Source organism: Syngnathus leptorhynchus, chromosome 2, assembly GCF_054491065.1.
Source record: "Syngnathus leptorhynchus isolate UIUO chromosome 2, UIUO_Slep, whole genome shotgun sequence".
Classification (NCBI taxonomy): Eukaryota; Metazoa; Chordata; class Actinopteri; order Syngnathiformes; family Syngnathidae; genus Syngnathus; species Syngnathus leptorhynchus.
In genome coordinates, this window is record NC_141196.1 from 9080128 (window position 1) to 10086175 (window position 1006048).

Consider the following 1006048-nt stretch of genomic DNA (forward strand, 5'->3'; position numbering starts at 1 on the left):
ACTCGCATTCCATCACTGCCATCCGTTAATCTGCGAAACATAACGTCTATCTTCTATAAAATACGTAGTTCGATTGGAAACCTTTTTTTTTAAACTGAAATTGTGAAGTTCAACCACATTTTACTACATAATGTGGAGAGAAGGTTTCTGTAGCCATTAGACAACTAATATTAACCATGATTTAAGCAGTATATAACTAGTGTCATAAAAAACTGCTTCTTTTGACATCCCATGTAAGGGCTGATACTTATTTCTGTCACGGCTGGAGAATGGAGCAGGTCCACCAAGTGCAGCTTGGACCAGGGTTCATCGACAAAACTCAAAATCCAGACTCTACAAACTGACATGACTTGACAAAACGATAACATGACTGACTAACCAAAACGTACTTCAAGATGACAGGAAGCAAAAGGACAAACGAAACGACGACACGACAACAAACAACAGCAACCGCAACAAAACGACAATGATCCGAACGGTAGTGAGGCGCAGACAGGACTTATATACACGACAGGTAACAAGAGGCAGGTGAGTACAATCAAAAAAATCATGGGCACACAGGAGGGGAGTGGCGAGCACACAGACAGAAGCCAAGCCAACCGACACATAGTGGAACGGCTGGGGACGAGACATGACAATTTCTTAGGCGGTATTGCCAAAAAAGAGAAATAGTCTCTCAGTTTTGCTCAGTGAAATGAGTGAGATCTTCACCAATCTGTAGTTTTGCACTCTTAGGTTTGAGGTGAGACTGCGGGCCGAATATAAATTCTAAGAATCATGTGCAGCCGTGCAAGTTGTCTCGTATGTTTATCCTTCCACGTCGGTGTCAATTGTGGCTTTGTTCTTTTGTTGAATCTGTCTTTTGGCTATGTGTAACAGATGACACCATGTGTCATAAAAATATGGGTATGAGTCACGTTATACGTCTGAAAGTGCTGCGGCTCTTTTGTTCGCTGCAGACAAATATATCACCCAGGTGTTCTTTTTTTTCCAACATATAGTGTATTAGGAAATATTGTTTGTGACAGATAATCGAGCTCATGTCGCGGATGAGAACCAGGATAGAGAATGGCAAAATACAATCATAGGAGCACATTCAACATGCAATTATGTACACAACTTTGGATGGAGAAGGGCTGTCCAACCTACTCAAGACAATCTAAGAAGCTAATAGTACAATGTAAGAAGCAATCTAGGAAGCTAATAGTACACCGACAGTAAATGAGCCTATTCTTCTCTAACGTTTTGGGCTTATTCTTGATTGGTGAGTTTCATCCATTGGCAAAGAAAGAAAGAAAGAAAGAAAGAAAGAAAGAAAGAAAGAAAGAAAGAAAGAAAGAAAGAAAGAAAGAAAGAAAGAAAGAAAGATTAAGGTGTCATCTTTGGTGACTAGATAGCTGAATTCAAAGATTGGGGCGACTCATTTTTGGGAAAGTTCACCTCAACCTTTTAACATTTGAGAATGAATGGCTGGAAAGGACAAAGATCAGCTTCCCCTGTTGCCATACTTTAGCGCTGAACATTGCAGTATTATACTTTCCCAGTTCCTAGTATTTACTTAGCTTCAACGGTCTGTTTTCTTTCTGCTGCCCCAGGCTAAGCAATGACATTATTCCAACGTCTTACTGCACTATAAAAAAATAAATAAATAAAAAAGACACGGCAACACTGATCAAGCGGTTAGTACTCTCTTTTACAATTCTAAGGTTCTGGGTTCATTTGTAGGGCTCTCTCATGGTACTCTATTTGTTTTATATACAGTATGGAAAACTGACATAAACAATATCGGATTATTGTATGGTTGTAATGGCGCTTACTTCTCCCATGGAGATCAACAGTAAAAGGGAAGAAGGAACGGAAACAGTTGTTTACAAATTGAATTACGACATATAAAGTCTTTTCAAGAACAGTCATGAAATTGTGTAGAAATAAATTGCTGCTATCCTCCCAGCTGTGTTTTAGTACTTACCGCATTCTCTTGACAATAAAAGGGACAGACGGCCTGAGTTCAGGCTGTAGCCAGGGCCGCCCGGACAGTGCAGACGCTAACGCTGTGCTGCAGCATGTCAGCCAGAATTTTAAGCTGTGCACAATGACAAACGCGCGCAGCAAGTTGAGTGTCACAAACATAAACTGACAGGTTTGCCCAGTGAGCTGACTCAAGAAGGGAGAACAAATTTGCTTATTTCTATTTTAACAATGCTGAGCCAAGGTCCGTGCTGTTTTTCTCATGAAACCCTTTTCAAGGTTACTCTGATTAATTGTGCTGTAGTGTTGGTGAATTCTTTGTTACATTCAGAATACGTTTCGTTAATTCCAGACCAGCAGAATATGTTAACTTTTGACGAGCTTGACCCGAATTAAACCGCAGACGACCAAGCGCTGCATGCACAGAGCTACAAATGCTCCTTTCTCTTGTTCTGAAGAAGAGCTACCATACATGCAAACTTTTAATGAGTCAGTTCGTAAAACTTCTAGTGCTTAGAACAGAAATATCACTGTCCCTAGTCAGACAACACAGATAAATGAAACATTACGTATCTTTAACGACTGTGGATGATATTTATATTGGTTATCAAAATACCTAAAGGTATATGCTGTACGTTTGTACTTTTGGTGACCCGTCGTTGTTTTGCACAACGCCACTGAGTGAGCTAATGAATTACATACTTAAAAAAAGCAAAAGACTGATTAACGCAGGGTGAGGGAATTACCATAGATTTTGGCAAGTCATCGTGTTTAAATTTAATCAAATGGTATCTACAATTAAACTTGTTTTTAAATTCCTTTTGTCTAACTTCATAATGTTTCATCAACTTTTAGACTTGGGACAATTTAATTTATTTGATAATTGAAATTATTTTGGAAACTAGGTGGACGGTGAATATATCAATCAAACAAACAGACATTTTTCCTCTTTTTAGGGGGTGGGGAGAGGGGCTATTTATGCTTTTTCAAAAGTGCTGTAGATTAAATTGGGACACCACTCTATTAACTCCCTTATTCGAAATGTAATCTGACATGTCATTACAATTTGATTTACATTTTATCTTCCTGGCCCAGTAACAGCTGCAATGTAACAACATCAGACGTCATTTTTGATGATTCATGCCCTCTGAGATGATCCAGTGTCACGCAACTTCCAGCTTTGACCTGAGGAGGACACAAGAATAACACGCACGACTACAACAATCCATGTTTGTGCGTGCCTGTCTTCCTCCCAAATACAATTTCCTTGCAAATTCATGTGACAAAAAAACGTCTAGATTCTAGACTCGAGAATATGAAGAACTGCCATTAATATGCAATTCTGGGACTAACTGGATGTGTTGGGAAATGCACCAGTTCCATTCCTGTTATTGGTTATATATCACTGGTGTCAAACTCAAGGCCCGTGGGCCAGATACGACCCGTCACATCATTTTCTGTGGCCCGCAAAGGCAAATTGTGCATTGACTTCATGTGTCAATAATAATATTGCAAATTGTCTTCACTTTTTAAAAAATCATCTTTTTAAAATATTTGAAAAGGTTCCACTAGTCACATTTGGAAACGAATTATTTGTCAGTTTGTTTTGTATCGTATACGGCATATAATATGAGGCGTTCACAAATTCATTGGGTTGACAATCATAATGACCCTCCGAAGGAAACTGTGACGACGATGCGGCCCGTGACAAAAATGAGTTTGACACGCCTAGTTTATATAATTGCGTACATACGTATAGTATACACTATACAGATGAAGCCTGTCATTAATTAGGTACAGCTACATGAGCAAGTAATATCCAATCTGCCCTTACATACTTAATAAAGCTTGTCTCATCTAATGAGCTGATGACGCACAGAGAACATGTTTACTCCACACAAGAAGGTCGGAGTTGAGATTCGAATCTGGACCGCAGAACTGTGAAGCAGATGTGCCCATAGGCTGTTCACATTATGGAAAGGACTCCTAGCAACGGTCCCTCTTTAAATGCTAGACACACACTTTTCTTCTCATATTAATTCAGTTCATTTGAAAGTAGAGAAAGAAACACTTTCATCAAGATAAGCTATTTGCAATCCTAATCAAAATCCTGACTTGGTCTTTAAACTGCTATTTTGCCCCTCATTTAACTTTACACGATATGAAGACAACGTCCTTTTGGAATGTGGGTTTTATGACTTAAAAATATCCAATTAGTTTCTTGTTACAAAACTGTGATCTTCACAAGGTGGGCCCTGAATGTAAGGTTCATCCACAGCTGCCTATGAATATGTTGAGTGAATTGGGCAAACATTTTTGTGGCATTAAAAATACCATTTGTTTGTGTTTTTAAGAGCGTTTTTTTGTTAAAACTACCTGTCAAGTCTTGTGTATGTGAAATGTTATTGAAATTCTTAAAGACTCACAATATATTTTGTTAGTTAATTCCAAGACACATTTTCACTTAAGAAACCTTGTAATGGATCAAGTCCAGCGATTTTTTTTTTTTTTAAACCAATGCTTTGCTCAAATCAAGCCTGAGAGAGTCTATACGGACCACCTTTTCATAGGATTCATCCCCAGGCAATCATGACTGTCCCTGGGCGACCATGACTGCCTTCAATGTTTTCAGGAAAAAATGGTAAGAGAATTCGATACAAGCTTTTGGTAGGAAGCAAAGACACATACAGTATTGAAGAACCACCAAGTAGCAATGATTTGTCTAAGACTCCTCAGATGTTGCTCTTATGAGAAAGTCAAGGTGGCACTTGTTCACAGGGTTATTCCCCAGGGGATCAAGTCTCTTATTACGCATTTCCTGTCATTTATGGATGTTTTATGAAAGACTTTTGTTGTTGTCCGAATTAAGGAAGCATGCTATGAGTCCACGGTGCAATCTTTATAGGTTATAGGTTGACCAAAAAAAGTCTCAGATGGCATAATAGACTCACTTGTATGAGAGCAAGTCCCAGTCAAGATTCCAGACTCACAATTTGAGGGAATCGGGCGGTGCTGTTTGTGATCTTTTGTTTTGAGTTCTGTTCTTTAAGCCTCCTCTGTTCCTCCAGGCAACATCTTTGTGGTGAGTCTTTCGGTCGCTGACCTGGTGGTGGCGCTGTACCCCTACCCTCTGGTCCTGACGGCCATCTTCCACGACGACTGGACCATGGGGGACCTGCACTGCCAGGCGAGCGGCTTCATCATGGGCATCAGCGTCATCGGCTCCATCTTCAACATCACGGCTATTGCCATCAACCGTTACTGCTACATCTGCCACAGCCTGCAGTACGACCGCGTGTTCAGCTTAAGGAAAACTTGCTGCTACCTGGGCCTGACCTGGGCTTTCACCGCCGTCGCCACGGTGCCCAACTTTTTTGTGGGCTCGCTGCAGTACGATCCTCGCATCTACTCCTGCACTTTCGCTCAGACTGTTAGCTCGCAGTACACCGTCTCGGTGGTGGTCATCCACTTCCTGATCCCGCTACTGGTGGTGTCCTACTGTTACTTAAGGATCTGGGTCCGGGTGATTCAAGTGAAGCATCGGGTGAAACCAGAGCAGAGGGCCAAACCAAAACCAAGTGACGTGAGGAACTTCCTGACTATGTTCATGGTCTTTGTGCTGTTTGCAGTTTGCTGGGCGCCGTTGAACCTCATAGGACTGGCAGTGGCAATAAACCCGGCCAAAGTCGCGCCCATCGTCCCCCAGTGGCTCTTTGTCACCAGTTACTTCATGGCATACTTCAACAGTTGCCTCAACGCCATCATCTACGGACTACTTAACCAAAACTTTCGAAAAGAATACAAGACAATTCTCCTTGCGCTGTGCGTCCCACGCTTGCTCCTGGTGGAAACCTCCAGATGTGCCACAGAGGGCCTCAAGAGTAAACCCTCGGCTGCTGTAACAAACAATAATGTAGCAGAGATAAATGTTTAGCAGGAATGTTCTCCTGAGGAAAATCGGGAATCTCGTATTCAACCAGTGCCTTTAGACACGGCATGTATCATTTCCAAGTCGTGACGCCATCTGTTTTCTACGGCACGTAGTCCTGTTCACGACCACGACGGACAAGCAAAAGGCGGACTTTTCCCTGGACTGTTAGTCAGTTATTTGTGATCAAAGCACTGAATGACAGTCAATCCACTGCATTACCAATGGTGCATTTATATTCCAATTTGCAGCTCCTTCACCCCACCAAAAAAAAGCATCAGATGTGCTGGCAGATCATCCAAAGACTAGAAAACAATAAAACTGTTTTTTTTTTTTTATTCTTTTATACATTCCATTCCCACAATTCTATTCCACAAATGTGCTACTGACTCACTGCATCTCTTGGTCATATCCATTATGAGCATATCACAAAATGGAAGAAAAATAAATAAAAGTGTGTGCTTTGATCTTTAGATGCAGCATTACTGAGAAATAAAGGTCGCTTCTCTTAAGTGCAATCCTTTATCCATTCAATGTGGGATTTAGTAAACACTTGGCTCAGATCCCAAATATTACACACACAGACACACACAAACACACACTTAGAATGGCGTGGCCTAGAATATTAAAAGGGAAGTCAACCCCACCATTTTTTCTGCAATAATATGTTGTATGTCTGACATTCAGATTTATATGACTTAAGCAGCAATATTTGCCCGTTTTTGTCCTTCTTGTCACTAGCTGCCGACTGAAAATGACATCGCAATTGCCACGTCTCAAGCCACAACCAATCACAGCTCCGCTTCAGAAAACTGGTGAGCCGCGATTAATTGTGACCTGGCAACTGTGATGTCATTTTCAATCAACAGTAAGTGACAAAATTAGATGGATAAAATTGGCGGATTTGGGCTATTTCATTTATATTACACAGACAATACATTAATCAAAACACTGTTTTGGCTGGATAAAACATATTTTCACAAAGGACATTTTTGGGTTGAGTTCCCTTTTAAAAGTTAGTCGTGGATTTACTGAATGTAATACTGCTGTAATATTTTATCCTCGATGCATATAGATGTCAAATACATGCATTTATTACACTGAGAATGTGGACTTCATAAATAATAACTTTCATACTGTTGGACTGCTTTGGCTTTAATCCATTATCAAGTGTCATCCCCTTAATGTTCTAATTCAAATGTTGCGTGGTATTTACTATTTGACCTTAAACAAAGCACACATTCATGCTTATTTATAGTCAGGTACAGGAGCATGATATGCATCAGGCAGCCAGTGGTGTGAATGCGTGATAATGCTAAATTTATTTACTATCTTATCTGCGGTTCACCCCACTAAAAGGTCCAAAGATGTCTTGAAATATTGCATCAATGACTCATTTTCATTTTGCAATTTCATATTCTCAGTAAGTTTTGCCATCAGCTCCATTTTTAGTTTTTTTGTTTTGTTTATTTTTTTACCACTAAGCTTGAATGGATGGGGATGTTTGTAAATGCCAGCGTGACTCAAACTGCGTTTTGGGTGCAGATGCTGTCACATTGCAGAACAGCAAAATGACCCAAACCCTTGCTTTCAAACTTGAGAGTCAGCGTCTCTGATGTGAAAAAGAAACGTCTAACATGCTAGTGCAAGGTCAGCCACAGATGAGTGGCTAAAGGAGCTCCGGGGAGGATGACGGCCTCGGCCGTACCACACCAATGAGTCACAGATTAATGGCAAGGGTCTTCAACCCATCACCCTTTATTCCTCTCATCTGTCTACCTAGACAAATTCCTCCCACTCTCCAATTGCCACGCAGGGTGTCCTAAAGGTGGAATTTAATTTACAGTGGTTCATTTACCTGGCTTCTATGCCTCTCGTGTGAATGATGGGTCGCTGGATTGGTGTATCTGAGATTAACAAGCAACCAGTTAAGAGTGTGGTCTACCTTTTTTGCAATGTCAGTGGCAATGTGACACCTGGACAGCATAAGCACTATTGAGAAAAACTTCACCATTCAATGTAAAATGATTTGAAAATGAAATGGAGTGCTGCAATTGTGGTTATTGAGTATTCATTAAATATTTATCACAAATCAGTTTGTATGGCTACGTTGATTCCTTATTGTGGCTAAACCAAAAAATATAGATCTCTGAATCTTTCAAATGTTGTGAGAGACTACATTTCATGAAAGAAAAAGTTCCTGTGATCCAAAAGGTCCATTTTAAGTTCAAAATTGACTGAAATGTTACTAAAAGAAGCTCCAGTCTTCTGAATGATCGTTGCTGAATTGGCTTTCCACCAATATCTGTTTTGTAAAGATTGACCCAGCAGTTCCTGAGATACGTATCCAGATTCAAAGGAAGGTGGACACGCCCTTTTTTACAAACATTCAAATTTGGCTTCCAAACCCCCGCTTCCGCGGACCTTAAATTGGAGACTTTGCATTGTGCCAGCACCATCAACAACTACAGCAAGTTTCATTCAAATTCAAGTTCATTTAAACCCATTGGGTTTGGCATGGCATGGTTGTCTGCTTCTCGCTCACCTAAACATGATGAATGTTATACAGAATTGATTTTAGTTTTGGGAACAACCTTGGTGTGGACTTTGTGCATTTCAACTAACTTTCTAGTGAGGGTTAAAAGCATTACCCATCCGTATACTACAAGCTTGGATTCAAAATCTGTTTGGCTGCTCCATTTGCCCTCTCCTGCGAGGACATGTCATTCAATAAATGCTCGGTTGTAATATCCTTGAATGTTTATCACAAAGGCACTCATGCAAAAATTATTTCCACAGACGATGGCAAGCGATAACAGAAATACAAAAAAAGGTCATTAGTGGGAGATAAGGAGCATTTCCACCACAAGGAAAAAGTAACACCTCGAATACAATTACCACAAAATGAAAGCACAGTGAAGCATTTCGCAAACTTGATGGCCTTGCAACGATGCAGCTCATCTTAGCACGCGGCTATTTCTTCAGGTCTCGCACACCATTGCATTTTACAGCAGCGCAGGTCTTTTCCACTGCAGTCTCCTAATGGATTTAGTGCTCTCTGTGCTCTCATGCATAAAATGCATTCCTACATGTCCCGACGGGCTTTGGGGCGCAATCATACCAGGAGGTTTTAGGTGTCATGGGTTCAAGGAGGCCAATCGGCAAAGCAAATATGGATGATGAACATTATATGCATCAAGTGTTTTGGACTTGGGAACTCTCCATAGGAAGGACGGAAGGAAGTAAAGGTCAAAATAATAAAAAAAATCAAAGTAACGCAGAAACACAAGGATCCACACTTAAGTAGGTCTGATTACAAAAAAACACAGCATGGAATTTTTTTTCCTGGCTTTCTCATTCCAAACAGGTTAATTGAAGACTCTAAATTGTGTATATTTGAATGGTCATCTTCCAATTATGCGTTTTACTGGTGACCAAAAGCACAAGTCTGATCGAAAATAAATATACCCTGCATAAAACAGAGCACTTAACTTTTTGCAACCATGCTGTTAAATGTACAGTAATGCACTCAAAGTGAAGCTATTCTAGTCTGTGACCGTTCCACTCCTCTGAGATTATTTCTATTATAGCCTGTTGTTTTTGACCGACATCTGAAATAAGAAGACAGACGTCAGAGTGATAACAACTTTCTATCTCACAGTCCTTCACAAACAAACCTTTCATTGGGATGTGTATGCGCAGCTGCCAATCTATTTATAGGACGATTTTATCCCAACTCACTAAGGACACGTTTGAGACAAACAACAGGTGGAGCGTGTATCTCCTCATTTGACTGTAAACCAGGATGAAATGAATGCAAACGGACATGGCAAAGGTTTACAGATGGAAGCATGGGAAATCCTATTCACAAGGTCAGAGGTGCCAAGCCAAGAGGGAAACCAAGCCATTATTGCACTTCCAATTCTATACACTCTAATTCCGTGGAGAACATGAACTTTTATTAAGCTCCTATTTTGGATGTGGTTGCTTTATTAAAATTCCTAATCCCACCATAGCGGTGGGTGATCATGTGGCCGGAGACGGTTGAAACTACTTTTCCCAAAACTCAATGCAACAAACTATCTCGACCGACTGCGTGATGAACAACACATCTACAATAAATTATTATCATAATAAATGAAAGAACAAAAGAACCAAGTCAAAAAATGGAAAAAAAAAATCATTAATGAACTAAAATAAAAACAAAACTTCAATGAACTGTTAACAACGCAAACGGAGCCGACACCAGTTAGCTTCATGACGACGACAATCGCCATCAGTCCATCGATGACGTTTTGCATGATAGATGCTACTATTTTTTGCAATAAAGGTGTAGAAGGTGATGGAACTGAGTATTCTCATTAATTTCTGATGTTTGCACAGATTATAAAAAACAGTCAGAAGTCAGTCATTAATGACCCCCAAAATTATTTACCGTCGCCCAGTATTAATAACCGCCATTCTTTAATGAACTCTGATAAGATCCTTATTGTCAATGCTTAAGAAACAAAGGGGACTAATCACATCCTGACAGATTTACACTTATCATACTGAGATGATACCACAGTTGTGGTTTATTATAGAAACAACAACAAAAATAGATCTGTCATCCCCTCATCCAAAAGTGAAACTGATAATCTAAAACAAAAAAAATAGATCTGTCATCCCCTCATACAAAAGTGGAACTGATAATCTAAAACCCAAAAAATACACTGTATCCATTTCTCCCTCACCTTGCTCATACATTGTAATCGTAGCAATTATGCAGAAATGAGTACTAATAACCATCAAAACATTGCTTTGAGGAAACAAATGTGCTCGACAATTGTTAGTTCCGTTAACTAAAGTACACATGGCAATACGATGTTCAAAGCCACCTCATCTGTTAGATCATCTACAATCAAAAAAACAGAATAATTATTTCAATATACAGTACACATTATATTGCACTTCTGTTGTTACTTATAAATATTGATTTCAAGTAGTTGAGCGACAATCAATGTGATTGCAATTCACATGCAAACACATTATACAGCAGTCAGCTAAAGGCACCCGAATGCCGTCTGATTATGGTGCCTCCTAGGAATGTAACACATTGACTTTCATGACATCTCATGACTCTCCAACATGGGGAAACAAGTCAAACTAGTATAGACTGTAGTCACAAAACATTCTCAAAGGGCAACGATCATCATATATAAGACTGACTGGCTTGTTTATTCAACTTTTACCATTAACTAATGACAACAATAGCTAGAAGTTGTCATGTTTTTTTATTTTTTTTATTTCGTTTATCATGACATTCATGACACAATTTGATTTCGTAAAAGTTTCTAGAATAAGGGGCAACTTTACTCATAATAGAAAATCTCCAGTTCATGTGCTAATGATAGTGACCAAGAATGCAGTTTGTCAAGAGTGGGGGTAGTGTTATCGTTCCAAAAATTCATTGTTTTAAAAAAATAATAATACATGTTTTTAACAGAAAGATGAGTTTCATACAATATTATACAATAGCATTGACCATTGATATATGGATACATATACATATATAGATATATACATATACAGATATCTATTTTATTTTTTCTTATTATTAGCAGAGCATGTGCCGTGAATTTATGTGGTCATCCGTGAGGGATGATTTGTCAGAAGCCCTCATACGAGCCCTTAGAGCGGGCTGGCAAACTAAATGGCATCATTCATGGCTGAGCATGCTGTACATTTCTCAAGTTTTAGATTAATCTGTGACAAAGTGAACTTTAGCTGCAGTGGCTTTGCAGACTTCTCAATTAATGCTCTTGAATTTTTTTTCCTTAGCAATTTCACGGGAAAAGTCTTCTAAATAAAGTCTCTTTTATAAGATTCCGCATTTGAAAATACTTTAAATATCAAATTAGAAAAAACAATATTCTTTCAATGCAGTCTCATCAAATCCTTGCATTGGGTTTTCTGAGGTAATAACAAATACACAACTCTTGATATTGCACCAATCCCACACTGAATTTGTATCCTTGAGTAAGGTGGCTCCAGATAAAATGCATAATTTTTTGTATTACTCCTTCAAAGAAAACGAGTAATTAAGTGTCTGCATTGCAATCTTGGGACTATTTTAGAATATAAATAAAGAATATTTAAAAAGTGCTTGTGAACGTCTGCTCCCAATTCTCGCGATACTAACTGTCATCTGGTCATGTGATGGTCCCGTGACTTGATGCGGAAGTAAGGCAAAACAAGAAAGGATCTTTTGCCCTGAATATTGCGTATTTTTCCTCCGTTTTTCCCCCTAATAAGCATCACCTCGTTGGCCATCCATACAACAATGGACGGATCCATCAGCCCGTCATCAGACACCACAGGCGGTCCCCCACCTCATTTTAGAACGTAAGAAAAGTCACCCGCGTGTCCATTGCGCAGCTAGACAGCAAAATCTGACTTGTGCGTGCATGTTTCTTTGCAGAAATGAAGGTTCCTTGGTTTCCGCTCTCAAGACATTGTTGTTCTTCACTATCTTAATGGTCACGCTACCAATTGGTTTATACTTCGCTTCAAAGGCTTACATCTTTGAAGGTGAGATTAGTTTCGCTTCTGCGCAGTGCTGTCTGTCTGGAGTTGGTGTTGTGTTTTAGGTTGATATGAAAACAAATCAACACCTTCTATTACAATTGGATTTGAATTGATGTTCTTTTGATTTGTCAGGGAAAAATATTTAATACATTGCAAAATATTTATTTGTAAAACCCCCGTGGACATAAAGCGGTATGGATGGATGGATGGATGGATGGATGGATGGACGGACGGACGGACGGACGGACGGATGGATGTATGGATGTGCTTATATATACAAAGTACTATAAAAGTTTGTAGTTGTATACAATGCCACCATTATACGTTTAAGTACGATTAACAGGTCAAGCGTTACGTCAAAAAAATGTGCCATTAATAAGATATCAAAACTATTTTCTTCCACTGTCAGAAAAGTATTCACTTAAATCTTTTTTTGTTATTGTTGTAGTTTGGAGTGCTATACAGCGTTTACACTTGGGGCATTTGAAACAAATCACAACACATTTTGCTAATAGAATGTGAAAATCATCAATTATACATTCTAATACTGCACTGAAACATAAGAACAAAAGTACCCAAGTCATGTTCTACTAATTCAAATGTATTGCGATTGCACGCTGCATAAGAAAACATACTTAAAACTGTTTTAAAACAAATGTAGCTAAACCATGAAATGCATGATACTTCAATGCAGGAAGGAAGAGATTAGGCTACAGCCCAAATCCTGTTGGGTCAAGTTTGAACAATAGATTGCAAAATTCAGACTTTTAATTCTCATGAGACAAAATGTTTCCCAGTCTGAGAAAAGTACTCTCAATTTGTACGGCCCCCACACAAGTGTCGTCACGCACATTGCAACGTCCTGTACAGTCGGCATCCATTGATCTTTTAGGGTCTTTTCTTCTCAGGCTCAATGAAGATGTCAAACTCTGATAGCTACTTCTACGCTGCCATTGTCGCCGTGCTGGCCGTGCACGTGGTTCTGGCCTTGTTTGTTTACGTGGCGTGGAACGAAGGCACGCCCAAAGGGAAAGGCAAGTACGATTAAGTAAGGTCGACGCAGATGCGCAAACCTTGGGAAGGGGCTCCTCAGAAGAAGGGCCAGCAGCGGCTAGCACTATCCCAGCAACGTTCAACAAAACGGTTCTGGTGTGACTTACTTTATGGGGACGATTGGATGTGATGTTCTCATGAAAAATCGTGTTAAAAGGGGCAGCTTTTAAGAGACTTTTGTTTTTCTTTCCACTTCTACTTGCTTGATACTTTGTTGAGTTCAAATAAGTAACAAGTAAGGAATTGCAATTGTCTTTTGTTGTCACATTTTTTCACCATGTGTTTTGTTCTTTCAAAGAGACATGTTCTGACGCTTCAATCGTCAAATTGTACAGCGTTTTTGTACGGCTGTTATTTTGTGATGTAGATTTAGTGTGAAGCAGATTGATGTCCTAGGTGAATAAACATGGCAAGTCGATTTTAGTTTGATGGGCTTTTTTCTTGTTGCTACCTTTTTATTTTATTTGTCTTCATAAAGGTGTCATTATTATTGTTAATTATACAAACAAATACTGTTAGTCACCGAAAGTCATAACTTTATTATGAGGGTTCATATTTGTTTCCTAAAAGGGACAAAAAAATCATTTCGTGAGGGCCTGACAGCAATTTTTTTGTTCTCCTAAATAAGTGTCATCCCTCAAATAGAATATTGCAGGGAAATAGTGGTATTTACCGTTAATAAATCGTTTGATAACTATTTTTTTGTTCTCTCAAATAAATGCCACACCGACCCGAATAAAATATTGCAGCCCGATAGCTCTAATATATTTGACACCGGTATTTTGTTTTCATTCTCTTGAATAAATATCACATCTCAAATAGAATAGTACAGCTGGGTAGCAGTGATTATCTTTAATTACATTTAGTGCCACCACCAAATTCAGATTCAAAACAAATTGAAGATTGGGATTAAAATGCACAATACATATCAAATAAATAATTCATTCTTAATTCTAAATAATTCAATGATTGTTGAATGTTAGAAGTACTCTCCTGTTTATTAAAGTGATGCATCTGAACTGAGAAACAAATTCTCTACGTTATAAGTTTAGCCTGCGTTGTTGGTGAGATGCACATTTCTTGTGATTTTATGAATTCTGATTATTTCCTTGTGTCAAGTGACAGATTTTTGGATCTAATCAAATAAAATCAATTTTACAGCTTTAATTAGAAGAGCTTTCAAGTTTGTTGCAGTCTTAAGAGCCCAATAAATTTTTGCAGGGAGCTGCAGCTCTCACTTGGTGGCAGCAAACAACGCTTTCCCACTCTGGGAAGACAGTGAAAGAAACTCGGACAAAAAGCCAGACAGTAATGAACATTTTCTGCTTGGTAGAGCGTGTCCACAGCTGCTTCTTTCTCAACTCTGCAAATTTACTTTTTTGGGCCACGCTGTCGGGAAGTTGAAGGCGTTGAAGTGTCGGTGACGAGGCGACAGGCCCACGGGCAATCGGACCCGTTTACGAGGTCCATTTTTCTTTTTGGCTGCTGATTCAAAAGCATCAAACAAACCTACTGCAATTGTAAGCTCCGCTCCTGGCTGTTTATCATTTATCACACAGTAGCAGGTTGGATGTTTACTTGGTCTGTAATGGATCACAGGCCTGAAACTGAACAACATTCTTTCTCAAGCCAATGATTTAAACAAACACTTCAGTGGTTCTTAATGGTTTTAATCCAGTTTTTTTTTTTTTTTTATACTTATTGGTTGTGACTAAACAGACGAGGAAGCCACTTGGGTATTTATCATCAATATCTACTCTGAGCACGCTTGGGAAATAGAAATTTCTGTAGTGGCCAGCAGATGGCAGAGCAGCAGCATCTCAGACGTCACTAGAGGACTAAGCGGCCGTGGCCAAAGTATTTACGATGAATTTAAGTAGTACAGATTCTCATGGAGAAAAAGTACGAATTCAATTAAGTAAAAATTGTTTAACTACGGGTAACTCTACTTTGACCTTTTTTTTTTTTAAAGAGGAGTAGAAAGTACAGATATCCTTTTTTTTTAAAGCAAAAATCTGTCAGAAAAGCAAATACTTGAAGTAAAAATATTTGTACATCATTAGCCCACTTCTCACCACTGCAGTAAAATGATACAATTTACCTTTAATGAATTGTAAACACCTGACTTAATGTCCTCGATTAAATACCGACAATAAGATGTTATATCCCATGAAATTCTCTCCAGATGTTCCCTCGAAATATGGCGTTAAGTACACAATCAATAGGGTGTCCACTCCAGGGCACATTCTTAAGAACTGCTATAGTGATGATTAAGTCACATAAAAAACTTGCAATTTATGGTTAAGGGCATCATTAACGCAGGCGGGATCTGATAAATAAAAGAGTTTTGTTTGGGGGAAGAAAACAACATAAAATTCAACTTTGTCAAGCAGTTGCGTCAGAAGCAGACTAAAATGAAAGGATGTCTTTTAAAAAGGAAAGTACACACAATTGCTGTCCACATTATTAGGTACATCACATCATATTCAATAGCTGCACCATAAATCTTTTTATCCTGATTTGACTTTGCTTATTTTTGACAAATGCCATATGAGACCAAAATGTGTGTCAAGCACTTGGCGCAAAACAAAACAAAACAAAACAAAACAAAAAAAAACATACATGCATCAAGACATGTAAAATGTAATGGTCTGATGTTTGTTTGCAGTCAATTTAGACTGTATTACAACTAAAGCGCATTTCCTCAAGTGTTAACAGAAATATTATTATCACACCAGGCAGGAGGCTTTGTCGTCATGAAGATGCTATGCTTTAAACTAATTTCCAGGTTTTTTGTGTGTGTGTGTGTTTTTAATACCAGACCCACCAACATGATTTCCTGGATGAGCTCAAAGCGTGCATGTGTTAGTCTAATATGTTTTGCAGTTTGTGGGTGTGAGAACACTGATGAAACCACATTGCTATTATTAGTGGAAGACATTCGTTCTTGACAATTTGTGAATGAGGCCTATTATTTCAACCACAAATACATGGGTAATAAAATGCGGACATACGCAACAATTATGAAAAACTTAACAGATTTTAAAATGTGATAGATCCCAGACATAATGAGAGGGGGGGGGGGGGGGGGTCACCATGTGCCTAGACGGCTAACACACATGGTTAACCATGTCTGCTGTAGTACCAGAAATGACCTGTGAAAGGCAGTATTGTGCCACAAAACATCCAGACTACAAGAAAATACAATGAAAAAGAAAAATTAATCGGAAAAATTAAAGCAAAGGCTAACGGTTAATTTCTCTGGTACCTACAACTTTGATTCACAATCAGAATTTATTGCAGTTGTTCTTTTCTGCAGTTTAGTGTACCACATGGTGCAACAAAATGGAACAGACAAAACCTGTCCAAGAGACAGAAAACAATGACCAACAGTCTTTAAAACTTTATATTTGCTAAAAAAAAAAAGAAAAAAATATTTACATTTTTTTATGTGCAATACATTTGTTTGTCATATAAGTGTTTTTGGGTGACATTTTGTGACTAATTTGAGAATTGGACCTTTGCTGTGGGGTGGGGAAATGCTCCAAATCTCCCAAATGGTCATTATGTGGGTACACCTCTTGAAGTAGTTCATGACTTATTATCTCCAATGACACGAAACACCAAGTGACAAGATTAAGACACCTTTATTTACATAATTCTGTGTAAAGATGAAAGTCACCAAATACTTTACAGCAAATAACAAACTGAAATACAAATAATTTGGCTTCGGGTGATGTTTTTGCTAGGTGATGAAATTATGATACATTACAAAAATGGAAACTCCTGAGATAAAGCAATCTCTACTCAGGCACGCCCTGGAATTGGATACGGTGTTTTGACCAGTGCCAATTATTTCACAACATTACACTCGTCAACAATGCTGGATGCTGACGCTTGAAAAAGTTCACCCTGTCTTAGTTCATCAAATGATTGCAGGTCAGATATAAACAAATCTTTCCTGTGGAATTAGTGAAGGGAGTCTTTTTTTTTTTTTTTTTTTTTTTACATGGAGTGTAACAAACAAAAATGGATCAAAAACCTGAGCCGACCTGAATATTTGTGCCGTATGTCAAAGTGATCTCGGTCAGTGGTAGAACGTGTTCACGAATTAGTTAAAGACCCTGTAAAGCGAATTCAACGTTTTTAAATACATCAGACGTGTTTAGGGTAACTGCCGAAAACCAAGGACTGAGATCCAAGTAGTATTGAATTGTGCAGGTATAAAGTCAAAGTGTTTTTCACCATGATTCAGCAAAAGCGCAACATGCAGTTAGCTAGCTGCGTACATAGCGATAGCCTCCTGGCACGGCCACGTTAGCGCGCCTTGTTGTCGGCCTTGAGTGTGAGAGGAACAGCGAATAGGAATACCTCGAAAAAAAAAATCTGACTCAATTGTCAGTGTGTGAACTGGGTATTTGACTGCCATAACCTCTTTAGAGTGCCTTGTTGTCCACCTTAATTGTGCGCACGCACATCATGGTGAGAAGACTGATGATAAATAGAGTAGGGAATCGTTTTTATACACGTCTTCACACAATCTTTTAAATCACTTCACTTTGGCAGGGTTTTTAACTTAGTATCAAATTTAAAAGAGTTTTTTTTATTTCGCTTTACAGGGACTTTAATTTCACACAACAATAAAAGTTAGGAAAAACTGATTATAAGTACAGTGAAACCTCCAAAGTTGGAAAGTCAAATAAAACTCAGGAGTGCAAACCTTCATCAGCATACAGAACAGAACTCGAAGCTTAATTCAGTGTTTTTTTGTTGCTTGCGTTTATAGGGGGGGTTTTTGTGAAGTATCAATGTCTACCCAGCTACAGCAACGCAGGAAAAAGATGTGTCTGCTCAGTACACTATGAGCAACTCAGTTCATGACTTACACAAACTATTTTTATCAAGCAGGAAAAGAGAGTAATCACTTTCTTTATTGTGAGTGTAATTCCACTCTTGGCCAGTAGATGGTGAACAGTTTATTCTTATTTGAATATTTCCCTGCTGGTGATTTGGTTTAAAAATCTATTGAGTGTTTTCTATTCTGTTTTCCACAAGCATCCAGACCTAATTCACGCCCTCTTTATGATTATTTTTTCATTTTAACACTGTACACCTGAACGAAGAAGAGTGAAAACAGAGCTAGCTGAACATCTCAATCTGCTCCCATCTTGTGCTACGCCTTCAGCAAGCAACGGCTGGAGGTTCATTCTATAATGGACATCTTTATGTATCTTGGGCGATGGTAAGTTTGTCAGTATGACAAAAAAAAAAGTATTCAATTACTTCACACGCGTACAAATTGGTACACTGTACAAAAATGTTGTCATTACTCTTGTGCTCTGTCAGTATATTAAATGTTTGTAATTATGTTTGCATTCTTATGTGTCTTTGATTCCCTCATTAAAAAGTTTTATAAGTGCTATAAAACATGCCTCGAGATTATTTTAAATGGAATATATTTTAAATCAGATTTTACTTATTGCTAGGGTGCTCTGGAATGTAATCCCTGCGATGGACTGGGGTGTACTATATAGAACAATTATTTTTCATTGTATCATTCCAGAAACAATACTACCATTACCAGTAAGTGCACTATTTGTTTATTTTGGCTTTACCTTTGTGTTTGAAAGTTTTATTTTACAGTGGTTTACTTTTCATAATCAGTTCCAAAAAATGTTGTTTCTATGGAGACGTGATTTGATGATTAGTCTTGTGTCTGACTTTAGAGGTTCCACTGGACTGTGTTTTCTCAAAAAGTGGACTATGTGGCATTTCCTGCATCTATTGTGAATGAAATGTTTGACAAAGTCAGTGTTGTGGACCATGAAAGTCTTACTTGGAATGAGTCAAGCCTGCGCCATGAAGACATTTTTCCACAGAGCGTTCACCCCCTTGATGTCCATGTCTCATATCTTGAGATCATCTATTCTAGTCTTGTTGTTGCCATACTTGGCACCGCGGCCTTGCCTGCTCTGCGTGGGTGACCCGGCGGCAGATCCTTGCTTCTTGCCTTTCGGGTCACATTCCTCCAGCTTGCTACCGCTCCTTTCCACCGCCAAGTTGTCCTTATTCTGTTTGTAGGCCGCTTTGCTATTACAGGGGTGAAAGGACGAGTCGGTGCCCCCGGACAGCGGCGAGAGGTTGTAGCTGGGAGGGAGATGCTCGTGGAAGTAGTGGTCATACGTCGGGGCGAACGGCGCTTCGGTGTCACTGTGCCCCTTGGACATGGTCTCGGGTGACTGGTTCCCTCTCCTGAAGGTCATGCCTTGGCGGCACTTGGTGAAGCCCAGGTGGTAGATCTCAATGAGGTTGAGGAAGAGGGAAAGACTGGCCACGCCCAGCATGAAGATGATGAAGATGGTTTTCTCGGTGGGTCGGGAGATGTAGCAGTTGACGGGGTTGGGACATGGCGGCCTGTCGCACTTGTACATGGGCTTCAACTCAAAGCCGTACAATACGTACTGGGCCACAATGAAGCCCACCTCAAAGAGGGTCTTAAAAATGATATTAAAGACATATGTGCGCAGTAGTTCCCCCTGCAGGCGCACGTGTCCTTTCTCGTCCCTCATTAGGGCCTTTTTGTGCTTGCGGGCATCCGTGACGAGGGCCGGCTTGTCTGGCGGATGACTCTTCTCTTTCTCCTTTTGCTTCTCCTCCATGCGCACCAGATGAAGGATGTGGCCCAGGTAGATCAGCGTCGGCGTGGACACAAAGATGATCTGCAGCACCCAGAAGCGAACGTGGGAGATGGGGAAAGTGATATCGTAGCAGACGTTCTCGCAACCGGGCTGCTTGGTGTCGCAGGTGAAGCCCGACTGCTCGTCGCCCCACACCTTCTCTGTGGCGGCGCTCAGGATCAGGATGCGGAAGATGAACAAGACAGTGAGCCACACCTTGCCCACCACGGTGGAGTGCTCCTGGGCATTTTCCAGGAGCTTTCCCAACAGGTTCCAGTCGCCCATGGTCTATGTGATTGCACAACTGGGACTGGTGGGATGGGGAAAAGGCTCTTTAGTACAATTATTCTTAAGCATTAGTATATTATAAAACCTGAAATAAGAGTTTCATAAAACAAAGTGAATTACTTAAATCAAAACCTGTAGAACTCAAAGATGAAACGTAGCAATAAGTCAGTTCTGAGAACAATCAAATTTCAGAGAATTCTGCGAGTATAATTCACCTTACTTGACTTATTTAGTCCTGTTGACATGGCATCAAAGCAACAAGGAGTTTAGTTTTTTGTTTAAGGACACGGGCACAAGGGGTGAGGGATGGAAACCACAACCTTTGAGTTGTTACTGTGCATATTGCACTCTCTATGCAATTGAGTAATCAATTTGGAATATTGCTTCAATTCTCAGACCCTTGCTCAAATTGTTCTTGAGCGAGATAATTAACACCAGTCGTTTCTTATTTCGTGACTATTATTCCGTATTGTGAGGAGAATGAGAAAGCGCTTTGATTACCTTGAAGGTAGAATAGAGCAATACGAACCAAAGCCCACGTAACCATTTTTTCTAGTAATAGTTTTAGGAATAACCATGACATAAAACTCAATTTAAGCAGAAATTTTTGTGGCCAAATCAAATATTCTTCAATACTTAAGTCATTGTAATGAAATGATTTGAGTTGACCTATGTAATCAGGTATTGGGCAATTACTGTCCATTAAGGCATGACTGAATTTGGTGTCTAGCAACAACATGCACAAGGCCCTGACCTCAACACCCTTCTCTGACTGAATGGAAAAAAATAAATCCCACAGACACCCTCCAACATCTTGTAGAAATAGTTCCCAGAAGAGTGAAAACTGAACTGCAAAAGGGGGATCAACTCCATATTTTCTTCCATTTCAAACTTTTGTTTGTGTAATGGCAAAGTGTCCAAATCTTTTTGTCCATATAATATAGTGTGTAGAGTGTTACATGACTAAAATAACACAATCTAACAGTTACGGCAAGTATCCTCCTCCTCCTCTTCTAAAATGCCTTACCAAGTTCAGCAGAGCTTACTGCAAATGAGTGTCAAGAGACAGGTTGTTAAAACAAGTGTACAACTTGGCGACTAGCCGACTGATCTATTCCACGTAGACCACAACAGGATTATATTTACTTTAAGAGGGTGTATATTTGGCCTGTGTAGACAGGGAAAGGCAGCTTCCAGGCATGATCCAGCAAGTCGTCGCCCAGCATTGGCACTCGGAGTGAAAGGGAACACCGGCGAGATGAGTTTGAAGGTTCATATTGGTACCGCTGAAATGATTGTTAGTAAGGTCAGCACCGAGAGTGCATTGTGGTGACTTACAAGTTGAAAACCCATTTATAGTACGTCCTCGGCGATTCACCCACCTTGTCACCTTCCACATCCCTTGTATTGAACTCCGATGTGTCTTTGAGGGTTCATGAGGCTGCGCCTCCGGGTCTCAGAACAGGCGTGATCTTCGGGGCCTCCCGGAGATGCCCTTGAATGGACAGGAAAAGCGGATCCCTACCAGCCACAGTGTCGGTTCCACACCGATCGGCTCGGGCGGGCAGGTTCCAGGACGACCCCGACCAAGTTTCTTCCACTGACCACAACACACTAATGGACAAACTCTCAACCATGTCCGGACTGCCCCTCCCCCTGCGGTTAAATTTGGCACAGTGTACTCGAATGTAAACTATTTGAATGACTGACAGGTCAGCTGGCCAATGATTAGTTTGACTGCGTTGTGTTCCGGCCACAAGTGGTCCTGGTGGCTAAATATAGTGCAAGGGTCTCTCCTATCATTGGGGGGGCATGATTTGCAGATGAGTAGGCCTTTGCATCCTCACAGTGGAATGGAAGGAGCAAGAGCAGCAATGATCAGCGATAAAACAAAACTCTTGGTGATTCTAAGATTCAGAGACGGTGGTGCCTTGAGATAAGAGTTAAATTTGTTCCATGCCCTTACTTGCAATGCAAAACACTTTTGTTAGTGATGAGTGGAAATAACATTCATTTGCCCCACCCCCCAGCAATCCAACAAACCCAAAACAATCTGCATTTTAATGAGGTAAAAATAGCACTCCATAAAAATGGACATGACATTGAATGCTGTTCCTATTGTCTTGACCACTTGGGGGCGGTATGACAGACAGTCCTGCCTTGATGTCATTTAGATTGCAGCTGACCTTGTCTTGCCGAGAGATCAAGTTGGATTCAAAATTATGCCTGAAATCCTCTGTCAGCTTATCAATGCGACACTCATATCAGTAGAGTGGGTCGTTTAGTAACTGGGGGGGTTGGCGGTTTGATCCTAGCTCTGTCACAGTCATATGTCGTTGTGTCCTTGGGCAAGACACTTCACACACCTTGCCTCCAGGTTGTCATTGTAAATGAGAAAATGTTCTCAATTGGCTTACCTGGTAAAACATTGAATTAAAAAAATTAATATAACATTGAGTGTCTGTGCAAGTGACATTTTTTTTTAGTGGATGCAAACTAACAAATAATTGTTAATGTCCCAATGATCGTCACACACACATCTGGGTGTGGTGAAATTTGTCCTCTGCATTTAACCCATCCCTGTGTGATTTTGATCCATCGCCTGGGGGAGAGGGGAGAAGTGAGCTAGTGCCGTGCTTGGGAATCATTTGGTGATCTAACCCCCCCAATTCCAACCCTTAATGCTGAGTGCTAATGGGTCCCATTTTTATAGTCTTTGGTATGACTCAGCCGGGGTTTGAACCCACAACCTTCCAGTCTCAGGATGGACACTCTACCACTAGGCCCACTGAGGTGATGTCACTTGCATAGTGCTACTGAACTGAGCAGCTGAGCATAATTAGTGGTTTCACAAGTAGTTTGTGATGCAGAAGCGCATGATAAAAAAAAAATTAGAAAAGTGCTGCATGATGTTTTCTGGCACCACTTAGACTATTTCAATCACAAGCATGCAACATTTGCGGCGGCATAATAATATTATTACAGAAAGGCTAACTCGCTAGTCTGTATTACTGTCGTTCTGAAACATTTTACGTCAAGTACCGTCTCAAAAAAAAACAAAAAAAAACTGACTTGGCCCTCCAAATACCCTTTTAATGACCAACATTATACAGTAGCAGAGTAGGCTCGAGTACTAATTACAAACAAAACAGAAATTCCTGAAATATATGTTTTGAATTATTGTAAGCATTAACATTGTTCCAAATTTTGGAACATAACGGTGTAAAAGATTCAATCGAAATGTATTCCACAAAAATTCAAGTCAAAACTGAACCGAAATAAATGTTTGAGGACAATTAGTTTTAAAAGTCATTTTGAAAAAATGCACTGTTCTGAATGGAAAACCAAAACAAAATCCCAAATTCTTTGGTGTGCCACTAAAGGAAGAACAAAAACCTGACCTAAGAAGATCCAATACTCTTTAGTATATTTTCAAGTATTCAGAGTCAGTACTGTGCAATGAAATTCTACTCAATTGCAATTTCCAAAATGAATAAACATTAACATTGTGAATAAAAGTTGAATACTGTTCTCTTCTTAAAGACACACATACATTTCTTAAGGACATTCGTGACAAATATGCGTTTCCACTTGAAGCACTCTATTTTTTTATTTATACTGAAACAAGAAACCTGTGGGTGGCTATATAGAACACGGACTATATAAAGTCTACACACCCTGTCAAAATGCCAGGTTTTTGTAACACCTTAGTTGTTTTCAACCTTTTTGAGAGGCAAGGTAAAAATAAACTGAAATGTTTTCCCCACGGGGATTCCAATTTCCCATTTGGCATGTTGGGAGAGTTTTGTTAAAGCAAAAAATAAAAGGAACAACATCGACAGTTTAATCAAACCCTAGCAGCTTTTCCCACATTTGGAAGATTGTGTTACTTATGTATTGTTTATTTGTACTCCCCTCTTGAAAATTCAAAAAACGTAGTTACTTTGGTTAAAGGCTACATTAATGCTGGAAAAATCTTTAGAAATGATTTATTCTTTACATTTTCTTTATTTCACAAAAAAATGGTCATTTGAACAAGGGGTGTGTAGACTTTTTATATCCACAGTCTACTGAAGTAAATTTCTAACAGCAAATCAAATTGTGAATCAGTTGGTTTTATTTGAAACGTGGACGAGGACTGAGGGTGCATCCATCTTCAAGATACGACGCTGACAGCTGATAATTCTTGAAATAAATATGATGCGTTCACTATTTTACACAGCAAATAATATTGTGGCATGAATACCGACCGACATGCTTGGTGGATATTTAGTTATTTAAAAGGAGACTGCGTGCGAGAAAGTGTCTGCCTTTCTCTTGTCTCACTGTAAAAAATGGTCCCCTATCAGCTGATTGATCTTATTTTACAGGAAGACAATTTTTGACTCATCCAGTCCACTTTGGACTCTTCTTCAGAGCGTGGGAAGAACCGTTTACACGCCCTACCGATGAGGTAGACCACCTCAGCCAGGTTGAGCAATACACACACTCCGGACACAGCCAGCATGAAGACAGTAAAGATGGTCTTCTCTGTGGGCCTGGAAACAAAACAGTCCACAGTGTTGGGGCACGGGTACGAATCGCACTTGACCAAGCGCACCATCCTGAAGCCCGGGTAGATCATGTAGAAAATGTAAAGAAAAGCCACTTCAAAGAGGATTCGGAAGACAATGCTGATCATGTAGGTCCACCAAAGAGCTCCGGTGATGAGATACTTTTGGTTCTTGATGTGCTCCAGCTCCTTGGGACTATTACGACCCGCCCGCCTCAGAATCTTCTTTTCGATGTGGCGGCGATGGGCCACATGCATGCCTACAAGAAGTGCCGGCGTGGAGACCAAGATGAGCTGAAGCGCCCATAGACGTATATGTGAGATGGGAAAGAACTGGTCGTAGCAGACGCTGTTGCAGCCGGGTTGTTGGGTGTTGCAGGTGAAGCCGGACTTCTCGTCTCCCCAGACGCTCTCCGCCGCAACCACCAGGACCAGGATACGGAAAATGAAGATGACCGAGAGCCATATGCGTCCGATGCCAGTCGAGTGCCTGTTTACGCCGCTGATCACGGCGTAAAAGGACCCCCAGTTCATTTTCGCCTCCAGAGCTGAAAAACAACATTCGCATTTATAGCTTGACACAATTTGTGAAATCATGGAAAAAAAAATTATCAAACGTTATGACATTAGCTTTTGATCCCTACCAGGCTTAGCCGGCTTCGCAAACGGCGTAAGCGATGCCCGATCCGAAAGCGACCATCCTAACCGATGAGATGAGTGTCAGGGACGACGACAGGAAATGCCAAGTTGCGCGTTGTCTATAAAAGCAGGGGCGATGGCCTATCGCCGGCCGTCACAAGACGCAAAATTTCGAAGCCAATTGCGAAACATCCGCTGAGCCACGTGATGCGCTCACCCCTCTATTAATACTCAACTCAAACGAACCTACAGCCCAGTTCCAGATAGACTGCCAAGAAATTTCTCCAAGGAAGGAGACGGATGATCGAAAGAGTTCTATTGTTTTATCAAAAGGCTTTAAACCATCGACTCGGCTTTTGAAATGATGATCTACGCCCCGATATGATTGTGATCGAGTTCAGTTAGATGGTCACCTAGGGGACGTGGGCTATAAGCCACACTAGTTCCGACCTCACTGAGAGTAACACAAGCAAATGATAAGAGCATGGGTTTTACCTTCAGCTGTGATGGTACACAAAAAGTGTACAAAGCAGGAAGAAATAAATCAAAATGTTTTTCTTTGTGAGCAAAACCAAAAGGCTGCGTTGAGAAGACCACGCGTTGGGAAAATGCTAATCATTCCCCCGCCACGAGTCAGTGCCCTGCACCGTCGTGGTCATATGGTTTTGTCGAAAGCATTAGCATACAATGGCTTTCTTTATTGCGCCGCAACAAGACTCTTTCACATCAAACGCCTCGATTTCCGCCTACCCCCGGACTGAAGAAGGAATCTGTGTGGACGGTGGACACAAACATGCCTCATTATTTATTGTGCTAGGGAGGGTAGCCCGGCTGAAGGAGGCCTTTGACCTGAGCTGCCGTCACTGACAGGTTGCACGTGTCAACATGATGAATGACCTCTTCAACTCTGGGCAACGCTTCATGGAAGAACTCTTGAGAGTGTTATAAAGTTTCAAAGGAGTCATTCAAAGGTGACATTTCTCAGTTAGCGGTAAACTGTACCTGGGCTTCAGCAATGGTCATGGCGATTTTCCTGGTCATTTCTTAACGAGATTGGATGTATTTTTTGTTAGCGTTGATTTCTCCTACTGCCCATAAAGGCACCATAGCGATCAGTTATTGCGGTCGGAAAGAGGAAAGGAAATACGTGAATGTGGAGCAGACGGCTCTCTATGTGAGTGAAGTCGGAGAAGAATAAAAAATACCACCGAAAGCCAAAACTTCTCCTCTCGTCGTGACTCGGAGTCGCTAAACAAGAATATAGTATTTGTAATTATGCAAGGATGAAAGGTAAATTTATCAATAATAATTGTGTTGTACTTTTTTATTTAATTAATATTAAATCTAATTTGGGTTAAATATTTGAATATTGAAATACTGTGATTCTGTAATCTTGAACAAGGACATTTACTTAACACAACACAAAGCCACAGTTCTTATACCACAATAAAATGTGTAACTATAAAAGAAGATAAGACATGCTTATTGGAACACAGCTAAAGCAATTGTAAAAATGCCGGTTGCCCACTCAATCATCATTTGACTCAAAAATCAATTAGAAATTCACCAGCAACCAAGAATTGTTCTGCATGCAGTCAGTTAGTGTGTCACTTATGACAATCATGTGGTGGACATTTTGAATTCAAGTCAGTTATGCTCACCAAGTTTTTTTTTTTTTTTTTTCCCCAAACAAGCAGTGGCATATACTGAATTTCAGGAAAACAACAACAATATACTTTTGTGCAAGTACTCAATGTTAAAGAAGGTAGAGGATTTCTGCAGACAAGGATTTAAGCAGAAACCACAAAGACATCGGATCTTAGGTGCAAATGCTGACAAATGGTACAGTTGCGTTGTAAAGCCAATACAACACCAGAAAATCTCTATTTTAGCATCACCTTCTGCAAAACATCATCATCAACTATTTTAAGACATTACAGGGTACAAAAATGTAGACATTCCCTCTTTTGGGTCAACTACTTTTTCCGCTGAGTATAGCACGAGATGAGGTACTTCTCCCACTCGGAATCCTGTTTTCTCAGTTGGACTTGAACACGATCTGGAAAGTAAATGACATAGTCAGGACCGGCCACCTGACAGCAAAGTGCTAGTGCACAGTAGCCGTTGTACTTGACGTCTGCTAGAAGCTAATCGCGTGTTTTTGGTACCCACACCACGTTGATGTTTATCTTCTCATGTGGATGTGCAGCGGACAGTAAATTTGTTAATTGATGGAGAAAATAGATGATTTCAAAGCATTACCTCCGACTGTGACTTTGTTTCGTAAATTATAATATCCCTCGGATAAAAGTACCAAACTTTTCATTATTAGCGGACGTCGGCTTGACTTTGACCACAGTTGCGTGATTACGGCCAGTAGAAGTTGAATGGCATTCTGAGATGACTTCCTTACTGTTTTTGGCTGAACTAATGTTCTTTAGTTTGCTGTGTCTTGCATGTCCATTCTGGGCCAGTCGCAAAGACAATGGTGGTCCCCTCCTGGAATGCACAAATAGCAGAGCCGTTACACGTTTCACTTGCAGAAGTATACATAGTTTGCAGTACTGCGCAAGAGGTCACAGGAGCCATTCTGACACAATGTATAGAGTCCTTAAATGGTAGCTTCCCCAGTATTATCTGTTTTATCATTAGCATGTCCCCATCCATACAAGCAGTTGAACATATAAATGCTCGCTGTGAAATAAATCTCACATCTCACTGTAGTTCAGGGAATAATTTTTTTTTTTAATATGATTATATGACTATATATTATTCTTATGAATGCAGGAGTGCAAATACAAAGGCTTTGCACAGCACTGTCGGCACATTGTGAGGAAAAAGTGAGACCGTGTCAACGTAACTTTATGAGGTTTTCCATTCATTTAGGACTCAGATAATCATATGCTTTGAATTGATGAACTGGACTCTTTTCACAGGCAAGTACCTCATCGCTCCAAGCATCCCCTTTTCCAAGAAAAGCTCGACTGACGCGTCTGTGTAAATTCTAGCGTAGAATGAGCGGTCGTGCACCATGGCTTTAAACCAATCAACCGCTTGCTCGGACCAGTCTGTCCCATTTATAGGAATCACCTGAGGAGAGGGAATTGACAAAACACATGGAGAGATAGATTGAAAAAAAATGTTTTTCCTCTCTCAGTAGCTATCTTTGGCAAGAGAGTGACTACTCATGTGGAGAATATGCAAATAATCACGGACAATGTGTTTTGAAGTATGGTCGGCACACAAGTGGCGGTCTTTTGTGAAACCCCGAGCGGGCTGTTAGTAACTTATTGTCACGTTCTTCCTCTGCCAAAAATGATGACTATCGTGCATGAATATGACAGACGCTGCCTCCACTGAAGTCTCCCGGATAAGCCAGTGACTCCTGGTTTCTTTTTCCCTTGGCCTTGTAAAAAAAAAACAAAGTAAAAAAGCACAGACCCAAGATCTGATGCATGGGGAGGACTGGGTCATAATCACTAGACGCTGTTGAAGCTGTCATTTCGTGAGCTGTTCTGCCTGCCGAGTCTCCGCCCTCAGCATGTGGGACAGAAAGCAGAGCAGATTGAGCATCAGCGAATCGACTTTCATCTGAGACTCTGTTGGTCGCAAAAAGTGATTGCGGCTTTATTTTACGCTTTGGTGCTGTTGATAGAACCACATGTCGAAATAACGTCGATCGTATCAGCTCACACGTGGCCTCCGAGCAGTCTTGGCGCTTTTGATGATCGTTCCATGCATGTGGAACATTATGAAGGCGATATTGCTGTGGAAATGATTAAAAAGGAGCTACTCACATTTGCCATTGAGACTTGCATTGACTGGAGCGGCAAGTTGCACATTTCTGGGCTCAGCTTCTGGAGGTTACACAGTGACACACAGGCTGTGTCGCCGTGATCCAACCTCCTCACCTCCACCTCGATGGAAGGCTCAGCTTCGGCACCGTCACTGGTTTCATCTTGTGAAAAGAGCCAGAACACATGACAGAGTCTCCACTGGGAGGCAACGGACAAGCGAAGTGAGACCACCGAGAACAGGGATGGCCAGTTTTGACAATCGCAAAGGGCAGACTTCAACCACCTAATGCAGCCTTCCACCATTATGCTTGACTTTTTTTCAGATTAAAAAAAAAATAATTAAACATAAATTACATTCTAATTTAGTGCATTGTATTATGCATTAGTGTCTGAAATGCACTTTGTATATGTAAAAAAAAAAAAAAGCTGCCTTGCATTGGAGGTCGCAATGAGCTGTTGCCCATTCCCGTCCTACTTTTACAAAGCTTCAACACTAATACATTGGCCCACCTTTGCTCACACCACATATCTTGGTCACCTGAGCCCTGCACAATTGTTCTTGCTTAGGGAAGCGGGCGATTACATAGGCTCCGATGTCTGGAATGTAGTTCTGCTCAGCATATGAACTACTGGGTTCCCAGCTGCTTCAACATGAGGACAGGAAAAAAAAACAAAAAAACAACATAATTGCAATCAGAAACACGTGGAATATTAAAAAAAAACAAAAAAACGGGGGGAGGGTGAGTTCTACAAAGAACGGTAATGAACAATAAGGATAAGTGCCCCGTTAAGTTCTGAAAATGTGATCACGGAATCAGCGAGAGCTGTAAAACACTGAGAAAAAGCAGATGGGGATGAAATAACTTACCCAGTAAAAAGCGCCTGCAGTTTGGTGATGGAGTCAATGTGCTGGATGTAGAAGGTGCTTGGACTCACAATATGAGACACAACAACTTCAGGTTCCTCAAACTTTCGCACATGGAACTTGGGAATGTTTACTGACTCCTTTTGGGGCTTTTTTGGAGAATCATTTCTAGAATTTTCACATGGGAGCGTTAGTGTTGTAGTGCTGCGAGCCTCGTCTCCCTCACACCTATCACTTTGCTGGTCTTTGTTGACAGAGCAGGAGATCGTAACTTTTTCCCGGGCCTCCTCTGCTGTGACAATTGTGTCAACATCTCCAAAATCCCATAATTCAGTCTTGGTCGCGATCACGCAAGCATATGTAAGCGAGCCATTAGACTCGGCACGTTTGAGTCTGAAAATAGGGGCATCGTTAACTGTATCTGCGAGCGGTGTCTTTGGGACTCTGGCATCATTCTGCTCAGGTGACGCGTGTCGGATTGAAGAGTCTCCACCTTGTGCTTCCACAGATGGCAGAGCGATGAAAAAGTCATCCAGTGACTCCACTGTTTTGGCTTTTGCTTTTAGGAAGTGCAACAGTTGTGTGGTAGTTTGTTTTTTACTCTGTATACGTTCATCTTCAGGGCCCCAAATAAACTCTGGAGTTGGCTCGGCGTTGATCTTCGGGCTCCTCATGAGGGCAGCTGGAACAATTGCAGTGTCATCTTGCCATTCCACCTCTAATTGTATTTGTTGTTCTTCAGCGTTACAGCTTAGTGATGAGATGTCGGTGTCAACGGACCACTTTTCAACAGGTGTTTTATTAACTTGAAGCTGGGTAGGGAGGAATCCTGTCAACCATCGCAAGCCTCGTCGAGCTCTCAGCATCCGGACTGCTGTGACTATGGAAGTGGACATAATGGAGTTCTGCAACATGGGCCCAAACGTGAGTGAGTTTGTGTGCAGGATCCCTCTGACAGACATTGATTGGCATAGGTTTGTTGTATCCCCATTTTTGTGGAAAGGGTGCAGACAAATCTTGGGCTCTATCAGAAGGCAGGGAAGGAAATTTAATCAGATGAACCAAGCAGAGCAGAAAATATTGCCCCCTAAATACAAATATGGAATACTTCTTAAGGATTTTATCATTGACTTACCAAATGTCAAGTTGTTCAGTAGAACAAAGATTCTGTCTATGAATTGAAATTTCTCATCTAACGTCTTGGAGACATCATTGTAGACACTTGTTGAAAAAGACGATGTCAGGAAAACTTTGACATCTTCATAGACCTTCGGAGAAAAGAAAAAAAAATACTGTTAGGCTCTTGTGTGAAGGAACTATTTGACCACACTCGATGATCCTTGAATATTTTATTCGATTGTAATGAAATATTTTTTCAAGATTCTAAAAAAGGTCGAATTTTATATTGATCAATAATCTTTTTTCTAATTATTTCTTAGCTTTTAACAAATGGCAATTCATCTGCCACAATTATTATAAAATATTGGTATTGATATCAGAGATACTGCCAATGGATTTACTCAATATCGGATTGATACCAAGTATCAGACTCGCATAACACTAATAGTGAACCCAATGAATACATGCATTGAAAATTGTATTATCAAAAGGGGCATGCATTTTTCACATATTTTGTCCGTATTAAAAATAGCTTTTTCGTCATGTATTTCCAGTAGTGATAGGAAGTTTGTGCTCCTATGCACAGCCCTATTCGCACAAATGAAAAATCGTGCAAAGGCATTTAAGTTTCCCCATCCCTTATTATGTTTTGTCTTTTTATAATTTGTGTATTTATTTTGTAATGTAACAAACGAAACCTTAAAATGACGACACTACGTATACAGACAATAGAATACGCCTACATTGACTCTAGGAATTGAGACTAAGAGGCTTAAAGCTACCAAAAATAAAAATAAATAAAAAAAAACGACACAACATGAAGGTAAAATCAGGTTTATAATAACACTACGTAATCATTTTAATAAATATTTTTACGGAAATGACCCGTCGGCTACGTAATCGTTAGCTAGATATGAACTACTGGCTTGTCATGACTTTACCTGGTTGGTGATGAAGCGAAGCTCTTCTTCCAGCTTCATTCGGGCAGCTTCAAGCAAGATAACTTTGAAGAGAATTTGCAGTTTATTGCCATCGTGGGAATGAAACTGCAGTAGCAGAGGTGTCATTGTTGGTGAGGAGTTCATACTCTTAGGAGAGGTTTGCTTGCTCTCAGATAGATCATCTGTGCGTTGACGCCTGTCGTCTGCAGCACAGCACCGCTTATATGTTTATCATGCATTCTAAGGAGGAGGACAATCTTGCCTTTCTTTTCTCTCCCTTGGGTTAATATTTGGTGGATGTAAAAATGTTAAATCGACACTTGCAAACAATCAAAAGAAGCATGCACATGATGACCGACATTGCAATAAGGTATTAGACGGATGACGTTCAGCATTCATTTACTTGAAATAGATGGAAAACATTTTATCTTTACGTTCTCCCGCAATGTGATATTTGCTGGCGTATATTTTCTCCTGCAAGAAATAGGTGAAATGCCAGGCCTGAAAAAGGACACCAATCATTTCAAAAGCATTCTCACTGTGCATTTGCACCTGCATAACTCGATTAAATGAAACAAATCTTTCAGAGAGGGGGAAAAGAAACAATAAGATCATATGGTAAACTGTGGATGTGGCTGTGTTTAAATTGAATTAACCAAACACAAACTCAAGTTTCTTTGCCGACACCTGCCACCATTTAAAATATCTTGATTAACCCCCAAATAATGCTCAGATGTTCTCGGATGCTTTTCTTGACATATTCTGCCTCAAAACCTGAAAGATTTGTGTTGTTTTTATAGTTTTGTCCACTTTGAGGCCTCAATTCCTGCTGGAGTAAAACAGCACACACCTCAGTGATGATGTATGCATGAGCCTTTGGTAAAGCACATTAAGTATAACATTTCTAAGTTACGGACTTAAAGTTCAACCTCGCTTTCATTGGCCTATAATACATTTTCTCCACATTTTTAAAGCACATTAAGTATAACATTTCTGAGTTACGGATTTAAAGTTCAACCTCTCTTTCATTGGACTATAACACATTTTTCCTCCATGTGTTTGCTTTAGCCAGGTCACCATCCTTCCTGCACCAGACTCCATTGTGCATGCCACAAACAAGCTATAGACACCTGGTTTCACCACAAGCCTAAAAAAAGCAGCCGTTTGTCTTCAGGATACTACTCAGTGTTTAGCTGTGTTCATTGGGCATGGATGGCAAGTCTTTGCAAGTTCATGCAAACAGGTTAGTAGATTCGAATTCCAGACTCCATTAATCATCTAAATTATCATTATTTTATACTAACATTCAATCTGATCCTGTTCTCTTTGCTTGGACTTGTCAGGCTGTTATCCGATTAAGTACCCAAAATGTGAGCTATGCAATTCTATTGCTCAAGAGCATACGAATACTTTTTTGTCATTTATATTGGAATCACAACTAACTAATGGCTTAAGTATCACTGAAAATGAGAAGCATGTGTCTGTCAGCACAAGAGCAGGACTGCTTACTACTGTTATACTGTGTTTCCTGTCTGAAATGTTAAGACAACAATTTTACAACTGTTTACTTTTGATTTGCAAGCAGACCAACCCTCACCAACTGGATCATGCATGCATTTGTGGTTTCATTGAGATGAAATGCCATTTAATTATTATTTTAACCTTATTTGATGATTTTTGCCGATGGCCTCAATTTGTTCCAGCATACATGCTATTCTGGGTAATTTGTAAGGCATTTTAGGTCACAAAGAACCATTTCAAATTGATTTGTAACTAATGAAATGGTGCTATTTTCAACATCATGAAGCATAGAGGGTGTATTTTCAGGTTTTTGTTTTGTTTTAGGAATAGACCCAAACACTATGGACTGAACTCAATGCACAAACGCCTCACAATATTACTAATGGCCTGCAGGGGGCAATTTGTGCACAAGAATTCTGAGATTTAAAAAAAAAAACCCTGAAGAATTTTAAGATAAACTCTGGTGTTGGCATAAATGGTATCTATCAGAAAAAAACCCTGAATATTTTCCTGTTCAGTCTGGTGGTTTGATGTTGCAAGTTGTAGTTCAATTTTCCACACAACCTGTGTGTGTGTGTGTGTGTGTGTGTGTGTGTGTGTGTGTGTGTGTGTGTGTGTAATAAAATGTAACTTTTTGGTTACATACAATGGCAACAACTAATCAGACTCTCTCTTTTTTTAAAGGCCTTTGGTGGAAAGTTCTTTTAGAGTCCCTTGCTAATGGATCCGGCTCGGGATTATGATGGAGCCGTACTGACAAAGCAGTAAGTGAATGTCGTGCTGTGTCTTAAACTGAAACTATTATGCTGCTTAGAAATATACAGACATAGAAGTCTTTTATCATTGTCTGCATGGTCTCATGCACAAAAAGGATAAAGGGGGACGTCAGAGGTTGACCTTTAATTTGTTTGTATTTAGAGACTAATACTTTCCCACGGGAAATAAGACCAATACAAATAATGTGATTGGCTGGCGACCCATCTCACCCAAAGAAAGCTGAGATGGGTTCCAGCTCACAAAAAAAAAAAAGCAATCCTCAATGGTGTTGACGTATTGCCCGGGTGAGTCATAGCAGATTCTGATAGTCACACCATTGTAAAAAGAAGTGAAGTGCTGTAAAACATCAAAACAATGATGTCCCATACTGTAACTTTTATGATGACACATACTGCAGAAGCTAGCCAGAAAACGTGTACTTTGTGGTAGCAGTTAAATCCATTCCTAAGGCTTCTGCGACTTGACCTCTAAAATTCCTCTCTCTCGTGCCGCTACTGGGGCTCTCTTTGATGTCTGTGTGATTTGGATGTGAGTTTGTTTCATTTTTTTTTTTATATACAGAAGATTTGGGCAAACTACAAGCTGGTGGCCACATGATTTTTTATTTTACCTGCACACGTATGGATGTTTGTACAACAAAGCTTATCATGAATGGGACGAGTGAGCAAGAACTACAACTTGTCTACATTTTCAGCGACGATTTCAGCAGATACAGTGAACTTCTCGAGTATTTTTCCCCCAAAAGAGAGTAGCAAAAATGACAGTCGCCCTAATGTTAACGAGGTATAGTTTAATAGAACTTAATTGTTAGGTGTATCATTGTGTATCATTACATGTCGCTGTCAATATTATATGTCACACTTATGGATGTATTTGGGATTTCTGACAAGGAATGGCTATGATGAGATGGCCGGTGGTGCACAAAATTGTAAGAATTTTGAACGTGTAGAATAGCATTTCATTAATATAAGGCAATATCCTTTTTCCGAATACATTGAAAATGATACAAAAAAACCTGAGGTTTGCATGTTAGCTTCACCCTTGGCGTTCATGTGGCCCATTTGCAAAAAAATAAAATAAAATACAGGAATATCCTACTTCAAAGGAGCTAGGACTGGATAGATTGATGAAACATGGTAATTGCCTTACATTACACTTAATTTCCAGAGTGCTGATTAAAGGTTCGTCACTGACAGATTCCTGTTTACACTGACGTACTGACTACTGATGGTAAATCTGAAACAGTGGCAGAATAAGCGCTGACTGAAGCAATTTGCACTTGTCTCACGGACAGGGCAGTCTGGGGATAAGAAGCAGAAGAATAAACAATCGTATACGAAGAATTTTATATATTTTATGTATGAAATGGTCCGAACTGTTTCTGAAACTAACCAAATTGTTACAACAGTTATTTACTGGTCCTAAAATAGCAGTGACAAAATGTTATTTAGTGATGAAGGAAGTACGTTACAAATGTTGGTGACGCACTGACTGACTGGGACGGCATAAAATAATGATGAACTGATCATGGACTTCTGGGCTATTGAATGATGGAAGCAGAATTATTTTATTTCAACTCGGCAAGGATCAAGGATTGCAAATCAGAAAAAATCCATTTATAAGTAAGCGGCAGACCCTCAAGATTCTCATCAGCCCGTGGAGCACCGCAAAGCTACAGAACAGTCTTTTCAGAACATTTGCAGTCTTTGTAGTTCTTCTGCAGGCCCCACATTTATTTCATGAATAGTACAAGTTTGGTAAGATTCATACAATTCCCTTTCTAATCGATGTTGGCGCAGGTTCACAGCCCGAGTAAGCGTGGCTGGGTAGCGTAGCCTCACCACCCTTACATTGACTGCCACTGTACTTGTGTTTCTGACAACATGCAAAAATATTAAGTGTCACTTCAAATTGAGAAGTTTGCCTTGAATTGTATTCAGACTGTACGAAATTTGTCACACAATGAATGATTTCTTATGGCAACACATTTTTCGAGTGAACATAATGAACACTATTATCAATACAGCAAGAAACAAAATAACTGTGAATATTTGTCCAAAGTGAGTCCCTTTTACGTGAAGTGAACAATACAGTGAAGAACTTTTCAAATATTCTTCGATGGCGATACTGCCGTCACCGGTAAAGCATTTGGTGTGAGTAATGTCAGGCATTTTAATTCCCGAATTGTTCAAGGCGCTCAGCCAATTGCTGTCACAACAAGTAAAGTAATTTCCACTGAAATTGATAACACCAAGGTGTTCTGATAACGCTTCAATCAAGGAGTAGTTCAAAGACTCAAAGGCGTTATTCCTTATGTTGAGTTCTCTTAGAGGTGAGCAATTTAAACTTTGTGGTAAAACATTGAGATGATTGTCGGATACGTTGAGATGCATCAGCCTTGGCATGCAGGGCAAGAACAGCTCGGAATCGGTCATGTTCAATTCACTGATAGTCAACGACTGAAGCGTATCTTTGATGTCCTCCAGTGAATCAACTTGCATGACCATGTGAGAATTTCTAGCTAGGTTGAGGGACACCAAAGAACTTCCCTGGAATGCATTTGCCTGAAGACCTTTTATGTGATTGTGTTCAAGGCTCAGATGTTTGAGAGTTTTCAATTTTCCAAAGGCAACACAAGATGAGTTGAAGTTTGGTTGCCGTGCTGATGAGGAGCCGTACACTCGACCCTCAGGAGCGCAAGGCTGCATCGCATTGTCTTGGAGATTTATTGTCTCGACTTGTGTGAGTGCCTTGAGAAAGAGTGGCGAAACAGACACTAGTCCATTGCTTTGCATGTTTAGGTACTTTAAGGAAGGAAAATAAAGCTGCCTGTCGTATTTCGATGCGCCGTCACGGCGGACATTCCATGTGAGATTTTGGACGCAGTTAAAACTGAAGTCAAGCTCTTTCAATGACGTGAGAAGGCTCAAAATTTCCAGCGGAAAAGATGCAAAGTGGTTGTAGCTGAGGTCAATATAGATCAGTGGCATCAGTCTCCAGGTTGAGTGAAGATGATTTTTTCGAATTCGAACGTCACCCTTTCTGACAACTTCATTGTACAAGGAATTAACCTCTGATACCATTGATGCTTCCGAAGTTAATGCACCCACAACATTATGATGCAAATAAAGGTATTTCAATTGGTTAAACTTTGGGACGATTGGGAAATAAAGTAGTTTGTTGTGACTAAGATCGAGAATTTCAAGACTATACATGCGGTTATCCTCAGCGGTAACAAAGAACTCGATGGAATTTCGACTTAAGTTTAAATCTTTAACACGCTGGAGTTTGAAATCGCATATTTGAGCGAGGTTATTTTTAGCCAGGTTAAGCTTCTCAAGTTTTCCCAGCGGCTCAAATGTTCCTCTGTCGATTGCCGATATCAGATTGTCATCAATAATAATGCTTCTTAGGCCTTCACTCTCTTTGAACAAGTAGTGTGTAAGTCGTGTTAAAGAATTCCCACTCAGCTTAAGTTGCTCAAGAGAAGATTTGTTTCGTAGGTACAGTTTCACTGCTTCGTCCCCCAAATTGTTCAGTGATAAGTCCAAACTCTTAAGTCCACCGGTGGATTGCAGGCCTTTGCTATTTCCGTCAAAATTGTTGTTCAGTGCATTTTTAGACAAATTTAACTTCTCGAGCAGAGCCAGGTCTTTGATAGCTCCTTCAGAGATGAGCTCCAGCTGGTTGCTGCTCAAGTCCAGCTGCTCCAAGTATGGCAAATCAAGGTTGTGCAACCGTCTGATGAAATTATTGGATAAGTCGAGCCTTCTCAGTCGTACATCCAAATCCAGAGGGACGGAATCAAGGTTCTGGTTTCTCCAAGATTGCTCCTTGGAATGAAACATTAATCATCATCAGTGCAAAGTTTCAAGATCACAGAGGAAATGACAAATCATGAATAGATATCGCAATAAGTTCTTTCCTCTGAGCTTACCTTGGTACCATTATCTATTTTCCCAGTGGTGTAAAGCTCATGGCCTAGTGACCATAATAGTAGGAAATAAGCAAACATGTGTCTGACCATGTTTGCTCTGCTCTTCCAGTGCTACCATCATCCTCTTGCACACCCTTTTTACTGTCAAGCATGATAAAAAAAAAAAAACAGGGAGGAAGAAAGCAGCTGTGGACAGCAGATAGGCATTGGGATGCTATTTTTAGAAATGTTATCCATGGAGCGCAAACAATAGTTTTGTCTTATAACACCCTTTTACCCAAAACATTGATCATGTTTCATGAGAGATTATGTGGACCCATGCATGAACATTTTTACACCTATTGATGCAATCTATCACATGGATTTTATACTATTCCACTTCATTTGTTAGTTTTATTTAGAAAGCACTATGAATGTACATATATGCTCCTTTATTGTTGAGATGGGCAAACTGGACTTTTTTTTTTTTTTTTAAATAAATAATAAATAATGACACTGTGGAGGTGGGCGGAAGCTACTGACGAGGTAGAAAGAGTCATGCTTACACAGACAGAGGTGTTAGCAGATGTAAACAAAGATGATGGACATATGTAACAAGAAAGCTTGAAACTTCTAATCGTTTTGAAGGGAAGCATTTTGTTTCAATTTATATGATATTGTATCACTGAGAAACCCGAGTGGGCATTCACTATGTTTTAATTTGGAGGCAGCAGGTTTTCTGCTCTTGTCATTTGTTTATCAATCCCAAACAGCTCCACTTATCACATCCTGCAAACAGGCTTCAATGTTCTCATCTCATCCATTTGCTGTGTAAAATTCAAACCACCCAGAGGAAGGCTTTTTGTGGGCTTTACTTGAATTCTTAAGTTCATATGCAAGATGACTTTCCCGACACAACCATCTGAATTTTTAATAATTATTAACCTGCACGAGCTGTAAAGAAGTGTGGAATGTGACTGTCGACAACTGGCAAATATTTACCTTAACAGAATGATGGAGCCCAGCTGGCATCCACTAATTTGTATCTGGCCAATGTCAAGTTTTGTTTGTTTGGTTCCATATATATGGACAGGTGAAATAGATTTCAAACAAAAATATTAAGATGTGATTGAAGGCTAAATAAAGAAAATATGTGTAAAAATTCTCAAGAGTGTTAAAGATGAATAAAACAATTACCAATTTAAAGGATTATTCTTTAAAATGAAGGCTTACTGTATTTTTTGGACAGTAAGGCGGATGAGGTTATAAGGCACACTAATGCACATCGAGAAAACAAACCAGATAAATCAAACTTATTTCATCTTCAGTTTGACATACATACAAAGTTATTTTCAGGATCATACAAAATAAAATCTCTTTTAATGTGAGGCGGCATACTGGGCAAGAAGTTAGCACGTTTGCCTCACTGATCTGAGGATGGAGGTTCAAGTACAGGCTCCGGCCTTCCCGTGTGGCGTTTGTTTCGTCTGGGTTTCAGGGTACTCTTTCTGCCTACATTCCAAAAACATGCAAATCAGAAGTCTCAAATGTGCGGCCTCTGGCTGGATGATATTTTGAGGCCCCCTATTTGACATCAAAGTTGAATATGAGTACGGTTATTTTTGCTTTGTCAGTGGCCTGTGTGTGTGTGCGTGCATGTGCGTGTTTTTTAATCAATTAAATACGCTACTATAGCTCAGGCTTGAGATAGCTTTCAGGCATTCGAACTGTAAGCGATATAAGAAATGGAAGGATTACAGCCCCTCAAGGGGAAATTTAACTCTGCTTATACAGTTGTGTTGCACACCACACAGAGAAGAAGATCACACACATACATGCGCAGGAAAAACCTTTTTGTTTTTGACAGTTACTTGTGATTTTGACCTCATGTTCACCCTCAAGTCTATTTTTGTAGAGTTTGACAATGATAGGCCAAGCTTCTCGGTGGAAGGCTTGCCTTTTTTTGATATTGTGAAGTGGTTTTCTCGAAGGGAGAGTGTTCTGTTATCATCCACTTTTCACTTAAGTTGTGTTCAGTGGTCTTCCAGATCTTTTGGTGTTATTGTACTAGCCAGCGCATTCCTTCCCGAATATAGATTGGGTCTGCTTGGATTTCTCCTGATGCTTTGGGTCTGTTTCACAGCTAAGTAAACCCTTTCACTCACATTGACACCTATCTAGATTATGCATTGAGCGCTCTCAGGAACGGCTATCAAATGCAAGTTCTTTGATTCTTCATCAAGCTCTTATCAAGGGAGCCTTCTCTTGACTTGCACGTCTGTAGTACAAGCAACTGTCGAACTCGTCACAAGTGTTGTGGGGCCCCTACCTTTAAATTATGAAGAATCCTGAGTGATGTTTATGGAATACCTATCTTTTTCCGCATTGCCATTTGTATTTCACTAATGCAGGTAATGGCTCCACTATCAGAAACAGCTCACAACTCTGCCTGTTCTTTTTTATTTAGCCTCTGAGGATATTACAGAGTAGAGCAGAGAGCAGTTTGGATGCATGAATTCCCAAGGAAAATCAAGAATTTAGAGAACATTTTATTTCCTCACTGTCTGGATCGTCATTAACGTTTTAACTCAGCATCCATCTTGATTCAATTTGCGACAAAGCTGTGTGAATAGTTTTCCCTTATTGCTTTCAATCTTTAATATGCTCTCTTGCTTTTTTTCTACATACATTTGGATGCTTTTATAGTTTTATTTAGCGTCAGTGACCAAAATATTTTTCAAACACCAGATGTACTGTATGCGTACCAGGAAGCATAAATAATATTTCCTTGCTTGGAAATATTTCTAATTGGCACTAATTTATGAAGAACCTCTCCAGTGCACAATGAAAGTGCAAAGGGAACATCATAATTTAAGGATGAAGAATCCCTCTCAGCACATCAACTTTCGTGCTAGTGCCAGATGATTCCACACATGAGAGAAAGGTAGGAAAACATATGAATCCGTAACCGCAGGGTGCTCAAACATCAATGACATAATTTAGGCAGAACAAAACCGTTTAATCCAATCAACTCAATTTACAAAAGTATATCCCATTTTTATATACAATATTTACATAGAAAATTATTTTTCCATAATGTATGCATTCATACGATAACAACAATAGCACTGTCACAAAACATATCACTGATATTCTGCAGGGATATTGTAGTGCAAAATGTGCGCAAAATATATAGTGCTTAAAATACTTCTTGACTCCAGTTGTGTGGATTTTATAAAACAATGTAACTTGAATCTGGGTGTTTATGTTTGTTTTCTTAAAAAGACAATGTGCTTTTTGGACATACAAGATTATCAATCAACAGCATTTAATTGTAGGTTTTAAATTCTTGTTTGAGCAGAATCCTTCGTTGTTCTTAAGAAAGAATGAGAAGAGCGACTATAAATAGTGACACTTGTTTGATGAGCAAACCGACATTCAGCTCATCAAGGCCAATCAATCAGTGGAAGCACAAGCAGAGCAGTCCGTAACGTCGTCTTTTCTACCGGGTTGAGATAGTGAGCTCGAGATATCCTCGGCTTCATCACCCCACTCGGTGTCAGTGTTTTCCTGGCAGGATCTCATTGGGCAAGACTGGAAGCCTCCAGACACAGTTCTACCCTTTTCTTTAAATCCAGACACCCTTGCGATGGATGACCCTTAGCATTTATCAATTCTGTCCAGCAGATGGCACCTCTCCGAGTCTGACGCTTCCCAGAAAAGTGGTGTGGTTGGTCATACTGATGAGCGTGTCCTCGTATACTATGCGAATGGATATTCTCTGGCCTGCACGTAGCAGGCTCACCCCAGCTGTGTAGCAGGTGTTGAACTTGCGCTGGCCTGTCTCAATGCTGCAAGTGCAGCGGAGAAACGGATTGGAGTCCACCATCACTTCGTAGCTGGCGATGTCTGTGAAGTTGAGGTAGTACACCTGGTGAAAAGGGGAGAGATAAATTTCATGAAAGACTGCGACGGTGCCCCGAGCAAGATATATTTGGTCCAGCTGAAACAGTCTGGCTAGTTGAATAGTTGACATGAGCTTCCATTAAAAACATTGTAGATTGTATTTGTACATGTATGGAAGAATAAAATTTAGACATTTATGTTTAAGAAAAGGAAATAGGGTTTGGATATTGAAAGTGACCACTCAATTATAAGAGTTACGTCAAGGACCGTACTCACTTCTACCTGACTATAAATGAAGTAGACACCATCCAATAGCACCTCTAGCTCTCCAGAGCGAGAGTGCATTTTAAAAATACGGTGATGGATGGACACTGTCTTCCAGTTCCTGAGGATGCCTTCAGAAAGATCTAAACGTGACATGGCAAAACAAGAACAAACAACAATTCATTGACAAGCGTTTCATAGAATAAAAATATTTTTTCACAAAGACTATGATCTCTTTAGACTGACACTGTCAGTATACGAAAAAATAATTCCATGAGAGGGTATGGTTGTCAAACTCAAGGCCCGGGGACCAGATCTGGCTCACATCATTTATATGGCCGCGAAGGCAATTCATGTCTGTCGACTTTACGTTTCTTGCAAATTGTCTTCACTTTTTAACAAAACTGAGATGAGATCTTGCAATTTGTTCACCAAACGCTCAAAATAAATTGAAAAAAGAACCCCAAACAATTTACCAGCTTCTGATTTTAAAACTAGTTAGCCCTGTATAAGTGAGAATATAAACCAATCATCTTTACAGTTTGACACATCTGTTCCATGTCAGAAAAACCTCCACATAATTGGGTGTGTTTTTCTCCACTATAACACAATAATCATCATCTACTACAACAAGAGCTAACCCACCTTCTCTCACTTGAATGGTTGTTTCCTGCCCTTGCAAATGGACCACCGCAGGCTGAAAAGTAAAAATGTCACGTCATTGACGAGGACACACAGATGTTCACCTCACAGTGTTGCGTGGGATCTGACTGTATTTTTTGTAAGTGACACACTCTACCTGGAATTCTCTTGTTTTCATCCTATCAGGAACTCCTGCAACGAAAAAAAGAATAACATGATGGGATTTGGGCCCATACCGCTGCAGTGTAAGAAAAAATGACACCATTGTGACTCAATCAAAACAAGCAATGCCATAGACTACAGAGCGATCCCCGGAGTCCCACACAGTGTTTGACATCCTGCATTACAAATTCTCACTGTTAAGGCGATGAGTTTATTCATTTGGACAACTTGAGCCCCCTTCAAGCGTGGGAACGTGGCTCCATGCAGGCTCATGCAGTGTAATTCAAGAACAGACCCAATACTTGAGTATGGACTCTTGTAGTATAGTAACCAATCATTTTCTCTTTTGAACTTGGTACCTGCTGGGCCTTGAGCGCCTGGAGGCCCCTGTGGCCCAGGGGGCCCGGGTGGTCCTGAGGGACCCACAGCATTGCTCCCTGGAATCCCTGGGATTCCAGGGATTCCTGGTGGGCCTTGAGGGCCTGGGGGGCCGGGAGGACCAGGGGGGCCTGGTATTGGTCTTTTTTTGCCTAAGGACATTGATGAGAAAATGGCAGAAGTTTGTTATTTGATCTTGAAGGCCTTTGACAATCTGCATAACGCAAAGTAAGGTACACATTCAGGGATTTGTTTATGGCGTGTGGAATCTGGATTACTCAGAGTATAGGAACATGGTTAGTATTAGATCAGTATAATGATAAAAAAAAAAAAAAAATGGACCAGCACTCACAAAAGTCTAATCAAAAGCACCTATAGAGGAAGTCTTGGTGACTTAAGATTTAGCTTTAGAACTTTACTGTGAACTTGATGAGTTACAATCAACAAAAAACTGGATTTATAATCTAATCTCCCTAATTTCAACCCTCCGTGGATAACAGAAGACCCAGCATTCTCTATCTGAATATTTGATTACCTTTTTTCCTCTCTTTCCTTTTCTCTTTCCCTGTTGAGTCTGGAAAAGAAAAGAAAAACAAAATGAACAAGGTTGAAATGCTCTAACTACTATTATCTTCAATTTCATTTCAAGACTTCAGTTTATTCCATGTAGGTATCGTCTCAATGTCGACACATTGGACACTGAGCACTCAAGTTAGTCCTGTGGGTTTGTCTAGTGTAGCAATTTGTAAGTGTGGTTTCACCTCATCTGTATGAACAAGTGCCTTAAGCATTCACAGGCAATGGAACTGGAGAAGATCATTAGAGAGATACTTTATCCTGCCAAAATCCTTTTCTTTGAATTAAGCCCAGATGGAGAATGCAGATGAAAGTGTGTGAACGTGCATGTGCGTTTGTGTCTTTATTTTACAGGCCATGCGCATATGTGTGCTTGTAGATGACGGTGGGGCATCTATGTCGGGGCGCAAAAGTAGCGTGAGCATGCTTTTTTTTTTTTTTTTTTTTGGGGTTGTGTAGATGAAGAATTCTTTTCAAAAAGGCCGTCTCGCTGCTTTTGTGTTTACCATGTCATTACAACTACAAAGGCCATTTAACCTTAAAACCTCACAGTTTGAGTCCCTTGTGAACATATGGCCGGCGTTTCTCCTCTGGCTACATGACTGGATGCATCCGCATAGATTTTTCTTAACGAGCAGCCCTATCTGAAATCTGGTGCCCGTTAGGAGGGCAGAGAACACACATTGACGCGCGCACACACACATATACACACTTCTAAGGCTGGGATTAGAAATGCCTTTGTCTGTCTCGTACGAGCAGCGGAGAGAGCTGGGAATGATTAGTCTTTAGAGGCTCAAGACTTTACTGATTTATGTATAAAGTCTCAAAGGTGAGTTTTTTTTTTTTTTCTAAATTAAACACAATCACCAACTCCCCTCCTTCCAAGTATTCAATGTCACGCCACAGACGTCGGAATGCCTTGTGATCATGTAGCACTTGTTGCTTTCTCTCATGAAACTTCAAAGGGTTTGCAATTTTTTTTTTATTTGCATAGCTAACATTCTAAACAAAAAAAAAACCAACCTACTACAGCTAATTCAAATATATCAGCCCATGTGGTTTGCTGTCGTGCCATCGATTATGATGAATCGGTTACACCGGATTTAGGAAAGCCACGAGAGTCTCAGATGATGACCGCCTTTTTAAATGATTGTATGCTTGATTAGAAAAATGCATATTCTTCAAAACTCAGCTTTTTACAATATCCTATTCACTGAAAGTAGAGATTGATCGATAACATGGAGCCTAATTGCTCAATGGAAATCTCCAAAAGACATCTTGGGGATGTGATATTTTATGACAGGGTTGTCTGTGGTGAAATCTATCCGTGAAACTCTTTGCTAGCATCCAAGTAATAATCAGTTCCATTCTATTTGCTTGCATGCTGCATTATCCCAGTAACAAACGTGGTACAGCAGTCTTATTCCGTAAAAAAAAACATTGAGAACCCACTAACAATCTGTTTCTAATATTTAAAAGCCATAAAAGTGTACATCAGCTTCTTATTTACACTACTGAATCATCTCCAAAGAAACATTAAGTCAGCGGAAACATTCATCTGACAATAACCATCTATAGCTAGCTTGCAAAAGCTGCAGGTGCATTTGATGTTTTATCCATAGTAAAAAAAAAAAAAAAGTTTTGGGAAATTACGACAATGAAATATAACAGGCAAATGCTGGAATAGCACATACCCGTTTCTAGTTGCTTGCCAGGACTTCTTTTCTCCCTTTGAGTTATGCCTCTGTTATCTTCTGTGGCAACAATGTCTCTGTTTCTGTGTGGTATCTGCCCCTAGGAAAGAAAGAAAGAAAAAAAAAATATCAACACCAATTATTTCCTGTTATTTAAGTTCTACAATCAACATTTTATTCAAAAATAAAACGTTGCCGTATCTACGGATTTAAGAGGATTATAATTATGATGGTTACGGTTGAGCAGTGTTTGTTCATCACCATTCAAATTTGTGAGTAGGCTGGAATGTTAGCAACACCTTGCAGTATTGTGTAATGCTGCAAAAAGTTGGGGTACCAGTCTTTGGAGATGCAAGAAAACAAGCACTGGGTTACCTCCTGACAGACTTACTGCATTCGTGTGAATTTCAGCGTTTCCATTCTCCAGATTTAGTTTGTACAGAAAGGATGGTGGGAGTGAGGACATTGGTGTATTGCCAAGTTCTTCCCACTGGGTCTGTAAACTATCCTGTAACTCAAGCCACCTTTGTCTATCGTTTAGACACATTACACATCCGCTTCGTCAGGAAGGCTGTGAAACTCACTCTCCTTTTCAAAAGGAGGACATGAATTGTGTTTAGTCTGAGATCATTGCCCATTCACATGGCACCTGGTTCCATGCCTGCAGTTATAGCCTGAATGGACGAATGTGAGTCAATGAAAGGAGTGACGTAGTTGGTGTGAGAGCATCTTTTACAAGAAGAAAACCAGTGGGGAGTGTGTTCTCACAAGTGAACATGCCTTGTTCCTCTCTGGGTCTCCTCGACCCACAGTCTCGTGAATGCTCGATGACGTGCTGACTTGTGCGTTGACACCTTTAGACAAAATCAACTTGCGGAATATTTTGAGTTTAGCTTTGGAGTTCAGTTCCAGTTACAGAACAACCTGTCAATTTTTTTTTTTATCAGTAGCAAGTCACAGTGTTTTTTTTCCCAAGTCCATAGTGAGTCTTAAACATTCCCCCTTCTGTTCTCAAAGCCGTGCTCTAAGAATTGAATCTTTACAGACTGAGCTGCTGCAGCCTAAATGATTCAGTAGAAAAGTAGAACTAAAAAGGAAAAAAATTGTTCCACACTGCTAACACAACACGACCACCCAATGATCAAGCAAGACTCCAGTCACACTTTATCAGCATAAAGACTGAGAGGGTGAACATCTGCTTGGAGAATATGCAATGGACATCCTCAAAGCCAGGACACGTGCAGCATCTTAACTTAGTTCAAAAGGTTGTACATAACTCTGTATCATTTTGTCATTTGGCTCTGAGTAAAGTGAACATAATTCTAGTTAACATGATCTCAAAGAAGAGAAACGTGTCCTCCAAGCTGAAAGACCTTTCAGAATCTCCTTTTTTTTTTTTTTATGGTTTTCTGCAGAGCAACACCATATTAAGAGAACAGATGCACCTCACAGTAGTTCAGTGATGCATGTTGATGTCAAGGAGGGATCCTCAAACAGATTGATTTCAATGAGCAAGCTATTTTATTGAATACTGCCAAGAGGAATTTCCGGATCCTTCCAAATCTACCAGCAAGGTGGTCCTCTTTTCAGAGAATGTTTTGCATTAAGCTGTGGAGGTCTGTCTCAGTCACAAAGAAAGCTTTCTGTACAAACAACCAGAACCCTTGGAATCACAACCGATCTAAGTGTGATAATGTTTCACAACTGCTAGCCAATACCAGTAGAAAGAGCTAGTCTGATTATGTCTACAGTAATACAGTGGACATTTCACAAGTTTTCTTTCCAGAACAAAAGAAAATTCCAAGGCTCATGACTACAACCTGAAATCATTATTAGTTCACACAATAGAAAAAAACTGAGCAGAAATAGAATCAAATCGTTCATCTTATCGATCAAATTCACAGGACATCTCCAAAGAAATTAAAAATAATTCGGGGATTTACAAAAAGTAACAGAAAAATATGGAATGAGTAGTGACACTCATTCCAAAGGTACCAAAAGAAATGTTGACAGACTGATGGGCAATTTTGATAATGTAACTCACCTTTTCTTTGTGTTTCAATTCAGTGGCCCACTTGATAAATAATATGGCTGGGCCTTTATTAATTGTGCCCTCTGCTGTTTTACATCATAGTGCAAAGCATCCAAGCAACTATGCAACATAACTTCATTGATATGAACATAAGGCTGAGTTAATTGATTGAATAAAAAAAGTCAAACAACAGATTAAAAAAAAAATAGTATCAAACTGAAAGTAGGTCCTTCCAAACCTGTGAACTCTTGAAAGGAATCTTACTTGCTCTGTCTAACATACATGTCTAACCTTCTGAGCATTTCAGGCCGGTGGAACAGTATTAAGATTGGGCGATTAAGGAAAAACTAATCATCATAATGATTTGTGATTGATTTTGAAATCACGATTCATAAAAATGTTGTTTGTTCAAATACTCAAAACTACCATCATAGACTAATGCCAATCCATCCCTGAACATTTAATGCTTTATTCTTCAACACTTTATTCTCTTTGTCAAGTCCAAAATGACCTTGTAAATATCACGTGGAATAGTCTTGCATTTTCATTCTGCTGCAGCCGCACCTTTGTTGCATTCCAGCCTTGCACACATTCAAGTCTTAAATGAATAACAAAGTTAAATATTATATTAAAATAATAGCAATAAAAAAAAAAAATACTGGCTACCTCCGCTACACACTTATATGAGACCAAAAAAATAAAATAAGTCTATTAATGTAATTCGTTTTTCACAGCTTCGTGTGCAAATATTCTTTATTTGAAGAAATATCATTCCAAGAAATGGATGCTAATTTCCTGTTAGCTTGTCAATGAGATTTTGCATTGACTTTAGCCTTAGCACTAGTAATGTATTTTAAACAAAGTACGTTTTGCATTTAAATATACACCCTGTGTAAATATCTGTGTTTAGTTTTACAGTAAACTCCAACTGGGGTGTCATTAAACTGTTCTACGCTTGTTCAGGGAGGGCAGAATCATACACACCAGATACACTTGCTGCACAAGTAAGATGGTGCATTCAGGGTACTTTCACAACGTTGGGAACAAGCCGTGTCAATCGGCACAATGGTTTTCCCTAAATTATAATGGTTTTAAGATTGAGGGAATCCAAAAATCAAAATCGCGATTACATTTCGATTAACTGCCTAGCCCTTGTGGCTACTATGGTTTATCGTCACAAAATCCCCCAGATGTTTGCTTTTCATTTGGTACACAGGTGTTGGAGACCCACATCTCCACTACAGCTGTTGGCACGAGGCCCTGTTACCTCTCAAAGAAGTGTGGGTGTGCGTTCAGGCATATGGCATTAAACTTTCGTCTGTTCTGACAGCCAAACATCATCATTCCACATGAAGGTTTTGGCCCGAGATGAAGCTGCAGCCAAATGCCAAAAAAACAAACAAGCTACAGTATCTGCCAGGCTGCTACTAAGGTAGAACTGATGTTTTTGATGAAGTAACATGAAATGATTTCATGAGAACAACTTCATTAGAACATTTATAGCCTTTGTACTCTTCAAAAGGAATGCAGCATTACAGTAAATCAGGAAGACAATGTGTTGGTATGCAAGCCAAGTGCCAACTATTGAGTAAGCTATTCGTTTTCAAAACGGGGAGAAAATGCGAATAATTAGAAGACTTTCAAATCTTCAAAGCGAGGGGAGCTGCTGGTGTGGGTCAAAGACACGATTCCCTGTTGTTCTGTGAGGATATGACTACATTTCAATCACCCTGGGGATGTGTATTTTATGATCACAAGATTTGTATAAACCAAGTAAGCAACTGTTTGTGTATCCCCTTCATTTTTTTCCCCCCAACTACTGGAATTCATAAACATTTTAAACTGACTGTCAGAGGGAAACACAACTATTAAACCATGATGCCCTCAATGTGGTCTCACTCTTAATACCCTCATGTTGAATCCCAGAGGTTATTATCCAAAACTGTCGTATAGTGGAGAAATCAGACCACAAAATTGCAGTTGAAAGGTCAAGGTAAAATTGAGTTACGGGAACCAGATGCAGAATAAAACCAATAGGTGGCCATCAGCGTTGCATTGACAGCATGCACTCGATGCATATTGTTGAAGAAATTTGTGCGGCAGAGCCGTAAAAGGCTAAATCCTACAAAAGGAGTTGTCAAACCGCCATAATTCGAATAGTGGGGCCTATAGACCAAAGGTGCACCATCTTTTGCACATTATGTCAACAACTGTGGCAAGGGAAACCTAAAGCATATTCTGAAGTCTTGACAGGCATTGTGAGTCTTTCAGTTAGCAACAGAACAAGCGGCCTTTTGTAGCTTCCGACCTATTTTACAGTATGATCAGATTAATATGTAATGTGTCTGATATTCTTTGGCTGGAATGGTCTTGAAGAGTTGGAGCTGAGTTAAGACAACATTTTTCATTCTTAAGATCCTTTCCCTCACCGTGTCTACATAAAATGATGGACGATATATAGACGGGAAGCTATGAAGTCCTCCCTAAAATTGCACGTATTGACAATACTGCTACCATCTTTCCCACAAGGTTGCAGCTTCATGTAAGAAGTCTGGTGCTTTTATGAGTCTACTGATTAATCCCTGATATCGGAGGCTCCCTTTTACAATAAATTAGATGCTGGTGACAGCCCACCCGGGTACCGCCACAGCATGTACGCTGGACTTGGTGCCCCATCAAGCTGACATTTTCATAGCTGCTGACAGGACTCCAGATGTTTTAACATCTGTTTTGTGCAGGACTTTGAAAGCAAACATCTGAGCAGAAAAAATTTTGTTGTGAGATACAAAGTCCGAAAATTCAGACTACGTAATGTCCTAAAAGAGTGAAAGGGTCCTGATGTAGAATATCTTTAGAATTCTTCTTCAGATTCAAATATCTCCAAACTTCCGAGGAAGACGTAGTCAGGATAAACACTTTACTGTTGTGAATCGGGCAAGTCTGCTCAACAGCTGGGATTGTTATCGGAGGACATACTACCTGGATCTGTTGAAGGGAGGGTGGTGTTTGTGTTCATCGTGAGATCACATGACCAAAATCATTATGTAACGACAAGTTGGGTCATGTCCAAGTCAGCTGTGCTAGGCTGCAGTTCACACCAGACCCTCATGAGGACAAGATGTACAGAAAATGGATGGATGGACAAATGACGAGTAGGGGTGACCGAGTTGCTGTCTAAAGGGAAATGAGTAACAATACAGTTGAGAATATATTCAGATGTGACATATTTGAATGGGCATTATTTCGCAAAAATACTGAGATGCTACGGGTTGCTGAATATCTTCGACTTTAAACTCAGTACGTGCTACTGGCCAAATAGTGCCATAACACTACTTATAAATAGTTTTGTACATGTTTCGTACAACCTGCTCTCATTGGGGTCATGGGTAACTGACAACCTAACTAACTGCTGAGCTGCTACACACAATCCAGCCAATAATGTCTTATGTCTGGCAAGTTAGATGTCTGGCATGTTCGCAAATATACTCCAGTTTCCCGAATGGTTTCTCGTAATTGTGTTTCATAGGAAGCGCGTCATCTCTTGTTGCGTATCTATCTACATTTTAAACTGTTGCGATACTGCTGAAATGCCTTTGATGAAGACCTGAGTGAAAAATCCACAATGAATAATGTTTCGGCCTCCAGAGAAGATTCTTCAAAGGAAGAGTCTAAAAAGCTAACAAGTGCGGCAGCTGCATCCAAACGCCACATGCTCCTGTTTCTCCAACTATGTAAACTGTGGGATGTGTAATCAGAGTTGTTTAATGCAGACATCTGGAGAGGACAGCATCACAGCGCGGTTAAATATTTACAGCTGGGCTACAGTTTTTTACCTCATGAAACGTCCCCATCTGGACTGAATACCAAGCCCATCTTTTCGGATTCAGGCAAGGAAACCTCTCCTTTCGAAAATGGACTTTGCGAAAGACACCGAGACTCACGAAATAGTCTCAGCTTTGTCATTCATTTTTTTCTTGAAGGGAAGTTTTACAAAACAAACACACACATTAGCATGAACAATATTTACTCATGTCGGTACTAGAGATTAGTCTGTACTCTGACCGCAACTGCAGATTTCATTTGAGTTTATTTCACCCATGGAAAAGTGCTATGGCATGTATTTGCCTCAACGACGTTGGCATTAAAATCACAGGTTCTGAACATTGGGATATGAAAAGGACATTGACAACTCATTTGTTAATAAAGTTAAGGTCGTCACATTTCTATTCTTTGTCTGCACTGTCAGGAATAAGGGGATTTCAGTTGTTTGTTTTCATCAGGCAAACTATTATACTCCATTCTACCATAGATCCCTGTTGAGAACTGCCATGTCTCGACAGCTTGAATGGCAATTTTGGTCGGTGTAAAAAGGTTACACAACCACTAACAATGGAGGTATGTAGTACCAAAGAGAGTAAAATGCCACAAGTGGTGTCGTTTCTCAAGCTATTGACCACGTAATGAACATTAAATTGACTGCTGTCTATAGAGGAGAAACGTAAGGTGGAGCTGGCCTCAGTCCCAAGAGACTCATCTAAGTGTCAATGAATGGACATGAAGCCTTAGGCCCTGCACCTGCTCGTAGGTGATATGTTTATTTGGCTGACCAGCTGCTCCCGCACTTTGACTTGATTTTCAATGCGAAGCCAATCCGAAGCTTCTCCGTCAATTCATTTAGTTAGGAGGAACTTTGAAAGCAACACACCCATGGCTTGAATATGAATCAAGAATCAAGTCAAAGTGCAGTCCAATTTACACAATCAGGATTTTGGAGCCAATCACTGTTAAAAGACTGCAAGTTAAAAAATGACACCGATCTGATCATTAAATGGACTTATCTATCCAACCTATTCAAACAACTTGTTCGTCTGATGTACTCTGCAGCCCGACTCCTCACGACTATGTAGCTCTGCCACTGATGTTGATTTGTTCGGTTCACTGTATATAATTGATCATGGATTAATAGGCTGTGCCCTCAAAATTCTGGGCAGGCCTCTTAGGGTGAAATGAAGAAAAATAATAATAATACATATTGTAAATAACATCACATTGGCCCCAGATAAAACTGACCCACCCGGCATTTGCCTTGTTTGCCAAATAGCCCGTCCAGCCCTGTTGATTTTACATTGAGACACTTTGAAACCGGACCTGATCATTTGTATTAACATTACAGTGATCCCTCGCTACTTCGCGGTTTGTTTATCGTGGCTTCACTGCATTGCGGATTTTTTCCAGCCAAAAAAAGTTGTTATAATAAGAGCTCTACAAACATATTTGCAGTGTTGTTCTTTGTTATAAAGGAAGTTGTTATAATAAAAGACTTCTGAAAACATATTTACAGTATTGCACCTTGTTATAAAAAGTTATTATAATAATAAAAGAGTCCTAAAGTCCTATTTATAGTATGCCTACTTTAGCTACATATACATCTACAAAATGCGCATAGTGCTGCTATGGTAACTTGTGACCACTAGAGGTCCCTGTTTAACCAAGTTTAACAACAGAACGTCACATCTACATGTCATACGCACACACGTATATTTATATTTTTAATAGTTATACAATATTTCCTGTATGTTATTTATACTGTTAATGTATTTTTTACATGTTTGAAACTATTATTTCATGTTCTAATAATAACATATGCATTTAAATGGTTTCATATACATTTATTGACACAAAAATGTACAGATAAGTGGGGTGACTCTACTTTGCGGATTTCATTTATTGCGGGGTGGTTTTGGAACCAATTATCCGCGAGAAACGAGGGATTACTGTATTTCCAACATTGTCAACTTGATTTACCGCCAGTATCAGAGAGGCTGGTGTTCAATTTGTTGTCTGTCTTGCATACAGCAGAAATCAGACTCCAAGGTAACCTGTTCCAGATCCAAATGAGTACTCGTAAAGTATGTTTCCAAGCTGCGGCAGTGTCAAAGTAGCTCACTGAAATTACAACAGTGTAATTTTCTCATAACATTTACAAGAAAAAAAAGAAGAAAAATGGCAAAGACAACTCACAAAAAAACAACAACACACATGCACACATCTAAAAACAACTAAACTGTGTGTGCTTCTAAAGAAATTTCTAGTTAGAAATCTGCTAGTTATTATTTACCTCGAGATCATCTGCAGGTTCAAACCGCGGGGGGTCTGGTGGGAATACCTCAGACGCCGTGTTGCCCGGGTCGCTCCCCGCCAGTGTCAGCAAGGAGTCTCGCTTCTGGTGGATTATTTCCCTTTTGACCTCAGAGCGCAGGTCCAAGTAGCACACGAGCGTGACCGCGTGTAGGGAGAGTGACAGGAGAAATAATCCGAGGAAGACGACACGGCTGCTCCGATTCCGGCAGTTTGCGCTACATGTGCAGGTCTCACTTGTGGGCATCGCTTTTCCCGTGAAACCATCCACGGGTGCCATTATTGGACAGGGCGCCAGTCAGATGCGCTTTAACTCGGCATAGTCAGCCGCGGCTATTTATTTACGTGGAGACTCATCGGTGCAGCAACAGCAGCGGCAGCAGCAGCGGCGGCAGCGGCAGGTCGCTGAGAACGTCTTTCAGTCTCTGTAGTGACATTGTAGGCCCCGCCCCCTTATCGTTTTGGTACGAGGTTGCTAAATTCGCATCATCGGAGGCAGTGATGAGGCGACATCAAATGGATTTATTGTGTTACTGCAACACGTTTAAATGCTGCGAGAACATCCCCACTCCGTGTTTGTTATTCATAGTGACATGGAAAAAAAAATATTTGTGAACACATTTTTGATTTATTGTCTATTACATGAGTGTGAACACGCTAGAGTGATAAGTGATGCCATGCATGTTTTTGTGCAGGCCTTCAATGTGCTATTTATCATTTTTGGCAGCTTGTTTTATGTTACTGCATGTGTGGCAGTAACAAAGATGATATGTCTGGGGAACTAATGCAAACCTCTGGTGTGGTAGGTAGATAGATAGATAGATAGATAGATAGATAGATAGATAGATAGATAGATAGATAGATAGATAGATAGATAGATAGATAGATGGATAGATGGATAGATAGATAGATAACCAAAATAGTTTTGTTCTTGTCAACTTTAGCAAATGTACAGCAGCGCGTCTCTAACTTTACAAACCAACGCACAAAGGAGAACAACATTTTTGCCCTTGATGGATCACCACCAGTGTTGGTTACTTCTCTGGAAATTGTTGCAAAGTATTTGTTATTCAGACTCAACCATGAAACAATATGTTGTATGGACTTACACGGCAGGCACTGAGTAATTGTGCGTTTTGAAGAAAAATAGGAAAATGCTGTGAGATGAAAAGCTACTCTCAGCATGGAGTTGATTACTTTAAGAATGCTACAGTCTCTGGGGCAATGTATTGCGGTTCATTTTGTTCAGACTGTCGTTGTTTCACTGTCTGTTTCTCATCTTTGTGACAAAGAGTGATTCTACTCTGTTGCCACTGTAGGGCAGCATTGCCAAGCCATAAATCAATTAAACTGCATATCAGTATCATGTTGAAATTAATCTACAATAAAGCTTAATGAATGCAAGATTGATGATAGGAAAAGAACCTGTTTTATGTTCAGATGTATAGTTGCGTGCAGCTTCTCTTTGGAATACTGTTTGAACATTTTCTTTCTTTTTTTACAATTCAAGAAGTGGAATCAAAGGCAGAGAAAAAGTAACCCTCATCGGGGCTGTGAGTGAATGAGGGCTCAGCCTAAGTGCGTTTGCCACGCTCTCTGTCTGAGCGGCACGCACGGCAGGGAAAAGTAGGCCAATTACAATGGACAGTGCATGCATTCCTCTTTTTGAACATATTCATGCAAATCCACATGAAACATTGTGCCAGATTATAAATCAAGTGACTATATTTTCCAGTTTTATTGGTCAAGAGTCAAGGTACACCCCAAAAGAGCAAGAGTGTGACAATTAAAGCTCTTTTTATTCTGAGGCAATAGCAAGCGGGAGTAATTCCTTTTCCATCCGCAGGGCTTCTATGCAGCATGTATAAATGGTGTGCCCACGATCCTTTCTAAGCTTATAACAAGATTTAGAGGTATTCCCTGCCAGATGAGGTTTGCAGAATAGATATGTTACATTCTGCCATGAAGGGTTGTGGGATGGGCCAAAGCTTACTAATGGAAGATGATGCTTGCCTTGGTCCCAGCAATCAGGTCCTATCCATCATTTTCTTTTGTGAAAATTGTCATAAGAATGTTGAGGATGGACTTTTAATTGCCATTTTGTGAGGACATGTAGAACGTGAAGTGATTCATGGCAGCAAAATGACTCGTGCATTTACTGCAGTAGTCTTTTATTTCTGCACAGTGGATTTTAGAGTTGGCTTTTGATAAAAGATCGTCTGTAAATTTAACCTTTTCTCTCAGGCACCCCCCCCCTGAAAAACAGTTCATCTTTCAGGAATTAAGGGTTGAAGGGTTTTCTTATTCAGCTCTTCAGAAAGAAAAAAAAAGGAGAAGAGTTTTCAGGGTTATTTGTTTGGTAAAAGCAGTGAATGAAATAATTAGGTAGTGAATACTTTATACACTCTCAACATCGTAACAAGGTTTTTGGAGAGTGAAAGTGCAAACTTTTGAAAATGGCTCTCAAGCATTATGATCCAAAATAAACATGTATTTGACATGTTGACGTTATCAGACCAATTTGGTGAAGAGATGAAGCAAAGCAATCCATTTCTGAGGAGTTGTAGATAAAAGCAGCGTAATTCCCCATTGCTTCCACCCACCTGTTATTCAGCTCACCGCCTGCTTTCACATCTTCTGATCTATAGCTCATTATACCGATCTGCCAGCACACAACTTTCCTGTTTCCTTATCATGGTTTGATGATGTATACCAATTCCATTGTTTGATTTGATTTCCCTTTTACATTTTCACTAGTCGACGATTTACTGCGGGTCATCTTTTCTGTTTTTAAATGTTTTTATTCAGGGTGTTCCGATCAGGGTTTTATCCTCTCAATTCTGATACCGACAATCCATGACTGAGATTGGCAATCCCATGGATTAGCTGCACTTTTTTTTTTTTTTTTTTAGAGCTCCTCACTAATTTTGATTTCAATAATTAAGAAAAAAAGTTGAATTGGTTAATCTAGTGTCATTTTTCAACTATATATACATCAACATATATATATATATATATATATATATATATATATATATATATATATATATAATATATATATATTTATATATATATTATATATATATAATCTGAATAATTTATCTGTGATGTGCAGTGTTATGGCATGGGGGAAATTACACTACACACAGGGCAGTCTCTACCCTTGAGATGGCTACAGGATGAAAAGCATGAGCTGCAGGTGATATTTCCTTGTGATTGATACTGAAAAGCATTGATCGATTATGCTGATAATGCATTTTTCCACGGTAATCGTACGACCACGAACTGAGGCTGATGGATCGGAGCACCACTCGATTTTATTATAATATTTCATTTTTGTTGAAAAACAAGGTCAAGTCACCTTGATTGAGACAAAAGACGTAAACCCTATAGAGCATGCATTCTTCTGCTCTAGCGTCGAACCTTCCTAACAGCACAGGGCACTAACTCTTTCTTGATTTAAATGATATCTTTCCAACTGCAATTTTTTTTTTTTTTTATCAACAACTGCAACGTGTGTCCTGCTCTTCCGAGACATCCCGCAGGATTCTGTGCTTGGTCCTCCTCTGTCAGCCTTTCCATTCTACCCCTCGGAAAGATCATCCGTCACGGTCGCCTCTTTTTCCCTGGCTACGCCCATAACATACATCCGTATTTACACCACCACCAGATCCATCACCTCCTCAGCCTACTCCGTTTTAACCATCTGCCACATTGATATCGGTTCCTGGATGCAAATCAAATTTCTTCAACTCACATGCAACCAATCTGCTTTTGGTCATGGGTCCTCAATCCTTCAAATCCACAACCTAGGAGTAATCTTCACCACCTTCTCCTTTGACAACCACATCAAAAGCATCACAAAAGCACATCACAACATCCTCTTTGGCTCATCCAAATATTTTCCTTCACCTAAATAAACCTATCAGCATCTTGCAATAATAAAGGTTTTCCACTTCCTACACTGAAAAGGAGTTGAAATACGAGTGTGACATCTTTAAACGAGTCTTTATATATATGCCAGGATGATCTTAATGGTCTCTTTGTTCCCAGAATGTTCGCCATGATGCTTTTCGGGCTCCTATTAGGCTGTCACATTCTCTCTCCCAGAACCAATAAACAATCACCATCCATATAAAAGCCTCTACGTCTCGTCCAAATCAAGAAAAGCACCTCAGGTGAACCGAGAGGTAATCTAGCCACCAGCCTATCTGTTCCCAGCATCTTTTCTATTTGGTCATACATCACCTGGAATAATTTGCAATTGCAGTTTTGCCCTCTTCATTTAACTTCTGGATTCTTGGCGATATCATTTCATGACAAGTCTCACCCTCAAAGGTCAGCGTTTCATATTGCTCTTCAAGACCAAGGAACTTAAGTCTATTTCCGAAGCTGTCAACTCTGCACTTTGTTGCACTCCGTGTTCTTTCCACCTCACTCTCTCTCATATTCTCATCTTAGATGCCTCTACATTCGGCAAGTCATTGTTGAAGGAAAAAAGTCTGCTTTATGCATTATATTTTTGGTGTGTTCACCTGCACTCTACAAGATGAATGACTTGAGCTCTCAGACTACGAAATGGTCGCAGTGCGTTAAATCTAACAATCACGCTTCTTCTACACAGTTGAGTGGACAAGCACAAAAAAAGTGAATGGTAGTGTGACGGGCCAGCCAAAGAAAATAATTGCTGCTGTGTTCACCAGAGAGAAGAAATAATGTCAAATGCGTTGTGTGCAGCAAAAGAGCAACATATTAAATTGGCCGTGCGGCCAGAAGGGCACGACGGGTTCAATCACTGGAAATGAACTAATTCGTTTTAAAGTGTGCACTTAGACTGCCTCTCTCATTGTGTGTCGGCAACTACACACGAGACTCTCGGGGCACCTGTGACGCTTTCCTCTAAAAGCTATGGAAGGCAAGTGGACAAACAATGGCTAATCAATCTTTTCTTGATTAAATTGCTTTGAGAGTGAGGGACAATGTTTCACCTCTGTTTCTCAATTTTGGTAGTCTTATTGTTGAGGCTTTACAGTGCACTGTGGTCCAATACTCATTCATATTCAGCAGCTGTTAAAAACGAAATCACGTGAATGTTTAATCATGCACAAAGGTGACCTTGCTCAGTAGCACTATTGCTCAGTTTTACTTTGGATACCTTCATATTTTCATAAAACAGCAGGCTGATCCGCATCTGTCTGGGAAATGCATTTCCCATGATTTTTTTTATATTCTCTGCTTTTCTTTATTTGGTGTTTTGTACACTTATTTCATCTTGGGCTACAGAGCACTCTTCTCTTTCTATCCTAAGAGCTCCAACATCCACACCCATGAAACTATTATGCACATGTGCTTGGCAGAGGTCATAAAATACCAAATAAAAACACGGAGGAGAAAGTCGCCTTTATTATTCCGTTATTGAGAGACAGAAAAAATGCCCTTTTGTTACTGATGGTTTGTTGTCATGGTTGGTTTCTGTCTGCGAAACAAACAAACAAACAAACAAACAAACAAACAAACAAACAAACAAACAAACAAACAAACAAACAAACAAACAAACAAACCTGGCCCACAATGGAAAAGCATCATATCAAGTGCGATTTGGCACAGTATTTAAACTCTCTAAAAGGGCACAGCGAGCCACAAGTGACAATGGAAACAAAAACTCATCTGATATGCTCCTACTTGTCACCCACCACCACCATATTTCACGCTAAAGTGATTGCGCAGTTCAAAGGCTCAACACCAGGCAAGCATATGTTATTCCATCTTCAAATAACAATGCAGATGCCACAATGTCATTGCACCACTTTGGTCCCAAGTGAAATGTGGCATTGTCGTGTCTTTGTAGACATGGCTACAAAAATAAACAAATACTACTGTATTTGAGTTAAGTTAGTCGTATAAATTAATCGACATTTTTTTTGGTGGATAATGCACAGCATCTATTCTGAAGCCAAAATATCGATAACAACTTCATGCTCACAGGAAAATATCTAAACAACCTTCTGTAGGCTGGTCTTAGGACATCTGATCATTATTAGACATTCTTCCTCCATTTTGATAATTTTTATGACTTGCTTGTGATTCAATTAATTGTCAACAATTTAATAGTGATCGAGCTTCCCTCCATCTTTAAAACGTTATTGTCAGAGAAAAACGATTCATGGGCAGAATGACACTGTGTGTTTACAACTTCCCCACATTATGAAAGTACCCTGAATACACCACGTTGTATCGTATATTTGTGTTTGTGTTGCTAATGCTGAAGTCAATGGAGGATCCCATTGACATGCTAATGGTAAAAAAAAAAAATTAGCATTGACCTCTAGAGTGATCATTAGTTTGAACATTAACACTACCTAAATAATCATTCAATTAAAATCCATTACACATAACAGTTAAATGAAAATGTGATATTTTTTCAACAAATAAATACAAATGTGTTGAATTCAAAAGTTAAATAGAACTGTGCTATACTTAGTCAGTGATTCTTTCACTTACCACACAAGAGGGAGCCCATGTAGTACTGGTGTACCCCACTTTCAGAATCATTGATGTACCCAAAACCTTCACGTCATCGTTTTGACCTTGAAAAGAGCCTCCAACTTCCATCTGTCACGCTGTGATGAGACTTTCCTGCTGACAATCTAAGCTCTTTTCTCACCTTCTATCGCCTTCCCTCCATCTCATTATCTCTCCAAATATCATAACTTATTCAGAAGCCCTTAAAAAGCAAACTATACCCTGACACAGCAATATTCGAGAAGTGTGCCGGTTCATTAAAAAATAGTCATCAAAGATTCACAACACAAACATGCATACGCTTCCCTTCATACTTACGAGCTAATTCCGTTTTCTGGGAAAAGTCGCCCCTGTGGTGCTGATAAGTTTCCTTTCGTCCTATGCCGTGTCTTATCAGGGTGCCAGATATGTTGTCTCTCTCTGAAAGCCTTTTGTCAGAACACCCTCCACGGAATATAACTTGGCTTTAGGCCACACGTGAATGTTAGAAATAAAAAAGAAAAAGCCTGATTTTGTGTTAAGAAGCTGCTGACTTACACATCTTTTATGTTGTCAAATGTCACATGCCAAAACATCCCTTCTGGCATACAGCATTTAAATGTTCACCACCGAGTCACCGCCATATTGCTCCCGTTTTTGTTGAAAATAACTTCCCTGAAGTACAATTGCCTACAGCGTAGCTATCTGACAACATGTTTCCAGTGTTGCGTTAAATCTCATATGCAGTTGTTGACCTGAGGGAATCTCAGAATATGTGCGTGCCTGCACCGTTGGGTAACGTGCCGTCTTCAGCTTTATCACACGGCCTTGAATCCCGAGCCTTCATTACGGCCCGCCCGTTGTATTTTGAAGGTTAAGCAAACCTATTAAAGTTCCACACACTCCGCTGAGGTTCTCAGCAGCAACAGCATCCGTGTGGATAGCATTTATAATAGCCCGATGAGTTCCGGGATTTAAGGAATAAAGGAAGTGAATCCTTGAAAAGGAGTGGTTTGTTGTTACTACAATAGAGGAGGAAGAATCCTACAAAAGAAGAGCACGGAATGAGGATACCAATTGCGAGTGAGAAAGAAGCCCTATTAAAAGAAATGACACCGTCATGGTTCAGTGAGTCCTTGCACTGGGCAGCAGTGTGCTTAATGCTCTGGCTGTCAGCCCCACAGTCAGCCGCACCGCTTTGCTTCTCCCAAGGGGAATGGGTGTTGCTCTGTGCTCTCGATTAACTTGCTGCTTATTAGAGCTGATACCACAAAGGGACTCAACCAACCAAAGCGCAGATCTCCGCAAGAGGACGAGCTGCGCTTAACTAATAACGCGAAGAGCAAATTTTTAGAGCTTCTCAGGTAGTCAGATAGGATGTGAAAATACTGCGGTACGTTTTTTGGCTGTGCCCACGTTTGACACGTGCATTGTTAGCAGGCCCCTTGGTGCTGTATGTTGAGACTGAGAACGTACCAGTCGTCTCTCTGATAGTCTGCTGAGAACCCTGGGGAGTTAGGTGGGGTGGAAAGAGAGTTTTCAGAACCTGCTGAAATGTTACTTTTCACAAAAGGTGGGTAAAGGTGCCTCCAATTGGTTCTTTTCAAAAAGAGCACAAATAAATTTCACTGCCTGAAAAACCGCCACAAGGAATGTCTCTTAAAACAATGTGGCTTGTCGGGAGAATGCAAGATGAATATAGAAGCAACAACCAAACTCTCAACTTCGAGTCCTCAAGGTTCGCCGGAGAGAATGAAGGACTCGCATGATCTCATCATGGAGATACGTACGAGGATGTGAGGCAAAGGATTGGAATGGCTGATGTCGGCATTTCCACAGAGTCAGCCATGAGACAAAAGGACATTTCCTTCCAGCTCTCAGCTAGACCATCAACCAAAAAGATAAACAAGAGCGGATTGATGAAACCTGACTTCACTGAGATGAAGTAGCCTGACATCACACTACCTTTAGCACCATAAGAACTTAGACACCAAAATGGTTCCATACTTTTATTCTTGGGGCATTTCAGAGACTATATAATATATAGGATAGGAAAGTAGCACTCAAGTCCATTCAGGATGGTGACGGTAGGTTGACTCAAGCTACACCAAGACAACTGGTGAGAGTCAAGGCAGAATTTATTCAGGAGAGCACAAAACCTCTCGGTATTAAGTCAATTCATGCCAAGACATGCCAATGTGTGGCACCCTATGTGGATTGTATCCCCTTTCTACAAATATGACATTATCCCTGTTGAGATTTATAATTATCATTCTGTCCTTTAGAGCAGCTTACAGTAGGTTATACAGTCTTTCCTATTCATCAAACTTTAGGAGAGGTGGTGCGGGTTGGAATGGAACGTGGCCTTGTCAAACTGACAAACTCTAAAATGCCACCATTGCCCATGAACGAGGAGTTAAATGCCAGTTAATGCTAATCATCCTTTGTAAAGCGAGTTCATTGCAACTTGCTCCAGGTGTCTATGTGGCATCTAAATAGATTTTTTTCTTTGCGGTTTCTTAATTTTCCTCGTTCTTTTAATTTGACAACCTCTCCTCCAGTCTGTTCACCATGTCGGAGAAATCTCGCTATGGTTTTCAATGATAAATGTAGTTTTCAAGTTCTTTGACAAAGTCACTGTATCATCAGTACTTTTTACCGCCAGCTAATATTTACTGCTGTCAGCAGTTTATTATGGCTTTTATTACTCTGCTAGCTGCATGTTCCATATGTCTCTTTTGCAATGCCACCAGTGTTGTTTTTCACGACCTGTTTCAACTCATCTTGTCATTTGAGTTTCTGTTAGTTTAAGGCATGTTCATACTCTTCTTAGTCTAGTCAAGTTAGTTAGTAAATTGTGGGCATTTTTCTATAATTTTCATTTTAGTCATAGTTTTTAGTCAATGAAAACTGATAATATTTTAGCCGCCAATGGCATGTTCTTTTTCTTTCGATCCAAGTACGTGATCGAGGTTGAGGAAAAGCAAACGCCGTAGGGGGTAAGCGTATCATTTCCTGACATCCGTCATCTCATTTTGGTCAACGCAAATTAAGAGACATTTTAGCATAGATTTTATTTTGTAAACCACATTTAGTGTCATTTCATTCATCAACAGTTAGGCATTACAGATTTTGTTATGTTATCAGGTGACCAACATTTTCGTAGTGTCTTGTTTAATTTCCCCTCACGTGATAAAGTCTCGACCATTTTTTGTCTTATTTTTTGATGACGACAGCAACACTAAATGTCAATCTCTTGGGATAGTTTGTAAAAGCTGCAATGAAACAATTTTAATTATGTTTGCATGATTTCATGTCCTTTGTACATTAGTCATATGCTGTGTCATGATAAGTAAATTATTTTGGGGTATTCCTGATTTGATTCTCAGGGTAGATTTGAGGTTTGGTAACCTGTACTTTCAGAGAGTCTTGGGGCAGAATTAATCCTTTTTACTTTTCCACTGCTCCTCTACCATATCCCACTTGTGTTAGTGGTCTAATGCCTTCCACTTGTTATTGGAAGGAGAAAAAGTCTCCAAAGTTCACTTACTGAATTGAAGTCCTCTCCTCTTTCCATCACTCGAGACTACAATGGAAATGTTCAAAAGTTCACTTACCATGGAAATGATGTGACTGGAATATGAGAGTGCTAGTTTGACCTAGTTTCCATTATCGCAGAATGTTGAATGTGCAAAAAAAACTGGATGAGCCTGAAAATGAGGCACCCCAGCATGTCTTTGAGGTATATGGCTGGAATGAGATCTGCCCGATCCTTGCATCTGTTTGCCACGGAGAAAGGAATTTACATTTATGATCTCCTCTGCTTCGCAACAGCTAACCTCGTCTCATCCCACTTTCACTTCATGTGAACATTTGCTTTCCCTCTCTGGCAGTCCAGGTAATAGGACCACGGGGCAACCTGGATACACCGTAGGAAAAGTGATAGAGGTTATAAGTAGTTGATAGGAAGTGTCCTCAGGTTCCTGGACATTTCATAAGCTACAGTGTCATCAAACTTGGCCAAAGGTTCTCAGGTGCTAGACACCTACCGAAGTTTTACAGTTTGTATTTTCAAAGTAGCTGCCAGCATTGTGTAACACCAGAGCTTCAGTAATTGGCGATAAAACATTCTCCTATTTTTTCTGGTCACAACTGTTTCTTTCAAAACATTCAAAGTTTATGGTGTGACTTAATTTGTTTTTCTAATCGTTACATTAGCAGTCAATGTTTGCATTTTGAGCATATGGTGCTAATTTAAGTAGTCTGCTGTTGCACATCTGGTCAGATCTGGGCTGAAATCAAAAGGTTAATGAACTGACCTAAAAGCTTGTGACAGGCTGTGGGATTGCATCAGTCGTCGGCATTATCTTGCTACCATGCTAACAGGCCATGCTCTTTGGCCTTGTGGTCAGTCTGCAGATTTTGAACCTTGGAGATTAAATTCAGTTCTTATCTGGTCTTGAATCACTAAATACTCTTTGTCGTTGCTACACGCGGTGGCACTTGTGCAGTTGATAGCCGTTAGGGCATTAGTTGTGTGTCCAGATGGAAGGGCCCCCAGGAAAAATTTCCCTTCTGTGGTTTGACTGAGGATGAGGGGCCCCTGTTGTGGTGGGGGGCATGGTCAGATGTCTCATAGATGGAAGCTATTAATGAGTCTGGCTGTTTAAACTCTTTTGCTCAGTTATTATCCCGTCTTTAGTTATAAACTGTCTTCAATCTGCCAATCTGTTTGTCAATTGACCAGTAGTGTTAGGTTTTTGCAATTCAGATATACAGTGCAAGCTTAAACAAAGGTTGACCAAGTGATCATTTGACCATCCCAAAATTTCACAAAACTTTGGTGTTAGAACTGCAGTTATGCGTTGTCCCTCGAGACATATCGTAGATTGTACATGTGTAGTGTATCCGTACTTAGAGAAGCAGCAAGTTAGCAGTTATCGAGTATCCCTAGTTGTAATTTTTTCTTTCTTGTATCAATTCATTTCTTTCAAACTTGCATAACAAGAATCTTACAATGGTAATGAAAAATGTGTCTTTAGTTTATCCAAGGTTTGTTGTCAACAGGTCACTAAAGAAGAATAAAAACCGTTTTCAAATACAAATCTTCGGCCAACGAGTGTCCAGCAATGGATTGTGCTCAACCTCTAGTAACAGTCCCAATGACATATAAGCTTGTAAGTCATAACACGATGACAAATTCACAGCTCCTAAGAAATAAATGGAGAACTTGTTTAAAATGGCTCAGAGATCCGTCTGCCAAGCAGCCATTCAAAGTGACAACCTGAAACAGATGATACGTCTCAAGAGAGAAGGATGTTTGCTTGGTTGAATTTCCAACCCATCCGTTGAAAATCCAGCATTTGGGCTCATGCTGAAGTAATGCATTGATCTTATGTTGTCACAGGCAGACATGGAGTCAATACAGGCTAATAAAGTTGCGCACAAAATGGAAGAATTACTAATCTCTGCCCACTGATTTCAGCGTAGGCACATGCTTAGTAGATAATTTGCATTCCAGTGTTTATTCCCTCCTTCCTCTCACTTATCTAACACTTTCCAATGGAGAGAGGCTGAGTCATATTTAATAGTGGGAAGCCAATTATTGAAAACATGCTTTACCCATTACCTTTGAATTCCTCCACATTGCATCAGAAAATTTCTTCTATCAGGGTCCAATAGAAACTTTGGACTTCTTTGCTACAGTTGGAGGTCTCCGACATCATAAATTTGTTTTAAGTTGTTTCGTCAGTGCAGAAACCCCCCCCACCCCAAAATATGTAATCATCTGTTTTTTGTCACAAGCTCCTTTTTTATCTCACATAGAGAAGCAAAGTGATACACCTCCCCTGATGATGCATTGATGATGATTGCATGATTTATGCATGAGAATTATGCCGCCCCGTGACTTTCCCAGCCAAAAGAAGTCTTTAAAATTCAGAAATTAGAGCCTTTGTCAGACTTGTCAAAATGTTTGTTTTATCTGTGGGTCTCGATGGCTCACTGGGCCTTTCTCGAGCATGTTTTAACTGTGTGTTTAATGGGAAACTGCGGCTTGCTGTTTGAACACTTACCAAGCAGTTATATATAAAACTCGTGTGAAACGTGTTGTAAGCTGTCATGTTTCTGTCTGAATCAGTTCAGTATTTATTTCATGCCGTGTCTCAATGTAACTTTAAGCATTCACTGACATTACTTGTAATTAGGCTTGCGTAATTGCCTGACTTTGCTAGCAATATATATATGAATTAGTAATGGTGATTGATGCTTATATGAATAACAAGAGTAATGTACGTGGTTGACCTTCCTATGAGCTTGCCTGGGGGTGTTGACCCTTCCATAAACACTGTCAAGCCGTCAGTCAGTTTTTGCTCCACTATTACTTTTTTACGTACATTTAAGATGAGTCCTTAAAAGTTGCAACATTTTTTACTGCTGATAATTTGATATACATCAGAGATTGAAACAATCATAAGCGTCAGTGGTTTAATCACCCCACATATGAAGGCTCAGGCAGTGTGTTAAGATGGGTATTCTGTTGGAAGTCCAAGGAAACCTGACATTCTTGGAAAAAAAATAATAACGAAGGAAACCTGGCATTCTTGATAAAGCATTCACAGATGTTAAAATGAGTGCTTCACAAAAATGTTCATCCGGGAAAAATCCACGAAACTCAGTTCATGAACTTTCATTTGTTGAATTCATCCAGGTACAACACTACCAGCTGCAAAGCGGCTATCGCGATTCTGTCTGAGCAAGAAATAAGTCTGATCAGGATTTACCAGCCCAAATCTAATGGCAAAATCACCTTTGTTTGTATTTTTTATTTTTTTTTGCCAGTTATACATAGGGGTACTTATCGAGACAAGCAGGATTATCCATTATTCATTCAAAGCAACCCCCAGATAAACATTAGGAATGCGGCAGTGAGTCTTTTCTTGCATCGAAAGATCTGCCTAGAATTTTAGTAGTTATCCGTGCGCATTGGGAATCAGCAGGTGCAACGCTTACAAAAGGGATCAACTCCATTAAACTCCATTCTTTTATATTTGTTTGCATAGCAACACTCTCACCTCTCACCACAGACATGTAGTTTACCAGATGCCCAATTATCCCCTCCCGCACTCCCATTGCTCACCAACTTTCTTCTTTCCCTTCGTTTTCTCGTCTCCCTCTGCAGCACCAGACTGCTTCCATATCCTTTTGACTCCCCAGGCTGAGGCTTATTTAACAAGCACCTGGGCGGCTGGGCTGAGGATGTGGCAGCTGTGGAACTGCACAATGTGCTCCGCCCCTCTCAACCATGGGAGACTACTCCCAGAGAGGGTAAGTCTCCAGATGGGCTCGGTTTGAAGCACTTCAACCTGGGATCTGCTCGATGAGCCCCATACGGGATGACCTAGCATATTTAAATACCAATGGCAGATACAGTCAGATTAATTACCTGACTGCATTTATTTGCATACTGTGGCAGTCTATTTTCTTCTTCAGTAGTTTCAATAACGTGAAGTGAGTTTGTACGTAATAAAGCTCTGTCATTAGGCATGCGCTTTGTGTGACGGCTGGGCTGATGTATTCTTGATTTAATGCTTTTCACTGCACTAACTCGCACGGTAGACGTTACTGTATTATCTTTCCGCGCCTCTGTGCTGACACTGCTTTTCTCCGCATCCCATTGATTCAGAAGACTTGAGTGATAGATGGGTTTAATAAAGAACACCCGCCCCACAACTCGCCCCTACCCCAAAAATTTCTTTCTGACAGCTACTGTTTTAGGAGGGCATAGAAGGCCTAAAATCAGGGTCGTCTTTCTCAGAAGGTCATGTCCAAATCTCACTCAAAATCTCTAAGTCTTCCCTTTCGCGCCGTTAACACAGTTCATGACTCTTTGCTTTGGGCTTGGCAGTTTTTGACATCTTCCCTTACATATTCTTTCTTGGTGGAGCTCCATAGCACTTTGAGCCCAGGCGGTCATTGTCATTTTGCTATCATGGCCTCTTTGGCCATAGAAGCCTTCCGTTTACTTTGACCTCTCTTTTTCGTCACACGAATCATAGCACTTATTTCTTCTTAGTGACGGCGGTCTGTCCAAGCGTAGCTAAATTACTCTGCTCCCTGGCGCTGACAGTGTGCATGATTTCATTTTGGCTTTGGAAGAATGTTGTGCAAGAGTGATAACACAGGTCTGTTTGCCAGTAATTGGACTAATTAATAGGCTCACAGAGGATTCTCTGCTGTGGAGTGACAATGGCAGTTAACGAAGAAAAAAGAGGAGGAAGACTTAAACTGCCTTGAAGTGAGAACGTAAAGCCCACATAAAACAGTAGACCCTTTGTGTTTTATTGTCTGCATTTAGCAAAATGAGCCAATAATTACTCTTGTTTTGGCATTTGGCCTTCTTTGCACTAAGATTGATGACCATTCAGGGATATGCATGAGAAGATTTTGCCTGCTTCATTTTATCCACGGTAATGCGGGAGAGTTCATCTCAGTATATTCTGATAATAAAAACCACATATTCTTTGAAACCTCAAAGGTCAAACAAATTCTGGTCAACTGTTGATTTGTTCAGATTTCATAACAAAATTTCTCATAGGAAAGAAGGACATTTATTGAATAATCTTTTCCAGGACCAAGCCTTGCCTTTTGAGCAGAACAGGACTTTTTATTTGAAACAAAAGTTTAACTTTTTTTTGTGAGCTCTTCCCAGTTAACGATGCTATGACAGTAATTCTTGCTTTCATATTCGCATGTCATGAATGTGTGCATGACACAGGATCTGAGGTTTGTGATGAGAAGCTCCGACTATATTTGCTCTTGTCATCAAAGGAAAGTCACACACTCCCTGAATAGTTGTCTTTCACAGCATTGAATATAATGCACCAGGAAAATTACAAGTGTGTAAAGCAGCAGTGACAGATCTCACAAAGTGGAGTAATTTTAGTTGGATGTGTTGGGAATCAGCACAAGACTGGACCAATGTAAATAACGAGTCACCCTAAATGACAATAAAGGGCGATGGATGGGAATGATAGGAGCAAGTAACTTCAGCTGATGTGCGCTGGCTTTGTGTCAGCCGAACTGGAGTTAAGATGGCGTTTCCGAACTCAGGCTATATTTTTAGATGCTCCAGACTTGCACATGTTTCATATTTGTCTTGTATATTCCCTGCTGCTGCATAAAAATGTTATACCCCAAGTAGAGCTCTTCATTTTCCTCTGTCTCGCTGCAGATGACCCAATAAAGCTTTGCAAAATAAGCGCTAGTTTGACTGCTGTGACTAAATTGAACAAATGTGTGTTTGCAGCATATACAGTATGTCAGTTCCAGGACTGGTGTCAGAGAAGGTGTTTCAAATCTAAACTGCAAACTAGGAGTTCTCTTAGGTTAATGGTTGTTAGATGGTAATGTGTTTCTTTTGGGCTAGTGCAGTAATACCGTATAAAGAGAAGGGAGAATAGTCACCTAATTAGAATTCAAATTGAAAGTCTGACCATTATGGCATGACAACAGAACCATTCTTTCACTGCTTTCTGTTGAGTCATCATCAATTAAAAAGTACAAAAATTGCCAAAGTGGTTCAGCGGTGACGTATCACGATGAAAAATGGGCATTTGCAGACTTGCTTTGAGAAATTGTCGATAAATATGTGTTTTTTGTAAATACATTTGTCAAAGTGCATTGTGGGTTTTAGTATGCAGTGTGCAAGAACAAATGTATTGACTTTGTCCCTTGATTATTTTCAGAAGTTACACGCTGTAGAAAGTTTGTGTCAAGTTTTGTTGTGGTTGAGAGTTGCACCCAGTGGACATATTGCTCTAGTTTGAGGAGGCCCTGTTCCATATACTATAAACTGCATGTACTTTAATTAGTGAGACTGATTACTGAGCTGACTCACAGTTCACAGCAATCAGTTTTACAAAACATCTTTAAAGTTTCCACCAACAAATCCCATCAAACTATTCATGTTATGGAAGAGTATTACCCGAATTAAATTCAGATGGCGCGAGAGTGCAACACGTGATAGCAATTTATTCAAATTATGTTTGTATTATTTCACATCCAAATCACCATTAAAGATATTAGGTCAAACATTTTACATGTGTAACCCCCAAATGAATCCCAGTACATATACCAAAGAGCAACATTTATATTTGTGAAAATATAACCATTTACTGGTTAGCACGTCCGCCTCACAGTTAGGAGGGTGCCGGTTCGATTCCACCGCGGACCCCTCCCTGTATGGAGTTTGCATTTTCTCCCCGAGCCCGCGTGGGTTTTCTCCGGGCACTCCGGTTTCCTCCCACATCCCAAAAACCTGCTTGGTAGGCCGATTGAGCACTCCAAATTGCCCCTAGGTGTGAGTGCGAGTGCGGATGGTTGTTCGTCTCTGTGTGCCCTGCGATTGGCTGGCAACCGGTTCAGGATGTTCCCCACCTACTGCCCGATGACCGCTGGGATAGGCTCCAGCACGCCCGCAATGCCCGTGGGGACAAAGCGGTTCAGAAAATGGATGGATGGATGGATATTTTGTACTGTACTGGATATTTCTAAGCCACAAAAAAAGTCATTCAATTTAATAGAGTCAGCTGTAACGGGCAATGCCTTTTTCCAATTAGTCGGTTAAAATGACGTGTAATATTTTTGTCATGTTTAATACATAGAGATTGTGAACTGGTCCAGATGCACACAGTTGTGTGCTGTTGCTTTGCATTTTTCTTTCAAGGATTGTTTCTATAATTGGGACCTGATAGTGGTGGTATTAAGTGGTAGATTAAGTCTAGTAAATCCTCTCTGAAGGTCCGGAAACCAAATGCAGTGCCTGCCACGGTTTTACAGTAATATCAAGTAGGCATAATTGGAAGCAAGCAAGGCTTTTTAAAGATAGATGATGTCCTTTAACTCTCAGTCTGAGGTCTCTGAGCACACATTAAGCCTCTGGGTTGTTCTATTAATGAGGACGAAGAGATTTGGCCTTCTGTATTGTGTTGTTGACATTTTCCAGTAAGGTTTTGATCAAATTAGAGTGCCATTAGACCAGGTATGCTAAAGTTGATGCAAAGTTGAGAGTGATTTGCTGTGGGCTAATCTTTGTGTGGCACCTCGCCCCCAGCAAGTTGGAATGTTTCAATCAAGCTTATTTAAAATGGTTTTCACCATTGGTTCCTCTCTTTTGCCTTCCTCTGAGGGCACCTTCTCTTATTTTTTGCTTTTTCCTGTCTGCCCATGTTTTGCCCCAGTCAATCCCCAAGATGACCTGGCAGGCTAAGGTTAGAAGGCCAAACTGGGGCTAAATGAATGCCATTAATCCAATTGGGGCGCTGGTAGGGATGGTCAAAGCTTTTGTCCTGTCGCGATGCTATCGGTTATTAATCGTTTCGAGCCTTTATGGTCGTGAGGGATGTTCGCCAGCTGTTGAAATATTATACATCTTGGTCTGATGGGCGTAATGAGGAACAACATGAAATGGTTACTACATTTCCAAAGCCAGTCTTTGCATCTCCATCACGTGGTTCCTTCCTTATTCTGTTTTTTAGTAATCAGCAGTAAAACATGGGTTGGTTTCACCCAAATCAAATATAAGTACTGAACAGTGCAGTCTAAATGGGTATTTGCTGTTGGTCTAAACAACTGCTTTAGATTACTTTCACCATACTGAAATGCTGGGATTGTTTTTTTTCTCCAGCTGGCTTCCACTAACTCAAAGTGTCAAATAATTTTTTGCTTATTCAGATTTTGATTATTTTTAATGATGTGTGCCTTTCTTTGTTCAGCTGCCAAACATGCAGAGTTCTGGTACTGTGCACTTAAGCAGATGTCAAGTTCTGTTCATAGCATAAAATCACAAAGGGCTTCAATCAACATCAGCACTATTTATGCACCCTTGATCCAGAAGCAGAGCAGCCTTTTGAAGAAGTACAAATCCAATGCAATTACACAACAACATCTGTTCTTTCTTCTGTCCCCTAAAAAAAATATTAGAGGAGCTTCGGCACAGACTCCTTAATATATTTCTACTAGCACGTTACCAACTTTGAACGTTTTTCCCATTGCGTCTCTTTTTTTGGACAAACTCAGACATTATATTAGGTAGTTGCCCTCTGGTTTTAAAATAATTCATACCTGGCATCGATTCCATTTAGTTTTTATGAGCCTTATACGTACCTTAAAACCATTTTAGGTAGTATCACCGCCTCTATTATGTGCCCTCAATCTAGCATTTCATAAATTAGTATTTGGTTGCACCCGATGAACCATGTAACTGCTATCCTTGTCTTGATCTGTCCTGGTTGGACCTCCCAAACTTCCTTAACCACTCCTTAATTTTCACAGTTATGGACACGGGAAGCACCACTTGGGACTGTCTGAATGTGTTGATGAGTTTTAAGATAAACCTAAGGGCACATTCCTGAATGGCTTCCAAGCCAATCCCACAAACAAAAACAACAAAAATGGTTCTGCAGGATGGCGAAGAAAAGATGCAGCAGGCCTGGAGTCAAACACCACTCTCATATCTCTGATAACATTATTAAAAATTTCAGCCTAAAGGCCATGAAGGTTTAGCAGAGGATTATTATTTCAAGGCCTCTGCGAAATGAATCAATCCTTTATCAAAGTCTGCAGTTCTCATGAAGTGTGTAATCAATTTAAACTGTGTTCTAGGCTATCCTGTGACTGTTCTATTAAAACGGGCTATTTCAGAGGGAGACAACTCAACTATAGCGTTTGACACAAAGCGCCTTTCTTTGCAATCGCTTGAAAAAGCCCATAAATCAGACAGTATGAAACATTTTTCCTGAATTAGTTTGAAGAATTTCTAAAGAATGCAGGTAAAAATTCTGTGCAGGAACAAAGAAGACGTCTGACGTTGATATTGGTGATCCTAGGAGAAATCAAGCGTTTCGCTCTGTGGTACCTTTGAAATTAGCTGAAAAGTTTGTAAGAAGTGGTTTGCACTAACACCTCCGCAGTGTAGTGCAAATTACTTCTTGTGTGTTGTTTGTTTTGGGACACTTTCATTTGATGTTGCCTTAAAGTGTCTTATATGCAGGTGCATGCCAGATACAATCATAAGCTATACCCCTCAAAACAAGGCACCACTTTATCCACTTTGATATGACCGTATGGTATTGATGGGCGGTCTGACCATGGTCCAAGTACGTTTCACACATGATGACACAGCTGAATCAACAAATGACGTGGTAATGTTTTCTTAATGTGCACATCAGTTGTTTTAAATGAAAATGACATATATACTGATCTTCGCTCCATCTTTGTGGTTGCAGTGAGTGTTTTTAACATTATGCATGAAGTAGCATCTTTAAATTAATCATTAGCTGAAGCCTTGTAACCGAGACAATCCAAACATACAGTGCAAGCCAATGCAGCTTTTCAAGTGAGAAATTAAATTCTTGACCTATCATCACTCTAAGTGTATGCCACAACATTGTCATTCTGCGCCAATTGTATATTTTGGAAGTCAGCTCTAAGCCCCATCAAATGCAGTGTAAATACTTGTTGCTATGAATAGTAACTAAGAAATGCAATTTCCAGATGTGAATTCAGATTGAGCTACTTGTCATTTCTGTAGCAGAATTTTTAATAACGTTCTGCATGACTACATTTTGTTCTTTTTCTTCCCCATCCAACAAATCCGGTTCAGCATCAACAATCATCCTTCACACATGCTTTTGAAAGCCATAAAAGCAAGAACGGCTGAAAGTGATACTATAACAAATAATATACATTGACATTCTCTTAGGAAGTGGAAGGACCTCTTTTGACCACAAGTATAACTCCTAATGTCCATTTACTAGAATGTCCCAATGCTCCAGGCCAGTGCAGTCCATGTCCATGATAAGTCCGCCCCCGAAAATTCGCAAAGGAAACAAAGTAAACAAATGCAAACCGACTGGATTTTTATCATATTTAGTGCATGTTTTCTTGATTTGAGAAAAAACCCCCACAGTATTTCATCAAAATTATTTGGTGTGTTAATTTTAATCCCCTGCCATGTCCTTAAATCTACAATGTGGTGGTTCCTGACAACAGGATGCCATTATGAACAAGGTCAGCAAAACAACAGCAATGTTAGTCATTGTTATGGAGCACAATGATGACCAGAAATGTCTCATTATGTTCTTTGCCTTTGTGGTGTACTGAAAATGATCTTCCTACAATCTGCACGGGATCTGAGTCATACCTAAAGTACTCACTGTCTGAAGAATGTCTGTCTGGAGTGCAAAAAGGCGCCTCTGTGCCAATATTTGTTTTTATATCTCATTCTGCCCTCCTCTTCCTTGTCAGAGGGTTTACAGATGATCTCCATGTGTCCTCTCTCTACGTCTTTATTGTCTATGGTCATTAAAAGGTGCTTCAAAGAGTCCAAACCTGAATTCCCAAAGGTACTGGCATGCTTAATACTTAAGACATTTAAAGATGAAGAAAGAAGAATTTATCTTCTTTGCTCCTGGAATCCTCTTCACAATAATTTTGATGGGAGTTTTGGCTCTTTATTGTATGTTCGGCTCGGTAAAAAATGAGACGGCTTTTAAGACGCTGAAGTGTCTCCTCAAGTTGATTGATGTAACTTAAGATGGTTTTAGCAGAATGAATGCTGTAGTCTACGAAACCACTTTGTCTGGCAATTTACAGAAAAATGCATCCAAACTAATTGGGAGAAGCTTCAGTTTATGCATCAAAACATACTGCCATTACAGAAAAGGGATCTCATCTGGGGGAAGAAAGTGGAAGGTCTTTAACTGGCTAAATCAGTCACCAGATTTTAACCCAACAGAGCATGCATTTTACCTCCTGAAGAGGAGACTCAAGGGAAACAAACAATGACTGAAATAGACTGCAGTAAAAGCCTGGAATATTATTTCAAATGAAGAATGCAACAGTCCGGTGAAGTTTATTCGTTTTTGTCTTAGGCCATAGCCATTGCATTTCTCTGGGTGCCTTTGAAATAAGCTGAAAAGTTGGTGAAAACAAAAATTGAGCAATGGAAGAAGTAACTTGGAATCTTATTCATTGTGTTTCTTGGAAAGAAAGCGATAAGGGCGGTTGACTGCATCTTGTTGAAAATTGAAGCAACTAGCAGACTAGAAAGCTGTTTTCTTGTGATGCTAATCAAAGTATGACACATCCTTTCAGCCTTTTAACTTTCCTCTGTTTCACACTTTCTTGACTTCCTTCCTGAACACGGTGGCAGAGCCCCTGTTAGATCAGATTGCTTTTCACAGCTACAGGCCTTTTTATTCAGCCACGTAGAAGAACCAGCTGAGTCTCACAATTCAAGACATGCAAAGAGTATAAAAACACACGCTTGATGGGGAATGATTACCGTAGTTGTACTCGTGGCGGTAAGGAATAAACTTTTCTGTTGATGTGATTACGCTCCTTTCTTGCGTCTCACATTCTTCATCAAATTGCCGGTTCGCTTCTGGTTTGTCCTTTTCTGTCAAAGTGCCAACGCACAGCCTGCTTTAATTGGGGAGTCAACAATTTCCATTGCAGTTACATGGGCATCATGCTCTGCATTAGTCCTCAATGATGCAGAGCCATCCAGGTATTATAATGAAAATAAAGTGAAAACACAAGAATCTGAAGTGATTGAGAGCAAAATTTCAAGACTTGCACAATGCTGTGGCAAAATGGACCCACAGATGAAATAATTCTTTTCAACACAATGACCAGGGACGAATGAAATTACAGTTTGTCTAAATGGCTCTAAACTTGAATTTAGCAAACACACGACACATTTTTAATGTCATATGAGGTCTCTGAAATTAAAACGCAAATCTTTTTCCAAAAAAATTATGAGATTTGTTGTGGTCTAAAAAACAATCCATTGATTCTGCAGCAGCTTTTAAAACACCAGGGTAGGAGATCACAAAGTCAGATGAACCTTTGAACGCAGTTTTCAGTGTGCGGTTGCAAGACAGGTGGGTGAGACTAAAGCAGACACTGCTCACTATTGATCCAAAACACAGGCACACAATTTCCCTGTCTAACAGCTCAATACTGGACCATTACAGCTAAAAACCCCTCAAGTGTGTTTTTGTCTGCTGGAAACTGGCTAGTTAACTGACACCATATCCACAGCATGTTGGAGTTGTTTAGGATCATGAAGTGATCTCTAGTGTTTTTCTTCCTTTCCCAAAAGATACAGCCACAATTTAAGTACAGTAGCAGTTTGAGCTTCAAATTAAAAATGCACCTCATGAACGCCAGCAGAAAAATATAAGCTAAGTTATTGATTCATTTAGGACATTTGGTTGCCATGACAGTCGAGTATGTGGTTTTGTTTTTCGTTTTAAGACAAAGAGCTCATCATGAATTCACTTTAAAGCCACACTTTAAAGACATTGTAAACAAGCAGACGTTAGATATGGGAAGCATGACTCATTTGTAATGGCGTGATACTATAAAACTAAATATCGCTTTTTTTGTGCTGTGCAACCAATTAAAAATCAACAATACTTACCTGTCCAACAAAAAAGCTGCTAATTCTGTGGCTGCCTGGGGCCACTTTGCTCTTGCCCTTTTTCACATGCCCAGTTTCTCACAAATGAAGTTGGGGATTTTATTTTAGTTTTATAGAGATGGTTATTACATTATAGTTTCAGCAAATCTCCTGAAGCTCAAGGTTTGTATTATTGGTTGCTATTAGAATATGAAATCTACTGATTGTAATACTGAAATGTTAATGCAATGTTTTCACAACATTGTAGTGTTTGCATTTGTTGAGAGGAACACAAACATGATTTATTAGTGGGCCACCATTACATTGACCAAACTAAAGTCTGTTCCATTACATACTCTGCCTTGCCTCCTATTCGAGGAAGTTAGTGTATTTTAGCTGTGTTATTTTATGGCATTACTGGCATATGAAAACAGTGACAGAGACAAGTACAGGAAAGACTTGCGTTATTCTAACATCCATGTACTATTCATCTCCTTCACAAGCTCGTATTGCAATGAAGAACTTGGTTCAAGAATCCATTTATGAAATTGTCATCAACCTGCCATTGGCATCAGCCAATCTCTCCCTTTATTTTCATTTGGAAATGTATTTTCCAAGTGCATGACGTAAGCCAAAGATAGCTTGGTGAACTTCAATTTGTGGACAGGTGTAGAAAATTAGAATGGATGATTTAATTTTGATGTGGACATATTGGTTAATGACACAGACACGCAACAACACCTTTCTGTACATTTTATTTACAAAATGTATTAAAATTCTCTGTACAGCGCCTCACTAATGAGGTTCAGTAAATTATGCATGCATCTCTTGCTCTTTTGTACCCACTACAATGCTTGGTGGTCTCCCAGAAAGACGAGCGTTACAAAAAAGGAAAAAGGTAAAACTGATTAACCAAAGAAAAATAATAGAAACAGGGTTGAATTTCTAATCTAAGTTCAGTTTGTGAGTTGTAGGGCTCATCAAGCATCACATGCATTTTTTGTTAAAAAAAAAAATCATCAAGTAATATAAATAGTTTGTGTTGAGCTAAACACATTTCACCTGTTTTCTTCACATTATTATTATTTTTTTTACATAAACTATTTGCCCACAGCTTCTGGTGATTTAAATATCTTCCTAAAAATCCTATGGAATCACAGCCTTTTTGGCAAAGTAATTATTACAGCAATATGGACATGTGCTAAGCTTGCAGAACCACCTTGGTGCAACCTTTATTAATGTCAATGATTTTTATTTATTTTTTTTTTACAATGTGAAATCACCAAACACCTATGTTCCTGAAAGAAAACCAAAGTGAAAAGCACAATTCATTTTCAAATGTTCTTATGTGCAAAGAAAATGGTCATGTATTCCACATTTTGAAAGCTTCAGATTCAGCAGTTCACCTAGAATTGGTTTAGCTTTTATTGTAGGGGTTCTACTTCCATCACAGAGAATGTTGAGGCCTTTTGGGAAGGGGCGGGGGGGGGGCAACCTTACGAGGATATTTGCCGCACACACACACTCACACACACAATTTAAGCATGGCAACCTTTCTTTGAATGACACACACTCGCACACACACACACACACACACACACACACACACACACACACACACACACACACACACACACACACACACACACACACACACACACACACATACTTGGCAGTATTAGAAGTGCGAGTCATGACCTGGTTCTGTGGCGTGTGTCAGCAGCACCAAAAGAGTACAAACAACACACTCTGAATTGTTTTAAATGGCATTTTAGGGTGATGAATCAATTAAGAGGAAGGGCCAAGGTTCATCTAAAAGTTAACTGTGTAATAATCAGTGTCTGGCGATGGTGCACTGACAAGATCGAAAGAATACATTTGAATATGTATAACGTGTGAAAACCTGGCAGCAGGAGAATAGTAATCTGCTTTTACAACAAACCAATTAATCCTGTCATCTAAGATTCATCTTTTGGCACTTCAAAGTGTGCTTAGGGTTGCAAAAAGTGATGGCTTTAATTCTCTCACATTACATGTATTCTCTATATGTACTGTATATATTAATACGATCGCACTGACCCTCAATTCTTCACTTTTGTGTGAGTTTCAAGCAGAAAGCAATATCGTTGAGAATGCGTTGCATTGATTGGACGTTTCCATAAGGCACTGAGAGGAGGGAAATCAGCTCTTCCCATGACCAGTCCGGTCGTGTCGTCATTGCAGATTATCATCCGACCCAAAAGGATTTGGCTCCATTCTCGTAATCCTTGTCCATTCAGAGATATTTAATCACATTTGCACGGGACGATGGAAACATTTGCGAAACCTGTGTCAGGATACAAAGCAAAATCAAATATAATAAGGGAGAATTACTTTTTATGATTGTCAGATGATTTTGCAGATCACAGTGAGTAAACACAAAGGCAGATTATTTGTGTCCAAGATAATCACTTGTGCAAACAAGATGTCAAATATTTTGTGGGCGCCAATATATTATCTTAGAGAGATACAGATCTTACATGAACAAAATATAATTAATATGCAGAATTTTAGCGGCCTTCGGCACTGTTTGCAATTATGATTAAAAAAAAAAAAACATCAGTAAAGGGCCGCCTGTTATCCAATTATCAGCACACATTTACGTCTTATCTCAATGGGCTTCATTATGCTTTAGCTTCCAGATCTTAATTTTTGATAATATCAAACAACAATATTAAGACTGAAAAGCAGCAATCAAAGTAAGCGCTCAAGTAGCCTCTTGACGGTTCACTGTGAGCGATCATTGTGAGTAGGTGGGTTAAAAAATATTTGCAGGGCTCTGGTGCACATCCGTGTCTGACTGGACAAAACGTGTAAATAACCCAATTAAAAACAAAACTAACATTTGAAGCTGCGTATTTAACAGTGTTTACCCGCATTTGTGCAGTGGGATGATTGCTTTCAAGGGGAAAGCACGGGTCTCTACGGGAGCTGTTTGTCGTGAATACGGCTGCAGTCAATATATCTATTTAATATAATTAACATGTTACTCTACTGCCAAGCTCACACATGAGAATCACTAGCCTCATATTGCAGCTCTAAAGATCATATGTTAGAATGCTCCTCGCTCCATCTGTAACCCACATGCACCACTGTCAATCTGCTTTTTAATATGCAGTGAGAGAAGGCAATTTCTGCACACACTGAACACATTGAAGAAAGGTAGAATTCTTTGAAATGTAGAATGTGAGACTAAGTTGGAATGATTTCAACTAAAAATGTGAATTATTTCTTGATTTGGTCATTTTACTCTATATATTTGGGTAATATGTTTGTAATGAGCCAAATATTTGGAATAGTTTGAACCAGTCAAGAAATGTGGAAAAGCATTCAGAAAATTAGTCAATTTGACAATACTTTTCAAAATGCCCTGAATGAGCGGGATAGTTGGAACGGCTTTGAAAATCAAAGTATGGAGAGTCTCTATTGCTGAGATGCATGAGTCCAGCCAATAAATGGGATGATCAACAATAAGCAGACTTTTTTTTTTGAAAACTAACAAATAATAGCTGTCTGGCAAAATACACTAGAATGGATATTGTGTGATCTTCAACTGTGGAAGGTTAGAACTGATACTGTATTTCATCCAGCCACAAGACTATATCTTTCAAAGCACAAACAATGGCTGTGGTTTTTATATATAAGTGAGCATTTGTGTTTGAATTCTTCCAACATGACATCTGAAACAACTCCTCGAACAGCAGCAACACAGAACCGCACGCGTTTGAATAATTTAGCCGAACAGATACGACAAGAAGCTAAATGATCTCAGCGTGATGTGGATGGTAAAGAGAGGTGACGTACCTCTAAATCTTAACACTCTCTGTTCCATATACATTGTAGCCTTCTCTGTATGTGGCAAAGTTCTGGGTGTTGGTTGGGGGAGTTGGCTTAAAATTGTGAGCACTCTTGGCCAATTTCAGCCGTTTGGTTTCTTGCCGTGACTTATAACAGAACTCTATCAGGGCCACCATCATGGCCAGCCCAAGCCCTCCAACCAGAATATAGAAGACTCCAGCCACATTGCTTAGGCTGAGAGCGCTTGTCTTGTCCTGCGGAAAAGTCAAGAACATAGCTAAGCATTTTGTAGTGATGAGAGTGTTAGCAGAACAAAATTCAGCCTCATCAATAAATCTGATCTGGTAAAACCGGTGCAACTGTTAATGAATTATTGATGCTAACAGTTACAAGCAACAACCCTAGAAAATTTGTTTACAGTTCAATCTGATTGATTTTCCTCAAAGATAAGAGCGTGTGACTTTCCTTAAAAAAAGAAAGAAGCTGTCTATTGAAGTTTTGTCTTTAAGTCTAGAACTGCTCTTGACCATGTTAGGAAGCTGGTCAGCGTCGCTTAGGTCGACGGCTCTAACCATCCCTGTCTCCTTAGCGACATGTACGTATAACTCTTATGGCAACATTGTCATACAGTACAGTCAGAGAAGATGATCAAATCAAACCATTTTGCTGCTGCTTACCTACCGAACTTATTCATTAAAAATTTGTTCATAAGAGTTTTACTATTTGCAGTTTAACCCCCCGAGCATGGACGGATCAGGCAGCTGTGGGACAATTTATTAAGTGAATCTCAGAGGGTTAAATATTGAGTGTATTCCATTCCCTGACTTCTTGCGGCATGCCACCTGAGCCTCAGTTCAATAGCAAGCGTAAGCATTTGTCAAAGTTGTCACATTTCGAGAGGCTTTGCCCATTCCTCATGCCACAGGAGGCCAAGAAATGTAATAGACACAGCTCTTTTGCAAAGTAGTAATAACACGAATAAATCAAATTTTCATTCACAGTTTGGTAAATAGAAACAGCAGCACAATGGTCAGTGTCATGAAGTGAGAATGAGCATAAGTAGCATAAGTAGCATTTGTCAACAACTGCTGTGATTCAACTAAAATTGCAAGGCACTCTATGGTCATTTCCCCATTGGATTATCATTACATAACAAGTTCACATTTCATGTGGTGTAAAAAAAAAAATATATGCCAAATATTTGGGGGAAGGGGTGCCTTGTAAAGCCACAAACCATATTACAGTTAGTGGCAGATCCAAAGAAGTACATTATGTGCAGCAGATTAACACGGTGTGAACTACCAATGTTGAGAGAGGTTTGTCTTGCATATGAACAGTAGGTCAAAATGCAATTTGGAATCAGTACAAAAGACCTGCAGCGACTGACCTTACTTCCAGAGTCCTTGGTTCCACATTCACCCTTATCGTACCACCATTTGTTTTTCAGCTTGTCTAAGATGCCTTGTTCACTGAGTTTCAATACTGCAAGGTTTACAGGAGTTCTTCACGTGGGAAATAACATAAATAACATTATATTATGTTATTTTATGTTATTCAACTTGTTCACTACTTACATCTTTTACAAAGCGATAAAGCAGGGTTCCTGGCCACGGCAACATGACAGAGAGCAGGCATTCTACCTATCACCTTTATAAACCCTTACCTACAGAGCCAGGACCTACCCATATCGCTTTGAGTAATCGGCAGACGCTGTTACCATGGCGACGAGCAGGTACTTACAGTACGATCTGCCAGTCTGTACTTGGGATAATGTGAGAGGGTATGGAATAGTCTCTGAACAGCATTCAACAAGATCAGTTCAAAAGGAGCCTTGTCTTAACAAACACAATAAAACTTGCGTGGTTTGCTTTTTGCTGTGCACAGTATTGGTTTCATTTTATGATTTTGATGATTTTGTCATGAGAATTGGTGGTGTCAAATGATCTATTATCCATTTGAGAAAGTATGTCTAAACACTATGCTTAATTCTTCTAAATACATGAAAGGAATCCCCTTATTATGTCTGTTAACTGCATTTCCCCACTGGGACTATTCTATTTTTTTAATTAATGAAAGAAATACACCCATAAATGCCTTTACACTCACAGAACTAACACGTGAAAGCCATGTCTACTTCAACACTCAAAAACCTGCTATGCACACATTTGAGCTACCATGAGATCTTTGTTTTGGATCGGTATTGGCACCAATACCGAGACCTGGTACGCACCCATCCGTACTACTAATCAAAAAGTGGCTGCTAACCAGTTCAGGGTGTCCCCCGCCAACTGCAGTCCCGCGACCCTCAGGAGGAGAAGCAGTTCGAAATATCGCAGAAATAAATAAATAAATAAATACATAAATAAATAAATAAATAAATAATATATCTATATATATATATATATATATATATATATATATATAGATATATAGATATATATATATCTTGAATTAGCGTGAATGTCTGCCTCACTAAGTGCGTGTCCCCACAGTGCATCGTCAGCATTTCTCTTAAATGCTCAACAATATGGAAAAAATGATCACCCAAAAAGGTGTCTGCGAGACGACTACCTCTCTGTCTTCACTGCATAACGTTAGTACATTATTACTTGTCAATATTAAGTTGTTGTGTATGTTGCAATACAGTTGTTGACCCAAATTAATATCTGCTGTGTATAGTGTCGTCAACATGACATTTGTATTAATACATACGTACAAGTATGAGTCAGTCGTGGTTCCGCTCTATCTCCCTGGTGAAACATGAAATACAAATTGAAAGGAAGGAAAAAAAATGGTATATCGATAAATGAGTGACATAACTACTCCAGGGAGTAGTTATGTCTGTGCGTTATGCATCTAGGCAATGCATAACGCACAGAGAGAAGATAACGCCACTGTATGTGTCAAAGAGCATTCCGAGAAACAGTTTCTGATGACCCTAGCATCGTTTTGGCTTGTGGAGACATTGATTAACAATGCAATTACTCTATAACATGCTGTATGTCTAAAACTCACTCTTGTGTGCTGGAGGGCAAGAAACAAGTTGGTGTATAAAAATGTGTGCATGAGTGTTTGTGAGAGAGAATGGTGACGTCTGTAGAAACACAAGCTGTAAGCATGATGCAAGCAATGCACTGTGAGGATGTAAGTGCTCCGGGCCACACTTAAACGGGCCTCTCTGATAAATCCTAAAAAAGCTAAACAACCTGGCAAATTGAGCACATACCTGAGTATTTATACACACACACATATATTTATATAAATATATCTCTATATATATATACATTTATATATTTATATAATATGATATATTTATACATACATATATATATATATATGTTTATATATATATATATATATATATATATATAAGCAGCGACTGCTTTTATATATATATATATATATATATATATATATATATATATATATATATATATATATATATATATATATATATATATATATATATATATATATATATATGTCCCCACCGCTTCTTCCCACGGGGGTCACGGCCGTGCTGGAGCCTATCCCAGCAGTCATCGGGCATACCTGGGGATACCTTGAACTGGTTGCCAGCCAATCGCAGGGCACATGGAGACAAAGAACCATCTGTGATGATTTTCCACAGCAGTAAAATATAAATATATATATATATATATGTATGTATGTATATGTATGTACATGTATATCGTGCTAACCAGTGCGCTATATGTGTGTGTGTGTGTTTTCTAAGAGTTTAAACCATCAACACTAGTATAAAGTGAGACATGTGCACTCCATGATAGTAAATCTCAATTGACTTTCTATTAACATAATTTCTGTTGTGCAGGCGGGCACTCGGTAAAAAGCTAACCCACTGTCTTCCAGACAGACTGACTCCTGCTTAATTGCTAATTGTGGTCAAGGCCAATCCATGACAAATAATGTTAAGGGTGTAATAGCACAGCTGTGGTTCACAGAGCTTTTCAGGTTGCATATAATCGAACCAATTACTTGACCTATATCATCCTTTTTGAGGTGACAGCATCATTTGTCTTTACATTGACCTGCAAGCTAAAGACTATAATGCCACTGTCTCATATGTAATGCAGTGAATGAAGCACCAGACAATTGTACATCATCTGAGCAATGTTATATTTAGTTGTCATGGTTGAGCAGGGCTTAATAGTTTCACCATTAGCTTTCATAATGGGAAAATCATTCATCATTTAGCCACGAAAGAAGATGGGAGGGCGCGATCAAAAGGGTCAATGTCGGGTTATTAATGAGCTCAATGGTGGAATCGGACCAAAGGTATTTCATTGCATGATCCATTAAAAAGAAATCACAAGCCTTGAAATGTTAATTAGAATTCTCACGTTGCAATGTGCAATGCTTAGTCCCCTCAAGACGCCGCTGTTCCCCTTGCTTTGCTGATGGCCTCCATGAAGCCATTTTGCTACTGGGAATGATTGATCCCATTGGTTCAATTAAACAAGAGCCATCGTTCCCAAGACTCAAAAACATATGCTAGAAATGTTAACAACCTCCATGAAAAATATTTAAGAATTGATTCATCAATGCATAAATTCATAAATCAGATTACTAATTACATTTCCAGAATGCTAGATGGACCTAATGTCCCGGATGAGATGAGCTGCCACGCAGATCTGTAAGCATGAATAAAGACCGCCAAACTTTCATAACTGCAGGGCAGCTTATTCACGTCATACATTGATTGATGTGCAGTTGTTGTCACTAATCTCCAGTTTGCTAAGCAGGGCTCCTTTGTTTGAGCTGAGGTGTTAAACCGTCCGGTCAGACCATCAGTCAATTTGGTGATGTGCCGTAGGGCAGCAGCAGGTTGTTTGGGGTGGACATTTGGTTCGGTTCTGGTTGGGTTGCTATAACAGCCTTGCCGATTACTCTGCACTGTAGTACCCGATTGTGGTGACATCGAGGCTGACCTTGGAGTCACCTCCCCCGCTGCCGCACTCTCCCTTGTCGTACCACCATTTGTTTTTCAATTTGTCCAAGAGGCCTTGCTCATTCAGTTTTAAAACTGCCAGGTTAACAGCATTTCTTGAAACGATAAAACATAACTTGTAAGAAAATGCACAGGTCCGTGAGAAATCTAATGCAAAGTAATGGGTGTACCAAGCATTACGATAGGTCAGGGTAGAAAGGCTACCACTGTAGCGGGGGCTTACGCAAAGAATCTGTTAATGTTCTGGGAAAGGACAAATTGCGGTTAAGGAATTTCAGGAATATGGAGAGATAAAAGGCTCACTTAAGGTAAAGACAGTGTTAAATCTTGGAAAAGGTGGCAAGAGGGGTTTACGTAGTTTAGAACTGAAGTGTGCGGGATGGGGACACTTGTCATTGAGAAGAGAAGAAACAACAACAAACATCATGCAATTAACATTTGTCACAAGTGACAGCACAGCTTTTAAAAGGCTAAATTGAAAAGCCATCGAACCGTTAAATTAAAAGTGACAACACAACAGTCAGGTAGGACGGAAGGAGAGATGGAGAAGGGGGTGGGGGGGAGCAACAGGAAGACATAGAGAAACATGAAATGATTCTTAGCTTTAACTCTATGGTACCGATTTGATGAAAATAACCCTATCACGTGTAGAAAAACCAAAAATCCTTTCAAAGACAATGAGCGCATTACACCTTTGTATCCAAGTGCATTAAAAATCATACTACCGTTACCTCTGTGTCCATAAAAAAACAAGGAGAGGATGAGAAGAGAATGACAACAGGGGACATCAGGGTAGGTGGAATACTATAACAACATGGAGGATATTGTTATATTATTCCACCCACCTTAATGCTGAGCCTTTTGGCGTCGCCACTCCGTAGCCTTTGGAGTCGAGGTTCCCGCCCACTTTCATGGTGTCGCAGGGCTTCCGCTGCTCTATGTACTCGTTCATGGTGGACTCCAGGAGAAAGGCGAACTTGCCCTTTGACTTTCGTACCCGGGCCACGCCATCGGGTGTGGTCTTAACAAACACCGAGGGCTCGGCTGATTTCATGTACGACCACATCTTCTCGTATACGGCTATTTTGGATCGCTGTGCGGAAAAGAACAAAAGAGAAGAACCAGGTTCAGAAACAACAAACTCATTAATGTGCTGTAATGGATTTTGTGGCATTTTGAGCTTTGTGATCACTCGATTGAAAATGGCAAACAGAAGTATTAAAAGACATCCTGTAAAGCCACTGTGATATCTTGAAATACTTCTGAAAAAAACTGCTGTTGGATTTACTAAAATCACCAAGCACAAGAATTTACAAAATCCATTGCCTTGATTGAAGCCCTCCATGGCTTGTTGTCATTTTCATTTACCTGACTGTCGGTTCCATTTATATGTGCAATATTACGGGACGCACAAACAGTTTGCCAACATTTAAAGATTACTGAATGTTTGAATTTGTATTTGTAGATCTCTGTAACATCCTGACTGTGGAAGGTGTCATGCGAGCGTAGGAGAAGGCTGGTTACTCATTCACCAGAAAGCCCATCACAGACTTACTCAGATGAGCATATTCCAAGTGCCTTGGGTCAGGATTAGCCAGACAGCAAAATCTGGGTGAGTCGAGCACTATCTATGATAAACATCAATTAAATTATTCAGCGGTGTTGGATTTGTTTTGACATAAGGTGTTTCACATATTGAACAAATGCTGGTCATGAGCAAGTTTCCTGAATGTGAATATGTATATGTGCTGTCATATGTGTGCACTGCTCATTTGATCCAATTTAAAAATATATGCATGGTACTTTCAAAACAGTGTTGGATCATTTTCAAGAACTGGCAGAATCAAAGCAGCCAAAAGCTTTAAGGGTGGAGGGTGAACAAGCTGTTGAGGAAAGAACATCTGTCTGGAATACACATCAAGGTTATTATAGTTAATGAAAACGAACAAAAACAAACTAAAATTGAAAATGCACTTTGTGTAGTGCAAATGAATATGGATCATTTTCACAATTAATGCTTGGCCATGCTGTTTTACACATTCTCATTGAAATGACCTCTTGATTCAGCAATGCTTCACATACTGTAGCTGAACTGCATGCAGCAAGCTAGCATAGGATCAATTAACACCTACGTCATTAAAGGTAATAAAAACCAACAAAACAATGACAGTTCAAATTAGAAAAAAAACTTCAATAAAACAAATCCCAGCTGACAAAGGGCAAAAAGCAGAATACACTCGGAACTGGTCACTAGCCAGTCGCAGGGCACATGTAGAGATGAAGAAGCTAACACATCCACGTGCACACCGCCACTGAGCGGGAAACGATCCCACGCTGCCCGCACATAATTCAAGCGTGTGCACCCTACACCAACAGATACCCATAATATACATATTTAAAAATACATATATATATAACTAATGCTATAACTAACAAACTAAAATGTAGGAAATGACAATGACATTTTCCCCAAAATAAAAACTTATAAAATCACTCTAACTTATTAAAACTAACTAGTTAAAAAAAAAAAAAAACAAGACGATAGAAAATTAAAACCAACTATAATGAAAAATCCCAAAACTATTGACAACCTTTATTCACACTCATTATTCTCCCTGGTGAAAGGCACGCACGCACGCACGCACGCACGCACGCACGCACGCACGCACGCACGCACGCACGCACGCACGCACACACACACACACACACACACACACACACACACACACAAAACCCAATCTTGATCATAATCATTATTCTGACCTGAGTAAAAAAGTCATTAGCCCTCCATAGAAAGAATTGGTTCTGTAAATTTCAGGTAATGATGTTAAATAGAATATAAACTAGAATGATTTAACATGCGTATTGAGGTTTGTCACCATGCACCATCCAGACCAAACTCATCAGTGTCCCAAAAGCCCCCTTAACAACAACATATTCATCTCTAATGCATCTCTATTAATAAACAAATGCATTAACCTTGACCTGAGGAGAGTGCTTTACCGTCTCAATGTAATCTACAATTTGTTTGTAGGCATTTGTCATAGAGCATCAGGCTGAGGGTGAAGATGAGACAGCAGCATAACACAAATTAAAAAAAAAAAAAAAAGCCCGCATGATGAATGTCACCCTGCAAAGATGAAAATGCTTCAAGTCGGGGCATTGGCTAGTGTGGTTTAATGCAAATATGATGGATGGGAGGAGGTCTGGGAGTGTGATGTGATGTTTTTTGCTGACAATCTGGTTATATGAGCTTACAATTTACATGTGTCAAACAGCATTGAAAGGACGCTAGTTTAAAGGACGATTTCCCCAAAGACCGTAGGCTCATCTGCTCGGCTGCAGAAAAGCTCCAACACCTCCTTAAATGAAGAAAAAAGAATGGATCTAGGCATTGATTACTGACGACAGAGTGTGCTGTCTTAGTGCTTTATGAAGTCAATTCATCAATATCAGACCGAGGAAGCGGCGCGACCAAAATCTAAATAGGCCGATTGCACGGCAACTAAAGTCCTAACAGGGCTGTTCAAAGGGAAATCAAACAGAGTGAAAAATACAAGGAGAATAGCCTGGATTGTTTTTTTGATTGTGGATTTCTAATTCAACAATAAGGCAAATTTCACACAGGACTTTGTTTGACAAGGGAGTCACAAGGAAATATTCTTTCAAATTGTTTTTCCTTTTTTTTTTTTTTTTTTTTAAGTGTGGCAAATTATCCAAATTTAGTTTCTGAGTGCCACAGCCAGAAAATAAGTTTCGACCTAAAGCAGATACGAGCCGAGTATGTCTTCAGAATTGTTTTCTCATTCATCATATTCATGAATGCTTTATTTTGCCAGCTTGGGGATACGGTTAACAAGATGCAAACAGGACTCCGTTTTAGGATGATGTGGTAAACTAATTGGTGCCCTAAATGCCTCTCTCAGAGCAGAGGGAGTTATTTTGGAATAAAACATGATCTATGAAAGTCTTGTGGTACAATAGAAGAAGGAAAAACGTACTTTATTAATACCATAGTGTCTAGTTTTAAATCTACCTACCAGACAGTACTTTAAAACAATAAAGCACTGAGTTATAACTTCAACAAAAAAGCAGAATCGATTTTGTATGCAGGTGTTTGACATCAAATATGTATACCTCCTGAATGTGAACATGTGTGGGAGATCTTAGTGTAAAACACAATGTGTAAAACCCTGTTGCTGAGGTTTTTTACATTAAAACGAGTACCACCTTGTTGATAGTTTGATAGCTCCTTCCCCTGTGTGTATATTTTGAAATATACCCATAAAGAGACGTTTCCCAGTGGTAGTTGGACATTTTTGTTGGCCCAAGATGTCCAACTTGCCTGAATATAAAAGTTATTTAACTGCACAGTCAAAAAAGTAACAGTCCATTCCATTCTAAATAAGTTTCACTGATATTGATTCCAAGTTAGGAAGCTCTTGCAAGTGTCTGCCCCATAACTGTTTTTATTGCAGGTTGTTTATTTATTCAAATTCTAATTTTGGCACAGCTTTCTGACTTCAGTCTTTCCTTACCAAAAATGCCCACCGCATGTCCAGCTTTGTAAATTCTGCTTCACAATCTTCCCCTCAAAGTTTCTACTCTTTCATTGCATTGCGGGATGACCGCAATACAATGAAAGAGTAGCAATGCAATACTTAATATTCTCCATGGACTACCTTTGTGCAAAGACATACAAGTTGAGGCTCTGAGTGGTGAACTTGTGTCATGCAATGTCCCGAACTCCAACTGACATATCTTTGAAGTTTGTCCCTGAGGACAAAGCTTTGCCAGAGGCTACGCCTATCTTACAGTCATCTATCATTACTTTCGATAGTTCCCTTTTATATGCAAACAAGCTGTAATCTTTATAGAAGCTCCATCAGTCAATACTCTGCCGAAACACTACGTGACAAGGGCTCAGGGAGTTGTGTTACAAAGCGCCGACTGATTGCAGAGCAGCCTCCGGATTCCTGGAATAAATTCTCGTCTTCATGCAACTCTGGCCAGAAGCAAGTCTTTGCCGCTTAGAAAATCTACTCATTAAACCTTGTGTTGGACCATGCAGAAGCTCTAATGTCTGCGTCACAATAGCTGAGACGTGAAATTGATTTTTATGCTGAGCAGAAATGCGTTAGTGACTGCGCACAAGCTGTTGTTCCATCTTTATCATACCTGCGCATCAGTATGATGCATGTCTTTTGCCCTTGAGACTTGAATGTAAAATTCTTTTAGGGGCAAGAGATGCTTCGGGCTTATTCACGTCAGTTATTATCCTCTTTTCGTGGTCACACTGTTAAATGAGATGCATTAAGGGTCTCTGATGGGCTCTTCCTATTTTTTCACATAATTAAGCACCGGCTTCAGTCTATCATTGAAGCCACTATTACGCCCCGTATTCCATGCAGATCTGCATTTCAAAATGTAAGTCAACTAAGTTTGGTGATAGGCCCATCAAAGCTGAAGTTACACGACATGGTTCAGGTGACACATTTGGTTTCTTGTTCCAATGTGGTGTGAGCTTGACGAGCCACTGACATCTACGTACGTACAATCAAATGTATGTGTGTGTTTTGTCATTAGAAGCAAGTCCTTGGTAAGGACTTTAGACTCTTTAGGCTATTCTGTCACCAGGTAGGTCCAATAGCTAGCTTTATTCATGCAGTTGAAGGATATGAGAGGCTCGACTTTATCCCTTTGTGAATACGAATACAATCTTCTTTTAACATTTTGTTTCTGCATCTTATATACAGTATATTTGAGCTACCTCTTCTTCGTGAGACAGGTGAAATCATCAAAAATTGATATCTCATAGACTTGGCATCACATGATTACTTGGAGACACTGACATTTCCAGCTGGCTGATGCCGTATGGATCTCATTAATGCAGAGTGTAGTTTTTCCATGTCAAGCCTCTACAGCTTTAATTAAAAGTCACTCCGAATAGCAGTTCAGACATGTCATTTTCTGTTTGAACGCCGGGTTGTAAGTAGGACACCCATTCCAAAGAAGCTGGGAAAACCGTCACTTGGAGACCACTTCTCAGATATTCCGAGAGCCTGCTGTGTTGCCATTGTCAGGTTGGAAACCTAATCTATAATTGGCATCCGTCATCGTTTAGATATAAAAATACAGCATATATATATATAGCTGTACAGCATGCAGGATGAAAGGAACAGTCATTGGCAAGTGTTTTTTTGAGAGTTGCCACATTCACATCCCATGCATGTTTTGACAAGTTTGTCTTTGTAAGAAACATCTTTTTTCAAATGTCCTTTTAGTGTTTTACACAAAAGTAAGTTGTCCTTTATGTGAGGAAAATGAATATTTTCTTTTGAGCAGCTAGAAGGCTGTTTGATTATTACCCTCTACCGTTCGTTGCTCCTAATTCAAAAGATTTCACAACCGATGTTGCTGTCAACAGCAGAAATATAAATGCATGTCACTTCAAAAAAGAACTGCTGCAAGAATCATTGCCTAGTGATCATGCGGTTTGCTTTTAGAGGCTAATGCAGGTTCAGATTTGGTTAATTTACAACTTAATTGCCCTTCTGGTGCATTTGGCCGATGGACATATTGCCCATCCCATCTGCAGGCTTCTTCAGACAGCTCAGATTGACCTACAGAATCGTTCTTCATCATGTCCAATTTGCCAGCCATGGCCAGCTAACTAATTATATTTCATGATCTGACCTGTCTGAGTCTGATGTGGGAGCTTGATTAGCCTTCTGCTTTTATCACCTCAGAGTCTTGGATGTTGTTATCACACTTTCTGCTGACAGCCCCACTACCTCAAGGTTGCACACTGCAGTACTGCCGCATAAATTTCACATGTATGTCAAAAGAATTTGAGAAGCGCTTCTGTCTACACGTCTGCTATGCAGGTCAACATTTCTGCACTTGGAACAGCTGAAAAGGGACTTCGTTAATGGCCTTGTGTGTTTTTATGACTCATCAAGCCTGACAGTAACATAATGGCGTGCTTTGTGTGAGAGGTAGCAAAAGAACTACTCACCCTAAAAAACTCTTTAGTGGAACCTGAGTCCAGAGTGCCATATGCTATCTCCGTCTGCTTTGCCAGATCTTCGGCGCTCTCTATAGGAGAGACCATCCTCTCCACTGTCAAGAAGGCAGCCAGATTGGCTGTGTAGGATGAGATGATGATGAGGGTGAAGAACCACCAAACACCACCGACTATACGTCCTGAGAGAGACCTAATTGCAGATTGCCCATGAAATAGAAAACAGAAAAAAAACATTTAACAACACATGAAAGACTATCTAGCATTATGCTTGTGTGACTTTATTGTATACGGTACTTCCTAAACTTTTAACGCAAATCACGTACCTGATGCAACTGTTATACTTTGAAGCATTCGAGGTACAAATTTGTTTTATGACCTGATGAAGGCTATACCATCTCAAACTTGATTTGAATAAATTTGCCATATCTTCGGTGCTCTCTATATTGATCAGGGGTTAGGTTATATGGCTTAATATACCTTGAAACGTAATTCTAATTTTAGATATGTTGAAAAACTGGCCTGTTTCTGTGCCAGTTTGAGTATGATATGTTTAGACATGAAAAGAGAGTATGGACGTTAATCCTATCAAAGACCACATCCGATGAACCACAACAGCCATTGTGAGCAGCAACTTTTGTTTTAAGGATGAATTAATTCTTACTCAGGTCTTGATTCGGAATTGAAGATCTGAGAAAAGTTTAGGCTAATTCTGTCTTGATTTATTTTTTTGTATTAATGTGTCAGTTTGGTGGTCAAAACGTATGTCATCTTGTACCTTGGTTGAAGGTCGGTTAATCAATTAGAAATGTTTTAAGTCTTCAGGTCCTTTAAATGAATCCTAAATTACTACTTAACTGACCACTGACCCACCTTGGGGAGATGTCACAGCCCTGCTGCATGAAGGCGCCCAAAGAGAACCAGAGAGAATTGAAGATCCCAAAGTCATTGGGAGGGTCAGGGGGCATCTGAGGGTCTTTGGTCTCATCCTGTTCCTCGAGATTCCATTCGTAAGGACTGAACCGACTGACCAGGAACAGAACCACGCTCACCCCAATATAGGCAAACACTATACACATCCAGATCTCATAGGCCAGTGGGTCCAGGAAGGAGAAAACGCCAGGCTTGGACTTTTGAGGCTTCTTTATCATAATGGAGATGCCCAAACTCATAAATGGCTTGGAAAAGTCTATCACTTCCTCTCGAACCAGAGTAATGGTGAGAGGTGCGACAGCTATATCTGCTCTCTGGAAACAGGAACATGCACAGTGATCATTAGTTATGACCTGCATGAAATGTCATGGGTGCACATGTGAATTGCTGCAGCTGAAAACTTGCAAGTAAAGGAGAAAGTCATTGCATATTTTAAATCAGTTAGCTAATCGAAAACAGAAGGACAGACTTCTTAAAGCAGGCTGCAAAACACACAACAAAATAATACTTTCCCCATGGCCTATAGATTTGAAAGTAAAAAAGAACATTGAATCAAAGTGAAGTTCATTTGGTTGAAAAAAAGAAACCAGCATTTGGACTGTAAGAACAACAAAAAAGCTGGCTCGCATTGTAGACAAATGTAGTCTAGTGACACATCATGCTAACTTGGCATCCTAAGCGTTCACTACTCATACTGCAGCTAGATTTGCTAATAACCCTTGGCAAAGACACATAACTAACTTATGGTGACAAAAACATGGTCATTTAGAGAAGAGAAGCTTGAGCATAGGAATGAACAAAACAGAAATATATCACTGTGTGAGCAATTAATTGAAATTTTAGTTCTCTAATTAATACTAGTCATACTTTTAACATCAACAATATGACATGCTCTCAGTTACAAACAAGTGATAAGCCTTATGAATTCTAAATGCTGCAAAAATATAAATATTTTTTAAAAAGTAATGTTTCAAAATACAGTAGCTTCCCTTTTAATAGACACAAATTTTATGAAAATAACACACATTTATAGCCTGTACTGTTCATAATTGACATTTGGTTGTGAAATTGACAAAACATCATCTTGTGCCAGACTGAAAATGTGTACATGGTCAACTGCGAAGGAGCACAAATAGACCCAATAAATACCATTGTTTTCTTTCCCCTGTCAACACACCTTTGTGAGGGGCCATAACCATTTAATCCTTGCGCAGCCGTAAGCAGCGCTCAGTCAATGGCCGAGGAAATAAAGCAATAGCAGCCTCAGGCCTAACCTTTAAAAGACAACTAAAACCTAATTAATTTAACGGTCAAAAGGTCAAAATGTACACAACTATTAGTCTCGGCCCACCTGCTGTAAAATTATGGGCTGGTAAAGACCTAAGGGTGTCACGAAAGATCTATTTTCTCTCTCTATCCGTAGCACATCAAACCATGCAATCTAGCAGGCTGATGATTGGGAAATTGAACAGATGAGGAGGCAAAACCCTTTTGCATTTTCTACTGGGCTCCGATTCAACTTTTACGAGTCACACACGGACATTGGAGGCATTGTTGGTGTTGCAAGAGCCTGAGCTCTGTCAGACTTGAAACATGGCATGACCCATTGCTAATGTGTGAGCCTCAACCTTTATAGAGTACAACACATATGGATCTTGTTGTCTCTAACCGCGAGCCACCATTTAACTGTTGATTTTGTCATCTGTGAATTTACAATGTGGCATATTCATCATACACATCAAACACTGAACACAATTACACAGTCACTTCAAAGGGAAACAATCCATCTCTCATTGAAGTGATTACACAGTCTTTGCCATATGGACTCGTTGTTTTCATGTACTTACCTTGCTTTCGCCTGCAAGAAAGGAAGATTTGTAGGCTAAGCAAGACGGAATAATTGCAGTGAACAGCACTGAGAAATGATTTCATTTTCTCCGTCTCAAGATGATCACCAACCCCTCCCGTGCTTGAGGCTGCGCTGGACAAATTCCAACAAGACCGAGCAGCATTAAGACTTTGTAGCGGGCAATAGCCGCTGAGTTGTTGGTGATAAGCTTGAGACAGAAAAATGAGATCTCCTCTCATGTTGAAGTTCCTTGCAAACTGTCATGTAATCAGTGAAAAACGAGGCTCCCAGTACTCACCCCATAGACCAGTTCACCCACCATCCCGTTCCACGCCTTGGTCTCGGGGTCTCGGGCTCCATACTTCCCATCCATTACTATAGACAGTTTGTACTTAATTCCAACATGTTTGGCAATCTCAGATGCTAAATCGACGCAGTAGCCTTCATATCTGTCATTCCCCTCCAGATGCATATAATTTTTCTTGTACATCACATAAGGAGCTTCCTGTTGGTTCAAACACATACTGGTTTACTCACCGCTTGGCACATATTCAGTTTAATACACAGCATGCGCTCATTTGAACCTGTGCTCTCACACTCACGCACACATTTAACATACTACATACTAGACTCGTTGCTATATCCTCTTCCATGCAGTCATGCAGAAAGAGATGATGCATTGCAAATGCACATATATGCTCTGATAACAGCAGCGTGGTGCCGTGGACACGCAGCTGTTATCAAGACATGGAAGCCAGCACACACCAAGCCCAATGCACGCAACCCAATTTGAGTGCAACTCTGTGGAATCTTAAGGAGGAGTGAAGGAAGGGAGAACATACTTAAACTCTTTCCACCAGCTGATACTGTATTGTGCCTCTGTCCTGACAATGTGCGACCTGAACCGGTCCAGTTTTCAGTAATGCTTTGTTGGAGCGACATGCTATCTGGGTTTTGTTTGACAGATACGCGTCTACATTCTTTTGTGTACCATGGAATGAACAGAAAGCATTTTTGTTCTTTGTTAGCGCTGCACTATATTGTGTTACTCTAGGATGTTATGCTATGGTGTTGGTGTTGACATTGGTGCTTTTTACATAGCTGATGCAGCAGCCGGATAGGGCTTTACAACTATCTACCAAAATGAATGGTATCACTTGGTGGAAAACTGTCTTTAGGGTGTGTTTACACAACATCATAGTTTTCAAATGTTCTTCTTGCACCTGGTGTCAAAAAGATTCCTTGTTCACACAACCTTGCAAAAACAACTGAAAGCGTCCCAAAAAAAGGAGGCTCGCCACGGCGAAGCTGGCAATGTCGATTTTTAAAGAAATCGTTTCTGGTCTTGGCCGCCATTGTATTTTGAATCTCTTTTGTCAGCATTTGCGGGGGCTCAGCCAAAGCTGAACAACTTTTTACTGTTTTGTGTTAAAACCAATGTTGTGTAAATGGCCCTTACTGTGAACAGAAGGGGAGTACAGAGAAGCATAAAGGGCTGGGGAGTCATTAGACAGGCAAGGTCAGCACAGTGGTGGCTGAGGATGGGAATGGGGATGGGTTTCACAAGTAAATGCTAGTGACAGGAGAGAGATCAGAGTGCCCAATCTTATGTCAACATATTCAAGCTCATTGCACCACTGTGCACTTAATGGTTGTTCCCCCCACCCCCCCTTAAAAAAAAAAAAACACTCAAAGTGATCACAAATATAATAAGCTGTAGCTTTACAGAAACAAATACGCAAACCCACTCCCTGTATGAAGGAGTTAGAGCAGGAGCGTGCTAGGTTTTCATCTCCCTTTCAAAATGCTGGTGCAGCTTATCTTTTCTCTTCCCGAGCACATCATCATTAACAAACAATAGGGCTGCTCAGGAGAGCGGGCATCGTCATTACAGCCGCACGCAATTAGAGTGCAAGTGGGAAAGCAATGGTTTGTTTGTTCAGTGCTGAACACATCCCCTCACCTCAGAATCCGTCAAGTCTTTCCCCCAGTTAACGCATCTTATCTACTGACTGAATTTCTCATCTTGAGATTTCCTCCTAATGAGTGTGGTGAGCTTGACTCCAAATATGCGCTTTTCATTTACAGCCATTGTTGCTCCGAAGGTTTTGTGTTATAGTAATTTCTTACCATGTAATTATCATACAATTACCAAATTGGAGTTCAACACAGAACAAACGGGAGGAGCAATAGAAGGAAAATAACAATAACAAGGAAGAAATACCACAACTTCCTATTATTTGGCTTTTCCCAGCTCGGAAAAAGACACGGCATTATCATCCTGAGGTCATTCCTTCGGCCAGTCGATCCCAAGTGTCATTGAACATTTACTTGATGAAGACAGACAGGTCTACTTACGTATGTAACTGATGGAGTCAACCATTATTATTGATACCATTATTGTGATGTCACTGCTACGACAGGCCACTGAAGTATGGAAACTCAAAATGCTTTGACACCCACACGGATACAGTTGAAACACTCCCCCGTCACGGGTCGACTGTTTCAACATGTAGTGAGTGGATGGAAAGCAACACAAAAAAGATGTGGTTCTACCCGCCCAGGACAGAATGTATCACTCATTGGCAATCAACACCATGACCTTGAGTGGGAGAATACGTGAAACATTTCAAACAATTTGGAAAGTGTACCATAATAGTAGTGACCACAATCGTTCGGTTTTCCACTGAGGAGTCGTTGGTGACCTGCGGATCCATTATATTTACAAAGCGTGTGAACTCGTTCCAGTACCCGATCTGTAAAGAGAGAATTTTGATTAGTGCTGCTGCAATTACGAATGACTACATGGGCAACAAACCTGACAATTACCCCAACCTGAAAATGAAAGAAGAAAACAAAATAATAGTACACTATCAGTAAAACTTTTAAATGATGGGATTAACATGTTCATTATATTTATTAGAGCATGGTCATTTGAATCAGGTGTATTGGAGGAGGTAAACATGTAAAGAATGCAGGATAGTGGCCTTTGAGTACCAGATTTGGGCATCCCTATATTAGAGGTTTTAATGTAACAACTTGGAGGTGACTACTGAACAGGGCAGAAGGCCTTAAGACCACAATTTCACCTAACCAGGTTGAGGGTTGTCGACGTAAAACAGTGTCAGTATGGAGAAACTGCCTTAAGTTTGTGAGGACATTTTGGTGGGAATGAAAATCTCAGTGTTTCACCTTAAATGGAATGTAATATATAACTCATTCAGTATACCTTTGCATAATGAAACCACAACAAATGTGTTTCCATATTGTATGAATCTATAATCATGAATTTAGTATGGCCCTTGGAGGGCCTCAGAATAAATGCAAATGTTGCCTTAAAAGAACAGTGCCCATGCTTGGTTAGGCCTTAAGGACCATTGTGCTGAGTTCTTTAAAACAATGCCTTTCCCAGATGGTTGCAGCATGTACCATTGTAGAAACAAATGAGAAGAATGTTAAAACGAATTTGGTGCAGCGACGTGACTAATTATAACATTCAAAATATGGGATTAACTCTTAAATTTGGCCTTGCTTTTTTTTTTTTTATTCTATGCTGCGACTACTAAATTGCTTCCCTGCAGTAGATAAGAACAAGGCAGACAACTTAAATCCCTCCCATTTTCAGTCTCCCAGGTTTGATGGTAAATAATTGATATTCCGCCCTGTGAACTGCATACATGCTTAATAATTTAGCATATCATTCCAGTGGCTGTACAGTTTCTTCTGTGAGACCCTGTCATGGTAGTTACTCTGCATTCTGCTGTACAGATGCTTAACTCACACCAATGTCAAGTGTTTGTTTGCCCATCTGAAATAATGGCTGCTCTGGCTCACGATGAAACGCCTTGCATATGTTGCTGCCAGTGTTCTAACTGTTGTTGGCTCAGATTTTCACATTCGCATCTGGCCTCCATTTTTTTTTCCCCTCCCGTCAGATCTTTAAATATTTGGGCCAGGCAGGTGTTAAAAAGAAGGAGAAAAACATTTACACGCCGAGTAGAGGTGCTAGAATTTGCTGGGGCTGCTCAGAATGTATTGTAATTGTTTGCGTGGTGTTAGACACCTGAAATGGTTTATTCCTTCCTGTCTGCATGCTCATGGGATGAGAGTCGTGGAATGAGACTCGTGTCATGGAGCACTGGTCCAGAGGCAAAGTCCTGATTTCACCCTGAGTGGCTGGGACACATATCAGCCCCATACATCACTCGTGACAGTCACAGCTTGCAGGCCTCCTTCTCTCGCTGCTGCTGGGCTGACTTGGCCTCACACTCCTGACAAACTGCTGCCCAACTCGTCTTCAATGCCCTCGCTGCCTCGCATTCACCCTGTGACCCCCTTCCTACCCTCCCCCTCGTAACCCCCACCGGATCTCTGCTCATGGCTTCTTTTTTAGCTGTAGGGGTAGCGTGATGCTAATTGAAGTGTGAGTTTTATAGGCCTCAAAGGCCGGCGGTGTAATCATGTGTCATATTGGACCCGATCACACTCATGAAAAAAATCACAGCTGTCTCTTGGAACTGGGTGAATTATGAAATAAAGCCAGAGGTTATTATATGTTATAATTTGAATGCATGACTGGGAATTACCATTTTAAAGGCGAGTCAGAGAGATTCTCTGATCTTTTTACAGTAATTGGTTATTTGAATGGTAATTACTGCCAGAAGAGGGCCAGAAATCATACCTGCACGATCACATGACATTGGAATACTCTTTCATCTTTCATGGCGGGGCACTTTAAGCAGTCTGATTGCAGGCTGTGCGTGATTTGTGTGCATTCTAACACTTGTCGTACCTCACAGAGCTGCTATCCAACAGAGGTAGACAACTGAAGACTGCTGCTATTCTCATGACACGGAGAGCCCTTAGCATTTCAATAAATGTAGGAAATGGCTTATTTGATATTGTCACACAATCTTCTAGCACAATACACATGCATGTTGAAACATGTGGTCACCATTCATGAAGTCCAATTTGAAATTTACAGTTCTGATGGCCATCAACCATTGATGTATGCAAGCATTTAGGTGTGTGTTGATTGGGGGTGTACATAATAACCAATTAATTTATTCATTGTGTAGAAATATTTTTGATGACTCATGTCTTGATGCAACTGAGTCAGAGTTGAGTGGATTATTTGTAAGCAGCAGAGGCGCAGTCGATTCACTCTCAACTAGTTTGTGATCTGAAGAACATAATTTAGCCTACTCAATTGAAATTCCACTCACTTATGTTATTAATGGTGTTCCTCAAGGTGCCGTTGTGGGCCCCTTTTGTTTATAGTCTACTACTTTCCTCTTGGCCACATTCGTGCTGTAAATTGAATGATACCCAGCTCTATCTAGCCAAAAAAAAACACTATCACCCAATGACTTTTCCAATTCTTTTCAGGAAATCAAATCCCAGTGCACACACAACTTTCTAAAAGTAAACATACATTTAAACCAAATTGGAAAGCAGGTTAGCAAAGTTAGCACAATAGTAACTGCATTTTTTTCCTTTGTCTTGCTTTTTTGTAATAAATTAAAGGCTGAATCCCACTGGGTGCAAAGGTTTGCCAATGTTTGTGAAAGTAGTGACTTGATTTTTTTCAAGTCATAAACTAGATCACAAACTTTGCTACTTTTGTAAACACTTGCAAACCTTTGCTGCTAAGTGGGTTATGGGCTTACGACTGTGTTCATATTGACCCATAAGATCTAGTAAGCTGATGCTAGCATCCATCCATCCATTTTCTGTACCGCTTTGTCCCCACGGGGGTCACGGGCGTGCTGGAGCCTATCCCAGCGGTCGTCGGGCAGTAGGCGGGGGACACCCTGAACCGGTTGCCAATCGCAGGGCACACAGAGACAAACAAACATCCGCACTCACGCTCACACCTAGGGGCAACTTGGAAATCTCATTCGGCCTACCAACCATGTTTTTGGGATGTGGGAGGAAACCGGAGTGCCCGGAGGAAACCCACGCGGGCTCGGGGAGAACATGCAAACTCCACACAGGGAGGGTCGGAGGTGGAATTGAACCGGCACCCTCCTAACTGTGAGGCGGACGTGCTAACCAGTGCACCACCGAGCCGCCTATGCTAGCATTCACTATTTCCAAATTTATTTGTTCCTTTTATTATTATTATTATTTTTAATTTTCATAACCAATGTCTTTCCTTAACTATTAATGAGCAAAAAAAATATTTTCCCCTCACGTTATCTAAAACGGTGACGGCCTTTGTTCTTACCTTTCTCGGCCCACCTAATTTCATCTCATACACATCTATGGTGTAGTTGGTTCGACGGCCATAGTTGTCAAACTGAATGTTGCCTGTCATCCCCTTCACTTGGACCTGTCATGTGACACACACAGACAGAGATCACTTTGCATATATAGCTGATATTCCAGTGCTCGTGTCCTTGGAGCTATTGGAGTGTGCACAGTCTGTTAATCAAATGATGAACTGGATTCATTTTAATAAAAGATGTAGTTTTATGGTAATGAGGGTCTGAATTTGAGTGAGCTCTGCACAAAGATATCTGGTGGCAGCGGCAGCAGAACAGCTCCACGCTCGCTTTCCTTCTCTGTCACTTTCCATCTTTATCTCACGCTGGTTCACTATCTCTCTGCTTCGCTTCTTTCAGTTTTTTCCCCACTCATTCATTTGCCTCGTCCTTCCTCCCCTACCGTTTTCAGAGCTCTCTCGATATCGATGCCTTGGCTCCAAGGTACAGCGGGATTGGCAAGGCAGTCTCCGGCGCTGCCACGGCGAGAGACGTCCACACGTTGACGCCGCAGGTAGCGGAAGGCCTCTGCTATTACCAGGATGGCATCATGTGTCAGCGCTGAAGTGTACTGTAATCGAAGAAAAAAACAATAACACAGGCGGAAACAGAGCGGGCTTGGATTGCTGAACTATGTACGGCAGGGAAGCAGATCAGTTTTCTTTCCAACACAGTAAATTGGACTGTCTTTGTCATTCGTCTCACAAGTTCAAAATACCTAGGCAGGTGATAGAACTAAAAGGTTGTTGGTTTGACTCCCACCTCCCTGTCGTCCTATCCTTAGGCAAAAGACTGATGACCTGGTGGCTCATGAACCTGAATGAGCATCTGGGGACTGAATGAGAGAGCTTTGAGTACTCTGAAGCCACACAAATACTAGATAAATGCATTTGTCTCAGCAATCTAATCAGCCAGATTGGATTAGAACTTCTACTCATGTGGTCAGAATCTCTCTCAAAACTTTTCGTGCATAATTTGCAGGAGGCCAGCGCATCGATATGGGATCTTATTCCCCACGCACGTCCCCTTTAACTTACCCTGACCTTTTCACCAGTGACGGCTTGAGCAACTTGTTTTTTGGGGGGGGGGACTGCGGCAGCATGACAAAATCTAATTAAATGCCATTCAAAATCCATTTCTTTCTGGCTCATTGTTTAATTAGATGTAAATTGAAGCTACGATATAACCTCAGTTCACATTGCTTATCGATATATTGATTGTTAGGGGGATGCAAAGTAGAGGAAATAAAGAGCAGAAGGAAGACATAATGACAAAGGCAAACAGAGGATGAGAGGAAAGAAAAACCACGACAGAGGTAACTTCAGAGGGAGCGATCGTTTTACTTTGCATGCGGAGTGAAAGGCCTTCCAATCAAAGTACCTTCAGAGGAGCATTCCTGGCTTCTGGGAATTCTCTTTCATCTAGCCGCTCCCAGCGCTGCATAAACTGCTGCACAATAGGGTTCTCAGGGTTGACTATCTGAAACCCTGAAATGTTGGCTCCTCCAGCAAAGACTTTGTCCAGACTCACGTTGGAAAATCCCTGAGATGAGAGGGGAAAAGGGGGTTGGCAAAAACTTGTCTAACTTGTGTTTCTTTGAGTTTTTTTTATTTTTATTACTGATGCTTGAGATACACTACAAATATATTAGCGTTATTAGCGTAACAATTTAACAGAACCAAAAGTTGTAACGTAGTATTGTGGCGCTTCAGAATGCGCTCACTTGGAACCAGTCACAAGGAGTCGTGTTATATACCCAATGACAAAACTCCTTTCCACTCTGTTTTTCTTTGCGTTTGGGTCATTTTTTATTTGAAAATACTGTCAGTTGGGGCTGGCCCCTGAGCAAGATCTTTGGTGTGCTGTCTAATTCTGCCAATCCTGCTTCACGCAATGTTAAACAGACTTGGCAGATACACCCAATGCCCAAGCAGAAAATCAAACAAAACTTGGCTTGAACAGTATGCGGTCGCTGGTTGCCTAAAAATTAATCAGACTGAAATATATATTTTGTGCAACTTAGTAATGTGTTTGTTTGCTTCTTCTACTAAAACCTTTCTTTCCATTACTTCTTTTTATACCTCCCAAGTTTTCTTCTAATTTGCAAAACCATCAGCAATACCTAAAGTAAAAAACCCTCTTTTAAATATGCAATTTAGCAGCTGTTTTTAGATCTTAAGTGAAACATTGCAATCTCAGTAGATCATGCACACCACACACAATAACCGCACACACAAGTTGTTCAAGTGAACCTGAAATTTAACAGCCATACTATATAATTTTTGGGATCTTAGAAAATCTGGCCTATATTAGTTGGATTAATAGTACATCCGACATGTCTCTTTATGCTGTAGAGACATTGTCAGATTTGGAAAGTATCTGTCACTTTACAATCCAATTATTCTTTCATGTATCTAAACAAAAGTTTTCAATCTGAGCAGTTGCCTTTGCAGCCATGAGAACTGTATAACCACAATTTCAATCAGGCAAAATATGAGTGGGATCACTCAAACATGTCCAAGTGAACATTTCTCCTACCCAAGTGAGTGGACTGCAGCCGAAAAGCTGTCCTCCACAGGCAATTGAAAAACATTTACTGCAATTTCCTCTTGCCTGTTGGCCTATTTATACTGCACAGTCAAATTTATTAGAACTTGCATAACATTGTTTTACGGCTATATCGGTATTGATAAGATAATGGGTCAAATGTGAACCATTTAATGCATGCATGTCGAATGTGTTTTGGGCGTGTGCCATTTTGGAACCTCTGTGTCTGCATACAGCAAAAAGCAGGTTCCATGCCCTGCAGCGTCTCAATTACTACTTACAAGATTGGACAGAATGTAGTGGTAGCCACGACTGTTCTTCCCCAGGGCCACAACCTATTGGAGAAAAACATGAGTACAGTCAACCATCCATGGCTCGAAAAATAAGAATCACATATTTTATAAGCCACTAAACAAATAAAACATAATTGCTTTAGGTTTTCTCAGCACATTGTCTTCAACTGAGGTGAAATATTACCTATGGAAGAACAAAAGACAAGTGGTAGAAATTAATTGTGGTGGCGCCGATAATGAGCGACAACCACATCTTTGACCGTTGCGCTCCATTTGAAGTCATAACTGAGGTGCCACTGTTGGACAGAAAGGAGAACTAGAAAGGTAGAAAATGACATATTTAAAGCAATTTACAGTGAGACAGAGAGATGTACTGTGGATCCCACTCTGCTTTGAAAATAACACACCTTTGCGGCATAAAAGCGCGTTTCAACCCACGCAGCCTGTCTGAAAATAGTAAGTGCTGTTCTATGCCTTTCCATCACACTGCTACCAATCATGCTGCTCTTATGCTACATATTCCTCCCACTGTCGATTATTTTGTTGATTAGTCTGACAGTTGCGCTTCATGTAGTCCAGACGCTATTGCAAAACATACATATGCATAACAAGGTGGACAACAGCCATACAGGAAAATATAATACTGTGCATGACTTCTGTGTTTTGGTTTTCTTTTGCCCTATAGACAGTGCAACGCAGGTGTGTAGCAACATTGGCGTGTTTGCGTTCTTCTTTCTTTGTCATGACAACTAATGGGCTATTAAACAAGATATGGACTAAAGCAATAGGACCCTTAACCGACCAAGTTGACATTTGCAGCTTCAGTATAACAGTTAATTTTTTTTAGGGTCACATTTCTACAAGGTGATGTTGCAGAGGTTTGAGCTCTCTTCTACACCAAACCTTTCCAACCATAAATTTATGACAGGGTTTTCCCAAACTATTTTAAGACTGACAGAATAAAATGTGACTCAGTTTTAAGCATAAACAAGCTTGAGGAAGATGTAATGCTTTGTTGGTTGATAAGGAAAACTGCACAATCAATTTCCATAGAGTTTTGGGCGAGGTAGGCAAATTTAGCTCTGAAAAAAGTTTGAATTTGTGGTGTAGAAAATGACTAAGAAAAATATTGTGAAGCAAGGCAAATGTATGTTTATCTTTTGCGACTGAAGTGTCCGCACACTCCAAAAGAATCAACAGTAGACTCCCATCTGTCCATTCATAAAGTCTGGATTTAGTCTCTAGTCTCTAACTAAAAAACACAATAATGAAGTGCCAAATTGTTTTCTAGTGAATTTTCACATTGTTCCAGATTACTAGCAACAAAAACATCCTTCTCAACACAGAAGAAAAAGTGGGAACATTAGCCCTCATTTATTGTGGAGGTTAGATTCCGGAAGCCCCCACAATAGATGGAAATCCACCAAGTAGCTTTGTACAAAAAAACAACAACACAAAATATACATGTGAGATACCATCGTCACATCCTATTCTGTAATATCCGTGAATTTTAATGATTGTCCATTTAAATGTTGGGGTCTGGCCTTTTGAGTGTCCTTAGAAATGCAAGTGTAGACCTGGTCTTGTTGACTTAGAATAGCGCTAGTTTACCATTAGCAACTCTGAATGAGCTGATTACATCTTTGTCTTCTGAGCGTTTCTTCAATACAGCGAGTGGGAGCGCAACGGTGCCTGTGTTGATCTTCGACCACCTTTGGAGAGTTTACAGTTCATTCGAACTAGCGGTTGTAAGGGAAAGTAAATTACCCAGCATGTTAAACCTTTTAAGCATAGACGTGCAGTTGCTCAGCCAGTTGTCCGTGCCCTACTGAATGCCATTCTAATATTGTGTTTCTTCTAGTAACTGAGCTGGAATAATTTACATCATGAGACTATCCTACCATCTTTTATTCAGCAATAAATAATTTCACCTTCACTATGCTGCTTTTGATTTGACCCGTAAGCTCTGGAATAGTGCAAACAATTTAAAAGTTGCTACGTCTTTAATGGGGTACTCTTATAAACTTAACAAACCGCTCCCCTCTTCACAACCCGTCCACCTAGGACTTAACATTAGATTTTCCTTGAGAGCGGTGCAATTGGGGTAAGCACATTGTTCACTGTCAAGTCGTTTGGGAGGGTCAGTGTTCTGTGACAACTTCCCCATCGTTATGGCTTTAAACTCGAAGCACTGCAGGATGTCAGACCGAGGTGGCTATCAGAATCCATCAGTGTGCATCTAATGGCTCTTTTTATAATGTTGCATCCACTTTCCACTGTAAATGTTCGTCTTCTTTTTACTGGAATCCTGCATTTTATCATTCTAACCTTGACTTTGGCCATAAGCCTCGTCACACCTGCCCTGGAGCGGGCCAGCCAAAAGTCCCGTCCCACTACCAGCCCGCAGCTTGCTGTCTGACTTGCAGTAGTGGCACGCGACAACCTTGGCATGGAGCATAGCCAGCTTCTTGTACTGTCAACTCATTTAATGAAAGACATTGCTCACAATGTATTACTGTATTAAAAAAGAAAAAGAAAACAGCCACTGCGGGGAACAATAAACTATCTGCAAATGGAGTAAATGAGAAACTATTATCTTTTGTGTGCTTTCATTTGAGCATTGACTTTGTATTATTATCAAGGGCGGAAGATCAACCTTCAATTTGTGAGAACACATGCAATTGACATCTCTGCCTTAGCAAACCAAATGCTAATTTGGTCCTCTTTCCCTTCAAATTGATGTCTTCTTCCAAAAGAGAAAGCTAATTTAAATCCAGTTGACGTTGTCACCATTCTCCCTGAATTGATTCCCGTTGCTTTTAATACACACATACAAACACAAACCTGCTTTCATTTGAGCATTGACTTTGTATTATTATCAAGGGCGGAAGATCAACCTTCAATTTGTGAGAACACATGCAATTGACATCTCTGCCTTAGCAAACCAAATGCAAATTTGGTCCTCTTTCCCTTCAAATTGATGTCTTCTTCCAAAAGAGAAAGCTAATTTAAATCCAGTTTACGTTGTCACCATTCTCCCTGAATTGATTCCCGTTGCTTTTAATACACACATACAAACACAAACCTGCTGTCATTATTCCCTTTCACGGTGACACAGGAGTAACGGAAAGTGTTTTGTGTGTCTACCTACTCTATAATATAATTCCTCTTTTTCATGGCCACTTGCAAATTGATCCAACAGTCCTGTCTCAGTTCTAGCCTGGAATTTTCCCAAAAAGCCCAATGACGACAGACAAGCAAAGCAACTATGATGACCTTGACTTCACCCTCATGTAGTCTGCCAGGCACACAGAGAGCTCTAAGTGTAGAGCTACAGCTTCACACTCTCCTCTAGTGTTGACCTTTTCAATGCTGGCTGTGCTGCAAGACAAGAAGCAGCTCTGATAATGATAGCCTCCACAGTGTTTGTACACATCTCACACACACTTCTTAGGCATATGGACAATGACCTACAGACACATTCAAGCACAGGAGTCTCCAAACATTTTCCTCCAATGGCTGTATATAGTCTAATAGAAAGATTCAACTGCCACTCTTAAATGTTTTGACTTTCTATCAATCAAACATGGTACGACCGACCGACCGACCGACCAACCAACCAACCTAAATTTACATATTGCACATTTTTTTGTGTAACGTAGTTGATATGCTCACAAATCGGACTTTGACACTAAGCAGAACGTGCAGTAAACACTTTTTGTTTCTGAAACTGAATTATCCTGACTCTCTACAGTTTTTATACTGTCATTATTTTAGCTGTAAAAGAATTATTTATCTTTGCATATGGATAAAAGTTCATTAATAGTAGCAACAGTAGTCCATTACTCACATCCCCCCACTTTTCTGACCATCACATTTCTAACGGTGCCCACACCCACTTCTTTTTTCCAATATTACTGCGGGCCATGTCACAAATTATTTTTAGTGCATGGCCAAAAAATGAACAATGGGCCACAAATGACCCCAGGGCTGTAGTTTGGACACCAAAGTATTATGAGGCTCGACAATTTGTATATGATTACAGAAGGTAGAAATGTTCATTTTAAAAGTATTTTGTTTGTGTTCTCTTCTGTTTCACTTTTCTCATTAAATGACGAAAATAAATGAACTTTTTCGATTCTATGTATGTGTATATTTTGGAAGTCACCTCATTTGTATTACAGATGAGAGATCAGTGTTCACAATATGATGTGATAATTGTAGTGCTATAAAACATGATACAGGAGAAGCTCATATACTGATACAATCATCTCTGAGATAATGAAACATAATTTGGTCAATTATAAAGCATGGTTGCTTTCAGTTGCTGATTCTGGTATCATTTTAGCACTAATTTGTAAACCTTCTGTGAAAGCTGAACCATGATTACTTTCGATGTCTGCATTAAGAAATATGGTTTTAATGTTTAATACATAATGGAAAATGTATTACAATTACCAAGAAAAGAACCCTATCAAAATGATCCATTCTGATTAACATCGTCAGAGATATTTGTTTAACAATCATTATTGTGGCTGTAATCTAAAGGAGTTTAGAAAAAACACTTTATTTTACTGAGAGTTGTTCCTAATATGTTGCAGCATCATGTAGCTAAGTGAAGATAAAATGAAAAAAAAAAAAAAAACACAAATCCCAAACATACGACATGCAAATGAAGAAAATTCTAAGGACTGCAGTTTGCATAAAGTTTTTTTTTTTTAAGAGCGACAGTTTGATGGATTTAAATTTCCATTGTTACCAATGTATCCTTTATGAGGGATTTGGAGGAAAAAAAACACATTGGAGGTTCAACTCCAGTTTGGCAGTAGTCTCTGCTCTGGAGGTCTTGCTACGTTCTATTTCACACAATGAATTGGAGATTTGAGACCTTCGGTTCACTTGTTCAGTGTCCCCAAGTGGAAGTATTAGTACGCTTTGGCTAACGGCCATTGGCAGTAAGGTGCTTCTCTGTGAATTATGCAGGGTTAGGCTGGATTCTGGATTCCGATACGGCTAGAGTGCGTAATAAAATCAAGTGCCATCATATTAATGTCACTTAATTTCTTTTAATTACTTGTGGATTACTCCAATACCAAATATGATAAGAGAGAAAATACATTAAATACCAATAAAATGTATTTTTAACTATATTTGTCTGCACGGGAGGCATGTACTTCCATTTCTGTGGTTATGATACAATAATAATATTACGCCTAGTCAACTGCAAAGCAACCTTTTTTTATTCCAGTGACAAGTTTAGCAGTTTAAATTTATACAAAACAGTTTGTGAAAAAGCAGCCAGGAGAGCAGCGAGTAAGTAGGTTAGCAAACTAGCTTGGAAGGTTTAATTTTGCTTTAATTTTGTCATAGTTATAGTCAGCATTTGATTTTTTTTTTAACTAAATATTCATATTTCTTTTCGTCACTCGGATAATCCAGTCACCTTTCTTTATAAGCTAATTATGTAAAGCCGTTCAGTTACTCCCTAAGCATGGCATTAGGACATACAATATGCCCATGATTTAATAGACGATGAATCCATACAATATTGCTGTCATGTGCTGACTGTGAGCCAACTGCTGAACATTTCCTTATACCTGATTCATATTCAGTAGATTGTCATTGCTGAGATATGAGATCAATTTGAGACTTGATACCTCAAGGCAATGAAAATAATGAGACACTCTCATGAGCGCAACATTTTATGTGAGGCTTTTTTGAAGCAGCAAGGTGTCCTTCTCCTCTCTCGGTGAAAACGGTCGCTGTGATTTTGCTTTATGTCATGAGCAAAAACATGCTCTGCTTCGCAGACTTTAGTGTCATAACACTGCGTCCTTGACACCCGCATAAATTGTCAGCGAAACATTCTCAGCCTAAGGAGTCAGCAGGTCTTTTACTTTTTGATGATAACGCTATAATGCAGTTTAATTTTAAACACAATAGTAGTTACAAAAGGTCTGCCACAGTCTAGAGTGGTGCCAGGAATTTGCGCGCAGTAATCACATTCTTGGGCTAAAAGTTGAGCTATTCATTTCATTCAGGCATTCTGCTGAGCAACCTGTATCGAGAATAATACAGCTGTCAAACTCATCAAGATGTTCCCCTTTGGATGTTTATTTAACTCAATGTCTTGATTTAGTGTTTGCTATTTTTTAATATACATAACTTTTAAAGGTTGGGCAAAGCGCTTTGTAAATATTTTGAACTCCTGTTTTAATTTGTCATATTTCCATGAAATGTAACTATAGTCTTTCTCTGCTGGTTTCAACCAAGTAGAATGCTCCATTTTATATACATGTATTATTTATTTATATAAAGGCCGGGCCGCAAAAATGTTTCTGACAAGTAACCGGTCAGTGGCGCAAAAAAGGTTGGGGACCACTGTACTAAAGGTTTGTGCGTGCAAAACCGTGCTCAAAACCTGCGCGTTGAAACTGGTAGTGATTGCCACACACATTTTTTTTCAACCACAGCTCTCTCTCCGCTGGATCTATTTGGTCACTGCCTCATTCGGCCCAATGCAAGTAGACTGTAACCGAAAAGGGAAAATACGTTGCTGCCATTCGCACTTTTATCCAGATCCTCACCAAAATATAATGGCTGGTTTTAGCCACCATGTGCAACATTCAGATGGAATATTTTGGGAAGATTTTGCTTAGTCACATTGACTGACCAATTAACAAATAGTTTGCATCACATTTCCCCTTGTGCTTGAATATATAGGTTGACATGATTTATTTTTGTGGCTGCATGAGTAGACTACAATGAGTAATACACTTGTCTGATGAGTTTATTTGTATTCCAAATCCCTCCCAAGATAATATTTTTATTATCATCAGAATTTCTCATCACTTTCAGAGAATAAAATAAAACTTCAATATTTCAGATTGTGTGAATTGCCCAAGTGTGTTTTCTGTGTAGAGAGGGACAGCAAACTGTCTCTGTGGGAAAGCATAATGACCACACTTTATGCCTCTGCAGGCAGTAGAAGGGATGTTGGAACAAATCCCCCGATGCACCGCTCAAATTTTGTTCTATTTCCATGAATCCTTCTCACTTTCTGTATGAAAATGCAGCTTTGGCAGAGTGAGCTCATTCCCTTTCAGTCTTTGAACAGCTTGTGCGCCCTGGGCCTGTCCCAGACGCTTCATTTAAATTTATTTATTTATTTATTTGTCTCTGCCCCCTCCCCTCGCCTGCTTGTCTTTACACTGGCGATGAGCAGGCTGTTGCCTCTGAGCAAACTCCGGTAAAGAAATCCCAGGAGAGAAGTGGGCCAGGAAGGCGCATAACAGATAGGAGGCTATATGTGAGCAATCTCATAGATGCATCAGATTAGTCATGCCTTTATATATGGTCGAACACTGTACTCACAAAAAGACCTATTCATTTTGACAAATTATCATTTCGATCAGTGTAGCGAGACAGCAGATGCTCAAGCATGTGTGCAGTAAAAAATGTGTTGTGACTCAGGAAAGGACGGACGTTGCATTCATTTCTCTGCAGTGCAGTGTATTGATGGGGAAAAAGTCCTACTGGTGATAAATACAAAGTGGTTGTTGTTAAACACTAAAATGGTAATGACACTGATAGCTTCCCCCTCAGCATCCCAAAACTCAAGTGTTGAAACTTTAGTTTCCAAAACAAAATGTTGCCTTATTCAGCATTATGCAAATATGTTTCAGTGTGTCGCTATGCCACTTCAAGCTATAAATAAAGCTACTAAAATTGTGTCTGCTGACCACTGATTATACAGCAGCATATCCATTTGGGCTGAATAGCATTGAATTTTGTCATTGCTGTTATCCATGCAAATACCAATATTTAAATATCACAAATCTAAAAGACTGACTATCCACAATTTATTCGGGTACACAGATGTAACATAATGAGCAAATATTTGCACATTCGCCGGCCACCAGGGGCGGAGCAAAAAATTATTCAGTGGGGGACCTAGTGTGACAATAGCTCATGACTTCTGCCTTGGCTAAGTCATGAGCCAATTTGATCTGATACAAGAATGGTCAAAATATGTATACATTTCATATTCCCAATGATTTCTCAGTGTAGATAGCTGAGAAATCAAACATTTAAACAGTTAGCTAATCTATCCTTCTATATGTGTGCATTTTATGTTATTTCATGCAAAATGAAAATTTGTATACTATAGTTAAATGCAGAACTATGAATTAGCCTGTTGTATTTGCCCCGCCAGCATATACATAGCTGGCAAGCCTATTGTCACGTGTACATGATTTAATATTTTGAAGTGTTGAACGCTCTTAAAGTTAATGTTTACAAGAATTTTAACATCACAGTTATTTGTACGTTTATATATTCAGAATGTCAAAATGTTACCAAAGACTTTGTCACTGTCGTCTGTGACTTTGCCGATTGAAACTCTTCATTTGTCCTTCTGTAAGGACAATCATTATTTGGTATAACTACAACAGCAGGTAGAAGCGGAAAGTTTATGTAAAGGTATGAGCAAGTGTCACATCGGGAGCTATTTCCCAGATAGCAGACGGCCAGTCCCCGTTTTAATGTGCACACTTATGTGCCTCAATAGGGGGCCCGCAGTGTGGAAAAGTCCTGCAGCTTCCCTCAATTCATGTGACTCATCTGCACTGGTAGATTATTTCAATTAAGGTAGGACAAAAAAAAAAAGTTTCATGCTGAGGTCATCTGATAAAAATGGGCCAAATTGGGCTTACTGCTGTTATGGAGGTTATTAGAGCTTTTTTTTTCCCCCTGTGCTAGAAAACAAAGCTGACCCAGTATGACGTACATAGCCAGTGAGGGGAAAAAAATGTCGAAAGTGGGTATTTAAATAAAAAAAAAAAAAACATCCTTAATGGGAGGGGAAAAAAAAAATCATAATTTTAGGCAAGGCAATCCTTAAATAATAGCAACAATTACACAGGCACACTATAATGCACCTTCACTATAGTTAAAACAAATCACCAAATTAATGTTTGGAAATGTGAATCTGCGAGACTCATGCAAGTCAGTGAGTGGATTTGGTGAATCCCAGAGACACTAAAATGAATGTTAACAAGCGCAATCTAATTTGTTACATAACTGCCTTGAAAGTGGAAGCAACGGCAGCAAGCGCTCGGGTCCATGGGAGAGTGATGCAAGATCGTGCTTCTCGGTCTAGTGGACAAAATGGAAGAAATGATTTGGGCTTTTAAGTTTTTTTTTTTTTTTCCCCTTTCAAAGAAGAGGATTAACTCGGCAACGTCATTGGTGGTTTCTTCAAAATAGCTTCACGCTTTCCACTTTAAGCTCTGGTGCAGCTTCAAACACCTACAATGCAGCCTTACTACTGTGACCCATTCAGGTGCTAGCCATCGGGCAAATTTACAGTCTGCCTTAGTCGGAAAAAAAAAAAAAAATCAATATAATCACCCAATTCTTAACTAGCCCAAAATTTCAAATCAGCAAAGCTTTGTATTATTTATTTGTCCAACCAAATTGTTAGTTAGCAGGTTTCTTTCTTATTCACGAGGATGATACGAAATGAATCGAGAGAAAGAAAATAATTTCATCTTTACTCAAATGTATCAAGATTTGCAGAGTGTGTTCTTGTTCTGTACATGTACCACCCATTTGTTGCGCTTTACAGCCACAAGCAAGTTGACATCAAATATAATGTACTAGCTTAGTTCCCTAATAACAATTGCCCAGTTATTACCAGCAGCCAATTTAGTATAAAACTAGTTGTTGAAACATTTGGGTGATGATAGTGTGGTGCTTCACTTCTCTGATATTGTCAAAAATGTCTTTTACGATTAAGATTACATTGCAAGGGCTTGAGCCAAACTCCTGGTAAATCAGTTAATTTACTAAAAGGTGCTTCCCAAAACTTTTATCCACATAGTGCACTTTTTGAATGTGCCATTTTCATTTTTTTTTTTTTTTGGCAGCATCGCTTGCCTGCTGCTGCTGCTCCTGAAAATGATTACAAAGCAACATTCCATGTTAAGCAATGAGTTCAGAAGGACTTTTATGAAAAGAAAGTGTTCCTCCTTGCACTAAAATACAGTTAAAAGTAAATCAAACAAACAAAAGTGGGCAGCTTTAAGGATGTAGTAAATGAATGGGAGCAAATACTAATGGGTTTGTTGGCCTCCTCTTTTTACCACATCTAGTGATTGAACCTTTTTATAAAACACAGCCACAGAAAAGTTTGCGTCCTTTGTCGTCAAGGTAATTAAACGACCAAAGTGTGGCTGATCCGGTAATACGCAGCCTTCGGTGACTGTGGTGAAAGCTCACCTGCTCTAATATGCTGTTGATCCTGTCCACTTCACAGTCGATCACAAAGCGCTTTTCCTGCCTCCTGTCCATCTCCTCGATGATGCGTTTGAACTCTGACGCATCTGTGGCGCTGCTGACGGAGCGAGCGGTCACCTGCCAGTTGTTGGCCACCGCCGCCTCCATGATGGCCTGCAATATGGAAAAGCCTGGAAAGAGAGGGAGATACAGCCGTGACCCTGAGGGTTAGACAGTGAAGAGGCTGTCACACCGTAAGAGTTTGCCAGGATCGAGTGGCTGCTAATTTATTCTGCAGAGGTTTCCGCTTGAATCCAAAGGTCAAAGGCTATCTCATTACAATCTAAAATAGCATTCAGAAGTCCCACTAGAATATTGTATGGAGCCCGGCCGGCTTTGTGCGGCGCTGGCGATGTGTGTGTGCTGATCTGCATTTGCATATTGAAAAGGCAATATAATGAAGTGAAAAGAGGGAAATTATATCTCCATATTATTAAAAGATCAGCGGGTGATGTTATTGCACTTGGCAATCAATTGAATTACAGCATTTAGCTCAGCGACATGCTAACGTTGACACATCCCTTAGAGCATTGTTCCGGCTCATATTGATACAACGAAATATTGTTATCTTATGCAAAAGAAATGTGAAATAGTTTTGTTTAACAGAAGCACTGTGGTCAAATCACACACTTGGGTAGCTGTTGTTTCTTTGACCATTGGCAGATGAAATATGAAGGCCCAACAGTGATATAGGAGAATAAATAAGATGAAATTCTCTCTCTCTCAGTCGAGTATATATATATATATTTTTTTTTTTTCCGCAGAAATGACATTTGAAAGCAGTGGTCAAAGTTAATATGCATCGTTATTTTTTCTTCACTGCAAGTTATTTTTCCACAAGGCCTTATCTCGGTAAACAGGCAGCCTACAAACAACCTCAGAGACCACAGCAAAACAACTTTCTCCATTTCTCAGATTTTCCCCTCTTCTTTGCATTCCTCTTGAATGGCCAAGTAACCTTTTCTTAAGAAGTAGTGTACGTAAGCACTCCGAGACAGTGTGTGTCTGCCCTTCTGATGCGCCTCCTGCACAGCAGCAAATAGTCACATCCTCAGCACATGACCTTTTAGTGAGTATAGCCGAGACCAACTCGAGAGTGTGTCATCTGTCCCAAAGAGCAAGGGTGCTCCCTCTGGAGACGTCCACCCGTCAGGGCTCAAGGTTATCTGGCAACTGGTTGTCACCTCATGTGTGCACTGAAAACATTTGTTTTTTTTGTTTTTTTGAAGGTGGGTTAGCACAGGTGAGCTGAGCTTGTAGTCCCTTGGCAATTTCTCAGTCACAACAATTGTAGAAAATTATAGTGGAAGGAGCTTGTTTTGCCGAGAATTTACTTTCTGTTTGGGGACCACCTTGTAGTAATGCGATGTAATTCAAATATTTTTGTGATAGCACCAAATTACAACCCAACATTTGTCTCAAAGTACTTAACATATGAAGCAGATCTAGAAACTCTCTATTTATACATCAAGAGCCCAAATAAACTACTAACTGATGAAAATTCAGTCGAATATTGCGTAAAAAAACCTGTATGTACTGAAGACTTGATCTTTCTGTCTGTGTGATACTCTCTAATGGACGTACTATTGGCTCTTAGGAAACTACTGTTTCTTATTTTCATCCAAGATCAGCTTGTGGCAATCACGGGAAACGTCATGCGCGCTGTGATCGAGACATAATTATATGAGCCTGATACTCTTTTACTGGTAAATTGAAATCCTCTTTTATCTACTCACAGTTTCAGACATGTGCAACAAGCGGGAGTGAAACACATGCCAACTGCCTTGTGCCAGAGTGTGATGTCTTTTAATTGGAGAAGATTTTTTTAGTTTTTATAGTATTGTTATTTTATGTTTTATGACCTTGTATTTCACCACGGGGTGTGTAGCAACTGTCGATGGGTCACAATGCAAGTTTGACTGACAATACAAAAGCTTACATTTTGACTGAAAAATGCTTGATAGTGAAGCGAAATTGACGCTTTTCTGAAGTGTCACCCATTTTCTATGAGCCCGGCGGCAGCAGCGACAGCGGCAGCGGTCTCTCATACGCTGCACTTCCACCCATCTGTGTTACCTACCGCCAAAGTTGCAAAGTGACGATTTGAATAACACGGATGCATTATTCATTTTCCCGAGGCAAACGCTCAGAACCTCACCAACCTCAAGCCAGCTGGAGCGCATGGCAGGCTTCCCGGCAATAAAAGCTCCTCACATTAAGAGATGTCATGCAGTTTAACTGGGTTAAAATGCTCTCTGGTGGCTTGGGAACCATCGAGTGGAGGGCTGGTGTCGGCGAAAAGATCAATGAACCATTATCTTCCTTATAATCACGGTGTATGACTTGATGATTACAAATAAAGTACCCATGAAAAGCATCATAACAGAATATGAGGATGTATGGGTTTTGTTAGCTTTACTGCACCATACTTAATACAAATTTCTATATACTCCTTTAGTGAGGAATAAGAAATTCTGTAGTGGGTAAAATCTTGAATGTGAAGGAAAACTATAAATTATGCAAATTACCCTGCACATGGGAGTTTTATCAATGAGATTAGGATCACACAAACCTTTTATTTTGAAATGGCTGATATTTTCCTCTCTACCTGCCCGTGGCCAGCCACAAACCCTGCGCATGTGAACAATTGGATTCATTGAAGATTCAAGGAAGATTCCATGCTTGCCTGCTTTTACATTTGTATGGAAATTAGCAGATGGGATCTGGTTAGAAGTAAATAGTCTGTCAAGGAAATGATTACTTTTAGTCCCATTTCTTTAAAAGTCAGCTCTAAAGTTAGTGCGCCTTAGGCCGACTTTTAAAACCTATAGAATGAACTAAATCCCGAGAGCTCTTTTGACCACAGTCAACTGTCTCAGTCTCAAGAGTACAGGAGATACAACACGTGCATCGCTTGGGTGAACATGTAGTCAGTCACGCGTTAAACTGAACATGCTAACTAACCAGGCAAAATCATCTGCACACATCATTCATTATTTAAAACAAATGAGTACAAACAATATCAAATCCAAAGGGTTGAAAAGTAAATTTATTCATCCAGTGTGTCAAAAACAAGGACTGTGATAACTGTAATTGCATAACCACAGGAACTCCCCCCCCCCCCCCCCCCCCCACACACACACACACACACACACAGAGTGCAAGCTTGTTTCCTTTGTCCGAGCATGCAAACTTGTCATCAAAGTTGAACCAAGAAGAAGCGTGGGCAGGCGATGTGCGTGTGTGTCTAATCCAAATGTGTGAAGGGGCGCATTTGCAATGAAACCTGGGAGTTGAGTTGCTTTTTAAATCCTCAACACCCACTTGGTGTGCTCGAGTGCAGGCAGACGCCGCAGTGAAGGGTGGAAACTCAATCGTTTCCTTTTTAAAACGATATCCCAACATTGCAGCATGCAATCAAATCCCGCCTGAGCCTGACGACGTTCAGCGTGCGTATAAATCAGACTTGTTGTGGTGGCGAGTGGCGTCCTCTTCTTTGCCCGTGAGTCGGATTTGAACAGGATGAGTTCTGAAACGTCACCCGTGGCGGCTCAGCTGTAATTGAATTGCATCTAATCTCATTGCCCGGCTCCTCTGGTTCCCTGCTTCTCATTAGGGCCGGGTGCAGGGTGTCACAGGCCTCCATCTCCTGCGCGCTTTCCTTTGCGATCCTCTCGCATATCGCTCAGCTGACCCGGGCTAACGAAGCAAATTAGAGAAGCATATTGCACATTTCTCCAGGCATACACTTTAATTGCAACATACTGTCAGTGTTGCTAGCTCCACTTGCTCAACTATATCAATGCAGAGAGTACTCGAATCTGAAACTTAATTGCGTGAATGCTGGATATATATTTTATTTTCCTCACTTTTGGTGGGGATGTGCTTCTTTGTCAACATTTCTCAACGGATTATCACCGTTTAAATGTTCAACTTCTTCCGAAAATGTACAATTTTCCCACAGATTTTCTCTGAAGAAATTTCCCATTCATTCCCAATGACACATTCAACGTAACATCATTTCCATTCAAATATCAATATACTAATATCATTCCACATAATTGCATATCTTTCTGTCACTCCATATCATTCAATATCGTTCAATATCATTTCATCAACTTATGTGCATTTTGCACCAGTGCAATTCTCAATAAGTCCATATGACTCGATATTATTCAATATCATTATTGAACCTTTCATATGGTCCCAGGTGAACCAGTTTCATCCAACTTCATTGCATATCATTCCACATGATTCCATTTTGTTTCATTCAGCATTCTGGCATTTCTCGTTCATCAATTGACCAAATAAGAATGAGCTATAAACAAACATAAGGGCTCGCCAGCTTGAATTAGTTAACGTCCAGGATTCCTTAAAGAATGAAAATGAAATGCCCAGCTGGTCATGACTTCAATTGTAAATGCAGTAGCTCTCTCCTCTTAACTTGACAATGCACAGCAAAATGAAGGTCTGTGAAAGGGCGACACAGCCCACTGAGCACTGTCTAAGGTCTCAGAGAGCATCAGGAACAACTAAATGGAAACTACCAAGATAATGGCTTGGCCTCATAACTGTGGACTTGGCTTGATAACACGTTTAGGACTCCATAGCTCTAAAACAGGAGGCAATTTACACGCTGAACTCGGGGACATTTACAGGACCACACCACATGTGCTCTCAATTTCCTCAACAGATTATGTGTATTTTTGGGAGGAGAAATGCTTGCTAAATTCATATTGTGAATAAAAATAAAATAAAATAGGGTGAAAATATTTACAAACAATGAAATTGAATCAAATCCAATTGGGGGTGGGAAATAGCCTTGAAATTAGCATTTTCAATTTGCAGTGTCGAAGCCAAATGGTTTAGTTATATTTTTGCACAAGGCCTCAAATCCCCGGTGGCAGCCATGCTGCTACTATTATCATTATCATTATTAATATTATTATTATTATTGATTACAGAATCCCTCCTAGCATCTCCCAACATTAAATTTGCTTTCATATTCTCAATGATGCATTGTCTCGTCTTTTGAGCAGGCCAAAATAAATAGTTACTCTGAAACACTATTTGGAGCTTGCTGACAATTTGCCTCCTGGCTAAGTATGCTCAGAGGATTCTGTGAGGATCCCCCCCCTCCCTCTCCCCCCTCTGTTTGCACAGTGGAAAATACAATCTTTGGCTTCGTAAAGCCTTTATATTGTCTCTCATTAGTCATTTGGCTTTGGCCCATAGGTGTAAGTCTAAAATGATGGTTTGTAGTTTTAAACACCTCGTAGAAGGCTACTGCGATTAAAGTCTGATGGTTGTCTATAATTGAGAATGTGGAAGCGGCTGTAAAAGTGTGGCATTTAGGTGTTCAAGAGGAAGACATACTCTCGACTAGTATGCTATAACAAAGGCATTGTGGTTTTTTTTTTTTTCACAGTTTCAAACAGTTATTTTAAAAGTCATTCAGCCTTAGAACCTATCCCAACTGACATAGCACGAAAGACAGACTACACCCAAGACTGGTTGCCAGTTAGTCACAACTAAAGACAGACAACCCATTTTCCACATTATGTCTCATGTAAAAATGATTGCAGCAAGGTCTACAACTTCTCCTGGCATCCCTGCCAAGTGGAGAAAAGAGCTTAAGTCGTCTGGAGGAGTTGGACTGTGAAGTGAAAGCAAAAAGTAGCCGAAAAAGTGTGAAGCCAAGACTTTCATGTGGTGTTTACAGTGAGTCGCGAACCAAAATTGTTTGGCTGCCAAGTGTGCTAATCAAAAAGACAGCACATGTCAAATCAAACAGAAGCAGCGTGTTGCCGGTATCTTTCGAAGTGCATACATGCAGAGGGGAGAGAACTATCTACCCACAGATTCAGTACGACGCCGCCATCTCTCTATGCCTGCCCCTGTTTTCCCTCATTTCCTTCTCGCAGCACATATCCAAGGATGGAGCATGCGAGTGTGTGTCGTACGGACGCTGTAGTGTGCTGATGCGAGCAATCCGTAAGTTATACAGAAATGGAAAGATCTGTGTTTGTCATGGGCATCTACGTCTATTCAAAAGTCAAAGTCCGCTTTATTGTCAATGTCTTCACATGCCAGGCACACAAAGAGATCAAAATTACGTTTCCCACCGTCCCACGGTGACTATTCAATGTATTGTTTCCGCCACCCCCGTCGTCCACTCAACAGTGCGATATTCAAATGAGCTTTTGAACTTGGTGGCTGGAACGGAGAAGAGGCTCCCAGCAGTGATTTTTATGGCGGCTGAAGCCAGCGTTGAGTAGGTGGCCGAATGGCTTTATTCCAGCTTCGCCTGTAAAAATTGGAAAAGCATGGTGCTTTATTCTGTCATGCCTACGACAGACGACTCTCCCAATCTCATGTTTTGAAAAGCACTAGATGTGTTCTTAACAGTAATGGTAATGTAATGGTGTGGTGCTCCTTGCAAGTCAAACTCAATGAGTACAAGAAGGCTAATTCGGCTATGATATCAGTTCATGTGTGCAAAATAAAGAGAAACACTAGTGATCCGTGGCCTCATTCATATTTCTTTTTTTCATGTGCATTATATAGGCTCACTTGCCATGCCCTTTCTTGCCGGCGTGTCCGAGCTGATTTCATTCCTCTGATGCATGCATAATTTAGTTGTTATGAAGCAGGCGTGAAGGAGAAGGCCATCAAAGCACACGAATCATGTGTTTGTGCAAAGTCTCAACTGGGATTGGCTGATGAGCCATTACGGTAGCTGGGATGAGACAGCAAGCACAAGGAAATGTCATGTATCTTGCACTACAGCACATGCCTATTCCTGTATTTCACTTTAGAAAATACCTTTGGTTCAATGATTGTATTCAACTTTGAGAATTATTGCCTGAAGTCTTAAAGGCTGAATGGATTTGCGAAATACACATGAGGGGCACATAGAAGTAAAAAGTACTATATTGATACAAGCATGGTCAAATTCTGGCGTTACAAAGTTTACTGTATTGGAGACATGCACATTACAATCTAGTTTGGTATATGCCACAATAAGTGCTTAAAGGGTGACATACAAAGGAGGAAGGAAATGAGAACAAAGCTCAACATTTTGCTTTTAAATAATATATGGAATTAATTAATTTGCTACTGTAGTGATTTGCTGACACTGATTTGCAGCGAGTGTACACAGTAATAGTCCTTTTTGTAATAGTGATAAAAAAAAGAACATTGAGTGAGTATTCAAGCATTCAACAAATACGTATTGCTTGCTTTCATTGTTTGGCTAGCCTGCTAATGTTGCCATGGTTAAGGTTTAGTCATTCATGTTTAGTTATCATACACGGTTTGATTGATATTTTATTCATGACCTTGTCAATATTTGGAATGTATTTTCTATTCAATTTGTAACAAACAAAAGTGGGAGATTCCAAAGAAAATATAAATACCAGACAAACACACAGACCGATCGAGATACTTGATAGATTAAAAAAGCAACAACCAATCAATGGAAAGTGGCCAGCTTAGTTCATACGGTTGCCTTGTTTACAACACTTCAAGCAGTTTCCAAAACAGTGTGATCAAATTATAGCAGAGGCTTGACGTGTTGGGCTATCAAAGGCATCCAGGAGAGTAGAGGGAGCCATTTATTGTTTGACTGTTTAAGCAACATAGGCAACAGTCTCTGGGTGGCCAATTAGAGGCTTTGTCTAAAAATAAGGTGTAAGGTTGCCGTTTGTTATAGTCTCTTTGTATGATTGCTCTCTTTCTTGCACTCCATCAAGCTTGGTAGTAGAAATGAGGCTAACTACACACGGTCATCCCATCCTCCTTTTACTCAAGCCTCTTGGCCCTGCTGGCACATCTCACTGCCAACTGAGTCTGGACAGATTGGTCTTGTCTGCCCGTTTAACAGTTTTGCAATACCGTGAATGGATTCTAGATAGCCAAGTTATTGGTGTGGTAAACACAAACACATTTGATCTGCTTAACTGTTTGTGTGACTTTGAATGTCAATCATACACAACTCGGACATATAAGATACTAAGGGCTGACCACATTTTTTTTTTTTTTTCAGGCCAATGCTGATTTTGATATTGGGCAGAAAGAAAATTATTATAAATGTTTTGTAAATCATCCAGATTAAGCTTTGGTCAGACATGCAAGGGCACACCCACAAATATATGTACAATATACTTTATGTTTTTTTTTAGCAATACACGAATAATTCACGCTAAGGATAGATTTTGAATCTTCTCTATTAAGAATAGGAAGAAGTAGAAGAAGAACGTTCTGGAGCCATGCATGTCCTTTACTTCCTGTCCATACCTACTGAACATTGTTGACTGTTCCATGATAAAGTAAGATTACTATATTTACCTTTATAGTGATGTAACTACTTTAGAAATTCAAATTCAAGTTGAACTTTAAAACAATTGTATTATATATAATACATCATAATATTAGTCCTTGAGTGTTTTACACTGAGCTCCTCTGTCTTGCTGCTTTCATTTTTATGTTAGGTCCTCAGATAAAACTTCATTTGAATCCAATTGTTTTACAATCATTGTAAAACTTGCAATACATTTTGTTGCAATGACAGAGTAACAGGCCAACTGGTTGGGGTGCCAATCCATCAGAATTATCACCTCGTAATAAACTTTTCTTATTGTGTTCCTAAACCTCATATGATCAATACGGCCCTTTATTGTTCCGAATGGGCTTGCTCGAATGCACCGAGCTGCAGTGTGGGGGTCATTGGAAATATTGACAGAGTGAATGAAAGAAGTACCTCGGGGTTATTTCTGCACTGAATTCAGTTTCCATCTGGCAGATTTCTCTTCAAAGAACACTCAACTTCCCAGCACTGTAATGAGCTCATGACATTGAACACTGTTTCAAGTGCAGGTTCACCTGTCGAGCCGTTAAATAATGGAAGTAAATTAAATGGGTCTGTGTTTGCTGTGAACACAGGATCATTTTCCTTTATAGCTGCACAGTACAGACAGAGTTACAGACAGAATATCGACTGATCGGGGGAGTGGTGCAAGGAAGCCACAACATACGGGTACTGCGAAACAGGATCCGCAATGGGCCATGAAGGGACAGGTTCTGTCGAATTGCCAATGCTTACTCAAAGGTGCACTATGTTTTGGCTCCCAGGAATTCCAGTATGTTCTCTCCCCCGTCTGCCATGTTCTAATGGGAGTCTCTTATTATGTCCTATCGTCTTGCAGGTTTGGGGCACATTTGTTGCGGGGGTGGCGGTATACTGCTACCATGAGGTTTGTATGCATTCTGGATGGATGGCCAAAAATGTGCTTTATAAGGCCACAGAGACCTTGCAATCTGGTCAACAACTTCAAATAATTCTCAAGTCCCAGTCGATGTTTACACCAAATATCAAAAAAGTTTTGTGACCATCTTGAGATATTCTGCCCACAGAAATAACAAATGAAGACAGCAATTGACTTGGCTGTTCCTCGTGTGTAAGCTCAAAGAAGATTGATATTAATTTGCTCAGTCTTTCTCCAAAGGGGTTGTCACAATATCAGTAACAGTTCAGCCAGAACTGAGTAATGATAACCCGACATGGCAGACTTATCAGGTTATGCAATTGTTTTACTGCAATTGGGTGGTAATCGGTTCTGGTTTGCTCGACAGCATCCAATTCCCTTTTGATTTGGAAACAAGTTTTACCACTTTCACCTCCATAAAACCTGTAACAACTGTGAGGTTTAGGAATGACCCTACGGGCAACATTTAAGTCATATTTTTATATTCTTAACCATCATGCAAGTGTAAAATGAACTCATGTTTTAACATTCTTTCCATACCCACCACCCTCAATGTCTGATTTGAGGTTGTTAGTTGGTTGGTTTTTTGTTGTTGGCAAAAATTCCAGAAAGCCAAGCTTGAAGATCATTAACATCACTCAGGGTATAGCACAGGAATCATGACACGCAGAACAAACACCAAAGGCATAATCATATAAGGACAGTGTCAGGATGGTCGAAAACAGAGTGTGACTCAAGAAAGGGAGTGTGACTCATAAATCAAGTTGCGGTGAGATTGCTGAATATGGGGTTGATTGTGCCAAGAAGAGACAATAATGCCTATAATCACCTGTCTCTGCTGCACAGACCTGGCAATTGTGTGACCACATTTGACCACCCCCACAAAATCCAGCAGCACCCTTGTCAGCATCTGTGTTTTCAGGGGAAATTGGAAAGGATGGCAAAAAATGCAGAGAACATTTGCTTTGTTGGTGATAACGTTATAGAGAATGTTAAAGGGTATGTTTATTGGGATATTGACTTTTACTCTATACACACAAGCAAATATGTCAACTACTCAAACTAAAAGAAGCATAGTCCCAATTAAGATGAATTAAGATAGCAAGTCTTACAGAGCTTCAATTTGCTTCCAGTTCGGTTGCTTCATTACAGCATCTGCTTTCAAGCAGCAGTCTGGTATTGGCATTTGTAGCACAAATTTACCTGTAGTGCATCTAAGCCTGACGCATACGAGCCATCACTCTGCGGATCTGAGCGTGCTACACTAAGGCCTAAAAGCCTTCTGTGCTGGCCAAATAGCAGCACCAAATGAATAGCACGGCTGTAATTAATCTTCTCTATTGACTGAATAAAACCTTTCAGTGAGACTCGGCGAGTGAACGTTATTTATTATTGCTCCTGTTTTCTCCCTATTACCGGAGAGTTGAAAGAATAATTGAAAAGTCACTTCTGTTATTCTGGATGATCAAGGCTTTTATTAAAATCACACAAATACATTGTATCATAGGATTTTTGTTGTTGTTGCACATGATGTAAATTGGGGCTATTTGATGTGAAATTAGAACAAGCCAATGTATTTTTGTTATGTATTGTTTACTGACAGTGATAACTCTTAAAACCTTCTCTTTATTAGCAGTACAGCTCTCAGAATGTTACTTTTACGGTTTATTTACAATAGTAGCTATAGTTTGAGAGGTGTAAAACTGCAATACATCATATGAAAAGGAACTTTTAATATTTAGTTGATCTTGTGTTAACTTTATATTACCATTATACAACATAATTTTTAGCTACTCTATCATGTAACTACAAAAAACGTGTTTAATAATGCTATCATCAAACAAGACGCCAGGTGAGAAATCATCAACTTTGCATAAATAACACTGTTAAAAATTTAAAATAAGTAAATCTATAGCAGAAATAAACTTTTTGTAGGTTTTATGATGAAAATTGAACCATGTCTTTTGTATTGGAACAAATGAGGTTGACCACCATCCTGTAATTGATTGTGCCTCATCTAAAGAGATTGTCCACTGTAAAAAATACGTTTTAATAAACCTAACCTAATATGATGGAAACTTGATTAAAGAGACCCAATCCAGGATTCAACAGACAAAAAAAATGCATTCCAGTCATAAGTCATAGTTATTTAAGTCTCTTTATTCCAGAATGTGACCGCAATTAGACACAGTGCCTTTGATTGGCCGTCAACAGCGATGTTTACGACTGCTGTCAACATAGATAACTTACAGTAGACTAGAGCAGGCTAAAACGCGTCAGTGTGGCGACCGTGCTGGTAGTGCGGATGTTCCCATCAAAGGTAACGGCACAACATTCCCTGACCCCACCCCCAACAAATTGTTTTGTACTGTGTTGGGTGTTTTTAGCCCACAAAAAAATATGTTGAGGGATGACCCTTTCTCCCAATCGGTTCCTTAAATCAAGGTTCCAAACAAATGCATCATTTGATTACCGATTATTGGAGGACACGCAAGAGGAATAGTTTGTGTGTCACTTTCCCCTCGTTTAGGCAGAAGTGCGTGTCCGTTGTAGCAAGGGAGCTGCACTTGGTGATAAGAAGAGGTAGAGGCTCTCTGACACATCTGTCTGCTTGATGAGCCAAATGTCAAAGCCCCCCAAAGAGCTGGATGGAGTGCATCAATAAACGACTTTATCCCCTCCTGGGGCCAATGCCCTCCCACTAATAAGGGATCGTCTTACACCACTGGCAGTCAGGATCAGGTAAAAGTAGCTTGGCATTGCCTCTGGCACAGGTTGCTACGGTGTACATCGGGAATTGTCTGGACACAGGTAACAGGCTGTAAATCACACGCGCCTACTGTTGTCTTAATTGCTGGACTGAATCGTGTTTTGTTTCTTCTCGCGCTCCCCTCCCTCTGATACCCTCCGGTCCCTCCACCTTCTTTATACTCAGTGTCGACCATCACTCTCGCTCGGCCACTTTTCCACTCTCCTCGTCCCCCTCCTCCCATCCTAGCCTGCTCTCAGACATACGGAGGAGGTAAAATGGAGGGACGGCGGCTGCGGCTCAGCAGTGTCGGCCGTGCTGAAGGACGTGTGGGTTGCTCGCATCCGCAGGGAAGAGCCGATGAGTGTTCTAGTCAGAGTGACCCTAATTAACCACGCGTTATCTGCAGGCTGTGTGCTGGATTAAGGCCTTCAGCTGAGAATCAGACTTGAAGACCCAAAGACAGACTTCATATCCTGCCTCAAAGCAGGAGGAAGAGGGGCGGGGTTGATGAGGTGAAAGAAAAGGGCCAAAGAGAAATCCCGATTGCCTGAAGCTTATCTGCCGGATAGGACCTTCTATTAACGAGCAAGTAAACATCTCAAATGCATGCAAATGTGTGAAGACTATGCCGATCCCCATGTTTCCCCACAAAGGCATAAAATATCTTAGCTTGTCATAGGATGAACATGTACCTCTCCCAAGTTTCAGTATGACGGGATCATTATTTCGTTGTGAGATAATGAGCTCCTTTTCTCATTTGACATTAGAAATCCCCCCGAAATGAACACTTCAGCTTGTTGACAGGCCGTCCTAAACGTGAGGCACCGCCGCATTAAACCGGAGTCTATTGTCAACAAGGCAGTTCAATCTGAGAACAACACAAAGCCCTCATTGACGCAGCACAAAGCACGGCAGCCCCGAGCAGGCAGCGCCTGCGATTTGGGAAGGAAAACATTTTAGCGGCAGATGTGACATACCTCATTTCCCATGACAGACGAGCCACTATCAACATGATTAAACAGAAGATTAACTGACACAAACCAGCCAACTGTTCCAAGTACCCAAAGATTATTGCTCATGAGACACCATTTCTCCAAGAGCTATGTGTTAATACGAGCTTCTGATTTATTTGTACTGATTTACATAACATAGCACTACTGTATACATTAGCGCTGTTATCACTTCAAGCATTACAAGGCTCTTAGAGAGTATTACGGGCTATCCTTTGCTTACCCTTGTGTTCAGACGCTATTCTAAGGCACTGCAACATTTATTGTGTTTTGTCACTGTATACTGTCAGAAATAGGAGGACGGCAGTCATCCATATCTGCCACCCAGTGTATCATCTAACCTTATGCAGGATTCATTTGCTGATACATTCACACTGGGCCGTCTGTCTTGCACCGTGTTAAGTATGGCCATGCCGTTCAGCAAAAGTGCTGTTACCAAATGTAATATATTATTAAATGAGTGTTTCAGTGGCTGTTGATAAACCAAATGTCAATTGGATGACATATTTGTAGTTCTGCTTATCTTAAACTCTGAAATGATCTGAAACGCTGACACCTCAGACAAAATCTAACGAGCTTTTCAATTCAGTTTAAAATTCCTCATTGCTGTTCAACATAGTAAAGCGCCTAAAGAAATAGTCTATATTAACACACTTCAAGATGCCAGATGGACTCTTCTTGTTTTTTATGACAAGCTGTCTAATAGATTTGTTAAGGAGTGTGTCGCCAACCTGTAAAAGTCAAATGTCAAGGGTATAACAGTAGTATCGTTGAACGAACCACCACAGTGACAAGACATTGTGCCTCTAGGGAACCTTTTAATTTTTTGAGTCTACAGTATATTTCACGGCTGTCTCTTACCTCGGTCTGTGTCGTAGAGGTAGACAAACTTCTGCCACTTGTAGTGCGAGATCAGACTTAGGACTGCTCCTCGTAGCGCAGGACGCATCTGGATGACAAACTGCACCTCGTTGTCGGTGGGGTAACTGGGTGTGACGAAGGAGGTATGCAGCGCTCCGCAGAAGGACGTCAAGGTGTTCATGGACTTTTTGTCGTAGAATCCGAAGATGGCGTATACACCGCGGGAGAACTGGGAGCAAACTGCAAGAAAGCCAAGATATGCCGGAGCACCATAGGGTTAAGGCTCGTGTTGGCAAAATTCGCGTATGTGCATTGAAATACTTGCGCCTCATCAATTCAGGCTCTAAACGATCGATTGGATCATTTGAGCTTCCACTAATAGCCAATTAAAGCTTGATGTGAATCCGAATGCCCCTCAATACAATTGATAAGACTTGACAGCATACCCTGGCTAATATGCATTCACAAATTGGGTTACTCGTATTGTCTTTCTGCTCTCATTAATCTTCTGCTTTTTCTTAAGAAATACCTTCCAAAGCAGAAACATTTCTGCATGTTTATCCATCAAGATTTCTGAATAATTCACAGATAAAAATGTCAAGCTTTATAATACATCTTATATTTAATAAAAGCAAAAAACAATTTTCGGACCCCTTTATCCACACCTTTTGTCATGAAAGTAGTATTTGTAACCCAGGTAACAAACCCAGAACTCCTTTAGGGGCTTTAACAAGTGACGCATGCACATTCGTCTGTGCATTCATCTTGCACTCCAGTGGGTGATGAATCCGCACCACTTTCAGTCAGAGAAGTTCCCTTTGTATGTGAAACCTCACCCTAATGGTCCCAGCTACAGGTGTGCTTTCGTAGCCTTTCACCAACCGCTGCTCGCTTAGTCTGATTTACTCTCAAGTGCTCCCTCTGGGTAATGAAGCATCCCTAGCAGCTGTAAACACTTTGAATATTTCACTACAATGGTCGGATGTTGGGAAGGATCGTTACATCGTGCCACATTAAACGACTGCGTTAAACAGGTGCCTGATTGTGCTTCAGTTATCCGTTCGAGTTACGCATCAAACGGCACTCAAGTCTAAAAACAGGAATCTGTCATTTCAAATATTGCACACTTTGTGTTTTCTGACTACATTGCAATTAAGGCTGAACAATTTATCGAATCCCAAATCGACATCAAAACCAAGGTTTCTACAGTTTAAGGCATGTCAGACTATTTTGGTTCAATTTCAAATTTAATCCACAACATTGGCCCCAACTAAAATCATATCACAGTTGTGTTGTCGTGTTGTGCTCTCTGTCATCATTGCATGATCTTACCATAAGAGTCATTTGGTAAATACTTTTTTGAAGAATATTAATTTATTTGGGGATTTGAGACTATGTATTTATTCTCATAAAATCCTGCTAGACGTGTTGACAATTTTTTAAAAAGACAAAATGAACATCATAGCGCTGTATGATTTTCAAGACTTGAAAGTTTGCTTGAATGCATTTTAATGGCCTTGTTTTTAGATTCATGAATTTATTGTCTTTTAATAATAAATAATGACAAAGAATATTTTTTGTTTGACAGTAGCCTCTATTTTAGATATATATACAATGACAACATATCTCAAATGATTTTAATTGCAATTTGATTATTTTTCAAAATCATCCAGCCCTAATTGCAACAAAACCCAAAGCCCTCTGACTGATTTCATGCAAGCAAGCCTTGTTGTGTCTTTCAGTCTGCACGTAACATGCTGATACTCGGGAGAACACGACAGAGCTCACATATTGAGCTCTTTAGCGCAATTACTTGTGAATGAAAGAACCAGTTAGTGGCGGGATTTGCCTCATCCTCTCTAATTCCCTTCCCCGCCTATCTAGCCCACTGCAGACACTTCGCCCAAGGTGCGGCACTTGCAGCAACACCCGCATCCTGTAAGTGAATCAACAGATGGACAGCAGTATTGTCACTAAGAGAGGCTGTTATCTTCTACGGTGAATGGAAGCCAGCAGTTTCCTCTGCTCCCTCTTAATTTAGGCCAGTTCTGACACAGAACACATCCTAAGGGACCAGGTCTGGCGGCATCTTTTTGCCTCGATCCAGCTGTCCTCTGCTTATTAGGTTCAGCTTTGAGTGAGGTTGATCTTCAATAACAGGTACTCTATGTGATATGGCACTGAACTCCCTTTTCGGTGTCACAGTCTTATTGTAGTGGAAGGGTTTGTGATCCCATGAGCAATAGTGTGGGGAACAATGTTCAGAGGCGTTGTCACACTCTGGCAAGGTTTTAAGGGACTGAGAAATGAGCTCGTCCGTTTCGAGGGCAGACATACACAACAGCCAGTTGCACTGCTCAGAGGTATTAGGATGTCAGGTGTATGTGTGTGTATGTGTGTGTGTGTGTGTGTGTGTGTGTATATGTATATGTATATATATATATATATATATATATATATATATATATATATATATATATATATATATATATATATATATATATATATATATATATATATGTTTAATTGCTGGCGGGGGCCTCAATACCCAGCCATTGCCAAAATAATAATGGGAGAATTCAATAGTGTGTTAGGTATGAATTCAAGTAATGCTCATGGTCACCCTACTTTAAGCCAGTGAATTAATCTTTTTAACAAATACAAATGGGGTGTTGCTTTAAATGGGCTTATATACTGCTCATCAATCTTAAATCCAATTAGCCAGTTTAATTTATTTATTCATCGAAGAATTGATTCTCAAAATAATCAATTGCAACGCCTCTCTTACACACCTGCTAGCTTCTGAACCATGCTGTACCTCACCCACCTAAACATCATTTGGGATACATAGTAAAATAAGCATGCCCTACTGCTATAAATAGACTTCAAGCACCATTAGTGTACCACTACATACAATTAATGGAAGCTGTGCTATTGATTTTCAATGAAGCTGGCGTGTGAAGAAACCTTTTGTTTTCTTACTCTTGCCCACTAACAAGCTCCACCACACGCTGGGGCTTCACGGGTGTCGGCATCCTGCAGACGGCATTAAAAGTAACTTTGGAGAGCCCTCGAGGGAGACTGGCTATGCTGTTGATCACTAAGCCTTAAGCAACTTGCCATCTTGTCTGTAAGAAAAAAATGACTACTACTTTAGCCAGGCAGCTCTACCCAAACACTTACATCAAGAGCAGTGAGATTATTATGTATATTGTAAACAAGCTCCAGGTCCTCTTAGCTCTTTTGGAGACATACAAAGCTTCTGATATTACTAAAATGAAGACTCAAGTGTGAGGAACAAGCTGACGATTGTCCGTAAGCACTTTTTGTTGGGAAAGCTGTGGGTCAAGCTTTGTTGTTCTACAAGTTGTAAAAATATTGCAAAATATTAACGTTAGAATGCCCCTGTCCATTTGACTTCATTGGAATTCTTTCAATAATGTTGATATTCTCAAGGGATGTTCTTATTTACACCTACGTATATGAACAATTTAAGAACAAGTCTTCAGTTAATGGGAACGTTCTCCTCATATTTTGATTTTGAACGGATTAGGTTATTTTTACCCAAGGGTGATATAACTATTTTGACCCATGCGATTGGATTGGAGTTGAACCATTCTTGGTAGCTATGATTATTTAATTTACCCCTTGTTGGATAAAAATACTGAGCTACAAATCCTCAACCATAAGTGGTGGATTGGCTATATAACAAGTCACTTTTAACTTTATTCCTCAACTCTTGCAAACTGCCTTCTTGTAAAAATCACTATTGGCTGAATTAAAAAATCCACAGACTACTTCCAAGTATGTTGAGACATCTATTGGTTCCTGCGTCCAAAATTGATTTTCATGCTGACTAATGATGTGTCAAAATGCAAAGTTTCTCAGAATTATCAGTTCACAATTCCTAGCCACTCTTCAAACCTGTAGTGTTTTTAATTGATCAATATCTATGTATTTTTATGTGATTTTCAAATTTAAAACAAGTGTTTTTTCAAACAATTTTCTTCATCCTGTTACTTCCATGTATAATGTTTTTTAATTCTTAGTAGGAAAGAAGAGCTTACTACTCATTTTCCTACATTAATAATGAGAAAATATGCAACAAGGCAATAAGCCATTACATATTTGCCCACCGGGAGGGATTTGAAGTTAGCTGTAAAATGAAAAGTTCACTGAAGCACCACTTGCTGCTAAATAACTGGAGTAAGCCGCAAGTTTAATGGGCTGACTTGAACATTAGTTCTTACATATGGAGATTTCTGGCTGGCTAGGCACAAGGGGGGGGGGGGGGGGCATCAAACTGTATTTATGTATTTGTTTCCACAAAATCCTGAACTTTCCATCGCCTCCTTCTCCTCACCTTTATCCCCAGTCTTTATCCTGACCTCTCCTTTTGTTGTCTGCCTTTTGCTTCAGCCATCTGCTCCTGCCCTGCAGCAAACCATCTCTTCAAGTGTGATTCTCTCTCTTTCTCCCTCTCTCTCGACCTGAGTGCCTCTCGCTCATCCCTCCTTACACGGTCTCCTTCTATAATATCAGTCAACTGCATCAGCTAAGCAAACTGGTACTGGACTCGTGGAGAAAAAAAAAAAAAAGAAAAAACTGTGTGCGTTCTCAGAGGAGAGAGTGGCTGCTCTTGCATGAAGCTCATCCCTCATGGTGATTAAATAAAATTGAATGAGTTGCCCGTTGAGGGAAAACACAAAGGCTGGAACTGTCCCCACAGCTCTGAAGAAATCACACAGTGTTGAGTCTAATCCGATGATTCCTTGAGTGTCACCTTGAATTTCAATAATAGCATATTACTGAGACAAGCGTGCCTGTGAATGACGTCATAGTGGAGAGATCTAACGACTCAAAGATCTCTTTGCCCTCTTACCCGTTCCTTCGCCTCTAATCTCATTTTCTTTTCCTTGTGTAGCTAACTACTCCTTTGCCGCTGCAGGGAACCAAGCGTCCCATCTCCAGTTCACTGGTCAAACACACACAGTTGCACCGCCCTCATTCCCTTCCATAATCAGGACACACAGGAGTGCTAGAGGGATGTTACATTTCTGATGCATCACTTGAGTTGACTGGCTTGCTGGAATGCTAGCTCAGATGGATATGCGCTACCCTGCAGGCACTTTGAGCTAATTCTAGAAAGAAATATCTTTCTTGAACTGTATTTAGACTACGCTAACCTTTTGGGTTGTTCTTTTTTTTTTTTTTTGCATCACCGAGGGGGGAAGGGCAAAGGTCTCTAAATGTCAAAGATGATTGTATCTTTTTAGCTATTTTCTTTTGTCATAAACGGCACTTTACAGTTTCCATTGTGTGTCTTGTGAGCCGTATATAGTGCTTTTACTCCACCCCCCCCCTTCTCTTATTCCAACTTTGGGACCTGCCCTGAAGAGGGGATGCTGTCAGGAGCAGATAGCTCCTAAGTGCCCTTGGGGGGTTGCATCAGCTCTCGCCGTAGAGAAGTGCAGCGCGCATCAAAGTGTTAACTCAAATGGTAAAGCCGCATTGAAGCCGCTGTGAAACATTAAAGAGAAGATGTCACTCGTCTTGCTGCATCAGCTTCTCCATATTTTTTTTAATATGTCTGTTTTATGCATATTCATATTTTCGAAATTAACTCTCAGTGAACTCACTTGATAAGAGAACTCCCCTGTTTCTCTCATGCTTCCGGGGCAATTGCAATTAAGGACTTGAAAAGAGCTGTTGAAAATATGTGTTTATCACCCTGGATGTGACAATAATATTTCTTTGAAAGACAACTATGCTCATAAAATGCTACCAAAGGCTTTTATGAACATAATACTGTGCTCACTCCCAAATAATTACACAAGGGCGGCCTCTCACATTCCTGTTTCCCCGTAAAGGGATGCAGAAAATTGTTGGAAAAATTAATTAATTGCGGGTTAATTGCAGTACTATAGTGGTGAAGCTTCCATAATTCCCAACAAAAATGTAATCACAATATCAAAGTAAGAACCCAACACAAGGTCAAGCGTATCAGGTTGTACAGTATATTGTCGTTCTTCACAATCACTCGACTTCATTCAACTATCGCCTGCCTTCTCCTTGCACCTCTGTGGCTTTTCACTTGGCCTCTTGGCGATTGTGCGCCGTACTTGGGAGATTGCCCAGTAAGCAATCACAAAGGGAATGAGCACCTCTCAAGCCCATCCTCTTGTGACAGGTATTGTCACCTTCAAGGTCTTCCTGTCGTGCATTGTTTGACAAGAGAACAGCAAACAGGGCCGAGAGCCGAAAGCCCGGGCCAAACAAACCTTTCATTGGTGATTTCTTTAATCCACATTTTGATACACCTTGTTTGACTGACATACTCATTATGAGGGAGCAAGGGGGCAGAAAGTTTAAGCAAGAACATTGTCGAAACATGATGGGTATTTTAAAACTTTAGATAACGCTGTTTTATTGATGGTCGCTGCGAAGAAAATCATTTCCAAGGGGCTTTGATGCATGCAAAAATTTCACGCAGCGTGCCCTCGTCTTGCAGTATGTTGTCTCCTTAACACGTGCAATTAAAGACTATCTGCAAAAGCAGATAAGAGAGGAAAACCCTTGGCCATCTCTTTTTTTTTTTTTTTTTTAGAGGCTGGCCAATGTAAAGCGAGCAAATAACAATCCCTTCTTGGTCGAGCTCATGCTGTTCACCATTTGCTGCAATGCAGGGTAGAGAAGAGGAAGAGTGCTCCAGGCCTTGTATCATCCCAAAAAAAAAAAACACATTTCCCCTCACAAATTCGGGGAGATTGTCACAAGAGTACTGGAGAGGGGACAGCTGCTAAACACTGACCCGGTGAGTACGCCTGCGTGCATTTTTAAGGAGGATTCACCCGTGTATGAAACACGTAAGGCTTATGATATTCCATAATTGGATTTCCCAGAAAGCTGGTGACAAAGTATCTCACACGCCACTAATCCTCCCAATCAACTTTGCGAGCCCAAGGCGTGATCCTCGTCACATGATGAATATGGAGGAGCACAAAGCGAGGAAGAACACGCTGACCGGGGATGGAGCAAAACTGATACGACAGGAAGGGACAGTCATTAAAGAGTGGCGATGCGTACCGCCACGTGCGGCTTTATCTGCATAGCTAACATCGACGCCAACGAGACGAGTCACGAGGAGGTCGCGACAGCGTGGAGGGCAGCAAATTCAAAAGGTCAGCTGAACACAAACGTTTGAATGCTCGCTGTCACATGCGGTCAGGGCTTCGGTCAAATAACGATCCGCTTTTGTTATATCAACTCCAACGGATCATCTTTGTGAAAAGTGGTTTTTTTTATCAAAGACAAATAAAAGGACTTGCAGCCCAATCAAATATATGACAGTAATTGCTTAGAAACCAATTCAACTTGACTGCAGGGGGCTGGTCTCGCTCGGGTACACATTTATGGTGATATTTCATCTATAGAGCCGACTTGACTTGACTTGTTTTGAATTCAATTGTAAACATCAGGACAAAATACCTGGAAGCTTGTTCTTGTGCCTACTTGGATGATCCAGGGCCATAGTTTTTTATTTTCCCATGTCAAAATGCTGGATTGTTTTTCTGTCTCTCCTGTATACATCAACCTCAATGTTTTTTTCGAGGCCTGCTCCACATTTTTTTTTTTTTAAATCCAAGCATGTCCCCAAGTGGTAGTACTTCTTGGGTCTTGACCTTCAGTCCAGAAATAAACTTCTTCATTACCCCTGGTTAATGTAACTAAAATTGAGCTTTTCTTGGAATAATGTATAATTACAGTATGTCGCACAATAATTAGCTTAATTTCACCAAGGAAATCTAAAGCGATACGGATGGATGAATGGACGGACGGATGGATATATGGATATTGGATGGGAGGATGGGTTGGGTGGATGGGTCAGGTGGGTAGGGTGGGATGGATGATCGGATGGACGATCAGCATACACAACATTCCTTTTTCTTAAATCTATTGACTATAGTGTAATATTTTGTTCCTGTGAAAAGCAGTTGTGCCTAATTGTTCACTGATAATATTTATTTCTTCAGTATAAAAATATGTCTGTAAATGCCGTACATTTCATCACCAAAGCTTTGTCAAGTGTCCAGTGGCCTTTTGTTTTCCCGTGGTTAAAAGCGCCCATTGCAAATGAGTGATACTTTGCTTATTTTAGCTGCTATGCTCAGTAACGATTTAGTAAGAAGTTGACTGTTACCGTAAATACTTCGACACTAGCATTCATTAATTACTTAAAAATTTGAATCCGAACAATTACTATAACCAATCAACAGCAGTGAAAGAAAGACCCTTCATCCTCTAAAGTTCCCAAAAGCGCTGATGTGCAGTTTCCATGTGGACAAAAGACATAAAACATAAAAAAGCTATGTAATCTATGAGGACTGGGCCTCCGTCCTGCTTGCTAAACCACTTTTGGGTTGTCATTTTCTCTTTTGCTCATCAGCATGGCAGTGCAGCAGGGACTGCTGAATTTCCATATTTCTGAGGCGGTGCAAAACATGTGAGCACAATGATTCCTGACTTGTTATTTCTGTCCTGAGGGATTTTAGATTGGTGTGTCCTACGTGAGAAACCGAGGGGCTGTCACACAGGGTCTGCGTGAGTGGATGATCATCAGCTACTTGCTTTTGCTTCTAAGTTAGCCTTTGCCAGCGGCCTTGCTTATCAAACGATATGTCGAGATATCCTACGAGGGGGAAACAGAAACAGTCACTGATTAATTTGCATGGGGAAGCCTGATTACAGCCAGGGTGGAGTGTAAAGAAAGCAGACTCTCCTATCTCCTTAACATTCTATGAAGAACAATTGACAAAATCAAAGAGGACGGGAGATGCAACCAGTTGTTTAACCTTGAAGACATCACTTGAAAAAAAAAAATCTTCACAGCCACAATCCAATTCAATGCCACTTTTCATCTTATTAGCACCCTTGCTGAGACGGTACTCTGTCCCTGAATGATAAAAGTAAATGCACAAAGACAGAGCGAGAGGGAGAGAGAGAAAACAGAGGATGGCGACTGAGCTGTAAGCTATTCCAAAGGACCAGTCAGTCAAAGCTTTCAATAAATGCTCAGTCTTCAGCAAATTTCCTTCAAAAAAAAGTAAAAAAAAAAAAGTGTGAGCTGCACACCGAGCAGCGAGTCAGAGCGCCACTGAATTAGTCCTCACAGAAAAAAAAATACATTTGGCAACTCTTCGTGGCTCAGCAAAATATTCTTTCATTGCAAAATATAGCTTTTGTCTCCAGTTTTTCTGCCATGTTTAAGAATGCCATTTGAGTTCTTCCATATAAACATTGCAGATTTAATCCCCTACCTCCCCAGTATGCCACAAGTGACTCACACTTGACCTTCAGTATGATTATGTATTGACTCATTTTTACAGAATAAATAACTCTTTGAAGGGCTGCAGAATCAGCTGTGATGCGCTTTTACGCCGATGCCTATATATAGCATAAAATGATGTTTTATTTATGACACAGCAGGGGGGAGATTTGCAGCATTACAGCGGCCATGGCACGGCCGGGCGTGTGGGCAAGATGCATCAATAAAACAGAAATATGGTATGAATAGGCCCAAGTAAATCAGCAAGATTTATCAATGACTACTCAAGTGAAAAACGCATTGAAGAAAATTCAATTCAATAGCGATATGTTTGGTCAACTGGGTGGTAATGATCATCAAGGCCCCCGTAGAAGTGGAAAAAAATGGTTCCTTCAGACTCCAGTGTAACTACAAAACACGTTTGCAGTGACGATCATTTTATCATTTACTGCCGTGATGAAATAAACCCACGTAATAACCGTTTACATTTCCAAGTCAAGCACTGAAATAAAATACAGATTATCCCCTTCAGGATATGCAATCAATAATTCAATGCTGCAATCAGCTGCAAGATTAAAAGCATTGGCAAGTTTAGTGTGAAATAGAAAATAAGTATGATAAATTTCTCTCTTAAGATGATTTTTATGTTTGGCTTTTACTCTTTGCTGGTAGAGTCCAATCATATGATATTTTTCAGAAATATCAATATGACAGAATGACATGCCATGACAGAAAATTCTCTTTTTTTTTAAATTATTTATTTTATCTATACATTCGCACTCAGTTGCTATAATGAAGTCATCTTTAAGAATCCAAACTTCAATTGCTTCTTAACTGCAGGATGACCGAATTGCTGATTAAATGACCGCGTTGCCCCCAAAGAGTAAAAGGGGCTTGATTGGCGTCTCCATGTGCTTTTAAGGTACGAACCTGTCGAAGCAGCAAACAAATTCTTAAAATGGAGTGTGAAATTTTCCCTGGCTTCCACAACCTTTGGCTCCCTTGAGAGCTGTTTTCAAACTCATGCTTGGTCGTGCATCAATTGCCTAACGGGAATGGCAGCTCTGCAATAGGCAGGTCCAAATACTATGTTGTTTGAAGACAGTAAGTCGGGCTCCGTGCCCTTCATGGTGCTTGCGCAGTGTGCTGGTGGGGGGGCGGGGTCCCTGTATTCATTGTTGAGGCACAAGGTGAAAGGATTGTTCTTTGAGGAGCCACAACTCAAATGATTCCCCGAATATACGGTTTTGTATCACCATGCATTATGCGATGGCTATCGATAATACAAAATAAGAAAAATGCCACGTGAACAGAATATGTCTAACTGACTGTCAAGCAGTACAATTATCCAATTGAGCTAAATTCAATGTTCAATAAGTGAAATGTTGGATATGTTGAAGGTTTACAGATAGATTTGTTTGCATCGTTGTTGAAATCTGCACGTTTGTTATTTGTTCCTGAACAAAAAAACAAGCAGAGCAAGACAAAAAAATCACAAACACAGGAGCAAGCAAACAAGAAAAAAGAAAATGTAACTTTTTTCTATTCTATTATTTTCTTTGCCGTGAAGTGATGGCTTCAAACTAGAAACTACAGACGCCTTTCTCACCTGTCAAAAGATGTCATCTTTGCATTTGAAAATCTGTACGATGTACAGACAAAGTTCATATGGGAGCCAATTTTAACACTAAAGCTTGTCTATAAACCTTATCAATATATATATTCTTGCAAAATATTAGAGGAAGGAAATGGAAGAAATTCACAGAGAATAATGTTCTGTCAGCACAAAGGCAAACTGAGTTAGCAAATAAATGTATACATTTTTGTAGTAATGTAGTCATAATGCACTCTTAGCATGAAATTTAATCTTATCAACGTATGGAAAATTGTCAATTACTTTTTTGCGGCGTGATGTACTGACAAAATAAGTTGTATAGAGAAATTATGGAGAGATGAATCCTTTGAATTTTTATCATCGTCATTTACCGTCCTGAAGTCAGTGCACGCTGTGTGTTTGATATTGAAATTATCAATGCAGTTGAGCAGATGGAAATTTAATTAGACTTTTTCAAATATTTACTGAAGCCTCTCAAGGACATGCCTTATACAAGTTGTTTGTTGCAGACAATTAACAGGAAAAACCTGTCCAGCATGATTCCAGCCCACCCGGGTGCAATCATTTTAACTTATTGCAATTCTGATTTGAACATAACAGCAAGATTCACGGTCAGACAAAAATGAAAAATTGTTGAATTTCAAGCCAGGCAATTGTATTGAGAGAATATAAACTTTGCCAAATGAGCAAGGGACTCCTCCATTTGTGCACGAGGAGCTGACCAATTAGGCGAATTCAAATTGATATCGCTGCAGTACAATGCAATGATTGATAGAATTTTGTGAAGCTGTCGTGGTGAACATTTAAAAGACTGCAAGTCAAAGTTTTAAAAAGTTACCCTCTAACTCAAGTAGACTCGTGCAAATTTGACTTTATTTTCGCTTAATCCATACTGATAAGAATAATGGATTGATGTAAAGTAAACTAAATGTATTACTGGTGTTTGTTAAACAAACACATGGGAAGAGGACCTTGCATAAAATGATATGAAATTGCCATACTGAAGGGGAAAATGCATTTAAATTGTTTTATGTACAGTCGTATGAAAAGGTAAAGCACCCCTGATCGTTTTCACGATTTTCCTTTATAAATCATTGGTTGTTCGGATCAGCAATTTCAGTTAAATATATCATATACGGTGATATTTGAGAAGTGAAATGAAGTTTATAGGATTTACAGAAAGTGTGCAATCATTACTGAAACAAAAGTAGGTTGTCATTAATCATGCGCATTGTTTTGGACGTTGAGAAGGATATGCTCTGAGGGCGTCTGTAAACTCTATTAAGAAAGTCGTACAATATATGTTCACCAACAGAACAGCTGGTCACTTCCCGTCCCCATCCACACTCTTATTTTGCCTCCTCTTGACACACAACTTGGCCACCAAAGTGTCACATGTCCTTTTTCATCATATTCTAACACTGTCAGGCCGTATCTGAGCGACTCTTTCCGCCGGGGACTCTGGAATGGATTGGCTCCAAACAGCCCTTTCATTCTGCAGCTGCAAAGGATTAGAAGAACTCTGTCATGAGCCCAGATAAACTTGCCTTCCTGATTTGTATTTGCATGACACCAGAAACAAAAGCCATGACACCGGCATAATGCGGGGATAAAGAAGAATATTAGGAACTGTAGCCAACGGTTGATGATAGAACGCTGGATTATTTCATCAGACAGTGGCTGGACTCGCGTACGAGGTCCGCGGGCCGAGAGCGACCGCCCACAGGTTTTACGTACCCATGTGTGAAATGGCAACAGCACTCTGCGACTTAATCATTGAAGGGAAAAAACAGAGGAGGGTCATGGTTGAGTGAGCACATCATGTTCACTTAATTCTCACTCATGGGAATAGTCAGCACTGAGGACAGAGAATTGCGGTAAGAACCATGTCAAGCAAAAACACTGCCGCAACAGCCACATCACATCAAAAGCCTTTCCCTCATTCACACACGCACGCACACACACGCAAACACCCCAACAGCAACATCCACTATACATACCGACTCATTAGCTCTGTTTGGCCAAACTGATCATGGATGTGCAAATTTGCACAGATTCATTGCGAGAATCTTTCAATTGTCAAGCTTTCACAATATTGTCATTATAGTTTTAAATACATCCATTTTTTTTACCACTTCAGGGTCAAAGGTGACCAGTGTCCATTCCAGTCCATCATAACAACTAACTTTTGTTGGGGCATAGTCATCAGACGGAGATTTGTATATATAGTTCATGTTCTTGTCACAGACAAGATCTAGCTAACATCGCCGTTGTCACAGACTAAATTTAGATAAAAGAGGTGCCTACGTAGTGGCCATGTTGCTAGGGGCGACGTTCCCAACAAAGGCAATGGAATGCATGGACATTAACGTAAGGTTGCCGTAGGCACGCTAATAGGGACAAACGTATCTTTTCTCGTCATGTACGCATCTCTCAGACATGCCATTTAGATTTTGGTGCGGTATATAGTATTTGTTTTTTTTGCAAGTTCTCCAAATTTATGGCATCCAATTGTAATGAAGATGAAAACAGGAAGCACACTAACCTTGCGCCTATCCATCAGGCAAAAGCAACTTAAGTTTGGATAAACTTCAAAGGTTTTGAAGGAATATAATAATGCTGTACTGTATTGGGTGTTTTAGACCATGACAAAAAGTGATTCAATTCAACGGACTATTGGTTTTAACAGGTGACTGCTCAGGCCATTAGTCTGTCAAATCGTGGTTCCACTGTATAACCATTATTTTTAATGCTTGATACATATATACGCATATGAAAATGTTCATGAAAATACTTTGACAAGGCCATCAAATAGTATTTTAGCCAATGCTAGCAATCTTGGCCACCTCCATTCATCAATCAGTAGAGTAGATTTACATTTACACTTACGTTAGGGGCAAATCTAACCGTATGTTCACGATAACTGCATAATGTTTCTTGGTACACTAAATGAACTCAGATCACATAAAGGATGAAAAATCGAAATTCCTCTTTGACCTTCATCTAACAATCGCGGCAATAATTGAATTTGTTTCACCCCGTGTTGCATCTTTCATTTTCTCCCCGCTCTCAGCAGCAAAAGATTCTCACAAGTCTCTTCTTGCACTATGAATAAAGTTCAGGGAGTCGTACGTTGACTACGTTCCCTCCATATGAAAATATAGTTATTAGGCTTGCTGTGTCATCAGTTTAAGTACCAAATCACATTGTGCAATAACTTAAAAAAAATTATCATTTTTTTTTTTAGGGAGGCTGGGTATTTTGGTTGATTTTGCAGGAGAACTACAATTTCTCACTTGTTTGATGAATTTCTTTGCAGCAGTCATGCAGATGTGATGGAATCATTGCAGTCATCGTGGCTCAGTGAACGATCAGAATTGTGCGTGTTATGCTTGGAGAGACATGTTTCTCTTGCCCGCAGAAGGTTAATGTTGCAGTGTCAACAGCACTTTGTGCCGACACGCCCTCCACTAATCAGCTGTAGTAATTATCTGCAAACGAAGCCCTGTCTCCAGAGGTGTTGCTCTACATGATAAGTCTGATTAGATAAGTTGTCTTCAATATTAAGCACATCTCTTTTTTTTTTCGTCACTGCGAGGAATATGCTAATGCATGTTTCAACCTCCGCTCCTTTAGTTGTATGCTAGAATGCCCATCCACTAGTTTCACAAGGTTATGATGCTTCAGTGGCCTGGCGACTATGAACTGTCACAAGCAATCAGTTCTGACGGAGCCCTCGTTTCTGCACAGACATGCAGCTTTGGCAGCGTTCTGCTCGCTACTGTCTCTTTTGGTGCACGCCAGAAACGTGGAGTTGGAAGCAACTGTGATCCAATATTTATTAAGAGAGGGTGCATTGTTGATGTTTTGTATTCAGCATAACACTGACTGGTGTCATTTTTTTTCTTGGTGATCTTTGGATCAGGAATTATCCACTACCACACAAATGTGGAGGGGAAGTAATAAACAAATGATAACACAGTCCGAGGGGACAGAGATTAATGGTCTTTTTTATAATAATAAAGAAAACAGAGAAGCTTTCATAAGCTACTTGACCTTGTTTGGTATGTTGACAGAAGACGTGAAAACAGTTTTGCTTTTGAACCCCGTGACGCCAAACCAATGAAACCACTTTACATGAGGCACTGGAGGCAAAGGATTACAATGTGTAATGTGAATAGTCAATAGCTGGACTGATCAAGACACAAGAGCAGAAAAAAAGGCAGACTGCAGCATCAATCGTCTTTGAAAGTTGTTTTTTTTAACAGTGCCATGTTTACTTTTTCTTAAACAGGTTTAAGGCTAAATGGCATCCTGAAATGGAAAATAATCTGTCACAAACAATATGTCCTATTCTCCTTGAGAGCTTTTGCCTGATGAAAGCATAAAAATCGGAAAGGCGATAGGCTGTGCAGACAAATCCCTTATTCCCCGATGCACCCGAGATGAATAGCTCGAAACGGCAACAATGCCCCCCCCCCCCTCATTGTTGATTTTATTTCAAATGTGCATCCACCACGTGAATGTTCTTATCATGCATTTTCTTTTTTATGATTCCAAAGAAAAAAACTCTTAAAGCACATAAGCACATATCCGCTTATGGTCCCTCATAGTGTTTATCACTGGTCAGCCAGGTCCTCCTCTTCATTACAAAGCGGCGCAGATATCATCTTCAATAATGGAGCCCAGACTTGTGCTGTTGTTGTTGACTTATAGTTCATAAAGCAGCACATTATTTGAGGGGCGCTGAGCACATGTGCAGAGCATAGATGGGCTGTCATGTTGTATCGTGCCTACTGATGTAAATTAAAAAAAATAAATAAAAAGGTCTTGATCTACACCTTGTATTTGTGTGTTGCCCATAAAGCTAACATATGGGTCAGTGTAATGCACATTACTCTTAACTCTTATGTAAATGCAGGAGTTCTTGGTTAATGGTACTGTAGGATTCCGTTCCTATGACGTCGATGTAACCTGAATTCCTACAATTTCATCATTCATCCATCACAAACGTAAAACCTGAATTGCAGTAGATATTATGATCTCTGATTGGCCATAAATATGACTTGCATATTGGAATGCCAAATTTTAAACTTTTAAATCTACTCTATTACTATAGTTCACAAGGAGGATGACTGCAGGCTCTGTGAAGCGATTTAATGTCGTGGCATGATGAAATCATCAGTGTGTCCTGACACTCCATCCGTAATCATTTTGCCTTAATCCCTCTTCTCACTGGCACTTTCTTACATCTGGCCGACAAAATAGATCTGATAGATAAAGAAAATCAATAGGAAATTCAAAGAACTCAAGACTTAACTCTGATCACAAGCCACTAAAGATGTATGAGTCGAGATTGGGGAGATTATTTGAGATATTGTTTGCAATATATGATATTAGCAGTGATGTAATGGTTAGTTGCACTTAAATGCATACATGGTTCCAACATGGCCTCTCGCCCAGTGTTTGAGGAGGACGCGTGGAGATCTAAAGCTAACAAAATTGAGTGAGGAAAGCTGTTGTGTTACCAAACAGCATCTGCCAGTGACTGAGTCCAAGACAAACACCACTCAGACAGAAACTCTTCTCCTCAGGTTGACTTGAAAAGGCTCTTTTGAAGATTTCATTCAAAATGAAAATTGTTGAACTTGCCTTTCAGTCTTTTTTACATCTTGATTTCTTGAATCTCTTTGCAGCATCTGCCTTAAAAATTCATGTGTGCATGTATGGCAAATGTATGGCATGAACATTAGGTCAAAAGAATGTTCCATTTTGAGATTTACGTTCTGGCACGATCCCAAGATTCATGTTACATTCGAGAGCTTTAACCCCATGTGGCCAAAGCTAACAGTGCAAGTGATGTAACCATCCAAGCAAGACCGTGCTATTGCAAGGCTTTTAGCATTAGCAGCTGTCTGGCGGCTCCACTCTCATTCATACGAAAGTGTGACACGCGAGTGGATTCAAGACTTGGTCCTTTCTGCGGGCCTGGCCTCTTCTTCGATTGGAACTGTTTTGTCAATATTCTCAGAGGGACATTACCCTTCGCACCCCATTCGCTACAGCTCCAGTCATCCGACGGCCAGCAACTTCACAAGGCCCTGGAGAGCACATGGTCATCAAACCGTCATATTACAGATGAGAAGTTCACCTTTGATTTTACTGCACTGTCACGGTGCTCCATTCTATAACGCATTGCCACGCATCATTACAGATGTTGTAGTATTGCAAAGCTGTGATTTAATAGGACTTTGGAGTTTTAGTTCATGGCTCAGTTCAGCTTTTGATGTCATTTCGGATATGTTGAAACATCAGATCAAGATGTGGAATGTTTGCTTTGGTTTTCTATAAGTAAAAATATCAATATACTCCAAGGGCAAGGGCTGCCTGAGCGTCGCCCCATGGTATATGAATAATTATAATAATCGTAATTATTATACACTTCTATATATACGGTAAATACGTCGATGTATCCATGCGTAATCAAACGGTATATAATTATGCATACATAAGATCGATTTAATTGTAAAATTTTGCTTTCCCTTGATTGTGTGGCTCCCTTTTCTGGGAGCTAAACTTCTTGAATCTGATTGCTACAAGTGTATATCATGTAAGCACCTTTATTGGCTTTGTTCTAACTGTTTTTGTAAAAAAAAAAAAAGGTGTAAACGACTGGCATGATGAAGGGCCCGTGTAGCTTAACAAGTTTTGCACAAGCTACTATCTACTATAGACTTGTCACAACAACTTGCAGTCAGAGCAAAATGCTGCAATGATGGTGACCCTTTGAGAGGAGTTTGGGTTCACTTGCTATATCACAGCCAACTAAGTCAAGATAAATGAAACACTTATTATCCTTCAGGGGTATTTATGAATCCCCACATTACATATACAATCACCCACATAAAAAGGCATCTCATATCAAAGCAACAAATGGTGTAGTACATACTGGGCTGGATTAATCAGTTCAGTTTCAGTCCAGGAAAAACAGCAGTGCTTTTATCTTTTACAGAGAGTTCGCTTAGCAGTTCAGCTTTTGCCGTCAAATACATTATGAGTAAAAAAAAACACACACATTTCTAGCTTGTGGTCCATAGTTTCATAATAATTCCCTATATGTAGTGAAAGTTTAATTTGGGTTGGTCTCAACTTCCCTCCTTGACTTGCAAGAGGTAGTGTTCTAACTATGAAGCATAAATCCATATTAAAATTTGAGGACATGAGAAATCAATAATTGTATACAAAAGAAACACATTTTGATGAAACACATCTACTTGATTGGATGGAACATATTCTGAAACTCTCTTCACCCTGGACACGCTGTTGTTTTTTTCAAGCATTTTTTGGTAGACACATCCTTCTTGCTACAAATGAGAGGACTTAAAATTATCCTTGGTAAAAAAAAAAATAATGATAGTCTGAAGAAATCTGAAGTATGCTGAGCCAGAATATGTGGTGCACTGCATCAAGCGCATCTTTGCTAGACACACGCTGTTACAGTTTGTCTGCACCAACATGCTTTACGAGTCGTGTCTGCATTGACTGGCCCTGCACATGTTTTTTGTTGTTTGTCCTCACGCACACTTGCATATGCACAAGCCTGCATGTGTGTCCATAAACAAACCTCCATCTGTGCCTCCACAGCTGAACCGCAATGGATCGGCCATCTTTCTCCTCAGTATTGCACATTCTCTTTCTTCCTCCTTCCGGAGTCATCATTTCCATTCACACACACTGCAACGGCATCGAGACCCTCTTTCAACCCCACCACCACCACCATCCCACCCTTTCTTTTTCCCAGCTTCCCCTGCCATGCTTCTTTGGTCACACCTTTCAAATTGAGTTACAGCCCGCAGAGAAAAGTGAGGCACTACAACAATCACAGGAGAGGCTTGTGTTGACCACAAAGTGTCTCTGTCAGGCCACACACTGGGGAAAAAAAACACGTCTTCCTGTCACTTTGTTAACCATCTATTTACGCTGCAACAAAAACAACTCCAAACATGCAGTGTATATGCGTATATGTATGTGGAGGACAATTATTTGAGTACCCTTGATTAATTATCCAGTTAAATTATTATTGCAGGAGTGCAGTATTAATCAGAACTGTGTTTTGACTAGTGCTGGCTCGTCCAATTTGTTTTTGGTTGAAATATTTGGGGGTTTGGCTCCTCTTTAAGGTTGTGTTCATTGTCAGAAAGATGGTGGCTGCAAGCCACTGAATATTCATTATTCTCCTAATGCATTGTGTTATTAGCCAACACATTGCAAAGCTGAAAACTGCTGCAGGAAAACTGTTCTTCTTGACTCTTAATATTTTTTTTGGGCTCCCCAAACCTTTGGACCCTGACACTACCCCCAAGAGAAGATTTTACATCTTGAGAATATTTCTCACTTATCATCACCATAGATCATCCTGAACACATATTGTGCAAGCTACACAACATCCAAGCTGAATGCAGCAAAAGTAATAAATGATTCTGAGGCGCATTGCTTGTACCAATACCGCAGTATGAACGTCTCCGGGCTGTGTTAACCACATTCCTCTCTTTGTTTACAATGAGGCATTGCGCTGCTTTCCTCGCATCTTGGTCCTCTTTCAATACTTGTGTCATCCAGTCTGCGTCGGCGTTCTTCTGCGGCCCGATCATCGGAAGTTACTAAAAGGCTGAAGATTGTTCAATATTGGTGAAAAAAAAAAAAAGGCATTTAATAAATTTTCTCAGAGGAGAAAAATGGCTATAAACCATTAGGGGAATGACAAAATGAGGAAAATGAAGATGAGCTTCAAGAGCAAAACTGCAGAATGCGCCTTTGAGAGAAAAAAAAAAGGCGAGTAATCGAGTAAAAAGCGTGCCGAGGAAAGGTGCGGGAAGGGCTCGTTGTTCTTTCCGCCCCAGGTGGAAGAGAGGAAGAGGATGAGTAAACAGAAGAGAAAAGGATGGCAGGGTCATTAAGTTGGCTAGCCGTGACCATCAGCAACATTAACGCTGTCCGCTGTGCTTTCTTCAAACTGCTCCCCTTTTGCTTTGAACTCCTCTTTTCTTCTCTCAAAGCCACCCTGACTCCCAGCTAGCGCCACTATTATGGAACCTGCGCTGGTAATTACACGTTTCCCAATTTCTGATGTCGCTTCAAAGCAATGAGCCTTTCCACCAAAGCAAAACCGCAAAGCTTGGCTACAAAGCCCAGCCTTTAGGATAACCGCTGCCACACATTTGTTTGCTGCCGGTCACTAATTCAATTAATATCAAAAGGCTTTCAGCCTACTTGAAAGAAAATTGTCCTGGCACTCCGCCTTTATCATACATGTGAATTCTAATATTTTCTCTCTGCAAAGCTAAGTTTAATTTGACTCACTGTAAGCACTTCTCTATTATATTGGTTTTAAAGGATGTGCTCGTTTTTTGTTTTTTTTTGGAATCGATTGAGCAGTAACACTTGCCTCCAAATGGATTAACTCCCCAAATCCACATAAACGCTTCTTTCCTAACGTCTTTGATTGGATTGCCACCTCATGAAAATGAAATGTACTATGCTGTGTTGCTCATAAAAGGTCTGAATCATGCGCAGGGAGCTATTGACGACAGAGGAAGTTTGAGCATCCGATTAAATACCGGTGACAGCTTGCGCAACAAATGCTGACAAATGTAAAACTCAACAACACAGGAGTTCTTCAGTCAGCCTCCGAGGCCTGCACGTCTGCAGATGAATCTCATTTAATGACCTGATTTATTTCATTGTTCTTTCATTGTCTTTGGAAGAGACAATCTGAAGTGCTTTGGAATGTTGTTGACTTTGCTTATCGCGGCTCGCGCACGTTTGACAATTTAGATCGGAATCTAAACTGCGTGCCTTGCATATTTGGAAGTGCGTATTTCACTCAGGTTTAAACCGGGGTGCACACATTCTGATACTGGGCTGAATTTTACAATCCTGTGGTGTGGTGTGAGATTTTTGTTGTTTTCCTCCCTGATCTGTTCAGTAAACGGACAGGGTCCATGACAGGAATTCTTTGAAATATACTATGTATGCTTGTAAATCTTTGCGTGTGGTCAACGCCGATTTTGGGATGCCATGACACAAAACAGCACGATAGCCAATTAGGAAGTGAGCTGAAGCTTGCGCTGTTGCCAGACGCAACTAGAGCAGCAACTGGCTGTGCTGAGTCTTTGAGAAACGTGTCTCGCAAGTTATTCACCGCAATAAAAATGTCAAGGAGAAGCGTTGTGGTATACTTAATAAATAAGCTAAAGTTAGCCAAGCTTTTGTTATTCCTCCTTCACTTCTATTATTTCTTGCGTTTTGTATTCCCCCCCAGTTTTGAGGAGGAGACTAATGATGGTCCGTCAAGATTGCATTCTGTGCGTGATGTGTTGTGTTCAGTGATGCTGGTAGCGTATTAGAAAGCTTCTTTTTTTTTTTTTTTTTAAATTGTTAACATAATGACGAATCTAACGTGGTACTTTCCTCAGTACTCAGATTTCAGTTAGGTTGCAAAATCACGATAGGTCCAGAAAAAACAACAACACAGTTTGTAGCACATTCAAGCTTAAAGAGAAAGACCCACTCGGCTGTCATTGTATGAAGTCCCCAAATGTATCATTATATTTACTAACAAAAATGTATATTATAAATGTTGCCATTGCCAAAACATCAACAGTTAAATATCTCAGGCAAAACAGAGTGCAATGAAAAAAAGTGTTCTATAAAAATGTTTTAAATATAAAAATGAGTCATTTTTAACGTTAACTGAAGATTTTTTTCCCCGATAAAAATAATTACTACTTACATGAGTAAAAAATGTGTTGATATTATGGAAGAGTTTTATTCTTGGATGTCATGATTCAAAATGTACGTCTAAGTAAGTATTGGCATAACTGGTTGTTATTTGATGTACAGCAGACTCTGAATGTAACAAAGTGACTCGTAATCTAACTAACTTGATTTTAAAATCTGGTAATCAGGAAAGAAGTTATTTTTAAAGGAAAGTAACTACGACATTTTTCAATGTCACAACACAAGTTGTGTTGGTCGCCTTGAGTACAACACACTGCATAATTACCGTATGCTCGTGCCTTATTGTCATGCGTGAGCTTTGTCAAATTTTATCTTTATTTATTTATTTATTTTTTTTAATCTGTCTCCCGGTTTACCATATCTTGGATTCCACATATATTGTGGGGGAAAAACACTTTCTGTATGTTTTAAGGGTTAGGGTTAGTCTTTACACTTACACCACAAAGTGCTATCCAATTAGGTCATGATATCATTTCTTCGACTGGGCAAATTTTGATCCTTTTATAGATATTAAAAAATGCGATTACTACTATTACTGAGTGTTCCAGATCCAAATGTGTGATTTAAGTATGAACACAACCTTCTGGTATATTTGAATAACCAAAACAATTTTTTATTTAAGTTGAATTTCAGTTTAAATTTACATTTCTGTTTTCATGGACCAGCATAAAGAAATGAAATGTAATCTGGGTGCCAAGCCAGGAGTTGCTTGGTGGTTTGCCATCTACAAAGAAAGAAACAAAAGCTGTACAAGAGCCAACTTTTAGACGTGCAGCATACTGTATGACGTCAGACTTGTTTTGCGAATACTATAATGGCCATAAATAACTCATTCTATGTAAAATGTCTCTGTATGTATAGTTTTTTTTGTTCGTTTTTTTCTACATTTGGTTGGGAGATATCAGACTACGTCCTAGTTCATGGAGAATAACCAATACTTTGAGACATTTAAGCATTTTGTATTTGTTTAAAAAAAAAAAAAGAATGGCCAAGAAGATACAGTATTTCAAAAATGTGAGATGTCTGTATGATGCTGTAAAGGTGGTATTGGACCTTGGCATGCAGCTTGTAAGTAATGCATCTCTGCTTGGTACACTTTACTGGAGGTTTTATCAATGTCACGATCTTGAGAAACACAACCACAGCGCAGCGCGGTCCACCGTGCTGACGCTGAACGTTTTTGTTTTTTTCCTCTTTCCAAATTATCAAGTGACATTTGATTGTCATTTTTCTATTTTTTTGCATTTCTGACAGATGAGGGGCCTTTAAAAGTAGTCGTGTCAAACTTCACAGTGTCGGTGCGTGTGAAGTTTAAGGCCGTCCTGAGACAGTTCTCTTGATGGAAAAGCTTCAACATGGCAGCAAGAAAGAAAAAATGGGGCCACGGCTCCCACAGGAGCCCCATCCTCTCACCAAAGCTCAGTCTGCCCGTGAATTTAATTAGATTCCGATATCAAGCCTTTTCCCTCCTATGCTTCCATTCCTCTTCAACGTGCGTGAAATTGCATGGTACTATCTATTATTTATTCACACTCATTTGCTTATTGTTTCTGTCGGAAGCCTTCGTTTGGGTCCTGGCGGTTCGGCTGCTTCCGATACGATGCTCTACTTCATCTCCCTCACCGCTCTGGCCCACCTCCTCTGCAGATCGGGTGGGAGCTATAGATTTTTTTTTCTCCCCCCCCCCCTTTTTGCCCAATGACAGCACGGTGAGGTGCTATGAGGGCTGGGTGCTAATGAGCTGACTCTGCAATGCTGGGGAGATGCTCTATAACACCGGGGGAGTGAGACGATGGAGCGGGCGGAGACTCAGAGGGGCCATTATGACCGCGCAGCACAGGGGTTAGAGGGATGAAGGAGCAGGCGAGGCGTTTTGGCTCTCTGAAAGACAGTCCCATTCACTCGGCTCATCTTTTCAAATGACATCCCCAAATGTCACTCTGCACTCCATTCCTTTCTCGTTTATCCACTCGATGTCTACTAATTGCGATTCAAAGGGGGGAGCTTATTTGTCCGCTCTGCACCATTCTGTATATGACCAATAAAAGAGCTCATAAAAATGCTCCGAGCAAGGCAGTGCGTGTCATCCTTTACTGTTTTATATGCTCCTTATCTTAACCCTTTCTAAATCAATGATATGATCAAGTCCAACCAACATACATACTGCATTGTTGCCAGGGAAACTTTCTGTCCAGCTTGCCAGTCCCAAAATATCGTCACTGTAACCTCACAACATAGATGCCTTTAATTGGGTACATCATTTATCAGTGCTGAGTGTGCACGTTTGGAGTGGTAGCGAGTTTACTCACACGCGTGGGTGACCGAGAAGCTGTTGGAGGACTCCAGGTTGTCCACGTTGTAGTTGAGGTGGAAAGGCTTCTCGGTAGTGTTTTGGTTGGTGTTGTAGAGTTGCACCGCAAATCTGAAGGCGCTGTGCTCCTGCACCGTGGAGCGCATGAAGAGACCCCCTGCAAGTGGGAACAACGCGATCACACCACGCGCATCACTTTTAGCTTTTTATTAGTACATCATCGCGCATTTCTAGACGTTGTTATTATTATGCCATTATTTCAACCAAATGCATTTTTTGGGATCATTTCTGCCGCGCGTAACTCTCTTCATCCACATGTTTTGTTTCAATCTAAACAATTCAGTAGAGGGCTGCAGTCTTTTTTTTTCTTTTTCTCAACACTAACTTATTCGTACATCCTCTGCGCACATTTTCTACGGCTAAATAAAACCCACAAATATCCTGCACAATTTCCATCCGCAAATCACTTACCGATATTAATCTGATTAGGAAATCCCGCGGATGATGTGTCGAGCAGCCACAGTAACAACAGCACCAATATTTGTGCCATTTTTACCACCAAGAACCTCTCTGTTCAACTCCTTGGGAAGAAGCTAGGCAAATGCATATGTTCTTTTGGGAAGCTGGCAATGGGAATCCAGTGGACAGATAGATGATGGTCGCTCACAGTGCACCAATAAGGTTCATTGAGGTGCACTGGAGAGAAAGCGCAACGGAGAGAGAGAGGGAGAGAAAGCGCGGAGGAGGGGGAAGGAGTGCGGACGAGATCTGATTGGACCAATGTTGGTCAAACTTGATGTGACATTAAATTAAAAGGCTGCAACCTGCCACTTTACGACAGCCTGGAATAACCCCCGCACTTGCCTGTATTAGACGGCCAATCCATAGGAAGCATTGCAATCTGCAATCTCTGGTGGCCAATAGCTGGCTCTGTGCCTGCGTGACCATTCCAGCTGCATGCTGCAGACACGCGTTACTTTTACATTTTTTTTCTCCTTTCAAAGTGATGCTATAGTTTGGCTCATTTAGTGTCTAGTATACTGTGGCATTTTTATGATAGAAAATCAATGGTGGGGCACCATCTGCTTTGGCAAGCTAAATCCATCCATCCATTTTTGATAGCGCCTCACCTCATTAGGGTCGTGGGTGAGCTGAAGCATATTCAGATGACTTTGGGAGAGAGGCAGGGTACGTTCTGGATTGGTCGCAACTCCATTTTTGGACATTTTAAACCAAAGAAAACTAGATTGCACTCACTGTGCTTTTGTTCAGAATCTTAATTCCCAGCATTAATTTTATTATTTTTTCTAATGCACAAAATATGCCCCATTCTTTTTCCCACCCCACTTGTTGGGTATATGGGGATTTTGAGCAGTTTGTGTTATTTTTACCAGAATTTTGGCTAGTTTTATTTGACCCAGCAGATTGGGCAAGGCTGAAGAGCTGAAGCGGGAGTAGGTCACCTTATTTTCCGTGTGTGTTTGACTTGAAGTCACTTTGATGTAACATTCTTAGAAAATGTTGGTGGTGAGCAGGTGGTTCAGTTGACTATGGGCATACAGGCGCAGCTAGGCAGATAAAAAAAAATGTTAATTCAAGGTGTTAACATTTCGTTCAGCTTCCACTGATAGGACTCAACAATAAAAGGGCGAGTGAGTAGTAACTGTTAGCGTGTACAAGTTACACATGCCATTCAAATTGATTAATTCTCAGTCATACTAAGACAACGTAGCAACAGACATTATAGGAATCTGATGTTAATTCTAGTTTGGTACATTTTGTACCTTGGCAGACAAAGATCAACTACTTTTGAAAATCCTTAAATGATCCATACAATACATTAAACAGCCAGTGCGATTACACAGTGGTGAAAAGAAATCGGTCAAATATTTATGTCGAATGACCCAGTGATCATAAGGAGACATTTCTTTTCCAAAAGGGGTCAAAGTTGACATCCTCTCCCACAATTGACTTGTTCCCAGGGGAAGAATCTATGATCACATCACATTGATTCTTTGCTCTCTGCAGATTCTCTAGGAGATTGACAGGACATCACATTAGGGACCTCAATGGTCTGAGTCATTGTGATCCTTGTCAAAGTGTGGCCTTTTGATGGTTCTACTCTGATGTCTCCTCACAAAGTGCAGGATAATGATGCATTGGGGTTTGCGGTTTTGTTTGATAAAAACAGTGCATAACTCATCAAGTCTCCTTTCAGCTAAGTGAAGCAGAAATGAGCTAGTCATTGCAGTGTGTTGCTGGTTCGCCGTGTGATTCGGCTAATAATGAAGCATTTAAAAAGAAAAAACATTTAAGGAATTAGACCTATTAGGGGGTCTGCGTAATTGAGATAAGACAGAGATGCAACGGAGATTTGAAAACGGGTGATTGTGCAACATTCTCTGCAATTAAGAAATCCCAGTCATGCTGCATTATCGCCTCAACTCGACCTCTGCACAAATCCTATTTGGAAGTGAGCGTTACAACCATAGATGCAATCTACTTGAAAGCCAATAATTATGGCTTCTGTATTGTATGAGGGGACAAAAAAAAGGTAGCTGAAAAGGTGCTGTCTTTTTCTCATGATGAGGTTGATTCCTCAAATATTGCAGGAACATGAAAGACAATCAATAAGATGGATTTTTATGAGAAATTGTTTCAAATATAAGATTTGCCATCATCTTTTCTTGGGCGCACAATGAAGAAAAGCACCAAATCAAATGTTCTTCTTATCTTTCCATTAATTTTAAAGGCTTGCCCATTTGTTTTAAATTGCTCTATAAATACAGTTGAGTTCAGTTGAGTTGAGTTAATGTCACCCAAGCTTAAGTTTCTGTTCCGATTAGATTGTTCTGTTATCATTGGATAGTAAAGATGTTGGGCAAGCTGGTGCATTGCAGTAACGCAGGCTCAATCCCTGGCTCCAGTATTGTTCAGTTTAATGAAACTCTTTTGGCAGCATGCTCCCAGCAGCATTGGTGTTTCCTACTGGTCGGGCAGAGTCTATGTATGATTTGGAGGTGCGTACTGGTGAGTCAGTGCTCACTCGAAGGTCCTGAACAAATCATCGGGAATGGAGGGTGAGCAGAAGCGTGTGACTGCTTCAAGCTAAATCATAAAGAGAAATCATTATCATCATACTAGTTATTAAATATAATCAGAATTATGGTGTAGACAGAGCACGTCAGCTGACTTAAGAGGTGCATAACGTGGATAGACGATTTGACAAGAATAAAGCAGGTTGAGTACGATTCTGGCATTCAGTGATTTGTCAACAACAGCAGGTGTTCTGGAAAATGCAACAGTCTGTTGATGATTACGTTGGACTAACAGGCTACAACACATTGTGGACATATGTCTTAAATCAGCAATGATGACTCAAATCTAGCACAACACGTTTTTTTTTTTTTGTCATGTTGTTTTGCTCATGCATATTGTCAACTATTGTTTTTGATTTTGCATTTCAGTACAACTGAGGTGAATCATGACTTGCTTTAACCTGTGTTTTTGAGTATTAAACATGGGGACGCTGTGGGTTGACCACCTCTGCTGACAAGTAGTCGCTACACAGATGGAGCCAGCCGAATTGAAACTCATGTGTCGGCCTGGCAGTCGCCGGCAAAGATCCTCCGGCGTTAAATCAATGGCGGACAGTGGCGCTCTTGCGCATATTCTCCCAACCAACCTCTACTTTGATAACAAGCAACAACCCTGGAGTCTTAACTGCCTTCAATATGAGTCCATTACTTCACTTACAATTACCTTCATGGTACCTTTTTTTCTTGGTACATGCTTTTTCTTTTAAGACCCCTTGTTGAAGCAGGCTCTTCTTTTGGTATAAATGTTGCAAAAAAAGACAAAGCCCGTGTGCTCACGGAATTACAGACTTGCGAGGTACATTGAGGTCTCCTGCAACATGATGCACTGGCGATGGTTGAAACTTCTTGGATTTATCTAACTTTGGAAGCATGTTTTGCTGTCCTCTCAAATCTGTCATTTTGGCATCCTCATGCTAGAGTCTGGCTGGAGCCACCCTAATTTCTGGTAGTTTCCTGTCAAATTTGCTCCTGCGTGCTTTCTGTACACATTCATGGGACATTTTTTTCTCTTTCGCATTCCAAATACTGTAGAACGTCCAGTGACCCGTGAAAGCGAAATATAATTTTACATGTATCGATTTAGTTAACTATCCAGAAATAGCTGATGATGGAAACACCTGCCTCATGATGGTCACCAACACTTACTGATGCTCGTGAACAGCCCAGGCACAGAGCTCCCATCATTACAACAACTAGTCATCGTAATGGCTCAATAGAGAGTTAGATATGGAATCATTTATTTGTATTTGTTGGTCCAATACATTAAAGTGACCTGAATGGTGGGTAACTTGCTTATTATTGATCAACCTCCAAACATCCAGTCATAAATGTACAGTAATATTCTGGTTAAATTGCTTTTATAGGATTTATACAGAATAAAATACACATACTGACACTCAATGTGTATTGCGTTAGATGGAGCAATGTGCACATCCCACTTGTGACACACAACATGCACTACATAAGATATTTTCATATTTAAAATGTGCTCAATTTTATAATAGATTTCTTTGACATTCACAAGTCTCTGGGAAATTCCATGTTCCATGATTTACAGCCATCCTCACACTTGAATGAGTCAAAGCTTCTTTGATAGTCGCGCACAAATTCCCGTATCATGCACAGTAGATGTGTCGGCAGAATGTAGCCCTTAGCGCACAAGCTGACGTGGAATTGTGCTCTCCTTTCTGGGAAATAAGAACTAGTCTCCTCGAATAAATGAGTGGATTAATACTGTACAAAAGATGCCATTAAGAAAGCATGATGCAGCTCAAAGCCAGTAATATTTAGAGAGCTATTGCACGTCGATCGGTCTTGGCCGGATGTTGGAGCTTTGTAAGAGATTCTGAAGAAGCGTCTTTCTCATTCTGTCAGCACATCCTTCCATAAGAAGGACACTGGTCTGTGGAACCAGAACGTTTTTTTACCATTTTTGAATAGTGCACATCTACACAACAAATCTAGGTGAATAAAACAGTTGATGGTACACAAAAAAAAAAATCCCCATCGGTGTAAACCATTTTAAAAATTGGCTTTAGAAACTAGAGGCACAACATTAGACCGCAGTTCAAGGAAAGAGACCACTGAGGACAGCAATTTTACAATCTCAATACTGTAGCGTGCTACAAAAGCATCGCTCCGCAGCAAACACTGTGAGAGTGTGACGGAGGCCATGTTATCAGCTGCACAGGCTGACACACTTCACTCTCTTTGCCTCTGGCTTTGCACCGTCACAAACATGGGACCACAGAAGTCAGTGCAGCGTGGCATGAAGACATCTTTACCGCATGGGCTTTGTGCTACATAAAGGCGGAGGCCTTTTGCACCCATCAACGACATTACAGTACACATACACAAACATATGGGGTTTATCACACGGCTTTTCTTTTCTGGTGAAGCATTTTATCAAAGAGTTATAACAATTCAGGAAATGAATTTAGCCATATCTTGTACTAAAACAGCTAAAAACAATATTGATCAGTTAATATCTGCCATTTAGCAACCCGCACTGCTCCATAGATTTCCAGTACATCTGTGAGCATGTTTGACTCTGTGATTGTCTTTGTATTGCTAACTTCAATTCAGTCACTACATAACAAACTTCAATTTTAATTGGGGCCACAAGCCATACAAGTTTTAAAGAAAGGAGTTATACATCAGAAAGTGAGTACATGCTCATGAAATTGTGTTTTGTGAGCATTCAGTTTGGTCTGTCGTATAAAATCAGTATTGCTTGCAGCAAACAGATTGCCCCAAAGGTACATCACATTTTTGTCTGTCTAACTAGAATGGAGCTAATTGGGTACGGAAAATGGGGGCGAGCCTGTTGCCTCTCTGAATATATGCTAAAATATACATATAAAACGTAACCAAAACTCTTTCTAATTTTTGTTGGACTGAGTTCTTCTGTTTAAATTCACCTCTAAGGTTTGAGGTGGATTACATCTATGATGGGCATTTTCTTTGCATAGTGGCAGTCACCTTTTGGTGCATTAGTCTCGCAATGACATGGTACTGTATACACTCTACCTGTGGCTCATCTCATCTTTTCATTCATATCCAAGTGTATCCTCTTCCGTATAATCAGACATATCAAGACTGGGCCACATGGGAGGGAGAAAAAATGGAATTAGGTCACATGCAACATGTCATGTAAATGCATCCTTAGTCGGTTTAAATGTGTAAATTAGAGTTGCAGAATCTTAATGGTTGTGATTAGAAAGAAAATGAAAGCAGCAGTAACCACCCGTCGTCTAATATATCCCCCATCCCATTCGCCCTATTGTATTATTTCCATAACAGCAGAAGGGAAATTCTCATTGCCTGCATGGCTAATTGGGAGGAAAACCAACCGGTTGCTACAGATAATGGGAACGGTGATCCTTTTAAATAATTACCAGTGTTGACTGTGTCGCATTACCGGCGCTCCCATGATAGATGCTCCAGCTATTATGAGCTGTTACCACAACTATGCTAATGTAAAAGAGAGATCAATCTTTGAATATGATGATATATATATATATATATATGCACGTAAACACTAGCTTTTAAGGTTATTCCCTCATTGCTACATTTGTTTTTCTAGCAGCAAACACAAGATGCATTAAAGGTACATAAATTGCAGTGACTAATGGAGACAACAGCCCTCTTGGTAGATTGAGGAAATTATAAATATTCATCACACATTCCGCATTTAGTGCATGGCATTATCCTAATTGTATTTCCTTTGATTTCCAAAATGCTGGCTGCACGAGCGCGCCATCCAAGGTCAGGTATTACACCATGATAAATGTTAAACATCCTCCAGATATGTTGCTGCTATGCTTCTTAGTAATGCACTCCACATCCCAGCAGTTATAATGAAACATTCAGTAGCTGCGGGTATGAATATTGCATGTCATTAATAGATCAAAGAATCAGGAGGTCAGGAGATTTCAGAAGTAGTATGGCATATCGGTCTATATGTGTTGTTGCTGTTTGTTAGCCCTGCCCGTGCTGTAAAGCTTCTTTTCTTCCATACCTGAATTGCTAAAATCAGAGTAGCTTAACTAATTAGGCCTAGCATTGCTTATTTACTGTGTATAATGCAAACAACACTAATATGCCCGAAGACTACATGAACCCATGAGCTTAGGCAATCTTGCACTGTCAATCAATACAAGATTGGATTCACAACATAATGTCAAGTCAGCCATTTCTGTGCATTCATTTCGCAGATAAAACCGTAATCAGGCTAATGTGTTTGTCTCAGCAAAATAGTTGGCACTGCACTAGTTAAAAAAAAAAAAAAAAAGCAAGCTGTGAGTCAGTCCGGCGCTTTGTCGTCCATGATACTGACAAGACTTTTTGCGATGAAAACCGAGCACTGCAGAAGCATCGTCTTGGAACATGAGATTTAATGTATATTCTCTACACATTGATACTCATTTGCATATTCCCACATAGCGTGCTGTCAGCGGCAGCAGTGGGTAACAAAAGACAGCTGAAAAGAGTCCGTGTTTGTTCAACTCAACATACTAACGGAACAGAAATGATTTTAGCATGTCTGCAAGGCCACCACCAAGCTGTAAAACATTGCCTTCAGCCCTTACAGCAATCTGCGTGTCTGCTAATGTGTGAATCATATAACAAACAATGTGGAAAGAAAGGAGCATTGTAAAGTAGCAATGTGATTTTGACACGTTAGATTTTTGGCCTTGTACGGGCTTATTGAACTGAACCTTGTCAAAACAAATCACAGAAGGAACGTTTCCTGGAATGCCTAATGTAAAAATTAACAGTCTATAAATCTATTACTATGTTTCCATGCCAGTGTGGTAAAGAGCTGAATGAAAACTGCTCGAAGGATTTGCACGTACAGTAATTCAACTCTCTATAGTGTGACATATATGATTCCAATTTGCCTTAAAAGACACCAAGTCACAATTAATCCACAATACATTCCGCATGATCCACCATTGGATATCTGCCAATTGACTGATGCATTGATTCAATAGCTCTAACCAAAATAGCACACAAAAGTACTTCCATGCCAGTTGTAGTGTTTCCCTTTCTCAAGTGGCAAAAGGCTTGTCTCCCTGCACACTAGGTGTGAATTATATATTAAGCCAGACTGCAGATGCGCGGCAGTGCATTATTTACTGATAGCAGCAGAAGAGACACAGATGCTCTTGAATGTTCAGGGTGCTCCCGACAGCTGTACAGGTTGTTTAAGAAGACTTGTATTCACTTCATCAGAAGTTCATGGAGATTAAACATGATGTGTGATGTTTTACCAGATGTCCTCATCCTGTGAAAATGGTCAATTACAGAAAATGAATGGTTGAATGTTTTTGTCAAAATGCTTCAATAAGCAAGTATTATAGCACACTTTACATCTGATATTAGGTAGCAAGCTACTCTAACAGCCCATCGTAAAGGATAACCCGCTGATGCTCTCGGTTTTTGGCAATTATCCTCAACTATGTACAGTATATAGTATAGAAAAGAAAATCTAAAAAATGACTTTACAGGATCTCGAAACGCCAGCTTCCTCAAGCTCTCAAGTCGGATCTTATTAAGTTGTTAAGCTGTACCTAATGTTTTGTCCTGCGATTGTTGATGACATGAGTGGTGCGGCTTCGCTTGTATTTTTAACATCACATTCGGGTGACATTTCCATGACAAGCTGCTGGTTTTAGACAATTCTCACATCACATTTCCCGAACACCACATTCCGCTTAAGAATCATTAAATTTTCACACATTTTCTCCTTTCTTTTAGAGGTTAAGTGTACTAGATGTGTCATCACTGTGATGGAACTCGTCCTGACAGAAAGCGTTATTGTGTAGCCGCCCTCCCCTCTGCATGGCATGTACACATATGTCCTTGCAAAAGAACCCTGATGCATTTCCATTTATTTGCTGAAGTGGTGGCATTTGGGACAATAAAAGGGTTCATTTATTGGACATGAAAGGTGATTATTAGTAAAGACAGCTCGAGTGGGGACAACAAAGGCAGCGGAAATCCAGAGAAGATAGAGTTGGATTGATTTGCCTGAGAGAAAACGAATGGCCCTGTCACAAGGTTGTAGGCTTATAATTTATCCCATATTAGCTAGCCAGTAAATGCCAACTGTTGTTCAATGTTCAGCAGAGATAACGTACCTCATTCAGTCCAAACCTTGCGACGATTTGTCGACATTCCCGAAATATTATGAGCAATTAAATCATCAGTATGCTACACAAGCCGGCACACCTGGTTCATGAGGTTCCTCAATATTAGCGTTTCTGTCTCCCCTCACTCCTAGAGGTCATCAAGGTCGCCTATAGTCATATTTCCAGAAGTCCATGGTACTCTTATTTTAGCACCCCATCACCTGACATTTCAAAATGTTAATGTCTACAAGGGCTAAGCTAATTAAATGTCTTCAAGATGATCATGCTCGCAAATATAATGTCACCACTAATGTCTTGTGACATGACTCCTCCCACTCACATAAACACGGGACATTAGGTGTCATAGAAGTCAAATGTCACTGTTTTAGACAACCGCACCTTCTCTGCGCTCACTTGGCAGTATTATATGTGCAATATTATATGCAGATTCGTTCCAATCAGTCTGCCATTTCTCCAGCTCTTGCTTTTATTGTCTTTCACTACCGAATAGTTTTAGAATCTATTTTTCTTTCAATTATACGATGCACTAATTGGTGAGTGTAATTTTGCAATTTGGAGATGAGGTGCTGCCTCCACAGGTGATACTCTTACTTTGTCTTCATAGGGGCTCACTTTTCTTGTTAGATTTTGGACTATTTGAAAATAAGTAACTGCTTGTACCACATCTCATATTGTTTGTTGCGGGTGGTTTGTTTACCCCCCCCCCCCCCGTTCGGCAAATTCAAATTTCACGTCATTAGAATTGTTTTTTTTCTTTGCAAATAAAATTTGCTTCCTTTTGCAATTGAGAATGAGGTCGAAATAAAAATACTACGTCTGAAATATGCCTCCAACTCAAATTTAAATGCTTAATGTTAATAGTTTTTTTTCCTCAGGGTATATGGAGTCAAGGGTCATATTTGATGCTACATAATTTTCCCAGCGCTGTAATTACCTGTTTTTTTTTTGTGTGTGAACTCCTCTTTTGTGAAGGTTCACACTATCTTCTTTAAGTTTACTATTTTAAACTTTTGTTTTAGTCAAAGAGGTAAAATCTTCCCTTTCTGACTAAAAGAACTGTTAAGAATAGTCAACTGCTCTTTACCAATCATAGTGACAAGAATGGAATCTTCTTGTTGGACATGATTTTTTTCATGAAATGACTGGTGCCTGTGTATGACTTAAGAGTTTGATGTGAGAGATGGAAGGAAGCTCGGGGGAAAGTAGTGTCTAGTGTTCCATAACATAACACACCTACACACTGAACGATGGTACATAACTGTAGAGTGCAAGTAGGTGTGGAGCAGAATGGCACGATTCATTTCATTCTCCATGTATATTCACATGCATGCAGTAGATGCTCATTGAACTGCTGTGATGGTGCTGAAGGAAATCGCTGATTTTCTTGTAAGGGAGTAAAAACTATTCGTATGGGAAAGAAGATCTTGATTAAATGTCAGCATGTTTAGCTGCCGCCTCTGAGTTAATCATTTTCAAAAGCCAAGTTATTCCTTAGTGCACAACCTGCTTTGGAAAAAATGGCTTGAAAATGAAAGCAATCGGTTTTGCTCTCGACTCTACAGGATGCTCGAAGTAACGTGTAAACGCAAGATGCACTCTGTAGAGTTTACATTTACTAGTCAGCATTCTGCAGTGTTAAAAAAGCAATACTGACAATTTGACCAGCTCAATGGCCTAGTAGTAGAGCGTCCACCCTGAGACTGAAAGGTTGTGGGTTCAGACCCCGGCCGGGTCATACCAAAGACTATAAAAATGGGACCCATTGCCTCCCTGCTTGGCACTCAGCATTAAGGGTTGGAATTGGGGGGGTTAGATCATCAAATGATTCCCGAGCAAATTATACAATATCATGAAAATCATGAAAAATCCATAGATGAGCCGCACTGGACTATGAATGTTTAATTTCCATATGTAAGAAAATATGAACAAATTGTACAATATCATCAAAATCATGAAAAATCTAGAGATAAGTCGCACTGGGCTATCGCAGGGTACGAAGGTTGTCCAAAAAGTAGCAAATTATAGTCCGGAAAATACGGTAATCACTACGACAACGTTACACAATTCTAACATAAGCATGACCATAAGATAATAAGTGAGATTACAACATAATGCAAACATCTGGGACATTATCACTTCAATTTTAAATATTTCCCCACAATAACATGGATGCTTGATGCAAATAACAAATATTGTATACGCATATTGCTTTCATAAGGTGCTTTTCTATCTTCCATTCACTCACTGGAGTGTCATGCAGTGCTCTGTGTCTTGTTGATGTACACTCTGACACATAGCATAGCCAGAACAAGCCAGGAACCATTCAACAAACCCAAAGACGACGTGCTCTAGCGAGTTCCTCTTCCACTGAATGTTAAACAAGGAACCGTCAGTGGTCGAGCTGGTACGTCCAGCCGCTCCCATTGCTAATCTCCCATTTCTACACCTAACCCCTTCAATCACAAGTTTCCAACCAATGCAAGAAAGAATCAGAATCCTCTTTTCAAATATTCAGGTGATGAGCTCACTTGGTTGTCCTTTTTTTTTTAAAATCCTGTAAAAAGAACCCTCATACGGATCCTTGCCTTGTGTGATAACTTGTCAGGCTGCTGCTATAATTGGCAAAGGGGGTTATATCTTACACTCAAAAGGCAGTCAAGCAAGCGATCTGTATCGAAAATATATATATCTAGACAGGTCATTTGTAAAACCAAACCTGAAGTTCAAATAAACGAATGAATGAATCTCAAACAAGTGCAGCCAACGGTTGTGTCAAAATGGTATTCATTAGATTGGCTTGATATCAGTTTTGTAAAGCTAGAGTAAAATAAGGACAAGTATCCTGTGCAATTTCTCCTTGCAGTGTGCAGGTTGACTGTGCTTCCATCAAAAAAAGACTGAGTGGAGCAGTGAGTAGAGTTGCTACTTATGGAACACTTGTGAAATCTGTTATATGGTGCTCTTGGCGGGAGCACTCGGTTTAAAAAGAGCAGGCATGATCAGCCTTTCGTTCAAAAGGCCTTTTGAAACCATTACACGTCCTAGACGCAAAGTGTGAGTAGAAGTGCTTACTTACAAGTGAAATGAAGGCTTACAAAGGACTTTTGCCTGTCATTATATAGTGGAACCTATGTGATGGAACACAATTTGTTGTAATTTATTTTGAAAAACTATGTTCAACATAAAATAATGAAAATTTGTCAATTACAGTAATCAGTTCATGTGTCAACATTCGAGATTATTATATGTCATGCAAGTGTAAATGTAAGTTAACCACTATTGATGATAAACATAAAAGAAACAAAACATGCCGTCTTTACTTAGATAACAAGGGACAATGAATGGTAATACTGGAGTCTTACATATTTAAAAATGTCGCATACCTTATCCTTGATGACTTGTCTGTTGTCAGCCAATGAGTTTGAATTTAGACAGAAAATATTCAGTTCAGTGCTTTAGAGAAGAAAAGCTCCCGTCAGGTATTACAAAGCAACAACTCAGAATGTTACAATCACAATTTCAAATCCCATTGTGACTTTTCTCGAGTGCTGAATATGTCTGACTGTTGGTCTTTCGAGTGTAGACTGGTCCGGGGAAGTAAAAAAACAACAACATTGGGTAAAAAATAACATAATATGGGTTAAGTTGACCGAGCCATCAACATGGTTGAATAACCCTTTATTATTTATTTATTTGTTTATTTATTTAACCCCAGGAGTTGTATCAAATTAATAGCCCACCAAACCTTTATGTAATAACCCAAAATGGTGGATCTGTCCCTTTTTGATCCCCACTGGGTTATTTTTTTTACCCAATTGTTATAAGGATATTAGCTAAAAATGAAAAACATACAATTCAAGTGCATGCATACCATCCTATTGGTTTCTTACAGTGGCCAAGTCTCATGTGCCCCATCTTTTTTCATCGGTCATCATTTTCTCTTTGGAAGGGAAAATGTACATCAGTCCAGCTTGCACCTGGAGGTAAATGCATAGCAGGGTGCGTACAATTAAAATGCAACTCGTGCGCCGGCCACTGCCGCAGGGATGTGGGTTGATGTATTCCCGGCCTCCTCTCTCTGCAAGAGGAGGAGGAAGGATCTGTCAGACTGGGTGGACAATCCTCGAAGTGGGTTGCTACAAAAATGCCATTTTCCTCGTCTCACTTGGCTTGTTATGACAGGCAGCCATTATTTCAAAGGAGTTCATAGCATAGCAAAACAAGGATGGATTCGGTCGTGTTACTACCAAATATGACGACTATGTTCACATAATACATTTGTGCAGTTTATGGCCCGTTTTGAAACTTCATCAATACTCATTATATTTTTGTGGAATATTCTGCCAGGCAGCCTAATTGGTATACAAGTCGCATATTTTAGAAGGTTTTCGGAGCAATCAACTGAAAGGAAAGTACGTGTGAACTGCTTGCGCCAAGTCTGTCATGCATTTCCAATCTTGCTTGTGATCTGCAACCAAGTTTCAGGTAAATTTACTGCTTTAATCATAAGGATAAACAATGACCACTTTAATCTACAAAAGAATACAATGTGGAAATAATTTTATGTTCCATAAAAAGGTGGGTGGGTCAAGGTACCATTACCGTGTGCCGATTTGCAGCAGAGGTTTTGTCAAGGACCACATTTATTGTACTGCCAAGGATAGAGGGGTTTTAGTCACCACACTCTATTTTTTTTTTTTTTTCAATGGAACAAAGACGCTGGCAGGGATGTCGCCACGGCATACGATTAAAAGTTCAGTGGTGCAGGAAACTAACCAGGTACAAACTTGACGAGATCAGAACTGCGTCACAGAGCTGGTGTAAGTCGTCAATTCCCCAACTGCTTTGAAATTAGGACCAAAAACAGCCATTTATTTACAATTTAGAAACTGGAAACCTCATTTGAAACTCCTGAGAGACTTGAGCATGTGTTTTGTTTGATGTCATCGACTAGGTTAGAAGAAAATATACACTCGTCTTATTACCCCTCTATTACTAGTTCAATTTCCTGCTCCACGAGCATCCCATCCCTCTTTTCTACCTGTTTGAGTCGCTGTCAGTCATGGCTGTAACGATCCAAGGACTCTGATGTCCCAACTGTAACTATTCTTTTCCTCACAAACTAACATTTACATTGTGTCTTTGAGTGCCAGCAACAAAAATGCTATGGCTTGTTCCAGTCACCAACAATGATTTAGTTTGTCTTGTTTCTGCATTATTAAACATGTCTGAATACTGAACTAGTGAAGGACCCATACTACAGGGATGCCCCGGGCTGCTGATGTTCCATGCTGCGCTCCTGTTTGTCTCAGGGATTTGCACACAAACACACATAAACTCAAAATAGCAATAAGAGATCTGAACATCAGGTTTTCACAACCCTAATGAAAACAAGCAGTAGAGAAATTGGGTGGATGCATTTAGTCGCGTTATAGAGTAGTTAAGGTCTCATTCTATTTGTAACACAGTTGTGAGTGCTAACATGTTAAACCATTATGCAGCAACTAACAGTAATGATGGGGGAAGTTTGAGACTGGCGCTAATTCATTCTCTTTACACTGTTTCCTACGGAAAGAATGTAGAAGTCAACCTGCATCACAGAACAGAGGTTCTACTCCAGTCTAATTGCCGCTGCATAAACAGAAGTAATGAGAACGGTCATTGACACAATTACTTAAGGAACTGCCAAGGTGCCAAAGTGCAGCCTCACAGAGATAGAGTGCTTCTGAGAACACAAGTCCCATAATGATCTCTGGAGGCCTGAGAGGATGAACATCCGAGATCGTGTTAGGCATGAAAGCTCCATCAGACATCTAGACTTCACAGGCACACTTGCGCAAGCTGATCTCCTCCTCCAGCGGGGATAATTGCTTCATCAACCTAGCACCATCCTGACCCTCCCGGAGACTCTTTGAACAAACTCTGTATTTGAGTTAGACCGCTGACTTATTTTTCAATCATTGTGTCTACTACTCCACTCGTTGAGGTTCCCTCCATCCATTTTCTGTACCACTTGGCCTCATTGGAGTTGCTGGTGAGCTGGAGACTATCGTAGTTGATTTTGCGCGAGATTCAGAGTACAACCTCAACTCGTTGCCAATCGTAATTTTCGAATTAGTGCTAGGCTTGAACAGTCAGGCGTGGCAGATGGATTGTGGCTGAGGAGTGGTTTCCAATTGTCCACTTGAAAGTTCAGATGAGCTTCCATGATGTGGAGACCCTAATGCTAAACCAGTACAGCACATTCATTGGGAATTATTGAGGTCAGCTGTGACCAGTCCAACAGCAGCGCTGACATCCCTCTCCCAGATCCGCCGGTTTGAAATTATCTGAGAACAATGGGTTACACCTACCACCGTGCAGCAATACACCACATGTCCAAAAAAATAGAGCCCAATATGTTAAAGTTTTAGCCAAATAAAAGAATATTTGATCAGCGGAAAGTCATATTTACTCAAGTAATAATTTCCATTATAAGTGCTATTGCAAACACTTACAAATATGAAGGGGCTGAATGGTTCACACATCTTTTTTCTTAAGAAGTTTAAACTTTCCCCAAAACATGCTATGAAATATTGCTTTTCCAGTTTGTTAAATGTGGTCTAAATTCCAATCGTAGTGTCTGTAATCTTAAAGTCCAAGTGACTAAATCCTTGTTTTTATCGTGTCCGTTTAGATGGCATGCTATGGAGAAATGCCCCCTTAAATCGACTCAATAACAAACTGATTGATATGGGACAGAAAGCCATAGAGTTTATGGACTTCAAGGGGAAGCCGGCAAGGGAATCATGATTTAAGTAGAAATAAAGGAACATATGCTACGAACGACTGAACAGAAGGAGGAAGATGGTGTCATGAATATTAGTTTACGGTGGCCGAATGCAGTTTTATATTGGTCTTTTTCAGCAATGCACCTTTCTGCATAAATGAACTGTCTTAAAACATAATGACTATTAAGTTAAGTCATGGTTTTCAAGCAAGCATTTGGTTGGTTTTGATTTAAAAGATGCATCGAATCAAAACGGTGTTTCACTTAAACATATGTATTTCACAATACGTATGTACTGAATCATTCTTTACTGGAGACATACAACTTTGAAGGAAATGCCACGTGCTGACCAGTTCATTTCTGTTTATGTAAAATGACAACAGCTAATTCATTGCGTTATATATAACGAATCAAACCGAATCAAATTGCACCACTTGAAAATCGAAGCGTTCCTGAACCCCATGTATAAAGATACATATCAATTCAGTCTTTTTTTTTTTTCCTTTCGTTACTCCCCTTGTGTTTCAAAAGATTGTTTTGACTTACCTCTGGGTTTTGTAGTCTTATCTTTCATTTCATCATCATATCTCGTAGCTGTAGTTTCAGTTACAGTATTTGTGAATGCAAGTCAAAAGAGCTTGTGTTGGGGACAGATAGCCATATATGGAGAATGTTTTGAGAAATATGTGCTAGAAGAAGCCAAAGCACAAAGAAATGGCGCTCTTTTTGACAAAGCTGTCTTGATATGCTTGTTTACGACGCAAGTAACAGCAGATTAGGATGTTTCTACATTCCATTTCAACGAAGAGACAACCTATTTCTTTTATCCCTGCCTAGAGCTTTTAAAGCACTCACTGCACTAAAAGAACATTTGCTGTTTTCAACAGGAATTCTCTTCATTATTGCCATTTTCACATTCAAAATGGGCAAGGAAGTTGCTTTTGCCTACAGATAGGGTTCCATAAAAACGATGACCGTTCTGTTGACACTTATATTGTTGTTAAATGCAGTAACGACAGTTTTTACAATAGAAAACCTAAGTTCAACTGTCCAATTTAAAAATATCAGTTTGTTGAAATTTTTATTTCACCCACAATTTTTTGTTTGTTTGCAATTGAATGTGCATTTTATATGAATTCGATGAAATGTTTTATTCTTCAATTGGAGATTTGATATGAGCAGTGATTAAGATAAAGCGAGGACACGTGTCTTTATGCCACCACTGTTGATAGACTGGCGGGACTCAACAGCAGGCCTGAATGTCTTTTGTCAGTAAATGAGACTTTAATATGTTGCACCATGGAGATGGGGCGTTGAGTGTGTGGCCCCTGCTGTTGTCTTCATCAATGTTGTGGCACACATGGCGCTGCTTGAACCAACTTCTCATCTCAAGCAGCTGTCTGGAAGAGTACAAATCTTCGACCAAAATGCTTCTCTTACCGGTGGTCACCGAGACTGAAAGGTCAACATGTTCATGTTTTGTTGACACAAACCCACATATTATATTCAAGTTTCAGTATTGTAATGTAATAGTAATAAATCTGTAGTGGATTCAAACGTAAACCAAAATACAGATTATTTTGCTGACATCAGACATATGTCTTTCTATCCTTTTTGTCACTGTGGCAGTCTCCTCCAGCTATATTTTGTTTCAGTCCAAGAATGGCTTCCGTCGCAGTCTTTATCAAACCTAGTGGCGACGTGATGCATGGATCCGAAACGATCCTCAGTATCAATCTTACAAGCGTGCGCTTGGTGTTGCAGACAGGCGGGTGTGAATGACTGAATGAATGTGATACATTTATGAAATGTCACGGAGCAAGCCGCTCACCTAAGAAGTTCATGTGTGTAGTGTGTCTTGATACCATTTCATGGTCCTTTGCTTGCACATTGAAAGATTCAGAAAACTCACTATGATAATTACTTCAAAATTGGAATCATTCTCGGGAATCCAACATTTTTTGGGGAGGCGGGTGGGGAAGCGGCCCCCCCCCCTCCCCGCCCACATGTCATATTGATATTTCGCACCTTAGCACGATTTGTGGTTCTATGGGTGCCAGTTTTACTTTTAAGCAGTTTTTGCTCTTGAGTTTTAGGTTCCTTAAGTTTTGTGTATTTTAATCACACACATTGTGTAAGAAAACTAGATTACCCTTCTTTTCGTTTTGTGTGGGTTTCAAAGGATTTGAAACTTTTATGGATTTGCCTGTGATGATAAACAGTTGAATTTAATCCCTTCTTCCTTTTAAGAATCAACATAGCTGGCATTGCTTTATGCTATGCGCTTTGAAAGTATTGTTTGTCTTTGTTTTGTCTGCTGCGCTGGTGGTACTTCCAGTATTGCATTGGAGAACATTCTGTAGTTTACTTGATCATATTATTGGTCGTGGGGGGACCTCGTCTTGCTCCTCTGTCTCATCCACCAACAGGGAGGTGGATACAGTTGGGCTGTCCATGTTGAGGGTGCACCTCAGGATGGATTTGGTGAGTGAGTTTGGTCCAGTTATAATGATTCACCGTTGAGTTTGAGGAAATTGGGTTGAAGACAGGATTGTATTGCAATGATAGTGTTTGGCAGGCTTGAGTGAACAGTGGTGGAGATTGCCTTTTTTTGGAGGGGGATGGAATGGTGGATGGCAGGGTGCAAATAGCGTTTTCATTCTGTTGAGGAGCCTCGAGAGATCTGTAGGCTAAAGTGAGGAGGACCGAGGACCAAGATAAGGTCAAAGGTTGGGGGGGGGGGTAGAAGCAGTAGTGGCTAAAAAAATCTTGAAATTATTGTGAGGAAACGGTTCAGAAAATGGATGCATGGGCGGACGGACAGACAGACGGATGGGTGGATTATTCATCTTCTATCAAAATTCTAATTTAAGATTGATTTTTTTTTTTATCTGTCTTCAAGTTGAGTAAAATCTCACACAGCAGGAATAAACTTCTCATCCATATTGACTGCAAACGATCTTGGTCAGTGATAAAGCAGTGTGCTGTAATTTCATTGATCCATCAATGATTTGGTTATTATCAGATGAAATTGCTGAAAAGTTGAATTGCTAGCAGCACCGCCCTGTGCATGTATAGAAACATATGATACAATATTTCAATAGGAATAGTGTGTGTCATGATGAGTAGTTGTATGATGCTCGCCATGGCAACACCTCCAGGCAGTGATATTCTGTTCACTACAAAGCTGGTCCTAAAATAGATAAACATTCACCACTCATAAGAATAATAATTCGCCTTTCAGAGGCAGATCATAAATTATTGTACAGTTGCATGAATAAAAAAGATCTATGGTACTGTAAATCTTTCACACACACACAAACTCTCCCCGCCCCCACCTCCCTATCAAATATCTGTAATTAGGTTCTCACTGGGCCGCAGTGTCACTATCACTCAAGTGAGATTGCAAATTTAAAGTCAACCGATAAAGTGTAAAACATATGGATCGGGCTTCACATGCTTCCTTTGATGAATGGTATTAAGAGACCCTCTTTCACTTTGAAGGATTGTAGAGTGATGTTTATCTCTAAAAAAATGGTTTGTTCTGTTTCACTCCACAATAATGCTCTGCATGCATGTCTTTATTGAAACATTAAAACATATGTGTGCAAGATAAAAGCTTTATATTGATTTCAAAAAATTGCTTTTTATTGGATTATATTCTAATTATGTATCTTGAGAGTATAATTGATCCAAAGCGGACATTTTCAAAAAATTCCCACACGACATCACACTGTTTTTTTTTTTTTTTTTTCATCAATTTACAAAAGTCCACAATCATAAAAATCTGCTTGGGCATTCTTGCCAATTGAGTGACCTAATCACTTTTGTGACTTTTCAACCCCAAGCAAATAGCTAAAAATACATGCATCCACTTTATTGGATGTTAAAGAAGTCTTATGGAGACTAAAACCCATCAGGGATGTTGAATCTTCCGCATTCAGAATGCAAATGAACCGTTTTTGCACAAGGCCATGAAATCATCAAACTATATTTGGGGTACATTGCTTAGTCTCCAAACCTTGCCACCAAACCAATCGTCAAGTTATTTCCCTTGAAGGACTATTTATTTAGTCAAGGCCAAAATAGTTTAAGAGGATGGATTTCATTTCACAGTTCATACACTCAATGAGATTAATAAGTAAAATGGTGTTGAAGGGTTAAAAAAAGGGGGGGGGGGGCAATGTAAAGCCGTTTGCAGGAACAAATATCTTGGCACGTTCATAAATCATGTCCATCCTTACACAGGGAATCAAGCATAGATTTGGGGGATTTGGTTTGATGATTTTCTCTATCAGTGGCAAAAATAGCAAGGGGGAAGTTTTGAGGATCAGAACATCAAGTGGTGCTCATTAGGAACGATTGGACTCAAGGATTATGGTTCAACTCAAGCTTCAAAGCAAGCTCTAACTAGTATAGCATTCCACTGTTTGATGCCAGGTGATTCTACTGTGTGTGTGTGTGTGTGTGTGTGTGTGTCTGTGTGTGTGTGTGTGTGTGTGTGTGTGTGTGTATGTGTGTGTGTGTGTGTGTGTGTGTGTGCGTGTGTGCGTGCGTGCGTGTGTGTGTGTGTGTGTGTATGTGTATATATATATATATATATATATATATATATATATATATATATATATATATATATATATACGCATGTGTGTGTGTGTGTGTGTGTGTGTGTGTGTGTGTGTGTGTGTGTGTGTGTGTGTGTGTGTGTGTGTGTGTGTGACAAAGCTGTAGTTTGCATTCAGTATTTCAGTTTATAGTGTCACTTATCTACCACATAGTTTGTGTTTCATCCTAAATCGTCTCAGTGAAATTGTATGCAGTATTTGGCCTCCCACTTGGCCATGTTATAGTTTGGCAAATTCAATATTTGCTTTGCCACTTAAAAATAATAAATCAATAAAAATCAATGACTTGCGAAATGGAACAAAAACGAGGTCTTCTGTCTTTTGCCAAGTGACCCACAGTAGACGCTTCCAATATACTAACTGAAGTCAGACGAGCATGCTTATAGTCACCCATAAAACAAAAAAATTGTCTCAACCACCAACTTGGGGAAATTGATTTTACCGCTGATGCAGCACTTCTGTCTCACAGAAACAATTTAGAAGCAAAATCAATTTTAGAAAAGGAGAGGAACAGCAAAACTGGGATTGAATGAAAGAAAAGAAAAATTGACGTTCTAGGGATTATCGACTCATATAATAACAAGTATTAATAATAACTGGATTTGGATATACTCGGAAAGTTCAAAACAGCAGGGACAGAACATAACACTTTTGCATTTTGGACCCTGAAACCACTATGGAAGTCACACGCAGCCCCATTAAAAACAAAATCTGCATTTTTAACACAAACATAAAATCAGTCTTTATTTATGCCTGTGGACATGAAAACATCTCACAAAAAAATTCAACCTTGCAGTAACAGATATGGTTTGAAAAACAAAAACTTGGAAAAAAAACATGTACAAGAGTCCATGGAAACACAAATCAGGAGACAAAAATTGGGGTTAAATAGGCCACACACTGACAACCAATAACTACAGCACACCTGCCTTTAACCTCACCACAGCTTGAATCAAATTCCAATATCTTTTGGTTCCATTGAAGTCTCAGATAGTCGCCATTTGTCTATAATTGATGTCCAATTAATTGAAGATGAGTCACACTTTATATTGTGCCCACTTCTGTATGAAACCAAGGATGCATACCTTATGTGTGCCATAAAGTAGACTTCAGCCCAAAATGAATATTGGATTCAGGGCCTTTGTGTAAATGTCAGCAAGCCTCCCAGCACCTGCTAAGCAGTCTAACTGCAATCGCCACAGAGATGCTGCTGACCATATGGCTGCTGTAATTAATCACAGCGATTAGTTTTTGGCTCGTCCTCGATGTCTGCACAGTCACTTATGTACGGTAATAGCGCAACCCTATGAGTAAGCACTTCCCCTGGTTTTTCATTAGCGTCGTTAAGGTCAACACCACAGTAGAGAGCGTTTTCTTTGAGAGACAAAAATGGTGAATAAATATGTTCTTATCACCTTGTAAATAACTGACAGAAGCCTGCTATGATAATGGAGACTGCGAACAAACAAATATTGCTTTGCTTTAACTATGAAACTTGATTACAACCCAACATTTGATTCAAACGAAGTTTAGTTATTAAAATTTTACAAGTCCTATTTTACGTCTCTTTCTCACGCTCTCTCTTTTTCCTGACCGCCCACATTGTTTATACGTATTCTAAAACACACAAAACAAAACATTGATTTGAGATTCATCTGACCTTCAAGTGTGCAGAGGGAGCGTTTTAAACATAACTTGTTGATAATAGTTTTATTTGACTTACAAGTGTTGAAAAAAAGTTAAATATTTGATCTAAATATTAATATATATGCTTGGGCCTTGGGAGGCGAGTCCCCTTTCGTGAAGACAGAAAAGTCGACAGTTTTCAGTGAACAGTAAATGATGCCAACCTCATTGTTCCCGCAGCCTGACTCACACTCCCACTTTACAAAACATGTGATTTTTTATTACCAACGTGCTAGCGGTTTGACCAAGCATTCACACTGTGCATGTTTTATGTAGCAAAGATTTTATGGGACATGTCCTCTGCATTCATTATGAAACACAAAATAGGGTCTTTCAACACCCCTTTAGTTTCCTTGATTGCCGATGTTTTGGTAAAGAGTGATGAATCGTCTGGGATTGCTTCCCTACACATTTCATAACCTTTTTACCGCAGTGTTTACAGGGGGATTTTTTTTTTTTTATGTTTTAAATTTTTTCCCCCTTCATTTAACTTAAGCCCAGACTTTGGAAGTGACCTTTAACAGCAGAGTGCCCTAAGCCCTCATTAGTATGCACTGAGCTGTCAAAGTATGCGTCACCTGCTGTGTCGAAGGGCACCATACTAATCGTCCTTGGGATGACTAAAGCCTGGATTATGACAACACATTTCCACTTATAGAAATGCAAAGATTGGCCCTTCCGAACTAAAGTAAGACACAGAGTCAGAGTGTTGGAAGGAGGGCCCCGGGGGGCCTGAAGGACTCGCGCTCGTCCGCTTTCGAGTCTCATCCCGCTGATGCTCTTTCACCCTAACTCCCGGAGCGATAAGATTTCTGTTCCTGCAGCTGTGCTGCTCTTGGGCGTTGCACAGTGATAACAAACCAGTGAGAGTTGAGCTGTTATCTCCTTGATGCTGACATTCACCTCATATTCTTGCTAACATGTGCTCAAAAGGTACGGCGCTCTCGCCGGGAATACAGCAGGAAAGCACGCGGGCAGCAACACAAAACAAACACCACCAAGAAGAGCAATCACAAATAAAGCATGTGAGTGTGTCCATTTGCTAAGCCACAATTTGTGGCCGTTTGACAGGTCAATTAAAAAATGTACACTCAGTGGTCCTCTTCAGACAGTAATTATTGTGCGCTGCTTTGTCAGAAAACGCATCAGCTATATTGAAGAGCTTTGAAGCTCTGACCTTTCAAGCTTTTATCACTTTCACCTCGTGATTTGCTTTTGATTGTTTTGTTTTTTTTATCCGATTAGTAATTGTAGTAATAGTAGTCGTAGTAGTAACGTGCCTTCTAAAGTAGACAATCTCCATCCACATGAGAACCCTTTTTTCCTCCTGTCAAACACATTTTGAATCATCAAACCCTGGAAAAGCAGCAACAGTTGTCTTGGCCACATGTTTGCTGCTTCAATACAGTGTACCATTATTTACACAGCTATGTGTGCATTCAATGTCAAATAACCACTAATGTAAATGCGTGGCTCTCCTTTCCAAAACGAGCAAAAAATCTTGCCATTATCCTGTGCTAAATAGTTGTTTTAACAGTGAGCTATTATGCTGACATTCAGCTCTTTTCTCAACACAGCTACAAAACACAGATAACATTAATAATATTAACGTTATTTACTTGTATATATTGTATATTTTTCACTGTTTGGAAAATAATATAATAAAGGAGGTAGAACTGTTTGTATGGCAAAGTGTAATAATTAGCTTTTTAAAATGCTTAGTTGACTGTCTTGTAAAGCAATGTAAATTTCCAATAAGTTTCTAACATGGTGCTGTTATCATGTATTTCATTATAAGCAGGCTGGAGGCCAACTCCAGCCCTTTCTTCATGGTTATCTTGGTCGGTGTCAAGCATGACTGACTGATTATTATCGACAAATTAAAATGTAGCTTTACGATACCGAATAGCGCTGGATAGATAGAGCCCAATATTATGAGATGGATTAACAAGCACGAGTGGGATTATTCCATATAATAGTGTTTTATTTTTTAATTGTATTTCAGTCGTCAATGTTATAAATTGTAATAATCTCCACTTTACCTATAAAGTCGCACCAGCCTGTTACGGCAGCAGTTGAGGCAAGAGAAGAGTATATGCCTATGCATAATATTTAACACAGAGTATACTAGTTCTAGTAAAATACATTTCCTTGGGCAACATATACATACATTTCCATCATGCTTTGCTATTTATCAGGTGCCTGTCTAAACCCCAAATATCTTGGCCGATTTTTCATCCCAGTCCCTGCCTGTGTGCACGAGTTTAAATCCTGGACATTTTTTTTAAACATCATTAGAATGAGGAAAGACACAACTGTTCTTAAGTCCCTCCGCTCACCCCTTTTGTTTCTAAAATGTTGTTTGAACCAAACGTAATGTGAGACAAAGTTCTGAGACACTTTGTTCCTCTGAATTAAATTATGTTGTACAATAAAAGCCGTTGGTACTCCATAAGTGCTGGCAGTAGAAAGGGTAGGCTGTACCTTATCTCTGACGATACTCGCCTGCACATTTATGGTGGAAGCAATTTGCATTTTAATTTGGAGCTTGAACTTGTGCTTAATAGAATTAAACTGTGAGCGTTTTGTGACCCCCTCAAAGTCCTGCAAGTAGCAAAGGTGCAGAACTATTCGAGTTTGTGTGTCACGAGCTCAATCACATTTGAGATAGGCATTAATAAAATGTGTGGGTGTATTTTTTTTTTTAGAAAATATATATATTTTTTTAATCAGTGCCCGTGCAGTGGACTTTGTGTTTAAAAATGTGGGAATGTTTTTTCTGTAACCAGGGTTGGGCTTCAGCACCTTGGACAACTGACTTTTTACACGCTTTACAATACATTTTCACTTGGGTGTGTACTTACTGAACCAGACTTCCATACAGTTATGTAATGAATACACTTATTACTTGGTGAATAATGTTAATACACATTTTTCATAATATTTGTAGTACCTTGTGATGTTGAGAGACAATTTGGGGTCACAACCAACCAGTTTCGAATCACTGCTCCAGCAGGCAAAATACTATTCAGAAAAATTGGAAAAACCTCGAAAGGAATCTATAGCTATCAAAGATAACAACATTCTGCGCTCAAAATAAGGCTATCTCAAGTGTGGAAATCACACGTCTGAAGTAACAGATGGTCGTTACACGCAGTTACACTTTATAGTCGTGGTTTCTCAGCTCCTCTGCCAGGTCGTGTTGAATAACATTCCTTCTAAATAATGACAAACTGACACGATTTCAAAAATGCTCTCCGGCGGATGCTGCTGTCCTCACAAAAAGCCAGTCCCCCCAAAAAATACTGCTTTGTTTGTTTTGCTGAAGGAGAAGCAGCATTCAGTTCAATCCGAAGGAAAACAGAACGGAACTGGTAAACCCTGGATCTATAATTGGAATCTATGTTCAGATGTGGAGGAAATAGCATGATAGATATTTGCTTCCTCTTGGTGCTGAATGGAAGACGAGAGTGCTGCTGCTATTCTGCTTTGCATAGGTTCCACTATAGGAAGCCCTCATTTAATAAATCCAGATTCACATCATGAAGGTATTGAAATCATTCTGTTAGTTCAAGTGACCGTTACATTTAAATAGCAAGAAAACATACGATAATTATTGCTCACGGACTTCCTTGGTTTGGTCCGTTTGACTCCCAGGTTCTGCAACTCTCATTGACCGATCCATTATTAAATACACCAACCAATATGTAGCAACCTGTGGTGCTAATGGGACACTCTCTTATTCATACAGACACCGAGCAATTATGAAGCAAATCTCAGCATTTCCAGTCAATGAAAGTATTGATTTGTATTCAACTGTGGGGCGAAGGGGGGAAAGGGAGCTCACCTTATGGAGAACAAATCCCAAGTCTGGTGAATTTTCTTGACAAGCCAGTTACATTTCTGATGAATCTGGTCCCAACTTAGACAAATGTTTCAGTAGATGAACAAATCTGATGTAACACTGTGTGATATCCATCACTGTCATGCTATAAAAAAAGGGTGACATCACCTTGGAGAAACTAAAAAATATGTGGTCTCTCTGAGGTCTCCTTTACTCTTTACTGTTTGGACATCTAGAATCACCAGCCTTTGACAGACTCCATTCAATAAGTTCGCTGACACGTGTAGGAGGAAGGCAGAGGAGGGAGATGACTGCAGAGAGAAACAAATCTATGACATGGTGATGTGATAAGATGAATCACTATGAAGAGTTTGGCCAGTGAAAATGTAAAATAATACAAAAATGGGGCAGGGCATAGCATATGACTTGACAGAAGAACTGAGATACTCTCAGGTCAGTTTTGCAAATGCTACCCAGCTTTTCATAATTTAAGATATTCTAACCAATGCAGAGGAAGTACCTGCACTGACAGTCATTCTTTTCATCCTTTTTTAATATTACATTAATATGATGTTCTGAGCTACTATCACCATACCGCGGTCTTATTATAAGTTAAAGACAATAAGACCACAGCAGAGGTCCAAATCTGATGTAATGTTTTTCCTTTGGTTGCAAAGAGGATGAGACTACAGTATTTCAATAACATTACATCCAAGTCCTGCACTCCAGTCATACTACCGTGATCATTTTAAATCATGAATTAATTGATAATTTGATTGTTCTCATTATTAATACTACCTTTTTATTAATTAATTTATCTTAGTTTCAGCTTCTGATTAAAACAAATCATATAAATATGTCATGATTGAAATCAAGGCATTTAAAAAAAAATCTAATTAGGATGCGTTGTTTCAGAATTTAACATTTTGAATATAAAACAAAAATGGAACGAACAGTTAGTCATTGTTTCCCAATTATGTAATAGAATCTTCACAAGTAATGTACTATTGCACTTGATTATGAAAATAGATAGACTCAGTTGAACTTTGCATCTAAACCTGAATTGTGGTTCTTTCAGCACGTTTTATGTCCCAGATAAGTGACTCGATTTATAAAAGTTGATCCTATAGTTGATTTATAACATGACACGTCTCATCTTTTCCATTCTTGTGAGAAATAAATTGCAATTTAAATGCCTGTTTAGGTTTTGTCTGCATTTTATAGCAAAGTAGCTTGTAATGTCAAAGAAAAGGCACAAATATTCTTCCATTAAACTATTTATAGATGCACTTGTGCAAATGTCAATAATTCATGCTGACACATGTAAACCCTGCTGTTTCATTAATAATTGTTTTTGCAAAGATTGTCATGGCTACAACAGTATGCAGAGCAACATGTAGGCAGCAAAACACACCTGAAACCCACAAAACCCTTGAAGAACAACAAGAATCATTCAGAAATGGAATTGGATTGAAGTGATATCCTGTACATGTCGTTTTTGACTACCAAGCTTGACACAGCTCACGTATCAAGTTGCTTCTGACAAACTGACTACACATTAATACATACTGTAAATAGCATAATGTGCACTTATTTGTATCGATCTCAAAGACATTAAATTGCGTTTGCATGTGTGGGTAGCGTTCCACTTTGTTTGGCCCAGTTTTGTCTGGAAACTCAGTCAGCTTGGGAGATGCCAGTCTCTTTTATCCATATTTATGCTAAGAGTCACAAGTTCAAATTTCTGACGAAGTACAAATATATCCCTTTATCTTTGATTGTTGCCCAAAGTCAGCTGGGATAGACTCTTGCACGTGCGCAATGCTCGTGAGGATAAGCGATTCATATGGATGGATGGGTGGAGGATGGATGGATTGTTCAACTTCTTTTCAATTAATACTTTCATCTTGACTTCAACGAGTCCTAAAGTATTTATTGTTTGAGTGCTATTGTGCCCAAAAGTATCTTTTTCTGAGATGCTCGTAGCCAGAAAAACAATCTGTTGCAGTGCTGCAGCAAAGTTCAGAAATCAATACGGAGCAGACACTGTAAATGGATAGAGCCAGTTTGCCCGTCTAATTCTCTTTATCATGATAAAGAGGGTCGACTTAAGTTGAAAGAACAATGCCTTGAGATATTTGCGGGATCAGGAAAGGGTAAACAACTCCATTATTTAAAAATAGAGGGACAGATTGTCAACATAATTGAGTATAGAATGAAAATCGTCTGGTGGACATAAGACGTGTCAAAAAAAAAAAAAGATAACCAATAGTTTTAGCATAACTAACAAAGTAGCAGTGAGACATGTAAGGGAAAGGGAAAACAAATCACTCAGACGATGTGAGGAGGGAGGATGCTTCATAGCAAGGAACTGTAGGATGCTCAGGGCACAACATATCCTACCACAACACTTGCCTCTTGTCCTGCACAGAATGAAGCAAATGAAGGTTAAAACCTGTCATTCGTAGTTTCTTTGAAGAATATCTTTTGTGAAAACTCTCGTGAAACTTTCCTCAAGAAACCTTTCTGAAGCCCGAGAGGTATCAATGTGTAACAGGTCTGATGCACAGATTTGCAGTGTGAAAGTGTCGTATGTTTAAAATAATGTTGCTATTTTAGGAAACGTAAACAATGATCACATTAATCTCTCATTACAGTTGTGGGAGTCTGCAAATGTATAATTTTAATTCATCTCACATACACAGTGGTGTCAACTCATATCTAGTTTTATCGTTTGTTTAACTTAATGAGTTGTCAAGAGGACAAAACACAGCATAAAAGTAAAGTTTTGCAAGAAATAACATTAAGATCAATACTAAGTCATGTTGATTTCTACCACGAGGAATGACATCACCTACTTCTGTTCCAAAGTGCTATCCCAAGAATGTTTTTGTGGGATACAATGTCAATTGAATAGTAACAAATACCCAAAGAGATTTGCTTTTAGTATTCCACATCAGTCAGCCCTTATATATTTGTCAATTATTTAATTTTGGTTTAGCACAAATACTAAACACAATGTACTTTTAGTGGCAAATGCGAGTGATACACTCACACCGTTGAGCCTTGTATTAAATCTTTTAATCCTTTGAGGCAGTCGTACATAAAATATTAACTCTCTCAAGCGTAAATTTTGTCTGAGGCTATACTTTATATGAGATAATCATCCACACCTTCGAGCACAATCACTTGCCACTGGAAAGTTCTTCTCTTCATCTGACACGCAGCACTACACTGGACCAGCGGCTAATTATCTTGGCCCAGTATGTTGATGAACACCATCGTGCGAGATGTTTTCCAGCTGTCATGATATTTTTCATTTGTGTGTGTGTGTGTGTGCGTGAGTGAATCTATGTGTTTGAAACTCAATTACATGCAAGTAATGTTTGGATAACCGCACCAGCGCTACCCTTGGGCCATCTCTGAGAACATGGCTCGCAATATGAACTTCATCTCAAACAGCTTATCTTCATAGCCGTTGCATTTGTAGTGCGCATACGCAATAAAATGCACACTCAGTAATGCTGAATTTGTCAGGAAGGAGCAACATTAGAATGTGCCACATGGCAAAAGGGCTCGTCTGTCAGTTTTATCACATTTACAGCAGGAACCCTGAAAAGAACAATATGAGCTTCGACTAATAATACTACTTAAACTGATTACCAAAACACGTGCAGTCTTCAAAGGGTCAGAGCAGATCCTGACTTTTATTTATTTTACTTGACTGTCTTAATTGCTGAGGTAAAATTCCATTTTCGCTCGACTGTGTATGTTCATGTTGTATGCATCGCACAACTGCCAATCCTAACGTGTGAGCCTCAGCCGCTCACAACAAAACCAAGCGCACAAGTTTTCGCTGTCTAACCCAGTTATTGAGTTATTGTCTTATAAAAGTTTGTGCAATTATTCACCAATTTAGTTGTTGCCAACGTTATTTACCATACATTTTGTACAAAATGTAATTGCAGGTTTATAGAGGTTGAAATTAGGTGCATTTATAAAGCAACCATCTACTTTCACAGCACTCCACACACTTAATAGTGTTGCTGCTGTTAGTCACCACCTTGAAAGGCTGCTATACAACTTCAAGAAAATAAGTAATCAACAATTTATTCTGAATGGAAGAAAACCGTTGCTCCAAAAATGCCCGTAAACCAAAAAAGGGGTGCATTAGTTTCAAAGGAGATCAGTCATGGAGTAAATGATGTCCTGTGGCACGTGTCTTAAGAGCCATACTCCACGGAAATGCCTTGAAATATCTCAAACTTAGACCGATGTTAGACATGTCAATGTTGTCAACAATCTATTTGCTATTACCAAATTATCTGTTCAACTTTCCATGATTTCACTGTTGTCACTCAGTAGGATGAAATCTCACTGTAAATGTTTGAGCAGGTTACAGTGACTATGACGGAACAATTCCGGGCTTATACGGTTTTTAGTCTCTTACCTTGACAGGTTGATATCAGATGGTACCTATTTTGCCCTTTGATCCACTGCTAAAATTATAAGCAAAGGGAGTCTACATGCACACGAACATCACGTCAACCGTACAAAAACATCCGGTGCTCTGTGCACAGCCTATTGTGAGACAATGAACAGATTATACATTGCTGTGTGAGGCCCCGGGACTTAATTCAGCGGCATATTCTCAGCGTTTTATCATCTTAAAGATATTTCATGTCACAGCAGTTGAAAGGAACATATTCAGCCTGCGACAACGAAGCCTAACCAATCACATTCTAAACCATGATCACCTTGGAAAAACTCATGATAGGTTGGTGGGACACCTTTGGAGTTTGATGTGCTGTGGTATCGACTTCCGGGTGGCTTTGAGGAAATTCACCATTTAGCATCACAGGAGGAATGAGAGGGTTGGGCATTGGATCATCAACACCAAATATACACGCAAGGGACATTTTGAGTTGGTGGGTGGACTACCCCAAAAATATCCTCACTGAGATTGGATATCATTTTTAAATCAAAACCTGAAGCGTAAATCTAGCCAACGTTTGACAACATTCCAATACAATGTTTTCCCAATTCCCTCCCAAAAGATTTGTAAAAACGACACTTGCATTCTCAAGTGTTACTATGGAAACTCTAAGAGAGGCTAAGCCCTGTAAACAGATATCACCGATATCCCTTAATTTGGGGAAAAAAATCCCCAGGCAGCAATTAGTTGTAAACGTAATCTGAGAGCAATGAGACCATGTACATGTCATCTCTCTGCCAGAACTTGACAATCGCAATGAATACGTTTAAAATATTTCGAACCTAAGTGACAGCTTTTCAAAACATTTGTATACCTCATCACCTCAGGCGTAATGTACAAGCTGCAGGATAGGGTCAGTTTCTGAACTCGAGTGAAGTGGCTGTCTTTTTCAAAGAGAAAAAGGCCTCCTACATATTAAACACAGCCCTAAAGTGCACTGTTAATGTTAGGTGTTCCCTCTGGTGCAGCACTGTCAGGAGCATCTGGTTCATTTCAGGCAAGAGGGGCAACATTTCTCTTTGCATGCAGATCGGCTCGGTGGCATAAATTAAAGGTGCAGCAGCTGCATGTTATCTCAAGTGCAAGAGGGAATGAGAATACCATTAGTTCTCACCAGAATGCATTAAGGATCCTGATAAATATCAAAAGTAAAAAGTGGTTTAAGGGAATGAGAACAGAGATGATTAGAAAGTTCTCATCAAAACCTCCAATTATTATCTTACTAATAGCAAAGTTGGTTCAATCTTGACTAATTTGTGACTTTAAGAACAGTTGTGGCAGGTTAAGATTCACCCATTAACTTTGTGTTAAATTTCTGCTTCCTGGTAGCAAAAAAAAAAAAAAAAAAAAAAGGTTTCAGAATTTAACAAAGATTTGTCCATCCCACTGGGGCTCCGTCCTCCTTTCAATATTACTCATGTTCAGGGTCAAAGGTGAGAATACTCACAATGGCATCTATGTATAGGTATTTTAAATGTTGTCTCTGATAATACTTGTGTTAGTAAGAATACTTGCCTCAAAGGGCGCCATTCAAACGTATTGATTAGAAGCGGAAGTGCTATGTGAATATATCCAAAGCAAAGTACTAAGTGCTATCTGTCGGGTAAAAAAAAAATATTTGACCATAATTCTCAGGACAAATATGCTTAAAAGTTGCAAATGATAAAGCTATCAAAGTTAAGACTGTTTGGCAATGTTTAACTTTGTCTTACAGTTGTGTGACAGAACAGATGCAAGTAGGCCGTTTTGTGACTGTTGCATTATGCGCGGTCATTAAATTTAAAAGCGAATGTTTGTTTTGACTGTTTTGAAAAATGCGCTGAGTAAGCATGCCAGATGAGTAGGTCTGCCATGTGTGCTGAGACATGCATAAATACACAGTGGGTCCTCTCAATTCAAAAAGGCAAAAAAGCTACATGCAGTCTTGCAAGGTTCTTAAATCTCGAGAGACTTTTATGTATTTACTGAGAAAGTATTAGTCAGCATTTAGTGTTTTTCTGTGATTCCATAACAGAAGAGTAGCAGTGATAAAGAAGCAAACTGTGATGACCACCAAAGCAGTGCACACTCTCTCTTTCCGGTTACTTAGTACAAAATTGTTAGTGTGACTGTATTTTAAAAAATTCAAACCATCCCATGACCCAAACACACAAATTGGTATTTTACTTCCTTTAGTTAAAACATCTTCAAGACAAACGACCCATACTTGTATTGTGATGAATAATAGAAAGTACATATCAACTATCAAAATTATAGCAGATTTTCGATCCTGCTAATGAATGTCACATTGTCTCTTGCCCAGAAAAACAAAAAAAGTATTCACATCACATCATTAGCACCGTAGATTATATTGGGACATTTTGAAGAGATGTGAAACGATTTGGAGAGTTATAATGGCCTCACTAAATCTATGCAAATCTTTTAAATCTTTAACGCTTTTTCAGACACCATTAACAAGTCGGAGGGTGGTGCAATAATGGCGTCGGCTTGAAAAATGAGCGCCGCAGTTGTGGAAACACAAAGACAATTCTTCAGTACCTAAAATGGTTTTCTTCAACTGACAATTCCTGCTGATTAATCAACTGATAAGGACATAGCAACACGACACAAAATCCTTTTTTAGCCCAATTACAACAACAGTCAGCAATCCGCAGCTTGGTGACGAAACCAAGCCATTCTTAATTTCCAACTGCTACAAATGCCAGAACCCAAGGCGCATGGAGGAGGCAGATAAAGTTGTTATTGGCAAATGTCCTTGGTGCGAGCGAGTGCACGCTCAGTAATCCTACTGTGTCATTAGTCTCCCAGGACCCTACGACTCTGTCCTACTATCACAGGCTGCTCCCATGTAGATAAGGCAAGCGCCATTCACCCTCACATCTACTTATTGCTAAATGAACTGCTTATTATTGCCCCTTTTATTTAGACACACTTCCACGAAAGCCCTAAAGTTTTTAATGCTGGACTTTATCCTAACATGTCTTAATTTTCCCTTAAATCCGCCGGAAGAACAACATCGATGTCATCAGCTCTGCACTAAGCCTTAATTGAGCGCAAAGTAATCAGGTATTGTGCGCTTTGCAATTTCAATTCCACACTGGCCAACAAAAATGCTACCCTGACAAGCTTTACATAGAATTCAAATGACTTTCAATGTATGCTGTAATGTAACCTTTATAGTATTTCATTCATTTCATTCACATTTTTCTGGGCAGCAGAAGTTGCACTATACTATGATGGTGCATCTAGTATCTTTACATTCAATTCAAATGAGAATTGAGCATTCAATTAAAAGTAACAAAAGAGGAAATTTACAATTTTATGTCAAATACTATATTTATTATCGTAGAGTATAGTAGATATCATCCATTAGAAGTAAAAACTCAATTTTACACATTCACACTGGCAACAATTTGCCTGGCTGATTTTCTGTCAGTGTTTTACATTGATGACAGCTTTGAAAATAAACAAGTGAAGGGCCATGGCCTCATGTCAGCTTCCCTGCCCACAGGACATGTTTAGAATACAATCATCTTTAAAAGAAGACACACACCAGCTTGCTACGTGACTAGGTAGAGGTGAGAGTGATTCTCCCTCGGCCCCTGTGTCACCCGACTGCTTTTGTTGATCTTCAACATGAACAAGGCCAAATTACATACACTTCTCCCTTCAATTTGTGCCATTAGAGCCATTTCCAAGGGCTTTCTCGTGCATCCGTTTTTAGTTTTATTGCGTGTGTGTAGAGTGCCATCAAATATATTTTCTTTTTGTGTGTGTTTATCAGTGGCATATGTATATCCATCAATTTATCACCTTGGCCTATCACAGCAACACATAATACATTATAAGGCTGTGACAGCAGGTTGCATTTCACTGACAGAGCCGACTGAAGGTGCCACTGAATCATTTCACTCTCAATTCAGTCCACTGTCTGAATGTTTTATTTGTATTCACGTATCCCGGCGATGTTAAAGTGCAGTATTAATATGTTATTGTATACACACACTTTTGCCGTGGGCTATTATTTAAGTTGACCTTTTGAAAAGTACTTTCAATGGAAACAAACACTGTAATGACATGTTCCACATTTCAAAACACAGATTTTAAAAAGTAATGTATGGAAGTAAAATATTGCCATGGTGGTATTTGGCCAGATAGACAAAATGCAGTAGTTTAACAGAAGGATTTTCATTGACCTCAGAGAGAAAACATCCATACTGACTTGTCATTATGGAACTGAATTTGGCTTCATATTTTAGCTATACATATATGTATATAATGTTATATACAATGCTAACAATAACACCAATGCTATTCTTTACTTATGAAGGGGAACATTCTGGCCCTCTCCACCACTTTCCCATATTATACCAATACCACAATGAAGGGTCAGGGGGAGAAAGAAGAGGGTCTGCAGCCGCTATCAGTTGGGCCCCAGGCCGACTTGATAGCAGGACAGATGAGTGTGGTGGCAGTGAGGTCTCTTGCCGACCAGGAGCTTGGGCATCAGCAATGAGATCTCAATTACTCTGTTAAACTGTGTCTGAGAACATAACCTCACTGTTATGTCATTGTCAGGGGCTTAATGCTCCTTCGTAGGGCCACGCAAATCCTAGATTAAGCTCCTGGCTGGAAGGTCTTATTCTGGAAACTGCAGGGACAAAGTTACTCTATGGAAAGTTTAAAGAATGTAAAAAAAGCTGAAATGTATAAAACCACAGGATACGGCTATATGATTCACTTTTATTGGTATTCAATCTGCAACAAAGTCATTGTCACAGTCATCAGTAAGAATAAAATCAAAACAGCGGGCAAAATTCATGGTGACCATCCAACAACAGTCCTGTTAATTTAGCAATATCGCGGTCAGAGAGGCATTCAAAAATCTATCCACTGACTTCATCCCCTCATTCGCTTCCAATTATCTTGTGTAGAGTCATGGGGATTTTTAAGGATTATTCTAAAAACACTGCAGCCAAAGGTCATAATAATATGCAGACATTTAATATGCAGGGATATATTAGTAAAAGTCATTCATCTAAATGTCTTCGACAATCTCTACTCCAAAGAGAGAGAAAGAGAGACAAAGCGTTGTCCTTGCTCAAAGATAATACGGGGAATTGTAACCATTGTTGAATTGTGCCTTCTGTGCTGCAGTGCACCCCCACCCTGGCTTGGCTGCAGTGTTCCTGCAAGAAGGGGCTTTAAGGCTTTTCTGTCCTTTTCTCTCTCTCTCTCTCTCTCTCTCTCTCTCTCTCTCTCTCTCTCTCTCTCTCTCTCTCTCTCTCACACTCTCTCTCTTTTTTTTCTTTTTTCTTTCTTTTTTATTTTTTTACTCCCAGCTGGGTAATAAAGCGTTTGGCTGAAATTCATTGTGTTGCCCACTGGTCTTAGACTATTTTAAGAACTAAATGAAGTAAAAAGTTGTCAATTTACAGATTTCATTTGGAGGATATGTTATTTTTACATTATATTCACATAGAAATAAGAATGCCAGTCTGGAGTCTAATGGGTTAATATTTGGTAAAGGTCAAAGCATTTTTTTATTATTCTGAATGTTATCCTTTACATACGATATATGGAAGTATATCATCTTCTCTCAGTTGCAAGCAAAAAGAAATGATACAAAGTTGACTTGAGCTTTCAGAGCATGAAAAAAATTTATACAAGGAGGTGAAAAAGTCAGGTCATAAAGTGAGAATCTCTTCTCAGTTGGTTAGAAGGTTAAACTAAGATGAAAAAAAAAACAACAACAGTAGAGTTTGTAATAATTGCATGAAATGATCAGTGGCGAATTTTTAGCACATTTGCTTCACAGCTCTGTCTTGGAATCCAGGCAGTGGCCTTCCCGCCTGGAGTTGACATATTCTTTGTTTGCATGCGTGGCTTGCTTTAACATTGCAGAAGCGTATATGTTAGGTTGAACATTTTAAATTGTAATTAGATATGAATGTGTGAGTGATTGTCTATGATTTATATTTCTAGAGTCAGACTGGAGTGATTTAAAGAGCTCCAGCAATTCCATTCGAATTAATTGCTTTGGCATCCTTATTTTAGTAAACTCTTCAGCTCAGACAGTTTTTATTTCTTTTTACATTGATCTTGCATTTTTGTAAACTTGGATTTAGCCCAGCAGTCTTTGAGCACAGAAATGTGTCATTGTATCTAAGATCATTCCAACCAAAGTGAATGCTGGACATGCTTGTTGGTAATAGCAAGGAATGTGAAGTTTTTCAAATTAATGTCAGATCGGTGATGCCATTTTTTTTTTTCTCTGATAAGAGTTCAAGAGCGTGATCTCAAATTCCCGCTGTTTATTCAAAGGCCGATGTTTATCTTCAAAGCTCAGATTACCAAATCAAAGACAGAGAAGGATGGCGCCTCCTGATAGGGTTTGACGTGGGTTGAACTAATCCGCACTGACAGAAAGTGTGGTTAATATATTATGTCATGCGCATCGGTATGCGCTTACCAAATATTTTCTATTTCCAAGTCAAATTCACAAGTGATCAGGTATTGCGATTTGATTTACTGATTTGGGCAGCAGCACAAAAACCTTTCTGAGTGCCAATTCTGCAAAATGTCCTATGAGACAAAAACACATGCACTCATCCTATTATGAAATAAACTTTAGCAGTTACGCCTTTACCAGCTCAGGACAATTCACACTGCATTATGATTTATTGTATACAGGTCGGGAAGGTCTTGGCATGAGCTAGCCAGTGTAAAACATCCACAAAACAAAGGTCCGGGAGTCAAAAGGCATCAAGGTTGAGCGATTGTGGTCAGCATATCACAAACACAAATGATTCTGACCAACAGCAGTTTAAAGGGAAGTCAACATTTTTCATTACAATAATATTTGGTCTGCAGCACCACTCGTCAAAACATGATATTCTGCTTAGTGTAGGGTTAGGGTTAGGGTTAGAGTAATGGCAGGGTAACTTGCGAACATCACATGACGAAACTCAGAAAACAAGTGAGCAGCAACCCTCATTTCTTTGTTGACAAAGACAGTCAGCTCAGTTTTAAAGATGAATATGTGCTTATTATAACTGAATACAGCCCATGAAATTAGAAACCACAAAGCAACTCAGATAAGTTACCACAAATGGAAACATTTGCGGGGTGATCTGATATTTTCCATAAAGAGATACAAAATAGTAGACTTACAACGGCCATAAGGGAAAACTGCCAAATAAGTTGTTGCTATTTCCGTGTGAGGACATTGATCAGCCTGCCAAAATGTGCTTCAAACAGATTAAATGAAATAAAACAGCGCACTAGTTTTAAATGACGCTTATATGCTGGAGCAGGTCACTTCATTTCCAATGTTCCCTCATTTCAGTTAATGCTCTTTTTGAACCGAATGGCAGTTTGATGTCAGAACGAGCCATCTGTTCCAGTAATGCGTGATTGACAATAAAATAATATTTCCAAAGTTTTGAGCTGGAGCCAAGACGACCTGTCTGATCCATTAAAATGTAACTGCTGGCAGAGAACAATAGAGTTACTCAACAAAATGTTAAAAAGCAGAAGGATCAGCGAAAGGTTTTTATTGGCTGTTTGGAGGTGAGTCTGACATTGCGTCAATGGCGGCGTATGATGTCGTTGTTTTTATTTTTCCCAGCAATAGTGTGACGAGTCACGAGGCTTTTTAATCCACTTGACGCAGTGGGTAGTTTTATATACAGTATATTTTAAGTGAATAGTTCTCTGCAGTTTGTTGTACTTCTAACCCGTAGCCATTGAGAAAAACGTTTCTCCATCTGGATTGTTCTTCAGAGAATAACACTCAGGGCAGTGAGCAGCAGGCAATGAAACACTGCGATTACTTATTAATGTGGTTACATTTGTTTTTACTTTGGTTTGTAAGTTTAATTGAATACAGCTAGATCACTTACATAAAGTACAGACAACCTACGCTACAATTATTTTTGCTCACTCAATCATGATTAAAATCAATACTTTATGTAATATTGTATTTCCATGCAGAGTCATTTTTCAGAAAATTTGTATTGAAATATTAAACATGTTGAACAATAGCCAGGATAACAGTGACGGCTTAAATTGATCTATCCGTCCGTCTGTCTGTCCGTTTGTCCGTCAGTTCATCCGTCCAACTCTTTTTCTTCCAATTATCTGGGGTTAGGTCACAGGGGCAAAAGACAAGACTTGCATGGCTCTCCCCAGCCACTTTGAGCGGCTCTTCCAGGGGTAGGGCACTCCCCAGCTCTCGCTCCCCGTGGAATGTGCCCGTAACACCACACCAGGGAGCCGTAGGTTGACTTTCATCTTAGCACCTTCTTCACCACAGGAGACCTGCATCGGGAGAAATGATTTGAAAAAGAATGCCAAGTTTACCGTATTTTCCGGACTATAAGTCGCTACGAAGCACAAGTCGCACCAGCCATAAAATGCATAATGAACAAGAAAAAGACATATATAAGTCGCATTGGAGTCACATTTTTTAGGGAAATTTATTTGATAAAATCCAACACCAAGAACAGACGTCATCTTAAAAGGCAATTTGAAATAAAAATAGAATAGAGGCAACAACAGGCTGAATAATTGTACGGTATGCTAACGTTACATGACTCATAAACAACAAACTGAGAACGTGCCTGACGTAACACATTAAGAGTTATTCAGATAACTATAGCATAAATAACATGCTAACACGTTTACCAAATCATCCGTGTCACTCCAAATTACTAAATCCATTGAAATCTTCATCCTCTGTGTCACTTTTAAACAACTCTGCTATCTCCGGAGATAGAAGATGCAGCTTTCTACGTCCCTTAAATCAGACTCATTGTCAGTTGCAGTTCCAATTATTCCACAGACCTAAAGTGCGCTTATGCAGTTTAGTGTGAAAATAACATGTGAAATGATATACTAATGTGTTAATGATTTCACACACAAGTCGCTCCTGAGTATAAGTCGCACCCCGGCCAAACTATGGAGAAAACTGCGACTTGTAGTCCAAAAAATACAGTACATACATTTAAATTCATGATTTGGGAGTCAGCTAAATATTCTGTAACATTTAATATGCGTATTGTTGATCTTACATTGTGTCATTGTTGGTTGATCCGGATACCTCGGCACTCATCTATTTTAAATAAAGGAAGTGCACTGGAATTTGGTGAGTAGGCCAGAAGCGTGAATGCAGCCTAATACCAATTTGACCAAGCATAGTATAACTGAGAAAATCTATTCTAAATATAGCTATTTTACTAAATGATACGATCGCAAGTTTTTGTTGTGCGTTAATACATTTCCTTTAGTGTGTACGGTCAAGTGGTTATAGAGAGAGAGCCTAATGACTTGTGACAGCTCAAACAAACACAGCCAAGTGTTTTAATGGTGTTCAAAAATGATGACAAGCACTTTCTTGTCATCTTGAATGAACTATAATTTCATGCTATATTAAGTATATATTGACCAGGAGTAAGAAAACATTGTGTGCACAACTGCAGCCTTTTAGGCATGGAGATCTTCATCCATTTATTGTTTCAACATATTTCTGAAAATAGAGAATGAATGAGAGAAGGGAAAGAATATGATATCAATGAGATTTTGACTTGCAACCCGTGGACTGTCGCTTACTTAATGTGGACATAATACTCCTGACACGTCTACATTGCCTCACACGTCCATGATTAGATTTTCACTATTTTGCATTTTAATCGCTTTTTTACCATGATAATTCAGAATGTAGCAAAAGTGTATTGGACCACAATAGGAAGAAGTTAAGGCATTATGACCTTCCTATCTAATCTACAATGTGATTCAGTGTAGTGATATTAAAAAAAAAAAACATATCACCCAGTGACGACACTGTTGGATGCCATCATTGTAATCACTGTGTGATATGTTGACTTTTGACCCAAAGGCATGAAGGTGATTAGATATGTGCTGTGTTCACATATTTCTATATTGATTAGAATCAACTCCAATGTACTATTTTGAAGGCCAAAGTGAACATTTGGTGACTTTTAGGTTATCATAAAAAAAAGTCTGTTACAATGAGCATGCGTCCTTTCCAAATGAATGAGAGATGTTATGCAATACTCAATACTACGCTATAAAGAACGTCACAAAGCGAAAAATCATTTTAAAATATTTCTCTCCAAGCACTTACAGAGAGTATCATGTCAGACTACAATTGATATAAGTAAATAAGAAATGAATCCTGGTTTTGCATTACTCACAATAGCAATAGAGTTATGTGTATGCAAGATTAGTTTTGAAAACTTGCTCTGCTCTTTAAATAACATTGCAGTGGACACTGTAATGCTGTTGTAAGCCCAGTGATAATCAAAACAAACAACAACAAAAAATTGCCTTTGCTTTCCAATATAACCTCTGGTTGCCATTCCACTTTGGTTCACTTTAGCTCAGAATGGCGCTGTGGGAAGATATCTTGGACTGATAATAAAATTACATTATAAATCGTTTGATATTCATACACATATGTATGCCCAAACAACACAAATAAACACGTTCAGCTGTAAATCTAAATGACAGCAAAAGCGTAAACCAGTAAAAATGGTCTAGATACAGTACCCCAGAGGCGTCTCAGAAATAAGGTTAATTCATTGAATACAGCAGGCAGTGGAATAATGTGGCGCTTACCCAAATTTAAATCAATGGGGTGAGAGTCAGCAAAGGCCAATGAAACTATGCAGTGTTTGATATTTGTAATATTTATTCATCACTTTTTACTTCAATATCGCGCCTGGATGCTTTTAACACCTCTGGCCTCTGTGCATGTGGAGTCATATTTGTAAATTGAAACAGTCATGTTGGGTGTCACTTAAAAAGTAAGTCTACATAAAAAAATTAAACATGGTATATAAGTAATGGGATTCAACAAGCAGCTCTCTGCCTTTTTTTTTGGCACTTGGATTTGTGGTGTATATCTAGCCTTAGTGAAGCATATTGAAACAATCATGTACAATGTGTTCCAGCTAATTTTCAACTGTGATAACACGTTTTTAAAAGGCCCAAAGGCTGGATATTATGCTGGCTATCATACAGTTAGTGCTGGTACCACAAGAGAAATATAGCCAATTAGCATGCAATATTGAAACATTCCAAGACATAACAGCTGCACCTGTACACCTGCCTGGTTAAAGTCACAGGCGAGCTGTAAGCCACAGTGGCAGTCCATGGCTCGGTGCCCTCTGGTTGCTCCTAGTTATCCCCAGGTTTCTGCCGAACTGACAGGTAGGACACACAGGCCAGATGGTCAGGGCTTAGCTTTTACAGGGCCACTTTGACTGCTGCCATACAATGGTGATGACATGTATGATTTATTGCTAGTCAGCGCTGAATACTTGAGCAAGATTGCAAAATGGGCTCTTCTCAAAATGCCCAAAGCGTTATTAATCCCCACCTTCACTAAGGTGTTTTATTCTTGTAGCTTTAAATTTACAGGTAAGATTTAGAGAAAATATTATGTAAGCAAAAGGTAGGAATTAGTGGTGGTATACCGAGGTGTTTTTTTTTTTTTTTCTCCTCAATATGTAGGTTTTATAGAGTAGCTACTAAGCTGCCTTTATACTATGTAATGGAACATAACTCAAGTACAGTAATTGCCTCTCTATTGCGGGTTCCAGGTTTATGATCCTACTATTTCTCAGATTATTATTATTTATTTTTTTTACACTTAAGAAATCTTTTGTGTAATTCTACTTTCAACCACAGGATAGTGGCAAGCTTGTTTATTTGATTGAGATGGTTTGAATTTCGGAAAAAAGAATAGCACAGGAAATACAAAAAGCTCTATCTGGAGTTTAATTTTATAATTTTATTTAGTATGTTTTTAGTTTGATCACTCATTATGTTTTGTTTGATTACTAATGATTAATTAATATTATTAACTAATATTGTTATTATTAATGACTAATTATCCATTGCTCTTACTTTGTCTATAGTGCAGATGCACAGCAAGGGATATCATTGTTAATTTTGTGAGCCTTGATCCTCCAATAGAGCAAGAATTCCATTTCATACACTTGAATCAAGCATTTTCAAAATGCCCCTTAAAAATATGCTTAACAAGTCAATGACTACATTATTAACTTAAATGAGTGTCTTATTCCCTCAAAAAATAAAAGGTGAGGATATTGAGGGCCATTACTTATTCAATGAACCTCAAGTGGGTATTCACCTTCCTATATGAGCCTGAAAACAGAGTTTTCCTTTTAGATGTATTAATAATAGAAAAAGCATCTAGCAATGCTCTGTCTGGACTCCTGAGATGAGGTAGTGCCTTCCTTGAGAAATGAAGGAAATCATTGGCATAAACCAGCCCTAGGTCAAACTCATCAACACGTCTTACATTGATGAAGAGAGATCTGACTGCTAATGAAGGTGTCCTTGACTTGCAACCACCCAGTTAGGTTATCTGTCCTGAGGATCATTTGAGAGCAGCTTACAGTTCACTTGTCAGTTTGATACAGATTTGCATGTAAAGCATCACTAATGTTGTTGTTTTTCCCTCGGTTTTAATTTGTGCTGAATCCTCCCCAAATTGTCCTTTCAATTTGTGAATAATATGTTCAACGGGAGTGGAGGTACGGGAAATGAACTTAATGTCCTTGATTGATTTATGGGGAAACTTTTAAGTAGTTCTTTTTCTCATACTTGTTGTAACTGCTGTAATCAAGAAGAGTAATAATATCTGAATATGAATGTCAGATTGTGAATGCACAGGTTCTATCTTTTGCTACCGAGTGGTACGACATTTTATTCTTCTACCTTGTAGCATAGATAAATGAACAAAGATCTTTTTGTAGCAGGTATTACACAGCTAACATGCTAGTCCACCCCAACAGATCATATTTTTTAAGTGAAATTGAATCGCTGGTTGTCAGCATGCTATATGGTTAAATCAAAAATCAATTCCACACAATCGACCAAAATCGTATTTTATTCCCTTGCCATTTTGTATGTTGCTTAACCCCCCTCAGCACCCCAACATTGACCGATAGTATCGTAATGAAAAAAAAAATACAATTATTACTCTGCCTTGTCTCTGGCGATGTTTTAGCTGGTCGGCACACACCTACAGTAAAAATAATGATAAAATGAACTGCAGTCAACCGTGCTCATTTCAAGACCATGTGATGATGTTGATCATATGGGTTGTTTCCCGAGTGTCCACAAGGGATGCCCATCTCTCGAGGGCCACTCAGAGGATTCCTTGTGTAGAAGGCCAGCAGAGCGTGTGATATTTCCCATGGGTGCTTTGACAGATAGCTATTAATAGGTTGAAGGTACATCCTCCATCCCTCAACATCTACCAACCTACACCCCAATCACAAACATTTTCTGTTCAATCAGTGAAAAGGTGTATCACCAGAAAAGTCCTCTGAGAGGAATCATTTCTTTTCTCTTGGTTAGCCTGCTGTTCATCTAAAGCAGGGGTGTCAAACTCATTTTTGTCGCGGGCCGCACTGTAGTCATAGTTTTCTTCGGAGGGCCATTATGACTGTCAACCCTGATAAATGATTTTTAAAAGTGAAGACAATTTGCAATTTTAGTAATGACGTGAATTTGATGCACAATGTGTCTTTGCGGGCCACCTAAAATGACGTGGCGGGCCATATCTGGCCCCCGGGCCTTGAGTTTGACACCTGTGATCTAAAGGTTACAGGTGTGCTAACCATCAGGGACGATGCCAGATATTTTTTCGTGGGGTGTCAAGGGTGACAACATCTCATTGGCCACATGCTGTCGACTGAAAATGACATCACACTTTAATCACACCGACCAAACTATCACAACCACCACGTAGCTATGCCATGCTCAGGAGGGTACAGCACAGGGAGTCCTCTGTTCATGACAGGTTTTTGTTTCTTGGGCAAAACCGAACCGCAATATGTACGACAGTAACGGCACCTTTATGCCACGAAACGATACCGCAAACACCGCAGGCACCCAAACTAGTTTACTTACTGCGCATCCTTTGCGACCTCAAAATGCTGTCTTTTGTTGTTGTTATTTTTTGGCACTTAAGCGGTTATTTTGTGACAGCATACCATTCCCGCAAGATAGTGGGCAATTTGTAAGAAAATAAATATACCTTGTAATGTCTTGCTCCGTGTCTCTGTAAACAATAAGCATGGCTTTGAGTCCTTCTACACTACCATTTGAATAGCACTCAATTGGTGGAAGTCCACCCCCTGTCAACATATCTAATTGTACGACAGTCTTGCAATCTGTGCCATAATAAATGGGTACTAAAAAGTGGGATGGTTCAGGTCTGATATTTTTGGACCAACTTAGTCAAAACAATCAAGGCAGCCTGTTTATGCAGCAAATCTGTGTCAAGTTGTATTTTGTGTCCAATTGGTTGCTGACGTGTGACTTAGAAAATATTCATGAACACTTTCTCTGACGAAATGGTACCATGCCTTTCCATGTTATTATAAAAGTTAATTTTGAGAGTGATTTTTTTTTTTATATTTGCTTAGCACACTCCATAAGAATATTAAAATCAGAACAAACAAAAAAAAAACTAGAAAGCCTCCTGAAATATGGTCAGTGGTGGGAGACATGATCCCAAATGCTTGTGAAAGAATACGAGCACAAAGGCGATAACTGCAAACACGGAGCGACAGAACGGAAGGAAGGATTAATCACTGCTACCCTGCAGCTTTTTTTCTCCACAGACTAACTCTGCCGCCTCTGCCCTCTTGGAATCAAGCCAAGATCACTGCACTCTTTTTGCATTTCACCTACCGTAGCCCACGCAACATGACCAACGTCACCCTGAAGTACTTTGAGATCACTTTCTGAAAAGGCTTTAGCATCACTTATATGTTTTCAAATGACCTTCGGTTGGAATGACATAATGTGCCAATAAATAACAAGAGCTATACCATTGTAATTGGCCCCAGCTGGATGCTCCCTCACATCTAATGTCACCCGATGCCGTCTGCTCACGTCTTCTCTCTAAACGTCTTTTGTGCTTTGTGAGTAAATTCCTTCATTAAGCGACAATTGATTGGACATCACCTGGCCTTTCAGTCTTGGCTTGCTAATGGATAGCGTTGGATTTGTCTGCCAACTGACTCGTTGTATGCTTGGCTTTTACATGAATCTCACAAATTTCAGCAAATTATGAAATTCTACCATGCCGGTCAAAAGTATCCGTGTGAAGACTCTGGAACTTTTATCACAGTTTTTTTGTATCTGTCTGCCAAAAACTCATTGGTGTTAGTGGGAGGTACAGTTTCTCATCATTCTACCTAAGTACGGCTCTAATGTCTGAATTCACTCAATAATTATTCATCATCTACCAGTTTAAATTTAACAGATTTTTCAAACAGTGTATTTCTGAACATTACCCTAAGTTGACAATACGACTGTAATTCCGTGTTTAGATGAACACAGTCATTTGCAACCGGTTTTAGTCACTGTCTCGACTTTTTCCATTCATAAACATGGAGGATGGAGATTTTTGTACTTGCCTTGGGTTCTAGGTAAACCTGTGCCAATCCAAGTCCTTGAACTACCTTTGCCTGAATCCTTGGTTTTAATTGACCAAATTTTGGCCTGGATTCACACCGATGCAATGCAAGGCCTCCAACGTGGTGCTTACGTACATGTTTTTGTGGGAGCCAAAGGCTTTTCAGGACAAACAATTTCATCACAGGAGGATCATAACATGAGATTCTGAAGCGGCAAGAGCGGAATATTCTTTGTTATTTATGGTTTGTTAATGGATTTGAAAGAGTGAAAATAATATATACCATGGTATTGGTCTTCCTTTAGCTTGTTGATAGAAACGCAAAGATGATCTGTGAAATTTTGACACTAACACAGACACGTCTGCTAGATATACTTGCACAGCTAATAAATTATAGCACGATGCAGAGAGCACAAAGGATAATGTCTCCTTGTCGAGGTCGGTCAACGCGATGATTGAATCCGGTGACTCGATAATTAAGTCTATCATTAACACAATAAATCTTATAATCAGCAGTCTATTGGAATTGATACACCAGCTGATTGTGGCATCGGTGAAACTTTGCTGTGTTTGTCAGTAATATGCCAGTAATGACAATGTTAACCTTCGTGTGCTCTTGTGGAGCTTCAATTAAGTCTGCATGATTGCTCATATTGTTACTGCATGTAAATGAGTCTGCACTCTTTATTCTTTCATTTTTTCACTCTTCATTGTTGAAACAAGTCAAACCAGAGTAGTGGCAACATTGTTATCATGTTACCTAAATGTTGAGACGTTTGGCATTACCATCGTTAAAATACCACCATAGTTCACTGACTCCTTTTATCAGAACGTATCATGTCCCGTTTTTTAATTTTTAGCCATACGGAAGCTCGGGAAAGCAATTTGACAAAATGTTCTGACCTATTCCATCATGTCAAACTCATAAGATGTTCACATTTGTGTCTATTGTATTCAGTGACTTTACTTAAGAGTCTCTGGTATCATGTTTGCTGAATGTTTTTTATAATTGTTTTTTTACAAAACAAGCCCACAGTTATTACATGCATTATATGTCCATTATACTTAAAATGCAATGATTTAAATGTCTCTGGTATCATGGAAACATACTGAATGAGTCAAGTGGCACATTTTGGTTAAAGTCAAGTTAAGACGGTGAATCCTAATCATTGATCCAGAATTCTATTGACGGTTTGTAAACGATTTTTTGATTAAAATAAAAAAGGGAAATGAAAATAAATAGAAGAGGGTTGGAGTCAGGGAGGGCTTAATTAAAAAAAAAAAAAACAACGGCAGAGCATTATTCAAAAACAGCAATCCAGAATAGGAACATGTTTTCGATCTCAATAACATAAAGAACTGAGGCAATGGAAAGTTGAACTACTTCAGCGACTCAGTATTTTTCTGCAGAGGCCCACCGGCAATGATTCTAAATGCTAAGAAACATAAATGTAGAATAAGCAACACTTTATTTCCATGAATCTCAGGATTTCTTTTCTACATTTCCAAATGTCCAATAACTGGTGAGCTCTTTTTAGAGAAAGGCCACAGGCAACTCATGTGATCCTTGGAGGCTACCCTGTTGCCCGCTACCAGCACCATGTTGTTTCTTATTGGTCTTTAATGACCTCTTCCCTGTACTGCATTAATATGAAATAATGATGAAATAACTGCACAACGTAAGATTGTCTCAACTCGGGTGAATTTGTTTTATGCTCTGACAGGTATGTTGTCATTATTCAAATAGGTTTTGTGGTTGAAATTTTTTCCCAGTGGAAGCCAAGAAATAGCTCCACCAATTTTTGAATGTATATGTAAATAAACACCGCAGAAGGTAGAGGTTTTCCTCCCCAAGCTCTTTTGTTTATAATAGATCCTCAAGCTTGCATACGGGTGCAACCTGCGAACAATACAAACATGACAGGGAATTCAGACTAGCCTTAATTGCAAAATCACATACAGCGTGATGTCTCTGCAGTAATCTCCACAATATGGGGAAGCTTTAGATGCTATTTATTAAGAATAACAATAGAGGTCCCACAGCTCACAGGCTGTGAATGTAAGAGGCCAGGATCACACCAGAATGTGCTCAGATTACTCAGTTTTTCATTTTTATTAATTGTTTACCTGCTAATTTTCAAATGTATTGGTATAATGTAGGCCAAATGTTAAAATACAAATTGCTTTTTTTTTTTTCTCGCGTCCTGTGGCATTATGGGTAAAATATGGTTTATTGCTATTAACTTACAAGTGCATTCAAATGATGATGCAAGTAGGTTTGAATGAATTTAAGTACATTCAGTTTAAGTATATTCACAATGGTGAAAGTGTACGTCTGACTTGTGTGCAGGCAGCGTGGGATTGGTTCCCACTCAGTGGAGGTGTGCATGTGGTTGTGGCTGGTTGTTTGTCTCGATATGGGCCCTGCGACTGGCTGGTAACCAGTTTGAGGTGTAGTCTGCCTTTTGCCCATTACCAGCTGGGATAGACTCCAGCATCCTCCACGACCCTGAACCGGATAAGCCGTGTTGAAAATGGCTGGATGGGGATGTATTATGTTGAAACGTACTCACAAATACGGTCAAACATTCAAACACATTTGCATATAATCGTACTAAACGAACTGGCCAGTGCATTGGCTGGTATGTTTAGCACGTATGTGCCAGTCAAAGTATTTTTCCCTCGCATTGGCAGCTCCACAATTGAATATTTATGCTCTTGAAAAGCTTTCTATAGCTGGTGAGCTTTTCTCATGCTTTAAATTGCCACTTTGGAGGCACCCCCCCCCCCCACCCTGAATTGTACATCCTCAGGGGCTTTCCCTTCATATATTCCACAATATTTTTGCTATGATGAACATTTAGACAGTATTGATAGCTTTTACTGCTTAGCTTTGTTCTTGACTGTGACAGCTATACGAACAAACACAAGGAGTCAGCACCAACCATAAATGCCGAGCTGTGACAATCGCTGCGACTTCTCGGCTTAATCCAACGTAGTATAGCAAGCGCTCCTTCAAGGACAAAATGGAAGACGGATATCAGTAAAAACCGCAAAAATCATAGACAATGTTACACTAATAAAAGGGCCGAGAGTATGGCAGCCTTTAATCCAGAGGACGTTATTTTCATTAATTTTCTAAAGAGGCCTGTTTGGTGGGTGTGGAGTAGGACAGCACGAAGGGGTGACTCCATATACATTTCCATTCTTATCCCGTCACGCTTGCTTCATGGCAGATTGAGGCCTAAACCCTTCAGCGCATTATCATTCAAGTAGGGCGGCTGTCTGAATCAAGGACTTGCATATTATCAGGAAAATGAATTGCCGGTTGACACCAAAGATTCAAAGGAATTTCTCATGAATGGTTTTCATTTGCTTATTTAGCCAGTGATAGTCGTGTATTGCAAACACGCATGCCAATGTACTGCACAAGGCACATTGAGATAACATAAATGACTAAGGTACAACAAACACCACAGGAGTAACTCCTCTTTTCTTGCGACATTGTCATTTTAGTCATTGGTCTGTATGGAACTGTGCAAAATAATAGGAACATCTCTCAGTCCCGTTCCAAGACTCTAAAACGACTGTAAAAATACATCGCCATCTCCCGGGAACAGATTCTATCAAAATGACTCATTATAATCCTCACAACGGGAGGATTTATTTCAGTGATACTGCAGTTATCAAGGTGCACCTTATAAATCTGCGTCGCGTGTGAGTTTTTATCACATCTCCTAGCTGAAATGAGCAGTGGGCACCTTGCTGCGCAACTCAGTGGGTGGCAAAATGTTTTCCACTTTCCCTGGGAGAGAAGACATGGCTCTAAAAGTAAATTGTAAGTGGGTGGCTGTGCTTTTCTGTCCCTTTTCAAGGCTGTGCTAGTCCAAGGTTGAAATAACAGTGCCACCCAGTGGTCCAATTCAGCACATAGACCCAACATGAATTCTTCACTAAGTGGTGCAATTAATTTACAAGTCAGTTGGCACATCATTAACACACTATAGAAGTCAATGTACCATCGTTTTAATTATTTGTCCATAGTTCACTCCAAGATATAGTACAACCACAATTAACCAAGACCTTTATAGTTGATGGACACTTTAAGGCGTCCCAAATCGTTTCGTTGTACCTTTCTCATATGGTCTCAATATAGTCTTGAATTTTTATAGGTACACATGAAGTTTTAAGGGTTCAGTGGTGTAAAACACCAATGCAAAATACTCTGTGATCTAACATGGCAGCCTTCATCATGGATCATCATGGGTATTACGTATATTCGGACTTGTCAGTCTGAGTGTTCCTCCTTTATGTTTAGGTACACAAGCGCACATTACAGAGAATGTTGTTAAGTCATACATATATATACTCCTTATCCCCACAGGAGGTCGCTGGCGTGCTGGAGCCTATCCCAGCAGTCATTGGGCAGTAGGTGGAGGACACCCTGAACTGATTGTCAGCCAATCGCAGGACACATAGAGATGAAAAAACATTCGCACTCACACCTAGGGGAAATTTGCAGTGCTTCATCGGCCAACTAAGCATGTTTTTAGGACGTGGGAAGAAACCCGAGTGCCCGGAGAAAACCCACACGGGCACAGGGACAACATACAAACTTCACACAGGGAGCGCCGGAGGTGGAATCGAACCCTCACCCTCCTAAGTGTGAGGCAGACGGGCTAACCTATGCGCTACCGGCATGTAAATGTATATTTTGTGTCGTGCTTATCAAGTATTATCAATCACACCCTTAGAAATGTTGCATTAAAAACAACTAAATTTGGACTCAACAACCCATCACATTGAGATGTTTATTTGCAACCAAAGCTCGGTTGAAATTGACCCAACTTCCTGAGTCAGTCCAATGTTGAACCTATCATTTTTAAGGGTACAAGACAAGACTGAATCTAATATTTAAGTAAGGAGACATGGATTCTGTGGTTCCCAATAGTTTGGAATGAATACACTCTCAGACTCGCGCTCGTCCTATGTTTCTTATCGCACGCTCCACTGTGCACTGTATTGTTGAATGGATGATGAACGACCACTGCGGCGAGAGCCGGAATGAGCTCTCGCTGAGACCACACCAACGGCGGCCTTTCAACACCTCTCCAGAAAGATTCATTACATTAATTAAATTCCTGTTTTCGCTGGTGTCCAGTCGCTTGAAGTCCCCCTCTTGCAGTCATTCCCGGCGTTCAATAGCGGGGTAAACCTTGCTGTTTAGTTCTCCTGGTGGGCGGGGAGCCTCAAGATGGACGTGTTGGAAAATCAACTCCACGGAACACAGTGGGAAAACAAATTGGTTCATTTAAGCATGAAAATGATTGCATGAAAGAATGGAAACACTCAGCACCAAACATTTATCAAAACTGTTTACACAAGACACAAATCCCTCCCGTTACATTATTTGAAAACCGAACTTGTTATTGTCACAATTTATCACAGACGTGATTATAACAAATGGATCAAAAAACAAATCTGTCCCGATAGATCAAAGATTTCAATGTTCATTTCTGTGATGAATCAGTTGGTGGATATAGATTACAAGGGGGAAAAAATGAAACTCTGATAGAGTAAATGTAATATCATAATATAAGTGAGTTTTTGTTAAGTTTGACCTGCTGTGCTAAGTTACCAATGTTTAGAATATATCCTCTCACAATCCGACTGCATATTCCTTCCTAAAAACTCGGCTGGCCGATCGTATTGAATTGCACGACCCAAGAGGTTTACGTTTCTTAACTGTAGGGCAGCCTTGAAAATTCCAAATGTGCCGTACGTAATATCATAATACACTGTACATAGAACAAATGATGTCTTCTGACTGATGCTTTTATCTCAATCTCTTTGAATCCATTACTTGTTTGCTCTCCATATTGTAAATATCTTGATGAGCCCTTGTTGATCATTGACAAGAACGTATGTTTTGAGTCCTAGCCGGACATAATTTGTCATTACAACAAAACTATGCATTATGCATCATATTACTTTTTGATACTCTTAACGGCAGTTAACGACGTTGTCCGAAGTGAGCTGTAGTTGAAAGACAAACTTAACTGGTTTCTCCACCGATGTGACAAGCCCATGTGATGTGTTTTGCCATCAGTGCTGCATTGCATTCCAGTAATTTGTAGGATTCATGTCAACATCTCAACACGTAGATAATGGTTTAATCATCCTATTTTTCTCTGCTCTCAGTTGTCTTTGACCCAGTCTTCATGACATCAATTCCCTGCCTACACTTGCCCAGGGAGATGATTCTTAAAATGTGTTGGAGGTTTTCGTATACCTGCATTTGTCCTTGGCTTTTTCCACAGCCAGCCCACGCACGCAGGCACTCTAGGGCCCGAATCCATACAAATTTGCATGGCAGGCCTATAAGCCTGGCTGGCTGGAGAGACGATGATGAAAAGAGACTGAAGGTCGAATGAGAAATGGGCGGCAGTGACTCTGCCTTAAGTGCACAGTTTCCAGAGAGCTCTAAACATTTCAGCCAAGAGTGAAATCAACAGCAACAAAACCAATGACATACTGAGTCATTGTGGTAATTGCACTCAGAGTGGGACAGAAGATAAACACGGGAGACTCTGGTCACAGTGTGTGTGGAGGGGAAAGCTTTATTGGAACAAATTGCACAAAACCCACATCAGTTGATTTTAATTCTGATCCAAAAACTGCAGTGGATTTTCTAAAGTTACCCCCAGCCTCTCCCCTGTGATCTCACAATTTGAATTTCAGGAAAAAATACTTAAATGGAGTTCATGTATGAGTGTACCTTCTAAGACCCCAGTTCACAAAGCATTGAAGGGCTGATTATTTCTTTGGGTTTTCGAGGGGGTGGGGGGGCACGATGAAGGACGTGGATCCTCGTCAGCCACACCCACATTCGGAAGCAGGTTAATGTGTCCACAGTAATTTCCTGTTGATATACTTTCTTAACCGCACCCACAAAGGGTGTAGAGTTGGTCCACCCTTCCGCAACCAGGTTGTCCAGGTTTTGCTAAACCTAACCATTAATATGATGATTATTATTAGTAGTATTATTAGTATTAGTATTAGTATTATTATTATTGAAACATGATGTACTGGGTAAGAAACAAAGGGATATTTAGAATCAGAGCAATGAAAATCTAGTTTACTTGGCCCTCAGATTAAAATGATAATTTTACAATCATTCCAAGTAATTTTGCTAGTAAATATCCTTTCATTCTTTTGAAGCCTAGGAATTTGGCAAGGAGATCAAAGAGTTTCTCTGAGGACGGCATACAATCCCGTGAAGGCAGTATTTTCATATTTTGCACATTTTTATCCTAGCAATGTGGAACAAGCTCATTTTCATAGTCATTGGGATTTCTCTTTTGATTGACTGACTGACTGACTGACTTCATCTGTCCATTCAATTTCTGTCGCTTCCCAGTTGAAGTTGAGCAGGGTACGCACACTACAGTGGTCACCAGCCAATGGCAGTCTTGCATGTTTTTAGCATGTGCTACTTCCGCTCACTCTGCTCAATTAATGAGCTCCTCTGCTGGGTTCATCACTGTCTTTAGTGTCAAGGAACCGATTGTGGGTTAAAGACAAAACCTCGTTAGACAGGTATACTCGTATATGTTTTGAATGTCTCCTTGATGCTTTTTACCATTGTTGCACGTTTTCTGTAGGAGGTAGAAAACAGCATAGTCAATTTAAAACCTTGACACTGTAACATTTGCCGCCGAAAATAATTGGACATTTTGCAAGGCTGCGTATCTCTGCTATAAATTGCTTCAAGTGAAACCAGCCAAGCAGCATTATCCTCAATGGAAAACCATCTCACGGAAGAAGTTGTCACCTTGGGGCCGATCTCTTCTCACGACTGACTGACTGACAGCCTTCTCGCTGTATTGTCTGCCTAGCCTCCAGTCTTCACTGCCTGTCTCCATCTTCTTCTTTCCCTGTCCCTACAGTCTGTTCACATTAAACTGCTCCGTTAAGCACCTCTGATTCTCAACACGCTTCAGTTACAGAAGCCATCGCTCCATCTGCCTGTCCCTCGCATTTTAGAAGCGAGCAGAAGAAAGTGAAGGCAATGGTTGTTCTCCGACAGCGACGGTGATAGATCCGGACTCATACTCACGCTTCTCATAACCTTTTCTAAATGTGGCGAGGGTCCTTTCAGACTGATTGGGTGCTGGTTCTGTTCAAGTACAAGGTCAAGTACTGAGCAAGTAAATCAACGTGGCTTAAAGTTCAATATTTATCTCCTCGCTTTACGATTCCAGGAGTGTAATATTTCATATATCCTTTGAGTTACTTCATTTTGTTTTTCAGATTCAATAACTTTTAATTCATGTTAAGAGCAGCTTCTTTTGATTTTACTTTTGGGGAAAATTGGTTCTGTTAGTCTTAGTGTTAGTTTAATTTTTTTAAACAGTATATGGAGCATTTGCATAAGATTTTTAAAAAAGGCATGTGGTCCTCCCAAGATATCAAAAATTCAAACACAACGCATACAAAAGTGACATTGTCTGATTTGGGAAAATGCTTTATGTGTCAATAAAACTCAAACCAAATAGACTGAATCATTAGAAATGTGGCGAACACCGTGGCCCCTGATGCATTAGATAAGCTCGGTCAGAGTAATTACAGTGGGAGTGCTCAGACCGTCTCGAGAACTCTCTGAAATAAACAAATAAATGAACTGTGAAAGAAGCCAAATGAAGACAGCCAAATAAAAAGCTTTTCTTAATAGCCTTCGTATGCAGAGAGCCAGTCCGCTCATTTATTCGTAGATGAGATGCACTTTGTACAAAACAGTAGTAACAGGGCCTCATCATCTAAACTGTATTGATGATTTGGTTTTGAGCAAGGCCAGTGTCATCATTGATTTGAGGTAATATCAGACTATTCGAGCGCTTAATCAAGCAAACAAATATGTTTTCCATTCTCATTCAGACTATTTCCACCCTAGTAGCGTGAGACACAGTTGTGTAATGGTGTGTATATCCCAAAGTAAATGATTGGACTTAACCCAGAAATAATTAAGCCTAATATTTAATGAATATTATATGACCTGCTCATGTCTCACTCAGGTGGAGCCAATGCATCTTTTTTGTGCCACAAGGTCAATGAAGACATATCAGTTTAATAAAAGACCCCATGCACCTCAAGCAATTTGAATGTCATATACTATAGAAAGTAAAAGACCTCCTTGTTAAATTATGGTTAGATAATAATAATGATGATAATCATGAATCATACTTTTGAAGCTCGGTACAGTATAGGTAATCTGAAGTATAAACCATACGGTCATGTACTGACACCTAGTGGGTAAAGTGTTCCAGAAAAAAAAAATCTGTGACGCCCCCTCCAAAATAAAACATTTTAATTCACCAACAATATGTTGATCTACATGTAGACTGTGATTTTTTTTTATTTATTAGTTGAATGTAAAAAAAAAAATGGGACTGCATCTTGTACAGTAGACTCCAAACGTATGTCAAAAGAGTTCCCATTTTCAGCATACATCTGATGGTCAGAAGGTGGCAATGTCTGCTCACGTTTGTAATGGCCCAGTTCCGCAAATCATGAATGACTGAGTGAATAAGACTCATTAATCTTCGTGATAGATTCAGTGAGTGGGGATGCAGCACGAGATAATGACAATGCATATTTATGAGTTTCCTCAGTCATTAATTCGATAATCCAGGCTCATCACATCGCGCGCACACACACACACACACACACACACACACGCACGCACACACACACACTGACACACACACTCACACCCCTCCACTTGCAGTTGGCTTGCCTTCATTACCTCAAAGCTTCTTTGGGTCACCCACTGCATGACCTCTGACTCCTTTAATTTCCTGTGAGCGTTAATAGCACAGGCTGCATATAGAAAATGATAATCAGTGGTCTCTCAGGCTATCCATATAATATTGTATTAATAACCAGATGAACATTCATCAGAATGAGAATCAGCTTTTGTTACCTGAAGTTTTGGCCACTGGTTGGTGTCACAACAGTATACTCACAAAAACACTGCAGAGAAATTGAAATTCTCCACACATCTAGCCCATATACATAAATGGTCAAAAAACATTATTGTATAAATCAGTCATAGTAACCATAAATAGAGATGTGCAAATGAATATGCTAAAAAGCTTCTTTGGATTATTTACATGAGTTTTATTCATCCAGGTGAGGCAACTGAGGACAAATTCTCATTTGCAGAAATTGCAGGGTGGACCTGGCAGCAGCAGACAACAGAAAAGGTTTAATGCCAAATAAGTTGACTGTCTTCTTCAAGATGAATTCCCCTCTGCCCGGTCATTTGCTTGTCTTCATCTCTTTTCTCATTGACTAAATTAACTCCAATTATAACCGCGCGTTAACACTAAACTTAAGACTTGTTTAATGTGCAGTCGAATGATTGCCGTCTTATAATATTACATTAGCTGTAATTACTATGACCATTTGGAGGCAGTTGTAAAGAAAACACCCGCTGTAAGGTATTAGAAGCGCTTTTCTGGAATCAAAGAATCATTACAGTCTGCAGCAGCAAGTGTCTTCTGTTGCCTAGCAACTCTAGCACTGATGCCGGCTGTGTGTGGAGGTAACTCAGGGGGCAAATCTCCCTTCTCAATTGGTCACGTAAAGGTGGGCAGGGTCAAACCTGGCTAGCCGACAGCACTTGTTTTCTCGATTGTTGTTGCACTGTGTTGTTTAAGCGGGAGCTCCCTAGGGGGTGAGTGTGGCGCATTTAAAATAAGATGAGGCGATATAGTCCAAGGACAACATGTCAGAGTAGGCAGTGATGGCAAAGTAACATTTAGCTGCTGACCATGGAAGGCTTACAACCTCTCCCAAATGGTGAAATTAACTCTGCTTGCCACCTGAGCTGCCGTGTCCCCGGGCCAGGCTGCTCTTTTTAAAGTATGAAAATGCGCTTTGTTGATAGAGGCCGTGTCTGCTATGTATAATTGTGCTCGTTGCTCCTCACGCATGTGAAATGCAAATGCCCGTAGCGATTGTTATTCCTTTCCCAGGTTTCTTGATTCTTGTCCGTCACGCCTCACTAAAACAATTCCACATCGCCGCCAGCAGATCAGCGTCTTGTCTTTTCTTCTACTCTTCATTAAAGTTTCATGGCCATTTATTTTTTTTTAACTTTGATAACATATGCATATTGCATGTCATGCTAGGAGATGCAGGTAGCGTCACAGAGGCAGGAGAACGTCTAAAAGCAGTCAAATGTGTTTTCCACCACGTCTTTGTAACTATAAACTGTCATGCGCAAGTGCAGGTTCACCTCTCAGATCTTCGCAGATGTATCGCTGAAGGTTATGAAATGCCTTGATACAATTTATTGTGATTTTGGAACTTTTTCAACCATACCACTGTGACAGATATATTATTAGGTGTGCTACTGTGCTGGTTTAAATTTCAATAGCTTGTCACACTCTTTCCCGCCCCCACCAGCAATGACAGGTTATCTATGCAATCTATGGTATGCCAGGTTTGATAACAAACAGAATGAAGAATGAAATATTGTGTACACAGACAGATTGGAAAACCAATTTTGACTCTCTGCCACTATATGTTCATTGATTTTAATCACATTTTCATCTATTTAACATATACCCATCCATATTCTATTCTGCTTATCCTCACTAGTGTCATGGATGAGCCAAAGTTTAGCTCAATTGACTGAGAGGCAAAGTACACCCTAATCTGGTCACCAGCCAATCACAAAACACATATCGAGATAGACAAACATTCACACTCAAATCCACACCATCACTGAGTGGGAACTCATGGAATGAAATCAAATTTATTGTCATTGAACATTCAGGAGAATAGAGAAACAAAATTCACTTCACACTTACATGTCCAAGAGACATAAAAAAAAACAATGACCAACAGAGGGAGACAAAAATAAAGTTATCACACTGTGTCCTGATTTTCTAAAAAACAAAGAAGGAAAAAAACATCTCAAAGTATTGGGAGGGGCAGGCACAGTGTGGGTTTTGGGGGAAGGAAAAAAAAAACCCAACCACATGAATAGAAACATCATCCTATGCTACCATGCATGGAAGTCGAGCTGGTAAAAACCATCAGTGACTGCCACCAGTCAAACAAACCTAAAATGGTGAATGTACTCGATATTTGCATTATTCACGATTCATACACACTTCAAAAAAATGTATCCCGGTGTGTGAATAACAATGAAAGTTAGTCCTAAAACCTGATCACAGCAAAAACACACGTCTCATGCCACATTTCACCACAGAATCAAAACAAATCTGATTTAATTGATGTGTCACTGTACGATCTAATGACAAGTTTAAATGTTTTTTTTCTTTGCAACTGAAATAATGAGTTTTTGCGGTTTTTGAATGGTATTAGACTGGAGAAGTAGGCTATTATGGTGATCTAATTGATTTTTTTATTCAATGTATGTTTTACTCTAAAGCAAGCAATTGAAAATGGAATCTGTGCAATGTTACTCAATATGTCGATGATCACTTTTTTTTTTTTTATTTATGTCTATCAGTTATAATACGTTGACGGCATCTGACTCCCACCACTAATCTATCTGACTGGCAATAATCTCATCATTCAATGCAAAATATATTGTGGTTACAAGCTGAGTCGAGGACTGACAGAGTAGTTTCTCTTCCAATCCTTTCCAGCTCAGTGGTTAATGTCTTGGCCTTGGTCTCTTTTCTCTCCTTTTCCACTCTCATTCCCTTTTCTCGACGCTTTCTGATGCATTCGCGCAACTCTCCTCTAGCCCCGAAAAAAATTCACTTTGTCACATAGGGATGCATCATTTCACACGCTAAATTTTTAAAAAGTGGAACCGGGAATCCTTTCTCAGCATGCAATATCCATTAGGGAGAAAATTATTCATATGATTCCCTTGCATTATTGATCTATTAATGAAGAGAAATATGCGCACCTCTCAGTATCTGCATTGTTACCTGCCAATACTGAACCTCTCAGGAGTTCAAGTTCCCCCCTTCATAAGCGACAACTGTAGCCTCACTGCATAATGTGGAAAGAGGAATGACTTTTGATCACGTAGTAATGGGATTTAAAGTGCCCTCATCCCTCCATCACCTCTGCACGATTCACTTCCTGGAGGTCCCATATATCTTCCTTCTAGAGGTTGTTGGGGTCCAGCCTCTGCTTTTTACTAGACATTTTCTTTATTGTGGGATTGTCAGCAAGGTGTTTTGGTCTGGAGGGCACACACACACACACGCACGTAAATAACGAGAAGTGTACAAAAGCGTTGGCTCGTCCTCTTTTGCAATGTCGCACCACCTGAATGCGTCACAAACCCGCACCTTGAAAGGTTGCAAAAGCCAAACAGAGTCAGGGTGTAATTTGGAAAGAATAATCCTGTGTTTAGAGGACAGTTTCAGCCAAGTGAACGGCTTTAGCAGTGAGCGTGTTTGGCTGTGGAGCTCTGCTGGGTGGGGTGAGCAGATGGAGGCTTTGCAGGTGGGAGAATGTGTTGCCGGCACAAGCAGGGAGAGGAGGAGTTGTATGTCAGCTTGCTTGGATGCAATCCTCCGCAGGGTTTCGCATAGAAACGTATTGGGGCTCTGAAACACACCTGCACAGACAACACTAGACAAGTTCATGGTTCAGTGAGTCGGTCACTCATTTTCCCACATCCATGCAACAGATGAACGCTCAGTTGGATCATATGAACGTGCAGTGAAGGAAACCATGGCAGCCTACCCAGGACAATGGAAAATCCAAAGCTGAATGCTCCAAAGGTGGTAGAAAATGTTGAGAGGGATTTTTTTTGTGATGCTATTCCTAACACAGAAAAAGGGAATGAAGGAAGAAAAACGTTGAACCGACAAAGCGAGCATTGAATAAAGAGCACTGCTTAGTAAAGTCAGAGCAGCAATAACAACAATAAATGTAAATAAATAAAACACTTTAATAATTAGTAATGTCACTTGTTGACAATACTGTTTTGCTAACACTTCTCTTTGTTGTGCATTTTTCAGGAGAGCATTAATTGTGTCAATCACTCGCTGACGCATCCTTTGAATCAAACTTTGGTGTTTGTCCAGAACAGAACCTGTTTCAAGGAACTTGTCACGAATAATATGAATTGGACAATGAAACGATGTGCTTACGAAAACCGCAAAGCCGGAGCTGTCAAATGCTGATGGCCTCACGTCTGTCTGAATGAAAAGAAAAGATTAGCTAGAACAGTTGAGGTTTTTGGCATTGATTTGAGTTAAAACGTGATTCATTCAGTATTTCCTGTCGGGAAATGTACTTATCATTTTAGAGCTGAGGAAAATGCAATTTCTGGAGTAATTGTGTGGGAATGCTGAATGAGAAAATATGGAATCATGTGGAATGTTGTTGAACAGATTTAAAGCGCTGGATATTGGTTACAAACATGCAATATAACATGCGATTTTTTTTTTTGCTACCTGGGATTTGTGAGACTGTTGAAATTTGTTTCCTGAATGTGAGCTGAAAATGTTGAATTTGGAATAGGAAAGATGTGAATCTTTTGTTGAATGTGTCATTGAGAATGAATAAGGAATATTTTGGGAAGATTTGGAATTTTGGGAGTGCTGTGATTGTTGTGATGAAAGGGTTAAGGTTAAAATAATAGCCTACACGCTGTGAATTATTGTAATATGTTGAATGGTGAGAATTGGATAACAAATGTGGAAGAACAAGCCTGACCAAAAAGGGATGAGAATAACTAATTATGTGAAATCTTGGAGAACAATGTATTTGTGAATGCTCCAGCAACCAATTTCTTGGAAAATATTGTTTTCAACTTTGGAAGTTGTACTCTACAAAAAAAAGAAAGCATGGTAAATTATAATACATGAAGGCGGGAGCAATCACATTTGACAACAATTGCCCGGATGCTTTCATGTTTGCAAATTGAGTAAAATCCCGTAGACATTGCAGAAGCTGACCTTTCATCACAAATAAACAATCACACCGATACTGCTGGTTCTTTGCAGCCCACAGCTTTTAGAGGTCAGAGGGAGTAATCTGACTTAAATCTGGATACATAAGCGGAAACACTAATGCTTTTGGCAGGACTGTGTTGTTAAACAAAGAAAAGTAAAACATCAACAACACCATTTGATTTTGTTTTAATCGTATTTTTTTTATTTTATTTTACTTTCGTCTCCCTTCCTGTCGCTCTTTGCATTAGCATCAAGCTGACCCTTACCTTTTTCCTCACTTGATAAATAATTTAAATGCACTTCTCCTTTGATATGGACTTTAATGTTTTTTTCTTCAAACCTTGGAAGGCTACATCCATAAGTGCTATTCCCCTGCTAGATTTAGAAAGTTTAGAGTGCACCATTACAGATCAGACACTCATATTATTGTGACCTTTTTCAGAATAGGTGGGATATATTTTTTTTCCCACCCAAAATGATAAAAACTGTTTATCACCACAGTTATCATTACATTTTTGGTCATGAAAACCAGTCATGATGTCAATCTATAGACTTGAAATATTAGATGACCTCCACAAAACAGAGATGGCAACAATCGTCTTTAACTTGCTGGCCACATTTTGGTTCCATCATTATGATCCTGTCATAATCTGCATTCAAAAGTGCTTAAATATTCTCTGCTTCCTCAGGTTGCAACAATACAAACAACCCACAGTACAGTCCGTACCTCTGTTTTTGCGCCACAATTTTTGGTATGGCTTCAGTGCACCTTTGTGTGTACGATCTGTGGAAAAGCACCGAAATCCAGCGGTCCGTTGGTCGTACACATAGTTGACCCAAAAGTTCAATATTATCATACCTTTACCGTTTACTTGGCCCCGTCAAGTTTGAAAAAAAGATACTTGTCTCAATGATTCTTTTTTGGGATTAAATGGGGGTTTTGGTTGATTAATCTCATTTTCAGAGATGGGCTGAACAGTAATGGCACATTGTGAGAGACTTCTCATATATTAGTGTTCAAAAAGGAAAGATCCTATTGCATGGAAGACAGCATAACCATTGACAATGATCTCATGACTCAGTTAACATTAAAAATGCAGAGTCTGGCTGCCAAAGGAAACAGTTCACAATTTGCAGTCGATTATGTAATTTAGGTGGCTACAATTCTAAATCAGAGCATTTTATTGATCAAACCAACTCCTAGTTGAAACACAGAATAAGTATAGTCTTACTGCCGGGAAATTTTTACAGCCCACCTATACAAGGCAGGACCTACCTAACCATCTCAGGGATCCCTAAGGGGTCATCAACTGGGCTTAATCTCCTCGTGACAAGGTGATAGCAGGAATTTCAGTCTGTCTTTGAACAGAAAAAAATGCCCACACAGAATGAGAATTGCTCGGTCCTCTTAAACATTGCCAACTTCCTCTCAATGTGTCAAGCTACTGATTGACAAGTGGATCACTTTCTGGGTTTACCATCTCCTTCCTGTCAGAATGCGCGAGCCTGCTGCCCTTACTTACTTATTCACTTATCCCCATTACGCCGGATGGCGCATAGAGCAGTAAAAAAAGGTTCTCCACTTGCATCTGTCTTTGGCCATCTTTTCTATGGTCCCCCAGCTCTGATGCTGCTTGTGGAGCTCTTTCCCTATTGTCCTCCGCCATGTTTTTTTTTTGCCTTCCTTGCTTGGTTACCTCTCAGGAGTGGACCTTGCTGAACTTCACATGACTTGTTCAGACACATTACCCATTGATACGTGCTGATAGTACTGCAAACTGTACTTGCCTGCAGCCTGGCTCTGATCCTTGCCATGCCACCTGAGAGCTGATTCCTACAGTATCTTCCACCTGCTTATTGTAGAGCTTCTCTGAATTGGTTTGACTCAGGTTATGGGCAGGATTTCTCGAAAGCAACAGTAACTCTTCTCCTGCAATCTACATTGAGTGGCAACTTCAGACTCCCTTTCTGAGAGACAGTTCTGTGACTTTGGCTTAATCTTCCTTGCCCAACCCGCATGCTCATCATACTTAGGTATACAGCAGTCTTGTTCTTAATGCGGCTGTCTAAAGGATGCGGTGATTCCTCCCTATGGCCTCTGACCGCCTTTTGATGGCTGCACCTACACCTACGACCGTCTTTCGTGGCCCGGTGAGAATATTTTCAAAGGCTGTTATGAACAGAATGGGAAAGATGGAGACTCCCATGGCAATACCTACCAGCATGTTGTAAATTCCTGATGGTCTGCAAAGTACTTGACTTGACTTGACTTGTCTAAAGTCTTTGATGTCTGGGATGTAGAAGACCTCCCAGGCAAAGTTAATGAGCTGGTGAGAGAGTGATCCATATTTATTGGCAAGGTCCAGTCAAACAAGGTCACTCTCTTGCTTTGTCTTCTATATGGTTTCCCGTATTAAGGCCGAGTACTTCACACCCCCAAGAAAGCCTGGTACGACCTATGGTATCCATGAAGCCATTGCTCATGGGGTCATTGGTCATCCTCTTGGTCACGATGGAGATGTTTTTATTCATTGACAGCCAGTCGCACAATGCTTCTGAAATGACTGATCATTCTAGAATTCTGCTGTTTTTGAATGAGGTCTGTGACAGCTCTTTACCAACATAAAGTTTTTGCTCAAGAGATGTGTCTGCAGGATTACCTTGGTCCCTGGAGAGGTCTTGCTTTGCCTGCATGTGATATCATTGGGTCCTGGAAATGAGGCTGCTTTTGCTATCTGGACGACAAAGCAGTGTTGAACTTCCCAGTGTATGACTTGGCTGGATTGTTTACAGTGTTGCTGTCTGAAACAATTTTCAACCTTTCAGTTTCCCACTCTCCTTGTTCTCTAGCTGGTCTGCAAATGTCGTCATTTAAAATATTAATTTAAGAGGGTATATAATGTTAGCATTTGTATAATTGGTAATTAATTATACAAGCTGTCCAGAAATGACTTGTCACTCTACACAATTCATTTAAAACTATAACTATACTGTGTTGTATGTTGAAGTGTGAAAAAAGTGATGCCCTGTATATTGTTAAAGCAATAAAATAGCAACACACAAAATGTATTACTTTGCATTAGACTTTGGATGCATTTTTCTTATTTTATTTATTTATTTATTTATTTATTTATTCTACATGCCGTTAGGCTGTTCCTATCCTTAAGAGTCAGACTGTGAAAACAGCAAATTTGGAAATTGAGAGAAGGGTCAAAATTCAAGGGGAAAAAAAAACACCTGCCAAACATCCCAATATCATATGTACAATAACTGGGGGGAAAAGCGCATTGAAAGCGTGTTGCCTGTTAAGCATACAAAATTATTTCAGATCAATAACGTACTCCTTTGTAATTATTTTTCATCTACAAGTCTGATTCATTCCTTTATCAATATGTTCAATGTTTAATGGTTAAAAAAAGAGACAGCTTCCCATCTCTTCACACCAAGAACTGGTAATTTGATGGATTTAGCACCATCAAAAATAATTGAGTCGATATCATCACTGTTGCCTGAAAACTTTGTTCAACTGCCTCGTAACTTCATTAAAACGCAATATACACACAGATAAGTTTCAGGACGGCGGACTGCCAAAAGGACATTCCAAGACCACATTTTACATGACAACACCCACACACAACAAGCTGAAAGCAGACCAAAGGTTTTTGTAGTGTTACAGACCAATAAAAAAAAGATTATTGTACAAAGCAATCTTATCATCTGATAGCAATGAGAAAAATAATAAATCTGCATGTTACTGTAGTATTCAGTCCTTGCTCTCAAATTAGTGATAAAAACGGTTAGCCCAGGAGACTGCCTAAGGGGTGCAATGTATATACTGTACATGTGAAGAAGGCTGTGAATACATTTAATCTCTCTAAAACGTTCGATTAAACCTTAATACCTTGTACCACGCTGTGAGAGCTGGATTGAAGAGCTTTGACCTCCTGTTCCTTTCTCATGTGCCATGTGCGCCAGACATCCATTAAGATATGAAGAAAATTGTAGAAGGTACAATATGTGAACAAAACAGAAAAAACAAACTCACCAAAAGCGGTCATTGTTCTGCTCATTCCAACTCATTGAAGACCATTTGACACTATTTGCACCCAAGCAAGAAAACGTGAAATAGGAGCAGCGGTGGGACACATACTCCAAAACTAGCAGTAAAAAAAAAGTGCTATTCTGTTGAAATGCTAATTATTTGGGCGGTTTTGTTTCAGAATCATGCAGGGTGAAATTGGCCGGTAAACACATTGGCATACTAATGTCCACCTTCTGCTCGCTCCGGAATAACCACAGCTTTATAATTGACTCGTAGTTCACAATGGCAACGCATACATTTGCATCAAATACAATTCAGAATTTCAGCGACAACTAGTTGAGTTGCAGTGTTTGTGTGTGTGTGTGCGCGTGTGTGTGTGCGTGCGTGTGTGCGTGTATACATGTACGCATGGCTGCAGGTGTAAAGACAAAAGAGATTTGTCGCATTGCTAATGCAGAGTTGAGTAGTGAAATGAATTTGCTTTGAGGATGTGGTGCTGCTAACCTTGACAAGGTTCAGCAAATTGGTTAGGTTGCTTTGTCCTGCAGCTATTTTTCTTCTACACTGTAAACAGTGTATTGCATGAGATCAAAAGCTACAAATAGTGTATGAGAGCTCAAACTGGGAAAGTAAGAATGAAGGCTACACTCTAAAACAGAAACCAATCTGTTATTACTTGAAATAACTACGAATCACCATTTTAAATGCATTCAAAGTGCTGTGAGGGAGAAGTTTAAATAAAATGGAGAGTACGCTTGAATTTTAATATATTATAATTGAGGGCAAAACAAAACTGTTGGAAAATACATTTTTCCTCCAAACGTATTGAAACAGTGATTTTTTTTCAAAACCACTGGTGTTTGACGTAAAAAGATGAAAGAGACAAGCTCTTGACAATCCAGTCAGCTACGTGACTTTTAAGATAACATTATCCGTAGCAAAACACCACATTTTTAGGAGCATAAAATCATTGGAACAAATTTGAATATACTGCACCAGCTGAGACTGTTGTAAATCTGTTGCTTGAAATAACAAATTAGTTCTCCGTTGCTATAATCAAAACTTTATATTGTCTTGTGATGGTTTTCCTTATTTTAAACAAAACATGTTTTAATTGTTTGTCTTGGGGTGTGGAGCATGTGGATGACTGAACCCACCCTCCACGTTTGTTCAGTAAAATACATGCTCGATAGGGTTTAAGTATGGAGATTGATTTGGCCAGTCAAAAACCTTTCACTTCTCACCCTTGATGAACTGCTTCATCATTTTGGTGGTGTGTTTTGGGTCATTATCTTTCTGCGTGATGACAGTTTTCGCAGTCCATTTGGATTCATATTTCTCTTAATTAGCAGACAAAATGTTTCAGTTGACATCTAAGTTCATTTTACTGCTGCGCTGATCTGTTGGCATCACATCGATGAAGAGTAATGAGACCCGGCCCAGAAGAAGCCATGCAAGACTGAGCCATGACATTACCTTTTCTGAATTTCACAGAGGTGCTTCTGTGTTTAGCATCATTATCATATGTTTTTCTTTTTCAATGCTTTTGCATTTCCATCAATTTGGTACAGGTTATTCTTTGTCTCTTCTGTCCATAAAACTTTCTCACTGAATATTTTGAACCTCTTCGTTTTAATTGGTCAGTTCTACCCTGGACTCCCTTATCGTCTTGCTCAGGAGTGTTTGTTTTCTATTAAGTCTTAAATACTATAAAAGCTAATTGTACAAAAAAAAAGAATACAATGATTTGGCAAATCCTCTTCAAGCTATATTCAAATGATTACACTACAAATACAAGATATTAAACATGACATACTAATTTCTCCTAAAAGAGACATAATGACTCCGAGGAATATGTTGAGCCTTCACAGCCTGTCATCTGGGTCTTTATCTTGACCACAAACACCGGTTCTGTTACATGAAAAGGTGGGATGAAATCAATCAAGAGGTGGAAATGGCAGCCTCTCTGATGCAAGAGCAGGGCCGCACATGCATATGTGTCTTAGTGAGTCAACTTCACAATTGGCATTCAGTTGAACTCCCATAAGGATTTCAAGCAATAAATATGTAAATCTGAGCATGAGAGCCACTTACACATAAACAGACAGCAAGCTGTATAACATTAGCGCTTCCTCAACCGGTGACACTTTACTTGAGACTTTTACACCTCAAATTTAAATTTCTGATCTGTGGTATCCTACCTAGCTCTGCAACGAAAGCAATCATACTTAAGCAGAAACTGGCTTGATAATGGGTAGAGGCGAGAGTGAATCATCTGGGCACATTAGATTTTGCATGTTAGATTTAGCATTTTTAAAATGCTTGTGTTAGGGAAAGAGCAGCCCAGCCCTCGGCACTTGGCACAAAAATATCCCTAAATCCTCACTCCCACCCTGGGCAGTGACACGTGCTGTGACTAACCCTGTTTCACGATTATGACGTTCAGATTATTGTAAAGAAAAGCATGTCTAAATATGCTCAGTGTGGTGCTAAACATTCATTATTACAATTATGAGCAGGCATCAACAGCTTGAATCCACCTTGTTGTTAATAGCCTCAATTGAGTGTGTACCTGAAAATGAGCTTGATGCCTTGAAGCTTGATTGAAGGGTGGGAAAAGTGCTGAGCATGAGGATCACTGTCTGGCTGAGATTATTTTTACAGCAGTCTGCGTAAAATACCATAAAAGAAATAAACAGATCAAGCAAAATAAAACATGGCAACCTCGTAATGTGTCTCCGTTGGTTACGTGAAGTACTCTGCAAATAAATTAATGACATGGCAGAAACACTTCATTATAGTTGATTAAGCAACAGAAAAGGAATTCTAAATACTTAACACAGTTAACTGATTTTTAATGTACACTATATTTAAATGGACAATGAGAAGCTTGATTCTGAAACAGAATACTTGTAATGTCTTTTTCTATAACGAGTGAGGATGCAGTGGTAATTGTGCCTATGGTGTAAAATCTTGCCGTCTTTAACACTCAGCCTGGTGATTGACCTGTGTAGCATGTTGCCCCCACCCACCTCCACGCCAACACCCGCCAGCTTGTCTTAAAGATATTGAATGAACATGTGAGTGACACGTGTCGATAGCCAATGAACATTACTGTCATCAAGCACAATTGCTTGTTGCGTATACTGCACGTCTGGTATATGAGTTTGTACGTCAACAACTGTTCATAAGGTGCATCAGCAAAGTAAAGTGCAAATATTATGAAAGGTAACGGAATTCTCCCAAACTCACATTTTGCCCAATTTTTTAAAAGTGTCAGTACAACCTGACAGTGGTAGATGAGTAGTATGAACTGTGGGGGAAAAAAAAAACTAATTTAAATTGTCAGAAACCATCACACCTGAGAAAATCCAACCAATTACTGACAGGAAAAGCATTTTACCCAAAATGCAATGTAACGATAGCAGTAAATGTTATCATGGCGCACGAAAATGTGTTTTGACATTGTGATGTTCATCCTGAGGCATTGATGTTACTCTCCAGTAATCATCAAATCTCCACAAGCCCCACATTCATCTGCTTGCCTCAAAGCTGACACTCACCTTGAGAACAAAATTGGGACTTGCCTGTGCTAACCTGCCCCATCACTGCCCCACCGTGGAACAATGTAACTGGAAATTTGCACATTCACACCTTTTTCATGGTTCATTTTACATTCTTTCAGTGAATATTGATGCATAACATTAACTGAGGAATTTTGTCAGTATGTTTATTATTGTGCTTGTTGTTTCATGAGTTATACCAGAAGAGAATAATTCAACAATTGCAAACATTAAACAAAAATCTAAACTGTGATAAACAGCGCGAATAATCACTTTTTTAAAAGTGGGCTGCATTAATAAATAACATGATATGAATTCTCTTATCTGAGTTTTACAACCTATGGGGAATCGTTGCACAGAGAACGGAAACGAGTTCAGCAATGCCCCTTTTGACAGTAAAACAATAAGCATTTCATTAGTCATAACAGGAAAAAAAAAAACATTGAATAGCTCTTACATCACCACACCTTCTCAACATGCAATTGTGCTTTTTTTTTTTCTTACACAACCCCTCATTGAGGGGAAAAAAATGTTCCTTAGTGTTTATTGCTTGTCTGTCCATTCTGGCAAAGGATTCCCGTCAGTTTTTAATGAGTGCCTTGGGACTGAGCATGCTGGCTCTTCTACTGATTACAAAGGCCTCCGAAGCAAAGTCAAGGACTTGATTGAGAAGGTGTTGGTGACCCAGTTCCAAGACACAAGGTTTATATTTTCACATACTGTCACTGGTCAAATCAAATCAAGGCTCTCCAGCTGCTTTTCATGCCCTTCATTTTTTAATACTTGGGGAACAATCACCGTTCTGCTGTTAGCCCTCTGTTTAATTTGCAATTTGCAAATCCCTTTGTGTTCACTTTTCTATCAAAGTACGTATATTGTGTGACTGATAGCATCCTGTTTATCATACTTTAGAACACTAATCGAAATACGTGGAGATATACAATGGACAAATATAGAATACATAAATATCTTTTTTTGCCCCCAGGCTTCAAAATATTTGAATTGTTGTAAATCATTATAATTATTCAATTTTCCTCAATTTGAGAGCAGTTGGACTGCTTTATTCATCCATTTTGAACATCTGCATGGGATTGTCAATATGCTTTGCTTAGTTAAATGTAACATTTTTTCCCGAACGGAAATGTAGTGATTTCCCTTAAGTGCCATTTCATATTGCTTTCCATTCTGCGTAAGGGTAGCTGCAGCAAATAGTGTTTTTTCTCACTTTGTAATATAGATTAATTTGAGTTACTGTCACAGTTAATCTATACATTGCTGGCAAAATGTTATCAAGTCCTTATCTGAAGTGGCAGACATGCAACAACGGCCCTGTGTTCCCATATTGGTGTTAAAAATATGATCTATTCGCACATGTAATGCAAATAGAGCATTTTCACTGTTGGAAACAATATTATCTTTTTAAACACTTCCATATTGAGACTGTTTTAGCATCTCCCAATTTGCAGTAGATTTACAAATGAATAACCAGTGCAGTTATTTATGCATTGTAAAGTTTTAAATGAATAACGTACTAACTAATAAGCAAATAAACAAGCAAATGAAAGAAACTAAATAAATAAATATACATGTTAATGTCTTAAGGCAAAAAACAATCACCTCCACCATATGGACTAACTATGTTATCATCTACGTATTGTTTATGAAGGGCCAGTTCAAGTCCATTTTAAAATATGACATGAAGAACAAAAGCACAAGTTTTATCAAATATAATGAAATTAGGTATATTGGAGCAATTCTTTATTTGCTCTGGAATAGATAGTTTGTCTTCTGAGGGGTTTCTCTCAGAACATTAAAGAGTGGGTTTGCAGTTTTTGAAAATGTGTTTAAAAGCTGAGCGTAGTGATGTGGGTAGCAAGTTTACAAAAAAGAAAATGACCTCATCAATTAGTTTCATGTTGACTCAACTATCATTACTTTATCGTGGACTATAAAAATTCCGCGGAATTCACCCACTTAGAAGCATATGAAAACAATCTCTCATGACTGTAACAAGTACAACCCCATCCCATCTCATGCAATGGATCCATATTGTGCTGGGGAACACTTGATTCAGGAAAGGTGTAGCAAAACAAAGTTAGAAACTTGAATGATTTTGAATAATATGGAATGATATTGGTCAAAATGCGTAATATGTTGGTGAAAAGTGTGGAATGATATTGATAGATGTGAAATGGTGTGGAATGCTCTTGAAGAATATAGATGGATGTGGAATGATATTGGTATAGAAAATGTTCACCAAGTTGAAAGATATGGAATAGTATCAAAAGAAATGGGCTGATTTTGAATGACAGAATGATGTGGAAATATGTTGAAAAAAATATATATGAATACAAAAAATGTGGAGGTTTTGGCATATGGGAATTCCTGCAACGTTGAAATTGAATGAGCTTAACATTTAGAATTTTGATGAGAGTCTGTTGCGTTGAATGTGCCATTGATAATTAATGGGGACTCTGGGTGTGGATTTGTGGGTAAACCCAATTTTTGAAATAAGAACAATGATACCTTTATGGTGCTCATTTTTTTAACATGTTGAACTTGAACAATGTAAATGGGATACATTTTGTGGACGGTGATACACGTAAAAAAAGTGGGCTGAATGATAATAATATGAAAAAAGAATTAATAATTATAATAATAACAATCATAATGATATTAAAATAATAGGGCGGCTCGGTGGCGCACTAGTTATCAACCTCCGGCCCTTCCTGTGTGGCGTTTGCATGTTCTCCCCGTGCTTGCGTGGGATTTCTCCGGGCACTCCGGTTTCCTCCCGCATCCCAAAAACATGCATGGTAGGCTGATTGAGCAATCCAATATGCCCGTAAGTGTGAGTGCAAGTGCGGATGGTTGTTGGTCCCTGTGATTGGCTGGCAACCGGTTCAAGGTGTCCCCCACCTACTGCTCGATGACTGCTGGGATGGGCTCCAGCCCGCCCGCGATCCTCGTGGGGACAAGCGGTACAGAAAATGGATGGAGGAATAATCATAATGATAATAATAATTCATATGTGTGAATGAATTCACCCGATAATCAATAATTGAAATCAGAAGGTCTGCGCACATCGATCTGCTGTACTTCTTTCCCCCACGTATGATGCGTGTGCCCTTGGTTACCTAGTAACTCTCCTCTCCGGCTCCAATTGGCGCTCGGGAGAAGGCGGCGGGGTCGCGCTGCGCGTTCTCGCCGGCTGGCTTTGAGCCTCGAGTTGAGGCGAAAGAGCATCCACTCCAGAGGCAGGCGAACTGAGAAGGGAGAGCTTTTCTCGCCGGAAACAACTCACGCTCTGGAGCCACCTTTTTGGAAATGACGGCGGGGCGAACGGAATGAGACTTGCTGCACTGGAGGCTTATTTCTCAAAGAAATAAAATTTTTAAAAAAGCCATTTGTGGGATTTGGAGTATACCCACGTAATTATTTTCCATTTCTTTACTGTAAAGGCAGACGCGCGGTTATGGGGGGATTTACATCTGGATTGTGCAGGTGAGATATTTCCTGACACTCATTGATGGGAAGCATGTGGACTATGTGTCTGGATTATTTGTGGGAGAAAACTAAAAGCCGAAGTCATGTTTTTGCAACGCTCATTGCATTTTACTTCTCCAACCCATCCCTGGGTTTGAACGCGCTGCCCCAACATAAGAGATGCATGCACTCCGACTCCGTTTTTTTTTTTTTTTTAAACACCAACACTGACACACATGCGACGTGTTCAAGCACCCGCCAAATCGTGCTGCGTGCTTTGTGCTAATTGTTCCAATTGCGAACACTTGTTACTTTCAAAAAGACAATGCGTGTGCGTGATGGAGGAGTGACGCACGACCTTCCGCACTAAAAAAATAAAATAAAAAAAGACTGCAGCCACTTGAAAGAAGCACATAAGTTCAAATATGCAGTGGTAGCGCATCACTAGATTTTTTTTTAGGGTAATTTCCATAAAGCATTTATTTTGTTTATTGAACATTTTGATCTCCATGTGGAGGCTTCCTGTTAGTTTGTTGTTAGATAAATAGCCTGCTCAATTCAAATGCCTATTTACAGGCATGTGGGATATGATTATTTAGAGATAATCTGCCTCTATGAGCTGGGATTAGTATATTTTATCAATTTGAGAGAATCGATGTATTATTTCCATCCTCATCATTTGAACCCACTGATCGAAGGATCCAGTGAATAATTCACTTTTTACAATTCTTAAATTAAAAAAAAAAAGACAGGTGCATGTTGCTGAGAATAGACTAGAAGAAGAAGCTGATGCAAGTTTAAAGGCAGTGTGATGCTGCAGGCTGCATGTCTGTCTATTTTCTTACTCCTGGAGAAGCCTGGGCACAACAAGCTCAGTATGCAGAAGCCATGGCACACACTCAAATAATGTAGCTGAGAGTAATGGGTTCCAAACTGGAAACGAGCGAGTGAAAATGTCAAATGCTCTTTGTCATTGTGATTTAGGTGAATGAGCCAAACATGAGCAAGTGATCCAGCCTATCCTATTAGACCATTACTATGGATTGACATTTCACCATTATCCTTGGTCAGCTATTAACTTTCAAGTAGTCAATGGTTATAATATAGTAGTATAAAATGACCTTGTAAAAATGTTCAGTTCAAACCTCTTGCATTTTCATTCTTCAACATCCTCACGTTAGATGCCTTGCATCTCTGCACACATTGAAGTATGTATTACCGTATCTCTTTATTACATTTATTTTATCTTATGTTATTTTCACAAGTCCTCTGACTTTTTGGACTGACCAGGGATGTCTATGACTTAATTTCATGTGACACCATGTGGAAATATATTTATTTTGGTTTGACAAAATAAGGTCAATGAAATTGTATTGTTCAATTTTGAGGAAATGAAATCTTGGTTAAAACAACTTTAAATATAACTATAAATCTAAATGACTATATTATAATAACGAAAAATGAAATAAATGAGTAGAATGTAAAATTAAAATATACCAAAATAATATCAACTGGAAAAAAAACACACACCTCTTTCTGAGTGTTTTGGCCTCTTAGGGGCAGTGTGGTGGCATGCTCTATTTACACAACATGTGTAATTCTTTTTGTTGTGTTTAGTTTAATAGTAAACTCCAATTAGGGTGTCATGAAACAGTTTAAAGGAAGCTCAGGAAAGGTAGAAGAATATCTTTTGCTTCACACCCACTTATGCAAGCAGTATTGTGCATTCGGGGTTCTTTCACAAAGTCAGGAACTTGAAAATGGACTGCTTCAATTGTTTTGTTATAAAGATCAAGAGGAGCCAAAATCGAAATCATAATTGAAATTTGGATTTATCGTCCAGCCCTAGTTTGCGTGATACTGTGACAGTGTGAAACATCAGCAAATTATTGATCATCTCCATCAGAAAGAGGTCTTTGTTCACAATATTTTGTCATTGAGTCAAATCAAATTTTAGATAGCAGAAACACCAGATAGAGGTATAAGTACTCTGTATTGAGTGCTCAGAGCAAATACTCATACTTAGTAGCAAAAAAAGGGGTATCAAATCCCTGTTAATATTGTTTGGATGTTTTTTAATATAAGGAATGTACAGATGCTTCCAATTTCCCCATGGTCATTTAGTCTCAGTGGCGGTCTGAAATAGAGCTTTTTTTTTTTTTTATAGACCCCACTTGGCACCTCATTTTTACATTCTTTGACTTTGACTCTTGCATTGTTAAAAATCACATAAGCTTCATTTACTGCAGACAAGGCAATCTCTGTTGAAGCTGTCGTCGAATAAATGCCAGGAACAGAGTCCGCCGATTGTGTTCATTTTCCAGACAGATTGTCCTTCAGTGGACTGGAAGGGCTGGGCCATCAAGAAGCAGTCAATGTGTGATCCCTGACAGGCACACGGGCTAGCGACTCTTGATGCGTTTCATAGTGCAGTTCAAAGTATGCACTTGTCAAGTCAAACTTATTTATATGGCCTTTAATCACAAAAACGTCTCAATGGGCTTCACATGGCCACAGTTAACAATTATACTTGTTTACATGAGTCCCCACAAGGAAAAACCTAATGAGCCTCAGTGTGCTACAAAGGTCAGCAAGGCCTCATTCTTAGCTGAGCAATGTGTCTCGGCCTGATGTGACATAGCGGAGCCACTATTGGTCTCTGGCTTGGTGCATTTGTGTTTCCGTTTCAACGTATTATTGCTCCCCAATCCAGTTGTCTGGAAAGGATGATTGTGGGCACGTTGTGTGTATGCTCGAGTGGAGATCTGAAAGTGAGACAGCGGGAGGGGGCAAGGTTCTTTTTGTTTTCCAATATTCTTCATTGTGTTTGACATGTTGTCTTGAAGATGCAGAGGAGGAAATGAATAATTTCCTAATTGCATACTACTGACCAGAAATATGTCCGAGTCATGTTTGTCCTATACCTATGCAGAAGTCATTCTTTTGGAACGGCTTTCATCTACTTACATCAAGTGTAACGCAGTGCAATGTAGGTAAAATTAAAAACTCATACTACCTTGCAAAACTATTGAAAAAGAAAGGCATATTTTTTTTTATTTTGCTTTGGACTAAAAATCTTTGGGTTTGACTCCTGATGTCATTTGCTCATATAGTCTTCTGCAAATGGTTGATTGTAAGGGCTTCATTCCTGCCCTCTGAAGGTTGTTACTGATGTCACTGACAATTGTTTTCGGTCTTCTTTACAACTCGCTCAATGTTCCCCTAATCAAGTGTTGTTTTTTTACGTTACCTACCCTTGCAACATCTTTTACTACAAGTTCTTGAGTGAATTTCAAATGATTATATTGGCTCCGATCAATGTTTGGACAATGGTTCTGTTTGAGTTCCCCTCTCTCAGCTTCACATTTACTTGTTTTGCCATTATGCATAGCTTTGTGGTTTCTTGTTGGTGGCTCTTGTATTTAGCATGAAAGTAAATGCAAAACCTAAATCTAAATCTGTAACTCAGCAGAGACACTCAGCCTAATTTGACACCACTGATGTATGAAGCAGCCACGTACCTTCGAGCCACTGGCACAGACAACTTGAGATAGTAACTGTCATTCTAATTTGTAATTTAGCTGCTTTGGGTTTTGCATTTGATTGCTTAATAATTGATTGTTGAAATATATTCATGAATTTAAAATAGTTAACATTGTGATACTTCTAAAATGTATTATTTCTTCCTCTCCAAATAGATTTTACTGGTGTACCAAAAGGTAATGTGTCATTTCTTAATGAGATGGGGAGCAGCAGAAGACACTTTATTGTACTAGCAAAATGGTTCTGGAACAAAAAGAGGCCTCAAATTAGCTCCAAATAACATATTTAACACAGATTTGACATTGTTCATGGCCCAAAAGCATCTCCCTTGACTAACAGGTTTTGCCTGCCAACGACCAGTGTCTGCTAAGCAAAATTTCTTTTGGCCATCGCCTGCTCTACATCTAACTACAAAGCAGATGTCATGCAGTATGTCAGCATTTGCTGCTGGCCAAAATTTATCATATATTTATTACCGTATTGGCCCGAATATAAGACGACCCCGATTATAAGACGACCCCCTCTTTTTCAAGACTCAAGTTTGAAAAAAGACTTTTTGAACACCAAATATTTTTTTTTTTAATACAGAAAATAATTTCAGTACATCTGAAACAAATTTGTGTCAAAGACACACACAATCACAGCAACATACTCAGTCGATACCAGCAACCTTTAACTTACCGCTGCGCACAAGTGAAAATGGGTATAATGTCAAAACCCCGAATATAAGACGACCCCCACTTTTTCTGTCTTATTTCAATGCAAAAAACATCGTCTTATATTCGGGCCAAAACGGTCATAAAATTAGACATTTTACACATGACAACAACAACAAAAGTGTGACTGGTATGTCCTGCTCAGTTAAAATCAGGAGTGTAATAAGATATGCACTGGCACTGAGGAGCTATTTTTGATTGTTTTTTTAGTTTTGAGATTTAAAAAATGCATCACATAGTCTTTGTGTGATGCAGCGAGATGTGGTGCTGCAAGACAAACATGACAGCAGCAGAAGAAAAGCCTTTACACGATCCTAAACTGAACCGCTGCAGTTTTCCTTTCCACAAGATATGAAATTGTATACATTGATACATTTGATGTTCACTTCTAAAAAAAAAAATCCTGACGTACCTCTTAATGAATTACCGTATTTTCTGGACTATAAATTGCATTTTTTTTCATAGTTTGGCCGGGTGTGCGACTGATACTCAGGAGTGACTTATGTGTGAAATTATTAACACATTATATCGTTTCACATGTTATGCCTGTGCAATAATTGGAACTGCAACTGACGATGAGTCTGACGTAAACTGCGTCGTCTACTTCCGGGATTAGCGGAGTTGTTTATAAGTGACACAGAAGATGAAGATTTCGTTAGATTTAATGATTTGGATTTAATGAACCCGGATGGTTTGCCAAACATATTCGCATGTTATCTATGCTATAGTTATTTGAATAACTCTTTATATGTTACAACAGGTACGCTCTCAGTTCCTCGTTTGTGTTTATGTATTATTAGCATATCGTACTGTTCAGCCTTTTGTTGCCTATTCATGTCTGTTCTTGGTGTTGGATTTTGTCAAATAAATTTCCCCCAAAAGTGCGTTTTATACTCCGGTGCGACTTATATATGTCTTTTTCTTCTTTATTATGCATTTTATGGCTGGTGCGACTTATACTCCAGAGCGACTAATTAACCAATCAGTCACTTAGTTAGACCCCACAAATAGGGCCTCATGTCTCAGGCAAAAGTGACATCCTGACCGTTTGTTTTTAAGGATCTCTTTATAATCCTTGTTATTGTGGTTCTGATTTGTTCCTCTAAATCCAGTCTGAAAATGCCAACAAGTGACAGCAAATCCATTATTAAAAAGATGCACATGAACAGTGCGTTCCTTTCCTCTGTCAATTCAGCAACGTCTTATCCTACCTAGCAATCGTTAAGCCTCCTTTCAATCTCATTCATTTACTTAACACGGAGTAAGTATTGTGTGGATCTGACAGGACACAGAGGCCGGAGCCCGTCTAATGCATGGGATAAATTGGTTGAGATAAGGCCTGAGTCAGTACCTCCATCCTTCCATAGATCCCCTGGGGCTGGCTCTTAAGAAGCTTAGTAAAAGCCCGTCCTATGAAGACATGACATGGAGCTGGCTAAATGGACCATGTTGGAGTGTCTTCCATCAACCTAATATTCATATATGGGTCATCCTTGCTGACTGTTATCCTGTCCCCTTTATTTATTCTTTGCCGTGATTTCAGAGTTTGGGGAACTCTTGGACATGTGCAAAGGATGGACTGTATATGAGTGAGCCTTTATTACAGCATCAGCTGACAAAACAACCCGCTCATAAGAGCATGCTGTGTAAGACCATGAGTCTGTGCTACCCAATCAATAATGAATGCCGGTTTACTCGTTTTAAGTGAACAAGGAAGAGCTCCCCTCGAGTCACTGGGTCACCCACACTTGGGAAACAATTAGCAGCTTCCTCTCTGGCCGCATTGCCGCACTTCTTTGCTGCCTTTTGCTTTCCAGTTGCACGCTTTCCCCCTTAATTTTTCTCTGGGGTCCGGCAGCGTGTCGGCTCCACTGTTGAGAAATTACAGAAACGAGCAGGAGTGGCATATCCAGCCAGAGCTACAAAAGGTGACGTCAAGTTCCGGTGATGTATGCGTGAAGCGTGGTGACAGATAGGACACCAGTCTTGCGGGTGTGTGTTAACCTCATAATGCTGACAGATTACAGATTTAAATATTTTAAATCTCATAGAGCACATGGTGCTGGTGATGAGGAGTGGGGAAATGACTACAGTAATGCCAGAGATTAATAGAGATCTTTCCACACTCCCACACTCCCTCATCATCACCATTGGTGGACCAGCATTCAAATAAATAATGTTATACAATATTGCATTGAATGACATGCACTTTCTGTAGTCCCTTCTTGTTAATGGGTATTTTTACTGCCGGGTTTCCTCTGCAGTTGTGACTTGTATGTAGTTTTGTAGACAGTTTTGCAGCAGCAGCAAACATATTTTTCTTTGCAAGTCATTTCTATTTCTTTCATTTGTGCAAGTAAAACATAAAAGTTTAAAATTCCATTCTTACGGTTCGTCACTTTTATCAAACACTTAAGGTAATCTTAGTCATGACAAAATCAATATTTAAACCTAGTGCAGTGTTAGCTCAATTGTTATTTTACATAAGAACATTTAGCTGTGAATTGTGTTTAGTTGGGCTCACTGGACGTTTGCGTCCACTGCCACTCAAAATCATTTTAGCATGTAAATGCTATGTTTTGCTTTGCTTTACTTTACTTTACTTTACTTTACTTTACTTTACTTTACTTTACTAAAATTGGACAGCATATCAATATTCAATAGTGTGTGAGAAAAATTGCTTTGCAAGTTACTCTGAAAGATTCAAGCACCAATTTTACTTTTTGTATTAAATAATACAAAAAATAGCAATGTGGTCCAATAACATGCATCCAAGACAAAAATCTATTCCTTTAGTTGTTTTTCAAGGTGTGTGTTTCATCACACAACAGCGTGTACCTTCTGTCAATATACAATCACATCATTAGTTAAACTATGCCCTTTGTACCTTATTATCCGTATTTACACTTGATAATTGAAATACGTCTGGGCAAAAATATGAACTTGTAAGTAGCACTTAACAGAAGTGCTACACTTTAGGACTTTTGTTGTGAAGTCAAGTCAATTTTATCTATACTATAGCACTTAATCAGAGAAACCAATCAAAGGGCTTCACATGCCCACAGTTGACAAATATTAATGTTCTTGTTGTTGTTCTTTGTTGTTCTTTGACCACTGGGGGAACCTGCTGAACAAATAAAAATATATGTGTGCCATAAAAGCACGCGAGTGTGAAAGCTCAATCATTGTTGCCTCACATAAACGGACCTGCAGTTTACACAGTACAAAGTCATTCACAGGTTTGTTTAACTTTAAATGTCCACTGCTTTCTGGCAGACTAATCTCAATGAAGTGGAATGTCAGCGTAGAACCATGTATAAATTTTACAGGCCATATTCACTCACGTAATACCGATAACCCATATAAGAGGTTTGACATATCTTCTCTATTTTTCACATTTGCGCTCCCTTGCAACATATATTGGAACCCTTTTCACATGAAAAAAAACATCCCAATTTAGATTTTTGTGATTGTATTTGTGAGATCTACAATGCATTTATTTTTTGGTCAAAGTAACCCAAAGAGCAACGTTTGTGAAAGCAGTCATTAATGGCACCAATGTGGAGGCTTCATAAATGTCCCCCAATGACACTGTTAAGCACAGGTGTCAAACATAAGGGCGGGGGCCGGATCTGGCCCGCACATCATTTTCTGTGGCACACAAAAGCAGATGTCAACATTCATGATCCTTGCTAAAATCTGTACCAACATTTAAGATTTGCCTGTTGAACAAATAATGTTGCGATTTCTTTCAATTTTTTTGAGCAATACTACAAATTATTTAGTCTAATTAGTAATCCAAACAGCAGTACTACAAATTATTGTCTGATTAGCAATCCATATTCCGTTGGTAATAAGACCTTTAAACATGTATTGGGTGTCACCATTTAAGCTGTTAACTACTACCATTACTACTAATTTAACTACAAAGTGGCCCATGATAATATTGAATTTAAACACGTATTGGGTTTGGGTTAAAGTTTGAACTTTAAACATGAATTGGTTGTCATCATTTAAGCTGTAACTACAAAGTGGCCCATGATCAAATTAAGTGTGACACCCATGCTGTAAACTCTGAACCTTAACAGTATACCTGCTTCGGTTCATTCCAGTGCTTACAACGTAGACCTCCTCCTCCTCACATCATTCTATTTATATCCCTGCAGTCTTGATGATAGCTTTCTGATAGCTTCTGAGAACCGTTACATTCCTCTATCAAGCCTAAAGCCAATCTGTCTACTTCCACCTCCTGCTTCACAATTATCAGTTTACTATACTCTGCTGCACGCCATGTAATACTGGTTCTAGAAAAAAGACTTATTCTTTGAATTATAAAAGAGTTACATCCTCAATGGATTGCTAGTAGATTCCCAATTGCATTTTCTTTGGCTTGTGGTTTTAACTATTCTGCCACAGAGCAAATTAAGTGCAAAAATCCTCATGGAATAGAGTTTATTTGACCTAATATGTTCTCTTGGCTGCGGCTCATTACATTGATACAGATCCCAATTCACCTGGAAATCTGGGTCATTACAGAAATAGCCTAGTGGCTTACTCCCCCAAGATGGCAGCTCTGATGAATTGGTGGCTGTAGGTCACGATGACAATGGTTTGAGTAAAAGTACAGCCTGGCAGTTGGCGGCTTGGGAAAGTTCACTTTTTGAAGAGTTTGGGCAAGGTGGGCCAACTTGTAAGACTGAAGGGCTCCTCAAAGCACTTAACTGATCCCTTGGCCAGATTTAAGTGGTTTTGCAAACACTGGCCACAAGTTTGTGCTGTAAAATCTGTAATCGTATCATATATGCAGAAGGCCATCAGTGTGTACCAACGTAGTCTAAAACGTGACATTTACTCACCTTGAGCCTTGTCAAACCTGTTGTGTCTCTTGAGGGATTACAACCTGAAGGTGAATTTGGCAAGATCAACTCGAGGGGTTTAGCTCTTTCAGGGGCTTTTGGGCCCTCTATGAGTTTGAGCTGCTCCCATAAGTACAGGTGTCGAATGACATAATGGCGGCAGACAGCTCAGTCCTGAATCTGAAGAGCAAAATGATACGGTTGGGATAGAAATGGTTCTGCGAGAGTGGCAGGAATGGAGAGCGGATCAGAGAGGATCGAGAGTGGGTACAAAAAGAGATCAGTTTGAAACAAAACATGAGGAAAGTGATTAGGTTGGAAAAAGCTTTGGCTTCCTGACAAGTCAGCTCTTCACTGGGGAGAAAAAGACAAACCAAACAAAATATTGCCCGTTTGTTTTATTCATTCTAAGGACAGCTTTAGCTCCGCTGCATAGTGAGTACAACGAGCAAGCAGCAAATACAACAGGAACACTATGCCTGAGTTTTCTACTTGTGGGGATTTTGATTGAGCCCGATCTCGTCGCCATATTGGAACACACTAAATGATTCAACATTTTCTGACAGTCCTGAATTTGCAGGCATTCTAATGTTTTATTCTCTTTAATCACTCCAGTCTAAACCTGCCGCACACACATTTCAAACTCTATCCAACTCTCAACTCTAAAGCAAACAGTGACAATTACTGTTGGAGCATCTCGGTTGCCATGGGATGTTTGCTGTTGCTTCTAGAAGACTATTGAGATGATATTAAGCTTGCGTCCGTAATACGACTATCACGGACATATTCAACGAAAGAACAGCCATTTCACCGTATTCTTGTTTGAGACAAAAGCAACCGAACGCGACTACTTTCTTCAAAACACCGGAAGCCAAGTCATTAACCAGCAATTGCATTCACACTCTTCATTCACCTCCGGGTTGATTCTAATGATACCCATGTGATTTACCAGGCAGATCCCTGATCAGTGTGTAAAAGCAATCCAGAAGTGACCTAATAAGGCATATCGTCGTCTTTGTTCCACAGTATGTTTTGAAAGGCGCTGCTCGGAGACTCGTCGAAGGGAACCTTATCACAAAAAGCGCTGGAAATGTGTCATATTTCCACAGGGATAATTGTGTTTTGTGCCTCTGCGGCCCACTCTTCCTTCACATTGATGCTTTGCTGCATACCCATGATAAAAAGCTGCATCATATTTAAAAGTCTCTAGTCAAATGGAAACATCCTAAACAGAGAACTTCAACTCAATGTTGTGCACCGTGTGAACTCGTCAAATGGGGTTGATTCTGGATTTTCAGTTTCCCTTTTAATCCAAGACACACACCCATACCCACGCCGAACTAAATCCCGCTAGAGATAAAAAGCAAACAAAAGAGTAGAGCATGCACAGTGGTGAATGTCTGAATGGAGGATATTCGTGTAATCTTGGGGCGACAGGGCTGACTCCAACCCAATCCAGAGCCGCTGTTGCAGAGAGACGACCAAGGACAGTAGTGTTCTAAATCCCTAGTAGAAGAGAAAAGTAAAGACAAACAGTGTTGCAATGAAACAACGGCCAACCCATTTATCTGAGCATCCCACACAACCCTTGGCCCAGATTTATAGCTGTGCGCATCCACAGCTACCAAATCTTCTGGCAGCCTCTGACAGAGTTATTGATAAGAAAAGCAAGAATCCCACCAAGGAATTCCAAGCTCATCCTAAAACATGAGCAGCCCCGCAATAGCTCATACTTGTCCACCACAGGCTTATGATATATCACATAATGCACCATGATCACGCTTTAAATTGGGAGACATTGTTCCTCATTGATTTTGCTCTTTCTCTGAAGTAATCCAGCACGTATTTCATGGTAAGTGGCGGTACTGGTTTATAGATCGGTGGACAAAGCCCGGTCTTTTGATGAGCATGCGTTGCCTCCGGAGACGCAAGCCATTCGTTATTCTATCAAGAGTAAAATGCCTTTTTGAAAACAAATAAAAACAGGCCCCCGCTAATCATTAGACCTGAAGAACTTAATCCGGCACAGAGGGGGTGGCTCTGCTTCACTAGAAATCTTTAGAATCTTTGCATCTGTCAAATAGGTTGTTTTGTAAAGCACATTTGCATACCAAGGGCCAGACATTGTAATTTGCAGTAGCAGCCGTACTCTGAGGTATGGTGATTAAAGTCATAACAATTGCTTTAATAAAAGAGCATTGACTATAATTGTAAATATGTTTCTTCTCCTTCAAGTGACAATCTATAACATTATGAAACTACTCTGAATAAAAATAAATAATAATTGTATACCTGTGGAGGGATCATATTCTTTAAGTACGTGCTCACCGACGTCAACCGATGAAACAAGAACGTGTTCATGAGGCAACCTCATAAAAGACTTGCGCACGCCACGGTTTGTTATTAAACAGCCTGTCTCTCTGTTTGCCTCAGAAATAAGTATTTATAATAAGGAACATGATTCTGGCTCTAAGGGCTTTGTGTTTAGTGTCAATGAAAATTAAGGGGAAGCCTTGTAGCCACATTATATTTTACAGCCAACATGTAGGCACTTTTATTGTTGTGGTTGCTGCTTTGCACAAGCTCTGGGGCTCTTCAGTAACAAAACGACAATGGCCTCGTTGTTTCGTCTCTTCTGCATTCATGCCTGGTAAAAAGCCCCCTCTTCCCTCTGCAAGGGCCAAACTCGCTCTTGTATCTATCTATCTGTATATGCACAGCTTGGGTTCCGAAACATAGTTTTCAAAGTGGCGGCATTTAGGGCACAGTTTGGATGTCAACATATGAATGAATAAATAATATGCCCTAAAGTTGGAATGCTGAAACTGGATGTGATCCGATGTGACTTTTCGTTCAAGCTGGTTAACTCACAGATGTTGGAGTAAAACATTATTTTTCCTTCATTTTTTATGAAAAACGCTCTACCTAAAACATACCCAGCAGTCCTCTAAAAAGCACTTTGAACGAGTCATTTGATTTTCCTCAACACACATTTTCCGCCTTGATTCATTTAATTTCTCATATTTGAAAATTGTAGATGTGAGGGCTTTAATCTGGCTCTCAGTCTTGTTATTACGGTAAATGTCAGTTCATAATTTTCATTTATACACCAAATAAATTGTGTGTCTTGTATCCCCCCACCAAAAAACCCCCAAAAAAATACAGAATTAAGTGGTTATAAAAGTATTGTACTTCATTCCCCTCTTTTCAGTGTGGCCTATGTGCAAAAAACACGCACACGGTCAAAGCATCTGTGCCCCAACAGAACATATTGCCCTGTATATGGTACAGTATGTTCTGGGTTGATGATTAGAGGGAGAAATACAATCCTAGATCTGCGTGTACAGTTTTTGAGGAAGTGCACACAACCTGAGGCTAGATTTGCCTGGAGTGTTTTAGGCATGGCCTAGTTCTCAGCATTCAGTCATTAGCGTTGTCTTATACTGGCTTTAAAGTAGAGAGATAGGATTTTAATTCATCCTTAAAGCTCCGTATGCAGGATGTTTGTGCTGCATTCAATTCCTCAGTGAAAGGAGGTCAGCCACCATTCAGAGCTGCCGATGAAAATTGCCTCTTTACATTAGACGGCAACAGCTCATGGATTTTAGAAAGTGGTGAGTGTTGGTACGAATGACCATATGACCTTGAGATTTCTCAGGTCAGTAAAAGGATGCGTGTTTACTGGCGCAGTGGCCTACTCTTGTCTCGTGGATTTTGACGAGGGTGCGCTTGAATAATGTTCTGCTGGAGACACTCTAAGTGCAGCGTCTAGGACTCTGGCGTCAGCAGTAATGTTAGGGCAACCTCTCCTCTTTGTGCAATGGCATAGGGAATATTACGGCCCGATAACAGATGAATTACGATGCCATTGTCAGGGAACATGGAAGTATTTAGTACCACTGTGTGTGAATGGTGTCAGTCAAGAGAATAAAACAAGAGGAATAGACCATGTGAAATGTGGTTTAAGCATCTCTCTCCACAGCTGGACTGGTGATACGTTTAAGCCAATTCAATTGAATAACGCTCTATTGAATTAGGATCCCACATTTATCACATACTGAAGCCCGCACCACTTTTTGGGATGAAGGTAGGTACGGTTGGTGTTGTAAATGAATGAGAGTGTTTCGTCAAATAGAGGGAGAGAAAACACAGAGCTCCGCGCTAACAAAGGATGCATTACCTAATAGATTTGGCAACAAGACAGAGTTCAGGGCTCTCTGATAAAGCTAGGTTATAGTACTTTAATCAATCACAAAGAACACAAGCCAATTTAGGAAGAAGCCTGACATTCAAGATAGGCTTTCAGATAGGATTAGAAATAGTAAATTGAGAGTAGACATATTTGGCAATGAAAGCCTGAAGGACTGTTGTGATGTGACAGTGGTCCGTCCTCCATAGGGGATATTATGGCATGTCTGTGACTACCCACTTTATTTTATATATTAGCAAGAAAGCTCTAGTGGCGTCTGTTTGCTCTCTGCCTTCTGCAAAAGGGCAGTGTCATTTAAGATATCCCCAAGAGCTCATCTGGATTCTCTGGCATGACTAATAATAATATCCACAATCTGATTGTGAAGCAGTATAAAGCTACAGCCTTTTGTATATGGCTGCTTTCCAAAATGAACCCACCCCACTTCACCCCTTTATACACAAACAAAATGGATTTGCATGCTCGTATAGGCCAAAGCAACAGGTGGCATACACAGTATATAGTAAAGCACGTAAAGCTTTATAGTAAAGCATTTATTTAACGTAAATAAATGTGACGCAATGAAATGTATCATCATCTGACACTTTCTGGAAACAGGAAAGCATGCTTTTGCATGTGTACTAGAAAGTGTAACAATTCAGGGTGGCCATTTTGGGAACTATCACAACTGAAATGATTGAACTGATCTGAACAATAGCACCGGGTGAAAGGAAACATTTTGGGCAACAGGCACAAAAAGCCATAGAGTGGACATATTTTTAGCCAATCAAAAGAAATAATAGCACTTTGATGGGAAGCAGTGAGGTAGTTATTCCTGAATAACCTAGAATAGCATAGAATTGCTGGTAAATTTCACATCACTATTTTCCCAGTAACATTTCCTAGAAACAAAAACTGTAGATAATAGATTACCATTAGACACAGATGTACATTTTCACTCCGTTGCTCATGAACATAGTTTTTGAAACGTTAAAATGGACAAAAGTGTTCAAAGGCCATATGTATGAAAAATTATAGGAGCATGATTTCATTAGATTCCCCATCTCCTGGCTTCAGATGCAGCGTGGTCTTATGAATGGAATACAGAGAAGTACTGTGATTGTGCTGGGTAGGAGAGGCAAGTCAACTATGGCGACTGATACCACCTCACTAATCCCTCTGCGTCTCATCCAAAGCCACCTGGATGCTGCTTTGAGTTTGCTCTTAAGAGGGTGTGTTGAGATTCAAATCACAAATCAAATCTCAGCTCCAGCTTCCGGCGTTAAGGGAAACAGTGTATGGTATATATTTTCTTCTATTCAGCTCCTAAGCACCTCTTCAATTGCTGATAGAGGTCATACGGTGCAGCAAGTGTTTGTGTGGCCATTGTTTCTCACCAGTGTTGACGGTCTCCTTCACAGAGCGACAGGCTCTGTTTTTTTGTGCCGCGGTCCACGTAGTCATCAAGTGTAGCTTGAATTGCTGCTGACCTTTAGTTAAAAGCACATCATTGTTGGTTCAGAACTTAATTATCCTCCCATAAAAGTCCAGACATCATGTGCAGTGGGCAGACCTCATTTAATCTGTTGTCATTAGGCCACATCAACCTTCCTGTGTAAATAGGCCTGCTGCACTGTTCATAATTAAGCCATTTTTGTGTAACGGAAATATGGTTGCTGCGGGTTTGTTTTCCTGCATGAATTGCACTCGTGTGTCTTTGAAGCCACGAATTAAGAAATCCAGCTTGTCACACACCAATACACCTTGGCAGCCCGCACTTCTGTGCAACTTGCAACCCTTTTGCATGACAAAAGCGCTTTCCTGTTCCTGTGCTGTTTGGCAACTGTGGCTGCTTCGCTTGGAAGCCAATTGGTTGCGGTATTTAAAAGGAAACGTGAAAATCTGTTGTGCTTTCATGTTTTTATCGACCCATCACTTAATATGTTAAGTGTTACTCTGCATGGGTTAGTTATAAAGGGTGAAACGGTGCCGAGTGCATTGAAAAGAAAGGCAAAAATGTACAGAATCCATCTGATTAATTACTGTAATTGATTCCTTCGCAGGAAGTCAAGACCTATGTTTTAGAAACTTATTCTGAAAACTGAGGAAATCCTTCTTTCCAAATATACTGTGTCTGTGGTAATTATTATGAAATTGGCCTGAAAGTCAAAGAAAAACAGGTGCATGATGGTGAGTTTGGTATTTTGTAAAACCAGTCCTGGAACTTTTTTTGACTCAGTTTGTATTAAGCATAGTCAACTAACCAGTGTAAACCAGTTTTGAAATTTGACATCTAACAATTAATATTTACTGTACAAATTTTTTAAGTACAAAATAATCAAATCGCAAATCAACAGTAGTCACGAGTTTTCAATCAAATGACAGTCGTATGACCTGGAAAAAATGGATGCTACATCAGCTTTAATTTTTCTTACAAGTACATTCCCAACGTCTGATGGTTGGACTACATATGTACCACCGGGTTGTTGCAGGGTTTTTCCAGGCCGAGACAACGAGGCGCTCTAAAGTGGCCAAAGTTTTCCACTGTATGCGCACTGGCTGTCATGTCTGACTTCTATCAAAACATTCCTCCTTCTTCACTATTTTGCCTTTTTCCCTGCCAGACATGTCTGCACTCAAGCGACTCGCTGACAATCAGGCACTCTAAAGCAGCCCGCGGACTATCCCAAAGGGAGTTTTATTGCTAGCTATCTAAACGCATGTCGCAATCGTGCCAGGTGACCACTGATGTGGATGAAGGTGTTCAGGTTATTGTATAGTTGGGGATGTCATGAATCACTGAGTTGGTTTTACGACCGACTCATTCGAGGACTTTAAGTCAAGAAAGGTCTGGAAAATTGAAAAACAGTACAGTTCATCCCTCCAGAAGTGAGTACTACATCGATGTCAGTCTCCGCACGTTTTCTGCAATTATCTTTTATGCAACTATCTATTATGTATGACTATTTCCAAACAGATCTCTGAATTCATTTAGCAGGGTGTTCAAGAACCACAGGCTTCTGACCCAGAACAAACTATTGTATTTGGCTTATTTTGGCACCATACATTACCTTGCGTCAGAGTCATTTAGGAGGGTATTACATTTCATAGCATAGTCTGACAGATTTTCTTTCACATTCTGGTAGAAAACTCATCTGAATTTTAACCCCAACATAAAAAAAAAAAAAAAAAACATCATTCAAAATGCATTGGGGGAAAAAAAGCAATGAATTGCACGCACTCAGTGTGGAGCTTGAGTGGATTTTTGAAATGACGCACAGTAAGTGTTCAGGATGATCAGCTCTTCAAAGGACTGGCTTTCTATGGTTTATTACCATAATGTGTTTGTGTTTTGGGGTCTGAGAATAATGTTTTTGTATGTGAGGGCATTGTACTATAGATAATATATGCTCTTCCTTGCAGGGAACCTGTCTTTATTTATCGACATTACTGCAGAGAACATGATTCATATGATTCTATTTAAATATACTCTCTGCTATTTTTTTCTACCGCTGTTTTCACATTAAATGACCATCACTGACAAATGATATTAACTCTGTAGATGTTCATTGAGGCGAAGGACAACTGAGCAGTCTTTAACACGTACTTCAATAGCAGCCACACTTGGGCAGATGTCATATAATGCATTGCCAATGAACATGAGACTGTCATTGGGCGTGATCAACTTCTGACCTCAATTAACTTGCAGCAAACCTCTCGGTGCAGCTCCGTGTGTTTGTGAAGTGTTAATACAGAAGCCGCTTCAAGAATAATGGCATCCCACCTATAACGCAGTCAATGCCCGACGATATCCAATCAATGAATGCTCTGTGCTCCACATAGTGCCAAGCATTACTTAGAGTGAAAGGTTTCAACTTTATTCCAGATGATAACCTCATTAATCTTGCTCGATAATCGATCAATGTGATTTTAAGTGAGATCTCTTTTGCAGGCAACAACTATCAGGACAAATGGGTTTATGAGCAAAGAGTGCAGCATAGGTAATACACAGCAAGTGGCTGTCATAAACATTGATTTGTTCTTCATATGTAGAGATGTGCCGTTACTATTCCATACACTTGCAGGAATTTTTATTAGCTATGAATCCCAGAAGAAGAAAACAAATCCATGCTCTTTCTGCTGTTAGCAAGAAATTGATGTCAAGTTGCCATGTTACTGTCCTCACAGCAGTGAAGAGCAGTGCGACATATCTACACAATTCTCTTTTGCTTTATTTAATCTTGCTCCATGACTGCTATGACCCTTTTTCATAATATAGGATGATTGGATGAATGACTGTAAAAAGCAGAAAATCGACACAGCATTTATTGACAATTTGAATGAGCCGACACTTGCGTGATTATAAAAGCATTGGAGATGTAGCTCATTTGAAAACACAATAAATAAACTCACTCAATTTCAAACCGCTTTCAGCTATTAAGTGCATATTTTATAGGCCTGGAACAGGACTTTTTTTTTTGTATGCTCTGTACAGTACATTATGCCGCTATGCACTGCGTTTTTTCAGTTTGGCACTTGAGATAAAAGCAGAATCATGACTCGCCTTCGAAAAGAATAAAACATGAAAATATTGTAATGTAGTTTGCGTAGCTTCATGTTAATGCATCACCATATGTTGACATAAAATGTGGTTGTAAAAATATCATATTTTTATATCCCAATTAAACGGTCAGATCTTTAAGAGCTATATTTTTTACATTTTGGGTGCCTTGTATATGAACAAATGATTTCACTGCATTTAGTGACATTGAATAGCTATTTGTTTTGAGCATTTGTTAAAGATAACTTTCTTTGTCAAACGAAACGCATGATGGAACTAATAATGTCGCCTCACTTGCAGCCAGACTCCAACCTACTTTCAATCTCAGACTGCCACACTGATGTGCCAAATGTCAGCCCGCCTCAGTCTTTCACTTTCATCCTCACTATACAAGACATAATTGATTTCCATAACAGTCTACTGAACAGAAAACTGTGACCACCAAACAGAGATATGAACCTAAGTTCCAGCCCCATTACATAGTACAACCGAATTTAGGTCAAATGATCAACTTGGAGCTGACCCAGACACTTCAGCAGCCTATGAGTTTCGGAAGAAGTACTCACGCACTCTAACAAATGCATAAAAACCACTATGGTTAAAAAAGCAAAGACAATTTGACTTGAGGTTCAACTGGTGGCCAGAAAGTGTTCGTTTCTCGAGTTGCCACGGCAACCAATGTGTGACTGATTGTAAGAATCTCTGAGCCTTGGAATGTCAGGATTTGCTTAAATACAAACACATTACCACAATATTATACTGTACTACATAATTTCCGTGCAGCATATTCTTCTGAAATTTGCTTTCTGTATTTGTTTTTAGTAGATATAACATTCAGCCTGCACAACAAATTAGTTAATTAGCACTCGCGCAGGCTGATGGGAAAACTATTTGTTTTGCATTTACCAGTCATAAAGCAAATTATTAGGGAAATTAAAATTTTGATCTCATGATGGTTCTAGATTAAATAGACAGGAGATCCCTTAAGTCATTAGGACCAATGCTCTGGAGACCAGGGCATAATTGCACTGTAACAACCTATCTTGTGCAGATATTACACTAAATCAAAATGTTGGAATGACCACAGTTTTCGAAAGTTGTATGTTGTGCATTCACAACTCTTGTGCATGCACATCCATTCTGAACCAATGCTGAAACAGTATTCTGTCTAGTATTCTATTTGGGCCGCATTGATTTTTGATTGACATTTGACAACTTTTGAGTCTTTCAATTGTACAATATTTAGCCAAGTGGCCTGTGGGTGTCACATGACAAGCCCCCTGGCCACAATGTGGCCTTTACACCTTCATGCCAACTACCACATCTGTGCAGCCAACATAGTGTTAGTACATTGTTATTGTCATTGACTGGGTCATTTTTGACTAAACTAATCATCACATGGTCATTCTTTAACTGCAGCTGTGCTAGCAGCAGGCTAGAAATAGCACTGTAAACAATTCATCAGGAGAATAGATCCCATCCTGCAAAGGGCATCTGTGGGAGCTTCGATAATGACTATGCAACGTGTTAAGCCTTAATGTGTTTACATAGGGCTCGATTATAGACGCACCTAATACTTAATCCTGTGGTTCCTCTAAGAATCCCTGTGGGCTGCTTGAATGATAATCTACTTTCAGTTTTTTCCCCCCCCCATCAATGTTGTACTCTGCAATGGATCAATAGGAGTTGCAATGATGAACTGTTGGAAATGTATTTGTCTTTTGTAAACATCCTGGTTGTTTTTCTTCTAATTGAGTCTTGTAGTTTTGGTAAATACCCATTCTCTGTCAGTATTCCTTATAGCATAATACTTCATAAATTGTGTCTGGCACACACACACACACACACACACACACACACACACACACACACACACACACACACGTGCGGACACACACACACAGATGGAGATGGTCACTCAAGAGAAATATAGATGTTATACAGCATAGAGATTTCTTGATCACATCTGTCCAAATCATTGAGTCCAGGGGAGCTAACAGTTGTTTCAAGCACCGTCAGCACCTAGCAGTATGGCCATTATTTATTCGCTGAGCAGCCATGGTGTTCATCTCAGTGCCTCGTATCTGTCTTTATGTGTCCCACTAGGATCAGTAAAATCCATCCGTGTAGCTGTTCATCCATCCAACCAACAGTCCACTTTCAATACAGGTGAACCTGATCAGGGTTTGGCTCTTGTACGCTTATGGCGCTCTGGACAGCTCAACCTGATCAGGGTATATGGGCCCAGGTCATCAAGCACTAATGAAGCCCTTGGCTGCCACAACCTGATCACGCCCTTTCTGGTTCTTCTTCACAACCAAGCCAGCTTCACTGTGATGATTAGCAGTCAGAATGTGCCACATCTTCGTCCTTGATTTTATGCCAAATCTTTTCAGATATAATGACTGCTGAGTTTCCATGTCTCAAGAAGAAAAATAGTGAAGGCGAGGACTCGTGTGCCCCCACCCCTGCTGGTGTAGCGTCCCTGCTGCCCAGCAGGAGCTCACTGAAGCCGCGGTTTGGTTTTGACACTCTGATGTTATTCCGCTACATGCCAGTCTGTGTCCTTGATTTGAAATGGTGTTGTTGTTGTTAATCAGTCCAGTGTGCCAGTAAGACAAATACTTCAGTGCATGCGTACTAGTGCAACATTATTGATTTTGCTGTTTTAACATCCATGTCGACTTATTTGAATGAAACACGTGTTAACAAATAATTCATAGATATGTATTCTCTTTAATATCGACACAGGGAGGCCAGAGAGCAATCCCTTCATGATTGAAGCAGCTCTCAAAGCGGTGCCCCGGCTCTCAGGCTTTCTCTCAGCGGCGCACATTGCAAGGCGAGATGCTAAATTAAGTTTTGGCTGTTGCCTCTCACATTTTAATGAGTTCAGCAGAGGTAACATTCTGATTCCTCTGGTTCCTGTCCTTCTGTCTCTTGTCGTTTGTGTAATGGCACATCCAGCCTCAGTTCTCACTAGAAGCGTTTGTAATCAGTGATTACACACTCTCAGGTCACATTGGTTCACTTCATTTCAAGTTAGATGTTCCCCAGGACTAATTTGGATGTCTTTATTTGAGACTAGCTTTTAGAGTTGGGAGACTTTCAAACTGTATTCACCTGCAACTCATTTTGTCCTGTGTCTTTTGTATGTAGCTCTTCGAGGATTGTGGAGAAGTAGTAGGTGTGCTTTCACTTTGCAGCAATTTACAGAAGTCTATGTTGAACATCAATTTTAGATAAACATAATATTTGTGGGGATTTATACAGGTATGAAAATTTGACGCTTCCTGTGTGGAGGTGGTTTGACTGCTTTGTGGAACCGCTAAGGTTCTAACATCTGTTATATCATCTTGGTCAATCATTACTTGGAAGATTTTCATTAAATAGAACATTCTTCCATGAGTGGTAAATGGACGAGTTGGAATATTATTATTTTAATTAGAATACACATCATGCAATTTCCAGTACATTTTTCTGTCTTTCTTATATTGCCATTCTCTGACCACCCAGTTCAAAGAAAGGTAAATACCGTATTTTCCAGACTAAAGGTCGCTCTGGAGTACGAGTCGCACCAGCCATAAAATGCATAATAAAGAAGAAAAAGACATTTATGTATAAGTCACACTGGAAGATAAGTCGCATTTTGGGGGGAAATTGATTTGATAAAATCCAACACCAAGAACAGACAAGTCATTTTGAAAGGCAATTCAAAATAAAAATAGGCTGACGGTACGGTATGCTAACGTTAGATGACTGAGAACGTGCCTGACGTAACATATTAAGAGTTATTCAGCTCATTATAGCATAAATAACATGCTAACAAGTTTACCAAACCATTCGTGTCACTCCAAATCGCTAAATCCTCTGCATAAACAACAATGTAAAACACAAATCAAAATAAAACAAAAGATCTGTAAATGAAAATTGCAGTTGAAATGGAAAATGAAATTCGGATGATTTTTTTGCGTTTTGGCTGCATACACATGTGGGTTGTCTCAGAAGTTCAGTAAATGTGGAAACAATGACCTTGGATATAATTCACTTGGTAATGGAGCAGATTATCAGATATAGGTGCTATATCTGAACTGGGCACTTCCAGCTGCACTGTAAATCAGCAGTAAAGATTTACTGTCAATTTTATTTTATAACATCTTACTTTTCCCCCTTTACATTCTTTCATCAAGAATTTGCCCCTTGACTGAAAGGCCTTAGGTTTAGTTGCCTTTGCTGACATTGGTATAAGAGTTCATGACCCAATTCACAGCTGAGATGCCCTTGACCACATCCCATAACTCCTCCAATTACTCCCATGTCACCAGTCCAATGTCTCTTCTAATGTGCCAAATGGCGACCAGAAAGGTCTTCTGAATAAGCAGGAATTGGACTGGCAGAATGCGAAGTTGAGAATTTGGGAGAGGGGTGCCTAATGGGGTGTACTCGCTTGAGTGCCGTGTTGCATTAGAGGCTAATAACCTCCCTTAGATTCAGCACAACACCCCGCCTCCCTTCCCAGCCTGCATCAACCGTCCTACTCGTGTTTATTACGGTCGGCAAGGCCATGGTGATGAGACGATCAATATTTCTGGGATGATGAGGGAGAACTGTGCGGTCTTTGCTTTTCCCTCTGTTTCTCCCTTGGCAGTGCTTCAGCAGGTAGAGATCAAAGCACAGAGGACTTCTGAGATGGTGTTGGGGATGGGAGGGGACGGGCGAGACTGATGAAGTCCGTGCTACTGTGTGTTCTCTAAACACACACACACACACACACACACACACACACACACACACACACACACACACACACACAAACACTCAATCAGACTGTCCTATGTCCTTGCTATGTCCTGATTAAAAAGTTTGACCCGATGCTTTTTATCTCAACCAGAGGGGTTTTTCTCCATCCTGTTGCAGTTGAAATTGAAACTGAAAATCAGGTTTTCTATAAGACACGGTGACACGCAGCAAGGATCCATAATGACAAGTATCAGTTATGCTTTGCTATTGTAACGGAAAAAATGCAAAAACAATTCTTTGACATATCAGCACAGAAAATATCATCTTCATAGTCTTTGAGGTGTCCCAAGAGGGCTGCGCAGGTGGATTCAGATTTTTTTTCTTTTTCAAAAGGCACCACCCAAAGTAGAGACTATTGAAATACAAACATTTTGCTGCTCTTACTTTTTTAGCTCTGTTCTCTATTAACAGTGGCCTCCAGTGCCAAGCATTTTTTTAGTGACCTTAAGGGAATTTATTTTTCATACAGTTAAAAAGTAGGTTTCTTTTTTGCCTCCCACAATCTCACATTTTGAGTAGTCACAGTCACTTAGACAACAAAATGGAAAACACCCAAAATGTATTTGAAAGGTATACCGTATAGAGCTCGAAACCAAAACTCAATGCGGTATGATAAATTTACAGTACTTGTATCGAACCCACACGCTCCGAACTGTGAGGCGGACGTGCTGACCTGTACACCACCGTGCCACCCAAATAAATACAGTCCATACTGTAAATATGACCAATAATGTAAGTGAATAAAATTTAAATTTATGTTGTGAATGTTACTGTTCACTTATGTAAACCTTAAAATTGACCAATGTTTGATAAAGTGTTTGATGGGCTCTTACATCTTTGATACTTCTTCTGCAATTGAATTGTACTAGATTAGAATGGTGTACTACACGGAAAATACAGCATCAATATAGCCACATGCACATTGGTATGTTTCCTAACTATATAGACAGAAATAAAGGAGTCATAGTATAGAGTTGTAGCCTGACATCTGCATGTATGTCTTATGAAGCAGCAGCAGCACACTTGCCTCTGATCAGTGTGCCGCTCGTGTTTCTGCACCACAAAATGGAATTGCACTGCTCTCCTCTGCTTTCTCTGGTATGGCCTTGGGCTTCCATAGTTAGCCACAGACATTGGGGAAGCTCTAGCATCCATTTTCCTTCACTTCAACCGTTAAACCCCTCCTCCGGGATCCTCCTCCCATGACCGAAGCCTTACTAGCAAAACCACTTCAATCATGTTGACCCGACCTAGCCACAGAGTTGCATCACAGACACCACCATCAGTGGTGCTGATCCCTCATCCCAGCTGAGCAAAAAAAAAAAAAGCCATAACGCTCCCAAGAAGCCTTCTATCTTCAGCCAGGCTGCTTGTGCCTCCACTGTGGGTGTTGCAGCTGCTTCCACGCAGACAGCGGAGCAGGTGCAGCTGGTCACTCGCTCACACTTCCAATACATCTTCACTTTTGCTGATGACATCATGCTCATCCGATGTCACATCTGGCTCAGAGTCTTTTCCTAATGATGTTCCCATGGACTGCAGTTGACTTCATGAGCCGCTGAAAACAGTCAACAAACACTGCTGCCATGCCTTGATGCTCATGAGTATATCAAGTGGCTATAGCTACTTCACCCCTCCCCCGCTAGTTCACACTTTGGTGGAAATAATCATATAATCTCTGGGAGAGATAGCGACTTTGACGCCTGAGCAAGCACAGCTTCTGGAAAAGAAAACTCTATCCTTCTGCAGTGAGCAAAGTGCATGGAACGCCTCAAAACAGTCTTATGATGCTGGCTCTGAATTCCCCATAATATGTAATGAAGCTTATCCCATGAAGCTTACTTTAATTTGCATCATTATTATTATTATTATTATTATTATTATTTCACAGTTCTCAGTACATTGCCATAGATTCTACCCATTATCAGGAATGTGTTGTAATGTAAAAGAAGTCGAATACATTTAAGACAGAAAAAAATTATATGTGCTTATAGATCAATAATTAAAAACCTTCTGAGAGACTTCAATGTAAAATTTCAAACCAGTTAAGACACGGGTGTTAAACTGAACTTGAACAATAATTGAACAAACGTGTCCTCAACTTCTGATTTCAAAACTAGTCATACAACATTCTGTTGTGTTTACAATATGTAAGAATACAATGATACAATTAGACATTTATCTGATTTCACCCTCTTAAGGCTAGTATTGTCATATTGTTATTGTGTGCCTTGTAATTTTTGTGGTCCTGCTGCAACCTTGATTTATCTTAAGGAAAAAATAAAATGATTCAGATACCTAACCCGGTAACTGGGGACAGCAGTAGAGTAGGTGGGAAAACTAGGTTACCACTTGCTAAATCCTAAGTATCAAGTGTTGGTGGATGCGCTCGTTGATTCAATAATCTCAACAAAATATGTCTTCCAGGATTTTTGCCTTCCCACCGTATTGAGTCGATCGACAGTGTCACTTTTCTGGCAAATAATCCTTTCCCAACACTTAGCCCTGAGCAATGGATGCCTCTTAATCCACAGATTGAATGTGAGAGGGGACTTTTTATGTATTTTCAGTCAGCAGGTGCTCTGTGTGCATCAATTGCAAATCATAATAGTCCATCATGTGCACGTCCTTTATGTAAGAGTTGATGACGATGGGCTCATCTGGAGCACCGTCAGTACGTATGGATATATGCTTGAGCCACAGTTCCTGCAGATGGGAATAATAACCCAGCGGTAAGAGCACCCCTGGGAACACCCATGTTGCTGATGCATTATAAATCATTCAAGCCATCTTTTTGAAAGCAATATCCTCTCCTAAATGTTGACTTTTCTTTGTAGAGCAAATGTTGTAGGATGATAGAGGTGGTGGGGTGTGGGAGGGCTAAGCTGCAGAAATTGAAAATTGATCAGGCAGTGAGTGGGAGGGGTGATATCTCAGGCACTACAAATTTACCCTGAGACTTTTGGTTGGCATTTACAGCAATGTCATGAGAGGAAGCCTCACTGCCGATAGCTACATCCTCCTCTGCCCCTATCATTTGGACCAGGAGGGAGTTTGAATCTAAATTGTTCATATCTGGACCAAAGGGAGAAGAGGAAAATGCTGCATTGCAATAAACACAACATGAATTTTTTATCATGTGACTGTGTTCCTGTGTATGCAGATTTTTCTTTTTCTGTTTGTATTGGGAGTGGAACGAGGTGGGAAAATGGTAGTTGGTGGCTGCCACAAAATGTCATTACCATTATCAAATACCTCATGACACGACGTCATGAAGTCAATTACAACATCTAAGTCACTTGATCGTTCGGTCCAATGGTACTTGCAAGAACTCCTGTCACGTTTTTGTGAGCAGTTTTATGTCAGCACACAAAAGCAGCCTAGCAGTCAATAAATATGAGGGCCTTAAAGAAGAAGGAAGCACACCGGTGAGCTGTCAGGAAACTGTCATTAATTCTCCTGTCTTCTTCTTTTGCAGCACTGGATAGAAGATCTGACAAGTGAGGAGAGAGGACTTCTTTCTAAGGAGAGGAGCTGAAAAACTCTTTCTCATCCTCTACAAGCTGCCAGCGTCCAGTATATCAGCCCATGATTGGCCTTCTCGTGGCTAGAATGCACATCTAAGCTCCGGCGCAGGAACATTGTATGTTCGACGCTCGCACTCACTCTCAAGGACCATGTGGTTTTCACCGAGGAGAAGTCGTACCCCTTTGCAGAACTGGAAAAAATCCCACAGTTGCCCCGGGATCATCTTGTCCTTGTGGCTATTAACTTTTTGCTGGTGCTTTGCGGCAGTGAGGGGTCAGAGCTACCACCCCACCGTCAACACGCAGTATGGCAAACTCCGAGGGGTGAGGGTACCCCTGCCCAGTGAGATCCTTGGCCCGGTGGACCAATATCTTGGGGTCCCTTACGCTGCCTCACCAGTTGGGGAAAAACGCTTCACGCCCCCCGAGCCTCCTTCCTCTTGGTCAGGGATCAAGAATGCCACCCATTTTGCTCCGGTGTGCCCTCAAAATATTCACAACGCCGTTCCAGAGATCATGATGCCCATATGGTTCACCTACAACCTGGATATAGTTACCACTTACATACAAGACCAACATGAGGATTGTCTTTATCTTAACATCTATGTTCCGACAGAGGATGGTGAGTGTGTCTCGCAGTCAGGATGAAAGCAGTTCTCTCCTCCCTCTCTGTCACTTCTTGACCTTTTTTTTTTTTTTTTTTGCGCGTGAGCATGACCTGTCGTCTGGCGCATGCTGTGTCTGTGTCAGTCATCTCAACCTATCATCTTTAGTCTTTTCATCAACTCTCCCCTTCCATGTCACTCTTAAATGATCCTCTTTTGATGACTAAATGACTTACAATGACAAAATTATATTCAAAGAAGGGAGACATTGGTTGTGCACTTTCCTACCCTCACTGTCTTGACTGTGTCGGGATATTAGTGCTAAGTAGCTTGCCTCATAAGTGAATGATCTTGAAGGTTGGTGAAATGCTCTGTCTGGTACATGAGAGGCCTGTGGCGTCAGCCGAACCTATGTAAGACCCTGAATTTTCCTCTTCAAATGGAGAGCTCATCTAAAAAAGAGCCACACGTTTAAATCTGGATGTTCTGATTGGCCGCTATTATGGCACCAATAAAAAACTGCCCAGGAAAATGGGTTGAACCTATAAAGCCCTCACCACTGATTGAAATGATTCAAACTGACATCACTTCAATTTGTGATACCGCAAAATGACAAAATCTGACCAGCAACTGTGTGGCCTATAATGGGTCTTAAATAGAAGCGCATGTGAATATGGGCTTCCTGTGTCCCAGGATGCAGCAAATTCATTCCACCACTTTGGAATATTTCTGCAGGAACACCTACTTACTTTTTCAACAGGTCCTCTGTGGTTCTTGTTGATGGTCTCGGGTGATGGGGTGGGGGTGGGTGATTTTGGGTTTGACAGATTTGTTGCATGTGATTTGCAATATTTTCCAGAGCCACCTGTTATTTTGTAGTTTTTTTCCCATTCATTTTACAGTCAAAAGAATATCCAAGGAATGTGCCCGGAAACCCAACAAGAAAATGTGTAGAAAAGGAGGTAGGTAAACAATCCCACATGTAATGAAATGAAATGAAAGAAAAGAGGAGGGCGGAGCATCCTTCCAAAGTTGCCAATATCAGCGTCAACCAAGACTCCCGGCAATGTTCTAATGGTGATGAACGCAGGAGCTACATCTTCCTTGACAGCGATTGTGCTGCCTTGCATGAGGCTGCGCATGCACTAGTGTACCAAGAAATAGATAAATAAAAAAAAGAACAGTTCATAAAACAAATCTTGAAGCTTTGTCGAGCATGTGTAAGAATTACTTGCATCTTTTTTTGGACAGAACTGTATTTGGATGATTTTTATCTTATTTATTTTGATCTTGACTGGAACTGTTGATTAAATCAGCGAGTGTTTGTTTTTGTGAAATGAGACTGTCAAATTTTAACTTTGTATGTAAAGTAACGCTTCAAGTTTATCTTAAAGTACAAATTCTGACAGCACTTTGGATGCTAGCCTATTTCTTCAAATAGAATGATATGTGAGGAATATCGATCTACTCCAAGTCCTAACTGTTATAAAATTGCTATAGGTTTTTTGAAAGAATATATCACAAGTCCAAACGTGCACTACTTGCAAATAGCAATAGAGCAGTTAATTCATCTAATTTCAATTACAAGTCTGGAAGAGAACACTGTGAAAAGTTGAGATACATTCATCCAGACTGCACACTGCAGTGGTTGAAATGGGTTGACTATTTAACTTGCAATTGTTAAATGAGGGTGTACGCTTCTTATAGAGCGAGGGAGAGCCAACTCATGCCATTGCTGTGTTTGCGTCATTAGGTCTTATTTTATCCTGCACAACAAATTCAGTCAACTGGGAAAGGTGAAAAAGAATTTGCCGTAGGTACATCGCAGCAATTCAGTATCTTACTAAATTGTTGTCACGCTTTTAGCACTAATAATCAAACATATATAATGTATTCAGAAACAAATATTGACAATGTCTTGAAGAAAACTATTTGTGACAAAATATTGATAGTTTCCATTGGCGAACATTGTCGTGCGAGTCTAATAAATTGCAAATTTGGTAATTTCAGGAAAAAGCCTAGATCCCACTTAGGGTTGAACATTTTCAACTGTTGGCAAAGGTAGCCAAATGTGCATTCACGTCTTGTTTGACAGGGTTCGTTCAAGATCGCAAATGTTTTATAACCGTTCGCCAGATGTTCGTCAACAGGTTTAGTGATTTTTCTTGTCCCCAAAAATGTTGTACATGTTCAAACGTCTGTTGCGACAAGATAAATCGAAGTAAACATCTGAGACTGTTTGGCCTACATTAGCGACCTTGAATAAACCCTAGTGAGAAACCATCATTGGTTGCCTTCGAAAGCACTCACAATGCTCGCCCCTAAGTGGAAAAGAGGCTTTACTATTCTGCTGAAGACTGAGAGGCACTGCATATCCAGAGGCAGTATTTCTAAGAGGATACTCAAGAAACATTTGTCAAGGTCATGTTTTTGCAAAGATGTCCAGCTCATAGTAATATAACAGAAAGTTCAAGTATACATACCGTACATTTCACCCTGAATGCTCACGAGATCATGTTACTTTTTGAATGATTGGACATATTTACTTTTTGAATTGGGTCATGATATTTTACTGGCTGTAAAGCTTCACTGTAGCCAGAGATACAAAAACAATGACATGTGGAAAGAGTGCAATTTCACTTTAAACGCTTGTTAAAGGCACAGTGTTTTATAAAAACACACGGCTAATTCACAGAGTGTGCCCTAAAGGACTTAACAATTAGCCTTTAGACTGAAACAAAGCATATCTTGCTCCACATGAATGAGTTGGCTCCCAATTTCCATAGAGGCAATTGGCAGCGTGTGGCCTCACTCTGTGCACCCATACATTCTACTTTGGCAAACCAATTTTATTTGAGACAGGCCCTCTAGGCACTTCTGTTTCAAAATTAGTCCCAGATGTGGAATACACACAGAAATATCTCTTTAATATTACCATTCCTCTTGATTTTTTTTTTTCAATTATATCCCTTAGGTTCAGTAATGGGGAAATGGTTTTATTATAAGTTTCATATATTAGTTTTGTGACACAATATTACGAGAAAAGCCGGTTGTAACATTGGCCCCCTGTTGCTATAAATATTCAGGGCATCATTTACTCTCAAACTCTCGCTTCATGACACTTTAAAAAAAAAAGTCTAATCTAATCGTCTAATCTTGTCTTATGTTGAATTAGCGGTGCTAATAAAGCAGAATTTACTATTTTAGGTAATGCAGGAATTCACCTATAAAGCCTACGTGCTTTCAAAAGGGGAATTACAAAATAAATACTAGTTGTCTGAAAAATTTACAATGAATACGCTGCATTGAAAATGCAACTTTGATTTTACAATGATGACATTTAGAGCAAACACTAAATTATTACGAATGGGGGAATTCTGTTTTGATGGTTGCAAAGCAAATGAAGTATAGTAGAGTCATACACGGTGCTAATAACATTTTAATTCCCAAATTTGCGAAATCTATAAATACGGTTCCCTCGGAGGAAATCATGATTAATCCTCAGAAATACGATAATATGCTTGTTTTTCCCAGCATCAGGCCTCTTACCCAGCATGAAATACATTTCTTGCATAGTGATGCTCATCAAATGACACCTAAATAGCTTCATGAGCTTCACGTTTGGTAGAGTTGCTGCTTTAGGATACTTGTTCAGGAATATATAAAGTAATGGGCTTCCAATAAGAATTATTGCATTCTTCCTTGTGGTCCCGAACAGGTTGTTTCACATTTTTCTGATTTATTCGAAGAAATTAAAAAAAACAAAAATGTGCAAAAATAATATATGCCTTCTCTTATTATACATTATTTAGCGTTGCTTGTAAATCAGACATCGATGCTGTTTGGCAAAGTTGTTGGAACTAAATCTTTGATGTTTAGTACAGCTATGCGATGACTCAAATATCATTTACGACAGAAGACAAGAGTCTTCGTCGTTTGCTTTAATAGCCCGTTGCATGCTGAGCAGGTTGCCACCGAGGTTATGTGGAGGTGCTCAAATGTGCAAGCGCAGCACTGTAGCCTTCCTGCCCCCCCCCCCCCGACGCCCCCACCTCGCTGATAGATAATTATTACACAGGGCACCAGAGATGGTGGTCATGTTTCCAGTACTGTACTTCAATGCACATTTTGGAATTACAGTAAAAAGCATTAATAGACTAAGAAATATTTGAATATGTTGGAAGCCAGGCAGCATTTACGTACCGGCATTTCTAACTTACATTAAGAAAATGCAGCAAAATCAACACAGGCTGTAGCTTTCGTAATAAGTGTCAAGGATAAGATAACTTGTAAACAGAATGAAGGTTCCAATGACATCGCATCATCTGATCCAAGCCTGCAAATTATAATTAGATTTTAATGAAGCTCTTATACACTCACACACACACACACACACACACACACACACACACACACACACACACACACACACACACACACACACACACACACATATATATATATATATATATATATATATATATATATATATATATATATTCTATATAATATTACAAAAATAGGTCACCTTGCCATGAACCAGCGGCACATCATTTTATTTGATTGAGTTAGAGTGTTTGGAGACATGAAGCTGCAATTATGTGTCATAAAAACGTGCATGGTAATAGGAATAAAGGAAAAGATTTAACGCAGAAAAGCTTTTGAAGACGTCTATCACTCAGTATTCATAAAACATGAAGGCAAAAACAAAGGATGAGCATATGAGTCATTGATTAGCAAACTAAGGCCAGTTGGGATTTTTGGTTCTGACTCTTAAAACCTTTCTTGATGAATTCATTAATGCACTGATCCAAACACTAATGCAGACTGAATGATGAGGAAATTAAAGAACAGTGTGTCAGGCTGTGTGAGGGGGAGGAGAGACACTAAACTCGGAGCTTATCTCATAGAACCAACTTCAATTATTCGCATATTGCTGGTGAGTTGAAGCACGCAGAAATCCGGTCACCGGTTTTCGCAAAATTAAAATAGTTGATTAAAATTGGGATCTTGCCATTTTGAGACAACAAAAGTTAAAATGCTTGTCGCTTTAAGTTGATGCAGTTTTACTGTGTAAATTGTGCTGCTGCAGTTTTCAAGAGCAGGTTTTACCTTTAAGAAAAAAAAACTTTTTCGTGAGTCTCACCCTATTGGTCTGCTCCTCTTGAGGCAAAGCTGCACTGCTAAATTGTGTGTACAGTATTTTCTGTTATTTCTTCTCTTTGTAAAATATATTTTCACCTCGGCTCTCTCTCACTGCGAGTGTAAAAACTGTTCTTAGTGTTCTTCACAACAGCTTTTAAGAGACACTCATCATCATTCCCGAAATTAAGCACTCCGTATGAGTCTTCAAGAAAAGTGCAGCCATATCGATGCTACATTAGCGTCTATTTTGGGCCCTCCGATTATTTTTCCTATGAAGGCTGTGGACTACTGCAACTGAGACTGGTGCCAGGGCCGAACGATTCCATCCAACGGTTTGCAAATGAACAGCCAATTAACTGGAAACTTTGGACACTTTTCAGTTATGCTTGTTGTCGGGATGCAAAGTATGAACGCTGTGAAATACATCCAATCCTGCTTAGACCACAGTATGTCTTCTCATCGCCGCCAGTAACACTCAGTACACAATAATGTGCTGGTTGGCCCACTTCAACATGCCAAAGAAAAAGAGGGAACGGCCGAGGAAGTCTGTGCAGCAAGAAGAATGGGTCTACATTTCCCAACATGATAGTAAACATTGGCCTTTGTGCTTTGACAACAGTCAATGCCTCCCTTTGAATACGACAGCAACGAGCTCTATTATTGAGCCGGGACACTCACTGACCCAAGTTAGTCCAGTCACATTGATTTGTGATGCAAGACTTGACCAAAGCAGGAAGTTCGCACTTAGAGCCCCACCACCGTTTTACTGTTCGCTTTTCACAGTAATTGCTCTATTCTTTGAGTTTAGACCAATTGAAGTGAATAGAGAACACGTATACACACACACAAACACAATTGCTTGCCTCTGGTATGTCTGTTAGCTTAGTCAAGCAGCCTGCGGAGAATTTGCCTTTATATTTTCTATTCTCCTTTTATTTTTTTCATTAATTCCCCAATCTATGAGTATTAGTACACGGAAAACATCTATCATTGCTGTTAATTGATATAAAAAGGAGTGCTATTGTGTGGTGTGGATATGTACGTATGTATGTCTGTGTATTATATATCCATGTATTTATACACACATACACCACGCAATAGCACTCCTTTTGCTGTCAGTTATTAACGATGATTGATGTTTTGTTTGTGTACAGATAACTAATTCAAATAACCACTAAGAAGTGTTATGATATCAACAAACTTGTAAGATTTGATTGATAATATTGATGTTTACATGATCCCTGCATAATACCTTTACCTCATTTTATATTCAGAATCTTGTGGTGCTAACATGCCTTCTTCCACATTAGACAGGCAGATTTTTTTAACCAGATTTGTATTGGTTTTTACTTCATTATTTTGAGAGCAGCTGAAGCACAGTGTGAATTTTTGGCCGTCCTTTACGGCAGGATTACAGCCTCCTTAACCTTTCCGCTGTGTTCTCCATCATTCGCTCTTACGTGTCCCTACCAAGCTGTTCCTTAACCTCTCCTTTGAGAGCCAGATTGAGAGGGACGTAGAAAAGGGAGAGAGCGCGAGATCACAGACAGGAGGAGACACAGATCCGGCCTCTCTAAAAGAGGAAAATGGCTACCTGAGGATTAGAGACTTACTATAACAGCTTCAAATTGTCAAGGCTGCAACATTTCACATTTTCACAAAATCCCATTGCACATTCTGACCTTTCTGATATTTAACTCCGAGGCTCATCTGTTGTCACGGAACCTTTTTCTTTTGCAAAGGCATGGCAGTTAACATTCAGCCCTTCTATGTATTGAGGGAATGGTTGATTCGTTTAATAAATCTCATGAGTCTTCCCGTATGAGTAAATTAGTGCATGTTCTGGTTTCTCCATGAGCACCACCAAGGCAAACTCATATTTTTGTCTGTGGTTGCGCCCTGCTAAAATGGAGCATTTTGCCACACTTGATGTAACCAACAAGTCAGGTTTGGCTTATTTGAATCTTTATCAGATGATTGTGACAGGATTCCATTTTTCCTGTCAATGAGCATTAACGATACTAGCTATCGTTACCCATGGAGCCTTCGAGACTGCCCATGCGAACAAAATCCTTCATTCGTTTTTGGAGTATCACAAACGATCTCACCTCCTGTGAGTTTCAACCTAGAAGCTCAATGTCGCTCCTTATTTGGGCTTCATGTTAAACTGTAGGGCCACATTTGACACATACAGGCTCACCCACACCATGATTTATTGTGACAGAGCTACCCTGTCGACACCTGCCATCCAATCCATGCCTGTCTGGAACACTAATACTCAATAAGCTTGCTGTTATTCACCCCCCGTATCATCAACACCAGAGGAAGCCAAAATGACAGCAATGGGCCATCAAAAGGACTTAAATCTTTTTTTTTTTTTTTGTTAGTTGTTATTTTTCTGAAAAATGTGCCCATCTAAAATAAAAAATAAAAAGATGAATGAAAAGGAGACAAACAATTACAGTGTAGCACCTGTCAAACACAAAAGCTTTATTGTCTCAAAAAGTAATGTTAAAATTGCTTATGTAGTTTTTGGAGCTTGAAATTCAGATCTCTGAATTTTGTTTTTATTTTACTGATGTTTTTATGAAGTGCTCTTTGTTTTCATCTTCAACTTTTGCACATCCACACAGACTCTTGAGTGCTTTTAAACATCTCAATATACAACCAACTGTCCATGGCCTCTTACTTACAGCCATATTGGCATTTTTACAATTGTAATAGCCTGACATTTACCCAAAAACCCGCACACAACCTGTCCGGCATTTCATTTTCAATCTCATATATAAGCTCATGCAGCATGTCCAGTTCACCGAGATACACAAGTTGGCACAAGGAGCAATACAAAGGTGTCCACACACTTGCACTTTGCACTTACTGAAATATTCGTGACTCTGCAATTTACATTATGAAATAACTAGCTATGGTCATAGGTAGAAAATGTTGTATGATTAACCGCTGTTTGTTACCAATGAGGTTTGTCTTTAATTTTTATTGTTAATCAGTTAGTTAACACCTTGGTGGTGCACCTTGGACACATCCCCAGTGATGAGCAAAATATATTATATACATAGATTATATACCTGTGGGCAGAACAAAAGAAAGAACCACAGAAAATGGTTTGTTTATTTATTAGATTTAATCTGCAGACAAAAAACATACAATTGAGTTATGAACTCTAAAGTGTGTAAACATTTTTATGGGACACCATAAAACAGCAAGTCATATACGTTGGCTTCATTGGTTGACTCACTGAAGGCCACTCTGTTTGCAAACAAAAGGATATGCATCTTGAAATATGTGTACACCAAGAACATTTCTGTGCAGGAAAGCAAAAAAAATAGACCTGAGCACTGCAAGTTTATGTGGTGTTCAGGTGCCCTGGAGGGCTTTCACTTGCATGCGGCACAAGGACAACATCACATTACCTACCGTGTGGGGCGCAGAGACAACTTGCTCACATTAGCACGTATACGTGATACCCACAATCTCGTGTTTTATTCAAATGTAGCCACCTCTTGGGAAGTGGAAAGCCTTGCTCTTGCGTTGGCCTTGTAGTTTAAAGCCTGATCTCTTGAGCATGTTCATGTCAATTAACATGTCGTTAGCCAGTTAGCCCGTTGTCTGCCGCCTTTGTTGAGGTGCGTTTCTGGAGAGAACACAAATTCTCCAAAGTATCATTTAGAGGCACTCAATCTTAAAAAAAAAAAAACGGAATTTTAAAGTCTAAATAAAAGAACATGAATTTGAATAAGAGCTCACTTATAATTCAATGCAATGTTATTTTCAGAATTTTTCCAATTTGTGGAGCTTATTGTTGCTTTTAAAGTTCCTTCTTTATATTGCTGAAAATGCATGAAAAATTCGATTGCGCTCCATTTGTTACAAAAGGTACTTTCTTTCTAACTTGTATTTTGTATTAGCTGAATTGATTTTGTGAATTTTGGAATAGTGTCAAAAAACACCATGTTAAGAAGGAGTAACAGTACCATTGAAAAGAAAATGGGGAATGTTTTGCTTTTTATGTGACAGAACTGTATAATTTAGAGGCTCTAATGTGCCACAATTCTGAATGACGTCATAACACGTAGATTTATGCTGATAATATTCATTCCTTTCTTTGTTTTTCAGACAAATAAATATAACTATGTTCTGATTAGGTAATATTGCAATTTCTTCCATTGTATTCTCATTTTACAAATGTTTTCTTGTACTTTTGACATCATTCTCATATTGTTCTTTTCTGTATGGCACTAATACTCCTTTGTACTCGATGTTAATGAGAACAAATATACTTCAGTTTGTTTCTTGTGATCTCAACTGCTGCTGTAGAAACTTCAATGAAATGATTCACAATGTTCTTAGCATTGTTGCTTGCTTTGAAACATGCCTGTTCCTCTCTATGTCTCTTCCTCCTTCACCAAACAGGTGCCCATGCAAAAAAACAGAGTGAGGATTTATCAGACAACGACGGTGATGAAGATGAAGGTATTTTCATGGTGAACCAAGAAAATGCATGGTTATTCAGATTAATTTATTTGTCTTCATTTAGTGTTCTTTTTTTCTCATAATGAACCAGTGTCAAGTTACAATATTACGTTATCTATTCATTTATTTTCATTTTCCAAGTGAATGAATGTGATCGGCATCTGAATTCAACCACCGTTATCACGCCAAAGTCGAATGAGATCAGGTGGCAACCTAGATAGCCGCACTTAACTCATATGAGAATGTCTCATGTTGACAAGGTGTTGTTACAAGGCTACAGGTGCCGGTAAGTGACCCCTCTGGAGGTGTGGTCAGCCACCGTGTTTGTGACGACGAAAATTGCCAAGAGGAAGCGAGGCGGCGGTGTCATACCAGCCTATTCAGCAGGTCTTCCAGCAGATTTAGATGAGGAGAGGCGGTTCACGAGGACCGCTGGAGAGGATTAGAGGCGAGTGGTGTTAAAAATGGAATGTGACTGCTCAGCAATCGCATTGTTCACTTTCCATATTTATCTTGTGATATTCCAGGCTCAGGCTGGATCTCTTGGTGAGATTAGAATGAGAGATGATTCTTGTGCTGCAACAGAAATGTCTTAAATCCTGGAATGTGAACCAAACCCTTGATATCATCCGGCTTTTGCCATGGTGAGCCACTCCAGGGCATTTGAAGCAAGCATGGTATTGAGTGCTGTTAGAAATTGGATTTTTATTCAGTGAGTTTGCACATTTGGCGAAGAAAAGGCTAGTGAGAAGTGACCTCATCAAGGCGGAAGACACCTTCTCTTGATGCCACACTTTCCTTCAAATTGCTGACACTGGTTGGATCTGAAAAACGACAACAATGCTTCCAGATGTCAACCAATAGCTTTTCTCATCCTGACGGCAAGGTTCTTTAAGTCTGCAGCGTTGTGTCACTTCAAGGTATAGCCGCAAGCGTGTGCGAATGCTAGCCCAGAGTCCCATGGAAAATGCTGACGAGCGTCGATCCGTTTCTCTGGCACGTCTCAGCGCTCATGTTCGCATTGACTTGGTCTCTAAGCCATGCAAGACTACCCAGAATGAAACTGTGACATGTCTATTCTTTACCGAGCGCGACTAATGCTATTTACAGGACAGCACCGTACAACACACAATACCAGCCCAGGGGAAGCTCTTCTGTAGCTCTTTAGCTAATGCCTGTTATGGCCATCAATCCCTTAACATGATCGAGAAGATTTTCTTTGTTCTGGTAAACATGTCTTTTTGCAGTGTCAGCCTGAGACAGGAAGACGGAAGGAAGAAATGTTCGGGGAGTCCCTTGTTTCTCTGTTATTTGCCCCCTCTTGAAAACGAGCACCACTCACTGACGGATGGATTTGAACACGCCACGGCACAATCCCAAAATTCCTCACAAGCTTCCTTGTCTTTTGCTCAAGCGTGCTATTACTGCGGGTAATAGCGATAGCCTTCTGGTGAACACATTGCGTCTGTCACTGATGAAAACGGATTTTTTTTTTTTCAATGTCAAAGGGCAGGTAGAATAAGAACGCACGGAGAACTCCCACTCGGTCACTCCTTGCTGATTCACCTCTCATCCACATTCTCATTCATTGTGCAGAGTTGCCGTCTTGTCTGGCTGCTCAGCACTTCCATCGCTCAGCCCGTGCATTTTTATGCCGCCTTAGTTGGCTGTCTGTCTATGTGGGGATCATTTCTTCACTCCCCCTAGCTTTGTGGTATCTCCCCAAAGTTACGAGCATTTGGGCATGTACTTCGGATTCAGTCGTGTACTACAAGAGTAGAATGGCTGTGTGTGTCTGTAATAAATCAATCAATCAATCAATCAATCAATCAATAAATGAATGAATGAATGAATAAATGTTTCTTACCTGTTATCTGGATTCAAACCAAAAAGTGTTGGCTTCTTCTCTGATCAGTGTAAGCAGCCTGGCTAATTTACATTAGTTAGCCATAATTGTTGAGTTACATACCAGAGAGGCATACTTTTGTTCTTGGAGGTATCATCATATTGTACTGACTAGCCTGCACAGAAATGCGTGTATCACTATTGCTGCTACTGCTACCTTGCAATGTATTCATTATATATTGCTTGTGTCGCATCACAAAAAGACAAAACAACACTTAAAACCTATTTCATCCAACAACCTTATATTTTCTCACAAATGTTTATCAAACTGTATTTTAGGCAATTCAAATTAGAAGATTTAACTGTATGTGATAATAATAAATACGCATTCATAATCTATGTACATTCCTTTTTGAAAGCAAGCGCTACTTCTTGTGCATTGATTAATGCAAAGGGCTACCAGTTTCATTAAACACATCTGAAAAAACAAAGACATTTGCTTAAATTACCTTAAAGTATATATACCCCATTTGCTTAAATTACCTTGAAGTATACAGGCCTGTGCGATTATGTGATTGCGATTATTGATGGCGATAAATTTCAGTTCACTTTCTCGATCAAGCATGTGCCAGGTTGCAATACACATACATATAATACAGTCAATGGCGCTAATTCAAGACTATGAATGCAACCATTGTACTTGATAAAGAAGAACATGGTCACATGGCTGACAACAGCCAATCAGAGACGACCTTTTACTTATTCGGTTCAGTTTTGAGTTGCAAAAGTTGTAAATTGCCAACCGCCACTAAATGCCAGAAGAAGCACATCAGGTTTCACATATGGAAAAGGCCAAAAGCATATAGCCTATAGGTGACAGAAGTAACTGTAAATGAAGGTAAACAGCAAAATCACCTGTTCAGATACTGCACATCTTTCTGGCTGTGTCAGTCCCTGAGGCTTCCTCCTCTGAGCATCCCTGTCTATTTTTCTTCTTCATGTCTTTCGGAGTGACAGTCAACCCAGTGGCACCGCCACAGTTTATTCAAATTCCTCCTAGGACTCCCTGCGGCAACATGAGTGTGTAGGCCAAGTCGTCGTGATTTACGCTGTCCCACAATAGATCCAATTTTCCAGAGGCCGTTATTACACTGCAAATAGGCAAGTGCAAGTTTTCAGTCACCTAGCTGCTTTTGTAGGATAAAAGTGGCCATGGAAATAAATGAAGCAAGGCTAAACACGGCTTCTGTGTACCAAGTTGCTCCCGCTAATGAAAAGTAAATACGTCCGTGAGTCCGTCTGCCTGCTGTTTGGCTGCAGCTCCAGTCAGGAAGGAGGCCACCACTGAGAGTGTGCGTCTCAAACCATCAAATAAGTAAAACATGCACGCACTAGAAGGCATAAACAATACTTGCTTGGAAGGACCGACAAGGATAAGCACACAAACACAGAGGCTCCCTGTGGTTACAGTACTGGGGAGCATAGCCAAACTCCACCTGCTCGGGTATTATAATTAATTCCATTGCACAAGGATAACTGGATGCCCATATAGCGCCCCCCCCACCACCACCACCCTTCCCCGACTTTTCTCAGGCTGCCTGGATGAAGAATGCTGAACCGAATTGGGGAGTAATTGTACACCATTCCCACCATCCCTATCTTTCTGATGTGACTAGAATGAAGGCTCCTATCCCAGGTCCAGACATGTTTACATGAAAATAATTTTTTTTCACCACTACAATTTGCATTGTATGGTTTTGTTAATGCCAGACAAACCAGGTAATTAGCATTGTGTAGTCATCAATGACGTAGTGTAGTAGTAGTTATAACAACAGTAGTTATAATTAAAAAAATATATTGTAACAGGTACCTTGACAACATAGCTCGCCTTGCTGCCCCTCCTCAAACTGTCTCGCAGTCACTGTATTTATTTTTTCCTTTTCAGAATGACAAAGAAAGAATAGAGACCAAGCATGTTTTGCATTTTTATTTTTCAAGGCCATTGCCCAGAAATGACGTCCTATGCAGCCGCACATATTGAACATACCAGAAATTGTTTCAGTCTTCACCAGTACATTGATAATTCATCTGTAGTTTATGAGTGCTGTATTCAGTCTACATTACATTAAAAAAATTGTAGAATGGCTCAAGGACTAAAACAGGTCCAATAATATACTGGTAGATTTGACGAATTGACTCACCTCAGGCTCTAGCAGCCCACACTTATTTTTTTTTTTCCCCCTCTTGCCCTTTTCCCACAAGTGTCAAGAAATAATTGGTGAAGAAAAGCACGTGGACATAAAATCTAAAACCTGCAAGACCAGTCCATCCTACACATCCATCACATTCATTTCATCAGCATTTTGGTCAAAGTCGTGTGAAACCAGCAAGCACAATGGACATCAAACTATTTTGTTCTTTTTAGACTGCAGGCCCGTCGTTAAAAAACTTTAACAGATTTTCTTTAAAGAAAATCTGTTTGATTTTAACCTTCTTCAAATTTGTCACATTATAGCCCCCTAAAACCCTTTTGGGAAAAAAAAGTGCTTTTATCAGCAATTCCAACATCTTACCTGCTTGTTGCTTTTGATTTAATCTGTTTTTCTAAGATGATACCTTTCAGGTTTGCTTTGATGACAGAAACCCATTCTCATTCGATTCTGGCGGCAAACATCTGTCTGTGTGTGTTAGGGATTATAGAAATAGCTACAGGGAACTTGGGGTCCCCTCACATTATTTTTCTCAGCCGTCATCTCTCCTTGGCTCGACTCTCTTTTCTATGCAACACATCACGCCAAGCTCACATTTTGACCACAAGCCACCAGCCAAGCAGGAAGTCACCTTCACCCAAAGGTCATTGCTGCCATTACTGGCGCAGTAGGGATGCAAAGATTCATAGAGGAGGCATTCACTTTCACACTTCTTTCATGTGTGAGCATCCCTGCCAAGAGTTTTCTTTTTTTATCATCTACAGGACACACCTGAGTTAATCAAGGAAATGTCAAAAGAATGCAGTGATTGTACCAAAATGAAAGTGAAAGGTAATGATGGATGCCATCCTCTCCAAGTCAACTGGCTCGTGACAAAATTGTTTTTCTTCACGCTCATGCTTGCACTTGTTTGTGTGTGAAAAGAAAAAAAATTGTTACAGCATGTTCCTTCACTTTAGCACTTTTCCCTCCAAGGCCGAGTCTCACAAACACACACACACACACACACACACACACACACACACACACACACACACACACAGACGCAGAGTAACTCATTTGATGTGGATGAAAGGGAATGGAAGCAGATATTCTATGACATTCCAAATATTGTCAGTGACTTGTAGAAGCTGTATAATTTGGTGTAATGACACAAAATGTTTTGCAAGCAGCGTCACGGCAAAGAGGAAAAAAAAACATGCTGCCATAATTTAAATGTGAAAACAGTCTGTAATGGACTTGTCATGACTGAAGTGTGAACCTTGTCCTGACAAGAACATTATAGTAGGATACGTGTCATGTCGCGCCACATCAGGACACTGTCACCCAATGGCTCCCCTCACCGCCGCCCCCACTCGGCCTCCACACAACCGCCGTTGCTGGCCACTGACAGTCACAAAATGCTGAATGCCAGTCACACGCTCGGCTCTGTTCTGTGCCACTCCGCTGGGTCAAGGGTTAAGGTTGCGCTCATAACATACCAGTGCAAACATGCCCACAAAAGTTCAAGATATCAGAGTGTGACAATGGGGTCCTGATCGAGGAGGTGCGAACGGGACTTTTATCTGGTTGAGCAGCCGTCTTTTAAGGCATTAAATTATTAGGTCACGGGGGTTTGAAGGCGGAGGTGTAATTTCAGAAGACTTGCCCTCGTGAGGTTGAGAGGTTTGGATGATGGACAGATGAATGGATGTCTTGTATATGTTGGGGCATTCCCCCATGTTGGCAGAAAAGGGAAAAAAGATTTGTGAACTTCACATTAGAAGCCATTCTAGGGTTTGAAAATGGCTTCAGTGTGGATATAATATAATATAATGCTTCACTTACAATTCTCATTACATCTCAGTGCACAGTGGACTAGTTACAAATGTAATTTATTGTTGATGTTGATATTAACTGCTATCTGAAATAAGCGACCCGAGAGTGTGAAAATGTTTTTTATGTGAGAGGAAGTGTCATTGCTATGAGTTTTTAATTTGTCTCCTCAGTTATTGCACACCAGCATGTCTTGCACAATAGTTCATTCATTAATTTCATGTATTATTTTTAATAATTATGCATGGCGTTGTATCTTCACAGTTCTGATATGTGCATTAATGAACTCTCCTTTTCTTTTCTAGCACCGGGCACACTTGCTAATGTTTGATATATATTATGTTGTCACGAGTTTTATTAAGGAATGGTCGATTACATGTTGATTTGTTTGCCTTGACACAGATGAAAGAGGCAGGAGGGGCAGTTTTCTGACGTTAACTCCTGCGCTCAATCATCAAACTTCATCTCATTATCTAATAATATTCCCTTACATCAAAATAATGTTGTAAACAGTCCATGACAGTAGTTGACAATTGGGTAAGCATCGAGGTGTTTATACATCAGTGTGACTCCGCCCACATTAGATCAAATCAGTAACTAGTACTGAACAAATTGAGCTGAAGCGTTTTATGTCACACTCCTGAAACAGATTGAACTGTTGTCATGGCGACATGATGAGACTCAACAAAAGATGTGACCGATGACATTGACGTGACTAATTTCTGTTGTGTGTTTTTATTTGATTTTTTTTCTGCCCCTTGATCCTGCCTCATCCCCTATGTATCTGTGGTATATTTGTTTGCTTGTTTTTCCTTCCCATTTCCCTTTGACTCTACCCCCCATGTTCTCACGTCACACATCCTCTCCTATTATTGTTCAGTACACATGTGCACGGAGAGGTGTCAGTTGTAAATCACATTTCACTGTCGCCCTCCCAGATACCAGACCAATAAAGAAAAGCCAAAGTCAAAGCTAGAGTTATGTACTGCACATCCGGTCAAATGTGAATAAACAAAGGGACAATGCGATTGAGATGATGTTAAGGCTGGAGTAGAAAATGCACCTTGTGTACATAATGACGAGCAGCGCTTGCAGATAGATGAAGATAGGGTCGTCCAGGATACCGTTTTGAAAAAGTCAAGTTCAATCTCAACCTCTTGTTTTGTCTTGTTTGTTTTTTGCTTCTCAATTTTCTGTATTTTTCGTAACTGTATTCTTTTTTTTTTAGTCGGTCTCTCACGTTCTTTGGCACTTTTTGCCCTTTGCGCCTCTTCTCATTCACACCACTCTCAAACTGTAAGGGGGAAAGGAGGGAGCTGGAAAGAGATGGGAGGAATGCAAGAGGGAGATAGAGGCGAGCTTGTGATTGAAAGTGATACAAAGTGAGAGAGGGGGGCTGAAGGAGTGAAAATGAGAGTTTCTTGAGCTGTTGCTTGCCTCTCACTAATTTAGAAGACTGCTTCAGACAGAGCCCTCCTCCCTCCCCTACCCCCACCCCTTCCCTTTCTGCCAGTGAATGTGTTTTATCTGGCTTAGCTGTCATTCCAGCTGGCCATCCATTTCTGGTCTGGGAATAAAATAAATAGTCTTCAATGTCCTGCACCTCTGTGCAAACAAGTTAGTGAGTGCACACAAGCCCATGCTTAAAAAATGAAAGGGTGTTGTGTAATTAATGTGTCTCTTCACCGTCAAGCCAAATCAGATCCTCTCGGTTTGGAAATGTCAGAGTAGCTTCCTCATAGATATGAAGACTAGAAGCGTGCCGTGAGCCAATCTGAAATGACGTCACCACAGGACGTCCATTTTTAGACAGGGCTGGTCAATCACTCATAACATTCCAGTCAATGGAGTACGGACTTCAAAATAATACTAGGTTGCTCAACACAATCGATTTTCAAACAACTTGTATTGTTGGATGAACGTCAGAGATTATTGGCACAAACAAATATGCCCCAGTTTTCCTCCCAAAAACAAATGTCAGTCTGAATCACAGCCACCTCACTAAAATTTGTAATAAACCAATCCATTTGTAAATCCATCAAGAATTACAAGAATTTAATTGAGTAAATCATCCAATTTACCGCTGACATCAGCACAGCGCAACAGAGCAGTCCTCTGTTCTAAGATGGTCGACGAATGGCGATGCTGTTGACGAGTAGCGACGCTGTCGACGCCGCCTTAAGCCATCTAGCCTTTGGGATAGAAAACTGAGCTTCCTCTGCTTGTCCTCTCTCTTAATAGCTTCCCACTTGCCCATGTTTGGGGAGTCTGCAAGCTTCCTGGAAAGCCAAACAGAAGCTTAATAGTTTGTAGAGGTAAATTAAATGTCGTTTGCAGCCGGGATGGCCAATTACTTTAATAGAATCGAAATCGGTTTAATGAGCTGACATTTGCATGCAGGAGATGCAATCGCATGATGCATCCGTGCCAGTCAGCGCCGGTATCTGGGAGGTGAAAGTCAGTTTATTTGTTGACCTACGAGAATGTGAACCGAGTCACCGTGAGCGTCAGTGGGCGAGCATCCTATGTGAATGTGGTAACAATGGCCGCTTTTGCAGACATACGAGACACCGGGGCCAAGCCTGTGATGGTCTACATCCACGGGGGGTCCTACATGGAAGGGACGGGCAACATGATTGATGGCAGCGTCCTGGCGAGCTACGGCAATGTCATCGTCATCACCCTCAACTACCGCGTTGGAGTTCTTGGTAAGTTTTGTCAGTTTTTAGCCACATTGTTCACATTTATAGTTGCCCGGATGCCTTTAAAGCAAAGGGAAGATGATGGATGGGTTGCTTTTCAGGAAAATTGAATGATGATTGTGTCGGTATGATGGTCAGAGAGCAATGACCCTATTTCCTCACACAGTTGCCGGGGACTTATTAATTTATGTTATAGTTAACGAAAATCGACAAAACAAACTGAAACTTCATTTTTTTAGATCCGAACTAGAACCATCTTTGTTGGACAATTATGAAATCTATAAGGTTAACTTGCACTAGACAAATACTCCATATACTTAAAAAAAAGTAATACAATAGCGTAATGAAGACTAAAATAAAATGAGGCATTTTGGGGAAAAAATCAGGCCCGTTCTCAGCTCCTCGTTTGTGTATATGTCACGTTAGCATACCATATCGTTTAGCCTGTTGTTGCTGGTTCATGTCTGTTCTTGGTGTTGGATTTTGACAAATACATTTGCCCCAAAAGTGCGATTTATACTCCGGTGCGACTTCTGTATGTTTTTGTTTTTTTTCAGTTTTATTGTGCATTTTATGGGTGTTGCAATTTATACTCCGGAGTGATTCATAGTCCGAAAATTACGGTAAATAAAATAATAAACAAATAATATAAATGACCATTAAATAACATGCCATGACTTGATATATCCTGTGATGCAAACAAGTGATGCGATGAAATACATTTTCAATGCCAGTAAATGTGACATCAAGAAAAGCATTGTGAAATGGTGTCCTTGTTGTTGATGGTTCAGATTGACTCACAGATTAATCCTCTTTCAGAAATGATTTTGGTACCTGTGTGCATTTGCGTGCGCGCATGCATGCATGCATGTGTGCGTGTGTGTTGTGGGAGTGGAAGTGGAGAGAGCCAGAGAAAGAGGGGGAGTTAAAGGAAAGAAGTCAGCTCCATGGTAACAGCTGCTTGCAACACAAAATGGAGTTTGTTAGCGCACTAAGCTTTTTCATCCACCAATCACCACCGAGACAAACTATTTACACCATTAACTTGAAACAAACTAGGATTGTTGTCCTCTGTAAATATTATGTCAACCAATCAGAGCAAATTACCCCCATTTATTGACAAGTTCATCCCGTCAAATAAAGCAAATCACTGTAGAATTTGCACAAGAGTGTCAATTATTGCCTCAATAAATCGCAAAGTCCATGTACTGCCTGTGCCATGTTATTTACCTTGCGATATATACCAGATTTGAGAAAGATTGAATGTGCAGCAGCGTTTTAGCAATGGTACTGGAGACATTTTTGTCATTTGGGATACAACACAGATGAAAGTATCCAATATAATTCATGAATTAAACTGGACTAGATTAGCCTAGATGAATTCTTAAATTTGAGCGGCACTCTGAGAGCAGTATTAATTTAACAATATTTATTATTGTGATTTTAGTTTTCAGTGGGAGGCATTTTCAAACAGAATAATAGAAAGATATCTCAGCATGATGTGGAGCAAATTAAAACTGCACATTATGACAACAACTCAACTCCAATTAGTAGCATTTGCATCATATAATTACTATCATTATATACCAGTGGTTCTTAACCTTGGTTCGATCGAACCGTAGGGGTTTGGTGAGTCGGGTTTGGCAGAGCCTCCACTGCGGAGGTCCAAACACATCTGTTTTATTGTGTAAATTCGTGATGACGCATATCTGAACTGGTCTCGCAAAAGCAACAGCAGAAGTCAGACTGATTTGCAGGTATGTAATTTGTTGCAAGTTCATGCATTGTGTTGGTTTTGTTCTTTGAACAAGGTGATTTCATGCACGGCTCCTTTTGTGCAGCAGTACAAACATCTGTCTTGAATTTGAAAAAAAATCATTTTATTTTTCACTAAAGAAGGGTTTGATGAATGTGCATATGAAATTGGTGAGGTTCGGTACCTCCAACAAGGTTAAGAACCACTGTCATAGACGTTCACTTTTTTTGATACAGCTCTGCTATTGGTTGCCCTTACGTTGTGTAAGTGTACCTAATGAAGTGACCAGTGAGTGTGATGGAATGGTAAAAGAATGCAGGCGAGATTTATACAGTATGCAATGTGATAATAGCAGATAGATTGCTTGCAAAGTCTTCTGTCCTGCTGACCTTGTTTATTGTGAACATGAAATGGTTGGTATGTGGAGTGGGCGCAGCTCGAAAGGTGTCACATGAAAGAGGAGGTTGTTGACTAAGTGTTGCTTTAACATAAAGGACAATGAGTTGCGTCTCACATGCATGATGTTTAGTTTTGTTTCTACCTTATTCTATCGATTTGGCATCCAGTCATCAGACTCCTTATCTGATACCTTATGATCTTTCAGCAGAGGTGATAGAGTAAACAAAATGTCTAGTCAAGTAATTAAAAAAAACAAAAAAAACATTTATTTATTTTACCTTTATTTATCAAGATGCGGCAATGTTTGTTTGTTTGTTTGTTTGTTTGTTTGTTTGTTTGTTATTTTGCATCCCCATTAGCTGTCATAAGCTAGCTTGACGTCCTTTTCTCAATTCAAAACCAAATATTATTTTGTTATTTTTATTCATATTGAATGCCGACTTGGCTAAAGTGCACCTAGTGTAAGTAGTTACTTTAGAATAGCATGACTGGAGTAAAAATAAAAAGTGGTTCTCCAAATAATAATTTGAGCAAATATTTGATGGAAAGCTACTCAAATACAGAGTGGCTAGCAAGTAACTTTTGCATTTAACCACTGGGCAGAAATTTGATTATATTGAACCTTAACCCACATTTATCAGCTACGCTGACATCTGCTTCACAATTTGAAAACAATATGAGTTCTGCCACCTTGCAACTTTACCTTCAGTCCACTGCATACATACGCCCTGATTTATCTGCAGAGAGGAACATTAACGGCTCTAATTCGGTCAGAGGAAGTACAACCGGCATTGAGGTACTCTGGGTTACTTGCCAGTTTTACTCCACATAGCATTACATTTTGCAAACGCAGAACCAGACAACCATATGTATATTTCACTATGGAAATTAATGCAGATATTTTCATCAGATCCAAATGTTCTTTTTTTTTTTGGTAGTGTTTCCATTTGTTTTCTATACTGGTTATCCTCACTCGGGTTGGGAGTGAGATGAGAACTATTTCTAAGATAAATATAGATTTCTGTTTGGCTCCATTTGAATCGTAAAGTCATTACGTCAAAAATGGAAGGTGATCTAGCTAAGACTCTCTGACAAACCAAAATATATCACCAAATAGCTACCTGTCATCAAAATTATAAGTAGTAAACGGAATATGGCTCAGTGTAACTGACTGATAAAGTACATTTTCCTCTTATAAAGTGAAGTTTAACTGAAGGAATATAACCTGCCACTGCTCACTTCTGGTAATCAACCTTGGAAGGGTGTTGTCCTGGCTTAACATGTACCGTCCAGCCACTAGTGGAAGGCTCAGCATGCAAGGCTAAAAGGCGTGTTCATGCTCATATTTCCTTCATGACACTTCAATTATGAGTCAGATGTTTCTACTCTCACCACCGCATTTCGCTAAATGTCATTCTACATGCATGCACACACACCCTGCAAACAGGCCATGTCAGTGCTCTAAGCATGCACATACTCATGCACGTGCATACACACGCTTCACGCATCATGACAAAAAAAAAAAAATGCACACGCACAGATGTGCTTGGCTCACATGCGCAAACACACAGAGTTGTTCGCTTGGTGAGATCCTTCTGAGAAACGATGCATGTGCTTGAGCGATAATGTAGCGTGGTCCGATAATCTCCCCATGGTGCGGCTTTAACTATTATTACAGACACACTCATACAGCGCAAATAAAACCAAGGCCAGGGAGAAATCGGAGCACGATATGCAAATTTGCCCTAAGCTGTCTGAAGCGTCAGCACTCCAAAAAAAGTGTTGCCCTTCCATTTGCCCAAAATTACACGTGGCAGTTTCTTTTTAGCTAGTTGACATTTTCTGGAGACATAGGTGGTCAAAGTAGAAGCACCAGTGGCATACTGTCAGGGCCTTTAAGGCCAATTCAATTCAATTCTTCTCTATCAATTATCATGAGCCCTTCCTTTATTCATTCATTATATTGTTTCTTAAGGTCACATCTTTTTCATTTCAGTCTTATCATTTTTAAATGACAATTAATTAGATGCCAAGCAAAATCACAGAGCCACCGTGTTTGACATTGGAAGTTCCGCTGCATGCATTGACACATTGACTAAAAATCAGGAATGACAACTAATAAGTAAGCTACGGGAAATACATAATACTAAAAGGATTGTCATTAAAAGATAGATACGAGAGGCTGGGGTCATGTCACTGCAAAGAGAAAGTAATGTCATCTCTTCAGATGTTCCAAGACTAATTCACTTGTTTATATAATAAATAAAAGTAGTAATTTATTCACTGAATAAGAGTAAGCACTTCAATGTAAATAGATAAATAAATAAAGATTCTGAAAAGCTGTTTTAATTAAGCCGCTTAAAGGGATGTGGGAATAGTGGAGGCAGAGAGAATTAGACAAGATAATGAGTTTAGCGTAAAAGCAGACAAGGCAAGTCAAACCATCTTTTTTGGACACTAATATCAGTTCATGGACAGTCAAAATGTGGCATTAATATTGCAGTAAACATCTTTGAAACAGACAACATTCAGAATATTTAACAAAGTCTTCAGCAACAAAACGACTAAGTAACAAATTTGTACTGAAAGTTATTTTAATGTGCGAATGAAGAAGAAAAAAAAACATTCTCACCAGTTTATTGCAATAAATTGACTCCAAAACCTTTCTAAATGTCAGTGATTAATGTTTTATTCATGTTTCATTTCTTTTGTTTGAGTCACAGTATTTGCAGTTATCGTCTCCTCCAGCTTTTCGATGTTACTCCTAATGGATCAAAATTATTGAGAGATGTTGCTTTGTGTATTATGAAATATAAATGGCGCGTTTGTGTTGTTTCCCAAAGATAAGCTACAGAAGATTGAATCTATTATCAAGCACGGTTTTTGAACGTATTCTGCAGTGAATAGACAAACTGCGTTGAGTTGTTTAAATTCAGTTCTGACTGTGATGTTTTTAAGACACCGTTACTCGTGTTCCAATTAAAGATGAGTCTGTAAAGTTACTGTGGTTCTCCTGCAGCTTGGAGCTCTTTGCTACTGAAACGGTAATTATTGCTTCAAAGAGTATACCGCAATTCTCCCGAGTCCCCATTTAGAAACTTTCACACCTCAACCTCTCAGTGTGTAGACGATTGAACTTTTTAGAGTTAATCGTTAATCACTTGTTGATCCACCGCGGGATGATTATCACCCAGCGAGCTTTGAGTCGGGTCAGTCGCTTCAGGTCGGGAATTGGAGAGGAGAGGAGAGGTTGTGTGTTAGAGTAACACTGTTTGGAGCTCTGCTCTTTGAGCTGCATGTGTGTGAAAGGCATAGCATGGAACTGCCCTTGCCCGGGTTATTCCTTTTAAAAAAACACTGGAACGGAGAGACCAATACCTTTGTTTTTCCTGAAAACATTTGGAGATGGAATTCAGCAGATAAATATGAGAGAATAAATGAACATTTTCTGGCTATTTTTACCTTTGGACATTGTGACACACAAGTTCCAAATTGTGTCCAGGTTTGGACATGTGACTGACAGGAGTGTTTTGTGTCCCAGGTATGTCTCAAGACTTTGCTTAGTCAAAAAAATAAATAGCTCTGAATGTCTACGCTTGATTTTAGATTTGTTTGTGTGTAGAGACTGCATTTTTTCTACACTGGTAAAGAGCTCATAACTTGATTTACTTGTATAGCAAATCCATTTTCTCCATTTAAATGAATTTAGATGCCATTATTCCGTTCCAGGCCCCCAATAAACCAGCATTTTTCGTGTGTTTCATTTTTCTTTAACAAGAAAAGTAGAAAAGTACTGTAATTTGTGAAAACACTCATCCTCGGGCGGTGGAAGGTGCCTCGATGCTGCCATAAGGTTGGTTTCCGAGAGCTTTATACTTGTGGTATACCACAAGCATAAAGAGTAACTCAGAGAAGCGTAGGGGTAGGGTGACTCAAGTCAAATAGGTCGTAGGTGAAGGTCCACGACAGTTGTTGATTCATGTTCTTTTTCTCGCCTCTATTGCAACGTGTTGGTGTCTGAACAAATATGATCTTGGATGTAAGCGGACAAAATTAATTTCTTGTTTACTGTCTGGGCTCTCTGTTGGAGAAGCTCCGTCATCTGGGAGGAGTTAGGAATAGAAGGCAGCGTGGGATTGGTTACCACTCAGTGACGGTGTGCATTTGACTGTGTTGGTTGTTCATTTCTATATGTGCCCTGCGACTAGCTGGCAACCAGTTGGGGGTGTAGTCTGACTTTTACCCGATATCAGTTGGGAAAGGCTCCAGCATCTCCCGTGACCCTGAACCTGATAAGCAGTGTTGAAAATGTCTGGATGAATGTTTTGTTTTGAATACATCTTTTCATTTTTATTTCACATAAAGATTTAAATACCGAGAAAAAAAGACCACTCAAATCCAAATGAAATATTTTAATATTAATTCAAATAGTTTTCAGGCCCCAAATAAATTAAAGGAAATACTTTTGGACTGAGAATACCGCATGTGTGTGTGTGTGTGTGTGTGTGTGTGTGTGTGTGTGTGTGTGTGTGTGTGTGTGTGTGTGTGTGTGTGTGTGTGTGTACGTGTTTACAGTTGCCACGCTTCTTTAAAGATATGTAATGACCCCAGTAAGATGGGAGTATCTTGCATCACTTCTCTTTACAAATAAAATTACTCACCGGGAGGACAAACCCTGTCCATTGGGTGGTGGTGATGTGGCTAAAAGGGGAGGTGTCGGGGGGCTAACTTATTTACCAGTTCGAGATACATCACAAATGACGAAAGTCTTGCCAAAAATGAAGGTGAGACGCTCCCTCTTGGCCCCCTCTGTAAAGAGAGCGTCGTCTCCCTTGTGATTGTTTGTGACCTCTGGTGACTTATTTCTAGATCGCTCTGATTACAGCCTTTTTTTGTCACTGAAATCTGTCATTTCACATTTAAGTCATGCGGGCCTTGAAAACCAACCATTTCCAATCAAAATAAACTCAAACTGCACCAGAGAGTATATATCTCCCACAGGTTAAAGCTTCAAAGTTGTTATGGTGCCTTAAATGTTTAGTTGTGTATTATTGTAACTTTGTCCCACTTGTCCTTCCCTGGTGCTTAAGAAAGTGCCTTGTGGGAATTGATCCACAGATTATGGAAGAAGCTAGTTAGTTAGGTTTGAACAATAATGAACTCAGGAATCTCAGCTTAATATGTGGTAAACATATGGGTAAACAATATGAGATACACCTTTAATACATTTTATAATCGACCAATTTTGTTTTCTTTCAATCTTAATACAGCAATGCTAAACTCTATGCTTCCAACTTTGTTGAAACAGTTCAAGGGAAAGCTTTTTTTCAGAGCACAAAGCAGATCACATAGTTGGATGAGTTTTTTTGTGCGAGGCCTGACCTCAACCCCACGATACACCTTTGGAATAAACGATAGCAGTCATTGTGAGCCTGGCGTCACAGTCTTTTAGTTCATTGGAACAACTGAGGTTCAACACAATCTGTTCAGTGACACTAGTTGAAATCCAATTTATGTAGTGACATTTTTTTCCAAAAGGAAATAATTTAAAAATGTGTGTTTTCTAGGTTTGTACTGTCCCATAATAAAAACATTGAAAGTGTACAGTTAATGTTAACATTGATAACTCAGTGGTGGTGTAGTGGTACATTAGCCTGATTTCCATTTTGGGACCGTCTGTCTATACATGGGACTTTACATATGGGACTGATTTGCTGGCTTTTTGGCACACATTTTGGCTTTTTCCCAAATTCTAATAGTCAGGTGACACATTCATAGGGATGAACATGTCCATGTTCAACATGACTGTCCATGAACCAGTCACAGGTCAAGTGTGCATCCTGATTTGCACACATTCCAATAGTCAATTGATACATGGCAGTTACATAAAACGACTGTAAATTGTCAGTTCATTGGCAGGACAAAGCAATTCCGTTTGAGCCTAAATCCATTTGAAGTGACACATTTCTTTCCTGAGGCCAGACGCAGCCCACGGACTTATAGCGATACATCTGAAGCTGATTGATTACTGCCAAAACACAAGGGATGAAATCTCATCGTTTTCTCATTAGCTGTCACAATGGTGAAAACAACAGCAATTGACATCAAAATGACAGGCATGAAGACAAATATAGCTGGAGGAAACGACAGTGGTCCCCTGCTAATACAAAACAATGTTCGCACAGAATATTCAATCTTGAAACACCGAGGGGATCTTACATTTTCATGAGAAAACCAAGGCTTCTTTTACTATACACTATGTTTTTAGCTGTCTTATAAGCCCAAAACGTGCTGAAGCGTGAGACTTTCTCAATTTGTTTCTGCTTCAAATTCGAGTGCTGCTGAGTTTCTCATGATTTATCATGCCTATTTCTGTCAGAATCTGTCTGCCCGTGCCCCGATCAACTTGACCAAAATCTGATTAGACCAGCTATGTCACTATTTAGACGTGGTCCGAGCAGGATTAACTTCAGAGGGACTTCCTGTCAGCAATTTCCCATTCCACTATGTCGTAAAGCCGAGCATGGCACAGAGTAGTGCACCAAATTGGCAAACGGGTGCAGCAAAGAACAAGAAAACAAGGATACTCCCTCATTTCCGTGTTTTTATACCTTCATTGCACCCTAATGGATTTCTTTGTTTGATTTTAGAGATTAGAGTCACTTACAAAATCAGACAAAAAATATCTCGAATGAATCTTAGAGGTATTCTGGTCAACAAACAGTTCTCGCTATAGGTGGAAGAAAAGCACAGCAATGGCTTTTTGTCTTCTGGCAGTGCTTTTGAGACTGGGAATAGTATTTACTTGTTTTCATGGCCATTTGGACAATGTCTTCCAAACGAACAAGAGAACAAAAACATGTTCATCCCATTAATGTGGCAGAGTAAGGCAGTGAAGTAATGGTTTCCATGCCCCTGTTCTTGCAGCTTTTTGAGATGCTCTGTTTCGAATGTCTGCCAGGAAATTAACTCCAAAACATCTCTTGGTAGACAGGCTGCAATAAAGGTCTGTCCTCCAGAAAACAGTGGCGGGAGGGGCTTTTCTGTCCACCAGCGCTCAGCCTCTCACCATGCACAATGAATATGTTTCTGTATCACTGAAAAGCATCGGTTGAAACTGGAAGGCAAAAAGTTCAAAAGTGTCGAGCTGGAGGAAACAATTGGCATCAAGCAGCAGTGTTAGTATTGCAGCACAAAGAATCGCATGGAGCTGACTTAGTTTCCTTTATTTGTTATTCTTAATTCTGAAAAACCTAGTGTGTCTCGAAATAGTTACTTCATATTGACATGAATCTATCTGAGCAAGAGAAAGCTTCAGCAAATTTGATGGACTGTGGTCTCAAGCATCCATTAGTATATTTTAGTCCTGCGCTTGACAATAATCGTGAGACGATATAAAGTACCTTATATATGCCATGACAATACTTTTCAGACTAAATTGTGGCCCAGCAGTGTTCCGCAGCTATTTTTCGCCTACTGTAAAACAATTCCCTGATGATATCAGCTGTTATAGATGTTCTAAACGTGTTAGATGTTCAAAGATGAGTGCGCTGACATTCACCTGTGCACACCTAACAATGGTGGCCGCGGGAGGAGAGTTACCTGGGGTCCGATGTTTACGTTCCGACGCGGCCGATCCCCGCTGGCGCCAGCATGGGGGCTTCCTACCGCCTGCCGGTCGGGTTGAGTCCGGTTATGTGGGTGGAGCAGAAGGGCCGGCGCCTTAACAGCCTGATCCCTGGTTGAGTCATGAACAGTAGGAGGCTACCTCAGAAACTGCCTCAGAAGGGTTAGGGTTAGGGTTAGGGTTAGGGTTAGGGTTAGTGATCATCAGGAGAGTGATGTATGGAGACGAAAGGAGACGCTTAGGATGAAATGCAAATTTTGACTCTTTCGATTGACAACCACTCTACATTCAAAATGTAATCCTGTTGAATATTCCCTATATTTACTCACTGTACCAATAGCATGATTACATTATCATCTTTTGTAACTAGTTACAGTTAGCTTGTATCCTAATTACATACTGTTCTTTTCATTTCTCCCCAATCATGTACAAACCATAATATTGTGGTAAACTGCAGATATGATACCACCGCTAAATTGTAACATTTGAGGATATGCACAGCTTGAATGACAAAAATAACCACATTAGCTCTGAACACTGCGGCGTACTACCCCACAGTCTCCACTTTGGTTTAGCGCCCCTTCTTACTGCGCACGGTCTACTTTCGATTAAAATTACAGTCCTTACCGTGGCCAACAGCCACCCGTCAGGAAGTAGATGAGCCCCTAATCCTCCCTTGTTATTGTTGTTTGTTTCTGTGTCACTTCAATAATGGGTGAACAGCAGTGGTTTCGTGTCAATTGCAAATAGACCAAATAGATATCATGGAGTGGAAAGGTGGCACTATTTGTTTTGTTTTGTTTTTGTTTTTCTTGAGCGATTGTTTCCCTCTTTGTGACAACCTGCTATTGATTGAGTGTTGTAAGATTTTTTTGCTTGACAAAACTCCAACATCCAATAACGTGTAATTCTTAAATTTTGACCCAGATGGCTAATGTATTGTTAATGAAACTGCACACACTTTTCTCATTATAAAACAAACGAGGCACAGAGGACCTTGTTTTTTAGAGCTTGACATTTTTAGAGTAGTGGGACATACAGAAATCAATACACAATTGTTTTTTTTTTTCACTAACAAGCTATTGCTGTACCTTTGCTGAAATGCTATACATCTCAAAAACCCGTCGAAAGGAAAGCCCCAACAAATGCTTTCCTCTGATCAGTTTGTCCGCTAGATTTTTTTGGGGGGGAAACCGGAGATGCCATTTGCTAATATAAAATACACAGATGGAACAGCAATGTATTTACTTTCAGGGCAATAATAACAGCTCTGTGTCTTTTTTAATTATGTAATTATTCATTTTATTTTGTGAGACATACAGAAATCAATACATAATTGTTTTGTTTTTGTTTTTCACTAACAAGCTATTGCTGTACCTTTGCTGAAATGCTATGCATCTCAAAAACCCGTCGAAAGGAAAGCCCAACAATTGCTTTCCTCTGATCAGTCTTTCCGCTAGATTTTTTGGGGGAAACCGTAGATGCCATTTGCTAATATAAAATACACAATGGTAAAGCAATGTACTTTCAGGGCAATAATAACAGCTCTGAGTCTATTTTTAATTATTTATTCTTATTTTTTAAATTTATTTGCGGTTGTTTCAAATAAATGCCATAGACAAACTTTCATGATGCGAATGAGCATTTCATTCTCACTCTCCCATTCTGACGTGGTACTAATCATGGATTCATTGCTAATTATTCGTCATTCTCAAAGTTGTCCTTAATTGTGTATGAGCCTCAGACACAATAGGCAATTCATACTGCACACATTATCATCAATCGGCTTTGTGTGTGTGTGTTGGGGTTCAATCTTTTTTTCTGCACTCCTAACATTTAATTTCAAAATAGTCTTTTGCATCACCAGCCACATTTTGCATTTTGCACTATGTGACAGGTTTTATTGTATTATTGTGAAATGACCTTTTGTTGCAAGGCCTTAAACGAGTGTTCCCTTAACCTTTAATGTGTTATTGCTTCCCACGTCCCCATATGACATAATGATTGCACGACTTTTAGCAGTGGTAACTGATGAATGCTGGTGAAAGGTGGCTGACTTAGGGTGCTTCTTAACACTTGAAAAGTAAAATTGACAAGAATTTGTCACTGGCAATGAGCTAATGTAATACAAAGTACATAAACAGGGAATTTAGCCCCAATGTTTTCCTATATTTACCTTAAAACCATCAACTTATTTTCTATGACAGCTTTTAAAATATTGTGTGGTGTATCACTAATGAAGGATGCCATCAGTAAGTTTTTTTCCTCGCCAAGATTTTCCATAAGACAAGTCTATGCTGGAGTGTCTTCTTTGTGGCGCCTGAAAGATGTCTTTGTGGTCATTCTTTGCCTGAATGCTTTGTTTCCCTTTGTACTTGCTCTGGTGGGGAGTGTGGGCTTCCTAATGGCAGCACATTTCTTTTCTGACTGCATTTGTCCTTAAGGACCCTGTAACTTGACAAAAAATACAAAGTCGCTGCTGCTTCTTTTTCTTCCTCAAGGCAAAACATGTACAAATAACAGTTGTATTCAACATTTACACCTTTCAAATCAGCAGTGATTGACATTATTGATCATCTGGAGGTGCTTTGTCGGGGGCGCTGTTAATGTGTTAGAAGGCAAACTGTGGTAAGCACTTATTTAGTGGACATGATCAATATATCTGTACTGTCAAGCTGAAAAGTGCAATCCTCCAAAGTACCTTTAATTAGTCCCGCCTTACTCTAGATTCAACTACAGATCCAAATCTTACATACAATGTCTCCTTAAGATACTCTCCACATATCAAAGTATCGAGACGCATATCTGAATCTATTAATTTCTTGATCAGCAGTTGCACTAGACCCTTTTGTTCTTCCTATCTTAATTATTCATCTTATCAAGACATTTGCAAACAATTGTATGCTTCCAACTTTGCTGGAACAATATGAAAAAAAGCTTTAGTTCTTTTCGAAAATGACCCAGTGCCCCAGTACGCATAACAATAAAGGCATGTTTGGATGACTTTGTTGATAAAGAACCTGAAAAGAAACACTGACCTCAAACCCTTTAACATTTTTGTAGTTGTCAGTCGACCAGAGAGAGTAATTTTTGCTTCCTGTGCAATGCCTGTGTGACCCAATGATTGTGTCTGTGTTGTAGCAGTTATCAGAAAATAATATGACTTTGAACACGAGCCATTTCAAGGGTCAAAAGCACTAAGATTCTATGATGTCACTGCATACAGGCAGTCTTATAAGATCACAGTGCTGCTTTTCACGTCAACAAACACAAACTATTAATGAAATAGATAATGACACTTTCTGGACTACTAAGTACTGTAGATTTCATTGAATAAAAACTTTGCAGTCATTGCTGTACAGGAAATTTTGCGCCTTTAATGTTTAAAAATTACAATCGCTTGTGTGTGAATAGTACACAATTCACATTTTGACTTATCAATGGTTAGTACCAGGATGACAAAATAAAGCACGTTATAAAACAGTATGTATAACTCCACTTGTTATACAAGATATCAAAGTATATCTACATATGAAGACTAATTAAATTAATTGGTTAGTTACATTTTAATAAAGCTTATAGCCAGGGTTGACTTTGGCTTGTTCTGAATTAGCCCTTAATTAGGCTGTTATAGGCCTAGACTTCTGGCGGATTTCCCATGATGCAAAATATCGCTCCTCCTCTCCATCTGTTCACCTTCATATCCTGTTAGTAAGTGTCTCTAACATCTTTTGCATCATCTCTGTGGAGGGGCATTTGCAAAACACTATGACAATGATGATTATTATTATTAGGACTAGAAGTAGTGTCAACATGTTATTGGTATTGGCAGATGGCTACATCTTCGAGGCTTCTTGAGGTTTCTGTCGATGAGGATTTTATCTTCACCGCAGTTGTCAAGTGACTACATGAAGGGAATCACTGAGGAACTTAGAAGCATTTTTTTTTTTTGCCAACAATAACTAATAGGTCAATGCATTTATCGATTTGCGATATGTCAGATTATGTGTATGTGAAGAAAACAACGGTCATCAATGCATGTTGTTGGATATTTTTTTTTTTTACTTTACAACCTTGCTGTTTTAGGAATCACAAACAGTACACACAGGCTAAAGACTACAAAAAATAATAAAACCCAAAAAAATGTGCAGGTGGACTTCAAAACATTGACTAGTAGCGTTATGAAGACAATACCAATAATTTGTCCGAGCCCTGAATAATTGCTAGAAAATTTCAGAGGAAACAGTTCTTGACGGTTTTGAGACTCTGTAGAGTTGAAGAATTTAAAGTCAGGAAGAGTTTGTACAGCTTTTGGGATGTGTCCATCATGGAGTATATCACGTCTAGATGCACTTGTGTCTTGTGTTATATGGCATTAATCATCAGCTGCCAAAGCTGACCATCAAGGTTAGCCGTCTCCACGTGCGGAAAGCACTCCTTACCGCTCAGCAATGTTGTAGATCGGCGGGAGGGGGGGGGGTGACAGGAATAAAAGCGATGACGAGCAAGATGTTGAATTGCTGCAGTGAAAGTGGACAGAGGAGGAAGAAAAGTAGGTTGGATCCGAAATGACCCCGGAGGCGTGGTTGGCAAAGAGTGGCACTTGAGGTGGCAGTGAAGGAGATTGCTCTGCAAACGTAGGTGGACATTTTGGGATAATGGATTGTAGTGGGCAGCGCAGCCGAGTAGGGCAAATAACAGTGTGTGGCGTGCTGTTATAGTGGGTGCAGCTGTACCAGTCGGAGGGAGAAAGGTTCCGAGAAAAATGTGTGAATGTCTGGGCACAATGCTTTTAATCACACCTCTTGTGGGAGTGAGGTTTTATTCAAATTGGCAGGAGGTGAGAAATCTGCCTTTCAAGTCAGTATATTTACCTTATATGAAACCGGAAAGTGTACATTGAAGAGCTGTTGTATAAATGCATTGGGCTTATTTTACCCATGGGGAATCAAGTTTTGTCTCTTGCTCTTAATAGCACGTACTTATACTGAAGATTCTTGAGTTCATTTAACTCCAAGATTGTTCTTGACTTTCTGAATCCAGATTGAAATGGAAATTAGTTCTCATCACATTTTCTGCATTTGAAAGTTGCCTTGGATCAGACCTCATTGAAAACCACTCATGAACTGACCCTGACACTTTCTGGGATGTTTTTCGCTGTGTGTTTTAGGTCTTAGTGCACTCATGACCTGCGGGTGAGACCAAGCTTTCTTTTGCTGGCCTTCACGTCTCACTTTAGAACGACTTGATATTCTTGCAAATACATTTTACCCTGCACTGATTAATTTGTTTGCATCTTGGCAAATTCTTGCTGTCGGTTTCAGTATTTTAGTCTGTGCCACATACAAAGAAAAGTACCTTATGTAAAAGAGAACGGAGGCATATTGTGTTTAGCTCTACGGGGCTGTGGTCAACAATGATTAGGTAGCTAATGAAAAGAAATAAATATATGCCAGTATATCGCAGGCAAGGCAGCAACACTTCAGACTTTATACTTACCGAAAAGTCAAAGGAGACTCTGTCTTAAGAAGATGGCGGAATAAACAGTGTGGACTAGAAATCTAAATGGCTTGAAGGTGGAATAAAGGAGGCTATCAAAATACAGAACCTCTCAGCAGAGGAGGTCTATGACACAACTTATCGACAAAGATGTCCTTTCTTCCTCCCCCCAGGAGATGTAACAACCAATTGTTTGGCCCTGCAGGACTCCAAATAGTCCAACGAGTGCCGTTGACATTTAACCTCAGATAACCGGCAGGCACACCATTGAAGCCAGTGATGCAAATCACCTTGATAACAAGCCCACAGAGGTTAAATATCTTGCACAATGCAAGACAATGTCACTTGGAGTTGGTGATGAGTAAAACTCTTAATTACAGATAAGTTGTACTGAAAGCAAATCACAAAATGTTTTTCCTCTTTATGGTACCAACGGTACTCCACTGACAAATCCAAGTCCAGAAATTAGAAATCCTGCCACAGTTTGGCTTTACCCACAAATGCTTCTCATCAGTCGGTAAATGAGCTAGCTCCGGGGGATCTCATTTTCCTTGGTTAGAAGTACCTGTGGCTAAAGCCAAATTGTGGCAGTTTTTTTTTTTTTTTTACTGGACCTGGATTTGAAACCTCTGTCCCTTTATAACGGTTAAACAAATGACTTTTTCTAGTACAGTACTGTTTTTTTGTAGTTCCTAGTTTGCAGTGCTCATAACACATGGATCAACAAATTCATAACACATTCTCCTTTATTGTTGTTTGTTACCGTGTTTTTGAACCTGATGCAGTTTCCTATGCTTCTAAAGTGGATAGGTGATTAGCATGACTGGGCTGTACAGGTACGGCTACCATGCAAGTAATAGTTAAGGAGGACAAACAGATTCCGTTTGTGTTCTAGACAAAGGAGGAAAACAAGACAAAAACTCTTTGCTTCCCCATGATGCAAGAACATGCTTAGAATAAATGCCTCTCCATTTCGCTCTTCTTCGGTAATGTGTTTGTTTTGATTTCGGGTATAGGAGGACAACAACAGAATAAAGTTTTGGATCAGGAGCAGGCAAAAGGGAAATGAAATTACAGTAGGACAAAGCAGCTTAGAGAAAGGAAGTCATGCAGATGGTTGATATCTAACAATTCAGTTGAAAATTACATATTTAGAGAGAACGTCATGGTTTGCCTGCAAATAACTTGAAAACAAATTAAAATGCCATCATCTCATGCATGGAGAGTCAGAGTCAACTCAAGCTTTGTTATTGCATGTGTGTGCGCGCGTGTGTGTGTGTGCGTGCATGTGTGTGTGTGTTGCAAGTGCATGAAGGGCAACACCTTTAGTCAAATGAATAATCCCCCTAATTGCCCAAAAATGAAATTTCGGTTTTGCTCTCATGCTGCCGCAGTTTTTTAAGCAAATATCAGTAATTTCATTTATGTCGTTCAACAGAGGATTAAATATGTTTTTTAATGGCTTTGGTTCCTTCCTAAAAAGTTATAGCAGCAGCATTTTACAAACAACAATTGCAGAAATAGCGTCTATACAGAGTGCAGAGTTTCTCCAAGGTTGAACTTTTCACTCAGAACCATAATTTTTTGGGAGGAGGTTTCCATTCTTTTCACACAGCATAAGGAGAAAATGGTGTCCTTCAATTCAAATTGAAAACAGTGTGCTAACATTGTTAGATGTAAGGTTACTTTTTGGTTCTGGTTGGAAAACAACGTCAGACATTGTAGCTGTATATTCCTTTGTCAATTACTTTAAGTTAATTTTTTATGCAAGTTTTTTTTTTTTTTGTTATTGGAGGTTTTTCCAAAAATGCTTTTTTAGTTTTAGTATTAGTTTTACTTTTTATTAATTCAGAGTATATGTGAGTACGTCATGGAAAAGGGTCACCAAATAATGCGTAATAAAGTAAAAAAAGTAAGGTTATCAAACAACTGACCATCTTTGTTCTGTAGCAACGCATGTACAGCAATACCAAAATAAATACATTTAAAATAACCCCCAAAGATCATGCTGGGTTCCATTATTTGTTTATTGTTTTTGTTGTTGCACTTATTTGTGAACAACGAATGGTGACAAAAATATGCTGTGAATGATAACCGTCTCGTAAAAGCAGCTTTTGTTTTGATCTCAATGGAATGTCGGTTGTGCTTAATTTCTGGCTGCTGTGTCTATATACTTGATGGAATGAATTTGTATTAGAAGAAGAGACATAAAATGCAAACGTTATAATGGTGAGTCTTTGGATTTAATTGAACGGTAAAAAAGAAAGATAGGAATGAAGAATAATTCAGAGCTCATTATATTGGGTTTTGATTTTTTTTTTTTGTGCCCATTCTGTTCAGAATTTTTTTAAGTGGGAGGAAGAGACTTAATCAGCAGTCTGGCTTAATTGAGATTACTTTATTGAAGAAAAAAAAATGCATCGTTCCATTAGCAAAAAATAGTTGAAGGGATTCTTGTACATATCATGGGGGCGTCAGGTGCGGCTGAGTGGCGGTTTCTCTTGAAAAATAGTGGTGAAATGTGTTGATAAATCTTGAATGTCTTGTTGGAGCTACGTGGCTTCAGGTGGTGCCTGACATTCTCTCAGAGGAACTGCCTGTCAAAGTGATGCTGGGCCTCTGGAGTGCTGTCTGTCTCTCTCGCTGATTTCTTTTCAATAGTACATGTTTCTCTCCCGCATGCAAGCGTGCAAGCGTATAGCTGCAACACTTCACACATTTTTGGTTTTTCATTTTGACCTACCCGCACTTTATTTCCCCACATCTAAATGTATTAAATGCTGTTAGTGCTAAGTCAAAGCTGCCATCAGTTAAGAGCAGTGACACGCTTGGTTTTGGAACACTCGTTGCAAAACAACAACTCACATCTGGCTCATATATTGGCCAAGTGCCCATGTGAGTTGTGACCCCATGCCACTTGTCCTTTACACTCAGTGGCTGCATGCTGGCAAGTTGACCTTTATCATTAACCCTGCTGCGTGCTTGTCATTTGAAGTCTTTATTATTCATGCTGTCTTCTGGGTATATTGTATACAGAGGATGAGGAACATCAAGGAGGGATGCTGGGAGAGTTAGCACATTTGCACTCAGCAATTAAAGCACTTTAGCTGCCGCAACATCAGAAGCAGGCATGAAATCCAGTAATGATGATACGAAGCCATAGCATCTCAAAAAAGTCCAGTTTAAAAAATGGCACTTGTAACATCACAGATCCAATGACTATAGTAAAAACACAGATATTAAAGAACAAGATAGTAGGATCCTTTTTGTAAGTACTCTATCGTGCTCAGAGTGCAAAAAGAATGAAAAAAGACTAAGAGCTATGTGAAATTCCCTGGTAATGTACTTTAGGTGAAGGCAATTTGGTACAGTTCAACGCAATTACAGCTCTTCTCCTTTTTAGAGTCAGTCAATCCGCATTGCTCATACCTTCCTTATGATTACAATACTGATGTGTTTTCATTCTATCCCAAATCAATTACATCTTTATCGCAACTATATTCATTATCATCCGCCTCTGCTGCTTGCCTTTGCTCAACCCCATGCTGCTGTGTGCCCAGTCAGCAGTCTCTGTCAAAAAGTAATCCTGTGTGTCTCTCTTGATGGGCTGTGATTGGCTCGGCGCTGCAGCGAAAGGCAAACAGGCAGTTGACACCCTACTTCTCCTCTGTCAAACACTCCATTTGAAACACACAATGTCAAAATGATTCCGAGCAAATTGTCTGATTGTATTATGCAGCCAATGCATCACCCCGGTAGTTACTTCTACTGGCCGTACAATATGACTTTCAGCACAGTTTTATACTGTAGCTTTGTGCATTACACACACAAAGAAACACAACTCGGTGCAAACTCCTTCTAACACATTTTAAAATCTGTCATCTAAAATCCTCAAATTGTTGATTGAATAGCTCTTTACATGTTACAGCACACCTTTTGTACACAGCCCCATTCAGACCAGAACAAAATGGGATGAAGTCATGGAATTAGGAATATGGTTGGGTGATTCAAAAAGGTAATTGTCTTCCGTTAAAGCTGTACTTTTGGATGGATGTTTGAGCATCCCGAAAGGGGGCGTTAGAACCAACATTGGCTGGTATTCGGAACTGTTTATAAGTGGCTCACTGCGATTAAAGCCCCAGTTCCAGCTGAGGAAAAACAACCAGCATCCAAAATCAGCATGCTGCTGTCTCCATGATGCTACATGCTGGTAAGACTTTTATGACCTTCATTCATTTCTGACCTATTTGAGCAACATGTGCACCATTACACCCAAAATACAAATCATCATCAAATCATCATACAAATCTGGTGATCTCCAGATAATAAATGAATATATTATCAACCTTTGAGTCATTCTAGCATCCACCCCCAGAATCATAAGGGCACCATCCGTCAATTCGTCATCCTACATTAACAAGGAAGTCGCCTGCTAACAAACAGATGGTTAGATAAATACTCCACAACTATTTATTTTTTGAAAAAAGAATTACCTTGATGGATTTCCCTTGACACTTTACAGATTGTAGTTATTTTTTGCCTTTCCAGTCCTGCCAAAAACAATTACCCAACCAAATTTGGTCTAAATTGCTATGTTCTCATCACACCATTGTTGTAGATGAGTGAACACCTTAGCGCATTGTGGATTGATGACCATGGACATGATATGAATAGTAACTGGTTTAAGATGACAGCATTTGTGAGATTGTACTCAGCTAAGAATCTATGAGACCATCCTTTTTAACCATATAGTATATAGGTGAACACCTTAAGCCAGTATATATAGCATGTCCTTGCTGACCAACATCTGCAAAAGATCAATTACTAGATGGCTCTGAAGATTCTCCTGACCGAGTATCCCCCAAAAGATCAGTAAGATTACGAAGGGCCATCTTATAGTTAATGGTGACATCTTTTACATTTTAAAACTGTTAACGCCTTTAGAAACAACATCCAGGCCATTTTGAAAGTCACCCAAATTTCTTATTTATTTATTCATTTATTTATTGATGTATTTATTTATTTATTTAATTGATTTATTTAATCAACAGCAAGTGCCAGTGGTTACTATATAAACTTGAGAAGTCCAATCATGCATCCTGCAATATAAATGCAAAACACTTTGGCCTTGAACAATTTCCCATCATTAAAACGATGCAAAATGGAGCTATGCTGATTGTAAATGGTAACATTGCAGATTGGTGTTTTTTTTTCATCCTTTTTGCCCTGTCTGAATCAATTGAACAGACCGGCATGATATTTGATGGCCTGTGAGCTGTAATTATTAGAACAATATTATGGCTGGCGTAAGACAGGGAGTACTCCCGTGGAATTCAAATGGTGTTTGCAAGCTATTTGTGCTGCTGGCTAGTCCTTCAGGAGCTGAGGAAGGGCAAAGAGCTCAATAACTCAATTCTTAACAATTAGCCCATGACTTGTCCCGCAGAAATGACTGAGATGATCGCTTCAAAGGCTCACACTGTATCCTCGAAGAACGCTCTTTTCAAATCACACTTGTTCGCCGATAACATCGGAATTGATAAGCATTAAATTCATCATCTCCAAACTGTTTAGGTGGCTTTTCTTCCACTTTTTTTGTCCGTGTCAGCACAGATCTCATCATGAGCACCAGCCGCTCCATAAAATAGCAAAACTTTTCCCCAGTCGCTAATAATTAGCAGTGCATTTACAGCATTTAAAAAAAAGGCAATCACCTTGTCATTTTCAATTACAACTGCATCAAGCGGTGCTTTTGCACTTTTGATCAGATCTCATTTCATGTGATTACTGCTCGCCCTACTCCCACACCTCCTTAGCTTTGAATCCAGGAGGCAGTGACCTTGGACCAGTGGCGACCTCACTGCATCACGGCAGCGTGATGTTATTAGATTGTCCAGGAAGGAGAAAGGTTGAACAAGCATAAACAGTCCATCTCGCCCTGGATTTGGCCTATGAAGCGAGGAGAAAGCGTTCAAGAGAGTGGGCGAACAAATAGTCTGAGGGTGTTTGTGTGTGTGTATTCGCATGCTGGCTGTGCTTCTGTCTGTTCAGCCACATAAAACATGGCAGTGACATTTGGAGTAGACTGCCCCTGGGAGGGTTCTCGCACATTCAGGTATCATACCATGGTGTCCTTTGGATCCTGATGTGCTCTTGTGATGGGGTTTGAAAGGGAAGATTCAATTTGTTTGTGGAAGACACCCCACAAAGCCGGCTAGAGCAATTAGAAAGAAGTCTTTCTTCATTACAGGCCCAGTTACATGTCTGTTTTATTTCCTTTCCTATGGAATTGCCTTTTCCGGGAAAGGGTAAGCTACTGGTTTGATGCAGTTTATAAGGGATGTGGGAAATAACAGGTATGCTACATACCAGTTATTTCCCTCATGCATCAATAGATTCTTATCATATCCTCTAGATACTCTATATCAGCACCTGTATAACATTGCTGAAAGACACGTTAGTGAAGCAGGCAAGAGTCAGAAGACGGTCGCATCCCAGAAGGGCTGCTGGGATAGCGTAGGTCAATTGCATAGGGTGGGTCCATATCATGGAGTGATTTGTGGTTAAATAGGACAAGTGTATAAATTATGCAGAACTTGACTGGAAGCCAAAAAAAGGTGCGTGAGTGTGGGGTTGGGGAGCTGCCATGGTTTTGAGTTAATGAGAACCCTGGCAGGGATGTAATCTACAATACTGGAGCTTGTCCAAGGTTTTGCTGGGAACTTCGGACAGAACTTCATTGCAGTATTGCAAATGGAAGAGCCAGACAGTATTAAGACAGTCAGTGATAGCCAGAGTCTAAAAATATACAATATTTGCAGTGGAAGACGGTTGACTCGTAGTTGTATTGGATGCGCTACGAGAATGAGAGGAAGAGTGTTGAGGATCTCAGGAAAAACGTAACCAAACTTCCTCAGTAGCAAGTGCAAGATCTGTGTTGTCAGTGTTAAATTATAGCCAATAACATAATAGAGGCTTTTTTAATGCCCCACAAGCACCTTAAGTCTAAGAAGTAGAAAGCTAAATTGTTGACTGTGTTTTGATGTAGAGCTGAGTAGTTGTCAGCAATGGACTGAAAGCTGAGTCCTGTTTTTTGGATAAACGGGCCAAGATGGAACATGTAAAGTAAAATTAGAAGTGGGCCAAGCACAGAACCATGTGATACAGCTTCTTTGACCGCTTTGGATAGTGGTTAATCGAGTGTGTCTAAACACTAGACCAAATTGCTACGACCAAAGTGCAACTACTCACCTGAATCCATATTAACAATGCCACATGAACTGTCCTATACATGATTTGTTTTGTAAACATTGGATTTCGTAATATCTGGTTTCTATTTAAAAAAATACAGGTGTTGAGAACCAATGGCCGACATGTTGTGTAATGATGTTTATAGTATTCATTTACTTTGATTAAAGGTTGCCAAATGTTTATTTAAGCCCATAAATACTTCATTGTTGCTATATTTTCGCTTCTGTATTTTTGCGGCAGTGTAACAGATTCCCTCTACAGCGGCATATATGTTATAACAATGCTTGACAGGGATTAAAAAGGACATGGATTTATGAGTCTAGATTCCAGATTGATGATTTCAGTTTCGTATCATTATGTTTCTTCATTTTCTCGGCAGAACATGTATAGAATTCATTTGAAAAGAAGTGTATTCATGAGAAGGATGAATCTTTTTTCTCTTTTTTCTTTTTTTTTTTTTATATGATGAGGACTGAAAGGGCAAAAGCAGAATGACTCAAACTCTGCTTGCGCTGTAGTGGATCTCGCCTGGTAATGTGTATGAATAATGTGAAGTCCTGTAAGTGGTGTAAAGGTTGCATTGAAACACATCTTACTCTATCATTTTGAGGAATTGAATGCAACTGTGATTGTCCAGCCTATCAGTGTAGACAGAAATTGTACAGTGGTGCCTTGAGATAAGAGTGACCCACATTGCAAGAAAAAATTGGCGATATTAGCATTGCATGGATGCAGTGAACTCTTGACTATTTAGTTTGGCAGATAGTGATCAAAATCTACTCTCAAACTAAACATTAAAAATAACCTGGTGTCCATTAAAGCAACTTACTTAAAATATATATATACTGTATTTTGAATCCAAGGAGGTTGAAACGGATTGATGGGATTTCCATTCATTTCAAACAAGAGTATATACTAATTACATCACTCCATTAATTACCTCTAACTCTAAACCATAAAATCATAAATGTAAATCCAAACACATGCACGGTCCCTCTGTGGCATTAATGTTGGATTAAAGCTTGCCGACACGTTTTAAATGCAGTGTTTGCATTTAAATGTAAGCTGTATTTAAATTCACAAGGTAATCGTGGACATCCTAATATGGTAATGCCAGTCATTGGATGAGAGTAGAAAACAATGAAATTAACTATTCGCTGTTATAAAGGTGCAAACAAATCAGCGTCCTGTGCCAGTTGCTGTTGGCACCGCTAATGCCCATTTACTCCCATATTGTAAAAATCTAAACTAGCTTCCTTTGGAGCCAATTTGGCTAAACTATGTATTTTAGGAAGGTCATACTCCTGATTTCATTTGAACTTATTAAATGATGCATTGAGAGGGTAGTGTCACGTTTGCCCACGCTACACAACATATATAGTATATACTCATCCATAGTCAACTATCATCACATACAGAATATCATCATCCATAAGCTTTCCAAACGGCTAGTGCGAAAATGTCTATTACGTCCGATATCTTCTTGGCATGCTTTCAAATTGGACCCCCAATGTTTGGCCACTGCGCAACCTTGTTAAGGGAAATAATGAATAAATTGCCCAAGTAATTATGAAAACTGCTCACAAGCGGGACTAATGCTACCACTCATATAATTAGAGCAGGGAGCTGCCACTCAGAGTTACTCCTTGTGCCAGTCTAAAGGACAAAATGGTAGAAGAGGCTCCACTCAGGAGCTCAATATGGTACAAATCTTACAGCGTGGCAAAGGTAAAAGATGGGATGTTGTTTTTTGTTTATTTTCAGTGAGCAGAACCAACCACACTACCGAAATTAGTTATTCTGATCCGGAGCCTGGGATAGCAGCAAATTAGCAGTTTTTCAATGTAGAAGCAATTGGAAAGCGGGTAACAATTGTCAGATAAAGAGGCATTGTCACTAACATATGTCTGCGAGTCTTGGAGCGATAATTTGGAGCCCTGTTAGACATTAGAGTGCATTATCTGTGGCACGAGCTGTCGGGGAGCACTGAAGTAAAAGAATAGATGTGTATACGCAGGAACATGGAATGACTCGATCGGCGAAATTGCCTTTTTTTTCTGCTGTGTTCTACACCTGCTAGCTGTTGGCTGGCTGATGCTATCACAGCGCCAGAGGCCCTAGTGACTGAAAACAAGATGTCCACCTAATAAGATTGTGAATCCTTCCCTCCATTAGAACGTGTCTGTTCTCTTCTCCTTATTGGCAATGTGGTTGGGTCAGTAATCCGCCCCTGTAGGCTCAAGGCAAACTGCCTCCGAGGCCTAAAGAGCTAACAAGAAAGCATGTCACCTTGGCGGTGGGGAGCAGTGCCACATGGGGCCAAACAGAGGAAGCCCAGATCCACCTTGACTACGCTGAACCAACAGAAAACGGTGTTTATAATGAGTATTTTCCCAGTCGTTCCATTTATACAGTGTACGTACTAGTAGTTACTTTCATCCACCCAAACACGTGAACTGCTCACCAGAACAACATTACTCAGGGGAAATAATTAATGATGATTCTATCAATGATTACTCTATGCCCCTCAAATGTGCTTTTTATTTCGGAAGGCTCCTCGATGTAATCACAGGGTTAGCGCTGTGTTCGTCTGACAAATGTACTAGCATGCTGGACATGCTAACTTTGCTCTCCCATGTCCTAACTTCACTTGCCAGTATCCAGTCACTCTCTTCACTTTTAACGGTGCGTAGGCTTGTAATGGAGAAGTGCAAGAATCGCTTGTTAAAAGCGCTGAGCGTCTGTTTCCATGCTGTTGTTGCATTGAGCAGATTAATGCTGCCAAGAGGAGTTGAGTTGAAGCGGAGGTTTGACATCGTGACGTAATCCATTTATATCAGCTAAGCACGTTAAAAAATAGAAACTCACATTGTGTGAATAATATGCATTACCACTTGCATTCATACCTTTAGATGATTAATTTTTCATGGTTTTTGGAATGAGACCCTCAAACTACACAAGATACAGTGAGAACTATACACTTTGTATAAATTGTTGGAGTTCAAATTAATTTTCGTCATGACTGAAGACCTAAAGTCAAACAATGTGGATTCAGTGTTTGTGTCCTTGTAATCACATGTTTTTTCCCTAAAATGCTAATTCAATTCCCACAGCATATTTGGCAGAAATTGGTTACACTCATTTTCGTCCTCAGTGTATAACAGATGCCTGCGCTCATGTTGCTGTTTGCACAGTGCCTGTCGGAAAGTAGCAGTATGCGCCCCACATAAGCCCATAGGCTTATACGCCATACAAAGCCATTAACATCTGCTATCAAATAAAGCAAACAATACTCAATTTAGGGAAGATGCATCTGGCGTATTAGTCCATCAAATTAGGTGACTGACAAGCCTACAGTCAGGAGCGTACACTGTGCTGTACAGTCATATTTTCTCATCCCGTAAGGCCTCCTTGGAAAATGGATTGAGTAGCAGTAGAGAAAGGTGAAAGTAGCGGGACTGGGGGTCATGTATTGAGCGCGGCGACAATTTCTTCCAACAATGTCCCGTCTGTATTCTGCTTCGTCAGCAGGTGCTCTAAAGCGGGGGATGTCTTAGTTAATCAAATTACCCACGAGGGCTGGTCCTTCTTTTATGAATTTATTAGGGAAAGGGGAGGGGGTAAAGGGGCATGGATGAGCTCCTCTGAGATCACTGTGTTTGTGCTCTCTGAAATGTGAACCGCAGAGGGCTGACATAACAGGACCTGACAGCGGCAAACACACTCATGCTCGGCTGAGAGAGGACAAGTCGACTTTTCCACTTGAGTCTCGTTAGGAAAGCTGAGAGAATAACCTTCTAAGTCTCAGGTACCGGAGCTGGCTAGGTCACACGCAATATTAACCATATGGGAACAAACTAAAATAAATAAAATACTAGCAAGTAGACACAACACAGTGTCCACTAAAAAGTGGCAGCATTGTTGAGTAAACTTCTGATCATGTAATTAGATTTTCTTTAAGACGTTTTTAACGGACATCATTTTTGTCTGGAGCCCTGCTGTCTGATGGACGATGGTATCATTCCTGAGACTCAACAGGAATACCTGATGCTGTTTTGCCAAAAGTCAGATCCATAAACGTTTTACTGGCACCTGATGAATTTCAAGATGATGCCTGACAGCCGTTGCTTTTTTTATCTCCATCTGACTGCCGACTATGACACCTGACGATGTCCTAAATTGTATACAATGCTGCTGATGCCAGTTTAAATACTCCTCTCTTGAGTACTCTCCGACATGATACCAAGTAACCAATACCACCAATACTTTTTCAGATATTTCAATTACACCAATAACAGATCATTTTAATTCAGACATTTGGTTTATAAAAGGTCAGAAGAATCAATCAGCATTGGGAAGTTAAGGACAATATAAAACACAAATAACTTACTCTGACATGATTGTGTTATTTTTCTCAGCCAAGTAAGTAAATGTCTGAAGTACATACATCAAATACCATAATGGAGAAAGTCATCATACCGCTTAAGTGATTTAGCAATCATATGTAAAACAGTGGCGGCTCGGTGGTGGACTGGTTAGCACGTCCGCCTCACAGTTAGGAGGGTGCCAGTTCGATCCCACCTTTGACCCTCCCTGTGTGGAGTTTGCATGTTCTCCCCGAGCCCGCGTGGGTTTCCTCCGAGCACTCCGGTTTCCTCCCACGTCCCAAAAACATGCTTGGTAAGCAGATTGAGCACTCCAAATTGCCCCTAGGTGTGAGTGCGAGTGCGGATGGTTTTTCGTCTCTGTGTGCCCTGCGATTGGCTGGCAACCGGTTCAGGGTGTCCCCTGCCTACTGCCTGATGACCGCTGCGATAGGCTACAGCACGCTTGCGGGGACAAAGCGGTCCAGAAAATGGATGGATGGATGTAAAACAATTGGTAACATGACACTAATAATGCACTCAAAGCATTGATATAAAACCTATAAAAATACGAAAGGTAGTAGAAACAAGACCTTCATGGACACATGAGAGGGTGGACATGGATACATTTAAAAAATAAAAATATTCTGTCAACCATGCAGAAATTTAGTAAACAAATCAACATGTGCATTTTGGCAGAAACACACTAATAATGCACTCTATGCATTAGTATAAACTCGATAAACATATTGAAAGATTATCTTTATTGGAAGATGACAGGGTGGACGTGGTTGAAATTCAGATAAGATGAGCACTCTCAGCCATGTGGAAATTGAATTAACAAATAAACATAGTGCATTTGGGCAGAAACCAAAAACTCTAAGCATGAATATAAACATATACTTAGAGAAATTGCATCTAAATAGGCATATGAGTGGATACGGTTCACTTAGCATAATGTTCCATTTGTGTCGCCCTCAACGGTGTCAGCTGCCATCGGGAATACCAAGTACTGATATCAGGCCAAAAGCGGTACCTGATTTAGATGTAAGCAATTTATCAAGTTATCATCAAGATTTGTATGTTTCAGGTAGCCATAACAAAAACACAAATTGATTGCAGCAAATAGTATTTGTACACACGAGTTGGTTTGACGAGTTCATATTTACAAGTGTCTTGGTTTTTTTTACAGTCGATTTACTGTAAATCCCTTTTTTTTTACGTGCTGCACAAACCCAACTTTTGGACTGTTTTCCATTACTTAGAATATTTTGGAATTGCTTCTCCGGAGTCTTTAGAGTGGGTCTAACCAACCGATAGGGTGCAGGGCACAAAACAACGGTGACATTTTATCTAACGGTTTATTTAATTGTGCAGCTGGAGCAATGCTGCTGAGGTGTCAGGCAGGTTTCAGGGCAGTGAGGAGATGGAATAAAGACAAGCAAACAAGGCTGCCACAATCTCCCATCGCCAAGCACCGAGGACGCGCGCACACAGGCAACCGATATCTCGGGGGACTGCGGGAAAGCTGAGATGAAACAGAAAGCAAGATCTAACCTTTTTATTGTTGTTGTTGTTGTTGGTGTTGGAGCCAAGGTTTTTTTTATGTGGCTAGATTAAAAGGCAGAGTGACGCCGTGAAATGAAAAAGGAATCACTCCAAGCTGTTTGAAAGTTGAGACCTCTGCTGGAAACAGGATTTCAGTATCAATCGGGGGAGGGAGGGCAAAAAAAGCAGGAAAAAAAGACATCTTTTGTGACACAGGGGTACAATGGTGCGTGCCGATCGTGTTGCAGGCACCAACACGAAACAGTCGAGCTACCTCTGCTGTAAAAGTGTTATGGTAATTGTTCACACCATTTCAAAGGCCTTTCATTCATTTTGCATGCCTTGCCTGTTCTCAGGGTGCGGGAACAGCACCGTTTCAACAACAAAGGAATATGTAAGACCAAGCCAGCCAAGCACACCCGCACCGTTCAAATAAATCCTTTCTACGTGCGATCCCAACTTGAGGTTTTCGTTCGCACAACGGAGTTTTTACATCAAAGTTTTTTGTCGCTAAGTATTCTCAGCAGGCCACATATCTCATATTCAATGTACCAACATTGAATAGGGAGACATGCTCTATCGCCCGGTGATACAATCGGGATTGCTGTCAGTAGGTGGTGACATCACGGTAGATACTGACATAGTGTGTCATGCAGTTCCAAAAGTATTTTTGTCAAAATTGTCAGAAGACTATTTCTCTTCGGTTATGTAATGTAAAGCAACGCGCACGACAGTATTGGATTTTCAATGGACTTTAAAAAAAAAAAAAAACAATACAAAAATAATCTAAAACAACGGCGCAGCCTAGACAGTAATATCAGGAGCCTGGAGTCATTTGCGTTAACGTTTTATCACGCTGTTTATTGAAAATAACTGTTAAGTTGTAAGCCCAAAAAAAAGGAGTATAACCAAAGCACAGGAACAAGAACAAATTGACGTTTATTAATTCCTGGACATCCTCCCCTGATATATTTGTCCTATTTCCTTTCACCACTCCTTAACAGTTTCGTGTAACTCTGATTTATAATGGTTGCATTACTACATATGTATTCCTTTCTATTTTAATGTGCTAAATGCAGATGTGGAGCAGCCTAATTAAAGATGCGGTTGGATGAAACGCTTCTGCCCCCACATACTCAAGCCTGCGGAGTTGGTATTAATCTCCTGATGGCTTCACGGGAAGATGAGGAGATAGCCGCCATTAACGCTCAATTGGAAGTGGAGCTGAGGCCCCAAAAGACCCTGAGCAAATCTCCAGAGGAAAGCTCCAGTCTTCCCTGACGTAGCAAAGTTCGGCCGCAAATTGCCCAGCCTGTACTGCCGTCTCCTAAATTGATCCTTTTGTACAGTGAAGAGGAAGAGGGTCATAGCAGTCATTTGGAGAAGAATGAACAGGGAAGTAGAACTCTAGAAAGTTCAGATTTTGATTGAGAGGTACTTTAACATTGACACTGAGGAGGAAAGTCCAACGTGGTTTTAAGATGGCTGATGTTAGAGTTCAGAAGATAGAGTCGAGGGTTTGAAATGAGGTTTAGCACCTCCGCTTAGTTGCAGCAGACCTTTGGGAAGAGAGTATAAGCATCTTTTGTAGGTGACGCTGCAACTCTGTTATTTGATGGTGTCATGCTTTGTGGAACTAGCCAGCGAGGAGGTCAGACCTTTTTAAATCTCAGGTTTGTGTGCACTCAATGTGATAGCGGCTACAGATCTTGCCGCGTATTTCACAGTAAATACGTGCTATTACCGCCAGCTCAAATGTCGACTCCCTGTGCCATCATTCTGGTACTTCATCAAATTGATATTGTGGCAAGACACAGCCATTGGCCACTTGTTAGTTTGTAAACACACTGAGAGTTTCCTCTTGGTTTTGCTGGCTGCAGACACAGATTTTTTTTTTTTTTTTAACAATAGGAGCAGTCACCTGGGAGTCGCTGAACAGAGTGAAAGCAAAAGTGCTGTCACAGTTTAGTTGGATTGATTAAAGGAGCCAAAGTTGAGGTGGGTGTTAATGACAAGGTTAGCATAGTTAATGAAAACGAATGAAAAAATAAAATTGAAAAAAAACAAACCGTTTTGTTCATGACATAAAATAAATAATGATGGGAATAATTAAAATAAAAATACGTAAAATGCTTTAAAGAAAAAATAACCGAAACTACATGAAAGCAAAACTAGCTGTTTTCGTCTTTGCCAATACATGAGCTTTCAGCATTTGTTTTAGATATATTTAATTCAGTATTGATGTACTACATCCAAATAGAAGAAAGGTCAAACAGACTTACTTTATTACACAACACTTTGTGACCGTTTTCATTTGAAACAATACTGACTTATCCTTTTTTATTATTTTGCACTTGACAAATACTCCGTTCATTAAAAAAAACTAAAACCAATTACTAAAACTAATAAAAACTAAACTAAGAGGAAGCATTTTCAAAAATAAAGTACCACTAATAAAAACTAACAAACCTGCTTCAGAAACTAATTAAAACGAACAACTAACCCTACAAAAAGTGAAAATAATATAAAGCAATCTCCCAAACATTCACAACCCCGCTTTATGGCTACGGTGTACATATTCTCCACACGTGTAACCTGTGCATTGTGTGCTTGGTGTGTTGCCGTGTGTAGAACTAATTGAAATGAGAGGCGATGTGCGCGTCTCAGCCAACATGGCCGGTCCATTTGTCAGGATGACATCACTGTACTCACACCCCATCCATCTACGCCCAGCAGCACACAGCCACGCTCGTCCACGTGATTAATATCTATGCCCCCTTTGCTGCCTTGAATACACACCCTCATCCCCTTTCCCTGCCATAGTGACACACATGCACCAATGCAAACAAACATTGTTGGATGCCATCCTGGTCGCTTATACAATGGCACCCCCATTTACCAACATACACAGATGGCTGCAGTTTAGTGGCCAAAAAGTATCTCACACACAAACACAGAGTCCTTGCTCTTTGTTGGGCCTGTTCAAATTGTATACACTTGCTTACCCTTTCATTAAATGTACCTACACGATGTAATCAATCCAACACAGAAGAGGCGCCATTAATTCTATCTTTACGAAGCTTGTGAATTTACAGTTTTAGTTGACACCGTCAGAGAGGTTGTAATTCTTCTTTAGTACTTTATTAGTGAGGTCATGGTGTCCGATGGGTATGAAAGGCAATGGCTTGTGCGTCTCTTCTCAGACATAACCGATATATGAGGGACACCTCTATAATCAACATGTAGTAAAGTTGATACCACTGTTATAGTGTCAATCAAAACTCAAGAGTGTTATACCGGAACCTCTTGTGCAGGCTTTCACCATGTTTGCGTAGGTTTTTCCCTAAAAATGAAGACTCAAAACTGTCCATAGGTTGCTTTGTATATGGTGTACTATATGTGGCTATGTGGGGGACAATTGGCTAGCTATCCAAGGACTCCAACTTACCTGTGACCTTGAGCGAGATAGAAAATGGATTGGATGGATGGGTCTCTAGAATATACCGCATATTTAGAAAGAAATCCCTCATTTCATAAAAGACTCCTGTGACAATTTGAAACCTAACATGGTTGAATTTTATTTGCATTTTATGACTTCCATTTACCTGTAGGAAGGTTCTGCTGGATTTTTTTTAAGGCCTTTTACTCTTCCTTGTGCTGCTACATTGAGAGCAGCGTTGTTGGTGTCTTTAAACAAAGTGCAGAATAAATAGGCAAATCCTCTGCAACTAATTTGGAAACAAATCAAAACCAGCACACCGTGCCCATTTCTGTAGCCAAGCTTTTTATCTTGAACTAGCAAATAACACGACTAATTCCAAAGTAGCATGCTAAATAGCGAGGAAACATTGTTCACATAAAGGGATGTTGATCTACAACTGATCTACATTAGAAGTGTTTTTTTTTTCAATTGAGCACTACAAAGGAGAAATGTGGGATGATTTTACAGCACCAGAAGTTCAACTGTAGTATAGTCGACTTGCTAAGTTTCGATAAGGATCACACAATACTAAGCTTATTGTGTTTTTTGCGAAAAGGAAGCGCAGCAACCTGTTGGGAGGAGAAGCTGGGCTTTGAAGATCTTCTAAATGATGACTTTTCTCTCCATTGCTGCTTCTCTGACTTGCTTTGATAAGCCTCGCTCTGATCTCCCCTGCAGTAGCACAGTGAATTAGTGCTCACTGAGTGCACGATGGTGTTAAACCTTCTCGCCACCCAACCTCATCGGTCAGATTTGCACATTTTTCATGCCTGGCTTTTGAACTTAAACACACACAAACACACCGACAGGCATCGTTGCTCTGTTCCAGTGAGAAGGAAAAAAAAGATCTGGAATATAAGAACCCTTTCAAAAAGGAGTGGGCAAATTGCGAAATGTCTCCCAATGAGCTGTTTTCTTCCGAGTGGAACCAAAGAGCTGCTTAACCTCACAGTTGTGCCTCTTCACCACCAGTCTTTTTCTCTGCCTTGACGGGAGTGTGCAGGCCCGCCTCCGCACCAGCTGTGAGATGCCTCATCGTCTTCAATGTAAAAGCATTTGACTGTCTTTGACAACTGACTGTCTGTGCTCAAAGCATTGATGTGTAGAAAGCGTGAGATAGTGCTTGTAAGAAGATGCTTAGCCATTGAGGGCGACAAGTGCCGCTCAAGTCAAAATGGATCATTTAGAAACCAAAGGGTTTACGTTTTAAGGGGAAGAACACGTTGATCATTGGATCATTTAGACATTTTTTGTTGCGTGTCCAACTCTTTGTCTAAAGCCCCCTCGTTACCCATCTTTAAAATATCTTTATTCCTAGAATTTTGACCCATCATGAGACTTGTTATGTTTTTATTGTTTCTGTTATCAATTTATTGTTTTAACTGTGTTTGTTGTATGACTTATTTTAGCTCCATGAACATCACTTTGTATGCACCCGTGGTTGTTTTAAAATTCTCTACAAATACAGTTGAGCTGAGTTGAGTATACAGTGCCTTATAATGGCTATCCGACCGTGTCAATCAAATCTGAGCATTATCATATCAGTAAAGACAGACACTTCTTTGGTCTGCACTTTAATTTGATGAAACATTCTGAGAATGTAAAATATAGTTTTAAGAAATTCTATTCATATGTAATTATAATCTTTTTCTGTGGTAATAAGATAATGCGGCTGCCTCTTTCCAACGACTTTCTCTTCTAGCAGAAAAAAAGACTGTGATGTTATGTAAATGGCCGTCAGTGTTCAGGAAGCCATAAAGAGGCTTCCTTGTGCTTGCATGCCCTTCTCTCTCCTTCCCTTGCTCTCTGATCACTACAATCTGACTCCAGCCGTGCCGTTGGGCATCGAGCTGTAAACAGGAACTGATCCGAGTAGCAGTCACCTTCATTCAGGCCCCTCCCTCGCAGTATTTTCAGAATTCCTTCACCTTCACAGCCCCTAAAATGAAAAGATGGGAGTTCCGAAAGCATGACTCTCTATTTGAATGATGTGCTACTGGATTTCTTATTTTGCTTGTCGTGAGCTTGACACACAGAGCCTTTATGTGGCCCCTTCCCTCATCTGCTTCCCATCCACACCCCAGAGGCTCCCATTCAGCTCGGGCCTGGCTGGGGGGGAAGTTGGGACTCTTTTGTAGTGCAGGATTCTTAAGGGAGGCTGTCAAGGCTGCGACTGTGTGGGCCTTTATTTCCCCAGAGAGGAGAAGGGGGAACAGATAGAGGGAAAGTGCAAAAGGGAGACGGGGAGGGGAAGTACCAAGGAAGAGTTGGGACAGAGACCGCCTTGTTAGCCAGCACCCCCAAAGAGATGGAGGATGAGAAGCAGAAAGGCAAAGGAAAATGGAATGAATCACACTAAAAGCGACAAAACTTGCCTTCCTTTACATCATCACTGTCTTCCCCCAACCTCCTCTTCTATTTCACTGTCCTCCTCCCTATCACTTCCCTCCATCTGTCCTCGTGTAAGCTCGCTCTACAGCTCAATAGCATAGTTTTGCCCTCCTCCTCACCCTTCTTTGCCCCCTCCTCACCCTCCGCCATTACTTCACACACATTCCATTATCCGGGAGATCGAGCTAAGAGAGATGTCCAGGGTCGGGGCGATCATTATCGTCACCTCTTTCCGCTCTGGCCTGAGTTATAGCCCGCCATATGGAAACAGACTTTTAAATCATAATCAATAGAGCAATATGTATGTGGTGAGGAAAGGGTAAAGGAAATCACTGCCACAGCCCCGTAGGAAGAAAGAGATATCGTGTTTATATTGAGATAGTGGCGCTGGGTTATTGATAAAAGATCACAGGACAAAATACATTATGTGGCAGCACGCTTGGAAAAATAAACATTTCTCGGTGATGAAATCAAACGGAAAGCTGCTACATTTGATACGCCAGTGGCATCAGCTGCATTGCTCCACGCTGATGCTTGAGCTTGTCCACACTCCCTACCTTGATCGACCCTCACCGTGCACGTGAAACTGTATACACGGTTCTTTCCCGACAAGCACCATGCAACGTGACAGGTGTGTGCGGAGACCTGGTCAAAGCTCAGCTCTGCTTCTCAGGCTGAGATCAAGGCTCAATCCGTGACCGTGACCGTGGCACCGCAAGAAAATACCATGGAGCAGCTCCCGTCACAAGATCACCTTGTTATCAGTTCAGACATGCTCCGACATGCTGAGACTGAAACCAGAGAGACTTATGTTGATCTGTGATGTTTGTTTTCGGTAAATAAGAAACTCTAATCTAATCTCTGATCCATCTGACGGAGGTTGGACTCCATAATCTGCCGTCTTTGTTTTGTTATTGTAAGGACATTTCAAGTTATTCACGATTATGGCCTTAAGGATGCATCTAAGATAAGCCCACAGAAGAGGTTCTGTTACATACTGTACATAAATTTTAGGCTTAGGCATCAATTATTAACAAGGCCTGCCATAAATGAAGTTTTTTTTGTATGAATTCGTCTTTCTAGTGCAGTTCAACTTCAGGGCATGTGCCTTTCCCATGTCAAAACAAAAGTGTTTTTTATAAAACCGTTTGAGCTGAAACTGCAGGACTAAGTTTGGTTTTGTTGTTTAACAAGAATCATTGGCACAGTTGCTTTGTCATGGTTTTTGCCCACACTAACTAGTAAGCTGTTACTTATATGAAGAGAGAAAATGTCCACCACAGTTATTCACCCATTATCCATGCCGCTTGTCCCCATGGGGGTTGCGGGCGTGCTGGAGCCTATCCTAGCAGTCATGGGGCAGCAGGCGAGGGACCGTGAACTGGTTGCCAGCCAATCACAGGGCACACAGAGATGAACAACCATTCGCACCCGCGCTCACATTTACGGGCAATGTGGAGTGCTCAAGCGGGAGGAAACCGAAGTACCTGGAGAAAACCCACGCAGGCACGGGGAGAACATGCAAACTCCACACAGGGAGGGCCGGAGAGGCGGATGTGCTCACCAGTGCATCACAGTGCCGCCTTGCACAGTTTTTCACGGGTGGTTATTCTACAGTACTGAAGCATCCTGGGTAGACGCATGTAGCACATACCTTTTGTGGTTATCATCCTCTTTGGAATCACTGGCACCTTTATGTGGTGGTGGTATCACCCAAACTGGTAATGAAGAGGTAAACCACACTTTTTCTTGAAAGCTTCAGAAGATGTTTATGGGCCTTTACAACATAGTTAAAGAATGACAATTTGACCCAACTTTGTATTTGGGTTGTTTTGCCCAAAACAATCCAGTAAATCAGGTCAAAGTGACCCAACCACGGTCCAATTTTTAACCCAAATTGGTTTGTTTTTAAGCCATAATTTTTAAGGATGTACAGTCTAGCCAAGAATCAAAACAACTGTGCTGCTATCTTAATTGCTTTCGAGAGAAAATATTCGCTGTCACTTTTCCAATCAAAGCATCGCCAGAAGTTAAGCAATAATTATTTTTACAATAGTGCCTGCAGCTTGTCCTGTTGTGTCAGATAGTGGATTTCCACCTCTCTACATTGATGCTCGCATGTATTTATAAATATTCATAAATCCAGTAGCACCAGGCTGGTGAGACAAAGAGTCCCCACTCAATAGACCATTGGACGGAGCTTATCCTGCCAGATGGATATACATTTCTGATTGATCATATTTTGTCATCCTCTAATGCCCTTTTGTTTTGAAGTTACGGCAGGATTGTAGTAGCTAATTCTTTTCATTTTGAAATGTCATTCCAGAGAATATATTTGCTTGAAATTCTTGGAGTACATGGGTTCTACACTTACAGGTTTCACAGTGCAGGTATGGTGTTGACCTCCACTTTTGCAGCTTTAACAGATTCTGGGTAGATTCTACAAGATTTTGGAGCGTTGAGGCACAGCTGTGAGGTCATTTAGGAGGGTCTGAAACATATTCTATCTCTCCCGTAGTTCATCCAGTTCCTTCACAACAAGTTCATCAAATAAATGCTATTTTTAACCTTGGTTAGTTCACAAACAAAATCAAAAATTACACTCTGTAAATTGTTTGCACAAATCTTGATGCATTGCTAAGACTAGCAATGAGGAATTTGTGTGACAGGTGTCACATGCACAGGTGGCCAACCTGCTTATGTCATATAACAAGATTGCTTCTCTTACCGGTTGAGTCTCTGCTCATTGAGAGTATGAATTTGAGCATAATCTGGTTGTATGGTATGTGTCACTAATATGTGTCCTAGTAGTATATTAACTGGCAACCAGTCCAGGGTTGAGTCTACCTTTTGCCAGAAGACCACAGTAGACAGGCACCAACTCCCCATGATTCTGAACATCAAAGTGTCAGTGTTTAAAAAATAGCTTCCTATCGTTTTAAGCAATATTGACTGGTAACAATCCCTCGCCCTGGTCCTACCACTGCAACCTTTTATTGTTTTTTAGTCCCACCAGTGAGAAATCATGGCGCACGTGTGACCAAATTGGTTGCACCCTAGAGCCTTGTTATATTCTGTAAATGATGTGACTGCTAATCCTGAGAGTTTGTAATAGTCGCCACTATGGAGACAGAGCAACTTGAGTTAAGACGAGAAGCCGAGAAAGATCCAATGATTTATCAAGTAGTAATGATACATAAGCACACTGAAGCATGAATGAGTTCAGCAGGCAGTGTGCATGTGGATCAGTGAGCAACAGTAGGAGGGGTAATCGCACCAACGGACAATACGATCAAAGTGCCTCCAAAGTGTGAGCGCTCCCTAAAATTTCCGTCCACACCACCTATTGATTAATATATTTCGCAGAGAGTATGTCTCAATGCCAAAGTCCATCTGATGTATTCCCTAAGCTGACGGACACACGGTAACCTAAATAAGTTGAATTCTCAGCAAAATATACCAGTCTCACTCAAGAGAAGGTAGTACAAGTCTGTTGTCCTTTCGTGCTGATGGTATGAAAAGAGGACAGTGAGAGAGGTGAATAAAAAGCTCTTCAGATGGAGTCATCCCCTTCTCCCTCCTGTCTTTTTCTATCCCTCTGCCTGTCTCCTTGGCGCTCCCTCCCTTTCTCTGCATGTGCCACGCTGCTCTGTCATCCTCAGGGATGCGTCTGAAGGAGACCATCTGTTGATCCATTTGTCTCCTGCTTTGCTGCCCGCACCACTTCCTCCTCACCGTATCCATGATGAGGATCGTCCTTTCCGATGCCACTCAGTCGCGGCCGTCAGGCGTGCGAGGACATGGGAGGTGTGATTTTGAAAGCAGGGCAGGCTGTCTATCATGGTGGAGGAAAGGTAGAAAGTCATTAGGACAAATACTCTGACCAAATCGTAAACAGCTAATGAGTCCAGAGCAGATGCTTTCTAATCTGTGTTTATCCAACGTGATCATGGCTCTGTGTGACCGAGGTCACGAACACAGATTTGTATTCTTTTTCTGAGCAAGTGATGCCTTCAAAGCACATTCCTTTCATCCCACAGGGCTTAAAAACAGTCATCATTACATAGAGGCATTGACCATGAAATAGAAACAAAGCTGAGAAACGCTGAAGGGTATGCAACCCACCGCCACATTCACTGCCTATGATGTGTTTAGCAGTCCTTGGAGGGAGGGGTGCGTCTTTGTGTCCACACGTCTCAGAGTTGTCGCCTCACATGCATGTTCTCTGGCTTGATGGACATTGAGACCACCGTCGGGACTTTGGGGTGTGCCTGCCTTTGAACGTCTCCCTTAGCTCTCGATTATCCATCATTCAGCAGGGCTCGGGCCCATGAGAGCCGCTGGGACGGGGTGGTGAAATAATTCTGTATGAGGTCTGATGGGCCCAAGAGAGAGTCACTGTCCAAATCAAACATTGTTGAGCACGTGACGCTCTGGGAAAGTCTGTGGATAGAACCTGCTGGGAATGTTATCGAGTGAGGAATTCTCAAAATGAACTTAAAATGAAGATAACGGATGCCCTTGTTGTGGCTTTAACATATGACCATTGCTTCTTTTTTCCTAGTGATCCATAAGATTATCATATGGACTGATCGATACATCAGATGATGGGTGTTCACCCAGGGTGACATGACATTGATTTCCCATAAGATGCTAGATGGCATGGGGTCCTCACACATTCCTATTTTACCAACAACCTTGTTATCGAATAAGTCATGATTTCATCGCAGCTGTCAACTGGCGTGACGGTTAGCAGATATGTAACCTTTCACGTTGATGATACATGCTCATACACAAGACGTACGAGAGTATAACGACACAGGGGTGTCTAATTTCTTTCACGGGGCACATTGCAATGATAGTCTCCTTTGGAGGGCCATTATGACGGTGAACCCAAATAAATGCCTGATCACCTCATGCTAAATCCATTCATCCATTCTCTGAACCGCTTATCCTACAAAGTGATGAATCGGCCAGCTAGTGTTAAAATCAGAGCTTAGTTAAATGGCATTTCTATTTATTTCAATGGGTAAAGAGGATTTACAATTTTTAAGTCACCTCTTTACTTTAATTTGAGATGAGATGAGATGTGAGACTTTGAATGCAGTACTACACAAATAAGAACTAAGGTATGCTAATATTAGTATGTGTAGTTGACGGAGTTGCTGAAATTTAGCAATGGTGGAGGTTAAAGTCAAAGTAGGAGGAGTGACTCCACATTGTACCTAATGTTGGTCCTCAGACCATATTTTTTGCAGATCCCAAACATCCTACTTTATTCAAAAGCCTATTTAAGCACTCAGTATAAAAGTTTAACATGGTCTCTACAGTGTATGCGTTTGAAATCTCTTTCTCTGCATGTGTTTCAGGCTTCCTCAGTACCGGGGACCAGGCAGCTAAAGGGAACTACGGGCTGCTGGATCAGATCCAGGCTTTAAGGTGGATCAGTGAGAACATCGGCTTCTTTGGAGGAGACTCCAACCGCATCACCGTGTTTGGTTCTGGCATTGGAGCTTCCTGCGTCAGCCTGTTAACCCTTTCCCACCACTCTGAAGGTACATATGGTGCTGTCAAAATTGGGCTGGTGATAGTTGGTAGGGGGGTGCAGCTGTTACCTGCTGGTGGGCTGCTTGGTATTAGAATCTGGCAAAGCCAGAGTGGCAGTCATTGAGTAATGGAAATTACAGCATGACAAATGCTGTATGGAGCAGGTGTTTGCATTTCAATTATTCTGTTGTTCAATACCACGGGGGAAATTCCACATGTGGGTCTTGTGATGCTTTGCTGCTTTTGCTTGTACCCACCCTCCTGCCTGCTTTTGGATGTCAGAAATGAACCTGCGGGTATAATTTTTTTTGGGATGTGAACAAGATTAACAACATGATGCACTTTGGAAGAGCCATTCAGTCCTGCTAAATGACACACACATACAGACACACACACACACACACACACACACACACACACACACACACGCCCCACTCTTCTCTTTATAGTGAATGTTCTTCCTCAGGCTTCCTTAATGCTGTCTCATAATGATATACTACTCTCGTTGGCTATGTCTTTTATAGTAAGTGCAGCATGTGTGCTTAACCTGTACTTGCAGTAAGCATGCCTCATAGACATACTTCCCTGATGCATCATTGAATTAAGAAGTAAATTCTGGCTCGGGCTTACTTTAACGAGCCACCGCTGTGGGATCCATCCGTGAATGTCAAATTCCTGCTCCACCCTGCAGAGCCACGCAGTAACTGCATCATTCTTAACCTTGAATTATTACCTTCACTCACATATTTACTCATCCTGTTGACGTAGTTGTATTGCAGCCATTCTGTTGAAAAGCGATGTTTATTTGCTGGTTAATATTCTAAATGAGAAATCTTCACATTTGACATCCATACACACATTTACTCAGCTTGTAAAGCAGCCCCTAACAAGGTACTTTGGACACGCATGGTTGGCAGAATAAGATACTCAAACTGTTTGTGGGAGATAGTAGATTGCATTAAAAAAAAATTTTTCATTTTGCTAGGGTTGAATCTTTTTTTTTTTTCTTTTTTTTAAATGCGTGTAAAAACTGTCCTTTTATTTCCCCCAAAATGCTAAGAATTGGTGATGTGTTTGCTACACTCCAATTTGCATTAAAATATTATTAATTGCATCAATTTCATGAGATGGGCGAGGACTGCTTTTGGATTCAATTTTTACCAATGAAGCTGCTTTTATTCCTACTCTATAATGCTACGCTTCATGTAGCCTGTTATTATACTGCCAGTGAAACCATCTCCTGCCTCCCAGTAAATGGGATATTACCGAGTTTGTTTTCCACCCTGAATGGTGCTGTATGTGACACTGATGGGAAAAAAACGCCGGTAAAAACTCAAAAGGTACCTGGTAGTTAGAAATAGAAAGCCGGGACTTGCTGCAATCTATTGAGTGGAAGTCAGTTTGAACACAGCATTGATCCCTGTAATTACACCAAATTTCTTCGTGGATTAATTAAAATTAAACCTCTGCTTCCTCTAAATTTTACTCATATTTTTAATCCCATCATATTGTCTTACTGTAGCCGTAATTGACAGGATGTTCTTGTTTCCAAGACAACCCGGTAAACAAGAATAGAAGGCATCTGGAGAGCAGCCGTGGAGCTGAAGTGAAAATCCATAATCAAATAAATTATACAATGGCATGAGCACACCTGCTTTTAGGTAGGCCCCCTGTAATGGATTTGTGTAACGATTTCTTATACATGTTTGCAGTCTGCTGCTCATTCGAAGGAAATATTGTATTGAGTTCCGAACGGAAATGGAAATTCGAGCAGGAGACGCAATGGGGAAAAAAATGCTTTCCTCTCTGAAACCTTTTTTTTTTTTTGAGTGGGCAAATAATAAAAAGAGAAATAACTCGTGGAGAGTCAACTGTCACGAGCATAAAAATGGACCGGTGATGTGTTCAAATGAGACATACAACAGTTACAAGCTAATCGAAGGCTATTTAACTGAATTTGACACTGTCGTCAAAGTTTCATCACCAGGAGCGTAATTAGCTGTTTGATGGTTCCTAGCTCCTCCAAAAAACACTGCGTAAGATGTAAAATGCTATTAGGTCATTTTTACCGTTGTCACGTTTTTTAATTTTTTCATCTTTGCCATCCGGACAGTTTTTTGGTGACATCACAAAAACGGACTGAAAATCAAACACGCTTGTGAAGTGATTCATTCAGAATCTCACCGATCTGAAATATGACGAGATTTTTCTGAGGCCTCGGCTAATTTCATTTCGGAGGCGTATTTTTGCCTAAAATATTCACCCGCGTCCAAATTGTCATCGACGCGAGCTATAGGTGCCACTGTGGAAGCAGTTTTGCCAAAGTGAAGTGGGCTCTAATAGAATATGATCCAATCTGACAGCACGAGATACTCCTCCATAGCCAGTATGTACTCACGCGCCTTCTCTTTCTTCCCTGTGTGGCTCAGATGCAGGATAATGAGGCCCAGGTTAGAGAGGTAAATCAGGGATGACACATTGTGTTGAATCTCCCTGGTGTGTGCACATGTGCATGTACGTGAGTGTGTTGTGTGTCTGTTTGCATGCTTCTAATGACAGTAATCCCACTGGCACTGAACACGGCCTGTCATGGCTGCTTGCAGATTGTTCTTTCTATGTAACACAAAGTCTTTTGGTGCCAGTATGACAACTTAGTTGAGATGCTCCATGCACCTCCTGAAGCCTATTTAATAAGCTGGATCCTCTTATATCATCCTAGCCCTCCGGCCTCTCTTTGATTGCCTGCTCCTCTGGCCTGGCCTTGGTGGCGTCTCCATGTGGGTGTGCCAATGGCTCCAGTCAGAGGGTACATCCATCACAAGCCTCCTTCACCTCCCCTTTTGGCCCGCATGAAGGCTGGCCTGGTCATCCTCTCGTGAGGGCTACTTTTTTTTATTTTTTTTTATACACCCGGGTTCCTGCCCTGCCGCTCCCATCTAATCCCCTCTTCACTGCACCCATCTGTCTCCCTGGCTTCACAGCCAGTAAAAGCATGCTGGGGCCTCACGCTTCCTCGCTATGTGTCCCTAGCGCCTTCTATTCCCGCAATAGTCGGCGGGATGTGCAGCGTTTCGCCAATAATAAGATAGCCGACCTGTTTGTTGTGCGCCAAACAATCAAGCTTTAAGTCTGAGACTCAGAAAGCAGAAACGGTCATTAAAAGCTCAACCTCCCTCGGCAGGAGAGCGGTTTTGACCAGCTTATTAAATGTAGATCAACAGTTGTGTTCCCACAGAGGGGGGTCTATGTGACGTCCCTTTCATTTTCTTCTTCAGCTTCAAAACAAAATGGCAGCTGAAGAAGTTCAGATGCAAGGACGTTAGCCAGTCTTGAGGATTATCTATCTGGCATCGCGCTGGCACTAATTGAACATGCAAATGTGCCTTTTTCCTCCAGCTCCTAATTATAATTGGGATGTTTTGCACGGTTTTTTTCTGCTAATGAGCAGATCACCAAAAACACGAGATTTTATTCTTTAGTGAATTATAAATGCAATATATGATATACATTTTTTTACACTTCAGTTTTACTTAAGTTATGAGGAGAATAGATTTCAAATATATCAGATTCCTGTAGAATAGAGATAAGTGTAAGTGTAACCCTTTGATTAATTTAAAAAAATGCTAATAGATATTAAAAAAAAAATACAGATAAACATTCAGAACGAAATAAAAAGAAATTTTCAAAAAGAGACAAAAAATAATTGCCTTGGGTAATAATAAATGTACCTACGTGTCTGTCACCACAAATGTCCACGCCATGCCTCATGTTGCAAGTGGGGTTAGATTAAAGTGAAACAAGGTCAATACTGTTACCAATAAAAACTTTGTAGATCCATGGAAAATTAAACAGTCAATTGCCTTCCCGAGCTTAGTCTGTCTCCTCGCCGTGATTACTTCTAGGTCTGGCCGTTCAGATTGCGGTCGCATTGCAAAAAAAAAAGAATCGATATGCATCTGATCTAGAACCACATATGAAAGCGACCCTGATTGGATTTTTCACAATTTGGGGTTATAGTAACAAAGGTTAAGACCCGTGCACATGTAGACTTTGCCTCGTTTTTTTCACTAGGGAGCTTCTCGCTCGCATTCACACAATGATGATGTTTGCTGAGAAGCATCAACCTCTATCCATCATAGAAAGGCTAGATAACTCTTTGATTGATACTGTATTGATACTCTGCACGTGTCCACACAGGCTGGAGGGACTGGGTTGCAGAAGCACTGAAGGTCGTTGTTTGCCCCCCTCTCTCTTCTTGTAAGCAATCAGGATAAAAGCTCTGCTTGTGAGGAAGTGCTCCTGTTTTAATGGAACATCTTAGAAATTAAAGACAGCTAGTGTGGAGGATCCTTCATGCCAATGTCAGCTTTCATTTTTATTAAGACTTCTGGGTTATTGGGCGCCATAAATGCTCTGGCTTTATTGCACTTGTGCAACACGTGCTGTGTCTTTTGAAATGCAAGACAGCACTTAGCAAACTGTAAGAATCCCTAAGAGATGAAAAAGCTTTGTTGTCAGGAAAGTGTGACATTTTTTCTAATGCGTGTGAACAATAGCATAAATGCTTTTATTTATTTTTTTAAAAACAGGATGAGACACACTGAAATTTATAAAACATGAGCTGCTATTACTTTAATGGCTTCTTTATAGTATCTAGAGTCCGTCTGATTAATGCACATTGCAAAGGATGTGACTTAATGTACAAGTGATGTATGACAATATAGTTTGGCTGCGCTGATTAGCTTGGAAACATGCAGGCTTCAGAAAGGGTGACTTAAGTGTGATGAAATGACTGACACACGTTCATGCCTCTTGTGCTAAGAATGCATAATTTATACTGCAATCATTACTGGTACACTGGTAATGTGGTTTTGTCAAATGAAGTCACCTTTGGAACCGTTTACCGTACAATGGCTGCTCTTCATGGGATAAAATTGACACATTTTCAATTACTATATTCTAAAAAATATTTTATTGATTTACTCTTGCTCCAGTCCAACTTTTATTAATAGTATCTCGTCTTGGTCGTTTGAGAGTAATTACGCTCCTTATACTATCCAAATACTGAAAACATATTTGACTCAATTCTATAACAAGTCCTGTGGCCTAATTTTCCAAATGCAAGCATTTTCTCCCACCTTAATCAGAACAGTTGTCTTATTAATCCAAACGTGTTATCGCTGTCACTTTTGGAAGCAATGAGCATTTGTGTAATAAAAACTGTCAAGCTGACAGCTTTTAGTAATTTAATCACTGTAGAAGTCTTTTTTGTTTTTTTTTTACATTTTGGCTAATTGTTACTTCTTTACTAATGTAACAATGCAGCCATTGTGAAAGTTTATCCTACTGCTTTGCATCTGCAGCATGGGCTTCCCAGTATTATGTTGCTATTTATTACCCTTGTTACTACTAATGTCTCTGCTTACAATGCTTGAAATTCTACGCTGAGAGGACAATATTTCAAGGTGTAATAGAATTGTAATGAATACCAGCGGTATGAGTTCACGGGGAGCATGAAGAGACGTCCCTTTCGGGCTTTACGTGTGATTTAACGGCGCACATCCATGTCGGAGACTACTGCATTCTTCATGGCATGTATTTAAATCACAGACATGTACATGGCAGGAATAAGACCCACAACAATGTTATTGCACCTCAAATCAATCTTTGTCTGTAAATCACGCTGATATCTTTGCTGGATTTAAAGTCCGCATTCATTGCCATGAGCACCCAGTCGATGTCTGCATTGAAAGGAATCGCTTCCGTGTTGCCTGTCAAGCTCAGGTTAGAAGTCATTCGAAAATGATTGATGTTATCAGTGTCATGGTCAAATTCATAATTGAAACTTTCTTGAGAGTACAGATTTTAGGCAGCATTTTAATACTATTAAGGACCTGGATTGTCAAAATAAATTGTCCTGAATTTATTGAAAACATTTTTGCCTTTATTCATTCATGGCTGTATCATGAAATAGCAATCTATGAATGCTGCCCCAAATGACCCAACTGGCAAAGGAGGCCAGTAAGATATATTGATAAAGGATGTGGAAATGTTGTGCTATAGCTCTGCCTTACCTTTACTATTACAGCTCCCCATGACCTTTGAAAATTGCACGTGTGAATTTGCTCTTTGAAGTGAGAACCCCCTAGGAACTTTCCCTTGTGGACTGAACACCTCCATAATGTCCTCACTCTCAAGGTGGTCATCCATCCACATGTGGACCTGGCTGCATATATTGCAGGTAACGTTCATGGAGCAGCCAGACATTGACAGCAGACTTTTAAGAGCAAATAAAGGCAGCTTTGCTCCAAGTTGGAAGGGGAAAGATAGCCAGCGCATACAGACACATGCCTGTGGCAGCTATTGTTGTGCAAATTCAATGTGGTGGAGGGAAAACTCTGAACAATTGTCAAAAAATGAATAGAAACCATTTCTGAGCTGTCAAAAGGGCTCGGCACCTCGAAAGTGTAAAGTTATCTGGGTGTTTGGTGCTTTTTGATTTGCCTGTTTGCTGAAAGGGTGTCTGTGCATATCAGGGTGTGAAAACAGGTACGAAAGATGAGAGAACGGGGGCTCGCCTTGTCATGTGCGCTATCATCCTACTTGAATTGACAAGCGTGATAATTAAACGGACGGGGGGGGGGGCATCTCATGTAGCTGGTATTATTGTGTTTATGTTGGCTACGTCTGCTTGAAGTCTGCCAATATCGTGGCTGCCATTTTGTAAAGAAGCTGAGCGCTTCATGAGTTAGCCTTGCTGCATTTATGGTCAAACTTGCAATGAAAGGGACTTCAGGAAGAGCATTGTTGTCTACCTAAAAATATATTCTTCACTATGCAGATGCAGTCTGGTAATTTCACACACATATTTTCCCCAACGAACTTTTCCGAGTGTTTAATTATCTTAACATGCATGTTTTAGACAGCGGCATGAAGCAGGATTATCCGGAGGGAGTCCACACATGGAGAACATGCAAGCGCAGCTCAGAAACACCAGAGCAGACTCATTAAGAGTCATGCATTATTCAATGAGAATTTGGCAAAAATGTCAGAAAAATATCACAAGGTTAACAAAAGTGAGAAATATGAATGGAACCCCACATTCATCTTAATCGCCATGAAAATGTCACAGGTTCTTTCTTGGTACATAGTTTCATACAGATTACTTCTGTACTATTTTTCCCATGTAACCCTACCAATTGACAAGCACATAACAATGCGGACTTGCGGAATTAATGATATGTAGTAAAAAGATGGCTCCGCTCTGGCTGTCCATCAGAGGGAGGCAGCTTTAGCGAACGCCAGCCAGCGGAGGAATGAAAAACTGACAAAGTGCCCAAAAACAGTGTGAGCAGTTTATTCTGCTGGTCCAGCCATCAGTCTGTCTCCACTTGCCGCAGGTGCTTGAACCTATAAAACATGGAGTTATAGGTGCTAAAAAGTCGAAAACTAACTCAAAGTAGCGGGGGGGGGGGGGGGGGGTAATAATGCATATCCAGTGGAACTGTCAAAGAGGCGGGTTTGCATGAAACAAAATTGAATCTAATCAAAGATCGTTACACATACCTGACAGTGATTAACTTCCAACTTCCTTCGTTTAAAAAAAAAATGAAGAAAATTCTCATTGCTATTATTGAATTCTAAATACAATATTACAGAGTCAAATGGTCATAATTGGATTCAGTAAAATGAATGGTGGGTGTTTCAAAGTGCTGCTATTACAGAACCATTATTGATTGTACAGTTATTGGACCTTTACAAACAGAACCAATATTAATCGTACACTTATTGGACCTTTTTAAACCAAACCTCAATTGTGTGATTCATCAATATGTTCAGAGTGGAATTTGTACGATTCTGTGAAAAAAAGATGTTAACTTCCTCAGACCATCCGTATGCCCAAACATACAAAATTTTATTCACGATGCACAACAGGTTGAAACTTATTTATTAACTCAATAATATTAATTAACAATAGCTGTTTGCTAATGGGTTGACTAACGTCCTAAATCACTGTGAAGGATACTTTCACCCTTGAATGGTTCAAGTGCATCGAGTACATTTTACATTATACTGACACTTGGTCGTGTGCATTTTCCTGACATATTTTCCCAAGTTTTATTTCCATGTTAAAGTCTGAGCGATATAGAACCTTTGGGGATTTGGACTTTTGAAGTGGCATCGTACCTCTAGCAACGGGCTTTGGCAGCTCGCGCAACATGTGGCCCACACAGGCTGCCTCAGCAATATTCTCCTAGACAATACGAGAAGAGCCATCTGGTGATGTAGCACTGAGATTGCTTTTGGAATTTTAATCGCGCCTGATGAACGAGGGGACGACAGACAATGTCGTCTCTTGATGGGTCGCAGTTCCCCAGCGAAGGTTTTGGCTAAGTCATCAGCTCAGGTGGATGCTATCCACGAATCCTCTTTGATGAATTATTGTCAAGAGCGTATTCGTACACATCCTAATGGACAGTGACAGTCGTGGAGAAGGTGGCTGAGGCTCCAGGCTGTGCCCCAGCATACTTTGATCCTGTTAGGATTCTGATCAATTAAAGCAATAGCGTCATCATATTACAGAGCACAGGGTCTCGTCTGTTTCCTGTCTTGCCCGCTCTAATGTCTTGATGGAGATGTCTGGCTGTCTTTCCGTCTAACAATTTCCCCTAATCTCAAAGGCATTTTCTTTACCTTCTCTGGCCGCTTCCGAAAGCATTTTCGTTCTCGTCACAGCATTTCTCTCACTCTCTCTCTGGCACCGGTGTAAAGCATCCATTATAGAGCCATGCATGGGTGTCTGTGTGAGTGAGTGGAAGAGAGCGACTTGGCACTGCTCGGTTCCCACCTGCAGAGGAAGCACCGACAGCTGAGCACCGGGGGCCCAGTTCAGCCCACCTCCCCCTTAGATTCCCTCTTCCTCCGCCCATCTCGGTGTCTCCACTGACCCCCACCCCCCCCTCGTCCTCCTCCCCCCCGTTTTCTCACACCTTCCCTTGCTTTCCGTCTCACCCTCGCTTTTTTGCGCACGAAATTTTCACCACTTCCTCCTATCACCATTTTTTTCCCCTTGGCAGACACTTTTTTTATGCTTGTCCATAGTCACGCAACCCGTCTGCCATCACTTAGCATGCGAGCTGCGGGAGTCCGTGTTGTTAAGCCGGTTCCGTGATTGTCCACCAGATGAACAAGCATGGCGTAATTAGCCAACCTTTGACCGTTCGTGATGACCACGAGCCTTGTTTGCTTGTTGTTGCTGGCAGCTCACCTCTGCGGCGAGCCAGGTCGCCTCTTCAGCGACTGTGCATCTGTTTCTCTCAGCTGAAAGCACTCGGTGCCTTTGAATACAAATGGATACCGCGGCTACGCCTGAGAGTGGTCGCTTTTCTCGTTATCAATTTCACAGGTTTGAAAGCACATGTGATTTATAAACAGCTTATTCAGCGGGAAAGGGAAAATTACCTCAAACAGTTTTTTCTTACTGTGTTGGCTAATTTTGAAATACATAGCGGGTGTTTCAGGACAAAGTTATTTGGTGCTTTATAAAATATTATGAGCATGGAGGAATACATTTACTTCCCCCTGGATGGTCTTTTTATCACGGTGTGATAAGAAGCCTATTATTTACAGTATATACTGCATAACCTATTATGCTGTAGGTATATTGCGGCGTGTTTCTCCGTGTGATTGAAAGTATGCAATCCGCATAGACCATCTGGTTGTGTGCTAGTTTGTGATCATGCCCTCACATCAGTAGCTTGTCTGCTGATATGATCCCTGTGCATCGCAAATGCATTAGCTCTCCATGAGAAATTTGCATAGTCGGAGCACAAAGAATTCCCAAATGAGAGAAACTTGGGCAAACGTGCTGACAAGCAGGAAGCTCCACTATAAAGGGCCAACACTGTGCAACCTGACAGAACAAGAGCGTCCAAAGCGTGCGCGGCTGTAAAAGGGTTTAAACTTAGAGAGGCAATAGAGGCCATTAATCCTGCTCAGGGCTCAACGGCACCCACTGTCCAGGCCCTGCGCTACTTTTGAAAAATAGTATTGCCACTTTAACATTCTGTGCTTTAAATAAATTCCCATTACGTGTGTTCACACACAAAAAAAAAATCTATATTCAATTATATAATGTATACATTCATAAGTATCCATATACAGTAAATTTGCATGTAGCTGTGTTGCCATTTCTCAGCCTCTCCCAAGATAACATTATTTTTTCATTCCAAAAAGATAAAAGGTAAAATCTTGAAAAGAAATGTGACTTCAATCATATTTTTTTCCGAGAAAACTATATAAGTAGATTGTTCTAATGACATCCCTTATTCTGCTCACAGGTGCCAAGGCTTCTCTGACATGTTATCAGGGGATGGCTTTGATATGCTGTGACATATTAACAAGTCGTCGTCCTTAATTTATTTCTTACATAGCGACTGCATCTCGTCGCATTCTGACAGCAAACAACTTGAATTGCTCTTGCTGCCATTTAACGCCTGCCCAACTTTTCAGTGGCTTTCACAAATAAACACAACCACTGATTTAAACCTTGAAAACCAACAACAGCGCAGCCAATTAGCTCGAGGCCTTTGCGAATGTGCATGAGGAAATGCTGAGAGAAGCTTTGCTGACACAGCAGAGCGATGAAGTGAATCACAAACGGATTTTGTCCCCGTCTGTTCGATGACAAGGAGAGCGAATGAAAGACTAAAAACCAAGTTCCATCCATGAGCAGATTGAAGACAAACACAAGAAAGTGTTTTCTTAAAGTTGTTCATAATGAGCTGTTTGGTATTCTCTACCGAAGCACTCGTAAGTAGCCTTGTGAAGAATTTGCCGAGTACTCCAAACTACTTTCACACCTAAGCGCATCCGTCTAATTGCTCAAAGTGAATAAGTGGAGGCTCCCAGAATCTCTCACTACCCCTCTTGTAAAGCATCCTTCATATAGAGCGTTCTCCAGTCCTTGCCGCAAAAGTGACTGTTGAAAAAAAGTTAGTCTTACTCCAAGGTGACCCACGCCAACGCCTTTGGCAGACTCATCATTTAACTCAAACAAATAATGCTTTTAACAGGCTCAAGATAAAGCTGCATCATGTTTCTATGAGTAGGGATCGCTCTTAAAATCTTAAGTGAAGGATGTCTGGAGAACCTGCCTCCTCTGCAGTACTCCTCACATGTGAACCAACCGATGCGGCGTGCCATTAATCTTGATCATGCCATTAATTTTGATCAATGAACACTCCTCTTGTACAACATCTTGGAGACCTAGATGTTTTTTCTCCTCAATTTTGAGATTGCTATTTAACATGCGATTATTTTTTTTCAAGGTCTTCTTCCCATGTGTTTTTCAAGAAAGACAAACAATAAACTAATCTCATCAACAATATCATATTTATTATACTACATGATTTATTCCTGATTATTATTAATGATCCATGAATGAATTTAAAACCCAGTTTATTAACTTCAATTAAAGTTGTTAACATACTCCACACGTTGACTTGGAGTCATTTAATTGTTCGCTGCAGTGGCTTGAACATAAATCAGTAAGCCACAAGTCATATTACGTACAACAATAATGACATTTTCATGAAACAATATGCAAACATGCAGACTGCACATAAGCGCTTAACGTATCTGGACACAATGTAAATAAATCATCAGCTCTTTTTTACGATTTGAAAATGATTACAATGAAAACTGTATGCTATCATCGAAATTATCATGATTGTACTTTCAGAAGGGCATTGTGCATTCTACTGTCATCGAATGTTTATTTTCTGAGCGCAGAACTCGTAAAAATGTCTTCTCTCGCCCTTTATGCTATTCTTACAGCTCCCCTCAGAGCAACTATCTAATTGGTGTCTTTGTGGTCGTATTGGCGACGCTTTCCTCCACACGGACCTTTCGCGAGGCCTGTGAGTAACTGCCATTCCCGTCCTGGGTGTCTGCGGCTGCTCTCCGCCATGTCCCGGGACTCCGTCTCGCTCAGTGAAGGCTTCATTAAGCAGGAATGGGAGGTGGTATCAGAGAGAGAGAACAGCTGTTTAGCTAAGCGCGTGTATTGTTAGCCAGCCTCCTCCGTATGGCTAACTGCCGAGTTCAGTCCCCTAGCTTCTAATAGAATGCTCATTAGGAAAGAGGAGGGCGAGTCGATGGGAAACAGCGGCGCTGTGCATTCTCGGCCGTTTGTCGTCTCCCTCCGGTCTCTATTAAACAGCTGCATGGAGCAAACCATCCCTCAGTGGCTCCGCCGCATATATTTGAACCCTGACCCAGGCACCCCGCGACGAACAGCGGCTGCGCGGTGAGCCGAGTTCTCCTTGGAGACGGCGAGTGTGATACCAAAAACATGCTTCACACCCTTGCAGGTACAGAAAGATGCAAGATTTAAAACAAACAGAACCCCCAGAAGACAGACAGGCGATACCTTTTGTTTCAGGGTCCTCGAGACACGAACTGTGTGCGCTTGCGTGTTTGTGTTCAGACAATGTCCCTCCAGCACTGCGGCGTTAAAGTCTCCAAACACTGCAGACGGTGCTGCATTAATTTGTCAGGAAGCCAAAAGCACAAGTGTGTTTCCCCACGTCACAACTCATGAAGATGGTAAGGACGATGGAAAGCTGTGACACCGCGAGACGCCACTGTGAATATTTAAATTGTGCTCATGGGAACAGAGACATATCAGAGCCAAAAATAGGCTTTCTGTCACAGCAGAAACGCACCCCGGGCTTGATTTCACCGACACTGACTGCGAGTAGAGATTTGCCAGAATGCAAAGTGCAGGTACATAAATACAAGGGAGACACAGCTAGCTCATCAGTGTGAGGCTGAAACGCATTGTCTCTCGGTTTTTGAGAAACAACGCAGCTATGGGAAATTTCCTCGTAAGCTCTACCCATGGTAACATATTGTGAAACAAATTAGAAAGAGACACTCTTTATCTATCTCTATGTACCACCATAATGACGCTCTCAAAGATCTTGAGTGTGGTTTTGAGGGCCTGGTTTCAGATCAATGAATGGTAATTTAATGTGCATGTTTTATGCATCAATTACACGAAGAACCTGGATTTGTCTTTTCACTATTGTAACGTACCTGTACCGTCTTTTTAGAAAGAAAGGTTTTTAATCCCTGAAAAATAACAACTTTTAAAATACTAGTGCATAGTAGATATTGATGTACACATCGAAGGCAAATAGAATGCTATCCAGTGGAGAAAGACCATAGAGGCTGAAACGTAGCTTTCGTTTGAGGAAGTAATCATAATTTGAGAACACACAGCATGGAGTTTAATTGCCTTTACAGAACAGTAGTTGGATAAAAATATAAAGTCAAGGTACAGTCACGCTGTAATAAACACTTCCATGCTCAAGCACACTTGTCACCTAAGGTTTCCTTTGTTTGACTTGTGTAAGTATTCAATGTCGACAATGAAAAATAAATCAAGATATTCATAGAATCATGGTAACAAGTGATGAATAAATGACAGATCACGAGAGAAAGCCAATGACAATAAAGCCTTATTTTCCCTCGTAAATAAAATTATTTATGTCCTTTCCTAGGCCTTGGTATCAGTCTTATCAAATCAATCACTAAAACAGCATTTTATCAGCCGGGAAACATACTGAGAGTAAAGGGTTACATGCTCCAATCAGACCCCAGGAGAAGCTTATCTATGCGTTTATCTCCAGTAGACTCAATTATCATAATGGTCTTCATGTATGCACATTTTTCCAAAGCTGCAAGGAAGAAACTTTCTTCTAATGATATCACTATTATGTAAACATCGATATTAGTTGGATGCCCTCATGACCATATCGGGGTTACAACACTGACTACACCTGCACGATTTAATGAGGTCCAATAAGAGTGCCGTATGAAATTCTGCCTTCCCAAAGATAACAATGCTCAGTTTTGACTGACATTGTCCAAGAGGTATTCATTTTAACAATGTGGCTGTTATTGTTGTAGTTTATAGTGGTATAAAACTGTAGTGCCTTATACAGACCACTGTTTCTATTGCAAGTGTATCACCATATTTAAACGCTCTGTGCTCTATATTGGCTACTTGCGTTCTCCTTGATTTCCTACTTTTGAACCATTTTAGATACAAATGTATTTCAACTTCCCTTGTTTGATTTTTCCATTTACAACCAGCTCAACCGGTGTACATAAATATGTGTTTTGCATTTTATTTGACTTTTGGGTTCCTTTATGGCAACGTTTGTGCATGAAAACTATTTTTCATTTGAGTTTTTTACAGAATTTAACATACCTTATTTTCTGGACTATAAGGCGCACCGGACTTTAAGGTGCACCTTCAATGAATGGCCCATTTTAAAACTTTGTCCCTATATAAGTCGCACCGGACTATAAGGCGCACCATGAATGCATCATGTCAGATTCTTAATCCAAATCAAATCATTCTCCATTTTATCTTTTTTATTTCAACTTCAGATGCAACAAATTACTTTACAATCACAAAATAATGATCCATAGTCTTTTTGATTCAAGATTCATAGTCTTCAGTGGGCCACTTATGATTGGTTTCATGACACAATGCTTTGGGACAGTTTAAATTTAGGAATCTGGTCCATATATAAGGCGCACTGTCGGTTTTTGAGAAAATTTTAGGTTTTTAGGTGTGCCTTATAGTCCGGAAAAATTTGTTTCATTCTAGACCCAACACTTGGAAATTTTAGTCTTGTATTTTCCACCATTACATAGTTGATAAATAATGATAGCAATAAAAGACAACCTGGCTGCAGGTTGAGTTGCACTGCTTTATTGTTTGTCCATTTGATAGCTGTAACATTCAGAAAATGGAGCAACCACGCACATAAGACACACAAACCCAGAGACGAGGATACGCTACAGCTCCGGCCCCGCATGTCCAGCTCCTATGGGATTATCTGCAGTTAAAGGTTGGCCTGTGGAAATACAACTCCCCTCCCCCCCTGCTCAACTCACCTCACCCCGACTTGTGCACAGGCAAACAAATACACACGTCCACATGCAGATTGCATGTCAACATGTAAATCCACGTATCGTCCCACTTCGCGGGATTTCATGTGGCTACAGCTGCTCTCCTGGCAACAAGAGGCAAAGAAAACACAATAGAGAGAGAATATTTTGGAAGATATAGACAGATTGCTGTGAATGACATTTTACTAAGAAAGTAAGAAACAAAATAAAGGAAACTATACACTCTCTCACACAACTATATTTTCGTATTGTTCTGCTGCCTGCTGTGAATGACATTTTACTAAGAAAGTAACAAGCAAAAGAAAGGAAACTATACACTCTCTCACACACTTATATTTTCTTTTTGTTCTGCTGCCTGCAGCCCGGTTCGAATGTATAAGACTGATATTCGGAGGTGTGTTTGCTGATGCAGAAAGGCAAGTTAATACTCTGGCTGCGTCAGAGAGACAGTCGCAAAGCTGCCGCTACAGCAACAGCACAGAGCGTTCACTTGAATCCCAACGCATGTGTACATACAAGGACTCACACAAGCTAAGTAAACAGTGGCACGAGGGAGCACAGCAACATCGCACATACTATGTGATGAAATGGAAGACTGCTAAGAGTGTCCTCAGTAGGCACTCTATCAACAAATTCAGCAAGATTTGCTTCCTAATTCGTTCATTTTTTGACTGATTTTAATCCTTCATTTTTCAAAGTTGGAATATTTACACTTATTAATTGGAATTATATAGAAATTGCAAAATTGCAGATAAGACCTTAAATGAAGGTGAGTGAAAAAAAACTATTTGATACACTTGTATAAATTAACTAACATTGACAGAATTGACATTAGTTTACTGCTTTAGTCCTGATAAATTCCATTTATTTTATAATTATTATGATTCCTGTTAGGTGTCTGTGATACACCCAATATTGACTGCAGTATGGCTTTTTATTCCTGATGAATCGCGATAGCGCTTGTTAATGACGTCGTCGTGAAAATGAATTCAAGCAGGTCCAACCAAACACCGGGTGGAGTTGCAAGCTGTTTGTACGTCTAGGTTGAACATTCTGCTCATGTACATGCGAATGCTTAGCGCTAAGATAACTTGTTCCGAGCTTTGGCTGGCTATGCTTAGCCACAAATAATAATAATAATAATAATAATGATATGCAACAGGTATCAAATAAGATACACTTCTGCCAAGTATCCTAACAACTAAAAGCATGAAGAGAGAACAAGAATTGTCAGAGAACCCATTCCTACCACTACAACAATGTGAAATGTAAAGTAAGAATAGGTGCTAATTTACATAGTGCTTAATAGAAGTCAATTAGAAGGTGGATAATAATCAACTATGAACAGCAAATTAGCACCTAAATTAATAGGGGCCTTCAGATGAAATATTTCAACAAGTACACAGGAGACACACACATCTGAAAACCGAAATGAGTCAGTTCATTACTGCATACAACCGGCAGGAAGAGGAGCCGATAAGGTCAAGGGATTCATTTTATACCGTGATATGAAGTTTAGCCGATGTGACCCAGGCCTCATTCCAGTCATTTCAGTTTTGTTTCTATTCATTCACATTCGTTCCCATTTGCTCCCATAGACTGGGTCGAAATCTGATTCTCTCCAAGATTTCTGTTTTCTTTGCACTGTGTCCAAGCGCTCAAAGCAACATCCCTTAAGGCATGATTGGAGGAGTTTACTGTTGAAGAACTCTGACAGATCCCCATCAAACACCTTTGGGATGGACTCAAACAGAGATTGACGGGACAGAAATTCCTATGCACTCAGTCCAAAATCATGTAGAATGACTTCCCAGAAGTGTGTGTGAGGGGGAGTGTTATTTTATCCATTTTTGCTTGCTAAGGGCGTAATGACCACATATCCCAGTGGATTTGTCCATGTAGTGTATATTGAAGCAGATTAAAGCCCTCAAGGGTAGAAATCACACAATTCTTACTTATCTGGTCCAGAGCCCAAGCAGCTGCGATGGCTTTCGGAAGTCTTTGCTCAAAGCATTTTAATTTAACTGTATTTCGTGCTGCTCCGCCGCCTGTCTATAGGGTCATATTGGTTTCCTATGTGCTGCAACTGTGAGTAAATATGACGGTGTGTATTAGATTCGGTGGCCCCGAGATGAAATCTGATTTCTGTGAACTCAGCAGGAGCAATAGCTTGCTGTTCCACATCCACAGATGCAAGGCCACAGCTGGCAGCTCCGGCGAGCACAGCTATGAAATACACCAAAATTCATGATATCCATGAACCTATTATTTCCCCGAAACAACTCCATATCAGTGTTTGCATGACAATATTTATTTTGTATGACTAAACATGTTACGGCATCCGTATTTCACATCAGTTGTTGCAGTTCTTGTCCGACTATCCGGAAAAGCATTTTAGGGGGTTGATATTGTAATGAAGGCAATAAAGCAGCGAGATGACTCAGCGGATATTGAGTAGTGACAGTTAATTTCAGTCAGAGGTGTGTGCCAGCTGATAACAGATTGATGTCACAAACTGAATTGGACGAGTAATTAATATCTATCACACCGCCTCTATTTAGGACACTAATGTATCATATTGAATGTCACAGGAGGAAAAATAGAGTGACGGGAAACATCTCAATGGCTGGTTCCTCAGTTGAGCATATAACCCTTCACTTATAGCAGGTCAGAACATAGTTTCATAATTGCAGGTCAGGTTGTTATATTCTTCCAGAACACTACTGCATAGAATTTCATAGAAAATGCAACATACCTGTGTCGTCACTGTAATGAGTGAAGGCTTAGTGCTATTTTTCCACGTGGAGAACTTTTACTGCCCTTAATCCTCTCTTATCCTCCTATGACCCCCCCCCCCCCTACACACACACACACACACACACACACACACACACACACACACACACACACACACACCACCACTCTGAAAAATGGATGCCCACAAACCCGTTTATCCATGTCTGTCAAAGATGTATTTTCTACTTTTGCCTTGGAGTAGACTGAAATGAGGGAACTCAGATTGACAAATGCTTGGTCGGGGCGTTTTAATCTCAATTACTAATTCAGTATCAGCGCACTGTGTGCCTCTAGATCAAAATAAAGCAATTTAAATGGATTGATTTACGTGAGCATTGTACCCAATCACAGCTCACGGCCTTCCGCCCTAGGCACTCTGAAATGTCTGAATTTGCAGTTGATTCAATTTGAATTGTTTGAGACTGTTTTCAGGGGCAGCGAGTAAAACCTTTCCAAGGCAATTTTATGGCAGCATGTGTCATAAACCTGTTGTCTCAATGTGCACTTATAGTAAGTGGCTATGGTGGCTAAAGACTCTGCCATCGTAATTGACTCGATGGGAGTTTACTGTATGAAGCATGAGGCTGTGAATGCAGATATAGTGCTCTCCAGAGATGGGCTGCTGCAAAACTGCTGCAACTCAACACAGATAAGACACACAAACACAACATCTCACTCGATGCATACACACACTAGATTGGCACTAAAAAGAGAGCAGTATTTTGGATATTGTGGGTGTGGGGGGTAGTTAATGACCCAAACGACTAAAGAAGAAATTCAAATTTGTAACTTTCTGGTTCACAGAGAATTCCATAAGCATTGTAACGATATTTTAGTTTGTAATGGACATTAGCTTAGCGTCGCCATAAGCATCCAGCTCACTATCACTTTTTTGCACCACTGTTTGGCTTCTTCTTGTTTCACTTTAGTCTTCCGTTTCAGGGTCTTGTCAAAATTGGCTGTGTGTTTTTTGCCTAATCGTGCTAACGAACGGACATTATTTTTTTTTCCGAGTCCCGTTCACGTGCACAGTGTGTGGGAACGAGGCGAGCGCCTTGCATCTCCAACCTATTTCCATTTTCTGTTTACATGGCATGCCGCCTCGAATTAGGCCGAGCCCGCGTGGCATCTGGCCGCAGGGCCGGTGGCACAATGGGCAGAGCAGAGGCCAGTGTTGGCAGACGCTGGGCGAGAACCAACACACACGCATTCGCACACAGCTAGAAGAACATGAAGAATATGTTTACGCTGTTGGAACCTGAGCCCGGTCTTGCGCATTCATGTCTGCTACTCGAGTTAATCAGCTTGGATGCAGCTGCTGGCGTGACCGCTGACCCTTAAAGAGGTTGTAATAGGTGGAGCCGGTCTAATAGGAATAGCTTTATCATTTTGCGAGAAGAGCGGGAATTGCAGCACATCAGGGGAGGGACTTTCTTCTTCCACATGCCATCTGGTTGGCGTTCATTAACGGTGTTTTACATAAAAAGAATATTTGATCTTCTTGGTCAGGAAAACAAAGGTTGCACTGTATGTGGTGCCTAATTAGCTTGCTGAATGATACAACTTGAGCGCGCCCACCAGGGTCGGTCTTGCGGGTGCACTTTATTGTATATATGACATTTAGCCTGAAGATATTTGCCGTTTGTTTGGAAATTGGGTATCCCTTGAGAAACAATTCATTTTCAGTGGGCTGCACATGTGTAACGTATTTGTGCTCTTTGTATACATGCAAATGGTTTAGCCTTTGAATAGATGCTTTCGTCAGATGTGATCAGACACAGACTCTTAAAGGCTCTTAAGACAGATCCAATGTATTGAATGAAGGAAAAGGGCCATCGTAAGCAATACGATCCACCCACTGTCTCCTTCCACATTGGTATCCAGCTCACCACCTTCAATACCCCCACAGCTAATTTGTTTTTGCAGGCACTTAGTCTCTTTGCTTTTTTTTTCTTTTTGCCTGTCATTCTTTCTCGCCCTGGTTGTGCTAAACCCCCGTGGATCCCCTTAAGGGGACGTAAACCCCTTGAGATGATTTGTCAGTCACAAATGCAACTGTGCCCTCTCAGTGGCTTTCCTTGGCCCAAAAAATGAGTTACATCCATCCCATCTGGCTGTCACAGGCAAAATGTAGCCAAGAATAGAAGCTTGCCATCCTTCCACATTTCACGGCTGAGCTGACAAAGTCACGTGCCACTCATATGTTTGACCCTCCCACAACATACTACTTCTGATTTGTACTTAAGAAGTGTTTCAGCATGTACGTTGTCTCTGGTATGATGTTTTTCATGAGCGCTGCACAGTTAAACGTACTGTATATTTAGAAACAGCAGGGGTCATGACTTTTACTCCTGCTGCCCAGCTATCACGTGGACCGTCGTCCAATTAATCGCTGTGTCTGTGGGAACTATAGGCTCTAATCGTTTCCTCTCCGCTCCCTGATCTGGAATCTATTTGTGGACACAGCGGGGGGAGAGGGAGAAATCAGAAAACATCTTTAACAACTTGTCTCATCTAATGAGATTAGCAGAGCCGCTTACACAGTCATGACATGGAGATACACATAGATAACCCTGTAGTGACTCATTATTCTTCCCATTTCCGCATGGGCGCCTATTTGAGGCGGCTTGCATGTTGTTGCGCCCCGTATCAGGCCCGCATCTAAACACAAGCCCGGCATAGAGCGAGCGTGGTGAATGCGGCCTCGAATGCCAGAAAACAATGAAGGACATGTAGATAACAGCCTTTGCCTCTCACAGGCTGCAGCATTAGTGACACTTGCGTGAGCGCAATTGGAAAAAAATTCAGCGTGCAGCCTCCTTGTCTTGGCGCGTTTCTTGTGCGAGTAAGTTATGACTATGTAGATGCAGCTGAATGAGGATGGAAAAGAGTTGTGTGATCACTGTAGTTTTTTATGGACTGAATGAAAATGCACTTTCGCTTTCAGTCGGATAGCTCATAGGGTTCATACATCAATGCTCGACTGATACTATCAATTTTGAACAACTCAAAATTTGGAAACCTTTAAAATTCATGCTAAACTGCTTATTTTTAGTCAGTAATATCGAAATATCGGCTTAATTTTCATATATGGTGTCCTGAAGTCCCATGGCTCAGCACTGTACCACTTTAGTTTCCAATATTTCAAAGAAAATAATCATTCTACCCTTTTAATGAAGCAATCTAAAATATTTTAGATTCCCTCCAATGATTTGAGGAAAAATAAATATTGCAATTGAATGTGCTAACAATCAGTGCTTATTTGCACATGTTGAAATTTATTTTATAAAAGGATCAGTTGGCAAGTATCAATAAAACGGGATAAAACATTTTTATTTTTATTTATCAAATGCTGTTGAGTCTGCAACGTTAAGGCTATGAACACATCCCGAGACTTATTTGAAACCTATTCACGCCACTTCTGGGCTACCATTTAGCGCAATGACATTAACGGGCCGCAGAGAGAGCGAGAGAGCGAGAGAGCGAGAGAGAGACAGAGAAAGAGACAGAGAAAGAGACAGAGAAAGAGACAGAGAAAGAGACAGAGAAAGAGACAGACAGACAGTTCAGATTCGTCACTTAACCCAAGTAGCATGTGCTAAGCACCAGGTCATTTTTTTATTCACTTAATATAATTAAATATTTTTGAAATCAGAACAAATTGACAAATGTCCCTTAACATCTTGTGATTGGCCTTTAAGGTTCCTCTGTACTTACAAAAAAAGTGCTATAACCTTTTAGTGCTGTGAGATAGTTTAAATGGGTGCAATTATCATGACATTTCTGGATTAAATCGCATTTTTAAATCAATAAAAGCATCATCCTTCCTGGAATGCCACATTCAATTTTATAATCCCAAAGAATACATCTTTAATGCACCACATTGTTACACCAATCACACAGTGGAATTCTGTTTTAGCCCGCTCTGACATTCTCCAAACTAAATGGTAACATCCCAAAGTAGAAAGCCTCACCCGCAGGCCTAAATAAATTTGGTGAATTAAAGTGCTAATTATTTTCCACTCAGGTTATGCCTTGTCTGCCCGCCTGCTGATTAGCAGCTAGATTGATGAGTTCAAGTAGGAGACGGAACCCCGCTGTGCTGTGCATACAAACGGAGGGATGCATGTATGTGTGTTGTATTGACTACTGAATGTTAAATGTCTTGTTATAATTTGTAGAGATACCACACACCGTGCTCAGATGTCTATCGATCTAATGTACAGCCTGTCAATTAGGCCATTTTTATTCATGCCATTCTTCCCCTTCCTGGCTTCTTGCCACATCCTCCCCTATTTCTCGCTAACTTCCTTTTTCTCCGTCATCCTTCATATCTTCTTTGCTCTATTTTTCTATTCCCTCCTCCTTTTTCCCCTCCATCCACACTTATGGATCAAACTCTTTATCTGGCCAAAGCCGCTGCCTGCAGGCAAGCAGCCGAGCTCTTCAGAGGCTCGAGCCGAAGACCAAACAACGTTATATAAGGTTAGCATGAAGCATGTCTCACGCTGATAGACGAAAACACCGGCACCTCAAACACAGCCTCTTTTATGGAGGACAAGAAGGTCGAGCCTTCTGTTTTGAACTCTGCTGCTCTTAACTAACATATTGCTATGGCAACTGCAGGAACGTGAATTTCATTTGTGTTGGATAGTAGTAGTGGTTTTTTTTGTCCTTTGAATAGAGGAACTCTCAATATGTGAAGGCTTCCTCCAAACTTTACTCGAGTGCATGAGTAAGTGTAACACAGGAGATAATTTGGTTCATGATATTGTAGTTTAGTTATGGAGTGAACAATGTCATTGTATTGATTTATTTGTTTGTGATTGTTTTCTTAATATGCGCAGACATGTAAAGTCATTTCACTTGGCTCGAGATTGAGGCTGTCACCGGTAATGCAGCCTTGTGACAAGTTGAAATCTGCATTTGTGCTCAGGCGCACCCCCCTCCTCCATCCAACATGTCGAGAGTTGCAGTCGACAGCACATTGTGAGAAATCATTTCCATAATCAGCGTCTTCACATAGAAGAAATTATTTAAAACCTTATTTTTATATACTGTAGGCCAGGATTTTTTGGGGTGAACCCAGATAGAGACTGGACATGTATTATGGATTCTGCTTCACTTGGTAGATGGCGAGATGAACAATGATTGAGTTTCCCATTAAAAGAGACATTTTGTTTCATATTTTGAATCCAGGTTAAGCACGTTTTGCACTCGGTCGACAAGGATTGGTTTTCTATTATTTTCCATAGTATATCTTTATAATTTACCATTCCCGTGGCTCCAGTTGCGTCTTTGTGTGTCAGTTATTGGGTCAATTTACCAATGTATTCCTTGGAGAGACAAACCTACGGAAGTAACAGACACATGCTTGGTGTATAATATGCAAACCGTGCAAACGGTAATACAACGTAACAGCCTTACTGCCCATGCATGCACTCAAATTATGCACTTTGTAGCATGCATGGAGGAATTGCACCATCCAACTTCCCATCTTCTTATGATTCCATCAGATGCACTTTGAAGTTGAAGAGTTTGATGTTGGACAGACAAATTGGAATAGAAGCACAATGTAGATGCAATTTCAAGGCTTTGGGACCAAATGTGAAATTATCTGTGGACTAATTCCTGATTCGACCGCCGACCCAAGTGTTTAAGTAGCTGTAGCCACTAGACTGTAGCCATGGTAACGGCAGCTTTAACCTTATGACTGCAAGTGACCAAGGATATAAAATGGCACTAATTCAATCTCCTGAGGTGAAATAAACCACTTCATATAGCTTTATGGTTTGGTGTGAAATAATGGTTCCTTGTAGGAGATGAGGCTTAAAATGAATAATAGAAAAAACGGCAGAGAGGGAAAAGTGAAACTTAGCAAGATTTTCACTAGACGTGTTTTATTTCATTTTATCCCCAACACACACACACACACACACACACACACACACACACACACACAACAACAAAGGGTGCGCTGTATAGTGCACTGGTCTGTGGAGATTTGCTTACAGTGAGAAGATGGTGGAGGTAAGATGGCTCAGAGGATTCAAGCTTCGTTGAGCGCAGGCTTATGCCTAATAATTAGCAAGGGGGGACTCAGCACGGGCTCTCGGAAAAGAGACAGCGAGAGCTCGATCGAGAGCGGCGCAAAACAGAGCAAGGGAAAGATTAAAGATGAGGTAGAGGCAAGTAAAAGATCTAGCAGGAGCTGTAGGGGAGAGAGCGGCGTGATATAGAACATTTTGGTGTTAGTCTGTCGTTATACTGCTTGTAAGGAAATTTGATAAGATTTTTACAGCATTCGCTCTGTAAAAATGTTATGTTTTCTTGTGTATTTATACCCTTGGTGGAATTTGACAAATGAAACATTCATGGTCATGTAATAGCTAAAATATTTTCCCTTTCGCTTTTTAGTAACTATTCAGCTCACTATGTTCCTCTGGGATTCCAAACACGTGGAGCCAGTGGCAAATAGGAAATGCAACACCCGCTTGTCATTTATTGGTTGAGCAGATTCACCTGTCATTGTAAGGTTTTGAAATGAAAGATCATAAAAAAAGATTGGTTACTGCCACGCTGCCTACGTTTAATATGATTGTTTCAATTTCATGACCTAGTTTATTGTGATTTAACTTCTATGCTAGTGTAGGCCTATGCAAAACTTTCCTAATTCTAAAACTGATATTGAAAAACACTCAAAAAACAAAGCAATTTTGACAAAGCTATGATAGATTCCGGTGTGCTATGAAAAGCATAAAAATCAGAGTTACGTCACCACTGTCGGAACACAACTTTGTAGTCAACCGAAGGCCTTCTGTGTTTTGTACTGACTGACCACCCCCAAAGAGAGGTGGGCTAGCTGTGCAGTAGGAGAGTGGCATAACACTGGGAGATTTTTCTGTGCTTTCCTCATGCCACTATAAAGGCCTTTTTACACTACACTTAGCAGGGCAGTGTGGTGTCAACGTCCCAATTGAAAGATTTTTGGTTTGAAGGGGAAGTGTTATGACAGACAGCACATCCCATTTGAGACGTGGTGGCAAAGTGATTCGAGAGTGACAACAGAAAGAGATTTTGACAGGGTTGTACAGCAAAGGCCTTAAAAAAAAATTGGAAGACAGGTGCAGCCAGATCTCCACGATGTGGACCGTAACTGCTTGGTTGAAAGTGGTAGAAGTGTGATTTGAGCATTTTTAGCAATAGAAATATTGGCTTAAAATCAAATATATCATAACCACAGATGCCTCCTCCTTATTACGGGCAAAGGCAGCGTTTGGGTTTACTTTACGTTCCCCCGTTTGGTATCTTAGCAACCAGTGCCAACGATGTACACGCCGGGCTCTCATTATTCAAGGCACCATCCTGTGCCCCGTTTCACGTGTTTTACCACACCACAAAAACCAAGTGCAGTGTGAAAAGGGCTTAATACTGCAATGTTTTCAATAGTCATCCGCTATTCTATCCCAGGTTGAATTGGATCAAATTCATTACAGATGCTTCAGTTACATTTGCCAGCTGGTCCAGATTACAAAGTACACTCATTTACAGTGCTTTCTGGCTTCATCGCCAATAGAACAGTCTTGGCCATTAACATGCATACATGCCAGAAACTACATCAGCAGCAGTGATCTAAAAGTGCGGCTGCGTCATCTTACTCTTTTCACAGATGTCCCATTGGCTTGTTCAAATTAATTGACACTGGTCCAAAGATGGTGCGAGCCTGTCGTTGTCAATTGCGGCACTTAACCTATGCAGGAGTCATTAATTTTTTTCCCCTCTCCATATCGAAAATAATTTACCCCCAAAAGCCACAGCACCATTTCAGGGCCCGACCACATGCCCATTTAACGGGTGTCTAGTGAGGGAACCAGCGCGGTTCAAGGTCAGCTCACCGCAGCGTTGAGACGGCATCGGTGCTACGCGACAGCATTTTAGCCACGACCCAATGAGTGATTACCTCGCTCCAGTCATAATTCAGTGTGACCTCAATCTGCCAGCATCGCTGAGCTTTGATGGATCAGCTCATGGTTTAGGTGTTGGGTTCTAAGCATGTCAAGCAGGCTGATAACGATAGGCCGATCCGTTGCTTCTACAAAGGAGAATGTTTTTGATATGAACCTACAATGACACTGTTTCTTCTCCAAAGTATTTCTGAACTACAGTGTGACAAACATTAACCCTGTCACGATGATGCATGTGTGTTAATTCATCATCTTTATGTCTTATCAAAGTCAGCACTGACACACATGCGAATGCACACACACACACACACACACACACACACACACACTGTACATCCTGCTGTGGATAATTAGTGGATTCTCGCAGTGGGTGATCGGCGCTACTGCTCCCCCCCAACCACCCACCCACCCTCCCTCTCTACTTCTATTTCTCTCTGACCTTCCCCACTGGGCTTCCTACCACAGTGGGGCTCATCACACACAGCTCTAATACATATTTATTGCCCCGGTGACAGCTCCTGTGCACTGGATTTATATGATTCTCAGCAAACAATAGTGAAGCCCAACTCACTCTTGCTCTCTTTCATCAAACAAAGCGAAAGATAAATCTCATGGTGTCAGGTCGGTTCAGTCCTGCTCAGCACTCAGCCATCTGCGGATTTTGATGCACGACCGGGCAGGCCCTGTTGCATTCATAGCGCACCCGTAAATTAAGGTAAATATACTCGATAAAATGTGCACTGTATGGATCATTCCGAGGATGGCACGACGGGGCCTAATCCATTACATCTTCCTAAATATGTTTTTTTAGTAGCACATTTTTAAGAATTAAAGAAAATACTTCTCTACTATTGAGCACACCAAATTCCCCCTAGGTGTGAGTGCGAGTGCGGAAGGTTGTTCGTCTCTGTGTGCCCAGCGATTGGCTGGCAACCGGTTCAGGGTGTCCCCCGCCTGCTGCCCGATGACGGCTGGGATAGGCTCCAGCACGCCCGCGACCCCCGTGGGGACTAAGCGGTTCAGAAAATGGATGGATGGATGGATGGATGGATGGATGGATGGATGGATGGATGGATGGATGGATGGATGGATGGATGGATGGATGGATGGATGGATGGATGGATGGATGGATGGATGGATGGACTTCTCTACTATATTCATACATGCACCTGGGCTGTGCCAAAACTGTGCTTCTTTCGAAGCAACTCAAAAAGGACAGAAGTAGTCTCTGACCACCTGTAAAGTCTCCATACAATAAAAGACAGAAACTTAAAGTTGCTAATATTCGTAAACTTGAAAATGTGTAAAGCGGGGTCCTCATAAATCAAGGTACCACTGTATATTGTAGTTACAATACTCATGGTCGTATTTTAAGTTTCAAGGGGAACTAAGCGTTCACACTCAACTGTGATTTCTTATAAACAAATGAGGAGCTGTGTACCATTATTTATTCAAGCATTCCTTGTTGATCACGGAATTTCCCTGCAGGCAAATATGCTCTCCTTCAACATATGATCAAAAACATTTACAAGTGGGAACTGCATGGAAGGACAAACTCCCAGAGCCTCTGCTCGCTTTGTCTTAAGTTGAGTTGAGAGGCAACACCAAGAAAGTGCGAGGAGAGGGGAAATAAGGGCAGAGCGGGATAGTGACAAAGATGGTCAGATGAGCCTGAGCAGCTGCCATACACCCCCATTCCCACACCAGCAAATTGCATCTTATAGCTGTCACTCTAATGCTTTCAAGTGGGTGAAATCCTCGACATCTGCTCCCGCTCGCTGAGATGCAGCGCAGGCCACCGCCCTGCAGAGACGCACAGCTGATGGGACAGCTTGAAGGGCAGCGGTGCTCGTGGTGGCTTTCACATCCAATGTGATTTGTTTTGTCAAAACGGAAACAACAAACAAAAACTTCAGATTCGCGGTGAAATGTTATGTGTTTGCCGCAAAGCTTCTCTGTAGTATTTCTGGCATCCGTGATGCAGAGGCTGTTTTGTAAAGCCAAATGAGCTGGTCTTGTGCAATGACTTTCAAACAGCTCACTATCAAACTATGTTTTGAAAGTATTTGTGCCCCTTTTGATTTGGGCTCAAAATTCTTTGAAGTACAAACCCAGATGTGTTTTCAATGTATCTTGAAAGTTTTAGAATGATTGGATGATCAATGAGCCGTGACGAATTTGCTGCTGAGCTCCTTTTCTGCAGTCGAGGTTTTGGTCCATGGACTGTGGAGATAAAATTCATAAGGAATTACTGTATAGGACTTTGGAACTATAACACAGAGTTCATCTTAGCGTACGAGAGAGTGGTGTTTCGCATAGCTGACTTAGGTGCAGATGGCAGGGGAGTCATTTTCATTCAATGCGCCCTTCGCAAACTGTATTCATGCAAAACAAAAAGTCCACAAATTGCAAACAATTTGCATTTGGGCGTTACAGCATAATGGGAAATCCATCTGGAACATCATACGCATTTTCTTCTTGAAACTCTATTGAGGGATGATGTTGCTGTAAAGCGTGATTCTAAAAATATGAATATTTTTAACATCTTTGTTATTGCTTGTCTCAGCGTTATCGCGATGGGATCCCACAGCAGAGTGAGTGCACCTTGTAGTGTAACTTTGAAAAACATTTAACAGTTCACCCATGCGTGCAAATTAATTCTACTTACGACTTGCGAACAAATGTAAATAGGAGTGTAAAGAAACACTTAATCTTTGCCAAAAAGAAATAAGCCCCCCGCCGCCACTGATTAAGGCTACCAAAGTGATATATCTGGCACTTAAGTCTTGTGTTTACCTCATAAACACAGAGACTTCAAGCAGCCACCCACACTGATACTGAAATATTACTCTCAAACTCTACAAGCCAGCATGATGTTTTGGAAACACCTTGTGACATTTTGTTACCACTCGTATTTACTCATCGTCTGTTGTGCCTGCCACAGTCACAACGTTAGAGGAATTCAGTCACCCTTGACCGTAACAAAGACATGAACAGTAAAGCAGGGTGGTCGAGCAGTTGGTGCTGGCCTCTGACTCCCGCGTTGGGCAAAGCCGGACTGGTGCTGTAATGCTGAGACACGGTGATGACGCGAGGAAAGCATACCGCAAACAGAGGGGATGTCACCTTTAATCTGCTCGATGTAATGGGAACATTTTTCGAAGGGATGCAATTCAATTATTTCTGAGGAAATGATGTTTCCTATTTGGGATGTGTGCCTCGTGGTGGAAAGTCGTCTCGGATTTGCTTCATTCTCCACTGCAACTAAATGGTAATTTGATTTGGGGCAGAACCCGCGAGAGTGTAGATTTGTTTGCGTTGGTTTCCACTCGGCACACACAACACTAAGCTCCGACGGAATATCTACTAACATCATTGGAGGTCTGTATCATAATGTGTTTATTGCCACACATGGCAGGCACTTTCTTTCAGGGTATACCACCGGGTCGTATTTTCTTGGCAAGTAAATGTGCACCGCTTCATTCCCTCAATAAGGAGTGGGAGTTTACTTTTATTTATAGCAATCCACCCACAATCTCATGTAGAAGCCAGTGATTAAACGTGGAAGCACATTTTCAATGGGGGGTTACAAAAACAGATGCATAAGTAGTTGTATCTATAAAAGGTAAATGTCAGTTGGGGCTATAAAGAGACTGAATAAGTATGTCATTCAATGACAATTCAGTGACTTGTAGAATCGTGTTATAGGAAAAGGAAAACAAACAGATGAATGAGGAGTAGAAATGACAAAATGTATTGACAAGTAATCCATTAGCAAATTAAGCAACTTTTTTTTAATCATCAAATCATCGTTTCAATCTCTCAACAGTAATCAATATCTGAGCCTTCATGAAAGCGTCTTTTTATCTCTTGTATTTAACTCAAATAAGACATTTGCAAATGGGTGCTTTTACTTTGAAGAACAATGACTGAACTAATAACAGAATCCGTTTCAATGTTTACTTGTTTTTAATCACTAAACAAAACCAAACAAACAACAATAATTGGTCAATAAACAGCAACATTTTGAGGTGTTTCACCTTTAGTCCAAGCTTGAAAGTCAGGAAGAAATCCAGTCACCTTTGATTTCACTTTTGTCAAATGTATGAACAACAAATATAGACACAATTTCCCGTGTACCTCCTTTATTAGTCACCCAGTGATCCTGCGTTACTACCAGTCCAGGTTGTTCCCCATCACGTCACCCGTGGTTGACTTCAGCTTCGCTGCAACCCTGAACGAGATGAGCAGTAGAAAATCATTTCAAATGTCTGCAGAGTTTCCGTTGAAACCATGAATATCCGTTTTAATGTTCGTTCCGTTTTTCCGCATTGCTCCTGCCACTTCTCTCATTGTAACAAAAACCCGCAGCACCATATTCTTAGCATCCGTCTCTGACAAAAATACAGATTATTATAGTGGCAGTTGCAGGGACAGCAAGTGAAATGACACAGCGCTGGTGCTCTTGTCTGTCTCCGAGCAGTAAGACCAGGCCATCTGCACGTTGATTATCACAGACACCATTCTATTATTGTTGGCATCTATTATTGTACTATGTGGGAGCAAGAACTTGTTGTCAGTCTGGGCTTTGTTGTTCTTATCAGCTGCACAGCTGACAGTCAGGTCTCGAACATGACGGCAGCCAAATGAACCGCCATTGTGTTTTGTAGCTCCTAACTGAATTATCCATGAGATGCACCAAGTATGATCTGTTCCCCTGTGTTCTTGTGCAGGTCTCTTCCATCGAGCCATCATTCAGAGCGGCTCGGCGCTGTCCAGTTGGGCGGTGAATTACCAGCCCGTCAAATATACACGCCTCCTGGCTGAGAAGGTTGGCTGTAACGTCCTGGACACGTTAGACATGGTGGACTGTCTGAGGAAGAAGAGCTCCAGGGAGCTTGTGGAGCAGGACATACAACCCGCAAGATACCACGTGGCTTTTGGACCTGTCATTGATGGCGATGTCATTCCAGACGACCCCGAGATCCTTATGGAACAGGGCGAGTTCCTCAACTATGATATAATGCTGGGCGTCAACCAAGGCGAGGGGCTGCGTTTTGTGGAGAACATTGTGGACTCAGAAGACGGCGTCTCTGGAAACGACTTTGACTTCTCTGTGTCAGACTTTGTGGACAGTCTTTACGGATACCCGGAGGGTAAAGACACTTTGAGGGAAACCATTAAGTTCATGTACACGGACTGGGCCGACAAGGAAAATCCAGAAACCAGGCGCAAAACGCTGGTGGCTCTCTTCACCGACCACCAATGGGTGGAGCCCTCTGTGGTAACGGCAGACCTCCATGCTCGCTATGGCTCACCCACCTACTTTTATGCCTTCTACCACCACTGCCAGAGTCTCATGAAGCCCGCCTGGTCAGATGCCGCGCACGGGGACGAGGTCCCCTACGTTTTTGGAATTCCAATGATCGGTCCAACTGACTTGTTCCCCTGCAACTTCTCAAAGAACGATGTGATGCTCAGTGCTGTGGTAATGACCTACTGGACCAACTTTGCCAAGACTGGGTGAGTCATTGCGTATCTTTCAGGCTTCTTTGTAAGGTGACTATTTTTAGGATGTTGTAAGGATTTTATAAAAGAAAACAGCAATAAGTATAAAGCAAAGTAATAAATGATATAAGCCAGTGGGTCTTAACCTTATTGGAGATACCGAACCCCACCAATTTTATATGCGCATTTACCAAACCCCTCGTTAGTGATTTTTTGTTTTTTTTAATTCAATTCATAGATGTTTTTTTACTAGTGCACAAAATGAGTCAGAATTTACACGATAAATCAGGTTTGTTCAGACCTCCTCAGTGGAGGCTCTGTCAAACCCCTGAGACCGACTCACCAAACCTCTAGGTGTCAAATGAACCCAGGTTAAGAACCACTGATATAAGACATATGAACATTTTTTAAAAAATGAGAAACTCTTGATTGCTGGACAATTTAGAGGAGTCTGACTGATCTTTCAAGGCTCATTGATTTTCTTTTTGGTGTGTTTTGTATGTAAACACAAAAACTACCAAAATGAAAAATGAGACTCTTTTTTTTCATCCCACACACACACACACGCACGCGCACATTTATTTATATATATATATATATGTGTATATATATACACACACACATACATAAATATATACACACACACACACACACCAGTGGAAAGTAGTAGAGGAAATCAAATCAGAATCCTGTTCAAAGGACTTGCGTGCCCCTTAAAATACTAGGATGCAGGAAGAAGGAATTGCCACAAAGGATGAGTGTAGGACTGGAAAGAGAAAAAAAACACTTTTTAACAGATATTTTTCAGAGGTGTTTTTGAAAAAACTGAGACATTAAATGTGAGGATGATTAAATGTACCTCCAGTGGGTGCAAAGCAATTTGTACACAGCTGACTTTCTGAATTGAGTACAAGGCCTGTCTTTATGTATGCGGCTGTGTCTGCACCTTTGGGTTTTTTATTTTGGGGGCGAGGGAACTGAAAATGCAATCGCTGCTCCATTGTAGTCGTGCCCCAAAAGACACCGTGACTTATCAGAAAGGCAACTGTTGCCCTCGTCGGTATTGATTTCTTCAGCTTGGACCTCGACGATCACTCATGCCCAGGGTGACTATCCCCCACACACCCCTTCCACACTCAATTTCACCTCTGCCCACAACACACAAAACATACAAGGTCAATTTTGCACAACTAGTCATGATTTCAAACAACTGGAATTTAATTTGACAATCCACGTCTTCCAGAGAGCTATTGATCTTATCTTGAGGGGGATGCACTGTGGGATAAAAACAAGAGAGTGTCTACTCTACATCATCTGCTGCTCAATCAGTTTGACTTTGACATCTAAACGTCTGGCTTATAGGCCACAGTGGCCAAGTCGATGCATGAGTTGCTAATGACAGACAAGTGCAGATGGACTGATGTCAGCTGTTTGGCTCCTCGGTCAAACAACTGAGGTCAGACTACACATCTGTCTCCTCTGCCTGGCAGCCATCTTGTCTCATATGCACAAGGATTATGCATTTTATGTTCCACAATATAAGCCACTCCAATAAGTCTGTGATTATTTTGGCCACTTTTTGCAATCTATAAAAATCACCTGGGACGTAAGACTCAGTCCTCATTTGCACATTTGTGCTTTTTAAATGTAAGTAAAGAAATAGAAAGGCAAGGGGGTGTGTTTACATGAAGACTTTATCTGAATATTCAGAATCAAACGGAATGACATATGGAATGAAAGATGCTCCTTATAAAAACGTTCATCGGAATAAAAGTTTAACCTGAATTGATTTCCATTTGGATTCGCAAGTGTGGTATATTCTTTTTGCCGTGACTTTCACGTGTAAACAGGTTACCAGAGATCTTCAGTAGGAGTGACAAAAAAACCTCCATACAAACCTGTGTGTACGCGTGTGTGTGTACATTGTAGAGTCAAATGATTCAAGCCTCATGGTAATCATTCAGGCTGATTTGTAGTGCATTGGAAATCAATTGTGATAGATGATGACATCTTCTTCATTTACCATGGTGGTATCAACATGTGCGTGCTAGCCATAAGCCAGCTTTCACGATTAGCTGTCAACACTTAACTCTTGACTTAGATGTAGTAGGTTTTTGGTGTTATTGTCTGCACCACTTCCCTTTTATGGATTTCACAAAGGACTCCAACTAAGAATTATATCAAAACATTGTAAGAGTGAACTGATTGGAGATAAAAAAAAATGTTAAAGCAACATAATAATTTTACTTTACATCTTATAAACCCTTTGAACATCGATTTGCTCTATGGAGAACTTCTAGGTCACTGCCTACCAATCATAATTTACAGTCCTGTTTGTTTTAGCAACGCTATAATAAGCACATTAAACTATAAACATATACAAACTCCCTCCAAGGCTAAACTGTCAACAAACGTAGAGGTTGATACCACACAACTACTCTGTCACCAGGTCATTTGATTCAGAGGAAAGGACTGTACCGTCAGTTCTTGGTGAGTGCTCTTAGCAAGCTTAAGCGGACTTAAGGTTTTTCCAAAAGTTCATTGTCCTCATTTAGACTACACCGGGGGATAAGAACCTCAGCCTAGCAGCACCCAAAGCCAGTCTGGCTCTGGAGGACGTCTTTAATTAGGACCCGGTTGAATTCTCTTTGGCTTCTCGGCTCGCAACAGCAATACTCAGGATGAGCTAACCCAGATTGCACTTCCTCTCCTTGACTTTAAATCGCCTGTCAAAACATGTGTGGCACCATGTTGAGACGCTTGGGTTGCATGTCACCCGTGTGTATGATACCGGCGTTCCCCCGAAAGCCCTTCCTGTCCCGGGATGTCATCTGTCATCTTTACAGGGCCAACTCTATCCCTTGCACATTTTTGTCCTGCATCGTAGTAACTAAGAACATAAAAGCACACAGAGAGTACTCACTGTCAAATCTCCTTAGTGTTTGTGCAGTGTGTCCGTTTGCTCTTTTTAGGGGTGGCAATGTTGATTCTTGCCTTGTTATTTCTGAATAGATGGATGGATGAATGATAACTGGGCGGAACTGTCTTTGTCTTGGTGCATAGTATGTATGGATGAACAAACAGATATAAACAAACATAATGACTAATTGAGAGTACAAATGATCGCTTAACAGATGAGTAGTTGGACAGTTACATAAATCTTTTCATCGTTGGACAGTAGGATAGCTAGGCTGGCCAATTGATGGGTGGTCAAGTAGACAGACTACTAGACGAGCGAAACTGACAAAAGGCTAATCAAAATGGCTGCAGTAACAAACAATGTATGGATGATCCACAGGGGGAAGAATATATGGATAGATGGACTGACAATAGAGATGGAAGGACACATGGATGAATAGGAGATGGATGATGATTACAAGGGCAGAAAGAAAGATGGACAAATGGGCTGTGGATACTAATGAATGAAGGTAGGTGGAGCACACCGAAGGACGGATGTACAGGAAAGGGAAAGTGAAACAGATGAGTCAGCAGAGTTAGGATATATAGACAACAGATATGAATAGATGGATGAAGACAGAAGGAAGTATAGACAGCGGGATGGTGGAAGAATTGAGCAGATAAAAAAATTGGATACATGCATGGAAGAATACATGGACTGACAGGTGGAAACAATTGAAACGTCAGATGGACAGATAAAGTGAGGCAGACAATGAAAAGTGCACAGGTAAAGAGAGATGTGGTAGTTGGAAGGTTGACTGGACATACGGGTAGATAGATGGATGGAAGAGCAATCAGGATGGACCAATAGATGAGCTGATAAATGACAGATGCAGAAGCTGCGTAAATTGCATAAATACAAAGGCTGAAGGAGTAATGGACAGAGAGAAGTTGGTCTAGCCACATCTGATCAAAGAACGATGATGAGTAAACTATAAGATGCATAGACAGATGTAATCACAGATTAAATACCCATTAGGAATTGTCTTCTACTGCATTATTTAAAGCACACTTCCAAAACTTTTGTCTTGTGTCCACACGCTGCAACTTTCACACTATTTCAAACAACAAATAAAAAACACAGCATGTGCATCAACATCCAAAAGCGCTGGTGGAGCACTTCAGAAAAAGACAGAATGATGAAAAGGCAGCAAAGATCAGCCGCTACATATCATTAGCGCTATAAATATGTCAGTCCAACTTGGTGTGTTTTTTTTACTGCTGCACACTCCTGCCACATGCTGTGCAAGGTCTTGCTAGGTATCGTTAAAGAGTATTCCACTGTCGTGTTGATTCTTTATTTATTATTTTGTTTATTCTCTGTCCCAACTCCTCTGTCTCAATCTCTCATTATTCTGGACCAAAAAAAGAATAGCCTACTTGCAGGAGCTAAAATATATAGCATTGATTGCTTTGTCTTCAGCAACATTGTCTGCCAACTCAACTGTGAGATGTCTATGGTGCACTTTTGCACCCAACGATTTAATTCAAAGACCTCTGGAAGGATAGTGACACATATGTGGCCATCGTTACTCACCCTGCCTGCACTCTTTAACCAAAAAGTACTTGGCAAACATACACGCTATTCTTTTCCTGAATCATCCCCTTTTTCTATCTGGGAATGGGCCAGTGATTTGTGTTGAAGTAGTCATATTAGATTCAAAACCTACAGATTCCTAATAATCATTGAGAAACCTGAGCACGTTATTAAAACATAGAGACAACGTCCAGCACCTACCTACTTAATGAATTCTAGAGACACTGACACAGGGGGAAAAATATATGGATATTTTATATAACGGGCAGTTTCAATACAACTGTCTTAGCCGATGTGCTAGCTTCCCTATAACTCTATTTACTTCCCATCAGTGTACAGAATACATATAGGCAATGGGACAATTGTTCCCTGAGTGTCCTGAACTCCTGTTTCCATGCCGGTGCTGTTGAGCAGACTTGATGTGGGCCACAACGATTTTTCGGTGCTTACGTATTATCGGGAGGACCTTTAAAAAAACGACTCAAAAATTAAAGTAAATTATTTATTGAAACGATAACATTACATTTGTAATTCCGGAGGCCAGAACGTCGCAATTGCTTCCAAAAGTGACTCAAAGACATCAGTACAGGCAACATGCTTCCGCCACATGAATTCGGCCAAATACGACTCCAAATGGTGACGTGCAGTGCCACAGTGCTTCTTGTTTCGCCACTTTGCCGATCCCCATAGGCGTTCCACTGTCTGCGTATGAGCCCCGGTGTTCGGATCCACAAAGTTGTACTTGTGGTTGACGTTGAGGTGATGAAAGCCTGATTTTTCCAGTTCCTTGGTGTTATAAGCGGGCCAAAGAAAAAGTAAAAATCAAAGGTCCTCCCGATAATACGTAAGCACCGATTTTTCTTTCAAACAATAATCGAGATAGTAACTAGTAATTGGTCACTAAACTCATCCCTAACCTGGATGCAATGTGCAATAATTGCAACAGCAAACAGCTCACTTCATTGAGTTAGGCGTTCACTTGATTGGAGATATCGTAGCCAATATTTGGATTTGCAGCCGGGAAGGTAAAAAGCTGTGTAGCTTGTTAAGGGGTGTGGATACAATTGATCGCTGTCCATGCTATTGGCTGAATGTAATGAGGGGAGGGGGTGTAAATCTGTACACTGACGTCCATAAGTAAGTGGCTGTTAGATTGATGTAGGCGATAAATGCCCAACTTAACAGTGTGAAGCAGTCTATTGATGGGGCAGTTTCAATACAAAAATAGGAATACACGAAACGCATCGAAGAAGTTTTGTTTTTGCCACTCATTGAATCAAATAAAACCCAGAATGGTCCAAGTGCTATGTCCTTAGCAAAGTTCAAAGACGCAGCAATTGGCCTCGCATCACTTAGCCTGTTGAACTCAAGGCTGCCATTAAATATAAAGCATGCGTCACTCAGCCCTCCCTCCGCCCCAACATGCAACCACACCAAGGGCAAAAGAGCACAGCGTGATCATTGGCGCTCTGAGGCTGCCGAAAAGCGCTGGATAAAATGCGTTTCAGAAAAATCTACTCAGATTACAGGGTCAGGTGTTTGGAGTGAAAATTAAAATGAAATGCTTACTTTGTGTTACCTGGTAAGTAGATAAACAGCTGCAGGGGATGCATTTGTTACACAGCGCTAACAACAATAACTTCAACCTTCAAAAGGCTTTAACTTTGCATATTTTAGGAGCTTAGCAAAGTGAGCATCAGTGTCTGAGATTTAATGCATTTGTGTTATATAGTGAGGCTATAACTCAGCTCAGGAATTCCGGGCTGTTGAGTGCAGTGAAAGTAGATTTTTGTCTTCTGCCTTGGGGCGCCTAAACGTGTCTTTTCAGATTTGGCGATGGCGAGGTCTATGATCATTCAAGCGCTTCAAATTACATCAGGATGAAAAGGGGAAGGAGGAACATGGGAAATGGGGAAAAATAAGGGAAAATGATATTCATTCTATCCTCTTATCTACCTTTTACATCAGAGCTTCCAGACATGGTTTGGAATGGATAATGAGCCTAGAATGATTCAAACTGACATAAAGCAATGGTATGGTTGACTTTGTCATCCACGTGGCACATCCACTCACGGAGAAGCTTTAGAATTTGTCATATCAGACTAGAGTGGATCACTTTCTCCACTACAGTGCGTGTGCAACTGCTGCATGATTTGTGTTGAGCACTCGTGCGGCCTCCGGGGTCAAGTCATTACACCTGGATTGCGTTTCTAATCCAAAAGCACGCTCACAGAAACAGACAGGTGCACAAGCTACAAGAGATGGAAACAAACATACACAAACTCCCAGTCAATCATGAATATTAACACATGAGAACGCTTGAACACGCATGACTGGCCGAGGTCATTGTGGGTCAGCAGGTCATGGAGAGAACCAGCAGGGGGGGGGGGGGGGGGGGGGCTGTGCTTTATGGTACCACAAGCATATGAACACATCACAAGGGATGTGAAAGGCCATTAAAACACTTTTTTTTATGGGTGTAATAATCTTTCTCCAGAGCCTGGAGTCTCGCCACTGCTCCAATGTCCATCTAGATTAAGGGGGAGGTTTGACAGCACGCATGTTGTACGCTAATGTGGAAGGGTGAGGTGCTCCTTAGGGCTTAACAAGACCATAAATGTCAAATTAGGCCAATGTCGATAAATATACTTGATTAATGGTTTAATTGTAAATATGCCTCACAATGAGCCGTCTGCTGTCTAACTCAACTCATGCCGTGAGCTCAGTGTTGTTCCTTCTAATGAATCCAAAAAAGCTTGCCAGCCGCTGGGTTTTCAGCAGCATTACACAATATTGTGCAAAATCACGAGTAACTTGTTTGATTAGAAGATAATCAGACAACACAAGAAAACTATTGGCATCATGTGGTGAAATAAAGCTCAAAAACATTCCTACAGTAAGTCAGTATTGATCCATCCGTTCGTCAATGCAAAAGTCTCTAATGATAAAATCGGTAATAATTCCATACATGATACACTCTTAAAACTTCTAGGTCAGAGTAACCCAAATTGGGAGACATAGCTAACACAGTCCAAAACGGAGGAAGCCAATGCTCTTTCATACCCTGAACATTGGGTTGAGAATTGTCGGGTCAAGATTTTGATCCAACAAGGCATAGAGACAACCCATACTACGAAATGGAGTACCTGGTTATCTATAGCTCTGGTTAAAAGTATTGCAATGTTGCCGATTTTACACCAGATGCCTCCCCACCCGTGCAACCCACCCATTTTCCAAGAGTGGGCAAGGGTGGTGCCCTGATTGTGATTTAAAACCTAGTGTTGAAAATAAGCAGTATTATTGCCAGTAACAATTTCAAAGAATGTTACATCAAATCTACTTCAACTTCCCTACACAAATGGCAACCAACTTCAGCTCCTTCAGCCCATCCAAATCCAATCTTCAACCCAATTTATTTGGTCAAACTAATGAACCCAACTGGCTCAAAAGCTATCGCCGTGTGTGTTTGTTAGGAAAACAGTCCAGCATGTTTTTAGCCCGTGTGTGTGTGTATGTGTGTGTTTGTGTATGCGTCCGTGTCAGAAGATAATACGACTTCCAAAAAGTCTGGTCAAAACCAAGGTCAAGATTCGCAGTCATTCTTTCTGACTTCTGCAGGTTGCTTGTCCACATAGTCAGCAAGCTGTTCATCAGTGTTCAAATTGCAGAAATTTACAATGGTAGGAATTACCCGAGCGTTTTGTAGGTTTGATCAGTCAACGAGTTGTTCGTTCAAGTCAATTTCTCCATATACTCCAAATCGATTTCTTTGTGTTTCTAAAACGCATTCCTTTTCAGCCGAAGCAGCTTTTCGACACGACATCGAGCACTCTATCTAAAACCCACTCCCCGCGCGCACAGATTGCTTTGTGAGATTTAGCCGAGTACCTTTTAGATCTTTTTGTTATCACGATTCACCAAATTGACCCAGCCGAGATGAGAGCTTTCGTAGCGTATATGGAAGTGGCCGGAATTCCCATTAACTCAGATTGCTCTGACCCCCTCCCTCATTGTTGTCATGCGTGTGTGTAGAACATGATTTGCATGTGTGTGCGTGCGCGAGGTTGGCAGGCTGCAAATGAGCACGTCTCCATTGACGTCCTGTTCTCTGGCATGTTGTGCGCTGGGAGATCAATATGACCTTACCTCCACCAGCCGCTCCTTTGAAACTTAATTACTGATATTCGGCTACAAAGTCATCATAGTCTGCCTGTCAATATTCATTGGGGATCATTACGGGCCTAATAAAAGTGGTTATTTACAGGCTGCTCTGCCGACGTGGGCCCAGGTCCAGGGATTCGGCTTTAGCCATTTCAATTTGTTTTACCACTCATTCTCTCTCTCTCTCTCTCTCTCTCTCTCTCTCTCTCTCTCTCTCTCTCTCTCTCTCTCTCTCTCTCTCTCTCTCTCTCTCTCTCTCTCTCTCTCTCTCTCTCTCTCTCTCGCTCTCCTATTCACCTCTCCCAGAAGCACTGACCTGAAAAAGAAAAATTGACAGCAAAAAAAAAAAAAAAAGAACTAAGGGTTGGATTCTTCTGGCATGCTTTTTAATTCTCTTGTTTGAACATTTCCAAAAAAACAAAAATTCACTGTGACCGGCACATCCCTAAATCCCAGAATAAATTTGAACTTGCCGCTGACACGGCAATCAAATTCGCAAAGGGATATTTCATGACATTTGAAGAAATGTCACGAAACTTCTTGCTTCATTTCAACCTCTGGGACACCAGCGATTGTTGTGTTTTCAAGGCTGCTGCATTCTTTTTCAGCTCTATTCTCTGTTTACAGAGGCTACAATTGTTTCTGCAAAACTTCTATAGGTGACACTTTCCAGAAATAAAGAATGGTTTTGATTGCTGTATGATCATTGGTTCAGTCGTTTCACTGAAAAATATAGAAAATGTCAAAAAGGGGAACAGTGAACTCTTTGGCGCAAACATAGTACTGCATCAAAAAAGATAGCTTGCCGTTTTTTGATCTTTACACACACACACACACACACACACACACACACACACACACACACACACACACACACACACACACACACACATACACACAGGGGGTTGAGCAGTTCCCGCTCAGTGTCTTGATTAATATGGTCCACTTTACATCGGTTCACTAGATGCCAATGCACACTGCGCTGGCTTCCCTGAGCAATTAGCAGAAGGGCTCCACCAGTGTCGGATTATCAACAACAAGATGCCTCCTGACGTGCGCCCTAAAGCCTGCTGACTTATTCATATGTGTTTACTTAAAAAGCCCCTGCCCTGGTTTTTGTGGCAAGACTGCATCCGAACCGAATTAAGAGCAACATCTGGGGAGGGAGACGAGGAGGCGGGTGGAGCGGGGGTTTGGGGACGAGCAGGCCGAGCGAGGCGCAGTCTGCCGACAGACATTGAGGCAAAAAAGCCTGTGTGTGGTTTTGAGGATTGGACTGCGGGAAGGTGGTTGAGCTTGGACAGCATCATTTCCAGGAAAGTCCAATTAAAAATTGCAGTCTGCTCTGCCGTTAGCGGATCGATGAACTGAATCTCTTTCAAGTCCAAAAATCAAGCCAATGTGCTTTTTGGGAAATGTTTGTATATGCCTCTTCTCAATGTTTAAATTAATGATGAAATTCTTTAACTAGGGGTGGACATCATTTATAAATCAGCAGATTGTGGAACTGATGGTCAGTTCATTGTGTCAAGTTTGTGCATGGTAATCTCTTCCAGACCGCATTATTCAGCATCGTAGAAATCAAAACAGAAGTTTAGGAAATAATTAACTCAATAACATCTCATTAAAATAATTAGACTCAACCATAAATAGATCACAAAACTAATTTGCTGTATTCGACCAGTTAATCTTTAGCAACTGTGGGCGTGTGATGCCCTTCGGGACTCTTAATTAAGTAATTGTAATTAAGGGCGACATAAATATATTGGACTTGACTTGACCACCACCTGCTTCCATCCAGCATCATAAATTGCTATAATCCCGACTCTTTCCAGTTTACTCTTTAAATGGGAATAAGGATTTTCAACAGAATTTATGCATATTCAAGTTCGCTCACAAGATTTCTGTGAAAAGTCAGGAATCGAACACTGTCTCTGGTTCATTTTGAATGCTGATTACAACTAAAGGTACAAGCTATCAATGACAACCAAAAACGGCTCATAAGAGTTGAATTCAAATGTTGGTCGAGACATTTTCCTAAGATTTTCTAGATAACCAAAATCACTTTACAGGTTCTTACATTGATAACTATTGCATTGGACTGGGCGGCTCGGTGGCGCACTGGGTAGCACGTCCGCTTCACAATATTTATCTCAAATACATTTCTAGGACATGAATGTAAAATGATCAAATAGAAAACACAATTGTTCCCAAAAAGTAGAACAATTCCTTCCCTTTTATGCTGTGATAGGTACTGAAAGAGGTGCAACAAAGGTTAATGAACTGATGTCTAAACACTTTTGCACATTCTTTTGCATGTCTTCTCCGCAGAGATCCCAACAAACCGGTTCCCCAGGACACAAAGTTCATCCATACAAAGGCCAACCGTTTCGAGGAAGTGGCGTGGTCCAAGTACAACCCCCAGGACCAGTTGTACCTTCACATCGGCCTCAAGCCTCGGGTGCGCGACCACTACCGAGCCACCAAAGTGGCCTTCTGGAAGCACCTGGTGCCCCATCTGTACAATCTCCACGACATGTTCCACTACACCTCCACCACCACCAAAGTGCCCCCGCCGGACACCACGCAGAACACCCTGTCCACCAAGCGGCCCAACGGGAAGACCACCTGGCCTTTCAACACCAAGCGACCCCCCATGTCGCCGGCCTACAACAGCGAAGACAAAGACTCCTGGAGCAACGACAAGGAGTCCGGGCCTCTGGTGGTGGAGAACCCTCGGGATTACTCCACGGAGCTCAGCGTCACCATCGCGGTGGGGGCCTCGCTGCTCTTCCTCAACGTGCTGGCCTTCGCCGCCCTCTACTATCGCAAAGACAAGCGGCGGCAGGAGTCTGGCCACGGCCAGCCAAGCCCGCAGCGCCAGACCACCTCCAACGACATCGGGCACCACGCGCCCGAGGAGGAGATCATGTCGCTGCAGATGAACCAGACGCACCACGAGTGCGAGGCGGGCAATAGCAACGAGGGGGCGCTGCGCTTGGCCTCGCTGCCCGACTACACGCTCACCCTGCGACGCTCTCCCGACGACATTCCCCTTATGACGCCCAACACCATTACCATGATCCCCAACTCCCTGGTGGGCATGCCCAACCTGCACCCTTACAACACCTTCACGACAGGATTCAACTCCACCGGGCTGCCGCATTCCCACTCCACCACGCGCGTATAGCTTTAAGGAGGTCCGGACGAGGGTAGCGACGGGCGGCGGTGCTGATGGAGGAGGTGCAAAGGATTCAACAAAACGGAGAGGAGGATTGTGTTTTATAAATACCGCAGCGATAGTGGGGGTAGGGCAGATTAAAACGTGAAGAGATTTAACGAGACTTTTACTACGAGCAGAGTCGCTTCGGAGCTCTCTATGGATGTCAAGTTGTGCAGAGCTGCCAAAATCAAACTGCTTCCCTACTCTTCATCAAGGGAGGGGCTCTTTTTTGTGTTGTGTCCTTTTTTTTTTCTAAAAAAGAAAAAAAAATCATCATTTCAAAAGCCTTTTAAGCGGACTAAGAAAATTGCCACTGATGGTTTTTCTTTTCTTGAATTCATAACAAACACAAACAAAAGTGCTTTTTAATTTCCCGGTCCTCCTTCCTCCTGGGGTAGACACATGAAGAACAATGGCCTCTATGTCGACATTCGCATCATGCTTTTAATTGCATCTTTCTTTTGATTTCAATGCCTTACAAAGCTTGTTCTTTGTTTTGTTTTTTGTCGCAATTTCTGTTCCAAGAGACTATAACAAGAGGAGTACGGCAGAAAGACTGAAACCGGGATGAGAAATTAGTGAATTTGCAGATGTAGAGATTTTAAATCCCAATTGGGGCATTTTTTTGTTGTTGTTGGTTTTTGCTCCTGTTTGCAGCACAACATGAATGGTTTCATCTTTTTTAAATTAGTTTGCGTCGAAGGGTTTTCCAAGGACACCTCTGGCTTGGAGACAAAATGCTTTGTTACTGTGATTGTTTTTGTTAAGAAAGTGCATCTTTTTCAGCCAATGGACCCGTTAAGCTATCTGGTCTTATCTTATCTGATCTGATCTCAACCAAGTGTGCATCTACACATGCTGCTCGTGTGCAGTGTACTAAGAGTGTTCTGCTAGGAACATGTAAGGTGAGTGATCACGTGAGTGTCCACTATTGTTTTTGAATTATTATTATTTTGAGTAGGTTGTACAGTGTGCTTTTGGGGGGGGAGGGGGGTCAAGGCGGAATACTTTTTCCATGTTGATTTGGGTTGACCACCAGTCGTGTTTCTGCTGCGTCTCTTGGTGTCCGTCTACGCGAAATAGCACTTTGTTTTTTTTGTTTTTTTTTCATTTTTCAAAGTTCTATATGTCTAATTTTGCTTAAAGATGATAAAATAAATCTATTATTTTACATGTAAGAGAAAAAAAAGATAGCTTAAAGAAACAACTGAACTAACTGGCGTGTGGACTTTGTAAGACTTCCTCTTCAACAACAGCAGACAGTGGCCTGTTTGCACTGAGAACCTTTATCAGTGCACACTTGTATTTCTTTCCATATATATATATATATATATATATAAATATAGGCATACATACATATATGTATAGGGCTTCTATGGAGATATCATTCCCACTTACAAAGAGAAACATAAAAGCACCAACACAAATAATTCCAGGATGAACATTCCTCATCAACAACACTTCAAGTTGTCTTTGTAAGAGCTCTATATGTATATTTATGTATGAAATATTTAATATTTATTTATGTATACCAGATGCATACACGCTGATTGTGCCATGTACCAAATTAAAACAGTAAAAAAAAAAGGAATAGAAAGTTTCACACTTTTGTCATTTGGATTGTCTCTTTTTTTTTTTTAGGACTTGCTATAATTTCCACTTGAATGAGTATAAGGAGAAATATTCTCACTGCAAGAGCAAGGCTCAGCCTCGGGACATTCTTGCTGTACCTCCCTCATCCTCTCTTCCTCTCTTCCCATCTCCTCCCTGCCTCGCTGCTCTCCCCCCCCCCTCCTTCCCCCCACACTCCCCTCTCTCTGCTGAAACCTTTGAGAAACGGGCTAACGGCTTGAGGCCTGTGTGCATAACTACATTTTACTGTAATTCATGCAAAGTAGTGCGACAGCGATTAGGCGATTGATGCGCGTCCTCACATTGCATCTTTTAATTTGTCATTATTCAGCGAGAAAACTGAAGTTATTGACTCTGACATTAAAACCGCCAATTTCCATTAAGCGTCATAGCAAGGCGCAAATTAAGTGTCTAAAAAGAGCAAGAACACAATCTGACCGCTTGAAAGTTCCGTCTTTTTGGGTACTTTAACATTATTCTATTAAAACCTTGACTTTGCAATTGGAGGGCAGCGGAGCGAAAATCCCAATCTGGTCATATCATCACAAATCCTGCTCGGTGCAGAAAGACAGAAGGGGTTATGTGAGGGGAGATGCTTATGGGTTGATCTCTATGAGTCATCTTGTTTATTCTTATCCTGCCTTATATGGGTCGCACCTCCTTCAATAAGCAAAGAGGGAAAAATAGACAGATGGAGTCTACTTGCTGAAACATTGTTAACAATAATGCTTTAATGATGTCGCAGTTTACCAGCTGCATCTCAACTCCAATACAGCACATGGTATAAATTTAAGTTACTTTGTCTTGCAAAAAAATACACAAGTCAATGGGCATGCCACCAGCGGCAAGCAATCCTCATTCAAGTCAATGGGCATGGTACCAAGGGTGCAGTTACTACTGGCAGACACTGGGGGTGTGGCAGGCCAAATTAAATCTGCATTTGAAATTGAACAAATTAGGTTGATCATTCCAGACCTGTTTTTCTTTCATTTTGTGGAGTGACAAAAGATACCAGTAGGTTCCAAAGTATTTGGGCAAGTGTATCTATATATTTGAAATTAATGTAGTTCAGACCAATATATTACTGGTTTGAGAAACACGTCATGTTTGTTTGTTTGTTTGTTTGTTTGTTTGTTTGTTTGTTTGTTTGTTTGTTTGTTTGTTTGTTTGTTTGTTTGTTTGTTTGTTTGTTTGTTTGTTTGTTTGTGTGTTTGTTTTATTTTTTAAGAATTACATTTTTTTATTATCTGGTATTTGGGCAAAGTAACATCACTGTAAATACGACCATCCTATGCAGACAACGAAATCTGGAGCCCATTTCTTTCGTCCCATCCGCCTTCACTTGCTTGAAAATATAGCACGATAAAGTTCACAATACAATCCATCTTGTTACTCCAGTAAGCACATCATAAATAAATGAGTAAAAACAGACGTACGTGTTCATGCCATAACACTGCCTGCCCACACCATTTTTGACACATTATTACATTTGTGTTGCTCTGTCCAAATACTTTTGAACCTTGCTGTGGATATTTTAGTTGTTCTAAAATAGCTGTATTTTCTGAACACCAGAATAATTTACAGTCAAATAAGACAATTTTAGTATTATCCTGAAAAACAACTGCTATATTCAAGACTATTAAAAAAAAAAAAAAAAAAGAAGTCAAAACAGGTCATGGTAAAAAAAAAAAATCTGTCATTCAAATAAATGACAACAAATGCCTGCAGTGTACCGAATGTATTTAAACCACTGAGTTTAACACAACAACAATTGCCATGGTACTACCCTGTAAGAAAAGAGAGGGCACAAGAATGTCCTTTTAGCCTTTCCCAAAATATGATAAAACCCTTTGGTACATGATTGATACATTACTGTTTTTCAAGTTGGATCCAGGAACAATTGTCTGGTAAACCCACATTTTTTTTCTACCAGATGTTTACATTACCTTGAGAAAATTGATTCTAGGTTATGAAGAAACTCGAGTTAGCACGCTTGCAAATGCTTTAGCTTCGCACATGCTGAAGAGCCATACTGCAACCCTATGACTGATGTTTTTGTGAAATCTCTTGAGAATTAAAAGATACACTTCAGTTATAGCTAAGAAAATATTCTCAGTGCATTATAGAGACTGAATCATTGGAATTGTAATCTACAAATACATGGATCTTACGGTAGATGGCTAGAGCCATCTGAGTTATTTTTTCAAATTATGCTGCCCCGCTTCTGATCTGTCTGCATAACTGGGAGGTCAGCCCCCCCCCCCCTTACACACACACGGGCAGTGGGCTAAAATTGAGTGGTGAAGCTTCAAGTGAACTATCAAAGGGAAGCAAATGTCATGGGAGGGCAACATGTTTTTGCCATTACTTCTCCCATATGCTGCAGCAGCAGAGCAGATGTCACCGACGATTGGCTTGATGGGCACTTTTTGGGAGGATGCGCGTGCGCATGTGAAGAGGCTACTTATCATTAGAGCTGTTGGACCAATGAGGAAGAACTGCAACAAGAGGGGAATCAGGGTCCTCAGAAAGCTCAGTGAAAATTGTTATGACAAGAATCACCGTAGTCAGAAAAATAGGCCACTTCCACAGTGGAGATTTCTTTGCACTTGACTGAGTGGGACATCAGTCAAGGCTCAGTTGAAAAAAGACCCTGGTGGGCTTTCATGCTGCCCAAGACAAAGTCAGTCTTGGAAATGGTCAATAAATGTGCCAAATTACAGCATGCTCCCCGCTGGGATAGTCCAAGTGTGTGTGTGTGTGTGTGTGTGTGTGTGTGTGTGTGTGTGTGTGTGTGTGTGTGTGTGTGTGTGTGTGTGTGTGTGTGTGTGTGTGTGTGTGTGTGTGTGTGTGCTCTTTCCCTCTCTGTTTCAAGATCAGTTTTTCCTATACAAGGGAGTTACAGAGAAATACAGTTATGGCCAAGGGTATTGGCAATGATTCAAAATTTCAGTTTTGCTGATTTCTTTTTTCAATGTGATTCATGTTGCTTTTACTTTGTTGTAATGAGCATTGTCATTAAGGACTTCCTGTATTTCTTTTTTAAATTGATATAAAAATCTGCAATAATGATACCCACTGTAGAAACATGCTTATAAATTTCCTGTGGATTTAATGAATGTCTTCTTTTTTCAAGGCTGATTGTTGAGTATTTTCATCTTTTCAAAAAGAACCACCTCTGCTATGATCAATTCTTTGGAAAAAAAAAAAAAAAAGTCCTCCCCTTTTTGAACCTCACAAATTTGATCTTGTTTTCATTATCAACAAATCTTGCATTCACACACACACAAACACACACAAATAATTCATGCTGCTAGATTAGCTTCAGCACAGGCAAGCAAGTAGCACAGCTGTATGAACACATACTAGAAAACGGAAAACTGAAATGAGAACTGCATTGAAATACTGTTAATTAATTCCAGGTTTCATTATAATGGACATACCAAGTAAAACGTTATCACCCAATTAGCAGGTCTAACAAGGTTTGAGGTTGCATTTTCACAACAAACAAAGCTCAGCTTCTTTTCTGGTCACATCACATGTTGCAAGGTCACCTGTCAGGCAGAATTTAATGAACTTATGCATTCAAACACCAATTACTAATAAGATGTGGAATATTGTCCTCACTGTATTATTTTCTTGGAAACTCAGGCCAAAGGACTGCACTACACCACAAAGTTAAACAAGAACAGCAAGGCATGACAGGAACAAAACTGCACTGTAATCATTATGAACATATACAATATAACACCCAGTGGTGTTTAACGTTGTCTTTTTTTTTTTAATGATTGTTGGTTTGTGTAATACAGATGAAAAAGCCTCATACCATGCACTCTAAAACAAATTTGGAAAAAGCATCTTGGTTTATATTTTAACTTGGGCTTTTTCTACTGACCCGCAGGTGAACATTTTAAATCAAGTCCTGGTCATTAAAAGCGGCAACGATATGGTTGCTTTATATATGGAAGAGTTAAAGAACAGTGGCAGTCTATAGTCTATCTATTTAAACGGGCACACCAGCCCTTGGCTTAAAACTGCCTGCCGACTACATAATGATCTTTCAGATGTATGGTCTGGAGATAGTGGAGGCTGCTAAGACTAAAGCCTGTATGCTCCCAGGGTGTGCAAGAGGCAAATAACAAAGTAGGAAACAAGTGCGTTTGATCCCCCTGCACTCTTATCTGTCCTGTATGGTGTACCGTAAAACCTCTACAGCGTGTGACACCTCATTCCTCCTGGCGCTTGTTTCTGCTCTGATGGGGAGTTTCACAGCAAGCTTCACAGACTTGTGGTTATTTGTTGTTGTCTCTAATAACGTTTATATTTCAAAACAGGATCTAGTTGCTTCCCGACTGGTCGTTCATGGCTTCCCGAGGCCCGCTTCTATTCTTTCAAGCTGCATCAGCCGGAGTTCACCATCAGATGGCAGCCCACTAATGCCTCCTTCCCATCTTCGATAATAGGTAGTTTGCTCATTGGACACGGCAACACACAGCATCGACGTGTTTTCCGTTATCGTCATTATTATTCACTTAACAGTTTTTCACATCGCACAGACTAGATCCAAAAACAATGATGATAGTGATATTATCTTAATAATAAAGGTTTACAGTAAAGAACTTAGACCTCAGAGATTCAAGGCATTTCATTGAAATTCAATTATGTTCTGACTGAAATGTTGGTATGCTACAAACAGCTTAAAATAAAATAAATGAGGATTATTTACACAAAACGTTTTTCATGACAAGTAGACCACTTACAGTCAAGAAGTTAAAAAGACAAGATCATTCATTCTTCATTAGTGATTTCAAGTAAATGGTCTCTTTGGTTGAAAAAGGGAAGAGTGGTGTGAAATCCCCACTCACTTAGCTGTGACGTAACGGTGCAGTCAGAGTGCACGGAAAGCTGCGTGACTCGCATTTTTCAAGGAGTACGCTGCTTTCCTGTTGCATACAATGAAGTCTGGACAGTGTGAGAGGAAAACAGGAAACGACGGGCCATAGGTGGAATTTGCATTTATGTATGTGAGGGCGGCTACAAACATCTGAAGTAGGTGAAAGTTTCTATCGCACCACCTTAGCAGCTGACCAACTATTTGACCGTGAGATCCTCAATATTATATAATGTTAATAAACGATATCTGTCTGGTGGTGTTGTGTTTCACTCATCTGACTTTTGTGCAGGTAGGATAATAGTCAGATGTTCACTTCCCACTCACAGATGGTGAAATGATCCTTTGGACCAGGGATGATCAACTGTGGTCGTCAAGGATCGGTATTCTGGATGTCTCTCTATTCCAAATCACCTGCCTCCACCACACCCGATTCAACTGATCAGGAATGTTCCCCTCAAGGACCGGAGTTGCCCCCACCCACCTCCGAGCCAGAACTAGTCCATAAACTCACGACCCTGAACAGTTAATGATGCACGGCATTTAAGTTTTGGACGAACCTGAAATGAATGATCCTACCTTATTTTCCCATGGGAAGTTTCCAATGGGAGAAAATTCCTGCTATTTTGCAGCACCAATTACCACCATGTGTTTTGTCATTTGAGTTTGACAAAGGAGCAGATGGAACAATCGATTCCATTTCCCCATGTTGAAATGTTATGTCATCCATGAAAGATGAGATACTCTATGCCCTAACTGATGGCTTTAGCAACATCTAGAGAGGAAAGATCATGCGGTCACAAAGCAAGAGCATTCATTAGACGGGAACATCGTGGTTATGTGTCTCTTGATTTCATAATAAGTCTTCCAACCACCAGTCTTATTTGTTGCGGATGCGAATGCTACAGTCAGACTATTTGCAACTTGGATCAGCCATTTGTTCTGCTGTGGTTGAGAACACCGTGTTTGCTGCTGTGTCACAATAGTCTATAAAAAGCTCATTGAGAACATTTTGATGCCATGGTAAATTATGCACATTTTAGTGTTTCAACTCCCTCATGCTATTTTGGGTGTGTAAGTCCTTTCAGGCACCAGTGAAAATCATTGTGTGTGTACTTGTGTGTGTTCCGTGCGGACACAATAGGCCCACAGCGCAGGCCATATCTGGATTTCATTTACTCCTCGTCTGATAATAAGTGTCTCCTCTCTGCTGTACTCAATTACATCTTCATTAGGTTGCTAACTTGCTCCCAACTAACCATCAACGTACGTGCAGATTTTAAGTCCGTGTGACATTAATTACCAAGATGGCTGAGTCCACAGGTGAAGGGAGCGAGGGCTAAACCGTGATACACGAATTATACCTTCATCTCTCAGGACCATTCAGCGTCTGGAGCCGTAGTCTCCGGTCTCATCATAGCATCAATTCATTTTCATTTATCCACTGATGAACTCAGTTCCTTCATCATTTACTCGAGGCGGTCTCTAAACAAGATGAGTGGCTGACGCGGTGACCTCTTCTAGTCAGGGTCTGCCAATCAAATTCTAGACACATTATAATCAGCAGATAAACAATCAGTGTTGCCATTCCGCAAGATGAGATGTTACATCAGACTCAGAGTCAAGACTCAAGAGTAAAGGCTCATGCTGCATAGTTAACAGCTGGGAATTGACTAGATTCACTGGACGTGTCATTAGGAACACTCAAGACTTTGATGTAGCTGGATATGCTTTATTTATATGACTGGTTCTATTGTTGTTAATAGGTTTATCATATTTTAGGTGATTTATTTATTTAATGCATGGAATTGTAGTTATCATAAGATTAAGTCCACCACTTTCATTAAGTTCCACTATCACGTGTCATTTTGGGCCTAATGCCGTGTATTTAGACTATAACAGGTCCCTTGATGGTGTTCTTTCCAAGCAATTGACTTTTGAAGCATTTGGAAGAGGTTTTGTTTTTGGATCGCATTGAATTGCTGGGCAGCGTCAACCCTCTAAGAGACCGTGTTACATTTGTTAGTGAGGTAACGTCCAGGCAGAATCCTCGCCATGCTAAATGGTCTGTTAAAAGATAAGTTACAACTAAGCACAGAAACACTGTTTAAAGAAGTGTGACCGTTTAGCTACATTAGTGCTATTTAAGAAGAACAGGAAGAAAGACATTATCAAGACAAATATATATTTTTATTTCTCCATGACTACATCTTCTTCATCCCTTTTATCAATCAGCTCTGGCTTCTGTCTCACTCAGTGTCGGTAAAATATTGAGACAGAGTTCAGAGAGGAGGCAAAGTCTGTGAAGCGAATGGCTGTTAATAAGACAAACAGTGAGGGAGAGTATCTTAAATAAGCAGCCCTCCTTCCACTGGCCACTGGCGCCATGTCAACGAGTAGTTCCACACAAGCAAATCTGTCAGTCAGCCCATCGCGTGTGTGACGGCTTTCAGCAGACAGCTCTCGTTTGAACTTTGAAAAGCAAAAAAAATAATAATTCTGTCACTGTGACTAAGTGAAGGATCCTTAGTCAGAGGATTTTCCATTGTTTCATCTCTTATTGTCTTGAAAAAAAATTGGTGTTGTTTCATTTACCGTAATTTCCGAGCTTCGGAGTATAAGTCGCACCAGCCATAAAATGCACGATAACGTGAAAAAAACATATATAAGTTGCACCGGAGTATAAGTCGCACTTTTGGGGCAAATGTATTTGTCAAAATCCAACACCAAGAACAGACATGAACCAGCAACAATCGGTGGTGAGCGAAACACCAAATCTGATTTTTGGAGAAAAGGTGAGGCCAAAACACAAACTTCAATGGCAGACTGGAGATGAAAACAAACACATTAGGGCTCAGGGCTAGCTGGCAGCTGGTACAACACAAGCAGATGGATTTCGAAATTGGTCCGAAAGAAAACCGTGGGTTTTGCCGTTGGCCAGAATACGGCGAGGGATCCTGAGGGTTTAGGAAAGTTATTTGAAGCTAAAATGGAAAACCTTTACCCAAGTTAACTCATCGATGTACACATCGCTATGTCTTCAAGGTTTGGCAGTATGGTGTAGTTAATGCGCTACATACATGCAATAGTGATCAAGAATTTTTGGACTTTTAGGTAATTTTGGCCTAAAGTACAATTAGTAATCCATTTGAGTTAATTCAGAACGAGGGACACATCGAAAACACGGTGGATAGGTGCCCTGGAAGACCGGAGTTGGTGACCCCCCTGGTTTAAAGGATGTACACAGTAGTATGCTTCTTCTACACTTAATATCTTATCTGAAACATTGCTCGTACGTTTGATAAAGGTTTTATGACGGTGAAAGTTTGACTATTAGGCCAAGTGTCAGACTGAATTGGTTTATGTTTCAGGTTATTATGAGGGTTAAAGAAATTTTTTATTTTACAGTGTTGAAGCTAAATATTTGTAACTTTATTGACAATATTTGACTTGTTTATTTCTCCGTGGACAAAAAAAAGAGGGTTCAACTCCGAACCTTTCTCATTACAGATGTCTTTTTTTTTTTTTTTTAACCAAACCTTACAATCTCATAAGAACATTCTGTCTCCAGAGTTGGAGCGGCGGTCGCAACCTACATCAGTTTCAGAACAAAGTTAAAACATGCATTGTTTTTCTGCGGCGCCTTTGACGCACTTCCCCTTCAAGCTGTCTTGGCTGCGTGTCTGAGCTAAATTTGTGTCTTTCCTCATGTGTTGGCAGAAGTGAAACTCAAAGCACGATCAGAGCACGCATACAGGAAGCAAAGTTACAGTGTACACAATGAAGAATGCTTGAGCAGACATCAGACACTGGCTCTGTTATAATACATGGCGGCAAAAGTCACACGGCACCAAAGGTGAAGCCACGTTGAATGGTGTTTCTTGTCAAGTATACGTTTGAAATGTTTGTGTTGAAAGTAAAATGTGGCCAGCAAATGTCACCCTGTCTCTTATAAACCTACTTTTGGATTTGGTTTTCATCAACATAAAGGGCATAAAAAGGCAAAGAGTGCAAGCAAATGGTCTTTTATTTATCCACTACATGCACTCACCTTCATGACATTTGATATAAAACAAAGCAATAACAAGAACTGTACAGTGAAACAACAGAATATAAATGACATTTTGATATTACACAGCAGAGTCTTAAAGTTAACTAAAGTGCTGCATAGTTTTGCTACAAAAAGCCTCCTTCCAAAAAAAAAAAAAAAAAGGATGCCAGAGGAATCGGACTGAATTCCTGGTTTAATACAATTGGGAATTTCAAATGAGGCATCAACATATTCAGAGGACTGGAGGCAGGCTTCTTAAATCGGACAGATGGAGGGTTTTATCGAGATTTGGGAATATGTCACACATCTTGGAGATGACGCTGCAGGCTCATCGTCTTGTGGACAAGGACGCAGCATCGTCAGGGGGTCTTTTTAACGATGAAACGCCCTTTTAATTCTGATCTTAACCTTTTCCCCTAAAGCAGCGAGGACAGGGCCGGCTCCCTCCGATGAGCTTTGCTGTAGATCCGTCCGTCCGTCTGCTCGGCGGCAGTCGGTCGTGTTGCCTCCCTGCAGCCTGTTTTCTCTGCCCCTCGACGGGGATTTTCACATCTCTGTGATAGAAAAGAGATGAGAATGATGCTCAGGCAGATGAGGAGAAGGGCATTCCACAGAAAATAAGACCAGTGTTTTGAACTTCAAAGGGTGCAATGATTGATTTGTGATATGAATTATTTTATGATGATAGTGTTGTCATGATTGATAGATATGATTCAAAGCATATTTATGAAATTTGTCCACTTTTACACCCGTTGCCAATTATAATACAATCTGTTAGTGTGAACACACAATTTACTGCCTGTTACACGTATGTTAGCAAATCAGACCTACAAGAGGTGCTCGGTGATGCCAAGAAGGAGGATGGGACACTAATGTATGTGACTACTACTATGGTGTGTAGTGTGTAAGTGTGTCAGTGAAAAATAAGAAAATAAAAGATTGAGTGATAGAAGCTCTAATTTCCTTAACTACACACCAGCAAGTTCCCGGTCCAACACATCAATGAAGCTCTCCAGCTCCCTTGTGTCTCCCAGCTTGGCTGCAAAAAGAGGACAGAGAGAAAAGGAATTAGAAAAAGAAAAAAAAAAACAAAGAGCAATGGAAAGATTTTGAAGCACGGCTCATTTCTTTGGTATTTCCATTGGAACAACTGCTGTGAAGTAAGAGAATATCTGATGAACTGCTTTTAGACAAGGAAAATATTCCGGTTTTTGTCTACAAACAGAGTAAAAGTTGGGCCCAAAAACTTGACAGCTCGCAACCTCCCACAGGGATCTGTCTGCATAACTTTCTGACATGGAACAGAGTAAGCGGCCCCTGCGGGTCACCCTTGTTTATTCCCATTGATATGTAAGCATCCTCGCAACCCAATACAACATGCATTTGCACCGATACAAGATGAAGCGCTGTGACAAAAAGCCCTGCAGGAGACACGGCAGCCACAGATAGAAGCTGTTGTGCAAAAAAAAAAACAACACAACAGAGCTTTATGCGTCAGACATAGTGGTCACAGCAAGAACAACAGTGATCGGAACGGCGATATGCATACGCTGAAGGGCGCCTTCAGTACCTTTCGATAGCAGCGTTAAGCCTGCTGTGTGCAGCTCCTCCTCACTGGTGTTCAAACTGTTGCCCAAAGATGTTTCACTGCCTGCAGGAGACCCAATTTTAGGATCACGCACTCATTGGCCACAACATTAGGTACAAACATACAATATTTTGTATTACTTCTATGTCATTGTATCTGGTATTTATAATATGACATAAAGTATTGAATACATGTTCAATACAGTTCTCATTTAAATATCCGTCCTAATGACATTTATAAATTGTAAAGTGCAGAATTTATGCCAAAGCTAAAGGAAACTATTTGTAGGTCCCCTCAATGGCTACTGGCTGAAAAGGAACAAATAATTTCATGCGTTGGCACCTTTATCTAGAGCCTCCACCAAATAGAATAGTCGCTTCCCTACCACATGCAGACTGCAAAGTTTCTTTATGTATTTACCATTACATTTAGTTTCGTTTTTAAATACAAATGACACGTGATTGCATTTTGTTATACCAAAATATTGAGTTCATTCAACCTTGCGTTTAATTTACATAATCCCCTACATTCCTTCAGCATGTCAATATTTACAACATCTAAAGAGGCAACATTTAGTACTCCCCCTGGGGGCTCCCACTTCACTACACAAATGTATCGCAGTCATTGTTAATCATTTTATGCCAACATTACGCCGTTGATTAAAAACACAGAGATCACACTAGTCCCGCAAACACTACTATTTTCTAAAACTTGTAATTTTTTCGGTCGAGAAATGCTGCAAGCTGCAAAATGAATACTAATGCGTCCAATGACTGCAAAGGTTTCAGCTTTTTTTGTCACAGGCCTCCCTTTTGAAAGACTAGAGGTCAAAACACATTCAACGATGCATCACACAAGGGAGAAAAATCCCGATTGTTTCTTTTGTCCTATAACCGTCTGTTTTTGCATAACTGCGAGAAAAGAATCACAAAGACTATTATGCCCGCAGAAAGGCATTAATATTCAAGGTGTATATGGATGTTGTCCTTTGGTACCATTCATTCAATGCAAATTAAAAGCTTGGAGGATTATTTGTCCCACACTTATTAATATTGGTTTTTGGAGGTTGCTCATTTTTCTTACTGTAATCAGAGTCTTCGACCCCGCTGTCGTCCCCCGGTGCCGTGCGGCTCTTGGCCTCTGTCAGCATGTGCTGGTATGCATGTAGGCTGCTTTGAGGGGGGGCCTGTAGCTCCTTCACCACATCTTGGAACTCTTGCAGTAGATCTTGCAGCTCCAACTCAAAGTCTACGTGGAAAATATGACACCACTTGATGAGGTTACTTCATCGCAACTATTTTTATATTTAGTATAAGCATTAGCAAGCAGGGTTGTTTCGAAAAGATTGCCTATAGTGTTTTGGGGGTCGTATCGAAACGTTTCTTGAGAATTTCATGAGGTTGGAATGAAATAAAAGCTTAAGCCTATACTGGTAAGTTAGGATGGAGTGGAGGTGGGCGATTGAACAACCTTTAAGGCATGAAAAACATCTCAGTGGTGTAAAAACACCCAAACTGTTAACATGGTGGTATTGATAATAAAATGTGAAACAAATGTAGAATGTGAGCCCTAGGCTCTGCTAAACGATGTCATTTCGTGCAATTTCTACCAAAGATATAAAAACAGTTCTTATTTACTTTAAAAGGAGAAAACAGGATGGTAAGACAATGACAAATCCATTTAGAATCTAAATATATGTGCTTAATTTTGGAAAAAAAAAAAAAAAAATCCGCATTTGTCGAATGACACGTGACTGTGAAAGTGGAAAATGTGAAAACATGAAACATTACAGCCGTGATCAAACCAAACGCGAGGTGGGCAAAAACGTGAAAGTGTAGAACAGTTCAAATATGATGTGACTAGGCAAGAAATAGGTTTTAAAAACATCAAATATAGCTTCTCTGAGAACTTCTTAAATGGTTATCTGATTGATCTCCATCAGTGCACCACTTGAAAACTAATGGCTCATATAGACGCTGGACTCACCTGAAGTCACTCCTGAGGACATAGTAGCGCCAATCTAGGGACGAAATAAAGAGCAGACTGCTGGGATCAAGGCGTTTCTAGGCTGACTGGAGCTGACTAGTTCTCTTATACAGCTGAGAGAGGGGGAGGAGGAGCCAGACACATGGAGGAGGAAATCTTGACTTCTACTGTAAATGGAAAGAAATGAGAGGAAAGGCTCGTCGGAAAAGCAAACATAATCAGGCATACAGGAAAGGGGCTATTACGCAACTTTGGTTCAGGCTTCAATGTTTTTTCCTTTGAAATACTCGCTGAGGATTTCCTCCCTTCACTTGTAGTGCTTATTATGATAAATACAATATATTGTTATTTATATCAACAGCTGTAGCCGTAACAAAGCGCTTCAGGCTCCAGCATTTATAGCAATGGATTAAAAACTGAAATGATAATCATCAGTGTAAAATAGGTCCCTTATATTCTCGACATTGCAGCCGTAGATATTTAAAATGGCGGAATAAAACTGATAAAAACAAAAAAAAACTATCTGAAACTATTCTTACCCTGGTTGGCAGTAAAAGCTACCACTTCCTGTTTGAGCATTTCTGAGACTGCTGCTCCTCTACATCACTATATGCATCTGTTAATAATGACTTCATTTGTCTTATTCCAATCTCAGTGGAAATGGACTCCAGCCCTCCTGTCAAAGGGTGTCAACATAATGAATGAGATGAATGCTGAATGCATGTGAGCGCTGCTGAATTTGACACATTAATCCTATCAAATGTGCTATCCAGAGAGGGAAAATATAAGCATGAAAAAAAGGTCCTTCTTGGGCAATGACTGTGTTGAGATCATTACTGGTAATAAATGACATTTTGAGCTGCCCAGGTATGCTTTGCCGCCTCCACGCTTAAGCTCCTATTGCTGCTTGGGAACAAGGCTAGCGTGTGAGGTTATGGCAATTGTGAATCTCTGAAATACAGCAGGTCAGTCAAGAGTCAAGTCAGAAGAAATGCCATGAATATCAACTTCTTGTGGCGTCTCATTACTGTGTGGTAGAGAATCCCCGTGCATTGGTAATCACATCATGTGAACCTTACATAAAATAGAAATATATTTCAGATAAGATGGAGCCGTTGAAGAGGAGTAATTGCATGACTCGAAGTTGAGAAAAGTGAAATACACAGGCTTTCCTTTTGGCGGGGTAGCACATACTTCTCACAGCTGAACTTTCTGGTTGCGGGCCTTCCAGACAGACAGTGCACGTGGAAGAAAAGGAGTGAGCGATTTTGGATGGCTCACTAATACTTTCCAGATCCGAACCAGTTTATGACTCGGGAATTATCTGCGGATGGATACAACACCGGGGATTTCAACACTATTGAGCAGTAAATGGATGGAGAAGCGGTTTTTCCTCCAGGAGAGCAAAGAGAATAAATGCATTCTTTAACACGTCATGTGACCCACAAAGGACCTTGCGGTTTTCTGTTTTCACAGAAAAATCAATAGTCGTGTTTCCAACTACGGCCTACTGTCATTGTCACTGACATTACTAATCTGGGTGTTTTTCTCATGAGAGTAAGTGGGATGGAGATATCTTAGTCATTCTTGTAAATACGGAGACATCATACCATGATAACAATATAGCAGAGAAGAGGAATGTGACATGGTAAACCAAAGACAACAATGGTGCACATTTAGCATGTTTTCTTGCTCTCCTTGGCATGTGTCCTTCCTAATCCCGTTGTTTGTCAACCGATGATTTGACTGCAGTGTTTTGCTCTGCCCTTGAGGTCCTTTCTGTGTTGGTCGTGAACCAAAAATGGTACCAATGTACAAATTGCATCCAGACTAGGGTTATAATAGCGTGTGATTTTTCACTATAGGACCTTTTGTTTTGAAATTAAGTTGATTTGAATTTGTTTTTAGTTTTTATTTGTTTTAGTCAAAAGGTCACTAAGTATAGTCTAGTAAATTTGCAATTCCGTACGGTCATACGTATCAAAATAAATACGTTGAAAATAAACTTGAATGCTCATGTCTGAAATGAATTGACAAAGCTGATAATGTAAGACATTTTTCTCTATAATTATTGATCGTTGGACAAACTTGAAATGTAATTTCAGTTGTAATTTTTTAAAGCACTTATTTTGATTTTATCTCATCATTGAAATCCTTTTTTTTTTTATTTTAAATGAACATTTTTATATATAATAAACCTGCTCCAGGCTGAACCGTAGAGAGTCAGCAATGTAAATCTACTTCCGCAAGTATAATAATCACAGTGAGGGAAGTTAATGATAAGATTTTGTCTTCGACCCATCTCCTCTCAGATCAGCGCCTCAAACTCTGTACGTGAGCCGAGAAGCTCTTTAGCCTCAATAGCCTCAGTGGTCACTATCGACCACTACACAACATCCACAATGGCAACGCTGATGCAGCTATTGTTGTTATAATGGTTAGCTAGCAGCCATCAGTGCCTCCCACCAAACACTGGGGTGTCATTACATGCATTCTACCAAATACAAACCAGCCACCGGTGATAACTATTACGACCATAGCAGTGCATCAAAGTCAGACGAGTGTGGATCAGAGAACCGGCCCCCACTGAGCTGTCTAGTGTTTTAGAAGTTGATTGACAGCAGCTTTCAAGATGCCTTACTTTGAATGTTTTGCGTTTCAAGTCTGAACAGCGAGAATGATAAATATCTGCTTTCCACCTCAAAGACGTGATGGAGGGTGAACGTCTTATTCTACCTGGTAGTGCAGCGATGATTATCTGAAGTATCTGACATCATCTACATCCAAACATGTCATGCGGGTGTTAAAAATGTCACAGGGAACGCGTAAACAGTCGGAGAAAAACAACAACTGCTTAAGATGCAAGCAGCGTATACAAGCTCAACAAACACACGGCTCGTATTTGGCCACGCTACAGGTCTACTGAGCCCAGCTAGATTCCCGTTTGAATCGCTGTGGACAGCCAGGATTTGATAACTGGGAAACACACGAAAAAGGCCCAAAGTCAACTGGGATACATTACGATAGACATAAAGAATGATAAAAAAACTATTTTTTTCAGTACTGCTGTTGATAAACACATTTGGAGTTTCATAAGTAAGGCAAACCCATTTGTGCTGATAGTGGTCAATGGAAAAAGGTGTCCACAATATATATATATATAAATATGTACTCTTAAAGCTGCTGGGTTAAACTGAACCCACATTGGGGGAAATAGTAACCAAAAGGGACCCACCTAATGCCGGGTTATTGGTCTGAGGATTTAACCCAGCACACTCGGTCAAGGTTTTCATCCACCAACACATAAAAAGAACCCATACTGAGGATTTGCATTCAATTTTCTTCCACGTCAGTAGATAAATTGTCAAAAAAAAGGTGACCGGCTCGAGTACGGCCAAATGCAATCTTCAACCCAAACTTCAGGTTGAAAATAATTAACCCCACCCAGAATCCAACACCACTCCTAAGCAATTGGGCTAGCAAGGAAAATAATTGCTTTTTTTTTTTTGTGTGTGTGTGTCTGTAGCAATTACATCATATCAGAGCACACGTGCAGTCACTCTGGATTAGATTTGCTGCCAAAGGCTATCATATTCGTTCAGCATTTGTTGTGGGGCAATATTTAGGAGAGCATCATCACTTCATTGTGGACAGTCACCAATGGTAACCAGTGCCACTTAGCACCAGTATGTAGGTTAATCTGTTGGTCAATGAAGGGAGAGGGGAGGGGTGGAGCTTTGCCAAATACCCACCTGGACAGAGCTGCATGAATTTTTGGTTCAAACAGCTTCAAAGGACTTTGTGTGCCGTGGTGTGAGGCCTGCATCCGTCTGCTAGTTCGATGTTGACAGCCGTTCCATACCTCAAAGACCGGGGGAAGAAGTCAACAACCAACAAAGCAAGAAAGGGCATTTTGATGAGAATGAGATTGCACACAAAGACAAATAACGCCTTAAATTAGAGCCTGAATAAAGCAAGTAAACATGGAATCTTCACTTGCATAATATCGGGGGGAAATAAGCATGCGTTTTAAACATTTCCTAAAGGCTTCTCTTATTTTTATAATGAAATTTGTTGAATTTTCTGACAGCTAATGTCAACAGAGAAACCGCAAAAGCGTTTCACTATAAAGCAGTGTTTATCGACATTGATTGAGCCAAGGCACATATTTATGTTAGAAAAACAACCTAGGGCACACCATCAAATCAAATCACCAACAAAAATGTCCCCCCCTCTCCAAAAAATGTCATATGCACAGGTTAATTGCTGAATGTATTTTCTGCCATCTAGTGGAAGAACATTTGATTGTTCTGTCTGTCACTATACATCACTGGCAAAGAGGGACAAAGATATAGTAAATAAATATTTATAATACAATGATTATCGCTAACATTAACATAACAAACAAAAGTACTATTTTGCTTTTTACAAATGTATGTTTGGGACCTCTGGAGGTTACTCACTAATTTGGAGTTTTAGCTCATAAAACTTCATATAAGGTACTTTCTAATGTGCCCCACATGTCTAATGATTGGATTCCAGGGTGGTAACTGCTTGAATAAAGAAACAAAAAAAGGAGTTAAAGTATCAAGGGGACAAAAGCAGCACACTGTAGGGACAAGTCATTGTACTCCTAAATAAGTGCTGTACTATCTATCATTAAAAAAAGAAAAAGTGCTTGACGTGACTGATTCAATGCAGTCAACAGAAAACTGGGGACATTGCAGCAAGGCCTCACTAAATCCGTCGTAATATAATCATCAGCCAAAGAGAATGTATTCCCTGAGCGATGACTCCCCCTTACAATATGTAATGGACTGCTGATATGATTGAGTCTTATCATGTTGGCGGTAAAGTAGTTAGACACATAAAGGAGGTGTAATGTAATGTTCCTCCTGTGTGGAGGTAGCAAAAGTCCCCAGAGAGGAAGCCCTGGGATGACCGCGGGAGGCCTTGCCAAAGAGCAGCAGAGGGGAAAGTACAAGGAGAAGTCTGCATTTCTCACCCACAGAGTTGGATCGCAAGCAAAAGCTATATTTGACTGCACGCACCCTAACGTTGTTTTGAAGAAAAGACAGCATAGTTTTCAAAGAAATTGTGCCATTTATACGCCGTGACAGTTGAAATATCAAATTACACACTTAGAAATCCTGGGTTGATAAGTGGTCCCACAAAGTCACATCAGTTTGAACAAACTATGGGTTGTTTTGCAAAAAATAAATAAATAAATAAATAAATAAATAAATAAATAAATAAATAATATATATATATATATATATATATATATATATATATATATATATATATATATATATATCATTTATATATCATATAAACCAAAAAAATCAAGTACAAAATAAAATACAACAAAAAAATCATCACTAACCCGTCATCCCTTAATAACTGATTGACAGTTGTCAAGAAATCAACTATATATCGGGTTGTTTTGTGCAAAGTCCAACTTCCTGGGTTTGAACCAGCAGTTTTAAGAATCTAAGTAATACTCTAAAAACAGTTGGTGTCAAAAACCAATGTTGGATTGCCTTTTGAACCAAATTGAGTATATTTCACCCAGCCGTATTTAAAGTATAGTACAAGACAGCAAATTCCACTAATGAGGGCAGTTTTTTTTTTTCTTTTTAACTGTACCTGCCAAGTCTTGCTCTAAAAAAAATAACCCAATTGGGGTCAATGAGGAACCAACTGATCCAAATGAACCTAAATTTGGATTATTTTTAACCCAACTGTTTTGAGTGATCTCTTAGAGTCACGCAGCTTCACATTTTAGGGCTTCATTGCTTCAGCCGGAACTGGGGCCCTCGACAAGATGGAGGAAAATGTGAACAGTTCAATTTTATTTGGGGTTAACCAGAATCACTTGACATTGTGGTAGGTGTGTCTTTCTCATACCTGACATTTCAATACGAGTGTGTAGAAGTTTTATATCCACTGTATGCCACCTATGCATGCAATCATCAGTAGGGCAGAATTTGCACAGTCGTGCTAACTAATTTTACTTTCAGGCAGCAGTAATAAATTCTCACCCATGAGGGGAAAAAAGTGGGGGGGGGGAAATCCCAAATGAGAGGTAGTAAAACATGATGTAACAGCCTGGTTAGAGGAGAGCAAGCTTGTATAACATGGCTGTCTCTCTGAGGATTTTGCGGCTGCTAGCTCCAAAATAAATTATCTAATGGGGCTCTACTCGGAGAATAAGTAGATTAATTTGGTGAGGAAATAAAAAGCTCCATGACAACATTACATATCCACCATTTGTAATATTATATATTCCATTAAATGTAATCATGTGGGGCATAAATTAAAACATGTTTAGAAAAATAAATCTTGCGCTTGCTGATAATAGCTATCATTTTTCTAGACCGGATTATTGGATGTTAAAGAGATATTGTATGGAATGAGATTTGGGAGAGGTTGCGGCAGAGGAAAGCTGCCACCTACTGGTTGAGATTCAGATCATTTCTTTTGTCTTTTCTTTTTCTTTTTTTGACCAGAGGGCTGAGCTGAATGAGAGAGCACACGTTCTACTCCTCTCCATGAGGCTCACCTGAGATCAATGATGCTGCATGCGTCCCTGATCCCAAAGTGCACACTCAAGAGAAGGAGCAAATCCATTGAGAACTTCTGATAGTAGCTTGGTTCTTACCTTAAAAACTCACAGGATTATTTCTGGCATAATCTTATACAGCGTTGAAAACTACCAACAATTTTTTTAAAAACTGTTTTATATTCAGAGAACTTTTCCGTGGCAATGCAAATGATTATCTCAAGAGACATCAGATAGTACTTGCTGTGATATCACTCGAGTATTTGGATTATTTTAAGCGACACTTTTTTGTTGTTGATGAAAACCTATCGAGGAAACAGCAGGGCAATGTAAGCAAAAAGCGTAGAAGTTGAAAAACTAGAAGCTTGGTTTACAAGGGATTTACATGGCATCAACTTTTTTTGTGGTGAACAATAGCAATTTGTGGCATGTGCAATGTGAGGCCGCTCAAAGCAGCATAACTGTGTTTGTGTGTTTGTGCGTGCGTGCGTGTGTGGGTGAGTGGGGGGGGGCGGATGGGCATTAAAGGCCCTCCTCCAGAAGCCCAGAAACGCATCTCATGTTTTCTGGACCTGGTATATTTTTCAATTCTGCAGTTAATTTTCATTCATTTCAGTCAATATGTATTGCATTGCGAATTCGTTTCCAATTTCTAATTCCTGGAAATGTTTCATATTTTGGCAAGGCTGAACAGAATTGCTTAAAGATTTACTCTTCAGGAAGCCGTTTTATCTGGAGCATTTGAATAAATCACGTCCGATTCTAATCGTGTTTCACAGTCAAATGTGAATTTATAGTGACGGGAAGACTTTCAGATCAATTATATTAAAAAAACAAAAAGTTTCCATTTGAGTGGGGTGCAATTAAATCGGCTCCTTTGCGCGTAGACTTCGCGTCTTTGCATAAAAACAACGCAGTCCGTGACAAAATTGGCCTCTTCATTATCCCCCCCCCCCCGCCTTTGGAGCTCATTGAAAGGCGACATTGTTGCTTTAAGATTGTTGTAGCAATCGCCGATGGCTCTGTCCATTGTTGGGCTAAGTTGGGTTTGATAACACTGGGGGCCGAGTTGGCGCATATGATCAGTGGAGCAGCTGCAGAGCACGACACAAGCCTTCACGTCACGTCCTCAACGCATCTTGCCAGACATGGGTGAGACTTCACGGCTTCTCTTAAAAATCACATTACAATTGCACCCTCGTAACGTATTCGGTCAACGTCAATTCGGTTTGGATCGGACTATTTTCTGCTTGACTCAATTCGGGTTTGTATCTTGTAACTTTGAAAATAAGTCAATTTACTACGTCTAACATATGTCTGGGGATTAGGGGGATTTTACTAGTCATTCGCATGACGTCATTAATTGGTTAATTGCCACAAGGTCCTTAAATCAGTGTATGTACTTTGACAGGCCACAATATTAGGTACACTTGAACGATCTAATACAAAAACTGTAGCCCAAAAAATCTGCGTTAAAACGCATATTTGTAAAGGCAGCTCATGATTGATTAGGTGTGCCTAATGTTGTGGCCCGTTAGGCTGCTCTGTCTTTTTTTTATTTTGTTTGAGTGGTGTTTCGATGCTCTCACCTGGCTCCCAATGGATGTGGGTGGGGGACAAGCGAGGTGTTTTTTTTTTGTTTTTTTTTGCTGGGAATAGGTGTGAAATAACTGTGAACGCTGTCTCTCTCTTTCATTGCCTGGCTGTGATTCGCTTTGCAACTTGTTCAGGCTCTCACCCAATAGTAGTTGAGATTGGCCCCTGGCCATGTAACATTGCCATTTAATGGATGGTTGGGTGTTATTTTCTCCCTGCTTTCTCTGCAAGCCTAATAAAGAAAATTCAAGCGTGTGTCTTCCCTATAGAGTGTATCATTTGGAAAAGTGGGCCACTTTTGTGCAAAGCATGCACAAATACACACTTGGCCACAACAGCAATGTCCTTGTGTAGAATACTCTATAGACTTGGCACTGCTGCAATGGTACCAACCACAGTCATCCTGTGTACATGCTCGTATGCAGTTTTGCACTGGGATGTATTCACACTTTCTCCTGTGAAGGAAGTCAATGAATGTGTGCGTACGAGTCGTAAGCACAGAGGTGCCTCTGGCTTTTGTTTGTGGGACATTGGTGGCCCTTGTTGCCCCCACCACGGCGTGGGACAAAGACTGTTGTCTTTGCGGTCACAAAAGCAGCATGTCTCTTGGTCAACCTCCCCCTTTTTCTCACAGTCACCATGCAGCCTCATGAATGGAGTCAGGGTGTGAGCTGGGGTCATATCAGACGCATGCCCTTGACCACTGCGTTCATTCACGCAAGACTATAGGCATGTTTGGCTTTACTAAATGAAGGGAAGTTTGTATGCATGGAAGCAGATGGCTCTTAAGAGGGACCTGGGCATTTCAATGTCAGATTCCAGTTGTTCCACTATATTATAAAGTAAAGTGTGACTTTACTGAAACTGGCTGCATCTTTCATAACTCCTTCATTCAAAGAATGTCCATTGCCACTTGCTGTGTATTTTCTATAGACTTTACTACCAATCGATCAAAACAACAGAATTGTCTTTTTTAGGCAGAATGTGCATTACAATTATTGAACGAATTACACTTGCATCTCACAAAGCACTTTAAGTTGAAAAAGAATGTCTTTTGTAGGTTTTCTAATGGAGTAAAAATGTTGAAAATGTCATTGATTGACTTTAGGGACCGTTTGTATATTGTGTTCTGGTTCCGTCTTTTGTTTTGTGTTTGCATGTGTGACTAATGTGTGTCAATTTGGCTGCGGTTGCAGGTTGCTATGAGTGCTGTATGCGTTGCCTGGGTGGGATACCATACTGCTCTCTGGTCGCCACACTGCTCTGCTTCTCCGGCATCGCCCTCTTCTGTGGATGTGGACACCAGGCGCTCACAGAGACCGAAAGGCTCATCGAGACCTACTTTGCTCGTAACCTGCAGGATTACGTCACACTTGCTTACGTGTATGTGGTACATTTAATAATGCGGGGATGGACGTTGCATTAGGTATTTGATAAGTGAGGAACACTTTGTTGGTATATAATTGGTATAGGATTTGAATAATCCTTTAAAGAATGTTCTGAACGCCTCTTTGTCAGTGTTGCTGTCAAGGCGCGCAGGATTTTCTGAACTTTTGTTGGGGACCAAAATGAATCAGATTGTCAGACAAATGATAACTTATGATTTTAGGGTATCGATATTGAGCCAATACAGTCTTTATTGTAAGGTTTCTGGTACTCTTAGATTCTGTTAATACAAGCCGTCGATACTTGAAAAGAAAAAAGATGGACATCATGTCCTCCTTGGCAGTAGGTGGCGCCATACTGTGAGAGTTTGATACATCGTCGAACCATTTTTTTGGTCATTGTGTTACTAAATTATCTATTTTTTGAGATCAAAAGTACTGGAGGTATTGGTGATAAATAGGCACGAGTGGCATCGAGCATCCCAATTCATTATCATGTTATAGTATTTATGTCGATGTTCTACCAATACAGTTAAGTAACCACTAACCAGGCCCAAATTTCTGATAGGTTTCTTGGGCTGATCAATTTTGGGGATAGCTGATGGCATTTTACTTTTCTTTAGTCAACCATTTGTCAGTAATGAATCAATCCAAACAAAAGCCATATCCCAAATTCAATGTGTGTATTTTGAAAGGCTGCATCTTACCCGTGGCTCTCCTCCTCCTCCCTCATAGCATTCAGTATTTCCAGTACTTCATCTACGGTTTGGCCTCGTTTTTCTTCCTCTACTGCATCATGCTGCTGGCAGAAGGTTTCTACACCACCAGCGTCGCCAAGCAAACCTTCGGGGAGTTCCGAAGCACCATGTGTGGCCGTTGCCTCAGCACCACGGTGAGAGTAATGGGGATCGGCAAGATTGGATGTGGCTTAATACACATCGGTCCCGCTGGGTGCCCGAGCTGAAAGTCTAGCGCCCTGTTAAAAGCCCTTTGGGAAAGATGAGTGATTGTGTCCAAGGATGGGTAGGGAGACGTAAAGACGTATTAAGTGATAATCGGAAAAGAGGTCAATGTGGTGAGGCGCGTGAAAACTCACTTGGAGTTGCTCACAGGCAAATGACGTTCATCCTGCTTTCTCACGTAGTTTATAGTGATGACGTACGTGCTGTCTCTGCTGTGGCTATTGGTGTTCGCCTTGTCCACCCTGCCCGTCTACTTCTTCTACAACATGGGGGCCACCTGCGACACCATCGACGTCCTGACCGAGACCCCGGCGAGCATCAACCAGCTGTGTGTGGATGCGCGGCAATACGGTAACGTTCATTCGGAATATTTGTTGATTGTGTCTGCTGATATCGCGTTATCGGAATTGTATTCGCATATCGGAATTAGCATCTGTCTCAAAATGCCATATCGGTCATGCCCTGGAAATGCAGATTGTATCCGTAGTGACAAATAATCTGTTTTGATTTGGGATGGGTTCAAATCAAATTTGAATCTGATTCGATTTGTGTAATTGGTAGTCTTTTTGGTAGCTATTAATACCTCAGCAATCCGGTTCTATTTAAAACAATACCACAATAAGAAAATCAAATTGTGAAACTACGTGAAAGTTTAAGCTACTATTTAGTTATGATGTTTTTTGTTTCCTTTTACTCATTGATTTTGCTAGTGGGGGGAAAAGTCACTTCTCCAGTTTACAGTGAAGCAGTTTTGCTAACTCCCCTGCTGGTGCGTAATAAACAAGAAGTAAAAATAGCCATGTTAATTTACAGCAGTTGCTGAAAAGCAGTGCTTTTTTTATGTAGGCGTCAATAAACTTTGGACCCAGGCCTGTGTTGTTTCTGGGTATTTTATAGCGTGTGCAGGAATAGCCAGCCTGAAATCATAATGGCGCGTGCGATGAATGCATCCAATTGATTAGCGCGACTTGACGTCAACAGGGCTCCTGCCGTGGAACGCCGTCCCCGGAAAAGCTTGTGGAATAACTCTGTCCACCGTTTGCAAGACGAGAGAGGTAACCGAGGCCAAAGATTGCATTTGAAGCGCTCGTGTTAGATCGACAGACACTCATGCAAATCCTCTCCTATCAGTACCGAATAACCTACGACCTCTACATTGCCGCCTTCGTCGGAGCGGGCATCACCCTCATGGCTCTGGTGAGTAATTATCCGTCCTTTGGGGTCATTTGGCCTTTGGCGGTATTTACGGCTCATGTGACGCGGCAAGCGGAGGCGACGAGGCATCCCGGGCCCGCATGACTGATGACTTTGAGGACTATCGCTCTCTGTTTCCCATTCTCAGCTGACATAAACATCGTCATAGTGCCGTAATGTCTGCTGCTTTCCCAGGCAGGCAAATGGTGGGCGCATTATACTCCCATGCCCCATTACATAGCCTATTACACGGGTGGGATCAAATTAATGTCATTAGTTTTTCCTCTCTTCTAATGAGCCCCCCGTGTCTGCTGTTCTCTTCTTCCAGCTGACCTATACGGTGTCAACCACCTATAACTTTGCGGTGCTACGCTATCTGGGGAGGAAAGGCATAGGTGCACGTTGTTAGGCTTGCCAGCAAGCTTTCTGTCCGACCACAACACGGGGGATTTTGAGGAACTGCAGCCATTTTTTTTTTCCTTTTCATCACTTGTGCCTGTGTGCACAACTTTTGGGTGTTGTCACGGTAACGGACTTTCAACATTTTCTTTCTTTTTTTCCCTATCTGACACTTTGTGTTTTACTTTTCTAAGAAGGATGCTTCAGTTTTATTCCATTGCCACTTCACTAATCTATTTTTATGTTGATTCTAGAGGTTTTTTTTTTTTTTTTTTTACTTTCTAGTGGTAACCTTCTAAAAACAATTGGGTAAAAAATAACCCAAGAGGGATCAAAAAGGGGTCGACAGTTTTTGGGTTACTGCGCATCCTTGCTGTTTGCGTGGGTTGCGGATCAGTGTAATTAATGTGCATTGATATTTTTTTTTTTCTCTTTTTACCCCCACATTTTTCAAAAATATACTGATAAACTTTGAGTATGCGTTTTTCATGAAAAAAAAAAAAGGGTCGGGGGAGGGGGGGCAGAAAGAAATGTATGTATAAAATTATCCTCATCCTCTTAAAATGCTGACCTCAATTATAATTATATTATATTTTTGCCTTAAAATCTTCTTTCAAAGATGCTGGACAAAAAATAATTTTAAGAGGGTGACTATAATGAAACAATAATCAACAAATGTGCCAAACTGTAAGAATGCAGAATGTATTCATTTATAGTAACCCCAAAAGTTGTTTAAAATGAATAACTTACAAAAAAAAAGCAATTTACAATATTTACCAAACCCAATTTACAAAAAAATCCCCAAAATTGGGTCAAATGAATAACCCAAATAGTATGTTCGGCGCTTTCTTGACCCATATTGGGTTATTTCCAACCCAACTGTTTTTACTGTGCAATGTCGATTTTGCTACCTACTATTCTCCAAACATGATAAAAACAAAAGAGTTAATAAATTAACATGTACTAAATAGTCAATTAGTAGCATGTGCAGCGGACAATGGGGATTATGGGTAACCTACCATTCCCCACATCTGGCTGCCATGGTGTGGCAAAGACGTATTTGTCTATTTTGGGACTTTTCTCACGAGCGGCCCCAACAATGGGCTCGATTCGTTTTGCACTTATGGCCAATGAGAAGTGGGTTCGGGGGCCAGCTGTCTCTACCGGGGGTCATGTGTCAAGGAGAAAGGGTGGTGTTTCTAAAGAGTCTATGGGAATTCTCTGAGACAGCAACCATGGCCTCTCCACCTCCCGTCGAACAATGGAAATGATGGATGAAGTGTGAGCTGGCTAAAGGAATTTTAGATGATTTTGTTGTTCCCTTCTCACAACAAAAGACAGTCTTTTTAAGTTTGATCGAGTACGGTCTGAAATTGTTTCTCATACTTGTGAGATGGCAAAAGTGCTTACTTAGCAAATAACCTCACTGGACTAAAATCCCTTTGGGGATGACTCCGTTTTAAAGCCGGAGTACAAAACATACATTTCTTATCATTTATATAAAAACAACCATTTAACAAACACAAGTAATGAATTAAGTAGTGTGACAAAATAGTATCAGATTTATTATTCATAAAGGTTTTGGTCTTATGGGTTAAGTTTATACTAAAATAAAGTAAAATAATTAAAAAAAAAAAGTTTATCAACTTCAATCAACTACTTTGAGACATTCACTCAGACAACTTCACAAAATTTTACCAAATCAGTATAAGATTGACACGCAACAAATAATCAAGTTTGATATATCTAGATATAAAATAAATGAATATACATATACTGTTTATCAGGTTTTTGTTTCACCCTTCACAATTTGAAAGTTGAATTCTACTACATTGCAATGTCAGTTTGAATTTGATTCATTGTTCAGCACTAATGGACATGGCTGGCTAACAGAAAAACAAATTATATTTCCTGCTTGTCTCCTATCAAGATAATAATGTCATTTTATTCGATGGGGTCTTTTCAATTTGCAGTCTCTCATGCTCAAGGAATTTTGTTGTAGTTATTGTATAACATTTTTTTTACTTATTGAGGCAGTATTAACTTTTAGACTTTTTTTTTTTTTTTTTTAAACAACATAGTTTTATTTTGGTAGTTGTAGAGCATTTGTCGAGTGGCTGGTGGCTTTTTTTTTTTTCTGTTGCTGATATTTGATAATAAAAGAAAGATTCCAGTTTTTGCGCAGAGTGCCTGAAAGATTTATTTACCTTACATAAACACTCCATCTTTGGCTTTCTGACATGTTGCGTGATGCCCATGTAGAGTTTGTGTTGGGCATTTTGTATTTTTTCCTCTTTTGTCCTCAGGTGCACTCCTCCATTCAGTTGGCCATGAACCAGGACAACGTGAGGAGGATGCGGTGCAGAGCCAAGAAGGAAGGCCATGACCTGTATGGCCAGCTGCGCTCCCCCTACCCTGCAAATTTATCTGACGCATTCTGACAGTTTTTTCAATGTAATTCATTCTAATCATGACCTCGGATTCTATTCAGTATCTTATGTTTTCATGGGAAATTGGCTATTTTGTGTTTGCATACCAAGCTTTGTGACCCTGATCGCTTGGTAAGTTTTGTTTGAACTGAGCTGTTACAGGTCAGTATCGTGCCAATTTACTGTTGTGTTCCCTAAACGTGCCTCAATTCCGTTTTTTCACAGTATAACCTGTGTGGAATTTCAATGTGTGTTGAGAATCTGTGATGTGCTTTTTAGCGAAGGGAGAATAAAACTGCAATTATGCATTGCAAGGACACAATAATTGGGGCACCTAACCATTCCTGTACAGGAAGGGGCCAAATATAGCCATTATTATATATTTTGTTGATGCAGACAAAAGTGATTTTTTTTGTTTTCAACAGTAATATTGATGAGGAATGAAAGGTTCTAATCTGAGTTGATGTATTGACAACAAATGCTTGGTAATAATTTTGGCAATTTTGTGGATTTGATCGTTGGTATCAATGAGGGCAAACAGAGAGGTTCTTTCGTCCCGTTTGAAATGTAGATTTATACAAAAACAGGTGCAACCATTCATTATTTGACAATCATTATCAAATTAAGAAAGATTTTGATAATGGATTGTTTAGAGATCTTGTTTCATTTAAAATTGACAACATCTGAATACAACTTCTCGACAATCAGTATTAAATTTCTGCAGTATTGAATGAAAGCGGACTTATTTTTGTGTTGGATCCAAATAAAACATTGGCAAACAACTGCTTTTACTTTGGAAAACAATAGTGGACATTTTGGCCTTTTTTCTGACATGTTATGACAAAACCAGTAGGTTTTATTTTTTTATGCACTGATTCCAAGTCTGCCCTTTTTTTTTTTTTCAGCACATTAGGTTTTCCTGATATAATTTGTAATATAGTCAAATATTTTGTAATCATAAATTAAGGGTGAGAATCAGCAATAGATGGAAAATCTGTATAAATGACTAGGCATGTTAATCTATTGTGCAAGGTCTTTATACTGTTGGCTAAACTTAAAGTAGCAAAGGTATTTCTAAGTTGTAGCAGAGGATGTAGAAAGCTATCAGTCTATTTTGCTGTTTCACTTATCACTCAGTCATAATACATCAGTCTGACAATGTGAGTTGTTGCTGGAAGTGCAAAGCTTTACAGGGAAATAAAGCACAAGGCAAACCGGAGGCATACATTCGTGCACACACAAAAAGACACAAAATGGGGTGATACATTTGGTTTTATTCCGTACGCAAGCAAATGATAACCGGTCTTATCAAATGTAGTGCAAAAAGTCTCGCGAGGGAAGAAATGTGATTGTTAAATAAAAGTTGGGCATTCCAACTTTTACACAGTTTATATAAAAATCACTAGCTGGGCTGAACAAAACATGATCAAGTGTCATTTGGGCAGTTTTGGTGAAGTCATGTGGTTTAGCCATTATTAGGGACAGCTCAAATTAGGGGTTACATTCATGAATATTACAGCAACATGTAAACACTGACATGAAACCACGATAAGTACTGTAGGTAATGTGATCTGCTTATGAATAACTGAATCTTTGATAGTTTCCAGGTAAACATTGTTAGGCTACATCCCTAGAAAGTCAAGGAACAATAAACATTGAAACTATACCGGAAGGGCAAAAAGATTCTAAGTCAAAGAACAACAACAACAAAAAAGAAACGTACCATTCCCGGGTCAGCTCACAACACAAGTAAAAGGTATACTACCCACTAGATGTGGAAAACTTGAACTTAGTCGTGTAGAAATGCTATCAAACATCTGCTTGAAACTAAAACAAAACATCGGGGGCAGCACATGAACAACTTGGCTTTAGTTTCACAGTGATGTTTATCTACTCGCACAAGAACAGGTCAGTCAAAACTAATATGTTCTATGTGCCCCCACTAGTCTAAACACTGCATTCAGATTAATACTGCGTTTAAGGAGAACAAATTAAACATGGAAATATTTTACCCATCTCAGGGAGTGGCCATTTGGAAAACAGCTGAGCCATGACTGGTTTTTACCTGAGCCCTGAGGCACTACTGTATCTCATTTTCAGTCAGCAGCAAATGGCAGTGCAAGGCAAAATGGCAGATCTCTAAGATGGAGAAAACAAGTTTTGATTTTGATTTTTCCCCCCCCACAAAGGCAATCTTACTCTGAAGACCGTGTTTAGACGAGTGGGGGTGTATTCAACAGATTAGTGTGTTTAAAAAAAAAAACAACAACTTTGAAATCCCTTTTGAACAGTGAGTTCCAGAACGATTTGGACAATGACAGTGATGATTTTTAAATGCTCTTGAACTGAAACAGAAAGTCGATACTTGAATCATGTTCCAGTTTTAAATCCATTGTGGCGTATGAATGCAAAAATCAAAAAAACGTTTGACCGTACTTCTCCAACTAAATGCTCGAACCCTCATACACTTTTGCTTGATGACACTGAAATTTTAACGACGCACAAGGCTGGAAGCATGAGAGCATGAAACATGGTGCAATAACCACACAGAAATAAATTAACTCATTAAAACAACATGTGCAACACAATAATTTAAGCAGCAATCAAGATTTTCACAAAATTAAAAAACAACAACACTCATTTTCTAAATGTACCTAAAATCAACACCAAGCTGGCAGGTGTTAAAAAAAAAACACACCACATGTAAATCTGAAAAGACATTGCAATGAAATCTCGGTACCATTTAGCAGAAATTAGGTAAACGTGATACAGTTCTATTAATACTTGGATAACTGTTTCCTGTATGAATGGAGTTGAAAGGTTTTATCTTTACCCTCACATTCAACTGAGGTCTACATGTGTTATCACTTAGGAGGGAGCATAGCTTAAAAAAAAAAAGGACTGGTTTGTTAAAGCTTGCCACATACTCAAGAAGGTTCAATTCAAAGAATGCCCTGATTAGGAAAATTGTTCAGTGCAATAATCATAACCTCCTTTCCACATCCGGGAAACAAACCCACCCATCCCTGATCCAATATTAGACAGTGTATGTTGAACAAACAAAAAAGAAAACAGCACACAACGGAATGGAGGGGTGGTGCCTCACGGAGAAATAAACAGCAGTTTGGGAACACTAGAAAAGGAAGAGCAAGTCATAAACACTGGCACAAATGCAGCACGGAACATGAAAGAACACCTCTGTAGCTTCGGTTTAGGGTGCACAATTCCCTTTATACTGATGAAAATAAAGACAACATTACATTTTAGAGCTGCTGCGATCAACGCTCGTACCGGAAAGGATGTTTGTGCCTGATTGCATTCCAGATGCTTTTTTTTTTTTTCTTTTCTGGCAAGTCAGCAATACTCTTCTGTACTCCTATGATAGATGGAATTTTTGAAATGTTACGAGCTAAAATGTCCTCAACTACTCAGAAGTCAACTGGCATCGCTGAATGAATCGTGTTTGACTAATTGTTTTGGATGCGTTACGAACATAAATTTGCAAGTGCCAACAACTGAGGTGGAAGTGTGCAACATGACTGGAAGCAGACACAGTACAGGGTGAGCGTTTCAGCCCGCCTGTACCTTGCCTGAGGCAATCATTCAGCCCTTTGGATAGCGGCTGTACCCTTGACACCGCTTTCCTCAGATTACATCTTATCAGCATCAATAAAGAACACGGCCTCCGCTGTATCTTATCCAAAGAATCAGAGAGCAACCGGTACTTGCCCTACGTGTACCATAAACAACAACTCGTGGGCTTTGACCCGTCAGCAGCAGGACCTACGAGATATTTTGCGGTTGCCGTGAAGATCTATCGTCCCGCTCAGTACCGAGTGGTCGACGTGATCCTCGGCGGCCAGCACCTCCCTGACGGCCGCCTCGAACGCGGCCGTGACGTTCATGTCGTCCTTTGCGCTGGTCTCAAAGTAAGGACAGCAGCCGTTCTCCTCGCACCAGGCCCGTGCTTCATCCTCGCCTACTTCTCGCTGCTCCATGTCCACCTTGTTACCCAGAACCACAAAAGGGAACCGCTCAGGATCTTTCACATCAGAATAATACATGAATTCCTTCTTCCAGCCGCCGAGGTTCTGGAAGCTCTGCAAGTCGTTCACGGCGAATGTGAGCAGGCAGCAGTCGGCGCCTCGGTAGAAAGGCGTACGCAAGGACTTGAAGCGCTCCTGGCCGGCCGTGTCCCAGATTTGGAGGGTGACGAGGCGTCCGTCCACTTCCAGGTCTCTGTTGAGGAACTCGACACCAATGGTGTGGAACGACTGCGAGTCAAAGCGGTCGGTGACGTAGCGGTTCATCAAGGAGGACTTTCCAACTCCTCCATCACCGAGCAGGATCACCTTCAGCAGGAGGCTCTTCCCGCTCATCATGCTCAGCCCTCCTCGCTGGGTGGCGCACAAGACAAGCTCAATTCATCCTTAAAAACAGTTCAAAACTGTCTTTTAATATGGTGAGCCCAGTTGTAAAATTGAAAACAGCAGTCCTGTTTAAACCCATGTTTGAAACCCTAACCCTAGCTTTGAACCCTACTTTGAAACCCTAACTCTAGTATGAAACCCTACTTTGAAACCCTAACCCTGGGTGTAGCTGGTGGTGGTCGTGCCCATTACAAAGTGGTTGACAGCTGCCAAGCAACTGCACATCCGTTTGTATGATGGGTCTTTCCACAATGATAGTTATCCCCGATATGTCAGTTTTAGCCATGGAGGTGTAAAGGTCTGAAAAAGTTGCAAAAACTTTCTAGCAAATTTCAACTTTTGGAAATATCCCAAATTAGAAACTTTCCACGGGAGAGTAATTTCATTTCATATATATCATATCATATTCAATCATAAATTTTATACATTTTGTTTTGTAATATTACACTACCTTAGCAGTAGGGTCCCATCAATATGGATTGTTACGATATGTGGTAGGATAAAATCTGATAACCGATTAATTGGTAAATTAATTAAAAAACGACATAATGAACGAAATAACTTCTTTTTGTATTTAAAAGCTTACAATAATAAAAGTATATATTCCAGGCAGAACATTTGACCTTTTTATGCAATCTTTGTCCTTTTGTAGGCTTAACTCAAGAAAAGTGATTAAAAAATTCAAACGTACTTTTTGGTCTTAATGGTTAAGTGTATGGACATATCGCCAATGTTAGCACTCAAAGCAAAAAACCGATATTATACTAAAAGACTAAAACTATTTTTTTTAAACCCCGACTATTTTCCAACCACATTTTTTTGCATTGAATAATCATCTTCTAAAGACTTCTAAATGCTCTGCTTTTGCTAGGCTGTTTAAAATACCTTCCTGTGACAGATGTAATCCGAGTTTGTGTGTAAATCGGAAAAGTAGTCAGTGTGGATGTTTCGGGAAAGTATTAAGTAATATTAATTTCCACAACTATTCATGAGAAGACTTCTAGGCAATGCAAAAAATAAAACAATCAAGTCAAAACCTAGCAAACAGAGACAAATTCCTTACCTTCATTTGTCGTGGTTGTTTTTAAAACCCCAAATACTACTTGACATTTTCTAATGCTGCTGTACTAAATAGTTCGTTATCGGGATTTCGTAATCACCTCGCAAATGCTCTCACTGTAATATGACCATCCGCCCAATGTAAACAACAGTGACTTTGGAGTGCAAGACTGCACATGCGCAGACATGTAGCAGCTTGTCAACCTGAGCTTGCGGCTAATTGCTACTTACTGTCTTAACTCGTCTATCTCACAAGGAAGTGCTTTAATAATCGCACTAAACAAAAGGGACGGAAGTGTGAGTATCACGCGTACTGTAAAACACGCAGTAAAACATCAGCAGACGTATTAGGAAAGCTGAAGTCTTTTCGAACTTAGTAAGCAAGCTAGCCGGGCTGCTGTGATCGGCTTGTGGACATTTCGGTTGACTAGCAACGGAACATCAAAGCGTTTGAACACGCTAAGAAATATGAAGGGGAACATGTGGGTTGTACAGCTCTGCAACCCTATCCGAAATAATTTAACACATGTACTTACGCCGTCCTTGGTAGTTAATACTTGGCTGTTGCCCAGTCTCCGACATCGGGCTGAGCCTGAGGTCGATTGTAGTGACGTGTCAAATTTGTGCGTCCCTATTGGGTAGCCGTAAGAAACTTGGAACGCAAAAACTGTAATCCCCGGGTCTTAAAGCCAGTCGAGTTATTTTCGGAGTCATTTGGGGGACCCAAGGCAAAACCACCAACATTTTGATTTTTTTTTTCCCCATGAGCCCAAAAAATATGAATTTTATCAAATTCGTCTGCTTTTATTCGTTTGAAAGCAAAGTATGCTTCATTTTTCTCTCATTCTGTTTTCTTACCAACTCTTCCTGAATCAACGAGGAGAAAGAAGCTGGACTTGCCCACTGCATTTGTTAATTTATTTACAGAAAATGATAAAACGTATCAGAAAAAAAAAAAAGACTGTAATAACCAAATAGAAAAAGTTCTGTTAGAATCATAGTTTTAACGCATACATTTAACTTGTAATTGTTAATTTTTAACAATTAGATTTTTTACCGCCTTCCAACTGTAGATGACGCTGTGCTGCTCTACTGCTTCTGAGGCGCCCGATGAAAAGAACCAACCCACGCGTAGAAGAAGAATCCAGCTGTTTTTTTTTTCCTCCAGCTGCATCGTTCGATGTCACCAAGCAGCATCCCGTTACTGCATCCCTACAATAACTTTAACCTCATTTATTAAAGCCCACATTTGGAGGAGTAAAAGTACGGAATTTCTATGCGTTTCAAACTGTAACAAAGGTAAGAATACTTGTCGTTTTTCCTGAGCTGTAACAGTGTGTTCTCTACTTATTTAGTTTTAGCGCTGGATATCAAAACCTCACATTTGTATAACCACATTCAGGAAGCCATGTGGCTCGAGTATAAATAATGTTTGTCTCTCACTCGTATGTTTTTTTTTTTGTTGTTCTTTCAGATGGCAAGAAGAGGCAGGCTGGTGTCCTGTATATGTTTTGGTCTGTTTGGCGTCTTGTGCTGGGTGTGGGTGTCCTTTGCGTCCTTCCCGGATGAACATGTCATGGTGCCCTATGATGCAGTGGAGCAGGCACATTTTAAGCCCCAGAGTGCTCTTGCAGACATGGAGTTTGCCCCGGGGAGTTCATACCATGGACCTGGCAACCAAGACCATCGCAGCAACAAGGAGCTGCCTATTATCCTGTGGTGGAGCGGAGTCTTATTCCCACATTTTCCCGGAGATACTGAACGAATTGACTGTGCCACATCGTCCTGTCTGGCCACAAGTAACCACAAGGTATCAGTGATTCTCAAATGATGCCTATTAGTCATTATGCTTTCATCTATGTTTTACTTATTTATTTTTTAAAAGTAATTTGTGTGTTCATCATTTTGGAAGCACTAAACTTTAGAATTTTTCGATTGTAAGGTCAAGCTGTACAAAAGGACATCATCCATCATTTTCTACGGGACGGACTTCCGGGCTTATGAAGCACCGCTCCCCCGCCTCCGCCACCAAACGTGGGCTCTGTTCCATGAGGAGTCCCCCATGAATAACTACCTCCTCTCACATGGGCCGGGCATCAGGATGTTCAACTACACGGCCACTTTCCGCCGGGAGTCCGACTACCCTTTGACCCTGCAGTGGCTGCCGTCTCTGAGCTACCTGCTGGAGCCGACGGTGGTGTCCCTGAAGGAGAAGAACCAGCTGAGGCTGAAAGGCTTGGCCCCCGTACTCTACATGCAGTCTCACTGTGACGTACCCTCTGACAGAGACAGATATGTGCGAGAACTTATGAAGTACATTGAGGTAATACGCACAAGAGTACATTATGGCTGAATGATTTTAAAAATAACCCAATTTCTTTTCACCCGCGATATTGAGATTCCCACTATGTGATTATTTTTTTAGCTCGGAATTAACCTGTATTAAAATAAACAATAGCAGATTCATTCTACATAACGTTAGGTTTTTATACGTAGGTCGGGCTTATGCAGAAATAAAGGCAAACGTTAAATACTTCAATTAGTTCACTGACAAAACACACTGAGTGAAACTCCTCAACTTACGTCAACAAAGCATCAAGTTGTGGCAAAGCACGTCTTTTGTCTGAATGAAGCTCCTCAACTCACTTTAGCATTTTTCTTTGGCGCCCAGATGCCACAAGATGGCGGCAAAGTAATGCAAATAAGTAAATAATAACATAAAATGGGTTCCACAAAAGATCGGCTTGAACAAGCGTGGAAACTCTCAAAGGACAAAGTACGACTATTCAAGGGTTCACTGTTTTCTGTTTCCCCTCCTCAGGTGGATTCCTATGGCAAATGTCTGAACAACAAAGCTCTGCCCGCACATCTCGAAGACACGTCTACAGCCACCGGTGAGGAGACTTCCTTCATGAGATTTGTGGGCCGCTACAAGTTCCACTTGGCATTAGAGAACGGCCGCTGCACAGACTACATGACTGAGAAGCTATGGCGGCCCCTCCACCAAGGCTGCGTTCCCGTGTACCGGGGCTCTCCAGCTGTGGCAGACTGGATGCCCAACAACCACTCGGTCATCGTCATCGACGACTTCCCCTCACCGAAATCTCTCGCCGACTTCCTCAAGTTTCTAGATGAGAACGATGACGAATATGGCAAATATTTGGAATTCAAAAACATCCAGAGCGTCACGAATGCTCGTTTGCTGGGGGCTTTGGAGACCCGCGAATGGGGGGTGAATGACATGACCAAACCCAACTACTTGAATGGATTTGAGTGCTACGTGTGTGACCAGGAAAACGCGCGGCTGGCTGCGGAGCGAGCCCATAGAAAAGCCCCAAAGACAAACCCGGCTCCAAAACCAAAGATGGCTACCAACGCTCACATGGGTTGCCCTTTGCCCAGCCCAGGCTACGGAGAAGTACAAGACCTGCCTGCAGATGATGGGTGAGCCACTTGAATTGATTCTCATTTGGACTTATTTTTAATTGTTTACCGAATTGTATACATATCAATATATTATATATTATCGATTTACTTAGCTACTCATTTATTTTCTTCATGAATTTATTATGCCTGCGTCTAATTTAAACATGGTCTACAAAGGGTCTAATTTAGACAAATGTGTCTGCAGATGGTTGCAAATGTGGCCTCAGGACTACTGGCAGAGTCTGGACCAAGCGGAGGGCCTAGAGTCCCTCATAAGAGCCAACGAATCGGATCCTGCGCTGTTGTGGAAGCACATCCAAAGAATCGCAGTGAGCCGAGCTAGAGGCAAACACTAACGTTGGCCTTAAACAGGCCAAGGAGGATGGAGGACATCCAGGAGTCCAGATGTGCTCCACAGACTTTTTTTTATCATGCGGGAACAAAGCATGGCCCGTATTTGCACCTGCGCCCCAAACTGTTTTTTTTTTTTTTTTTTAAATATGATTTGATTTTAGTATCTCATAAGCCAAATATATTTAGTTCAATCATGCCACAGTGCTGAGTATTAACGTTAAACTGTGTGTGGCAAAATATGCTCTGTAGGGGTGTTATAATTCTCAGGGGCAGACATGTTTGCATTGGAGTGAAGCCAAGCTCAAATTCTGTGTGCCAAGTGTGTGTGTGTGTGTGTGTGGGGGGGGGGGGGGGGGTCTGAGGACAATCAGGACAGAAGCCACTGGATTTAATTAGCTTTTTTTCCCACTCTTTCTTAGTAGCCCAATGGTTTGCTATGCCAATGTTTTACGTGACAATGCAAAGAAAATGTGTTACTTGGCTGATATTTGACCAATTTGCTACCAATTGTATGCCGTGGTGCAATACGTGCAATTGGTTTTAGCTGATTTTTTTATTTTATTTTTTACAGCACGTAAATGAGCACACTATACTTGTTACATTTTTATACCAGGATAAATGTTTTATTTTGTATAGAAGCATCGGAAATATGAAACGTTTTGTTTTAAATCAGTGTATTTAGAATGGTATTTTGTAAGAAGTCTTATTTAAGCAAAGTAAATATAAATATATTGTACCCCATAGTGTCAGTGTTATTGAATTCAATTTGCAGTTAAGCCCAAAATGATCCATACTCTGACCAAGTTTTAGACCATAAAATGTAATTCCATTTTTTTTTTTTTTCAACTTCAAGCACAACCCTAGAACAGTTTTATGAGCTATTATTTAAATATATCCTGTTTGCAAAAAAAAGGATTTGAATTGGAATTGGACAAACAGTAATGGAAATGAGCAAAATGGCAATTGGATTTTCTCTTAAGAGTTTTTCGCCATTTGTGTCATTTCCAACTAAAAAGATACCCATTCAACAAATGGAGATTTGAACACAAAAATTGGCCACGGTACAAATAGATTTGGACTCAATTGTGTTTGATGTGGATACAAATCCTTAAGTTACACATTCACCAGTAGGAAGAAGTGCACAAACCTGTTTTGCCAATAGAAATCTTGCCTTGCGTGAAAAGAATCTAAAGTAATTATTTTTATTGCTCGTTACAGTCTCTTGGCTCACCCTAAACCTCCATCCTTCTTGCATTGAAGCCGTCCAAACTTGTTGGAAGAAGGCCGCTTCTCACTTTAAATGCAAATGAAGAGCCGCTGCGATCAATCGAAGGTTGCAGCGTAGCAGCTTTCACAGTGGACTTTGCCTCCGTGCAGGAACATGTTGTCGATGAGGTCTCCCATCGGCTTCCAGCATGAGGCACACTGAGAAATAACCAGGGTGTCATTACGAAATGTCTTTGTACAAATATTTTAATTACTCATTTCTTCGCTTCAAAACACTCCTGACGACATGAATAATAATAAGCAGGGATAGATCATGGTGCAATTAGTCACACTCACATGCACGCCTATGGAAAATGTAATCCCCTCAATTAACCTGAGGGACCTTAGGTTAATTAATCTTACTAAACTGAACATGAACCGAACCACAAAGCCAAGGTCCATACCGAACAACACATATATTTTTAAACTATCATAAATGTTTTCCAATCATTTAAAATTCTCCTCTACTGATTTATTATTTTTGATGTATCATTACACCCCTACCAATGATAGTTTTATATGGTATCATCATTATAACCGGTCGACCGAGGGCAGACCCGCAATTTAAACAAGTCCCTGCTCGGATAACCGGTTTTGTCAGTTTACAGTGATTTTTAAAAGTCAAGGTTTCAATATGAGCAGAGGTAATGAGCAGATGAGACGACTAAGCAGAGCACCCACCATATGATCGGCTGCTGGCAGGGTGGAGTAAACCAATCGTATCTTTGACGTTAAGAGGGGCCAGTCGTTCTTTTATTTCCCCATATCCTCCAAGTGGTTCATAGGAGTTTTATATTTGTATATCTCTGCATGTGCCACTTACAAGGATCCGGAATCTTACTGTGGTCGTAAGGTTGCCAAGCAACCAGCTGGGTCGCTAAGAAGTCACTAGCCAAGAAAAGCCTTTTTTTTTTTTCTCTTTGCAGTCTTTGTGTCAAACTGTGCTATGAATTCTTATTTATTGATTTATTCAGACTTTGAATGATTCTTCTTTGCAAACATAGAATGATACATCTATTCCACTAAATATGTTTTTGAAAATAGGAAAGGCACATTCTTACAGTGTAAGACATGAAATAAATGATGCAAAAGTACCTTGAAACAATGCGGGTGGCAGTCAATGTTTAGGTGCTCGATGGTGATCTTGGCATCGCTGCCCACCAGCTGTCCACAGTACGTGCAGGGGGAGGAGACAGAGCTGCAGGGACACACAAAAAAGCGTTCCGTGACTATGTAGCAGAAATAAAATTGGCAGATTATTATTTCTTTTAGTCATATAGATGGAAGGATGGATAATTAGATTTTTTTTTTTTGCATCAAGTCCATTGACATTGTGTTGCTTCTTCTAGTGCATGCGCTTGGCCACCGGGAGACAATATACAACAGACACGGGTACTAAGAAGTTGGAGGCTCAGTAAGCTACTAGTCTATGTAAATCACTAAAAAGCTGTTGTAAAATTTCCAAAAGCATCCAAGCTATAAATGATCATAATATATAGTGAGCATTTGTTTGAATCATTATCTATTTTTTTTTTTTTGTATTTTTATAATATTAGTTCTTTGCAGAAAATACTGTGAGTAATATATTATTTTCCTACATTACCTAGAGTAGGAAGAGGACCACCTGGAAGAGACAAAGAACATCAGGATGCAGGCCAAAGTCATTCATCAACAGTATTTCTGATCAATAGCATAAATAAGAGATAGTGAACAGTACCTATTGAATGAGCCCGTGGCATTATGGGAGGACATCTCGGTGGTATCGACATACTCCTTCACGTACACAAAGGGCCTTAAACATATACGGGATGAAGATGAAGTCAGACAACATGGATATTAGTTATCATTTTGATTGAAACCATTCTCACTTTTTGGTGTCAGGTTCTGGCGTGGGGGTTCGCGGGGCCTCCACTAGTACGGTCCTGGTGTCAAACAGGGCATTGTTAGTCTCATCGCTCACTCCCCGAGTGACAGCGATGATGCGCACATGTACGCACTGCATCTGCTCAGTGCAGCCCGGGAAGATGATTATTTTCTGTCAATGCGTGTTAATGTCGTGCTGCTTGATGGCGAGATGTTTGACAAAGCGACACCTTTCATTCGCATCAGTATTCTGACATCTGCGGAATCGGAATTGTGTGGGAGAAACGAGAAAAAAAAATGCACCATAGTAGAGAGGCCGATGAAAATCGAAAGAAATTTGATTAAATACGTTGTTGGTTTTTTTGCATATGAAATATTGATACATTTGACAATTTTCCAAATAGGCTACCTGTCACTTTTTTATATATATATACAATGATCCCTCGCTACGTTGCGCTTCACCTATTGCGTAATTTTTATTTTGCGGGTTTATAAGTGACGGGAAAACAGCGTTTAAATACGCTCGTTGAGCAATGTACGTCACTGCGGACGTAACTGAGGAGGCGTGGGAGGTCGGCAGCGTGTCAAGGAAAACCATAATTCAAATTAATTTACAATACACTCATGCCCTCTAGCGGCCAACATGAACCACTACGTGTCGGAAATTTCAATACGATGGTGTTTACGTTTCTCAATAATACATATACCGTTTCTACTTTGCGGATTTTTGGAACGGATCTCCTGGGATAAACGAGGGGTCCTTGTTTTTTGTTTTATTTTTTGGGGTCATTAAAAAAAAATCCAAAAGAATTCTCAAAGTAAATTCAACTCTAATGTGCAAAAGTAAACGTGAAATGATCCTTAAGAGCAAACAAACATTGTCGTCCTACACAACATTGTTGTTCAGCCTCAGCAGACTGATAAAAGAGCTTCGACGGCAAGCGCGTACCAGACGAGCAGCAGTGCAAACTTTCCCAAGATCATGAACTCACCGATCCATCGTCGACCCCTCCTGTTCACCGTAGGTCTCCCTGGAATATGAAAGCCAGCCGGATTAGATTTTCACTGTCGGCCGGAGCCGTCAATATGCTGGACACGTTTCAGTAAACAGCGACTTGTTTTTTTTGTTTGTTTGTTTTTTCTAAGTCTTCTCTGCAGAGGCCAGGGATTTATAGACCATGTGGGTCATTTTCACAAATCTGTCACTTGATCATGAACTGAGACTTTGTCTTGACCCAAAGATGGATTTTGTGTTTTTTTTCTGAAACGTAGCGATCAATTACCACATGGTAAAATCCGGATTGCGCAAACAAAAAGATGGAAGTATCTCAAAAAGCTGATGTGCTACAAAAACAATAAAGCCGTTTTTGAAAGCAGCATCAAAAATGTTTCAAGACACGACAATGATTAAAATTTGCTTTTGACTAGCGCAATCCCGAGGCTGAAAATCAAACCCAGCTGACACATGCAGGGTGTATTTATTAGATTTTTGATTTCACTATATTTCCCTTCCCTGATTCCCATTAATTCCCCTGGAGAGTATCCAAGTTTGAAGACTCTTCCATTTCCTACCTGATGGTGGTGATGGTTGTGACTGTGTGCATCTGCGAGTCTTCTGGGCTACAAAACACATCGGCATTATGTAAGTTAAGTTTCCACTTAGGTTTAGCTTGTTTTCAATTAAATGCTTGACAGCCTCTTAATTTCCACACACTCATAAATCCTGCGAGAATGGCAAAAAGGGAAAAAAAAATGGATTTAATTTGCAGCTAATGAGCGCCGCCATGGGGAAATGACTACCTCTTCTCCTCCTCTTCTTCTTCCTCCATAGTGCTAGTGATGGTATACATGGACGGGGACGTCCACTTGTCCCATGGAGAGTCATTTTCTTGGGACCTAAAGACACATGACGACAGGGATTCACATTTTATACTCGGAAGGAGGAAAAAGCCACATGTTGACCACGCTTGTGACAAATACATATCCGATATCCGACCTATTTTTATCAGCACAATGTATTCCGGCTCAATGAGCAAAGGGGTCATGCCAAAGAAGCCTCGGTCAGTGGAATAGTAAGATAGCCCCCAACCCTCCTTCAAATGTGACTTACTTTCTTTCAAACGTAACCAGAGTATGTTGTTCCTCCTGTTGGCCAACCCCCGGAGCCTCTTGTCTGAGTGAGAACACATACATACATTGAAAGGCTTTTAGTGCACAATGGGCCAAGGGGAGAGCTGAACGGAACACGCCGGAGAACATGGAGTGGAGGCGTGAGAGTAAATCGAAGTGTGTCATCACCTCTCTTGTGTGGTGGTCTGCAGAGGCGTTGTGGTTTCCCACGTGTGCGCCCACGACCGGTGAGTGCTTAGGCTGAAGAGGAGGCGAGCCGTGATGGGGGAGTCGCGGCGCATGGAGCGGAAAGACAAAATAAGTGCATTGTTTAAGAAATGGATTTTGCACGAGTCCCGGCGCTCACTCACGTATCCGTTACACATTCAGCGGGCGAATACCTTGTGGCGGTGGTGTCGATTGGGATGACTTCCTCCGCCAACGATTCCAGGATCCGGTTGTTCATACTTGTTAGCAAGCACAAAATACAGTTAATGGATAAAACGAGACGTGTTGACGGGAGTAGGAAGCGTGTCATCGGCGGCTCCGTCTCACAGTCAAACGTTCTGGGTTCGAATCTCGGTTCAGACCTCAGTGATTTGCAACTTTGGGTCGAAACTCAATATGTGAGCCGAGGAGCCATTATAAATGTTATATTTTTTTTTCAAAAGGAACTGATCAATATGGGCTTTTGAGGCTGATGTCAATTCCGATATTTGGCAGAATACAATTCAATACTGGATTGGTCAGACGATAAATGATAAATAAATGTAACGCTTCGGTGAAGAATGGATTGGTCATCCATTTAAAGTACTTTGTCAGCTTATTGTCTTATTTATTGCACCACTTACAGTGTGACTGTGGAAAAAGAGTTTTGGGAAGATGATGTCACCAGTTCTTTGCTTTTGTGAAGGAGCATGACTGGCATTGGTGACATGCCATCAATTTCCAATATTTTGTAGCTCATGAAACATGATTTTGGGTTGTATGAAAGAAGTCCTAGATTGTGTGTTTGTTTTCCCACGACCTCAAAACTAGTTCTCCATACATTTATGATAGTGGTAAAATTGACAATAATTACAAGAAAGGGCAAATGTAATTATGTAACCATAAACTACGGTGAGTAGGTACCACAGCAACCAAGCAGTGATTATAATGTGTCCGTCTCACAGTTCTGCAGTTTGAGGTTAGAATCTTGCTGTGTGGCGTTTTAATGTGTACGATCCAAACGTTGCTCGTGGGTGTGAATCGTTGTTAGTCACGTGGCTTGTGACTGAAAATGGATAGATGGATGGATGGATGGATGGATGGATGGATGGATGGAATATAGAGAAGAGATCTTTATTTGTGTTATATCCTAGCCCTTATTTAGTTCAATAACATCTTCAAATCACCTTAGAGGACAACAATTTAACTTGGCTTCATAGTACACTATGATGATTAATTATTTTAGCCATCAAAAAATATTGAATCAACTCTAACGGCCTGAAGTTATTTTGGTCATTAATCATTTCAAATTCATTTACTAATTTACGTCACCAAAGATGTGATAGTTCAAAGAAATATGCATTTAATAATGAAAGTTATTGGATTCGTTATAATAAATGAAGGCATACTTTAAGAGCTTGCTGAGTGTTAGCTTACTGTAGATTTAGAAACTTACGTGATCTCTGGCTCTTTCCTCTCCATGACAGAGTGTGATGAACTGAAGGCGATAACATTTGAAATGAAATTATAAGCTCGGTTGATTAAATTCTTCCCGGCAGAGTAAACATAATTCTCATGAGAATTAATTGGATTTTATACAATACAATTTTATACACGGATTTGATCAAAATTAAGGCGCATTAGCCGAAAACTATTCATTAGCTTGTTTTGAAAATCGAAATAAAATCTACTGTGAAACCTCAAAAGTTTAACTCTCATTAGATCTCATTAAGCTACATTTGCTTTGATGCAACATGTTTTAAAAAAAAAAAATGAACAAAACTTTGTTTTGTTGTATTTTTATGATGTCACCACAGAAAGTATTAGAGATGGTAAAGTAAAATTACGAGCAGTAAAATTATGCAGAAATGATAAGATTTTACAAACCTCAACAATTACGCAGTGGTTAGCTTGTGATAAATAATGTTTGTCCAGCTAATAAAGGTTTTATGTGACATTGAAAATCATTGATTCATTATTGAGTGAACCAATATCACTGAATGCTAAACTTTGAGGGTTTCACTGTAAATATATTGTAAATGAGAAAATGTTCTCAATTGGCTTACCTAGTTAAACATTGAATAAAAAAAAGAATATAGTCAATTTAATTGTAATTATTTGATCAATTCCAATAGGAACACATTGGCGCATGATAGCATCTGATTACAATCCAATCCACAATGAAACGGCCTTATCGCAATCATGACACGTTTGTCTGCTCACATTAGCAGCACAAACAGCAATCCCAATAGAGAATGGCGGAATTTGTGTGATCCTTTTTGTACCTGTTGATGGAAATATCTGAGCGGGGCTGTAGCAGGTCAGAAGAGCTGCAGGAGAGAAAGGGGACTCGTAATCACATTGCGCTGCATAATGCATGACGAGAGCTGCAAAACTGTCACAGCTCCCAAAGCAATATGATTACCTGTTTGGGGATGTGCTCCCTATCGGGTACGGATCAAATGGATCAGTTGAGCTGAAACACAATTTCACACTGATTTCACTCTCAATTGTTAGCACCATGCGTCTAGTGTCACACTGACTCTTAATGGAAAGACGTAATGCGCTATGAATTGTAAACAGACATAGAAATGAACTAAGGGGTAGTATGGCTTGCCCGATATGGAAAAAAATAACAATCGGGATGACTTGGATTGATTTTGAAATCCCGATTAAAAAAACACGATTACTCTGTGATTTCATAACTTTGTTTGACATCTACTATTTTTAGCTTGAATTAAGATGTGATCATCATCTGCCATTGATTCCAAATGTGAGCAAAATCCTCAGTATTACATTTCATCTTTGCCACTGTACTATAAATAAACACAAAGAAAGATCACAGAGCTTTTCGCCACTTCAAATCAAATAAGTTCAGTAACGGCAAGTCAAGCTACCTGAACTCAGTTACTGTGGTAGTCACATGTGAGGTCAAGATGTCCCTCTCCTCACTGCACGGTGTTGGCAAGATGGAGAGGAAAGGAGCGAGGAAGCGCATCCATGACGTGATGAGCGGAGAAAAGAGGGCAGTCAAAGGTTACTGTGGTTCTTCTCATGCACTATTTACATGGAAAGTACTGACAGACTTGCAAGCATTTGACTAGCCTGCAAACCAGGGCAGGAAAGATTTGGTATATGCGTGTATTTGCCAATACCTCTTCTCAGGAACGGTTACAGTCTCGGTGGTTATAGTGACAGACTCTGTGGTTATAGTGACAGACTCTGTGTTGCTGATGGGCAGAGAGACACATCAGAGTCACTAGTGGTTATTAAACAAGTCACATTTCCTACCAGGTAGTTCCGTGATTACATCGAACTGGATTGTTTTCAATCTAACTCATGGGTACATCTGAGGCCGACGGAGACAAACAAAGCAGCGATACTCCATCAGAACAGAACACTCGCTTCTATTTTCAGTGGCGCAGGTAACGTGTTCTCTTTTTGTAAGTGCCGGCTTCAAGAAGCTTTCATTTCTGAATTTATATTTCACCGTCAGAGATGGCATGACATATAAGACTAATGGGCTTCCATAAAGGTTAGTGGCTATAATGCAATTTCAACAAGTATAATTTCATTTTCACCTTTCTAACTGTATAATTCCACCAGGTTGCTATTCACCCTCACTCACATCAACATAGTCTCTCTTTTAGTCTATGCAGAAGGAGGAAGGTTAGTAGTTTGAGCACTGTAATTTACTTCATTACACAATACGTAATCACCTTTTTTAAGAATGGCACTCCAACCATAGTGAAAAATCCAACGCTATTGTAACCCTGATGCAGACACAGATGGAGGCCAAAGGCTTTTGCAACAATTTCTTTCACTCCATGTTTCTTTTGAGATTGCATTCATTTGAAGCTACCACTGTTTTTTTTTGCCGGATATGAAATACAGAGCAGTGCAAAGCTTTGCATTCGACTTGGACAATATGGAAATACACTGCCACTGACAAAGAGGCCACTGATTTGGAACATAGTAAAAATTGATTTTCTTTTTTTTTTTTTTTTTCTTTTGGCAGCTCTTCTTGTACCTTTCAAATTCATCGTGTAGATCCTGACTCCATTGTACAGGGCTGGGGGGAACAAGATCTTCGAGTTCTTCTTGACTGTGGAGGCGGAAAGATAACAGTCAAAATAACAGCAAAAATAAATAGAAATCACTATGGTATGGAGTGTGTGTTTGTGTTGTGTGTTTTGTACTGATCCCGGCAAGTGAGATTGAATAAGAGAAGTTACCATACATACCAGAATGCGGAGGAGTAATGTTATGTAATGTCGTGTTGTGCAGCATTAATGCAGTAAGTAAACAGATCATCGATTTCAGAGCAGTGACGGAATGCAATAGTATAAGTATACGAAGCTCAACAGTGCCACCTTGTGATTCATCTTCTAAAACAACCTTGATGCCATTCAGTGTGTTTTTAACTAACCCAGAACTGAGATTCAAGAGATCCTCTGTTCTTGCTTCATGGCTGCGGAGTTCTGGAATTGGATCCTGTTCTTTTCTATTGACATTAAGGAAATTGATTAGTGAACCTACTTTGACACACGCTCGCATCCATATTTATATCTCTTGAGTCATGACTCGAGTCTAATTTGGAACTGACTCTTGACAAGTATTTTTAGCTAGCTGTAAAAGAGATTTGACTCCTTTGAAGTGAACACAGTGGCCAAGTGCCATCAGGTGTCTTCTTGCCAACACAGCTATGAAATAAATAAGAAAGTAGCTTTAGGTGTGTACCCTTCCTCTGAGCGAGTGTCCGCTGAGTCTTCCTCTTCCTCTTCCTCTTCCACTGCCTTTGCCAGCACTGGCTCATCAACGTTCAGGCTGAAGGGGAAATGAAGAAAAGAAATCTCATCAGATGGCACGTTAAGCTTAAACACAATATGTTAGAGGCAAAGTAAAGTTGTTATTGTTTATAAACAGGTGACAAGTTTAGAAAAAGCAACATCATTTTTTTTTTTTCTTTGAAGCCACTCAAACAAAGACTGCAAAAATATTTGCACATTCAAATTGAGGAAAGTTTTGTCGCTCATACCTGGTTGAGTTGGAGTCGTCTGGAATAAGGTTTTCATACATGGCGGTAAGTGTTTCAACTCTGGAGCTGTGAAGATAAGATAAGGCATGGAATTCCACGTCAAAGTCTCCTTGACATGTTTATTGAGGTGGAATGCAAGCATGCCACTGAAATACTGCACATAACACAATTAAGCCTTCATTAGGTACTCGCTGAAATTCAAATTTTACCCAAACAAAGCCTTTGCAGCATAATACATGAAAATATACTGTCTAGTTTCGAGTCCTGACACTTGGCAGCACAGTTCTGATTAGCATAACTACCACTTCATTTCAATTTAAACCGATCTGTGCTCCAATTCTTTCAATAATATTGAATGAATTATTTCAAAATTTGGATGTTGAAGAACATCACAAGTAGCAAGGCCTTCTAAAATAACGGAAAAATACAACTGCATTATTACGCTATTCACAATAAGTGAGGCATATTCAGCTTTTGGGTGAATTTTTATGTTGAACTTAAATTGCACTTTGACCTTTAACCATTCAATGCCCTTGACGGCTACTAATATTTACTTCTATTGACATATAGGGTATGTCAATCAAAAGTCAGTTTTAACTGGGCTGGTAGTGAATGAGTAGTTACACGGCAAACTGAATTTGAGCTCCTCTTAACTTTTGAAAGCACATGTCCAGCTGCAAATACAATATTGCATTATATATGTATTTTATATTATCTATGTAACTACTTCTGATGTGCATAATATTGGAAAACGCTTTCAAGGCATTTTGACACCTATGTAAAAATTACAACTCCATTGATAAATACATTGTGAAATGAATCCTCAAGGGTTATTTGATTGTGAAGGTGAGAATGCGAATGCAACATTCAGGTTTCTACTTCAAAAGATGTTTTTTTACAAATGACCTGTAGCTAAAATCTTAACTAATCTAGATTTCTGACCTTGAGTTTTCCAAAAGTTCTGGCTCTTCAGTGATTGTGACGAGATGAGTGTCGGCAACCCCCGAATCATCGTGTTCTGAACGGGTGGAAACGTGCAGATAATCGGCGATGAGTTCAGGGAGAGGAGCGGCCACATTATCCACTTTTATGTCTTCAGACAGGTCCTTGTTCACAGCCAAAACCGGAGGAGGGTCTCGTTTGATGGGTTCAGGGGGGGGCAACTCCACCTTTGGAGGCTCATTAAAAGTGACGACAGCTGTCTTTACACTCGAAGTGGTGATGCTGTTAAAAAGACAGTCAATCAGACAACTTGGCAGCAAGGGAAGATTGCTTAATGTAGACATTTGGTCGAGTATTTACATGTTTTGTGTCTTGGGTGGTTCTGGCACAGATGTGACAGATGTGATGGGAGGGGCAGGGGCAGGGGCAGGGGGGTAAACATCTGCAATCTCCACCCTGAATATGTCAACCACACACATGGATATACATATAAGCATTTGAGGCAGTCATTGAGTCTCTGTGATATGATTTCTGTGAAACAAACGTTCACACTCATGCTATTGATTTGTTTAAAACTATATTGGAACCTCCAAAGTTGTTTGGAACCTTTATGAAAAATCAATTTGCTGTTTTTATGCTCAGGCTAAGGTATCACTTTAGGTCCAATTTGGTGTCAATTGACTATGTGAGTTGAACAGCTTCATTTTGACAAAAGTAGTGCTTTGCTGCTATCTTGTGGCACTTCGGCCATTTCAAAAAACCCATTCTCAAATGTCAATCAAAATTTGGTGTTCAAACCGTTTTCATCAGGCGTGACATGACATTAAGAACTTCTCTCACTTTGCATTATGAGGGAAAATGTATGTGGGCAATTCTTCTGAAGGAAAAACCCTAAATGGATCGCGTTGTACTTTTTAATAATTGCCATTTACCTTTTTGCCACATATGGTGGTGATTCTTCAGCCACTGAATTTTCAGCTGCTTGAGACCTGTGTGTTATGGGGCAAATACATCGAGATTTATGAGAGCAGAACATGCAACGCACTCCTTTCTCAAAGCTGCAGAAAGTCGGGACGTACTCAAATTTCTTAGCAGCAGAGAGCACATAAGACCGTTCTCTGGCTGCGGATTTGTTCAGAACTTTGCTGGCTGCTGCCGTGCTGAAAAAAAAAAAAAAAAAAGAGCCAATGTGGCGTTAATGCAATCTCTCAGCAGGTAAGGTTTAAATTGAACAGCGTGTGCATGTGTGCGCGTGCGTGTCCTACCGTTTCAACTGCTCCTCGCTGCTAATCTTGCTGTCCACGTTCTGGGTGGAGGGCTTCACCGTGTGGGAAACGCTTAAGACCACACACACACACACACACACACACATCTCATGATACCATATTCACACTTGTTTACAGTCAATACAACATCTTAGTGAGCTTACTTGTTCCCTTCGTAATGTCTATTGGTGACTTTCGATGTCCCGCTGCCAAAACACAACACAACAACGAAAAGCTTTCATCACAAGATCCTTTACTTGAGTACGTAGAAGTAGCAGTAGAGCTGTAAACAATTTTGCTACCAAGAAGGATGGTGTTTTTTTTTGCAGTACACTTGAACAACACATATAATTTTATGACCTTTTGTGGCCCCTCTAGTATGTACAGACTCTCAAGCTGGTCCGAAATGTTGGAAGTAATTTCCCCTACGCCGAGTTTACTATACACAACAGATTTGGAGAGAATGGGTACCTTTTACAATGTTGAATCAAAATGTTGACCCAATGTAGTGGCTCAAATTCTCAACCCAATGCGCTTGTTTTGGTTCAATGTCTTTGGAATCAGCACTGGGTTAGCTAATTCTGAGGATTTGCTGACTCTATGACGGAATATCCATATCAGGAAATGGAGGGAAAGGTGCCCATCTTTTGTTTTCTAACAACTGAAAATACTGTAAGACTAGCAAACATAAGCAGAGCGAAGGGATGAAGATTGAGAAGCGATTTAGAATTAGCAGCATTTGCAGTCAACCACTAAGTTTATTACCTCTGCTGAGTTTTAATTGATTTTACATCCTATAAAAAGTAAAATTTCGGTCTCATATATTCTGGTCTTAGATTTATTACAAACAACTCATGCTACCAACATAGCAGCTGTGGCTAATTTCATCTTGTTTACAAGTGTCTATGCTAGCTTAAGCAAATACCCGCCTTATCAATCATCTAGCTAAGTGCTACATAGTGGGGGGACGCTGTTACTGGCTGAGTGACTGACTGATGATGGAAAAAATAGTCAAATATTTTGTAGCCTCAAGGCTGAATGACTGCGTCTATTAACTGGTTGCTCCAGCCAGTCTTTTGAAATTCCGTCCGTAAGTCCAAAGGTCTACAGTTGAATTGCAGACTATACATAAAGTATGAGAAGAAAAGTCCCCTCCACACCTAAGTAGCACTAAATGTACATGTGTAAGTCAAGCTTGGCGTGTCTTTCCAAGCCAATTTAGAGCTCCAGGTCACAAGCAGAATGGAAAGTAGAGACATCAGTTTAAGGGCACCTTTCACATGGATCTATCTTCATGATTAAGTCTGTGGTGCGCACGCTCTCTGTATTTAAAAAAAGACTTTTCATTTGTCATCTTTTACTACTCTTGAGTATTGACTGATATCTAATTGTGACTGCATGGTGGACCCAATGCTGCATCAGAATTGCAAGCCTTACCTAATGCCATTGGAAGTAGTACTTGTAGAAGATGAAGAAGTCTTGTTAAAAACACCTCTGTAGCAACAACAAAAATTGTGGGTCAATCAAAGTTTCACAAATTGGCCTTCTAATTGTATATTTTTCATTAGTTCTGCCATATTTGCAGCTGTCTTTGACTTACTTGATCATGAATCCCGAAGATGGTGATCTAAGTACAAAACAGAGACTTGATATTAGTACGATATCGTGTTTTCCAAGTAATGAAATGCATTATGGTAATTTACAATGTTTTTTTTTACTTTTGACTGTCAGACTTTGGTGGTGCAGTGGAAGTGGGTGAAGACACTGGACTGGTTGTCGCTCCATTTTGACGCCGGGCCCTTAATTCTGCCATCCTGCATGAACAGACTTGTTAAGTTCATGGATGAAGCGTTGTATCGACTAATTTTCCATTTTATTTTGTGCTGATTCAGAATCTGCCTTTGTTTTTTCTTTAGAAAATCAGATTTTTAGAATAACAATAATATAACAATAACATAATAATGAGTATAGTAATAAGTTTAGTAACATTTATAAGTTATTGGCTAGGTTCAGCAACGGGGAATTTTTTTTTAATGTCATGGCTAAAAATGACAATGTATGATAAAATCTGTATTGCGTGATTTTAATTTCATTTTCATTCAAATAAATAAATACCAGTACAATTAGAGGTGGGTCTTACCATGGCTTCTCTTCTTCAGATTGAACCTCCTCAAGTTCACTGCTGCGGTTCATCCAGCTGAGGTCACCCTTCAGCTTTGTCCTGACTTTGGTGGTACGGAAAACAGTTGCTTTTTCCCCCTCTAATATAAAACAAGGGACTTACTATTGTTTATTATAACACTTCCCCACACCAATGAGAAACACCTCTCAATATGATGCAGATTTGAGTGCACTATCATAAACATTAACATCGTTCAAGGAATGTCTCTCCAACTTTATAAATGAATGAAAGAAAAATGGTCAATTGGTTTGTGAAAAAGAATATTCTGCATTGAAGAAGGCGCGCACAGAGACTAAGAAGAATTCATCTCACATCAACCCCAATGGAGAATTTTGTCTTCAATGAACTCATCATGCATGTTTTGTTTTAGAACGCAAGATGAAGCCAAAGTACCAGGCGATACAAAACATGCAGGCCAGAATTAATAATTGAATCCGTGACTTTACAAAACAGACGTGCTAACCAGAAGGTTACTTACTAGCTGCGCTTGCCTGTAATTCTTAACCGCTCCATTTTTGTAAAACACTATGACCATCAGCCACTCGTGAAAATTAGTTGTCAAATGCTGCACACTGCCCCAGAAGGGTTTCAGATTACGAGGGGGGTCATTTTAACAAGAAGCGGTGTGGCACAATTTGTATTTACAAGTATTGACGTAAGGAAGGAAAGCCCAACTAACTTTAGAGAGTGTTAATTTGCTTTTCAAATGGAAGTGAACCTTCGAGCCAGATTCCCAGTTATTTGTGGCAAGTGAGAAATTGAACAGAAGAACCATGACAGAATATTGCTGGGGGTCTCAATTTGTGTTTTCTGTTGAAAATTATGCATTTTAAATGTTAGTAAAACTTGTCTGTACACATGGCAGTGTGACACAAGGAGGTAGGCATCCAAATGGTTAAGGTTACTAACAGCATGGATTTTAATTGCACATGTTAAAAGGTGATGGACCAAGTAGAGAACCCTGTTGGACACCTTCGTCAAGTGGTAATGCGAAAATCAAAATCATTCATAACTAACAGTATTTGACTTGTGAGGCTGGATACTAGCCAAGGAATGCATGTTCCAGTTGCATACAATTCAAACAATGAGACAATACCATTATCTGAGAGACACACCCTGTGATGACCCATTATTGGGCAAGACACTTTCTTCCTACTCACCGGTTGCCATGGTTGGATTTTCTCTCGCGTCTTCACTGGTTCTTATCAGGCCACCTGAAAAATGCACACGACATTTTCAGATAAGGGAGGGCAGAGACGAGAAATTGTACAGATTAACCAACAAATGGCTGTTTTGATAGGCATCAGCCTTCCCACGCTTTGTTCCCTTCCCTCCCTCCGAAAAGAGCACGCTCGGAAAGGAATTCCTTACTCATCGTTTAGACATGTGGACGAGCCTGTCTTTCCACTTCCCCAAAAAATTAAAAAAAAAAAAAACCCCGAAAAAATGCTATTGATTGAATATCAAAAATATTCTGCGGAAAAAAACATGACAATGATTTGTGTTCTTCTGAAGCGGCCAACCCTTTAACCTCATTTCCAGCCAAAAGAAACATTTCAAAGAAATTTCATAAATGACTCGTGAAAGTCTCCTTACTGAGAAAATCCGGTGAAATTCCTTGAGCAAATACAACATTAAAACTTCACTCCGTCAGAATCTTATGTTTCCTGCCACGCTAATTAGTGCAAGTAAATCCACAGGGGCCTCAAAAGACATATTTGTCCAAGGTTTAAGAGACCTGCCCATACAAAATCATCAATGATTAATGAAGTGTGCTTAAGCGGCGCAAAGGAACAGGACAAGCAACTTTATATCAAAGCATTCGTGGCAAGGAACAGCTAGAAAATGATGATGGCAAACACTGACTAAAAATGTGGACAGAATGACAGATGACCTCAGTCAGGAAGTGATCAAAAATGACAGTACCGACCTGGTCTCACTTAATTATCCAGATGGGCTCGTAGCAGTGTAGTGTCCCGCTCAATGTGCCAGCTGGAAAGTGCGTGTGTGTGTGTGTGTCTATGTTTGTGCGTTCTTGTTTCGAACAGGTGTCTAGAGCTACAGGTACGGGGCGTGAGCTCTAACAAGCCGAGCCAGTCAAGGAGTGTAAAATGTGTGGGGTGGAGCACTGGTGTTTGTACCGCTCTGACTAATCCAAGTTGCTTGGTATTCACTTTGTTCATTGTGGAGTGAGCAGGCAAATTGCTATCTGAAGAGGGGAAATGCTGATCTGACAACAAGAGTTGATGCATTGGTGACACGGAGCAACATCTCCGGTGGGAATGAGAAATTGCTTTTGTGCTCATTAAAGAGGAAGAAAGCGTTGTAAGGTCAGCAGCAAACGATCACTTGAGACAAGCACTGATATAAAATAGCAAGGTGCTTTGGGTATTACTGTACTTAGGGAAGTAACTAAATACAAATACTTTGTTACTGTATTCCAGTAGAATTTCCAGATCCTTTAATTAGGTATTTAGATTTCTGAGAATTAAAAAAAAAAAGATTATTATAGGTGATAAGTATCGTGGAAAATGTCCTTTGATTTTGTGTGCACATAAGCGGTAATACAAAATGGACCACTGTTTCTACCAACACCCAAAACACAATCATGCTCAGATTTTTTTTCTTCCAGCAAAGAAGGTGTGAATTGATTGCACAACAAGTCCGCAGTCAGACGGTAAAAGAAAGCAAAGTTTCACTCGGGTGACAAGTGTAAATCTATTGTCTTAGTTGGATCTGTCTTTCTTTTTACCCTCAAGCGCCAAACCAGTTTGACAGCCTTGGCTTAGTGACTGCAACTCCAGCAGTCAATCATGATGACGTATAGTTGCTTGAGAAGAACAAAAAAAAAAAAAAAAAAAAAACTGCAGTATCTGGCCGGCCTTGACGTTACCAACGCAACATGGCCAGATGTTTTATTTATTGGATCTGGTGATCATTTCTGTTCCTAACAAGTCAGTCATCATAAAAACAGATAATTATGCAATATTACAGAGTGATTATTAGTATTCCCCAGGTGGCACATTAGGAAAGAGACGTAAAGTGTAACTGCCTTGCACACTCACCATACGCCTAGTCTAGCTAGCTTCTGGCTAGCAGATGTCATTATTTGAGTGGAATGTCAAACTCAACTCACAAATGTGAATATCAGTACACACAGCAAAACTAAAAACTGCATTCGATTAGATCATCTGCATTAGTTCCACAAAGAAAAAATGCAAAACAACAATAACAGCATCACTTAACCATTCCACCACTAACGATTACACGTTTGTAGCTTCACTATTGCACAAACAACATTATGACCCAAGACTCAAATTATTTGTAATAAATTCTGTCGTATTTTCTAAAAAAAAAATAAAAATTAAGTGTCTGTTGATGTTACGGAAATACGGTCGATTTTAGTATGTTTGGGTCCCTGGTACTCTTGAGCTGTATTTTTATTCTAAGAAAACTATGTATTTTTTATTTTTTTAGACAGTCCAAGTGCAATTACTGAATTACAAAATGTTTTATTTCGCAACATAACAAAAAATTACCCCATTTATTTCATTGTAATGAACAGTACACTTTTGCAACAGCTTTCTCTCCTCGGGGAAGAAACTCGCACAAGATATTTGAAGCATAGGTGCAGGAAGTTTTAGCATTAGCGAAAATGGTCCATTAAGGATGAGAAAACTCGGCATTGTAATACCATTCCAAAAAGTGTCAGATGAAATTGAAGGCAGCCTTTAGGGGCCACTTCAGTTCTTTGATGCAAAAACTACAAACATGCCATTTCTCCATGGACTTTTGCTTTGTGCAACACGCGCACTGCAATGCCAAATAGGAAATGGAATTTGGGTGCACATTTGTCATGATAACTGATGGCTTGCATATTATAAGAAAATCCATTAACAATATTGAAGTGCTTTTTTTTTTTTTTTTTTTCATTGGATGACTGTGTGCATATGAAACAAGAGCTACCACTGCCTCCAACTCCAGCCCCACACCAACTTTGCATCTGACTCCAACTTCAGCTCCACCTCTGACTCCAGCTCTACACCATCTCTGCTTCTGACTTCAGCCCCACTTCCGCCTCCAGCTCCGCCTCCAGCTCCACACCAGATCTGCCTCTGACTTCAGCTCCACCTCTGACTCCAGCTTCACATCAGCTCTTCCTCTGACTTCAGCTCCACCTCCGACTTCAGCTCCACACCAGTTTTGCATCTGACTTCAACTTCAGCTCCGCCTCTGACTACAGCTTCTCCTCCGACTCCAGCTCCACATCCAAACCTGACTTCTGCTCCGCCTCCAGCTCCACACCAGCTCTGCATTTGACTCCAACTTCAGCTCTGTCTCTGACTACAGCTTCTCCTCCAACTCCTGCTCCACACCATCTCTGCCTCTGATTCCAGCTCCACACCAGATCTGCCTCTGACTTCAGCTCCGCCTCTGACTTCTGTTCCGCCTCCAACTCCAGCTCCGTCTCCAACGCCTTTTCCATGATGACATTTTTTTTTTTGGTCCCATCGGGATTTGAACTCGAGCCGCTGGGGTGAGAGTCCAGAGCACTATCCACTATACCATGAAGACTTCACTAGTGTTGCAGGGAAGGAATGTACACTATATGGTTTAATGGAGCAGTCTCTGACCACCACCAGCTCTGCCTCTGACTTCAGCTCCACCTCTGACTTCAGCACCACCTCCAGCTCTGCCTCTGACTTCAGCTCCGCCTCCAGCTCTACCTCTGACTTCAGCCCCACTTCCGCCTTCAACTCTGCCTCCAGCTCAAGACCTGCTCTGCCTTCAGCTCCGCCTCCAGCTCCACACCAGTCTCTGACTTCAGCTCCACCTCCAACCCTGACTTCAGCTCCACCTCTGACTCCAGCTCCACACCTGCTCTGCCTCCAATTCCAGCCCCACACCAACTTTGCATCTGACTCCAACTTCAGCTCCACCTCTGACTTCAGCTCTCCCTCTGACTCCAGCTCTACACCATTTCACCTCTGACTTCCGCCCCACACCAATCTCTGACTTCAGCTCCACCTCCAACCCTGACTTCAGCTCCGCCTCTGACTCCAGCTTCACATCAGCTCTTCCTCTGACTTCAGCTCCACCTCCTACTCCAGGTCCACACCGGTTTTGCATCTGACTTCAACTTCAGCTCCGCCTCTGACTACGGCTCCTCCTCCGACTCCAGCTCCACACCAGCTTTGCATCTGACTTCAAATTCAGCTCTGCCTCTGACTTCAGCTCCACCTCTGCCTCTGACTTCTGCCCCACGTCCGCCTTCAACGGATCTCCAGCTCCACACCAGTTTCTGACTTCAGCTCCACCTCTGACTCCAGCTCCAACCCTAGCCCCACACCAGCTTTGCATCTGACTCCAACTTCAGCTCCGCCACTGTCTTCAGCTCCATACCAGTTCTACCTCTGACTCCAGCTATACACCATCTTTGCCTCTGACTTCAGCCCCACTTCTGCCTGCAGCTCCACCTCCAGTTTCTGACTTCAGCTCTACCTCCGATCCTGACTTCAGCTCCACACCAGTTCTGCATCTGACTTCAACTCCACCTCTGACTACAGTTCCTCCAACTCCAGCTCCACACCATCTCTGTCACTGACTTCAGCTCCGCCTCCGATTCCGGCGCCATACCAAATCTGCCTCTGACTTCAGCTCCGCCTCCAGCTCCACACCAGCTCCGCCTCCAACGCCGTTTCCATGATGACATATTTTTTTTGGTCCCACCGGGATTTGAACTCGGGTCACTGGGGTGAGAGTCCAGAGCACTATCCACTATACCATGAAGACTTCACTAGTGTTGCAGGGAAGGAATGTACACTAATAAGATCCAATACATCAAAAACTCATTTTTGGACTGAAGACACACATCATGCTTTTGTTTGGAGAGGTGTCGCATTGCTCTTGCATCCTATAATATATTTTGGCTTGTTTTGCTCCAATAGATTGATTCATAGTCTGTAGACTTTGTGTGATTAAGTGCATTTTATTTATGCTATTGAAATAGAAGTACTTTGCAAATGCTTTTGAATAATTCTCTATGTGTGGATGGGGAGATGCTGACATCTGCTGGAGCAAATATTACAGTACAGTTGAAAAGGCACAAGAAGGCTTGCCACCAGTAGTTTGTAATGATGTCAATTTGGATTCGTCCATTCAGTGCATGTGCCTCAACTGTTATCATCATTTTATGCATTCTGTCTGAGATGAGGATAGCTTTGGACCGTGCGTTCGATCCCCTCCTTTAGGCTAACCGGAGGCTTATAGCCCAAGTCCTTTTTGGCTCGCTCACAGCTGTAGTAGTGATGGGTTCCAGCCAGAGCCACTCTCATTGGCGTGAATGTAGGTTTGAAGGAAATCAGGGGTCGTAGCACCAGAGACAGAAGCCAAAGCAGAAGAGCCAGGCCGTAAACGAGAGTGTAGGGCAAGTGGTAGCGCGGCGCGGCGTAACCCAGGCCGACCAACACATCTGACATGAAGTCCCAAAATCGAACCGGTTCATCATTGGTGATATGATATGGCTGGTGAAAACAAAGCAAAAGATTCATTTTCATTTCAGCAGCCTGACGCACACATGGTAAACAGTAGTGTTTCCCAAACGTTATTTAGTCAAGACATATTTTACATTCGAAAGATCTCTTGACAGATGACCAAACAAAAATAGCACAAATTTTAAATACATTGAAATAATAAAAAATGGTGTCTGTTCCTCTCAAATTTACTTAGTGTTCAATATGGGCCTATTTCATTGAACACAAATACACCCATCAATAATTATGCCACTATGTATATTAGAATAAACCTAAAGTTGTTGATATTTGTAAGCATAAAGAGCAGTATAACAGAGAAATGAATTTTAAATTGAATTGTTTTTAGCAAAATAAAATTGACAGAACTGAATATACTCCTCCCTATGTGAAGACCAAACACACATGATTTGAGGGAACCATTTTTGTGGCTATCAATTGATAATGTTCTAAGGCATACAAGATGATCTATCACAACACATTGTAGTGGGAAACGTTTAAATTTTAATCCCACAGACCTTTCCACATATGGGCGAGTCGGGCCTCAGGTGCTCAGCGGCAAGGATATGTCCGTGTACGACGTTCTCCACAAAGGTAAAATCCACCAGGTTGGTGCCATCCCTGGAAAACACATGAAATCAAATGACAACTCCGCCGTAAATATTTATTTGTCCTTTTTTTTTTTTTTTTTTTAGAAAGCCAAAAGGCTGTTCTGCAGTGATCTTTAGCTGTTGCGCAGTTAAAGTCTCTCCTGCTTGACACGTTGGGTTAACTCAACGGCTAAAACGCTACCTAAACATCATACACTAGAAAATACTACTTCAAGTACGCGGTGTGCCTTGATAATAAAATAAGGATGTGTACCTTTGCAACAGAAAGTCACCCAAAAATTCTTACCCTGTTGCTGTCCCCTTTGCTGCAGTATTATGTATACTCCATAGTCTCCACTTTGCTGCAGCAGTCCATTTACTTGCTGCCCTCAGTCTCTCTTGAATGAAAAGTGTCTCTTCATAGTGGCCAACAGCCAAAACCCGGGAAATAAAAACAGTACGCCCTTGTTGGCCGTCATTAATGTTAGCTACCAGTTATTGTTAGTTATTGATGCCTTCAATGAGACGTGGAATTCATAGTATCTCGCGGTAAGTGGAAAAATCATTGCGGGCCATTTGTGTTTGGTCATGTGGCTGTGTGCCATGCTCTTGTAAACATAGGTGCTGGCTTCTGATTTTAACAACAATATTTTAGCCTTTGCTCCCACAGTCGCTCAAGTCAGAATGCCCGTGGTTGTCATAGTAACAAAAGCCAGATTCTGCAGCAAGATATGAAATAGCAAGTGATCTAATTCTTGAACCTTGACAAAAGCGTGTCAGACAGATGATTCAGCCATTTAGGAACTGTATTAAAATGTGAAAAAAAAATCTGACTCCTTTAAATAATATCTTGTATAGAAGAACAAGCAGTAGCTCAGCTACATTGTGCTTATACTAAATCATGCACGTTTTTGAGAATATTCAAGAATTGTTTTTTTCCCCCAGAAGCCTTGCAACAAGGGGTTGCAGTTCTACACGCATTGCAGACAACCATGCCGCTAATACAGCTATAAAAACGACAGCAAAATAACAAGAAACATTCTACATTACGTGGTGCCATAATGCTACAGTCGTGGTTTCCACCGCAACATTTCACAGATCGACAAATAAATTCATTCAGATCCATATCAAGTATGAATGTTGCCTTGGATGAGAAGTCTGCCTTGACTCAGACTCACCCAATGATGAACTTCATCTTGCCCCTGCGAGCTGTATCAACCAGGATGGGGACCAGCTGCGGGTCCCGAGGTCCAAAGATGCCATGGGGGCGGATGGCAATGGTGAGGAAACCCTTCTTCTTGTCACAAGCCTCCAGTACCAACTTGGACACAAACATGCGAAGAATGATGCATTTGTGTGACAGTGTGGAGGCTGAAGCCAAGTACTGTTTTACTACAATGTTGTCTAGAGCTAGGGTTAGGCTTGGGGTTAGGGTTAGGCTTGAAGTTAGGGTTAGTGCTAGGGTTGCGGTTAGGGTTAAGGTTAGAGCTAGGGTTGCGGTTAGGGTTAAGGTTAGAGCTAGGGTCGGTGATAGGGTTAGGGTTAGAACTAGGATTGGGGATAGGGTTAGAACTAGGGTTAGGTTTAGGGTTAGCGCTAGGGTTGGGGTTAGGTTTGGGGATAGGGTTAGGGCTGGAGTTAGGGCTGGGGTTAGAGCTAGGGTTGGATTTAGCGTTAGGGCTCGGATTAGAGCTAGGATTAGGGTTCGGGTTAGAGCTAGTGTTAGTGCTGGGGTTAGGGTCTAGCCCTAACCCTAACTCCAGCTCTAACCTTAAACCCCTTAGCGATCAGGGAAGTTCCAAGTCGCTTGTGACAAATCTGCAGTCAACTCACCTTACCATAACAGTCGTAACTCGAGACGGAGAGTAAGATAACATGGGAGCAAATTGAAATGTAACACCAACATTTCAAAAGGTGTTGTCGACGACTGATTGGTTGCAACCTTGTCCGATCGGAAAATAAAACTTTACTTAAACTCCGCAGCAAACATGCAACATTCAAAAACAGGAGAATTTGGTTGTCACTTTCAATCTCAAACTATTTATAGTATTCAGGAATAAATAATGACCTCAAATGTAATGTGCATGTTAACAAAAAGGTCAAAACTGCATAAAAGATACATTGACAACACCGCCCTACAGTGTCATTACCGACATTTAATGCTTACCCTAACCCTAGCCCCTAAGCCCAGCCCTAGCCCCAACCCTAGCTCTAACCCTAAACCCAACCTTGACCCTAGCTCTGACCCTAACCCTACGCTATGGAACTCTCGCTTGTGATGAATGGAAGGTGCGTACACTATATGGGTTAGGGCGAGTGTTAGAGCTGGGCTAGAGCTAGGGTTAGGCTTGGGGTTAAGGTTAGGGCTAAGGTTAGGGTGAGTGTTGGGCTAGAGCTAGGGTTAAGGCTTGGGGTTAGGGTTAGAACTAGGGTTGGGGATAGAGATGGGGTTAGGCTTGGGGTTAAGGTTGGGGCTGGGGTTAGGGTTGGGCTTGAGCTAGGGTTAAGGTTAGAGCTAGGGTTAAGCTTGGGGTTAGGGTTAGGCTTGAGGTTAGGGTTAGGGCTAGGGTTGGGGATAGGGGTAGGGCTGGGGTTAGGGTTAGTGCTAGGGTTAAGGCTAGGGGTTAGGGTTAGACTAGGGTTGGGGTTAGGGTTAGACTAGGGTTGGGGATAGGGGTAGGGCTGGGGTTAGGGTTAGTGCTAGGGTTAAGGCTAGGGGTTAGGGTTAGACTAGGGTTGGGGTTAGGGCTAGACTAGGGTTGGGGTTAGGCTTGGGGTTAAGGTTAAGGTTAGGGTTAGGGCGAGTGTTAGGGTTAGGGCGAGTGTTAGGCCTGGGGTTAGGGGTGGGCTAGAAGAGCTAGGGTTAAGGCTTGGGGTTAGGGTTAGGACTAGGGTTGGGGTTAGAGATGGGGTTAGGGTTGGGGCTGGGGTTAGGGTTGGGCTAGAGCTAGGGTTAAGGTTAGGGTTAGAGCTAGGGTTAGGCTTGGGGTTAGAGCTAGGGTTGGGGATAGGGGTAGGGCTGGGGTTAGGGTTAGTGCTAGGGTTGGGGATAGGGGTAGGGCTGGGGTTAGGGTTAGTGCTAGGGGTTAGGGTTAGACTAGGGTTGGGGTTAGGGCTAGGCTAGGGTTGGGGTTGGGGTTAGGGCTAGGCTAGGGTTGGGGTTAGGGCTAGGGTTGGGGTTAAGGTTAGGGCTGGGGTTAGGGCGAGTGTTAGGGCTGGGGTTAGGGTTGGGCTAGAGCTAGGGTTAGGCTTGGGGTTAAGGTTAGGGCTAAGGTTAGGGTGAGGGTTGGGGCGAGGGTTAGGGATGGGGTTAGGGTTGGGCTAGAGCTAGGGTTAAGGTTAGGGTTAGATCTAGGGTTAGGCTTGGGGTTAGGGTTAGGCTTGAGGTTAGTGTTAGAGCTAGGGTTAGGCTTGGGGTTAGGGTTAGGCTTGAGATTAGTGTTTTCTATTGAGGTTGGATGAAATGGGGCAGCAATACATGTGACTAAGAAGGTTAGGGTGTCCGGGGTTAAGTTTCATAGTAGGGAGTCAAACTAAAGTCAGCTAGGGTCCAGGGTTACGGACTTGGGTTAGGGTTTTGAAGTAGAGTTTTAAACTAGAGTTAGGGTTTCATAGTTGGGTTTAAAACTAGGATTAAGGTTTCAAATTAGGGTTAGGGTTTCAAAATAGGCTTTCAAATTAAAGTTAGGGTTAAGAATAGGGGGTTGAGGTTAGGAGTTAGGGCTTAAGTTTCATAGTACAGTTTCAAATTGAAGTCATCTTTTCAAACTAGGGTTAGGGTTTCTAGGTAGGGTTTTAAACTAAGGTTTGAGTTTCATAGTCCCGTTTAAAACTAGGGTTGAGTGTCAAAGTAGGGGTTAGGTTATGGTTTGGGTATTAAGGTTTGCGTTATTGAGTTAGGGTTTCATGGTTGTGTTTCAACCTCAATTCAGCTCTTCAAACAGCAAGTTAAACTAAACATGTCACTCTCCTACCTTTTCTTGCTTGATTTTTGTCTCTGTGTAGTAGTCAATAGGCTTCTTGGCATAGGGTAAATCTTCTTTCCCATTCTTTATGTCAGAGCCCTCAAATACCACACTGGCACTACTCGTCAGCACCAATTTCTGACAACAACAGAAAAAGATGAAACCCTTCATCTGCCATCGCGTCTGAGACATACTATACAAATGACCTCTTATCCCGCTTGTCTCACCTGTACTCCGAGTTCAATGCAAGCCTGAATGACAGTCCTGGTGCCCTGAATGTTGACCCTCTCAAACAATCCCTTGTCATCACTAGCTGGTGATGGAGAGGCACAGTGGAACACCAGAGACACACTTTTCAGTGCTGGCAGCAGAGCCTGTGAGAAATGAAAGAATTTGGGGACGATATCAGTTATTTATATAAGATACTGTAATATTAAATAGGAAATAAATATAGCTATCTAGCTACCTATCTTCATATTGGAGAATAATTTTATCATCTACAAAAAAAAGTTGATGCACTGATATTGATTCAAAGTGACAGTTTGAAGTGTTCTCCTTAAGGCCCCTAGGAATCGGCAGTACAGGAAGATGAAGCCCTCACCTGCAAATCGCAGAGGTCTCCCTGGTGGAAGGCGACGCCGGGTATCTCGAAATTCTGGCGAATGTCAAACACCGACACGGTGTAGCCACGGTCCACCAACTTCTCCACCAGGTGCCTGCCCAGGAAACCTGAGCCCCCGATGACCGCACAGCGCTTACTACTCTGAAAGATACATGGCGTAGTTTCGTCATCGCTTATGCTTCTACAGCAATGGCACAAAACCTTTAGAAAAGAAACAATTGTGGGATAGAACTCACCGGTCGAACACGTGTGGCCATAGTCAGCTCAAAAATTGCAAATGATAGTAGTGTTACAACCACGAGTGAGCGTGTGACGTTTTGTTACTTTTGAACTGGTATCGTGAGTGCTGTTACCTGATTGACTGAATCAGCTGAGTGAGGTCTTATCATTGATTGGGCAGCAATGGGAAGAGGCAGTACATTAGCCAATTAGATATCGCTAACGTAAAAGCCCACCACAAGTTCGTCCAATCAGATACGTCTCCTGTCTCTGCAGCTGAACCGGCCGCCGACAATTGGACGCTTTTCATTGTTCATTTGAATGGAAAAATAGTTTTCATTATTAGTCTCAGTTGTGACTAATAATGAAAACTGTTTCATAAGAACAATAAACGTCAACAAGGGCGGAACACTTGTTTCGTTACTGTATTATATTTCCTAAATGTCTGAGTGTGAGTGATTCGGTGAGAGTAAAAAACGACGGAATAAGTGCAAAAGAAAATCAAAATAATCACATGGGCTAGGTTTTATATTTAAACATATATCATACATGAAAATATGCGATTCAAACATTTTGATTGTTGCAGAGTTTCCGTCCAATCGTGTCACCTCTTTCTATCCCGTGACTATCAACAACCAATCAACTTTCTTTCCGACTGGCGTGTTTGATTATTGTACCACGAAAGCCCGATGTTCACAACTAAAGCTATTTGGGTCTAGTGTACAGTATCCGGACACATACGGTAAGCAAAACAAGCGTCTGAACGACAAACAGCTGCTACACAAACGATTGAGGAATAAAAACATAGCGCTCCGTTTATTTACTTTTTTTGCCACTGTCCTCACGTGACATTGTATATTCGATATTTGTTTGTCTGTCTGTTGATATACAACAAATATATCATTTTTTTCTGCACGGGGATTCTGCGTAGGGATAATAGCGGATTTGCTCAGCCTGATAAAAACATAATTGATGGTGAGTAAAAATGACTCACGCTAAAAATGCATATGACAGTAGACAACCTAATAGCATCTTGTTTGCGTGTCCACTAGGCGTGTGCTAAGAGACCATCCTTGCAGGGACCGGTGCCTCCTCCTCGCAAGAAGACGAGCCCCAAACCTGAGTTGACCGAGGAGCAGAAGCAAGAGATTCGGGAGGCCTTTGAGCTCTTCGATACCGATGGCGCTGGATACATCGAGGTTAAGGAACTCAAGGTGAAGACAACAGCTGCCGAGGGGGTATTGGATGAGAAAAGTCGAAATATAATCAAGTTAGGCAGGAAAGTAAAATCCATTCTTTATTTTCTGTTACTTAATTTCAAATCAGAACTCTCCAATTTTACTTGACATATTGTGCTGTAAGAGCAAGTGTTTATTATTAAAAAAAAAAAAGGTTTTGTGCAAATAGGGCTCCTGTCATTCACATCTGCAGTTGAGTAATTGAAGGCGCCCAGACATTATTTGCAAAATTAGTCTGATGGTATTTATTTACTGAAGTTGCATTTTTCCCTTTCTGTTCCCTGTGCAAGGTCGCCATGAGAGCTCTGGGTTTTGAACCAAAGAAAGAGGAGATTAAAAAGATGATTAGTGAAGTAGACAAGGAGGGCACAGGGAAGATCTCCTTTAGTGATTTCCTCAGTGTCATGACACAGAAGATGGTAAATATATAAACCTCTTGCAGATGCAAATTTCTTAGAATTCTAAGTCTGCTTTGCGACCCCTTGGAATTTACAGGAAAAATTTTAAATCTTTTTTTTTTTTTCTACTGTAGTAGACATACATTATAGCAGTTATGGGTCATATGAATGTTCCAAGAGTGTTTTAGCTCACTTCCACAGAATAATGCAGACATAATTTATATCAAAAGTGTTTATGCATTGGTCAGCATTACATAAGCTAATTCCACAGAGAACATCTCACATTGACATGACAGGCTTTAGTAACAACTGCTCTTCATTTTACTCGAGGCCGAGAAGGATTCCAAAGAGGAGATACTGAAAGCTTTCCGCTTGTTTGACGATGACGAGACCGGTAAGATCTCCTTCAAGAATCTCAAGAGAGTCGCAAAGGAGCTCGGAGAAAACCTCACAGATGAAGAGCTGCAGGTAAGGCAAGGGCTGCAGATAGGGTGGAAAGGTTTCTAGTAAACCTCCATGTGAGGTTAATCTGGGAGATTTTGAAGCACAAATAAACATTTGGTTTTGAAGACCCACGTAAAATAACACAATTAAAAAGAGTGACATCGCAACCAATTTATTTGCAATTCTTCAATGAGGAACATGAATGTTGAATTATTGCTGACCCATTCAAAAATTAACTAAATTCTACTCCCCACAATTTTTTTTTTTTTTACAGAGGACCAACAAGTAGCTTTCTGTTTCAAAAAAGTTGATAAACCCTTCTTGACTTTAGATTCGTAATTGCACTTTTTTGATGAAGGGCGGATCATGTGGCATGGTACTGACAAGACGTTATTTGCAAAACGGGTCTCAATTAGGCAATTATTCAGTTGATACTTGCAAAGGTTACCAATCGATTAGTGCTACACTGATACATGTTCCCATTCTCTGATATATAAAGGAAATGATTGAGGAGGCAGACAGAGATGGTGATGGGGAAGTGAATCAGCAAGAGTTCCTGCGGATTATGAAGAAAACTTGCTTATACTGATGCTAATATTTGTTTTTTCATGAAAAGCTGCCTATAGATTTCATCTTTTCTTAATTGTCTCTTTTAGTATAGTATGGTGTCATACGATTAAAGGTGAATTGTGTTAGATCTTACTAAGATGCTCTTGTTCAGGATGCTGCATACTTTTGTGAAGATTATATAGATTACAAACTCAGTGCCTGCTCTAATTCTTTTGCTTTATATTTTGAGTGTGAAACTAAGTCACATGTTCAAATTCCATGGAAATGCTTACTTGACCACCATTATAGATAGATGATATGAATGCCTTGCTTTGTCTTGTTTTTCTGTGCTCTGTATTTTTCAATGTTTATATATTGTATAGTCCATTTAAAAAAAATAAAAAAAATAATACTATTTATGGTACAGATGTAATAAAGACCTTTAAGCATTGCTGCTGTTTTATTTCTGGTGAACAAATAATTCAGTTCTGAGGATTGTTGTGTGGGTTTTGGTTCAACCACATTACAAAAACATGTTGGGTTAAACCACTAACTACATTTCCCAGAGGTATCAATGAGAAAGTGAATGATGGGCTCCAGTTCATCTGCAACATTAAAAACAAGCGCTATGGAAAATTATTGGATGATAACGATCTGTTACCATTCCAATCGAATGCACCGTGCCATTTGATTTCAAAACAAACAATTCAAACTTTATTTGGAGTCAAAACGCAACAACAAATCTATAAGTAGAATTAGCTGACATCTGTGTGTAAAACATCACAACCTCTTCGATACAAAGCTAAACCAAAACACCAGAGCGGAACACACACACATGCACTGTAAAACGCATAATTGACAACCGATGTGTTGTAAAGTCATTAAAGATATTCATTGTCGTTCCATTGCCGTGTTCCACTTACCTCAGTGGTCTAAATCGTGAATGTCACTAAGTGTATTCTTAGAGGCAAAGTCTACGCTGAGTTTGCGCATTACTTCCCGATGGCTTTGCTCCGCCAGCTCCTGGCGCACACTCTTGTAATTCTCCTTCACAAAGTTGGCGAAAGGCGTAGGAGGACGAGGCTTGAACGGCGTGAGCAGGACGAGTTTGCCCGTGCAAAGTGCACACACAAACTTCTGAGTGTCCAGGGACTTGGAATGACGACCGATCCTACAGACAAGAGCAAGCTTAGATGCACATAAAAAGCTCGTTCCATTTAAAAAAAAAAAAAAAAGGAAGTATGCCACGTACGTATTCTGACATTTGGTACACTGGTACTTGAATTTGAACTTGATGTCGTAGCTGTGGCAGCGAGTCACCATCGGTAGCTCGGGGTGAACCAAGGTGGACTTGCGAGCGTAAGCCTTCCATAAGCTTCCGTGGCCGTCCCTCACGCCGTTGATCAGCCAGGTGGCAGCGTGGCACATTTCGTGGATCAGTGTGTCTCTGAGGCGATCTAGACGGGAGAGATTTTTTTTTTCATCAAAATATTCTTCTACGCGTGACTAACTGAAGAGAGAATGTCACACAAGGTGATTGCGCAAGTGTCATCAGTGATCTTGAGAGGCTTATTAATACTCCAAAGTCTAAGGAAAAGTACACATTTTGGGATTTTCACACGGTCTCAGCTCGGATCCCTCTTTGGCAATTGGGGTGGGTCCTAGACTGGAGATGTAGAATTCGTGTCAAAGTGTGCAAGACAAAAGTGTGCAAGAAGAAGTTCTCGGAAAATGGGCAACTATAGCCCTGACTGAGTTCTCTGCCGTAAGCGATGTTTGACTGATTTATAGATTACATACCTTCGTAAAAGAATTACCTGCAGAATCGCAGACTTTCTCAGATAGTTCGATGCGAGCGTAACGGCTCCCTCCACCTCGTTCTTGACCAGTAATACAGTAGCCTGCTGTTTTGCGCATCTTTTTGTTCCAGGTCACGGACATATCGATGGGGAGCTATAAATGTCAGCCAAGAAAACGAGTCATTCAATAAGCTAAGCTTCATACACATCTATCCATAAGTATGCACATAAAGAGATGACACAATTCAATACCTTCCGGTCAAAGACACTGCAGTTGTACAACTGATACAATTTGCTCGACAGTTCTTCCTTCTTTTGCCTAAAATTGCGGCAGTAGCTAAAGGTAGGATTTGATAGGGACTCCAAGAAGCAACCTGGGGTTTTGCACAAAACTAGTCTGGAGGAAAGACAAACGTGTTAAGAAAGCAACTGCTATATGGCTAAGGTCGAGAAAACACTCAATAGAAGATGCACCTGCTGACGGGACCATGTCGGGGTTCCGTCTGACTCACTTTCGGCTTTAGGGTGCTGCTTTTCCCAGGGGTCTTTACGTCCGGATTTTTTTCACCTAATGAGGTGGCCCTGGGTTTCGCTGGCCCCTTTACGACTGGAAGCGACACAGGAGGGCCCCGACTGGATTCTGAATTTGAGAACAAACAGGAGACAGGTTTTAAACCAAAATGAATGCATCAAATCTAGTAATAGATGCAAGTGAAAGATCTTATGGAATGAGAGGGCCCAAAAAATATTTTTTGTTGCACCAGTGTTGGTCTTGGAGGTAGAGTCAGTGACTATGTTCTTCTTTTTAAGCCTCTCCAGTAAGGATGTAAACTCCTCTTCAGAACCAGAAGAGTCGTCCAGCTTGAGAGGAGCTGAAAGCGTACGCTTAGGAGAAAGCCAAGATGTCGCAGGATGGTGGAATGGCCGAGGAACGGTGAATGGGGAGATGGGGGGCAAAAGCGGTGATGGCGGGCTGTCCTTTTGGTCACAAATCACTGGGTTGTCTTCATTAGGTTTTGGCTTTGTGTGGCGAGTCTTCCAAGTGCTCTTGATGACAATGTTCTTATCCTCATCCCCACTATCACTGATGAACAAAGGAGAGGCAAACTGAGATGGTTGCAGTGGTCTCCTGGATGATTTGTGTGTGGCTGGAGTATTGGTCTTCTTATGCCCTGGGTGAAAAAATCAAAAGGGGAACATACTAGTAACTAAACTGTTGTTTTAAAATTAAAGTCAGCGCTGATTTGATCTATAATACCTTTAGAGGATGATTTGGTCTGAATGAAGTCATCATCTGATAAGTTATCATCCACAATAAAATGTTTAAGGCTTTTGGATAAAAACAGATTAAAAAAAGCTTTTTAAAACACACTTTCAGTGACAGGAATACAGTAATGCAAATTTGGATGACGATTAAAATAGTCACCTGTCCTCACTTTCACTTTCTGATACTTTCCTGGGCTTGGTAGCGGGAGTTTTCACACGGTGCAGGACTTAAGAATGACACAGGAAGATTAATATTATGGTTGCATAATTGCCTTGACAATTACAGGGCTTGTTTTATACTCAAAAACTATTTTAAAACTCACATTTTTCAAAATCGCCGCTATCATCATCCGAGCTCACTGCAAGAACACTGGAACTGTAAACGGATAACGTTAGAAATTGTTTCCAAGGTCAACTGACGAAATACGATATCCTACCTTTCTATCTTTGCAACACTGCATGGTTTCTTTGGCTTAGTTTTCGTTCTTGGAGTCTTCCAGCTCACAAGAACTAAGGAGTGAAAAAAGAGGATTGTCCATGGAACTGGTGCAACCAACATTGAACTGGCTCAAATTCAATTCCAAGGTTGCATGTCACTCACAATGGTCAAATTCGTCGTCACTGGAGTCAATCGAAATGGCGTTTTTGTATGAGCTGGCCCTGAAATGCTGGTTTTCTTTATCTTCGTCCTCAGGCGACACTGATCGGTCAGCAAAATGACCCCCACTTGTGGCACCATGACGTTGCTTCTCAATTGCATGGATCAGTTACAAGAGGAAGGAGAAATGAAAACATATTAGGAGACATCCATGAAGGCAATATCATTTGAAAACAAACTGCAAACCTTCGTTTGTGCTATGTCTCGTCCATCGAACCCGGTCCAGCCCATCTTTTTGGAAACGCGTTCAAATAACTTGCGAGTATCATCGTTCATAGTTTCCTCTATAAAACAGCAAGAAACAAGTTAGTCGCTTCTCTTGTTAGCATTCAAGATATTTTGCTGTATTTTGGCAAAGTAGCGCTACTGAATTTGCTATTTTTGTAAGATTCTTTTGAACATTATCAGAACTTAAACTTCGAAAAAAGTACCTTTTTGCTGACAATCAAATGTTCTTTGGTGGGTTTAAAAGGACACCAGCTCGGCGACTGGAAATTCGAATCTGGTGGACTGTTGCGTCATACGTTATGGACCAATGAGAGCACGCTTGTGGCGTAAAGACCCAATCACAAAAATGTAGGCAATGGTTACGTCACAATGCCGGGTCCGATTCTTGTAGATAAGCATAGTACCTACTAAAACTGGAATGGGTCCGACAAATGCGTTTTCCGTCGCACATCTTGCTAATGAAAATGAAGAGCAGTGACGTCGTCCCGTCACGCGAATACTTCGACCGCTCAATCGAATAATCGCGACTATCGGACATACATTATTGAGAAGGAGAAAAGGAGAAAAGAAGTAAATAAATAAATAAATAAATAAATAAATAAATAAATAAATAAAAACATGTAAAAGTATTGATGAAGGGGCAGGCCCAAAACTCTCAAGGAAGTGAATGAAAAGCGCTAAACACGATGCTGCAGGTGTGATTAAATTACTTTTAATTGTAAATATTAAAATTCCTGGTACGGTGGATTGATTGATCGATCACCGTTTTTCAATTTCGTATTTTTGTTGTCAGCCTAGTTAGTATTGGATTGGCGGGGTTCAAATAAATTAAAATGAGTGACTTTTTATATTTAAATTGATTATTTAAAATGGAAATATTGATAAATACAGGATTACTAGAGCACTAATTATTCAGCATTGTGGAAAGAGTTCAATTTTCTTGTTTATCAGCATCAGGTCATCACTGTTCCATCTTGTCCAGCAGAGGGCAGCCGAAACAACAAAATTGCGGCGCTGCAAAATTCATACCTGAAATAAAGTGCACGTTAAGATGACGTCAATTCTATGATGTAAAAATACAAGGAAAAGCGTTCATTTCCCTTGAAGTGATGACGCAGGCTAAACATTCCTCAAATGAACTCTCATTTAGTCTGTTAGGACGTAGTTTGGCCTGCTAATGTTGTCCTCATGATTTTGCTTTTTGATTTGAAAGGAGGCAGCAACTCGGACATGGATGACAAGTCAGTGAGCAAAGAGTTGGACTTGTGGATTGAACAGCTCATTGAGTGCAGGCAGCTCAAAGAAAATCAAGTTCGATCACTTTGTGAAAGGGTAGGACATCTGCAACATTATTTGACACCAGTTGCCATTTTCAGCCCACAAATCATACTGTCCTTTAGAATAATATGAATATTTGAGTTACAATGTTCCTTCAAAATTCAATATTTCTTACCTGTAACCTTAATGATGAGAATTATGATAGAAAATGGATTGATAAATTCAGTGCTGGATCCAGCCTGAATGGGACAGAATGAAATTGATAGTTTGCGGTTTTGTTGATGTGAACAAAGCCAGCTTGCTTCCCGGCCAATGGGAGCAAATCCTCTCATTCACTTCAATCAGTGCAGGATACTGGATAGCAGAAGCATAAACTGACTTGCTGGCAAAATTGACATTTCATTTTTACCGAACAGCAAGAACCTCTTCACTTGCGGAAGATGTAAAGTTGGCCGGGGCAATCACTGATCATTGTTATAAAGTGGGCACATGGAGACCGCCTTCCTATCAAATTGTCCATCTATAGTCAAACGTTCATGATAAACCAGGAAGACGGGCAGTGAATGAATTTTAAAGTGCTTTCTTTGCCCCTGTGTTAAGGCCAAAGAGATCCTGCAAAAGGAATCCAATGTTCAAGAGGTGAGATGTCCAGTGACGGTTTGTGGAGATGTTCACGGTCAGTTCTATGACCTCATGGAGCTTTTTAAGATAGGCGGGAAGCCCCCTGACACCAACTATCTCTTCATGGGAGACTATGTGGATAGAGGCTACTATTCTGTTGAGACAGTGACTCTCCTTGTTTGTCTGAAGGTATAAAAACGATGATAGATTTTGCACAATAGGAAGAGAGACCTCCTGCCTGCCTGGTTGGTTGGTTGAGCAGTTCAAATTTGGCTTCCAGGTCAGATTTCGTGAAAGAATCACCATTCTGAGAGGAAACCACGAGACGAGACAGCTCACACATGTCTACGGCTTCTATGACGAATGCCTGATGAAATATGGAAATGCCAATGTTTGGAAGCAGTTTACCGATCTATTTGATTATTTACCTCTAACTGCACTGGTTGATAACCAGGTGAGAATCTGTACATTAAAAAAAATCCAGGCTAATCACATCCAGGTTGATGTGAGTAAATTCAGATTTTTTTTTTTTTTTTTTGGGTTAAGATTTTGTGCCTACATGGAGGATTATCTCCTTCAATAGTAACACTGGAAACCATCAGAGCATTGGATCGCTTCCAGGAGGTTCCTCACGAGGTACAAATGAAATGCAATGAAAATTCTTGATCATGTGAATGCTGTGTTCAACAACTGTGTTAAAATTCTTCTTTTAATGTTCTTAATGGTCCTTAATCTTGGTCACTGGAATCTGAGCTTGCATAAAGAACATTTGTTTTTTCTCCACTTTTAGGGTCCAATGTGTGACTTGTTGTGGTCCGACCCAGATGAGCACTATGGTTGGGACATTTCGCTCCGTGGTGCCGGTTACACCTTCGGCCAGGACATCTCAGAGACTTTTAATCATGCAAACGGGCTCACTTTGGTTTCGCGAGCCCATCAGCTGGAGATGGAGGTACCACAAAAGAGAGCTGCCACCTGCATAAATATTGTTTTGTCCAATAAAGGCTGATAACGTAACGCTCAAACTTCCCCATTCAGGGCTTTAATTGGTACCACGACAAAAATGTTGTGACGATCTTCAGTGCACCAAACTATTGTTATCGTTGTGGAAACAAGGCAGCAATCATGGAACTTGAAGACACACTGAAATGCTCCTTGTAAGTCATTTTCTAATATTCCTTCCATTTTATGGCATATTTAATAGTGATGATCAAATTCCATGATTGAGATTTACGTTGACAAAAGATATCTCCGCTTGCCAGCCAACAGTTTGACCCGGCCCCCCGCAAAGAAGAGCCCCAATCATCGTGGCGATTTCCAGACTACTTCCTCTAAAGATCTCCACATGGTCATCTAATATGTGCCACCGTATTTATAAAGAACCAGAAGCAGGAGCTCTACCATCTCCATCTGCATGTCAAAAAGAGTTTCAGTGCAATACAATTGTCAAGTAGGACATATTTGTATGATAGCACTTAGGGCAGTGATGTATAATTATCAGAGAGCTGAACATTTTCTGTTCATTGAGTTTAACTTTCTGTCACACAGCAATGGCGGCAGACTTTGCGCACTCTACAAAAGTGCAAACAGTATCAACGCTGAAGATGACTTCATATTTTGCAGGCAATAATGGAGCACAGACGTCTAGAAATACACAGCCGATGTAGGGATGCCCAAGATTTTTTTAAGTTTTCAAGACTTATACATTGCTGCATATTATAAACCACCAGATGGCATGCAGATAGTGCTTGTTTGTCCTTTGGAGGGGCAGATCAGTACCAAATACTGTATACAATATGAAACACCCCAAAGTTTGGACTTTAAGTGGGTTTTTGGATTTAAAAGAAATATGACTCAAAAGTTAACTGCAAGATGTTATTGCTTTTGTACATGTATTTTTCATTTTATAACAATGATAAATGAATTGAGTTACTGTTACCCGATATAATACAAAACAATAAATAAAAGACTGAAAGGGTTTGTTGGGAATAACTTGTACAACACGTACACAAAGTTACCACAGAACCAGAGGTGAGACTGAGCATGATGAAGAAAAGCTGCCCAGTAAACAGATACGAGGGGCATTAAAAAACACAAATACAAGTGTTTCCATGTAGAACGAACATATGATCACTTAAACCCGATTTTTCTGAAAGGGTGATACACAAAAGAATTAAGGCTTAAGTACAGTTTGTTTTGTTCACATGTGCGTTTTTTTTAACATTCAGGCACAAATAAAACTCAACTTTAAAAATTATATATTATTTGAAATTGAAACAGTTTTCTCCTTGTATTTAATCACAACGTATTCTATTTTTTAAGGAATAACACATCACGTTTTTGATGAACACTTAAGCCTAATATGCTATAGTAATGTTGATCAAGGCAGAAATATTAAGCATTTTACGTGGCGTTTTTAATTTATACTTAATGTGCTCGTCTACCTGACAACACAAAAATCAAAATAACCTGAGTGTTTCAACATTCTTGATTCTTTTACATTCTATCAGTCATCAATTATTTTACCCTAATTTAGTCTTATCTATACAACACCTACAAATGAATCCCCTTTACATGAATTCTATTCAAAAGATTTGAACACAAAACCTCTTGACTGTGAAGCAGATGTGCTGACCACTAACACTCTTTGTAACACTTTTGCGATTAGGCAAGGAAAATGGAATACCCAAAGCAAACGCACACACGCACGGGGTGAACAAAGTGCACAAGAAGGCCATTGCGGACATTCTTACCCGAAGCGTGGAATTGTGACAGACGCGCTCCAGATGAATCAAGTCAGCATGTGTGACGTGGCAGTACCGGAATCCTTTTAAAATAAAAGGCTATCTGAGCAACCGGCAAACGTTGATGTGAAATTCATCCACGTGTGTTCGTGAACGACTAAGGTAATTTGGAGAGCAGAATTGAGATAGGATCCAGGCACGTTTCTCTTCACATTGGGTCTAATATTTCTATCGACTTTTATTTTGTAGTTTGGCTGCTTCCGGTGTAGAGAGAGTGCGATGTGGTCGCGTGTGTGTGTGTGTGCGTGTGTGTGCGTGTGAGTGACTGCTCGCAAAATTAGCTGGCTGCAGCCTTTCAGGGATTCCTTTCACGGAGCACCGGAGCCCCCCCAGTGCAGTAAGTAATTCGTTATTCAAACTCCAAATGAAACGTTAGTGTTGATGTCAGGTGGAAGGAAGGATACAACAAGCTCTTGTGCGCGTGCGCGTGCGCTGATGTGGCGTGGATGTGGCGTCTCCATACGAGTTGAATTCTGGACGCACAGCTTCCCTCACCGCGGAATTCATCTTCACATGCAAGGGCATACTGTATATATTTGTTATACATTTCTCCCCATTGTGTTGTCAAGACCTGGTCCAGATCAGACTGGTTTGGGTCAGGTTGTCACCCAGAGTGTGTTTAGCACTTCTCAGAGGGGGGAGGGAGTACCCCCCCCCCAATCCATCTCTATAAAATTCATGAAAATATAAGAAACTGAAGGTCGAATATGATATTGATATTACGCAAGCAATTGGTTGTTAATGTGTAGCCACGCAGGCCTTGCTGTGATTGGCTGAGAGTAGAGGGCACAAGCGGCCGTGAGCTTGCAGATCACTCGGTCCAAAGTTCATCCTCCAACATCACCTTCATTAGCAATTAAAAGTATTGATTAACGCAGTGTGAACGCTACCCACCATGGACTTCATATAAAATACAGTATCAAGCAAACTGGTATTTTGTGCTCGCGTGTATGTGGGCTGCTCCAACCCGTGAGAGTTTAATTCAATTTAAAGAGACCGCACATGCAGCTAGACATTAGTCTTTCATGTGTCAGTCAATTCAGCCAGCAGCCATGTTTGGTGCAATTCCAGGAGGAGTTTCATCATCCTGCAGCAAATCCTTGCACAGACCTTTTTAAGTTTGGAATGAAAATGGTTAAAAACCAGATGCGACTGGGAGCAATGAGCAGAACATGTTCATGGCAGTGCCGGCCAGTTTTATCTGGTTGTCTGCTCATGCCGTGACACAAACTATAACGTATACAGCTTAAATAATCATGACTACAATGAAACCCTTCAAAACTTCTTCCAGCTATGAAAAGGTGATGTGGAATTGCAAGTGTAGCCATAGTAACAGTCCACAGCATGTATAAAAAAAAAAAAAAAAAAAAAAGATATTCATATCAACAATTGTATTTAAAACAAAAAAAATGTCATTCTTTTGTGTAGTTGGAAATTAACTGGTTGTAAATAACCATAATGTGTCAGGTAGAATTACTATAAAACTATCAGTGAAAATTATTTAGTACGGCCGTCCTACGCTGCTGTGCTGGTTCATTGGGGTGAGGTCAAGTGACATAAAAAAAAATGTCTTTTCACCAGATAAAAATGGCCGCAGAGCTCTCCACATCCATAAACATCAAGGAGCCCCGCTGGGACCAGAGCACATTTGTGGGCCGCGCCAAGCATTTCTTCACTGTCACCGACCCGCGGAACGTCCTCCTCACCAACGAACAGCTCGAACGTGCCCACAAAATCATCACAGACTACAGGTAAGCCGGCCGCAGCTACCAAAGCCACCCCAGCGAACACCCAAACCGGGAATTCTTATCCAGAAAAGGAATCGTCTCCCCGGGGCTGACAGAAGACGAACTGTGGCGAGCCAAATATGTCTTTGACTCTGCTTTCCATCCGGATACCGGAGAGAAGATGATCCTGATTGGCCGCATGTCAGCGCAGGTTCCGATGAATATGACCATCACTGGATGCATGATGACATTTTACAAGTAAGAACTCGCTAGTTAATAATGGTTGGAATGCTGCCAACTGGCACACGATTCACTATCAATCTTGTGTCAATCGGTATAGGTATTATTTTGAATTATTTTATAAAATAAGAAACAAGCAGATGAATTTACAATGGGGCGGCTCGGTGGAGCACTGTTTAGCACGTCCGCCTCACAGTTAGTTGGGTTCCACCTCCAACCCTCTCTGTGTTTGCATGTTCTCCCCGTGCCCGCGTGGGTTTTCTCCAGGCACTCCGGTTTCCTCCCATATTCCCAAAACATGCTTGGTAGGCCAATTGAGCACTCCAAATTGTCCCTAGGTGTGAGTGTGAGTGCGAAAGGCTGTTGGTCTCTGTGTGCCCTGCGATTGGCTGGCAACCAGTTCAGGGTGTCCCTCGCCTACTGCCCGATGATTCCTGGGATAGGTTTCAGCTCGCCCGCAACCCCTTGGGGACAAGCGGTATAGAAGATGGATGGATGGAATTTACAATGTGAATGAACTTGTCAGGCCTTCTTTCAAAGCTACCATGTCTCTCCAATTAAAGACTTGAGTACCCAATACGATATCGCAATATCCTGTATTTCAAAGTGGAACAATTTGGTTCGGTTTGGTGTACTCGTATCTTCAAAACCAATTTTCTGATTGACCATTGATGGATGGATAGATAGATAGACTGACATGATAATGAAAATATGAGAAACTGTCAGTGCTCATTGTCTTCATTCCCCATGGTCCAGGACCACTCCAGCTGTGTTGTTCTGGCAGTGGATCAATCAGTCTTTCAACGCAATCGTGAACTACACCAACAGAAGCGGCGACGCTCCTATCACGATCAGGTACGCCAACAGCCGGCCGGCATCGTGCCCGGAGCTCCTGAGCCGTCCAGTTCACCGCTGTACTTCTCTCGTTTGCAGTCAGCTTGGCACGGCGTATGTTTCGGCCACCACGGGGGCAGTAGCTACCGCGCTAGGACTAAATGCACTAACAAAGGTATCAGCATCTAACTCCATTCTACTTCACATTTTAACGGGTTTGACTTCAAGCTCTCGGGTAGTGCCGACATGATGTCAGCTGCGCACAAATAGCCTCTTTGTATGAGAGGAGCCTAATTATTCACGGGGTCGTGCTCTGGAATCGCCGTGTCTCCCTGCCAGCTCAGTGTTATTCATGCTGATTTATGCTCGGGAAGCTTGAACGCGTACACCATTTTAGAGATGGGATTTGTTCCCCGTTGCGTGTTTTTTTTTAAGCCTCTTCTTTTTCGCTGCAGCACGTCTCTCCTCTGATCGGACGCTTTGTTCCGTTCGCCGCTGTAGCCGCTGCAAATTGTATCAACATCCCACTGATGAGGCAAAGGTAAGATGTCAGGGGGTCACCTAAAAGACACATCAACCCCATTTTTGAGTGTATATTGAAAATGCCATACATAAACGAACGTTAGAAGTACATAAAAGTGTTGAACATAAAAAGTGACACCATCAAATTTCAGTTACACCCGACTGGTGTGAAAAGCGTTTTTCTTAAGATTATGGCGAACACAGCAGTTATCCCGGATTCACAGTTTAAAAAAAAAAAAAAAAAAGTGCAGTGGAACCACTTATAGAAAAAAAATCCATAAATTAGTTGTGAATTTGAAGGCTTCTTACAAACACAAAAATCATATATGCAAGTCTCTGTGTTGTTAAAGTTTCTTGAATTCGCCTGTGTTGCTTATATTAGTGAGCTTTTAAGCTTACTGTAAAACAAAAAAGAAGCATTGCGTTGTTAAATACTACATCACGTTTAATTTTTTTTTTTTTTTAGCTTAGTTCCAGAAATCTATATCATGCTGCTAATCTATACATTGTGAAACCTAATTTATGAGCTAGCTAGAATTAGCATTAGACCTCACGGGAAGGGAATTCCCATTTGATTTAAATAAGTAATATTCACACAAAAACTCTATAGTAACAAATACAGACAGGTAATACCGGCATATATTGGTAGTCTTTGGAAAATAACTCATATTAATAGGGTTAAGATGCAACTTTTTCTGCATCTCCACACTGCCCCCTAGAGGCTAAGGCACACACAGCAGATTAGGCATACCATAAATTGACAGGAGAGGCAGTATTTCACTTAAAAAAAAAAAACTAAAGCAACATTTGATTTTGCCACATTCTACAGCAGCAATTGGGAGATTTTTAAAATGGAGATATTTACAATACCGTTACATCCCTATGAGGTTTAACACATAGTCCCCCACAGCAAGGCACTGTAAAAGTAAGAAAAACAGAGAATCATCATTTCTTCATTTTGAAGAGTTTTGTGTCTTTGGATTGAATTGTCTTTGCCCTTTGTCCTCAGAGAACTGAAACACGGCATTCCCATAACAGATGAGAACGACAACAGGATAGGAGAATCGTCCAAAGCGGCACAGCAGGCCATCTCTCAGGTTGTGGTCTCAAGGATCCTCATGGCTTCTCCAGGAATGGGTACGACTCAGAGGATCTACTTCCTTTCACCGGTCACATTCTAAAATGCCTTTTTGCTCTTTTTCTTTTCAGCCATCCCACCCTTTTTAATGAACCATTTGGAGAAGAAGGCCTTTCTGAGGGTAAGATGGTAAAATCGACAAAATAGCTAGAGTCACATGTTCACATAGTGAGAATAAGCAGGACATGAGAAATTCACTACCTTTATGGCCCTCATTTGTTTTTTTCTTCTTCTGTGTGCTCCTTTTAGAGGTTCCCATGGATGAGTGCACCAATTCAAGTCGGTTTGGTGGGATTCTGGTGAGTGGTCTGACATTCAACACAGTTAGCTGGCGTTGCTTCCATGAAACATGTTACACAGTATTATTTTCTATTTTGACTTCGAAGTGGAACTTTGTTCCCACAAACCGGCACCACGTTAAAAATATGTACATGGTTATTCTTTAAACGAGAGTAGCTCAAATACAATTATAATTCCATAAAATGTCCATTTCACCTCAACGCTTTACTCATCACAATTTCTTTTCCCTTTTTCAGCCTGGTGTTTGCAACGCCATTGTGCTGTGCATTGTTCCCCCAGAAGAGGTGCGTCAATCTGTATAAAATTCAAAAATGCTCTCATGATAATAATACTGTTACATGTGGATCCACCAGCTCAATTTCAGTTAGTCGCCTGGAGCCCGAGCTGCAAGAGAAGATCCGGGTCAGCCACCCGGGCCTTGAGCGAGTCTACTTCAACAAGGGGCTATGAAAGCCAAACGCCACTATGACCAGGTCATCAGCCCCCCATTCATTGTGCCAAAGTTAAGTTTTTGCATCTGCTCATTTCACATGCAGTCTTTTCTCGATTCTGTCAACAATAGAGTGAGTTTTATTTTATATTTTAAATTGGCATTTTTGTGTCTGTGCGGTATATATATTTTTTTTAACTGAATTATTCACAAATCTTTGAAATTGTGCCAAATCCACATGACCTCCAAATGACCTCACCCAGCTGTTTCATAACATTCCTATTCCCCCAATCGCTTTTCTTTTTGCCAGATGAGTGACCATTGAAAAAGGCTTCTTTATCTTCAGTTAGCCATGCTTTTAAAATGGCGGGCCACCAATAATGGACCGACATGGTGCTATTTCAATCCCCTCACATTTAACTTATTCAGCTTGACAAACAAGCACAAGCAATCACTCCTCATGACTTTCAGTAATATTGTGGCTGGGGGAGCCATTTTACCTGTAGCAAGAAACGGGCTGTCGCTGTAATGTGCTTAGTTTTAACATGCTGTTAGCATAAATATCATGTGGCTATATTTCAAGTATTAGAACTAACATCATTGTGCTAGAAACTCATTCCCGTTATTCAAATGAGGAATGTCAGTTAAAAGTTATATCGTATATATATATATAATTGAGGAAATCTGGTAGTAAATGTTTACTTAAAATACGTCAAGCTAATTTCACCTTTAATCCTGTGACGTCAACGGTGAAATACAACTACTCACTTTTATAAGAGTACGGTAGGTTTACTTTACCTTTTGTTGTCATTTTGAGTCCTTTGAGTACTAATTGGCAAAGGAAAAGGAAGGCAGAGAAGGCACTCTCGGTTCAAGCTGTACTTAATTGTTTTATATCTATGACCTAGAAGTGTTTTTCTACAACTATTTGCAGTATTACGGTATTTCTGACTCAACGACTGCGCTAGTGTCAATTCATGTCAGCCTACAGGGTGTCTCGATTTGCATTAGAATTCAGATTACATCACCGTCATGAACACACTTGAGATGGTTTTGGTATCAGACACTGCTCTGACATGTCCTCATAATGTCATTTACTTGTAAAAAAAAAAAAAAAAATCTTATCAGTGTCATATCAAGATTCAGACTGAGAGTAGAATATTAGAAAAGGTAAGCATCATCTCACCTACCTGGACTGCGCTGATCACTTTTAGTCATCCAGCACACAAAGATTCTGATACTGGGCAGAGAACTAGATGTTTCTTTGGCCACTTCTAGAAATCGGGGATGACAAAAATAAATAAACAACACACAAGGCACAAAAATCATAAGCGAAGATGATGATTGAAATTCTCTACGTAGAATTCAAGTGTTGTAACGATTTAGTCGAACAAATGAAATGTTTACATAAAATGTTTGTGAACTTTGATTCCATTGCCCATCATCATGGTGTGATCACTGTAAAGATGTTTGATAGTCTCTAAATCTACTGTTGTTGTATTGTATGAGTAACTTGATTTATATTAGTGTTTCCAGATATCTGTACATGTTTCCAGCTGGTATGAAGTGACTTATGTTCTTGTCATCTTCAAGGTGAACTGAATGTAATGTTTTCCTGCTACAGATACGTATTGGTCCACAAAAGCACAATGTTGGAATGCTAAGATGAAATGCTGCACTTTTTTTTTTGTTGCAATTTTGTCAACCCTTTGACCACAGTTTTGTTTAGTTCATCGGTGACCAGTTGAGAGAGTGGCACAAAAATCAAATTTTTATGTTTACTGTCAATTCTTGTATTGATTTTCTTAACATTTAATAAGAGCTCATCCCTCTTTATTGCTGTACATCTCAAATTACTACATGAGCTAATGGTAACTGTCAACTGGAAATACAACCCAAGTGATCATGCAATGGAATGAGTTAAAAGATATGTGTATTTCTAAAAAAAATGAATAGCGTTTTGGTTGTGCATTTCACTAACTTAATGTGATCTTTATGTGGAATAATAAAGAGTGCCACTTTAAGGCACTTGACAGAAGACAGCACAGTGATGCCACTTTTTTCATTCTTTTTATTTTTATTTTTTTTAAATCCAAGGCACAATAGTTTAGAACAGGTGTAGATCCCATTCAGCAATTCAAAGCTATACTAATTTTATGACAAAATATACAACATTAAATCAATATTTATTAAGTATAAATTAGGTGGCTTATTTTTGGACAGAGTTGCATGGCAGCCTGGATTCAAAGTTCTTCAGAGCCATAGCCGTAGGCTCCCCACCCCCCGAATTTAGAACGTTCAGGGAACACTTGCTTCATTTAACCGTACATGTAGACGTAATGTGGGAGTCGCTTAGATAGGCCGACATGATCACGCTTAGTGGACTTCAGGACACGCGTCATTTTCTCTTTAACAACTTCAACTGTCTCTTCAACAACTAAAACAAAACCAAAGCGAGAACTTGGACTCTTGTGTGACAATGTGCTGACAGAGCAAAAGAGAAAGATAAAAAGGAATGTAGCCTAGCAGTAAACCATCCACGGTTGAAAAAATGCAATCAAGACCACAACTTGTGAAGACAAAAAAAGCTTGGAAGCAGTAACACACGACACTACGCTACCGCCATACAATCAGTAGGCTACTGATGGCCTAAATGCACTTGCTTGACATACAAAAGACGAACTGCACGGCAATGAGCGCCACAAATGTAACAAGATAACAGCAGATTGCGTCCCGTTAAGTGAAGGCTTGTACATGTTGCCATGGCAACACTTGACAGCTGTTGTGTCCAAGCTGCTCTCTTTGGAATGAACTAGACTAATGCCACGACGACATTTCTAGTGGCGCTTGGCTAACACCGTTTCCGACTCGCTCTCGAGCGTCATTCAAATTTTTCACAGATTTGGATGAACGTGAGATAAATAAGGGTAAATATAAATACTCCAGACATTGAATGAAAAAGAGCTCAAACTTAAAAAGGTCTTTGGGTACGCAGGCACATTAAGACGGCTGCTCTCAGATTGCAGCACGCCCACATTAACAAAATGGGGGAAAAAAAAAAGAGAGGGCGGCGGAAGTAAGCCAGTTTGCTCTCAAGTGCTTGGCGCACACGCTTTCTTGGGAGTCAAGTGTGACGCCCACAGCATCGTCCACCCAGATGGCGCCATCGGCAAAAGCCGCCCGGGGGGAAGAAAAAAAACCAAAAACGAGCTACCTCGGGCACTTGGTCTTCAGCAGAACTCCTCGTCGCAGGGCGCCTCTCCCACCAGGAGCGAGTGTTTGTCGGGGTCACTGAGCACCAGGCTGTGGATCGAGTTCTTGTCGGAGCGCAGCGAGTTGATGGACGCCCGGCTGTAGTTGACGATGCGGTCGAGGAGGCTGAGTTTGGGCGAGGAGCGTCGCAGCTCGCCCATGCCGATGTTGACGCTGACTTCGGACAGGCTGCTTTGCCGCGCGCTGCGGCTCAGCCGCGACTCCAGTCGAGCCTCCAACTTCTCTGCGCTGGGCTTGGTGTAGCTATAGAAAAGGTCGACGGTGAGAAGGGAGTGGATTTCCAGGTGACGTTCGTGTCGAGGAAATGTTACCATTTGAGTAGGAGCGAGGACATAACCACAGAGACGGACGACAAGGCCATGGCGGCAGAGCCCATCCATGGCTGTAACACCAAACCGATGGGAAGGAACACACCTAAGGACGCAGAAGTGTTTCTGAGATGATTTCAAACAAAAGGGGTCATTTGATACGCAAAGTTAATATTGCCAATGATGAACCTTGTAAGAAAGTTATATTACTAGATCATTTCATTTGGATTTTTGCAATACCTTTTACAACTAATAATGTAAATCTGACAATAAAATCATGCTTAAAAACATTTCAGGAATGAAGTAGAAATATAATCAGAAAAGAAATATGGAGGGGAAAATTCTGGAAATATTTTACTCATTGAGGAACCCAAACAGCACTTCTTTGGCAGATTCAATCAGAATGGAGCATTATTTTTTTGAGAGCATGGACAAGACTTGAAGATGTAACATGCAAAGTTATCTTAGTTGTTTCATTTTACAGCACTTCCTCTCTTTAAAACATTGCTTTTTTTTTTTTTTTAGAATACGCGGTACAGCTTCAAGGTTAGGTTCCAGTAAAAATGGAATAAGTTTTATCTTTTGTAGAATTTCATATCACAACTTATACACAAACAAGCCTTGAATATTTATTTAGTGTAAAGATAAAGAGTGCTGAGCATCTTGTCAAGATTTTAGTGTGCAAATGACAAACTTTAGTTTCCAAAAATGTTGAGGCTCATTGCCAGCAGAGACACAAACTGTGTTCTTTTACCTGCAGCGATGGGAATGCCAACCAGGTTGTAGATGAGAGCAAAGACAAAGTTGATCCTGATCCTCTTGACGGTCTTTTTGGAGAGGTCGATACTGCTGACCACATCCAGCAGGTCATTCTGTCAACGCGAGTTAAACTGAGTTACGCGATTCCACAAATCAATTTCAAATAATTTTGTGAGAGCATTTGTGCAGCAGAGGCCAAAGTCACACATTCAGTTCGCACCCTGATTAGGACCACGTCTGCTGCCTCGATGGCCACATCAGTGCCGGTTCCTATGGCGATGCCGACGTCAGCCATGGCCAGAGCGGGCGAGTCGTTGATGCCGTCGCCAACCATGGCGACCCTCTTCCCCGCTTGCTGCAGCTGCTCCACCTTGGCCACCTTGTGGGAGGGCAACACCTCTGCAAACACTTTCCTGATGCCCACCTAATGCAGAAAGGAGACATGCAAGCAGAATTAGGGCTGCAAAGGTCAGGGAATTGGAAACCTTATCGGAATGAATTGGAATTTACCAAATTGGAAGGCTGGTTTTTAATAAGGAATGAAATATACATTGAAACAGTTACTTCAATTTAATGTGCCCCAAAAACAACGGCTCCTGGATTCAACGGAACAGACAATATTTTCCAGTCCAATCAAAACGCCCCTTTTAGGTGGCCATGTTGGTAGGGCAGAGTTTCTCATCAAAAGCAATGCATGTACGTACATATGTGCCGACCAAGTTAGAAGGAGTGACCACCCCATCAAAGGCTAGAGCAGTCCAGTGATTGTTTTTGTTTTTGTTCTATAAACGTGACCAGATCCAAGCCATTGTCCTTCCCTCTAGCTTGATGAGGGAGTGGCTTACTTGTGGTATTGAAGTTAGCATGCTAAGATTACCAACAATCGGGCCCACCTGTGCAGCAATGGCCCGTGCCGTCTTGCTGTTGTCTCCCGTCATCAACACGACCTCCAAGCCCATGCAGGTCAGAGTTTGGACTGCCAGCTCAGCTTCCGGTTTCACTGTGTCCGCAATGGCTATCATGGCACACAGCACATCTAAAAAAAAAAAAGCAGAGCTCCATGTTTTCTTTCATGTTTTGAACCAGTGGCACCCTCGTGTTTCCACTTCCAGCACTCACTGTCGACAGCAACCAGGACGGCGGTGCGACCCCTGCGCTCGTGCTCCATCATGGCGTCATCGATATCGTGTCGGATCTGTAGACAATTCCTCCTCATCCACTCTCGATTGCCAATCAGGACTACGTAGCTCGCGGTCTGGGCCAGGCCTGCGGACACACGGCACTTTAGAAACATCCCCACCTAGCACAGAAATGAGCGTCGAGACCGTGGCGTACGGAGAGGCTGCGGGTCCATGATGAGAGAATGGGAGCTGGTTGACGTGATGGTGTCGCTGATCTGAACAAGCATGCTGTTACGCTGGTTGTTGTCCTCGTCGTCACCATCCCCGTGCTTTGACAGCATCTCGGTGTTGCTGACCTGACAGCGAAGGCCGCAGCCCGGCACGGCCTGGAAGTCGGTGCACACGCCGAGCGACTCTGTGCCGAGCTCCTGCGTGCGTGCGTGCGGTTAATGTCTCATTACTCGTGCTGATGCTCAGAAAACAAGACTTGGGTAGCTGAAGTCCAAACCAACCTGCTTGCAGTATTTGGTGATAGCTACTCCCAGAGGATGCTCACTGTTGTTCTCTGCTGTGCCCACGATGGCAAGCAGTCGGGAGCGAGGCATTTTGTTACCCTCCGTGACTATTTTGACCTGGACGACGTTTGGGGCGCCGTACGTAATGGTCCCGGTTTTATCAAACACCACTGTTTGGACCTGTGAATGGATGTTTGCTTTTAGTCAGTTAAACCTTCTGTGGTGGTTGTCAAGGAAACCAGCAGCATCGGTAATGCTGTTCAAAAGTCTTCCAACTATATTCGAAAAATTGGAGTATGTGTCATCAACACACATGCATGAGTACTGTTATTAACATACAGTACCTTATGTGCCATTTCCAAAGGTTCCCCTCCTTTAATTAGGATGCCATTTTGGGCGCCGACCCCGGTGCCCACCATGACAGCCGTCGGGGTCGCCAGACCGAGGGAGCAGGGACAGGCGATGCATAACACGGTTATGGAGGCCTGGAAAGCAAAGCGAATCACCGCCTCCGCCCTGGAAATGCTTTTGTCATAACCCTGCAAGGAGCAACGATTAGAAAATTTAGGAAAACATGTTTTCACAGATTGGGTGTCACTTTTAATAAAACAAAACATAAAGAACATTTTTAATGGCACAGATTTTTGGGGGGTTTGTTTTTGTTTTGCCTGGGATGGGGAAACAAGATGAGATGCAGTTTCTTTGTTCAATCAGATCGTGAATTGCCAATGTAGGATTTGAACGATTCAGTAATTTAATTCAAAACACTCACCGGAAAGTATTTTTCCACCAGGGGGAAATCCATGAACCCAATCACTATCCAGGAAATCAAAGTAAGAACTGACACGCCAACAATGAAAGGTACAAAGTAGCCACTGATCTTATCAGCATACTGCTGGATGGGAGCCTAAAAAAATAAAGCAAACACAGAATCAAGACACCTAAAGCACATTGAAGAAGGATCATAAAGATCAATAACCCATGACACACCTTTGAAGTCTGAGCCTCTTCGACGAGTTTGACAATCTGAGACAGCGTGGTGTCCATGCCGACATGAGTAGCGCTGACCAGCAGCGAGCCATTCTGGTTAATGGAGCCTGCAATCACGACACTCCCCGGCTTCTTGGTCACGGGCATGGCCTCCCCTGAAGTTTCAAAGCAACAGCGGTTCAGTTTTGAGCCCCAAACATAGAGGTACAGAATTCTTTTGGCCTCTGCAGTTTGACCAACCTGTGATGAGAGACTCGTCGGCCATAGATTGCCCTTGAAGGACTCTTCCATCGACGGGAAATTTTCCACCAGGAACTACTTTGACCACATCTCCCCTCTGCACCAGCTCAACGTCCACTTGATTCTCACTGGAAATCAGTCAACAATTCACTCACGCTTATAAATGTCAGACACTGAGGGATTAATTTAATAAATGATCTTTATTTATTGACCTGCTGATGCGACTAGAACTAACTTTCAGTTCCATACAGTACAGTTCTAATTATGCGCTTAATGCACGCTGCTGCCCCCTTTTGTTCAAATGAAACGGTGTTCCTACTAATTATGTACACAAAAAATCCTAATAAGTCCAAATAAGACTGCATTGCATGCTCTTTGCATAACAAATATCAGAGATTTACAGTGTCCCCTGTGGGTCCTCACTAGGATAAAATAACTTGATTTATGTGACATCTGGATATGACTGATACATAATTCGATTAGGAACAGCCAATGAGGATTTCCTGTTGAATCACGTTGTTCTTATCTCGAGGCAATTCAAGAACAAACATTGACACAGCGGCCTAAAGGATCACAAGCGGTACCTTAGAATAGTTGAATCGCTACCGAGGATGACCACAGTGGCCTCGGTGGCTTGCAGTGACATGAGCTTGGAAAGAGCCTCCGACGTTTTGCTCTAAAACACACAGAGGAAAAAGCATCTTAGTTGCTGTACTTCCACATTGCACATTCAAAGCCTTATCAATTATTTTCAACCTTGGCTATCTGTTCCAACCAGCGTCCCAGGGAGATGAAGACAAACAGCATAGGCGGTGTGTCGAAAAAGGTGATGGGGTTGACCTTTGCTTTCTCCACCATGGCCACTATTAGGACGATGGAGGAGTATGTGAAGGCTATGGAGGTGGCCAGGACGATAAGCACATCCATGTTGGCAGATTTGTGTTTCACTGCTTTGTAGGCTTGAACGTAGAAGTAACGGCCGCCGATGAACTAAATAAAGGAAAGAATTATCAGGCAGTGAGCTACACGCAGAGGTGTAGGGGAGATAAGGAACCTCGTGACTCACCTGCACCGGTACACAAAAAAGGAAAGAGAGCAGGTTCATGACCGAGAGGCCTGGGAGCAACTGTCTCTCCAGGAACATGGTGGCGTGGTACAAGTTGCGGTCCTCGGCCGTGGCGTTGTGTTGGTGAGCGGCGTTCATCTGGTGGTCCACGATGATCATATATACCATCATACCCATCACTGGCACACAGAAGATCAAGCTCACCAGGAAAGATTTCCTCCACCTGAGAAAGCAAACATTGGAAGCTACTCAGAGAAATGTTTTGGGTTGATCATTGACATTTTAATAACAACCGAGCACGACTAGTAGAACTGCCAAATCAGCTTTTTGGCTGCTCAGGATGTTACGCAAAGATAAGATCCAACTTTTAGACTTGCTTTTCAAAAGTTCAACAGAATTATTGTGATTTTAACGTCACAATATTTAATGGACTGGTAATTGTTTTCTTAAGAGTTGCCATATTGGGGCATGTGTGTGAATGTTTAATAATCAAAAAGTGTCAACAAAATTGAGAGCAACATTCTAAACCCATTGCCGTTATGTGGATACATTCGATAAGAGACCAGTTAGAGCCTGGACTGGTTTGCCAGGTGGTCAGGAGATATGTATAAAAAAAAAAAAAAAAATGCTTCTCACTGTCGTATCTCTGTACTATGGTCCAAATGACTGGTGGCACGGTCCTTCTTCACCAAAGATGCTTCAAAACCCAAATTCTACAAACATGATAGAGCATGAATTTAGTTACAATTGTTAAAATAAATAAATAATACAAAATAAAAAAAAAACTCAGCCTGGAGCTTTATCATGAATATAAAGTCATTTTCATACCGGTAGACAAGCACACAGATAAAATTACAGAAGAGCACAGAGAAATGGATCACCCCAATCAACTTGATGATGTCTCGTGGGCCAATAACTTCGGCGTCATACTTAATGTGTGCCTTGTTGGTTGATAAGGCCACAGAGGCATATTTGATCCCATTTTCTTTTGTAAGGCTGGATTCAATTTTGTGGACACAAGAGGCACAAGTCATGCCCCTCACCTGGAAGGAGGTGGAAACAGGAGAAGAATGCATGAAATGATGGAAGCTGGGCATCTCTTCTAACTCTAAGGATGTTTTTTTTTTGGTGCATGTAATTACAGTGTTGAATAAACTATGGACACGCAACTCACCACTAATTCCAAGTTTCCATCTGAACCTTCATAGTTCTCCATGACTGAGGCGGAGAAGCCCAGCTCATTCACACACTCCGCAATCTTCACAGGGTCGATCATTTCGGCATTAAAGCGCACCTCGGCCTTTCCGGCCATTAACGCGACCAGAACGGTATAGACACCTGCGCAAGGAAAAAGAATCATTTCTATTAATACACAAAAGATTGCTTTGAAAACACGCTCTGGACAAAATGTGAACTGACCAGGTTCATTTTTGAGGTTTCGCTCAATGTTTGCCACGCACGATGCACAGGTCATGCCTCGGATCTGGATGAAGCATCTGTCTGCGCTTGAGAGTTTGTCCCTCTTGCCCGTTTTGTGATCCTGGGTGGTTCCATTGAGGGGGGTGATGTCTAATTCCTCATTTTGAACTGGCACGACACTTGGAGACTTGAGGACACCGGGAGGCGACACAGCTGGTAAAGAATTGGTCTCTGTGGGCAAAAAAGAACAACAAGTTACTAGCTCTATCGTCACGATTAAAATAGAACGAGACTGTTTTTGAAAATTCCAGTATGACATGATGATGAGTGTCTCACCAAATAAGAAAGCGTCAAAGCCCATGTCCTTTATGGCATCCCTAAGCTCAACTAAGGAGGTCGACAGGGGGTCATATTCAAAGAGGCCTTGCTTATCGGCCAAAGACACCCGCGCTGACGTCACCCCTTTTCTCTGAGACATCACGCCTTCTATTGACTGGACGCAGGAATGACATGTCATGCCCTCGATGTGAATCTTAGCCATGGACGCCAGCGGTTGGATAAAACAAGGCTGGGGTACAGCACGGTTGGCCGAGGATCGTGCAAATGCTCGCGGCGGAGCTAAAGCGGGTGGAGATGAGGTAGCTGGAGGGCTGTGGAGCCCTGAAGACTCCCAGGGTTGAGTTTTGAAGTTCCCCGGAGGGAGTGCTTCAATTGCCTGTCGCAACTGAGGCACTGTGACTGTCAGCGGGTCGTAGCAGATGGAGGCTTGCTCGTCCTCGAGAGAGACCGCCACAGAGGACACACCGGGCAGCGTAGAGATGTTGTCTTGGATATTGACCACGCAGGATCGACAGTGCATGCCTTTCACCGTGAGCGCCACTCGAGACGTGTCAATTAAGAGTTCTGTCTCCTCACAAGTGTCCGCTGGTGAAGAAGCACCTGTTTTATGAGAATCCGCAAACCGTTCAACTTCGTCGTGGGAGAGTTGCAGGGGCTGTGGTTTGAACTTCACACCAGCCTCGAAGCCGGCCAAAGAAATCTGGTCGATGATGGTCTGCACGCTGATGAGGCAAGGCAGGTACACAATGGTAGCTTCCTGAGAATCCAAAATGACTGCGGAAAATTACAGATAAACAATTAAATCGTATAAAATAGTCATTGTTTGCAAAAGATAGAAATAAAGGTCCGTTTTAAATGACACTACTACAGCGTTGTCAATTTAGCGGTCTTACAAAAAGAGCCCGACTGATTGGGAGTTTATGAGGCCGATGCCAATAGATAGAAAGTTTCAGCACGATCAATAATCAGGTGTCACCTTTGATCTTTTCAATCCCTTTCAACTTTCCAATCTTCCCCTCAATGGTGCTGGTGCAGGAATGACAAGTCATGCCTTGAATGTTCATCTTCAGGAGCGTCGCTCTGCTGTCTGTGCTGTGAGATGGCGACACGAGCAAGTCTTTTGCCATAGCGGTGCCAGGAGTGGCGCTTTCCGATGGCAGGAGCCTCAACATGACTTCAGTGAGCTCCTGCGCAGGCGTCGATGACGAGGGAAGGGTGACGTTGAGGCCCTCGTCTGCCGGACTCTCAGAGACCTTCTCCAAAGCCTCCAGTGGAGCTAAAGGTGGCTCTCCTGATGTTGGGATCAGCGGGATATCAGTTCCAACGGGTATGGCCGTAGATAAACTTGATTCAAAGCCCATGTCATCAATGGCCTCCAGGAGGGACGCTGGGCTTTGTTGGCTGTCATTGAAAATGACCGTTGCATTCGCCTGCTCTAAAGAGACCTGCAAAATTAGAGCAAACACGTTTTAAAACACTTCTGAAATTCCACATCATCAAAAATGACCCTGACTGGTTTGGTCACCCTTGACTTTGAAATTCATCCCCCTTTTTTTTTGTAGGTAAGATCCTACTGTGAGTTTCTGACAAGTTGGGTCAAATCTTATTCAAAGAGAGAAATTCAAGAAATTGTCCTGAAGCTGTTGCTGAGAAGAACACAGCCAAACACGGAGGGTAATTACATTTACCGCTACTAACTCTGCAAGGCGGGATCAGGAAATAGAAAAAGATTACCCATGCCCAGTATTTCATTACAGGTGGGATTCATGAAGTTCACAATCAGAACTGTTCTTGAAAAACACGCCTCTATCTTTTTGAGTGACACTAAATGAAATAGACTTCAATTCTTCCAGTCACCGACTTGTTATCTTCTTTTTACATTTATATGACAATAAGGAATATTAAACGTGACGGAAATCACCATGTCAGTTAAATGTCATTTGAACAAATGTTTTAACTTGTTTGGCTCACTTAAAACTTTGGCCATAGTTTGTTTTAATGTCCATTATTTGCTTTGGGAATATTCCTTCCCCCAGAACAGAAACGGACGCGATCTATCAATTGATTTATCACAACCTAATTCTTTAAACCTGTTTAACTCTTTGAGTTGGCTTTTTTTTCTCTTTTTGGTGCACTAAATGCATTTCAGGCTCAAATGAAAACCTATCTAAGCTATATTACAGTCATATGAAAGACCACGTGACTTCCTTGAGAAAGCATGTGACGCGCTGGAGGGATCACTTGACTCAAACAACGTGGGGGGTGGGGGGAAGTGAGCATTTTGGATTACACACAATTTTTGTGCCAATGAAAATTACAAGTAAGGTCTGACAATACAAAGGTCTATAAAGATCACCAAGAGAGGACTGAGACACTCCATTCTGAAAAAAGACAAAGGCAAATAACGTTTCCTGTGGGAGTGGCGTATCGACTTGCTGTCAGAGTCCTGCAAAAGACAGAGCTCTGTCTTGAACATACAATTGCATTAGCTTTGTCATTTAACCTCAGCCTGAGGGGTAAACAACAACAACAACCACAGGCTTCAATCACTGCAATTTAGCCTTTAGCACCTGCTTTCAAATCAAAATAGGCCTGGCAAGTAAAGATCATTTTAATCCCTATGTGTTGGGATTGAAAGAATTGCCACAACATGTGATGAAGATCCTGTTTTGAAGCGGAAGCATTTTGCAATATGTCTGTACAGTGTGATAAAATGTCAAATGGGAATTACCTTTATGTGTATCACTCCTGGCAGAGAACCGATGCACTGCTCTATGGATTGGACACAGGAGCCACAAGTCATGCCCTTGACACCAAGGGTGACTTGACACATATTTCCTTCCTGCGTCATGATTCTAAAACAAAAGGTTGACATTTATCAGGGAAATAGTCACTTATTGCGAGGAAGGCAGAGTATAAACACGACTTGCTTCAGGGTAATTTTTATACAATATGATCTATATGTGATAAAAACACATCACACTGAATTTCATTTTGAAAATCAAATGGTATTACTGATATGAGAATTTGAAATATTGCCAGTTGTTATTGAAAAGGCACTACTACTACTAATAATAAAAAATAAGCGATATTTTTCACACAAATAATGTCTTCATTGTAATGTGTCCGAAATGAAATGTCATGATTTGCAATATATTTTCTAAAGATGCTCATTACATTTTTGGATATAAGATTTTTCTCTCATTGATTTTTCATGAAACTAAACACAAATGCATCTTGGTGTCTTAACAGCTCCTTTTCTGATCATTATTTTTTTAGTTTATTTACAAACGATGTTTATGTCACTCAAGCCGTCTTTACCAGTAATGTCATCTTTTATCATTTACATTCTTTTATCAATTGATTTTAAAACTGCAAACCTGTTTTGTTTTGTTTTGTTTTTTAACTGTAAAGAATTTTGTGTTGCACATGTATAATTAGGTGTTCTACAAATAAAGATGAACTGAGTCCAGTAAGGCGCACATAGCATAGTGACAGTCTAAGCAGACTAACCTGTTTGCTCATGGCAACAAATGAGTGATGGTGCGGAACTCAAAATAGAATGCGTCAACATTTTGTTGAAAAATTCAACTACAGAGTACAAAAGCAATATAGATCAAATATGGTAATTAGATCATGTTTGGGTGGTTGATGGTTGGTTTTTTTTTATCACAGTGCATTTGAGTATTTCATGTACCCCGTTGATGTAATAGTGACTGTTTCAGATTGATTTACAAGTCAAATCTATTTCTGGAGCCCTAAATCACAAAGGAAGTCCCACATTTGACAAATACAAATGGCATCCTGTGATCTTTATGGACACCCTGGATAATAAAATTGAGTTTTCCACCCAATGTAAGCTGTAGACAGCTCAATAAACGTGTGTAACCCACCTGTTGCCATAAAAACAACAGGTCATATCTTCCTGTGAGTACAGGAAATTAAAAAGGCCTGAATTTCACAATGGAGTCAATTTGTGACAAGGTTGATTTGCGATTATTATTTCAGTAATCATATTTTATACAAATGAGCGTTTGATAGTTTGTCGTGAGATTCTTTCCAATGTAAAAGAGCCGCTTTGCTTCAATAAATGTTAGGAAACATTGGGCTAACAGAAAGGTTACTGCTGATTTGCTGCAATGAAGGAAAAACATTTTTGCACTAAATTGAGTAAGATGTAGTGTGTAGAAACGAATTCAATCTTTCTTGGAAGGACAAGAGGAGAAGAATAAGTAGGGAAAATGGAAAAGACGAAGCTCTTACCTTAAAAGTGACAGACAGCTACTTTGTGTAGTAGCATTAGCCACCTTGATTCTTGTCGTCAGGCTTTCTTGCGTGCAACAGTGCACACGAGTCGTCTCGGCATTGTGGGCGCGAGGAAAAAGCAGCAATATTTAATTCTAATCTTCAAAGTAGTTTTGTGTCAACCTGTGACAGCTTTTGTCTCGTTTTCTCATGCCGACGTGACTGACTGACTGCCACAGTGCACCGTCACAAGGAATGGGCGGGGTTTAGCCAGGGAAAGCCATGTTGACTTTTACCTCGAATTTGTCTTGCAGGCAGAATTTTGGATGAAACACGATGACTGAACACATTTGTGGACGACTACGTTTAAAACAAAACAAACCCAAATATGACAAAACGTAGAGCAAGATAACGTAAAAATATTGAGTGTATTTCAAAAACATTAAATTAATTGTATCCGTGACTTTTTGAAATTTAAATAATAAATGATTTCAAGGACCACAAGTATCCGGGTGACCTTTTCCCAAAATAAGTACCTCACCAGTAATGGGACGTTTCTGATTTTCCAGAAATGGCATTTATGCGATCATCTGAAAATGTGAACACTGGCAGAGGGGAAGAGGTTTATAGAAATTCAGTCTTGCATATTAATATTTATCTGTTTTCAAATAATCTCCACAAGTGGCTATCAACCACAATAATGTATGATTAAATTCATATTTTGCAGTCGTGTTAATTGTCCATTTGTTCAAATGTGTAGTTATGAATTGTTGCAGCTAAAAGTACTGAATCATACTATATGAGAATGGCAACAAGTCAGTGGTATTAACAGCTTCCCCTGCACTGTAATTCTTGATTCTTTGCATATTTAACAACAATGTAAGAGAATTTGGATTACGAGACCGAGGAATAACATGTCTCATTTGCAACAAACTATACAATACGTTTTGCTTGGTACAATGGTGTCACGTCCATGTCTAATTTTTGCAGACGTGCATTCTTGAAACGTTTCATATTGTGCAGACTATTAAAATGTAATGGACATTTTAACATCTCCATTCATCTGTGTCCCTTTGACCTTTGTGCAGTTACATCAGTCCAACACTGGAGCGCAGCAGTGATTACTAAAACTGCAGGCTGTTGGACAATATACAACCGAAGGGGAAAAAACTAGAGGCCACCATGTTTTTCTTCAATTTCTTGCTCATATAAGGTCTGGCACTACTCCAAGTATTTTTACTGATACAAAAGAAAGCGTGAAATGCCTCAAAGCACGTTTTTTTTTGGGTAATTATATGGCAAGGTATTTATCTAAAGAATCTGGTCATTATCGATAAAATGTCTCAATCATTTCTTGAATTCAACTCTCATGAGCTGTTATGTTTTTATTATTAAATCCATCCAAACAAATGTACGTTGAGTTGTACAATGATTTTAAAATGAAAAAAGAAGTGTGGTCTTTAAAAAAAATCCGTCACAATGAAGTATGCCAATGATAAATCAAGGCCTTTTTACAAGTCGTTTCAGCTAAAGCTTTGAATTTCCATAAGCCTTTCTGTGTGATAAGGAATTAACACGCACACACGCACACACGCACACACACTCACACACATCACCAACGCTCAGTGTAGGACCAGCCTGAAAGACAATGAATTCATTCCGTCATACATCATGTGACATGTGTCATTTACAGAGTTACATACAGAATACAATTTTCCATGACTACTATGTTTTGCTGTATGCGCCCTGAATTCCCATCAGGAATGTAACTGGCTTATATGTTGTTCATTGTAGCTCCAAACGAGTAAAAAGAAAAAGTTGGAATTACAATTCACATGTCAAAGGGGAGTTTTTCTCTCCCTGTAGAAAGTGCTCCATGCTCAAGTGCTCCACTGCTGAGCTACTTCCAGGTGTACAAAAAAAAAAAAAGGTCAGAATAAATTACCATCTTCATTTTATAACAGTATGTAGCCCTTTTCTTCATATTTCAAATGACGCTAGTGTGATTTCATTCCCTAAGTAATCAGGGGAAGTTGGGGTCCGAGAATTGTTGGGAGAGGGTGGAGTGGAGAGCTTGGAGCGTTTAACCGTCCCTGAGCCCCTGTAGCCTCTCCACTCTTTGATCCACGCTTCTTTTGTGGACGCATCCAGGCGGTCCAGATGCCTGGCTTGCACAATCGGGGAGGGGGCGATAGAGTTCCTCATCACGTGAAATGTGTACCTGGGGGAGAGAGTGCGATGGTGAGAAAGTAGGCCAGTGAAAAACATGCGGCACTTTGATGTAAATCAGGGCATTCCTTCTAAATATCCTCACTTTGAGAAGGCGTCAACGACGATGAGAAGCAGCCACTCGTGATTTTTATAATTCATTGGATTTGCCCCATAAGAAAGTTTGACAATATGATATTTTATCATAAGCGTAAAGGGGAGTCAAAACAGTACCAATTAGACTTTAATTGCATTTTGTAAAATAATATTATTGCCCAAGACGACTCCGTTCTAAATGTGTGGTAACATTGTGTGTGTTTAAAGCATGTGGGAGGAGTAAAACTCTTTTTGAAAAAAACTTTTATACGGCCTCTATATTGCAGATCGTGGATGGGTCTGAAATATATGTGCAAAAATGGGGATCTGATGTGAAGCTAATATTTTTAATACAGCCCAATTGTTTATGTTCAGAGGCTAATGATGTGCCTGATTGGTGTGATAGTCAAATGGGTAACCTCTTTGATAAATGTCAATAGTAATGAACATTAAATCATGCTATTGTTTTTTATTTTTCCACAGAGTTGCAAAAGTGGAAGAATCTTTTCAATATTACCTGGGCAGTAGGGCCACCACTGTTGTGATGATGCAGATAAGGTAGAAAATGGGGTTTGCCAGTTGCTTCTGGAGCGTCCAGTATGAATTGCAGGTAATACAAGAGGCGTATAACAGCGTCAGGATCAAGGACACGGCAACACTGCCCAGCATGATGATCCAATGAACCACAGTCTACAAACCACCAAAAAAGCAACAACAAGACTAGTTCCAAAAGTATGTCAGATACGTTGACAGTAGACATTCCAAAGTTGAACACTCCTAATTGTTGTGGTTGGAACAATGTTCATTGATGGAATGTGACATAAGGACCAGGACTGATTACTACCCAGTTTTTTCTTGTTTCGTTTTTTTGGGTTAGGCACCCATGGTCTTTCTTGTCAGGGGAAATGGATGGAACATTTTGCCCCAAAAAATAAAACACCAAACTGTGTGATGTAACAGAAATGCTTTTTCGCCACGAAAGACCAGTGAGACCAAAGAAGGTGAGACTACCCATAGAAAAGCATGACATAAATATGTCTGCTGCTCAGTACAATAAAAAAAAACCATAAGATAAATCGTTAATTTTACAAAATAGATTCACTGTAAATGTATGTATGATAGACATAACTATTTATTAGAAGTGTTATTTGAGTCTAGAATAATAATTCCCAAATTTTCCGTATTTTTTACATTTTTATAATAGTTTTGAAAATAAAACAACTTGAAATAAAATTCAGTGTCATGACTTTTTCGTTGTTGTTGTTTGGTGCTCACCCAGGATTTGATCTCTATTGACAGATGCAGCAGGATGGTAATTAATGAAACTGCATTCAAAGGCATTCCAAATGTAAAAACGTCAACGTCCAAATCTTTATAAACCTATAGAAAGATGAAAAGTGGTGTTTTTAGACTGTAGAATGAGGGTAGACTCCACTGCTGAACGTTGTCTTACCAAGTATGGAATGAAGAAGCAGACGAGACTCTGGTAGCAGGCATCAAGCATTGAAACCCAGAAGGTGCAAAAACGATATTCCTACAATAATGATGATGTCCAAAATTATTGGAGTGTGAATAAATCAAAAGATTTCTAGATACAATATAATTTCCAAAGATACAAACACTAGTCATTATTAACTAATTACTAGTTTTACCAGTGTTTGTATCTTTAATTTCCAAAGATACAAACACTAGTAATTGCTAACTAGTTTTTACTAGTGTTTGTATCTTTGGAAATGATATTGTATAGAGAAAGTCAATTTTCTTTTGATTTATTGACACTCCATCCAGAATGTACAATCGTCTGCCGGCCCCCCCAAAAAAGTGGATAGATTTTTACTGACCCCTGCCCCTTGTCCAGTTCTATAAAGTTCAGGAACCCCGAGTAGCACTTCTGCCGAAACATCTCTGTCCATGATCCCAAACATGATGGGTGGTGCGGAGGTGAAGAAGAGGTTGAAGAAAATCAGCAGCCAATAGTCCAGCATGGCCGTCGCTGTGAAGCCACAAAAGAACTGATACCAGAAGAGCAGGTTGACATTGGCCTGGAGAGATCAGTGACATTAAAACAAGTTTGGTTAGATGACAAGAAGACAGGCAGAGGGTACAGGTAGACACCATTTTACTGACCCACCAAATTCTTAAAGAAGAAGTAAATGATCATATTGGCCAAGCGAGTGTAGCACCAGTGTCCATGAACCAGCAGGAGCTTTTTAAGATGTTTGAAGCGAGAGATAGCAAAGTCACTCGCCATGACTGCCTGCGAATGACAATGTGAAATTACACATAGGTCATTTTTTCATCAAAAGCATTGTATGGGGAAAGTTAGTCCAAAATACATATGATTTCATCTCAACATCTACAATCTGCGTATTGACTAAATTACAGATATTCTCACTGAAGTATTTGCATGTTAATGATTCTAACCTGCATCCCTTCCTGACCGGAAATCCCAATCCCAATATCGGCTGCTTGGATCATGTTAACATCATTGGCACCGTCACCTGTGGTCACATGTTACGTGTTGTCACTTTATGAGCAATTGTTAATATCAGGGCTTTCGATTGCTTCCAGACAAAACTTATGCAAACATTTGTTTATGGGACTCTCTAGACAAACAAAAAAAGGCGGACCTCGTGTCATTAGCATGTTGCAAAAGAGCTACAGAGAGACTGGAAGACTCACAGAAAGCACACATGACCCTGCAGGAATGCATTATTCTTTTTAAGCAACCTCAAACCACACTGTTGTTTGCCTGAGAAGGGATAACAAGCTCATTCATTTCATGAATGACAATAAAGAGCTGAACACAAGTCCAAACAACTGTAAAAAGTATCTTTTTGACTTACCGACAGCTAGAGTCATGACTTTGAGCTTCTCCCTGATGAGCTTCACCACGCCGCTCTTCTGCAAGGGCGTGACCCGACAGCAGAGCACGGAGCGGCAGCGCTTTGCCAGGTCCACAAAGCGACCGTGCAGATCCTTGGACAGAAGCATGGCCAAGGTGTGTCCATCGATCACCAGAGAGATGTCTGGGGTGGTGCCCACATTACGAGGGTCGTTTTCATACCTCCGCACTTCTTCCAGAGTGGAATCCAGGATGGAAGTGCATACAAGCTGAAATAAATGGTTCATATGATTTGGCAGGTCACATACAGTACAAAAAAAAAAAAAGTTGTGTTACTTTAGGCAGAACATGATACAAAGTGGGCCACATATTTTGTTTCCATCGATCGTATGCAGTCAAAATGTCATATCAAGTGTGAGGTGATGGTTGGAAGAGTGCATCCCTGGGGTGGTCAACATTGGTAAAAATAGTTGAACCAATAGAGCTCTACTCCAGATCATGGGAGGAGAGATAGTTCCTGTGAGGGTTCAATATTAGACAACCAATTAGATATGAAAGGCTTACTTATTGGATTGGTGGGAACTCACGCCATCTATCAAGCATGGACAAGTCCCAATGTGAAAGCTCCTCGTGTATTAGCTCCAGATGAAAAAAAAAACCCAGACTGCGATTCAAGGCTATTTGAGACATGTGAACTCGGTCAGCTCGTTATGAATGGTTTCGGACCTTCACCTGACACCAGAACCTTTCTCAGACACATTTGACCTTTTGTTGTATTATAAAAGTGTTCAAGTGTTGAGATGGCTTTTAAAATGGGGGGGGGGGGAGTCAATGTCAAAATTGAACGCCTCATTATGTGACCATCATCTCGTGACAGATGTGGGTTCGTCCAGCCAAGCTAGACTTTTTTGGGCCTGTGGTCAATTGTCAGTTTTTGCTATTCAGTGTGTTTTGATGAGGTGCAAATTCTGCCTCACAAACTGCGATCCTACTTATTTGGAGCCTTGGGTTCCAAGCGGGGCTCCACTCCCTCATCCTCTTACCTTAGCTTGGACATAGTAGGGCAGTAAAGTGCCTCCTCACCTTATTTTTACAGCTCATGTTAATCACCAAGTCTTCGTCTTCCAACAGTCGGCAGGCATAGCCAATGTTGACGGCCGTTTCCAGCTTGTCACCAGTTAGCACCCACACCTTGATCCCTGCTTCCCGCAGCGCCACGATGGTGTCTGGAACGCTCTCCTGCAGACGATCCTCAATGCCTGTCGCCCCTGCGAGAAGACATTTACAGATAGATGTATGTTTTACAGGCGTGGGGATGGATGGGTTTGTTAACGTGTTACCCAGCAGGGTGAGATTTGTCTCTAGCTGCACAGCGGTGTCCATAATGAGCTGCTCTCTGCCGTCGATGGCGGCCATAGCGCTCTGTCTGCTCACGGACCATGCGTTGTAGTCTTGGGCGCTAACAACCTGCAGCACGACCAAAGACGCTGTTGCGGTAGCAGGGCACAAACATTTGTTCACTGCGTACCTTCTTTGTAAAGCAAAGCGTGCGTAGTCCTTCTTTAGCATAGCAGTCCAGATGATACTGAGTATCTGCTACGACAGTCTTCTGATTTCCACCGAGGTGCTCTAGAAATGTAGAAAAACCGGCAAATATTCGCACGCTTTGCTTTAGGATCTGAGTTCTTCGGTCTGTACAAAGTGTCTTCACCGGCATATGGTGCTCCGAGCAGCTCCATGATTGAGTAGTCTGCACCCTTAGTGTACAGCACACACTCTTTGGTGATGGGATGGCGCACCAGCACGGACATTCTTTTCCTGTTGGAGTCGAAGGTCAGCGTGTCCAGGACCTCAAAGACCAGGACTTGACCCGACGGCAACCTCACTGTCACGCTGTCGGGGGTGCGGCTAAGCAGAATGAAACCGTACGCTTTGGCGGCATACACCAAAGCCGCCTCGTCTGGACTTTCGGCCTCATAATTTCGGCCGTTGGATTCAACGGTCTGATCACGTGATGAGAAAACTCCTGAGTCATCCTCTTTCGGTAAGGGGTTAAAGCGGTCGTCCTCTTTAAAAGAGGCGTCTGAGAAGGATCGGTCCCTTTTGGGTGCAAATACGTTGCGAAGAGAGCTTGCCTTCGTCAAGAGGTTGGAGAAATTATCCAGTGGATTAGTTGACTGGAAGGAAGATGGATATTTATGCGTCTGAAAGAAAATGAAACCATTTTGTTTGTCATGTGTTATTTTTTCATAGGCTGTTGGCAGTTGTACATCTTATATGACACAACTGCGGCAAAGCTGTATTCTCCCATTTGTCGGGCTTCCAGAAAGAACAAAATGAATGCAAGTAACCTCGGCTGACCTGTATATCTCACCTTTAATACCGAGCTCATTTAGAAAAGGCTTGGTATCTTTGCAACTGGCAGAGACAAATTAGGAGCAATTTAGTACTGACCACAGATGAAAGCGGAGACTTTAAACAACTGGAGAATTCATTTCATTCGAGGGGAGAAGCAATTAAATCTGAGTTAAACCTGCAAGAGACCTAAAGCCATTAAATCATGAGTATATAGTCGTATATTTCATTTCGAATTTTATTTACAGGGGTATCAATTTGTGATATTTATTTTTAAAGACAGAACACAAGACACTAGGTTTAGGGCGTAAAAATAAATGATTACTTCTATTAAAAGAACAAATCCCTCTGTCATCTTTTCTCACTTCCTTTTTTATTTCCCATCCACAATGACAGTAAACAGAACACTCACCCTCTGTCTCCGAGCTGTTGCCATGGAAACCACCACCGTGTTGCAAATGGCAAGAGCCAGAAAAAAGTCTAGGTATGGATCCATCTTCTGACTGCTGCTGCTAATCGTCCTCTCTGCTACGCTGACCTGCCCGAGCAGCTTCCTGTCTGGAATCACCTCAGTTTCCTGTGCCAAAGAAATGAATCAGTTTATTCATTTATAGCTAGTGAAGATTGAAAAAGATTTATTCGAATGAATTTTATTTTACTTATATGTAGTGTATGATAAATCTCTCATTGGACATTCTTAGTCTTGGTGTGGCTCTTCTGGCCTCAAACACAGAAACTGAACTACTCTACCGTATATGATGATGTATAGATAGTGCATGCTTTCCGTTTATGTGACATCATCGGTGGTCCAAGCCAAATGGCGCCCAGCACGACCATATGCCCAGTCACAGACGCTTGGTCAACTTTCAGCCAAGATAAATGTGCTCACCACTGACGCCTCACCGATTGACCATCTGCAATGACCGCTGGTGTCCAAAAGGTCTACCGACCAAAAGGTTGAGCAAATAATTTTTTTTTTAAAAGTCAGTTTGAGCTATATATAACAATTTATATGTGTACAATGCGTTCACTGAACACACTAACACACAGTATTCGTATTTCAGTCTTGTGCAAAAGTTTTTGTTTTGTTTCTACTTCCACAACATTTAGACGTGGTAAAAACATTAATACTAGAAAGAAGGCGCAAAAAATATACATCTTTTTTGACAAAACATTGTTGAGGGGAAGTGCAAGAGCCAATATAAAGATTCCATTAAATCACAGGGAGAACCTGGACAATGGTGCTAATGTAGACATGAAATGCATTTTTAGAGTTTTAGTCATTGACGTCAATGGAATCTTCCATTCCACAATGTTATGGCCATCAGTCCATTTGTCAGCCTCCACGCACAAGGAAGTAGAACAAAGAAACACTATTTTCAAGTGGCTTTTGTTCGTAGTTCATCCTTGACGCAGGTAAGTGCATGTTTTTCTGTCTGTATGCTAATAATAACATTGTTACGACAACACATGTAATGGTGAGGAGGCTTATCCCGAATCAATTGTTCTCACCAGCCATCAATTTAAACAATACCTTTTTTTACGTTTAATTTGTCTTTTGATTAAAGTTTTTACACATGATTATTACTAGTATTTAATATGATCATTTATGTTCCAGCATGGTGGAGTAGTGGTTGATATGTATCCCAATTCTGGGTTCAAATCGTGTATGTTCTGCAACATTCAATGATCTATAAATTGTTTAATAATGATTCATATCATTCTTCAAATTTGTAATAATAACCCTTGATAAGTGTACGATCATTTGTTTTTCATTCAATGAAATTATTGGTCCCATTACGACTATGGAAGAATGAGTGTTTTTGCAGATCTGACCTGGAGTGACCCTCGTGCACGGTCAAGACAATTCTTCATGATTTCCCTATGCACGTATATTTTTTTGGGGGGCTGCCTCATAGTGTCAGACCAAGCAAGTATACAAGCCCCGTGTGGTTCCCTCCAGCATCTCTAGAACCAAATCTTGACTGAGCACTCATCCTACCAGTGGACTGCTGAAGGCCACGTTGCTCTGGGCGTTTCCCGCAAACTTGTTCTTTTGTCTGCTTTCATGGTGGCGATGAGTGCCTTCGGGGCTGCTGGCCTCAGCATCCAGAGACCATCCGTGCTGTGGGGGTTGTGGCTGCTGGGTATAGATGACCTCCTCTTCGGATTCTAGCTCATCAATAACAGCCAAGCGGATGGCTAAACCCGCCCAAACAATGTTGTGTTATTTAAAATAGAGAAAAGAGAAAAAGAAAGAGAGAGAGAGAGAGAGAGAGAGAGAGAGAGAGAGAGAGAGAGAGAGAGAGAGACACACACACCCAGGCATACAGTACTGATTTAGACACTTGCAGAAGTAAAACTTGTACTATTTTCTCAAGTACATGTTTAGTCTTGCTTTTCAAACAACACCTAGCATGTCCACATTCCACTGTGGTGAACAATTGTTTGTAAAAGTTAAACAATGAATTTTCCTATGACGGAGTCACTATTGTTTTCCTTTTATTTACTGTTGACACTTATCAAGTGATTCGTGCTTGAGGACAGCTTTCACAATGTATGAATGAAATTCAAATACGTAATGCAAGATTGTATGTTTGCTGTAAAAGTCTTGGTGATGTTTACCGTTCTCTTTGTGCGGGTACTCCGTTGCCATGATGGAGCAACGTCGAAACACCATCTTATTCTCAGTGAGCGTGCCCGTCTTGTCAGAGAAGATGTATTCAATCTGTCCTAGGTCCTCCGTAATGTTCAGAGCTTTACACTGTATTCGGCTGTCTGTCTCCTCATCGTAAAGGTCGATGTCTTGCGTAATAAAGAAGATCTGGCCAATCTTTACCAGCTCAATGGAAACATAGAGGGAGATTGGGATCAGAACCTGAAAAAAAAAAGATAGAGCAATATATCAAATGTTAATTTCTGGGGAGTTTGGCGCCAAAACAAGAGGTGAAGATTTGTTTCAACCTGCAGAAGGATGATCATGCTGAAGAACATGTAGAAGCTGGACAGACTGGGACTGTCCACTTGGCCGTTGCTGTTGGGCAGTAGGTAAGGGGGCACGCCAGGAAGTGCCTGCCGCCAAAAGAAGTGACCTAAATGTGTAAGGACAGGAGGCTCAATCACATCAGCTGCCATAAAGAGGGAGGCTATTTTTGGCGCCACGCCTCTCCACAACCCGTCGTCATTCAGCAAAATGGGCTCGGGGCCAAAGTGACCGATCACCGGCTAGTGCAAATTAAATGCCCCCTCCCAGGTTTCAAAGCTTTTAAACATAAAGTGATGTGCATGATGATTTAGTTATGTAATTCGTCACCGACCTAGTGCTCCGACGAGACACATGGCGAGGAGCAGAATGACGCAAAAGATGACGTCCACGTTCAGTTTCCGCTCCAGTTTGCTGCGTTTGTATCTTGGCCCATTGTTGTTCAGCATTGACTTTGTTTCATGGCCTTGGTGGTGGGACGAGAAGGTTATTATCATGATGATGAAATATTATATGCACACACACACATCCATCCACCCATCCACCCATCCATCCATCTAACCATCAGCAGTTGAGATGGTCGGAGAGAGTGAACAATATGTACCTGCATACACCACAAAGCCAACAGCGTGGTCGGTATTTCTGACAGTGCAACCTCGAAGCAGCAGACTCTCAATTCCAGCGCCGACCTTTTCTTCATTTGGTTTCTCCCTGTGGCAGAAGAAAGAATAGCCCCTTGTTAGACATTCAGTGTATACGTCCCACGATTTCAATTGTCTGCCTTTTAGGCCAGAGCTGGGCAGCAAGAAGAGATGAGCTCTTCGATTTGTAACTCCCAGGGAAATCTATTATAGCTCTAATGATGCCTCTGATGGCATCAGAAAGTGCAGCGAGTGGGTAGGAATTAGGTTTTGCCCCGCTCTGAAAGGTTTCATGAATCCAGACATCCATCTGTTTGGACTGCGTAACTTCCATCATCCTCCAACCGTTTTCGTTCATTGGTCCAGTTAAGCATTTATTTTATTTTTGTTTGATATCATTTTCCATTGGTCAACTAATTTTAAACCATTTCTCAAAGCGCTGCCTGTAAATGTAATCCTTTTGTGATGTTGACTGTCTGGACTCCAGAAAGACTTTTTCAAAATATAATTAAATTCAATTGAGAATATTTGTCATTTATTCACATGTCCTGAATGTTGTTAGTCACCTAAATGTTGAACAGAGGCTGTGATGTACCGAAGTCAAATTCCTTTTTTGTCACGCTCAAACATGGCGAATAAAAAATCTTGAATCTTATTTTGAATTCAGAGCGATTCAGATTTAACCAGTGGTAACAGATTGTTTTGGACTTTGGAGAGTGAAGCGTATTTGATACTCACACATAACACTTGAAGTAATTCAGATTGCTGTTGGGCTTTTCGCATACCACGACACTGTTGAAACTTTCAGGTTCAAAGTCGGGCTCCTGGGGAAAGACAATGGAGCTCCAGGTCATGAAATCGGCCCTCCCAGAGTGACATCATGATTGTTATCTCAGACACTCAGTAAGGTAACACATGAAGTACAAGATGTTTGCATGTCAATCAGTTAGGGAGATATTCATCTTGGCAGTCAGATGACTTTGGTTTGGCAGTCATCAATGATGATGATGAATTACTGGTTGTGCTCACCGTGACGCAGAGTCCGGGAACCACCTTTCTCTCTTTGAGGTTTGTCTCGCCATCCAGGTTGGACGTTTCTATGTGGCACATCCCATTGCGGTCTGATGTGTGCAGAAGCAGTAGGTCTGCAGGGACGATTTCGTTGCAAAGCGCCTTCACAAAGTCACCCACGCGCGCATCCTTCCAACGCCGCTCCACAAATTGCTTGTCTTTTCTGGAAGACCCACGGAGACATGAGGGATTTTTTGCACATGCCTGCCACTTGAAGTATAACAAAGAAGCCTTTTTGCCCCCAGGTTGTGAGGTTTCCCACGGAAATTCTCGTGCATGGAGCTGTGCTGGAAGCGCTGGCTAACTAGTAGTGACAGACAACTGCAGGTATGCTGCCCTTCATGTACAACCTGATCGGGTGGCTTCCTCACAAAACCACACCTAGGATACAATGAGCTGAAGTGTACCTATGTATGTTTTAGCCTTTTGTCTTTTTTGTTGAGTCACTAACAACATCTATCTATCTATCTATCTATCTATCTATCTATCTATCTATCTATCTATCTATCTATCTATCTATCTATCTATCTATCTATCTATCTATCTATCTATCTATCTATCTATCTATCTATCTATCTATCTATCTATCTATCTATCTATCTATCTATCTATCTATCTATCTATCTATCTATCTATCTATCTATCTATCTATCTATCTATCTATCTATCTATCTATCTATCTATCTATCTATCTATCTATCTATCTATCTATCTATCTATCCATCCATCCATCCATCCATCCATCCATCCATCCATCCATCCATCCATCCATCCATCCATCCATCCATCCATCCATCCATCCATCCATCCATCCATCCATCCATCCATCCATCCATCCATCCATCCATCCATCCATCCATCCATCCATCCATCCATCCATCCATCCATCCATCCATCCATCCATCCATCCATCCATCCATCCATCCATCCATCCATCCATCCATCCATCCATCCATCCATCCATCCATCCATCCATCCATCCATCCATCCATCCATCCATCCATCCATCCATCCATCCATCCATCCATCCATCCATCCATCCATCCATCCATCCATCCATCCATCCATCCATCCATCCATCCATCCATCCATCCATCCATCCATCCATCCATCCATCCATCCATCCATCCATCTATCTATCTATCTATCTATCTATCTATCTATCTATCTATCTATCTATCTATCTATCTATCTATCTATCTATCTATCTATCTATCTATCTATCTATCTATCTATCTATCTATCTATCTATCTATCTATCTATCTTAGATAGTATCTTAGATAGTATTATATTATATTATGTTATGTTATGTTATGTTATGTTATGTTATGTTATGTTATATTATATTATATTATATTATATTATATTTGGAGCTCAATGTGCACGGTGGTCCAAATCTCAATTGCCCACACGGTAACATTCAATTTTCTATCTCTCCAGAGCTCGGAGGCAAAATGCTAATTAATGGCGAGTAGGTATAGCGTTAGCATTAGCTAGTATTAGACAACATCAACTCTGTATCCAGATTGTTCACCATTTGACTTTTCCATTAAAACATTCATTCTGCTATTTTGGATTGGTTTGGTTGTGTTCAATCTGTCATTATCCAAGGAAACAATGGCCTCAGACAACCTTACTGAGCTTTTCTTGCAAAACAGCAATCGTTTCTTGTTTGTGATGCTTGAACGCAGGAGGATTGACAGGACTATGAAGTCAAGATAAAGTAGATGAGATGGTCTCGATGATAAGGCGCATAATGCTTTCTCTATGTGTTGTGTGGAAACCCACAAAAGAATTTGTTGTTTTGGAAATTAGCCACCCGTTGCATTTGTTGCATTGACTTTTAAAACACTCCCTTCCGTACATAGCCATGAGGGGGGGGAAAAAAAACGTTGAACAAGTCTAAAAATATTTCGCCTGTCCAACCAGAGTTCTAGGTAGGCTGCTTATCTCGTTGCTTGGGGGCAAAGTGACAAGTGTCTGTCGTCATTGCGTTCAAGGCCATCTCGACTGACACACAAACACATATACACACACGCATAGGTGTATCTGCCTCAACATCCCCGCTGACTTAAGTGCAAAGGTTGAAAGCGTCCAGGTTCCCGTTCAAATGACAAACCGGGAACCCTTCAGCCTCACGTGCAAGGAAATACACATTCTCCACTCCTCCTCTCTCAATGTAACTCCAAAATCACACCATTGAAATGGTTGGTAAAATGACAAGAGTTTTTATCCTCCTTTGTAAATTATTCATTTTACACCAGCGGTTCAAAAATAGATCCCCGCTAACCTTAGTGTCTCTGCTGACACAACACCCAGTTGAGGCTTTCATCAAATGCGCACAATGCCGTAGCGTGATATACTGTTGTGAGCCTCTTCAAAAGAGGAATAATCTCCCACACAATTTCTATTTCTAAGTCGAGAATTCCCACCGGGGGCTCAAACGCAGAGGAGGAGGAGAAAACACACACACACACACACACGCACGCACGCGCGCACTGTGGGACACTGGCTGCACACACTCATGCAGACATTTATTTTGATCACAGAGGTGCCTTGAATGCACCATTTTGGCGCTCAATGCGCACGACGACGTAGGTCGTTACCTGCTGTAGATGAAGCACGGCATATTATTGAGCTTCTTGTCCGACTGGTACCTCCTGAAGTCCTCCCAGGCGTCTTTAAGGGCGGTGAGGGACAGAATGACACAGATGGGGATAAGAGCCACCTCGGGCTCAAAGGCGTTCACCACGGGTACAAAGTTGAGGATAGCCAGGCCCACAAAGTAGATGTTTGCCAGACGATGAAACTGCTCAAAGAGGTTGAGGGGTATAAAGAAGAGGAGGCTGTATTTGGTGGTCTTGATAGAGTTCCTGGGAAAGTGGCGGTTGGGTTGCTTCTTCTTCGCCAGGCCTTCGTAAGGCAGATTGGATACCAAGCGGCGAAGGTCATTCTCTCGTACCCTTTGACCTGTCAGGGCGTCCCTGATCCGGGCTAGAGGATTCCACCAAGCCATGGAAGAGCTCTCTGTTCTGCTTCTCAACAAGCTCCCTTTCTTTCCATCGTCTGGCTGCTTGTCTCAGTCTTCCAGCTTGTGTGTGTTTGAGGCCTCATTCACATAAGTGACAGCACCTTTCTGACTCGCTCCGCCCTACGCATTGACAGGTGTGTTCACATTCCTTAAGTCATTCAGTCTACCACAGAGGAGGAATACAGTTGCTCTGCAAAGGTCAAAGGTCTTCTTTTTTTTTTTTTTTTTTCTACGCGTCTTGTTTGGTTGCTTGGTATTGCAGGTGGACCTAGATGACTTTTTATCCTGAACAGTTTTACTGTGCAACAGGGGAGCTTGATATTTTTATTTTATATTTATTTAGAATTATTTTGTACTGTATAGGATATTTTTAGGCTACAAAAAAGATCAAAGTGCTGGAGCCTATCCCAGGCGGCATTGGGCGAAAAGCAGACTACACCCTGAACTGGTCAATTGAGTTCTTTTGAAACTAATTTCCTCCAGATGTTTTTTTTATTTTTATTTTTTATTTCTGTGGTCCTAATACTCCTTCATATAAATCAGCACAGCAACACACCATATCCAGCTGATGCAGATATTTTGTTTTGTCTACTGTTGTCGAGTTTTGAAATCTGGGTTGAATGATGGCGTTTAAATGTTCCTGTCCCTGCAACAAAGCAGCCTTTGCACCAGACGGCATGTATGTAAGATGCCTTCCACTTCCTCATGTTGACATATGTTGTCTTTTCCAGATCAGGCTGCTGAACCTGTTCAAACAAGCCAGATTTGCACAAGGGTCATACCATTGATTACGATGACTATATTTACAAACTGAGCCGAAGCACACCTGCCTGACTGCCTGACTGAATGTATAGACTAAGCGAGATGATTATACATAATTATATTTATTGTTTTTTTTTTTTTTATTTACGTCAAATACAAACTTGCAGATAATTCTTGATCCATCGAATTTGCAATGTCCTTCAATGGACGTGTGTGTGTGTGATACGTGGTCAGCTGGCACATGAATAGTACGGTGGCGCAGCTGTGAATGCACTCTACACACAGAGTGAAACCAAAAACACACACACACACACACACACACACACACACACACACACACACACACTCGCTCTCACATAGCAGAGTCCTGTGCATCCCTAATTAGTTCAGTGACACGGAAAGACTACAAAGTCAAAAGCATCTGCCTTTTCCCTCTTTTTTTTTTTTTTACGTGCCAACATGAATTTTCCCCACCAAGAGAACACAAAGTATGTGTCTATTGTAGATTTGTTTTTTTTAGCAATTTGGGTTACATCAAATTGAACACCACATTTTTTTTCTTTTTTTGCCAAATCCCCTTGAGATTTGTTAGACACTTTTATAAATGACGGGTAGCTCTGTTAAGAGCATGGTTATGTCTTCCCTGTGACCGCGAGATGAGCGGGTTAATCTGTCCTCCATTTTTTATAAACTCAATAAGAGACCTAAAATGCTAGAAAATTCACACAAAAAGAGGAAAAACAAGTAGCAGAGCCAAAAGGAAAAAGAGTTGAGAATAGCCAAAGCTAGCACGGCAACCAACTTATTTTTGTATTTACTTTGCTCAGAAAACGTATATGAAAACGAATTAGGGGATAAATCGAAAATTCTCGCTACGAAACACAAAATGCGACTAGATGATTTTCTTGAAGCAAAAACATGCGCAGGACTCCCACTAATTACAACTACAATTAGCGTAATGAGTTGTGTCTTGAATAACGTATTGCCTTGTCTGGCCATTGAAACTATGCATGTCTTTGCATGACACCAGTTTTGTGGCACAAAAACGGTTAGAGAATATTAATGATGTTATCGATTCACATTCACATTAATGGCTACAAAAAATATATATATATTTTGTCGTTCAACGCGTAACAAGTACATTAGCCCGCTGGCTTTGCGTCCGACATCTGTGCAAAAGTATTTTCTTTTTCTAGCACCCTCTCACAAAGCAGAATCAGAATCATAACACATTCCAAACTTTTTTCCCACTTCTACAATTTTGTAGATGTTCACATCAAGGGGATCTTCCATTCTACTGGTGTTTTATTGTGTTCTTAGTTGGAAATCAAACATTAGTTGTACATTATTCTCAGCTAGGACAAAATCCCTTTTAAAATATTAAATATTCAGTGTTTTGCAATATGAAATATTCACCAGCAGCCATTTAAGGGCTGCAATAGTGGTGAGGTCAAGGAAGTGAGTGCAGCAGAGTGGAGCAATGGAGTACTCTTTTTTTTTTTTTCCACCTCTTTTTCTTTCTCTCCCTATCTTTTTTTTAGTTTTTTTTTGGAGCAGTAATATTTTCTGTGGAGCCAAGTCAACAGAGTGCCTCTATATGAATGCGGCTCTGCATTTACGTCGCCTCTTTTTCATCCATTATGTATTCCGAGATTCAATGCTCACGTCTCTATTCAACAACACTTTTTTTACTCGCTCAGTGTCGGCCTAGTTATTCACCCACTGGTGCAGACACAAAGCTACTAATTTGGTAACGGACATTGTGCACACCATTTTATAAATGCGATGTGATCATCTTTAAAATCAACTACTTACATTCAAACCCAGGTGAAGGGGAATGAGAAGATACCTGCCAACATTTAAAGTGCCTCTATTTAACTTCAGATTAATTTCAAATAACTTTTCATGACAGTTTTGCTCTTTCTAACAGAAACCTGAAGATTTTTGTGTTGACACTGATTGGTTGGACCAAAAACAAAATCTCCCAAACATGAGGAAAATGTGTGTTTGAACATCTAAAATTCATGGTTTAAATAGACATTTTAAATTGCAAAGTGTGTGAACTGGGTTAACCTGAGATTAAACATGACTCGTTGATTCCAAGCGGCCACCTCCCAGTTATCAGAGGATGCACACACTTGTCCAACCACATTATTTTTGTTTATTTTTTTCCCCTCATTAAAATATTAGCTTTTTTTTTAATATGAGCTGTAAAGGTCACATTAATGGTGAAAAACATTTTCATCTCAGTTAATTTTTTTTACATGACAAACATGCAGCATTTAAAAAACGAGGGATATGTCGAATTTTTATATCTACTCTATGTTAGTCTGATCTGTCATTAATATTCATTCATACATGCTTCCACATTTTGCAGAAGTTCCTACAGCAGACGAATGTTGTCAATTTCATTTTGGGGGGGTTAAAATTGAATTTCAATTCATGTCAGTGAGTGCCCATTGACGTTTGAATAGTTGTAAAAGTGTGAGGCCAGCCAAGAAAATGCCACCTTGCACTTTGTTATTGAAGTGATAGACTGTATTGAGTTTTAATTGAATTTAGGTACATCTTCATAGTTGTCAACAATCATTACACAACATATTTACAGTTTTTATGAAATATTACAATTGGAATTTACATAAACTTTGTACAAAATACGCCTGACTTCAATGCCTGGGTAGCGGGATCCTTGTTAAGTTGTTTGCGGAGAACAAAACATGGACCCAGTAGCCACTGGTGTCTGGAAGTGCTTTAGTTTCAGCAAGGAGGTGCTTCAAGAGTCCATTAAAAAGAAAGAAAAGGGAGAAAAGTCCAAAAAGCACATCAACAGCAAAGTTGTGGATTTGTGTTTCATTTTTCTATTTCTTTTTTTAACGCTCCGCTGAATTGCTTGTTTGTCTCTCTTTTTTTTTCTTTTTCTTTTTCGACGGTATGGAAAATTAGGTGTAATTCAACTGCAAAACAACAACAGTTAAATCGAATAAATTGATCCTATTTACACAACGTGAGTATTGATTTATAAAAATGAATCATCTCGTTTTCTTTTAACATGATTTATATTTATCTACATTTTTTTCAAAACAGAAACCTAACCACAATGAAACGTATCATACTTCTATCATTCAATTCTACTGATAAAGATGATTGTGGATTGCCATATTTATGCAGCAACTCATTGCAATTTTATGGGCAGCCGATTCATATCTTCTTCCACCAGTTCGTCCCATTAAAGCCATTCGCCGCCTCTAAAGCTCTTCTCACCATGGCAGAACGTAAGGAAGAGTCAAATGTCCTTTTTTTTGTTGAAAAAAAACCAACCAAAAAAACAAAAGAGGGTGAAATGGACTTGATTTGGTCCGTGCCGCAAAAGCAAAAACATAAAGGTCAAAATGTCCAACGGCTCCTTCACCGAGATGTCCATTCCTTTTTCTATCCAGCATTGGCACTGCCAATTCTAACTTCCACGCCATCAACACTGTCATCCCCATTGCAAGTGAGATGCAAATGAAATCAAATGTGAGCATGCTTTTAAAAGAATGTTTTGGATTTACAGTAATTATAGCAAAATAGACTATCAAGGAGGACTCCTTTGAAATCATTTATAAAGCTTTCCCAGATGCAGACGGCTCGGCTACGAAGTAAATAGATACTAAACAAAACAAATCCTTAAAGTATATGCAAACACAAGCATAAATATTTGATCCACAGAGAGTAAGCTACGAATGACAAATATTAGTGATATATTGAAATTCCTGCACCGTTACCGTCCTTTTTAAAACTCTTGTTTTCAAAGTGTTCGTCCAATACGCCGGAAGGTGTTTCCCAAATGCTAAAAGAGTCACCGTAGTGTTGGTGGTGCTGCTGTCTGTCCAAAATGTCTTTGCACTCTCTTCACGTTGTCTAAAATGAACCCGCTAAAAGGTGGTGCACCGTTCACCGCTCATTCACGCAATCACACCATTTCTCTATTCCAACTAAAATCCCCATCTTCGTGAGCCTGCCTCAAGATGGCCGCCGAGCTTAATGGACGTAGTAGAGCCAGTAGACCACGTTGAAGAAGGAGAAGACGGTGGGGAAGATCATCCTGGACCACTTATCAATCGAGTTCACATCGGACAAGTCCGGGATGTTGACCTTGAGCTGCGAGGCTCGTCTCCGTAGGCGCGACTTCTTCTGAGCGTGGCGCTCCAAGGCGCTGTGGCCATAGTTCTGGCGGGCCATGGCCGCCCTGCGGTACTGAAGCGTGGAGCTGTCGTAGGCCAGCATAGTGTTGCGGGGGTCTCCGGGCGCTCCCAGGCCCCGGGACAGATCTCCGGCACCCCCCATTTCGTTCTTCATCTCCAAGGTGCTGAACAGGATGTTGTCGTCGGGAGTCATCTGCAGCGTGAGGGTGCAAAGATAGGCGGAGCCATGAGAAGTGACTGCTCGTGGGGAATCGCGGAAAGCTAAGGTCAGCTACGGAATGGATGCGTAATGAGTGAACACATCACTGTGTCAAAAACTAGAGTACAGTGGAACCTCTTTGCCACTTGAAAGATTTTTCGTTTAGAATGGGGCTTCATTTTCATGCCCGGGCCAAGTCTGACTTGGACCGGCTGGGTTAAGTTTTCTTATTTTCACAGACCCGTGTAAGCGGGTGCCGTATGGCTCATTGAAATAAAAAAAGGCATTCTGCGTCCTTTTGGGCATAAACTTAGCCGAACTTAGAATTGTCACCGGTGGACGTTGCATTCTCCCTAAATGTGACATATTGATTGTTTTAATTTTTTTCCCAATGTATTTCAATGGGACTCAATTATTTAAGCTATTCGTGGACCGTGCTGGTCCTAATGCTTGACAAATAGTGCAGTTTGATTGCACAGAAGTCGGTCGGTTAAATAGATTGGATGGATCGGTCCATCGGATCTGTGCTCTTTTTTTTTTTTTTTTTTTAAGGTTGGGGGTTTGAATCCAGAATTTGCATGCCGACTTTCACCCAGTCAGCTGAGGCCAACAAGCACTATATACACGATGTCCCTTTTGAGACTACTACATAAATACATTTGACTTGACTTGAATGGTTTGGTTTCCACTTTAGAGGTTCCACTGCGTTTTGAAAACGAGTGATCATCTGTCAAGTGTACGTGATAGTATAACCACAGCACTATGACACAAACTAATTTCATCTCAGAATTTCAACCGGCATGGTTAAAATTCTGTCAATTCACAACAAAGACAAACAGAATCAAATCAAAGAGGAAGCAAGGCAAAGGAAAATGTGACAGGAGAAGGTTGAGAGAAACTGTAGGGACTTTGGCAGGAATGGAGGAGAAAAGCTAAAAAGGTTCAGGTGGGTCAGGAAAGGTGAATTCACTTGAACATTTCTTCATCCATCGCCTGACTTCTGAGAAAAACGTCCCAATGTCAGCTAGACCAGTGAGTATTGTTTTGGAGGCGAAGCCCACTACTTGTCATAACACCGCTGGCTGAATGATCTGGAATGGAGCAATCCCATTTTACCCACAGTGACTTTTCTGTATTTGTATCTCAATGATTCGACTGTAGCTACTAATGCTTTCTGCTCTTGTGTCATAATTGTAATTGTCCATCAATTTCGGTGTACAGCTCAAGTCGAATTTAGGCAAAGCCTGCAGAAAACAAACTGCTAAGCCGTGGACGTCAGGAAAATGCATGAAGAGCAAACCAAGGGGAAGAAATAACACAATGGTGGGAGTGATGGTCAAAGTTGCCTTAAAAAAAGTCTATGGAACTCAAAGAGATGCAAAAAAAAAACTAAGAGCATTTCCCTCTGATCGGGTTCGATTCAGATTGATGACATCATTAGTTTTGACTTTCAAAACCTCCAGTACCTTATTTCTTTGCTCGCCTAGTCCTAATGCGGCATCGTCCACAAAGATGGGATCCCACATCGAGTCATACGCGTCAATTTCCCTCTGTTTCATTCTGGCATACAGAGCATCATCTCTCTGAACTACATTTCCCACCAGCCACTGCAAGCATACAAAATCAGCACTGTTACTTCTGGCAAATTGTAGCTTGCCACACTCACAAGGAAAGGGTGCTTCATTTCTTCATTTTTTTTAGATATCAATACGATGATGCTGTTGGCGCTAGCTTCAAGATACTTAAAGAAGGGGAAGGTCACATCCAGGGTTTTTTTTTTTTTTTTTCTTTTTGCAAGGCTCCTTGCCCTTTGAGAGACAAAGCAACATGGAGATCAAGTGTAACAATGCCATTCATTGCTTCTGCATTCACTCTTTCGGATACACACACAAGTATAAATGGAGTGTAAGAGGACATTTAGCATTGGTCACATTGATCTGGCGAAAAGTCATTGATTATCAGCGCGCGTGCACGCACACACAAACACACACGACACACAATCTTCTCACAAGAGCAGCGTGTGCATGTGTACCTTGTTGGGGTCAGGTCGAAGCTTCTCGTTATTTGCCGTGGCCGCCTTCTCAGCCGCTTTCTTCTGCCGCTGCGGGCCCTGGCCAAAGAAGATGTAGTTGACAAAGGCGTACTCCAGCAGGGCGAGGAAGACGAACACGAAGCAGCCCATCAGGTACATGTCGATGGCCTTCACATAGGGGATCTTAGGGAGCGTCTCTCGCAAGTGCGTGTTGATGGTGGTCATGGTCAGCACCGTGGTAATCCCTGGAAAGCAATATTATGAGGGAAGAGATTGAGTTCAATCCTATGCGTGGAGTGTCTCAGCGTAACTCATTTTAATAAGTCGGAAAACACTGTACATTGTCAAAGCAGTAGCGAATGCATAATTGTAGTAAATATATGGACGAAAAACACTTCAAGCCTATTAATATGAAATAATAATGTGAAAAAAAAGCAGCTCGCAGTTAATTGTGTACCATTGGTGAAATCAAAACATACATCAGGAACGACGTAAATCGAGGAAGGAATCGACAGCCGTGGCTTTCTGCCAGCGTAAAAAGCAGAATTGCAACGAATTTAACATTCAAAGATTTTCAGCAAAAACTCGAATGAGCTTGAAATAGGCTCTTCTTCATTTTTACAGCGTCTAACTAAATGACAGTTGTCATCTAGTGACAGATAGTGGAATTACACCCAAATTAAACAAATTGAATTATAAACTGTACAAAAAAAACTGCAAAATACCGTGACCACAAAGCAGGGATGGCGGGGCTGATACTGTATGATTATAATTATTATTACTATCATCATTATTATTATGCTCATTATGAGCTTAAAATGAAGTGCTGCAAACTGCAAAGTCTCTTAAAACCTCTATGAAGTAAAAATGTATGTGCATGTTTTAAACCAGTGTTCATAATGTATGCAATCGTGTATCCAAATGGACGATAAACCGTAGTGCAGTCAAACATCTGCTATTACTTACAACACGATTCACCTATTTGTTTTTGTTTTTTTACATACAAGCACTATGCTTGATCGACATTAGTCATCTGCATGCACAATCTGCATTTGGTCAAATTCACACGTATTATAAATAACCCAGCCGTTTGTTTAGCTCGCAGCCTCCTGTCTCATTGGCTGCACTCGCCCGCCACTGCGTGTTTTGCAGGACGCTGCGAGCAGGCAGATCTTGAAATCACGTTCGCCATCAAGCATCCCATGCGGTGCTCTCAACCTGCACGCGTCCCACTTCGGAACACAAATGGCGCGTGACAAGAATGACACACATAAACGCTCGGAGCGGCTCCGACCTTCCGAGCCCAACGCCAAATTTGATCTTCGTGGCATTTCGTTTTAGCGCGGCTGGAAATATGGAAGAAAAAAAAAAAAAAAAAAGTGCATTATTGTAATGGGGCTTCACTTAGCTAGCCGGTGAGACACAGACGGACAGAGCGTAAGACAGGACGCTTCAAGGTCGAGCCGCTGCGCCTCTCTCCGTATGAGTCATGCATGGAGTCACAATCCGCTATCAGTGGCATGCTTAAAGCTAATGAGAAAACCAGTCAAAACACACATCAGACGCATGACAGGCACAATGTATGCGAAATGCCTTTCATGATGTAACTGGGGGTTATTGTTAGCAGCAGCCGGGGCCATCCTACCCAGGGCCACTCTGGCGGCAGAGGCATCGTAGTTGATCCAGAAGGAGACCCATGAGAGGATGGTAATCAGGATGGAAGGCATATATGTCTGCAGGATGAAGTAACCGATGTTCCTCTTCAGTTTGAAGCTGAGGGACAGGCGGGGATAAGAACCTGAAGGAGGAAGAAGGCATGCAAATGATTTTTACTTCGCTAATGTGCACGACAAGCAACTGTCCAGGGTACTAATGCAACATTTCAGTAGGTTTTTTGATGAGAGTCGAATTGAGGTCGATTCATCGGTGATATCGATGACCTTTTCTCAGGGTAGTAAAGCTGTCCCCGACCCTTTTTGCACCAATTATTGGTTTCACAAAAAGAAGTATTTCGACAAAGAGTCATAAAAACAAAAACCATATTGCAGGCTCCCACTAATTCAGCATTTCTCAGTTACTATTTCACGTGTGCTTTGGACGGTGAACAGCCGAAGCTAACAAGGGTAACCGCCATTTTGTTTTTGCACTCTCTGACCAGCACAGACATTTGTGTTGCCTTGTTGCTGATACAGAATGTTATCGTTGCCTTGTCGACTCATCGGCATTTAGTGGCAATGATAAGCCAATCATAAGCAAGACACGGTCCTTGTCACACTTTACTACTTTGGCCAGTGAGAAAGTAAGTCATGAAGCAGAAGCGAATCATTGTTTCGGATACCTGTGGAGAAGACCACCTTCGTGGAGATGAGTTTATAGTCGACGATGGAAAACTGTGGCAACTCAATCCTGTCGACACCAGACACCGCACCTTCTCCTCCTCGCCAGTAGAACTCGATATCGTCTGTAGTGTAGCCATCTGTCGAGCACAAAGAAAAAGTTTGGAAAAGACGTCGCTGGAGTGCTGGAGCCACTGGGAATATCACATTTTAGTCGTTAGCATAAATGCTAACAATGAATACTTATATGCATATATAAATACTTACATATGTTTCATCGTAAATTAAAGAGCAGTTGGGCATAAATCATCATGTCCAAATAGTAGGTCTGTGTTTTTTGGAGTCTCTTATTGTCACAATATACAACACTGTTTGTTATGTTATCAATTTTATATTGCCTTGCAGGCAAGAATTTTCTGCGCAAAGGGCTTTATCATGTTTTTATTTGTGATACATTCAAATTTATAGTGTCATGAATCGATTTGTATACGTTGCTGTTATGGGAAACACTTGTTTTGGACCTGTGGGGGGACCTAATGAAAATTGGATTGTAACACGTTTGGGACTCAATTTGATTCCCTATCAATTCATAAAATTGAGAACAAGATCATATAATATTACTTTCCCACTTCACTGCATCAACTTTACACGCTTTGGTTTCCCATTGAAACTGAAAAGACAACAGCGCATTGGACACAGTTAGAATGATCTAACTTTATTTCGGTAGAAATTGGAGAATGGCTTTGTACTGTATACTTCTGATCAGTACATAAAATGTGTACTTTCATATTTTGTTATGATGTGGAAGGCTCATGGCTTTGTGTGTGGCACAGATGTGTTGTCCTTACATCAAAGGGAATCAGGTGGCCAATGAATTCATGTCGAATTATTTAAATGAGCATACAATTCTTTGTCTCGATGCAAGTGAAAGAGAAATTGCTCAGGGCGCCACTAATTATATCAGTGATGACAATCTGCACGTACGCTTAAAATAGCAGGATACTTGACCACCTAAAAGTGTACCACGTAATAGTGTGACGTCATCCAATGGACTCGTGTTCTGAGGGCTCAAAAATATGGCAACCTGACCATTTGCTATTTTTAGAACTGGACACAGCCAGACTTGGATAGTAAAATGGCACTGAATGGAGTAGCCACTTGTGACGCATTAGGCAGCAAAAGAAAAACAACTGACATGATGGAGCTTCGTGTATTTGTCTCAAAAACCTGTCATGTTGTTATGTTAACTTTAAAACCAAATTAAAATTGACTAAGTATTCAGCAGGTCACATTGACCCACAAACCTTTTTGGTTTATGAAAGACAAACATAAGCTTTTGCTCCATCGCAAATCTGTGTAGCCCCACTTAAGCCCTTTGAGCATTTTGCTATGTTTTATTAATTGGGCATTTTCTTCTCAACCATCTCGGTCAAGTCTCTCTTTAACCCCCGGGAGAAAAAAATTCCTTGAGCTGTCCCTGAAAGAGAGACGTGAGTTAAAAATATGCCAGATGTGAAAAAGATGAATTTGTGATTCTGAACAAAGGTGTGTCTTCACTTGGGCAGCCATGTTGGTTTTTTTGTTCGTTTTCCCTCTCAAAATGATCCCCCCCCCCCCCTCACCCCAAAATTCAATTGAGCTATACAAGTCACAGGCTACATTAAGATGGAAAACCTTTTGAAATGATTTCTCTTGCTCTTCCCGTTATTCGAACAGGAGTGTGAAGACGTTTTATAGTAGCCACTGACCATTTGTTATCAATAACCCAACTTTATTTAGAACGTGAGCGTTATTGTTATCTTGTATTGATTTTTCTGTGAAATCCAAACAAATCAGATTTGAAACAATGTTGGACCTCAGCGGCCACACCACTTGTAAATCTTTGATGGCTCAGTTGCAACCCAGCGTACAAAACCAGTGACGGGAGTCCCTGTTGCTTGAGCACGGGGCTATCCGGGCTTTTAAGATGGGTGTCTGTTAAAAATGCATCAAGTTTATCAAGTCAAGTGAGAGTTCTCCGCGCTCATTAGTCTGAATAAAATAGCATGTTCTGGCATGAAGCGATTCCAACGTTAAAACCGCTGCCAGTTAATCCATATGAGAGCAGATACTGTCTGCTGATCAAAACCCGGCCTGCGTGCTTCAGTGTGTGTGTGTGTGTGTGTGTGTGTGAAGAGGAGGAGAAGAAGAAAAGAGGTTATGAGTGATGGATGGAAAGAGATAAAAAGGCTGTGGGATGAGAGTGTGCAAAGAAAAGAGATGAGGAAGTGATGAGGAGAGCGATGGCGAGCGTAATGGGAGAGGAGCGGAGAGGGGCGGTTCTGACCCGCCGCTGTCTTTTGCCGCTGCCCGGCACTTCATTCCGGCAACTTGGCGATGAAACCCAGAAAGAGTGAGCCCTAGACCCATAATGCTCCTCCCAAGGGACCCAGATAACGCACGACGAGGACCTCGTGTTCCTCGCGTTCCACCTTCCCTCCCCTCTTCCTCCCAGCGCTGTAAAATTACAAACTCCATGAGAAATGAGCCCTTTGTATCTTGCTAACATGGCGGCGTAACATCCACAAGCACTGGATCAAGCTAGTCTAGCTGAATTAATTAGGCTGGATGTTATCAGCCGGTGAACCATTAGTGATGTTCCTCTTCTTGATCTGTATCTCCTCAAATCTCATCAGCTTCTCTCAGCATTTTACATCCCGCCTTATCACGCCGCATTCTACCTTGCCCCCCCCCCCCAACCCAGAGAGCTGCATACGTAGGTGGGATCGAAATCTACGTCGACGAGTGGGAGTGAGAGCCCGTTGTCAGGGACGACGGTACTTACAGCTTTCGATCTCCAGGGTGCAGTTTTGCTCATCGAGAGGGTAACGGCGCAGGTCCATCATGCAGGCTGCAGTCGTGGTGATCCTAGACACCAAAATAGACACCAGGTTGTTCGCTGCCATCAAGCATGATTATAGCAAAGATTCCCACATTTGAAAAATGCTGTGCTGATTTTCTAAACCACTCGACGGGTTGTTGTGGATTTTTTAGCAGTTTTAGGGATGGACCGATAACACTGGTCAACAGCAAATCAGAAATTTGTTTTATGTCTCCCTCAATGTATTTTTGACGCAGATTTTTAAAGAAGGGCTTCACTTTTTCTAGTGCATTAGGTTTTTGAGATATTTTATTGTTTGACCTTTAAAAGCTTGCACAGATTGTAATTTATAGCAATACAGAAAAAAAAAATACCTGCTGCAAGGTGCTATTGCTGACTCGGCATTTTTATTACTTACAGGGTCTGTCGGCAATGAAACTAAACAGATTATTTTACAAGGAGGCATATTTTTCCACAACATAGTGTACGCTTACTCGTTTGTATTCAAATAAAGTGGCACTCAACATAACTTTATTCATTTAACCAGCTCCATAAATACAGATTAAGCCAATTTATAAATGAGGGGTTTACACCAAGGCTCGGATGTGTAAGAACAGTAGCCCAATTAATGCCATCAGGTCCGATAACCCAATGTTGTAAGATTGCGCAAGCTAACACTCCTAATAGTCGTCATTTCAAATTCAGTTGACTTCATTACCTTTTTCCCGCTTCTATCGCTTCCTTGCAATAAATTAACTGACTTCTTTGACCATGTCAGAATTACACAAAGCATCAATAACCCAATATAGCACCAAAACTACAGAGAAGGAGCAGTGTAATGGAATCTGCATGCTGCCAAAAGAAATAATGATTTGTTTCCGTACTGACAGTGACTGAAATATTCCGACATTCTGACTTCTACACTGGCGTGTGCGTGCATGTGCATGTGCCTATGCACGTGTGTGCGTTTCCTGACATTTGCCTCATGCACATTTGCCTGATATTTGCTTTGGGGAAACACAGTGGGCAAAGTGGAAATGTGAAAATAAGAAAACAACATCATCCAGGCTGGGCTCGTATGTGATTTGAAAGGCAATTTTACTAAGAAGGCTGCTGCCATTTGTCTTGGGAACAAGACCAACGTAAAAAAAAAAAAAAAGCTTCTATATAGACGGCATCTTATATACTGTAAATGTATTTCTAAAATGTCAGAGGCCCTACACATGACAATCAAAATCTACGTACATGTGGTTACTGGTGGCATTTACACTGAAGGGAAATACAAAGTGGAAGAAGCTAGACTTGGTGTGAGCAAAATTAGTAACTACCTTGCTGTGTTTGTTGTTTTTTGTTTTATTTCCAGTAGAGTAACATTGTTAGCTAATTGAGTATAATCTACCATCGCTAGTTAGAACAAATCTCCTCAACTGTCATGTCAGCCCTTTAAATATCCTCATATTATCTCTTCTGCATTCATAATTCTTTTTTAACCAAAGATATACATTTTTATTGCGATCCATACACTTCATTATTGGATCGAATTTTCAGTAAGATATCCAAATACCAAATTATTCGATTGCTGCAGTCCAAGAATAAAATCAATATAGAAGTCAAAGTAAGACTGCATTGATAGTTAGAAAGAAAGTCAGCCACAATCACATGTTGGAATTTTGCTAATATCTCAAATACCGTCCAAATTATCTTTAGCTTTAATACATGAGAACAAACAGTTGTACTGGAAAAGTGTTATTTGAAATGTTCCTCTGTAAAATATGTGCTCTGCCGGACCCAGCCGGGTTGGTTGGGGATTTCATGTTTTGAGATAGAGAGAGACAGTCTTCCTCACTCTCACATTCTGCCTCCTTTTTCTTGCTCTCTGGGCTCTTATGTAAGAGCCAGTTAGCAGAGCCGTGGCGCATTGGGGGATTAACGCAGGAGTCAAAATCCCGCCCTACTTTACCCATTTATGGCTAAAATGTTGTTTCAGTCTTAGTGTTCTGGCAAGTCATCGATCGCGACTCGTCAACGGTGCCACTAAATCGTTACAGAAGCGAAGAGGAAGCAAAGTAGGGGATAGGAACAAAAAAAAAAAAAAAAAATGAGGCCAAAACGGCAGGGGTATAAATACCAGACTATTTATAGCCCACCTACATCATCAGCAGAAGTCTCGAAGCTTTTCTGTCTGACAGAGACTCCGCATTGCTGATCAAGAAGGGGATTGAGCTACCCTTAGCCGACCGAGCTGGCGTGTCAAATAACAACGATTAATAAGAAACAAACAATGAGCGAGGTGATGAGATAGATATTTGTGCAGGAGGCGCCATCCTGTCTCCTTCCTCCTTTTGTCTTTGCTTCTCTGAGTGAAAGTAGAGCTCTGCGGCATGCAGGCTTGTTTGCGCTTCATCTCCATCACGGCAGGGCCGGGCCAGGCCGGGCCGGTCCGAGCCGGTCCCCCCCTCTCAGCCCGACCTGCCGGAGGAGAGACCTCGCCGGAGCATATCACGCAGATTCAAACACGCTACATTTGCTCTGCGTCCGAGCTAATAGGACATGCAGTTCTAAAAAAAGGCTGTTTTTGCTGCATGTTCCCGGCCTAGCCGCTGCGCGTGTGTGTGTGTGTGTGTGTGTGTGTGTGTGTGTGTGTGTGTGTGTGTGTGTGTGTGTGTGTGTGTGTGTGTGTGTGTGCGAGGACCCCCCCTGAGGGGAGCCGTGCACCTTTGTTCCCAATGACCTTGTTTACGGACATAGCACAACCACCACAAATTCCCAGACAGAAATTCATTCCGAGGCCGCGTCACAGCTCAAAGTGAATTCAAGAGTGCCAGCTTACGAATGTGAGCGTGCCGTAATCAACCTGACATTTGCATCCAATCATATTTTACCCCGTAATGAAGCCAGACAATGAAGTGAAGATGGAGTAGACGCCTCCATTTTGAGTAGAGAGCTCCCTGCGCAGCCAAATTTCAAAATAAAATGTCCGCTGTGCCAAAGTCCAGGCTTATCCACACACACCCAACATACCGACCAGCCTTGTTTGATCATCGGCCCGAGGGTGAGATTGATAACTTTAAAGGTGCAGATTGAGTGTATCGATTTGAAGAGGGCAGGATTCAATGCCTCTTCCTCTACTCAGCATCTTTTTTTTTTCATCCTGGCCCAAGCAATCCCTTTTATTGAGCTGCGAGGATACGTCCTCTCACAAAAGGGAGCGCGAAAGATAACGAGTGGGGCGAGGTAGCGAGAGGAGGAGGGAGGGAGGGAGGGAGGGAGGGAGGGAGGTAGGGAGGGAGAATCCTAATAGTTTCTCCATTTTGAATGAAGTCTGACCTTCACGTCTCTTTCTCTCTGGATCTTCCTCTCTTGACCTTTGCCTGTGAATTTTGAGCATCATGCTTCAGGAGGTCTTGTGTGGTCTTTCCTCTCTCACTACATGTTTTTGTGCAACATCTGAGTTCAAAATCGAGTATTCGCGTGTGCGCGTGTGTGTGTGTGTATTGCTTGTGTGTGTGTACACAGGTTCTCTCTCTTTCTTTCTCTTTCTTTCTCTTTCTTTCTCTCTCTTTTTCTCTCTCTTTTTCTCTCTCTTTTTCTCTCTCTCTCTCTCTCTCTCTCTCTCTTTCTCTCTCTCTCTCTCTCTCTCTCTCTCTCTCTCTCTCTCTCTCTCTCTCTCTCTCTCTCTCTCTCTCTCTCTCTCTCTCTCTCTCTCTCTCTCTCTCTCTCTCTCTCTCTCTCTCTCTCTCTCTCTCTCTCTCTCTCTCTCTCTCTCTCTCTCTCTCTCTCTCTCTCTCTCTCTCTCTCTCTCTCTCTCTCTCTCTCTCTCTCTCTCTCTCTCTCTCTCTCTCGCTCTCTCTCTCGTGTACACACACACACACACACACACACACACACACACTGGCGACTGTATATTACTTTGGAGTTGTCCTGCTGAGTTGTGTTTTGGCCTCTTCGGGGCAAAGGGAGGACAGTTTTACTGGTTTACTCGTCGGGGTGAATGCTGCAAGTCAATCTTTCACAACAATGTCCTTGGTCGTTTTTATAGGCATAGCAGTAAATCATGCAATCTTCTGACTATCTCAAGGCAATAAGTCATCAAAGGCTGTAAGGGAGGACCGTTTTATTTGTGTACTTGCAGGTATGAATGCTTCAAGGCAATCATTTTCAAAACATCTTCTTGATTGTTTTATAAACGTTAGCCTTGTATCATGTATGTTGCAATAGTTATTCATCGAAAGAAATTCATACGTATCGTGATGAGGTGGGAGAATTTTAAAGTGTTCTTATCCATGCTGAATGCTGAAATAATTTAGCATGCACAAATACGCTATGAGCATCCTTGTTCCTTTCATAGGCATGATTTGACTCTTGGGAAAACTTCAAATGACACGTTAACCTATCCGTGCATCTTTGTTGGACTGGCTTAGTTAAGCCCCACCCCCTCAATTCCCGCCATCTTCATTTTTCAACCCGTTTGGTCAAAATTAATAGCAGTGAACCGTTGAATGTGAGACTTGGGGCAGGATTTCCATGCTACTGAGTGATTGTCATCACGGACACGCACTGTGATTCCGTGGATGCGTTGACGTACGTTGTCTTTTCCCTGTGAGTTGGCCATCTTGCGCACATCCACTCCAGCCCTGCTGTTGCAAACAGCCCGCCCGTCTCTGCAGGTATGTGTCAGCCTGCTCAGAGCACTCAGGCATCTGGACGGCCTGACTCTGACAGCAGCTTGTGTCTGGACGCGCTAGCATCAAATAAAACCTGAACCAAACCCACGAAGCAAATAACGGAGGAGCCGGGAGGCACCCGGCACTGACAAGGACAACGTATGTGAGATAACAACTGCATCTCTCTCTGCCGCACGCACACCCGCAAATTCACAACAAGGCCTCTCTCCCGTCCTCCATTTCTTTTGGCAGTTATGCAAAGCATATGTGTTGGTCTTATATAATTGGCTCAGAGTGTTATGAATTACATTTCTCAACAAAATGTTGGGATGAATAATCTGGTGCAGTGCAGATGCTTTAATATTTTAAGGAGCCTTTGCGCAACAAAAAAAAAAAAAAAGGCATCTCCGTGTCTAGCGAGAGAATGACTGAATGCAGCAACATCTTGAATTAGAAACCATTTTTTTCGTTTGTTTTTAAAGGTGCAAATGTGCCAACGCGCTAAAGGAGGGAGGGGAGCGACGGATCGGCAGCGTGGCGACAGACGGGCCGTGCCGGGCTGTGCGGCCACCGATTCAGATTTGGTCTTTATATTGAACTGATACATTATTGATTGGGAGTTATCAATTATAGATTGCATTCTCCTCCGAAGTACGCCTGTTCAATGCCAAGCGGAGACGACTTGCAGACGAGCTGAACCGGCTCGGTCCGATCCGTCGGCTCGGTTGTTTGTATTGGCTGCTTCATTATTGATGGGGACAAATCAATTATAGATTTTCATGATCATCAAGGGACGTGAGCAGCTAAATTAGGAAAGTGGCACTTTTGCCATACACACCTCGCAAAAATGATCAGAGCACCTCGGCATCCCAAAGGTATTAAGAAGAACAGACAAGGCAAGGACATCCAGCAAGTCACAGACCAAAAACACGGAGGACAGCATAAACCACAACTAGAGCCTTTCAAACAGAGGCTTGTGTAATATCCATGAAATTCATTGTCCAGAATGAGAACTGATTTCATTATTCATTAGCAACAATCACAAAATAAAACATAAATAAAATGTGGAAAGTCCTTGAGAAAACTTCCCTCCAACATGACGAGGCAGGCTTTTTCCGAGAACCACTATAGAGGCAAGGACACCTGGCGGAGGACAGTCGAGATAAGAGTTCAAGGAAGTGGGAACATCTTGGAAGGCAGTGGGCAAGATCACAGAGACCCAATAGGAGCTAAACCGAAGTAAGGTGCTGCAGGAAGGTACGACGGGTTTCAACTTCATATTGAGCACAAAGTTTTTTGCATTTATTTTTCAGCATATGGAGTTTTACTGGAGAAGGGATTGAGGGCAGCGAGAAGGACTGCAGCAGCAAATTGAAGACTCTAGTGTCATACTGCAGAGTTCAGAACCAAGGCACAACAACAGGGCACACTCTTGGAACTGCTGGGTCAAAAACAACCCAATTTGGGTTAGAAATTGGACTGACGAAACAAAACACAACACAAAGCAAGCCACTTTTTTTTTTTTTTGCACCAAACAACAGAATTTTTTTTTCCTGCAAAACAAACCAATGTTGGGTGGAATTGACCCAACTTTGTGGGTCAGTCCAATTTTTAACCCAGCAGTTTTAAGGGTTTTAAACTAATGTAAACACATTAGTTTTTTTGTCATTTGAAGTGTGTCCTCAAATGCTACTTTGATTGGTTCAAACACAATTGTATTCTGATTTCTGCAAGGTTATTATAGTTAACGAAAAGTAAATTAATAAAACCATAATTAAAAACTATTGTCAATGATGGTAAAATAGTGTTTATTAATAACGGATGATTACTAAACTATATTTCAGCATAACAATAAAAATACACCAAATCTTATCAGAAGTAAATATAAAATGTCCTTCGATTTCATCTTATCATTTTGTTTTATACATGAGCTTTTGAGGGTTATCTTAAATATTTTTGAAGTATTTTAGACTGAATAACGACTGTAGCTTTTTGTTAAAGTCAACTGTGCATCTTTAACAAATAAACAGATAAGTTTATGTGTACTGTATGTCACTAATAGTATGACATTAGACTAACGCCCTTGGAACACTGGTTATCCAGGTATGTGATTTACTTTGACCCCCAACTCTGGCGCAAGTATGGAGCAGAACTTTAAAAAGAATCCTAAAAATTCTATAGTAGCCATTTTATAATTGGATTCAAATGGATTCGTTTATATATTGTGCGGCAACGTCATCCACGTTGTCTTGTTGAATGTGTTCGTTGCATACAGCCTTGAGCTTCTTTTGAATTACCTCATGTCACTGAATTGCGCAAACATAGTTTTTCCATGGCAACGGCTTTTTCTTTGCAGTGAGGATGCCACGATATTCTGTGTGAGGTACGTTTAATTTTACAGTCAAGGGTAGACAAGAATGTCACGAAAAACTTGACGCTTTATAGGAAAACTTTGACTCCATTGAGAAAAAGATTTTAGTGATGCCGCACTCAATTGTTAAACTGTTACAAGAAGAATTGTTACAAGTTCTATTGGAAAGAACTATTAACAATAAACTTCTAAAATCTTTTAAAGTAGATGTAGGAAACCTTTTTCAGCCATTTCCATTTTTATATAGTCGTCGGTGGGCTATACTCCACTTACGGAGAAAATATGATGCAATGATCAAACTAATGTTTATTACCAGCATTTGTGGGTTACGATAAACCCCAATTTAAAGGTCGAGCCCTGCCGTGAATAGTAGGAAAGTAATTTGTATCCACCAAAAAATTCCCAACATTGAAATAGTTTGAACCGTAACTACGATTCAAAAACACTAATTGCTACTTTCCTATTAGCTGGGTCTTTGGCGCCATCTTGTGGCATCTTTTTTAGCGACTGGATGAGGATAGGTTCCATCCATCCATCCATTTTCTGAACTGCTTAGTCCCCACGGGGGTCGCGGGCGTGCTGGAGCCGATCCCAGCCGTCATCGGGCAGTAGGCGGGGGACACCCTGAACCGGTGGCCAGCCAATCGCAGGACACACAGAGACGAACAACCATTCACACTCGCACTCACACCTAGGGACAATTTGGAGTGCTCAATCGGCCTACCAAGCATGTTTTTGGGATGTGCCCGGAGAAAACCCACGCAGGCTCGGGGAGAACATGCAAACTCCACACAGGGAGGGCCGGAGGTGGAATCGTGAGGCCAGTGCGCCACCGAGCCGCCGAGGATAGATTCCACGAAATAAAACACAAATAGTTGAACTAAAAGGCAGGGACTCAATGTAATTGCATGATAAACTGGATCAAATGCTCTTGGACCATAAATCCCAGCCCAGCTTTAGACATTGTGCCAGGCTTGAGTGAGTCAAATCTAAGCCACATTAGTTCCAATAAACCAGCATACAGTACATGATAATAACAGGCCGGTTAGATGCACCAGATACAACCTCGTTAGCTCATTACGCTTGGTAATCAATGCGCTAATCATGGCACACAAGAGGGGGCAGCTTTAAGCGGCTTACCTGAGTCCATAAAGCACGGTGCCGTCGGGATGCAGGCGGATCATCCTGTTCTTGACGGTGACGCCGTGCACAAAGGACTTCTTGTCGTTGAGGAAGTAGGTGTCCGGGACCCACAGTTGGTCGGCCACTCGGTTGTCCAGAGTGAGGTTGTAGGCGATCTCGGAGTAGGAGAGGCGTTTATCCCGCCACGCTTGCTGGAAGTACATGGTCAACGTGTAGTCCTATGGGAGAGAGGACCAAGTCAATGGATGGATTCTGAGCACAATTACATAAATATAAATAATCAAACACGGGTCTCTGTTCTCATGAACATTTTAGGAGGATTCAAAAAGAATGCACTTCAATTCGTAGCAAATAATCAACAATCAATTCAGTCATCCTCCACAAAGACGGAAGTAGCTTGCTAAAATGCGAATGAGCATATACCAATGGCTTTTACTAAAGGCTAAAACAGGAGGTCTGTGCTCAACTGAGTGTCATTCTTAAAGTTTGTTTCCAGTATTACTTAGGCAAAATGTGCCTAACATGCCCGTGACATGCTTTCGTCATATAACTATCAAATTACTCTAGTCCACATGTTGACATATTGTTTCATGAAAGAAACAAGTGATAAAGTGAAGTGATAAAATTGGCCGGTGAGGATGCCACGATAATTTCCTTCTGTTGCCATGTCATTTGTTTTCATTATTGTTTTGTTTTGATTTACCCACTTCCTTTTTATGTACACCTGATGTGTTTGGTAGAAAAAAAATTTTAAGGTAATGTTAATAAATAAACTGTCTTTCATATTAATTCATGGTGCATTAGCATTTATCTCAGTGTAATGCGAATGCACCATGAATTAATATGAAAGACAGTTCATTTATTAACATTACCTTAAAAAAATACTATAAGACCAAAACATTCATGTATGTATAATAAAACTCATATTGTATTAGTATATAGATTAATGTATTGCCTGTGTTTGCAAAAAAAAAATAGATAGGACCTTAAAAACATTAGCATATCAAGAAATACAAGAGTGTTTATCATCTCTAAGGTTATAGTCACAAATAAAGCTGGATTGTTTTGGAAATTAATACAAAGAAATTGCCCCTTCTTATCGCAATCGCGGTTTAAATTTCAGCGAGCATTTCGATCGTGTTTATAAAATGCCTCATGTGAGATTTGCACATGAATTCAGCTTATGTGTACAAACAAGCCAAAACTGTCTTGTCTGTAATTTACTACAAAGTGTCAACAAAGTCATCCTTCACATACAAGTAAATAAGACCCTAGCATACACGTGCGGCCACACGCTGTACACGCTCCACAAGCTAAAGAGGTCATTCAAAAGGTCGATCGCACACTCAAAGGCCAGCGCTCGTACCGCGGGCCATCGCGGCTTCGCTCGGCGGGTAGAAATTCAACAATCCTCTCCTAATTTTGACATCATAACCAGGGGGGTAACGTTCTCAGCTGGCTGACTGTTGTCGTGCTAAAAATATCCGCCTCCGCTGGAACAAATGACGAAACTTTCCGCTTTATTGAGACAATTTTGCCCGGGATGCAAATAGCCAATAGCTTTCTCCAGCTGGGGCTTGGGCGCTTTCTCTGTTGCTCCTGGCTGGCTGGGCTTGGCTTTTAATTCGCCTTGGTGATGAATAGCCAGAAGTAGTGAAGAAATATTTTTGCGTTTACACCTCATCTCTCTTTCTCTGCTTCTCACTGTTGACACCCACACACCCACGGAGAAATACAGCACTGCGGTTGTTATGTTCTCTTTTACGGTGTTGAGCGGAGCCATTGCTGTAATGAAGGAATACAGCCTGTAAAACAAGGCCGTCATCATGCCTCGTTTTTTCCCCCCCACCGCGAACCGGCGTGACGAAGCACTCCCCACTTTTTGGGTCTCGCTCTTTCGCTAACGAAACGCTGCGTAAAAGAGCTCCTGCCATGTTGATGTTGTTGTTGTAAGAGGGAAAAGTCAAGTGAGGACTTTGATGTCCTTGCCCCGTTACCCGGAGCTCCCGCTGAAGCTTTTCCTCTCACGCTCTCGCTCCCTCTCTGTCTCATTTTCCGGTTGCCGATCGCACAGCTCCATCACCTATGGGATCGTTAGCTGCTGCTTGACGGCGCCGGGCTTGTCGCCATCTTGAGCAAGCGCAGGCGGTTTGAACTGCTGCGGTCCAAGCATTTCTTCTAGATACAGAATTTACATGTGAACTCAAATTTGTTTCCATTGGTCGGTCTTTATTGTATGAAGGAAATAAAAATTGACCAGTGATCAGATTTTTGATAGTCCAACCTTTTAATCTAGTATCCTTTGCTGCAATCAACCAAATGGATGCCTCACCTATATTTAGAGACGAGTGTCTAAAGAAGTTATTAAAAACAAAACTTGTCTTTAACATTTCCAACACATTCTGCTTGTTGGTTTAAAACTAACGCAACTATGATTTTAGGGGATGTCCTTTGGCTTTGTCACTCATAAATCAGCTTCAGACAGAGCACCAATAAAGCTAGCCCTTTATTTGTCGCTTGTAATTTACATGTAGCTATTTACGCCGAATTTTCACGCATCATCTCGAGTAGTTTTAACGTCAACTTGCTAAATAAGAAAAATTGCACTCAAAACTTGAGGGATTTGAATAGCGCCAAGGTGTCGGTGTCTTGTTTTTATTCGCGCTCAGTTAAGTGTGCGTTGTTGTTTAGCTTTGTGGCTTTGTTGATGTAGCCAACACCTGCATGATGTTGCTGGCGGTGCTGTGACGTTGCGAGTGCAATTACCAGATTACAGATGGTGCCTTTGCATGCACACTACCAAACATCTCTCGCTACTGATAGCCTTTAATGCAGCCCCCAACGAACTCCACCATTTTGCATTGCAACATGTGATCTTGGAGTCGATCACATCTAACTTTGGTACACAAGTCAATTGCCGGGCACATATGCATAGATGAGAACTTCATCCTAGTGCTGAACGATCTTTGAGATTTCCAAAGAGTGAGATCACAGATAAAAATATATATTTTAAAACTTGCTTTTCATATTAATATTGTGCAAGTCACCATTTTGTGTTTTCTTGTTTGCATAATTCATTTTATACTCCTCTGTGCTATTGTTCTACTTTTCATTATTTAGTCAGCCTGTCCTGTAAGCTCATCATAAAAACTACAATTAAAATGTGTGCTTGTCTATTCATAAACGTGGTAAAACAAATACAAAACGGGGGAAATTGGTCCTATAAGCTCATGATTAAACTAAACTAAAAGAATGAATCCCAAAACATCCACATAACCGCAGCTCACAAGAATCCTTTGGAAATCAAAACTATGTCTGTCCTCGACTCAGCACAATCAGAAGCAACTGGAATTTGGGATTCTATGCATTCAGAGCCGGTCGAGTGTCCGCATAGGAGAAGGAGTTGGGATGGGGGTGAGGTAGGGGTGAGAAAGGCTATGCAGCACGCAGCGTCCCAAAAAACGCTGCCGATAACCGAGATCCCGTGGAGGAGAGCGGGCTCGCACAGCGACCTTCACTCTCCTTGTCACAAACTCCATTAACGTGACGCAGACGGCTCAGTGAGCACCAATGAGGGAGACATCTTGTGGAGAGGAGAACATTGAATAAAAAAAAAGAAGCGTGACAACACCCCGAATGCATAAATGCAGTGAGAGCGCAGCCGGTTTGGATCGCATCAAGGCTGGTTGCACAGCGACAGCGGCGCCGCAGTTGTGTTTGTGGGGCTAACAACCCCCCATTAGGAATCTGACAGATTGACAACGACTATGTTTGTGTTTCGCTGAGAAATCTGACAGGCGACTGTTGTTACAAGACCTCCATTACGACTACATCAGCCATCACAGCCGATACGACAGGGAAGTGCCAATGAACACACATTTATGTTGCACAGATTTGAAGGCTCCCCTTGTAATGCACTCAGTGTCTCCTCATGGCGGAACCCCGTCCTGCTCTGTAGAACCAACCAGTACAGCTTGGTTTAGTGTACAATAAGGATAAAATGCTTTACCTGTAAACTGTAATCACATTACAAAACGCCTCGGTTTAAATGCTGCGATAGTTTTTCGTGGTCGGCATATGAATCTTTGATTCTCAGAGGCAGGTTAGGCCCAAGGTTAGTAGGGGGGGGGACATGAAAGAACGCTTTGGTTAACAAAATAAAATAAAACGAAAATTATTTTAAAATCAAAATAAACTAACTCAAACTGCCCCTTACTTTTAAAAAACTAACTAAAACTATAATTGTTTGTTTTCACCTTCGTTGTCTTTGTGCCTTCTTTTTATCTTGCACTCGAAAATACTGAATTTATTTGAAAAAATAAGACTGAAACTAGTAAAAATCAAACAAAAACAAAACATTTTCAATGTACTAAAAACTAACCAACTTGCTTTAAAAACATAAAAAGAATTCAAAAGACAAAATCAAAATGATCAAAAATTAAAGCCAATTTCGCAGGCCACTCCGAGATGGAGGGCTGCGCCACTGTGAGGTGATCACAGCTGACTTCATTCACGGGCAATCAAAGAGGCTAATTTTATTTCCTTTAAATTCAGCAAACACGTCATGCAATAGAGACTCCGCATGTCGGAAACACATCTGCGGCATGAAGTGGGCACTTGGCGAAAACCCCCTCCCCACGGCAATCGTTCATGTGCACCCCCATAGCTGTATATAATACAATGATTCAGCGGGTTTGGGAACGGTTATGAGAGAAATATGTCAGACATCCACCACATGTCCTCAGACCAGAGAATCCGACCGTTCCTTGATCAAACTCACCCAAATCCTGTTCGACTAGCCACACCGATATTTAAACGAGGACCAAATTGTCAGTCCGCTGGCTTCATGTCCAAGAAGAGGAAACGGCAACATTTGGGCCACTGCGCATGTGGATGTCTCTGGAAATAGAGACCTTCGCGACAGGTACCAAAATAAGTGAGCACTTTTTGGCACCGTAATGTTAGGGCACCAACTGCTGATGATGGTGCTATCAAATTGCACATCACCCGGTCATAATTCAGTCATTCAATTGCACTCACTGCATTTGCTTACATGCAGACTTCTAATTAAATGAAACGGCATTCTGAACGATTTCCCGCCTTCCGCCCTTCCACTAACCCCGAGGGACCCAACGATGCTCGTATGATTCTTTGGCGTTTGCAGTCAACGAGCTATTTTTCAGCCACTTAGCTTCAGTGGAGAAAATGCCTGACAGAATCATTAAGGAAGTCAACAACACATTAAAGGCCTTTAATGGAGGTGTCTGACTACCAACCACCAAGAGCTTTTTGTCTCTGCACTAGCCTCGAGTGAACAGCGAGGCTAATTTCAACCTGGTGAGTCTTGAAAGAATGAGTTCTTAAAACCAAACATGTATTTATTATATTAATACGGCTAAATTAGAAATTAACTCATCAAAATGTGGAATATTTGTGATTTTTTTTCAGTGTGGTGACTTTTATATGATGAGGAAAAAAATGATTACTCTACAGTTTTCCAGGATAAATAGCGACATTTTTTTCTAATAAGGTTGGAATAAAAATTTATTGGAAAAATATTTAAAAAGTGTGAGTGCATCAAATCAAACCGAATCCAATCGGTCCGCTTTCATGTATATTACACCTATACATACGCATGGAACCATTTTTTATTGGAGAAATACATTGTCCCTTAAAGGAAAAACCGGGTGCTATGCGATACCATGATATGAAATAGCTGTCTAAAAGTGTGTGCCCTGCAAGTGACTGGCAACCAGTCCATGATATGCCCTGCCTAAAGCTCAAAGTCAGCTGGGAGAGATTCCAGCTCACCCGTGACCTAATGAGGATAAGCAGTTCAGAAAATGGATGGATGGATGGATGGATAATGTAATCATATACAGTATTGTTCAGATTTTACAATCAGGAACGCAATAATGGCTCTTGTCATGCATACAGACATACAGTACTTAGTATTTACAAACAAGGCCCAGTCACCACGGATTAAATATAAAGCGGAAAAGCCCAGTTTGCATGCAAGAAAGCCCCGGGATTAAGTGTTGTTCTTTCGCTATAATTATGCTTCTGACCATATTAATCTGCGCGTCCACTTAGCATAACTAATGACTTTGTCCTGCAGCTGCCATTCGTATCTTGAAGCTGGCTGGAGAGCTCAGCGGAGTCAATAGAGCAGTCAAAAGACACAAAATAAGCTACTCTTTGTAATTAAGACATCTTTATGACAATAACGATGACAGATAGTCAGGAAATCAAAGTAAATCAATGATCATTGGAAAGATTAATATCTGCAAAATACTACAGTCGTTTATTATTTTTTATTTCAGTCATGCGAGCAATACAGCTACCGTGGGCTTGCTCGGGATTCTGTATGTAGCCGCATAGAAATTGGCATTATCTGGATGTAGCTGAGCATCTTATTGTTGATACCATGTTGATAATTGGCCACCAGGGAGCAGTATAATAAGTCATACAGGAAGTCAGCACTCTGTGCTTCAATAAGATGCAATCATATTACTGTAGTTGTTTTTCTATCGAGGATAAAGAATGTATGCCTTTGTGTATTGTTATATGGTCGGTCTACGTGTGCTGTTTTCAAATATCCATTACCTAAAAGCTGTAACATCCCAATTATCAATGCTACTTGTTAGCCAGTTTGTACTTATGGCTTATTTGTCACACTTGCTTTATATTTTGGGGTGGCTCGGTGAAGCAGTGGGTAGCACGTCCGCCTCACAGCTAGGAGGGTGCGGGTTCGATTCGGCCCTCCCTGTGTGGAGTTTGCATGTTCTCCCCGTGTCCGCGTGGGTTCTCTCCGGGCACTCCGGTTTCCTCCCACATCCCAAAAACATGCTTGATAGGCCGATTGAGCACTCCAAATTGCGAATGGTTGTTCGTCTCTGTGTGCCCTGCGATTGGCCGCCAACCGGCTCAGGGTGTCCCCCGCCTGCTGCCCGATGACGGCTGGGATAGGCTCCAGCACGCCCGCGACCCCCGTGGGGACAAGGCGGTTCAGAAAATGAATGAATGAATGCTTTATATTTTGAGCTTACTGCCAACATACGGCACTCGTCTCTAGATTGCACTTGAAAGCCAAAGAAAAATACTGTTCGAACATCACAGGTCGCTTGTGTCTCAAGGCAACACTGTCGTCAAAATTGAATCAATAGAACCCCTGCTGGATGCAGCCGATTAGTGCACTCCAGTTAGCCTCAATTGTGCTTCCAAATGTTATTGATAAGTGATCCATTGCATGCAATGGACAAGATTCATTATTCAAATAAATTCATTGATTACTAGCACAATTCCTGGTAGTAACTTTGTCAAAGGTGATGAAATAATTTTGTTAAAATACCAATCACTGATAATGCCATAACATTTTTTAGGATTACAAAATAATAATTAAAAAAATTCAGCACTCATCACATGAAAACATTTCCATTCATTTGAACAAAACGTGCTCTGTATGCTAGGCTACGTAAGTTGTATATGCTAGGTTGAAGCTATAAACATGTACAGTACAGGAATTCAACATCCAACTCGGGCAATATCACTAATTGAACAGGGGCCGACACATCAAACTTTTAATTAAAAGACTCTCACCAAGAAGAGTCGATGGTCTTTGCGCCCTTACCTGGAATTTGTGTCATAAAATAAGACACGATATATAGGTAAATGATTGTTTAAAAATCTCATCATTAACTGCACTATATACCCTCTTATAAGATATGTAAAATTTGTTCTATTTTTATTTGGATAATATTGTATTTTCATTTTATTATTTCATTTGTCTTGTTCATGGTGACTCAGCTGAACGGGAGGGCGGTGCCCTAGCGCCCTCTATTGACCAGCCGCCATTGTCCAGATGTAGGCCATATGGGGAAATCCCATTTAGCCTACATCTCAGTGTTGAATGTCAGGTCACAACTTCAACAAATTCATCATCAAAATAAGACTGTACATGACCTTTGCCAATGATGACTTAAGAAATGGCAAATGTGTAAACCTTGGTGAAATTCTGCATTCTCAGAATTACATGTAAACTCATAAAAAGAATGCACACAAGGACAAAACTATGTATGCATCTCATCGAAAATAAATGTTAGAAAGATGTTTTCTTCCCTCGACTTCCTCGGATTCGGCGGGCAAAAAAAAAAAAAAGAGAAAGAGGTTGTGTTGTCATGGCAACACTGAATAAAAATAACACAAGCTTATTTTCCACACGCTGAAAATAAAACAGAACAGGATGGGTTTGTGTTTTTATGCCTGGTTATGTGACGGCCACGTCCTCTTACTAATGTCAGTGTAATGACGGTTCTGAGGGCGACGCTCACGCCCCACTAATTCCTCTGTCGTGGAAGCCACCACAGCTGGTTTGTTTAAATCTTTTAATTCGCAGGCAGCTAATTAACATTCAGAGAGGAGTATTATATTGCAGGCGGCGAGCTCAGGTATTTTACATGTAATTAACAAGTAGGATGAGAAGAGAGGGGGGGGGGGGGGGGGCAGGCTAATTCCAGCACTGTGTTGCATGCTGAAAATGCAACATGGAAGCAATGCTTGTTATAAATCAATGGTATAGCATTTTATTTCATGCACATTTGGATCACGCAAGTGTGGTTTTGGTGTTATAAAAAGATTGTGACATTGCATATGAGGATTTGATAAATAAACCCCTAATCCATTGCAGGCTCCTGATTCACGGTGCCTCTAATTAATAACACTATTTTGGTCTAACTCTGGCGGCGCAGTGGGTAAGCACGTCCGCCTCACAGTTAGAAGGGTGCGAGTTCGATTCCAACTCTAGCCCTCCCTGTGTGGAGTTTGCATGTTCTCCCCGTGTCCGCGTGGGTTTTCTCCGGGCACTCCGGTTTCATCCCAAAAACATGCTTGATAGGCCGATTGAGCACTCCAAATTGTCCCTAGGTGTGAGTGCGAGTGCGAATGGTTGTTTGTCTCTGCGTGCCCTGCGATTGGTTGGCAACCAGTTCAGGGTGTCCCCCGCCTACTGCCCGATGACGGCTGGGATAGGCTCCAGCACGCCCGCGATCCCCGTGGGGACTAAGCGGTTCAGAAAATGGATGGATGGATGGTCTAACTCTGCTGTATATTGGGTGTGTAGAGATTCCACTTTCAAGCACTAGATGGCGACACAGTTTGAGATTATGTAAATTTGAAAGAAGAAGTGTATATCAGCACAGCCTAGTTTTTTTTTAAAGTTATGTGCTGTTCTACTTTTTAAGCCAACATAAAGCAACAGCTTTGGGTGAATTTTATAATGCATATCTTTGGGCATGATTATTGAGGAATATTTCGAGATGAAATGTTTTTTTTATTATTATTTTGTAAAAACGAGTTGTTAACTGTAATCGCATAGAGTGATCGGCACACCTCTACACTATACAATATTTTTGAGATACTCAGTGCTATTGCCCACTCTCTCTTTGTTATACGTTACATGTCTTGGTAATATTTTCAAATGTGTTTAAAGATCTTTAAAAAAATAATAAAGTACTGTAAATGAATAAAAACATAAATACGGGATATATTCCATATGTCATCGATTTCCCTTATTGCAAAGGTGGTCTGTAAGATCAAACAAGGTTTCCTGTTATAAATTGTCACCATTGTAATTCGAGATCTAGGGGGTTGTGCCATTTAATATTTATCATTCCATGATTAGAAACCAAATTTACACGGTAAACGTGAGTGTCCTTCTCAATTCCTGTTGAACGCTCATCGCACAAATTCAGATTTTTCCCTAACACCAGCACAAAACATCGTGCAATGTGGGAATGTAATTTCAGATGCAAAGTGGGGAGGATGAGTAATGGGGTGAGAGAACGAAGGGGGGTGGACATGGATAGATTCATGGCAAAGGGGGTGTCTCAGCCATGATATCACAGTTTGCCAGCATGGATGTGTGGTCACACCTAAGACTCGGAGGACTCTTCCCTCTCCAAGTAGCACATTTGTTATGTCGGGCTACCGTAGCGTTGACTTGACTTCTAACAGGCCATTGCTGCGCATCACATAAGGCCAAAAAAAAAAATAATCAACAATATTGGACCAATATTATAAACAGATTCTTTTGTTCAGACATTTGTCTAGATTAGGATTACGAAGACATGATAATCTCATCAAAATAATATTGGTCCAACTTTGTGTTTTTGTTGATTTTTTTTTTTTTTTCAGTCCTTGGTCATGAAGAATCAGACATATCCGAATTATACCAAGTGATAATCCAAAATTGGGATTGCAGTGTAAACTCAATCCAAATTCTTAAAACAAATGAGCATTGGTTTATTCCTCAATGTGCCTTTAGGTCACTTCTTGGCTCATGAAGGATGATTTATTGGATGGACAGGACTGACTTATTTATGGCTCATGGACAGGGCAACAGTTCAATCTTGACTCAAGGAATGAAAATCAATCCCCATAACCAATAAAGTTTTGTGAGCAGTCTACTTCCTGGATCATTGCCGTCAGGAATAGACAAGCAGGATTCAACCATTTGCATCCTGGGGGGAATATGGAACATGTGAATGTAGGTTTATTTTTCTTCTTTTAGTTTTGTATATGCCGCTTGTGTTAAGACATGAAACATTATAGAACAGGGCCAATTACAAATTTCTGTTCCACTCCAAAACAAGCAGCCTCTCCGCCGCCTCAGCGACTTCAATGAGCCCCACCAAAAATGTTGAGTTCATTCTCCACCAGAGGCGTTTGGATCTTTAATTAGACGAGCGGCCAGCTGTTCACAACACAGGCCCGCTCGCTGCTATGATGGCAGGCCAACATGCAGGCCAACACTGATCTAAAGACAGCTTCTTTCACATCCTCCATTTTGCTTCATCCCCATATCATTAAACGGTTGTTCTGAGGCGATGATGCAAAGCTGCTAGTTAGTCCCATCTATGCATGAATTAGCCAAGCTGTGGAAGGTTCTTTGGTAACATGTTACCTTTTTTCAAATGTGCTTTCAGGGGTAAAACACTTTGGTATCTGATTTTGCCATTTTAGCCGTAAGCGCTTCAAACTTGATGTATCAGGTTTTTTGTTTTTTTTTACAGTTATAGACTCGCAGTGTAAGGCAAGGCCAAGGAACTATTCCAATATTCAAGTCATCTGAATAATACTTTGTGATTGTGCAGGAGTACAAATACAACAATATACATTGACTGGCCACAAAATATAACAACACAAAACTTTCTGGACCAAAACACTGACTGTATTATGCAAGGAGTGCATGCAGACAAACACAGTAAGCCCAAAGCTCAGAACTGGGAGGCAGACATGCGAGCTAACCATTAAGGTATCGTGCTGCCCCCTTAACGTATAGAGATATTCTGTATTGATTTGACAATGCCGTCACAGACAGTCAAACTGTCCTGCAACACAATGAGTTTCTTATATTTTGCACCGTGTAACCACTCAGGGTCTAATTATTGAATCTGTTTTGTAATGTCAAGTCTCAAGTCAAAGTCAATGAATCGATCACATCATTGATATGTTTCAAGCGCAGTCCGGCACAAGCGTCGCATTCAGAATCCATAACATGGCGTGATGTTGGTGCATGTTGCATCATACAACTTTGATAATGAATAAAGTTATCGTTAGAACATTTTGCCGGCACGTGATTAGCAATTTGTCTATGTCAAACAATGAAGATCAACAGTAGTCAAGTCGACTCATCGATGCAACCGCTAGTAACTACGGAATTAGAAACTGCTTTCACTATGACGCAGGGCAGTTGAGGGTCTCTTAGACATTGCATCTGCACTGTGGCGTAAATGCCGGCGAATCCTTAGTTTCATATAAGCGCAAGGCTCGCTGGGCGTCTTTTCTAGCTGGCCAGGTCGGCGCAGCTAAAGGAGTGTCTTGGAGATGCCCGGGAGGCATGACAGTTTAGTTGCGGAAAGTCGATCGAAAGCCACGTCTAATATCAGCGCAAATGGATAGCTGGTCTAACGAAACAATGGCCGTCAAATCATCTGAGTCATTGTATTACGTTTTTTAAATAATTGCAGTGGGCGGCACATCTATAGGGGAAGGCACAAACTCTCAGACTTCACGCCACAGACGTGCTTCCGTCATGTCGAGAATCACACTTACAGAAAATAAAAGAAGCCACTTTGATTGGCCATAATTAAAGATGGCCTTGTCCACTCCCACAGCGGCACAGGCCTCCCACTTGTAGATCCACCCAGCCGTGTTTCACGCAGGACTTACTCTGGTCATGAAAATGGAGCCCTGATACTGCACACCCCTGACAGCATTGTTGTTTTGATCTTGTTAGATTGTCGACGGTGTCAAAACATGCTTGATGTGTATCATCAGCCGGCCACCACAGGGACAGAGAACAAGAGGAATAACCTTAACCTCTCTCACTCCTTCCTCATCCTCCTCCCAGTGTTGTTAAGAGCATCCTAGCCTGATGAGGAAGATCAAAGCAACCCAGCAGCAACTTCAATCCGCACAATCGCACTTGGACCGACGATATGATTGATTTTCGGAGTGATCGATTTCATCATCTTCTCTGATTTCTTCCACGTGAAGAAAATAGGAGGACATTTCGACCCGTTACATAAGTCGCACCACGCGAGCAAGCGAGTTTGAACAGAAATGTTGCCATGTCAGATTCGAGACAGATGCGGCTGGCTTTTCACAGGACAAATTCTCTGTCATGGCCACGGGGGGCTGCGTGACGTCAGTCACCATTCAGCGTTTGAGCACAGTTTTGTGTTAGGCTCCACACACGGATGTACGAAGCAGTGTTTTTTTCCACATGAATGCTTGCATGGACGCCCAGTTCTTAAGTAAGAGGAGCCTTTGGAGCAAGGCAGAGGTGGATTACATGGCTGCTGAGCCCAGAGTCACAGCCAGGGATCCAATCAAAGCGGTGGGAGGGAAAGGATGGAGGCGGGAGGGAGAATAGGAGGTGAAAAACCAATGAAGGGGTTTCTATTTCAAATCTCCCCCGGACCCCCGAGGCACTTCCGCCGTGGCTGCATCCTCCACAAAAGTAAACAATTTTGCTCATCTCGGACCGTTCAGTTGTTATGCTCGTGTCGAGCGTCTTCCAAAACATGTTGGACAGGTGCGAGGGCTGAACAATTTGCTCAAAGAAAGGAATTTCTTTTTTTTTTTTGACCAAATATTGTGATTGTGATTTTGAATTCAATTCGATTTTTCAAGGTCCTCTTCCCATGTATTTTTGTCAAACAAACATAAGTCATAAATGAATCTGTATTATTACAGATATTTGATTTATGATAAATATTTGGGTCTTATAGGCTCGTGTTAATATAAATGCAAATGAAAGCCAGTTTATTTACTAGAACTGCGCATGAATCGGTGGTGACTCAAATTGAGCTACAAATTGGCCTAAAACAAACACTGAATCAAAATTTGGCATCCTGGCAAAATGAGTTACGAATTGGCTGAAATGGCCCTCACATCTCTGGATGTGTGACCTATCTACGTACGTAAGGAGTGCACATGCGTGAAAGCGATGTACATGCGTAGGAGTTGCGTGTGAATTTGCGTCCGTTGGCTAATGAGCATAAAACTCAACTGTTCGGCAAATACTCAACAAAGCACAGGTAGGCAATGTGAATGTATATACAATGTGCCTTTTTTGGGGTCTTCTGAAAAGTGATGATTTTGGAGACAAGAGGATTCCACCCGAGGCAAGCGATAAATACAAATAAAATGAAGCCTACCGATGTTCATTCATTGTTCAGTCCTAAGAGGGGCACAATTCAAAACCTACAGAACACACTTTGCCATTCGCCTAAAAATGGCCCTATGAATAATTGAAAACATCACCACTTCCAATCCCTCTTACTATTTTTGAGCGATTATGTAACAATTCTTCTCTGTTAGGCCATTTTGTGAACCCCGATACATAGCTCAGACCTAAAAAAGGTCTGTTAGCTCAATGATAACAAACAATGTAAAAAAGCAAAACAATGACAATCTACCACATACAACATTGGAAGAAATGGTTGTGCAACATACTTTATATAAAAAGATAACATCACAATACTTTATCGTCTACAAAAATCTGTTGAACAGTAGAAGAATAAGAAGGCTATTCTTCTTTGTTTCTTTCTGGATGACCATACTATACAGTACTGCTCCTGGTGGCCAAGGTGGGCACACCAGAAGGAGCAGAACACTTAATTGGATTTTAGCATTATATTGAGCCATTTCAGTTTTTATAATCTTCCAAGAGCATTATGCATTCATAACAGAAAATATGACGAAATGATGAGGGTCTGAGCAATGAATTGTGGCCTTTCATTGGCCAAAAGTGTTTGATGAATATGCTTTTAGCATTATGTATTGAAACAATTTTACAACAAGTAACACTGATTTCAGTGTCTATTACACATAAATCTATACAACCTTTTATCCTTAAAGATGTATAAAGAAATGTGTTAGTCATTCAAAACAAAGCAAATAATCATTTTTTTTACAAGCAATAATTAGGTGAGCAATGCAAGTTGATTGATAGATAAATAAATAAATAAATAAATAAATAAATAAATAAATAAATAAATAGATAGATAGATAGATAGATAGATAGATAGATAGATAAATAAATAAATAAATAAATAAATAAATAAATATGTGTTAAGTATGATTGGTAATACAAACACACACATGGCAAGGATTAATGAGCTTATAACTAATAGCGAGAATATGGATATAATTGATACCCATTGAAATGCATTGAGTGGGAAAACACATGATTAAATGGCCAATTATTCTGGAATCTATATTTTTGTTCTGCCAGCAATCTGCGGCATCGGGCTAAAAATAATTCATACATCAAATTACTCAGAAGTAACTCAACTGAATAAAGTATTGATATTAGTGAAACAAAAATGGTCATTTTCATACACATAAAACTATGAATGACAAAATCGGACAAAGTTACAATTGCAGTGGTATTTTTTGCTGTGTATATGGGTCCTTTTCATACAATTTGATAATTGAAAAGACAATCACAACTGAATTTAATTTTGAAAATCAATTAGTTTTACTGAGATGCTAAATTCAATTCTTAGCTGTTGTTATCATTCAAAAGGTAATCAATGTTTCTAATGAAGTGGGAATTTTCACGCACATGGCAAAATGTCTCTACCGTTATGTCCAAAACCAAGTTCCATGATCTGCAACATGTTTTGTAAAGATTACGTTTTTCGAATGTGTCTGAAGAGTTCCCTTTTTCCCTTTAAATATAAAATGGTCCTATATAGCCCCCGGGCCTTAGGTTCCCCACCCATGCACTAATACATGCCAGCCCTTAAGGAGAGGAGCGTGTGCGTGTCAACAAAATTACACTAGTGAAGCAAGAGAACGTGATGCGCTCACACAAACACACGCGCGCGCACACACACACACACACACAAACTTGAGCACACGCACGCACACAGCTCTGAGCGCGCGTAGCCGTGCCAGTGCGTCTGAGTGCGCCACTGAGTGTGTGTTCGGAATTCAAATGCGGCCACAGACCAACGCTGCAAATGCGGGACTGAGACGAGCATCGCGTCGGTAGACACGGGCACCCAAACCCCGCATTTAGCAAATCGAAAAATAAAAATAAAAATAAATAAAACATCATCTAAAAATACACATGACACCATAGTTTATATATCCACATGTAAAACAGTGCTAATTAGCCCAATCTCAACTGCGCCATGCATGCGCATGATTTTTATGCGGGATTGAAGATGCACCTACCATGTTGACTTCAGACACCATGTCTATGCTGGCTATGTCTATGTTCATGCCCACGGCCACTGGTGCACCTGCAAAGACAGGCAGCCATTAAGAGGAGGACAAAATCTTCTCATATCAATTTCATCTTCGTGACACAACACGCAGATGACCCATTCGACTCTGTCGTATTGTAAGCGGCTGGCTTCCATCGACTTATTCGCATTTCGTTTGTCTAGCCGCATTATGTCAATTAATGCAGATTTTGCGAGCCATGTCATCACCGCGATAGATTTTTTTTTTTTGGGGGGGGGGGGGGGGGGTTACCTCCAAAATCGGGCCTCAATCGAATGTCGTATCCGTTCATCAGTCTGTCCACCGTTTCTTTGACCAGAGGCATGTTGCTGGGATCTTTTAGATCCTTGACGCTAAAAAAGGAGGAAAGGGGAAAAGGTGGTGTCATGCCCCCCAAAAATGAAGATAATCAATGCATGAAGCATAGCCGACGTGAAAGCAGTTTACCTTTGTGTCCAGACAAAAGTGACGAGCAGGGAAAAAGTCAAAATCCCAAAGTGGTTTTTCCTGATCCTCCCCATCTCAACAGTTTTTGAGGCGGTTTCGGGATGCGAGTGAGGAGCGCGCACATCCAACTTGCCGGAGACGGTGCAGAGGAGCCAGTGAGGTGCGCATGCGCACTGCCGAGCCGAGATCAAAGCGCGGAGACGGCTGATGGTGCATGAGAAGCTTCCATTGCGGAGGAAGAAAATGTATGACAGGCACAACTGTATGTGCATAGTAAAGAGAGGAGCACTTTCTTTCTTTTCTTTCTTTTTTTTTTTTTTTGCCGTGCACACTGCACCTGTATTTGTCAACAAGGTGCAGCAATAACAGTGGAGCGTTTACATGGTAGACAAGTTTAGTCCCTCACGCTAAGGAGCTTGTTGTCATCGACTTCCTGGGCGCATCTCTCAAGGTTGGGATTCAAGCAATTGATCAAATTCACCATCAGAGTCCAAAACAGAAACATCTCACCGATTTCCTTCTGTCATAAAGGACATCAACAGTCTCCATTCAAGTTGAAAATGGAAAATACCGTGCTTAGAGTACATTTCAATAAGATTCATTCAAACATTGCAATTAAAGCCATACTGTGCTTAGATACACATTTAAATCAACATGTAATTTAAAAAATATTTTAAACCCAAATGAATTAAACCACAGTAATGCTTACGGGATTTGACTACAGTAAATCTCAAAGCCAGACACAAATAGCCCAAAAATTAGTAACACCCCACTCACTAGACGTTTATAATTGCCAGACAGGAATAGCAAAAAATTAGTAACACCCCACTGTATGTTTATAATTGTCTACACAAACTAATACATTAAACCATAAATAAATACACCCCAACATAACATGATCTCAAAACACCTTAAAGGGGAAGTCAAGACACATATGTTTTTTGCAAAAATGTATCCAACACAAAGTTGGTTGCAATTTTAGACACAGTTTTGTTGCATCCGTACATTGTTGGCACCTGCATAACTCATTGGGTAACACCGCTAACTTTGGACATGAAGCTCGGCATTCAAATCACACTTACCAGTAACGTCCAGTTGGGTTCCACTTTAAGACATGATGAGGCAATCATCCCAATCCTTTGCAAAAATGGGTGGCTTGTCTCGGGAAGGGCATCTGTTGTAAAAACTCTGCCAAACAGATTACGCGAGTGACTTGGTGTGGCAAACCTGACCCAGGAAAGTTTTTTCAAATGATTTTTTTAATAACCACTCAGCTGAACCAAAACATACATCTAGTGATGACTTAGATCCTCCTCTCCATACAAAGATCCTAAAGCAGTCAAGATGGCTTCCAGGAAGTGTGAATCCTTGACACCAATTACTACTTTCTTATGAGCAAGTCCTGGCTGTGTTGAGTATGTCTCATTCACAATAAAATCCCTAATTACCAGATAAGCTAATAGTCAGCCTAACATGTTTTTCTTCTTCTACAACTACTCTTGCAGTACAGATGCCCTATAGCACAATGCTGCCTCTCACCGTTTAGTTGCAGTACTACAATAGTTTTGCCAATCTTTGTCTTGTGCTGTGCCGGTCAGCTAGAGGATCTTTCAATTTTTCACCCAAATTGGGTTATTTCTTTTGTCCAACTAGTTTTCCAGTGTACTTTGTATCCCTTGTAGGATCAAAATCTGAACCCAAATCCTCAACCCAATGCAGTGGGTGTCTGTCCCTTTTAGATTCAGTGCTGAGTAAGGCATTTGAGTTACTTTAAACCCAGCAGTTTTAAGAGTGTGGGGAAGGTCGCTCTACTTGGGCAATTGTTTTGTTTTTTTATGTTGCATTTGTGACGAGAAAATTCCAAAGAATTGTGTTTTCCTCATGCAGTGTTTTCAGAAGCAGCCTGCAGTGCAAGAAAACGAACCCCCACAGAGTCATGCATGGACAAAGCCCACCCTCACCATTCATTCTCTCAGCTTTGATCACGTTTGAAGAGGGAAGTTGACTTTGATGTGCTTGCAGTGGGGGCTGTGACTCTGTAGAGGGCAGCCTTCTGAAAGCATTGGTTCCTTCTTGCATCACTAGCAGGTGCAGCCATCGGAGATGATATCATCCGTTTTCTTTTTCGTGTAAGGAGGTGGCGCGCGCATGCCGTTATCGGACCGTCGTCGTCTGGTTTGATGGGTCGGTGGGCTCGATAGGGATGGAGACCCGTGAAGGGCAGCTCTTCGGCCTACTGATCAGAACACAAGTGGGCAGCGGTCACAGCCTGTGAAATGAATAGATGTGCGGCAGCAGAATAAATGAGTTTCTGATTCATTTCCTCTGTCAGATGAGAGCAGAACAAATGCTGAGAGCTTCAGAGAGAGAATGCGGAGGGGCTCTCTCACTCTGCACGTGCCCTTTCCCTGGCCGTCTTGCTTTTAAGAGGCTGGATCCACATCCCTGCAAGACCAGAATACATACAGAACAAGCTTAGAGCCCCATCTATATGCACTGAAACACATGTGACTGCCACGTCTTAGCAAAGCGATGCAGTGAAAAATATGAAAATAAGATGTGATTCAGCTCTTCTCCACGTTCTGGCTCTCAAAACAAGCACTGAAAATTCTCTGACAGGAACACGAGAAGCATGATGAGCAGATTTGCACTCCCCAGGCGTTACATAACATCTATCTGCCTCTCTTCTCTTTCTTGGTTGCGTTGGAGAAGTGGCCCACTTATTATGAGTCGTCGTTCAAAGTGAGAGCTGATTTATTTTCCTGTGTGACCAAGTCCCGGTGGAGAAAGAGAGTTTTCATTAAAGCGTTTAGGGTTTTGCCGGCCCTCAGGTAACCCTTATATAAAAGCATGATGCATTCATTGGCACGTGTTGTGCCGTAAATCTATTATTATGACAAAAGCAAGCACACAGGCTTGAATGAAATACTGCCTAACATTATTTGAATCCTATTCTCTTGGAGCTTCTTCAATATTAGACATCATAAACATTAAGGTACATGAAGTTATTGTTTTACTGACGCACTACAATATTGGAAGGAAAAATTGATTTGTAACAAATTTTTACCTTTACAAAAAAGAGCAAGAGGCTCCAAGTTTGCCTCGGCAATAAAATTCTATTCAATTTGGTGGTCTCCCAAAGCACTTGCCAATAGCAGCTAGCTGCTACCCGCTAGCTACCAATGTTGGCAACTGACGACATATCATACTATTTTAAAAAGTGACAACATCATGTTTTTTGGTGTGTATTAAATTAGTGATTGAACATGATTTTGGAATGCTTGAAGCTAGCTAGCTTGATATTGCTGAATATTTACCAACTCTGTCTGCTTTTGCTGGTTAAATAAAAAAGGTAGAAAGTTTCTGAGAACTGTCACAACCCTACCAATTCACAGTCTTTAAAGAAATGAAACAAAGCTGCCACTTGTGAGTGACTGCCGGCCACACGTAGCCTGCGCACATCCCCGTTATTGGCTAAAAGAAAAAGAAAACAACTTAAAAGTCAAACAGCATGACTGAATGATTTGTACTCAACCTCAGAGGTTTTACTGTATTCAACATTTCACAGAAGGCCTTCTGCTGCCTTTGTCGCGTGTGTGCGAGATGGAGGTTAAATGCCGACCAGGAAGGGTAAATGTCTGTAGGGATGGCTTATAAGATATTCCACAGCAAAGTGCTACCTGACTCATGTTGGGGTTAAGCCGTTCATCCGTCAATGTGGTGCCACTTTGCTCATGAATATTAGTGACCTGTCGCTCCTCCTGATCCCATCTGGCTCAAAGGCAAGCTGACATGTACGATACATGATACAATACATGCATTGAATAGAATAATAGCTGGTTCATTTTCTTCACAGCCCTGTTGAATGATGCAAACTTTCTATATCCTTCATCCCAAATTCCTTGAAAAGTAACAATAGGTCAAGCTGAAGTCACACAAAACTTCAGGGTCAGACAAAACTAGGACTAAGTGTACCTGGCTCTCTCCATGGTGTCCTTGGCCAGGTAGATGTACCAGTAGACCAGGTTGAAGAGGCCAAAGGTCAAGGGGAAGAGAATGCGGGCATACTTGTCGATAGGGCTTGTGCCAGCCAGCTGCGGGATTTGCGGGAAGGCTGAGCCTTGCTGAAGGAATATTGGCATGGGCGGCGCCTCGGTCGCTTCGCTGGGGCACATCGAGTGGTTTCTCCTCTTAAGGCCTTCTTGAGGGCTGGTGTTCGACTCCTGGGAGGCGGGCAAACGGCATGAGTGCGGCACGGCAGGGATTGTAGCAAAGTGTTGTTTGTTCCCACGGGAGATTTCCCATGGCATGCAAGCCTGCTTATAAAAGACAGCAGGTAATTTGATGAATGCCCACAGGATGCCAGCAGATTATGCAGTGCTGGAGTTCTTCTCACACTGAAGCTATTTTTAAAACATTTAACCATGAGCGCCGCACGTGAGACCCATCCCAAGAGGCCGCGGATGAGAGCGTTATAACGGAAAATATTTCATGTGTAGTGAGGCGAGAATGGGAATGATAGAGGTGGGATGATGGATGGGTAACGCATCAAAAAAAAAGAAGAAAAAAAGAAATTAAACAACGACTGCTTTACAGCAACAACTTTATGTTTGTCATTAACCTTCTCAATCCGACTGTTAATGCACATAGAAGAGAAAAATGCTTGCCATTACTACAAAATATGCAAATGCATAAGAAGAGCTCAATCAAACTTTAATTGTCAAATATTTTTCGTTTTTCTCTTTCAATTCATTTCATCCACGAGCTATAGAGGAAAATGATCATTTGTAACTCCAGGGTAATATTGTAAAAGATGTTTTTGGAGGCATGTGGGATTTTTAAATCAATGAATAATCATGTTCGTTAATCATGATTTGAGTAACAATCGAGAAAAAAAAAAAGCTAAAAACTTTTTGGGCTTCATTTTTGCCCAGCCTGGTGCAAAACATGTAGTGTGACTCTGCGCTCACCGAAATGATGTCTTCGTCGTCGCTGGTTGTAGCTAAAACCTCGAGCTTTTCTTGCCGGGCTTTTGTCCTCTTCAGGCGGTTGGCTTGCAGTGTGGCAAAGTAGTTGACTGCCGCAAACTCGATGAGGGCTGACGCCACAAAGGCAAAACACACGGCAATGAACCAATCCATGGCTGTGGCATAGGCCACTTTGGGGAGGGACTGGCGGGCACTGATGCTCAAGGTGGTCATTGTTAGCACTGTGGTGATGCCTGAGAGAAAAACAAAAGCCACTTATTATTAATATGATTTGTAAGCGTTCCAATATATTATGCGGTAATATTTCCATCTCTTTTTGGGGGGATTCCAACAACTGTAGCCATCTATCCATTCTAAATGGGGGTTAAAGTGCTTTTAGCGAAATATTTGAACACACATAGACCTAAATTGACAATACTCACAGTCACTTAGAGTAGTTGTGAAAATCTTCCTCTATGCGTAAACCGCATGGAGAAATCGGTTTCTTTTTTCATTTTTTATATGAGACAGACCAAATAATCAGCCTATTTTAAAATGGGCTGATAAGCATTTTTTGCCGGTTATTTTTTTAAAACATTACAACATAAGACACAAATAAAGACATGCGAACATTCCCACCGTTAAAAGAAAATATATATCACCCGTTTTTTTGGGCCGGTTTTTCCTCTCTGCTGTAAAGTCAAACAAGCACTAAAGGACAAAGTAAAAACATTCAAATGTCCTGCTTTTAATTCATTGTAAACAAAAAAAGGATCAAAGAAGAAGCTATCTGCTTTTTTTCCCCCCTCAATCGGCAAATGAATCGCTTATCTGAATTTTATTCTGCCAAATATCAGAATCTGCCTCAAAAAAATCCATATTGGTCAGGTTGAATTACACGTGTTTGCTCACATTACTGTTTTAAATATTAAGATCACTGAAAGAGTTTATATGTATTGTATCCTAATTGTGCTGTGTGGATTTTTTTTTTTAATTCACAGTAAAGATGACATACCGGCGACTGTACGTGCAGGGACAGACTCCTTATTGATCCAGAAAGAGACTTGTGACAGCACGACAACCATGATAAGTGGAATGTATGTCTGGATGAGGTAGTAACCCAGCTTCCTCTGGAGATGGAAATGGACCACCTGCACAGAGTAGTGACCTGCAAGATAAACACAATGTGTGAGGAGAGCAGCCCGAAGGGACGGAGAGGGGGGGGAGTGCACAAACAATGCCCTTGCCTGCCCTTGAAACAAAATAGCTGCTGGGACATAGCATAGAATAAAAAAAAAACTGTATTGCTAATGTAAGAGAAAGGATTTGGTGGAGGTGGGTGGGGTGGGGGGGGGGCTTCAGTGTCATTATGCGCAACTCCTCTGTCTAAACACATGCATGCTGTTGCAGAGCAAAAATAAAATGCACACACACAGATTCGCTTTCTGCTTGATGAATGAGCATCACATCAGCCATTTTCGTCCTCTTTTCAGTATTCCGCTGAGTTCACAGTAGGAAATATTTCATTTGGTAGAAAGACAAAAAGCTCAGGTCGCCATCTTTCCGCTCTGTCCACTATTGCTTTAAACACTGTAAAGGTATTTATGGGTACACTATTAAGCCTGAGAACTCAGACATCTTGGAGATGTGCCAAATTAACTCTGTCATGGTTTAAGGTTTGCATGGTTGAATGAGGAGGAACCAAGCACAGGGAAGTAGGGAGGCAATCATCTCAAAAAATATCTAGACAAATCACGCAAAACAAAGCAGTATGGAATAATCAAACATACTAAATCAAACCTCAAACAAAAATAAGATTCAAAGTAACAAGCCAAAACTTGAATTGAACTCATCAGGCTAGAAAACGTAACGAGATTTGGGGAAAGGTGACTGACGACAATATCGACAAGAACGACACAAAACGGAGCTGACAGGTTGACACGAGGGACGAGTGGACACCTGTGTTGGACTTGAAAATCTCACTGGACAGCGTCTGTCCCACCAGATCATACTGCAAAAGGCTCATGGACTCTTTGGGACAATCAACAGACTTGATAGGCCCCTTTCTCCAAGTGAAAACGATTTCACTGCTGGTATAGGCATCTAAAAAGTCACGTTTAAGAGAACAATTGGTCAAATGGCTTCACTCCTTCCGTTTTATCATAAAAAAACCTTTTACTCACAGCTTCCAAATCGAAGAGGACAAGTGTGACCGTCCATAGGGAAGTCCATAAGATTCATTGGACACTCGGAACTTATTGTTAGTCTATAGCAAGAGGTTGAACACAAATCATTACCGTATTGTCAAAAAAAAAAAAAAAATGCTCACGTGTAAATGTATAATCACCTCATTGTGTAGAGTACAGTCCCGTTTTGCATAATCCGGAAAAGCTTGTTTGGTGTGGTCATGTTGTGAGAAATTGATTTTTTGGAGTTTCGGAAGAAGGTGTCCGGTATCCAGATTTTGTCTACCATGCGATTGTTCAACCGTAGGATTTCAATGGGACCCTCAAATTTGAGCCTCTCATCAACCCACATCTGTCGAAAGAACATATCCGTGGTATATTCCTGAGAGAGAGGTGGAAAAAAAATATTCTCATTATTATACCACACTTTGCTTTCACGACAGTTCCTCAAGATGTATAACAACACTGAAAAGGTCATTTCAACTTTCTGCGCTTTACAGAAACAAGATGACGCTTGTCACTCATTCCGGAAAATCATTAATCAGTCTATTAAGCCCTCCCACGTTGACATGTTGTCATATAGATTCCGAAGTCATCGGTAATGGCGTTATAGAGCTGGTCAAACAGATTACAGCTCATTAGACACGGCGATGGCAGGATGTCCAAAGGCAGCCCGTCACTTGTATGGCGGCTCATCATGTCAAGGTTTCTTTTTGCATTGCAGAATTAATATCGTACCATCTCAACATCAGACACAGGTCCGAAACTTGTCACAAAGATGTCGGTTTTCACCTCGGTAATTCCACCTGCAACACAATTCAACGTGTGCTATAAAACAAAAGACATCAAATTCACGATATTCATGTATGTGAAGACACCGATCAATGTTAATGATTTGATCACAAGATAAATAGCAACGATTATTTTCTATACATTCCATTTTCAAATTACTTTTACGACATTCCTAGGAAATCATTATGACTCACTTTATATAATTAGAAAAGGCGGTCCTTGGTCTAACATAACATGTCAATTGCAAACAACCTCACAACGGGGAGGCAGACGTGCAAATATTTCGTCACCAAGCTTGGCACGTAAGATTTCTTGCAAACTGAAAAAGGCATTGTGTCCAATTTTCCTGTCAATCTTTCACAATTACCTCCAGATCCAGGTCGCAGTCGATTGTCATAACCGTCCAAAAGTCTATCCAGAATGCGAGTGATGTTGTCTGAGTAAACCTTCTCATTTGAATTTACATTGCCGAGGCTTTAAAGAGAAAAAAAAAATAAACACACACACACACATTCAAACAAAACATGACAATCTATGACAAATGTTGGACAAAAGGAGAGTCTAACCTTATCCCACAGATACAGGAAAGAATCCAATACAACAAAAAGATGGCCATCGCTAGAGGAATTTTGGCTATAAATACTGCGGAAACTTCTTTAGCATCAAACTATAATGAACATTTTGAACAAACGGTGCCAATGTGACCTGTTGCTGTGCAAAAGGCGAGTGAGTGGAAACGAGTAATCCAATTAACAGATTACTAAATCCTCTCCTAATTTAGAAAAACTGTATATTCTGTTAGATTTTTCCCACAATTGTGTCAGCATGTAGCCTAAACGCAGTGCAAGACCCAATACAAAAAATATATATAAGCAAAAAGAAGGCCTTGAAAAGGGGTTTTCTCCCATGAGTTACCAAATGCGTTAATGTTATCAGGCACTAGATGGCAGTGTGATACTAAAGTTGAACGGAAATGACATCGCCGCAGTGAAAAGAAGAAGAACTTTTGCGGAAAGGGTCGAAACACAACATACATGATCGAAGACTCTCTCTGTCCTGTACAGATAGTTCTATTGTTACATTACTAAAGTGCGCTTTTTTTTTTTTTTTTTTACCCTTTTGGTGCATTACAAATTATTTCTTCCGAGTGACATGTCGGTGCACTTTGACGAGAGGAGCGGGCTGGTTCCTTGTCAGACAAGCTGGGGCTCGTGGAGCCAAACCATGGAGGAGGTATTCATTGAAGTCAACGTACCCCCCGGGACGTCGGCTAAAGAAGTCAAGTGCCATTTGGGCACCAGGGACATAGAACTCCACGTCAAAGGGATAGAAATAATCAAGGTTGGCTGTTTTATTTTATTTTTTTTTTTTTTCTTGGTCACAGCAAATCAAATCAGCCAGCACAAACGAGCAAAACATTTCTGTCGTGATCTGTACATAGTAATACATTGAATAATCAGTACTGTATCTCTGGTGAGTGTGATGTGTTTTATTTTAGAATATCTATCATTGAGTAGATGAATATGGACTTTGCTAGGTTGTGAGTGGGAAATGAAAATTGTTTTCACTTAAGCCAACTTCACTTTGCCATATCTCCATCTTTTTACAGGGCAGGTTATTTGGTGCAACTGTGTCTGATGAGGCTACGTGGACATTAGGTAAGTTGTGATTTATTGAAAATGTATGCCTTGTCTCACTTCTGTTGTTTTATCGACAGAGGACAAATGTCTCATTCGAATTGTACTGATGAAGACAAACAGAGAGGCGGGGAACTGCTGGTCCTCTTTGTTAGAGGGAGAATACAGCGCTAACGCTTGGGTCCAGGACCAGATGCAGAGAAAGCTCACACTTGAGAGGTTTCAGCGAGAAGTTAGTTTTGATTTTCACACGCATGGAATTATTTTCACTTCATCATTTAATGACAATGGTGAATTAATTTGAGTGTTTCCTCTCCAGAATCCTGGATTTGATTTCAGTGGTGCAGAGATTTCAGGAAACTTTGCTGGTGGCGGTCCTGACTTTTCCAGTTTACAAAAGTGACCCATATTGGGGGGATGTCAGATTGGCCTAAAGAACACTATTGTTTGTAGGTCTAATATGTTAAGTGTTTCAATGTGAAGAGACTTTGGAAATGTGCCACCAATCGTTTCCTAATGGAGACCAAATCATCTGGCAAACGTTGGCCCGATCAAGAAGCAGAGTAATAGGTGTGTTCCCTGTTGATGATTTTCAAACGAGGATGAACTCACAACTTTTTAATAAAGTTTATTGAAAGGTACAAGTCCATTTGTAGACGGTCCTTTTGAAATGTAGACACTTGTCATTACGACACAAACAGCAAAGGTTACTGCAATGCAAATTCCAAATGACATTTTCGACCAAAAAAGGTACCATCGTATTCCAACTGAAATCAGAAAGAACATATGGCACTTCACACTGTGCCAGTAAATCCATCAAATGGCAAAAACAACTCATCCGTAACCACTGATGACTGCTGCGTTAATACCTTCAACATGCTTTATTACAAAAAAAAAATATCACCTTGGGTAGGAGTGTGCATTCAAGACAGCTTTGCGACCTAGGGTGGAAGTTAAGGATTTTGGGCCCGATTTCTTGGTTCCATATTTTTGTTTCACAAAATCCTTCTCCCTCCTCTTCCACATGGTGGACTGAGGACCTAGGTGGTTCAATACTTAGCTTAAAACCAGGAACCCGTTCCAGGAAATACCAAACACCGTGGTACGGATTCAAAACAAGAACATACTCGCACACCCTCGGAAGATTTCCTACTTCCTATTATTGAGAGAAAAGCCTTTTTACTTGAAGAACACCATCTCACAGATGAGGATCTTTAAGTAAAAAATGTGAGCCCAATCACCTGACAAGTTACAGCCAATCACGGGGGGAAAAAAAAAAAAACATTTTTCGTCAGGGAACAAGATGGCGGCTAAGAGTTTAACAAGCCGATTCGGGTATGGTAGGAAGGTGAGTGATCTTGTAGTAGCTGTGCTTCAGCTGGCGAGCGGTTCTTCCCGAAATGGTCCAGCGAAGTCTCTGGCCGTTGGGTCTAGAGCACTTGGCGGTGGCATATTCAGCCAGGCATTTGCCCACCAACACACGCACACACGCAAGATCGCCATCTCTGATCTGTTGAAGAGCAGGCCAAAGTTTTTGGGTTTGTTTTTCTAAATCTAAATGACAGTATCTTAAATGCTCACATACGTGGATGGTACTTACAGTTAGTAGCTTCTGCAGACTTTCCAAGGCCTCGGAGAGTTGGTCCCTTTCCTCTGGGTCAGTTTGGTCGTCCACCTCAAGACACAGGAGAGCAATGGCAAGCAGAGATGGCTGCAAACAAACAAATCAGAAGAGAGAAGACTCACTGAGCGAGTAGAATTTATAGAGGCTCACAGGGCTATTCAGCGTTTTCTGTTGACGGTACGTCCTTTTAAATGACCTTCGTTAAACACTGTCCATCTTAGACCTTTTGACTCAGCATGATACTTGGCAAAGTTGGCAGTTTTAGTGTGTTTATGTTGTGAGTTTGTTTGGATTTAATATACAGCACATTGTGTGCAGCTGTTTTTATTTTAACAGGCTCAAAATAAAGCTGATTGGATCTTGAAGAAATATGGTCGACCAAAGGAGACGCCATCACATGACACCATACATGTTTTTCCCATGTATGGTGTCATGTGATGGCAGAAAGAGACACCTACCTTCATTTTGGAGAAGACGAAGGAGCAATGACAAGCTTTCAATTGCGCCTCAAGTCTCTCAAGGCGCAGTTTCTTCTCACTGAAAAAAAAACCAATATACATCTTTTAAACACGTGACTAATGATTCTACTAAATAACATGAATCGATTTTGATAACTTGTTATCACCTGTCTGCACCAAGCTGCTCCTGTACATAGCTGTGAAAGAGGCGGAGGAAGCGCAGGGCAGTGGGGGCTTTCACCTTCCAGTTGAGTTTCTCCATAATGATCTTCTCCATCCGCATCATGTCAGACACCGTGAAGCGGTTCTGACTGATACGAATCAGGTCGTTGACAAGGGGGACGTTATTCTCTTCAGAGGACTTCACAGCAATGTAAAAGCAGCAGAGACCTACGCAAGACAGGTGCTTTGGTTGAATCTGGAAAGAACAGAATGACCGTCATTCAGGTGTTTCGGTAACAACCTCGACAATTCATCGTACAAACCTTCATGACAGAGAGGAAGCGGTCGAGCAGGCTGACGGCCAAAGAGAAAGTTTCAGAGCTGAACCCGAAGAATCTGCTTAGAGTCAGCAGGTCTTTCACTTCCAGCTCCCGCAGTCTGCTGGTCATCCTCAGCCCATTATCCGAGGCGCTCTCAATGATCCTCAGACCGCTGAGCTTTGGCTGGTAGCGGCCTTCCAGATCTGTCAAGGCCTTCAGCTGGACTGCAAAAGGCAATGCTCCGGGTCCTGTCACTGTGTCAATCATCTGTGAAGAAAATCACAGAAAATATTGAGGGGAAAAATGAAAGTGGTGTCTACAGCTATGATGTGCAGACTCTTGCACACAAAAAAGGAAATTAATGAGGTAAAATAAATACGCTATTATTTTGGAAAAATTACAGTACATTTAAATGTTTTAGGTGAAATCGTCACTTTTATTTCTAGTTCCACACAAGACAAAATGAAGACAAACAGAAGATGGCATCTTTGATTTGCTGCAGGCAGATAATTTAAAATTTGAATTTCATCTAAGATTACGAGACTCAAATAGACATTGACTACTTTTTTTTTTTTTTTTTTAAGTTATCTTTAACCAAGCATATTTTGAAGGATTTGAGAATGTATTTAGGGACAAAACAACAGATTATTTTAAGAACATAATCTTAATCTGATTAACAATTTAAAAAAAAAATCATTTCTATCTTTATATTTAAAAAAAAGAGTTTATTTCGAAATAACTGTTAAAGTGTTCTAGAGAGATAAATGCTCGGGCTTCTGATAGCAAGCTTGTTTACGTGCAGCGTGTCTTGCAGGCGCTACTTTTCAATCAAGTTATTCTGGTGGCCTTTTGCAACTCAGCAGCTGTCAAACTGGGCTCAACCGGACTAAGGGGGAGGCGCAAACAACGTCACAGGGAGCAGCAATATAAACTTTCTTCCAATCAATTTAGATTTGATCAAGTTACGGTCGCAGACTGTCGTGTTCATTTAGATTGCGGTGGTCGTGTGTAACGTTTACCAACCTTGTTAAGTGGGGGGCGTGAGAGGTTAAGGCCGTTGGACAACATGCCCGGGCATGTCCCTGCTCATACAAAGCTAAGCCACAGCGCTAACACTAGGCCCAGTAACAACAACCAACCAAGGTCATTTAACACTAGCGACACAAAAATAAAAGAAAACCTATAATGACACCGGAAGTGAGACACAACGTTATGGTTAATAACCAAGCAAGGAGACGTATAAGTGTTAGCTGGCACAGCTAACGCTAACTATCGGTGAATATACAACAAACGACCAACCACAGCTTTTATATTCTCTCTGTTTGGGGCGTTCAAAAGATTTCACCCTTTCGTAAACTCTGGTTTTAAAAAGATGGAATTTCTTAAACGTAATGGAGTCAGCTCTTACTTACCTTGGCTCAAGTTGCGTTGGTTGTACAATTTAAAAGAAAAATCCGTAGGAGTAAAAGCGGGTGAATTAGGTGTAAAATACCCCTAAAATTTTGAGTATGAACTTTCTTTTATGAAAGTTTTAAGCAGAATTTTTGGATCTGCCTATGCACACTCCCGACCCTTGGAGTAAGGCGACGGGGAAAAGGACAGATTGGAGTTAAGTAGCCCTTAAAACCAGGCCCATGTTCTAACACGGCGAGCTTTCATTGGCCAACCGTGGTGACGTTCAATACTCTGTAATTTTATTGGATAGTTTTCTTGTCTTTCACAAGTAAGCCCCGCTCTTCATAGACATGAGAAGCAATCGCATGATGCGAATGGAAGAGGTGGACGCTCGTCATACGGTCATTTCAGTGTAGCCCACATAAAATATTAATTAAACTTCAATCTAACATCTTTGAAATGCATGATTTTTTGGAAATATACTGCAGCAAAATGACACCTCGTGGCTAAGACTACTGACACTTTTTCCTAAATTGACTTAAATCAACATATAGTACATGATAGTGGGAGCTTTCTGGAACAGTCTAGAAGCAGTTTCAGCTCGTATATTTTTCAGCCGTGCTTTATTTAGATGTCAAATTACGGGCCAAACAAGGTACATATTTAATGAAGTTAGTCTTTATTACATAAGATGGCCAACACAGATCAATCATTTGTGTGTCTGTGATTGTGTTTGTGTGTTAATGTTCTGAGAATTACACTAATCTCGACTCTTCACAAGCACTGTAAAATGTACATTCACTGGCCACATCATAAAACGTAATCTTATAAAACAGCTCAATATATGGTGCGTGTTATAAAATCCACATTTTTGCTTGGATTTATTTCTATTTATACTTACTGATAATGGCGTTCTTGCATTGTGTCAAGTCATGGTTGAAAAATACTTGGAATGTTAAGCAATGGTTCAATATAGAGATATTTCTATGCAGAACTGATAGCAGGGTTATTTTATTAATTCACATAAGCATACACATTTCCAGTTATATGTTTACTTTGAGTATGACAAGGTGCTGATTATGCTAATGAAAGCACATTATAGTCTCTGCATGATATAGAATTTAAATGATTAAAAAAATAAGTTAGTAACTGTCGCCAACAATTTCATGTCACTTTATGGGATATACAGTATTATGTATTATTTCACAGTGTAATCTGTCAAGACTGAAAAGTACATGAAAAAATGAAGGGCACATTTAAAACTAGGACTTTTCCTTAAAGGAAGATGGTTATATGTCATGCAAATTCCATGCCAAATAGCAGAGAGACCACACATCCAGGGATTGAAGTGCATTTCTCTTCAAAGTGCTCATTCAACTGTCAAAAATCATACACTTGCTTGTCCCTCTGTCACATCACATCGGCGTGGTTAGAAAATCTTCTAATTCAAATTCCTGGATGAGGTTAAGGAGCACGCAGAGGGAAGACTAAAGAAGCTATGGGAAGAAAAGACAAAACATGAGCAATATATTCTACCCACTTTATGTTATTTGTTAGTTGTTAGTGAAGCCAAAAATGCAATTTAGCAAATTGTTTTTAGCATCACACCTGTTAATACACTAAAATGCTAGACGCACTCTGTTATAAAAATGTCTGCAGGCTTTGTTATGAGAGATTACATTAGGGACTCTTACACATCCTAATGAGATCCAATACATACATTATAATTGTATGCAATAAAATATATTTACAGTGCAATACAGTACATTTCCACCTGTACTGGATATAAAAGTCGACACGCCCATGTTCAAATGCCGCGTTTTGGTGACATGAAAAAGGAGATCATCACTAAAACCTAGCAAGAGAACAAGGGCTTTATATACACTGTAATGAATCTCACCGAGCTGTAGTTAATGATTGACCAGGAAGTGTATATCTTCCTTCACATAATAAAATCTTCCGAATTAGATTCAGAACACTCTTCTGGCCTGTCCGACTCAATTATGAGCCTAATAAAATGAATACGTGAAAGATAGTGAACACACATTCATAGCAAGATCGCTAAAATAACAGCAGCTACAATTATTGAAAACAGTCCATTGATTTGTTTTAATGTGTCTCGCAAAGTCAGCATCAACGCAGCGAGCAAAGCTAGCGTTATTATTGCTAAGTACACAGTGGATTACAGCAGGCGCATTCATATTCAGGCTCACACACCACAACGGCCTCTTTGACCGACGCTGATGGGGGACACATTCGTGGTTTTCCTGGATGATTGTTCTGTAAATCAACTAAAAAGGGGACAAGACATACAACAACAACAAAATATGGCGGGTGGTAAAAAAAACAGGATTTCAAACACAAAAGGATGACGTGGCAAGGGATGGGACAGATGTGATCTGTCTTTCAGGTCTTTCATGTCTTCACATCCTGACCATCAGGTGTGTCTATTTCCTGCACATAATTATCTCCTGACATATGGTGTGCAAAATCATTTGGTACAGTGAGATCATCCGTGTCAGCAGTGAGACCAGTCGTATGCAAACGCAATTGCCCCTGCCTGATACCGTCTGGCAGGTCAGCTTGCAGAGACAGAAGCATCGGGCTGTGTCAAACTGTGACACAACCTACTGTGCCTGGACACGTAGTGTCGCTCTCAATCTGTCCCTGGATCACTATCTCAGCAATACATGGCTCCTGGGAGGATGTCATTGCCTCATTAATCACGCCCCATCTGCATACGCTACTTCGGAGAATACTGTCCTTTAATCGTGTGTCCTTATTTGGCTTACTCAGCATAAGCACCGAAACCTCTAAGGCAGTGGTTCTTAACCCTAGTGAGTCCGTCTTAGAGCCTCCACTGCGGCGGTCCGGACATACCTGATTTATTGTGTAAATTCGTGATGACGCAGAAGTCACACTGATTTTCTGGTATGTAATTTGTTGTGAGTTGATGCATTGTGTTGGTTTTGTTCTTTGAACATAGTGATTTCATGCACGGCTCCTTTTGTGCAGCAGTACAAACATCTGTCTTGAATTTGAAAAAAAAAAATCATTTTATTTTTCACTAAAGAGGGGTTCGATGAATGCGCATATGAAATTGGTGGGGTTCGGTACCTCCAACAAGGTTAAGAACCGCTTGCTCTAAGGTCAAAACCTGTTCTCGGATGTTGGTTCACCTTCAGGATATCCTGATTTCGTAACTATTGAATAAGAAATAATGGATGTGTAAAGATTTTTTTTTAATTTGTTCAGAGGGGTTAAATTGTGATTATTTTAGAACCTTTAATCTGGACCTGTTTAGTTGACAAAATTTCATGCACATGTTTGGATACGGGTTAATCGTACCTTGAGGCAACTAGCGGAAGAGAATGTCACTGTTATGCAAGACGTGCTATTTGTCATACATAGCTAATATTTGTCATACCAATTAGATGAGTCAAATTCTGGATCATATGACGTGAAGGCTTGTTCAACTGGATTCTGGTAAGAATTTGTTTTTGCCACTTGTCATCAGAAAGGGTGACTTACTTTTTCTTGTCCTTGTCCTTCTTGAGAGGTTGAGCGGCACCCTGGAGAGCCTGGCCCATCAGTGTCTCTGCAGCAACCCTCCTCCTGTTGAAAGCATTCATCTCTTCCTCCAGCTCCCGTCGTTTCTCCTCCAGGTTTTTCTTTTCTTCCTGGTGCAGCCGTTTGAGCTGCTCAAATCTCTCGTGGAGCTGGAGACCAAGTACAAAAACAAAAGTGGACATACAATTCCTTGACGTGTTATTTGTGCTAAGCGTCACCTCTTTTTCCTTTTCTTTCAGCTCCGCTTCGGTCTCTTTTACTTTGTTGACAAACATCTGCCTCATTCCTTCCTCCTGGTGTTGCAGTTCTTTCAGAAACTCTTTCCTCTTGGCTTCATATGTCTCCTGCAGGCTGCAGATTATGGATTTGTTTTCATTTTATTTTATACTCATTGTCAACTTGACTAGAGGGTTAAAAGTCAACAGCACTACAAAGTAGGGCAAGGCGACTTTGGGAAAAAAAGAATAATCATGCTATTTTTTTATGCAATTTTTTATTTCCTTATAATAATAATCACTCCATTTTTTTATTTGATTTTTCATTTTCTTTTTTTTGCGCAAAAACCAGCTAACGCCATTGTAAATCTCCTTGGCAGCGATACAATATATTAATACTGCAAAGTACCACAATAAAAAAGACATTGAATAGACAACATACAATAGTCTCACCTGAACGACTGGCTGTTGGGGTCTGCGTCCTTGAAGCCCATCTCCTCCAGCTTACAACGACGGTAGAGCTCGTAGTGGCGAGTGTGCGTTTGCTCACGAAGATCCTCCATGTTGACACGCAGCAGCATCTCCCTCAGTTTCACAAAATCACAATGATTCTCATTCTCCACTAAGGGACAAAAACAAAGATACAAAATGAATTCCAAATCTTCAATGACTTTCGAACACTTGGAGATGCGTGACTTGGACTCACCTTGTACAGATCCCCAAGGGTACAGTCTTGCTTTGACTATTTTATTGCCTACTTTGACATCTTCTACGCTGCCAACGACAGCAAATGGCAGGTGAGTCTGAAAATGAAGATGAAAACCACTACTGTTGCATTCATGTAGTCATTGTGCCTTGTTGATGAGTGAGTGAGTGAGTGAGTGAGTGAGTGAGTGAGTGAGTGAGTGAGTGAGTGAGTGAGTGAGTGAGTGAGTGAGTGAGTGAGTGAGTGAGTGAGTGAGTGAGTGAGTGAGTGAGTGAGTGAGTGAGTGAGTGAGTGACGCACATTCATGGAAGAGTTGATTTCAGCCACAGCCTCATCCTCAGTTGGAAACTGGTATATCTGCACTCCATTGCTAACCAGCTCGCTCATGATCTTGATCTTTAATTTGTCCAGTTCACTCCTGGACACCGTGTCTGCTTTTGCAATGACAGGGATGACGTTCACCTGCACGCAAACAACAAAGCTGAATAATTGTAGTAACTAGAAATAAAGCACACACAACGTCATGTGGGTCACCTTGCTGTCGAGCTTCTTCATGGTGACGAGATCCAGAGATTTGAGGGAGTGGCCGTTGGGAGCGATGAAATATAGGCAAATGTGGATTCTCGTGTCATGGAAATTGTACAGGGACCGTTTTATTTTTAGCTCCTCTTCGAGGTACGTTTCAAACTGAGAGTCAATATACTCTACAATGGGTTTATAGCTGCAAAGGAGAAAAACAATCAGATTATTTTTGTATTCATTCTATGAGGAAGACGTTTTAAAATAATCACTAGTCATTCACTGCTTTCAGCATCTGGTCCATGACAAGAAACAAAACTCTTTTAATTAACCTCAAATGAGCTCATTTCACATTTTCTATACAGTTTTAACATCACCTTTCTTCTTTGTTGATCTGGTCCCCAAAGCCAACAGTGTGTACGATGGTCAGCTTGAGGTTGACGTTGCTCTCCTGCAGGTCGTACGTGTGCGGTCGCATAAGAACGTCTTTCTCATAGTGGCTGGCCTCTTCATTTTCAAATCTTGTATTGAAAAGTGTGTTCATTAAGGTGGATTTGCCTATCCCTGTCTCCCCTATAGAGGAAGAACGCAAAGAAATGACAGGGGGGGGGGGAAACAGACGTGAGGGGAAAAGAGAAAAGAGTTGTTGTTTTTTTACGACAAAATGAATATGCGGTAATGATAACGGCGAGCTTTGACTTGCCTATGCAGAGGATGTTGAAGCTGAAGCCCTGTGTGACTGATTTGCTGACCAACTGATCTGGAAGACTGTCAAAGCCCACATGGCCCCCGAGCTCCAAGGTTCGTTTGTCTTCATTCTGAAGTGATGGAACACTGCATAGTAATACCTTTTCCATCACCGGTTTGCTTTTTTGTATTCTCTCTACGTGTATTTGGTTCTTCTTTGATTTTGATTGTACTTCCACTGTCGGCACAGTATTTGGTTTTGACACAAAATTTGACAAAGGAAGAATAAAAACAAGAAGAATTTCGGCACATTCTAGTTTTTGCGATTATTGAATTATTTATCCCCGTCAATTCTGCTTTTTATACCTAAACAAAGCAATGCTGGTCCATTTTTATAATGTATTGGTGTATATTTTGAAATGACATTGTAAATTTGTTCATTTGGGAATATTTTGATTTTATTAGCTAGGTTATGTTATGCTATTTATGTTCTTAAGATTTTTAAGTATATACATAAAGTAACATATAATCCTGGCTCATATTGCTTTCTGACCACAAATTTATAATCTGTTGTTCCAAATGAACACCATTCTGTCTGGTTCTATTGCTCAATGATTTACTCTAACGTACAAGTAAATTGGCCAATTGTGAAAGAATGATTTACTGATTGTCTTATCTAATGATTGATGGATTTCTCAATTGACCTGTAGCATTTGTAAGCATAGCGATATGCACTCCTCCATGCTGATGAGAAACTGGCATTTTCAAGCCGCTCAGCATGTGTTCAATACAACATTCATCTGCCTAGGCCTCTTCAACAAACACATCCTACAAAGAGCTCTTTATCTAACTGTTGTTTCAGAGGATGAGAGGCTATCCAAGCTGGTGGTACCCATCGGCAACCCAATCCTCACGGATCAGAATGCCATATTTGCAAAGCACCCTGTTAAAACTTATATAGGTCAGAAAGTCTTAGAGCATTTCTGAATGTTAAAGCAAGTCATTTGATCCAGCTGCCCCTTATCCTCTTAAATGCATTGCTGCATGACGTCCAGTATGGAAAGCTGTTGGAGGATTGTTTCAATATTCTTGATATCCATCTTAAGGACCATGTACTATTATGCTGTTTGTCTCAACTCACTCAAAAAACAAGCACACCTAAAACAAAGCTGTTCGACTAATGTTCTGACATTTTTGCACACTAATGGGACAAGTTTAGAATTGCATCAAAAATAGCAATGGGCATTTTAGTGCTATCAGAAGGGGGGTAGGCTTTTATATTGCCTATTAGTCTGACCTATATTACTAATGCAGCACGTTAGTTCCCTAGTAAGGCTTAATTTTTAGTCATAGGCCAAAAGTTGCACTATTAGTGGAAATTACATCACACTTGGTTGTCTAACCAGTGAGGACAAAAGTAGTTAGTCCAAAGACTTGAATGTGTATATAAAGAATCTGGAATAAGTGTTGCAACGGCTTTCCACGCGTCTCTGTCATAAAGTCGCAGAGAATTCTGAATGATAAAGCAAGTCACTTGACTCCAATGCCATTTATCCTTTTAACTGCATCGCTGCATGCTGTCCTGTGTTTCATTGAAACTAATAGAGACTCTTGACGCATTCGAGTGCTTGCTCCAAATCCGGATGGATTTATGCACACACACACACACACACAAAAAGATGTCTCCTATTTCGAAACGACAGCGCATCATTTCTCTAAGTGCAGCCGCAGGAGAAAATTCACATTTATCACCGAGTCATTGCGCATACGCATGATCAGAGCATCCCTACCCGTTCACATACATACATACACGTGAGTGAGAAAATTCGATTCGCACGATCATACTCACGGCAAAAACGTCCACTTCGCTGGCCGCCATGGTTACTCGTCTCATAGACGCACGCTGCTTTTTAAAAATGACCACTTGGAGGCAACACCCCGTGACTACGGGAGGACGACATGCCAGCTCTCCCTTCCACTGGTGAACGAGGACAGTGCAGCGCTACCGCACAGTGGATGTTGTTTTTGCGAGTAGGAGTAATCCCCATCAACTGTTTTCCCAGTCGGGGCCTCTGGATGTAGCTGTTGCCATGGCAAACGAGCTGTGGTCTGAAACCATTACCCACTATGCTCACCCGTTGCCTGTACAATGGCAGCATTTTTTAATGTAAAGTTACATACGTCACTCACAATCAAAATTTGGTGCAAGATAGTAAAGACTAACAATAAGGCGAATTACGAGCCCGACTGTTAATTTCGAAATAGTAGTCAGCGAGTTTCAACCTTATTTCAACAACCACAACAAATTGGAACAGTATATATTGTGGCTGGAATTCTTTTAAGCGATCAAGACAAGTCCATTGAATTGTCGCTGCGTGGTTATTGGCTCTCATTAGACCACGTTGCAGCAATTCTAGTTATTACTTGATACAATATACTAATATATTGTAATATTAATATTATTGGTAGCTTTTTGTCAAGGGATGTATGATGCAGACGAACTGGGAGTGTCACGATAAAAAAAAAAGGGGGGGGGTGTGGGGAGAAGTGAGGGGAGGGGGGGCGGCGGAAGCGCAGGTTGGAAGAGCACACAGCTACACAAATTCCCGGAGGAGATCATCAAAACATTATTTCGACGCACACCTCAATCGGACTACAGTGCGATGTCTTTGACTCAAGAGTCCGTTTTGTCTTTTTTACTGGAGCGAGGCGGCAAAGTGAGGAACACCGAGCTAATCGCCCACTTCGGCGTTCTCATCAACGGCGGCTCGCCCGCGGAAAAGCAACACAATAGGGAGCTGTTCAAGAAGTTGGTCAACAGCGTAGCCGTGGTTCGCCAGACGGACGGGGTGAAGTTCGTAGCGGTCAAGAAGCGCTACCAGGATTTTGTGAAAGATGTGTTGCACGAGACTTTGTCCTGTTCAAATTCGACTTTGCAAATTGGTCATTCAGACGTGAAAAATAACAGTGCGTCGCACGTGAACTTACAAAGAAGTAAGTCAGACACTACTCTCAAAGTGCTGAACATTTGTAGAGATCAAGTAGGCAGCAGATCTTCAGGAGCTGTGTTTGCCGTAGTAGCAGTCACCTCTCCTTCCAAAGGGAAACCACAATCTACATCCCAACCTCATATTCCAGCTTGCAATGAAGACAAACTCCTGCAAAGTTGGAGAAACCGTCACACGGATGAGCAGAAGAAGAGGCAGGCCGACGAAGCCGAGTGCTGCGGGTCGGTACCCCTCGACCCCCTGGTCCACGAGTGGCTGGTGAAGTGCGCCGCCGGGTTGTGGGGGCACGTCCACGCCATGCTCCTGCAGGACGCCCGCCTGGCCCAGAAGAAGGACTTCATGTCAGGCTTCACGGCGCTGCACTGGGCAGCCAAAGATGGAAATGGCGAGATGGTCCACAAGCTGATGGACATCGCCCGGAGGAAAGGGGCACATGTTAACGTTAACAGCAAAGCTCACGGGGGCTACACACCTCTACACATCGCCGCCATACACAACCACTCAGAGGTCATGCTTCTACTGGTCCAACGTTACGGCGCAAGTGTTGACGAGAGGGACAACGACGGCAAGAAGGCCCGCCACTACCTGGGGGAGGGCGTGTCAGCGGAGGTCAGAGCCCTCGTGAAAGGTGTGCAGCTATCTAAATACTGGAACACGACGGATGACGAGCATTACCGGGAGCAGACAAAAGGTCTCAACACTATCAGTAAGCTGTTCCAGCCTCACAGGAAGCAGAAACATGCAACAAGACTCACGGTCGACGCATGAGACTCAGCAGTCCTTGCTTATCTTCTGACTGTTATGTACCCTATACACAGATTGGATATGGTTAATATATTTTTTTTTATTTTGTATAAAAAAAACCTGAGAAAATTCTCACGCGCACGGGGAGAACATGCAAACTCCACACGGGTGGGCCACAATTGAACCCGTGACCTCTACACTGTGAGACAAACGTGCTAACCAGCATTCTACCGGGTTGCCACAATGTCCATGTACTTCACTCTTTAAAAAAATGCTAAAATAACCCAAACTGAGTGACAAAGCTAATCCACTGCTGGACACAAAAGGGACACAGACAATACTGGGTATACACTGTCAAAAATAGAGAATGAAATTTACTTAACAGTAATATTTACTCAAAATCAGAATTTCTGAGTGGGAAAACTTGATTTTTTTTTTTTTCATGTAAATTTTACTTGCCATTATTTTCAGTGTAGGTAGCCTACTCGCCTGCATGGTCTAAAAGTAGCTCACCATTGAGATGTGTCCATTTTTTGTTGCCATTGTTGTTGATTTTTGCTATAGCTGTTGTTTTTAAATCATACTTGTATTGGTGTAACATGTTTTTACATGATTGGTGGATATGAAAGTTGTGTGACATTTTATGATGTTTTCATCATGGAACTGAAATCCATTTGCATTTTGAGGGGACTTGGTTATGCAGATCAGGTCATTTTCTTGGTGGACTTGCGGTTGTCATGGATACAGGAGCATGGGCCCCATTTTCTGGCAAAAGAGTTGGATGGAGCTTCCAGAGTTGTAGATGAGTTCTGGATTAGACACGAATGACATATTTTCATTGAAATTGGTCTCATGATTTGTTCAAGAACAAATGAGATGTTCCAGTCTTGTCACTACTTGGAAGTGACTCAATACAAAATGATGACATGTTATTTATTATTGGCAAAGTATTCTGTCTGCATGATGATTCACTATTCACTTAAAATAGCTAACAATATCTGTCATTTGTGGAATGTTTTTTTTTTTTTTAATTCAAATGATTTAAAAATATTTGGTCATTTCATGGCTTTGAAAAGTTAAAGCTTTGTTTTTTATTTTCTGTACCGATTGTCCGCAAGAGAGTCATTCCTGCTGACTTGGAGCAAGCTGGCTGCAATGCCAATCACAGGGCCTATATAAACACAAATAATGGGGGACTTGGGTGCCCCCCCCCAAAAAAAAAATCTGTGAATAATATTCAATAAAAGAATTTGCAAATGCCAAACCACAACTATTCCAAGGTTTACTATCCAGTTATTCTTTGCAAAAAAAAAAAGCCTATAAAAAAACAGATGAGGGCCACCGGAAGGCTCACGGTCTTGCCTGATGACGTCATAGGCGTGCCGGTTGATTGGCAACACCTGTACCTGTTGATAAGCAGCGCCACGTGCGCACATTTGGAGCTTCAGTGCGGCGATTTTGCGTTGATATTTTTTGGGCCGGTTCCCCCACCCCGTTTATTTTGGATGAATGAAAAGCAAATGTTGACGTCAGTTGCCCTTCGTTGTTTTCGCGCTGTTCTGTTCCTGCTGCTGGTCAGTAGCAGCCGTCCGCCGCCGGTTCGATGCTCCGTGGACCGCACGGACTCCTGGAGCGATTTGAGCCAGTACACCTATGGCACAATTTTCTCCCCGCTGCTCAAAGCTTTGTCCGAGCACGGAGGCTCTAGATGGAACCAGGCCCCCGTGAAAAAGATCAAACCCGAGCACAGGTACATCAGGTATTTGACGGACACGGCGTTCAAGAAAACGTCCAGAGCGCAAAGAAGTTTTGAAGGGAGCGCGCGCTACAATGTCGTCAGGCTGATCAAGCCGCAAGAGCAATGTCTTGCCAAAAGCAATAAAGGTAAGCTCACCAGCAGTGAAGTTAAATCTAGATTTAATGTGCAAAGATTTGGCAACAAAAATGGTGAAGTACCGGAAAAATCTCATCTGCTTTATAATGTTGAGTATCGCCAACATATGTCATTCAATTAGTGTGGGATGATGATTTTCTCTCTTAAGCTATTTTACACCTGCTTTCATGGACTGAGAAAAGTTTGTTATTCCATGCATCCTTTTCTCCCTATTCAATGTATTTCAGGCATTTAGTCCAATTTCAACTTTCTGAATCACAGTGCATTGTTTTCCCCCTATTTTCCTGCAGAGGGTTTCACACTAGACCTGCCCTACAGTCTTGATCAAGTTAGAGAAAAAGAGCAGCTCACAAAGGCGACGCTACTGTACAATTCAGCCCACGTCAACTCTGTGTGCTTCCTGAGCATCAAGGAGCAGGAGCACTCCAACAAATGTCCCCTGTGTCCCGGCATCCACCAAGCTATAAACTTCACCGCCGCCGTCCGTGGTCCAGGAAGAGGAAACTGGGCGGAAGTTGATATCACTCCACTGATTCTTCCGCCTTCAAAATTCCCAAAGCACAATGTCCACCTTCAAATAGGCATCACGTGCCTCAAGGAGCAACACTCCGGGCACGAAGGCCCTTTGGAGTTTGCCGTGGGGTCCCCTCCGCTGTTGCTTTATCTCCACGACGACAGCAAAGCGTCACACCAGACGTTGCCGCCCACCGCTGCAAACGGCCATCGCGGGCAGGTGTTCTTCAAACCCCATCAAGTTCTTCGAGCCAAGAGGCGGCGAAGAAGGGCGTCCTCTAAGAGCAAACGAGGCGATAAAAGCCTGGACATCCACTTGCCGGAGCTTCTTCCAACCTCGGAATTCCCAACAAGGTACTGTGCCTTGTATGATTTCAGAGTGCGCTTTAGCCAGCTCAAACTGGATCACTGGATCGTTTTCCCGCGCAAATATAACCCGAGGTACTGTCGAGGCATCTGCCCGCGGACAGTTGGCTTCATCTATGGCTCGCCTTTCCACACCATGCTACAAAACATGATATATGAGAAGCTCGACTCCTCGGTGCCAAGGCCGTCGTGCATTCCGTCCCAATACAGCCCCATGAGCGTCATGATCTTTGAGGAGGACGGCTCGTACGTTTACAAGGAGTTTGAAGACGTGGTGGCCACCAGGTGCACCTGCCGCTAAACCAACCAACCAACCGCCAAACCACTCATTCTCTCCCTTTTTTCGAAATTTGATCGTAAACCTTTGGCACAATATTCAAATAGAAGATGTTCTGACCAGGCTCTGTGATTTCATCATGGTTAAAATCATTGTGCATACATAATATTTGTTCTGGAGCAGGTGTGTTTACTTAAACAATGTATTTTAACATTGGGAAAATCTGTTAAACAATAGTTCTTTTTTTTTTTTTTTTTCCTTTTTTTTTTTTTTTTTCTTGATGCCTGATTAGAAAGGATGCAAACTAATCTTGTGTTTCACCTCTCCAATAGGGCACTGATATGAAACACTGAAAAAACAAAGTGCAGTTCAGTATATAATTCATTATTATTTTTTTAACTTTAGATTTTGTTAACTTATTTTGTCTGTTTTTGTTTAATTTAACACAGTAAGTATTAAGTCGCCCTGTTCTAGACCAAAAATAAAAGAAAAATCAGTCACAAAATCTTATCCAACCTTTTACACATTTTATTCCTGAGCATTCCAGACAAGTTGTCTTGAGTGGCGGCTGTCTTCAAATTTTCCAGAATGAAAGCTGTCAAGGTGTCCGTGTGTATTTATTACTTCTGGTCACTAAGTGACTGCATAACTATGAATTTGTACTCGTTACATGTGACTACATGCATTCCATGTGTATTTATTCAAATGATGTGAATTCACTGTGTGTCTGTGTTCAGCTTCTGCATATTCAAACCGATGTCGACATTCTCTGAAGAGTTGGAAAAATAAATAACAGCATGCATACATTTGGTCTTTTCTTTAGTTTGAATTAAAACATGGGACTATCAATATCTTATTTACACTTAAAAGCAATATTAAAAAAATTTGTCCATCGCTAAATCAAGTTTATTTGTATAGCCCTAAATCACAAGTGTATAGCCTGACCTTTTTTCATTATTCAAAATTTAGAAAACCAGGAAAGAATCCGCAGAACTAATCCAAATCAAGAATAGAAATTAAAACTATAATTTATTTAATCCACGCCCCCAAAAGAGTTCAGTACGCCTAGTACTCATAAGTACTGCAGTGTTTTTTTGTTTTTTTTTTTAAGCCAGTCATTTGCCCCCAAACCGTTAGATGGCAGTAAAACGTACGCTTTGAGTTCCGTGTAGATAGTCATAAAGGAAGAAGATGAGGACATTTTAGCTTAAGACGAGCAGCAGGACGGTAAGCCTCAATGTCATTCCATTTTTACGAGAGTTTTCCTGCAATTGTGTTCGACGGCAATCTTGAATGACACTGATCAGTAAAAAGACGTTTATCTATACGTGAGGCGCTTGCCGTAACGCCATTAAATGACATGGTTCAAGGTCTAATGTTTGTACTTTAGCCAAACCATCGAGGTTGTTCCGTTTCTCAGTCACCACTATTATGATCAATAAACTATTTCAAATTCCGCTCTTCAGATTACAAGTTTGTATCTTGACATTGGCGTCAGGGAACTAGCTCACGTTGTGAATATTTCATTGCCATGTTTATTGAAGGAATGTGTAGCATAGCATTGGTGCGTTCAGAAATGTTATTTACAGTCACTTATAGGCTTGAATTTGCCTCGTTTGTTTTTTTAATCCTTCTGTTCTTGTATTCACATCGAAATCACATTCTCAAATTGAAGCCTTTCTCCTTCACAGTTCTTCAACCTCTTTGGTTGGCATCCGCATCAACATGGGCCGCCACTTTGGAAACTTGGCCAGGGTCAGGCACGTCATCACGTACAGTCTGTCACCCTTTGAGCAGAAGGCGTTTGCAAACTATTTCTCCAAGGGAATTCCCAATGTGTGGAGAAGGTTCTCATCATCTTTCTTCAGAGTTGCCCCTCGTGAGTATTTACTTGAATTTTCAGTCATTTTAATTATTGTGCTTTAATATTATGTATATCACTGAATATTTGAAAATCTAATACCATCAGCAATTATACGAAAGCAAATCTAATACTGCACATCTTGCAGCAATGATCCTCATGTACCTGACCTACACGTGGGGCAACAGTGCTCACAAGCAGAGCAAGAGGAAGAATCCCGCCGACTACGAGAACGAAGAATAAACGTTTGTCCGTCACAAGGTTTCCTCTGTTGTTAATTGCTGCTTCTGTTTCACCAATAAAGATGAAAAAAAATATTTGTTAAATCAATTCAGACTGTATTTATTGTCCTCATGGCATAACCTGTAATGAGAGGTATACATTGTGTTTAGACATAAATCTTTATTGATGAAAAGAAGAGAACTTTCATCTTGCAACAAGACAAAGGACCAAGCCGCACTGTCAACACAACCAAGGACTTCATCTGGGGGAAAAGTGGAAGGTACCCAAGTCGGTCACCGGACCAAGCCTAGAGCATCCATTTCACTTCTTGAAGAAACAAACCAGAACCCAAAGAGGCCTGGATAAGCATTTGTAGTGAATAATGAAGTAAATGAATCTCAGACTTATAGTTAAAAAAAAAAAAAAAAATGATGCTACCAAATGAACATTTGGTCTTGCCGTTCTACTTTCGGAGGTGAATTGTACATGACAACACAGCTTCCCTACGCTACTCTTTCTGGCCTGTAGGTGTCGCAGTCTCCTCATACCGGGCTCACGCACTATTGGTTGGCGACACGGATAGAAAATTCTTGAAGCCTCTCGCCTCATCTGCCGGTGTACCGCATGCTGCTGTGCTCAGCTTCATGGAACGAGAACAAGGGTGGACCAACGACGGCCGCTGAGTGAAATTCTAACCCTGTAGCTGATAAGTTCTCATTTTACGCAGAACTGTACCGCTGCCCTTTCTCGGTGTATTTGTTCTCAACAACACTATCCCGTCAGCTTGTTTTAAGATGTCAGTTGTTGGATTCGACGTGGGCTATTTGAACTGCTATGTAGCAGTAGCCCGTGCCGGTGGGATCGAAACTGTCGCCAATGAATACAGCGACCGATGTACACCGTAAGTATGAGCGATGACTTTACTTTAGTGTCGCCTGCGCATAATAACAAAATCGGGAATGCTCGCGAATTCACCCGTGTTCATCATCCTCTTGTGTGACGCTAACGATGCTAACACGGCGAGTTAACATGCTAACGGATTTCACAACAGGAAACAGCATGTGAGTGCTACGGCTAATGCTAGTGACCGTCGTGAGTTAAAACAAAACGACCCTGCTTTTCCTTTGTGCATAAAATAGCATTTTATTACAATTTAAATTAATAAGGTATTGCTGCGTCAATGATACATTATTTATTCTAGAATCACCAAGCGATTTATTCCTCATGCCTACGGGGACTGAAATGCGCGTGATTGGGAGGAGGCCGCCGTACACTAGCTGTCAAAACGGCTTGATCATTTAATTTTGCTTGAGGTTATCTTCCAAATCAAAGATGAGACGCTGTTACACCGATACACTTCAATCCCATTGCATGAAACACACTGAAATGCATCAAGTAAAAAGCTTGTTGCTTGTGCCATAAAGGAGGGCGAAATGGATTTGTCTTCTCTATTTATAGAGCATGTGTTTCTTTTGGACCACGGAATCGATCAATTGGTGCAGCTGCAAAAAGCCAGGTATGATTTTTATTGGAATTGTTACTTATTGTCTTGATAACAGCATCATCTCTGGAGGATTTTGACAATGAGCATGTTTAGAATGTGGCATGGTAATATCAAATAGAATGGCAACATGTGTTCACTCACTTAATTCAAATCTTTGTGGTTGATCAGGTTGTCACAAACTGCAAGAACACGGTGCAAGGCTTCAAGAGATTTCATGGACGAGCGTTCTCGGATCCATACGTGCAGCGCCTAAAATCCAGCCTGGTCTACGATGTTGCACAAATGCCCACAGGGACTACTGGAATCAAGGTAAGCATATAGTGAGGAAGTTGTTTAGAATTTCGCTTGTGCATGAAAACAAATAAGAGTTGCTGCTGTGACAAAGCTGGCCATCGTGCTAAACTGGGCTAGTGTGAAAACCCGTCAGCGTATGCATTTTTAATTTCAAGAAACAGTCCAATTAGTTGACTTCCATTATGTAACCAAGACTATTTAAAAAAAACAAAAAGATCTTGAGCACAATCTGTTCTGGGGCACGGGTTTACTTCAGATTTCACGAAATTAAGCTACTTTCCCCCTTAGTAAACAATGAAAATGGATTTAATCTTATCCAGAGACAAACTGTCACCTTTAAGTGAACAGGCAGTCTGTTAAGTAACAGCTTAATATTATTATTTGTAATATGGTGTAGAAACGTAAAGGTGAGTAAATCCTAAACAGTAAACTTGATGATGAGTTGCCCTGCGCTGAAGACATAGTGAATCATCCTTTCTAACATTCTTGACTGTCATACATAAGTAAATGTTTAAAGGTAAAAAGACGTGGATAGTGCATTTTAAAAAGCTTATTGGGGAGATTTCAATAACGCAGGTTTTTGCTTTTACCCTTCAGTGATGCATTACAGACAAAACAATGAACTGCTTTTTCTTACTCATAAATTGTGTTTTTCCTTTAGGATTACTGTTACTGCTTCTGCTATTACCAATGTTACACTGCAACGTCAAATCATGTTTAGTGTATGGGGATTAAATTGTGTTGATTTGGCTCCCCCTATAGGTCATGTATATGGAGGAGGAAAAGGTGTTCAGCATTGAACAGGTTACTGCGATGCTTCTCACCAAGCTGAAGGAGACCGCAGAAAGTGCACTGAAGAAGCCCGTTGCTGACTGCGTTGTCTCTGTAAGTAGGAAAAGACTGAACATTTTAAGATTTGATTCGAATTTCTGAAAGCATGCAAAGAGGACTGCGTGCACACTTAACGAGTGCAACGCGCCCTAAAGATTTCCTGCTGTTTTCTAGGTTCCCTGCTACTTCACTGACTCTGAGAGGCGATCGGTGGTTGATGCTGCACAGATTGCAGGACTCAACTGCTTGAGGCTAATGAATGAGACAACTGCAGGTGTGTATCACTTTTTTCCCCGAACGTTCTTTATGTACCGTAGGCTAAGTAGCCCAGTCGTCATTCACGATGGTTCCTCTGGCTGAATTTACACTTCAGGTTCACGTGCCCAATTCCATTTTACTAGGGCTGAAACGAGAACCAGCCATAGTTCTTTCTGCTTTGTGCTTGTAGGCAAAATGTTTGATTGAAACAAGCTTCAGATATCCCGCTACTCAAGTAAAGTTTAAGAAAAAAAATACATCCGTACATACTCTTTCAGCCGTTTACTGTCAAACACCCGTAAACAAAACGAGAACGCTAGCAAAAGCTTCCTTATTTCTGAACGCAGCCATGACCTCTTTTTTTGGGAGTTCTCTAGATATTTCTTGTTGCTAGGATACCAGCACATGTCTTCAAGGCGGTCAATATTACCTACTTGTCAATTACAACAATTAGGAAAACGGCCTTAACAAAGATTGCAATGGTCTACACAACTGTGACCACGAGTATCATTCTTAATATTCAAGGTGTTATATACTGTAGCTTTAAACTGTATAAGCAATATGTTTTTTTGTGCTCCTAACACTGAAGCCCATAGGATTTGTGCCAAATGTAACACACGGGCTACCTGGTATTTATTTCGACACTACAAGGAAAGAAGCAATATCTGGTAGCCAGCCTTCATTTCACCCGTCACACCCACACTTGTCCTGCAGTGACATGTTTACTTTTAGTTACATGGGTTACACCCAGATAATTCCAGGCTTTGTGTCTTTACTGTCGATAATATGAATGATGTACCAACTGTTCTTCTGCAGTGGCTCTGGCATATGGCATCTATAAGCAGGATCTACCTGCGCCGGAAGAGAAGGCCAGGAATGTGGTTTTTGTGGAACTGGGCCATTGTGGGTACCAGACATCAGTATGCGCATTCAACAAGGGCAAACTTAAGGTTGGGAATGGTCCAAAAAAAACAAAAAGTGCTATTCGAGCTCCGACAAGCTTTTTGCATCAACAAATCTTTCCCCCGTCTCCCAGGTTCTCGCCACAGCCTGCGATCCCGACCTGGGAGGCAAGGATTTTGATGAAGTATTAGTCAAGCACTTCTGTGAGGAATTTGGCAAGAAGTACAAGCTGGATGTGAAGTCAAAGCCCCGGGCTCTGGTCAGGCTCTACATGGAGTGTGAGAAACTGAAAAAGCTGATGAGCGCCAACTCCTCCGACCTGCCACTGAACATCGAATGCTTCATGAATGACATAGACGTGTCGGCAAAGCTCAACAGGTACGTCGATGAAGTTTGTTTGTCATGAAGTCAGATGTCATCTCAGGTGTCGTTGATTATTCCTCCTCTCCACTGTTACAAGGGGTCAGTTTGAAGAGATGAGCGCCGACCTTTTTGGCAAAGTGGAGCCTCCCCTGCAGAGTCTTCTGGAACAATCCAGTAAGCATCACACTGTTTAATTCTTTTATTATTTAGGACACAAGTAGAGTCCTCTAATTCTTCCGCTTGTCTCTGTGTCCCTCAAGAACTTAAAAAGGACGACATCTATGCAGTAGAGATTGTGGGCGGGGCTTCCAGGATCCCAGCCGTCAAAGAGAGAATCAGCAAATTCTTCGGGAAGGAATTGAACACCACGCTGAATGCTGACGAAGCAGTGGCCAGAGGAGCTGCTCTGCAGGTATATCGCACTTCCTTCCTTTTATTGATTGACGCGCGTTTCTCATGCTCAGCATGAGTATTTGGCCGAAACGTTTTCAACACAGACAATCAAATGTTTTGGGTTAGCCTGACTCATGCTACAATTGCACGCTCTGTATCAATTGGTCAGTATTTGGAATTAGTCTTTCTTTTTATTTGAAAACTGAGGTTGAAATCACCGAAGCAGTGACGACTTTGCCTCCATTCCAACATGTGACAACAACGCTCCTTTCCCACAGTGCGCAATCCTGTCACCCGCCTTCAAAGTGCGAGAGTTCTCAATCACTGACGCTGTTCCATATCCTATCTCCTTGAAGTGGCATTCTGCTGCTGAGGAAGGTGTCAGGTAAAACAAACCACTTTTGCTCCATCTTTTCTACTCTCCAGTCTTTGTGTATTGTAGCATTGACGATTTGACATGGTTTTGTTTTGTAGTGATTGCGAGGTGTTTCCCGTGAACCACCCAGCACCTTTCTCCAAAGTGTTGACGTTCTACCGCAAAGAGCCTTTCTCCCTGGAGGCGTACTACAACAACCCCAATGCGTTGCCCTACCCTGACCCGACCATCGGTAAGCAACTAGAGTGAAGCTTCTAAAGTCAAACACAATCTATTCTGGGAAGTTGGTTGACCTTTGCTTTGTTCATATTAATAATTTTCCCCATATATTAGACATCGTCCGTTCCAGGGTAAAACTGTTGCTGTTAAAAAAAAAAATAATAATAATGTTAATTTTCTCCCAAACAGGTCAATTTCTGATTCAAAAGGTTGTTCCTCAAGCTTCCGGCGAGAGCTCCAAAGTGAAAGTGAAGGTCCGAGTCAACATCCATGGAATCTTCAGTGTGTCCAGTGCCTCCCTGGTCGAGGTGATCAAGTCAGATGAGGCAGAAGAACCCATGGAGACGGAGCAGGTCAATGACAAAGACGGGGAGGTAATAATGACATCAATACATCAAAATGAAGCTTCAAATTTGCTTCATGAACCAGTGTTATTTTTTGACTCTCTATTCAGCATTGGGCTGAAAACACACAGACTTGTTTCTTAAGACCCTTTATTTAAGCCATCAGTGCCATCTAGAGGAGTTAAAAATGCAATGGGTGGTTCATGAAGCAAATTTGAAGCTTCATTTCCCCATCACTAACTTGACTGCCCTTGTTAGCTGCAATTGGATTTGTGCTCGAGGGGCTTAAAACCATGACGTCTTTTGCTATCTGCAGAACAAGATGCAAACTGACCAGGAGGAGCAGCAGGATGAGGGAGATGGTCAGAAAGAACAAGAAGAGAAGACGCCACGAGAGAACGAGGAGATGGAGGTGAATGGAAAACCAATGTATTGTTTTGAACAAGCATGCACGTTAGGAGTGAAAGAGTTTGTAAAAGAATCTAATTGCGATTAGACTACCACAGAAGAGGGCAAAGGTGAGAAGAAGTCTGACCAGCCACCACAAGCGAAAAAGCCCAAGGTCAAAACCAAAGTCTTGGATCTTCCCATTGAAAATAGCCCACAGTGGCAACTAGCAGACGACATGCTGAATCTTTTTGTGGAAAACGAGGTACTCGCAGCATGGATACATTGTCAGAACAAATTGACGCTCATTTATTGACACAAAGTGATCTCCCCACAGGGTAAGATGATCATGCAGGACAAACTGGAGAAGGAGAGGAATGATGCCAAGAATTACGTGGAAGAGTATGTGTATGAGATGAGGGACAAACTGCAAGGCATGCTGGAGAAGTTTGTGAGCGAAGCTGTAAGTTGGCATTCCAGACCACTTGGGGGGAGCGGAGCGTCAATGAGACAAGGTGTTCCTAATGCCAAATCATATTTTGTATTTTCAGGAAAGGGATGCCTTATCATCAAAGTTGATGGATACTGAGAACTGGCTGTATGAGGATGGAGAGGACCAACCCAAGCAGATGTACATTGACAGGCTGGCAGACCTAAAGGTCATTTGCAGTTGAAATGCACTCTTATATTGCTCTGTCAAATCGTTGAAATGATATTTTGACTGTCTTGAAATTCCTGCAGAAACTAGGCCAGCCTATCCAGGAGCGCTACACAGAGGCCGAGGAGAGGCCTAAAGCGTTTGACGAATTGGGGAAACAAATCCAACAGTACATGAAATTTGTTGATGCGTGTAAAATGAAAGTAAGCACGTCAAAGTGTGGCTCACCTTGCCGTAGCTTCTAGAAATGTCATCTGACTTTGAATTTGCGTTGGTCAGGAGGAGCAGTACGACCACATCGATGAAGCCGACGTCACCAAAGTGGACAAGCTGGCCACTGAAGCGATGATGTGGATGAACAGTGCCATGAACCAGCAAAGCAAGCAGAGCTTGATGATGGATCCCTCTGTCAGAGTTAAGGAAATTCAAGAAAAAAACAGGGTGAGAGGCTCCATCCGTTCTGCACACAATAAACATCTCATTTAGGGACTAATGAATCAAATAAACAAAAAAAAAGTTTGAATTTCAAGCCGCTCGATTATCAAAATTCAATCAAACTAATCATTAGGGATGGGTGAGTACCAATACCTGGTAAAGACAACATTTTCTATCGCAGTAAACGTGACAGAATATTATTTTATTGATTTATTTTTTTACATTTTCCAGGAGCTCTTCTCTGCCTGTAACGCTACCGTGACCAAGCCCAAGCCAAAGGTGGAGCTGCCTAAAGAGGACACACCAGCAGAACAGAACGGGCCCATGAACGGACAGGAGAAGGCTCAGGAAGAAAGCGCAGACAAGGGAATGGGCGAAAACACGGGCAACGCCGCCTCGGAAACGGAAAGCAAGCCGGAGATGGACCTTGACTGAAGCGCCATCAAAGCTCCCAATTTTGGGAGCTGGTCGATTGAGATTGAGTTGCTGTCTTGCGTGTGTTATCAGTGCAGGTGGAATGTTTCAGGAAATGCACTTATGTCAACAGCAGGCAGAGTTTTTAGCACATCCCAACTGCGGGTGGTGGGGTGGCTCTGTCTGATGCCGTGGCATCCCATCTCTCTTTATTTTCCCCCCTCGATGACATCATTCTGAAGCCAGCTGCAATAAGCCTGTTTGACGAGCGCCATCATGATGGTATTTATTTCTGTTCTGTGCCCCCATGTTCTGGTCTGTCACAATATGATTTTAATAAAGGTATTGGAAATCAGTCCCAATTCTTCAATGAGATTTAAACACTAAACTAAATTAAATGTAACCAATAATTCTGCCTTTAAAATTAATATGCTGTTTTTAATGACACAAGTAGAATGGAATTCATGTAACTGTTCTTGTGGTTTCGGTCAAAGTCCGCTCTATTGTCAATTTCTTCACATGCCAGGCACACAAAGAGATTGAAATTACGTTTCCCACCGTCCCACGGTGACTAGACAGTACACAACACTCACATCAAACAGCACAAAGAGTTAATACGAACAGACAAGAGCAACAAATAAGTAATAAGCAAATAACCCAAATAATAAACAATAAATAAATAAATAGACAAATAAGTAGTCGAGAAATGGTGCAATATGCCCTCGAATTGCTTCCTAACTTGGGTCACGTTAGAGAAAACTTCACAGACTGTATTAAAAACATCCAGTGATGATTAATTGCCTGAAAAAAGTCTGTGCTAATTAATCAGAATTTATAATTTGCCTCACTTCATAAAAATACCCTACAGTGCACTTTGCCATGTGGAAAATGACATAACCAACGACGCAGAATACCTATTTGTAACACATTTGAGGTAGAGCTATATAATACTGCAATTTATTTTTATAAAACACTTGAGAAAGATAAACGATTTGACAAGATTATGATTTAATTTCTCAGTTAAATTGTTCGTTTATTTTGTTGTGACGTTCGGCTTGTGCCTAGAGGGGGGGGGGGGGTCAGTGTCAACTCATGTTTGGCAGTTTTGTAACGTTTATTTGGTGTGAATGAATACATAAACATCCGTGGATTATAATTATATATATATATATATATATATATATATATATATATATATATATATATATATATATATATATATATATATAATAAATATATGTAATATATAAGTAATATTATATAATTCATAAAACCGATTTTCTTTGTAGAAACATGTCTGACGGTTTCACTAGGCTTTCTGCATATCAGTCATTACTATTTTTATAATGTAAAATATGGGGGTAATGTCGAAGCACTTAAGCACATCGAGTATTAAATTTGCACGCCGATTTTACGAAACTATGAATGCCTCGATGATGTGACGCAATTTCCGCTGCAAGTTCCGTATCCATCCGCCACTGCGCACATCACATGATCAGACCAACGGTACACACTCAGGCAGTTGCAATCCGCCGCAACTGTTTTCTTTACGGTCTTTAGTGCCAATCCAATAGTTAAAGTTTTTGCTTTACTGTGTTTTGAAAGTTTTATGCAGCTTCTTTTGTAACTCGTTTAATAGCATATACAATAGCAATCGTATTTGGAACGTACTATAACTGGATCGGTTTACGCTTTGATGAGTCTGAAGTCTGATGTAGGTGTGTTTTGTCCTTAGTTCCATCCAGGTTATCTTTAGTATCTGTTTTTTTCTTTTTCTTCTTTTTTTTTCTCCATTTTTTTTTTTACAAACGGGAAAATGAAACTGATTATCCTCAATGACTACGAATCGTCAAGCGAGTGGGCTGCAAAGTACATCAGAAATAAGATTTTACTTTTCAAACCTGGACCAGACCGCTATTTCACTCTTGGCCTTCCTACTGGTGAGTATCTTCATTCTTAACCCCGCTATTTTTTTAATTCGACATTCAAAATGTTTTTTTTTTGTTTTTTTAGTGGAGGATGGGGGGGGGGGGGGGTGTACAAAACCAGTGAGTAGCCCAAGCGTTTTTGTTTCTTTTTCTGTGTGTTTTACAGGAAGCACTCCTTTAGGCTGTTACAAGAAACTGATTGAGTATTACAAGAAAGGAGTATTGTCTTTCCAGTATGTCAAGACGTTCAACATGGATGAGTATGTGGGTAAGTAATCACTCTTAAATGGAAACAATTTATGCCCCCCCATAAAAAAAAACCCACATAAACAATTTACACATTGACACAATTTACAGCAATTGCCAATTGTCTTAACGTTTGTGACTGGGCTTGTATCAGAGGACACCAAGGATGAAGAATGAAAAGAGGCTCTGTGGACCGAAATTCTTCCAGTTGAAATTGGCTCAGCCCCCAAATACTGCTGGGTCAAGAGTGTATGGAACTAATGAATGCAAGGGCTCAGAAAGACATTGAAAACATTTCAACTTGTAGGTTCTGTGTTTCATATCCTTGCTCAAAAGTGATTCTTCCTTTGGAACTTCAGATTCATTGAGTAGCTAAATTAGCCCCGCTGTTATGCAACAGTGCAGCGGAAGTGCAAAATGGCTTTCACAGACATATTTTCAGAAATATGCTGCTAGTGGATGAACAGTAGTGCCTCAATTTACGACTGCCAAAACTTTATTTACTATTTATTTGTTCTTTGTCTTGTGAGCCAAAAACAAATATGCTTCAACTCGAGTTAAGCTGTTGCTGATAAACTTTCAGCCATTATTGAATGGGACAAACAGTCAAACACAAATTCAAAATGATAACACATGCAAGGAGTAGAAATCCTCTTCAGTCCTGCTTTTTATAGCTACAGAAAGCAGAGTCTGTAGGTCAGTTTTATCATCCATCCATCCATCCATCCATCCATCCATCCATCCATCCATCCATCCATCCATCCATCCATCCATCCATCCATCCATCCATCCATCCATCCATCCATCCATTCATATTTAACAGCGCTTATCCTATTCAGAGTCGCAGGGTAGTTTTATAATGTACATAGAAAACAAATTCAAATAGAATACGTCTATATTCCCGGTTTCACATTACGGGGGTGGTCCGGGATGGAATGGAAGATGGAAATCAATTATTTTAATGCGCTTTGCTGAAACCCCCCAAATGCAGGACTTCCCAGAGATCACCCCGAGAGCTACCATTCCTTCATGTGGAATAACTTCTTCAAGCACATCGACATACGAGCCGAGAACACGCACATCCTTGATGGCAACGCTCCAGACTTGCAAGCAGAGTGTGACGCCTTCGAGAAGAAAATAACAGCGGCCGGGGGTATCGAGCTGTTTGTCGGAGGTATCGAACCAAGCTCAGATTAAGACCGTGTGTTTACAACAGATCACATCATGACATCATGTCACATCACACAATCGTTCCGTCACCTCAGGAATCGGGCCGGATGGCCACATCGCCTTTAACGAGCCGGGCTCAAGCTTGGTGTCGAGGACCAGGGTGAAGACTTTGGCAAGGGACACCATTGTGGCCAATGCAAGATTCTTTGATGGAGACCTCAGCAAAGTGCCTACCATGGCCCTGACCGTTGGAGTGGGCACTGTCATGGATGCAAAGGAGGTTAGATCCAAGAAGGGTGTCAACACATCCTTAATATCTCACTAAAATGCAAGAAGACAAGATGTTTGCTTTGCTCCACAGGTGATGATTCTCATCACTGGAGCTCACAAGGCTTTTGCTTTGTACAAAGCCATCGAAGAAGGCGTGAACCACATGTGGACCGTGTCTGCATTCCAGCAGCACCCGCAAACTGTTTTTGTGTGTGACGAAGACGCCACGCTGGAACTGAGGGTTAAGACTGTGAAATATTTTAAAGGTGAGATTTAATCATACCGTGTATTGCTGCCAGACAACAACAAAAAAAGACGGCTCGTGACCATCTGAATATGGAATCATGTGAAAAGTTATCGCAATCTTTTTGATGCTTTTGCGGAACTTATGACGCTTGTATATATGGAGGGCTCACGCCGATAAATGAGGAACAACACTTAGCTCAAGAAGGGTGACTCCGTGCGTCAAAATACCCTTTTGAGTACGTTTATTGATAAGAATCTTATCAACTGTGCTCAATCAACAGTGCTCGATAACTTGAACCTGAAGCCAAGTATAAAGTACAATCTGGGTGAAAAGTAACTAGACAATAAAACTTGGTGATAAAATCCATATTCTGATTTGTGATGCAATGAGCCCTTGAAACATTTTTTTATGCGGGCAGCAATATGCCTATGTACATCAGTCAATATGAATTTCAAAGTGCTTATTCTTCTTTTGTTTTTCTCTCCTGTAGGGATGATGTATGTGCACAACAAGCTGGTCGAGTTACCCGATGTAGAGTCCAAGAAATAAGGATGCTTTGTACAATTTTTGTGATCATGCATTAAAAAAACAAAAAAATGTTCCAATAATTCATGTATATTTTAGCAGTAAAGCATGGAGCGGGACTGTGGAAACAAATCTTTGCTTATTGCTGCTCTTGCACATTTATAATAAAATGATTCACACAATCTTCTTGTCCCTCAACTCGTGTTACCTTTAGTTACACCAGGAACTCTTCATTATCTGGACTGTACAGGGAAAAAAAATGAGGAGATGGTTTATACAACTCCAGTTGATGACCCCAGGCTGCCTAATATTTCGAATATCAGACAATGCAACTTGTGGTGTTTGGTTTGTTTCCAGATTTGTGCTCAATTCAATGATCTGTGACGTGGAAACAATCCATCGCGCATTTTCCGAAAAGTCGTGAACGCATCAGATCGAGTTGGAGGAGCTCGTGAAGGAAAAAGGTGGCCGACTTGAGGCAGCGTAACAGCCCCTCGTTCATCGGCGAGGGCCGTTCTTCAACCTATTTTGCCCTCCTGGGTCGGAAGAGGTTATTTTAATCAACACAAGGCGTTTACCATGGCTGAACAAAACAGCAACGTCAGATATCAAGAGGTAAAGTCTAGCTCAGCATAATCAACCGACGCTAGCCTGATATTTGCTCCCGCTAGCTCTCGCTTAGCCTGTCATTGGCGATAAGAAACGGGTCGCATTTGATCATGTTTGGCCTCTATTGGATCGTGTACAAAACACTTGAAACGCATCACGATCTGTGTGTCAAGCGCATTTGACTACATATTTAGCATAATCCTGCGTCAGTTAGCATTAGCTGCGTCTCGCTAACCAGAACCCAGTGTTATTTTCCAAAGAAACAACTTGAAATGTCATGAATCAACAACGTCACAGGTGACAACACTGATTTAAGAGCATAACATCTTGCAACCATATAAATTATTATCATAGAGTGAAGTAGGGCCTGACAAATGTGGATTTATTTATTTATTTATTTAGGGGGGGGGGGCAATTATGACATTTGGAAGAATAAATCTGATTCACAGAAAACACATTCATCGGTAGACAAATTCAATTATAGAAATTGTTAACATTACTAAGTTTTGATCCTTCAGTCTTACAAAAGTAATGATATGAAATGCAAGCAGAAGATTTGACACTTTTGCAGTTCATTGCCCTTCACTAGCTAGATTTGAGATGAGAAACATTGCCTTTTGTTCGCATTTCATCATGGTTTTCTTGTCTTGTAATGTGCAATTGTGTAAGAAAACAAGAAAGAGCAACAAAATAAAAACAACTAAGACAATTGGCCAATTTCTAAAGTTAGAATTTCATTTGATTAAATGAGCATGTAAACCGGGCGTTTGTGTGTTCATGCAATGTTTGTCCTCAAATTTAGTTGATGAAATTAACTCTGGTCAACAAATTGTTACATATTATAATGAGAAATTCTAGTTAATTTTTATAGATGAATTTCTTTGTGCTGATTTCTAATCTGCCCAAGTTTTTTCTGTAGCGCATCAGGTCTTCATAATGCAATAACTATATAAAATGTAATCCAGTTTAAGTAACATTTATGAAACGTCATGGCTACAAACAAAATCTATATTGCGCTAGGTTTTACAGGTAAAACATCTCAAAAACATGATGTGCTAGGAAAAAAAAGTAGATAATCAGTCAAAAATACCTTTAGTGGCACACAAATCCACCTGTGATTAAAATTTGCCATTGATCATCTAATCCATTATCTATTCTAATGTCACAATTATAAGTAAAATCATTTTCAGTTGAAACAAATGAACATTATGCACTTTAAATGTTGATTTGGTCATTATCCTGTTGATCGATCGGTGATATTTGACGCATTCCTCCTCGTCAGCATGTGGAGCTTTGGTATTGACACGTTGTTCCTTATCACTCAGCTGGTGAACGAGGAGGAGCCGCTCCCGATGTCCGAAGAGGGTCCTTCCCAGGATGCGCCACCACCCTACACCAGCGTCGCAGCAGCTAATGCAGGTTCGGGAGCTTTCTTCTGCCTCATCTCATACGTACAGTAGACCTCCAAGTTGGTACGGGTGCGACTCAATTAATCACGCTATCGTAGAACAGTTCTATTCGGAGTAGAATTCTGATATAGCGTCCATTTATTTAACAGTTGCATTGAAATTGCTGCGTATAGGCCAATTCATATCTGATTTTGGTGTTTCAAAGTTTTTCACGTTATTTAGGTGTAAATTCGAATTGTTATAATTTGAGGAAAACAAAAACATATTTGTGTGTGTGTGCTGAATCTTTAAAAAAACTGCTTTTGAGTTTCCCATTTTGAATTGAACTACGAAAATGGAGTGCATTGTCCTTGATATTAAAACTTTGTTTCACCTGTACATTAGGAATTAATTCGTAATCCATCCATTTTCTTTCTCAAGGACAAAATATTTGTTCACATCAACTTGAATTGTTCTTACTGTGATTAATGTGCGAAAACAAGAATGCCATATCTCCACCAGAAGTGTAATTGGTGGAGAGACCATACATGTTGTCCACTGACTCACTTGACTGCCCTCCGTTGTGTTTGGGCAAAACACAAAAGGCAGCCGCTGGACCACAGCCACATGAAAGTCTTGCCTTGAATGGAATGGACCATTAACAGTAATGGATGCATTTCACTCTAATGTATCCCTCCCCCTTTTCCTCTCTGCTTTTAGTAAATTACCATTTACAGAAGGTCCTCGATTGCGGCGAAGAGACGTGAGACGCTTTGAGGTTATGAGCGATGTTAGTTTGCGGCGTAAGAATATGTTCCATCAATCCCATCCATTGACTGAACTGCTTCTCCTCATGACAGTGTTTTCAGCAAAATGAACTGTATCATGACAAAAGAGCTTTCTCCTCGCCAGCTTTCTTTGAATATAAGGAAGATGGCGGCCGATTCCCCAACCCTCCGTCCTACAGCGTGGCCACCACTTTGCCGTCCTACGACGAAGCGGAGCGAAGCAAAGCGGAGGCTGCCGTCCCCCTCGTCACCGGAAGAGTCACGGTACTTTGTTCGCTCCGCTCGTTCGTTCGCGACAGCATCGCTTCATCAACTATTTGCTTGCAGGAGGATGAATTTGTGGCCCGAGACGACTTTGAGGATGCTGACCAGCTGCGGATAGGCAATGACGGCATATTCATGCTCACTTTCTTCAGTAAGGAACACTTTCCACAAGATGGCATCAAAGCATGACTTTGATATTAGGGCAAAGGCTCTTCATTCTGCTTTGACCAAGTTAACATCTGCATGCTACTAGAAGTCTTAGGAAGGTGCAAGATCACCGGTGTCAAACTCAAGGCCCGGGGTCCAAACGTGATCCCCCCATACCTTTTTATGTGGCCTTCAAACGCAAATCATGTCAACTTCCACAATCGTTGAGAGCAAAACAAAATGTCTGAGTTTTTGTCTTTCAGTGGCATTCCTCTTCAACTGGATCGGCTTCTTCTTGTCCTTCTGTTTGACCACGTCAGCTGCCGGTCGATACGGAGCCATTTCAGGCTTTGGCCTGTCCCTCATCAAATGGGTTCTTATCGTCAGGGTGAGAAATAGTTGGGATTAATTATGGATGCCGACTGTATAGCTCGTGTTTTGATTGGTTGATGGCTGCTCTTTGTAGTTTTCCACCTACTTCCCTGGCTACTTTGATGGCCAGTACTGGTTGTGGTGGGTGTTCCTGGCTTTGGGTGAGTAAAAACTCAATTGAAAACACGTTTTTGTCTTCTTTTAGACCAAATGCTAGCTACGCTTTACCAATGTTTGCATTGCAGGCTTCATGCTGTTCGTCAGAGGCTTTGTCAACTACTCCCGAGTGCGCAAGCTGGCTGATCCCACCTACGCCAGTCTACCCCGAACAAGGGTGCTCTTCATCTATTAGACCGAGGTGAGTCAGTATGGCACAGCCAGGCGGGAGTGCAGACCGACATTTTCGGACAACTAAAAAAAATTCTCACTTCACGGAAAAGCCCGCCAGACCACGGTTTATGATTTGTACTCTCGCCACAGTGTATATGTGCGTATGAAACTCCAAAGTACATTTGTTGAAATGTCACTTTTCCTCATGAAACACAAATTCCCGTGTGATCATTCGCGTTTTCTCAATCCAGCTGATCGGATGTGGAGGCCGAGGACACGACACGACGCAGAAATCAAGACGGCTCTTTAGCGAATGAACCATTTGAGAAAATAGTCGACTTTTTGTTTGCCATCGTATTCTCGGAAAGCGGTTAGCAGTACTCGTCCCTCAGTGTAGTCAGTCATTAGCGACGCATGTTAGCTACATCTTGTGTAACGTTTAATAAGTGATGCCTTATTATTGCTTTGCTAGAATTACAAGCATGACTCTTGCTCTCCAAGGAGAGGCTGGAAGTCACGACAGGTCTTCATGATTCAACATGCGCCATATAAGCATGCAGCTCACTCACTCTATAGCGCCACCTCATGGTTTTATTGTGACTGTTATATCGGCTCTGTTCACGCACCTACAGCTCCGCCCACATTGCTCACTCCACTGTTAGCAGTGTTGTCTCCTGCCCCAAGTGACTCATTCAGGGCATTTTTTTTATTCTTTTTTTTTCTCCAAGTAACGATACGTGGACAAAAGGGATGTGTGTCCCAACAGTGCAGTCTTTCCCAACCTTTATTGAGCCAAGGCAAAAGAGAAAAAAAGTACAGATTAAATGTGGCTTCAGACATCCAGTGGAAGAACATTTACTTGTTCTGCTTGCCACTACATGTTACTGGCATAGACTGATGAACATGTGGTAAATAAAAAAAACTTTCAGACCAGTTGAGTGGAATTGTCTAGTTTTCCGTGGCACATTAGCGGTTGGGAATCACTGGTTTAATGTACATGCTTGGAATTCATGTTTTGTACAGCGTCCAAAATTGCACCCTTGTGTCACAAGTGGTTATTGCCCATTTTGATGTTTACCCATTCAGATGAAATATTTTTAGTCTTCAAAATGGATTTAAATTCAGTGTGAGATGTTCAAGAACAAAATTTAGGCTCAGCCAATGACAAATGAATAAAGTTAATCTTCTGGGTCATTTGTTAATGGCATCACAACAAACTGGGACGTATTTGCCACTTTGTTATTGAATGCCTGCACTTGACTCTCAACGTAACTTTGTTAACCTTGTGATCTCGTTTATTTTCATGTCATTGAAAATGAGCACGGCCAAGGTGCTTGCCATCCTGTGGGCAGAGCGAGAACTTTATCAAAGAATGTCATATGCAGGCGCACTTTGACTGAGGAATCATCTTTTGACCTCAAGTTTAAGTCTGATGAATATTCTGATTTGCATGTCAGAAGGATTCTCCATTGAAGCACAACTCTTTTCTTTTTAGCCTTAATGATTTCACCTTCAATTGAAATGGAAATTGTTTCAGCTTCACTGTCACAGCTTTGATGCTCATTTAAAGTGATGTAGAATGACATCTATGAGGTTTTGTTGTCATGACGCTGTACGGAAGGTAAGACCTAGTTCAATAAATGTCACTATGATATTGCTTTTTTCCGAGTGGTCTTGAGTTCCTGTCGTAGGCTACAAACAGGCATATTTATTCATTATCCCTTTTCACAAAGCACTTTCATATTAGGCAGAATGAGGTTAGAGGTTACGAGAACTGAGAATAAGTAGTGTGCAGTTCACAAAATGACCACTAGGTGGCGGTATATTCAGCAAGATTGCTGCCATATTCGTCGTATAGTTCTAAACTCTTTAGAAAATGTCTATTAATTAGATTGACATTTCACACGACACATTTTAACAAATTATTTCATATACAGTACATCATAATATATTATCACTATAAAAAATAATGCGTCATCTATATGTGCATTCCAGTTCTTTTAAGTAAACTGAATCTTTAGAATCAGTTCACTCAAAAGATTCGTCAAAAGAATCGTTCACCGAATCGTTCGCTACACTTTCTTATTTATCTACTTTTTTTTTTACCTCGTATAGTGTACCAATTGAAGTGGCCACTTCATTAGGGAAAAATCATGGTCAAAGCTTAATTGAAAGTGAAAAGTGCCACACCCGCCCTCACCCCCACTTTCTGATTGGCTGTTTGATCTGTGACGTCACTTGGACACTCTGTTAAATACACCGCCATTTTTCACCTGCGGGGGTTCCGCCACCCTACACAAAATGGTGCCGTTCGTTTGTGCTGGTTTGTGCTGCAAAAACTTTCGTTTGTGCTACTAGGGTTTCGTAGATATTTAACATTTATTTTCTAGCGATGACCTCACCCAGCCCCCCATTTTACTCCAAATGGACCTGTGCTGCAAAAATTTTCGTACCATTTTGGGTCCATTTGGAGGAAAAGGGGGGGCTGGGTGAACTCTGGATGACCTATAAAATAATCTTTCATAACTAAAAAAAACAACAAAGCAGCACAAACGAAACTTTTTTGCAGCACAAACCAGCACAAACGAACGGTACCATTTTGAGTCCATTTGGAGGAAAATTGGGGGCTGGGTGACGTCATCGCGATAAAATAAATGTCTAATATCTACGAAACCGGAGCAGCACAAACGACGCACAGACGAACGGTACCAATTTGGGTTCATTTTGAGCAGACGGGGGACTGGGTAAACTCTGGATGACCTATATAATAATCTTTTATAACTCGAAAATCGTTGCTGCACAAACGAAAATCTTTACGGCACAAACGGAACAGACTACTTTGCGTGGGGTGGGGGCCCTAGCTTCACGCAGGTCATTTTCAGGTGTACCTAATAACAGGCCACCTCATTAGGGAAAAATCTGATCTGGCTGTTTGATCTGTGACGTCACTTGGGCACTCCATTAGGTACACCACCATTTTCAGGCCACTTCATTAGGGAAAAAAGCTTAAGTGAAAGTGCCACACCTGCCCTCAGCCCCACTTTCTGATTGGCTGTTTGATCTGTGACGTCACACGATCACTCTATTAGGTACATTTTCAGGTGTACCTAATAACAGTCCACTTTCTTAGGGTAAAATCATGGTCTAAGCTTAAATGACCCCACGGACCAGAACGAGAAAAAAGTACGGAGGGCAAGCAAGGACAATTTTTATACGATCTCTTTACATGTCATGTGATTTCACATATTAGTCATGTCTACTTGTTGGCCAATAAAGGCACATATAACGCATATGGGTAATTTCAGGACAAACAAAAAACGTTAGAAAAATTATAGTGGAAATAAAGTTAATATATAAAGAGGATACTATTAAACTTATGCAAATCTAGGCAGTTGGAACACAAATCAAGAAACACCTGCCAGGATGGAAAGCTCTTTTTATTTTGCGAAACTGGTGCTTGAACAGTGACTTACAAAGAACTACATGACTGCATTTTTAAAAATCTGGCAAAAATCAGCATGGACATTAGGATGGAAGATTGGTACATAACATACAAAGAGAATTGGGGCGGGGGGGGGGGGGGGGGGGTTAGGGTTAGGGGGCAAGAGTGGCACTACAGTGGAGAGGAAACAAAAACAAGTGTATAAGAAAAAAAAAAAAAAACAAGTTCACCTTGTCTTTACACGGGATATACTTTATATATAGTATATCTATATGTATAGTGTATGTACAGGAAAACAAAGCTCGTATTTGCCCTTGACAAGTCTACAAACGTCTGCATATAATTTGTACAAAATTGATTTCCAAACAACAGTTGGCTAGTGCAAAGCTTTTCCTGTTCAAGCCGGCTGATGACTTTTACAGTTGGTGTGAAAAAGACTTGACTCATATTCTAGTGTACTCGACTCACAGTTTTACACAATGTCACAGAAGCCGTCATGTTTCGTTTTATAAACACACACGCACGCGCAGACAAAAAAACGAAAAGTTACTTGGCGAGTTTGTGTGGAGAATAAGTGCTTTGGTCACCTTGTTGTCAATTGAACATTAAAATAGGCTTTGTGTGTGTGTGTGTGTGTGGGTGTGTGTGGTCTGATCCATGTTTGTTACTGTATACGTGTTCCTGTATGAAAATAGCTTATATGTGACGTGGTGATGATTAATTAATCTGTCATTTCTACTGCATATTTTGTTGAACAGGAAAGAAAGATAGCCACCTTTCTAAACAAGACGAGGCAAGTGCGTTATTAGTATTTAAAGTATTTGTATATATATATATATCTATCTATCTATATATCTATATACTAGTTATAGGTATGTGATTTCAAAAGAGCAGCAGCAGAGATTTGTGTTCACTGAATGTGAAAGTAAACCTTAAAGATGGCTAAAATTTGACTTTTTCTGATAGGCAAACGTATGGAGAAAAGAATTGACGACTAAAGACTTAAAAAAAAAAAAAAAAAAAAAGACAATCACCTGAGCCTGGATCAGACATTAGTAATAGGTGCCTCCACATTTGTATTTCATGAATTTGCTGACTGGTCATTGTATGAATGAAGTGACCTGATGGGAAAGTGACTAACAATTGCAGTATTTCCTCAAATAGTGGCTTTTATTCTAATTAATTACCGTTTAAGTCGTCCACTCCAAGAAACGCGAGACAAATGTGAATGAGACAAAATCCAGAATGTGCACCAATTTTTATGGCAGATCATCTAAACATGCCAACCTGAAATAGGAACCGTTTGACAGCTCCATTAATGACAGCCATAGCCAGAAGTGGAAATGAAGACTTTTGACTTGCCATTCATTCTCTTGTGAGCAGGCGCAAGTGTCCGAGATAACATAACTCAGCATCAGAAGCTGTTTCGGCACTTTGGTCACCTTTTAAAAGACGATTTTTCAGCAATTAATGCTGACGATGGACTGAGAAGCGAGTAAAATCTTCAATTGGCAGCGAACGATTAAAGCAGGGGCGGCTCTTTGCCTGGTTTCATGTGGCTCCTTTACATTCATATCAACATTTATTTTTATTTTTTTATTTTTTTTTTGCATGTTCGCTCCGCTTGAGTTCAATATGGAGCCTATCCCAGCCAATCGCAGTGACATAATTGTTTGGGTCCTAAAGATAGCAATATTTGCCATATACAATACAATATTCTAGTTATTGTAATACATACACGATGCAATATGCATGTTACATTGCAGAACCATTGAAAAAATAGGAAGAAACCATTATTTGACATGATTAAAAAAAAGCATCCTTGCAAAATAGGTCTCTATGCCCTAACGTTAAAAGACGCCTCGCCTCGCGCTCTTCTGAAGTTAAGTAAAACAAAGCCACTAGATGAGGAAACATGCAAACCCTTCAATGATAATATTATTTAACATCAGAAGTGTTTTTGAGTAAAATACTGCGAGACATTGATCACCATCACATCCTCGCCATTATGGCCGCACCCTTTGGATGCACTAATAAGCTACAAATCTGCATGAAAATAGGATCTCTCTTCTGATTGGTTGACGCAAATCACAATCTGTTAAATTGATTCCAAGGTTAAGGTAAATAAATGAGCGAATAAAGGGAAGGGGGGGGGGGGGTGCCAAATTGAGATTAGGGAGGCTAAAATCTAAAAAGAAGCCGCAGTCAGTCACCCTTCACAGTCTTAAAGCCTTTATAGCCGAGTCCAAAGTGCTTGCGTCGCACTCGGGCAATTTCATGTGTGGTCTGGGGACTATTCACGCACTCGCGCACAGATCCATCCACTCAAAAGGAGCAAGGGAAAAACACAGTCGTTTCAAAAGGAAGCGTTGTAGCTGCGTGGAGTACAATCAGGGTAAAGTTGCGATGGGCTGAGGAGAGGTACGCCCCCGACAGGTATAGTTGAGAAATAGCTGAGATGATTATTTACGCAACAACAAAACAAAGGCACATTTTATTTCCCTTTATGAATCGATGTGTGTAAACCTTGAAGAGGTCAGCTTGTGGAGTAATCCTATTAAATGTCTAATGTGAAAAAAAAAAAAATTGTTTTTCATATCAAACCGGATCAAAGCATAAAATCAAAGTCGGATCATTACAGAGGCTTGCTACCTAGTCGCAGCCTCCTATGATAACTACAAAAACCTAATTAGTCATCAAGTTTAGTTTGTTCGCACGTGACTATAACCTGGAAATCTGAACGGACTATTCAAATGTGTCTAGAAGAATTCATGTGTAGAATCTGTGAGATCTAGTTGTGTATTTGAAAGGAGTCACCTGAGACAACATGGTTGTGAAGTTCTTTCATCCACAAGACAATTTTTGAAGAAAATTCCTAAAAAAAAAACCTCAGTTCACTCCCAAAGACGTTCTCAGTCTTTCAACTGCGACTCTTTAGGGTAAAAGTAGGTGATGCTGTTGTTGGTGGTGGTGGTCTCGGGTGTTAAGGCATGGTGTCCGTTTGGGAACTAACGGTCATTTCTGGTGGAAAAGGAGAGCTTTGACGCCCCCGGCCTTGACTTTGGGAAGCTGGTGGCTGATGATCTCGGCCAGCATTTCGGGAAACTCCACACTCAGCGATTTATTCACAAAGGTGTAAAAGCAGAAGTTGAGAAGCCCGCCGACCATCTGCGCACACACAACGTTCACGCAGGCAATCAATGGACATCACTTTTCCAAACCAAGTCATTCCCAAGTCTCCACTTGAAACGAACCAATGTCGATGACGGCATGTTATTTTTCTATGTTATGTGATTTCTCACCTCATGCATGGAGTCCAGCAGCTTGGTGAGCTGGTAGAAACGCTGCCAGTTCTGGCTGGAGTTCTCCTCTCGCTTCACAATGGCTTTCCCCAGCTCCTTGATGTATGACATCCGGATCTCGTCGAAAGCCGCCTGACTCCTCAGGCCGTCCTTTGGCACTGCCGGAAGAGAGACTTGCACGTTAACCGCTGCGGACCGCCGGCCAGGATAGCGCGACGGGACCGAGTGACTCACCCGTGCTGAGAAGCAGCAGGACCTTCATGCAAAGATACTCGTCGTGGGAAACCTGCAGCCGGACAAACTCGCTGGCAATCCTCATCATTTGCTCGCACTGTTCGGCCATGTAGGGCAACTTCATTTGCTCCCTTCAATCAAAGCGGAAAGAGCGAGAGTCAAGGCGGGAGTGCGTTTGACGTCGGGGTACACGACAAACGTTTGGCGCACATACTGGTTCATGATGAGGTCCGGTGCAAAAAAGAGGATATTGCCGTTACACTGCTGGTAAGACCTCCACCCCAGGCTAAAAGACATAAGGAAGAGCCACGAGCACTGGAGCAGGGTCATCTGGTCGTCGAGGTGGAGGTTCCGGAAACCTGAGCGGGACCACAGCGCGGTTGAAGACCGACAAAAGCCACGTTAGCCTTGTCCGAGAAACCCACCTGGCAAAGCCTTGGCCCACTTGACGGCCGAGATGAGCTGGCGGCCACCCAGTCTGTTGAGGGAAGTGAGGAAGCGAGCCAGGGTGTCTGGGAGGGTGTTGTCGTAGCCCGCGTAGAGGGTGTCCGGCTCGATGGCCTTGAGAAGGGACAGCATTGTGGGGGCCAGCTGCGGCATACACTTGGGCACGATGGCCTGAGATTCGGCCGGCTTCGGGGGGAACAGCTCGGGCGGGTTGCTGGTCTGGGCACCTTTGAGGCGATTATTCTTCTTGGTTTTGCGCGCTGAAAACCAGTCAATGCAGATAAGTCGAGAGGATCATAAACGGCGGGCGGGTGTGGCTGTGCGCTACCTTCGAGATTCATGCCCGCCATCAGACACTTGCGGAAGCGGCAGGCTGGGCAGTTTTTCCTGCGGATTTTATCGATGATGCAGTCGTTTCTTCCGGCGCACAAGTAATTATGTTGGCCTGAGAAGCAACGGGAGAAGAGCCATGTTAGCGCAAAGTTGCAAAGTTCAACCTCCGTTCCATTGCAGGTGCATTACGAATTTTAACAACCATTTTAGGGGGGGGTTTAAGAAGTATAGGCTCATCTGAATATAGAGTTGTGCCCCTCAAATTATTATTTTTATCAATATGGGATCTTTATATCACACATTTTTCACCTGTTGCAGTCGACTCTGGAACATATCACCTGCGAGAAACAGCACTTCAAAGTTCTTGTAAATTAATAAATGACTTCATATCTCGTATTCTTGAACTTACACTAATGGCGGAAAAACAACCCTCCCCCACAAAAATAACCCCGAAGTAAAAAAAAAAAAAAAAAAAGTGTTGAGCGTTTTTGTTCTTTCTTTCTCATTGAATGATTATGATGAGTATGGCATGGCAGCTTCACCTTCCACTGCTCTTTTGAAGAAGACCTTGCAGCTCCCGCATGTGAGCACACCGTAGTGGCACCCGGAAGCCTCGTCGGAACACACCAAGCAGATTTTGTGAGCGCCGCTCTTGCCCTGGGTTGATGACGACGGTGCCACGGCGCCTTCCGGTCGGGAAGTCGAGCTGAGGGTGAGACAATCAGATCGTGAGAGGTGAAGGACGGACGGCCTTGTCAACTCTATTCGCATTCCAACAAAAAAAAAATATCTGATGAGCAGATTAAACAATACTTTGATTTCACAACTTTTCACAACAATTCAGTACATAATCATAATGGTCACGTCGGTGGACAAGCTTATTCATATTTGATGCATTGCTGCATGCACAAAATTTAAAACTCAAGGTCACCCTTCCAATTTTTTGAAGCACATATCCTATCGAATGAACAACGGCTCCTTAATTTCTAAAACGGCAGGTACAATTTTGCACATTGTCCTGCCCACTGAGATGCAGTTCATCAAATCCACCGCAAGAGGTCACCTGACCTCTGTAAATACATGCAAGGTCACACCCCCGCTTTCCAATCCAGTGGCTTCATTGACAATTAAGCCCATCTCAAGCTTGAGCTGCCATCATCTGTGTTTGTGCATCTTTGGGTCTTAACTCTGTGTGAGCTTGACAAAAAAAACGGAGGCCGTGCAAAGATCTGCTGGGGATGCACAGTGTGCGCCGTTAAGCCACGTTTGCATAGTTGCACAACGCAAAGGGCGCACGCATGATGAATGGGGGCCAGACCGTGGCAGTCGGTGGGTGTAGTACGATGGGAAAAGCTAAGAGGAACAACAGGGCCTCACAGCCTAAGAATTCAGTGGCCTGCAAAAAAAAAAAAAAGGCTGTCACGGCAGCGCTCGGGCGAGTTGGATTCAAGCGCGGTTCCTTTCAGAGCAACAACTTGAACAAAACACAAAACTCCACGTTTTGCATGGACTATTTGATTCCAAAACAGTTGAGTCATACGGTGAGGTTTGGTATTTATACTCCCCCTTTGGGATCATTTGAATGAATCTGTCTTTGATTGTCTAATGCGTGGTAAAGCCATTGCAGCAAAGGTGCACTGGTGTGAAAGGATCTTGTGGTTTGAGCTGCTGCAGACAAGTTTTACAAAAAAAACACACAAAAAAACTCCGAGCCCACACTGAGTGACACACAAGGCGGGGCCCAATAATGAGTCCACTGTGAAGAGGGTGATGATGTCACAAGGGTGTGGATGGCAAATGACTCCACCTTTCATAGGCCCAATGGAGTGGTGTCATGGGGACAGCTTCCCTGTCAAGGCTTTAAGCTGCTCATTGAAATCCAATTACTCTAACACATCTTAAAACAGGCAGGTTGATGAGGAAATGAAAGAGTTCTAACAGCAATATCAACACTTGTTTGGTTAACCCATGTGCGGCCATTTTGCATGGTGTGTCATCATAAACCTGGCAAGCCTTTCGCGAGACAAAACCATTTGGTCTCATTAGATACTCAAAATAATTCTCATTGTTTCATTTTGTTTTACAGTAATCCTCAAATGGAATAAACTAGTTGGAGCAAACAAAGACACGCCAAAACCAGGTTCTCAATGATGAACATAGTTGTACTGTTATAAAGAAACGAGTGCGCCCCATCAAAAGGAAATTGCTGCCTTGTTTTGGAGTTCATTTTGGCTCACCATTCATAGCCCAGCGCGGCAGCATCGAAAAGCGGTTGCTTCAGCCGGAGCTGTCGCTTACGTTTGTGTGCGTGTGTGATTAAACAGCGCGGCTTTGGAGACAAACTACATTTGGAAAAAAAAAAAAAAACAACACTGGTGGCCCTGTGACCAGCTTAACAATTCATAATCTCCTGGTCACATGTAGGTTAACAGCTTCCTCTTCTATGCGCACTGAGTATTTGTATCTATGTGTAAGCAGCAATTTTCCCAATACAATAGAGCAGACCATTTTACAATCACTTAAGCTATTATTATTATTATTGTTGTCATTATTATTATTATTATTATTCCTAGATGTGAGCACACTCCTGCTCAATGTAACTATTAAGGTCATTGCTTGATTTGCAAGTGGGGGAGTAGATGAGTGAGGCCAACACATGGATATCCGCCAAGAGAATTATTGCGGCTCAACTTTTAAAATAATGTACAGATACCTTTTTTGGATTTGAGCCGAGGAATAACAACAATGGGCTTGACTGCAATTTAGTTCATGAGTCACAGAGGGTATCTTCAATAGCCACAGTGTTCTTCCTGATGTTTGAGTTTATTTTTTATTTTTTTTTAATTCAAAGACCGGATGAGTTCTCAGTTATTGTGGAACCGCTGTTACTGCGGCAGAGGTAGATTACAGATCGACTTGCACATTGGTAGCGCCTGGAGTCATGACATGTGTTGACACATAAATTGTATATGTAAGACTCGCTCACAAATAGCAGCTCAAAACCATGTGAGGGGAGGAATGCAAGTCACTGGGGTAATATTTGATACAACTTTGCTGATTTGGCGATTTGCATTTGAATTTCAAACTCGTGTCGATGCAGCCTTGAAGATTATAATGGTTATTAGCCATACTGAGGGATTCCAGTGTAAAAAAAAAAAAAAAAAGCTTTTCAAAACCGACCCTCAAAATATGTCAACTTAAAACCCCACCCACAAAAGCGCCCACATAGCTTCACCACAGAGAAGGACTTTAGTGGCAAGCTCAATACATCATGCTGTGATTCTCACATACTTTTTGTGTCATGCAAAAGGGAGCGGAGCAAACACAGGAGGATGTGCTCCTTCCCTGAGCTAAGAGCCACCAAAATAGAACTAGAAATTGCTTTGCACGCTCTGCATCACTCTTACACGCAAAAGAGCATGGCTTCTAATTTTGGAGTGCAGAGACAATATTTGTTGAGGCGGACACTGGGCTCTGAGACAACACTATGTATTGCGGCATCCAAACAACTGCTACGTTTCAACTGAGCACAACAGTTAGTGGCATTTATTGACATTCTTCATTCTATCGTCAAAAGAGGTTTATGATGTTCATTTAACCGATCCAAACCAAACAAAATACATTAGCGTGGAACCTCGATTTAACACACATTAAAAAAGTGTTGAGTGAACTATTTTGTCGGGAACAGTACATTTCAGTGTCTTTGTTCCAGAATTGGCCGCATCTCCCCACAGCGCCGAAGAGACAGGTCACGGGTTTCCTGCTCGTGCTGTTCTCAAGAATAAGCAGACTTAAGAGTTGACTAGAGCAGGCAAAAAAAAACAAAAACAAAAAACTTTTCCCATCAAAGGCAAATGGATATATTGTACATATGCGGTGGCCATGTTAGCTTCGCAACTATTTGGATCGACACAAACAATAACAAAAATATTTGGGTACATATTCCTGCCTCCATCAGTTTCTTGTTTGTCTATTTTCTAGGTTTGCTGTAACACAGTGCCCCCAAGTGTTCAGACTACAAGACCACATTACTTTAATGCCTACATTTAAGAAAAACATGTTTTGGATGTTAAAATGCCACCACTTTTCATTCTAGAGTGATATATTTGAGATTAAATTCCATCATGTTTGAGTCGTTTTGAGATTTTCATCACAATTGTGAGCTGAAATGGCATTGTCATGCATACGTGCGAGTACTTGTACTAAGTCCACAAAAAGTTGCCTCGATGCAACTTATTCATCATGACATAGCGCAAATGAGATGTACGCTTACTAATAAGAGACATGTGGACTTTAGTCTGAGCAAGTAACTCTTTGGAACTAACGGCAGAGCAGATGAAAAACAACACTAAGGGACTTGACTTTTAACATTAGTAGCCATAATAGGAGGTGTGTGTGTGTGTGTGTGTGTGTGTGTGTGTGTGTGTGTGTGTGTGTGTTTGTGTAGGTGGGAGGAGGTTTCCTGTCAAAAGAATGAATTAGAGCCCCGCTGCTACTGTGCACACGGCTGTCGCAGCTAAAGCTGGACGTGGGAGGAACGTCCTAAAATTTGCTGATTCGACACGTAAGCACAATGATAAGGCGAGAAGCTCGACCCGCACGCATACCTCGATGGGAAAAAAGTTCCTCTATGGTGTCAAAGCAAACACAAATATGATTATGCACAATTGTGGTTTGTGGTGAGAGCAGTGGTAACTGGAATGGCCAGCATTCCATCGGGTGGCTTCACGCGGCGCCAGCTGTGTATAGGCGGGAAGTAAAAGTAGGTCAGGGAAGTGAGGGCTTGCTTCACAGCCAGCTCGAGCTCTGTGGTTCCGCCTGGCTGCCCGTGAAGCACATACACAAGCACACACCCACCCACACACTCATGCATTATACACAAAGCTAAATGATGAATTGGAGGTGATATAAAAAGCAGCTCGGACACTTTGGCGACAGTAAGCTTGAGGTTGCCCTTGGCTAAAAGTGAGCCGGAGAGGTGATGAGAATGGAAGTTGGGGCCCGTCTGTATACACCAAGCAGCCACAGCATTACAACCACTATAATTATATCCAATATATAAAATGATCCCCATGCAAAGATAATCTGATCTCAGAAGTATTCATTCAATGTTCAATGCTATATTTGTAACAATGGGAGCAGTGTCAAAAAGTTCAATTACCTCAAATAATTACACGTCTTGTAAAAAATATTACAAACAGCAGCACTCAATATGATGCAGAATAGTTTCATGCCTTTGTGGAATTTCGTTTTTTTTTTGCCGCCCCCCCCCCCCCCCTCCTCCCCCACACAACTTTTCGTTGCCAGGATGTGTGTTTTATTGAATTAGTCCAGTCTGAGATGCAACACCCAGTCACTTACACACAAAAAAGCGTTAAATGAGGAATGCCTGAATGTCTTGCATCTGGGATGCGAGAACAACTCGATTCAAGGAGATGGACACAAACAATGCTCCCCATTCACACCAACGTCGATTCAACAGCCCACCGGAAATTCCAGAACCAGAATGCGTTCGTCGTGATTAATACGACTTGACAAGACTAAAAATACTACCTTTTTGGTATTCAAATGTGGCTTTGTCCACATGCTCGAGAGAAAATGCCACGTTTAAAACATAGGTTACATAACATGCTGAATTAATCAGCTATGTTACCAGCAACTACAGGCTGGACGTTCGCCTTTGGGTTACGTAACTCAAATGTAGCTTCGATCATAACATATAAATCAACTGCACCGCCAACATGATCTAAACAAGGTGGGGGGGGGAAAATATTCTTTAGAATTTCAACGGTTGCATATATCGCTCGTCCGAGAGAACTGGAATAATGCACTTTATAGGCGTACAATGTAGAAACTGTAAAACGCATTTAGAAATAGGACTTCAGTTACACTGTGTGGAACTAATAGTTTACTAGTAAGACCACAATCACGAGGCTAATTTCAATCAAGAGTAAAAATACATTCACATCCCTTCAACTTTCCCCTGAATGTTGACTAGTTTCCCAGTGCTATTGCTGAAAAACATTTCCACAGCATGATGATGCCAGCACCACGCTTCACTGGAGCAATGGTATTCTCAATTCAACTGTATTTATAGAGCACTTTAAAACAACCGCTGCTGCATATGATGCGTCGTTGTGAGTATTTTCTGACCAGAAAAAAAAAAAAAAGACTGAAATGTTTCGGTAGATGCGATCAGTGCACATATTTGATTTATCGAAGGCTTTCTCTGATCGGAGGTTCCAAGCAACCTCTCCCAAAAAGCCTAATGAGGGCCCCCAGTGGGCAAGCCCTAAGAAAAACAGAGACTTCAAACAGCGGCACTGTCTAACTTGAACAGGAAGGTCACTGGAAACACAATCAGGAAGGGGGAATACATTTGTCCTTGCCCAAAGTGTGATCCGCTTCTTTACCTGCATATCATGTTTGCAGAGGTTTTTTTGGGCTGCGCACTTGCCTAGTATAGTCACTAAAATTAAAATTGAACAAGGGAACCTGAGCGAGTTCAATCGGGCTTATGTATATGTATCGAACTATGTATAGTAAGACGCCATTTAAGGACGCCAACTCTGACTATACATGAGGCCACGTGGAACTACATGTAAAGATTCTTGTGTATGATTGCCGTTCTCAGACTGGAGCTGGAAATTGAACAAGCTCACTTGACAGCAGCTCGTACAAAAAACAATCACTTGGGTCTTGGGTGTGTCTTTCTGCAACTGGCTGCTGGACCTCCTCACGGGCAGACCACAAAGTCGGCAGCAGCTCCTCCAGGACCATCACGCTAAGCACTGAGGCCCCACAAGGGTGTATGCTCAGCCAACTGCTCTTTATTGCCATCCCACAATCATGTTCCGACCGACAGCGCCAAACCGCACCGTAAAGTTTGCGGAAGACAAAGATGGTGGTAGGCCTCATTACTAAAAATGATGAGGCCAACCAGGAGGGAGCCAACTGTGCGGCAAAACACAACAATCTCTTCTTTGAGGTGGTAAAAATTGAAGAGATTGTTAAGACCTCAGGAAAAGTGGTTCACAGCACGTGCAACTTATTTTACTGCGACCACCTACTGTAGTGATATGCGTGGCAAACGTTTAGACATTTAAAAGGCATCCCCAGTCACCATGTCCCATCACACTTATCCATCACAAACTGTTCACAGGTTAAAAAATAGATCTATACATGACTGACACATCAGCGACTTAAAGAAAAAAAAAAAAACCAGAAGATCTACCCATCCGACCCATCTATTGAAACAAGTCAAGAGCTATGCACGTTATTTCTTGGGGTGCAACTTCCTATGAGACACCGGAAGCAGCAGTTTATGAGTCCTTTTCAAAAAAATTGTCCGACCCTTGTAGCATTTTAAAATGGGTGCGCTGTTTGCGCTTGTACTAACAAGAAGTTGAATCAGTGGGTACAAGAGCAAGGTTTTGAACGAGCGGCCCAGACAAAGAAAGATTGACCCACGGATCGGGGTGCGCACCTATTCTATTCATCACTTTTGAAAGACTGCATGATTTGTATGGAGCATCTGCAGATCACACTGGTCGTGAGAAGATTTAAAGACCTCCATCTAATCTGTCGCATTGTTGAAGGGGGAGGAGGTGCTTGGCCATCCATCTGGAGCTCATATACTATAGCAGCCATCTACAAAAGAACTAGATGGAAGTCTTAGATTCTTTGTGATTCTTGAAAAATTTGAGGACACACAGTGCTGATGACTCTCTTGAGCGACCTGCTGTTAAAGAGCCTTCATGAATGTGGTCTTTTATGACGACTCAAATGATGTGGTCTGTTTTATGACGATTAAAATGATGTGGTCCGTTTTATGACGATTAAAATGAATGTGCTTTGCGCAATCTTTTCAGTTGCGCTTTCTTTCTTGAGCCCACCTTCCACTTTCTCTGTACAACGGTGCATGAGCAGACTGCCACCTCAATTGAAAATCTAAAGTATAGCCACTGGGTTTTTATGAAGGCATCAACCTTTATCAGAGGTGTGTAGTAATTAGTTACTTTCCAGATAAAATGTACTCTTCTAGTTGACTCGAATACAAATTCTTTTTTTGACTTGTATTTGTGTGATTTTACTCTTGAGTAACATGAAATTTGTCTTGTTTTTCAGACCACCTCTGTACATAATGCAATGGAAATGATCATTAAAAGTTGCACACACGCAGAAAAAAAAAAAGAAAAAAATCAACATTGACTTTCCAAAGAACGCCAGCAGCATGCCTGCAAGAGCTGCTTTTTCCTGAAACACAAGAACATCATGCTGTTTGCATTTCACATGATGTTGAAAACTTGAGACCCAGGGTGAGAGATTTGAGGCAATTTGCTGGGCTCTGCCCCTCTACATCTGCTTTCAGGTAACTAAAGCCTATGTCCCACCTCAAATCAAAACGTGAGCAGACTTATTACGGTGCATGTAATTTTAGGAGGGTTCAAATCTCTGGCCATTCATCAATACAATTCTAATGGTTTCTCCTTTCAATTGTGACAACTGAGGTTCGAATGTGTTTTATGACAATGTCAATAAAAAGCCAGTTCCAAATCTTGCTCATAAATCACGGTGGATGAACAGAAATTTGGCCATACATTGCCAAAACATAATGTACTTGAAAAATGATGTTCATACAACATAGCACATAATAGCAGAACGTGTTTGAGGACGTTTCCGAACGTACAGTCCACAAGCTCACCTTAAAAGCCAATTATATAACAAGAGAATCAAAGAATCCCCAAAAAAACATAGAAGTCTTCTTTTTTTTTTTAAATGCGGATATTAATGACTTTTCTATAAAAAAAGAACAAAGAACCTGTAAGAGACCGCAATAGTAAAGATAGGCTTGTGAAGTTTAACGCCTGCGCTTATTTCTCAATGCTTCCATTCCTGACAATAAAGAATAATCCTAAACTGTCGCCAATGCAAATGATGTTTGATCAAACAAAATGAAATATGGCAGTGCAGCAAGTGTGTCAACTTTTGTTTTGTTTTTTTTTCAAACCATTTTAAAAACAACCATAGCTGCCTACAATGACAATTCCCCTCGACTCGGTTCACGAGCGCCAACGTGTCTTACCTGGCAAAGCCGCTGCGGTAGGTAGGAGTGGCTGAGAAGGTCTCAGAGGCTTGATTCAAGCCTGAAGCTGGCCCAGAAGTCAGACCTCGGCTCCAGGGTGCGCCAACGGTGGCAACAGGAACATACTGGCAGGTGACTGCTTTCTGATCCTTAAGTGGCTGTGGGCCAAGTCCAAAGTGGAAGCTCTGACCTCCCGAGGTGCTCACTCCACAGATGGAGATGGGACTGGATGCGGGGAGGTCTGGGGATGTGGTACTGCTTATCTGGCAGAAGGACATCTTCTCTTGTTTAATCACACCTTGAGTACAGAGCTGAATGAAGCTGCCGTCTTTTTCTTTCTTAATCAAAATGGGGCTTAGCGCTACATTGGTGGAAATACTTGAGGTGGACTGATCGGGACTGGTGATGATGTTGTTTCCATTGAAAGCGAGCGGGCCGCTGCTGTTAGCGTTCTCAGCCGTAACGGGCTTCATTTCCTTCTCCTGGGTGACATCTGCAAGCAGAGCGTCATCTGCTAAAGTGGACAGGAAAGCGTCATCCCCGACATAAAAATCCGAAGGAGAGCCGGTGAGCTCAAAGTCACTGAGCAGATCCATCGTGTTATCGCTAAATAACTTCTGGTTCATATCCATGTCTTTGCCAATGTGCTCAAAGGCATGATCAAGGTCAATAGGGTCATGACCTACTTTATCCAAAGAGAAATCCTCAGTTTTCATGGTGAAAAAACTAGGATCTGATCCTCCGATAAGGGAATCCATGGAAGACGGGGTTAGGTGTGCTATTCTGGCCCCTGACTGTGACAACTTCTCCTCGAAGTTTAGGCGACTAGATGAAAGCAACTTCTGATCTTTGGTCAAGCCCTTAGGTTGCGGATCTTCCTGCAACGCACCAACATTGGCAGTGATAGAAGAGGATGTCACTTCCAGTGGCGCAGGGCTGCTGTTGAGGCCGTTAGACTGTCCAGGCTGCATTAATTGACTGGAAGGGAGAATAACAGAGGCTGGAGAGTTGCTAACACTGAGTGGGGGCAATTTTAATGGACTGTCCCCCACTGGAGTTTGGATGTTGACCAGTTTACCTGTACGGTCATCTCTGCTCAGTCTTATCTTTACTTCACTGTTGTCCATCTGTTTGTTCGGAGAGAGAGAGAGAGAGAGAGAGAGAGAGAGAGAGAGAGAGAGAGAGAGAGAGAGAGAGAGAGAGAGAGAGAGAGAGAGAGAGAGAGGCCAAGGGTGATCAGCAAGGTTGCATTTTAGCATAAACAAGTAGTCAATTTAACACACACACACACACACACACACATATATATATATATATATATATAAAAACGACCTTGTTTCCTCACTCCGCGCTATTCTTGAGCATTTCTTTTCTTCTAAGCATATTTTTAGACTGGAAGCGCTTTTACACACGAGTGATGTGAAGTGACCGGAGGAATGTGGTTTTCAAAGGTAGCAGGCGGGTGGGAGGGGCTTTTGGAGAATTAATGAACCTTTATGAAGCATTTTGTCTAGTCTTGATACAAATAATGGTAGACTGAAACAAAAACAAAGGGATTACCACCCGCGCTAATTAGCTAGCCACAACCAAATGGCCACATAGGGCGAGTGAATATACCTTGAAAACATAAATTAAGGTACATATTGAGATAATGGAGTGTGAGGCATATTAACGCTGCCTTATCGGTAGTTACGATGCTAAGCTAGCAGTGTGACTGGCGTGCCAACACTAATATCGCCAAGATAGCTGCGTGTTTATCGTTCGCGCCCGTGTCCGAGTTTAGCCAACAAACGCATCGAGCCAAACCTCGAGAAGAACTTCTATTTACCCTTGAAAAGACTTCCTGTTGATGGGAGCCCACTTGTCGTCAGTCAACATTGTTGTGGTTGAAATTGGCCGACCACAACACGCCAATAGTGACTTGCTATTTATGAAATCCTCTGGCATCGTATCTTCGTCCTACATTTGTCGATGAAAAGCTGAAGTAATGCCGAGCGAAAGGGTCACTTTGATATTGACGTCTCTCGATTCTTATTGCAGGCCAGAGAAGCAGAAGTGGAACTGCAAGTAAACAAGCTGAGCTACACTGCTCCCCAGCTAGCCATTAGGGAAGTACGTACGACTGTATACGCTAACCTTCAAGCATAACACAAAATGGAGAACCAAGCAAGCTGATCCGTAGCAGATCTCTTTGCAATCTGCAGCGACACCTGTCGGCACTAAAGGGTAGTAACAACAGTATCATCAAAACAGTTGGGTCCTAACAATAAAATGGAGATAAGGTCATCGAGTTCAATTGCCCTTAAATATGTCATTCATTTGAAACGCAAATGCTTTTCAGTATAACAATCCACATTTAATTAACACACCACAGTAAAACGACAGACTTACTCGTATCTTATCGTTTCCACTCTCGGCCTTATCTGCTGCACACTAGTTTCACTTTTTGGGCTATTTATCTTTCACTAGTTCTACGCTACAAGACATCCAGTTGTCCATCAGATGCTGCATCCCCTAGAGACAATTTCTACTGAATATGTGTAATTGTGATCGTGTCACCTTATTATTGTAAAAGAGAATATATGCCAGAGCTGGACCCTCGACATTACACATAATGGAATGTTTCCCTCCCAAAGGCACACCACATCACAGTATAAAGGGAAAGGGAAGGAATATAAAGCAGGATGCAGCATGAAATTTGACTGTACAAATATGGAATACTCAAAAATGTCTACAGACTTTCATTATTTGTGTCTCATTTGACATTCTTTTTAATGCTTCACAACTTCTGCATATCATTTCCAGATGGGCACCATATTGTATTGCACAAGTCATGCTGAAGCGGCACGATTTCCAATTTCTTTTAGAAGATACAATCGGAGCTGAGAAGTAGCTAATTAAAGGATGAAAATGAGATACTATACTGTTAAATACATTTGATGAATTTGCCTTTAATCCCCATGGATTAGAAATAAAACAAGATGTCTTTCAGAAATATGGAGTTTATCTTTTAGGCCATTTATAAAGTTCCACAATTTTCAGGGGTTGAAAAGTATTGTACAAATTTGTATCAGAATGACAGGAAGGGGAACGTATTGTACAATCAGAAGAAAGAAAAGAACAATGTATGATCCAAAGCATAAAACATCAAACAAGGTAGAACCAATGATACATCATAGAAAAAAATAATTAAAGAATCAAAAAAAGGTTTTTATTTGATTCTTTCTTACAGCCCATGACAGTCTTTAGTGGGTCAAATGTGTGCTTTATGTTGTATGTGCCATTAAGAGTTCCTTTAACTTTCTCCTATGTTCAGTCTTTTTCTGTCATACAAAACTGACTGCATCGGTACAGAAGTTGAGTTGCATTGAGTCAATGTCTATTTAATGGCAATTGTTTTCCATATTGTTCCTCTATGTTACCAAATAGAGCTGTGAAACTCCAATGAAGCCAAATTGTGATTTTTGATTACACCCCAAGCTATTAGACCGGGGGTGTCAAACTCGGTTTTTTTTCCCTTATGGGGCCATTAAGAATTTTAAATTATTGCATACACACAACAGAATCCAGCAAAGAAAAGTTTCATTAACCATTTTCTAATTTATTTTCAAAATGGGACTTTCTTTTTTTGTGTCTGCGTGCAATATCTCACTTTTATTAAAAGGGAAGACAATTTACAATTTTGGTATTTTAACAAGAGACATTGAGTTGACACACAAATTGCCTATGAGGGCCACATAAAATAATGTGGCGGGCCCGATCCAGCCCCCGGGCCTTGAGTTTGAAACACGTGCATTAGACATTCATATTGTTTCACCAATACGAGCGCTCCCCGAAGGGGGATCATAACTTTGATGTAGCCCACGATGAAACTAAATTTGCCACCCTTGCCTTCCATTCAGCAGCAACATTCAACTACAAGCATCAAAAGCTGGCACCATAGACACTTGTGTCGCAGTATATCCCAACTGTTTGAATCCCACTCAGTCCCTGGTGGCTGCTTAGCAACCCTTCTCCAGCTCAATGTACTTGGAATTAACAGGGCAAAAGCGTGACCGCTGCCTCCTCAAAACCAGGAGTCAAGGGTGCTCCGCTATCATCAGCACTGTGGCAGTAAAAAGCCTCTTCTTTGCTCAATGCCGCTCCAGGCATTGAAAAATAGGCAGAGAAATGAGCAGTTGATTTGTTGGAAGTTGTTTGTGCAGAATTGTTCATCATGAATTCCACATAGGATCACTGGTGGTATGGGTTGGAAACCCTAATCTCTGTGTCCACGGAGAGCAAAGTTACCCGCTGAGCTATAACATTTTCGAACAATGTTACATTAAATGTACTTCAACTTTTGTAAACCTGTCAAAAATGGCGACCAGCTTTAGCTCTTCAGCCTGAATCTCCAGTCCAATCTGCTGGGTCAATCATGATAAATCCAATTCATAGGGATGGGCGAGGACCGGTATCGGTATGGGGGGGCGATACCAGCAAGTATCAAAATCGCCCGCCCCTTATATAGCCCACCATTCAAGTCAGTTTGATCTTCAAGATTTGAAAACGAATGAGGATTGCCTTAGATCTGTCCATGGTCCTGAAATCAGGAGGTATTTTTTTTTAATCGATGATGCCGATCAGATGGATTTTTTTTCAATTAAGCAATTTGGGTGACAAAGAGAAAAGCGTCTAGGTTGACTTCATTTCCAAAGTATAAAGCAGATGTTTAATGACAGCAGTGAGGCCCGGGCTGCGTTTGGTGCCACATAGCTGTCAGTGATGATGAGCGCAAGAGCCCCTCCCTCCCCCCTTCCTCTCTCCCTCTCCCTCTCTCTCTCTCTTTCTGGTTATAAGCGCACATGTAAATATGGGACAGCCTGTAACTGGATTAAAATGGGCACGGCAGGATGATAAAACCGCATTAGTCGCAATTCCTGCAGGTCGCCAGTGTTTGGGTGATTTTTGAACCCCCACACATCACATCTTTCACCATGCAAATGTCATTTGTCTTTAAGATGATGTAAGACATTATTGGACCTCGCTCTCCCATTCCCTCTCTCTCTCTCCAATCTCTCTCTCGTTTACAGCTTGACTCAACATGATCTTAAACCGTCTGCTGGCCGCACTCAGCACTTTGGAGGGATGTGGGTGCGCACCGGAGTCCCACTTTCATCCATTACCTCTACCAGCAGCTTCCGGCGTCCAGCCAGAGTGGAATTGTGACTTTTACGCACTGATCTTGAACCGTGAGAAAACAAGACGCTTCAGAAAAAAACCAAACGGATTTCTACTTTATTGATGGTGGTGAGTTACAGAGTGAAGATGATGTAGTCTGGTATCGCAGTGGATGCGCGTAACACGATGAGCTCGCGATGATCGATTGCGTTGAAAAAGGATGCGCACATTTACGCACGGACTCAAAGGATTTCAACGAGGGACACACCTTGGATTTTGATGAGCGAGGCTTCGGCTTGTGAGTGTTTTGCCAGCATGCATCTGCACCGCGCGCCCTGAATTTGACGCCATCTACCCACTTCCATTCCAAAACGAGATTAAGAGGAAAGGGGGAAATGAGCGAAAACTGCAAACCCGCCAAAGAGCCCAGCGCGGCGCAGAGCCCTCCATCGGATGTCATCGAGCTGAACGTGGGTGGGCAGGTATACTACACCCGCCACGCCACATTGACCGCATTCCCAAATTCCCTACTCGGGAAGCTGTTTTCCAACAAGAAGGGCTCCTCCAATGATCTGTCCCGGGACTTTAGAGGACGTTACTTCATCGACAGAGACGGCTTTTTGTTTCGGTACGTATTGGATTACTTGCGGGACAAGCAAGTTGTCCTCCCGGACCACTTCCCCGAGAGGGGGAGGTTGAAGCGGGAAGCGGAATATTTCCAGCTTCCAGATTTAGCCAAACTTTTATCGTCTGAGGAGTCCAAAGTCTTTCCGGACGACTACAGCGATTTGGACGATGCGTCCGTGGGCAGTGAGCAAAGGTTTTACCCGTCTTACTCTCTAGACAGGAGATACGGCTACATCACGGTGGCTCTGAAAGGAGCGGCGGGAGGCAAAGAAAGCGAGCCCGACTCCAAGAGTAGAAAGTTGCCGAGGATCTTCATCAGCAGCAGGATCGCTTTGGCTAAGGAGGTCTTTGGCGACGCGCTGAATGACAACAGAGACGCGGATCGTCCCCCGGACCGCTACACCTGCCGGTTTTACCTCAAGTTCAAGCACCCGGAGAGGGCGTTTGACATGCTGTCAGAAAGCGGCTTTCACATCGTGGCCTGCAACTCCTCCCTAACCGCCTCTTCTGTCGCTCATTACGCAGACGACAGGCTCTGGTCCAATTACGCGCAGTACATCTTCTACCGTGAGTCGAGTTGCACGCGCAACTCACGCACGCACGCACGCACGCACGCACGCACACAGCCATACCATAGAGCTCATTCCATAAGTTTTTTTCTTTGTGTTTCTGTATGCTTGCAAATAGACCTAAACTTTCAAACGAAAAAATATTTTTTTAATTCATTTATCCTTAAAACCACTGGATTAAAAGCAACCCAGTTTGCATTAAAAATATTGAACCCAGCAGTTTTATGGGTGTTCATTCATTCATCCATCCATTCACCCAGTCACCCATTCATTCATTCATTCATTCATTCATTCATTCATTCATTCGTTCGTTCGTTCGTTCGTTCGTTCGTTCGTTCGTTCGTTCGTTCGTTCGTTCGTTCGTTCGTTCGTTCGTTCGTTTGTTCATTCATTCTTTTATTCTCCAAAACAGTTGGGTCAAAAATGATCAAATTTAGGTAAAAAACCCAACCTTTACAATTGCTAAGTCAAAATTTGAACAGACCGATACAAACTTGAGTCAATTTCACCAAACATTCGATTGTTTTGAACAAAAACAATTTTACACAATAATTTTTAGGGTGTGGGTCAAAAGATTTATCTTTTAGCCTTTTCCTTGAACCAAAGAATTTGGGTCAAATGAATAACCCACAGATCAAGCAAAATTCAACCAAGTTATTTGAAATAAAAGCATTTTTTTCTTTATACGTACAATTCATACAATAACTCTTTATTCACAAGAGCTGTCGTTGTAACAACGCGCTTTACAGAACATAACAACACAATAGAACACATCTCATAAAACATTGGCACAATCAAATACAATCATATTCTTGTTATTTCAACTAGGAGTTGTTTTGGTTTTACAGAAAATGACCCAATACTTTGGGTTGTTTTGTGGATTATCCAATTTTACTCAAAAACTTGGATTTGCTCATGTTAAATTTTGACTCAACTGATTTTAGAGTGTATCATTACAGTAGCCTCACAGTTCTGGAGTTTGAATCCGAACTTTGCTTGTTTTTGCATATTCTAGTGATGGGATGCCCACATTCCCCAAACATGCACATTAGGTCATGTGGCCCAAATACTGGAACTGGCTACTTTCACAGCAAGCTACACAACACAACTCGGTCAAGATCGTATAAGAACAAGGGCCATAAATGCACGTCACAGTCTCTGAAGTAGAACCCAATCTGTTCCAGAACACTGGACAACCAATTTTATTACACTGGTCGTGTACAGTGGTGCATGCTGCTGCCTTTCATGCAGACAGCACAGCTCTGATTTTCAGCCAGTGTCCCGAGCCCAGACAAAAAATGGATGTGCAACCCCTCACTGCAAAAGCAAGGCGTCCCAAGCGGAATATAGCCCCTTTTTCTCTTCACAAGAATGCATGTTAGGCTAATTTACAACTCCATATTGTCCATAAGTGAATCTGAGTGTGAATGGAGTACCCCAGCTCTTGCCTAAGGTCATTCTAGGATAGGGGGTATTTAGAAAAAAATAAAGTAAGACAAAACCAGACCTTAATAATTTTCAACAATATTGAAATTGTGATTTTTTTTCCCCTCAGTAATGAAATTATTTTTTTCAATGTCTTCTTATATCTGTATGTAACAAATGATCTGTATTACAACAAACAAGCTCAATATACAAAAATGTTTTGGAGTCATAGGCTAGGCTAGGCTATCTGAGGGACTGATGTTTTTTGTTTAGCAATCGGTTTAAAAAGGGCTCAGAATTTCAAACTGAACTGATGCTTGCAGGGGTTGAGTCACAATTGTGCTGCACTTCAAGTACATGTGTCATACGGAGACATAAATGCTTACTGTGCCTGTGAATTATATAGCACCAGTCGGCAGCAGAAAAAGAGAACAACTCAAATCTGACTGACTAAAGTCTGTGCTGCTTTCTCCCATATCAGCTTTTTGCTTGGAGTTCTTCATCAGCAGAAGCCCGATTTAGCTTCAAATATGGCATATTTGCAAGGAAGAGTAGGACCATATGGCCAATTAAAAATCACTTTGTTCATTGTTCTCAATGCTTCCCTTTGGAATTCAGGAAGAAAATAAAAAACTAGTTGGCGTGTTCAGGTTGGAAGTGCAGAGAAGAGAGTGAGCGATGCGACTTCTCTCTAATGTTACAGTAGCCTACATTTGAAAGGTGCAGTAGCCTGAGCTGAACTTCACAACAGCATGTGAGTCATTCGACATGAAGGAGCAGCTCCAGGTGTAGGTTAACCCCACTTTCTGTTCATGAAAAGCTTCGAGAGAGGGGGTGTATTTTTTAGAGTTGCTCGAGGGAAATAATGAATTCTAAGAAGAAAAGAAAGGAACATGGAGAGAGAATGTAAAGGCTCGGGCTCGAAGGGAAGAGAAAAGTGAGCAGATTGAGGCCGGAGCGGATGAGCAAGAGGGATGAGAAACTAAAAGTTGCATGAGACCTGGCCAAGGGGTGCAGAAAAAAAAAAGGCAGAGGGAGCAAAAACACTGATAACAACAAAGGTCATGGGGTCTTGGGGGAGTAAAAAGGCATCATCCCATTTTGCTGCTGGTGGCATGGGATAGGCGACTCACATTGTGATTCGTGATAGGACACCGCGACCGGGGCCAGGACAGAGTTGTCATATTTAGACTGCAGCACATTGCTCAGCAGCCACTTTCTAATGCTGCAACCTGATTCTGAACGTGAGACATTGAATGACCTCGGCCAGGCACCCCTGATTTCAAATTGCATTTACTGTACTGTGTAGGTAAGGTCTTTGTAAAGTAAAAATAAATGTCTTTTAAAGTTGACACACAAGTAGAGAAAGGTGCTATTAATAACCCTGCCAGCTTGAATAATTAAAACCTTTGAAATTGTGAAAAATGCGCACACTCATGGCGCATAACAAGGCACACTAAAATGTTTATGCAAGCGGCGTATCTGAAGAGACGTTAGCTAACTAGTGATAATTGTACGTGACATTTACAGAAGCAAATTTGTCAAAGGAGGGCACAAGAACAAAAATTGTCTTATTGTTACGTGCCTCCCTTGTAAGTCAGAATTGTATGCCTTGGCATTTGGGTCAGAATAAAAGGGAAAACAATAACAAGGGAAAATCAATAGTGTAAACTCCACATTACTCTTTCTTTGAAATCATTAAGGACATATTTTGTGCCATTTTCCTGCAAGCAAGTTTGTCTCAATTTAGTTATCACTTCACTCCATTCCATCAAATGAGTGCAGTATTGCGCAATCTGTGTCTTTAGTCAAGGGACCAGTTAAGATGCTCAACTGCCATTTCTTTTCTATTCGCTCTATCGTCCCCTGCTGACAAAATGAACGATTCCATCAGCAGAATCTGTCCTAGGTGTGTGTGTGTGTGTGGGGGGGATCAAGGCATTTATCAAAAAAAGTGCTTGTGTTTTTTTTTTTTTTGTAGCTGATAGTGATTAAGTCCTCATTTAAGCAATTGCGAATCACGCGTCCTTTCAATTATTTATTTGTCCCTGTGGGGCCATTTCCAACGAACTGTTCAACAAATGTGTCATAAACAGTTAGCAGCAGTCACTGTGAGTATACTAAATGGCAGGCTTGACACTGCAATCCAATGTAGAATTGATTCTCTCTCACCGACTGGAGGTACAAACGTAACTTGTGGTTGTTTCTGTGCTTTGCAACCGACTTCCGACCAATCGGCAAGTCTGCCATTCACACATAGTCAGCTGGGACTGGCTCCAACTGACCGGTGACCCTGAAAAGGATAAGTCGAAAAATTGATGGCTGAGTGGATAGATAGCAGTGGGATGGATTTGCACACTTTTAAGTGACCCAAATCAGATTTACGGTACTCATTCGTAAGTGGTATGAATACACAAAATATGGATAGCGTATTTTCAGCCTCAAACAAAATGCGTGTGTGTTTTCAAATAGTTTAATATGTTCTAGTAGTTTTCATGGCAAGATTTTCTGTTTCTTAGGCTTTTTAAAATAATTTTATTTCCCAAACAATTGGCCGATGTCATACATGGCATCATACAATTCTGAAAAAAAAGAAAAATTGGTCGCTCAGCAAGTCGCTCTGGAGGCCATGTATGGCTGCCGACGGAACTGGTTAACCTGGATTTATTGGGGTGAGTGGTGTCAAAAAAAAAAAAAGCAGGATGAATTCCGATACTGCCAAAACAACGATTTTTTTGAAGGCAAAGAAGTGCAGTCAGTGCTATGCGATGACCAAGGCCATCCTTGCATGCATTCTACTTGTCAAAGACAAAAGTGAATGGAAAATGCCCCAGGCAACACAAGCAGGAATTGCAAACAGTTGCAGCACAGAGGCCTGGCAGAGCATCACCAGCGATGAAATCCAGCATCTGGTGATGTCTACGCATTCTAGACTTCAGGCTGGAATTGACCGGGACCTGATTATAGTGCTTCATTATTTGAAGTTTTACACTTGAATAACAGTTAAGAATGATAATTGCTGTACTGTTAAGCTTGCACCGTGCCTTTGTGTGTTCGAATAAAAGTTTCACAAAACCTCTGAGGTGCATTACATCACGGGATGGAGGCTTGGGGGAAAAGAGGGAGGGAACCAGCTAGCCCAGAGACCAAATCAATGCTATCATATGAAATGTTTGGTTTACAATACTAAATGCAGTCAGTACTAATTATTTTGATCAATTATCTGTCATTGTTTGTGTTTTGGGTTTGCGCGTGCGCAGTGATATCAGATGTACTGTAAGTCACCGAAATAGATACTATAGGCATTAAGTAAAGGTATTAGTTGAGATGCCCCTGAAGTTTAATAAAGACCCTCGGGTAGCAGCATCTCGACAGACTCCAGAGGGACTGCTGAAAGGGTTATTTATCACCAAAAAAGTAGGTCATCCCGCACAATAAGGACATTGGCAGTGGTGATATTATTCCTGTTAGGACTTAGAATTCTAAAACTCCCAGCTGGCATTTGAGGACAGTTTTGTTACCACTAATTATCTCTGGGGAACGTAAAGGGTGTTGGCTGATTAAAAAGCAATCTGGGATCCCAAAATATTTCCCTGTCTCCAGCCATCCACTGGAGACACAGTTTTGAAAGATGAAGGGTAACCTAGTTTAAGGGCTGCTTCATCAAGTCATACAATACCGGCCAGAGAAAAGGAATACGGTGAAGACTTTTCTTTCAACAACAAAAGGCACAAAATATTAAAAAAAAAAAATCAAATGTAAACAAACTGACTTGTCAAGTGGAGTCTTTCAAGGTATATGCCAAGCAAGTCGCAAGTCATAACATTAGCGGCTTCTGTAAGTCGACTTGAGTCATGTGACTCGAGTCCCTTACCTCTGGAGGAATGGAATCCATTCCCAGGATGTAATGCAGGCTAGGCAAAGATTGGACCCAGCTCGTTTGGAGTCAGAATGGATTGGCGATGCCTCTGACAGATGGATGGTGCCAGCCATGAATAACTCATCCACTTCTGATAGAGCACTTGTGCTGGCTGAGAAATAGTCAGAAGTAAGTCATGGCTGTGAGCCGCTGCCATTTTGCACTACATCACTTCAAGTAGACGTGCCGCCTCACCTTGGCAGTAAATGCTTTTGATCAGAAATGTGCAGACTCCAACATATTTGGATCAATCATTGAAAGCCGATCATTTGTATTTCAAAGTATGATGAATCGTTTGCACTCAAATCTGATCCTGAACTTTAAGACTCACTTTTTGGAGGCCAAAATGAAAAAACAAATAAATCAAGGATTATTGAAACGTGATTATGCTGTTAAAAAAAACCCATTTCTGAGCCCCATGAGGTCCCCCACGTGTAATATACTCACTCTTTTGTCAGTGTCTGGGTTTCAGCTCCACTGGCTGGCTGGGGGTAAGCACTTTATATTGACACATTCAAATATATGCAAATATTACAAGACGCTGCGTGCGCTAACTATCAGTTAAGCTGTGGCAGAGATGCTTGTGCAGCAAATAGGACCGTCGTGGTCAAAAGGATTTCTTTTCTGCTGTAAGGCCGGTCACTTTGCAAGGCAAGCTTTTCCCCCTGCTGCTGCAAGGGCACACTGACCTAATTCGTAAGCTAACAAGCATGTAAACTACACTCCTCCCGAGGCTGCGCTAGCTAAGCTAAAATGTATTTGTGCAGATATGAGACAGAAGGGCACGAGGCGCCTGAGACTGTTTGCAATTTACCTGGTAAATGAGGTTACTTGGAAGACAGTCTTGAAGTGCAACTGTTGATGTAACACCCACAAGATGTGTCAACGACACGCTTACCCAACTTTGAGACTTTTTTTTTTTGCCCAATTCCGATCATAGTCAACAAAGGCTGGATTGCGGCATGTCTCGAAAACATTATGCGCTGGTGTAGGATGGTAAAGTACATTCACAATAGTTCAAATTTGTAATAAAATGAGATGCCAGCACTTAGTCCCAGTGTCACTTAACGATGATGAAACCCACGAGGTAGAATCGTTTTGTCTAATTCAGTGCAATCATCCTCAATGGATGTCCTTGGGGGTTCAATCCCCGGCTGTCAAAGTATTCTTGAGCAAGACACTTGACACATCAGTAGTTGAATGAGGAGGCAGTGTGAGGCGCTTTGAATAGCCAAGCCAGAAAAGCGCTACACAAGTACAGCCCGTTTACCATTTCATCACGAAAATGAGGACTGCTTTATTAGTCCCTCGAGGCTACATAAGAGGGCAGAAGTGCTCACTTGGGCAAATATGACAAGATAATGCAGACAAACTCATTGTAAAAATTATTCCACCGTTAGTTCAAGACAAAATGGAACAAACAAGGCCAAAGAATAGTCATGTGGGTTCAGTGACTCGCCCGAGGGCACCTGTAATTCCCAATTCCTTATTTAAAGCTGCAAAAAAAAATGTCTAGTTCATCTTTTGCTGTTCACTGAGCTGGGATCTCGTAAAGTCCCATGACACACGTTGCTGTACATGACGTGTAGTTTTCCTCTTTTTTTGAAAAACATATTTTTCTAAGGCGCATTCGGAACAGAATATTCTTTAAGGCCAAGCCCCAGAACTGCTTTCCCGATGACGGACTGTATGCAAGAAGTGTGTTTAATTTAGAGGCAAGCAAACAAACCCAGTGACATTTGCGTTTGTCTGAGCACCCTGCCTTCGGTCCACGTCATGTCCTACTTCTTCTGCCATTTAGGACAATTTACCAGCTAAAAAGTGTCATTTTAATGAGCATCCAAGCTGGTGAAACGAGACCCTCTCCTGTCAGGACAAGTGTTCCTGCTCTCATTAAAGAGAGAATTTAGCTTAGCGTTGTTGAGAAATGCGGAAGCAGAGTCTGCTCCTGTCTCTTAATGTGGCGGTAACAGGATCTCTTAAGAGAGACTGTATGGATCTGAGAACAAAGACATAACGATCAATGGCTTCCCTGAAAAGATTTCAGAAAATGAACGCCCACTTGTTTAAACATACCCCCAAGTATGTATGTGTATCTTGGTATCATTCTTTAGTGGCATCTCCCTTTCTCTTTTCGCCACTTTTCAACAAAACTCAACAAAATTGTACATCAAGTCAAGTGAGTGAACTTCAATCTCAAATGAACATCATCCGATTTTAAGGTCACAATTCACTCAGAAAATTGCACACAGCTATTATTGGGAATTGGCGTATTGCCTTCATGCCCCCACCACCCGAACTCCAACCTCCATCCATTTAGAAACAATACTCACAACCCCGCCCCCTTCCTCTGGATACCGGTCACTAAAGCGCCTCCATCCATTTGCCGAGTGCTGCTCGTCTGCTGGACTCGGCTCGATTCATTTTCTGCAGGGGGGGGGGCGGGGGTTGATTGGCCTCTTTACTCATGGATTAGCCATTAAAAAGCTGTTAGTGACTCTCTTACTATCATTTCAATATAATCATTGCGTCTAGGATAAGGTAATTATTAGAGTGAGCGAGGAAAGGTTGAAATCCCCCCCCCCCCCCTTGAACTCCGTTCACAAGGGGCTAATGTACAAATTATTGCTCCCAATGTGATATCATAGCAACTGAGGACATATCATCATATTGGAAAAAGACCATTAAGGGGTGTTGCTTGCGTGGATGATTCTATTTCTTTATAAACGGATGTTGACCCTACAACTGTAGCTTCTTATCTCCGATTACATGGAAAATAGCGAAATAGCGAGTGATTTCCTCTGTGTAATTGACAACGTGGGAGGACATGTGGAAGGAAAAAAAGTTGAGAGCTATGAAGATGAAATGTATGCCTCCGTTGTTGTCCTGCGGTACAAGCCTCCGGATTACTTTGAGTGAATGGGGTAAATTACAGCGCTCAGTGAGCCACAGAGCTCCAACATGGATGAACAATAATGGGAGATAATCACACCTGGCTCTTGACATAGCAGTTGGTGTAAGTCCATGACTCAGGGGTGTCAAACTCATTTTTGTCACGGGCCGCGTTGGTAGTCATAGTTTTTCCTTCGATGGGCCATTATGACTGTCAACCCAAATAAATGTATGTAACGCCTCATATTATATTCAGTATAAGCCTCAAAACAAACTGATGAATCATTCATTTTCAAATCAGAAACTAGTAAAAACTGTTCAAATGTTTAAAAAAGATGTTTCTTAAAAGTGAAGACGATTTGCAATTTTCATATCGACACATCAATTCAATGCGCAATTTGTCTTCACGGACCACATAAAATGATGTGGCGGGGCCATATCTGGCCCCTGCACCTTGAGTTTGACACCCTTGGTGCATGTAATGGAAATGGATCAGATTAATTTTAGTTCCTGTTCTAGAACTCAGTCTAACTAGAATAGACTGCCATAACATTGACATAAACATATGATAACTCCTTAGCCCACCTCCACCACCATCAGAAAATGTATGGATTTATGACTACAAGGGCTGGAGGTCTATCCCAGCTGATTTAAAGCGAAAGGCCCACTACACCTGGACTGCTTGCTACTGATTCTGAAGAATGGGAATCGATCTTCTTGCCACACCATACGGAACAAAAGTGGTGAACATTCAAGAGTTCATTACTGACAGTGCCCCTAGAAAATATACAAATATATTTTCAATCAATCTCCAAATTAGATGGCTTGGATGAGACACAGTGTGCCCCCCCCCCCCCCCCACACACACACGCAATTTAAAATGCTTCCTGGGTGTCTTAATAAATGATATTATTCAGTCAATAAAAATGATTAAAAATTGCAGCACACTTAATATCCATTTGTCACTTTCTCACTTTCTCGGGGTAACTTGGGGTTATCAGAGATTTCTAATAGAGAAGAAGGCTGAGTTGAGGCTCTTCGACAATGCATGATACTGCATCAGTGATTATCATCTGAATAATGTTAATCATGTTAATAGCATACATGAATTTAATGTGTTTTAAAAGCCGAACCACCACGGATAACAAGTTAAAACTATAAATGTGTGTGTGTGTGTGTGTGCGTGTCATGTAGGTGGGCCCTCACGGTGGTCATCCTCACACTGTGACTGCTGCTGCAAGAGCCACAAAAGTGAGCGCGAGGGAGAAAGCGGCACTTCCTTCAACGAGCTCTCCACTTCCTGTTCCGAGACCCAGTCGGAGGCCAGCTCCCCTCAGGGGACCGTCATCCGCGGCCCCGTAACTCGACGCCCCAACATCCAGTCCCTGGACCGACCCATGCACAAAGTCTCCGCTCACATGATGCAGCAGGCAGAGATGCGGCGTAAGACTGACATGCTGCGGGGCAGGACCTTCGGGGTCCGTGAGCGAGAGGCTGCCAAGAGGAAAGCCAACAAGGAGAAGATGACACCTGAGCAGGAGCTGGAGAAATGCATCCAGGACTTCCGTCGCATTAGGATTCCCGATCGCTTTCCGGAGCGGAAGTACATGTGGCAATCGGAGCTCTTGAGAAAATACCGGCTCTGAGGATGGAGTGGAGAACGGCGTCATGTCACCAGGTTATAGTCAGCACCCACAACGATACACTTTACTCTTAAAAAATGCCCACCCAAAAAAAGAGCAGCTTGGAATTTCAAAATCTTTGGCATTCAAACTTCTAACTGCTCCACGATGTTTTGCATCGCCACCACACATACGCAAGAACACAACTCTGGTCTGAGGTGAAACTTAGGCCTCCCCGTTGACATTCTTATGTATCTATCGACCTCTCGAGATAGTCCCAATGGAAAGAGTGCATCACAAGCACAGTTTATAGCAAGCACTATTTTTAGCGAGATTCTGCACACAAGGCAGTGTGAGCCATTGATTTGTCAAGTGTAGCACCATGTATGATACGCACACGTATGAATCAGGTTACTCCTGTTGGGGGGGGGGTCCCACATCACTCACCTCTCTTTACGTCAAAGGCGGCCACAAGCAACAAAGCAACCTCAGGGGCAACATCTTGTCAAGCTACCACATTATCGATGTGCTCTTGTCCCTTTTTCACGTGCTGATGGTGCTTTGAGTTCACTTTGCTCCACGGATAACACAAACTTGTAATAGGCTTTGACAACGGCACTGCATGTCATTTCACTCTTATCGTAATTATGCAATATCACAAAAGATGGTGTGGTCGGATGGTGAAAAGCACTGCCTGGTTCTGTCTGCCATTGTAAAACATTTTGTCTCATGTCATTGTGTCTTGGATTGATGATTGATAAAGTGTATGTAATTCAAGTGGCTGTTGGATTAATCTTGGATTGTAAGTGTGAATAAAAGCAAATAAAAGGGTAAAAATGATGGTGAACCTTCTTGGTGCAGGCACTAAATCAAACTCATTGACAGACAATATTGGATTAATCATACAAAAATGTTTTGTTCTTCTAGGCTAGTTTGATGCTAAAAATAGAGACAAATGAACCATGAACTAATATAAAATACAGTTTATGCAGCATAAGTCTTAATGTGCGCATTGGGTGGAATTTTCTTTCTCTTGGCATTTTCATAGATGAGCACAATTAGAAATGGGCGTTTGCGCCGTTGTGGGACTGAACACACTTGATTCCTGGCTCCCTTCATTCCCTTTAAACTCTAAATGGAGGCAGAAGTCCATGCAGGAGATTGATCAGTAAATCAGTCAGTCAAAGGTCAGATTGCACAAATAATACAAACAAGTCTGTGGCTTTATCAATGTTTTACAAAACATTATATGTAAACATGCGAACTGCACTGCTTGAGCATTGAATTTATCTCCACTCTATATATAAAAAAAGGTCTACGAAAAAATTGTGGATCCGGATTAATCCTACAAAAACAAATGGAAAAAATATTTAAAGTTCTATTTACTTGGCCCTATCCAGTAACCAAAATGCTCCAAATTGATGCTGTATAGTTCATAGTGAACATACAATATTGTAATTTAATACCTCTCACATTGACAATAAAAAAAGGCAGAATGTCTGATACCACTGTGACCATTAGATTAGTCATCGGTGCCTAACGAAGAGTGCACAGACTTTGTAACTACACGCATCACATTTTGACGACTATTTTTAGCAAAGTCTTCTGCAGTTGCTAGTTTCCTCGTGGCATCTACAAAGAGCGTGGCCTGGGGATCATACTGCATGCTGGGTAGCCTTAAAACAGCCTGTGTGATGATAGATGAAACAGTACTTCTCTCCTGGGACAGACAGTGTCCTCAATGACTAGGAAAAATGCTGGAAGGGCTGCATAAGGCAGCAACGTGACAATATCCACATTTAGCGAAAAACACTTAATTGTGCTGCCACAACCCTTCTGTTAGGCACAGAAATGTAAAAACTGTTCATCCAAAGTTAACAAAACCCCTAACAAACATGTATTCAGTATTATTTATTGATGTATTCATTGATTTATTCATTCATTCATTTTTTTTTCTTTACTTCTTAACTTTTTGATTTTTTTTTTACTTTACTTTTAATTGTTTTTAAATTATTTGTTTGTTTGTCATCCTAGTAAATAAATATTGGCTGTGAACTGCAACAGATGATACAGATGGCCCAATTGTAGGCTGTTACATTGCATTTTTTGTGTGTGTGGAATTGATGGTTTCTATAATTGTGACATGATAGTGGCGACATTAAGAGGTGGATTAAGTCGAGTAAGTCTTCACCGAAAGAGCAGATGCACAGCTCTCCACTAATCAAAAGTATCCACTTCCAAAGCCATTTGGAGAGTCTATCAAAACCTAATCTGCTTTCCATGGCATTTTTGCTTTCTACTTAGTAAGACTCCTATCGCTATGAAATTCTAATAGGCTATTAAAACGTAAATAAATCCATGACTTTGTGCATATTCGTCAAGATGTGACCCGGCCGGTGCGAGTTGACCTTGGAGGCCTATCCCACACAAGCACCTGACTGTGGCCGTTGCCACTCCGCTTTCTCCACAGATCAATAAGCTCAGATCCTACCCCGGCCTCTCAAGCTTTATAGTGGATCGATAACCGGCATCCTCTTCTTGGATGCAAAGTTACATTAAATCTTAAATCAGAAAACATCACCGGCGCTGAAAGCCGGCTGCAATTATCCAGAGAGGGCTGCCGACCGACTTTGCACTCCCCGCAACGTCTCCTTTATAGTACAAGCCATCGCTGACAGCGTGATTACAGTCTTTGTAATAGGAAATTACTGTAAAGGCTGTGGGGAATCAGACATTTCAGAATTAGCCTGCTTATCAGAAATAGGCGACCAGACAAGATGGTTGTTCACATATTCACAAGAATAATGATGTAAAGCCAAGCAAATGGGATTTTATTTGTTTTATAGTGATTGAAGGGATTAACGTGTATTATGAGAAAAGTCTTGGCGTCTTTGTGGTTGTGAATCATGTTAATATATTGTCTGGAGTTGAACATCAAGACAGCGGATCATTTCACAGCTGGGAAGCTGCAAAAGAAAGATGAAATATTCAACTTGTCCCTTTCATGTGGAAGAAGTCCCAAGCTCCAAGACAAGGTGCTTGCAGCACGGTCTCCATAAATATCTCACTTTTATTTTTCTGCACTCATCTAAATATAGACGAGTGACATATCAGAGTTGAATAAGCATGAGGGGAAGTGAATGAAAATCTGGCTGACTAATGACAAGACCTAAAATCCTCCAGCTTCACCTCAGGCTCAGATCTTAGTGATTGATTTGCACGATTAATAATCACCACAGTGAATGCTGAAGGTTCAGCTTTGCATTGAACTAAATCACTGTGTGAATTGAGACTGCGTTTGTATGTATTTCAGTAGAACTATTGTCTGACCTTGTTGTTTGATGGTGTTCTGTGAGCTTTTTCTAAAATATGTCCCTTGGTGCAATAAAGATTGAAAAACACTGCTGTAAATATTATGCCATAAATCCAAGTCCCTGTAAAGTGAAAATAAAAGTCTTGTAATTTCCACACACGAGCGAAAAGAATGTTGTTAACAACCCTGCCAAATCTGAAAGATTACCAAGTATATAAATTGAGGCTTTGGAATTTTTCCAATCATGCTTTTGTCCACACACTAAAATGCTGCAGGCATGTCTACTGGGTGCACTGAAACCAAGCCTCAAATGTCAACTGTCAATCAAATATCCCTTCTGCAACTTGCAAACATGGATGCTACTTACCCGCTCAAAGCCTCCGGTGGTTGCAGTATAGTATTCCCGCTGAGTTGTCGCGGGGCTTTTCCATGGCGTAACAACGAGGCACTCGACTCTCGTGGATTTTCTTCCCAATGTGTTCACATTTACAACCAACAATCATACACTCTAAAACAGCAGATTATCTGGAGGGAAAATGCTTTTTTGGGCTAAAGCATAGCTCGCTAGCTAACTGCATTTCCTAAAAGTGCAATTCAATCAAAATTTCAATTCAATCAAATTCTTATTTTGAGGCTGATTCAAATATTTGATAGAACAGAATTCCAATAACTGATTAATTGGACAAATAAATACAAAATAGCTATAATTAAATCAGTCAAGGTCTGGTTCTTGTATCAGTTTGCACGTTTTTACACATTATCTTCACATTTTTACAGTGTATTTAGGAACAAACTTTTAAATTCACTTGACCGGTTGTTATACAAAAGTACTATACAAATAAACTTGACTTGACTAGTAAAACAAATAAAACAAAAGTTGAATGTTTATTAAAAAAAGAAAAATCTCTAGAACAAATCTCATTAAAAATCAATTGGTAAACAATTTATGATGTCAGAGGTTTGACCCCGGAACAATCCCATGATTCGCTACAACAATGGTTCAAACTAATTGGAGGTCAATCAGGAACACGTTGTGTTTGACCTAAGCCGTTCCATTGTACAATAATTGCTTTTTCACCGGGACACAAATTTCTAACCTCAGTACATTGAGGAATTTATTTTTTATTTGTTCCTTCGGCCTGATTCTGCCAAGTCCATTGTGTGGGAGCACGAGCAGAAGCACTCACAAACGTACCCAAGGAAAGGAATGACAAAAAATGGTGACGAGTGTCATCACCATCAACCCTGACAGACGAGTGGGAGCCGAATGCTGCATGAGGCCTTCCTGCTAGGCTGCAAGTGCGGGAAGAGGAGCAGTCTAATTGGCGTCAAAACCTCCTCGGGAATATTTACAATGAGTCTCCCTGCACCCAGCTCCCGATCTTGCACGGGATTTATGTTATTGGCAGAGTAGGGGTTGGGTTAGAACAGGCTGGGTTAAGTGTCACCCGCTTCTATTGCCTGCCTTTTTTTTTTTTTTTTACATGTTGGCGACTTGAAATGCAGATTTATGGCAAATGTTTTGTGTCTTGGGCCAGACTCAAAAAACACATCACCATCTGGCATTCAAAAATTCATTTGGTTCCAAAAAAATACATACAGGCGTATTGCTTCATTTGTCATCAATATGTTTTGATACAATAAAATGCTGAGCCAATGCTAAAGTCATTTTGTTTTCTAGTACGAGTACTAAGAAATAAATGAAAGAATTGATTTTGAATGGTTTGTGTGTCTATTTGCAGATTCCCCCCCTCATTGTGCTAAGTTATCAAAATGGGTATTGTTTATAATTGACAGTAAAAAAAATCATTTGCATGTTTTTTGTTTCACTTCAGGAGTTGAATACTTTTACTGTTACTTTTTTACACAGATAACTGTACTTCTACTTCCGTATTGAACGTGCGCACGTTTGCTACGTACAAGGACTATATCAAAAAATCAACTTTTACAAACACAACAATGCTCATCTTTATGACACCAGACTTGTAAAGGTGTAATATTCGATAGAACTCATACATTGAATGTGATTATTTCCCTCCATTATTGCATGCACAAACACATCGACACTGGCAGGTGTCACTCTGTAGTGCTGACTTCAGCAGTCCTCAACTGAGTGTGCTTGTCCATTTGTTTGGCGCCCAATGTGCTCCCTCAGCTCGCTCCACTGGCGCCAGCACTGAGTTACTGCCACCGACACACACTCATCGACATCCTCAGACACCAGCATTCACCGTTAGTTATCACTCTAAGCATCCAGGAAGCCATCCTGGAACTATTCAGCAGTACTCCACTCTGCACTGCGGTCTCTGTAATAAATTCATTGATACCTAATATACCTTATATATCATATATACCATATATTAACATTAACTTTGGAGTCCACTTATGAGCCGTACAGGTCCAGTAGTGTAACATCTTCAGTATTTGTGACTGTGTGTAGTTGTAAAGGTGAGTAGAAAGCTCCTAATGAGACAGAATGTCCCAATTGGGGGTGGGTGGAAGTTCACTGCACTCACCTACAAATCCTGTGGGACAAAGAGTCCACAGTGTGTTGAAAAAAAAAAAAAAAAAGGATGTGATGTCACACAGGCGTATTTGAGGCTGTGGTGTATTTGAGGTGTCCTCAAGTTTTTTTTTTCTTTGTTTTAATGCCTCCACTCTGCAGCTCTGGCGAGGCTCATTTACTATACAAGCAAAGTGTCTTGGACTATGTCATTTTCTCCCTCATTACCCTATCCCTTCTCCCAAGGACTGCTCTGGAGACTACAGACGCTCAATTAGGCCGTTCTGACCGGAAATCCCATCCCTCATAAATCACCTCTCAGGACTGCTCCTGATCACTGGGAAGAGCATCTCTCCGAGCAGGCCGGCAGCTGTTATAAATCTAAGGTGGAGTATATTGCAGGGGGTAAAAAATTGCCTTACACTAAGCCGTAAATTGGCAAAATCCTAATGATACCAAAGAATGAACGCAGGAACAGCTGTGGTGTCATTGGAGAGTGAACGAGGACGTGCAAACTTTGATTTAAATTTAACATCACAGTTAAACGCAACATTTATCGGCAAACTCAGCTGTTTGCTTCTTACATAATCAACAATGTAATGTGACCTATAAATGCATATCCTACCTTTAGGCAAGACTGTTTGATAAAAGTTCCACAAATAGCTTCAGGTACTTTTCTTCTTTTGGAACATTGTTAGAGTGCAGCAAAATAGAGCCTCACTTTTAGCGATTTGCTCTTTAACAAGAGCACTGGGAAAACCTGAGTCCATAATGCAATGACAGTGCAATCCCTGCATATGGGTTGGGTAATCTCTGTATTAAATAATTAGATTTTAATTTGACTCCAAGGCAACCAAGACAGGGAGAAGGAGGGGCGGGGGTCAGGTTTAATTACAGCGAATCGTTCATCCAGCCCATGTGTGATGTGAACATCAGAGTCACGCTGACACCGAGGAAGGTTCTTTCTCGTTCTCTTTGAACGCCAGCGTCTGTTCCTCACGTGAGGGGGCGGCAAAATCATTACTACACAACATAGTATGTGCAAATTATGTAGGCGTCATTAAAATGATTGTAGCTTTGCTAGAATGGAGGACGGAGGGGGCGTTACAGCAATGTCGATATACATCTCGAGGTTAACACATAACGTTAACGGTTTTATGGTTTATTCATGGCCTCGGGTGTTTTTCAAACAACATAAGATAAAGACAAATGGTGGATTTTTCTCTTTGTTGTAAGGTAAATACAAAAGGACATTGTTTTATAATAAACGGCCGATTCGTCGGTTATCGGAATTTTATTTTGGCAACTATTAGAATCTACATCTGCCCCGCAATATCCGTATCAGTTGGTCCTTAGCTGTTCTAGTAAACATAGCACAAAAGAAGGTATTTTTATTCCAACTATTTTTTTCTCGCACAAAACAAACAAACAGTGATGTAGTAGGCATGTAAGAATCCCTTGAAATTGCCTGTGGAGTGAGAGATTAAAGCTGCCGGAGATTAGATGTGGTACGTACACAGATGGTGTGCATGCCCGTCTGACCCGCTAACATTGCCACGATTACCGAGCGTGCGCTAAACATGTCACGAGCATGCTGCCCTCTCCCGTGCCGTTGTATTTGTTCCCTGCTACTCTTATTAGATGCCCTCTTGACCTTTGGATTTATCCCCCTGATTTATTGATTTATTGATTACTGATTTATTTTGACATCACATTCCTTATGTCTTCGTGGTGGTTTTACCTCAGACCACTTTGGAGTTTTTCAAAAATTAATGAGGAGTCCAATAATTATTCCAGTGGGTCCCCAGTTGCGTATAATGGATTATACTGGAATGCAAACATACTGATTTACCCAAATGAACAAATTCTCTCTTTTTCATATATTTTAGTGAGACTCGCCGCTAAGAGCTGAGGCTCGTTTTGGAAATGAGTGATTCACCAATTTCCATGTGAGCGCCAGACTCTTCCGCATGAAGCCTCGGAACGACCAAAAATTGCGTATTCCCAAAACATCTGCTGATATGTTCCAGGCCAGGCCTTTCCCTAGATTTGTGGAGTTTGGTGTTTTCGTCACTTGTGGTAATAGCAGGCCTTCCTAGTATGAGGAGAATTGAAAGCAGCGGTCGGCGAGAACAACACAAAGCCAAACACGTTGTCAGTCTTCCCACAGTGTTGACTCGCTCGCCTGCTCATTAATCCCCATCGGCCCATGTCACCGCTCGGCACGAGGGGCCAGATTACTCCCATTTCTGGCGTCCGACTCTCATTTAGCCCATACTTCACACCATTATTCAACCATTCAGCCATAAAGCAAATGGTATTTATCTCAAAGGCCAGAGCACCTCAGGGAGCAAACTAGGAAGCCAGGAGAAGGGGAAATAATTAATATGAGTGTGAAAGTAGAAAGTGACTTCTTTTGGAAGTATAAGCCTGTCATCAGTCATCCAAGAACACAAGAAACGGCTGAAATGAGCTGGAGAGGGATTTGACACAGATGTCTGACATTCCCATCTAATCCTTCACCACAACTGGAAATGCCTGGATGGAATGGACTTGATTGCCATGGCAACACACGCAAAAAAAAAATAATAATCCCGCCGACCCTTAAAAATTGAGGTGATTGAGTTTGATTTGGATTTCAAATCACTGGCCGGCTACCATACGGTGACTCAACGAGGAAGCTGATAATTAGTCAACATCATGGGCAGGGCCCACAGTCCATTATCATCCACAGCCATGAAATTCTTTTGCTACGGCTGCGCAAGCCTCTTATGGAGCAGGAGCAAAGCTTAGCCTCACGTGTAACGCTGATTCCATCTGTTCTCATCTCCATAGCTCAGCCTCTCTGCCTGTCATTTGTTTTAATGCCAGACAAACAATTCCATCTTACCGGAGGACATTAACATCTGGCTTGAAAAGTGTACATTCCAAGCCAAGCCAAGGTCAGAGCAAGTTCCCAGGATAACCTGGATGGTGCAGACCTCTTTGTGTCAACAAAGAACCAGACGGTTTATGATCTGGCTTCTGAATGGCATTTGGTGTCACCTTAATAATTTCTGACATAATTTGCATCACGCCCGTGCTCACATAATCCAGTACCGACAGATGATTTGATTTACTTCTTCCTTTAAACAATCCCGCTGTGTTTGTAAAAGACATATAAATGTGGAAATTCAATCTCCATTTATATTTCAAATTATGGAGTTACTCATCCTATGTTTTCTCAAATAGTTTCTGTTCATCTAAAAGACACTGCTTGACCCCCACAAAAATTTAATCTAGTTTTAATTAATTTGTAATTTTTTCCCAGGATATTGCTAATTATTTGTTCGCATGCACAGTGATCAATTAAATCCAAATTCAAATTAAATCAATTTCCAGATGATCAATTAAAAAAAATATTAATTTCAATATTATGCATGTGTTCTTTTACGTTAACGAACAGTTTTTCATATAATTGTGGGTCAAGTAATTGGTAGTTATATGACTTGGGTTACGCCTCCACCTGACGTATTTCGCCACCATCTTTCAGCTATGGGTATCCAAAGGAGACAAATTTCGCAAACGTAGTCCATCAGTGTGTATAAACTACAAATGCACAGCACTTGCTTTGTCACTTGAAGGCTTCTAGAAGGCGTTTGTGATGACATTTTGCTTGTACTGCTGCCAAAGTAATTTGTAGTAGGCTTGAAGGGGGCGGTCTCTCTGTGGCATCGTTGTGCACATGCTTGGAACTTGGGTCGTTGCATTCTCTTAGTTCAACACTAGATGACAAGTTCATTTTAGACATTGGAATTTTACGAATAACAGCATTTTAACCCTATGGCTAACCAAAACAGGAGCACCGACCGTGCCATATAAACAGTCACTCAAGTGTGGAATAAATTAGTTACAGCACAGAATGAAAGAGTATCTAACCCTAAAGAGGCATCTTTAAAGTTTAGCAAAACAGCATCTTGTTTTTTTTTCCGCTCAGTCCTTCCACTTCTCCATATTAGTCCTTTTTTAGTTCAAAAACTCCACTTTCACATGACATAAACTAGTGAACTAGTTTATTATTCATTTATTTATTAAAACACTAATGTCCACAGTATTTAATAATGTCTATGATTAATAAAAAAAAAAAGCATGTAGAAAATGCCCCTTCTACAAGCAGCTGACTAAATGAACACCATTAAATGTTCTGAAATTTACGGGGAGCAAACAACATCGTACGTAACTGCCCACTGAATGGGAATTAGGCACACAAACAGCACATCAAAGCATACATGACTGCTTGTGTTGTGCGCATAGATTACTTTTATGTGCACACACGCCATGCCACAATAATCCTACTAGTGTAGTGTAGGTTTTGACGCCCAATGAACGCACAAAATTTTGGAATCTGTGAAGCATGTGATGCTATGTCTCCCCATACTAAAATAATCTCTGATTGCTCACTCAGTGAGGTCTCAGACTCTGCTGCGGTTCTTTGTTGTGGATGCTACATCATACTTTTACGTATAAATAATACAAATTTAAAATTTTGAAGAGCGGAGCAGTAGGAATAAATTGTGAGTTGCACAGTGCTGTTGCTTTGAGATTTGTACACCGCAGAACGAGTGTGCGCAATAAACAGACAATGAAAATAAAAATAGTCAAAAGAAATGAATAAGGCAATGATTTAAATAATGGAGTTTTAAAATTTAAGCCAGTTTCTAGGTTCAGAGAGAATTAAAAAAAACTAGATGCAAATCCTCTTCAAAAGGCAGGCTTGATTGGCTGCCAAAGATTTCATTTTTAATTAAGATTGCTTATCATATAATAAACACTTAAAACAGATCATCTTTCTGTGGGTTCACTATGAACTTCTGTGGGCCTCTCAGATAATTTGATCTCAGGGCCATGGGAGCAAGACTTCACTTTTTTTTTTTTTGCGTTTGAGTGCTCTGCTCCCTCATCAGGTTCAATAATGGACCACAGTGAAGGGAAGTGGTATCATGTTTCAAGTCTTTTATGTCAGGAGAGGACCGGCTAGTCACATACACAGCCTGACTTATGACCAGCGGGAAAAGTTGGTGAAGAGAGAAACAGAGAAAGGCGAACAACAAGCACTCAGAGAGGTGGAGATTGTGAGATGCAAAGAGGAGGCAGCTGTCTCCGAGGTGTGTGTGCGTCCTATATTTAGTTTCCCTAATGCACATCTTCCAACTCAAACAGCTGCTGGAGCATTTGCATAGCAAAACACTTGAGCTCTGTTGTTGTTTCCTGCAGACAACGCCGGTCGATTCCACGCAACAGGGAGGCTTCTGCTGGCTCAGGTGTAGTTTAGCCGTACAAGAGGGCGCGAAGGCCCGCCTCTCAGTCCTGCGGTTATTTTCTTCTGAGCGTGAGTTACCTAAGTGCAGCCGCGCGACAACCAGGTGGGGCGTCACATGACCCGGAGTGCTGCAGCTGTGCAAGACGCCAGGAAATTGCTTGTGTCCCATGTGAGCATGTGAGTGGGACACAGCAAGCCGGAAGGGGTCATTAATGGAGTTCGTCTAGCCCATGATGGGAAGGGATAGCAGAAAAGTAGCTTCTTTGATAGACTGTGCATTAAAAAGAAAAATGCGTGTAGTTAAAAAAAAAAAACCTTCATATTTTAATATTTAAACCATTGGATCAAAAATAACCCAATTTGGGACAGAAAAGGAATGAACCCTTTTGACACAAATTTGGGTAATTTTTGACTGTTTTTCATATACACACACACACACATACACACAAAATGCTGTTGTTTTCCTAACCCATTAATTGGGTAGCCATTTCTCGGTAGTTTTAATTTAACTCATCAGTATGGGTAGTTTTAAAAATCTTGACTGACGTCCTGGGTCAAATTCTCAACCCAGCACCGATTTGGTCGCTCTTGGTTAGCTGTTTCACCTATTTTGGGTTACTTTTAACCCAGCAGTTTTGAGAGTGTGAATGTCTTGAACATTCTAGGCCCGAACTAAAGGTTGCTATTAGAAGTTCCTGCAAATGTAGGTAGGGGAGCAACATAACCCAGAAGTACGAAAAGAGGTTGTTTCATTTATTTATCAAATGTAAAATATTTATAGGATTCAATCTACTGGCAGAGGACGACCAGGCAGAGCAAACTGTGGGTGGAAGAATAGCAAAGTTGCTTTATGGGTAGCTGTTTAAAAAAAAAAAAAAAAAAAGCATGTGGTGGAGAGGCTGCCTGCTGCTCTGCATACATTTTGGTCCTGAATTACATTTGCCGAGCTTTCAGGGAGTTGGAACTGAGTAGGTCAGCACACCGGGAGCCACTAATGCGTCATTATGGAGTCGTCGACTGACACTGGGAGTGGGACACCTCGGCCGCATAAAAGAAGTCTGTCTGTATGTTTAGACACGAGAAACCTGCAGACGTTCCAGTTGAGCCAGTTTAGCGAGAGCGCTGTGTTTTCCCTCCAACGGCAACTCCTTGACGCATCCCTTTACAAAGTTCATCACAGGGCTTCGATGCACCTTATTTGGTGTTAATCCGCACCAAACTGCTGTGTGAGGATTACACATTTTGACTGACGTCGCATTCAAATTAAACTCCCGAAAAAGACATCCCCTCTGACGCACATCTACCCATACGAAAGACAGATGATCAAAGACAAAAGGGTGGATAGGAACTTGGGGGTGGGGGGGGGGGGGCAATGCAGCGACAAATCACATTTAGTGACTTAGCAGCGCTCTCTGAGCATGGCGCTATTTTAAATAAAACATGAAAGCAGCAGAAGAAGGCACTCCTCCGGATGCTGTGACTTGTGACAAAACATGATATTGTGAGAGACAGCACACCCAGCTCGGAGCGACCCTTGGGAGGACTCTACCCTCCCCTTCAAGTGGACTCTAAGTGGAAGAAGCGGCAGTCGACCACGATTTGCTTCGAGATACACATCTATTTTCTGTATGCGACAACTATGTTTCCCGCACAAAACGATGGAAATCTAATCAAGGGTCCAACTGTCATACAAGTGTGAAAAAGAAAGACCCGATAGATCTGTATATGTTTGAAGCTTTCCTAAATTGTTTGAATCAGAGATGCAAGTGATTTTTTTTTTTCGAGAGAAAAGAATGAACAAGATGATAAAGTATTAACTGTTTTATTTAGATTGCTGAGTGCAGCTAGCTACAAACGGGTTGAGCTGTTCATTTGACCGCGTTTGTACCGCATTATGTAAGCGTCATCATTGTTTGCTGATGTAAAGGAGCAGTACAAAGAGCGCCAACACCTTCCAAATGGCCAATTAGTAAGCAGTGCATTTTTTGATGCTCAATGACAGAAAGCTATGAAAACACCAATCACTTAAATAACGTGATTCTTCATTGAATGGGCAGATGATTCCGCTGAGTGGGCACGGCTCATCTCTGGGTGGGCGACCCCATCGCCACATCCCCTCGTGGTTACTTTAGAGCGCCTCGCTGTGGTGAGGAAAAGCCTCACAATGACCTGCCAGCGGAGGCCCAAACATGTATTTATGTGTAGGCATAAAATAGATGCTAGACAAAGCCTGTTTTCCCACGACTCAACTGTACTTTTCTTTACTCTGCTTGATGGATCCCTGACAGACACATACACACATAGGAATGCCAGAGTCATCACTCAAGTGAAGTTTTGACAACAAGGAACATTATCCATGAACTGACATCCAGATCTGTTTAGGCATCCTTTCACTCGCTGCCATTAAACTCAGAGAGCCTGGAGAGGAAGCGCCTGTGTCAACACTGATATGAGCATGTAAATAAGGCATGTGTTTCTCTCTCTCTCTCTCTCTCTCTCTCTCTCGTACATTTTTAGAATTCCCTGGTTTCTGCTGACGTAGAGAAACACATGAAAATTTCATGTCATTTTAAAAAATTCACAAGAATGTTCTGAACTTCTGTAGGCAAGATGGATAAATTGTTTTTTCTCTTAGGACAAGCATGGACTTTGGGGTTTGGGATTTCTGAAATCTAAGCAATGATATGAATGCAAGAGCAGAAAACAAAACAAGCAATTTCCAATAATTTTTCAACATTAGCAATCGAATTGAGAATACGCTAAATTTCAGGTGTGGAGCAGAGTTATAATAGTTTGGGATTTGTCATGGCTATTGTTTACTTTGTTTGATTTCAAGGTTTTAAAATTCAATTAGTTTTACTTATTTTTTAGGGAAGACTCATTTGATTTGATGAGTTTTTTTAAATGCTGAATTTTAATTTAAAACAGTCACAAAACACAAGAAAGAAAGAAAGAAAGAAAGAAAGAAAGAAGAAAAAGGGGGAAAAAGATAGAAATCATGCTAATAACGAAACTAGCATTAATGTTTGAAGACAAATGGTGCAGCAACACATGTAGACAGACAAAAGAACAATCCACACGGGCATGTTTTTTTTTAATCCTCCAGCAAAAATGCCTTTATGATCAGTTGCAAAAGTATTCTTTGTGTGTATCTGTATGTCTCTATTATATTGCACTCTGGTGGCCATGGTGCACAAACAAGAAGGTGCTGCACAACAAATTCGTAAAATCATGTCACACAAAATGTTAAATTCTATACATTGTAATTAATTGTTATTACGGTTTAGTTGATAAACATAAAATACCATCGAGCTGATTAAAAACATGTTGCAACAAGTTTTGTTGGCCTATTATGAGCCCTGGAGTGGATTAAACAACTCACTCACGTTCATACAGTATAAACAATTTAAGTCATTAGAACTTTCATTTCAAAAATGACCTTTAATTCTCCTACACTGTATATTTTAGAAATGAGAGAGGAAGAAAATAGAGAAAGCCTTAAAGGCGAGATAGTAAATTCAAAACTCTGAACTTCAGAACTGTGAGGCAGATGTGCTAACCAAACACTTGTCCGACGTGTTCCTGTTCCTGTTGCATAAGTGCGGTATTTAATTTAACGTTCATCTTCAGTCTCTCAATCTACAATAAAAAAAAAAAATGCTTTGGGTGGCAAATTGTATTTTATTTGATGAGAAAGCAATTACATTTGAGAATCAGTGTACAGACGTGAAAAGGAAAGAAAGACTTGTGGCGACGCTGCATGGTCAATAAACGCACCAGCAGAGGGAGACCATGACATATGACAAGTCTGTAAACCAGCGCTATCACCTTACATTCATCGACAATACTGCTAGAATACATTCACCTAGAGTAAATTCTCATCCTCAAATTGTAGATAAATATAAAACAAAGCAACTTCGTATTAAATCCATAATACACTTAGAACCTCGCAGCGCAAGAACCCGGAAATTGGATTACTTTCAGTTACATTAGTAAGTAAATCTTAAATAATTCAAATGTTATATCATCCAGTCCTTTTTTGCCTAATTCCCCTTTTTAGTCAGCGACTATGTTAGCCCGTTAAGGGTTAAATCTCGACGGTAGTGAAATTTGATACTGTCCCTGTTGTGGGTGCGCAATTCTTGTGAGCTTGTAACCTGTTGCTGGTAAACGTTTGTTTCCACGCTTCTCAGGTACGCTGTGATCGCCATTAGCGGCGACAACTACGTGTCGTGCCGATCAGGAGGACGTTATGATGGTGGCGACGGAAAAGAACTTGACTTTTTAGTTGGGAGAATTGTTGGCAGCCTGTGGACGAACATGTAAGTTGTAAATGTTTCCAGTCAGTGTTGTTCAAACAAATGTGGACAGCCCGTACGGTCACTTTCACTGTGACAGGTGAGCTGATATGTTTTGTTCCCATGTGGAGTTTGGAACGACATTGGAAAAAAAATAACATCAACAATAAAAAAAAAAATGGATTACTTCAAAGTACGACGTAAGGCTAATGACAAGGATTTTATTAACTGGTTCTCTACTGGATGGCAGCAACACACCTTTTCATTGTCTTTAAGAAGGTGGGAAGTTTGTCAACAATGTTATTCGGTTTTTGCACGTTAGTTTTACAATCAATTTCAATTGGGAGTTCTGGTACCAATATTAGCTGTATATATTTTTTTATTTTACAGCTCATCATTAATGATCATTTTAATAATTGATTAATTAATATGCCAATGATTTTTTTTTTCAATTAATTGCTGAATCCAAGGCATGGTAGTTAGCTGGTTAGCCTCACAGTCCAGAGTTGCAGGGTTTCATTCAGGCTCTGGCCTTCCTGTGTGGAGTTTGCATGTACTCCCGTGCCTACATGGGGTTTTCTTGGGGCACTCCAGTTTCCTCCCACATTCCAAAAACACGCATGGTAGATGAATTGAGGTATCATGAGGTGTGATAGTGAGTGTCAATGCTTGATTGTCTATGTGTGCCCTGTAATTGTCTGGCAACCAGTTCAGGGTGCCTACTGTCCAGCACACCCGCGACCCTAGAAGGGATAAGCGATTCAAAAAATGGATGGACGGATAATGAATCCGTTTTAAAACCCGACCAGAGCCCTTAGGTACTGTTATGTCATTCTCAGTCATTATTATGTGTGAGATGGATAATACCAGGTTGATGTTGCTGCTTAATTCATATTCTATAAACTCAATATTAATCAGAATACTGTCATACTTCCTGTGTTTCAGTATGGTGGATTAAGTGATCAAGAAGCTACAGTCCCCACATAAATGGAGGGGATCTCCATAATGGCCTTGCTGGAGTGCCCTTTGTGTTCCCAGCTGCTGGATGCATCTGCCAAGGTGCTGCCCTGCCAGCATACTTTCTGCAAGGCCTGCTTGCAGAAGCAGGAGGCCGCACACTCGCAGCTGTTCTGTCCAGAGTGCAGAGCACCCGTCAGGGCCCGGATAGTGGAGGAGCTGCCCGCCAACAACCTGCTGGTACGGCTCCTGGAGGGTTTACAGGGGTCAGCGGGGCCAAACCGGAACCCGCACTACGCTGTGCCCTTTGCCAGGAGCAGTGGGACGGGTAGGGAGGATCATTACAGAGAGCAGCAAGGGCACAAAGAGGTCAGTGTGCATTTCTCTGTACCAATGCTGGATTGGAGAAAACTGGGAAATTTGTGGAATGATGTGGAATATAAAATAAGGCGTTTTGAATGTACCTAAACTTTGCATCTGATTCTATAAAAGTGCTACACACAATGGAGGTTAAAGAGGAGGTCAACCCCAGAAAATTCTGAGCAATAACATGTTGTTTGTGCCTCTGCTAGTCTAAACACGCCATTCTGATTAATATTGAGTTTGTGGAATAAGGGTTAGGGTTAGTGTTGGGGATAGGGTTACGGTTAGAGCGAGGGTTGGGGATAGGGTTGGGGTTAAGGGTTAGGGTTAGTGCTGGGGTTAGAGCTAGGGTAAGGGTTGGGGTCAAGGGTTAGGGTTAGTGCTGGATTTAGGGCTAGGGTTAGAGCTAGGGTTAGGGTTGGGGTTAAAGTTAGGTTGGGGTTATGGTTAGGGTTAGAGTTAGGGTTAGAGCTAGGGTTAGGGTTGGGGTTAGGGGTTGGGGTTAAGGGTTAGGGGTAGTGCTGAAGTTAGTGCTAGGGTTAGAGCTAGGGTTGGAGCTAGGCTTAGGGTTGGGGTTAGGGTTATGGTTAGGGTTAGGGTTAGAGCTAGGGTTAGAGTTAGGGTAAGAGCTAGGGTTGGGGTTAGGGGTTGGGGTTAAGGGTCAGGGGTAGTGCTGAAGTTAGTGCTAGGGTTAGAGCTAGGGTTGGAGCTAGGCTTAGGGTTGGGGTTAGGGCCAGGGTTAGGGTTAGTGTTAGATCTAAGGTTAGGGTTGGGTTAGGTTTAGTGCTAGCGTTGGGGATAGGGTTAGAGCTAGAGAGTTTTACATAATTTTTATTAAAAAAAGAATACATTTTAAGATAAATCCAAAAATATGAGGTTTCTTGTCTTGCTGATGGTCAAATTATCAGACTTGCTCAGTGAGTGCTAAGTGGTAGATTTCATATTTTCCAGCAGTCTTGAATGCAGCATGAGTCATCTGACTTATTATTTGTGGCACACCTCCTTATGTTCACTTGTTCTTTATCTGTGTTGTCTGCTGCGATACTTGGAATCATTCTATCCAACCAAAATTGTAATCTCTCAGTACATACAATAGTATGTTTCAACATAATGCTCATTTGTCAAATGGCCGTTGAATGGAATTTTCTATCTGGTGCCAAATTGTAAATGAATTCTGCTTCAATGTCACAGTCTGATCTTCCTCATCACTAAGTGGGCTCATTCACGCAAAAGCCTGAAGAGATGAGTAAAATTACCAAACACGTCACAACCTAAAAGCCATCTGAACTATCAAATTATTTCCTCAGGCAAACTGCAAATCAAGGGCTTCTCAGGGCTCGAGGTTTCTTTAAACCGGTTTCTACGATGACAACTTTGAACTTATGACTGCCACTGGCTGACTTGGAATTAAGTTACTTATATCTTGCTATTGTTTATTAGCTCATTTTAGGAACCGTATAACCGAGCGGTTGAGATCTTTACCAGGGTGACACTGACACCCCAAACTTCAACCTTTGATTTGAATAATTTATTTCCCATGCACGTTCTTAAAATGCACGTTAACTTTCGCGAGTAGTGTGACTTTGGTCAGAGACGTGAGGAAGGAAATAAATGAGGCAACTTTCAAATTTTTCTAACAGTTTAAAAACTCCTAATTCCCCCTTTAACGTCAAAATATTAAAATAGGCAGTTTTATTTATAAGAGAAAGCAAATGTGAGTCAACTCTTAAACCAAAATGTATGAAAACAAAATTTCAATCTAATATGCACGGACCAGAACATCATCATTAGGTCAACATAGCTCTCCAAGTAGTCTGTATCAATTTATATCTACTGAGGATGTGGGAAACTCAGAGCAGCCATCACAGTTTTACATCATTTACACAATTCAATGTTCACAAGTTGGCTTGTAAATCCTTAAGTTCGGTTCAGTGAGAGTTCAAAAAGCTGGGCCGAGTTCAAGCGAGAGGGAGTTTGTGATCATCGTGCTATGTAGATGCCCAAGACAAGCTGCGGTTCAGAGCAGTCTTACATAACCTATTCTACGTATCCTCTCAATCAGACCAGGCTTCACAAAATGTAATTTTAGCGTGGTTGATCTTAAAATAACATCAACCTGGCCACGAGAAGCCCACTGTGCCTGAGAAGAGTGAAGCAGATGTCTCTGTATCTTTCTTCAGCTGAGTTCCTATTAAGTTGTCTTCAAATGGCCCATCTGCAGCGCTGTTTTAATTCACTGGTACATTCTTCTTTTGCAAATAATGTTTCTGTTATTTGCTCGTCCCATTAATCTTAATAGAAGCAGAAAATTATCTCATGAAGTGAGCTGTGATAATTATAGTTCATACGGTGAGTAAACACAACTATGAATTTGGATTGTAAACAGTATGATGATAGCTGCTGCAGGCTTTTGGCCCTACCCGGTAAATTACTCGCTTCAAACTCTTAATTGAGAAGTGTATTTATGTTTGAATTTGTGCATAGGACTTGAAACTGGCTTTTTCTATTTCCCAGGCTTCTTCAAGAACTTCAATGCACAGCCAACAAGGAGATTCAGAAGGGGAGCTGGTCCTCACCCCCGTTAACGGCATCACAACAAAACACAGAGCGACACCCGTCGATGATTGGCTCCATCGACACGTTAGCGACAACAGCGGCACATCCGGAATGCTGCACGCCGCCAGCCAGACGCTGCAAACGTTCCCTCACCAGCAGTCGCTGGCTCTCTGCCGAACGCTGTGTGACTTTAGTCCCAAAGAGATGAGCGTGGGGAGCAGCGATTCTTGTCTCAGCTTCCGGAAGGTATGTCTCTCCCAATCCTACTTGAACAAGTACAGAAGATCCCTTACAGAGCTCACATAGTGAGAAAGAAAATAGTTGTGACCACAAATCAAATACTGGACAGTTGAACGTTAAAGATAACGATCCAGTCTGATTTCCTTTGAATTCCGAATCATGTTTTCTCGTGGGAAACAATGAAATGAAATTCTTCTGTGCCCTGCAATTGGTTAGCAACGAGCTCGCAGTCAGCTGGGATCAGCTTTAGCTCACTCACAAATATTGTACAGATGTTATCACAGGAGTTGAACTTTGTTCTAGCAGCTCAAGATTTTGAAAAGAGTATCTGAAATAATTGTGATGCTCATGACTTGACTCAAGTACGGCAATGTCTTTTTTCTGAAGTGTGCTCACGGGCTCATTGTGATCTCTCACCAGGTGTTTGGTGTCTCTAAGAACTTGCCAGGCACAGGAAGTTCCTTGTGGTGCTAATTTATAATATTCATGGTCATTATTATTATTATTTTATTTTTTTACTGTTTTGCAGCATTGCTACCCTGAAGGATTTTTGAGTTATATAAGGGCCTTATTGCTGTATGCTTTCCATTAAAGCACAGTTGAGGCTTCCCTTTCTTTCTTTCTTTTTTTTTTTTTTTTCTTCCTTAATGGAGTAAGCCTGGCCAGCCACAAAAAAGGCCCCGGCCTTCACACAGAAAAGGGAGTTGATGCCTCATGGTTGACCAGGCTATTTAGTGTGAGCATAAAAAACGGACAAGCTGTCACCTCTTTGTCACTTTTCCCTCCCTTTAAGTTTGCTCACATGTATTTGTACTCTGCAGGGAGACATTCTCACTGTCATCAGACGGGTGGATGAAAACTGGATTGAAGCCAGGCTGGGCGACAGGGTAGGAATTTGCCCTCTCCAGTTTACCGAGGTGAGTGTTCTCCTCATCCGACATGCCGCCTGTAAATTCTTTTCTCTTTGTGTCACTCTATGGCTGCGAAGTGCTGAGGGTAGGGAAGTCATCTTTGAAACAGTGCTGGGTGTGCAGATGCTCATTAGTCAGGTTTGCAGCGCTTGCTTAGCTCGCTGACTGTCACTTGTTTCCCTTTGAGCTTCCTGACTGCCAGTATAAACCTACTCCTTGCTGGGACACGTTGCTGGTTCATGTGCAGGGTTGAACGTTTTGGCGTCTGAGTTCCCTCTTCATTTTTTTTTTTTTTTCTTAACCATATCTCTCCTCATTTATTTTCCCAAGCACTTCCCCTCCCCTTGTCGGTCCTTACTCCTCTATATCGTTCTCCTCAAGCTCCGCCTCAAATTTTTCATCTTCCTCTTCGCTCTCCTCGTGCTGTGCAGCCGGGCGTAAAGACACAGTAATGCTTTCTCTGCTCGGATGGCATAACAGCACATCACTGTGGTGAGCGAAAGCATTAACCCAGCCTTGGCTGCCCGTGTCGCTCTGTATTTCACCTTGCCTCCTCCCGCTCGGCTCTCAGCGCCAGTCGATCCTTCCGGGCTTACTGGCTGCTACTTATCTTCCCGCCTGCCCGTCCAACAAGTTGGAGTGGGCGAGTGGAATGATGAGCAACCGTATTTAGACAGCAGCTTCACTGCTCAGCACTCAGCTTGTCAGGTGCTAGTGACAGGTAGACTTTGAGAAGCTTTCCGAGTTTCAAGGAGCTGACATCACTTTCTCCTTTTCTGCTTCCATCTTTCCCAGCTAAACTCGGTGGCAACCAAACTGCTGGAGGCAAAGAGTCAGCGAAGGAGTGACTCAGCAGAGTTTCAGCATCGGACGACCGGACGCAGGAGCAAAGACAAGGCCCCAGAGGCATCCAGCAGGACGGCAAACCAGAGAGTCACGCAAGTTCCTGCAAAGACTCCTCTTACCGGCGCTTTGGTCCCTTCCAACCCACACAAACAACCCAAACCCGGCAGCAGCAACTTTTCCCGCGCGGCCTCCGTGGAAGAGAACAACATTGGCGGCTTCAACCTCCAGCGACAGTCACATCGCTCCTCCGTGCGACCCACCGCCCGTGGACACTCGCATCCCTCCCGAGTTAACTCTCAGCGAGTTCGACGCCACTCTGACGGCCCGCGCAGGCTCCTCTCACTGGTGAGTAATTGATTTGATTTGAAGACTTGTGGCTGACAAGAGGTGCCGGTTCTGTGAGCGGAGTGATGTTTTCATTAGCAAAGATAATGTTGTTCTCAGGGGTTCCAGGTGGGGTCCGTTGTCGTAAGACCCGAGGAATGAAAGTTGGCCTGGACTTTGCATGATCAAATGTCTCCTATTAAGATGAAACACATGTGAAAAAGGCTGGGAATGTAAACTGGGTTAAAAGATTGAGGGTCGAAGGTGAGCAGAGTGGAACTTTTGAGAATTTTGTTATCAAGACTCCTGGGACCTGAGCCAAAGTTTCCTCTCAGAAGTGAATATGACGGCGCGCGAGTCGTTTCCCTCTTCCAACAAAAACACGGCCAAAACAGAAAAGTTGTTATTCTATGAGGCAGAACATTTTTATGCCCTTGAGAAAAATATATGAAAAATTAACATACTATATTACAATATACAATTACATACTATAACTTTGCCACGCTTTATCTTTACTGTTTGACGATGTACCAAACTTTTAAAAAAAATACATACAGTCCTTTAATCTTACTGTGACTGATTGCATAAAAGTTGGATTAACACATCAAAACCACTCAGTTGGAATGCAAAATTGAAGAGAGCGGGGAGAGTTAATGGAATAAATGTATCTGACATCAACTCAAACGTTAACATTTTCAAAGTCTATTATGGTTGGAAGGAAAACCTACCTGTTGAAAAAAAAAAGAAAAGTGCCTCGAAAAGCCCTTTTTTTCAAACTGTTTATTTTTCGGTTTGCAGTGGTGTAGAAGTGCTCTTCACACTGCCAGCTGTTTCTGTTATTTGCATTTGCACCATTTGGACCCATCAGAAGGGCAAAGTATTCGAAATGTCAACTCCCACACTTCATTTGGTTACTCATCGCTCTCTTCATTTTAGATGCTGCTGCATTTGCATCGTGTATAGTGACTGCATAATTTCATTTCATCGGGCTATTATAAACATTGATAGTCAAAACAGGTTGCTTTGGCAGAATGATGGATGGCTGATAGCTTTTGGATTGGATGGTGCTGTGTTCTCTTCAACTCAGCATAAAATCTTAAAAGGACACGTGTGAATGTCGCATATGTGCTGACCATCCATTCCATTTTTTTTTGGGGAGCGAGTCGGACGCGACTTAATGAGGAAACTGCACAGAGTCATAGTAAGGTTATGCAGTCCCGACATGAAAGGCTCTGCTAGGTTTTCAACATTTAACTTTCTGCCAAGTGACCTGCTTCCTGAGATAATGATTTCCTTTGATTCAGTGGAAGTTTCACAGCTCTGCCCTGCAATTAAACATGTCAGCTCGTACCCCCCCCCCCCCCCCCCCCACACACACACACACACCTCAAGTAGGTTTGAAGGTGAGATCAAAAATACCAGCGATAATGACAATATTAAAAAAAAATTAGGGAGTCAGCCTGGGAAGAGAAAAACACAATTTTTGAGCTGTGTGAAGGCAAGTAAGTAGGAAGATGAGGAAAAATATGAGATACTGTAGATTCAGCGTGTAGGAGGTTCGGAGAGTCCCTCAGTGCGTCTGCTTATCTCTCTCATGCTGATGATGATGAGTCACTGGTGAAATTTGTTATATAACAAACCCCCGACTCCCCCCCGCCATGCTTTAAAAATCCTTCCTCTTCACTAAGCAGGTAACATCCACTCACACATCAGTTGGCTAGCAATAGCAGACAAGCCCTGCTTTCATTAAGGAAGTCTGTCCTGAAACTTTCTTGAATCAGGTTTCAGCCACCTGAAGATGAAGCAAATTTCCTGTCGTGTAAATTTATAGTGGATATGAATTAATGTGACCTGGAACCTGCATGTATTAAATTAGAGAAAAAAAACTTTTTGGGAAAGTCAAAGTATTAAGAAAAGAAAAAACCCCACTACCAACAACTGTAGTTGCACAAGTGTGCACACCCTTTTGTAACTGCAAATGTGGCTGTGTTCAGAATTAACCAATTATATTCAAACTCATGTAGCACTCATGTTAAATGGGAGTCGGCACCTGCCCACATTTTGTCTCTTTGTTTAACCCCAACTAATGTTCAGATATTCCGGGAGGAGTTTCCTGAATGTTTTTGTAGTCACCTCTTATAGCAAGTCTGAGATTTCACAGCTCAATCTCATTGTTCAAATATATTAGTCAGAACCAGGATAGAAAACAGTTTCCAAGGTATTAATCAGAATTCAGTGACGACAGTCATAATCAAGTGAAGACAATATGGCACAACAGTGACATTGCCAAGAACTGGACTTTCCTCGAAGATTGATGAAAAGATTGCAGGGAAAAAAACGGTTAGGCAACCTGCCAAGAAGCAGCCAGCTACAATGAAAGAACTGGAACTGGTGTCAACTGGGGTCGCAGTTCAAATGGGTGGAATTATAAACAGTTACAAAAAGTCCTTGAGGCTACAAAAGGAAATTAAAAGCCGACTCGAACATCTGAATCTTTTGGGTGGGTTTTCAAACACACATTGGCCATCTAGTATACAAATGAATCATTATCAGATATATTTTTTGATGTGTTTTCCTATGTTGTCTCACAATAGCTTTAACTTGATTGTTTTACTATAATTCTTACTTTTCTCATTATTTAAGTAGTGGGAAACTTACAGCCCCTGGCCCAAATACGACCTGTAAAAACATGTGAGCCAGCCCACCATGCAATTTTAATATATATATTTTTTTAAAAACCCAAAGCCTTTAAAGAAACATAAATTCTTGCATGTTTGCACATTGCATCATATTTCTAAAACATATGAAAGAATTTCCACAGGCTTCCAATGGCTTTCTATCTGTGATTTATCTGTCCATTAGAGTTCCTCTCCCCCTGTAAATACTCAGTAGCTATTGCTGGGTCATTGCACGTGGCAATTGCGTGACTGCTGCCCGAGTGAGACAGCCTCCTTGTAGCTGATAAAACAGACCGAGAATAGAAAACGGACACGGAGAAGTGACTTAAATAATTGAATACACGAAGAATGCAGTGCCGTGCTTTTCCCTCGCTGAATGACTTGCAAAGAGTTAATGCCGTTCACAAAGAAAGGATTAATTACCCTCATTTCGTCTGAGTTTGTTCACATTTAACCGTCCGTCTTCCCCAGGAATGATGTCAGGGCTTAGATTTACACCAGCATCTCTGAGAGCTAGAATGACTTCAGGACATACTCAATGCACTTTGTCCCCTCTTTTACATGTGTGCCTCACAGCTTTGCTTTTCACAAGTGACTTGCAGGTAGTAGCAATGAGTCCTTGTAAATTATAGCTTGCTTTATGTTTCGTGCTAGCATTGAATGTCAGTGTATGTGCAATGCAGCCTAATGGCCACAGAGCCTCGGGATCCAGGCACCTTCCAATAAAGACTAGCCTCTCGCTTCACTGGCCACGATTAATTCTTTAAGCACTAGTTGTGCTTTAAATAGCATCAAGCTTGCATTGAGGCCGTGACACGGAATATCGTTTCTGTATTTTGTAAAGAGCAAATTAAAAAAAACAATGGACTGGTTGTATATTTCCTGGCCACTAAATTTACTTGTGCAGGGTTTCAAACTCATTTTTATCGCGGGCCGCATCGTAGTCATGGTTTCCTTCGGTGGGCCATTATGACTATATATACAGTGTAGGCTACACAACAAATTGATAACTAGTTTTGGAATCAGAGACGAGTAAAAACTGTTCAAATTTTTTAAAAATACAAAAAATTGGAGAAAAGACCATTTGTAATTTTAGTATAGACACATGAAGTTGATGCACAATGTGTTTTTGCAGGCCATATAAAATGATGTGGCGGGCTGTATCTGGCCCCCGGGTCTTGTGTTTGACACCTATGAGTTCCATTATAAGAGATGTACTATAAATTCAGTGTTTCAAAGATGTTCACTTTGTAACTGATACAGTGACACTGTGTGGCGTTCCAAATAAAAATCAAATAATGGTGTGCTTTAACATTAAGACTAAAGTACTGCCACTAGCATAAAAGCATGGTAAAGATGCCACTCTGTGTCCATAAACGATTTGTGATGAGGATGATGAGGGTAAATCATGTTGCAGTCTTTTCAGTTTCACAATCTAATCAAATACCTTCGGGTGATTTTGGACTGACGCAATTCGCTGCCATTGCTATTTTTAGAAGACTGAGTCAAATGGTACTGTATCTTTATCTAACATATGTCATTTGAAATTTTTTTTTTATATATATCAAGGATGAATTTATTCCTTGGATGCCGAGTTTATGGCCATAGAATTTTTTATCACTCTTACGTTAAATGTCATTAAATTGGGCAGGTATATTTAATGTGGCCTGTGAGTGTATGTTCTGGTATGTTATGAGTCGTATCCTCGTGTGAACTGTTGGAATTCCCCAACACCACCCTGTGACTATCTTGGACTGAGTATGTGCTATGGTTTAAAAGTTCAAATCCTGATGAAGTTGATGATAGTTTTGCCTCCATTATGTTACAGAGTGACAAGATGGCCAACGAAGTTCCGCCCAACATCTCGATGGCTCTGTCAAATCCACAGATTTCCTCAGACAGCAAAAACTCCAACACACAGCAGCTCTCCATCAGTGTGTGAGTCCCTCAATAAAAACTTTTGCTGCAGCTTTAAATTGTTATATCACCATTCACCACTAGTTGGCAGTCTTGGCTTTGATTGAGTATATAATACTCCATACAACAATATGAGTTGGCCTAATATTTTTTGGGGCGTATTTGTAATGGTATGTAGAACAAAGATAGTACCCAAATAAGATTTAAAAATTGGAGTTGCTTTTTGTCAAACAAAATACATGTACAAAATGAGTTCTTGCACTATATGTTGGGTTGTTGTTCAGTAGTTTTGTGCTGTCCTTGAATGGTACTTTTAAGGCAAGAGGGCATTCCACATTATACATGCATTGAAAAATATATGATCAAAATTAAAATATACTAAGAACTCGCATTTTGCATGGATTTTGCCCTTATTTATTTTTGTCATACATTTGGTTAGAAAGTGTGTAGTCCTATGTGCTACTGATGGCACTGTTGTAAAGCATTTATGTTTGCCCATCCCTGAGCTAGACTGTTAGATTACTTTGACCTTTATTTTTGCTAATGCAGCTTCGTGACTATTTGCATCCTTTCACGTTTACCATTTGAAACCAGTTAAGACCGTAAAGTCACACAAAGAAAGATTGTTTAGGAAATGCCACGCTCCTGTGAGGCACATGGCAAAAGACAGAATGAGAGCAGGAACAATTTGGACACCTTCTTCAGCACCTGTGCGACGATCATTTGGAAATTTTGCAACACTTCTTGGGGGATTCGACTTGAGCTGTTCCATTACCTTAACCATTGAATGACATTTAGACCCACACGCCTGCTATTCCTCATGCTGTGATAATAACATGGGCGACTTCACCCTTCAGGTGTGCTGTGCTGTACTCCTACAAGCCGCAGCGTCCAGAGGAGCTGGAGCTGAGGAAAGGCGAGATGGTTGGAGTGTACGGCAAGTTCAAAGAAGGCTGGCTGCGTGGGTTGTCTCTCCGAACGGGCAAAGTGGGCATCTTGCCCAGCAACTACGTCACGCCTGTGCTCAGGTGAAAGGCCGCGATCCCTGACGGCAGAATGCGTCAGCCGAAGGACGCTTGTATGCCGACGCACTGCATTTGTGTGGGCAGGAATATGTTAATCATTAAAAATGTACAATGCAAAATGTATCATACGTGTGGTGGGAAAAGGATTGTGCAGAATGCAAGTGTGAATGGCTAACTTGAGCCTGCTGTGTCTCGCTGTAGAACGTCAGCCAGACTCCTGGAGACCAAAGCGGCGAGCTCTTCGTCACAATACAACGCAGCGGCGCCAAAGAAGCACACAACTGCCAGGAATCCTGCTGTGGTCCTTGCCCCTGATAGGGTAACTACTGATGGAGCGCTGTACTCAGCAGGACAGGTCCCACATGTGCCAAATGGAGCGCAGCACGCAATGTCATCCACAGACGGCGGAAAATCATCCTTTTATGGGAGCTCGCCAGGTTGGGAGACAGTTAGGCGATTATTTAACCCACACAGAGGTGAATGCAGCCAGTCCGTCTCCTAATTTCAGAACTGTTGTGCATTGTCACCTAATGTTTCCTTTTTTTTTTTTTTTTTTAATTACATTTTCCAGTATCCAACCCTTTCAACCATTCATCCAATTTGAATGTCCCCTCCAATTCGGAGCACTTTGCTCAAGTTCAGACATCCGGCTACTCGCCCGCCCTGCAGAGAAAGAAAAACGGTGGAATCCTCGCCAACGCCGGAAGACTAGCCGGTTGGATGAGCGAGCCGACAGCGCTCTCTGCTGCCCCACTGTTGAAAGACAGAGACTTCAGCTCTTTGAATGACGCGGGAGGTTATCAGCATGAGCGCCATCCGTCCGGTGGCCCTCAATCAATTCTTGTCAGACCCGATTCGCATAAGAGCACTGCAGACAAGGTAAAGTAGTGCTCACATTAAGTTACACTCTAGTCACTCATCCAGTCGCTTCCATTTTGGTCATTTCTCATCTGCTGGACACAATTTTCTGCTGATCTATCAGATTTTTCTGTGTTTATTTGTATTGAAGCAAATATTTTGATCAATTTATAAAAAAAGTGCACAGCTGTCATCTCCACTGTGTTAGAACTCTAAAATGACCCGAAACTGAAATTTTGATAGGATGACTTGCTCTCATAAAAATTTATGTGAGCAGCAACCCAGAGAAAAAAACTCAGACCTTAATTAACACATTCCAGTCATTTTCTTTTTTGATTCATGTTCCATTGTCAAATGAAAATGTTGTGGTTATGTCCTGGTTGTTTCTAGCCTGCAAAGTCGGTGCGCTTCCTCACAGATGAAGACCACCCACCTCCACGGCTTCGGACCTCCTCCTGGTCTTCAGGAAGCCAAGTTCCGTCCAACTTTTCCCCAGCACCTCCCCCGCTCGAAGTATGGGCACCATCACTCACCTTGGGAAGAGATGGACCCGGTATCATCCTCAAAGATGGAAAAGCTTCCGCTCTCAGGAAAAGCATGGAAACGGGCTTTTTGGATCCAAACTCAAACCAGCTTAAACCAATGTCGTCACAGCCGTCGCTATCGGCCGTGTCGGCTCAGTTTAGCCCCACCAGGTACTTTGACAATCAGAACACCCGTTAACAAAATAGTCGTTTTATGACTTGTCTACACAAATGTACACTGTTTTTCCCCCCCTCAGACACAGAGTGAATTCAACACATCTAGCCCAGACAGAGTCTGAGCTCAGTCTGCTCCAGGGAGAACTGGTCCTGGTCCACAGACCTCGACCTGACGGCCGTGTCCTGATTACTCAGGAGACCAGCGGCCAAACGGGGCTATTTCACAGTAGTATTCTTCATGCTCTGGAGAGACTCAGCTGACTTTGTTGAATTAATATATTTTGGATACCCTTTGTCAAGATTCAGCGATTGAAATTGCCAAAAAGAGATTTCCACGAGGGAGTTTATTTTTGCTCTGGGTTCATATTAAAATGTGTGGAGATATATTTTGTTTCTTCAGTGTAAAGAGCATGTACTGTACTGTATCTCTCACGTGTCCTGAGAATTTGCACACAACCCCACCGAACGGCTGTCTCCCCGTTTCTGCCCATGTTCCATACAATACATAGGTGAGTGCCTTTGTCAAAACCTACAAAGTAAAGACAATCAATTTAACCACGTGAAGTGAATTCTCTCTATTTTTCTGTGCAAATAAATGACCCAAGACTTGCTGGAGTTATTTGATTTATATGGGGCAAAATAACTCAAGCAAAAAAATAAAAATAAATGTGTCTACTCCAAAATTCACGTGAGAGCCATACAATTAATTAAGATGGCAATAAATAAGGCTATTTTCCCAATTTCTAATTATATAAAGTAAATAAAAGTAATAAAATAACAACGGTAAATATTGCACATTTATTCACAGATAACACATTTTAAGTAGCAATTTAAATCAACGTGACAGTTGTTTCCATAGAATATTCAATGAATTGTGTAGTCTGCAAATGTCCGGTGTAGTCTGTAACTGCTCCATCAATGTGACCTGTTTCTGCATGACGGATCTAGTTTTGTCCGTCGCCGTGGTGATAGTCGAAGACGTACGAAGGTTTGTCATCCTTTCAGCTATTCACGTATCAAACTAAGATGATTGAAACTGAGGAAAAGTTATACAGTATGTATTTTTTTTTTTAGCTTTGATGCTTCAAGTCCAGACATTTGACACCCGCAGTGATGAAACAGGTGAGGGTTTGTTTTTGTATTTGGAAACTTGGACTTATTTCTGTACGACAGAAAACATACCAGATTTAGTATAGCTTTTCGGTTGCAGACGCCTTTTTTGCGTTTAATTTCATGAATAAATGTCCACATGTCACCTTATAAAAACTAGGAGAAATTCCTCCGAGTCGTCCCCCCAGCCGGTGACGCATGCGCACAACGCACAGTCTTAGCCGAGCTACGGAACGTGAGGCTGATGTTATAGATTTCACAATGGCTTTTACATTCTTAAAATAACCAGTCTAATGCTCAACGGACACAATTATACAAACAGCGGTCATTGCACGTATACTCTAACTACTTCCCTGCTGTTTTACCATGCCGGTAAGTCGCTCCGCCCATTTGTATTTTGTGTTTTGTTTGCCAAGGGTTCCTCCCTTCCTCCGATCCCAAAGATGTGATGCTAACCGGTTAGCCTGTTAGCTCACTCGCCGTTAACCAGAATGTTGGGAAAATGTGCACTTTGCGCTTTGTCGTTGTCCGTTTCAACGAATGTGTTTAGTCACTGGAAATATTTCTCATTTTTTCTCACCGTTGATGTCATCTGTAATCTGTATTGTTTGCGTTTCGTCATCCTTAGCAACCAAGCGCCAACTAACAGAAACTAGTGCTAATAAATACTCAAGAGTCTTATGGCGTTATTAATCAATTCAATCCCTTTCAGTTTTCCACTGTAATGTTATGACTGTGTCTACCTGTCGTGCAATGACCAACCGTGATATCTTGCAGAGCAATAAGGTTGAAAAGCCGGAGGTGAGCGATAACGTCAAGGTGGTGGTACGATGTCGTCCGCTCAACCAGAAAGAGACTGCGATGTGCCACAAGCTGGCCGTCTCCGTGGACGAGTTCCGCGGTACCATCACGGTCAACAAGCTGGACACTCAGCAGGAGCCTCCCAAAACATTCACCTTTGACACGGTGTTTGGACCAGAAAGCAAACAGCTTGATGTCTACAACCTCACTGCCCGGCCCATCGTTGACTCGGTGCTGGCAGGATACAATGGTATTAATAATATAGTAGTATTATATGATAATGTTTTGCTTAATAGCCTGTGTGGATTCATATACACTCACTAGACACTTTATTAGGTAGCCCTCCACAGTCTGGTCCACATAAAGCTGAATGATGTTTTAATAGATCGTCATGAATCATAAACCATCATTTCCCAGCCTTTATTGAGCCAAACCCCCTACTTTACATGTATATAATCTTATTTTACAACACTAAAGTACACAAGATGTGTCAAAAGTTCTAGGTCATGTAGGTCCAGCACATCTACAAAGAGATCCTGCTTCAATCATTGCAAAACCCATTTTATGTGTATCAGTCAGACTTCAATAGCCATTATGATGTGTTACATTTTGCAACCCATATTGAATCTTAGTGTGATTGTCTATGTGCGTCTGTTTATTTCAGGTACCATCTTTGCCTATGGCCAAACTGGAACCGGTAAGACCTTCACCATGGAAGGTGTACGAGCAGTGCCAGAACTCCGAGGGATAATCCCCAATTCCTTTGCACATATATTTGGTCACATTGCCAAAGCAGAGGGAGACACTAGGTATGTCAAAATGACAGATTTGAGGCAAATCTTTTCCTCATTATCAACATTGGCCCATTTATACATTTATATTACTCCATTTCATTGTCTATACAATCTAAAATCTCATTAAAATGTTAAATTTGCACCTGAAACATTCATGCCATGTGTTGTTTGTTTTGTTTTTTTTGCACAATGCATCTGAACATTGTGTTGCTTGAAAAATTATCAATTATATTGGAGCAACTAATATTTTGATGAGTCAAAGACTGTTATACACCTCGACAGGTTTCTGGTTCATGTATCATACCTGGAGATTTATAATGAAGAAGTGCGTGACTTGTTGGCCAAGGACCAGACGCAGAGACTGGAGGTATCATATCTGTAACCAAAAATAGTGTTGATTCAGTGATTAATCTTGAAGCAGCTGCAAAAAAAGACTGCTTCATTTGTAGATTGGCGTCTAAGGGAATCAATCATTCTTGCGCATCATAAAGTGTTTTTTTCTTTTCTTTCTATTAGGTTAAAGAAAGACCAGATGTTGGCGTGTATATCAAAGATCTTTCTGGATATGTGGCGAACAATGCTGACGACATGGACAGAATCATGACTTTGGGCAACAAAAACCGTAAGAAGAGAATTAACAACCACTTATTCCAATTTAAGTATTAATCTGTTTGCAAAGAATTTCAATAGAGTGAAGTGGCAACCGCACCCTGCAAATAACAAGGAACTCAAAGTGACTCTAAAGAGGCTTTAACGACAAGCCTGTACTTTGCACAACACTGAGTAGCCTCTTAAGTCACATACAATAGTTGTTTGTGTGTAGCTTCATCATTGTTTTGATCCAACCACTTTTTTTCTGCATTTTTCTCTCAATAGGCTCTGTTGGTGCCACAAATATGAATGAGCACAGCTCTCGCTCACACGCCATCTTCACCATCACCATCGAGTGCAGCGAGAAGGGCGTAGATGGAAATCAGCACGTGCGCATGGGAAAGCTTCATCTTGTCGATCTTGCAGTATGTCAAACATCAGCTATATCACTTCCACAAACAGAAATGACCATCACAGTAACTTATCAATGGTTATGATCCACGTGTAGATATTTTTTTCCTTCTCTGTGGTCAAAACTAAACGTCTAGTCACAATACTGGGGTAAAAATACATTTACTAGAGTGTCTAGCAGGAAAATGTGTGAAGGAGTTATTTTTTAACATCACGTGGACAGAATTTGGCAGTTAAGGAAAACACTGCATCAAGTTTAGCCTTTACCATGGCTAAAAGTTTTGATTGTGGACATGGCCTGATTCTTACTATTAATTTGACATGTGTACCCCCCTCACAGGGTTCAGAAAGACAGGGTAAAACGGGGGCCACAGGCCAGCGCCTGAAGGAGGCCACAAAGATCAATCTGTCACTCTCCACTTTGGGTAACGTCATCTCCGCCCTGGTGGATGGCAAGAGCACCCATGTGCCCTACAGGAACTCCAAACTTACCCGCCTGCTGCAGGACTCCCTTGGAGGGAACTCCAAGACCTTGATGGTAAGGACAAACAAAGGAGATATTTTACGAGAATTGGCGAGACTTCAGCGTGCTGACGTTTTGGCTTGTCGCCGACCAGTGTGCAAACATAGGCCCCGCGGACTACAACTACGACGAGACCATCAGTACTCTGCGCTATGCTAACAGAGCCAAGAACATCAAGAATAAGGCCAGAATCAACGAGGACCCCAAGGAAGCTCTACTGCGCAAATTTCAGAAGGAAATTGAGGATCTGAAGAAGAAACTCGAGGAGGGTAAAAAGTTTCTTCCCGACCCCACTTGAGCTGAGCACACTCTTCTTATGTCGTACAGTCTTTGTGACCTTATACTGTTCCGTAATGCCTTGACGACGGTCCCAGGTGAGGAGATCTCCGGCTCGGAGGGCAGCGGCTCAGACGAGCCCGATGAAGGGGACGAAGAAGGAGGGGACGCGGGACAAGGACGCAGGAGACGAAGAGGTAACAATTACAAGGCGTTGAATCTGTAGAGAGTAAATTTAATTTTGTGAACTGCTTTCATGATGCATTAATTTGACAGAAGTTTTCTCAGGATTTTTTTTTCTATTCCACCACTATGCTGGTGGCAAAATGCATATGACACACCTCACATCCAATTATTGCTGAAGTTGATGAATGTTAGATTTAGTTCATTTGTAAATGACCACATTCAGCTCATGGCTCAGCTTTATTCTACTCCTTCAAGCCTTCACCTGTACCATTTTTCATTCATTGACCTGTGTTAAGTGTTCTTATTTTCTTTGTCTTTGCTGTATTGGTATTTGTCTAACATTTGTGTGTTCTTTCTCCTCCTTTTGCCTGTGTCTTTACAACTCTTCTTCCTCCAAGGAGAAAGAGGTCGGTGTAAGAATATTCATGGTCCATCTGTCCTGTAGCAAATGTTTTGCCTTTAACGAAAACATATGACATATTCTTGAGGTTATTTTCAAGTAGGTTGTTGCTAAGCCACAGCTGACATATCTGTCCAAGATTCAATTCCATCTGTGGTTTGTAACCATTGTGTCATTGAGATATTACATTGTTATTTCAGGGAAAAAGAAGGTTTCACCAGAAAAGATGGTGGAGATGCAGGCTAAGATTGAAGAAGAGAGAAAGGCTTTGGAGGCGAAGTTGGACATGGAGGAGGAGGAGAGGAACAAGGCAAAAGCTGAGCTGGAGAAGAGGGAGAAGGATCTTCTTAAAGCTCAGTGAGTACACCAGAAGGATAGCAACATGTCTTCACATACTTTAAAATCAATTTGTCTTTCAGAATGCACATCAGTTTTTTGGGGGGACTTTTTGTGTCTAACGTAACAGTTTTGGAGGGCACCTTATTGTTGGAGCCTGTTTCTGTGTTATTGTTTTAGAAGTTTTAAAAAAAAATCATATTTCTCACCACATATGCTCATATTATCACTCATAGACAGGAGCATCATCTTCTGCGTGAGAAATTGTCAGCCTTGGAGAAGAAGGTAATTGTAGGGGGTGTCGACCTCCTGGCAAAGGCTGAAGAACAGGAGAAGCTTCTCGAGGAGTCCAACAGTGAGTTGGAGGAACGCCGACGGAGGGCGGAGCGCCTTCGCAAAGAACTGGAGGAAAAGGAGGTAAACGCAAAGCATGGGAAATGTTTGTTTGTTTGTTTGTTTAACTGATTGTTTGTTTTTTAAGACTGTAATTCATTGTGGGGGTTACATTTCAGACCACCCCTACAATAAGTGAAATCTGTGATTTAAGAATACACCATAGCCCTGTACCTGCTTAGCATATAAAACATTTTAAGCCTGTATGAAATGATACAAGCACATTGCAGCACAATATATGGAGAGAGCCGGCTTAAAATGGCTTGTCAAACTCTTCCTACTGTACCACTGTACCCATGTGTATCCGTGTCAATCTGCATCTGTGTATTTCCAAAACAGCAAGAACGCTTGGACATTGAGGAGAAGTACACAAGCCTTCAGGAGGAGGCCCAAGGAAAGACCAAGAAACTGAAAAAAGTCTGGACTATGTTGATGGCTGCCAAGTCAGAGGTAAGTGACTCTGGTGGTGATGTATATTTAGCATGAGTTGAGTTAGATTTTGAAAGGAGCATCTGCGGACCTTCAAGGTTGAACACCCTGCAGGTGGCAGCAATGTGCCATTTCACAAGTCTGATGCCACATTGCTCCTCAATTTTTGTGAGAATCAGTTGAATTGTGCTCGCACCAAATGCTTTGCAGGCACTAATTGGAATTTGCTTGAATATGCCATGTGACCCTTCACATTGAGTCTTCTCCTTCCGACTCCAGTTGGCAGATTTGCAACAAGAACATCACAGAGAGATTGAGGGCCTCCTGGAGAACATTCGCCAGCTGAGCCGGGAGCTGCGACTCCAAATGTTGATCATAGACAACTTTATTCCTCAAGAATATCAGGTCTTTGTCTATTTATTATCATAATTTTGTTTCATACATGCTGAGAGCTTGAATCAACTCTGTCCATGAAAAACGTAAAGTTAAAGTGACTTCACCACCTGCTCAGAGCAGACAGCCAAAGAATGGCTCTATTTTGTTGTAAATCTAACTTGCGAGTTGTTTGCCAGTACTTTTTTTGCTAGAAATGTAAACTGAACTTGTAAGAAGAAGAAGAGTGTATGTTGATGCCATTGCTATTCTTTCCCTTGCTAGAAACATTGCTCACACTTTTTTTTTTTTTCATTCCTTGCTGTGAGTGGTAATTTTTATAAAAAGTTCCCTGTAAACTGCCAACGCGAGAGAGATCCATCCAGTCAAGTAGTGAATAAAGATCATTCTCTGTAACCAACTATGTGTAACTTTGGCATTTTCCCTCCCTGTGTAGGAGATGATTGAGAACTATGTGCACTGGAATGAAGACATTGGAGAATGGCAGCTGGTAATTGTTTTGTTTTGCTAACTTGACTATGGAGCTGAGACTCACCGTTTTTTTATTTGATGAAGTGAATCAGGATGGTCCTCAAGATCCAAATTGTCTATAATTGATATTTTCTCGTGTCAGAAATGTGTCGCTTTCACTGGCAACAACATGAGAAAACAAACACCCGCTCCAGGCAAAAAAGAAAAAGACGTAAGTCTTTTCTGCTCCACTTGTTCTCGTCCAATTGACACATATTTGATCTCTTTTGTTTTTTTTCCTCTCAACACCGTGCTTGACTCTCATCCTGCAGCCTTTCGAGGTGGACCTGTCCTATGTGTATTTGGCCTACACAGAGGAGAGCATGCAACAGTCACTGATGAGGCTTGAGAGGCCCAAAACCTCGAAAAGTAGCAAGAGTGGCCGGCCCAAGACTGGTCGCAGGTAAACACAACACAGACCACAAGTAAAGCTTACGAGAACGTTAGTTGGGATTCATCGAAGGTCGTAACTAATAGTCTTTTTATTAGATATGTACATTAGATAGAAATCGATGTAACAATGATGAGTATTGCGATTTCAATTTGACCCGGTGTTGACCTAATGAATACATTGCACCATTTGCGGTGACATCAGGATATAATCTCCGTTCTGAGAAGCCGCCTTCCTGATAGAGCGCCACTAACGCTTATCTGGTATCACCCCCTGACAGGAAAAGGTCTGCAAAAGCAGAGGCGGCTGTCGAGTCCCCTCAGCAGTGAAGACATACCGATGTCAAGAGAAGAAGCCTCTCGTATAAACTGATGATCCTTATTTAAAACAAACAAAAAAGACAAAGATCTGAGTACACTGACACAGGTTTAAATGTGATGCGGCTGAAGAGCTATTTGGAGTATTATAGTCAATAGGATCCCCGGCTTCACATAATACTGTATCTTGGAAATGCATTTCAACAGCAGTGGCCCCTCTTATTGGAGCTCTGCGTCCCAACGGGAGATAAATCTAGGCTGCTTACAGGGCATGGCTATTGTTCTTTTTCTGCCGCAGCAGATCCTTTTCATTAAAGTCCGAAATTCCAAGTTAGTTCTGCAAAGACTGTGTCACTGAAAAAGAACAGTTCCAAATAGCTCAGCCTAACATTTTTCAGTAGTAGATGTGAAAATATGCGAAAACTTTGAACCGGATCTGTATGTTCGGATGACCGACGGCAACTGTTGTATTGGTTGGAAACTCCATGCAGTCATCTGCTATGATAAAGATCCTAAAGTCAAATTCCGTTTTTGAAGTTTCAGGCTTCTACTCGGAAGAGAGATTACGTAGTCATAAGTATTTAGGTGAAAGTGCGCTTGCTACTATTTCACGTAGGTGCAAAGTTTTGGGAACGTGCATGCCAGCCAGCTTTCTCATTAGTGCCACGTGTTCATCTATCATTTTGATCAATTCCAGCTGTATTGTTGAGATGCACCATATTTACTCTATGCCTTAGTATAATGCACTTGTATGAGGCTCTGTGAAGGTCATGTTAATTTCACGTGCGTGTTTCATAGGGGAGGCAAAACGGCTTTTGTTTGATATCACAATACATGTCAAATGTTTACATTCACCCTGGAAGTTTTATTTATTAAATTATTTCACACATGTTTACCTCACATTTGTGTTGTTCTTTTTGGTTTTTTTCCTGATGGTGTAGATGAGAGTGGTGATTAGTAACGCGCATTTACCTACCCATTTTCCTGTAGGCGTCGGTCTTGGATGACTTTCTTTGTAAGATAAGTCTTCCCTCTTACCACCCGACACCGTAGGCCAAAGAAGGTGAGCGATTATCGTCTCAAACCGGTACTTAGCAGAAAAGAAATTCAGCTTCTTCAATGATGAAGTTGGCCTGTTTGCAGCCTCCCTGACTGGTTTTCTCCTTATCTTTTTATCAAAAAGTCGAGACAGTCAGTTCTTGGTAATGTCACTTATGTCACATCTTCTCCACTCAATGACTGTTTTCACTGAGTCCTATGGTATGATTAATTATTTTCCATCCTGGTTCTGACTGATACCTTTGAGCAATTTGATCCCTCTGTTGTTCTGAAAGCTTTCTGCAAGATGTGACTGGAAACATTTTATTTAGTGCACCTAAAATGGTGACACATGGTGACACTGACTCCTATTTAGCACGAGTTTGAATGAAAGTGGTTGATTCTGAACACAGGCACGTGCCCAGTTATCAGGGTGTGCAGACTTATGCAACCATGTACTGGCAATCCCTTTTTGGGTTATTTTTGGCCCAACTGTTTTGAGAGTGAGAGCAATTTAACGTTTTATATCCGCTGTAGGTCCATGCCCTTGTAATTGACTGGTGAAGTCCAGGGTGTACCATCGCCTCTTGATCAAAAACAGCTTGAATAGAGTAACTTTACATAAAATGAATCCTATTCATATGTGGTAAACTAAATAAATAATAAAAATGTAAAATGTACTCCACTTTAGTTACTTTGGTTGTTTTATTTCAAATTCTTTGGTATGAAGATAGTTAAAAATTCTTCTAGACTTAAGTATACCATGTTAACATTTTGCTAAGTATGAATACTTCAACAATATAATGGAAAAATAAGTATCAGATTTGATCATTAATATAAACAAATAATTTCTAAGTTATTCTGATGAAAACATTCAAGCCATCGTCACTTTTATCGGAACAACTGCTGGAGTGCACATTTTGCAATGTCTTCCAACAATTTGCACAGAGGATATTTTGTGTTGTTTCTCAGGTGACATGTCTCGACTCCATTCTGGAATACAACATGAGCATGAGTTGAGTAACACACAAGACTTGAGGAATGAAATTCTCTGTTCTTATGAACAACAACTAAGTCTGTTAATAACACCGCTCCGTTATTCATTTGTTTATCAAAAATGCCATTCAACTTTTCTAAATCTTTTTATGCACTGATTCCGAACTTGCCCTCAATTTTTTCTCGAGCGCATCAGATTTTCATAATGACAACAGTTCAGTTCTCTCTTCACCACGACGGACCGGTACAGAGTCCGCATTACTGCCGACGCTGCACCGATCCGTCTGTCGATCTCACGCTCCATCCTGCCCTCACTCGTGAACAAGACCCCAAGATACTTGAACTCCTCCACTTGGGGCAGGATCTCATCCCCGATCCGGAGAGGGCATTCCACCCTTTTCCGACCGAGGACCATGGACTCGAATTTGGAGGTGCTGACCCTCATCCCGACAGCTGCGAACCGCTCCAGTGAAAGCCGACAGCCGACTGCCAAAAGCAGAGACGCGATGCTGAGGTCCCCAAACCGGACCCCCTCAACGCCTCGGCTGCGCCTAGAAATTCTGTCCATAAAAATTATGAACAGAATCGGTGACAAAGGGCAGCCTTGGCGGAGTCCAACCCTCACTGGGAACGAATCCGACTTACTGCCGGAAATGCGTCTTTGCTTTTGAGAAGTGTAATAGGAGTTTACCTTCTTATTGTACTGATTTAGATTACGGGCAAGTATTTTTAGTTCTTCACCAGTAGTATTTTTCATGCCTTTCTCAGCTTTGCAAAAGGAACTTTTCTGTAAAGAAAGGTCACTGTTAATGATGTCAACTACATGTTCAGGGGACCACCCCCTTAGCTACCTTGTCATCTTATGAAAATGTCTCCAACTTACCTGACATGTTGCCATGTTTGGCTTTTGTACAATTCCAGGCGACTTTGAAAAACAAATTTTCAAGGTTTTCTCAGCTCCGCAAAAGAAACTTTTCTGTCAAGAAAAAAATAACTTATTCATCGGGTCAAGTGCCATCCATGTTGACATGACAAAGCCTACGTTTCTGTCATTTGAAAATGTCTCAAACTTACCAGACATCTTGTGGTGCTTGGCTTTTGCACCATGAGAGTGAGTTGCGGGGACTGTAAAAAAAAAAAAAAAAGGCAAAAACCATCAATATAATAAAATAACAATGATATTTTTATCCTTTTTGTTTGAATACACTGTATGTACTTACTGGGAGAAGACATGCATTCTCTGTTGCTTCCTGGATACTCTTTAGCTGGATATCATCAGAAAGCACAAAGGATGCTGAAAAGAAGGCCATGAGTATGACTATGACATCAATGTTAAATGTCATCATGATTTCGAACGCGAGCACAGGCCGACGCTGTCAGGTGGGGCAAAAAAACGATAAGGCCCACTTTCAGATGCTTTACATAAGAAGCATAAGAGGAAAGAAAGACCATATAAGGACTTAAAGTAACGCATGTGACCCGCGCCCACATTGAGTAGCACCTTGACATTTATTGTATGTATTAGTGGTGTGACAGAAACTAATTCATATTGGAAAAAACACTTTCAATTTGATAAATCGAATTGATGTATTTTAAAATAGACACATTGAGAAACCTCACTTTCTACCAGTATGATTGAATATGATTCAGTGTCCATTTCTTATTATATATAAGAAGAATCCAGTCTGCATTTCACGTGTGGATAAATACATTCACTGGTTTAAAATGTCAATTTTAGCAAGGCCTTGTGGGTTTTCTCCGGGCACTCCGGTTTCCTCCCACATATCAAAAACTTGCTTGGTAGGCCAAATGAGCACTCCAAATTGCCCCTAGGTGTGAGTGCGAGTGCGGATGGTTGTTCGTCTCTGCGTGCCCTGCGATTGGCTGGCAACCAGTTCAGGTTGTCCCCCGCCTACTGCCCGTTGACAGCTGGGATAGGCTCCAGCACACCCGCGACCCCGGTGGGGACAAAGCGGTACAGAAAATGGATGGATGGTATTTGTGCAGTTTTGGCACCCTCTTGTGGCCAGTTTATTAATGCAAAGAAGCACGTTTTGGTCGAGTTTAATTTCACTTTAAAATGTCCTGTTTTCAGGATTTTTTTTTTTTGCTGTGTTTTCTGGGGGGAAATGCTCGTCTCTTACAGTGAATGTTTAAAATAATTTACGTATTTTACGCATGCTCGCATTTTAAATGATGTTTTCAACCTTATGACCTGGCACCACTGTGGAACCAAAGTTTACCATCGGGCCGTGGACCAGTAAGAGCGCGAGGGCATCCGAGACCATCAGCCAATAGGAGCCCTCGCAGGATTTGGGCTCCATGCGCCATTTTAGCGCGTCCACGGCCATCCGGTAAGATGGTCTCCGCGCTTTGTCTCCACTGACTGGAGTTGTTACGCTTATTTGTGGACTTGTGTCGCTTTCCTATCGCCAAACATCGCCACCTGAGGTGCATCTCAACTGCCTTCACCGAGAACAAAGCGCGTCTTCGTGTATCAAGAAATGACGACCGCAATCAGCAGGTAAGAAAGGCTGGTTTTCCTATGTTTACACAAGTGTGTCGTGCATTGATTAGACTAGAGTGGGCTACCTTTTGCTAGCAGGACGCCAAACCATTTAGTGCTTGTTGGTATTTAGCACGCTAAGCTAACTAGCCGCTACCGACCGGCAATGTTCAACTTAGTACAAATGCAAGTTCTGATTTTCTCGTGCATGTCTCAGAATAATGGCCAGGTTTCGGGACATTATTTTAAGATGTGTTTGGTAAACGAACGTCAACTGTTACGCGTCAAAAAATGGCTAAATGTTGTAGCTGCTAGGTAACTAGCAGTGGCACCCAGCCTTTTGCGCTCCATTTCCTGCCGTGATATCGTCCGTGGTATGCAAGGCCCCGAGCATTGCATTTTTCGGTGCATGCCCATGCATTGGGGCTGGCATGCATAACCGAGAGGGGGTGGGGGTTGCCAGGGCAACATGGTGATGGAGGGTATAAAGAAGAGGCTCACCTCGCACGGCGGCTGCTGAAGATGCGAGCTCGTCTAACAAAGTTCTGGTGTGTTTTGAAAACACGTACGCTCAGTCAGATCGATGTAGGACAAGGCGATTTTTGTATTGTAAAGGCTGCTTATTGTTAAAAAAAAAAAAAAAGCGCGTTTCATTTTGGAGCAGAGCGCCTGACAGCCACTACATGGTGGCATTTTGCTATTAAAAATTGACAGTGCAAGACGATTTTTACATGAACATTTCAATGAAAATTCTTTTGCACTGCAACCCCAAAAATATTAAAAAGTAAAAAAAATAAAGTCAGCAAATTGATTGGTCGCAGAGACACGAGTAGATAAAAAACGTTTTTGCGACCAGTCAATTTGCTGTGTCTGTTTGACTTTAGTTTTTCATAATTTTGTGTGTGTTGCTGACAAACCTCTGCTCCATACTTCAGCCCATCTTTCAGAAATATATTGACTTAGCAAGTAAATTCATAGTGTGGACCTCTAAAATGTCTGGTTGGGGGCCACTGTTTTTTGGAAAAAGAAATAGTCTGGAATAGGTTTTATTTGTCTTATGTATGTAAATTTTCTTTCATTTCTTATTTCTTTATATAGTGTCAAATAGGGCTGAATAATTTCAGGAAAAGGTTGAATTTCAAATTTTCCTTTAAAGATTATGATTTCCATTTTCGCCAAGTTTGATTGAAAATTAGATCACAACATTGAACACTAAAGAGGCTGTTACAGGGAGGCAGTTCTTTTCCTAAGGTTTTTAAACTGATTTGGTAGATCAAGAAATGCGCCTTATAATAAATATGTAAATATATGAGCCAGTGAAAAAAGGAAGCAGATGTTTTAAATCTTACACAAAGACAAAAAGAGAAGAAATATATCCTCAAATTCGTATCATGCTATAAATTGAATTCCACCACACAGTAACTGTACCTATCGTGACATAAAGTTAATTGTATCAATTATAATGGAAGTCAAAAGTTGTTTAAATGCAAAAAGTAACATGTTTCCTATTAAAACAGGCAGGAATAGTAAAATCGGTTCCTCTCTCTGCCTTTTTTCATCCAAATTTTCTGCCATCAACTCATTCACTCCAGATAAAAATAATTGCAGCATGTCTGGAAAACAGACCAAATGGAGCTTTTCCCAAAAATCTTACACGTCAAAGTCTTGTTATTATTTAATGTCTGTTGAGATGCAAAAAAAACAAAAAAAAAACACTCACCAACATAAAAGATCATTTGTTCCTCCAGGTAACAAGTCAGAGTCAGCCTATTCCTGAATCCAGTCAAGACCAAATGGCTGAAAACACAGAGGAGGTTGGTCGTCTTCCATTGTGCTCGTTTGCTTGTTCACTAGAGTTCATGTGCATGTGTCCTTCTTGATTGCAAGGTTGCCATGTTGTCCAGTTGACTCTATTTTTTTCTTTATCTCTTATACTTCCAGCCTTGTAGCTCCGCAGAAACAACACACTCCTCTTCCCGTAACAAGAGGTGGGCCGCACTTCAAGTTTTTTCTTATACCTTCCGATCGCGCTGTTGTTCTGTTCTCAACTGTTTTCACGCACTGAATATTTTGCGTTCCTACATAATAGGAAGCCCAATACTGTAGATAAGGTTGCTGCACAGAACGACAAATCTGACGACAGCGAAAATGAAGCAGGGACTTCTGACAGTAATACAGGCAGCACATCCAAAGGTATAAACATGTTTTTTTTTCCCCCCCAATTAAGATGAAGCTTATCTTGTTCTCTTTGTCCTCCAAGGCACCTTAGTGTTGCGCCCTTCAGGGAGTGAAAATAAAGGCACTTTGAAGTTCAGAGTGGATTACAAACAGAAAGCTCCAGGTAATTAATTATATTGCATTGAAGTGTGTTTTTGTGTGGAGCTGCACAGTCCAAGCTTAAAGTGAAACCTATTTTTATTTTTTATCATTTTACTATTGGAGGTCAATATGTATAGGTGGGTGAGGACACGGGGAGCATGTTTAGACGGACAAGGAGAAACACGAAATGCACTTTTTTAATGCTTCTAACAAAAAGCGAGTCACACTGTTTTGTCCACAGATGACACACTTCAAAAGAAAATAAACTGTACAGCCTGTGGAAAGCAAGTTAACCAGTTTCAGCGAAACTCTGTGTACCAGCACCCTGCTCTTAAAGTACTTATTTGCAAGGTACATGCACGTTTTTCCAAATAGTTGTATACATTTCAGTTGTCTAGACAAGACTCTAATGTGATAGTCTTGCCTCTTATTTTTCTTTTCCTCTAGTCATGTTACAATTATTACAAGAGTGATGACATCAGTAAAGACTCCGATGGAATGGACGAGCAGTGCAGGTGAGCTGGATCGACGTCGCGAAACCTTTCGGTGTACCGTATTCGTAGTTCCAGTCAGAGAGTATATTAACCATTATCCAATCCTCGACTTGTCAGGTGGTGTGCTGAAGGCGGAAAACTCATTTGCTGTGATTACTGCAACAACGCTTTCTGCAAGAAGTGCATCCTTCGCAACCTGAGCAGAAGAGAGTTATCAGCCATCACCGATGAGAACTCCAAATGGCACTGCTATGTGTGCAAGCCTGAACCTCTCCAGGATCTGATCTCCAAGTGTAACGGCATCTTGGCAAAAATCGACAATGACAAAACCAAGCAGCGCAAATCCAGTAGAGGCGAGGGACGCAAGAGCAAGATGTGTAATAGCGGTGATGTCAAAGGGCAAAAAGTGGTTGTAAACGGGAAGGAACACGCCGACGGCTCAGGGACCATATCATTCTCTAACAAAAAACTGCAGATACCCAAAGAACTCCTAAAGAAAACAAAAAAGCTGGTTGAAACCACGACCGGTTTAAACAATACATTCATCCAGTTTGGGCGGCAGGTTGCTGCCGAGCAAGACGACAAGTCTGTCCGGTACAGGCATTTGAAAGCATTCAAGGCGGTACTTTCTGATTTGAAAAAAGCCCACGCTGCCTTGGAGGAGGCCTTGGAGCCAGTGTTCAGAAGTATGGAACTGCAGAATGGCGACAAAGGGCAACATCAAGTCAGAAAAAGCAAGGACGCCGTGCACCCTGTCGACAAGGACGACGACAAGGCGGACTCAACTGGGGAATCTGACATGGTGCAGAAGGTGCACGAAGAGCACAATAAGGAGCCGGCAGCCGCGTGCAACACACCTCAGGAGGAGGATCCCGACCAGGACGATGGCAACCAGGTCGTTGAGCCAAAGGAGGAGCCAGTCGATACTCCGTGCAACACACTGGATAGCTCGCCGGATGAAGAACCATCAAAGGAACCAGTTAGTAAAGGCAGCAGAGCAGAAGATTTCACCGGAAATGTGCTTAAAACAGAAGGTGGTGGTGAGCTGCTCTCTCCTGGTGAAATATCACTTGATCATGACATCATGTCGGTTCCTCCTTCGGTCCCGGACGAGCTTTTTCAGATGGTGGAAAGTCTTGCTGATCCCCACATGCTAGCTCAGACCGATTCGGCCGCAGACGCGGGTCCAAAAGAAAATGGACGCCCCCAACAGAAAGTGAAGAACCTCATCGTTAAACTGACTCCGGTGCCGACTGTGAAGACAAGTAGGTCAAAGTCCTCCAGGTCCAAAAGCCAAGAAAAAGATGGTGGTTCTGATACAGGAGATGAACCAGCCAGCCGACCACCCAATCGGCACTCCAGTAGAGTGAAGACCACTCCCTTGAGGAAGCAAGCTGTTAAGAAGAGTCTTGAGAACTCCTCCGAATCAGAGGAGGAGTCCGAGAAGGAAAAGAGTGACGAGTCCACATCCTCCAAGAAATCGGGTCAGGCTAAGAAAGAAGATAAGAAGCGGAGTAATACTTCCTTGTCAGAGAAAAATGCAGGGGACTCTGACTCGGATGGAGTACCTGACATATTGCTGGAAAAGGTGGCAGAATGCAATAGTAGCGATGAGGAGAAAGAAATGCCCAGCTCCAGAAAACGTCTGTTCAAAGAGAAACCCTCAGCAGATGCAGACCAAACATCCAAACGCAAGAGGAAGTCAGAAGGCTCAGAGTCAGACATGGAAAGTAAAGGCAAGAAGGCGTCAAAGAAGAAAAAACATGTCTCCGACTCGACCGACTCTGAGCATGACAAAGTGAGAACGGCAAAGAGGCGATCGAGCCGCGTGACGAAACAAAATATATCAAAGGAGCAAGACAAACCCGAGAAGAAGGCCACACCTTTGAAAAGATCGTACGAGAAGAAGCGCAAAGGAAAGAGCTCCACAGCCGTTTCCAAGTTGGAGTCATCCTCCAGCGAGGATGAGGAAGAGCAGCAGGCTGACGACGACTCTGGAGACGACAGCGACCGGCCGATATTCGACCCTGCGATGGAAGACGGTAAATGCGATTCACACCATTTGAAGCAAAGTCACAAACTATTGACTTGCTTGTTTTTGACTGCATGGCACTTTATTGTCAAGGTGATGAAATGCCTGTCAAACAAGAAGCGCCTCAAATTGGTGACGATGAAGACGATGATGATCCAGAGAACAGGTATCGTGCACACGACGCTCGATGACACAGTAAAGGACAACAGTGAGTTAATTTGCTATAAATGTTTAGGCTTTTGAATTGACTCTACAAGACAAATTAAAAATATTTGGCACGATGCATAGTTAAAAAAAAAAAAAAAAAGAAGATAAATATTCCACAACAATTGGTGTCTGATTTACTTTTTCACTTTCACGGAGCAAGTTGAATGTTTTGTGTACTCCATGTCAACTCATTCCATGCTCTTACTCCAATTTGTGGGTACTCCACAACAAGCCCAAGTTTGCCGGAGCGGTGCATTGAGTGTGGACTCGTTAACCGCATTAGCATGCTAGCTGATCATTTGCACATATTTGTCATTAATCTTCCATTAATGTGTGCTCATTAGTCATATGAGCATTAATATAATGAGAGGGATTGATCCTGTCCTCACCAACCTTTTTGAAATGGATTCAGTTTCTCGTTGGGTCTTTGTTTTACAAATTAAAAGCAAATGTTTCCAGGGGTCTTATTTTGATTAAACCTTAAAGATGATAATTCTGCTTCCTACTGAAAATAATTACTGTTTAGAGAAAGCAAGACTGACACCGAACGAACTATTACTTGATTGTAGTTGGCAATGAATTCATTGATTTGTACACCTCCAGTTATTTCTAGAATAATGTCGCTATTTGTAACCGTCTTTAACCACACGCAAGTACCACAACCCACAAATTGACTGTTTAGAACATCTGTGAGGGGGAGTAAAATCTATAGTTACCAGTAAACACCACAGTGTTGATGTATGGTTTGATACCAATTTTTTAACGATTCATTCTGACAAAAAGATGATCATGTTACAAAATGATACAAGTCCTGACATAAACGTTTTGGACACCCCGCTTCTCTTGCCATCAATTATGGAGGACTTTTCCGTGCTCAAATTAATTTTCTGTACGGTTCTGTTTTATGAGGTTAGTCCGTCCCCCATAATTTCTCCAAAATTGAGACAATTCTTCTTTACCTCAGTGGCAGTAAGTTATTTTCTGGTTTGATGACACAACTCCATCAAAAAGATTTTTTGCAATTAGATCATCTGAACCACTTCCATAGAGGCGATACCCTGCGTGTAATTTTCTCGCATTCCGAAAATGCTTGTGCAGTCAGCCTTAGCCACTCACTGCAGTTTTATCATCTCTCAATCATAGTATTAACTTTCGGGTATCAAAATTTAGCACTGGAAGATGAGAATTTTTTTATACTTAACTGAGAGGTTCCATAACCAAGAGTCGACTGCGTAGTAATTAAGCTCTAATTGAAATATATTGTTCCTTTTTACCGAGTTTGAACTTAGGATCCTTTCAGAATACATTTCTTGCGTCTGTGAAATATTTTTGTCTTTTCCTTGTCTTTTAGAATCGCAAAGAAAATGCTTCTCGCCCAGATTAAGTCCAATTTTTCCTCTGGGGCTGAGAGCTCCTCAGAAAATGAAGATGAAGACGTGAACAAGAAGCCCTCCAAAAAAGTTAAAAAAGAGGAAGATGACGACGAGGAACAGCAAAGTAAAGGGACTTTTTTGTTGTTCTTCTGTTTTTGAAATGTCTTATTGTTTTTAATCTGTTACGGATTGTTTTCTCGTTCAGCAATTGAAGATTCAGAAGACTCCAGTTCTGATGTAGAGGTGAAGAAGAGTGGTCGACGACACAAGTTGCTTCGTCACAAGCTCTCGCTGAGCGAGGCAGAGTCAGATGACGACAAAGATAACAAAGCAGAAAAGAGCAAGAAGCCGGTCAAGAAGAAGAGAGAAAAGAAAAAAGGTTCATACTCGAGTTACTCAGCAATGATTTATAAGCTGACTATTTGCTTTTCACGAGAACAGTGAGCAACTTCTTTCTCTCTTCTGTCTGGCAGTGGACAGCGACGATTCGGCGGATTCTGACTTCAAGAAGTCAGCATCCAGTGAGGAGTCGGCGATGAGCGAAGCACTCAGCGAATCGGACAATGGCGAGAAGCGTCGAAAGACGAGGTGAAAAATCCAAGCACTCACGACCAATCTATCACTGCCATTGATTCTAGATAGTCTCTGCTAGCTTTTTGACTTGCTGAGAAAACTAATCCTGTTGTGCATCCGTAGAGCTTCCAAGAAAAAGGATGATGAGAAGCAGAAAGCTCAGAAGAAGAAGAGACGTCGAATTAAAGTACAGGATTCCTCCAGCAATGAGAAGGTAAAATGCACATATGCAACCGAAATGAGCACACGATTGGACAGTTTTAATTTGTTGCCTAACCATCAATCGAATATCAAAACGGTTGTCAATTAATCTATCGGTGCACCTCTTCGAGTTTTTACGCACACATCTTTTTTTAACAAGATTTAAGCAACTAAAACCCAGCTTGTCATTGTCGCCACAAAGTTGTACATATGCAGTACTTTTATTTCCAACTTAAAAATAAAAAAATCAGCAGGATTTTCACCACAGATACTGGATAGATAAAAAAATAAAAAAAAGGGAATACACTGATTTGTTGACCAACATACAAATGTACTAATTGTCGTTCTGGGAAGAAGAAAAAAAAGTGCAAGAACGTTTGCGAATGACTTGCTTAACTTTAGCAAGTACGGTCATGGATGACACACAAAATGCATTTTTAACTTCTCCATAGAGTGTGTTATAAGGATTACCTACTTATGATTGGCACACATTAATCGAGGGTCTCGCAGGCTACTGATCAAAGGTAGCCGTTTCCCCCCTGAAGGGACTGAAGATATGAGAGCTTAACTTAATGTCCGTTTCCACAGAGTGGAGACGAAGACGACGACGACCCAGATGGAGAAGATCGCAAAGGGCGCAAAAAAATCCGCAAAATCCTCAAGGATGACAAGCTGCGAACGGAGACGCGCGATGCTTTGAAAGAAGAAGAAGATAGGCGGAAACGTATCGCGGAAAGAGAAGAGCTGAGGAAGAAACTCCGAGAGGTAAAAGTGAAGTTCTGACTTTTGTCACTTTCATTTCATGGCTTGAATTTCAGCACGTTATGACTGTCCAGTTGATTTTGTTGATGGAAGAAGTTTTAATGGTGTATAATTTTATTTTGTTTAGTTCATATTCCCATTTTTCCCCAATATCAATAGATTTATTTGAATGGAAACCATGTATTATTTTCCGGTTTTGTCCATACCAGATAAGGAAAATTTTAGTGTGAATGGACTCGAAATGAATTTTCTTTCAAGCGACGTTACAAAGTAACATTTTTGTGTTCAGACAATCGTGCTGCAAGAGTCTTCCGAGGTGACATGTCCCATAACCACCAAGCTGGTTCTGGATGAGAATGAAGAGACCAAGGAGCCGGTTGTGCAGGTGCACAGGAACCTCGTCACCAAGTTGAAACCTCACCAAGTTGACGGTAAGGACAAGATGAAGGAAGCGGGGATGGATGGGTGTGATAAATGCAATTACTGTGGATTTTATATGGAATTATTTGCACCGTGACTTGCTTAATAATGGGGAACAACGTAGGCAAGCATGGAAAAAAACAAAAGCTAATGTCCATTTTTTTAAATATCAAATTTAGCCCTTGAACACAAATCAAGTAATGATTCAAATAAATGCTTTTTACGTGAAAATTAGATTTAAAAAACCTAAATGTTTTAAAACAAGTTGTCAAAGATAAAGTGAAATGCATTTTTAACATAAAATAAATTGAGATTTAAATGATGGGAATTGTTTTAATTTTTAAATACAGCAGAATTATAAAAATAGTTTGATGAAATGAATGTAAATAAACGAGTCTCTTAAAAACTACCCTGGCGAAAACTATCGTCACGGGGAATTGCCCCCTCCCCCACTCAAAAAGAAAGTTTCTATTCCAGAAGCTCTTTCATATTTGTTATTTTTCCAGGGGTGCAGTTCATGTGGGATTGTTGCTGTGAGTCTGTGAAGAAGATTGAGAAGTCACCTGGCTCTGGTTGCATCCTTGCCCATTGTATGGGCCTGGGAAAAACACTTCAGGTAGGTAGGAAGAGAAGCTCTGAACAAGTGCTTAGGAGTGCATGAGCCTGTACGTCCCAGTGCGGCATGAGTTGTGTTGATGCAAAATCAATAGAAAATGTGATTGATCCGAATCATCGTTTTGTGCTCTGTTTAACTCGATTGTTGGTTACTGTCTTACACAAATGACTTGTCGTCCTAACTTGTTAACTGCAGCATTCCCTTCTCCCCTGTAGGTGGTGGCATTTCTTCATACTTTGCTTCTTTGTGAGAAGCTCAACTTCTCAACTGCGCTGGTGGTTTGTCCCCTCAACACTGTCCTTAATTGGGTCAACGAGTTTGAGAAATGGCAACATGGGATGAAAGACGAGGAGTGTTTAGAGGTAATAATTTGCTTTGGCGGCTGTTTGTCACCAAACCTTACTTAGGGAGGGATTAACCGGTGCTCCGTTGGGTGTTTAACAGGTGACGGAGCTGGCCACAGTCAAGAGGCCGCAGGAGCGATCGTTCGCTCTCCAGCAATGGCACGATTTGGGGGGTGTTATAATCATTGGCTATGAGATGTACCGAAACTTGACACGGGGAAAGAATACCAAGAGTAAGAAACTGAAAGAGACATTCCTGAAGACTCTGGTAGATCCAGGTATGGTCATGTAGTATTTATCACATGCAGTACAAGTGTGAGTGCTTTGATGGAAACGCAAATCCAAAAACATACGTGTAATCAAACAGACAATTGTCTCGAAAAGGTTAATTGCATCTCTGGCTCGTAAAACTGTGCTATCCGTGTCATTGGAGTGAAATCCAGATCGCATTTACAACGAGATTTTCCTTTTTTTTCAACGTTCCCTTCAGGTCCCGACTTGGTGATATGTGACGAAGGTCACATCTTGAAGAATGAGGCGTCAGCTGTGTCCAAAGCCATGAACTCCATCAGGACAAGGAGGAGGGTTGTGCTGACTGGAACGCCTCTTCAAAATAACCTCATTGAATGTAAGCTTGCCGAAACTTGTTGAATTTACATGTGGAAATGACAATCTCCCGTGTCCCCCTGTCAGACCACTGCATGGTGAACTTCATTAAGGAGAACTTGCTCGGATCCGTTAAAGAGTTCCGCAATCGTTTCATCAACCCCATCCAGAACGGGCAGTGTGCCGACTCCACCATGCAAGATGTCCGTATCATGAAGAAAAGGGCTCACATCTTGTATGAGATGTTGGCTGGTTGTGTTCAGGTAACACGCACGCTCTGATTCTTGTCTGTCCTCACACGGTCGGTGCCGAAATGATCTTTTCGTTTTCGCAGAGGAAAGATTACACGGCACTCACAAAGTTCCTGCCTCCCAAGCACGAGTACGTGTTGTCTATCAGAGTAACTCCACTCCAGTGTAAACTCTACAGATACTACCTGGAGCACTTTACCGGTGAGATCCAAGCTGCATTGAAACTTTCTTTCTTGCATGCAACCATTTTGATGTATCAAAAATTGTGCACCCAAAATCAAAACAATGAGGTGGAAAGTTGGTACTTGCGAAGGACTAGTGGGGTCAGGGGGGGGTTTTGTTGCAAGGTGCTGTGGTTCATTAGCAGCACTATTGTCCACGCGGTACAGTGCAGTGCTGATGCTGTGACACTGACTGCGGACCTCCATGTAGTGTCTTTGCTCCCCCACCAGGCAAATAGTTGATAAAGGTACTGCCACCCCACAGTGTCGGGAATGATGCCCTCTGTTGTTGTACCTTGTTTTTGACCAAAGGTATGAAAGTTTCAGGCATAAATTAGACCCCTCTACATGTTTTGTGCACAGCATTTTCTGTTTCGAGTTAGACGAACCTTCAGGCTGACTTGTAGGGTTTGGGCACCTCACCCTCTCGCTCTCTCATATTGCAGGTGTGGGAAATGCTTTGGAGGGAGGCCGAGGCCGCGCAGGAACCAAACTCTTTCAGGATTTCCAGATGCTCAGCAGAATCTGGACCCATCCCTGGTGCCTTCAGCTGGATTACATCAGTAAAGAAAATAGGGTAGGTAGTAGGTAGTATTTTTTTCAATATATTGGAAAAATAGAGCTATTATGATATTGGTACATGCAAAATGTATATCGTAAAGATATGCAATATGGTATTGTCTGCTTTTATGTATCTGAATTAGTTAGCTAAGAATGCATTGAGATGTCTTATTTGGGATCATGAAAAAAATCTAATTCTTTCATGAGATAATAAAGATGTCATTTATTTGGGTACATATTAAATATCACAATATCGATATTGCTTCACTCCACAAGCATTTGACATATTGCATGTTTTTGCAGTGTCGTACAACGAAACCTTGCTATGTGATTCACTGGAAATGAATGAGTGATTATCGTCCATTTTTCAAAACCAACTCGGATGTGCATCAATTCCGCTTCACTCGTCTACAACTGCAAGTTTGAACCTCATCCTACTTTTCTCTCTTTCAGGGTTTCTTTGACGAAGACAGTATGGAGGAATTCATTGCCTCAGAGTCTGAAGAGTCGTCCCTTAGTCTGAGCTCAGAGGATGAAAAGCAAAAAAAGTAAAGATTCCACTTCTCCATGTTGGATATTTATAAAAGCAGAAACACATTTGTACTCCCCCCTGTTCTTCCATCTGTTACTCTCGCTGACCTCGTGTCCTCCACTGTCCCTCCTTAATAGGAAAAAGAAGAAAGGCAAGGGAAGAAAGAAGGGATCTGATGACTCCGATAGCGATGATGTGGAAGTCATCAAGGAGTGGAACACCAGTTCTCGGGGCAGGAACGGAGAGGGGCGAAACAGGGCCGAGCCTGTCGAAGAGCGTGAGTTTGGAGCCTCAAGAATAGATTTGCATGTTCTCGTTGAACCTAATTGAGCTTGACAACCGACGCGGACACGATGTGACGATGAACAACGACGGGTCGTACAAAGCCAGATGTGGCTTCACGGCTTGTACTGTAGGCCTGTTGACACTATAAAATGAGGGCGTCCATCCATCCATTCACTCATTCATTCATCCACGCATCCACCGTGTGGAAATGGCAGATTTTTAAAGAATTTAACATTCGGTAACTCACCTAACAAGAATAATTAACTTGTTGTGTTAATGAGCATTATTCATATGTTGCTGTCGTGAGGGCCGAGTATAGACTTAAGAGTATTTATTTTTTGCAAAGAACCGGAACCCTCTGGCTCGGCACCAGGGAGTCCCACCGCCGACTGGCACAAGGAGTTTGTCACCGAGGCCGATGCTGAAATCATAGAACACTCTGGAAAAATCACCATCCTCTTTGAGATCCTGCGCATGGCAGAGGAAATGGAAGATAAAGTGTAAGTATGTCTGCACTCTGAGGATATCTGCACACATCTCTGGAATGTGCTGTTTGTGTGTAGCTGGTTTGTAGTGTAATGGGATAGCGTTTTGGAAAGTAAAGTGACACCAAGGAATCTTTGTGCCCATCCACAGGTTGGTGTTTAGTCAGTCCCTTATCTCGTTGGACCTGATTGAGGATTTCCTGGAGTTGTCTAGCAGAGCTGCAGATGAAGACAAGATCTCACCGTACAAAGGTAGGCTTTATACTTCCATCCCACGTTCTTGTATTCAAGATCTCATTTGGCTCTCCTGTTAGGCTGCTAATGAGTCCACTGAATGATCCTATCCCGTCTTTGTCTGCGATCAGCTTCCTACTAAAGGTTTTACAATGCTGTACGTATGTGTTGAACCTACCAAGTAACTCTTTAATAGTGGAAACCAGCTACTGATTTTTACGGACCTTGATGGGCTTTGTTGTGTGTCCCAAAATTCATTCATCTTTTGGGTAATATTTTTCCATGCATTCCTTGAAGCAAGCCCACACGTAGCGAATGTTGTCCACGCAATTTAGCCTCAAGTGTGCACGTATAGTCGCATACATCCAAACACGGGGCCACTAGTGTAAGGTCATGTTCCTAATTAAACTGCAGCAGCTGTTTTTACTTTCATTTTGAAAATGATTAGACCTTGACTTTTTATTCCACCCAAAATGTTTGCTCAAGGGTTTGTAATTTGTAATGAAAAGATCACAGTACTCTAATTGGAAACATGCTGAAGTGCTGCTTGTGAAGGCTAGCGAGGGGGTGGCCATCTTGAAGGTTACATACAGAGGGCCTCCATCCACCGTGACCGTCCATGTGCTCATACCCACACCAGGTCCTCTTTGACAAGAAACGGCCTAGTTGATAGCGACATGTTGTCGAAGGTTCCTCAGCACTTTGACGATGACATTGAATAGCAGGTCTCTTCACTCTTGTGTGTCTGTGAAGGTGAGGGCAAGTGGTACAGGAACATTGACTACTATCGTCTGGATGGCTCCACTAACGCCACCACCAGGAAGAAGTGGGCTGAGGAGTTTAATGACCCCGAAAACACAAGGTGAATTTATTGATTCCCACGTCTTTAACGAAACAATTCAGACATCATTTGTACAAGTCTTTTCCGCTTTCCAAACCACACCAGGGGTCGTTTGTTCCTCATTTCCACACGAGCTGGCTCGCTTGGCATCAACTTGGTGGCATCCAACAGAGTCATCATCTTTGATGCCTCCTGGAATCCTTCATTTGATATCCAGAGTATCTTCAGGGTGTATCGTTTCGGCCAACTCAAGACGGTCTTTGTCTACAGATTCCTGGCACAGGTGATCTTTGCCGGATTGTTTGTTTTTAGGTCATTCTCTGTTTAGCAGCAAAGACATTTTGATGCCGTTCAGGAAATGCACATCTACGTGAGTCAATTGAACTTTGTCCATTATTAGAGGTGGTGCTAAATTAAAAGTGCCACACCATTATTTTACTTCTCGGAAGATTTATTTGAAATCCTTTTGTTTCATCTCCTTCTCTCAGGGCACAATGGAAGAAAAAATTTATGACCGGCAGGTTACCAAACAGTCTTTATCATACCGTGTGGTGGACCAGCAACAGATTGAAAGGCACTTTACTATGAACGAGCTGGCAGAGCTCTACACATTTGAGCCCGATATGCTGGACGATCCCTCAGAGAAGAAGAGTAAGAAAGCCACGCCCATGCTCCCAAAGGTAAACTTTCACTTATTTACTATTCCCTATACTTTACACCTGGAGCCCAATCCAGTCTATTAAATTCAATATGGACTGTGTAGTTAACATTTAACGGAGTTCATTAAGCACCCAATAACTTTTAAAACCTTCGATAATGTTGTAGTCATGGTTTTGGTCCTCCTTTGTAGGCTAGTATTGTGTGGATGTTAGAATGAAAGAGAATGCTTGTGTTTGTCCGTCCCCTGGACAGATTATAGAAGGTTGACAAAGAGTGACAAATATTAAAGACTGTCAAAATGGCTCCATTGAGCAATGCGTGTACTGCCACACAAACGGTCGTGCGTTGCTCTTAAATATGTGCGAGCATATTATTAGACAACTATAATATCTTCTTTAAACTGTTGCATCTGTGTTGTTGGCCATTGCTGGAGAGATGCTGCACTGCCCTCACAGGAATTCTGCAATGCTCGCTGTTATGATTTTTGTGACCTTTTTTGAGAAGTGAATCCGCATTCTTATGTTTTCCCCACCCACTTTTATGTGATTATTTAGGCCCCCTGGGTTTTTAATGAGAACATAGTGCACTCACACGAGCCATCCAGCATAGCGCAGCTGCACGCATCTGTTTACTGCTATTTACTAAATAGTCTTCTCCTTGCGATGCTGCTATAAACCTGCACTTTTTCCTCGTTCCTTGCCATCATTTTCTTTGTTGTTGATCTCTTCATTTCACCTCTTTGCCGTCACTTTTTTTTAGTCCCCAGAGTTGATTCATTTTTGTTGTTGTGTTGAGGTGCTCTTGGTTTGGGTTTGGCCAAGGTTTCCTAGCAGAAAACTGTAAACAGGGCAGATAAAATAAACACGCCTTCTTCAAACCTTCACACTGACCCGTCTTACCTCCATTCACAGTACTGAGCCTAAATCACTTTGCACTATTCTCTCGATGGGTTAATGAACAGATAGGAGCCCAAAACCAACCCACAGTAAAAATTGACATTGCGGCTCCAAACCTTTGTAGCTTTCAACCGTAGTTAGTCACTTTTGAAGTTATGTATCACAAGGGTGTGTTTCGTGGGCCATTTGGTGAGATATCAACATCTATTTTATGCTCTACCATGGTCAAGGTCGCAGTCATTGAGAAGGGGAACTAGATGATGATGAAGGCAGCAGAGCTTGAGAGTATGATGGAAGGAATTCTGTCTGGGTTCATATGAAGATGAGTCAGTAAGACTCTTAGCGCTTTGAGCCAACTGCCTTCTGCACAGACAAGGAGTAAGTCAAGTCACGGCATAAGGATCGTCACTCTGCAAACTTAAGCGATATTTACACTAAACTGAAAAAATTATTTGCTCGCCAGTGGCACCGAGTACCATGTTCATCTGATCTCGTCTTGGGTTCTTAACTTCCCTGAGTCTCGTCGCTTTTGGCCCCCCCCCCCACGTCCTCCAGTAAGCTACGCCATCTTGTCCCCGTGATCTTCGCAGCCATCTGTTATGCTGACTCACCTCTCTACCGCTGCATGTTCAAAGCGAGCCCAGTAAAGTTGTTTTTCTTATCCTCCCCTTGTACTCCCCCTGCCTGATGAAGGGTCATTATTTAAACCCCTCTCTTAAAGATGTCTCTGTGCTCTTCAGAGAAACTAATTGAAGACAAAAGGGCCCGACGCGCTTCTGCTTAATGACAAAGAAGGTTGTGCATCCCAGACATGAGGTTTTGACTTCCCACCCACCCTTCCAGACTATTTCCTGCTCATCTCACTCTCCCATGGAGCAAGCATCCACTTGCAGAATGGTCCACCAGTCCAGCTTCTTGTACACACTTTGTGCAGCTCCACTAGTTGACAACTGTGTGCATACATTACGCTTTGTGCTCCGCAGGTGACTGTAGCAGGCACATACCTCAAGTTCTGCGTTGCAGCATAAGTGGAGCGATAAGCCGCTCGCTCACCTCATTAGCCATGGGAAATTATTTTGACTGTTCATTGATTTTATTTTATTTTTTCACCCTACCCCAAATATTTCTTTTAATGAGTGTCAAAGGATCAGCGCCACAGGTGTGTTTTGCTTTGTTTTGTGGTTTCTGGGAACAGGTGGTGTCATGGAGGCGGGTGTGATGACAACATACAACCAGTAATGAAACTTGTGACGCAGCACTGTCTCGGCTTGCCGTTACAATATTACTGCAAGCACAATAAGTCAACGTTAGTTGTACAAGGTGGTGTCAAGAATGGATTGTGTTCAAACAATGCATTTTAATTGCAAGTCACCAATCTCATCAGTGAGATTGTTATGTAGGTAGAAGATGAAATTTATGGCGAGCATTTCTCTCAAAGCCTGGTTGAGTCGAATTGCAGTGTTTGTGATCCAGGTAGCCAAATGCGTAACTACTTATTCCAGATTGTCTCTGCATGGAGGCCAGAGCAAGCCAAAAGGACTGCCAAAAGTCTGCAGATATCATGCTTAAGTGTTTCCATCATCAATCTTTGTTCAGAGTTGTTTCGCCTTACTTTGTGATAGCTCAATTGCTTCCAATGAGAAAAAGTGAAACACAACACCAGATAGCTAAAGGTATCCAAAAACGCAGACACTGGTACGCCCAGCTGTCTTAAACATTGGAGCACCATAGCCATAACAAAATGACATTCATCGTATTTTGCTCCAAGGTCAAAATGGTGTGCAAGAAACTCCATGGAGATATGACGGAGCCAAACTTCCATAAAACTGCATTAGGTTCAAGTTTTATGGATTAGCCCCCTGATCGGTTGGCGTTTTAAAAGATGGGCTGCGTTTGTATTGAGCCTTTGGTATTTTTTGGAGTTTCCTAAATTCTGTTCCCATCATTTCAAAATATTACAATTATAAAGTGTTTGTAGAACTTTTTTTTTTTTTTTTTTTGCCTTCTTCTTGACTGATTGCCAGACAAATAACTTTGGCATGTGTTCTGCTGATGATGGCGTAAAGTCCTCAGGGCAGTCTTGGCCTCCTGTCAGGCACTGCTCCAAGTTTTAGCGCATTTCTGCAGAGAAACTTGTTAAGCACTGTCTGCTAGCGTTGTGTGCATGTGTTTTTGTGTGTGTGTGTGTGTGTGTGTGTGTGTGTGTGTGTGTGTGTGTGTGTGTGTGTGTGTGTGTGTGTGTGTGTGTGTGTGTGTGTGTGTGTGTGTGTGTGTGTGTGTGTGTGTGTGTGTGTGTGTGTGTGTGTGTGTGTGTGTGTGTGTGTGTGTGTGTGTGTGTGTGTGTGTGTGTGTGTGTGTGTGCATGTGTGTGTGTGTGTGTGTGCATGTGTGACTTGTATGCAGCTGTGGGTGAGGGAGTTTTGACTGGCTGTGTTTAGCTTTTACAAATATCTTTGCCTCTTGCATTCCTGCTTTTGGGATCTTGTCGTCAACCCCCTGTTGCGAACACACCTGTGCATTTAAAACCCGCCGTATCAAACTGTTATAAACCATAGTGGAAAAGGTCAAGCAATTCATGCGGGGATGGCAATTGACTTTTGATTTATTACAATTTTCCCATAGAAAAGGGTGGAAATTGAAATGATGTGTTGGAGGTGTCTTCAAGTCAGCACAAAGCACAGCGGCGTACATTCTTTTAATATTGATTCAGACTCCTTGCACTCGCTATATAATACTGAGCAGCCACGACAGAGATGTGTATGGCGACGTCTTATTTAAATATACCGACCATGCACAATGCTGGCTGTTGCAATGTTTTAGAGGTTAGTCTGCATCTGTGTTTCCCAAGTCCTTTACTTTTCATCCATTCATGATGGATAACTGTTACTGTAGCCACTGTTTTCAAGTAATCACAATGAGTAACAGTTTAGCTGTACTTGTTCTCAACTTCAAAAGATACCAGATAACTCAACCAGAAATCTTGCCTTCACGGACTCTAAAGCTATTCATGCTGACAGGTGTTTAATTGCATCAGAGGTTTTTTTTGTTTTGTTTTTTAAAAGCGCGAGTATATGGGTAAAGTACGCGCGGATGCCCGTGCCAGCTCGTAAAGTCCAAATGAGGTTCACTCATGTCGACTCCCAAGTTTTCATCTCTCGACATGTGAGGGCTGCTTGCTTAGAAAACTACTTTACATCTCTTGAATGTTGGCACAAAAGACCTTTTTGTTTCATACAGTACACATGTAGAGATTCATTTGTTGATATCCAGGTCTTTTCGACTGTCACCTCAATCCATAAACATCTATTTTCAAATGCCAGAACTCCTTCCCAGATTTCACCCCGTAGAGGTACCCACTCATATCCTCCCCCATATGCTCACCGAGCGTCTTCACTTACATCATTTCGGGTCGAGCATCTGCCCACCCAGCGGCTCTCACTTTTCCAGCTCTCCTGGAGTAAAGCGATAGGCTTTACCAAGCAAGCCCACCAGAATGCCAATAGGCAGGCTTAGGTTACTGACGATCATTAGTAAAGGGTCGCATTTGAGCACAGCTCACCAAAAGAGATGGAGCGGACCACCCTAGAGCCAGTGCCTGTGGGGAAATACTCGCGTAGCCCAACCTGCACTTGGTTCCAGGGTGAGCATCTGTATTGTCATTTGACCTCTGACACTGGTGGTGACCATTTCCCTAAAATTATTTTCAAAATAGCTATAATAGGCCACTCCGGCAAGGCCTTCTTCAATCTTCCCAGGTTGGTGGCCCGAGCAGTTTTACCACGTGAATTTTGTGTGTATACAAGCTTGTCTGCTTGTCTTACATGTCTTAATTTGAGAGATCCAGTTTCACCGTGTCTGGCCCACTGTTTATTTTCTCTCTTATCCTGTACAGATTTGCAATCACTGTCTCCTTTCATCCTACTGTGCGTCTGTTTTGTATTCCCGCTTGCGTCGCACCAGTGACATCTATGATTAATTTGCTTTGCAGACTTCACACTCATTGTCAGAGTTCAGATGTAGCTGGACAATGAAGGGCGAGCTTGGTGGAACCCCTGTGCGAACTGGCTCGTAAGGAGGTTCATGATGCAGTCGTCGCATGACGTCTCCACTTTCCAGAATTCCGCTTTAATGTAAAGCTCAGCCAGGACAAAGTAAAACCTCTGCAACAAGAGTAATTTGAACCATGTTTGTGTGAGAGGAGTCTGGCGCTGCTCGCTTAATTTTAGTTGCGTATTGTACTAAATAGTGTTGTCATGGAAACCAAGTTCTTTAACCTCTGCCAACAAAATGCGTTATGTTTGCTTCCGCAAAGCATAAAATAGAAGATTATGTTTTCGCCTGTTTGTATCTATGGAAAAGCCAAATCATCATAAAAGTGACCTCTTGTACCAAGTGTATGGCACAAATCAAGGGATGTAAATTGTAGATCCAAATAGGACCATGGGTCACTCGGTTGTTATCTCCACCTACTGGACTGGAGCAGAATAGCATCATTTAATTTCTTACTGATAAAACAGTTACTGATGAATTCAAAATTCTCCCTTTGACACTGCTTGTTTTTTTTTTTTGTCTCTCTAGGACCTCTTCCTGGCCGAGTTGCTGCAAACCCACAAAGACCAGATTGTGTGCTATCATGAGCACGACTCACTGTTGGACCACAAAGAAGAGGAGGCTCTGAGCGAGGAGGATCGCAAAGCAGCCTGGGCTGAATACGAAGCAGAGAAGAAGGTAAGTGTGACCTGCATTGCATCGTGTTTGAGAAAATGTAACCGCGTGTGGTCGAATTTAGTGCCACCTAATGAGAGACACTTGAATGATGACAATTCCACAAGGTGCCCACACCAACATCCATCCACAAGGGGCTTGTCTCATGTTCACATTATCCATCCTTGCACCTCCTCTCCTATTCCCCCTCTTTTTGTAGGTTGAATCAAAGGGCAATTAGTATGTTTATTTGGAAGGTGTGTGCATGTAGGGTTGATTGTGTAAGCGAGCGGGAGAAGGTCTCCCCTTCTCTCATGTAATCCTAGATTCTAATTCACCCTAACGATTATTTTTCCAACGCTTTCTGCCTCTTGTGCCCCCCCTGGGTGCCGTAAGCAGCTTTCCCCCGAGCTAGTCTGCCTGTCGGGAGAGCGAGCACAGGGTTTTCCACTCACCATGCCAGTTAGGTTCCAGTGGCGGGCTTTCAACCGCATCTGCATCTTTGTAATGTGTCTTGTTAACAGACCTGCCAAATTTGAATGATTTAAAAACTTGAGATTACAACAAGAATGCAGTCAAATCCGTTGCTTTATTGCTTAATATTTGACAAAATAATGTGTAAACATGTGAACTGCCCTTAAGCATTCAACTGATCTTATCAATTAAACGTTTGAGTGAAATGAAGCTTTTTTTTTTTTTTTTTTTTTTTGTCCGAAATGTAATCTTAGCGATTTAAAAATTGCATTCTACAACATTGCGATGTCGATTTAAAGTCACTTATTTGTTCAACCAGTTCATAGATTCCTGTCATGTAAAACGTTGCCACAGTTTGTGAAGATTCAGCATGGTTGTGTGTGTGTGTGTTTGGTTTTGTAGTGTTTAGGCTTGCACACCTGTCTCTGACCAGGTCCATAAGAACCCGCTCTCCTCAACCTCCCACTCACAACACACACACACATGCACACACACACACACACACACACACACACACACACACACACACACACACACACTCCGGATGGCCAGATTACAGGGCACAAGAAAACCATCTGCAGCAGAGTTTCAATTACACACAGACATTGGTATCCTGCTGGCCTTTCCTGGGGCACAACACTTGGGTTGTCAGGGTTTTTTTTTTTTTTTCCCTCCATGCAAGCAAAGAATGGTTAATAGTCTTTGGTCATCCATCGTATACAAGTAAACCCGTGTGACTCTTTTCGTTAAAAGCATCTTTGCTTTCTTAGGGTTTGAACATGAGGACCAATTACCAGGTACAACCTCAAATGGGCTCCTCCACCATGTTCTCCCACTACAACATGGCGGCTTTGGCCACCATGACCAACCAGCAGCTGGAGGTAAGTAATGAGCTCCACATGCCCCTCTCCCACTCGCCGTCCTCCTCTTTTCCCCCCACGGCATGTCGCACCACATTCCTCAGTCCCCCGCCGCTAATTGCGACAACAGTCATGCAGCCGGCCGGCTCAGCCCCCGGACCCCCACCCGTCACATCGTAATGCCTCATGTCTGGGCCAGCCAGCGGGTATTTATACGTGCTGGCACATCTGACTCAAGTAGCGGGAAGATCAGCGTGAAGAGAGAGCAGCAGGCTACAAATATTTAGACTGCTTTCAATTATTATAATCATCATGCGTTATACAAATAAAGTTCCTAGGCGATACAATCACTCATTGATGACGTGATGCAATACAATATAGCTCGCGACAGTTACGTGTCTCGTTCCAAACACCTCCATGAAATGAACTCTTGGGCAGAGTGAAATTATTTGGTGGTTTCTGTGGAAACGCTCTCAGACAAGATGCAGGAAATCACCAAGTTGAGCCTTTAGACCAGGGCTTCCCAAACCCTGTAAGAAGGTGCTGAACTTGGTGTTGGCAATTCTCCAATTAACTGCTGGGCACATAATGTATTATAGTCTTCCTCTTCAACTAAGTCAACTACCTTTTCATGTTGGATGTGTAGATGAGTTTTTACTTTTGTGAGAGCATGCTAGAAATGTCTTGTTAGTGTGGACAGAAAGATTAGAAATGTTACATTTTGAAAGGTACGCTGCTTGACATTGATGCATGCCACAGCAACAGGGGGCGCTATAGTCAATCATTATCAGGCCATTTTAACCAGTCAGAAAAGCAACTCTGACACAAAATGACAAAGGGTCATGACTAAATGCAGTGGATTTTTATTTATTTTTTGACATTGTCGTGTTGCAATCCCAACAATTATTTTCTGATGTCCAGACAATCAGTTTCAGTATAACTGGCGTTGTTTCCAAATGAAAAGCACCCGCCGACTGCATCATGTTCTGTGGCACGTAGCCGTTACGTTTCGACAATGTGCAGTGAATTAAATGACTTGTTGCTGGAAGTGCAGCGAATGGATGATACAGTAAATCTCGTGGGATGTAACAACCAAATGAGCTCATAACAACTTCAGAGCTCAATAATCCTCTGTGGTTTTGTCGCTATAAACAATGCTCCATGACATTAATCGTTTCAATCCATGTTATTTGCACAATCCCAGCCTGGCTATGCAATGCTTGAAGCTGAGCTGGGGTGGGAGGATGGGGGGGGGGTCTGCTGCTCGTGATGCTAATGACACAAAGGCGTTGTTTCAACTGTTCCTCTGTCTCCATTTGTGGACAGGACCTTATCAACCAAGGGCGACTGAAGGTCATCGAGGCAACAAATGCGCTGAAGAGTTTACAACGAGACTCACTGGAAGATACTATCGCACGAATTGTAAGTGCTGACATTTTCCATTCGCTCGTTCGCATCCCGACCTTTATGTGTGGGACCGTGTAAATTGTTCTCTCCGTCATCAACAGTGGAAAGAGAACGCCAGTCTTACTGAGAGCCAGGTCCAGTCTTTGGCTATGGCCCAAATGGCCTCTGTGGAAATGGAGGCCAAACGCAGAGAAGCTATTTACAGAGAAACTCTCACCATGCAGCAGTCGGTAAGAAGTTTTTTAAGTGACCATGAATATTTACATTAAATATTACAAGAATCCAAATGGAGTTATCTAAAACACGGTAAAGTTGTGTTGACACATGACAAAATTGATTCAAAATCTGTCCTTAATAATAATTCTATCAATGCTTCTCTTGTCAGTTGATGATGTATGTCCAGAAGGTGATAAACAACAGGAAGGTCCAAGAGCAGCAACTGGCCATGGCCAACCAGACCACCCTGTTGAACATGGCCCTGCAGAATGGCATGCTGGGAGGAAACAGGCTCAGCCACATGGACCTGCTGGGTCTATACCAGCAGTTGCATGGCATGAACCCCCACGCCGCCATGGGCAAGAATCCCGGGCCCTCTAAGGGCCTGTAGGTCACACCATCTCTCTGCTACTGAGTGGGCCCAGCCCAAGCCGGGCCTCTCTCGCTCTCTCGCTCTCTCTCTCTCTCGCTCGCTCTCTCTCTCTCTTTCTCTCCTTATGTGTCAGACGAGAGCCCCAGAAAAAGGTGGAGGCCGGACAATTCTGTCATCCACCGGGAGTCTGCAGAACCCAATGTAAAAATGACTGTTTGAAAGGGGTCTATTTGGGAAACTCGTCAGAATTACAAAGTGTACATACCGCCTTAATGTTATTCAAGTTCTATATATTCATTTTTTTTCATGTATTTAAAGTCAAGTCTGTTCTAGTTGTTTGTTTTATTTTTTAGCAGCGTTTTTAAGCGTTGCGTTGTTCCCCCCCCCTTAAAAAAGGGGGTTCCTCCAAGTTTAAACACCGTTTTTTATAATGGTACTATTTCAAAACCCCATCGGGACCAGTGTGGTTGGTGACAACCAGTAGATTCCTATACTAATCAAAGAAAATGGCGTGCCCATTTAAAAAAAAAAGAAAAAAAGAAAAGAAAACGGTGATGGCCTCACTTGAGTTTCTAAAAGCCCCCAACCACCCCCACATATTTGTTTCTCGCAACACACGGCTGGTATTGGAATGCTTGTGTTGTTCAAAACTGCCTACTGGTCCCTGTGACCATTTTTTTCACATTGTCATTCTCACTGTTTAGTGTGATGTCTAGCATAGCACTGTGCGTCCTCGTCATTGTTTTTTATGTTCCACTCGTGCTGGTCCATGCCCGAGTGGCTTGGTGACTGACTGACTGGCTGGCTGGCTCTGACAAAGCACAACCGCTGCAGCTCAGCTCATGCTCCAGTCTAGCATAGAGGCTTGAAAGTGTGCGTGCGTGCGTGCGTGCGCGCGCGCATGTGTGCCGGCTGGCTTTGTGACACCTCAGTCTCACCTGCCGGCTCTTTTTCGGACAACTTGCTGCTTGTTCTCGGACACGTTCTGCTCCAAAGTGGCGTCGGCGTGCTGTTAACGAGGGGTTGTGTGGGGCGATAGAAGCCTGTTGTCTCTCCATGGCTCCTGTGTTTGCACAAGGTGTATTTCATATACGTGTAGACTGTTTTTGCCCTTTTAAGAATGTTCTTATGTTAGCAAATACACCACAATTTGCCATGTTGATCTAATCTGCTATTATCTCGCTAAGTATTTAATATAACATTTAATAAAGTGACCAAAAGGATGAGCTAATCTCATTTTGACTCGATTGTGTGTCTTCATATTAAAACGAGATTATGCTACAAGGTGGTCCATGCGGTGTGTAAGTGTTTTGCACGTCTGCCTTAAACAGTTAAGAAATTTCGGATCTGAAGCTTGGCTCATCAAATGTTCTTGTACATTATGTAAAATGACAACAACAACAAAAACTCATTGTATCATACCCGCTGAACTGAATCCTAGCGAATCGTAATCCCACTGCATCGAATCAAGTTGTTCCACTTCAAAATCAAAGCGTCCTTAAAATCGTATCTCAGTGGGCCCATGTTTGGAGTTACGTATCAAATCCTCTTATTCCTTATTATCTCTCTCTGTCTCTCTCTCTCTCTGTCTCTTTGTCTCTCTCTCTCTCTCTGTCTCTCTCTCTGTCTCTTTGTCTCTCTCTCTGTCTCTCTCTCTGTCTCTCTGTTTGATAACTCTAAGCAAAACAGTTGAGCCCATAATCAAATGGATAGATGTGTGTTTTGCAGCTTTTGCTGTGCTAGGCCTTCATTTTGGTTAGTTGCCATTGAGGTGATTTTTAGTCCGCCACTCCCATCCCTCTTTTTCTTTCATCTCCTTTCCCTTCTCCATGTATTGTTTTCATTTCTGCGTCTGCCAGGGTTTTTCCCCCTTCACGTCTTTGACTTTTCCATCTCTTCTCCTCCCCCCGGGGCAGGAGTGGGAGGGGCGTGGCTCACGCTCTCTCCTCGCCACTGGCAGATATCTATCTATCTGCCAGTGGAGGAGCATTACAACTATTGCAGATGTTGAAATGTTGATCCTGTCCTCCCAGACGAGCGGCGCTGCAGGTTTCTCGGCACATCAGCGCCGCTGGGCTGGGCAGCCGGCAGCTGTTTCTGTCCGTTGTGTGTAGACGACACTATAGTTGAGTCTGTGGGGCCCCCCGCACCCCGACAGCCGATCACTACCCAAATCCACAGCGATGTGTAAAGCCAATTAGGAGTTTGGATCCTGTTGCATGAGGAATCTGATTTAGTACGGTGGATGAAGCCGACTGAGAGCGTACTGTTGAGCCAGCGGAGCCTGCCTGTGCACTTTACTTGCTGAAGGCTTTATGGGGGCAAATTGGCCTGGGAGTCAACGTGTTCTCTTCTGGGAAACTAGATCTGCCGCAATTTTTATTTTATTTTTTTTTCTTCACAATGTTCCCGCCGTCTCAGACTGGAAGACAATCGTTTAGCGTTTGCGCCATGTGCCCGAATGTTTTCAGATGAAGAAAAACTCAGCTTGATTGACATTCCTTCACAATTTGCTCATCGGTTATATCGAAATACTTTTTGTGGCCAATCCAGTACAATATCATCGTTTTGAACTTTTGCCAAAATGATTGTAAATAACCCCCGTCTCCCAAAAAGGCTTGAAATTCTTAGTTTTCGAGTTTATTCAAACCTCACCAAAATTCAAAGCAGACTGCATCAACATTTAGCTGTTGTGCTGCATGCAATTGGAATAAACAGCAAACAGCTAGCAAGTAGCTAGTAAACGCTTTCAAATCTGATGAAAGACTTCGCCATACTTCATGTTTAAGGTCTTTTAGAGTGTGTCTATAATCAATTTTTCCAGAAGCATGGCCTTGCCCTTTGCGTTCTTTCGACACCACATTTAAGAAGTAGGGCTATGAGAGAAGGACTTTTTAATAAGTTGTGAATGTCTCTATTCATCCCCTCTTTTGTGTATGTAAACACTTCATATCTAAGCGACCAATGAAAACTTTATTTTATGTATTACTAAATGTATTCCGTCATCTTTTGAACTCTTGGCTACTCTGCAACCAGCCGCCCCCTTGATTTGGAGTTGACAAAAAAACGATGACTCAGAATACCTTCAAAATGATCCATTTGTCGCCTTTAAATTAACCATTGACATTGAAAGTCTCATTTCACTGAATCAAGTTATCCTGAATAAGTTTAACAGACAGTAGTGAAAAACTAATCACTGATGTTTATGGTTTTTTTTTTTTTTTTTATGGTAGACTGAATGGCAAATCCATTTTTTTTTTTTTCTTGCCAACGAAATGAGATGAACACCAAGGACTCTAGTTTTGTGGCCAGCACATCAGTGCCATGGCGCCAATGCTAGTGGATCCTGATTTTCATATCCATGCAAGGCTCACTACTTGCCAATATGGCGGACCAGAGAGAGAGAGAGAGAGAGAGAGAGAGAGAGAGAGAGATTATCAATGTATAAAGAAAAACACAAGCTCATATACGTTCTACATGTTTTTAATTGGTACATCAAATTTGGATCCAGGCACAAATAGTCTCACTAGCAAATGTCATGCAGCTGAACAATTTTATTGTTATGTTAACTGCGCACATTTTTTTTATTATTATTATTTTCTAAAAATGCTTTATTGGTCGTAATTTCAGTAGAATCTAAGGTCCAGATAATTTCAAGTTCATTACAAAATAAAGTCTTTGCAATAAATAAATATTTATACTTTATATGTCGAAAATAAATATATTGTACATCTCATAAATAGGATCGCGCCCATATGTCCCCCTCAGCTGCTTGCCTTTTTTTTTTTTTTTAAATCATGTTCCTGACACGCTGAACATCACACAATAATCACTTGTTCTTCTGTCCCGCATTGATCACGCAGATCATTCAAAGGCCATTGAGCATTTATTCCACGTTCTCGATGTCCATCTTAATGTAGTATGTACGAGCAAGCGCCTAGTAAAAGAATTTGGCGCTCTATGAAAATGTCTTAGTGCCGCTTATGGCTTTACTGGCAACTTTGGCAGTGGAACAAAACTGCACATTTTGCAAACAACATGCTACGGAATAAATGCTAAAGGGGCCGTCCATGCTATCCTCCATCTGGGTTGTAAGTGCTCTCAGATGAAGACCGCATTCGTCACGTTTTCTGTCCAACGCGGGACATTCTCGTCTCGCTTCTGACCGTGACCCCCTCGGAACACGTCACGGGTGTGTACTGTACACTTGAGCCTTCTTCCTGTCCTTTGGCTCTCTGAGTCCATGTGGGAACGTATCTCCTCTTCTGTTAGCTCTAGTGCTTTGTTTCCCATCACGTGGTAAGGTCAACCGTCCGTTGGTTCTGCGCCAACGTAGTGCTTAATTGATCTCTAGGGAAAAGTGGTTATAGCGCCTGATTGGAGCCTTTTCTCTCGCCAGTTTGCCGGGCTGCAGATGCAGGAACACGCATAGATGTTTATATCAGTGCTCTTGGTAGTGAGCCGAGGCGAGGCGCTGACCTCGGAGGAGGGTAAACAGTTTTGTAGCAAACAACCCCCTTTGTGGTCATGTCTTCTTGCAAGCGGGATCGCACGTCCAAGCTGCGGTCACCTGTATTGGAAGAGGTCCCGATAGGCCTGAGGGATTTTTTCAATCTCTACAGGCCGCGGTAAGAAGTGTGTCAGTTTCTGGTGCTTTTTAGTCCTGCTGCCCTCCCTGGGCGAGCCGTCTTTGTTCAAGGCCACGTAGTAGAAGCGCGCCGTGTCGTTGTGCTTGTATAGCGTTGACGCGTACGTGTTGTACCAGTTCTCCTCAAACTGCTCCCTGAACACGCACTCCGCCGTCAGCTTCCTCTGTGAAGAGAGGGGGAACTACATGTTAGGGTCTGTCGACATGAGTGAGAGAGCCTCCTTCTTCCTACTTTACATGGACCTGAAAATTTGACTGGAAATTGTGTCGAATCAAATATAATGGGAAGGATTTAACAGCGCATCATTCATTCATTCATTCATTTTCTGAACCGCTTAGTCCCCACGGGGGTCGCGGGCGTGCCGGAGCCTATCTCAGCCGTCATCGGGCAGTAGGCCGGGGACACCCTGAACTGGTTGCCAACCAATCGCAGGGCACACAGATCATTATTTTGTTTATTCATTATGCAGCTCCTTTCGGGGTGTGGACCTTAGCCACCAGAGGGCAGTATAAGATGATTGCTGTTAAAAATCACGATTCAGTAACATCAATTGTTTTTACAAGAGGATAAAGAATATATCTGAATGTTTGAGTTCATATATTTTTTACAAAACGTTTTAATACATTCTGACGCTAGCTAGTTTAATTAGCTCGCCTATGTTTTTTTTCCCATCGCACGTTAGCATTAAGATAGCGGCCTTTCATCGGACTGTGTTATGTTAAATACACAAGTGTAATTTTAAGTTTTATTTTTTGTTCTAGCAAACAGGAATGGCGATAACAACTTGACACAAGCACTTAGCCTCTTCTTTTTTTCCTTCACTATCTGCTACTTGTGAAATTCCCTCGTGCTGGTGATTTTTGCTCGCGACACATGACAAAAACAAATCTGTAGTGATATGGCTTCTATCTTGAAAAATTAATTGGAACTTTTTTTGGGCTCGGTGCTGGGTTAGTAATTTCAACCAGTTTGAGTTTACAAAGGCAATGCCCTGGACTCATTTTCCACATCATACAGCCAAGTAAAGGCCAATAATTCAGAATCTTTCAAAGTTCAAGCTAAACTAAGGCACAGTTGGTCATTTAATAGGTTAATACTGTCTGCGCTTACAGCTCTGTTTTGCTAGGGAAGGCCGTGAATCACAGTCACAATGTCTCCTTAAAAAAAAAAAAGAAAACTGCATCTTGCGGTTATATTTCAACATGAAATGGGACAACCTTTGCGTGGATTTATGACTTCAGCGGCCTTTAAATGCAGCCACTGAATGACGCAGCTGCTGAACTGGGACACAGAATTTGAATAGCATTTGTCTGTGTACAGTATGTGTATGGGTTTAAGATTTGCTCATATAAGTCGTTTTGGGGCCCTGTGTTGGGTTGCAAGCAGTCAGGGCTACTTCCCGCCACAGTCCCAAAGTCAGCTGGAACGGGTTCCTACTCAGCCGCGAAACGAATGAGAACAAGCGATGCAGAACACGGATGGTCCGATGGAAGTCATATTGGGCACGTGGCCAAAACAAACATCATTTCTATCCGTTGTTAAGTTGCGACTCACTCCGCGACCGACAAGAGACGAGCCTTCGTGATCGTTGCTCTTCCATTTAAGTCCTGTAGGTGTCAGTGATTTATATTTGAAACAGACAATTGAAGAGTGTTTTAGGTGGCCATCTTCTGGGTTTGTCATCCAGTGATTTTTCTGGTGCAGCCTATCCTAGCTGACTTTGAATGAAAGACAAAACGACACCGCTGTAGCCATTCTCTTGGCGCCAGTCTTTCCAGTATATGTACAAATACTACGTTAGCTTTTTAGGCTAATCAGATTTCAGCCATGTCAACCTAATCTGCCCAGGGCCTTTAGAATCGGTAGTGTTGGCCCAGGACAATGCAACATGTTTGTTTAACCAAAAATATTTTAAATTGGTAACTAACTGGCCAACAATACCGTTTGCTGATTGACTTTGAAGGAAGCTAACTATGACTAGCAACATGTTTGTCGTGATCAGCATCTGAATATGTTGTATGTCTTTGTCATGATATAGTTATGACTCAAAACGGGATGTTTACTGTAAACACACGTAAAAGTACTGTAACACTATTTGTCTCATCTATTGCTATATAGACGCATATCGTGATAGTATTCAAAAATCCACAGCCTGTGATTGCCAAAAAGTCATCTCGATGTCTTACAGCTGCTCAGGAGCTGCACATCCAACTGAACTTGACATTTCAAAATGGAGCTTGAACCAATGTTTAATCATGTGTCCAACGAGGCGGTTCGCCATCGCTTTCCGCAATATAGCGTGCGTGTCATCAAACCGAACCCGTAGAAACTCATTTAAGCAGGTGCTCATTATGATGAGGGTGAGTCATTAGGAATGACTTTTCACTTAACATTCCAGAGTCGCTCTGCGGACCCGCTGACCTCTTGTCGTGCTGGGGGATCTTTCCCCTCTCTGTAATGCAACATGAACGCTTCACACACACGCACACACACACAGCCAGCGTCTCTAAAAGCTGTCCTGACAGCGCAGCGTGAGCGATGGCTGCCGGTTCAGCAGGTGAGAGCGAGCTGGCTGGCTGAGCGTGTGAGAGCAATAGGAAGACACAAGGGTACGAGCTCCTCGCCTGCCAAAGACCAGTCATTTATGCAACGCCTGCTTCTGGTTCTGCTCTGTAAGCAGACCGCACAGAGGGAGGATCCCCCCAAGAAGGAAGCCCTCGTTGCAAAAAAAAAAAGCAGGGCTTTAAGCTGATGCTTTGTCAGGCTGGAAGAACTGTTGTGTGTAAACACACATGACCGGACCGTCCTATTAGACGTACTCGTCAAGGTCTGCTGACTTCGTTGCGGCGGAAGAACCCTTTAACCTTTGACCCCGGCCTCCTTTGATCATTGGCAACATGGGAAAAAAAAAAATATCCCGCTTTCAATATGTACCATCTCCCAAAGCATATTTGCAGTTTGACATTTGCAAATTCTCACAGTAAGAGTAGAACAGGGAGCTCACACTTGGTAGGAGAATCTCCAACAGCCAAGCAAAACTCATGGTTGGAAGCGACCATCCGAAGGAATAAACAAACATGAGATGGCTGACAGAGGCAGAGAGGATTCAGGGATGAATGTCTAAATATCGGACAATTCACCAACAAAGTCTTAAATAGTAGCATTTAGCTGACTGAGAGACTTTGACCGGCTCACTGACAGTGACAGGTGCTGCTGTTTTGGTTAATAATAGAATTCAAATCAGCTCAGCTGTCAACTCTTAGAACTTGCGGTAATTAGTTACTACTCGCATTTGACAATGAGAGGGACAGCCGCTATTTTGACTTGGGTTATGTCGGTCAGGTGTACACCGGGTCTCGTCGTCATCTCCCCCCCCCCCCCAATCGCTAATCGCTGCCTCCCACCATCCGCCATCACATGCCCCTCAGCCCCTGGGGGTCAAAGCCCCCAGGATACCAGACTCTTGATACATACGCATGCAGTAACAATATCTGCCGTTTCAACACAATGGGCGAGTTTAAAGGTAGAAAGGTGGCCTCTGTTTCGAACGCTCTGGGCTAGAGTTTGGAGGGTGGGGGTGTGATGGGCCAGAGAGGCCCCAGGTAATGCCTTGGGACACCTGATACACAGCCCTCGCATACTTTAGCCCCTCTTTGTCTTCATCTCCTTCCCCTCTCTTGAGATAAAAACATTGTGTATGCATGACAAAGAGGGGGAAATTCTTGAGAACCAAGCAAACTGGCTGCTTCCATGTTTAACGCTAAAGGCCATCAAGTTCACCAACAGGACATCTCAGAAAGTCTGGACTCACTTTGAAGAGACTTTAACAATATTTCTGAATGACTTGAGTCCAACGCAACCTTATGAGATGCTTTTTGTCTAGATGACCTGCGGTCGAGGGTTCATTTATAGAGGCGGAGTTCTAAGGGGAGCGTGTTAGTCATAATTGTTTCGTCTTGCTGCAGTTTGCTATCAGCCCACGAGCCTTGACAACGCACTGAGACCTGGATGATTACGTGCGCTAGCAATCATTCAAACATTCAAAGGAATCGAGGTGACCTAAGGAGCTATGCTGCAACTATGGTGGAATATCTAACTTGCTTATTCTCACTTGCCAACACCAGGGCAAAAGACTATAGCAGGCAGAAGCAGAGACGATGCCTCATTATTGAAGTAAACACATTTTTTTCTTGGATACAATATCAAATGATCACTCATACTTAACTTGTGTTGTTTCAAAGCATTGTATATCATTCTGAGTTCCCAGGCAAGGAGTGCAAAGAATCGTGGAGGGTTTTTGACTCACCGACCCATAGAGCTCTCCTTTCTCGTTCATGCCGAGGTAGAGTCCGGCGTCCACGCCCCTGATGCTGACCAGACCGACTGCCAGACTGATGAACTCCAGGATACCTTGGGATCAAACGTGCACGCTGGTCAGGAAGCGCTCCACTGTACACACCCACACAAAGACGTCTGTGCACTTACACAATCGTGGGGTTTTTTTTTTGGTTTTTTTTTTTCTTGCCACTTTCTCTACTGGTCTCACTATGGCTGCCTGCAAAGCCAGGAACACGCTTGTGTGTAATTTCCTTTTCCTGCCCCAGTGTGCCATCTACTTGGTGACATGAAAGGCATTTTTTCCCCCCTATGGACCAATTCAGTTCTGCCTAGCAACAAGTGGACACACCAACATAATGTAACGTAACACAACGCAACACATTTATAGACGTACAATGATCAATCAATCAACCAATCAATCAATATTTCTGATAATCGATTAATCGTTTATAAACCTTTCCTAATTTAAAATGGTCCAAATCCAAAAGGAAAATTCAGCCTCCCAACATTAGATATTCTCAAATATAGTCTGGAGTGATTTTTTTTTTGTCATATACTAAATATCATAGTCCTAAATGGCGTCATTGTTCATCCTATCAGAGAATATTTGGCATAGTGCAATTGACCAACCAACAAGTCTTCACTTGGCCTTTACTAGTGAGACAAAATTGAGCACTAGTTTGACTTTGTGCTATTAGTACAACTATGTTACTAATAGTATAAGTAGCACGCAAACTAGTGCACAGTTTTGTCTCACTAATGCAATGTTGTCCTACTGGTCTATGCAAATGTCATACATGATAGAAATAAAAATGGACTTAAGTTATTCCTCTGTATGTTTGGACAATTCCGTTGCAAAGAGCCTCCAATTGAATTAACAATATAAGGCAAGTCTCAAGTTATATTGGAGGCATTTTATGAAGTTGCACTTGCTGTACAGCCAAGACTAGTGTACAGATTTTTTTGGAATGTTTTCTATGTGGCGTTTACAACCGCTTGTAATGTAACACAAGAGATGTTTGGCATGAAGGCTGGTGAGCGAGCGGTTTGGTGCCCCAGCGTTTTGCACACCTAACTAGCAGTGACTTTTATGAGGAAGCTGAGCCTTTTGTGCCTCCGATGCTGACTCACAGGAAGTTCCAGCGCAAGCGTACGTGAACTTCAAAGGGTGGGAACCAAGCAGTCAAATTAAAAGCCTGGATGCTGGGATGCAGAAGTTCGCAGTCCGAGAGGATCCAGCTGGCAGAGGCCAGCGTGCGGCCACCTGGGCCCCATCTTCCCCCGAGCTCACGGGGTGCCAAACACTGACAGTGTGTCTTTTTAATCAGAGCCATGTCTGACAAAAGGCTTTGCATCTGTAACTTAAGTCGTGCCAGAGACAAAGACGAGGACCACCCATCCTTTTTATGCGAACCGTCCTGTTTTTTTGGACCTCTCCACTGGAAGCCAACCAGAAGTTCTGCTTTAGCCCGCACCTGCATCCTGCATGCTACACGTTCGCACCCTCGCGGCACGAAGAGAGGAGACACCTGCGGCTGCCGCCCAAAGGGAATTCGGTTTCGGAGAAAAGGTGACTGTGACGCACGGCCGGATATTCACTGGGGATGTAAAGAGCTCAAGAGTGACACTGCTGGAGATTTATTTAATTGGTTGTGTTGCCTCACCTGCAAACAATGTGCAGCCTGCACTTGCATGTGGAAGCAAGATGGTGGTACATTGTTGGTCATTTTTTTTCCAAATATATTCAAATCATTCATTGATACTTGTACACAACACATTTGAATTTCATTTGAACAGCAGTAGAATGTAACAACGTAAAAATACTCTGTAGTTGTCTTTATGTGATCTGTCTGTCTGTCCGTCCGTCTGTCTGTCTGTCTGTCTGTCTGTCTGTCTGTCTCGTCTATATCTATCTATCTATCTATCTATCTATCTATCTATCTATCTATCTATCTATCTATCTATCTGTCTATCTGTCCGTCCGTCTGTCTGTCTGTCTGTCTGTCTCGTCTATCATCTATCTATCTGTCTATCTTTCTATCTGTGTTTCAGTAAATCGCGATGAATGAATACGTACCAAACCTGCTGTGGTCCTGCCTGGTCCCGTGCACCGTCCCATTAGGGAATATCTCCAGCTGGAAGCCGGACCTGCAGTAGAGCTGCCGCCGCCTCAGGATGCCTTTGAGATGTCCAAAGTCGGTGGGCGACCCCCGCTGAAGGCCCCCTTCGATCTGGCCCAGGCGCTCGTTCAAGCCCAGCGGAGACTCCGGCTGCAGGGGCGCGTTCCCAAAGGCAGGCAAACTTTGTAAATCCAAGTCCAGAGCTCCGAACAAAGTCCCCACCTCGGCCATGGTGTGCACGGCCGTCAGGTTTAAACTAAGCGAAGGCATTTAAAGTGGTGAAAATGTCCGAGCCATACAGGCTGAACGAAGTCCTCTCGTCATCCGTTTTGATATGTACGCTAATGAGAAGGAAAAGACTCTATTATATACATCCTCCCCACTTATTCTCCTCACATTGGCCACGCCTGGCTGGCATCTTCTTGTTGCGCGCACCTCACTCGGAGCGCGGATTCCTCCAATCCAACTTGTCTGCAATTCAGTCGTCTACATGAAATCGTCTTTCCTCAATGACAAGTCGTGAGAGATCCTTGAAATTTTACCACGCAACGATCCATCCGCGAATTTTTTTGGGGAGCTCACGCTTGAGCATATTCGCTGTGCAATCCACGCTTGCGCGCAAGTGTCAGTGCCAAACAAGCGGAGCTTCTCATGAGAGCCGTCTCTCCTCCTCCTTCTCCTCCTCCTCCTTCTCCTCCTCCTCCTCCTCCTCTTTGGAAGCAGGTGCTTCCTCGCCCCGCTTGCACTACGTCTGCAAAATGTGGTGCAACAAGGCAGCAGCTTTAACCACTTGTAGGCCCTACTACTGGCTTTGAGAAAGGGAGGGGAAAGCTTCTTAAGTGTGGTGACTGGTGTGAAACCGCCACAGCTACTAAGTGACGTTAAAGGGCTTGTCAAGTGCTTTCAGAGATCCCTTTTGAAATACATTACACGTGCATGACGATGAGTGCTAGCAACATGTGATGAAACTGAGAACTATTGAATGGCAGGGGACAGTTGAAAGAGCTTAACATAGCTTGATGAACTACTTCCATTAAAAAAAAGAAAAAGAAAAAAGCTGACAGTGTCAGAAATTTGCAAGTTTCACCAAATTTGATCTAGATATGGCCATGTGGACATGATTTGCACATTCATCTTGCTGATGATTGATTGAAGTCTTGTAACGTTTTCATAATAATGATGGAGAGGAAAAGACTCCATAAAATCCCAAATATTTGTGCAATTGTTCCGATTTTTTTTTTTTTTAACTGCAGCCCACATTTTTATTGGATGTCAAGAGAGCATGAAGAAAAAGGGGATAAAAGATAAATCTGGACTTTGTACCTCTTTCTGTACACAGCGGGGTAACAAGCCCTGACATGTCGAAGCATGACCTGAAAAAAAAGGGAAAAAAAAGAAAACACAGCTGTTTTGCAAAGACTTCGCTTGTGTCAAGTGAAAACAAACAGCAGGAGTATTTTAACTAGATCACTGTTCTTGAGATATCAGTGACAGCGGGATGGCTGCTGTGAGCTGCATGAAGACATCAATAGCACAATTCAAGTCGGAGACATGTTACGTATGATAGACCACCCTCGAGCTGTCTTTATGGAAAGCCCCCCCCCCTCGTTGGCCCCTCATCAACACAAGCAGCAGCATGACATACAAGTTGTCTGTTCAGTGCATAGGGATCAGTCATTTTAAACTGGATTTAGGTCTGGGCTCTCACGGTTGCTTTAGGTCAGGGGTCACCAAATCCCATCCGCAAGGGTACCTATCCAGCATGTTTTAGATGCAGCCCTACAACAACACACCTGATTCAAATGATCAGCTCCACAAACAGGTCAAATCGTCGGACTCGACGTCTTCCTGAAGAGGTTTACGACTGCCATAAGATGGCAGCAAAACACTCGTTTCCTATTGGACAGGACTAAAGGCTGACTAAACGAAGCTTCACCTAACTTCAACATAGTTCATTGGCACCCAGATAAATATATATATATATTCAATATTTAATCGCAATATTGAACGCTGACAAATCTGTCAATCTGACAAAAAAAAATCAATTAAAAAAAAAAAAAACAAGTTCAAAGACACAAGTTGAAAAAGACAAAAAGGAAAAACGCATTTTTTGTATTAACTTTAGTTAATCGCACATTTTATTTTTTTGTTTTTCTGATCCATGATTTTAGCAAATTTTGATACCTTTAATATAAAGAAGAGGATTGATTTTCATTTGCAGACCCATTTTTTATTGAATTGAATTCAGGTGATACAAAGTCACACAAACAGGCCTCAACAATTCGAAATTTGGGCAATAGAAAAAATATAACATGCATATGAAATGTAAACAAGCACTCAACCTATCGTGCAACAAAGCATTTTTAAAGTTTATTTTGAACTTAGCAGCAATATAGCTATGAAAATCCTATAAATGTACACGCTCCACCTGTTATTATGAATGTGAAATTGCCCCCATATTTTTTAACAATAAAAGAGATTTTGAATCGGAAAATAGTGACAACTATTGTTTATAGAAAGGATTTGGGGATTTTCTTGACTGTTTTTTCTGCCAGAATGAATCGAAAAATATCAATTTAATTAGATGCTCTTTTTGGGTGGCAAAAAAACATGCTGGAGTCTAGATCTGGCCTAGGCTTTGAGAGCAAATTGAATTGATTTTGATCTAGTTTTATCAACACAAGTTGAAGTAGAACCCCCTCTCCCTTCCATTTTCTGTATGCGGCCTTCTGTGGAAACGTTTGGATATCCCGCTGAGACGGTATGACTTGACACCCTCCAAAGCATGCAGGCCTGCTTAGCAGATACTTATAGTGACTATAAATCTTGCGGGCGTGTTGGGCCTTCATTGAAGTTGGCGAGGGGACAGTGGCTTTCAGCACCATGGAGGCTATGAAAGGTGGCGAGGGTGACGGATGCCCGAGGGCCTCTGCTCGATGAATTGGCCAAGGGGTTGGCGAGGAGTCAGGTCAAGTGCGGCTTTGTGCGAGCGGACATCGGGGCGCTCGCTACACAGGAGCCTGAAAAGAAGTTTTGTCTCCGTTGGGGCAAGGATATGAAAGAGAAGAGAGGAGGAGGGACAGAGAGAGAGGCTAATGTCTAGTAGAACGTAGGAATGAGCTTCCTATTTAATGGAGGCAAAAAAATATATATATATATATATATATATGAGTTTACATATAAACAACTGTTTATTCTTAATAGAATATTTCCCTGCTGGTGATTTGGTTTAAAATAAAAAATAAAAAACAACTATTGAGTGTTTAGAGGCAACCTAAAAAAAGTCGTTCTGGGGATTTAAGATACAGCAGGCCTCCATTTCCCAAATATATATATATATATATATATATATATATATATATATATATATATATATATATATATATATATATATATATATTAATACTAATACTTAGCCCATCAATGGGTTTTCCGTTGGAATTGAGCTTGTGGCGTTTGTAATATTAATTACGTCTTGTATTTAAATATACCATGTGTGTAATTCTTTCTGTTGTGTGTCTAGCAGACGATGAATGTCTGGTGATCTTATTTGAGATAAGCCGTTTGTATAAGAGTTGAGCTAGCTATATGGTCTTCAATATTATTAACATATATACGTAAATATTTTTATGATGTTTTTAACAAATGACAATTGAAAGTATAAACAACAACAAAATAATTTCTAGGCTTTGGTGTTGAGGAAATTGTTGGATTTCGATGCTCAGGCCCACTTTTTGGAAACTTTAAAGGTCAAATTAAATCAAACTGTCGTGAAAAAATCCGAGGTGGTACCTTTTGATTCCCTCTTTTTTGGTAGCTATTAGAGCTCCATCTGTTGCTGGTCAGCTGTATTTTATAGTTGACAAGGCAGATTTATGGTTGCAGACACACTCACACAAACACATACACATGAGCACACACTAACACACTGACTTAAAATGTTCCCATATGCTGCGAACCTGCCGAGGATATAGAAATGAAGATAATGACCTCAAGTGTACGTCTGCAGCTTTGAAGTCGCTCTCCCGGGAGCACACACGCACACGCACACACACAGTCCCAATAGAAAATACACTCGGCGGATTGGAGGCTAACAAGTGCCTCACCTATTTGTTTGGATTAGAAAAAATTCATACGTGTCCTCTTCGGCGAGGTTAGCAAAGGTCTGCTTAGCCAAATAAAGTGGATATGTTTTACATATAGATACATGTTGGATTCAATTATGGCGCCTTGCTGGAGGACTGTTTTGACATTTTGGGAAAGCTGCTTGTTCATGTTCTTGATGTTCTTGAGATACAGTATGTCTTTGAAGTGTGTGCAGTGCGTTGGAGAGCACAAAGTCGAAGGAAACGGGTCGGTATTCCAAAAGCTGCTCCAGTGCTCTGTAAATACCACCGTGCATCTCATTAGTTGGACTAATAAAACAAAACAAAAAGGAATGCTTGGTTATGTAATAGCTTGATGCATTTTTTTTTGTAAATAGCTGATGATAGTTATTTTTTTCCGTGTTACGTCAAGTGTAACTCTCCATGCTCCTTAGGTTGTAAACAGCCTCGGCTTAGGATCACTGCCCGTTTTTTTTTTTTTTTTGCAAAAAATACAAAAAAAAAAGAAGATAAATAATAGTGGTTTGTAGAAAACCTGCAACAATGTTCGATTTGCAACAGACAACAGCCCCGATGCCGTATGGTGTTCCGCAGGGTTCAATATTGGGGCCGTTGCTATTTGCATTGTATTTGCTGCCCTTGGGCTCCATCTTTAGTAAGCATGGTATTTCCTTTCACTACTCTGCCGATGACAGTCAAGTCTATGTCCTGCTAAGAAAAAAGATTGTTTCTCTTCAAGGCCACTTTTGTTCTGTCTGGTGGAAATAAAAGCCAGAAGGACACTAAACATCTTGAACTTCAACAAAACAAAAACAGAAGTTATTGTGTTTGGTCCCAGTGGCACTTGCTTCGTGTGGGTTTAGTGCCCAGTCTGTGATGTTGCGATTGTGAGTGTGAATAATTGTTTCTCTATACTGTATGCACCCTAAGATTGACTGACCAGTCACGCATGGATCAGACAAGCAATGGATGGATGGATCAACAGATAACTAGACAGATTCATGAAAATACAGAGCCCTCAAACACTCAAACTGGTTAAAGAAGATGGCCTCCTGCTCCCTATGATACACCACTTGTGTGATCACATCTGATCTGGGATCGGGTTCTTGGGAGCCACTCTTAAGCCCAGACATGCGAGGGCACCAAAAGATGGCGGGATTTGATGTGGGCGGTGAACACGGGAGTGTGCCGGGGGGGTCAAAGCCCAGCATGTCCTGGTCAACAAAAACAGCACAAGTCAAGTTGCAGAGAAGAGGCACACGCTCCCAGAGAGAAGGGCTGCTATCATCTGTTCTTATTTTATCTTTTGTCAAGCAGCATGTGGAAAATGATCTTCGCTGTGAGTTATTTGCAGAGCTGGATTCCATGTTATTTCATTCCCAAGCAGAGACATAACAGAGAGGGTCTCCACTTTCATGCAGGTGGTCCCTCGGCCTTGTTCAAGGGCGCCGTGTGCGTTGGGGCGGGGGGTGTAGAAGTTCGGGTGGGTGGCTGGATTGTGAGGGAAGGGGGGAAAGAGAGATGCATGCGAATATAGGTAATGGTTTAACATTTCATGGCCCGCCCACCCAATGTAAAGATTGTGTTAATTCATTAGTTTGCTTTGCTTTCATGCACTCATGACGACACCTCCATCGCCCAAGTTTCTATTAAGTTGAAGATATCACTAACTCCAGTTTGACATACAGTAAACCCCCCTTCATCGTGGGTCCCAAATTCACACTCCTGCAATTTTGTGTTGTTTCTTTTTTTTGGATTGTTAATAACTATTTGTAGTCTAGCTTCAGTAAACTGTAGAATAGAGTGTAATTCCAGGACATGTATGTAGTATAAGATGGTGTAAATTTGAAAGAAGAAGAGCGAAAACAAAGAATTTCAGCGCAGTCTAGCTTTTGTTAAAAATGATTGTTATCGACTGTAATCCGGTTTTCTAATGCTACAGCTGTAGGCTCATTTTATAATGTGCATCTTTGGACACGATTATTGGTGTATTTTGGGAGATAAGTTACAATTATTAGTTTGGGAAAAAATGAATTTACTTACTGTAAACAGAAGAATGTGTACACTTTACAATATTTTAGTATTTTAAATTATTTGTGATTCAGATTTTCTTTAAATTAGATGTGTTACGTTTTAGATATCTGTAACTAGATGCATGACTGGTCAAAACAAAATAACATGTATGACGACAACTGTATCTCATACTGAAGTTACAGATAATTCGTGTTTGCTATTCATAATTAACAAGCGGATGTCTGCAACTGAACTGTATGAGTGTGGTAGGAAACCCGTATGGAGTGCGTGACGTCATTTGTCCCAAGTAAAACGACATTGCTGATATCTTCAATTCAGTTTTGACTAGACAAAACTGAATTACAGATAATTCTATCTGTTGTTTAGACTAGTCTCAATGATGTTACAGATCATCTTGGATGAAAATTCCAACGATGCAAAATGTAATTACAGCTCTTCAGCTGGTTTTCCAAAAGACCTTTCTAATTGGCTTGCCATTGGACCGTATGGATGATTGACACTTCTTGTGAGAACAGCAATAGCGTCCCCACGTGTGTTTCTTTGCTTTAACCTCGAGCGGTGTGACATGAGGGGTTAGTTTGGAGAGTGCGTATGCGTGATCATGATCCTGTCTGATGAGGGAACGGGCCCTTGGAGCGAGACTATTATGTTCAGCGCAAGGATCCAGCCTCAAACAGATGTTAGGCGGCCTTTGTAAAGGCCTTGGCACGCAGCCCGGGCCTACCTATCTGCACAGCTATTTACATGGCAATCCAGCTGCTCGCTCTCTTTTCCTGCTCGCTCTCTCCCTCTCCTGCCGCTCGTATTTGCATGGCCCCGCTCTCCCCTCGCCGTTTGAAATCAAATACCCGCTCACGTATAAACTTTGATCAATCAAAGCCACTAATTTGTTTAGCTGACAAGACAGCTGAATTCAGGTTCACTTGTAAGGGGGGGTGGGGCGGGGGGGTGAAAAAGGCCAGGCGGTCTGGATCCCAGAATATCTTTCTGCTGACGCAAATTTTTAGCCCACGATTTATTTTTAGTTATTTTTCCCTCTTAGAAAACACGACTGCGTCGCTGATAGTCTTACCTGCTGCACTTTTTTGTCTGTCCGCTGGAGATGTGGACACTTCTGCTTTCTCACTCATTGTATGAGCTGACGCCAGACGTAGTGTGCTGCCTTTAAGTCATGTTTCCATCGAGCGGGTTGCTAAAATCCTTGAGATGGAACCGAAATAGCCATTTTTTGGTACCCCTTTGCAAGGCGGCACGGTTCCTAAATGGTGGCGCAAGAACAGGAAGAACACAAGATGCACCTTTTCTATAATTAACCTTCTCTTGGAGAAATCATTTTTTGGGGGTCCAAAACGTGATCATCAGGATTTTATCATCTCAATCATTTTGCAATTTTACATTGTTTCAGATTGTAGAGACATTATACCATCAAACATGTATGGTATCGTACCGTACGGTATCGTATCGTAACGTATCGTATCGTATCGTATCGTATCGTATTCCAGTCCAGTTTAGTCAAGTCTAGTCTAGTCCCCATACCATACGTATGTAGGTACTGGTATGGAAAGACAAAGAAAATCTAGATCTATTTATTGCAACTGATGACTTGGTGACTCTCGGGGGTCCAGGAACGTCAGTTTGAGAACCACTGTCTCAGAGTACAGAAGCAGTTCCAAGGAGTGTCAATGAGAAGAAACATCATTTTTAAGTGGAAGAAATTGGAGTCAAGTCAGTAGAGGGCGCTAATGTTTTCTCAGCCGACACTTCACATTGCCTCATGCGAGGTTATGCTAAGACAAATGGAAAGTGATTTCTTAATTAAAGAGGGAAGTTCAGCCTTTTGTTTGTTTTTAAGATTCCGTCTTCACGTGTGATGAGTCCTGTCTCCGTTTGTGCAATCAAAGCTGTTGGTTCGTCTGATGCCTCTGCTAATCACAGTCAGACCTGCCACATTATGGAGGTCATTTTCTGTCAAGGGTGATGCACACTTTGGCATGACTATGTAGACCTGCACACGTGAATGCTTAGTTTGTTTAGCAAATAGGATTAACACAAGGCATGTCTTTCCTATGCTCACAGACAGGAAGCGGTTCTCTCCAAGAGACCTTTTCATTAACTCAAAGAGTATTTTGGTAATGAGGGTACACGAAACCACTGATGAAACATGTGGGTTCATTGTTGAGGAATTTTATCAAAAAATTTAAAAGAAATCCACGTAAAGTCTTCAACGTCTTTAACTTTGGCAAATAGTTGGTTGAGACAATCTCTTCACTGGCAGAAAGCAGAGCAGAGGCCGAAACAGGTGCAGCGTGTTCATCACGTCCTGATGGAACAGACCGAGGGCCAAAAACATATTGGACGTGTTTGCAAACAGATGGCCAATGTTAACTCACTTTGTCCAGTAAGAAGGGAAAGAAGTAAAAAAAAAAACAATACTTTAATTGCGAGCGGCGCCAAGGACACGCGGATGGCTTGTACTTTAATTTGCAGCAGATCTCTCCAGCTATTGGGAGGAAGAACCAACTTTCCTGTCTGGGATTACCACAGCAAGTTACACGCATGATACGTTTGGCACAGTTTTGCCCTATCTGACGCATTTTCAATCTCCATCCCTGTGTACAAAATCAGCCACCACCAACATTATCAAGTAAAGTTACGTACGACAACTTCACTTGAACTTCAAGATACCAACCCGTCTTACATCTCCTCCATCTCCATCTTCAATCTGCCCAACCTCGACCCCAATCTTATGGTGTGTGTGTGTGTGTGTGTGTGTGTGTGTGTGTGTGTGTGTGTGTGTGTGTGTATATATATATATATATATTGTGAACCCAACCTTGTGATTTGCTTTTCTGTTCATTGTGTGTCATATTTTCTTGCATTCCTCAGTCACGTGCACACCCACCTCATCTCAACACACACACTCGCGAACACACACACACACATACACACACACTCTCCCAAACATACACACGCACACCTTCATCTTCCATGTTTGTATCACAGCTTCATTTCACATGTAAGGTCACGCAGCAGCAGCAGCAGCACAGCTGGCATCAATGTGGCAGACGTCTTTCTCCGTCCAGCACTGGAAACTTATATTCATAGGGCTAATCAGTTTAAAAGATAATGAAAACCGAGATTGTTTACAGAGATTAGGCCTTTGGAAATGGACTAATCAGCGTTTTGAAAGTGAACTGACAGCGACGTGCGCGGCAAAACTAAGCGACGTGGGCGGAGCTCTCCCGGCCCTGATGTCATGGCAGATACAAGATAGAGGACGTTCTCCTCGGCTCCATTTGCTCCTCTTTGCTGGAATGAAATTAGTCAGCGTGTAACGGACGGGGCACCTGTCAGCCAGATGTGTTTGAGTAATGAGAAAAGTGGAGCATGAAGTAAGCGTTTTGACAAAAATGTGGAGAGAAAAATTAATCTTGGGCCTAATTTCACTCCAAATATGTGTTTGGATTTATGTGGAATGACTTCAGAGAGGTGCTACATCTTCAACGTATTTGTAAGCATCAACGGCAATGAAGCGCATTAGTGAGAGCTTGTTGCTCACATTGTGTTGTTTGTTGCCCGAGCAATTTGAGCCCGTTCCCATTTTATTGATTGGACTTACACAGAGGGCCTCGTCTTAATTGGGGAGGGGCTCCCCCTGTAAGCCATGAAAGAAATTATCTGCATCTTACATCTCATCCAACAAGGAGGTAACATATGTTTAGAATTTAGACTTGCATACCACCACCCCTAATTCACCAGCCAAACAGAAATTGTACACGCTTACAACTGCTGAGTGGAAAGCAACTCCAATTGGGTGAAAGAGCTAACCCAGCATTGCTCGGTCCAAAAGGGACCAAGCAATATTTAAACCCAGTGAGCTGTGCTACTTTGGTAGCATCGGAGGATACGGGCATGGCCATGAAAAAGGTCCAGTGGGCACCTTTCCTCAGCTAAATGAATATTAGCAGCGCTTTTATGAAAGTAGTTCATACGTGTCACATGAGAATGACATGAAGTCTGGTTAGTGTCCATTTTTTTTACCTCACGACTTGTTTTTGCATACTTTAGGGCGAGGACTCCTTCTGGAAAGGAGCACAGGGGTGTGAATCTTTTTGTCTGGGTCAGAACACACGCTTTCAGTGCGGCGGGAAGCAGCGAGGCGAACCTCGCTCGGCCCAATGACCAACGCCAATGGCATCCTCCGCTACGGCACCGGGGGGAATCTGCATTGTGAACACGGGACATAAAAGTCACATAAAGTTGCATAATCAGGTGAAAAGAGAAGCACGGAGGTCTTTATAAAAAAAAACGTTCCAAGTTTGGCACTATGGCGCAGTGGGATTTTTTTTTGTTTTTTCTTTTTCTCCAGCACCACGGGGCTTATATCAAGAGTGTTTAAGTGTTACGCGTATGCCAGCCGCTGCCTCCACTCTGATGCTCTTGTTTGCTAAATCTGCCCATTCATTTCTTGTGAGAGCGACCCTGACAGTATACTCCATCCATTTCCTTCCCAGAGGAGCATGACAGGAGGCGGCCTGTGCTGCGCCGCGCGCCAATAGGAGCTCAGAGTTGGGTGGTCTGTCCGTCAACAGCAGATTTGAGGCCGGGCCTGAGAAAAGCAGCTCGGCCGTATCACTTTCAAAGAGTGAAACCCAAAGCAGCGGCTGCTCTCTGCAGCCTGCCGCAGCCTCATATGCACAAAGACACCTGTTGTTCAGCCTCCATAGGAGGACTTGATCCATGGAGGTGTTCGCATTCATGCCATCTTGTTTTCACTTGGTTGGGTTGCACATGATAAAGTAAGTGTAGTGCTGAAACCACGCTGTGTCAAAAACAGCTTTGAACATAAGGAAATGGCCGACTGTAAAGAGAAACACAAGGTTCAACATTCCTTCAGTGGACACTGGTCTAGAGCCAGAAGATGAGGTTGTATTTCTTTCTTTATATCATAAAATAGAATTCTCAGGGGTGCAACGAAAACCGAGTACAAAAAAGTGTTTTTGGATTTGAAAGATCTGAGTACGACTAACCAAATAATTTCACTTTAAAATACACACCACTTCAATCATAACACACCCTATCGATTCATTTGTTGGAGTTGCACAACCCTATATGTGATCCATAACATCGAGTAGAATTATAAACCAGATTTTTCTTAGCTATACATTCTGCCTAGAAAAGGGGACGCGCAGGAAAAAAAAAAAAAGGGTGCGTACTGCCCCAAGTGGTTAGTATACCACACCAAAACTCATGCTCATCATAAGTTGTTAAACACATATTTTCTTTGTTCAAGCTTTATATGACCACATAACAATTATTGCAAGCAGTTGTGCTTTGTTTCTTTTCTTGTCATTAAAAAGCAGATTACAAGCTGTGTGACAATGAAGCATCTTGTAAACACTCTCTTTTCATCAGTGTTGATTTCATTGAGTGAAGCCAAGTTTGTGATGAGACTTTCTGTACTTTAAATGAGAAATGACACATGGAGTAATTTCATTGATTTGTCTTTGGACACCACTGCTTCATTGTGTTTCCCCTCTGCTGTGCAACAAATGGGCGGTAACGCCTTATGAAGGCCAGACACTTTAGTTACACTCAAGTGCTAATTGCAGTAAATAGAAAACAGAGAAAGACAATTGTTAAAAGCTGACTTTAAAAACTTGACTGTATTTGATCGACGACTTTGATCTGCGGAGAAGTGTAACGTTCACGAGGGAGATCCTGCATGTGATGTAAAATAAGTGAGTGTTTTAAGATGGCCTGATTATTGTCATGTTCTTTGTTTGTGTTGGATTAGATTTAGTTTTGTTTCATATTATACCATGTGACTTTTTCCCTGTGACTTTTTTTCACGTCACGTTTGCTTCTTATGGTTTCATCTCCACCTGTTGTTGTTTGCTCTGGTTCTTGTGTTAGCCAATCAAGTCCCTCCAGCCAGTCGTGTCTTTTCCGGGTGTGCCTCGTTGTCTTCACATTGTTGCATTCTGGTAAGTGAGATTCTACGTGTTGCTTTGAGACTTTAGATTTAGAGGGGTTTTTCCCCCATGAATCTTGTTTGCCTGTTGTTGAAAAAATGTTGTTTTTTTAGAATACACCTGCTCCACTGGCTTGCTTCTCCTCCCTGCACTTGGGTTGTAGAACTTTTGCTTCCAACACCACAAAAGCTCAACATTTTGAAATTTCTTGGCTAAATTTCAACATGAGACGAACACTTTAAAATAATTGAGCAAAGAAGGGTAAGCCTGTCGGCTACCTAAATCTCTCTCGTTCAATATGAACGACGAGGGTAATTTGATAAGGCGCCGCCACTCTCTGGGATCAAGCAGTGTGAGTGGAGGCTTTGTTTGTGTGCCAAAAGGATTTATGGAATCAAATACAAGTTTTCATTTCCTTGTCTGAGTATACATGGGGGAGATTAGAAGAGGAAATATGTGAACAAAGTAAAAATGAGTTACCAGAGGTATTGCGGTTTAGTTCGACTTGTTATCCTCCTCCGATGTGGTATTTCTCTGGCGAGCTTTGTGTATTTCAGTGGGATTCAATTATTCTCTCTAAAACAGTACAACACAGTAGTGAGTAGTAGCAACATATTTTTACCCCATTGCACGCTGTTCGTAACCTTTAACCTCATACTTTGAGACCGACATAAACCGATGACCTCCTGTATAATCGCTTTAATGACATGAAAAAAAAAAATAATCCAAGCGATCCTAAATGAAAAAATGTGGCCGATGTCTTTTGACTAACGTGAGAACCCACTTTTCTAATCTTATAATGCAAGTTAGCAGCACATATAGTGCAGAGGATGAAAGTGTACGTCAACATGTGTTAGACGTGCAGCACAACAAATGGGTGTAACTTGACAATTTCAGACGTTGTAATGTAAAAAGACAACACCGTTTAAGTTGTTTGAAGAGAAGTAACAAGGGCTGAGGTCTGTTCTCAATGCTTTTGTTTGCTCACGCATGTTTAAGTGCGTACGTGATCGAAAATCTCATCTACATGTGTCCCGTCTCTGCCGTCATGTTCTGAAAAGCAGACAACATTCCTTTTGAATCACTTTCTATCTTACACACTAAATACATTAACGCTACAATGAGACGGATGACGTACGCTAGCTGCCTTTTTTTCCCCCCCCCTCCTGCGTTTGTGTACTCTTTCATCTACGTCAATTTCTGAAAAATCCGACATTCCTCTCCGCTCTCACTGACATCATTTCACGACTCTGAAAAGTTACTGTAATATTGCAGAGAGCTCACGAAAGTCCCTTGTCGCTAGCTCACCAGAGACTTGCTGGCGGGCGCTGACCATAAAAAGTCGCTGGAACTTTTTGGGCCTGTTTAACTTTCAGCCTGCTGATTTTTTTTTAAGAAATAGGTTGGGTCATTGAAAACTTGACACCTTGTCTTAAGGACAAAGTACATGGACTTTATGCTTGATATCAAATACATCCTCAAACAGCTTTTCGTATTTTGCAGCACATTCAATAACACAAAGAAGCATGACGCCTTCATTGGTTACGTTTACATAGACACATTTATTCGCATTAAAAGCCTGATTGAATGGAAATGCTTCATGCACGCACCCCATTCGGAATATTCTGATTCGATCAAAGCTATTCCGATCAAGATTGATCAAATAAGAAGGGTGGTTGATGTCGATTGATAATCCGCTCAGTGTGTGTGAAAACGTCGTAACTAACCGTCTTTACCGTGCATGTCTGTGACGTCTCTATATGCGTTTCTGTTATTCTCGGAAGCTAGTAGAAGTAGAATTTTGATCTGATTTAGTCCTTAGCTATTGTAGTCAATGGGTTCTGTTGTCAATCAGAGACACGTGCTCTGCGGATACACCTGGTTTATAGTCTCACTCGCATGTCCTCCACAATGGAAAATGAAACAGTGACAAGAACTGGAATGGCTGTGTCATCTTTCAGCAGACTGTTGTCACAATAATGTGGCCAAAGGAATGGGTGAGGTGAAAACGTTGTTCCAGGACCTTTGTTGTTGTGTATGAGAGAAGATGTGGCTCGACCCCGTCATCATCAGACAAACAGATGTGCACCTCTAGTGTTCTCCGTCTGGGCTGCCATGACCACCCTACAGTTGGCTGGTCTAGTCAGTCATATTTGCTTTCATTAAAAAAAACACTTTGAACCATTGGTGTGACTCGAACACGAAGGACATGCCTCCAATAAATAACGGTTTATCTATAGCGCTCTAATTGGAATCACCTTTGATTCTCTGTTCTCTGATTTTAGTACGTTTACGTCACCAGAAACAGATGTTAGCGAGATTCTTACTGCGTTCTGCTTTTGATTGAAAAGCTGGTCGATAGTCAGGCTGATGACATTTTGCTTGCCTGTGAACATATTTCTGATTGGATTTATGGAGTGCCTTTCAGCGTTCCTGACTCCAACTGCACGTCACATCCAACGTTGATACTTTACGTCTCTTACTTGTTGCGCAAAAGATAAACATGAATTAAGAATAAAAGTGGGCCAAAAAATGGGCATTAAAGTAAGATTTAAAGACCCTGAAGAGCAAGAATAAATGTCTTGTTAAATTGACCCACCACTGAGAACAGCGTTGTTAAAAACTGTCCAAATAAATGAAATGATGCTTCAAAATCATAAAAAATAAAGACATTCGACATTGCAGCCGTAAGAGCTGTATCATTGAATAATACTCAACCTTTAACAATGATTACATTATGTCATTGTTTGACAAATATAATTTGCAGATTTTATGACTGACATGATAGCCATATCCAATACGGCGGACAAATGAAAATTTAGCCTCATCAGGATGGAAGCTGTTGGCTAGCTTACGGAGCTAGCTAGCTGGATGGCATGAAAAATGGGTAGCAGTCGCGGCCAGTCACAGCTTGCCGCAGACAGGTGAAAGTCTGTATATGTAATAAGTATAAAAGCATTTCCTGTTCGACAATATATTTAAAGCGGAACTCAGGGGAACATGATTAATCATACCTTAATCACCGCGCCACTCGTCAGGCAAAGAATTAATGAACAAGTGTTGTGTGATTTGTGTGTAACCTTTGATTAACCTGATAAGTCATAGAGCAATGCTGGAAAGCAGAAGGAGTCTGTATTCCTTTTTTCTGGGCCCGCCTCGCTTCAGAGGCCCTGTCGCTTCACATTAGCGCCTACAGGCCGCCGCGTCTGGCAATCAGCTCCACAGCTTGAAACACCTGCTCATGTTAGCCACTTTCCATGGAATCATGCAGTAGTTCCATCAGGAATTGATTGGGATGGTGGAGGGGAAAAACGGCAAGCGGGAAAACAACAATGTGACTGCACGTACAGTAAAGTCGACTCCACTGGAAGGAATGCCACCGTTTGTTTTCTCACAAATGTCTCCTTTTCAATTGCTGTAGTTCACAGACATTTTATGATATGAGATGGCCTGGATGTCTCCTTGGAACATATGTACTTTGTTCCTCATAGGGAAAAATATACAGAGAGTTCTCTCACGCATGGGTGTCAAACTCAAGGCCCGGGGGCCAGCTCAGGCCCAGCACATCATTTGTGTATCTGCGTTAAGTTTATTGCCAATGGATTTGATCTTTTAATTTTGATCTCAATGACCCTCTGAAGGCAACAAGGACCATAGTTCTAGTTTTCTGGTCTCTCAGGATGCGTCTACTTTTTATATCCACTGTATTTGTCACGCTCGGCCAACAACTTCCCTCAGCCACACCCCTTCATCACCGTAATGTCTGTCACCTGCTTCCTCTTGTATTTAAACCCTGCCCTTGTGGTTCTCCTTGTAAGTGTCTATTGTTGTGTCCGTTCCTGTCCGTGCACTGTGGTCCTGTTCTTGTTGTCTGGGTTTCCCTTGATCTGTCTGGAAGCTCAGGGTCAGAATTTTATCCTTGTCCAAGTGGACCTCTGTCTGTCTGTCTGTCTGTCTGTCTGTCTGTCTGTCTGTCGGTCGGTCTGTTTGCTGGCCGTGAGTCTCTCTCCTGTATGTGTCTTTGGTTCCCCACCTGACTCCCTTCCAACTCCTTTTCCTTTCAATAAACCCCGGCTCAAGCTGCATTTGGTGGCCTGGCTCTACTCATTCCTGATAGTATTGACCCTTGTCCCAGAAGCAGGTTCACTACTCTTCATTTTTCAGAATTAAAACCTCTGAAAATCCACTTGCTTTAAACCAGCAGAGCAGATGAGCGCCTGACACATCTTGTGGTATTTCCTGGCTCGTGTCAGCTGTTTTTGGACGACTTGATTCCTTTTTTAAATTCCTCCCAAAGTGCCTCCTCCTTTTAGACACTTTTACAATCCATCAGGATTTGTTCTGACTTTTCCTCGAATGCCAAGTGGTTTTCATCAGCGCTATCTTTATCCACACACAAGCTCTCTTTGTTTAAATCATACTTGTCATTCTGATTGTTTGGTGCTCTACACATGTGCTTGTAAGACTCAAGTATTCCTTCGCCCATGAGAGCTGTGAACAGATATAAAGCGGTAGGGAGGACCACAATGTGCAAACTCTGGCAGTGCAGTCTCCTGCGTGCCATCTAAAGTCTTTATTTCCTTTTCTAACAATTGGAGCATTAGGACCAAAATGAGGAGAATAAAAATGGTAATTCAATGATGAAAATAACGTTTTTAAATGTGGGACTTTCTGTGTACTGTGATAGCGGTTAGTGGCCTCTCATCGACTAGTTTTCTGATCTGTCTTATGCTTCACATGCCGTTTTACTCAATGTGTCCATATTGTACAGTACATCCAATTGCCATTGGGATGATTTTAATCAAAACATGCTAGTATGTGGTTGCTGGCTTCCCTGAAAAATATTGGAGTGGACAATTTTTTTTTTTTTTCTGTAACCACCAGCAATATGCTCGTTCGCCACTATCAGTTCAAATTACTTCATTTGCTTGTGGTGCTCATCCAAATATTTCATGTGAAACCATCAGAGCTACCTTTTACGCCTGCTCCAAACTGGGTGTGAAAACTTGGACACGTGTTTTGCATTTTCTAATTCTTATTAATGTTTAATGTATGCAGCAAATATGTAAATTTCAGTGGAAAATATGTTTATAATGGAATATCCAACTTAAATAGTTTTATGGAACACAATTTTGTTGTTCTGGTCCTGTTTTTCATACGTACATACAGTATGTGTTTACTTTAACCTCTCAACCTGTAAAGACTTGAGGTGATAACATCATCTTCTTTCTCACAGATATTGTACGTGCTTCATCTCACAAGCAGACGCGCGCGTGCACACTGACACATCCGCCTGTGATGATGGGTAAGAGAAAAACATTCCTCAGGGGTGAAGTTGCCCTGAAGCGTGCGTGCGTCTGTGCGTGCGTGTGTTTGTACATAATTAGTCGAGAATGTACATTCGGTCATTAAAAAACATCTAATACCATTCAATGGATTTTGTGAAAACTAAAGCCTAACGAGCATTAATCACAATGTTCAGAGGCATTAAAAAATGACTAGAATTGATGGAAAAACATTGTTTTCACGCTTTATTTGGATTACAAACAGTCAGTTTGTTTAAAAAAAGGCAAAGAGGATTATATCGGTAAAATGGAGAAATGCATATTCTAGCAGAAATTATTAATTGCAAGTTAATTGGAAATCATGCGATTTATTGCAAACAACCGATGTCTGAGTGTACATATGTTTGTATCTGTTTACTCATGCCTGTGTGCATATGTAATAGAAGTTTGTTTTTAGAAAGAAACGGCATTCAAATGAATTAAATTAGATTTGCTGATACCTGAAAAATAGATACCTCACTTGACCAGTGTGAAAACATGTCTATTTATAGCAATAAATGCAGTACACATGTTTAGAAGTATACAATAAACAGAAGAGAGAATTTATGTATATGCACACGTGCTTCCGAGTGAATCCAGGTGGATGACATCAGGTCTTGAGTATCACTTCAGGTGATGCCTTGTCATGTGTGTTGTTGATGTTGTGCGTGGACTCACACAGCAGCAGCAGCAGCCGCCGCTTGGTGGTGGTGGTGGTGGGGTTGGGCGAGGGGCATTGTGTGGAGGCATAACAGCCCAAAAAAATAAACATGTTGTCAAGGCAATATCCAGCGTGTTCCCTCACGCCCGAGACTGGCAGTGGGATTGTTTCCAAAGCGCTGCTGCTGTTTCTGCACTTAGACACCTGCGACACACAATATGAGCACAGCATGGGAAAAGCATGCTTGTGGTTCCCTTGGGTGGGGGGGGGGGGGGGTGTTGGCGGGCATGCGTGTGAGGCCCAAAGTGTGTTCCAAGGGGTGTTTGCCTCATCGTCCAGAACGCCGTGCTGAGAGCTTTGGTGCGTGTGTGTGTGTGTGTATAGTATGCGTTCAGCTGGACTTGCAGGATGTTTTTCTAAGGGAGGTGTTCTATATAAGTGGCGGCAGGCTTTCGTGGTGTGACGGCGCAGGTGACGTTGGCACGGCACCACGCGAGATTTCGAGTGTGCAACACAAATTGGTCACGCCTAATATCTGCTACGTGACAGACAGGCATTGCCAACTTGAGTGACCATTTTTATGTGAATATAGGTGAGTACATGAATTTGGAAACCAGCTTTCCTCTGATTAGTAGATGGCTATATCCGGCCAGTTTTGGTGCTCGTTTAAATAGACGCATTTATCCGTATTAAAAGCCTGATTGGTCTAAAAACGCTTCATGTACACACCTTCTGGCCTTCTGTCTTAAAAATCAACAAAAGTAGAATCTGGAGGATACATTTCAGCTCCATCAGGAAGTGTTAACTTGACATAACAGTGCAAATGGTCAAAAGATTTTATTTGTCCATGCAAAGAGTGCATTTGATCATAAAATTTAATCCCAACTCGGATTGGATGCTTGTCCAGTGTCGACAAGCTCTCTGGATCCTCCTCGTCAACTCAAGATGGATTTCCTGTGCTGTTGTGATGTCACTGTTAGAATAAGGCTGAGAAGTTAGCTAAGTTCTAGCGTGAAACGTGTTGCAACTGTGCAAGTTTTGGTTCACTCCACCAGGCCTCCTTCATTTCTCGCAAGCAAGCACTTCGACCAAATCTCTACCACGGTCTGCCAAAGGGGGAATAAATAAATAAATAAGGGAACTTCACATCATAGCGTTTTAATTGGCTTTAGTGGCTTAACTGTGGCTAGCCTGTGGTTACCGCGGTCGGGCCAGTGTGGAGCAGAGCAGCCACCGGATGGTTTCAACTTTTAAACACACAAGCACTTTCTAAGAAACACACACACACACACACACAATGTAGAAATGACACGTTTAAAAAGCCTGGATTACACCACCACAGCGGTCGTCGCCATTTCCTCTCAATGTAACCACTTGAAGAAATCCATCTCCCTCCATTACAACACGTTAGAATGAGAGCACGCATACAACTAAACATGTCCACAAAAATGACCCAAACTCATGTACTCACGACTGCTGCCCAATAAAAAGAGTACATCAAAAGGGATCACTGCATTTAAAAAGTTCTCTTTTGTCTGCTTGCAAATCTTTCCTGTACTAATGAAAGGCATTAAAAGTCTCTAATTAGAGTTTGAACCCCCATCACACATCTGCTGATCCCGTTCATTAGTATTTTCTTACTTATTCATGAGAAAGCCAAAAATTGCTCCAAATTCATCAGCCTCCATTATTGCAAGAAAGGGCGCCGTCACCATAGAAATTTAGTATGTGTAACAGAAAAACAAAAGGGTGGGAGGGGTGGAGCAGGATAAGGAGGAAACAATAGAGAGACAATTCTCACGGGTAATATTGAAAAAACAAAAAAAAAAAAATCACGCACTGATGATGCATTTTGGCTGCTGGTTTTATCCGCTCACTGCAATCAATCTTGAGGGGTTTCATTTCTAAAGCTAGACTACAATTTGCATAAGCAAGTTGGAGGTTCCCGTGGCTTTAGCCCGAGCAAAAACATATATATATTTAAATGATACTATATAAAAGTTTTTTTGCATTGAGCACGTGTATACAACCCATTTTACATCGTGCTTCATTTGTTCATGGTTCAATTTTCAATCAGCTGTTTGCGCAACATGTTGGGCAGCACTGAGGCCTCCATGCCAAATATTCTGTTACTATAGCAGCAGAAGTCACGGCCATAATAATAAGCACAGTCGACATCAAAAGGGAAACTGTGGCAACTGTTAAGATGTTCAAGTGCATTCCCATTTACTCAGCAGTGAAAGGAGCGAGAGGCACAAAAACATGACATTTTCCTGTTTGGATTTGGAGATTCCATGAGAGCTGCAAAGGTTAAGCTTCCAGGAGGCTGCCTGCAAACTACTTGATGGGATTAGAGAATATATAATTGTTCAACTGCTCACATGTGTCATAAAAGGCGTCGGCTAACCCCCTTTGTAATGAGGATTATGTGTCTTTTCCATGGATTCATTTCTCCAAACACTTAAAGCGTTTGCTGAGCTTTGTCTCGCCCATCCTGATGTTCGTCGATTGCACACATGGGCCGACTACCTTGACTTTCCACTTAGCTCTCTGACTTTTTTTTTTTTTTTTTACTGGTCAGTACGGACTTCTGGGAAGCTTTGGCCAAATCCTGTAAAGTGAGTTTCATTACAGTACAAGGTGTAAATTAATGGAGTTGTGTTTTCAATAGAAGGGAATCCTAACTGATGACATTTTACTTTTTGGCCAGGAGATGTTGAGCCATTTGCTAACGTAAAGTTATAATGACAATTCCAAAGCCTTATTTAAAAAAAACTGTCACAATGTGTTTATTCGTCACAAGTGATATTTAATTTACATTTGATATACGTTTTCTGTGCAAAACGGGGTGAGGATGGTGTTTGGGTATGGAAAAAAACAAACCTCTGAAAACACAAAAAATATCCCTAAGATTATAAGTGAACATGCGAATCGCAAATAAGTGAGGACTGTATGAATGTATATGTATGCATGTATAAAAAAACTTTGATTTGTAAAATTGGTGTTGATTGAAAAAAAAAAGTGAATGCACTGAACCAAAGTGAATTGTACTTTAAAATATATCAAAAATACATAGCAAGATACATCTTTGAAGATGCAAGATCCAGCCTAATGTTTATCATTTTAATGAAAGCCTGGCTCGCCATTAGCCTAGCATTAGCTAGCAACTGGCTCACTGATCAAGACAAAGCCACCCCTTAAAAAAGCCATTTTCACAATGGCAAGAAGAATGTAAAAACGTGTAAAAGTCCTAATCTTGGGCTATGACACCTGGGAGCTGTTTAAGTTGTAAAAGAACGTTGCATTTGTGAGTTGAGCGTTCCCTTTAAACTGTGTGAAGTTACATGGAATCCATTAACAGTTTAGTAGGTGAAAATTATTTTTCCAGTAATAGACTTTGAGCAAATTAAAAGAGGTCGGGCAGCAATTCATAGAGCACAGAAACTTGGCAAAGTCTTTGGAGTTAAAAGCGTTGTGAACCTCCAAGGGCCAGTACCCGGTTCCCTTTGTTTGATGTTGATTGAGCTTTCCATCTCACTGCCACCTTTGCTGCAAAGTGACATCATCTCAAAGCGCTCACATAAAAAAAAAAACATTTGACATCGGTGATTGTGTTTTGGTCATGTGTTTGGTCTGCGTTTGGCCCCGAGCGCCGATGAGTGTAAATGCAGAGCAATCACTGGTGCATGCACTGAAATAAGGCTTGGCTGTGGGGAAAGGAAACATTAATTCCTGTGGCGCGCAGAAAACAGCAGAAACATTCCTCATGACTCTCATGTACGAGTGAGGCAAGTGATGCATGTGAAGTGTCTACATCTAAATAAACTTTGAAAGAAACCTTTGTGTAATGACTTTTCTTTCCCGCTAGGAGCTTCGGATTGTGGGAAAGAATCAACGTTTGGAGCTGCTTCTCATGGTCTGGCTGGGCTGGGAGTGAAGAAGAGTAGCCTAGCTTTGAAAAATATCATTCATTTTTTGGTTTGGTGATATGCTGGCAAACATTCAAGAGTGTGAGAATTTTTTTCATGATAGAGATAAATTCAAGCAAAATTATTTTTCCTTTGTTCACTTTGGGAGCAGCAATGGTGATGTCCATTGCTCTCGAGTGCCTGATTAATCGATGGAATAATTGATAGGATAATTGAGTCCTAAAAGATTAGTTTGCCGTTTACACTGATTCATTTTTAGCAGCCCCAGATATGTCGTAATTTTATACCAACCATGAATATTCAATGTATATTTGACATAGATTGGTCTGTAAAAATGGTCTTTGGGGTCTGAGTTGCATGTAAAACTTGCTTTTAGTAGGTTTCACGGAAATGTCTTGAAATCAAGTCACTGATGGTACAGCGGTTTACATGCTTGACTTCTGCGCAAGCGTGGTACTGCAGTTTTGGTTGCCACTCAAGTGACATTGTGAATTTTTGTCAGTCCCAATTGGTCACGTGATTGACTGCCGACCACTCCAGTGTGTCGTCCAAGATCCCTTTCACCCTGAGCATGTTAAGCGTTAAAGAAAATAGATGGATGGCTTTCTAAATTCTCTGTTTCTGTGCTTATTTGATATAGCGGGAAATTGAAAAGCAGTTGTTGACAAGGCAAGAAGCAACACATCTTGCTTCGTTTGCGTTTTGGAACCATAACAAACAAATGAGACACTAACCTCCTTGGCGGAGAGTTTTAGCGATTCCCGTCAGCTATATACAGCATTTTATTGTCTCTCGGCTAATTGTTTTAGCAGCATTTGTTCTGTTTTAGTGTTCTCATCGTTGTCATCTTTGGACAGAGTCAACAGTAGACGGTCGTTTTCTGAGAAAAAGCTCACGGGCGCTCCAAGCATTTGAACCGATCGGGGGAGTTGAATGAGGAATTAATGTTGTTGGGCGCCGCGGGCAGCACGGTGTCAGTGGTGACTTTATGAGCTTCGACAGAATCGGTGTTTGTGTGAGAAATGAACTGCAAACTGTGTGCGTGCGGTCCCGCTAATGCACTTCTTCAACACCCTGAGAATCATAAAATGGCTCTCAGTGGAGCAGGGCTCCATTCTGCCTATCACTCCATTAGCAGCCGCGCTGCTTGACTCGGGCCAATGTGCAAAACAGCTGTGGAAAAGGCCTCCTGGCTTTTCTTTAACACAGTGTCCCCTTAGAAATGTTTTTCCAACTCTCCCCATTTTTATCAGAAGTCTCAAAATTCCCACCCACTCCTGTCATGTAAGACTGGTTTCCCTCCAAGTATGACATGATGGAGCTCATCTGGATCGAGTTAGGGTGGGGCACCCTGCGGAGATGGAGTGGACGGGAATGACATGACTGAATCGATAAAGTCTCATTAACACGTTTGGGCTGATGGAGTGCAACGAACACTTGATTGTGCAGCTCGGGACGGCGGAGCTGCCGTACTGACGCGATGCCGACGCACTGCGTTAATCCCGTTTTGATTTGATCATCTTGTTTCTGGTATCTCGTTATTAACCAGAGAGGCAACTCGGAGATAAAACCTGACACTGGATAAGCAGAGCCTGGAGTTTCCGTCTACAGCGCTAGAATAAGTCGTGCACCTAATTGAGCTGGGCTTAACTGACCAGAAGTAAGATGTTCATTTCAGCTAAAAATAAGAAGACACACTTTGAGTTTGCAGAAAAGGCACGCGGGAGACGCCCAAACTCTGGGGTCAGATCAGACTAAAACGGATTTTTCCGGCTATCAAGGAAACCTCTGTTTTGTGCACACCCAACACATCTCACGATGACAAGCACACCAGTGAAACACGGAAGTGGCAGCATCAGGAATCGAAGGAATGGTGGTTGGCGCTACATATGGTGATATTCTTGAGAGAAAATCTGTACCAAGGTGGCACTAGAAAGTTCTGACTTGATATACTTGATTATTAGAGGCTGAAAACCACATGGTATAACAGGGAAACAGGAACCATGTTGGAGGTACACCAGTCAGGAGTTTCCTGGTTCAAAAGCTGAATGATTCCGTGACCTTTTATTGCAGCGCTTGAATGACATTTCCTTTGCCAATGGCATTTCCTCATGAAATGACAAGATTTCCATTTGATTCAAAATTGGTGCAAGGCACGTTATCAAAGGCATCACAATGATTTTACCTTTCCAGTTTGACCTATCTGAGGAATGTGGATATTATTAACCATTCATGCAAATGCATGTTAATGCAGTAACATCTCCCTTATGAAACATCAAGTTTGTTTTCCCACTTCCTCTTCTTCTGGTGTCTGTTGAACACCGAGCCCAGGACCGATCAAGCTTGCTCCGTTTGATGCCAATGGAGAGTAATCAGACTAATTGTTCATGGCAGCACCGATGAAACATTTCAGAAGGATAAAAAAGCCAAACTTGGAAAACTGAATCAAAATCATTAATCACAGGCAGGAATCTGCTATTATGTCTGTTTTCTATTAGACGCAGGCGTGAGCGGTGCGCAGAGATGGGGATTATCTGGCCGCTGCTCTGACCTCAGCTGTCCTCACCGTGACCAGACAACAGAGTTCACAGCAGAGTGCATTACGGCCTTCACCCGTTATCACTCATCAAGACTTTGCTCCGTGGAGATGGTTGCAGGTGCCGAGCTAACGGGGGAAACTCATCTGGAGCTTTATCATCTGAAATGCGGAGGGGTGTTTGCATCATCAGCAAACATTTAGATTCCAAAAAGGTGCTGTCATACGGGCTGCTTTTCAAGAGCAATTTTGCAGGAATGGTCTTGCAAACTTGTGAGAACAGATTTTGGAAGTTTAGATTGGTAGTGGAGTGACGAATGGCTGGCACCGTTGCTTTCCGCAGGTACTCTGGCTTCCTTCCAACACTATCAAAACGTGTATAGAAGTGTCAGTGGAGAAGAAATTTGCCTTAAGCTGAGATAGATTCCAGCTTTCCAGTCACACTTAACAAGTAAGTAGTATGAAAAAAATAAAAATGGAATGAATATTGACCCAGTGATCTTCAAGAACTCATCATATTGAAAGTCTTGATGTTGCAACTAACCAAAGTTCAAACAAGTCCTCGGAACACATCGGGGCATTCATACCACTCTTGACAAGAAGACAGAATTATAATTTTATGATGTATTTGTTGCCCCAAAGAGGTTATTTCACAAGCCCAAGAGAAGGCAAGAACTAGGTCATGACAATCATGGAACTAGGATGACATGGTTCCGAGAGTCAAACATTTCTACAAATCTACAAAGTTTGCTAACCACTTATCTGTGTATGTGTTAACCCAAATTGTATTTAAGTATTTAAAGTTGGCAATCAAACGGTATTTACCATTTATCACTACCCCTACCCTAAAATTCAACGTGATACTATGACAGCAGCCTAGCAGCCAATCTTAATGTTAGCTAATATTGAATATTAGCTAATACTGAATGTTAGCTAATATTGTTCCTGCCATTAGATAAAAATCTCTTCTTGGATGACAGCAATGTTGTTGCTGAACGCAATTTAGCAATGAAGATACGAAATCCCTTTATGAAATGCAAACCTGCGACGGAATGTCCATTTTGTTTCCCGTCTGGAGACAGACAAGAATTCACACTCGCACCTATGGGCAATTCGGCGTTCTGACTTTTTGTTATTGTTTTAAGGAATTTGGCTCAAGAAAGCACATACCTTGCGTATTAGACACAGCGGAAAGTTAGTCACTGTGTCTAGCCAGATTGCAAATTTGGAACCCAGAAGTAGTAGCATTAGCATAACTACAATCTGCATGACGAACAGAGCGAATAGGCCATCATCAACCTGAAAAATGTTGTGAACAAGAAAGACACTGACAAGGTTGTGATATTTCCTTACATTGCATTTAGGAGCCAAAAGAAAGAAAAATGCCAAAACAACTCCCTCAAATAGAACGTTTGTGCTGGGGAAGGTGGCAGCAGATCCGAAATGATTCAGCTGACCTCCAAGCTCAGAGTAGGGAATCGTGAGAATAGGGAATGTGGGACCATACGTGGGAGCAGAATGAAATGAAGTGTACCCCTCCTCCATTTCTGCAGCTTTCTCTTCTTTTCACCTCTCTTCACCAGACGGACTTTGATTTAGCACCGCTGGTTTTGCTGTATTTTTCTTGGCCTTTGAATATGGAAAATACAGTGTAACAAAGCACTTGCTGCCGCCCAAGTATATGGATTCAACTTCTTTATGTGACTTTAAAAGATGGACGAGTTCTTTGGAGGTGACACTGGCACTTTAATTCCCTTATAATCCTTAACTCAACACAGAGCTCTCTCGCAATTGCCATCGTTTAATGCCCGTGCTCGCCGTTGTACAGATGCAGTGACATCATCACGGCAAGACATCTCCATTCTCAGCCACCTGATGATGAAATGCGGACAGGTTGAATTTATTGTCATGGATACGGAAACACACGCGTAAACAACGGATTCGTGTGCGGGGTGATTGCTCCACGTGCACGTTGATGCCGTGTGCTTTTTAAAATGTATTTATTTATTCTTTTTACACGAGAGCAGGTAGCTCATCACTAACAGATGGAGCCGGGAAAGAGCGCAGCGCCAGAAGCAGCAGTTGTTCATTATGTTCATCTTACATGACTCTCCAAGAAAAACCTTTGTTTCGGATCCTGTTAATGATTCACGTACATTAACACACACTTGCACTTGCCTCAGCACTAATGAAGCAACTCCAGCTCTCAGATTTATCGTAGCCCCGCTAGGCCGAGAGGTCGCCGGATTTTGAGCGATGGCCGATTGGAGGAGGGTTTTTACTGTCACGCGGGGACTCGCAAGTTCTCTTTGAAGCCACGACAATCTTTTTCCAAGCAGCTGTCGGTCTGGCGAGTGGCTCCTGACAGCAGTGTGACTGTAACACTGGATCCCGCGCAGGGGGAGAGCAAGTCAGCTGCCAGGCTTCACATGACACTGCCAGTGGAAAGATGGAACTTTGAAAAGACATCAGTGGAAAGACCTTCAATGGAGCTAGCTCACTTTTCCACTACTGATAAGTCGCTTTTGATGAAAAACATTCCACGCACATAAATACGCAAATATGTCTTTGCACACTATGACAAAAATTAAATGGCTTTGAAATGATGTCATTTAAAAAATAAAAGATTTAAATTCCAATCTCTTCTGTGGTCGAAAGTTTTTTTATTTTACTTTACCTAGTCAGACTAAAAAGTGACAAGGTGCTGCTTACCACAAAGGTGGACAACAGCTAACAGCGAGTTAGCCACTATGAATGAAATGTTTTGCTACGCACCAGTACATACTGTTTAGGTTTCATTCCTTGCACTCTGTTTTTAGACATGCACACAGACCGTGACTGCCGTGGCAAATGTTTTGACAATTAAGTAATCTCGCTGGTCACGTTAGCCTATCGATTGCATTGTCTCGCATCTCATTTTGTTCACTGTGGTCTGAAACGAAAATGCCGTGACCGCTGGGAACACGGCGGATGTATAGCCGGATGGACCACGATGGCCCGTGATGGACAATATAGTATTGAACTGGTCAAGGACAATATGATATTTTTTTTCAATATTTACAATGTTTGGTCTGAGTAAAGGCTTTGGATGAAATTGAAACTTTTTGCAAGTGGGCCCCTCAATACTCACATGACTCTTGTCCCTGATCTTTGTATCCCCCCTCATTCTAACATCTCCTTCCCACATCAGTCTGTCTCTTTTCTATTTATTCCACTCACACAGTCTGACTTGTTGGCCCTGTGAATTAAATTGGAGCGATGGAAACATCCCTTAAGTATCCGCTCAGGAATGTCATCTGCAAGGACAACTCCAGAAGCTTTCCATGCAGAATTTGGAAAATAGTTAATCAGAATTTTGCTTTGAAGAAGGGAAGGAAAAACGAAGTAAAAAAAGTTCAGGCCTTTTCAACCTTTTTTTTTTTTTGGGTCACTGTTGGGACATTGTCTGTACGTTGAGGTCAGGGCAGACAGGGTAGATTGTTCCGGTCTATTTAGAAGAAGATCGGGATACAATTTGGTGCTCTGGAACGCCTTGATAAGTTATCTTGTTCACAAATGAGCAGGAGACTGACTCGTGAATTGACATGTTTGCTATTGAAGGAGAAAATGATCAATGTTATCGTCGACCTACGACCTTACCTATGATTGGGAACGAGCTTGGGTACTGGGGACCCAAAGAACAAGGTTGGCCGAAATGTCTATCTTTATTTTGCCTAAATGAATGTTCTTATTTAGCTAGCTTACATCTACATATTGTATTTGCATATAAATATAAGTAAAGATAAATAAAAAGTTTAATCAAATACTAAATGTCTCAACTTGTTCCATCTGGACTTTTTTGTTTCCTTTTTGTATACCAGAACAAGAACCATAATGAATTTTGAATCATCTCAATCATTTGGTACGACACGTTTAAAATGTGACCCATTTTTAGCCGTTAAGTTTTGATTTACACGCGCAAAAGCTATTAAATGTCTCATTTTTTCCCCTCCCTTTTTAATAGCCGCTATATACCAGTCATGATATTAGGAACGAGTCTGAGTGCTCTTCAATGCCACTGCGTACAGCACTAACTATAAACATTATTATTGAACAGTAGGGAAAACATACAAATTAAACACCAGTGTGAAAAAATCCCGATCCCTCAAATAAAAATGTGCGATACCAAAATCAGTTCAAAGGAAGTGCGTGACTTGAAATGTCTTTAATAGACAGTGTAATTAGTGTTCTCCACGTGGCACGGCCATGTCAATTACTGTGATTGTTGAAGACACGCATGTCTCCACCCTTTGAGCAGATTTATTTTCACACATGCTGGGTGAGGTGTCTGCAATTCCTCTTCCACCCCGTCATTGTTTGTTCTGCTGTGAATATGTGCAAAAGTATTAGGCCTTTTTCTTGCTCCACTAAGTCCCGTCCGTTGACGTCATACCAACCTGACAACTGTCCATCTTGACCACTTCACGTGTATTCGGTTCAACACCATAAATTATTTATACCTCAAGTTCATCATGACACCTGCAAATTTTTTTCAATGCTATCGTAGAAACGGCAGCGGTGTTGTGTTTTTTTTTTGTTTTGTGTTAGGTGATATCACAAATGACGTGTTCTTTGAAGTCACGGCGATGTCTTCTCGCAACATTTTGACCCTCTAATTACTGCTGAGCTCATGGCTGATGTTTACACGCTCACCTTTTGTCCCAATGAGGTAATGTGGGCAACCCGGAACGCTTTGATGCTTTGGATGAGCACCAATGTCAATATTAATACAGACTTTCCAATATGTGCTTCATATTGACTTCAAACAAATGCAGGACATGATGAATTCCTTGTCCAGACGCTCAAGCATGCAGGGAATGGAATGGAAATCCTATCAAATCAAGTGCTGGCCTTGCAAAACAATGAAACAAACGCACTAAACAACTCGAGTGCACTCATGTTTGTTTGGCCTTCCTTTTTATGAAACCACTATACTTTGGTTTAATAGAATTGCTATATGTAGCTGTTCTTCCTTTTAGTGGAAGCACTAAAAAGTAAAATGCCCAGGCAGGTGAACAATAAAAAGTCCAAGGGCCCTATTTTTGTTAACAGGCACACGCGTGCTCGGTGTAAAAACTGCCTGATCTTCATTGTCGTGCTGGGGCAAGTCTACTTTACCGTGTTTGGGAATTTGGCAGAGCCTCGCTGGGTGTTCTGGTAGATAGGGGGCGTTTTCTATTGCATGCCTCCGGCGCATCTGACATTTTGGTGGACTAGACTTGAAACAACAGGTTTAAGTTGTGGTGCAGGTGGTGTAATGTGACTTTGGTGACAGATTCTTTGGCCCGCTGGTGTAACTGAGGGATGTCATTCTATTTCATGTGTTTCTTTTGGTTGTAATTGTGCGTAGATACTGCAAATCTAAGTTATTTGTGTAATTTTAATAAGATACTTTTGTTCTCTTTACTTTGTGAATTTCTTCACCTGTTTTCATTGTTTGTGCTTTGGTTGTGATGCACATTTAGTAGCCTTGTGTATGAATGTGCTCTATATAAATACCGTTTTACTAATAATCACGACCCTCTTCTATGAGGTGAAATGATTCCCCACTTTTCTACTTTGTTATTGTCGAAGGCGTAATCTACAACTCTGAGCCTTTGTTCGCAACCGCAGGCGACGATCATCCAAGTCAGGCCTTCAAAACAAAAACACGTCACTATAGCGACATGGATGCGCCACGGTTGTGGGCCAAATGCTCTTTTTAAATTTTGCTTGAGGCTGTCTTTTTCCCCACTTAAGTGTTAGTCACTTCCTAAGATCCACACTCAGAAATAGAAGACAATTTAATTAAATCAATTATGATGACAGACTAATTTCACCGAGTGCACTCTGTTGCCTAAAGCAGTTTAGCCTCCACAAACCCAGAATTTCTGATTAGCGACCGGTAAACATCTTTAATAAAGTTGACTAGCTGGCAAAACCGACAACCCCTAGTCATAAGTAAACCTAAGTAAAACCTGGAGCTGAAGTCAGAGGGCAGCCATCTTGTGTTGCCAATTTTTTGCTGAGACACCATGGATGGAGTGATGAAAGCATCTCGAAGAATGATTTTCACTTGCTGCATGGACCATTCAGAATATATCATCTCAGTAACGTGAAGCGGTTCGGTTTACAAGTGGCAGCAAATTTTCATTGTAGATGGTTTTGACAACGTGCATGTCTGTCACCACATGTATCCATCACTTGTCAGGAAATGGCAAGTAAACATTTTTCTTTTCATGTTCACTAATACACATTCCCCAAAACATTGTCAATAGCGTTTCAACCATTGGCCACAGCGGTAGAACAAGTGCAAGACACGAGAGCGAGTCTCTGGGGTCAAATGACGCACCCACATGCTAAGTGCCACTTCCTGCTCATAGCATGACCGTAAGCTACAACTCAGAACCAAACACTTGAACCGCTGCCATTGTGTCTCTTGCTCATAATGAGCCCTCATGGTGGTATGACATAAACCACCAAATCTTTTCTTTGTTTTTGCTTTTTCCACACAGACAAGCGTGAACTCTGCCCAAACAGGCTCTCCTTTAGCCGTCAACTGTCTGTTTATGTAGACTCCCACCGAGGTGGCATGGAATGCACCTCCATCACGGTGCACTCACACACCTCTAAGCAAAGGAGTCTGCCTCAACCTGCAGCTATGATGTTTTATTTTAACTCCGGGGCATATGTTTTGATTAAAAGGCCGTTACTGTTTTGCTAGACACAATGGCTTTGTAGCGGAGGTTTTTTTTTTTGCTGTGTCGACGGATGGATGCCTCCACTGTGCGGATGAACCAGAGAGGAGCTGTCACCACTCGGCAGCCGACATGGTCGCTTGAAGTGAGTGCAAGGCAGACGGCCAGAACGGGGTGGAGGGACGTTGTTACTTCTGGAGCTGGTGACAGATGATGTTGAATTAGAAAAATGTCATAATAGGCTCAGGAGTTTGATTCTTCTGAATCCCAGAAGTCTCTTTCATGACACTTTATTTATTTATTTATTTAGGGTTTTTTTGGGGGTGAGGGGTCTATACAACAGGAGAGAAGGTGGAATTAAAATGTGTCAAATAGAGAGTCATGATAAAAAGACTGTTATTGGAGATTGCTGCAATAAAATTCCACAATTTTAGGAAAAAGGGAGTGGGAAATATTTTTCTCTTGAGAATATTGAGGTAAATGCAATTTTTTTGTCATGCGCTCATACTGATATTTTTTCCATAATTCACCTACAAGTAAATGTAATTTTACTGAATACCTTGATGTGTTTAAAGTTGATTAAACCCTAATCTCCCCCCCTTATTTTTTAATTGGTGTCAAGGGCATGTTTAGAGAATGTGGAAGGAAGCACACATCAGGCATGGAAATGACATTCAAACGCCACACTGGAAGGCCAGGGTCAAGATTCAAACCGAGAACCTCACAATTGTGAGGCAGACATGTTGATCACGAGCTCAGTTTCCCTGTAAAAATTATGTTCAAAGAAGGCTACAGTTTATTAACAGTCTCTTGGCGTCCTCTATTGGCGATTTTTAACATTTCTAAATTTCAGGATACACTGTACTGTACTTTCAATTTCACTCAAATGCATTTGTAACTCAGACTAGACGAAAATTCGTTGATTTCGATTGAATTAAATTCTGTTGTTGTGATAAACCATTGGCAAAATTAGGAAGTGCTAAGAGCCGAAATCTTTTTTTTTTTTTTTTTTTTTTTTTTACAATCCACCAATGTACTAGAATAGTTGTATAGAATAGTTTCTATAAATACTAAAAAAGTATATACAGTAGAATAAAAAAATCTTATTCATGTTTTTTTTTTTTTTGGTAAACGAGAGTGCGCTGAATCGACGCTGTTGCAGAAAATCCCTGGCAGGAAAGCTAATCGAGTGCAGAGTGAAGCAGCATATCGATGGAGTATGGCGCTCTCCAGAGGTTTAAGATGCTGCCAAAGGGTTTTTTCGTGGATACCTGTGCTTATTATTGCCTCCGTGGTGCTGTGGTCGTATTACGCTTACGTATTTCAGCTATGTCTATGTGAGTGTCTGAAAGCGATTGTTCTTAACCATTTCTTTCCCCCTTTTTAAATCGTGGACATGATATGTTTGCCGCACAGGTCTGTTGACACATTTAAATTACAGAGCAGGAACTAGCAAACTATCCGGAAGTGTTTTGAATTTGAGCATTTGTGTAGTTAACGTTTTTCGGTTTTTAATAAAAAACCGTTAAGGTGGTTTTGCTTTTATCGCATAAAGGGTGCCCATTGTCATGCTTTGTGGTGTCACCCTGTCATTCCTTCTAATGTTGCTAGCCGTAAATGTCCATTCTGTGTAAAGATAAACTGCATTGTTGCTAAATATTCTTTTTGTTTTTTGTTTTGTTTCTGTAGTCACCCTGTCGAACACATTGGAAAAGGGTGAGTCTTGTTTTTGATGGGAGTTTTGCAATATATGAAACAATCTATAAATGTTTACATTATGTATTGTTTGTCTCTGCAGTAGCCTATTTGCTGGTATTCCATGTCTGCTTTGGGATGTTTTCTTGGACTTACTGGAAGTCCATCTTTACCCCTGCTGCATCCCCATGCAAGAAGGTATTCTCCAAATCTTGTCACGAGAAACGTATTTTGAGATGCTAATGGAATTGCTTTTTTGCTCTCTAGTTTCAACTGTCTTACTCAGACAAGCAACGGTACGAGATGGAAGAAAGGCCGGATGTACAGAAAGAAATCCTCGTTGAGATTGCCAAAAAGCTGCCCATCTACACTCGAGCTCAGTCTGGAGGTAAACTTTCACTTAGGTTTTAATGAGATGCTATCCCACAAAAGGCAGGTGGATTAGCGTCTTCTCGCATGCTAGCAGATCCTCCAAGTATTAGCATCCCAAATGCGAAGCAGGCGAGCTGCGGACTCTTTTTCATTAGGGCTGATAACTGAACAGGAAGTTAAGCGAATGGCACCCTCAGCTCAAATTATTTAGGTTATTTGCTTATTACTCATTCATCGCTCTTATCTGTTCGTTCTTACTCTTTGTGCTATTTGCCTGTATGGATTGTGTAATGTGTCTAGTCACCGTGGGATGGTGGGAAACGTAATTTCGATCTCTTTGTGTGTCTTAACATGTGAAGAAATTGACAATAAAGCAGAGTTTGACTTTGAAATGGCCTTCCTCTTGCGTCTAGCTATCAGGTTCTGCGACCGCTGCCAGGTGCTGAAGCCTGACCGCTGTCACCACTGCTCCGTTTGTGAAATGTAAGTCACGCTTAGCTACCTCGTACGTGGTCCTTTTTTCACTTGCGGGAGTGGTAATCTTACAATGATGTGGCTCTTGTAAAAAATAAAAAATATAGAGGTTGTTTTATTCCACTCTATACAGAGTAGCCTTAGGAATTGTAAATAATTGATCATATTTTCCTTTTTGTAGGTGTGTTTTGAAAATGGACCACCACTGCCCTTGGTAAGTGTAATTTTCTTCTCCAATCTCTTAACTAAATATTTTGTACATTAGTGTCCTCTTGGATGTCTCAATGTGATTTTGCTTTAGGGTGAACAACTGTGTTGGCTTTTCCAACTACAAGTTTTTCCTGCTTTTCCTCTCCTATTCAATGCTGTACTGCATCTACATCGCAGCCACAGTCTGTCAGTATTTCGTCAAATTCTGGGTGGTAAGTGTTCGAAGTTGTACTGAGCAATACGTTTGAACACCGCCGTGGCATTTATCGTCCTGTTACTCTCTTTCCCAGGGGGACTTGCCAAACGGGCCGGCAAAGTTCCACGTCCTTTTTCTCATGTTTGTGGCACTCATGTTTTTTGTCAGTCTCCTGTTTCTCTTTAGTTACCATTGTTGGTTGGTGGCAAAAAACAGATCCACTTTAGGTATGTCACAAAAGGAAATCAAATGGTAAATGCATTTATGTTTTGACTTTGTTCATTTCACCTTTCCCAGAGGCCTTTTCAGCACCGGTCTTTGTCAATGGGCCGGACAGACACGGTTTCAATGTTGGCGTACGCAAAAATCTGCAGCAAGTATTTGGAAAAGACAGAAGACTGTGGTTCATCCCTATTTTCACAAGGTGAATTTGATCTGGACACTATTGTGTGACTGCTTATTGTGATTTTTCTTTCTTTGTCTTTTCCTGTTGCAACTTTTCTTTTTGTGTCTTTTTTCAGTCAAGGGAACGGACATTACTTTCCTTTAAAGAATCGTAGTGAGTGTCAGAACCCCTTACTGGCAAACAAGGAGATGTGGGAGGAGTCAGATGATGCTTCTGAAGAAGGAAACTGGGGTGAGTCATTTGAATATTGGAGGCTCAATTATTCCGACTTGATGCAATATATAAAATATATTGCATTTGATTTTACATGACCTTAAAAAGAAAGTTTGAACTTCTAACTTAAATTAGAAGATACCATGCAGATTATGTTTTGAGGGAAGATATCTTGCTTGCTTCTTTTGTAGTTAGTGTGGTTTTAAAGTTTATCCGATTCAAAATCGGATAAACCGATTTATTTCCAGCAAATGACACAGTGGGTCATTTGCTGGAAATAAAAAGATGTCCAAAGTTCCAGTGTTGTGTGTATATACAGCAAATCCGTGTAATCTACTGATGAATAGTACAAATATGTGGTCGGGAATGCATCACGTGACCACGCATCTTTGCTGATGCACCCACATTATCAGCACATCCTCTTGTCTCGTCCAAGCAAACAATGTCCGTCCGTGACCTCTGAACAATGCAATTTGTGTTGTGTTGCGGAATGCAGTAAAAGTTAAACGCTTTATTAGATTGATGCGGCCAAGTAGTGAACATGATTGAAGTCTCAGACACCACAAAATGTGGTTCGGATTGAAGTTTAAGCAAATGAAAAGTCTTGACTGTATCTTTAAAGATGATTTCAAGATTGTGAAGTGGCAAAACTGGAACGCCATGATTTCTGTACTTCCTCAAATCACAATCCGTTTGCCTCAACGTGACACTTAAAAAGCGGTTTGACCTTTCTTTAAATCTCTGTCACCACAGAGAGGAGGCTGAGACATACAAAATGAATGTCGACAGCTGTTGTTTCCAAACATGACTTCATGGTACACTCAGAGGCAGGCGATGTTATCTGTCCTGCCGAGTGCCGAGCATTATGATCTTTCTCTGGTGTCATCCAGGGTTTCCAAACCATTCCGCCTTCCCGTCCAAAATTAAAATGAATACAGACAATGTGAAAATGACTATAGAGGCTGCGGTCACGTGACGTTTATTCCAACGCTTCAGTAGAATTGCAATGTAATGGTTTTGGAATGGGGACCTGACTAGAACAAGTCTGCAGATTGCTTGCGGGCAATGTCCTTTAAACCAATATCGCTCTCTAGTGGCCACAGGCTACACGATTTGAAAATTTTCTAAACTCTTCAAAAGGAAACTCGTTTGTATTCCCCCCCCCCCCCCACCCCTCCAATTTCAGTTGAGGACCAAGACCCTTCTGTCACCATAGAGATAGAGGACTAGACAATGGACACTGGTGCAGAGGTTGAAGAGGAGGAGGGGGAACGTGCGCTCTTAATGTGGACGTTCGCCAAGTACTCTGACGTGGACCAAACTGCATTTGGATGTTATTTTCATCCTTTAAAGACAACGTGAAGAAGCAGGTGTACATCCAGGTACATTCTGTCGCCGCACACAACAATTAACGGCAATTCCGTGTGATTATTTGAAAGGGGTGTTTTTTGAAAAATCCAGTGTATTGTTTGCACGTTCTAATTTTACCTCACGCTCACTTTTGCTTCTGGAGGCGACTTCATTGACTGGAAGTTCTGGCTAGCCCAGATAGCACATCTTATTTATTTCCTCTCTAACCACATTTAACCTGCGCCTTACACATACTGTTTTTATGTTGTCTTGTGGTGTGGAAATCCATTTTCCAAATGAATGTATCCAACATCCCCATTTTAGGCAAAAATCTTCATCGTATACTTTGATCGTTTTTTTTTATTCATTACCCTGTGTGTTTGGCGAAATTGATAAAGGTGAGAATTTTTCTCTCAAAATGTAAGAACTCTAAATAATAATGTTTATTCTGTTACACAAAGGTCCCTATACTCTATTAGTTTCTGCCTGAGCTCAATTAGTTACCAAGTGCTGACTACATACCCACATTCCAAAAAGCATGCATTTAGGGTTCTCGCATAAATGTGAATGGTCGGTCAGCTATGCAGCGAGCGCAACTTTGAATAGACTCATTCTCGACCGAGTGCCCGGGCTTTTCCGCTTCAGGCAGGTGTGTCTATGAAAAGTGACTGAAGTAGGGAACAATTAGCCTTAAGCTGTACCCATGTAAAAAGAATAAAAGTACAACTAAAACCCCTAATATGAGGCAATTAGACATTCCATTCCCATTGTAACACTAAAGGGGCATTTCTTTGACCCCATCAGACATCAGCAGGTCTAGCAAAAAAACATTTGCTCTAATAAAGGCATCCTCTCAAAATAGGAAGCACTTTTTTGCCATTATGTACCTCTGAAAAACTGATATTGTATACATATCTTGTCATGTGTGGTTTGACAAAAAATGTAGTATGAGGCACTAAATAGGAATTCAACTTGCATATCAACTTGCCATAGGATATAAAATCGTTAATTGGCACAAGTGTTTTACAAGATAGCACAAAGGTTCTTGTTAAGGAGGAGATGGTTCATCCAAAAGTGGATGGTGAGCAGGTCTCCTAAAAATGTGATGTTTGTATTGTTTTGTATCCATGTTCCTGAGGATTTTTACATATTTGATGCCAATGTTTGGAGACGAACACAATTTCTCATGACAGTTTATTGACAATGAAAGCAAAGCCTGACTGAAACTAAATTGTGTTTTTACTTGATTTTCACCAATCAAATCACACTTGGCTGACAAACACTCCTATGTCAAATGTCGTCTATGTTTAATGTAAGTGCATGTTGAAACCTTCAGAAAAATGTGGATGTCGTTTGTTATACAATGCTTTTTTTTTTATTGCTAAATTAACAATTGAGACATAGCTGCTGCGGGCAGCGCATATTTTGCTCCATTATGTGACAAATTTATAGATAAATAAATATATATGTCAGTGACACATTGTATGTATCAGAAACCTGGATGTCTAACAATAAATAAAACTTTTTTTTTTTTTGGACCAGACAGTCCATTTTCTCAAAGCTCACGTGGAGGTCTTTGGCGTACTATATGTGATTGTGTCATTCCTCTTTGCCAGTAAATACCGTTATTTTCCATTTGGTGGTTTTTCCTGATAACAAATATAAATCTTTTATTAAATCACAACTTGTAACATGCAAAATAAAATGATCTCTATGGCTCTGCATTGTTTGTATCCATATGACAAATAGCAAAAAGAAATCAACAAAATAAATACAGTTTCTTTTCGTATTTGGCACAACAATATTTTTTGTTGTTTGTTTAAATAAAACAGACAAAAACAATTACAAACTAATGTTGCCCCGTTTGTCCTGGATTTAATCGGTGCCAAAGTACCTTTGCCCAAAATGTGTTGGTGCCACCGGGTGAACTTCTGTTGCCAGTATGGTGATGTCTGGGAACTCCTGGATTATCGATTTGGCCCCTGAATTAAAAAGAAAAGACATCAGCTCTACATTTCATTCTTACTTGACCATTGTGGACTTTTTTTTTTTTACAGTCCGATTTTAAATTGCGTCATAAATATGTACATTATGAGTGAGCAGATGTTTTCACTTTATATTTTTTTATGTTGACATTCCATTGACTGTAGAGGGAGCTAGCACCTTATCTAAAGAAATATTGCTACAAACTGGTCATTAATTTATGTTTTTTCCTCCATTAGTTCATGTCAGTCCTTGTAACAGAAATCAGTAAAACAGGATCATTTTACAACTCAGTCTGATAGTTCAGCGAAGCATCAAAAGGTCGCTTGTCTGTACCAAGAAGAGAGCTATCTCCTTGTAGAAAGAAATAAATCTGGTTCCTTTAGTATTTTCGTTTTGTTTGCAAAGTTCCCATTTTTTCCCAATCAATTTGGCTTTGAAATGAAGCACAAATCAGCAACTGCTATCCATTTCACAATAAAACCCTTTTTAAAAAGACAACGAAGGGAGAAGGGTTTTACTGTGATTAAAAAAATCTCTATTTATTGTCCATTCATGTACAATAAATCTGATATTGTTTATTGTAATGCAAATTTATTCTTTGCTCGTGTTTGTTCAAAAAATGTGGGAATGTGACCTTGATAAAATAATCACACATTACCGTATTTTCCGGACTATAAGGCGCACCTAAAAACTTAAACTTTTCTCAAAAGCCGACAGTGCGCCTTATGGTCCGGTGCGCCTTATATATGGACCAAATTCCTAAATTTAAACTGGCCCGAAGCATTGTGTCATGAAATCAATCATAAGTGGCTTGCTGAAGACTATGAATCATGAATCAAAAAGACTATGGATCATTATTTTGTGATTATAAAGTAATTTGTTGCATCTGAAGTTGAAATAAAAAAAGATAAAATGGAGAATGATTTGATTTGGATGAAAAATCTGACATGATGCATTAAAGATGCGCCTTATAGTCCGGTGCGTCTTATATAAGGACAGCGTTTTAAAATGGGCCATTCATTGAAGGTGCGCCTTATAGTCCAGAAAATACGGTAATCACAATATTGAGGAAAAAATAACATGGCAGATATACAGGACAGTATAGTGAAGGATTTCCTTCCACAAATCTTTGTGTTGTCATTGAATATAGTGAGAAACTTGATTTCAAAACAAGTGTTGTAGAAGACTAATCACCAGCTGCAGCCAGCGCCAGTCAAATAAAAGCAATGACACATCGGGAGGAGAAACGCAAGGGGGAGATTGAAGCCTGATTTGTTGGGTAAACAAAAGCAAATGGAAAATGAGCTGGTGCAGCTGTGCTGATGTACCGTGAGGTGTGGAGAAGAGGCTGAGGAGGATAATATGCCCGGGCTGGACCCCGTGCTCGATCAGCACCTTCACTGCTTCAATCACCGTGTTCCCAGTACCTGACCACACACACACAGCGTTTAAGGTGTATTACGCACGGCACACTTCTGAAACGGCCCTCACTTAAAACTTGACATCTTAAGGATGAAGTGGATTATTAAATCAGAGAGCAATATGAAAAGGTCTGCCAGAGTGTGATTGCTTATGTTATCATCTCAAAAAGGTCTCCTTCCAGTCCGACATGCGTTTGAATATTCTGCCATTAAAATAAACCTCCAACCTGACAGGGTCAACAGCATATATTTTTTCCTCATTTGTGTGCAGGTCGGGAAATGCAAAAGAAAGAGATACATTTTTCTGGCTCTCATTATGCTGTGCTGCAGCTTGGTGGGCATCACCGAGGCAGAGTATAATTTCCTCGACGAGAGCTATAATTACCAGACCAGGGTGAGTGGCGCCTGAGTGATGTGGAAATGGAGACTTGGCGGTAAAGGTCGATGCGACGTCTCCAAATGCAATATATACATAAAAATGCAGACCTCCTGTATGCGTTGCTGTTGGGAAATTGAAGTGCGGCCGAGAACAGTGCGCGCGCGCGTGTGTGTGTGTGTGTATATGTGTGTGTGCTGACTCACTGAGGATGGGATACATGAGCAGCACTTTTCTTCTGTAAATATCCGGTGGGAACTTTGCGTAGTAGACCTTGGCTCTTTGGGTCTCCTCATCACTTTGGATGAGGATTTTGCCGATGCGAATGGAGCGGCAGCAGTCCCGCAGCCCTTGCTCCATGGCCTCACCTGATGCACGCAACACACTCCGGAACATTTGAAATTGAAATCTTCAATAATTTTCTCACTCACAAATCACAGCTGAGGTGCAGGTGGTACACAAGTGTGTTTGCTTTGTGCAAATTGACTCACCACTCCTCATAATGCTGACGCCGCAGTTGCCTCTCTCAAATTTGACTCCTTCGTATTTATATCCTTAAGACCAGACACAAGTCAGGAATGAATGTACTGTGAAATGAAATGGGTGGACTTTGGCAGCTACTCACCTGTTGGTGTTGTCACGGTACACTCAGAGTAAGGTAGTTGATTCAGGCCTTCTTCTACCACAAGTCTAATCTGTTGAACAACAATATGAGTTGATTTGATATAATGAAAACGGATAGACATGCTGTTGGGTACTGTATGATCCTACCAGTCGATCAGCACAGAACACAAAATCCCCTCTGCTGGTCGTCCTACAAACATAAGGAAAAAAAGAAAAGTCCCATCTAGATGATTCTTCTTTTAGTTATATTGGTTACTGAGTGCTGCAAACAACAATTTCCGAATAGATCAAAGTCAATGTGGAAATTAAAAACTAATTAGTAGCGTGGATTAGTTAAATGGGGTGCATATATTTTCCAACCACTTGAATCAAAAGCAGTGTCATTTATCACTCACATAGCCTGATGGTCAATCTATCATACATACAATACATATTAATTTACATAGCACATTTTACACTGTAACAAAGCGCTTCATACATAAATTATACATATGCCAACATTGGGCAATATTGCCTGACATTACTCAATCATTTGAGAGGACATAAAACAAGCACTATTGATTTTGTAAAAGAACAAGATTTAGTATTTTGGATCTGTCAGGACATATCGGTTGAAGGTGGGAAACATATAAGGCCCATGAGCATTTGTTCTGGCCTACCATGTAATTCTAAAAAAAATAAAAACCAAGACCTAGGAACTGTTACTAAAATCCCCCACAACTGCTCATAATATTTAAAAGAAAATTGTTCCCAGCTTTTTTTCCTCAAATTTCACATGGCCCTTTGAGAACTTTATAAATGCCACCTAATAAGAGAAAGGTTCCCAACATTTATTTTTCTGCCCAAAAAGATATCCAAGTAGGCTTTTCAGTATATCATACTGATGCTGGGAGACAGCACAGAACAGTTTTCCTGACATCGGCAGCCAAGAAATTATAAAATAAAAAATAGTGTTTCTAGGTACATTAGGATAGGCTTCTCTCTTTCAAAATACAATTGTCGCACTTGGGTGGAGAAAATCGACATCAACCATTGTTTACATCAAGTTTTAAACTATGGCCCTTTTCAATGTGTATTAATATTCTGTGTGACATTAACAAAGTTAATCCTTAACAGTGTTTTGGAGAAAAGAGACAAATGTACTTTGATTTCCTGTATTGTAGACATTGCACTTTTCTTTGTAGGTGCAAAGGCACACCCTGACCTCTGACACAAGCGAAAAGTACATACCAAACACAAGGAACTTCCTTAAGGGAAATGTGTGACAATATTAGAACAAGGAAGGGCCATGATCACACACTTAGTGGGCTCTTCATTAAAGCACTTTCATGTTTTCTTTGAATTTTTATGGAAGAGATATCTTTCCATTTGCATTTGAACAATATGTGGTTATGTTGTTGTTTGCATCAAACCCCTTTATAGTTGGCTTAGGATAGTGGATCTTTTATTCATATTGGAAAACGTGAAAATGAAATATACAGTATTGAGATGACACTTTTGCAAGTATGTACGTGGGATGAAAATGGATTCTTTATACATTTGGTGGAGGGGAATGTGGAATTGGTATAACAACAAAGCAGTGACTCACTTGTCTCTAATAATAGTCTGTAATTCTCGTATCTGGTCATTGAGAGGAAGCAGTTTGAGTTGGGGTCCCGGTGAATCCTGGTTTACGGGCTGCCTGCTGCTGGCATCACCTGCTTCGTGAGTGGCCAACACAGCGGCCACATTGCCGCTGCTGTTGGTGGCAAAGCGCACTTGCTTCATTGGGTGCTCCTGGCCGGTGTTTACATTGCTCATTTGCTGATTGTGGCATGGCATCCTGAGTAAGGGGACGGGCGGCGGTTCTCTAGCAAAAAAGAATCAAAGTTGGGCCGGCGACCGCCGCATTAACCAGCCGTTCAACAAAGAGCAAAGCGGCCAGACAACGTGTTTTACCTTTAGCCGCGCGGCTCGTGTTTTTGAAAAGAGAAATTCCCAAGTTAATCCAACTGTCGCATCCGGCCACACTTCAGCGACACATTCAACAACGTTTAAACTATAAAGCACGTCGTTTAAAAAGTCAAATTTGTCCTGCGGTAATGTTTAAAATTACGGCGTGTAGCAATAACACGCCTGCTAGCTTTGACACCGGTGACAGGCAATGACGTAAGCGGAAATGACGTAGTAGGCGCGCGCACGCCACGCCTCCTCTCACACTTGCAAACATGGCGCCACTCTTGGTGTCACTGAAATGCGGCTTACACTTTCATAGGAGAAAACTGGCAATTATCCTTCAAAAAACTAGCTCTCACCACGCTTGGAGTAAAGGTCAAAGCGAGAATGAGACGAAGTGCTCGCGCCAAAGTTCTTATCTGGTAAGTTCTACGAGGAGTTGGACAGGACATGGTGCTTTTTGGGGTGTCAGTCAGCACACAAGGACAGAGCTGGACACAAGTGGTCAAATGTCCTCGATTGTTACTTTTGAGCGAAACTTACCAAGTGTTATTGTAGTATTCCCACGTGGGTGTTCGAGGCGGCTAATGTCATGCAAACCCCACGTGAGTTTGTATAATGACTGCTAGCTAGGTGCTAACTTAGATCTTCAGTAGTTGGATGTTTCCAAGTTGTAACTTCTCTTTAACTCAATGTTCTATGCGTTTTTTGTTGTTGTTTTTGTGTACGGCAACTGAATGACTGTACGTGTCGTGCAATGCTCTACGTTTCTTTAGTTGGTCAAATCTTGCCTGTTTGTCTAGGGGGTTTGCATCACGTGTCAGAGAGCGACAAGAAGTCAGTAAACGTTAGATAAGCGTGTTTGTCCCACCCGGTGGTGCATTGACATCTAAATATTTTCTGCTGACGTCATTGTGCATGAGCTGCATAATTCCACGGTGAAACGAATGAATAGAATAACATCTAAAAAGATTGAGACATTTCCAAAGTGAAAGTTGAAGACATCCATTTTCAGTTTTGATATGACATGCATTTTCAGTTTTGATATGACACGCAGTTTCGAAATGATGTTTGGGTTTCCACTGCAAGTCACTTGCATGACTTAATACTTCATTTTGCTTCTGAACACTTCATTTTGTGTTTTTAAAACACTTTTGTATTGCCGAAACATTATTAACCTAATTTCCACTGACAATATCCACCTAAATATTATGCATATTTCTGACTATTAAATATTACATATGTTGTTCAATATCTCATTGATTTTTACGCAATTTGCTCTTCTCTTACAAGGACCCTAACAGCAAAATTAACAACGAGTGTTTAATCCATTATTTACAAATACTGAAACTTTGCATGATGTAGACAAGGCAAAATTAATATAATAAGTAAAGGTTATATTTATAGTTTCATCCTGAAATTACACTTGAAAGTCGAATACTGTATCTCTTACTTTTTGGGATTACTGTAGTGTTTTTTCTACATTTTCTGTTTACAATGTATTGCCAGGGTTTACATTGTATTTCTTTCTCTACATTACCCAGATAGATAGATGGATGGATGGATAGGTAAATAGATAGATGGATAGATTAATTATTGAAGAAACACAGATAGATAAACAGACAATATACCTTAATATTAATAAATAACAAATAGATAAAAAATAAATTATATATAAATAGATCAAATATATAGATTAATAGGTGCTTACGTATTATCGGGAGGACCTTTAAAAAAACGACTCAAAAATTTAAGTAAATTATTTATTGAAACGATAACATTACATTTGTAATTCCGGAGGCCAGAACGTCGCAATTGCTTCCTAAAGTGACTCAAAGACATCAGTACAGGCAACATGCTTCCGCCACATGAATTCGGCCAAATACGACTCCAAATGGTGACGTGCAGTGCCACAGTGCTTCTTGTTTCGCCACTTTGCCGATCCCCATAGGCGTTCCACTGTCTGCGTATGAGCCCCGGTGTTCGGATCCACAAAGTTGTACTTGTGGTTGACGTTGAGGTGATGAAAGCCTGATTTTTCCATGTGAAAAAAAAGAAAAAGTAAAAATCAAAGGTCCTCCCGATAATACGTAAGCACCGATTAATAATTATTGGATTAACAATAAACAGTACAGTATTGTTAAAATATTAAAATGTATGCACAAATGGCGTGCATTGTAAAATCTGTTGAGACAAAAATTTACTCAACTTCTGAAACTTGTGAAACAGAAGCAATCAAAAAGAATGTTCATACTTTCAAGATCCCACAATATGTACATAAGTGGCTTTAAAGTGATTAGCACAAGGCTTTTAGTAAACTGAGCTGTCAGAAAGAACGAAATAACAAATTGAGCACACACCGTGGGGAGCCATAATACAAATTTATGATCAGTGCATTTACATTTTGTGTTTCAGCTTGGCACCCTGCCACACTCACGAACAATCACATGGAGTACAAAAACAAATGAAGGCTGTCGCCGCATTTTGGAGGCAGCAAACGTAAGTAGCCATGCGACGTACTTCCAGATCTAAGTGCTGCTGTGACTTTATCAGATTCATACTAACTGCAAACGTTTCACAGCATTTGCAGGTGACAGACAAACGAACATGCTGGCACGGGAATGCCGGAGGACGCCTCAATGCAGACCCCAAAAATGTGGTGAGCACTTTTGTTGTTCAGTGTTTGTGCAAGCAAATCACAGTTAGACTGAAGGGACACATGTCATGATTTTTGTGTGTGTGTCTGTGCTAAAATAAAATACAGTTGAGAATATACTATACAGGTTGGGGAAAAGTAATGGATGCCTCCACTAAAAATAAGATATTGAAGAAAAATAAGGACATAATGGTTTTAAGGAAAGAGAACAAAAATACACAAACTTTCCACCGACGTTCAACTTTTACTTTTCTCGTCACAAGGGAATTTTCAAAAACCTTGAACGAACCACAACAAAAAGGCAACAATTATTTGTCGGTCAGTAGAATAGGGGCTTTAGCATAAAGCGAGCTTGTCAATGGGATACTCATATCTCGAAGCATCACTTTATTTGAACAGATAGTATATATTTAAAACAAATACTCTCATTAACTTTGAAGCACATTACAGATCATTATGGATAATACTGTAAAACCAATTTACAGTGTTGATCGTTTTCTTTCCACACACTGAATTATACAGATTAAAAGCACCAATCACCCGAGCCCCATTTCGTATCACAGAAAGCTTCGCATTTGCAGTAAATGTTAACTCCCTGTATGCAGTGTCGCATATTACTTAATTGAATTGGAATCAAAGGCAGATGTTGCGAACAAGGTCGCGCAATTTGGGGCTGTATCGCGGCGCTTCCATATTGAATGGATTAGAGGAATTAGTGCATCAACTTTGGCCTGCAGAGAGTCCCTGTGGCAGGTGTGCGCTGGAGTGCTGGTAAATAGACATGCTGGCAGCAGCGGGCGCCCCACCGTCAGATGGGATGACAGCACAGGTGTCTCTGGGGACTTGTCGTGTCAGGCTGGATCTTCAGCTCTGCTTGGTGATTCTTTGAGAAGCCCCAGGGGCCCCCTGTAGACATTTGATAGGCCATGTGAAAGAGTCTATGACAGCCAATGTATGTCAGAGTTAACATTCTTAACTGTCTTCTGAGTAGTTGTACTAAGTTCATTCTGTTTCCTTTTTTCAATCACTTTTTGGTTCTTTTATCACAAACAGGGTATTTTGGTTACATTACCTGACATGTTTCGGCATGAACTTCCGCCTTCATCAGAGTGTCACAGTGTGAAGAAATAGAATAATAAAAAGTATTCAAGTCATAAAAATTCAAGTGTTGAAGTCTTGCAAATGTGAATTTATTTGAATTGAATCGAATGGTTGTTGTGTCATCTCGAGAGTTAGCTTTTTGCTTGTTTTCAAACTAAATGCGAGCTCTTTTTGTTGTTGTCTACAGCTGAAAGAAGTCAACACGACGACCATCCTGTCCGCCATGCTGACTTACGTGTGGCCCAAGGACAGACCTGACTTGCGGGCCCGTGTTGCCATCTCTGTGGGCCTGCTAGCTGCAGCCAAGGTACTAGGCCAAGACGATTGCGTTTCTATGATGGACATCAGATCATCATATACATTGACTTGACTTGTTGCCTTGGCATGCCACTTTGGTTTTATGGTAGCTGAAAAGTTTCAAGTTCCAAAATTGCACCTGTTGCGGGTTTTCTTGCATTCTGCTGTGCACTTCTTTTATTTCTACACTCCAAAGATGATGCACCTTTGAGATTTCAGTACATGTTATATTCATGTCAGGTAAAGTGTTGCAATCAGACAAAACATTTTCTTGATATTAAGCACCGTACTGGCTGGTGGAAGTTGAAAAGTGCTGCTGAGCTCTAAAATCTTCCACCAAAGGGCATTACAGTAAAATGTGGCTTTCTGGTAATAAAAGCTTCACAGTTAAAAATTCAAGGCTAGACCTAAAGTGCTACCCGTCAGCCGCATCCTGGCAGAGAGCAGCTTACTTGTGTGTGTGTGCGCACTAAAATACAAGCACGGACACGTAGTTTTATTTTTGTCATTGCCATGTAATTTTCCCAGTTAATTAGAGTTGTCTTTATTCATCAATCATTTTCACTCTAATTTGTTCTTTGGACTTTTGTGACCTCGTCTCACCTTACTGTGGGTAGACGGCACGTGTGCAAGTCAAAATGAAACATAGTACCAGTCGTCCGTGTATTATATGTTCTGAAATGCTCACCTTGTAAAACACAAATTTACAGCTGCCTAATAGGCTCATCCTCTGAGCATGGCTCCCTCTAGTGTGTGTTTTAGAGGCGACATCGTCCGACCTTTCTGATTGATTTCCTGCTTTGGTGCAGGTCTGCCCAATTCCTCATGGAAGCGTCATGGAGGATGTTTTCCAATCTGCTGAATAATAAATTATGTCGCTGTAGTGACAAACCAGCAGGTTCAACAAAGTAGCTACATTTTACAACCTTGTAATGAGTTAGTAGATTAGTGATGGGGTGTTTAATAAGTGGCATGGATTTTTAAAATGTATTTATATTTCTAAAAGGCAGGACTACTAATGCCAGAGTACAGTGCTCATGCCAAGTGTACAAATTGCGAACCCTGTTGTTGATAGCTTTCTTTCTCCATCGCGTGTGTCCGTTTGTAGACTATGTGAACAATTGAGTGCATTTAGGGCAGGGGTGTCCAAACTTTGTGCAAGGAGGGCCAGATTTGATAAAGTGAAGGGGCCCGGGGGCCAGTAGTTTTTTCGGACATTTTTTTAACTACAATTTCATCCAAATAAACACTGTTATAAAACAAATTTCATTCTCCCAATTGTCTTTATTTTTTAAATGACAAAATAACCAAATATAAGCCACTCAGGCAGATGTGAACAACTCTAAAAACACAAATTCCGCCTTTCATTCATATCTGAAGAGTCCGATAACATTGAACAAACTGTATGAAATACCTTAAATTTACATGAGTTTAAAATTATTTTCGCCTCATGAACATTTTAAACAGGAGTTATAAGTAATACATAAAATACGATAACATTGAACAAACTGTATGAAATACCTTAAATTTACATGAGTTTAAGATTATTTTCGCCTCATGAACATTTCACACAGGGTTCACGCAGCCGGTTCGCGCGTACCCTTTTTACAACGGGTTTATTTCCGCATTTGACTTGCGCATGCTCCGCATAGCAGGACAGCTGGAGTCATGTTCTCGCTGTGAAATCACGCCGGGTCGCGCGAGATTACATTTCTGCGGCATAAATATAAAATAGCTTTGGTACGTGTGTATTAAAGCGCTGGTCAACAATGGCGGCGGGCCACATACTAAAGATTTTATCACAGAGGCTGCGGGCCTGATGAAATTTGACCACGGGCCGCAATTGGCCCGCGGGCCGGACTTTGGACATGGCTGATTTAGGGCTAAGTGCATGTATCTTATTTTCTTTACTGTACTGATATTCTGTTATATTATGTTTTGTTGATAATCGTGCCGCATTTGATGAGAGAAAATCCAAGAAACAAGGCAGGAAGGAGAGAGGGTCTCGCTGCGTTTCTCCTGTGTTCTCTGGCTGCCCTAATGTGTCACAAAGTGCTCAGGTTGACTCAGACAGCTGTCCCTGTGCTTTTAATTAGCCCTAATACCCAATTCACTTCCATTAGCTGGAAATACCAGCCAGCACAGGAGCACCAGCAGAGGCAGTCAGGGAACATGCACGGACGATGCGTGTAAAGCTTCCAAGTGCATGTTGGAAAATAAATCTGGTTTTAGCTTCTTAAAACCTCCCAAGTGCTATAGGAACGGGCACGGGAGTTCTTTAACTGTACAATTCTGTCAATTAAATCTCTTTTTGGGAACCGTACCATGAATATCAAACTCGCATTAAGTGTGAGTCTACTATTCAAATAAATATTTGAGTGGGGGGAATGTACTTGTATTTTGTTGCTGTACTTGTCATGTCTTGACTTGTTTTGGCATTTGCTGTAATTCTTGTCACGGATGACGGGACCGGCTCGATACATCTGATTGGGTTTACTACTCAGGACCTCAGAGTTGTTTTTGTTTTCCTCATTTTGAGAATGTCTTCCCCACCTCCTCGCTCTTTGCCTTCCCAGATCACCAATGTGACGGTGCCCTTCATGTTTAAGTATGCAGTGGACGAGCTTAACCAGATGTCGGGACACATGCTGAACCTGAACGATGCGGCAAGCACTGTGGCTACCATGGCAACGGCCATGCTGATTGGCTGTGAGTTCCGCACTTTTGTTGCACTAGCAGTGTGCCGTGCTCATCAGAGGGGACTATGGGACTGCCTATTATCTCCAGGCTGACCTTTCCCGACACACTCGCATCAATGCAGCTGCACAAGCCCTGCCTTATCCTCCTTTTATTGACATTATGCGCTCTTATTATATGTTTGAGTTCCCCTATTTTAATCCGCCCATATTTCCTGGCAACTTTTCAATGTGGCAATCGTTCCTTTCAAGGTGAACAGGGAGGCGTTCATATTTTTCAAAAGCAGACTTAGATATTTTGATTTATCTCATGTTGGGTTTCTGACGAAGGCCAGGTATGTTTCCCCCCCCCCCCCCCCCCCTCTTTTTTTCTCTCAGCATTCCGTTTGTATACCTCATTTCTCATTGCCAGAATCGTCTCGTCCTCCAAAGAGGAGTCAGAGGTGAGGTGGAGGTTTAGTCAGAAGTTCATTTCTGATTAAGTTTTTTTTTTTTTTTTTTTGTCTGAGGTGCTAATGAAAAGCATAAATGCATCAGGTAAATAGTGACCGGACACCTACCGCAAGTCTCCGTGTTTGAGATCAGCTTGAATACACTTAGCCCTGTAGCCACTTATTTTAATGAGCCCACTTAGATCTTGCTCAGTAGTGCTTGGTGAATAATTGTAGCACACGAACAGGACTCCAGACGGGACAAAAAAAGGATGACAAGGAAGAATGTACTAGATGCTCTTTGAGAATGAGAATTGTATTCTTTGTGCCCTTTTTGCACTCCTCTGTGGAGGGGTGTGTAATTTGGCTGAAATGGTAGCCCTGTGCTCATCCTACCTTGTCAGATGTGGACACATTGTTCATTTGATGAGCATTCCTATTTAACGCCACATTACTGCCCCACGAAGACCGGCAGACAGAGCAATTACTGCCCCACTCTCGTCCCATAAGACAAGCAATGTATTCTCCGCAAAATCACATCAAGAAGACCAGATGTCATTCAAAGTCGGACTAATATTTTTTTAACTGACCCCAGCCAAATTGTGTGTGTGCGTGTGTTCATGTGTGTGTACTGTACTCTATCGTACTGTACGTATACTCTATATACATATAATATACTAGAATGTACTGTATATAAAGCCCAGCCCGATTTCATTCTTCTCAGCGTCACAGTGTGTAATTGCCTTTGTCCTGCTCTGTCCCAGATGGTTTGTCACGGGCCTGCGCAGCACTCTTCAACGAGCTTCGGAATATGGTGTTTGGCAAAGTGGCCCAGAGCTCTATCCGACGCATCGCCAAAAATGTCTTCCTCCACTTGCACAATCTGGATCTGGGCTTCCATCTCAGCCGCCAGACGGGAGCACTATCCAAGGCCATCGACCGTGGCACCCGAGGCATCTCATTTGTCCTTAGTGCCCTCGTCTTCAATCTGGGCCCCACAGTCTTTGAGATGGGACTTGTGAGCGCCATCCTGGTAAGATCTGTTTTGGGATCTTTTCTCATGGTGTTTGAAAAGTCGAAGGCTCTGAAAAAGCAAAAGCCTCTCACAGTTTTCAGTCTGTGTGTGGTCCCGTTATTATTCCAATACCCAGCACCTTACATCACCTTGGCACACTTCACAGCAGAACGTCAGGATATTAATTCCAGAAGGTCTCATTTTCATTAGATGAATCCCCAGTTTCTTTGGGTGGGCAACCCGGAGCCCATTAGCATCGATGTAGAATCCCCAAGCTTTGTTGCAGCCTAATGTGCTCCTGTAGTGTAGGCCTGCCCGCACGCACACGCACACACTGGCACTAAAAGACCTGCTCGTCTGTAGCTTTGCCTTATTATTCCACCCTGGACCATAATGTCAGCTAGGATGTAATGAGGACAGACTTCATTGCCCACATAGCTACAGCATTAGCACGATTAGTAGTTCTTGTCATTTCCCCTCCATTTGTAACACCCTATTTGGTTGCGAAGTGGCCACAAACTCACTTTTGACGCGTGCCGGAGCACGGTAGTCTGACGTGCTAGCTTGACTTTGTTTTATGGGGCTGTTAAGTTGCAAGGATAAAATCTTTTTTTTTTTTTTTTTTTTTTTTTTTTTTTTTCTCTCTTCCTGTGCGTGTGTCTCTCCCTCTACCTGCTTTTGTCCTGTGCAGTTCTACAAGTGTGGTGGAGAGTTCACGGCCGTGGCCTTGGGTACATTATCCACATACGCCCTTTTCACCATCCTTGTGACGCAGTGGAGGTAACATTAAGCATGCCCATCTTCAATGTGCTGATTTATAACATGCAGACAGTAGAGACTCGCTACTGTCGGCCTTTATCGGCAAACGTGCGCCAAAGTGCTTGTTTCTGTGCACAGGACTCGTTTCCGCATAGAAATGAACAAAGCAGATAACGAAGCTGGCAACGCAGCTATCGACTCTCTTCTTAACTACGAGACTGTTAAGGTGAGATCACATAGGCACATTCCCACATACCTCTATTCTTCAAACCCTATTTTCACTTCATCCTCATTGCCCCCCCTTCCCCTCCATTTTTCATTCCTGTCTTTTGCTTGCTTTCACTTGAGTCAGGAACTTTGACTAATGGTACAATCAATATCAAACAACACTGGCTTCTCTGTCTTTCTTTTCTCTGTCTTTCTTTTCTCTTTCAAACCTAAGATACCAAATACTGTTATTAAGAGTAACACTGAATTAAAAGGTAACAATTTGTGTCCTTAAATAAACAAAATCAATATTTGCACTTTGTACTCTGTGTTAGTACAGATAAACAGTTGCACAAAAAATTTGTTACACATCATGGGTAAGAATGTCAGAAATATGGAGCTCAATAGTTTATTCTAACCAATAATTTTAATAGGTGGTAGGAAAATTCTGTGCAATTTTCCTGTTCAGAGTTTGAACAATGTAATCTCATTTTCCATAAATGCCATCAATCACATCTTAATTCAAGTGTTATGCAAAGGCACTAAGTAGTAGCTTTTTGAGGGACTTCAAATATGATTGGCCTCAGACTTTCAAAATTCCGATTGACCTTAATTCTGGCCAACACGTCAGTATAATCTATCTAATCTGTATCTGATTGTGCACTGATTAGTAATGGCACGCCACTAAAGCAGGGACATTCAAATACACATTTAAAGGACCAAAGTATTTTTTTTTTCATCATTGAGTCAAAAGCCCAGGTATATACGTCAGTCAGGCTACGTGCTATAATAGTATAATATAAAAATATATATATATTTCAGACAACAATACCAAGGATCCAAAACAAATTTATCAGGTGAGGGTTGAGAACACTTTTGTTTGTAGCCTACAAACACTTAAGAATGAAAGTAATGCACACATACTGCAATAAATATTATTTTTGTCCTAAAATTCCGCAGCCTTGTTTACTCTCGGTATGTGCCCGTGCACCCGTGTAAGACAGAAAGAATAATGGTTACGTGAACCCAAAGATAAATGTCAATACTGAAATCAGTACACTTAGAAATGATTACTAGAATGCTGTTAAGTTGGCAACTTTTACACAGTTGACAGAGCACTTCCAGCACTAAGGTCTTATGTTATTAATGTTCCAATGAGCTTCAAAATGCAAAGATACTAAAATTATATCACCTTGTAGAAAATGATAATGATTAAAATAGTCATTGTAATTGTTTCTATTTAAAAACACTAGTCTACTGTATAAACCCTTCTTCTCTAAAAAGTCACAATTTTATTAGACTCAGTATTCTGTTTAGATTTCTTGCACCTTGCTCCATTTTAAACCTCATTCGGTGCATCTTTGTTACATTTGTATGTTTGCACATACACACAAATTACCTCTCGAGCAAGCTCCAAGGGATTTTTGTTCATCGCTCCGGATATATTTTGCCACCTATGTTATTTCCTTTGCTTAATTTACATTCTGTTTTCCTTTTACATTTTGTTCTGTTATTTTGTATCATCTGTGTCAATGTGGCCGAATTTAGCATCTCTCTGAGCTGTGAGTGCATACGTAATTAGATCTCCACCCACTCAGAAATCCGTTCCACTTTCACAAAGGGCTCAATGAGGAACCTGAACAGGATGCCTTCCTTGCGCAGCTTCTGTTTGTTCGTCGTGTGCTACATTTCCCTCTCGATCAGGTCCCCTGCCTTCGCCTTTCCATATTCCATGGCACGTCCGTAGCCACACAGTCGGTAGCGAAAGAAGCAAATCCGCCCACTTTGCCCAAGCTGCAAAACACGAGGGCAACCAAACAAATGCAATGTTTGTCAGTTAGTGGGTAATTGGCGGTGGAGTGGTGGAGGGAGCTTGTTATGGTTGGAGTTTTATTTGCTGCCTTTAAGCAACGTGCGTGGAGCCGATTCATGAGGCTTTCCCCTCAAGTGATGTATGTCTTCATCAAAATTAGTGCCGCTCTTGTGATTCAGCACTTAAGCGCTTCTCTGGCGGCAGATGCCATCTACGGAGTTTGACAGAAATGATTGTATGCCGTCCTTCGTCCACAACTTGAAGAGTATGTCTTTACTTTAGAGTTATTCCACACAAGCTTAATCTTTAGCTGACTATGAGTTTTGTTTTGTTAAGGTACTGATTTTCATTTCAATGCCAAGGATGTGAAGATACAGTCATGAAGTGTTTTAGAGGCCAGGCCAACCGAGACTCGGATTCCACTCGGAGAACGAATGCACTCTTGATGCGGGCTGTACTCAAGTGTTTGTCTGACACTTGCTTAACCTCCAACCCCAGCCACATTTTGTGCTTTGTGCTCAACGTACACATTCTTTTCATTGTATAGCTCCGGGCTGTCTCCCAAGTCTTTCCCATATCCCATCTCTTTTATTTTTCACGCCAGTACTTCAACAACGAGAAGTATGAAGCCCAAAAGTACGACGGCTTCCTGAAGAGCTACGAGTCGTCCTCATTAAAAACCACGTCCACGCTCGCGATGCTCAACTTTGGCCAGAGTGCCATCTTCAGTGTGGGCCTCACCGGCATCATGGTGCTGGCAAGCAAGGGAATTGCAGCAGGTGATTGTCACCGTATTTCGTCACATATTTTGCTGGCCATCCTGTTTTTATACGTGTTTATGATATTCATTATGAGAAGAAGGTTCTATACATCCATGGTATGTTTTTGCATTGCTGCTGGCTTGTAGGCACGATGACAGTGGGTGACCTGGTGATGGTGAACGGCCTGCTCTTCCAGCTCTCCCTCCCTCTGAACTTCCTGGGCACCGTGTACAGAGAGACGCGGCAGGCGCTTATAGACATGAACACGCTTTTCACACTGCTCAGTGTTGACACCAAGATCAAGGTAACTTCAATGGCAGCTCGACATTAATTTCTTCACATTGTTGAGATCATTGCAAGAGCATTTTATGTGTTCCCCTTTGATATTCTGACAAAGTCTCAGCTTGTATGGAGCGAAACTAAATATTGTATTGAAAAGCTTGGAGATACGAGATGAAAAAAAGAAAGCTTTCCAAATCCTTTTTTTTTTTTGCTACAGTCACAGTGGTACTAATATCTATTTTTAATCCATCTGGTCATTTTCAGTAGCGCTTAACCTTGCGAGGGTCTTTTTTGCCTGTCAGCAACCACGCCACGTCGTGGGTGCACTTAAAATACATAGTCGGATGTTTCCTGTTTATAAACTGTCAATGCAGATTTGATTTGAACAAGCCCGCCCTTTGTTTCTCCTTCTGAAGTGGCTGTCAGTTATTTTTATGAGATGTCCTGACAGCCCATCTCGTGCTCGAAGGGTCCACTTAAGTGCAAATGTGTGTCTGCTGCCTGGCACTCTCAGCGCGATTGAGGTGTCCGGTCTGTAATTGCGGCAGTAATCATGATTCTTATTTTCTTTTTTTTTTTTTTTCCCCTCCTCTCTTCCCTCCACTCATCAGTACTGCTCTCATTTGTGTTTCCCCGGAGAATGGCGCAGCCCAGCAGGCCATTATTGACTGAACACATTATGCATTCTTTTCAACATTTGCATTATGTACTTAAACTAATCCACCCCACCCCTTTAACGACTCTGCCAAACAAATGATTTTGCCTTTCCTGCATGTGGGAGGGGTGAAGTTGTAATATGTTTGTTTTAATGGACCGTGAGTTGTTTGTATTAATTGGCGGAGCCGGGTTGTGCTGTCACTCATGTTATATTCGCAATCCATCTAGCGAGGGGCTCGACCCTTTAAAAGGTTTTTCAACTTAAAAGAAGCCAGGATGAGCGTTTCTGCTCTTTGCCTTAGCTACAGGCTTTTTGGTTATTATGTTGCTATTAGTTTGTGCAGAACAGGCTTTCAGTCTTGGCGTAAGGACGGGGCTTTATCGGCTACAGACCTTGGCTTTATCTCAGCGTCACACTGAGAGCTGAGGCCATTGTGTAACTAAGGTTTCCGTGCGTATTGATCAGTCAGTGAAGAGATGAAAAATCTTGATTTTTTTTTTTTTTGAAGTATCACTTAAATCCTCTTGATATTCCTTTTTTTCCACCATATCCAAGGTGTTGCGCTTGAGTCGTCTGTCTGTCCGTCCACCCGCCCGTCTGTCCGTCCTTGCAGTGTCCTTATATGTGTCAGTGGTTGTAATTTCATCTTTTTCCGTTTCATCGTCTTTTGCTGCAGGAAAAGGATCTAGCCCCCCCTTTAAGCATCACACCACAAGAGTCCACCATTCGCTTCGAGGATGTGTATTTTGAGTACCTGGAAGGCCAGAAAGTCCTGAATGGGGTGACCTTCGAGGTACCTGCTGGGAAGAAGGTAGCCATAGTTGGTGGCAGCGGCTCCGGGTAAGTCACCAGCAGTACAGCCGCGCCGAGGTCTCGCAATTGTCTCCACCTTCTGTCATCACTGGAGTGTAAGATTGCCGCTGGTGATGATTGGTCATATCTCTGCTTTCAGGAAGAGCACGATAATGCGGCTGTTGTTCCGCTTCTATGAGCCCCAGCGGGGGAACATCTACATCGGTGGGCAAAACATCCGAGACGTCAGCCTCGAGAGTTTGAGGAAGGCCTTAGGGGTCGTACCGCAGGTCTGCGATGCAATTCGATAAGGCAAAATGATTCACTGACATCGACTACGTTTAAGTTTTATGCACCTTTGTATTTTATTTCTTTTGTCCGTGTTAACATTCAACAACAGCGTGTAAAAAGAGTTAAAATTCCATTTAGCTTTCTCTGCAATGTGCTCGCAAGATAATCTGAGCAGATGGTCCAATGTTTTTTTCATTCGCAAACTACTCTTTCTCCCTCCTACCTTCGTCTTTGTATCTACAGCGCTCTGCTCCCACCGCTGCAGCAATACTGCTATGCTCTCTGAAGCTCACTCCCCCCCCACCCCACCCCCCTCCGTCCTTTGTGTTGTCAGGATGCTGTTCTGTTCCACAACACCATCTACTACAACCTGCAGTACGGGAACATCAACGCCACACCGGAGGATGTTTACCAAGTAGCTCGTCTGGCAGGCATCCATGATGCCATCCTCAGGATGCCACATGGTTACGACACCCAAGTTGGGGAAAGAGGCCTGAAGCTGTCAGGTCGGTAGCACTTAAATGACTGTAAAATATGATCGTCATAGAAAAAAATAAACTAGGAAGTACTCAGTATATCGTTCTACTTTTTTAAAATGTGCGACTAAAACGGTGCCTGATGATGCACAGAAAATAGCCTGGCATGAGTCGCCCACTGAGAAAGACACAATTCTTTCAATCGTGCTTGGCTAGAACCTATTTGGTCCTTTTAAATATATTAAAACCAAGACATTTTGTACGGTTCGATTTTTGATGTCGGGAAGGCAGGCTTGAATTTGGTGCGGAGGAACTTGAGCCCTGACCTCAACCTCATCAAACGCCATTGTGATGAACCCCTATTGCATATTTGATTTTCAGCCCATGTTCACTTGTCAAGAATTGTTACATTCATCTTAGTTTTTCATGTTGGTATAAGCTGATGCCACTCAGGGTTTCAAACTTTTTCTCTGACATTCCCTGCAGCTGGCGCCGTTTTATAATGTTTCTAAAAGCCGCTCGCATTCAAAAGGCCACACGCGGCTTGTATGTAACAAAGGCTGAGTCAGACGTAGCCAAAGTCTCATACTGATTTTTCTTCACAATTAAATAAAAGTCCTCTTGTATCCGTCTAGCAGAATTGTTGCCGCGGTGCATTTTCGCTCTGCTTGAGGTGATTATATGATGAGGGCAGGGGGAGACCTTTCGCTCATAATTTCGTACCTACCCGCTGAGGTCTGTTTGCATTGTTTCCTGACGTCCATTGTTTCGTTTCAGGCGGGGAGAAGCAGCGTGTGGCCATCGCCCGTGCAATACTGAAGAATCCGCCTATTCTGCTGTATGACGAGGCCACGTCATCTCTGGACTCCATCACTGAGGAGGTGCGGGCATATTTATTTAACAGAACAAACATCCAGTTGGTCACCTGCCAAAGGTGCACACGATAATTCTGCATCCCCCCCCACACACACACCCCTCCACCTTCACACATCGCTGCACATATTCCCCCCTTGCCACCTGCCGCTGTTTCCGGCTCCTTAAGCTCCAGCTCAACTTAAACCTCCTCCGTCTTTGTAAATGTTACATTTAATGAGAAAGTTCAACACGCCCTTTCTGCTTTTCAGAAGCACGGTAGAGCATGTTAATGATGACTTCCTGTTGATATGAGTGCGTTCCTCAATTAACAGTGGAAACAATTGTAGTGAGAAGCACACGAGAAATGTCTTTTCAGTCATGTTTGGTGATTTTGGTTTCAACATAGTACAACACTTGGAAAAAATAATAATGCCGGTTCTTTTTCAGAACATCCTGAGCGCAATGAAAGAGATGGTGAAAGACAGGACCTCGGTGTTCATCGCTCACAGGCTTTCCACTGTTGTAGACGCCGACGAGATCGTTGTTCTTAATGAGGTACGTAACACGCTCTTCATTTTACACTGCATTCTGTTTCTTGTCAGATTGGTTATTTCTGCTGAATCTAAAGTTTAAAAGTAAAATTACGGGGCCTGCCACGAAAAATCTGCGAGTCATTCTGCGAAAGGTTATAATTTCCTGAAAATGCCACAGAGTGGCAGTAAGACATAGCTGTGGCCCAAGTGAATGTTCATTTGCACCAGGATACAACAAGGTGGCGCTAAAGCAATATGTTTATATTAGATAAGGCTTTGACCAGAGTACAAAAATGCGTATCGGATTTCTAGCAGTGAATAACTAAGGAGAGAAAAAAACCTCAATCAATTGCAAATATGCCGGGGTACACTTTACGTGTTTGTTTTTAATGGCCAGTCTAATTAGCACGTTTTGCAGGATGATATGCACTCAAATCACTTTTTGTTTATTATCACTGCCAAACTGTTTGTTTTGGACAGTTATATTCCACCAGTCGATGTTTTTTATATATATGTGTGTGTGTGTGTGTGTGTGTGTGTGTGTGTGTGTGTGTGTGTGTGTGTGTGTGTGTGTGTGTGTGTGTGTGTGTGTATACCTTAAACCTTACTTCAATTGTATATACACACACACACACACACATAACATTTTTGTGCAAAACACAGGCGTAAATTTGTTTCTAACAATACTCCAGAAATGACAGATTGTTTTTTCAAGTGCTTATGAACTAAGCTTCGCTGAGAAACCTTACTTCAATTGTTCTATCATTGACTCACACTGGCAGGAAGGCAAGATGATAATCCCAATGAAACCCCTATTCAGCTCAGACCTTGTTTGTGAGACTGGCTGAGCCAAATATCGTAAAGAAAAGAAAAAAAAGATGAACAATATTTTTTCTATATGACATTCTTAAAGAGATTGTTTTGAAGGATTTCAGCAGTACAATTTACAGGCAAGTCAGAATTTAGAGTTGTACACTTTTGGCAGCCTTTTTGGGGGTAGTAGAGTGGTTGTCTCCCAAACCAGAGGTCAGAAGTTTGATCTCTGACCATTGTGAGCGTGATGAAGTATCCATGAGCAAGACGCAGAAGCTCCAGTTGCTCCTCCTGAAGCTGCATCATCAAATATTGAATGTGAATTCAATGTGAAGTGCTTTGACGGTCTTAACAGGTGGGAAAAGTGCTATACAAGTGAAAGGAGGTACCACATCAACACGCAACTTGCTGTGTAGCACTAAGAGTGACAGTATACTGTCAGAAAACAAGAAGAGGTGGCAAAGGTCCCCAATGGATCTCCTAGTAAAAGTCATCGTTCAAACAGATCAGAGAGAATATACGCATATGTTGCTGACTAAATGGTTCCAATATATTATTTCTAATATTTTTTTTTTTTTTTACAGTAACCTTGAAGTTGCAAATGTACAGTTTGAAGCGAGCAAGCGTTGCTTGCCATTTATTTCGAGGACTGTACTTGTGAAAGTCGCCGCCTTGTTTTCAAAAGTGATGTTATGCATCACACATCTCTGACAGCAGAAATGCGAATAGATACTAAGGACGACTGTAAAAGTGTTCTCATAAGATTTCCAGAGCGGTTCACTGTAAACACAAACACGAGCAATGAGTCTTTGTGATGCGGTCAAAGGCGTGTGACTGAAATAGCCAGGTGAGAAGATATGTAAAGGCCGTCCTTTGAATCACTTGCCGTCTTAAAAGAGCATCGCTGCGAAACCGATCAGCAGTCAATTGACATTTTCCACCGGCGCTTCCCAATGCTGATGAAAGAGGCTCGTTTTGAACCGCTCCCAATGAGCATGTGCGCTTGCTTCCGTGTTCCCAGAGTCAGATGGCGGGGATCAGAGGGGTCGTGGCGAGGAGGCATGTTTGGTGTGTGATGTCGCCATGGAGTTTGCAGGTGTCGCTGGCAGAGGACCGCCCGGGGTGCTCATTAAAAAGCACGCTAGCGCTAGCACGCTCGTCTTGGGCTCACTAAAGATAATACCGACACCTCTGCACACTCATGGGAGCTGGGGGGGCGCCTTCATTTGTGTTGGACTGTGTGGGTGGCGTGCGCGCGTGTGCGCGCGCGCCCTTGTGTGTATGTTTGTGAGTCAGTGTTTTTGTACGAGAAAGGCAACAGTTGTTCAGGAGGCGTGAGGGATCCTACAGGGGGGGAGCTGGCTCACTGCACTTTGTGGTCAGTGTTGGTGCTCATGAAGAGATTGTTATTAAGTCCGACTCATTACGTCACCTTCCTTGGTAGAACTGTGTGCATTTGCAGCCATTTTGATTTGGCCAAACTTTGGTTTCTTTCTTTTTTTTTGCTTTGTCCTGGCGGGACAGGGTAAAGTGAAAGAGCACGGCAACCACCAAACGCTCCTCGGCACACCCGGCAGTTTGTACGCCGACCTGTGGAACACCCAGAACAGCAAAATCCTGAGCGACAACAAGAACCCCAGCCGGCCGGCGCCCGAGCGCCTCTCCCAGAAGGAGGAGGAGAGGAAGAAACTGCAGGAGGAGATCCTCAACAGTGTGAAGGGCTGTGGGAACTGCTCCTGCTGAGAGAAGCTGCCACCTCCAAGTCTTGTCACCATCTCTACACAGATGGCCCATGCTGGAGTCCCCAGTCTGTGTGGTATTTGAGGAAGGGGGGGGTCGGGGGATGCGGCCCCATTATACATCCCAGCCAAGCCCCATGGTGCGGCCTTGCTTCCTTTTCCTCCGGCTTCTCCTTCTCAACTGAATAAAGCCTCTCTCTCGCCGGCCAAGTTGAGAAAGAGCTGAACAGACACTGGATGGCATCCAGAGCTTCTATATGTCACTTTTTTTCAGTGAAAGCCAAGCGTAAGAGACCTTGTAGATCACATACGTACACGCTAGACATCTGCTAGACAACATGGTCACATCCGCTTCCCTGTCTTAGCTTTGCATCCGTTGGGCTTTATAATGAAATTTTCCCTCACACTGGAAACAGAGGAGATATCGCGTAATGATGTACATAGGCTTCATGAGACACACTTTATATGGCTTGATCAGAAAGATCGTTTTTAAGATTAATTTTAACCAGAATGGCTTTTTAAAATACGTGCGAGCATGTATATATTTCCGTAATTCCGACTTTCCCCGCAATTCAGTCGTAATACACATTTCCGCTTGAAATGTCACAGACTTGAGTGAAATGTTAAGTTCTTCAGATTGTCCCCATTAACGCGTCGACTATAGGTGAATGTTTGGAGTCACGCGTAGACAAAACTGTCTACCGAGTGAATTAGCAGAATGTCACCGATGCGTCGATGTAAAAATAACACAGCGGGAATGGCGCGAAGCGTCTAATAAATGATGAATGCGTTTCACCGCAGAGTTGAGCCACGTAGCGAGGGCTCCTCCGGGAACATTTTGCAGTCGTATCGTCGAGCCGACGCAGCAGCTATTGTGTCGACATTCGCCTTTGTCAGTTTAATAGCAGCTAATTGGACGGATTGATCAGAGAGCATTGAAGGTTTCGCGTCAATATTAATTTTTAAAAACTGACATGTATGTCCTCATTTCTTAGAGGACTGCTTTGTTTTTGTGATACGCACACTTTGTTTCAATCTCTGCTGGCGTTGTTTCTATTAATAAAATGAAATGATTGTCTTCTATACACCCATCGTGTGACTGATTTCTTGCACAGTGTGATGACAATAATGATGAATAAACACTGCCTGGTAGGTCTTTAGGAAATAAGATATATTTTTGATTTGCGTTTTGCAATTGGCACAGTTGTAGTTTTCTCTTTTTGTGTTAAGAAATGGAAAATCAAAATCATCTTTCAAGTTAATGACTTAAATCAACAAAATGTTGTTGAAAATGTGCCAAGACTTTGACACCCATATTTCTTCTGCACTAGTCGAAATAAAAAACCAAGTGAATGTCATAACAAGATTTGATTGTTTGATTGATCGACTGATTGATTGAATAATTGGATTTGGCGCAAGGTGATACTGCCGTAATGTTAACGCTCAGTGGATCTTTCTTTAATAATTGAAAGTAATAAAGAGTAACATTCAAGTAAAATGTCAGCCCGAGCGTGATGAGCCCCTCACGGCGAATGAAAGTCGACTTTGATAAAGTCTCTCTTAAAAGGAAATCAAGTGCATGATTACTGTCTGGATGGCCCTCCTTTCAAGCGTTAGATGTCCAGGCACATGAGTTGATGGTAATGTCGTCCTTCTAATACAAGCCAGGAAGAGATTATGAGACACTTCATTAGCGACTCCCAACAGTGGCTGCCCCTTAAAGGTGACTCACTAATTATTCAGTGAGCATCATTCACTGTGATCTGCTCAGGTTTGTGTTTGATTTGCTCAAGGACATAACACAGCCAAGCGTTGACGTTGAGCCAGTTTGTCAGCGTGGTGGCCCTTGCATTTTAGTTTTGTGCAAAACAGGGTCACGAAAACCTGTTGTTTCACCGCCCTTATTTTCAAGTGTGAGTTATTTGTCTCCATTTGGTCACGAGGTAATGAGCGAGCCATCTCGGTTTAGCATGCGCCGTACTCCGTGTTCTGGCTACGCTAAGGCCTCGTATAACATCCGTAATGTGGACCACAGCAGGAGCGCCAGACCCTCATACACGCGGTGACCTTCTCCTGAAGGAGATTTCTTAAATTGTGCTGTGCAGAAGGGATGATTATCTGCTCTTATTTCCATCTTTCTGCCAATATAGCACTCATTCAGTGGTTCTCTTTTTTTCTTTTTACACCAAGTACCACCTAAAAAAAATACTCATCTATCCAAGTACCACCATCACAGTCAATATTCAAACACAGTAGTGTAGTAGCAGAGGGTATTTATTTCTAAGAATGTATTTAATATTATTGAAAGTCACTGTGACATTGTGCAAAGTTTGAATATTCACACTGTGCTTTATGATATGGGAATAAAAACTCTCCACGGGTCAATTAAAAAGTATGACACATAATTATTTTATAATTATAATTAATTATTTATAATTAGAACGACATTATTGTCGTTCTATTCTAGAGTTTTACTTTTTTTTTTCTTCAATGGTCTGGCCTTTTAAAATCATTTATAAATGGAACTAAATATTTTGGTATAGGCTTAGATTAGAATTCAGTATTTTGCACAAGACAAATATTTTAAAGTTAGTTTTAAATAAAATGTCTTGCTGCTAATTTTGATGGCAAATGCGTGACTGTTTGGCTCATACATTTTTAAATCTGACTTGAATATAAGTGCCTCACCAGCCACTTAGGTAACTGCACATCATTGTTAAAAGTTAAATACAACTGAACTGTTCTTGGCCAGTGAGTCTTTTCTATACCACTAGAGGGAATCTGCATATCACACTTTGAAAATCACTCCACTAATGTATCGTGATCTCTATTGTTATTATTTGTGGATGGATTCGGAATGTAAACATTACCCAAAAAGCCACCGCGCCGCACCCTACCTCCTCCAAAGCCTACTTATAGGTGATAAGCAACCGTCTGTTACTGAAGTCCCCCGCGCTCTCCGTGGTCTGAAAATGGAAGGTGATCCTCTGCACCAGACAGCCAGCTCACACACACACACACACACACACACACACACACACACACACACACACACACACACACACACACACACACACACACACACACACACCCATCCCTCCACGGTGCAACTCGTAGGCCTGTGTGGCCAAGGGCGTCTCAGCCGTGATAAATATGCATCAGTGCCTCACAGAAGATGTAGTTATTTCCACCGTTTTGTGTGGGAGTGTAAATTTATGTGCGTAATCCTTGTGCATGATACCAGTGCTCCTGGTCAGAATGAGAATGAATATTCACACAGTGATGCGCACATGAGGATGAATTCAACAAATAACGATACACACTGCGTTGCAAATTTTTATGTACTGGAAATACTGTGTGTGTGTAGATGTATGTATGTATGTATGTATGTATGTATGTATGTATGTATGTATGTATGTATGTATGTATGTATGTATGTATGTATGTATGTATGTATGTATGTATGTATGTCTGCACTAAATACAAATCGAAATCAAACTGCTTATGTAAGATTTTGTTGTACTTTTTCTTCATTGGAAAACACTGAAGAAATATAAATAAATAGAAAAAATGGTGCAGCTTGTATAACTGTCAATTTACTGTCCCCTTAAAATACTGTAGGCAAGTGCTGACGACAAAAGTAAGTAAAAATATGAAAATGTCCAAATCTTGCCCTATATTGCTGTCCACCATCTTGATTTTATCCTCAATATGTTCCTCAGGTTCTTGTTAAGAACAGCCACACTGTAAAATGTTCCTCCCTTCATACCCAGCTGAAGATTTAGTGTTTTTTATTTTTTATTTTTTTTTACTGCGTGGGATGTTTTGTTGTCTCGCATGAAAATTATCCTACTGTGGCAGGCACCATTCTTTTTAAACTAGGCAAGAGGTGCTCAGTCATGAACCCATATATTTTGTTGAGGTCATCTTGACACCTTCGGGTCCTCCAAAAAACCGTACCGTTTATTGCCTTGTACACAAATACACATAATTTCCCCTCTACCTTAAACCAGTGAATGATTGAACATAGCGAGAATACACATCACCATACAGACAGGAAATTATTCTTTAAATTGGCAAAATTGCCTCACTTAAAGCATACATACTGTTTTATAGAGTGTATTTACATTTTTACACGTTTCCTCTCACCACTAACCAGCAGCAGGGAGCTGAAAAAATTGTAAGCAAAAAACATCAAGCCATTCATCTAGCTTCTGTCTTCACTCTTGTCACAGTTGAGCTGGAGCCAATCCCACCTGATATTGGGCAAAAAGCAGTGTACACCCTAAACTAATCTCCAGCCAATGCCAAGGTAAGAGGCAAGTGTGGGGTAAATGGTAAACAGTAAATGGAGTGTGCTTATTCAGCACTATTTTGTTTCTACCACCAGAATAAATGGAGATGACTTAAACAATGACTTTTCTATTAAGTTTGACGGGTCGCAGAGCGTCAATCAAAATTAGCTTCAATTAGCTGTTTTTATTGTAAAAAAAATGTTGACTTATGTTCTTTGTCATTTAAAAAAAAATCACAATTCAAAGCAGGTTACTTGACAGTCAAGATGATGAGACTTTGACGATTGGGACTTTGTCACAATCTAATGATGAGTAACATCTAATTCACACAAACTGCGGAACGGATACGTTGCCGATGCATCACGGCCTTCGTACAAACGCCGTAAGGGAACGAAAGCATTGGAGTCTGCGTGTCAATTCACACCATCTGTGGTGCGGTACATATCTATCTGCGGAGCTCCGTGAGGTTTCTATATTTTGCGTATTTTCATGAAGCTGAAGAAATGACACAAGCCAGACATGAAGTTGGGCGTCGGGAGTTGGATTGGGTATATTTCAAAATAACCATTCTTCAAACTTGTCGGTTTCTGTAGGTATTCCGCATCCGTTCCGCAGCCAGTGTGAATTAGGCTTTCGTCGTGAACAAAGCTTTAAATAGGTGGGTGTGGCTGACTGGCAGAGGTGGGTGTGGCTGATGGTGTGATAGACAACCACTCACACCAAAGATGCAATTCAATTGAAGGCTGAATTATCCATAGCTGTGAGCATTTATGATGACACATTTGTAGATCTAAAATGTGACAATATTTGTTTGTAAACTGCATGGATTGCGAAAGGGGGGGGGGGTTACACGAGAAATGATGACTCACACGTTAAATACTGTAGCCGAGTCTTTTGACCCTTTTTACGTATCGTGTAGCTCGCTGGCTGTTGAATCCCACTAAAATTGTCACATCACAAGTGGCTGCTGTGGTATTTCCCAAGGGAGTTGCTCCATTATTCACCGTCTACAGAGCCGCTCCGGGGTTTATGTCTAGATGACATCATTACCACCACTACAGTGTGTCAAATTCAATTTAGGTCCAAGCGTGTTTTAATCGGAAATAACTTAGCATTCAGGGCCCATTTTTACATAACTTATTGGACGTTTCACACCAACTGACAGGGTTGTTGAGCATCAGCGTTTTTTTTTTTTCCTTGCATTTTATTCTCAACATTTCGCTCCAAGAATTTCAGCACATCTTCAGTGAATGCTGCTGCGAGCAATTTCAGGTGCTCACTACCGTCACTACTTTATATTTATTTGTTTGTACTCTTTTTATCACTTGGGTAGGCTGCATGCCAGACCAAGTACAATAATCAATATTACTTACTATCTGATGGTTTTATTTTCAAGGAGATTTCAGTTTAGTAAGCATCCAAAATATCTAATGTGGTGCACTTTTTAGTCTTTTTTCATCATGTGTATTTTTACCGGCTTTTCATTAGACTAAATTAAATAGTTTTGTAGAACATTGCCGTGTCTGAATTTGTAATTCTTTTTTGTTCTGTATGACTAAAACGATTCCAAAAAAGGTTTTTCATGTGGTCTCTATATTGCAGATTTTCACCTATCACTGCTAGGTGTCGTATGCTGTGACAAAGGTGCAGAAACAGCAACGAAATGAATTCAATTAATTTTCCTACGCATGGCCAATTGTTGCCAGGCAGGATTCATATCAGCACATCGTCTGAATGAAAAAAAAAAATCCATACGGTAGCCGCTCCATCTCGTCTGTTGACATTGCTGAATGACAAACGAGGGTCACTAGAGGACAAATACTCCAAAACCACATCATAAAGATGACGAGATGTTTATTTATACTCAGTAATTCAGTAACTGAATCACTGCTCTGTAGATGCAACATATATAATTGAAAAAATGACCCATCGTGACATTGAACGAGCCCTGTCCAAGCACTTGACACTGATAGCATTGAGCATACTTGTGATCATTTCTTGATGAAAACCCAAAAGTGATACAAAGTGATATCTGTCTCACTTGGCAATATGTTAATATGTTATGTCGTGAGGAACAATTAAGGCGGAACAATGTGTGAAACCTGGCACTGGTGTAAATATAAAATTTGGGTCTGGTAGGGTGACGTTGTGAGACAGCTGTGTGGGCGTTGCATTAGGACAGCTTGTTAGTGATGTTGTTGCTCAGAAATACAGACAATGTGTCATTATTTCCACTCCAGGAATCCCTGTTTTGCTCCAACTGATGCACTGCACATTTATAATATTTGATGAACTGATGCCCATGCCAAGTTTGCATTCACTCTCTTAACTGTGCTTTCATATTTGCAACAAGATACACATTTTGAAGAGAACATTGTGACGATGTAGCTAGGATTATGTATTTGCTATTCATTTATTTGTTACACAATACCACCTAAATTTCAGCGTGAAAAGACATTTCAGGTTTCGTGCATCATATTACACACAATTAGCTTGTCAGCCTTCAAAGTAAGCTTCGAGCTTGTTCGATACATCTCTGATAAAGACAGCAACAAATGGCATTTGATGGTTTTTATTTTCCCTTGCAGTTGAAAAGTGAAGTGAAGCAAGCAAAGGTTCCACATCTAGTATTTCTAAAGTCATTTGAAAGGCCACAAGGCGGGTTTGCGTCAGAGAGGAAAATAAATTGTATTTGCCAGCGTGCAAGAGAAGAAGACAAGTTCAATTAAGACAAGCAACATTGTGTGCGCTTATACTGTGTTTGATTTCATGTTTGTCAAAGAGCCCAAAATATCCAATTGTGTTATTGGAAGGCCATTATAGCTTCACGTCTCCACAGGTATGAGATCTCATTATTAGTTGCAATAATTTGCCATCTTTCTAGTGTCTGTCTGTCTTTCTGTTCGTCTGTCTGCATGCCCTGAGCAAAATCATATCTGTCAATCCACCCAATCTACGCCTACTTTATGAAAATATCAAGAGACCTTTAATACATTCCCAAGTAGGCAAAGAAATAAGCCAGTGATGTACAGTATTATGAATTCCGAGTTGCCAATACAAGGATGCACAGTATATTAAAAAGAAACTCGAAAAGATGTGGCACACATTTACTATATTAGGTAGTTGAAAAGATGAATGGAAAGAAATCGGGCTTATGCCAACATGTTGAATGTCATTTTTGCATTGTCTTACAACTGCATTGCATCATAATGACTGATGTGTCTATTTCTCCTTAAAAAATACCTTCTTAGAAAAATCTCTTGGTACAAGGCTGTCACAAACAAGCCATTTTGGAATCGATTATCCTATCGGTTATTCTATCAAATACCCTTTTTTCCTAGGTAAAATGTCCAACAGTGATAAGGATGCCTCTACATGTAACACTTGAGTTTGTCAAACTTCATGTTTTGACCACTATACTAACTTCAAAGTAAAGAACATAGAACATTAATATTGATTTTTTTTTATTTTTTATATAAGACAGGATCTTATGTCGTTCACAAACACAAGTGCCTCTCGCTGCCAATCAATGGCTGCTCCGCTGCCAGCGGATGTGAGGACTTATTAAAGAAAGGAAATAAAATCAAGAAAGTGTGATATAAACCGTTACGTAAATGTCTAAATAAAAAGAAATGATTCTTTCGCTCTAACTGCCCTATGTTCCCGATTCTAAATGACTTTACCTCCATTTTGCTGTAGTGTCAGAAAATTTCAATTTGGTCAATTTCAAGGGGTAAAAAAAACAAAAACAAATAACATAATCCATTGATGGATACATTTGTTGCAGGAAGAGTAGGATGTGCGTTTCTGCCAGCCCCAAGTATGATGTAGTTCAGTTTTATACAACATGTTTTACAAATCAACATAAATAATTGTGCCATCGTCAATCAATACTGTGCGTTGTTGCCTTTTACATACCGTACTCATTTGGAATCTCATTTGATTGCATTGGCTATTTGACAAGAACATAATTCCCGACAACACGAAACTACATATTCTTTTGAATAAATAGGGGTGTCACTTTTGCTTGTCTGTAAGGACTTAGACCAGGCATGTCCAAAGTCCGGCCCGCGGGCCAATTGCGGCCCGTGGTCAAATTTCATCAGGCCCGCAGCCTCTGTGATAAAATCTTTAGTATGTGGCCCGCCGCCATTGTTGACCAGCGCTTTAATACACACGTACCAAAGCTATTTTATATTTATGCCGCAGAAATGTAATCTCGCGCGACCCGGCGTGATTTCACAGCGAGAACATGACTCCAGCTGTCCTGCTATGCGGAGCATGCGCAAGTCAAATGCGGAAATAAACCCGTTGTAAAAAGGGTACGCGCGAACCGGCTGCGTGAACCCTGTGTGAAATGTTCATGAGGCGAAAATAATTTTAAACTCATGTAAATTTAAGGTATTTCATACAGTTTGTTCAATGTTATCGTATTTTATGTATTACTTATAACTCCTGTTTAAAATGTTCATGAGGCGAAAATAATTTTAAACTCATGTAAATTTAAGGTATTTCATACAGTTTGTTCAATGTTATCGGACTCTTCAGATATGAATGAAAGGCAGAATTTGTGTTTTTAGAGTTGTTCACATCTGCCTGAGTGGCTTATATTTGGTTATTTTGTCATTTAGAAAATAAAGACAATTGGGAGAATGACATTTGTATTTTATAACAGTGTTTATTTGGATGAAATTGTAGTTAAAAAAATGTCCGAAAAAACTACTGGCCCCCGGGCCCCTTCACTTTATCAAATCTGGCCCTCCTTGCAAAAAGTTTGGACACCCCTGACTTAGACTTAGGTCTAGGTTTAAATGCCAAAGCAAACAAGATCATCAGGGGTTTTACTTATCTTTACTTTATCTTTGTTTATCTATCTATGCCGGTAGCCTAAAGTGACAAGCACAACAATAAAATACTTAACTATGAGTCTAGACATAATTTTGATTAATATTGTGTTTTTGCAATCTGCATTAAGCAGCAACATACTCTTTAACCATCGTGGCTCACCTGTTTTCTGAGTTTGGTCATGTGCCATTCACAAACTGAGCTGTGATTGGTCAATACCTGGCTCTGAGCAACTGTGCTGTTATTTTCAGTTGTCAAGTAGCAGAATGGCGTGCGCCTTCTTGTTTACTCTAGTGGAACATATTGTAAAGCACCTTTAAGTGATTTTTCATACAGCTCTCGTGTCGGATCTCATTTGATTGAACGGGTTATTTTGCACGCGCAAATAAGTAGCAGCTTTTCCCAGAGAGCTACAGAGTATCTTATCCAAGTGTCACAAGTGGAGCCATCAGGACGTGCAGCCGTGGCAGCACACACGAGCAGCCTATTCATTATTCATGACTATTCATGTGCTTGCAGTCGCCCTGTTATGATACAGTCCCATCCGGAGTGGCCTACACCTGATTTGTTCCGCGCCTCCATCGGGCGGTACGTGGCCCTGCGTCGGCCGCTTGTGCGCGCTCATAGGTCGGATCCAGAAGGCTCGAAGAGGAAGAGGAGGGGTGAGCAGACTGCAAGGAGGGGAAGAGGTCCAGCTGCAAAAAAAAAAAAAGAATTAGAAGAGGGGAGAGGGGAAAAAAACGAACCGTGACAATGGCAACATCAAGCTACTCCTAGGTTGTCGAAAAGGAGGCGGGCAGGAGCTGGGACGCGCCGGGCCGCCTTGTGAGCGCCTCTTTCTGGAATACGAATCGCGGCGTAACATGGAGCGGCGCGGCAGAGGAGAGTTGCCGTGTCTCCATCACTGAGAGGCGCGTCCACCTGCTAAGACGAGGCCTGGGCTGCTGCTCCTGCCGCTGGTTCTGATTCTGGTGTAGCTGCTGCTGCTGGCTGGTGGAGCAAGCAAAGCAGGCTGGCTGGCCGGGGCTGGTGGGTGGGGGACATGCAGGGGGGACGTGTTTGCATTTGGGAGGAAAGAAGACGCACCTTCTCACATTCCGCCCGAAGCTCTTGCGGAGGATCCGATTGCGACGCGCGGAGAAAGACGCAGTTTTTTGTGGCGCAGACGCTCTGGAGGTAGGCAAGTGAAATGTTCTTTTTTTCATTACCATCGCTATTAACGTGAGCGTTATGTGTTTTTGAATTGGGGTGCTTGATTTATACACCGATTTAAAGCCCATCCATGCTTTCGCCCCCCACCCCCATCAGACATTTTATTTTATTCCAAGGGAGCATGCGGTGTAGTAGCAGCCTCCTTGGGACAGCTGTCCGTATAGCGTGCTCACGTTCATCCACCCATTGCAGCTTTCTTGAGGAGCAAAAAAAAAATAAAAAATACCCACTCATATTGCATACTGACAAATTTATGTTATGTTTAAGGGGGGGGGGGGGGAATGCACGTCTTTTGGAAGCCTACTGTTGTGTATTTAGGGCGAGCCGTCATTTAAATATGTCCCCCCCTTTCCCTATCTACTCCCTAAACGAACAAGACACAAATAGTCCCCAGTAATGAATGATTCATGAATGAGATATTGAACCCCCAATATGGGTTAACACACCTTCCCAAGAAGCCCCTCCCTCCCTCCAAAGGATCCCAAACATAAATGCTCGTTGCAATTTTTCTTCTTTTAGGTGGACCCCCCCCCCCACACACACACGCACAGACACACACATGGTGGCAATGAAGTATACAGGTGCACTATGTGTGAATGCCTTCACTGTCAGCCCACTAGCCTCAAATGACTAGCTTTCGAGAAAGCATGTTTACTCGGTGTCCCGAGCACGGTGGTGGTGGTGATGTGGTGTTGCTTTCCAAAGACGCTTGGCTTATTAAAGAGACAAAGTGTTGACATTGTACTTGTGACAGGTACTGGGAACGCCCTCTTGCTTTAAGTTTTACGGCCAGTTAAATCCTTTTGAGTGCGGCTGCAGTGAGGCACTGGTCGTGAAATACTTATCAGTTGCCCTTTGCGGGTCCTTCTCCCTTAATGTGAAGACAGCAGTGAAAACCAGATGGAAGGCCATGCATTGATTGAGTCAAAGAGAGCCTATAAGAGGGTTAAATTGAGTTGACACATTGATGTGGGTGTCATTATCATGTGTGACGGCACCGTGTGCGCTATTGGGCCCCGGGCTATGTGACGTGTGCTTGCAAGGGGGGGGGATCGTTGCGGGCGCTCCTCGGCCCGGTCTTGTTTGACGATCCTCGGAGTGGAAACCGAAATGCGTCACAATAATCCACGTGTTCTCTTTCCTTATTGGCGGCACAAATGTAAACAGGAAGAAAGTTTGGGCGCAGTAGTGAGTGAAACAGTGGCAGTAAACGCACTGTTGTTAAAACCGATGGGTCAAACTAACCCAAATTGGGTAAAATGGCAACATTTCAAGTTTGATAGCATTTTAAGTTAGGCACTTGACTTTCTGGATGTCACAACAAAGAAAAACGTCAGTATTTTTCTTTCTAATTCAAATTTATGCTGATAAAATGTTTTTTTTTACAATGACGGCGTAAAAAACGATCCATATTGATGCGTTAAAGCTACCAAGAAATTGGTATATCAGTATACATAGCTGTGGTTTAAAATAATACCCATTTACCACAAAGTTCAAAGAAGAAACAACTTTCCCCAGTCAGTGTTCACCAACGCAAGTAACTCAACGTAATATATTTTGCCCAGTCCACACTGGACGCCATTCCCGCAATCCATTTTTCACTGATTGCAATTTGAACCCGTGTTTTAAGTCATCCCTTTGATAGTTACTAAAATTGACGAAAATGACTTCAGGGTCAGAATAACTAACCCATCCTTCCAATACCATACAATCCAACTTTAGTTAGATAGTGCATAAATCTCGCCCTGGTTGTGTCATGTAATTCACTTCAATGTAAATGGCTGTGAGAAATTTAGCCCAGTAACACAATTCATACCTAACACAATCTTTGTGCCAGCAGCTTTGCCCGAAATGTGTTTTAAAATGCAGCTCGAGCTTTATGTTGCAGCCATAAAAGCGGCAGCTTGTGTACATAGTCTCTCTCTTATCTTCCCGGGGCTGATGTGTGCGCACTGCTCGGCGGCTCCTCCTGCTTTCTGGCCTTGGGCGAATGCACAGGCTTCTGCTAGCACTAGTCAAGTCCATAGAGAAGCAACTAAAGCTCATCAACGCCGCCAACCATTCTCCTCACGTTACGGATCATGCCTCTTATTGATATTTTACACCTCGCACGCATCCTTATCACCATAAATCAGAATCAAGGACTAAGATGTTGCAAGGTGTTGCTTAGAAAAGACATGGTATGAATGACAAAGCAGCCTCCAAGGCGTCCCACTGAGCTTTATATCTAGAATGGTTTCTTTCCTGATCTGGTATCTCTGCTCGAGAAAGCACCTTGATGATGATCCCATTAGGGGGGGGGTTCGGTCAGTAACAATGTATGCAGAGTCCCGCTGCGTCTGGGTTGTGACACGCCAAGCTGAGGCCCAGCAGCTCTAGTCTTTCTTTGCGATGCGGGCTTTCTGTAATTAAAGGCAGAGGTAAGAGCAGGGGAGCGGGCCGGGCCCTGATTGCTTTTCATAGCCGCGAGCACACAGAGAGAGAGCTGCAGAGTGTCCTCAGGGGACTGAGGCGCTGTTGAGCTCTTTTTCGCTGTCAGCTCCACCCAACCCCGCTCCCCGGTTCAGGAAATATCCTCTTGCTAGTGGCGGACCCCAAAACATGTTTATTTTTATCGGAAAATACGTGTGCATAAAAGTGGGACAGTGTCATGAATTAAAAACCAAAATGGGGCACCATTGCGGAATGAACAATCAATCCAATTCATTCCATGTTGCTTATGTACAGAAGTAGAATGCAATTTTCAAAAGACTGCAGTGAAGGAAAAAAAAACAAACTTCAGTTTGTTATTTCTTTATCAACAGTATCTTGCTAAGGTCTGCGCTCCAAAGCTGCAGTCCAGAGCTATTCTTTTTCCTTCGGGAGGGGGGGGGGGGGTAAAAATGTGGAAAAGAAATTCTTAGAATAATCAGAAAATACCTAAAAGTAAATTGTCTGGCCTGGCACCTAATGGGGAGAGGGGCAGTGCCCCCGTGACCCCTCTCTCGCTTCGCCAGTAGGTCTATAGGTGTGCGTTCTATTATTTCATAAAGTATAAAAAGTTGAACTGATTAAGCTGATGATGCTACATTTTTTATACAATTTTGTGACAAGGTAGTGAATGCTTAAAATAAACCGCGTCGCAAACTGTTTTGCATATCTGTCGCATAAACAAGTTGTTGACTGCCTGTACTGCAAAGATAAGTTCTAGCTCACTCGCGACCCTCAAGTTGGAGAGATAATGAATAGATGGATATCAAGATGTAAAGAAATGTGATAGTGTATGTTCGCCTGGCCTTTAGCGAGCAGTGTAGCCTACGTCAGCTCAGCAGTTGTTGGGAGAGGTACATTGGACACAAAATCTGGAACAATCCAAAGGGAGCATGGGAGAGCTGAGATTTACACCTGAATGGCAAAACTGTGAGGCAGACGTGTTTACTTACCATACATAAAAAAAAAAATAATTTCTGTGTACAAGCTGGATTTACTCCTGAAATGTCTGTGTCTTGTTTTTTTTTTGCATCGTTGAAAGACCAAGTAGGATGCGCGAGGCGTTACACATTATAAAAATGGCAAAGTGATTCGTTTTACTGACAGACTTATCCACTTTAGGTTCAAAAGGCAGTTACGTTTTTGGTTTAACAGCAGCAACTTTTCTGAGCTTTTGTGATGGTTTGATTTTCTTGTTCACAGAGTTAATTAGATGTGACAGGGTATGTCCAATTTCTCAATTTATCCCTCCCTACATGTTGCTGCTGTTTCATTGCGAATCCAGTTTGTTTGTGGACCTTGTTCAGGACATTATTAAAAGTTCAATTCAGGCAACTTAAATCTTCTGATAGATAGGCAGGCAGGCAGGCAGACAGAAGCGATAGTTTCTGTGTTCCCAAAACTCCTAAACTCTTAAAAGAGTTCATTTATTATCTCTTTAAATAGTTAAATAGTAGCACTTTATATTACCCTTTATATTCATTTTATGCTTTTTATTTTGTTCCTTGGAAAGTGATTGCACAACCAGCTATTTTGAATGGTATTTTTTTGGCCACTGGAAATATACTGTATTTTATTGTGTTGGTCTTATTTAGTTATTTGGGTTCTCTGTGTAAAATATGTTTTGTTAATCAATGGCAAAACCATCAGAACACCACCATTCAAATTTTTTTAACTAATTAATCATTCAAAGGAATATACATCATTTATCGAGAAAAAAAATGGCCTACATTGGGATATTTTTTTTCTCATGTATCAAGCAACACAAGATGCATACATAGATTGACACATGTAAAAACACACTGTCATTTTACATTTGACATTGGTCAATACAGCTCACATGCAGTTAGACACAGAGATACGCAAATCAATACAAACTGCCAATGGATTCCTAGATAAAGAAGATACATGGGTCGATACACAGATCTAGATGGATAACGATTATTTATTCATTTCAAAATTTTGTGCTTATTCAACTCCCCAAATTCACATTTAATAATCGCAATGGAACTTTGCTATTTTTATTGATTTTGAAAATCTGAATTGACACCTATCCCTAATATGTCACAAGCAACACGGTGAGTTCAGAGCACATTCACAATGCAGGAATTTTGCATACACTGTTCACTTTATTAATTGTCTTACAGTACTCCGATTTCAAGCCGCCCAAAATTGAAATCACAAAAACATTTTGATGAATTTGCCATCCCTAGTCTGTGTAATTATTTGTTTTATGTGCCATACTTTATTAAACCCATTAGGAAAGTTATGGTGCACCAACATAACAGCGGAGAAACAGATAAGCAGAGTTAATGAGACATATTGTGGAGATGAAGGTTTAGTGTGACAAATCACGCACACACCAAGGTGGCCCTCTCGCTCCCCTACACAGAGGCCCTTTTCAGGATACGATGTTAAAGAAAAAGCCTGCAGAAAGCTGTGTGTCATCTTTTTGTTGATGAATTAGTTGTGCACGGTTAGACCAAGTAATGCATTCGGATTTCTGCCATCAACGCACAAAGGTCCAATTAATGCGGACTCTATTAAAGCACTTTCCGCATTGCCTACTTGAGCTCACTATGTGGGCTGGTGGCCACTGGGACCACGTGTACGCAGGCTTGACGTTCATACCTCATTTTCTGCTTCCGCATCAGACCCTCATATTACGGATGGATAGATAATGCCCCGCCTCGCCCCGCCCCCTGCACACCCAACGTCGCCCCCTCCCCCCCTCCACCACTAACATGTCAACTCCCGGGATTCTCGAAGCAGACCGTGAGATGTGATCCTGAGAAATTTGAGAGGGAGCCTACAGCGGTGGAGGCTTTAATGTGGCGGACACAGGTGCACTCACATGAATGGTGTGAAAGCATCATATTCACAACATGACTCGGGAGGGAGGAAGCGATGTGACGGGGCTGGATTTTAATTGCTTTCGCAGTATGCTCCCTTGTATCGTTCTCTTTGTAATGGCGCACACAGTGGCAATAACAACCTTGTTTTTTTCCTCATATAATAACACTAATAGATTCATTGGCCCTTGTCTAATTTCAGTTTTTTTTTTTTTTTTTGGAATGTTTTTTTTTTTTTTTTTTTTAAATTCTTACTGTTGAAGCCGGAGGTGTTATATGCTGGACATGTATACTGTAGGGATAGTGAAATAATAAGCCATCTTCATTAGCCTTATCTTTAATCTGGCGGCTGGAAAGGGAGGAGGGCGAGGGGCTTGATGATGACGAATCAGAGTAGCACGCACCAGGAGAGAGGAATAAATAGGAGCTGCAGAGGAATGGCGGGATGGTGGGAAGATGAGAGGAAAGGATGGACCGAGAGAGTACAGAGACATGAGGAATAGAAATAAAGGCTGGTGGGTGGTTTGGTTTACGAGGGGGGGGGGGTGCATCGGGAACAAACAAACCGTGGTGAGATAGACGCTAGTGTTTCTAATGGGGAGAGAAGCTCCTTTGCACTTTCTCTTTTTTTCTTTTTTTTTTTTCTAAATGTTGTTTTGTCTGTTCACCACTTAACAAGGGACGAATGCCTCAGAAAAGAAGCCGCTGTACGTAATTACCCGCATTTCAAGACAGCCTCGTTTGCTTCTCCAAACAATGTTGTGAATCTGCATGCAAAAAAAGCCGACCGGATCATACGCCGGATGAACCTTTATTAATATTTATCGCGATGCAGCATTCAGTCAAAGATTTGCTGTAATCCGTTTAGCAGTGCTGCTGTTTTCATTTAGGAAAGTCTGCAGCATCACATGTGCCCAAAACAAACATTCAGGATAATTGATATGAAAAGCTTTTTCATCGTCATCCATGTCAGGACAAGAAAAAAAAAGCCTGGCAAAAGCCCACCCGTCAAAAACGGCCAGTAACGCTTTGCATTGCGTTTCTCATACCAGGCCAGAGGCAAGACATCATGCAAGTTAAACGAGAAACATCCCAGAATATCTTAACACCAAACTGAATGGCATGTGTGAATTTTTCAAGATGGATTTGACCCAATCTGTTGGATGTTGCGGCTGATGGCACAACAGCGTGACAACTATTCTACTAAGGCTAATAATTATAATCATTCCCAGCAAGTGGTCCTTGTCAGAGGAGTGTGGCACAATGGAAATAATAATTAGGACTTCTCATTCCACATGCGTTCGGGATGAAGAGTCTGATTTCAGCACACTGCGCAGTGACATCCAGGATATACAGCTGCGTGTTTGTTTGTTTGTTTGTTTGTTTGTTTGTTTGTTTGTTTGTTTGTTTGTTTATTTGCCTGCTTGGACTTGCCGCAGTTCGTTACAGTTAGGAGTTACTCGTGACAAATGTCCCATTTGTGTTTCCAAATATACTTTTAGGTGCAGTGATGCAATAAGAGGTATAAAAAAGATGTGTTGAATTTTGTCTATATTATTTTGTCACAGTAAATGTGTGTAATGTATTCTGATGATTTGATTTTGTCTATCATCCCTTTCACGTTAACAGTGTTGTCACGTTAATTCATACTTCATATTGTGAAATGACAAAATAAAAAACATAACCTCTGGAATTGAGTCGTAGGCGACTGTGTCGAATCGAATCCTAAAATCAAACCTAATGAAATCGTCTTTGAATCGTATCGCACCCCATGCCTCGATACAGTACGTATCGAATCGTCTTTTATTGAAAAGATGCAAACAAAATGTCGTATATTTTGTATCGAATCGTCTGCAAATAAAATGTTTTTTTTTTTTCCTGGGCCCCTCCCTCTTCATTGCTCAGAGGATATTTAAAAATCCAAAGTTAATGAAACCAACCAAGCTCCTGGTGGCATTTGGTTTTTATGCAGACCTAAACAAGTGTCTAATTGTAGCGTCAGAAAACAAGCGAGACCACGACACCTCCCCCTCACTTATTTTGGGCTCGCCTCTGACAGCAGGAACGGGCCACGTATGGAAGCTCCGCCATGAGCAAATAGATGTTTCTCAGCTCGCTATGTGTCAGTGCTCTTCCAAGTCACTTCCCCAAGTCATCCTTCAGCTCTACTGTCACAATTCAGCCCACATACATCAGTGCTGAGCCAGTGAAATGCTCTCCAGAGGGAGTCAAATAAGCACCTCGGTGTAGCCGCAGCTGATATAAAGAGCTAATTCATCATTTAGTCACACAAAGCCTCTGAGATTCATTGTTAATACCTTCTATACTTGTATGCTGAAAATCGAAATAACACTCAGGCCTCTGTTTAATTCAAGTCGTGAAGACTCACAGCATCGAAAATGTGTCTGATTTAGTTGAGTGAATGCTTCGTAGATATTTTTGATGGTAAATTTTTGATGTTCAAAATGGCCTGCTTTTACTTTCTACATTTGACCAGATAAATATTCGACTCCAGCCTTTCTTTTTCTCATTTCACCTGAGTTATTCTGAGTAGATGAAATGGATGGTAAGAAAAGTGTCATTTGTTTTTGACATCTGATTGACCATTACACAGCAGATAATGATGAAAATCACTCTTTCTAGCCTCGTTAAAGACTAAATGAAACTGGTGGAACAAGGCAATTTCTTCTTTGAAAATACCAAAAGTGGAAATGTCTTTCAGGACTTTTGTTGAGCTCCATGTTTACAGAATGAATCCATTCAGAAGAGTTCATCATGAAACTTTTTTTATTTTTGTCGTTGTTAAATTGTTTTTAGCCCTTAACGAAGCAAACTCTTATACAAGTGTAAAAAAAAAAAAAAAAAACAGCAAAAAAAATAAAATAATAAAGATTCAGTGATATTATATTTTTTAGGGCTTGGCAACGACTTTGCTCTTGATTAATCGGATAAAGCCTTTGCGATGAATCGTGAATTAATTTAAACCTAGTATATTGTAATAAAACCCCAAATGTACTTAAGTAGTGATGCTTTGCCTTACCACTAGAGGTGTATTGACCAAATAGATAAAAGCCATTCAGAATAAGAAAGTCAAAGGAAACGACTGATATGTCCTCAGATTGCACGCTTTGGGTGCGTCTTTGTTGCACTTCCAATCACCGCTTCAGGACAATGTTTCTGTTATGCTTGGCTAAATACTTTGGCTGCATCGCAACACGAGCTATTTTCCTTTTTATATTCAAATGATGCTTTGTATAAACCGCTTCTTTGCCATCTGTCTCTGAGGTTGTGGATATGCCGTGTTTCCATCTCACCTGTTTCCCCCCAAACGTGCTCTTTATTTGGGTTTATTTATGTAAATAATCCCGCTGAGGGAAAATCTTTTTTTGGGGCGGGGCTTGTTTACTTTCTACAGCCATATGAGCTAATAGGTTTTAAACCCGATCTCAAAGATGCATACCGTCACAGTGTTTCGGCCTCTGGAGAGGTACCATTGTGGAGTCTCAGGCCAGCCTTTGCTGAGAGGAGCGTCCTGTTCTGACTGCTGATTCCAGAATTGCTGCAGTCCCCAGGGGTTCTACGACCCGACACGGAATTAGCCGTAACAAACACTAACTACTACACAGGCAGGCAATATTACTCTTAAACAAAATCATCTGACAAGCATGGGCAGGCACATTGTACAATGTATGTGGGATCGAGTGAGCTCATCTTATTGGACGTTTTCCAACAATGATATCATATTGCGTCATAGATAGCGAACATACACTACATTGGTGAGTAATGAGACACAGCTCGTAAAGGGGGCTGTTTACGGTATTGTCTCTAGGATTTTCCCCAAAGCCGTGCCCCATTGCCCACGTCATTTATAAAGGCATTCAAATCTTGGCCGCTATTAATGTGCGGCAAATTATTTACACAGGCATGCCTTATGTCAATATTGATTGATTGATTGACTGATTGATTGATTTGATTGATTGCCCCTACCCTCTTTGAATGAATCGATCAGGGGTTGGGCTACAAAACGTTCCCCCAAATCTAAACTATTTATTGTACCAAGTCAGGCAGTGAAATTGGCTGGCCCGGCCGGCAGAGCGTCTCCAGGGAAGAACCTGACAATTTGCTGACTTCACACACACTCATTCACTAATTTCCACTGTTACACTATTACTGTACTTCCTCTGGGGGGGGGGGGGGGGGGGGGGGAGAGAGAGAGAGAGAGAGAGAGAGGGAGAGAGAGAGAGAGAGAGAGAGAGAGAGAGAGAGAGAGGTAAAAAGGGTCCTTGGACTCATCTCGACATACTTAAACAAATGTGGATCTTAAGTTGTGTGGTAAAATGTATTTAAAGCGGGCTCAGAATTAATTCCATTCTTCTTTGAAGGCAGATGGGCTTTCCGTATCCGCCGAGATGAGTCGCCGTGCCCTCCTGAGACTTCCCATCACAAATCAATTACCTTCCTACCTCCCTCGCCTCTCCCACTTTGTCCAAGTGCTCTCCTCATATTCTTCATTAGAAGCCCACCACTTCCCCTTGAGCTCACTTTGAACATCTCAACCAGAACCCTGTGTTTTTGAGTGTCCGTGCCACCTTGGAGTACCTCTGTGTCATTTCTTAATGTGTCTTAGCCGCATGTGCGGATCAAGTCGGTGTCTCTGATAAAAAAAAAAGAGGAGGACATTCTGGGCTGGACCCAGATCTTTTAGACAGTGAAATTCTTGTTGCAATGCTAAAGTGGCTTTGTGCTTCGGGAGCCATTATGTTATTGTATGTTCTCTCTTGCCTGAACTCCCAAACAAATATCTCGCTAACCGAGGGACTTGACGGCGGTATCCTATTTTAGTCATCGGCAGGTAGGCGGATGAGTTGAACTGCTCCACGCAACAAAGTCTTAGACTCATTAGCCCGTCTAATTATGTCTTTGTGCTGGAAATTTCTCAAATTAGTGTGATCGTGCAGGATGTACTCATGCTCATTACACTTGTCATTGTGGCGCTTAGCAAGAGAAGTGTCAGTAGGCCTCGCCGCCACCGCCACGTCCTTATGCCATTATTAAACGCGCTATTCTCGGAACTACGAACCATCGCAGAGAACCTCACGGAGAATGTCACCTGCGAGAGACTTGACATCCCCCCCCGTGCGGACCACAGAAAGGTCCCCTTTGATATTCCCTCTTCACGTGGCAGCTGTAAAAGTGTCACTGCATCAGGAATTGTTAGATGTCTCACGTGGAGACACTTTTTGATTTGCCTCCATGGGGTAAGGAGCCACACACTCACGCTCTTTTTTTTCTTCTTCACTTTTCCTCGTGGCATCAAGTGAGGACAAGACCACCTAACCGAAAAAAAAATTCTACCTCTTCCTCCCTTGTTCATTTCCTCCCATCCCTTCTCCTTCCCCCCACTCCCAGGCCTGTGTAATTGGTATTCCGAGTGGCAGCTGGGATCCATACAAACGCAGCAGACAGAGGGAGCAAGCAAGCAGAGAGGAATGTGTGTGTGTGCATGCGTGTGTGTGTGTGAGGGAGCGAGAGAGACAGACATGGAGGCAGGGAGGGAAAAAGAGAAAGCAAGCAAGTCAATATGCTGCTTCATTAGAACACTGAGTCACAGTGGTCGTTGCCTCGTTTGTTTGTGTTTGTCCAATACTTTGTCCAAAGCAAGGCCTGACGACCCGGTTGGCTCACAGCGGCAAACCAACAGCGACACGCCCTCTGGCAGACATTTTTTTGTGTGCCTCTTTTGACCTTTTTCCACCTACTCAGTTTAGCTAGCACTACTCACGTTTGATGCACTGAAGGTCACTCATTGGTTGAGAAGATTTGTCATATTGACATCACAATCCCTAAACCTGAAGGATTCGGTAGACTATTTTTATATATTTGTATATTATGCATATAGTGTCTGGATAAGGTCAATTGTTAAGATGCGCAGTCCGCATTTGTTTTACATTGTTTCATGATGCATGGATAGTTGAAGTGAAAGCCGCAGATTTGTTTGCATTATTAATGCAATCTGATTTATGACTTGGTGTGAATGCTTAAAAGACTGCTGGTCAACATTAACGACTCCAATTGAAATAGATAAATAAACTTGTGTTTATTCCTGGGTTTTTTTTTGCGTTTATTTCAGAATTAGCATAAAGCTAAAACATTTATGTATCATAAATCTGATAAGTTTAGCTAGAAAGGGGCATCGGATCAACCAGCCTGAAATTAAATTCAGCAAAATAATGGTTCAATTTGACAGTGGACTTTGTAGTACCAGAACAGATTCTGTTTTTTGGATGAGAGCCAGTCTCAGTGCTACTGCAAGCACCTTACAATAGCAACGACTAGGGTGAGAATACAATAAGCATCATTTTCTAAGGGTGTAGCTGTGGTAAGCAAAAAGCGAGATAAGATGTGAAGTTTTCCAATATAAACTCGAATCACACTTGAACATCCTCTCAGAGGTTGCGCAGCATTTTGCAAAAGTGATTCCGATGTACAGTTTTTGCATGCTTTGGTTTTTCCATGACAAACACTCATGATAGTTCATGTCTGAAGAGAAATAGGGACAAGATAGTTTTGGGAGTCTCCATCATAGAAGTTCTAACGAGACTACAAGTTGGCTCCTCACTGTGGCAGCCGACAAGTTTAATGACTCAGCTACAGTTGTCCCGGGCACAAGTAACACTTAAGAGTTAGATTCGAGCTTGCTGGCTGCTCTGCTGGAAAAGCCAAAATGCTGTCAAAGGGCAAGTTAAGTCAAAAAGTTTTTTTTGCCCTACTAGTCGAAACACAAAATTCAGATCAATAATAAACACATTTGTGAAATCTCAAGTAAACAGAAAAATCCACCCATTTTTACCCAGCTATTTTGCCTCTTGTTGACTAAACAATGACATCACAGACCAATCACTCATTCTTCTGGCTTCTCTGTCACATTCGCAAGATTTGCCCTGAAGCTCCAATCCCACTGAGCTGCATAATATTTGTAAGTGTTTGAGAGGTTAGCAAATGTTGGTTCGCTAGGGTCCGTCTGAGGTCACCAACGGTCGTCTGTACTAGTCGCAAGAGAATCTTGAACAAATATTCTATGCAACAATAAAAAAAAACACAAAAACTGTTGGTGAATGTTTATGACCTTGACAAACTCCAATGCGAATGCACAATTTGCCCCTCAGTGCAATAAGGGCTTTCGGCACTGCGATGTCGATTGCAAGTGGCAGTACAAGACAAAATGGCAGGCTTAAGATAGCAGGTGGATTTTTCTGCTTAATTCCATAAACACAAAATTAATCAAAATACAGCGTTTAGACCATCAGTAGAGATATTTTTATTTTCACTTGACTTCCTCTTTAAGTCCTATCTGAATCAGTTTCACATTTACAATAAGATTTTTATTGTAGAAATTATTATTATAGTCTGCAAAAACTAAAATCACAAAAACTAAACATGTATGATGATGAAATAAAATGAAACCAAAACTACGTGTATCTCACTATTTGGTTAAAAATGTAAAGAATTCCACTTTAACATTGACTGTAAGTCTTATGAGTTATTGAAATAGAGTCTTCATAGAAAATGTATTTTGAAATCTTTACCGAAGCTTCGTGTGTGTGTTTGACCCTATGTCCTAAGTGCTAATGTGTTGTTGAAATAGGCGGTAACACAGCAGGTCAGGTTAAGGGAGAGATGTCATGTCTCTGTTTTCAAACGGAACTTCCATTAGACAGGAGGCTGCACTTATTGCAAGCACTGAAGTTCCAGGAAGACAACAAAGCGGCGGAGAGTTAGCATGTACGTGGTCTTGGCGAGCTGAGAGCATAGCGCTTGGCAGGATATTGAAAGAGTAAGTGCATGAGAGAAGCAGGTTAAGAGAGCTTTGAAATGACCCGTTTGTCTCCTGAAGACCTGTTTATTTTCTTGTCCTATGTTATCGCAGTGGCTGTCTGGTTTGGACTGCTGGCTCTCAAGGCCCTGGCGGTGCACAGTGACCTCTCATTAGCGTTGCTTGTGAGAGCGTGAAAAGGAGATCGGTGCAAAGGCCATTTGGGTAGATGCGCCTAACCTTTGAAACCATCCGAATATGTCAGCCATACAAATAACTCATTAACCTTATCAATTTAAATGAAAGGCTCCTACTTTTATCCCACACCCCTTTCCACTTCCTTCTATTAGATTTGTTTAGTTGGCCAAAGCCCATGATGAAAATGGCCAGTCCCTTTGGAATGGGAGCGTATAGGGGACCCCCCCCCCCCCCAACCTCCGGCCAAGACATTTAACCAAGATGGCCTGTTTAGGGAAGGGAATTGTAGACGGGGAAGTGCATGTGTGTGAGGCTGTTGTTTAGGAAGTGGCCTAGAGCCCTGTTGGAGTAGCACAGGAGGGTATTGATTGGAGGAGCTCAATAGTTGGGCTCTTTTAATCACCTCACTCAGAGGCTGTATTGTCCCAAAGGCCTGGAGAATAAGCGCGCCTAATAACCCCGTGCATATATGCACACGGCCACCCGCTCCCAGACTTGTGTGTGTGTGAGTGTGAGTGTGTGTGTTTGTGTGTGTGTGTGTGTGTGTGTGTGTGTGTGTGTGTGTGTGTGTGTGTGTTTGTGCGCGTGCATACCCCGTTCAGGCCCACACAGCCACTAATCAATGGGGCTGATTACCAACAGGGAGCTCCATTTGCCTTTGTTCTCCTTGGAAAGCCTTCTTCGGCATTTGCACATGCCAAGACAAAAAGAAAATCATCAATACACCACTGATGTTTGCTTATGACAATCATCTTAATGTGCATTTTTTTAATTGGAATTTTACAATTAAGCCCAGATTCGTGTTGTCCTGCCTATATTTAGCGTACTTTTTTTTTTTTTTTAATCCAATACAGCAAGAAATAGTATGAATGACCATGAATGTGCAAAATGTTAAGACTCAAAGCCATTGTGCTAAATATGTGGGAAGAGAGTTGCTTATGTAAAATATTCTTGTAGCGTTAGACAAGCATCTATACTTCCACTTAAGGACAGCGTTTAAATAGCTCATTTTAAATCAAAATCTCAGCCAAGTACTTTTGGTTGTTTCTTAAAAGTAGACATGTCTTGAAAACAGGATGTCTGTTCTCCCGAGTTCAAGCTTTTACACGTTTGTCTTGTGCCATTAAACAAACTGCTTGTTCTTGTTCAGTGTACAAATAAAGCTTTGCACACGAGGGTACTAAAAATGTCATTTCTCCCACTCTGTTTTCTTGCTCTGCCGCCATCTTTCCTCCGCAGTGCTTGCCTCTCAGCCTTATTGGCTGTCATATCTCTTTATACTGTTTGGAAATGCCGTACATTCTGTTACAGGCTTGTGACTGATAGCCTGCCAATTTTAGCTATGGCACATCAGAGAGGCTAACCCCCCCCCTCCCACTTCCCTCCCCCCCGAGCCCCCTCAGTGCAGAGCACCGCGAGAGTCGCATTAAAGCTGTGACAGTGTGCTCCTTTCACCGCTTTCCCTGATTCCACGCTGCCTGATTAAGTGTTTCTCACCACTACTCGCTGTTTAGTCATAATTGGAAAAAGCCACTAAAACATGGCCGCCGCCTCAGCTGCGGTGTACAAGACGCTCTCTCTCGTTGCAGGTAAACACAGAAGCTCGTCCCCCCACCTCGGGCGTTTTTTGCGTATTGTGGATGTAAACTCACATGAGTAATAGACAAGCGTTATTATGATTGTCGCCTCTTATCACGGACTCTAAGGCCAGTTATGGTTCCATCTATAAGCCCCCAAGCAGCGTTCCAAAAACTAATAACGTCAATGGCTTTAAAAGAGGAAAAAAAAACATTCCATTGGAAGGCAGTGAATCAGCGACTTGCTTTAGTGAATATTGAGATTGTGGAGCCCCCCCCACCCACCACCACACACACACACTCAGACAATCATTTCCTTTTGAAGCCTTGTAAAGGTGTCACGACAGGAACATCATTTGCTGTTCCAAGAACAAAGGCAAATCTATACAGTGGCAGTAATGGAACACATTTTGTGTTGTGGAGGAACAGTCGCATCATGTCTATCAGCCTCATTTTGAAAAGCATCGGCAAAAAGATCTTAGCTAAGTAAATAATCTGGCTATCAAGTGTGATGGATTACATTTTAAGAGGTGTTAAAGATGGTCCTTTATATTACAAAACCATCATTTGCATTCAGTCACCCGTGCATTACTTGAAACACGTTGCTATTCTATCACGGTAATGTTGTAAGGAAGCCGAGGCATCTCAATGGAAACAATGGCAGGACTAAACCGCATTTTAAAAGGCGCTATGTGCCGGGTATTGATGGAGCATTCCTCATGGACCGGCCCCGGTGCTCAATTATCAAGCACTTATCAATGATCTTGCTCGTCGAGCTTTTGTCCCGAAACTAATAATCAAACTGGAGAAATCTGACCTTCATTGACGAGGGAAAGTTTTTGCTACTGTTAAGAGCTTTAAAAACATTTTTCAAATTATAGCCCTCCAAATGTTCTTGTACTTCATCATTTCAGTAAGCTAATTTTGTTGCAGTCGCTGATGGCGTAGGGCTACTCTGGCTACTCTACTCTGATCGATTCCCGATCAGTGACGATGTGCTGGGTGTTTGTCTCTATATGTGCTCTGCGACTGGCTGGCGATCAGTTCGGGGTGTGGTCTGCCTTTTGCCCGATGTCAGCTGGGATAGAGCAGAACATGCCGTGTTGAAAATGGATGGATGGAGTTTGTTGCTTTCATTTGGTTTTAAATATCTTTAACTTTTGTTTGTATTATTATTATTTTTTTAAATATGTCCCTTTAATTATGTGAAGCGCGTTGAGTTACTTCGTGCACGCCTTGCCTTGACACCTGACGAGCTGAAGTTGCTTCTGCTGCTTCTTCACAGAAAATGTTGCTAATCAAATTTGTCTTATTTTTAACCACAGCTTTACTGATAACAGCAAGAGTTTTCCTGAAATGTTGACTGTTGTGGTGGCTTTTATCCTATTGAGACGTGTTTCAATATTTATTCGGCTACATTATCAGTTCAAGATTAAATTGACGCGAGCAGTGGCTCTAGGCAAGAGAGTGTGAAATATTACCAGTAGCTCTCTCTCGGTATAATAGAATGCACTTCTTCACCACCGCAAACTACAACCTTAATCCAGCCTTCCGTTTTCTATATTTCTCATCCACATTAGGGTCGCAGGTGAGCTGGAGTCTATCCCAGCTAAGATGCATGTTATTTTAGAATGCGGTAGGAAGATGGAGTACTCGGAGATTGCCCACACAAGCGCCAGCGTGCATGAAAAACATGCAAATTCCTCACAGGAAACCTGGAGCCGAGATTCAAACTCCCAACGCAACTACGATAATCTGAGTGTCAGTGAAAGCTGAATGTGACTGTTTGTAAATCCGGATGTTTTGTAACTGTGCTTGTCATGGGTCTCATTAGATTGTGCTGGTGTGCCTAATGTTATGGTCATTGAGGGTATATGGATATACGTATCATAGACTAATGAGCATTTGGATCCACAATGTTGCTGTGTATAAAAGGCATTTTGAATTTAATGGCGAATATTCCTAATTTGCTGCACGGTTGTGACTGCCTTCGTTTGGTACCTTTAGGATAGTGTGGCAAAAGTCCTAATGAGGTTTTGCACTATTTAGTCTACTTGTAAACTGCAAGCCATTCCATTTTTTTTTCCACTGGCTGAATTTATTTTTTTAATTCATATATATTTGTGCATTTGGACAGTTTTTGTGGTGAGATCATATCCATCCATGCGTTTTCTTCTGTACTTGTTCTCGGGTGTGTGCCAAGAGAGAACTGGAGCTTACAGAAGAAAAATCCTAAATAAATATTTGACAAATATTTGCCTACCTGAGGTAGCTTTTGTAGACTTTATTGTGACAGCATGGCTTGGGGAAAATGTGCAGGATAGCTAAGCTTGCTCCATATTTACACAGCGACACATATCATCTACGAATGTGGCATATTTTCACTCAACCTTGCGTAAAGGGAAGATCATGGAGAATAGTAATCATGATACTTTCAACGATGTGATGTGAGCTCGCCTCCAAATGAAGGTGTCTTCAAAAGCTCACGTCAAAAATGTCCAAAAAGGAACGATGCAATTTGTGACATGATTTCATAAACAGAGCGCGATGTGCAGTCATTTGTTCAGTGGACACAGACCAGCAGTCGGCTCTCGCACGCTGTCAGTCAGTATGGGGTGTTCAGACAATTACTCAACAAAAACAATTTTGCACAACTAACATCGTGTAACCGATGGCTCCAGCTTCTTGTCAAATCCCATTGAGACGAGAAAAATTTGCTTTTCCCATTATTTTATTTGGAGTTTTGGATTATTACCATAAAACAAAGGGTCTCCAAGTAACCCCCCCCGACTAATTCTCCTCTTTCTACGTTTTCATTCGTTAAGATGATAAATTCTCCCAGGAAGCGGTTGTACAAAGGGGATGGTTTAGGGAGGATTATAGTGGAGGTGTAGATGTTACCAGCCCATTAAATGGCTGCTTTCAGTTGTCATCTTGAGCAAAGATGTAAGCCTTACTGTAGCTCCTAATTGGTTCAGGATCCACACCCAAGTGACAGAGGCCATCTCGCAGCTAAATTAATCACATGACATTGGTACAAAATGTGTAAGGTGGAGGTCAGAGAGGATGGATGGTGAGCAAAATGAGACTCGGACTACAAAACAACACACCTTGACTTCGTTCAACTTCCTAGGTTTAGACAAATTCAACTTCTCTTTTATAACCGAGACCTTGTAGTATAGCTTTGTATTCCACTCAGCTCCACTTAACCCAGCTTCACGTGACACATGTTTTTGGATCCGAGAAATCAACAAAAAGTACGTCTGTCCATTTTTGACCGGATGAGGGTTATTTTTGACCCAACTGTTTTGAGTTACACACTAAAATATGATGGGTTGAGCTGTAGCTCATCGTCATTTCTGCCAGTTTTGTGTATTTTAAGTTGAAGTAAATTTATTGTGACCTTCTTGGAAAATGTCGGTGATGGCTCTTTGGGTAACACGCGAGACTTCAGGCACAGGGATCGGGGTTAATCCCGATCCCTGTGCGTTGGATTAGATATTTCATTTAATTTCATTTCATTCCTTTTCACCCAGCAATTTTGAGCAAGCTGCTCTCGGCCACAGCTCACACCCAGACATTCACACCTCAGTAGGCTCTGCCTTTTCAAGACATAAAACGTTTTTAAAAAGTGTTTTGGGTAAGAAATGTGCACTATTGTACATTTAAAGTTAGACACTTTCTACCATGCAGTTCTACATGAAGATAATCCTGGTTATCGTCCACTTTTTGCAAGAAACATTCCCGCAATGGTCGGCTGTGCCTGTAGGTCATTGTTAATTTTTCACATATACTGCACCACCATTCATATTTCACGTTTCATAAATCATTGACAAACCAGTTGAAAGATGTGAACCAAATGAGAATTTGCTGTGATAGACTGAGGTTTCGAAAGGTGCTCATTGAACATTTAATATAAGGTAGCCAACTCCAAGCAGCAATAAAAGCAGTCAAGAGAATCGCTTGCTTATTCTCAGGAAGCGTCTGGGAATGTCCAGCTGTCATTCCGTCCACGTTTCCATCACCTCCTCCTCGCACGGAGAGGTGGCGGGATCGAAGGAGGTAGCCTATGCATAGCGCCATTAATCACTGCTGTGGAGGTAGTAAATGCTGTTTGATGGTCATTAGAGAACACTTCTATTACAGAGGTTACTGTGTGTAGCGCTTAACCTTCTCATGTTTGATGTATAGCACGATATGACTGCTTTGGAGCAGCGGGGCGAAGCATCCTCACCCAGACTGGAATGTCCCCCTTCAGCGCCACTTGTGCAATCATTGTGCAACCTTTTGTTTCCATCCCTCTGTGCTCCTCCTTCCACGACCCCCCCCCCCACCACCTCCACCTTGCCCGTCATCATTCTCTTTATCCTCAACCCTCACCCCTCCCTATAATCTAAAATGTGTCTTGCAAGTGGAGGCAGCTGCTTAAGTGGCGGGAGAGGGAGGAGAAAAGGGGGAGAGTGAAAGTGCAAGGAGGGAGCGAGTCTGACTCACACTTTGCTTTGCTGGCTGAATGCTGCAGCGCCAACTCCTCCCATTTCACTCAAGGTCTCGCGCTCTCTGCAACCAGTATTTCACTTGTTGTTGAAAATAACTTTGTATGCTGCCATTTTGCTGCATTGTCCACTTTATAGACGTCTTTTTCATTTTGTTATGAAATTTTAATGCGGGTCCTCCTAATTAGGGTGACTGCTCGTGATGCAGCTGCTCGGCCACAGTACGTGCACCACTGCGGACGCAATGCAATAAATGCTGCAAGGATTGTCTCCATCCATAATGTTCCAGATGAAATGTCTGGGGAACTAAGGAGCCGATTTGACATGTTTTTTAAACGCTGTTGCTTCGTTAGTGCTTAAAAGCACACTCCCCTGCAGCGCAATGACATAGTGAGCAAAAGCCCAGTGCTTTTTATCAGCTGTCATTCACACTGGGGCTACTGAGTACAAACAGCAAGGCCACCACAAAGTGGCACAGGACAAAAGCGCGATACTGGGAGGTTGTCAAGAGAAAATGATGTCTAACGAGGTCAAAGAGGTGCTGTGTTTTTGGGGGGAAATACAGCACGGTGAGAAATACAGCACGGTAGCCTTGCTGAGTGTTTTTCTCCACTCACTGGTCACTTGGTTGTTAATATGAATTTAGTTGACTGCTTTTTGTTCATTTGAACTTCCATAAGTAAATTATGACTGGTCAATCTCCAATTTGTTCAGATTTTCAAGCTAAATTGATCATTGAGATCAATCCTCCATCCATTTCTATAGAGTTGGGGTATATCCCAGGTTACTTTGGCTGAAAGTAGGGTTAGGATAGTTTGCCATTATTTATGACAGTTGGTTTTTAATTTTATTTCAACTTTTGTTTTCAATTTTTTTTATCCGTTTGAGCTTTTTTAATATATGGAGTGTTCGTGGAGTGCATATTGAAAAATTTACAAGTATAATAAAGTAATTTACCATTCTCAAATGACCTTCCCTCTTCTGTATGGATGTCCTGCAATTCCAATTTTCATATGAACCCTGAAAGCTCATGTATGATTAATTGACCAAGATGAAAACAAAGAACATTTCCAGTCGTTAGTTTACCTAACATTAGCTGTACTTTCAGTTATATATTTCTTACTTTTTCTTTCTGTTGTAAAGCATTTTCAATTTCGTTTGTGAAATGTTTTTTGTTGCTTTTAGTTTTGGATATTAATTTTAACATTAGTATTTATGAATATATTATAATATTATTAATTTCCGTTAACTACATTGGAGGAGGGTAAGTTGTAAAATGGCAAAATCATTTTCAAAGATGGAAACTTTCCATGGAACGTAACAGGGATTTATGAGTTTATAGACGAGAAGAACCCAAGAAGGTTGACCTCTGACGGAGAGATACACAACTCGCTTTGCTGGCTATACAACGGTCACGTACATATATAGTTTTGTTTTTCTTTTATTGATTTACTTTAAAAATACATGTTTTCAAATCAATTCATATTTCGATTCTCCATTACAATATTTATACCAATACTATCCAATTTCAGATGATGTTACATACTCTAATCATGAAGGGATTCAATATATACGTTGAGTTGAATTTCATAACATATCACCCAGCTCTATTTCAAGGTGATTATCATTTGTGATATATCATTAGAACATCCCAGAGGACATTAATGTTATTTGAGTTGTTCTTGCAATTAATCCACGCTTTAACCAACATTCATTGCCTTGACATAGCATCATTAATATTAATGTTTGGCCCTCAGATGATTGAGGTCAAGGTTTGTGACTTTGCACCACACCATTAAATGGAAACACAGTCAAGGTCTGTGTGATGTTAGTGTGGACTGTGTTTTTTTTTTTTTGCTTTTCACATTGGTATAAATATTCATGGTCAGGGGGCGGGTCTTGGAGTCGGTTCCCTTATCTGATTATGAGAACAGAACTCCATGAAGCAGATGGTAAAAACTGTAAATATTCATCTGGTGTCTCGCATGCCAAGGATTCTGAATGACAATGAATAGTCTCATGTCCAATGTTCAGGCCAAAGATTTTAGGCTCAATGTTCTGAATATGAATATATGCTTATCAGAACAGAGTGGAACTCAGTTTATGCATAATCTTACATGCCAATCTTTTCAAATGAACACCAAAAAACAGCATTAGAAAGAACTGAAGTTCAGCTTCTCCTGGGAAGGGTGACCAAATAAATTGCTCCTTGCTTGTGTTTGTTCAGATAACGGCTGGATTTGTTACTTCCTGGTTGGCAGTTAGATATACTGTTCTCATTCCGAGGCAGGGGAAATCTCTTTGGGCCTAAAGTGAAAATAAATGATTGTATCTTTGCTTATTCATACAAATACTATACAAACCAAAATGTAATTGAATTTGCCCATTCCCTTCTTTGTGAGATGAACCCGATGCCAAATTGTAGGTCTTGGGTTTTCTTTACATCCCCCTAACCTGACACTGCTTGATAGTGATGATGGGTAGTCAAGATGGGTACCCACTAGTGGAGAAATGTACAACTCATCTTAATATCTATATATCATATCATAAATAACTTTGTATGTTCCTTGAAGTTATACTTCAAGAGGCTAAATGGGAAATTGGAAGGTTTAGTTAGCAGTCTACAATATTCTGCCGCACAAGAGCAAAATGAGGATTCTCTCAACTTTGTTCTTCATATCCTTTGTGGGCTCATTGGATGAGCAGCTAGAGTTGAGTAAAAACATCCTTTCTTTTCTTCTATCAGTGCTGTCCAGTTCCGATAAAACAACTGCTCTAAAAGCACCCGCGCTATTTAATTCTATGACCACCATTCTTTTACAAGCTTTCATTGTAAGGATATTAAACCAATGAACTGCTTCTCCACCTAAGTAAAGGATGACGGTATTTCCTGTTACCGGTAGTTTCAAGCTTGGCAATGATGTATCTATCTGATTGCTAATCTGAGTGTAGATTGGTTCACTGCTGATTCTCCATTTGTGCCTATCAAATATTCAATCCAAATTATAACTAGTAAAATTGTGCAAGCAATTACCCAAACACACACATTTGAGTACACCCGACTGGGTTTCTTTTTGGGTTTGTTTTTGCTGCTTGCTTTCCACAATGCTGTGATAAAACGCAACTGGTTCCAAAAAGCAACAGCAGTCTTCAGAAGATGCAAACTCACAGACTACTTGGCAAATGTGTTCACCCATCACACAAATTGCATTTTCAAATGTTACTTAAACGTCATTCTCGGAGGTGTCCAACTGCTTCATTCTATTGAAAGTAGAGCCACTTATGCCAATGATGCTACCGTAAAAGGCCTTAAAAATCAACTCATTTAAATTAATGTAAAGGGCAGTGTTGAATTATTTTTTTTTTTTGCCTTTATTCTAAGGATCAATTAAATTTGCTCACTGGACCTGAGCTGTGATTTTATCACATGCATGCTTGCTTCATCCAGAATAAGGACATGTTATGTTCACCGCAACATTACACATTACATCCCACTGTGATATGTCACAAGTCAAAAAACACAATCGCGATCATTAACAATGATGACAATATCAATTATAGAGCACAGATTTGCACCAAGGCCACACTTCCCAAAGTCATTATGACAAATCATCAAGCGTCATATTTGGTAGCTATGTAATTAAGTGTACCTCCCGGTCAGTATATATCCTGGCTGCACCATTTTTATTGTTTCTCAATATTTTTAATGGTTGTTGAAATAGATTCATCTTTGCTTTAATAAGAAAAAGAGAAATTTGGAGATGATCACCGATAAGGACATTTAAAAAAAGAAAAACGGTTGCTGATACGATTAGATCTATTGAAATACTTTTTTATTTACTGTACCGTCAACCCACATTTATCGCGGCTGGTTGGGACTGGCCCGAACTAAGAATAGCCAAATCTTGATTTATATTGATGCCCATTAACATGCATTGGGGGAAAAAATAACAATAAATCCCTAAAAGTTATCTCTAAAACACTGATAAACATTAAATACACAAAAAAATAATTACAATAATTTAAAATGTTTTTTTTCTAATCACCTTGTCTATGCTGAAAAATCTTGGATTATTAACGATGGCAGCACAGAATATCCCCGGAGTGAACAAGATTGCGTTTGCTGTGATGTCATATTTTGCCCAACCAATTAGTGACATCATTGATTATCGGCAAATTACAACGGAAGATTCATTTTGCATTAAAATGCAAAATATCTGCCTCAGAATCAGACTGCAGTGCACCAAGCAAATCCATATTCATACGCCTTTGCTTGATATATGTCTACTTTAGCTGCCACGATATGACTATGCTGCTGCATCTTTATCCTGTCTTTCATTTGCTCTGCAGCACAGTGCAGCCAAACTTACACAACCTTGTTTTCGTGACAGCCTGCCACCACCCTTATTCCGCTCTCTGAATACATTAAAACCAACACCCGATCTCTTTGCGGTTTAGCAAATTAATTAGAAAAAAAACCCCAAGATCCATTCTATCAGTTTTTACTATATGTAGCTCACAGTCATGTTCCCTTGTAACCTCTGTCTGCATAATTCTTTAATGATGAGCTTTGGTGTCATTAGGGTTGCTTGCAGTGCGCAGAAAATCTCTTGTTTGTTAAGAGCAGCAAATTAGCAGTGAGAAAATACAGAGTAGTTGCTGGTGTTTATCATCCGGTGCATTATTTCTCTCTCTACAGTACTTAGAATAGCAACGCTAATGTTGGCATGAAAAAAAAAAAAACACTTCTGCAGAATCAGGAAGCTGGAGATTTTCTCCACAAGTCACGCTAATTCATAGATTCGACCGCTAATCCAGGTTAATCAAGTTGTTTTCTACCTTCATTTGACTAACATGAGCCAGAGTCTTTACATGATAGTTGCGATAATGGATGCGCTGCTTTAATCCTGTTAGAACACACTCGCTAAAAGGAGGAAGAGCAATTACGCTGCTCCTTGTTAAAACCCCCCCAAAAAAAAAAGAAAAAGAAAGGAAACGTCTCTTGAAAGATGCCAGCCTACCACGCTGACTGTTTTGGTGCAAGCGAGCCATGCTCTTAGAGAAACTGTTATTTGGCCAGTGAGATTGTATACGCCGCCGCTGCCGTCGTCTGTGAATGGCTGCCCTGGGCATTGAGCACACAGCGAGGCACACAGTGAGCTGCAGCCAGCAGCTCTAGAGAAACAGCAACACTCTGTTATTCAGCCCCGTGCTCCAGAACATTGTGTGTGCATCTGTAATCTCACTTAGCCCCTGGGCTGGCACAGAACCCCCCCCCCTGACACACACAACACTCACCGTCATGTTCTTTCTCTTTCACTCTTCCTTTCAATGTTCTTTCTCTTCATCGACACTGCGTCAATGCCGCTCTCTCTCTCTCTCTCTCTCTCTCTCTCTCTCTCTCTCTCTCTCTCTCTCTCTCTCTCTCTCTCTCTCTCTCTCTCTCTCACAAAAAGACATAGAGCCCAGCAAATACACCCACTTACTTTCTCGCACTGTCACCCATGTGCAAACACACTAAAGGGCCTTGAAGATACACCCATGTGTAAAGATCACACTCTGACTGTGTCAAAGCCACTGCAGCCTGTTCACTTTTCATTGAAATGAAACGCAATTCTCCGTCATCGGCTTCCTCGCTGACATGGGAGTGGCACTCGTGTTTGTTTTTTTTTTTTCCTTTCCCCCCGCGAAAACCAACGAGCCACCACATTATGACCACTTGCACAACATGGCAAGAGCTGTGTCTTGGCGTGTTGATAATCAAAAACGAATCGATTAGCTAAATAATCAACTACAGCTATAATAATTGAGTCATTTGAGCAATTGTTCAACCTAAGATCCCAAATCATCTGATTTAAGTCTCTTAACGATAATTATTCTTTGATTTCTGCAGTTCTTTGTGAAAGCAGACTGATCGTCTTCTGTGTTTAATCAAAATTAGACATTTGCAAACATTCCTTCATTTATTCATCTTGCAAACCGCTTCACTTCACGAGGGGCGCGAAGTCGCTGGAGCCATTAAGCGGGGAACACCCTGAACCGGTCGCCAACCAATCGCAGAGCACGCGTAGACAAACAACCATTCACACTCACACCTATCTTTTAATTTTTTTGTAAACAATGACCAACAACCACAAACTGAATCCATTTAAAAACGGTTGCCGAGTAATTGTTGTTCAGTTTTTTCCATCATCACTAAACTATAACAAACAAATAATATTTGGGTGAATAAACTGCATTTGGAGGAAAACTGTTTTGTTATGCAAAGTAAAAATTTCAGTGATATTTGATATTACAGATATTTGATAGTCACAACTGTGGCAGTTCTTCACATCTCTACAACATTCCCAAAAATACACTATATTCCATTGAGCTACTTCTTGGTGACCCCTATTTTAACCCCGACACTCCGAGCGACGCATGGAAACGCAATAAAAGTGGTTCTTCAAAAAATGTGGTGACTATCCCATGCCAAGCGCTGCACATCAAACTTTGACTCTATTTTCTTTTTTAGGTTCCATATATGATATACCAAACTGTCTCATTTTTCATTGAACCCCCCCAAAAAAACCAAGGCATGATTGTCAAGGAAGGAGGTGGCAAGAAATAGATGTTTTGAGAGGTTGTTGGCAATGATCGATTGCCCCATTCACTAACTGCAAGCATTTACTGCAGTGGTGGAGACTCAGCGACCCGTCCGTATGCACTCGAGCCACTGCTTCATATGAAATTATAATGTTTTTGCAAAACATAATATTCGGGTAGAACCTTCACACCTACAAAAATCTCATTGCGTTGGCTGTATATTCTTCCTTTATCGGACGCCGTGACAATATGCAAGTGGCCGCTTGGTGTATTTGACTGTATGAGTCGTGTTTAAATATATATGAAGGGGATGACCGAAAGCGCGGTCCACGAGCGGTGTCATGTGTCGGCGCTTTGCATGGACTCCTCGCTTTCTTGCTCGCCTTCGTTCATTCTCTCAGACGCTCCCTCCTCACTCTGTGCTCCCCCGTGCCGCTTTGTGCGGCGTAATCCATTCACGCTCTCGCCTTGTTTTGCTGCACCACTACACTGCAGTCCAAGTGTAAAAGCCTGCCCTCTTCCGTGCACTCTGATGTGATTTGACCCCAGCCGCTGTATACACGACGAAAGCGATTCACGCTTTACGCTCGATATTTTATTCATCTTTTGCGTCAACTCTTTGTCTTTCTCCCATCGAAGCCGAAGCCGTGCGAGGTGACGGCTTTGTAGCAACAAGAATATCTCAGGAATTGACATGTTGTGATCATACCGATGATATATCGTCATCATCATCCGTAGTCTGCCTGGTGTGGCTGTCATCCTGTGATATCTGCTACTGGCTCTGCATCTTTATTCAATCTTTGTTTCCTTTGCAAATTACAACGGAACGGATTTTACGTACATTTGTAATACCCTGCGTTTTGACACACAATTTATATTAGCTGTAATATCCCGCTAGTACAACATGCATACATTTAACAAAATGCTGAGGATACCTGCTACAGATTATTTGAATGATATTGCACAGTATGGGTTTAGTCTAGAAACGCCGACAGCAGATATTGATTCAATGGCCTGATGAATGATGAATGATATGTCTACTGCATATTGCATCAAAGAAATGAAAATGGGTTTTACATTGATTATAATAATGATTCGGTTTTTTTTACTACTCCCGGCCCTGTGCATTTTGTTTTGATGGGGTTGAAAAGAAATGAACAAAAAAGGAGCCAATCAATCCGTTCTTTTGTTTTACCTTAACATTTGGCGGCACAGCTGACTTGTGGTTAACGCATTCACCGCGCAGTTCTGACACTGAGGGATAAAATCCAGACTGTGTTGCACGTGACCGTGAATGTACGTGTGAATGATTGTTTTTAACTCATATGTGCAAACTTCTGGCTCCAGCTCACCTGCCACCCTTGTGAGGATGAGCCATAAAGAAAATGGATGGAAAAAAGTTACAATATTGGCAAATGTACAAAATATCTTCTTTTTTTTTTTTTTTTTTTTTTTGAGAACTGATTCTGATTGGAACATGCAACAGAAAAACTCGGTCAGTAAATTTACTCTAATGTCTGAGTACCCTTGTACTCTGGAACAGCCGTCTGCCAGGCCGCAGAGATAGATTTGAGAAAAATAAACGTCTTTTTATAACTTTGTACCGGAGTATATACATCGTGCTTGGGAATGTACTGTACGTCATCATCGTCATAATTATTTTGGACACATTTCAATGGACATTGTGTTGCTCCTTCTGCCTTGACCACCTGGAAGCAGTAAAGAGATGAATGTACTGTCCAGTAACACAGTCATGGTTCACAAGCCTTTAGAAATAACAGTTAAAGAGATGCAGTACGACTAATCGGTTTTCTCAGTGTGTGTGTGTGTGTGGGGGGGGGGGGGGCTCCAGAAGCACATTCTTTTTAGTCTGTATAAAACATGTTGCATGTGCTTTATTTATTTTAAATTAAATTGAAGATGATTTTCATTTTCGCTGACTAGTATTGGTTGGCATATAGAAAGATAAATTAGCAGCTAATAATAGAAGTTGTGGTTCAAAGTTAATAGTCAGTCTGGTTTTCAAGCTCATTTGTTTGAGTCTACTGGGGGACATTACAAAACATTTTTTTTTTGGGCATTCCACTGAGTTCAACGCAAATGCATTTCTTTCTTGCATCTTTCCCTTGTGTCAGACTGCAGCAACTTTCCGAATTGAAATTGAATGCCGAGCTTTTAGCGGTGGGGTTGTTTGATTATCCGCACGCAGGGAGCTGTGCTGGATTGCATTCCTTTCATCATGCTTTAAGCAGTGTGAGCCCGCTCCCCCGTGGCATTTTAGGAGAGGTGATTTTTAGTGCCTCTCCTTTATGCACATCGCTTTGGCTGCCTCCTCCCAGTCTTGTCTTCTACAGGTGGATATTGGTTTTGACAAGTGTGCTAACCCGAGACTACCTTGGTTCTCAACAGGCTGCCTTTGCAAGCTTAGATGTTCTGAGCCTTATTTTACATACAAACTGCTGTGAGTTCAAGTCAAGCAGTTGCCATTGCTTGCTGACTAAGGCTGCAAACCAAGTGGAATATTTCCAGTCAATGTTCAATAAATAATCTGAGAGGTTTTCATGGGAAGTTTAGCAAAAGTCTTTTGGATGTCTTCAGTTAGACAAAATGGGTGCTTTTTAAAATGGATGCTTTTCATGGGAATTCAAAATAATGAATCAAAATTACTGTACAATACATTGGGTCGTTTTTTTTTTTTTCTTTCAAGAATGGTGCATTTTCGCGCGCGTGTGTGTGTGTGTGTGTGTGTGTGTGTGTGTGTGTGTGTGTGTGTGTGTGTGTGTGTGTGTGTGTGTGTGTGTTCCACAGCTGTACCTCATGAAGTTTCCAAGTATAAACATTTCCAAACATCAGTGAAACGTTTGATGGAAATTCAGGAGGAATTTGTAGTTCATATCAAAATTTTGTTGTTGTCATTATTGGTGGTATGATTGAAGAATAACGTTGTTGCGTTCCAATATTGACCATACTTGAGTAGTTTGTCTTCCACCATACTTTCTATTTTCTAACATTGTTGCTTAGATAAGTGCTTTGCCTGACTTTCTATCTCCCCCCCCTTTTCCTCTGCATGGTTGTTAGCGTTCGACTTGAGCGGTAAACGACCCGCTCCTGTTGTACTGACCGCCATGGCAAACCATCGCCTCTGAGCAATTTGTTGTTCATCATGTGAGATAACACAAGGTAGATCAATTCTTCCCTCCTTTTTTCAAAGTGATTAAGACAAACTGCGGCGGCGTTCTCCTCGCTAGAGTGGATTGCAGAATAAAGAGGCCGCTTCTCTCTGTATCACAGTCTATCAGCATTATTTACCAGTTCTGCCATTTGCTTTGTACAGCACCTCTCCCTGCCAAGTAGGCGACTGGCGTCGGACCAGAGGCTAGCTAGTGACAACAGGCTACAGTGGAAAGCGAGGGGAGCTGTGTGTACCAGCCAAGTCTTTTCACTCCTGTCGGCCGCCGAGTAAAACGCTGAGCTCTATCTGCTCTCACTGAGCGGAACATAGCTCTTTATAGGATTTCTCCGCACCGCTCTCGTAGAGAAGGTCACAAGACCAGCACATTTTGGGAATCAGTGTGGGCTAGACATTACAATTCCTTTCTACCTTGAATTCTGAGACATATTGTTGCTGGAATGCTAACAAAGGTAATTGGAGATTATCCAGCCATCACTTTTGATTTCATTTTTTTTTTTTAGAACATGAAAAATGCAAACAAAAAAAAACAAAAGCCAACAAAATATTCTTTTGTTTTTCTATTCTGCTTCCATGAACTTGTCATACTTTAACTTGACTCACCCAATTCTTTTAAAGCCTCTAAACCTAATCTAGCAACTCAAATGACAATTGAACCAGAAATACCCACAGGATAGTGTCCTCCATGATCGCCTATGCGCCATATCTTCAAATGAAACAATAGACTCCTTGCACCAGGTTTTTATTGTGCCTTTTTCCATTCCTTTATAATCAGCAGTAGAACAAAGGATGAACTCACAAACAGGGTTGCTCTTGTATCTAAAATTGTACATCACTGCACCATCTAGTGTGTGTGTGGGGTGCATCAGTAAAGTTGTTTCCAAATGTCATGTAATAAGTAAATGTAATCAAGAAATTAAGTTTATTGAAGAGGGGCTCTTGAATTGATGCCATTTTAAACTATTTTCATGTACAAGTAAATTGTGTTGCGAGCCAGGTGCCATTGTACATGAATTACATAGGATGATCTGTGTGTAAGATCTAAAAGTAGTCAAAGGGCTTTGCGCGTGTTACGTACTGTACGGAAACGTCAGAAAGTCGCTAATAAATACGTTTGTCATTTCAAGCCATCGGCAACACCTATGGAAACATCGGCACTCAAAGCTTGGAAACTGCATGACACAGAATGTGGGAAAGCCTTTGTAATGCTAATATAATATCACATTGTGTACGCGTGTATGTGTGTGTGTGCACGCGTGTGTGTATTCATGCTCCGCAGTGCACTCTGGGTACCGAGCTGCCTGACTGTGTAGTGATTTCCCAGTATGGTGAGAAAAAGACCTCCCTGGGCTCGCGCTGAAAAGGCTGTATGGTCAGCTGGTCTTATTGCTCGGCCTGCTGCGACTGGGCCCGCCTTGCCTCAATTGATTCCTCTCTTCGGTCAGCAATGTCGACTGTTAATTAACTGCCTCCGAGTGTTTGTCACATTATGTGTCCTTGTGAAAGACGGACCTAAAAAATATTAAGCGTCGCGTATATGGCGATCAGGACTTCAAACAATACCCCGCAGATGCAGTCCCGTGCCACGTAACAGTGAACCCCCTCCCGACAAGCCAGCCAATGGCAGGCCGCTTCCCATGTCGTCAACCAATGGCTTTGTGACTTCTCCGCTCGAAAGGAGGCGGCCCGGAGACATTGATGTCTTTCCCGAGCTCCTCGGCGTCACATTGTTGTCAATTAGATTTCCAGCCCTTATGCCAGGTATTTGAATCGCAAGGGGGAGCGTTTCATATCCTCGCTGTGAGAAGAAGGGGGGATCTTGTCTAGCTGAAAGAGCATGCTGGATTAAGAGGGTTATTTCCCCAGAGGTGGGGTGGCTATGAGAGCGAGTGTCACTCAGACAGCTCTCACTCTCACAGTACCTCTGCCTCGGAACACTGCCAGGGAGCCCTGGCTTTGACTTCTTCCCCCACCTTCGTTCCTTCCTCGCATAATCCTCGGCTTTTTGCTCCAATTTAACCCCCTCTCTGCCTTTCGAGGCCTCCGTTAGAACCTGTGATGAGGGTAACGCCTTACGCTCCTCCAAAATGTGCACATCTTCCAGTAACGACCAATGCGATTCATTCAGGTAATCCAGACTACAGTTAGCCGTCAAGCAACACCAAAGATTAGTACATATGTACATTATGTTTACTTCAACGCGATACTGATGTCAGTTTTTGAAAGGCCTCCAGGTTGCAGTAATGAAGAGAATTGACACAATCGGCAAGACTTAAATAGCACATACTTCTCAGCCACGGTGATGTCTCACGCGTGTATTGTGCATGCACAAAACAATTAGTGATAATGAAGACAAAAATACAGGAGGATGCTTGATTGCTAACAAGTCTAGTTTATTCATATAGCCCTAAATCACAAGCAAGTCATAAAGCGCATGTGCAAAAATTGACAATTATTCTCAAACATACCCTGATCTTATACTCCCAGGAGGGCAAGGAAAAACTAAGAAAAAAACCTACTGGGGGAAAAATGAGAAACCTTGAGAAGAGAACACAGATGGGAGGATCCACCTTCCAGGATGACCAGGCTGCAATGGATGCAGAAAGGGCACATAGAACACATAATATAATTTAACTTTTTAACTCAAGTAGTCCATAAAAAAAAAATATGGACAGTAATCTGTCTGATTAGAATAGAGACAGTTGTTGAATGTTTGATACGATGCTTTTAAGACATGTCGAATGCTCCTCTTCTGTTCCGGTCCCTGAGATTCATCCATCCCCCTCCTCGAGCCTTTAATGGCACCCCTGTGTACACATCCTCTTCCTTACCTTGTCACGCTCCCTTCCCTCTTTCCCTGCAGCTTCAATGATACCCTGCAGGGAATGGAGGGTGGCATGCTTTGGAGGATGGTTGTTATTCCAATCACACCTCAGATGGAGTGAGGTTCCAGTAAGGCGCAGAATAATTGGCAGGTTCACGCATCTACGCACAGCTATGCTATTCTAATGTGTGTGTCTGTGTGTATGCATGTGTGATGATAGAGAGTTTGTGCGCCGTTCAGAGGTCATTTCATTGATTACTAGCTTTGGTGTGCTCTCTTGTGTCGTGATATATATGGCGGCAGTTTATGGGCTTATCCTCATAAGGGTTACAGGTGAACTGGATCTTAGCAGAGTTGGGGCGAGAGCTGGGGTACAACCCCAGCTATTAGACTATTGGGTATTTGTCACCAGTTGCTTTTCTATATGGGCACATAGACCAACAACAATCCAAGAACTAGGGTGGCTGGGGAAAAATTGTTTATGTGAAATGAATATTTTATGCAGACATTTTTCTTCATGACTTCTGGTGAACGAAACTTTGTACACATTATAGGCTCTATTTTTGTGAGCGGCATACATCCTGGGCTGATGACAATTTCGCAAGCTTGCTCTATTGGTAAAAATGATGGAATGTAATAATGACATTTGTTTTGCTACTCACATTTGTATTTATTGTGGAGATGTTCTTCAACTCTGTTAGTGCAGATGTTTTGTAAACACACACCTCATTAACTGAGGGGGATATTGGGGTCATCCGGGCTGACGGGGCAGAGGTCATAGGTTGTATGTATTCGCCCTCTCTTTCCACGAGTCATTGACTGATAGGACTCTGGGGACAACCACTGATACACATCAGTGGAGCAATGTGGGGCCGCACATCAAGATGGAGGATGTAATGGTGGGGACAATAAGATATACTATCTGCTGGGAATCACATTGACCCTACAGATGCATTGGTATTGATTAGCAATTGATGGCAGATGTAGCCAACACTGATATTGAGTGTTATTTTGTATCAGCTTTTTTTTTTTTTTCCTGTATGCGTGCGTATGTGTGTATCTTTACACTCCATTTCCGCCAAAGGCGGGTCTGATCTTGTAGAGCGTGCACCGTTCGGAATTAAAATGGCTACAGTACAAGTGTGACGCGAGATGTGTTAGAAGATGTTTTCTTATCTGTGATTGGCTATTACACCGCCTGGGCCCAGCGGTGGCTGCCATCGCATCTTGATGGCCTTAGCCTGTGATCCAGCTCATCTGAAAGGACATTTTATTATGAAAAATCCAAATTCCACATCACACCATCATACACACTCTGAAAGCAAACAAACACATTCACACACTGACAGGCCGGTTCTCTCCTTGATTGTCAGAAACATTTGAGCAATCACAGTTTTTAATAGTTTGTCCACTGCAATAGATTTGAAATTAAATAGCCTATAAATGACTGAGGTATAAATTTTGAGTTTTAAATTGAAAGTTTTTATGAATGTATGCCACTTTCTCATTTGGAAAATACCCCCCACCCCCCCCCACACACACACACACATTCACACATACCCACGCTCTTGATTGCTCCATTCCAAATCCAAAGTGTCGGTGCCGGTATCAAAATCCTTAAAAAGCCTTAACTCCTAATAATTCCATCATTTTCTGATCCATCCGTACACTGCCGTAGAATGGAGAGCGCTCACAGGCTCGCACACATGAACAATTACTTGCAAGGCAAAGAAAGGTACTGGCCCTGAAAATTGCATAAATGTCAATTACTATGTCGCTTAAGTGTGAGGGCTAGAACAAAGTAGTGCCAGTATAAAATATCGATCACGACAAGCCCGAATGTGTTTGAAAGAAACAGACATTGATAGAGCGCCTTGGCTGTCATGTGAACCTGCAGGATATTATTTCAGTGTAATAACCACATAATGCTCCCCAATCTATCCGGCCTGATTTAGATGCAGCAAAGCAAACAAGGTGTAGCTCTAATAAATGCAGCTGTTGGAAATATGATAATTGCCTCGCAGATGGCTCAACGTTTGCAGTACAGATAATATGGATCATGCAAAGCATGAAAGAGGCAGGTCATTATTACTTTTGGTGAGAAGAAGATAAATCTTCTGTATTCATAAGCAGTTTATCATATAGAAGTGTCTCTTTAAACGCTACATTATTGGAACTTTATGGTTCTAATTTGTGTGTCCTGAATGGGAGTTTATGTCTTAACAAGGCTGGTAAATTTGCAACTAACAATCGGTTTGACCCTTTGGACCAGTCATTTCCAACCACTGTTCTGGTAATTGGTTATTAGTTTAAATCCCTGTTTTAATTTACAATAGTCTAAATCTTCAGAATTCCATTTTCTCATCAGTAACTATTCTCCGTTCTCTGTAGTTCTTCATGAAATAGTTGGGGAAAAAAAAGTTGAAATAATGTCCTGAGAAGAAATGTCAAAGCTGTTTTGTAAACGATTTGAATAATAGACAAATAGTCGACAGATTAATCGTCTATTAAAATCATCAATAGCTGCAGCCCTAATTATATCCCAATTTAACGCCCAACGCAATCTCTTTGTCCTTTTCAAAGTTTTATAGCGATTCTATCAAAAATAATAGTTGCATCAGTTCCTCCGTGCCTAAATGGAGTATTTCCATCCAGCATGCTTTTTTTTTTTTGTCTGGTATTACCTGTGAGTTGCTGACGCGTTGGGCCGCTTTGCTCGATGTGCGTTGGGCCTGAGCTACCAACATTTAAAATGTCACTGATACTTTCTCCTTTTTTCATCCCCGCGTATTCTTGTGTTACTCTTGTTTCATCCACTTGAGGCAAGGCGAGATGTTCTTTTGTAATGTCATCACTGTACACGCGAGCCGGATATATCCATATGTTAGTAGGACTGCCTTCTCCTGTCTCATTAGCAGTGGTGTGGAGGCCCCCAGAGTTGGTTCTTGTGGTCCACTGGGACAACTGATGAAGCCTGGCTATGTGACCTTTAACAACCTAATCAACTTTTAACACCTTGCCTACTGCCTGTCTTATTGCCATTCTTCCCTCTGCCATTCAAGGGCAGGGCTCCTTCCTCATTTAAACTTCATCACGCCCTCCCTCTTCCTACAAGCACCCTTATTTTGAGGCTGGAGTCTTGTTCTTGGACGTTAATGTTCGAATGTATGAATGACGCAGTGTAGCAAACACATGCGCTTACAATCTCTAAGAGTGATGCATTGTAATTGGTTGCCGCTCTGCTCAATTTTGACCTTCCCTCTGCTTATTTCTCTCCTCTCCTTATCACTCGGTGTCCATCTGTGTGCTGCAGTACTGAGCGTGTTTGAGTATTAAGTAGCAAAAAAAAAAAAAAAGAGGAACAACAGATAATGGCAGTTTAAAAAGTCACTTGAGGAAAAAAGAAAAAGATCTTGCAGCAGAACCAAAGACTTTGTCTTCAAAATCGGCTTTACACAAGCAGGAATTTGATGAGCTAGTTATATATTTATATGTATATATATATAAAACTGACCAATCACCAATCTGATCAGAAGATGGACCAATCTATCCAATCCATTTAAACAACGACTTCATTACTGGACAATCGACTCCCGCTATTTGCAGAGGATTGGGACTGGACTGGACCGATTCATGATTAGCCACAATTTTTGTATAAATAATGTTAATTGAAATGCATTTGGGGGGTAATAAATAAGCTTAAAATTTCCCTCAAAACGCTACAAAATACCGAGTGAATTAAAATGTATTGGGGGGAAAAAATGAAAATAAATCATACTTTATATTGTGAGAAATTGACGATGGCAGCACAGAGCGTTCCTGGAGGAAATGTGTTTGTTGTAATGTAATGATCAGTAAATTATGACTTATCTCTGATTTTGCATTAAATACAAAATATCTGTCAGTCCTACTTAGCAGATCAGATCTGTGTAAACTGTAAATTCTACTCCACAATGTTAAAAATGCTACTTTTAATTAAAAGTTTTTTGTTGAACTTTGCCACACATCATTTTGTCTAGCTCGTTAAAATTCAGAAGAATAATAGAAAATAATAGAGCCTGCTCTCATTGCGATGGACTTAAGGTCATCGCTGCCAAACTCAAGCGCAACTATTAAACATCTGAGTAAGCCTTTGTTTGTAAAAACATTGCTTATGATACAGATCTGAATGTTATTAGATTTTGTAATAATTCCATTAACTGAGACCATGAGCGAAATTGTGCTACGGGAACTAATTATAATTAGTTGATGAACAAAGGTCAGTAGAACAACACAGAATCCTAGGACATCTGCTGGTGAGAGGTTGACACTGCATGGATGGATAAATAATGGCGTGATCATCTATCAAGCGGATTAACAAGCGCTCAGGGTCGGGATGCAAGAGGAGATGACACTGCAGGAAAACAGAAAGGCATTTTATATAACCCGACAGATACATAGGGGTGACATTGGGGGCCCCAAGGTCTGTTGAGGAGAAACCCAGGCTAAAGGCTATTAATGGCCTGTTCATTGAGAGACAAAGTGGGACCAAATGGACACAGAGTTTTGGAGATAAACGCTAGATCAAAAGGCAGAAAGTGCACTGCCAGTCTGCAAGAAAGTCAACCGCTTTTCCTTGGTGACGCTTCCAGATAATGAAACTAAACCCCAAAAATATATACTCTATCTCATCATAATCAAATATCCATAAATAGGAGGTTACTTCTTTTTTTTTTCTCCCAATAATGACTTTCTGAATGTAGACAAGGAAAGGGCAACCTAAACAATGTATGACAAATATGCCTTTTTTAAATATGGATAAAATACGCCGTGACCCGTGAATAGCAAAAGTCAGCGGATAATTGCTACCCATTGCATTTGCACTGGTGAGAAAAAAGATGAATACAGCTTTGAGGTTGTTGGGTTTTTTTTATCTCAGTGTGGGCAACCAGTTGGCCATCCCTCGAAGAGACGCTGCCATTTTTCGATTGTTGTTGGAATCTCTTGTTGACTGACAGCGCAATGACAAATTTTTAAAAGAAAGAATTTTACAGTTCTATTTTGATTCACACGCCTGAGGCCAAAACCATGGTGAAAAGGATAGCATTTATAGTTTATAGTGATATATTATTTATTTTGTTGTCTGCTTTTGGAAGGTCTTATGCTGGTCTGTGTGTGCGTGCGTGCGTCTCTGTGTGTGTGTCTGTGTATGTGCGTGTGTGTAGAGTGTATATAGACATACACAAATACAAATCTATGTGCATATATGCATACAATAAATAGTAAATACATTTATGCATATATCAATTGCATATATAAATAAATCTTTAGACATAAATATGCATATACAGTGCATATGGGTAATATTTATAGTATTCACCTTTTCCACATTTTGGTATCTTAGTTACCTGACAGAATGTTCCTTACATTCTGAAGGCCAAGTGATACTGTATTTGTCTCACAGGTTATGATGTACCAGAAATATTTCTTTTTTTTCAAATCCTGATCCACTGTGAGTGCGTGCATATCCTTCCCGTATTCTTCAGCAGCCTTCGATTGACGATGATTATCACGACATCTGCCACATCTCTTTCATTACCGCCATCATGTCGGAGATTTTAAGTGAGGGTGAAATGTATCAATTTGGTTCTATTTATTGTATATAATTGGTTTGTAGCTTTAATTTTATTGATGCCTCTTGCTTTTTCAGTTTTTTTTTTCCCTTTCATTTCTTTAAATAAATGAGGATGGATGGATTCATGGTAAGGAGCGTGGTGAAGTTGTGCCTCAAACAGCCAGGAGCAGGCATTTTAGATGACACGGTAAGAAAGACTTAAAGAATGTGTTTTCGGTGTATCGGTGCCGACCAACCTCATGCTGTTGTTCTCCTTAAAGATTTACTTGGACCTCAAGCTTTTGTTTAGACAGCATTGCCAGTCACAGCTTTTCTCTTTTGACTCAAGGGCGCAAGCAAAAAATGGTGGTTCCATAACCAAAATGCTCATCGGAGCTACTGTTCACTGCCCACGCAGGAGCAAGCAGCAGAGAAGGCGGGAGGGAGACTGTCTCGGCACCGCTTTGTACCAACCCAGTCAGATGAAAATACAGCATGCCGGCGTTAACGTCTTACTCCTCTGTCCCCTTAAAAAATTCATCACTTGATTTATTATTTCTTTGGATTGATATTGTTTGTATGTATCTCATGCTAGATTTTGGAACTGCATTATGGTAAAGCCAACACGAAGGTTGCAAATGGGCAGGAAATGTTTTTTCTTTTTTAAATTTTTTTAACTACCTATGATGAGTTATGGAACTTTAAAAATAATATACAAAAATAATATAACAATAATACCCAGACATTCGCTATAGAAATAATAATGGGAATTCACTTTTTTTTTTGTTCTTTTCAAACTGTAACACCGATTTCAAAAGTAATAATGAACATTTGTTTATGTTAGAAATGCATCCAAAGATTTTCAAGTATTACATACAGTACTTTTTGTTTTTAATTTTATATTCATTGGCTGATGAAGTTGCTGCACAATGATGAAGAGTTTTATTATTATCATTGTTTTTCGAGACACATTTAGGTTCCCTTTCTAAATATGTCTGAAAATTTGAATAGCATTCATTAATTTAACAATACCTACAATTTTGCAACCCTACTCTACATACTCACGCACAAACACACACACACACACACACACACACACACACACACACACACACAAAACCTTTTAGTCACCCTTCTAACACTTAAAAAAAAAGTTTGGTTGTCACAGTTGTAGAATTTTTTCTTGGCTCGCTAAAAGTTTAACTGGCTTCAGCAGAAAATCATCAGTTTGCTTCACCCAAGCTCCATCGATCGCAACACATATGGACAAAGGGTTAGTAATGAGTATCTCTTTTATGTTCAAATAGATTTGGTCTTTTCTGCTTCGAAAGATATTTTGATGAATATTTCATTTCGTCGCCTATGATAAAGCAATGTGAATGTACTGCATGTTATAAACATGATGAGGAAGGATTTTAAGGAGGTTATCTGTGGAAGACTTATATTTTTACCACAAATTAAAAAAAAAAACATCTTCTAACAGTATCAATCATCAATAGCCAACCGCAATAAAAATCTAATCTGCAACCAAAAACGTAAGTCGGCCGTAACCTTTGACACACGCGTTGCTGTTGTCATTGTCCATAATATGAATATGTTGATAAAAACGGTTTGACTCGTTACATTTGCCTGCTGTGTGAAACTCCTGAAGAAGATTCCTCATACAACGTTTTACTAACCTTGGACGGAACAATTCCTATTTGTGAGAGCCCAACACAAAGGGAACGATATGTGCCTTAACCGATAGATAGTAAGAGCTCCGCAGTGCAGCCATTACGTGACTGCGACAGTGAGAGAGGAACAAATAGGAAGACGGATTTGCATGAACTTCACATGTTCTCTGCTTCCTTTTCACACTCGACAAGCATGTTACAAATGTGCAGTGTGTCTCCAGCAGGCTTATAGTGGGAAGTCAACTTCACATGCAGCCACTACTATACTAATCTCCCGACCGAGTCTAATCCCTCGCTACCATTTCCATCAACGGGGATATGTCCAAGTTGACGAGAACATTGTGCTTGGCTTCAACATATGTTGAAAAGTTTCTGTGTTTGGAGTGGATCCATATTTCCGCCTAAGCATGGCTATTAGCTCAGAAGTCTTACAATGCGTTGCGTGTGACGCATTTTATGCAAGCGTTGTGCAATACCTGTGCTGAAAAGGCGAGTTGCCAATTTGGGGCTGGCTATTTGCTTCAGTGCTCCCTGTGGTGCTTTGAGGGCTCCTCAGGTGGTGGTCTCAGCCTAAGCCCTTGACTCATTCCTTCCGAGCACACTGGACTCTTTGTACATGCGGTAAACATGATCTCCACTGTGAAATCTTGTTTCAGCGTTTTTGACAATTAAACATAGTCCTCTACTTCAGCCGTTCGTCTTGTCGTGAAAAAAAAAGAAAAAAAAGAAAAACCTAATCCAGTCAGAGAGCCATGCGGTGAACCAGGAAGAGGCTTGCAGGAATTAGATTGTGCTGCAGATAGGTTCCATACAAAGCACGTAAACATGTTCTTATCTTGTTATCCAGCTTGCACATTAACACATCATGCGATGAAGAAGTGGAGGAGGACAAGTCAAACCTTAATTGTTCCGTCTGGCTTCTTCCACTCCCCCCCCCCCATTTTGCTCTATTTCTGTTTTATATTCTCAAACAGACTCCGCTCCGCATGAAAAACACTGCAGGAGTCATACACTTAATGTTTCCCCACACTCAAAGAATGAAGTGCTGCTTAAAGACAATGTATTATTTCTAATGATGCTGAATTATTGCACACCAAACCAAAAAAAAAAAAAAAAAAAAAAAATTGATTTTGAATATGGTGTCAATTGTCACAGTGTCAAACAGTGGTCATTTTGTGACTGCATCAAGTCACTTGAATTTCACTGACTCCGTCCGTCTCATAAATACTATAAACAGTGACCGCCACTTCTTTTTTTGGGTTTTTTTTTTGTGCATGATAGGTTATGATGGTGGTGCTGCCCGTGATAAAATGCTTTGAAAAATGACTGTCGCAAGCTTGTGGCGTTGGAATCCTCCCAAAGGTTTCACCCTTGTTAGCCCTATGACTCTAGTGTCAATGCTCATTCTATTACAGTTAGTCCATCATTATTAGTGGAGTTCGCCTCTGGTCACGTCTTGATAGAGTTGGCGGCGAGGGTGAGTGGTGGAAATTCTTGCATGATGAGTACAAGACAACCATGAATAACGAGTAAACACATTGACGGTATTAGAATCGAATGGCAGTGGGAGGACTGTTGCAATATGCCTGCCTTTGCCTTTATCTCCCTTTCTTTCTGTTCCTCGGATTGCATGTGCAGCCTCTGCCAGCGCATACCGATGCTGAATGCTCGGCCTTGAGGCTTTGTGTAGCGCACATGCAAGCGACCATGAAAACACGGGCACGCTCACGGAGACATGCAGAGGCCTCCCTCGCTCACAACACATCCCCAATCCACACTCTGATGTCTGGCAGGACCTGTGTGGCCTGACTAGCCTTCCTGCTGTGTGTGGTGTCCACGCCACTGAGCAGACACGTCGCTCAGTGGCCACAGCCAACTTTTAATAGGGCAATGTGTGACTTCATTTTTTCTGAGTCCTTGTTGTATTTCCACCAGTTAATGTTATTTCCCATTTGAAATGTTGTCTTAAGTTTGGTATCTCATTCTTGCTCAGGGCGTTAAATGAGCAAGCTCCGTTTTTTTTGCCAGTCTTTAGAAAACTACCAAATGTGACTGCGTGTATAATTTGAATCTCTGGTCCTAATCAAAGCCGAATGATTTTGCATCTCACGGGTCACTTTACTTTGGATTCACACTGGTATCTTTAACGCTGCATCCAGTAAAAATTATGATTCATTGACACAGTGAAGCTATTCTTCTTCACCAAACAAAGTATTTTGAAGAGCTCCGTAAATTGCATTTGGAGCTCTATTGACCTCATATCGTTCGCTCTAGTCAAACAGCTGTTGATTTGTCAAATGCAAACTCAATAACCAATAACAACTCCAGACTATACAAATATACGATATATTATGGCTGAGTGACTGTATAGAAAATCGTTTCGATTGATATTGGGAGGGACTGTAGCTGATAAAAACATTTTTTTCCAAGTATGGATTTAGCACTTGAATAACCTTTATTAAATATATACAGTATATTATATAAAATCGAAAGATTTCTCAACTTTTGGGATGGGGGTGACGGGCTTGAATAAAAAAAAAACATGCTCATTTACTACCAACAGCCTTTTTCAAGCCTCGATACCAAATGTAAACCACAGAAGGATTGCACTGTATTGATTTGATCCACAGAGAATGATCACTTTAGTCCATTGTGGTCAATTGTTTAATAGGCTGAGTTTCTCCTAGTTGATGCAGCAAATGCATTTGTCCAGTACCTGATGTACATATGCGCACATGTGATGTCTGTGAATTGAAGTCACCTGCTGAGCTACTGAGTGCGCCGTTTCAAATGGAGTTCCCTTCAGGTTGCTCTCCAGCTCCCTTGCTCTCAAGTCAGTGGGCAGCTAATGAAATCTGGAAGCAATAGGATGAAAGAGACGAGCTGTTTATAGTCAGCCGTGCACTCCCTTTCTCTTATTGTTGACCGTCCGTCTTAATCTCCCAGACACCCTTTTCTCATCGCGAGGAGATCATGTTATTAGATGCCCTCCTCTGGCTCATTTGTCATCCTGCTTCTCCAGCTCTCCAGAGAGGAACTGGGAAAAGAAGTGGGGGTGCAAGGGAAGACTATCAACAAGCACAAGGCTAAATCATCAATATTAATTTTCTGGCCCCCGATTGAGTCTTTGTCATATTTTTGACATCAGATTAATATTCCTCATTAGTTACGTTTCGGCATACAGTTCACTTGAGTTTAACGGTATAGTTTGGTTTCGGGTTAAGCTTGATCCGTCTTATGTTTCCATTATCAGGTGTGGAGCAAAGCTGTGTCGGCATGTTCATAAATACATAATGTAGCATGTGGCTAGTGCAATACAATGTAACCTACCCGTGAACTCAACCGAGAGAAGCAATGTGATGATGGCAGCACATTGTCTGGAAAGATGAAACTGTCTTTCATCAATTGCAAGTCATATATTTTTTTTATGTATAAAGATGTGGTTTAGGCCTGCTCTGATTAATAAACAGAGGGCAGCATGTCTAAGATCTTGTTTTATTGCCATTGGCTGATAAGCCAACACCAAGATTCAGAAAATTGATACAGAATATGATTTCAGTGGTATACATAGGCTACAAACATGACTTTTTTTGTATTTCAAGAATATCTAAATACCTCTAAAATTACAAACCAGGATTATTATAATGTTGGATTTTTCATGTCACCATTTTTTTTTTAATTGAGTCAGTTTTATTGAGTTTTTAGATGACATTTGTTGGTATCTATTGGTTTTAATTAGATAAAGAAATGCTTTATTTTAGTTGAGTTTTTATTTGTATTAGTATCAGTTTAATTTTTTAATATGTGGACTATTTCTCAAGATAAAAAGTAAAAAAAGGTCAGTAAGTTAACGTAACGTAAGATACAATTGTCAAATGACTGTGTGACGTTTCTTCGGACATACAAAGGTTCATATACAATATTGACAAAGACATTTTCATTGCTTGACACAAAAAGAGCTGTTATGATGAAAAATGTTGATTTAATACATACTATGCCTCTTTCCGTAATCAGCAGGGACAGGCGCCTCATCACCTTTGACCTTAAACATGATTATAAATACAAAAATGGGAGCCTCATCACCTTTGACCTTAAACATGATTATAAATACAAAAATGGGAGCTAGATGGGTGGATAAACTGAAGGCAACACATAAACACATGGTAAATACAACCCCCGCAAGCCCCCTAAATGCCCTGATGTTGCTTTTACAACACTGACAGGGAAAACATAAAACCATTCCCGTCGTTGTCAACTGAGCCTTTGGTGCCATCCACCCTTTTTTTTTTGTGTGTGATGTGCTTGGCTGACAAACTTCAACCACTGTCGTTTTTCTTTTTGTTTTTGTCGCAAAACTGCTTTGTGTCAACCTGCCTGCTTGCCGGTGCACTGCCTCTCCCGCACCACATAGACACTCAGTCATTGCCCCAGCGCAGTCCCCATAAGTCGCAACAGTAAACGAGTCGGTGTTCACAGTGTGCTGTCACCGCCTCAGCCACATCTCTTTAATCTCCCCTCTTTGAGCTGCCTTGGTTTTCCTTGCCGCCACGGCGCATAGGAGGGAGACAGTCGGCTAATTACAATAAACAAATATGCTCAGAGCTGCCTATGCGAGCTTGGCATAGGTTAACAACTGTGCTATAAATGTTAAATGAAGCTTTAAATAGGAAAGATTGGCGCAGTTTCCATAGTGATCTCAGCTGTGTACTTTCTTGCTTGGCAAAGTTTAAATTAATCTTAGACTGGAATCTGCGATGCACACAAGAAAGAGCGATGGTTTGCTACCCCGAGGGCCTGTTTGATGTCTCTGTCATGTTTTCCCTCAATTACTAGAACTTTGTGCTTGTCGAAGCCTCGTGCGGATCTTTGCTGTAATGAAATCTAGTACACTAGCGTTAATGTCATCACGCATTAGACACAACTGCATTCACCCTTTAATGATGACTTCTCTTCTCTCTCTCTCTCTCTCTCTCTCTCTCTCTCTCTCTCTCTCTCTCTCTCTCTCTCTCTCTCTCTCTCTCTCTCTCTCTCTCTCTGCAACAGGTGGGACAGTCAAAATGATGCATAGTAGGTGCAGCGTGGAGCCGTATTGATGGACGTGTTAACAGACAGCGGTCTCACACTCATTGTGAAGACTTTCCAGGCCGATGTGGCGGAGGACACAGGTGAAATTGTATTATTGACTTACACTTTATGTACTGTGCTCTGCAAAAAAAAAAAAAAAAAAATGTGTCCACCTCCCATTTGTTGTTTGCTACAATGTCCATTTACAGTGAAACGTCAAAGGACTTCTAGGAGGCTGGTCGAAAGTGAACTTTTTTTCTCGTAAGAATGAATGTAAACATGGTTCCATAGGCAAACTGTGACCTACATACAACTTTTATAACATAACGATGCAAACTCCTTGACTGGTTTTTGTTCGTTTGTTTTCTATCAGAGTTGTCAAAAACACTCCCTTTCATTACTCAATAATATATTCGGGCTTAAGAAGCTTTAATGGTTTCAAAATTACTTTAAGAATAAAAGCAAACTAATTGTGCCACGCTAATGCCTTTTTAAAATGTTTCCACAGATCTGAATCGCATCGACCTTGTGAGAATTAATTCAACTTCGCATAACTATCTGAGGTTAAACGCACAACCCAATAGCTGTTAGCAGATCTGCCTCACAGTGAGACTGTAGTTTTGAATTTTGGGCTCTGGCCTTCCTGTCGGTGGAGTGCGGTGGTGGTCAGAGCTAACATGAAATGAGCTTTGTGGTTGGCTGATTTAGCACTGCTTTCAAGGACGAGCTTAAAAACGAGTCGTGCGCGCCCTTTTGAGTAGGGAAAACATAGATTTTTAGATATCTTGAATGTCGAGATATTTAGATCTAGCTATGATAACAATCAATCATTCAGTCCCACTTTTTTTTTTTTGGTGCGTTAAATCGATATTGCAATATTCAACACCTATATTGTATCTTTTTCCAATATTGTGCAGCCCGAATGACCAGCGATAGCAGGTGCACTTTAATTGGTCAACAAAGGGACGTGCATTGCTAACACAATCACGTCTGCTTCAAATGTCCTTTGCGGGTTTTGCAGATTAGATTCCCATCAAACATGAAATATGAAAGATGATGCCATTGTTTCTATGCATTTTTCTTGTCTGAGTGATAAACAAGAACACTTGCATTTCTGAAGACAAAAATCATCACTATCATGAAGGAAAAGTTCACAAAAATATATGTTTTTTTTTTTTTTTGAGATCTAAGCCTCAGTTGGTGGGCAACATAGTGGGACGTTAATTCCCGTAGGTGTGATTGTGAATAGTGAATGGTTGTTCTTCTGTGTGTGCCCTGTAATTGGCTGGCGAGCGGTTCAGGATTTGCCCCGCCTACCGCCCAATCAGCTGGGATAGGCTCCAGCACACCCGCGACCCCCCTGAGGTGAAGCGGTTCACAGTTTAAAATATGAATTAAAGATGAAAAACTGCTTGTGTCTTTGTGACCTGTGATTGAGTCTTTTAGCCCAGAATTTCATTCATGGTGCGAAATGATGTCGACTCGTAGATGAAAGCCCCTTCTTTCGGAGACAATGCTGGAATAGAAGCAGGAAGAAGAGAAGACAGGCTCTGGGATAAGGACCGCCATGAATCATGCTGCACTTACTCACCGCTTATTATGAACATCCTGTACCGGCTGCATTGATTTCTCCCCACCATTCACACAGCATATATCTTCTAGTGAAGATGGAGCAATAGGTAGCAAACAGCTTCTGTAGTTGGCCTAGCAGCTGGATGAGTGAACGCCCCAGGTGGCTGAGCTGAGGGAACAGCTACATCAGCATTTTGTGAATGTAAGGGCCTCGATATAACAAGGATAAGGCGCGCGGGACTTGCAAAGGAAGCAGATAGTGAGTAGAACAGGGACTAAGTCAGCATGGAGAGGGAGAAGTGATGAAGATGGCATACATGGAGGAGAACTATATTAAAGAAAAAAAAAAAAGTCAGCCTATCAGCTATTTTCATTCGCACTCTTCTCTGGTGATATTGAAGCAATTTACTTCCACCAAGGCAGTTGAGTTTCATCGCTGTAGGGCTTCATTTGTTTGTCTGTCTTTTACTTTTGGTCAATGATTAATGTAGGTGTTCTGTTAGTGCTGCATGGTATATTATGTCATTTATAAATCACTTATTTATTGCTAATTATAGTTCATTGAACCTATGTAAGTCAATGTTTCTCAAGAATTAAAATAATTATATTAAATTGACAGTGCAGAAAATGCACACACAAACCAAAACAGTTATTGTATCATTGATATTTACACGGATCATTTCATGATAATGACTATGCTAATTACATTTTGGTTAAAATGTATGGGTCTGACGGAATGAATTTGAGACAATGTGGACATGAGCGCCTTCACTTGCAGTATGCCCGGTGTGCGGCTGGCTGTATGTTGTGTGCTGAAAGATGAGCCCAGTCTAATCAGGTCTCATCCAGGTTGGCAGAGGGTTAGGCTGTCTAGCGTGGTCAGGCGCGGCAGGGCTGAGGATCCCGACCGTTCATCGCCGCCTGCCAGCAATTCTTGTCTCTCCATATGGTCGGTGCGAGTGGCAGCGCCAGAGTGCATGAGCTGTTTCTCATCCAGCCTCGGTTCCTATTCAAACACAACTTGTCCTACAACAGGATCAGCTCCATATATGAACAACTGAATCGTGGCAGCTGTAGTGCTTGTCTTGTTCACATCTGCCAGCTTACATGTAGAAGGAACATGAGATTGTAGCTAGCAAGTGCTTGTGTGGCTTCCGATCCCCATTTGACCTTTAATGTCAAACATGATTTGTCAGCTAACGTCATTGCTGTGTGTGTGTGTGTGTGTGTGTGTGTGTGTGTGTGTGTGTGTGTGTGTGTTTGTACCTGTCTGACTGATCTGTGGCACATTCTGAACAGCTGAAGAGCTAATGGTCCAGCTGGAGACAGATGGCCCCTTGATAACACTATACCCCCGAAGCCAATAACGCACATGCTTCAGTCACACACATGCACACGCACACACACACACACACACGCACGCACACATTCCAGGCATGCACACAGTGGATATGAATTTTTAATCTCATATAAACCCGGTCCAAATAAATTTTGAATATGCATTTAATGTGTGTAAGCAAATTGAAAAGACTGGTTGGTATTGTAGGATTCCCACATCCTGACTGAGTAATGTTGAAGTTTTGCAGTCAGAATAATAATAACATGACAAAAATATTTGAAAAGTAATGAAATAAAATACAGGAGATGCTGATTATTGAATGTATTAATGTGTACATACTGCGACAGACGGTGTTTTGCTCAATCTAATTTGGCTTGCTCTGAGTCAGGGAGCTGTTTTTTTGTGGGATAACTGGCCTACTGAGGCAAAAGCGTTCATTCAAGTTACAACGGACTGCAAGACTGACTTTGATGGCCTTTGGCAGATTAGATAGAAAAGGCTGCACATAGGCTGAAATTTGATTGAGACAGAATATGTAACAATGCTGTCGAGAGAAATTCTATGAAATGAGGAGACTAGACTATTAGACGTAATCTAATTCAAAACAGAATTTAGGTTGTAAATGTAGGTCAATGCTTTTGATAGATCAGGGAAGGCCTGGCTGGCCCTGATGCAGCACCACTGTTTTATACAATTTGAGATACTTTAGATAGCAAGCAGAGCGTATTTGCAAGGCTCAAAATAAACGGTTTCACTTCGCAATTTGCAGATTGACAGAAACTTTCAAGTACTAATGGAATAAGCGCCAACTGAAGTGATTTTCAGCCACGAACCCGAATAGCAAAAATGAGCGGCAGTTTAGGGATGAGAAACAGGAAGACCAACAATATTTCTATTATTTTGCGTGCGTGTGTGTGTAAAAGGGTCCATTTTTGTTTAACTGTTTAATTTAACTCAGTTAATTAAAAGTACGTTCTATACTATCCTAATAGTCTCAACAATTCCCTAAATGACTTATTGTTTATTGCCCTAATATTTCTAATTTTCCTGCAAATTAATGTTTGGCACCATTTAACAGAAAATGTATCGTAATCGCTGTGATGCTCTTACAAGCTGTCAAATTGCTGATATTGCACTTTTCTGCCGATGAGGGGATGCATATTTCTCGGGGGATTAGTATGGTTTAATGACGTAGCATACACGTATGCTTTTCATGACTAGCGGGCTTGTTGCAACATTCGTGCGGGACGGAAGCCCATGAGACGCGCTCTTGCAAATTTCATTACCTTGCTGAATCACTCTCAGATCATATGCATATTCAAAGATGTGCCCAACAGCAGCACACCCATGGTGAATACTGTTTGTTCAGCGCTCTTCCCCTGAAGCATGATTTGGCACATCTATTCAAAGATGGGTGACATGACTAGTTAACCTCTATGAATGCATTATTTTGTTCTTTTTGATTGGAATTGGAATCTTCCAATAGAAATAAATGTGGTGTCTCAGCATAGGGATTGCAGACAGAGGCAGGTGTGGATCATTTTACTTCGACAATTTCTAGCATATGGGCTTGCCAGGTCCCAAGTGGACGTACCTGCCTCCACTGCTGTGATCTAATTATGCAGCGCAAACACATTTATCTGCCTGCTGCCACAAGCCTGCTTCTGTGTGTTTTGATTGTTCCCCATCAGTTTTCAACTAGTAAACAATTTCCCAATTAGCCTTGTAAAAAAACACCGTAAAAATAAAACTACGAATTTTGTAACTGACATGTTTGTAATTTTGGATGTCTTTGAGACACTTTATGTACACCATCACACTGAACTGTGCGCTTAATAATACTAATTGTTTCAAGGCCACAGAAAAAAATCAAATGCTGTATTTTTACTTTTGAGTACTAACTGTTCAAGCAACTTAAATATATGTTCTTTTTCCCAGCAGGGGTATGCGAGCAGAGTGGTGACCTGAGTCTAAGCAGACTTGATGCTGCTCTCCCACCCCCACCTCCTCCTGCAGTGGAGTCATCACAGCGGCTCTGCCCAGCACACCAGAGACCCACGCTCACGTCACCAACGCTCTCCTTCCCCCTCCCCCTTGGCACTGACCCCTCTTTGGGTCTGACAGCAGCTCCATGCCCTCCCTCCCATGAGGTTCCGAGCCTCGTCCCTCACTTTCAACACACCCCGAGTGCCGCCTCGCTTCCTACCCCAGCTGTTAGCTCCTGGGGCCCGATGAGAGATACCCAGAAGAGCATCCGGTTACCTGCTGCCACCTCTCTGTCACTGACAATGATGGAGCCTGACAACGTATCTACCCTGACAGAGGATTGTCTCCTTCAGTCGGGCCGCACCTGCCTCGGTTGCTTCATTGAGAACTGTGACGCCACCTCCGAGCAGAACCCACCACACGAGCCTAGCACGAGCCCTAATTCAGAAACTGGACTAAGTGCACGGATAGGGGACGTGAACCGGGAGGATTTCTCTGACATCAACAACATCAGCATCCAGTGCCTGAGCCATGCGGGGGAGGCAGTGAGTCACTACGGAGAACAGCTCCTCTCTGATCAGCTACTTAATTTCCCCCTGCCGAAAGCCTCTGACGAAGGCAAGCGGGTGGAAGGAAACAAAGCCACAAATGACTGTGACGACCCCCAGGACGATGCGACAACCAAGAACTTATATGAAGGACTGTTACTGGACAAAGTCAGTGGGGAGGAGGTACTGTTGGCTAATGCCAGCCAGGACTGGGGTTACTTTGAATCCTTCATTAGCGAGAGTAAGATGGAGCTGCTGGATCTATGTTCTAAGAACGAGCTGTCAGTCAACCTCTTCTCTGAGGAAGATGTTGACAATTTATTTGATGACGAAGATGATGACTCTACATTAAGCAGTGACGTTTGTTCACTAAAGATTCGTTATGAGTCGTTTCAGGACAACATGAGAGAAAAAACAAATGTGCTCCAGGAGGAGACACAGTTTAATTTTTTCCCTAGTGTCCTGGCCAATTGTGCCAAGAAAGAAGAAGGAGTAGGAGTCTTGAGGAGGAGTGTTGATGAGCTGCAGCCCAAATCCGATGAGCTCGTCCTGCAAGCGGAACAGGAGGAAAACCCAGGAGACTGCAGCGGCCAGAGCCCTCTTGACGGCTCCCAAGGTTCACCCATGTCAACTCCTAAAGTGAGCTATGTAATAGACTTTAATTCTACAGAGGAATCGGGGGAATTCAGCGACGACAGCTCCTGCACTGGCTCCTCCTCAGACACCGTGCAGGAGGGCAAATTTAAGAAGGGTCACTCCAAAAGATTCCTCAGTCCCTCGAATCCACTCAACTATGGTTTACGTTCCAAAAGAAAGGTTCGATATAGTGATGATTACTTATATGACGTTGACTCACTTGAGAGTGAGAAGAATGCAGAGAAAAAAGAGAAACCACCGCCTGGCCAGAAAGAAGAGGAAGACGTAGACTGGTGTCCCAAAAAACGGAGGAAATCGTGTCGTAAAGAGCCGCCCGTGGTCATCAAGTACATCATCATCAACAGGTTTAAAGGAGAGAGACTCATGTCGGTGAAACTGGGCAAACTAAACCCCGCGGATGGTAGCGTGAGCTTAAATGCCGACACAATAAGCAAATACCAAACGCTGGCTCCACTGAAGGATTACTGGCAGGTGAAGCAACGAGAGAGACAGGAGCGGCTCAAGCTGGTCGCCAGAGATAGACAACAACGTGGTTTTCATCTCAACGGACGCCACCATCGTCCTTTTAATTCCGCTCATCTTAAAAGAAAATACAAGATTGCAAACAGATTAAAGGTTCAGAGGATTCACACTGTGGAGCAATCGGTCATTGTGCACGGTTCTCTGCCCTCTGATCAAGCCCATGGGGGCGTCACTAAAGAGGAGGGCACCCTTATGTTGGGGGGAATAGCGGCAGTTCCCGACATACCAGTCACATTGGACTTAAACTCCATCTCTGACCCAGTTGTAATCAAGAGTCGCTCGCAGGAGAGGGAGGAGAGAGAGGGGAGGAGGTTGGGAAGGAATAAAATAGTCCGGATAAGAAAATTCAAAAGCGAAGCCAGGCTGAGAAGCCTGAGAATGAAAGCGGCAGAAGGAGAAGATAGGAAGAGCGTGACGAATGAAACTGATGCCCCTGCGGCAAACGCTGAGGAACTTGCTGTTGGGGCAACAGATCCAAGCATTAACTCAACCACAGGCAAACCAGATTTCTCTGACAATGCGATCGCAAGTGACACCGATAAGGTAAAGTTCCCATTTGTTTCATCCTCCTGTCCTGCGAGCAAAGCCTCGCCCTCAGAGGAGGTGGAAACTGGGGTTCCTGTCATCCCAGGGGGTTACCTACAGACCCTGCTAGAGGCCACAGACTCCTCTGGAGGGACATCTATCCCATATTTCCCTCAACAGGCCTCTAGGCAACAGTATCCCGTGGGCCTTTCCCTCGAGGAGAAGCAATTTTGCTCTCTTCAACTCGCTCAAAGCTGTGTACTCTCCCCTCCTTCGGAATCGGAGCTCCAACAGTCGCCCCAGAATTGCCCCAGTTTCCCCCAAATGTGGCATTCACAGCTCTGCGCCAATCCTAACCAAAACTTTGGACCTGACACCCCTGAGACCCCTATCTTACCCAACAGCTTCCCAGCCGCCGTACCCGTAAGTGAGAGCCTGCCCGTTTCTAACTACAGCCAAGTGAGTCCCGAGGGCGAGCGGGTAATTTACGAGAAGAATTACCTGACTGAGCCTGGACTCCAGTCTGGGTCAGATCTGCAAGTATGTCAGTCAACCTGTGTAGAGGGCCAGGTGCAATACCAGAGAGGGTCTCTGTGCACTGACAACGGAAGACTCATCAGCTACGACTCTGTAGGTTCCCTATCAGCTTCCTCGAGCAATTACAGTTCACTAAGCCTCAAATCGTGCGAGCGAGAGGGTGAGGAAGAGGGCCGAGACAGTTTCTTAGCTCACTGCAGTCCTAAAATGGTGATTCAGCAGAGTATGGATGCCCTCACGCCACTCAGGGAGTCCTCAGACCTGCTGGACATCTCCAACTTTACCCCTGACAAATTTAGACACTCGTCATTGTCAGAGCTTTCCCCGCCGGAGACGCCCAACCTCTCGCCGCAGGTTGCGGGACGTGAGATGAAGATACCAGGGAATGTCGGAAAGTATCAGGATGTGAACGATACGTCCACGGAGCGCAACAGGGACGTCAAGTGGAACTGTGACATTATGCAGCAACAGGAGCACACGGGAATTGCCTACACAGTGGAGGATAGTCAGTTTCCACTGCACAACTTTAATAGCCAGGATGTCTTATGTTTAGATAAAAAAGGGGAACTGGGGGGGAGAGAATTTAATGAACAGACTGATGAAATGTCAGGGGCCAAAAACATCAAGTCAAAGCGGAAAGGCAATTACAAACAGGCAGCTGCGGGACAGAGCCCAAAGAAGGTTCGGGCCCCCAGAACCCCCAAGTCGGAAAAGGTAAAGACCCCCAAGCAGAATTCCCGTTCAACCAAAAAGATTAAGGCCATGTTAGAGGGGAAGGCGCCCAAAAACCAGGCGGAGGGGTGCGGCGCAGGCCTGACTGACAGCACAATCGGCGGGGACTGGTCTGGCACCGGCTGGTCAGAGGGCAACAGTCTGGTCGCAGACGACCAGAGAGAGTTTGAGGAGCCCTCCAATATCCTGTCCAACATCGTCTCCGGCATGGCTGAGGTCCAGAGATTCATGATGGCCTCCATTGAGCCCCTGTGGAATCCCATGTCTGAGGCCGATGCACCCTCTGAGGCCAATAGCCTCAACCTGAAGACCCTTAAAATCTTGGCAGGCACTGAGTCCGATCTGAAGAAAAAGGGTGCCGTGCTAACAGGGGCCGGGAGAGGCAGGAAGGCAGGGGGGAAAGGAGGGAAGAACCAGGCCAAATTCAACCCCACTCATCCCTTATTCCCTCAACTGGCTCTGGGCTGTGACATGTTTGACAAACCCAACTTTATCAACCCCGGGCCTGCGCACAAAAAGTTGTACCGTCACAAGACCAGTGCAAAGTTTCCTCGCGTTGAAACGCTGAAGGGGAAGCGAGCGGAGAGAGACCCAAATAAGGACATAGCACTGATGAGCTCTTTTGAGAAACTGAGGTAATATTTCGTTATCAGCTGCTGTTGCACCCCCCTTTTCTCTTCCCTCCCCCCCACGATACCTGAGCCCTCCCTCACAAGCATACCTACACTGACGCTATGCCAGAGCTGCATGAGAACTAAGTTCCCCCTTGATTTCTCTCACTTCCTTTATTCCCCCAAAAAGGAAATTAATATCTGCATGAAAAACTTCTTGTACGTTGCAAACTACCTATTGAGTGATTGTGTCGAGCTTGATTGAGATTTAAAACGACCATGGCTGCATTTTCCTCGCTTTTGTTGTTTCTGCTTTGTTTGTTCTTCTTATAGTTGTTGGGTTTTGTTTATGGGTTTTTTTTCCTTATTATTTTTGTCTGGGGGAAAAGAAAAAAAAGAATAACCCTTGAAAAATTGTTGGGTAAGCTTTTTGAGGAGCTTTCTTTTTGTATTTTCTCAGCAACAACACGCTCCCCTGAAGTATGTATTTATACCCTTTCCCTCTGAAGATGTAGCTGTATACACAAATGCATTGAGTGACATCTACGCACCCCTCCTCCTCATTTGTTTTTGTATGCAGAATGTGGATGTCCTGTTGTTGCCGTCCTTCATACACTGCCTGGCTCATTTCAAGAGGGAAACCTACAATTAATGAGCCCTATTTAATCCCAAGGCATCTTGAAAACACAAGATGGGACCATTTTGTATTGATGACATATCAGACGTCTTTTTTCCCCTCGAGGCCGGAATGATTTTCTTTTGTCAAGCACTTCTTTTTCTTCTGGAGCCTTGAGGAACTGGTTATCTACATTTACATTTTTACGCCTTGCAAAGTCATAAAAGCTTCACCCTCAGAGTATTTTTGTCATTGTTGCTGTACAGGGACATGCAATATTTGCAAAAAAAAAAGAAAGAAAAAAACACGGAGATAATGATACCTTAAAATCAATGTGCCAAAAGTAACAATGCTGTGTAAATGACCTCTTATATATGTGTGAATATTGGCTGTTCCTATTTTCTATCTACCGGAATATTGGCTCCTTACTGACACTTACCACAACAAGAATTCTTTGTTTGGGACTCGGTCTCTGTCTCTCTCTGTCTCTCTCGTCTGATGAAAGGCACCAACAGCTGGCAGTGGTACACCACCACTCACTAAACCAAATCAGAAACACTCTTCTTACCCCAACACCCCCACCACCATCACCATCACCACTTTGTTTGCCAAATTCAATTTACCTCAACATCGCACTGAAAAGCAACAAGCGAGAGAAACAAAAGGGGAAATCTTCTCTGAAGGCCATGAAGAGGATGAGAGGAAGATGCATTCAAACAAGCTTTCTGTCAACCAAGGAGATTGAGGATGAGATGTTTGAGGCTAAGCAAGAAAATTATTTGTCACTTTGGGGCTGAGCCTCACTGAATAGCTCTTTTGGACTGAAGATTCAAGGCAGTTTATGACACACACATTTGGATGCACGCCTCGGTCCCAAATGGCAGTCGGGCCCGGGCGGCATCCTTTGCAGTTAAGATTTCATGTGAATGTGAAAGCAGTTTTTGGTACAAATGGAATCAGCGATCTTGTAAATGAAGAAAAAGCAAAGAAGACTTTTTGTGGATTCCATGTCAAAGGTTTGCTTTGAATAAATCCAAAATGATGACGTCAATAACATTTTCTTCACATTCTTGTGGAGTTTTCATTTTTAAATTCATGTATTATTTTTGCACCATTGGTATATTCACTTTTTGCTTGCTTTCTTTTCATGGAATGTCATTGTTTACTTATCATTGCAGTTTTTGGTCAGGTTTTGGCAGAAAATACCATAGTAGTGCATAATTAAAAAAAAAAAAAAAAGGAAAAATGCTCTATCCGTTACCGCTATTCATTTGCAATTTAGCTTCCAGAATTCAACCTTAAACACAATCAATGTGTTATAAATGGCTGCAAAAAAAAAAAAAAGAGTATATGTACTTATGTACATATGTACATATGCAGCTTCTTTTACAGATATATACACCAGACAAAGGCCTGTGTTATCTTTTGGACATTCTATTAAAGGCGATGAGTGCAGACATGAAAGCTTGACTTATAAAACGGGCCTTGTCACAAAGGACGTTGTGGCACAAGGATGATAGTAATAAAATCAAAATCAAACTTTATTGCTTTTTTTGTTTTTGTTTTTCCCCTTTGCCATGATCCTGCTTTTCCTCCAGAATATCAGGGTTAGGACCAAGACGAGCTGCTGATGGGAAGCTCCGCATGGGTTACAAAACCCATTTAGTCTGCCTTCTCTCATTTCTGCCTATTGTCAAATTGAATGTACTTATCTAAGTTTTTATTTTTTTCCGTTTGTTTTCAAAATGTGCCACTGTTGAGCTGCCTCATTTTAATGGTGCTAAGAAAGCTGACATTTTGTTTTGTTTCTTTTCCCAGAGTTAACAAAAAAAGAAATGCAAACTAGATTAGGTTCCTAATCCTCCTTATGAATGTATATTAAAATGTTATGTTTGATGTATTCACTTCATGATTCTTTGACATTGATTGGAATTACTTTTGCTCTTTTCATTAAAATATTGCCAAGCTTTATATATACTGTCTAGAGTTGTTACCAGAAGGAATCTTAATGAACTCTTGACACAACAAAATCTTGTATATTTTTTGTGTGCCAATTTGTAACATATTTTGTAAGTGTATATTTTTCTTAGAAAGTGCTGTGAAGTATTTGTGTGTGTGAGTAACCTTTTATGCGCCTCGATGGGCAGTGGAAAGGATATAAAATGACAAGTTTCTGGTTTTAAAAACCAAAATATGAAAGTATCAACAAAAAACTAGAAATATTTACATTTTGTTGGGAGTTTTTGTAATAAGACCATGATCTTGTTGTGTGAGTGTTGTGTTACTGTGTAAAACACAAATAAGCAAAGAAAAAAAAAAGAAAACTTTGGAGAAAAAAAATATATAATTTGTGAACAATTTGCTGTTTTATAGATTTTCATGTAAATTATTTGAGTATTATTTTCTTTTTTCTTTTTTTTCTTTTTTGTTTGTTTGTTTTGTTGTAACTGTTGCAAAGGTTTTAAATATTTGTGATCAAGCCTGTATGGTGATAATGTAATATTGGTAACTTGCTGAGTTTTGTAATAATGTTTATGGAGTAAATATACAAATTAAAATAAGATTTTGAATGCTGCTTTCTGAAGAGAATCGGGTTGTGTTATTTCAATGTTTTCAGTATAATCACTGTTATTTACTTCTTGACGGCGGACGGACGGACGGACAGACAGACAGACAGACAGAGAGAGAGAGAGAGCGGTAGGTAGGTAGGTAGGTAGGTAGGTAGGTAGGTAGGTAGGTAGGTAGGTAGGTAGGTAGGTAGGTAGGTAGGTAGGTAGGTAGGTAGATAGATAGATAGATAGATAGATAGATAGATAGATAGATAGATAGATAGATAGAAACAGTTGCACCTTTCATCTCAATTAGACCTTGGCTATATTGTAAGATTCTTTGGCAAAAGGCATTTTAATTTCTCTGGCTCCAGCCTTGAATCATGTTATTTTAATGTCAGAACTAATTAGCACTCAGGGTCAGGCATAGCTCGAGTGATTGCTCATCCATAACTCTGAGCTGGGCACTGTGGTCCACACTGCAACTCATTCTGGCATGCTTAATTGGAGCTGGAGCTACTGTCTGAGACTATAAACACACCTTGTGATGTATGCCTCTGAAATTGTCAGGCAATATTAATATTGTGTTTGTTCCCTAGTCGCACGTAACAGTTAAGCGAGCAAGCCAATTATAAAATAAAATATGTCATGTAATGGATCAGGTATATAACTTCAGTGAGATATTGTCAGTGGTTGTCTGTTTTTTCTTCTAACTATGTTTTTCCTAGTCAACAAAAACATTGTTTGCATTTAGTGCTGGATTAAATTAATATTTAACTGTATGAGCAGCTATATTAAGGTGGCATACCATACCATCTTGTAAGATAATTATATTTGTGTGCAATAGGAAGGTAAACAGATGTAGAATAAATATAAAATAGATAGTTCACATAATTAGTAACAGCTATTGAGGTTAACAACAAGGAACATGTTAAAAGTCAAATGTCAAACTTAGTAACAATACATACTGTATACGTAGAAATTCGGAAGGCGGATCACTGGTATCTCAAGACATCAGTATAGTCTAATTAAATAAAACAATTGGTGAAAATTCTGTTACAAAATGCCACTTATGTTTTGTTTCGATCTTTTCTGTTAAGAAAGGTGTTCCAGCAATCGTATGCCTTTTTTTTTTTAATAGAAAAAGACGGATGTAGACATCAGATGTGCTTCTGTAACAGTTTTAATGACTCGAATTTTATGCACTAAAACAATCGACGGCATTTTTCAGTGAGCTATACCATTGCTACACCAAGTTGTTTGCACTGTTCTGGTTTGCCTTCCATCCACACTAATAATATTGGATTGGTGTTAACAGGGCCGCCCGAGAGCCAGATTGTGAGCTGTGCTATGTTGGTTACAAATACACTCCGAGTGATAATGTTGCTGACACATTGCTGTCAAAAAAAGTTGTTTTCCAAATAAAGACAACGCAAACATTATATAAATATCTCAATATGAAGGGGATCTGTTGGTGGGTAAGAGATTATTTTCACATCTATTTTATTTGGAATCTCAAGTGACGCTTTCGCGACTTGACAGGCGCATTAGCGGAAAGAAGAAACATTTCCGGCAGTAGTTTGCATTGTAGCCACACCATGGCGCTGTGACTGAACTGTGATTCGTTTCAAACCAAACAACACACTCCTCTTCTGTATGGCACTTCTCTATGTCCTGAACTAGGTCTATCAGGCAGCGGCTTTTCCATTGATTCTCGCGTCGACGTATAAAATAGCCGTGGTACGTCATCATATACCCCTGCGATGCTAAACTCGGGGAAAACGATATATTTTATTACCGGAAGACCGCAGTAGCGTTCCCAAAAGAAACAAAATGGATTCTTGAAACTACACTTAGCGTTGCAGTCAATAATTTTCAAAGGTTATCGGAAGCACCATTGGGACCTACCATTATAAGATTAGTCTTGTCACCGAACAGGTAATATATTAGTGACATTGAGAGGAACGGTGTATGTTTACGGGTAATATTATTTCCAGCGAACTAAATCGGCCCTGCTCTGCTTGCTGAGTTGGTTGAGAACGCTGCTGTTGTCCGCTTAGTTAGCTCAACAGTGGCTATCCATGACACTACACTTTATGAATTTGGAACAAACCCATCCGGTGGTTGAACGTTAGTAGAGCTACTAACCCCTTTACGATTGCGATTGACCTCGCCTGGTATGTGTCCACGACAATGTTGCGATACTAACAACTCCTACAAGGTAAATCGCTCTCGTAACGTAAATTGAAAGGCCCATTTGAACCTTACGTAGCTAGCTGCTGCTCCGCTAGTTAGCATCGAATCCATTTAGCCCCTTGTCTCGGTTTATTCGACTATAAGGCTAATAATACCCGTTATAAATTGATTCATTAACGTTAAGTGTTTGAGGTAACGTTGAGGTTTCAACTACATTTTTTGCTGTAGTACAGTAACAGCGTCCATGTTCAATTCGCGTGTTTAGCTTAATGAACACAAACTAAGCTATTGATGCCATTTTATGACTTCCACCTCTATTCATGAAAGTCTTACTACATTGAAATGAGACTTTTCCACTCGTCTATTATGCAGTTTATACATGTATGTTCCATGGACAAGGGCTTGGCCGTTTCGAGCGAATTGAAATGCTAATTTGAAGTTTGGAGTTTAGTAATCTCTAATTCATCGAGTATCAACCTCGAATAATATGACAACAAATTGTACTGTTGCCACTACATTACAGTTGAATCTAAAAGATCTAGAATCAGGCCGTTTCATTTAGTGACCCACAGTCCACCCGATTTGTCAACAATAGTGACCACTAACAATTAAAAGGGTTCCTGTGGATTTTTTTAAAAGTCCATAAATTACCAAATGCCACATTTTATTTCTAATGCCGCCAGAAAAGTCTTGACTTTAGCTTGTCTTAAGATGTAGACACCCTGTCCTGAACTGTTATTACATATCATAATTGTGTTTGATGCAGCATTGAAATCTTGCTGGAGCCTGGAGAATCTTCCCGGACCTCTTCCCCTTCTGAATCAATGGAAGGGTCTGACAGTTCAGAGCAGAATGGCAGTGACCAGCCCGAGTCACAGCGCAGGAGGCAGCTCGATCGTCTCGGCAGAGAAGAAGCCTTCTACCAGTTTGTCAACAATCTCAGTGATGAGGACTACCGTCTCATGAGGGACAACAATCTTTTGGGTACCCCAGGTAATAAGATTTGATTTCATGGGGAGTTGATTTCACTGACCAATCTGTCATCTCAATTTCTAATTTCTGATGTTTAATCCAAAAATTGGCCTAAGGCTGCCTAAACATTTTGTTCCATATAAGTACTGAGTTATCATGGTCACACAAGTGTGCACTATTTATTTGATCATCAGATCACCCCCCCCCCCACACACACACACACACACACACACACTCTCTTTCCACAATCATTTTCTGTTTTGTTTTTTTGCGCCTGTCCTGGAAGATGGCTAAACCAAAGAAGCTTGGTTTTCACACTATGATGAAAATGCCACAAGTTTGGCACTCTACTGAAGACACCAATCCGTTTGTGTCCCAGGACAGTGGGAGGGAGAGTATAAGTTTGGAGCATCCTTTAGCGGATCACCCTGCGAGGCGAGGGCATTGACTGGACAGTGGCATGCCCTGGTAAGTCGAGGTCTTAAGCATTGTCCTGTTGCTGTGCTTGAAAGAAACAAAACAGCTCTACAGATGAGTATTTTTGAAAAGTACTCTGTAGACTATGGGATGAATTGGCAACTCCTGTGTCCTGTGTATATATTGCAGTATGGCACCTCTAGAAACATTGCGACTTATAAAGAATGGGGCAAATAAATGGAAAATGGATTTGTTCACTGTTTAGGTGTTTAAAGTGTTTCTGATTCTATTCTTGTTGTGGAAGTCGATAAAAGGTTTTGGATTCTGTTGGAATATGATTCTTCCAAATTTACTGCTCTTTGGATTTAAGTGCAAAACGGTGTGCACATTAGTGTCTTTGTCGTTGTTTGGAATGAACAAATGACTAAGGGAATTACGAGGTTAGACAAAGAGCATTTCGTCTTTTTGCTAACATGCTCTTCTTATGTTTGTAATTATTTTTCAGGGGAGGCAACAGAGGACGAGCTGTTCAGTAGACTTCAGAATATCAAAAATGGTGCAGAGCAGCAGAGTAACACGCCTCGTACCGAAAATGTGGAAGAGCCCATTGGTAACTTTTCCTTTAAATGTAATTGGTAAAACAGAGATCAACTTGAAATGTTTTGACATCTCTCTCTAAATTGTAGAACAACCAGAAACCTCCGAAGACCCCGCTAATGGAGATAGTCTCCTGGAATGGCTGAACACTGTGAGGCGCACAGGCAACACAACCAGAACTGGTCATCGTGGAAACCAGTCATGGAGGGCAGTAAGTCAGACCAATCCAAACAGTGGAGACTTCCGCTTCAGCCTGGAAATCAGCGTGAATCGCACCTTAGCTGAGCAACAGGCAGCTGCCCAAGGAGAGCAACAGCCTCCAGAGTCTCAAGAAGCGGAAGGAAATGCAGAGCCACCCATTCTTATGGAGACAGGAGTGGTGGAAGAACCAGTTGTTGAGGAGATGGCTGTTGTTGTAGAGCCAGAGCCCGAGCCTCAGCCAGAGCCCGAGCCTGACCCTGAGCCCGAGCCCGAGCCTGAGGTGGTTGTTTCGAATGAGACACATGGAGAACCTCCCAGCTCACCAGCTGTCGTGCCAGTTCAACCTACGCTTTCTGTATCCCTACGTAGAGGACACAGAAGGGCTCGCAGCCGCAGTTCGGAACCATGCAGAACCCGGGCTCGTACAGCCAGAAGCCGCTCCCCTCTTCGATTAGATCAGCTCGAAGAGCTCCCCAATCCCCGCTTAGCTCAAACGTCTCAAGGCCCCAGCACCGATATCAGCACTCCACCCGCGCCTCAAGTGGAAGGTAGTTCTCGGACTCGACAGCATATTGTTTCTAGACAAAGTGCTGCTGAAAGGGATAGTCAGCAGTCCCAGCCTGAAACTGAACAAACGCCTGAGAGCCAAAGTGTTTCCTCTAATGAAGGAGAAAGTGGCGTCGAAGGAGGTGCAACGGGACGACGGCCCCCTACTATCATGCTTGATCTCCAGGTGCGTCGCGTGCGTCCCGGCGAGTATCGCCAAAGGGACAGCATTGCCAGTCGGACCCGTTCGCGCTCGCAGAACTCAAACAACACATTTCTGTATGAAAGTGAGCGTGGTGGATTTCGTAGGACTTTCTCCCGCTCTGAGCGCGCCGGTGTGCGAACCTACGTCAGCACAATTCGCATCCCAATCCGCAGAATCTCGGATGCGGGTTTGGGAGAGGCGACTTCAATGGCTCTCCAGTCTATGATTCGACAGATCATGACGGGCTTCGGCGAGCTCGGCTACCTCATGGATTCAGACTCTGATTCTTCCGATTCCAATCGTGCAGCCAATGCATCGGCAGATTTGGCTGAAAACTCCAATAACCCCGACGCTAGCATTCCCGAGGCTCCCGCTGTTGACGTACCACCCGCGGTCGCCGGTGTCAGGGCAAGGACGGTTGAGACCGATATGGATGAAGGACTTGCCGCTGCTCCACCGGCACCCGGCGGCCGGGCTCGACCCCGACCGCCCATCAACCTCGAGGAGCCAAGCTCATTGCCCCTTCTTCGATTGGCTCACTTCTTTCTCCTAAATGACGAAGATGAGGACCAACCCCAAGGGCTGACCAAAGAACAGATCGACAACCTCGCCATGCGCAACTTTGGCGAGAGTGACGCCTTGAAGACTTGCAGTGTGTGTATAACAGAGTACGCGGAAGGAAACAAGCTCCGTAAGCTTCCTTGCTCTCACGAGTATCATGTGCACTGCATCGATCGCTGGCTGTCGGAGAACTCCACCTGCCCCATCTGTCGCAGGGCCGTCCTGGTGTCTACCAATCGAGAGAGCGTAGTGTAGTTCACGGCGGCTGTCTCACACAAATGTTATTGTAACCCCAAGTTCAAAGAAAAGAGTCATGGTTAAAATCTGTACCATCCATTCCATTTGCAAGTTTAGCTTGATGTAGTCACCAGATTGATTTGGGTTGATCCACGTTGGCACCGGCGGAGGTTAGGGTTGCAGTGGTAGTCTAGTTGTCGGATACGATGCGTGTACATTTTCTTTCCAACGAAGAATCTATCTTTGTACATCTTTCTCCTTCCCAATTAATCCTTATTTCCAAGTTGCATATTAAAGAATGTTTTGAAGTTTTAGCTACAGCATAGAAAAGATCGGGTAGAACGTGCGTCATACCTGCAGTTGGTTATTATGCATGGAAATTGGCTTACCATTGCAACCCTAGTTCGGACCCTAGCAACTGTCAATAAACTTCACGATTACAAAGCTAGTTTCCACCTATACAAAGTTAGCCACACACTGCGCATGCTGTTTGAATCTTAACCCTCTAGCGACTGATCAGGTTTTGCACTGAATCTAGTTGTGTGTGTGTGTGTGTGTGTTTGTGTGTGTTTGTGTGTGTGTGTGCGCGTGTGTGTGTGTGCGTGCGCGCGTGTGTGTGTGTGAGAGAGAGAGCCAGCCAGCCATGATTCTCAAGAAAAAACATCTGTTTATAAAATCAGTTCGAGCAGCTCAAACTGCCTGCCCCCCCTTTTGTTCGCTCCGAAACAATGCCTTAGCTGCCATAAGGTCTGTTGGTATAGTTCAATTACTCCTGGTCAAAGTATTAGCTGTAAATAGGCTTGATTTTGAGTCATGCTTTGTATCAGTGGTCTTATTTTTGGATTGTAAATCATCTGTGGGATTCGGGGTTTATTGGCCAATGTTTGTGTCTACTAGGGCAACCCTCAATTTACATTTAAACAGATTTGGGATCAGTCTACCAATTTTATGCTGTGATTGTTTCGGCCAAATGAGGACATTGTTGGTCCGCCATTTCATGTATACGCAGCCATCTTTATTAACTATGGCATGATGTACATGTGTAATTGTTTTATAAAATGCAGTTCGTAGATGCTTGTTCAGGCAAAATGAACATGGAAAACCGGTCACATAAAAAAAACGGGATTTGTGTAAATTTGGCCAATAAAAAAAAAATCTCGATCCTAGGAGTTAGAGATGTCATTGTCTCTATTGGTTGTACATATTGGTTTAAAATTGTGCTGTTGACATGTTATTTTTCAACATGTTACCAGTACTAAAAAGCATAACATGCTTGGTTTCTGTGTCAACGGTTCGATTAGTTTCTAGTCTACTTTCATACAGAGCGAAATGCGATGCGGCTCCACCGTCACAATTCAAGATGGAATATTAACAGTAATTTGCAAACGTTTTCATCACACAAAGAGCCGCAGATGCCCATTACAGTGTGCAATACTTGCAAAAGTCAAAGGACACAGAGCAATTATATAAATATATGCTATCATTAAATCTGTTGTCAATGGTTGCAATCACTAATTAAAAAAATATCGCCTTATTAAAATGTGTTGAAATTTCTATTTTAGAGGATTTTGGCATTGATGGCAATATTGATGATGAACAATAGCACAGGCAAGGAAGTGGAGGACAACATTCCACTCATCCAGGTCTTTGTTATCACACTTTATTTTGCAGTCATTGAAAATTAATGCAAGATTTTGTCATTGTTGAAGACCACAAACTTCTGTATTAAACATGTTAACCATATGTTCTCTTTTTGGGCCATGCTTGGCCTTGTTCTGTGATCCACCCAATTTGACTGGGTTTGAATGGAAACTAACTGCTGAATTAAACAACTTATGCCACAAATTCATTGTAGCTATCAAGTCTGTGAATATCGTCTATGTGCAGGCTCACATTGCTGAGGTCAAAAGGAGCAATTTTTACACTGTGACATAGATACAGTGCAATCAGATCATACGGCATACACGTACAGTGCTCTGAAGATCAACCGAAGCCTCTCCAGCTCTACTAACGGTTGTTGGTGTGTTTTCAAGCAACCTGCTCTCCATCGAATTGCATTTACCCATCTGATCTTTTTCTCCATTGAAAGTTCTCATTCCGGTTTTGTCCCTTTGGGACAATTCAATTAACCTTAAAGGGCAGAGCTGATATTTATTTCCCAACAGTCAAGCTTCGAGGCAGATGTGCTAAACTGCTGTGATATTCACGTTTTTTTTTTTCTTAATTTATTTCATTTATTTTTATTTTGTTATACATATACAGTAGAAACTGGCTATTCGAATTGGAGGACAGGGCCTGCCCACAAATAATGAAAAAAAATGTGCGTAATTGGCGTCTGTTATAAATTCATTGGGGCAAAATAACGAGATTTTTTTTTTTTTTTAACTCCGTGGAGATAAACCACTAATAACCATTCTCCACGAAAAACGGGGATTGGCCACATCTCAGTGTTAATAAATAAATAAACGTGCTATTGTTGACAATCAAATAGTTGAACGGATGGTAACAATGTGTGCTAGGCAATAAGTAACGGTCACAAACCGATTGGCCTTCTAACCTGGAATTTAGAAGCAGTCGAAGATAGTTGAATTCACTCAATGTAGTAAACCTCAAAAGGAACAGCAGGGGGCAGAAAATCCCCAATGAATTTTACGTCCCTTAGCAAATCACATACGCTGTAATTTTACATTACGCTTATGCATACAAAAATATGTATTACTTTTGAATACGATCATGAACTCACACTTACGTTTTGCTGTAAATTGTGTTATTTACATTTGTAAAAACGATGTTGTCAATGCAGAACAAATGATGATTCTATTACATTCTCCACAAAATACTATTTAGAATCACGTTCGACCACAAAAATATTTTCACTAGTTGCTCGATTTAAAATGAAAGAAAACTCGCTCGATCTCCACGCCCAGCTCAATATACGAAAGGTAAACAACTAGGAAGTGTACAGTTGTATAATGGCACTGCAGAGAACTGCCTGTCGTTTTTGGACCATCCAGAGGATTTTGCTTAAGGTAATAAAAAGAGCGACACATCACGATAAAACAATTTGCACTCGTCTGAACTTATTGGTGGAAACGATTGGATGATTAAAATGAAAATGCGGTGTCTCAGACGTAAACGTACGATTTAACATGCGCTGGGTTTTTTTTCAGAAAGACTTTACTCGAACGCAAGAAGCCGTAAAACGCAAAGGGACATGTCCGATAGAAGTGAGCCATTTGGACCATTTGGTGCTGACTGTGAAAAGTGTGCCAGACACGGTCAAGTTCTACACGTCTGCTTTGGGAATGGATCTTGTCACGTTTAAGGTATGCCACTATTACATGTCAAGTTGCTCCCATGTTGTTATCTTGCTCCCCGTCTCGAGTTACGAATATTATTATCGTAAGGCGAGTTGCGCAATTTTAACCAATTTTGTTGTCACTTTCAATCTCAAACTATTTATAGTATTCAGGAATAAATAATGACCTCAAATGTAATTTTGTTTGCATGTTAACAAAAAAGTCAAAACTGCATAAAAGATATACATTTACAAAGTCGCCCTCCAGCGTCATGACCCACATTTAATGCTTTGCGCCTGAAGATATTAAAGATGATAATGAAACACAACGACGACCATACAATAGCGCACATGCGAGGAGCGTAGAATTCAAATAACCTCTCGATTTTATTTCATCGATATGGTGAAGAATCGAACTGCAAACCACAACCAAAATGAAAAACCTAGTCGGAAACCCTAACCAAAAATGTACATTTGCATTCATTTCAAATTGAAAACAGGGGTCCTTTGTTCAAAACTTGTCATAGAGAAAGGATGACATCAGTTTTGAATTGCATCTACAGAAAATACCTTCATGAAATCCTCATATGCTATAAAAATTGTATTGTCACTCTTCACAAACAAGTGACACATTGCTACCAAAAGCTCTGAAAGCATAAAGAAGGGAAAAAGAATCAACAGCTCTTAGAGGCAAATCATACTTGCTGAACAAAATCTCATATCTCAACACCATATTGAGTTTTCAGAACAAAACTGAATTGGACTGGAGTGTTTTTTTTTATAATACATTTGATGTCCATCATCCATCCAAAAATAATAGATATCTTCTCTCAGATATATTATAGTGCTTGTTTCCATCCTGTATAAAGAATCAGTTAAGTTATGGAGACATTTATTAAATCTCAAAACTACCATTGTGAAGCAATAATTGCATGAGGCTGTTGGCTGTTGTCTTATTTGAGAGAACCCCCACCAGATGGCAGAATTCGATTGTATGGCACATATCTGCAGCTGCGCTCATCTGCTAATGAATTACTTGGGGCAACTTTCCTCACTCACATTCTGTTGTCGCTTCACCAATGAAGGGGGACCGCAAAGCTCTGAGCTTTGGCAAGCAAAAGTTGAACCTTCACCAGCTGGGCAAGGAATTTGAGCCTAAAGCCAAACATCCGACTCCAGGTTCTGCAGACTTGTGTCTCATCACCAAAACCCCTCTGACTACTGTAGCTGCACACCTAAAGGTCTGTCTGTCCTTTGAGATTGAATTTTATTTGTGTGTTAGAAGTTGTTTATGTATTCATCCCAGCTCCTGTCATTGTCACGTTTGTAGGTGTGTGGGGTACAGATCGAGGAGGGCCCGGTGGAGAGGACGGGAGCGGTGGGGACAATCACCTCTCTGTACTTTCGAGATCCGGATGGCAACCTCATTGAAGTGTCCAATTATCATCAAGAAACACCATAAAACTGATTTGTTTTCAGAATGTATGTTTTCTTGAGAGATTAACGGCAGGCCGTTCTTTTGGTACCGGGTTTCTCACTGGGGTCATAATCTGTCTTTTCAACTTTTACAATTTGTCACCTTGGCTATGTATACATAGGTTGTGTTTTCTCGAATTAAACTCAGGACAGTATGTTTTGAAATTGTTGGACTTTATTACATTATTCCCAAGCAATGCAAGTTGCATCCGTCCTTTACTTTGGTGTTCTTAATGAGAGATGAGAATTCAATAAAGCAAATTTTGGAAATCATGGTTGCAAATAGCTATATTAATAGAAGCAAAGTATTAATAGTCATAAAAGTTTTATGTTTGACATACGATATGAAGTAAAGCAAGTCATATCATGATTTGCAGCTATGGCAACATTCTATGTGTGTACTTGATTGACTATATCTCTTTTTGCTCTGTATTTAACTACATTATAATGTACATTGAGACATTCAGCGGTGATCCCGGATTTTTACTGGAGTTGTGAGAGAAGAGGGGTACAGTCGTTGAGTTTGTCCATGTCTTCTATTAATTGAATTAGTCTCTCAACTTTATCTGTAGGAAGCACAGCACCCGCATTGTTCCTGAACTTCTTTCTCAGGCTCTCATTGGTCAGTGGTTTGCGCCAGTGACCATAGAATGTATCGCAGCGCCCTCTCAGGATGTCTCCCCCAACAAGCGCTACTTGGACTTCACCATACATGTGATTGAAATTGGCTGGGTTGTCGTGGGGATGCTCCACGCGGACACATTTCAGTAACTGGAGGAGCTCAGGACGGGACATGGCTTCCGGGCTGAAAGACTGCACGGTCACCTCGCCGTCCAGGAGAGCACTGCAAGCGTTGAACTGGAAAGAATGGCGGGCCTGGTGGTCTGACTCTGGGAAAGGCCTGTTGATGTATTTGGAGTCAGGAACTCTGAGCAGGATGGCCTGAATGTGAGCCCGGGTCACAGTTCCGGGACCGAAACCCACAAGGTTCTTGTGCACCGAGGTCGCGGCATCTGCCACCCAGTGCATGCCCAGATGTGCGGGAAAGCGCTTAAATGCTATATCCTGATCTTCTAGCAAGAACACATGGTCACCATGGTTGGGTGAACCCAAAAGCTGCGGCGCATAGTCTTTGAAGAAAGCACTGAAACCAGCAACCCCTTCTACAGCATCCAGGACTAGCTGACTTGCCTCAAGTCCTTGAGAGGCCAGTATAGCTGCCTCCAGCCCCAAGCGGGAGGCATTGCCGATGTGCATGGGCTTGGACTGAGTTGCAGCGTTAGCCATAGGCGCCCCAGAGAGAGAAGCAGCGATGGCCAAGGCATGACTGCACTGCGACGGACTCAGTGACAAGAGGCAAGCACAGGCTGCTGCACTTCCCATCGTCCCCACCACGCTGGGAGGGTGAAACCTGGTTAGAGTAGACACACAAATACAAGCATATTGGTATTTCAGTCCATACTCGAGGTATGCAAAGGACTCTATCTTTGTAGACAAGAGCACGTGAGCTTGACGTGAAAACCTCTTCATTTTCATGCTAGTTCCATCAGTGGAGCTGGCTAAGACTTAGCTAACAGCACTTTGTGCTAGACCAGGGATTGTCAACCGGTAGTTCGCGACCCCCAAGTAGTCCGCCAAATTGGAAATGGAAAGTAATTGTAACATGTTTAAAAATAAAATGGATTTATTATTTCGACTTAATTTATTTTCCAGCTAATTCTGTGAATCATTTACCCATCCAAATTGTATCAAATGTAACATGAAAATAAACAGCCTATGTAGGTCTATCCTATTTTGATGCAAAATAAAATAATATTCCACCAAAGCAGTGATTCTGGAGTTGCTTCTTGGTTATCACGGTGGTCCCTTGGACAAACCCAGTTGAAAACTCTCGCACTAACGAAAACAGGGCCTAAAGTTTGTAAAAGACTACAACTAGCTTTCTTCTGTTCAAAACATGCTCTTTGTCGTTGTTGATAGTTAGCCTTACAAAACAGCTAGTACTGAACTTTGACCCTACACACTCACCGCTTGGGGATGTTATGAGCCTCATTAGAAAACCTCATGAGTCGGCCCTGGATCTCAATGCCGACGTTGAAAGCCAGCAGGAAATGCAGACCACTGGGCTTGTCATTGGCGGGCATCATGTCGCTGAGAGCCAGCACAGCGGGGAGCACTGCTCCAGAGGGATGAGTGGCAGGGTGCCATGTATCATCAAAGTCCATGGAGTGAGTCTGTATCAAAGGAGAGGAAGAATCAGATATCACTCCAATTCCAGGCGCTTTTATTTGCATGTGGTGAAAACTTGAATCAGGGAAAATGTCAGCTTAAGCGCCTGTTGACTTATTAAGAAACCAAAACATTATTTGCTAGTTTAATAGTTGGTAATTTCGTTTAGTGAAGTCACTCTGGTGTCATCAACACCTTGTGTAAATGTTTCCCCCAAAGACTGTTCCTTGTATGAATTGAAAATGTTTCATTTTATTTTGAGGACCGGCGTCTGATGTATTTGTCCGGTTGCAGCTGGTCGTACTCACCGCCACTCCGTTGACAAAAGCCGCCAGTGTTGGCGAGAGCTTGGTGCCCTCTGGTCCGTAGACAGAGCTGACGTCATGATGGGCGTACAGGAGCTGAAGGGAGTAAGATGGAGGCAGGTAAACAGTTGGAGTCATCACTGACACACACACATACACACACTCACGCACGTACACACACACAAACACACGCACGCACGCACGCCAAAGAGCTGCAAATGATTAATTAGGCTCATCACTCCTCAGTTGCTTAATAACCTTCTTTGACATTCACTAAAGAAGGCCACGGCATTTATCACAAACGTCATACTAACTAGGGATTACCCCAAACCTCTCGTCTGTCTGCATGCCACATTATTTTAGATAAGCCATCAATTAAAAAAAAGAAAAAGAAGATATTTCATCTCTTTTATTTTCTTCAGACTCACCTGGGAGTGCTGCAGTGCCAGTCGAAAAACATCTGTTGTGCTGCCAAGGAGCCCGACTCCGATACTGTCCAGCACCATCCTCTTACTGCGATGAAGGACTACAGACGACAAGTGCTGAGGCTTTACTTCACTGATGAACTTTCCAAAACTCGCCGTCACCGTGTCCTCAGGGGAGGGCTGCTTCAAGACTTCGTGAAAAAGAAGCATAATTGGGAAATTAAGAAGATGCTTTTGGACATTGTGGTAAAGAAGCTTGTTGCCATGTCTTTACCCTCAACTGCAGACTTGTGCAGTTCTTTGACAGCCCATATTGGTCTGATGGCTTTCTGCAGAGATAAATCATGAAATGATTTCAAACATACTGTGGATGCAGTGTGCTAAGCAAATTGAATTGATTGATTTGTCATTTAAGAAACAAACATCTGACTGTGTACCTGTAGCAAGCAGCTCATCGCTTCAGTCAGGTGTCTTCTAAGTTTCTTCTCGACGTAGCAACTTTGTAGTCCGCAGATGAAAACGGATTCTGATGCCGCCCAAACAGGGACCAGCCTTATATAGTCAAGGACTTACAATAGTGACGAAGGTGGAACAAGGAAGAGCACGTACTTTCCACAACACAATATCATCGGATTCAAGGAAGGACTTTCAACAGTATGCATGATATCATTATCCTAATCAACAGCACCTTCTTTAGAAGAAAAAAAGAGGAAGGTGTGGGACTCAGCTGAGTTCCATGACATCATCTCTCGGGTTGCAGAGGATTGTCGTGTAGGGAATTGTCATCAATCCCACTCACTCTCAGGAAGCATATATAATATAGCCAAGCTCGGGAGAAGATCAACATTTCATCAGAACATCTTCAAAAGGTAGGACCTTGATAAGGCTTAAATATTTAAAAAAATATCAATGTTATTAATTGCATGTTGTATTGTATGGCCACATTGTTATGTCGAGTTTGGTTACTTACTTGACTGTGGAGGAATAATTTCTACTCTTGGCAGATATTGATGAGATAAAGCATGTTCACCTGATTTATTTATATGATTGAAACCATCTTTCAAAAACACTGCTAGCTTATTTCTAAGCTTTTGTTCAACCGAAACTTCCATGATCCTTTGACTGACATGTTATAAATCAAGTTGAATTGTTTTTTGTCAAGATTCTAGTTTGTACTGTACTTTGGAGTGAAAAGAAGCTCAAGGTTTCTGTTGTTATGAAAGCAGGTGACTTCTGCGTAACCAGAAACTGTAATTTTAGGTATTTATAGTCAAAAACTTACAAAGTTACCTGGGTGTTACAGACAGTTAGAATTTAGAATTGGCAAATTAAATAATCTTAGAAAAAAATAAAAAAATAAAATATATATATATATATATATATATATATATATATATATATATAGTATACTTGATTCAGCATTTTGAATGTGTCCCTTTTCCTTTCTAGATTATATCATGACAACAATAGACGGCTTTCCTGCCAGCTTCTACAGTGAGCCAGGAGTTTTGGGAATGCTGTCAAATGGATTCAGTGCATTCCTTGTGCTTTTACAGAATTTTAGTACAGCACACTCTGGTATGGCACCACAGGGTGTGGAGAACATACTTGCCGGTAAAGTCATATCACGAATGATGAGTAATATCGAAGTGTGGCTTGATTTATGACCTTTATTTGTGACCTTTATTTAGGTGTGCATCTCATCCTGATTGGTGGTATCTGTCAACTGGTGGCAGGCCTGCTGTCCTTCCGAAAATATGATCATCTGAGTGGCACTGCCTTTGTTGGCTACGCCGCTCTTTGGGGAAGTTATGGTGCCTCTCGAATCTACTTTGGTGCCTTCTCCGCTAACTCCACAGCACCACCGCCAATAACAAGCAACGTGTCTCTGTCCACCAACATGACACAATTCAATGCAACCGTGGAGATCCCACCGTGCTATATATGTCTGTCCTTAAAGGAGTCGGCTATTGCTGGTCTGGTCCCGTATATCTTGCTATCGGCTCTTCTTTCCTTTTGCTCAGCCACAGTCAACTACATCATGCCTTTTGTTTTCGGGGCCATCACAGCCACTTTAATTTTTGAAGCAGCAGCTCTGGTGTCAGGTGTATGGGCTCTTGTGGTATCCGGGATTTTGGAGTTGCTCATCCTGGTAATTGCCATCTATGGCTCAGCTGCACTGCTCATTAAAGGTCTGACTCAACGTCTGGCTATCAAAGGCTTTGGAACACCTCTGTTTAATGTCCTCCTGCTCGGTACGCTCAGTTCAGCCAACGCTCCCAGCCCTGGCACCGAAAAGAAGAAAAACACAAAGTATGCAGAACCCGTGGCCTTGGGTTTCTTCTGTGACACTGTGGCACCATTCATCTTTGCATTTTACAGCTTTGGGTTCATGAGATCCTTTGGTTTGGGAGTTACTTGGGTGTCTATCATCACAGGCGCACAGCTTTTCTCCAGCTACTATGCCCATCTACGCCAAGATTGCTACCACACAACTAAGTTTGGATTTCATGCCACATATTGGCTGATCAATGCTTGGAATGAGTTTGTGGCATCTGTTCTGATCGTGGACGATACCAAAATCACCTCTGGGAGGGATCCAATGGTAGGGAACTGGTTCTTTGTGGTGGCAGCCTTAGTGCTTTGCTGTGGGAGCCTGAAAATGGATGTTTTGGAAGTGGCCCACAACATGCTGTTTCTCCTGCTCACCATCTCCACAATCCCTCAGATTCCCCTCAGTCACCATTACATATTTTTTGGAATAGCTTGCACCAGCTTTACCGCCGCCTCGCTGTACGGCACTTTTTCTCGGCTCATCAATATCATTGCGGAGAAGTCCCTCATACCTGTTGGGCCACAGCCCATTTCCACCACCCAGCTGAAGAAAGTTTTGAACTGGAGCAGGTCCGAACAAACCGACCAAGAAAGGCCTTTCCAAGCTGGACAGGTGTCAGATGTCATGTTTTACTTGTCAAATGGGCTTGCGGCTCTGTCTGCACTTCATGCAAGTGCCCACAGCACAAATTCTTCATTCCTGCATCAGACTGTCCCTTGGGTCCTCATCTCTGGTGCCATCATCCAGGCCTTCATCGGTCGGCTGAAAGTCAGGGGAGCGAACCAGCTCGGGTCGATCATCGCGCCTGTTTATGCGGCGGTCTGGGCAACGTGGACCTGGTTCAGATTTGCAGGTATGCTGTCCAAGTGAGAGGTGAAAATTGTTTTGTCTCCAATTCTGATGACTACTTTTGAATTTATAGGTCCTCTCCTTCAGCTCTCCACAGAAGTCGCTTATGATTTTGCCGCCGGAGCCATCGCTTTTCTGTTTATCAATGCTTTCCTTCTAACCAGTGGTAAGGATTACCAAAGTATTATCTCTGGAGATTTGCAATGATTTCATGAAATAAATTCTGATGATCTCCATTCACGTCAGCTAGCTACGAGAATCTGGTCCTGCTGTTGCTAACGGCAACCATGGAGGTGGTACTTGTTTGTCTTCTTCTTTCAACTTTGCAGCGCTTGCCATACCAACTCGAAAGTGAGTGAAAATGAGTTTTGAATATTAATCATACACGATCAATGTCAATCAATTTTTGCTTTTGTATACAGTGGCCACGCTTGCACTCTTTTGCCTAATTTGTACATATGGAGCAATGGCATCATTGATTAACAGCATCTTCTCTCAAAAGCTATTGCCTTTGGGCCCTGCATTACTGAAGGTACAGTACAGATCTGTTCAAACCTTTCTCTCCAAGTGTTGTGTACTCAAAGATTTCATTTGCTGAAGAAAAATGTTTGTTGGTTGTCTTAGAAGCAAGAGAAGCAGGAAACTGAGCCTGACCTACCGTGCCCTGTGGCAAACTCTCGACTCACCTCTGGGCTTTTGAGAATTGCAAGCATTCTGGAAAACGGGGGAGTATGCGGTATTCCTACAGACACCGTTTATGCTTTGGCCGCATCCTGCAAGAACCCGCAAGCTATTGAGAAAATCTATAACATCAAGGTACAATTGGTAAACGAGCTGGTGATTAGTGCTTTTTCAAGGTCTATTCAAATGTCATTATTTGGTGATGATCTTATAGGACAGACCAACAGAGAAGCCTATTTGTATTTGCATCTCCAGTCTGAAGCAGCTGGTAGAAGCCAAACCTCCCTTTAGTCCCTTGCTATGGGAGTTCATGCGGAACGTGTATCCAGGCGGCATCAGCTGCATCGTCAGCAAAGGAGACTGGCTCTTCAAACTGGGTAAAACTGGAAAACGCCATTTCCATCTTAGCACCCAATCATCCTCCCACATTTTAAAAGTCGGTGCCACGTAGGGGTGGGACCGGCTTATGAGCGTGTTGGCACCAGGGACAGCATCATGATTCGAGTACCTGACCACACTGTTACCCGCCACCTCTGCGATGTCACTGGACCCCTCGCTATTACCTCGGCCAATCCCAGCGGAGAACAGGACAGCACTCACCACAGCATGGTGATCGAGTAAGTCTGCTGTGTAAATGTCACCGTCTGTAAATTTGCGTACAAACTCTAGCGTGACGGGTGCGTTTTGTTTTGTGGCAGCCGACTGGGGCACAAGATCCAAGGGGTTCTGTGTGACGGGGAGACGAGCGAAGTTGTTGCTTCAACGGTAGTCAACTGCCTTCAGATCGATGAAGGTACAATGCAGATTCTTCTCACATTCTCTTCATTATTATGTCAATTTGAACGGACACATCCTTTTTCAATCCACAGGGGCCATCACTATTCTCAGGGAAGGTTGCGTCCCCGCAGGACGGGTCAGAGAGATCTTTGATAGAGTCAAAAGCACAACGGCTTGATTGTTAGATTTTGAATTCTTCAGAGTCTCTACTGAAAGATCGGCTTTGTTTTTGTTCTTGTGTTTCAGTGTCACAAATGAACAAATATTGAATGTAATTGTGGTTTGTAGAAATTTTCGTTACTAATAAAAACCATTACGAAACATGATGGGTTTTTTTCACTAAAAGAAGCACATGGTAATAGTTTTTCCATCCATCCATCTATCCATCCATCCATCCATCCATCCATCCATCCATCCATCCATCCATCCATCCATCCATCCATCCATCCATCCATCCATCCATCCATCCATCCATCCATCCATTCATTCATTCATTCATTCATTCATTCATTTTCTACACTGCTTGTCCCCACGGGGGTCGCGGGCATGCTGGAGCCTGTCTATACATGGTATATATATTTTTTTTGACACAAAAAGCCTGAGAAAATATGGTCTTTTTTTTTTTTTTAACAAAGAAAGTCTTACTGTACATGATCGTTTTGGTGGGGGCGTCAAGAGTCAAAAGATAGGGGTCAAGGGTCAGTGGTCAAAGGTCAAGATCAGGGGTGAAAGATCATGGAACAAGGATTGGGGTTAAAAGACAAGGGTAAAGGGTCATACTGATTATTTAAAAAAGCCTTACTATACATGGTATTTCTGTTGATTAGAAAAACCAAACACTAACCCCAACTCTAAACCCTAACCTTAACCGTAACCCTAAACCCTAAGACCTAACCCTAACCCTGAAACCCTATCCCTCACCATAACTCCAATTTTCCTAACCCTAACCCTGACTCCAACTTTAACTTAATGTACATAGTCTTTTGTTTAAAAAAAAAAAACTTATTATACATCTTTGTTTTGTTAGGGTCAAGGGTCAAAGGTTGGGGTAAAGGGTCAGGAGTCAAAGGACAGGAGCCAAAGGTCAGGGGTCAAAGGCCAGGGGTCAAATCTCAAAGCTTTACTATGCACTATCATTTAAAAAAAGCCATGCTCTTTTAAAAAAAGCGCTTTACAAACGTGCTTTTTAAAGCATTATTATACATGGTTTGTTTTTTACCAAAAGGTTTTACCATACATGCTAATTGTTTTACTATTGAGCTTTGCACTGATTAACCAGTTTGCAGAGGTGACCCCCGAAACCTGTTGAGTCTCACCCCCACCCTGCTTTCTCTCAATAAATAGTCCCTTGCAAGAGGCAAAAGTTAGACTTCTTTCAAGCACCTCTGTACCACACAGGGTGCTGATGGCTTTCTCCGCTTGCAAGCGTGAAATGGAAAAACTGTCTCACGTGTGGTTCTTGCATAAAAGGTCAAGTGGGGAACACTGTCACTAACCCCAACCAACCTCTAACCAACATTTCGATCATTTCCACTTCTTACTTTCTACTGTCAATAAGACACTATGTTCTTGTCTGTTACGAAACCAATAAAGCTGTGTTTTTTTAAATTCTGAGTTTTAAAAACCCAAATATGAGAATATTCTGTTTTTTGCACATTTACATAACCTAACTATAACCATCACATTATCTAACCCTAACTCTAACCCTTTCAAAAGCTGCATAAAGCTAATATTTAGGGTTGTGAAAGGATTATTGACTGCATGTAAAAATAGAGTGCGAGGCTAATTAACTCATGTTCTGGGCAAGGTTGTCACCCCCACTTTCGTCAAAGTGTGTCATTGTGGTCCAATGTGCCAGTGGAACATTCAGTCCAGACAGACTGTTGACTGCATCATGACTGTGGAAGAAATACAATTTGGAAAACTTTTTTTAGTCTGGGTGAAGTTTAGATCCCTGTCTGGTATTACTTAACCGTTTATTGTTTGTGTTGCATAGATGGCAGGATACAAACAACAAAATGCGGACTTTCCCTGCAGGGCCCAATTGTCAAGAAAGGATCCGAAACCGATATAAAAAGGTACCAAACAATACTGAAGTTGGCGAATACAAAGGATACAATGGCCTTTCTCACCTGTCTGCCGGCCATTATCTACTTTTGGGAAAGATGTATTAAGTTTCACATCCGTGTGTTCACGATCTCGGCAATGGGTTATTTCAAACAAGATTATTTTAAATGTTAGAAATATAATATGTGTTAGCAGTGCATGAAATGAAATTGTGATGAATGGTGACAATGTACAAGCCGAAAATAAATAAACAATATGAATCCCAGAAGTAGCATTACATTTTTGTACGAGACAAAAACCCACCTCTGTACATAACTACATAAATGGCTGAATTCTTCTTACCTTTTGTTAGGATGGTAGATGGACAACCCAAACATAGCTACCCTTCAGTAATAAAATGAAAAGCTGAATGGAAAATTTACTTTAACATAAATGCTATGACATTTGGTACTTCTCCTCCTATAACCAAATCAATAACCTCATCTAAATCCATATAATTGCATTTATCATTTAAGGTCTTCAGAAGACATACACATGCTTCTTAATTAGATAAATGGATAAATACAAAAAGACTACAATACATCTTTATTCATATAGTGCTCTCAGGAGAACCTTCGCCATACCAAAGTGCTTTACAAAAAGACAAACAATACAAACAAGAACTATCTGTCCATAAGCCTTGTTTGAAGCGGTTATAATGAAAGAGGAGCAATTCAAAGTCACCTTTGATCAGTGGACCAAAAGCGTCTGCTCCAGCTAAGTTTGAAAAGTAAACAGTTAGCTATAGTGTTCATTGATGAATAGGGACACCAAGAGAACATGGTTCAGTTCTCCTGACCCATATATGTAGATCCGCTACAATTTCAAGTGCCGATTTTACAGTTTGAGGCACACCTTCGGACTGCGTACCATCATTTAAAATCACTCAGTAGTATAGTAATACATATGTGGTAATGGTCATATTTTTCCCATTGAAGATGAAGTAAACAATGATTTATATTATTTGTCAAAGCGAAAACAAGGTACAATACTGTAAATATGTTTTTAGAACTCTTATGATTATAACCTCTTTTTTTTTTATTTATAAAAAGGTACAAGTGTACGTACTGCAATTGTGTGGACACTCCCTGCCTTCTGCTGGCGTGTGGGCAACGTTTGTGCCATAATTCCTCAATTTAGAGGGCTTATTTTGAATTTGTGAATTTTTGGGGGGGAGGGGAAGAATCCGCGATGCACTGAAACTGCGATAATCGAACCGCAATGTAGCGAGGGATTACTGTGTATGGCTTGTTTGTTACGCAGTAAGATTATTTCATGATTGGCACTCTGGCTTCTTCTCGGATTCCAAAAACCTACATGTAAGGTTCATGAATGTGTCCTATCATCTGAAAGGCTCAAGAATAAAACACAGTACAGTATCTTGTAAATAAACGTGTGTATTTATATCATCATGACACACACAAAAATCCTAGCAAAATAATTTAAACAAAAAAAATCTTTTGTTAACAAAATAAAAAAAAGGATCTGAAATTAAAAGTACATATTAGGTTCATGAACTCGATTATTGTGAATAATTGTGAGAATTTCATTTTGGTATAGCATTATGTCTGTACAGAGCAAAGGTCAAATAGTCACTCACAAAATCCTTTTTTTTTTTTTATCTTGCACCTGACGAATCCTTCATATATATAAAATTAAAACTGAAAACTAATAAAAAATGTAATTATAATGAATCATTTATAAAATACATAAATATTTAAAAAATATTGAAAACAAAAAAACTCCCAAAACTTGCTGAATTTAAAAAAAAAAAGAAATAAAAACCCAGACATGAGCAAAACCTGCACACCTGATGCAATTTTTTACTTCAAGCTTGCAAGTTCATTGAATCTATTGTTGGTAACATATTTCCATATTTCATACATATTTCTGGAAGTGGAATTTTAACAGACTGTCACCTTGAGACTGAGGTTGATGACTTTTCAGACTCTGCTGCTCTTTTCTGTCTCCATCTCACTTTGTGGTTGATCTTCTTCAAAAACTGGATTGCTCTGTCCTCGCCTGTGCTGCGTCTGAACTTCCTTGAAAATTTGAAGAACCTTCCAATCGGACAAATGGGGTGAGTGCTAACCTTGATCAGAGAGAAATAACAGAGATCAGATATGTAAATTACCTTGGATTTTGGTATAAGACCCACTCTGAAGAAACCAATTTGCCCTGATTCAATCTTTGTGCAATCTACCACGGTGGATGCAATGTTTTCTGGTGATGGTCCATCACATAAAACTCCGTCCACCTAAAAATGTCAAAATTACAACAAAAGCAATAAAAGTAACAACAACTGATGTTAATAGAACCAATCATTGTTAGCCACCTTATCCCCCAGCTTGGCATAAACTTGGTTGTGGTGGGTCGTGTCGGCTTCTCCTGTAGGGTTGGCTGAGGTCACAGCAACAGGCCCTACCTGAAATAAACCTTTAATTTTACACCTGTTTCCCCATTCTCTCCAAAACAATTGGGTCAAAAATAACCATTGGGGTCAAAAAGGGACCCAATTATTTATTTAATCGAAAAAGTTGGATCAAATGATTCTTAGTTTGGTTAAAATCTAGTAGACTGATTCATATCCATTGGTCTTACTAGATCTATAAGGTGTGTGGCCACAGAACAGTCCGGGTTCCTGATAGCAATGCTATGGGGAGTCCCAATGTGTTTGGCAGCGTCTCCTAAACCAAAGGTGTCCATCCATGCGCCTGTGTAAGAGTAAGAACAGAAAGAGCAGTGTACACCAACAGTTTTCTCATCAACAGTAAAGAACACATGATTTCTTATTGAAATTTCACAAATGATATGAGATTATATTATGCGTTATTTTTTTTAAATTTCACCCAGCCATCCTCATTAAGATCAAAACCCACAAATGCTCCCACACCTCTTGGTATAACCATGCTGATGGATGATGGCCAAGCAGCCTCCATGAAGTCAAGAAGCAGCGGACTCAGCAGGTGTCGGACTGGGTCAAGCTGCTTGATGGAGGACAGCCACAGGGACATGGGTCGGTCCTGTGCCTGCTTCTTCACCCTACGGCAAAGCCCAGCTGTTAAAGAACAACAAATACACAGGGAAACCTCGAATAGATGTGGTATATTGCTAGTCCACTTTAACAAATGCTTTCCTCTTGAGAGATGATCTTCTCCACCGAGGAAAAACACTCACTTGTACGCTTTGACGACTGCATCGGGCCTGTCGCACGCTGCCACCAGCACATAGACCGTGTCGGTAGGGATGCCACATATTCCACCATTCTTCATGATGTCTGCAAAAGAGATTTAAGTATGTAAGTGGTTGGGAGTGCTTTCATTTTTTGACTAGTCATTATAACTTAAGTTACCTAAAAAAATGCGCATAATTGTCTTGTGTAATTGTACCTGCAATTCGTTGAACTGATGTGGCCTTTCGAGCTGGCAGATGCGGGCAGACATGAGCCCCTCCCCCAACCCCACTCAGCCTTATTAAAGGCTTGCCAAAGGGAATCTGAGGGGACTGGAAGGTGCTGTTGAAAAGGTGAGCCGCAAAACAATAAAAACTGACCAGGCCAAAGACAATGGTGACGCCGATGTCATATCCGTAAGGTAGCGCATCGAGTGCATCCAACAGGAAGCTGATGACGATAAGCTGAAAGGTGAGCGCGTACACAAACCAACCGACATTTACAAACAGAGCTGCGGCCGTCACCAAAGTGTTGAGCATCAAGAAACCGATGATGCCGACGGCTACGTTAAAACCTCTCGCGCCGGCGTACAGCCCTCCGTATCGTGTCAAGCCCCACAGCGTCCACATCACACCGTAGAGGATAAACACGGTGCTCTCGAAGGTCTTCCCTCTGGAGAAAGTGACCGAACCGCATAGCAGCTGCAGAACCCCGCCGGCGACCACCGCCCAGGGGAGAACCAGAACGGACAACACCGCCTCGTCCCCAACTGTAGTTGTGATAGCAAAAGTAGCCAACACATTACACGCATGGCCCAACACCTCTGCATCTGCATATTTGGAGTACCCTAAGAGAGGTGCGTGGAGCTCCTTGTCATGAGGTCGAACAATGAAGCCCCTCATCCTGGTTACTAAGGCTTCAAAAAGGCCCTGCCCTGTAGGGATCATTTTAGTGGACACCATGTTGTACGTTATCACGAAAAGCATACAAGCAGAGCCGATAAATATAACCACTTGTGCCCCCTGACTCCCTTTGTGGAAGAAGCCTTGAGGTTGAGAGGCGATTGCGATACAATAAGCAACAAATAACAGATGGTAGAAGGCTTCCAGCAAGCTCTTCTGACAGCTGAACAGAGTCAGGATGAAGAAAAGCACGGAGAAGACGACCGGGAAGGGCACAGGAGAGTGGGGCTCGACGGAGTAGAACGATAGGAGACCACCGTAGCCCTCGGCCAACTTCAGCACTGCTGTCAAACCATAAAACGTAGCCGAGAGTGGCTCCAAGGCTCTGTAGAAGATGAGGCACGTGGCAAGCTGGAATGCGCCGGCTGTCCACAGCCAGGCGACGTGGCCAACAGATAATCGAGGGATCACGTCCAGCAGAGGACTGGCCAACACCGAGGCCGACAGCAAGTTCATCACCACGCCCACTGACATCATGTCGTCACACCCGCGCTGCGTCTTCATCTTCAACTCGGCTTTTGGTTTCAAGCCTGTCCCTGGAAGTTCCACTTTCCCTTGCGTGATAGTGCTCAACAAACGCCCTGAACCAAAGTAAGCACCGGCAAGACAGACCAGAAGGTAATTTGCTGCTGCGCCAACTTTGCTGAAACCTTCGACCGACAGGCTGGCGATTTGATGGGCGCAAGCTAAGCTGATGCTGATGGCAATAACAAACAAAAGCACTTGTCGGACTAACAGGGCGACACTGGCGATGACAACTAGGGCCAAGGCAAAGGCGGCCAAGCCAGGGACCAGTGAGGACCTCAGGTCTTTGGGCTCAAGCACCCCCTGTCCTGTCAGGATGTAGATCAGACTGGAAGCGCACCACAGGGCCGAGATTGTCAAACACAAGGAAGAGAACAACTGCAGCCTGTCCCGGCTCCGACACACACCTAGAACAAGACACGGCACAATTTATTTTGCGATACTTACGACATTTAGAGCTGGAATCTATAGTTACAAACCTGCGTATGCTACAATGGCGGCTACCGTGAGGAGTAGAACCCCCAGGGCAGTTTGGGGGATGAAATCTTTTTGAGGAGAGCTGCCATAGTTGTTTACCAAAAGCAGAAGAGAACCTTAAGAAAAAAATGATTATTTTATTCAGACGTTGATGAGTAAGAAAACACAAATACATATATAGATACTTAAATAGATACACACACACACACACACACACACACACACACACACACACACACACACACACACACACACACACACACACACACACACACGTATATAGTGATGTAAATATTTATTACAATTTAGTATTAGTACTAAAAATTAGTAGTGATGCAATGTCAATTAATTTTTAATTCTAAACTTTTACCGAATGATTTGTGATTGAAATATGAAACATGTTATCAACAACTGCATCAGTGTGAAAAGAATTTAGGAATTTGCCTTCCAAGCTTTATTGATGTATTTCAGGTCTTTAACCTTCCATTTAATATTTCACTGTCATTCACATACATCTAAATCATTGAATTGAATCAAAATGTCTTACCACCAGAGATACCCAATATGCCAACGGACATGTGCAGCTGAGCCATTGCACCGGGAAAAGTGGAAAGACGTTCCACAGAGCTGCACTTTATACGGCTCTGTGTGGCATCATCAGGCAGATGTCACACCCTCAAGTGTCATATTACTTGGATCACGGAAAAGCTAGTAAAATACATACCGTGGTCAGCCTAGTTTCAAGAAAATGTACTGAATTACGTACTATAATGAATCAATTATTCTCATATTTCTTAATCATAATAGTAATTATTATGGTACAATAACACACACAGTTCCAAACAGTAGCAGGACAACACAAAAAAGAAAAACAACAACAACAACAATGAAATTACTTATTGTGTGTTTTGTCCAGTTGGTATTAATTATGTATCTGATTACGTATATTAATTTTGTGGACCAACTGACTTGTTAAAAAACAAATTAATGAATAAATAAATAAACAGATATGCACAGCAATTCGTTATAGTATATATCAACGCATATGTGATAATATTGAAAAGTAGAATAAGCAATGATGTTTTTCTGTCATACAAAAAAATACAACAATTATTATATGTCATCAAAATACTGTAAATACAATTTTGTTTATGTAGCATGGCTTTTAAAAAAAAATCAAAATCTCAAAGCACAGTGATGGTGTACAGTTTCTTTTTTAAATGCGAACGTGAAATACTGAACAACATCCGTAAAAGTGAGTATGAAACAGAATATTAAAAGAAACACAATTGTGAAATCCATGATTATTTTTCAATAGTTATTATTATTTCCCGAAACACAAGTACTTGAGGATGAGAGGGATGGCCCAGCATATTGGTGTACTAAAAGTGAGCTCTGTGAATGGGATGAGATCATTCTGCACGGTGGGAGGAGACTGGAATGGAGAAGCAAATAAAAGCGAGTGTTCACTTCATGAGAGTCACATCTCTTACTGGGAGAGTCGACACAAATTGTGCAGATCTTTTCAAGGTGAGATTGATTTTGTGCTCTATTCTCAGCTTTATAACATTCACAAACAAAGTATATTCAACTAGTCGTTGCTTTTGTAGGTTTTATGGAGTTTGAACTATACCAAGGCCACATTGTTTATGCATGTATTCATTTTTTTAAAAATTGATAAACGAGGTGTATGAGATTGGTTTTACACTTACACATTTGGGAAATGCTTTTGCTGACAACGTATTTGAATTCACCTGAGGCAGCACATGAGCCTCCCATGTCAATGCCTTGTGAATTTTTAATGCAAAATAAAGAGGGCATCCATGTAAAATTAAAGCCTTTACCGATCCTTTTTAAATGTGTTACATTACTGTTAAATTACAATAGAGCCTTCAGTTTGTTCAGATTTCAAAACAACTCCCACACAAAATGTTGAGTTTGAAGTTAAAACAGCACCATGTAAAAAAACAACAACATTTTTACACTACCAACACTGTTTAAGGTAACATTCAAACAGTCCCATAAATGAAAAACGAAATTGAACAGTAATTAAACAGTAAAAATACAAATACAATACAGTTTGGTATATTTGTTCATGAACTTGTTTTGTCACCATCAGTTCCCAAACCACTTATGTGACCCCATGTGCTCTGGGGTTGCCATTGACGATTAGCGTCATCAACACTCTGAAGACCACAACTCACACTGTGTTTGTGTGTGTGCGCGTGCGTGTGTGTCAGGAGCGCCATGGCAAAACGTGTAGCCATCATTCTCTCGGGCTGCGGAGTGTACGACGGCACAGAGATCCACGAGGCCTCGGCTGTCCTCGTTCATTTGAGTCGCGCTGAAGCCAAAGTGAGTCTAGTGTCACATAGAGGTGAAAAAAGTACTCACTTTCTGTACTTAAGTAAAATAATTGATTCAATTCCTTTACTTACTAACTTTGAATAAAACAAAAGTACAGACTGAAATGTACTGAAGCAATAAGTCGTCAGAAAAATAAATACCCAAAGTACAAATACCTGCAAAATATACTTGAGTTCAGTAGAGTAGCACTTTACTTGCCACACACAACCTCTTTCACTCAATTGTTTGATGCAGCTATGCGAGGACTTACGGGTGAAATCCCTCCCCAGGCTCAAATGTTTGCACCGAACCAAGATCAGATGCACGTTATTGATCATTGTGAGGGGAAACCTTCGGATGGCAAAAGAAACGTCCTGCAGGAGAGCGCCCGAATCGCCAGGGGTGACATCACGGATTTGGCCGAGTTAGATATTTCAGCGTTCGATGCTGTCATCATCCCTGGTGAGGCTGAGAATTTTATACGAATATTTTTTACTATTTACTTTTTTATGCTATTATTTATACTATTAATGATGATGAATTCGTAATATTGACAACAGTAATAATCATAATAATAATGATGAAAAATCACAATAATTAAAAATAATTAATGTTCCAGTTAAATTTGAATTTGGCTGTGACCACTCCTACAGCAGTGCAGCCTTCCCACTTGCAGATCCGCCTGTCTGCGCTTGTCTGTGAAATTAGCACATTGATTGTAACTCACTTCGGTGCAGTTAGGCCACATGCCGCGCAGGATTTGTGCCGATCGCAATAATCCTTTGAGAAAAAAGGGACAATTTCTGTGTTTTCCTGTTCAGGCGGTTTTGGCGTGGCAAAAAACCTCAGCGACTGGGGAGTGAAGAATAAGGACTTCAGCATCAAGCCAGATGTGGAGAAGACCCTGAGGGGTTTCCACAAAGCTGGAAAGCCGTTGGCCATGTGCTGCATCGCTCCAGTCCTTGCTGCCAAAATCCTGCCAGGTTGTGAGCTCACAGTGGGGCAGGACAAGGAGAGTGACATGTGAGGGATACTATTGCTTGTCACTACGATCAATGCGGCAAAATTGTAACGGGCTGTCCCTCTCAGGTGGCCGTACGCTCAGACGGCGGGTGTCTTAGAGGAGATGGGCTGTAAGCACGTGAATACAGGAGTGCAGCAAGTGCATATTGACCTTAAGCACAAGCTCATCACCGCTCCGGCTTTCATGAGCAACGCTCCCATTCACGAGATCTTCGATGGAATCGGCGTCATGGTTGAAGAAACCCTGAAACTCGCCTAAGACATCTTCAAAGTCTCCCGTTTGTGTTTTAATCAAATACATTCATTGTAGTTTTGAAAGTCTTGTGATGCAGAATCATTTTCAATATACATGATGGCAAACCAAACAAACTGTTTCGTCTCATTTTTGTTGTCAAACATTGAAATAATTTTGATATGAAGCAGTCAGTGCCTTCGGAAATCAAACATCAAAACAGAAACATCAGTTAGCATTGAGTTTGGTTTCGAATTTATCACCATAGAAACGGGAATCAGTGACGGACCCCCCCAAGTTAGGAACATGCTGGAGGAACTATAGAATATACCGTCAAGATATTTTTTAAAAGCTACCAGCATGTGCGATGTTATTGTCTTTGTAAGAAGTGTTTGAATTGGTCTGTTCCACAAACGACAACAGTTGCCTGGAATTTCCTAGGACGGTCAGGATCCTGAAAGGAAAAGATTCCTGATCAGGATATTGAATGAATCCCGCTAACGCGCGCAGAGGTTTTTCGTACAGTACAAAGCTCGTCTCACCTCTGTCGGGTACGCTCGGGTGGGAACGTAACGAATCACAAAGCCGCAGCGCCTCTTCCGGGATGTGTTGGGCTCACTAGCATGCACGAGAAGGCCGTCGTGGATCTGTTAAGAGGATGTTTCCATGTCTGTCTTAAACAGTTCAATTCTTGAACTGTAAGTGTGAATTTTCACTCACAGACATCTGTCCGGCAAAAAGGGGACAAAGCACAGCCTGGTCGGTTTGGAGCAACTCTTCCGGGATCTCCTGATTGACTGTCAGCATGTTTCCAGGCCGGACGGCTTGGCGATGAGGAAACATGCCGAAGCAGTGGCTACCTTGCAGGAAGAAGCAGTTGTTGAGTTTACAAATAACATGATGGGTTCAACAAAAGCTCCCTCAGATCTTTTCATGTAAACAGCCAAAATGAAAATTGATTAAAAAAAAGAATTTTTGGTAATTTTTCAGTATTCAGCTACCTGGGATCACCTGCAGGGCTCCATTCTCTTTCAGCGAGTCATCTAGAGCCAGCCACACCGACAAAACGGGCCCACCGGCAATACCCCAATACCTGTGCGCACCATTTACAAAAGCGAACATTCGTGATATAGACACCGGAAAACAAAACCAGTTTAAAGCACGGTAGTTTTACTCCTCCCACATTCCTTAGCACTTGTTCTAACTCTCTTTTGCTCTAATGATATGAAACGATATGATAATATGACTCAGCTGTTTATTTGTCACCCTCAATCGACTTTTACTGTAAAAAAGAGAATTGTTGATCAGCACTGTTAGGGTTTATAAACTATCTTGATCGTATGATTATGTTGAGATGTAGACTAGAATGATGAACTTTGTTTGAACCTTTTACCTTTCCTTGACTCTGAAAAGTTTAACCATTCAGTTGTTGAAACTTTCCAAATGGTGTGGAAACATCCTTGTTTAGATAGTCATCTAAAATACTCTACTAGGCTTTATTTCCACGACCTCGTAAAACAATAAACTGGGACCCTCTGCACTGGTTAACCATTTGCTGAGGTGACCACCAACTGGGACCCTCTGCACTGATTAACCATTTGCTGAGGTGACCACCAAACATGTCAAATGTCACCCCCACCACTACTCAATAAATATGCTCTTGTAAGAGACTAACGGCAGAGTCTGTTCGAACATTGCTGTACCTACAGTAACGGACAAGCTCTCCACTTGCAAGTGCTTAAAGGGCATACTGTCTCCCGTGTGGTTCTTGCAAAATAAGTTAGAGTCAGAACATCTCTAACAAGCACCAAAATGTCTTTTTGTTTTTTTGCACTGATCGGTTGGCACTTTTAAATTTCGTTGTACATGTGTGACAATGACAATAAAGATATTTCTATTCTATTCTATTCTATTCTATTCTATTCAACCAAAACATTAGCATAAATGTGAACAGTAATTTATATGGACTGATGATTGACTCCTCATGGCTGAATTTTAGTCATTTTAGAGCTGTAATTTTAAGATGTTTTCCTCCCATCAGAATCTAATTTCGGCTCGTGCCTAGTTAAGACATAACGTGGTAGCACAATAAAGGTACGCAAATCTAAATTAGGACTTGCCTGTGGACTTTAAAAAAAAACAAAGTAACATCCAAAATCTGCGTTATAGTGGAAGCACAAATGTTGAAATTTTTCAAAAACGCACCTCATATCTTGATGCCAAGCCACATACGGCAGTTCATCCCCACGAGTCCTGCCTGGGGGCACCGGGTATTTGCAGATGAAACGGGAATCCAGCAGGATTACATCGGGGCCCAAGATGGCTTGCAGCACTTGCAAGATGCGAGGGTGTTTGCTCAGGCCCATTACCCAAGGATACTCAAGGTGAACATTATGAAGGCTGTACTGGGTGTATTCTTCACCTGGCGACAAAAAAAAAAATCCATTTGTAATGTACAGAATAACTCTCCGTAATGTATTTTTTTTTTTTACCAAATTCCTTCTCTAGCTGGGCAAATGCAAGCGTGGCCTCCCTCAGCTCGCCGTCGTTCAACACGGGCACGCGTGAAAGAAAGCCTTGCCGTTCGTAGGTCTCCAGGAGCTCGCTTGGGGATGTAGTCATGTCTGCTCGTGTTCTATTTGAAGCGAAAATAAAGACTGTTCCATGAACTATTTTATGGATTTGTGATGACTTAAGGCCCACCTACACCACAAGGAAAACACCCTACACGCGACCTTGTTTTCTTGACCCATACCAACATTCAATGTCCAATTTGAAGTCTTTCTAGCATAGCAACGGAATCCACAAGTACCTGCTTTGTGTCCAGTCGTCTTTTCAAGCTCTCCTGTGGTGTTACGCCACGGGAGGAGATTTTATAGAGGTGTGTGAAACCTGTGGAAATTCTTCTGTCAACTGGCTAAAATGGAAATCTATCAAATGAGATATTCAATCCCTCCCGACTCTGACAGAACAAAAGACAAGGAAGAGGAAAATCCATGATGCTGTGACGCACGTGGTGGTGGATTCCAATGAAAGCTCTCCTTTCACACACCTTACACCTGGTCTGTTTCATCTCAGCTCAAAGGGAGGCATTTTATGTCAAAGTGCTGGGAATACAAACAATGCCTCCTGCTCATTAAACTTTATCTGCTGTTTTCATTGTATTGCATTTGAGTTCCCTTGGATTGAATAATTAGTGTGAGGCCCATTGTGGGAGGAATAAAGGTTCTTGAATCAAATTCCTGAAACGTGACAACAAGTTGACGTCTTTTTGTGGGAAATTGTACTGTGGTGTGATGGTGACCATGAACGTCAATTAATTGATACCGTGACTACATTTTGCATTTTTATTTGGTGAATGACTTTACGTTTGGTAGAAAATAACAGTACTGGCTGTTAAATAATATAAAAACGATTAATAAATCCAAAGTGATTCTAAGTCATTTTCCTTCTATGCATAATCATTGTTCATAATGTAAAACTTACTAATATTCATAATATATTGCCTTAGCATTAACATAAAACGGTGGACATAAAATCATGGTAAAAAAACATAACAGACATGAAAGTATTCGGCCAACATGAATTAAAAACCCTCCATAGACTACATAATTTTTTCCAATGACAATTGATGAAATAATGAATTTCGTTCTAAAATCTATTTTGTTAAACCCTGATGTAAATACTAGAATGTACATGATCCTTAAGTGAGACGTCATCTCAAAACATGAAATTTGGTTATCAAAGTAAATCTGCTATTGGGTGTAAAAATCTTAACTCCCATTAAAAACTCCTCTTCAATGCCATAGATAGGGCCAAGATGAGGTACTACATTCCTGCACTCTAAATTCACAGACATAACATCTGACTATTGCAGCTTAATCCATATCAGGGATGTCCAATTCTGGGGCACTTTACTTTCTCGATGTTTCCCTCCTCCTCAAAAAAAAATGAAAAAATGATTAGCTCTTAAGCAAGCTCTTCAGTAGTCTGATAACGATCTTGATATACGCATATTTATATTTTTCCCTTGAGAATTGAATATTAAAAGTGCATACATTTCACAAACAAGGTTGCTATGATCCTTTGTTATCACATAATTGTTTACAGTATTTGTAGGGTTTTCTGAAACATCATGAATAAATTTGGATTGGGTGCTTTCCTCAGTCTTTGCTCCTATTCAATTGCTTAGGACAGAGTGGGTGGTGTTGCTTTCTGGCTGCAGTCTGTGTTCTTTTGTCGCCCCCCTCTGGCTGCAATTCGTTATTGCAGCGGTGCACCAGTACTGGGTCCTTGTTGGGTGCTGTTTTTTTCAACAGCAACCTCTGCAGCATCTGCTTGTCGGATCGCTCCCGTCGAAAGTCATCCTCGTATACTTTAAGCTGTAAACCAATGTACAATGGAGGTTGTTGTTATATTCGTTACTTTCTTATTCTATTCGTATTTTTTCAGAGCACTGTCTGATTGACTTCCGGTCCTGCTGGCTCTCTGAGTGTGCACCAATAATTCTGCATAGCAACAAGAGCTCACATGTGACCAGCAGGAAGAATCTGAGCAATATTAAACATTTGTTACCACCTCTGCTACGTTTTACAAGGAATCCCAGCTTGCAGTATTTGTGTTATCTGTGTGATTTGTATTTTTTTTTATATCAAGAACTTGATTAGTATTCAAACCCTCACTAAGCTTTCCAAAGTGTGTGTGCCCTTCAATTTGAACACTACCTGTTCTTGGAGTAGGTCTAGCTGTTGACGCATCTCCTCCCTCTTCCTCCTCAGCCTTTGGTTGTCCTGCAGTGTGTGTTTGTGGTTGCTGTGCTCAGTCTGATATTCTGCCTCATAGATCTCGGTCTACGGACACAGGACGTCATCATGGCACTGGGTCAATACCAATACAATGTACCATATGATCACTTCTGGAGCACATTGGAGAAAAAAGCCGAGCAACCACTTGGTGGTGCTTTTGTCCATCGAATTGAAATCTTTTTTTCCCCATAGCAACAGTGAGTTAAAAGCATTCCGATTCTGTGTTGAAATGAAAAGCCCACCTGACACCTCAGTGCTTCGAGTTGCTCTTTTAGATCCAGCACCTCTTGATGGGAGTCGCAGTTCCGGTGGTTGGCCTGCTGCTTCACATCCAGACTGGGAGAGGATGCGGGGAAGCTGGAGGATGAGAAGTTGGGCGCCGTGGCCCAGACCTTGTCCTGCGATGAGAAACAATTCTTGCATCGGGGCTCACGATTCATCGCCAGACGAAACAGAGAGAGATGAAGATACTTTTTGGGTGGGTAGCTGTTGCCTCCGTTGCTCCAGTAACCGCACATATTCTTGAAGTTCTTGATTCTTCTTCAGCTCCAACATGAGTGCCTGCTCGTAATAGTCCTTTGCACTCTGCACTCAGACAAACGGGTTACTGTGATTGGAAATAGTTGTTTGTCAATATGTAGCATATGACTCAGAGGCGACCAATCCCAAGTCAGCTAAGATAGGATCCAGCTCATAGCCACAAGGATCTCCTGTGGATCATTTCCATGTTTCTGTGTGTGTTTACCTGCTGGTTGTCCACTTTAAGCAGTAGTTTGTTGTTGAGCTCTATGAGGGTGGCCTTTTCCATCTCCAAACCTTCCAGCCGGTGCTGCAACCCCTGGGTGGTATTGCGATACATCTGATCCCACTCCTCATTCAGTTTCATCAGCTGCAACACAACCATTTCATCACCTCCATTAGTGTTAGCACTATCATCATTGCCGCACTTTTTTATTGGATTTTGAATCGGGGTTCAGGAGTGGCTCAACATACCCAGCTTGGTATAACGGTTAAAAAACCAACATGTGCTTTTCTTTTGAAAACTTAGCTTTTTTGTAATCAATACATTCTAGTGATTCTATTTCATGTGGAATTTATACAAATTTGTGTTGTTTTTTGTTTTGTTAGTCACATACTTCAGAGGGCAGCTAAAGTTGTTCTTTTTTTTTGTGCCTTTTTTAATTGATGAAAGGAAAACACAACTGAAAAATGTTTTTCCACTCCACCATCACATTATTACTGCTGTCACACTGATGTGAAAGGGAAATAAGAAATAGCTGTATCGGAAGAATGAATTACGTTTCTTTAAAATCCCGAAGTACAGCTTGAGGTTATAGAATTTGTGTGGGGGGGGGGGAAGAGTCATTTTGACACCTCAGCAGCAATATTTCACACACCGCCCACACATCCTCTGATTTTTACAGAGAACCGTGTCCTTTCCAACATCAGCAATACACACAACAAAACAGAAGCGGCAAGTTGTACCTCCTTGTTAACTCTGCGGAGCTCCGTGTTCTTGTTGAGCAGCAGCAGCTTCTCTTGATCAGCCGAGTTGATGCTCATGCTGTCAGCGACATGCTGCTCCACAGAGGGTGACCTTCGAGACATCAAACACAAACTGCCTATTCTGTATCTGCGTACAGTACAGTTGACCATAGTCACAAAGCAAAGCTTTTTCATCTCCTTTTAGGCAGGCAGGCAGGCACGCACACACACACACGCGCACACACACACACACACACACACACACACACACACACACACACACACACACACACACACACACGATGATCCATTTTGATTTCAAAATTGTGATTACACCGTTCCATTTAAAAATAGATTGGGCTATGTAGCAAATTGTCTTATTGGACAGCTAAATCTTTGAAGGCAATGCCACTATTACAGTACTGACAAGTTCATATGTACGTAAAATGACAAGTTACCGATTGCATCATGCCCTTTTCTATCATATTGAGGGGAATCACAATCCCAGTAAATCCAAGCGGATCAAATCACTCTACTTTAAAATCAAACCAGACTTTAATCATCTGACACCCCGTGGTGTGGTGTGGTATGGTGATGTGTGCAAATCGGTCTTCAACTGGAAAGAAATTCCAGACACCAGAAAAATCTACTAAAGTGCTGTTCTGAAGCATTTTTACTTATTGTTACTTCCCACCAATGGCGGAAAACAGTAGCGGAGGATTTCCATGAATAAAAACAAACACACATGCACAGAAGAACCTCAGGGTACTTTATCGCCCACTCGCAAAGAGTGAGTGCACTTTTGGAGAATAAAACCCAAGCCATTATGTTCACCCACGCACACGCACACACACAAATATATGTACTATGTGTAGTCACATTAGGCACTCGAGACTGCCAACAAATGTTTACCTTCATTTGCATGATGTTGGAAACCAATAATAACTACTGAAACATTTTGGATGACAAGCCAAGTAAAAATATTAGCAGGCATTAATTAGCCATAGCAGCTTGCCCAGTGCTTGTGAGATCTCATCTCATCTCGGAGGAATAGCCTGCGGGGTGGGAATAGAGATGGCATGCTCCTGGAAGAACACACACAACTTTGCATGTAGCGCCCGGGGCCTTCTCACGCATGCGTGCTGCAGGACTCACAAAGAGAAAGACGACGACCAACTGCTACCTCATCTCCCTTTAGGCCAAATTCCCCCGCAAAAGCGTTAGCTTTCATCCACTTGCTTTACATGCAAGGCACTGCTCTGTGAGTTCTTCTGGACAAGGTGTTGACAAAAAAGGCAAGTTGGAGTTCTTGACAAGAGGACATGTTTATTTGTAGAGAGCTGAAGTTACATCAGTGTCCCAGTCTCTCAACCGGCGGATAAAAGTTAGAGACCAAATCCAAAGCACACATCCATCTATCCATTTTCTGAACCGCTTAGTCCCCACAGGGGTCGCGGGCGTGCCAGAGCCTATCCCAGCCGTCATCGGGCAGTAGGCGGGAGACACCCTGAACTGGTTGCAAGCCAATCGCAGGGCACACAGAGACAAACAACCATTCGCAATCGCACTCACACCTAGGGACGATTTGGAGTGCTCAATCGGCCTATCAAGCATGTTTTGGGGATGTGGGAGGAAACCGCAGTGCCCGGAGAAAACCCACGCGGACATGGGGTAAACATGCAAACTCCACACAGGGAGGGCCAGAGGTGGAATCGAACCCGCACCCTCCTAACTGTGAGGCGGACGTGCTATCCAGTGCGCCACCGAGCCGCCCAAAGCATACATTCAAGATAAATCTTCCCATTTTTAATATACTTAACGACTCCAAATAACCTATGATCAATCTCTGTCGTCTTTTTTTCCTCACTCTCCAGATATTGAAATAATCTTACTTTTGAATCTTGTTCCAAAGATTTGATTTCTATTTTTCCAATTGTGGATATATTTTACTCTCAATAGCCTAATTTAAGTTTTTGAAAAGAATATTAATGGTCAGATAGAGTACATGTCCATGTTAGTCAGAGACAGTGGTCTGGAGTTTTCTTCATACGGCCACCGTGTGAGCTTTTTGGCTGTGTGGTTGTTGTTCCTTTGTGTGAAATTATGACATTGAAGTCATTTTAACTTCAAACTCAGCCATCACTATTTAAAAAAAAATCAAATGAGAAGGGTTTGAAGCAAAAACCAAAGCGGTCGCAACTGTCTTTCTGGGACAGCACGTTGCTGATCTCGAGCCATTCTAATTTTGCTTTTCTGACAGCTGATAAACACTGTAACCCATTTTTACAAAGTTTCCCTTCCTAAGGTGTCTTGGAAGGGCACCAAAATGCAATATGTTAATAGTCCTGTCAAGTTTTGTGATGGAGGGTGATAACAAATCGGTCGAAGGACAGCTGACTTGACGTTGTCATCGTTTGCGTAGCCATGATATTATAATATTGAAAAGAAAACATGTGACCTCAAATGGTTGACTAGACATGAGATTGTTGGGGGGGGGAAGTCCGATAATATCATTTGTGATGACCTCATGGGAAACTCCATGAACACTTTTTCTTCCTCTTCTTCACTGGTGCTTTTTTTTTTCCTGAAAAAAAGATTTTCTCTAACAATCTAACAGATTGCTCATATTCATCATGCACATAAAAGTAAAAAGTGGGTAAGAACATTTATTGACAAGTGATAACATCATAAAATCCATATCTGAACATAATGCCTCATCAATATCAATTTTAGTACTTCCACAGTTGACATGTTGCATTTTACGTATAAATAGAAATGCAGAGGATACATACCAGGATGTTCCTGATGATTTCCTGGGGTCCAGTTCGCTCGTCACTGACGAGTCTTTGTGTATATCTGCCGCTGATGAGGGTGAAGATGTCAAAGCCAGCTTCTCTTGATCCATAGCTGATCAAATAGTTAGATTTCTGCTCTCACATGCTGTCCCTGTGGGCTAAAGTAACTAGTGTCAGTATTGTTTCATAACATAAGAGGAAGTCGCTGGGGTCGGGGCCACATGATTTAAAAATAGGAGAAGAGGAAATGACGCTCTCTGACAATGATAAGCTGTTTGGGCTTGGAAGCAATCTGGTTCATTTTGCAAATACATTGAAAATTGCACGAGGTGACGGTGCTCTTTTTCAAATGGTACCTGGGAAACTTGAGTTAACGAATGATTAACCAATGGGACAGGAAGTACAAAGATGAATAGAAGAGCTTCTCACATGAGGACAAAAGTAGTATACCTCAAAGTTAACAAGTCATCAAACAGCTACATATATCTTAAAGTTTGATGTCAAACTAAATATCAAAAAGATAATTACATATTCACATAATTTGGTGTTAAAGTTGTTGCTAGCTTAACGTTAACATAGAATAGGAAACACCATGGATGGGCTAATACTTTAACAGTGGACAACATATGTAAACAGACAATCATATCTGTTTATCATCTGCGGAAACTGATGAATATTACTGCAGATTACTGAGTAATAATATGCACTAACGTTTTTTTGTTTGTTTGATACCTTGTTTACAAACGATGTGGCCCATCTGCTATTCTTTGAATTTAAATATGACCCTTGAGGATGAAAACTGCCTACCCCTCACTTATTCGAAAATGTTTCCAATATTTCTAATTAATATTTACACACTAATAAATACATACAGTATTTAAAGCGCTGTATGGCTTCCACATATTTGTCCCATTTTAGAATGTAAACAAAAATACTAATAGAAATGAGCTTGTTGGAATTGATGACGGTAAAGCGTTTAAGTGTTCTTCAGGTTGTTTCCTAGGAGCTGGCAAAAGTCTGTCGTGCCGCATGATAATGTGGGACCTGGCTGTAACTGATGATAACAGTGTCATACATATATTCATGACAAATAATGAAAGGGTCAGACTGATTGTATTCACCAGTGTCCTCGCTGCAGTAGGTTAATTAGAAAATCACATGCTCATCCGAAGGACAATTGAGCAAATAAAAATATTTTTCTTAATTATTTTTCCCTCATCACGCTGAGCTGTCTTTTATTAGCGCAAGCTGAATTAATTCCCGACCTTACTTGTGCCTTGTTTGCCTGTGCCAGAGTGCAAAAGATTCAAGACAACATCATCTTGATCTAGAGCTTGAGGGAATCACAATGACCACGAGACATCTTGAAAAACCTCTGAAATAAGAGTAAGAAGTGCATGCCCATATACCAGTAAATAAACAAATGACAGAATATGACATTTAATCATCATTAAGTATACACTATTTATCAGGCTCATCTAAAACTAGATAAATGAAATATTTGTTCATTTAATTTGCATTTAATTATTTTATTTTTGTGCCATTCAAGGTGACTCGGCTGAGCGGTGTGGTGGCGCCATCTTTTGCATAATGTGCTTCACTGAATGAACACAGAGTTGAACCGCTAAAAGCATTTCTTTTTTTGACTCCTTTAAGTGTTGAATACTCAAGGCAGGAGCAGGAGAGGCAACAATATACATCGACGCTGTGCACTAGCTGCGACCGAGTCACTCGGGTGATTCCGTTCACGTGTCTCTTCCATCTATCTCGGACGCCAGTCAGAGTATTGCTGTGCCAAGCAAAGACTTTGCCGGGCGGCCCCACAACGGCACTGCAGTGCCTTTATTGACCCAAAACTCTGTCACAGTCAAGGACAAATGGGATGCTGCTTCCGAGGCGGAGTGATAAGGAGCAGAACGCGGAGGTGGATAGTTTTGCTTCAACGTCACCAACGATTAAAAGGAGTTTGATGTTTTTTCACTGAGACAAACAAGGAGCTTAGAGCAGCCAATATTCTTTTGTAACAATTGAGTGACATATTTGGTCCTGTGATTGAAGGTGATGACGGTTACAGATACCGGGCATCCGTGGAAATCCTGAACAGCGTCTATTCAGGCAAGTCAGAGGTGGCGCCATGTATGACTTGACTATTTGCGTGAAATCTCAACAGCACATTGATTCAAAACAAGCATGCCTGCTACTTAGTATTTATGATTTGCATGCAACACGTAAAACGCAATTACAGATTGAAATGATTCACAAATGATGTATGTCTGCTTTAAGGACATTGTCGATTTTATCAAAACATGCTGTCCTCTTCTGCTATAACTGTTATAGCTATGCTGTGTGTATTTTACATCATAGGATGTGCGTGCCACAAAACACATAATAAAATGGCTGATATTGACCTTTCATTTACCTTTTCACGCTCTTCTCCCTTTTGAAGATATTACTCCCAACGTGTAAACTACATTAGAATGGATTGAATTTAATCAGATCCATTTTAATTTGCAGCTCAACTAGATATAGCGACTAATTGATCTGGAACGCTGTGGTTTAGTGTTATTCTCTCATTGCTGCCCTCTTCCTTCTAGCCTCCATTTCTCAATCAGACAAAGAAATAATCAAAACAGGCCTGCTTGTTAATTGTGACCCATATGTACGAGTTGAAGAAAAAAAAAACAAGCAGCAAAGCGTTGTCTGTGTATGTTTTTCCCTGAAGAAAAGAAAATGAGCCAAAGAGTAGGTCTGTTTATCACACCAAGGGTATGTTTTATAAATATTGTTGGGGCAAAAGGGTGTTTAGGAGTGACAGCAGCATTTCTCTCCAATAACACACAAGGCTGACTCCAAAATATTTCATTTTTTCACCACTTGGACTCTGTGCCAGCTGAGAGCTTGTTGAATGATTGTCAGCGAAATGTGGAGCTAGGCATGGAAGGGGGGGGGGGGGGCAAGGGGTCAGGCCTACAGAGCACTACTTCAGTTTTATCTGTTCTTCAGTTTTTGCACCTTCTGACCAAGGTGGAAGTTCTGAAGAATCACAGTGTTGAAGGCAGAGGAGAAATCCAGGGAGAGAAGACTGACGCTAGAGTTTTTGCTTTCCAGATATGTGAGAGCTGTGTGGATCACTGCTGATTCTGAGAAGGGACCATCAGGAGAGGAGGTCCCTTTTGCTCATTCAGAGAATCTGCAGTTGCTTGCTTGTTGGGACTACTTAGAGCAGGGGTGTCAAGCTCATTTTTGTCACGGGACACATTGTAGTCATCGTCTCCTTCGGAGGGCTATTATGAATGTCAACCCAAATAAATGAACGCCTCATTTTATACACAGTATAGGCTGCAGAATAAACTCATGAATAACTACTTTTGAAATCTGAGACTAGTAAGAACTGTTCAAATTTTTGAAAAAACGAATGGTAATAAAAATTGCTTGAAACATCTCTATTTTTTAAAAGTGAAGACATTTTGCAATTTTAGTATTGACATAGTCAATGCACAATTTGTCTTTGCGGGCCAAATATAATTTACACCGCGGGCCAGATTTGGCCCACCGGCCAGAGTTTCACACCCGTGAGTTAGAGTATTTGATCTGAAACCAGTCCCCCTCTGACCTCTCCTTTGTACGCAACCTTCACGTACGCTGGAGGGTGATCTTTTTTGGTATATTTTCTGCAAACACAAAAGCCTGGTTGATTGTTACTGGATCAGCAGTTTGTGGAATTTGCAGACCAGCCCAACTGCAAGCAGCTACCCTGCTGGGTTCAAAGTCACTTTAATTCCCTTGCCTTCCTCATCTAATACTGTACACCTTGAACTACAAAGTAGTTCCCAAATGAATGAGTGAGCTGGGAATAGAACAAACATGACTAGTTTAAAAATAAATAAATAACTAAGTTTTTTCAAGGCTGCGGCTTGCTTTTGGGAGATGCTGGACTTGAGCGATGCCAGCTCTAAGCGCAGTAACTTGTATCGAGGGCTGTGGGGTGCAATTTACCTGACAGAATCAATGGGAGCAATTAACAAAAGAGCTAAATGAGTGAAAATTGTGCCAAATGTGTTAATAAACCGTTAATTCAGTGTGTTTGCATGTAAACATTATTTACAGATGAGTGGTGCTTTTGTAGAAAAAAAGTGTTCAATTGTGTTTCATTGAAGTCGAAGTGGAAAGGTATTATTTAACAACTGGGAAAGTAGTTCCTAAAAACGATCAAATGGGTTAACAAAGCATTGACTCAATTGCAGGAGTGTAATTGTGAACAGGCTCACGTTTCTTCATTCTGTAAAACCTCCATTATCAAACGTGCTGATAGTAAATGTTGGTATTTGGCACACCTCAAAACAGGTGTATGTCATGTTTTTGTTTTGTGTCTTTTGGAAAATCTGGGTTTCGAATTATTTACATTCCACCAGGTCAAACCAAGGGAACGCGTTTTGGGAACAAATAGACAATTTCATGGAGCAAAAATTTGAATTGAAGTCATCAATGGACCTCGGTGCTTATGTTTGTCTTGCCAATCTGGCACTACATCATTTGTAATAGATAAGAAAAGAAAAGTTTCTTTGGCGCGTCGTTTGAACGACCACAAGAGCAGTAATGTCCACTGTCCATGGTCATATAAGGATGCTATACAGGAAGTAAGCATCTTAGTTTGATTTGATCTTGATTAAATTCCTTTTTTACAGTGTTTTTTTTTCCGGTGCTGCTTATTTTATACACTCAAATGTCCACAATTGTTAAACTACCCATTGCAAACAGAGAGCAATATCATCCAGTCAGATATTTGCACATACAATGGTCATTTTTTTTAAATCTCTGCCTTCAGATAATTATTCCCTGAGACTAATTGCAGCTTTGGTCCTATAGTAGCATCATTTTTTGAGGGTGTAGACAGTTGAATGTGCGCTGGCCTACTTCTTATTTATTTTCGAGCCAATACTAGTATTTATGTAGTGAGCTGGGAAATCATAAATTAAGGAACGCTAGCTTCTAAATATAAAATTCCCGGCTCATTAGCTGCTTTTGATTGGACGTAAAAGCACCTAATCATCTCTTGGTTGCAGTGAACTCTGAGAAATGTCGATTTTTCTGCAACATCTCGTCTTGAAGAGACAGAGGAGATGGAGGAAGGTACTCATAAAACATCGACATTATTTTCTACAACTGACAGTGTGTCAATTGTGTCTCGTAACCATTGCAACTGCTCTCTGATGACATCGCCAATCAGCTTTGTGACACACAGATGGGCTCCCGCAGAGTGGGGTCATCCTGGCGACAGGCCGCTCAATTCGTTTAATCAAGCAAAGGTACAAAAGGGGAACAGATGGTGGTGGAAGTGCGGATTCATTGATTTATCTGATTTGCCGCCATAACAAACATGAGCTTGCCTGATCTCGATCACTTGAACAGCAACTCTTCACAAGAAGAAGAAGCCAAGAAGGACCATAGTGATTTATGTTTCTGCCTGCCGATGACAAACTTGTCTTTTAGGAGATGCAAATGAAATAAACCTTGCAATAAAATAACCTTCACTCCTCTAGCCATTGGCACAACCTAATAATCCTTCTATATGCACATTTACATGGCAACATAATGATCAACTTTCACAGGTTGAAAGGAAAATGGCTAAATATGCTATCATTTGCATAAATACCGACACTTTTTTTTAATCAGTGTCTGTTTTCAGACAAAAATCCTGAACAAACAACTCAAAAACCAGCTCAATGAGTATTATAATGTTATATAAGAAGATCAATAGTTTCTTCAAACACTGGTCAGAATTCATTTGAAATGGACCGCTTGTTCAGCTCCTCAAATAAAAAAAGGATTGCTTTAAAAGTCCAACAGACAGACAGACTCGGCTACGCAACATGCTCTTGAAAAAGTTCATATTCCGGCTGGAAGACTGACTGTAAATCTGCCTTCATCTGCCAATATTCCTCCATCTTTGGAACCGCTTCACAAAAACATAAAGGTGAAATATTACCCTCCCAGTACTTCAGCTCCCCTTCACTTCCACTGCGTCCTTACATTGTCATAAATATGAGCAATATAAGATGGCATTGTCTTTCACGGGACAGTAACTTTTCTAAGAGTGCCTTTCTTTGACCAGCGACTGGAAATCTATTAAGTGGACGCATACATTAGTGTATAGGGTGGGATGAAACAAGTTGCTCGCATGTCCATCAGACAAAGGACATACGCAGTCTGTTATGGAACACTGATTAAATAATTACTTGGATTTTAGCATAAAATACATGAAAATAAGTTTCGGGATCAAACTGTAGAGCTTAAAATGAATTATTCTTGAAAATTATTCAATATTATCTGCTGTCATCCTGCTTTTTACGCCTACAGAAATCAATTTATTGTATAATGCTCATCGTTGGGCAAGACTATTGATGCAGACATTAACTTGGTTAGTTGGGATTAGTTTACTGGAAATGTTTAGAGGAGTCGGTCCACAGTACACAATTTGTTCCACTGTAAGTGCTATGTCATACCTTGCTGGTTTGTTCTCTCTTCCATCTGCGGTGTCGCGCCTTTCCCAAAAAGGGAGTAGATGAAGTCAGTGATGTAACCTGCCAGGTTTCCTCATTCGTCATACTGCCCCCGACCCAGGCCAGAAGCATTAGCTCACCGCGGGCCTTAATTGGGACGTGTCTAATAACAGAGGTCCCCAGGGTTCACTCTAATGAATAGAGAATATCATTAATGCCACTGTGACGGATATCGGCTTGCAGCTCTCCGGCATTTCACAACCTCACTCTGTCTCTCTCCTCAGTAAATACTCCCATGGTCCACCAGAGCTACCCACAAACTCAAATCCGTTTTTAACAATCGATTGTCTTTGTCTGCTCGGTCTATCTGTTTCCCATTCTTTTCCTGACATTATTTACAGTGTTGAGCTAGGAATAAGGTGGGTGTGTTCTTGAGATTTGCTCGGTGCTGCGTAAGCATCAGTGTCAACAGGTGGGTCCAACATAAGATGAACGAGTGAACAGCTGGTGTTTTATGGTGAGGTCACCTCGAGGTATCGATCTCTCGCTGTCTGCCGCGTTGTCACGGATCACGTGGGGAGACGCTGTTAGATTCACCCAGCATCTTAACCTCCCCGCTTCTCCATCTGTCTGCTCGCATGCTGCGAACTGCCCTTCAAAAATAGGGGACAAACAGTTTTGTATGCAGCGCCATCTGCAGCAGAAGGACATAGAAATATGTTTTGTCACATAAAAACCTGAAAAATGAATAGTATAGAAAACGGATGGAAGGATGGAGGTTTGTGGCATATGGGATAAAGTTGCATCGACGTTTCTATTTCTGGATGGGTGCTTGGGGGATTACGTTAGCATGATAACCAAAAGTGACTGACAGAGAATGTGATCAGCAATGGCAAGCTCTAACAAGGGATTCTCGAGTGGAATGAGAATGAATGTGAACATGAGAAATTGAGAGAGGCAAAGGACAATTGGGGTCCGAGTTGGTGTGTGAAGTTCTAGTGGGATTAGTTAGCTAACAGAATGACTTTAAAATCTTTAGTAAGTCTTTCTGTGTTTGCTCGTGTATCTTTGCAAGGGTGCTTTTAGGTCACGGGTGTTTACAGTCAGGGCTGATGCAGTGCCACTGCTTCACATTGACGGACAGCTTATCATTAAACATTGACCCTTGAATATTTAGCAGGGAAACACGAAAACTGTTAAAAGTTATGGCACTGGCATCTGGATAATCTATTCTGTGGACGGGGGTGAATTAATGGTGTAGTTCAATAAAAATAAGTGTCATTTAGGACATGGTATGAGTTATACAAGCTATCACTAAACATTTGACATCAAGGCAAACTATGCTGCAGAGCCCTGACCTTGGCTGTAATAGATGGAGCACCTTTTCCTTATGCATTGGTCACCAGCATGGACAATTTAAATGTCAACCAGGCCCGTGGGGGGAAGAAGCAGTGCTTCCTCACTGCATCAGCTTGGAACATATCCAAAATGTCTGACTTTGAGCCTCACTGGTGCCGTTGCTCCTGCACGCACGCACGCACGCACACACATATACAATCTTGACGTTGACCCCCTGCTTTTTGTCCTCAAGGGAGTCTAGTCAGTGTGACTTGTGAAAAATACAGCATATTAGGGTATTAGAACACAGAGTTGACCCAAGCTGCACTTTGTCAAGGCTTGTCAAACATCACCAGCCAAATGTTCTTCAGTGATGTGTTTTGCGAATGTGTTCTTAGGTGGTGGTGATATGTATGGTGCACACACGCAGAGTCAAACTGAAGGCACATGTGCACAGGCACGCAAGCGCTTGTCACCGCAAGGGAAACAGAGCACAGGGTAACATGAGATAGATTCGACACCTACTTTGCATGCAAAGTGTGTGATCTGTGACGCATTCCTTTGTCTTAAACACGTAACTTTTAGTTCACCATTTGCTACAATTTAACAATTGAGTCAGCATATTTACATTTCAGATATGCACCGTTGCATTTATCTGCCAACAATCCAGGCAGGGAGATTTTGTTAGCCATGGGAGCATAACTAAAAATGAATAACAAAACCTTGCTTCATCTGTCCTAGGGTGACTACTTATCACCACCTTTAAATAAAAATAAACATTGTGCATTGTGCCCCAAACACATATATTCCCCTTATTTGCCATCCAGAAGTATTAAACTCTCAGTGCTTTGCAGCATTTCAAAAACTAATTCTGACCTTTCCATGGAGGCATCAACTAAATGATATTCAATATGCAGATCATTTGCAAAGCAAATGATGTGGCACAATTCCAGCTGGGTCGCAATTGCTGTCAAGTGAGTTGGGGAGGACCCACAACACCGCAAGCTAATCATATGGAATAGTCTGTCATGAACCACAGATTACAAAGAATAGTTTTTTGGTATGAATAGGACTGGAGGCAAATGAAGTCTAATTCAATAGCAACAGGTATGGTCGCATCCACATCTAGATATGATGTCTTCATTTTGTTTGATTATGGGAGGTTTGGGCTATTTTGGCCATTATAAAGCTGAAGTGGCCAAAACATGCCTCGAGTCAGGAGTCAAATCAGCTTCAATGTTTTGATTATAAATCAAGAGTGATGATTTTCACGTATTATGGAAAGGTTCAATCAAGGCAACTGTACTTCTCTTGTTTCTTGAAGATGTTTTAATCTTTCATCCAAAAGTCTAAAAATAAAAGGTAACAGACTTCAAGCAACTTTTGAAGGAAGCTTCACTTTTGCGTCTCTGCTCAAAGACACGCCCCCGCCTCACCAACGCGCAGGCATGTTGGCATATAAAATGAACTACTACATTGCTAGCATGATTTGTTCATGATGAATAGCCAAATATGTTACGTAACATTTTATATGCAGCCATCAAAAACACCCTTATACGCCTTGACATGAAGTAGAAAGTTTTCCAATTACATCTGTTTAACCTTTGTTGCTGTTCTGTATGAGCTGCTTTCTGTTTTTATTGTTGTTGGTGTGGGGTCAGAAGGAAAATTGCATTTGGGAATTTGTCTGTTGCCACATGCAGGGATCTGCACTCAAAGATTCTGGTTGGCAATGATTTGATGCTTCACCGCAGGAATATGTCTCTCTTTGTAGGGACTTGCGTTTCTCTCGAGATTCTGGGCTTCTTGAGCGCGAGCAGCCACCCGCCTGATCGTAGCACCCTTATTTTGTCCCTAGTCGTCATGGTAACGAAAATCCATTAACCCAACAGCAGAAGCTCTTTTGCATAAAATCGTTTACAAGTGGATCCGATGTTTAATGTTAGTCTTTATACTTGGTACATTTTTTACTGAATGCCACAGAACATGCCGTTTTAAATTGGAAAAAAGTCTCCTTTAATTTTTAGGTGAAACTAAATAGGTCAGCACCAAAAACGAATAAATTGAATAAGACATGATTACAGATCATTCATGTCTTTTCAGATGAACTTCAAATGGAGTCAGCCTGGGTACTTCCTTCCCTGCAACATCACTTTCCTCAATGATTGACAGACACTTAGGTGAGTAGAAGTTGTGGCGCAATTATGTGTGAATTCTAGGAGGTCATGACAAATGTTTCTTTAACACAACCCCCTTGCTGTGTTAACAGGTCGAGGTAACTCTACACAATAATGACCAACAGCAACAGAAAAAAACAACCTCCGTGGTGGCTGAAGAATAATGCTCAGCTTGTATTCAATATGTCGTAAACAAATGTAACAACTTTGTTATATTAACAAATAATATAACATTATTATTATTGTTATAATAAATAATAATTATATTATCATGCTCACATGAAGGCATGCACTGACACAGACACACTCGGTGGACCTTTAGGCACCATGATGCAGTCATTCTCGCTAAAGGCTGCATTGGCTCCCTCTTTCCACATATCTTTCTGGATTTCTTGTTGACACCACAAGATTTTTCTTTTAAAAAAAGTAGAAAATATGGACTCAGATTGGATTGCATCTATCTGTCACAATTGAAATGCCTCATCACGTAAGGTTCAGTCATGTCCCACTTATCTCCAACTTGGCTGCAGATCAATAAATACTATGTCACCTGAAGCGTGGTCGCTCATACTAACCCTGCAGGCAGCATTGTTTTTATGCCTAACCTACACTGCCTCTTTCACATAATCAAATGTTTGGGAATATTTGTCATTTTTCACATCCTGAGTGTTGTTAGTCACCTAAATGTTGAACAGAGGCTGTGATGTACCAAAGTCAAATTCCTTGTTTGGCACGCTCAAACACGGCAAATAGAAACTCTTGAATCTTGAAATATTTATTTATTTTTATGTTTGAACCTCAAAGCCAGCAGGGAGTAGCAGTCTCCAGATTATTTCCATTACATTTAATGTTACTATGTGGCGACACAAGGAGGAATACCAACATACAGCTGCCATTGTGTTCAATCCAATTCTCATATTAGTCATTCCATTCTGGGAAAAGTGAAGATGCCCACTCAAGCTTGTTGAACCACAAAACAACTCAGCAGCAGATCAAATGCCAATAAAAGTCTTAAGAGGAGGAAAAAAACAACAACAAACAAAGAGAAGGTCATCTATTTTAAAACGTTAAAGGAACAGAAGAGAAGAATGCACCTTATCCTCCTCTGGCAAGCTGCCACTCTTGTGCGTCTTTCAATTGGCCACCCAAAGAAAATGGTTTCTCTGATAATGGTGCCCAGTGTCAGATGCTTTCCTCTCCATTTAAAGGAGAATTATTGGCTGATAGAGTTTGCTTGCAGAGGGGCGGGATGGGGGTCAATGCTGTTTACAGTCATTGCTCAGCTTGCCACGCTCTGGAACATAAAAAGTAAAATCCAAAACAAGAATTACAAAGGCACTTGATAAATTATTATTACTTTTGGCTGGCTTGCTAGTTCTGATGTTATTGCTGCACGGGTGTGTCTTCTAATCATTTTCATATATGTGCTCATCAATTGTAATATGCCACTTTTGTTAAATGAAAACACAAATACTTCGAAACTACTCATTTCACTAAAGCCAGATATGAAAATTGGAGATTTAGTAAACATTTTGGAGAAATACATCTTTCAAGATATTTGAATAATGCGAGGAACCTTGATGCCTCACATGGATTGGTCTGTTGTTCTTTTTGGCTTTTTGTGAGGTTTCTACCGAAATGAGAATGTCAACCAAGTACTTCCCTAAAATCATTACAAAAAATTGTCACCAATAATGCAGATGTGTCAAGTGATGATATGCTGTACACTTATTTTAATAAACACAAAGGTTTCTTCCTCTTTTTAATTACTATATGTATTTGAGGCTGAAAGAGTTGAGGAGCACTGAAGGATTTATTTCTTTAACTACTAATGATGTGTTACGCCGCTTTTAGCGTCAGAAAAATCTGTGGTGAACATTAAGACCTCAAGAGAACAAGATCACAGACAATGAGCAGCTCAGTTTGAGCTGGTTTCACAAACCCTGTAGCAAGGTTGCATGCTTGAACATGTTTTAGTCACTGAATGGGAAGAAACGTCGGACTTAATAAATCACTCGGGAACCGGATTATTTGATCGCAATGTCTTCACGTAAGAATATACATTGAGTTAATTCTGGTCTTCTACTGTGGCTCGATGTTTGTTTGATGGCCTACTATGAAGACACATTTGTGATTAAACATGTCAATCAAGCGGGACATTTTCCTTACCTCCTTATGATGACGATAAAAGGAGCAACCCATTAGTACCTTTATCGGGACACAATCCAGACATTTACATCAATCACTTGCAGATTTCAGCCAATTAAATATAATAAAGTAGCTGTCGAGCTGAAAGCAAATTTTAACAGCACCAATCTCCTGATTAATAGCACATCCAGCAGGCGTTAAGTGCACACTCAGTCAGAAAGCAAAGATACATAAATGTGAGATTTTGGAACAATGACATATTAAGTGCTATTGCCTCAGGTCTGCATGCCGCAACATCGTATGAAACATTTTAGTTGGACAGAGAGAACACAGAGTTGCAAGAGGGTGGGTGTCTGTTAATGGTTTCACACAGAAGAACGGAAGAGGTGGATCCAGAGGAAAGAAAACATAAAATACAGCAATATGTAATTGAGTTGTAGCGTTGCGCTGAGGCGCAAATGTTTATCGATCTTGAGTAACGATTTAATAACAGTAAATTGATCTCATCCTTAGACTTGCTTAGATCTTGTCTAACAGTGTATAAAACCCTCTGAATGGTTGCCATCTATTTTTTTTAATTATCCTACAGACCGGAAGACTTATAGGGAGGGGCACACAATCAAGGCTGGGGGACAATGCCCACTTCATGACATCATGACTGGTGAGCTGTAAGGAAATCTACGTTTTTTTAATTGGCCATAATAAAAGTTGGCTGTGACCACTCCCCGTGTGGCACAAACCTCCTCCTCATCTGCAGAATGACTAACATCGAGTCAAACTTGCCTCAGCACAGTTACGCCCCACGCCATGCAGGATTTAGGTCGGTCACGACATTTTTTTTTAAGTTGGAGAAGCTTTAAGGTTAAAACTAAAAGTATCATCTCTGCATATGACCTCTGATTTGCTCTGAGATTGAAGTGCAGTTCAGTAAGCACTGTTCTTCAAATATGTGCTCTGTGATGTATAAACAATGTATATTGCCATTCTGCCTTTGTGCTGCTAGAAACAGACTCCTCTTCTTTCACCACCTCATTTCTCCTTGGATTATAAAGTCAACCAAGGTTTTTAGAGCTCTAGCGGTTCTTTGTCATTATAGAAGTGAATAGTTAAAAAAAGGTTCAAGATGCAGATATGCTTTACCGTTCTTCTGAAGGTGAATGCAAAATCCTCAAGAGCGGTTTGAGTGATTTTAGACAAGGCTAAGGTAGCGGCCAGAATGCTCATATGAAGATACACGATACAAAATATTAGGCCTTGTGATCATTATACCTTCACAAATTGAAAATGAATAATGTTTTGTGTGTAGTTTAAGTAAAGGTTCTGTGCAGATGAGCGTGCATCAAACACAAGCATGACTTCCTGGACCTCGGTTTTTGCAAAAATAAGTTATTTTACCTTACATCCCTAGAGAATGACTTGCAAAAAAAAGTGTCTCGATACATTTTTCTGTGCTGCGTCAACTCTTAAACCTACGCAAAGAGAAACTACTCAAAACAAGCAAGTCGGATCAATAACAATTATATGTTTTTTTTAAAGTCATGCAATAATTCTCTGTCTTAGGTTAACACTAGCAGAGCTCTGAATATCCCTGAAAGCATTTCTTTATTTAACCCAGCAACGGGTGTATGACGACCAGGTGAAGAAGTAATGATAGCTCGGAGAGAGAATGAATGGCTCGCTGGCGGGTATGCAGGTGGAGCGCGGTAGGTGAGCAAACAGCAATCTTGTGGTGGTGGAAGAGCGCCAAAGGGATCACGGCGAGCGAGTGGACCAAAGAAATAAACAAGAAAGCAAATGCGTAAGATGTCGGTGACGATCTCATCTTTAGGTATGTCAAACACACAAGATTGCTTGCATGACAAATCATTTGGCATGTTCATTTCCATTTGAAAAGTAAACATTGCGGCAATGCACTTTGAGCTCGAAATTAATACAGGCGTGCTTTTAAAACAACGAGAACAGGTTGCATAACAAGGTCCTACTCTGAATTCCAACGAAAAGACCAAAACAATGCATACCTCCCCCTGACAGTTAGAGCGGCTAGCCTGGGCACATGCATCCTTTCCATCCAAGGGAATAATGTGCAAAGGTTACCTCTGCATATGCACATAAAGCAATTAGTCTGCTAGTGAGTGAGTGGCGCCCCTTGGGTGGCACAAAACAGAGCAGCCTCCTTTCGTTCACCAAGCTGCTTGGTTAAATATTGATGCCCCCTGAGCTGTTTTAGACGCTTGTTTCGTCGACTGGAAAGTAGCCACTGGCTGAACCACAGCAGTGGGAGTTTGGAGAAAGAACTCCCCCGAGAGGTCTCAAGCGGCTCGCTTACATGACAGCTGCCTGTTGTTTGACGGCTATGAGTTTAATGTACTTGTCACTCACAAAACCTACAGGGTGTACGCTAAGTTTAAAGTCAAGACGTTTTCTTGTAGTCTGAAGACTTCTGGGTCAGTGATTGTTAATTGAGTGCCAGTAAAGTAGTTTTTCTTATCTGGAGAAAGATATTCCTTTGATGGATATCCTAATATTTTTGCATGACACAGTTTGAAATGAAGATAGCATAACAAACCGTGTAGCCGGAAATGAAGAAAGGATAACAGACTGCGTAACCATGCAATGAACTTCTTCAACTTCCTTCTCAAGTACAAGTGAGTGGTTGATGAGTTCCTGCGAGAGAGAGAGGCGGGTCATCATCAACACTCAAAGCCGTTTCTCAGTTAACTCGCCTTTTGTACTAAGAATCCCAAGAGGAGTAGAAGAAAACCGTGACTGATGAGATCATTAGCAGATACAATAAGACTTACAATAAAATGTATTGCATTTGAAAAAGTTGTTTTGGATTCCCATAAGTCATACAGTTCGCTCGGCCACCTCTCAATATCATCACACCAATCTCTACATGGTGACTGATTTTAACTCAGTATAGGCTACGTATTTATTTCAGCTCCCCATGGGTAGTCGCGTTAGTTCTGTGATGTTCAAAGTTTAGTCATGCATAGTCCAATCTGAAATATGTGGATGCAAAGAGGGTTCTGCTTATGCTCATTGTGTATGTCAGAGTGAGCAGTTGAAAAGCCCTTGTGTGCAGATGTGAAAGGTACTACGGCAGACACCATCATAAAATGGGACAGAGGTGACAGGAACAAAGTCACGCTCTCAGCAGGAGACGCCACGGAACTGAATGAATAAACAGCGGGAGAGACGACTTGTTCAATCAAGTGAAAAGGTGCGTGGAGTTATTCGACACATTTTCGGAAGAAATACAGTAGGTGTGCACTTCTATTGCCCTTACTGCATGATCCGTGCATCACGAGCCATGAATAATTCTCTTCATGCATCCGGTTGTACTTTACGTTACCCTAAACGGGACTCTTATAATGGCCTGGTTTCCAACCCCGAACGACGTAACTCCACTCTTGACTGTGAGAATCGCGCTACAACTAATGCAATATAATGCAATAGCCCTGAAATGAATCCACCCTTGAGGAGGATTAAAGGTTAGGTTTATTTTCAATCGGTAAATGTTGATTCATCCTGATCTTTTGTGTAAGTATTCTGGTGCTGATGATCTGATAAATACGATATCTTCAAACCCTGTGCCAACCACAGTCAGTGCACCAGAAAATCAATTCTCACTAAGTGCAAGACACAACTACAGTATGCAACAGTCAGATGTTCTGGGTTCAAACCCATCTCTTTTTTTTTAATGGTGTTTGGGTGTTGGCAACAAGCTAGCACAAGTTTTCTCATTTTCTTTCCACATTTCAAAAACATGAATGTCGGGATCAATTCAGAAGACTTTAAGTTGCTCATAGGTGTGAGTGTATCTGATTTTCTATTTCCGCTCTGAAATCGATGACCAGCCCATTGTGTAAAATTATCCCTCACACACAGGGCATGACAAACAGTCCTACGTACAATCGGTTTTTCACTTTAAAATACTTCAATGAGAAACTGCAAAAACAATATTGCACTAAAGCTGCGTTCAAACAGTCATTCAAAATTGGGCTAATAATCCTGCCGTGTGAACCGGGCTTCAGACATGATCCTGTTTGTCAAATGAGTATGTTGGGAATGTTTCTGGATATGATTCATGAAACACCCCTCAGTGAAATGTTGTGTCAGCCTGTCAACCCCACAAAAAACTTTCCAGCTTTGCCTATCTTGGACTGATACTGTTTGTTGTCCATGGGATTAAGGTCAAGGCTTTTTATCTCGCTTCCATGATTCCCGTCTCCTGATTTCTTGGTTTAAGAAAACAACATTAGACTCTGTGGCTACCCTAATGACACTTTTCCTGCACATTGGGTAACCTTTCTGGACCATCCCTTTAATGTATCTTTACAATTGTCAAAGCTAGAATAGGATTCAATTATAGGCCCATAGGATGTCAGAAACGCATCTCCTGAAGTTAGTAATGCAACAGTCGATCAATGTCAGCGCACCACCTCCCGTCTCTCTCCTTGGCAAAAGATGTTCTTTTTATGTTGAGCACAGACCCTGACGCTTCTAAATGAGAAGTGAGATTTCACACTGCCAATTACTTCAAACTGCAGAGAGATCCAGGATAACAGCCAATATCTGCCGGCTCAGCCACCTCTGTGCAAATGACCCCAGGGAACGCCAGCTAAACTTCAAAACTGCGTAGAAATGAAAATGACTGGACTGATCGCCCAGTTCACAGCAGAATCAAATTTTACAAGGACCTTGTGCATGTTTCCCATGACCTTTGTGCATTATTTGTCAAGTAGTTACACATTTTCACCCTCAGAACTGTTTCCTTTCTTCTTTTGGCAGTTAACAAAACAAATTAAATTTAGGGGTCCAAGGCAAGAACTTAGAAGGAAACTTAAGTTACAGTAAAGACAAACTGACTAACTCTGAGTATAATTTATGACCGGCGTGTGAGGTGAAGAAAGAAAGAAGGCAGAAGATGTGGGCTTCCAATGTTGGTTTTGTCTGGCTACTCTGGCTTCTGTCCAACAAGATTCTAACACCCAGCTGAGCAGCCATTCTCTCTCTCAATCATTGTGTGGGACTCACTGTCCATTGCCTATTATCAACTGATGGGCTCATCTTCACATGTGTCACAACTATGATTGGCTAGTGTCACACAGAGATCAAGTCCTCATCTTACCATAAATCTGCTTTGATGGTTTCCGGCTTCCTTCGAGAAGATGCATGTTAAATGTAAGGTGGTCTCCACTCCATATACTTCTCTATTATTGGACAAGAATATGCAGGCCGCATATTAACGAGATTAGATAGAATATTCAAACATCTAGTTTTGCAAGCATCATAATAGAAATGCGGCCTTACATGGGATAAAGTCAATGTACGGGGTTTGCGACAGTATTAACACTGACATTAATGAAAGGTGTATGATTCTGCACTTTTGACTTAAGCAGCAGGTCAGCTGGAGACCAAGAGAGAAGAAAGTGTCCCCGTGGCAACCAGAGAGAGCTAGTGAAGGGAAGAGCCAAGAGTCTTGTAACGGCAAGAGGCAGGCTCTGGAAAAGGGCAGGGCAAGCCTTCAGGGTACGTGGGCTGAGCTCCACGTGTACCACACTCATTTTTTTTTATTACACTGTGCTTATTAGAATTGCCCTCAGGGCCGGTTCTGACTGCAGCCTTCTGGTCTCACTGGTGAACATTTATTTCTCTAGTTTATTACATTGTGACATTAACAAAAATACTTTATTCTTGTTTACACCTACAAAAACTACAATTTAGTTATAGTTGCATCCAGCACGTGGAATAGATTAGGCATCAAATTATGCACAACAATTTGTAGAATGGCACTTAGCAAAAAGATACAACATTGCTACTTTCTGTTTCATGGACGACAATATTGTGCGTTTTACAAATGTAGGGTCGGACTTGCATTGCGAGACAGGGTAAGCATTTCTACCGGGACTGCATGGGCAAAAATTCAAACAAATGCCTCAAAGCCGGACTGTGCCATATCTGATCCTGGAGCGGGGGGGTTGTTTCCATTGTGGGTTGCCAGATAAAACCTACTCGTTTAGGCTTTGCGTTTCCAAGATTTTCGGGTATGACTTGGCAGTAATTAGTATCCATCCTGAGAGGCGTAACCAATTAAACAGGGTGAACAGTTCTCACTGGTTTCGTCAAGTGACATCGAGCATATTCATCTTGTCATTGCAATTGGTCATACTGGGCTGTATGATAGATGATGTGACAGAGACATAACTGGTCTCCTTATGCTGGTACTTACACACCAGGAGAACAGAGGAGGCAGAAAGAGCATTGCGACATAATTGCTTGTCTGTTTCAATGAATATTCAATGTGAATTTACTGAATACTTTATTAAGCAACCCGGGTGTATGTATTAAAAGGCCGAAATACTGAACCCAAAGATTTGAAGCACAGGCACTTCTAAAATGGCAATAAAAGATTACAAGGTCTTCGAGACTTTGCTATTGTTAGCCTCATTAAGAATGATGATGACATGGGAGTAGAGGGAAGTGACTCTGGACTTTTTGCTTTTTTTACGGTCAAAAGCTTCTCCAACATTGGGAAGCGGCATAGCCTCACAATTTTGACACTGGCGACCGACCACAAAGGGAAAGGACACAGAGAGTGGAATCTTCCAGGATTTTATCCAAAGAACAAATTCAATTGCTTTACAAAGGCCGTGTTCAAAAAGACCAGAGCAGACCATCTGTTTGTCATCGTCACATAAAACGTAAAGTCCCATTACGTGATATTGTCACTCTACCACTGATAATACTGTTGGTGATTATATCATACAATGACATGAATGGAAACAGCCTTTTTCTTAGATTGCAACAAGCCAGAGACTGGGGTGTTTTGCTAGCCTTATTTCAATTACGAGATCTGCCAAAAAGTTCAATCTAGCTCTTAAAATGCAACCATATAATTTATGCCATAAAAGCCAATTTCACTGAAATTGATGAAATTATTTCAGCACTTTTTATCCACTTTTATCCACTCCACAAAAAAAGTAAGAAGTAGAAGAAAGTATTCATTGCAACCTTCAGATGAAATAAATCACAAAATATAACACTTAGTTGACTTCAAAAGTAACTGGCTCAATGCCATGACTCTTTTAGGAGCTGGGCTATGCAAAGCTGAAATCAAGACAACAGTCTTGACCTAAAAATACCGTAAAATCTAATTTGAAGTTTGCGTCGCATAGTGTATACCTGCTTCAAAAATGCAGCATTCCTCCAGACGAGTGTTTTGATTAGGGAGAGAAATGTGAAACCTGACCTTTCTGGTGATTGGACCAACGTGTTTGTGTACCAACATGGCTGCAAGATTGAATTTTGAATTCACATCATATCACAACCTACGCATAATATATGCATGGAGCCGCTTTGCTGCTTGACACTTGAATCATTTGTAATGTGCCCATTGTTAGACAACATATACTATCGTAATCATTGACTATCAATCAAAGTGGTAGAGTGTCCACCCTGAGACTGGAAGGTTGTGGGTTCAAACCCCGGCCAGGTCATACCAAAGACTATAAAAATGGGACCCATTGCCTCCCTGCTTGGCACTCGGCATTAAGGATTGGAATTTGGGGGTTAGATCACCAAATGATTCCCGAGTGCGGCACCGCTCCCTTCTCCCCCAGGGGATGGATCAAAACTCACACGGGGATGGGTTAAATGCAGCGGACAAATTTCACCACACCCAGATGTGTGTGACGATGATCATTGGGATTTTAACTTTAAATATTTACGTTTCGAGTGGAATGCCTCAAAGTAGATAATAGTACTTGACCTGACTTTCAGCTACAGCAATACGAATCTAATTTCATTTTAATGTTCTAGGATCAGTTTAACAATAACTTTTGTTCAAGTCAGTTTTAGTCTCCGGGGGTCCTGTCAGGTTTGTCCATTTATGCTGTTATTGTTCCATCAGAGGTTTGATGGACAGCTGAAGAAGAAGTGGAGAGGACCTGCAGTCATTGCTTTGAATGTGTTGCTGAAAATTTTATTGGAATGTAAACTCATATATTTAATGTAAGAGTCTATGTGCAAAGGGAAATATCATTTTGGACGAGATTCGTTGGCCACCAAGATGTCATTTGGAATGAAACATATGTTGAACATTTTCTGCCTCGGGACTATGAATGGTCTAAGCTTTCGACTCATGGGCATAGCAGTCCAAATTGAGGATATACGATAAATACTTGCTCTGATGGATGGTGTCGTATCAAATTATCAAATGATGTGGCTAGGAAACAAATGGGGAAAAAAAAGACATCGCCAATCTGTTTTTAGTTTTTAGATGAAGTCAAGAACTCTATCACCCATATATTTGTTCCTTGATACATTCGTATTCTTTTAAAAATATATAGAAAGGCCACTGCATTTCTTTCCTTTCCATTATATTATCCTATGGGACTATGAAAGTACTACATTTTTTTATCTAAAATTTTGATTCGTTTTTAAAGGTCTTACAAAATGTCAATGATTTAAATGTCATGATGCCAGTAGAAAACCATTTCACGTGACTTTTTTTTTTAAATGCCGCCCTTTGTGGCTGTACATATTGTACATACCGGAAATCACCATGGGTGACATCAGAAAATAGTGACACAGGTCTCAGATGCGGCCACTCAGAATTGCTTTGGACCAATCAATTGACAACCAATTTTTCTTTTTCTGAAATACATAATTACGTAAGTTAAGCTTCACAAAAAAATGCTCTCATAGCACAAACTGTATTCTGCTCTGTAGTTAACCTTATTTGAGGTCTTGTAAGAAAGAAGTGAAATGCAAAAGTTGTACTGCAATGTCCCACAGTATGCATTGCAAGCTTCTTCATCCAATCACATTCGTGAGTGGAAGGAGAGTAACTCAAATTCATGAAATGAAGTGTGTTCACCACCATTATTACTTGCATGTCGCTACATTCAGAGGGAGTGATTACAGTTAATTGGTGAGGGACCACTCAGCTGACTTGCGGGAAAGTGAGTCAAAGTAAACAAACTGATGTGGTGATTGCAAGCTAAAGGTGTCTTCATCATTGTAAGTCTGTTGTTAGTGGATATTGCCTTCACTCAAAAGTGGCTTTAACCACTCCCACAGCGACCAGTCACAAAGTTGATATCAGACATTACAACCAAACTTTTCTCCACAGAAGGGCGATACGAGTGTCAGCACATTCGCCTCACAGTTCGAAGTTTGGAGGTTCGATTTAGGGCTTTGGTGTTCCTGTGTGGAGTTTGCTTGTTCTCCTCGTGCTTGTGTGGTTTGTGAGTCTGAAAGGTTGTTAGTGTGATCATGTCAGTCCATGTTGGTCTTCATCCGTCTTCATTTTTGCCATCGCTTTACCAATCACCTTCCTTCTCGCCATTTGTTTCCCTTCTTCACCTCCACAAAATCAATAATTTCTAATAGATTCAGGTCATGATTGAGCGTATACATCAAGCTGGAGGAGATACGTATTAATCACAGAAAATGTCTTTTTCATTATGGTGCACCATGCAGCCAGTGTGGTGTGCCTCAAGGATGAACTAGCTAAATTGTCCAAATACGCATGCATGAAATATAAACCGGCGACAGACGTACTGTGACACTAGAAACAACCATTATTCAAGTGTATCTCCTGGCACTATGCTGCAGTTTTTGCTCACTCAACTCAACTTTATGTATCACGCGTCTACAACACCTGTCACAAAGCACTTTACAGAACACACAATACAGCAAATGTGTTTCTCCATTCCTACATATGCTTTGTTATTTGAAGAGGTTATTCCGTCTATGAAAGACGAGAGCTTCAAAGTCTCCTTTCACCAGTTGATTGAATACTGTCATAATCACAGCATGCATAACATCACTAAAGTCTGCTACAAGCTAAATTCGAAAGTAAAAAAACAACTGTAGTGTCCATTGGTGAGTAGCATAGACACAGATCCCTTTCACTTTTTAAACGCCGACTCTTCTTCACATATGGCAAAACTAATCGGGCATACTCAAGTATTCTCACAATGACAGTTGAAGTTTGAATGAATACCTGAATCTTTTTTTGTACCTATTACTCTGCTACAAAAAGCAGGACGAGAACAACGTTTAAACTCAATCCAGTGGTCGGTTGGTCTAAGAATGATACTGTAACGAAAGGCCCGTGATTCACTTGTTTGTGCAGCGGCATAAGAATACACGGCACAAACGGCACACTTGCTGTTACTGCTGTTTTATTGCTAGAGCCAAGAAGCACTACTATCGTTTATTGACACGAGTCCAAATTTGGGTCACCCCCTGCGCAGAATGACCCGACAATGATTTGAATTTGAGACCTTCTTCCTGTGAGACACCACCTTGTGCTGCCACAAAAGTTGTTCACTGGGTGTAAAAAGTTCAATTATCTGGTATCGACTGCAATTTGCCCTTGCGTATGCTGTTGAGATAGTCGGCTCACGTCCTGCACGTTATTCTCAGTCACCTCAGGAATCACCGATGCCTTCCACACAAAAGCCAGTGCGTTCACTTCAGTTACCATTTGAAACACAAACTGCCTTTCATGACCAAAGCCTCTTTTAGGTGCTGTCGATTAACCCTCCCTTCAAATCCACATCCTTTTTTCTTGACACTTTTTCCAATGTTGTGATGAACTGGGCATGACGCAGCATTTTTTTTAAAGTCACGCTAGCCACTTTACTGAACTGTGATTCTTGATTGTTTGCATGTTTCTTTCAGTCCTACTTTCTATATAAAAACATGGCTCGACCAGTGCTATAGCAATTGTATAGTCACACACAATGAGATCGAGATATGAGTTTTTTCTAAGCCGACAAGAGGTGATGACACCTGTGGTTATCCGTTTTAAAAATAGCCACCACCAGAAATTTGCCCTTGGTACCGAGTAATCCCTATCTCGCTTAGCAACTAGATTGTAGACCCTGATATACGAGATTGTCGACCTTGATAAAATATTGTGTCTCTCCTGCTCTCTAGCATAAAAATGTGGAACTGTAACTAAAATGGAACTCACAAGATGGGGATTCAGTGGACCCTCACAAAACCTCTGGAGGACCAACATTTTGCAGACTGTTGTCAACACAAGTTAAATTATTTGAGATATAAATCGCAGGTCACCAAAAAATCCCAATCTGGGCCATATTTTCCTGCAGTGTTAACCTAACTCAACTCATTACCAGTTTTAAAATGCATCCAGTGAACAAGTCCGCATTAACAGGCCTACTCGTCCCACTGTCTACGCGCCACACAAAGATATACCATTACATACGCAAAAGGCTGACACAACATAATCTCACTCACACTGTTCATACACACGCATGAGTGACCCAATGTATTAGGTTTGATTTTGATAAATGTTAGTGGGTGGAATGGGCATTCAGCCATTTATAGCGTTAACATCCTGGAGCAAAGTCAAGAGACAACGCATGCAAATGTATGTGTGAGTTTGTGTGTGTGGTAAGGACTAGAAAGACAGATAGAGTCGCTGCATGCATGTAAACAACTCTATTAGCAAGCTGTCCTTGCATGATGGAGAGCGCCTCTGTGGGATGTTGTCTCCAGTGTTCTGCCAACCCTCTTTGCTTATTCTTCCACTCCTCATTCAAGGGGCACATTATGAAATCCTCAAAAAGCCCGTGAGAGCTTCCTTTGTTCTTCCTTTTACCTTCTGTGCATCTACTGCTCTTTAAGTCTGTGTGTGGTACAGGCTGGACTCTTGGTTCTGATAATGCTGTTCTTGTCGTATTTTTAATATTCAAAGCCCACCTAATGCTCTCACCCGATCTATAATTTGGTCTTGCACAATACATATAAAAGAAAAGGCACCAAAGAAGCCGGCAAGTTTCAGTCTGATGATGGGCATTAAGGGGGCAGAGAAAGTGACGATAGGAAGTAATCAAGGAAAATATGAAGCAGACATGCTGAATGTCAGTCGTTCAAATGACAGACATTCTTCAGGTAAGGTGAGTCCAGGTCTCTAATCTCCTTCACTCCCCCGCCGATTGCAAAGTGGAGGCAATCTTATGTTCTCATCAGCATAAGTGTGACGCTGCAGAGTACACGCCGGAATGCAAACGTTTAACCTTGGGGTTGTCTTTGCTTAACACATTGCGCCATTACCTTTCGACACTGCAGTACAATAAAAAGATGTGTATGTGCAGCGTACACCGGCGTGTTTGCCTCATATCCTGACAGCAATTGTACACAACAGTAATCTGAACGCTTGTTGCATAGGAAATCATATTTGGTGAAACACGGGCTACGATTTGTAATCCTTGGCAGTTCTTTGGCCTTTTATCAGGCACCCATAAGAACATAAAGAGAGAACCTCCATTGGATGAACAGCATCAGGCACAAGCGGGGAAACAGACAGATGCACACCCTCTTGAGAAATGAGCTGTTATCTCTCTTATCGTCTTCTCCAGCTGGGGCCGCAAAAGGCAATAGCGCTGTCGGAACAATCATCGTATTTCCACAATTCACAGGGAAGCATGTTGAAAGCTTGAATGTATTTATTGTTTGACATCCTGCAATCAAATGAAGATGTTTCAGATGCCACCAAAAGGCTGTCGCAAGTTCAGTTTTTAGTCAGTTTTGTGATTTACAAGGTGGTTGAACGCATCATGTGCTGCCTCGATAGCATGTTTACTTTGTATTGTTCTCAATCCGAGACTTCACTTGACTGAAAACAGAGCAGAGACAAGATTGAGACTTTAGGGAGTTGAGACTGAGCCAAGACCGTGACAAGCCGGGACGTAGACAAGACTAAGACCATAGAAATCAGAAAAGCGTGACAAGGATGAAAATTAATTAATATTTCATCTTTAATTTAATTTTTTTTTCTGAATACCATTGACAGCTAAAAACGCAGCATCGGCAACTCGGTCAAAGCATGACAAGCAAAAATACAAAATCTTGATGTTTAAAAATGCTCATTCCTTGCAAAAAAAAATACATACTTTTATGTATTCTAGATTTAAATAAGAACTAGATTGCATATAAAACTGAAGTACTTTTTGAGCTAATCATGCAGGGTAGAATTTCATAAGAATGCCCTTTGGAATAAATATCCTCAGTCAGATCACTGGAAAGGTTTCAGTAAATATGGAGGGTGGATAGTGGGGGTCAGTAACACAGAAATTAAAGGTATTTGTTGTTTTACCAAGTGCTTCTCCTCATTCTCACGTTCCCAAACCTGTCTTAACATCAGTCAGCATACGACTTTCATTCGCCTGAATTTAACTGTCTGACGTGAACAACAAGTTATGTGGTTTGACTCCTTTGAAGGTAGAAAGATGCAGCTATTGTATGACCATCTTGAGTGAAAGTAGAAAATCAACCAAATCATCCCTTACCTGGGCCCCAAATGCATTCAGCTGTTACATAAGTGTAAACACATGACGCATTCTACCTATTATGCCTGCATCAATATTTATGATGTGCCATCAGAACTAAAAAGCAAGGTTGACAGCAGTAGTTTTAACATTCACACTGCAGCTACCAACTGGAAAAGGGAGGTTTTTTTTCTCTGTCCCTTTTCAAATGTGTTTCAATTAAACTGAATGAGGAGGCTTGCTTTCGCAAACGCTACCACTGATTTGTCACCTTAAGCTCTTCAAATAGGAGCTCTGTTAAATGAGTAAACACATTTAAGCACTAGATATAGTACTTGCTTACATGATCAGATGTGTTTTGACAAAATGACAGAAAAAAAGAACATATATCAAAAGCCCCAAAGTCATGAATTGGTTGAGAAAATGGTCATCTTCACAATTTAGGTCTCTCAAATATGTTGTGCTAATTCACATTATTCTTGTTGCCTATGACAAAAACAACCCACATTAACACACAAAGGACCTTACACACATACGTAGGAAACGAGATCACTTGGTGTTTGGAAAACACTGACATGAAGACGTCACTTATTCTGAACAAACGAGGAAAGAGAATATACCTGCACTAAAAACCTTTCACATTTTACACTTGCTGCAAACCAATTTTGTTAGAATTTATGCATGGATTCTTTCGATAAAACACAATATCAATTATTAGAAGTTATTTGCACACATTCATCATAAATTAAACTACGCTTCTTCTTCATGGTCATGAATTTTCAGTTAGTGTCATGCATCGGCATGGTTGAGGAACCCAAAGCACAAGTATAAACGTAAAAATACAAAGACTACAAAGAACGGCTCGATTTGAACAGGAAAAGATAAACAGAAACCAGACGATGTGACGAGGACACAAAGAACCAACTTGGACTGAAAGGAAACAGCAAACTAAGTACAAACAAACAGCCAAGACAAAGACGAACACCTGCACAAGACACAAGGGATTGGAGGGAGCTGATTGGGTAGCACAAGGGATGGGATAAATAAGCATGAGACAGACACATACAAAAGGAGCACAAGGAAAACAAACTTACTATTTCTAAATCAAAACCAAATGAAAGTCGGATCATGACAGTAGGGACTTCAAATCAATGTTTACATTTATCAGGTTAATTGCTCATGCAAAGTCACTGTAAATGATCAGAAATATTTATGCCCCTGAAGATCCATAGCGCACACACGTGCGGGTTAGTGACATCTGATCTCTTGTGTTCATGTTGACGTGTTTGACGTGTGTGTGCTAATTTATATTTGTGTTGCTTAGCAAGGGCTGTGGGAGTTTGCTTTTTTCAACTTTGTGATTAAAGCAGTGAAGACTCAACTTTTTTTTCCTACTTCATAGTTTTCTCCAGTTTTCTCTTGTCCACCGCTAACTTTGACAAAAGCCTCCTTTAAACCGCTGTAAAATGATCATCCCAGGAGATTGCATATTTTATTTTGTAGATATACCGTATTATGAAATTAAAGAACACATGAATAAGTCTACTGTTTGTTTGGAATTCTGTCTGAAGAAAGCCAATTAGGTAATTGGTGAATAGCGCTTTAGCGTGTAGTGTTGTGTATTGCTGTGTACATCATCAATCTTGAGTGTACAATAATAGTTTTGCAAGCAATTTTAATTGCGTCCACAGTTATGTTCAAAGTTGTTTGCAGCAAGTCAGCTTTCCTTCTACACGTAAATCGAAATTAACTCTTATCGCAATACTGGTCCCATGAGTGAGGAGGAGGGGGTGACAATAAAATGGCTGAGCATACATGTTTTTAAACAACACAATATTAAACGTTCACAACATAATGGAGTGGCATCCTCATTTCGGAGGAGAACAGATGAGCAGTTTGTAATTAAGCTAGAAAATTCACTTATTATCAGGTGCATTAGATTCAATTTAAATACTATTGCAGCAAATTGTATTCCCCTGTTTCCTGATGAGCAACTGCAGGTTAATTGAGACAAACACCTAATCATTGCCAAGGTTGTGTTTTAAAATGCAGGGTTACGAATAATGTCAAGATGAGAAAATTGAATCTAATGTTTTTTCCCCTCATTTGTTTATGCTTCACTATGCTGTTTACTTTTTGAACTACGTGGAAACGATTTGGCAGGATAAGTCATAATTGATTCATAAAAAAGTGCAAAATAGGTACAATACATTTGACAACTTTACTCAAATTAACCACTCACATTTGTTCCAGGCTTCATCACCCCTAGTGAGATCTGGCAGAGTGTCTTTATATCATTCCTCTTAATGAACACATATGTATGCATGTAACAATGTGAATTAAAAGCTTTAAACCACAGGTGTCAAACTCAAGGGTAGATATGGCCCACCACATCATTTTAGGTGGCCCGCAAAGGCAAATTTTGCATCGACTGTGTGATGACTAAAATTACAAATTGTCTTGACTTTTTAAGAATAGAGATATTGCTAGCAATTTTTATTACCATTCATCTTGTTAAACTATTTGAACAGTTTTTACCAGTCTCTGATTTCAAAACTAGTTATTCATCAGTTTGTCGTGTCTATACTATAAATATTATAAGCTGTTGAGAGTCATAATGGCCCTCTGAGGGAAACTATGACTACAATGTGGCCCACGACAAAAAATAGTTTGACACTCCTGCTTTAAACTGTTCTTCGCCAGCAACCCTTCGTGTTGATATGCAGAGCACAATATTTTCACCTCTATCGACTGCTTTTATAGATATTCATTTCAATAGGAAAGCTTGTTGAATGGTGAAGATAATTGTTGTTACGTAATAAAGCATCTGAGATACCCCCCCCTCTAATTGTTTACTTTTATGAAACATGTTGCTTCAATTTGAGGTGTTTCTTCTGAACTTAATTTGTGGATAACAGCCTTTTCCCCCTGACTCACAGATGTTAGGATTCTATTTCCAAGTGTCAGACGACAGCAGAGAGGCCTGGAATGAGTGTTCGTACCTACACATTGATAAACTCAGCATGGAGTTGAGTCTTTGATAAAAGCGGCCAAGACGGTAGCAGCGCTATCGGTTAAATTAAGCCATCTGGGGGAACAGAGCAGAGTTAACGCAATGGGTTTTATTCTCTGGTGTTCGCTTGTTTCGTTTATCTTGTCTCGAAACACTCTCCAGATAGAAAATGATGTATTTTTTTCATTCTTGGAGTTAACGACTAAACAGTTGTTTTATAGTTAATGTTAATGTGATGATTTTGATAAATATGTATCAAACTCAAGGCCCGGGGACCAAATCCGGCCCGCCATGTCATTTTATATGGCCCGCAAGACCAAATCATGTCAACTCTCACGATTCTTGCTAAAATCTGTACCGTAATTTTTTATTTGCATGTGTAACAAATAATATTGTTGAGATTTGTATGAAATGTTTTAGCAATTTACAGTAATTTGAACAATGAAGAACATATTTAACATAAAATACGGCCCTCTGAGGGAAACCCTAATGACATATGGCCCAAGATAAAAATTAGTTTGACACCCCTTATTTAGATGAATATCAGAAGTCCATTTTCTTTTGCCTGACAAACATTTAGGGTAATGACCAAGTGTGACATCTGAAAACTGTTGGAGAGTGAAGTGCTTGATTTCATCCGCGTTTATAATGGTTAATACTAACGGGCACTTTGCCCTACGGAGTCTCTCAGTCTTATTTTTAATGACACACAGATGGCTTTTTTCACACGAGTACCTGCCATCTTTAATGTTGTTTTTCTACTTTTTTCCATTCACATAAATTAGCTGTCAGGTGGCCTTTCCTCGGGCAGCTTCATATAAGAATGAATAATGGATTTTTGCTGCAGTACATATTGTCTGAATCAAGTACATATTGCTTTGCCAAAAGTGCTGACCAGCGAAGCTAGGTGTGTTTCTACCACTCTTTCCCCAACTTAATCTGCTATCCTTTAGTTTTCATTCAGTGCACCACTTATCTCCTATTAAAAGCATTTTTTGTGCCAGGCGACCAACCTGCATGAAGCAGCAGTAAGGAACAAACCACTCCAATTACAAAATTGATGATGAGCTTGTTATAAAGGAAAAAAAAATGTGGCCAAAAGTGTTGTTCACTACATAAAGGTGGGAAGTGGGGGCATTTGTAAGATATTAACGGTGCACACTTGGCCCAAGACTTCACTGGAACATGGTCAAGCGTGGTAACAATTGCCCAGACTCAAACAGGCCAAACTACATGTTTTATATGACTATGATCTGCAGACACATTTATTAACCATTCTGTGCTGAAGCGCACCTCGGAGTGTTCACATTAGTTAAGTTGGACTCTTGGGGCCTGATTTACTAAGATTATGGCACGATTGGCAAAAGTTTAAAAGTGTCGGAGACAGCCCGATTTAAATTAGGCGTTTGGCTACTCTGATTGTTAACCATGGAAAATTTGGGAGCAAACACAAAATGTAAATTTGGAGTGATTGAATTATAAGTGTTAGCGGAAAAGGAAAACAAGAATGTTGAGTTGCAGAAAAGATATCACTATTAATATATGAGGAAGCCAGTAACCACACAAGAGATGAAAGGAAATGCCAAGACAAAGTTTTGTCATAGCCATAACTTCTTCTTGTGACCTCCAAAATTGCAATGCTGGGGTAGCCGGTCCAAATGAGCATATAATTCAGGCATGATTGTTGATGGTGTAGAATAGTTAAAAGTGAATTTTATTTGTGTATTCATTAATGTCTGATCAGCAATCTGTCAGTGGATATTTTGGTTTGTGAACGCTGAGCATGCCGGTTCCACTCCAATGCATACCCATTTAATTCAGTTGAGTAAATAAAAACCTGCGACTCAATACTGATAGCAACATACAACTCATGAGACCTTTATTGTAAATTGTCTGGAAAGAGACCTTTTGTTCATTGCCGAAGAAAAAGCCCCAGCGTGTCCTGTTTATGTTTTGATTCTGACATCCACTATAATCCGACATAATAGAAGCCACAACCAATGACAAATTAGATGCTAGTGTTTTTTGCGCATGTGAATATCTAGAAGACAAGGACAGTTGGGCTAAGCTTTGAGAAACACTAGACAAGCAAGTCACGTGAAACCGATACCACGACCACCTGCTTTGTAAAATGCATGAACCTTCAAAAAAGAGGATACAAGATGTTGCATTCCCAAGCGGGCTGAGGAGCATCAGTGAGGAGATGTTCATAAATGAATAAACAAACATTCTGACACTGTTGACTTATTCATGCTGAGTTCTCGGTCATACACTATACGCCGACTTTTCACGTCACAGAGGATCCTTGAAAGCCAAATGGGCAAATCAAAGAGAGCCATAAAAAATGAATCTTTTGACTCATTCTCCACTAAAAATAGAACTGACTGAGAGCTTTCACGTGTCATTAAATAATGTGCACTTGCCAAAAAGTGCCTCCTTTACTTAACCTTTTAAAGTTAGAGACAGTCATTAATTTTAGCTTACAGCAGAGGGCTTCCATTAAAAACAAACAATTACCCAGTGTAATTAAAGGGGCGTCCCATCTCTAGGCCTTGTTTGTTTTCCTCAAGCTAACAGCTGAAATTCCATTTCTCTGTACACAACACATACACAAAACAATTAATAATATCATGCAAATGTTTGAAAAATGTCTGTGAAACAATAGAACCAGCACGATCAAGCTTGCATTGTTTTGCACAATACCATTCTGATTACTATTCATTGAAAAATCATCGGAAAAAGTTTACAAAACGGATATTACAATCTGAGCTGAGAGAAAATGTTTTGACCCTTGGCCTGTATTCAGATTAAATGTCAAAAACCTATAGTAGTAGTCAGTTTTGTTTTGTCAATAAAAAATGAAAAAAAAACACATTACGTTGTGGTTAGCAAGTCTGCTAGAGTCAAATGTCGGTCAAAGTGATTCTACGTTTTTTTTTTTCTCCCAGTAGGTTTGTGGGTGTCCTCCCGTAATCCGACCGCCATCAGGTTTGAATATTAAGGTCAACAAAAGTTTGAGATTGACTCACTTTACTTACATTTTCTGCTCCGATTCAAACCAGAAAATCAAAATAAGTGTGAGGACAGCAATACGTAAAAAATAAACAGGATTAGGTTTGTTCCTTGAAGGAGTGCATCCAGTTTTTATTAATGTACTGATGTCCTTCTTATTCATGTTGGCTCTCTTTTTTAAAGGTATCAAACACAACTGAGGGAAGCAAAAAGGAAAACAAAAACACTACATGAATATGAAGTCTAAAACAACAAGGTTAGAGTAAGTAAGTAATAAAGGAAACATGGGGAATCATTTCACAACAAGAGGAAACAACATGGCTGGATTAACCTGACACCTAACAACAAGACCAAAGGTAACCAAGAAACTAGATACAAGCAAACTGATGAAGCCCCAAGATATACCTGGATAAGACACAAGTTGCTGGAGCTGATTGGCTGATGAGAACAGGCGGAAACAAAAACCTGACAAGCAAGACAAGACATGAAAAACGGACACGGGTATAATACGACAACGTGAACCGAAACGGAATCTGTTTTTTGAAAAATCAACAAACACAGATCATGCCCATTTATTTTGTAATCAATTAAAATGTTTACTGAAACATCACAGGTAAAGAAGACCTTTTTCTTTTTTTTTTCATCCATGCAACAACGTCAACTGCTGCCACCTTCACCGAAAATTAAGACTTGGAATGGTACTGTATAATGAGGAAATTCTACCCTATCACTTCAACTAAATTCAAGAAAGAGATACCATTTTTAGGCCCATGAACTCTCAAATTCTAGACAGATTATAAAAAAACCAAATCTCTACTAAACAGGATGCTTTTCAAACACAGAAGCTTCTGAACAGTTTGACTGGTGATCTGTTCAACTTTGGAAGTTCCTGTGAATTTAGTTTGCCGTGCTCCAAGAACCTTTTCCCCAAACACCTCAAAAGTCATAAACAGATGCAATGCAAGGCAAACCATAGAGTCAGTCAAGGCATTGATGTTTTTCTTTTCCTCATAGCACAAACACTAGACCTTTGCCAACACCCATTCTCAGAGGCCATGCGACACGCCTCACAAAGTACGCCGAGGCAAACGAGCGGTACATTTTGAAACACAGGCCATCAGTTAAATAGAGCACCACCTTATATAAAAAATAAAACTCCTGCCGTCAGCGTATTCTCATGATCAGAGCTATGTGTTGTGCCAAGGTGAACGTTAAGAAAGCTCGAGACCGGAGCAATTTAGGTTGGCAGGGGAGGTATAATTAAAAGAAGAGCAAACAAGAACGGCTCAGCGCTGATGCTCTCGTTCTCCTCCATTAGAGTGCGAGACCATCACTGGCCTAATGTGTCCATAGCAAGCTGCAAGAGAGGGAAAAAAGAGTTGCTGGGGTCCGAATGGACTCGCTAATGAGCTGCTTTTTAAGACTACCCTGCCAACAGAATGACTCCAGGGAGTAACACACATATGAGCGAGCACGCAGAAACATACACACACATGCACACAAACACGCCGAGCTAATATTGTCGTCAGCTAATGAGGAGAAGAGGGTCGGTGTGTAACGAGACAGGGGCATGATAGTCTGAGGGGAAGGAAAGTAGTTTCCGGCACAAAAGCCAAAGAGTGTAAAATGAGGGTAATGGCAGCTGGTTTGGAATGGAGGAAAATACACTCCCATGCCTGCCCGCCTCCAAATGGCGCACTTGAAAATGTTCCTCATGTATTACTCCATTGACGGATGCTGATGATGGGGCAAGTAAGCAAAGCATCAACAACCAATTTCTCAACATGCCTTGACACATGCACCCGCCCACAAAGACATATCATCAGGTTAAATGTCAGAAACTATTAGCTCAAACAATCTCTCAAAGTTCCCCATCCTTGGATGCTATTTTTACCAGGTACTTTGGCTTCCTCCCACATGAAAAAAAAAAAGTTTCAATGAAAACTGAATTGTCAATAGAAGGTTAATGAGAGAATGGTTCTTCATCTGTATAAGCTCTGTGATTGATTGGCTGCTGACCATGCAAGGCTGTACCCACCTATCACCCAAAATCAGCTGCGATATGCTCTAGTTCACCTAATGCTGGACTCAAATTAAACTACACTTACAATGCAATTACTGCACATACAAAGTGAATGCACGGTAGTTTGTGCAGCCGGGTGAACCGGAAGACACACATTTGGCGTCAGTAATGTTCTTACAATGTCAGACACACAGTACGCACAAACAGCGTGCTGTGCGAGTAGTGTGGAGAAACAATTTAGGACAAAAATAATCATCGCTGTTACTCCCGAGACCAAGGCAAATAGGAGCAGGCTTGGAAAATGGTTAACGAGGATGTTGGCGTATGTTTTAAGTGCAACTTGTTCACAGCTGTTGAACTAGCAACCAAGACAGATGGCTGCCATACATGGGATCTGTATCAATGATGTTGCAGATGGGAGTACCCACCTGCTTATTGGTTGTTGTTGTCTTGTAGCTATTAGGAGGTCTCAAGAGAGGGGCAGATCATATGACACAACTGGAACCAGACACTGCAATAACACATTGTGATTGGTAACCCTCCCTAATCAAAGTCAAAGTCTGCTTAATTGTCAATTTCTTCACATGTCAAGACACAGAGATCGAAAATGGAAGCCCATACTAGAAAGCTTGTTGGGATATGTACAGCGGCCTATCAAAAATGTATTGCACATTATTAGTTAAAATTTGTTAAACAGCAGACCAGATAATAGGCAAGTTGAGATTATGCAAAATATATTTTTGCATTTGTTCCCACCAAACTGGTTTTTTTTTTTTTTTTTGTCCATATTTCTTCAGACCTCGTAAATTCCTCTGAGTCATGATCATATATCTTGCCAAGACATTGCGAACAATTGTACGTTTTCAACTTCATTGGAGCAAGAAAGTCCTCTCAGTTGAGGGAGACCAAAGAATGGTCCATAAGGCAGTTTTGGATGAGTTGTCTGTGGAATCACTTGAGCCACCCTTACCTAAAACCTATCAATTATTTTAAGGGTGAACTAGAGAAGACATTATAACCATCACCTCACATATATAAGTTGTAAAGTCAAAGGAGTAACTTTTAATATTAATGAAAAAGAGACCTGACTTCAATGAACTCTTCCCATCTGGGAAGGATCTCTGACACTGACAAACACACCTCTTCTTCTGATGTGAGCTTTGGTCTCATCTCAGCAGTTTCATCAATTTTACAAAATGTAATTACCCCATTTCCCAGTCATTTCACAGGCCTTCTATGCCACTCTAATGTTCTCTCATTCCAGCCCATTGTTGTGACAAGCTGCCCTCTATCTAACCATTCTGTTTTATTCATAGATGACTCGATTTGCATCTTAGGACACTCCAGCGACCTGGAATTAATGTGGTCACAGCACGATCGTCCGGAGGGGAACATTCCACAGGAGTGCCAACTAATTTGGGGATTCAAATACAGTAATAAAGGTCAAGTGACATTGCCGTAGGATGCCAGGGGGGACTTTTTTAGAGCTTTGAAGAAGGTGCACCGGGTTCCAGTTGGTGGGCCAGTGGACTGTGGCTGAATTCAGAGAGATTCAGAAAGGGACTAATGGAGATTCACATCTGAGGCTGCTCAATGGTATCATATGTTAATTCATCTTGAGCACAGGCACATCAGAAGCAACAGGTTTCTCGTTGCAGAATTGATCGAATCAAAGCTCAAGGGCATTCGATTACCAGTCGACAGCAGGGCCGAAAAAATTCTGTGAATTTTCTAGACAAACTCAAACCACTTTTAATATTATACGAGCAATATTATGTTTTTACTATGAAGTATCAACTTCAAATACATTTAGCATCTACTTGTAAAACTCTGGTAGAGAATGCCAATGTGTTTTTTTGGGGGGGGCACTTCTGGCTAATGCAAACGGACCACTACTTGGTGGAGAAAATCCATGTGGAGGCGGTATGATGTAGATTTGACCCCAACAATTGACCACTGCAAAAACAACAAGCAAAAGTGTAAAAATAAAACAGGCAGGGGTTAAATTTGATGTTTCATGCAATAGGCATGACCTGAATTCAAACTTTTGAGATGTATATTCCTTAAAAGTTCAGAATTCTAACATCTTGAGGGCTTAAAATGTTCTCCTCCACATTTAATTAAAACCATCAGTTTCAAAATTGAAATGACAGGTATAAAATTGACTATTAAGGAGCTTGACTTGCACTAATGAAGCTAAGAATAATGTGATTTCAAGATATCAAAGCCTCTCATTGAACCTGTTACTTTTTCTGAAGTGGAAACATTCACTTAAAACTAAACTATGGAGTGTGTACAAATTTAAAGACAATTTCGATCACTTTGTGTGTCTTGGCATGTGAAGAAATTGACAATAAAGCTGACTTTGACTTTGTCATTTTAGAACGCATCATCGCCATATAGACGTTAGTTCCCCGCTGCTTCAGTGACAGTGTGATTCAGAGTGCACATTTGGAATCCCGCTATGCCAATTATAATCAGTAACCGGACCTCCTGTAGTTGTCACACAGGAGTGAGATAGGATGCAGGCTTGTGTTCTGTCAGTTCAAAAAGCCACAAATCAATGCGGCACTCCCGAGAGCTCACGGCTTTGTACTAACATGGTTGTGCTGTGTCTGTCTGTGTAATGTAATGCTCTTTGACTGCAGTCCCAGAGGCTATTTTCAGTCTCATTCCCATGACGATAACAGCCAAATCCTTGATATGTCCAGACAGAGATCTATAACGACTATCTTGGAGCATCTGTAAATGCGGACAACATAAATTAGCTGTCTTCTTTTCCAAAGGACAATGCTTTTAGCGACATGCTTCCTGCCGACACAATTGGTTTGACCCTCGACTGTTGTTTTTGATCTCTTGGATACATTTGAAGGATTAGAAAAAAAAAAACTAGGCTATGTGCATTTAATGTGGGCCCTAAACAAAACAAAACAAAAAAAAACCACAAAAGTATTTTGTGAATTGTGCTGAAAATATAATGTCAGTTACAGATGAGTGTTGTCACATAATAATGGAGATGACAAAGTCTGACATTTAAATTTGCCTGCTTTAATCCTCGTTATTCAAGGCAGTCCTATTATAATTTTTTTACTGAAATGGTTTCATCCTTTGTCATGGATAATGTTCAGATTTTACAGTGCATACATATATAATCTGAATATAACAGAGCTAAACCTATTCATGTCAAAACCACTCAAGTGAAACTGATGGATGAGACACCAGCACAGCGAGCATGAAAATGAAACTGGATAAACAAGACATAAGGCGATGTTCTTTTTCTATTTGGTTACATGGATAAGAAGCTCTTCACTCATAAGGATCAGGTGAGATTTTTCCAGAGTTGCAAAAGACACTGATTGTTGTGGGGCTGTTAGACTGGACAAATATGTGGAAGACAGTGCCACAAGATTGGTAGACCGGGGTTGTGGTGGTCCTTAATAAGAAAAGGCACTGGAGGGTGTTTTACAATGACGGTTTTACACTGTTCAGCTTTCCCGGTCCGCTTTATGGATATGGAGAAGGTATTGAACTGTGCCTCTCGGGGAGTCCTGTGAGGGATGATCTGGAGTAACGAACCCGTTGGCTTCATCGTCAAACTCCTGCTGGAGCGGTTTGCACCAAGTTTAAATTGGTTTGGATTAGAATCAGCAACATCAAATTGGAGGCCATGGTCCTCATTGGAAAAGGCTTTTTGGGTAAGATCCTGGTGTTCAAGTATCTTGGGGTCTTGTTCACCAGAGGTAAGAATGGAGTGGGAGCATGCGACAGCATCGGTTTGCCGTAATAAAGAGTGAGCTAAGATGAAAGTTTAACCTACATCTGTGTTCCTGCCCTCACCTGCACTGGTTTTAAAAAGTCTACACACCCGTGTTGAAATGCCAGAGTTTTGTGATTTTGTGTTTAAAAAAACATTTTCATTTTAAAAGTTTCATCATTTTAAGCCTGTACATCTCAACTAGGGAGAAATCGGGGTAACACTCAACCGTTCAATGGTTAGTTAAAAACATTTGTTAATGTGATGGGGAATTATGCTGCCCAGAAGAATTACCATGAAATGGAAGTAGCACTGCCTTTACAGATTGTACAGAATTAATACACTTCATTTTGTCGAATGTCCGTCGTGCGTCTAGATTGCAGTTGCAATGTGTCTTCAAGTTAAATGCGCATATTGACCATCTAATTTCTCTTTGCGTTTTCACTGTGCATCCCCTCATGAAACGTAATGCATTGGAACACTTGACCCCCCACACACACACACACATACACTCAAGTGACAAAGCGGTTGAGTGATATGGCCATGTGCCGAACGCATAAATCTGCAGTGCAAATACGGCCTTGCTCAAGCACCATCTTGCCATGAGGCGTCTGTGTGCATGTGCGTTGTGTGCTGTATTAGAAGCGCTCCACAACATTGTTAACCGCAGGGATCAGAGGCGATCCAAGGGTTAATCGAACCGTTAAGCCCACATGCTGTTGAGAATCAAAGACTTTCAAAGTGGCATGATCGCAATCAGTGCCTTCAAGCTGCTGCTACATGCTCACTGGCAAGGTTACTGCTCATACAATGCAGGCAAGGCAAAGCAGCTTTAGTGCATTTTATACATGATGTAACTTTATGTGATCATGGGTGGTGATGTGGATGCCAGTTGTTTGAAAACAAACCTGAATTTCACAGATAAACTAGGGGAGACCCTCTTGAGGAATATATACTATAAACGGTTGGATTCCATATAACAAATATAAATGTCCGTGTCAGTGAATGAAGTAAGAGGTACGTGGTGAAGTAGTACATATTTCTAGCTTTTGTGCAGACAGCTCATCCTTTGCCGAACTCTATGCATGATGAAAGAGACAGAACCAAGAGTGCATGTAAAACACTTGAAATAATTAGACAATTATTGTCAAAAGTTACCCAACAAACCTATCTGTGTCATAGTCTGGCTACTACATCACACTACTTGTGGCTCCAATGCTAGCAAAATCATGAAGCTAGTGAACCTCAGCAGTTTATTGTTGGGCAGAGAATCATTGGCTTTTGTTAGAGAATGGGAATATATTTCAAATAAATGACCACAGGCCAAAAAATAAATAAATACTGGAAGCTTTCCATTGTTTTCCTTTGTTTACTATGTTGTTAACCACCAAAGACATGTCGCACGTCAGACAACTCGGCAATGGCCGAAGATGCTATTGTTGTCATGAGCCAGCATGATGCCAAAATGATTTTGATGTTGCTGTGCATGTTTGCCTCAAAGTCAAAACTGAGAGGGATATGTTTTTTGTACGGTTTTGATCATTTTTCATTCAGATGCTGTTGCTGTTGCTGTTGTGCTGGTCTCCACAAGTGTTGAAGTGTAAGTGACCCTGTCACTGCGCAGTGCCCAACTGTTTTTCAATTTCTGTTTGTATGCACCACCATTTCATTCTTGGGTTGTAAGAAAAATGTGGTCTCAAATTTCCGACTATTGTCTTACATATTATAACCATTAAATGAATTTATTGTAATTGAGTGACTTCAACTACAACATGGAGAAATCCAAAACGGATTTAATGAATAGGCACGTTCCCTAGTACCAGTTAATCTACTGAGGTGGTGACAGCAATTTCTTGCTCAGCAAAGATTTAAGACAACAACAGCAACAAGACAGTTGTAAAATTATAATTTATTATCACCAAATGGTATTTTCCCCCCAATGTTATGAATTAGTATATATTATTAATTATTATGCATGTACATATTATTTAATTATTATTTATTCTTATTAAAAGGCTTCCATATTCTTTCTGACTTGGAAGGGTGGTTTGTCAAAATGTATACGTTGCATAAGAAAAAAAATATTTATGTCAGCAACACACTGTTGATTTACAATCCAATTATCATTAGTGATGGACACACAAAATAAACTTGACTTGACAAAATGAAATATTACTACATGACATGGCCAAAGGTGTTAAACGCAAGGCTTTGGTGCCAAATTTAGCCCGCCAAATAATTTTATGAGGCCCTCAAAGGCAAATCATGTGCGTCAACTTCATGCCACTTGCTGGAATATCTCAACTGAAAATTGCATTTATCTGAATAATTCCGAGGGGAAAAAAAATCACTAGTGATGGTAACTCCAAAATTAATGGTGACACAAGAAAGGGAAGGAGTGCAAGGCAAGTGTGTCCATACTAACAGAACACCCAACAAGCGCAGTAGTCAGAGTGAATTAAAGCGCGTTACTTCACCCAACGCTGCACTAACCTTCTTCCTCATGCATAATTACCCTTGCACAGTCACGCACCGTGGGATCAGTTACAGCCTCGGTTCACACCTAAAGCCTGATTGAGCGGCAGATTACTGCTAGGTGAACACATCGGAGCATCAAAAGCAGACACCAGGTTAGCCCAGACCGGTTCCTCTTTTGGGATGAGCGAGGTTACAGCAAAGAATTGAAATTTACTGTAGTTTTAATTTGTTTTACCCATATCCTCTATTTATTTCTTAATTTTTTTAAGTGTGCAACTTCTACTTTACTGGAATGAACCGGTTCAAAAGTGTATGCTTTTTGTCCCTGAGCAGAAAACAGCTGTGGTTTGGAGCACCAAGGTTGTTTAGAATGGAAATTGGCATGAAATGCAGCTCAAGTAAAGTCTCTTCAACAAATGCAGCACAAAAATGTGCCTGTAGGCCTGAGCTTCCTGCAAGGAAAGCCCCTCTCAACCGCTACGGCTCAAGCCGAGACGGTTTTCGGTTTGCGAGTCTGTTGATGAGTTTTTCTGTCATACTGGCAGGGCTGACGGCTGCTTGAACTGCTCTTCCTACATAAATCCCAGATTGAGATTCAACCATAGGCTCTTTTAATTTAAGATGCCTCAAAGAGCCCCTAAGGGAGGGATTTTTGCTGAAGGGGTTTCACCAAGTGGAATGCAAATATAAGGAGACAACTTATCTTTCTTTATCCTTGTACCACAAAAAAAAAGATAAGACGAAGAGGTTGTTTAGTATGCTCCTCCTGGTCTTTGAAAATGTCCTTGCTTTTAATCAAATGGCTATTTGCAACCGCATGCTCCTTCCCTCTCGATTTTAGAAGCCTTATCTGCATTCCTTTCATATCTGTCATTCATCATCTTTTTTTAATTGAGCCATTCAAAGCGGCATTGACAGTATGCTGCAAGCCACACAAAATATGCTTGGACACGCCCCCAGGCCAGATAATTGACCTTTGGGACTTTTTTTCACATTACTCCTGTTCTTCCATTTCTTCTGTTTATAAACCTTTTTTGAATAATTTTGGGGGGGTTGAAAAAAAGACAAAAAGTGAGCATCGCCAATGCCTGGCAGATGCCAATGAAATCCAACATCTGGTGATGTCTATGCATTCCAGAGCAGGTTGCAAAAGGCAAGGATTTGAAACTAAGTATTGAAAAGTGAAAGTTTAATTTATGATTGGTGAAAAAAAACAAGTGGGAGGCATGTTTTCAAACTGTTTTCATTCCTCCAATTTTGGATGTGAATTCAAGCTGAAAGTTTGCAGTTAAAGCCCATCTGATGATGCTCAGCGCCAGAACGATGAGAATTTTGTTCTTGTCCCAATAGTAATGGACCCGACTTTACATCATTCCCTTTGTGATTTAGGTATGCAAGGACCTGCTAATGCTGAAATGTCACATTGGGCAATTTCATGCAATGGAAAAAAACAACACATTGCATGCACTGTGACTGCAAATGCGGCTGTTACGTATGTGCTACACATACACTGTCATGGGAATCGGTGACTCATTAACTCTGCCACTGCCTGATTGATTGATACCGATACAGGCAGAGTGGGGTGGCGCATTCCCTTTTTCCTATATCTTCTCCATCCTTCCTCCCTGCTCTTAAACACTTTCTCCCTCCTTCCTTTCTGCTTTACCTCTGCACTCCTGCTCGCTCGCTCGCTCTCTCTCTCTCTCTCTGTCTCCCTCCGTCCGTGTCTTTTTCTCTTTCACATTGCCTCACCATCCCGGAGCCACTGGCGGCAGCTGACAGCATCATCACTGAGGGGAGAGAGACTTTTTGTTCCTCCACGCACAAGTGGACTGAAACGCAAAACACGCACAGGAAGGGAGGCTAGGTGGACGACGAAACGCGGTATCATGTCCAGCTACTGACCTGTAGTAGGAGAGAGGCGCACCACTCGCAGCTCCACGTCCGCTTCAGACCTCTAAGCGCCTCCCATTGCTCAACCCTCCACCCACCTTGAGCGCTGCCTGGTGTTGCGGCTGCTGAGGTGCTGGCTGGAATGACCCTGGAGAGCAGGAAGCATAGGAAGATGTGTTCAGGCAGGCTGGCGCCTAGTTGGACAGCCTGATCTTTTATCCGCCTTCTGCTGGACAGCACAGCGCTGACCTACGTGGCGCATACATGCCCATGTAGGAGGGTATGGCTGTAGAGAGCGAAGATTGACCACACTGGACCAAAGGACAGAGAGAGACGCACAGGTGAGACAACCTCAAGCATATGCATCCGTGACAAGCAAGCGTGTTAAATGAAATGAAATGAAATTGGTGCAATTTTTGATCATTTGCTGAAGGGTTTTTTGCCGTTGTGTGTCTAAGTGTCCTGTTGTGCTGCCATTACCGCGCTGTCATTGATTAGAAAGCAGATGGGTCCGCAGATGAGCACTGTGGCAACATGATAATGGAAGATGTCTCCTGGAGGGCAAGGTCCGATATCCATCACACGTCTGATGAGAGTCAGTTGGGATGGAGGGGTTGCATCGGGGAGGTATTAGGAGGCGGGATGAAAACGAAAGTGAAGCTCCGTGCCATGTCGTGTAATTTACGTGAGTGTCACGTCCTTTGGGATTGTGTTGTTTTGTTCAGAGCTGTGGGCTTTGATATATTTCATTTTGAATTCTAGTACAGTGGGATTGGAGAATTCCAGAAAGTTGTTGGCAAACTCCCGCACAGAAAATCTTGCATCTGAGACGTAACCTGAGAATTGTGATCCTATAGTCCAATCATCTAGTCCTACCCAAAAATACGGAGTGCTCCAACTACCACAATAATGACCAACATTTTAAATACAGGTCACTGCTATAGAAATCTATCATACCAGACTTTGCACAAACAAATCAACAATCAGTCAACAACAGAGTAAAAAGAAAATATATGAGTAAAGATGACAAGATAACACTCCATATTTGGCCAGGTATCAAGTGAAACTACAAAGTGCTGCAAAAAGTCAAGTCTGGAGGTCTGTTTGGTGAATAGTCGAGAGTATTACTGCCAATGCCAGCTTGGCAACTTTTCTGTGACTCGTGCTGCAAGCTGGAAACCAAAGGCCATAAGCTTTCCCTCCAAATTCTCTTCTAATAAACTTGGGCTCATTACACAAGGGTAAAACGGTTCCTGTGCTTTTCATTTTCAGTAGACGTCAAAGACAGAGGCAGCAACAACAACCCCAAAGTGCATTTCAGAGATTGGCTCGGGGTGGATGTGCTTATTCAGTGGTGCCTGTGGCTGAGAGAGATGAGCTGTCCAGTGCTGTTGCGTGGAGCATACATCACTGCACGCAGGGCTGCGGACCCAAGAGGAATCAACAGAAGGAAAGCCATTACTTAGATGACCAGGCTCCTCTGATCTCATCGTGTGACAGGGCGTGTTATGGAGACACTGGACATGGGCAGACGGAGGGAAGGAGACAGGTAGCGCACAAGAGAGACTGAACACGCTCTTTAATGCCGAGATTTAGTCTTGAAGGCGGCACATATCGAAATGTTTCATTATAAGCGTTGTGGCTGACTCTGAAGGACACTAAATATCTATGTGGAATCCATTCAGCGGTCAGGCAGGCAAAGCCATGTGAGTGTGTTCTTTTGCGTGAATGATGTTGGATATCAGAGTGATTAAAGCCAGTCAATGCATTGCTTTCTGCTAATGACCGAGTATCTGATTGGGGCTTCAAAAGCACGTATGGATGAGGAATCATAGACGAGTGTATGCTCTGTTAGTGTACATCAGACAAATAGAAACAGCTGTTTGCTTTGCTAGACCTCACATAGAGGAGTAACCTCGCATGTGCCAAAATGCACAGACAAACAGGAACCTCTCACGGAATGACATGGCTTAACACCAATATGTGTTGAGGACACGAGGCTAAAAGAAAAAACAATCTTTTGCCATCATTGGAATATCTTGACTGATGAACTGGAGGTGATGAATGCAGGAAGGGGCAACAGGCATGGGTATACCGGACAGAACGCTAAAAGCCAAATTAGGAGAAAAAATTGAAGGAAAAAAATAAAATCCAAGAATACGCAAATCTGCGAGTGCCAACCTACGATTCAGCATTACCTGACTGGAGTTTTAAGTTGTAATGTCACCAATCACCTTTAGATGGCAAACATGGCACAGTTACACTGAGACTGGGTCTTAGACTGTCTGACACTACTTTGTACAACACGAGTACGACAAATATTTTTGGGGTAGATTGGAATGGTATGCGGGAGGGAATAACAGTATTGTATTTCCATAACAATGAAAGTTTGTGTTTTAAATGAGTCCTTGCAATTAATGTTGCATTCTTGTTCGGCAGGTTTTGGGGGTAATTTTTGTGCAAGACAGCTCTTTGCACTGGGTAAAAAAAAAAAATTCTCAGTATGTTGTTATTTTGTTGTTGGATTCAAACCCTTTTGTTGGATTCGCATAATGAATATTATATACATGCATTGTGAAACGTATTATGACAAATCAAATATATTACGACTTTATATTTTGCACCTAGATTGTCCATATTTTAATTTGCATTTTTTTCAAGTATATGTGGAAGTGTGTGGTCAGGCCTCTGTGCCCAAGGCAGCACAGATGAAAAATTGTGGCCCCCTCCAGCATTTAAATTGCAAATTGGAAAGCACAGACGCTATTAATCCCCATTTAATACATTAACAAAATAAAATGCCCTCTCAATTAATTAGGAGGCTGTCATAAACGTTGTCTTTGCTCATCTAATATTTTAACATTCTCAAGTGTAATAAGAGGTTAATCACCGTATGCCAATAAAACAATTCTTTTTAACTGTAATAAGTGACAAGAGGAATGTCTGTTAGGCGTTTGGTGGCTAAGTGTAAAGCAGCTAACATTCGCGGTTGACCACACTGCCTGAACTTCAACTTCACTATCTCACTGACTCAAACCTGACAGACACTCCATTAGCACACACTTCAAATGTGCGACAGATTTGATATACTGTATGTATTGTATCTCCAAGAGTATTGTTGTTTTGAAAAGAAGCTAGAAAAAATACATCAAGATCAATTTTAAGTGTATACGGTTACTGGAATGAATGAATGAATTAATTAAAAGAACGAATGAATAAACAAACAAACGACCAAACATACGGATGGACGAACGAACGAATGAACGAACAAAAGACACGTTAGAGTGTGATGAACTAAAGAAGCATCTCAAAACATTAAAATTAAACATTAAAAACAGCGTAGGCCATCAATAATAATCAAACATTTACAACAGAGGGCAGTTAAATAAGAAAGAGCACATATATTATCGGTTTCCCAAATGAAGTACTAAGTAATTGTTATGAGCCTTTTTGGTACATGCTCAAAAGGTTTTTAATTTAAGCAAAGATCTTTATCTATACTCTTGTTACAAAATTTTATCGAGTTTTCAAAGCACTGCTTGATGTCAAACTTGGGGAGGAAAACTGCAGTTGATGTTTCACCTACAATTTGAAATGGATTATCATGTCATTGAGTGTCAAAGTAGAATTACCCCTTGCCAACTATAGCTCACGCAGTTGGTTTGTCTTTAAAGAAAAAAAAAAAAAAAGACTTTGTGCCATGTTTGTGCAATAATTGTCATCTGACTTTAAACTAAATCCTGGCTAACATGGCGGGTGCCAGGTTTGGATAAAACCTGTTTCTTTTCTGTGTGTCTCTGGCTTCACTACAGCAATGATTTGTCATCTGGTGTTTATTGTTATCTCTAAGAGTTGCGCATCGTCTATGCTTCACTTTTCTTTCACTCGTGTTTAATTGCTGTCAGAAGCAATATTATGTAACAAAATGGAACAAAATATCAGTAGCAAAAACTAGAAAATACGATGCCAATCAGTGATGACCTCACATCAAAGTAATTGGAAATTGATGGCTGATAAATGCTGTCATTTTTATTTTTTGCCTCAGCTTCCACGTCATGGATAGGATACCATTTGCAAGGAGTTGGCTTTTGCCCATATAACACACACACACACACACACACACACACACACACACACACACACACACACACACACACACACACACACACACCACAGAATCTGTCAGGAAAAACAGCTAACACGATGCTTTACAAGAACTCAGCATACATCACAATACTTAATTTTATAGATCAAGGATTATACATTGGTTGTGTTTGGGCTTTTTTGTTTTTGTAAATCAGTGAGAACACTAAAGTCAAAACAAAAAAAGCAGAACTATTACAGATTCACCAATGAGCAATTATGTCATAACAAAGTTAATCTAGATTGTTTTCTTGTTTTTGCATTTCATTATTGATCACTAAATGCTTTGAGGTATGAGTACTCACAGTATTCAAATCATTTTTACACAATTACAGCAGTTAAGGGATAAGTCAAGTTAAACTTGTATTTTTCAATACGTTCTATGCATCTTCATGGATGGCTGGACACATTTGGATAAGTAATGATGCATTACCACTGCACAGTTTTAGTTGGCTTCGACGTATCCCTGTAGGAATGGAACATTATCCACTACAAAATGCTGCCATTAAAAAAAAAGGGACATTGAACACACCAGAAAAAAAATCTCTTAACACACAAGAACAAGAGGAGCAAACACGTGTCCTGTATTTTCTTCTTCACATGGGCTGTTAGCTATGGTCGTTTTTTTTCCTCAGTGTTACTAGGTGAATCTGCATATAAATCTCTGTCTCTCTCTCTCTCCTCTCTTTCTCTCTCTCTCCTCTCTCTCTCTCTCTCTCTCTCGCTCGCACATCACTGAATTTCACACTTGTGCTCTGCAGCGTAGTGTGGAGCCCTTACCTAACTTGGCCAGCATCCCAAACTATCAGCATGGAATCGGAAGAGAAAAACACTTGAAACAAAAATAAAACGCTGCTTATTATACAACCCGGCAGGACACATTTGCACTATGACACATATCGAGGAACGTTTTACATCATGCTGCCTTGCTTGTTTGTATCACTCTAATGTTAAAAAATGGGGGAGGGAACCAATTTGTATACCTCCTGATTACACACAGTCAGGTATAATGCTCCTGATTGCTAAAAAAGTACAATATGCCTGCAAATGTACATGTACAATATTTCAGGCTGAAGATGCCTAAAGCATCCACTGAATACAGATACGACTTCCACGGTTTGTGTTGTCTTGTCACAATATTAACAACCACCACAAGCAGCACATGTTAGAACATCATGAAAAGGCCACCGACGTGTCTGCAACCATGTAGGAAATAGATGACTGCAGTATTTTCCGCAGGCTCTCTTGCTCGCGCTCTTATGACATTAGGCTTGCTTTGCGGCCCTTTTCATTTGTCAACAGAGGAAAACAAGGACCTTGAAAGGACCATGTGGGCAGTAAAGAGGAAAAAAAAAAGTACATTTTTCAAGAAAGGACTGTTTTGAAAGAAAAAAACCAGCTCGAGGAGACGACGCATTTGTGGGACGAGGTAAAGTGTTTCTGTGGGATAAATGAGTAGCTAAGTCAGGTAGACGTCCAATAGCTCTACCAGATTTCATTCCACATGCAAAATTCAAGAAATAACTACAGCTTTTGTTTTTTAGTCCGGGGTTTAATTTGCCAGAGAAATAAAGGCATTGTTCGGAAATATGTCTGAGTTGACTTCATATTTCAAAAGAATTTAATAGAATTCACTCACTGTCTTTCTTTTTCCATCTTCTGCCAATGTTGTTCGTTTTTCTTTATTATCACCCTTTTAATATGTTTCACACAAGCGAAACTGGTGGGAACTGCCATTTCTTAAATTATCCAATGAAGCAGCAGCAATGTAAATTATTTCTTTTCATTTTCAATTGGCAAGTGAAAATCAGCAAACAAAAATGTGACTGATTATATTATGTATTGTATATTTCTAGGCCTTATGTCAAATAAAAAAAAAATCAGCCATAGTGTTGAGTTTGAGTTGAATATTTCATCAGTTTATGTAAATATGTTAATGAGCATGAGTAAAGCTATGTTGTCATTCATTTTATATCCAAGATAAACATGTTCCATCAATATTATCCTTATCAACTTCATGCAGAACATCATAATAGATAAAAACGATGCAATCAGACAGACAAGCAATGATGGAAAGCAGTTGACGTATTTCTTTTCAAGAGTAACATTTTTTTTTTCCTTTAAAAGGACATTACATTGTAGATGATTGTACAGGCACGGGGCCATGGGGAAAATAAGCATGCCCTACACCTGCTTGGCGCCTTTCATTATGGGCAGCTCCAGAGTGGAAGAGAGCCAGTGCACATTGATGGGAGCTCAGCTAGTATATCCAGTTGGAACCTTTCAACCTCGCACACCAGCTTGGGTCCCTCCCCTGTCACAGAAGTGACGTTCTACATCCCTGGAGCCAGCTTTACAGCCAGGGTTCAGACCGCCTCCTAGCTCAAAACGCACACGCCCTCTTTGACCTCTCTCACAGGTGGCAAACCCATGGGAGCCTTGATGTGACCTCAAACTGGAAGCAACTATGTGCCCATGACAGTTAAGACAGTCATAGCAAAAAAAAATATGCAATGCAAGGTCAACCTGGAGATAAGACACAAAAAAATGAAATCTCTGTCATTGAAGTCTCTTATCTGATGTCCACTATAATACACATTAGACAGTGCGCTGTAGATCGCTGGTGGATTTGAACATTATCAGACATTTTACAATCTTTCATCTCTTGTATCAAAACATGGACAACCTAACCGCTGAGTGCACTATGTTTGGGGGGGGGGGGGGGGGGGGAACCATTGTCTTGTATTTTGTAACAATAAGAATCTGTTTGCAAATAGATGAAACTGAAAAGCTTCAAACATGTACAAACAACAAAGCAACTGCAGCAATCGTGCCTTGCATCATGTCTAGCATTTCACTAATGTACTGAAACTGAGACAAAGAGAAGCAAAGAGGAGAAATGCAAACTTGATTTGTCAGAGGCACAGCTTTGCCAGTCTTCCTCTACTTATGCAAAGAATATAAAAGTAAAAAAAAAAATACAATATCATATTTTGCGCCATTGTATGTGTGATCAGGATAAATCCAGAAGTGAACGTGATGAACAAGTCATGTTCAAAGTGATATCAAGGGGCACATTGCATCTGTCAATATCATTTGTACGAACACCCGTGCTCTCAGATTCACAGCCATCATTGTCATGATGAGCATCATCAACATTTTCTTTGTAATTGCCTCGACCTTCTACCTACGGCGGTGCGTCAGTATTTTTCCCCCCGTCGCTAGGTAATCATGATCATCAACTGAGATGAGGTTCGGGAATGCAAGGTCACATGAGTCTGATGCTTTTGTTGCTCTTGGTATGCATGATGTGTAACAAACACAACACGTACCACTTTCATATCTATTCTGGGCAAATGTATAGTTACTTTTTTCTTCCTTTTAATTTTTTCGCTTACTTTATAAGCATTCCTAAACATCCAACAAAAACATTTGATGATTGTGGTATTGTTTCCAGCCAGACTTGATGTACAGATCAGACTTAAAAAAAAAAAGAAGCAAATTTTGATGTATTGGAGTCGTTTACTGTATGAACTGGTAACTGATATGTCATGAATACACTCAGAGAGGTGAGAATTTAGCAATGTGTGATCAAAAATAATCGACGTCAAATCAGAGGCTAAACAACATCCAAGTCATAGTAGTGGTAAACACAAACATTTCAATACAACAATCATCATTTTTTTTTAATTTTACTATATTATATTTTATTATTATGCAACATATATTTTTCTTTCTGCCCTTTATTGTAGTTTTTTTTTTGCAGCATATTTGCAATCGTAGCGGATCGCTATTTGGCTTGACCCACAAACAATGCATGTGTTTCTGCACGCTGTGTTTCTGCCTATGGTATCACCCATTTCCAGTGATCTATGGTCTGTGAGATGAGCCAAGAATTGCAGTGGCGTGCCAGAAAAGGCAAGGAGGATTAAAACGCGGATGTAAACAATACAGGTTTCATTGACACAAACAGCTCTTGTGAGTAAGAAAAGCATTGCAATGCTAAAGTCTGAAGGATACAAACAATATTGGGTAGGAAAAGGAAAATGTCATTTTAATTTCCTTGCAATGGAATCAATTCTATTTAGTGTACCTCATATGCTTCAAGCCAAGCAACTAACATTTTGAAGGAATGGAAATTGGAAAAAGACAGACAGAAAGGGATTTACATATTTCAGCCTCCATAGTGCATGACATAATTAAAAGATTAAAAGACCCTGGAGGGCTTTCAATGCGTGGAGGGCAGGCGTATAAGCTCATCACTGGAGATCTACGATCCCTCAGAAGGTCTAGAAAGAACCGCAAACTGTCAACAACCTGCAGCTGAGGACAATAACAGCATCATGATGGATTGCTAATTGCAGGACGGATGAAAATAACAGAACTAGAAGGCTTGACAGAACTATTGCGCTATCTAGGATGCCAGATCAAACACAAAAAAAAAAATGTGTAAAGGAAACTAGCACACAAATGCTAGCTGTCATAACATCCCTATCTCTTCCCAAACATAATTTCAGCCTTAAGGCAAAAAGATATCTTAAAATATACGGGGTCTTAAATCGATCTCTTCCAGCTGCTTCTTGCTTTGCGTTCTATTCCAGAGAGCCCCCAATTGAAGGACAGTGTACATTACAGGGGTTGAGCAAATACGAGAAACATCTAACAGTTGCGTGAGAGCGACAGAAAGATACTGTAACTTGATTTTCAAATTGCGTGCTGACATTTTCTTGAAAACCATTGTTGCAAATTGACTGCAATGACTTGATGGAACTGCAACACACACACACACACACACACACACACACACACACACACACACACACACACACACACACACACACACACGTGCACACCTACAGTAGGCGAGTGCACAAAGTGGCATGCAGGATTCTAGGTTCATTTCTATTGTTTCTCCCTCCTAACATTAGCAGGATATCTTTGAGCCTGATGTATGAAAGGAGACTTGCCATAGTTGTCGTCGATATGTTACGTTGTATAACTGATGGCGCTCCCCACTGGTTAATTAACGGCGGGCCCATAAAGTGGGCAGCCCGGTCTCCAGTGGCTGTGGAATGAATTCCCTGAAGAACGACTGTAATGAAGTGCACTTAGACCACCTGCCATGAGAGCATAGCCATGATTAAAAGTCATCAAGAGATTCTTCTGATTTCAATGGCTTCCCCACAGGTACAATATGTAGCTGATTGATCCTAGACATAACAAAGCAATCATCGGTATAACACCCATCTTGCACGCAATACCTGGATCTGTTATCAGGGGTAGGCAGTAAATTGCATGTTTATTTGTCATCTCAGAAACAAGGATGAGCAAACTTCTCCTTTCTCACTCGTCATCTCAACGGGCTGAGGTGATAAATAGCACGTTTGGTTTCAACGTCTGCTTTCAAAGGAGAGAAAAAAAAAAAAAATCTGGATTCAAACAAATCCTCCGATAATGTCCTGTCATTCTCCCGAGAATACATTTAACACTGGCTCTGTAAATTCTATCAGCATGTAGCGCTTCCTGACAGCGCCGCGCAGCACAACAAACAGGCAACATGAATAATGCACTTACTTGTGAAAGTCAAGTCTGAACAAGACAAGAGAGTGAGACTTGGGATTTGTGCACCTCATTCTTATAGTATTTGAAATATTTAATAAACGCACAAGAAATAAAGCAATCTGCTTTTACCAATATTATATTATAAAGAGCTTTAGCTCTGTTAGTGCAGTTTCGCCAGTTTCATTCCCATCCACTAAGGTTATAGTAAATGAACATAATTGTTTTTGTCAACAAAAGAAAACAAAAACAAGAGGTAAAAATTACACTAATTGCAACTACATTTATCAAATTAAAAGTAGCTCTAAAGAAAATCAAAATGTCCTCTGTTTCACCGTTGTCAGCTAATTTCATTCATGAGCTTTTGCGGTCGATTTCAAAAGTGGCCGTATAAAAGAAGGAAAGCCAAACATTCATTTGCGAATACAAACAAACGCGCTCTAAAAACGTATTAAAAGTGACTGAATTTGAAAAACGATTGAAAAACAAATAAGAACTAATCCACTAAAAATGGATTTGCTCCATCATGAAAGATTCTGTGCCAAACATATCAAGTGGGGGACTGTCTAAAAACAATGAAGAGGTTGAATTTGACTTTATTAACACTATTTCTATTAACACTCAGCTTTGATTGTATTCATTTAACAACATGTTTATAATTGTGGAGGAAATTCACAGATGTTTCTGATATTTTGTTGATAATATTTACATTGCATTATATGCAGCACATACATTTCGATAATGAGCTTCGTTGGGTAAAGTGTGAGCGTTGTTGTTGTCTTTGTCAACTAATGGTTTCTCATGGAGTCATGGACTTGGGCTGACATGGGCTGACAGAACAACGAAATATATACAGTATAGAACATGAATAAAACATTTGCTCATGAAATTCTGAATATTTCCACGCAAGTGCCAGTTGGGCTTTTATGCACACCGAGTTGTGATTTGAAACAATAAGCTGTAATCAGTTTGGGGGAGTTTGATGAAGTAACACATTAAGAGTTTCAGCATAAGTGGTTGAATCCAGCAGTGTTATACAGTCGCAGCTGCTGAGATGTGGGTTTTTGTCCCTTTTTTTCCACACGGTGGAATTGATATTGAATAGATATTGGATTTTGCTGGAGCATGAAGTCAAATTAGTCTGTGAGTCTCACCAGCATGGATATTATTCATGAATAGGCCTTTGAAACCATATTTACATTTATGTGAAGACGACGGATGGCTGATGATTAAACCGAGCCTCTTCGCATTGTCATCGTATAAATATTCACTCCAGTAAAGCTTGCTGACGTGTCAAACAGTGTGTCGTCTCAGACACAGTCTGCATTTCAAGTCCGATCTGAACATATTGACTTACTGTTTATTGCTTTCTGTTGCTAACTCGGCGTGAATATTTTACTGTCACGCTGTCTAGGGGGTTCCTTCTCCAGGCATTTCTCACTTTCTCAACAAGTGCTATTATTTTGTGAAAGGTCTATCGCTTTTGAATGGAGTCCTAAGTAGCCATAACATGAACGCTACTTTGGATAGCTCAAGAAATGTTACCTGCATGTTTGGCGGGTTTAATGGAACATACTTTGAAAACGCGGGTAGCAGTTGTAAAATTGTCTACTCTTTTCTTACATTGCGTAAAATAAAATAAAAAGTATGGTGCCTTGAAAGGGTTAGATTAGAGAGCTCAATGATGGATATTTTTAAACATGTTTAGAAACTCCACTACATCATGCATACTACCTGCTTAAAATGGTTAAATGTGACATTTATTAGCTTCACTTAACCATAATCCAATTACTTTGCAAGTAACCCAAGACTGGTTGGAAACCCTAGCCGGAAACCCTAACCCTGGTTTGAAAGCCTAGTCAGAAACCCTAATCTTGGAAACCCTAAAAGTAGGGGGAAACCCCCGTTGGAAACCCTAACCCTAGTTTTAAAACCTAGTTCGAAACCCTAACCAGGTTTTAAAACCCTAATCGGAAACCCTAACCCTAGTTTGAAACCCTAATTAGCGATCCCAAGACTGGTTGGAAACCCTAGTGGGAAACCCTAACCCTAAAGCCTAGTTAGAAACCCTAATCTTAGAAACCCTAAAAGTAGGGGGAAACCCCCGTTGGAAACCCTAACCCTAGTTTTAAAACCTAGTTTGAAACCCTAACCCTGTTTTAAAACCCTAGTCGGAAACCCTAACCCTAGTTTGAAACCCTAATTAGCGATCCTAAAACTCGTTGGAAACCCTAGCCGGAAACCCTAACCCTGGTTTGAGAGCCTAGTCAGAAACCCTAATCTTGGAAACCCTAAAAGTAGGTTGAAACCCTCGTCGGAAACCCTAACCCTAGTTTTAAAACCTAGTTGGCAAGCTGAACCTGGGTTTAAAACCCTAGTCGGAAACCCTAACCCTGGTTTGAAACCCTAATTAGCGATCCCAAGACTGGTTGGAAACCCTAGCTGGAAACCCTAACCCTGGTTTGAGAGCCTAGTCAGAAACCAGAAAAAAAAAGACTTATAGTTCGAAAACTACGGTATTTTGTTTTGTTTCATCACAGAATTAGACATGTCCGCACGTCATGCTGGTGCGTCATTATTTTGGATCTGTCTAAAGTCCATTCATATAGGCTGCATTTCTTTGCATGTGCAAGTGAAAACATTCTATAGTTACATAAAAACGGTTCAGGCTTTCGTGCATGCTTGGAAGCCTCAACACTTGTGCAACATGGGAACAAACAGTTTACTTTGAGTCCAAATATGTATATCATGGCTACATAAGTATAAAGTAGCTAGGGACTCCATCCACCTTGTAACTCACACCCAGTTAGACTGACTCAAAACAGTTTCCATGACTAGCATGTATGTATGAATGTAATTCAGCGTCGGGCCCTGCAGCAGCAAGCGGATGTTTTTCCACATTGTCAATGATCTACTTCCTTTGTGAACATAAACGCACAGATGACGAAAGCTGAACAAGTTGACAAAAAGCTCTCCCTCTTTCAAACAGTACTTTAGAAAAATCCAAAATATTGTTGTTCATTCATGACGCATGAATCCACGAACATCATCAAGCAAAGCTTTTATCCAAAAGAGGACACTCAGTGGTTATGAAAATGCTTAGGGGCTATTTTTAACTGAACCGTTACTTGAACCCCGTTGGATATTATCACTTTATATCCGTAAATGTGGTTCTGCGCTGTCCTGTCCTGACTGGATTTATTCTAGAACCAGATGTGGGAGGCAAAAGCAGATGACTTCACATAGGCAGATGTTCCTTATGAAATGAATGCATTAAAACATTATTGCCGGGAGGGAGCGATGGGAGGACTGCCACCATCTTGAAAAAAGGGGAACACTTGGGTGAAAATTAAAATTGACTAACAGCCCTTAGATTTAAATGCTGATTGCATTTCTGGGCTATTATTATGAATCCATCAGCAAGTGCTTGAAGTTGAGAAGTGACTTCTTCCTTGTGCTTTTTGGCTGTGACATTTCAAGAAGCCCTTTTGAGACAAATGAGCGGGGGATGCAGCAGCTGGCAGAGTGGAGTCTTGTTTTTGAGAGGGAGAAACATCAGAGCCGTGCTTAATCCGTGGCTCCTTACCTAAATGCTTCCCAGCAGCTGGGAGAGGAGGACCTGGGCGGGTGATTACCAAGGCAGATGAGAGATGAAGCCCAGTGACTCAAATGGTACCAGCACGCCATCTAACACAGAGTTCACCTTTCACTTGACAGATTCAGGACCTCCTCTAAGTGACAGCTACGTTTTCATAGGTTGCGAGCCGGCCATGTTCGTTCGTTTATTTATGTATTTATGTATGCATGTATGTATGTATGTATGTATGTATGTATGTACGTGTATGTATGTATATATGTATGTGTGTATGTTTGTATGTGTGTATGTGTGTGTATGTGTGTGTATGTGTGTGTATGTGTGCGTATGTGTGTGTTTGTTTGTTTGTTTGTTTGTTTGTTTGTTTGTTTGTTTTCTTACTTCGGCTTGTACATTGTCATATGTCATCACAATTCCATTACACGCACCGCAAACACATTACTTGTCGAAATGGGATTAAGCAGCTCTGTTTATTCGATTATTTTAGTTTTGTGGTCCACAAAAACACAGGAGCGTGCCCACACAAGAAAAAAAAAAAAAGGGTTTGGTGTGGGTTTCCATGCTCAAGCTGACCTGATGACCGTAATGCAATGAAGCATGGAGGAAGAAAAATTATGGACTAGAATTTGCACTTTTAGGGGCAATACAAGACTGTGGCAAGGTCGCGATCGCAATAATAAGGCATCATGGCAAAGAGAACGGCCTTGTCGAAGGAATGTCACAGTTGCAGAAGTAAATTTGTACACCCACCTCTAAGAAAACACCTACTGAGACACATACTGAGGAACATTACACATCGAGATAAATCCAAATATATTTCTAAAAAATATTCATAGAGGGATCACACAGAATTTTATCCGTGATTGATCATGTAACTTTAAAAAAAAGTGAATCTAGCAGGCCTGGAACTGATTGCAAATGAGAAATTTGGTAGTTGCTAGGTAGAATCGCCTATAAGTATCATTAAAAGTCAATTAAGCCAGACACAACCACTGTATTGGTTGAATGGCAAATCGGTCAACAAACAGTCAAACAACCATATTAAACCATGTGAAATTTAAAAAAGAAAAAACTGTGCATCTAGTGGTGCAGTTCTCTGCTTAATCTGTATTTACAAGTCAATATTTCACCGTTTTAGTGTGACTGGTGACAGCAGAGGAAGGTATAAACGCAAAAAGCTGCAAAAACTATATCAACGAAATCTCATGAAAGGCTGCTGTCAAAACATTGCAGGGTGAAGCGAGGCAGACATGTCTTGATGAAAATGTTGTTCACAGTCTGGCCCTGATGTTATGACGCCATATTATGAGAGGTCTGCTGGCAAACTTCATGATCTATAGATTTGTCACCTGCAACACCATCATTTCAAGAGGATCTTTCCACCTGGAACAACATAGATTTGACATCTTGGAGATTTGCAGTAGAACCCGCAACGTCCACAAGGAAAATGGCCGTGTAGACGAATGGACGCAGAGCAGGAGAGTGACCTCCACTCGAGCCACCCACTCATTGTTCACCTCAGCCTTAAACATTTCATTCCTTCTGCTCTCCCACTTCATTTGAGCTGAGTGCACTCTCTGCAGTTTAAGTTTAGCGGCGCACGAGTGACTTAAATGATCTCAGATTTGTGACACTGCGTTAAAAACGGCAAGAAGACTCCGGGAGGAGTGCTGAAGAGACAAAAGGACACGGTGCAGCGATTCAAGGCCAGCATGAGCCCCGCCCATTTCTGCACATCTCACTGCAAATTTATGGTTCATGCTGATTGCAGGCAGAGCTGTTTTGCATATTACCTATCAGCCCCCGAGGAAAGTGCCATCGCTCATAGCGCTGTTCAATGGTTTGTAACTTGATGAACTAGGCAGGTTGTAAAGGGGACAAGTCATCTCTTTTTTTTACTTAAATCATTTTGAAAAAGGCAACTTGAGTGGAGACGTTTGGAATTTAAAATGACACTAAACGAAACATATTCTGCTAGATCACAAACTAATTTACATGAAGTTTTTATATGCTCAAAACAAAATAGCTTTTTTTTGCTTACGCATGCACAAGGCAATACCCAGTGGGATTATGGGGGAAAATGCTACGTTTGTAGCGTTTAGCTCCAAGTGCATTTGAACATATTTGCAAGTAGTTTGAGCATGTTTTTATGTACGCTCCAACATATTTGCGAGTACGATCAAACGTATTTGCCAGTCCAAAAACTTTTACTCCACATTAGTCCATGCTTCCGTAGATTTGTGCTGCCAGTACAAGCTCTAATTTTAATTTATACAAGTCGCACGAGTATAAATCGCACTACTAGTCAAATGATGCAAAAAGTGTGAATTATAATCTGAAAAAAAACACAATATGTATTTTCTGTCACACCACTACTTGAACACCTCAGTTGCACTGAAATGGCACCGAACGGAATGTTGACCAAAAAAAAACAAACTCTTAAAATGTTGTAATGTGAAAAAGCACTGAATTTAGAAGCTTCATAAGCAAACATAATTCTTCTTATTCCTGTCATGTGTTCTTGGACAATTCAGATTGACTGCTGATTGCTTCCACGTGGACAGCAAAGTAAAAATTTCATTGCACAGGGGCAAACAAGTAATGGAGTTCTTGTGATATTAAACGCTTTCAATCTCGAATGTTGAAAGTTTATTTCGAGCAACAGCGCTACCATGATTAATCGTGCATATACTCATACACACAGTGTGTTTACTGGCTGAATGAAAGAAAAACCCAAAGGCACCCCCCCCCCTCCCGCACACAAAGTGGTGTAGAAACTATTGTAATTAAATCCCTGCAAAATGAGGACTGAGTGTTGTATTTTGGCATTAAATGTAGGCTCTCGCTTCAGATGCACAGACAGCTTCACCTGAGATGAGAGTGGCACTCTGTAATCGTTCAGCCTATGGAGATCTCTTCACCATGATCTATGGGCTAATGTCACACTGCTGGATTGAGTGCAATTTCCTGAAATAGACAGAAAAGTCTTCTTGGTTTTATTCCACTGTTGTGATACCGTTTCTGCACAGGATGCGAAATCTTAACTTGCGCTAACTTTACATTGCCTATTTTTGGAGTGTCCTTTCAAAAGAAATCAAAACGCATTATTTTACCAATGCCTTTTTTATATATATTTATTTATTCATTTTTCATACATACATATATATATATATATATATATATATATATATATATATATATATATATATATATATATATATATATATATATATATATATATTTATTTATTTATTTATTTATTTATTTATTTATACACATTAAATATATAATATATTAAATATAGATATACAGATGTTTTTTTTTAAATTAAATTCATAGACACGATACATAAATACAATTAATTTATAATATAAAAAAAAATTCTGGTATGCAAATTGGACTAGATACAAGTTTATACCAGTAAAATGTTGATTAGCTGATGAAATGAAGCAGTCAACTGCGATTTAACATGGCACATGGAAAAACTAAGTTTTAGGGCTTCAATAATAATGATGAGTCATTTAACACTGATGTAAAGTTTTAAACAAAATGTTTTGTTTAGACAATTTGAACGGTAACAGTAAACAACTTGCGGTAAAAATCATTTATCGGTTGAAAGGTCAATGTAGTCATCTACTGCATCATTTTAATCTCGATAAATGATCGCTAACAATTAAGACGATTTTAATGATGGGAGTTTGATGTCTCGAGAAGAATTAACGTATGTCGTATGAATTAAACAATGAATGATTCCCAACCAGGGTCCTGTGGCAGACTAGCATGCAGAGAAAAATAATGAGGGGTGCTGCAGAAAATGATCCAATGTCACTAAAGTTATCCCAAAATATCAATATTAATTACTAATATATCTCTGTTGGTATATCTATGCTAGTGATGTATCGTAACAGACAATATAATTAACTGCGCTTCCATTAGATGACGGAAGATACAATAAATCTGTTGCCATTCACACAACAAAACAGACAAGTAATTAAGCTCACCTTCTGGCATTCTCTCACACAAAACAATAAACAGGAGGGACTTCGGGCAAATTAGAATGACAAAGATTGATTGCACGAGCAGTTACTCGGTTGCATCGGGAGAGACACAAAACTCAACACGCGAGGTGTGTTTTCAAGCATTGTCTGCAAAATAGAAAATATAACAGAAAAAGGCACATAAAAAATGTATTTTTTCCGTCATGTTCATCATTTTACATCAGAATATGTGTCTATGCTTATGTTTCAAGAGACATACTATATAAAAAGTGAATTCACATGCTAGGATTTACACAATGAATTATTCCTCAGTGTACAAATGTTGCAAACTTTTTCTGAGTGCCTCAGTAAAGTGATTAAAGGCCTTTATTTCAGCAGGGAATACAGTAAGTGACGGTGCTACTGTTTTGGCCAGTTTGGCATAATGAGGAGGGAAAGAATAAGTGAGTGCACCAATTAGTCAGTTGTGGCTGCTGACGGGAACTCTTAAAAGTGGTCACAGCGTACATTCGAAGAGAGAAAGCAGGTGAATGACACACACAATGAGCCAAACAATGGAATAATAGTGGAAAGGAAAGTTTGGAAAATGTGAAGTCAGACAGCAAGCACTTAAAGTAAATGGGTTCTTAAGAATGCTGTATTAAATTATTTCATTTATGTTTTGTGCCATGCTTTGAATATATTGTCTGGATGTATTTAAAAGGGGCAACGTCTGTGTTTGCATACTTTTTAAGGGCACTGTTTACAGTGTTGAGTTGAGATTTAACGTGACATTCTGGGATAACTGCTTGATTTTCTTTGTAGCTTCGAAAAGAAATTCATTTATTTGAGGCAGAAGCGGTTCTGTTGAAGGTATTGTATTAAATACAATGCATTATGGGGGAGGAAAAAAAAAAAGAGTGGCTTGTCACATTATTTCTGTGTTTTAGTGCAAATTGGACTTTGTCCAATTTGTGCATTGAACTTGGATGTGACCTTATAGCATGAGCAATTTGGCATTTTAAGAGATTTGATTAATCAATGACCTTTGCCGTGCTTCTACCGGGTGGAGATGTGCACGGCATGTTTACATCAGTAAAAGTGCTGCAAGCATTTAATGAATATGTCTATTATTATTAGAATACAACCCCAAAAAGGGAAATTCAGTTGTTAATTAGAATGTGAAATATTGTCTGGGATATGGTTATACTATTCTGGAGAAGCATATCTTTTTTTTTTTTTTTTCTCTCTGAGGTTTTAGGCAGGGTCCTGTGTTAGCTGGAAGGGGGCGGCAGATCCATCAAGTCAGTTACAAGGTTGACCCTTCATTGATTTGACTGGTTTTCCCCACAGATTAGATCTCAGGGAATCCAATGGCCTACGCAGTCCCTTGAACTGCGGCTAGTTTATTCCTGACCGACTGTCAGGTACAATTCTGCAGAACCACTAGGGAAAAAGTTACCATGAAGAGTCTGAAACAAAGTTGAGGCAGCTTTCAGTCATGTCAAAGCGCATACTGAATGAAGAATGAATGAAGGTACTGACTGTCAAAATACTGCACAGGTTGAGGCTGTCTGAGAAGGGACTCAGTATATTTACATGTGACAGCAGAAACTGTTGGTGGATCCGAGCAGTATGTCACTCAAGCGGGACGACTGTTGCAACCGTGAATTAACAATCCAACGATCAGATAATTAGATAGGATGTAAAAGTACTTTTATCACAATTCAACACAACAGAGTGAAAGAAGTGATCCTTTGGAGGTAAAATTCAGATTGTGGTTCTGTACAAATAGCACTGACAGGATAGGGTAATGAAGTGCCAACTTGGGAAATGGTACTGGAGATGTTTCAGAGGCAGGAGAGTTTCTGTATAAACAAGAATGCTATAATTCCCAGAGAGTGCTATGAGGTTTCACACCAGACAACTGGTTGTGTTGAAAGCATATGTTACTGTCTAACTAGAGGCTGGCAGTGATGTTGTAAATGACCATATTGTGCCATGCTATCTGCTGCCTGGAGATGTTACTGCGCAATAGATGCTATGGATTGTCCGAGCCTGTAACATTGTATACCTTAACTCAAGTTAAAATGGATATATGACATCTATTTCCGTTAATGGCAGTGAATGAGTTAATATTCCACTTTCACTGGATTTGATGAAAAAGGCATTTTTGCTGTGTCTACACAAAGCAAAGTTGGAAAAATGTACAATTCAACTATTGAAGAACACCTAACTCCAGGGAAGACAATAGCAGCCGATGGCCACTGGCTGCAGAAGTGAGTTTATCTTTAAACAATGCTGCAATTCCAATAAGATATTGGAAAAATCTGCTGTCATTGTTATGAGAAAAGATCTGTTGACGTCTGCTGAAAGTAAGTATTTTGCAATCTAACTGATTCACTTTGAAAATCAATCGATAATGTAAATAAGTTACCTTTAAAAACCAAATAATCAGTAAAGAAAGCAAGGAACTTCTTCAAGGTGACTGTGGGAACACCGCTGTTGCCCCCATTTTGTGCAACAGAGGCTTTCATCACGTCACGAAATGTGTTTTTACGTTCAACTACTTTTCATAAAATTTCTTGCTGCATTTTTATCTGCTATTCTTATCTCAACCTTGAGATGCTTTGCTTCAAGACAAACTAGCTTGAGCTTGAATCCAAACATCGGCAGGGGGCTTGCCAGTTCAATAAATGAGGTTTTCGATTCAAGCATAACACGAGCGCCAACACTGACTCCAAAGACACGTTGTGATTATGTAAACAGAAAGCCTTAATTAGATGCTTGTCTTCCTCATTGCACGTTCCCATATAGAGTCTTTACCCAGTTAGGTAATCATGTATGCTGTCAGGGTAAATCATGATGATCTTGTTCAAGGTCTGTTCTGGTGATCGGGGTTTAAAAACAGCGCAGTTAGTTACCTTGGTGCTAAGCATGACATGGGTTATTTTAACCACTGGAGTCTACATACAATGCAATGATTATGAGAACACGGGCACGCAAGACTCTAATCTAGCAAAGCTGGATCTTGTTTGCTACACTTGCAGGTAATACGTAGAAAATAGAAAATTTAAATTCAGTGACACGAGCCGCTTTCCGTGCTCATTACAAACAACGTGTTCCAAACATCGCACCGTGTCACTCACCGGGCTCTCTGAATACTAATGTGAATTCAAATTCTCTTAGTTCTCATAATGTCATTTAATGGAACTGTTTCTGCACAACAGTCAACCTCTCACCCACGCAGCGAGCAAACCTAACCGCCAAGGGATGAACGATCTTCATTAGCAAGTGGAGGATTGTTCAGCACATGTGGGTGCAGGTGGGCATGGAAGCCACACAGAGAATGTTGAAGCTTGATATTAAATTGGAATAACAGCTGGGTCGTTGAGATATGGCAAAACGTGCACCACTCAGAAGCCGCGTAGCTCCAAAGTCACTTTATTCCACCAAATTTAGTTGAAATTCAAGTGTGTCCAACAGTTCCATAAGCCACATCAATGAGTTAGTGTGAAGACATAGAGTGAGCCAAAAGCACCCGAAGCAGGGAGCAATGGTAGCTGTTAAGTTGAATATGGACAATAAAGAAATGTGATAAATTATGCATTTTATCTTCCTGCCTGACAACACACACCCATTATGAGCTTTTAGCTAACCCTAACCTCAACTCTTTTAATCCTTCACCTTCAAAAACCTTGCTGCTAATGCAGGGCATTTCAAACTGCTTTGTTAAATACATTTCAGTTGTTCAATCACAATTTTCTTTCCTTTAGTCCTTTTAATGTCTCCATTAGTGCAGAGATGCACTGAATAACAATTAAAGAGTGGCGAAAGAATTTAGTAGAGAATGAATATCTACTGAAGGAAAGGTGCCGCATTGAGGGTTTTAAATCCTTGGCTGGAAATAAATTGTACTTTAATTATTCAATTTTAGGACATCAATATAGATTATATATATTATGTCATAAAAATGTGATTAGAGAATGTAACCTCACAATCATATGTTTCTAGATATGGAAAATACCTAAAAAATATTCACCATAGGAATTTAGGCCCATAAACTAATTTACAGAAATTGCTAATAGCCGGTAATGGGGCAAGGTCAGTTCATTAATATTGTCGTATGTGAAATATCACGTGCACAATTTAGCACAGAAAGCAAAATCTGGCTAGCAACAGATCTTATTTTCAAAGTATCCCAACTCCCCGGTTCAAGTTGAAAACAAACATACAATATGACAAGACCTTTTTTTTATGTCCCCTGCCAGAGTGCACATTGTGTTTACAGTGCAGGTTTAACGGAAAAGAGAGGTGTAGTGGAGAAGGTCAGACCGCAGTCAAGGAAATATGTGCAGACAGATATGTTTGCACTGATCAAATACAGCGGTGAGACAATGTAGTCCAGAGGGTGTGGGCGGTTTGGAAAAGTGCGTTTGGAAGATGGTGGTGATGATCATTCTTTTCAATTCAGCAAGGGAAAAGATGCTAGTGGGTTTGTTATCTTGTTGCTATGACAACATGCCTGCTAACAAGCTAAATGCATGAGCAGCTTGATCTCAGGATTTTTCTTAAAAGGAGGTGAAGTTTCATTCAGATCCATGTAAAACCAAAGCAGCTAATATATGTCATTAAAATTGCAGCCAAATGTGCAACGTGGATCGGACCTGAATCAAATGTGGCCTTATTTTAGAGTGCTTGCTCTTCTCAATTGTGTGCTACTTTTCATATTCAGAATTTTTAGTATATTCATTCATTGTATTGGAGATTATCATTAAAGAGGGACATTGCCCTGCATTAAACTGTTCATTGTTCTATTTTCTTCACACTTGAAATTCTAATTTATTTGAACAATTGTGAAAATTCCTTCTGAGATAATCTTTCTAATATCAAACCACTCGTAAAATGTCAGCCCTGTTGACACTGTAATACATTTAGAATAATGTCTTTAGCCACAAATCATGTCAACTGCAAAAAAATTCAATTCCACATCACACCTTTTCCAGTACGGAGAGAAGCAATTAGAAACAAAATAGGTGGCAAAATACAGAGCATTTTGTCCCTCCTCACAATTTCTGAAGCTACGCCCCTGCCTGTCGGTTCCACATCACTGCTTTAAATGCTGACCAAATTTTGTCTCCTTCATAAATAATACTCTTCAAATCGGACTTCTTCCTTACCCTTAAAAGCAATTTTATAGTAAAGCCAAGACTGACAGCATACACAGGAAATGACTTTTCAGAAACAGAGAGCGACAAAGAGAGAGAGAGAGAGACAGAGACAGAGACAGAGACAGAGACAGAGAGAGAGAGAGAGAGAGACAGAGAGACAGAGAGACAGAGAGAGAGAGAGAGAGAGAGAGAGAGAGAGAGAGAGAGAGAGAGAGAGAGAGAGAGAGAGAGAGAGAGAGAGAGACCGAAATTAAACCAACACACATAAGAATGATGATAATAATATAGCATTAGTCATATTCTGTTGTTAAATAAAGTAAAATATGATATAAATAATAAAGTTAAATACGTGAGAATGTCACAGTTTACATTTCCTTTTCTTTTTAGAGGTTATATTTTAAGGACAAAAAATGTGCATACAAATTAAACAGCATGAAAGAAAATCTGTGCGTGGACTTAGTAGAAATATTGATTACATCAATGAAATGGATACTCCAAATTACAGTATATTTGTAACAGATTGTTTTCTTTGCACTGCTGTTGTATTAAATAAAACCACATCGGACTTAATTGTACAGATATTGCATCTTCCTCAGTAATGAATATTTACAATATGCCTAATGTGGGTGACTGGTTACAAATATGTTCACTTTTATTTTATAAACTAAGCTAACAATTTGTGTCATCTAATTGGTGCTTCAACATTAAACAATGCCTCAGGACAAATGGATCCACTTTGTTGTTGACGGTGGACCAGTATGACGATATGGCGTCTGACATCTCATGTTATGTGCGGCTAATGAGGTGATTACCCAGAATATTAGATACAAACCACCCCCGGGAACTCATTGCTTTAAATGAATACATTTTGGTCATATTTGATTCTTGTTAGACTCCGTATATTTTAACACTCCATAAATCCCTTCAAGGTCAGATTTGCACAAAATACTTACAACTACATAATTTGGAGGTGTTAAAGTATTAAAAACAAAACCCATTTTGACACAGTGTGATTATATATTTAACGAAATTGTGATTATTTCTTTAAAACAGTGGTTCTTAACCTGGGTTCGATCGAACCCTAGGGGTTCGGTGAGTTGGTGTCAGGGATTCGGCAGAGCCTCCACTGCGGAGGTCTGAACACACTGAATTTATTATGTAAATTTGTAATGACGCATATCTGAACTGGTCTCGGAAAGAAGCAGAAGTCACGCTGATTAGCAGGTATGTAATTTGTTGTGAGTTCATACATTGTGTTGGTTTTGTTCTTTGAACGAGGTGGTGATGCATAGCTCATTTTATGCACCAGTGAATTACATTTGTCCTGAATTTGAAAATAATAATCACATATTTCGCTAAAGAGGGGTTCGGTGAGTGCGCATATGGAACTGGTGGGGTTCGGTACCTCCAACAAGGTTAATAACCACATCTTTAAAGAAAAAAACAAAAATAGCTATTATCCACATGTCGGTTGACAGAAAATAGTAAGTATGGTTATGTCTTGCTTTGAGAAAATGCACTTCAGGCGTAGAAAAAACTCCGTAGATGGTTTTGAGATCAGTCTAACAGCAAGTAAAATGTGCCTAGAGCAGTCACCAACTTCTTCAGCCAAAGAAAATCCAAGAAGGAAACTCTTTCACTCCTCATTTGTACCCAAACAGGTATCTGTCTACAAATGTGATGAAAATGCAGTTTAGCTATACGAGTGCTATTTAAGGTCTGCCTACACATATTAGCTCCTTTGCCACAGGAGAAAAAGGCTGAGGTTAGTCTTTTTTTTAGTTTCTGTTGGTGAATAGTAAACACTGTTAAAATTGGGCCTCAACGGTCCAAATACATTTATTAGAGCCATCGAGCTAATTAAATGAATGCAGATGATTTTAAACTAAACATGTTTGCTGTTACTCATCACTTGTAACAACTTCTTACGGGTTAATCACGCCGATTCTTTTGAGTAATTTTTTTTTTTTTGGGGGGGGTGGGTCACTATTGTATAGAAAAAAGGATTTTGCAAACAGTACAATAGCCAATTAACTGATCTGGTCTCAATATCAGTCTCATTATGTTCCACTTAACCATCCAGCCAGCCATTGTCTGTTCCACTTATCCTATGCCATTAACTGGAATTGTGATTAATGGTATATAATATATCATAGATAATACAGTGGTGCCATGAGATGCAATTTGTGATTGGACATATTTCTTTTATGTGCTTTTACGTCTGAGCAAAAAATTAAGATTCGAGTACACTATAATAGTGGGCAGATAGTAAACAAGTCAAAAAAGCTGTTCCAGATGAAGTTTACTTTCAAACGAAACATAGAAACACCATACTGTTACTTTCGTGTCTTGCTTGCCAACATAATAGTAAACACTTTTGACAGGCTGGTGGAAAGCATCTGTGACACGACGTTGCAACGGATACAGGTTGCAGTCACACACCGGGTTTATATAACAATACTCGTAGACATTCATTTTCTGTTCCGGAAATGCACAGTGTATTTTTTAATCCAGCCTTGTGGAATAATTCTGGTTGAAATGAATGACCTCGAACTGATTCTGTGTGGTAAACAGCGCCCAATAATCAGTCACAATGTTTTGGTATGTATACAGTCCACAATTTGCAATGAAGGCCAAAGACAAGATGTCGACTTTTCAGTTTGTCGTCTCTGATTCAAAGTCTTTCCTATTTATTTTTTACCTTCAGATTTTATTGTATGTTTTTGTCATAACAGAAGACTTCCTGCTGTTGTGTCTTAGAATCTTGGGAAATGTAGCCCCAATAATGCAAACCATTTATTTAGCTCTTTTAGGCTGTCGTAAAGCAGAGTTTTTGCCGCAACACTATAAAAAAAAACATAAAAATTATTTAACATACAAAGTCATTGTACCTCATAATCAGCGCGCTTAATAGTCCAAGAAAAAAAAACGTACTGAGTGATATCACCTCATACAATTTTCTCGAGTGTATCTGTATTTCACTGCCCCCTGGTGGTGAAGGCCTGCATACCGCGAAGGAGCAGCACAATGTTTATTGACTTGAAGCAAAAAAATTTTTTTTTTTTTTACATTCTACTTAGTTGTGATTACTGTTAGTTTTTAAGTACAGTTCAAATGATTCAGTTAGAAAAAAACCTTGTCTGTGTGTGACTGTTGAAGGGTAATCAAATCAACATGAATATTCAAATTAAAAATCAATACTGCTTTTGCTCAGTAACAAAAGCAATGATTTTTAATTATGATTATTATTGCCTGATGATTGATTAACACGTTAATTTAGTGTTTTTCATTCCATCCCTAAACAGGTTCCCACATTGCAGAATTGTGTGGGAGAGCATTTATGGGTGATCTCTGTTGACGAAGAAATCTTCAGTCAACACTCAAACACTGTAAGTACACATTTCATCCTTTTGCCTTATATTAACCTAAGCACTGCACAAGCACAGAAGGATTAACATCACACAGTGAGACTCTTTATACAGTTGAACAGGTCAATTGATTTCTGAGCTTATTATACTTGTATGTCGTGTGAATCGCGTGCAGAAAAACTGTAGCCATGTCATGTGAATACGACACATTAAATGTGATGAGGATTACACAAATCCATTATCAAATGTGAGCCGTGGGCTTCATATACACTTGGCATTAATGTATAAGCTTTGGCAGCGTTCTCATTTAAAATGAGTCGCTCATAATTATTCCCACGAGTCTCTCCCTTTTCGCTGCCTCTCATTCTTCTTATGGCCATTAAGCAACTCATAGCCCGTGAAAGGTTATGAACTCTCCCTATTGTCGCGGTATTGAAAAGCACGGCAGCGTTTTGGCGATGAGAACCCATGTGCGTGTTTGTTTGTCTTCTGCAGCTTTTTGCTCACATCTGCAATTCTGCATTGATCCCACGCCAGGCAGCCAGTGAGTGAGCACAAAGCTGATGCAGACTTCTGGGTTCTGTGTTGGTCGGGTCCATCAGCCAGTGGCCATGGCCATAACTGTGAATGATTGCAGTCAATACAGCAATCACATTGTGCTGCAGTCATCAGCTGTTGTGGGCATACACACACACACACACACACACACACACACACACACACACATGCTCACACCGCCTGCATGTGATTGATAAAGCAATTTGGTTATAATAATAAAGACATGTTTATTTTTCTATTTCCTTAAAACATCTTACGTTTAAGTTTAATACGTGGCTGAGAAATGAATCCCTTGTCCTAACAGCGTAGCATACTAAAGACTGTTTGGCAAAAACAAAATCTTAATTAGCATGCGAAACACTGTGTTAACAAACATGCTGTTTATCCCTGCAGCGTTTTTGGGGTAATAATCAACTCATGGGCCCACGTTTTGGTCTCCGAGAGGGGCTTGTTATGCTTGTTAGAACCCCCCCCCCCCCCCCCCCTCCATGTTGCTGACGCCACAGCCATGTATTTTATCACATGCATGTGGGTCACAGTGGAAAACAGAGTCAAAACATCATGCTGACTTGATAAGTGCTGTGAAAGTGTAGAGTTTGCATTTCCACTGCAATGCGAATAGATTTTTTTTTTTTTTTGTGCCCCGCAATGAGTGTGACGCTTTGCAGAGATCTGAACAAACAGTGACTGAATGCAAACGGCCACAGAGGAGCTGGGATAGAAAATACAACTGCAATAAAGGGAAAAGAACTTAAACTGCTGTGGGAAGAATAACAGCCATCAAAGCATGTTGGGGCTGTCCCTGCAAGGCATAGATGAGTTTGTTTTCCACCTGAATTGAACAGCAATGTGTGTTTGGTTTGAATAATTAGTGCTGTATAATCTCAGTTCCGAGCCTCTCGGTACCCGAGGGCGGCCTTGTTATCGTAAACTCTTGAAGAATTACTAACTCATAGGGCCTGATTTACTAAGATCCTAAACAGCGGGTGCTAAATTGCTAACAGATTGCACGTGCTGGTTGTGGGCTCATCATCATCATCATTCGGCCCACTGGGTCAGGACAGACCAAACAATGCTATCCCACACATCTGGGTTTATCTGTGCTTCCTGAAAGTCTTCCATTTCAATCCATGTGATCCTCGAAATTAGATCCGGGCCGGGAGGGGGCGACGATTTTCCATAAGCGCAGAGGACCCTTCACTTTCAAACCAGATGATAAAATATTTATTTTACATATGAGCAAAATATCTAGTATATGTGTGGACGTAATCATGTCAATACCAAAATGTTGAAATACATAGTCGGACAGCCACTCAACTATTCTCACCTTAGCGTCGACTAGAAATAAATTTGAAGTCGTTCCACCCCTGGTCAAAACATTTGTGTATGTACTTAAAAATCATGCGTTGATAAGATTATTAATGCATGAACTTGTGAAAAACTGAATTATAGTTCTTTCCCTCCGGGGCAGACCAACTAGCCAGCCCTGCTGACAAGTCTGTTCAGAGTTGTTCTTGGGTAGAAAGACACAAGAAAGGTCAGGCTTGATTTTCTTTTTTGTTTGTTTGTTTTGACAAGGGAAGTAACAGTTAGAACACTCGCTTGCTCTTCTGAAGTCTTTGGAGGACTTTTTTTCTAGCCTCTCTATCTTCAATGGAGTCCCCCTCCGTCTGTGGATGAAACTGTTCTGTGCAGTTGCAATATGATGATAGCGATGGCGATTAGCTTGCAGCCGTCATCGTACACGGTGGCTTTTATCTCACCTCCCTTGAGCTGACAGGCTCAGGCACACTGAGGTTGCCTTTCTTCTCCATGCTCACACAGAGATTCAGACAGAGACTGCCCTCTATGGATAGTAAAACAGTCCAGCTTCTGTTATCGTGTAACTTTAGTAGACACAACTTTTTCAGCAAGCAATCTAGCTTGCATTTTATCGCCGTAAATGTAAATATATGTCATTTTAGAATGATTTGTATTTCAAATGGCTCTGACACGGCAATCAGTCTCTAAACGTAAGCCTCTTCATTCTGAATTGAAATCAATCCATGGTCTTCAATCTGAATTCAGGATGCGATGAGTCTTACAAGTAAGTGCGTATAGGTTGCCGTAATCATTTCCAGTCTCATCAAAATGTTCCTCGTCTGCAGTCACATCGTCTCCTGATGAGTGGCGCCGTCGTCACATTGGGTGACGGAGCACTGCAATTAATCACAGAGAAGGGTCGCTAATAAAGTAATTAGATATTCCAAGAATTTCATCTTGACATCCATTTTGCTCCCAGAAAAAGAAACTCGGTATAAAGTGCTTCAAGGCAGAGTAGTAATTTGGTTTGATTTGGGTGGGGGGAAAAAATGACTAAGTGGCTGCTCAGCAGGTGACGATGCTACTGTGAAAGCTCGTATTTTAGCTTGAAAAGGTCTGATAATACTCTCCTTCCTCACGACAACTCTTTCGTTACGTCTTGAACGTAGTAAGAGATAAATACGATCTGTGAAATTATAAGACATCTGGAGTCAGCCCCATGACCATTTGAACAAATACGACACAATGACAAAACCACGTTTTAATCACGTCTTTATGTCTGCTTATTTTGCATCCCCCTGTTATGCAAAAGGGCCTCCAGTTTCCATTTTAATGTAACTCTGAAAAACACTTGCTCCATCTTCCCTTTGATTCACTTCCACCCGACAAGTGCCGCATATTTTTTATCACCAAAAGCAGTCACGTACGCGATGTTTCCAGGGACCCATTTTTGAGCACAATAAACAAAGCTCTGTAGCAATCCTAAATCACAGTGACAGATGCCGGCGTTAACTAAGACAAAGCGCAAACTAAGAGTGTTTTGTCGAGCTACTTGTAGATGTTGTCCGGTGGCTAGCACAGTGCAACCTTATACTCCTAATCCATGCTCATCCTTGAGCCCTCAGGGCCACAGATGCTGCAGTGTACACACAAAACAGTGTATCGCTCTCCACTTGTTGCCATGACGACACCTGTCCTGAAAAGTATGTAAATGTATTAATTTACTCGGCTGTTGTTTTTATTTTGGAAAAATGGGAGGTGGATAGTTTATTGTGTGGTTATTATGCTGTGTATGAATAGCGCGTAATGGTAGTCCTTCTCCGCCACGCAGGAAAAGCAACACGACGTGCAGCTCGGCTACTCAGCTTATGTTCATATGTTCATATGAGCATATGTTTTTGCTCTCTTCTGCTTCGGCTCGAAGACTTTTTATCTGGGATTAATTATGCTGTAAATCTTTGTCTGACACTTTTTTTGTTTTGTAGAGGAGTCAAACACGCATATCTGCCTGCCTGCGTGTGTGTGTGTGTGTGTGTGTGTGTGTGTGTGTGTGTGTGTGTGTGCCTTTGAGACACAAATGCTTTTTGGAGCATGAAATAAGCTTTCCTTGAAAGTGGTGACGGGTAGAGGAGTTGACGTCCCCTTGCTATTTCTTAATTAAGTACACGCAGCCCTCATTTTTAAATTGTAAATGTCACCTCTGGGCGCCTAACTATCGTTCCAGTCTCTCCTTTTGGTTCTGGATGGAGCTGGTCAAGCAAAACGTTTGGGAGCTGTAACGCAACACTCTACTGCCATCTTAATCAGCCTTTGAAAGTGAAGGTCACGCTGTCTGGCTATCCACTGTGAAAATGCGAGAACTTTCTTCAAGTGGGAACATTGGAAAATCTGCTCCTTCTGCACGGTTTATAATTGTTATGCACTCAGAAATTGTTTCTTTTTTTGCTTCTGTCTCTGGCCTCCCGTGTTGATCTTAATATCGTGTGTGTGTGTGTGTGTGTGTGTGTGTGTGTGTGTGTGTGTGTGTGTGTGTGTGTGTGTGTGTGTGTGTGTGTGTGTGTGTGTGTGTGTGTGTGTGTGTGTGTGTGTGTGTGTGTGTGCGTGCGTAGATGCTTGCATGCATACTATTTTCTTCCTGACATTTTGGCTGGTCCAAACATGGAACATTCGGAACATTCCGTTATGAGCTTCTTTTTTTCTATGCATACATGTTACGCACTAGACTCTAATGAATCGAGCTCCAACGATCCTTTTGCTTGCACACGTTTTGGCCAGACATAGTACAAATTGCATCTGGATTTCCTCTTAGTGTCAAATACAAAACACACAAAAAGAGAAATTGAAGTGGAGAGTGTATTGATGTAAGGGTTTTGGCCAAAAAAGAATATTTTTTTGCAGGGTGAAAGAAATCAGCAACAAAACAAATAAACAAAAATAAAACTCCCTCGCTGAAATAGTAAGGACTGTCATGATTTATGTATTATTCACTGAAAAATGGAAGGAAAAGCAAAATAACAAAACTGCCTGAGCTTGCAAAATTAATATAATTTAAAAAAAAAAAAAAGGGGGGGGGGGAATTCAACACATTTTGCATAATGCTTAATTCAAGTGTACCAAATGTAGGAGGTTCTTCCTTGGCCACTTTTTGATGCCCAACTGTGGTAATTAACATACAAAATGAATTTAATTCTTTACATTTAATGTTGAATTGCATGTCTTGATGTATGCGAATGAGTTCTAGATGGAAAAAGCAGATGGAAAAACAAAGAAACAATTTTTGAGTGCATAACATTTATCAACCGTTGTAATTGAGTTGGTGTACTCATTTTTTCAATGCAGTTTTAACAACAAATTCTAGAAGGGTGCTGCATGTGCCAAGAGAGAAATACTATAAATATTAGAATTTTGGTGCAGTTATACTTCAACTTAATGTGCTGAGCTTGAGTTTTCAACAGTTTTATGGGGCAAATTCGGACTTTTTATCTTAATCATATTATTTGAGTGAATGATGCAAAGATGCTAACATTATTTCCGGCATCTTAAAGTTTTACAACTGTACTATTTACATTTTGGTGCTGATCTGGATTGCTCGGCCTTCAGTCGAGCGAGAGCCATGATACTCAGTCGTTTGAACAAGTAATCATGACCTAATGATTTACAATCAACAAGTGTGAGACGAACCTGAAGATGAAGCAGTTTTTTTTAGCAATTTAACAAGAAGCTGCAGTATCTTTTTGCTGACAGATTATGTTCTGTCGGTTCAGTTTTATGTCGTTTAGCTGCACCGCAATATCCCCATCAGCTTCGATAATGTCCTTCTTTTACTGGGACCCTGTAAGTCTGTTGGCTGTTCTGTTACACCTTAATTTTATCACCCCAAGTGGTTTATTAGCTCATAATCTGTCTTTCGGGATTGTTTGTTAGTTGGCTGTGTCTTTGTATCTTATAAGCACAGCAGAAAGAAAGATCTTTTGTATTGTCTCATGAAGAACTAACCAGGGGTAGTACATTAGCCACAATCATAAATGCAGTTTTTTTTTTTATTTACAATATGTTCCATAACATCATTTTCTTGAAGAGCTATTAAGATTTTAATATTATTCAGGGCTAACATTTTTGTATTTAACGTTACCTGAACAATATTTTCAGGTTTATTTTTACTACAACTAATTTATGAGTTGAAAAGAAAACATGAATGCCTTAGTGCTCGGACAGCACACATTTGATGACTATTGTATGTATGGGTGATCACAACAGAGATTTTGTGTTTGAATTCAATGTTAACACATAACTGAGGTTAAGTGCAAGAGGGAAAATCACAGTGGGAAAGCTTGTCATATTTGAAATTACTACTGGGGGTTTGCAGATATTTTGCAGTGACGAATGGCAAGTAGTGATAGATTTTAGCGTTTCGACGTATGTACAAATTCGGGTCACGCCACTATCCAAGAACTGGAAGCTCATTGGTCAAACACAATTTTACGATCTTGGTCAACGTCTGATTCGTCTGGATTTTGAAATTAGAAATATTTTACCTCTGTTTTTGTTTCTGTGTCAGGGATGTGCAAACCTCTGTGTCGCCATTATTTTAAACATACTTGACTATATAGTGTAAAAAAAAAAGATATAATCAATTGTAAAATAATTAATTATTAATAGAAAAATGAAAGTGGTTAAACACTAAGCGCATTATTTTCATGACCGTTGCAAATCTGGCATGGTACGGGGCATATCTTTATAGACACGGTTTTGGTCATTTTGGAGACGAGCACAGAGGGAGGTCTGCGCTCCTGTGGGTGTAGTCATAGCTAACTTCAAACATGGCCAATGTAGCTTCTTTTATTCCCTTCAAATGTATTGCACAAGGCGCACACTAGAGTCTCAACATAAGCTTTTCTGCTATATGCCAGTGAGGAAAACGTCTGCCTTCAGGACTCTTTCCCAGCGATGTCAAATTTCTTTGAAAAAGAAAATAAATGCCCATTCCTGTCTTGACTATTGCAAACATTCCCTAGAGTTGTAATGGCAGACCACTTTAGTGCACTTTGAGACTCTCATTGATCGTTTCAAACCTTTGTGCAAAGTGTTTAGTATCACATCTCAGAAAAACCTTTTGATTCTCCCGGCATTTGCATTGACTAACATGTATTTTCCAAGGCCCTCATACCGGGGTTATTACGCTCTGGTTGCTGATAATCTGCTAACGTTATTGATTGCATTCCATTTAACGGGGAGAAAAGTGCACTCTGATTCATCACAACTGGTAACGGAGCCACCGCTCAGCGGACCACTACTAGCAAAGGGAATAAGCGTCTCTCCACAGGTGCACACAATACAACAGATGTACTGTGTGAAGAAGCATTGGTGAATAACTGATGTTGCTGTTTTACTCCTTTATAAGCAGGGGGCAGATTTGAACATAGAAAAAAAAAAAATATATGAATGCCCAGTTTTCCAAAGCTTTCTGTATGGACACAGTTGTACAATTTATCATAGCCGAGTTAAAAATCCCAACTCAATCAATCCCATCAACGACGTTGATGCGTTCAAACAATTGATGAAATTGCAAGATACCGAGGGTTTTTTTTTTCCTCACATATATAATAGCACTTGGTCAATGCACTCGCAAGCAAATTTCACATTAGATACGAGAACAAACCCAAACCAGAAAGTCATATCTGCTTCAATGCAACGGGCAAACTCTTTTAAATTTGCACAGAGCAGCGGGATGCATTTTGCTTGGCTCTCTCCGTCACCCAGAGAGCACTGAATGCATTAAAACTGGCAGCCACCGAGCAGTCAAGCATATATTCATTTCCTACACACTGACGGAGAATTCAGCAAACAATATATTACAGGGAGTCACACACACACACACACACACACACACACACACACACACACACACACACACACACACACACCTCCTACAAATATCACACCAAAAGACACAACGAGAATACTATTTATTAAGAAAATATAATGTCCTGCTTTATTGCGTTATACAAGCATAAGTGATGTGCTGGCTACAAAAATATAAATGTATCCTTGTTTACTCATTTATCTAGAGTACACTAAATTTCCCACTCCAAAAATATAAATGGGCGTGTATACTTTTTTATGGATATTTATTTGGTATTTTTTACACTCGTACACCTGTACATGGTATGCATTGCATAATGAATTGTAGCATCAACCTATCAAAGTAGTTATTTCTATCTACCCTCTGGCAACCGTTATTATGATCTAGTCACATTTGTGCATGTTTTTAATGCTCTCAATAAAGTGTCACTCTAAAACTAGATGGTTGAAAGTCGCCCTCTTTCTTGAACTGTTTCAGCCAATTTTGGTGTTTTAATGTTGCCCTCTTTTTTACTGTTTTGGTCAAGCTCCTCTACTTGCAACTCTCTCGTTTTGAAGAGAGCGCCAGGAGGGTGAGTTGAGACATTTTTTTTTTTCTTTAACAAGTGATGTACAGTGATCGGCAGAATTAGATGACAGACAGGACAATGAGCCTGTTGCCAATCATACAACAAAATAAGACATGGCGTCCGACTTTGTGTGCAAATAAACTGGCCCGGATTTTACACTGACTTGATCAATTTGTCAGTAAATTGAAACAGGATGGTCAATATTTCAGTGTTCATACTTTTGTGATGTTTTTGAATGGTTCGATTTTTCTCTCATAAAGAATTGGTTCCTTGGCTCAATAAAGAATGAGAAACACGACTTATCCAACACTTGGGTCGAAAAAAAACATGCAGCAACAGCAGCCTGACAGCTGGGAAAACCAGATGATTACACATGTGAATGGAGAAGCCACTTGATATTCTCCACACAGCCGCTAAAGCATACCAAGGAGCAGATAAGTTGGTGGTAGAAGAGGAAACTAAAAAGTGAAAAGGGTGAAAATACTGCTTTAGCAACACCATGTATTTTGACAAATCCACCTTTCGTCGTCGTCATGATTTTAGTCTGGTAGCCCCCTTCAGAATAGAAAAAATCATGCACAAGTGTACTAAACAAGCAGTTCCAAACCACTGGGCACTACACCCGGTAGCTGTCCATCAGACAATTGGTACTTCGCCATACAGACAGAAGGGAAAATAAATCAGACAGCGTTTCAAATACAATATCAGCAGTCCTCAGTCTCAAGCATCAAGCCCGGTCTACAAAACATGCAACAAGAGGCTCAAAGTTGAGACCAAACGGACTTAAAAGCTGCCCAAAAAGTACTGAATACTGTTTTTCCCATTCCAAATAATCTTTGTGAAGAAGTGTTTCTGCAATGACTGTGACCAAAACAAACCAAAATTACAGGGTTGTCTGTTACACACTTATGGTGTCATTGTCTCCGATTAGTCTCAAATGGGACCGGCTCACTGAAGCGAAACAAGTGTGGCGTGTTTACGAGTTAAAATAACTACATTCAGCATAATAGCAAATGGTGGTTTTAATCAACTGTTCGGATCAGTTTCTATGTCATTGTATCAGAAATATTGTTATCATTAGTGCGTAAAAGGTTGAAGAACCCTGAACTAAACAATCGGAGCTGACACAATTACCCTGTGATAAATCGCTTTTAGATGGAGCGTAATCACCGAGACCTGTCGATAAATGCAAGCCAAGCATCCAGAAAGTGAATTAATGTTGAGGAATAAAGGACAAGGGAGATCAATGAGTAAAAAAATAAGCAGACAAATGTCCTTCAGTGTTAAAAGAGGTCAAAATAGGAGATTTTTTTTTTGCTGGTGTGTTCACGCATTGTCGTCATTACCAATATTTACAGTAATTGTGACTCAAGTCAGCAAACACGCATTTCAAACACATTCCACAAACATAAGATAATATACACTAATACCATGTAAATGAATGGAAAGCCCTTTGGCATGCATTCAATATCCTTGTTATCGACCTTGACCATAAACTAGTATGCTTGTACTGCTAAGACTACAGAAACAGAGGGACTACTATACTGTATGCAATTTAACTTTACAACCAGTAAGCTACTGTGCTGCACTGGAAACACGACAAGGTCCAACAGGACCCTACCAGTAGCCCCAAAATGCCCACAAATACTTGGTATCCTACTAGTTCAACTTATGAGTGTGCCAAAGGCTATGAGAGAGACTGCTTTCTTTGATTGGCGGCAAATAGTCGGCTGTGTTCACGCCCATATCAGCGCAAACGACCCTGTTGTAAATGTGACGGTTTCTGCGTGCCCGTGAAATTACCAGCACCCAGCCTGACTCGCTTCTGTGCAGATTTACAATACGCCCCATGTTAGACTTGAAGCAGTTATGAAAATAGAGCCCTTTGTGTAGAGAATCTATTAATTAAAATAGATCAGGTTTTCCATGATATTCCAATTTATTGAGATGCGCTTGCATCAATATGGGAAGACGGGAAGCAGACGACCACTTTACGAGGTGTCACTGGGGTGATGCCATGGAGGGGGGTCGTGCGGGTTTCTGCCGAAAGTAGGCGCCGGGGGTGTTTTGGAGGCCAGTGTTGCGTGGAGAATGAGTTTCACTGTCTGCCGTTGGACTGTCAGGAGAGAAGCTGCTTCACTGGAGGGTGACAGCAGAGAGACAGAGCCACTCTGTTACTGTCATGGACACTCTGGCTCTCTTCTGGCTTTTAGACAGGATGGTACGTCGTCTGGTGAGCACAGATGTTCAAGACCTCTTGGCAATATTTGCACCTTTCTGCATCGAGACACTTTGAATTGGAGGAGGTTCGGTTTTTGTTTTATACGTTTGGAGGATGGGGCAGATAACCAAAATTAGAGTTTCTTCTTTCAGCTACAACATGCGGAAGATATACTCTACATTGTCCTAATGAATGGGAATGGGAAAATATTCAAACATTTGCTTCTTCATATTATTGTTCAGTACAGTAAATTATGAGTATGCGTCAAAGTAATAAATGCCAGCGTCATTCTTCACCACGTATTATTTATGTCCGAGAAAGCCACGGTGCAGTTATTCGAGACAGCCTGCAGTGTCTATAAATGGTTTTTTTTTTTTTTTAATAAAAACAGCTCTATATGAATTCGAAACCTATATTAAATTGATGAGCTGCATTTTGACAGCCAAGAGACCTTAGCAACCAAGATCCTATTCAGAGAATGTCAGAGCTGCGCATCTGTTTGTCCTAAATTGTTTATGTTGATCCCTCTCGACAACACTCTCGGACTAGAGTTGTTTTTCTGTGCAGAGCTATGGAGGACTCTATGTGAATGTTTATGGTGCAGCTCGGGTGCCATGCCTGATGCTATTGGACTCTAAGAACACAACTGCATTCAGAAACGCCATCTGTCCATTGATCCATTTTGATACCCTTATGTTTTTTTGGAGCCAACACAAATTGATCCCAGGATCAATTATTTTTGCTCACAGCAATAGTAGTAAAAAAAGTGAACCTCAGTGCTGACTTGGTCTCGACTCGACACAAATCTTAATAAATCAAAAGTGGTTCATAAAATGCCAGCACATGGCAGAGACTGGGAGTGAGATTACGCTTGCTGACGACAGTGTCATGCTAATGAAATTTTTGCTATGTGTGCGTTTTTTGATTGAGCAAATATGCGGACTGTGCAGATTGCTTTGTGACTGATAAAGATAATAAAGTCTTAATGATAATAAAATGCCTTCCCATTTTGATCTAGTGATAAATATGACAGAACGTTGTAAAATGTGACTAATTTACATGTGAATGAACTAATATCGGGCAGATAATTAAAAAAAAAAGTGATTACAGCATTTGTTTGAGGGCACATTCTGTTTAGCATGTCTTTAAAGTCAACAATGAAACTGCAGAGAACAGCAACAACAACCAAAAAATCGGGCTTTTGTTTGAAGGTAAAATTGGATGGCGATTAAAACAACATCTGCCATTTATTTGTTCCCTGATAAATTTTAGTGCCCGCATCATTTTTACATACAGACCTTTTTACATAAGTGCAAATCTTCAGCACAATCAACAGTCCTGTTAACGTCAAGATTGCTGGAATAATTATGTGCAGAGTCGAGGCCAAGCAGGTAGTGGCCACTCAAAATCTAAACTCTTATTACAATAACACGGCTATTTTCGAGAGGTTGAGCGGCTAGAGAAGGACAAGAATAGAAGATCATGCAGTGTAATGATCACATCAATAATACAGGGAAGAAAAGACAGACAAGTCAAGTGCGACCTATTGACATTTTGGTCAGGTAGATCGGCCTTTCATCATTAGTCGAGGAGCAGATGGTGCATCATCGTCTTCCTTGTAGATCAAACTGGAAATATTATCATATCACTTGCACCTCATATGATAGATATGTTTGGCCAGTGGTGATACTGGCAGGTTTGGTGCTATGCTACCAGATTCAGGTGGTGATGCTGAGGTGGGAAAACTCTTTTGGGCTTTTTTTTTTTTTTTTGGTCGTACATATTTGAGCTGTGCAACAACTTCCATAGTGAGTGACTGAAAAACTAAACAAAACCACCATAACCAGGAAATAAAGAATCACAGTTACTTTTTGGATCGCTGTTGCTACACCGACTAGCGACTTTTTGGGGGGCGGGGGGGTGGACAAGCTTGTTATTTGTTGGATTTGAATTAAATGGCTCTGGGATGGAAAACAGGATGTTTAATAAAGTCACGCGAGTTTGAGTGAGAGTACTGTAAAATTTGTTGTCCAGTCTAGATGTTTGGCAGCCCTTTCTTGTACAAAGTCCAACATACATAATGATATTGTATCGACAAATGTTTTCGGCTATTGTTGTGCTGAAAGGGGCAATAAAAGTAATTAATATTTGGTTCTGTTTACTTTCCACTTTACTTTTTACTAAGGATGTGGCATGACAGTGTGCCCATTATCACCCCTATTCATTCATCTTTGTTTATTTGCTAACAAAACAAGACTTAGACAAAGGCAAAAGTTTTTTCAAGAAGCTTAGCTGAGGTCAGAGCGACAGCATGAGATGCTTAAAACAAAATGTCGCCGTCCGGTCAATTACAGGGACATTGTTTTCTTTGTTTGCATTGGACACCTAATGGAATCGGCAAAAAAAAGAATAAGTGGGCCAGTGCAGGTGTTTTCCCCGCAGTTGTAAACTCTATTTCTGCAGAATTCATATGCACTCAAAAACCTATTTATTGCCTTTCTCATGTCCTTCTTTTGAGTTTCTTCTGATGCAACACAAAAAGACCAAACAGATGCACAAAATAAACATTGAAAACAGAAACAAAAACTCAAACAAGGAAGTACACATATTAGAATACTTTTTTGTTGTTGCTTTTATAACATTTTATTGATCCTATTCCAGCACAAAACATTGTCTTTTGCTTATTTCAGTCACAATGCGTCTTCCTTTGTTTGTTTTCTCCCTCTGTGTAAAATTGTGGTGCACCATTAAAATAAAGACAGACGGATAGGTCAATCACTTCATTGTGCATAATTTTCTAGTTGCTCCATTTGAGAAATTATAATGGCCATGTTTACAAAACAAGTCAAAAACATTGTTTAAAACAAAACATTTCAAATTTTGTGAGTCAACAAAGAATACGTATTACATTAGTTATCCTGTTTACATGTCTCAGAATACTGTCTGAGATTGCAGCAATTATAAGTAGAAAACACACTATCGCGTTGCAAAGCTTTTATTTCTCCCTTTAGTAATGTGTCCATTTGCTAAGTACTCACCATTCTGTGGATTTTAATCATCGCAAAACAATGTTTACATGACAGTTTCCTGTTGAAAGTCAAAATCAGTATCAGAGTGTCTTTGTTAAAAAGAAAATTAGTCACCATTTGCATGTCACGTAATGCAATCTGATATGACAACATGTTTGTACACAACAGCAACGCGGTGATTGGAAAATGGGAAAGGAAAGGTTTGATTGTTTGACAAGTCACGAGACATGTTAATTAAGACTCTAAAAATCTACCTTCAAGGCAGCAAATTTTGTTTTGAGGGAAGCAATCAGATTGCCCAAGGAAGAGAGATAACGATGGGGTGGAGAAATAATTCCAGAGAAAAAGAACCAGAGGAGGCCGTTTGTGTCAAGTGAGGCAGAAATGGTGTCAGTTTATCCAGCAGATAAACAAGGAGCCTCACAGAAGCACATGATTGGCACTAGCAAAAATCTTCCTATTTTAATGTATTTTTCACATTGAGAAAAAAAAAAAAGTGTTGATTCCGCAAGTAGTCAACCTTTAGCACAAAGGTGTCAAACTCATTTTCATATCGGAGTTATAGATTCCTTCATGGGGCCATTAATGACTTAAATAGAAATGAATGTGTGTGGATATTATCAAATGCACACAACAGAATTTTCCAATTGGTTATGAAATTAGGATTAAAGAAAACATTTTGCAATATCTCAATTTTATGAAAAGGAAAGACAATTTAGAGTTTTGGTATTTTTAAAAGAAACATTGAGTTGACACTCATGATTTTAATTTTGTGGGCCACATAAAATGATGTGGCGGGCTGAATCTGGCCCCCGGGCCTTGCGTTTGACACCTGTGCTTTGAAAGTGTGTACAAAGGTTTCTTGACAACAAACAGAAAGGTGAAGCCAGTAGTAAGTCTGCCAGGAAGATATATCCGCTTTTGGGGTCGCGTCCCAAAGAGGCCTAATGTGTGAAAAACATTATCTTTGTCCAAAGGCTCATTTTAGTGGGGAGATAATCGCCTATCCTCTTTCATCATGTTAAAAGGATTTTTGCAGATTCGGGGATTTTCTCCATGATGCAAAATGTTGGCAACCTTTTTTTATTGCCCACAGAGGACTTCTCTGTGAACGGATGGAACACATTGATATGCAAAACGGGTTTCAGAAAAATGTGTGCTTAATGAGACAGTCATCAGCCACAATATTTTATTTGTTAGTGGCAACTCATGATTTAAATAAAATAACTAAACTGTATTTAGGGCTGCAACTAACTAACTAACTAACTAACTAACTAACTAACTAACTAACTAACTATTTTGACAATCGATTACTCTGCCAATTATTTTGCCAATTAATCGATTAACCAGGAAAAAAAATACCTGACTTTTTTTTAAAGGATATTGTTTCAAATCGTGTAGAAAATGCATGCAAACTAAATGAATTAGCATTCATTTACTGGTTTGGTCTAACATTTCAGAAAATACACAAAAATGTTTTCCAACATAAAAGCAAATATTTTTGATTTTTTTTTTTTTCAAAACCATTAGGTCTACAAAAAGCAGAGGTGATTTTCAAATGAAAGGTCTTGGACGGTAAACTGGGTCTTTAAACAATTATTTCTCAAAAATACTTAGCGATTAATTTGTTAATCGATGAGTTATCGATTAATTGATTAAACACTGCACCTCTAAATTTAGTATCATAGTATTTATTTATTACGATTAATATTTGTTCCATTTGTCCAGCACAATGTACTTACTAATGATTAGCACGTCTGCCTCAAGGTTTGGTGGTTCACAGTCTCAAACTCTTGCAATTGACAATGTAACTTCTTTCAGACTGATATTTTTTCAATAAATTTTTCATTTGTTCATGAAGTTGATGATCCAAATCGTTAAAGTGCAATTAACATAAATAAATAAATAAATAAATAAATAAATAAATAAATAAATAAGGGAGGAAGCAAATAGCTATTCACAGAACTCTATGCACAGTTTTGTGACATTTAAAGAAAGGTTTGCTTCATTTGTGATGTCATTGAGAGCACTCCTGGGGGAAATTAAACTCTCCTCAGTATCGCCTTTCCACTGTGAATTGTTCGTGCGTCCCACCATTACGGCCCAGTCTCGCAACGTAATTGAGGTTACTGTCTGTCTGGATGTATTCCAGATCAAGAAATTAAATCTGGAGACCTTGACCGGGTCCTTTCGAACATCAAAGCAAATCTCGTTCCTCTAATTGCTTACAGTTTGTAATTACAACACTTACACCTTCTGAATTTGACGTGATTAATTCAAGTGAGCCTTTTCTGTTCAAATGACAAGTGCGTAAATGACTCCGAAAGCAAGAGTATGCAGCTATTGGCTGGCAATAACTGATTTTCTCTCAGAAAATTCACAAAACAGAATTAATAAACTTCAACCAAACAAATCTTTAGTCAACTAAAGTGGAGCATCCGATGTAGTGGATCTGCTGGACACAATCGATTTTGTAACTTAACTTCCCAAGTTGTTGTTGTACATTGTGAAATCTTGAAAAAAAAAAAATTCTTCTGACTTATTAGCCATATGCATGATGTTTTAAATAACATTTTAACATTGCCGAATGTCATTCTAGGGTAAAGAAAAATGACCCACCCCAGCATTAAAAATAAAAAAGAACTCATCCTTTGAAGATGGCCTGACAGAGCCCTAAATGCAGTCATGGAGGTCACAAAAGTGAAATAGTTCAAACGCTCACTGAACTAACTAAGGTCTGACAAGATTTGCAGTTGTCTTGCGCGACCTTGTGAATATTTATGGTTTCAAATAGAACTTTTGCTCGACTTTGAACATCATTTGTGTCCCCAAATTTCAGTTGAACTCCAAATTGGACCATAATAGTGTTCTGAACGCCTTTTACAACAGCCAGATAGCGAGAATGTATTTCCTCCAAGTGTCAACAATGGTCCAAATTCTTATTTTCTTCACAATAGGCCCAATGCAGCTTCTCTGCTATTTGTAGTCATAATAGCAAAAATGTGCCTCAGCTTAGAGCCTTTTCACTCCTCATACAAGCATCAGCAGCTATGGGTGGTTACCCTCCACTTAATGATGCCATTCTATCCACAGTAAGCTTCCACTATGAACATTTGACATCATTTCCTCAGTCCTTCACAAACATTTATGTCTTTTTGATTCTAACCTTCCGGTTCAACTGCAGTTATGTGAAAACAGGAAGATGTTCTTTTCACAACGACTCCAAAATAGATGAACATTGTTGTGTTTGCTCTCTGTGCATTTATGGTTTGGCCCTATGATATTTATATTTAGGAAAGTCTCACTGCAATCAAATAGCAATGGAACTTTGGTTGAGGGGTTAAGTAAATACCAAATACAGACCCAATTAGCAGTTTCACTGCAGTCAGGATGATAGTCTAGTGCAGAGAGATCATTAGGTGTGCTGTGGGAAATGATCCAATTTCACTGAAATGGTCGGAAAATCTTTCATCTACGGTATCTATGTCAGCAACAGGCAGAGTAATTAAATGTTTTTCCACTAAGTGCCATTCCTGTAGGTACAATTTATCTGTGTGTATTACCTACCTGTTTCCATGCAGGTTCAGGCAACAAAATTATTTTTGCTTTAGTTTTAACTAAACAGGCAGTAAATAAAGTATGTTTGTGAATAAACTAAGATGAGCTCATTGTTTAACTATAATGCTAGCATTTGGCAAAATGGAAAAAAAAATGACTGTTTGTTGAGCCATTAATATTGTCAAAGAGAGTAAGCCACTTTCAAAACTTGATATAGTATGGTAAGACATTTTTAAAATTAAATTTTAGACATAAGTGGACATTGTCCCATAATTTCATGCATTTTCTCTGTGTACCGGGGCTTCTTTGCTCACCTAAGAAACATGTACATCAGGTACTGTAAATTGAATGAGAATGTCAAGGGTTGTTTGTCTAAATGTCTGAAGTGTCACTCGTCTCTCGTCAAAGTCAACTGGGATAGGCTCCTGCTCACTCGCCATCTGATGAGGGCAAATGCCAGAGAAAATGGAAAGATGACAGCCTGCGGGGGATGCTATTTTTAGCCAATATCTTCACTATACAAACCCATAAAGTGTTCATTGTTGTTTTGTAAAACAGATTGATTAACGGACTCGCAAATTGAGTGACTGATTAATGCAGCCTGTGGAGTCACCTTGTCACAGTCACCACTAATCACATATTCTATAATAACTACTGTTATTATTTTGGGTATGCACTGTGAATGCCCCCCCCCCCCCCCCCCCGAAAGCTAATGATAAAACTCTCAGGAAGAAGTGAGTAAAGGTCATTACAAAATCAAATAAAACGTCGTGGTCATTATTTTGTGACCTGACCCAATGGCTATGGGAAGCATTTGCAGCCTGGTACGCTAAGGGGTAGAGTGTGAAGCGAGTGCCCTGACTTGTGTGCCCAAGGGGACACTGAAATCTGGCCACAGCTGCTACGTAGGATCACAAAGCAGCTGGCCAGCTCCCCCTAAGATGCAGCCATTACATCGCTATTCTCATCCACCCACGAGCTTCAATGAGCTAGACTGAGAGCTGTAGTCATAGCAACGGGCAGACCTGCTAATGCCCTTGGGGATTATTTCTTGACAGAGTTCCTCGGTGTCCTCCCTTTTGGCATTTGCGCGACGCTGCAATTGCCGGGTAGATGTTTGCCTCAGCGTCCCACGACACCCTTCATTGCTATCTTACTTTTTCTCAAAAGTCAGGAATTTTAATACATGTAAGCAGTTTATAGGCACAAAGCAATGTTCCTTTATTTCTGCTTCAGTAAAAAGGAAACTACATTGGTTTATTCAATTAAATTTTTTTGTTAGCCTATCAATGGCCTTTTACATTGACTTTAGCATTAGCATTGGTGATGTTATTAAAACTAATCATGTCTTGTATTTAAATATACTATTAGCGTCATTTATTTTGCGATGTGTTTAATTCTATGGTTAACTCCAAGAGGGGTGTCATTAAACAGTTTAAAGCACACTCAGGAAGGGCAGAATCACAGAGGTTCTCAGATAACATGCTACTTTCAGGGTACTTTCATAATGTCGGAAATTTACAAACACAGATACTGCTGGAGGGCTCTAATTGCGGAAGGACCTTGTTGAAGATCATACAAACATACAGATTTGTTCAGGGATAAATCTAGACTGGAAAGAACATTTTGAATGTGAGGAAATCTTATCTCATCCGTAGACAGTGAAGTATGGGGGGGGCTATAAATAATTCTGTCTCAAGAGAGTTACCAATAGCACGGGTTATAAATGAGGTAGCTCAAGTAAAGAACCCTGAGGTACACCTTTGAGAAGTGGTAATTGAATCAAGACACAGTTCTCAGAATGGCCTAATCCTAACGAGGACTAGGAGTGTAAAATAGGCTGACGGATGGATTTAGCTTAAATTTCATCCATCCGAGATTTGCCCAAGATGCTACTGACATTCACAGTGACAAATGACACACACCTGATGCCTGAGCATCCTTGGCACCTCCTCGAAGACCCGCCAGATGGGTGTCCCTCCACAACCTGGAGAGGGGAGCAGATGGCGATTAAAACTCATTAGAGGGACAGAGAGAAAAGGGCAAAGACATGTAGGTAGACGTACACTGCCAAAAAGCCTACCTAAGGATGTAATAATAGACGGTGGATAATAGATGAGGGCAAGTCTTTGAGGGGGGGGGAATCATTTTTCTGCGACAGTACCAGCTGTGACGGCAACATTTGTCACTACTGTTCACCTCAAATACCGACAGATGAATGTCGAATAGTTTATTATCTACTTACACTTTTTTTCCATCCATTGTTTCATGGATTTATCATCATGTACATGGGATTAAAAATAAAGTTACCAGAGATAAATGGTCTCTCATGAGACACAAGGTAGATATCCGTTATGGACCACCGAAATTATAGATGAGCCGTGTTCCTTGTAAGCCACTGTTAGCACAAACTACAAGCGACATGAATTTAAATCAATAAACTATTGACCAAAGGACTTAGCCTACAGTTAGTGACAGTTTGTTGTCTGCCTGTGGCACTCACAAAAGTGTTTGCTCTCGCATCCATGCATAATGACTATCTGAGCAATCTTGACATAGTCTTTCTATTAGCATTAACGTCACAGGCGGTTTCATCTCTAACCAAGTCAAATGCTAAAATGCTTACGTAATTCGGTCGCATTTCCATCACTTTGTTTGTGACATTTTCCTGCCATAGACAATCCCATTCCATACACACAGTCGGCACAGTCTAACTGTAATCTCGCTCTTACTTCCTCCCACGCAGGCATCTGTAAAAGGAAACTCGTGGTTCATAACAGTGGCAGGGATACTATTGGTTGATTCTGTGCTTAATACTTTATCTGCAATTTCTCATCTTATGTCCTTGATAAGATGTTTTCCAGTCAGTTCTCACATGTCAAATGCTTTAATTGTGTATCAATCATTTTTCATACTGGATTGATTCATTGTGTAACAAGTTGCAGTTTTACCAAAAAGAGAAAGAAAATGTCATTTTTGACATCCATATATCCACAGGTGAATGATTTGGAAAAAGAGTGTGGCCTTTGCAGTGCAAACCCGTCCCATGCTACTCCCTCCTCTCAGGGGATGGCCGAGGTCCAGGATGGACACATATACGCCTGTGACAGGTATTCAGTGATACTTCAGTAGAGCTTTATTTAAGACCTAGTATCGATCAATTAATCGAGTTGATCAACGCTTGCAACACCTTCTTAGACCATTTGTCAAGCCTTCTCCCAAATTGTGTGTGTGTGTATGGGTGTGTTATCCGTGTTTAGCTCTGCAATGTTAGAGGAGAGCCAAGATGGTATGGACAGTTGTACCCTAAGTCCTGCCACAGCTAGACAGGTCACCATCCAGCGGCACCCGACTCAAGGCTTCGGCTTCATTGCAGGCAGCCAGAGGCCTGTCATTGTACGCTCCGTCTCTGCTGGTGAGTGCGTATGAGGGGGACTAATAAAAGGAGTGACGGTTGGTTATGTAAGACGACATCAATCGAAGTGTTTAACTTGGTACGCTGCTTGTGCGCTGTCATCTATCCACAGACGGACCTTCCTTTGGTAAGCTTCTCCCCGGAGATCAGATCTTGGCCATTAACGAGGAGACGGTGAGCGACGCGCCCCGAGAGAGAGTCATAGACCTTGTAAGGTAGCATCCTTTACTGTCCCGGTGGGGAGGGAGGGTGGGAAATGTTTAAGGCCAGGGGAGCAAGTGTGAGTGAGGCCAAGTGAAAAGTAACAGGGAACACAGGTATAAAGAGGGTGGCCCAAAAGAGACTCAATGTTTCTTGGCGTGACGGATGCATGACCACATGAACACATAATGGTGGAAATAGCAGAAAGAAAGTGGCGAAGCTCTCCAAACGCTGTGCTTGCACGTGGCGTTACCTAACCCACTCTACTCTCTTGTCTCCCCATAGACGCTGCAAAGACACGATTGTTCTCACTGTGCTGCAGCCTCATCAGGTGCGTACGAGTACTTTGTGCTCATCATTTCTTTTCACGCGTGTCTTAACAAGCCCGCCCACACATTTGGTGCTTAATTATTAGAGTACTGGTAATTTCTCTTCTGGCAACGCTGTCTGCAAAGCTCCAGGTCGTTCGTTAAAAGCATCTATCCATCACGGGGGAATGTCATTTGCTGAATAAACTGCACATTTTAAGCTGGTCAAAAGTTCAAAGTTTCATCTTGTTTTAATTGATGGTAGTGCACAAAGCATGTACTGTATTCCAGAATGTCGTCTTTTATTTCGATATGTACATTTAGATGTGTTGAACATATGGAGCAACGATTTGGTTTGAAGGGTACACCCTGAACCGGTCGCCATCAATAATATAACAAAACCAAAGAATTGACCTTGCCGTATGACTTTCTCATCTACTTCATGGCTACGGTCAACTGTACTTTCTATTTTTACCTTTCCACAGTCACCTAAATCTGCCTTCATAAGTGCAGCCAAAAAGGCCCGTCTGCGAACTAACCCGCCTAAAGTGCGATTTTCAGAACAAGTGTCCATCAGTGATCCAGACTCAGTAAGTCTCTCTGACACTTATTGTTGCCCTTTCCCTCAATCTCCCACAGCTCATTTCTCTTGTTTGATCCGCAAATATCCTCTCTCAAGCCACTCTTCACAAAATGATGTATGTGTGCGTCTCTGCGTGCGTGTCTGTGTTTGTCTGTGTAACAAAGAGAATGCTTTTGGGTGAAAAGTTTAGCCTGGAATAAATTGCTTTTCAATTTCAAATTCTCAGTTGAGCAACCATAAGTTCAAAGTCAGCTCACTTGCCTTGTGGTCATCGGTCATCGTGTGAATGTTGTGAGACAAGTATTGCCACACTAGTGCCATTGTGCTTGGAAAATAATGACAATTATTCTCTCGCTGGCCATACCATCGCTCACTAGATTTCAATGCAAACATCAAAATGGATGGCATGTTATCAGGTCAAGGACTTATTGGCTTTGCTCTCACTTCAAAGCGCTGATGTCAGCACATGGCTGGGGTGGGATTTGTGGATCGCTATTATATGCTGTCATGACCCTTCATTATAGTCCTCGATTAATTGTGAGTCAGTGACAGCGTATCTCAACACTCTCAATTCACTGAGGATTTTTATTCTAACTGTGCAGAAAACATCATGGGAGTTCTTATGTCCCGACATTTCCCCAAAAAGTAAATCAATCTACAGTATGCCTTGTTTTTGGTAAACTTTTTAAATTGGGCACAGAGGATTGATTTTCTTATCACTGGGATTCAATAGATTTGTATTACTTTGTTGGGCAGGCCACGTGAACTTTAATCATAGTTGATTTTTATAAGCTTGTCAGGCCCGATGAGGCCAGCATCGTGCAAATGTCAGTTTCCTTAATTACACCTTGAGACCATGATTGTCAATTCAAAAAAAAAAAAAAAAAAGATTTCCTGCATCTCTTTCCTTACTTAAACTAATTGTCTGCTTCTCTTGGGAATCGATCAGAGTTGATCCAAAGTTAAACAACGCGGAAAGGGGTTTCCGTGATTGGTGCAACAACTTAAGGCAAGACAGTTGGAGATTAATCTTTGCCTCCACTGATGAGAACACAAGCTGATATTGACAAGTTAAAAGCTCAGTGTTGACAAAGAAGGAGAGAGATGAGGCAAAAGAATGTAGTTTCTCATCACACTTCAATATACCATTAACTAGAATGAGAGTGCAGGTCTATTTTAAGACAACATTCCTTTGGATTAGCATTCTATATATATAATATATACAAATTTTTTCCCATGTCTCGCATGTTGGCCCAAATGTATGAAAAGATTGGAAAAGTATTTGGCACATTTCAGGATTCTTCATTTTCCTCACTATCTGAATTATATTGAAATATGTAGGCTACTGAAGATGCTCGGAGCAAGAACAACAGCTGGTAATGTGACGACTTGCATTAAGGCAAAACAAACTGATGAGCAACTGTTGAGGACTCAGATTGCGATGTCAGATGCATTGTTGTATTAAATCAACAAACTGTCATGCATTAAGTTTGGATTTTGGTCTTACAAAGCCAAACATGAGATTTAAAAAGGTTTGTTTTGATGTAGATTTAAGGAGATTAGCTTTAAAAATAAAATAAATAAAAAACTGACGCGCATTAAGAAACCTTACCATCTGCATAATCATGACTAAATCATACCTTAAAAACCCTCCTGTGAGATGAAAAAAAAACCAGATGAGAGGAAAGTAGGATTCCAATCACCTAGCAGGAAGAATGGACTGCAGCGTACTTCATAACCTTCCTTCAAACAAGTGCTTTGAGTAAAAGCACAAAGCCTGACTCCCCCACTGTGCTTCCACTTCCACAAATCTGTCTTCTATCTGATCCTGCAATGTATTTATGTACGCAAGACATACTGACCGTAACGCCTGCTGAATTTCTTACTCTAAGCGAGCACAACTAACATCAAGAGCAAACCGATACCATTGTCTCCTTCCGTCTCTTTCAGACAATGCTGAAGGACGACTCCTTGTTACTCATACCCAATGTGCTGAAGGTGTTTTTAGAGAATGGACAGATTAAATCTTTTACCTTTGATAGCCGAACAACTGTGAGGGTAAGTAAGCTACAGTATGTAACAGAATTTAGACTGGAGTCTAATGACCCTTAGCAAAACAACACATACTTATTTAATCACACGTGCTGACCACATGGTAGGCTCTCAGGAATCTCTCTGGTTTTGAGTCTTCCACGTTTCCCATAACTAAAATTCTCACCAATGTGATTAAGAACCTGAAGCAATAAATGAGTTCAGTCAGGCTCTGTCATTCTCTTTGAAGAATGTGACAAGATCTCTGAACAGACTCATTATATTGACTCCATTAGATTTCATGGATCTGCTCATTGCAAGAGAAAAAGTGTGGGGTGGGGGGGGGGGGGACCTGAAACTGCTTTTACATTAAAGGAGAGATGAAAACTGTCTCTGTCAGCCTGATTAAATGGGATTTCAGCATAATAGCAAGGCGCGGATCAATAAAGAAAACTGCGGATTAAATCAATGGTGCACCAGAATGCACTGTCGCATGGACTTAGCTTTCCTGCAGCATTGGAGGCCACAATTTTGTAGCCCGCTTGATTGGAGGACTTTTTCCTCATTTACGGAAAACCCTCCAAGTTCCTACAGTAAAACTGCTTGTCCTTGCTTTTAAGAGATAGCGATTGCTCACGATTAGAACAAGAGCAGGAGCCAAACTACATTGACATGTCAGTGCTACAAGATCTCTCATCTAATAAAACTAAACATCACCCATTGAAACAAATGTGTCCAAGAACAAAGGTTTGACCGCAACACTCAAGTATTTAGTATGTACTCACTGTGCAGAATGAAGAATATATACAGAAGGTCTCCATTGCTCAAAATGACAGATATAACACTGAAGTATAGGATGAGGAAGGACCCATCACGCTGATATCACTATGACAAATTGGTACGAATAAAAATACAGTGTAACCAAGGTGGAGATTGTCTCCATATATCAAAGTATTTGTTGCAATACTTCTATGCTGCAATTTTTTCTTTTTATCTAATCGGTTCCCATTGCTTTCCATCCAGGATGTGATCTCTTCGCTGCAGGACCGCCTCTCACTGCGCTACATTGAGCATTTTGCCCTCGTGCTGGAGGGTGGCGGTCTGGACCAGAGTCAAAAGTTACTACTGCTCCAGGAGAACCAACCCTTGACGCACGTAAATACAACATGTGTAAAACATATTAATAATAATTAATTTAAATACAGCAGAACCTACAGTTGATTCAGGCTTAAGCTATTCCGTGATGCTTGTTGACTTCCAAATTGTCAATTTTCCTTACAGAGGTCATGTAAAACTGATTTTTGTGTTGGTAATGTTTCATTATTCTGATTATTCTCAATTGTCAGACAAGGGATGGGAACCACTGTTAAGCACAGCAGCCAATATAAAGTAAAGCTATTCACTCTTTGACAATGCCCGATAAGACCTATACAGCGTACTAGTTTGTTCAACTTCAATTAAATTAATTTGACTCTTGTGTGTGCTGCTGTGGCTTCTATTTCTGGTTATGTGGTAATCATCACACATTTCCTTTTTTCATCACTACTTGCAAAATTTCCACTTCTGGTAAAACCTAGCTTTAAAAAGTGCTAATAAACATATTCAGGGGCAATTGTTAGGATTCCAAAACATATTAGGTAATGGACAATAAGTACAATAGCCTCACACGCTAGCCACACACCTAGCCCGTAAATAAACAGCTGAACTTTTGGTTAGATGATTCAAAAAAACACAAACACAAAATGTGTTTGTGGCCTTTAAAAATGTGCTGCTATTTACTTTTAAATTCATTAAATCTGTTCCTCTTTACACACAACCTGAGCAATGAGATTTTTGAAACATTTTGTTTCTTGATTATTCCCAATGTGAACCAAAAATGATGTTTGCCTTACCGTTACATCCGAAGCAATTTGTCATTTCACCATTAAGACCGGCCCTCTGAGGGCAAGCATAACTAGGATGAAAACAATTTTGACACCCCTACTATAGTCATTCACTGAGCAGAAGTCACCAAAAAATTCCTGACAACCCATGTGATTTCACACACCATCATGTTTTGAACGGTTTGATTTTTGAATCTGTTCAACTATGAAAATAAGACTCGAAGAGTTCTATTCTGTCTTTCTGCAGGTGGTGCATAGAACCTATTTCCAAGGAATGAAGTGTCTGTTTCGCATCTGCTTCTTCCCAAAGGACCCAGCAGACCTGTTGAGACGGGACCCTGCTGCATTTGAATACCTCTACATTCAGGTAAAGCATCAAATGATTCAGTATAATAACGCTGTTGGGGAGCTGTCCAAACCACAAACAGACTGTTCAATAACAGCCTGGACAGTTATATTGCCCAGGAATGGACGGTTTTAAAGAGTTCATCCCGGGTCAAATGCATCTTTTTTCACTCATATTGAGGGACCAGCTCGGCTTACTCATTTTGAATAATTTCAGAATATCATACTGAAACAAATATTTCTCTACTTCTGAACAAATTGTGCAATTCAATTCACAAACATTACACTGCCATATTCGACACGTTCTTGTTCCAATAAATGAGTTGATCTTGGCTGATTTTAGCAAATGCACGTTCTGACCAGTCAGACCTGAGACACTTTATCACATTTGCCTCTACAGTGTATTAACATGATGATCAATTTGGATGATGTACAAATTAGTACTTAGACCTAAACTAATGTCATGACTCAGACAAAGGTCGTTGTGTTTAATGGTGCTGTTTGGTGCAATTAGCAGTGTTCTAAGAATCACATGTCCTCACAGAATCGTAATGATGTAATCAAAGAGCGCTTTGGCATGGACTGGAAGTCTGACATCACGTTGCGATTGGCCGCTCTCCATATCTACATCACTGTGTCCTCAGCAAGGCCCAATCAAAAGATCTCTCTGAAGCACGTAGAGTAAGTTCACCCAAGTTATTTACATTGCAACAGTAATCACAATGCTTCACGTTTTCCATATTTTATGATACAGCCTCATTCCAAAATGGAATAAATGCTTTTCTTTTTTCCCCCCTCACCACCACATATTGACATAATGACAATGTGAAAAAAAAAATGTTTTTTTTAATGTATTAAAACTAAGGAACAAACCAAGAAACTAAGAACTACAAAACTAAGAAACAAATAAATTACATTTACCTAAGCAGTTACAGCTTTTGTCGCTAATCTTAACACTGAGCTCAAGTGCATCATGTTTCTTCTGATCATCCTCGACGAGTTCCTCCAGTTTAATTGGGGTCCACTTGTGATAAATTCATTTGACTGGAGATGATTTGGAAATGCACACACCTATCGATGTATATAAGGTCCCACACTTGGTATGTCAGAGTACAAACCGATCATGAGGGCAAAGGAAGTTGCTGTAGAATTCTGAGACTTTACGGTCTCAATGTAAAGACATCCCGGATGACCTCGGACTGGGGCACACAGCCAAGACAACAGAGTGGTTTCAGGACAATTCTGTGACTGTTCTTGAGTGGCCCTGCCAGAGCCCAAACCCGAGTCTAATCGGACATCTGTGGAGGGACTTAAAAATGCAACTGGCAGTGCACCAACGCTTTCATTGACCCTGATGAAGCTTGAGAAGTGTGTCATTATGGGAAGTTGTGTGTACAACTTTTGAAAAGAAAAAAATATATATTTGTTCCAGTTTGGGTTGAGGCTGTAACAACAAAGAGAACTGTTATTAAAAATGTATTGTCTAGTTGATAAAAGTTTCATCCTAGTAAGAGTTTGCCACTAGAAAATATTTATATTCCTTATTTCCATCATTTCAAATAGAATCGTTTCAAAGGCCGATCTGCCTACATGAATGGATTACATTCATTTTGCCAAGAAATGCATCACTTTCCCTTCTAGTTTTTGAATTCATTCTTTAAAATCTCAACCGAGCACGTAATTATCTTGTGCAATCATCCAATCTGGCTGTAATAAGATACACCGACGATGGAGGCTGTAAGCAAGCTTTGGTGACATTCTCACTTAACTTCCCGCTCAGGCTCTGTTTGGTCATTCTATTCTTGTTTTTATTTATCTTGTATTCGCCCAAACACTTTTTCTCTGTCACAGAAAGGAATGGGGTCTAGAGCCTTTTCTTCCGCTCACTTTGCTCCCGACTGTCAAGGAGAAGAATGTTTGCAAGATTCTGTCACAGTTGTTGAAGACCTACCAGCATCCGCCACCATCAGGCAACAAGGTGCTCATATTGATAACACAAAACTTTCATCTTTTACTTACTTAACCTGATATCATAATATGATAAATGAACTTCCTCCTATATATGTGCCCATGAGTGAGGCCTTAATAATGATGTGGTATTTGTTAAGAACATCCATCTTGGGCTGAAAAATGACATAAGGGCACACATCCAAGTGTATTTATTCCAATAGCAGTGCTTAACAATATTACTGTTGGGGATTAGAGAAATTTAGTCAGTTCTTGGAAAAGTATCAATATATAGTGGCAGTCTTGGAAATCTCTTTTTTTTTTTTTTTATTAATTCATAAGATTTTCTTTACACAGAAAATGCTTGCTTAATTGCTCAGTTTTGAAGGCGCAATAAAGCAAAACTGTGAGCACTGTCTGCTTTTTAAAAAAAGAAAAAAAGTTGATTAACAGCTTTAAAAAGTATATGAAATGTAAATGCTCTCAAGTGCCATTAGTAGGGTTAGTCTTGACTCTGGCCTTTTTTCATAACATTAAGTTGATTACTGATTTTCAAGGCATATACCACTGTTGCAAAAAATAATAATAATAATCACAGCAGAGGCAGAAAGAAAAAAAAAAAACAACTATTATAGTCTGCCTGATTAGTCTGTAGAAGAGTCAGACATATGGCTTTGAAAAGCTTCGGGATAAAACTGTTGCATAAGCGCTTAGCACTACAGTACAGAGCTACAGAACAGAAAACAACATCATGCCTGGAGATAGACACAGGGGTCAATCTTGGAAACGAGGAATCTCCTCGCAACCAGCAATTACAATCCTGTCTGTGAACATCGAAGGGCTCTCTGGAAAACGAACAATCTTAGCCGATCTATACAGCAAACAACATCCCTGCACAGCACCGGACTTAGCAGAGTTTAATGAGAAGGGATAGAAATGTGTTCAGCTGTGGCTGAACCACATCTAACCAAGCTTTGTAACTAACTGCCTTGTAGACACGATATGAAGAACGACAGTACACGTGTGGCACAACAGTGCCACCATGAGGTCATGTTGGTCGAGATAAGGTTTTAGCATGATTTTACTTGCTTGACAGGTCCCTCCTCTTCAAGGAAAGCTGCAGTACTTGCGTGTCCTCAATGACCTCCCACCTTTTGGAGGAATACTGTTCAATACTGTTGGACTGGTAGTACATTTTCAGTCTTTTACACAAAAACAGAAAAGTGTTTCTCGCCTATTAAATATCTGACGCCAATAAATATGCTCTACAGGATGAAAAACAATCAGCCACAACATTACTGGTGGGTCCTCGCCATGGAATCAGTCACGTGATTGACTTAAAAAACAACCTGACAACAGTTCTGACTGAGTTTAGTAGGATATCGAAGATCCAGCTCTATCGAGAAAGCCAAGGCGTGGCTCGTGTGGAGGTTTCGATCCACGAAGGCAAGGTATGACACGGTCTTGCAAGTTTTCTTTCAAGGATGTACTAAATACGATGACACACTTCTCCTCTCCCCATTCCCTTGCCTGCAGCCCTTGGTGCTTCTCATGGAATGGCCAGATGCCAGTAACTTTGCATGCCTTATCTCTGGCTACTACAAACTGTTTGTAGACCCAAAAAGGAACATCTACTTCAGGATCTCTGGTCAGTCTCATCTGACCAAGACAGGTATGTTGGACGGCTTCTTGATCTATAAGCGGTTCATTGGAAACTAAAATTCTGCTTAGTTGATGTGTATGACATTTGTTGACTTAAAATGTCAGAATACAGCGTATTAGTTGATGTTATGACATTTGTTGACTTGAAATTTCATCGATGGCCAAAAATTGAATCAACATCCCATGGCACCATACTCTTGTCTGTCACCATTTTGGTTCATCAGAATGAAATGACTCATTCCTTTTCCAGCCAGCCAACCATGACAAAGAATTGTAGCGTGTATCCTTTTGCTGTGATCACAAACATCTGTTGGAGCATGAACAAATCCACTGCTTTATGCTGTGTCAACCAATAGTCTGCATACAAGAAGGGTTGTCATACCATCCCATTCCACCCAAATCTAACGCTCGAAACGCCAAAATATTTCAATTTTCAACATCCATGTTTGAAATAACAAACAGTCCCCATGAGATCATCAGCTGTCCGCCTCTGCTTCTCCATCTGGATCTTCTGAAATAAACTTATTTCAAATGCCTCAAACTCTTCACTCCTCTGACAATTCTATTCCCAGATTACAGAAGCTCCCACCACTCACACCCACGTTCTGGGGCAACTGGCTTACCAAGTGGAGGGCGGAGAGGGGACGAGAGAGAAAGCTTGCACAGGGAGTCAGGGTCTTCACGGGCCATAGCACCTGCAGAGTCTCAGCATCTAGGTCTGTGCCATTTCCACCTTCAGGAACAACAGTTTCAGGAGCTCCAAGCACACGCTGAAGCTGATCTTGACATCAATGAGAACTTTATTGCTCAGGAGGCCACTGAGCGGACCCGCACCAAGTCAGATCCTACGCAACAGATTACTGAGGAGGTAACTGTGGCGACGCCGAGCCCAAGGGTGGAGAATGCTGGCTTTAGAATCCGTGCCCAAACATTGGCTCAAACTCAAAAATCGCCAAGGTACTTCTGTGATTTCTGTAAAGACAGAAAAAAGAATGAGGATTTGTCAACAGCAGTGAGCAGTGGCCGAAACGCGGGGAAAACATGCTCCAGTGGTTGCGCCTCCAGAAGTGGGGGTGGCGTTGTTGATCTCATGGCCCTGCCACCCCCTGGCAATGAAGAAGATGAGGAGGAGCCACCCAATGGCGGTGAAAAACTGCAACCACCACAACCTGCGATTGCCGCCCCACCACCCGGCTTCAGAGACAATAGCTCTGATGAGGATGACGCAAAAAGAGGGAAGAAGGCTACAACTGGTGCCAGGACAGATCCCACCACTGTGAAACAGCAACGTATTAAGGAGGACGTGCCTGTGACACTTATTGATAACGTGGCCACGAGAACAGTCCGAGATCATGCACAGGAACTTGACGATGCATTGGTATCCACCTTGCAAGCTCTAGAGGCTTTGGCAGCTTCTGAAGACTACCCCCATCACCACCAGCAGCCAACACAGACTGCAGGTCAACAACCTCAGTCCTGCTATGGTCTACACCTCCGTAATAGTAATCTGATTATCACATTGCTGAATGTTTGCAGAGTGGAATCCCCTCTGTTTTTGCTGCAGTGAAATGGCGACCAAATGTCCCATTAGCAGAAATAAAAACACCCCATAAAATGTGGGATAATTGAAAACAAATTTGTGAAAAATTGAATCTCGTCAAAATTGAGACTTAATAAGCCACAACAGTTGATAAAGTTCCATCCAAATGTCAACCAACTGATTAATAGTTTCTACTAAGACTATGACACTGGCACATCTATCAAGCAAACCAATGCATTGCAAGGTAAAAGGCACTATTCTCTCACTTGGCCAAGAAAGCCCCATAATGCACTGATCACTGAGAGAGGCAAAAACTGAATCCTTATGGGACATTGTGGAAAAGTTGTGGGTCATATTTCTGCTTTATTAGTATAAAGCATTTTTAATAGTGACGTCATCTCAAAATATACATTATTCACCTTTATGATGATCATCCTGCTAATGTGTTTCTGTGTCTTCCTCTTTAGGGCTTATTGTCCTGGCTGCTATTACACCAGAATCATCGTTGGATTCGGGACATGAGACAAATTCCTCTGAACTGACAGATGTTTCTGAGATGGTCTCAGCAATGAAGCAAAACCAAAACCAAGCCTACCTGCTAGCGCACCATATCAATAAGGATAGTCGGCTCTGCCGCCGCGATTTTCCGCTCGCTATCCCTGGCTGCACAGCAAAGACGATAGGGACAGGGGCCTTTTCTGTGGGTCAGATCCGTGCTGGATGTCCTCCCAAGCAAGTAATCCTCAGTAAGACTGTTCCCTTTAAAGTGAGCCCCAGTCAAGACTCTGGGATTGTCGGCGTTGTTACAGAGCAGAGAGATGCCATTCCAAATGAACAGACACCAGAAATGAAAGCAAACTTTGCTTCTACTAAAGCAAACATCCCTGATCCCCTCCTTAAATCACCTGAAGAACTTAAAGTGTCTGGTATATCACTGTCAGCTCCAGTCACTAAAGATCCAAAGTTATCCAGTGCTTCAGGGGAAACACAGAGGCAAAATCTTCTCAATGGCATAAAGGAGAAGTCAATACCGCCTCTTAGTACAGACAAAGCCTTATCTGTTCTCTTACCCGTGGACAGGACCGCCTCAGCCAAGGTTCCGCAAATTAATATGTGCCAAGACGCCGAGACTGCCTCCAGTGAGACCATGAAGCCTTCAAGTTCCACAGAATTTCTGCCAGTCGATGATCTCTTCTGCACTTGCCCAGTGCAACAGGAACCCGGGCACCAGTTAAGAATCAAAGATCCGCAGGTTCAGAAGGTAGTGGTGTTTCAAACCTCATCTCCTACTGATGATGAGCGTCTACGAGCAAAAGGCCTCTTTATTGCTAATAGCAAAGAAAATACCGTCAGAGCGGGAGTGGAATGTAGTTTGGCAAAACCCAAGCCTACAATACAAACCAAGCACTCCCCTCATTTTCCTCCAACATCAGAAAGAAAAGAAGGAGTCGAGAGCAAACCAGATAGCGCCCTTGGCAAATCCCATTCGGAATCACAGATCTGTGTCACAAAGTCATTATCTAATTTAGAAGACAAAACACAGAGCCCCTCTTTAGAGAGAGAAACTACGCTACCAAGTAAAGAATCCAAGAAATTGGGCAGTGTAAAGGGGAAGCCCCAGCGCACTGCTCCGTTTTTGAGCATAAGAAACCTGCTTTCAGCGACGTTCCCAGCGAGAATGAGAAGGGAAACAGACGAGCGAAGGGCTCAGTTGCAAAAGGTTCGTCAATATGAGTTGGAGTTCTTAGAAGAACTGCTGAAACCCAAGTCTGCGCAGGGAGAGTTTTTGCCCCAAGGATCTTCACCTGTACCCTCAGGGACTCCTTGTGCCTGCCAGCTACGCACCAGCCCTGTCCTAAAAGCACCAGGTATCTCCAGAGAACAGCGGCGAAGCTGTGACTGTAAGAGAATGTGTCGAGGTATGAGACTACCTGATACGCCGGTTGGCTCCGCAACAGAAACGCAAACTAGAGGCAGGGAGAGAACTACCGCAAAGACCCCTCCGACAGTCTCCGAAGCACCTCACAGTGAAGGTGCTACCAGGCAATCTCAGAACTTAGAGGTCAAGACCGCACGGATACGTTCCATCAGCCTGGAGTCGAGGGAGCTACGGGGAGAGCAGGGCACCTGCTTGCCCACCTGTACCTCACAAACAAACTATGTGGAAGCACCACAAAATAAGAAGCTTCAAAGGCGATACAGCATTGGAGAGTTGGATAACAGTACTAACACACCTGTTTATGCAGAGGTAAAGCCCAAAACCAAGAGTCTGGAAAAAGAGATGGAGCGAGTCAGAGCTACTGGATTACGGCTGCCAACCCCGGTGGAGCCAGTTCATACACAGTCTCATCAGGGAGACGGAAAGGGAAAAAAGGGTATATTTTACATTCAGAGCAATGAGTTACTTTGTGAAAGTAAAGAAGAGAGCGGGGAGGGGCTGCTGACGTTGCCCAGTGAAGACAGCGATGACAAGGATAAATGCTGTTCATTCTGCTTCTGCTACCGCAAATGTGAGGCAACAGAAGAGAGTAGTGAGAAGGACGAGCTCTCGTACTCGATTCCCCTTCAGGTTCTTCCGGGCATGGAACTTGACTCCAGTACTTTTTCTGTTGTCAGCAAAACCCTGCAGGTTCTTAATGCAGAGGACTGCGGCGGAGAAGAAGAAGACACCGAGAAAGAGCCACAGGCACAAGAGATTGACCTAAGAGCTTGCGGCACACTGGAGGGCAGCCTGGCACGGGTCGAGGCGCTACAGGGAAAATCTTTTAGCTTGCCCGATGGCTTCCTAAATGCCCAGTTGGATGCTAATGAGTTACTAGCGATCCTACGTCAGTGTGCTAACAGTCCGCAAGCCGAAGGTGAGGCTCGTCTTCAGCCCTCGCGGATCGCAGAGTACAAGCAGGAGTTGGCAGTGCGCTTCAAAGAATTTCGGGCATCCTGTCGGCGAGTGGCCAGCGTGGAAAAAAGCCCAACATGTATGCTGGCTGTTGTCACAGCTAGCTTTCAAGTACTGTGCGATTTAACTCAGACCTTCATCAAACTGGTCAGAGGGGTTCGCACAGAGACTCAAAGACAGCAGCTGTTAAGAAAAGTCGAGGAAGTAGCTATTAACTATACTTTGCTTCTTCGCGCAGCAGAAGAATCAATGGGACATTCAAGCAGCCTGCCCACAAAAACAGTTAGCCCTCAAGTGTCCTCCGACACCAATAACATGAGCTCACTCACCCGACCCATCTAGGTTCTTGCTGCCAAGTAAAGACAACACTTGCAGGATTGTGAGCAAAAACAAAACAAGCTCAATATGTATTCGTTCATTTGTTTACATTTTTACTGAATGTGCAATGGATACTCGGCAAAGAACATTGCAATGCAGCTGTCCCATCCCATGTTTACAGGCCCCGAGGTAGCCTTGTGGATATTGCTCTGAATTGTAAAGATACACCAAAATGCACAAATGAATACATTAGCAAAACAGGGCTAATCACCTCATCAGTATAGAACAACAAATAAGTCAATATATAATATTTTATATGTAGTGTAAATTTGAGTTGTGTCTTCATGGAAAATAATATTATATTCTGCGAAAAAAAGATGGCTATATTTAAAAAGTATCAATTTAAAAGAACACACACGTATAGAGACACGCACACACACATATATATATATATATATATATATATATATATATACATATATACATACACACACACACATATATATATATATATATATATATATATATAGATAGATAGATAGATAGATAGATAGATAGATAGATAGATAGATAGATAGATAGATAGATAGATAGAGAGAGAGAGAGAGAGAGAGAGAGAGAGAGAGAGAGAGAGAGAGAGAGAGAGAGAGAGAGAGAGAGAGAGAGAGAGACACACATACATATTACATACAACACACATGGACAAATATATTTGAGATTTTGTCAAGTAGCGAGTGCTGTAGAGTGCATAGTTTAAAGCAATGTTCGGTTAAATGGTACTCTTGTCAGTATATTGAGCTAAATGTTTTCCTGTTGGATATGTTGGACAAAATTCATACAATAGACAGTGTTGGATACGGATACTGAAAAATGCTCAGAGCCAACAGCAACATATTACATGTCGTCATGCCCATCCTGTTGGTATGCATATAACTGCAATGGTTACAGTATATCATGTAGCACATATCCAACACAGCTCTCCCCTGTACAATAACATCCTATTGAGACTATTTAAGAAGGGGAACCCTCAATATACTTAATACACATATATTTACACCATTCTGCTTCTATGCCTCTTGCATCTCACTACTCACTCAAACAATAAGCCGGTTCAATGTAAATGGCTATTCAGGCTCAATTCAAACAGACCATGTTTTTAGCAATTGTGCAAATTCACTGTATATTGTAAAATAGATGAATTACAGAACTTTGCACAGCTTCTGAATTTAGAACTTGAGTTGACCTACTGCGTAATTGAGGTTTTTTTTGTCCCATCTTTTGCTTAAATATTTATTTGAGTCTGCACAACTTTTACATTGTTCTTAAATCTAAAGCTTTCATAGAATCCCCTGTCAAGTTACATTGTCAGGCACCGTATAAACTTGCTTTCTGTGTGCTGTTGTACATTGTGCAATCTAGGAAGTATATAAGAAACACACAAAGTAGTTTTCTATGTATTTTAATAAAACTAACACATCCACCCTTTGTCTGAAATCTTCTTTGTGTCGCACCATCTTATCTCAAAGGATGTACTGACCTAATATACACACTCTTTAAAGTCCTGTGCAACAGAACTGTGACTTCTACACTTCTGAAATCAATACGAAATTGTTTTTTTTTTTTTTTAAAGTGTATTATGCTACATAAAAATGAATAATGTTATATGCTGGTAACATTATTATATAACAAATACTATCTGTATTTGCCTTGTCTTCTCTTTATATTCATGACAGTGTTCAGCAGATTACTACAGCAACTAGAAATATTTTTGAGACGCAGCATCCTCTAAATACTCACATAAATCATAATTTCTCTGTGCCCATTACTCATTGTGCATATCCTACAAATTTAAATGCCAATATCATGTTCACAAGCATTCTTTTGATGTTGTCCACGATTGTTGTTGAGGCCTTTTTCAAAAATGTATACGGTGTTTTTGTTTCATTTGGCTTCATGAGTTCTCTGCCCTTTGGGAAAAGTTTTTTAATGGATTTTTTTTCACTTTCTACAATGGAAACAAATGATTATGCTGAGGCAATATGTAAATTTAGATTCTACACAGATATGTACTGCTCAATATTGTAAATGTAAATAGGACAAAATAGTGATACAAAATGATTTTCAGATATTGGATAGCTTCTGATTTTGTAAAATATATATAAACTAATTATTTATAGTAGTATTGATACATACAAACAAAACAGAAAATTAGATTCGAGAGAGTATAGTCATTTAAAAAGCATGAAAATAGTAAGCATTTATTTTTACAAACACAAAACACAGACAACGATCTTGAACATCTTTGTTTTGCTGTGTGGCTAGTCATTCACAAAAAGACACCCCATGGTGAAATTCATTGCTTTGTTGTTATCATTGTTTTTAAGTGCACCTATTCATTTATGTCTTGTTTTACTATCCGTGATCGTCACTGTGGTCTTCTGTCTGTGTTGACTCATGTTATATTTTGAGAAAAATAAAGGACATCCAATTAACACCTTGAGATATTTGGAAAATTACATTTTATGGCAAATGCGTCTCACAATTCAAACACACTACTGGCAGTATTTTGATATCCATGAGGTTTTGAGCAAAATGTCCATAATTGTTTTAATTATTTTTTTTTTTAAGGTGTTCAGCGGAGGTTACATTCTAAGTTTGACTTATTTTCTGCCATGTCTTGTGTTGAAGTAGTAAAGATATACACGATATGATCAGAAAAGAAAAAGAATACAAACAATAGTGATACCTGACTTGCTGCACACACGCTTGTCGATGTCTTTGAGGCGACTTGTCACTTTCTGGTGCCGCTGATGGAAGGAACCCTTCCAACGAGTGTCCTCGTTATTCGCGGAAAAACGATTATATTCATGAAAATAACAAGTGAGACGCCATCGCAAACCTGCACTAAGCAAATAAAGACAGTCCTCACACTTCCTACGAGATGTCGCACTTTCCCCGCGAATCTGCGCACGAAAAGCGAAATTATCAACTCTTCTGTTTATTTCTTATTTTTTCTTCTCATTACCTTTCTTCTTTTTTCTTTTCTTTTGTTAATTTTTATTTTTTTATTCATTCATGCGAGTTGACAAGCAGCTTGTACCCACAATGCACACAATATTATCAATTTCTATGAGGATGTATTTATTTTATTTTTAGAATCACCGCCTTTGTTTTGTTTTTATTATTAGTACGAAATGATCATACAACCCATAACTACTGTAAAAGAAAACGTGGGACAAAAAAAAGTCCGTTTGAAATTCAATTTTCTAATTGTCATTTTTATATTTGTCCAGCAGGTGGCGGTAGTTTTCAAAAATATGCAACAACATTCCACACCGTTTTAAGTATTTTATGCAAGGGTGTCTTGCGATTAAAATGATGATTGTGTTTGATCAAGTGTGTGTAAGAAAAGAAGAAAATGTGCATAAAGTGAAATTCGAAAAGATGGTTGTTTTTTGGGGGGATGAAATAAATCAATTACCTTGTATGTAAAATATTTGTTAAAACAGGTAGGAATATACAGTAGACCCAGTTTGTTGACAGGCATCCATCCATTATCTGAACCACGCAGGGGTCGCAGGTGTGCTGGAGCCTATCCCAGCCATCATTGGGCAGTAGGCGTCGGACACCCTAAACTGGATGCAAGGGCACACAGAGATGGACAACCAATCACACCCATGGGTAATTTGGAGTGCACATCCATTCGCACCCATACTCACACCCATGGGCAATTTGGAGTGCTCAGTCAGCCTACCAAGCAGGTTTTTGGGAAGTGGGAGCAAACCATAGTACCTATGCAGGGAGAACATGCAAAGTCCACAAGGGGAGGGCCGGAAGTGAATGAAACCCGCAAACCTCAGAACTGTGAGGCGGACGTGCTAACCAATGCGCCACCGTGCTGCCTCGTACTTAATTCAGTACCAACGCCATTGCTTGGTTAGATGATAAATACATAGAATTAAAACTGTGAAAATTTAGTTTTGGGCATCACAGTGCCGCACTGGTTAGCAAGTCTGCCTCACAGTTAGGAGGGTGCGGGTTTGATTCCACCTCCGGCCTTCCCTGTGTGGAGTTTACACGTTCTCCCCCTGCCTGCGTGGAGTTTCTCCGGGCACTCCGGTTTCCTCCCACATCCCAAAAACATGCTTGGTAGTCCTATTGAGCACTCCAAATAGCCCCTAGGTGTGAGTGCGAGTACGGATGGTTGTTGGTCTCTGTGTGCCCTGCGATTGGCTGGCAACCGGTTCAGGGTGTCCCCTGCCTACTGCCCGATGACTGCTGGGATAGGCTCCAGCACACCGCGACCCCCGTGGTTGACAAGCGGTATAGAAAATGAATGGAATATTCCATTTTAGATGATCTGGAAGATATTCCAGTCTATACAGGTCGGTCTGAATTATAGCTTCTCGTTCGTATCATCTGTCTGCTTCTTCAGATCAACTGTAGTCATGTGGCCCATTTATCATTCATTATGTTTAATCAACAGTTTACATTTGGTACATTCCAGTGAACCTTATTGAGAGTTTGACCCTGATGCTTCTGTTTTGCATAATGTCATCAAGATACAATCAGTGCTGCAGAAAATTTATAATTCCAAAGGGTCAAATAAAGCAGATGACGTATCAGGTACAGAAGTCACTACTCAGAATTGTTGATGCAACTCTCATTCTTTTTTTAAATGAAGAAACATACAACATTTTCAATAAAAGTAGCCATATTTGTTTAAGTGTGAACATATTGCTAATAAATAGTCGTTGCAATAATGGATGAATAATTGTGAGTACAATGTCTTACTGCCGATATTTATGTTTGAAGTACTGTAGTTGCGCCTACGGCATTTTGGCACAAAAAGAACGTTGAACAAGTTTGACGATCGACAAACGCATCTGTGTTCTACTTCACTTGGACACCGGATTAAAAATAACACGAAGGTGTAACGTAACTGTGTTGCGATCCTCTGAAAGTAAAAACACGACCATGCGTTTTTTCCAAAGAAAAAAGTATTTTCCGTCAAGGAAAACCCCAGAGTTGTGACACCACATTGTAGAAATAACCTACTATTGCACCGTAAAACCACAGTGATGCTTTCACTTGCTGCGTCATACATTTGTGCCTAGAGTATTCCAACATCCGAGTGAGCCTGAACGCAACATTCGCTGTTGACGCTATCCGTGTGACGTCATCACGATTAGCCGTAAGTGAAAGCGTGCGCGCGCTGCACCGAGAGGAAAAGAGTCGCACGCGTGATGTGTAGGACGAGAGGTGGCTAGCTGGTCAATATTGAGCCTCGGTAAGAGTAGCCAGACGAATGATTATATCATTTCGCTGACTTTTCTTTGTTTTCATCACTAATACAATTGGTTGCTGTCACCTGCTTAGACGACTCGACGCCCTGGACCGCAACAAAATGCCAAATATCAAAATATTCAGCGGTAGCTCTCACCCAGACTTGTCTCAAAAAATAGCCGACCGCCTTGGTCTGGAGCTGGGGAAGGTGGTCACCAAGAAATTTAGCAACCAAGAAACATGGTGAGTAGATCGTCCCTGTTTCTTAATTTGACAACAACCCAAATCTCTCGGTAACTGAGCCGATGTAGCCTAGCTAACGTTTATATCACGTAGAAATGACCGCGCATGTGTCGATTGGAGCTTTGTTTATTCGGCTATCCAGCTACAACGTGTGCTTGAGCATTTATTCGATATTCTTGATACCCGGTTTAAGGTCCATGTACTTGTCGTCCTCACCAGTAAGCCAATTCAGAGCACCGGTAGACGAGTGTCTTACTAGTTTTACGTTACTTGGGCCTACTAGTGCAACTGAAAAATGTATATCAATAAAATGCTCTTATGGCTTATCCTTGTTATTCGGTTTAAGGTCCATGTACACTTTTAGCAACTGCGCTCTAGGTAACTGCATGATACTGAAATTCAATATATGTGTAACACTGCACTTGTAATATGAATAACACGTGCAGTTTTGCCCCCTTAGTTACAAGTAGTTACCCAAATTGTGTGCAGAAATATAATTTAAAAACAATACGAGTAAGAGATATTTTACTCATGCTTTCAATTGTGTTAGTGAAGACAAACTATTCGCTTATTAAGCCGGATATAAAGCAAACGGTTTTCCATTCAGAAGAGTTGGACCCTCTCCAGTTTAAAGCCACACGTGACGGTTGCCTATTGTTTATTCTGTCTGCTGCCACAGTGTGTTTGCTAAGCACTCTGCTGCTAAGTGATGTTTGTCTTGTCACCTCTATCACACACACACACACACACACATACAGCGTGGAGATAGGCGAGAGTGTACGAGGAGAGGACGTCTACATCGTCCAAAGCGGCTGCGGCGAAATCAATGACAACTTGATGGAGCTGCTCATCATGATCAACGCCTGCAAGATTGCCTCTGCCTCCAGAGTTACTGCCGTCATCCCTTGCTTTCCGTACGCCCGCCAGGACAAGAAGGACAAGGTGGGGGTGAGGGACATCTGTCTAATTTTCTCTGTCATGCTGTTTGCCATCCGACGCCATGACGAGAAGCCTTTGGCCATGTCCATGCGCTCACGGCTGCTTTTCGGTTTGTTTAGGTTTGTTTGCTGCAATCTTTTTTTCATCTGCTTTAGTTGCGAGCATGTTTTATATTGCACAGCCCATTGCTTGTGAACATGCACAGTTTCATGTTACCCGTTGAATGATCTGTTTTGATTGTATAACGTATTAACATGAACATTATACGGAGTGTCCCCAAAATGTTTTTATGTTTTGCAGTCTAAGTCTATCCAGCCAATTCTTGCCAAAATTATTTAAAGATTGAATCAGATTTATAAAGTTTAATGTTAGTTAAACGTTTTCTGTCTTTTGTATGTCCGAACATACTTGCAAATATCGCACTAATATCGATATTGCAATATCTAACGCGTATCGCATGTTTTTCATATACATAGTGAAGTCCTGCCATTGTGATTTTTTTATTCTAAAACTAATGAAAACAAAACACCCCCTTCCATGTCCAAACAAAGCATTCTCAAAAAATAAAAAGTAATATACCTGCTGTAAGAGCTCTTTTAAACTGAATTTTAAATAAATAAAAAAAAGTCAAAATAAATAATTGTAATGCAAAATCCAAACTATCAGAACTATGGTTGGTATTTACTCTTAACAGTTTAGGAAGAGTGTGAATTTTCAGTGTTTGAATTTAGCATTTTCACGGCCTCAGTGGTTGTCCATTGCTATAAGTGAAGTGCTTGTTTCAGCTCCAGCTGTTGTAAAGTGCACTATATAAATCAAACTGCATTCTATATTTTGTATGTTCGTGATTTTTGCCCATAACTGAAGTTATGGTCGTCTAAGCAATTTTCATCCAGATAATTGAATCGATGCTATGCAAAGATCACACATTGTGGAAGGGGAAGTGTGATGACATTCTAAGTTCTCAGTTCATTGCCTATTTTTAGCTCAAAGTCGTGCTTGGCAGTGGTCCTTTTGCTCGTGACGTAAATGAACGGATCTGTTTTCATTGCAGAGCCGTGCTCCCATATCCGCCAAGTTGGTGGCCAACATGCTGTCCGTATCCGGTGCCGACCACATCATCACCATGGACCTGCACGCCTCGCAAATACAGGTAAACATTTGCACATCGTACCGAGGGCTTGGGTCTTTACCAGTCTGTGTATTCATCCTTCTTGGTTTGATTACTTTTGAATACAGATGGTCTTGATAGTTTGATATGCTGATGAAGTGTTTTTGTCTTGCAGGGATTCTTCGACATCCCAGTTGACAACCTCTATGCAGAGCCCGCTGTGTTAAAGTGGATTAAAGAAAACATACCCGAGTGGAAAAACTGCACCATTGTCTCACCGGATGCCGGAGGAGCAAAGAGGTGAGCTAAGGCCATTTGCATTCGAGTTTTGTACTTTTTGCTTCTGTAATTTCGACCTGAGGAAAAAGATCTGGCTGTTTCCTTTTGCTCCTTAGTTGTAACTGGGCTACTTTCCCTTCCCTCCGCAGGGTCACCTCCATCGCTGACCGGTTAAATGTGGACTTTGCTCTCATTCATAAAGAGCGGAAAAAGGCAAATGAGGTCGATCGGATGGTTCTCGTCGGCGACGTGACCGCTCGAGTTGCCATCCTCGTCGATGACATGGCAGACACCTGCGGGACCGTCTGCCATGCTGCCGACAAGTAGGCTAAAATTCATCTTGGTTTAAGACCACCTATTGAAAGCCGCTTGAGCATTTATTCAGTTCTCTTGTTAGCCAGCTTACGGTCGATGTACAGGTACGCTCTTTGTCCGCACTAAAAGGACAATTCAGTGCACTAGTAGAATGACTAGGGCAGTAGTAAAGGACAAAGACATTTGTAGTAAGTAGGGCCTCAACTAACAGAAATCTTTCAAATGATAATCTGTCCATTTTTTTTTTTTTTTCTCAATGCATCCCCTTGATGCAATGATTTCAACAAACATGATGGTGTTTCTTATGTCAGCCAATCATGAGGTGCTTCCTCTGCAGAACATAACAGCGGAATTTGGTTTGGAAAAAAAATACCTCGTTCAATGATTCAAGTCCAAGAAGGGTGAATTGTTTTTTTCTTTTGGGCGTTTTAGGTTGATATCTGCTGGTGCCACCAAAGTGTATGCCATCCTGACCCACGGCATCTTCTCTGGGCCTGCCATTTCTCGCATCAATAATGCCTGCTTTGAAGCAGTTGTGGTCACCAATACGATACCCCAGGAGGAGAAAATGAGGCATTGTCCCAAAATACAGGTGAGCGCGACTTGTCAGTGGTTGTCTCGCTTTTTTTTCTGTCAAATACGCCTTTGGAAGAAGTACAAATGAAAGTGCCGATATTTGTTCATCTATGCTCTGTAGTGCTTGTTTTCATTAACGTCTCAGGAGAGCAGATGTTGTTAATCTTCCATTTCCACAGCTGTAGAATATCAGAAAAAGTTTCAATGTTTTCACCTTCCAGGTTATCGACATCTCCATGATCCTCGCGGAGGCCATTCGGAGAACCCACAATGGCGAGTCGGTGTCGTACCTATTCAGCCACGTACCCTTGTAACGGCGTCTACTTTCAGACCAGTATCAAAAGAGGCATATCCTGAAAACACAACCAATAGAGAAGTTCCCTTCCATTGGGGATGAAAAGAACTATCATGTCTGTTACAGTACACACATCCCACCCCCGCACCAAATAGACCATATTTATTGAGCTTGGATGAAACCGTCTGACCGGAGAAGGCCATCACATGTAAGGTTGGGTTTGGCTTTTATGGTGGTAAAATATGAAAACGTTGAAGGGGTTCTACAAGGCGCAATATGTGCTGGGGTGTTTTTTTGTTTCGTTTTGTTTTCCCCTCTTTTCTCCACCCTTTTGAGATGCACCATTTGAGTGGGGTTTGGCCACCGAGGTGGTCTTTTGAAGCTGTGACTCTGCAGGTAGAAATGGACATGTGCATCTCAAGAGAGATTGGACTCTCATGGAAATGACATTTTTCAGTTGTTCAATTCAAAAAGTGAAAGAGTACATTACATGGCGTGAATTGTTTCTCTTTTTTACAGCTACAGAAAACTCCAAATAGATTCTCGAAAAAAACAATATTACACAAGACTATCTAAATAATTTTCAATAGACATGAGGATGGCCTTATGCAATGTATTTTCCTGTGAGGTAAATCAGTTTATATACAAATCAGTGATGAATTTGGCATTTTGAGTTGAGCTACTGAAATGAACTTTTCTATAGTATTCTAATTTATGGATATATACACACACACCTGTACATTAAGTACTCCCGCTTTCTTTCCCTCTATATTGGGGGGGATTTTATATTTTAATTCCAAAGTATGCCCTTTACATTTTGAGTAGGTGCCATTTATTCAGGTACGTTTTTAATAAAACTGAATAGAATTGACGGGTTTTTTTCTTTTGCCATTTATGAAAGCATGTGCCATATGGTCACAAAAACCAAAAGAATCATCTGAGTAGTTTGTCCAATATTAAATGTGGTCATTTGTTTTGCTTTCCCATAATAAATGGATTATGTATTTAATTTACTGCAATGATTTTACTCCAAATGCCATCCATTTGTGAACATTTCTTTATCGCTTGTTCTATTTTCAATAACAAAATTTGTCCTGATTTCCACAGTCATTCATGTCCACATGTTTAGTTACATTTTAAATAAAAACAATAGTGGATATTAATCTTTGCACAGAGTCCTTGTTTTGATACAATTTCAAATACCAAACTCATTGCTTCACTGTCAAGGAAATTTAGTAAACTTCTAACACGAATACAACCAGTTTGGTTTAATAGCAGATGTATAATTTAATAATGACTCACTAGAAAAATCACCCAACCGCGTCAACGTCTCCAAACCACTATAAAAATCACAATTACGGCGCGCCCATCAGTTTGATTGACAGAAATAACCGACCAATCCCTGACGATATGACGTGGTAACCGACCTATGGTTATTCTTAGAGGGGCGGGACTATAAATGCGAAGTGCACCGCGTCTTGTTAAGTATCCTAGGCTTACAAGATTTCCGGATCACGGGTAAGCACTTGTTTAGAAATTATACATACCGTGGAGTAAAACATTCTATCATTATATGGGTCTTGCAATGTAATGACCGTGTTCCGTGGCTTTTTTTGAGTGGAAATAGAAAAGTCAATGATGCTGCCATTGTGGCATATCTGCTCTGCTTTTGCTGTATCGTGACAATTTTTAGATTCAAGTTTTAATGTTAATGGATTTTTTTTCCCTTGCATTATTATTATTATTGTTATTTCTACCCTGGCTGTTCAGGATCAGGGTGAGGCACTATAAATTGATTTGTGATGTCATCATTCATCTGAAGGATGGCAGAACGTCCCAAGCCTGTACAAGATGAAGAGCGCCTGAGGGACTCAAAGACACGTTTCCATAGCTACCTCCATGGTGGGACCTCAAGCTTGCTGTCCACCCTTATTGTTTTCCCCGTTTACAAGACTGTTTTCCGCCAGCAAATCCACAACATCCAGGTTCACCGGGCTGTAAAGCAGCTCCACAAAGAAGGCTTTGTCAAGCTCTACAGGGGGGTGACCCCACCATTACTGATGAGGACACTCAGTGGTACGCTACTCTTTGGACTGCAGGATACCTTCCTCCGCCTGCTCTCCTTGCCCTCCCTCAGTGTCATTCCTTCCTCTCTACAACCTGCTGTGGCGGGGCTTGGCGTAGGAACAGTGGAGGCGCTGGTCTTTACACCTTTTGAGCGTGTTCAGAATGTCCTGCAGAGTGGCCACAACGACCGTCGCCTCCCGACGTTAAAGAGTGTTCTTGTTAAGCTGAAGGCGCAAAAGCTGGCTTCAGGCTACTACCGGGCCTTCCTGCCCATCACGGTTCGCAACGCCCTCGGCAGCTCACTTTACTTTGGTTTGAAGGGGCCCTTGAGTAATGCTGTAGCGGGGCAGGGGCTTTCTCCATTAGCATCTTCCTTCATTTCTGGAACTGTTACTTCCATGGCAATCAGCCTGAGCCTGTACCCGCTGTCTGTGCTGATAGCCAACATGCAGGTGGAGGTGCAGACAGAGGTGAAAGGGGTAACAGCCTGCTGGAGGATCCTGTGGAACTCCAGGCAGAAAAGTGTCCTATTACTATATCGAGGCGGTGCCCTAGTTATTCTCAGATCGTGTATCACCTGGGGAATCACCACGGCCATTTATGACAGGCAGCAAAAACGCTCAGGCTGAGCGTGTGTAGCAAATAGAAAGTCAGGACATCCTACGATGCAGTTTCTGGATTTATCCAAGCTAAAAGCATTGCCCAAAGTCATCCTTTGACAAAATATCCAATACAAAATATTTGACTAATACAATATAGCTAATGTACATAGAATGTCTTCTCTCTATAGTAATGCGGTATATCGATGACACTTTTTGTTATTATTGTAGTTCAGAAAAATGAAAAACACGACAAAACTGTATGTGAAATTTCAGGTAGAATACACCAAGACCTAGAAAGACTTAATTCAATCGCTAAACCTTGGAATATAAATGTTAACCTGTTCAATTCTTTGTATACAAGTTGTGCTTTTCAAGGAGGCCAACATAAAAACAAGATTAAACTTCAAGGATGTCCACTTCAATGCCTTTCAGTGACTCTTCCAGTCTGTTTAGCCCCGTTGAAACCTGATGGTCACACTAAACTTAAAACAGTACGATGGAGAGGCAATTTAGATGGCAATTTTAACTGAATAGTTAAAATGATGGTTCCTCAACTAAATAGTTGGATTTATCCACTGAAATGTTTCAAGAATATAACATTTTAAAATGTTGAACGGCATTTTAGGTTCATCTGAAAGTTGGATATCCCCAACTTTGTGAGTAGTGTTTGTGTTTCAATAATAGAGCAGTAAGTCAACAATCATTTAAAAACAAAAAAAAACAAGAAGCCAAATTCTATTTACGCAATTCATTCCGTGTTTACTTTCACGTTGCAGGTTGGGCAAATATTTAGTGGACTGGAAATAGATGTGCTGGTGACTGGTGCATTTATATACTACTCAGGAATCAGAACACCGGTTTACTATCCTGTTTGTATTTTGGAGACAAACACACAAAAGGGACAGATTCATGTTCAATGTGCAACGTTGAGGTTGTAGATGTTAAAATGGATTAAAATAATGGGTGATTCCAACCAAGCAGTTGTTGTCATTGAATGACGCTTAAAACTGACTCAACCAATTCCAAACACTTAATTGTTCTCATTAAATGAGATTATATATAGTGTGTGTGCGTGTGTTTCTAATCCAAAAAATATAATTATGCTCATATTGGGGTTTCTGTTTTACATATCTGTATGCCATGACACATTTTGTCCTCTAGATGGTGGTATCCACACATTCATTTTCTGACCCGCCTATCCCTCACAAAGGGTCACACGGGCGGACGTGAGTTTATCCCAACTGTCACAGGGCGGTAACACTTTGAACCGGTTACAGGGCACCCATAGGGGACAATTTGGAGTGGTCAATCGGCCTACCACACATGTTTTATAACAATAAATAACCACTAAGATGTTCCTCCCAGCAACATCTGAAGTTCATTAAGTTCCTTGCCATTCCTCAGATTGTTCAATCTTCCTTACAAGTCCAGGCAGGAGCAAAGAATTGCACTATTGCAACGCTGGAACGGGAAGCCGTGCCCATTGCTCGAGGGTCCGCCTTTTAATATTGACATCATGTGCTTGTGAGCTTTGGCAGCCAATAGGAGTCAGTGGCATAGTTGTGATTTTTTTTTCTTTTTTTTTTCTTTTCTTTGCACAACACATTGGGGCGTGTTGCCTCTACTTAACAATCTGTTTGCTTAACTCGATTCCCGCAGACTATTCCTACCTGCAGAACACATCGGGAACACTACACGTATCCATAACAGGTAAAATTCTCTCTATGTCGAGCTGGATGTGCAGGAAATGTTATTAGTCAAACTTGACTTGTTCTTATAGCTGCACATTATGCTTTAGTTTAACTAAATCCAGAAGTTTTTTTTAATGATACCTGCCATTAACGGGTCGCGAATTTCCCACTGCGCCACAATGCATCGATCGCCACTTCTGATTTGAATTTGCAACCTTCACTTTGTTTGATGTAGTGTATTTGTACACACAGTACACGTTAGGAAATGTGTTTTGATTCTTGTGCTCGGAAGAGTTACGTAACTTCAGGGTTGAGTTCAGCGCAGGCATTTTAATGGGTCTGGCATTAGTACCTGTATGGGCATGAAGTGCAGACCACACCCTTTGTGGCAAACACACATCATTAGATTGGTTTTACCTGGCTACGATTAAGCAATATACCAATTGTTCATTATACACATTTAATTTTCGATTGTCTTTGCTTTTGAAAAAGCTTGCAGAATGTGCGACCCAAAGGTCAAAACCGAAGTGAAGCAGTTTGATAAAACCAAACTGCGCAAGACTGAACCCGAAGTGAAGAAATCACTTCCAACCCAAAAGGGTAAGTGGGGCTTCTTTTTTTTTTTTTTTTTTTTTGCACAATACATCCCATTTATCAGTTATCAGCAGAGCGACACTTCCTCGGCGACAGTTAATAGCACATGTAGACTTTGGATCGAATGTCAACTGTTGGTACACGCCCAATGAGAAAGAGGAACGCTTCCTGTTCACTTTTTATTCTCATGTTCATTATGTGCCTCAGCCTAAGCCACGCCAAACTATTGTATTCATAATGAGCATTGATTTGCATGTTGCTTGTAAAGAACGACATACTCATACATTGCATTTTAACAACTGCTTAAACTTTATGCGACAGATTTTCTTTTCTTTTGCGTGGTATGTTTAAGTGTAAATAAATCTTGTTCAATACACTGTTTATTTGTCTGTATACTGATATTTGGGAAGTATTTTTTAATATGATATTATGTTAAAAACCATTTTATAAAATCTTTACAATTCAATATACAACACCTCATAATGACAACAGGAAATGTTGGATTTTTTTGCAATTTAATTGAAAACGGGGGAACAAATGAAAATGTTCATAAATATTATCCACATTTTCTCAATGTGCAGTGCTTCCATCCACCTTTTATCAGAAGTTAGTTTCATTTATTTACTTTTTTTATGATAGTTTTTTTTTTTATACTGAAGGCCTGGAACACCTCAGGCAGTTTTGCTCATTCAGCTCATCAGGCTGGATAGGGAACGTCAGTGCACAGATAAAGACTTATGAAAGCAAAAAATTGAAATTGAAAGAAAAAAACTGAATTAATGGAGTACCGAATGTTTAAAAAATGATAACTGATATTTGTTCAGCCATGATCTTTCAGGGTTTATTTGAATTGAACTCAACTGGATGTGGATCCTGTCAGTATAGTATAATGTCATCAATTCAATTTCTGATCCTTTCGTTTTATTACTTTTTAGAGATTGAAGAGGAAAAGAAATTAAACGAAGAGGAACGTAAGTGACACACCATCTCTTGAGGCTTGACTTATTTTGCCCTTCTCTTAGAGTTTTTTTTTTTTTAATAGAAATGAACAAGGCATATTTTTGAGTTTTGAATGTTTTGCTCTGTAGTTTTAAGATTTTAACTTGTGCCTGACCGACTAATGAGACGATGAATTTAATTGGCCGATATTGAAAATACAATATATAAATATTTTTTCTTGTTTCTCTCTTTGTTGTAAAGTATTATGAAACCGCCAAATATTTGGTCTGTTATTCATATTGTTATTGTAAATATTAATGGTCCAAATAAGAAGATATTTCAGTTTTTCTTTTTAAATAATCATCCGGTTACTCAGAACTGGCAATGGCCACAAATAATCCACATCGGTCAGGTTTTAATTTTAATGTTAACATGTAGAGTGTTCTGCCAAACAACTCTTGTCTGAGTAATGCCATTTAGAGAATATTGTGGAAAATGGCACTAAGGTGATTTTTCTGACAGCTCGGATCAGTGTCAGCACTGGCCTGTTTTGTTTCCATTTAATATCCCACAGCGTCACGAAAACCACCATCTTCAATAAAAAATTGCAAAACTAATATGCAATGAATTAGTGTTCTTGACGACAAAGGATAATTTGGTTTGAAACTAATTGCTCAAAAAGACCTAATAGTTTGTCGGCGCACCAATTTACACAATACATAAGACAATCATTTGCTTTTTAAACAGCTACCCGAATGATCAATGACGAAGTAGTGAGATTTAACACCAAGAAGCTGCGGAAGACCACAACGGCCGAGAAGACCATACTGCCGACAAAGGACGGTAGGTGGTAACTTTGGAGTACAATTCAATCTTAGGTCCAAGCCATCAGCAGTACAATATCATGAATTCTTTCTTTGTCTCCCTTTTTTGTTTCCAGTCATTGAAAACGAAAAGAAATTAAATGAAGAGGAACGTAAGTGAATCACCCCTTCCATAAGCTTGGCTTCTTCCTCACTTCTAAATATGATCTCTTTCCATCTCCTGTTTTTGTTGCCAACATGAATTCATCAAATATAATGTCTGTACTTCCTTAAAGTCAGGTATAATGTATTCCATTGCCCTTATTTTAGAATGTAACTTAGAAATGAACAGAATAAGATAAGTTTACTTTAATGCAAAAAAAGAATGTTCAAGGAAAATGAATCCTGAACCTTTTTTATAGTTTTAAAACTAATAGCGCAAAAGCACCTCATAATTTGTAGACGCTCCAATTTACACAATAACCCAATCATTTCGTGACTTTTTGAACAGCTAACCGAATGGTCAACGACGAAGTGGAAAGATTTAACACAAACAAGCTGCGGAAGACTGTAACTACTGAGAAGACCACACTTCCGACTAAAGATGGTAGGTGCTAACTTTGGAGTACAATTTCATCCCAAGTCATCGGGAATGCAACAGCTCTAAGTAGGGACATCTGTAAATACACACCCAATGCAAAAGAATAATTCTTCCAGTCCCCTTATCGTTACAAAGCAGTGTAGTGTAGCTTCAATTGTTGGATAGATGTCCACAAGTTTTTCCACACTATAGACTAGGAAGCTGTCCAGCCCCCACGGTAGCAAAGCACGCTCATACCATTATGGTCCCTCCACCATGCTTTTCAGTTAGCTTAAAGAGGAAGTCAACCCAAGAATTTTCTTTTTAATATGTTCCGCGCAGCCCAACTAGTCGAAACCAAGTGTTCTGATTAATGTTTCCTTTGTGGGTTATAAATTAAACAGGCATAATCCCCCCGTTTTTAGCCATCTCAGAGGGTGGCCATTTTTCCACTTGCTAAAAATGACATCACAGTTGCCTGGTCTCTGGTGGCGACCAATCACGGTCCACCAGTTTTCTGAAGCTGAGCCATGGTTGGTTAAGACTTGATACCTGGCAACTGTGATGTCATTTCCAGCAAGTGGTAAAATGGCCGCCCCTTGGAAACACACAAATATACCTTGTACAGTGAACAGTGTTTATACAGAATACTGCGGACTTTATGGGCCTGTCAGTATTTGATCAATTATTTGATTCTGTTTGCTTCCCATTTGATATTTTTTCAGAGATTGAAGAGGAAAAGAAATTAAACCAAAAAGAACGTAAGTGACCCAGTCCTCGAGCATGATTTAGTCAAAAACTATTACTTTTTTTTTTTCTCAAAGAATTTAAGAAGAAAGTTTGTTGTTTAGCATTTAAAATGACATAATAATTGTATGCTATTTTGCAAAAGTATCAAATGTATATTTGCAAATAGTGCCATTTAGAAAATGTTAGGGGAAAAAGCAAGGGATCATTTACTTTTTAAACAGCTACCCGAATGGTTAACGACGAAGTGGCGAGATTTAACACGAACAAGCTGCGGAAGACCTCAACAGAGGAGAAGAATTTCCTTCCGACTAAAGCGGGTAGGTTATCAATTTTGAGTACAATTCCCATGTCACAGTCGTTAGCAGTGTAACAACCGCCACCAATTTTTAATAGCCCTGCAGAGTTTGGATAAGGGGAGCCTCGTTGTACTTAACTTTATCATTAATTTGAATAATACAACAAATGACTTTGTCCTGTCAGTATTGCATCATCAAATCTTTGTTTTGCTGTCTTTTTTCTTTATTTTTTTTATCTTTTGTAGACATTGAGGCAGAAAAGAAAATGACAAAAGGTGGATGTAAATGAATCACCCCTTCCTCAAGCTTGGCTTCTTCTACCCCCTCATCTACATGATCCCGTCCTATCTCCTGCCTCCATGTGCCAACATGAGTTGATTAATAAAAAGATATTTCTGTATTAGTGCCTTCAAGTCATTCCATGTATTATATTAACTTTTTTTTTTTTTTTTTTTTTTTTTTTATATATACAATGCACCGGTAGTATAGAAATGAACAGAATAAAGCAAGTTCCATTTTGCAGTTTAAGAACAATTTTAATGTTACCATTAATGCTTTGCTGAGAATATACATTTTATCCTTTTTTTTTTTTTAACAATTTACCTCCCTTGCCTACTTGCTTTAAATTGAATACAGTCATGACAAGCCAAATTGTAGGTGTGGTAACAGGAAACTTAATTTTTTGAAAAAAAAAAAAACAAGAGAATTTGCAAGTATATAATGAGTTATGAACTATTCCTTTGATAAAATGCATACTTTCTTAGTATAGGATTAATTGTGCATTGTCTACCTTATTAGAAATGTTAATGTTTGTCAAGCACCAATTTACTCAATAAAGATGAACAACAGTTCAAGATTTCTTTTTTTATTATTACTGTAGTGCAATCAAGTCAACTCTCAAATTCAGAACTGATCCAAACGTGCCGTAGGGATTGGATTTCCTGCAGCTGTCATCCATCTATGCATTGATAAAAAAGGCATTGTTTTTCAACACAAAGGAAGATAGATGCACTGCCAGTAATACATGCAAAATCCGTGCAGTATGAATACATTTTTAGAAAGCCCGATGACTTGAGTGGATTCCCTTGAGATGGGGCCAGCTGTGATTTTTCTACAACAGGCTTGCACAAACATGTTGACAGAGCAGCAACTATTTGAAAGTAGAGATACAGATAAGGACTGTATTGTACACCAGCTGGCAAAAATGAGTTGTAAATAGCGTCAAAATAAATAAAATAATGCAGCAAATCTGCGTTCAAAGCATATTTATTTTAAATGATCACCTTTATTACATATATGCCGTAGGCTGAAACTAACTCATGCCAACCCAGGTTGAATACAAATAAATTAACTGCCTTTTTAATGTTTGCCTAATTAGTTTGAAATAATTGAGGGAAGTGGTAGAGGTTTCTTAATACACATACAATAGGAGTAGCAATAGGTTAATGATTTTTTTCTTCACTATCCTGCAGCGATTGTAGTGCGAGAATAAACCAGAATTGTGGCAGGACAAGTGACTGCATGCTTCATACTCATACTTCATGCTCTGAACTGCCGCTGTCATGACGGACTAGCAGGGGACCCCAGTAGAATTCCTCCAAACGTACATGGCGACATGGTAGACAGTGCTGGGAAATTAATGCTTCTTAAACATGTGCATTCATCTATGCTGACTTGCCCAGATATATTTAGGGGGGGGGGGCTTTTAACGCGGTTCATGCCCCTCTATCCTTTTATATGCCCGGGTGGAGCCAGCGCCATTAGGCCTGCGACACCGATTTGCCTCTACACACATTTGTTTGGTTGTATTTTAGTTGACAAATACCTAAAATAAGACAAATAAACTTTCACAAATACACAGTCCTCAATTGGAATGACTACAGTTGCAATTATTTGTATATGTATTGGAAAGGCCGCGACCCCCGTGGGGACAAGCAGTACAGAAAATGGATAGATGGATGTATTGGATATCATTTCTATACAAATGAAAGGCTTTAAAGTCCATTACCAATCCAATGTATCTTTTGTCACTGCAGTCGTGGAACTTCTCTGACATGACTCGTAAAATACGATGGGTGTTTTTGCTGTGACACAACTTGTCCCATAATTTAATTCATCCACTAAAACATATTTTGATATAATTCAGTGTTTTTTTGACAGCGTAAATAATTCAGTTTTTTTTTTTTGTGTTTTTTTTTTTGTCTTTTTTTTTTTGGGAGCGAGTGTTTCATTGAGCAATATCGATTTACTGCTACATAAGTAAAGAAAGTTTTCATCTCAATCGTGGAACCATAGAACATTTCTAAAACTGAAGTAGACAGCGTCATCTCGCGGCTGTAAGACAACAGCCTATTCACCGTTACTGCGTCCCTCCAATAGGGGGCGCCCGGAAACAACGAAAGAACTCTCAGGGGGAGAGGCTCTGTATGCTAACGAAAGTCCGCCAACAAGCTAGTTAGCGAGGAGCGATATGACTTAGAACCAGTGAAGCCTCGCTGGCATTACAACATGGACATGAAATGAGAGCAAGCGAGGTTTTTACGCGACCGTTATAATTTACGAAGACCCTCAGCGGCTCGGGACTCACTGGCTCATTCATGCGGTCTCTTGTGTTCCGGGGAGTTGTTTGAGCTCGGAGTGGCGGCCGCCAGGCAATCGTCACGGCTCGCAAGGACAACACGGAACACTCACCGGTACGGTTGTTTTGCTCGTAGCATATGCTAACCCTGTTAACGTCAACCAGCGTACTAGCAGGTTCATGAGCTAGTTATTATTCTGTTACTTCGCTGCAGCAATGATGCCGCATTATACAGCATTTTTTTGTTGCGCGTTGTGTCTCGAAAATATGAACCAGTAAAAGGAGTTGCTGAGTATGAACGGCTTGTTCCACATGGCTCGTTTGAAGAGCGTTCGTCATCCATGTATGTTCTGATCAAATTTGTTGTATGTGAAACCGACAAGAGAGGAGACAAAGCAAGTATTCCTTTATTCTTTCAGTAAATAGTCGGCCAGCCTTTTATTTATGGTCATGCTAATGTGAGTGCAACTCCCACCAGAGGAGGATGGTGGTTCCCGAAAGCGCCAGGCCGGTCCACCAGCCTGACGATGGTAGTCCCCCTGGCCTCACGGAGGGCTCCAAGCTTGGGTGCGAGGGGGAAGTGGAGGGAACTCAAGACCTTGCAGATGTGGAGCTGGAGGAGGTTCGAAAGTTGCAAGAACTAGTTCATAGACTGGAGGTCCAGAATGAGACGCTGCGCAACAGGGGAAGCAAGAACATCATCAAGCGAGGAGCTAACAGCGAGAGCAATATCAAAGAGAGTTTCAATTGTGCAGAGGGGAACAGAGACTTTGAGCTGTCACCCCCGCCGGAAAGCTTCAGCAGCAGCGGCGACGACATGTCCCCATTACCAGGTGCCAACAGGCTGGAGGACGAAGAGAATGAAGATGCTGCCGAGGATGTCGGCTCATGCGGTGGCTTCCTCACGTTGACCTGTAGCGGTGGGCCAAGACAGGGCCAAAGCCAGACCGGGCCGGACAGCCCCTCGCAAGATAGTTATGAGAGCGAGACTTTGGCAGAAAGCGATCCAGGAATGGAGCAATCGGCTTTGGATGAGGTGGACGTTTTTGATCTGGAAGAGGAGTGTGCCCAAGTTGAAGATGAGGACAGTTGGTATGTTTTCTCAACTACACTACACAGCCCCGTTAGTGATTGAACAATATGCGCAAAATGCACATCAGTGCTGCTTTAATGTCACATTTCATCATTGATCGTAATCCAAAAGTCTTTATGCTAAGACAAGTCACATGGGCAGTTTTAGTTGGACCCTTGCAACTGAGATTCTTCCCATAGGGCAAGTGACTATTGTCTAATTTGGCTACTTTGAATTTGACATACATTTGAGACATACACAAATGAGCAACACCTCAAGCCAGCTTTGACATTTATAAACAAAGGAAGGAAAGGTGGTGGGAGAGATTTCAGAAACAGTATAGGAGACGTGAATTCCGGAGGCTGTTAGTGCTCACTTAAACATAGTTAACACTAAAAAGGAAAACGGATAACAGAAATGCCCAGACATCGTACTTGTCAGACAGGTTTTCTGGAGGGTTTTGAAACACCTATTTACAGAACTGAAAATTGATACGGTAACTAATACAAAATAAGACGCCACCTAACCAATAAGCCATAGCCAGAGCAACTGTAATGATGTCTAACCCCGACCCCACTCTGATAGTCAACAACAAAGCACAAGTGTCATAGAAAATGAATGGATAGATACTATACAATGAAATACAAATGAATTCAATGGATAAATCATGATTTATGAGTTTTATGAGTTTTTTTTTTAAATGAGTTTTGTAAAGTAAGAAAAGTTTTTATTGAAACGTGCTTTTAACAACTCAAAATGTTGTGGTTTAACATATTAGACAGTGACAATATATTTATAAAAAGGTTTGCTTTTGTAAGGTTAAAAAAAGAAAAGTGTACTTGAAGGAGTGGCCTCCAAAACTTTAACGTGTCATATCCTATTGACATATTTCGTACTGCCAACGTTGACTGTGTGCTTTCATTTGTTTTGACTGTGTCATCTTTTCATTTGCTAATTCTTGTCTTCCACTTTGAATGTACATCATATCATTTACCAAAGCAGCAATAGAACAGAAAAAAATGCTCAAAAGCAGCCAATTTAGCTGCTTAAGAGCCAGCCAGCCCGTTCCCGCCTTATTTCATCATTAGCCATACCATATGTGCTTTGGAGGTGCATCATAACCAAAAGAGCCAGTAATCCCGGTAGGAACATAATCTGAGCTGGCTTGGCCTGGCCGCTGCCGCGTGGATAAACTGCTTTGAGTGGGATTGCGCAGCATGTGACACAGGGCCCCAACTGTGACCGGATTGCAACTGGGACCGAAACTCTGGCGCGAAAGAGGGCTGGCTGTCCGATCTCCGGGGAATGCGGGGGGCCAATCGTCACACAGGACGAGTTGAAGTCACAGTTGGCTGTGCAGAATAACGTCATTATTAAAATGACAACACATATGCTATGTACTTGGATGAGACGTAGTGCGTTTTTGCAAACCACAACTCGAACCAGAGATGATCATGCGCAAATTCCGCAGTTTCGAGTGCACAAACAGACCACCAAAGGGAGAAGCCGCGGGATATGCGACCTGAATATTTCTTCTTGTGTTGTTGCTCATTCCGCTGGGAATCGTTCGCCTTTGTGTTTGTCCGATGGGAAGATGATTTGTGGTCAAATCTGGTTCTGAACCAGTTGGTCCACGTCCTTTGTGTACACACCTCAAAAGATCGGCCCGTGAGAGCGTCACTTGAAAGCTTCTGGCTGTTTGTCTTCATTGTGAAAACCCTGCACCTGTGACAGCATAAAGAAAATAATGCATACAAACACATAACCTCTCAGGAGGTTGCTTAAACATGGCTTCCTTTTGAGGTAATTTTTTTTCATCAACACCCAGGCCTCGATTAGACATCCTTGTTATCTTATTTGAATGCAAGGTATTTTTTTTCTGAACATTTATCCTCCCTTACATTTTCTCCAAGCTATGAAAATACAACTGTGTAACTGGCATTCCGTTTTTGTTTTTTTTGCCCTGTTTGAAATGCCCGCCACACACCACTGCTGCACTGAGTATTGTCCCACCTCTATTCCCAACTCCTTTATTTTGCTCTGATGGGTTTTCTTTGTTGTAAACAGGTTATATGTGTTGCCGAAAAAACAAGTTTCGGACGCAGGTTCCGAGTCTCCCTTGAAGTGGTGTCGGCAAGTTTTGGACCACCCCAGTCCAGAGACGGAGAAGGCATGCCGAACCCTAATCAACCGTTTGGACCAGAGTACGTCTTTCACTTGTTACATTTGAAGACATTTTGAGCGGGGAAAAACATCCTGATGTATTGTTATGTGAAATTGCCTCCTCTTAAAACGTCTCATCCAAAACACTCCTTTCATTATTTTCGCTTTGTGCAGCTTCTACTTTCAGCTCTCTGCAGAGCCCAAACAAAACAGCTATTCATCGCAGAGCAAAGTGACTCCAAAAGTTATGCACTGGGTTGGGTCACTCATTTAGGGCCAACTTTCCTTTTGAAATGGTAGGAATAGAAGTCAAACTGCATGTTTTGGCAAAGCATAGATGCTATTTAGGCGTCAGCAGTAACGCTGACACAGTCTCAAATTCTACTGCGTCACTTTACTGTTCTATATTTCACATATAGTGGGAGGAAAAGTGGGGATGTGAAAGTATGTCACCTCAATAGATATCTCATTCTTAAAAAATGCTTTTGGGGAAAAAAATGAAATTGTAAACAGTCTTTCAGATGAATTCAAGTGTGGAGGTTTACCATTTTCTTTCTGCATCTTTTGTGACTTTAAACCCCTCGCGTAACCTCCAAGTTATCCATTGCACATTGTCCCACCTTAACTTTTCTTTCTGTCCTCCACAATATGTCATTCAATCTGTGGTTTCCCGTTGCCCCACAGCATCCCGCTGGAGGAACATGTACAGCAGCCCTTCGACAGAGGCAGGCCCGGCAGGCTCAGGCCCGATTTCTCCTGGGTACCACAAATCAACTAACAAATCTCTACTAACCTGTGGCAGCTCAGGTATGGCATGACATTAACACGCTGTGCTCCCCATGTTCTCAACAACACTACCAGCGGGACTGATGTCAGTTTTTTTTTTTTTTTGCTGGGAAGTGGGTCACTTGTCATGTGTGCACTAATGTGTCAATAATTGGTCCACTCCAGGGCTTTTTGCATGTTTTACTGGGTCGGCTATAAATCACATGTACTAGAAATTTAGGGCTAACTAGTGGGACATCAAATGTCCGTCGGTACAATTCCAATTTTTAAAACGTTAACTAGCTATCCAGGGAGTTTCTAAAGTAACATTTTTACCTCAAAGACCTAATGACGATGAGGAATCGGCTCTCAGATGTACCTCATCAACTGTCACACATATGAACCGGCAAATTCTAGGCTAAATTGCAAATACAAATGAAACAGTGAGAACATGTGACGGTGCCGAGAGCAGCTAACATTAGCAGTACACATCTTCACTCACCGCTTTGTCATGACAAACGACACCAGCCGATGAGATTGAAATGCACAACAGACAACTCTTTAGGCGAGAGTCCTCAAACAGGTCTGTTGGCAAGAGGAACAAAAACAGGAAGTAGAAAAGTGTACAACATAATGGAATAGCTGCCAATAGTTGCAGCTTGTAAAAACAAAAACCATTGTCACTTACATTTTGAGGTTATTATTGTAGCTGGCAAAACAGTCTACAGTCCCACTCTAAATGAAAATTAAAATACTATAAACTGTAGATTTCTGTCCCGATGATGATGATAGGATTTCATTCGAGCCAGAATACTCTAGAGGAGGTGGTTAGCAAGTATGTGTGATTTATACTTTGGTGGGTGTTTCAACATGAATGAAATGTACTTCAATTCTGTCTTGATTTGATGGGTGTTACATTTGCTCTCCTGATTTTCCTGACATTTTCTCTCATGTTGCTAATTTTGTTGTCAAAGCCTATAAGTGTTTTTGCATGGCTTATCCGCGACAATCACAAACTTGTGATCAGGCAGCTTTTTCCTGGGTTGACTCATATGTCAAATCAGATTCCTCTAGTTTTGCATTCCCTACAAATACATTAGCTCTATACTAGGTACTTGTCAGGAAACAAACATCCAATCAATGTTTGTTGTATTGCCTTTTGTTTTAACTAAAAGGCTTCCAAAACATTCTTGTTGTCTTATTGTTATTGGCCATCAAGTAAAATGAACCGCATCCATCAGCTTCCGTCATGAGTAGTTTGACAATATGAAAGGCACGCGCTCTTTTGCGATCTGTTCAACTCGCGCAAGGCTGATTATGTGCTAATTGTGAAAATGCCTCATCAGTTGGAGCATTAAGGCTTTAATGGTACTAAACCTTCATAATCTTCACAGACTGAAACACCTGTTGTTTTTCTTAGTTTTCAAAATTGACATCAGTTTCTGATGTCATCCACGTTCTGTCCCAGGAAAGCTGTGATTTGTGCAGATCCGTTTTTCTCCATCGCAAAATTGTTGCCATTATATAGGCCAACATTAATTGCACACACTCTCATTTACGTCAGCAAGTAAAAAAGGTAATGATATAATGGATATCATATTGACATACACAAGGGCTTTCCTGGGGATCACAAGCCAAACGTGTCTTTAGCTGACTAAATCCAACATGTTTGTTTTCATACTTGACAATCTGACAGGTGTCTCGGGTGTGCCCTCGGCCCTGAGCTCTCAGTCTTCCATAGACAGCGAGCTCAGTACTTCAGATGACTCCATCTCCATGGGTTATAAGCTGCAGGATCTCACTGATGTCCAGATCATGGCTCGTCTACAAGAAGAGAGTGAGTAGAGACTTGAGCCTGTCTCGACAATACTTTTGCGAAGAGATAATCTAACAAAATACACGCATTTGTGCTATTTACATGGCCATGAGGGGGAAAAGGCAGAAAACTCCAGCACTGCAGTTTGGCGCAGCTTATGTTAGAATATTGTTTTCTAAATGCTAAATCTAATTATTCAAGATGTCTATTTTTGATATCAGGTCTGAGGCAGGATTACGCTTCCAGTTCAGCGTCTGCATCGCGTCGCAGCTCGACAACGTCCCTTCAATCCCTTCGCCGGGGCGGCACCTACAGCGACCAGGAATTTGACAACTACAGCCTGGACGACGAAGACGATGAATTCAGTCCTATGCCCCAGCAACGCCACCGCTTCACCCCCTCGCCCTTGGGCTCACCTCGATGTTTGTCTCCCTCAACCTCCAACCACGGTCAGGAGCACAGCAGCAGACTCGGGGCCCCTCGCACAAGAACCCCCAGACGTTCCCTTCAAGGCCCCAGTGCAGAGCTTCTTAAATTTGCCAAGAGTGAGGGTATGTCAAAAGAAATTGTTTAGTTTCTTGAAGCTTATATTTGGATGTGTGTGACGTCATTTGAGTCAAGGTGATGACGTCCAAGAGTTGTCGCTTCATGTGTCGTCGACCTGTGGTTCCAGAAGAGTTGAGGCACAGCATGCCTAACCTGGCCCCCCGCACCAGCCTACGTTCCCTGGAGGCAGTCAGAAACAGCCGCAGCATGGAGGCTAACCTCCAGAGCTCTGGCAACCGCATGTCTCACCTGACTCCCTCCCCCTCCTCAGGTAACCCCCACCCTTTTTTTCCCTGGACACTTTGTCATATTGAATGTCGTACAAGCTATGCCTCAGCACGCCTGCTTCCATTCCACCACCCTGCTGCCACTTCCAACTCTTGTTTCAGTTATTGGAATTAGGATACTAACGATGGACTGTCCATGTGTTGTTATCAGAGGAAAAAAAGATAAGCAACAAGTCTCAGTCTTATCTGAGAGCTGTGAAAGCAATGTACTATATTACTCTATTGACCTTAGATACCACCACGCTTTACTTAAAGTTCCCTAAAGTAGGTGTCATCCATGGGTTCCAGGTTGCAAGTACCACATGAAATTATTTTATATACAGAATAGAGTTCGCAAAGTACAACCACAATTGATGGCATCCAAAACGTAGAGCCTCAAGATACAATTTGATAAAGCTCTAGTACTGAAAAGCATTTGATGTTGCAAGGCTCCTTAATCTTGCATCTTTGTTATATGCCTCGAATAACATCCCTTATCTGACGATGTCACTTCCCTTGCTTATCAAACCTGTTGTTCCCGCCATGTCAAAACTATTTTGTGCCACAGACGTTCCCCTGTCCTCAGTCTTCACTTCCGTATCGACCCACCATTGACAAACACTTGTTTCTTGTTTACTGAAGGTATGGCAGGTAGTCGCCTGCGCAGCAACGGCCAGTCTCCTCTTTCTCTGCGGGCTCCAGTTAAAGCTGTCACCCCCGTGGGATCAATGGCATCTCGTCAGCCTTCCAGAGGTCTGCCTGTGATCCAAGCACCCCCTGCTTCGGGGGCTCGCCGAGCTCAGCAGGCTGGCTCTGCTAATGCCGGAGCCTACATACCAGGCAGAGCCTCCGCTGGCGCCGGGCGGACCGCTATCGGCCGAGGACATTCTGTGTCCACCAGAAGTAAACTATCACAGCCAGCCAGAAGGTTAGCACTATAAAGTACAATACTACTTCAATTGAAACATCTGTTCTATGATGGTGCTTCACATCCAAGTTGTTCAAGTCAAGTCAAGTTTATTTCTAAATCACAAGCAGTCTCAAAGGGCTTCACATAGACAAACAATTGACAATTATTCTCAAAGCATCCCCTGATCTTGAGCTCCCAGTTGTTCTGATTTTAAACAATGTTTTCCGGAAGAAAATTCTTTGGGGGGTGGATTAATTAGCTCCAGACTTGAGCTGTCGCCATCATAAAACCTATAACCTGACAAATGTTTTTAGTGAAGTCATACGAGTACTAAGAAAAGCTATCCATCCATCCATCCATCCATCCATCCATCCATTTTCTGAACCGCTTAGTCCCCACGGGGGTCGCGGGCGTGCTGGAGCCTATCCAACTGTCATCGGGCAGTAGGCAGGGGACACCCTGAACTGGTTGCCAACAAATCGCAGGGCACACAGAGACAAACAACCATTCACACTCGCACTCACACCTAGGGACAATTTGGAGTGCTCAATCCGCCTATCAAGCATTCCACTGTATGATAACATAAAAGTTAAAACTACCCAGCCTTTGAAGACAGCTGACAGAAGTAATGAAAACGCCAATGTCTTTATCGTCACCTAGTGGCATTTTATAGACATTGCTGGACTTAATATATGCGTCATGACTTGAAGCTTGTATTAATGGTCATTTTATTACAGTTGCTCATGTTCATGCCATAGTAAGTCAGTTCCTGTTCTGTTCTTATCACACTGACCACTTTGCTGATACTGGTTGTCTTCTGTGTGCAAAACACATTTGCTGCATGATCTGAAGTATCACGAGGGAAGTCTCGTTACATGATGACTGTCTGACGTCAATGCCAATTCCAGAATATTTTGGTTGAACTCAAAATTATGCAACTTGTGGGACATTTGACTTTTAAAATGTTGTCTCTTTGTTTTTGGCAGTGAATATGGGAAGGTTGTTATACTACTTCTGAAATGCAAAGTTCCCCCCCCCCCCTGTTTATGATGTCATCCCATGGTTGCACTTTTGACACTTGTCATAAAAAGTAGTTTGATGACCTTCCAACCTGTGAATAAAGGCAATAAAGAATTTTTGAATTTTACCAACAGGTCGTTGGGCATGGCGAAAATTTCTGATGAATCCTGGAAAGATGGCTGCTACTGAATTCTGATGCCCGACAAAGGTGTTTACTGCTGCAATCTTTGCTTGACCTTTTCTCAGTGACACCTTACCAAAAAAAAAAAAGTGTAGACTGGATGTCGTCAAGACTCGTTTGTCTCTTTATCCTGCATGAAGCATTGACAACAATACCCAGCATGGCTGTGTTGGCAAATAAAAAGGGCACACTCCTCCAAATGTTATATGGACAATCTCAAGAGCTTCCAGATTTGTTCGGGTCCATTTTACTTATTTTTCTATGGTAATTGTGAGAAACTGCTGTCATTTCCATTAATTGTAATTGCTTTTGATGTTATTGATATGAAGAAAAAAAAAAAAAAGGAAGCTCATTTTCTGTGTGAATTCCTACTAGATGTTGGCACTATGTAACGCATGCTTGGTAATCTTTTTTCTTTCCATTCTAATTGGTTATGTAACTGTTCTCTGACAATTTTGTCTGTTCTGTGTCGCACAATCTGAACATTTCTGAATGCTGGCATTGTTCACGTTGGGATTATCATCAGATTTCTGTTTAGATTGTAAACTGCACCACTATCACACTGCCCTCATTGATATTTAAAATAAGATATATATATATATATACATATATAGTTGGTGCCAAGATGCATTTGAGCTGCAACAACTTTTCTAAATCTAAATCTCTGGCCATAAAAACTACCATTACTGTAATGCATTTTTATTGCATATCCATTATGTGTAGTGTTTTGGAATCTACTGAAATTAAAATTGTTTATGCAATACAGGCCTCCTTGCATAAGGACAGCCTTCACTCTCTTGTAGAGAACTTTTGAAAATAAACTAGAAGAAAAATGTATAATAAAGCTTGGTCTAAAATGCAATGTGTGTGTGTGCTACTTCGTGTATTTGCATAACGCTAACATAGTTTTCACTCTTACTAGAGTTGCACAAACATAGCAGGACGTTGTCGTTTCCTGGGTGTGTGACTGGAAAAAAAAAACGCTACCACACCCATCGTCACAAAATGGCCTACAGGCCTCATCTGTGTAAACTAAAACTACTAGTTGGTAACTTGGAATTTTTTAACGCTTCGCGTGGTAATACCCACGTTTAGTTCGCAAGCATTGTGCGCATAATGTGTCCCCATTAATAGAATGTTAGAGTAACTACTCTCTTATGCATGACGCAAATAGTAAGGGATCAGCGGTAAACGAGGCCACGCATTGTCTGCCCCCCGCCCTCCCTCTGCTTGTCAGGAAGCAAGCTGATTGGCCGAGGCCTAGCAAAGAGTGCCCGGGGATCCAAAACTGCAGGCCGCACTTAGCTTACCGTCAAAAATAAACCAAATACATTAATAGACAAAACGGAGGAGGGGGAGAAACACCAAAAGAGTCCGAAGACAACGTTATCAGGTAAATTCGCTTCGTACCAACCCGAATGGAGTGGAGTTTAATTCGCAAGGGCCCAGTCGGCCGTAGCGGGCCTCTTTAAGCCTCGTGGAAAAAACAACACGGACATAATGCGGCACAAGGCGGCGCCACTTAGCTTAGCATGATAGCTAACCAGACGGGCGGTCCTGGGCGCGTTGTTTCAAGCAAACATCAAACGGATACATTTTGACACGTTAGTTCGTCGCCTTCTACGGCGACGCTGTTATCCTTGCGCCGCAGCGAGTGTGCAAAGTCGGCGTGTGTGCTATTAACGCTGCTAACGAGCGTAGACGCTTAGCCGCGATGCTAAAACAAAATGGCGCTGGGCGGATCCGTTGTAGCTCGTTAGCTAGTTAGCTCCGCTGGGTAGTAAGCAAGCGGTAGCCAGCCTTTATGAAGGCATTGCATAACGTCTGCAGTACATTAAGCGTAGCCAATATTCTGGCATATATACACGCCAAAATAAAACTAGGGCTACACTGTTACATGCACATCAAATGGACAATATGCGCATTAAACGCACTTGAGCTAAAGCGTAGGCTTTTTTATATATATAAAAATATATATTTTGTATTGAGCAGTGATGTGACGACAGTGCCTTTCCTCCCACTGATAACATTGCGCAGGACTCCCACAGTGGTAACACTGGCAGGCTAGTCCTGCCCACCGACAGGGCAATTCCCTTTCCTCAAATAATGACCTCGCCATCAGGCTCAGGTGTACAGTTGAATGCACCAGGTTAAGGATGCCTGTAATACTATTGCATGGCAGAGGACGGAGCTAGTGGTCAACAACATGCCATCCCACTTTCTGAGTGCTCTCCAGTGTTTTTCTTGCACTGTAATTACCTCTGAAGCATACATCTTTTGGTAATATTGAATTGGAAAACACATTATTATTATTGTTATTATTATGATGATCATCATTATTATTATTATTGATCTCAATGTCATGTACTGTTACTGTGACTACTAATGCCTGTGCTTTGTTTTTACCAGAGGGATCAATTGCGTTGGTGGGAAGTAACACATCTAATATGCTGTTTTTATTTTATGGTTCTGCGCATCGAATGTGAAGGTATTTATTGTATTATATATCCATATACTGTATATGTATTGTTTTTATGATGCATGACACCTTTACCAACTACTTGCTCACTTACACCTCTCATGATTAATATCTTATAGTTTTCAGGCTGTCATCTTTTTGCCGGGGTTAAACATGGACCAAGGAGGCGGTGTGTTGGAGTTACACACACAGGAGCTGAAGATGCCCCACGCTATGATCATGCAAGACTTTGGTGGGTCCTAATGTGCATTTAATTACGTGTATTAGCAAATTATTCTGGAGCAGAAATTGCCAAAGTTATAAAACCTCAATTCTACAATGTTTACAAAGCAGTTGAAAAACAACCACCGCCGTACATGGGAAAAAAAAAGACAGTTAAAACAATATCTTAAACATCAGAGCAGTAAACACAATAAAACTGTAAAAGAATAAAACCAAATGTGTTGAGAGGAGTCATAAAGATGGACAGAAAAATAAAAGTATAAATAAGTAAATATGAGTTCTGTAGTCATTCAATAAAAATGCATTGATTATCTTTTTGCGTTCAGTCAAAACATGACATTTGTAAATGTCGGCTTTTACTGTGGAAAGCAGTCATATGCAGTTTTTGCCTATTTTTTGACATATTAGATACCCAGCAACTGAATCATGATCAGTTTATGGGGGGGACTACTACATAGGCTCCAGCTCAATTTTGACCCTAATGAGGACAAGCCGTATGGAAATCAATCAGATGGAGAATTGTCATATATGTATAAGTGAAAGACAACTATGCTTATATTATGTTCTTTAATACGCAATTGACTGAGCATCAATAAGAACAGGTAATAAACACTGTTGTTGGTGATGCACCTCGCAATAAAGATTTTTTAAAACACTTACTGTCATACAAGAACAAAATGAAATGTAGATCTCATTCATTCTCGTTTTCACAGTTGCAGGGATGGGTGGCTTGGCACACATTGACGGTGATCACATCGTGGTGTCTGTGCCAGAGGGCATGCTTCTTTCTGACGTGATGACGGACGAGGGCATCCTCCTGGAGCACGGCCTGGAGGTGGAGGGTCTTGAGACTCAGGTCGTCGAAGGCCTGGAAACTGAAGTTGTCGAAGGTTTACACGCAGATGTCGAGGGTCTGGAGGCAGAGGTGGTTGATGGGCTACAGACACAAGTGGTAGAACTGGAGGCTCAGGTTGTGGAAGGCCTAGAAGGAGAAGTCGAGGTGGAGGGTCTCGAGGCACATGTAGTCGAAGGACTGGAAACCGAAGTCGATGTGGAGGACCTGGAAGCTCATGTTGTTGAGGGCCTTGAGGAGGAAGTGGAAGTGGAGGGCTTGGAAGCGGAAGTTGTGGAGGGTCTGGAGGTGGATGTAGAAAGCCTGCGCTCTCAGGACGTCGACGGCCATCAAATCGGCAACGAGGACATGGTTCACTCAGAACATAGTGTGATCATGCCGGAAAACATCCTAGGAACCGAGGTTGCGATAGAGGCGGCTTTAGAACACCACCACGTGCTAACGTCAGACCTTATCCAGGATGCCAACCACCACGATGACATGTCAGACCAGGTGTTTGTTGCAGAGCTTCTCTCGGACCACCAAGATAACACTCTAGACCATCAACTTGTCGCAGAGGGCTTGATGGTGACAGAAGCCAATGCGGAGACCATCATCCATCAGCAACTTCCATCTGAGGGGGTTCCCCTGCAGATGGATGAAGACGATGACGGCAGAAGCAGCTCCGAAGATTACCTCATGATCTCCCGTAGGAACGTCGTCGGTCTCAGACAGTGTTTCTCGTTGTGTCTGTCCGTTTTTTGAGGTTGAATCTTTTTGCTGTTTAGTGGACGAGGTGGGAGAGAAGCTGGACATAGGAGACACCCCTCTTGAGATTAGCACTGAGGTGATGGAAGACAAGGACTGCAAGGAAGACTCTACCGCGGAAGTCATCAAAGTCTACATTTTCAAGGCTGAGGCAGATGATGATTTGGGCAAGTCGTGAAACTAGTTGTGGATGTAATGTTTTACGTGAGTGTTGATTCAAATTAACCCCACCCTCCACCCATGTTTTTCTAGGTGGAACAGAGGTGATAACTGAGGATGATTATCAAAATGGCCACCCTGATCTTGAAGCCGCCTCATCTGGAAGACTCGGAGTTGGCCGTGACAAGATGGTCTACATGGCAGTCAAGAAGCACCCCAAAATCGAAGAGGACGACGACGACGAGGACAGTGATGAGGATGATGATGACATCAGTATGTTCTTGTGGTTCTGTCTCAAAAGCCTTTTGTGCTTTTTCTTTGACTTAGTTGGATGGCTGCAAATATCAAATCTATTGACCTGTAGATGTAAGTGTGTTGATGCTGTTCTCTGCGGGATTTGTGCAGGTAAGACTATAGATCAAGTCAAGAATGGCACAGCGACACCATTTCTTCAAATCCGAGAGGGCTTACCCACAAACCGTGTCCTCAAACCCAAAACCAAGAAAAAGAAGAAAGGGGACATTAGGCAGTGTCAAACCGGTAAGAGCTCTATGCACGTCCTCTTCCTGCCTTTTGGTATGGTAACGCTGAGATGACGGGCCAAATAAACGTGCGTTTCCCCAACTACCTATTTCAGCTGTCATCATTGGGCCCGATGGCATGCCCCTGACAGTCTACCCATGCCACATATGCGGAAAGAAGTTCCGCTCACGAGGCTTCCTCAAATGCCACATGAAAAACCACCCGGACCACCTCTTAAAGAAGAAGTACCAATGTACAGACTGTGACTTCACCACCAACAAGAAGATCAGTTTCCACAACCATTTGGAGAGTCATAAGCTGCTGAGCCACAACAGCGAGCGCTCCCCGGAATACACGGAGTACGCCCGGCGCTATCACGAGTCCAGCCCGCTGAGCTCCGACAAGCTCATCGTCAAGGACCGCGAGCCCAAGCTGCATCACTGCAAGTACTGCGACTACGAGACGGCAGAGCAGGGCCTGCTCAATCGCCACCTGCTGGCCGTGCACAGCAAGAACTTTGCGCACGTGTGCGTGGAGTGTGCCAAAGGCTTTCGACACCCGTCCGAGCTAAAGAAACACATGCGGACCCACACGGGCGAGAAGCCCTATCACTGTCCACACTGCGAATTTCGCTGTGCGGATCAGTCCAACCTTAAGACTCACATCAAGAGCAAGCATGGCGCAGACCTGCCCTTCAAGTGCAGCCACTGCCCGCAGGCGTACGCCGACGCGCGGGAACTCCAGCGTCACATAGAGATGGTGCAAGGTCACAAGACGCACCAGTGTCCGCACTGCGAGCACAAGAGCACCAACTCCAGTGACCTGAAACGACACATCATCTCCGTGCACACCAAGGACTTTCCCCACCAGTGCGACGTGTGTGAGAAAGGCTTTCACAGGCCCTCCGAGTTGAAGAAACACGCCGAGACGCACAAAGGGAGCAAGGTGCACCAGTGCCGGCACTGTAACTTCAACGCCCCCGACACGTTCACCCTGAGTCGCCATATTCTTTCCCTGCACACAAAGGAACTCCCGTTCAAGTGCAAGCGATGCCGGCGAGGTTTTCGGCAGCCGGCCGAGCTGAAGAAGCACATGAAGACGCACAGCGGCAGGAAAGTTTATCAGTGCCAGTATTGTGAGTACAACAGTACGGACGCTTCAGGTTTCAAGCGCCACGTCATCTCCATTCACACCAAGGACTACCCCCACCGCTGCGACTACTGCACCAAGGGCTTCAGGAGGCCTTCGGAGAAGAGCCAACACATAGCCAGACACCACAAAGACATGTTAATGTAACATCATCACACTTAACCCCCCTCCACGCACACACACACACACACACACACCTACCCCTGTACATCGGTGTCACGCACGCTGAGGTCATTTTAGTGTATTCAAAATTAAATGCTATAGGCTGTTGAAGGCAACATCATAATTGCCATTGTGTGTTGTAATGGGTATAAAACGCCACCTAATGCCAGAACACGTTTTAGATGGGAGTAAAATCTTAAAAAGACATAAAAAATGTGACAGTGCGCACTAAGTGAGACAAGTCAAAATTGTGTTTGTTTGTTTGTTTGTTTGTTTGTTTGTTTGTTTGTTTTTCTGGAAAAAAATCACGTAAGGACATGTATTCAGGGTTTCAAATGTTTATTTTTATACCCACTCAGCTGAAATGCTGCAGAATAACTCTTGTAAAATCAAAAAGGCCAGTTTAAGAGCATCAGTTCATTTTTCCTCCATACTACCACTTAGTATCTTTATTAACCAGCTTTTAGCTCGACATTTGTTTTCACTGCCACGTGTTGCACCATTCTCAAGCTCCAAGAAAGCATTTTAGTAATGTTGACATACATGACGCACCTTAGCCCACAGTTTTATTCCCACCTTTTTGCATTTCCCCCCCCCAAATCATGTGTCATATGACCACAATCCATTCAAAATGTATTAAAAGATAAATCAGGGTTTCAGGACTGATGAGCTCAGTCAAGTCTAACAAAACATGATTAAGGTGGTGCTACATTATTAGTTTTGGTTTTGAATTGGACAAATGGTTAGCTCAGTGATTGCTAACCACTTGGTGGTTACCTGTGACTCAAATATGAATTATGTTACAGGTATGCCCAGCTAACAATACAGTTGCAATCATGCCTTACATCTGATGGTCTTTTCTTCTTAAGCACTGATGGACTCAGCCAATCTGAAAATTAGTGTTGTTGTTTTGTAACTCAAACATACTGTACCAATATCATTCTCTCAGAGATTGTGGTTGAGTCAGTAGAAGGCACTTTATTATTTTTTTGTATTTTAATTACATGTATGGGGTTTGTGTATGTATAAGGATGTATATATATATATATATACGTGTATATATATACATATAGAACCTGGGTAAATGATTACACAGCCTTGTGAGTGGCTAAATGTTATCTACAGCAAGTGGGCACAATACAATTGTGGAAAGTGATGGGTGAAACAATTTAATGTTCTGTTCCATGGCAAAGTGTTTGGGTTTTGTGTTTGGTTTGTGCTCACTAACAAGTTTCCCATCCCCTCATCCCACTGTCCTTCCTATATGTAAACCTAGCCCAATCCCACATTGAGGATTATACTCTTGTCAGTGGTCATAATGGCATTAGTCTATCAAGTATGCACATATGCTGATCTCCATAAAATTGTGGTAGCCTCTACGTATACTAAAATCCCTGCATTTCATGTAATTTAGTATACTATATTTCCTTTCAGTCTGATTGTGGATAAACTACTGGTGGGGAAGAAACCAAAATAAAATATATCTTTTTATACCTTCTTTTTTTTTTTTTTTTTAAATAATGAGGGGTTAAGTTTAATCCAATTTAATTATTTTGTCAACTGAATAGTGTGATGCTTTGACACACGTTATATTTATCAGCACGGACTTCTAATGTTGAAAAGAATAGTACTATGTGCAATTCAAATTATGTTATAAAATAGGATTAGTTCAAAGCCTCATGGAATGTCACGCAAGGCATCAACTCAGCATCTATTGTCAAGAATGACGTCACTTATTGTGATGCCACAACAGATAGCCGGCTAACAGCGATGGCAAAGAGGTCAAGTGTGCTGTAACCACCCAACTCAGAAATTGGAATCTATTCCTTTTACTTGTTGACCAAGGTAACATGTTTGTATACAGAATGCCAACAGTTACCAAGTAATATCTCAAAGACGTCACTAGATGACAGTATCGCCCTACAAATTTACTTTGTCTGGGGATGTCTACAAAAAACAAGGAGTCATTTATATTTTTTAGACCAGTATGACTAAAGTGTTGAAACATTTCCAATGTTATTTGTTTTTATCTTCATAAAAGTGTGTGTGTTTTGTCACGGCAACTGTATTTTGCAAAACCTCACAAATTTCCTGTTTTAAATCATGAAGCACTATAAGAGGTATTCCGCCAAGCAAGTTGATCCATTGGAAATCACATAAGAACTGTCTATTGTGAAATGATAAGTTCAGGGGAAACTGTGGAATGAGAAGAATAACTCTCCGGGTGGCGTGAATGTGGAGCCACGCTACCGCTGAAAACAATGCTCGTAGATGTCTTCAGGCCAGGACTGATCCATCCATCCATCCATCCATCCATCCATCCATCCATCCATCCATCCATCCATCCATCCATCCATCCATCCATCCATCCATCCATCCATCCATCCATCATTTTTCAACACCGCCTATCCTGTTCAGAGTTTCCGGGGATCCTGGAGCTGAAAGGTCGGCTGCACCTTGAACTAGTCGCCAGCCAGTCGCGGGGCACAACCAAGCACATCCACACCGCTACTGAGCGGGAATCCATCCCACGCTGGCCGCACACAAGTGTGCGAGTGTACCCCTAACTCATTCGACGACTTTGACGATCATCAAATGTATACAATTTGGAGAAGATCGGATCATTTGGGCCAGGTTATAGCAGTTTTTATTGTCATGTGGCATCATCAGACTGCAGCATCGTAATAGCCACAAACTTTGTCAAAATGTCACAAATTCGACTTCGAGCACGTACATTTTCAGGCTGTTATCAGGTTCAGCGCAGTAAAATAAAAATAGATTTTTTGTCGCCACTAGGTGGTGCTATGGGAATAATAGAACATTATCACATGGCTATAGCTATATAGATTTCAAGTTTCTTTGCGTTTTTTCTTTTCTTTGTTTTTTTTTTAGCATGTACAGGGGAGGTAAGGAGAATGTGTCCTTATTGCCAAGACAAGAAGTCCTTCCTGATCAACATCTGATCCACTCTAAAGCGCTATCACAAATGCCCACTTGGTGCTGCAAGCGAGCTAATAGAACATTGCGGTCCACCTTGCCAAATGCTGCAGTCACGTCTAACAAAACAAAACGAAACAAAACAAAACATACACTCCAGAGTCATTAACCAAAAATGACATCCCCGTCATTAAAAAAAAACCCATAACAGTGCTAAATCTGTCATGCAGCTTTTTAAAACCTGACTGGAAACCTTCCATGACATGCTCATCCCAAAAAGATTCCAGCTTTGCTTTTCCAGAATTGTTGAAATAAAAAGCAGCTTGGAAATGCGCCTAAAATCCAACAGCACACTTTGAGCAAGACCAGATTTCTTTTTCTTGAGCAGCTCGAATGTCGTCCAGCTCCCTGTGACCATGAAAATATGCCTTACAAATATTTTAAAAGCGTTTATTGGAAGATGCGAATCACAACTGAGACACATGAGTTTTCCCCAGCACCATACACAAAAAAATGTGACAGCCTATTCACGTTCCAAGAATGTCTCTTGCAGTCTGACGTGGTTGCCAATGGCAACCGCGAAGGCTGCACTGATCAAAATGCCACTCATAAATCCACCTTTATTTCATTGTGTCATCTCAGAGTTCAGCGCGAGAGGCCGTCTTGTAAGGAAGTACAATTGCATGTGATGAGCCACTGGCAACTCAATTATGTGCTTGTTTGGAGTCAGCAGAGCATCAAGCACGAACGCACGCACGCACGCACGCACGCACGCACGCGTGCACACACACACACACACATACGGCAGAAATCGAAGGACGCAAGGGCCACTCTTAAATTCTCTGACTTGAAATTATTAAACACGCTCAAACCAATCTATCAAGCAAGTAAATTTGTTTATATATGATAAATATTAAGTTGGAAATTTTTCATCACAGCTTACTCTAAAAGATGATAAGGCAAATAGTTTATGTACATAAATCGAACCTTGATATTGGGCAGGAACCTTTTTTTTTGTTACTGAAATTAATTATGTTTATCACAGGGTGTTATGAAAAGATTCTTTGTTCATTTTTAGTAGTACACTGGTGACTAAGTATAGTGTGTACTATACTCATAACACAAAACAGTTATATCCGAAATCTTTTTTGCCCATTGGCATGAATAGACTGTTACGCCCGTGCCAGAGCCGTTCCCTCGGCCACACCCCTTTCGTTACCGTAATATCTGTCACCTGCTTCCTCTTGTTACCCTGTGTATTTAAGCCCTGCCCATGTGCTTCTCCTTGTAGGTATCTACTGTTGTGTCCATTCCTGTCCGTGCCCAGTGGTCCTGTTCTTGTCGTCTGGTTTTCCCTCGGTCTGTCTGGAGGTTCACGGTCAGAATTTTAATCTTGTCCAAGTGGACTTCATGTCGGTCGGTCTGTCTGTTTGCTGGCCGTTAGTCTCTATCCCGTTTGTGTCTTTGTTTCACCTCCTGACTCTCCTCCAATTACCTTTTCCCTCAATAAACCCTGGTCAAATCTGCATTTGGTCGCCCTGCTCCACTCATTCCTGACACCTATAATACTTAACAAAAACAAAGTAATGACATCACTGAAGTACAGTTTTGCCACATTTTTTTTTGCTTCAGTTTAATGAGGTTAGTGCTGCGCCTACTGGTGAAGGTAAACTTGAATGGCCCCGGGCCATAGTCACAGATGACCCTAGCTTTAAACCCTACTTTGAAATTCTAACTGTAGTATGAAACCCTACTTTGAAATGATCAAATTGTGTGCAAAATGTCTGCCATTTATTTGATGCGTTTTGCATATATTGGTGGTGTTGATTAGAATGAATCTATGATGCACCTGCCAGAACACGTGCGGCTATGCAAAGACAAGTGATTGTCTATTGTCAAATGGAAGAGTGATTTTAATCATTTTAATTCCAGTCAGCAGAAAAAAAAAAAAGAGCTGCCGATTACTCAATAGTCAACTACTGACGGGTGGTAACGCATCGTTGCGTCATCATGAGTGATACTCGTGGTGTCTTTATGTCCTTTCCTTCTGAATTTAGAATAAATATTTCATTCAAGATTGTGCAAGTAATTCTATCCGTTAAAAAAAACGCTCTAAATGCATAACTGTCAGAAAGTTTTGGTGGGGGTTGGAGGGGTGCTTGCTGCTTGCGCGTCATCGCGTGTGGGCGCGGTTTAGCGAGTGCAATAATGCGCCGCTAAGCCGCTGAAGAGCTCCAGTGTGACACGCGCATGCAGAGGGAGAGTGCAGCGAGCGAACCATCCGATCACCGCGTAGTGATGGAAAGCATTAAGATCTTCCTCTACACCTTCCTCGTGTCTCATTACTTGTGGAACGTCGTCTTCATCTTTTGGCTCTTCGTCAGCGGGACGCCCACAGAGCTCACCAACTATGGATTGCTTCATTGAAGTTGGCGAGGACGAGCGCAGAGACACGCGTCCGAGGCGATATGGACAGTTGTGAAATTTTTTACGCTTCCTCATCTGCGAAACCAAGCAGGATTTCCGTTTCACATAACGCTTCACCCTGAAATGCAGAATGTTTAGCTAGTTGTGGTGAAAGCGGCCGTTAGAATAGTGCGTGCGTAACGGCTCTTTTATTTTCCCCTCTGCAGGCAATCAATTAGGTACAGTCTTGCTAAGTGAACTTTAATTCGTCCATTTGGAAGAAGTCAGCCATGGCTCTTCCAGATAGTGGTATATCGGTTGAGGAGGTATCATTCCCGGAGATCATCGAGCTGAATGTCGGCGGTCAGGTGTACATAACGCGCTACTCCACACTCACGAGTGTGCCAGACTCTCTTTTGTGGGAAATGTTCAGCCGTAAGTCGGCTAAAGGATTGGCCAGGGACACCAAAGGGCGTTTCTTTGTTGACCGGGACGGCTTCCTTTTCCGCTACATCCTGGACTACATGCGGGACCAGCAGCTGGTCCTTCCAGACCACTTCCCCGAGCGGGGACGGCTGCAGCGGGAGGCTGAGTTCTTCAACCTTCCCGAGCTGGTCAAACAGTTGGCGCCCAAAATCAGCAAGCAGAACTCACTGGGCGACGACTGCTGTCAGAGCGACCCGGAGGACTCCTCGCCCGGGGTGGACGGCGCCCGGAATCTGGGGTCGCTCGGCGCGGCGGCGCCAGCCTGCGCCAGCCTGGTGCCCAGCTCCATGGACGGGAAGCGGTCCGGCTTCATCACCATCGGCTACCGTGGCTCGTACACACTGGGTCGCGACAGCCACACCGATGCCAAATTTCGTCGGGTGGCCCGAATCATGGTCTGCGGGAAGACCTCCCTGGCCAAAGAGGTCTTCGGGGAGACCCTGAACGAGAGCCGCGACCCGGACCGCCCACCGGAGCGCTACACGTCCCGCTACTATCTGAAGTTCACCTTCCTGGAGCAGGCCTTTGACAAGCTGGCCGACGCCGGTTTCCACATGGTGGCCTGTAATTCCACAGGCACCTGCGCCTTTGCCCACGAGCAGACGGATGACAAGATCTGGACCAGCTACACTGAATATGTGTTTTACCGTGAGTGAAGCTGTCGAACCCCACCCACCTCCCCACCACCTTGTCTGCAAGTGTCCCCTTCCAGCCTCGAGCTCTCTCTCTAGTAGATGTACTGTAGATGTTCTGCTTTGGGCTCCACGCAATTCCTCCCATGAACAGTTCCCCACGAGTGACTCTTTCCACCTCCTCCCTCGTCCCCAGACCCCATCAGCTTGACCACCCCACACCCCCCGCATCTCATCTAGATGTCGTCTTGACCACACTGCAGCTCCCCTTGCAGAAGACGGACCTTCTTTATCCAACCCCTCTTCATATTTCATCTGCCTCTCCGAAAGCACAACTCTTTCTATGATCTAACTTAGTTTACGCACAAGCCCCGGGGTATGGGCGTTAAGAAAAAGGGCTTGAAAAGAGTGGCCATCTTGTACTGTGTAATGTCCCTTCTGGCCCAACTCTGTCCCGCTGCTCTGAAATAAATCACCGCCATAATCGGACGTCTTATAAGCCTCGAGGGGGACATGAGAGCTAAAACAAGCAACATGTCCTGCGTTATGTCCTGTATCATGTGACTAGGCTTGTGCCATCGTGGACCTGTCAGTTCTCAGTTGTTGCTTTCAGAGATAATAGAAACCGATAAGAAGGATTCTTAGCGTTTGCTTTTGAGTGCTTAAAAAGTAATGAAAGGCAGAATATAACAAGACCTTGTGGACACAACACAAAGGTTGGACTAGAGTCCACACTGTGCCAAAGGGCCTTTTAGTAGTTTAATCAGCTACGCTAAGCAGGCTGAGAACCCGAAGGGGAAAGTGGTGTTGCGCCACTTGCATCATACTGTTGCTCAATATTTTTTTTCAACATTCCATCACTCGGTAACCAACTTGACTGCGCCATGTTTCAACCTCACCTCGGAGGCTCATGTTATGATTTCATGTCGGTATTGTTTAAAGCTGTTACGTAGTTAATGTGAATAGCCAAATGGGAATGGTTGAATTCTGCTGTGTTGTTGGCCCAAATCTGATTATTTCTCTCGGCTGTAGCTAAACCACTGCTCAAGAATCGTCTGCAAATCATGAACATACCTCAGATTACGCCGGAACAGCTGCAGCGACAGCTGACATCACACAGTTGGCGAAATAGTTTAAGTGCACTCGCTGGTAAAATATCAACAAACACTGAGTGTGTATGAGTGCGAGTAAAAGGAGAGATCAAGGTTTTTGTCTGACATGTTATGAAATGTATGACGGAACGTCTGCGTTAAAATGTTAGACTCGTCGGAAAAGGCAAAGTGTTCAACTAAAAGAATTGTCAAATAAAGGTTGTTCTTTCTATTTCATATGTATTTTGGATCTAAAATGTTGTCTCGGAATCACACTGATGACTTCCAGCTTAAGCAGGAGAACATTTAGTTTAGTAGCATAATCATTATTGTCCGCATTCAAATTGCAGTTGAGTTTGGTCCAATCCCAGGTGACTTTGGGACAGTTCATACATTCAGTTGGGTAAAAAAAATAGCCCTTTTTGGGTAGAAAATGTCAATTTTACGCAAATTTCTTTTTTTTTTTTTTTTTTTTTGGGAAGAAGTCATTTTGTACGAAACAACCCAATAATTGGGTCATTTTGTAGAAACTAATCTCCCTAAAAATTGGTGATAACCTACTAAACAGTTGAATCGAATCGACCCAGTGAAGTAATATTTGGCCTACATTTTTGGCTATTTTTGACCCAGCTGACTCAACTTTAGACTATACTCACATTTCTGACTTTTAAGTCTTCACTCTAAAAACAGTTGGGTCAAAGGTAACCCAATTATGGGTCAAAAGGTGTCAATTATCACTTGGGTCATTTTGAAACAACTTTGAGGCTTATTCGTTTCATCACCCAGTTAGGTGAAATGAATAATTCATAAAACAACCTAAAAAGTTGGTTTATTTTCTACAAAAAACCCAGAACATATAACATGGTTGTTTGGTGGGTTAATCATTTCATCCAAGTTTATCGGTTAAATGAAAACTCCCAAAAGTGAGCTTGGCCACTTTTTGACCCTTATCTTGTTTTTTTTTTTTTTTTTACTCGACTGTTTGTAGAGTGTAACGTGCTGGAATGTGGTAGCTAGCCAGAGAACATGTGAGATCAAACCCCCACAACTGAGAGGCAACTTCTCAATCACCAGTGGTTGGTACAATCCTGCTTTAATAAATGCATCAAGTAGAAACTTTAGATGCCATCTTATTTGTTTGTCTTATCTGTAAAAATAAAAATAGGCTATTGTATACGAAGCAAAGACAATTTCTTTATACTGCTCAGCACTTTCCATAGACAATTATCACAAAAGTGCTATACAGGATAATTAATTGTGATAAAAAAAAAAAAGTGTGGGTGGGGTGGGTGCATTAAAGCTTCCAACAGATAGTAAAAGACTCGGAGACATTTAAAAGTACAGAAAAGCTATTGGTCAAAAAACACATCACCTGATTTTAGTCAGTAATTGGCCGGATTACTTCCATTCATTTAATTCCCGAGTTGGTGCACATTTTGTCTGCCGTCAGTAAATACAGCAGCAGGCAAAACAGCGGGTGTTATATTCCGCTAGAACAACAACTTACGAGGTGGCGTCTGTAGGTGAGATAAATCCGTTCATAAACCTCTGACTCATGTAACACAAGATTATCACGCTCGGGCAGTTCTCCACGCTGCACCTGACCTCTCTGTCCGAGATGGAAACGTTCATCGGCTTCGCACATAAACAAATGCGGAAACAACCCCCCCAGCACCCAAAAAGATGGTTGCAAAATACAGATGACTCCCTTCCTGGAAAAGAAAGAGTCTGCTGGGAATAAAAGTGGATTATGGCTTGCAGTGTCTCCAAAGCCTAAAGCAAACAGGCAGCATTCCTCTGTCGCTGTGCTTGGGCACACACTGCACTGGGGAAAACCTCATTTAGCAGCATGCTGAACCACAATCCACTAGGATGTTATGCCAAAATTAACATTGTGAAGAGGAAAATAACTATGAGATAAATGTAACTGCTTTGCTTGTAAATTAAACAGCATAGTGTATCAAACATAACCTGTTGTGATAAATGTTGATGCGCAAAAAACAATGTTTGAATTACTGAAGAATGTCGATTTAATGACTGTTTTAATTTTGATTGAAACATGTACGTATTTCCAAATATAATACATACCATAGGAATTTGTTGAAAAAAAGATAATACACTGTTTCGAAATACACAAAAAAAATACAGATGACAAGCATTTGCAGATTCACATATCCACAGAATTTTTCTTCTATCTTTTCTGTATATTTATTTATTTATTTACTTGTTTGGGCCTGTTTTTTTTTCCAGCAAACATATATTTAATGTTTATCAACATTTTTTTGAAGGATGGATTTTTTTTTGTTGATTTTTTTTTGCATTTGGATGGGCAACAGTTAGGTACTCACAGGGACTGCAAATAGCTTTTGCATAGATAAAGTTGAGGTTGTCATGTTAGCTTGGCCCTCGGCAAATGTTCCAGTTTCTGATGTGACCCCTTTGTAAAACTAATTTCCCACCCTGCTGTAAATTGTGCATAGGTCTGAATATCTGTGAAATTTGTGGGGACCAGCCACAAATGTAACTTGCTTCTTGCCCAAAGTCAGCTGAGATAGGCTACAGTGACCCAGTGAGATCAAGCAGTATAAAATAAAAATTGTCTGCCAGGTCTTTTGCAGTGCTCAACTTTTTGTAGAATTTTCTACAAAATTCACACGAGGCTACTTTGAGGTTACTTTTGGTCATTAGCACAAAGCTGCTGAGTCATGTCTGAGTGTGAAATCTTAAGCCTTGGTGTTTTAGCCACCTTGCATCTGGACTCGTCCTGGGACTCGACATTTAACAGCAAACGAGCGAGCGCCATTGATGCCCGGCAACGTTAAGGCCAAGGGTCGAGCCTCGCCCGCCCCATTGATTTACCGATTGCCGATTGCACAACGGCTACATTTGCATGTCGCATTAACAAGGCATCCCGAGGATGCATCGCAGCCTTCGATTTAGCTGTAAAACCGCAAAGCAAAGAGAAAAAAAAGTGGAGAGCCTTCAGAGCACCAGTCTGTTCTCGCTACCACCCGGCGGTGATTTGCCCCTCGTCATGTTCCCCCTGCTGTCATTGTCATCCACATGGCAACGCGCCTTTCCTAGGATCGCCTTGTCTCTCAGCCAGCTGGGTCAGCGCTTTCCCTATTTGGATAGCAGAGGAAGGGATGTACATCAAAAGGGAAATGGGAAAGTGGGCCGAGGAAGAGGAGGTGGAAAGTGATTTAAAAAAAAAAAAAAAAAGAGAGAGGCGAGGTGGGGATGGGGGAGCATTTTGCAGAGAATTCAGTGCTCCTATCTCTGCTTTCCCTAAGCTTTGCCTACATGAAGAAGCGCTACTGTATGTTCTTCAGAATGGAAATGGGCTCAAGCTGGCTTGTGATTGTGTTACACCAAACAGACAGATCCACGTGATTAGCCTGCATGTTATGCGAGTCCTATTGATTTACTATGCGGTTATGCCAGCAGAATGGGGGGGAAATTGGATATTTTTAGGACAATGAGATACAGTACTCTAAGCCTCACCCCCATCTCTGGCTCGATGTCTGAGACCATCGACGTGTGGCGTAAGTCTGCTTGAAGGTGTGTTAAACGTGATGTTGGTATTTTTGCAGACAAGCACAGGTCAGTGGATTTGCGAGAGGGAAGGCTGCTCTGTAGTGGGAGTGATCACTGCTGACTTCAAGCATAGTCAATCAATTTAGAAAATATAATACAATTATTCTGAAAGTTTGATACCCGGCGTTCACATACTTAAGAATGAAAAATATTGTATTAGTTACTTTACATATTATTTGCTTTCAAAAATTCAAAATTACTTTACTGATTGCTTGATTTGAAAAGTAACTATATTACATGTTACATTAATAGTTACATTCAGCAGATACAATAAGCTCGCTCAACATAAAAATCACATTCTCCCAAAGGTGCACGTCTTCCATCTTACCGACATCGCAGACCGCTGGTTTGCCAAATCGACCAACACGTTCAGTGACCCTTTTCATCGCTACAGAAATCAAGGGCACCATCTTTTGTGCTCTGCAGCACATACGTTGTCTATGATGACTGATGAGCAGTCCAAAGAAGCGAGCTAGGATAGCCTTCAACTCTTCACCAATAACGTAGAAAAAAAACTCACTCGAATTTTGGAGGTAAACCTCCAAGGTTGTGTGTGTGTGTGTTTTTTTTTTTTTTTAAATAAGAATGTATCCGTTTTGTTTTGGTTTTGGAATATCTGGCAGTGGCTGCACCATCAGCATGCCGCTCATTCAAAGCGCTCGGCTGCAACTATCATTGCTTGCGCTTTACTTATTTATGCCCCTCTCAAATTGTCGGGCTGCAAATTTAGGACTAGTATCCTATCGCGTTCTAGTTTGGCATCTGGAGAACAGGTTAGCCACCTTTTGGGAGGAGCTACTGGGGCCACACGAGGGCAACGCACTCCCCAGTTTGCCTTGATGCTGAACTGGCATCTGGCACCAATCAAGCCAACACAAACTCAGACACACACACACACACACACACAAACATGCATGCACACACAAACAGAGGACAGGCAAGACGTGCCTAAGCCTCCCGCATGGAGCCAACCATTTAGGAGCTGCAATTGTCTTGCTTCTTTTCACTGGGTGTAATCTTTCATAATACATTTACAAGCAGACATGCCATTTGCCTCTGCTTTTTCCTCTTGACAGTAATAATCAGGAGATTGTGGTAATAAGAAAAGCATCTTTGCTACTTATTAACTGGGAGGAGAGATAAGAAATATTGCGGGAAATAGGAGCGAGAGAGCCCCAGGCGTACATTACCGCTATTATTTTCTTCATCAACATGAGACGCAAAGTCTTCTCCCTTTTGTCGCGTATGTCAGCTTTGACGACGACACCCACGCTCGAATGTAAGCTCACACGCAAACCCGTGCGGCGACACTGGCTCCGAGCATCTTTATCTCATTGTGCGCTGGACTATTCTTAGTGAGTTAGACATCGAGCTAGATGTGTACCTCCTGTGCTTCTATGTCATGTCATCCTTCATTATACATCTGCCAGAGCACAAATCGGTCTGCATACAAGGAGAAAGTCGTTACAGAAGAGATAAACAAGCATTCACACATCCAGTGTCAGGATTTCTTGATGGTCAGGACCTTTATTACATGTCAGGTCTTTATTTCCTCTGTGACCCGAGTGAAAGGTTAAAAAAAAAAAAAAAAGGTTCTTGGATTTTACTTTTTTAAGGAGAGTCATGAAACTTCACTGCCATGTTCTGCCAACACACAATAGTGAAAAGCAATCCGCTAACATGTCAGTCAACCCCAGCGCCCGCAAATGTAGCAAAGATCCTTTCAAATCCTGAGAAACTTTCAATATATGTACTTTTCCAAGGAAATCCCCGGCAAAACAAACAAACAAAAAATACAAATGGGGGAAAAATGGAAGTGCTGAACCATTATTATTATTATTATTATTATTATTGTATATTGAGTAGATGAATAACTTCTGTTATTCGATGGCCAGTCTTGTTCCTATCCCCCACTGAAATGCACTGTACATTTATATACATTCATGCATTTGTATAATATAAAATGAACAAATACAATTTGGCAATATAAAATCCATCCAACAGCCAAAGAATGGATTCAGAAATGCGAGGCAAATGTGTTAAGCATTCAGTCACCTTGCCCTCCTGTGTGAAAAGTGCAATATCAATCAATCTTATGGTCCTCACTTTCCAATTTACGAGCATCACAGTGGTTAGTGGGTCTGCCTGGGAGTCAAGAGGGTGAAATTTTGCCCCTGCTCTTTATGAGTGGAGTTTTACTGTTCTCCTTGCGCTTGTGTGGGTTTTCTCCGGGGACCTTTTCCTCGAACATTCTAAAAATGTGCATGTTGGGTTCAATGAAGACTCTAAATTGTGTGCATGTGCATTGTTTGTCTTTATGCATGTGCCCTGCCGTTAGCTGGCGACCAGACCTGGATTTACCTTGCCTCTTGCCCAAAGTCATTTGAGATAGAAGTTCCAGAACACCCTAATGAGGACAAACTGTACAGCGAATTAATGGATGGGCCAAAATCCCCACAGAACCCCTGGAAATGACCTTCAGCCGTCCTAAAATGGCAGCTTTATTGTAATGATAAAGAAAGACACAAACAAGGGGCTTGTGGCATATTTGGTATTTACTATTCATTCTCCCAGCTCCTCTACAATATTGCGTCTTCCCCCTCAAGACCCATAAATGTGTGATTAAGTGAAATTTATGATCGTGCCGTGCATAGCGTTAGGCAAAGCGAATGGTTTAGCCAGGCCACTAGCACATTTTGTGATGAAGAGGCAATTAGATACATACAAGGTCCCAGACAATGTCAAAAAGAACAAGAGCAGTAGCAGAGAAGGAAAGACAAGAGGAAAAAAGAGTGCAGAAGTTACAGCACTAAAAGGTTAAATGAGGAATTTTGTCAGGATTACAATATTGTCATGGAATATTTCCGATTGCATTCATATGGTTACGACACCATTCACAGTAATTCGTTTCTTCTTTTTCCCATTTGAATTACGGAGAAATACAAAACAACAATTCTGTTCTAGTGTGTCAGCGTTTATTAAAGCGAATGTTGATGCACGAGTATCTTTCAATGATCCCTCTATATTATAGAATTTCATCTATTGTGGGTAGGTCTGGAACATATTCTCGAGAAGGAGCCTGCTATGCTGACCAAAGGGGTTCAGAGGACACTTTTGTCCATCATCGCCATCTACTGGCCTGGCATGCAAAAGACCGATTTGTTCTTGCGCATCTGTTGGGTCTGGACTGCTCTCAGCATTTACACATTTCTGGATATCACTTGAGATCATTTTTCCTGCTGAGACTTCCAACACCTAAGTTTGTGTTTTACTGTTTGCTGTTGCTGAATTTTGTGTAAGCTGTTTTGCCTCAAAGGTGTGTGTGGGTGTACGTGGAGTTGTAAATGTGTCAGTGTTGACTGTTGTTAGGCTGGGATTCACTTCTCAGCCATCTGGAGACTGGATGTCTAATCTGCCTGTCGAATTATCAGTAATCTGAAGGGTCAGCTTTGTCTTCAACTCGGGACGAGTTGTACAGAAGACCTTGGATGACACCTGCCAATCAGCTTTTGTCAGTCCTGTCTTTATACGGAGTCGTCTTTTGGTGCTGCGATGAAAATCGTTATTGGTTTCATAAATGACGGGCATCCAGGTTTATTTTCAAGGCTCCCCACCTCGACACCCCCATTTGCTTTTCCTATTTGGCAGCAGCTCTCGTCTCAACTGTTTGTCAGTCATTTCCTTAACATTATGCAGATTGGCAGCTTTGTAATTGCTCAGAGACTCACAAGTACACACAGGTGGATTTTTGATGCAGGGGACTTGAGCGTGTAAATTTAGTCGAAAAGAGTGTGGCGTCAAAACGTCTAATTAAACGCCCGCGTATTTTTGCTCTGATGCTAATCACAGAGGAAAGCCTGTCAGTGAGAAGTCTGGAGGTAGTGAGGTCAAAGCACACAGATCCTTTCACAGAGTAGATGTTAAGTCATGTGATCTACAAGATGTACATATAATTACATGTAAAATATTTCATAGGTGGCCAAATATTGCAGAGGGCACCATACGTATGAACTCAAGCTACAGATGAAAGGCTCCCGTATCGCTCTGTGAGACGTAAGAATCCACTTTAGCTCAGCCTCCTTCACACCGCAGTGACGTTTCCATGGAGATGGTGTAATCCTTGTGTTTGCCATTCTCCCTGTCGCCAGGTCACAACACTTAACGGTTACATGCATGTATTCCAAAGCGAGTCTTGAATGGTTAACCTAGCTCATTACATGGGGGGGGGGGGGGCTGAGTGTTGCTGCCATGACACCCAAGTGTAGCGAATGATCCTTTTTCACTTCATCTGTCTGAAAGGAGAAAAATATGATGGGTTGTGTTCCAAAGCAGCAAATTGGGATACTTTTACTCAATGTTGGAAGAAGTGTTTTGAGCCAGCAGCTTGGGTTGATGGTTAGACTTGGGCTGGCAGGAGAGCTGAAGTTGTTGGCCAATTTGGACGTTTTGTGTGCTGAAGTTGAAGTAAATTTAATGTAACGTTCGTAGAAAATGTTTGTAGCAGCTGGATTGATCGGTGGGTAATACTGCTGATGCAGGGTTTGGCGTATGAACGTTTTGTCAATCCGGTGGCCCACCTACAGGTAGCAGGTGACAAACAGGCAAAATGTGCTCCTCCATTAGAGGCAGAAGGTACAGTATAGCTGTATATCAGCTGTTGCTATTCATCCAATGGCATGAATAAAAAGTGTGCCTTGACTTAATGAAGCTTGCTTCTATTTAAGGCAGCCCTCAAAGACACAAAGTGTCTGCTGGTGTCACCTTTAGGTCCCTGTGGGAATTTTGATACTAATGCGCATAAAATGTAACTATGAAAAAAAAAAAAAAATAGAAATGATTGTCTCATAACTAATTGACTGTCAGATTTTTTTGATCTAATCACAATGTGGCTCTGTTTCAATATTTGTTTGTCTTCATTGTGGTCCTCGTTTTTTACTCTCCTTTCACGTTTAAGGAAAAGTGCTCCAATATTACCGGCGTTCTATTTGCAGGAATACTGGTCCTTTGAGGTATTCCATTGTTTGACTGACATTTTGAGGGCTGGCGCGGAAAGAAGATACAATATGGACCTTCACTGAGCATTGTGTTGCGCAAGTACCCTTCAAACATTGCCACCATTCAACACAGCGCTCATCATCCTTTTCAGCCAGAACACGCAGAGCTGCTGGTGCACCTTTTTTGTAATTAGCCTTGTGTTCCTTTATCAACAGAATGGGAGAATGTGTGTGTGTGTGTGTGTGTGTGTGTGTGTGTGTGTGTGTGTGTGTGTGTGTGTGTGTGTGTGTGTGTGTGTGTGTGTGTGTGTGTGTGTGTGTGTGTGTGTGTGTGTGTGTGTGTGTGTGTGTGTGTGCTTCACATTTAAATGGCTGGTCATTTGTGTGCAATGTGAATTTCAAGTTATCATGCATTGTGGCACATCATTATTAGCCACTTAAAATTGTGTGCCGCTGGCAAACTTAACATTCATCTTTTTCTGTCAGTTCTGTTCAGTACTACATAACATATCCCTTTCAAAACCAGTTTCATTAGTTGGCCTCTCTAGACAGTGTCAAGGGGTAAATTAGAATGAGAAATAGATTCCATTACTGGTAACTGGCAAAAGAAAAAGAAAAAGGCAAGCCTGCTCATGCTATGTTTTTAGACAACCAGTTTAAATAACACACGAACCGTAACACGTTTTAAACACAATGTAAACTGTAACTGGTGACCGAGTGGCAATAAAACAGAATATTAGGTTTTCATACATGAGGGCTCAGGAGACAATGACTATAATTGAGTGCTTTGTTGAAGACAATGGGAGATGATAATATTGGAAACTATTACAAAAACTGAGAACATGCAAAATATGAAGAAATATATATAAAAAAATAATAAAAATCTCAATATGCGAATCGGCGGAGGTCCAACTGCTAATATGCAGCGGTTGGCTCCAGTTTGAAGTTGTAATATCACCAATCAGCATTAGATGTTGTGCTTGTCTTATACTGCCCGATATGAGTAAGCCCAATAATTAGTTGAGGATTTGTAATGAAGTACAGGACTTTTGTTTTTGGTTTGCTTCAGACCTTTTGTTTTTGGGTTAGAAGTTTTTTACATGCATTGAAAAAGATGTAAAAAAAAAAATCAAATAGTCCATTAAGCGCACATGGTTTGCACATGTTTTATCCATATCTAAATGAGCTTTTTTGTCATACTGGTTAGGAAATGTGGGCCTCGAGTGGCGCTGATTAAAAATTGTGTCCCTCTCTAGCATTTAAGTTGTCGATTTCTGGTTACTACATCAATGAGACACTGTGCTACTATTGCTGGCCAGTACCTACAAATCTTTATTTCTTTTAAGTACAAGATTATAGCCCTTTACGAGTCGAATATCTCAATTCAGTGGGGGTGAACAACATAACAAACCTTCTGGAGGACGCTTTGTGACATCAAGGTGCTAAATGTCAGCCAAGCCTCATCGACACGTCGGAACTGCTAATAGCAATAACCATGGCGGCCGAGCCATGTGTCACATCGCACAGATGGGAGAGCGCCAGAGTGGATGTGTGAGAAACTAGTTTGGCTTTTGCACACATCCCCAGAGAAGTGGCCTCTGGGAAGAAAAAAAAGGTTGAGTGCTCTCTTTCGCTGTTCTCCTCCACAAGGCTTAGCGATGGAGGAAATCATGGAGCCCATCCCCCAGTGGATTATTCCTCCGACACTGCTAAGCCCCCATACGTACTCCCACGACCAGGCATCCTCAAACACATGTATTCATTACAGCAGATTTGAAATGCACTGTGCACACTGAAGCAGCGGGTGGAGATCACGTTCCTGTCAGCTCCTCCTTCTCCGTCTTCCTTTTCCTTTTTTCATTCTTTCTTTCTTTCTTGCTTGCTTTCTTTCTTGCGTTGCTTTCTTGCGCTATCTGTGCCACTCCTAATGCTTGGAGAGACGTCAGGCCTCACATGCAAACACCCACGCGTGTGCCCACGCATAATTGCACAAACACATAAGGCGCATGGACCGCACTCAGCCTCATGCACTTTGTCTCATGTTGACGTTGGAAGAGAAGCAGAGGGACTGAACCAACGTGTGTCATCTGGTCCAGGCATCTAGTACCTGGCTGTCTTTGCGACATCATGCAGGCATCGGATTAGCACTTTGTGGATTTTCATATACTTCCACAGCGAACATGTATGATTTCATGTCACGTGACTGGTCGTTATCGTTAAGCATGCTGGGTGGGCCGCGGGCTGACGAGAGATACAGGAACACATACCGGCGCTATGTAATGACATTCACTCACTAGAGCGCTATCAATAAAGGTCGGATTTGAGGGATGCTGAGAGAGAGAGAGAGAGGTGTTCATTTTACAATATGGTTATTATTGCAGTGGAAAAGTGCTGCAGTGATTCACACAGAGAGGTGTTTGATATTCTGTCCCTTCCATGTACACTGGAAGAAAATGAAAAATTGGTTGTAAAAAAAGAAAAACAATGTGTCACACCATCAGAACTTTGACTCATGTAAATAATTTATTTATTGCAACTTGAAATTTTGAACATGTCTTCACCGGAACTATAAATTCTGATGCTCAAACTGTTTGATCCTTTCGATTTTATTTCATTATACGTATTACGAAATGTTTTGCTTTCCTGACTATAGTAAAGACATTCCTAGAACGTATTAATAGCATTTCCATCCATTTTAAGAGAAAAAAATGATTGTATCTCTTATCTCACTGTATGTCAAAGTGACAAATAAGCCATAAAAAGAAAGTATGATTGAAATGATTTTGTAAAAGAAACCAAATTTAAAACATAAGGGATTATGTGATTTCTTAGGCATATGTGCAATACGTTCTCGTGACCTTACGGTGCAAAAGTAAATAATATATTTTCAATCGTCAGGAATTGGCTCCCCTGTCAGACACAGGGGTCACCAAGTTCGGTGAGGGTTAAAGGACCATCAACAAAGATACTGGAATAACAGAACAGTCCAAAATGTGCATTTAACTTACTTGAGCAGACAGTTAAAAACATGATGTGGCTTGACTTGTCATTGAAGCAGATACATTTGAAGGCAGCAGCAGATTCAAACCAGGTGACCAAATTCACTTTTAAAATCCAGATTCTGTTTGCCTCTTTGTTCTAATATAAAGAGGCAATGACTTGATAATGTTATGAGGTCATTGGTTTAACATGCCCCAGGCACTGGTACACCATGTTGTTTTTGTGTACATACCAATCATCTGCTCTGAAAATAGTCAGCACTCATAATCATGTTTCCAAAAAAAATGGGGGCTCCAAAACAATTGTGAGCAGGAAAAATTACACAATGTGCAACTATTTGCACAAAGGTGAGAAATCATCCTATGGTGAAAAATGTCTCACTTGGCTTCCGCGAGAGGTTTTCACACCATCCATTTAGTCAATGTGGAATAGTGAACACACATATTGGTTCTCCGTTCCTTTTGTGTTGCTTCAGTTTTCTTTCCTGGTGAGTCATCCCCCCCCCCCCCGCCTCACTGAGAGAAAAAGCCTCTCTTTTATTTTCAAGCCACATGATTTGCTTGGATTAGACAAACAAAACAAGAACAGTTATTATGTTTTTTTTTGTGTTATTATGTGACTTAGGCAAAGGCAAAACACATTCATTATCTATAATCTTGCTGCATGGACAGATAATTAAAAGTTATCTCCCCACGTTGTCATTTCTTGTACATTATTATTCTATCGACTATCTTAATTTCAGTGAAGAATTTTAATGAAAAATTAAGCAGTTTTAAAGGCTCAAATGTTTTGTACTGCACACAAATTAAACACATTTTAAAAAGAAAAAAGGGATTTGAGAGGACTATGTAATGTCATTTGTTCAAGCAACTGATGGTACCAGGATTATAACACTTTTGGAGTATTTCATTGTTATTTAGTTTTGACTCGCTGTTTGACTTACTTAGTTTTAGTTAGTCTTTAGGACAAGTTGATGAGTTATTATTTTTAGTATTATTTCGCAAAAAATTTATTCAATATTTAATTTGTCATTATTTTTAATATAAGGCTTTGTTTTTTGTTTAAATATATGCAGTATTTTTCAAAGACACGATTTTGAATAAAGGTAAAAAGATATATATTTTTTGATTTCATTCACAAAAATGTTTTTTTTTTAAGTTGTGGGTGTTCTGTTAGTTCTCTTTATAATAATATAAAGAGTATTTGAATGAGTTTTGAATGAGTAAAAAAAGAGCCCCAACATCTCTAATGAAACAAAAAAGCCAGTTATCTTTTTTCCTTCCTCAGGTGGTTTATCAGTGATTCCCAAGGCCAACACAACTGCAGATTTCCGCCTTTTCCCTGAAGAGGTCGCATCCAAGCTTGAGGTTGAACCGGTCTCAGTGGAGCTCCGCAGCCACAGCGACATAAGCAACAGTGGTCGAACCCAAAGTCTCCCAGAAAGTGGCAGCATCCCAACGCCGGACGTACCAGAACGACGACCCCTTGACTCCCCTACTCTGTCCCCTTCACTTCCTTCTCTATCACCTCCCCTGGGAAGCCCCGAACTCCCCCCTCCTCCCCCCCTCGTCCCGACCCAGCCGCTGCCGTCACCCAAACCTTCGCCTAACCCCAGCCCACCGTCGACCCCGCCCCTGACCGAGAGCCCCCGGCACCCGGCCAACCTCCACCTAAAGACGCTGCCGCGGCTTCTCCCGCGAGAGAATGGAGGGCCTCCCACTTTGGTGAATGAGGATGAGGAGGAGAGAAAGATGCTAGAGGAAGATCTAAAGAAATGCATCGATGACTTCAAAAAGATCCGCATGCCCAAAGTGTACCCAGATCGCAAGAGGCACTGGCAAAATGACTTGCTCAAGAAGTATAATGCATAACGCCCAACCATTTAAATATATCCATTTTTTACCTCTGATCCGGAGAGTCCGCAATATTTTCATGATGCTTGCATCCACTTGTGACCACCCTTATCAAGTTTAACTCAGCTTCACAATTAGATGCTATCAGCTAGCCAGTACACTTGAGCTTGCCCATCGTACTCAAAAATGTACCTTTAGGCTGATATACGCTTGTGTTTGACAATTGTTAAATCAGCATTAAATATTTCCAAAGTTCATCACTGATGACGTGTCCTTATTTTGGAATTTTCTCTTGATACGATGAGGCATTGTCAATAACTGCTCCGGGCGGGGTCCTGATTTAATGTTTGATGCAAATTTGCATTAAAAACAATACAGGAATCTGTAGTATAGGGTAAAGTTGCGTCTTTTTAGATAGTTTTCCCTTTAATTCATTCAACTTTATGATTATTTGGTTCATTGATTTATTGGAAATACAACTGATCCTTGCTAAAAAGAAAAAAATTCTCTAACCATCAAAAATAAAAAATTTCTTCCATTAAAAAAAAAAAAAACTGGCAGGAAATTGTGAAATTTCACTTCAAGTAATTGGTTTTAAAATTATGTATCAATTACCAGTACGATACAAGGTATCATTGTTGATGTACTGTATCTTAGCCAGTTATAGTTTGGAGACGTGACGTGACATTTATCAACGGAAAATGGGTGGCCCTCTAGCTCCACCAATGTAGTCAGCTGCCATTTTGACAGGGAGGGAGACTTATTCAACAAAGCTTAGGTAAGAGTAAATAAATACTGTGTGCAACGATCCAAATTATGTTTGCTGTGTGGCATCGCACAACACAATTCTCATTTTCTTGGGGATCACACATAGGTGGCCATGATGAACAGGGACTAGAAGATGGGGAGTTGCCAGCAAAGCATCCAAATCAACTGCTGCTACTTGTAAAACAACATTGTTTTCTTCTCTAGAAAATGTATGTGTTAAAGAAAAACCCCAATATCATACATCTTTAATTCCTCCCGAGACAGTGAAAGGACAGAGAAGAAACGGCGCTAGAAAATCTGTTTTATTTCAACACGCCATGTCATGAATTATTTCAGTGCCAGAACTGACAGTGATCTATTTCAGAAGTGTTTTCAACTGTAAATGTGGGGAAATATGTTAAGTGTTCAAGGCTAGCTTTACATAGTAAGTTCCTGGCCAATTTGGTGTCAATGAAAATGATGCGGGATGAAGATGGAGTATATGAAAGAAGATGAAAACTCTGCCATAATGTAAACATCTGCAAAAATATGTTCACAAGCTTTCTATGGTAATAAAAACAAAAATCAAGCGGATTAAAGAGCATGACCAACCAAATCATCACATTTCATGGACCGGCACATACAGGTCGATGACTCACGTTCAGCATTTAAGAAACGCACATGTCTGGAGGATAAAGTATGTATTTTGGGTCCTAAAATTCTCGTTGATAATCATCCAAAATGTCAAAGCCGTCATGGTGAGTTTAAAAAGCTTTTTCCGTCTCCAATGCTTGTGATTAAAAGGCTCAGCCGTTTTGTCCATTTTGGTGATTACATTATCTTCCAGCTCGCGATGCGGAGCGTTCAGCCAGAGAATGCAGTGTACCGCAAAGACAAATGAGTTCTTAGCACAATGACACAACCAATGCATAAACCAATGCATGTTCAAGGGCTGCTTTTTCCTTTCACCTTGTCACGCTAATTTTATTTGCATTTCCCTAGTTGCATTTTCCCTATCCCTATTTATAGTTTGCATTAGATACTAGAACAGTGATATCTAACATGTACAGATTTATACGCAGCAGCGGTTCTGTATCTGCCAGATCTTCAAACTCCACTTACTGATGTCATGTTTGACAAAATGAGAGGGGACTGACAAAATCCTTGAGGGGCTTCAGTTTACTGTGTGATTCCCAACCACCGTGCCTCAGCACATTAATCATTGAGAGTGCAATGAAAAAATATTATTTTAGACAAATATTATATTTGTCCATCGATCAATGCCAGTGATGAGTAGGGGCAGGCAGAACAATTAAAAGTATCTTCTGCTAAACGGAAGGTACAACAAGCTGCACGATGGGATCAACCTTTGCGACGTGATGCACTTGAAACTCCCGTCAACAAACCAGCCAGCTTCAAATGGCAGCTGATTGAAAAGAAATCCATTGAAAAGTTTTTCCTTGTCAGGTCAATAAAGTATTGCTTCATCAGCTCCTTTTCTTGCATTCCTAATTTCTCAGCATTGGCTTGGGGACGCGCCAGCACCGTGTCTAGACTCTCCAGTTCCATCAAAGTACATTAGAATGCATGCATGGGGAAAAAAGTTTTCATATTATTCAAATTAACTGTGACAGAAGCCGCATGCTACTGTCGCAAACTCAATTGATTTTTATTCGGGCTTGTCACTAGGACATCATTTGTGATTTTTTTTTTTCGGGGGGTTGGGAGTTCAAACGTCTGATGTTGGCCTTTAGACTCTTCCGGGCACGATGAAAATTTGACTGAAGTCTCTGCATTTCAACAAAGGGAATGTTTAAAATATCCTTTGAATTAAAGAGGTAGAGAAGGAGAGGAAGAGCACTTTTAAGGACGAGAGATCAAACCTCGAATCTGGATCACCTGATGGATTCAAGATGATTATAGTCACACCTTGACGTTTTGGTTAGCCAGAATTTGGCTGATCTAGAAATGTTCATTGGTTTGTATCAGAACATTAGCACAGTAAACCCAGCAAAAACAATCCTGAAGAAATCCCCTCAATTAATAACATTGCTTCTCAAAGACAGTCTAAACTTTTGTTTTAATGTAAAACCAAATGAGGTGCTACAGAAGAAAAGAGACCACAGCATAACAGTGAAATATTTAATTTGACAAAATAGTTATAACAAATCTATTTAAAACTATAAATGTTGTAAAAGTGTATTAAAACTGATATAATAACTTGGTTGGTCAGTCGGTCATGATCAAATATGATGAGTTTCAGCAGTTGTATAGGCAAAATTTTTCTTCATATGGCTCATATTTCACATTTGAGTTTTCATTTCATCAAACATCCTATCATGTTGCTCTCTAGAAGTAGATTCACAGGTGTAGTCGATTCTTGGTATGGTTTCCAATGGAAAGCTGCGTACACTTCTACAGATATTGAATCATTCTTGGGAAATTATCGAATCAGGCACACTTCTAAGAAGGCGAGGTTTGTCAATCAAGATACTGTATCCGATAGGAAAATTAGAAATCATTTCCAAAGGGTTGTCCTCTATCCATTAAGGCAAGTGTGGGACATCTGGAATCAGTTTGGAATTTGGGGATTGGAAACCATCATCATTCATCGTTCGTAATTTCCAGACATGGCTTCTTTGTATTGATTGAGCAGTTGCATATAGTTTGACAACTGCTGTTCCCAATCTTTCTGTGGGTTTGATTTTATCAGGCACACTTGAACTACGCCAATTTTCTAAATTAGATTAGACTTGGAAATGAAACAGGTAAAGTACTATTTCCAAAGCATCATCATTTATTGAAATGAATGAAAGGTCTTGGGTGACTCAATCAAGTGAAATGGAGCTGATACGTTGTTGTTGAAACGTGGATCTTGAGAGTTAGGAGAAGGCATTTTCTTAGCTGTCATATTTGACAATTCTTCAATTCATCGAATATCTTGAGTTGGTAGCACATGTGCAGGTTCTAAATCAGTAGGATTGGTCTGACTTGGAATTTGGAAGTCATTTGAATTAAATGCCTCACTGGAAGAAGGTCCTCTAGTTACTGTAGCAGTGTCATGTTCAGATATGGCTTCCGTGCTTTGAGCATTTGCACGTGGAACAAAAGCTGCGGATTTGATACCGTTGAGCACACCTGGAGTGGACCAGGTTTCTAAACAAAATTAGAGGGCATTTCAGCAGTATCACAATCTTGATCAATTTCTGTGATCGGTGCAGTTTCGCAACCATCGGAGGCATTGGGATTCAATAGTCCAATGTCCATATATTCAGAATTTGTGTACCGTAAACAATCTGTAGATTCTAGCCCATCTCTGGGTGTGATCTCATCAAGCACACGTGGAGTAGTCCGAGTTTCTGAGTTGTGTTCTTGCAATGGAGAACTCCAAAACGTTTCCAAAGTGACTTCCTCTTTATCCATGCATGGTACGTCATTCCATAGTTCCGTGCATTCAGCTTCTAAATCATCATTGGAATTGATCTCATTAAACAAACTTGTTAAATCATGAAGCTCTTCTGAATTAAGAGGAGACAGGTCTTCTAATACATCATATTGAGCCAATAACTTTAAGGGCAGGATTTCTTTCATCGTTTGCATATGTACCTTTTCTAAACTGTCAGTAGTATAGGGCTCAGAAAGTGAACTTGATATGTTGGAAGTTGTTGAGTCATGTCGCCTTTGAGTTTTTATACAAGGTGGTTCTTCTAATATGGCATTAGATTTGAGTCTTGACAGGCATGGAACATCTTGAATTGGTTTTGTATGTGCAGTTTCTAAACCATCAATGGCATAACTTTTAGAAAGTCCACTTTCCATACATTGTGAATTTGCGTACGGAATATACGATGCAGATTCTAATCCATCTTTGGCTGTGATCTCATCAAGCACATTTGGTGTCCTGCAGATTTCTGCATCATGTGGTTCTTGCAATGTAGAACTAGAAAACCTTTCCAAAGACATATCCTCTTTATCCATTATTGCAGTCCATGGAACATCAATTGATAGTCTCATAAATTCAGCTTTTAAATCATCATTGGTATCAACCTCATGAAACAAAGTTGTGAGATCATGGAGTTCTTGTGAATTGAGAGGACACAATTCAAAATCATTTGAATTATCATCATGTTTGGCCATTAACTCAAAGCATGGGATACCTTGGGTTGTTCGCAAATGGGTTTTTTCCAAACCATCAGCGGTATAGGTCTCAGAGAGAATTGGGAAGTTATTTAAATGATGAGACTCCCCAAAGAAAAGTGCTCCACTTTCTGCCTCTGCCTCATCATCTCCAGGGTTGCCTTTCAAGTACTGAAGACTTGCTTGTTGTGAAACAGCTGTAGGTTTGACTCTATCAATGAATTTGTTCTCATCCATCTCAGTCATGGTAGGCCAAGTTTCTGAATCATAATATTCTTGGAAAGGAAAACTCGAAAACATTTCTAAAATGGCATCATCCTTATCACTTACTGCAATGCACGGAACATCTTCAGTTGATTGCCAAGATTTGCTTTCAGAATTAACACCGGTATCAATCTCACGAATGGTACTTGCTACCATGTCAAAACTTGTTGAATTGTGTCGGTCTTGGGAATTAAGAGAAGACGGTCCCTCCAAAGTGTCATTGAAATGATCCAATACTTCAGTGCATGAACTATATTGGGTTTGTAGAATATGTACATCTTCTAACCCATCAGTGGGATCAGTCTTCGGAGGTGCATTAGGGACTTGAAGATCATTTGACTTTTGTGGATTATCAACTCCATTTATGGCTTCAATGTACTGAACAATTGTACACGGTGACATAGATTCAGATTTGAAATCATCTGTGGATTTCATCTCATCAAGATCACTCAAAGGCAAAGCAAATGAATCAGGTTGTTCTTTGGAATTAGAACAAGATAGTTTTCCCAGTGAGACATTATCTTCATACATTACAGCAACACACTCGCTATTTAGTGTTGTCTGCATTAATCCATATTTTAAAACTTTACTTGAATTGATTTCATGAATCAAACTTCTTATGTCATGAAGAACAGTAGACAGTTCTTCCAATTGATCATATGTTGCTAATTCACTGCATGGAATATCTTGGGTTGGGAAAATGTGTGCAGCTTCTAAACCATCAGAGGTGTCGGTCTTAGAAAGTTCACTTGAAATCTGGAAATCATTTGAATTATGTGAATCCCTGAAAGTACATCCACTAGTTACTGCCACTGTCTCCTCCTCCTCTGCAGGTATGGCTACCATGCACTGAACAGTTTCATGTGGCAAAACAGATGCTGATTCTGAATTGGGAGTCCGTGGCACATCATTGGGATTGGTATTATGGAGGATGCATGATAAAGGGGGCTTAGCTAAATTCTCTGGTTCTTTGAAGGTTGTACTGTGTTGTATTGTGGTTTCATCATTTTTACCAATAACGTCTGTACCTTCAACATCAGTAGCCAATTCCAAACCACTGGTGGACATGACCCAATCCACCAAACTTGATATAGGACTTATTCTTGATGATTCATGTTGATGTTGGTTGATGGAACCACCAATGGGACTCGTTTCATCCAGTGTAGTTGATACATCACAGGTCGATGTGATCCAATCAAACATACTTAGACTAGGACTGATTGTTGAATTGCGCTGCTCTTGGAAAACAGGAATACATTTGATTTGGAAATTGTCATTCTCTTTTGTCATTAATTCAACCTCTGGAGTTGGAAGAACATGTGTAAATCTGGAATCATCAACTAAGGGTGGAATTGTAAACGCTCTAGCAGAGCTACTTGAATCCTCTGGCACTGTGGAAGAAGGGAGCCTAAATTTGTTCATGGTCTCCTCAACTGCTCCAAAATTAGCTTCTGATGCCAAACTACTGGTAGACGGGATCCAATCACACATACTAGATATGGGACTTATTGTTGAATCAAGTTGGTCTTTGAAAGTAAGACTACAATCTGTTTCCAAATAGTCAGCAACTGTCAGTATTATTGCATCATCTGGTGTTGGTAGTACAGGTTCAACTTGTAAACAACAAACAGAATCAGTCAGTGTAGTTGATAAATGGGAGGCACTTGGTTCTGCCATGATTTCAGAAGATCTACATATAACTCTGTTTTCAACAGCAACTAATGAATGTGTTCCATTGGCGGATGTGATCCTATCCAACGTAGTTGGTATGGGACTGATGGATGAATCGTTGTGCTCTAGGCAAGTACAATCAGAATCAGTTTCATCATCCTTTGCAATTACTGCAACCACTGGAGTTGGTAGCTCATGGGAACTGTTTAAACTACCAATTAAATTGTTGAAAGTAGTTATTGCAGGGAAGGTAGGTGAATTATTTCCCATGTGTCCCATGATTTCAAAATCACTGGTGGATGTCATCCAATCCAACATGGGACTGGGTTGTAAGTCAAGCTCTTGGTATGTTGGTCCAGGATTAATTTCAACAGAAACAGGTCCAGTTGGTTCTGTTATGGTCTTGTCATCTCTGTTTATGACTTCCATGTTTTCGACACCAGTTGAGAGTGACATCGATGATATGGGACACGTTTGGTGCTCTTGCCAAGTAGGTCCAGAGGATAGTCCCAAAGTCTCTCCCTGGGCAATTACTTTAACAGCTGTCGTTGCTACCTCTTGTGCAAGTTTGAAACCTTCATTGACATTATTGAGCGTAGTTAATGTGGGAGAGGTAGAAGAATCCTCTTGTTCTTTCAAAGTGGGACCACAAGGTTCATCCATAGTTGCATTAGTTTTTTGTGTAACTTCCATATTTTCAGGCAATTGTAAACTGCCGGTGGGCGTGACCGTATCCAATTTATTTGGAATGGGGCTCATCGTTGAATCAGCTTGGTCTTGGTAAGTAAGAGAACAGTTAGTTTCTAATGTATCATCATCTTTCTCTTCCATGCCAACATCTGGAGTTGGAAGCAGAAGTTTATGTTTTAAACCACCAATGAAATCATTAACTTGAGTAGGTAAAGGAAAGGTACTTGAATGTTTTTCTTTGGAAGCAGGGCCATCAGATTCTGCTATGGTCTCATCGGCTTTGTCCATAACGCTCATGCTTTCAAAAGCATCATTTGGTTTTTTACCACTGGTGGGCATGATCCAATCTAATTTACTTGACATGGGACTCATTGTCAAACCGTGTTGGTCTTGGCAAATTAGACCACAATCAGCTTCCAAAGAATCATCCTCGTTCACCGTTATTTCATCATCTGTAGTTAAGTCTTCTTTGGAATAGGATCCACTAAATTCCAAAATTGTTTTCTCAGCTGTGCACATGTCATCCATGTCCTCAACACCAGCCGAGGAATCTAAACTACTGGTGGATGTGGTCAAATCCAACATATTTGATGTGGGACTGGTTGGTTGATCATGTTGCTCTTCATAAGGAGGAACAAAATGTACTCCGAATACATCATCGTTGACAATCACTGCAGCATCGGACTCTTGTGTAAGTTTAATGCCATCAAAGAAATGATATACTGTAGTTGATTGAGCAGAGGTAGATAGATTCTGTTCTTGTTCTTCTGAAGTGAGGCCACTAGAGTCATCCATGTTCTCATCAGCTCTGCCTACAATTTCCATGGTGCCATACCCATTTTCCAAATCTATGGCGGACGTAATCCATTCCAATTTACCGCATCTTGAATGGGGGTATTCCTGACAAGTGGAACCTAATTTAAGTACACCCTGAGGACTTGCACGTCCAACAGTAGGATCAACTTCATTAAGCATACTGGGTGTGTTGCAGGTTATCGATTCATGTGTGTGAATATGAAGGCTACTTTTTCCAAGTGTTACGGTGTCTGCAATTATATCTGATACACCTGCAGTTTCTCGACATCTTGTGTAATGAAGCTCATCTGCATGACTCGTTGTTTCTTTGGTATTAGGATCAATAGGTATTGCCTCATTGTCAATACCTCTGGGTATTGCTGCAATGCATGGAACTGGTGTTGTTGTATCACTTGGAAAATAACAACCAACAGTGGAGTCAGTGAAGAGACATGACTGCATGCAATTGATTGTCTCTTGTGCATCTTTGGAATTAGGATCACAGGGCACTGCCACAGTTTCACAGTTTGTAGCCTCTAAAAGTGAAAGGTCATTTGCAGAGTCATGTCCACATATGCAACTGACATCATTTGATAAACTGTGACATTTGCAGGTTGCTGAAGCCTGTTCTTCTGTATTTGTGTTGGCTTTTGAATTAATCCCACAATGTATTCGTGTTAGAATGTTTGACATGGCACAAGTTGTTGAATCCTGTTTATCTGTAGGTCCTGACAGTGAGTCCACATTCCCATTTATTACCTCCATGCTTGGAACACCCGGCACTGACTGTACATGTGAGGCTTGTAAATCTCCAAGGGGATTAAAATCATCAGGCAAGTCAGAAATGGTGAAAGTCGCTTTACCTTGTCTGGCAGTTGGAGCATTAAGTACATCCACTGGGTCATCATTGATACTCATTGCAGCAGTGCATGGAGGAACTGCATCAAGCAAAACAGGAGTTGGATTTAAAGCATCTCCAGATGAAATCCTTTTTAGGAGCCTCAATCTCATCACTGTTTCTGAATCCATTTGATCTGCAGAGGTTTGATCCACATGTACTTCATCTCCATTTGTTGTTTCTGTGTAAGAACTTGAAATTGATAGTCCAGGTGTAACTTCTAAGTCATCAATTTGCTTGTCTTGAACAGGCTCGCTCCTCTCATTGCAGAGAAACCGCTGAAGAATCTCTGCAGTTTTAGTGACCAAATTACCCAAAACGAAACCCAGCATAAAGATCCCCATCTTGCCTTACCCGGTTTTACAATCACATAAAAATGCGTTATTCTTGCTGTTGCGTAGTGAGTCAAGCAGGGCATTTTTAAAAATCCTTTACTAAAAACCCCCCTACCATGTATGCAATGTCATCAAATGATGTTTATCTCTGTGACATCATGACATGATTGATTAATGATCTAATCTGCATGACTTTATTACTAGTCTGTATCCTAAAAAAAAAAAAAATCATCATTTATTTAATAGTGACAGGGAAGGGCACAATCAACACAAGTGAGTAAGTGTAATATGCATCCAACAGTCACACGATTGTAGAATAACAAGTCTTGCTCTGAGCTTCGACATTACGCCTTTTGACCCTTAAAGGTCACCATACCGTCGCAACTACAGTCACGCAAACTAATAATGTGGCACAAACTGTCCCGTTTCGTTAGACTCGTTTACAGTCAAGATTGAAATTATTTATATCCTTGGGGTAAGAATAGTTTTGGGCTTGACTATTGGCCTATCCCTGTTGCAAATAGACTATCGGTATATAAGCACGTGATTTTAGTCTGCCTTTTACTTTGTCACCATGGATATTCACTATGGCCTTCAACTCTTAACGGGAAAAGCAATTTATAAAGTGGATAGCTTTCTATTCAAATCTGCATTCTGCACCATGGAATAAGTGATTTAAATGACAGCATGAACCAGATTCATGTTAATTCAAATTGATTACATTTAGTGTGTCTCTCAGGGTTGAAAGACTATTTAATACCAACAAAATTCTGCCCAAAAGAATTTGGTGGTCCCTGCTGTTGTCAAGATTGTGTCGCTCAGGAGAGCAATGCCATATTTGAAATTGTAAAAGTGGAAAAACAAATACATGCCATTTATGAGAAAGCAAAGTCGGCTCTGTCCAGAGGTCGCCTGCGTGCAATCGTCAGAAAACGTGCTTGAAGGGGAGGCAGCAGGGAAGAGCGCAAGGCCGGCGATGATGTGTCACAGTTGTTCCATTTACATCATTAAAACCTGGACCCTAATCCCGTCGCTACTTTAATCTCCTAATTCTGCACTATTTTCTCTCTGATGCACTCTTTCTCCATTCTCTCTCTCGCTCTTGCTGATTTATAATCATCCACATGCTTTAAAAGGCTCTCTGATACTGTCGCTCTCAGTCTCTCTCTCCCTCTGTCTCTGTCTCTGTCTCTGTCTCTCTCTTTCTCTCTCTCTCTCTCTCTCTCTCTCTCTCTCTCTCTCTCTCTCTCTCTCTCTCTCTCTCTCTCTCTCTCTCTCTCTCTCTCTCTCTCTCTCTCTCTCGCATACACACACACATTTCAGTTTTTTCATTAAAGTCACTACACTTGACTTGCTCTTAAAGCCTTCATCAATGTGTTTGTGAAAAAATGTGTTCTCTTCTGCCCCCTTTTCACCTTTGAACATATTAAGGGATATAGAGCACTGTTCTATACCCCATTATTTGCCCAGCTCTATCTCCTTACAACCCAGTTCAGGATAAGAGGTCTGTATGTACAATGGAAGGATAATGCATAGGTCTGTGTGCTCTGGCATAACAATATCGGACTTGATTAAAAGAGGTTCCAATAGCAGTTGACTCTGTATCCTTTGCATGAGAAGTATCTTGTAATTTAGTGTCTGCATGTGGGGAACTGTTTTCTTTAGTTGCTGTTTCGCAGTTGCCCCTGTGTGATTGCATCCATTGGCGTGCATGGGAATTATCGTGCACCAAATATAGAAGCACATTTCAAACAGGCTGAGCCTCCTGCAGGAGAATTATATATTTATAAGAGCTTGTAATAATGGTCCAAACTCACAGGAGCGATGTAATAGCCCTCATAGTAGCTCATTTGACCGTGTCGGTTCCACAGTTGCTCGTTACGGCTTTCCTCGATGGAAAATTCCCCCAAAATGTTTTCTCCACAGCAATAAATGTCCTGCTGACGTGCTGATATGACCATCTGCTGTCAACATGCACACGGGTGAGTCAGTCAATGAAGCTTTGCACGGGTTTCTATTTAATCTCTAGCAGTGTGGCCTTGTTGGTGACTGCTCTCGTTACAATGGAAAATGAGAGCAATATTGGTGCACTGAACTCAAATTTGAAATGCTGAAAATCACCATCCTCATAAAAAATAAAAAATAAATCTTTCTTTCATGGCCTACGCCACTACCATGAAATATTGGATTTGAAAATCTTGGCATCGTGCTCTGGATATGCTCTGAGCAAAGAACAGATACAGCATGACCTCATTATTAGTCATTACTGATTTAATCAAACCTTACCAGGAGGTTCCTTGCTAGCTTGTAGACCTCATGTCTCAATGAGCAGGAACAGAACAATGATAATCCTTGACCGCACTTGACTGAGGAATCGAAAATTATTCCAATAGCCACTTGATGAGTATTGCTCATTAAAACAATGCCATTCTTGTTGTTATTGTTGAGAAGGCAACCTTGATTCTCCCCAGAAACGAGGTTCATGCATTTTTTATGTGATATCTAAATAGTGTGGGCCAAATTTTTCCGAAACAAAAGTAAGAAATTGAAGGATACTCTAATTTCCTATGCAGAATCACCATTGATCTCAGTCACAATATTAAAATAATGTAAATCACTATACCAGAAAGCTTCATGATTTCATCCAACAGCTGCTTTTGCTATGATAATTAATTCAATATCATGTTAGCAGAAAGCTAGAAAGCCCCCAGTGTGCTTCCTAACTTATTTAGCACACTGAGAAAGAAAAGCCTCATTTGGGAGAAATAAATACAAAAAATCAGAATTGCAAATGATCCACATTTAGGGACACAGGCAGAAGACAATAGCTAAATAAACACAACAGGGACACACTTTGTTTAGATGGAGAAGCATCTTTTTTTTGGAAGGGAGACGATTTTTGTTACATTATAAGCCGTGTCAGGTGATTTCTCCGGTCTCCTCTGCTCTTTGAGTGCAGCTTGGAAAGTTCTTGAACACACCTTGACTGAATACATTCTCAATCAGTGTGTGTATTGTCAGTTCATCTCTCACAAGAAACACCGCTCCATAAACACAACTGAAAAAGTCTTTAGGTATTAAACAGAAACTCTCCAGGGTACGCGCATTCCAAAACTTCTCGTCTTTACTTTTGCGCTTCTGTTGGTAATAAGACAGCAAATCAGCAAAGTGAGAGTAATGATAATAGCATTGTAAAAATCCATAAGCGCTTTTTGAGCAACAACACTCAATAAACGCTCTGGACAGAAATGTCCATAGCTGTTATGCATGTCCTTGGGACTGTTTATATCACATTTGCTAGTTCAAAGTGTACAAATGTAGGACAATTTACCAGTACGTCGCATGGTCTTCTGCTTAGCAAATGTTGTTGAGTTCTAGTAAACAAACCCTTCTAGGTCATTTGACTAAAGCAGAGCGATTGCAATCCAAGATAAATGGCTTGAGCAATGATTTTAGCCTTCTGTATCACAGCTAGTTTGAATCTACGGTAGAACCCCGGAATTCAACGCTAATTTGGTCTAGAAGGAGCGTCGAGAAGCGAAGCGGTCGAATTCCGAAGCAAATTGTCTAAAACAGTATATAAAACTAAAAAAACAACGAAAATAGCAAAAGCTTTGGAGCCTTGACACGTCGAACATTCAAAAGACAATGAGCTCGACATAAATGAAACATCCATCCATTTTCTGAACCGCTCAGTCCCCACGGGGGTCGCGGGAGCATACCCCAGCCGTCATCGGGCAGTAGGAACTGGTTGCCAGCCAATCGCAGGGTACATAGAGACAAACAACCATTCACACTCGCACTCACATCTAGGGACAATTTGGAGTGCTCAATCCGCCTATCAAGCAGTTTTTGGGATGTGGGAGGAAACCAGAGTGCCCGGAGAAATTCCACGCAGACACGGGGAGAACATGCAAACTCCACACATGGAGGGCCGGAGATGGAATCGAACCCACACCCTCCTAACTGTGAGGCGGACGTGCTACCCAGTGCACCACCCAGCCGCCCTAAATGGAACATGATAAAATAATTATTCAAACCTAAAACATACTTCCCCATGTTACAAGAGCCGAAGTCCCGGAAATAATGTCGAATCAATGTAAATGAAAGGGTGGCAATTGTTGAGCAGCTTTCTTTTGACACGCTTGTTATCGCTTGAACTCAACCTTGTGGTCTCGCCGGTGCGTCTTTCCGAAAACCACCGCAAACGAAAGCAGTTCGGGTCTCAACAATGGTTTAAAACCCGCTAAACAACAACGCCAACTAACGGCAACAAGCAGCATGTGACCAAAGTACGAACTGTACCGTACGTATTTTGGCTACAAAAGTCGCTGAATCAGGTCTGATTTTGAAGCTTTGTCAAGATCTGAGCCAAAGATTTCATGAGACTTTGCGTTGAATATGTCGAGTACCGAGGCTGTGGAGTTCCGAGGTTCTACTGTATAAAGAGTTAGTCGAAAAGAAGCTGCGATATTAGGTATACTACATCGGAGATATGACATTATGACAACCGTAATATACAGGTACATTCCAACGGATACGTTGATTTAATTGGGCATTGGGAGAATTCAGACATAGGTAACATAATTGAAGGACTGGGTAATTGATTCGGGATATACGTACATAAAGCATTCTGCCACATGCAGCATATAAAGGCTTGTAAATGAGGCTAGCCCGAGTGCTTCTTTTTGGTGGCTCATGCTTTTTTGATTTCTTAGTTTGTTTGGTTTTGATTTGAACTTTAGGATGTTTATCTTCTCCCTTTTCTTTGTCTTCTCTTAAGATACTATCTGTTTACACCTGGTCTTGTTTGCCCCGCCCCTTTGTGTCTTCCAATCAGCTTCCTCGGCCACTTGTGTCTTTTCCAGGTGCTCCTCATTGTCGCATCAGTTTGTCTGTATTTAGTTCCCTCCTTTCCTTTCAGTCTTTGGTAAGTCATTGTCTTATGTACTGTGTGTTAAGCTGTGTAATGTGCTGGCCTAGTTTTATACTCTCTAAGTCACAACCAAGTTTGTTTTGCGACTGCTTAGATCTCCTGTTTCTTTTGGTTTTTTTCCATGACCTGTTGTACCTTGTTTGCCTTTTGTTTCATTGAGTAAATCAAATCTTTTGTAATGGACCCCATCCCCACTTCCTGGCTTCCATGCACTTGGGTCCTCTTCCCCACGAAACCTGACATTTACAACCACCAGGTTATATTACATGGCCTTTTCCCCCATGATCTAAGACGGCAATGAAGACCCAGTCCCCAAACTTAACAGGGTTTTGCCATCCCAGTCTACTCAAGCTTACAGATAGTGTAGCTTTGTTTTAGCAGGAGCATCACATGCTATGAGCTGTCTCTCAAAATCATCCAACCTTTATAGAGGAAGGAATAACTGCTTTAAAATTGATTGAGAGAGGAACAATGCACCCTCAGAGGGGACCACCCGCACATCATCCATTATGGAGAGGTTCTCACGTAGCTTTGATGTACTTGTGGTCTTGCTGTATTCTTCTCCAAGACCCTTGTGAAGTCTTTATTCTGGCTTGTGGCTGTGTCTCCAACACATCAAGGTGAGTGGAGAGGCGGGGAGGGGGTGCACACGCCCCTGCAGCCACGGCTTTTTCAATGAACAGACAAAATTTAATTAAAAACACCACTAACAGAACATGCTGAAGTTATTCAGATTTAATCAGATTGTAGCACTGGATGAATGCAAGCAATTAATGTGGTGCTGAAAGAGGGGGGGGGGGGGAATGAATTCCTCGCTTCTGCCCCCTATGTTTTTTTCAGCATGAGAGTTTTTGTATTGGTGCTATTGGAATGAAAAATGTCTTTGTAATAAAATAACATTTAATAATACAAATTGTAAAATACATTTGTTGATTTTTGTAGTTTGATTGCTCAAGTTTTGGTTGCAGAATCAAATAAAATATTGTGGCGGCACTTATTGACTCTACTGCAAAGAGGACCAAGCAGCAATCAGGGGGAAGATACGATTATCTTTTAGAGCTTGTTTCCAACGTCTTTATGGCATCCAGAAAGATTTGACACACATTTTATTAGGTGCTGCTGTTTTAGCTTCAATATATTTCTACATCTGAAAAAAAAAAAGTGCCAATGTAATTGCATTAACAACCTATATTTTGTTTTCCTGAATGGAGAAAAGCAGGTATTGATTTTAAGAACCGCTCGTTTGTTTCAAGTACACGTCCCACTTAGCGATTAATAGCGACTCTAGGAGAGTGTAGGTCACTACTCCAAGAAATGAAATGCTATAACGGGGAATACCTACAAGTGTTTGTTTACAAAGTTATCTGATTCCCCTTCATCTCAAATCAGTCAATTTATATTTCAAAATGCTTGTGGTATAATGTCACTGCTTTTAATATCACATTTCTCCTTTGGGTTTTACTTGGTTTTGGGGATGACCTCCGAGTAATTACGTTTCCTAACCTCAGACTATCAACACCGCCTCGGACGTACGGGGAAATGAAAATCTTACTCGATTAGTAAATCAATACAAACCACCCCCTGATATGCAGAGAGAAAGAGGTGCAGTCAAACAATTAACCTACTGCAAAAATTGATTCAACTCAACTTCTTTCTTTTGGCAATGTCAGGCTTTTGCAGAGAGACTGGGAGGATGCAACATTTATCTTTGCTTGGAAAGATGACAACATGCCCTGATCAGCACAGATTTTCATCTTCGCCCAGGCAATTATCTGCTTTGGTAATCAATGCACAACTGCTGCTGTCTAATAGTCAACGGAATCGTCCCCTCGGCAGGCCGTCCAAATTATAGTGATTCATCAAGGCAGCATGGTGCACTCACTGCCATTAATGCTGAATCAATTCACAGATGCACGGACACACACATTAAGGTTTTCATTAAGCTATTTGCGAACCAACTGTTTTCCTGCTTAGTCAAGGGGAACGGTTGGGCAGTTCAGTCAACAAGCAGACACCTAAAAGGCGGCCATTCATTCTCATTTGGGGGAGAGGGTGATTCATATTTCAGATGAGGGTTTTAAATCAGTTTTCAAATTGGGATTTTAAATTAAGGTTAGTGGTTCAAAATTGCCTTTGAAAATTGTGTTTGGAATTAGGGTTTAAAACTGGGGTAAGGTTTTCAAATTAGGGTTTTAAATTGGGGTTATGGTTTCAAATTAGGATTTCAAACTCATTTTAGGGTTTCATATTAGGCTTTAAAACATTCATATTAGGGTTTTAAACTGGAGTAAGTTTGTTTTCTTTATTTTTGATGTCTTATTCAACCCAGTGGCTGAGGTACAGCCAATGACTGAAAAATCTTGCAGCAGAATCTTGAAACCTTCCAAAGCCACAAGGGTGGACCTCAGAGTCGAATAAAAGTACCAATTTCTGCCATATTTATGATTGGCTTTTTTTTTTTTCTTTCAGGTCAATAGCTTCCTTGAAGCATTGAAAACCTGCTGGGGAGGTCCTCCTACAGCCCAAATCCCACTTTCATTTTGGCCCATTTTTTATCTTTCGAAAATACCGTTTACTGCCAGCACTGCAAGGGCTACAAATGATTCATACTGGCCGTAAAAACTTTCAGAGGTGTTGTCGAGGACCTCTGAGCATGCAGAGATAGCATTAAATCCAGGATACACAATGTGTGTAAAAATTGGTATTTAGCAAAACATGCTAAGCCCCATCAACTGCAACCATTATTTGAAATCCAATAGTAGGACTCCATAATAAAATCGTAAATAGAAATTATATTGCTTCGTTTCATTACACGCTAGATATTACTTTAGCTATATGTATATTAATATACTCTTGTAGTTCGACATCATATGCCGAGAGTTTTGGCGAATTGAATTAGCCCATTTAGTTACACTGAGAAGACCAAAGGTATGACACAACGTTCAGTACAAAACAATGCGGTCTAGTATTCGGGATCTTACATAGCAGTGGGCGAGGATAAATCCCTCAGAGTCCATGTTCAACTCTTCTTGACTCCAAATCACAGATTGAGGATTACAGACTGTGTCACTCAGCTCAGGAGTTGCAGTGAATGTTTGTGTCCTATTTTTGTGTTACAGAATGAAAAGCAACGCTGACATCTCCCATCAACCAAGAGAAAAGCTGAAGGTCAAAGACGCTCCCAGCGCTCACTCTAGACTGATGCGCTCCGAGGGGCTTCGTCGTTGTTGAAATGCGGATTTCCACTCGGAAGATGTACTCCATTGCACATGCTTGGCCAAACACTCTCTGCTATGATAACATTTACTTTGCCACAGGTGGCGTGTTAGGCAAATGCTATTTGATGAGCACGCACGGCAACAGTTTTTCAAGCAGATGAACACCTCATGTCCCAGATAAGATGCGAGTTAATGGAACATTTTGTTATCACGTCACGTTCAGGTGGCTCTGAGAGATTTTTCTTTAAAGCGCACTGTAGTCTCATCCTGTAAACACGTTTGCAGAGCCCCTGAGGCTGCAAGGGGATGGAGAATATCAAAGAAACAATCACTCCTGAGTTCTGTCACATCAGCTCTTCTTATAAACATTTTATTTATCTGCTACCCTCTCGCCTGTCTTGACAGGATGCCTTGAATATAAGAATTCTTAACATTAGTATTGGTAGCAGACAGAAGGTGAGTGAAGGAAATGTTTACAGGTTGCGAGATTAGAATATTTACTGCAATGGCCTTTGCTGAACAAAATAAAGTCAGATGAGCAATGGAGCGAATATTTAAAACGTCTTCAATGAATACATGCGATTGGATTTTTTTTCCACGAGGCGGAATCTTTTGCCTTGATGGGACATTGCACATTTTTTTTCGCCCCGTTTCCCAGTGCACAAGGCAAAGTCTGTGAAATTTAGATGGAAGTATTTGAGGACACTGACCACCACATCAGTTTTCCAACACTTTTTGTTTGTGTTGAGTGTGTGTAGTATACGTTTAAATTGTATTTGTTCTCCTGATTTCTCTTCATCTCCCTTTCTGCCATGTCAGCATTTTTGGATGTGCTAGTGTTTGACAAAAGATGCTTTTGCTTTTTTTTTCTTGCCCGACACTCACCAGAATTAGTACAAAGATGCAGCGTTTCAAGAAAGCGGAGCATTTTGCTTCTTCGTGGAATATTTACTCAGATTGTGAAGAACAAACGTGAGTCAGCAAGCTTTATCCAGACAAGGGTAGTATTAAAGCCATATAGGTGACAGAAGCTGCTTCTTGTTTGGATTGGAGCGTTTACATTGTGCTGTCGTGATTAAAAATACATCAGCGGGAGTGGCACTTCTCCGTCTTTTCTTCATGCACTCTGTCAGTCCATTTGTTTTTGTCGGATGCAGGTAGGAAGCCGTTCCCGTGAGAGGTCTACTGCTAACGACCTGGGAGGAAAGTGTATACGAGCAGCTCGGGGATTAAAGGAGGGAAGGTAATCAAAAGATAATTTGTCTTTCCGATTTATGCAGTGCCTTGTTTATAGTACGGGCGAGCTTCATTTGCATGCAACGTGTGTGATCGTGAGTGTTATTACTGACGGAAAAGATTGTAAGCTGTTGGAAATGTTGCATATGTTAAAAACAGAAACGACAATAATTAGTTCTCAGAAAAAGAGACGTGTCTAGGGTGAAATGAGTTTCCAAAATTTTCACATCATTCAAGGAAAAGGGCAAAGATAATTGTTTGGGTTTATATACTAAAAGCTAGTGTGGAGCTGCAATGAAGTCAACTTGGCACAAGTTTGACATGAAATATGAAAAAAAAAAAATACTACTCAGATTTCATCAAGTGTAATTTGGCATTTTGTCGCTGAAGATCCGCATCCATAACAGCATAACAGCTAAATGCTCCTTCACCATGTTTGCTTTGAAACCTTCCATCCATAAAATCCCAGGCACCACACAAGATTTTAGAACCCTATTGGTTTTATATTCCACGAGCAGCTGATTGTGAGTCAGTGTTAGGCCTCTTAGTTCGAGATCCGAACTTGCGCTGCAGCATTCCGAATGAGCTGCAGCTGTTTTATGCTCTTTTCGGGGCAATCCAATCAGAAGACCGTTATCTTAATCAAGTCAATCAAGCATGGATAATTATGATCTGCTTGGAGCAGGCAACCCGTCAGTCGAGATATTTTTTTTCACATATGAATTAATCAGTTGTTTTGATTTGTTTCTATGCCTCTGTCAAAATATGGTTTGACATAAAACGGTCCGCAGTGCATCTACTTTACACTTTGTACATTTCAATGACGATTAATCGACTATAACACGACTTTTCTCACATTATGGCCAACTGGAAAAAAAATTATTTGTTCACCACATGTTAAATAAGTCACTTTATGGCATTATCTAAATATGTACCAACATAAACATAGACCCACTTGCTGTTCATCCCTACAGATGTATCCAAATAATTCTGGAATATTCTTTTTCTCTCTGTTGGTGTCCGATCATTTCCTCTTCCCTCCAAATGGTTCCATTGATGTCGTCCAATACCTTCATCCTCTGGCAGGTCACCTCGAACATACTCGCCAATAGCAACTTCCAGGAGACCCCGCAGATGCTCGCCCCCAGGGTTGGTCTCATCTAACCTTCTCGTTATAGATCATCCAGTTTCCTGTGAGCTCATTTGCTACCCCTAACCACACAAACACACACAGATGCGCATACAATGGCGCAATCCTGATCCCTCGCCATCTTTTTCCCCTCTTCTCCTTTCCTCGGTCTCATCAATAATTCAAAGTTTACTGATGGCAGCCCCCAAGCAGGGTGAGGAGCTAGAGGCTTTGAACGGAAGGTCAGACCTCTATGGGGGTTTCTGGGATGACATTAATTAAGACACTTGCAGGTATCCGGCCCCCTCGAAACAAACAAACACATCCTGTCGTTGTGCTTATTAGCCTTCCCTTCGCAGCAGGGCCTGAACATTCATCCACAACTCACTGCATTCATGCCCTTGACTGCTCACCTGAGATGAGATGATCGCACCTCAGCACCTCCATGCCCTCTTTGGCATCCAACACACATCCACATTCGATCTGTTATGAGTGGCCCCCTGCCATCCCTGGTGGCTATTTCTATCCATCGGCAAGACCACCGTGTTTATGCTACACCATGGTCTCCCCTCAGAGATCTGTCCACCGACGTGACCTCTTCTGCCGCCCACTCGCCGACTTTTACGTTTCCACCACCTCGTCACAAGAGTGATGGCTCACTCACACTCGCCACCATGTCGTGCCGCCTCCACCATAAAACGAGCCCATCCATCTCTCCGACAAAAGGTAGCAGAAGGAGGAGGACGCTAAATCAGTTATAATGAAGGACAGCATGGGTGTTGGCTACGCATTTGTTTTAGTTCCTATTTTTCAGCGAATGGTAGAGATGCAGTCATTTTGGACCGGTTAATACATAATTTCAATATACGTTTGAGATTATGTTCAAATTTGTAAGATAAATTCTAAAAACCTTTTTAAAGCCCTGGTGTATTATTTATGCACAAGCAAAAAAAAAAAAAAAAATTTATCAGTTGGCCTACTTTATGCTGATATGAATTGTTTATTTCGGCAAGTACACAACACATTTGTTCCAGTTCCAGTTCACATTTGTTTATAAATTTAACTTGTAAACATTGTCGATGCCACGTGGTATGCATGCGCAAGTCAATACCCCGTGACATTATTTCTGAATATTTCTTCTTGATCACTTGCTGCAAACAAAGCAAGAGTCACAAACAAGTGGAAGTGGTTGTAGTGAAGGCCCGGTATGAAAAAAATCTCCGATGTTTATCTTGTCCAGGCTCCAGACTTCATTGGCTGCAAAGGATTCCCCTGCAGGTTTTGGAAATCCACATTCTATTTATGTTATGTTCCTTCATCCAAATACTTTGAAGGCCCTGAAATTTGAGGTAATATTGTTAGATGCTCCAAATAATGAATGTCATATATATATTTAGAAACTTTTAAATGTAAGATTTTAACCGTTTTTACTTTGCAGCAAAATTCCACAACTCACCTCACATTTTTGTATCCCTTTTTCTGAAATCCCTCTTTTAATGGTTTTCCATAAATAAGGCGGATTTGGGGATCAATAGTAAACTAGCTCCCTAACCTAACCTTTGCGGTATAATTCTAATTTGCTGCTTTAACGAGTTAATTCTCCCCGAGTGTGATCAATAAAGTCTTATATTGTCACATAAATAATCTGCACCAAGACATTTATACTAAACTACTAAATTCCTTGAGACTGCTCGAAACAGTTTTTGCATCCTAATTTCTTCAGTTACAGACAAAAAAAAACAACACACGAGTCTTGAAATAATAATAATTGGATGTATAACAATTATTATACAATAATGGAATTATTCCATGAATATGGAATGCTCCATTATTCATGGAGTCATATTTGACTTTAATCATGATGTCAAACCACTGCGCGGCCAATTTGACAAAATCCAGTATTCTAGTCGAAAGACAGCCTGGTCGCCATGAGGAATTCCTTGAGCTTGTCTTTCCCCCATGATAAAGGATGAACGGCTTGTCTTGCCTCCCCATATAGAGTTGGATTTAAAGAGGAAACAGAGACTCTGCTCCCTCCCCAGCTGCCTGTGCTATTGATTGAAGAGTAGCAGGGGCAATGAATCATTGCATCTCTATTGGTTGGGCCAGACAGCACGCTCAAGATTGAAATAGTGTCTCTTCTATAGCACCTGAGGCCTGTGGCATACTAAAAAGCTCTCAAATATGCAAAGGGTAATGGTGCGCTAAACTTGTGTGCTCCTTATTTGAGCTCTGTTCCCAGAAGGGTTCTCTCATCACCGTCTTTCAAAGCTTACTCATTTATCTTTGACCTCAAGTAGACAATGTCACGCCAAATATTGGTTTTCATGAGGAAAACCCAAACCGAAGCTGAGGTAATTGGATATTAACCGTTCTCCGTTCAATTTGTTGGTGGGCCTGAATTTTCATGCGGGTGGACGGGCAGGCGGACACCATGTGGGTCAGTGCATAATAAATCTATATTATAATCAGAGTGGCATCACATGTTTGATATTGCAGTCATCTATATCGGTGGCACTGGCAACAGCAAAGTGGGAGATGCAGGTTGATTGTAAAACACAAAAAAGTCTGAGTAGGACCTTACATGTGAAATTTTCGCATAATAAGCTGTCCCTAAATAGCAAAGGTAAACTCCATAAATCAATCAGATTGGTGCACATTAAACTGAGCAAAGTTAGGAGTCATAAAAACATTGAGGGAAATAAAGTTAACAAAAGTGCAGAACTGAGAATTGGATTTGCTGCTACAGGAAGTGGGTGTTAAAGGTTTTGAATTATTTAGTGGTGTCACTGTTGTTTATGAGAGTGCACGTAAAAAAGGGTGAAGGAAAGGTTCCTTTTGGGCCAAGGTGAAATAATATGCTGTACTGCATACTATATACCGGATTGGAAATATTCACTGCAGTCAAGGAGTGACTTCGATGTACTCTCACGGAAGAGACATATCTTGACTTGCTTGATCATGACCAATTAAACCATGTTTTAGGTTCCTGTTTAATCCATTCAGAGGATAACAGAGTTAGACAATTTTCCTATCCAGGTCTCCTTGATATGACTTGAGTCTTAAAAAAGAAAGGACATCATGCTAGAGAACTGGTTTTTGACAGGAAATGTGAGCAGCATGCCAGAGGTCAGTCAATATGTAGGGCCTTGGCAGTGCTACTCCCGCACTACTAATGTGCTGGGACGTCTCTCTCTGTATCTCCTCCTCGCTCTTGACATGATGCTGTGAGGCAGAGAAAACAGCCATAATTTGTATTCCATTTATTGTACCAATGCGTATGGATGTGCCATGCCGAATATCGTAGCAATCAGTTTTTTTTTTAAAGGGATTTTGACAGTGCAGCGTCTGAATTTAGAGTTGCCTTTAGTGTAGTACCACATTGTGCCACAACATGCAGAGCAGCACTGAGCGCTTCTGAATATGCAACACTAATAAAGCAATGAAACCTAATTAACAATCACAAAAAGAGGCAGAGAAGATTCCACAGAATCCACTGTGATGATGAACAGTGTAGACAGGCAAAAAGTGCATACGTTGGATTTAAGAAGCTGCTGAATAAGGCCCATTGTCAGCTTTAAGATCTCCCCATTTGTTTATCAGCGGGACAAGTTTGTCAATAATGCTATCTCTGAACAATCGACGGTCTGCTTTGACAGCAGTGTGTTCTTTTGCCACTACACAACATTTCTTGTCAATTATAGTCTTGCTACATCTTGTTGATTCTTAGTCTTACTGTAAACTGTTCCATTAAGGCATACTTCACATTTAAACATCCAGCCATTTAACATGACAATCTTACTGAACTGAGGTCCAATAGATGAATATCACTTCCTTTTATGGACACGGTTTGGACTGACTGTTTAATAACAAAGCAAGCGTGTTATGTCCTTACAGCCAAGGTGGCTTCTATTAATCTGATGGCGCTGTACAAAATCTATGACATGCCCGCAGCCTTCACATGATGGTCGTGATGGATCACTTCGTTGACGTATGTCATTATTTCTTGTGCCGACATGGGGCTGTCCTCTGAAAACGGCGTGGGAAAAAGCAATAACTCAGAGGGCCGCAGAGGAGAAATGCGCAGTTGACCTTCCTTCTGTGTGCAGCAATGCATTAGCAAATAGCCCGTACGTGTCTGAGCAACTCTTCCGTGCATGATTCCATGCTGGGTTTATCGCGGTGTCCTGTTGAGGTGTGTATTTACATTTTAGTGAGGCCATTTAGCGTATGCTTGATGTAAAAGGGCTTTCAGTCACGGAACTGTTGGCCCAGAATGTCACAAATGCCTCTATATATCAACTACCCTGTTATATTATACGATGGACTGGGATGTCCAATTTGTTTGGATCTTCTATGTCAATAACTCCAACTTCCAACTTTCTTACCCGTAATTGAAACACCTTCCTTCAGGGCTCTTGGTGTTGGAGGGTTTGTTTTATGTCAACCTATCAGACTTCTTTGCGAGGAAGGGTCAGATTTTGAATATTGAAATGAGAAATGCACAAAGCAGCAACCAATAAGCCCAAGAAAGTAAAGAGCTCGCTAAATAGAGGTCTTTCCCCTGTGAAAGCTTCAGGGGAATCCGATTTCACATTGTATTACATTTCGTCTCTCCGGATGTGTAGTTGAAGTGAGTCATATTGACCTTCATTATGGCCCAACAGGGTGAAGGCAGGAAGGCAAGGCAGGCAGGGGTCAGGCGCACTCCGCTGGGTGCTGGTGAGGTTATTAGCGATTAGCGCGCTGCCCCAAGGGGAAGCGGCTCCAATTACTGCACACAGCTTGCTTTGAAACCATGGAGGGAGCATAACAGCTGATTGCTAAACTGCACACATCACATCTGGAGGAAATGTCTCTTTTATTGGGAAAGCTAGAGCCTTGATAGCCCTCAATGGAGTGGAGGGGTGCACCATGGATGACAATTCCTTTCATCCTTTCATTTTCATCCACGATTCGAAACCCGAACATCAGAACTGTGAGTCAGACATGTTCGACATAATCCCACAGTGGGAGGATAAACGACAACAGCAAATAGGCGATCCTTTCGTGTAAACACAAATCTCATCCTTTTGTATTGTACACCTCATCTGCCTCCCAGCTCCTCTCTTCAGTTGCTCTCTTCAGGATGTCAGCCAGTAGATTAGCGTAGCAATTGAACAAGCTAATTTGCAGTTTCCATGGTCACAGAGGAAGCTGTCAGTCGCCGTCTGTCAGATGTTATGAAAGCAAAACCGCATATTACAGCACGTCTTGTGTGCACATCACTGTGCTCACACATCTTGGTCTCTTTAGCTTAATGCAGACACATTTTGACTTGATATTTCAACAGACGTTCTTGAATCATGCATTATGCAATAATACATTGCAAACAGATGCTTTGTGCTTAGCTTGGTTTATGGTTGGAATCTTCATTGCAGGCCTTTTTTTTTTTTTTTTAGACTTTGCATGGTCACCTCATGCTTGCATGATTTTCTCCCAAAACAAGAAATAAAAAAAATAAAATCTTGAGTTGCCTTTCCCCCTGACGACAGTTTGTTTTACAACCTTAGTGTCTGGACAACTTCAACAAAGTCAGACAGAAGGTCTTTGAATAAATCAAATGTTTATAGTATCTACTGTTGTCTCAAGAGAATCTAAAGAATAGACCCCCATCTGTCCATGTCTGGATACCTTGATCAACACAAGAAACCTTTCTCACGATGAAAAGCACAGTGTTGAATTTGTTACAAGAAGTCACCACTCAAATTAGTCAAATAGTCAACATTTAATGACAACCTGTTGATAACAGCAACAACATTGTAACGTGTCTTTCTTCTCCGGAATGAAATTGATATTAGGTGAATTTTTGTTGTCGTTGTCTTTTTGTACTGTGGCCCAAGGGCAACATTCTTTACGCCGATGACGTGCTCACTGGCTCAACCGCAGACTGACCTCTCCACAGTCCATAAACATCTCGGACATAAACAAGCATCTATAAGCCTCTACTGATCCTAAGCCCCTACTTTCACAGTGGGCTCAAGGAGGGAGGCTTACGTTTTGGAATGTAAGAACTTTTTTCTCACCAGGTCACATCACCTGCATGCCCCATAATAGTGGCAACCTTTTTAACAATAAAACCACAACAAGGGAAACCTGTGGTGAGAATTAAATGTGCCTTTCAAAGACCTGCGCTCAGAGGAAGAAAAGGGAGTGCCATGTGAATACAGAAAGAAAAGACCATATAGAAAGAAAATCCATCTCCGACCTCTGCTGTAAACATTCCAAGCCTCGACCTTGATGTGAGCACGGCCGTTACAGCCGCCGCTTCACGATCAAGACAGTCCACAGCTACTCCTTATTATAAATGCGAGTTGTTGCAGTACCAAGACTGGCCTTGAAGGAACTGTGGTGCCACAGAGCACCCAGACATCTTGAAAATATAAAGAAAGAAATATATAAATAAAATAAATATTAAGTTAATTAAATTAATTAAATTAATATTAAATAAATAGTAAATATTAACCTTTATCGTTCACAACCGTCAGCTCTGACTATTCTGAACAGATCATGATGGGGGGGAAAAAAATCACTCTTCGCAGTTCACACCAAAAATAATAATATCTAAAATATCAGAAAATCAGGTGTTTGCCAACTTTGATACTGTTTTTAATATTAATTTTAATATTTTCATTCCCTTATTTAGCTACCCGTGAGGGAGGAACAATTTTAGAAAATACCTCACATTACAACCACACCAATAAACATGTATGAATTAGCTTATACATTTTGTAAAGATGCATTCTTGTGCGTAATTATCTGTTGAGAGTATTTTCCTTTACTATCCTTCTTTTCTCTAACTCCTCAGAGAGGTTATGCAAAGGTCATGGGCAAAAGGCTCCCCCACAGAGGTGATGGAGAAATCAAGCGATAGCACTGTTTGAACAGCCTCTTGTGGCTTTAGAGAAATTGCGCATCGACGCTGAGCCGACATCCAATCAGCCAGTCCGACTCTCCAGATTGTTTTTTCACAGAGATGCTCTTACTTTAGTCGCCCGTAAAGGTAGGTAAAGGTTTCCCTGCATCTCGCTACGCACTTGCACACAAATCAGCATATGATTACAAAATGCAACACATTTATTTTCAAAGTCCGACAATGTGAAGGGTTAGTAGCAGCAGCGACGGAAAAGTTTGTCTCGCAGAAGAAGTCATAAAGTGACTCGAGGTGGCACACTACAATCACTATCTGATGCACTTTTATGAACGGTATCGCCATTAATTATATAATTAAACAAACTGTCACATTTTGGTTACAGTCCAATGGATATTGTGCTGCAAAAATACACTATCATAAAAAATACAAATGTCCGATACAGAATTCAGAAATGACAATGCTACTATTTGTTAGCCCTCCTATGGTATTTTCCATTGTTTGTTAGCATTAAGCTAAACAGACACTATTAGTGATACAGCTTGGAATTGAGTGTGCATATGTACTTAATGTTCTGCCACTCTCATGTGTAGATAGATATCAAGCACGCTGTGAATTCTGCAACCTTCACCGTGGTCCGTGACAGTTTTTGCTTCCTGAATATTTGCCCTAAATGATTCCACCCAGCCTTCCTCTCAGCCGAAGCTCAGCCAATTTCCTTCACACCCTTCTGTGTTGCTTTGAAATCTCATTTCTCTCTTTCTACAGCACTGGAACGCTTTTGATGTGAATATATTTTGAGACTCTTCCCAATCCCTCCGCTTGCCCATCTTGCTTGGGTTCTTTCATCCGTACAGACAAAAGAACAACATGTGGAATCGATTTTGATTCTTCGTGGCTTCACACATGACCTAAGACATCAACATGACCATCAAGATCTTGAGATTAAAGTTTCCTCTCGCTCCTCGCTGATGACTCCCTGAAATGAGGTCTTTACCAGTAGCACTGCTTTATCAAAAAAGGGGAAAAACAGAATGGGCACCGTGTGTTCCACCTTAGTTGTGTGATTTTTGTTTTCTTAAATTGCCCACCTGATTACTCAGTTGTTAAGACTATAAATCACAAACAATGGCATAGTCTATACCATTGTTTGTGTTTTATAGAAGATAGGAGGAATTAATATTGTATTATTTTACATTTTATTATGTGCATTTGATCAAATAATATATTGTATTATTATTATTATTATCATTTATTCTACACTCTGGGTTAAAAGTAACCTTGGTTTGTATGTGCCGAGGAGTGAACTCCAAAGCCATAATCCGAGGTTTATGGACATGTTCAAGCGTAAACATACATATGTTATATTTGACTGTGACCTTTGCAGTGGAGGTCTTCCAAAGAGGTGCGTTGTAATGCAGTCCCCTACCCTAGAAATGGATCACCTCAAGTGGCCCACATCTCATTAAGCCGCTTCCTATACATAATAACCTCTGCTCATCCTATCTCATCTTCTGCTTTCATCACTCCGAGACACTTTGCCCCTTCACAATAATAATACATCAGGCACCAGCAAAAGGTCTAAACACACAATCGGCACTGTCGCGATTATAAAGCGGGCAGGCATGCTGCCTGAGAACGGAAATGGGTTTTAAATATTGCACCAGCGCTTTTCTAATGAGCTTGAGGTGAAGCGCAACACATTTGTCATCTCTCAGAGCCACCACCCAAAGGTCAAGGGGATTTTTCAAAGTAAACAGCTTGCTGAGTATTCTGTGCCCACTCGCTACTGATTGAAGCAGTTGGGTGTCTGCTAAAATGATTGATAGATCTGGAAACGTTTGGGGAATACGCCATTAACTCCTTTTGTACGCCGAGAAAAAATGGTTTTGAAGAATGGCCTCATTAATGAAACACATAGGCTGGACTTCCTGTCTGCTGTGGACATCTAGTGGCCACATAGAGTATCAGCCTCCTGTTGTAACACGCTGTTTCCAGGACCGTAGAATAGTGGTGCCCAACCCCCGGACCGCGGACCGGTACCGCAGAAGAAAGAATCAATAACTTACTATTTATTTAAATTTTATCTGAGTCTGAACAATCTTTTTTTTATTTTTTAAATGGACCAAATTCTCTCCTACACCTCGGTGACGTCAATATAACTCATGTTATGTTGGCGCGATGTTATGAGGACACTCCGAGTAAAGCTGCATAGGAGTACACAGTAGATTCACGTTTAGCATTATATTATACCATGGTCGTATCATTTTATTTTGTTGTATTTATTCGCCACACCTTAAAATCCGCTCCGTGAAAATATCGTCTGCCAATAATCCGGTTCTTGGTGCTAAAAAGGTTGGGGATATGTTAAAAACTCAAAAACAAATCAAGAT

General features: G+C 41.0%; 56 protein-coding genes and 3 long non-coding RNA genes across 104 annotated transcripts in view; 35 read left to right on the forward strand and 24 right to left on the reverse strand.

The window, feature by feature from the left end:
* Positions 1-6473, forward strand: part of LOC147060607 (melatonin receptor type 1C-like) — an 11687-nt gene extending 5214 nt beyond the window's left edge. Inside the window, exon 2 of the mRNA XM_085905410.1 lies at positions 5037-6473. Within this exon, the coding sequence (XP_085761536.1) occupies positions 5037-5902 (866 nt within the window). The 3' untranslated portion in view covers positions 5903-6473. The remainder of the gene's footprint in view (positions 1-5036) is intronic.
* Positions 6474-12077: 5604 nt separating this feature from the next.
* On the forward strand, positions 12078-13934 carry vma21 (vacuolar ATPase assembly factor VMA21). The gene is made up of 3 exons (XM_085902679.1): positions 12078-12280; positions 12357-12466; positions 13372-13934. The coding sequence occupies exons 1-3, from the start codon at positions 12219-12221 to the stop codon at positions 13509-13511; spliced, it is 312 nt and encodes a 103-aa protein (XP_085758805.1). The 5' UTR covers positions 12078-12218; the 3' UTR covers positions 13512-13934.
* Positions 13935-18267: 4333 nt separating this feature from the next.
* Positions 18268-21954, reverse strand: LOC147060609 (gap junction alpha-3 protein-like). 2 transcript variants are annotated; one of them, XM_085902658.1, is made up of 3 exons: positions 21864-21951; positions 21628-21767; positions 18268-20503 (listed from the first exon to the last, which is right to left on the reverse strand). In XM_085902658.1, exon 3 carries the CDS (start codon positions 20476-20478, stop codon positions 19423-19425), a length of 1056 nt encoding a protein of 351 aa, XP_085758784.1. In that variant the 5' UTR covers positions 20479-20503; positions 21628-21767; positions 21864-21951; the 3' UTR covers positions 18268-19422. The 2 variants fall into 2 exon arrangements, with proteins under 2 accessions (XP_085758784.1, XP_085758791.1); XM_085902665.1 differs by lacking the exon at positions 21628-21767 and having other exon boundaries at positions 21864-21954.
* Positions 21955-24826: 2872 nt separating this feature from the next.
* On the reverse strand, positions 24827-25567 carry LOC147060610 (gap junction beta-1 protein-like). Its single transcript, XM_085905855.1, has one exon. It carries the CDS (start codon positions 25565-25567, stop codon positions 24827-24829), a length of 741 nt encoding a protein of 246 aa, XP_085761981.1.
* A 1430-nt stretch (positions 25568-26997) lies between these two features.
* Positions 26998-34166, reverse strand: LOC147060611 (uncharacterized). Its single transcript, XM_085905851.1, has 9 exons — positions 33413-34166; positions 32395-32597; positions 31470-31602; positions 30338-31358; positions 29980-30110; positions 29470-29630; positions 28617-28762; positions 28086-28171; positions 26998-27731 (listed from the first exon to the last, which is right to left on the reverse strand). The coding sequence occupies exons 2-9, from the start codon at positions 32536-32538 to the stop codon at positions 27649-27651; spliced, it is 1905 nt and encodes a 634-aa protein (XP_085761977.1). The 5' UTR covers positions 32539-32597; positions 33413-34166; the 3' UTR covers positions 26998-27648.
* Positions 32288-354553, forward strand: LOC147060612 (neuroligin-3-like). 6 transcript variants are annotated; one of them, XM_085905848.1, is made up of 11 exons: positions 32521-32764; positions 33463-33637; positions 34600-34679; positions 87641-87787; positions 251728-252398; positions 253284-253343; positions 261955-262014; positions 270443-270592; positions 310272-310457; positions 340934-341723; positions 352696-354553. In XM_085905848.1, exons 5-11 carry the CDS (start codon positions 251927-251929, stop codon positions 353552-353554), a joined length of 2577 nt encoding a protein of 858 aa, XP_085761974.1. In that variant the 5' UTR covers positions 32521-32764; positions 33463-33637; positions 34600-34679; positions 87641-87787; positions 251728-251926; the 3' UTR covers positions 353555-354553. The 6 variants fall into 6 exon arrangements, 1 of the variants encoding a protein (XP_085761974.1); XR_015065493.1 differs by lacking the exons at positions 251728-252398; positions 253284-253343; positions 261955-262014; ... (2 more) ...; positions 340934-341723; positions 352696-354553 and adding exons at positions 102660-102920; positions 103032-103147 and having other exon boundaries at positions 32288-32525; XR_015065494.1 differs by lacking the exons at positions 251728-252398; positions 253284-253343; positions 261955-262014; ... (2 more) ...; positions 340934-341723; positions 352696-354553 and adding an exon at positions 127222-127359 and having other exon boundaries at positions 32289-32525.
* LOC147060613 (transforming growth factor beta activator LRRC33-like) lies at positions 36027-38725 on the reverse strand. Its single transcript, XM_085905465.1, has 2 exons — positions 38630-38725; positions 36027-38525 (listed from the first exon to the last, which is right to left on the reverse strand). Exons 1-2 carry the CDS (start codon positions 38717-38719, stop codon positions 36648-36650), a joined length of 1968 nt encoding a protein of 655 aa, XP_085761591.1. The 5' UTR covers positions 38720-38725; the 3' UTR covers positions 36027-36647.
* Positions 41617-54837, reverse strand: eda (ectodysplasin A). Of its 2 annotated transcripts, none has more exons than XM_085905854.1 (8): positions 54381-54837; positions 46231-46330; positions 44496-44534; positions 43942-44112; positions 43578-43612; positions 43424-43475; positions 42797-42921; positions 41617-42539 (listed from the first exon to the last, which is right to left on the reverse strand). In XM_085905854.1, the coding sequence occupies exons 1-8, from the start codon at positions 54678-54680 to the stop codon at positions 42279-42281; spliced, it is 1083 nt and encodes a 360-aa protein (XP_085761980.1). In that variant the 5' UTR covers positions 54681-54837; the 3' UTR covers positions 41617-42278. The 2 variants fall into 2 exon arrangements, with proteins under 2 accessions (XP_085761980.1, XP_085761979.1); XM_085905853.1 differs by having other exon boundaries at positions 42791-42921.
* On the reverse strand, positions 79606-153960 carry gria3b (glutamate receptor, ionotropic, AMPA 3b). Its single transcript, XM_085905850.1, has 16 exons — positions 153837-153960; positions 153364-153522; positions 129315-129554; positions 115369-115556; positions 105076-105129; positions 103628-103789; positions 102651-102818; positions 102211-102315; positions 98633-98737; positions 96280-96486; positions 94073-94446; positions 93194-93392; positions 87021-87268; positions 82594-82708; positions 81213-81460; positions 79606-79695 (listed from the first exon to the last, which is right to left on the reverse strand). The coding sequence occupies exons 1-15, from the start codon at positions 153913-153915 to the stop codon at positions 81215-81217; spliced, it is 2649 nt and encodes an 882-aa protein (XP_085761976.1). The 5' UTR covers positions 153916-153960; the 3' UTR covers positions 79606-79695; positions 81213-81214.
* On the reverse strand, positions 276558-283524 carry LOC147060616 (uncharacterized). The gene is made up of 3 exons (XR_015065497.1): positions 283407-283524; positions 280344-280479; positions 276558-279858 (listed from the first exon to the last, which is right to left on the reverse strand). It is a non-coding gene; the product is annotated as an uncharacterized LOC147060616 (long non-coding RNA).
* Positions 354554-364139: 9586 nt separating the features above from the next.
* On the reverse strand, positions 364140-376031 carry LOC147060617 (regulator of cell cycle RGCC). Of its 5 annotated transcripts, none has more exons than XM_085901912.1 (7): positions 375890-376031; positions 371488-371597; positions 367736-367769; positions 366833-366997; positions 365732-365812; positions 365138-365200; positions 364140-364715 (listed from the first exon to the last, which is right to left on the reverse strand). In XM_085901912.1, the coding sequence occupies exons 3-7, from the start codon at positions 367755-367757 to the stop codon at positions 364708-364710; spliced, it is 339 nt and encodes a 112-aa protein (XP_085758038.1). In that variant the 5' UTR covers positions 367758-367769; positions 371488-371597; positions 375890-376031; the 3' UTR covers positions 364140-364707. The 5 variants fall into 5 exon arrangements, with proteins under 5 accessions (XP_085758038.1, XP_085758010.1, XP_085758020.1 ...); XM_085901884.1 differs by having other exon boundaries at positions 367736-367899; XM_085901894.1 differs by having other exon boundaries at positions 367736-367902.
* On the forward strand, positions 374299-383109 carry plp1a (proteolipid protein 1a). 3 transcript variants are annotated; one of them, XM_085901811.1, is made up of 7 exons: positions 374299-374629; positions 377093-377279; positions 378017-378173; positions 378426-378594; positions 379225-379298; positions 379375-379440; positions 382143-383109. In XM_085901811.1, the coding sequence occupies exons 2-7, from the start codon at positions 377110-377112 to the stop codon at positions 382275-382277; spliced, it is 771 nt and encodes a 256-aa protein (XP_085757937.1). In that variant the 5' UTR covers positions 374299-374629; positions 377093-377109; the 3' UTR covers positions 382278-383109. The 3 variants fall into 3 exon arrangements, with proteins under 3 accessions (XP_085757937.1, XP_085757928.1, XP_085757946.1); XM_085901802.1 differs by lacking the exon at positions 374299-374629 and adding an exon at positions 374863-375452 and having other exon boundaries at positions 382143-383105; XM_085901820.1 differs by lacking the exons at positions 374299-374629; positions 382143-383109 and adding exons at positions 374863-375452; positions 379766-380333.
* A 410-nt stretch (positions 383110-383519) lies between these two features.
* On the reverse strand, positions 383520-388423 carry rab9b (RAB9B, member RAS oncogene family). 2 transcript variants are annotated; one of them, XM_085901833.1, is made up of 2 exons: positions 388291-388423; positions 383520-386694 (listed from the first exon to the last, which is right to left on the reverse strand). In XM_085901833.1, exon 2 carries the CDS (start codon positions 386645-386647, stop codon positions 386036-386038), a length of 612 nt encoding a protein of 203 aa, XP_085757959.1. In that variant the 5' UTR covers positions 386648-386694; positions 388291-388423; the 3' UTR covers positions 383520-386035. The 2 variants fall into 2 exon arrangements, with proteins under 2 accessions (XP_085757959.1, XP_085757970.1); XM_085901844.1 differs by lacking the exon at positions 388291-388423 and adding an exon at positions 387759-388284.
* Positions 387977-391864, forward strand: pofut4 (protein O-fucosyltransferase 4). 3 transcript variants are annotated; one of them, XM_085901761.1, is made up of 6 exons: positions 387977-388051; positions 388828-389053; positions 389229-389564; positions 389697-390077; positions 390576-391198; positions 391386-391864. In XM_085901761.1, exons 3-6 carry the CDS (start codon positions 389229-389231, stop codon positions 391534-391536), a joined length of 1491 nt encoding a protein of 496 aa, XP_085757887.1. In that variant the 5' UTR covers positions 387977-388051; positions 388828-389053; the 3' UTR covers positions 391537-391864. The 3 variants fall into 3 exon arrangements, with proteins under 3 accessions (XP_085757887.1, XP_085757878.1, XP_085757869.1); XM_085901752.1 differs by lacking the exon at positions 387977-388051 and having other exon boundaries at positions 388253-389053; XM_085901743.1 differs by lacking the exons at positions 387977-388051; positions 388828-389053 and having other exon boundaries at positions 389079-389564.
* Positions 388716-408475, reverse strand: znf185 (zinc finger protein 185 with LIM domain). 2 transcript variants are annotated; one of them, XM_085901720.1, is made up of 32 exons: positions 408337-408475; positions 407567-407620; positions 406365-406449; positions 405943-406038; positions 405825-405851; positions 405662-405718; positions 404389-404430; positions 404225-404296; positions 404039-404119; positions 403892-403948; positions 403320-403415; positions 402960-403241; positions 402018-402083; positions 401720-401806; positions 401409-401483; positions 401010-401084; positions 400135-400209; positions 399877-399930; positions 399405-399455; positions 399265-399309; positions 398436-398477; positions 397174-397239; positions 396962-397033; positions 396774-396836; positions 396464-396559; positions 396236-396283; positions 395656-395694; positions 394669-394722; positions 394518-394592; positions 394404-394424; positions 393896-393998; positions 388716-392959 (listed from the first exon to the last, which is right to left on the reverse strand). In XM_085901720.1, exons 2-32 carry the CDS (start codon positions 407574-407576, stop codon positions 392858-392860), a joined length of 2214 nt encoding a protein of 737 aa, XP_085757846.1. In that variant the 5' UTR covers positions 407577-407620; positions 408337-408475; the 3' UTR covers positions 388716-392857. The 2 variants fall into 2 exon arrangements, with proteins under 2 accessions (XP_085757846.1, XP_085757836.1); XM_085901710.1 differs by having other exon boundaries at positions 388717-392959; positions 406365-406485.
* Positions 408476-408590: 115 nt separating this feature from the next.
* LOC147060622 (uncharacterized) lies at positions 408591-412398 on the forward strand. The gene is made up of 2 exons (XR_015063070.1): positions 408591-408682; positions 410367-412398. It is a non-coding gene; the product is annotated as an uncharacterized LOC147060622 (long non-coding RNA).
* nsdhl (NAD(P) dependent 3-beta-hydroxysteroid dehydrogenase NSDHL) lies at positions 412376-418494 on the reverse strand. Its single transcript, XM_085901776.1, has 7 exons — positions 418350-418494; positions 418093-418254; positions 417719-417865; positions 417501-417629; positions 414705-414847; positions 413455-413557; positions 412376-412930 (listed from the first exon to the last, which is right to left on the reverse strand). Exons 1-7 carry the CDS (start codon positions 418368-418370, stop codon positions 412598-412600), a joined length of 1038 nt encoding a protein of 345 aa, XP_085757902.1. The 5' UTR covers positions 418371-418494; the 3' UTR covers positions 412376-412597.
* Positions 418495-418989: 495 nt separating this feature from the next.
* cetn2 (centrin, EF-hand protein, 2) lies at positions 418990-421418 on the forward strand. 2 transcript variants are annotated; one of them, XM_085901870.1, is made up of 6 exons: positions 418990-419074; positions 419264-419307; positions 419385-419546; positions 419861-419989; positions 420299-420436; positions 420912-421418. In XM_085901870.1, exons 2-6 carry the CDS (start codon positions 419305-419307, stop codon positions 420999-421001), a joined length of 522 nt encoding a protein of 173 aa, XP_085757996.1. In that variant the 5' UTR covers positions 418990-419074; positions 419264-419304; the 3' UTR covers positions 421002-421418. The 2 variants fall into 2 exon arrangements, with proteins under 2 accessions (XP_085757996.1, XP_085757986.1); XM_085901860.1 differs by lacking the exon at positions 418990-419074 and having other exon boundaries at positions 419088-419307; positions 420912-421417.
* Positions 421419-421647: 229 nt separating this feature from the next.
* gcna (germ cell nuclear acidic peptidase) lies at positions 421648-425276 on the reverse strand. Its single transcript, XM_085901731.1, has 13 exons — positions 425116-425276; positions 424871-424968; positions 424628-424772; positions 424464-424536; positions 424350-424402; positions 424187-424253; positions 424019-424089; positions 423522-423932; positions 423235-423400; positions 423013-423157; positions 422779-422914; positions 422214-422418; positions 421648-422132 (listed from the first exon to the last, which is right to left on the reverse strand). Exons 2-13 carry the CDS (start codon positions 424958-424960, stop codon positions 421886-421888), a joined length of 1809 nt encoding a protein of 602 aa, XP_085757857.1. The 5' UTR covers positions 424961-424968; positions 425116-425276; the 3' UTR covers positions 421648-421885.
* A 70-nt stretch (positions 425277-425346) lies between these two features.
* Positions 425347-428635, forward strand: LOC147060626 (serine/threonine-protein phosphatase 2A catalytic subunit beta isoform-like). Its single transcript, XM_085901788.1, has 8 exons — positions 425347-425607; positions 426126-426244; positions 426791-427000; positions 427092-427265; positions 427358-427447; positions 427602-427763; positions 427850-427968; positions 428074-428635. Exons 1-8 carry the CDS (start codon positions 425580-425582, stop codon positions 428144-428146), a joined length of 975 nt encoding a protein of 324 aa, XP_085757914.1. The 5' UTR covers positions 425347-425579; the 3' UTR covers positions 428147-428635.
* Positions 428636-429659: 1024 nt separating this feature from the next.
* On the forward strand, positions 429660-436972 carry sfxn1 (sideroflexin 1). Of its 2 annotated transcripts, XM_085933064.1 has the most exons (12): positions 429660-429717; positions 429805-429952; positions 431197-431366; positions 431430-431600; positions 432339-432437; positions 432516-432591; positions 432872-432957; positions 433948-434075; positions 434148-434197; positions 434326-434375; positions 434613-434660; positions 434730-436972. In XM_085933064.1, the coding sequence occupies exons 3-12, from the start codon at positions 431203-431205 to the stop codon at positions 434824-434826; spliced, it is 969 nt and encodes a 322-aa protein (XP_085789190.1). In that variant the 5' UTR covers positions 429660-429717; positions 429805-429952; positions 431197-431202; the 3' UTR covers positions 434827-436972. The 2 variants fall into 2 exon arrangements, with proteins under 2 accessions (XP_085789190.1, XP_085789180.1); XM_085933054.1 differs by having other exon boundaries at positions 429805-431366.
* On the reverse strand, positions 436840-449350 carry atp7a (ATPase copper transporting alpha). 2 transcript variants are annotated; one of them, XM_085933026.1, is made up of 24 exons: positions 449100-449350; positions 447568-447691; positions 445813-446281; positions 444834-445610; positions 444498-444728; positions 444253-444416; positions 443960-444121; positions 443715-443791; positions 443079-443301; positions 442769-443002; positions 442597-442688; positions 442013-442140; positions 441773-441927; positions 441555-441689; positions 441127-441321; positions 440780-440962; positions 440624-440695; positions 440482-440542; positions 440266-440412; positions 440040-440182; positions 439367-439570; positions 439142-439259; positions 438391-438493; positions 436840-438322 (listed from the first exon to the last, which is right to left on the reverse strand). In XM_085933026.1, the coding sequence occupies exons 2-24, from the start codon at positions 447685-447687 to the stop codon at positions 438037-438039; spliced, it is 4479 nt and encodes a 1492-aa protein (XP_085789152.1). In that variant the 5' UTR covers positions 447688-447691; positions 449100-449350; the 3' UTR covers positions 436840-438036. The 2 variants fall into 2 exon arrangements, with proteins under 2 accessions (XP_085789152.1, XP_085789143.1); XM_085933017.1 differs by having other exon boundaries at positions 440482-440695.
* Positions 449351-450445: 1095 nt separating this feature from the next.
* Positions 450446-464395, reverse strand: atp10b (ATPase phospholipid transporting 10B). Its single transcript, XM_085933038.1, has 21 exons — positions 463888-464395; positions 461239-461443; positions 460948-461033; positions 460173-460279; positions 459903-460034; positions 459550-459677; positions 459211-459463; positions 458588-458787; positions 456998-457162; positions 455942-456434; positions 455759-455859; positions 455571-455697; positions 455314-455498; positions 454232-454499; positions 453810-453886; positions 453517-453642; positions 453227-453427; positions 452839-452919; positions 452661-452765; positions 451903-452075; positions 450446-451302 (listed from the first exon to the last, which is right to left on the reverse strand). Exons 1-21 carry the CDS (start codon positions 464295-464297, stop codon positions 451062-451064), a joined length of 3864 nt encoding a protein of 1287 aa, XP_085789164.1. The 5' UTR covers positions 464298-464395; the 3' UTR covers positions 450446-451061.
* A 3056-nt stretch (positions 464396-467451) lies between these two features.
* On the reverse strand, positions 467452-509747 carry gabrb2a (gamma-aminobutyric acid type A receptor subunit beta2a). 7 transcript variants are annotated; one of them, XM_085900959.1, is made up of 18 exons: positions 509623-509747; positions 509424-509530; positions 509003-509070; positions 508426-508646; positions 508262-508344; positions 508038-508181; positions 507094-507246; positions 506082-506332; positions 505087-505334; positions 500917-501017; positions 500614-500681; positions 484861-485081; positions 476650-476732; positions 473828-473965; positions 473135-473287; positions 471490-471734; positions 470924-471064; positions 467452-469451 (listed from the first exon to the last, which is right to left on the reverse strand). In XM_085900959.1, exons 1-18 carry the CDS (start codon positions 509670-509672, stop codon positions 469095-469097), a joined length of 2832 nt encoding a protein of 943 aa, XP_085757085.1. In that variant the 5' UTR covers positions 509673-509747; the 3' UTR covers positions 467452-469094. The 7 variants fall into 7 exon arrangements, with proteins under 7 accessions (XP_085757085.1, XP_085757100.1, XP_085757108.1 ...); XM_085900974.1 differs by lacking the exons at positions 505087-505334; positions 507094-507246; positions 508038-508181; ... (3 more) ...; positions 509424-509530; positions 509623-509747 and adding exons at positions 501112-502299; positions 502402-503380; positions 503502-503556 and having other exon boundaries at positions 506082-506161; XM_085900982.1 differs by lacking the exons at positions 506082-506332; positions 507094-507246; positions 508038-508181; ... (3 more) ...; positions 509424-509530; positions 509623-509747 and adding exons at positions 501112-502299; positions 502402-503380; positions 503502-503556 and having other exon boundaries at positions 505087-505142.
* Positions 509748-510042: 295 nt separating this feature from the next.
* Positions 510043-511351, forward strand: nudcd2 (NudC domain containing 2). The gene is made up of 4 exons (XM_085939151.1): positions 510043-510397; positions 510666-510714; positions 510774-510925; positions 511013-511351. The coding sequence occupies exons 1-4, from the start codon at positions 510209-510211 to the stop codon at positions 511094-511096; spliced, it is 474 nt and encodes a 157-aa protein (XP_085795277.1). The 5' UTR covers positions 510043-510208; the 3' UTR covers positions 511097-511351.
* On the reverse strand, positions 511307-514869 carry ccng1 (cyclin G1). Its single transcript, XM_085939138.1, has 6 exons — positions 514670-514869; positions 513261-513524; positions 512943-513193; positions 512776-512854; positions 512294-512404; positions 511307-512203 (listed from the first exon to the last, which is right to left on the reverse strand). The coding sequence occupies exons 2-6, from the start codon at positions 513522-513524 to the stop codon at positions 512012-512014; spliced, it is 897 nt and encodes a 298-aa protein (XP_085795264.1). The 5' UTR covers positions 514670-514869; the 3' UTR covers positions 511307-512011.
* A 1224-nt stretch (positions 514870-516093) lies between these two features.
* LOC147060633 (septin-8-A-like) lies at positions 516094-522333 on the reverse strand. 2 transcript variants are annotated; one of them, XM_085939115.1, is made up of 10 exons: positions 522199-522333; positions 520366-520480; positions 520040-520235; positions 519678-519864; positions 519444-519605; positions 519144-519240; positions 518891-519059; positions 518441-518573; positions 518184-518371; positions 516094-516148 (listed from the first exon to the last, which is right to left on the reverse strand). In XM_085939115.1, exons 1-10 carry the CDS (start codon positions 522241-522243, stop codon positions 516094-516096), a joined length of 1347 nt encoding a protein of 448 aa, XP_085795241.1. In that variant the 5' UTR covers positions 522244-522333. The 2 variants fall into 2 exon arrangements, with proteins under 2 accessions (XP_085795241.1, XP_085795249.1); XM_085939123.1 differs by lacking the exon at positions 522199-522333 and adding an exon at positions 521913-521942.
* Positions 522334-523012: 679 nt separating this feature from the next.
* Positions 523013-524125, forward strand: sowahab (sosondowah ankyrin repeat domain family member Ab). The gene has a single exon (XM_085906318.1). The coding sequence runs from the start codon at positions 523013-523015 to the stop codon at positions 524123-524125; it is 1113 nt and encodes a 370-aa protein (XP_085762444.1).
* A 1342-nt stretch (positions 524126-525467) lies between these two features.
* Positions 525468-527948, forward strand: gdf9 (growth differentiation factor 9). The gene is made up of 2 exons (XM_085906105.1): positions 525468-525985; positions 526286-527948. The coding sequence occupies exons 1-2, from the start codon at positions 525607-525609 to the stop codon at positions 527173-527175; spliced, it is 1269 nt and encodes a 422-aa protein (XP_085762231.1). The 5' UTR covers positions 525468-525606; the 3' UTR covers positions 527176-527948.
* A 326-nt stretch (positions 527949-528274) lies between these two features.
* On the forward strand, positions 528275-529341 carry uqcrq (ubiquinol-cytochrome c reductase, complex III subunit VII). Its single transcript, XM_085902876.1, has 3 exons — positions 528275-528378; positions 528843-529030; positions 529161-529341. Exons 2-3 carry the CDS (start codon positions 528877-528879, stop codon positions 529253-529255), a joined length of 249 nt encoding a protein of 82 aa, XP_085759002.1. The 5' UTR covers positions 528275-528378; positions 528843-528876; the 3' UTR covers positions 529256-529341.
* Positions 529342-529806: 465 nt separating this feature from the next.
* hspa4b (heat shock protein family A (Hsp70) member 4b) lies at positions 529807-536968 on the forward strand. Its single transcript, XM_085902871.1, has 19 exons — positions 529807-530135; positions 530693-530750; positions 530907-531047; positions 531795-531917; positions 532038-532137; positions 532938-533071; positions 533158-533402; positions 533485-533561; positions 533648-533799; positions 534059-534165; positions 534255-534388; positions 534565-534749; positions 535036-535131; positions 535216-535371; positions 535444-535569; positions 535658-535765; positions 535848-535967; positions 536044-536205; positions 536431-536968. Exons 1-19 carry the CDS (start codon positions 530029-530031, stop codon positions 536632-536634), a joined length of 2535 nt encoding a protein of 844 aa, XP_085758997.1. The 5' UTR covers positions 529807-530028; the 3' UTR covers positions 536635-536968.
* Positions 536969-538084: 1116 nt separating this feature from the next.
* gnpda1 (glucosamine-6-phosphate deaminase 1) lies at positions 538085-541181 on the forward strand. Its single transcript, XM_085906195.1, has 6 exons — positions 538085-538553; positions 538708-538809; positions 539779-539961; positions 540053-540237; positions 540319-540493; positions 540965-541181. Exons 1-6 carry the CDS (start codon positions 538430-538432, stop codon positions 541021-541023), a joined length of 828 nt encoding a protein of 275 aa, XP_085762321.1. The 5' UTR covers positions 538085-538429; the 3' UTR covers positions 541024-541181.
* A 187-nt stretch (positions 541182-541368) lies between these two features.
* ndfip1 (Nedd4 family interacting protein 1) lies at positions 541369-546558 on the forward strand. 2 transcript variants are annotated; one of them, XM_085906073.1, is made up of 8 exons: positions 541373-541614; positions 542934-543027; positions 543909-544048; positions 544112-544199; positions 544459-544583; positions 544662-544728; positions 544813-544925; positions 545149-546558. In XM_085906073.1, the coding sequence occupies exons 1-7, from the start codon at positions 541579-541581 to the stop codon at positions 544917-544919; spliced, it is 657 nt and encodes a 218-aa protein (XP_085762199.1). In that variant the 5' UTR covers positions 541373-541578; the 3' UTR covers positions 544920-544925; positions 545149-546558. The 2 variants fall into 2 exon arrangements, with proteins under 2 accessions (XP_085762198.1, XP_085762199.1); XM_085906072.1 differs by having other exon boundaries at positions 541369-541614; positions 543909-544199.
* Positions 546559-548316: 1758 nt separating this feature from the next.
* Positions 548317-564356, reverse strand: nr3c1 (nuclear receptor subfamily 3, group C, member 1 (glucocorticoid receptor)). 6 transcript variants are annotated; one of them, XM_085932244.1, is made up of 10 exons: positions 564132-564354; positions 562819-562867; positions 561741-562718; positions 553198-553361; positions 552651-552767; positions 552301-552582; positions 552090-552234; positions 551876-552006; positions 551642-551799; positions 548317-551507 (listed from the first exon to the last, which is right to left on the reverse strand). In XM_085932244.1, exons 3-10 carry the CDS (start codon positions 562709-562711, stop codon positions 551355-551357), a joined length of 2121 nt encoding a protein of 706 aa, XP_085788370.1. In that variant the 5' UTR covers positions 562712-562718; positions 562819-562867; positions 564132-564354; the 3' UTR covers positions 548317-551354. The 6 variants fall into 6 exon arrangements, with proteins under 6 accessions (XP_085788370.1, XP_085788354.1, XP_085788362.1 ...); XM_085932228.1 differs by lacking the exon at positions 564132-564354 and adding an exon at positions 563569-563889; XM_085932236.1 differs by lacking the exon at positions 564132-564354 and adding an exon at positions 563073-563485.
* A 2479-nt stretch (positions 564357-566835) lies between these two features.
* Positions 566836-578777, forward strand: LOC147060641 (BTB/POZ domain-containing protein KCTD16-like). Its single transcript, XM_085904909.1, has 3 exons — positions 566836-567198; positions 567277-568094; positions 577527-578777. The coding sequence occupies exons 1-3, from the start codon at positions 567098-567100 to the stop codon at positions 577976-577978; spliced, it is 1371 nt and encodes a 456-aa protein (XP_085761035.1). The 5' UTR covers positions 566836-567097; the 3' UTR covers positions 577979-578777.
* A 14051-nt stretch (positions 578778-592828) lies between these two features.
* sh3rf2 (SH3 domain containing ring finger 2) lies at positions 592829-607448 on the forward strand. Of its 5 annotated transcripts, none has more exons than XM_085905618.1 (12): positions 592829-593061; positions 593263-593391; positions 594313-594693; positions 597202-597489; positions 598305-598400; positions 599190-599585; positions 604071-604180; positions 605017-605187; positions 605386-605660; positions 605756-606063; positions 606433-606737; positions 606824-607443. In XM_085905618.1, exons 3-12 carry the CDS (start codon positions 594355-594357, stop codon positions 607002-607004), a joined length of 2469 nt encoding a protein of 822 aa, XP_085761744.1. In that variant the 5' UTR covers positions 592829-593061; positions 593263-593391; positions 594313-594354; the 3' UTR covers positions 607005-607443. The 5 variants fall into 5 exon arrangements, with proteins under 5 accessions (XP_085761744.1, XP_085761746.1, XP_085761745.1 ...); XM_085905620.1 differs by having other exon boundaries at positions 594313-594564; XM_085905619.1 differs by lacking the exon at positions 592829-593061 and having other exon boundaries at positions 593108-593391.
* A 382-nt stretch (positions 607449-607830) lies between these two features.
* Positions 607831-615504, forward strand: kif3a (kinesin family member 3A). 3 transcript variants are annotated; one of them, XM_085905624.1, is made up of 17 exons: positions 607831-607865; positions 608631-608904; positions 609319-609463; positions 609731-609815; positions 609965-610070; positions 610325-610464; positions 610791-610988; positions 611068-611242; positions 611348-611446; positions 612036-612192; positions 612408-612588; positions 612904-613014; positions 613273-613398; positions 613823-613876; positions 614000-614068; positions 614169-614299; positions 614568-615504. In XM_085905624.1, exons 1-17 carry the CDS (start codon positions 607857-607859, stop codon positions 614614-614616), a joined length of 2109 nt encoding a protein of 702 aa, XP_085761750.1. In that variant the 5' UTR covers positions 607831-607856; the 3' UTR covers positions 614617-615504. The 3 variants fall into 3 exon arrangements, with proteins under 3 accessions (XP_085761750.1, XP_085761751.1, XP_085761749.1); XM_085905625.1 differs by lacking the exon at positions 607831-607865 and adding an exon at positions 607985-608225; XM_085905623.1 differs by lacking the exon at positions 607831-607865 and having other exon boundaries at positions 608295-608904.
* A 2239-nt stretch (positions 615505-617743) lies between these two features.
* Positions 617744-643672, forward strand: atrx (ATRX chromatin remodeler). Its single transcript, XM_085906634.1, has 35 exons — positions 617744-617749; positions 619031-619162; positions 620893-620958; positions 621086-621132; positions 621234-621337; positions 621405-621485; positions 621705-621814; positions 621911-621978; positions 622075-623999; positions 624083-624155; positions 625548-625693; positions 625775-625948; positions 626043-626157; positions 626266-626356; positions 626932-627108; positions 627395-627536; positions 628032-628141; positions 628357-628503; positions 628586-628763; positions 628976-629113; positions 629179-629354; positions 629426-629543; positions 630010-630140; positions 630578-630672; positions 630794-630933; positions 631288-631441; positions 631578-631678; positions 632414-632522; positions 632607-632784; positions 632990-633181; positions 638636-638785; positions 640006-640116; positions 641422-641517; positions 641604-641732; positions 641888-643672. The coding sequence occupies exons 1-35, from the start codon at positions 617744-617746 to the stop codon at positions 642107-642109; spliced, it is 6132 nt and encodes a 2043-aa protein (XP_085762760.1). The 3' UTR covers positions 642110-643672.
* A 1886-nt stretch (positions 643673-645558) lies between these two features.
* On the reverse strand, positions 645559-653866 carry fgf16 (fibroblast growth factor 16). The gene is made up of 3 exons (XM_085905626.1): positions 653156-653866; positions 651047-651150; positions 645559-646903 (listed from the first exon to the last, which is right to left on the reverse strand). Exons 1-3 carry the CDS (start codon positions 653466-653468, stop codon positions 646658-646660), a joined length of 663 nt encoding a protein of 220 aa, XP_085761752.1. The 5' UTR covers positions 653469-653866; the 3' UTR covers positions 645559-646657.
* Positions 653867-685661: 31795 nt separating this feature from the next.
* zdhhc15b (zDHHC palmitoyltransferase 15b) lies at positions 685662-690231 on the forward strand. The gene is made up of 11 exons (XM_085936188.1): positions 685662-685816; positions 686169-686195; positions 686278-686372; positions 686442-686562; positions 686960-687029; positions 687202-687234; positions 687322-687442; positions 687521-687653; positions 687724-687850; positions 687948-688063; positions 689232-690231. Exons 1-11 carry the CDS (start codon positions 685699-685701, stop codon positions 689273-689275), a joined length of 1005 nt encoding a protein of 334 aa, XP_085792314.1. The 5' UTR covers positions 685662-685698; the 3' UTR covers positions 689276-690231.
* A 340-nt stretch (positions 690232-690571) lies between these two features.
* On the reverse strand, positions 690572-695966 carry uprt (uracil phosphoribosyltransferase (FUR1) homolog (S. cerevisiae)). Its single transcript, XM_085936202.1, has 8 exons — positions 695741-695966; positions 695391-695651; positions 693950-693992; positions 693804-693873; positions 693670-693732; positions 693385-693546; positions 692710-692808; positions 690572-691377 (listed from the first exon to the last, which is right to left on the reverse strand). Exons 2-8 carry the CDS (start codon positions 695621-695623, stop codon positions 691271-691273), a joined length of 777 nt encoding a protein of 258 aa, XP_085792328.1. The 5' UTR covers positions 695624-695651; positions 695741-695966; the 3' UTR covers positions 690572-691270.
* Positions 695913-718272, forward strand: abcb7 (ATP-binding cassette, sub-family B (MDR/TAP), member 7). 2 transcript variants are annotated; one of them, XM_085936178.1, is made up of 16 exons: positions 695913-696159; positions 698153-698236; positions 698319-698396; positions 699682-699801; positions 702368-702500; positions 703683-703951; positions 704625-704713; positions 704831-704918; positions 707317-707491; positions 707620-707777; positions 709090-709253; positions 709366-709495; positions 709831-710002; positions 710750-710853; positions 711275-711382; positions 718148-718272. In XM_085936178.1, exons 1-16 carry the CDS (start codon positions 696010-696012, stop codon positions 718199-718201), a joined length of 2076 nt encoding a protein of 691 aa, XP_085792304.1. In that variant the 5' UTR covers positions 695913-696009; the 3' UTR covers positions 718202-718272. The 2 variants fall into 2 exon arrangements, with proteins under 2 accessions (XP_085792304.1, XP_085792294.1); XM_085936168.1 differs by lacking the exon at positions 718148-718272 and adding an exon at positions 713698-715540.
* Positions 718273-721840: 3568 nt separating this feature from the next.
* nexmifb (neurite extension and migration factor b) lies at positions 721841-780878 on the forward strand. Of its 2 annotated transcripts, XM_085901512.1 has the most exons (4): positions 721926-724228; positions 768578-768699; positions 773448-777651; positions 778208-780878. In XM_085901512.1, exons 2-4 carry the CDS (start codon positions 768627-768629, stop codon positions 778377-778379), a joined length of 4449 nt encoding a protein of 1482 aa, XP_085757638.1. In that variant the 5' UTR covers positions 721926-724228; positions 768578-768626; the 3' UTR covers positions 778380-780878. The 2 variants fall into 2 exon arrangements, with proteins under 2 accessions (XP_085757646.1, XP_085757638.1); XM_085901520.1 differs by having other exon boundaries at positions 721841-724228; positions 773448-778353.
* Positions 780879-782547: 1669 nt separating this feature from the next.
* rlim (ring finger protein, LIM domain interacting) lies at positions 782548-788569 on the forward strand. Of its 2 annotated transcripts, none has more exons than XM_085905546.1 (4): positions 782548-782730; positions 783755-783981; positions 784883-784987; positions 785064-788569. In XM_085905546.1, exons 2-4 carry the CDS (start codon positions 783813-783815, stop codon positions 786740-786742), a joined length of 1953 nt encoding a protein of 650 aa, XP_085761672.1. In that variant the 5' UTR covers positions 782548-782730; positions 783755-783812; the 3' UTR covers positions 786743-788569. The 2 variants fall into 2 exon arrangements, with proteins under 2 accessions (XP_085761672.1, XP_085761674.1); XM_085905548.1 differs by lacking the exon at positions 782548-782730 and adding an exon at positions 782746-783013.
* Positions 788570-789664: 1095 nt separating this feature from the next.
* glod5 (glyoxalase domain containing 5) lies at positions 789665-791750 on the forward strand. Its single transcript, XM_085905550.1, has 4 exons — positions 789665-789753; positions 789895-790050; positions 791108-791263; positions 791353-791750. Exons 1-4 carry the CDS (start codon positions 789697-789699, stop codon positions 791482-791484), a joined length of 501 nt encoding a protein of 166 aa, XP_085761676.1. The 5' UTR covers positions 789665-789696; the 3' UTR covers positions 791485-791750.
* A 137-nt stretch (positions 791751-791887) lies between these two features.
* irg1l (immunoresponsive gene 1, like) lies at positions 791888-795104 on the reverse strand. The gene is made up of 6 exons (XM_085905549.1): positions 794895-795104; positions 794732-794786; positions 794461-794648; positions 794036-794128; positions 793527-793732; positions 791888-792909 (listed from the first exon to the last, which is right to left on the reverse strand). The coding sequence occupies exons 1-6, from the start codon at positions 794910-794912 to the stop codon at positions 791982-791984; spliced, it is 1488 nt and encodes a 495-aa protein (XP_085761675.1). The 5' UTR covers positions 794913-795104; the 3' UTR covers positions 791888-791981.
* Positions 795105-795914: 810 nt separating this feature from the next.
* Positions 795915-799315, forward strand: LOC147060653 (uncharacterized). Its single transcript, XM_085906145.1, has 10 exons — positions 795915-796071; positions 796149-797645; positions 797715-797807; positions 797888-797992; positions 798064-798173; positions 798266-798457; positions 798537-798699; positions 798774-798939; positions 799021-799115; positions 799192-799315. The coding sequence occupies exons 1-10, from the start codon at positions 795915-795917 to the stop codon at positions 799275-799277; spliced, it is 2664 nt and encodes an 887-aa protein (XP_085762271.1). The 3' UTR covers positions 799278-799315.
* A 3833-nt stretch (positions 799316-803148) lies between these two features.
* LOC147060654 (uncharacterized) lies at positions 803149-806934 on the reverse strand. The gene is made up of 9 exons (XM_085906157.1): positions 806889-806934; positions 806344-806457; positions 804595-806271; positions 804383-804482; positions 804099-804247; positions 803807-803919; positions 803541-803630; positions 803340-803462; positions 803149-803265 (listed from the first exon to the last, which is right to left on the reverse strand). The coding sequence occupies exons 1-9, from the start codon at positions 806932-806934 to the stop codon at positions 803149-803151; spliced, it is 2529 nt and encodes an 842-aa protein (XP_085762283.1).
* A 1064-nt stretch (positions 806935-807998) lies between these two features.
* LOC147060655 (uncharacterized) lies at positions 807999-812564 on the reverse strand. Its single transcript, XM_085905433.1, has 6 exons — positions 812435-812564; positions 812148-812364; positions 810944-811035; positions 810663-810802; positions 810485-810589; positions 807999-810396 (listed from the first exon to the last, which is right to left on the reverse strand). The coding sequence occupies exons 1-6, from the start codon at positions 812562-812564 to the stop codon at positions 810313-810315; spliced, it is 768 nt and encodes a 255-aa protein (XP_085761559.1). The 3' UTR covers positions 807999-810312.
* Positions 808589-810065, forward strand: LOC147060656 (glutamine amidotransferase-like class 1 domain-containing protein 3, mitochondrial). Its single transcript, XM_085905434.1, is given in 4 exon segments — positions 808589-808696; positions 808978-809154; positions 809445-809710; positions 809777-810065. Coding segments are annotated over 4 exon segments (744 nt in total). The 3' UTR covers positions 809970-810065.
* Positions 812565-813331: 767 nt separating the features above from the next.
* Positions 813332-923705, reverse strand: LOC147060657 (uncharacterized). Its single transcript, XM_085905461.1, has 14 exons — positions 923617-923705; positions 923464-923539; positions 905514-905575; positions 860689-860824; positions 860450-860573; positions 826055-826180; positions 825531-825718; positions 819025-819185; positions 816233-816344; positions 815493-815636; positions 815219-815332; positions 814990-815145; positions 814667-814792; positions 813332-814324 (listed from the first exon to the last, which is right to left on the reverse strand). The coding sequence occupies exons 8-14, from the start codon at positions 819135-819137 to the stop codon at positions 814106-814108; spliced, it is 984 nt and encodes a 327-aa protein (XP_085761587.1). The 5' UTR covers positions 819138-819185; positions 825531-825718; positions 826055-826180; positions 860450-860573; positions 860689-860824; positions 905514-905575; positions 923464-923539; positions 923617-923705; the 3' UTR covers positions 813332-814105.
* On the forward strand, positions 906658-921327 carry frmpd3 (FERM and PDZ domain containing 3). The gene is made up of 15 exons (XM_085903421.1): positions 906658-906698; positions 906849-907003; positions 907116-907218; positions 907490-907535; positions 907998-908102; positions 910046-910153; positions 911150-911281; positions 912257-912376; positions 912899-913035; positions 914206-914332; positions 915398-915487; positions 915573-915752; positions 915838-915973; positions 916536-917423; positions 917971-921327. Exons 1-15 carry the CDS (start codon positions 906658-906660, stop codon positions 920739-920741), a joined length of 5139 nt encoding a protein of 1712 aa, XP_085759547.1. The 3' UTR covers positions 920742-921327.
* A 2145-nt stretch (positions 923706-925850) lies between the features above and the next one.
* Positions 925851-930924, forward strand: prps1b (phosphoribosyl pyrophosphate synthetase 1B). 2 transcript variants are annotated; one of them, XM_085905784.1, is made up of 8 exons: positions 925851-926007; positions 926097-926246; positions 927005-927194; positions 928240-928338; positions 928472-928596; positions 928725-928898; positions 929323-929482; positions 929688-930924. In XM_085905784.1, the coding sequence occupies exons 2-8, from the start codon at positions 926125-926127 to the stop codon at positions 929778-929780; spliced, it is 963 nt and encodes a 320-aa protein (XP_085761910.1). In that variant the 5' UTR covers positions 925851-926007; positions 926097-926124; the 3' UTR covers positions 929781-930924. The 2 variants fall into 2 exon arrangements, with proteins under 2 accessions (XP_085761910.1, XP_085761911.1); XM_085905785.1 differs by having other exon boundaries at positions 927005-927188.
* Positions 930925-931247: 323 nt separating this feature from the next.
* On the forward strand, positions 931248-933386 carry LOC147060660 (solute carrier family 25 member 53-like). Its single transcript, XM_085905769.1, has 2 exons — positions 931248-931279; positions 931584-933386. Exon 2 carries the CDS (start codon positions 931585-931587, stop codon positions 932455-932457), a length of 873 nt encoding a protein of 290 aa, XP_085761895.1. The 5' UTR covers positions 931248-931279; position 931584; the 3' UTR covers positions 932458-933386.
* A 587-nt stretch (positions 933387-933973) lies between these two features.
* Positions 933974-938483, forward strand: tmsb1 (thymosin beta 1). The gene is made up of 9 exons (XM_085937014.1): positions 933974-934140; positions 934614-934721; positions 935651-935686; positions 936402-936497; positions 936595-936630; positions 936969-937064; positions 937763-937798; positions 938009-938104; positions 938329-938483. The coding sequence occupies exons 2-9, from the start codon at positions 934622-934624 to the stop codon at positions 938370-938372; spliced, it is 540 nt and encodes a 179-aa protein (XP_085793140.1). The 5' UTR covers positions 933974-934140; positions 934614-934621; the 3' UTR covers positions 938373-938483.
* A 1943-nt stretch (positions 938484-940426) lies between these two features.
* LOC147060662 (SLAIN motif-containing protein-like) lies at positions 940427-950257 on the forward strand. 3 transcript variants are annotated; one of them, XM_085936982.1, is made up of 9 exons: positions 940427-941056; positions 941140-941753; positions 943801-943937; positions 944581-944703; positions 946358-946498; positions 946699-947028; positions 947151-947294; positions 947932-948217; positions 949354-950257. In XM_085936982.1, exons 1-9 carry the CDS (start codon positions 941003-941005, stop codon positions 949406-949408), a joined length of 1884 nt encoding a protein of 627 aa, XP_085793108.1. In that variant the 5' UTR covers positions 940427-941002; the 3' UTR covers positions 949409-950257. The 3 variants fall into 3 exon arrangements, with proteins under 3 accessions (XP_085793108.1, XP_085793126.1, XP_085793117.1); XM_085937000.1 differs by having other exon boundaries at positions 940427-940776; positions 941081-941753; XM_085936991.1 differs by having other exon boundaries at positions 940427-940776.
* A 153-nt stretch (positions 950258-950410) lies between these two features.
* znf711 (ZFX family zinc finger ZNF711) lies at positions 950411-957191 on the forward strand. The gene is made up of 8 exons (XM_085936970.1): positions 950411-950793; positions 951810-951888; positions 951999-952111; positions 952815-953642; positions 953722-953868; positions 953954-954133; positions 954266-954400; positions 954498-957191. The coding sequence occupies exons 3-8, from the start codon at positions 952033-952035 to the stop codon at positions 955676-955678; spliced, it is 2550 nt and encodes an 849-aa protein (XP_085793096.1). The 5' UTR covers positions 950411-950793; positions 951810-951888; positions 951999-952032; the 3' UTR covers positions 955679-957191.
* Positions 957192-959925: 2734 nt separating this feature from the next.
* kctd12b (potassium channel tetramerisation domain containing 12b) lies at positions 959926-963482 on the forward strand. Its single transcript, XM_085906161.1, has 2 exons — positions 959926-960008; positions 961264-963482. Exon 2 carries the CDS (start codon positions 961327-961329, stop codon positions 962176-962178), a length of 852 nt encoding a protein of 283 aa, XP_085762287.1. The 5' UTR covers positions 959926-960008; positions 961264-961326; the 3' UTR covers positions 962179-963482.
* A 27696-nt stretch (positions 963483-991178) lies between these two features.
* Positions 991179-995466, forward strand: LOC147060665 (uncharacterized). Its single transcript, XR_015065504.1, has 3 exons — positions 991179-991782; positions 992833-992942; positions 994282-995466. It is a non-coding gene; the product is annotated as an uncharacterized LOC147060665 (long non-coding RNA).
* The last annotated feature ends 10582 nt before the right edge of the window (positions 995467-1006048 follow it).

Bases quoted from the DNA above. Each gene is read 5' to 3' on its own strand.
- sowahab (XM_085906318.1), top strand. From the start codon at position 523,013: ATGTCTTTGACTCAAGAGTCCGTTTTGTCTTTTTTACTGGAGCGAGGC.
- abcb7 (XM_085936168.1), top strand. From the start codon at position 696,010: ATGGCGCCACTCTTGGTGTCACTGAAATGCGGCTTACACTTTCATAGG. The intron at 704,919-707,316 runs GTGAGATCACAT...TTTTCACGCCAG, and splicing joins TTAACTACGAGACTGTTAAG to TACTTCAACAACGAGAAGTA. The intron at 707,778-709,089 runs GTAACTTCAATG...CTTTTGCTGCAG, and splicing joins GTGTTGACACCAAGATCAAG to GAAAAGGATCTAGCCCCCCC.
- znf711 (XM_085936970.1), top strand. From the start codon at position 952,033: ATGGACCAAGGAGGCGGTGTGTTGGAGTTACACACACAGGAGCTGAAG. The intron at 952,112-952,814 runs GTGGGTCCTAAT...TCGTTTTCACAG, and splicing joins TATGATCATGCAAGACTTTG to TTGCAGGGATGGGTGGCTTG. The intron at 953,869-953,953 runs GCAAGTCGTGAA...ATGTTTTTCTAG, and splicing joins TGAGGCAGATGATGATTTGG to GTGGAACAGAGGTGATAACT.
- kctd12b (XM_085906161.1), top strand. From the start codon at position 961,327: ATGGCTCTTCCAGATAGTGGTATATCGGTTGAGGAGGTATCATTCCCG.
- znf185 (XM_085901710.1), bottom strand. The intron at 397,240-398,435 runs GTAAGTTTCTAA...CTTGCTAACAAG, and splicing joins AGGAAAGAGCCAGAGATCAC to TATGAACAACCGGATCCTGG. The intron at 396,284-396,463 runs GTAGTCATTTCC...TGTGTTTTGTAG, and splicing joins GAAGAAGAGGAGGAGAAGAG to CCCAGAAGACTCGCAGATGC.
- LOC147060655 (XM_085905433.1), bottom strand. From the start codon at position 812,564: ATGACTACATCCCCAAGCGAGCTCCTGGAGACCTACGAACGGCAAGGC. The intron at 812,365-812,434 runs GTAAAAAAAAAA...TTTTGTCGCCAG, and splicing joins CCAGCTAGAGAAGGAATTTG to GTGAAGAATACACCCAGTAC. The intron at 811,036-812,147 runs GTGCGTTTTTGA...TGGTGCGCACAG, and splicing joins GCTTGGCATCAAGATATGAG to GTATTGGGGTATTGCCGGTG.
- glod5 (XM_085905550.1), top strand. From the start codon at position 789,697: ATGGCACTGCAGAGAACTGCCTGTCGTTTTTGGACCATCCAGAGGATT. The intron at 789,754-789,894 runs GTAATAAAAAGA...GTTTTTTTTCAG, and splicing joins TCCAGAGGATTTTGCTTAAG to AAAGACTTTACTCGAACGCA. The intron at 790,051-791,107 runs GTATGCCACTAT...TCACCAATGAAG, and splicing joins TGGATCTTGTCACGTTTAAG to GGGGACCGCAAAGCTCTGAG.
- gria3b (XM_085905850.1), bottom strand. From the start codon at position 153,915: ATGGCACAAATATTGGTGCTGTTGTTACTGTGGCTGCTCGACACATCA. The intron at 102,819-103,627 runs GTACTTTGATTG...CTTCGATTACAG, and splicing joins CCAGGAATGCTCCTCTGAAG to TACACTTCAGCGCTGACACA. The intron at 93,393-94,072 runs GTGGGTCAGTGG...ATCTGCAATTAG, and splicing joins GGCTGTGACATCTCCCCAAG to GTCTCTCTCAGGACGTATAG.
- LOC147060613 (XM_085905465.1), bottom strand. From the start codon at position 38,719: ATGGTCAGACACATGTTTGCTTATTTCCTACTATTATGGTCACTAGGC. The intron at 38,526-38,629 runs GTAAGCTCAGAG...TTTCATTCCAAG, and splicing joins AAATAGATAATGGTACCAAG to GAGCAATCTTGGAGAAACCA.
- tmsb1 (XM_085937014.1), top strand. From the start codon at position 934,622: ATGTGCGACCCAAAGGTCAAAACCGAAGTGAAGCAGTTTGATAAAACC. The intron at 935,687-936,401 runs GTAAGTGACACA...CTTTTTAAACAG, and splicing joins GAAATTAAACGAAGAGGAAC to CTACCCGAATGATCAATGAC. The intron at 936,631-936,968 runs GTAAGTGAATCA...CTTTTTGAACAG, and splicing joins GAAATTAAATGAAGAGGAAC to CTAACCGAATGGTCAACGAC.
- LOC147060617 (XM_085901912.1), bottom strand. From the start codon at position 367,757: ATGTCCTCAGGAGTGACTTCAG. The intron at 366,998-367,735 runs GTGAGTCCAGCG...TTTTCCACGTAG, and splicing joins GTCCTCAGGAGTGACTTCAG to ACTTTGAGTTGGAGCTGCAA. The intron at 365,813-366,832 runs GTAAGAAAAATG...GGTCTCCTGCAG, and splicing joins GGTCGAAGACTCTGATTACA to GCAGTGAAACATCTTTGGGC.
- rab9b (XM_085901833.1), bottom strand. From the start codon at position 386,647: ATGATGAGCGGGAAGAGCCTCCTGCTGAAGGTGATCCTGCTCGGTGAT.
- LOC147060610 (XM_085905855.1), bottom strand. From the start codon at position 25,567: ATGAACTGGGGGTCCTTTTACGCCGTGATCAGCGGCGTAAACAGGCAC.
- LOC147060641 (XM_085904909.1), top strand. From the start codon at position 567,098: ATGATCGATTGCGTTGAAAAAGGATGCGCACATTTACGCACGGACTCA. The intron at 567,199-567,276 runs GTGAGTGTTTTG...TTCCAAAACGAG, and splicing joins GATGAGCGAGGCTTCGGCTT to ATTAAGAGGAAAGGGGGAAA. The intron at 568,095-577,526 runs GTGAGTCGAGTT...CGTGTCATGTAG, and splicing joins CGCGCAGTACATCTTCTACC to GTGGGCCCTCACGGTGGTCA.
- frmpd3 (XM_085903421.1), top strand. From the start codon at position 906,658: ATGGCCGAGGTCCAGGATGGACACATATACGCCTGTGACAG. The intron at 911,282-912,256 runs GTAAATACAACA...GTCTTTCTGCAG, and splicing joins AGAACCAACCCTTGACGCAC to GTGGTGCATAGAACCTATTT. The intron at 915,753-915,837 runs GTATGACACGGT...CCTTGCCTGCAG, and splicing joins TTTCGATCCACGAAGGCAAG to CCCTTGGTGCTTCTCATGGA.
- fgf16 (XM_085905626.1), bottom strand. From the start codon at position 653,468: ATGCCTTCGCTTAGTTTAAACCTGACGGCCGTGCACACCATGGCCGAG. The intron at 651,151-653,155 runs GTACGTATTCAT...TTTGATCCCAAG, and splicing joins GCAGGACCACAGCAGGTTTG to GTATCCTGGAGTTCATCAGT. The intron at 646,904-651,046 runs GTGAGTCAAAAA...CTCTCTTCACAG, and splicing joins AAGGAGAGCTCTATGGGTCG to AGGAAGCTGACGGCGGAGTG.
- hspa4b (XM_085902871.1), top strand. From the start codon at position 530,029: ATGTCAGTTGTTGGATTCGACGTGGGCTATTTGAACTGCTATGTAGCA. The intron at 530,751-530,906 runs GTATGATTTTTA...GTGGTTGATCAG, and splicing joins GTGCAGCTGCAAAAAGCCAG to GTTGTCACAAACTGCAAGAA. The intron at 535,968-536,043 runs GTAAGCACGTCA...TGCGTTGGTCAG, and splicing joins TTGATGCGTGTAAAATGAAA to GAGGAGCAGTACGACCACAT.
- plp1a (XM_085901802.1), top strand. The intron at 377,280-378,016 runs GTATGTGGTACA...CCTCCCTCATAG, and splicing joins TACGTCACACTTGCTTACGT to CATTCAGTATTTCCAGTACT. The intron at 379,441-382,142 runs GTGAGTAATTAT...TTTTGTCCTCAG, and splicing joins GCATCACCCTCATGGCTCTG to GTGCACTCCTCCATTCAGTT.
- irg1l (XM_085905549.1), bottom strand. The intron at 794,129-794,460 runs GTGAGTCTGAAG...TACTCCCTTCAG, and splicing joins TGGCACTGCAGCACTCCCAG to CTCCTGTACGCCCATCATGA. The intron at 793,733-794,035 runs GTGAGTACGACC...CCTTTGATACAG, and splicing joins CTTTTGTCAACGGAGTGGCG to ACTCACTCCATGGACTTTGA.
- nexmifb (XM_085901512.1), top strand. From the start codon at position 768,627: ATGGACGTGTTAACAGACAGCGGTCTCACACTCATTGTGAAGACTTTC. The intron at 768,700-773,447 runs GTGAAATTGTAT...TCTTTTTCCCAG, and splicing joins CGATGTGGCGGAGGACACAG to CAGGGGTATGCGAGCAGAGT. The intron at 777,652-778,207 runs GTAATATTTCGT...TTTTGTATGCAG, and splicing joins AGCTCTTTTGAGAAACTGAG to AATGTGGATGTCCTGTTGTT.
- pofut4 (XM_085901743.1), top strand. From the start codon at position 389,202: ATGTTTTTTTTTTTGTTGTTCTTTCAGATGGCAAGAAGAGGCAGGCTG. The intron at 390,078-390,575 runs GTAATACGCACA...TCCCCTCCTCAG, and splicing joins AACTTATGAAGTACATTGAG to GTGGATTCCTATGGCAAATG. The intron at 391,199-391,385 runs GTGAGCCACTTG...ATGTGTCTGCAG, and splicing joins GACCTGCCTGCAGATGATGG to ATGGTTGCAAATGTGGCCTC.
- sfxn1 (XM_085933054.1), top strand. From the start codon at position 431,182: ATGTCTTTTCACCAGATAAAAATGGCCGCAGAGCTCTCCACATCCATA. The intron at 431,367-431,429 runs GTAAGCCGGCCG...ATTCTTATCCAG, and splicing joins AAAATCATCACAGACTACAG to AAAAGGAATCGTCTCCCCGG. The intron at 432,438-432,515 runs GTACGCCAACAG...TCTCGTTTGCAG, and splicing joins GACGCTCCTATCACGATCAG to TCAGCTTGGCACGGCGTATG.
- LOC147060611 (XM_085905851.1), bottom strand. From the start codon at position 32,538: ATGAACTCCTCACCAACAATGACACCTCTGCTACTGCAGTTTCATTCC. The intron at 30,111-30,337 runs GTAAGTTATTTC...ATGTTGAAGCAG, and splicing joins CTGCAGGCGCTTTTTACTGG to CTGGGAACCCAGTAGTTCAT. The intron at 27,732-28,085 runs GTAAGGAAGTCA...TTTACTTTCCAG, and splicing joins CATTAGTTCAGCCAAAAACA to ATCGTGTTCAAGTCCAACTG.
- uqcrq (XM_085902876.1), top strand. From the start codon at position 528,877: ATGGGCCGCCACTTTGGAAACTTGGCCAGGGTCAGGCACGTCATCACG. The intron at 529,031-529,160 runs GTGAGTATTTAC...CACATCTTGCAG, and splicing joins TTTCTTCAGAGTTGCCCCTC to CAATGATCCTCATGTACCTG.
- nsdhl (XM_085901776.1), bottom strand. From the start codon at position 418,370: ATGGCCACACGTGTTCGACCG. The intron at 417,630-417,718 runs GTGAGACAAGCG...TGTTGTTGTCAG, and splicing joins GCATTGAACTCGGAGTACAG to AAATTGGTGCTGACGAGTAG. The intron at 414,848-417,500 runs GTAGGAGAGTGA...TTTGTGTCCAAG, and splicing joins CAAAAATCAAGCAAGAAAAG to TTGGTACTGGAGGCTTGTGA.
- nr3c1 (XM_085932219.1), bottom strand. From the start codon at position 562,867: ATGGACAACAGTGAAGTAAAGATAAGACTGAGCAGAGATGACCGTACA. The intron at 552,768-553,197 runs GTGAAGCTGCCA...GTTGCTTCTCAG, and splicing joins CTTCAAAAGAGCAGTGGAAG to GCCAACATAATTACTTGTGC. The intron at 552,235-552,300 runs GTGGGTTTCTCG...GGTCCCGCTCAG, and splicing joins GTGGGCCAAGGCTTTGCCAG to GTTTCCGGAACCTCCACCTC.
- LOC147060609 (XM_085902665.1), bottom strand. From the start codon at position 20,478: ATGGGCGACTGGAACCTGTTGGGAAAGCTCCTGGAAAATGCCCAGGAG.
- gabrb2a (XM_085900959.1), bottom strand. From the start codon at position 509,672: ATGGCCATCTTTTTGTTGTATTGGATTCTTTCCTGTATCTGTGGGATA. The intron at 508,182-508,261 runs GTGAGTAAAAGG...GTGACTTTTTAG, and splicing joins TCCTCTTCGATTTGGAAGCT to ATGCCTATACCAGCAGTGAA. The intron at 500,682-500,916 runs GTAACCCCCCCC...CTGTCTTTGCAG, and splicing joins ATTGAGGCCCGATTTTGGAG to GTGCACCAGTGGCCGTGGGC.
- ccng1 (XM_085939138.1), bottom strand. From the start codon at position 513,524: ATGATTGACACAGTGACAGGACCCGGAGCATTGCCTTTTGCAGTCCAG. The intron at 512,855-512,942 runs GTGATAACAAGT...TTTTTTTTTCAG, and splicing joins GAGCAGCTTGGTGCAGACAG to TGAGAAGAAACTGCGCCTTG. The intron at 512,204-512,293 runs GTAAGTACCATC...GCTCTTCAACAG, and splicing joins GTCTGCAGAAGCTACTAACT to ATCAGAGATGGCGATCTTGC.
- uprt (XM_085936202.1), bottom strand. From the start codon at position 695,623: ATGCCATGCCACAATCAGCAAATGAGCAATGTAAACACCGGCCAGGAG. The intron at 693,993-695,390 runs GTGAGTCACTGC...TTATGTTTGTAG, and splicing joins CAGACTATTATTAGAGACAA to GACGACCAGCAGAGGGGATT. The intron at 693,547-693,669 runs GTGAGTCAATTT...TGCGTGCATCAG, and splicing joins CGTCAGCATTATGAGGAGTG to GTGAGGCCATGGAGCAAGGG.
- vma21 (XM_085902679.1), top strand. From the start codon at position 12,219: ATGGACGGATCCATCAGCCCGTCATCAGACACCACAGGCGGTCCCCCA. The intron at 12,281-12,356 runs GTAAGAAAAGTC...GTTTCTTTGCAG, and splicing joins CCCCCACCTCATTTTAGAAC to AAATGAAGGTTCCTTGGTTT. The intron at 12,467-13,371 runs GTGAGATTAGTT...TTTTCTTCTCAG, and splicing joins AAAGGCTTACATCTTTGAAG to GCTCAATGAAGATGTCAAAC.
- ndfip1 (XM_085906072.1), top strand. From the start codon at position 541,579: ATGGCTGAACAAAACAGCAACGTCAGATATCAAGAG. The intron at 543,028-543,908 runs GTTCGGGAGCTT...TCTCCTCGCCAG, and splicing joins CGTCGCAGCAGCTAATGCAG to CTTTCTTTGAATATAAGGAA. The intron at 544,729-544,812 runs GTGAGTAAAAAC...TTTGCATTGCAG, and splicing joins GTGGGTGTTCCTGGCTTTGG to GCTTCATGCTGTTCGTCAGA.
- atrx (XM_085906634.1), top strand. The intron at 625,694-625,774 runs GTAAAGGGACTT...TTTCTCGTTCAG, and splicing joins TGACGACGAGGAACAGCAAA to CAATTGAAGATTCAGAAGAC. The intron at 630,673-630,793 runs GTAAAGATTCCA...CCTCCTTAATAG, and splicing joins GAGGATGAAAAGCAAAAAAA to GAAAAAGAAGAAAGGCAAGG.
- rlim (XM_085905546.1), top strand. From the start codon at position 783,813: ATGGAAGGGTCTGACAGTTCAGAGCAGAATGGCAGTGACCAGCCCGAG. The intron at 783,982-784,882 runs GTAATAAGATTT...ATTATTTTTCAG, and splicing joins CAATCTTTTGGGTACCCCAG to GGGAGGCAACAGAGGACGAG. The intron at 784,988-785,063 runs GTAACTTTTCCT...TCTAAATTGTAG, and splicing joins AAATGTGGAAGAGCCCATTG to AACAACCAGAAACCTCCGAA.
- LOC147060612 (XM_085905848.1), top strand. From the start codon at position 251,927: ATGTGGTTTTCACCGAGGAGAAGTCGTACCCCTTTGCAGAACTGGAAA. The intron at 252,399-253,283 runs GTGAGTGTGTCT...TTCATTTTACAG, and splicing joins CTATGTTCCGACAGAGGATG to TCAAAAGAATATCCAAGGAA. The intron at 341,724-352,695 runs GTGAGTCATTGC...TCTTCTCCGCAG, and splicing joins ACCAACTTTGCCAAGACTGG to AGATCCCAACAAACCGGTTC.
- cetn2 (XM_085901870.1), top strand. The intron at 419,547-419,860 runs GTGAAGACAACA...TCCCTGTGCAAG, and splicing joins TCGAGGTTAAGGAACTCAAG to GTCGCCATGAGAGCTCTGGG. The intron at 419,990-420,298 runs GTAAATATATAA...ATTTTACTCGAG, and splicing joins GTGTCATGACACAGAAGATG to GCCGAGAAGGATTCCAAAGA.
- eda (XM_085905853.1), bottom strand. From the start codon at position 54,680: ATGGCACCCGTGGATGGTTTCACGGGAAAAGCGATGCCCACAAGTGAG. The intron at 44,535-46,230 runs GTATGTGCTATT...TTTCTTTTCCAG, and splicing joins TGGCAAGCAACTAGAAACGG to ACTCAACAGGGAAAGAGAAA. The intron at 43,476-43,577 runs GTAGAGTGTGTC...TTTACTTTTCAG, and splicing joins TGAAAACAAGAGAATTCCAG to CCTGCGGTGGTCCATTTGCA.
- LOC147060653 (XM_085906145.1), top strand. From the start codon at position 795,915: ATGACAACAATAGACGGCTTTCCTGCCAGCTTCTACAGTGAGCCAGGA. The intron at 797,646-797,714 runs GTATGCTGTCCA...TTGAATTTATAG, and splicing joins GACCTGGTTCAGATTTGCAG to GTCCTCTCCTTCAGCTCTCC. The intron at 798,174-798,265 runs GTACAGTACAGA...TGGTTGTCTTAG, and splicing joins TGGGCCCTGCATTACTGAAG to AAGCAAGAGAAGCAGGAAAC.
- LOC147060654 (XM_085906157.1), bottom strand. From the start codon at position 806,934: ATGGCTCAGCTGCACATGTCCGTTGGCATATTGGGTATCTCTGGTG. The intron at 806,458-806,888 runs GTAAGACATTTT...TTTTTTCTTAAG, and splicing joins CATATTGGGTATCTCTGGTG to GTTCTCTTCTGCTTTTGGTA. The intron at 804,248-804,382 runs GTGAGTGTTTTT...GCTTTGCCGTAG, and splicing joins GCAGTCGTCAAAGCGTACAA to GGTGAAGAAGCAGGCACAGG.
- kif3a (XM_085905623.1), top strand. From the start codon at position 608,583: ATGACTGTGTCTACCTGTCGTGCAATGACCAACCGTGATATCTTGCAG. The intron at 609,816-609,964 runs GTATCATATCTG...TCTTTCTATTAG, and splicing joins ACCAGACGCAGAGACTGGAG to GTTAAAGAAAGACCAGATGT. The intron at 612,193-612,407 runs GTGAGTACACCA...TATCACTCATAG, and splicing joins AAGGATCTTCTTAAAGCTCA to ACAGGAGCATCATCTTCTGC.
- LOC147060657 (XM_085905461.1), bottom strand. From the start codon at position 819,137: ATGGATCAAGAGAAGCTGGCTTTGACATCTTCACCCTCATCAGCGGCA. The intron at 816,345-819,024 runs GTATGTATCCTC...GATGTCTCGAAG, and splicing joins AAATCATCAGGAACATCCTG to GTCACCCTCTGTGGAGCAGC. The intron at 815,333-815,492 runs GTAAACACACAC...GTCTGAGTGCAG, and splicing joins TTAAAGTGGACAACCAGCAG to AGTGCAAAGGACTATTACGA.
- LOC147060633 (XM_085939115.1), bottom strand. From the start codon at position 522,243: ATGAGACGAGTAACCATGGCGGCCAGCGAAGTGGACGTTTTTGCC. The intron at 520,481-522,198 runs GTGAGTATGATC...CCATCACTTCAG, and splicing joins GCGAAGTGGACGTTTTTGCC to AATGAAGACAAACGAACCTT. The intron at 519,865-520,039 runs GTGATGTTAAAA...TCTCCTTTGCAG, and splicing joins CAGATCAACAAAGAAGAAAG to CTATAAACCCATTGTAGAGT.
- gcna (XM_085901731.1), bottom strand. From the start codon at position 424,960: ATGAACGATGATACTCGCAAGTTATTTGAACGCGTTTCCAAAAAGATG. The intron at 423,401-423,521 runs GTGCAACAAAAA...TCTCAAATTCAG, and splicing joins TACCTCCAAGACCAACACTG to AATCCAGTCGGGGCCCTCCT. The intron at 422,419-422,778 runs GTAATTCTTTTA...TCTCCCGTCTAG, and splicing joins GAAAGTCTGCGATTCTGCAG to ATCGCCTCAGAGACACACTG.
- sh3rf2 (XM_085905622.1), top strand. From the start codon at position 594,355: ATGGAGGGGATCTCCATAATGGCCTTGCTGGAGTGCCCTTTGTGTTCC. The intron at 606,064-606,432 runs GTAAAGTAGTGC...GGTTGTTTCTAG, and splicing joins ATAAGAGCACTGCAGACAAG to CCTGCAAAGTCGGTGCGCTT. The intron at 606,738-606,823 runs GTACTTTGACAA...TCCCCCCCTCAG, and splicing joins GCTCAGTTTAGCCCCACCAG to ACACAGAGTGAATTCAACAC.
- gnpda1 (XM_085906195.1), top strand. From the start codon at position 538,430: ATGAAACTGATTATCCTCAATGACTACGAATCGTCAAGCGAGTGGGCT. The intron at 538,810-539,778 runs GTAAGTAATCAC...CCCCAAATGCAG, and splicing joins CAACATGGATGAGTATGTGG to GACTTCCCAGAGATCACCCC. The intron at 539,962-540,052 runs GTATCGAACCAA...CCGTCACCTCAG, and splicing joins TATCGAGCTGTTTGTCGGAG to GAATCGGGCCGGATGGCCAC.
- atp7a (XM_085933017.1), bottom strand. From the start codon at position 447,687: ATGACGCAGGAAGGAAATATGTGTCAAGTCACCCTTGGTGTCAAGGGC. The intron at 446,282-447,567 runs GTAATTCCCATT...CTAATTTTGCAG, and splicing joins CAGGAGTGATACACATAAAG to GTCTCTTTAGAGCAGGCGAA. The intron at 440,963-441,126 runs GTACTGTATGTT...ATCCATTCACAG, and splicing joins CTTTGGAAATGGCACATAAG to GTCCAAACAGTGGTGTTTGA.
- prps1b (XM_085905784.1), top strand. From the start codon at position 926,125: ATGCCAAATATCAAAATATTCAGCGGTAGCTCTCACCCAGACTTGTCT. The intron at 927,195-928,239 runs GTGAGGGACATC...TTTTCATTGCAG, and splicing joins ACAAGAAGGACAAGGTGGGG to AGCCGTGCTCCCATATCCGC. The intron at 928,899-929,322 runs GTAGGCTAAAAT...TGGGCGTTTTAG, and splicing joins GTCTGCCATGCTGCCGACAA to GTTGATATCTGCTGGTGCCA.
- LOC147060660 (XM_085905769.1), top strand. From the start codon at position 931,585: ATGGCAGAACGTCCCAAGCCTGTACAAGATGAAGAGCGCCTGAGGGAC.
- zdhhc15b (XM_085936188.1), top strand. From the start codon at position 685,699: ATGGCGCTCTCCAGAGGTTTAAGATGCTGCCAAAGGGTTTTTTCGTGG. The intron at 687,654-687,723 runs GTATGTCACAAA...CACCTTTCCCAG, and splicing joins AAAAAACAGATCCACTTTAG to AGGCCTTTTCAGCACCGGTC. The intron at 687,851-687,947 runs GTGAATTTGATC...GTCTTTTTTCAG, and splicing joins TTCATCCCTATTTTCACAAG to TCAAGGGAACGGACATTACT.
- gdf9 (XM_085906105.1), top strand. From the start codon at position 525,607: ATGAATGAAAAGCAAATGTTGACGTCAGTTGCCCTTCGTTGTTTTCGC. The intron at 525,986-526,285 runs GTAAGCTCACCA...ATTTTCCTGCAG, and splicing joins TCTTGCCAAAAGCAATAAAG to AGGGTTTCACACTAGACCTG.
- LOC147060626 (XM_085901788.1), top strand. From the start codon at position 425,580: ATGAAAAGCGCTAAACACGATGCTGCAG. The intron at 427,266-427,357 runs GTGAGAATCTGT...TTTTGGGTTAAG, and splicing joins CTGCACTGGTTGATAACCAG to ATTTTGTGCCTACATGGAGG. The intron at 427,448-427,601 runs GTACAAATGAAA...CTCCACTTTTAG, and splicing joins TCCAGGAGGTTCCTCACGAG to GGTCCAATGTGTGACTTGTT.
- atp10b (XM_085933038.1), bottom strand. From the start codon at position 464,297: ATGGCTTGGTGGAATCCTCTAGCCCGGATCAGGGACGCCCTGACAGGT. The intron at 461,444-463,887 runs GTAACGACCTAC...TGGGTCTTCCAG, and splicing joins CCGTGCTTCATCTACAGCAG to AAAAGACAAGCAATTTGTGG. The intron at 456,435-456,997 runs GTGAGTGTTCTG...ATTTTCTTTCAG, and splicing joins CAACAGCTCGGAGACAGAGG to ACGCATAAATATCCATCTTC.
- nudcd2 (XM_085939151.1), top strand. From the start codon at position 510,209: ATGTCGGTGCACTTTGACGAGAGGAGCGGGCTGGTTCCTTGTCAGACA. The intron at 510,398-510,665 runs GTTGGCTGTTTT...ATCTTTTTACAG, and splicing joins AAGGGATAGAAATAATCAAG to GGCAGGTTATTTGGTGCAAC. The intron at 510,926-511,012 runs GTTAGTTTTGAT...TTTCCTCTCCAG, and splicing joins TTGAGAGGTTTCAGCGAGAA to AATCCTGGATTTGATTTCAG.
- LOC147060662 (XM_085936982.1), top strand. From the start codon at position 941,003: ATGTATGTTCTGATCAAATTTGTTGTATGTGAAACCGACAAGAGAGGA. The intron at 943,938-944,580 runs GTACGTCTTTCA...GTTGCCCCACAG, and splicing joins AATCAACCGTTTGGACCAGA to CATCCCGCTGGAGGAACATG. The intron at 944,704-946,357 runs GTATGGCATGAC...ACAATCTGACAG, and splicing joins ACTAACCTGTGGCAGCTCAG to GTGTCTCGGGTGTGCCCTCG.